The 1,153,433-nt window shown below is 37.4% G+C and overlaps 2 protein-coding genes, 2 long non-coding RNA genes and 1 other non-coding gene across 10 annotated transcripts; 4 read left to right on the top strand and 1 right to left on the bottom strand.

Moving 5' to 3' along the window:
• Positions 1 to 315,598: 315,598 nt before the first annotated feature.
• Positions 315,599 to 506,657, bottom strand: WDR72 (WD repeat domain 72). Of its 2 annotated transcripts, XM_031453021.2 has the most exons (21): positions 506,467 to 506,657; positions 491,563 to 491,727; positions 485,934 to 486,040; positions 479,261 to 479,339; positions 478,043 to 478,217; positions 477,300 to 477,376; positions 476,138 to 476,257; positions 475,022 to 475,167; positions 474,545 to 474,641; positions 469,741 to 469,882; positions 467,916 to 468,161; positions 465,469 to 465,689; positions 462,761 to 462,956; positions 433,913 to 434,115; positions 401,040 to 401,857; positions 398,057 to 398,148; positions 393,988 to 394,067; positions 389,208 to 389,276; positions 388,302 to 388,497; positions 323,414 to 323,518; positions 315,599 to 317,938 (listed from the first exon to the last, which is right to left on the bottom strand). In XM_031453021.2, the coding sequence occupies exons 2-21, from the start codon at positions 491,713 to 491,715 to the stop codon at positions 317,883 to 317,885; spliced, it is 3,378 nt and encodes a 1,125-aa protein (XP_031308881.1). In that variant the 5' UTR covers positions 491,716 to 491,727; positions 506,467 to 506,657; the 3' UTR covers positions 315,599 to 317,882. The 2 variants fall into 2 exon arrangements, with proteins under 2 accessions (XP_031308881.1, XP_031308882.1); XM_031453022.2 differs by lacking the exon at positions 389,208 to 389,276.
• A 176-nt stretch (positions 506,658 to 506,833) lies between these two features.
• On the top strand, positions 506,834 to 515,551 carry LOC135321384 (uncharacterized). The gene is made up of 5 exons (XR_010381114.1): positions 506,834 to 506,917; positions 507,272 to 507,431; positions 507,761 to 507,849; positions 508,719 to 508,792; positions 515,107 to 515,551. It is a non-coding gene; the product is annotated as an uncharacterized LOC135321384 (long non-coding RNA).
• Positions 515,552 to 521,431: 5,880 nt separating this feature from the next.
• On the top strand, positions 521,432 to 531,954 carry LOC135321383 (uncharacterized). Its single transcript, XR_010381113.1, has 3 exons — positions 521,432 to 521,592; positions 525,424 to 525,492; positions 531,647 to 531,954. It is a non-coding gene; the product is annotated as an uncharacterized LOC135321383 (long non-coding RNA).
• A 2,178-nt stretch (positions 531,955 to 534,132) lies between these two features.
• On the top strand, positions 534,133 to 534,205 carry TRNAT-GGU (transfer RNA threonine (anticodon GGU)). The gene has a single exon. It is a non-coding gene; the product is annotated as a tRNA-Thr (tRNA).
• Positions 534,206 to 547,234: 13,029 nt separating this feature from the next.
• On the top strand, positions 547,235 to 1,147,089 carry UNC13C (unc-13 homolog C). Of its 5 annotated transcripts, XM_064485583.1 has the most exons (34): positions 547,235 to 547,284; positions 572,876 to 572,979; positions 663,553 to 663,627; positions 677,831 to 681,079; positions 782,537 to 782,559; positions 783,138 to 783,202; positions 843,119 to 843,197; positions 845,401 to 845,472; positions 857,496 to 857,715; positions 865,413 to 865,640; positions 866,622 to 866,763; positions 896,922 to 897,091; positions 899,821 to 899,936; positions 902,043 to 902,206; positions 915,817 to 915,973; positions 925,050 to 925,118; positions 926,725 to 926,814; positions 931,428 to 931,556; positions 969,563 to 969,696; positions 992,366 to 992,451; positions 1,040,397 to 1,040,523; positions 1,044,244 to 1,044,340; positions 1,044,972 to 1,045,115; positions 1,053,579 to 1,053,656; positions 1,058,037 to 1,058,114; positions 1,070,387 to 1,070,475; positions 1,075,914 to 1,076,063; positions 1,082,221 to 1,082,344; positions 1,084,657 to 1,084,713; positions 1,096,081 to 1,096,161; positions 1,106,994 to 1,107,141; positions 1,140,862 to 1,140,954; positions 1,141,728 to 1,141,887; positions 1,145,251 to 1,147,089. In XM_064485583.1, exons 4-34 carry the CDS (start codon positions 678,088 to 678,090, stop codon positions 1,145,534 to 1,145,536), a joined length of 6,648 nt encoding a protein of 2,215 aa, XP_064341653.1. In that variant the 5' UTR covers positions 547,235 to 547,284; positions 572,876 to 572,979; positions 663,553 to 663,627; positions 677,831 to 678,087; the 3' UTR covers positions 1,145,537 to 1,147,089. The 5 variants fall into 5 exon arrangements, with proteins under 5 accessions (XP_064341653.1, XP_064341654.1, XP_064341656.1 ...); XM_064485584.1 differs by lacking the exon at positions 547,235 to 547,284 and having other exon boundaries at positions 572,821 to 572,979; XM_064485586.1 differs by lacking the exons at positions 547,235 to 547,284; positions 572,876 to 572,979 and adding an exon at positions 644,272 to 644,973.
• Positions 1,147,090 to 1,153,433: the final 6,344 nt, after the last annotated feature.

Raw genomic sequence — 1,153,433 nt, 5'->3', positions numbered from 1 at the left:
CTTGGTCCCAGTCTCATCTATACCAATCTGGTCAAGTTTCTTACTGTCTCTGAATTTCAGTTCTTCAGTTGTAAATGGAGCATGATAACTGTATATAGTTTATGTGGATTAAACAAGAGATTGTAGGTAAAACATTTAACATAATGTCTGATGTTGGGGGCTCAATATTGTCATTTATTATTGTTGTTGTATATAGCTCTGGGAGAAGAAGCTCATAGTTGTCAGAGGTCATCTCTGTTACTCAGATTATAGCTTTATTCACTTCTTTTCCTTGTTTCTCCTATGCACCAAAGCCTCTTAAATAGTTAACACTAGAAAGCTGTGTATATTTGAAGAAGAGGAAGGTGTATATCTGTGCATAATTTTTATGAAATATTCTCAATCATGCATATGCCATTTCTTATAACTTTCACAATGATATTGGATGATCTATGAGCAGGTATCATGTACACATTTTCATAGATGAGGAAGCCTGGGGTCAGTCCAAATCATTCATTTAAGAACACATCACTAACTCATGGCAGAATTAAAACTTGATTCCAGATCTTCAGACTCTTATTTCCAGGATTCTCTTTAGCACACAAAGGCAGGTTTTGTGGAGCCCTCTAGGTGTCTGGTGATATCAACAGTATGATGTTAACAGATATTCATATTGCACTCACTGTGCTAAGCACTTGACACACATCATCTGATTTAGTGAGAGAACTGGGGCTTGGTGAGGTTACGTAGCCTCCGGTCCCACATTACAAGAATGTGAAGCTGTCTGTCTTCACTACTGAGATTTTACAGTGCTATACCCTCTCTATTGTAATTCCTTCTGGAATCAATAAACCTATAGATCTGGTTAAGGACCGACCACTGAAGTGGCCATGAGACCTCTGAGCCAGTCTCACTCAGGCTGCTAGGAGCCTGGCTCCCTCTCTCACACAGGAACATGGGAAGTCCTGGGGGCAAGGTCTGTGGGCTAGGGGCTCAGAGAATTATTCTTTTTATAGTAAGACCAATGTGGGAACAATATTGAATAATATGCTAAATTTACATGAATATTAAAGAGTAAGCAAGAGACTCCAACTACATTTTGGTTCAGTTTCGGAACTCCCTAGGGACATGAGCTTACTGGCTGCTGCTATTAGGGGCACTTTGGTGGAAGAGTTTAGGAAATCCTGACTCAACCAGTGCATAAAGTCCACTCCTTGCTCTGGTAAATGATGAACACAAAGATGACTGAGCTATGATTGGTTTTTGCAACTCGTTGCAGCAAGAAGCTGTTGGCCATTGATTAGCAATGGGCACATTTTTCACCAAAGGCTTTGCCCTCCCCTTGCTCTGCTAATCCTGTTTGCAAGCATTTCCCCACAGAGATCACTACTTCCTAATAATGAATAAGCTCGCACTTGTGAGTTCAAACTGGCAAATTGCCACCAGCCATTTATTAGCTTTGGATTAATGGATCAAGACTCAAACTTTCTAGTTAAAAGAACAAGACAAGCCCTCAGGATTCAAGACTCTTTAAAAAAAAAAAATCCCCATTCACTTGGCATTACCATTTCTTAAGTCTGTGGAGTTAGTTTTAAAAATTTTTTTCTTCTTCTCCTCCCTTGTAGAGTTCCATTTGTAAGTAAAGCTGTGAAAAGGATTTATTTTTCAATGATTTTGGAGCAGGGAAAATTGTCAGCCTTGGGAAATGTTCATGTTGTAGTCTTGGGAATTTTGAATGGGACTGATGTTCTGGCAGAAGTTATTGCTTATTGTGTAGGATACTGGAATGTGTTAGGAGACGAAAATGGCCACTACATGGTGGGCTTAAAAGGGCAGGAGAAGACAAAGTGGTCAGCCTGGAGAAGAAATGACTCCAGGGGCTATTTGAATTGTCTGAGGGCTGCTGGCAGGCTCACCTGGGGGAAGAAGGTTATTCTTATTCTTAGTGCTCCAGAGAGCTGAGCAGAGACAACTGGTAGGAGATCTGGAAGACAGATTTTGATTCGGAAGGCGGATAGGAATTTCTAGGCTAGTCAAAGAATGGGGTCTTCAGGAAGCATGAGCTCCTTATTCCTAGAGGGGAAGGGGAGAGAAGGAGAGCTTACTTTAGTGACACATACTATGGGCTGGGACTTCCCCAGATTATCTCTTTTCATCTTCTCAACACCACTTCAAACTTCATGCTATCACTCTCATTGTACAAGGAAGGGAAAGACTCTCTAAGAACTGTGGTAGGATGACCATTGAGAGAGACAAGAAGATTCACTGAGATGGGGGGTAGGGGGAATGACTACACGTTGTGGTGAGGGAGAGGCCATGCGGCATTTCAGGCTTTCAAAATGTACAGTCAGTAGGGTTAAGTGATGATATTTAGACTTGCCTATTGGCATCTGAAATGATAAAGAATTGACAGTTGTTCAAATGAGAGTAATCAAATTGCTATAAGCCAGGGTCATCTATGTGGATGCTGAAACCATCAAGAAAAATGCAGAGAATTAAGAGATCAAAGCTAGAATCATATGGGAGAGGATATTGAAGCTTGAAGCTTCCAGGATGGAGGGAGAGAAATGGATAGTGCTGGCTTAAAAGAAGAGAGATTATTTATATTTGGCAGAGAAACAATCTGGAAGCTGCCTTAGGAGTTCAATAACAAGCTGTCTCCCTTTCACCAGTATCCTAAACATTAATTATCTGAATGTGCAGAACTATTATACCTGGAGATAGTGGGGACAAAAAAAAAGGTGCAAAGACTGTAACTTCTTTTCTCAAGGGTTCTGCATTCTGATTAATTAGACGTGTATGTTCTCACCCAGCAAAGAATCTTAGGGGTCTTAGGTTTAGAAGAGCCTTTTGTACTTTTGAGTTTGGGCCTTGAAGGAGTTAACCAAGTATGAGGCAGGTGGACATTGAATTTAAGGATCCTCAAGAATTCCACTGGAGAGAAGTGGCTTGAATAATACCACTAAGGGGGTGATGGGGCATTTTGGTCAAATGGTCAGCGAGTCTCCTGGCACAGGGGACTGAGTTGGTGAGTGACAAGATCTCGAGGAGGGCCTTGAACCCTACTCAAAAGAAGCTGAGAAGCTTGAATTGAGCCCTGATTCTGTGGTAACTGTTCCCAAATGAGGGGGAAAAAATAGAAAGATCTTGGTCAAAGGATAATTGCTCATTTGGGTGCAACTGAAAGGAAAATCCATCTTCTCTGAGTGTTTCATCTACTACTTTATGGCAGATGATTTTCAGATCTGCATTGTTAATGCCCACATCTCCCTCTCAGCCTTCACTAGCTGTTTCAGTGATACTGACTTACCAAGTCAAATGCCAACATTGTTGTTATTCTTCCCCATAACCACACTTTTATGACCCTGTTATCCTCAGTGACCCTATGGAATCATCTGAGTTAATTCCCCAACTCTCTTCCTTCCTACTTTTGACATCTAATGATTGATTATTCTGTGTCAAGCACTGTTCTGGGGAACCTAAGTTGAATGAGTCTCGGTGCCTGCCCTAGAGGAGCTCATGAGAAAGACAGAAACAATGAAGAATGTATACATGGTCATGGTGACAGGAGGTCTCTGGGAAGCATCACCTGGCAGCGTGGAGTGAAGAAGACAGGAAAGGCCATGTGAGGGTGGTACCCAGAGCTGAGGGTGAAGGGTTGAGTAGGAGCCAAAGTGGGAAAGGGATGGTCATTTCAAAAGGAGGGAAATCTACATACAAAACAGAGAGATGAGAACAGTGACTATATTTTTGGAGAATCAGATGAGGCAGGGACTGTTCACAAATGAGGCTAGCCAGGTAGACCTCATCCAGTGATTCTAGCCTGATAATATCTATTCATTCTCCCAGATATTATCTTGATGGAGCTGGGTTATCTTATCACTGAGGCCTCCCCAAAACACATCTTTAATCAATTTATATGCCTGTAACTCATTCTGATATTTAGTTCTCAAAACACCAAATAATGTCACTGAAGAGTTCCACATCTGTTTTGAATTACAGTTGTTCCTGAGTTACAGTTGTTCCAGGGCCCCAGTGGATTCCAAAGTCCATGGGTGCTATAGTCCCATATATAAAATGGCCACAGCACAATGCCCCTCCATATTCATGGGTTCATCTGTGGATGAGGAGGGCCAACTGTACATATAACTTCTCATTGTTGTTCAAGACCCTTTGCTGGAAATGCCTCCTCTGTGTGCTATCTAGCTGTTATAATGATCCAGCCTGGGGGAGACCTGTGGAAGGCCACCTTCTTGAGCCTGACACCAAACCTGCAGCATCTACTACCCAGCTCTCGTCCAGGACATTGGTCGTTCCTGCCTTCTGGCAAATCTTTCCCATCCCTTCCTTCTAACCTCACAGAGGCTCCTGTCCTTCACCAACTGCTTCTGGCTTAGATTTTAATTGGTGCTGCTCTTGGATTTTATTTTTTTGAGGATTGATGTTAAAGATTTAAAAGAAAGAACATTTTTGTGCTTTTTTTAAACTACAGAAGAAAATATCCGTATTATTCAGTGTTACTTATGCAATATTCACATAGAAAACTCCAGGAAAATGTTTGTCTTTCTTGGTTAAGTGGCATACCTTCCTTTATCAGATGATGAGAACTGTACATGTATTTTCCCTCTTGGTTTCTTTCTAAGAAAGAAGCTCAGAGCTAACTTTCATGTTTAACTGTAGTAACTATATTAGCTAAAGGTTTTGGTATAAATATTTTCTCCCTTCCTCTATTTAAGGTATTAAAAATTTTAATGTCCCTATTTTATACTTTTTATAATGAGATGCCTCAGCTTGCTTCATTCATTCATTCAGTTGTTCAATAAATGTTTATTCTACTATGTTTTTGTCCAGATCCTGTGGTAGGTCTAAGAGGGGAGGGGAACCACACTTGATTTCTATACAACAGGAATACTTAATAATAATTGCTACCTTTCCTGTTGTATCTGTCCTGTGACAAACCTAATACCAGGTAATTTGCTTATACTATTTCATTATTTATACAAATAAGTGAGACTAAAGTATAGAGAGAATACAGGAGAAAGTGCTACTAGCCTCTGGAAAAGCCTTCATTGCAAAGGAGTCATTTGAACCTAGGCTTACAGGATGAGTAGTTATTTGCGATGCATGGAAACGGGGATGATAGGTACAATGGCGTGGACTTACTCAAGGGTCTGGTAGGGCACAAGGAGGAGTTCAGTATAGCTGTGCAGAGGTTGTGTTAAGGTGATTGGCAAGAGATGGCATTGAAGATTGGAATCAGATAGTCAAATCACTTGTAAACCAAGCTAAAGAATTCATCTGCAGGTGGTCATTAGAAGTCTTTTGTTTTATTTTTTAATTTTTAAATTTTTAAATTGAAGTATAGTTGATTTATGATATATTAGTTTCAGTCATACAACATAGTGATTCAATATTTTTATAGATTATACTCCATTTAAAGTTATTACAAAATAATGGCTATATTTTCCTGTGCTGTACAATATGTCCTTGTAGCTTATTTATTTTATATATAGTAGTTTATACCTCTTAATCCCCTACCCTTATCTTCCTCCTTCCTGCTTCCCTCTCCCTACTGGTAGCCACTACTTTTTTCTTTAAATCTATGAGTCTGTTTCTGTTTTGTTATATATGTTCATTTTTTAAATTTTGTTTTATTTTTTAGGTTTCACATATAAGTGATAGCATAAAGTATTTGTCATTGACTTATTTCACTAAGCATAATACTCTCTAGGTTCATCGACATTGTTGCAGATGGCAGAATTTCATTCTTTTTTATTGAAAGTTTCTTAAAAGGAGATTATTACTGTTTTTTAGGATTACACTTTAGACAGCAATGAAGAGCAGAGATTGGATCAGGGAGGATAGTATCAAGTGGTAGATGACATAGACCCGAAGAGAAATGATACTGTGGCAATGGGAATGGCAAGAAGGGGATGGATTTAGATCAATGATTGGGATAAGATGGGCAGAATTTGGCATCTTATTGGAGACAGAAGATAAGAGAGAGAAAAAAGTTAAGGAGGATTTCAAGTTTCCCATATGCCTTGAAGGTGGTTGACTCATAATAGGGACTCAATAAGTGCTTGTTGAATAAACATATGAGATTGATTTCATTCACTAGGAAGAGATGGTTTTGGACCAGTCAAGTTTGAAATGTCTTCTAGATATCTAGTGGAGAGATCTAGATGGTAAATTATAAATGATAAAGATTCCAAAACTGGTTTTCTCTTATTAACATATTCTTTAAATATTATCTGTATTTTCTCATTTTTTTCTCTTCACTCATCCACTTCATGTGAATAGAGGTCATGCTTAAATTTCTCTTCTCTCTTCCAATGACAGCCGGGACAGTGGCTTCATTATATATGGTAGCAAACATTTATTGAGCCCTTGATATGTGACTGGCATTATTCTAAGGGCTTTATCTGTAGTAACTCATTTAATCTTCCCAACAGATCTTTGAAGTCGATGCTGTTATTATCTCCACTTTAACTAAAGAAATGAGGGCCAGGGAAGTTAAATAGTTTGCCTGAATTCTCCCGTTTCTTCCAAGCTGAAGCTGATTTGAAGCCAGGCGGCGGTCTAGCTCCTGAGTTCTTCAGCTTTTTCCACCAAACCAAGCTGCCTCTGCCACCCAGAACCAGTGGATTAGCTGGCTGAGAAGTCTGATGGGGCCCGCACTGAAATTCTCCTGAGTGAACCTGAGTGACAAATTTCTGTGAATGCTGCCAAAGACATTTCTACAATGAGTCAGATGTGAAAAATAAAAGAGAATGGCAAAAGTTTCAGGAGTGGGACAATGTATAATTTATTTTTGAAATTATGTGTGGAGAGATTAAAAGTAATTGCTGATGGAACTGTTAAGCAGGCTGAGGATAAAGTTTACTTGCATAGTATTTAGAATGAGTTGGAAAACCCCTAATTGTTAAAGATACCATTACCAAGTGGTTAAGGAAGATAAGATGTGGAAAGAGGGCATGTGAAGAAAAGTATCTGTGTGAGGAAAAGCAACCCCAAATGAAATACCTGAATAATTCACTTGTGAGCAGAGAGAGGTCTTGCCAGTTCATTAAGTGCAAGCATTGAGTTGGTTCCTGCTCCAGTGCAGACAGTGAGGCACAGGTAATGTTAAAAATGTCTCCCCTGGTGTAACATGGGTACAAAGCCAGGAACATACTAATAGACAACATACTTCTTTTGGGTCCCAAAGCATTTATGAGTAAGGAGGACATAACAATTATTATGTTCAAAACTGGCAGGCAGGTAACGAAGGTTTAAAAAAAAAGTTATTTGGGAACTGACGTGGAAGAGAACATTTGTATTCTCCAGAGCTGAAAGAGCCGACTTTAGGATGAATGTTGGCATGATGGGAAGGTAGCTTTTTAGCTCAATATTGTGCACAGAACTTTGTAACACATAATGCTGTTCTAGTGACTACCTCAAGTAATGAACTTCCTGTTACTAGAACTGTGCAAACTGGTTGGAGGACCACATATCAGAAATTTTTAGTATCATCCTTTATACTTGAATGCCTTCAGTGAAAGGTCTAGAGAGGTTAAGTAACAGCTCCAGCAGTAAGCAGTGGAGTGGAGATTTAAGCCCGTGCAGTTTGGGTGCACAGTCCCTTCTCTTAACTTCTATGTCATGCTGCTTTTCTGGGCCATTAAAAAGAAGGACCCAGAAGTATTAATGAGGTGAAATAAAAACCATGGAAAGTAATTGTGAATCTGAGTGAAAATTTAAAAATGTACTATGATCCTCACCATCTGTTCTGTGTGATACCTGCTGTTGATCAAGTACCAATCTTGTAAAAAGCTCACTAGGGTCATATTGAGAGTATCTCTATATTATAAGTAGAATGCTCTGTCTTTGCAGAAAAATAAAAAAATTGGCTAGCTATTGTCTACAATAGTTATGGGTCAGATTCTAAAATTCATTCATGAGTCAGGGCACTGAGACTGCATTTTCCAAATTAATTCATCCAATTAGCTCAGCAAATATCTATGGAGAACTTTCTACATGCCAGACAACATTCTAGGTATCAAGAGTAGAGCAGTGAGCAAAACTGACGAATATTTTTGCCTGCATGGAGCTTAGACTGCAGGGAGACAGGAAATAAATATTAAACACAGCAAATTAAAAAATTACAGAGTATATTAGAAGATGATAGGTGATATGGATACTGAGGTGGTCAGCGTAGGCCTTATTGAGAAGGTGGCAGCTGAGTGAAAACTTGAGGGAGGTGCAGGAGTCAGTTGGCCATGTGGACATCTGGATAAGGAGCATACGAGGCAGAGGGAACAGCCAGTGCAAAGGCCCTGGGGGATGGTAGGGGGAGAAGCATGCCTCATGTGTTTAAGAAATAGCAAGGTGGCCAATGTGGCTGCAGCAGTGTGAATGAGTGGAGCAGCGGTAGGAGATGAGGTCAGAGGAATAACTGGGCCCAAATCATTCAGGGTCTTGTAAACCATTTTAAAGACAATTTTTACTCTGAGTGAAATAGGGAGTCATTAGAGGGTTTTGAGCAGAATAGTGACATGAATGCTTTCTGGTTGCTGTGTTGAGAATAGACTGTTGGGAACAAGAATAGAAGCAGTTAGAGGGTTATTACAGTAATTCAGGGAGATGATAGTGGCCCCTAAGGTGAGGTGTTAGAAGTAGCCATATTCCAGATATACTGTGAAGTCAACAGAATTTTCTAACAAACTGGATGTGGGGTGTGAGAGAAGGAGAGGCGTCAGCATGATGCCAAGGAGTGAATGCAGGAGACACTGACTAAGGTGTAGGAGGACTATCAAGAATTGTTTTTAGATATTTTGATTTTGAAATATGTATTAGATCAAGTAGGCGTTTGGTCATTGAATCTGGAATTCAGAGGAGGTCTGGCAGTTGTTGGCAAATAGATAGTGTGTAGAGACATAGGAGCTGATGATGCAACAAGCAAACGAGGATGGATAAAGAATAGAAAAGAGGGTAACTTTACCATTAAAAATTTGGGGAGAATTGAGGAGCCACCAGTGAGAAGGAAAACCAAGAATGTAGTATTCTGGAAACCAAGTGTGTCAAGGGTCAGGCAAGGCTATTTTACTTAACCCTTAGTGAATTTGCACCATAGCAATGCTGTGCTACTTACAGCCATATTTCTCATGGAAAATATGTCTAGCAATACAATGAACAGTATTTATTGACCATCTACTGTGAGTTCAGTGTTCCATGGAGTACTGCTGAGGGGGTTCAGGAGTTGTGTCTCACACTGCACCAGGCAATGGAGGTTGAAGAGGACATATGACTTAGTTGAAAATGGAAAGCTACATTTCCATGTATCATGGAATGTGATCATTTATCAGCATGGAGAAGAAGGGAACTCAGCCTCAGCAGTCCCAGGTGTGACAAGCAGTACACCCGGGAAGTTGAGGAAGACTAAAGATGTGTTTCTCACTTTCTTGTTGTGCACTTGTCTTTCCAGGTAAATGATTTTGAGCAAGGAAGGCACAAGCTTAATAAAAAAAGCATTTTGCCTCACGGAGGTCTGTTTGGTTGTATAAGTCACAACTGGTCTGATTCTTTATTCTTGGTGTGGTTAAGATCAAGGTTAGGGATGGCGCAGTGTTGGGGAGGTTAGAAGAAGCCAAACTAAGACAGGGAAGTAGGGCAGAATTATAATGGAGGCAGAGGCCCATACCATGCTACCTCCGAAGACACTGCCTATGTTTTGGCCAAAATACCAACAAAATACTCTCATAGCATTATTTAAATATTCTAATATATCTTATCTCTTTCTTTGCAAAAGAAGAAATGAAGGTCAAATGCATCATCTCAGGTCACACAGAAGCTAAGGAGGCAGAGTGGACATTGGAACCAATGTCTGTCTAGTTCCAAAACTCCTGATGGACTTTCTATGACAGTGGGCTGCTGCAAGCAGGGAAAGAACTGATATTAGAATTTCAGGCAGGGACAGGCCTGCAGATGGCCCTACCTACAGAACTGGGATCCAAGTGTGATTGACAGACCTTTTAGAATCAGGCTGACCTGTGCATGAGTCCCTGAGCTGCCACTCAATAAAGACTTGCCCTTGGGCACTTGAACCTCACTGGACCTCCAGGAACTTCTCTTGAAAATGAGAATAAAATATCCACATCATAAAGCTTTTGTACAGAATAAATGAGCATAGTGAAAATGTGCATAGTAAACATTTCCTCAATGGTGGTGCATGTTCTTATTTTATAGACAGATTGTCATTGTATTACTGTATCCTCCCCCTAAGTTCCAGACAATACCAGGGTTTCAGAATAAAACCCACATAATTCTCTGGAACATCCTTCTTTGTAACTGAGCTTGATGTAGCAATTGCTGCACTTTCTTATGTCTTGTGTTCAATAATTTCAAATCTCAAATGCTAAGAATGGAAACAAATACCACATTCTCTGATAAAGGAAGAGAGAAAAAAGCCTATTAGTTGTTTTGCTCTTTTGAAGGCCTGTTGTGAATTTCAAAAGACTATATATAATCATTTGCTGTGGGAGACTCCAAAGTGAAATTGAAATGATTACTGACTCACTGAGTTAAATATCAATTGATTGTTTTTGTAACCAACCTCTAATTGATCAAAAATTATGGGTTTCAATATCAGAAGGGAATATGATCTCCCTGGTACCAAACAGAGTTCATTTGGTCCATGGTAGGAGACTGGGAAATTAATAATTCCATAGAGAAAGTCTGTTTCAGGAAGCCAAAATGTAGTTGCACTGGAGTTAGTATGACAAACAAGGGATTTTTGGAAGGAGATAATATTACCCTCTTTTAGAGAGCAAATGGGATACTTGTTCTCCTATGTCACAATATTTACTGGGAAATTCTGTTGTGTTGCTCTCAATGCAAAATGTTGGATCAAAGCCATAGGATAAAGTTTAGTATGGGGAAGTTTGCATGCTATAATAGCTTTGTGAGCCTGGGAAAGTCACTGCTTCTGAGAACCTCAGTTTCCTCATATGTGAAAGTAATTTCATAACACACTAAATAGACAACATTTAACAGTTGCTTATATTGTATTGGGAACTGTGCTAAACATTTTATATGTTTAAGCCTATGATAATCCAACAAGATATGTGCATTTTCCATCCCCATTTCAGTCATTTCAATCCCCAATTTATCATTCTTCCATGCAGTGTTTTTAAATTGAAGTATAGTTGATTTACAGTGCTGTGTTAGTTTCTGGTGTACAGCATCGTGATTCAGTTTTATTTATATATATAATTATATATATATATATATATATATAAATTTTCATATTCTTTTCATTATAGGTTATTACAAGTTATTGAATATAGTTCCCTGTGCTATTCAGTAGGTCCTTGTTGTTCATCTATTCTGTGTATAGTAGTTTGTATCTTAATGCAGCATTTTTAACTTTAAGGGGATCTATGGGAACCAGAACTGCTTAATGCAGAAAGGATTCTAGGGACCACAAGTCATACTGTTTTCCCGTTTTAATGTCAACATCTTCATCCTCACTTTGGTGCTTCTTAGTGGATGGGCCTTAACTGGTTCCAGTTCTTTGCAGTTTCGTTTTGTTATTTATGCTGAGATAGTTTATCTTTGGTTCAGTGTGCATTTGAAAAATGGCCATAGTTCCATTTCTTTTCGGTGTGTACATTTTACATAACCAACAAATTCTATTATCTTCCCTCTTCAAGTGTATACATTTTAACCTATAAATTGAGAACTCTGTTTCCCTTAGTTAATAAATAGATTTGGTGAAATGGATTCCATTTTCCATGTGGGAATCTTTTTAACCAGAAACTGGGAAACCAAAAGACCTAGGATCTTATAATTATTTATATAGCCATCACCTAATCATCATGAATATATTTTGAGTATTATACATAAAATCATGGGCATATTTGAGCATTCATTCATTCATCATATATATATCAAGGGTTTGTTGATAAATGGACAGAATCTGGAGCTTATAAGAATTAACAAAATAGTAATAATAATAAAGATAATGCTAACATTGTTTAAGTCACTGGCATTCTGCTCAGTGTTTTACACAAAGTAGTTTAATCCTCATAATGACCCTCTGTTATTACCTCCATTTTATAAACGAGAAAGCTGAGACTCAGAGAGGTGATGTGATGTGTCCAGGTTCACACACACGTACACCCACATGGTCCTGGCTCGAAATACAAGCTTTTGTTTCCTCTTCTCAGTGCCAACCCTCTCAGGAGTTCTCTGATCCATTTTCAGTTGCCTCTGCCTTTCTCTTCTATGCCTCAGGTGCCCTCCAGGATCTCTGTTCCCTCCTTCATACTTCCCATAGTGTCTGTCCCTGCTCCTCTCCATATGGATTATAAACTCTCTTCCTTCCTCATTGCTCTCCCCTAAGAAGGATTCTTGACTCCCAGATCTCTCTTCGTCAGTCCTATGTTGGTGGTTCTGAAAAAGAATTTGAACAACTCCTGGGACATCTTTGACCAGGCAAGATGGGCGTCTTCTATTCAATTGGTTACTTTTTGAATGTTCTGACTGCTTCTTTCTCCCCTGTCAAACCCCTTAATCCCTCTTTCCCCCAGTCATCATCTCCATCATCTCTGTGCTCAGGGAGAACCCTGTGCTTCTCAGATGTCCTTATTTCTGTTGCTCACTCACCTGGAAAGCCCTTTCTCTCCCTGTCTCGCTACTAAAGTTGTATCTGTTCTTCGGGCCTGACCTGAAATATCTATGTCTTCTAAACCTTTCCTGGTTCTCCAACTGGGCGTAATTTCCTCTCTTTGAATCCTGTGGTACTTTGCTAATAGCCTACATCTTATAATAATAGTAGTGATGAGGATGTTGGTGATGATGAGAAGGAGAAGGAGGATGAGGAGAAGGAGGATGAGGAGAAGCAGAAGCAGATGAAGATGAAGGCAAAGAAGGAAGAAGAGGAGGCTTACAACATGCCATGCACTTCACATGTATTATCTCATTTAATCCTCACAGTCACCCTAAGAGTTACATCATGTTATCACCTTTTACAGATGAGAAAATTAAGGCTTACAAAGGTCATTAGCCTATGCTATCTCATTCAGGAGATGGTCCTCTCTAACTATAGGAACTGAGTCGTCTTTGCCTCAGGGTCCCTTCTGCCTCTCAGAGTGCCTTACATCAAGTAGGTTCTCAATGGGTATTTTTTAATTGAGTGGAAGAAGTAATTACCAATTAACTAAGGAGTGCTATACCTAAGTATAGGGGTTGCTTTTCCATGTTTCTTGCCCCTTCTCTTGATCTTCCTCTTTGGACTTTCATGGCATGGTAGAGATAATGCCCTGTGTTCATACAGGAAGATTACATGTTCTCCTTCTTTGAGTGAGGCTGTATAACTGCATTTTGTCTGATTGATTATGGGTGCATGTGATGTGCACCTTTTCCAGACCTGGCCTCTAAAACTCCACTGAATCCCTCCCAATCTTCCTCTTTTGAATGTACAGCAGGGAACCCTGAGTCTAGATTGAAGGAGCCTGGATCCCTGACTGCATGGAGTACCTTACCCACCCAACCTAGACCTGCAATGGACTAGGCATGAAATAGACATAATCTTTTATTATGTTAAACTATTGAAATCTGGGGATTATTACAGCAGCTACTATCCTGATTACTTATCCTGATTAATACCCTTGATGTGGAATCCAGGTCTGTAGGAAAACAAGTCTATCCTACGATTTTGAATGAAGCCTCCTAGATCTCAACTGTGGCCAGGGTGGCTGGGGGTCAGTATACTTGAGGTAACAGTCAGCTTAACATGGCCCTGCAAGGAATACCTGTCTTATTATCTCAGATTCCTGACTTAGAGAAAAGGTCCAGCTGAGGATTTTCCAAATATCCTACTTAGTGGTATAAAATTTTTCAGATAAAATAACAAGAACAGCAGCAACAATGACGGTAGCAACAAAGCAACAAAAAACTTAACAAAAGCTTTCTCCCTTCTTCATTCTATCCTGCCTTCCCAAATTAGATCTTTTTCTTTCCAAACTGTTTATGATGCTGGAAAATTCTCTGTGGCTTTCCTGGATGGTTCCAATATCTAAAGATGTCCCTCACCACTGGATTTATTACTGGGCCTCTCTGAGTGAGGTCAGAGGGCATCCCAAGCCCTATATTCTGAACCTCCTCCTTCTCTTATGTGCTCCATAACTCTCCTTTGCCATTTATTGACATTTGAGACATTTGATCTATGACTGCCTTTCTTTCCCGCCCCCCTGTATCCATGCCTTGGTTTCCAGGGACAGCAGGAATATATTATTTCAAGCATGAGGACAAGGCCAACTTGTCTAGGCTCTGTGAGCAAATTATGGGTAGAATTTTGCATAGGTTTATATTGCGCTTAAAGACTTAAGATTCGACATAGGTGGGACACATTATTTAGATTCTAGATCCAGCAACCTAAGTCTGGAGTCAGAAATGAGTTGAAGATCCCCATGGTGCTGTCCTCTAACTCTCAGCTTGCCTGGTCATTGTCTCAGTGGTCCTGTGAGGTAGGTCTCATCTCTGTGTTAGGAGGGACCAAGACTCAGAGACTGATTGATCACAATGGTGGTAGAATTGGAAATGAAGCCAGGGCTTCTAGCTCTTTCCCCTGCACCATGACAAGCCCCTCCCTTTATAAAGGACCAATTCTAAAAAAAAATTAGCATTTATAGAGAACATAATTTAGGAAATGCTTTGAAAAGCAGACTACATCTGAAATTTCTGTTTCATAAAAAGTCAGCTTGGCCTTACTGCCAGGAGGATCTGCAGACAACACTGCTCAAGGTGGGGATTGGGGAGACCTCTTTTGGATGCTGGCCCTGCTCCTCAAACATCACAACCCTGGTCAGCTATGTACTAGGCCATAAGGGGCTGCTGTGGACTCGAGCACTTGTAAAGCTTTGGTTTCTTTATTCTTACTTCAAATCAACCTTTAATTTTATTAAATGACTTACAATATTGACTTTAAAAATCATCAGCTCCTAGGCTTTAGGGAGCTGTGTTGATATTGGGAATAGAATAGTCTAGTTCTGTGGTTGCTAAACTCTGATGTTTGGAGGGGTGCTGGTCCAAGATGGACCTTCTATTAATGCAGGGAAAATGAGAAAAATAAGAAGAATTATGAGAAAATTTTTAAATTTAAAAAATGAGAAAAATTTAAATGAGAATAAGTAAAGAATTTTCTTAATAAATCTATTTGCATTTCATTTAAAGGCTTGCCCTTTATTCCAAGATTACATTGTTTCTGTTTTTTTTTTAATGGTAAAATGATTGTAAGGATAGAATTTTCTTTTAAATTCTTAATTGGTAAAATAAAAAGTTAGAAGCCCTATATTCTTCTCTAAGTTAAATATATATATTTATATGTATATAAAATACTGGTCCACGAATCAAATGTTTGGAAACTACTCATTTAGCAGGTGTTTTTCCAGACATAGTAAATCTCTGTCATTGGGGGAAGGGAGGTGTCCTTTTGATATGTTATCAGTCTTAGGCAATCAATCTTTATTTTTATCTGAGCAAAGTAAAAATTTTATCTTCACCTACATATCAATCAATTCATGTATGAAAGAGCTTTGATCTCCTTTGGCTATAGAGACTAAGCTTTCTCTCTCTCTGTCTCTCTGACTTTCTGTCTCTGTCTCTTTCTCTCTTTCTCTCTCTCTCTCTCTCTCTATCTATATCTATAGCTATATCTATATATAGATATAGCTCTCTCTCTCTCTCTATATATATATATATATATAGGGGGATCAGAGTTGGCCTTTCAAAGCTAGGCCACAGGAAATGACTAAGGGCAGTTTAGGTTTTTTGATTCACAGGAATAAAGAATTTGCTTACTGTCAGCTGTAATGATATTGGATCAATTTTATTTTTATACCCAATGCAATATTTTTAGTAAAATAATTGAATAAATTATTATGGGACAAGAAGGCAGGGTTTAGGGTCTCTATTACATTTTGTAAAGCATCGATAGTTAATGTTCCATTAATAAATACCCTTCATTAATAAATTGTATCAAATTAAATTGTATTTACTTTTATATTACATATTATCTATTAAAAAAATTAGGACTAATTGTAAAGAATTGGTAGCATCCCAGCCAGGAAGTCACCAATACATTCTCTATTGATTGTTGCAAATCTGAATATATAATAGAGTTGGGGAGCTGGATTCCACAATCATTCACTGTTGTTCAAATAAAACATCAGTAACATGCACTTCTTTAAAGCTCACTGTGGTTCTTCTTTGTGACATACAGGGACAATCGAGAGCATTTTGGTCTTTATTTATTGGGGCTGCATAATCTAATTATCTCTCATTAGTCCCGAGCTGATTATTTCATTTATCTTTGTAAATGTGACAACAAAAGCCTCACTTTAATTAAGCAGATCAGCAATTAGCTCTTGTTTTATACGAGTTTTAAACATCCTTGTACTAATAGCAGGCAGCATGATTATAATCAGAAGCCCAGGGAAGAATGGTGGCAGAGGACAGTTTGATTTAGAGCCCCATTTAAGTGAAAGCTATGTAGACAAAGTGGCTCTCCCACAACAAAGGTCCAGAAAGCTCTGGCCAAACCAGAGGGACAGACTTGAGAGGCCCAGGCCAAGACCTTCTCACCTCCATTTATGATATAGGCAGTGACTTCGTTACTTTTTTCAAAAAATTTTATTCATTTGAAATAGTAATTGTTATTATTTATCAATCACCCACTGTGCCCCAGGCTTTTCATCTGTTACTTTTACTATATTTATCCTTTTAAAAACTCGAAATAGCCCTTGAGGTGGGTTATTAACTCATCATCCCCATTTTACAGATAAGCTAACTGAGGCTTAGAGAGGTTGTCACTTGCCCATGTTTACTAAGCTAAGGATTAGAACACTTACCTGATTTTGCTACTCTGCAAATTGATTTCTTTTCCTCCATCCCCCTCCTTGCTCCTTCCTTCCTTTTTCTCTACCCTATCCTTTCCTTTTCCCTCCCTTCTCTCACTCATTTCCTTATGGTATGCCAGGCACTGTGCACTTGGCTGGAAATAGTCAGATGAGCAAGACTGGGCCAGGACCTTTGAGAAGCTGACAGTGTAATGGACACAGAAACATAAACTAACCATTACAATGCCTGAGACAATGCTAGGACAAAGCTAGTCAGAAAGGGCCCAAACTAGCATGATTGGGACTTCTAGCTAAATCAGTATTTATTAAACTGAATTGGCCTGGCCCTTTACATTATTAAGGTTAATCTTTCTCTTCTTTTCCTAAGGAGGAGATGCTTCTAGCTGCTCAGAACTCTTCTGATTATTCATAATGGTTACATGCTAATGTTTAATGTAAATGGAACTTAGAGCAGAAGTTGGCATTGTCTACTGTATGCTACCTTGCAGTCTCATTTAGTTTTTCTGGAATGGTTGGAGGAAGAATGAGGTGAATATGGATTTTTCAGAGGAAGAGAGAAAAAACATGGGAGATGAAATAATGCTTGAAAGAAGGAGGAGGAGCTGTGTTTACTTGGAAAGGAGAAGAGAAAGAGAAAAGTGGGGTGACTGGAGGATGGGGTCCTGCCTTCCCTGGGGATGGGCTGGTGACCAGAAGTACAGAGAATCAAACCAGTTAGGGCCAGGGCAGCTTTCCCAGCTGGGTGGTTGGGCTGATGGGCTCTGGTCCTTGGCAAGATCCTCACAAGGTCTGACCACATCTCCTTGGAGACTGGAAAGTGCTGCTACTTCTACCTCATACCTGTCACCAATAACCATCCTAAGATTATCAGAACTTCTGCAAATGGTTTTAATTAGTAAATTTTTGAGTATTATTTTTGTAACAGGTGCTATGCAAAACACTTTATAAGGGCAATCTAATTTTATTTTTACAGTTATACTGTGAACCAGTTATCATTCTCTTCATTGTACAGATGAGGAAACTGAGACACATACAGGCAAATTAACTTACCTGGATTCACATAGTTATGGAACTTAGACTTGAATCTATAATCTTAACCACTAATTAATAATTGCCACCCTTCTTTAGACTTTATGACCCACAAGTGCACTGGGATTTATAAATTAGGAAAAGATTTAATTTAGTTATTGCTTCTGAAAGCCCTTCTTTACATGCTTTATGAGCTACTGGTTAGGGACTCTTGCTGTTGGCAATAGGGAGCCATTGAAGGATCTAGACTGAGATATGACATCATGAAAGCAGTGTTTTAAGATGCATGGAGGATGCTTTGGAAAGAAACAGCCCTTAAGTTAGGAATGTTGGCTAGGATGGTATATTGGTTATGAGAGTATCGCTATCACAAGGGAATGCAAGCATAATGCAATTGGAGTGGGGGAAAAAATGCCCAGGTATGAGAAGAATTACAAAGAATGATTAATAGGTCCATAATCATAGTAGGAAAAGATGGAAGACAATTACTGTGTTTTTGAGCCTGCATGACTAATAGAAAAACAGAAATTATGTGCAGTTGAATAGATGAACTACAGAAAAAAGAATGTTGAACATGGTTACAGGTCTTTTGTGACCTAAGTATGGTTTCAATAGAATTAGAGCCAATTTGGAGGGGTTTAAGGGAAGACTGGATAGTGAGGAGGCTGATAGCATGTAGGGTGTTTTTCAGGCCAGGGAGACAAATGTTTATTTCCAGGTAAAGAATGTTTGGTCCCCTCTCAGTCCGTCCCTGCCTGAGGAAAGACCTATGGGATGGCAGCCACCACCTCTCCAATCCTGCTCATGAGACTGAAATGCAACGTAAAAGTAGGAATCCAATTTGTTTTATCACCTCTGTATTCCCAGCACCTAGAACAGTGCCTTGTACAGAGTAGGTCCTCAATAAATAATTATTGACCGACTGAATAATGACTGAGCGAAAAACTGAGGCTGGAACTGCTGGCTCTAGAATGACCTTGGGTGGCAGGGGCCAGGAGCAAGGGAGGTGAAGATGATCACATCAGGTGGCTGGGAATGGGAAAAACCAGGAGACTGAGGCTGGGTGCCAAAATGAGAGGGGTTGAATTTTATCATTAAACCTTAGGGTTGAGATTGCTAAGGAGAAACAGCAGGAATTAAAATTCTGTGCCATCAGTGGTACAGGAGCATTGTTAAGAACAAGACTCCTATACCTTAGGCCATTTTTAATCTTACTAGAGGGTTGGCATGTAGAATCTGCTAGAAGCAGATTCTTCTGTCTGTAACTGAGAGGCCTTTACAGAGAGAGACATACTCGAAAGGTGTGAGTGAAAAATAAGCAGGCATATTTGCTATCCCTTATTATCTAAGAACCACAGAGAATAGGTGGTGGCAGAAGTGAGGGGTGGTGGTGTTGGGGTAGTGGATCTTAAGGAACAATAGATTTAGTATTTCTCATCACTTTGAGTAGGGTCTGGAGTAGGGCCAGGTGGAACTAACCTGACATTCTGTGAGTGCTCAAGGCATCTGGGCTATTCATTGTCTACCTAAGGAAGTCAGATGACCAAGCCAAGAGAGTCTCATTCAAGGTGAATTTCACTGTGGTGCCCGAAGCTCTGAGTGCCTCTTACCAATACAGTAGTTTGGTCAATTAAAAGGCACAGATTTGGGGACATCAAAGAGAAAGCAGTTGTGAAGTGTCTTGAATTAAGACACTAGCCGGAGGGCATAATTGAAGTCCCAAGTCCATGGAGTCACAGCTTGTCATATTTGAAAGGGATCTCCTATCTTGTACTCAAATATCAGTAAAAAAAAAAAAAAAAAAATCCAGAAAAATAGTCCTATGAGAGGTGGGAGTGAATGAATTCCAGGAACAGGGAGCGGCATTCATTCTGACCTGGGGAAGGAGCAGTTGCTCCTCTGAGAAAGAGTGATCAATGAGAGGGTAGGGATCTAGAGAGGAGCTATTTTGAAGTTTAGAGGCAGAAATTACTGCTTTTATATCAAGAAGTAGAAGCTTTATTTACCTCTTTCTCCTTAAATATTGTTTCTCTCCCCTATTCTGCACAAGGAATTTGAGTGGCATGGAGGATACAGGCTTCCACTTGCTCCAATTCACCTCTGACATTATGCAACACATAAGGGTAGGCTTGCTGGCCAGAGCTAAACCAAAGATGCTTACTTCCGGAAATTGAAACTCGAAAGGAAAGGAAATCCTGATTGTAAACACTTCTCAATTTCTTGAACAACAGTTCTCTTACCCTGTTTTTCAAAAAAATTAATAGCTTCCCACAAAACAGTATTTCTTCCTAAATGCAACAATAAACAAAGGTTAAATATATATGTTTATGATACACACACACATATACACTATATGTAGTCCAGGTGATTTTGCCACAACACAAAAAAATAAGAGTTAAACAGTTAAACAAATATTCATGGTAATCCTGAGGTGGGCTCAAAGTCTTTGTTTATACCAAAGCATAAAGTCATAGATGGTATAAAGTCCTGATTGCTTGTCTCCACAAAAACTCAGGAAACTAGACTTTAAAGGCTACATAAAATGGATGGAAGTAGATATGCACACTGGCACATTAGGGACAAAAGTCTCCCAGACCAGAAGACCAAGCTGGCAGGTGCTTAACTGAGGAGAGTAATGAGTGTAAAGGTTCCATGTTTGAGTGAGTGTGGGAAGGGATCATCAAGCTGCATTGTGAATATTTTGTGCTGGGAGGTAGATATTTTAATTTAGTTCTCCAAACCCTGGGAATCCATTCAAAGATTTTAGATAAGGTTCAAAGTTGTTAAGTAACTTGCTTGAGGTCATATGGCTTCAAAATGGAAGAACAACACTGAGCACTCTGGGCTTCTGCTTCCAGAGTTCAGGCTCTTTCCTCCCCACTGTGCTGCTCATGCCCCTGACCAGGCCTGTGCTCTGACCTCCAGGGACCTGGGCACTGACACTTTAAAAATGCATGCTAGTGTTTCTCACTTTGTTCATTTGCTTACTTCTTCTCTCCAGGTTAGTTCTTCAGCTTAATTCATTTTGGCTTTGGAGCTTTTTGTAAAACCAGTTATTCCCCCTACTTGGCTTAAGAAATTGTATTCCATTTGATATTTTCTGACCTTATGCTTTGGTGGTGGAATAATAGGGTATTTTACACAGGAATGAATTGTGCTGTAGTAGATGAATGTGTGGGAGCTCATAAATCAGCAGTGATCCCTGAGGACCATGGAGGGCCTCCTGGCCCTGGCCAGCGCTCTTTAGACCTCTTTATGCTAATAAAACAGAGATTTCTCTCTGAAGGGCTCCACCTTTGCAAATGACACTCATAATAAGCTTGGAATAGTATTGCAGTGATAGGCTGTTTACCTGCTGGTAACTGGTAATTTAGCCAGTGTGAAAGGCCTAATGGTCCATCTTCCCCATTTGGAGAATTGAGGTAGAATTTCGTCTGTGGATGGCCCTGGAGAGAGCCATGCACAAGGAATGTTTTCCAGGTGTATCCTTGCTGAAAATACAGATGTGTAAAGACATGTAAGATTATTCATTTCCCAATTTCTATATGAGTTACTGAGCTTCTAGAAAGAGCTTTGTTTTTTAATTTTTTTGGCCATCTTGGTAAGTGGGAAGTGGAACAATTTATCAAAATGGCAAAGAATAGATTATCCTGATTCCTCTTTCTACTAATTATGACATGGAACAATGAATGCTAGTGGGAAAATAGCATGATCATTTAAAACTTGCTTCTTTTAGTCTATACAGGGTTAATATGAATATATTGTTATAGAGCTTCAGGGGAAAGGAAGGAAAAGAATGCTACTTGTCTAAACTAAATGATCACAGATAGGGATTTTTAAAAAGTGAAGATGGCATGTTAACACAATGGAGAATTATGGAGATATTAAAATAATTAAGAACATTTTTAGAAATAAGGAAAACTTATGTTATATACATAGTGAAATAAAGCAGGAAACCAAGTGTGTTTTCTGATGCTGGGAGCAATATGGAAATACGAAAATACATAAATCTAAGGCAAGGTACAAGGGCTACAAGATTAATTTTGGTCAATGGGATTCAATGTATGGGGTAATTTGTTTTACTACTAGTAAGAACAATCATATTTTTCTAATCAGACAATTTTGGTTTTAATTCATTCTAACAGTAGGATTCCTATAGGCCAGTACAGTCACAGGATAGAATAGTTCAGTGTTTTGGGAGTTTGGAGAAGAATTTCCTTCTGCCTGGACTTCATATAATTCACACATGGTCTTATATGCACTGAATTTTGGCAGGTAAAGATGGAGCTGAAGATATTTCAAATGCAGGAAGAGTACAACTGAGGACCTGGAGTAGGAAAGTGCTGAATATGAAAATGCATGGAGATGATAAAGTGCTTGGTTTGGCAGAAGTATGGGCATGAAAGGGAATGGGGAGAGGTTCTCTAAGAGTAAATTAGGGGCAGATTATGGATGGCTCACTAAGTACTATACAGTCCCCTTGTTTGGCAGGTTCCCTCTTTTGTAAAGATCTGTACAATATCTCAAAATGCAAATTACTGAATGTCCTCATCACTTAGCAAGACAGACTCTTCCAGTGCATAAACTCTGCCCTAGCATTAAGCAAAATACTCCTGAAAATTGCATTATCTCATTCTATTCACTTTTTCAGCACATCTGTGAACTGGAGCAAATGCATACTATATGGATGATACATAATCTAGCGGTTAGAATAGGTATTGGAACAGCCATATTTTTAACTTAAATAACAGTAATATTTTGGTCAAGTAACTTACTCCGATGTTGATTTTACTTTCTCAAGTGGAGGACAGTATTCTTTTATTCCACTAAGGTGACCTTCCCTCAACTTTGCAGATGAACTGTGTCCTGGGCATGTCTCTTTCTCTCCATCATTCCAAACACCTCTTATCCTTTGAAGTCAAGTTCAAATTCCATCACCTTCCCAAATCTGCTTGCTGTAGTGCATCTGTCTGTTGTCTTCTTTGCACATTTGCACATTACTTTTTTTGGGCGGAGGGGGGTGTACCACATGGTTGGTAATGAAATTCTGTCTCACGTTGTCCTCCACACTCCATGAGGGTAGGTTTTGTTGTTGTTGTTGTTGTTGTTGTTACTGTTTTTGTATTTTTTGATTTTTTTTTTTTTGACTCAGGCAGACTGGAAGCACCTCTAGTTTAGTATTCATCTCATAGGTGTCTTATATATTCTGGGCACACAGCAGGGTATATAATTTGTACATATTAAATACTGGTGAATTCAGTGCTTTCAAATAGTCCTTCTGTCTACAGACATTTTACTGGCCTTTGTAATTTTTAATTTTCTTGTTACAACTCAAGTACCCAGAATGGAGTTGATTAGATTACATAGAGTTCATGGCATGCTATCAATATTGGCCTGTGCAGTGCTCTGTTGCTTTTCATTTTATTTTATAATTTATTTCTCCTGTATTAATTATCCCCAATATTAAATCCCACACTATTACACAGACAACTATTCTTCAGTTTTTAACACTTGTCATTCTAACTGCCTTTCATATGTTTATTTCATATGCTTATTTATATGCAGTGGTATATATAGTACTGTTTTGTGTATAGATTTTTTAAATGTACATAATAATAACATTGGGCTATACATTTATTCTGTTTCTTGTTTGTTTTGATGCTTCATCCATGTAGTTTTTTCTAACTCAAGCTCCTTTCTTCTGCAAAGTATTCATCCTGTATGTATTTACTCATTTCTTTTCCTTTTTTTTTCTTTTTTTTTTTGTGATGGACAGTAAGGTGGCATAGCATGGAGATGAACATCTTCTAGGGCAGCACTGAGAGAAAAGGAATGCCTGCAGATACTTAAAATTTTCTATAGCCTCATTAAGAAAATAAAAATAAACAGGTGACATTAACTTCAATAATATACTCTATTTAACCTAGTGTACCTAAATATTTCAAAAGGTAATATAAAAACACTATTGAGGTACTTCACATTAATTTTTAAGGCTTTATCTTTAGAAAGCAGATTAAGGTTTACAACAATATTTCCTATACAATTAATGTCCTCACACATGGATAGCTTCTCCATTATCAATATCACTCACCAGAATGGCTCATTTTCAACCAAGAATAACCCTACATTGACATATCGTAATCATTCAAAGTTCGTAGTTTACCTCAGGGTTCACTTTTGGTGTATATCCATCATTATAATATAATACAGAGTATTTCCACTGCCCTGAAGATCCTCTATGTTCTGTCTATTCATCTCTCTTCCTCCCACCCCTCCCAACCCTGCTAATCCCAGCAATTGTTGATCTTTTTATTGTTTCTATAGTTTGCCTTTTCCAGAATATAATATAGTTGAAATCATATGGTATGTAACCTTTTTAGATTGGCTTCTTTCACTTAGAAATGTGCATTTAAGTTTCTTCCATGTCTTTTCATCACTTAATAGCTCATTTCTTCTTAGCACTTAGTAATATTCCATTGCCTGGATGTACACAGTTTGTTTATCCATTCCCCTACTAAACTACGTCTTGGTTGCTTCCAAGTTTTGGCAGTTACGAATAGTGCTGCTGTAAACATCTGTGTGAGGGTGTTTGTCTGGGCATAAATTTTCAGCTCCGTAGGGTAAATACCAAGGAGCATGATTTCTGGATCACATGGTAAGAGTACATTTAATTTTATAAGAAACGGCCAAACTGATTTTTAAAGTGGCTGAGCCATTTTTGCATTCTCACCAGCAATATCTGAGAGTTCTGTTGCTCTAACATCCTCGTCAGCACCGTGTTGTCAGTGTTCTGGATTTTGACCATTCTAATAGGCCTGTAGTGGTATCTAGTTATTTTAATTCACATTTCCCTGATAACTTATGATGTCAAGCATCTTTTCATATGCTTAGTTGCCATCAATATATCTTCTTTGGTGAAGTATCTGTTAAGATCTTTGGCCCATTTTTAAATTGGGTTTTTTGTTTTCTTATTGTTGGATTTAAGAGTTCTTTGTGTATTTTGGATAACAATCTTTTATCAGATGTATTTTTTACAAATATTTCCCTCCAGTCTGTGGCTTGTCTTCTCATTCTCTTGACATTGTCTTTCACAGAGTAAATGTTTTTAATTTTAATGAAGTTTAGTTTATCAGTTATTTCTTTCATGGGTTGTGCCTCTGGTATTGCATCTAAGTAGACATTATTATACCCAAGTATATCTTCATTTTTTCCTATGTTATCTTTTAGAAATTGTATAGTTTTATGTTTTCCATTTAAGTCTATGTTTGTTATATGAAAGGATGCTCTACTTCACTAATACAGAGAAATTCAAATTCAAATTAAATTCCATTTTATACCTATTAGACTGACAAATACTAGAAAATATAAATAGAAGGCCTCATACACTCTGCTGGGAATATTAAACTGGTACAGGCACAATTGGGAGAGAGACATCCACCTAATCAGTAGAAGTTTTGGTTGAGTGCTTATTAAGAGAAGAGCTTTCTTCTTGGCTTTAGGAAGGTAGCACTAAACAGGACAGACAAGAAGTCTATATACTATATCTGCACTGTCCAATAAAGTAGCCACTAGCCACATGTGACTGTGGAGCACTTGAAATGTGACTAGTCTGAATTGAGACATTCTCTAAGTAAAAATATCACATAAAAGACCTAGTACAAAAATTAATGTGACAGAAAAAGCGTTTGACAAAATCCAGTATCTACTCATGATAAAAACTCTCAGTAAACTAGGAATAGAAGGGAACATTCTCAATTTAATGAAGACAATCTACAAAAAACCTACAGCTAACATACTTAATGGTAAGAAACTTGAAGCTTTTCCACTAAGATCAGGTCCAAGGCAAAGATGTCTCCTTTCACCATAATATTCCTTTTCAACATAATATTGGAAATCCTTGCTAATGCAATAAGGCTAGAAAATATATAAATTGAGAAGAAATACCTAAAACTATCAGTTCACATATGACATAAGCGATGTATAAAATCTAAAGAATCAACAAAAAATTCTGAAACTAGTAAGTGATTAATAGCAAGATTGTAGGATACAAGATTAATATACAAAATTCATTGCTTTCCTGTATAAAAATTTTTCTGTAAAGTTCCCTATTTCCTTTCAGGGGAAGGAGTCTTATATGTTCTTGTTTGTTATCTATTCCAAATTTTAGACATTGTAAGATTTTTTTCTACCAGTCATCTGTTGAATATATCAAAGTGTGAACAAAAATCCTTATCTTCCATGTAGTCAGTCCAGCAATTTTTCCCTTCAAGGCTCTGTTCTTGTTTTGTTGGAAATTCTCCTGTTTTTTTGTTGTTCTTTATTTCTCTGAGTTTAGCCTTTTCTTGCCTTTTCCTTTTTTTCTGAGTTTATTCTGTCCCTACTCTTATCTAGATTTTCAAGTTAAATTATTGTCACTTACTTTCATTACTTCTAGTATGTGTGTGTGTGTATATGTGTGTATATATATATATATATATATATATATATATTTATATATAAATATAATTAAGACTCCAAATCTCCTTCTTAGTATTGCATTAAATATAAGCAATACACTTTGTCATTTAATGCTTTTATGTACCTCATAATTTCCCTGGTCATTTCTGCTTAATCCTAGAGGTTATTTGATAATTATGTATTTAGATTTCTAGACATAAAAAATAAAGATACGATTTTGCTATAAATGTTTTTATTGCATTGTAAACAAAAAACACATTCTATATGATGCTCATTTTCAGAATTTATTGAAGTTTTCTTTGTGACTTACTACATGATTAATTTTGTAAATTTTTATATATGCTCTTAGTGAAAGTTTATTCTATGCCCATTAGCTATATTGTTTATATACTTAGAACAAAATTATTTATCATTTTATTTAATCTTTGATTCATCAGTTCCTGAGGGGTGCAATTTATCTATTTCTCCCTGTAATTCTATCAATTGTTTTATCAATTTTGAAGATATATTGTTGATAATATATTTACTTATGATTACTATATATTCTTGTTATGTTATTCCTTTGCTACTGTATAATGATCATGTTTGTTTCTTATTTAACCTTCTTTGTCATGTAAGTTTTAAATTCCTTTTAAAGATACTATATATTCTTAAAATGTTGACTTTTGATTGATGAAGCTAAATCATTTACATTTATAATAACCATGGTTTTTTAATTTTTTTTTTTTTTTGGCCATGTGGTCTCATGTTTTCTGTCTGCTATATTTCCTTTGTTTTATTTTGTTTTTATTTTTCAACTTCCCCTCACATACCCATTTTTTGATTGTCTAGTTGAATTTTATTTTGCTGTTTTGAGTTATGTTTCCAAACTTATATGTTGTGCTCTCTCTCCTAGAAAGTATACATTTATATCAAATGTCAAATTGATTCTCTGATTTTTCTTGCTTCATGTTTCTTATAGTCTTCCTAATCTCTCTTAGATTATTAACAATGTATGTTTTTACTTCTTATTCTGTTCTGTGAGTTTTGCTACTTCTCGTACAAGTTAACCCATCCATTGGTTGCCTCTCCTTCATAGTTTTCATGCTTCTCAGATTCTTGTAATGTTTCCATTTTATCTCATTTTTATCCTTTGGGATGTCAGCTAACTTGATTGACAATGTCCTCCTGGAAGATGCACAAAAATCTAGGCCATACCCTAGGCTCCTTTGAGCAAGTTTAGGGGTCTAGGTGTACTTTAAGAAGGAGAGCCTCAAGTATTCCAATCTGGGTTAAGCCACTTCTTTATTTTTCCCCAGGTATTGCTCTTTCCTACCAGTAGACCACTGTGAAGGGATGAGATGGAAAAATGGAGGAAGGAAGCTCCCCTGCTGCTCTGACTGATACATCTGTTTCATCATCAAAGTCACTGAGAGAGTGAGCTGTTATTGCTACAGTCTGGTGAGTATATTCATGCTCATGCAGGTGTCGCTTTTGTTGTTTTGTTTTCAAGAGTTTTTTTTTTTTTTTTTTTTTTTTTTTTTTTTGCCAGTCTCTGAGTCTCTGAGCATTTCCTTTTATGCTCTGGTCTTACCCAAGGCAAAATAATGGGATTGGAGCACAGTAGAGTGGAAAAATAATTAGACTAGGAGTGAGAAAAACTAAATTCTAGTTTTGCATCTCTAGAGAGAAGAATTTCTATAGCAATTAGTCTTCGAAGATGCTAAGTAATTTTATATTAGTATGTGGTCCTATATTTTCTTTCCTTCTCTCCACCCCGAGATTTACCATGCACATCAAAACTAATGAACCCTGCAGAAACTTGTTGAACTTATTTCATCTAAGATTTCCCAAAATTACTTGACCTCAAAATCCTGTACCTGAAGACAGCATATTAGATCCTGGGTGACTATTGTCTGAGAACGAACTTTAGGAAATATTAGTCTGCAAATTCAATTTTCTCATCTATGAAAATTGGACTATGAATTATATATTGCATCTGTTGTTTATACTGTGTCACTTGCCCTGTGTCCATTCAGTGTTTTTTTTCTTGCTATGTCCTTGCTCCTTCTGATGTCCCAGTTCTTTAGATTGGAACTGCAATTGGCTTAAGATGTTAGTAACCCACCCCCCACATTACTGGCATATAATTGAATGGGGTTCTGAGTTTCAGAAAATTTTCATGATCTGACCCAAAGGAGTGATTTACTAATGGTGGAATTTCAGGCACTGTGACAAGTGCTTGACAAATGTTTTCTGGATCCATGGCGCTTTCTCATTGTCCCTCCAATAATGTCATCTATCCAGCCACCTCCTTATAAGACCAGCACTATTTTGCTCTAAGTGAAGGGGCAGGGAGTTAGCAGCCTCCAGTTACTGATCCTTTCTTTGAACCACTTAATGGATATAAAAGCTCAACTTTACAAGAGGAACAGTTGTTATTCCCTTGCCTAGATAATGATTTTTTTATCCAAAATGTCCCCTTTGTATCTTCATGACAATAAAATGGGGAAAATGGATTTTTTAAAAAAGTAATTACACAATTGACCATGTGATAAATCCACTTAATAGGCAAGAATTATCTGCTTTGGCTGCCTTCACAGCCCAAATTCACAAAGTAATTTGCAACTCATTCACTGGAATTCAGCTTTATCTCTTAACATGAGACTTGAAATTAGACAAAGTTATAACAAGCTGCATGCCTTTTAGTGAAAGATGGTCACCAGGGCTTACCAAGTGCAGCGATTACCTGGTGTGACACCTAACCTATTGCCACAACACAGAAGGGAGATCTGCCTTCCCTGGGTATGACATCTCCAACCCTCAGGACCTGGGATCCGTTGCTACTTGGGATCTTGTCATGGCAAGTAGGTGGAGAGGGGATTGGTAGATAGACTCCTTGGGTCTCATACTTGAGTGAATTACTTAGCTCTTCCTCATCAGTCAGTCAAGCTTCCATTTAAACCAATGTCTTTTCATTATTGACTCTTTGTGTCCACCTGTTTTTCTTGGTAAAGGTAAGTTATCATTGTTATCATCATTGTGATGGAGAGAAATCAGGAATTATCAGGAAGCAGGTGACCCATGTAAAATAGATAGATGCTGGAGTCAGAAGGGGAAGTGCTTCTGAGACAGGAATAAATTTTTTGACTAAAGTTATATAGTAGCTGTTAGGAATAGCAGTTCACTGTTCTGTTAATATAGTCTCATCTTCATACATTAATTAAATGCATGTTTACAATGACATATTCACACTATGACATATTCTGTGAGGAATGCTAGAGCTACTACAGCCCTTCAGGGTTGTCTGGAGTTGTCTGGGTGAAGATGGTCAGACTTTTAGCCTCTGTTGATCAGTCTTAGGAAGCACAGTCCTGGGTAGGAGTGTGAGCTTGAAGCAGGCAGTGCTCTGCAGCTGAGTCTGTCTTCCCTCAGCAGAAGGGGGATCTGGGTGGTATATCACAATATAAATTACACCATCATGTTTTTGTTGGGAGAATCTTCAAGCTATTTAACTCCTGGGAACCTCAGTGTGCTTTTAGTAAAATGAGGCTAAAAATATGTATTATGCTGGGATTGTTGTAAAAAAGTAATTAATTCTTGTTTGTTAATGAATTTAAAATACAAATACTTAGCACACAGTCTTTCACATAGTAGGTACTCAAGAATTGGTGATGGTGATGATGATATTATTAAACTGTTAAGGTTCTGAGTATTAGATAAAAGAACTTGGTCCTTAGTTTCTCTTTTGGTCTCAGATTAATTGTTCTCTTGTCAATGTATCTATGCTTTATATTATCTCAAATCCTTGTTTTAGAAACTGACAGAGTAATAATCAGACAATGTAAAATATTTTTGATCAAAATATAATTAATCGCTTTTAATTATAACTGATATACTGTATCAAACCTATGTTTTCTATTCTCAACAACTCTTATTATTCTGTGACCTTCTTCCCACCCAAAGCAGCGGCCAGAGCATTCCTGAGCTTATTGCTTCAGGGAAGGGATAATGCAGTTGAGTAAAAGCCAGATTCTCATTTTTGAGTTTCAATAGCTAAAGTCCTGGCATAAATAATAGATTTAGGAGACTAAGTGATCATTCAGTGTCCATTTGTCCAAAATTAGAGGTAATGAAGGGAAGAAGAGGAAACAGAATGGAGTTCAGATCCTGGTAGGCCCTTGGGAAGGGCTTGTATCCTACCATTCCTGCCATGGCTTGTCTGGGGGAGGGGCAGCTAGGTAAGAGAATCCAAGAGTGGGTTTGCAAAGTACCTTCCTTCTTGGGCATATCTTAGGAAGCAATGAGATTTATAGATCTCCCTGTGTGGCCAGTATGGTATGGTAATGGCAAAACAAATGGCTGTGAGCAATGTCCAGGCAGACAGTCCCGGGACAATCTTAAGAGGTTCTCTACTTCCCAGTATGTCTGGGGAGAGCAACAGAATGTGCACATGTGGCACAGTGTGACTTCGAAACTAGTGGACCTGAACGGGTCTTGTAACCAGGATTGAGATGAACATAGCAGCATCTGGATGGCCTATGTATGGACACTGGACAGAACCAGTAGTATCCCAGTGGATGCTACTATAGGGAGATGACACCGAGGGTCAGGCAGGTGATTGTTCTCTCCCATTCAACTAGGGATCAAATGTATCCATGGGGAAAAAGAGACTGATATCTTGATTTAGCCAGCTTACCCCAAACAGACTGTGATGAACTCAAACACTAGCAGAATGGGGCTCCTGGTAGAAGTTAAGTTTAGTTACAGAAAAATATAGAAAAACATATTTCCTCACACCAAAATGTATGGTTTTGATATTCATACACTTGAAATGTATTAATCTGTGGAGCAATAGCCTGTTTTCAGGCATTTTGCTTATGTTATCTTACTTGAGCATGATAACAACTGTCTAGAGGGCATACATTATTATCTTTATTTTAGAAATTAAGAATTTTTGTGATTTTCTCAAAGTCACAGAAGATAGAAAAAAATACAAACTCTATTAAATGTAATGTAAGGTCTGGGATTAAACTTACTTTTCTGCTAACAAGTACAGATATCTGTAAAATAGTATTTACTAACATTTAATAAGCATCAGTTATACATTAGACACTGCTTTATATGCTTTGAACAGGATTAATTAATTTAATCCTCATAACAATGCTAGGATACAAGCATTGTATGTTATATTGTCCCCATTATACAGATTAGAAAACTGAGGCATAGAGAAGTCAAGTAACATATTCAACATTACACAAACCATGAGTGTAGAATCATCCTTTGAACTTAAACAGTCTGACTCCAGTGCCTACACTCCTAACAACTCTTCTACAGTAGCAGCTGTTTTGATTCCCCACTTCTACCTTTCTAACAGACTTCAGTTGTGTTCAGGTATCCACCATACTGTAGCTCCATGAGTGGAGCCTGATTATTCTAGGTCAGACATGGTGCTCCCATTCTTCTTCCTAGAGCGATCAGTTTAGAGCCCAATTTATGTATGGTATTCCTCTGGTAACTCTCATTGGCTTGAAAGTTGGTGCTTGATCTAAGACAGCTCAGGAAAATTACAGAAAACACTTATATTCCAAGGGTAGGAGGGAGGTTGTTTTTCTCCCCTTTGGATGTGCACAATGAAGTAAGCTGCTACTGACAGCCACCTTGAAGTCATCCATGGACAAGACTCTGGGAAGAATAGGGAGGAAGTCAGAGCCAATAGAAGTGCAGGGAAGCAGAATTGGAGCTCACCCTTCATCTGCCCTTCCAGCTATAAGGGATAATACATTTTCTCATTATTTATATCAGTTTGAGCAAGACTTTCTGCTGCTTGTAGCTATAATGCCTGTATTAAGCTCTACTATTTTATCATATAGTTTAAGGAGATGCCTATTGCAGCAATGAGATTCACAATTTAATCCTGTAGATAGGGTAATGTAACTGCTGTTATTGCTTTGGGAGATACCAATATTCTGTTATTAACAATGTATGAAAGGGAGAATACTTGTGGCAAAGAATATTCTACCACCAAGATGTACGAAAACAAATAGACACTTTTTAAGTTTCTAAGTCCATGTTTCTATACTCAAAGTTGCTATTGTCCCTATGACTCATCATTGTAACAGCCCTAAGTCTTCTGCTGTGTTGGTTATATAGGTTTTTCAGGAGTATGACCACTGGAAAGAGTTAGAGGAATATGAAGAAATGCTCCTTTTGCACGTGTCTGTTTGTGTAATGGGTACCTGTTGAATTGCCGACTACCCAATACCCTTTCCTCTAGGAACTCTTCTTCCCACCTCATCTACATATTCGCAACAAGCAGTACTCTGTCCTCACAGTGTGACTCCTCCACATGGCCTCAGTTGGTCTGCTCAGAGTTAGTTTCTTCTTTAGGAATTTTGGGACTCATACTGAAAGAGGGAGAGGGAGATAAAGAGGCAGCGAAGGATGGAGGAAGGGAAGGGAAGGGAGCCGGGAGAGAGAAGAGGAGATTGAGAGAGAGAGAGAGCGAGAGATGGGGGTGGGGGGGAGAGAGACAGAGAGAGAAAGAGAGAGAGAGAGAAAGAAAGAGAGAAGAGAGAAGAAAAGACACCAGGCTTTCAGGGAGGAGTACAAACAAAAAATATACTGTACTGATACTTCCTTTAATTATTTTCATTTTAAAATATTTTGGATTTACACAAGAATTGCAAAGACAGATCATAGAGTTCACATATACCCTTTATCCAGCTTCCCTTAATATTAACCTCTTCTATAACCATGGTCCAATTGTCCAAAACTAAGAAATTGTGGCATTAACTAAACTGCAGACTTTATCTAGATTTTGGCAGCTTATCCAATAATGTTCTTTGCTGTTCCAGGATCCAATCTAGGATACTACATTGAATTTTGTCATCATTTCTCCATAGCCGCCTTCAATTGGTGACAATTTTTTGGTTTTTTTCTTTTCTTTTGATATTTTGATACTTCTATGAGTACTGGCCAGATATTTTGTAGACTGTCTCATGATTTGGGTTTGTCTGATGTTTTTTTCTCCTGATTTGACTGTGGTTTTGGGTTTTGGGAAGAATTCCACAGTAGTGACGTGCCTGTCTCATTGCATCATGTCTGAGGTATGTGCTATCAACATGACATTTCAGTGGCAAGGATGACCTTGATCACGTGGCTAAGGTGGTGTCTGCCAGGTGTCGCCACAGCTATGTTACTAATGTACCTTTTCTGGATCTGTTCATTAGAAGCAAGTCACTAAGTCCAGCCCCCTTTTAAGGGGAAGGGAATTAAGCTTTACCTATGGAGTGTGTATCGAAAATGTTGTGGATAGATGTTAAAATCACTGCAGTAATTAATACATGTTTTAGGAAAGATACTTTAGAACTAGACACATATCCTCTCCTGTTAATTTTTGAGCCTTGAGTTTTCATTCATTTCTCAAGCCTGACTATTTTCTTCTTTGTGCTGGGCATCTTCCATATGCTCTTCCAGATCCACTCTTCATCCTTCTCCATCCTTCTCCATCCCCTCTATGCCTTAGAAGACTTCCCTGCATTACATCCATGGGGCTTTACTCTCTGGCTTCTGGTTGAGGAGTAGCAGGAGATTTGAGAGGGGAAGAGTAGGGTTCATATATTTTCCCTGCACCCTCCAGGAGGGGCCACCTCTGGCTCTTTGTGTCCCTCAAAAGAAGGCAGTCAGATACACATGCTTTTTTCTCCTTCAGGCTCTGGTGACCTTCCTTCCTTCTTGTCCTTTCTGGTGACAGCTCTATTGCAGCAAGACCAGGGTCCTGCCCTGTTGCTCATTGCTTCCCATATTCCACCTATATACCTTTGTTATTAGTCTCTTTGTAAATAAATCCTCCTTGAATTATCCTCAACTGAATGTGCCATTGTTTTTTTGTTGTTGTTGGGATTCTGATGCATACATTGACCATGGCTTCTAAGAGACATACTTCCATTACCCTTTTAAATCAATTCCTGAAAGAAAATACTTCCTTTTGTTTAAGTTGCTTTAGGTTGGGTTTTTATTTCTTTCAACCAAAAGTATCAGAGATTATAATGCTATCTTCTATGTAACTACAACAATAAGCTTTTCGTAACAGTTCATTTTACTATGGGCTTTTACATGCACGCACCCATCTGAGTCTTGCACTAATCTGTGAAATCAGGGATATTTGTGCCTACTTTAGCAAATGAGTAAACTGAGGCATGAAGAGGCCAAATATCCTACTCAAGTTCTCAGAATTAGCATCTGGTAGAGCAGAGACTGGAGTCTAGTTCATCTGGTGATAATCCTGTATTTTTCTTAGAGAATCACCATGCCTTCAGATCTTAAATACATATTCTCTACAGCTGTATCTGAGTAATCACTGTCTATAAGCCATAAACCTGCAGACCGCATGCCCATTACTCTCAGAAGTGATAGAATCAAAGCCCAAGGCCTAATCTGGTACAGAGAAAAGGAGCTTTAGATTTTATCTTTATAAAATAATACCAGGCATTTGACCTAATATATATATTATTTCCTAAAATGCATCATGAGGAAAACTAGCTTCTTAAAACATCCCTAGCATGAAAGGATTCCTGAGGATCACAAGGCACATTGACATACTAAACGCTCTGACAAAATCTGCAGCTACTCAGCTCATTTCATTATGTGTAACCAAGTTCTCCTCCCAGACTTCTTTTGAATAGAACCCGTTGGCTATGTCCATACCTTAGGAAGTGCTGGTATAGAATAGAAATAAAAATTGTATATAAAGCAACATCCAAGTTGAATTTCTCCTCCAAGCAACATAGATTTATAATATCCTAAAAATTGTTTAGCTGGGTCATTCAAACCACCCCCTGCCACTTTGGCAAGAGACAGACAGCAATGAATGGTCTATTTGGCTAAATCTACTGCCCAAATTCACTGGATAGGAGCCAACTCTAGACTTGACTTTGAGTCTATGTAGACCTGTCTCCAACATAATAACTCCTATGTTGCAGAGTGATTTAGAGATAGATTAGATTTCTTTTTATCCCATGACTTGTTGTTTCAACCTTGACCTAGTAAAATGGCCCCTTTTCAGGAGGAATTGGTAATGAAATCAGTGCCATCACTCAATTGCATATCCTTCAAAAGGCCAAGGAAAAAATGAATAGGAGGGTTTCTACGAGAGAAATTCCAGCGTACTGTTTTTAGTTATAGCAAGCCAAGGAATTGGACCATTTTGTAAAACTCACCATAGAAAACATGGACTCAACAGAGCCTGTGAAACTTTTCTTACTCCAAATTTCAATGACAATACTACAAATAACTTAGAAAATTCCATTTTGAGATGAAATGAGCCTTTTTATAAGATTATGTTACAGAATTAGAGCATGATACCTGGAAAAAAGCCTAACAGTTCCTGGACCTTCTCTGAACCATTACAGTTGTTCTACATAATGTGTTCATGGACCAGTGAATGTGGAGATCTTGTGTTTTCGTGTAACTTCCCTTTAGAAAAGCATTCAAAAGTTCTTCTCAAAAACTGAAAAAAAAAAAAAAAGATTCTTAATAAATGGTTCTCAACTGGAAATGATTTTGTTCCCTAGGGGACATTTGGTAATGTCTGGAAACATTTTTGGTTTTCACTATTTGGTGTGTGTGTGGGGGTGTTACTTGCATCTAATGGGTACAGGCAAGAGATGCTGTTAAACATCCTACAATGCACAGGACAGCCCACAATGAAGAATTATCCAGCCAATAGTGCCAAGGTTGAGAAGCCCTGCTCTAAAGGGTGTCTTGCTTAAATTGGTATCTCTTAAACACATGTACCAGGTCTGAGAACTATTTGCTAATTAAAGCACCTGCATTTTGATTTAAAATGTATGAGGACAAGGGACTTGGAATTTTGTCTCAAGCTGTTCTGGAAATGTAACCATGTAAAAATAAGCATAAATATCATTCAGCTGTACCCTGTTAGTTCTTCAGACATTGGAAATATACTCTCAGAAGCATATAAATTATAGGCCTAGTGTTATCTGATTTAATTTGTGATATGCTCATTATATTCATCACAACTACTGACTAAAATTAGTGATGTTCTCAATGCATGGAAATGAGTAATTTTAGTGTTTGTTTCCCCCATAAAATTAATATCTAGTAATAACTCCAAGGGAACCACACATAAGCAGGTGAACATGTGCTTGCACACGTGCACACACACAATCACCCATAATGACAATGCAGTTCATGCTGCGCTTAAATTGTTTGCAAAGTATGAAATCAATTACAGAACAAATTCCGTTCTCAATCTGCCTCTGTAAAAGGGGTCTGGCTCAGAGGTGCTCCAGAGTTATTTATGGCAGGAGCAAACAGAAGGGCTTAACTATGCAGATAAACTTCTCATTCTTTTATGTGAGGCAGCAAAATAAACACCTTAACAGTTCATGGTTCCCAGAGTGCATTAGTTAATCGGTCCAATATCATTCTAATTCTCCTTGTAGCTCATTGCATTGGAGCCTGTGAGCAGATAAAATGTGTCTTTAGCTACCATGTACTTATTCCAATGATTCTGTGGTTGATGGATGACTTTCTGAATTTTTGAAACAATGCCAGCCCAGGGCCTCGTGGTAGCCACGCAGCGCCCGAGATCTCTTGTTGTGCTTTGGGGCACGGGGAGAGAGGGAGGGGGCCTTGCAGTACGAAGTCTGGCTCAGTCATTTTCAAAATCAATACTTGCTCTCCAAGCCTTGGATAATTTAGAGAACATAATTCAGAATTCTCCCTTTCAGCATGTATCCTCCATCAAAGGGGTGTTTTCATCCAGAGTCAGCACAATGCTTGTATGACCCAGGAATGCACAGATAAGGTTAAAAAGAAAGAAAGAAAAAGTACATTTATTCTTTCCTTGTCTCTTTTTCCAAGCATCTTTTGGGCCCAGCGTGTGTGTGTTTGTATGCCTCATTGTGAATATTTCTATTTAGAACAGAGAACCTAAATTATGGTGTCTCATGGTATTACTTCATATTTGAGGCTTTTGGAGGGGGGTGTTTTCCATTATAAACCCTTAGCCTAAGGGATGTCAGCCTCAGATAATTTATTCCCAGCAGGTCAGATCTAGGATACAAAAATTTTAGCCCAAGGGCTGTTAAATCCTGCTTTTCACCTCATTTCAGAAGGTGCCATCAAAGTGGTGTTTTGTTGCAGTGATAAAATTTTGTGTTCCTATGCGTAGAAGCAATAGGCTTCATTTGCTTAAAAACCAGTATGATACCAATTATTTAATCCTTCAGACTCTATTCACTAGGTTGCTTTAAAAAAGGAGCCCCAGTGGAAAACATCTTGGTCATTTAAGTACAAAGAGCTTGAGATTTTATAGCAATTTTCCAATACTAATTACATTTCATACTATCTATCATATGCATGGCTTGCAAAACCCTATTGATTTTAATGGATTCTAGTGCATTGGGAACAGGTTATTTTATGACATGTTATGTTATAGGACCTCTATGAAATACCTAGATCTTAAAATGTGGGCACAGATATACTCTCAATTATCCACAAGTGGATTATCCACTTGGTCTATTACCCACAACATATTTTAAATTAAAGTTGCTGTCATTAGGTGACTCAGTAGCCCTAGGCCAATTTCTATCATCAATTTTCTGTGCTGCTGGAATGCAGACTCATTTTGATAGCCTTTGCTAACATGATTAGTAGGGACATACTATTAGAGTTGCTGCCAAAAATGTAAGCATAAAAGACTTGTGGGATATGTTTTATTTTGGATTACCCTTTCACAAATGCTTTCCTTTAGTAGGAAAAATCAAGAGACCAATTACAAACATGGGCTCATTGACATGTTGTAAATATAAAGTGTCTCGAGAAATAAGCATAGTCTTGCACTGTCTATAAATGATTGATAAAATAGATCAGGCTGAAATGCCACCTGCTTTGTGGAGCCTTTCTGCATTTTGCCTTTCAGAATTGTTCACCTCTCCCTCTGAGGCAGTTTTGAGTTGACAAACAAGAGCATAGGGTTTGGAATTAGAAAAAGCCTGAATTCTGATTATATAACATTAGCTGAGTGATCTGGAAAGAGTACTTAACCTTACTGAACCTCACATTCCTTATATTTAAAAATGACCTTAATAATATCTACCAGAATAATACAATCTATGTAAATTCCATAGCCTGGTGTTTGGCATATACCACACACTCAGTACATACTTGTTTCTTTCCTGTTCCATATCTATTTTTCATTAGATTCTGAGTTCTTTGGAAGCAGTAGTATTATTTAATTCATGTTTGAACTCCTCAGTGTTTAGTAAATTTTCTTATGTGTAGGATTTAATAATATTTGCTTAATTAAAGGGTGAATTAAAATTACGTTTTGGTTTTATATCTGAAATAGTAACATTTTTAAATTTCCACAAATCTGTTAAAATTATTTTTCTGTTAATTTCATAGAAAGAATGAAAGCTAGATCAATATTTTCATGTGTAAATATCAGTGATCAGGCATAAGGCTTTTCTTAAGTAAAATTTTATTCTTAAGAATATTATTAACTTATGTATATGGCTGTATTATGTGTGTATTATATATGCGTGAAGACCAAATACCAGCTAACAGCAGGAAAGACTCCTTAGCAAATTCATGAATTGTTTTATTGCCTTTAGTGCTATTCTCAAGGCTACATGTTGAAACAAAAGTCTTTGACATTATTAAAATAACATGTATTTTAAATTTACTGTTTTTTAATTTTTCAATTGGAAACATGATACAACAAAGCTTGCTAGGCTTAGAATCTTAGAGAAAGCAAATGTCCTTCGTGTAGTAATTAATTAATCCTGGAAAATCAGATATTTTTTTCGTTGTTTTACTTAGCCATGAACTTCAGTTTTCTCTCTTCATCTGTGTCCAGTTGAAGTAAGTACCGTAGTCATTCCTTAGATATTTACTTTGCATCTTCTCTGTCCATGGTACTGAATTTTTCCTGTTAAGTCGATCAAATATTGCAATAAAATCAACCTGGGATAATTATGGTTACATACCTGAGTGCTGGGCTTTGATGACTGGAAATGTAACAGCAACATCATTCTTTTCAATGTATTTACTTGTTTAATTTTGAACTCCATACTCATTTCATTTAGATAATTATAGAACTAATATATGCTTATAAAGTTTGCCACTTATTTAAGGTAATATATTTTTCCTTAGGGTTCATTGATGCCAAAAGTAAAATTGACTGAGCGAACTATTGGATATAGGTGACGTTTCAAATCTGTAACTATATTGTGCAAGCATTTGTAGGTGAATCTTTGTAAAGAAGCACTCATGTTTGCATATATTTCCAACATCTGCATTTAGATCAGCAACAAAAACACCAAAGGCATTTGGGCTTTCCCTACTAAAAATGTTTCTTATTTACCTTTTCATTTTGGGCAATCAGATTGAAGACAATATTCTCCTTTATTTGAGATGCTCTACCTGGTAATGGTGTTACATTCATTCTTACCAACACAGTTCTAAGGAAAAGGACAAATAACTGAATCTCTTGATTGCCTGCTTGCAACAGCTAAATACATAAGTGCATAGCAAAAGTATGTGAATAATGTATCAGAATAAATATGTTCAAGTGCAGTAGGTTGAGTGGATTGTGTAGGGTCAGCGTCATGAATGGGGGTTAATTTCTGTTCAGTCAGGTGAGGTACTAATGTATCAACTTTGCTGGAAAATGGTTCCAATTGTGGCTGAATTGTCTAGTTTCCTGCAGGATACAAGCAGCCTATTATTTCATGTTTTAAAAGGCTTGTTCATGTTTGACCATTTGCATGGGAATGAATATAACAGAAGATGGGGACAAACATCAGAGATCACACCAAGTGCATCACTGAGGCCAAGTCCATGTGCCTAAAATTTCTCCAGTAATCCAGGAGACAAAACCCCTTTTGGTCTGGCAGTACCAGCAGCTGCATGGTCCAATTCACTGTTGTAGACTTCACTTCATTACTGATAAGATGATTCAGGATGGGAACAAGAGCTGGCAGTTGTTTGGCTGTCTAACTCTTCTTAAGCCATGATTGAAGTGAATCAATCTTCAGTGAATTTGGGCTGACCAGAATAGCTGTCTGGAAAAGGCAAGCTGCTGCATGTGTTAATGTAAATGATTTAGATTCCTAAAAAGTCTCAAATTAGTCAGGAATGTGCAGGATCCTTTGGTTGAGTGGTAGGTGAGGTGAAGCTATAAAGGAAGGAGGCAGATTTCCCATTGTAGTTTGTGAAAATAATTTCTTCCTCATATATTTGTAAGTTTACTTATAAATAAGCTAGTTTTAGGGGGCATTTGTATAAAATTATGGTACATACGAAATAGGAATCTTTCTTCAGGCATCTAAGAAAGAGCCCCTAATCACAGGCATTGAATTACTGGGATTTCACTTGGCCTATGTCTTATTTATTTGCGTCCAAAGATAGGCTTACACTGGTGAAGTTTTCTATGAACAAAATGAGAGAGAGCCATGGTAATTCTGCAAATATATTTAAGTTTTTCAACAAGCCAGATAAAATTTAGCAACATCCTACCTGGTACAATTTTTCCACACCCTGATTTTGCTAGGTAATAGCCTCTTTCTCCACTTTACCTGGTTTGGGATCTCACTTACATTTTCAGTGCAGTAAAATCCACCAAACCTGACAGACTCCAATAAGAGTCGATTCTAAGTTCTAGGTCCCCTGGCTGAAATGGGCTTTTTTGTGCCATGAAGTTGTATGGAGTTGCAACAGCAAAGTAACCTCTCACAAATCAATCCTCCAATTTTCCCCCAGACATATGTTAGAATGAGTTTTGATGCAATTGGACTCTCTGTCCAAATCCAGTAAGGGAGTACCATCTTTGAGCTGCAGAGCTATAGAAAAATAACCTAAGGAAAGTAAGTTTATGTTCCTGATCCAGTATGTGGTCTCCATCACACATATCTTATGGCTATTAGTAACTGAAAAAAGAGAAATCCTAGCCATTTGGCCCCAGATTTACCTGAACATGATTCCAGTGTAGGGACTACATCTGAGGGCAGTGTCTGGAAGGAAGGCAACAGATCATTTGTCCTTGACAGTTATGCTCTGCAGATTTCTAGAGGCATCTTTTTGGTGAAGTCCCTCACTACTGAAGATTTATTATCAAAATTTTTTAAAAAGAAAGAATAAAAAAGCAGCCTGTTAAACATTTGCTATGTCTTAGATTCATTAGGTAGAGAGGTGAGACATGAAAAATCTGATATGTGTCTAGATAAGAAGTAACGAGCTTTGTGGAAAATTCTGTGAAAAGTTGGGAAGTAAATAAGTGCTAAGTTAAAAGAGATAATTTATTAAATTTTATTGAATTGTCTAACACATCTTTTACATTGGTACTATATAGGACAAAGTAAGTTAAACTGGCTATTAATAAAATCTAGAGGTATTAATTTTTTTCTGTCTATTGTAATTTGATAGCATTTAAATGTCTCCTTTTATCAAAACTTATCTACAATGCATATATAAGAGTATAACAAGATTATTTTAAGGAACTGGACATTTTAATTTTTTTCTCTTAGAGAAACTTTATATTTTAGACATCTCCATTATTTTTCCTTAAATGAACCTGCAATTCTTCTTATATTCAAGTAGGAAACTGCTTCCAAGTCTCTCTATTTTGTGATATAGGAAAAACTGAAATGCATTCTGGTGTCTATCCCACCTCCCCAACAGCCAGAGTCACTTCGTGGGCCTCATATCTCTTAAACCACCTGCTAATCATAACAATTGCTAATTTGAGCCCTTTTTAGTCACTTCTGGTGACACTGACAATGCCATCTAGTTTGCAGTGGCCATGTGGTCAGTCCCCCACCCATCCTAGCAGGCTGCTGCTGCTGTGCCTTTAGCTGGGGTCTCCATTGTTCTCCCGGCCTCTGCTGACCATAAGCAATTCCTTCTTCCCTAATCCCGGGGGGATCTGCTTCTTTCACAATGGGGGCAGGGCCGTTTGCTTTGTGTGCAAGATAATCTTCCCTAGAATTGTTCACATATGCGAACATACACATAACAAAACCCGATTCCCTGGATGTAGAAGGATATATGTATTTATATATGGGTACATACATACACACACACACACACACACACACACACTTTAATATTAGCCATAATGATCACTTATCAATCCTGCCTAGCTATTTTCAAGTCACTCAATAATGTCTATTTATTTCAATTATTTGGATTTCTTCTTGCCTTGTTTTTAAATTGTGATTTTTTTTCTTCTTACATGTGGCAATGGGGATTTTAAGCGTTACTAAGTTCTTTTTCACTTTAAGCATCTTGAAGCCCCTGCATACTCTGCCCATGTCTCAGGAAAGCATTTTGGGAATGAATTGGAGATGAAGGTAAATGCATGTCCCTGGCTGGGATGAATGACTAGGAGCTGAGGAATCGATCATCTAAAATCGGCAGGCCTGAGCTCTACTTGGGAGCATTCCTTGGCTGAACAACAGATAAAATTTACTGGATCTCCATGTGTGAACCTTTGCAGTCGCACTGTGTACTCCACTTTGATGGATTTAAAGCTGGTCATTATGTTACAGGGCAAGTTGTCGCAGAAATAAAAGCAGGTCGTTTAAACCAGCCATTTTAATCAGGAGACGACGTTACTCTGTTATCATTAAAGCTTGCCATATGCCATAGAAAGGGATAGAAACATACTCTTGATTTTTAGGGCAGATTAAAAAAAAAACTGATTTTGTAGGGAGGTAGAAAGGAAGTAATCAATATATATGTTTTTTTTTCTTTGCCTCAGTAAGCAAGGTGGGTTTTGTAAACCCGCTTTAGGATTGTGTCTCTTCTTTTCACTAAAAGGTTGAAGTAAATTAAAAAGTGAAAAACCTCTGCTCTGTCATTTTTGTTGTTCTGCTGGGCACAGTGATGCTCCTGGGCTACCGAGCACGTCGAGAGCGCCCCCTAGGCGTTGGCATATGTCACAGCAGGAAGAAGCGGTGGCTGATGGATAACCATCTGCTGTGTGCCTCTGTCCAAATGCACACACAAAGCCCAGGCAGCAGCCCACAAAATGACTGCTCTCTGTGCCCATGTCTGAGGATGGACTCGCAAGTGTCTCCACTTGCTACAGCAGTTTCATATAGAGGCAGCTCAGGGTGCCCTTCTTTGTGTACTTAGGACAAAATTGCCATGGAGAGTGTTGTTGAAATTAAAATGAAATATGCTGGCTTCCAGTGGTCCAGGCTAACTGTGCTAAGGCTTTAGGCACATGCTCTTTGGTTCATCCTGGGCCTCTTTGTGCTCTGGTATTATACTGGACCTGGCTTTATATGGGGGTAGAGGAAAGAGCCCCACTCTGAACATGTTCCTGCTGAGGAAAATTGTCTGCCCTGCAAAAAGCATGAATGCCTCTTTAAATTTGTGCTCTAAGATCCAAGGAAGCCCACCTAGGAGTAAGGAAAAGGTCACTGGACTTAGAGACCAAAAATTCCAGTGTTACTTCTTGCTCTGTGGCTTATGAGCTTTGTGACTCTGGGCAAATCACTTCACCTCTCTGAGCTTCAGGCTGGTGAAGGGATTTAATCTATATATTGAATGGATTTAATCAGATATTCTCCATGTGTATGTCCAATTATAAAGTCTCTTTCTGAACTTAATATTGAAGATTTCTGTTTTAAAGTTTGCCAAACAATTACAGAATTCTTGAAAGAGCCAAACTGATCAAAAGAACAGAGTGCATTTGTTTTGGGGGTCAGGTCTACTCAGTGCAACCAGCAAAAAGTCAGTTTGATCAGCTCTGTGGTATCTTCATAGCCAACCTAAGTTCCCATTTGGTGTTAGTCACTCTTCAAAGACTAGCCAGTTGTCCAAATTGAGAAACTTGTCCCTCATTCTGGCCATCACTTTCTGCCCACGTTGATCAGCAGCTACACTGATCCGAATGGTGGTGCTCTCATTCCCTATTTCATCTCCATTGGTCAATTACCCGTTCACTGATGGACAAGTGGTCCTCTATTCATGAGGTCACTTGTATTCTCTAGGTTACCAGCCTTTGGAGTCACTTTTCTTTGAGGCCAATTCATCTGTAGGTGCTTGTTTATAAAGCTGTCTGGGAAAGACTTGCTTTCGTTTGTGAAAGCTGCTCTGATGTAAGCAGTTGAAGGGGAGGAGCCTATGTACCTGCTTAGGTGGAGATAACAAGGAACTCATCCAAGAGTTGTTTGTGGTAGGACTGAGGATACAGGCCAAGGTAAGAGCAGAGATGGGGGATATCAAATACCTCAACAATATGACCAGTTTGGACTTTTGGAAAAGTCACACAACCACTTACCTATTCAAGGGTGGTAATTTGTCTATCTTTCTAGCAATAATAATGATAATAATATTAATATTTTATTAATAATAATATTAATAATGATAAAAGCCACTCTCTCTTTCTCGGTTAAAACTCTACCCTACTCTCTTAAGCCTCTATAGATTCACCCAAGCTGTTCTGTTTCCTTGAAAACCTTATCTGAACTTGTCTGGCTGGCAAGGTCTCAGATCAAAAGCTATCCTGAACAGGTATTCTGAACACTCCTAGCAGCCTCTGACATTGCAGTGATATTTTTATTATTTGATCAGGACTGATAGTGAGATGATGGGTGTTGGCATGGCTCTACAATTGTTAAAATATTGAACTATTTATGTTCTGGTTGGTAAGTAGCTGCAATCTGGGCCCCCAGAATACCCACATTGCCCTATACTACCCTTTCCTAGCCTCCCCAAGTTCCAGCAACTCAGCAGTTAAGACTTGCCCAGCAGGGGTGGGAATCTCTGGCACCCAGAAACCATGGCCAGCTTTTGCTAAGTGATTGGCATCCGAATTTTATAGGCTGTTGATTATTTTTAATATCACTTAAATTGCATTTGTTCTCATATTTGTTTCTGCCATTAGACTGTGGGTCTTATTTCCAGTGCCAAAACCATGTAGCACTTGGAACTAAAGTGGTTAATGAAATTGATTTTTTGAGTCTTCTTTTATGTACCACACTTCAGGTTAGGTGATTTATATACATGACAAGAAGTTGATAGTAATATTAATTTCTTTTTCATTTGCATTAGAGAAAACTCAAGGAAGGCTACCACCCCCTGTCAAGTAACTCAATCCTGTGTAGCAAGTGTCGAGACTTTTCCTCCCAATGAAGTTAGATTGTCCTAGAAGAGGATGAGCTTCAAGAGATGGAGGGAAAGAAATGATTTAACCAAGGGGTGTGTGTGAGCAGCAAGCAGTCAGGCACTGCACCTCAAGGGGTTCAGTCCTTCCCTTGTGTGCTACCTTGATGTTGGGAGGTAGGCAGAATGTCGGTGATTATTGAACTCTCAGAGCTGTGGCCTTTAGTAGTGGGTAATCCGAGTGCCCTCACTGGCAGAGAGGAAGCCGAGCTTACTGTCAGTAAATATCCTACATGGTCTTGGACAATGAAACCTCAGGAATGATGATCATAGGCCAGGGTTAGAAGCTCTGCCCCTGTTCTTTAGCGCCACAAAAGCTCCGTGTTCTTCAGTTCCATAGAGGAATTGAAAAAAAGAACACCAATAATGATTGAGGTTGAATTTCTCTGCACTGCAAAGAGTAGGGGCTTAGAGCCAGATTTGAGATTTGATTTAGAAAAATAAAATGATATGACATTTCTTTTATCAGATGGCAAATTCATACCAGTAACACATATATTATTTCCAAAAAAAGTAATTAGGCTTGAATCTATGGCCCACTTGCTACTATTGGGCCTTGGAGATATAAGTTTCATTCTTTATGGCAAGATTTTTGGTTAACTAGTCCTTTGGGGTAGGTTTTAAGTGCATGTGGCTCATACTTGTAAAGTTGTCATGTTGTTCCATATTTTTATGATTTCCTTTTAAAATCTGTAGGAAAATTACTATAAATCCCTCAAATAACCTCAGCTGTTAAAAATGTCACATGAATATGAGATCCAAAACCCAATATTTGATCATGAAACCTGATTTAAAAGCTGCAATTTCTTGGCCATTTCTAAAGAATTGCATTTCTAAAGAATTGGGAAAAAATTATTTAAGCTCAACATATAGAAGCAAAAGAATTATTTCCAGGACCTCATTCAATCAAGTAGATGATCCTCTTGGTTACATGTGGATTTTGTTTGGCTCAGTTTGACTCATAATATGAGCAGATATCATTTGGGGAAGTATATGTAGCTGTGACTATCATGTTCTTGGAATGATTTTTTTTTTTTGGAAATTGACAGTATCTAGGAATTAAATTGATCACTTTGGGACAACTACAAAGTTGTTGAAAGCTATCTTTACTTCAAGTCATAATAATACCTTATATAAGAACATCTTTACTATTACTAAGAACCTTCACTATAATTCAGAGAAATAATCATGGCAGGTAATATTATACCCATTCATCAGACAAACCCAAACACTGGTGTGTTAGGTTTTGGATAATGACACAGAGCTAAAGAAAGTAGTAGAGTTAGGTTGGGTGCAAGCTTAGCCTTCTTATTCTTTCTCTGGTTCACTGTAATGGATAGGTTATAGAGAATATAGGGATCATGTTGGCTTGGCAAGGAGGGAAGTGACAAATTGGGGCCAATATAAGGTCCAAGCCAGCCACTGAGCTCTTGTCCAAGGCATATGCTTAGGAGAGCAGCAGTGTGGGGGATGCAAGTCCTGGAATTCATTTGAAACATGGGCAGAGCAGTGCCCAGAACATGGATTGGCCCAGCATACATGTAATGAAGTGAACCATACCCTTTTCCAAACAGGCTCTGTTGCTTCTAAGGAATGTCTCATCTTTGTTGTTCATGTGTTCCTCCATTTTCTCTTGGGCTTTAGCCATTCCTTCAGTCTTTTCACAAAGGGTATTTTAGGGGAGGAAGGATCAGCTCATGTGCAATCTCCTTATAGTATAGAAGACACAGGGAAGAAACATGACACAGTTAGAGTACAGGGTCAAAGCTTGGGTGCTGCTAGAAATGCACATGAAGGTGGCTTCCTTCTCCTCCTCTGTACTCCTGCACAGGCTCTTTGTGTCAAAAAGGACACAAGGGCAACTTCAGGAGTCAGCTTTAGATACCATCCCTGGTGGCTCTTGAGGAAGACCAAGGGCTCATTATGCAGAGCTAATGAAGCCCAATGTTGTCACAGCTCTTTCTGGTAGGTTACCTGGCACATTGGGTTGCAGTTTTATCAACATAGAAACATAAGGTTAGTTATGTGATGGTTGGGCAAGAGTCCTGGAGGTAGTATGGCATGGTGAATGAGAGATTTTTATTCACATTGGCCTAGATTTAAATTCCTTCTGTAGCATATGGAAGCTCTGTGGTCTTAGGCAAATTTCTTAACCTCTCGTTATCTCATTTTCCTCATCTGTAAAATGGGGATAATAGTGACTACCACACAGAGCTGTTGGGAGATAAATGAGAGAATGTACATAATGTACTTGGCATTGTGCTTGGCATGCAAGTGCCCATCATCATCACCATAAGAGTTCAGGTTTACCGTGGCAGTGGAATTGAGACTAGGTGACTAGGCTAGGTTTAAAGCATCTCTGGTTATGGTTATAGTGATTGCAGGGGAAAAAAATGAAAAGACAAATGGACGAAAGAAGAAGGGGAGGAAGAAAGAAAAGAGCCAGAAGCTACTCTCTAATCCTATGTTCACTTTTCCAATACATATACATGTCTATAACAGTGAGTTGAGTCTGTCCCCTTTGCATACACTGATGTTATAAGCTTTTATGATTCCCTACTAGGAAGGATGATGGTGGGAATGATTCTGTGGTTATGTCTGACTTGGATATGACTTAGAGTTTGCTGGGAGGACAACATTAGGCCAGATACACAAAACCATCTCCCAAAGACCATATACATGATCTTTTCAGGTTTACAAAACTTCTTTAAAATTCAAAAAGCTCCCTGAGAAATAAGCAGAGGAAGCTTAATTATCTTCATTTGATGCATGGGATACTGATTCTTAAAGAGAATAGAGCCTGGGAAGTTGCCTAGCACACACTAGATGCTGATTCCCTTTGCCATCAATCTACTGAGAAGTGGCAGAGCCATTTCCTGAGGAGCGACAGCTCAAGGACTAACAGGACCCTTGGCTCCCGGTCTGTGCTCTGCTCACCCCACGGCTGCCTTTCCAGTGTCTAATTTTGGATTAGGAGAATGCTTTTTTGAACGGTAGAACATTGAGACACAGGTCACTTCTGGTGTTCTGGGGAATTCAAACCCTCCACAGGCCCTTTGCTTATCCTGGCCCAAGTTACCTGTGGAATGCCAGGTCTCTGATTCCAGATAGAGCACTTGTGTCTTTATTATAACACAATCCTTTTCTGTGGTAACCCATACCTTTTCTGTGTTTGAAATGGCATTGGACTTACATGAGATTTCTCACTCAATTGTTGGGTGGTTCAGAAGTTTACAACCTAAACTCCCTAGAAGTACCTTTAATATGAGTGCTGTAACGTGGGCAGTCATATAGTCTGATATGAGCTGGAAGTTACACGAGTAAATGATCTGGGTCACTCTGACTTGGTTGTGTATAAGATAAGACATTGAGGTTTTCCTCAGCAGAGAAGGTTCTTATTTATTCTCATTAATTATTCTCCTTCACCCCCATGAATACATTGGATACAGGATTAAGTGTTTTTCTGCCTACATTGAAAGCTTTATCTGCAAAAGAGAAAACAGCATGAAACAGTATAAACATTAGAAACCTATATTTAATTTTTTGGAAGAATTCTAAGTATTTCCCTGCACTTGGCGAGCTGCTGCTTAAAGAAAATGTTGCCTAAAAATAGATTTGTTCTTGGAAACTGACTTTAAAGTTCTGTCCTGCTTTCTTTTCGCACAGGTCAGATTTCCACAGCCAGGCAATTTTCCAGACAAGGCTGACCTCATGCTCCTCCTCACCCTGTGTTTTCTGTGGCCTTGTTATCCAGATAACTGCTTCCTTTCTCCACTTCCCTGTAGCTTCTGGCCTCCAAATTATCTCTGGGAGAAGCTCTCATTTGGTTGGCAAGCCTTTGAGAATGAATTGATGAGGAGGAGATTGTAGAGCTTTCCACTGGCCCTCCATGGAATCTTAAACAGTGCTGGGAGCTGGCTCTACCTTGATTCCAAAAGCCACTGTTTCCTCATTTGGCTTTTGAAAGAGCGACGGAACTTCCATTTACTTTTCTTTCCGTAGTGTAAAATGTTCATTTATTTATTCATTAGTCCATACATTGAACATTCAAATATATATATGAAAAAAAAATACACACACACACACATATTTTGAGCAGCTACTTTGTGCCTGGCTCTGATGACATAAAGTTCACTGAGGTTAAATTTCTGTGTTCAAGGAGCTCATTATCCAGTGCATTGTAGGATTCACTGTTCCCTTCATTGTAGGGATGACTTCTTTCCCATTTTCTTAACCTTTATACCCTCACTGCCAGCTCTCTCCTGTATACAGCCTCCAAGATTAAGCTCTTAATTTGCCCTTCTTCTGGGAAGCTGTTCATGGTCACCCCTACTCTATACCCTCCTCTGAACACATGTAATATGTTTCTTTGTATGACTTTTATTTCTATATGGATCATATGGTTATTTATGTATATGTCAATAATCCTTAACTATAATCATGTTTATATGTAATATGTGCTCAATAAATGTTTGTTGAATGTTGGACAAATGTTTCTATCTTCTATTTCTCTAAAAGCTGCTTTCAGCTGAAGTGAGGTTGAATGCCTGCCAGAAAAAGACACATTAGGTTAGTCCAAGGTTAGTGAAATGAAAATCTTGGAAATGACAGCATCATGCCCCTTTGGGGCCGTGCTGCCAATCCTGTGCATAAAAATAACGGTGGTATAATGTATCATGGTATCTGGAAGGGGAAAGGGGGAGAGGGGACTTTTTCTCTTCAATATGTAAAATGGCTTGTCCTTATCCCCTGGAGAAAAGAACTGGGTCCATAAATACAGTAAAATTCCAATTTAACAAGCAGAAGGATATAGTCTTCTGGTAAACTGTTAAGCAAAAAATTCATTTTTGTTTCATTTCTTGTTGGAAAGTTTGCCAAAATGTCCACTTCTGTGGCTCATGAAATACATTAGAGGGGCAATGCTGATAACTGAGGTCTTGCAGTACATTTGTCTCATCATTTTAAACTTTAGTTATGATTGTCCTGTATCATGGCCACAGATATAAAAGGTATAGGAGATTAGGTTGCATTTATATTGACACCCAGGCTACATTTTTTCAGATTTTATTTCATTTTTTAATGAAAATCCTTGATATCTTATTCTGTGTGTGTGAGATTTGCTAGAGGAATACTGGTTTTAGGGAGAACTGGGTCTGAGTCTCAGTTCTTTCCTTTCTGTGGGAATTTGGATGGCTCTAAGAGTCAGTTTCCTCGTCTGTAAAAGGGAACAATGATAACCTCATTTTTCTCTATAGGTTATGATAGGGATTAGATACTATGCAAAAAGCACAGCCTGGCATAGAGGGCCCAATGAATATTAGCTTTGATAATAGGTAGTGATGAGAATGTAGTATGTGTTAGTTTCCTAGGGCTGCTGTGACAAATTGCTGTAGACTGGATGGCTTAAGACAAAAATTCTTTCACAGTTCAGAAGGTCACAAGTCTGAAGTCAAAGTGTCAGCAGGGCTGGCTCCCTTTGGAGGCTGTGAGAGAGAAACTTCCCTAGGTCTCTATCACAGCTTCTGGTGGTTCCCAGCAGTCCTTGGTGTTCCTTGGCTCATAGATACATTCCTCCAATCTCTGCCTCTGTTTTCAGCAGCATTTTCTTCTCCATGTGTCTCTCTCTGTCTTCTTCTTATAAAGTCACCATCACTGGGTTTAAGGCCTACTCTTTCCAGTATGCCCTCGTCTTAATTACATCTTCAAAGACTATTTCCAAAGAAGGTCACATTTGGAGATTCTCGGTAGACAGGAATTTGGGGGTGGGAGGACACTATTCAACCCATTACATAATCATTAAAAAAAAAAAGGGATATAGTCATAAAAACAAAATTTAAAGATATCTGGCTGGTGAAGGGCTCTTAATTAGATGCGTCATGGCCAATATAGGTTTATTTACAGTAGCTATTGGGACTTTTCACAGACTATATTTTATTGACAAGTTCCAGTTCTCAAATTTTCTGTCTTTGGATAGGTATGTACAACCTTAGAAAAACTGATAATTCATTACAAAAATGTTATTTTGCTGATTCACCCATGTTATGATTTAGCTTTCGAAATTTCCTCATTTCAGTTGGCTTTGTGCCGTATCTTTATTTAGCATCATCAGAGAAATGGAAGTTTTTGGCTAGTGAGAGTCTCTATTAAGTGGGCAGTATCCAGGCAGCTCACTTATGACCAATTCAGGAAGAATTTTAAATACAGTGAAACTTATGGACACCCTGATGAATGTAATATTGGGTCCTGTTTCAGTGATTCAGAAGGGTGTCGGGGTTATGCTTTAGGGTCATAATTTGAGCAACAGTTATAACTGCAGTAGAAATATGTGGCTGATGGCTAATAGAAAATTCCCATTAACTGAATGCCAGACTGGACAGGAATAGCTGTACTTCTTTTCACTTACAAGTTAATAAATAAGTGAATCGGGATTGTAATTAGGCTCACCCTTTTTGCTTTATACTTCTATATTTCTGTCTGTTCCCTGGTTCCTACCCAGGGATTGTGGATGCTATACCAGAGACCAGGGGAGGATTCTCACAGTGGCATGACTTCAGTGTCAGCATAGCGGGAATTCTTTCTCTCTGTCCATGTGATCTCCTACGATAATTCAGTAATTGCAAAGGGAAAAAAACATTATCTTCTATAGAAGTATAAGATTTAGTGCTTTAATGCTTATTCAGTGGTTGGGATGCTTAGATGAAATGCAATACAGAAATACAAAAAAATACTCATTGGAATTTTAGTGTTTTTTTTGTTTTTGTTTTTTACTAATTTATATTTATTGGCCAAGTCCTGCTGGGACCATTAGAATTAAAGTTGTATTATGTTAACATTTAAATCTCTATTTTCAAATGCTTTTGACATGTGGTATATGTTTTCGAGACAGAGGGGATTTCATTTTAAATAAAATGTGAGGGAAAAAAACAACCCAATTACACATCTTTTACTTAAGGGAACCAATGAAATAAGTTAGTGTTTTCAGAGAGTGTTCTGTACCTCTCTGTAACTTAAAAGTGATTTTTTTTAAAAAATGTTAATTTTCACATTATCACAACTTTGTATTAGGACTTGGGATATGAAAGCAAAGGAGAATTAGTTATTCAGAGGGGGAAACAAAGTCAAACAAAAAGAAATGACCAGTTTGGAATAATTAACATAGTCACAGATACATCATTTTGCGGATGTCTCAATGTTGATTCCTAGCATCAGCATAATTTAGTCCCATAGGTTCTTGCTCTGTAGCTTTCCTTGTGGCTATTTCATATGTCATCATTTTAGCTTCTTCTCATTGAATAACCCCAGCATAAATCCAGGGATCTGGGAAATTTTAGCTTGAATTTAGCCCACCCCAAAGGAAAGGTAGAATATTCTCTCAAGATATTCTTTACACATTTAAATTCAAAATTTTCCTTTTAGAGCTGCACAGGAAATAGAAAATAAGTCTGTTAGAATCCAAAGACAAGATTTCACCTAAAAATGTCTGGATTCTCCATCTCTTAAATTCAGATGCAAGGCTTGTGAGGCAAGGAGGATTGCAAACCTAGACTAATTATAATTTGTCTATATGTTTAACATCTTTGCCCTGAAAGACCCCACAGAGCTGAACTTACCATTCAAATATATGAGAAATGAGCTCATTCAATTTTAATTGTCATCATGCTGCATTTAATTATAACGTATCTTGTCTTAACTCATGGCTGCTGTATAATAAATTCAATTACTTTGGTTTTCCTTTCTATGTATATAAACAAATTTCCAGGGAAAGCAGAGTTGCAAACTTGTGAACAGGGGAAGTGAGTAAACCTTAATTTTCAAATCATAATCTCATTAGAGCGTGTATGTCTGTGTGTCTGTGCATGTGTGTGTAAAATTTGTTATTCTAAGAAGAAAGGCAACACCTGTATAATTAGACCACCCTCCTGGGGCCCCGAGGGTGTCCAAATAAAGAAAATTTCATACATTGACGTGCTTCCCATCTCTTCATTTCTTTGTTCTCTCACCCTGTTGTTAATAATACCCTGCAGCAAAAAAATGTTTGTGAAGCTAAGAGCTGTCCAGAGAAGAGAAAAGGTCATGATCCCCCTCCTGTGTGTTCATCAGCAAACGAACACCAATCTGAAAGTAAGAGGATACCTGTCAATATGGAGTGGGCAGGCGGCGGCATACCATCAAATTGAAGGCAGCAAACGCTCACACAGTTGTACTGAGCGCCAACCTTAACCTAAAATCAATAATCACCAAAGTATTACAATATGAGGTGACTGAATCATAAGGGGTAGTGGTGGAGGGAGAGGATGTATGTGTGAAGCTTTATAAATGCTAAAAGTAAGGAATGTGGGACATTTCTCATCATCTTCGGATTTCTAGGTTGAGTGTGTTATAGATGATCAAGTGAATAAACAGTTGGAGAGCCTAAGGCACCCCATTTTATTAATGTACAGTGTGGCAGGTTTCTTAAACTTCTACCTCAATAAAATGGTGAAAATCTGCCTGCTTGATTTCAGGCCCGAAATTTGAGTGCAGTGAGTAATATTAATTCATGTGTATTTTATTATTATTGCCTTAGACAATTGCATAAACAGTGTATGTGTCATAAGATAAATGTCATTCTTATGATAGGAAAAAAGATCCTTATAGACGATTTTCTTTTAAAAGAATTGAATGAAGAGATATTGTTGTTTACCAGATTGCTTTAAACAAAGTCCTTTTCCTCTCTTCCCCTGGAACTCTTTGATTTGAGGAGTTGTGTGAGAAAACTCTCCTCTTCCAGGAAGACTTCTGAGATAAGAGAAAGATTTCCCCATCTGCTGACCTTAATACTTACTGTCCTCAGGCTACAGGGATTATTAATCTAATAGAAAAATTGAATAATACACAGTAAAAAATATAGGACTTCAAACAAAAGTTATACAAAACTTGTGTGTTTATAGACTGCTTTCTAAAGGCATATTTGTCACTGCACTGTTTAAGTCCTGAGTAATATTTCTTTTGGGAGAGTGTGAACTACAGCAACAAAACTATAAAACATAGTGTTAGAGTAAATGTATTTGGTGATAATGAGTTTTATTTTGCAGTTACTCTTTTTTTTGCCCTTACCTTTTAAAAGTGGAAATATTTTGCCCTTTCTAGTAATCAACTTGATTTCATTATTTTGTTTTGTTTGTCTGTCTATGTATGTACATATGATGTATGTGTGTATCTATATGTGAATGTGTGTATCTATCCATGTATATATGCATACATGCATGTAATTGTCTGTCTATATGTATCTGTGTATTTATGTAAATATGTGTGTATGTATCGGTCCATGTAAATATGTATGTGTGTATGTATCTATCTCTGATTCCATTTATTTGTGCTGCTGGCAGCCTAAGAAGTACAGGTTGGGGGACTTTTCTGCCAGCTATTTTATAAGCAAAACTTAGGCTCTTGCTTTACCCAAATCCAGACTTAGATAAAAATTTAAGAACATTGGATGAAATCAGATATTCAAGTCCTATAGGTTTCTGTCAGATAGCTTAGCTAGGCCTTAAAAACAGAACTGAGACGAGACTGTTTGTTGGTCTTGATGTTTTGATGTGCTTGACCATTCATAGAATTTAGTCAGTTGATGGAAAATCCCACCTGGAAATTCTCTCTTAATTATTACTTCAAGATATCTTGCACTTCCTTTGGTAATCCTTCCTCCCCATACAGACACCTGCAAACATACACACATGGACAACAATCATACCTCCAAAACACCTTTATCCACAGCACATTTATGGAGTAAATCTAAAAATCAAGAATGAGGAGTCTACCTGCTGCAAATGACTGTTCTGATTTCTCCTCTTAGTTTCCAAAAGAAATTCAGAGGCAGAAATGATAATTAATTGTAAAGAATGTGATTTGCAATCAAGGAAAATGTTAAGTAGGGAAGAGGTGGGGGTAGAGAGTGAAGACCAACCAAACTAAAACTCTTGCAGAGAAGCTGGTCAGGGATCTCTTGGGGACCTTTCTGGGTTGCTGGCTAGTACTCTTTGAAGTGTATATGCTGCATTGATGTATGGGTACCTGGAGCCAGCTAGAATGCCAAATCTATTCTTTCTTTCTCTCTTGGATAATACAGGAGACCTATTGCAGAGACAGAAGCACAGGCAAAAATCATTGCAACTCTCCTATTGTGGACCAGATGTTTATTAGAGATTTGCTATAATTTGCAAGGAGAAATAAGAATACAGTATAGCAACATTGGATGCAATTTAATACTCTAGTTTTAGGGCTGATAAATTTGAAAACACTACGTAAGAAAATAATGAAAACTCTATTGTAAAATGCACAGGTTTTCTTTATCCTGTAGAGCATAGTTTCTTAGCCTATACTTCCTGAAGAGTCTTGAGTTTGGGGGCAGCCTATGTAGTGAGTGCAATGAAAAGGGTCTGCAGCATCCTGGAGACACCTGTGAGTGCCAGTGAAGTTGGAGGAGTGAAGGGGGCTGGGGATGGAGTTCTCTCTTTCGATTAACAACTGCTTAAGCAGCCATCTGGAGAAAGCTTTTACAGAAAAATTCAGGTCAACCTATACCAGGTCAACTTCTATGCCTTGAAGAATAAGAATACAGCATTCCCATTCAGCACGTAATACAATGCTCTTCACACAGAAATAAATCAATAAATGCTGTTGACTGGTGACTGACTTTACTTAATGTCTACCCTTTACGTGCCTCAAACTGCTTTGACAGTATTCATTCACTGAATTTTTTCTTTCTTTCTTTCTGAAATCTTTCCCTCCCCCATAATTAAGCAAATAAGGTGGAGTTAGGCAACCCTGGGTTTTTTTTTTTTAGGCTTCTCTTCATCACTGATATTGGCCAAGTCAGATCACTTTTATGGACCACAGTTGTTGCAAAAAACCTCCTTCTGCAAGTTATTGTAGTACCACCATTATCGTTACAAGCGATGCTACAAAGGACTGTGCTTAGCACTTTACACACATGGTTTCATTTTAATCCTCACACCAAGCAAATGAGGTCAGTGCTATTAATATCCCCATTTTATAGATGAGGAAACAGGCAGAGAGAAGCTAAGGAACTTGCCTAAGGCCATACAGCTGTGATTGGTGAGGCAGTTAGTTATTGCATGTTCAGTTAGATTGTAAGATCTTCAAGAGTTATTTTCTCTCTTTCATATCTTCCTACAGCCCCACTTACCCCACATCAACATATACACACACACACTCATGCATGTGTATGTACAGGCACACACCACATCACACCACCTTGCCCAGGGGAGAGCTTTGATACATTTCAAGCACTTGAACCCATAAAACTCTAAAATTAAAATCAAATCCACTACACTAATTTAAAGGAATGGCAAGTTCAGTCAACCTTAGTGTTATCTTGAGATATAAATGTAACAAAAATTTTACTTTTCCCTCAAAGCATCCCAATTTATATGTGACAAAGTCCCAAATTATATAAGTGACTGGAATGATATAAATGACAAGGTTGATTTTCATGTGTAACAAGTATGATCAGTATCATTACTTTATAGTCACACCTCATGTTTTCCTAAATTACTCAACCAGGAGAATATGAGAACATCAAATTATTTTCCGAAGGGAATCTCATCTGAGTCGATAATTTATTTTGTTGGAGTCTCTGATAACTATTGACCCATAGATTGATGAACTTATTTGAATCTGAACCTATATCAGACTTCTTAGAACACACTTCTTAATTAAACTTTTAGAGTAGCTGAGTAGATTCTTTTTTGAATTAATATTAATAATTGCTTGTCAGCAAAGAAGACTCTTGGAAACAGACTCTTTTTGGGGGTGATTCAGATGTGAATTTATATGGTACTTTCCCCAAACCACTGCACTATTAAAAATATAAGTAAAAGCGTCCCAGTGTATTTGCTTTTTATTAGTAACCCCAAAGAACATATCAGTTACCTTTTTATTCACACTTACATCAGGGCTGAGTCTTCTGGTCTCACCTGTACAGATCAATGTTCAATGTGGGATCAGCAGTGTGGATAGAATTGACCTTCCCTGACCTCTTTTCCCTAACATAAACCTAGGAAAATGAAAATCGAAGAACACTGGGCGGGCCCTTCAGGCTTTCAGTAATCATGCAAAGATAAAGCCTCTGGCTTTCTCCTGCTTGAGGAAATTTGTCTCCAAAATGCTGTGGCCACGCTGTCATAGAAACTGATTTCATAGGGAGAAATTTGGATAATCAGCAACCTCCTGGGTGCGTGAGAGCTACAGCCTGAAGCAAAGAAGCGTTTGGAGAGAATTAGCAGCAGAGGATCCCAAGATCAATTCTCCTTCAGAGACAAACCATATATGATCATGGCCAAGGAGGCCAGGTCTTTTTCTATTATCTTCTCAAAGGGGGAATGGGAGGTAGGTGGGCTCCAAGGTGGCCTAGGAAATGAAACACACATCTTTCTGAGCTCTGATCAATTGTCAAAGACCTGTTTTTGTTTTTGTTTTTTTCTTATCCTTCTACATATAATACATTTTCTTATCCTGCTAAGAAGGCTTACCTGGCACAGATGACTTCTGAAAAACTACATCATCAGCAAGTTAGCAAGATTATTACCTTGTTAATTAAGGTCACTGCTCACTAATAATTTAGCCAATAACATGGTATTTTTTAACAAGGCATTTACTGCATTTATTATTTCTTTTGGCTAGCACTATAATAAATACAGTGAAATTTATTAATTTATGAAGCTTTTATCTAATACAAATGCATTTGCCATGGTCTTAAATTTTCTCCAGGTCTTCATATTCATATGCTATTGCTGTTGTGTTTTTCTAACTCTGAGATACAAGTTTTCTTTGCTGCTAGTAGCTTCATCTGTAAAAATACCTATCTTACAAGACCTTCTAAGGATTAAAGGAGTTGATATATAGGAAATTGACCCAAATACATATAAGAATTTAGCAATGGGGGAAAATAAATTATTTAACACATGGTGTTGAAACAGTTGGATAGTTATCTGGAGAAAAATTAAATCTTATTCCTACCACATTACTTACATAAATTTCAGATGATTCAAATATTTAATTATATATTAAATTATTTAATGATATACATTCATTTTTATATTTTTTATATTTTATATATATTTATATATATATATATAAATGAAACCATAAAATACTGGAAGAAAACATAGGTGCCGTCTTGAGTAAGACTGCCTTTTGTAAGCATAATGCAAACACCATAACAAAAAGGAAAGATTGATAACTACTGACTACAGTAAATTAAAAAGAAAAAAAATCTACCTAGAAAACAAAGCACCATAAAAAAAAGTTAAAAGAAAAATTGTGAAAAATGTCTTTAATTTACATCACAAAGGGCCTGTTTTCTTCTTATATGAATATTTCCTATGAATCAGTAAGATAAAGACCAATAATACCCAAAATAAAAACAGACAAATAATACGAACAGGAAAGGAAATACAAATGGCTCATAACATGTCCAGCCTTGTTCTTAAGGAGAAAGTTGCAAATTAAAACTGTAAAAGAGAATTGCAAATTCAAACTATGATGAGTTAATACTCTTGCAATGTTAACAATTCTGTTTATCAGTAGTTCACATTGTTTAATACACAGATGAGCTATATAATACATAAATATAATCATAAAATCACAGAGATATATATGACACAAGATCCTACAAAAGATCACATATTGCATTTAGTTGTCATGTCTCTTTATTCTTCTTTAGTATAGAAAAATTCCTCTTTTTTTTGTCTTTCTTGGCATTTTTGAAGAGTCAAGGCTAATTTTCTTTCAGAATGTTTCCACCCAAATCAAACCTGCATAAGAAGATATACTCAGAGAGCTCTCCTTCCCATCCCTATCCCATTTACTTATATTCCCACTTATCCCTATAGGCACTGTTTTCATTATTTTCTGATGTATTCTTCTGGTGTTTTATTTATTTATTTTTTTTGCAGAAATAAGAGTAGATAGATATGGATAGATGATGGATAGATACAGATATATTTCCTCTTTTTTCATATACAGAAGGTAATGTACTACGTATACACTCTTCTGCACCTTGCTTTTAAATTTAATAGTATATACATATCAGTTTATAGAGATCTTTATTCTTGTGAAATCCTGTGTAGAAGCAACATAGTTTATTCAACTAGGATCTAGTGATAGACATATAGTTTAATTCTAATATTTTGTAGTCCTAATAATGCTGTAATGAATACATTTATGTTTATGTTGTAAAAGTAGATCTTCAAGAAAACTATCAAGTTTTGAAACATGTTAATAATGTTTCCCTCAAGATGCCATTTGTGTGTATTATGATGTTTTTTTATAAGCTCCAGATACTGTTGGCAACCAGTATACATAAATGGCAGAAGTAATGGCCAGTCTCTACGTGCCAGACAATTGCTAAGGTTTTTAAATGCTGTCTTAAAATATTATATGGTATTTTATTAGGCAACTCAAGCATAAGTAAAGCGTATGCATTTTTCTCTCCTTCTTTCAGCTTTTCTGTTAACTTGATATTTATCAAGAAATAAAGGGACATTTAGTAGTCTTAATATGCTTAAAAACAAGTAACGACCACTTTTTAGAAATAATAAACAACCAAAGTCAACTCAAACATTAGTATTTTTGTTAAAGAGAAATCCAAGGACTTTGACTCAATGAGTCAATATCAATAATATCAAATCTTCCATTGAATATTTCCCCCCAAATCTGCAGAGATGCTTTATATTTTCTATAGTTTTATGGGAAGCCAGAAAGCTAGAAACACTTTGAGGTTACCTTAACCTCTATATAAAGTCATCTACTTTTTTTTTTTTAATAAGTGGTTGGTTCAGAAACACTAGTAGCAACAAATTCTACATGAGTTCCATTTATTTTTGAAAAATTGTGTTTATATCAAGGGCTTGGTTTGGGGAATATTGCTGGTGCTCTGCATGTGTCTATTTTCTAAGAATCTGGAGGCACCAGGGGTAGTGGTGGCAAGAAGCACCACCAGCCACTGGCCTGTCCTGCCACCAGCCTTATTTTCCATCCTGTCCTTTCTCCAACTCCAAGTCTTATGTATTGTTTACTCTCAAGGGTAGTGTCTTCTGTTGAGCAGTGGGGCCATGCTTGCCAGTGAAGGACCTGGAAGTGGAGATGTTGGAGGCTCTGGCAGCAAGTTGGAAGCCAATGCTGCCATCTGCATGGCAGTCTCTAGATGCTGACTCCGTTCCAGTCTACATGGTCACAAAAACTTCTCTAACTTACCCTGTCCTCTCCTCTGCCCTCATGCTAGTCCAGAGGAGGAACAAAAGCTTCACTCTTACATTCTGCCAAATTTCTGAATTCTTATCATTTCCTAAGACCTAGGCTCTTGAATCTCAAATACCAAAAATCTGCCTTACCCTACGCTGTGGCATCCCTCCCTGTGGCAATGCATCCAGACTGTCTGACTTATAGGCAAAAGGATAAAGGAGAGTCATATCCGTTATTATTTCTATTAATATTAAACATTTCTTTTTGGCCCAATGCCCTGACTTTCTTGTCCCACTCTCCTTACATGCTTCCCCTCCAAACTCTATAAGAAAAGCATTGTCAGCCAGAAGAGATTAATAAATGGTCTTACTTTCAACATTATTATTTACTAGAGGGCTGTGTAACAGCAGGAGGTTTATTTAAGTGTTTTCTAAGTCTCTTGTGTCCAACCTTCATCTCTCCTCCTTGCTGATTTCTCATCTCAAAGTCAAAAGCTTAGTCTTTGGAGACAAATAGAGCTGGCACTAAATCCTGGTTCTGCAAGATAAATAAGACCTCACACTCACTTTCAACATCTGTAAAATGGGGATAACAATACCTATTTGATAGATTTTTGATTAGGGTTCAATAAAGTATATTTACAGTGCTTAGCACAGTATAGGTGATCAGTACCTTCTCACTTCTGACTTCTTGCCTCTTCTGTTCTCTTTCCAAATAGGCATCTATTGCTGAAATATTACAATTAAAAATGATAAAGTAAATAAAAAATAGAATCAAAGGTACCACCCTACAATCTCATAACCATTTTTTACTTTTCTTTTTCCAAGTTTCGTTTCTGTCCAGCCCTGAAGGATCTCTGTAGTCTTTCATGAAAAAGTTACAGTCTTTGAACAAACTTTCATATTAAAGAGTTCAGTATTCTTTCAGGGTGGCTGGAAGAATATCCTGTTTTCATTTCTAAGTCTTGAGATTTCAGAATTTGGGGCAGGACTGTTACGTTGAAGATGAGCAGAGAGGAAAGAAGAGGAAAAAAAGATGAAATGGGGTGATGGGGATAAGAAAAAGAGAGTTGTAAGGATAAAGGCATAAGGATTATGGGTTGTCTTGTAAAATAGAACTGATAAAGCATTTTCAAGATAGCTTTCTCCTTTTCTTACCCTCTGTGCTAAGATAAATTTTCTTTTCAGCTTATGATTATGGATTAATTTATGACTTTCCTTAATTGTCTGAGCAATGCAGGGTTAATGTCCTGGTAAGGACAAGTTCTCTTTTACTTTATGAGAGCAATCACTTAACGAAAATTAGGCTATTATTTTTTATCTCCCTCTCCTTGGCAATGCCTGATACCACAAAACACTTCTGCAAATTTTCCTCCCCTTGTTCTGTGTTGGGGAATAGATCTCTGTTTGGCTTTGATGCTTTGAATATTTCCTGATAGTTGATGACAAGATTAAACTCCAGAAATTTCATCTGATAAATCAGGTTTGAGCAGTATGTCTTCCCAGGGCTGTGAAAATTCTTTCTTGATTGACTGTTGATTCTAGGAGAAACTATTGCTAAGAAAGAATTTGGTACCAGAAGAGCCCCAAGGAGTATGGCATCCCTTTCTGTTTCCCAAAGCATTGAACTAGGGCTGGAGGAAACAAAGTGTTGCCAAAAATACAGTGTGGGACCATAGAGGGGCCTGGGGTTGGCTCTAGGCTCTCCTGAGTACTAGCTGTGTGAGTTAGAGCAAATACTTATACTTAATTTTAGTTTCCTCATCTGTGGAATGGAGATAAATATACCTATGTTGGATTCTGTCACTAGTGATTGATTACTTTTATAAACATTCACTGGTTTCTACTCCATATCAGACCCTTCACTAGTTTTTCAGGGAATGTCTGGTGAGGTTGGGCTTGCCAGAAGCAGACCCTGAGACAAGGATTTGCATGAAAATAATTTATGAAGGAATGCTGCCAGAAGAAACCTCTAACAGTGTGGTAGAAACATCAAAGGGAAGGAGCCAAGCAAGGTGTGATTTCAGGGTTTCTGCCTGATACCTCAGGGGAACCCAGAGTCTTTCATACCCCAGTATTTGTTCCAACGTGTGGCAAAGAGAGCATACTCTAGTACCAAACAGTCAGTGGCTGAGGGCTGTCCTGTGGAAGAAGGATGAATATAAACTCTAGATCCTTTCAGATCTTCATCTGTGCAGGCAAAATGGCTCCATTTGCTTAAGATTAGTCTTCCAAAGAGGGTTGCAAATGCAAGCTACTAGAAACAGAAGCATACAGAATGCAGAGGAGGAAATCCAGAGATGGTTAAGGGGATTCCAGTGTTTTCATAAGGGGGATACAGTGGTGAACAAAGCAAATATAGTATCTCACCTCATAGATTTTATATTCTTAACAGGAGATACAGAGAAATAAACAAGCAATAGTGCTATGAGTGCTACTATAGAGGAAGCTCAAGGTGTTATGGGAGCACAAAGAAGGGGCACAGGGAAAGGATCAAGGAAGTTTCCCCAAAGGAAGTGATGTCTACTTGATGATTAGATGCGGATGAGGGGGTCTTCCAGGAAGCAGTTCTGCGTATGTGTGGTTCAGAATTAAGAGACTGTTGGCATATTTGAGGAACTGAAAGAAATCCAGTCTTGGCTGGAATATACGTGGATGGTGGGAAAGTGAGGGTGTTGAGGAATGATGCTGTGGTCTCTGATAGTACAGAGCTTGTAGGGGCTGGGTCAGAGTTAGAGGAATTATTGCAAGTTATATGCTCAGTGTCTAGTAGATACTCTATAAATAATAACTAATGTGAGAAGTAATAGTTCATAGTAGAAGTAGTAGTTATTAGAAGTACTCCTCCTCCTCCCCCCCTCCTCCCCCCTCCTCCTCTTCCTCCTCCTTTACAACTATTACTATTAACTTGGGACCAAAATAAAAGCCTGGCTATGTTAGGCTGTTTATTTACTTATTTATTGTCTGTCTCTCCAGTCAGTCTGTCAGTTCCACAAAGGTAGGGACTGTATTTTATCCAAAAATTCAGCATTGTATATTTGTTAAGTAAATAAATACATGTTTTTGAGCATCTACTACATGCAGGTACTGTCTAAGATACTGTAGGGGGTCCAAGGATGAACAAAACACAGTTTCCATTCTCAGGAGTATATTCATTTATTCACTAATGGTTATTCATTGAACACATTTAGTAGCATGTACTAAACCTTTGCTAGGTTCTAGGAATAGTTATGACTAAATCACAGGGACAGACATAAGATCCCTGCCCTCATGGAACTCACCATCTAGCATCATTGTTCTCAACTCAGTATGCACGGTTCTGGCGCATAGGCAGCATATGAAAATTTGTGGAGATGTTTTGGGTTGTCAAAATGTTAGTGGATGCTGTTGGCATTGTGTAGGCAGAAGTGAGTGAAGCTAGGTGTCCTACAATGCTCAGGACAGACCCATACAATGAAGAGTTATCCTTTATTGCATATGTCTTTCAATCATCTTGAAGGACAACATTCACGTAGATGAAAAAATCTCTTTTCATTGAGTCTAGAGATCAATCCTTTTACATATGAAACTAAAAGTTTTTGTAAGATTTTATTTTATATGTGTATATTTTTGTTGTGGTAAAAAAATGCACAACATAAAATTAGTCATCTTAATCATTTCTAAGTGTACAGTCTGGTAATGTTAAGTATATTCACATTGTTATGCAACAGATCTCCAGAACTTTTTCGTCTTACAAAATTGAAGCTCTCTACCCATTAAAAAACACTCCCAAATTCCTTCTTCCCCAGCCCCTGGCAATTACCATTCTACTTTCTATTTCTATGAATTTGACTGCTCTAGATAATTTACATAAGTAGAATCATACAGTATTTGTCTTTTAGGGATACCTTATTTCACTTAGCAAATGTCATCAAAGTTTATCCAGGTTAGAGGATGTGTTAGAATTTCTTTCCTTTTTAAGGTGGAATAATATTCCATTGTATGTATAGACCACATTTTGTTTATCTGTTCATTTGTTCATGGATACTTGCATTGTTTTCACCACTTAGCTATTGTGAATAGTGCTACTATGAACATAGATGTGCAAATATCTCTTTGAGAGCAGTACTGTTGTTGTTGTTGTTGTTGTTGTTATTATTATTATTATTATTATTGTTGTTGTTGTTATTATTATTATTATTATTATTGTTGTTGTTGTTATTATTATTATTATTATTATTATTATTATTATTATTATTATTATTATTTTGGGTATATGCCCAGAAGTAGAATTACTGGATCATATGATAATTCTATTTTTAGTTTTATACTGATTTTTCCTTCTAAAATACAGTTGTAAATCAAGGAAAGATTGCATTTCATTTTGTTTGCAATTTTACCAAGAGTTGCTCACCATTTAAGAAAAATCACATTGCCAATGGAAATGTTGCTCATGGCATTTAAGTCACCAGCTCAATACACTGGTGACTTAAATACACTATTAAGTGTATACTCAATACACTTAAATATACTCAATACACTATCATATTCACAGCAATTCTGTGTATAATACAGAGTTCAGACTTTTTTTGGTTGTGTCTTCTAGTACAGTCATGCCCAAGCATTTATATAATAATGTGCACTATTTTGTTAAATATTTTCCTTTTATTTCTCCTTTATATTAAGCTATGCTTACCACATTATATTGTTTTTTTGGAAATATATGTATGGTAAGTTACATAATCTATAAATCTGTTTTCAAGATAGTGAAGTGAAGCTACAAAATATCATTTTAAAAAGGAGTCATTAGTTTTGAATGGCTTAAATATTCTAAACTTTTAAAGTGAACTAAATTCTAATGGGAAACAATTTGAGATGCAATGTTTATCACACAAATCAACAACAAAAACTTGAAAACTGCCCTAGTTTTGTAGATTAGACTGGTTAGAGGCTGACAAGTATTTTTATATACATCTAAAACAATGGGCATGGTGGAAATAATCAAGATATAATGTCTTAGCAAATTTGATGGTTATAATGCAATATTATTGTCTATAATCACTGTAATGTGCATCAGATCTCCAGGACTTATTTATCTCCATGTTGCAAATTTTTACCCTTGAATAACATTTCTCCTATTCCTGCACCCCAACCCCTGTTAACCACCATTTTACTATTTCTTTTTTTGCGTTTAGCAATAGAAGTACTAGCTAATGCTACAATGGCAATCATATTGCATTATATAAATATATTAAATATTAAATCAATATGTTGTACACCTTAAACTTATACAATTTTATATGTCAGATACATTTCAATAAAAAATACATTTTAAAAAAAGGGGTCATGTATATGCCTGCATCAAGTAAACTTTTCCCAACTGTCTTCGGTTTCTGTAGCTCATTCAAGTAGCTGAAAATGATGGCTCTGCCTTGGTTTTATGCTTTCAAGCATCTGTCAGCATTAATTTTTCTTATTTCCTCTCTTGGTGGTTAAATTGCCATTGAACTTTAACAAGAAGAGGTCACCATTTTGGAAAATCACATGGTGATAACTATTCATCATATCTGGATCTTTAACACATCGTTGATATTGTTCTGCATTGGTAACATCACACTCATGGTGACTCTCCCTATAGGTACGAGCCCCTGACTTCTTCATCATGTGTGCTAGTGCAGGCATCCCATTCATATATTGAAATATGTACTACTTTATGATAAATTACTTACCTTTTATTTTTTAATTAAAATTAGAACATTTTGTTGATTTAAAAATATGTAGGCAGGTTATAGTATCTATTAATTTCATTCAGGCTAATAAAAGATGATGCTAGAGAATATTTGCCATACAACAGAGATTTGGACCTGGTAGGTTTGAGAACCACAGGTCTCACAAACAAATAATTACACCAATAACTAATCAATTACATCGTGTTAAACATTATACAGGAAAAGCACAGAGTGACCTAAGCTTACAGTCCAATTTGCGATTTATGACTTGCACCCTGAAATAACAATTGCAGTAAGTACTGTGGTCAGCCACTTGCCGTGTGATTGGCACCATATCAAAAAGAGCTCATCACTTTTATAAAGAGTCCTGGGTAAGAAAGAGTGTGACATCAATTTGGTAGGACTAGGTAGGAGTCTGGCTGTAGCATCTGAGGTGACAGGGCCTAGATGAGTAAGGCACTGTGGTGTGTACAGGACTATGAAACATGACTCTTGGGCTTGTGAGCCGCGTGGAGAAGACACTGCATCCTCAGGAAGACTTCATTTTATTTATTCATGTAACAAGCATTTATGAAGTATTTTCTATGTGCCCAGCGCTTCTGGAGATATTGCAGGGAGTAAAACAGGCAATAATTCCTGTCTAAAGATTAACCTGATGTTAAGGGGGCCAGGCAGTAAACAAATAAACATGCAAATATAGGGTATGTCAAATGATGATAAAGGCTACCGAGAAAGATACAGCAGCATCAGCAGGATAGGGAGGTTGGGGATAGGATGAGAGGGCTAGTTTATATCAAGTGGTCAGGAAAGGCATCTCAGATAAGGTGACATTTGAGCAAAAATGTGGAGCCCCTCACACACAAAGCAGGAGCAAGCCAGGCCATGGGACTCTTACCTGTTTCCTCTCAGTCTCCCCTCAGCCCCTGGCATTCTTCCTGCTACTCCCTGGTTCTGGCTCTAGCGTCTCATCCCAGACAAGAAAAACAGGCCTCACCCTTTGTTTTCCTGTTTTTCTACCACCTATGCCTCCTTACACATAATTGCTGCTCATTCCTGCTAGATTGTTCTTTCTGAAATCTGGTTCCAAATATGTGCCTCCTAACAAACCTTGTGAGACCACAGTCACAGAATAAAGTCTAGACTGTTGAGTGTGGCATTCAAAGTCATTCAGGATCAAGCCCCGATAAAACTTTTCAGCTTTTTTCTCTTGCTGTTGCCTTTAACAGAACCCTCCCTCCCCATCCTCTCTAGTGAAAGCAAATTTCTGTTTACCAAGACTATGCTTTCCTATCTCACCTGGTGGACCTTTCCTTTACCGTTCCTCCTTTTTGGAACATTCTTCCCGAAGATCCTCCTTCCAAAACCTATCCTTTAATACTCATGGTATCTATATCCAGAAAGGCTTCCTCATCACCTTAATAACCTCTGCACAACTCTTTTCCATTTTATATTATGATTTCTCCCCCACTAGATTGTAAACATGAGCCAGAATAGGAGGGAGTAGTAGGGGAGCAAGCTTAACTGCAATTGGAAGCCATGCAGGTAGCATAAAGGAGTGTCCTACTGTGTGAACATAGGACAATAGGGTGGGGTGGGGCCTGTGGAGAGCTGGAAAGTACATGCCCTATCTAAAGTCACTCACATCTTTATTTATTTACTCTTTTTAAAGGAAAACATTATGGCAGCTAAACAAAGCTCATTTACTTAGTCCTTGGACCATGTATCTGTAATTTCTTGAGTAAGGGGTATGGAATCAGATTGATATGGACTCAAGTTCTGGCTGTTTTACTTATTAGATGTGCAAATTTTGGTGGGTTATGTAATTCCTTTGATTTTTGTTTCTTCATTGATATCTTGAGGGTAGTGATATCATCCTCATTAGTATGAGAGCTATATAAAGTGCTTGGCAAATAGTAGTTGTTTAAATACTCTCTGTATTCCTTCATGCCCAATGTGATATGTCAAGCATAGGTGCAATTCACACAACAGTTCTCGACAATGGTTTGCTGAATTAAACTGTTCTATACGAGAGAGTAGAGGGTCCAGGGTCAGTGGAGAGGATGTCCCAGTCATAACTGATAAGAGCATTGAGAGGGAATATTGAGTATTGGCTAGAGGTATCAGAAGAGGCCTCCTGAAAGTGGTCAGTCTTGTACTGGGCTCTAAAACTGGTTAGGGTTTAAATGAGTAACTGGAAGGCAGTTAGTGGAATAGCATAAGTAAAGGCTGAGATACGTGAGTGAGGAAGAGGCCATCCTGGTGTCTTTGGTGAGCAATTTATTGAAAACATCATTACCACTGGTATATAGGGTTGGATTAAATCAATTAACAGGATCCCATTGTCTTTAGCCTGAGGGCCAAGTACTCTTCCCTCCTCCCCTTGAGCCTTCTTCACCAAATCCAGTGTGTACCCAAATATTGCTCTGTGTGTGTGTGTGTGTGTGTTATTTATCAGTATGTAGGCTGTTTACTTAAGTAGCATTTGATGAAGTTGGTATGTTCCAGGCTTGCTGGTATAAGGACATAGCTGGGAGAATAATGAGTCATTATTATTGAATACCTATGCAATTAATCTAGGAAAACCGTGTACTTATGTACTATATCACTGAGCAGAGTGAACAGTGAGAGTCTTATGTCCTAGGGGAATGCAGACTTCTTCCAAAGCATTTTTAAAATGCAAATTTCCTCTGCTTCAGTCTGGATTGCTCATTTTTCATCTGTCTGCTTCTCTACCTCAGCTGAGAACAATGTTCTTCTTTTCAGTCCAACAAAGAAATAGACATTTAATGATGGTAGGAAAAGAAGGTGACTGTGTGTGTGTGTGTATATATATATGTGTGTACATGATATTTTTATATATTTGTATAGTGTTTATATATTTGTATATGTGTATATATAATATCTATATGTATGTATGTTTCTTATAAAAAGTGAAGTGGAAAACAAACACAATTTTTCAGATATATCAAGGAGTTTAATGCATTCATTATATGTATATATACATACATATATCTATGTGTGTATATGTATATATATGTAAATGTATACAAATTTCAAATAAAATACTCCAGGATGATTTCCTTAATACATAATAATATTGCATGTTTAAAATGTGCCAGGCAGAATTGTAAACTTCTGGACATACATTAATTCACTTAATCCCCATAGCAAAACTGTGAGGTTGGTACTACTATTTAACTCATTTTACAGGCGAAGAGATGAAACACATGAAAATTAGCAAAGTTAGTAAGTGACTGTAGCTTGCCTCCAGATCGTATACTTTTAATTCAAACATTGGTTTTATGAAAAGACACTTGGCTAAAGAAGACTAGAATTATAATGATTCTCAGTGGGGTATGTGCATTTTATTTCCCTACAAAAAGTAAAGCCGAGAGCTAAAGGAACTTTGATTGATAATTCAAGCACGTGAATATATTCATCGTAAATAATTGGAACATGAAGGCAGAGGTAAACAAATGAATCTTGATAGTTTTTGAATTAAAACAGAAATCTCAAACATCGTTAAAAATTCGTCCTAAATTTTCAAAAAGAGAAATCATCTGCAAAAGAAAAAAATACGGTTTATTACCTAAAAGCTGAAAAATATTGTAAAGGAAGAACGAAAACAGCATATAAAAGATTTAAAAGTGTAAGTGCATCTGACTGTTGGAGGAACCGTTTGCATAAATGAATAGAAAGAGTTTAGGATGACTCACATTTGTTGGCAGCATTAACATCAACAATATATTATAAAAACAATGGGCCAGCCTATCTTTAAAGAAAAAATTTCAAATAAAATTTGAAATACTCAGCTACATAAATTGGAATTTTTTTGTTCCATAACAGAACTTACTGGTTGGTTATGATATTAGCTTACTATTTGAAATCTTTCTGATGTATAAATCTTTATACCCTTATGCTCCAAATGACAAGGCTAGTTTCCATATTTTATTGATATTTCCATTTATATTGAAACCTCTTTGAAATAGTTTCAGTGAAATAATATTAGGACAGATATTGTTTTGACTGAATTTTCAAGGAGGCTCGTTTAAAAGTCCCAATTACTTCTTATGACTTCAATAGACATAACACAGTTGTCTCATTGGTAATATTTAATTTCAAAAAATCTTTCATAATTAGCATACAAACTTGACACATGATTTATGGTCCAAGCATTCAGCATACTTGTTGGATTCTGTGATACCATGCATATTGTTTGTCTCTCACAAACATCAGCTTTTACTCATGGCAGAATTCCATTGTGGAAAATCAGGCTTGAAAAGCACTTTTTAAAAGTTACACTTTAGTATAGAAACAAATATATTGTTCTTTGTTAAGCTGTATAGTAATACAACTTAAAGTAGTTCACAAAAAGCATTAAAATACAAACCAAGGAAAGATAAACACTAATTTATTGAAGTCTTTTCCTTTGGCACTTGGAAGTAATCTCTGCCCATTGCTAGAAAATCTTTTCTTAGTCCAGTGATGATGTGTCTGTACATTATCTCCTGCAAAGTCTCTCACCCTCAGAAAGGTCTGGACGTTGTGGTTCTGCTTCTTGCTTGGGTTCTAGAGCAGCCTGTCTCCTTTTGCAGGAATAGCCTGAAGCCAGGACTATTTTCTCTTCTGTAGTCATGGAAAATATTTTTTGAGCCTTCAGATTTCTATATTGTACTTTTAAAGAGTGGATAAAAGTGGACAGTGAAAAAAAATGTTAACCACTTCTAAACAGAACACAAGCCATAATTGCCAGAAAGCAGATTTCTCCCATTACGCCTCATGGTCTATTCAGTTCATTCAAGATGTAATTGGAAAACAAATAAAGCAACACCATCATCAGATGGACACGAGTGCTTGTCTTGGAATGTGGTACTGTATAATGTTATATACTTTATTTCCACTGACACTCCTCATTCTTCTCTAGTAAAGTACAATGCTCCACCTTTGGCAACCCCATCACCATAATTAAAGTGCATATACTGCCTTCCCATGAGATTCTAAGGAACATTTTAACAACAATTAAGTGCAAAAAATAATACCAGGTCTGGGAAGCAGGTCCTGCTCATTACCATAATTGTGGGCTAATCTGTTTCATTCATGAGCTAGCCGGAGGCAACAACAAAAGCAGGGCATTCGAGATCTGAATTCTGAGTTCTCCTGTCTACAGTAAAACCGACCTTTGGCAGAAGATTCTTTCCACACTGTTCTCCTTAGTATTCATTAAACAAAAACAAAAATAAAATCAAAACCAAAACCAAGCAACCCTCACTAATCTTCAGTGAGACATTACTGAAAGGAGAAAATACTTTTGGAGTCAGAGAAATCTCATTTGGGCAGGATTTTAGGATGAACCAGCCTTCTCTGTCAGCAGCAGAGTGGAATTGTTGGGCTTTGATGTTGGAAAGTACTTGGCTTGACTATCAGCTTTGTCTTGATCAAACTGCTCTCTCTGCATTGCACTTTCCTCATCAATGAAATGGGGCTAATAAGGCTTTCCTTCACAGGACAGTTGCAGTGATCACCTGAGATATTCCATGACAAACGCTGGCTGTCTACCACCATCAACACATGCTTGTTTGAGAATTACCTATGTAAGATGTCAGGGTTCTGCACAATTGAGGGAAATACTGGTTTTGTTCTTGCCACAAGGGGCAGCTTGTCTGATGACAAGCTATGTCTTTTGTGTTCCAGCAGTCTTTTATTGTGCATCAGTATTGCAGCAAAGCATCACATGAGCTGGTAGAAAGACAGCTGAATGTGAGAATTCATCTTAGAAACTAAACCAACAGATGACTAGGGAGCACTCACTGCTTTTCCAGGGTGTCCACCTCCTTCAACAAGTGTGAATTAGGTGCCTACTATGCACCAGTGTACCAGACAAAAGCTAGGTGACAGTGTGGGCTCTAGATGTGGCTAAGATGTTATCCGTCCTCTCCCCAGGAAAATGGGGGAGACAGTTCTGAGAACAGGTATAGGCAATCTGGTGTGACAAAAATAGTCACTAATCTGTCTGTTATGTATTGGAGGCACAGGCTCTGTATTGACATTGGGGAAGCTTCCTGAAGGAATCAGCATTTGAATTTGTCCTAAGAAATGAACAGAATTCAAGGAAAAGGGCATGTGCATAAGCTGGAGGGGCAAAAGAGAGCATTATGAAGGAACTTTTTTAGAGTGGTTGAACATAGACAAAATGGTGAGGAGTCTATGGGTCCTGACTATAAAGGGCTTCCTTTGTCCTTTATCTAGTAGATAGTGTGTGGGAAGGCTTTGTGGCAGTGGTGCTGGTGGTGGAGGAGACACTTACTCATGAGGACTTAAGGAATAGTCAAGCAAGAAGTGATGATGAATCACACCAAGACAGAAGCCAATAGTATTTGCTGTAGGGAGTTAAGGAGAGAGAGAATTCAAGGATGAAGCCTTTTCATTGAGGTTCGCAGAGCTCTGTGGGTTCTCAAGACTCTATATAGGGAGCACCAGCTCAAAACTATTTTCATAATAGTACAAAGGTGTTATTTGCTGCTTTTACTCTCCATTCTGTCACAAGTATTCAGATATGTGACATCATTGCTGTGATGGAATATGTGCTTATGTATTTTTGTGTTTTCTAGAATTTTCTAAAATTTAAAATTTTCTAGAATTTAGGTTTAGGGTAAAAATATGAACATTTTTAGACATTCACTCAGTATGTTTTTAGTACTGTACCCTTGATAGATAGCTACACCTGCTATTTATCTGAAACCTCATTAACGTCCACTGAACTGTTACTGTGAAGTTTTTATTCTGCCTGTGTGAAAACACAATAAGAAGTATACTTTATTGTCTTGTTTTACAATATTTTAAAGACATATAATGTATTTTAAATATATATGAAATATACTTTGACTTTTACATTTTATCTGAAATACTTTAGAATTAATATTTATTTTAAAATAAAAATATATAATTTATTTTATATTTAAGGATAGATTGTTGGCCTAGAAAGTGGGAGATTAGAAAATTGCCTTTTCAATCCACAAACCATCTCTATCTAAAGATGATGAAAGACATAACACTGACTATAGGGAGTTTTATGACTTAAGGAAGAGAGGAATCTGGGTGTACCTGTAAACAAGAAACAAAAGTATGATGAGAGTTATCTTTCTATTAGCTGTGGTGATGTTAGTAATTAACCTTATTGTGTCAAGTGCAATAGAACATTTTTGAATAGTATTATGATGTCGTTTTGAGACGAATCTTTCAGAGTTTAAAGAAAAAGGAATTGAATATTTTAATGTATATATGTTGTCTTTAAAAATTAACACTTTTCTTATGGTTTTTCAAACTGGGAATGAAATAACCACAGAAGGATCTCATAGGTAAATTATTTTATTGCATTGCCTGGAGATGCACACACAACAGCTGAGGCTAAGGCTAATCAAGCTATGTGTATGAAAAATTGGATTAATATCTCATCTGAAGATTTGTACTTTTGCTGTACAAAATGGTGAGTCTATATTTGTTTGTATCCATCTGACATCAGTGACAACAAATCATCAAAGATTTTCTTTTATGTGAAACCTTGGCAACAAACACAAGTGGTGCTGAAATATTCAGAAGTATTGAGTAACTTTTTTTGAATCTCATGGTTTATCTTGGAACAACTGAGTTGACATTTACACTACTAATGGTGAAAGGCAGTGGTGGATAAAACTCCAGGTGTCTTCCCACACATGAAAGTAGTACCACCAGTGTTTTGGTAGTCATTGTAATCTCTACCGTGCGTTTACATTTTTTAAAAAGCCAGAGTCACTTAAAAATGTCCTTGGCAAAGCTGTAAAATTATTAATGTTATTTTTTATTTATTTTTTAATTGAAGTATAGTTAGTTATAATGTGTCACTTTCTGGTGTACAGCATAATGTCCCAGTCATGCATATATTTACATGTATTTGTTTTCATATTTTCATCAGTAAAATTATTAATTTTACGAATCTTAACCCTTGAGTCCATCCATATCTTCATAATGTGCTCTATGCTATAGTTGGAAGTATGCACTGAGCCCTTCTGCTTCATTCTGAAACATGATCATTGCCTCAAGGAAAAGCACTTGTATGATTATTTGAGTTGGGAACTCATCTAGGCATCTTTTTATGGAACATTATTTTTACTTGAAAAAATGACTGGGCAAACTATGAGAATTCAGGCTTCAGTGTTTGACAGACATTTTCTCTAAAATGAATGAAGTGAATCTGTCACATCAAGGAAGAATACAACAAAAGTTAACCTTCACTTGGCTTTAGCAGTGTTAATAATTTACCTTACTGCGTCATGTGCAACAGAGCGTTTTTTAATAGTATTGTGGTACCAAGTGTGGTGTCATTTTGAGACCACCTTTCAGAGTTTAAAGGAAAACGAATTGAATATTTTAAAGGTAGTTGTGTTAAGCTCAAGATATTTGTCACCAATAAGATAAAATTCAAGTTTTCAAACACAGATTAGAATTTTGAAAAGTTCGAATCGATCACCATGAGCTTGAGGACTTCCCAGTTTTTATAGTAAGGAGTGTAATTTATTTAAAAGTCTAGCTTATTGAGGCATATTTTACATATAGCAAAATTTATCCTTTTAGGTATGTAGCTCTATAAGTTTTGGGAAATATATAATCATGTATTTTCTACCACAAATAGGATATAGAGTATTTCCAACAATCCAGAAAGTCTCCAGCTATTCCTTTAAAGTCAATTCTCTCTTCCCACTCCCAGCCCCTGATCTGATTTTTGTTCCTATACGTTGGCCTTTTCCAGAATATCATATAATACATAGCTTTTTGGGTCTGAGCTCATTTGCTTATCATAATATTTTTGAGATGAAAGTGGCTTTTTGATATTATATAATAAAATGTGTCAACATTTGATATACATGGCTTGGTGAAGCAATATTTTCCAAATGACCAGTCCTGTATAGGTAAAACATCCACTCCAAGTGCAAGATAAACCCATGGGTTTTAATATACTGAGTAGGAAAAGTTCATTGATAAGGTTTCAGATCCCACACTGCACTGTTACTTGTTGAGTGTAAGTGTAGTATCAGAGAATAGTATTCCTGATTATCTGAAAATGCTATTCAAATATTCATCTCTTCAACTACATACATATCTATGTGGGGCTGGATATTCTTCATATACTTCAACCAGAATAACATAATCATTCAGATTGAATGCAGAAGCAGATATGAGAATCCAACTGTCTTCTACTAAGCCAGGCATTAATGAGGTTTGCAAATTTGCAAAACAATGACAGATACCTTGCTAAATTTGGGGGGGAAATATTTATTTTTATAGATAGATGTCATTTATGTTAATATATAATAGATTCATCATTATTTTAAATAAGTTGATAAATATTTTTACTACTTTTTTTCTAATACAGTAAATATCAAAGTTGTATAATCCACACAAACAAATGATCTTTGGGTCCTTGATAATTTTTAAGAGAGTAAAAGATCCTGAGACCAAAAAGTTTGCGGGTTGCTGACTTAGGTGGACTGAAAGGTGCCACTGGAGAATGAGAATAACTGGACAGGGAAGAAGTTGGGAAGCAAATTTCACCTCTGATTCCTTGGCTCATAGTAAGATCTAAATATATGGTTATGGAATAAACGCAAGTCAGATTATAAGCCAATGTAGTCAGGTTAATAAATTCAAAAGAATGAAGTCTCTGAAATGAATAGATTATTTTATCAAGGACCCATCATCCTCGCTCAGAAGGGTTTCTGGGTTGGTCCAGCTGCTAACATAGTTGATCTGGAAGAGACTAAGGGTGAGCTGTAATTGTGAGCTGTGGCTGATAGTTGGGTTGAGAGACTAAGCAAACCCTTCAGATACAATGAAATGTCGAATGCTAATAGAGGGGCAGAGCCCAAGGTCTTTGCAGAAGTGACCAGATTTAGGGAGTCAACTGGGAAGGATGGAAGGAGTTTGTGTAATGGAAGGACCAGAGTGACTTGGCCAACTATTGTTTGGACCAGCAGATCTGGATTTGATCTCAGTCAAATAAGGCTTCTTCTGAGGTTAACATGGTCCTAAATTAGGTTCTACAACAACACAATCTCAGTGGGATCCCATGGGGAGTAGAGAGATGGCAAATGGAGGTTGGTGGTGGTGCTGTTGGGGGAGAGACTGGACAGTGTTGGTTAGGAGTTTTCTCCTCCTATTTCCCCTCTCATTTTACCTTTGGTCTAACTCTAGAGACTGAGTTTTATTGAGTCTTTGATCTTTACCAGAGGCCAGGAGTCAGGTTTGGTTGGGGTGAAAGGTGGGATGGGACTGGATAGAGTTTCTCAGTAAAAATGAGCTGATCTTGTGCCGCCAGCCCCAGCCTCCTGACTTGCTCTTACACACTATACACTTATTGCTCAGTTATTATCCTAGGAGACACTTGATTTATTCTGGAGCAGAGAATTTTAAATTGTATGCCCAGTGCCACTGTCAAAATCACATCAACGTCTTTTTTGTCCTAAAAATGCAATAAACTTTCATCTAAATTTGTTTTGTTAAAATAAAGGGCTAGCTTTAAAAAGATTAAGCACAGGTTAACCTAGATTCTTTATTAATATTGTATTTGTGGTGACAGTGCATTACACATAATTCTATAGGAATTCTATTCTAATTTAGTAATAATTCATGTCCATGTATTCACTATGACAGCATCATTAATTATGTCTCAATGAGTATGGAAAATGTATAAGCTGTAAATGCTAAGCATTGCTACAAGTTATGTCAAATTTTGCATGTTACTTAAAATAAGCAGTAGCATCAATACCTTATCTTAATAAGCCGAGGGAGTATCTTAACTTGACAATTTTTTCTTATAATGTTTGTTGATAAATACAAAACAATATTTACTGTAAGAAATGTAAAGTATAGAATTTGTCCAGAAGAATTTAGCCTTCTTAGCAGGAGCATCTTATTTGGTTACCTTCTGCTGTCTGCTTCCTGCCTACAGAGTGTGATCTTTTCCCTCCTTCCTCTTCTTAATATCCTGTGAAGGTGCCAATTACCCTGCTGCTTATCAGTTGAAAACTATGCCTGGTGCAAAGGGAACATCAATTATTTGTGAGCAGAGAGCTAAGCCTGCTGGAATCATAATAAAGGAAGCTGAAGCTTCCAGCTAAAAGAATATATCCAAAGGTGATGTGTAAACCAAAGAGAGCACATTTTAGAAGTCTAGGCCTCAAAGATAAAATTAGGCCAGATTTGCAGACTTTAATGCTATATGTAAGTTACAAAAGAATGTGCTAATGTTAATGAAGAAAACTGGTAGGGCATTTTCCTTTAATCCACATGGCTTTTAACATACACTGTGGATTTTTTTTATACTATTGACTTTTTCTTCCTGAATTGGGGGTGTGTGTGTGTATGTGTGTATGTGTGTATGTGTGTGTTTTTTCTTTGTTTCCAAATGGTAGCGAAACACCAGGGAAGTTAGAGCCAAGCTTCCTGACCCTTGTCTTCAATGGTGAACCTTTAAAAATGCATTTGTAAACTTTCTGTGATTGCTATTGCCTTGTAGTTTCAGGTTGGACTTAACTTTCATTTTAAAAGAGGCATTTAAAGAGGTTGGATGGGTGTGGAAATGTCAAACATTTGTTAACTTGGTTTGGGGAGTTTATTTCCAATTCTATGAAGAGTATCCAACTGCCTAGAAAAACTCACATGTCTCTCTCTCCTGATATTCATATAAAATAATTCAACCATTCCACTTAAACTTTCTAATTAATGTTATACAGATGCTCACACAAAATCACAAGGATTAGAATATTACTTTTAGAAATGAAGTTGCTTTTACAGGCAGAATGATAATCCTGAATTTGCCACTTACCTTTTCTCACTTAGGTAGATGAGGATTACCCTTTGATTTGATTTTTAAATAAACTTTTATTTTAGAATAATTTTCACAGAAGAGTTGCAAAGTTAGTACAGAGACTCCCCATACCTTCTGCAGCCTGCTCCCCGATTGTTACTGTCTTTCATTACTAAGGAACATTTGTCACATTTAAGAAAGCAATATTGATACATTATTACCTATTGATTTTTTATTTCCTCTGGGTATTTATAATTTATAGGACACTGCTGCAATATTAGGAATTTCTCCAATGTTCACTTATTATTATATTAATTTTTCTAAGTCAATTATGTTTACACAACATCTTACGGTCTTCCACGTGGATTGATTATTTGCTCTTGATCCTATATGTAACCAAGTCCCTGTGTCTCTCTTAGCTCCTGAGACCTTCAGGGATGGTCAGATTTACTGAGTAATGTTTTAGTTTCAGTACAAGGAGACTGCTAATCAGAAAAGGCACTTTAAAAATCACCTCACTTAATTCACATACTTCACAGAGGAGGAAACAGAGGCCTGTCTAGGCGAGGTGACTCACCCAAGGTCACATGCCACTGGTGGCAGGGTCTGGACTGAAGCCCAGCCTCTTAACTCCTCTACATTTATGACCTCTGATAAAATTTTCACAGTGACGCTTTTATTCTATTTATTATTTATACCCTGCCTACTTTAAAAGAGAATTGGAGCCAGCTGCTCTGTGATTTACTTTGCTTTGAATGTAATATAGATCCCTGGATCCTTCATGATTTAAGTGGATTCTTAAAAAGTGAATAATGCTCTTATCTATAATTATTTGATAAAGAATTCCTATCACCTAAGTGCCATACTATTGATGCCTTGCACATAGTAGGCACTCAATAAATACAGGTAAAATGAACAAATAAATAATGCTAACTTGAGATTGATGAACAAAAGAGTTCACAATGCAAATATAAGTGTGGCATGGTTGAATGAGTGGAAAGAAATGTGACTTTTTATTCTTGGCTCCGAAAAACTCAGGGCTGGGTGAGATGCTGTGACATGAACAACTATGATTTTGGCTTGTGATTCTCTTATTCAGTTAGATGAGTTGCAAAGGTGAACATACATCCATGGGGGTCTGATGTGGTAGAAAGTATTCCAGGTTCTAGATTTGATGCTGAGCAAGTCACTTGCCTTCTCTGAGCCTTAGGTCCCTCACCTGTCAGAGTCTCTTGGGGTTGTTGCCACTGTTAAACGAGAGTGATAGGAAAGTGCTTTGCAACTGACACATGTGTTACTTTCTTGTGTAACTTACCTACGCATAGAGAAAATGTTAAAAACAAAAAAGTGAATAGTTGGAATTGAAAAGGGAAATAAATAGGTATCAGGACAAATTGGTTTTGTAACTCAATTGTATGACAGAGAAAACTAATTTAAAAATGCCAGACACTGGGATTTAACACCTGCCTGATAGGAGAAGGGCTATGACCAGGCCAAAGTACCCTGCTAGCAAATTCTGGCCTACCCTGCCTCAGGTTTATCACTCTGTTATTAGGGAGGGAGTGGAGAAACCATGGTAAGCACAGGAGTGCTCTTTAGGTAAGCTGCAGTGTATCTTAATGGAAACCTTTTCCAATCAAAATACTCAAGTGACTCTGCACTTCTAAGCCACAACTTCCTTCCAGAGGCCAGACAAAGCTAGGGCCAAATGAGAACCAGCAGCAGTTGCATAAAAGGGCTGCCAGCATATGATATCGCAAATCTCCCTAAGAGATCTTTGCTCTTACTAGTTGGGACTTGGTTCATTCACTGCTGAGCTGCCTGGGACAAGACTGAGAAGTGACCTTAGTTTTTTTGCCTTTCTGCTTGTAATTTCTCTCAATATACTCTAGTCTCATACATCTAGGGCCTCTGATACCCTGTCTGGGGTAGCTCAGCTTGCAACATAAAAGATACTCTGATGTCCATCTCTTCCTGTCTATACTTTCATTCCTTTTGCCCATTCTACTCCTGGCTGATAACTCATTACTTTACGGCCATCTCCATACTCCAAACCATAAAAACCCAACCCATGTCCACACTGAAAAGAGTTAATAGACCACCATCCTGTGTGATAGAATGTTCATAGAATTGATCTGGGAAAAATTTGGAGTTTGGTTTAAGACAGGTTGGTAAATGTAGGATATCCATGTGGATCTGTTCCTTAGATATAGGCTGATGATTAGGAAAGGGGCTAAAATGGTTTAGTAGAAGAGAGATTAGACTGACTGTTTGGTCCAAGAGGTTGGAAGAGAGTGTCAACTTAAAGAAAAACACACAAGTTCTGAGTTTAAGTGTTATTCAGTCTTACTTACTGAGGCCTATAGCGGAGAGGCAGCCACTCAGTTGGCTCTGGGGAAACTGCTCTGAAGAGGTAGGGGAGAAGCCAGTTTGTATATGATTTTTGGCCAGGGAATACATACAGTCAAGCATACACCTTGGTAAAAGATTACTGCTGATCACAAAGAACAGATATCTAAATTTAATGATTTTAGTGCTTTCCTATGTATGGGAAGATGCAGTAGTCTGGGGTCACTGAAATTCTTCCTGAGGTATGCATCTAACTGTCTAAGCGCCTGTTTTTCCAAAGCACAGAGTGCCTCATCCTGTTTTTCATCCTGTTTTTCCTCTTAAGTTTCACTTTTGGTGGGCAACTGCAATGGGCTGCTACTTAACCCGTGTAGAATTAGGAAGTGAGCAACACTTTTTCTTCTTCTTTGTTCACAGGAGTGCTATAGCAAGCCATGAGATCTTTGGCAGGACAAGTAAAGTTCCTGCTTCCCTATTCATCCCGTAGTTTGATTGATAAAATGCACATATTATTTTAAAATTGCTTTTTATTCAAAGACCTAAAAGGACTTAAAGTTATGAATTTTAAAATACCTCAATATTTTCTTCTCAAGTGGCCAAAAGGAAATATCCTTCTTGGCTAACTACTTTTGCATATTCATTCATTTCAACCAACAGGTATTTACTGTGTGTTCCCTATTTGCCAGACACTGTTCTAAGAAATAGAGATAAAACAACAAATGAAACAGATAAAATTACTGACTTCATGGAACTTACACTAATCAGAGGAGATAGACAATCAACAGACAGTAGAATAAAAGAGTAAATATATTTCAAAAGGTGGTAAGTGCTCTGGAGAACCACAAAATGATATAAGAGAAACAGGCTGGGAGTGGAGGTGCTAGTTTACATAGGTGGTCAGGAACAAACTCTCCTAAGGTGATATTTATCAGGGACCTGAAAGAAATTAGAGTTGTGACTTGACAGTCTCCTGTCTTCCATTAGCCAGCCAGCTAAGGGCATCTTTATCAGGGCTCATGCCACTGAGATCTGAGGCACAAGGTCTAAGAACTGGGCTCCATCCCTTGATTGGTACCTTAACTATCCTGCTGCTCAGCATTGCTCATTTTCTCTGCTTTGGAGAAAGGTGGAGCATTACTTTGTACACAGCTGGAGTTGGGATGAACCTGCTGCTTCATATTTAGGAAGAGGATAACATTTAGTTATGCTTTTAGCATGCATTTAGTAATGCTTTATTGTCCTGGGACAGTTATGAAATAAGCAATTGCATAGAAGGGTTATTCTTCATTGCAAAAGATTTTTCCAAATAGCTTATCCATTTAGTTCCTGAATTTAACTTAATAAAACATTTGGAGTAAAATCTTCCAAGATCATATTGCACATGTATCGGACTTCAAAAACAGTTTATTGGGCAAATTAACTTATTTGTACCGGTACTTCTTTACCAAAGAATTTGAGTCAGCTTACAATATACGATAAAATACCAAAACATAAATGAGAAATGTAAAATGTAGGACAAAAATAGTGTAAACCTAGAGTAGAAAGTCATGCTCCAAGAAAAAATACTAGAATGAAAATGGCTCCAAGGCTCTAAGGCTAAACATTTGGTTCTAAGCTTCCTGGTGGTAAAAGTAGAAAAAAGGTCAGGTACATCATTTTTAGTTGCCAGAAAGGGGAAAAATATACCACATCTCTAAGGAAAGTAAAACATTTCCTAGTATTTATGCTACCAAATGTTTCTCTTGGTGGTAAGTCGAATATAATTTAAGTCCTGTGAATTAAGTTTATTACTTTGAATTGCAGCTGTTTATAAATATAATATTTTGAGTAACTATTTAAATTATTTTTTGTGAAATGAAAAGGACCAAGAGTGATGTATTTTTGAATTCTTACATATTATGTTCATTGTCTTTTTTGCTTTTCATTCACTTTTAACCTGTTGGCTATGGCTTTGTCTTGCTGTCTGTCAGTGCCTGTGATTCTAGTAGAACATTCTCCTGCTTGACTGATTTTTAGCTTCTGGTCTGCCATGCATGGACAGTCTGATAATCATGCTTGCAGAGTTGCATTTTAGAGTAATAAATAACAGCGATGATAAAAACAATAATATCATTTACCAGCACTTAATATATAACAGGCAGTGTTCTAAACGCTGGACAACATCACCTCATTTAATCCTATTTATAATTTGATGAGGGAGAAAAAAATTACTATTTCCATTTTACAGATAAAAAGAAGGCTCAGAAGGGTCACCCAAATTGCTTGCTGTCTAAGAACCCAGGCAGCCGACTGCAGGGCTAGTGTGTTAGAAATGCTCACAGTGGGATGACCTGATGCTACCTGTTTTTATTTTACAAAGCTCCTCCCCCATCCCACACTTGCTTCTTGTGTTCTGGATGGTTGCATAGGCTCCTGACAGGTGAGGTGTGTGACTGAACTGTTTAGTGCTTATGGGATAAAGGATTTCCTCTGGCAAGAGAAGATGCTGTATGAGAGGTAATGAACGTCTAAAGCCTGGCCCTAACTGTTTGAATCACAATATCTGAATTCTAATTTCCAATCTTCTATTTATTCACTTCTTTAAATAAGTATATTTATCTTCAGATCATGATTCTTTTAGCTATAAAAATTTGAGGTTGTAGAGTCTTGTGAAAAGTTGAAATGAGAACAGAAGGAAATACAAAAACATTTAAAGCACCTAAAATCCCCTCTTTTTCCATTCTGAATAAGGAATTACCATATGTTCTTTGCAGAGGCTTCTATAAATAGAACCTTTTACTGTTCCAACTTACTAAATGAAACCATTTATTTTTTAAATGTTATTCTTGCCATTTCATATACTTCCTATTACATAAAACATCTTTTGTGTATTAATATTTCTCAACCATTATTCTAGTATCCTTTCTATATTGTACTCTGCCCAGGCAGAATTGACCAGCAGTTCAAGAGCATAGCAGAATCCTCCACCTAAATTTAGAAATTGGTAAATAAAACAAAGATAGGAGCCTCAAAGTCTGCAGTAGTACAGCTGATTATCTTTTTGGCTTTTAAACAAATGTAAATACTCTAAAACTTGCTCTCAGCAAGTAACTTCGTAATTAGATTAATGTAATAGCACTTTGTCCTTTTGTATCACATTTCAGTTGAAGACCTAGAAGGGTTTTTAACAAATGCAAGTGCTTTTTACCTTGGTTCCTGTAGAAAAGGAGGCTTGATTCATTAGGCTCACATGATGGCCAGTCACATCAAGGCCATTAGGGTTGGTGACTGGCCCCGTATTACCACCACAGACCATGTATGCCTAGAATTAGCACAACAAATTTTTTTCTACTTTCTGGGTCAGTCCCAGTTTTTGTTTCTAACTTAGTAGTACCTATTACCTAAAAATAGCCCATGGAATGTTACCAGTGTATGAAGGTTAATCTTCATACCTCTGAAAGGCTTCTCATCTATAACAGCTGGGGTCTTGTCTTGACCTTAACTTACTTGAGGACTCAGGCATGTCCGTGAATATAGGATGAACTAATAGAAGAAAGAATTTAAGTATTCAATCAGCAAACTGATAAGAAGGAAAGGGGCTGTATGCTAAAGAAGAAAGAGGAAAATGAGGAGGGGAAAGACTGTGTGGGATCTATCCTTAATATTGATCTACTGTCTGGCCTTAACTCTCTGAGCCTTGTGACAAACTTGTATGCAGAATTTAAGAGCTATTTTCAAGGGAACATGGTCTGGGGAGTGGCATAAAGAATGTTCTTTGATACCAGGTAACAATGTGGGACTCAGAGTAGACAGAGGGTCAGCCTCAGCACTGACACACAATGTACATCTGGTATCTCAAGGGTTGTTACCTCTGAAAGCATAGGAGTACCTTGGCACAGGTGGCACTGACAGGGATGAGACCCACTCAAGGGACTTCTCACCATGGGCATTGGTGATGGATCAAGGTGGAAAGAGATGCTGGTAGATGTTCTAATTCTTGAACACCTGGTTTTGATCACCTGTAAAATAGCAGTAATAATACCCCCCTATCTTACAGTTTTATGTGTATCAAATGAGATGAAAGATTATTTAAAAATTTGCACACATGACAGGAACATCAAGCAACAACTAAAGCGACCACAAATACTGGTCTTGGGTGCAGTGTGTGATCATGCATGAAAATTATCCTTGCAATTAAAAGCTTCTAGGTTTACTCAGGGTTAGGGATATGTGGAAGAGGGAGTTTTCTGTATCCATCATATCACAGCAATTATAATTTTCACTCCTAATTTTAGAAGGGCCAAGTTTGTATTTTTTAAATTGAAGTATAGTTGGTTTACAATGTTATTTTAGTTTCTGCTGTGCAGCATAATGATTCAGATATATATATATATATATATTCCTTTTCATATTCTTTTTTCATTATAAGCTGTTACAAGATATAGAATATAGTTCTTTGTGCTATACAGTAGGATCTTGTTGTTTATCTATTTTATTTATCATGAAAGGCTAAGCTTGAATATGTGAATGCAGGAAATGACCAGAAACCTAATATGTGAGAAAGTTAAACTGTGGGGAATAGATTGCAGTTTGCTTTCCCTCTAAGGCAAAACTCAAGGTGTTTGATTCAAACTTCTCAGAATATGAATAATATCAAGCTCGCCCTTTCCAAATAATGTGTGATTTATGTTTACCACTGATTCCCTAAGTCTCTGTGTCTTTGTTTTGGCTTGATTTTTAGATGCATTTTCTTCCTTTTGAAATACTCTTTGCAACGTATTTTTCTTTTACTTCCTCCCTTCCTCCTTTTCTTTTCTTTTCTTTCCTTTTCTTTTCTTTCCTTTTCTTTCCTTTTCTTTTCTTTTCTTTTCTTTTCTTTTCTTTTCTTTTCTTTTCTTCTTTCTTTCTTTCTTTCTTTCTTTCTTTCTTTCTTTCTTTCTTTCTTTTTCTTTCTTTCTCTCTCTCTCTCTCTCTCTCTCTCTCTCTCTCTTTCTTTCTCTCTCTCTCTCTTTTTGGAATTAAGATGAACTAACAATTCTTTGTTGTTAAATAGCATTTTGAGATGATTCCTTGAGATAATTGAAGGTGCCCCAGGGTGACACAACCGCAGGCCTGGAAATGACTGTAGTAAAGCAATGTCACTGACAATCAGCAAACACCAGGTCATGCTTCAAATGAAGAGAGACAAAGGGAGAATCGGGAGGAACATGCACTAACACTGGTTTGCAATCCTTTCCACATCTGCTTGACTCCTGGCTTCCCCAGCCTGGGGCTGCTGACCCACTGGGTGTCCAGAGCAACAAATAAAAGGGTCCAGCATCACACAACCAGGGCACTGCCCTTTAGTGAAATTTTTTCAGTGGTTTCTTGGTCTGGTGTATTGGAGCAGGATGTTACTAAAGCTGTATCACTCTTCACTGGCAGGAAAGCCATTTCCTACACAGAACTGTGGTTTGATGTGTTATTGTTCAAATATAGTGTTTTGTTAGTAGCTGCTGAGGTAGCCCTAACACTTGGGCACAATTGCCTGTGCTTTAAGTACCACTGCAGGCATTCTGGAATTCAAATCCTGGCTAAGACTCTTGAGTGACTTAAGACAAATTCCCAAATTACCATAAGATTCATTTCCTCTGCTGTAACAAAAGGATTCATGAAAACCACATTGCTGTTGTGAATTTTAAATGAGATAATCTATACAAAGTGTCTTGTATAGTGCTTGACTCAGAATAGCCATTTGAAGAATGGGAATGTTTATTAGGGAAAGAATAAAGATCTAAGAGACAGAAAGTGTGGGATCTGTGTCTGGTTTGGCCTCTAATGAGTTTTGTGAGTTTAGGCAAGTCATTTAGCTGCTCTGTGCTTCAATTTACCCATCTATCAAATTGTCAACTGGTATTTGATGGTTTACCTATTGCGGTTGGGGATGAAATTGCCTTGCCAATATTAGAAGCTTAACATATATTTGTCAAAGGGTCAAATAGGTACAGAGAGTGCTTTGAAAAGTTAAAATGACTATACAAATACATACTGAAGCACATTTAAAAAAATGATAATGTGACTACATCCTCAAAATTTCCAAATTCTAAGGTAACCAAGAAAACACCTACATTTTACAGATTTTTTAAAATTTGGAAAATAGTGAGTCCATTTTGATAACAGTAGCATATTAAAAATAATAGATTTCTCAGGCAAAAACCATACAGAAACTTTATGGAGTTTGTGGACAGCCTCTAGTGCATTCTACTAAGGACACTAAGATGAATGCCAAGGAGGATTTTTTTTCTTAATCTTTCCTTCTTCCCCTTCCTCCACTCTGAAACAATCATCAATTACCCTTATCCACCGGCACCATCTCATCTAAGTTCATTTTCAAGATGAAGTTTCCTCGTTGGATGGTGGCTGTCCAATCCTCCTTCTGTCCATCACTGACTGCCTCAGAGCTGTCCCCAGATTGACAGTTTGAGAGTGAATCAATAATAATTATCTGGCTGCAGCCAGGGCGAGCTGTGTAATTCTGCCACGGGACAGCATTGTGCAAACAGAGCTGCATCTCCGGCTGCAGGTTTAAATATGCAGGCTGGGGCTGTCCATTTAGGTGTCCTGATCATGTGATTACCAGGAGGTAGTGCTTCTTCCCTTGCTGCATTAAAACCTTTCAAATGATACACTCACCTTCTGGGACTGCTCACGAGAATTGCACTATGTAAAATGCTGCTTTCAGGGCCTAGATCATAAATCAGTGATTTATAGGCACAGCCTTAGGAAAGGAGACACACTTTGCTTCTGTTCTTTATGTAGACTTTCGGAAGAACCACTGATGGGGAATGTGTAAGCACAGATAAAAGAATAGGATCTCAGATATGTTTGGGTCCATATTTTGGGTATGTTTGGGTCTTAGCCAAAGAAGATAAAGATCAGAGTTAATTCAGTATTAAAATTTTGTTGATTTGAGAGGTAGAAGTTCATTATTTCCTAGTTGAACATGAAAAGGTTGATTTATCAAGTTAACTATAACTAATTCTCTTTAAAGCAACTTTTAGCATATCTAATTTTTTCTGAAGTAACTTTAGCATACCTTTGTAGATGTTGCTGGTTCTGATGTGGCTTCTCTTATGCATAAGCAGCTACATTTCATTGGTCATATTTATGTTATTCAAATAGTAAAGGCAGTGGAATTTCATTGGTGATATTTTCTGGGAATCTATTTCTGTTAAGAAGTTAGGAGAGGGGAAAGTCTGGGTGGTGGGGTGTAGTCAATTTTCTAACAGAACTCAGTGAGAGCTGGGCATGCAACCAAAATGTGACAACTGTAAACTCCTGGGGACAGAGAGTTTACATTTGGAACAGAAAATGATCTGTATGTTATTAGCAAATGATATGAAACAAGAAAAATGGTGTGTCCCATAGTCTTATGATCTACACTGTTTTAATTCCTTTTTTATATATTCATATGCAAACAAATACATATTTATAATTTTTGAAGTAAAATAACAAAATGTAAACATTTGTTTTATGTAATTCTATGGTGTGGGACCCTTCCATTATTCTCTATTTTTTTCTTTAATGTAAAATCTTAAAAAAAAAAAAAACATGCAAAAAAAAAATAGAGTGAAATTCATTGGTAAGTAGTAAGTTCCTTATCATTGGATGTAATGAAACTGAAGCAGTGTTACTACTCAGCAAAGATTTTATGTAGGTTACTTAAACATGGAGTGAAAAATTACCAGAAAACAAGTATGATTTCTTCTTACTCTGAGATTGTAGGATTATTCCCTAGGGTGGAGGTGGTGGAAGAGAAATTGTGTGAGGTATGGGTTATTAGAGGCAAAATCACAGCACAGACTTATATCTTAGTTGTGTTGAGCAGTTGAGCATTGTCTGTAACTGCTGAGTTAAGCACCATTAGCAGTTCTTTAACTCATCATTGCTTCATTTCTCCAGTAATTTTCGTTGACTTTCTAGTTTCTGTGTAGTAAAAGGTTTTGTCTTGTTTTGTTTTTTAAAAAGCAGGCATAAAATTGACCACAGGGAGCTTAGCTACAGATATACCTTAGAATTGATAAAAGGATCAAAGACCAGTAGAGAATGGAGACTCAGATAAAATGGAAAGTTTTTCTTCCTTTCCTTCCTCTGCATTCTTCCTCTTTCTTTCCCTTCTTCCCTCCCTTCCTTCCTGCCTTCCCTCCTTCCTTCCTTCCTTCCCTTCTTTTCTTCTTTCCTTCCACATAATCAGCTAACCAATCAACCAGATAGTCTACCAAACTATTTACCTTTATAAACTACCCCCTTTCAGGGTACATACAGGAACCAGATCAGAATCTTGTCCTTGGAGAATGTGCAGACTAGTAAAGGAGATAAGACCTGGAGATACTAATTATAGCCCTGTAACACAGGGGGAAATTACTAATTGCCAAACAAAAATACAGAAAAGCTAGCAGAGGTTTTCAGAGCCTGGACAGAATTTCCAGTTGGGGGTTCATATTTGTAACTAAACCATCCTGTGATCAAAGTGTATCCCTGGTATTTTGCAATGAATTAATTAACTGTTAAGAAACCAGGGGGCCAATTAAAAGTCTTAGGAAAAATAAAGCAGTGGTGAGTTTGAATATACATAAAATTATAAATATTGGGCATAATGAGAGCAATTTTAAATGATCTGGGAAAAGCCTATAAAAATAGAAATCACATAATAAAATCTGAGTTTTGGAAAGCAATAAAGAAAATGATGTAATTCCAAATAGATAAATAATCTTTGAGATTTGCAGGCTTTTTGCTATTGACTTGAGTCACAGAGGTATTATTCTATTTAATTTGTACAACTAAGTCTTTTTATCCTTACCTCTTCCATGAAGACATTCAGATATCTTAATCTCACAGTGCAGGCTGCCTCTGAACTCTCGTAGCCTCCACTGTTTGCACCATTCATTTGGCCACTAGCATGTGCTGCCTTGTATGACACAGAGGGACCTTTCTGGTGAGCAAGAGGCAGTGCTTTACATCTTCTGGAGAAGCATGAAAACAGACATGCCTTCCAAAACCGTACTCATCAGGAAAATTAACATATTATTTGAATTCAACTTGGTTATAAACTTCCAGAGAAAACTGAGAAAGCCTTTAAGTTGGGCTGTTTTATGGGATCCATAGTGTCTTGGCCAATTATCAGGAAATTTCCTGCAAAATAACATACTATGGTTAAAAAAAAAGTACTAAAGTCAGTTGTGGCTACTAGAAGGAGTAATAGTAAGATTTAACTTATCTGTGGCTCTTTCTGCTGCCCTCCCCTGGCTCTACCCCACTTCTGCTGGGTGAGGGGAGGAGAGGTCGAAGAGGCCTGCAGGTGGAAAGAGGAAAACTGCTGGAGTTAGATTACTCTGAGCACTTGAAACACAGCCAGGGCAGCCTATTCAGTTCATTGTGAAGAGAAGAAAGGAATATGGAAAACAGTTAATTGGAGGAGTTGGAACAGGGGCTTGCTAGGAGGCAGGAGGAGCAGATGTGACCAGTAGGAACTGTTGGGGTAGGCAGCTGGCCCAGGAAGTGGAGTCGGCCAGAGGGTGGTCAAAGTATTTGACATAAAAGCAGAACCAACATTGGTACAGAGCACAGAAAGTGACCTGATACCCGGGCCAGCCTCATGTGCATGTGACCCTTGCTTGATTTAATGATCTGCTGTCTTAGAATTCTAAGTGATTTCTGAACAAGCCCTTGTTTCACTTTGCGCTGGACCTTGGTAATTATGCAGGCAGTCCTACCTGATCCGGTCTGCATTTGGTATTGCACAAAGATGTCTCAAGGGGACAGTGACAAAGAGTGACATGATGTTTTAGGAGGGAAAACTGGTTATCTAGACCAACAGTATTTAAGATCCATGTCCACTGGGTTTGATCTCCTCCACAGAATTGAATACTTTAAAGAGCAGGGCTGTCTCCTGAATTATCTCCATAATTTCCACAGTCTGCATCCTGATGCCTGATGCTGGGTACAATGAATATGTTGATTATTGGTCAAAGAACCAAATGGAAATTTGTTTATTAATATTATTATTACCATTAGAGTTATAAAGCATTGCTATTCTTTATGTGGTTTTGTGAATATATAAAAAACTCAAAGAGAATGTACACGCTTTAAATATTTTGCATGAGAGAAAGGAATGAATACAAGAAAAGCACAAAGAAAACCACATTAAAATGTGGCAATGTGGGAAGTTTTTTTTTCCTGTCTGCTTTCAACAGAGCTTACCCAATATGTTCCATATCCTCTTAGTATCTTTAGATGACAAAAATCTATACAGATACACACGAAGTGAGTTAATCATCACATATTGATGTTTATTTTTATCAGAGGATCACTCTGAGCTTTCAGGCAGAACTTTAGGATTCTGTGTTCCTGAGAGGACCACAGAATGGATTCTTGGGACCAAATGGACAGCTTTTGTGGCATATTTGGTGGCGAAAAGTGTTCACCTTGGTGTCTGATAACCTGGCCTCTCTATGCCTTAGTTTCCTCAACTGTAGATTGGGAATAATCATTGTAACTATCTCACAGATTTGTTATAAAGATTAATAAGGTAATACATGTTTTCACCCTTAGTAGAGTGCCCAAGACAACAAAGTACTCTATAAATAGTAATGTTGGTGACAATTCTCAGGAAAATAATAAGGGTAATAAAGGGTTTCAGGGCTATTGAATTATTTCCCTAGGTGTACAGGCAGTTCATGTGATTGAAGAGTGGAGATGCTTGGAATTAACCTCAAGGCACAGCTCAGGGTCAGGGGGAGTCTTCCTCAAATATCCTCAAATATCCTCTATGTCCCATGTTCCTCAAAGGAGGGTACCATAAAACTGAGAAGAGAAATTTTGCCTTTTGGAAGCCAGAAGATGAACCTGGGCTTTGACAACCCTGCAGCAGCAGAGATGGCAGCAGGGAGATGGTGGTGACTAGCTGCAGCAGCATTGGCATGCACAATGTGACTAGCCATGGGACCCTGGGAAATTGCATAACTTTCCTTAACTGTAAAAGAGAAATAATAACAATGCCTACCTAATAGAAGTGCTGAAGGATTAACTGAGTTGGGATAATTAGATGAGATAATATATGTAAACCAGTGAGTACAGTGCCTTGGGCTCAGTGAACAGCAGCTGTTATTGCCCTTAGCATTTCTGTAGACAGTAGTGGGACCAGTGGTGTGGAAAGAATAACAGTGGCAGCACTGACCCCCAAATGCTAGCCATCTGTTTGACCCTGCTTGGAGTCTTAGAGTCCATGACCAAGTTCTGATCCAGAGCTCTGGTTTGATAACATCTACAGTCGGAGCATCCATTTTATCCTGAGGTTTAAAAAAAACAAAAACAAAAAAAACCACCTCAAATCTGAGGTATAACTAAGTCTTCCGTTCCTAGGAGGAGGAAGAGTCAGAATTGAGAGCAAATCTTGGATTAGTCACTGTGTGACTGAAAACAACTTACTGAACATCTCTGAACTTTTTTTTAAATATGCAAAATGAAGGTCAAAGTCACCTACATTACAGGATTGTCACGAAGATTAAAGGAGATAGTGTAAAGCGAAGGCCCCTTCTGAGTTCCGAGTAATATAAACATTTTCCTACATTTCATACTAATTACCATTTTGGACATTATTGGACAGGTGTTGTTTCCCCTATTTTATAAATGAAGAACTGAGTCTGGAGGCACTAAATAATTTGCTCAGAATCAATGACTAGTAAAGAACATAGTTAGGATGTGGAATTCATTTTTCTGAGACCAAACCTCTATCCTCTTTTCATTTTTAAAGCACTGGAACCCTTTTCCATATTAAATTGTCACTCAAATACAACATTCAAAACTTATCAAGAAGAAGCTGTTTCCCTACCTCTTTCCAACACTGTCTTTAGCCCCCAGGGCTCTGAGGATCACAGTCTGCAAACCTTTGCCTTCTGCAGAGAGACTTCCCAGGAAGCTGAGTACTCTACTCCACTCTGCCCCTGAGGTCATATATCAATCATATCTGGCAGGAGGTTGGACCAGGAGACACCAAGGGCCTCTAATTCTGGTTCCCATCACTTCAGAGCTCGAGACAACACACACAAGTCTCACTGGGGTCATGGAAATGCATGGCTGAGATCCCAGCCTATGCAGCTGATGCTGTCTATGGCTCTGGAAGGCCTCCGATGATACTTTGCATTGGTACCACTTTTATGCCTCTTGACTTTCTGGCTGTTTCTAGGACATATGGGGAACCTGGAGAATTATTGCCTGGTAAGCAATAAGAAAAGAAACCAGATTCAGAAATAGCTTAGTGCTTCCAAGGATGGTGGAAAAAAAATATCCCAGCCAGGCAAATAGCTCAAGGTCAGGATGTGGGCGTCTAGCATTTCTTGCTGCAGGGTTGGATGCCTGTAGAATCAGGAAGGTTTTGCATGCTCAGTGGTGGCTTTAGTGATGGCAATGGTGTGAAAGCTCAGATTTTGACTGTAGGTTTATAAAAAGCAGATTTCTTGGCTTCTGAAACTATATTCGCTTATGAAAACTAATTAGACACAGGCAAAGCATTTTCTAAGATCAGCAAACTTCTGCCAAAACACAATGTGGAGAGAGTTTTGGCAAGAGCCTGATATATGCCCCCTGAAGTTTACTGGTTTTCACCTAGAGTCCGGTGCAGAGCATTGGAAAAGTGAGGGGCCTGCTCGAGGAGTTCACATCAACAGGTCATAAAGGGCCTGTGTTTTAGGGGCTTGTTAAGAAGAGGGGGGCAACCGCTGCCTCATTAGGTTCTTTGTAGCCCTTGGTGGGGACATAAGACAAACATAAGTGGTTTCTAAGGCTCCACATGCAGAAGGATGGAGTTGGAAGCAGGAGTCATAGGGCTACCCAGTTGGGCTTCCAGCCAAGTGAGGGGACACCTAACCAGGGAGTATAATTGTACTATGGGGATCCAAAGGAACTGCTGTTCCTCCAGAGGTCCTCAGGAGAGAGAGTACCCCAGAAAAGCCAGACCCTGCCTGTAGACAACCATGTGTACCTCCTAAATGGAGACCAGCATAAAGCAGAGGCTCTAGCCTCATATGGAAACAGGCTTAAGCAGGATTGGGACTAGGGTGAGGCCAGGGAGGTGCCTGGGATACAAGTTTAAGAAAGCCCTTCCTCTCAGGGTTGGGCAAGTGCAGGGTTGGAGCCTCTCTTACTTCACCTATTCCTGACCCTGTGAGCCAGAGCAGACCAAAGGTTTCTGTCTCTCCAGTCTCTTCTGGTCTAACACAGGGCTGGAGCCTCAAGGAGGGAGAATGGGCCTTGAAAACAAATGCACTTCCCTCCTCCTGGAGTCACGGTTCTAGCCTATACCGACTAGAGCTTTAAATTGGATATGAGGGCAAAGGTTTAAATGGTTTTGGATTATATTTAAATAACTGAAAGGGTCTGAATAATTGTGGAATTCAACTAAGGTGTCATCAAAGTAGCCACTATCAAATAAAGAATGGGGGCATTGATATCACACAACTGAAATGCTGACATTAAAAAAAGAGAGAAAGTTTATATAACAAGTTATTGAGACTCTTCAAGTAAGTGCTTACATAAGCCAGTCTGAACAGGAAGGAAAGGGAAAGAGGTTGGGGAGGGAGACGGGAAATTATTCACTCTTTAGAGTTAGTGGTCCTGTGGAGGGATTGGATGGCCAACAGGCCTAGGTTTGAATCCTGGCTCCATCACCTACAGCTGTGGGATTTGGGCAAAGCACTCAAGTCTTCATTTCATGACCTGTGAACAGGAATAAGAATACCAACTCTTACTCCATAGTACTGTCATGGTGATAAAGTGACATGATAAATAAAGCACCTGGAATTATGCTTAGCACCTAGAAGAGTCAATAAATGTTAGCTATTTCCCTTGGTCAGGCTCTGTTTCACTGACAGATGAAACTTTCACGGGTACACGTATGAGAGCTTGTGTGTGTTGAGGGTATGTGAACTGGAGAGCAAACTGACTGAGAAGTAATTTTGGAAAATTCAGGACTGAGTGAGAAGGGACTCTAAAGACAGAAACAATATCAACATGCTGCCAGTCTGTGTAGAAGTATAATCTAAGTTTATAAAGTCAAGAATTTGAACTGTGTGTTAGGTGTGAGTGTCACTGAAACTGTGGCAGTCTTGGGAAACCTTACAGTGGTTATGTTGGGCACATAAAAGGACATGTTACTCTCTTTGGTGGTGGTAAATCTGTGGACCTAAATAAAGGTAGTGCATAGACAAACCAAATAAGTAATTTTTAAAATGACTGGACATAACTATGGAGGTTAGAAATGGAACTAATTCTTACGGAAATTTCTGATACATACAGTAGAAATCATACCTTTCTTTTGTAAGTTGATATTGTGAAAATCAACCTTATTTTCTTATCAAGTTGCTGTCAAGGAGACTGTCAGGGACAAATTCCTGGGCCTAGTGTCCTATAGGAATGGGTCCTTGTGGTATTTTTGAAATGTTCACATGTCTAATAAAATTCTAGGTTTTCTTTGTGCTTTTCCAGATTTTTGGAAAAGAAAATCTCCTGCATTTAAACAATTGTGTTTGCTCTTTGTAAAGGAAAAAAATTAAAATAAACTAGTCAGAGGCACTGTAATAATACTGAGAATATTAAAAGAAGAAATGACCACACATACAGAGATGACATGTATAAAATGAATCACATTTTAACTTGATGTCATGTTATGAAAGACAAATCATTTTGTTTACATTGATAGAGAAGTTAATTTCTTTATCTTAAAGTTTAGATTTTGAATTATCCCATCTTTTCCTCTTCCAACATTTTTTTGAGGGGAGAGGATAGTTACAATATTAGACTTTCTTGGAAATCTGACACTTTTCTCATTATCATAATAATGATATTTATATTGTGGTATCAATAGATGTTTTTTCCAGGAGAGATTTTATTTTAAAGTTCTTTGTTCATCCATTTAAAACCCAGCCATAAATAATTCTTTGAAACTGGGCATGGGAGGTTTGAATTTTAGTCCTTTGGGAAAAAAAAGTTTTGAAATTCTTTACAGTCATATTGGAATACTAAAATGAGAGTTCATTAAAATGTATTTGAAGAAAAATTGATATTAACATTACATAAGATTTGTTGGTCATTTTTTAAAGTAAGGAAATATAAGATAGATACATTGCCTCAGATTTAGCTGGAAAGTGGATCATACCTGTTTTATCCAATATATAATTCCCATATTTCATTGAAATTAATAACTTTATGGTTTAATCTATCCAGTATTTTCTAAATTGCCAACAGTTTAGCTATATTATAATGAGAGAAACTGTGTGTGTTTTATGTAGGTATGTATGTGCAGTGAATTAACACCAAACTCAAAATTGAATGAGTGAAACAGAGGATCTAATGAATGCATGAGTAATATTGAAAGCACTGTCTATACCATTTCTTTCCTCAAATATGATTGGCAGTGGGACCTCTTGGCTTAGTACACAAACAGAGGAGATGGGGAAGAGAAGTGATGGCATTTTACACAGTTTATCTTTCATTATTGTATTTAATTTTTAAAAGGACATCGGAATCCATTGGGAATTCTATCACAGCCTGAAATTCTGCTACCAATTTCTCATTTTTTCAAGTTGATATAGTGCTAAAATTTAATATGCAGTAAAATAAAATAATATTGAAAACTTATAAGGACAAAAATTCCTTGATAAATGGAAGAGACACATCTCTGAAAGAGAATGTCTGTGTGTTTAGCTCTTTAAAAACACCATTATTTTAGTAACTAGATGTAATTCTCTGTTATATAATTTCCGAGATCATGGATGGAGGGCATCTCCTAGGATTAGTAGGTTTATGCACAGGGGAGAGGTCATGGTTGCTGGGGTAAGGGAAGAAAACTGGTATAGATAGGAATTGGGCAGGTGAGAAGAGACTCTTCTAATATGTGCGTCAGTTTAACAGTTTGGATCCAACATGGTCTTCCACATTCCTCCTACTCAGCAAACATCTTCCTCCAATTCATATATCAATTCACGCTTTGTGGCTCCAATGTTGTGTACTCCCAAGAAAAAGTAACATGGAAAGAAATGTTTGGAAACATTTATTCATCTACACAGCTCAGTCCAGTTAAGAGGGGAAAATATCTTATGCACCAAGTGGATGTTTTTCCAGCTGTCAGTGAAAACTTAATTCCAGAGCAAACCAAAGCACTAAAGGGTTTTTAACATGGATATCTGTCTTTTTTACCCACTTAGAACTTTCTCCCTAACAGACCCTTATGAGTTTCTTTAAATTTTTGTATGCTTGAGCTGAAGATTTTCCTTCATTCTAATTCAAACTCTTAATTCCCTCTTTTTCTTATCAATCCCAGCGCTAACTACTAGTTGTCAAAAAGCTGATGGGCATAAACATATAGGCTAATGCTAGTGTTTGAACATCATACTTGTAAATGAGAACAGGCCTTCTTGGATGCCATGTCTTAAAATAGTCACTGACATCTTGTCTGTGGCTTTTGTTCTTCTAGGTTCTGATCTGATAAAAGTTATCAGGAAATAAATTATTAAAACATCTGGCTAGATCAACTAGAAAGTATATAGAAGAACTATAGAAGACAACACTCAAGACTCTATGGCATTTCAGTCATGTTACAACTTTCTTGTTATTTCAGCCACTTGGATGTGAGATGTTCTGGGCTGTTACAATCAATGAATGAAGGCAGGCAGGTTAGCAGGCTTAGCTGCTCGTGACATAATCATCAGAGGCATTGTAGAAACTCTAGTGGCATACAGAAGGCCTGTTTTCCACATCTCACATTTCTTTGGTATAAATGTCTCCTATTTTGCAGACTGTAGTTTTCTCTTTCCAGTAAACCTTTTGGCCAGAATTCCTTCAATGGATCTTTCAAGCTGAATGTACTTCAGGGGAAGACTTCTTCTTAACAGGGTAATTTAAATCCTATTTGACTACTGGGCTCTAAACTTTTTTGAGATGCTCATAGCAATGGATTCTTCATAAACCAAAAACCCTGGGTGTGTTTTATCTGCTTAAGGAAAAAAATCGTCTTCTGCTCATTCTTAACAGCAGGCATATTAATTTGCTGGACATTCTAACAAGACCTCATGCTAACTCTCCTTTCAATACATTAAAAGTACTATTTGTTTCCTTTTATCTTGTGGAAAAGCTATGTAAAATTGTCCCTTTTGTGGACTTTACTTATATTGGGCACGGACTGGAGACTAAGCTGTATAAATGTTAAGAGATACTCAGCTAACAATGATTATACAGACTTGTACTTGAAAACTCTATCAGAATCATTGCCAGTAGCAATGACCTTTTGAAAGGCTATTCATAATCTGAAGTATTGTAAAGCACAGTAGCATTTTACCTGCTATTCTTTAAATTTATATTTAATGATTTTTAATTCTCACCGTAATAAATAGAATTTACAATTCACATTAGCATAGTATAGGCTCTTAAAAGTCCTGCAGTAAGAAACCTATTAAATTCTGTTTGTCCTAGTGCTTCCCATTGTTATTGACTATGGAAGACTTTCAGTTTATTTGACTCATGTTTATATTTATATTCTAGGGAGGTGGATGTTTCACAAAACCCAAGAGGAAAATACCAGTGTAACATGATTATTAATTTTTAAAAAGTAAATATTTCTGATGCCTTTTATCTGAATGGCATGATACCACTTTTAGCTGAAGTTGACATCTTAATGAACAGTATAAGATAACTGCCCTGCAAATCCTCTAAGGAATCTTCTAATTTTTTGAAATTTGCTTCCTCTAAAAAACACAAAAGAAATTATTTTTAGATAGGACATATTTCTAAGGATTCTGATTTATTTTTGATAGATTGGGTACTTAACACCATTGCCGTATATTTATTTTGAAAATGCACAGATAATTACGAGCTAAGCAAATCTAATCATTCTATAAATATTAGTTACTTAATCCTCATAACAACACTATGATGTAGCTATTATCCCATTTTAGAGATGAGGAATCAAAATATAGAGAGGTTAAGTAATTCACTTAAGTAAACACAGTAGATGATAAAGCCAGCTACTGATCCGTGCAGTTGAAGAACAGTCAGTGTTTCTCCCCAGGAGGTGGTGCTGGTGCTGGTGCTGGTGCTCTTGGTCTTTCCCCAGATTAATAACGTTTCCACACAGCTTTTTGTCTTTCCCACACCCACAATAATCTGGGTCTCTGAGATTGTGAGGAGCAAGTCATTTGTCTTAAGGCACAAGAGGAAGGAAGTCGGTGAGTCACTTCAGCGCAGGCCTCACATCTCTTACCTTGATAGTGCTGAATCCTAATATGATGATGGTAACTTTAACCAATCTTTTCTTTCTTATCCCATTTTTTCCCCTGGAGCTTAAATAGGAATCATGTTCAGCCTGTTGATATTCAGTTAGCCAGAGAGTAAGGGAGGCCGAGTGTTTGGAAATAAGACTTAATGAGCCAAGTTCTATTTCTTAATCTGCCACTAGGAAGTGGATGGCCTAAGACAAGCCACATTTTCTCTCTGAGCCTCAGTTCCCTCATCTTTTTTTTTTTTCCCCTTAATATTTAAAATAAGAGAATTGAGCTAAGGGACTTTCAAGACCCTGTCCAACCCTATAGTTATATACATGGCATTTATTTTAAAATTTCTTTTTCATTAAAGATGGCGAGAACTAGAAGACTGGAGTCACTGAGTCATGCATCTTCTCCTATGTGTTTACACTTAAATTCTTTGGAGTGGATTCAGGAATTCCACAATTAAGGAAATGCCTGACTGGGGAAACTAATGGATGACTCTGAAGGCTCTTGCTCCCTGATTTCCTACAAATAAGTTTCTCCACAACTTTGTATCTATTCAAGATTAATACCAATGTAGGATCATGCAAGATAAATACTAGTCTAGGATCTCCTGGAAGTTGTGAGCCCATGAATGAAGGGCTGTTTTATTCATCAATATATTGCCTATTAGTAGTACTTAATGTAGAGTGCTACACATAGTAGGGACATGCCAGTAATAGTCAAGTTAATTTGAAATCAACTTGGGAGATTTACGTGATTAAGCATTTAGTCAATTGGCAATATTTATTGGAAATCCAACAGTGAGAGGTGATGTGAAAGAGATGTCTACTGTTGACATCTGTAGAGTTTTGTGGTCAATTTAGTGAAGAGGGTTTTGATGTCCAGTGCAGTATCTCCTAAACATGTGATTGGTTTTCATCTTCTTATAAAAAATCCACTAAAAAAGGAATGAAGATCTTAGTAAGATTGTCAAGCTAAAGGGAAGACTATATTTATATCCAAATATGAGATTAGACTGTCAGGGTGGAGTATCTAAATGTGTCCATGTGATAGAGTACTCAAGACTTAGTGACAAGAGTGACAGGATCGAGTCCCAGCATATTCCTACCCTTCAAGACAAACAACCCCATATGGTATACTTCCTCCACAATCAGAGATTAATGAGATGGAGAAGAATATGACCTCTTAGTAGGCTTTCACAGTAACTGATGAAAAAAAATCTAACACCATCCATAGAGACATAAAACCGTAGCATCTTGGGTATATTGCAACAGAAAATTTAGCTTAGTCAAAACTTCTGTAAATAAAAAATGAGATTAGATAATTTAAAAAATGTGGTGCAAGTATCTCATTCAAATGAAAAGGAATTTATAGGATTACTGTAAATCTGTATTTTCTTGGTGAAAATTAGAGTTTATTAGTGTAATTCATCAAATTAGGAAGCAAAGTTGATTAGGGTTCTTTGATTGAGACTGCATTGATTAAGGACTAGAAAAAGCTATAAATCTAATCAAGAAAAACATCCCTCCACATGGGAAAAGGGCTAGGTTGATACTTCGAAGACAGTTGCTTTTTATATCAGCTCTTATTTAATGTCCAGAATTATGAAGATTTACCAGTCTTTGATTTAGCATAGCCCTTGCGAAATCTATCTCAACAGAGTCTGAAGAAAAGTGCTAGTAATTTCCTAGGAAAATGAAAATAGCAAGATCTTCCTCCTTTTAGGTAAAGTGAAAGTAGAACAATAATCTTGGGGCACTCGCTGCAGTTAGATATTTAATCTGAACAATTCAGGCCAGAATCATCCCATTGTGATCTCAGTAATGCTATGGCTCTTCCTGCTTTCAGCACCTCCCCATGTGCACATGGCTTGGGTAAGTATTTAAACTTTTTTTTTCATTTCTATATGAGCAGATACAGCCTTTATGGATGAAGGCCGATGAAGCATTTGTTTTTAGAAAATAAAATGCTGCCCTTTCACTCAAAATATTTTCCCCTGGAGAGCCTCTACAGATCAAACATATTCTTTTTCACAATTGAACCAATCCTTGCAAAAGCTGTGACCACAGTTTTTGATTTATTTTGGCCTGTGATGAAAGGCAAGCATTTTCGAAACAGTTCCACCAATGGCTCTCACTAGGGAGAGCACTCTGGGTGGAAACGAAGAAAACATTTTGAAGGATGGAAAGGTGCAAATATGTTCTTTGTTAAAATGCATTTCCTGTTAAGAGTCTACCATTTGAAAATATTTGCCTATGTCTTGCAGGATTTAAAAATATTTACAGCCGTTATGTGCCTAGCCATACTGTAATAGTTACTTTCCAGGGAGCTTCGAAATCTACTTAGAGTTATATCTTCTAATTCAGACTGGAAGTTATTCTCATCAATGCAGAGACTTCGTCCTGACCAACACTCATATAGCTACCACATGCTGTCAGCAGTTCAGTATAAATACATCCTATGCATGACCACTTCTGCTCCTACCTTGCCCAAGATAATACTATCCTGGCATGAACAACTTCAAAGGGTCTTCCAACTTTCACAGTAACTCTCCTTTAAAGTGTAACTTTCCCATGGCAGCCAGCTTTTAAATTTAAATAATTTCTCATGATCCTTTAATGGCTTCCCGTTGCACTTGGAATAAAATTCGAAGTCCTTACAAATCCTGCATGATTTTTCCTCTGCCTCTCAGACCTCGTTTCTACTCTCTCAGTTCACTCTGTTCTTTCTGTTTCTCAAAACATACCAAGCAAGTTTCTGCCTCAAGACCTTTGCTGCAGCCCTAGTCCATTAAAAATGTGCCTGGCTTTTGCCCTCACCTCATTAGGTCTCTACTCAATGATAGCTCCTCAGAGAAGCATTTCTCTGTACCCCTGATATTCCTTAGCCTCTCATTCTGCCTTATTTTTTTCTTTAAAGTACATACCACTACTTGACATATAATGTATTCATTTGTTTTATTATTTATCTTCTGAACTAGAATAATAGCCCCTTGAGGGCAGGGACTTTCTGTTTTGTTCATTACCATATTCACTTCACATAGTAGGCTTTGAAAAATGTTCTCAGTAAGTGAATTAATGAATCTAACTCTATAACTTCCTCACAGCCTTCCTCAGTGTTAGTTTGCTAGTGGTACCATAACAAAGTGTCACAAACTGGGTGACTTAAACAAGGGAAATGTATCATCTCACAATTGTGAAGGCTAGAAGTCCAAGATCAAGGTATCAGCAGATTGGTTCCTTCTGTGGGCTGTGAGGAACAGTATGTTCCAGGCCACTTCCCTAGCTTCTAGTGGTTTATTGGCTATCTTTGGCATTTCTTGGCTTGTAGAAACATCACTCTGATCTCTCCCTTTACCTTCACATTACATTCTCCTTGTGTGCATGTCCAAATCTCTCCTTTTTATAAGGACACCATTATATTAGATTAGTGCCCACCCTCCTCCAGTATGACCTCATCTTAACCTTACTATTTCCAAATAAGGCCACGTTTTGAGGTACTGGGGATTGGGACTTTAGCATATGAATGTGGGGACCCTACAATACAACCCCTAACAATGCCCCTCCCTAGTATTGTGGTCTGGCCTGGGAATCTATCTGATAATTAACCCTTGCTTTGCAAATAAACTTTGAAGAGAAAACTTGTAGGTGAGTTAGGGATTGTGCTTGTACTTTAATTTCTTTAGCACCTCATTTATCGGAGAAGAGAATTTGTTTCTCTTCTGATGACAGTTGTTTACCGTCCATGGGGTTTGGGCCTCTCTCCCAGTGAATTATGGCTGTACTCATATGAGAAAAGGTTCTGGGTAGGATGATAGAACTTGTGCATTCTTGCAGTGTCAGCTTATCCCTTCCTGCACACCCACACCCCAAGGGTACACTCTGGTTTCTTGCACAGCCTGCATTCTTGTGAGCACTCAATGGAGGGGAAAAGAGCCTTTGAGTAAACAGAAATCTCCTTGTGTTCTGGGGCTTACAAAAGTTCTATACTGTTACACTAGCTCACATTCTGCCTTTAACATTTGCTAAAATTTTAGCTGACTTCTTACTTGCTTGTATGATGGCTTGAACATCTTCTTCCCATGCTGAGACAGTCTGCATGTCCCATCTCTTCTTGGAGTTATCTATTTCTAAGTTGTGCCATGACATCAGATCTCTCAGAGATTCAAAAAATAGTTATGATGTTATGGTCAATGTGGCATTTCTTTGTTATTAGAGTTGTTAGTAGCACCCCTTCTAGCTTTCTATACTGGAAGCAGGAAACAGAACTCTTCTCCATTCTCCATTTATAGAAGCACAGCACAATCATGGAACTCAGTCGATGTTACCATTAGTAAGGGACAAAACTAAAACTGTGTCCTCTGTTTCCGAGTAAGGACTCCTGCAGTTATTCCAACGTGCCCGGGCCTTTTCCTTCCCTTCTCTCTGAGATCTCTTGTTTTGATTCACATCCCATCTTTCAAAATCAGATTTCCTCCAAGGTCATGCCATTGGCCTTCTGTTTCTTGGCTTTTTCTCCCTGGGTTAGTTTAGTCATTCTTAAGACCTCAGCTATCATCCCACACTGATTGCTTAAAACATGATTTTAATTTTTATTTCTAATCTCAATACTGACTTTTTAATCTGCCAGTTAAATTGTTCTAGATGGATTTAACTCCATCCTCTCAAATTTAACAAGTGCTGAACCACATACTTAACCTAATTTGCCTGCCCTTTTCCCTGTTCCTTCCCATTTCCCAATCAGTGCTCTTTGGTGAACCCCATTTTCCTGTCAGTGGCAAACTTCTCCTTGTTCTCTGGTATCACAGTTTAGGATTCATCTTCTATAATTGTCGGTTTATCTATATCTGCCAATCTTCACAATAAGATAATCACATTTTCCCTCTGATCTGCCTTTCTTATCCTTTCTCTCCATTTTGTGATTTAGGTCATGTCTTTGTTTGGGCTGCCATAAAAATATCATAGACTGAGTGGCTTCTAAACAAGAAAAATTTATTTCTCACAGTTCTGGAGGCTGAGAAATCCAAGATCAAAGTGCCAACAGATTTGGAGTTTGATGAGGGCTTGCTTCCTAGCTCACAGCTGGCTGTCTTCTTGCTGTGTCTTCACATGGTAGAAGGGTGAAGGAGCTCTGTAGGGTTGCTTTTATAAGGGCACTAATCCCATTCATGAGGACACTACCCTCATCACCTAACTGCTTCCCTAAACCCCCATCTTCGAATATCATCACATTGGGAATCAAGCTTCAACTAATGAATTTTGGGTGGAGGGACACAAACAGTCTACAACAGGCCCTTTTTGCCTTATTGTGGATTACTGCCATAATTAGCATCCTAAACATGTTCTTGGCCTCCATTCTCTTTTCCATCCAGCTCCTATTCCTTTATCCTTCCTTCCTTCCACCCAGTTGCCAAGCATGCACAATAGACAAATCTTCTTGAATTATAGCTGTTATTTCATCACTTCTCAGCTTAAGAATCTACAATAACTCAATGTCACTTTGTGGATAAAATCCAAGTAGCTCTTATTTTAGAATTGAGGGCATTCTATCAACTCAATGTCACTTCTGTCAACCCAGTGTCACTTTTTACTATGCTTATTAGAGTCACTGTAAAGTCTACTTTTACGAACTCTCTTCCACCCCCCAGTGTTCCATCTCAAACACACACATTATATGTAGGCACATTAGATGCTTAAAGAATTATCATTAACTCACTCAGTTACTGAAAACAAACATTTTTCAATTATCCAGTTTACTATGTATGTGTAGACATAGGTATAATGAATTTTTCTCTCATTGGACTGGCACAGTGATGACAATATGATTCTTTGTTATAGAAATATTATACAAGAAAGTAGTTAGAATTGAAAAAAATAGATGCCATAAGGAAGGACTTCTTACCTTTAAGTAAGGAATAATGCTGTTGGTGATTAGATTTAGACTTTTAATTCCTACATGTATTTGATGTCTGGTTTAGTTAGCCTTCTCTTAAACACATCAGTGTGCTTTTTAAATAAAAAATCGATGAAAGAAATGACTCCCAAATGGAAGAGTCTCTTTACATTTTATTTTTTATCATTTGAATAAAGATTGTGTACCAAAAACACAGATGTCAAAGATTATTTGAAACCTGCCCCCCAAAAAAATTACTGGCTATTTGAGACTTTCGTTTTCCTGGATGACTTAGAGAGAGGGCATAAGACCTGGTGGTAAATCTTGGCTTGTTTGATAACTTGATTCTTTATATATTATTCCAGATGTTTACTCATATGAATTGTTTTATATAGGGGAGGGATTGAGAGAAAAAGCAGTGATGAAACTAGATGAAATTGTTTAGATAGAAAAAATTCCACTGAAGTGTAATTCCGCTGATAGCATTAATTTGGTAAAAGCCTTGTACATGATCTGCTCCTTAACGTATATTGAGCAGTCAAAGATAGCTTTTTTAAAAAGGCATTGTCAATTCTAAACTGCAGTGGTTCCAGTTTTCCACCAGTAATAGTACCCTGTATCTTGTGTGCAAAGTAACTAATAAGGCCTGATTGAAGTTTTGACTTCTGTTACTCCAGTCGTGGTGGAGTCCCCTGAGGATGAGTAGGAAATGCCGCTAGACCCTAGATAGGTCTGTGCCTGACTTCTGAATTCTGAGCCATTATATCCTTACAGAGGCTGTTGCCACTCAGATTCTAATAATGTTTGTGTATGTCAGTGCTTGTCTTCAATAATGCTCAGGCATTACACAGAAACAGCATGTGGAGGTTCACATTAATCATTGCTGGACTGTGCTAGCAAACATTGGTAATTCATTTATTTTCTTCCCCTTCTTTAATTTCTTCCCACACTCCCTTCCTTCTTTCTTTCCTTCCTCTTTCTGATCCTTTCATCCTTTATAAAAGGAGATATTCAAAAGATGGTACCTCTTGCCTTCGATCAGCTATTCCACCTATGACTAAAAATAGGTTATTTTCCCTCTTTGTTACCTTTATTTTCTCCTCTTTTAAAGCTTCTCTAGAGAGTGTAAGGATGGTCAGACGAAGAAGAAATGGGAAACTAGAGGAGGAAGGAAATGAGGGAATGCAGATGGTAACACAAAGGTTAATTGAGAGGAGTAACAGCCAAATATGAGAAGGGAAAATAAATTGAAGTTGTAAAGAAAGAAATAGAAATGATAAATGAGTGAAAGAGTTCATCCAGTGATTTATGGCAAGACCTCTTAATATCCTGAGACTTCAGTTTGGTTTTCTAAAAAATGAGAATACTATTCCTTCTTGGTAAAATACCCTTTAAAGTCTTTGTATTATGGTCAGTCTTTACCAGCAAATCATTAAGTTTCTTTAAAAAAACAGATTTCTACTGAATGACAGTATCAGTTATTTTTCTCTTCCTATCAGTTTTAAAGCTGTAGCATGTATTGGAAAATATTGATTACTCAAAAATCACCTTGGGCCTTTCTGGCTGATTCTAGATAATACATTTCCTTCTTTTACCTCTTAGGATCTAAATTTAATAAGTAAACAATTCTTAAAATTATGTTCTTTGCCATTTAACTTTAGGATTTATGTGTATGCTGCAAAAGTATATGGAAAACATTTTAAAATTTATTTGACTTTTAGAAAATCATTATGATATTGCTTAAAAAAGTCATTTTATTTCCCTTTATAAGCCAACCCAAAAGGACACGTTTGGATCATTCACCCACAGGTCAGCCTTCTGATCTTGTAAATGGACTTCTTTATTTAGTGCTTCCAGTTGTAGCCCAATCCTGTCTCACTAAATTTGCTAAGAGAATAATTTTTAAAAGTTCTGCAAAGAATCCGTTTTGTGGATCACCTCTAGAGCTTTGCCTCTCCTTCTTATTGTCTTATATTAGGTGAAGAAAGATTTTAAAAGAGGGATGAGTTATTCTTGTAAGCTGCTTTTCTGTTAATATATTCCATATTCAACCTCTTGGCCTATACATTATTGCATTTTACATTACTTCATTACTGTACATTTTGATATTGATTTTGATTAAATCCATTTGGAAGTCAATATTCACAACAGTGAAAACAGAGGCCATGTTCAACTATTATTACATTTATCCTACTCTATGATATCCCTGAATGTGCATTAAAGATCTGGTATTCTCTTCCACCTCTTTGGTAAATCTCATCATGAGGTGCCTCCAAAGCAAGAAATCATATCCAGCTCATTACTTATTGGGGTATTCTGAGTATGTACAGCTGGAAGATGTTCAGTGTTTATAAAGTTCTAAAACACTCCCCTGCCCCTAAACCGTCACTGTCACCAGTCCTGTCACCGTTGGCTGAGTTTCAGCTTATTATTTACCAAGTGCTGGAAACGCTCTATGTTTATCAGAAAGCCCTTTACTGGCCTTGTTGTTCCTTAGGCAGAGGGAGGCACCAGTAGTCACAGGGAAAGTGACACCTTTGCTATTAGCGTCAGTTTCTGGAGGGAAGAGGTACAGGGCCAAAAAGTGCAGCCAGCTGAGATCATTCAGCTGTGATAAAGACAGAGCTCACCAATAGTGAAAGTAGCCAATCAGCTGGAAATAGGCTTCCAAAGCTTTCAAAAAACCATCACCTGCCAGCTGAGCAGGGACCACTCACCATCTATTGTTGCTGAAAGAACAAAGATCAAGTGTTTGCAAGTGTTCTTTAAAACCTGCAAATGATAACCATCCACCTAGCTTCCTGTTTCTGGTTCTGCACCTGACCATTCTATCTATAATAGATAATTGTATGAGCAATAATTTCTCAAATGTGGAAAACAAATATCCCTTCTAAAGATAAAATCCTATCCTTATTTAAAAATTTGACATCTGATTCATCATGGAATTTTGCCTTAATTTTGATTCTTAAAAATATTGTGTATCTTGATTATGACTTTTTTTGTGCCCTCTTAAATTTTGCACTTGAGGTGAGTGCCTCACTCACCTTACCTTAGTACTGGTCCTGTTTATTAAACATCACCACGTGCTCACAGCATCACAGCAAGATAGACATTTTAGCCATATGCAGAAGGTAAACTGAAGCTGATGAAGGTTAAATGTCACGTCTGAAGATATTCAGAAATGTCATGGCAGAAATGGGTCTGGAACTCTGGTTTTCTGAATCCTGTCCTGGTATTCTTTCCATTTTGGAAATTCTAGGCCATTCCAGTTGCACAAAAATTAATCCTAGCCAGTTTTACAATTAGCATACATGTAACACTTTACATATAAAGCATACTTATTTAGTTTGCAAAGTAATAACATGCCTAAACATACCAAGTGTTGGAAAGGAAATGGATGTACAGGAATGCTCATACAGTGCTGCTGGAAGGAAAATATAGTACAACCACTTTGGGCAATGGTTTGGCATTGTCTCCTGAAGTTGACCTATGTATACCCTACAATCCAGAATTTTCACTTTTAGGTATATACCCAGGATAAACTCCTTTACTTGAATAATAGGAGTCATGTACACAAATTATATTAAAATATACATATATATAATATGTATAATATACCCACACAAACACACACAGAATTCAGAGTTTAGGGGAATCATTTATTATTTTATTCAAGAATTATTTATCAACATCTACTATACTTGAATATATTATTATCTTACTATATTGAATTGTTTATCAAGCATCTACTATAAATTAGGTTTTGTTAAGTCTTTTTAAGTTATAAAAATAAACGGAATACAAATTATGTCAAAATGAATATACATCATAGCCAGAGACATACAAATGATATTTTCAGTGCAATATGGTGGTTTTACAAAATTACAAGCAGTGATTTGAAAGCCCGAAAGAGGGAGGAACTAATTCTAGAAGAGATAACTTTTGAGTAAGGATTTGAATCAAGAAGAGGAGAAATATATGGGACCAATGACCTTTACATTCCATTGCAAAGGAAGGATTTGAACTTGATCTGGAAATCTGGCCTAGGTAGTCCTCTTCTGGGATAGCAGGAAGAGGAACAGGATAGACTGGGATCATTGACAGACACTTGAATGGAAAGAAGCCAGAAGTAAGCGAGTAGTGATTGGATGGGTTACATTCAACAAAGCCACAGGCCTTGAATGAGGACTCATGACTTGATGTGATAGAGAGGACAGCATTTTAGGTTTTCAAACAAAGGGCATAATATAAGGGAGGTCTGTTTTCAGGACTTTGCTGATAAGTGGCTTCCTTCAGGAGATCTTCCTGCTCTGGAGGTTGGCTGAGCCAAATAAATGGGAGTCAATCAACATACATTTTGCTTGTCTACAAGCTGAAGAGTGGTGATTGCTGTCTCAAATCAAAGCCATGCCTGGCTTTCTCTACCTTGTACGCTTAGTTTGGAGAAAGGTTAGCTCAGGTTACAGAGGGAAGAACTGGGTGGAAGAAAGAATATCAGAGTTTCAGGTTTCAGAAAGGAAAAAGAGAGGCATTGAACCCTCAAGAACAACAGGCTATAAAATAGAGCAGATGAAGGAGAGGTAGAGGAGAACAAAGGTCATCACCATGGGAAGTAGCTGCATAATAATGATTATAACACTCAATTAATACCCTACACTTGCAGAACACTATTGGCACTTTATCATTAAAAAATGATTTCACACTTGCGGGTCAATTTCACAGATGCTGAACCTGATTTTGATCTGATAGCTGGAATGAAAATAGAAAGAAGATTGAGCAGGCAATTGGTGGAGGACTTTCTTTGAGAAGACAAAGGCAGCTTGGTGATTAATTATGAAAGCAAGGAGTTGAGGAGGTGCCCCCAAATTACTAAGAATTAAACTAGGGCCATGTAATTTATTGAGATGTTCCTTTATTTCATTAAGGAAAGACCTATGTAGGTCAGAGGACACTGATCCTAGAGCCAAGAAATTTTAGCATCAGAAAAAACCTTTGATCATCTCTTTCAAATCCCTCTTCTGGGCCTGTAGTACATTATGTCTCTTTTTACAGTTGTGTTTCTGCTTATTCATAGCAAATATAAGCATTGCATTTGCCTTTTAATTCCTTGGAGTATTTTACAAACCTGGGTAATGCAGTCCTGCTTAAAATTGACAGTTATAGATGGTTTCATCTTTAGTCCATGTCTTCCATGACCTCAATTACTGCATTAAAATATTGTTAGCAAATTAAGATTCAAATAGCATTTATTATACAAGATCAAATTCACTTTACAAGTAATTTACATATTGTCACAATGACTCCGTGCCAATTGCTTACAATTTTGACATTGTTTGTGGGAGAGCGGCCAGCACTAATGCACAGGATTGCGATGTAATTTATTATGAGACTCTCTCTGCTGTGGGATATTTAGGGAAATAGTGCAACATAACAGAAGTCAGTGCACATAAGCAGTGTGGCTCTTTGGATGATCCTATTTAGGATATGTCAATGCAGTAATGGCTCTACCTGTTTGACTTCTGGAGCAGAAAGAGTCCAATACTAAGATAAGTTCAGGGATACAAGAAGTAAGAGATGTGGATTTCCAGGTGGTAATTTGAACCATTCTCATAAATCATCTTTTATCTGTATCCATCTTCCTTAATTTTGTCTCCCTCTGCAATGCTTCAGATAGTGTAGTGGTTAAGAGCAAAGCTGTTGAGCAGGATTGCCTGGGTTCAAATCCTGACTCTGCTACATTTTAGCTGTGTGACCCTGGGCAACTCATTTAAACATTCTGTGCCTCAGCTTCCTCATATATCAAATGAGACTAGTCAGACTACTTAGCTCATAGTTTGTTGTGAGGATTAAATGAGTTAATGGAACAGTGCCTCACTTATAGTAAGCACTACAAATGCATTGGCTATTCATTATTAGTCTCTCTGTTATGTATTTCTGTATCTCCTTTTACCTTTTTCTTTCTATTATAACACTAATGCTGGATAAGTTTTTTTTTTCTTGACATTCACACCAACTTCCCTAATTTTAAGTTCCTCCAAGGCAGAATTGCACATGCTTCTCTTTGACTTAAACCCAGCGTATATGTTGGTTATAAAGGTGCACAATATTGGGGAGATGAGTGCACGTTTAGTATATATAATTTTCAAAGTGGTTCATTCTTTTCAAACAGAACAATCAAATGAGACCTTTTGAAAAGCACAGAATGCAGGTGGTTATGGGTCTTGAGGATTCCTGTCTTTTGCCCTCTACCATGTTATTGCCTTCCAGCCCATCCAGTGGTTGCTCAGGGTTTCTCCATTGGGAACCACTGGCAAATATGAAGTGATTTAAGTCTTTCCCCATGTAGGGATGACAAGTGAGAGTCCTCCGTTCCTATATGTCCGAGCCCCAGGAAGCCCTCAGAGCTATCCACTCTCAAGAATCCATAAATATTTTTTTCTTCCTGTCATCATTCTCATAGCAGAAGCAATTTCTCAAAAGCAGTGGTTCTCCAAGTGTGGTTGGGGGATCAGCATCATCAGCATCATCTGAGAACTTCTTAGAAATGCAAATTCTCAGCCTCACTCCAGACCTAGGGAATGGGAAGCTCTGGTGGTGGATCCCAGTGATCTGTGTTTTAAAAAGGTCTCCGGGGTATTCTGTTGCATGTTAAAATTTGAGAAACACTGCTGAAAAAGGTCATGGTTCTCTAGCAGTACATCATTAATAGCAATAATCACCCTGGAAAAAGTGAAGAAAGGCTTAGGCAGCCATCAAGGCCAATTAAAAGCAACCGCAACAAAGCATTACAGAGTGGTTGGTCTGTGCCAGGCATGATGGTACTACAGATGTATTAACATATTTACCACAGTCTGTTAAAAAGATGATATTAACCCAGTGTTGTCAGAGGAGGAAATTGAGGCACAAACCTTTATCCAAGTACACTGAGCAGGTAAGTTACAGAGCTAGAAATCAAACTCCGGTCTGGCTGATCCCCAGCTCATGCTTCTTCCACTATTCCATTTGGCTGCCTAAACCTTTAAAATTGAACATCTTTATTCTTTGTGCTTACTTTAAATGATTACTATTTCAGGTAAGTATTCTTTCTGTTTTTCAGAGGGCCATATATTTGTGTGTATCTGTATGTGAGTATTATAGCTAAATTCTTACCTCAATAATGTAGGTTAGCTATTCCATTTCAGCAAACATTTGTTGAGGACCTACTGTGTGCCGGGTGTTGTAAAACTATATGTAGAAGTGCTCATGCTAGTATCTTGACCTGAAAATGATCACTAAAAAAATTGGCTGGGATCCAAAATTATATGGAGAATAATAGGTTAAAATATCCCAGATATTTAATGTAGATAGATCTTAAACATGTAAGATTTATGATACTAAGATAATGAGAAACTTCTCAATAAGTAATCATAGTAGTCAATGTTGAGATTAATCAATATTGCTGATTAATTTTTATATTCGCTAGTCTAAGTCACAGTCTGAGGCAAGGGACAATGAGTAGCAAGTTTAGGGTATAGCATTTCATCTACATGTTTATAACTATTTATTCTCTCCACAGCATTTATTAAGGTTTGCTTTACAAGGTGCTCCATGTGTTAAGAAAGAACTAGAAAAATAGTCCCTGCTCTCTAGGAACTAGCAAGGGACTTTGTTCTTTGACTTGCCTTGCTGTTAGTAAGATCGATCATTTGTTTTAAAATAAAATGCTCCACTCTGCTTAAGGCTATTTGCAATCATCCTCATATAAAAATGGACTGATTTCTCACCAGCATCTCTGAATTTTATTTAATATCTGAGGATCCTAGCACAGCCAACCCTTTTTTAAAAAAAATCAGATCTGTAATCAAAGCATAAAGCCTTCACTAATGTAAACATGCTTGACTTTAATTTATTCTGTAAGTTGATGAGTGCTATGGGTATACAAAGATGAAAAAGAGAGTCCTGCCACTCAAAGAAGTCACAGTCAGGCATGCAAACAAGTTATTGCAGTGAAAAGATATGTGCAAATAATTAGTGGTCATCAAGAACAGAGAAATATATCTTTGTGGTGAATTGCTTGAATTGCTTCATGGAAGCAGTAATAATTGAGAAGAGTCTTGAATTGTGATTAAACAGACATTTTTTGGGTAGAAAATAAGAGGAGGGAATTCTAAGCACAGGAAACAACATTTATAAAGATGTGGGTACCTGAACCACCATGACATACAAAGGAAACCATGGTTAGATTTTGGGTGTATTTAAGGGGAAGAGAAATGAATTTGGGGAAAGAAAAGTTTTAAATGCCATTTTCAGGAACTTAGAGCTCATTTGATGGGCAATGTGGACCCCACTGCAGGATGTTAAACAAGGCCGATGATCCTTAAGCAAGAGAATTAGAAGTTCAGATCTTTGCATTGAAAAGTTCTGTATGGTTGCAATGTGGAGAATGATTAGAACTTATTATAGAGTTAGAATTAATATTGAGGAGTAGACAAAGAAAGACTTGAGAGAACACTTGGCAAGACTTGGTAATTGGATATGTCAGGTAAAGAGTAATCAGCCCGAAATGTACAAATTGACTCTACTTTTTTCATATTAGTTAGTCTGTGTTTGACTGTTACCTGTTAGAAATTGATACTATTTGCACTAATTCTGAGTGCAAACACAAAGACTGTCCTTTCGAAGCAAGAACTTACAAAGACCATTGCTTATTTTCGGGCCCAACTTTCTATAAGTTTTGAAGAGTCTGTTTACAACTTAGACTTTGAGGCTGAGTCTATAGTATTGTCTGGAGCCACCAGTTCCACATTGATCATGAAGCAAGAAATCAGGCACCAAATGATTAATCTAATAACTGCAGGCTTTCTGCTCATATACCCAGCTACTGCCAGGGTGGAGGCAGAAAAAACTGATACATACCCAAATCAACTCAGTTTTTGATGGCATCTGGATGTGGCCTTGGACTCCCAATCATCCCTGATTCACACCCTACCTACCCCCAATTATAAGTCTTCTCCTCCTCTAATCTCCTGAAACTCTCTACTGCTAAATCTCTTGTCGTTTCTACCGCAACTGTGTGTATGCCTAGACTGTAAACTCCAGGAAGGCATGATCTTTGTTACACTAATTTTTTGTTAATCTCATCATCTTATATAGGATGTAGAACATACTTATGATGGCTCAAATTTTCATTGCCACACTTTTGCAGTCTTTCTTCTCATAGATATGATACTTACTGCCTGCCCCACAGCCTCATCTCCACCATAATGATGAGAACATGTAACCTAAGAGTTATGGCTATGCCAACAAACTGACTGGTTCAGTAATGAGGCCACTGGGGATAGGTCAGTGCAATCAGCAGAGATAAGAAAACACGGCTGGTTTATTCTTTGTGCCTCCAAAACATATTTTTAGTAAATGCATCATCTTTTTCCAAAATATAATAATGACATAGCAAAATATAAAGCAAGATATTTTCAGCACAATAAAGAGACGGTTAATACCTTCAGGAAGAGTACAAGGTTATACATGCCCTCCAGAGGATCTCTGACCTAACACGGTTTAATTTTCAACTCCTTTTGAAACATATTAGGTTCTATATCAATAATCTTTCATGAGCACTACAGAATATAAATTATGTGTATGTTACCAAAGCAAGAGAAATACTGAAATAGGAATTTGGAAGCCTTTGTCACAGCCCATTCCCACACTGACTAGCTGGATGTTCTTCTGAAAATGATTTCCCTTTTCTGGGCCTCAGTTTCTTTGTTGACTGGGTTAGATCAGATCAGATGATTCTAATATTTTCCAGCTCATTCTCAATGACTCTACGATACTGTGGAAAATAGTCTGCAGATCTCCTATGGAGCACTGTCCCTGGTTGGGTAATTTAAAAGATCTTGAAAAAAATCTTTCTGATGATTTCCTTAAATCATAAATTTTATAATTTTGAATGAGTGATAAGCCTATGAATTTTATCAACTAACATGAGTAAACAGAAAAAAAAGTACTGAAGACACCTACTAACATTCTGAGACAACATTTTTGTTCAGCCCAGTTGTCCCACAATGGGTCATGTTTCTTCTCAGGAAAGTAGTATAATATATACCCCAGGACTGGTCTTGCATGTGGAAAATAGGCAGTTTTCTGAATCAAGTGAAAGTTTTTTTAGAAAAGGCAGAAAAATCAGTTATATATAGAGGGATGTGATTGGAAGGAGTGATCCTCAGCTTCTGCGATTTCTTCCCAGTTTGGGGAGCAAACATAAGTCCAGGTTGGTTTGATGTTCTTGATATTAAGAAAGTGTTTCTCGTACATTTTCATTTTATTCTACATTAGATGAATAAATGAAATGAAAATGAGTTAGAAAACTCTTTAGAAGTTGGATGTTGATAAATAGCATGCTAAAAACATGGTTCAGGTCCTCAGATCATTCATCATCTAGACAAGATAAAATAGACTAAGAAACAAACAAGATAGTAAGCACATCCAAACTGCAAATACTTCAAGGTTTAAATATACTTGAAGTCAACATCATAAAATAGTAACCTACTGCAAAGCAAGAAGTAAGAACCACCACTGACAGTGAAATACTTTCCTTTTCTTATTCAAATGATTGGTTCTGTTTTTGGATTCCATAGTTAGAACTTTTCGAAAGGAAGATCAAGAAGTACAAAAGAGATGTTAGGGTAATAGACTGGGAAAAGCCCAAGGCCCAGAATTAAGAGACCTGGGCGTTCTAATTCTAGCTCTACCACTAACTGAGTGGGATTGAGAAGTCCATGTCCCTTCTTTGGACCTCAGTTTCCTTATCTATAAGGTGAGGAAATTGGGCTTGACCAGTGTTTCTGCATCTTGAAAATTTATAGACCTCTTCGAAATTTTCATAGACCCCAGGGGCCTATGGACCCCAGTTTGAAGAACATTGCCTCAAAGTTAAACTCAATTTTTTGACACAGGGTGATTATAAATACAAGCCCAAATGCTGGTGCTAAAACCCTGGGACCGCTCTTCATTATATGGTGGTTATCAAATTGACTCAAAATTTGCCTATCTTAATTGTTCCACTGAACAAACAAGTACTTTGTTCTGAAACTGTCCTAGGCATTTGGGATATATCTAAGAATGTGACAGACAAGATCATTGCTCTCATGGAGTTTATATTCTAGGAGGGAGAAACAGATTATAAATAATAAAGCCATAATAAATAAGGAAATTAATTTTGAATGAAAAAATTAAAAACATTTTCATAAGGAATTCAAGGATCCCTGCAGATAGATCCACATTCTGTAGTTTAAGAAGCATCCGACTGGAGGATCCCTTGATGTCCGTGGTTTAGTGATTCTTGGTCACCCTTTTTAGACTGAGCAGCAAGCAGAGAACTTCCCCACCAAGCAGTTTAACCAAACAGAAATGGTTTTAATAGAAGTCTCACCAGATTCTAGGAAGCACCAAGGGATTTTCCTTGCTATTGCTTTGATTTGTGCCTCGCCTTATTCTGAAACATGAAGATGTTTCTAGGCACAGGGCCAAAGCTTCATTGAGGGGCTCAGAGAGAACACAGCTCTGGAGAAAAATCATTAAATTAGGCAAAGATCCAATAAACTTGAATTTTCTGTTTTTGATTGCTTGCTGTGAGGAGCACTATGACATGATTTAAAACGATGATTTAATGTAGCAAGAGGAGAGGGACTCTAAAAACCAAATAGTGCAGTCATACAGTTCTAATAAAATTAGTGTATTATGTGCAGATTGATTGCTGGTGCCTAGATTTACATGATGTTTATGATATCAAAATATCTGACGAAAATTGATGTCAATATTTATGCCTCTATAAATTACTCACACAGCACTATTATGATGGCTTCTAATTAAAGTGGAACCAAACTAATTGACCTTTAAATCCAAAGGACTTTGTAACCCAAAACTCATTCACACTGGGATGGCAGGCTGTACCAGCATGGGAAGAAACAGGGCTTTGGGGATATCTTACTATGAAAAAATAATTATGCATTCTGCAAGAATTGGTTCCTGTAAAAGATGGATTTTGGATTTGATTAAACCTGCATTAAACTGCTACTGGGTCGTTTCATGACAAGCCACGTCTGTAGTCTTATACCTAGGGTGACTGAAAGATTTTTCTTTTTTTTCAGCCGAGAAATAATTGCCCTCTGCTTTTGACTTTTTTACATTTTGACTAATTTATTTAAAATAAATCCAAATATTGTATGTTGCATACAATTATTAGAAACAAAAATAATAATACAAATAGTTATTTGGGGAATTTAAGTAATCATAGGATAAGAAACCTGGTTGTTAGTCTGTAGTCAAAATATCTGGATTCTTATTTTGTTTCTGATACAAACTTGCTTTGCCTTGAGCAACTAACTCTTGGTGAGCATCTTGCCTCTTCAACTGTGAAATGAGGAAGGTGAATCCTGTTCTTTCAGTCCTTTGCAGCTTGAAAATGCTACTGCTTCTTATCCAAGTCTGGGAGTGCATGTATTTCCACTGGGCTGCACTTTCTTTTCCTCTCTCTTCCCTCGTTTCACACTGCAAGTGTGAAGAGGCAAAATGATGAGATTCAGCTATTAGCTAGTTTTTTGACTAATGTATTTAACTAAAGATTGATGCACATTTAAAGTTTATCAGTCATGGTTTCACACTTGTGTGAATTGTCAGTGTTCTATTACAAATCCTTGTCTTTGTGCTGAAAAGATTTCTATCTGCATTTCAGAGAGGGCTTTTCAGTTTTGTTATAAAACCTCATTACTTTTTTATTACAGACTTGGTGGAGCCTTCTCTGTTGAATTGAATCATATGATTCAGTATTAGCTGGACATTTAATACTATATCGTCTTTATATTCTTCAGTATTCATCTCAGTTCTTTTATTTGCACTTTGAAAATGTCTCAGGAGAAGAAATTGAAAGATGATATTTCTTTGAAATAATTTACCCCATCCCAGGAAGGCAGTGTTTTAAAATAATTATTTAAATAAAATATACTACCTTTTTCTGATTTTTATTCATTTAAGCTCCCTACAGTAGTGAATCAGGAAAATGAGTTAATTAGGTGATCCAGAAAAATAATGTATTTTTTCACAAAATAAAAATTTTTTTTCAAAAAAAAATCAAGATCATCAGCACATGTCACATATTTTGTGAGATTTTTCTAAATTCCCCCAAGGTATTGCATTATTAATGTCTCTCTTACTGCCCTAAAAACAGGGCATACTCTCAGTCAACTATTAGGCACTCATGTTTGTTGACTGAAATAAAAGACTCCCAATACATCTATACAGTTATCTAACAAAACTGCTTGGGAAGTAGATGTGACTTGGCTAACCATTATTTTTAGGTTTAATTTGCTTTTAGAAGTGTATACCTTACCTACCTCCAAGTTTCTGTGGTCTTAGTAGCTACTTCACAATTTAGATGGCTTGGTTCCCTATTGCTAGGTAATAAACTACCCCTAAACTTAGTAGCTAAAAATAATAATCACTTAATTTGCTCATGATTTTCTGATGAGGAATTTGGGAAGGGCTCAGTTAGAGTTTTTACCTGACCCAGTGGCATCAGCTGGGACAGTGGCTAGAGGGCCCACTTTCAAAATGATTTTATCACTTACATGTCTGGTGCCTCAGTACTTCTTGGCCTCTCTTTCTTTTTCTCTCTCCACATGGTATCTCTTCATCTAGGATCTTTCTACATGACTTGCACTTCTTACAGCATGGCAGTCTCAAGGTGATCAGACTTCTTACATGGTAGACTTTTTCCCCCAGAGTGATCATTCCAGGAGGCTGAGAGAAACTGTAAGGCTTCTTAACCTAGCCTCAGTCATCCCAGAATGTTGCTTCCATCCTACTCTATTGGCCAGGCAAATCATTCAGGCTGACCCAAGAGGAGATTCAAGAGGAGGGGAGGAATAGATTCTACCTCTTAATGGGGAGACAGGGAGGGAAGAAATTTTTGGTGACCATCATAGTTAGAGACAAGTCACCACAGTGGGGGGGGGAAATATATATATATATATGTGTGTGTGTGTATGTATATATGTATGTGTATATGTATGTGTGTGTATACATATATATATTTTATGTATATATACACATATATATTTACTTATTTGAAAAAGCCACAGAAATAATATAATTCAACTCCCTTTTTCTATGGTTAGTAATCATCAAACATTTATTGTTCCTTTTGACTTCTCCATCTGTCTATTGAAAACCTTTGTCTGGGTTTGAGTGTCCTTAGTGGCAATAATGAATAGGCCCATCATTCAGAATAACATGCTGCCATCTTTGCTAGAAACCCACACGCATTCACCAAAACTACCAGAAAGATGAACTTGAAGATTTCCTACTTTTGAAAATTTCTCCCTTCAGCACCATCCACTAGGTTACAAACATGGGCCAATGTCGATTCTAGAAAACATTCAGTTTCTTTACACTGACCTTAACCATGTTAGCAGAACAATCAAGAAGATCTCCATCTCCAAGATTCAGAAACTCTTCTTTATTTTACAACCTAAGACCATCTTCTTGAGAGCTCATCCTTCGTTTACTGTACAAATACCTCCTGAGCTTCTCCCCACACGGTAGCTACTTAGCCTAATTGTGGTTTACTTCATTTGCATGTGACCTTTCTCATTAGAATGTAATTAAGATAAAAAGAAAACATTCCCAGTGAAACCAGGAATATGTCCTTTGCAGTTCTGTCTTGGCCCAAGCTTCTGCTCCATTGAACTTCTAAGCTGTGATCTTGATTCTCACATTACAAGAATTTAAGCGATCTGCCATCTTTTCCTCTTCATTTTGTCCATTTATTCCAACCTCAGGGACTTACTGAACTTCATAAGACTAGAGACTTCTTTTTATGTATATCCTTGCTCAAATACCAGCTCATCAGAGAAGCCTTACCTGACCATCCCATCTGATGTTGCATCCCTACCAGTCTTCTGTATAGTAAACTTATTTCCTTCTTAGCAATCTCTATCTAAAATTAATTTTTGCATTTGTTTACTTGTTTATTATCTCTAATTTCCACTGTTGTGTGTCCAGGTTCTAGTACCTGGTACTAAATATCAGGTAGGTGCTTAGTAACTATTTGCTGAATAAAGTAAATAACTACATAGATAACTGAAAACATATTTGCCATTAATTAATTGGTACTATGGTGACAAAGTCAAAGTGTTTTTTATTTGTTGAAATAACACAAACAGTATTAAAGTAAAACCAGTTATTTCGGGGGTGAAAAACTTTCAATTGAGGAACTAAAATAATCCAGTTTTCCAAAATGCATGTTAGTATTTGAGGGAAGAGGTAGGGAATCTTTTATTCTTAGAATTCTACAGTACAGGGTAGAGTTGCAGGGCAACACTCACTGTGAGAACTGAAACATTTAATAGCACTTTGAGATAATATTTCATGTTGAGTAGGTATTCTCAGACACTATTGGTGACAGTATAAATTTGGGAAAGCACTTTACTAATATGTATCAAGAACATTAAGAAGAATCCCTTTTTATACTCAATAATTCTATTTCTGAGACTTCATCATAAGGAAAAATATGAAATGGAGAAAAATAGCATGTATAATGATGTTCATTGAAATATTGGCTACACAGCTCTGTATGTCTAACTACTGTGGAATGATTCCATAAGATATGACACACCTATGTAATGAGAAATTACCTTCTCTATAAATTCATGTTTACCAAGAATAAATTAACATCTTATGCTACTTATGATACAATTTTCAAGTGTAAAAAGGCAGAGTACAAAGTTGTATGTGCAGTTTCATTTCAACTATACCCAAAAATAAGTGTAGAGAAAAAATTTGAACTGAAATATACCAGAAAGTTTGCATTAGCTATCACTAGTTGGTGAAAGAAGTTCTTTTTCCTTCTTTATACTTTTATGTAGTTTTTGAATTTCTTACAATGAGCATTTATTATTTTTATATGCAGAAAAGGAAACTATAAAATTTAAAAGGCTGATAAAAAGATCAGTGCAAGACTATTTAGCAGGATTCCTTCAGTAATAGTGTGACTTACTAGGTAATTTCATTGTCAAAAAGATCTAAATTCTAGCTCAGATGATAAGACATAGCAACTGAATGAGGGGAAATAACAAAATAATACTCATGGTTGATGTCTCAGTCTATGAAAGATCATTCTTTTTTGTTTTTTGTTGTGCATGCATGTGTTCAAGGCAATTAGTAATCCTTTATTTCCTTAAATATGACCTATAGAGTTGAAGTCTCTTTTGTTCTTATTTTGATAGATAACAGGTTGAATGTATGAAATTGCCAGTATTTTGGCTTTTCTGATCATTTGACTGATTTTCTGTATCAAATATTGTGTTAATAACAATGCCTAGTGATTTTTGTAATGCAATATCCTGGCACTTTTCTTTTTTTTGCAAGTAAAGTTGACACAGGTCTTCAAATAAATGGCTTTTCACATCCAGACTCATTTGGCAGAAACAATAAGTTTTCATGCCAGTTCAGAGAGGGAAGAGGGATTCAGGAAGACAAAAGGATTGAGAGAGACATTTTACAATATATCAAATATGAGTAATGATATCTCAGTTTGTACTTTAAAAAGCACTGGTGATACTTAATCTTTCAATAACACTTTATAGCTTACAAAGCATGTTCTCATTCATTATTTGATTTAATCCTCAAAACCTAAGATGGAGATAATTTTATCCTCATTTTACTGTTTCTGAGTGACTATGATTTACAAGGTCAGGCAGCTAGAAAGTGGAAGAGCTAAAACTTGAACCTGGTTTAGCAATCTATATGACAGGAAAAATATGCCAGTTAATTTGTACATGAAAAGCAATCTTAATTTTGTAGAAATGAATATGGTCAATAATTAAAGTTTGGAAGTCTAGTCATTTCTAAAGATAATTGTTGTCAAAATGTTACTTTGTATTTCTCTTAAATTATACTCATATTCTTTACCATTCTCCAAATTTGTTCAGTTTTTAAAATTACTGTTTTAAATGTTCTGTGGTTGTAAGTTTCCTATATATATACAAATACCTTTGAATTAACAGAAAAAAAAAATTAATTTTAGGACCAATGTTCCTGGCAAATGTAAGAATTGATTTGAAATTGAAATGCAATTGAAAATCTATGTAGCAGTCTGTGAAGTATGGATTTTAGAAAAGACAATTTTCCAAAATGCATATTAATATTTGAGGGAAGAGGTAGGGAATCTTTTATTCTTAGAATTCTTAGGAAGAGATCCACTTTGAGAATTACCTCCTTTTTTTAAATTTAGAAAATAATGTCATTTAAAAAAAAAAACAACTCAAGGTAACAGAGAAGGTGGTATGTCACTTTTGTAGACAGACCAATCCTGGGAATCATATTGAACAATTTGCTTCGTGCCTAGAGATAGAGGCATTTATAAGCAGAGTATAAGAAGAGCAGAGCCTAATTCCTATGGGGCTTTTCTGTTTGTCCAGTCAGTGGAGTCTCCCTTCACTTGATAAATAAAGTACTGCATTCTTCCTGGTTAGGGATTTAAGGAAAATCCCATTAGTCCTGCTCACTTCACATTTATGGAATGACTGTTTGCCAGTTTTCTATTTGTTTGGGGCCATGTAAATCACAAAATAAATAACAGCAACCCTCTCTTATAAATGCAATGAACTGCACCACAAATAAGGGGGATTAAAATTATACTTAGACATTTTCTATGTACAATTTTATTAAGGATCACATGCCCTTAAGGAAATTAAAAAAAAATCTTTCATCCTCCTTTCTTGGTCTCATAAATATGTTTACTAAAGAAAATTTTTATATTGGGAAATAATTTGTTCCTCTCTTCCCAAAATAGCCTCCTTTTTTCTTTGTAGCAGACAAATATTCTATTTCAAAATGATCTACACGTATTAATTACCCAGTGCTTCTCCTAAAACTATTGGGGAAATGTCCTTTAAAAATCAGTATTTAAGGGAAATGCATGAGAATGTTTCTGTGTCAACAGTAAATGCATACATTATTCACTTATGATTGTAATTTTGAGTGACCTGCCTAACCTTTGAAATTTTGAAAGCTTCTATTCTTTGTTCCATATGCTAGTTTTTGTGATGTATATTCATCCTCATGTGGAAAGTCTCTGTCATTGTGAATGTTCTTTTTAAAAACAGACACTTAACTGTCACCTGGTTTCATGTGTGGCTAAAGCAAACTCAATCTGCAAGCTGGAATGCATTGGACAGTGTTTCCAGTAGGTCAATACAATGACGGATGGATTTGAGCCGAGTTGTAGCAGAGGACACACATCCTCTGTTGAAATAGCTGAAAAGACAAATTAATATTGAAGTGTGGAATACTGAATTGGACTGTCTTCAGTGCACAGAAATAGACTAAAGTAGATTACCAAAATGAGGCATGTGCACTTCAGGCAACTAAAACAGACTTGCTATGCAAACATGGGGACGGGGGTGGGAGATGAAGACTTGAATGTGATATTCTGAAAGTGGTAACAGTTCAGCCTCGATAAATAAGCAGTAGGGAATGACAGAAGCACCTTGAATTTTAGGATTTTTCAACACTTTGAAATTTAGATATTTCTGTATTTGCAACTCATAGCTAAAAACCATCTTTGTCATTTTTATTCAAAGTGTATGTATTTTTTGACAAGTATGCATTCTAAGAGTATGTCTTTTTAAATGGCATTTGCCAAAATATTTAGGATAGGGGGGAAAGTACCAGTCTCACTTAACCCTTTATTAATGCAGGAAAAAAAATACGACAAAATAACACAAACTTTAAATATTGAGTCAAAACCTGCGTGTTACCCATTGCCCACACAAAAAGTCAAATTTCTTTCATAGTCTAACACCGAAAGTACTTCATGATCAGGCTTACATTATATTTCTTATAACATCTTTTATAGACGAAATTCTGTGAGAAAATTGCATCTTTATTTTCACTAATCTTTAAGTGCAATACAGCATTTCCTTTGATAATGAATGCAGGAAACCAATCACAGTGTCATTAGTAGTACTGTGATGTTGTCACTAATAGAAATTATAGACATTTTCATATCACATTATTGTTGTTGCAGTCTCTTGAAATGTATTGTTTACATGTCATGGTGATTTTAAAAATATGATTACTAGAGCCACGCATCTATTTTTACAACACAACACAAATTATATTTCTGAGTATTTTTATAACTATATTTCACTATACTTGATTTCCTTTGTAATTCTAATTTTATTTTATACATTATAAACAAATTTGGAGAATTTGTCCACTGGCATCACCAGACTGCCAAAGAGGTCTTTAGCAGAAGAAAGGTTAACAAGCTTTAGAGAAACTGACCTTAATGATCATCCCCAAACTGCTGGACATCAGATTTTAATCCTGTGCCTTTGCCTGGAAGGCTGTTACACCTATGCTCTATTCCTAGCCTTCAAGGTACAGCGGAGATGTTACCACATCCATTCGACTGCTCCTGATGCTACTAGTCAAAATTGATTGATTTTCTTTTATATTCCCTCAAAATTGATTTCTGCATTTTGATTAGAACTTATCCTTCCTTTTATTGGAATTAGTTGCCTCTGCTTTTAGAGTATAAACTTCTTGGGGGCAGGAATATTGCCTTATTTAGTTACTATTTCATAGTTGAATTTAACTTAATCTCATTGTGGTTAGAGAATGTGGTCTGTATATACTTTAGACTTTACTGAGACTTGCTTTATGGCTTGGTACATGACCACTTTTTGTAAATGTTCCATTTATGCTTGGAAACGTGGTGTGATCTGAAGCAGTTTGGTGCAGGTTTGTTAATTGTGTTATACAGATCTATTTCCCTACTGCTTCTTTTTTCCCTGCTTGATTTATCAATTATTTACAGAGGTGTGTTAAAGTCTCCTGCTATGACGGTTGAGATGTTAATTTCTTATTTTAACAGTTCTATCATTTAACTTTATATATTTTGAATCAATATTAAGTACATAAAGTTTAGAACTGTTATATCTTCCTGATGAACTGGACCTCTAATCAATATGCAATGGTTTTATCTCTAGTAATGCTTTTTGGGCATTATAATAAATTTTCTCTGATACTGATATAACCCAGCTGTGTGTTGTGTTAGACTTTTACTGCTATCCTTTTCTATTCCTTTACTTTCAACTTTACTGTGCCACATTGCTTTAACTGTGTCTTTTGAAAATAACATAACGCAAGATTTTGTATATTTTAAGGAATTCATTCTGTGAATCCTTGTCTTTTACCTGGAGAGTTTCATCATTTTATGATGTTTGTGACTACTGATGTATTTTTATTCATTTCTAACATCATTATATTTTATCTTTGCCCTGCCTTTTCTGGACTTTTTTCCTCTTCTTTTTTTAAAGTTTTTTAAATTGAGATATTCCCCCCCACTACATTTTTCTCTATTAATTTGAAAGTCTTAGTCTATCTGCATAGATGCAGCTTACAGAGGAAACTTCCTCTTTTTCCCAGTCATCCAGAGCCAAGACTGAGACAATCATATATCCCAGTCATCTTGCTTTGTGGTGTGATTTTTTTTTTCTTTCTGTTTTCCTCACTGAGGATATTATCTCTTAAAAATTCTGGCTTCAGGTGGGGCTTCAATGCAACTTCTTATTTTACTCAGGCCCTAAATCTTTTCTCTTGTTTCCTGTAGCAATCTATTTAAACTCAGATTATAGACTGCCAGAATGGACATATTTCTTCTCCAGGGCAAGTGCTGGTTCCAACACTCACCTCTGTGGATTAGCACTTCCTGTGTTTTCCTTTCTGATCTCCAAGAAATTCTCTTACCTTTCCATCAGCACAGCCATATTTTACTTTAAAAATATTTTATTCATTATTTTTAAGTTTGATGTATTAGCAGGGGATTCTCTTAATGCAGGTTGCAATATTGCCAGAAATAGGAGTCAGGTATTGAAAGATAGTACAGTTTAATCCCACTTTTTGGCACCTAAAACAATGATATCTAAACTGTGACTAATGAATGTTAAATTAAATAAAAACAGAGCAGACTGGAGCCTGGAGGGGTATTAATATTGAGTAGTAACAGCAACCATATAGCCTGGTGAGTCTAAATTGTTTACTATCTGGACTGTTATGGAAAGAGTTTGCCTTGTCTAGAGAGTTTATTTTGACCCCTCCACGAGGCCAGAATAGGCCTGGTGATAAGTTCATTCTCAGAGGTCTCAGTTTTCCTGGGGAGGGTGTCATTGATCTTGGTGATAGAGAACCACCTGGCCTCAGAGGTACCTCTGAACTTCACGAACCCCAGGGCTCACCTACCATGTCTGTTGTCTCCGCAATCTCCGACACACGTACAAAGAGCCAGTATGTGGAATATCTTTTACTGAAACTCCTCCCCCTTTCTGTGTGTCAACCTGACTCATGAATTGCTAAGGTGATAACTTAGGACCTCATGTTGACTTACAGATTTAATATGTTTGAAGGAAAAGAAAAGGAATCTGGGGTGGCATCATGGCTCTGCTGCCATTTAGCCAAATGGATGTGGAAAAGCCACATCGTATCTCTGAGTCTCACTGTCCTTATCTATAGAAAGAGAGGTACATTCAGTGCCCTGTAAGCATCCTTCTATTCCAGCATTCTCTGATTCTAAAGTAAGAATAAAGAGTTTTATCTTTTTTTTTCAAAGTATAGCCCCTTCCTCCTTTATGAACATTAGATTGGTAAATACACGTAAAGTCCTGAGAACAAGGCCTGGCACAAAATACATCCTCAATAATTGTTAGTTATTATATTGTTGCCACTAATATTACCAAAAGCCTCTTAGGGTAAAAGCCCAAAATAATTAATTCTTTGGTATGGATAGTAGTTCCTCATGTTTCCTTATGAGAAATTTTTGGGCATCAGTAGCCCTGGAAAGAAATTCCAATCAGCAAAAACGGCATCCCAATGTTCTCTGTGCTTTCAGAGGGATTGATTAACCTCCCCACTCCTGCCGACTGCATCACCAATAGGTGAACCACAAACCACAAAGCACTGAGTGAAATCTGCATCTGTAGGAAAAAAGGAGAAGGAATTTTAAAAAACTCTCAACTTTGCAACCACAGGCTGGGCTAGGTTTCCCTGGTGATGTCTACAGTCTGAACTGGTGGAAGGTAAAGGTTATTGTGATGAGTATGTTAGGAAATACAGAGATGATGATGATTACTCTTAGCCACATTTGCTCTAGCTAGAAATCTGATGACCCACATATATTCTGTATCATTCATGGTCCTAAAATGAAATAATTTACCCTGAATAGTTCAAGTGAAGAAACATTAATATATAGAGGAGGCAAAGTTAAGGCAAGATTAAAAGAATCATTGAGGGGTGTTGAGGCAACCAGACACTGGAATGGTGGAAACTGTTATCACCATGAAGACTAAAGGGTCAAGGAGACAAAATAGTGGACTGGAGCCCAGAGAGAGCAGGGACCAAGGAGAAGGGCTGTCTGGCAAAGGGCAGTTATGGAGGGATGCAGCTACTTCCAGAGAAGCATGGAAGAGACACCCTATCTCCTGATCCTCCTGCTCTCTAATTGCTTGCGGTGCCTCCCATTGGCTGAATCCTGTTGGAAATCAGCCAGCAGGGGATCCCAGGAAATGCCTCCATGGAACTAGGCAGAGCAGAGATGGGGCAGAGAATGAATGAGAGGTTGCAGGGAGAACAGAGAACAAGTACCCTTTTCCTCTGGAACTTTTGCTCAGATGCCTCGCAGACTGGATATTTTTCTAGTGCCTTGACATGTGATCTGTTGGTGTTTTGTGGATAAGAATGTGTGAGTGGGGGCAAGTATGGCTTGTTTTTGCCCAGTCTTGTGTCATAAGGGAAAAGTACCCATTTTGAACCAGGATACCTGAATTCTGGACTGTTGAAGAAAAATTATTCGTGACACTTGTTAAAATGTTAAGTCAGACTTTATTTAGGACTACTGCTTAGGATTTTGCAGTAGAGGAGGGAGAGATCAGCTCTGAATACAACAAGGAAAAATGGGCATTTATAGCCAATGACCAGGATGAGAGGGTTGATGGATGGACAATTACTGAGAGGAAACTTCAGGAGTATAGGGGGATTCTGGTTTGACTGATTCAACAGGATTCTTGCTGAAGGCAGGCTAAGGCAATAAGACATTACCTGGGAGGGTGGTGGAGGATGAGGAATTAGCTTGGATATCGAGGGTGGTGGCTCTGGCTACACTGACTGAACAGGGTTCTTGCTAAAGCTGGGATCTTGAGGACGTGCCCAAGAACGAGGTCTGGTGAAGTTCAAAGGAATCTTGTCTAGAGCTTAGTCAAGGAAAGAGTCTTTGTCAGGTCTCAGCTCTGCCAAAAACTTGGGTAAACTTAGGCAGTTCATTTGACCTTTAAAGTCTTGTATTTTATTTGTAAAATTGGGTTGATATCATTTGTCCAATTTTTATCATCAAGATTTAAGAAGAATCAAATGGAATAATTGTTAAAAGCAAGCTTTAAAATCAATGTAGGGAGAGAAGCTCTGAGATGAGAGAGGAAGCTGAAGGGATGGTTTAGTAGAGACTTTGTGATTCTTGGTGCACAAGTGGTGTAGCTTAGGGACGTGGGTGACATTGCAGAGAAGAATGTGGCAGAGATTGCTCTTGGCCTGTCAATTCCATTCCTCCCTTTTTCCACAGCATTTGAATTATAATTTGGTATGTTGGACATGTAAGCTGAGCACATTCTCTCCAGTTGAATGTGAGCAGAAGTGGTGTGTGTCACTGTTGGGTTGTCCCATGAACTCTCCCACGTTCCTTTCTCCATGCTCTTCTCTTCTCCTTAAGGGAGACCAAATGTCATCTAGAAGGTACTCACTGAAGATGGCAGAGCCACCACCAGCTTGGTCCTTGAAAGACTGTGAAGATCTGAGCCTCTATCCCCAAATCTCTCACCTTGAATTGGACACTCATGTTTGATTATTGTGGATGGGAGAAATAAGCTTCTTTATTCTTTTAAGTCTCTGCTGGAGTCTCTTTGATGTAGTAGCTTAGCCTACTCTAAACAGGGAGCAGAGTATTTCCCACATTTCCCTCAAAACACAACCTGGCTCTGTCATATGGTGATCGGACATGGGAGAGCATTAGAGGAGGCATTCAAGAAGGGCAAGTAGCTTCTGTACAGAAGTCATTGACAGATATCGCCATCTAGTCATGGAAGGATCTCCAGACGTCAGGGCCTGCTGGCAGCAGACATCAACAAACAGGCTGGAACAGGAAAATATGAGCCTACATGCTTTTAGCACTGGTGAAACTCTCATAGAGACTCTCAGAAATAGATGGGGCATAATTAAGGGTACAGGGAGAACAGTTTGCTCCTACATAAGCAGCCAAAGGTTACTAGCTACAATATTTGCAATGTTAATATTTCTTAATGACACCTTATTTTCACTTTGTATCAGAATGCTTTGGGCTGCAAGAAACAGTCAACTTGAGTTAGATTGTCTTAAACAATATATGCATTTTTAAATTTTATATAAGAAAGCACTAATGTGGAATAGGCTCTGGGTCATGTGCAAGCAGGGATCTGTGTCTCTTCTCTGTGGTTCTCTCAGCTTTCTAACCTCCATGGGGGTGCTTTTTCCTCTCAGCAGCAAGTGTTGCAATATGCTTTCTTGTTCATCTCCAGTAAGAAATAGAGAAGTGGGAGGAAAGGGAGGAAGGGAAAGAGGATGAGAGAAAGCAAATGAGATATATAACTATTCTCCAAACCATAGAATCAGGTTCTACTCTTTAGTCTTACTGAGTCAACTCAAGTCATGTACCCACCCCTAGACCAATAACTGTTCTCAAGGAAATGCCGTATACTAAGGGCTTAAGCTGAGACTCCTGACCATCATTGGTAAAGAATATGTGATTGTCACAATGGCCTAAACCAAGGGCTTGCAAACTGTGGCCCACAGGCCAAATCCAGCCAGATACCTTTTAATTGTGGCCTAGGAGGTAAGGTTGATTTTTCACCTTTTTAAATTGTTATACAGGAATTTAAATAAAAGCTTCATTTTGCCTCTTGGCCTATAAATTCTAAAATATTTACTATCTGTCCTAGTAAGAATAAGTTTGCCAACTCCTAGTCTAGACCAATCAGAATCTGTCTCTGCAGATGAGGATGATGGACCACTTTCATTGAGGCACTTATGTGGTTTGGGAGAATTCCCCAAATGCTAGGAAGGTTGCTTGGAATTAGAAGGATAGAAACATCTAATGTGGCAATGTCAAATACTTATAAAATTTGGTTAACTGTGTCACAATTCCCTCCATTAGGGTATACAAATAATTTTACTAATCAATATTTATTATGCTGAACTCTGTTCTAGACACACAATAATAATCAGAACTTGCCTATGAACAATTTCTCATCCTTAATGTTGCCCAAGCATGTAAGATTCCCCACGACCTTTTGTTTTGATGTGGTGTGGGGCATGAGGGAAGACAGGGTCTCAGATAATACATATATAAAGTGGACTCCCTAGTTCTTAAGGCACCAACCACATCAAGTGAAATAGAGCACTGAAAGAAATAAGACCTTCTTGGTGCAGACTGGGGTCACCCATAAATGCTATTCACTTAAGCTCTCCAAAAGGCTTAAATAGTCATATAAACCTTGGTCTTGTGTTTTGAAAGTAATTAGAGAAATGTGCAATTTAGATTTAAAAAATCAATGTAAATTAGTCTTAATCTGAATTTACTTTAAAAGGAAGGCAAATAGTCCAAGAGGTAGTATAATGATTAGGAATCAATTTTTACTTGTCCTATTTTTTAATGTCTCATGTATTTGGTATCTGAGACCAGCTCTATAACAAGGTTAAAAGTAAGGTAAAACACCATCATATTATGGTTGGATGATTAGATTCTGTTCTATTTACTTAAGAGGCTTTGAGACCGCAGTTTAGTTTAAGATTTATCCAAGTATCCAAGTATCAAGGCTGATACTTGGAATGAAGGTCCAGGGGTGCAAACTATAATCTTTGCCCAACTGTCTAGGGGCACAAAGAAATTAACCAAGGGATAAAGAGAGAACATTTGTGAAATTGCTTATGTTCTACAGTGAAGGCTGCTGGTTTGGAACATAGTCTTTACTTGAGGGGTTGATTTAAGTCACTGCTTAAAATGTGACCTGAGAAAATTTTGGTGAAATTTATGGTTTGTAAACTGTAGTGTACAATGCAATCATTAGGCATTATGGTTATTCTTCTGTTTTACTCTTCCATGTCAGTTCCTTCATCTATCCCTCATTGCTTTTAAGATCAATATTTCTGCTAAGAAAAGGTGATCACACTCAAAAGCCATTCTAAGCCTAAGAGGGGAATATGTGAGTTGTGTGTGCATGCATGTATGTGAGCTTCTATGTCATGAATCATAAGGATTAGCTATTGATCAGATGGAATAAGAAGAATCAAAATACTAGTTATAATTTATTGAGAGCCTACTATAAGCCAAGCACCATAAAGACTCTTTGTATATATTATTTCTCATCCACACAAATAGACTTGGGGTTACATATTGTCCCTGGCCTGTAGGTGAGGAAATGAGGCTTGGAGAGATTTGGAGAGTCTGCTAAGCTAACAAAGGTGGTGAGGAGCAGAGCCTGGATTCATAGCTTGTGCACAAAAGCCTTGTTCTTCTCCTAGGCCACATAACCTCTCCTGTAAACAGTTGATATATCTTGAAACGGTCTGTGTTCTCCCAGGCAGGGAGAACAGCTGACAGTTAACTTCTTATGGCTCTCTATGCTTTCTCTGGAGGTGGAACACCTTTCAGAAATTAGAATAATTTTATTTTGGAAACATGCTGGGGCCAGGATGCTCTCTCTGCAATAAGATAACAACAACAACAACAATAGTAGTAGTAGTAGTAAACAGTTATTGATAGATTATCATGTATCACCTGGGAGGTAAGTTCTATTATCATTATCTCTATTTTGGTTCCCACCCTGAATTGAATCAGAGAAAAGATGAGCAATTTGCCAAGGTCACATGGACACTAGAGGCAGATCCAGGACTCACACTAAGACCATCCAAAGAGCACACACTGAGCAAATTCCCTGGGCAAGGCTATCAGGATGGACCCCCAGTTCTACAGGCAACTGACCAATCAGCATGGCTCACTGAAGCTTCTGAACCTTGTTTGGATTTTCATCTGTACAACAGAAATGAATTCTGTCCTGGTGGTCCTCTCCTCTGGGGATGGGGGAGCACAGAGACTGCAAAATGTGAGAAGAGAGATTCTTCTACCCGTGCAATTTTTCCTTGGGGGATGATTTTTCTTCTCCTGGCAGTTTTTGGTCTGTGAATACCTCTAGGTAAAGCCTGGAAGATAGAAAACCTTCTCCATTTAGGGACCACCCAAGATTTGAAAAAAAGAGAAGAGAGAAAAGTTTCCTCTGTTTGCATCTAGATCTCCATGGGCCATACATGACCTGCTGAACTTTGCAGTCATTTCCCATGCAGTTTGTTCAGATCAGAGGTTTGGTTGGTGGATCTAGTAGGGCATAATCCCCAAAGCAACAATTATGCTTATATTTTAGAATCAGTTGTTCCCAGGAGCTCTCCCACCTGGAGAGCCAAGTCAAAACAAGCTAGGATAAGACCTAGTTGGACTCAGGCTTTCAGGCACCAAGACTGTCCTCAGTGGATCCCAACATGGGATGTCCACAAGCAACCAGGTAGCAGCTGCTCCAGACACGCATTTGCTTGAGCTTTGTTTGAGACTATGGAAGCTGTGCCAGATTTTTTCATCCCAAAAGGAAAGCAGCCCCTATGGCCACAAGTCAGGGAGGCTCAGGTGGCAAAGGGTCTGATGTTCTTCATAGCTGTGCCACTGGAACCTGGTATGGGGTCTGGCTTAGTAAAAACTCGTTAAAGTTGCTAACTCACTCTATCTCTATGGACACTTCACCTCTCTCAGAGACATTTCCCATACCTAAAAGATAGAAATAATACCTCATGGGATCATTTTAAGTTCAAAATGAGACAAGGCTTATAAATAAACTTGTTAAATTTCAAAGCATTTTATAAATATGAAAGATATAAGAAAGCTCCCTTTTTTTATTAAAACTTCTCAAAAACACCCAGGTAGGTAAATTATGCTGCTTCCATGACAGTCAGGGTACAAGGTCATGAGGGAATGGGACTCCTACCTCACTGGGCATTTTGGAGGAGTGAATAATGCACTGAAAACATGTACAGTGTTTGGTTAAGGAGGATTTTGTAATAGTAGCCCCCAACTCACAGAATCCCCATTATTTTTGTGGTGGTTTCTAAATAGTCCAAGAAATTTCCTCAATCAGTGAACATATTGTGGTTGTCACTTTCGCTATTTGCCAAATGTTTCCATTTTTCCCCTTCAGGGCATACAAGAGAATTGCATTTCCCTGCTTCTTCTTGAAGATGGGGTGGCTGTGTGTGCTGGGAAGTCTCTGTTTGCTCTTTAGATACATTTCTTACCTCTCTCTGCTCTGCTTCATGCTCCAGAGGGTTGATCCTATGGACTGCATGTTCCAGGTACCTTAACAATTTTGTCACCATTTACCCTACATATTAGAGTGAGTTGTCCCCTCTTTTGAGATTTAATGATGAAATTAACCTAATCCCCAGCTTGGATTGCCTGTCTTGCTGTCCTTAGTAGGCCATTGTTATTTTGTATTTTTTCCCTAGATATAGTAGTTATCCATTCCATTTATCTATGCCCACTGCCAAACCCACAGTCATAAGGCTGTGGTGTGTGTAACAGATTTTACTAAATATTTGCTCATTCTGCTCCTCCTTCCAAACCCAGCTCTGGGTGTCCGTTTGTGTAACAAAGGTTTTTAATAGCTCTGTTAGATGGGAGGGCAGTTTCTCTAGGCTTCTACTTCTCCTCCTCCACCTGTCTCTGCAGTGGGAAGGGAGCTAACATTCCACACAGACATGGCTTATGTCACCTCAGCCCCATACTCTTCTCTACAGCCCCATCCATCACTGGGCACCTTCAGAACACAAAAGCAGGCATAGCCAATTTGGGTTGTAGATGCCTACCCTTCTCCACATGCACTTGCTTTGCAGATTGAATTGCCTTTCTTTGCTTCTTCTCACCATAAATATGGAAAAGTCTTGAAGATACAGACCAAGACAAAAGGGGAGCCTAGCTCTGGTAAAGACCACAGACCACTAGGGCTAATGTACAGTTGCCGCACAAAGGCTTCCCATTGGAGTGTGGAAATCAGAGCCACTCGATACCAAACTTTGGTCAGCGGCCAGACTTATTCTCCTTATTCTCTGGGCATAGACACCCTAGGGACTTAAACAGGGGTGTTCACAGTTTGGGGAGTTCTGGATCCTGGCCATCTCTCCATTTCTTTCTATCACAAATTATCAAAGCAAATCCCTCTTAATTACTAGGAAATTGACACAAAGCCTATGTCACACCTTTTCTAACTCATAATAGTTCCTCTTTTTCCATCCTCTTCACTGATGTCCTATTTCAGGTCCTCATATCCTTTGCCTGGACTGTGCTGTCTCCCAGTGTTCCACGTGCCTTCTGCTCACTGTCACCCTGCCTGCTTATGAGCGTCCTAAAATCAGATGCATTGGGTGAAACTCTTCTCTGTATTTTAATTAAAAAATATGTTCTTTGTGGATTTTATCTTTAATAAAAGAAGTTGGACTTACTTGTTGTAAAAATACAGATAATAAATATTTAGAGAGAAAAAAATGAAAGTCCTTATGACCTGGCTCCAATCACTCCCTTGAGGTACCACAATTAATGGTTTATTTTGTGTCATTCCATACATTTTCTTATGTAGTACAAACACATGCACAGACATAAATACATGCACACATCTATGTGTATATATGTGCACACTTTGGTAAATACTTTTCTGCAACTTGACCTTTTCACTTAAAAATATATGGAGAGATCTTTCCATATCAATACGTATCAACCTACCCTTTATTTTCAAAGGCTGTGATATAGTCCATTTATTTTATGGCTTTATTGATATTTATTTAACCAATCCACTATTGACAAATGTTTAAGTGGTTAATGGTTTTCACTGTTACAGACTTTGTTCATCACTGAATAGTCTTATATCTGTGTATTTTTGAGATTTTTAAATACCTGCTAAACCTTACTTTCAGACCCATAGTATTTTCAAAAATTAAAACATTTTCTGTCATAAGTGTACAGTTTAAAATATCAAATAACACTAGATTTATAATGAAAATGAGCAGTCCCTTGCTCCTCCCCACTGTACATTCCCAACTTCAACTCCCCATATGCAGCTTCTTTACTTGTACTATGATCTCATTTCTTTTTTCATACAATTTATTATATTCTCTGGAATTATTATCTTGTTTTTTCATTTTCTCAATTTTCCATGTATGTATCACTTATTGACCCCAAATTTATCAACAGAAGTGAAGATTTTATTTCTATACTTTCAAATGTTTTGCACAGCCCAACAATTTCTTTTTTTTTTTTTAATGAAATACTATTTCTTTATTCATCCATCGCTGGACACTCAGGTTGTTTCCCCAATGGTTTATTTTATTTTTCTTGGAGGTCTTTCTCTATAGATTTCTGTCCTTTTTTCCTAATCAGGGATCATTTTTTTTCCCCCTAGCTGTCAGTTGTCATCCTGGGACTTGTATCCCATCAAGTTGGGTACTCCCTCTCATGTGTTGAATTTCCTGTTTCTTCAATGATAGATCTTCATTTTCCTTGTTTACCACAGTATCCAGAGCACTTATCCCAATATCTCCATAGAGGTAGCATTAGAATATGTGTTGACTGACAGAATAAATAAAGGTGAGAAGGAATTAATGTCTTATCACTAGGCTAGACCACTGGTTGAGACACCAAAAAAAAAAAAAAAAAAAAAAAAGCATATCTCAACATTTGCTAAGGATTTAGTGTAATCTCCAGAGAGTAAATTTGAGGCGACACAGGTAACAAGTAACCACATGTGTGTGAGCTTCATGGTCTAGCTTAGTGGTGAAATCCATTGCAGTGGAAAAGTATAAAGCTAGCTGCTCTGTGCAGGAATTCTGCCTTATGCCCTTGGCCTCATTACTGCCCTACTCTATCCAACTGAGCTAACCAGCCATAGGCAAACAGCTCTTGAAATAGCCTGGTAAGCTGGCCCCAATATCATAGCCCCTGGCTTTCTGGCCCTAATGAGCATTGCTATTGTCCTTGAATTCAGCCCAATTCCTCCCAGCAGGCTTCCCTTTAAGGACATGTCTTATCAGCAGCCCCTGCCCCAACAAGGTGAGGAGGGTTTCCTCCTCTCATAATGACTCTCTATGTGTTTTGTCCAGACCAATTTACCACTGCAACCCACCTTCACTCAGTAGAGCTTTGCTCTAAGCTCCAGAGGTTAAGGTCAAGCTTTCTTCAAAAGTCTTTCTTCCAAAACCTTAAATCATTTATTTGTTTGCCTTCCACTGCACTTTTTCAAGCTCAGTCAGCATTACCCTTTCCTTGCCCACAGTTCAGAATTGCAGGGACCTCGCTGAACACAGACTGTTGATGCCTCACAGGCCCTCTTTGACTCTCAGATTTTCACAAGAGCAGACAGCCCCCAAGTAAAAGCCCTTCTCTTGTGGCTGCTGTTGGGTATTTCAGAATTCTTGGTTGTCAGGGGCTGTTGCTTTCATCTGATTGCACAGATGTGGAAACTATCCAGCAAGCAGGTAAAGGTGAGAGGGCACTTTAAAAAGGGGATTTAAGAGCAAGTGTGAGGAGGCAGGAGACTAATCAGAGTGCGGGCTGCTTTGGGCGTTTTTTCTCTCCCATTTACCAAGTTGGGAGATTTTCACTTAAAATTAATGTTGACTCATCCTTAACAAGAACCTACTCTGTACCGATACTACATATATAGCATCTCATTGAATCTTTACAATAATTTGACACGATAGGAAACTGAGGCTTCAGAAATTGATTCACTCAAGACCACATAACTAATGAGCAGCCCAGCTGGGCTCCTGGAATGTGGATTTTGTAGTGCTGAAAGAAGGAGAGTCTCCTGCAGGCCAGGACAAATCTCTCACCCTCTGATAACACTGAAAGGCCATATCCATTCCAGAGTTTCCCACTGGGTTGGCCAAAGCTTTGCTGTATCACAGTTCAATTTTTCCATCTGTCAATCTGTTTCTTCCCCTCTTCTATAGGTGTTGACCCCTGATTAGCATCTTGTACATCAGATTCTTAGCCTTTGCTCCTGCAGACCCCCTACAGACTCCCTCTGCCACGGAGTATCAGTGCCTCAGAGAAATGCAGAAGAACCCCAACCAACCAAAGCCCCAGGCACAAAGGGGTACCATATGCGGAAAGGTATTGGGTACTGGATCTGACATTTCTACTCTCAGACGCAGAGACTATCCAACTGCAGAAGTCATAGCACAGAGGACCAGGCTGATGGTATTCTGACTTGCTCAGCTTTCGTTGGTTAGGAGAGAGGAGGAAACAGCCTGCAGGTAACTCGAGGCATCTAGAAGAGGGCACGGGGTGATGGGCAATACGACTTTGCTTAAACATTACATTTACACAACTACTCCTCTTCCCCTTTGCAGATGTGTTCTTGTTACTCTCTGGTCTCAGCTGCTTGGGTATGCTCTTCTTTTCTAAACCTACCTGGCTTTTAAATGTGGCTGCATTTTATAACTGACTGAAGGGCTTTCTAGGTGCAGGTTTCTTAATTTAAAAATGGATTTTGGTTTAGATGTACTTTTTTTAGTTATAAAAAAAATCCTACTCCTAGAAATGATGTGTGCCCTATAGGTCAGAGATGATGCCTTTCCTATAGGAAAATCCACCTCCAAGTCCCAAAGTAGTCATATATGTCCACCCTCCTCAGGTGTGCCTTAAGATAGGACATGCCTCTTTGCACATGGCCTAAGGCCCCTGAAGTTGCCCAGGCAGGATGGTTTGGGACAGGTGTTTGGACAGGAAGATAGACAGTAGTGGAGGAGTCATCTCCTCTAATAGTCAAAGTCCTCTCTATGTGACAGCTCTGCCACATCCGCATCACAGACTTCTTTACACTTCATCACACCTGTTCACACTTAGGGGCATTGACAAATCAATTAACAGCATCCTCTTGGTGCTCACACATCACTTTGCATCAAACTGGCCATTCTTTTGACAGGGGCTGACGTTTACCATCCTTGTTGGAAACTTTCCAAGGAATGAATCAAAATATAACCAAAGCTGATTGCAAAATCATTGGGAGAATTACTAAGAGCCAACAGACATTTCAAGTTGTAAGTGGGAGTGAAATCTCTGTTGTTTATTTTAATATGACAGCTGTTGCAATGTACGGAGTACCAACTGCCACTAGCTATGCACCTGACCTTGGGGAAAGAGGATTCCCTCTGAACTGAGTTGATCATTAAGAAAATGCAGATAATACTCAGCATGATTTTCAACTCACAAGACTGTTGAGGATCTAGTGAAATTCTGTGTGTGAAAGCACTCTTGCCAAACAGCAAAGGACTATCTCAATATGCTGCAAAAACATAAACTATAGAACAATCAATCCAACAATAGTAGATTGATGAAGAAACTCATCAGAAAGGCTGGCAAATACACAAACAAACAAACAAAACAGTGGTAATGGCCATTATGGATTGCACAGCCAGATAGAATTAAGTCTTACAAAGAGATTGTTTTGTAGAGGATATTTTTTACTTGGTTTCCTACAATTCAGACATCAAAAGTTTGATTAAAATAGTCATGCAGGAAGTTGTTTTTAAAGACTGGTGTGAAAAAGGCACAGAGAGATTAAATGACTCATTTGAGGTCACACAGCTAATAAGTATAGGAGCTGGGATTCAGTCCAGGCAGTCTGACCCCAAATCTGTGCCTGAAACATTCACAATACTGCTTCCATGAGAGAGGAGGAAAGAAGGTGAAAGTAAAGTGAGTGATTGACAGGCTCTGAGTGGGGCAAGGAGTAAAAAGTATTTTGTGCAGAATGCACAATGATATGAAACAGGAAGCTGTGGGGAAGGGGAGACCAGGGCAGCTGCCAGTCTAATTTGGCAGGCAGCAGAGTGAAGAAATGCAGCTTATTTTTAGCAAGAACAGCTCAGCAACATCATAGCCTGAGAAATGCTAAAGTTGATCCTCAGACGTAAGATCTACGCACAGTTGGTGGAGTAACAGGCTGAGATCATGGATGTCTGGAAGTAAGAGGCCCTCTGGGAAGGCTTCAGATTTTCAAGACACATCTTCATACGTATAAGAACAGCAATGACTACAGCAGCTTTGGCAAACAGGAGACATCAGCAATCTTGCAGTGGAAATCCTGTGTAAAATCCTAAGACTTTCTAGAGAGCTCTGAGCAGGCCCTTAGTCCTTACAAAGGCCACAAAGACCAGAGAGGATAAAAGCCACTAGTGTGCAAAATTTACATTACCCCTTGCCAGGAAAATGCCTTCCCTAGGTACCCAAATAGTGGGAGAAGCCTTCTCCTGCATTCAAAGTCCAATCTTTAATTGAATCTGAGTCTTTCTCTGAATTTTAGGGAAACATGCAAACAGATCCGTCATTCTGTTCCTTGCTCTGGGATTTCTCTGCCAGCCACTTCTCCCTCCTAGGGAATTGGCATGAGAGTTGGGTTGTAGACTATCTATCATACTATCCCAAGAATGAATTTCTGGGATAGAGAGGATTTCCCATCACTTAATATGAGAATTTACTCTTCTCCTTCATTAGGGAATCTGCTAGGCACATTGGACACATTGGACAGGCGATTAGTCAGCTTTCTAACTAACATCCTGCAAAAACACCATGGAGGTCTCTGTTCTCCCTAGTGGGTGGAGTTTTGAATACTTGGATGAGCTACTGTGGGCCTTTTCTTTTACCACCAGCCTTTTCATTCCTTAATCCCCATACTTTGCCTTTTTCCAGCCACAAGAAGAGATATCCTCAAGATTACTGGTGACCTCCAAATTCATTAAACTTCCCTTAGTCTACATGCCTCATAATATCCAGGCTGCATTCAACACCAGCTCTGTCTTAAATCTGTCTTCTCCTGTGGCATTATTGATTCCACTTGGTCCCCGTTCTTCTCTTACCTCCCTGGCTGTGATTGCTTTCCCTCCTCTCTGCCCTTCTCCTTCCCATCACTAGGTCCCACACACAAAACTTAGCTCTCAGGTGAGTACTAGGCCTTGCTTTGGAGGGCTGAGCAAAACAGGCTACTTCAGGGAGGATTTCTTAATATCTGGAGCAGCTTAGAGAATTGGGGTGGGGGGTGGGGTTGTTTCTTTACCAGAAATATAGGGATATGCAGAATGATTTTGGCCTCTAGCACAGTTTTATCTTTAATTGGAGGATCAGGCTCATTGAAGAGCAATTTTATTTTTGCTTATTTTTCAAAAGAGAAACAACATGTTCTGACAGTTTGATACTGTGTATGAAATCGCTGATTTATCTTGTCTTGGGACCAAATCTGGCAGCTAAAGTTCTATGATGCTTATTTTTATAAATATAAATATATCAGTTAAGTCACTATAAAACACTGCTGTTGAGGGATAAAGAAGCCTCCATCCTTATTGGTAGCCACTTTATGTGAAGTTATGTTTTAAGCGATCACGCTGCCTTATGGTTAATCTGGATCAACATAGTAACTGGGCATGCCATAACACTGTTCAGCTAGATAATAAAATATGGTATGTTTGGTTTCAGATACAGTTAGGTAATTTTAAGTATTATTTTCTCCATGAATGTTGTTAATGTTAACTAGTACCATCCCTCTTGCTTTCTCCATGAAGTATCCCACAGTTGCATCAAGAATAAAAGCAAATGAAATTTGTGTTAAGACTCAGTAACCCTTTAAATCGTTTGAATTAAGGATTTCTCAATTAGAGGCAAAAGGCAGACCTAGGGAAAGAAATGTGTGAGTATTTACTTTCTGTTTAAAGACTTTTTGGATTAAAAGATATAAACAGATAACACCACAAAATTAGTTTTGCTGTGATGGCAAGGTTAAGACTTCTGCTGTTGCTAGGATATACCGCCCTATCACAGCTGATCTTGACGGTGAAAATTGGTGCCTTAATTTCCCAGTGGTCCGTGCTACTTCTGACTTAGGCCTCATTCTGGTTAATCACACTGTCATTCTCACTGCAGATTGCCTTTTGACATCTTCATCTGCACAAGGATCCTGCAGCCAAGGCTCAGTGTGTAGAGTCAATTCCACAGTCTTCAGTGGTCGAGGTCTGGTCTCTGGGATCTGGTGCTGATGAGGGAAGAAAGGGGCTTAGGAAGAACATGTGCCATTTCTGGAAGTAAGATTCTTTCTCTTTGTGTGTATGGGGCTATGATTGGGAGCCATATGCAAATGAAATTATGGCAGGAATCTTAATGTGCAAAGCTAGTGTCTGCAACAGTTAGACCCAGTAATCTCTAGTGAAATAATAATAATAAAATAAAATCTATCTTATGTTTTTGAATCCACAGAAGATAGGAAAATCAGGTTTATTATATTTGAATATCTAGCTTTTATCAACCCCTATTTTATGTCTTTAACCAGGTAGTACATAAATAAAAGACTCTGAGCCAGTACCTCACTTCCTAAGTCTGCAATGGCTCATCCAAAGTATTTCCGTGTTGCCAGTTATTTCAATACTCAAAAATGTCAAGGACAAATATTTCTCATTAGAATGTTATCCCAATAGAAAACCCTGACTTAAATTATCACTGGCATTTATTTATCATCTAATTTTAGTTCTAGTATTTAACATATACCTCTAAAACTCACACAAGTGTATAAGGTAAGAAGGGAGGAACTAAAGCTTGGTAATGTTGAGTCATTTGTCTGGGGACACAGCTGGTAAGTGGCAGAACCAACTTGAGTCTTTGTCTCTTTGGCCCCTAAACCCATAGTCTCTTCATTGCAATACATTAAACTGCCTTCTTACCTCATTGGAAGTTGTATCATATATTTCTAGAATCATATGTCTTATAAATTATAAATAGTACTTACAGTAAAAATAGACTCAGGGTGTATTTATGCCTGCATTTCCATTGCATTTTTTATGCATACAGTTATGTTGTAGACAGACTCCTGGGCTGATGCCACCTAAAGAACCCATAACATGTAGGGAAGAGGTTGCAAGTAGGGTGGGGCAGCAGGAGTAATTGTGCAATTTTGTCATCGCCAAGAGTAGGGATGTAAATGACATCCCTCCTTCAGATACACAATTCCCATGTGGATATTGCTTGCTGAAGAATTTTTTTCCTCCAGAATATTCAGTGTTGTGTGGACATTCTGCTGAGGAAATGAAATGTAATACTTAGAGTCTACCAGGGCCTCCATGGGTGACCCATAGAGCTCTGACACACAGGCAGCCTAGGGTATGTGGAGAGAGTGTCACTCTGATTTGAACCCCACAGACACTTCACTGGATGTAAAGGCAACAGAGATGACTATGGGAACCCTAAGGCTGCAGCCTGGATAGAGTGCAGAGACCGGAGTATGGAACACAAGCTTGAGTCTTAGGACAGAATTCTAATGGGTTCTTGGCCAGAACTCTCAAATGAGGAACCACAGATTATGCTCTCTTTCTTTAAGACATTTGAATATTCCTGTGGTTGCTTGAAAGACCATTTAATTCCTTCTTAATATTAATATACTCTTTTATAAAGAGTTTTGGAAAATTACCTAAGTAGAGTGAAAGAGAAATAGACTCTCAATCCACTAACTGAACATGTAACCTTGGGCAAGTCACTTAACCTCTCTGAGAGTTTCCACAAAATGAGTGGATGAGGCTGTGTGTGCACTAGAGTTCTGTTCCTGTCAAAAATTATGTGATCAAAACACTGGGGATTCACCATGGTGATATTTAGTTCTTCACATTCTGGCGTGTCATATCCATCCAACTCCTAATCATACTTCACTCTTCATGATGAGGTCACAGTCCAGGAAATGGTGCCTCCTTAAAGAAAGTGCAGATATACCAATATGACAGGACAGCCCCGAGGGGCCATTCTCATAGAGTGGTCTTTTTTCTCTCCACACACTCCTAGCAGCTCAGTTTCCGTATAATAACACGAACAAAAGCTCACATTTTTGAGCACTTGCTCTATGTGTCTGCGCTTAACATGAATGGTCTTTTGTCACTCTCCCAACCTGCCCTGTGAGTCTGTTCTCATCCCAATGTGCAGATGAGGAAACAAGGACAGAGAAGCAAAGTGACTGTCCACTTTGACAGAGCTGATAAGAGGCAAAATCTGGATTGGAGCCCCAGTCTGCCTGATTCCTGGTCTGTGACTTCCTCTCCCCAGCACTGCCTCCTAGTGGAGGGCTCCTGTACACCAGTTCTGATTTCAGTAACTCCAGACGTTAAACTAATGTGTTCATTTTACTCTACAGAACCTAGTGTGAAAATACTCACTGTTCTGTTTAATAGAGAGCTAATTTAAAAAGCAAACCTCTGGTTTTCCTCTCTGGAGTGCTAATGAGTTGCAAATCTGGGATGGAGTATGCACGGCCCCGGCTGTGACTAGACCTCACCAGTGGTGGGGCCCTCCCAGCTACTTGTCCTCCTTCCTTATTGCCCTATTGATTGGCCTCTTTCATTTACAAAGAAGGCCACACTTGAACAAGATAAATGGCTGTGCGTCTGCCTTGATCCCCTTCCTTCCTGCTAATGAGGGGAAAAAACCTTAAATACTGGGTTTGGGAGTCAGTGGGTAGACACACCTTCCAATACACAAAAATGGGGAGTCACAATCAACAGAGAAGAGGCAAAAACAAATCTCTAGCAGCTCCCTCCTCTTCCTTTGCCTGCAGTTAAGGAAACACCTCCCTCATGGTGGACCTTATCACTTTTATAGGCCAAATGGATTTCTCAGTTTGTAGAGAAAGGTAGACAGTTACGTTGCTTGCCTGACTTTTTGTTAAAATTAGCAGATTGGCAAGTCAAAAGAGTACTACAGGGCATATTCCTTGTTGAATAAAAGAAAATATTCCCCTAGAACAGACCACCTCTTTCTTCTTTATTAACCTTCTGTTTTTGAAAATGTCTATTAGGGTCTTCAGAACATACAAGGGGAATTGGCCTCTTTCCTCTGCAGGGCTCTGCGCAGCATTTGGCACGTGCAGCTCAGAGATGAAGGTTAACTCACCTGTAATAACCTCCAAAATAACATGCACAATGTGCTTATGAGGGTTTACATACAGCGAAGAAGAGACCCTTTTAAGGGATGTTGGGAATCAGTCCCTTCACAAACAGCATGTGCGGCAGAAGCAGCTAAGATCATTACACAAATTTCAGAAGAGGCTGCAAGCTGGCCCTTATCCCAGGCAGTCAGTCCACTTTCCTTTGTGTGTTGAGTTAGTCTTTGCTTGGGCACCATGACTAAATACCTCAAATGAACCTGTTGTTCACTGACACACATTTTGGAAACTAGATTCAGCCCCTTTTGGCTGTGGCAAATTCAGAGGCTGCTTCCAGCTAACCACATGTTTCCATGGTCAGTGCCAATCAGGTGGACAGAATCTGTTTTTCCAGTACATCCCACCCGTGTGCACTCAGTTTTTAATCCATGCATCCCCACAGAATAAGCTCCTTTAACTGTTTACAAACCACACACTCTGAATAGATGTAAAAATCAGCATTGATTTTTATTTTAAGCTTAGAGAGGGTTCACTTGCTCTTTCTGAAGCAGATGCTGCCAGTAATTACACTTGTGGCAGAACCATGCCAAGTGTTCCAGATCAACCAAGGCATCTGAAATAGTAAGAAATTATCTAGAATGGAAGTGAGCAGTTTATTTCTCCCCCACTCTTTAGTACAGGTTTCAACATTTACCACTGGCTTTCTACACCTCGATAGTAATGCACATAACGTAGAGAGTTCCCTCTGTACTTTCTTTTCTTTATAAAATATTTGACTATAGTACCAATACTAATGACTTTTGAGAGCACTTTTCAGCAAATGAAATATATATCTGCATATATTTTTTCATATACAAAGAAATTATACAGGATTTTTTTTTTTTTTAACAATCTTGTGAGGTAGAGACTTATTCTTTTCTCCCTACTTGCAGAAAGGAAAACTGAGGTCCGGAGAGGTTGAGTGATTTACCCAAGGCCACACAGATAGAAAAGGGCAGACCTGAAACATGAAGTCAGGCCACTTAATTTCAGAGTCAGGGCTTTTTCCATTATTCTATGCTGCCTCCTGAGAATGCCTTTCCTGGAAGGAATTTTTGCCTCTAAAACCCTGTAATGGCCTTTTCAACATGCTGAAGCCCAAGTCTAGGGGCATATACCACCCAGGCCACGTCCACAAAGAGCAGACAGTCATAGAGGGATGCAGAGCATACAAACGGCTGCTCGAAAGCCCAGCCATCAAAATGGATTACTGCACAGCTGATGGTGTCCAAGGAGAGCTGCATCAATTTAGCAACAGGCAGTGATGAACAGTGTGAGCTCTGCCGCCGTCCATTTTGCACCCGCCTTGAGATGGGCAAACATGCCACTTGAAAAATAGTGGGGTACACAACCCAGGCAGCTCCCCCACAGCACACCCAATGTTTCATTCTGGTCTGTTCTATTGTGGCTCTGTGAGAGGGTCTGGACAAGGCTCGGATCACTATCACAGCCCTTTGGAAGGGGATGTGACTGAGCAGACCAGGCTCAGCAAGGGCCATCCTGTATTGACGAGTCCTGAACCTTCCTGCTCTCTGTCCTTCGCCTCCCCATCCCCCACAGCTGCTGCGGAGCTGACAATAAAAAATGATGCCCTAGGCTGTCCTGTTTTTATTATTAGTTATATGGCATCATAAATGTACATAGAGATGTTCAGTAAATGAAATTGTGCCAAACACCAAACAGGGCCACTGCCCCAAAGATCTTTTGGCCTTAGGGCAATGGCAGAACAATCTAAGAGGAACAAAGGGAGCTGAGAGCCAGATGAGGTGGGGTTTTAGTCCTGTTTGGCCTTTCAGAGGGGGAGGAACAGGCAGTGGGGCAGGCTGATGGAGAGGTGCAGCATGCAAAATGCATCGTGGCCACAAAGCGACTTTGAGGCCAGCAGCCCAGGCTCCCAGGAACAGGCTGGAGATTTCAGAAAGTCAAGGGAATCAAGCTCTTCTGTTATTTAATAAGATAAATACAAGAAGGGTAGAAAAGGTGAGATTATTTGCTTTTGATCAGGAGCAATCTGACTTTGTGAGGAGATGGGTAAGCTGTGGGCTTGCCCTCTTTGTAAATGTCCCTTCGGATTCCACACAGTATTAAATTGCACAGACTTCTCCAGCAGATGCAATGTGTAAATATAGGACAATAACTGGAAATTTATGAGGTTAAATACTGAGGAATTGCTGAGTAGTAAAATGAAGAGACATAAATTACAGGAAATGCTGCCCTTCAATGAATACATTATGCATAATAATGAAACTTTTAAAAGGCAACAGTAACCAAATATCAGAAAAGGGTCTGAAAGGAGAAAAGCCAAGTAAAAAACTAGGACTAGGGCAGTCCAAAGTCAGAGCTGCTTCGTCACTGTTAAATGGTCACATCAGTTCCCTTAGATTTCTGTAGCTCTTTGTCCTCAGAAAGGTGAGGTGATTTGGTATGGTGAAGAGTATGGGGAATAAGGTCTGAGGAAATACTGTTCCTCACTGCCCACATGACCTAGGCTAAATTAATTAATCTCTATGAGCCCCAGTTTCCCCATTTTATAGAATTACTGTAAGAACTGAAAAGGACAAACATGTAAACCGCTTAGCTTAGCATATAGGAATGTTTAAAAATATGAATTCCTTCTATGACCTATATCAAATAATAACCAAGCTTTAACAAAATACAGAGAAGAAAGATGAGTTCTGGCCAGAGAGACTGGGAAAGACTTCTTAGGTGGGGAAGCATCTGAAAACTAGGTTAAGTTTTGATGAAGAGATGAGAAGGGCATGAATCAAGGCAAGGGAGAGAGAAGGGACACGGAGGTTCTGGGACTGGAAGGAAGAGGGAATAGAGGGAAGTAAGCAAGATGGGCATGGGCCCAAATCCCAGAGTGTCTTCACTGGCATGCTACAGCATCTGGCTGTTGTTCTATAGGCACTGGGGAGATATCAGAGGAATCAGGACAAGGGGTGACACGATCAGAGAGTATTTCAGGAAGATGACTGGCACGGTATGAAAACTGTATTGGAGTGGGGAGAGACCAGAAGCAGGGTGGCCACCTGGAAGGCATGGCAGTAGTCCAGGCAAACACTAATGAGGACCTGAGTTAGGACAGGGACAGTGGCAGTGGAAACAAAGGCACAAATGTGGGGCCGTGAGGAGGCCTATGTGGCAGGGTTTGACTACTGATAGATTGTGCGGTAAAGGACAGCAAGGAGCCTAAGAAGGCTCTGAGCTCCCAAGTTTGGGGACCAGGAATTTAGTGATGTCATTAACAAAAATGAGGATGGGGGAAAATCAGTATAAGTGACTTAATTTTAGATTTATTGAGTCTAGGGTATCCACAGCATCCCCAAGAAGGACTGTTGAAGGGGCTACTGGCCATGCAGGCCTGTGACTTGAGTCTGGACTAACACTCAGATTTAGGATCACTGACACTATAGTCCAAGTTGAAGCCATAGCAGTGATCAGGTCTAGCAAGGGAGAGAGACCAGGGAGGAGAAGGCAGGGCAAATGCTGGAAAATGTGTCTGTTTGGGGGCAGGAAAAGGAAGCTGCAAAGGAGTTGGAGACAGGTGAGAGACAGGGCCGAGGAGGCCATTTCTAGGTGACAGAACTAACAACAGTGTCAACAATCAGGAGAGCTGAGGTGGGTGAGAGCTAAGAAGAAGCCATAGGTCTCGGTGACCTTAGTAACTAGGATTTATTCCCTGCCTTCTTTCAAAAGGCATTGGAAGGAACTTAAAAGATTAGAACACAACACACTTCAAACAGTACAAGTGAAATAGATGTTTTAAGAAGCCAACTAGAAGGATGTGCTGGGGGTGGGTAAGTGCTGCAGCTGAGCACTAAATTTAGCACTGAATTCCTCGGCCCAGAGATTTTGAGGTCGTGGTATACCTTTAAGGGTTGGGTTTCATCAGGGATAGGAGACACACCAGGTATAATGCAAAAGGATGTGGGGCAAGGCAGTGAGGAAGGAAGGGGAAGAGCAAGTCCAGACAACCTTGAAGAGTGGTTTTGTGGTGCAGAGAAGGAGAAAGGAGGACAATGTTGGGGGCTAAAACCAGAAGTTACTGCTTTCTTTTAACTGGAGCCCTTGGTTATTTTTTAAAAGAAAAAGGGGTTATAGGAAACTGAGGAATAACAGAAATGACAGTTTTTAGAACATTTTCTGTGTGTTGGGCATTTTGCATCTATTGATATTTTTCAATTTTCAAACAACCCTTGAGGGTAGTTTAACTATGAGGCTCAAGAAAGTTAAGTGACTTGCTCTACATCCAGTAGCAGAGTCAGGAAAGGAGTCCAGAAACATCTGACTTGAAAATCTATCTTCCTTCCCTGATATCACATTCACTCTCGTAGCAGAAGACAGCTCGTCAGGGATGAAGACATGAATTGGGCTGCTTCTCCCTTAAGTTCCCCAAATGATTCTTGCTGTGGTTCCAAGTGCTTATCAGCATTGCTTTGTCTCAAACAATCTATACATGTGCATCTCTAATGGATATTTTTGTCACTCAAAAAGTATTATGTAGAAGAAGGGTTAGACTTGTTCTGAACGTTTAACAGATAGACCTTGGACTAACAGATGGCACTAAAAGACAGATTGTAGCTGAACACAGTATTAGCTTGCTGACAGAGTAGCCCATAAATGTGAAGGTGTGAAAGAAAAATCACAAATAGGGACATTTTATGTGACCAGAAATGAGGCAAACTATAATAGGTAATATTGCACCCTCATTATACAGATGAGAAAACTGACCTAGGTGCTTAAGTTACTTGCCAACAATGGAGCAAGGATTTTCCTCAGTTTGTCTGAAGTCCCTGGCAGGTGAAGGAAACAGGGTAAGTGAGATGGGGAAGAACATCTGTTGCATATCAGTCAGTTTTCTCCCATCCCATACCTGAATTCTAACATGCAAACAAAATGGGACAAAAGACAAATGGGCAAGGGTAACTTTCTCTACTTTTTCACAGTAGTCCTTCCTCTAAGAAATTGTGTGCAGTACCTTTGAACCAAGACCTAATTCATTTCACCTGTGTATTTCTTTATGACAATTCATTTACTTAATTACTCACCTGACAAACATTTATCACGTATCCCACATTCTAAAAATGATGCTAAGCCTTGGAGATACTTAGTGATAGGATACTAGGATAGCCTTAGTGATGACTAAGACAAGATCCCTGCCCTCAAAAGGGCTCCCAGTTCTAACAAGAGGAAGCTAGACAAAACCACAGGTAATTATCACAAATCAAACTGTGATAAGTTACCCCAACAAAGGTGGGCACAAAGTGTTATGAGATTTGAAGAAGGGAATAAGAAACAATTTTTAATGGAAGTGGAGGACCTGAAAAGACTTCATAAAAACAAAACCACAAAAAAACCTGTTTTGAAAACTAGACCACATTTCAACAGAGACAGGAAGGAAGGGTCTAAACTAAGGTCTTGATAATTAAAAAGCAAAGAGTGTGCTGAGCAGCTGAAAGTAAAGATACTCAAATAGGGGTGGAGGGAAGTAAGGATGGAAAGTCACGCTAGAACTGAAATCTTGAGTATGGTGGATTTTAACTTGACTTGGAGGACAGCAGGAGGTATTAATGATACCCCATAGACTAAGAGATTTATGGACTGACAAACAGCATACAGATGAAAGGCAAGGCAGGAAGCACAGTCAGGAGGCCCCAGTACCTCAGAGCAGAGCGAGCATTTATACAGCCTTGGGAGTCAGCCACACCCCCTCAGAATCCTGACTTCCTCTGCTGGTTCTGCAGCTGTGAGCAAGTCATTCCTTCTCTCTGGCCCTCAGTTTTTTCACCTGTAAAATGGGAAAAAATTACACCTGCTTCATAAGTTTGTGGGGAGGACTGAATGAAATACTGTGCATAAATCTTAGTAGATAATAAACATTGATAAGTGGTAGCAAAACCAGAATTAGGAATAGCCCACTGAATTGATATGTCTGATTCACACATCAATTCCTCTGGAAAACCTGTAAACCTGCTTTGGGCCTGGGTTTTCACCGTCTCCCTCATGTTTGATCTACTCTGAAGAAAGTCACCATCACATCAGAAAATTCCACTTCTGTTTTGCCACGGTGAGCATCAGGGCACTGCATGTCTGGCATTGGCCTTTCTCTATGGACTCTCTTTGAACTTTTCCCCAACAAGGACCGCGCCACACAGCCTGGATGGTTACACGGGACTGATCCCAAGGCCTTGTCCAAGGCCTAAAACAAACTCTGGGCTAGAGGAACAGCAGTTAGCTGCTCTGTGTCTCCAGGCAAAAATAATGGGAAGGAAACCACCTCAAGTGACTGTCCATGAGTTGACCTGAGACACACTGACCAAGGTGCCATTCCATTGAGAGAGACACAGTGACACTTCTGTGAGGTCATGCCTTTTTCAAATTTGATGTGGCTCCTAAATGCACATCACAGCCTGTTACCTGTGCTTTCCTTCATATTCTGTGATTGTGTGTTCAGTAAATAGCACAGAGACTGTAAAGACTTTGTTGTGAAATCAAGGAACATTAACTCATTAAGTCAATAATTCATGGACTCTTTTATCTAAAGTGGCAACATCACACCATCAATTCACAAAACAGCCACTTCTCTGAAGTGTATGTGATGATAATAATGGATTTTCTAACAATACCCTCTCAAAGCAAGGTCACTGCACCCAGATGCTGTGGACATGCCGATCTGACCTAGGTCAGCAAAACAAGCTTTATTATTGAACCTAATTATGAACTATCAAGATAATGGTCTAGACTAAACTGTTTCCTAGGGGATTATTTAGAAACTAGTAAGCCATTTTAGTTTTAAATCTACTCTACTTGGCAGTACCTGTGATCATGCAGGAAATGTGTTTGCTTTGTAGAATGGGATACAATTGGTACAAATTCTTTGGAATTTTAGGAATATCAGTGACATTATACAATGTTGTACTGTACTTATACATAATTTACAGGTCACTGTCTATAATGTTATATACCCATCTTATAAACAAATAGCTGTATATGTATAGCTTAGATTATCAAAGCTCATAATGAAGTATGCAATTCTGAGTATTTCTGGTCAGTTCTGTAATGTGACACACAGGGACACATGGTTTGCTGCCCTAGCTTCTGTATCTTAACTTGCAAACTGTAAAGGTATTTCTGATATTTATTGAGAGGTTTTCTCCTGCCCTCAGATTGGAGGTTATTGTGTATTTTTAATTCAGATTCACAGACTAAAATTCATGATTGTCTGACACTGGTTAATACATCTATACCGGCTTACTTCTGCATTAAGAGTTAGTGTCACCAAAGGATATTTAAGCAAGGACCCACAGTTTTGTTGGGCTTTCCAATTTGGGATTCTCTCTCTCTCTCTTTCTCTCTGTCTCTCTCTCTCTGATAACATTAACACTGAGGGTGACCTTTTGGGAGGAGGAGCCAAGGAACACCATATTTCCTGGATTGCAAACTTACCAGAAGGTTTTTAATCAGCTTTGAGGGGAAAATCCCAATTAACAGTAGGCAGTGATTGTAAGATAAACTGCCAAGTCAGAAATGTTAAATTGAGAAAAAAAATGCACTTTAGAATTGAGGAAATAAGATATATTCTGTTTGCCTGGTGACATCCTGGTAAAACTATTCATCTCATGTGAATGAAGACTGTGTTTTCAGGGTTAACAATAATACCATGATCAATGAAGCCAGTATTTCATGATTTCAGCCCAACATTTAGATCTCCTCAGCAATTGAATAAAACACTTCAAGGTCACTCCAAGCCATCCTTGATGATGTGCATACAGATATATGGTGTCTATCTTTTTTTTGCCTTTTTGGCATTTTAAATGCAAGTCTGAGAGGTTACCTGAGAAAAAAATTCACACATTGTTACAACTAAGAGCAGTGCCAACCTATAGAGCTTCTGCTCCATAATTTTTGCATGGAATTTTCCAGTCATTGTAATATCTTTGAATTTCTAAAAATCGGAAGAAGGCAAGCAGTGTGGTAGTTGATAATAAAGTCTCTTTAATTAGAGTGATGGATTTGTATCCTGCCTTTCCCACTTCCTTGAAATGATTGTAGACTAGTTGCTTTAACACCTGTAAGCCTCAGTACTCTCAGCTCTAAAATGTAGTAATATCCATATAGTACCTGGTACTTAGTAAGCACCGCTAAATATAAATTAACATTCTTCAATAAAAATTGCCTGAAATGACCATTTATAGGATTTTTCTCTTGGGTTGTTTTGAAATTTTTCTTCCTTGATCTAGGAGCAGGGTTCCCACTATAGTTATTTTCTCCTTTCAGTCGTAGCAGCTTAAAGCTTATGAAGCTGGATGTTGCTCAAACTGCAAGTTTTTTTTTTTCCACCTTGCCTTTTTTTTTTTCCTTCTTCTCTGTATTTCCAACTTTTTTTTTTTTGCAATAAATATATTATTGAATAATTGTGACAGGGGTTAGGAAACAAAACTCTCTCTTCCCATGCATACATACACCCTCACCCCAAATTTAGAGCTATTTCAGTGACAGTGACAGTGATTCTGCTAAATTTGGTCAATACATTTGCCCAAAATAAATAAATAGATTAAAAACTGACCAGTGGACATATGTAGAAAAAGAGTTTGTTAAAATATTTGCTTGCCAGGCATATTATTTTTTCCTATCTCATGCCACTTGTTTTTTTCATTTCATTTGATTTTGAAATTTAACAGCAGTAAATTTGGTACAGGAAAAAAATGTTAATAACTTCCACAAGAACTCAAATAATGACCCCACCTAAAGTCTTGGCCCCTACTCAGGTCTTAATGAAATGGTTTACATAATTAGTACGTTTACTATAGATGCTAGCCACAGAGGTAGTTAAATTATATTACTTGTGTTGAGAGAGAGGAAAAAATCATATTTAAGTGAAACCATTTCATTTATATTCTACTCTAATTTTAAAAGGATAAAATTAACTAATATCTGAAACTTTAAGTTAGTAGAAATATGCCTATGTTTCTGTTTATAACGTGAAATAATTTTGCTATATTCTTTTTATTCCCTGTATCTGAGTTTTCAACAATAATGATAAAAATAACAATTGCTGTTGAAAAATGCCAATTTACTTAATGGTTGGAAATTCTTTTTTTAACTTCAAGTAATCTTCTTATGACTCAATTAATATAAAAAGACCCAGGATCAAGAGAGAACTCTTAATAAATGGGCTTCCCCCAAATAAACAGATGTTCCTATGTTAAGAACTAATCAACCCTGCGGGAGTTAATCACCAAATTCCAAAATAGTGCCAGACCATAATTAGCCACTTGATTCTGTGAGAGACCCATTACGGTGAGGGTGCAGGGTTCGATTAGCACCACTTCACTCAGAAGGCAGCTTCCAGGCTGCACTTAAACAACTAATCTGCACCATCGCTCTTGGCTTTGGTGGCAGTTGGCCATGTATAATGGCTGCAGCATGGAGAAGATTAATTACTCTTACACGTAACTCACTAGGGCCCTGGGCCCTGAAGGTTGATAACAAGGCTGTGAGAGATTGATTCCTGGTGGCTCTGGCAAGAGAGGTTTGGGCTTCTGTAGTGCCGTTGTCAAAATGGCGTGATGAGGTGGAGCCAAGGAGAGTTTTGAGAACCACACAGGTGCCTAAGACTACCAACCCACAGGCAGAAATTCCTTCCCTGAAAATTTCTTAGTTCTCACCTCTTGTGCTCTGGCTGAAGCTTTGGGCTTTTTTCTTCTATGACTTGTGAATCACTTTGGAAAGGAGTTCATCTTTCCCATCAGCCAAAGTAGGTGGAGACCATTTAGAATATTAATTGTAATTATCCCTTGTAGCTGGTGCTTAAAAGCACCAAGAGTGAATGAATGAATTAATAAGTGAACAAATGAATGAATTAAATGCATAAAATGCTTGTAATTTACAGGAGTTACATATATTAACTCAGCTGAGCCTTTTTGCTCGATGAATTTGGTATGTGTCTTCACTTTTTAAGGTAAACTCCTATTTCTTTTACTCTCAACACATCTAACACCAAGTATTTGAGTTTTCCACTCTAAGTAATGCTGACACTAACTACCTGGAGTTAGTGCAGATCTCACAGCACAATGCCCAGTCCCACAAGGCTACTCCACTTCAGATGCCAATTGCAAGTCCCAGGCTATCACTTGTGCTTCTGACCAACTAGCTAAAAATCAAGGGTTCTCATGCCCCCTTCCTTGGGTTTAATAATTTGCTGGAATGACACAGAGAACTCAGGAGAGCTGTTTATGTACTGTTACTGGTTTATGATAAAGAATATAACTCAGGACCAACCAAATGGAAGGAATGCATAGGGAAATGTTATAGGAACATGCTCAGAAATTCCACGTCCTCTTCAAGCATACCACCCTCCCAGCACCTTGTTGTGTTCATCAACATGAAAGCTCTCCAGACCCTGTCATTCAGGGTTTTTATGAAGGCTTTATTACATAGGTGTGATTGACTAAATCACTGGCCATTGGTGAACAATGTCAATCCTTAGTTCTTCTCCTCTCCCCAGAGGTCTGGTGGTAAGACTGAAAGTTGCAACTCTCTTATCAATGGTTGGTTCCTCTGGCAATCAGCCTCCATTCTCTAAGAGCCATCTAATTTGCATAAACTCAAGTATGGGGAAAGGGGCTCTTGATGAATATGAAAGATGCTTTTCTCACTCCTACCACTGAGGAAGCTACAAGGATTTTAGAACTCTGTGCCAGGACTCAGGACACAGACCAAATATCACAGCTTTGAAGGTGGGAAAACTAAAATTCCAAGCAGTGCAATGACTTGCTCAGACACATGGTGATTGGATGTAGCAAAGCCAAGTCTAAAACCCAGAAATTTTAAATACTAATCTGATGCTCTTTCTATTCTACCAGAGAGGCTGGCAGAGAAGACCTGGATTGGGGGCAGCAAAGGGGATTAAGATGAAGAAAAAGGAGAATGGCAGAGGAAAGTGAGATGAAGAAGCAGGTGAGGTGTTTCTCTGCTTGACTTTATATATAATGTGTAATGAAAATATAGTAAGACAGATTTTAAATCAAACACTGGCAAGTCCACTTGTTAATGTGTGGAGGGTTCCCTTCAGAATGATTACCCTGGGAGGGGGAGAAGATCATGGTTGAACCTGTGTGTCAGACAAGGAAGGCAGCCTGTGATCTTCAAGAGAGTTTGGACATATGCCTTCTGACTGCCACTCTGCTATGACTTCTGAGGGACTACGAGTTGCTGGGGGAACCCTTCACAAGACCATGACTACTAAGGCATTCTGTCACTTTTATGACACAACTTCTATCCTTCTTTTTGAACTTGTGGTGTACATTTTTGACAATCTTCCTGACCAGATAGAGCATTTTGACAAAATGCTACTTCTTAAAATTTGTGAATAGTCCTGTGAAGTATGTACATATTATTTTTATTGCCACTTTATAGGTCATAAAATGAGGTCCAGAGAAGCTGAATAGCTTGTCCAAGATCACATAGCTAACAATAGATAGGGTAATGGTTTAATTTACTGATTTGCTGATTCAATGAATAAATATGATATGAGTACCTTCTATGCACCAGACCCTATTTTGGGGGATATAGCAGTACACAAGACCAGCAAAGTCCTTGCCCTCATGGAGCTTACATTTCAAACTTCTCATGATAAATCCAGTGTTCTTCCTGAGAGCCACAACTGCTTAGAGCTCTAGGACTTCATTCCAGGGCATAAATTCTCTCCGTGGTGTACCTGTCTCTAGACGTATTCTCTCCATTCTTTCCTCTTTCTCTTGGAAGAAAGGCTTCCTTCCATCTGCATTCATGGGATTTGGAGACTGATCTTATCCCTCTTGCATTGGTCCTTGACCAGTGACTTAGCAGCTGCCCATAGCAGCAGCCTGAGGCACATCTCCCTGTGTATAGGAGTTGGCACTGAGTGTACCGTCCATCCAGGCCAGGTGTGACTCTGCATGATAATCAAGACCACAGATCCCTTTCCACAATATCCCAGCACTGTGCTAAGCATATGGATTAATATATTAACTCCTCACAACAGGTTTATGAAGCAGGCACTGCATTTTCCACTTGAGATATCCAAGTTGCTAAATATCTAGCCCAAGTCACAGAGTAGGATTGAAAACCAGTTCTCTATGACCTTGGAGCTGGGCCTCAGTCATCATCTCTGCCATGTGGTGCTGGCACACCATCCAGGCCTCTCTGCAACCTGACTGACTGTACTAACAGTGGATTTCCTTCTCAGATTTGTCTATTGCATTACATGAGGAGCTACAGCACTCCACAAATTATTCTTGATAAATATTCATTAAAGCAGTTTTGTAATATTCAAGTTTACTAATTAACTATCTATCATTAAGGCCTAAGTGTAATTATGTCAAAACATTATTATTATTATTATTATTATTATTATTATTATTATTATTATTATTATTATTATTATTATTATTATTATTTTGCCTTGAGAATTTTAAGGAAAACCAGACTACACACTTTGACTCAGCAGACAATTTGCATTCTCTTATGTATTAATGTCTTCTTGACATAGAAAGACTGTGGGCTCCCTGAGAACATCATTCACTTGGATGCAAGGGAGAACTGAGTACAGGGTAATAGTGTCAAAGCAAATTTGTGGAGAATTTTACTGTAATGATGCTCATTTTCTAGACAAGAAAAATAAATCAGTCCTTTGGGGGGCAGTGGAAAATCTGTCAGTGATACGGTATATTGAAGGGTTCTGAGTATTCAGTGACTTTATTTCTTTAGTTTCTTTTCAAAGAATTTTAATTTCACAACAGAACAATATACTTATAAAAAGTATAGCTTTTGTTGAATTTTTATCCCCTTGGAACATTGGTTGTTCCTCTGTGATTCAGTTCTCCAAGGACTTCTGTGTAACTTTACACAACATGAACCTTCTCAGATAATGGCACTGTGTACACCAATCTTGCTGAGGTGTGTACAAGGATGCATGAAGGCGAAAGTTACATGATCTGTGTATATTTCAATTGCTGTGAAGGGAGGGAGGAAACTAATGGCACCACCAGGTTATTTAGCTCTCACTTATTAAGAAGAAATAGATACATTTCAACCAATCATATTAAGGTTATCTCTGACCTAGGTTTCCGAGCATGTTCTGCCATAACTGGTTCACCATCTTGGCTTCTTTTCTAGAAACGGGGGAAATCCACAAGAAAATCTCAGAACCTCTTTTACAGATAAGAACAATTATGATCATTTCCTTACAACAGAGGAAGGTGAAATATGTATTTTTTTTTAGTTGTTAAGAAAAACCATCTTTCAACCTTTCTACTTCTTTACCTTTAGTAGTTCGACTACCACCTCTTGGTGCTTAAATGATAAAGCCTCTGAAGACCCAGGATCTACAGAAGGAAAGGGCTAGAAGGGCATGAAAGTATCAGCCAAAGGAAAGCATAAATCATATCTCTAATCTGAAAGGCTTGAAAGTGAGATGATCCTGTCCATGTAGCAGTGGCATCCGTGCCCAGGTGCTGTTCTGGACTTCTGCTCTCCAATATTGTCAGACAGTTAGGACTTCCAAGGACTCACTGTGCTGTGTGTGCTTCTAGAATTTCAAGGCTGTTACTCTCTACCCCTGGCATCCAATCAGTGTAGAGACTGAACGGTTGATTTGGTTTAGGCATTTCCACAACAGTGGTAACACTTACTGAGTTTGGAACCCTAACCAGAACCCTAACCCTAACCCTGACTGGATGGAACACACTGTTCCTGTTGCTTTACAAGTACCATGTCACTTGATCCCAACAACAATCCTATGAGGTTGATATTACTGTCATCTTAATTCTTCAGATAATTAAATTGAAGCACAGAAAAGTTAGTAATTTAGTCACTATCATACAAAAGTAAGTGATCAGGCCAGGACTGACACCTGGACATATTCTAATGCCTAAATCTGGGCTTATAATCACTAAACTACACTACAGGCCTATGGCAGATGTTATCTGAATGATGTTTTAAAATGTGATTTTAGAAACAAAGATGTTATTTAGAAAAAAAACTCAGAAATACCAAGAATGAAGATTAAACAGGTTTTCCTAAATGACTATACTAAGCATTTTGGCTAATTACAGGTATTTAATGAAAGTTTCATTTGGTGGTTCATGATTTTTGCAATTGTATTCATTGCTCACCAAATCCTCCTCATGTGAAAGTTACGTTAATAGTTTTTTGGTCATTTGTGTGACTCTATTTCTGATCTCTTGTATATAAGTTTGCTGTTTACTTCTATTTACTTCTTCATGCTCACGTGTTATATTTTGAGAGATTTACAGATTCTGTCTGTATTTTCCTAACACTCCATAATTTTATTTAGGGTCCCTACTACCTTAGCTGCAAGTGCTCTGAGATCTGTTCCACTGCAGCTGTTGGCCTATTTTTCTTCTTTGTTCTTTTTTTGTTCTTTGAATTTAACCTCTCTGTGCATAATATTACACTGTATCAGGCAAACCTTCTTACATTGTCCTTTCTCAGGCTGAGTTGTCTGCTTATTTGCTCTGAAGATTTCCTTGGTTCTGGCCACTTATCTTCAGCATTAATCATCAGAATAATGCAATCAGCTATAAGGAACAGAAACTGTGACTAGCTAAAGCTTAAAAAGGGCAGGTATACTTTACATGCCACAGGTCCAGAGGTAGCAACTGTTAGTCCAGCAGGTCATTAATGTCAAGATAGATTTTTCTGCTATCCTCTCAACCTTTCCCTATGAGCATAATTTAACAGCAGCGGCTCCAACTATCACATACGCATTCCAGGCAGGAAGAACTAGGAAAGGCAGCACCAGCTGTACATATTCTCCTTAATCAGTAAAGTGAAAGCTTTATCTCAAAATACCCAGGTGACTTCTGTTTTTGTTCTCATAGGCCAAAACTGTGCCATAAGGCATCTCTTAACTATAATGGAGGCTGCAAAAGAAGCAATTAGCTGGTCACATTGGTTCCTTCTTAAACAATATTGGGCTTCTGTTAACTACAAAGGGGGGATGCAAAATGGGCAAACAGTTTTGGTATACAGAAAGCTGTTTCAGAGCATCTGTTTTTGCTTTCTGTCATGGTAATAGAATATTAGTTGGGCACATGGCCACCTACCTACGTTTTCCAGCCTCTCTTGTAGCTAGATGTGACCATGTGACTGAGTTCAGGCTGGTGACATTTGGATAGAAATGACATGTGCCTTTTTCAGGTCTTGCTTGTAAAATGATTGGCTGTGCTCTTACCTGGCCTTTTCACCCCTTCTTGTTAGTAGGGAAATTGTAAGAACTGGGATGGCTGCCTTGGACCGAGCATTGAAAATGGCAGAACTGACTACTAGCCCTTGATGGCCTACCTACCTTTGGATTATTATGTGGGAGAGAAATAGATCATTTCTGTTTTTGATTGGACACTGTATTTTTAGCCTTTCTTATAGCTGCTTATCTCATAACCTAACCATCACAGCAACTGATAATCTCTGCCTCCTCATTCACACCAGATTTCAGTCCATTGCATGCCCTAAGAAAGTCTGCCCTGGCCACTGGCTACCAGGTCACTGTCTCTTTGCTCATGCTATTCACCATGGCTTCTGTGGATACTGATTACACTGGACCCAGTCAATGACCACACCTCTACTCTTACATATGGGTTTCCCAGAGTCTATTCAGTCTGGCCATTATAAGGGTAAATGTCCGTTCTTGATTTGGGGAAGGGAAAAATAGTCACTAGGAGTCATTGTTCCCCCCACCCTCTACCTCCACCTCCAACCCAAGCACAGGAGCAGACAAGCCTTCTAAGAGATTCTTGTTTCTCACTTTCAAAACTATCCTTTTTTGAAAAGAAAGAAGATAGAACAAAAGATAATGCTTTAACAGCTACCAACTCAAGTCAAAAGGGCTGTCATCCTGGTGAAAAATCTTTTGGCATTTGTAACCTTCAAACACCTTCCCGCTGGTCATCTCAAGTCACTTTTGCCTTTCTTAGTCCTAAATTTTATTCTTATCTTTTGTCTTGATAGTTGCCTTTTTTTTCTTTTGAACTACACCAGGCAGCATTTTAGGAGAAAATGATATGATTTGATATATATGAATGATATAAATTTTAAAATGTGATTTGCATTCATCTTTTCCATACATATATTCCACAAAATTAGTTTATGGTCAAGGTTGATCTTGTAAGACTGAACAATCAATAAACTTTGTCTCCTGCCTTTTTATTTTCTTGCATTTTTCTGCCCTTTCAAATTTCCTTCATCTCCTTACTCTCCAGAAGAGCTTCCTGTTTCATTATGCTTCCCTGATCTCTCTTGTTATTTAAAAGCACCTTCCTCAGAACTATCAAGGTCATCAGAAACAAAGAAAGTCTGAGAAACTGTCACAGACCAGAGGAGACTAAAGAGACATGATGACTAAATGAGATCCTGGATGGGATATAGAGAAAGGACATTAGGGTAAGACTAGCAAAATCCAAAAAATGTGTGGAGTTCAGTTAACAGTAATGAACCAACATTGGTTTCTTAGTGGTGACAAATGTATTAAGGTAATGTATGATGTTACCAATAGAGGAAACTGGTTTTGGGCTCTAGAGAACTCTCTAATACCTTTGCAACTTTTTTGAAAATCTAAAACTATTCTAAAATGAGAAGTTCATTAAAAATAAACACTTAAAAACTAAAAAATATAGGGGGAAAAGCACCTCACAAACTCCTTTATATTAAGGATTTGGGAACACAATGTGAAGCGATTCATGAAGTGTTTTCCTAAGACAGCATTTCCCGAAAGATATTCTTAGAATAAAATACATTAGTAGCTTCATGACCAGATGGTCATTGGTAAGATATGTGGTTAACATCATTCCTCCCTTAGAACTTCCTAATACATATACATAATTCATGGTACATAATACACATTAACTTAAAAAAGTCCTGAAATTAAGAGACTCTTTTGTTTGATAGAGGGTCTCATATTTATTTGGCCGTGTGAGCTTTTTTTCCTCAAATAGTATGTCACTTCCTATGGAAATAATATGCTACAAAGACACCCTAGGAAAGTTGTTTCAGAGAAAGCAATCCTTAGTTTGGAAGCTTGCATAGTGGAAATTTAGGGATGGTATTAAAACTCTAGGAGCAGTAACTTCATGGTTTTGCTCTTATCACTCCACACTACTCCACCAAGCCACAAATGTGACTCCTCAGGGAATGTTCAAGGTACAGGAAAATCACTAAGGTTTTATTATAGATACAGAGGATGCAAATTGTACTTAGAAACACACAATGTTAGTCTCCTGACTCTGCTAATTGACTCCAACTTTAATGGTACTAGGCTCATTATTCCCCTTTTAGCAGTGTCCAACATCAGCATTTGGGAGCCTTTGAAACCATATGCATCTTGAATAGGTTGCAGTTTGATCATTTAAAGCAGCAAAGATCAATTGTCCAGGCTCTAGCTATGCGGGATTGGCAAACCAGACTGCAGGATGGCTGATCCTCTTACTTCAGCTGCCTTCCAATTGATACTGATTGCTGCATCCACATCAATTGGTCAGTGATCCACATCAGTTGAAGTCGCTCAAAGGCACAGAAAGAAGTTGCTTTATCCAACCTCACATCAGTAATACAGGAGCAGCTAAAGGGGGAAAGGGCTTTTGTGTGATTTTCAATGGAATATGAAGTATGCTGATCCATCATCTGTAGAGTCACTCTAAAGAAGATTCTAATGAGCCACATTCTGTCTTAGTAGGAAAAGGAATGGATTTTTGCTACTTGATCCCCATTCCTCACTTTTTTTCTCCTTGGGTTGCATTATGGTGAATTTACGGGACATTTGGAGGGCTAAGCCAGTAGCTGCACCTAATCATATCTCATTTGACATAAATGAGGTTTTTAAGCAATATTTGATTTAAATATTGGTTAAGTACTCTTACTCTTTGTCAGCACTATCCTATGATATATCAGTGAAAAAGATATGCTTTCTGTCCTCAAGGAATTCCCAAGCTGGCAGCAAAGACAGACAAGAAAATAGACAACTACAGTACAAGATGTAGGAGCTTTGATAGGGGGAGATTCCAGGTGCTTTAGTAATATTGAGGAGGAACTGTGGTGTGCCCTGGGGCAAGGTGGAGGGGCACTCAGGGAAGACTTCCTGAGAGAGGTGACATCTGATCTAACAAAACAGTACATGTTCTGTGCATGATCTTACCTATCATCAAAATAATGGAGAGAGGTTATATGCAATTAGGACACCTACTGAATCATGGACTTCCTATATAAAGCAAAAGCTAGACACCCTGGGTAGACTCTTGCATTTTATTTTGTTTAGGTACCAAATGGTCTTTAGATTATTTAGCAAAAACTTATATGTCATCTCAAGCTAGAGTCTCACATATGTGAGTGACAAGTGTGTTGAATAAACACAACTTCTGATGTAATCAAAAGATAGCTCTACTGCTTTTTCCCCCCACTGCACTATATACACTTTACTGAATGTGAATAGCCTGTTCCTGTCCCCAGAAGAAACCCAGGCAGGTTGCAGATTTTCAAGCTCAGTCTAAGGCAATAGAAAGACCCAGAGTCCGTTTAAGTCACAAACACTGCCTCAATTCAGAAAATCAAATGTCTGGACCCATGTAAGAAAAATATCTCCAAATGCAAGTTATGGTCACTGCCCTGGGGCTGGCTGCAGTCTAAAAATGAAGTGGGTGAGGGGAGGATGGGCTCCCCACTGTGCTCGCCTCGTTCCCAGCTGTAGCTGGTGCTATTTTGTTTCCTGCCTGTGTGGGTGGAGGGGATGGATGGGGAAAAAAACCTGGGTGGGAGAATATGTACAAAGCTAGGTGGCATCTCACCTCCTGGGCTAGGGAGATGATTGAACTTGACTCTCTTTGGAAAGAGTGATGGTAGCCTTTTGAAGTTACCCTCTTTCCTCTCCCCCACAATTTCTGACCCTGGTAGATACAGCTGTGTTCCAGGTTGGTGGCTCCTTCCTCAGCCCCTGGGAATCTGGTGCTATTTCTATTCTTTCACTGTTAAAGCCAGCTCACCCTATGTTGGTTCTTTCAAGTGAGAATTAGATCACTCCACATCTGCACCTCAGGAGACACTCTCATTCCCCACACCCTAGCAAATTCTGGGAAAGCAGTTCCCATGGAACTTTCTTCAGTGGGCAAGAGATGAAAGGACAGCCCCCTCCCCACCCACTACATACATATACACACATTCAAGGATGGGGGTAGGGGAGATGGGGCCTATTTCCATAAAGGACCAGATAGTGAATATTTTAAGTTTGTGGGCCTTATGGTCCTGCTGTAACTATTCAACTTTGCCACTGTAGCACAAAACAGCTGTAGACAGTATGTATACAAATGAGCATAGCTGTGTTCCCATAAAATTTTATTTACAAAAGCAGGCAGCAGGTAACCCAATTAAAAAGTAGGCAAAGAATTTAAATAGACATATGTCCAAAGAATACATACAAATTGCTAATAAGTACATGAACTGATGCTCAACATCTTTAATCATTAAGGAAATGAAAACCAAAACTGCAATGAGATATCACTTCATGCTTACTAGAATGGCTGTAATGAAAAAGATGGACAATAACAAGCATTGATAAAGAGTGGATAAATTGGAACCTTCATGTCTTGCTAGTGGGAATGTAAAATTGTGTAGCCAATTTGAAAAACAGTGTGGCAGTTCCTCAAAGTATTAAAATAGAATTACCATATGGATCAGCAATTCTACTCCAAAGTATCTACCCAAGAGAAATAAAAATGTATGTCCATGAAATTGGTACAGCCTCTATGGAAAAAACAGTATGGAGGTTCCTCAAAAAATTAAAAGTAGAACTATCATATGATCCAGCAATCCCACTTGTGGATATATGTCTAAGGGAAATGAAAACAGGATCTCAAAGAGATATCTGCACTCTCATATTCATTGCAGCATTATTTACAATACCCAAGATATGGAAACAACAAATGAAATGTCCATCAGCAGATGAGTAGATAAAGAAGATGTGGTATATATACATAATGGAATATAATTCAGCCATGAGAGAGAAGGATCTTGCCATTTGAGGGCATTATGCTAAGTGAAATAAGTGTGACAGAGAAAGACAGAAACTATATGATATCATTTATATGTGTAATCTTAAAAAGCTAAACTCATAGAAACAGCAAGGGCTAGGGATAGAGAAAATGTGGAGATGTTGGTCAAAGGATACAAGCTTCCAGTTATAAGTCAAATAAGTTCTGGAGATCTAATGTGTACAACATGACAAGTATAGTTAATCATGCGGTATTATAGACTTGAAAGTTGCTAAGAGAGTAAATCTTGAATATTCTTACCACAAAAAAGAAATTATAATGATATGATGAGATGGAGGTGTTGGCTAACATTATTGTGATATAAAATTTGCAATATATGTGTATCAAATCAACATATTATACACCTTAAACTTACCCAATATTATCCATTACTTATGTCTCAATAAAGCTAGGGGAAAAAGGAAAGAACATAAATGTCCATGCAAAAACTTGAGCACAAATGTTCATAATATCATTATTCCTATCCAAAAAAAGTGGGAGTAACCTAAGTGCCCATCAACTGGTGAATGTTTAGACAAAAGGTGATCTACCCATGCAAAGGAATGTTATTCAGCCATAAGAAAGAATAAAATACTGATACGTGCTGCAACATGGATGAACCTTGAAAACATTGTGCTAAGTGAAAGAAAGAAGCCTATCACAAAAGACCACATAACATATCACCTAATTTATAAATTAAAATATTCAGAGTAAGCAAATTCATAGAGACACAAAAATAGATTAGCAGTTGCCTTGGGCTGGAAGCAGATGAGGAGGCAATGAAAGTGAAAGCTAATGGGTGCAAGCTCTCTTTTTGGCATATTGAAACTGCTCTAACATTAGATTGTGGTGTAGACTACACAACTCTGTAAATATATGAAAAACTGTGCAATTTATACAGGTAAATTTTACAATATATAAATTATACCATGATAAAGTTAATAACAACAGGCAACAAGGTGGATTTGGTCTGAGAGTCATAATTTGCTGACCCCCGGTCTACAATATCTGCAGTCTGCCCAGATCCCCTTGAATCCAGTTTTTACCTTTTCTGTTTCCTGCCTTGCTCCCCTTCAGTGTGTGAACAGTGTACTCGCAGCTCATTTTAGACGCCTGTCCTTGGGCTATGGAGCTGCTTTGCCATGGGCACAGTGTAGATCCAGAAGCGCTTGCAGGTTTTCATCCCAGGTTAACCAATAACTGTCAAGTTGGGGATTGACAACCCCCAACCTTCTTGCCTTGGGATAGGATAGCCTGAGATACAACTTCCCTCTGTGGAAGCAGCTATCCTCAGGACCCTTTTCCTGAAATGATAGCTCTGCTTGGTTTCCTCCTGTCTCTGTTCCAACTCCCTCACTCTTTTTCTAAATTTCTAAATAATGCCTTGCATATGAATCCTTATCTTAGGGTCAGCTTCTGAGGACTTAGTCAAGGAAACTCTGAAGAGATGAATCTAAGCTACCATCTGAAAGATTAGAAGGCACTAGTTATAAGAAAAAGATAGTGAGCAAAACAAATCCTTGTTGCATTAATTTTGTAAGTGTTCTTTTTCCAGATTTAGGAAGATATTGGTCATATATAATGAATTCTGAGTTCAGACTTGTGTATCCAGGTGCATGGCAGACAGCTCTCTCTATCTCTGTCTACAGTTGTCCCATTCCAGGCTTATTAACTTCAGTCCCAACTTCTGCTCCAGGCCCCTGCCAGATTGTCCCTCTTGCTATGCTGAAATGCAGTTAGTAACCTGACCATCCATCATTGTGTTCAAATCAGAAATCTAGGTTGTTTCTATTGTTCCTTACCACCTCTAACTGCTTTTTACCCTAATTTCAAAAATTACCCAGCTCTGTCAATTGTTTTCCCTAAATATTTCATTAGTCTTTCTATTTCAGTTCATTCCAGGTACTGCTGCCATATTCTGGGCTTTAATCATATGACAGAAGCCTCCTGGTCTTCCAGCCTAGATCTTGTTCCTCTCCAGTCCATCCTCTTCCTAGTGACCAGAACAGGGACATCTGAAAAATATGCAGACTTATATGTGTCACGGCAGTGCTCATGACTTTTTGAAGATGTTCTAACACCTATAGAATTAATGTCCAAATTTATCAAAACAAATGCTTGCTCATGCTTTTGTTCCTATTTATTCCTTTGGTCTCAACTTGCCATCTCCTTTTATACTCCAACAACACAGAATGAGGTAAAGTGCACCACCCATTTTTTCATAGCTTCATGCCTTCTCTGCCCAAATACTTTTTCTCCTCTTTTCAATCAGGAACACCTGCAGTCAGTTCTGCTATTACATGACATGCGTAGTCCTAAAAATTACCATGCTGTGCAAAAGTGCACAATAATGCCTCCCCTCCACCACTACCAATGTAGAGTTAGGAGAATAGCATTCAAAAACTTTGCTAGTGATGCATGTGAAAATAAGATAGGATCCTAATAAAAGCAGAAGCATAGTTTTATATACCTTAAATGGGTAAGAAAAATTAAAATGCTACAATAAATATGATACTTCACCTTGAAAAAGACCCAAAGCTTCCTTATGGAACTGGGCAGCAGAAGAGCTGCAGCCTATGAATTATTGTGAAGTGATGGAAGAAGGGTTAATATGAAATCAGAAGGAAAGCTGTAACACCATTTGTGGATGGGTGTGGCTCTTAACACCCTCTGTGAACTGAGGAAGCTGTTAGATATTTGAGGTGTGTGCACCTGTTCATTTTATTATTTTTATGTGGCTCATTTCACTAGAGTGCAGATTTTTGATTCCTCAGTGGTTCTCATACATAAGTGAATACTAATTTAGTGTCAGATTATCCTCAAATATATCAATAATGCTGGAACAAATTCATATATTCAAAATAAGCCTTATAGTAGAACTGACTATACTTAATTTTCAAAAGGTAGAAGAGTGGCAGGAAATATAAAAAATGACCCTTGAGGCATCTTGGAATTTTAGAAAATAAGAAAGTGCTCAATAAAGAAAATACCCAACAATGATGAAGTTATGTTAAAGGGACACAGGGAGCCAATTAAAAGAGTTCTCAATGCCCAAAGCTGGAACAATTTGAGCAACAAAATAAAAAAAAAATAGAATTGGATTAAAACCCAGAGTATACAATAAATATTCATGAGTTCATACTGATATAAATGATTGAATAAATAAATGGAAGAGAAGTGACAAATCTATACAGAAAAATTTCAAATAATTGATGTGGATACTCCATCCTCAAGGAGGGGAACATAACTTCCTGTCCCTTAAGCATAGGCTGTGCAAAGTAGCTTCCTTTCAAGGGGCTGAGGGTTGGGGATGCACTTTACAGCGGAGAAAGCTGACAAACAGTACTATAGCCAGGTGATCACGTGTTCAAAGCCAACAGTAGCAGTGATACTTTATGTTGATTATATGACCTTTGACTTGATGTGATGAAAATGGCACTTTAACTTCGTGGTCCTTCTGTTAAAAATCCATAACCCCGGTCTACTAACAAGAAAAACGTTAAACAAATCCCAATAGAAGGACATTTTATAAATGGTGAATACACCTGGAAACTTTCAAGATCATCAAAAGCAAGTAAAGTCTGAGAAACTTAGAGGTAAGAGTGTTCTAAGGAACAAAACCAGAAATACAGCTCTTGAAACAAGTCAATGCCCACTTATCTTTACCAATCTAAAATGTTACCTATTTCTCTCAAATGCTTAGAGGTATTATTAAAAAAAAAAAATCAGGATATTAGAGAAAAAGTTTTCTGTACTTAAGAAGAAAAAAAATAAATGATAATCACCCCAAGGCTTATGTAATAGACAAGTGTACTCCAAAACCCCTAGGAGAAAAATTTTCTTTCTCTGTCTCTTAAAGTTTTGAATCTTATCATGTCTTTGAAATGTAAACACAGCCTACAATCACCTGGGACTGAGCCTGGATTAACTCAGTCACTAGAATCTGAAACTAAAAAAAGAGGGAAAGCCAGCTTTTGAAACACAGACTGCTAGAAGAACTCTCTTGCCCAAACTCTAAATTGCTGCCTACTTAAAAATTGCTTGTCAAAGGCAAATACAGATCTTAAAATTGTCCTCCACAAATAAAAAAAGACTTTAGCCATCTGAGCGAATAGTTTATTCCAACTGTTATTTATAAACTGGAGAGTTTTGTATTGTACCTGATTCATGACTGAAGTTTTAAAATGAACACTATGAGCTCTCTGGTTTTGTCTATCTATATGTCTATATGTGTACATTATAGATCTGGTATTTTCTACTTTCAGATGGTATTGCCAAATTTAATTTGTAAGAGAGCTCTAATTGGCTTGAACAAACAAATGCTTATATAAGAATTCTCAAAAATATAATAAAAATTAACCCAAATGTTTTTCCCAAAAAAAAGAGTAGTCTAAGGAGGCATGACAACTAAATGTAATATGGTATCTTAGATGGGCTCCTGGAATAGCAAAAGGACATTTGGAAAAACAAAGAAAATCTTATTATGGACTTTACTTAATAATATATCAATATTGGTTCATTAGTTATAACAAATGTACCGTCCTAATGTAAGATGTTAATAATAAGGGATACTGGGTATGAGATGTGTGAAAACACTCTATACTATGTTTGTATTTTTTTCTGTAAATCTAAAACTAAAGAGTAAAGTTTATTTTGTTTAAAGTTGGAGGAGAAAACATACATCTTTCATAAACCCTCTTCTCAGATTCCATTCAAGCTAAGTCAGTTCTGAATTTGCAGACCACTTATGTCTTAATCCTGCTCTCTCCTGTATTCCATCATGGTGTAATCATCTGTTTCCTCACCCACTGGACCATTATCTCCTTCAAGAAAGGAATCAGGCTGCATTTATTTTTTATCTCCAGTACTTAGCACTGCTCACGTTAATAAAAATGGCCCAATATGTATATATTATATTGAAACACACTGTTAAGTATTAGTTGATGTAACTTCTTTGGGTAACTCATAGTTTCCCATGTTAGTATGCCAGAGAGTCAGATACATGTTAAATGTGGCTGTATCCTCTTTTTGATTCTTTAAATTACTTTCTTTTGTTGGAAAAGAGAGAGCAAGAGAGTGAGCAATATTTCTCCACCCTAAGACCCTCTGTCTTTTTTTTCCCCCAGTAAGCAACAGGTTTCTGATTTTGACACTTTCATCTGCCTTTTCATCTGCATTTGCTTCTGTTTCCTGTAACAGCATGTTACAAAAATCAAAGTGGTTCTAAATAATCCATATGCCCAACATCTGAGTACTTCTTTCTTGAACTGATGTGGTCTGTTTTCCAAGGTCTCTTAGGTGACTCTTCAGGCAGGGAGCTCTAGGACTGTGCTGTTTGCAAATGATAACTTTAGCTCCTTTGGATGCAAGGCTTATCTTCTTGTTCATCTGTGTTGCTTATCCTTAATCCAAACTTCCTTCAGGACCTAATGAGTTGATCAACCTGCCTGACTTACAGGGGTCAGTGCTGGTTCAAACATCGGTGCTCACTTTCTCATCAAAAACAATTAATTTCAGGAAGAAAATATTGGCAGCAGAACACTTTTCGTTTTAAAACAGCTACCAAAAATAGGAAACCATATTAAGATAAGTAGTTGGAAATAAACTCTGATTCCTCTCTCATTTAACTGAAGAGAGAGAAACTTCACGGTGAAGACACCATTTGAAAACAAATTAATTTCACAGAGACTTGATATCTTTTTGGATTTCATGTTCAGCTGAAATATCAGATCACAGTGATGTTTTTCCATAAGTATACATACATTTATTATCGCCAAGTGACTAGAAGGCTGACATAACACAGAGGATTCAAGCATAACATAAGAAGTTGGATCCAGTGGTCTTTAAAATAGGTCTCTTCCAACAAAAGCAGACCTGATTCTAAGATTCTGTATATAGTCAGGATATGATATAGTATATCTAAATCAAAATTTGAGGCAAGGTTGGGAAAAGGTAGTATTTTGAAACTAGTAAGAAATAGAGCGTATAGCTAAGAATATCAGAAGTCAACAGAGGTTAACTTCATTGGAAGATAGTTTGTAGATATGCTCCTAATGGAATCAGAAGCCAACATGTATCCAATCACCTCCCTGAAACTTGCAAAGGAACTGTGTATTGGACACAGAAATATGTGTCCTAATCAACAGATAGATGTGTTCTTAGGTAGATTGTGTCTTGGATAAAATACAACAGTCTTAATTTAATATACATTTATTCACATTGGACAAGGCACTGTAGGGATATAATTGGGACTCGGTGCTGTCCAATTATCCTTGCCCTGATTCCATAATGTAGAAATAACCTTCCTGTTAATTGTTCTGTCAGTGATGCATTTTAATACAGAAAGTAGGGACATTGTAGGGAACTGGCAAAAAGGCTCTGGTCACTGGAAAGATGTTCCACATTGTAAGCAACTTGGCATTTGATTTACAAATCAACCACTTACGAGTTTGGTTGACATAAGTCAGGCACTGGGCGTATGGTCATTCCTGATGAAACAAATTAAAATAAGTTTTTGAACTTGAAAAACTTAGATAAAACCTTGAAACCATGGTGACCCCATGAAAGAGGGGTCATATCCTAAATTCACCCTAGACTAGGAAAATAACCTCAGTTTTTAATAGCACTGTAATACAGCTTCATCTTCAGGTGTGTCATTAGTCCCAAACACTGTCTCTCCCAAATATGTCTGTTTTTGGCTTTGAGACATAATAGCATTCAAGAGAGTACACTTTTCATCATGGTTTAAATTTATAATTAAATTATTTTTCTGTAACTACAATTATTTCATTATTAATCAGAAAGAATGAGGAAACAAAATAGAAAATGGTAGGGCCAGGGGACATTGGATTGAAATAAAAATTTGTCCCTGAAAATCTACAAACCTGGTAACACAAAGCGGGACACCTGTATCTCTGTCTGTCTGTCTGTCTATCTATCTATCAGTCATCTATTGTGTGTAAGTGTGCTTAATTTGAGCACATTTCTTTTAGACTTCATAGACTTCAAATTATAGTTCTGAGAGCCTACCAGATCAATAACTATAGCAAAAGAATTCAAGAGGCAGATATTATTTGGATAAAGGGATATATGCTTCCTGTCTTACAGATCAGAGCCCACAGCTCTGAGTTCCTAACCTCATGACAGTGTTCAGCATACTACAGAGGAAAAGAATAAATCCTAAACCTGTGTGACATCACTCTTTACAGATGCTTGCTTTATCTTTCTGTGCCTACATTATTTATCAAGGGAAAGGATCTCTGAGGATTTGATGTAAGTTTTTTGTGATGAACTGAACACTGGTTCAGGAAAGAAAAATAATTTCCTTGTTGATTCTATTAGGGATGGATGAGTTGCTTTGAAATATGTCTGTCGCTGACTACTAGTCATTTTCTTCAAAGATCCTCACCATCAATAAGAATTATAACCTCTGAAATGCTTTTCCCTAATGAAAAAGTATTTTCATTTTGATAATGTAACATGATTAGAAAGACTCTTTAATTGACTTACTTTCTGAAGGTTTTGAAATGGTTCTGAAATTTTTCTCAGAGAGGAGAATTTCATTCATCAGAATAAAAGGTGGGTTGACCCTTCCTGGGCAGGTTCAAGCAGTTAAGCCAGTCACCAAGGCCTTCCTTTTGTTCTTCTTTTGGGCAGAACCCCCTTGAGCAGCGGTGCTGGAAACACTTTACACGTGAGGTTACACTGCAGACTGCAGGCAATTGTTATATTAGGTCTCAGTCCCTGAGTATTTATTATGTTCCACATGTTCTGTTAGCACTTCATGTGAATTATCTACCTCAGTCATCACCCCAACTAACAAACATTATCCCTGTTTTATAGAAGAGGAAATTGTGTCTCAGAGAAGTTCAATGATTTGTCCAAAGCCCATAGCTAACTAATGATAGGATTTGAACAGAGTTTAATTAGAATCTAAAACATATTTTCAGCCAATGTGCTGCACTTACTTGTAGCATATTGCAATGTGATAGGAGCATTTTGAAACCTAGAATACTTGTTTTACTTCTATAAAAATTTTCATTTTCCCTTCTCTAACCCTGCCCATTTTCTCCCTGAAACTGACCAAATCCAGAGGATATAGTTTTATAAAAGTTGAACCTTTTCTAAAAATAAAGTATCCTTGGCAAAGACAAGTACCTGACAAGCAGGGGCTGATATGTGAATTATTGTATTTCATCAAACTAAGAAGCATCGATTGTGTAATGTACCATTATTTCATACACACTAGAAAAGAGAAAAGGCTGCCAATTAAATTGACACTATGTTTTCTTATCTCATAGAATTTTCATTTTAAACTTCTTGAATAAGCTTATTGGGACTGCACTAAACATCATTTTTATAGTTTATCATCTATAATGTATACATGAAAAACAAAATATTTTAAAAAGTCTATATGATATTTCTAAAAGTCTCCATGATATTTCTAAAGCTTTCTCACAGTTGAGTCTTACTCTTCTGAATTAATTTTTGTCTCAGTCAGGAATGACTTTGCTTTTCCACACTATATCATCCTCTATGCCATCAAGTGCATTGACGATACAAGCATTTCTGAAAGAAATCTATAAATAAACTAAAAGCCATTTGTTCATGGCTCTTAGGCTAGCTTTACAGTTATGTAGAGCTAGCCTAGCTTTGGGAATGCCCCTAAATGTGTCTGGTGTATCCTCTTTCCCACTACACAACAATTTGGTTTTTAGAGTGCTTCATTGTTATCTCCTAGATTTTCTTCCAAGCCCTGATACCTATACTGTAGGTTTGGTGTTAGTGCTTTTATGTTCTTTCAATCATGCAAGCCAGTGGTTCTGAAACCTGAACGTGCATCAAAATTACCTGGAGGGCTTGTTAAAACACAGATTTCTGAATCAGATTTTCTGTTGCAGTTAAGTCTGGGATGGGGTCTATGAATCTGCATTTCTAACACATTCCCAGGTGATGCTGATGCTGCTGGTGAGATACACTTTTAGAATCATTGGTGTAAGCAGTCTCAACCAAACCACTGCCATCCTGACAGCTGTTGTAAGACTTCATTGATTTTAAGTGGCAGTCTGTTTTCAGAGATAATAAGGTTTGAAAAACAAAGCACATCTTTAAATTGATGAAATATGGTAAATTCCATTTTCCCTTTAACTTGAGCTATGATATCATTTTCATTCTAATTTATTGTCAATTGACTTATATTTAATTTATTTCTTCACTTACTCATAATGTTCTCCACTTGTTCCAAATTGAATTGAAATGGCTTTTATGATTACAGCTAAAGTTTTTCCTTCTCATGTTTTAGATAAGAAATGATCTGTAAATATATATATATCATCTATATTTTATATATATTCATATATGATATATATATTTGTATGTAATATACACATATTCATGTGTAATGTACATGTGTAATACACACATGTAGAGGAGCTCTCTCTATATGCCAAAACCTACAGGCTGACATGAGCTGCCTCTGGTAGGGAACTCACTACTTCATGATGGAGCCCTCTTCATTTCTTATTACTAGCCCTCTTCATCACTTATTACTGTATATATATATGAACTAAAGGGCCAAATAATCAGCCAACATTATGAGATGATTTATTAAAGAGTCCTATGAGATACATGACTGTATCTGGGCATCATATACTTTCCTTATTCTGAGAAAACACATGAGAACATTGGGAACATTTGTGTTTGTCATAAATAATGGTTTTCTTTTTTGTCCTTGTGGGTAAATTTGTAATTGATGTTTCCCTTTTTTCTTCTACTCTTTAGTAACTTAGAGACAAGTTTCTTGCCAGCTTTTAGCAACTACTGGACTGTGCTCTCTCTCTGTTCCTGGACCCCTATGACCACTCAGATGTTTACTTTCTATCCTCAGACCAAGCTCTTTGCTATTGAATAGATGTCAGTTCCTCTGAGTGAGGCTGAGCCTTTCTTACTGGGACTCAGTCAGATCCTAAAAGAAAGACTGAAGCTACTTTAGTCCTCTGATTCTGAGACCTTCTTAGAATGCAATCTTTGCAATCCACATATGACTCCTGAGATGCCTGGATGCCCAGTGCCACCAGAGATGTGGTGACTGCATTCATTCTGTTGGTGACCTTGAGCTGGTTACAGTCATGTTCTTGAATACCAGATAGCTACTCTGAGCACAGGTCTTCTGGCTATGCACCTTCTCCAGCACCTCCTTTGATTCGTCTGCATCCAATCTTTCTTAGTCTCAATCTTTCTACTGTGACCTCAGGAAACTTGTTCTCTAACAATTCCTTTGCCATCTTCACTGAACATTTCTTTCACCTCCTTTCCCATCAAAAACTTAGCTTCTCCTTGAGGATTTTGTTCTCATCAGCCTCTCAAAGAGGGGCTGCTTTTTTCCCCACTACAAATGGCTCAGAATCAGGAGGTAGGATCAGCATTCTCCTAGTAAAAACCCTACTCATTAATATGTGTATCATCAGCTTGACCACTCTTTATTTCCCCATTACTGTCACCTGCCTGTATTCCAGTTACTCCTTATTTACTGAAAATAGGGGCACCTAACTTACAGACTTCTTCCCTCTTCACTTTTCTGCTGTTTTTCTGAATGTCTTCAATTTGATATGGATGTTGCACCCACTACATCTGCTTAATTCTCTGACTGGACAGAATTAACTAGTAGAGACTGGATTTACCCTTCTACATGAAAAAATTAAAAGCAGTGGTTAATAAGACATTAGCCTGTAGGCAGCAAAGGACAGGGATTCATGAGGGATGGAAAGCATGTGAGGTGAGCTGTATGATTTTCCTAGAGAATGCTTCCAGGCTGTGGTTCAGGGAGAGGGGACCTTGGTGAAGCCCAGCAATCTCTCTGAGTTGAGAAGATGGAGCTGGGAATCCAGGTGGGCCAAGGTGGCTAGAGGTCATAAGGCAGAATACCAAAGAGGAGAGAGTTTACAAACAAAGAGTTCCAGGCATCCAAAGAGGGCACCCCGTCACGTCTTCAGCTGAGTGCTAATCACCATGTGCATGTGACAAAACTACCCCAGGCTTGGGAAAGAACCAACTGAAAGGACTGGAGGAAATTTTCTTCTGACTGCTTATAGGGCAGCAGTAGTTCCTGATCCTGTTCCCATGAGCCAGAAAAGAAAATTTCACAACTCATAGTCATTAGTGAAAGTATTCAGAAGGAAAAATTAGTCCTAGCTAAACTCTACTCTGGTTCTACCTGACAAAGTTTAAAAAGCAAGATCCCAAAGGGTTGGACTGTTTACAAACAACTGCACTAAATCCCAGAACGAATTTCAAACATATGTATGGCAATATAAAAATATCTAGCACTTGAAAAGTTAAGATCATAATGTTTGCATTCCAGTTAAACATTAACAGGTATGCAAAGGAAAAGGAGAATCTGACCCATAATGAGGAGATAAATCAATTTAAAAAATTCCCAGAAATGACTTAGATGATAAAATTATATTCAAAAACATGAAAATAATTATTATAACTTGATTTCTTGTGATCAAGTAACTAGAGAAAAGATAGAACATGTCAAGTAGAGACATGAGAGATGTTAAAAAGAGCCATACAGAATGTTGAAAGATAAAAACCACAATGCCTGATTTTTAAAAAATGCGCTGGAAGAAATTAACAAGCAGATAAGACATAAGAGGAGGGAAAATTTATGAACTTTAAAGCATAGCAATAGAAACTATCCAAAATGAAATAAAGACACAGAAAATTACAACATAACTTTTTGAGGAGACACAATTCAACACATAGAACAAGATCACAGGCTTTAAGCGCAATACACAATAATCAAATATATTTCTATATACTAGTAATAGAAATTAGAAATTGGCATAATAAATAATACATTTATAATATCATCAAAAATATGAAATACTTAAATATAATTATAATGAAACATATATAAGACCTATACCCTGAAAATTTCAAAATGTTACAGAGAGAAATTAAGGGCAACCTAAATAAATGACAAGATACACTATTCATGGGTTAGAAGACTAATTATTGTAAAAATGTCAATTCTCCCCAAATTGATCTGTGGAGTCAATGTTATACCAGTCAAAATCTAAGCAGGCTTTTCTTCTGTTTCCCAATCCAATACTCTTTCCTGTGCTCCAAGCTTTGCCGTAAGAGAGTGTGTTTTACATTTAAAGTGTTGATGACTCAGTTATTAAATGGAGAAAACCGTAGAAGCAATCAGAATCTGTCCTGCACAGAGCTGCACATATGTCCACTGAAGTGAATGGAGTAGAGGAGCCTTTCTCTGATGGATTGGCAACTCAGATAAATGTGATGGGAGTGTTAATGCAGCCCCAGGAATGCAGTTTCACACACGGGAAAACCAGAACATCGGTTATGCCTATCACAATATTTAGAAAAAAACAGTAGCGGCCATTTTGCTTCTTAGCATTTTTTCTCATTTTCTTTGAGTGTTAAGAAAAAAAAAAAATCAACGGAGTCTATCTCATTTGTTCATTTGTGAGAGAGAAGTTGCTTTATTTTTGAAGTTGCAATCAATAATCTTGAAAATAGAAACAATACTCATAACTGACTAATATATCACATTTTTTTATAGGGGTAAAGAAATCCAATGAATGCACTCAAAGTTTAGTTTAGAAGCAAAGAGTGGTATTTATTTGTCCCTTTATTTGAGAGCCCTGGGCTGTCCCACTACCCAAGGTGCATTATGAAGCTGAAATAGGAGGACTGTCTGTACTTAATTGAGGGAGAAAGAGTAACCTATAGCCTGATCTGCTATAGGTGACATTTGCCCTGTTCACTAGGGAACAGCTCTTTAAAGTGTTTCAAGAAATAGCCGCCAACGGCCTTAATTTAATATCTGTGCTGAACTATTGGGGGGCATCCAGATGCAGAGCCATCTGTGGGAGATAAAATCTAGCCAAAGAAGGAAGCTAATGGTTACCCTGTGGGCCCAGGATTTCTGGGCTTAGAGAACCCAGAGTGCCCTCTTGTCTTTGTTTAGGGGGGTTATCCATCTAATTACTCATACACAGGCCAGCAGATGTTTTCCCTGTTGAGTCATATTATACTATGTTGCCTCCTTCAAACTGTGGTTATTTGTCATATTACAGAAAATATTGAGAGGCAGGAGTGTTTGTAGGTGTAAACTTAAACATCATGTAACACCGAACTGTGGTAATGAGATGAACTGAACTTTATTTCAATATTGTGACCTTCACTTTCTTTCTCTTTGTTCGTCTTCACTTCAGCTATCACCTTCACTTTGGTGTCAGTCTTTGGGTCCTAATTATGCAGAATTACATTATTTTGCTTGGGCATCTAAAAACCAGTTTAGCTATTAAAATAACTCTATTCTATAAGCTGTATTTTCCTCCCCAACAACAGCTGCAATAACAGAGCAAGTAAACAATGCGTAAACAAGACATGGTGCAACTATCTCTGTGCACTTTCCTGGTGTGCCTCAAATGTCAAAGAAGGGTTGAATTCCCCCACCAATTGAGATGATCCTAATGTACTTCAGACTGCACCTTCAGAACTGCCAATTTTATTAATTGTCCAATTCAGAATTCAAAAGTAGTACTGTTCTGCTTAGAAATTCAAGGCAAACTCAAGGAATAACTCTGCAAAATATCCATTGTGTTTTATGCATAAAACGTGAATGTTTTAAAGTGTGTTTTCTTCTGCAATTACATAAAGAAACTCAACCTCTCACTCCAGATAGAAAGCAAATTTTCAGGGATATTTCCAGATTTGCCAGTGTGGGTTGTATTGTCTCATGGCTGCGTAATGGACTCGAAACCATAAAATGATTATTTCAATGCATGTTACTTTCTGCAAACAAGTTGTTGGGGCAAGGCTTGGGAAGAGTGAGAGGGATTTAAGAGAAAAATAAATGTAACCATGATGTGAGAGGCAAATCCAGAGGCCTGGGGACCTGGAGACATGGGTTCCAGTCCTAGCTCTGTCACTAAAATTGAGATAGTTTGCTTTACCTCTCTGGAACTCAGTTTCTCCATTTGCTGAATTTAGGACTTGGACCAGATGAGCAATCAGCTCCTACTGGCTCTGACATTCTGTATTTTTGCTGGAGATAAGCAATCCTATAAAAACAAATAACGATTGGTTCCAATCAAGATGGTGGAGTGGTAGGACCACGAGCTTGCCTCTCCTTGTGACTAAAATGAAACCACAACTGAATGCTAAACAGCCATCGAAAAAAGACTGGAACTTAGTAAAAAAAGATCTTCTGCAACTGGAAACATAAAGAGGGAACCACAGCAAGATGGTAGGAGGGGCGTACTCGCGATATAATTGAGCCCCATGCCCCCAGGGCGGGTGACCCACAAGCTGAAGATTTGTTAAGTCTCAGAGGGCCTCCCACAGGAGTGAGAGCTCTAAGCTCCATATCAGGCTCCCCAGCTCAGGTTCCAGAATTGGGAAGAGAAGGAAACCCCAGGACATACAGTTTTGAAGACCAGGGGTGTTTGGCTCTGGGGAGCCCCACGGGATTGGGGGAAACAGAGACTCCATTTGCTTGAGAAGCATACATGGAAACTTACATGCACCAGATCCAAGGGCAGAGGCAGTGATTTCATAGGAACCTGGGCGAGACCTGCCTGCTGGATTTGGAGGGTCTCCTGGGGATGTGGGGGATGGCTGCAGATCACTCAGGGGACATAAGAGCTGGTGGCGGACATTCCAGGAGTGTTAATCTACATGAGCTTTCCTGGAGGCTGACATTTTGATTGGATCATTAGCACTAAGACCTAGCCCCACCCAACAGCCTGGAGGGAAGCCTCAGGCCAAACAACATACAGGGTGGGAACACAGTCACACCCGTCATCAGACTTCCTAAGTCACAAAGGCCTCTAGACACAACCCTACCCACCAGAGGTCCAGGACCAAGCCTTACCCAGCAGTGGGCAGGCACTGGCTCCTCCTGCCAGGAAACCTGCATAAGCCTCTAGTCCAGCCTCGTCCACCAGGGGCAGATACTAGAAATAAGAAAACAATAACCCCAAAGCCTGTGGAAGGAATCCACAAACACATAGAAAGATAGATGATATGAGGTGGCAAAGGAATATCTCCCAGGCCAAGGCACAAGATAAAATCCCAGAAGAAATAAGTGATGAGGAGATGGGTAATCTATCTGAGAAAGAGTTTAAAGTAATGATGGCCAAGATGTTCAGAGAACTCAAGAGGAGTACAGATGCACAGAGTGAAGTTTTTAGCAAAGAGTTGGAAAATAGAAAGAATACCCTATTAGAGCTGAAGAATAAAATCACTGAAATGAACAATATACTACAAGGAACCAAGAATAGACTAAATGAGGCAGAAAAACAGATCAGTGAGCTAGAAGACAGATTTAGTGGAAATCACTACTTCAGAACAGAAAATAGAAAAAAGAATAAAAAGGAATGAAGATAGTTTAAGAGAACTGTGGGACAACATGAAGTGCTCTGATATTCACATTATAGGGGTCCCAGAAAGAGGAGAGAGAAAGAAAGGACCTGAGAAAATTTGGGAGGAGATAATAACCGAACACTTCCCCAACTTGGGAAAGGAAACAGTCACCCAAGTCCTGGAAGTGCAGAAAGTACCACACAGAATCAAACCAAAGAGGAACACACCAAGGCACATAGTCATCAAATTGACAACAATTAAGGATAAGGAGAAAATATTAAAATTAGCAAGAGAAAAGCAACAAATAACATACAAGGGAACTCCCATAGGGTTATCAGCTGATTATTCAGCAGAAATGCTACAAGCCAGAAGGGAGTGGCATGATATATTTAAAGTAATACAAGGGGGAAACTTAAAACCAAGAATACTCTATCCAGCAAGGCTTTTATTCAGACTTAATGGAGAAATCAAAAGCTTCACAGATAAACAAAAGCTAAAAGATTTCAGCACCACCAAACCAGCTTTGCAACAAATGTTAAAGGACCTTCTCTAGTTATCAAATCATAAGAAAAGAGAACAAAAAAATAGAGAAAAAAAGAAAGACCTATGAAAGATTGCTTTGACTGTTTGGGGTCTTTTGTGGTTCCTTATAAATTTGGAATTGTTTGTTTTTAGTTCTGTGGGGAATGTCGTGAGTATTTTGATGGGGGTTGTGTTGGATCTGTGGATTGCTTTGGGTAGTGTGGTCATTTTGATAGTGTTGATTCTTCCAATCCAAGAGCACAAGAAATCTTTCCATTTCTTTGTGTCATTTCAGTTTTCAGAGTATAGGCAACCTCCTTGGTTAAATTTATTTCTAGGTATTTTGTTGTTTTTGATGTAATGGAAATGTCTCACCAGTGATAAAATTCTGGTTTTTGAAGTGAAAAAAAAAAAAAAAAGTGAATGAAGAGCTGCAAATGGCAAAATATCCTTCTTTTTTATGGGTGAGTTGTATTCCATTATATATATATATATATATATATATATATATATATATATATATATATATATATATATATATGCTGCATCTCCATTATCTATTCATCTATTTATGTGCACTTAGGATGCTTCCATATCTTGGCAATTATAAATAATGTTGCTGTTAATAGCAGCGTATTTGTATCTTTTTGAGTTAATTCTTATTTTGTGGTTGGCTTTATTCCTTTGATAACTATGTAAGTTTAAAAAGCTAAAGCTCTAAAAGTTCTTAGAAACAATGAACAGTACATATATGTAAATTTAAATATATGTGCAGTAAAAAAAAAGATCTATCAAGCCATAAAAGACACAGAAGAAACTTAAAAGACATATTACTAAATGAAAGAAGCCCGTCTGAATAGGCTACAAACTGTACAATTCCAACCAAATGACATTCTGGAAAAGGCACAGCTACAGAAACAATAAAAAGATCGTGGTTTCTAGGGGTTTGGGGAGAGGGAGGGAGGAAGGGATGAATAGATGGAGCACAAGGGATTTTTAGGGCAATGAAATTATTCTGTATGATACTATAGTGGTGGCTACATGTCATTATGCATTTGTCAAAGCCCAAAGAATGTACAACATCAAGAGTAAACCCTAATATAAACTATGGACTTTGGTTGATAATAATGTGCCCATATTGGTTCATCGATTGTACCAAATATGCTGCACTGAGGAGGGATGTTGAGGGTAGGGGAGTATATATGTGTGGGCGGGCAGGGCTATGTGGGAACTCTGTATTTTCTGCTCAATTCAGTTGTGAACCTGAAACTGCTCTAAAAGAATAAAGTCTATTTAAAAAAAAAAAAAAGCAAATAATGATTACAACCAAGCATTCCCTCAAACACAATAGTCCCTTTTCATGAGTGAAACTAGGAAAGCAAGTAACTAGCCCCAGAGAGGATCAGAACCTGGGGAAGTGACCATCTCAGTAGACAGGTAGCTGGACTCCAGGGAATCATCACTGTCTTCAGACAAGCAAAGAAACTCTGGGGAGGAGCTCTAATCAGAAGGGGCAGCTCAGGCAGCTTGTGAGTAAGTCAGGACCAAGTAGGCGACAGGTCTGTACAAAGGACACACACAGACAAACACACACACATACACAGAGCAAAATTTCAGGCTGGCTCCTTTTTATGTAGCTCAAGCTTGGAAATGAAACCTTTTGTTCTCCCAGAACAGCTTCCCCCCCTCCTTCAATAACTAGGAAAGCAGTTTACTAGTCTATACTGCTTATTTCCTTACTTGCAGTGCCCACACCCCACTTACAGCCTGAAATTCTTAAATGACAGGTGCAACTGGTAAGAAATCACACCCAGTGAGTTTCTAATTAGCATAGATGCCCATCGTTGGATTAGAAAGGAGATGTTCAGGAAAAGAACTGTACTATGAGATCCCATATCCATCCCTGCTTGTTCTCTTGGGTGAAACGCTCACTGGAGAATCATTTTTCTCTGCTCTCATCAAACTCCCATGCACCATATTTGTCGCAATCTTTTTTCCTCCAGTATTTGTAACGGTTCATCCACAATGTTTTCCTTGAAAATTTCTTCTTGCTCCTCCAATGGTTCAGATCTGGGAACATTTCTTTAATTCTTCTTTTTTTTCCAAATAGTAACAAGAGTTGTAACATCATTTTTTTCCAGAAACTTTATGTACAAATGGTCATGTTTCTTTGTCTTTGCAAAAGCTGAGTTTCAAAATATTTTTATTTAAGGATAATTGACAGACAACATTATTTTGGTTTCAGGTGTACCACTTAAAGTCTTGATATTTGTATTCATGGCAAAATGTTCACCACAGTATGTCTAGTTGAAGTCTGTCACCATATAAAGTTAAATTTTAGGATTTACTCTCTAGGCAACTTTCAAGTATGCTCTACAATATTTTTGACTATAGTCACCATGCTGCACATTACATCCTCTTATTAATTTTATGACTGTAAGTTTGTACCTCTTGACCCCCTTTGCCCATTTGGTCCACTCCCCAAACCCCATCTCTCTGGCAATCACCATTCTGTTCGCCGTATGATTTTTGTTTTGTTTTGTTTGTTTTGTTTTTTAGATTCTGCACATAAGTGAAATCATATAGTATTTGTCTTTCTTTGTATGACATATTTTGGTTAACATAATTCCCTCAAGGTCCGTACATGTTGTCACAAATGACAAGATTTCAGTCTTTTTTTTTTATAGCTGAATAGTATTCCATTGTGCACATATGCCACATCTTCTTTGTCCATTTGTCCATCAATGGACACTTTGGTTGTTTCCATATCTTGTCTATTGTAAAAATGAACATAAGGGTGCATACATCTTTTTGAGTACATGCTTCCCTTTCTTTGGATAAAAATCAGGAGAATTGCTGGATCATATTGTAGGTTTATTTTCAATTTTTGAGGAACCTCCATACTGTTTTTGTAATAGCTGTACCAATTTATATTCCCACCAAGAGTGTATGAGGGTTCCCCTACAAAAGTTAAGTTAAATTAAAATAGTCAAAAATTTCCTTCTATTTGATTTGTGCAGTGAGGTGAGTGATCAGCACTCTCAGCTGTCTGCTTCATGCCTCCTCTGTGTCCTTCCTCGAGTACCTTAACTCTCAACATTTCTTGAACAGGCACTTCACAAAAACAGTTATCTAGATGGCTAAATTACAAATGCAAGTGGATAAACTGTATTATTTACATGGGAAATATAAACTAAAACCATAATGAGATAGCTGTATTACCCATTAGAATGGCTAAAATTAAAGAATTGACAATAACAAGTGTTAGCAAGTTAGCAAGTTGATGGAAAGCAATGAACCTCTCATGACCTGCTGGAGGGAGTATAAAGTGATAAAAATTACTTTGAAAAACTGCTTGGCAGTATCTATGTACATATATATAAGAATTAACTATAGCTACACACAGCGATATAAATGAATCTTACAGACATAACACTGAATGGAGTAAGCCAGGTGAAAAAGAGTACATATTATTAATTCGTTCACATGAATTAAAGTCAGAACTATGGTGATAAGAGTCAAAAGAGTGGTTACTTTTTTGGGGGAGGGGTGGTTATTGACTGTGAAGGAACACAAGGGTGCCTTCTACGGTCTTGGAAATATTCAAATATCTTGATCAGAGTCATAGTGACATGTGTGTATTTATATGTAAAAGCTCATCTGGTTACACACGTAAGGATAGTGCATTCTACTACTTATTGCCAATTGTAGAAAAAGGTAAAAAAAAAATAGGCTGCCCTAGGCAATGAATGCAGCAGAGCCCTTTTTGTCATGTATCATTTTCTCTGCATCAAGTGTAACATAACTGTCTTAACAGCAATGGTTTAAATGCATTAGATGTTACCTTCTAATGATTCTACTTCTTCTGCTGTCTTGGGATCATATTTGGAAGACCATAAGACCCTGTAAAGAAAGCTTAGGAATAGCTGTGCTACACATTAAGACATGCTTTTAGCTTGAGCACTCAACTAGGTACCTGAGAGAACCTTTTCAAAGGGTTCAGCAAAAGGCTGGTACCTACTCTATAATTATGAGTACACTGATTCCACTTACAATCAAAGAATAATTAATAATAATGTCAGATGGTGAGCATCATTCAATCAAATTAACTATTTACTGTTACAGTAGGCGGTGTTATAGAAGCTGAGATGATTCAAAGATGAACAGGACATGCTCCCATTCTCAAAGTATTTACACTCATTGGTTGTGGGAAGCAGGTGTGCACAGAACTTAGCATCATTTAAGGAAGAGAAGGTAGGAGCTAGAAGAGAGTCATACAATATTACGTAAGTGAGGCATAACTGAGAAAATGGGAGAAGTCTTGTTGAATAGTATTCTCCCTGAGCTTTGAAGCATGTGAAGGGATTGCACTGACATAAGTGAGAAAATAGATGGGGACAAAGACACACTGTTACAGAAGGAAAACAAAGCCAGGTTGATAGGACCACCCTTCAGCTACTCTCAGTTCGAAAGTCTCCATCTCATGTAATGGCTTGTTTGTGCTGACAAGTATTCTAGTCTGAACTTGGTGGCTGCCTTCCCACCAGAAACATCTGACCTCACTGCTTCTGCTTCAGATGTTGATATACGAGAGTCCGTGACACGGGCAGTGATGGGTGCTCTGTAATGCCACTTCAAGACCTACAGCAGATTAGTGAAAAGAAGACCTTTGAACGTGGACCCTTGGCACCTCTGCAGCACTTAAGAGCCCTCACTCTTCTGACTTGGAGATAACTTACCAAAAGGCCACACATGGGATTAATTTATCACCAAACTGGTTTAAAAGTGAGAGCAAAAACAGGCTTTAACGTTTGTTTTTTCTAATTCGCCATGAGGTTGAAGTCCACCTCTTGCAATAAGAAATCACTCTTATGTACAGTTGGGGTGAGAGTCTCATCCTGTGTCACATTTCATTGGCTCTAAAGCATGAAGATAAGACTAGGTCTTTCACCTTATCTTACTTGACTGAAAAGATACTTGATCTTTTATCAGTCTCATAGCAAAGGCTCCCACATTTCTTATTTTCCCTTTTTCAAAGAAGATCATGAAACTTCACATGGATAAAGTCTCCCCTGAGTTATGTAGGGTGACTGTTTATCCCTGAGACAATGATACTTTTGATAGAGTATTGGGTGCTTAATTTGGATGAGGTGTCAGGACATAGGCATAATGTAGGACTGTCATGGGCAAACCAGGATATATAGTCATCCTAATTATTAGAGAGAAAAAAATCTGTAGAAACAAAGTAAATTTTCAAACAACGCCTTAAAATAAACAATAGATTTGGAAATCACTGTTGAACGTCACTACTGTGGTTAGGCATGATAGTTATGTACAGTTATTTAAGATGTCGGAGCAAGTTTCATCTCTCACGTTATAGTTCGTTGAAGAGTTAGAATCTCGTTTCGTATCCTCGGCATAATTTAGTATCTTTATGACAGTGAAATATGGGTGAAGCTCTGAAATTGTGATATCTGGTGCTTCCCTTTTATACCCTGAAAAAGAACTCCTATCATGCAGCATGCTCCCCATTATCATAAGATTTGGTGGGGAGGTGAAAAATGCAGGGCATCACACATAAAGCTTTTTCTAATACAAAATTTATTATTTAGATACTTGGAATCATAAATATTTGACTAAATTTAATGTTACCTGTTAACCATGTGGTTGATACTTTAGTTTATAATATTTTTATTTTTTTAAAAAATGCACTCTAAGTCTGGATGCATTCACCAGCTGACAATACATACTAGCGCATACATTCGCACATACACACAATTGTGTTATTGGTTGTGGGAAACGTGTGAATCACTCTGGATCACTGTAGATCACTTTGTATCCACGGTAATATGAACCTGAGCCCAAACTTCATTGATCATCTGACCTCCATAAGCCCCTACTTTGGCTGGTATCCCACAGACTGGCATGTTGAGTCTTCAGGAATTAGTGTCAATTCAGAGCTATTGTTCAGTAATCCCCCTCCTCAATGCACAGTCACTCTGGTAAATGGCCATGGCCCCTTTGGAGAAAGCCGAAGGGGAAGATACACAGTATAAATTGTTGTGGTGTAATAGGGTACTTCCTCAAGGGGATCCAGCCTCCCCTTCATTTAAGAGTCTTTACATTTGTGAACTGCCCCACTCCTGAAAATTCATGACTCTCTATTGTGGTAATTCAAGTCAGACTTCCTTTTTACTAGACTTAGAGATTTCCCAGTTACACTAATCAAATAAAGCTTTAGTTGTTTAGTAGGTCAAGGTAAGTAAAGGGGAGGAAATAAAAATAAATAATAAATGTCTAGATAATAATAATAAAATAATAAATATTTAAATAAATAACAAATGAAATTGGAAACACCCAATTGAGGAAATTAACAAATGAGTACTATGCAGCTGTAAAAATGAATGAAGATTATCATTGTATACCACAATGAAATAATCTTTAAGATACATTGGTAGGTGGAATAAATCAAGAGAAAATGAATATATATATTCATTCAAATATATATATTATGCTATCATTTATTTAAGAAAGAGGAGTATATAAAAATATACATGTATTTTATTATGCTTTATAAAGCAACAGGAATACAAACCATTAAAATTGAGAATGGACAGAATAAGGTGGAACAGACAAGAATAAAAGGTAGACTTTTTGGAACATACCTTGCTTTAGGGATTTGACGTTGTAATCTTAAATTTAGTTTATATAAATAAAATACAAGTAAATTAAAAGAAATCCCTTTTAAAATATTTTTTAAAATTGTGTTTTTATTGATAATGTTGATGCTTTTATTATCCAACTGTTATGTGTATATATATATATTATATATATATAGTGTATATATACCAAATGAGTAATTATTTTGGTGTCATTAAGGACTATGATTTTTGCTATGGGAAAAAAAGAAATACAGATGTAAGATCAATGAGGCTAAGTAAAATACTGGTTCTTGAATTTGTATTGGAAGTATCATATGAATTTATTATGTTTTCAGCTTTTGTAAAAAATACAGATTTTTAAATGACTTCCACTAAGTGGAATCATGTTTCGTAACACAACTTTCTTATCAATAAGAACTAGAAAAGTTGGACAAAATACCAAGAGCATCAATTTGAAGACATCAGAGAATTCCCGAGGATGCCAGGATTTAAAGAGAGAAAAATGCAGAGAATAAAAAAGCCCATAAAGTGAGATATCCTACTGTACCATTCTCTTTGAGAAACTTGCTGAATGCAGTGGGTTTGGGACAAAGAGCAAACCTGAGAAAAATTGACAGCTCAGTGGTTGGAAAGCTGAGATTCAGTTTCGTCAGATGTGGTCCTGGGGAAGCACAAATTAGAGTTCAGGGTGGGCCAAGGAGGAGGAATGCTCTTAATAATTTCAGATTTCTATTTAGAAAGCTATACCCTAGGTGTAAGGTTGAACCAGAAGTAGACCAGCACACAGAAAAGAGTACAAACAAATTTCAAAGAGGCTCAGTCTAAATCATGGACTAAGGTGATCTGTTCTTATTTAATTACCTGAACAAAAAAACCAAATATCTTCTCTGGGAAAGAATAATAACAACTAGAACCTCTAATTATCTCTATAAATTTTTTATAAACAGTGTCTGGCATTCAATGAAACATTAACAGGCATAGAAGAATACAAGATTAAATGACTAAAACTAAGAGAAAATATCAGATAATAGAATTAGGCCCACAGGTGATAGATTAGAGAAATCAGATGTGACTTTAAAGTAACTGAGATTAGTAAGTCAAGAAAAGAAATTACAATAGGGAAATTTTCCAAATAACTTGAGTCTATTAAAAAAAGTTAAATGAAAATCTTAGTTCTAAAATACATAATAGTTGAAATTAAGAATTCAATAGATGGCTTTAGCAGAATATTAGACATAGAAAAGACAGATTAGTGAAGTCAGAATGTAGAACAATAGAAAATATCCAGACTCAAGTATGAAGAGAAAAGCATGAATAAAGAAATGAAAAAGAGTATAAAAGACATATGACATAGTATCTTTGGCTAAAAAATGTATTCTAAGAATGGAATCTCAGAATAAAAGGAAAGTAGGATGGCACAGAAAAAATATTGATAGAGATGCTAGCCATAAATTTTCCAAATCCTGAATGACATCAATTCCCACATTCAAGAAGCTGTATAAACTCCAAGCAGCATAAATATAAGAAAAGCATATCAAGACACATGAGAATTAAACTGCTGAAAATCAATGCAAAGAAAAAAAAAATAAAGCTATCAGGAAAAAAAGAGATATTCCTTTTAAAGAAAGAATAATACAATTTATAACTGATGTCTCAAAAGAAATCATGGAAGCAAGAAAAAAAGTTTATAGTTCTGAATGTAATTACTAACGTGGGGTAGATGCCTGACTGTCTTGAAGGTGCTGCATACCAGAGAGAGAAGTAATCGGAGGTGGTGATTTACTGTTCCATTGACCAACTTTCAATTAATTACAGTGTTTTCAGTTCCACATCTTACTCGAGTTCTCATTTTCGCCTTTTGTTATTCTCCATGTTTCTGAGACTTAGACTTTCTGTGGGTTTTGCCAGACTGCTGGTGCCCTCCTAAGCTGTAACCCTCTTTGCTTACTTACTAAGACCCGATTTCTCCTCTTGCACCATCAGGTACCACTCCTCCATCTGCTTGATAACTTGTAGAAAACTTCTTCCCACTGATGAACTCTCCCATTTTTTCACTTGTTAAGGTTTTATTTTTCCCTTCATTACTTTTATATGAGATTTCTGGAGCAAGAGGAGATAAATTCACAGGGTCAATTGGTTTTTTTGTTTTACATTTCTTTTCATTGAAATATTGTTGATTTATAATACTGTGTTAGTTTCAGGTAAACAGCAAAGTAATTCAGTTGTATACTTTAGATTATTTTCCATTGTAGGTTTTTGCAAGGTATTGAATATAGTTACCTTTTCTATACACTAAACCCTTGTTGCTTATCTATTTTATGTATAGTAGTTTGTAACCATTAATCCCACACTCCTAATTTATCCCCCTCTTCACTTCCCCTTTGGTAACCATAAGTTTGTTTCCTATGTCTGTGAGTCTGTTTCTGTTTTGTATATAGATTTATTTGTATCATTTTTTTAGATTTCACAGATAAATTATATAATATGTTTTTCTCTGACTTACTTCACTTAGTATGTTATTCTCTAAGTTCATCCATATTGCTGCTAATGGCAGTACTTCATTCTTTTTATGGCTGAGTAATATTCCATTGGGTATATATACCATAATTTCTTAAACCATAAAGAACTTTTTAAAAAGAATCTTAAACCATAAAGAAATTCTAATTTAAAATCATTTTAAATTACAATTTTTTATACCCAAACTCTGACTGTAATAATTGGAGGGTCTTAGTCCATTCAGGTTGCTATAGCAAAATACCGTAGACTAGATATAAATAGCAATAAAAAATTATTTCTCATAGTTTTGGAAGCCTAAGTCCAAGATCATGGTGATGGCAGATTCAGTGTCTAGTCGGGGCTTGCATCCTGGTTCATAAATGGTGGTCTTATTGTGTCTTCATATGGCAGAAGCAGTGAGGGAGCTCTCTTGGGCCTTTTTAAAAGGTACTAATCCCATTCATGAGGGAATCCTCCTACATGACCTAATCACCTCTCAAAGGCCTCACCTCCAAACACCATCACTTAGGGGATTATATCTCAACATATGAAATTTTGGGGAGACACAAATATTCAGGCCATTATATAGTCTTCCCAGTTTAAGTAGCTACGTATAACTATATGTGAAAGAATTCTTTAGCTTGAGGCTTTCTCAACTTGAAAAGAAACTATGTTGGAAATAATTGACTTTATACTCTTTATACTCTGCAAATAGATTCCATAACATTTAAGAACATTGTCTCTGAAGTCAGAAATATCCAGGCTAAAACTCCAGCACTGCCATTTATCCATTTCATTTATTGTGTGACCTTAAAGTAAGTCACTTCACCTCTCTTTCCTCATCCTTAAAATGGATGTACCCATACTTAACTCCTAGACTGGGTGGAAGAGTAAAATGAACATCACATAGTGAACACTGAGTAAAGGCTACTCATTTAATTAATGTTACCTATAAAAGAATTATATATGGTTTGTTCTGCATGATTATATATAGTCTTGTCCATGATTCCTTATTTCTTAGACATCACTTTTGCATTTGCTCAGACTTTAGGTGAGAAATTAATTTCTATAGAAGGTCATGCTTCCTTTTAGTATATCCTCAAAATGCCAGGCTTTCAACCTCCTTCACCTGAGAGTCTCTGTCCATGTGGCTTCATCACTGAGTCCTCTCAAATACAATCAGCAACCTTTCATACAACACTGTGATGGAAAAAACCTAAAGGACTTTCTTCTTGGAGTCCACACTGAAGATGTGTCATCCACCATTGTGCCAGATCAGTGCAGTTCTTACTTAACATTCCACAAGACTGAGGTTACCTGTGGAAGTAATCTGACTCTCATTTAACAAATGAAAAAATTGAGATGCAGCAAAATTAAGTTGTGTACCTTGGGCACTTAGATTTGGAAACTTTGCCTCATTCTGGCCCTCATGTGGTATTGAGGAAGTATCTCCAGTTTAAGTCAGGCTCTACCTTTTCCTCTGCAGTTTCCAGCTGTATTTTCTGTACTTTGGCTATGCAGCTACGACAGATTTGCTGAAAGTTGGATGGCAGGAGAGAAGGGAGTTTGGACCGTATATGAGGTGTATGCAAATCTCTAAGTGCACAAACGATGATTGATAGAAGTTGTTTGAATATGTGAATTAGCTGTAAATGTATTTTCATGATTCAATTTAGGTTGGAGGATCTAACCTTAGAGGCTCTAAATAATGAGGCATTAACTTCACTGCTATTTTTTCAAACTACCACAAAATATAAGCACATGTCAAAAAAAATGAATCAGATGATGATAGCTGTTTTATGGGTGGTATTTTTAATGTCATTACTGCCACTGCAAACCTAAGCAAAATGAATCTGGTCATTTCAGCAAAGTCCCCAGTGAGCAATAGTGTCCATTGAGAGGCAAGGTCACATCTTGGTGGGTCTGTCCACAGCTGCTCCAGTTGAGTCTAAGGCTCTGTAGGTCATCTTTCCCTGATTGAGGAGGGCCTTTCTGAGTTAAGATTTCTGATTTGGTCATTCAGGGTTAACTCATAAAGGAAACAGGAAAATTTGTTTATAGGCTCCAGAGTGTTCTTGTACTTTTTACCTTAAGAGACTTGTTACTAACGTTATTCAGTAAGAGTCACGTTATTAAACGTCAGGTTAAATTTCTTTTATTATCTACCTTGCTTGGCTTCATTTCTGGGTTTTATCTCTCTCTCTCTCTCTCGCTCGCTTGCTCGCTCGCTCGCTCTCTCTCTTTGTCCAGCTCTGTGTAAACTCATGACCTCATCTTACACTCTCTTCCTAGTTCTGACTTTGAACTCCCATAAGATCCTGCTCCTAGGAATTATACCCTGGAACTTCCCACTAAAACTTCAGGCAGTAGGCTGCTGGAGCACCACCCAGCCTATCAACCCTGCTCAGGTCAGGTTCACCTGAGTCTCAGCCTCTGTCTATTAGGGTAAGAGAAGCAGGAGAGAAGAATCCTTTCCTTCTCTCTGGTTTAGTATTTAACCAGCCCTTTGTTCCTTCCCCCTACACACCTGCTGCCCTCAGAACCACCATTTCCCCTCAGGTCCACATGACTGATAATTCCAAGTGGCGTTTTGTAATATTTTTAACCACCAAGGACACTATTTACTCTTTCCTCTCCATAGGTGCCATGTTTTGAAAAATTTTTTATCTACAAAGCTTTACTATTAATTTTTTTTCAAATTTATTTATTCATCAAATACATATACACATGTATACAGTACAAGTGTGTACAACACAGTGTTGTTGACTACAGGTACATTTTGTACAGCAGATCTCCAGAGTTTGTTCATCTTACTTAACTAAAACTTCATACCTGTTGATTAGTAATCCCCTCATTCCCCTTTCCCCAGCCCCTGGCAACCACCATTCCACTCCTTAATTATACGAATTTGGCTATTTTAGATACTCACTTAAGAGGAATCTTGTTGTATTTGTCTTTCTGATTGGCTTATTTCACTTAGCATAATGTCCTCAAGATTCAAGATTTATCCCTTTTGTCTCCTATTGCAGAATTTCCTTCTTTGTTAAGACTGAATAGTATTCCATTGTATGTATATATCACATTTTCCTCATCTATTCATCTGTCAGTAGGTATTTAGATTGTTTTCTACATCTTGGCTATGGTGAGTACTGCTAACATCTCTTCAAGATCCTGATTTCATTTTTTCTGGATAAATACCAGTAGTGGGATTACTGGATCATATGGTAGTTCTATTTTTAATTTTTTGAGGAACCTCCATACTGTTTTTCATAGTGGCTGCACTATTTTGCATTCCCACCAGCAGTGTACAATGGTTCTAATTTTCTACAGCCTCATCAACACTTGCTGTATTTTGTATTTTTGATAATAGCCATCTTGACAGATGTGACGTGTTATCTCTTTGTGGTTTTAATTTGCATTTCCCTGATTATAAGTGGCATTGGTGGTACTGTGTTGAGCAGAGCTGTTTTCCAGTCGGATTTTATCAGTACGAGATAACCAGGCTCACCACACTGACTTGACAAACATCATTCCAGCCAAAAGAAAAGAAACTTAAATTGTAGCTAGGCTTTGTAGCCTTATTAATATTTCCCATTCAGCTCTTTTATATTGGAATCTTTACTCATAAATTTCAACTACTGAATTTTGTTTTTCCTCTTAAAAGAGTTCATCTCAAAAGGGGAAAAAAATGCTTTAAGCAAGAGAGATAAGACTTAAAAGAGGAGATCAGGTAGTTGCTCTGGAAAGATCTCTAGGGATATGTGGGATTTCTTGGGCTTCTGAAATAATTCTTGAAAAGTTAGACCTTCAGTTGTTCTGTGAGCTAGAAATAGAAAGCTCATCTAAGAAAAATGTAATAGAACAAATTTCAGGAAGATCTTTGGACATGGTAATGTTGTCGGTAGCATCTCTGGCATGGTTATAGTTAAGACAATGGTGAGGTTAAAGCCAGGTAAACAAAATGCAATTAAAGAAGAGGGCTGATGCATAGAGATTCTGTTCAGTTGGTGGGGGGAGGTATGCATCAAGTGAATCTAATATGCAAGCAGCATTGTGAATCACTACTTGTAATCTCAAGTTGGAATTTGAGAATGGAGGGTCTCAAACTTTAATGTGCAGTAGAATCACCTAGAAGGCTTATTAAACTACAAATTGCCCCACCCCAGAGTTTCTGACTCAGCAGGACAGGATAAGGGTGATCCTTGTGTTCAACAGACTCCCAGGTAATGTTGATGCTGCTGATCTGGGAACTACACGTTAACTAAGGTAGTTATTTATGCACCCATCTCCCGCTAGACTGTAAGTCCTGTGAAAGATAAAGACCTTGTCTTGGCCAATTGGTAGCAAAATGTCTGGCACATACTGAATGCTTAAGAGGTGTGGTATTGTAGATTAGTACATTAAGTTTCTGATACAAATTACCATTATGTGACTTTGAGAGTGGCAAACCACAAGTTCCAAAGCTCAGTTATTCCTGCAACAGCCCCATCGTGAAGTTTCTAGACCTGCAAGGCCAGACCCTGAGCTGCCATCACTCCCACCAAAGTTTTCCGGCTGAATCTCATGTCTCAAGGACTCACCCTGAAAACCTTAAAGCTCATCTGTTTTCATCAATTGCGTTGTACTCTCCATTTTTAAGACATCAAAAATACCTCTCTTGGCACTAGTTTTGTTTATTTGTTTGCTAAACGCTTATTTCAGGCAAATTATTCATCTCTTTTATTTTTATTGATTATTGGAAAGTGATGTTTTACAACATTTTTTGATCTGTGGATGGAAAAAAAAATCCTGATCTAAAAAATAAAATCATGCTGTCTAATGGGTATCATAAACATTCCTGCTTTCCTCTTTATCAGGTTCAGTAAACACATTTTTAGGAGAAAACTGGAATCTTCCTTCATTTAGCAAAGCATTACTGGCCATGCAGCATCTGTGTCCTACATTCAGGGAACACATGGATGAGCAAGACCCAACCTTGGCCCTCCAGAGGCTCACAGGCCACTGAGCCAAAGGCAGCGTGGAGAGGGCCGGAGGTGGTTATCAATCCCCTGTGTGGTCCAGGGCAGCATGGAGGGAGGCCTGTGGTCCGGGCCAGCAGCAGGGAAGGGGAGCCAACCCTTAGAGAAGAGATACTTTTACCCCTCTCTTTGTGAATCCTTCTGAGGCTGCTGTTTATAAAGAAAACAGAAAAGGGGGCTTCTTAGGACTCAGATGATGAGCAAATGATACAGGGAACAAACAGGCTTCCTTCATAAAATTTTACTATTGTTATAACAGTGTAAAAACTGAGACTGGGATCCTCCGGGTTTTTGGTTGGTTGGTCGGTACCTGTATCTGTTCCCTCCCACCCCCAACTCAAATCATCACACAAACCAATCCCCGACCCAATACACACACATATGCAAACAGACACCCAGCAAATCTTCTGTAATTTTTTCAAGTGAATCCTTTATTTGCGCTGCTGTATGTCCCAGCGTCAGCCGCCCTGACTCCCCGGCAGACATTAAGAATAAGGAAGCAATTACACTCTTGAAAAATCACATTTATGGACACTTTACATGTGCATTCAAACCCTTTCCCCTAGCAAGTCTTGCCTTTGGCTGCCTATAGATAGGGAGGCCATTTTAAAGCCATTATATGTGTGTGTGTGTGTGTGTGTGTGTGCGCGCGCGCATAATTGTAGCTTCAGAAAGCATTTATACATTTAGAGTCCTTTCTTATTCTTGCCTTCCTTTAAAACAAACAGGGATTATGATACTTAATCTTTAAGCATGGGACAATTTTTTGAAAAAAGATTTATCAAACCCCCCAAATATAACTCCTTGTGTTTTCATGGCTTGCAAAGCATACATTCTTTAATAAGACACAATTTTTTTAAACAAATCTCATTGATTTTTATATAGGCTTGTAGTTACGGTGTGCACATTGATTTCTATTCAGAAATACCTCTGGAGTTCTCTTTAGATGGGCCTTTGTGCATGTCACTACAGAACTAAGATGAGATGATTTTAATCTAAACAGGATATTTTTTCTTTACTATTGAGCATGCTTTACATTTTATTTTTCTGAATTATTTTTAATCTTAAATGAAAGGAAGATGTGCACTTATAGTACTCTTTTCTTGATTTCCAGGCTAAATATTTTATTTTGCACATCTTTTTCTCATCAGAAACTAAATTTAAGAAAAACATATTTTTCCCCCTTGCTTCTCGTGTCTGTGGAACTTTCCTATTTTTTTCTGTACATCTGTAGTATGTTTGTAGAGGCCTGATTTAGGCTTAGCTTTCATCTGAAAAAACATTCCACTTTAAAATATATGTTCATTTACCCTCTTGACAAAAACATGGAATAGCAATGTGCATAGCTTAAAATGTTAACTCAAGAAGAATCAGACAGAAGAAGAGATAAAAAATATACCAGATGAACAGAGACATTCTCTCGTACATTTTGTTTGGAGCAATACAATGTAGGATAATTGTATCTCTGTCCAAGGGTTGTTGTGAGGATTACATTAATTAATATGCATAAAGCAATTCTAAGAATGCTTTACCCTGTAAGCACTCAATAATGGTTAGCTAATATTATTATCTGAAAAAATAAAACATGTAACTTAAAAATAGCATTACACTTAGTGTTTTGTGGAGAAGGAATCTGGTCAAGGATTATAAATACCCAAATTTAAGTTTAGTTTAAATGCTCCACTCCCTTGCTTTTTAAGCTTCCATCATTCTAGATAGAAGTCAGTATATTTTCCACATGGGCAATAAAACAGCCTCTCCTTCTCCTAACTGCCCACCTCGTTAAGGAGATAGTGGTCTCCAAGGCATGGACAAAACTGATAATAATAACAAGAACAACAACAACAAAATCCTTTCTTGAGGCCATCCTTTTCTGTCGGTTGTTGACTGGTCACTGGTTCATCAGTAAGAGGGTCCTGGGTTTGGGGCCACATAAGCAGCTCCCTCTCCAACAGGATGACTCTCCACTAATTGGAACAAGAAGTTAATCTCTCTCCAATTGAACCCAGCTGAGTCTCTGAGCACAGTGATGTATTTAAAAGATCTGTGGCAGCGCAGGGCATGTGGCACTAACCGGATTTAGCTCATTAGCAAATCCACAAGGCCTTGCTGACACTGCACCCAGAATAAAATACATGAGGCCAGCCTGTGCCCTGTGGGCACCTACAGCATGACTACATAATAAAAAGGCATTTATTAATAATCTCATTGGTCACACAATACAAAGGAAGGCAACAAGAAGTCAAACGCTGTCATTTGTCGTGACTAGAGAGACATAATTAAAATAAGTGTCATGTGATTAACCTTTGAAAAATTAATCTGGGATGAAAAAAGGCATAAAAACAAGGAAGATAGGCTCTTAACATGAATTTAATTCAATAGGCAGCTGTTGTATGCACATGGATCAAATTCTGTGTATGTGAGATATTAATGCTACTTGTAGCAAAGAACAATTAACAAAATTTAACTAGTGGGGGTCTATTATTAAAAATAACAGCAGACTACAGAGAGGCAGAGTGTACAGTGGTAAAGAGGGGTAAGATTTCAGTGTCGTCCATCTGGGTTTGAGTTCAGATTCCTGTTTACCACCTACTCGTCCTTGGGCAATTTTCTCAACCTTTTAGTATCTCAGTTTCCACATTTATAAAATGGAGATGTTAATACATCGTATGTGAGTCTTGTGATGACTAAATAAGATCATATATGTACAGCTCAGCACAGAATGAAGCACATCATAAGGGCTGGGAAAGTCTTAATGCTGATAAAAAGTATTTGTTAGTTTAAGTCCTGGATATGGAAAAAGAAGTTTGCCCTGCGTAGAAAACATGAGAGGTACACACTCAGCACTGTGATCTATGATGCTTCAATGCAAGTCAATGGAATTTTCCCCAGGGTCTTGCTGGCAGTGATCTTATCTTGTGATTTAATGTCAAGGGTGGCACATCAGTAATTCTAGAGAAATATTATGGGCTATGGCAGAACAAGAAGGCTCAAGAATAATATTTGTACCTTTGGTCTAGCCCCAAATTGTTCAACTCAGATCGTACAGGGCCAGATAGTAACTGGCTGGCCAGGAAGTGGTAGGGACTATAGAGCACTTACCCAACACTGGAGGCGATGGCTACTCAGGTAGGACCACTTTTTGTCATAAGGAAACGTGAGTCCAGTGTTACCAAATATTCCCATTTTTACAAGGCACACTAGAAGTACTGATTTTCATGGGAAATAACCCATTTACAAAAAACACTCTTCTGGCCACACTCAGCCCTTCATTCAGGGCTGAGACTAGGGTGAGATAAGTGAGGCATTCATCTCAGGTGCAAAATTTAAGGGAGTACCCCAAAATTCAAAAGTAATCAAGATAATACTTTAAGACAATATTTTAAAAATCAAAATTAAAGCTAAAAATCCATGATGAAGAAAATGTTAAAATTTTAAATTAAGACGGGATCTGTGTTACTGATTTTTCCCCTTGCCTCAGGCTCTGATGTAGCTCTACATGGCACTGCCTTCAGCCTCTGTCTGGACTCTAAATGTCACTGCCACCTGACTACGAGGCAGATAGCCAGGTTTGCACTGGATCAATTCATAGAACAACCAAAATACTGCCCAAAATAAAATAGTTGGATAAATTATCAATTAGTTAAGGATCTACTCAACTCCATCTTCATTTAACAAAATTTCACTAATACCAACTAAGGAGGAATTAGTGGAAAGTCAGAAATAGTCTATTTGTAAATAAAAGTGTGTTACTTTTGAATACAGTTGTCAAAGGGAAAAAAAAGATACTGTTAACAAAGTGGCTTCAAGTGGATGACCTGCTTTTATGAACACTAAAGACAAGATTTATATAGTAGGACAGGCATTCTTGAGTCAAAAATCCTCTTTGAAATCATATGCAACATTTTGTTTCTCACTTTTCATCAGATTCTTTTAAGGACCAGGATCACAGAAGACCTGGAATTATTGTAATAAAGCACGAAAATGAAAACATGGGCTTTGAAGCCAGCCAGACCTGGATTTGAATCTTGGCTCTTTCCTGCCTTGATTACTTAGACAAGTCAAATAATCTCTCCCTTAGTTTTCTTATCTGTAAAATGTATCTCATAGACCTGCTGTAGATACCAAATGGATGATATGTTATGTTATCTCAATTCTTGGCAAAAGACACTGGGGACATAACAGTGGTTATCATCATTTAGCTGCAAACCACCCCCTGCCAATATCCTTAAAAATATGCAATTATACTTAGTAAGTTAAATATATCCTTTATTTATGCTATTAATTTGCTTGGTTCATCTTTTATTCAATAACAGAAGAAAACTTAACTTCAGTTTGGGTGGAATTACCACAAATCCTGCATTTAATGGAGCCTAAATTAGAAAACTTTAACTGTATTTGATATAGCAAATTTTCTCTTTAAATTAGAGAGAAAAAAAAAAACCCCATAGTGTTAAAACAATTAACTAAATGTAAACTAAACTGAAAATAAACTAAACGTAAAAATAAATGGCAGTGGCCTTATTGCACATTCTGTGAGGAGAATAACTACTGACCAGTTAGGAGCACAACCTGTTGGGCTACCAGGGTGCTATAGGATGTGGTTCCATGGGATTTCAGTGGAATTCAACCTTAGCAGCCAGATTTTCTAGTGTTAGTTTTGATGATGTTCCTGATATCTCTAAGTAATGTGGACACTCCCGAGATGAGAAACCGTGTTATCACTCAGTGACTCTGGGTTCAAATCCCATTCCCATCACAGATTTGGAGGGTGACTCAGGGCAGGTTCAATTAACTTATTCGAGCCTTAGTTTAACCTATTGTAAATTATCTCCCAGGGGGCTTTCCACTGGATCCCTGTCAGATGCATTTAAGAAAAATGTGAAACTTGCATAACTTTACTATCCTCTGCAATACATCTTTATGTTCCTTTTTCTCCCAACTATTCTTCTAAGAAGCAGCTAGAAATTCTCATTTCATTAGGAAGCCATTTTTTACCATCAATGAAAGTGTAGAAACTCTGTCAGTTAGAATTGGATATTTATGTCAGGTTCAGGCGATTGAAACTTAACTCTATTTCATTAACACAGAGAAATGTCACCCTTTTAACTAATGAAACACATCCATAAGAGAGCTATATTTTTAAAGGTGTATCATCAGAAATAGCCATATGCAAAATGCCTTTCAGAGTACTTGCAAGCTCTTCAACAACACTCTCCTTTCTCTTGTGTGCAACCCTGATCCAAGTGAAAAATACCTTTTGACTGGAGGAGGCAATGTTTCACTGTAGAGAAAACCAATTTCCATTGTTTCCCTGTCTGAGGAAAATATTCCTGCATTAGCCTCTCACCTAAGGTATATTTTAAGGACATTATAAAACTTTTAATTTAAAATGTTCAGTGCCACGGATGGCAAGTTGAATACGCCTTGGAAGAGAGATGAAGATTTGTAAAAACATTTGAAATCCCTTAATTTTGAGGCTGTTTGGCCCCCAGCTAGCAGTTTTCTCTGCTTCTCCCCTTTACTCCACTACCAAGCCTATGATCGGAAAGCACCCAAGTTAAGGGTTTTTAAAACATCATCCCAAGTCTGGTTAGGAGGGCCCATCCTTTCTTCCTCCTGGCAGCATCTCGAGAAGACTTTGTAGGAGCAAAGAGTAGAGTCTTAAAAAAAGTAAATCACTGAATACATGGTGTCTCTGGGCAGTCCTCTTAGCTTTACAATACAGAGCTGGCTGGTTTAGCAACATAACACTGAACACAGGGCAGCAGACTCCATGGGAGAAGTTGTTTTTTCATTTTCTCTTTTCTGTCATTCTCTCCCTCCCTCTTTCCATTCTTCTCTGTCCCCCTTCCTCCTTTGTTTCCTTTCCTTCTTTCCCGACTCACCTATTTATTCAAAAAACACTTACTTAGAGTCTGGTATTCCAAGTATGGCATTAGGCTCTGGGAATACAAATGATTCCCTTGGGGAGCCTTCAATTTCGTGACAGAATGTCCTGATGTATTAAATAACCCCAACAGTGGGATGCTCCATAACAGAACTCAGTAGAGAAGGAGATCACCTCTGCTTACCTGGATAAGGGAAGAGGAGGCAACTTGGAAGTGGGTTGTGAAAGCGTAATCATGAACTTCTCAGGCCAATGTGGAGGGAGAAGGACATTACAGAAAGAGAAGGCAGTAGGTACAAGGGCGTGGCTCTTGGAAGTACCCACATGGCATAGTGCCCTTGGACTGATGCAGGAAAACAGATGTGGGATGTGAGAAGGGCTGTGTCCCAGGCTTCGGTTGAGCCCCTGGGATGTACCCTGCCAAGTGTGGGTCCTTGGCTTCGCGCAGGAAAGAATTCAAGAGCAAGCCACAGTTGAGTAAAGGTAGATTGATTCAGAAAGATACATTGAAAGGCAAGAGAAAGGCCACGAAGTGTGGGGGTTGGGTGCTCAGATTAAAAGTAGGTACACACTCCATAGACAGAGTGCAGGCTGTCTCAGAACAGAGGGAGAGAGAGAGAGAGAGGCAGGCAGCCTCGAGGCACAGTGTTGCTAGTTTTTATGGGATTGGTGGCTTCATATGCTAATAAGTGGAAGGACCAGTCTAAGCCTGGGGAAGGGGCTGGGATTCCCAGAAAGTTCGCCATTTCCCACTCTGACCTTTTGTGGCTAGCCTTGGGACTGCCATGGTGCCTGTGGGCATGTTATTTACCATGCTGATATGTTACAATGGGCGTATAATGAAGCTCAAGATCTGCTAGAAGTTAAATCTCCCATCATCTTGAGCCTCAAGGCCTACTGGGGGTTGAATCTTTCACCATTTTGATGTTAATTGATGTAGCATTCCTTGAATGGCTGTGCCCTGCCCCCTTCCATCCTGTCTCAGGACCGCTTTAATTTGGTGGTATAGAAGAACCTGGGCATCCGGGCAGGAGAGGTTAAAGCTGGGACAGGTAAGCCAGAGAGGATGCTGGGGCCAGATCAAGGAAGACTACCCAAACAGATCTGATAGATACCTTTCGAGCCCCTAGTGTGAGTCAAACACTGTTCTTGGCGCTTGGGACACCACCTGCCCTTTCAGGAAGTTCATATTATTTGACGAAAAGATAGACAATAAAGAAGTAAACAAACTCTGAAATCTGTCAGATCCTGATAAATGCTATTAAGAAGATAAAACAGGGTAATAGAGTTTAATAGGACAGAGAGTTGGAGGCATTCTCCTTTAGATAGGATAGGCAGGGAAGTCCTCTCTAAGGAGGTGATATAAAAGTCCTCTCTAAGGAGGAGATTTTGTACTTTTGAGATGAGACCTGGGTACTTGTGTTTTTAAAAAGCATCCTAAGATTCTGATGTGTGGTTAGGGAGCAGCCTTACCCTAGGCAGGAGACTTCTGGAGTATTTACATGCGCCTGGTCAGGTATGTGTCCTGGAAAGTCCTAGCTCATAATGAGGAGCACTGGCAGCTGCACGGAATGCAGCTTGAAGCTTTAGACTGGAGGCAGGGAGGCCTGTTGGGAGCCCACTGGGTTCTATAGGCCTCTGCCTGCAGAGATAAAGACTTGGGCTGAGCTGACATCAAAAGATACAAAAAACTAGGGTTAGAAGAGGTGGAAGACTGCAACTAGCTGTGGCTACACAGTCTAGGCCAGCCACCCCTCAGAGGGCTTTTCCAGAAAAACCTCCCCAAGGAGGTGGAATTCATTTTAGTTTTGCATAAAACTAAAATGTTTGTACCCAGGGTTCATGTCAGCAAACTTTTCCTGTAAAAGACCAGATAGTAAATATTTTAGATTTTGAAAGTCATACAGCCTCTATCACAACTATTCAACTCTGCCTTTGTAGAGTGACCATAGACAATATGTAAGTGAATGAGCGTCTCTGTGTTTTAATATGACTTCATTTACAAAAACTGGCAGCTGGCTGGTTTGTCACATGGTTTCAGTACTTTCCCACCTTCTGCTCTAATCTGTCCAGGAGATTCTTTGGATTATTGTCCTAAGCTCTAATGGAAGGTGGTCAGTGAGGATCTTCCTAGGTATGTATACATGTTGTAAAGGATTTTGATTTTTATTAAGCAGCAAGTTTAGACTCTATTTCCAGCTCTGCAGGTCCTGGTTTTGTTCTTTGTTGACTAGTGGACTTGGCATACCCCATAGTCACACAGTGTGAGTGCATCTACAGGGACCAGGAGACCTGGGTTTAAAGTTCATCTACCTTCCCGTGTGTCTACCTCTCAGAGCCTCAGTTTCCTCTTTAACAAATTGAGAGTGTTGGACTAGATGACTCTTAAGGCCCTGTCTGGCACTAATACTTTAATTCTGTGTGCTTTGTACGTGAGCTGGAATGCTAGTGATAGTTGATAAATAGAGGCCCAAAGAGAAGAGGCGGAAGTCAATGAGATGAGAAATGACTCGGGTCTAGATGAGAGATTTGGCAGCGTGGATGGAGATGACAGCACACAGATGACAGATGCTCATAGTATGATGCCAAGCACACTATTAACATCAAATGAATGAGGGAGGTTGTCAATGTGAATGGCAATTGGATGGATGTGGATACCATGGGATAGGAAAGAGTAGAAGATGGTCCTGAAATCTTGAGTTTGAAAGGCAAAAGCCTTTGCCATGTTCGGCTTGGATGAAGGATGAGGAGTTGATACATGCAGACCCCAAAATGGTGGCTTAGAAGTAAGTTGTAAAGTCGGGGCTAGAGGAGTCTGGCTGAGGATCTATGAAATGTGGGCACATTCACAACCTGAAATTAGTCTCTACTTCCCCATCCAATTCCATGTAGTATATGATTTCCAGGAAAATATTCCCCAGCATGTAGCATTTATCTTGTTCCTTGATGGTTCAGGAAACTGTGGCTCTCCATCACCTATCTCCTTGAACCAGTAGCATTCTAAATCAGTGAGAATCTGGCCACCTGAACTTTAAAGTCCTGTGGTTTCCTTAAAACTCTTCACAAATCCTACACCCCTGCATCCTGGCATCTCACTGACCCCTGAGCACACCTGGGGCTTTTTTCACCTCTGCCTACATTGAATTGCATGCTTTCCTTACCTGCAGTGAACTTTCTCCCTTTTCTTTATGTGTCTGAAATCCCTCTGTCATTAAAACCTTGCTACTATTTTGGACTTTTCACGCTACGAAGTCCACACCTGGGACACACCTCTCCTTTACGTAAACACGTAGCCTGTGTAAATTTGTATAGCCTTTGGGTGACTCTGATAATTTCAGTTCCAGTTCTCATTTGGGATGAATGAAGTTCACAGGGTGAGTACCAGCTGACTGGAGAGAGGAGTTTGGGATGGGAAAGAACTAGCATTGACTAAGCCCCTACTGTGCATCAAGCACTATTTCAGTGCCTTAGAAACATTATTTTATTTCATTTTGCAACACCTCTACAAAGTAAGTTATATAATCTCCATTTTTATAGCTGAGGAAACTGGTTCATAAAAATTGGGTAACTTGTCCAAGATTGCACGGCAACTGAGTAGTGCCTCTGGAGTCAGTAGGGATGTGTAAGACTAAAAGCCTGTGTGGCTGTAACTGGTGAAAGAGCAAGACAGCAGAGAGCTTTGAGGCCGAAGCACCCCATGTTGTTCTGGAGATCAAACGTCGAGCAAGATGTCAGACCATGCCTGGCAGAGTATGTGTTTAATAAATTGTGGTTATTATTATTGTCACATGTAGAGGATATAGTATTTTTATTTCCTCTTTGAATGTCTCATATTACTTAGCAGAGATACTACTTACTATTGTCACCTAACTGATGTAAGAACTATTTGATCTATATTTTGCCAAGCCAATCAAAAAGTTGTATTTTTTTCTTTTTCTAAACTGGATGGATATGCTAGTCTCCATGTCTTCACACAAAAGAAGACCAAGTTAAAGAGTCCTAGAATATGTGGTGTCATGTATAGTTTATAATAAGTGCCCTGAGTACTGTGAACTAAGTTTATTTTCATCACTGCCATTGCTAGCACATGGTAGGTGTTTTATAAAAATATATCCCATGATGCTGTTGAATGAGTGAACATGTTTACGTAGTACAGTCAGGCATTCTAGCATCACTTTGAGCACATTTACTCCTATTCTGATGATTTCAATGAATGGATCTAGATTTCATTCCAGCTGTTCTGAAACTGATTGATCATCAGAACTTCCTGTTTACTGTTGTTTGCTGTTTTTTTAATCATAGATTCCTGGGCTATATCCTGGGAGAATATGATTTATTGGCTCTGGATATTTAAGAAGCTCTCCAGTTAAGTTTTGCTCACCAGCCAGGTTTGGCGATACCACATATCTAAATGGTGATGACTACCCCACCTTCCACATACACTCTCTGTTCAGCTGATGAGGCACTCAGTGGCCATGAATCAATTTTTTTTCTCAAGAGTGACCAACCATGAATGGTAACATCACCCTTTCTTCTACCCCATGCTGATTGCAAGCCTCCTGAAGACAGTGCTCATTGGAAAAGGGCAGTCACTGTTATTTATGCCTACTTGATGCTAGAAAAGCAGAGGAAAGAGAAGGCAGAGGGAGAGATGAGGGACCTTAGGTCTCATAGGCCACCCTGCCAAAGAAGGCCCTTGGTATTGTTGAGTGTTCATCATGAATGCACCCTGATTTGATCCTTTCTGGCCTCAGGTTGGAAATGTTCTTCTCGGACACAGGCAGAACTTCCCACATGCCACAAGACCACCCTTCACTGCTCTTACCAAACTTTCCTTACCCTAGCCCTTGACCCTAACCTCTCAGGTATTTAAAGTTCTCTTGGACTTTCCAACATCCCTCATATGGCCTGATGTCAGGCTTAAGGACAGCTCTCAGAGATGTCAGTATGGCAAATGCCACTTTTTCTGAGACAGTCAGTATGACAATGGGGAAGCAGGCAGGCCACGGAATGGGGACTCCACAGCCATGGATTGGAGCCAGCCAGCCCCTTGCCGGTGCCAGGATCTCCATCTGTAGCTCTGCCTTTGTCTTCCTGAGCCCAAACTGCCAGACTTTCCTAGACAGGCACCAAAAGATCCTCAGCAAGGCACCACCCCAATTTCAGCTTCTGTTCCAAACTGTGGGAAATATAAACCTGGATGGGTTGCAAAGAAAATATGATCCAAAGTGTACTTTGAAAACGTTAACTTGCTAAAAAAAAAAAAAAGCAATACAATATTGTAAAAATCTTTTTGAGAGCCTATTTAGTTGTTGGGAATGCAAAGAAGATATGAAAAAGTCTTAGTAACAGCAATAAAAATTTGGGTAGATATTATCATTACTTGATGCAAAAATATTCGGATTAAAAACTTAATGGTATTAGATCTTAATGATAATAAAAATAAATAATACATATTGCTCTGTGTAGTTTAGAAATTTCCACAGCAGTAGTAATTTTGCTTTGTTTTTGTTTTTTTGTTTTTTTAAAATTTCTAAACCCAATAGTTTTTACCTCCTACTCTCTCACCCCTATATTGCCTTCCTCCACCCCACTGATAACCACTAGTTTGTTCTCTATGTCTGTGAGTCTGCCTCTTTATTATATTCACCAGTTTGTTCTATTTTTTAGATTCCACATATAAATGATGTTATACAGTGTTTGTCTTTCTCTGACTTATTTCACTTAGCGTAATGCCCTCCAAGTCCATCCATGTTGCTGCAAATGGCAAAATTTTGTTCTTTTTTATGGCTGAGAAATATTTCATCTTTTTTTATCCGTTCATCTGTTGATGAATACTTAGGTTGCTTCCATATCTTGGCAATTATAAACAATGTTGCTCTGAACATTGGGGTGCATGTATCTTTTCAAATTAAGAGTTTTTGGTTTTGTTGAATATATGGCTAGGAGTAAAATTGCTGGGTTATATGATAGTTCTTGTAGTTTTTTGAGAAACCTCCATACTATTTTCCACAGTGGCTGCACCAATTTACATTCCCAATCAAGTGTATGAAGGGTCCCTTTTCTCCACATCCTCACTAGCATTTGTTACTTGTCTTCTTTTTGATGAGAGTCATTCTGACAAGTGTAAAGTAATACCTCATTGTGGTTTTGATTTGCATTTCCCTGTTAATTAGCAATGTTGAGCATCTTTTCGTGTGCCTTTTGGCCATCTGCATTTTCTTTTTGGAAAAATCTCTATTCAGTTCTCCTGCCCATTTTTAATTGAATTGTTTGATTTTTTGATGTTGAGTTGTGTGAGCTGTTTAGATTTGTTGGATATGAATCTCTTGCCACTCATATCATTTGCAAATAACTTCTCCTATTCAGTAGGATTTTTGTTTTGTCAGTGGTTTCCTTTGCTGTGCAAAAGCTTTTATGTTTAATTAGGTCCCATTTGTTTATTTTTGCTTTTATTTCCTTTACTTTAGGAGATGGATCCAAAAAAATATTGCTGTGATTTATGTCAAAAAGTGTCCTGCCTATGTTGTCCTCCAGGGGTTTTAACAGTATCTGGGCTTACATTTCAGTCATTAATCCATTTTGAGTTTATTCCTGTAAATGTTGATAGAGAATGTTCTGATTTCATTCTTTTACATGTAGCTGTCCAGTTTTCCCAGCACTGCTTATTGAAGAGACTGTCTTTTCTCCGTTGTATATTTTTGCCTCCTTTATTATAGATTAGCTAACTATAAGTGCGTGGGTTTCTTTCTGGACTCTCTATCCTGTTCCATTGGTCTGTGTATCTGTTTCTGCACCACTATCATACTGTTTTGATTACTGTAGATTTGTAATATAGCCTGAAGCCAGGGAGCATGAATTCTATTTTTCTGTTGTTGCTATTTAATTTTTTTGATTTTTTTGTTTTTACAGTATGATGTGTATGAAGGATAATGGACAGCTTTTTTTTATTGTTGCAAAATATATGTAACATAAAATATACTGTTTTAATCATTTTTAAGTATATGGCTCAGTGGCATTGGACAGATTTTTTTCTTTTCTTTTGGTGCAGTCTCTTGCCTATATTACCCTTGCTAATTTTTATTTACTTTAAATAGTTATTTAAATATATTTAGGTGTTTTGATATTATGTAGGTACTTATCTCTGATTAAACTCCAAAATATGTGCCAGTTAATGTGCTAAGTGTTTCATGTCTTACCTCATTTGTTCCTTGTAGCAACCATCTGAGAAAGGCACTATTTATATGTCCCATTTTATAGATGAGAAAACTGAGGGTCAGAGAGATTGCATTGTTTGTTTAAACTGATATGGCTAGCAAGAGGAGATGTTGAAAGGAGTTTTGTCTACTACAGAGGCTGGATGCTAAAACACTGCCTCTGTGCCTCTGGAGACCATAGATTGGTCCACTTTGTTGAAGATAAAATTAATGCATATCCTAAATCCATGTTTATGTCTCTCAGATTCTGTGCTATTAAAAAAAAAACTTGACCAAATGGAACAAGAGACTGGATTTTATAGTTTGTATTTACTCTCCCCAATGACTCTGAATGCAGTGTATCCAGGGATGAGAGAGAACCATTCCTGCTTAACCCAAATGTGGAACCATAAACTTTCTATTTGTAGACAAAGGAAAGACTAAGCATCCATCCATTATTATGTGGTGTTGTAGTTAGAACTCAGGCCCTGTAGTCAGACTGTCTGAGTACATCCTGACTCCCACTTCATTAGCTACTACTTAATCTCTCAAGGCCTCAGTTTTCTAATCTATATAGTGGGGATGAGGGTAATACCTACATCTTCAGATTATGATGATAAATTAATGTGCCTGATATAGTGCTAAATTCTAAATAGAGACTAGCTCTGATTAGTCATTTATTCAGCAAACATTTATTTAATTCATCTTGTGTGCCAGGCATGGGCCTGGCTTGGCACAGATGATTAAAGCTTGACGCTATCCCTTCATACTCTACATACATAGAGGAGCAACAGATTCTTTTATGACAGATATTATAATGATCTCTACAAAGTTGAAGAACAGAGGAGAGGAGAGGGAGTGTGTGGGAGCAGGGAAAGAGAAGACTTCAGAGAGGAGGTGGCTTGTGCTTGGCTAACACCTACTGTATTTCTATACTGTGCAAAACAAACTGCTAATATTTTGTCCAGAAAACTATTTTAAATATAAAAATATTTAAAATATATAAATTTTAAAAATACTTTTATCCTGCTCGACTAAATTATAAAGAAACAGCACTAACCACCAGGAAAGGAGAGTACACAAAGCTTCTTGATGATCAAGAAGAGAGGGTGGGCAGAACCCTCCTTGCTATCAGTAGTGTTCTGGCTGTGGAGAACTCATGATTGTCTCTGGGTCCTAGAGAGCAATTCGGTATGAAGTGAATCTGACATTGTGAGCTAATGTCCTAAGTCAATATCAACATTGAAAGGAAGCCATTGACCAACCAAGTGAAGCTACTAAAAATGGATTCCAGCCTGGGAAAAATTCCCTGTAGAAGCTGTAAATGTGCTTGGCCAGGCTGAGTTTTTGTAATTCAGCTGGGTAAGAGCTGAGGGCTGCTGGCCAGACAAACCCATAACAGTGATCACCCAGCTCACTGGGCTCCGGATCACCAGCACCCGCTGAGTGGGCAGAGTGGGGAGGGACTGGAGGAAGAAGCAGGCCCCACTGGAGTGGACTGGGCTGAGAGGGGGTCTGCCAGGGCTCCGGGGCCATGCACACGCCCTGGTTAATTTCAACCTTTCGAGAAGCGTGACTCTATAATGAGGGGCTGGTGGTGGCCTTGCCGCATCTCTGCCCTCCTTTCTTGCTTAGTGGCTCATCACACACTGATGGAGATGAACAATAGGGGGAGGGGCTAGGAGGCCAGTAGGTTGGACAAAGAATGAAACTGTGCCTTGACCAGATCCATGCCAATTATGTCTGAATAAACAGATCCACAGTACAAGCTAAGAGCCTTCCTTCCCCCACTCCCCTCAACCCATTTTTTAATTTATTTTTATCTTGATCTGAAAAGTTGGACATATTCCCTGTACCGTGCTGGTACCCAGATGGCCTGTTTGCGTAAGCAGTGGGGAAGAAGGTCAATAATACATCAGCATGCAGAGCCTCCACTAAGGTCAGTCCTGCATAAAATACACCATGACAACCTGAGGGCAAGTTCTAAATGGTGCTCCAAAAGGGGGTAGGGTGGGGGTGAGGGCGGTACAGATGCTGCCTTCTCACAATGATTGCAAAATTGACTTCTGGCCCCCCAAAAGTATATTTTACTGGGTTTGTATAGTGGTCCTTTAGGAAGTTTTCTTCACACACAGGAGTGCTCATGATCCAAGTGAGGAAGGTTTTAAGAGGGTCTGCCTTCATGTATAAACACCTGTAATATTAGGAACTTTAAAAAAATTGATCAGATCCAGTTGCCCTAAACAGGAACATAATGGCTACTGCAGGGTCTCAAATTCTAACCTATTCAACCAGCTCCATATTTCCTTTTATTTTTTTTTAACTCCAGATATGTTTAAATAAGATTCAGGCACTAAACTAGACAGTACCTATGAGACTTTAGCTGCTTTAAGATTCACATTCTTGAGTGGCATTTCTCAAATATATTTGGTTATGACTATTTAACTAATAAAGATAAAAGCAGATAATGTGCATAGAGTCTCTGAGGTTGTTATAAGGATTCTGTTTCTCTCTTCCTTTTAAAAAAAATTGTTGGGAAATCCAGTAGCACCCTTTGAATATAACAAACAGAAGACAAGTCCATTTCAGTTAGGGAGTTTATTCAAATTGGAGGTGAATACTGACACACATATTCCTGAAGATTGATCCAGGTTGAAGTGTGTTGCACATGGGTTTACTGTTCAACTTGCAAGTAATTTGTAAAGCCAGAGTCAGTCTTGACTATGAAACATTGTATCACTGTGATTGGAATCAATAGTTCTTGCACTGTCATTTGTCACATATTTACAAGCTTGAAAAATAGTTCATTTTGTCCTCATCCCATAACTCAAAAGATTGAATCAGAGCCCTGGAGGGATCTGCCAACAGGACACATTCATTACAGATCACCCGTCTTGGAGAGGCTATAATCACAACCACACCAAAAATAGAATATAAATAAAAATTAAAGCACTACTCATTTGGTACACTCTTAAATATTTTCAGCTTCAAATATTTAAACGTCTGCTGGGAGACTTTAATCACCTTGGTGACCTACCTTAGTGACCACAAAGAGAAAATTCATTGAAGCTGATTTTCCCATCACAGTCTCAAAACATTCAAAGGTATCATTTTTTTTTAAATGAAGAAGAATCAAAATCTAGAGTTAATGGTCCAAAAACTTCATAAAGTATACTTCTTCCAGTCACCTCGCATATAGTTCATAAATGACCTTCTATTCCCATGATAGATTTGTAGAAGACATTTAAAGATAATGCTTTCAATTTTAAGATAAAAGATTTATGAATGATAGAACTTGTGTCTATGAAATCGCTAATCCCAACTCTCTAAAATTTCAGATAGAGAGCTTCATAAAATGAAAAGACTGCCCATAAAGTTGTACTATACCTGCTGTCAGAGCAATCAGTAATAGAATTGCAAAGTGAATATTGAAAAGGATGTGAGTCGTGCATTTTGGGTTATAATAATGTACTTTAAGTTCCCTTCACTCCACTGTTGTATTGATAAAGTATTAATGGTTGAAGTGTTGAGGGGCCAATTCAGATTCTTTAAACAAGTCCCCAGATATGAGGTGAACACATTGTTTATCAAATTTAGTTGTTAAAATGACCCCAAATCCTAATATTGCAGCTAATTTCTTCAGGCATTTTCCTGACTGAATTCAATTTATGAGAGACTGACCCATTTCTCAAGTATCAGCCTGAGCTAACCTAAAAACTCTATATTGCCACCAAATGCTCAGATGAGTACTTCCGTATAGATATGGCCTGATGTTCTTTTTGCAAATTAAGACTGAAAATTGATGTCGTATATCAGTCATTTCCTCTCTAATTTGTAACTTTAATATTTAGGTTCTATCACTTTACTATTTATGAAGTGACTCCATTTCCTCCATAAACATCCTCACTGAGAATGGCTAAAATTCAATTTAAAGTCATGCTGAAGTTAAGGATCTGATCTACCTTTATCTCTTTGGAAAAGAAATGGAAAGGCACACCTTCTCATGAAGAGGGAGATCTAAATTTGAACGTATGTAAATTAGACAGAGTTCATGACATCTGCACATTCACATATCTCTGTTTAGAAAGAAAGAGAGTGGGTGGTGAACCAGGAGACTTGTGCTCACTTCTGCAGCCAACTGGACTAGGAGTAGGCCTCTAAACCAGAGATGCCTCATCCATAAACCAGTCAGTGACTTAGAATGATGTCCTGGCTTGAAAAGATGAGCTTGGTAAATCAGATGCTTTCTAAAATTTGAACTGAGGGACATAATGAGAAGTTGCCAGTAGGGCATGTGCTAGAGGTAAAAAGTTCCATAGGTGTGTGGCTGGGGCCATCACTACTGGTCACGTGCAAGATGAGACAGCTTACCTTCAGAAGGAGGAGAGAATGTAGCAACCAGGCAGGAGGTGCTCTGAGAGAAAGGCAGAGGAAAAGCCGGTCCTGGGAGCAGCCCTTAATCTGGCACTTTTGGAGGCATGGTTGTTCAGGTTTGCTCAGATTTTCAGGAAACCTCTCTGACAGTGAATGTCTTCTCCATAATTTGGAGCTAATTTGAATGAACTTCTGTCCCTTGAAACCTCAAAAAACAGAACAAAATACACTTAATGTTGCGACCAACTCAGAGCTAACTTCTCAAGATAGGACACATTCTGCTATTCATTCCATGGTACTGGCATGCTTCTCTGGATCCGTGAATACTGAAATTTAGTTTTGGTGCCTGTCTTTGTACCTCTTATACTTCTAGTAAGAGACAGATATTCAGGCACAAGCAATAGAAAAATGCCTGGCCAAATGGATAAGCAGATGTGCTGAGATAGGCTGGGAATTGTGCTAACAACTGAGCAAACTAATTGGAAGTCCCAAATATCCTACTGACAGGTACCTGACTTACACTTTGGGGACTGAAATTTGGGAGATGACACTGCCCAAGGGAATATGTATTTTGAGTGGAGTCCAGAAAGAAGAAACTTTTTTCTTTGGGGCAAAAAGCATAGGGTAGAGTTGATGAAATCTGGATTTGATTTCTGACTCTGCCATTTACTGGCTGTGTGAACTTGAACAAGTTATATAAGGTCTCTGAGTCTCAAAGGTATTTGTAAAAGTGTGATAAAAATAGTAACTTTTCTTACAGAGTAGTAGAGATTAAATAAGATAATGTATGCAAAAAGGGCACTGAAACAACAGATATTTATGTCATTTCTGAGAAATGATATTGAAGGAAAGGGTTTAGTGCCTTCATCATTGAAGCTTATTTCCCTGTCAAAAATCTACTGAGGGAAAATATACAGGAAAACTCAAAGAATTTAGTAAGCATCCTCTCTGGCTCACAGAGCTGATTTGGAGGCAAATACATGCATTTTACTGATGAGGAAGCAGTTTCTCAGGATATATGAAACCCAAAATCAAGTAGCAGTGACATGGTACTTGAAAATGAAGTTACAGGGAATTGGGGGAATATACCACATCTGCTGGATTACTAAGGGGACCTGTCTGTGATTGTTGCAAATCAGAACTATCCATTTAATTGTGTGGCGATGGAATCTGATAAAGTACTGGTTTATTGTTTTTAATTTTGGCAGCAAGCTAAATGTTCAAGCAATAAACTTCACCTGAGGTTGTCCTTATATGGTTTTATTATGCAATTTCAAAACTGCATTTATGCTTATCTACTTAAACAAAGAATTAGGCTGTGATCATTACTAATACTTTAAGCTTTTCATGACTATTTCTGATATTAATCTATATATGTGCTAATTCCTCATCTGTCACTCAGCAGTTGAATCCTCATTAAGACCTCACCCACTTCACCCACTTTATTTGTGAAGACAGGTGGAAGATGATTGCTGAATGTATGTTTCTTTATCCTCCATATCCTAAATTTCATTGTAATGCTTAAAGATCCAAATTACTGTTGACATTTTTCTCTGTGCACATCAGACCATTTTTATTAACAGCTGAAATTATACATATATATACATGTTTATTATTATTTCTTCTGCCTTTCTAACTTGCTGCAGCCTCTTTGTATAACCTAAATTTTCTGGAACAGAAAGTCATGGAAAATTAACAAGAGCAGAATTCAAAGAAATACAGACTAAAGAAGGAAATAAAGGAGGGCACTATCAAGAACACATTTGTAAGTGCCAGATGTGTTTTGATTTGTGGCAATTACGTGAAGAAGCTTAATGATAGTTGCTCAGTTAGACAATGTGACATTATGAAGCATAGACACACAATGAATGGGGTTAGCTATGCAAGAAGATAATCCACCCTACAAAATAGTTGGGAAATAACTGGATGAGAAAGAATCAAGTTTTGTCCAAGGAACGTATATCAGTCTCAGAGAGGCCAGACTAGAATGTGATTGAATAAGAAAAGGTATGGAATAAGATGAGCTGAATGTTACCAGGACTGCAGAAAAGAAGTGTGGGTTGAAGGAAGAGAAATCATCTGCATATACCCCAGAGAGGAGAACCCAAGGATAAAGGTCTCATAGCATCTTTCCAGCATGGTATCCTGGCCAAAGAGTGCCCTGTCTGCAGTGCTCTTCTTGAATTCATTCAGCAGATGTTAAGCCCTACTCTGGACCATACACTGTGCTAGGCCCAAGGCCAGATGGAAGAAGAGGGATAAGCACCATGCCTTGTCCCTTTCCTTGCTTTGTGTAAGCAAAGCCTTTTGGTCCTCAGCACCTAACATTATCTAACATACCACAGGGTTTATATTTACTTTCTTTATTCTCTGTCTTCCCTGCAGTAGAATGTAGAGGTTATTCAGTGGTGTCAATGTACTGCTGTATCCCTATCGTCTAGAATAGTACCTGGCACATGGAAGAGCTCAGTTAATTTAGTGGAAAAATGAACCAGAAATAAACAAACAAGTGGGAAAATAAACCTATATAATTACAAAAGTTATACATAAAATAAAGAAAACATCCAGAAAATCCTTCTCTCTGCCCACATTGGACCCTTATAACTATTCTCATTTTGGTACATAGACTTCCATCTACAAAAACAAGTGTGTTATTCCATAATATAGCTTTACGTTGGTTGCATAATATTCCATTCTTTAGCCTATGCCATATATTTAAGCAATTCCCTATTGATAAACATTTCAGTTGTTTCCATTGTCTTGTATTATAGACAGTGTTATGTTGAACCTTTGTGAAGAGTATCTTAGCATACTTGTCTGATTTCATCCTTAGAATTAATTCCTAAAAGCAAATTCACTAGGTTAAAGAGTATGCATATTTATATTTTGATATATATCTTCAAATCATCCTCCAGAAGCATACAATTTGTATTCCTAACACCAGAGAAAGAAATTATCCATTTTGCCCCACGCCTAACAACTCCTGGTATTATCATTCTTTTTTATGTTTGCCAATATCATAAGGAAAATTCGTATTTCATCATTATCTTGATTCACATTTTTTTTATTTTGATTAGGGTTTGATATTGTATATTCAATTTAGCTATTTGTGTGTGTGTATGTGTGTGTGTGTGTGTGTGAACACTGCTTATTCTTGACTTTTGCTCATTTTTATACTGTAGTGGAACAATATTTTTAAACACTTACTATGAAATCTACAGTTTTTCCACATTGGCCTATATTAAAAATTTTGATATAGTAGGCCTACTAACACAGAAGAAATTCTTTATTTCCAGAAGAAATGAAAAATACAAACACATACTTGCTCAGTAGAACAGCACTACATTAGTCTTTTGGTAGTAGCAGTGTATTTCCTAAGAATTATTAAATTCTAATGTCAAATATCTATTTCAACTCAGCCCCTCATATTTAGCACCATATCCAGCACAATATACACTATTCTAAGTCTTGATGGCAAGATCATAGCAACACTGAAATAGCAGGGAGATGACTCCAGTACTATATGGAGTAAGATTAAAAACAGCTCATGTTATTGGAGAGCACCTGGGATATCATGGATTCAAGGATGTTGTAGTGAAGCCACTGACATTCTGGACATGCTTAAACATTCTTCAAACATTCTGGACATGCTTAGGAGTTTGTGTGTTGCTAGATATGGCTACCAACGCCAGGAAAGAGAAAGCTCAATCTCTTTCTAACTGCAGCATTCTATCAGTTTGGGAGCAGTAGTAGTGAAACTCATTTGTGTTGGTCCCATGTGGCTCTGTGTCCGGTATAGATTGTTCAAATCTCTCAGTCCCACCAGAAGACCTATAAGCTTGATGCTGAGTTGTCTCCTGTGTGTCGTTTTGGCTCATATTGTTCTGCTCAACCTGTCATCCTTCTCTTTCTGTCCTTAGAGGAATATACAAAAAGGCCCTCTTTGAAGGACTTAACACAATCCCTAAATATCCCAGCAATATCAAAATCTTGCCATAAAAAACATTATCCTTTATCCATATTCCTCCTCTCTAACTACAGTGAAGAAAGGAGCAATAAGCCATGCCTGGAAGCTCACAAACTTCTGTTCTGTCAAAACCATAAAGGAAGAAAACTTTGGGGCTGAGATCATCCTCCTTTTCTTCTCCTTTTGCTGCATTCTTCTCTTCCATGTGTGTCTCATCTGTCTCAGGCCCAAAGTCCTTTCTCTAAAGAGACACTTGTCTTCATTTGTACAAGTAGCATTTCCCTGGGATATGGCAGTGGAGGTCACTCTCACTTACTGGAAATGGTTTTCAGGCTTTCCTCCAAATTGCACGTTTTCAAAATTGACTAGATTTGTGTGTGGATTCTCCAAATAGAAACTGACTTAAGATGCACTGAAAATTTTAAGATTCTGCTGGCAGCAGATAATTAATAAGATTTTTGGTGCCTTTAATAAACTGGATCTGAAAGAATTTTTTAAAAATGTGGGCCAAGGAGTCCCATCTCACACAATTACATCCCAGGATTTAGAAAGTAAAAGAATGTTTGGTTGTACATTTTTTCGTATATGTATTAAAAGTTCAAGCATATTTAGGGTAAATATAAATATCAAAAAGTTTCAAAATAATATATATGTATTATGAACTAAATATATGTAAGATATCAATATCATGGGATAAAAAGTATACATACATGTGTTTATTTAATGTTTCATTTATTTAATGAATTAATAAAGCTAACAAAAAAGTGTGCTTTTTAGCTTCTTATTCTATATAGTTAACGTCCATCCTTCCCAATTTGACTACTTCTTCCCCGAGATAGCAAAGCTCTTCAGGGTTTTACTTGTCATCATTTCAAGATCCTACAGGCATCTGTTCCAAAGCTATTATTAAAATTGCTGAAGATGTCCTCTAGCATCCTCTTGCAGATTCAAAGGCTCATTTCCCTTTCCTGTAGATTTGTGTTCCTTATTTGGAAGCACTCAATAATAAACAAAGCAGGAAGCAGCAAAGGCTGGCCCCCTCTGAAATGGCTCAGCAGCATTCAATCTGTTGGCAAAAAAATAAAATAAAATTATGCTGGCGATGAGACATCACTTATATATACACTCAGGAAGCAGAGAAAGGCCATCCACTTTGGAACTTTATAACAGGGCACATATAACGTGCCTTTGCATCTAAAAGGAAAGGTGAACCCCACTTAACAACCAAACACGAAATTGGGAGAAGGAGCCTAAAGAGGCCTATGGGTGGCTCCACATAGGCATCCTATGAATGTCTTCATGGTGGCTGGGGCTGTGGGGTGAGTCTTTCAAACATCACAACAGTGAGGCCCAAACGATTCTCCCTGAGACTTGGCAGCAGGTGTCTCTGCCAGACTCCTTTCTTCATCTCTGCCACTGGGTCTGGACTAACCGTCTCAGTCCTTCTGGAGTTGTCCTCTTGCTTCTTCTCCAGTGTCTCCGACTCAGAAAATGACAAAGCTTTCATGCCCTTGTGGTGTGTGTGTGGCATCACAAGTCTCCACATCTGTGTTGATGAGGCTCCATCCTGTTTCTAAAGAGTAGGTTCCACAGGAATAGAGGGGGAATGGATAATATTCACATTAGTTATTTGTGAGTGGTAGAATTGTGAGAGATTTATTTTCACTTTTTAAAATTTTAATGTCTTTACTACTTTTTCTTTTTTACTTTTTCTGTAAAGGTTCAAATAGTAAATATTTTAGACTTTTCAAGCTGTATGGTTATCTGTTCAATTCTACTTAACATTCAAAGAGTAGTGTGAAAGCAGCCATAGTTAATTCTAAACAAATGGGTGTGGCTGTGTTACAGTAAAACTTGATTTACAAAAATCGGTGGATGGTGAGATTTGACTTTTAGATCATAGTCTGCCAACTCCTGCTCTAATGTTTCTATACTGAAAGTCTATCACTTGCATGATTAAGAAGTATAGAATTTATTTAAAAAAAATTGAGGCACATTGGTAATGTTAAGACCTACTGATTGGCTCTTTTGGGAGTGAGGGGTGACAAGAGGAGATGATAAGAGCTGCCCCTCTCCTTATGTATGATTTCTTAAGAGAGCTGGCTTACTTCTAGATGGGTAAGTCTTAGGGTCTGGATTGGCCTGCCCCTCCCCCTTGAGATGCCTCTACACTGGCTCCCTGACCCTGCCAAGATGAATAATTCCTGCAGTGTTGCACCTGTAATCTAGGATGAAAATGCACATCCTAAAAAGAATTAATTGATCCCAATCCTCTAGTAGCAACAGAATAACTCTGAGAGTCTTGGAGAAAGCTTGATAAATTCAACATGGTATCACTGAATGACCATGACTTGATTTTCCTCTTCACTGGATTTAGGCTCTCCTGATTTGTTTCTGCTGACAGGGCTTGGGGCCTTTTAGGAGGGTGAGATGGAGCTGAGCAGCTCTAGAGAATTCTACCTTCTGCCCAGCAAACTCTGGGGAATTCCCACCATGGTTCATATTTCGCTGGGAGAATAAGACTGATCAAACTTCCAAAATGCTGCTTAGGTTCTGGCTACATTCACAGGCCCCAACTATCTCTTCTAAAGTGTATCTCTCTAATCAGCAGGTTTGCTGTGAAGGAAACACCAAGTGCAGCAGAAATTGTCTTCCTATTGGGAGAACAGTGGGAGAGCAGGTGCTTTAATGTGGGAATGTCAGAACTCAGAGTGAAGGCAATTATTCTCCCCCATGTAGCTCAGCATGGAAGAGAAATTAGCAAGAAAAAGGCAGGCAGCTGCTCTCCCCCGGGTGTCATGGGCAGCTGTGATGAGAGGGCGCCCCATACACCTGGGCACATGCAGCCCGTGCTGGCCCTGCAGGCCTCAGGGGCGAGTGCCCAAGATTCTGAGGTGCACTGCAGTGGCCTGAGCCGGGAAGGAGCTGGAAGGACTGGTCACTTCTGGACCCCTTGAGGGAGCAGAGGTGAAACCAGGAAGGTGATGCTTTGGCATCTTTCCCAGCAGGGACATTTTTCAAAATCAAGATTAACTCAGGAATAACATTATATCCCCTCCTCTTCTTGACACTCATCCATCTCCATTCAATTTTTACACAAATCAAGTGACAAAACTGATGGTGGTCTGTTCCATTTTCTATTAGCTTAGTCCAAAGATGGAGCCCAGAACAGCTTACCTAGTGAGAATGGGAAGGATTTTTAACAGGATGACTTTCACCCAGGTTTCCCTCAAGGCAGGGCAGGCTATTTATTCAGACTTCCCAGGAGCATTTACTGTCAAACCTAGCTGGACTTTGGTGCGCTCAGAAAAATTCGAGCACTCCTGTGCAAGGAATCCCCGCCCTCCTCTGCCCTTTGCACTACCTGGCAGAGGAAGAGTTAAACGATTCTAACAGAGGCCTGAGAAAAGGAGCACTGTATTGGCCAAAGGAAATGGGGATTTTTAATACAGGCAGCAATACAGGCAGCTGTCATTTCTATGTGACTAGGAAATCCTATACTGGATGTGAGTTTTCGAGAACTCATTTGTTTCGAAGGCAAAAATGAGAACTCCATTGGGGCTTACCAGGGTTTGGTTCCTAATTATGTTAGTGACTGTATTAGCTCAGTGCTGTAGCAAACAAACCTCCAACTCTCAGTGGTTTAAAACAATGTAAATTTTCCTCATATATGCAAAAGTCCAATGCAGATGTACCTGTCTGGCAGGTAGCTTTACTCCACATGGTCATTCAGGGACCCATGCTCCTTCTGCCTTGTGGCTCCTGCTTCTTTAGAATATTCTCCAGTCACTGACAAATGGGGAACAAAGCAAGGGGAAGACACGTCTGTGTCTTATCCACTCAGAACCCCACCAAAACCCACATCACTTCTGACCACATTCCATTTATGAATATTAGCACACGGGTTATACCTAGATGCCAGACAACTGCAACATCAGTCCCTGTCTGAGTGGCCACTTCTCAGCCACAAGCTGACACTATGAGGAGGGAGCACAGCTCTGGGGTGGTAAGCCAGCTGCAGGCACACTCAGCCCCTCCAAGAACTCCCTGCTGATTCTGTGGCTCACACCCAGGATATCTGTCCCTGAGATACTGCTTTATTTTGCCCTGCCACTGTCCCTATCTTCTTAGAGGTCCCTCAGGTGGCATTTCTGAAAATGCTTCATTTGAAGCTAAATGCTGGGGTAGAGCTGGGGTAGTGGGATTCATGATAGTAAGTCCAACCTGGCAGCTTCAACAGAAGTCAGTGGTGCGTGCAGTAGGGCCGGTTTGCTTGGGGCTGGGGAAATGAGAGGGAAGTGTTATTGGTCACATGTATGAACAGTGCATCTTGACAACCTGAGGGATGTAACGTTGACTGGGAGGCAGTCCAAGATGGCCTGGTGAATAGAGCTCTGTTTAAAGTCATTGCTCTGAGCAAGACTACCAGAGCTTCAGTTTCTTTACACCAAGCACGCATGATAAGGTGAACATTTAAGAAAGAAAACTAATTGTACTAGCCCAATTCCCAGTTTCTTCTGCTCCATTTTAATACAACTCTTCTGATAAATTTATCTTTTATGGCTTTTCCTTCTCTAAGGCATTATTTAGGGTCTTTACATTTCTAGAGCATTTACAAATTATTTCCAGGTCTTTGTAGATCTTTTCATTCCTTGTTCCTCAGAAAATTGTGGGCAAGGACATATACAGGAAGCTTGAATGACACAAAGTATCTAATTTCATATGCCCAACTCAGAACAGCACTATCATCCAGATGTTCCAAATGTCCCAGATGTTCCCAGATGTTCCTAATGTTCTGACTCTCAGGATCTAAATTTAACTGAACTGAAGATCCCAAAGGACCTTCTGGACACCAAGTAATAGGTAATCCACCTGACATCTACCCCAGCCCCTTCTTACAAACCCTTTGACAGCAGTGAGTCTCAAAAGTTTTCTTCGAACCCATGTGATCAGAAATACTTACAACTTACCTTGGCACACCTTTGTCAATGTAGAAAGAGAAAGGATTTTCACAAATCATCATACCAGTCCCATCTCCAAATTCTTATAAGTCAAGACACCTCAGTACCTCATTATAGATGGGGGCATCGAGCACATGCTGAGAGTACCATGTCCATTAATGGAAAAGAATTAGCACTCTCTGTTCAAAAGTCGACGTTTCACTACATGCTTTCCCTAAGGGAAATGAAGAGTTTCTGCTCCTAACATGCTTCTTGGTGGCCTTTGTTATTTTGCTTCTCTAGACTCAAGTGGGTGAAAGGCAGCGTAACTGACCATGCAGAACATGGACTCTGAAGACAGTTGGTGTGTTCAGAATCTGGTCTTTGCCACATACTAGCTGTGTGCTGTGTGATCTTGGAGAAAGTACTTAACTCTCTGTTTCTCAATTTCTCATCTGTAAAACGAGGATGATAACCCACTTCGTAGGGTTGTTGTGTGGATTGAATATGTTGACAATATAAAGCACTTTCAGTCATGCCTGGCACATAATTAGTACAACATAAGCATTTGCTGTTCTGAAGTGCACATTATTTGCCAGGTCTGATATACCAACTAGTGGTGGGAAATCAGCCAGACTGTCAGGAAATTCTTCCTCGGACTTACATGCTTCCTGAAATCCCTATCCTTGGTTGAGCTCACTTAGGTTTAGTTCTCTCCAGGGGAAGAAGAGTAAAGGGAGTAGAAACTGTGCCAGCAGGTTAGCTCTACACCTGCTGAATGGCTGGCTTACTCCAAGAGTGATCCTTTGGTTTCCATATAACTTATTCTTCAAACAAACCAGGCTACATTTAAGAGTCTAAAAGTGTTAAATAAAATGGGACACTGTGTCAAAAATGATAAAGTAGGAATGTTCTGGACAAATCAGGACATACATGTATGGTCACCCTAACTAATTACTGCTGATTTGAGTTTGGGCTGCTTGGCCAGCTGCAGCACTATGGCAATAATTCTGACATTTACAGTACTTCACAGTGTTCAGCATTTATTCATACTGTTGACTCCTTTCAATATCCTTATAGAGTAGATTTGATTGTTTCTCTCATTTTACAAAGGAGGCAATGGAAGTTTATTGATGTGCTAAAATCACATCAATGGTAAACAGCATCCTCTTTCTATTCTACCATGTCGCGGCTCCCCTTAATTCCCAGACACCTCCCAGTTTCTGAACATCTTACACAACTCTGAGCAACCATTTGGCTCAACTGTCTGGTCCACATGCTTTCAAGATTCCTGTTGCTTATCTGGTCTTTGACTAGGTTTATGCCTATGACAAGCCATAAAATTAATTTTAAAAAATATTAAAATAGATATGCGAGCTTATTTTTTCTCTGGGTCATAATATGGAGAAAAGTGGTTGTTGGAAGGAGAGGACAGTTTAAACTCTGGCCCTGTCAGTCATTAGCTATGAGATTTAGCTCAATTCTCACATTCTTTATATCACAGTTTCTGCACCTGTATGTGCTCCTGGAAATGTGAGCATTTCCTCATCCATTTCCTCAAGCATTTCCGTAGGGAAAGAGCTTAGGAAATAGTGCTAAAGTTTTCAATGATTATTTTTACAATTTAAATTATTACCATAGACCTAGAAGAATAATCTCTGAGGTAGATGAACAACTGGATAAGCAAATAGCAACCAAGAGGCCCTAAACAAAAACATTCTATGTCTTCCTGTCAAAAAATGAACGCTATGCTTGCACAAGTATGCAAGTGTTCAAAGATACACAAGAGTTTTCAACATTCCATTATTTGTAAATGCAGAACACAGGATATCTTTGACTTTGGCTAATTGGTCATGGTCTCTCTAGCATTGAATGAGATGAGCAGTTCACCTGCTTTATATAAGAGGAAACACTCTAGGTCTGGTGACCAGAAGTCAGATTGAATCACCTCAACAGAAAGTTTCAACTCTACCAAGCCCCATACATGAGCCAAAGGCAGGTCAAGAGCCCCTAGAATGGAGTGGTTTGTGTCCCCTAGATGAAGGAGCTTCTACACTGCCAAAAATATATACTGTAAATCCCCCTTCTAGAATCTCTGTGATAAAAGTCAATGGAAAACTGTGGCAACTCACTAGAGGCAAGACTGCTAATCTCCCAGTCTTTTCATGAATGAAGATTTGGGTTACCCTACCAAACAAAGAGCACATCTAACGAAGGAACAGGTCTAGCCAAGATGCTTGCCGAGAGCAAAGAAATATGGAATGAGTAATAGAAAGTAGTTATAAATACCAAATGTAACCATGTGACAAGTTGCAGAAACAAAAACTGTAGTAGTTATGAGCATTTCTACCATATTTTGATCTAAATATATTTGCATACATATTAGCAAATTTTGTCCTCCCTGTTCTCATTCCTCTAACATGAAATGTGTTAATCTCATCATAAGAAAAAAAATTATGACTATGTGAGGTGATGGATGTTGACTAAACTTATTGTGGTGACCATTTTGTAATATATACATATATCAAGTTACTTTGTTGTACACCTAAAACTAATACAATGTTATATAACAATTATATCTCAATAAAACTGGAAGAAAAAGATGTGTAAATAATAAACCATATAGCCCAGTACATAAATTACAGGCTCTCAAAAAAGGAGTGTTACTTAGAAGAAAATGAATCTTAGCTAAATATGAGTAAAATGACTTTGTATCTTCCTTTGTGGAGAGGGTTAGCAGTTTCTTGTTTAGATGAATGGTTACATCATGTTAGGTGTAAATGAGATTTTGTTACTGTCTTTATGTGTGGGTAAAGAAGTGTGTGTGGAAGCTACATGGACAATGGATGGACTGTGGTGGCTTTGTATTTTGTCAACTTTGCTAAGTTGGAACTGTGTGTCCTAGAGTTCTCTGCCCTGTATAATTTTGGATCATGGTTGGCCACAGGAGATATTTACATAAGATTTTGGAAGTGAAGTGAAGCAGAAGCCTTTTTCATGCTCTAAAGGTGGCTGTCCGGCACTGTGACAGCTCATGCGTCTCATTGCTGATCTGCTGGCTCACCTTGTTAGCATCGGGCAGCACCCAGGCCTGCAGCTTCTCCAGCTCTCACTAGATCTCCTCGTTCACCTTCTTAGGAGGATGTGAGTTCATTCTCATGGAGGAAGGTGCCAGCTTATATAGGTCATCTGCTTCATCAAGACCAGAGTAACTGAGAGACAGCCAGGACTTCTAGTCTGCCTTTGCTGTCTCTTATTTCATGTCCTGTTTTTTGTTTTTGTTTTTGTTTTTGTTTTTGTTTTTAATCCCAGCTGCTATTCCAGCTTACCTGGACCTTGTAACTTCTGCCCAACACCAGGTACAACAGCCTTGCAGAGACTTTTCTTTACCACTTCCCACAATTGTGTAAAGTCTAATCCCTGTTAAAAATCCTGTATCCATACCACTCAGAGTGGCTCTGCTTCTCTGATCAAACTCTGACTGATGCACTAGGATTTTGCTTTTTATTTGAAACATGATTGTCTGGGTAGCTGGCTTTTCATGTCAGAAAATTTTATTATGCTGATCCCAGACTTCCGTGGCCACAATTAGCTGAAACTGAGCTGCTGCTCCCTGGAATGATGCATGCACTGTCCAGCCTGCCACAGGCTCCTTCTGGCCTTCTTCATTCATCTGTATTTCATGTCTCCCCCAAAGCATTTGGATTTGTGACTCTTAGACTGGAGGCATTTTTAAAAGGTCTTGTCTGATTTGTATTCACTGGCATGAAGCCTTTATGACTGCCCGACATAGACCAAACAATGTTTTCAGGTTGGCTGAGTGGCATGTAACAAGTTTCACTACCTCATGGGAACAATGAAATATTCTTCATTAAAATTATTATCCTATCCTCAGTAAGCATAGCATAACATTCACATTTTATTCAATTGTATTCATTTCAGTCAATAGTATGATGGGAAGTATGCTTTTTACAAGCTTTGGAGTTGAAAGAGACTTGAGACAATACCTAGTTGAACTGGTATTCAAACCTAGGTTCCAAACTGCTCCACATTATTCAGGTTCCTCTGAGATTCCTCTGGGCTCAGAGATGAGGCTATGATCTCAGCAGGTGAGGCCCCTCCACTCAATTCAGTAAGAAAAGCCTCAAGTTACTTGTTTCACACTGATTTTCTGTTTAAGTTTCTTTTGCTATATAAAAGAAGGAACTTATCTCACCCTCTCATTTCACAGATGAGGAAATTCAGGGATGAAGAGTCCCAAAGCTATTAGCTAGTTACTGAATGAGCTCTCTTATTACAAATCTCAGGACTCCAGACTTCCATCCAAGGATTTAGCCCATATACTCACTGTCTCAAGTCTTGTACCAAGAGAACTTAGATTATACCCCAAGACCAAATGAATGTGACTAGATCAGCTTCATGACCAACCCAGAAAGGGTTCCACCTAAGATGCTGTTAGTTCCCTCTCATCTGTGCAGAGGAAGCTTAAAACCCTCATTATTAGTCCTTCAAGGTTTCTGAACCAGGACTTGAATGCATAAGAAATAGAGAAACATCCAGATGTTATTTATTTCCCTGTTTAACTGAGGCAGCTTATTTTTTTCCCCTTAAAGAAGAGGCATCTTGTTCCCTTTAAATCCACTTAGACAAAAACTAGATGTTATTGACAGAAGGCCTGTGATATGCATCTCAGGTTTTATATGGGGATTTTCATTTTGTCACATCCAGTTTAAGCCACCAGCCTAATTTAATTACAATTAATGAATCACCATTTACCCTGAAGCAAAACCAGGTTTTCTTGCTAAAGAGGAGTTCAGTGCATAGCATTCAAATTCATGACCTAGACCTCAAATTAACGGGCTGTCCATTAAGAATGGATGAGTGGCTTTGAAGACTGCATTTATCAGTTGTCGACAGTCTTCTCTTGCAGTCCCCAGTGGTTCCTTTGGAAGAGACAATCAGAATAGGAAGATGCTACAAAGGGAATGTCCAGGGCTACCTAGTGCCAAATGAGGTTTCATTAAAGCACCAGCTTTGCCCTTGTGGGGGTGGAATGTATGGAATGGTAGTTAGAAAGAAATCAGTCCGTTAAGAAATGAGATCCTTCCCACAGCAGGGGCTGCTTCCATCCTCTGTCCAACCATTATGGTCTGACAGATGGAAGAAAGCCAGTGGAACTCAATTTGTTCAGTGAGGATTTAGTGAGTGCCTACTATGTGCCTAAACTTCAAGATACTTAGATAACAATGCCAAGAATTGTAACATGAGGGATATATAATAGTGTAAATACGAGGGATATCGACAGTCCTGGGCTGGGATAGGAAGGAGGTTCATCTTATAGTTGTCACTCATGCCATGTTTGCCAGGGTTGATTGTTCAGTGGGTCTAATTGGCTGGTTTGGTGGCCTTTTTTTTTCTGTCCATTGCTGCATTGTCCAAAGAGGTCACTGTTCATGAGAGAAAACATTCTTACGTAGAAGCTATGCTTCCCTGCTAGAACCCTGGTAGTAAGGGATTCAGAGACTGATACACACTGGCTGTTGAGAAGAGGCTGATAAGAGGTGTCTTGAGAGGAAGAAGAGTACCCCGGGAAGGTGGGAGGCCTGAGGTAGGCATCCTGGCGCTGACTTCTTGCTGTACAAAGGCAGCCCACAGCCAGTCCTGTGGATAAGCAGGACACTGCTCTGCCTAGAGCGATGGGATTCTGTTGGTGGGGAGCAGGAGTGATTGCTGGTCAGCCTCCCCAGCCTCTGTCCTCCCCATCTGCAGCATTTGCTGAGTGGATGCCATGGCAATGGTTTCCTTAGGTGGAGTACTGCTCTCCCGTAACCCATCCTTCATGTGGCTGCTTATAGCTTGCCTTCTACCCCTGTTCAGCGCTTGGTGACTCCCCACAGTTGTGTGCTCTTAAGGCCCCAGTTCTAGTCTCTACCATGGTCTTCTCCAGATTCCCTCATGTCTCATGACTCCTGGACCCCTGGCCTACTCTAATTTTTCCCAAGAAGCTCAAAACAGAGTCGCAACATATCCTCTTCTAATGTCTACCTCTGCTAACTTTCCTATAGTCACTCCCTGATTTAAACAACCTCTCTTTTCAGGTCAGCGCACTCCCCTGCTGTCTTGCTCTCAGATTCTCTGTAGAAGTCCTAACTGGCACATGAGGCTGAAAAGTGGGAATGACGAGCTATGTACAGCTAGGAGGAAGTTCTGAAACCTTGAGAAACAAAATTTGTGAAGATTGAACTTCATCTTCTTCCTGATAGCCTCCCTAATTCTTCTGCCCAGCATGTCTATTTTCTCTTTCTAACAGCCCACGTGGCACATTATGAACTAAGTCTGAATGTCCAATTTGATATATACTCATTCGTTTAGAGGACAGAGCAGGGCTTGTAGGATCATATGGAAGCAAACAACCTGGTTCTTGTCCTCAAAGAACCAGCTGATCATCTTATTGAGGAGTCAATCATCATCACCATCCTCAACAACACACACACACATGCACACGCACACACACACACACACGCACACTCTCATATAGTCACTTACATAGCAAGACAACAATGCAAGGATTGTTACAGAACAGGATACAAAAAACGCCAAATGAGAGCTTTTGATCTTAAGTATGGTGTTATGGTGTGCTTTGGGTGGGGGCAGTCTGTGGGCCTGGTGGTCAGGATACACTTTATAAGATAGATTTAAGCTTGTCCAAAAAGATGGTGAGAATTTGATAAGCAACGTTCAAGTCTGCCAGGATACTGTAACATCATATTATCTGTGGGCTGCGTGTGTCAGGGTTGTCTCCTTAGCCAGACTGCAAGTCTTTGCATGCAGGAACACTGCCCCATGTTCCTTCTGGGTCTTTCACTCCTATGTCAGTCTCACGGTGAAAAACACAATGTCTTTTTGGAGCGGATGCCAGAGACGGGCACTGATTTGAATCAGATTAAGTCACATCCTGAGACATTCCTGCTGGGTTTGTTCACATAGGAGAGAACTTGAGGTCTCAGGCCAGCTTGAGTAAGAAGGGATCTTCAGGCAGCAAAGGTCACCTAGACTCCCAGAGGAAATGCGTACTTTCTTTTCTATGAGTAACTGTGGCATGGTCAGAAGTTCTCCATTCTAGCCTATACCCTACTAGTAAGACCAAAAGAGATTTTGCTAATAATTCTTAATAATAATTATCACCTTATTATCCCTTTTTTCAGAGTAGAATTGTCATGAAACTTAAGATTTATCGACTCTCAGTTGCACAGGCACCTTTTAAAACTTTGTGCCCAATAAATTTTAAATTCCTTTTCTTAAAGAGTACCCTCCAAATTGTATTAGCCTGAGTCGCTAGAAAATCTGGATCTGCCCATGTAATTCATCATTCATTTACTAAATACTTTTCTCACGGAAACCTCACAACAGTCTCATGAAGTGAATTTTATATAATTTGGACTTTATCAAGTCCCAGAGAGGTTAACTGACTTGCTCAAGGTCACAGAGTAAGTTAATAAAGATACAACTTCTATAAATGAGTTTAGAGCAGAGATGAGATATTCTTATAAATTATCCAAGACTGAACATTGTAGTCTTTTCATTTTCTCTTACAGACAGTGAAAATGAGAACATATCTCTGGGTAACATTATGTTCTTCCAAAGCTACTTTCTGCCTGTAAAGTGAGAGGCCTGGGGTTGCAGTCCTAGGCTAGCAGGGTTCACGGAAGCAGACATTTAATGGAATTCTGTGGTTGTGTTTTGGTGCTTAAAGTCCACCACATTCTTCACTTTGAACTATAGCAGCAAAGGAATAGAAAACAGCATTGGAGAAACTGACTTAGTTTAAAGACATATCTGGGTCATCCAAACGTAATAGTTTCTGAATTTCATTTTGTGTGTTTTTTGTTTTTTTTTTTTTGCTACAGGGAAGTCAATCATGTGCCATAAAATGGTTCTTTTGTACACGAAGGAAGCATGCCCACATCCAGTCATTCGTGAATAGTAACTCAGGCACTCATCAATCATTTAGTGAGCATGTACTGTGATCTATGTATTATACGAGGGGCTGGCCACAGCCTAGCCATGAACACTGCAGAGTCACAGGCTATTTAGGCAACTGTTTCTCTTTCTGCAAACTCTTAGGACTCAGATTCCTTAAACTGAGTCCCCTCAGAGGGCCAGGAACAGGGATGGAGGGCCTGCCTGAGGGGGCCATTTGGCTAAGACCACCAAATGTAGGTTTTTGACCTTTTCTTAAAGTGATATTTTAGGGAATGTCAGAGTAAGATTGAACAAAGATATTCATAACACATCTTGAAACATGTATTCCATTTTTAGAACACACAACCTACTAGGCATGAGCTTGAATGCTGCCTTTAATAACCACTTTGTTTTTTTGCTTCACCGTCTTCTGACACAGATAGCAACAATCGTCGTCATCGTCATCATCATCATCATAATGGCTGTATTTATTGAACATTGTGCTCTTACTGCTGTGCTAACCATTTATAAAAATTATCTTGTTTCTTTCTACCAAGAACTTGTGAAATAGGAACTATTGTTTGTCTCCATTTTATAGATGGGAACTGAGGCTTACTGATAATCAACTAGCTACTCATAAACTGTTTAGATAATGTTGACTATAAACCAAAGAGACAGTCACGCAAAATCCATGTAACTTAATTTTCCTCTGCCAGATTAAAATTATAAAGCACACAGGCCTTCATAATAATAATAAGAAGCAATTTCATACCAGAAGCTTTCTCAGAGGTTGATGTCTCATAAATGAGAGCCCCTCTGTTTTGGGGGGCTTTTGTGTAATTTCCAACAATTATTTTTCATTTCCCTCTGCTGAGCAAGCCAATAATTGGTGACTTCTCATCTAGTTGCTCCCTTGGATGACAAATAACATTACTCTGAGTTCCCCATCTCTTTCTAACTCTCTCCAAGGCCGGTGGTTGAAAACAACAAATGAAACTTTGATCACCTGTGTTCATGACAGGGAAACTGGGCTTCCAAAGACCCCTGGTTGCTGGTGACAAGGCCCATGGCTTTTGGAGGCCCTGGATCCCTGAAACTGCTGTGGGGACACAGATCAGGCAGAGACAACCTTGAAGGTGTGAGGTTGTATTAGTTTACTGTGGCTGCCATAAAAAATGACCACAAACTTAGTGGCTTAAAACAATAGAACTTTATTCTTGCACAGTCCTGGAAATTTATTGTCTCATAGAAGTCTAAGATCAAGGTGTCTGCAAGGCTCTTCTCCCTCTGGAGGCTTTATTGGAGAATCCTTCCTTTCATCTTTCTGCTTCTGGTGGCACCAGGTGTTCCTTGGCCCTGACTGCATCGCTCCAACTCTGCCTCTGTCTTCACATGGCCTTCTTTTCTTCTGTCTCTTCTAAGGACACATCATTAGATTTTAGAGCCTATCCAGTAATCCAGGATGATCTCATCTCAAGATTCTTAATTATGTCTGGAAAGATTCTTTATCCAAATAAAAGTACATTCACAGGTATCAGGGTAAGGACTTGGATGTATCTTTTGGGAACCACCATTCAACCCAATACAGGGTCTGTGCAAAGTTCTCGCTGCAAGCTTGTGTTTGGCATGGGAGAGGCAAGAGGCTGATGTATATCATTAAAGTGGCACAGATGCCCACTTTTTTGGCTATTACTTCCCAGCTTCTATTTTAGAAACAATTATTGAGCACCTACTGTGCTAGGCACATGTTACTCGGGGCTAACCTGAACTGCGAGCTTGTTCTTCACCTCTCAGAATCCAATCAGACAGACTGATAAGGGCACAAATATTCATGGTCCACTGTGACCTGTTCTTTAAAAGAGATTTATTCAAAGGGATCGTGTAATATAAGAAGATAGGGCAGGCAATATAGGTGCTCTTAAAACTGAGGAATCTGAGGACTGCTGGGACTGAAAAATCAGAGACGCCACAGCTCAGATGTGATGGAACTGAGGCTTGAAACCCAGAGCTTCTGACGCTGACTCGAGGCCGCATGCTTCTGGCAGCTGAAAATAAAGAGTTTGTCTTCTCAGAAGGCAGATACTCATGTTTTTAGTGACTTTCCTTTGGATTTTAGAAACTTTTATTTGATCTGTTGAGCTACTGTGTGGGATGGTTATATAGATGGGTGGTTATCTAGCCTTCTTGCCTTGTGTCTCATTGATCTTTTCTTTTTTTCTTTACCTCTTCCTTTTCTTTTGTGAGTCAGGAAGTGCACTGGATGTAGAAACCCAAATTATCTTTTGATAAGATGTTTTCAAACAGCAGTGAGACAGGGGAGCAAGATCCCAGGCCAAGAAATAGTGTAAACTGTAATTTTACTGTGAACAGGTTGCAAACTGACTTTCTTCTTAGCCTCTCCCTCTAGAAGAAGCTCTGTGAAGCCTTTAAGGTGAGCCTTGCTTCAGTCTGCTCCTCTGTCTGCTATCTCTTATTTGCTCCATTCCTCCACTCAGAGGCTCCATCTTAGAGGAGGGGTAGGGACAGATACCCAGTGAATTATCATGGGCACTTAGTGGGTCTTCAGGAATTTGCTTACGCAAGACAGTTCCATTCAGCTCAACAGACATTTACTGAGCACCTACCTAGAGTCAGTAATTGTGCTTGACATAGGGATACAAAGACAACTAAGGTAGAGGCTCTGCCTTCAAGGAGCTTTTTATCAGATGGACTCACAGGTTAGAGAAATTGATGATGAGCAGAAGGAACAAGTACATTGGGGAAAAACCCTCTGTTGAGGTTCCTACCAGTAGGCCCAAAGGGTAGATGGATAAGCCATGGTAGGTAGGTGGCTGCAGTTGGGTTGTACTTACAGGGAGACATGGAGACCGAGGCATAGCACATTTCTATATTGTGTATAGAATAATGGGTTGGGTTGAACCTTCGTATGGCAAAGTTGGGGCAGGGTGATGGCAAAACAGTCCTTGATTTATAAACTCTTTACCAATCAGACTGTATGGGTCAATTTTGCTGCCTCAAAGAATTTCAACATTGAAAGGAACTACCCACATCTCCTTTAATAGGAGAATGTTACAAGAATAAAGGAAGATAGTAAGCTATTATTAACATTTATTATGTTGCTGAGTAAGTGGATTGAGTCTTCTCATCCAGGCTTGCTGCTGGGCTTTTTCTGCCCTGAGGTAAATGCCAAAGTGATCCTATCATGGAATTTCTCTGGTTGCTTCTTTCTGGGGGCATAATCTGATCAATGAGTTGTTGGGAAACTTTGTTTTTTAAAACTGCACATGCTTGTTTAGAAATCCCAAAAGGAGTTATTCTAAGACCAGTTCTAAGCTCCAGCTTCTTCCTTGTCAAAACTATTGTCACTGTTTTTCAGACCCCATAGATTATGTTTCAGAAAGAAGAGCCTTTGCTCTTTGTTGTTCAGATACAAAAGGCAGCATAAAAATGTGTATCTGCTCATATTTGGGAGAAGATATTACAAAAGGGGAAAGGGATAAATGCAACATGCAAGGTGTCCCAATTGGATAGGCCTCATCAGAAGCCCACTGAGGACATAACAGAAGCTCAGGACAGCAAAAATCCATCTACAATTGAAGGCCCTGAGTTAAAATTAGACTTCTTCCTTATTTCCTGGACTTCTCCTATCTGATCCTAATTTCTGATGTAGTCCAAAATGGTTTCTTGAACACAGGATGCCCTTCTACTCAGCAGAGATGAAGGTCAAGTGTTGACATTTAACAGGCAGCCAGGAAAGAGACAGCATGTTGATTCTGGGATGAGTGACTGTTCTGAAGCCCTCTTATGCACTTCAAGGCCCTTAGCCTCGCCAGCCACTGCTTGTGCCAGCCGCTGCTGCAGATACAATTGTCTGCCGGCTCCACCAGCTTTGTGCATGTGTACCCTGGAAGCATCGTGCTGAGGCTTGTGCTGCATGTGTTGTTCCTGCCCTGGGTCTGCTGCCTTGAGTCACAGGAGCTCATAGGGGCTCATTGAGATGGCCTGACCTGAGACTTCCTGTCTTGTAGACTGTCAGAGATTGTTGGAGTTGGGGGTGGTGGTAGACGTTTTGAGAAGATGCACACCCAGGAATGTGCAAGAAATAACTTATCACTGGATTCCAGACTTGACTATCAGTCAAACTGACCTCTCTGGATATTTAATAGGCATTTTTGCAAGAATGACAGAAGCAAGGCAAAAACCTTCCACATAGGGGAGGCACAGTAAAGGGATTGACCTAATTTTAGCCACAATAAAGGAAGAAAGGGTTGATCATTTGTGTGATATGCTACAATGGAAGCCAGGAACACCCATCTGGTCAAAATGAGAGGCAGAGCCCAAATTAATATACTTACTGCCTAATTCCACAGCAGGAGGGACACTCAAAGTCCAGGGTAGGCAGAAAAGACATTTTATAAGAATTCAACTCCCAGAAACTCTTTTCTCATCAGCTCTCCAATTGTTCTAGCCTTTTTCTCTCTGTCAAGGGCTGTGAGGACCACCTTCAGTCTCAGGGCCTTTTTAAGAGACAGCAGGAGCAAATGTACAGCTAGAGCACTAGCCAGGCCCTCTTTTTACATCACCTGGTAGATAAGAAGCAAAACAATAATTTAATAAAAAAATTTTGGACTCTAGCCTGCACTTTCATGTGATTTCATTTAGAGATTCAGGTGGGTTATTTGTGAATTGACACCTTCCCAAGGTCAAATCACAATATAAAAATAGTCATTGTAACTGAAGTTTGGATATCAAAACCATATTTACAAGGCAAAACAAGGCTTCAAATAATCACTACTGTGTTTGTTTTCTAAAGTAGACTGTTACTCCAAGAGAGGGCCTCTGTGATATTCTTTTCTTTTGTAAACCTTACTCCTAAAGGTATTTATGGAAGCTTTTTTCTACAGAGCTTTGCCTTCAACCCTCTTCTCAACCTAAACTTTTCTCCATAGGTGGCTGCCTTTATCTCATTGCTTTAAATATCGTGTATATGCCAATGACCCCCACATTTATATCTGTAGCCCAGACATTGCCACTAAACTCTAGACTTACATACCCAGCAGCCTAATTGATTTTTGCACTTGGATATTCAGCAAACATTTCAAATTTTAAAAGTGGCCAAATAGAAGTTTTAACTTTCCTTTCCAAGCCTGTTCTTTCCCGAATCTTTAATCTCCATAAATGGTACCCATAAGTACACCCACCTTCTCAGGTCAAAAACTTTAATTCATTTTTGTCTTCACCTATTGCATCTCATTTATTGACAGGTCTTATTGATTCTACCTGCAAAATATATCTCAAGTCTTCCCCAAATTTTTCATTTTCACTGCAACTACCCTTGCCCAAGACATCACCATCTCTCACTAGGGTAACAGGAATAGTCTCTGCACAGTGATCTCTCTGGTTCCCACTCTTACTCCTCAACAGTGCTTTCTTCATACAGCAGCCAAAGATATATTTAAAACTATTAATCAGATCATGTCACACTTAAAATTTCCAATTGTTCCCCACCTGAAACACTGACGACACCAAATGCTGACAAGGATGTGAAGCAATGGAAACTCATTCATTGCTACTGGGAATGCAAAATGGCACAGCCACTTTAGAAGACAAGTTTGCCAGTTTCTTACAAAACTAAATATGCTTTTAACATATAATTCAGCAATCAAGCTCCTTGGTATTTACCCAATGTCCATACAAAAACCTGCGCATGAATGCTTATAGCAGCTTTATTCATAATGGCCAAGACTTGGGATCAACCAAGATATTCTTTAGTAGGTGAATAGATAAATACACTGTAGTACATGAAGATAATTAAGTATTATTCAGACCTAAAAAGAAATAAGCTATCAAACCATGAAAACGCATGGAGGAAACAAATGCAAATTACGAAATGAAAGTAGCCAATGTGAAAAGGCTACAAACTGTATAATTCCAACTATGTGACATTCTGGAAAAGGCAAAACCATGGAGATAGTAAAAAAATCATTGGGTAGCAAGCGTTCAGGGAACTTAGGGAGAAAGGAAGGGATTAATAGGTGGAACATGGGATTTTGGGGGTATTGAAACTATTCTGAATGATGCTGTAATGGTGGATACTACATTTATCCAAACTCATGCAATGTACAAGAATGAACCCTAATGTAAACCATGCACTCTTGCTGTCTGATCACACTGACCTTTAGTGTCTCATGAACACAAGCTCATTTCCAACTCAGGGCCTTTGCACTTATTGAACCTTCTGCTGGGAATGTTCTGCCCTCAGATACTGCCTGGATGATTCTTTGTTGTTGCTCAGGTCTCTGCTTTTTATCACCTCCTTAGAGAGACTGTCCCTGATCACCACCCAATCTAGAGTATCCACTTATTCCTGCCCTGCCACTACTGTTGCTTCACTATGTTTTGTTGTCTTTTTAGCACTCATTACTACTCAAAATTATCATATTTATTCATGTTTGCTTCATCCCTGCCAGGAACCCTGGCATTTCATGAAACTTCAATACATATTTGTTGAACTTGTGGTACAGGAAATAAAATAAAGTTTTAGATAAGACTTACCCTGGGAAATCATTCAGAAAATTGCACAGGTACATATTTTATTTATATCTATGTCCCTGTCATATCAGTAGCTCTGACCCATAACATCACTGTGAGGGCAGAGACCAAATTAGTGTCATTCATTCAGAATATAGTCTGGTAGCCATCACTGTGCTTTGTGTGCAGTAAGTACTCAGTAATTATCTGATGAAAGAGTCAATAAATGAATTTTAAAATGAATGAAAGTGAATGAAAGACATATAAAATAATGTCTATTTTCACCTATGATTTCACTAACTACAGATTTTTATGTCCTGTTTCAAATAAAGGGATGACAACTCAGTTGTATTTTTAAACATTTATTTGATTCAACAGAGGGACACTCAAATATTTTAAAATTGATAGCATAGACCCTTTCCTCTCCATCGTACCCTCAGCCCAATCAGTCACCATGTCTGGCAGACCCTATCTCCTTGACATCACTGAGCATTGCTCTTGACTTCCATAATCTCTGCCTTTTGCTAAAGACTTAGGGCTTCTTGCTTGGGTGACTGGTCTCCCTGCTGCTGGTCTTGCTACTCTCTGATCCTTCATCTCACAACTACACAGAGTCACCTTTCCAAATCATGAATCTGATCACTTTCCTGATTAAAATGCTTCAGTGACTCCCCTGAGCTTCTAGGAGGAGGCTCAAACTTCTTGATCTCCCTTTAATCCCACCTTCTGTCGTATTACCAATACCAGTCACGAACCTGTAATTCCCTAAACAGCATACAGGTTCATGACTCTACGTGGCACTTCTTTGATTTCCTCAGCATAGAATTCCATTCCTTTACTGTTCATTGTTCCAAACTCTCAGTTCAAACCTCTTCCCAGAAGTCTTCCTTGATGTTCCCCAATCTCCCCACCCCTGTCTTACAGAGATCCCCACTTCTGTTATACACACTGCCTTACCTAGAGCAACTTACTAGCTAAGTGGTCTTGGGCAAGTTACTTAATCTCTCTCTGCCTCAGTTTCTTTGTTTGTGAAATGGGAACAATAAAAGGGTCATTGTGAATGACATACAAAGCATTTTTTAAAAGCCTGGAAAAAATATATATAGCACTTTTCATATGGTATGTAATTATAAACTTATATTGTCCTCTTCTTCTCTGGAGTCACCCTTTTTGACCCTCAGCCTACCAAAACAAATAAGCTTCAAGTTTCTGTATCCTGTTGATTAGGGTCTTCTCTTGGCCCCCAGGGAGAAAAAAACACAGGTTTGTTTTGCAAAGTCTTAGCTTATAGGGGAAATAAAGCTACATTTTTTCGGGAGAGATAGACATTGTCCCTAAGACAAAGAACATCATGTGTCTGTCAAGGAGTAGGGACTGTTTCTCATTCCCACCTTGAAGGAATGGTACCTGGCTTGCTGTCTGACCACCAAGCTGTGGGTGGGAGCCATGATGAAAGCCACTGACTCACTATTGGTGCCATGTGAATGGAGCTGCTAACTTGTCCTGGTGATGTGACCCAAGACCAGGGGTCATTCTCCCATATTCCTGCCCCAGATTTTTGTATGACCCTACAGAGGTGAAGGTGACTCCCTAAAGTGACTGAGATTAATACATCACAACTCTATGAATAAAGGCTTGGAGCCATATTTGATTTTATTTTGGACATACAAAGTATACTTGAAGTTGTTTTTTCCATCTGAATTATATGGAACAAATTCATTCTCTTTCCATTTATGTGTTAGTGTACTCTGTGTGTGTGCATGTGTGTATTTGTTTGTCTGTATGTCATGATACATGTGGTATGAGAAGAAATGGCAGGTGTTAAGTGTTGCCATATTATCAAATAAAAACACCAGATGCCCATTTAAATTCCAGATACACATGAATAATTTTTTTAGAAATAAGAATGTCTCCTACAATATTTGGGATGTACTGATATAAAAATTTATTCATTGTTTATCTGAATTCAGACAAAGCTGGGCTCCTGTGTTTCACTTGGCAACCCTAACAGGTATGGGTTTCTTGTGTCTGCTTACATTCCTGGCCTTTTCAAGGCTGGGTGTCATTGTCACTGACATAACCCACAGACAAACAATTTTGATAGATACAAAGGTGCATTTCCACAAAAGAGGCAGCCTTCCTCTCTGGACAACTGTGATACTCAAGTCAGCTTCCATTCCCAAGATACTCCATTCCCAAGATCTAGGGCTAATGTGCAGGTGGCTTTAGACATGTCCAAATTCTCCCTCCTCCTCTTGTGCAGTTTGGTAGCATTTTGGGGATGGTATCTGCAGTGTGTTCCAACTGTTCCCGCTTAACTAGCTCATTTCCTTCAGCTGGCCCTACTGCTTGCTTGTGCAGTAGAAGTTTTGGACCTGGGCATTTAGCAAGATTTCTTCCACTAACTTGGGCTGATCACTGCTTCATTGATGTATCTCATCCTTGCATTATTCTTTCTCTTGATTACCATGTCATCAGAGGAGTATTAAAATGTCCATGGATTTAGTTAGTTCTACCCTCATAAGCCAATAATTGAATGCTTTCAACTGCATATTTGCAAAAGCTATAGCTCTCTTTGACTTGAATTTCTGTGCTAGGGAGTCTTGGTAAGGTCATAATCCCTCTAGGCTTAAACCAGTTGCTTCTTCAAAGGGCCAGTCATTTTGGATGATTCCACAGTAAAGACTTAAAAGTTTGTCTACAAGGCCAGACGGAAAGAGCTTTTTTCCAGCTGACTTGGTTTTATCAGCCACAATAATAGCCAGTCAATGAGCTATCTATGGACTCATGCATGGTTGATCCAATTCAGTTGTTAAGGTGCCTGAAATAACATCGGTCCCATTGATTGCTTCACCACTAATGACAATCAGCTCTTATGATGACCAAAGAAACCTATTTGATTGGGAAATTTTCAATAGAGTCATAATCATGGCAGGTGTGTAGACATGGCCTAGATGGGTCCCAGGGGATGTTTCCTTCCTTAATTCCAAAAGACAAGTCTTCCTGATTGTGATTATAATCAGAAAATGGCATTGTGTGTGAAGGGGTTGGGGGCGATAGAGGGTGCTAGCCAGTTTAGGACAAACAATCCTTGTCTCAGTGAGCACATGTGAGGTTCTTCCTTTAACTAGTGATCATAGCCAAGGGGAACTTCTCTATTTTTAATCTTCATAATTACCATGAAATTATGGTGGTCACTTCATTCCCTGCAGAGACCCACTTGTTCTCTCAAGTACAGATAAACTGGCAATGGCAGCTGAGATAATCCATAGTTTTAACAACTATATTGAATCAACCACATATGAGCTGGGCCAATGAAAACTGATTGCCTACAATCTGCTTTTTTTCCCTCCATTTTGCATCAAGTGGAAGTAAACATGTATATGTTCCTTCTTTGCATTTATCTGATTTATGTTCACTTGTTTCTTGTTTGAATAGTAATCTCATTCAGAAAAAGAGAGTATTTTACACTCAGAATTCCAAAAAATACTTCATATTATTTTTGGAAGTAGGTAGGAATTAATTATACATTTTTAAAGAAAAAAACAGTTTCTAAGCTTGAAATTACATTGACACATTAAATTTATCGAAAAATATAGGAGAAAGTAACCAAAAAGCCATTTTTGTATGAGAAAAAAAAATCTTTATAAAACAAGAATGCAGAACTAGTACAGAAAGCATAAAAATGGAAACATGCAAAGTAAAAACATTTAAAAACATTGATGAGCAAATACATAAACTATTTCTCTACTTGCAAAAAAAGAAACTAATGTATTATGTTGGTAATATATATATATCTTCAGACAAAAATATGCTTTTCCAATTTAGGCTTTTTGGTTACAGGGAAGTTTAATCAGATTATGTAGGGTGAAGAAATGGAAGCAAAGGAGCCATACTCTCCCATCTGTAGTTTGTAGTTAGACTCGCCCATTAAAGAACATGTCTCTGATAAATTCAGGCTTGGAGCACACTTTTTCTCATTCCTGGTGGGTTCTGTGCATTTCTTTTTTTTTTTTTTTTTCAACTGAAGTATAGTCAATTTACAATATTGTGTCAATTCTGGCATACAGCATAATAGTTCAGTCATACATATACATACCTATATTCCTTTTCATATTCTTTTTCATTATAAGTTAGTATAAGTTATTGAATATAGTAGATAAACAACACATTTATACTGTGCATTTCTCTTGACTCTCTACTTCTTACTGTACCTACTGAGTTAAACTTGACCACAGAAATCAACTTTATGTACTTGAAGAAATGATAACATTGTATTTCACCATGGAGGTGACGAATGTTGGAGCTGTCACCAGATCAGATTTTTATGAGGGGAAAACTACTTTGTTTGACCAGACACCAAATTTCCTTTTGAAAATTCAGAGCATATTAAGGGACAACTGATATTTATGGCCTTCAGAGTACAGAATATTTTTCTTTTAACGAAAAGAAATGCTCCACTGTGCTCTGAAACTACAAAAATCAAAAAGTTCTCGGACAGTTTATGCTGTTAAAGGAGTATTTGAGCTGCAAGGTGAGTGGTCCTCACACAGAACAAGCCGCAGCTCAGAGGCTGGATTCAAGATGGCCTTGCCCTTGTTCCAGTAGCTCTGCTTTTACTTCACCAACAGCCCAACTCCTCTATACTTGTTCCTTCTTTCTATTTGGCCCTAACTTTCTTACTCACTGGCTGTATGACCCTGAGGGGGAAGAATTTATCTCCTCTGGAACTTGGTTTATCCCAATGGAAAAGAAGGATTTGAGGCTTATTCAGTGGTTCACACCATTCATTCTGATGGCATCTCCTTACTGGATGCCGTTTGTGCAAGTACTCACCTTGGTGTGCACAGGTGTAACGAAGCTCAGAGTACCACAACAATTTGTCAGTTGCTCTGTGATGGTGGACCTATGAAGTCATGTGTGGTTGGTTGTGGAGAAGGTAAGGTGCCAGCTGCAACAACCACTTTTTTCCCTAGTCAATAAACCTTTCACTGTGCAAATGACAAAGAATGAAGTTTGATCTCTAATTTAAATAAACTTTGATCTCTAATTTAAATAAAATTTTAAAGTAAATAATATCCAACTCTGGTACTCTATCTTACATAGCAAATTATTTCTTACATTCCTCCCAGCTGTTTAGAGGACATTAGTCTTTGGTGATTCTAAAAAGAGATCTAGTGTAGAATCTCAGCAAAGAGGTTAATGAAGTTCTGTTATAACAAGTAATGAATCTCACAAACATAGTACATAGAGAAGGAGAAATAAAATATGAAAGAATAAATATGGCATGATCTCATTTATATAAAGTTGAAAACAGGCAAAATTGATAGAAAATTTTGACTAATAATTATGTTTGTTGGGAGGAGTTATGACTTGGTGGGCCAGGAGATGGCTTCTGGGTTCTGGGAAAGGTCTGTTTCTTTATCTGGGTAGGTGTACATGTTAATTTTGTAAAGATTCATCACACTCTAGACATGATTTGTACACTTTCCCATGTGAATGTGTTTACTTAAAATGAATCTGTAAATTAAAGATAGGCCAAGCTAGATGCCCTAAAAGGAAAGACAGCACAGGACAATAACGACATTATCCACTGAGAGTTTACCATGTCCCAGGCTCTGATGAGAAGTCTATGGATAGATTATCTCATTTAATTCTCATGACGCTCTTTGAATGTTATTAGCTTACTGAAGGGAAAACCACAGTACAAGAGATATATTAATTTGCCCAGGGTCCACACAGGTCATAAGCAATAGAGCCAGGTGACAAAACATAGATTTTTGACTGCAGGGCACATGCTCTGACCACAGCACTGCAAGAAATGATGTACTGTGTAATGGACCCCAGCATGTCTGGGGGCAAGTCATTTACTGCCCTGGAACCTCAGTTTCCTCCGCTGCCTCTTTTCGCTCCCACCTTCTAGCTTTATCTTGATTTGCTAACAAATTTACCCATCTCTCCACTTCCCCTTTTGTCTTTGGTCCCCTGCCCTCAAAAAAAAAAAAAAAAAAAAAAGTCCTATTACAGCCCAAAGAGATATTAGCATACAAACAGAACTTTAGCCTAAAGTACAACAGCAGAACCATTTTTTTCCCCTTTGTAGGGCTATGGAGTGCTGCAAATGCAAGGGTTGCCAGAATGTTGGAATGTTGTTGTTATTATTTAAAACAATTCTGTCAACCTTTAAATCATCTTTGCTGCCACCCAAATGGGAGCCAGGTTTCATAAACAAGGCCCTGCTGGGCTGCATCCTGTTCATTAGAATAGGATTGTACCTGGGTAGTGCCTTTTGAGGAATGCACTCCAGCATTTGTGGCAGCTCCCAGCAGAACAACCTGCCATTTGTGATGCCTCTTTCAGGTTAAACATTTTAGATTAATCAATAAGTAAATGGCAAATAAATGGCATGAGCCCCATGTCCAATATAAATGAGATCAAGGAAAGAAGGAGAAAAGGGCAGTTTCGGCATCGTCCAATATGCCTTGAGCAGCACTGCCTTCATCTCTGTCCACCTGAGGTCTAAAAGTGAACAATGCAGTGCATCGTCCAGATGTTTTAGAACATCAGGGTGTCTGGCGTCCTTTACCTTAACACACTGACTTCATTTTGAGGTGCCAGAGGTGCTATTGCCCTGAATCTCTGTCACCCAGAAGAAAGGTCGTGACCCTGGTGAGACATCCTCCTTCCTACAACATAAATCTAACTGGCTAGCCTGGGAATACAGAGGCACAAAAATGCCAGGCTGACACAGAAGCATCTTAGCTTTGAGAATTTGTCAAACACTGCCCAAATGCACATTTCATAAGGAATTCCATTCATTTCTCCCAATTCTTTCTAATAATTTACTTCAGTTACACTTTTCAAATGTGTAATATCTCATTTTTGAGGAAAAATATGTTGCAGCCAAAAGAGCTGACCTTCGTGCGTTTTCAGACTCTCTGCTGTGTCCCTGACAAATGAGGCACCAAGGCCTTTCCATATTCTGTTTGGGGGTCTATTGGCTGAGGAATCCTTGGTCATCCCACCTGCCTGGCGTCTAGGATCATGATGAATTGTCTCCAACTCTAGCCTCAGATTGTTTTTTAACATTTAATTTAGTTTCTTCCTGTGCTTGGATGAACATGGCCATGTTATGGATTTCTGCTCTAATGTACACCAGCAGGCTGGAAGAACAAGCCTCAGCAAGCTGTGGAAATTAGAGAGGCTGGATCAATAGGCAAGGTCACGACCCCCTGGCTCCGATTCTGTACACTGTCCTGAAATTCTCTCCCTGAAAATCCTCCTGCTGCTTCTAATGTGAAGCCATGTGTATTCCCAGAGAGGAATTCATGTAAACAAGCCTACCCCAACCTCTCACGTCTCAAGGAGGGACACCCATAATCACAAACACCGAAAAATTTGTGTTAACAGCAGCCTAGGAATATAAACATCTGGGCATTTGCTTTATGTGCTGTTTGTTAACTCCATTGTCCAAAGACCCTTTCAAAGGGAGCACAAATAGATGAGGACAAAGAGAAAGCAGACCTGCCAATTCTGGAGGAAACCTCTAAGAAATTACCCTTTATCATACACATACTTCAAACAAAGGGACACAATCTTCTGTGCCTATGCCTTGAAATCTTTACGGAACAGAGGATGGTAAAAATCAACCTGATTTAAACTCTCAGGAATATTTCTGGGCTCAATAAAATAGATTTAGGAGAAAATATTTGAAAATATTTTAAAAGATATCAGATGCCAATAATACTACAAATTTAGATCTTGTCAATATAAAGGACCTACAAGTTCAAATACCAAAAAATATTCCTAACAAACTAGTTTTCCATCTGGAGACTTAGTAGTTTATATTGTTCACTGTTACAATTTTCCTGGGTGGAAATGACTAATGCATCAAAACTTCAAACCTGCAAAAGCAAACCAGCTACTGGTAATTTATCATATTCACTAATCACTCGTTCCAAAATGGCCTGACATCAAAGTGATCAATTTAGGGAAAAAAAAAGTCTTAAAGATCTGTCCTCTGAGGAGAAGGTTAAGAGTGTGAAAAACTAGGAGAAGGGAGGTTCAGGTCAGGAGGAGGGAAAGGAAGCTCCAAGAGCCCATTTTCATCTGAAATGTGGGTGCCACTTTCACTTTGTAAATTTGAAGCCACGTAGCCCAGAGAAATGGGATCTCTTTTATTTGGAGAGTAAATTCAGTATGTGATAAAGGCACATCTTTATCCAAACCCCTTATTCAAGAACAACAACAGAAGCACTTTCTGTGCAGCTAGAAATTCTATAATGTTTGGTAGTTTTGCTTCAGAATTGAGACAATAAGGTTATATTCAGAAGAGGTATCCTTCTGTTTCGTTTTTGACAAACCACTTAGCCAATCTCCTGTCTTTCTATTCTAGCAGAGATTTGAGGCAAAATAACGTCACATTTTAAATCTTCAGGTGAAAAATTAGTTTATGGAGAATGTTGCTTTGTACTTGGTAATGTATGTCCTTGCTGTCAAAGGATATTATTTGCAAGAACTCTAGAAAATTAGGATGTTTTCTTTGCAACAGAGACTAAGTGCAAAAGAGAAGAGTAAATCTTGCCCTTTACTAGTACTTTATTTTAAAAGCATATACCCTATTTTCTTTGTAGGTGCTGAAAGAATTGCATTTATTCTTATTCTATAGGAATAACCTCAAAGATTTTTATATGAGCAGGGGTTGGGTGGAGATTGGTGAAGGTGTGGTTTAAAAGATACAAAAAGGCAAGATACATGTAACTAACTATACTTCAATTTTAAAAAGGCAAGAAATGAGGATTTTTGACTACTACTGGTACTATTTTTTCTACTCCATTTCTCAGTGTAGGCTTTCATTTTGCAAGTAAATCTCAAGTTTGATCACAATGGCCGGTCACAAAGAGTATTTTGGATGAATAAGTGGCAATATAAAATCATAAAGTCTGGAGAAGGATCCAAACTAACCTCCAAAGTATCTTATCCTAGGTGAAAAAAGTTATCATGTAAGTGTTTCAGTTTTTCAGATGAGGAACCTAAGATCTTGAGACATGTAGATGTCTGGCCCAAGGTCTTCCAGTGAGGAGTACAGAGTAGACTAGAACTTTGTATTTCTGCCTCTTGATATAGGGGTTATAAGGGTTAACCTTCATATAAGGCTGTGTCCCATTTCAGGGATCCTCAGGACTCTACCCCTTCATGCAGGGCTCTATCTCACATTCAGAACTCTACCACAATAGGGGTTCTATCCCAATATGGGGCTCTATTCCTAATATAGGGTTCTGCCTTCCCATACAGGGATTTACCTCTGTTCTGGCAATTTAATGCTGCATAACAAGTTACCCTTAAAACCAGTAGCCCAAAAAAAAAGAAAAACAATTTATTTGTTCATGAGACTTTGGACAAAGCTTAAAGTATATACCTCATCTCTGTCCCACATGGCATCATCTTGGGCATCTTAAATCATCTGGAGTTCACTTCACTTGAACTAGGTGTTGGCTGTGGCCTCAGTTCCTTTCCCTGGGGGCCTCTCCACGTGTCCTCTCCACCTGGGCTAATGTGAGCTTTCTCATAGCATGATGGCAGGCTTTTTCAGTGTGGAATGGGTGTCCCCCAAAGATCTAGCCTTGGAAGCCACATAGCATCCTCTCTGCCTTATTCTGTTGGTTAAAGCAATCACAAGCCCCTGCCTACTTCCAAGGGGAGAGAACATAGACTTCTCAGTGGGAGAAGCCTCAACATCACATTGTAAGGTGAGCAAACGGAATGGGAGATATTGTTGCTTGTAGGAAAATACAATCTGTTATAATCTATCTTCTGGCCATAACCATTCAAATCCCCACACATGCAAAATATACTCATGCCCCACTTCCAAGCCCCCAGGTCTCATCCTAAAGCTTAAAGTCCAGGATCTCTTCATCTAAATCAGGTCCTGATGAGGAGGAGGCTTTTCCAGTGTGGTTCCTCATTCAGCTCCTGGATCACTGGTCCTCTTGATATTAAACTCTGTGAACTAAAGAGATACAGCTCTGTGGGGACGGAAAGCTCATTTCTGCTTCACTTGGCATCAAATAGGGTGGCTCTAAGGCTGGGAACTGGAATCATCAGAAGTGTCACTCATTCACATGTCCAGTAGGTGGATATTGGCCAGAGGCCTTCAGTTTCTCTCCACATGGGCCTTTCCATGTGGTCTCCTTGTGTGGTGAGTTTGGCCTTCTTCACAGTGTGAGGGCTGGCTTTCTCAGAACAAACATCCCAGAGTGAGCTAGCTGGAAGCAATAATCTTTTGGTGAGCTTGCCTCAGAAGTCACAGAGCATCACTCTGCTGCACTCTATTGGTTGAAACAGTCCCAAGCTCTGTCCAGATTCAAGTGGAGGAGCCCTAGGCTCCACACGCAGTGGGAGAAGCCTCAAAGTCACATTGTAAGAAGAGCTGCTGGGAAGGGAGGAATCCTTGTGGTCATTCAGGGAAATACAATCTGTTGGAATGGGCTGCCTTGCAAATCACTTGACTCCTTTTCACTGGGGCCATTCACACTGAAAATGAATGACCAGCAGCCAGCAGTGCTGTAGAGGTGATTCTACTATGGGTGGAAGTTTTGACTCTATGACCTCTGAGATTGCTTCCAACTCTCTGATTCTATACAAAGGTCAATTGAAGCCAGGTAATCTGAAGATTTCAGGGAGTGGAATTGTATAGCCCTGTGGCACATAAGAAAAGGGAGGGGAGATATGAGATGTATGGATAAATAGAAGGGACCAAGAATGCAATCCTAGGACAGCCTGTGTCCAAATACTTTGACTGTGTCTACTAACAAAAACAAAAGGCCATGAATTCAGCCAGAGTGCAGGAGGATACTGTCCAGGCTGGCAAAGAAGGTGGCAGCTCATCTAGGAGTTTATGTTAAGGACTAAAACCAGAGTGAACCTGAAAGCACACAGTGAAAAGAGTTGTACCTTCTATTGGCCTAGAAGGTTGACACGTGCAAAAAGCCTGTAACCATTAAGAGTTACTTGTGATTGTGTGTGTGAAAGGGCTTTATAAACTGTAAGGCAATGTATCAACACTGTCTTTTGTGTTGGGACTTTCATTCATGCAGCAGAGACTTCTGTAAACAAAGCTGAACCCTCTCTTGCTCTCTGTCCCACACGTGGATTGCTTACCTTCGATCATGTCATCTTTCCATGAGGTGGTTTGTGTGCATTTTCTGTGAGATGCCTTCGTAGCATTCTTGGTCAATCAATCAGTTTGGTTAAAATATTGGCTCCTAACCAATGGCAGGGGTTGCGTTGATGGACACAGCCTGAGAGGATGTTGCTCTGAGTCTGCTGGTCACCTCTTATCGTATCCTCCTCTCATCAGTTTTTCAAAACCAGGCACTTTTTTCCACTGCCTTTCACTGGGCTGTCTTCCAACACTACCTTGCTCTGGGGCAGAACTGTAAGGGCGAATACATAATTCAGCAGTTTGTACTTTGCATCTATTAACCATGGCACCAAATGTAGGAATGACACAATGGTGTGGCTTTTGCTTAGATAGTATTTTTCCTGAGTGAGGCTTAACATTCAAACCAATTTATAGTTCCTTTGCAAAGTAGATAAGTATCATAATAGTCTTTTAATAGATCACTCGACGGAAACACATACATTATAAGGTCAATGTCACTGAAAATTATTACAACAGGTCCAATTCAAGGGTCCTAATTCTCTGTATCTAATTCTTACTACTAGATTATGCATAGTACATAGTAGGTATTTAAAAATATCCATTGAACTTTATTATATTATCAATAGGCAATTAAATAAAATGCAACTTCAAGGCTTTTTTCTTAAAATCCAAGACTGACTTTAGACAGACCCATTCAGAACCATTTCAGACAGTCTGAAAATCTGGCAGAATAATAACCATTAGGTTTCCATCAGATAAATGATGGTAATTATTTGTATTACAGATAAAATATTTGTATTTGTGTTTGCCCTTTTTAATTTGTATTTGTATTTTAATTGCCCTTATACCAGTTTTGGAAGTAAAAGTGGAACTGTGTGGTAAATCTTTATTTCTTTTCCATACCTTGCACTGAAATATCTTTTATGAAGTACTAATATTCCTGATACTATTCTTTCCCAGAACAAGCTGAGGCAGTCTGTGGCGTAGATATTATTCCTGTTTAAAAGATAGGAGTCAAAAGTCTAGAAGTGATTCGTTTGGAATTAGATCCTAGGTCCACCCTCTGGTTCAGTTTTCTTCCTGTTACACAGTGATGTTAGCTAATAGAATGGCAATAATAATAACAACAATAACAATTATTCACTGAGCGTTTATTGTGTTCCAGGCCCAATGCTAAACACTTCACTCATATTATCGCATGTAATGTCACAAGAACTCTTAAAGGAGATGCTATTATCAATGTCATTTTACAGATGAATAAACTCTGGCTCAGAGAGTTTGGGTAACTTGTGGCAAAGTTCTAAAGCTAGTAAGTAAAAGGATGGATTTTGAAACTATGCAGAAGTGTTCAACTACACACTGTGATGTATAATTTCACAGAGATATCACAGAGAAAACTGGAGTTGATGGGAGAGTGTGGGTGAAAAAATGGGTATATATCGACTTTTTTTTTTCTTCCTAAAATAACATTTTAAATTCTAAAATAAAGATTCAGTCATTATATAAATAAAACTCTTACTCTTGGAAATTTAAAGCTTCCTCCCCTCCTCCCCCTCCAATTACACTGTCACAGACCAGTTGATGTTCAAGTAGGAAAGAATGTTCTCTGGAGTGGATTTATATTTTATAAGATGGAATAGGCCATTTTCATGCCCCATTCACTCAGGCCTGTTCTCTCTCTGTATCCTGGTAACACCTAAGCATCTGTCCATTCAAGGATATCATCCACTTTGGACAGGCCAGCCTGTGTAAACCACACTTTCCAGTTGCCTGGTTATCATTACTAATGTATCAGAATGCTTTCTGTGCATCTTTCAGACCAGTGAGCCACAATTTTCTTATTCAACATGTTGTCTCTAGAAATTAGGCTTCTTGTTTAATGTGATCCTTCTCCTCTGCCTCTGGCTAGTTCTTCAGGGCCTCCTTTGCAGGCAGGACGTCAGCCACGCTCACTGATGCTAAAGTCAGTGATGTGAGGATTTAGATTAAGAAAGTTTCCTTAAAAGCGCCTTCATCCTGATCTTCTTCAATAAGCCAAAACCTTGGGAAATATCAGATGAATCCAGGAATTTAACTCAGTCTCATCCTGAGATATAATGTCATGTATAAAATATCTTGATCCAAATGTCAAATTGAGCCAAGCCAAGCCAATTTCCTGAGTTCAATGAGTTCCAGAGCTGTGATACTCTGCCCTCCTCAACTTCCCATCATGGTGCTGAGGCTCACATGATGACTGATTTCCTAAGCAAGAGACTCAGCAATATGCTGGGATCAACATTCTGCTGGTTGGCACAAAAAAACCTATGGCCAAAATATCCTTCCTCATTTCCTCTCTGAACCTAAAACTATGAGCTGGGTCCAGATACTTCCATTTTTTTTTTCTTCTTATTCTATCATTAAAATACATCCCCTCTTCAAGTGCTCTTTCTATCTCATGGGAAGATAGGTTGAAAATTCCCTTAAATTGCTTCTCACCTAAATGGGAATCTCCGTGGCTTCTAATCACTTGCCATTTCTTGTCGTGTGTAATCATATCACACAAATAAATTTATTTAAGAGTGTGAACCATGGTCAACTGGGGTTGTTATGATCTGACTGTGTTCCCCAAAAGTCATATGTTGAGTCTTAATTCCCAAAGATAATGGTACTAGGTGGTGTGACCTTTAGGAGGTGCTTAGGTCATAAAGGTGGAATCTTTATGATTGGGGTTAGTGTTCTTATGAAAGAGAATCCAGAGATCCCTTGTCCCTTCCTCCATGAGAGGACACCCATGAGAAGTCTGCGACTCAGAAGAGGGCTCTCAGCTGACCATGGTGGTGCTTAATCTTGGACTTCCAGCCTCCAGAACTGTGAAAGATAAATTTCTGTTGTTTATAAGTTACTCAGTCTATGGTATTATGTTATAGCCGCCTGTACTAAATCAGGATTTGTTTATATAATACCACCACTTTCAAGGAACCTGAAGTTTTTATTACTTGTGATCCTCAATTATCTGCCATAGTAATGTTTTTCAGGGTTATAATGGTCTCCTGGCTGAGTCCAAGAAATGTCATTTGGCCTTCAGTCTCTATCTCTTCTCTGGGCAGCTTTTATATACTGGTGACAATTCATTTGAATCTTGTGACAAAATTTTCCCTAACAAATGGTGCCCTCACATTTCTCTCTCCTGCTTCTCTCCTACCTCTCTGACTTTTTCTCGTCATGTGGGGACCTCAGTTCTTGTTATCAGCTTTTTTTTCTCCAAAAATCTTACCCTGAGAGTATATACTCGGTCTCAGGTTTCAGTATGATCACTGGGTAGCTGACTTTCAAATCTTCCTCACGAGCTTAGTCCTATATCCCTTATCCTGCCATTCCCTTAAGATCAACATATACTAAGTCTAACCCATCATTTCGCCCCCAGAGATAGTTTTGTCCTGATTTTTCCACTTGGAAAAATTAAGATGTAGGGTTGTAGGGTTTAGGTGGATTTAAAATAATGTGATAGCAGGAAAATTGAGAAGAAAATAATGTTCTTCAAGTATTTCCTAAGGAATAAATACAGGATTTAAGGAGTGATTCAAAGATAAAGAAACTATTATTAGTCAAATCATCTCCTCAGAGTCCTGGTAACAAGCTCTATGTCACTTTGACTCACTTCTTTGTTTATGCCTTACTTCCTTTACCCAATTAGCCAAAGCACTTGTTTTTATTCTCTACCTATAGCTATAGGCTAAATAAATATTTGTTAAAATAACGAATAAATGTAATGAATAGACCTCATTTTCAAACTTTTCTAAGGAGATTGATGTGACCTTCCAGTGGTTGCCAGCAGCTTTGAATGGTCACCCTCCCAATTCTGCTGAAACCTTTGGAGGCCATTGTTTTCAGTTTGCAGTGGGGATCTGAAATCCACATGGTTCTTTCATCAACCACCTGATCTACCTCAGAACTTTCTTTAAAGCTCAGGCCTTCCAGGTCTCGGTTACTTATCTCTAATGAGTAGCCTTAGCCTTTTCTGCCATTTGCAGCTCTATTCATCCCTTTATCAGGGCACTTTTTGGCCCCTATGGTAGGCAGAATAAGGCCCAACCCCCCCAACCCCCGGCCCCAAAGATGTCCACATCCTCATTCCAGTAACCTCTGGACTCTGGAAAAAAGGCAAGGGACAGATTTTCCCCTGGAGCTTTGAGAAGAAATGCAGCCCTGCTGACACATAGGTTTTAACCCTATAAGTCCCATTTTTGGACTTCTGACCTCCAGAACTGTAGGGTAATAAATTGGTGTTGTTTTAAGCCTCTAAGTTTATAGTAATGTGTTACAGCAGCTATAAGAATCTACTAACACCCTAAATCAAACATTCATCACCACTCCACTATCCTGGTCATTGCCTAAGACTCACCCTTTTGTTCATCCGTTTCACCCCAGACTCTGATCCCCAGTTGGATCTGCGGACCCAACCTTCCACTCATCTTCTTTTCAAAGCTTCCACTGAATTCTCAGGGCTTCCTGTTATGTTGCATGAAAACTCCCCTGTGTTCCCAGGCTTTCCACCCAATGCATCCCCTAACTGCTGGCTTTAACTGTGAAATGCTCTTTCCTGAGGATACCAACACCCCTGAAAGTCCCTCAAGAAGATGCCTTTGTTTTTCTCACATCCTGAGTATCTCACTCCCCGAAACATCTGGCTTGCCAAGCATTACACTTCTACCTTCGTGTAAAAACTCCTGGTCTCTATAGACTACTCATAATATTGGCCATATCACTCTTGACTGCTTGTCACTTGCATCTTCTAGCCTCATGGTAACCTCCTCCTCATTTATTGAAGATTTTAAACCTGGATCCCTTAATTGGATCTCTGCAGCAAGCTCTGTTGTCACCTGGGAGGGTTTGAGAATTGTTAAGAACAATCTATTCTAGCCAATCCATTTCTTAATCTCTTCTATTCCAGCCATACATTCCCAAGGGTACACTCTGGGCCTTCTCACCACTTGGAATTTCTCCTCCGAAATCCTGCATTCAAATATACTATAAACAATTGAGTTTAAAAATTAAAGACAAAATATACCAGAATGTATTAGGTAGCTCTACCATACCCCATCCCAAAGAAGAAACCTGCTCTTCCTCAGATGGCTTGCTCAGTAAATGGCCATACCATCCACACACATGAGCCCAAGAAAGACACCTGGGTCCTATCTTTAATTCTACCTCTGTCCCTCAATTTCCACATCCAATAAATCACTGTAAATTTCCATCAAGTGTACCTGTATCTCTGAAAACTGTCCTTTTCTCTCCAGCCCCACCATCACTACCCTAAATAATCCTCCCTCTGGATTACTGCTAATCTCGAATTGTTCTCTCTCCAGCTGATTCCCTCATAATCACCAAACTCAGTTCTTCCCAGGTTCAAGTTGATCTTTCTGAAATATGTTATGATCATGTTACTTCTCTGCTTAAAACACTTTGAGAGCTTCCCATTGCCTTTGTAATAAATTTCATCTTAGCATATTCTTCATGACTGCTGCTTACCCAGGTAGCTTCACCTGGTGTCCCTGCCACATACAGTCTTTCCTCTCCTACCATCTGACACACACTCAGCCTAAAGTTGTCTTGAACTACTTACAGTTTTCCCAACTAATTTGGCTGTCAGTGTCACCTCCAAGCTTTTCTACCTGCTGTTCTCTGTAGCAATAACTCTGTTTCACTCCTTTACTTATCTGATGACACCACACATCTTTCAGATCTCAGATAGCCTGTTACTTTTCCTGAAAAGGCTTACTTTATTTCTCATCCTGCCCTCTCATCTCATCATTGAGGAAGGCTCCTTTTCCATTGAGCAACCTGTACTTACATCTATTCTAGCACTTGTCACACTCTACTACAAATGTTTCTTCATAAATTTGAAGAGCTGGTTATCTTTTATTAGTCTCAAATCCTCAATGCATAACACAGACAATCAATAATTTCTAGTGAAGCAACAACTTAGTTAAGTATAGATTTGTGTTCCTAAATATACGTTCTCCCTTTTATTATCTTCATTAATTTGAGGCTTATATCTGTCCTAATTGGAGCTAAACGTTAACATCTAGATTAAATAATATCTTTATGTGTGTTTTGTAGGTGGTTCATTTTGTCTTTTCACATTAGCAAATATGCTTCTTTTCATGACCAATATTTAACCATATATGAACATGATGTTCTAATCCATCTATCTATCCACCATTGATCTGTCTTAAACCATCCCCACCCACTCAAAAATTTTCTGTTCTGGCTCAACCAGTCTGCCCCAGGTGTCTATGTGGTTCCTGAAATACCCCAGCTCCACCACTGTCAACAACCCTATTTACCATCAGAGAAGCCAGGAACCAACTCATAATTTTTTCCTTGGTCAGATTGAGACCCCAGTCTGTTGGCAGAGTGGCTGGAAACCATCTCTACAGACCACTGTGCTCTCAGCTATTCTAAAAAACACTGACTTAAAAACTTTTTGTCCAACCACAAAGAGAATGGAGATTACCAAGAAACTACAAGGGAGCCATTTTCATTACATAATAATAAGACTAATGTCAATCTCCTCATACCCTATAGGATGGAAAGACTCCAAAACTTTCCAAGTAAAAGAATTCCCTTTTTCTTGCAAAAATATCCCAAAACTCCCAAATGATAGATGTCATGCTGTTGATTGATAGATGACAAAGAAGCTCTTATGAATTTACTAGTGCCGTAAAATAAATTTATTCATTATTAAGCATAGAAGTAATTTACATGTTTTTGAAAAATTATAGTACATACATATGTAAGATGTGTGAGTGTGTGAACTTATGATAACTGTAATGTCTCCCAGGCTTGAGAACAGCCCATAGTTTGAGAACTTTTTTATTTAGAAAACCATTAAGATCCATTCTACCACTAACATGCTCTGATTCTATTAGTTTCAATAATTTCTGTTCACCTAGCTAGACAAGTGCTTCTCACTCTCCTTAATTCAGCATTTCCTAATTTTTTTTAACATGGAAATCTAATTGTTGATTGAAAGAAGTATTTCAGGACGAATAATTTTGGGAAGTGCACATAATACTATCCTCTTAGAGATGCTTCATGTGTATAGCCATATTAAAGGCTCTGAAAAATAGTACAGTTTGTTTACATTATTTAACCCAGAATTTCCCGTTTATTTGTCCACGGGGCAGTTCTTTTCCCCATGGAACACCTCCTAACACATCATGGAGCACTGATTTGAGGTAAAACAGGGTTTGAAAACACTTCACTGGTGGGCGGGGCACTGTCAGCCAAAGGAACAGAAGATCCAAGAGTACCAAATCCCACTAGTTACTGCAGGCATTATGAATCCATCCTGAGGTGGGGGCCGAGGCTGAGTAGACGTGCATGACAGTCTGAAAGATTTTGATCCGGAGATGTGGCCATCCAGGCAAATCACGTACTCACTGAACCAAATTCAGGACATTGTAAGATCCTGAAAAATCCAAAATCCATTTGGCCTCCCAGATTACAGCGTAGTTTAAATCTCTCTGTCCTAAAGACATAACATGTGCTGCAGTTTCTCAGATGCTGGCCCTTAAGAAGTGCAGTTCACATAAGGAGGCTGATTCTACTCCAGCAAAGAGAAGCACTGCTACTTGAAGGATGGTGCTTTCAGTGGGTGTGATAAATTTTCTACACAGACACCTGCATCTTCTTTGGTATTCCAGAATGAACTAATCCACCGCTTTTGCCAGAATAAATGCAAAGAGTCTCAGTCACATTCCTAGTTCAGCACGGACAAACTTAGTATCCGAAGCAGGCTGGAGAAGAGATGAGGAAACTCTGCTGGGCGTTGTGAGGTCAACAAATTGGAAAAAGCCACAACTCACCCTTGGGAAGGATTAAATACGCTGACATCCTCCAAATTGATTTACCTAGATCAGACCACATGTTAATAAGGCAGGCAAGTTACTCTAATTCATTGTTACTATTCTAAATGCAGAGGCCTTTTTACATTAAAGAGGCGGAACCTGGGATTCAAATGAGCAATACTTATTTATGGCGTGTCACTCACCCTACCTGGGCCAGTGTCCTCAGAGCCATTTAAAATTATTGTCATCTAAAACACACCAAAAAGTACTGGACGTGCAAAGAGCACAGCTGTCAGGAAATGAAGTGAGTTTTCTTCCCCTATTACCTGTACCTCTGAATAGAGGTGCATAAATATGCTTAGCTGGCAAAGTGTAAGCACTTAGGTTTCTTCTGAATGCAGACATTTCTAAGCACTCTAAAAATTTCTATTATTTGAAAGATCCCCTTAAAAATGTCTCAACTCACTTTTTAAGATTGACTCCTCAGTAACACTGAAACATTACTTATACCACAGATGTAAGATCTATAGAGCTTAACTTTGTCCAAACTGTGAGTTGGGAAGGGAAGATTTTGTAATGGTTTCACATCTGTCAAGGTTTATCTATATCACATATGCTTATACGAAAGCAATATTTATTGGTATGTATATATGAAAACTCATACACACAGTGCTTTGGGATAATCACATAATAAGTTTCCCTAATAGGTAAAGGAATGCATAGGTTGAAGGGCCAGATAGTAAATACTTTAGGCTTTGTAGACCATATGATCTGTTGCAGCTTTTCAACTCTGCCATTGTAGTGTGGAAGCAGCCATAGGCAATGTAGAAATGAATGTGTGTGACTGTATTCTGATAAATTTTTATATATGGACAACACTGAAATTTGAATTTCATATGATCTTTGTGTCACAAAATGTTATTCTCTTAAACACTTTCTTCAACAATTAAAAAATGTAAAAACCATTCTTTGCAGCACGATCTTACTAATCTTTGCAGCACAATCTTACTAAACAGGTGGCAGCTGCATTTGGCTGCTAGCCCATTGCTCACTGACCCTGGGTTTAACCCAGAGCTTTGAAAATAAGACACACAACCTCTTTGCTTACGTTTCATTTTCAAGTTCTTTATCAACATGCACTCATCCCACCTGATTTGCTGAGATCAATGGAGCCATGAAAGCATGTATAGAACAAACATTGCAGTATGTAAATCCTAGGAATTTCAGATTTTTCTTTTACAGAGTTAGAAAAATATTTCGATGAAAAATATTGAGACATCAATATTGAGACATTTTCTTTGCAATACATACTTTGAGAAAGATTACTGTGATTTTTTTCTTTTGCTGCTCTTAGAGTTAATTTTTTTTCCAGAAGAATGCACTCTTAGATTTATAATGGATTGTGAATTTTGCTTTCCAACAAATGAGTATTCATTATTCATAGTCATATAAATTCCCATAATGAAAATACTTTTTCTGATAAAAAGCTACATTTCCTTATTTTAGGCTACATGGAAAAGGCATAAGAGCATAGAATTATTCTAGTTCAAGAAAGGTTGCTGTTTAAAACCAAAAGATTTTTGAAATCTTCTTTCATGTATTGATAGTCATTATATAAAATTTTTTCTGTAGGCAAATCAAATGTAAAATATAACACTTGGCTATTTGGCTAGAAAGCTTACAGTTTAACCCTGTGTGTAGATTCAGGGTGAAGCAAAGTTCTCTAATTCTAAATATTTGTTGACAAATGTTGCTCCATCAGCTACTTGGAAATCAGTTTCTATCAGATTGAGTAAAGCCTGCTAACCAAACAAAGCAGCAATTAGGACACTAGTCAGAAAATAGCCTCTGTTTTCATTCTTCCTGTGTTTATGCTGCATCAGTTTGTCCTGGCCTCAACCCTCCCACCCTCTGCCTGCCTTCCTTAGTATAAAACGTCTTTAGCTTGCAAAACAACATCACATCGGTGAGTTCATTAATACATCTTGTGATGGGCTCACTCTGAACTGCACATCACACAGGTGTTCATTCTCTGAGAAGGTCCCATCTGTGTGACTGTGGCTTCTTTTAGTCCCCTTGCTTGTTGTCAGGTAGCTCAAAGCAGAACCCCTGTGGCTTCCCTTTAATGGGAATATGAACACTTAGAGTGAGTCTGGGACTTACAGGGCTTTCTTAAAGCAAATTCAGCTCTTTAAAAAAATAACAACAGTTCTTCGCCTTCAAATCTCTCTCCCCTGCCCCCAACCCACACCTCCAAATCAGACGGGCCAGATGTTTGTGAACACTGCCGTTTCTGCAATCAAAAGTACAACATTTACCATAGCTTTTATCAAAGATTTCAATTCCCCTCATCTTAAGGAAAATGACCCTTTTATTTTGTTGTGGACATAAAATTATGGCCCTGGGAAAATTGGAAGCATTTCTGTTGAGGGAAATCAATTTTCTCACTGCCATATATGATCTACATGTCACAGCCATCACCCAGGTAATAATAGTAAAGTACAAGTAAAATGACTGGTAATACTGGCTTTAAAGGTAGAAAAAGATAGAAGCAAGATCACACTCCCCTCTTTTTAAAGCATGTTTGCAAAAAGAAAAAAAGAAGATAAAGAAACTCTAAGGGCTATTTTCATTCTTTAATTTTCTTCCTTCCCCCTCCATTTTCTCCCTTTGCTGTGCTTTCTGGAGTATAAGTATTTTATTTTGTGTACTAATCGGCCAAAGCATTAATGAAACTGTAGATATGTGTTCTTCCTGGAAAAGAGTAAGCACTTTATGTGTAAACCACTCTGGCTCCTTTTCAATCATCCTGTTAATGGGTGGCTAATTGTCAAAAGATGTGACCAGAGTGAGATGACCCAAGAGTGTGTTTAGGTGGGAGGCAACAGGGAAAGTACAGAAGCAGCTTCTTAATTTGGATCCTGCAAACAAAAGGAAACATCAAATCTGACCTCGCTGCTGGAGTGTTAATGGCTTTCTCCCCATCACCCCTTGCCACTCAGCATCTTTTGTGCCCCACCCTGGGAAGCTTCCCGGCAGAAGTGTGCATTAGCAGAACTCTACAGTTACAAAATGCCGCTTACTACAGACAAGGGGGAAAAACCTTCAGAATGATTAAATGTGCTTTGGACAAATACATGCACAACCATAAAAGTGCCATTTTTATTTCAGGCAGGCTTCTCAGTGATGTCCCTGTTGTGGCCACCAACACAAAGGAGTGTTGCATCTGGAATGTCACTGAGGCCTTCAAAAAAGATCAAAACATTCTCTCTCTTTATAAAGAAGTCGGCTATCTTATACGTGAATATGAGAAGCTAGAACTGCATTAATTTAGGCCAAGACCATAACTGAGAAAACAGCAGACAAAATTTTTGCAAGACTACAAAAATTTTAAATAGTTTAACCATTTGAAAAAAAAAAATTGCCGCACACACACAAAACAACAAATAAAAAAAACCCAGCTGTTTGTTTTGGAATGAAAATGAGAAAGAGAAGTGAGAATGAGAGGAAAACAGCAAAGAAACCCAGACTAAGGGAATCTCACAGATACAGTAAATGTGTTGCACAAAGATGTTCATAGAAGTGTTATTTAGAATTGAAAATAACCGATATGTCTACTAATAAAAGATTTTAAAAGATAAACTATAGCATATACAGTTGGTAAAATACTTTGCATCTATGAGGAACTGGTTTTGGAAAAAATAAATAAAGCTTGAAGAAGTATGAAAAAGCTTATAGTATGGGTTTAAGTAAAAAATAATAACATGAAGAAGTTATAGATATGGAAAATGCATGCTTAGAAGAACATACCAAAGAGACTACTGTGGTTGTGTTAAGGTGGTGGTATTATGGGTAAAATGTGTTTTTTTCCTCTGTTCCAATTGGTAATGATTTGGATATTGTATCATTGCAAAGCAAAACAAAACAAACTAGGCAGAAAGAAACCCCGAGAAACTGTTTTTGGTGGGTAAGAACATCATTTTAAAAAGGGAATTCTTTTCAGATTTATTAGAATTTGTTACTGCCACATTCATCCAGCATTTAAAGTGGTTAATGGGAATAAAAGGACTCCTTGGGCTGTTTCTAGCCCAGAGAGGCCATTTCACTCTGCTCCTAATAGCAATACCCTCAGTGCCTCCCAATTCAGTCTTCAAAATGTGGTATACCTCTGTGCTGCTGATTCCCACAGAGAAAGTGATATAGTATTTAGATTCTAGGCAATGCCTAATGTTTAATAATGTGTAAGTAGCTAACATCTGTACTCAAAGGGAAAAAGTAGCTGAGTTTTTCTCCATTCACTTTATAACTTTTTCCCCAAACCTGCCTTTTATACACTGGTTATGTGACTAGTTCAGCTGTAAGCCTATCTCTAGTTAAATCTCTTTTTTTCCAAAGGCCAAGAGTTGACTAATGTATCCATATCCCAGTCCATTTCCCATTTACACGTCCCAAAATGGGTGGGTTATCTTCAGGTCAGGATACAAGTCCTGCATCAGGAAAATACCCGTCCTGACGGGGGAGACTTAGGTCCTGTTGGCCCACTTAGCACTGTGGCTGATAAGGCTTAGCTCTCTAGACAGCGGGATGGACCATGTGTTGGAAAAGATCAAACTCAGTGGCTTATTGGAGTGGAATGGTTGGGAGAGAGGTGTTCAAAGAACACTTTCTGTCAGTTAGTAAAAGCACATCGATAAAAATAAATCAATGCCCACTTGTTTTCTAAGAATCTGCTTCATATTCAGCAAAGGCCCCCATTATGCTACATTTCTCATCAAGTAGCCTAGGAAAGATGTTTTAAGCTAGAGCAAAATATCCTGAAAAAAAAAATTACTCTTTGAGATGCTGAATCTTCCCTTGTGCACCAAAATGTGAAGCACAGATAGCTATAAACAAATAAAAATGTTCTGTGACTTATGTGAGTAAGTGGATTGTAAAGGAATTGCACTGAATTGGATAACTTGAGTTTGATACTTGATTTATTCATTGACTTGCTGTGTGACTTTGAATAAATCTTCCCCTATTAGGGCCTTAGCTTTATTAACTGTAAAATAAAAGTGCTGAACTAGATCAGGGGACCCTACATAGCATATACACCACCACTCATCTATGCAACACTTATAACAGACATTGCTAATCAATTGTGGGTCTTTCATGCTGATCCTGACTAAGGCCTCGGAATCCTTCATGTGATGGTGCTCCTGCAGCCATTATTGATTGATATGTTTAGATATAATGGATAAAACTTTCCCATTACAGGCCAAAATAAGTTCCTAGTTCTCTGACCCACCATGACCCTATAAGCCCCTTCTCAACCCACAGCAGACAAAATTAAGACCTCTACCATTAGATATCTAGACAAACAAGTCCACTGATGCTCTGTAGTCTTCATATTAACTTTGCTCCAAAGTTACATCCAAGCGGTTCTATGTTTCAAGAATTATTGTGCTAAAAATACCAGCTTATCCAAATGCTGTTTCCCTTTTTAGTAACCAGTTTGTACCACTGGCAGATAGCAAGTGTTTGTCTGACATGAGTTACCTAGCAATTCCTACCACACTTATCTATAAATTAAAGTATGAGGGCATGCATTATTAATTCTTCTAAGTGGAGGGTGATAGCCATTAATTCATAATTTTAATAGTTGACATACAATATTATTCATAATTTTATTTTCTCCCTAAATCCATAATAAAACAGAGTGGTATTGACCCCTTCTTTCAGATGTGCAGAATCTGACTGAACTCCTGTGTTAAATGCTTAGGCCATGAAAACACATACCACATCCATTCCCCAAAAATGACGTTGCTCCACTGTCTCATTGGGTCGACTCATTGCTTGGTGATTTATAAGCCTGTTATTAGTTGGACTTATTAATGTGCCCTCTTGTCTGTTTATGTATCTTCGTATTTTTGCTCCATTTAGAAAGATCTGCTTGCTGTTTCTTTGCTCCAGACCTGGAATGAGGATGAGGCAAGTGAGGAGACTGGAGTGCAAAATCTGAAGAGGCATGCCCTCAGTCATGCTGAGTGTCTCCTTAAATATTACACCCTAAGCAGTTTTCCTGCCTTATTCTAGTTCTGGCCTTGCCTCATACTACCATCTAAAAACAATTTTTATGTCTTTACTACTTTTCAGCTTTTCAAAGCGAATTCACATGCATGATATAATTTTATCCTTTCAGTCCTTAGAAAGGCCAGTGTTACCATTTTTCTCATTCTACAAGGATGAGAAAATCTGAGTCTCAGAGAAGTTAAAATTAAGGAGTGTCAGAGTTAGAACTTGATAGTAAGTCTTCTGAATTGGAGCAGAATATTCTTTCCAGTAGAATGAGACATAGCTTCGTTTTCTGTGGTCAATGACAAGGCGTGCCTTTCTCTTCCTTCCAAATCTACACTTTAAGCTTTTCAGTTTGACTTATTTCATTTATTTCAAGATTTTTCTCATACTCATCTATTATTCCTCACTTGTTTTGTAAATGTCTATTACACGTTATTATCTCTTACTCTTTTTTTTTTTTGGTCCTGTTTCCTTAATGTTAGACACTCCTTGAAGTGTGAACAATATATAATACATAAAATTGTGTATTTTTATAGAGCCTGAACTTGTCAATGGACTTTGTGAGAGAGAGAGAGAGAGATCTGTTTTACAGCTCAGTTTATGGATGAGGAAAGTAGTGATAAGGAATGATGACTGACAGCTAGCATGTGTTGGGGACATCAGTGTTGCAAGGGCTGTACTAAGCAGTTAACATGCAAGATTTCCATGCATTTCATGGAATAACTACCCAATGAGGTAGTTATTGTTGTCCACCTTTTAAAAATGAGAAAATGAAGCTTTAGGAAAAATGGCAAACTGTATATAGTCATAGCACTTGTAAATGTCAGGGCCAGGAGTTAAACCCAGGTATGACTCCAAAATGTACACATTGGAGTGATTAGTCTAGGGCTGCGGAACCAGTGAGGGGTCAAGTTGGAACCTGGGCCTGGTTGGTTCTGATTTCAATCTAGCTCCTTTTTCAGGGTCCTTGTCTGCTTCCAACTTTCACAAAATAGTGCAGGCATTTAATTTCTTATTTGTTTAAGTGAATTGATAATATATTAAGAATAATTTTGGTCTATGTTTATTTTAGTGATTTAAATGTCTCCTTATGTGAAATTCAAGCCTAAGTAGAAACATTTATGAGTCTCTGTATCTGCTACTTGGTTATGGAATGGATGCAGTTTCTTTGGAGCGTGCAAATATAAAGATGGCTCAGTAGGATGTGGTCTTTGTGTCTGTGCCTTGCAGGTTGAGAAGCATAACAAGGCTTGTGATAATTAAGTACCGATGGATCCCCAGGGGCATGAGGGAAGTGGGTTGAGGGAAGAGTAGAGCACAGGGATCGCAAAGAAGCAGCATGGCTAATCTATCCCAGCCGTCTTTCCCAAGGGGCTCTACATGGCCTCACAGTGCTTCTCAGGACAGAACTCCAGGCAGCCACTACCCATTAACCAGGGTTAGCTCTAGAGAGGAAACCTATCTGGCATCACTGACTATGGAGTGGAGGAGACTTAGTTCCCAACCCAACCCTGGAGTGCTACTCATTGGCTGAGTGGCCTGAGTATATTATTTAACCTTAAAGCTCCTCAATTAAGTCATTATTAAATACAGATAATGATAGTACCTTCTTTCCAGAATTATTGTGAAGGATAAAATAAGATACATATAGCGCAGGGCCTGAATCAACATTGATTATCCTTGAAAAGAAAACAGGGACAATGTCTCTTAAATTCTTTACAATTGCAAAATCATTCAGAAAATATAAAATCATGTAGAAGACTCCAATATCTGCCCTGACATTTACAAAAGATTTCTGAGATTAATCAGAATACTTCTGAGTTTCACAGAAATTTTTTTTCTTTTTAAATGTGTGATGCCATCAGTTTATGGGATTTGGAGTCGACTAGACCTAGGTTTGCGTTACAATTCTGTTATTTACTTGGTAACTAAGAGTAAATTGCTTAGTTTTCCTCCGCTTCAGTGTCAGGGATATAACATTATCTATATCACAGAGTCATTATGAGATTAAAAAAAGGCAAAGCACATACCCCATAAATCACTTGGTAAATTCATTGTAATCATTTCTGCAAGGCGGGGCCCTAAGGGGCACCTGTGCACATTCCAGCGAAAGGAGACATCTGGCCATGACACTGCACTTTGAGCTTGTCCTGCTTAGTGTGGCCATTGTGCTCGCTGCTATTTACCTAATGTTGACAAAGTTACTCAGTTCTTGTCCTTGACTACTTCCTGGTCCTTGTGCAATACCTCCTGATTTGTGGTTGGATTCCTGCAGATCATGCAACTGGTCACAGCATTATGCTTTAACCCCCTTTCGTACTCAATGTTATGAACTATCAAGTGAAAAGGGACTGAAAGGACTAGGGGGTCAGAGTTAGGGAATGTGGGAGATACTGCTCTGCTTGATCTTTCACATCTGATTCAATAATTATTGATTACCTACCATACGCCAGGCTCTGAGGGTTTAAACAGGACATACCCCTGCCTCAAGAAGCTCAGAGCATGGTGATACAGTGCAAATAAGTTTTCACTTTTATGAACAGTTACACAAAAATCAAGTTGAATATAATAAGAGATTCCTTAAAAATATGTAAGTGTGCACATGCCAACTGCAAGGAGAATACAAGTATGTTTACTCAAAAGATCTATTTGAACTTGAAAAAAAGAAAATATATCTTTCTTTAAAGAAAAATAGAACTAAAAGCTACCAAGACTTATGCAAAGTTTAATATGTGTGTATAATTTTTATTAAATGCCTATGATAATTGAAGAAAATTTGTCACACACATATATTTATACCATAACTGTAGAGCTCAGTGAACTTTCACAAACCGAACACACTTATGAAAACAGTATACAGATTAAGAAAGAATCTTCCCAGCACCCCAGAATCTCCCCACTGGGGCCCTTCTAGTCATTGCCCCCAGAGTAACCAATATCTTGTATTCTAGTAGCATAAATTATATTTTTGTAACCTTGTACTTTGTATAAATAGAATCATATAGTGTGTTATGCAGATTTAAAAAACATTTTCTTGTTAAATTTCAGTTCATTGTTTGATGCTTCCTTATTCATCTAAACCAGCAGAGTTTGATCCACTGTGAAACACAGACTTGGAATAAAGTGTTCTCAGGCTTATGTAAAAATCACCAACTCTTTCTGCACAGGACAATGCCCTTGTACCTGGATGTGCTGATCTCGGAGGTTACACTTCAAAATGTGAACTCATTCATTAGAAAATGCTTTATTTGATTGAAGCCTTCCCAGCAACACAGCTTAAGTAAATGCCTAACTCAGACAGTCAACATTACTGTCTCAAAAATCTTTCATTCTGACTTATTATCACACATTTGTCATTAGGGAACTGCATACTCACATATGTCCATAAATATTTGGTCTTGGTAGACCCAGGTTGACCTGCTTGAGAATCAGAAGGAAAAAAAAAATCTTATCTCTGTCCTTGGAAAAGTTACAATTAAATGAAGGGAAAGTTTGAATGTGGCCTCTGAGAGACTTTGTTTCCCTGAAAACAAAATCATTTTGCTCTAGTCAATCAATAACTCTCCTTGGTAAATGTGAATCTTAGACTCAGAAAGAGGTTATCGGCCATAACATTTCTTAACACTTTCATAATGTTATCAGAAATTAAAAGGTAACATTTATCAAATATTTACAAGTTGCGTGGGACACAGCACAGTGTAAACATATGAATCTGATAATATCCAAGCTGCAGTTTTAAAACAGATCCAAAAAAATCTCAAAAATGTTTGCTCTTCAGTGATGCATTCTCCATCATGTAAAAATTTAACTATTGAAATGCTCTAATGACATGTGGAATGGGTCACACAAGGAGGAAGGTATTTCAGGTGAAAGGTCAGTATCAACACAGATGAAAGAGATTGCTTTAGGCAGCTTACGCCAACCAGGAAGGATACACATTTTCTAAATAAACATAGAAAAAAGAACTACTACATAATGGAAAATGTGAAACAATTATTTATTTCAGTTGACTTCTAATGAAAGGTTTGTACTAAAACACACAAAAAAGACATCATCCCATCTTTCTGCGGTCGCCTCCATTCTCCTTTTTGTTATCCATGGTGGCATTTGTCCAGATTCTTTGGGGGCAAAAATTTCATTTGTTTTCTTCTCCCTCCCAGGCCCCTGGGCACTTTGCCTTTATATAGGACTCATCCAGTCCAGAGCCTCTATAGCCACATCTCTTATAGTAAATCCCTTACTCTCTTAATTAGAGGTGGTCAGGAAGGAGGAGGAGAAGGAGGAAGAGGAGAGAAGCATGGCTGGGAAAGAGCAATCTTAAAGAAGAAGAGACAAAGTCATTAGCTGGCAAAGGAGAGTCAAAAGCTCCAGTTGCCACATTCTCCCTCCTCCTGGTGATTTTGATGGCCCAGAACACTGCCATTCAGTCCTAACCAGCATCCTGCATGCTGCTGCTGCTTCTACGGTCTTTCACCTCTAGGCCACGTGTGATGACCCGAGCTTGGGCAGAACTGCAGTGGGTTTCACTGGAGAGTAAGGAGTAGCTAGACTGGTCTGGAAGGGTTTAGAACAAAGAGATAGCACTTTACAAAAGAGAAAATTTCCTAAAGTGGATTTTGCTGGTGGAGCATTTGTTTCTTTGTTTTCAGAGTTGAAAGAGTTTACATTGTGCATTTCTTACTCCTCTAAATCTGAGAACTCTACTTTATTCTACAGTGGTGGTGAATGGCAGCCAAAAATTCAAGGTTGCATTCCAAGGGTAATCGGAAATAAGCCCCAGCCTGCCTTACAGAAGTAGAACCAAGGAAAATGTTTCTTCTTAAAATATAATAAGTGAAGATTTTTTTAATCAAATATGAAAAGAGGAATTGAGGAGCAAAGAGAATTAGAATTTGAATATCATGAGACATTGAGCTTCTGTAGAACAGATTATATGTGCATTTTTCATTTCAGCACTTTGCTGTGTGTTAAATACTGCACACAGGGAGGAAGGTGTTTCAGATGAAAGGGCAAGTTGTACACTGTAATTATTTTTACTTATGTGTATGACAAATTAATGAAATAAAGAACATCATAAGCTTTTAAAATTAGGCTGTGGAATATATATCAGATACCACTTCATTAAATTGGATCTTAATGGCTATTTACCCTGTATAAATATGGGGGAGAAAAAAGGAGCTTTGTAACTAATTGACTTCCTGCCCCAGGCACCCAGATGGCTTTTTTGCAACTCTGGATTTGTCCCTCCAGGATACTACTGCCAAAATGATCAACACAGGGTCCCAAAATAACAATTCATTCTGCCCAAAGGACATTGTGCCCTCGGTCTCCTGGCCAGATGAATTCGCACAATTACATCCTTCTCTCTTGCTTTCCCCCTCAGGATATCCTGGGTGTCAGGGCTTTACATGTTGCGATGATTCAGAGCAAAAAATCTGCTAAGAGGGAAGACAGGGCTACAAGCGTCTTCTTAGATTCTTAGGTCCGAACTGATGGAGCGAAACACAAATCCTCTGTTGGTTTGTTTCCTTCAAAACTTCACTGCCCCTCAGGCACATGCACAGATCAAGTGGAGAGCTAAATCTTTCCCTGAGTCCTGATACATATATGTTGGCATTAACCAACAAAGGCCCCAAACTAGCCAATTTCAAGTCTTCTTTTCCACCTACCCTTCCCCCATCAAGAGTTAGTGATGTAAAGATCATTGCACAAATGCCAGTTTAATCTGCTGAGCTACATTTCTCTCTCTGAAGCAGTCAAATAGAGGGGGAAATATCCATTTATTTCTGCTTTAGGAAATAGAACTCTGTTTAACATGGTTTCTTGATGATTACCTCTTATTTGCTTTGCCTCTTTTACCTTAAAACTCTCTTCTCTCAATATTTTCCTTTGGTTAGAGCTGGTTTTTTAAAAATATTTCTTTCACTCATTTTTATTTCTAAATCGGACTTACTGAGCTCTTCATGAACAAACCCTTTCAACAGGAAACCCCAGAGCTTACCCGGAGGCTGCTGGGAGTCAGGTGTGTGCCTATTGCAAAAGCTCTTCTCCACGTAAATAAGTCGAAATGGGGTTCTTGACAAAGAGCTGGGAAGGTGAGAGGGGGAGGTGGTCATTTCCCTAGACAGAGGCTTATATCCTAACCCCCCGGGGTCCCTACTCTTGTGTGTTAGGATGAGTGACTCCAGCCCCACTCCATGTAGCCACTTGACCAGTGCTTCTGACTATCAAGAGCTTCCTGCTAGAGAATTATTCACCATCACTATTTAACTGCCTTTTTAAAAAGATAATGCTGTTACTTGGTGGAAGGAAGGGTGGGGAGAAGAAAACATCATTCCCAATGAAAATAAAAAGAAGAGGCATTTACCTAAGAACTTTTCAGTTGTTCTTTAAGACTGGAATCATTCACAAAATTGTGTAACAAACACAGAAACAGGTTGTATCTACTCACTGCCCATTTCATCTTTGTGGTGCTTACCAAGAGGGACATAGGTTTCTATTAAACTTTAAATTTTAATGAGGATTATTCATTTGAAGGATCGCCCTCATTCTCCACTCGCTCATTTGTTCATTCATTCAGTCAGTATTAATCACTGAGTGTCACCTACCTGCCAGGCTTGGTGGTAGGTACCAGGGAAATAACAAAGCCAGACCAGGCACCTCTGTCTCTCCATGTAGATGATGAAAGAGACATTAATCAACTAATCAAACAAATATAAAATTACTAAGCCCCCCAAGGAGAGGGACCTGGGACTATGCAAATGTGTAACAGGGTTGTTTAGCCTAGTCAGGAGGTCAAGGAATACTTATCTGAGGAAGTGTTGTTGACCTTGGATGTGAAGGAGGAGGAGTACTTGAGGAAGTGAACATGTTGCTGGATTGGAGAGAGTGAAGATGAATGGGACGTAAGATAACACAGGAACAGATCTTAAGGTACAGGGTCATATAGGTCCTCATTAAGGATAATGTGGAGGCTTGGACTTTATGCTAACAGCAATGGAAAGCCAGTTGAAGGGTTTTACACAGGAGAAATGATATATATGATATGACGTGTTATGACATATGACATGATGTGACAGGATGTGATAGAATATGATCAGGTTGGGTTTCTCTGGCTGCTGCACATTGGTGGTAAGAACAGACTACCAATAGACTGAAAGAGACCAGAAAGCTGTTTAGTAGAGGTTATTTCATTCAGAAATCTTTACACGTTAATTAAATCAATCCGATCCTTATGAGGTAAGTCAAACCCTGATTTTTGTCTGATACTCCATGGAATTCTTCTGAAATAGTGGGGCCTGTTTACCTTTTCTCACTCCCCTCCTAATAGCTCCTTCCTTCCCTTTATTCAAAAGAGCATTTGTTTCTGCCATTCATAAGCCAAAATCACTTAGCCAATCTGTCTTGGAATCTTTATTTGTAAAAGGGCTAATTATAGTTTCCAGGTTTTCCTCATGGAGTTGGTTATTATGAGTATAATCTGAAGTAATAGGTGAGAAAGAGCCTTGTACACTAGGATATGTGAGATCAATGTAGGCTGGCATGATTGTAATGCTCCTAGTTATGCATGATGTCTTCCTTGTCTGGGAATTAACTGACAGGACATGAGGGGCTGTTATAACATAAGTGAGTGTTGGTCTGAATATTTCGGCCGGAAAAAAAATTTTCAGACACTTTAATTAGGATACTCATGAGGTTCCTAGCCAAGGCAATAATTAGTGCAGAAATAAACGGGCAAGACAGAGGCAGGGCTAGAGAAGGGATTGGGGTGAATTTAATAGACTGCCAATAGACTTTGTAGTCACAGCCTTAGGTCTCTGGATGTGATTAGGCTGTATACCAATCCATTTACCATGGTGAAAAGGTACATGTAACAGGAACAGGTGGGACTCAGCCCCTTGGAATGCATCCACAACTATGAGGAGCTAGAAGGTCTCTATGAACTGAGGGATGACATCATTGCTCCTTGGGGGACACTAACAGGGAAGAGCCTTTAGTCTCCTGAGAACAAACAGAGCCCTGCTTATCCTCCAACTTCTGTTTGTACAGACAGGTTCAGGATTTGATCAAACAAACCTAACATACCATGGAATGGCCCATGAAGGGATGGGAGTAGGAAGTAGAAGAGCCAGGAGAGAAAAGAAAATGAAAGTATATCAAACTCACAAAGAGGCTTTCCATCCAAACTCTATGAGAGACCAAGCTGCTACAGGGATCAGAGCCTCTCAGATATCTCTGTTCTCTGTCCTTTTGCCCTTTCCTCATCAAATTTTGACATAGTTTCTGATGACTTTGGGAGTAGAAAGAGCTGTACCTCTATTCTGGGGAGTGGGAAGGCAGTCATGCACTTGTCTGTGCAGAAGAAGTGGGAGAAAAGAAGGAAGGTGTTGGAAGCATCTCCCTCATCTATGAGCATTGCCTCAAATGCTCTGAGCATCAGTCCTAATTTTACAACACCCTAGGTCTCTCCAATAAATGGTTGTTTCAAATGCATTGGAAAACTCCTTCCCAAATGAAGCAGAGTGAATTCTGATGTATGATAACCCTGTCTAGATATATGTATTCTCTCCTGGTAAGGTAGAACTCTCTGGGGAACTTTGTAAGGAGGTGCTCAAGGGATCCAAACCATCTTTATAGAATGTTTCCATTTGAAAGTAGCATGGGTTCTTAGGTTCTGAGAAAATAGGACCCTGAGAAATCCACTTCCTTTCTCTCAAAGAGCCTTCAGGATTTTATGTGTGTGATCGTGTGTGTGGCAAGGAGGGGGTTGCATATGTACTGTTGTAAGAAATGGAGTGTGTGGAAGGGAGTTGAGGGATCTTCTGGGAGTTTGGCAGTCTATTAAATTCAATAAACATTCACTGATGTGGGTATAGTTTGAGATGGTCTTAAAGACAGGACATAGGCTGTTGGGAACTGGAAAGACATTACAGATAGAAGAAGTAGCTGGAGGAAGAAAATGAAATATGAAATTGCAGGACTTAGACCAAAAAAAATATCCAGTCAGATAGTATGGCTGTACATGTCTGAATTGTTTATAGAGGAAAAATAAGACTAGAAAGCTTGAGTATGTCCAAATTATAGAGGGTTTTGAAATCCAGCCAGAAAAGGTGGGAGGATCATTTAGTTAGTCATTCCAGAAATAATTTGTTGAGTATGACTATGTGCCAGACACAGTTCCAGATACTTGAGGTACATCAAGGAACAAAATAGATGAACATTCCTGCCCTTATGGGATTTACATTCTAGGGATAACAATCCTCTTTTGTCTGCCATTGACTCTTAATGTTCATGAACTAATTTAATCTTCACAACAACCCCATAAGGTTGGTACTATTACTAGTCTGCTTTTACAGATAGGAAAATTGAGGCACAAGGAGGTTAAGCATATTACCCAAGGTCACACAGCTAATAAATGTCTAAGTCACTCTTAACTACTGCATTACACTAGCTACAAGAGCTGAAGGAACAGAATTTCAATGTGGTATATTTGGTGGAGAGGTAGGAGGCAGAAAGGAGGCAGCAACTGCAAGATTATACCCTAATAAAATACCATAGACTGGCTGGCTTAAATAACAGATATTTATTTCTCACAGTTCAGGAGGCTGGAAGCCTGAGATCAGGGTGCCAGTATGGTCAGATTCTGTTGAAGGCTCTCTTTCTGGCTTGCAGACAGCCACCTGCTTGCTAAATCCTCATATGCTCTTCATATGCATATGCATATGCATGTGCAGGAAGAGGGAGATATCTCTCTCACTTTCTCTTCTTTTTTTAAAACCACTTTATTGTGTATGATTGACATTAAAAATAGCTGTGCATATGCATATGCATATGCAACGTATGCCACTTGCTGAGTTTGGAGATTAGTATGTACCTGTGAAACCGTCACCATGATGTATGCCATAAATATATTCATCACCTCCAAAAGTTTTCTTCTGTTATCATCATCGTCATCATCATCGTCATCGTCATCATCATTATCATCATCATCTAAGAATACAACTAAAATAGTCAAACTGATAGAAGCAGAGAGTGGAATGGTAGTTGCCAGGGGCTGGGAGGAGTGGGGAACAGGGAGGTATTAGTCAAAAGGTACAAGGGTTTAGTCATCAAGATGAATAAGTCCTAGAGATCTCCTCTGCAGCGTAGTGCATATAGTTTACAATGTTGTATTGTTTACTTAACAATTTGCTAAGAGAAAACCTTATGGTGAGTGTTTTCTTCCTCTTCTTATAAGGCAACCAATCCTATTGGATTAGGACACCACCCTTATGATTTTATTTAACCTCAGTTACTCCTAAAAGCCTTATCTCCAAATATAGTCACATTGAGGGTTAGGACTTTGACATATGAATTGGGGGTGGGGGATAATTCAGTTCAACAGTAGGTTTTTAAAATTCCCTAGTAATTGTTCATGCCTGCTACCTGTGTGTGTTTTTTCATTTAGTACAGTTTTTAGCCTTAGGAGGTGGGCAATTATTCTCCCCATTCTACTGGTTGTGGAAAATGAAGTTGCAAGAATTTAAAGACGTCATCTAACCACTCCTACACTTGTTGGTGTCCCCTAACTTGAAAGCTCAGGTCCACTGTGAACCATAGCACGCCGCCGTCCGCTGCACCCCACCCCACCCCACCCCCACCCCCCCGGCCCCTGCCTCATCCTCAGTGGCTGACCAAGTCCTGAAGGCTCTGGGAGCCCTGGAGAAGGAGGTTTTAGCCTGCACAGGAGGTTCCTTCTGTGCCCTGAGGCCCCCCAGAGGGGGCCTGGTAGAGCTTCCTGGGTTCTGGGAAACAACTCTCTTCCCGGAGAACCCAGTCTAGAGAGGAGATATAGAGAAGCAGGTTTTGGGTGGGGAATTTATCTAACTCTGTTTAAGTAAGATTTTTGTTTTTTAAGTTTTATTTTGTTTTAAGGAACTTTTAAGGGTGGAAAATGGTAGAGAATTTCCCAGAGTAGAATTATTTAGTTATTTTGGGAAACTAAACTGTGTAATCTACACAAGGAAATCTGAGCCTCCTTTGCTCATAGCTAGCTTTCATGGACTTGCTTTTTAAATACTTTTGTCCTGTCATTCATTTCTTCATGGTCTGCTGTGAGCCTGGCTCTGTGTAAGGGCTGAGGAAAATGTGTTTGAAATTGCTGTGACAAACTTCTGAAAAGTGTCATGAAAGAGGAATCTATGGCTAAAATTATGAGAATGCAGTGATCGAAGGGTTTATGAAGCATGCTTTCATCTATCTTTCCATCCCACCTGTCTGGTCTTCTAGGTAGAGCCATGCAGGGTTGGGATGTCTAGAAACTGACTTTCCCATCAGGTGACAAGAAGTAAGCATTAATGGCATTCTATCACTGGGATCTTGTGTACCAACAGCTCTGTGGGAAAGGTAAATCAAAGTGGGAGTTAAATTCAACAGCTTGTATTTGAACAAGTTAATGTGTTTTCTCTTAAACTCATAATAAGTAACATAGAAACATGGGTTTGATACGAAATGTCTATTACTAGTGAGCTAATATTTGTCTCCCAAAACTCTAATAGCTCATCTTGGCTTTCAGACACTCTCACATCCTACATTTAATTGAGTAGTCTCTCTGCACTTGGAGAATTCACATATGTTAAATAATTTAATCTTCACACTGACCTACTAAGATGTGGTGATTTCCATGTTACGAGTGAGGAAACTGAAGCTCAGAGAAAGGAATGATGCATGACAGTTTTATCTCCTGTCAGTTCACTAAGGTCCGTATCTGCATGTGTTCGTCAAGTCTCCAGGGCTCAGTGAAGCATCTGCTACGCAGTAGAGCTCAGTGTTGTTTGTGCCATCTCTGAAGAGTAACAGAGCCAGATCTCAAACTCAGATTTTTGGCTCTTATGGCAGCAAATGTCAGAATGACTTTTCACTTGGTAATTATAGAGAATTATTTCCCTCTATTGGGCAGTGATATTGAGGCTTTATAGACACACAGCATCCATTTGGATTTTTCTACTCTAGTAATGTAAGGAATATATGTTCACTGTGTAAGAATTAGGGAGTATAAATGAACAATAAGAACAACAAACGTAAATCACTTGAAATTAGTCCACTCAGAAACACCTGCCTCTGTTCTGTAACATTCTTTGCTGTAATACAATAATGTATTCTCTTTCCTCAACAAAAAGGAAGTCCTTCCCATCTGCCTTCCTGAGTTCTTCCTGATATCAAAGACAAGGCAGTTTCTTTCTTTATGATCACCTAACAGGATCTAATAGGACCATGCCTTGAAAGTGTGGACCAGAAATACATCACTGGGGATGAAAGGCTCCCATTTCAAACATTTTAATCCAATTGTCATCAGTTAAAAGCAAGTACCAAGGGCAGCCTGCAAAGGGCAATGGCTTTGTCCTCAACTTCATGTTCAGTGGAAAGAACAAGTTTGTGTGATCTGCTACTGACCAGCAGTGTGCCCTTTCAGTTCCTCAGTTAAGTCATTGTAAAAGGGAAGGCAGTCACTCAGATGGTCACCAGGATTACTTCCAGTCCAAGAATACTATGTCTCAGTCTAGGAAGTTAAAAAGGCAATGTGTATAAGGTGTGTGTAACTCCCCTGCCAGCCTCCTCCATGACAGGGAGAATGAGAGGGGTGTGGGCCAGGTGCTGTTAGGTCAGCACCCCCCACACCCATTGCTGGTTGCCTTATGAACTCAATACCAGTTGCTTCCCAGCTGCTGATCACTGCTGGATAATAAGCAATAGTACTGGTCAGGGATCTACAGAGAAACAGACACATATTGTGTGTGTGTGTGTGTGTGTGTGTGTGTGTGTATGCAGGATCATATAGTAAATAAATAAGTATATATTTATATAGAAATTGGCTTACATGATTATGGAGGGTGAGAAATCCCACCATCTGCTGTTTGCAAGCTGGAGAATCAAGAAAGCCAGTGATGCAATTTAGTCCAAGTCTCAAATCCTGAAAACGAGGAGACAGGAGGACACGGACAGATCAGCTCAAAAAGAGAGAAAGCAAATTCACCCTCCCTCCACCTTTTTGTTCTATTTTAGTGTTCAACAGATTGGATGATGCCCGCCCACATTGGATAGGGCCACCTGCTTTACTCAGTTTGTGAATTCAAATGCTAACCTCTTCTGGAAGCACCCTCCCAGACACACCCAGAAATAATGCTTTACCAGCTGTGTGGGGCATCCCTTAGTTCAATCAAACTGACACATAAAATTTTACATCACAGTAATTATATATATATATATATATATATATATATATATATATATATATATATATATAGACACACACATATCTGTTTCACTGTAGATCCCTGACTAATACAATTTCACATGACATAAGTGATAACTAAAATGTTGATTTGATTAGTAAGAAATAGTAAAGAAAAAGCTGCTCATTTGGGTAAAAGACAATTAAGCTGTAAAAAGAGTATTTTGTTTTTCCCTCTCCTCCCACCTCCCCGGCCCCCTAAAGTCACTGTAACATTGCTTAGCTTGTCTGTGGCCCATGTCCCTCTTTTCTAATAGTAATGGATTGGATAGTTCTTGAGAGTAAGGGGACTTCTTTGCTAAAGGTACTGCCATCACCCTTACTCCACAAGAGCTTTCATTTCTTACTCTTTTACTATTATTTTTAAGATCTATGCCTTGATTTTTATGAAAGAAATCGTGGATGAGTGGCAAGTGTAGAGGGAAGAGAAAAGAGTAACATGATAATATCTTCAATAGAAAAATGCATTTTGAGTGTCAGGAGCTGACAGGGGAAAAACACACAGACATTCATGGCAAAAGACTTGATGGAAGCTTAGGGGACTAATCCTGATGCTTACTTTATTTTCTTTTTAATGGGGTGTCAGTTCTGAAGAATAAACAGTCTTCTCTGAATCCAGAGTTATAAGCACTTATTTGTCTAGATAAAGTACAGAAAAGAAATATTGTGCGCTGTGGCCCATAAGTCATCTTCATGGCCTTTCAGGTAAACTACCAAGGATTTTTACTGTTCAACTCAGTGGAACACAAATTGGTAAACTGAGAGCTAACTGATCACGGACAGTGAAGCATTCCAGAGCTGACACCCTGAATTTCATCTTAATCTGAAATGGCAACATCAATTACCTGCAAAAGTGCCACAGTAGAGGATGGCCACAGAAAGGACAGCATGTATCATTTGCTTCAAGGAAAGCAACAATTTAGGGAATTGGTCTAAATCATTTAAAGACTTTCAGTTTTTCAGACTGTACCTACTATGAAAATTGAAGGCAGTGATCAAGGTGGCTTCAAGTTCCAGTCCAAACTGAAAATCTGAAGAAAAGGGGTCAGAAACAAATATATATGTGGACATAATTTTGTGTTTTTGAACTATTTCATCAGCATCATCTGGAAAACAAAAATACACCCTGGTTCTACTTTTAGATGCTTCTGGACTCTAGCTGACCTAATTCATATCTTTATGAATTTTTTTTCTCTTTTTTAAGTGACCTTTATGTGCTAGACATTGTGTTCAAGGGTGAAGGCCACAGAGATGATGTAGATAGTCTCTCCCTACCTGGAACTCACAGGCCAGGGGAAAAATAACATGCCTATGACTGACACAACAGACCAAGAGCCATGTTAGTGGTTTGATTACAATCACCACTTAATTGGCTCCCTGGGAAACGTGTCATTAATTCTGCTTAGAGAGATAGGAAAAACGTTCTTAGACTCTGTGACTCAGCCAAATCCGCTACCTCCTCAAACTTATCCTCACGCCCACAGGTCCCTGACAAGAGTAGAAATAGAGACCTATATAGCATAGTATGAGTATTTAAAAATTATAAATCAGGTGAACAGACTGATAAATAAATTATGTTTTATTTTTGCACATTGACAAATATAACTTAATCATCACCTGAAAGGGCAAGTTTTAATTTAGACTTCTGGGATTTCATGTGGTATCACAGTGTGTGCAGGCCCCAGCTCCTGGCTTCATTCTTAAAGCCAACCCATCTCCTGCTCTCATCTTGGCCACATCCTGCATTGTGAAGAGTCTCTATGTTCCCTTGGAACCTGGTAGATAGATCAGTCAGTCCTGAGGAGGTTGGAGTCGGAAGGAGCACAAACAGGCCCAGGGATGGGGCTCAGCGGTGTTTGGGCAGGAAATTCTGGTGGTCCAGAAGAGGTACACCACCTCCACCTTATGGTACATCCCTATGACCTCATACATCCCTTGTGGGATTGCACCACATGTCAGGGTGCAGGGAGTAAAGGACAAGAGCAGCGTCCTCTGCTGTGTGGCCTAGGAAGCAGCCCTGTTTGACAAGTCTGAGAGTGGTACCCACTCTTCCCTTGTCATTCTTGCTCTAGCTAAAAGGTCTTGCCTGAGGACACTGCTCACCTGCAGCCCTCTCAGGGGATGCCTGTGTTCTATCTTGTACTTCTTGAAGATGGGAGAGGTCTCTTTCTTGCTCCTTATTGCCACTTCCAGACCATTTTCCCTCCCTCTGCCTTCTTCCAAGATTTATCCCTTGGACTATGTCACCTGCTTCCCCTCCTTATGACAGGTATCTTTAAAATCTACAAGTCACTAAACCTCTTTCTTAAGGGATTTTAGCATCTGGATCACTGCTGCTCTCTCCAACATGATCTACATGAAATGTTTGGTGATTTCAATTTCTGCCAGGGTGATCTTTCTCAGCTCCTTTTCATCCTGTCTTTCAATAATCTTGTCCTTTACCTTACGTCAGTTATTCCTGTAGATATATGCTAGACTTGTCATTTTCAATAACTGAACCCCTTACATAACGTGAAGTTCAAGCATGTCAAGTTCAAAGTTCCTCCTACTTTTCCTAGTAATTCTTTCCGATACTCTTATTCCCTTATGTCTTCAACCACATCAGGGCTTCCAATCCATGAAATCCATCACTTCTACTCTTTCCTTCACGCATCTCATTTCTGTCCTTACCCAACTTAAACTCCATGGCCAATCTTTACCATGTCTCTTGCTTTCATCCCAGTCTGTCTTGTCCACCTCTCCCTTTATCCCACCCCTTTAGAAATCACTAGCTCTAGTTAAATCCAATCCTCCTCTTACTCTGTGGCTACATGCACAAAATGGGAAGTTTTGGGAAACACAAATTTATACTTCCTGATTTCACTTTAAACTCAGTCTTTAAGTTTATATAAGGCCTTCGTGCTGTCCAACAATCCTTCTGTGCTTTCCTGGTACATTACTTCTCTCCTGTGTGACTACTTCCTGCCTTTTCCTCTTTCCTAAAGCTTCAAACCTTTCCTTTCTGCACATTCTGATGTTAACCTGGCTTCTGGTTTTACTGAGGAGGCAGAAGCAATCAGTGTAGAACTTCCACTTCACATTTATCTACCTGCTTGCCTTTGAATCCATACTCCCCATATTCCTGCCTGTTACTCCGTTTGAACTGTCCTTGTCCCTGGCTAAGTCAAAATCCTCCACTTGTGTAGGGCACTCATCCCCTCCTGTCTATTCAAACACTTCACTGCAATTATCCTCTTACTCTTCTATATCATCACAGTTTTGCAACCTACTCAATTAGATTATTCCCATCAGTATATAGATATGCTATTATTTCTCTCATCTTAAAAAAAAAAATCCAACACTTTCTTGGTCTTTTGACATATGTCTTTTCTACCTAATCCATAGTTTTCTCTGCTCTTCCTTTACTTGATACTTTTGATTCATCTCCTCCCACTCTTTCTTGAACCCACTCCATTCAGGCTTTTGCCCCAACGACTCATCTGAAAATGCTTTAGACAGGGTCTCTTATGACCGCCACATGGCTAAATCCAGTTGTCAGTTTTCTATTGTATTAACTTGATCTATCAGTGGCTTTTGTAGGCTATCTACAAAGGTGGCCGCCAAAAATTCCTCCCAATGCAGAACACTTACGTTATGCCTCCCATCAGAAGGTGAATCCTATTTCCCTGGTGAGGACTTGTGACTTGCTTTGACCAGCAGCATGCATTAGAAGTGATGCTGTGCCAAGTCTCTCTCTCTCTCATCTATAACTATATCTATACCTATACTTTTATCTATATCTGTCATATCAATATCCTTTAAAAAATTCCTAGTGCCTCCTAGTATAATACATTATAGTGTATGCTCAGTAAATAACTGCTAATAAATACACAGATGGTAGAATTTCAAGAGGACCCTGAAGAATGAATAGGAAGACAGGAGGAAAGAGAAGCATCAAAATTCATTAAACATTCTTGTTCGGGATGCCAAGGGATCCTTTGTATCTTAAATATCAGGACGGGAAGAAAGAAATGATAAAGATTGGGCCAGGTTATGAACAATCATGACACACTTTCTAAGTGCAAGAATCCTGTCACTCCATTGTTATGGGATCTACATTGGTTCCACCATACTTTCTACCCCTTTTAGTCCTTATCTTTAATTTATGGCTTTCTTTCTGTGTTTTACTTTCCAACTCTCAATTTGTCAGCTAGGTGGGTGAAACTGCTCATTGGGCCATGAACACATTGTGTTCTTCTTAGACACTCTATTGGTGCTGTCTTCCACTCATGATGCCCTTGCTACTCTTGTCCCCTATATAAATTCTATTTACTCTTAAAGATATTGCTTTGCCCTAAAGGATCCAAAAATCCTTCACCAATCACTTCAGCCCACAGATTTTTCTCCATTCTCTCAACTCCTTTTAAAATGTTGGTTAATGGAACATGGTATGGCCTTAGATTATTCTCTGTATATATCATATATGTTTGGTCTTAAAATACAAGTATGTTAACAAGCTTGTCAAGGGAGGACTCTACATTTTATGGTACATTTGGAATTTTTTGCAGTCTTAATGTAGGGGTGTGAGAGGCAGTGGTTGTGAACTGGTTAAGTAGGATGCACCCAGGTTGCCTGCTGTCAAAGGTGGGGACAAGAGGAAATCCTGGTAGTATCAGTGGTGCCCATGACTTATGTACAAGAAAGTGGCTACTTTACTCTGAAAACTGTTCTAAGTGTCCCTTCCCAAAAGAGCAGGGTATGCCCTCCTCCACTTCCCACCCTCAGCACTCCACAGGGCAACACGCATATAGATATGGAGGTCACAAAATGCAAAGATGGAAAATAAGATTGTAGCACTGGAGAAACAGAAATGAGGTTTCTGGCATGCACATTTTTCTGACCTTCTATTCTAATGTCACAAATTGTGTAGGAAGAAGCAGGGCTGTGGAATAGCTAAAAATCAATTAAAATCTGAACGAGGCACAATTGCTGAAAAAGTCTGAGAATTCTCTGCAGTTTCCATGAAAAGCCAATGATAAGAGAAAGCTGTAAGTGAAGTACAGAATGACATGAAACAGAATCAAAGAGCGTAGAACAAGCAGACGGTGTAAAACTTCCAATTTCTTACTGAGGCAAGTTGCAAAGTTAATACCACAACCTTATTGTCCATTATAATACATCTACCTCCAGTGGAGACCCCTTTCTTGCAAGCAGTTCATGTATTCCTTAAGTTTGAACAATGCTGGTATCATGGAAAACACTTTGGAAAACCAGGAGTCAAGGAACCTGGCCTCAGGTACTGTCTATGCCTATAGCAATCTGCTCATTTAGTCACCTATGCATTCATTCAATCATCCCAACTAAACTTTTTTTGAAAATTTGTTTATATTTTAGTCTCTATGTGAGCTTAAACAACTGTCTTACAACTTTGGGACTCAAATTATTCATATATAAAATGGGGATGGCATTTCCTATGCTGACAACCTTGTAAGGTCATCAGAGAATCAGATGAGAGAGTATGAAAAGGAATTGAGCTATGGAGATAATCTTTTCTTTATTCTAGAATATGAACATAAGCTCATTTAACTTATTTAAACTGGATCTAAGGAACGCAGCAATTATGTTGGCATCGCTGCTGCAGACACCATCTTCTAATCTTCTGAGCCACTGTTGAAACTCTGAGCAGCACTCAGGCACCACCCCAAGTGCTTTCAGCTCTCCATATGTTATTCAATTTTACTTGAAGACTGTCAAATATCAATTGGGATTACTGTGATTCCACTGACCCCATTGGTTAAATAGAAAATATCAGATTGAGAATGTAGCATACAAAAAAATATATTTGTTGTTCATAAATGGATCCAGATGGTATTAGAGAAGGCTGCAGTGACTGCTACTTGGTGTGGACACTATCTCTTGTCTTTCCAAAAGCCCTGCCTCATCAGTGTTCATTGGTGTTCAGGTGGACCCAGGGTGCACCTTGCATTGGTACAACTTTCACCATGTTTTGTGAAGATGCCTCCCTGTTCTTTCTCTTCATACAAATCACCTTGTCTTTAAAAAGGCTTTGCTGGGTAGTTGTGAATTCAATTGATAGAGTAGCCAAAATATTAGCATGTGCATCTTTCTAGCCCAGGGATGGAAAAAGTTTGGATCTCTTTACTTTTGAGTGGTTTCTCAATGAATGAGAAAATTTAGATGTATAACCACTTTTCATTCTTGTCTGCTTTAGCTTCTCACCGAAGACCAAGTTTCTTCTTGCATGTAAATGGGCCATTTAAGAGGCAGAAAAAAATCTCCTTATTATGTGGAATAATTTTAACCCCATTACCAGGTTTTCAGTGTACATGTAAAGTCAGAGGAAAAAGAATATCTCTCAGGACCTGGACTAGGTAATGGTCAGCGATATCACCAACTAAAAAGAGATCTTCCTCCATTACCCAATACCCATAAAAGCTCCATAGCCACTGTCCCTGCTCTCTCCCTTTCGTGTGATACACTTGTCGGCACTGAGCATTGTCCCTGGCACTCCCTCATTTCATAATCACAATAACTCGATGGGGTTTATTATCTCTGATTCATGGAAGATAATTCCCGAGGATGAACTGATCTTCAAGGACTCAGTGACCTTGATTGGAATTGAGGTTTTCTGACTCCCAGGCCTTTGCAGGTGACTTTCTGAATGGGTTTGTGTTCCTAGGAAAGAGGACCCAGCACTGGGTGACAGACAAATTGTCACAGCTCCTTAGATACTCTGTTACCTTATCACCCATTTTGTTTGTGGAAATTCGCAAAGAAATTCCCAAACTTCACAACTTATTTATTACTGTTCTTATCATCAGTTTAGCACTTTATCTACCTGGATAGAGTGCACTATATGTCTAGGTATACTGTAAAACTTCTTCCACATTTTGTTAACTCCTCATATTAAAAACCATGCCTTCCCACCCCTGGCATTTAACAGTGTTACAGGTATTTTAAAAAGAATGCCTGTGAGGCTGCATTGATAGAAACAGTATTTGGAATGTAGAAGGGGTAGCTCCATTCTGTGATGGTCAGATCACCTCTCAATACCACTTTCAGTTCAGGACACTGAGGAGATAAATATCGTATGTGGCAAGAATGTTGTGCCTCCACCACTAGGAACTAGGGATTTGTGCTTGAGGATGAAAAGACTAAGGGAACATGATTGCTGTCTTCACATTCGCAAAGGCTGTCAGGAGGAAGACAGATTAGACTCTGTGCTGCCCTCCAGGGCCAGACTAGGGTCAGGGGTGGGAAGCCACAGGGAGGCAGACTGAGGCTCTATGGAAGGAAGAGCTTTCTAAATTATTAGATCAGTTCACTTCGGAGTGAGTTGCCTCAGGAGATAAGGAGCTCCCAGGTACCAGAAATGTGCACATGAAGGCTGTCCTGCTTTGGCAGAGTTGTCACTGCAGGTATTCCAGCACTAGAAGGGGATTTAAGAAAGTGATGTCTCAGATACCTTTTGCTCCAGATCTTCTCTGGTCCTAGGACTCATGGCAAAGCAGCATGCACAGAGCCTTCTCTCTTGTTTTCAGACTGTTTAAGCCAGCTTTACTGAACACCTTCACCATGAGGCAAACAGGAAGTCATTGGTTTTGGATATCCCTTTGGGTGTATTCTCAATTCTTCCGTATTTATCCTCATTTAGGCAGAAATAATTTATTCCCCAGTGAAAATGTAGACATTCTTGAATTTCTTATGAACTCTTGAAATTTAAGATAAATTGTCAGTTTTAATTTTTTTTTAAGACTTTATATTTGTAGAGCAATTTTAGGTTCACAGCAAAATTAGGAGGAAGGGACAGAGGTTAGCCACATACCCTCTGGCCCTACACATGCACAGCCTCCCCCATTATCAGTATCTCCCACCAGAGTGGTGCATTTGTCACAACTGACAAACCTACATTGACATGCCATTATCACCTAAAGTCCATAGTCTACATTAGAGTTCACTCTTGGTGTCAACCCATTCTGTGGGTTTGGATAACTGTATAATGATATGTATCCATCATTATAGTTTTTCTTTTTATGGAAAACATATTACCACTCTAATAGGGGATGTTGATTTTATATTTATATGTGTGTGTGTATACACACACACACATACACACATACATACACACACATACACATATAATGTATATACTATCATCAATGGTTTTTAATATGTATTAAATTCTATAGTATATAATATACTTATATTTTAATATTTTTTTTTAAAGTTTGTGCCTAAGGACCTTGAGCCTGCCACATTTCTGTGAAGGAGGTTGTGGGGCTCTTTCATGAGCTCTTCTGGTCTTTTTATGAGTGAGAAAGAAATGGCACATTCAAACTTCATAACTGAGTTGAGTGTAATATAGGAAATGTTTTCAAAGATACAGACAGGGTTTAGGAAAATAAATTGTACAGAACTCAGTGTCTAATAGTAGAAAGTGCAGTGACCACCCTGAAGAAGCAAGAAGAAAGGACTGTTTCAAGAACCCACTGAGGGTCACTGTATGGAAAGAATGACTATGTGGAGCTGGGCCTCTGGTAGAGACCAAGCAAATCCACCATGTTCTGGCAAGGATGGAGCCGAGGAGAACCTCCCTCCTCCTCATTTTCCTCCCACTTTCTGTCACCTACTAGTAGTGCTTCTTATTGGCAGAACCAACTGGAAGCCAGTGGGTGAAGGCTTCTGGTAATGCTGTCCATGTGGGTCGGTCCCAGGACACAGAGTAGTTAAGAAGGTTGCAGAGTGAACTTGGAGAGGCCAGCAGTAAAGACCCAGCACTGGTCTCTCTCACAACACACACCCAGGTACCCATTTACTATCTGCTATCCTTGTAGCCTGGAATACATCTCCTGGCAGGGCCTATTTAATTGACCTAGACTTGCAATTGGCTCTAAAATAGGATTAAAAGCAGTAATTATTTTTAAAGAAAAGTTTTATCTTCTAATTATGAAAACTAAAAACAAAATCAACAATAATTATTTCAGTGGTAATCAAATATTTGGATCCATTTAATAAGGAGTTTTTAATAGGAGATGTATAAAACCTCCTGCTTCCCAAAATGCTTTACCAGAATTGATTGGCTCTTTTTCTCAAGGCAGCCACAGCTTCTTATTGTCTCTTATTCCCACAGCCATCTGGTACTGTCTTTGATGTGAAGTGTACATTTTCCAGTTTTATTCTAAACATTCACATTCAATAAAACATTGTATCATTTTTTAAGATAATCAAAGCATTCAATTTTATTAGATAATTTAAATGTAAAGAAGACAGTTTCATTATTAAAATGTGTTGTGGAACCTGTAACAAGTTGCCAATAGGAGATGCACACTCTATTTACGAGATAAGAAATACCATGATGTTGGGGAAATCAATGTGGTTATGACTGGAGAATGGGGGATGGGCTAGATGGCCAACCCAGATTCTGTGCACTCACTTTCCCCTCCTCACCCAGAAGGAATTATCAGAAAACTAGCAAGTCTAGTATTTAAACGTAAATTTCCCTGGAATTTGGTGCTTTTCAATGGAAGGTTTCAGAGTTCAATTTCAGTTTTATCTCAAAGTGGAATTTCAGAGTTACTTGACAATAACATGTTTGCTCTTGAAAAATTCAAGTGGAAAGTGAAGTCTAGACCCCCACCCCCACCCCTGCTTACCCTGCTGTAGACTTTCAGCCTCTTCCAAGGTGAAGAGCATACACACTGTTGATGGAAACACAGTGAACTACATTGTGGGAACCTCTTTAGTCCAGTCAAACGTTTATAGAGCAGAAATATCTGAATTTCACTGAGAAATTCATAGCACTAAAAGCAAAACTATTTCTAGCCTAGCAGATTCACATATTTAACCTCCTATAAAATCAAACATGCATTTGGACTCAGAAAATATATGCAGATAAGTCCTGATGGAGTCACAGATTTTGATCCTGAATTTCTCCAGTTTTGCATAGAAGAGCGATTTCTTTGTCATGCATCCAACTGGAGAGCTAATAGGACAATCAAGGGCAAAGCTATGTCATGCTGTCCCAGAGAATAGATTCAGATGGTCTCCTAAAAAGAGATTGTCCCAAACAATCACCGTAAGTCTTTGGCTTTGGGGAGCAGGATGGAGGAAGATGGTTGAGTATTTGTAGATACTCTCTGGGACTGTTTGGATTCTGATGAGAATGCAAGTGGTATTAGAGGTGTCTCAGATTGTAGCCAAGAAAAACTAAAAATCAAATCTTCTTCTTTAATACTTTGGAATTCATTTCTGTTTAAATTTGATAGAAAATAAAACTGAGAATTCCTAAAAAAATGAGGTAAACAGCAAAAAGGAAAAAATACAATTCAATGTCAGTGATCAGATATAAAGGTGGTAGAAAAAAAATTTTTTTTTGATAGCATTGCTCAATTACTCTATACTAGTTACATTTCAAGGATATAACAGGACTCAGTTCAGTTAATTAATATATGATTCTCTTGTAATTTACTTTTTGATAAATATTGTCCAGTGAAAATACTGTTTTCCAGAGTCAGCATGTTCCTAGAAAATACTCAAAACAGATGCCTTTCCTAAATAAAGATGAAACTTGTACAAATTAATCAAAAGGGCATTTTCAATTCAAATAATGAAAAGCTACCCATTGTTCAGATAATTGAGGATTTAGCAGAGGGAGAATCCAGAATATGTCGCATGTTATTCCAATCTGCATATCCAAATATATCTTGGGAGACAGCTTACTTGGTTCTTTTGCAATAGAGTTTCTTTGGAAAGCAACATAAAACCTTCACTGTATCATGTGCATTTTGTACACTTTACAGTGTTTTGGTAATAAAAAAAGGAAAGGGTTTGTCAGAGTGTGAAAATGACAAATGATTACATATAAATTTTTTCTTATGTTTCAGGTGGGAATGGAGGCAAAGAATGGTGTACAATGGTCATACTTTCTCTTAAATTCTTGCACCATTTAACAAATATGATCAGAAATTGCCTGATTTACTTCCTTTCTCAAAGTTGTCCTTCACTGGAAGAAGAAAAAAGCAATAATATCATTAGCAATTAACAAGAAGCAGGAAATAATTGCTGTGTTTAGGCCAACAGTAAAATGTAGCATTTCCTTTCAAAATCTTGCTGATGTAAACAGGGAAGAGACCAGCCAATTGCTGAGCATTCTTTGTTCCCAAGGTCATATTTTCTTACATGAGTAACCTTGAACAAAGCACCCAAACTTCATTATGTGCCAAGACACTTCTTTACCATTCCTCAGCAGTTCCCCATCATTTGAGGATGACGTTCTCATCACTCCAAGTGGCATAAAGATACTTCACAACCTGACCCTTGCCTGCCTAGTTCAGTCTCATATCCTGACACTCACACATCCATCCATCACCACAGATATATTACAGTTAATTATCATCTATCTTAAGTGGACTGTGTTCACAAACCTCCACTACTTTCTTTATTCATTCAGTAAATATTGGCGGGGGGGTGCATATACTGTGTGCCAGACACTGTGCAAGTGCTTCAGATAAATGATTAGCAAGGTAACAGGATCCAAGACCTTTTGCAATTTGTGGTCTAGTGGAGAAAACAAAGAAAAATAATACCTCCCCCCCAAAAATAAGTAAATAAACAAAAATGAAATAATTGCAGATTGTGTTAGGTGCTGGGAAGTGGGAAAAAAAAAAAAAAAAAACCCAGAGTGCTGACATAGAGATTAAAGGGGGATGAGGGGGTAAGATGGTGACACTTAGAGTGTGCCAGGTAAAGACCTGGGGCCAAGACTTCCAGACAGAGGAAACAACACATGCAAGTTCTAAACTATGAAAGACTTCCTCAGGTTCAATGAACTGAATAAATTCATTGTATCTGGAGAATGGTGTGGGAGGTATAGCATAAGGTGAAGATGAAAGAGTAGCCAGATGTCAGACCAAGCAGGGCTTGCAGCTCATTGCAAGGAGTTTTATTCCCAGTGTAATTAGAAGTTATCGGTTGGATTTAAACAAAATTGTAATATGTTCTAATTTATGTTCTTAAAATATTGGTCAAACATCTGTGTGACGAATGAATTAGAGAAAGATAAGAAAGAAAGTGGGTGCAATAGTCACTTTGGAAGCTGTTCTGGAAGGCCAGAAGAGGAATGATAATGGACACATTCAGGAGATATATGGGGGTAGAATTAACAATGCAATGTGGGTGAGTCATGCCCTCTGGAATGTTGGAGAGCTCTTCATGAGACATGAGACACTGAGTGGGAGCCAGATCTAGGGGCTTGGGATTGATTCTGCTACTGAAAGGACTGTGGAAGAGGTACTGCCTACCAAGGACACCCACATATGTTAGAAGTGACCAAGGAATCTCAAATAGGAAGCCAAATTGATTTTTCTAAAGCCATTTCAGGAGAAGGATTTCTTGGCTAAGGTAGATTCTCTCAAAAGTACTTTGAGTTCCATTTCTAAACCCTGCTGCGACAATTACAGTTCAGAGACATTTGCTTGTAACACACAGCTTAGCCGAATATGTCATTTTTGTCAAGAGGTTTGCATTTATCAGCTGTGTGTCTTAGAACTGTTGGACAGAAATCATAACCAAGCTGTCAGCACGGCCTCCCATTACCTTCAAGCAGATTCATTTTAATTCACCTCCATAAAGATTTAAGTGCCTACTGTGAACCTGGTGTTGTGCCTGACTGTTAGGATAAAGATAAATGTCAGGATATTTGTAAACGTTCTCTATTCATAAGAAATTCTCGGTCCTGTGGGGTAAATAACTAAATAAACACTGCAATTGGGAAGCTAAGAAGTTACCATGTGTATGTACAATACTATATATCTGTATCTATATCTAAATCTATACACTTAGTGGAAGAAACACAATAGGGTCATTTATTCATTCTTCTGGGAGGAGGAATAGAGTGTATATTTGGACAGAAGGGAGCTTAACTTGTGCTGTATCAGTAGGAGTGGATCTGTCTCTGTCAACTTCCCAGATACAGGGAAGCCTAAGGCTTCAAGGCACTGCTTCCAGAGCTAGACTGTCTGGATTTAAATCAGTTACTTTGTGACCTATGTAACCTCTGAAAATTATTTAACAACTCTTCACCTCAGCTTACTCAACTGTTAAATGGCATAATAACAGAACATACCATATAATGTTGCCATGCAGATTGAGTTTGTGCATATGAACGTGAAAATGTCATTCCAGGCAGAGAACACAGGGTGTGTTTGGAGAGGGAAATGGGAGGGAAGATTGGAAACACGGTGTGTGGCCCAGATCCTGAAGAACTTTGTAAGCCATGCTAAAAATTTGGATTCTTTGCTATAGGTAAGGAGGAACTACCAACAGTTTCAAGCAATGGAGTGGCATCATCAGGTCTTTGTCTTAGAAAGATTCTCCCCTGGCAAGTGTAGAAAGGTTGGACTAGAAGGGGAAGGGAAATGAGAAGCAGAGTCCAAGCAGATGGTTATAGCAGTAACCCACGAGAGATGATTCAATTCCTGGAATAGGATAGCAGCAGTAGGGAATGCTAACCTGCTAAATATAAGTTTTCCCAAATATTTTCAACATGGGACTCTCATTCCTTACATAATTTACAAAATTTGTCAGGACTCAGTTTGGAGAATTCTAGCTAAGCATCTGCTCATTTTTTGTATGTTTTCATTTTGTCTCTTTACGTCCTTCTGCATCTCAGATTTTCCATTCCTATAACCCAGCAGGGATTCATGATCACAGACAGAAGTACTTGTAAATTATCTGGTGTGGACAGTTTAGCAGATTAATAAATGAACAAGTGTCCCGTGGAAACTGAGTTTATGCTGAGCTCTCTGGATTTTCACAGTAGCCAGCCCTCTACCTTAGGGTTCTCTTCCCTTTGCTGCTGGAGAAGCTTTGTGAGGAGAGCAATGTGATTCAAGTTTTATTTGAGGAATGTTAATCTGTTGTTCATATACATTTGAGATTCATATACATTTGAGGGGAGATGATGTTCTGGAGACTTAGAATTTCCTTTCCAATACCTTTGGTGCAGTTCTCTCTGAAGATAAAAATAAATCGTTAGGCTGTGGAGGTATTATTCTAAGTGTTATGTGCATACACAAACAACACACACATGCAACTATTTAATCTGCACAGTAACCCTATAATGTAGGCACTGTTATTATCTCTATTTTATGGATAAGCAAACTGAGTCACAGAGAATGCCAAAGTCACACAGCTAGTAAAGAATAAAACTATGTGTATGTTCATGTATAACTGAAAAATTGTACTCTACACTGGAATTTGACACAACATTGTAAAATGATTATAACTCAATAAAAAAAAGTTTTAAAAAAGATTAAACCGTGGGATGGTGTGGGAAAAAAAAAAACTAGGAGAGTCGGTGGCAACAGCTGGTATTTAATAAACACTGAGTGAACATGTGAGTGAATGAGTGAGGGAGTAAACAGAATGAATGAACAAGAGATTGGTGGTAAGCATTAAAAAAGTTAAAAAAAAATGCATCAAGTTAAGGACATTAGGAGCCAAAACAGGATATTTCAAAGAAACAGGCAATATTTCAAAGAAATAACTCTCCAAATGAGAGAGTTTGAAGAAGAGAGAGTAAAGAAAGTAGAGTGAAATTTACTCAAGATTACAGTAAGTACAGCACATTTCTCTGCTGTCAAGATCAAGCTCTTGTATTATTATTGGCTCTTATAGGTGGCATTTGAAACAGATACCATTTCAACTGCAAAGAGTTTACTGAGTGAGGCCCAAGAAATGTTTTCAATTTGCTGCATTCTGTGACCTCAAGAATAGGAATGGCATCTGTGTATCTAGAAAGAGGTGCAGAATGTGTCCTGTGGTGCAGAAGGCTTGCTGACCCGGTTCTAAACAAGACATCAGTCCCTACCTGAACCTGTCCATAAGCACTTACTTAGCTTCTAGGTACCTAGCCCTGTGCTAGGTGTTATCAGAGGACAAAAGCATGAATATCCTCAATCAACAAGCATTCCCAGAGTACACACTAGTGCTAAGCACTAGGGAACCCCAAATGGATAAAATATACCCCTAATCTCAAAGGCCTCCTGATTAAGTGGGAGGAGGATGATACAAACACAACTGTATATTCAGATTACAGGTTTATAAACTGCTGTTGTAATCAAATGTACCCAGTATGGTATAGTATGAAAATATGGTGTACAAATTACATAATAATATTAAGACCAAAAGTACAAAATACATTTGAGTAAGAATGGCTTGATAAAGATTTAGGACTGGAGAAGGAATTTTAGGTGGGTCAAGATTATTAAGCAATGGATAATGAGGAGGAAAACATTTCAAGAAGGAAGGGAAGCAGCAGTATCTAACGCTGATAAAAGATCAGGGACATGCAATGGTTTAAAAACTAAAGTGTTTGGGGCTACCCCAATGGAGAAACCGTGTACTGACCTTAAACAGTGAAATTAATTACCCAGACAGCATGAGTATAATGCTAACTATAAACTATTATTTCTTTAGAAAGCAGAGTCCACTCTTAGATCTTCATGATTTTACTCTCCCAGTCTTTCTGCTTTGGGATTCTTTGGTCTTCAGAGCCCTAGAAACCTTCTCTAACTCTTCCAATTCTTTCATTTCCAAGATTGGCATCAATAGGTGTCTGGGTCATTTGTTCAGACAACATAGGAACTCCGTTTTCTTACTAGTGTAGAATTCTGTCCTTCTGTGACCCGTCCTTGACCCCAGATGAAGCACAGCTGAGCAGCTATCCAATTAGGCTCATTCTTATGCTAAAGAGGTAGACCCGGCTGGGCCATCAAGGTTTTTGCACGAACGTACAGCTCATGTGTCACAGCAAGCAACCTAACACTGACATACTGCAAACCCTGATTGCCATCAATCTGCTTCCAGAACCATCTACCCAACCATCACAAGATATCACTTTGGGGCTGACATCTTTGGGGCCTGGTCCCAGTCAGGAGATGTGAGTCACCCAGGAATGACAGTGTGATCAAAATGCATGATGGATAGAGCCTAACCATCATCCCATCACTCATGAGCAAGGAGGCAAAAATTGTCAAGGTAGGAGTGTCAGGTGTGGGGAAGGTAATTTCTGACAGGTGATTAATGCCAAGGAGCCAGCAGTCATCCAAGTACTGCCAAGAGAAATGGGCAGTTATATATATTTTTTCTATGACAGTGCCTCCCTTTCTCCACTCGACCTCTGGTTTTACTGTATGCTGCAGAAAAGCCTCACAGATTATTTTTTCCCCCAAATTCTAAATATTTATGCCTCTCAAAATCTAGAGCTTATATACACCTCACACATACATACACCAAATGCAATCCTAAAGACCTCATAGTCCCATCATCTTTTGAAAAACAACTGAAATATTCTCCAGTTAATGTTATTCTAATGGTCATTAAGGAAGCAATAGGTCAGTCAGCCTGGGGCCAAATCTTGGTTTTTGTTCATGACTTGGAGCAAATGATTGTACTTCTCTGTGTCTTAGCTTCCAATCTTATTTATAAAATAAGACTGTTTTGAGGATTAAAGGAGGATTTCTTAACTTTGAAGTTTATGATAAATGCTTAACAAATGCTTGATAATATTAACAGTGTCTGCAATGTTTGTTACATTTGAGAGAAAAATTTCAAAAACTGCAAAGCTTTTGTGAAACATAGGGCACCTGGAGGAAACAGGTATAATGGGTAAGGTCAGAGGGTACTGTGGGCTCTTGAATTAAAACAAAATGGGCATCGGTCCTTTGAGAGGGGAAGTGGATCAAAATAGCACAAGGCAGGAAACAAAAGCCATGCTTAGAACTACTAAAAGCTGGTCCTTCCTTTCCACTGAGCCCCGTGCGGAGATACCATCAGTTTATTCAACACATGGAGGATTTAGTGCAGGTATTACAGGACTTGAGAGACGATCTCAGGACTCATTTGTGCAACCAACAGTGAGGACAAGTCCAGTTCAAGGTCACCCTGGGGAACAGGTGGGGATATGCTTAGGGTGGTCACACTGCATTCCACTCTGGATCCAGATATGAGGCAGAGGCCACACTCACTATTTTAACAAAGATAATTTGATAGAAAGACTTGTTCATTAGGCTTTAAAGAACAGAAAAGGCAAAAGGAACTCTGAGGTGTTAGGAGGTAGCAACTTCAGCTTCAAGCCTTGGGTTGAGGGAACCAAGGGAAGGGGTTTCAATTGTTCTGATTTGGAGGCCTGGTGGAAGGGGCCCTTGGAGCTGACAAGTCAGGCCTCTGAGGAGGGGACACTACTAGGGGTTTTGGTGGGTGTTATGTGTCTGGTATTTCAAGTGTGGGAAACACTGACTGCCAACAGGATTCAGCTGCTGTTAGTGGAACTCGCAGATACGTGGGTGAAGAAATGAGGCTGGGGTGCCACTGACAAGAACAGGAAACCCACAGGAAGGAAGGAGCAAGTCCCTTTTCCCCACAGGAGACTTGCCATTTCCCTCTGGCGCCCCTTACTGGACACACCTAACAAGAGCCTCTTGCAAAGCAGAAGTAGGTTGCAGCCTTCTGCTCCATGCAGATGCAAAGCGGAGTAGAGATGGGTGGATGTGGAATTGAGAGACCGTCGCTAATCAGTGGCCTATTGTCTACTCCACTCATCCAGTAAACAGTGACTACCTGCCATGTGCCAAACACAGGGGGCTAAGATGCACTATGTTGCTCTCCAGGAACACAGGCAAGGGGAAGGAGAGGAAAGAAACCAACCAACCAAACAACCAAAATACCCAGAATATGATATAGTCAGTGACTGAGAACAGTAGACCAGCATAGGGAAGAGAGGAGGGATGGGAGAGAAACTGCCCAGAGTAAACTGTTAAAAATGAGTAGGGATTCACAAGATGAAGAAAAGAAGGTAGTAGGTAGACACTGACCTATGGAAGAACAAATTGGAAAGGGTCTTATATGCTGTATATGGAACTGGGATCTTTCTCCTGAAGGCTGTGAGAAAAACACCAAGAGTTTTAATCTGACATAATCAGGTTTATGTTTTGATAAAAAAATTTGAAAGTGATTAGAATGGCGGCAGACTGGCTGGATTTTTAAAAAATGAAATAGTCTAGAAATGAATTTAAGTTTTAAAATAATTAATACATTTACAATATAAAAATGATATAAAAAAGAAGGTGAATACTAAGAAATCTCATTCTCTCCTGCCTTCTACAGTTATCCATTTTTATTTTGTTAAAGCTGTTAGTGTTCCTTTAAACACAGATAAGTGTGAATGTTTATTTTTATTTTCCAAACTTTCTTACTCTTTTCTTATTTCAAACAATGCTGGAGTGAAAGTCTCCAAAGTGGGATATCTGGGTCAAGGGGTAAATTCTTCTGTAAATTTGGTAGACGTTGCCAAATTTGGTGGATATTTTTCTTTCCTAGATGTTGTATCATTTTGTACTCCCACCAGCATTTCAAGAGAGCACCTCTTTACTTATAGGCTGGCCAAGAAAGTGTGGCCAAGAAAACTTTTGGACTTTCTGCCATATGATAGTTGAGAAATACAATGTCAGTATAGCCTCTCTGGGTGAAGTTGTGCTTTTGTTTCATTTTTAAGGCAATTTGTATTACTTTTTTTGTGGTCTCTATTCATATATTTTAATCACTTTTGTGTTTAGTTGTTAGTGACTTTTCTTTTTCAGTTTCTAGAAGTTGCAAATATGTTTCCCAGTTTGTCATTTCTTTTTGAATTTTGCTTTTGGCTTTTGCTTTGTTTGTCATACAAGTTATAGTTGCCTACTCTCGGTTTATGAAAGAATTCACACATGCTTTCTATTAGTACATTTATAGTTTCATTTTTACATTTAAAACTTTGGTGCATTTGGAGTTTATACTGGTAAGCAATACAAGGCATCGATAGAATGTTATCTTTTCCAAATGACATCCAGTGGTCTTCACACCCTTTCCTAAAATGTCCATTTTTACCTCACGGATCTGAGGTATCATCACTATCATATTTTTTCAAATGTCCCTATACACTTGGGTTTCCTTTTGGAAATTTGTTCTATTCCACTGATCGGTTTACCTATTCCTGAGTCATTACCACACTTTTAATTATTTGTGCTTTACAATATATTTTATTTTCAGATATTAGGTGTACCACTAATTGTTCTTTTTCAGAATTTTGTGTGACTTTTCTTTTTTTACATTTTTTTATTGAGTTATAGTCATTTTACAATGTTGTGCCAAATTCCAGTGTAGAGCACAATTTTTCAGTTATACATGAACATACATATATTCATTGTCACTTTTTTTTTTCACTGTGAGCTACCACAAGATCTTGTATATATTTCCCTGTGCTATACAGTATAATCTCGTTTAATCTATTCTGCATATGCCTGTCAGTGTCTACAAATTTTGAAATCCCAGTCTGTTCCTTATTCTTAATGAGTCAATTTCTTATCTAGGTGTTAGTCTGGAAAAGTCGAAATGGAAACAGTTTTCCATATATGCCCTGCCCTCACACACCCATAGCCTCTCTCATTATCAACAACCCCACCAGAACGATCCATTCATTACAACTGATAAACCTACACTGACACAGCATTATCACCCAAAGTCCATTGTTTTACACTAGGGCTCACTCTTGTACATTCTGTGGGTTTAGACAATCATGACTATAATATCATACAGGGTATTTTCACTGCCATAAAAATGTTTTATATGTTACCTATTCATCTCTGCTCCACTTTCACCTCCCCCACTGGCAACCCCCATTATTTTTTTAGTATCTCCTTGTTTTTGCCTTTTTAAGAATGTCATATAATTGGAATCATACAGTATGTAGCCTTTCTGTTGGGCTTCTTTCACTTAGCTATATGCACTTAAGATTTCTCCTTGTCTTTTTAGTACTTTAAAAGCTCATTTCGTTTTAGCTGTAAATAACATTCCACTCTCTGAATGCACTACAGTTTATTTATCCATTCACTTCTTGGTTGCTTCTGAGTTTTAGCCATTCTGAATGAAACTCCTATAAGTGTCTGTGTGCAGGTTTTTATGTGGACATAAGCTTTCAACTTATGGGGATAAATACCAAGGAGCATGACTGCTGGGTAGTATGATAAGAGTATGCTTAGTTTTGTAAGAAGCCACCAGACTGTCTTCCAAAGTGTCTGTGCTATTTTGCATTCCCACCAACAATGAATGAGAGTTCCTGTTGCTCCACATCCTCATCAGCATTTGGTATTATCAGGGTTATAGATTTTGGTCATTGTAATAGATGCCAAGTAGTATCTCATTGTTGTTTTAATTTGCATTTCTCTGATGATACATGATGTGAAGCATCTTTCCATGTGCTTATTTGTCATCTGTTTATCTTCTTTGATGAGGCATCTGTTAAAGTCTTTGGCCCATTTTTAATCTGATTGTTTGTTTTCTTATTGTTGCATTTTTAGAGTTCTTTGTATATTTTGGTAAATTGTCTTCTATGAAATGTGTATTTTGCAAATATTGTCTTCTGGTCTATGGTTTTTCTTCTCATTCTCTTGACATTGTCTTTCACAGAGAAGTTTTTAATTTTAATAAAGTTCAGATTATTATTTCCCTCAGGAATCATATCTTTGATATTGTATCTAAAATGGCATCACCATATCCAAGATCATGTAGATTTTTTCCTTTGTTATTTTCTAAGAGTTTCTTAAGTTTGCATTTTACATTTAAGTCTATAATTCATTTTGAGTTTATTTTTGTTTCTAGGTCTGTGTCTAGGTTCATTTTTTTGCTCGTGGATGTTCAGTTGTTCTAGCACCATTTGCTTAAGAGACTGTCAGCTCTATTGTATTGCCTTTGCTCTTTTGTCAAAAATCAGTTGTATTATAGGGGTCTACTTCTGGACTCCCTACTCTGCCCCATCTCCCAACTTTTCTATATTTTTGCCAATAGCACACTGTCTTGATTATTGTGGCTTTATAATAAGCCTTGCAGTTGTATAGTGTCAGTCCTCCAACTTTGTTCTTCTCTTTCAATATTATTTTGGCTGTTTTGAGTCTTTTGCCTCTTGATATAAACTTTAGATGCAGTTTGTTGAAATTCATAAAATAACTCCCTGGGATTTTTATTGAAATTGCATTTACTCTATAGGTCAGATCAGGAAGAACTGACATCTTGACAATATTGACTCTTCCTATCCTTGAATATGGAATAGCTCTTTATTTATTTAGTTCTTTGATTTTGTCCATCAGAGTTTTATAGTTTTCCCCTTATAGATCTTGTACATATTTTGTTAGGTATATACCTCAGTATTCTATATTTTTGGTTGCTAATGTAAATAATACTGTGTTTTTAATTTCAAATTCCACTTATTCCTTGTTGGATATAGGAAGGCAATTGACTTTTGTATATCAACCTTGTATCCTGCAACCTTGCTATAATTGCTTATTAGTTCTGGGCGGCGGGGAGGCATCTTTTATTGTTGTTAATTCTTTCAGACTTTCTGCATAGACAATCATGTCATCTGTAAACATAGACAGTTTTATGTTTTCCTTTTCAATCTGTACACCTTTTGTTTCCTTTTCTTGCCTTGTTACATTAGCAAGAACTTCCAGTAAAATGTTGAAAAAGAATGATGAGAGAGGACATTCTTGCTTTGTCCTTGATCTTACTGGAAAAGCTTCAAGTGATTTTTACAATTAAGTATGATGTTAACTGAATTTTTTGGTAGATAGTCTTTATCAAGTTGAGAAAATTCTCCTCTATTCTACTTCACTGAGAGTTTTTATCATGAATGAGAAAGCATTGTGCAAATACCTTTTCTGCATCTATTGATATGCTCATATGATTTTTCTTTTTTAGTCTCTTGATGTAATGGATTATGTTACTCGATTTTAAGATGTTGAACCAGCCTTACACACCTGGAATAAATACCAGTTGGTTGTGGTGTATAATTATTTTTATACTTTCTTGGATTTGGTTTGCTAATATTTCTTGGAGATTTTTGCATTATTTTTATCTTTGTTCCTCTATAAATTTCTTATCCCTCTTGATTCTTTCAGAATTTTTTCTGTATCTTTTATTTTCTATAATTTGAAAATCATATGCCTAGGTGTAGTTTTTTGCCATTCATCCTTCTTGGTGTTCTCTGAGCTTCCTAGATCTATTGTTTGATGTCTGACGTTAATATTGGGAAATTCTCAGTAGTTATTGTTCCATACGTTTCTTATGTACCTTTCAATATTTCTTCTTCTTGTTATTTTCACTGTGCATATGTTATACATTTTTGTAATTATTCCATAGTCCTTGGATATTCTGTTCTGTTTATTTTTCAGTATTTGATCTCTGTGCTTTTCAGTTTTCAAGGATTCTACTGATATATTCCATAGCTCAGATATTCTTTTTTTCAGCCGTGTCCAGTCTACTAATAACTCATCAGAGGCATTCTTCTGTTCTGTGACAGCAGTTTTATTTTTTATTTCTAGAATAGTATTTTTTTTCACGTCTTAGGATTTTCATCTCTCTGTTTGCATTTCCCATCTGTTCTTGCAATGCTGTCTAATTTATCCATTAGAGTCCTTAGCATATTAATCACAGTTGTTTTAAATTCCTAGTCTGGTAATTCCAATATCTCTGCCATGTCTGATATTTGCTCTGTCTCTTCAAATTGTGCTTTTTGCCTTTTGGTATAACTTGTCATTTCGTTCTTGGTAGCTAAACATGATGTACCAAGTAAAAGGAACTCCTGTAAAAAGCCCTTTATTAAAAATCTATTTTTATATATAGTGGCTAACATTTGCAAATCTCAAGCTCCCAGATTTATCCCTTCCTACCCCCTTTCCCCTATAGCCACAAGATTGTTTACTATGTCTATGAGTCTGTTTCTGTTATGTAGATGAGTTCATAGTGTCCTTTTTCTTCTTCTTCTTTTTTTCTTTTTTTTAGATTCAACATATGAGTGATATCATGTGGTATTTTTCTGCCCTTAGTAGTGTGGTGGTGAGGTGTGGGGGAAGCATTTTCTAGTCTTATGATTAGGTCTCAGTTTTAGTGAGCTTGTGTCTCTGGACGATGAACTTCACAAGTAGTTCTCAGTTATTACGTTCCCATCTTAAGTGGAACAGGATGTCTAGAATGGGGCAGAGTTGTGTATTTCTTTTTCCCAAGTCAGTTACGTTCTTATAACACCTTAGCAAGCTAGGCTCTGGTGAACTTCTTTCTCCTGGGGGCAGACCTTGTTAAAGAGAACAGAGTGCTCTGGTATATTTTAAAACGGTTCCTTTTCCCTTCCCCTGCCAGAACCATGAGGGAATTTTCCTCTGATATTTACTGTGGGAATCGGGTAAAGCTCCTGGAGGTAAATCTTACAATATTGTGGGGGATGCCCTATGACTGGGTTCCCCCTGGCATTTTTAACTCTCAGAGTTGTCCATGCTGTCTGTGCCTTCAGAAAATTGTCAGCTACAGTTCAGGTTTTCCTACCCAGTACAGGTTCCCCTGGAAGGTTCCAATCTTGAGTTTCTGCTTTGGTAAGCTGGGACTCCCTGTATTTTCCTGCCTGTCTCTCCAATCTCAGAGGTTTGCCCTGTTTTCTCTCCTCTCTTATGGATCCAAGAAGCATTTTTGATTTTTTTACTTTTTGTTAGTATGGAGTGGCAACTTCTAAGCTCCTTGCAAGTGGAACTGGAAAACAAATGTCTCTTTAACTTGTATTTCTAAACTATATTACACATTACCCTAGCTTTTAAATAGAAATTCCTGCCTAATATTTAAACCTTTCTCAATGACTCATAGTCTTTACTATGAGCATTAATTAATTCACAGTTTATAAAATAGAATAAGATTTTTAGGCTTGAAAGTCATATTTGCCTCTCCATTAAGTGGCCCCAAATTGAAAATGTTGCAGATGCCTTGTACAAATTTTCTATCACCTCTCTTGCTCCTGTTTGCTACTAGGAGGCCTGCCAGTAGCCTCTCTGCCTTCTTCTAACCGGGAGCTAATTGGAAACCTACAGGACTCTCTGATAAAGTAAGTTCATGGGTGCCCATTCACACCCATTTCTGTAGTAACTCCGTGACCTGACATTTCTTCTTTTAACACAGGTTCAATCAGAATAATTGTCAGATTTGTCCAGATTTGGGTACCTTTGTGTTACACTAACAATGTTTCACTTTTCTGAATTTTCTCTCCAGGTTCCAGACTGTGAATTCAGGCTCCATTGGTATTGTATTCCTCCAGTAGGATTTAATTTTTCTTTCTTATCTAGATTCAGAGCATTGTACATGTATTTAAAATATTTATTTTATTTGCCTTGGAGTTTAATAGGTTCCTTATGCCTGTCTCCCTATGCCCTAGTCTATGCCACCACCACCATTGTATCCCTTCCCACTAGACCCTGACTCTAATCTTAAATACTGGGATCTGTATTTAAGGTCAGAACAGAGGCTTGTATTTGCTGTGTTTGAACATTCTTATGAAATGTGAATATGAAAACTAATTATGATTAAACCTGCTAAGTCTGCCTATCAACTCTTCCAAAAGCACACTGAGTGGATTAAAAGTCTCTGGGCTATTATGTTTCAAAGTGTCTCAGACAGCTGGGATAATCCTTCCTCCTCTCTGTGTAGTCTAACTGCAGTTGGGAATTTTCTCTACATTTATTCAGTGTCTGTGTGTGATATTACTAGGGCTCCGGGCCCTGGCTACAAATCCTTGTAAGATAGATCACTTCTCCTTTGCCCAAGACTCTTTACCTTAGCCCAGTTCCTTTTTTCTTCTGCAGCTTTCTTCACTGCAGTTACATACAACACAGGGGCTCCCTTCCCCTCCCTGTGTGTTCACTCCTTCCCGGGATAGTCTCTACTATGCTCCCTTTGGCTCCTGGCTGCTTCCCTGGGGCTTCCTGCCCTCCCAAGACCAGACATTTTGCTACCAGTTGTCTCAGACTCTCTGCCTACCATCTGCCCCATGGGAGACTGATTGTATTGTTACATCCTTCTCTTTCTCATTGTCTATATCATAAAAGAGTTATTTACTTGAATAGAAGGTCCATTCCCCCAGGAGACAGAACAGAAATTCTTTCTATGGTACTTTGGGTTTTCTCATTTTCCCTTTGGTAAAGCAGCAGGATCCTGAGGCAGAGTTTAAAACATGTCACTCTCTGTATGAGTTTCACTGGCCTTAGTAGCCTCTGTTTTTTTTTGTTTGTTTGTTTTTTTTCTTTTAATTCTAGTCTCATTTCATTGACAGAGTAGTAAGTATCACTAACATTGTTATACTCTCCAATAGCAATTTCTATGTTTAGTCTTTTAATAATAATGGAGTTCAGTTTTTTATCTCTAGCAGTACCGATATTTTTTCTGGATCCTGTACTCTGTTCTCACTCTCTAGGATTCACATGTACACTGAACTTCACTTTAGAGATGTAGTTTTCCTTTTATTCTCAATCAACCTAACAGCAATTAAATGAGTTTAGCTAATAAAAACCATTGACAGATGGATGAATGGATAGATAGATAGATAGATAGATAGATAGATAGATAGATAGATAGATAGATACTTTTCCCTAAATCAGAGTTTCTGAATCTGGGAGCTATTGCCATTTGGGGCTGGATAAATTCTTTGTTGTGAGAGGCTGTCCTATTTATTAGCGGAATGTTTAACAGCATCCCTGACCTCTCTCCACCCACTAGGTAGTGGTCCTATCCCTACAAGTTTGACACCTGAAGTGTCTTCAGATATCACCACATGTTCCTGGAGGGCAAAGTCACTCCCTGTTGAGAGTTTCTAAATCCATTATACACCCAATTATCAGTAAATAGTAAAGACAAAATTTTTAACGTTTTTTAAGTTAATATATATTGAGCAAATACCACAGGCCAGGCTCTTTGGAAAATACTATCTCACATAAACTTATTACATGCTTAAAATCTTCTATGAATTAAGCATGAGGAAACAGAGAATTTAGAGAAAGTCATATAGCTAGTAAGTATTCCAAAGCCCATGCTTTTTATAACTATGTCATATATTTTACAGCTTGTCTTATATGACATAGCTAGATCTATCTATTGTGTACCTTTCTTGGAGGATGAAGGGGTTTTTCATCTTTCTAGCTCTTTAATACTGAGACTAAGCATGGCACTTTGCCCACTGTAGATATTGAGGGTCACTAGTTGAACTGAGTATTTTTTGTTTGATCTGAGAATGAAATGTTGCCATATTTGGAAGAATAGATTCTTGATAAGTATTTGCCAAGTTATTGTCTTATATAGTATGGAAAATCCAGGTAGCTTACCCTCTATTGGTTTTCTATATTCTTCTGAACTTTTACAGTGAAGGGTAGGGGAGTGATGGGGGTTCATTTTAAGATAGCATTTGTACTCCTTTTCATCTGTTTACTTTAATATTAACTCTATGAATCTTTTCCTTACATTCATTAATTTATTTCTAATTTGGTTTTGGTCAACAATCATAACCAGAGTAATGTTGCATTATCTTTACACAGCACCATTTTCTGAGGAAGTAGAACTATAGTACAAACACTATTCAATTTATCCTAAGTCTTTAGTAAGGAGAGTAGGGGTTATTATTTTTTCCTTTTAGTAGACAGGGTTAATTGGAGGCATCAAGTAACTGACACACCCAAAGATTATTAAATCTAATTTGTGACTCCATTACTAAAGTTAACTTCTCTATTAAGAAATAATAGAAACCTCACTCTCTAACCCCCTATCTTGATTTAATCAATGGACATGGATTGTTTCCTACAGACAAATATTGTGGAAATGAAGAAAAACACATTCATTTTGTGCCTACACTATCATGACTGTTCTGCTAGTCACTGTAAGTTTATAAGCCTATTTTGGACCAGGTATTACCATCCCCATTTTAAAAAATGAAAATGAGAGAAACTAAGAAAACTGCCCCAAATCTATAGCTAGAAAGTAGCAGAAAGGGGTACCAAAAATGGTTCAGCATAGGCAAAACATTCTCTTACATAAATCATAGCTATGTTTTCTTAGGTCTTTGCCTAAGACAAAAGAAATACAAGCAAAAATAAACAAATGGGACCTAATCAAACTTACAAGCTTTTGCACAGTAAAGGAAACCATGAACAAAATGAAAAGAGAACCTATGGAATGGGAGAAAATATTTACAAATGAGGTGACTAACAAGGACTTAATTCCAAAAATATAAAAACAGCTCATACAGTTCAGTATCTAAAAACCAAAAACCCAATCAAAAATGGGCAGAAGATCTAAATAGACATTTCTCCAAACAAGACAAAGAGACGGCCAAAAGGCACATGAAAATATGCTGAATGTCATGATTTTTTAGAGAAATGCAAATCAAAACTACCGTGAGGTATCACCTCACGCCAGTCAGAATGGCCATCATCAAAAAGTCTAAAGATAATAATTGCTGGAGAGGGTGTAGTGAAAATGGAACCCTCCCAAACTATTGGTGGGTATGTTAATTGCAGTCACTATGGAGAACAGTATGGAGGTTCCTTAAAACACTAAAAATAGAGTTACCATGTGACCCAGCAATCCCACTCCTAGGCATATATCTAGAAATGACAAAAACTCTAATTTGAAAAGATACATGTACCCCAATGTTCATAGCAGCACTATTTACAATAGCCAAGACATGAAAACAAGCTAAATGTCCATCAACAGATGACTGGATAAAGAAGATGTGGTATATTTATACAGTGTAATATTACTCAGCCATGAAAAGAATGAAATAATGCCATTTGCAGCAACATGGATGGACCTAGAGATTATCATACTAAGTGAAGTCAGACAGGAAAGACATTTATATGTGGAATCTAAAAAAATGATACAAATAAACTTCTTTACAAAACAAACAGACACATAGACATAGAAAAATTATTTTCTCCATCGTTACCAAAGGAGAAAGGAAGAGGAGGGATTTGGTATTAACATACACACACTGCTATATATAAAATAGATAAACAACAGAGACCTACTGTATGGTACAGGGAACTATATTCAATATCTTGGAATAACCTATAATGGAAAAGAATCTGAAAAAGAATATACATATATACATGTATAATGAAATCACTTTGCTGTACACTAGAAACTAATACAACATTGTAAATTAACTATACTTCAATTAAAAAAATAGTTCAGGTTTCAAAGGCATTTCTACTAATGTTGGGTTTTAATTAATTTCCACAAACTTTTCTGTAATCAAAGAGCAGTCAAAACAAATCAGCACTTAAATAAGGTATGAAAAAAAACCACAGTTGTTCAAGAATCAGTATTCCCACTGAAACAGAAAAGGAGGAGATAGAAGAGTTTACCTTCTGGGGCCACAAGTTGTACATATGAAACTAGAGTGTAAATTGGGCAGGTTCTGGAGGGGCTGAAAGTTGAAACATATTTACCTTTGCCCTCTCTCTAAGAATGCCAGTGCTGTGGAACATCACATGTATGGAAGGGCTGCCACTTTGTACTCCAGAGATTATTGTATTTCTTTAGTAGATGAAGTGATCCCAGGATACTCCACATGGCATTTTGGGATTCTTACAGATGAAAGGTGCTATATACATGTCAGATATTATTATATGGCACTTATAAAAAATGTTTCCACTTATTGGTGTGGACTCATTGTTGAACAGCTTAGAAATGATAGTTATTGCTGATAATAGCAGTCAGAATAGCAGTGTAAATGGCCCTTTTTGCTATACTTTGGTCCGTATTTTACTGCTTTTTGCTTTATAATCCAGAGTGGCCTAGAACAAGAGAGGAGGATATTTGCTGACAAGGCTTAAAAATAGAAAGATGACTATTTTTCTTTCTGTGTTCAAGGTCAACAGCAAGGAAAGAATTTCATAAATAAACATCATAAACAAAGTCAGACCACAAGAAGTTAAAACAATTGCTAGAGTGTAATATTTTGCTTTTAAAAAACACGCGATGTAAATGCTGTCATCTTCTGACAGTGCGAGCATTATAATTCAAAATGTGTACATTTTATTGGTAGAAAATGTAATATAATGCAATGTCTTTATGTTTTCAATCTAATTTTGAAATCTCATTTGAGGACAATCATCTAGACCCTGAATTATTTGGCTTGGGCAATTGTGCTACCCACCTATGTCCATTAGCTTCCTGTCTTTCAAGCTTCTATAAGAAGCCACTAGAGAGATGTGCCTATCACTTTATCCCAGTGTCACTGAACCCTTCTCAGTCAGCTATTGTTCAGCCAAGTAAATAGTGCTACCCTATATCATTCTCACTATGTGCTCTTAGGGTAAGGGAGAAACTAGCCCCTTCACCATCAGTGTCTCAGGTCCCCTTCCCAGTGGGGGAAAAAGTGATGATTTTCAGATTGATAGCCCCATTCTCAAGCCAAATAATTGAGAAACTGAAACTTAACTTGGGTCGTTCCTTCTAGTTATTGCTCTTTGCCATTCTTTTTACTTTGAGTGCTTAAGTCTTAGAATTAGTGACACATTTCTTCTCATTTTGCCTATTTTTAACATTTAGTTTTCAAATGGACTTAATCAATCTGGTTGCAGTGTCTCTCCACGGAAGACATTATTTTACATTTATTGACATTATTTTTTTCCTTTATCTCTTTATGGATTTTGACACTGTGGATCACCTCTCACTCCTTAAATCTTGCCAAGACTGAGATTTCTAAACAGACTTCACTCACTCTCTTTGCCACTACTGAAAAGCTTTCTGAACACTGTGTTTAACAGTTCAGGTCTACTGATGTGTAGAATTCAATAAAACTCCACCTTTACACCTGTACTAGCTAGGGTTCTCTAGAGAAACAGAACCAATAGGGTAGACAGAGATGGAGATAGAGAGATTTAAGAAATTGGCTCCTTAAATCGTGGGGGCTGATTCTGGCAAGTCTGAAGTCTGAAGTTTATATGGCAGGGCTGTAGGCTGGTAACTCAGGCATGGTTTCTGCATTGCAGTCTTGAGGAGAGTTCCTTCTACTTTAGGAAACCTGTCTTTGCTCTTAAAGCCTTCAACTGATTAGATGGCACTCACCCACATTAATCAGCTTTACTCAAAGTCTACCAATTTAAATATTAGTCATATCCAAAAAAATACCTTCACAGCAAGACCTAGACTGATGTTTGACCAAATAACTGGTCACCATTGCCTAGCCAAGTTGACGTATAAAATTAACCATCCCAACTCCCGTACTCTTTTCCTCTACTCCAGAATTCGCTTGCCTTTAGTAGATGAAAAAATTGAATATGCTTTTATACTTATCAAGGATTTGGGTTGTTTTGCTTTTTGGAGTTTCTTATACCTTTTGCTTTTGACCCTTATTGTCACCAGCATTTGTTGTCTTCGGGGAAGATGACAAGACACATGGGCAAAGAAAACATCTTTAAGTTTCAATAGACATTTGCATTTTGAAATCCTTAGCCCTATAATACTAGGGTAAAATGTTTATGTCACAAACAACAAATGGATAGGTAATGAGTCAGGCTACATCATTTCAGAAGAGGTAAAGATTACATGGGGAGGGGAAAGAGAAAAAGACAAATAACTTAGTTGCAGGTAGGTTCCTAAAAAGCGATCCTGTGTCTCATGCACAGTCTATTTCCTAGTTAGGGGTGGGGTGCAGAATAGAAACCTGAGATGGAATTCAGAATTCAAAAGCAGTAGAGAACTGTTTTTTGGTTGGAACTCAAGAATATTGTATGTTCAACACAGAATGTTCCAGCATGTACATGACATGGTTGACACAGGCATGGTTGAGTAGAAATGCCTGAGATAGCCATAATCATGTCCTAGGGAAGAGCAATCGATTCAAATCTGTTCTGTTCACCTCAGAGATGCCGATTTCTAGAATAGAGGGCACAAACAGCTGAGATATGAACGGACAGATGACCAAAGAGGCAGAAGCATGAGGCAGAACATTTTTTTCTTCTAAACATTGTGTATCTGGGTATAATATTTTCTGTACATCTAGTATGGACAGATGGTGACTGAATAAATAAATAGTCTCCAGACACCTACACCCCTCTACTACTAGACTGACATTACCAAAGTCACAGGTGACCGTGCATCTCCATTTGCCTGGGGTATTCCTGATTTATACTGGTTGCCACATGTATAATTGTTAAATAGCAGTCCCTCTCACTCTAGAAAGTGTCTTACTTTGCACTAAAAATATGTGACCTACTTAAGTCCTCAAAACTTAGAAGTGACATATGAGAAAAAGTGGAAAAATAAAGGGAAAAATCTAAAATAGAAATTAAATCAATTTACGTTGAGTTTTGGGCATACCTAAGAGTGTGTACTAAAATTCACATCTTTCCTAACATAAAAGGCACCTAACCCTCAAGTGTTTATATCTTCAAGCCTGTTACAGCATGCACAAACCATTACTTGAATACAGTAGGATGTATAATATATTTTATGTACTCAGTTTCTAGCTCAAGTTCTTATAGTGCCTTCATTCTAACAGCAAATGGAATCCTCACTAATTTATTATAAGATGGAAAAAAGCAAGGGATAGTTTATAAAAGGCTTCACAAGCCCAGCTAAAGTGGTTTGGAATAATTTCAAGGTTGTGAAAGAATGATACTTTGTTTTAGAGAGTTAGCTGGGGCAACAGTGTGGACTTGGTAGACAATGGACTGGAGACGGACTAGTCAGGAGGCTCTTGTGGCAATTTGAACAGGAAATGTGTCTGAACTGAGGAAGTGACAGTGGGGATGCCAAAGGTCAGATTTGAGAGACATGTAGGAAATCAAATAGAAAATATTTGGAGACCAATTTTATCTTGGGAATGAGGAACAAAGAGGAGATTTGTGGAGGTAGAGAATAAGTTCTGTGTGGGACACTTTGTTTTAAGGTTCCTGTAGGATTTTAGGAGGAGATGATTGTTTTTCAGTTGTATTTTTGGGTTTAGTGCTTGATGTGTGTGAAGGACATGATTTGGAGTCATGAGCGTATAAGAGTTAGAGAAAGTAGTAAGCATTGCGGAAAAAAAGAGGAAAAATATAGTGACTGCTTTCTCTTAGTCTCTCAGTAGATGTAAATTTAACCTGAGTAAGCTTTATGTTGAAGTCAGGCTAGAAGACATTATTCTGAAATAAATAAAACAACATAACACTTTGTGAATTTCTGCTTGGGAATTTATGGAAGGATTTTACCGTAGACCAGAGTTTCTTGACTGGGGACAACTTTGTCCCCCCAAGGGACATTTAGCAATGTTTGGAGACACTTTTGGTTGTCATAACTTTACCGGCATCTGGCGGTAGAGTCCAGGGATGCTACTAAATATCCTACAATTCACAGGACAGCCCCCACCAAGCAAAGAATTATCTGGTCCGAAATATCAATAGTGCTGAGGTTGAGAAACATCTGCCTTAGACAGTTGAGCTAACAATTTTGTTGAAAGAGCTGAAATCATCCTTAAATTGTTTTTTTTGATCAAGAAACACCACTGAAGGACTTTGATGTAATGCATGAAAGAACCTTGATATTCTGTCTGGGAAGTCCATTCCAGTTAGCTTTTCTAAGTCAAATGGCCACTTATCTGGTCAAAAGCTCTTGTGTGCACAGGAGCACTTTTGGCATGCACCATATTAAAGTCTCCAGTGAAGTACAGCACTTTGACCTACTGAACCCTGCAACACAGGTTAGCAGTTGATGCAGAGATAATAAGTTCTGTAGCATGAGAATAGATGGCAAGCCATATACCACTACATACATCTAAAAAATGGAAGGTTGAAAATGACCATTAAATTTGGCTCTTGCATTGTCAAATATGAGGAGAAAAGATGGTGAAATTATCAGCAACATAAGATAATTGTTAAAAGCACGAGTTGCTGAGTCCAACTATCTGAGCTTGCAAGGCTCCTGGTTCTATAATTCATTAGTTAGATAAATCTTAATCAAATTACTTACCTTCCTATGTGCTGTATTTTTTAATCTGTAAAATGGGGATAGAAATAATACCTGCTTCAAAGAATTATGTCTGGGAGTACAATATCACACACAGAGCTAGCGGAGTGATTGGCAGATGGTAGACTTTCAATAAATCCCATCTACATGTGCTTTGGGAACCTAGCTGGTAAAGTGTGTTATCAATGGAGCAAAAGACCTCGTCCTAACCCACTGCTTCCAAAGTGACCCTCTACTAAGAGCTTCCAGGTAATTGACAGAGGTATTTATAGTATTAATGCTGAGCTTATGACAATGCCTATTTCTTTTTTAATCAAATTAATAATTTGCTTATCAATATTTTTTAAATGGTGATGTTCTTATTATTGATTTCATAAGTTTCTGCCATAATGAATGGAAGTAGATAAAATAGATCATGCTTTTCAAGTTGTAGTGGTCATACTCCTATTGAAAAACTGAGGACCACAGATAAGACAGGCAGTTATATAAGATTCTAAGTGATTGCAAAGAATCTGAATGCAGAGGCTGTATGTGTACAAACTACACTGTAGCATTTAAATTCCTTTTTCACTGGAAAATTACTTAGTCTTTCTGTGTTTCTGTTTCCTTATCTATAAAACTGAGGATAGAAACTATCTCATAAAATAACTGTCAAGATTAAATAAGAATTAAATTAAGTATATAGGATGAAATACTACTTGGCCATAAAAAAGAATGAAAATTTTGCTATTTCATGGGTGTACCTTGAGGGTATTACACTAAGTTAAGAAAGTCAGACAGAGAAAGACAAATACCTTATTATTTCATATTTGGAATCTAAAGAAAAGAAAACAAACAAACAAACAAAACAAAACAAAACCCAGACTCATAAATACAAAGAGCAAATTGGTAGTTGCCATAAGGGGCGGCAGGGTGGTAGGGAGGGGTTGGGGAGAGGAGAAATGGGCAAAAGGGATTAAGAAATACAAACTTCCAGTTATAAAATAAACAAGTCATGGGCATGTAATGTACAACATGGGAAATATAGTCAACAATATTGTATTAAATTTGTGAAGTTTCAGATGGTATCTAGACTTAATATGATGACCAGTTTATAATGTATACAAATATCAAATCACTGTTTGTACACCTGAAACTAGTATTATATGTCAAATGTACTTCACTAAAAATCAATTTAAATAAAAAATAAAATTTTACATATTTAGCAAACATAAATGTACATGCATGCAAAATTTAAATGCATTTTTAAAGAAACTTCAAAATGTAAGATAAATTTCATCTTTATAATATGCTACTTTGAGGTGACTTTTGTGTACTATATTTCTTTTCTTTTGAGAATCCTTTGCTAAATTTTTGAGAAGCATAGATATAGGTGGCCTTCGAGTACTCTGCACAGCATAGAATATTTTTGACCAATACTTTTAGATGCTATCTAAAATACCTTATGAATAACTACGTACACTCGATATCATTTTCAGCTGTTTAGTCTCACTATCTCATACTCATTAATCACACATTGCACTCATTAATCATGTTCGAAAGAGGATCATTAACAACTGTGACCAGATGTGCAGGAAAATCCCATGCTACTGGTCATGCCTGCTAGATTACTCCACACACTGGTCATGGCCAGCTGTGGTAGGACAGCATCCTACCACAGTGGATGGGTGACACTACTGTTTAGTTCAGAGCAACCATACAACCTTGGTAATTTCTTGAGCTATGAGCCTAAACAACCAGAGAGATACAAAGTAGGACTGCATACAGGGCAAGCAGAGGTGAGACACTCAAAGATTCCAGGTAACTCTTTCTATAAATAAATTCAGTATACCAACACTTGCTGTAAGAAAATTTGTAAACTGGGAATTTATCCACTATTTCAGATTAATTGAAGTTCTCAACCAATCTCCATATATATGTATATGTATTATTCTACTAACTAATAAATGATGAAGATTTCTCGCTCCTTTCCCTCATTCCTTTCACACAATTCTGTCATCCTCCTGGTAGTTATGTTAACTTTTTTGTTAGAATAATACTTACTTTGTAATAATTATTACTTGTATTATTCACAATTGGACCACATAGTATATTGATTCCTTCTCGCCCTCTTCTCATTTGCTTAGTTTCCTATCATATGCAATACTTACCACTAATCCCTTACTGAGCCCATTGATAGAACACTGAAATCACTCTCAGTACTCTCAGACTTGTCAGTAGTCTACCAGTTTGTTGTTCTAAGGACCTCCCTGCTGGAATCCTCTACTTTCTGCTACAACTGGCCCAGTTACTTCCTAGGCCTGCACACAGCAGTAGACATGCTATCTACCTTCATGGTCTCCTGTGGAATGTCCTTCTTTCCTTTGTGCTGCTCTTTCTTAGTTTACTCCATCTTGAAAGTGGATCATATCCTCCAGTAGTTTTATGAGAAAAGGTGCATGGAAGAGATTGGCTAAGTAAAGAATTCCCGGGTGGAGATGGCTTTCAAAGGGATATTTAAGTCATTGAGCCGTTTTTTTTCTAGCATCCAGAATTGCATGAGAAGTCTATGCCCTTCTGATTCCCTACTGTTCACATAGGGCAAAAGTTTTCTTTTCTAAAGTTTTAAAAATCATCTCTGCCTCTACTGTTGTGAACTTTCACTAGAATGGGACTTTGTGTAGGTGGGTCTTTTTCATAAATTCTGCAGAGCACATGATGGATTCTTTTAAGTTGAAATTTGTTTTCATCGTTTCTGGAAAGTTTGCTTGATTTTATTTTACATAATTTTCTTTCCTCAGTTTTCCTTGTTTACTCTTTCTTGAACTCTCTTTAATATTATTTTTAATATTAGACTTCCTTTAATCAAATTGATCTTTCTATTTTCCCATTGTCTCTCCTGTTTTCTGCTTTCTGGGAAATTTCCTCAATTATGTCTTCTAAATTTTTTTTTTGGAAAAAAACGTTCCTAGTCTTTGAATGTATGTGTATATGTTTTGTTTACCGCTGTATTCTCTTGGCTAGAACAGTGCCTGGTACATAGTAAATACTGAAAAAAGTGTATTTATTGAATTGAATAAATGAATGCTATCACATTTTGTTAACTTCTTGGATTTTTTTTAATAGCCTCCTAGTTTTGTTCCTTGAAGGTAATTTCCTCTCTTTTCTCTGATCATATTAATTACAGATGTTTGGGGATTCCCTTGTAACACCCTATATTGCCTGCTCTTGCTATTTTCTTACACTTGTTTGTTTTGGTCTTTATCTTTTATATTGAAAGTTTCTTCATGTGTCTGATGATCCTTGGCTTTCCAATTAGTGAGGCAAAAAAATACTTTGTTTTCCTGGGAGGCTAGAGTGCTGTGTTTTACCTTGGGGTTTTCTGGCTATTGATGTTTCAGCATCAGTAGATCTTTTTTCTCAAGTTGTTTAAAAAATGTTAATTATAGTAAAATATACATAACATAAAATTTGCCATTTTAACCATTTTTAAGTGTACAGTACAGTTCAGTAATTTTAAGTATAAGAACGCTGTTGTGCAACCAATCTGCAGAACTCTTTCATCTTGAAAAGCTGAAACTCTATTCCCATTAGACAACAGCTACTCATTTTTCCCTTCCTCCCCTTCTTTCTTCTCCAGGAAACCATGATTATAATTTCTGTCTCTATGAATCTGACTACTCTAGGTTGATATGAACATGAGTGTACAAACACCTCTTTGAGATCTTGCTTTCAGAGAGATATTTTGTATATATACCCAGAAGTGGAATTACTGGATTTTATGGTAATTCTATTTTGCATTTTGTGAAGGCCCACCATACTGTTTTCCATAGCAGCTGCACCATTTTACAACCCCATCAACAGTGCACAAGGGTTCCAACTTGTCAATGTCCTCACCAACATTTGTCATTGCCTGTTTTTTGATAGTAGCCACCCTAAGGTGTGTGAAGTGGTATCTTGTGGTCTTGATTCACATTTCCCTAATGATTGGTGATGTTGAGTATCTTTTCATGTGTTTGTTGGCCTCAGGCGGGTTATTTTATAAGAAAAAAATTATTTGTCTCTTGTCCAGGGTTAATGAGAATGCTTATCAGCATTTCAAGAACAGAGCAGAAAGGAGCTGAGATGGGAGTGTGGTGATAAGTGTGCAGATTTTTATTCACCCCTTGTTTTCAAGATGATGCTCCTACTCTTGGCTGGGCTTAGTGTCCTTAGTCTAGAATCCCTTTTGATCAACCTGTTCAGAGAAGGAATCTCCAGGCATCAGTTGGGGAGAGCAGTGGGAGTGGAAATCAAGGATATTAACTGTTTCTTTTGGTTTTCCTGCTTCAGTCATGCTTGTACCTCTACTTTCAGAGGTAACAGTTAACTCCAATTTCTGAACCTTTCTAGGAACTCTGCAACACCAACCGTCTCACTTTTTGGCATCATCTGCTGTGGCATTTATTTACTTTCTAGTTTTTAAATTTTTGCTTTGGTTACTTCTTTTCCCAGTCTCTATTTTTCTTCTGGATTTATGTCTTTCATACCGTTATTTCAGTGGGGCTTCAGGAGTGACTGGAGATAAATATATGTCTTTAATTTGCCATGAAAATCCCTCTAGTCATTTTATTATTATTGTTATTATCAATTATTATTATTCCTGATCAATACTCTTTTTTTCCACTTAGGGGAAAGAAGTAGACAGAAGCAGAGAACTGTCATATGACATTTGGCCAAGCTTTATTAAAGGAAAAACAAGGATAAATGTCCCTCTTCAGGTATGTTCTGTTGGTGCGTGACACCCCTGATGCCATGGTCAGCTTCCCACTTTAACACTACCTCGACTCAGTTCATCTATTTTTAGATTTTTACCAAATAGGAAAACATTTCTACTATATACCATCTTCAGTGGGAAGGTAGAATTTGATATACACTGTTTTGCTTTACAAAATCTCAGGAACTCATTGACTTTCTAACCTTGGGGATACTGCTTTAGAAGTACTTAAGTATTTTGGTTTGGTCTCATTTGTCACACTCATATAAAACTATAGAAGCATGCTTTTTAGTGTCATCTGATAATATGAAGACTGATAGATGTCAGGAGGGAAGCTACCTGCCATTCTGTACAACCTGACATGGCCTGTGGCCTGTCCTATTCTGATATAAAACATTCCCAGAAGATTATCTTTCAGGACCCAGAAGGAACACTATCTACTACCTATATTATTACCCACTGAGGTGGGGAAAGCCTTGATATTTAAATAAACTATTGAAAACTTTGGAATTAGTCCTTGATCCTGGGAATACTCAGTTAACACAAAACATTTTAAAAGAAGAATTTTTTTTTTATTAAAACAAACTATTTAGCTTGTTTATGCCAAACTACTCCCTCTAATCTGAGGAAAATGCTTTTTCAAGCACTGGAGTGCCATGATAGTTGGCTATAATTAAGATTCTAAAACCAGACGTTTTTGGTATATGTGGTAATTTCAATTATTTATAATATTATATTCAATAATATTTACATGCATGTGGTATTTGATAAATTGGAATTATTAGTCCCAGTGTATAGATGAGAAAACTGAGATTCAAGGTTTATACGAAACTACTTTTGTAATGTCAAACCGTTAGTAACAAAGTGGAGGAGTGAAACACAATGCCAGCACTCCAGATTCTATGTGCTATGCCTGCTGCAATGCCAAATACTTGCATTAAACTACGTAGCTATTTGGGTAAAGTGATCAAGGATGTGAAGAACAAAAGAAGTGAGGAACGGTAAAAACTAGATTAAAAGATAATAGCTATAGAACCCTCTTTTCACCTTCCCCAAACCAATTAATGACATCCTCATAGCCTGGGAATTGAATTGCTGTCTGTTTCACTTGTGCCTGGAATGGTGTATATTGCTTGGTATTTTGGACACGTTGATCAACCCTGCATAAAAAGAACGTTCTGTATTCCTTCGCAAAAGCTGCCTATGTTTACTATCATACGTCCTAGTTCTAGACAAATGCCAGAAATTAAAGAAAATCTTACTGCTCATCAGTTTCTGATACTAAGGAAGGACATGCTAATTTACATAAGTGTGGACCTCCTGGTTTCATTTCTGGCGGGGTACAGGATCTACCAGCTTTCTCAAGGCAGTGACCCCCGTCAATACATTGGCTCAATACCCTTTTCTGTCTTCTGGCCTCACTTATAGGTATCCTGGGCCTCTCTTCTCAGACAGAGCCTTCATTTGAGTTGCGCACAGAACTAACTTGAATGCAGTCACCTCTAGTTAGGGCAATCAGAGAACATGGCTTCATTTCGATGACTAAAGGAAAATCTCTCCACATTTACCAAATACCCTGGTTTCTTAGGTGTTTACAAAGAATAAAGGGACAGACTTTCACCATCCCCCCCCCAAAAGCTTAGGTGGTAGTGGAATAAAGCAGAGCTTTCTTCCTTTTTCCTTAGAGAAAGGTGTTAGCCCCAGAGAAGGTAAAGTAGTGAGCTCCTAGTAAATAAAGAAACAGAAACCTAATACTCCCAACATGTACAACAGCAGAATATGATTTCTGTATTAAGGGAAATGATGAATGTTTTCACATTATGGGAACAGCTTTAGCACAGCCTTAAAATAGTGCGTTAGAGATATGTGAGGACATAGAGAAATTTGTCTCTACACTTTAAACCTTTTCTCTTCCACAAGGATTTTTAGTAAGTATATGCTTTGGACTAGAGCTCAGAGAATGTAAAAGAAAATTTCTAGCCTTGAGTGTTGCTGCCACCTATATGGCAGGAAGACGGCAAACAAAACCCAACCCTTTTCCAGACAGGCATCGGCGACAGTATACTTTCTATGAAAACGTACTTTAGAAATCCCCAAATTTGTTTCTTTATTTGACTATCCCAATCACAATTTAAATTATAGTATTTGCTATTTTCACCTCACTTCTCTCAAATTCTTGGAGAAATTGGACCAAATAGCTTTGTTTAGATTGGTGGGAATACACTGAGTGTATAAAATAGGGGCTGATCCAAGGATATCTTCCTTATCATCAAAACAATCCTAAATGCAACTTGATCCCTGTGGCTATGACTGTCTCAGGGAGAGGATGAAGGCTCTCAATCTTACTGTGCTATATAGATTCCACCCACCCCCGCCCCCACCCCTCACAACTGCAGGCTCTGAAATACAATAGGAAGAATTAAATAAAATGTTTTCTCAGTTGATTATAAGTTGATGTAAATGGAGATAAAATAAATGTAAGAATTCTTTTGATATAGATAAGAGAGGTTATTTCTGATGAGAAATGCAGTTGCCACTGCAGAATTAACAAGAAATCTCTTTTAAAATTCTAAGGAAAACTTGTGATATGTGAAGAACACATCACAGACTGTCCTTTTATCTTAGATGGCATCATCCGAGGCCATGATGCTCAGTGAAAACACCTTCTCCCTAGAAAATACACACGCAAGATTGAAAAACCGATTGATGACTTTTCAGATAATTGCAATTAAAATAATTGCCAAGTGAATAAATGATAGGTTTTGAAGGCATGCACCAACCAATTATTACTACTGCATAACGTTATGAATATTGGCGTTTTGCTGGCATTTGGAACTTTGCAGATTTAGGCACAGCGTTGTACTAAACATGCCCTAATTATCTTTGGTGTTAAAAACCTCATATCCTTGAATAAAAAAAATCTCTGCTACCTTTCCAATTAGTAACATGTTGAAGACAGAAAGGATTCCTCAAAATGATGATGGGGAAAACATGTTTTGTGCAATGAAAAAAGGCATTTGGAGAAACAATGTCAAAAGGAAGTACCATATAGGTTCAACATTCCCCTCTGCATACCACTAGAAATAAGCCATTTTAAACATTTTTAATGCTCTATGGCTTTAGTTTTCACACAGTATTAAAATAACTGTTTCTGATTATTTGTATCATTATAATCATGCTCATAATGATGCAATTGTCACAGTCTATTTACCTGCAGTATGCTTTCTGGGATAAAGGTGAATTTATCCTAGACTTAATGACGAGAGCTTAAGACTAGAAGGTTCCCCCCGCCAAAAAAAAAAAAAACAACTCAGTAATCAAATATATTTTAATACAATATTTATGAAAATCAAATCAAAGCAAAAATCCATGATATTGGAATTTTAAATAAAGATAAGATCTGAGAAGGTCAGATGAGGCTGAGAGGAGAGATGGAGTTGTAGCAGGATAGACCTCACCCCTGTCCCTGTCTTGCCAATGACATGAAATGACACTTGTTGTCTTCAGGGGTCACAGTTGGATGTTTCCAGTGGCATGCTCTTACTGGAAGACTTACTAATTTCCAGTTTACATTTTCCTCTTATGTGTCATCTGTAGAGTCCTTGTTGAAATCACAGCACAAAGTGTTCTGGGGACCACTGTACAGGAAGCCACATAACTTTATCAGAAAGATATCTACTCAAGAAAGTTTGAAATTTGCAACATTTTTGGTCACAGCTAATTTTCAAAGTGTTTCACAATGCTAACTACATACATGTTTACAAAACAATGATTTTCATATGAAATTAGACACAACTTTGAGCATTTTACATGTAAAATAACATTTTGTGGAGACCAAAGACTATATAGCACTGTTTTTAATAACTGTATGATCAAAGCGTATGCAATATAAAATTTTTAAAATTAACATGAATGAGTCTATTCTATGAAAATAAGACTTTAAAATCATTTGGAATTAATATATTCCAAGCCTTCATTTTAAATGCATGACATAAAACTTAATTTAAAAAATTCAGTTATTATGATGTGCCCTCTAAAGATTGAAGAGAGAGAATATCTTTTCTAAAACGGTCATATGAATAGTTATAAAAGACTTTTTAAAAACAATATTGGAGGAAAACATGCAAGGAAGGAAATAAAAAATATCCTCAACACTACCATCTAGAGATAGAATGTTAATATTTACTGAAATATTTTCCTATCATTTTTATAATAGTGACATGTTCAAAGTAGCCTTAATTTAATTTCTAAAATAGCAACAGAATATTTCAGACCTGAGGCCACCGTTCTGTGTTTATAAGGCTATAAATTTTACCTTATATTTGAAGTGCTTTATGGTGTTCAGATTGCTTTCCATAAACAATCTCGTAGACAGCCTTTGGATGAGTCCTGTGAGGGAGCTCTCTACATGGATGGGGAAGCAAGGCTTTGAGATGCACAGTAAGGACACGCTGCCTGGACACGTGGCAATGAAGTCTTGGTGCTCAAACCTAGATTATTCCCTTATGCAATATACGCAGTGTGTAACTCCACAATGAATAATAGAATCCTGGCTTGAAAATCTTAAAATAAGATATTTCTTGCAGGGAAGTATATAAACATAAATATCACCAAGATTATTGCCAAAAAAGGAACCCAATGTAATTTCTAAATGATTTATTTATTACAATGACAAGGAAAACTCTGCATACAAGCCCATTTGTTTGCTAATACAATTACTCCACTGTGACCTAAGACTTGACATACAAAAGGACAAACACTTAATCAAGAGACAATCAGTTTTGAGTTTCTAGCTGTGATACCATGTTGTTGATTCAGTTAATGGTGTGGCAATTTACTACTTCAAGTTCTCCTCACAACAGAAATTCCTGAAACATGTTGAACATAAGTCAGTGTAATTATTTTAAAACAGACTAGTGGATTTGTGTCATAAACACACTTGCACATGGATATTAGGGAACATTATTTAAATGAGTATCTCTTAAAACTCTCATTTTTAGGAATTAAAATTTTGATACTTAATGCTGTTGGCCTCCAGTATTTATACTGGTAAAAGAAGATGTTAGTCATTTGATAGGAATTTAAAAATTTTAGCAACTATAAAATATGATGGGAAAAAAGTCTTTAAAAATCTCATTTAGTAATGTCAAGGACATGCTACTTCTAATTTGCTATAGCTAGTGACATCATAAAATATTTATCAAGGATTCAATATTGGTTTCCTTGGGCCTAAAAAAATGCTAAATATGACAGCTATATAAACTTATTTTTATTGTTCTTTGAAAAAAGAATAATAGGACATAGCTATAAAAGCAAAAGTTTACCTTTAACAAATATGCCAGAACTTGAGCATTCAAGTTAGTTTTAACTGTTAAAATTACCCTTTTGAGAGGATATATCTTTATTTGATATTGCCATAATTAAAAATACAATTGGGAGTTCTGCTAGTACACAGCATGCAAGAAAATATGTTCCATTGCCTAGCTTGTTACCCTCCTTTATTTTGAAACTTGTTCGAAGTGGCTTTTGACAGTTTTCAAAGTCCTAGTCATACACACACATACACACACACACATTTTCAAAGGATGACAGTTTTCTATCATTATTCATATTAATAGTATATTACTGTTTCTGAAGTATAAGTCAAAATTAATTTCAAGTAATGTCATCATCTTTTAGGGAAAAAAAAGAGAACACGTATTTCTATCTACTTTACAAGAGTCACACTCACCTGATGTCTTATGTTCTGACATATTCATTTAGGTCAGTCATTAATTATAAGCTCTTTAAGGATACAGACCATGCTATTTCAAGTTTATAGTTCTGTTCTGTGATATCCCCTACTCCCTTGCCCAGTGTATCCTCCCTTGCGCAGAACTCAATGCTGGTGCACCCTAAAATGTTTGTTAAATTGAAGTGACTAGGACTTCCTTATTAGACAGATGGAGATGTATATCATATATTTAACACTTTATTTCTATTTTTCTATGGATTAGTCAATATTTGTATTCATATGCACACTAATAATCTTCTTGATGATTTTCTATAAATTTAGGAATTATACAATATAAATCACAGCAAATGAATCAGATCACTAAAGGCCTTAATAGATGAGCACTTTATGTCTGTTTGTATTTATATTGCTTCGCATATTTTAGTCTGAGAATTCCTGCTAGTCAAGTTTCTTTCTGGGAATAGAACTATCAGAGTTTATACTTAATAAGGACAATTGTGATGTAAGTAGATTCCCCTTCCTTAGTTCACATCTATATGGTCAACAAGATCAACCTTTAGCTAAAGACATTAGCCTCTGTGTCATTAAAAGTCCAAATTAACTTGACTGCACAAGATTGGTCCCTGTTACACTGTGTATGATTTATTCAGGCTAATTGATGACTAAATGGAACTGGCTATTTGTTGACAACATTTCATGCTTAAGGATGAGATTTACCATAGGGTGATTGATCCAAATTAAAACAACTACTAAAGCAAAATGTCTTAACCTGACAAATCAAACAAATTTGGTAACGTTTTAGATTAAACACATTAAAGCAACATTACATTTAAAAGCATTGTTTGTTACACTGTTGAAAAACAATGGAGTTATATAATTCAGGAACTGAAAAATGGAAGAAAATCTAAAATTGTTAAATTTGCGTCTGTGGGCTGGCATTCCTTGTTGGAAATAGTCAAAGAAAAGTGAGAAGCATAAAATGATTTAGATAATGATTTCCTAAAATTAGATGAATTTGATATTTTTGATCAGTAACCACACTTTGAATACATTCTGGCCAAAATATCAGCAGACCTACTGCAACCTAATAACTAGACTAATAACAACGGAGCTTATGTACAACGATAAACAAATGGCATGTCTGGGGTTTCTTAATTTGTCCAAATCCAATTCCTAGACATGAGATTCCATTTAACACAGCTTGCAGGAGCACACCTTTGCTATCCATAAATGATGCCTTCGTTCACCTGAAAAGAAAACAGATAATCTTGGGTTATATAGTGAAATAAAGAAAGAAGAAAGAAAAAAGGGAAGGAGAAAGGACAGGAGAGAAGAGGGTGGAAGAGAGGGGAGGATGAAAGAAGGGAAGAAATGAGGAAAGAAATGAAGAAGAGAGGAAGGGAGGAAAGAAGAAAGAAAGGAAGGAAAGGAAAGAAGAAAGGAATTACCTATAATTTCTACATTTCTTTTTCTAAACTGAAGTAAATTCTTAATAAAGAAATTCTTATAAACTTGGCCCCAGGTACATTTTAATTGCACACATTAATAATATAGTTTTTTTAATTGCTAAGAAAGATGAAAAGTTATCAACAAAATGAGTTAGGTTTGAAATGAGTAAATTTCTATAAATTTCAAGCTTCTGAATTCTTCTGAGAAACTCACAAGTACAGTTTTAAGGTCAAATGTTATAACTGTCAGTTGAAATATGATTTGAGTTATAGAATCAAAAAAGCATGTTTCTCAGAATACTTCGATGACTGTTCTTGTAAGCTAAAAAATATTACTTTATTAAATTCATTTGGCTATTAAGCTAATTGGAGCATTGTGCCTTAGTTAACTATTTCTAAACACATTTATATTAATGATGTGACCTGCATAATGATTCCCACTTCTACTGGCAGAAACTCAAAAGGCTGATTATTTAATTCAGTTAAACCAATATTCAACATTGTACTATATACATATTACATGTATATGCCTAGAATTTTACATCTTTTAGAAGTTATTAGAGTGATGCTTACAATTTTCCCTTCAGGTAAATTATTTAAAATATTGATACTGTTAAATATGACGGGAAGACACAGCTTACATGTTTTTACTACTGAAATTGTTCTAGAACATTTTTTTTTATCTCTAACCGTAAGAACTACGTTCTTGATGGCTGTGATTGATGGGCTGCTCACACATTCTACATTTTTTCTGCTTCATGCATCATCATCAGCCATCTCCAACACTCCAGTCCTGAATCTGTCCTACTTTCTGTTACCTGATTTTTGCTGGTGATTCATGAGCCAGAATAGTGAAAGGAAAAAAAAAATCCACCTTGGCTTTTCACAATGTAGTATTCCCTAGGAAACTGGGAGAAATGTAGTTTTGTTTATCAGATTCATGCAAATGCAATATTGATTGACAATGATGTACATAGATCTACACACATAACGTGCTATATAAAAACTGCTAAAATGTTCTGTTAATGGCCAAATGTATACTGATTATAAACTACTTCAGAATAACGTGAAAATGCTTTTATGAATGCCTTTTTTTGTACTTCCAAGCTCTGTCTTGTCATTGCCATTTTCAGCTGAAATTATATTTAAATGTACTATCCCTAGTGCACTAGGAAGTAAAATTCTTAATTTTCTAAGCCAATAAGGTAATAAAAGCTCAAGGTGTCTCATTAACATTTGGATAAAATTTATGAATATCACACAAAATTTTTTTATCATCATGAGTACAAAGGTGAGGGGCAAGGAACATTTTTTTTTTTTAATATTCTGGAGAACAGGGATTGAGCTATATTCACTGTGCATGAAACAGTTAACAAGAAGTTAACCAACGAAAGATTAAACTGAACTATTTTTGTGACATCTTTCAGATACAGAAGTGACTAGGCCTTAAAGAGCCAAAGAAAGAAAGTCTAATGGCCCTAAAAACTCTAAAAAGGGAGCTGCAACTTCACATGTTGTCTCAGCGCTTCTATCACTAGACATCAAAGTTATTCCCATAGGTTCCTGGAATGTATAAACGCCCGTGAAGAAGCAAGTAGACTTCGCGGAGTCTAAGCCAGAAACTTCAATCTGAGATTCACCTGTGAGTCAAAACTCTTTGCTAATGAATTATTCCAAAGAAAAGACATTGCTGAGGGAGACCTCAACCTATCAGACAAGACCTCCAGGTTCACTTGCAGGGTCAGAGTAACAAGAATGCTCTGGTCTAAAGTTGCTTTGCCAACCTTAATGGACTGCAGGCACTCACCTGGGTATACAGCTTGAACCAATAAAGAGATCACAATGGCATGATGGATAAGGTAGAGCACTCTAGAGACCAGGTGAATGACCACTCCACCAGGCATCTAAATTGTGACCTATATGCACACTTCAGCCCATTTACAAATGGGTCATCCTAGTCAGTTTAGTGCTGGAGAAACAGTGATGTCAACGAAAAAATAAACAATCTACACTGAGTTCAAAACCCATTTTACTCAAAAATAATAAATTCACAAAGTCAACTTTACTGTATTATACACATTCTAAAAATCTGACTTTATTATTGATATTTTTAAATGCTCTTTTGACATTTTAAAAATTTCAACTTCATCTTTTAAAAAATATTTTAGTTTTTCTGTGCTTCCAGTTTTCTGGCTCTCTGAAAATGCAAATTGGTTGGTATTAGCAATATAAAACTATATGAGCTAAAGTAAAATGATGTTTAGAGGATTTGCCAAGAAAAGACTTCATTTGGAGAGAACAATATATGAGGCAATATTCTTGAACTGTGCTTGGATTAGAAAATGATTTTTTTGCTTTCATTTTTTAGATGCTGTTTGAACAACTGGCTATTCAGTTAAAATGATGTAATAAATATATTAATCATTTAGAATTGCATAGATAAAACCACATAAGGTCAATATCCATTACAGCTAGAAGACTGACCACATTCAACTTTGCAACAGACGAATTTTGCATGTACATGAAGATGTTTAAAAGAATTTTAAATGAGTGATAATATTCCAGGTGAAAATGCTAAGAATGATTCATGCAGATTTAAATACACTCCTTTCCATACAAGAAATAACAAATATACTAATGCAACTATAAGTTCAGCTGCTGAAGCACCTCTATTGGTTTGAAGACATCTTTTCAAAGCTTACCACTTAAGAATCCCAAATTTTGAGTTTCCTTCTAACAAAGGTGGTTAAACATACTTTCCAGAGGAACACCACTTATACATGGTAAATAGCAGTAACTAAACCACCAAAGTAATGTTTGCAGTTTTGGAGTCCCTACATTTGAATGACTTGATATTTTGAAGTTAATTTTTAGACACTGAGAAGTGGACAGTCATATTTTCACAGTTCAAGGAAGTCCTGCTATGTCACCAATTTTACAAATCTTCCTTCATGTTCAGTTTTAAGAATTTTGCCTCTTAAATGCTCATACTTCAAGGAAATGCACTCTCTTATCAAAATCTCTTACTAAATAAGCACCTCTGTCAGAAGTGTCTTAATTTCTTATCACAGAATTTTATCCACACAAGGAGCAATAAATAATTCATGTCACTGCTTCTTTGTTGTGTGTCCCTGAACTGCACAGAGCTGGAAGGCTGACAGCTGTGTCAGGACAAGCACCAAAGATCTGACATGACAAGTGACTAACAAGTTTCTTTCAGTTCATAGAGAAGGAAGACAATGGTCCAAAGTGCAGAAAGAAATCCTGAAACAAAATAAAACTGCTTCTTTCTTTTTACCTAAGTGTTTGCTATGAGCTTATTTCCAACCCACAAGCCCTGGTCATTTTATAGGACTGCCCAGCCCCCTTTATTCCTCACACTCGCTTGGCCATTTACGCCTGGCCACGGATCAATATGAGCAATTCTTGGAGAAATACGATGTCTCCATGACAACCAAGCCACAAATTCTCAGTGGAAGGCAGTGAGACCAGTAGTGAACTCTCCAGAGGTTTCCAGGCCTATAAGGCAAGATGTCTTAAAATGCAGGAATGGGCAGAGGAAAAAGCCAGAGTAATTCATTCTTTATTACCAGTTTAATGATGTCCAATGTATAGAAAGGTACTCACTTTTTAAGTTAAGATTCTTTATCAGCACCTATATTTTCTAATTGATCTTTCTTTTTTCATATATCCTTTTGTTTCTATCAATCAGATAGACTATGCTATATTTGAATCTTACTACAGTTCCACTCATATTGTGGGATGACGGAAATGTATTCTACTTTTGAAATAGTATAAAGCTGATCTCTTCTTGCCAAAAACAATGAACACTTCAGTAAAAAGCTTGATCTATGGATGTAACAGCCTGGTAAAATGGTTAATAGAAAACTGTTTAATAAGACAGTTTAAAAATCTAGTCAAAACTAGATAATTTTAGTCAAAACTAAAAGTAATTTTAAAATAATTTTAATAGAAATCTAATGCTACCACTACCCTTCCCCATTTCATGCAAGACACATCTACATTTGTCTTTTACATGTTATGGCAGAGGGTAGAGTTAATGTGCTGCTGAAAAATTTCTGCTAAAGATGCCGTTTCTCAGTTCTATGGATGCTGAAGCAGAAGAGTGGCTGAGAACAGACACACAGCAGCAGCTCATCTTTGAGGAATCTTGGCATAGTGGAGGGGACTGAAATACAAGCCATCGCCACTGGGCCTATTGGGGTTCAGAGATGACTTAGGGGACCTGACATAGATTGCAGGCTGCACCTTTCACTGAAAATTAAATCTCAGTAGCTCTCCTCGGGGAAGGATCAGGGGACTGTTTGCAGCTGCCCCCTGTCAGCGAAGGCTACAAGATTTGGAAATCTCTTAACTAAGCTGACAGGCCACAGAGAGGATGAATCAAAAATCTGATACATGGATCAGCACACAAAGATGCGAGAGGGTAGAGGGTGCACAGCAGCCAGAGAAAACGGGAGAAAAACGTTCTGTCGGGGAAGATAGTTAACTCTTTTGCTCATGATAATAAAGCACCTTCTAAACACCTATGGCTTTGTGGTGAACTGGCAATTGTCATTCAACGTTCACAGATTTTTTTCTCTTAATTAGTTGTTAAGGCTAGTCATGTTTCAAAAACAAAAACAGAAACAAAAGTTGATGCTTAAGTGTTTTTCTGGCCTCATCCTTCCAGTACATTTCAGTCTAATGTTTTTACAAAGAAAATACAAACATTAGTAACTTGGACAGAAGGTAAATTTTATTGAGTGAGGAAGGGTTTGTCTTATTCTAAACAGTTGACAACCTCCATTAGTCCACTACTGTTATGTTAAAATCCTCTCATTTGGATTAGAGTTCTGTTTGTATTTAGAAAGGTAAGTAGATAGTAATGATGACAATTTGTTTCTCTTTTCTCCCTAATTCTCCATTTCCACTTGACCCCATTATTTGGAATATTTAAAATATTGCCACTTCTCCAGTTTCCAATCTCTGCCTCTATTAACCAGTTTAGCCTAAAACTGATGATAATGAACTAATAGTGTCAGCTTCCCTTCTCAGTCATAAAGCCTTTGTACTTCCTCCAACTGAATTCTTGATGAAAGAGGAAAAGATAACAGCTCCACACTGTGACCCCTGGAGGTGACCATTAATTTGACAGTGCAGCTGCTGAGAGAAAACAGCATTACAATGTCTTCTCCCCCAACCCTCTTCCAAGGACCCCAAAGCTGTGTCAAATTTATCATTTATACTTGACTATTTTTAAATGGCTTTCACCTGGACTCTCAGACTCTTCCAAGACACATCTGTCAGGCATGTCCTCCGTGTCTTGGAAGTTTGCCGAGTTTGAGTTGCTGTCATGCTTGACCGGACTGACTGGAGCTATTAAAAAAAAGAGAGCACAAAGAAAGAGAAAGAGAGTGATGAAAAAGTAGTAATAAACACCATTAAACATTTCCTTTCATTTCCACAGATATTTCCAGGGACACACTATGTAAACACAAATAATAAATTGAAATAAAATGTATCCTCTAAGTATGTATTGGCAGACATGTAATTAGTTGAAAAATCTATAGATGAGACTTTATCTTAGAAGAAAAATAAGTTCATGGCATCAGCTTAAAAGCTACATAGTAACAAAGTGATCTCTTCGAAGTAGAAATCGTATTTTTAATGCATAAATCTAAAACAATATAGTCAATTAATGGCAACAAGACACAGAGAAGAACATCAGGCTGGTCAATTAGGCCCGCTATATGCTGGTGCAATGGTTCCTTTTGTCACACAAATCACAGTGAAGGAACACTTTGTATGCATTTTGGTTTTCTTCCACCGAAGTAAAAACTATGGTACCAAACACCAAATAAAAATTCCTATAAAATAAATTTCAAAATATAGAATGATATTGCAGATGATAATAAGGAGGGCTGGTGTTTTGAATGGTAGGTCTTCAGACAACTGATAATGAGATTTTTTTTGTGAGTAGGATTTATGAACAGAAACAGAAGCCAGCATAGGAATCTAAAATTTCCTATAAACACATTACAACTACTAGCTCTGTTAGAGAAACACAGACATAAGTGTCCACATTTTTCCACAAGTTTTAATGCTTGGTCTAAAGTATCTCCACAAGTAAAGTATTTCCCTATTATATTTGTTCAAGGAATCATTTGTCAGGAAAAGTAGATACGGTCTTCATGAAGACACTCTGAATAACAAAACAAAGCAAGTCTTCAATAATATAAATCATGTGATACTTACTTGTCTGAAGCCAAATAATATAAATATGTATATTATTGACTACATTGGAATTTTATGTATGACAAATTGCTTCAGTGAACACTGCCACTGTCTCCTCAGGTCTTGATAACATACACAACATATTATTTATAAGCCATAAATGCAATAGAGAAAATATATATTTATAAGCATGATATGATTATATATATATATATAATGTATATTTATAAGAAATAATGTTTGTTGGCCCCGGGGGAGCAGGCCTGGCCGCTATTCCTAAGCCTCCATTAGGAGATGAGGGAGTAAATTCAGAGGGTAGAGCTGTGTTACTTCACACGTTCAATCAGTGCCACAAAGGAGGACTGCCTGATTTCCAGAGTAGTTTTAGGAGAGCTCGCTCCTCCCACACTCCTCGTCTGGTTTTCATGGACTGTGCATAGCAGTGGTGACCGTGTCCTGAGGCCCACATACACACAGTTTAAAGGAGACTAGTAACATGATTCTGGTCTAAATATTCTCTCCAGTTTCACCCACCATCTTAGAATACAGATAGTGCCACTCTGTTCTGTGGAAGTGTGAGCAAAGTTTGAATGCACTGCTTCTCTAAAACGTTTTGGGAACAAAATTTGAGAAAAAACGTCCAAAGTTTGATTTTGAATAAATAGACCCTATTTTTCATTTCGTGCATTTGAGTTTTCTGAAAACAAACAAACAAACAAACACCAACATGGAAGTGGGTACCATGTTTGTTTTATTCACCTCTATATGCCCTGGGCTATGGAAGGGATTCTTGAAGGATCTGTGAAATGGATGAACGAGTGAACAAATGAATGAAGCAGAGTTACCATGCTGGATGTCCCCCTGATCCAAGAGGATGTGTGCTTTAGTGTATACTTTAAATTATCTTCAACTAGATCTGTCCAGTTTCTTGTTTAGGCCCACTTGAGAGAAAAGATGCATATTTACAAAATGGTGGTGTGAGTTAGTCTGTGACTTTGAAGGAGAGACCTAAGTAGACCTAACTAGACCAAAATGACCTAGTTATTTTGGTATCACTGCTTTTCATTTTCCTCATTTAGGTCGTACATACTTATAGATTATTTTTGAAATGATAGATTTTTGTGAAATGTTTAAATGGAATAATTATATGCATAAAAGTTGTACAGTACTTTTACATTGGTCAAAATTTTATGGTCTGCTTTAATTTATCTCTATGTATATTATTTGTAAATTTTCTGAAATACTTACACTGGGGAATTAACATACACCTGAATCTATTACTAACAGCTAATGAAGTGGCACCTGGGTTTATATGGGCAAATGTATCACACTTGTCATCCTATATGTTATTATTTCATAACTTAAAACTTGCATCTATTCATTCATTTATTCATTCCTCCAAAAGATTTTTCTAGACAAAACTCAGAAGGGCCTCAGAAAGCGAAGAGAGTATGGTATTCGAACAACAAAGTTGATGTCTGCAACTGTTTGTAGTGGCAATAAAGTGGTTCCAGGATGAACTGACATCCAAAATCACTCAAGAAAACTGGAAAGTTAGATATAGTTTTAGCTTCATGATCTCTTTTGAACTCACAGGATAAGGTAGCATGCAGTTATTTTTGTCTCCACCTCTGATTTTGGAGGGTGTGGTTTGTGTGGGGGTGGGAGAATAGAAAGCATTATTTAGATATTTTGTTTAATTACACTTTAGCTTGAAAATATGATATGGTACCAGATTTGTTATTTTTGTACTGGGTAGTTTATGGAGTGTCCATTAAATTCATTGTAGAAGAAATACCTACATTCTGTCCATTGGGAATGACAGACATTGGAGAGGTTAATTACTGCCATTCCACTTTTTTTTTTGATAGGCTAATCTTTGCAATTGTTCTTTTGGGTGTTTCTTGTAATGTTTCATCATTAAAGTCTGACACGACGAGTGGCCAAGGCCTCTCTAATGAATCATTTCAACAACGATGAAATCAACAGTTATTGATCTGGTGATTATTGTGTGTAGAGCTCTGTGCTAGACCACGTGAGGGATGAAGAAAGAAGGCATTTTTAATGTGCCCGCATACAACTTGTGATCCAGTTCGGATATAATAAAAAGTTAACTAGTAGGAGCATTAGGGATAATATTCCAAGAGTGGCATAGCTTTTAGGAATACAGAGGTAATTCCCCTGCAGTAGGGTTTGTTGGGAAGTGAAATTTGAATTAGGTCTCCTTGAGAGGGAATCTGGGTAGCCCAAAGGGAGCTCATAAAAGAAAAAGGTGTGAACCCAGGCCTGGCCAAAGAATATTGTGGTGTCACAAATACAGCTTAACAGGATGTTACTGCCTTCTTTTGTATGTATTTTTAGTGAAACGAATTCTCCTGACATATCTGAGCTTTTCCTGAACTGCTGTTGTGGCTAATTCTTCTCACCTGTAGAAGTTAGCTATAGACAGGTTTTTCCTTGCCCTAGATAGTCAATAATTTGATCTTTACTGATGGTGGGCCCATTTATCACAGTAAGTTGTCCTTTCACTATACATATTGACTTTTATTTATCAATACCTAAGTCCATTTGTAGCTCATCACTAAAGTTCTTGGATATTTTCGGTAGTTTTTGAAGATGCATTTCAGAGCTTGGCAGAGAGGTACTTTTGACATCAATACAGTGCAAATGGTTGCCAGGCTCAACCTTAACTTAAAATCAACTGTTTTGTTTCCTCTGTAATAGATCCTGAAATAGTCTTCATTTGGGGGGCGAGGGGCAAAAAAGACAAACTCTCCTTGACAGTTCTACCACTGAAAGATGTAAGGCTGTTCCATTTACTCATCACACACCTCAAAATATTGGCAGCTGAAAGGCCAGTGTTCTAAATATCTCTGTAATATCTTTGGAAACTAGAGGGAGAAGTCCATGCACTTTGTATGGATGTGTTTGACTATGGTGTGCTAATTTATTCATGTTAAAGAAAATTCCTAAGGAAATAAATCATTCAATTGTAGACAATACAAAATCAGTAGTTTTTAAACTACACTTAAGAACATATAATGAGGAAACCCAGAAGATTGTATGATGAGGACTCTATAGAAGGATTTACTGAAAAAACTGTGGTGGCAGGATCAGCTTTGATTATGCTTCTTCACCTCCCTCTATTCTCTATTTTGGTTTCAGTTAAAAATTCCCTCTTGCCTTTTGTCCTTATTTGCAGAAATGCAAATTTTTTATTAACTTGTAAAGGAAGCTAGGTCTAGGCAACAAACCACTCCAAGAAACATCTCCCTCCATCCACAAAGAGAGAATGACTCCTGGGGAAGATCTCTGTCCATCTCCACAAACGGCAGCTGGTTCTTAGAAACTAGGCCAGTACTGTAGTATATGTGGAGCCCTTATTAAAAATCTGTGTCATTCAGTGTGACTAAAATCTGCAGTCCAGATAATGTTTTCAATACAATGACTTATGAATGATTAAAAACAAGATCCCATCCAGCATTTGTATGGAGTTTGAGGAGGTAATTGGGATATTGATAGGAAAATCATTATTAAAAAAGATACAACAGTTTGAAATGTTGGTCAACTGAACAATACAAGGCACTGTAGTTAGCAGATAAAACTCAGACAAAAATCTCAATTGCATCTTACTCAAAGGCATAAAAATAATATGCAGGTTGAGGAGGTCAGGAAAGACTAAAAGACTTCTTAGACTTGTGGATTGAGCAGTGGAAAAGTCAAAGAACTGAGTTCAATTCTACTAGCTTAATATGGTGGCCAAGAGTTGATCACTTCCTTGGCTGATTATTTAGGTCTCTTCTCAACTAAATGAATCAACTAAAAAAAAATCTTTCTAGAGGTTTAAGAAAGAAAAACTATGTGAAGTTCAAGTAGAAGTAAATACTAATGCAATATTCAGATCACAAAAGAATGCAACATATTTTAAATTAGAGGGAGGCGTAAATCAGTGAAAAGACTTTAAGTGATAACAAAGAGGATGTCATTTGAACAGACCACAAATTCAGTTTACAGAGTTGTTCTTTCTGGATAGATGTCTTATCAGAAAAACATATCTAGCTAAAGAGCTATGTACATATTACCCCTACTTAAAGAGTATCTACTGAGATAATCAAGTGATAGGACCTCTTGATTCTATTTGACTAGCAATAGCTACATCCTGCATTAGACTTCAGGCTTACTTTGTGTTCAGTGTGCACTGTAAACTGGAAAAAAAAAATCATATAGGAATGCCTAAAATTAAATAAAATATCTAATGCTTCTTTATAACTAAAAAATAACTGCTTTATGGACAAGTTCAGTGAGATAGGTTAAGATTAGACTTTTGTGCTTTACTATCTTTCTGCAGTTGTAATCTGACATGGAATATTATTTTCTGGATGATAGTTTCTAGCATGAATTGCTTTAAGCATAAAATATTTTTCAGTTGGTAAAGATAAATATTCCAAATGCTGTGAAGAGTAACTATTATTTTGGTATCCTTACTAGGTATATAGAATTAAAGCTATTATTTTATTTAAATATTTGGGGATATATAAAACACACACAGAAAAAAGATGAAATTATTGACTACTAGTCTAAGGGGAAAAATTGTCTATAGCTAACTTCTAAGGTGAGATGTGTAGCTAGACATCTAATTTGGAGGAAGATAAATGTGAGTGACAAAGAAGTATTAATTGGTTACTGGATCTTTTTAAATAATGTTTTATTCCTCTCAGATGCAAAGTTTTTCAAGGATGTTTGAGCAATGAGATGCTTTGGTAAGGTTAATAAACAAGTAGAGACATCTCTAGCCTAATGCAAGACACAAGGCAGGTACTCAGAATATTTTTGAAATGACTGAGTGAAATTACTAACAAGAATTTCTAAGAATTAAAAAAGCAATTAATTTCACTTGTAGTTTAAATGGGAAATCTTAAGATCAGGCCTAGAGTTTGCAGTTTAAACATACCCAACACCTCCACAATCTATACTTCATGCCTACAGTCAGACTGCATAAATATGGAGACACTATCTGCCTTATTTTTGAATGAAAAATAAAATTCCTCATTTTTTATTACCCAAATATATGTACCAATTGAAACAAAGATGAATATCTACAACTTCATTACTGAGATGAACTTCTTAGTTCCCCAGGGGCGAAGGTGGATAGGGTATTTTATACTGGAAAAGGTTCACTTAACAGGACCCAGAAGATCTGGTTTTTTAATTCCACCTCTGTTCCTAATAATAGTGTGACCTTGAGCATGTCATTTCACTGTGCTAGGCTCAGATACTTTTATTAATAAAATGAGAGAGTTGGAGTTCCTCGACATCTTCTGGCTCTGGGATTCAAATATCCTGTCAGTTAAGAAGCCAAGACCAACCAACCTCTGAGTATATCACTGAAGGGGATACCAAGAGGATAAGTGGCTGCTATAATAATTTTGGAAATAATCAGGACTTCTAAGACCCTTTCTGAATTAAGTAAGATTGATATTTTCCTACACATAGTTATGTCCAGTCTTATTGAGGGACAGAGGAAATCAGAGCAGCTTCAGAGAGATACTTGGGTTGTTGCAGTGCCAGGGTGAGGCAGCCCTCTGGAGAGATGACAAGAAAGGGCGGAGGCTGCAGTATGGCTACTCCTGAGAACAAACAAGGTGACTCCTTGGCATAGAAACATCTGTCAGATATTCACCCATAAAATAAAAGAATCTTTAAAACCACACTTAAAAAATAAGTTATATCCCACTCTTCTTAGAATCATATTTATGCTGTTAATTTCTTTGAACAACCCCTCCCTTCATCAATCAGTTTGGCAAATATGAACTTCAATACAAGATGAATCATCCTAAACTAAATTAATTGAGATCATGTAATAATTGCAAGAAGCACCATTGCAGTGGACAAGCCCTGGCCTGGAAGTTAGAGAATCTAGGTTAGCTTAGGCTGAATTGGCACTAGGTTCTTATGAAGACTGGCCCCATCTTGGCTTCAGGGCCCCAGGCATGAAGAGGTTCTCAATAATTTTTTTGCCAAATAAATGGATAGGAGAGGTGTAGTGTTCCTGTGGAATAGTATTTTCTTCAAGTGAAATCTCTTAAAGGGAGAATCAGTAGAATCCCAATTCTTTCTATTCCTTTTATGTGCAAAACTGAGGCCCATGAAGTCATTTGTCTTAGTCAAGCCTGGCATGAAAACAAACTCTAATCAAATTATCTGAACTCTCAGACTGAATAGACTGTAGAGATATATTGGATGTAGGATGTGATGGGTATGACAAAGGAAATGTGTAAGTTGGGAAGTAGAAAAGGGAATAAAAAGGAAAAATGCTTCTCTGTCTCCTCTTTCTACTGCATTCCCTCACTCCACTAAAAGGCAATTCTCAGAGTTGCCTATGAGAGGTTTGCTTGGATTTCTTTATGTGTGCCTTTAGAGTACCATTTCCTTAGCAAGCAGTGTTCCCAGAGAGATGTGCATAGCAGATGAATAAGCTTTTTTATTTTTAAATACCAAATGAAAATAATTTCCACAACTTTGTTCCCTGGTCATTACTGAGTAAATTCCGAGTGGAAATAATACAGGGAAACAGTACTTATTATTAGATTTTTGGTATTTATCTATAATTTGGTAAAGAGAGAATTTTGAAATGCAAGAAATAAACTGATCAGTTCACCAAGCTTAGCTTTCTACATTAAACCATAGAGATAATTATTCAAGACAAAAGGACTCATAAATATCTTATCTGAAAGAACCCCTTCAACACAGAAAGGAAGTACAGATGATGAATGAGTTATAAAAATGTATAGAAATTAACTTTCACACTCTTCTTGCAGTTTAGATTCTGAAGAAGTCATCTGACTTTCCTCATAAGGACCAAATCCTATGGTAAATACAGAAATTTGTTAATTTTACTGTTCATAAGTTCAAGAAATTGAATGCAGGAATAGATTTCAAAGAATAAAACAAATAGTTTCCCACGTATTGATACACTGAAGAACAGTCAGCAAAGGGAGATTTCTAAGAGGAATTTGTAGTAAACTTTCCAGCTTGAATTTGAAAATTTAGAAGGTCAGGAAAACAAAAGAGATCCTTCAATCAAAAGAACATCAAGCTAGTATTTCAGACTAGAAATAAACATGATCTCTATAGAAACTTAAGATCAGGTTTCACAGCATAGGCCAATTTAAACCAGAGCAAAGTCTCCAGTTATCTATAAGGAAAAATATCAAAAACATTTTCCTCTAATATCAGTGGGAGAAGAAACTGTTAAATGGCACTACCATTGGAATTTGTAAGAGCAGCAACCTTTCCATAGGCTGAACCTACGACGACACCATCAGCGTGGGGAGAATTGTTGGCAGGCAGTCTCAAATTCCCAGCTGATAGGCGTCTCTATCTCAGGGGAAAATGCTTGTCTCAGATGGTCAGTCAAGTGTCAGAGCTGTTTCATCTCCTAGATAGGAAATGGAAAATAAGAAAATCAAATTATCTAGACTATGCCTTCATTTTCTAATTCTTTGTCAACATTAAGAAGGATGCAAGGAGGAAAAGGTCTAAGTTACCATATTTTGTATCATTGGGCTTGGGTACTCTGAGTGTGATTTATTTTTATTTGAATGACATCAAAATGGTATGTTAGTGTACATACTTGAGAACTTATGGAAATTGAATGGAAGTCATGTTTGGATGATAATGTGTTTTACCACTGTATTGTAATGTAGTCAGTAGCAAGCATCCCTCTCTCACACATGTACTCACACTAGACATAGAAAACACAGGTGGTCTGTTGGCACTGATTGCTTCTTATTGTCATGCATATAAAATATAGCTATTCATTTAAAAATATTAATTTTGCTGGGGGATAAATAATCAAAAGTTGCATTCTCAAATCCTCAGGCTGTGTCACTGCATAACACTCAGTATTTGTACTCATATCTCTAAGTGATTATTGCCCAAAATATCAAAATTACCTTGATAAGTAGTAGAGAGCCTCATTTTGATACTAGATAAGCCTATGCCATCTATACATAAAGGATAAAAGAAACACACCTAAAAGAAAACAGTTTCAAAGAGCAAACATGCCTGTGGATAAAGGGAAAGCAGCAACTATTCAGAGAATAGGTCCTCTTCAAAAGATGTATTATCATAATTAGAGAACTATGAAATAGGAAACAAAGGTGAGACAAACCATTATTTCTAGATAAGACAGTATAAAACAGTGTCCTAGATTAGTGTAAAATACTTTTCTTGATAAATTGTTACAAATTATTTGAAAGAACACACAGTAAAATCTCTAGCATTTTAGACAACACTAAGGGTTCCTGAGTTGAGAAATGTTAGGCTTATTAGATTAACAATAGAAGACAATTTTAAGGCCAAATCAGTGAGAATACAGGTTGTGTACACATTTCAGTATACAGTATAGTAAATTCTGGGTAACACCGAAAGAAGATGTGATCCAAAGTATATGTAACAAGAACATGACTAAGCTATAATTTGCTATGACTAAGGACATTAGGCCAATGTAAAAATGTAAGCAAGTGGTTCACAGAAGGCGGCACTTTAGGAAAGGGATGATCAACACACAACAAACAACCATGACAAAAACTAACAAGTAAACCCAGGAGGCTTCTGCACCTGGAAGCCTGCATGTGTCTCCAGTGACTATAGCCGATATAGAACACAATGGCATTTAGGAGGCCAACCAAAGGTCTAGGAGGAATTAGCAGGGTGGAGAGTTTATATAATATCAGAATACCTCAAGAATAAATTAGGAAGACCAAGACTCTAGCATGGAAGTACATCTGAAGAAGAATGTGAAAGATATTTATAAAATTATCAAGAAGTTATTTGCATACATCTAGATATACAGATATATATATCTCCCATTTTCGTATCTCTTGTTCCTCCAGCCCCTCAAGATGGTTATATTCTCACCCTACTCTCCATTACCAGAGTCACACCACTCTTTTTAATAGCCTGATAAGAAGTATCTTTCCCTGCAGTAATTCTTTAAACTGAGACAAGTCATATCCCTAAAACCAAGATCTGATCATGTAGCTTCTGTGTAGAAAAATCTGCAATCACCTCTATTCAGACAGCAGTGGGAGATTCTGGAGCCATGGATTTCAAGGCCTTTCATGAAATAGTCTCAACTCACATTTAGAGGCTTCTCACTGGATGCTGCCCACTTCCTATTCTTTCCCATCTTAGACTCTGATATCATACACTACACCTGTACAAGACCACTCATTGCCCCCTGGATATGCCATTTGTTTTCTACATTGGTGCCTTCGTGAAGATCCCCAGCTTGAAATACCTTCTTTCACTTCAATCTCTAATTCTCTGCTGGGCAAAAACTACCCCTTATTAAAAACTCAGCTCAAATGCCGTTTTTTTCCATTAAGTCTTCCACAACCCACATCTAACATTGATTTTTCTCTCCTCTTCTGTGTTTCTTAGCATTTTATTTGGCCTGTGTTATCCTTCTTATCCCATTCTTTGGTTCTTGTGTCTGACTACCTCACTGGGCTACACTGTAGGGAAGAAAGATAATTCAGACACACCTTGAAATTTTGAGGTTAACATCATGAGGACAACTTGGCTTCTCCACAATGGAAACTACCATGCTGCAATCAGAAGACTGGGCTAAAAAAATCACAGAGCTGACCTAGTGTGTCTGTTTCTGTCATTCTTAACTTGTCTCAGACAGTTGGAAATTCATAGATATAATGCTTGTTCCACAAATGTGGTGTCTGATGCTCATCAGACAGCTTACTTATGGATGATGATAGCTAGGGAAGTCCACTTTCTTGGTATTAATGAGGTTTCGTAGATAGTGGGTGAACTGTGTTGAGCGAGATCTCTAGGCCAGAGCATCATTTGTACAACACTTGCTTCTATTTCCTTCAAAGATCTTTATAAAATAAGACTCATACATTGCAAAATACTATACCTGCCCACGACAACAGAAGGGAAAATGCACTGATTTCCACTTTCTTTTCCTTACTCTCATAAATCATAAAGTTAAATTTACCCTGGGGATTTCATTCCTATGAACTCAATGTACAGGCATCAAACAAATTTTGTTCTCACAGGACATCCCATTTTTGTTTCATTAGTTCAGGGAAAGGGTCACTCAATTTTTAAAGCATTTGGTTTGATCTTTGCTATGATTCATGCTATCTAACATCCACACACTATATACTGAAATGCTTCTTATATATAAAATGTGTCTCCATGGACCCCATAATGGTGGTACCTACACATAAAGTATGCAAAAGCTACCTTCCAGAAATATGAGTCTAGAAAAGGTGACAAAAAGAAAATAAACTTATTTTTTTGAATAGTTAAGCAATTATTGTTTTGCCCAAGTTCTTATTCCAAGATAGATTTTTTTCCCCTTATGAAAGACAAAATATTTCCCTGGAGGTAAGGGTAGAAGTCCTCTGAAAATTTTTTCCCAAATGTGAGTTACAAATTTATTCTATTTCACACATTTTTATTCTGTGTTTAACCATCTCACTGATATTTCATCCTACAGAGAGGGAGGTGATAAAAATTTTTATTAATGTAGTAAAGGGAAAAAGAAGTAAAATAGTTTGTCATAATTTAACTAGATAAAATGAATTCTTGTGATCTTAATGTAAGAACAGACTCTGATCTCTAAAGGAATATTGAATTATGGAAACATGATTTTTACATAATAGAACCATTTACACTTACCATTTATTCATATTAAATAATAATTCTTATGGCTCTATTGGTTCATGTGCTTTTTATCTCTAAATTCTTTCCATGGAACATATATTTTAAAAAGGTGTTTTCATTCTTTTGGTATTGAGGGGCTCCCCCTGATTCCTTCAATGGCCAAAATTTGATTTCCTATGCTGGGTATCTACAGGGAACCACAATCATCAGGCTTTACATAGAATCTCCCTTTCTTCATCAATTAAAGGTCACACAGATTTATTCCTCAAAAAAAAAAAAAAGAAGAAGAGGAGATTCGTATTAAACTTGTTTTGCCAAATTATAGTTATTACTTTGTTTTAAAACCCTAATGATCTTAGAAGGCTTGGACCAAGCACAGCACAGTTGAAATTTGAAAAAAGGCAGCTCAAGCAAGGAGGACTGTTCTTTCCAGGACATTGCTCTCATATTTCCTACAGGAAAGGAGTTGTCCAACTTAGAAACATTCAGTACAGCCAGAGCAAGGAGGTAAACAAAAACACTTAGAAGTCCTTTTCATTGACAAATCTAAAACAGATTAAATAGATCTTCCGAGAATAAGCAGCCCCCAACATCACCCCCCACCGCTATCCTGTGGAACAAAGTCTTCAAGATTACAACCCACATATGGCAGAGGACCCCGGCCTGCAGTCAGCCAGCTAGTTATCCATGGAAGTGGCTCAAGGCTGACCCTCAGATTGACTGGTTCACACTAATTTGCTTCACACAGATTCCATTTATCTCCTAGAAGATCCCCTGGCAGCAGCTTATAATGGCATATCCTAGGATGCCTGCCTGCATGCGTTTTTAAAGCAGCAGTGCTTGATGAATCTGAGTCCAGAAAACAGTTCACAGATTGAGGAGTAGGTGCAATCAGAAAACATCAAGAGGCACAGCTGGGACTTGGTAGTTTGCTTGACTGGTCTGAGCAGCTGAGCATTAACTGTGTCTGCTTTTCTGCTGGCTGCTCACTGCCACTGGGACAAATCATAGAGCCACTCCCTCTTTCCTTCACAACTCACCCTCCAAAAAAAAAGAAAAAGTGCTTCACCATCTAAGTAGCATTGTAGCTGTAGGGAAAACTCATCTGATCATTTAACCTTTAGTCTTTAAATACTATGATATTGCTGATCTAGGCAGAACTACAGCTGGTGGTTCTAAGATCAAGATGCTGGATATTTGGACTAGGCAAAATGTAGCTAGGGAAAAAAAGTAAAACAGAACTCTAAATTATTTTGTTTACTTTCAACAATAAGGTCCAAAGACCTAGCTGAGATGTTATGTTTGTGGGGCTAGTTGGTTACCATCCTGATGTTTGCTCTCCCATATCTCCTGTAGAGCTTGGGGAAAGACACAGAAGGACTCAGTTGTTTGTCAGATGCATAAATGGGTAGATAAGTATGTGAACAAACAAGTCACTGTTCTCTATTTTATACGTGTGTGTGTGCGTCTGTGTTTATTTTTTTAACCAGCAGAATGTAGAGTGGCTAATGGTGTGAGCTATGGCATCAGAATTCAGACTCTGCCATTTTTTTTCTTGGATCAAAACAGGATTTTTTAAAGCATATATATAAACATTATGTGTGTGTGTAGTCAATATTTTGAATACGATTTAAAATTTCTGTGTTTGTTTTACATCAGCTGCATTTTTGCATTTACATCAGTTACATACTAACAGTAACACGATCAGTATCCAAAGGAAAGGGAATTGAGAAGATCTTTCAATGGCAGGGAAGCTAACAGCATTAAACAATAACAATTCAGTGGCAAATCTACCAAAGCAGTGACAAAGCATATTTAGTACTTAGAAGGTTAAACACTGGGCTTCAGTAGCTGGCTGATGGAAAAAAGTAGGATTAAGGCTTTTGCATGAGCCTTGACATGATGGTGTTGTCCGCCTGCTGCCTTAAGCTTTGAAAAACAGCTGGGATCATCTTCTTATAAGCTCCAACTCAAAGATGTTTAAGCAGTCCCCAATCCAATTAAACAGAGGTAAATAGAAGGAAGAGTTTTACAGAGCACCATCATCACATTTTTTTCTTAATGAAAAACAGCATAATTGCAGGTTACACAGCTCCTTAATCTCACATTAAATCTAACAGATTGCTGACTTAAACAGAGCATGGCAGTCCCAGATTTCTATATTGCTGTGCTTAATTTTAGGTCATTATCCTTTATTATGTGTCTTGTAATCCTTAAAGCCCATGATTGTGTCTGGATATTTGGCAAGGATTGTACTTGGCAATACAGGGATTCTACTTCTAAAATTGATGATTTAATTGAAAGATATAGTATGATTAAATGTTGAAAGAATTACATATATTGCTTTGCTTTTGAAATTGGCTAGTTTCTCATATATGTTTCCCTCAGTGTTACTTAAGATCACTGTTTGGTTTTAGGACTCTGCTAAAAAAGAAAGCTTTCACAACTGAAAGACCAGTAGTTTATTGTTAGGGAAATTTATCTATATGCTATTAAAATCCAATTCAAATAAAATCCTGGCTCATTCACAAACTGAATAACTGTAGTCTAGTTACTTAATCTTTCTGTGTCTCAGTTTCCTCATCTACAAAATAGTAATAATAGTAATAACAATTAATAGTAATAATTCTATCAAATGCATGGACTTGTTACAATTACATGAGTTAAAACATGCAAAGTGTAGACTGTAGACCAGTGGTTAGAAAGCAAAAGGTAAATAAATCCAGTATTATTACTATTATTTATATATATATATCCTTACCTAAAAATGTGTATAAATGGCAATAAGATGCTCAGCCTTCAAGGTACTTTAATATCAACCTAGTAATATTTAAAATTTCGCAGACCTAATAAAAATATTTCAAGTAGTTATATAATCTTAAACTTCACTTAAAATTGTAGAGCTCTAGAAGATAATGTTAGTGGCCCATTTAAAAAAATCGTTTAAAGGGGTTTATGGGTTTGTTTACATATACCTGCAACCAAATAAAATCCCACACAAAGTCATCTGTAATTCCCCTTTTTTCTACCAAAAGTGCTGAATAAGGTAAGAAGTAAAACTGGTTTCTGATAACTCAGAGAAACCATGCACTGATCTTTCAGCATTACTTATATATAATACTTGACTGCCTAGTCCTTTTACTGGCTTCCATTCACATATTATGTTTTAAGAATGTGCTGGTGTTGAAATTTAAAGCCTAATCTAAGGCAAAAACATTACTGGATGATGGTCATTTGATGGAATACAAAACTCAAACAGAAATAGTGGCTTGCTTGCTACTCACCTTCCTTGCTCTCTCATTTCTTGGGTAGACAGCACCATAAAATACCAACTATTACCAAAAATATAAGATAATAATAATAAAACAATTCTTGCCCTTGAAAATTAGGTTAAACCATGGGGGAAAAAAGCATGCTTACATCCATCTTAATTAATCATGAAGTTGAAAAAAGTATATATTTATTTCAGTTCATTTTTTGGTTTCATAAACATAAATTTTGAAGTTTGTGTTTATAAAGGTGAGGTGGGATATGTTAAGATTATTTTACATTCAACTCTGGCATAGGCAAAAACGTATCTAATTTGATCCAGATATTTTTACCACTTCTCTCCCTGCCCCTGTACATAGTCGATCTCCAAGTTCATCAGATCACTACATGGTTGACTTCTCTGTAAAAGCAATTGAAATAACTGGATCAGATACTTGGTGATCTTAGCAGGTAGTTTTTGATATAAAGTAGTACCTTGCTTTCAGTCTTTTACAACACATACTCCATGAAATTTCATTAATATGAAGTTAGTGACATTAGTAATATTACAAATTAGAACAAAGTTCAAAATAGAACTAGAATAAGAAGTGGGTCAAGTTACTCACATGGGAAAGAAAATCAGATTGTGGCAAGATTTTGACAACACTTCACCCCAGAAAATGTAGGAGTAACATATTTTAAAATGTCAGGGAAAGAAAAATTTGAGCTAAGATATTCTATCCAGCAAAACTCATCTTTATTTATAAAAGCTGCAAGCTAATATGAGCATGTAATAAGGAATATTATTTGAATAAACATTTCCTAAGAGATCTACTAGAGAAAGCTTTAGACAGCTGGCATAATTGAAGAGATATCTGCATAAAAACTGGAGGTAAGCACTAAATATACATTTACATATAGGACTAAATGATAGTTGTAGAAATACGACTATATTCTGACAATGTAGGGGCAGAACTATAGAGAACAGAGGGGATTGGAAGGTTATAGAAAATTGTGTAAAAAGCAAGATAAGCTAACTGACTACATTATAAATATGCTTGAGATTAAAGAATATTATTTCAAATTAGATACTAGGAGAGAGGGAGCTGAAATGTTACTACAAGGTTATTTCAATATTGCTCATAGTTGAGAACCAATCAGCAATGGCAAGAAGAGTCTTATATAAGGTATGAGCATAAAGGTAAGCATTGGAACAAAAAAATTAACATTTCCAAATAGTCCCTGACTCCTTTCCATCAAAAAAGGCAGAGAGAGGAGAGAGACTCTGAAGAAAATCAAATAAAACAGACCACATAGTGAAAGAATATATACAATTTCATATATTTGTGTGTATGCACAGATTTACTAATTGTATCAATAAATATTAGTGACAACCTATCAGAAGAAAAGGTGATCAGATTGGCCCAGTCAAACCTAATACTTTGTATAAGAGAGATATACTAAGAACAGAGATTAAGAAAGATTCAAAATAAAAGGATGGACGTATGTAAATACATAAAAAGAAAGCATCAGCCACAGTATTATTAACCATGGTGGAATACAACCAAAGAGCATTAAATACCGACACAGAGAAGAGTATTTTATGATGCTAAAAGCCACAATTCACAATGAAGTTATTTCAACTACTAGTATATAGTCACGTAAGAACACAGCCATTTTAATAAAACAGAGACTACAGGAAGTGCAAAGAGAAACATAAACTAACATCAGACACCTTTAACACCTCTCAAATCTAAGATAGTTGATGGAAACAGACTTACACAACTAAGTCAATAAGTTGGACCTAATAATCAAACTCTGAATGCCAATAATAGACAACAGCACACCTTATTTCTAAGTGCACATGAAACATTCATGAAAATTGGCCACATTTTAAAGTCCAAAGTAAATCCCCCAATAGTCCAAGAAATAGAGTTAGCACAGATCATATTCTCTGATCATGATACAAAAAAACTAAAAATTAATAAGAATACCAAAAAACAAAAAGATTCTCCACCTGGAAATTTCAAAACACATTACTAAATAACTGTTGACTCAAAGGGAAATGCAGTACAAAATTGCAGAAGTTTTCCAAAATTACAATAATGAAAACATAACGGAATCCATGAGAGAATGCACTGTTAATCTAGCTATGAAAGGACATTTTATAGCATTAAAAATCTAATTAATAAAAGCGAAAATGAATTAAATATTTAAGTCAAAAGGTAGATAAATAACTATAAAGTAAGCAGAAGAAATTAAGAGGAAAGAATTAATAAAGATAATGATCTAGGGAACAGTAAAACAGAACCAAGAAAGAAGTCCAAAAGCTATTCTTTAAAAAATAATCAATCAAACCAACAAACCACTAACAAATTTCATCAAGAAGGAAAAATTCACAAACATATAAAATCAAAATGAAGGAGAGGAAATAGCTGTCAATAGAAATTTTTTAGTCATAGGAGATGACGGTGCTCAACTTTAAACAAATTAATGTAAAGATCTAGAAATAAGTAATTTTATGGAAAAGATTGGTAGTGATAGAAAGAGTAGGACAACTACCTTAGCAGAAATAGGGAAAGAAAATTCATTTGACAAAACTTAACACCCATTTGTGTAAAAACAGTTAGTAAAATAAACTTGTTAGATATTTCTTTAATATGATAAAATATGTGTATGCTTCAGCCTCAAAGCCAACATCCTATTTAGTATAGAAACAGCAATGACTTTCCCATTAAAGCAAGGAAAACAATACATTTTCAACTACTTTTAACATTGTGTTGAAGTATTCATCAATGCAGTTAGCCAAACAAAAACAATTAGACACAGCAACTGGAAAGGAAGAAGTAAAACCTTTTTTTTTTTTTTTAAACTGGAAAATACAATTACATGTCTGGAAAACCCAAAGAATCTATGAAAAAATCATTTTAAGCAAAAAGGGAATTTAGTAAAATAGTATGGCATATATATATATATATATATATATATATATATATATATATATATATATATAAATCATCTTCAAAAATACAAATAAAAGCAGTTGAGAGATAAAATGAAATAGGAGGTTTTACTTACAATAATTTTTAAAAATAAGAAATTTCCAAAGTTTATATGAGGGAGAAGCACTCTTAAACGACACAAAAGTAGATTTGGACAAACAGCAAGATGTACTTTATTCTTTTAAGGAAAACTTTGAATAAGTAATTGAATTATTTAACTCCCTGAATCGAGTCCTATAGCATAATGGTATTAAATTTAAAAAAGTTTAGGGATGTTAAGCCACAGAGACTCCCTCCTAGAGGGAGAACATGGCCTTAGATCTGAACTTAAGGCTTGGTGTTCAATACACCCTCAGCTTCCTGAGGATTAAATTATCCCATGAGAAAATGAACAATTAAAATATATAGATATGGCTTTTAAACATAAGATTGAAACAGAGTGGGTATTTTCATTAAAATGTCTAAAAATGATTTCTGCTAGGAATGAGTTATATGAATGGTTCATGCTCTACTATTGCAGAATTACTGTTACAATATCTTTCATTCCATATACAATGAGTGCTGGCTGTGTGCCAGGTCCTGTACAAGGTGCTGGGTACATAGTGGTGATCATTCTCTGCATTTCAGTGGTAATCTCTGTATTTGAGTTTCAGGGGTTCTAAGTACTAAACACTGACCACTTACTAGAAGAATACTCACCATAGGGTAAAAAGTTAGGCTGAAAACCCAGACCCAGAGCAGAGAGAACAAAGAATGCCCAAAATTTCTTTGTAGCAAGACCTGCGTTAGTCTATTGAATGTCACTCCTGGAATGGATGAATTTCACCTACCTCTTCTGCCCTTGCCCCACTCAGCTTAAATTCTGAGCCTCAGAAGGTTAATTGATTGGTTGAATTAATGGGGCTTGCCCACCCCTTGGCCACTCTGTGGTAATGATAGAGGAATTGATCCAGTGGTAGATGCTCCAGGCATGCCTATGGCATCTGAAGTGGGAGGACAAATGACTGTATTGTCTCTGTAGAAATGCACAAAAAAAAATGGGGTGCTCTCATGGCAGCAATGAATGTTGGGCAGAAAAAAAAGACAGATGTCACTGATTTCTCAAGGTTGATATAATAAGCTGCATGACTTCTTTGTAATTGGCCATTTGGATTTGTTGGCAATATGAGTCTATACTGAATCTGAGGCCACCTTAACCAGTGAAAAATGACAAATACAAAATTAATCATAGGGTATTCATCAACTCTGTTCACCTTCTATAGCAGTTTAGAACTATGTGCTGATTATTTCCGACCAAAACAAAGTAGAATATGTTAGCACTGCACCACATTCCCGACTTTCCTTCTAAATGTACCTGTGGTAAGATATCCCTCATAGGTTAGACTTCTCAAATAGGAGAGAAATGGCCAGTGCAGCCAGTGCCACCTTCCTCCTGCGGGATAGAGAAGGTATGTGAAGGCTTGAGCTCTACGATGCAGTGTGCTTAGTTTCCATCACACACTAGGCTTGGAATTCCTGATGTGCACCTGGACCGTGTGCAGAATTTCGGCTGACTTCAAAGAAAGTGATTTTGAGGAGAGAGAGTTAGTCACCAAAAGGAGAAAGCAAGGCATTAATCTTTGATAAGCTCCATTTACTAATTTATAAAGGCAATGGGAATTGGAGAGAGGTGAAAAAGCAAGCACTGAGGGAACTATCTGTAGTGAATGCTAATGATTTTCTGACCATGTCACGAACTGTGGGTTTTTTGGGGGGGGCGGGAGGAATGTATCACTTGACTGTAAAACATTACATATTGTTAGTAGTTTATAACTGATTATAAGATTCAAAAAAAGAAAAACAGTTCTGGCTACTTAAAAATGAAAGAGCTATTTGCTGGAAGGAATTTGCAAGTCAAATAGGTACAGAAGACATTTTTTAGAATTCAAAGTCAACATAGAGAATTAGCATACAGACAGCAATGCAAATAGTGCTTACATTTGTGTGTTTATCTTCTTTATACCAACAGAGAAGGCTGGGAATGACCGGCAAGAAGCTCTAGAAAAAAATCTGGGGAAACTTAGAAAAAAAAGAGAACCAGCAGCTGTGCCCTAAGCATACAGAACACAAACATCTAGGTAAGAACAGTTTGGAAGTTTGGGCAACATTATTTTATTTATTATTAAGGATATTCCATTCAACATTTTATTTATTCAATATTTTATTCGTTCAACCATTTACATATTTTGAGGACCCTAGTAAATCAGGTACTAGCCAAGGTGCTGGGAGGAGAAAATAATAAAAGACAGGCATGCGTGATGCCGTATAGATCTTCCAGTTTAACAGGGAAGAGACTGAACAAGGAAATACCATCAAGTATGATGGTCAGTCTTGGGTGACTACAGTGTTTTTGGAACATGCTGCAAGGGGATGTTTCTTGAGAGAACTAGAATGCTGCAGACAGACTCTTTAAAAGTTAAGTCAAAAAATTATTGTCAATTTTCAGAAGGTTTGGCCTTTGCCAAATATATGTACATATATAAATTCTTTATATACATCATGTCCTTTAATCCTTAAAACAACCCTGCCAAGGAGGTACATATTTCTCCATTTATCAAGAAGGAAATTTAAACTTAAGGTAGTTAAAGTAACATACTCTGCTCACACACATCATCAATGCCAAAGCTGTAAAAAAAAAGGGGGGGGGGGAGGGGCTGGCTTCAAAAACAATCTGATTTGAAGAGATTTTTAAAGATATGAAGGACATAGACTGAGAAAGAAAGGAGAGATTGTTTTTGACAAGAGCACGTTTCTGGTGATGTATAAAGCTTTAGAATCTCTTTAGGAGACATACAATAGATATATAAACATTAAAAAGTATAAATAATTACTGATTACATGTGAAAGTAATTACTAATCACATGAAAATAAGTGATCAGAAAGAAAATCACAGGGTGCTGTGAGAAGGGATACTGAAGTAAATATAAGGAAGGTTTGAGGCCAGAGAAGGCTTGTTTAAGGAAGCAATCTGTAAAGTAAGATCTGAAGACAGGGCAGAAATTAAGTGACGGATAGGGAATGGGAAAGATCACAGGTTGAACGAGCACCTTGCAAAAGTTTTTGAAAGTCCTGAGGCAGAAAGCAGCTTAGTCCAGTCTGGGGACTGGCAGAAGGGCCAGCATAACAGCAACACAGAGGAGGGAAAACAACTGGTGAGGACTGAAGCTAGAGAGGCAGAGGGATCAAACCATAAGCCTAACAGAACTCGTTAAGGGTCTTGTGTCACATCCTATATGCAATGAGAAGACATCAAAATAATTTATGCAGGGAGTGGTAGAATTAGATTTAGATTTTTGAAAGATCATTCTGACTGCTGTGTGAAAAATAGCTGGGAAAGGACATCTAATCAAACCCAGTCTCCACCTTCCTCCTTCAAGCACCTTCTCTAGGGAAAGTAACTATGTACAGAGTACAGAGATGAGTAAAGGGAGAAAGTCTTATCTCCCTTCCCAGGGCATAACTGGACACATTTACTACCATCAACTTGCTTCCCTGTGCAAACAGGCAATGATAATGCTATGTACAAATCAAACGGAAAAATCAGAATCCCATTTATAAATCACAGAGTCATCATATGAAAATAATTACTTTAAGATTCAAACAGTGGGTGGTCTGGACAAAGAGGAAACCATAAGTGGAAATTCTCTTGAAGAGGATTCTGCTAATGAAAGGCATCAGTGAAGGGGATGGTAAAAAATAGATGTAGGGTGATAATTCAGATATGGAAGAAAACTTAGAGTAGACACACGCACACACAAACACACACAATCTGCTGGGCGGGAGGCTTCTGACTTGTCTGACAGTTGCTCTCCATTTAATATCACGGTCCTGTGATGTCAAGTGGAGAAGGGAGGAAGTGAAGTTACCGCATGGCCGTCTGCTGCTAAGTGCATTGAGAGAAAGGATAGAGTGTGGTTGTTTGGAATGCCCCATAAGCGTCGCCTGACATTCTTAGACTATCCCCAAATGAATTGTTCTACATCTGTCTCTGAGTTTGTGTTTGTGTGTGAGTGTGCACTATTATATATAAATACACAAAGACAGAGTCAATAGCAGGTTATTTCATACTGATGACAAAGCTGTTTCCAAGACTTGAGTCGTAGCTTTATCTGTTTAGTATATTAATACCTCACTGGGATCATGAATGCCACATATTCTCCACTATTTGTTTACTAGCTTGTCAGCATTATTCATCATACACTGTGTCACAAAGCACATGGTCACATCTCATATGTCTGCTCCAAGGGCAGCACCAATCTGACCTTTGACTTTTTGTTTTACAAAAGATAAAATCATTCCTTAGGAACATTGTCTACTTGCACATCTATAGAGTCTGCTTTTGAAGGAGTCTCAATTTTCTGCAAAATTGCTTATTAAATGTTTATAGCTAATTTTATAGGATAGAGCTAGGTGTTCAAATATTTTCAAATCTGTTCTCTATTTGAGTGGCTTTTAAACTGGTATCTTTCCTTATGCTTTATGAGATGAGACACAGAAAATAATGAAGTGATTTAGAAAATTCTTTTTCTTGGAGAATGAAAAACCTGTACAATATAGAAGAATGCTCCCAAACATTCTCTGAGTTGGAAGACATGCTACATGTTTGTCACTTATTCCTCTTCCTGAAGAATATATTAACCAGTAAAAATCTAATATCATTTGATTTCACACTCTTTTGCTTTGGAAATAAATGATTACCCCAACTCAGGGAGAGTCAGCCTGATGCATACTCGTTTCTGTGGAGTACGGAAGCCCTACAGGAAGTGATGGAATTCCAAATGTGGGCTGAGAGGTTCAAATCACAGCCAAGAAAATGACTTCAACCACTGTCAGCAGTCACTATCATTTAAATCTCTAGATATCTTTTGGGGGAAAAAAAAAGAAAAAGAAAAATTGAAACTAACGGCTTCCTTTTGAGGAAATTTCCACAGCCAATGATTCAGAATACTACATTTTTAGGTAGGTGAGAATATCCTAACACCCAGCAGAAGGAAGAAGTAATTTTATTATCTGTCAGAATAGTGGCTTCATCATTAAAAAATTCAACCAACTAGAATACAACATCCTTTGACCTAGTAGATAAAAGGTCAGAAAGCAATTTTGAATAATAAATGAGACCTGTTGACCTCATGACCCAAATCTGGCAGGGTCAGTGTTTCCCCTTTCACCAGATGCTGATGGCAGACACACATACACAGACAGCTCGGCTAATGAGCTGCCTCAACCCAGGTTGTAGGTGCTGCAGTATATTCGTGTTATGAAGCATGAGAGAGAGAATAGGTTTTTAAAGCTGTTGTGTTATGTAAAGAGATATTTATAGAAATATTCTACTGTTGCTTTTAAGAAGGCTCCTTTCCTTGTCTCTAGGCTTCTATTTAGCTGTAAAATTTAGTAGAAACCTAAGCTTTGGCCACTGTTTTCCTTCTAATTCTGATTTCCTTTATTATTGTAGCACTAGAAAAAATAAAAGTTCCTTTTTCTATATTTGTTTTTTATTGTATTATCAGTAAAGTGATTTCGTAAGAATTTTCTGAATATAGAAATGAGACTACTTATCTCTAAAGATGTGACTTTTGACCTTCGTTTTACTGCAAATAGTCCTCGTATTTAGATAAAGGATTTAGATGTACATAGTATTAAGCTATACAGATATTTCTGATATAATAATTAGTTAAAATGTTTAAGCTTATTTTAATGACACAGCGATCTAATCTAGAACTTTAAAAAATTCAACAAAAATAAAAAAACAGAAATAAGGCTTTAAGCTAAACTAGCCATCTTTATAATTTTAGTGTTTAAACTTTTCATTATTGTTTTTGGGAAAAACCTCCTCTTCTAAAGTCACCTCGGTAAATGTTTGCACAATTGTAATAAATATCCTTTACTATGTCTTATTTTGACATCTTTGATTAAGAACGTGCACAGTGCCTTTAATTTGTGTTTACTTGGTGTTTTTTTTAATAAAAAAATGTCAGGGGTCTGGCTATCTTGCTAGGTCCCGTTTCAGCTTTCAACTGAAAATGATCTTCTTCACTCTTCATATTAAACGCTTGCCAATTTGTGAATTGCTGAAGGGCCACTTAGTAAAATAACATTATCTCCCCTTGTAGGGCGAGTAACACAGTGCGAGTAGGGAATGTTTTGAGTCTATTTTTTTTTGTTGTTAATTTACTATAAATTGGAAAAAAATTAACAGTGGAGGATACGGAGAAGATCTCACCACATACTCACCACATTTCCCCATATTTGCTAAAAATAAGAAGGTAAAATGGCAACCAAAGCTAATTGTTATTCAATTGCTTTCAAACTTATTCAACTGAATAGATACATATTGAGCACTTCTGGAGTGCAGGGTCTTCACTGGCATCATTGTGCTATGTGAAAACATTTTGTCTTGTGCATATTGAATTTTTCTCCAAAGACACAAATTTTCTGAAGTAAAAGCATATGACCTAGATTTATGGTGAGGTTACATTCTAATTATTAATATAAAATACTACTGCCATATAGGCACGCGCCTGTGACAGAGAAAAGAAAGGAAATGAGTTGCCAGGCTTGAGAATAAAATGACACTTGGTGGGTATTGTGAAGCACTTCTTTGTCCCATTAAAGCACTTCACACTTTTCTTTTTTTTTTTCCCCTATCTTAATTAATTTTTAACATTTTTTATTGAGTTATACTCAATTTACAATGTTGTGTCAATTTCCAGTGTAGAGCACAATTTTTCCGTTATATATAACATACATATATTCATTGTCACATTCTTTTTTGCTGTGAGCTACCACAAGATCTTGTATATATTTCCCTGTGCTGTACACTCATTTCTTTTCATTTTAGCCTTACCACAACCTCATGTGGAATATTTGTGGTTGCAGTTGCATGCTGATAAATGTTTCACAATCTGCTCTAAGAAACAAACAAAAACCGTAACTTGTACCATTTGCTGATTTTCATGGTTGTGAATACTCCCACCAAAATCAACTTCAAGGTATCAAGTGACATCACTAGTCACAGAGCCAGGAATCTATGCACACAGTTGGCTCTCATGAGCTGATGCTAGCTGGCTTCATCACACCACTGGATAGAGGACAGATATTAGCGTTTTCATTTTGGAGTTGAGAAAACTGATGTGAAGATATTAAGAGATTGATTTAGAATGAAGAGGTGAAGAATAGCAGAGCTGATACTAGATGCCTTTTTTCCCTTTTCTATACTCTAGAGCCAGTTAAGACAGACAGACAGAGAGAAAAAGAGACAGAGAGAGTGCTTGAAGGGTAAGGAAACTGCATTATCGACACGGGAAAGTACACCCCCTCCATAGAGGCCTCAGTGCAGACAGAGACACAAAAGGAAGAGAGTGGGAGAAAAAGATACACAGAGAAGAGTAGAGGGAGCTGGGGGAAGATGGGAACAGGGGAGATAAATAGTCATCTGAGGTTGTTCACCAAATAAACCATTTGGGGTAGGGGTGCAGGGCAGGAAGGAAGCAGGCGGTCCAATCCACTCACTCAAAAACAAAGCAAAATAAAACCAGTTTAACAGGACAGTAATTACATTTGTTTTCATCTGGCAGAACTGTAAGACAAATCTGGTCCAAAATGGCTTCGTTTAGTAGATTTTGAACTATTAAACAGAGCTTTGTTTAGATTCTGAAGACCAATGAAAAGAATTCCACATTAAATGTCTAAAGCAGGAATGAGGAACCTCTGGCTGTTGACTTCATTTCATCTAGGCAATAAGGCAGATTAGAGATAATATCCTGATTGTTCCTATAATTGGCAGAAGGCAAGATACAGCTGAAGGTCTTCAGGTACAATATATTAAAATGTCACAAGTAGGAGCTATCCTTCCACAACATTTGCATCTCTCTCTTTTCGGGTGTACATTTGTTTTTCCCTTTTGGCTCATTTGCCACTTTCCCACTTTTATTCTTCTGCTCATTCGTACTTTATTAAATACATTTCTTATTTGTAGTAGTCTTTATAGTTTTCTAAAATGTGTTAATATAACTACAAACCATTTATTATTTCATATTTTTCTTAACTCTCCCACACTTTCACCCTATCACCCACAAAGCAAGTAAATTAAAACAAGGTTTCGTTTATTTCTTTTACATTCAGACAACTTATTTGATTATTTTTCTGGATCCATGGCTTGCAATTTAAAAAAAAGAGAAAGTTTCCCAGCCCTTCGTGATAGTATTCCTTTGCAAAGAAGACAAGGGGTTTTATATCCATTACCTAAAACATCTTCTAGTACTCCTTCAGGAGAAGGGGCTATTATTTTCATTTTACACAATAAGGAAAGACAAAAGGAATGAAGTAATTTTCTCTAACAAATAGTGAACTGAGGCTTGAATCTGTGTTTCTATATTAATATTCTGTGATATCTTCTACTGTACTATGCTGTTTCAAAAATCAAGGTATACACTAAATTTTTAAACACTTTTTCTTTAAAGATAAATGGGTCAGAGCATATTCCATCACTTCTCTATGGAGAAAACAAATAATAATGCTCTTGCATACCTCCCAATGTAAATGTTTAACAAAGGCATAATGAAGAGTCAATGTATAAATGAGGCTCATACGATAGCCATCTCTTGAACAAAACATGTTACTAGCAGTTAAATAATGAGTGAGTAAATTAATATTAATATGAAAATATGAAGCCATTTAAACTTTTCAGCATTGGAAAGAAAACCTATAAGATACAGTTCTGTTTTTAGAACTAAGGGTTCAGGTTCCCATTTTCATTTTAGCTTTTGTTATTTATTATTTTTACTGCAGAGAAGTCACTTTTTCCCCTAATATGTTACTTCACAGAATTCACATGTTTCTAGAAGCATTAGGGTCTGGAAATCAGCAAGGGTGACAGTCAGCAGTGTTCCTGTACATGGATGGATGGAACTGACTTATCAACTGTCACCTATATCACCCAAATCATCCATGTGAAGAGGGCTGACTTGCACCAAGCTGGCAATTATCTGATGAACCCAGCCCAGTAAACTGACTAGTCTGATAAAAGTTCAAAGAATAAATATAATTGCATTGGGAAATCATGGAGAATTCTTTTAGATAATCCAAAATGCAATATCTTGGCTAGATTCAATTCACAACAGCAGGCCAATCAAGCCATCTAAAATAAGACAAAACATAGAGACTGCTACTATGAATGTTCTATAATATGGTTTAAAACATAGCATAAATCTAGTCTTTAAAACATTAAATTATTGGTAAAAAAATATGCTGAGTACATGTAGAAAAGTTACTCACTAATGTCATATAATACATACCACTGATAAAACACAACGACAACATATACATATATTAAACATACAAAATAACCTGAGTGGAAAAATTCAATTTATGAGAGCAACAAGGAAAAGAAATTTCCCTCTCAATAGGTCAAAAAGAAAAGAGGAATAAACAGTTAAGTGACAGTAGAAATCTGGCTTCAACAATTAAACAATGGATATTGCCAAGGTTGCTTCAGCCAGAATAAGCAACTGCATTTTAAAAGATAATTTACTTTATTAACTTTCAGTATATCAAGCTATCCAGAGAGCTTAGATGCCACAAGGGAGTGCCACAGCCGTCAGAGCAAAATGAACAATTATAGTGCCATTACATTTAGTTTTCTAAGGTTAGGAACTTCTTTCCTGTCTTCTAAGTCCTTTCCTGTTTTCTATGGCTCCATGGAAGGGGCCACATTGTGTTCAGCATTCATTCAATTTTTCAGAACTGTTAGATAATCTTGGGGAAAGAAGTTGACTGATGCTTTTAGTACAATAATAAGAGCATCTAAATTAGGAAGCACTATATGTAAACTTATTTTGCATGAGCTTTGGAGTCACTTAGACATTAAGATGGCTAAGAGTTTTCATCTCACATGCCACAACCAAACAAGATTATAGTGACTGCTTGAAAGCATATGTCCAGAAGATTTCTAATACTGTATGTGGACCCAACAAGAAACAGTGCCTTGATCAATGAGCAGTATCTGCCGTAAGCTAGGAATGAAGAAGTAGAGGCTCACGTGGCACCTTTTGTGATCTTGTATAATGAGATCTGGGCTGAGATCAAGAGGTAGCTAGCCCTGGGAACCTGGGAAAATGGCCATCGACCATCCTGAGGCTTAGTTTCCTTACCTTTAAATGAAGGAGTTGCTCCTAGATAATTTCCAAGGTTCTTGTTAGTCCTGGGATAATTTACTAGCGCTGATATTTGTATAGCAATATTACAATTCAAAAATGTTTTCTAAATGTTAATTCTTGTGTAATTATTATTAATTTGTAGATAAAGAAACTAAAGGTTAGGAGGCTAACCAAAGTGACACATATGGTAGTGCAGGGATTCAAACATTAGTTTCCATCTAATTATTGTGCTGCCTCATATGTATACAAATGTACATTTCTACAGACAGGACAGCTATATTTCCTACTTCACACCTACCAAACTGTCAGGTGCTAATCCCCTGATTCCTCCTCCTCTGGGCCCCCATCCCTTGCTCACGGTATGGAACACTACTCTACCATGGCAGCCTTTCTTGCTTAGCCCAGACATAGCATGAGACTCCTCAACACATCACTGTTGGAGCTACTACCAGTTGACAGGTCTCTCACTCAAGAGGGACCAATCTCCTGGACTTCTCCTACAATGAGCTACAGCCAAACCCTGAAGCCCAGGAGAAATGGGAAGCAGCAGATACTTTCCTCCTCAAGATCCTTTTGTCTGCTTTGTGGGTCATGAAAACAAATGAGCTGAACCATAATGCTGTCAATGAAAAGCATTAGAGGAAACAGTTTATTACCTTTGTTGACTGATGTGAACAAAATAGACATCCCTGGTATATAAACCTGAAGAAAGAAAATGCCTCCAGAATCTTCCCTACTGTATCTGGATTATATGGAATAGTACGTAAAAATGATGTTTTCCCCTGTTGATGACAAAATAGCAGCAATGGTGGAACTATGAAGAAGTGGGTAGAGCTCAGGTCAAGAGTCCAATCCATTGTTTTTCCATAGACACAGCTTCAATTCTTCCATAGATGTGTTCTAGAATCTATCACTCATTCTATAATAGAAATTTACTATAGACTCCAATATTCATTTTAATGTTTTATCCAATGTTAATAGCAAACAATTATCCTATAATGTCATATCGTTAATTGTCCACATTTTGAACATTATCCATGATGTATTGAATTCCAGATTACCTCTTCCTATCACCTAGCAGTTTTTTGCAATTGCTCCAGCAGACACCAACTATTCAAGCCAGATCAAGTTAGAAGTATAGAATAAGATAGCCCTGAATTAAAAAAAAAAAAAAAAAAAACGAAGAAAAAAATTCTGGAAAAAAATTGGTTATAAAGTAAATTCTATGTATCAGATTTCATTAGACAACTGAAACCTCATTAAATATTGTTCCATAGATACGACTCTCTATCTTTGATCTTTAGGGAAATGGCTTAGGGGTGGAGTGAAGGAAGAACAAGGATTATTTGATTACCTCTCAAAATGATGATTTAGCAATTTAACATTCCATTAAAGTATGTTTAATGCAATGTTGAACTGATTTCCTAATTTATAATTCAGAAAAGTTAAAGTCTACCCACTATGTTGCTGTATAAGAGAGGACCTTGTAATGCATTCCAAAACCTTATATAGATGATTTCTTGATTTTATGTAACTTCTTCCTTCCAGTTGAGCCAATGAGTAAAGCTGGCTTATTCTGATTCATAGTAGTAAATGGCACCTGCGTTTTGATTTCATTTCTGTGATAGGATTTTTTTTTTTTACAGTGAAGCACAAAAATGGCTTCAGAATAGAAGTCTCTTAATGAGAGGGTTTTTTTGCCTTTCAAAAAATGAGGCATTCTACCGTTTAACTTACTCTATTTGCATACTTAAAATATGTGTGATTTTAATTAAATCCACTTTCTTGGAGAGTTAGAAGTTTGGATATGCAGATAAGCAGTTATCGCTTCAGTTTATCAATGTTTTAATCAAACCAAGCAGTGAGTCAACAGAAATATAATCAAAAAGCAACAGCTCTGGGTATTTACTTATAACTTGCTAGTGTCTTTTTCCTCTTGAATGCTAGCACTTTAATTTAGGATTGAAAGGCTTGGACAACTGGCATTAGTATTTCCTTTTGCTTTTAGCTAAGGGCTAGAAAAAAATACTTTTCATTCCCAATATGAACAACACCTTTAAGGATCATAAATATAAGCCTTTTTTAAGTATAATGAAAGTTTAAGAGAAAGCATACAGGTCTTCCTTTCTTTTTTAAAATATGTTTTTAAATATTAGGTGATCAGCCTCCCCAATAGACTCTTATTTTTCCTTACAGTATCTGTAGGAAAAGCTCATTTGCAGACAGCTGCAATATGAGCTTCCTTTCCTTGCCCTGTCATTGACCTCCAACCTGATCTGAAAGAACCACCTTCTTTCAAAGTGAGAAGTTATTCATTTACCATAATAGCTCTATTCCTGGCCTCCTTAGCAGAAACTGACAATTGCGCCCAAATAAGAAGGTTTTGTGATCCTGACTACTGTTCTTACACAAGAGGAGAAAACCACTAGGAAATTTCTGTTCCAACAGCCACAGTAGGCGGCCATAAAGTTGATGTTTAAAACTATGGCTGATGTGCAGTGATCACAAAAAGAGAAGAAAAATCATTAGGAGTTTGCACTTGCTCTGGTTATATACTAGGGTTTGCCAATTACGTTCTCTTAACCTGACAGCTTATTCATTGAGCAAGAGCTGCTACATTAGAAGTTAGCTGACAGTCCGTTGTGTGCAACTTTAAAATAAAACCACTTCATGAAGAGAAGTGAGAAACGTAAATGATAAGCCTATTGGATAATCATTACAAATAAATAAAAAGCCTTTGATACAAGCAATTAGTCACAAGCATTGCAAGTTGAAATGCAGTCTAGTGTTAAAGAGACAGTTTAGAAGCACATGGCACATTTATCACAGCTCCACAGACAAGTTATTGAGCTGTCTGTGAAAAAACAGAGCCAAACAGGAAAGCTTTCAGCAGCAAGCAGCGGTGGAAGTCCTTGATTGATAGAGCTAGATGATGCAAAGCTGTCCGATGGCTTTCTGCAAAATAAAGTGAAGGAACTCAAGGTCTTTCATGGTGCTCTCTGACCACAGATGAACAGCTACTTTATTATGGCCCAAAGTGAGGTTGCACCTTGCTCCACATTCTGCCACTTTCTGATGCACACGGTTGACTTGACCAACCAGCCATCGTGTGTAACATACAGTCTGCCATCTTCACATTTTTTTTAAAGGTTTACTATAAAGTACAGAAGACTGCACTGGTTAAAAGCTCCAATTCCTTACTTGTGCTTACCAGCAACTCTTTTAACCGCAGTGATATAAAGGAAGAGTGGTAAGGTAGGCTTCCTGTGCTGACCCGCTGCTGCAAGCAAGGAAGTTCAGTACCATGACCCCAATTTGCAAGGTGATGTTTTCCCCCAGGAATCAAGATGCTGCGTTTATTCTTATTTTCACTTTGTGCTTTAAAATAGGGAATGGATTTTAAAGGGCAAGAACACCCTTGGGAGTCTTGTTTAAGAAAAGGCCATCAACTTTTCAGTTGCTTTTAGTAGGTTTCAGTGACTGAAATTTGTGTTGCTAAGGAGTTTAACAGGAAAGAGTAAAATGCTCTGATCCTTGTCTCTAGCTTGGTTCCTGTCAACTAAACTTATTAATCTCAAAATAATCATTCTTCATTCTTTTAGAATTATTCTTATTTACATGTCCTCCAAACAGAGAGAGAAAGAGAGATTGAGTGAAGAGAAAGAAGAGAGACTTGCTCTAGAATCATTTAAAAAGGCTATATTCTTTCACACTACTTCTTTAAACATCATTCTCAGAGTTCCCTCTCTAAAGATATTATTACTATAGTCCTTTGTGTGAGATTCAAACATTATAAATCTTCAAGTTCTATTCCTTTATTGACATTTTAGTTGTATTATTTGATTTTGAGTATCACAAACTGCATTGTTCAGAACACTTGGAATTCTACATTTAATAAATGAATAAAGTGATACAGCATATTAAACAAAAAGGACTTCATTTGACATTTATTCTGATAAGGATATATTTATTTCTAAAACTAAAGCATGTAACCAAAACCTAGTATTAGACCTCTTCCCCTCTAAAAAATTAGTAATTGTGTAAAAATCATTAAAAAAATACCCATCTTTAAATTTCCTGAGAAAGAAAGCAAAGATTTGAAAGCTATCAATCTGTCCAGAACCAAATTCATACCCCAAATATAAAACTATAAAGCAAAGAAGTATAAAAACATAATCAAAGTATAATACAGTTTTACTTTGTGTAAAGCTGTCAGCCATGGGAGTATCCCTCTGCATAAAACAAGGACATGCTTTGCTGCATTCTGAGTCTAGTATTTCCTCTTACAGCCAAGCAGGGGGAAAATTGGTTTGGGTCTCCCTAGGAATCCACATATTTCTCAGTATCTAAATTTCCTGTTTAATTATTAGAGTACCATCACCTGCTGTATTCTTAGACTATCTCAGGCTTCACTCCACAAAAGTAAGACTCTGCATTTTAACAAGTTCCCTGGGTGATTTCTATTCACAATCACGCTTGAAAAGCCTTGCTTTAATGCCACAGTTCTCAGTCTTGTCTGCATTTTAGGTTCACCTGAGGATCTCTTAAAAAATAGAGGAGCCAGAGCTCCACTATAGACTGTTTAAATCAGCATTTCTGACAGGAGGGTCTGAGCACTGGTATTTTTTTTTTAAAGCTCCCCATTCCAGTCAAAAGCTGTATAGCTTGTTATGTTTGTCTTTTTACAGCAGCCACTAGGAAACTCAAGTAGTCACATGAATCTTCTTAGGTAAATTATAATATATTTTCTTTCAGTCTCAGCTTTACTGAGGTATAGGTGACAAAACTGAAAGATATTTAATGTGGACATTCTGATGATCTTACATACCTATACATAGTGAAAGGATTCTACCATCTAATTAATTAACACAACCATCACCTCAGGTATTTATCCTTGTATTTCTTTTTGCTTTCTTTTTTTAATGAGAACATTTAAGTTCTACTCTCTTAGCAAATTTCAATTACAAAATAAAGTGTTATGAACTATAGTCATTATTATACATTAGCTCTTCAGACCTTATTCATCTTTGAAAGGCTGTACTCTTTTACCGATCTCTCCCTATCTATCCCCTAAATCGCCCCAGCCCTTGGTAACCACTTTTCTACTGTTCCTATGAGCTTGACCTTTGTTTTTAAGATTCCACATATAAGTGATATTAAGCAGTATTTGCCTTTTTCTGTCTTATTTCACTTGGCCTAATACCCTCAAAGTCCATCCATGTTGTCCCAAATGGGTATATTATAACATTTATTATCATTTTATATTAAGAGCAAGAAACAGTAGGTTAAAAAGTAATATACATATATCTCATGCCAGGCACTGCACCAGGCTTTTTCTTATACATTTTTTTTTCATTTAGTTCTCAAAGCAAAGCTGTTTTTCCCATTTTACACATAAGCAACATGAGACTAGGAGGGGTTGAATAAATTGGTTAAGGTCAGGTAGCTCATTAGTATTAGAACATCCAGGAATCAGAACTACCTGTGTTTGACTACAGAACTTTAATCTCTTTCTGTATTTAATTCTTGCAGCTTTTCTCCACCTATGAAAGTTTTAACTGTCACCTCTTTAACACACACACACACACACACACACACACACACACACACACACGTCTCACTATTTTTTGGTTCCTGGCTTTGGCTTAGGCTCTAGAATGATGAGTAGGCTTCAAACTTTAGCATGAATTAGAATCATCTGAGGAGATTGTTAAACCACAGGCTGCTGATTCAGTAGGCCTTGGGTGGGGCACCAAGAATTTGTATTTCTAAAGGACCCCCAGGTGATGCTGATGCTGCTGGTCTGTGCTTTAAGACTCACGAGGCTGCAGTAATTATAATGGATCTTACTGTTACCTGTCTTCATTATGAGCTTCCTCAAATCATTTATGTAAATAGAAAAGGGTATGCATAAATAAAAAAAAAAGGCTCGAAAGGAAGGGGGATGATGATATATAAACTTTGTTAATTAGAATTGATAATAAAATAAAACTTCAAGTAAGAAGTGATTGCCTAGCCCCTGCTGCAAATACCTTCCCAAGAGATAAATGGACTTCAGCACTCTTTTCTTTACAAAGCTAAAATTAGACTTGGTTTTTGATGGCAGGCGATGCAAGTATTCTAAAAGTCAAAGAAACTTACATTATGACATTGTTTAGAAAATAAATGGGCAATTATGAACAATTTTAAGGTCTTCCATGCTTTTGTGTTCCCTAAGTTACTTAAATCATATCAAGATACATTTAATTTTTCTGTAAGATGTTTTGTTTGAAGTTATAAATTATAGAGTCTGAAACAATAAAAAGCAAGGGAATATTGTTGAGTTTATCTCAGTGATTTATGCTTTTAGTGCAATTTTGACAATTTAAGATATATACTTGGTTTTTCTTCATCACTTTTTGAAAAAAGAAATTCCCGTGCAACAGAATGGTAGCTAGGAAGATGCCTCTATTTGTGTTGGATCTCATTCTGAATCTCAAATGAGATTCAGAAAATAGTACTTATGTGGACTCGTTTCAGCAAAGACACGTCTGCAGGACTTCATGATTTAAAGTTAACAAGCACACTAATTTATTAAATTGGAAATTAGGCATAGAAAATGCGAGATTATTTTAACAGCCTCTTTCTTCCTGGCCTGAGTAAAGTTTAAAGGAAACAAATTGGCATCTTTCACTTACAACTTCAGTGACACATTTACCTCATTGGAACTATTAAAGAAAAATAAGATCTGCCTGTTATAGCAAAGTATTCTTTAAATATTCATTATCACCCAGGTGTGAGTTGGAGCTGTTTGATCTAGTAATGGGAATGTCAGCTGGAACACAATTTTTAAGTTTTTTTTTTAAATGTGAAATACTGTTCCTGCAGAAAGTTGGTTGGATGACATAAAGAGCACTGGCTTGCCTATCACACTGATTACTTGATGTAATAGTAAGCAAGCTTAAGTGAACTGTGTGTCTTCAATCTTTCCAATCACTTAGGGATGGGCATCAGAGCTAGCCATCCATCATCCCTGGCCTGAAACATACAGTGCATCAGCAATCTTGGGCTGACCTAAATGATAGTAAAAGCCGCTATGCTGTTCACAATAAGAAATTGTTGTCCACTGAATTACAGGTTTGTGATTAGATTGCTAACATGGCCAACTTGATGTATAAGTGAAGTGTCCAGGGAAGATATTCTTTAGGATCTTCTAAAGATTAATTTATACCCTTGAAATGTAGACCAATCACGAGTCAAAAAATATGTCAAGGTATTTTTCTTGTAAACCCAGCTGTTATAACAGTCATTAATTTATTTCTGGCACCTTTATCTGCAACAGAATTTAATAAACCAGGTGTCTAATAGCTATCATCTTAGCATGACTAGAATTGTCCAATATGATAATTATCTTTTTGAAGTCAAGTTTACATGGGGAACAGTTATATACTATTGTGAATATAAACCCAAAGTGTCAAATTCTTCATAATTTAAATTTTTACATTAAAAATTAAATCTTTGCAAATGCCTATTAAAATTTCTAGTTGTATGCTATGCTCTTATATCTCAGAACTGTCTAAAGATATCATGCAGATCACCAGATAGACACGCTATTTATTATGTATTTCCTTTGCTTCCTTTCCTAAGATTAAAAGAATTAGAATTTAGAATTCAACCTTAAAGAAATTATTCCCAGGTCAACTACACAGCTGAAAAGAAGGCTGACAAAGGAAATAGGTAGCCTGGCTTTCACTCCAGATTCTGTGTCTAAATGTGCTGTATGGCCTTAGATAAGCTGCTCTTACCATCAGGTTCTGTATTTGGTATTGTAAGAATGATATTTGATGGTCTAGCCAAAGACCTAGTCAGGAGGATGACACTCATTCCTTTAACATTTACTGAATACCCCTTTATTCCAACCCTTGTGCCAGGTGGATAAAATGATAAAGACACAAGTCCTGCTGACAGCCTAGTGGAAGGAGACAGACAAGAAAACAGGCAAGTTCAATAGAAAGCTTATTGTGCAGAAAAACCAGCTGGGCACTTACAAAATATGAAAATTCTGGGAATCCATGAGCCTTGATTCTGAGTCAACACTGGGCTCAGATACATACTGGGTTTTTGTTTGTTTGTTTGTTTGTTTGTTTAGGAAAAAACTTTTTAATAGGGAAAAATTCAAACATACATAAAACCAGAGAGAGGAGTCTGATGATCCCCATATGCCCATTACCCAATTATGGCAATCATTAATGCATGGCCACTCTTGTTTTATCCACACCAGCACATATTCTTCTATTATTTTTAAGCAAATCTTCGATATTTTTATCCATGAATATTTTAGTGTGTATTTATAAATTTATATATTATAAGGGCTCATTAAAAATAAATACAATATCATTACCACACTGAAAAAAATAACAGTTATTTCTGAATATCAACAAATATCAGGTCAGTGAGATGGCTTTTCTTTTGTATATACATACCTTTTTAACATGTACTTAGATAATCAATAGTCTACAACAAAATTTCCCAAGAGCAAGGAGTTAAATGCTGGGTGCTTTGGGGTATATAGGAAAAACATTTGAGTCAATCTTAAAAGCCCAGAAAAGGTTTCTGAATAAAGTAGAGAAGTCGAAACTTCACAGTCATAAGCTAAGCACAGTGGAGGGAGGAGAGAGGACAGTTTCCAGCAAGGAAACTGCATGAGAAAGAGAGCGCATGGGGAGGCAGCTTTCTTTAGAAAACTCAAGAGGCCAAAAGAAAAGATGCATTTGAAGAAGTGGGAAGGAGCCTATCATAAAAGACATATGTTTCTATTTTTAATAATTTATTTTTGAACATATATGCAAGGGACAAAATGTGTAAAAATGATTTACAATGAAATGTTTTCCTTCCACCTTTTCCCCAGCTACTCATTTCTGTTTCTGGAAAGAAAACTCCATTAACAGTTTCTTGTGTGTCTTTCTATAGATATTGAATGTAATATTCAATTGTTATTGAACAGTATATAATATTGTATTAGTATATATTCCTAACACCCTGTCCCAATAAATTAAAAGAATAAGTTATACTGTGCACCTTGCTTTTTGACATAACATATTTTGGAGATTTGGCCATATCTGATTTGTTATAAACTCTACATATAGTATTTCATTATATACATACACTGTGATTTATTTTACCATTCACCTGCTGATGGACAATTAGCTTATTTCTAACCTTTTACTCTTACAAGAAATGCTGTAAAGAATAAACTTGAACCTAAGTAATTTCAAACATGTGCATCTTTGCTGAATTCCAAGAAACAGAATTTTGGAGTTAAGGGGTGTTTGCATTTAACATGTTGGTAGACTTTGCCAAATTGTTCTCCAAAGGACTGTACTAATTTGCAATCCCATTCGCAAGGTCTGAGAGGACTATTTCCTTACTCTACAAAAAGAAGTTTGGCCTTTATCCTAAGAACACTGGGGAGTAAATCAAGGGGTTTAGGAGGAGGAATGACCTGATTAAGCTTATTTTAGAAAGATATGCCTCCCACTGCTATGTGGAAAATGAATGGTTTGGAGTAGGTAAGACCAGAAGCAAGAAGGGTGGTTAGAAAGCTTTGCAGCAGTTAGCCAGTTGCAAAGGAAGCTTTGCAACAGATAAGCCAGTATCTATCATATGGAAGGACAAAGATCTTTATTGAGAATCTATTATATGCCAGACTCTGGTGTTAACTGCGTTATCTCATTTATTACTTACAGCAACACTGATGGACAGCTGTTGTTATTTCTGTTCAGACAAAAAAAAAAAAATAATAAAGCTGAGGCCCATAAGTTAATTAGTTTGTCCATGTTTATGTAGGTAGTATATAGCAAAACTGAGATTCAAATACAGGCCAGTATTAGTTCAAAGCAAGTGCTTTTAACAACTATAAAATCCTGTTTAGAATGGAGAAAATGCAATTGGGATATATCAAAGAGGTAGAATTGACAGAATTTGGCCACTGATTGTATGCAGGTCATAAAGAAAAGGAACAGATTAGCATTGTCTGCAGAGACTGGGAACCCCAAAACACGTAAAATTGGAAAGCAGAGGGTGGAGTAGGGCATGAATTTGATTTTCCATGCGAGGTGAAGTAGAGGCTGTCTCTAGCATCTGAGAAGCGGGAGAGCAGTCTGGTCTGGACATGTGGAGGAGGGCATCATCAGCACACATACAGCCACTCTGCTGGGGAGTCACCAGAAGGGATGAGCTCACCCAGGGAGCGACATTTAAGGAACAGGACAAAGATAAGGAGAACTTGAAAGAGACTAAGAAGGAACCAAGAGATAAGAAGAAAGGAAGGAAAGGAAAACTAAAAGAAAATGTTAGCCCCAAGCCAAATAAAAACAAACTAATACAAAAACACTTGGAATTATTTTACAAGTAAATTATTGATATTCTTTTCCCCTCTTATTTCTAACCTCTCTCATATATTATGAAAGTAATGTTCATGAAATATTTCCCAAATACAAGGGAAGAATAGGTTACTAACACACCCCACCAGTACGGTCTTGCAGAGGTGACAGTCCAGGGGAAAATTGCTTTCCCTAAGCTGGCTGAGAGTCCTGATACATTTCTTTAAAGCTCTAATAACCATGCAGAAAAGTGTCAAATTGAGGATTTAAAGCCAAAGGCTGTAGTCCCAGGAGAGTGTCTGGGAGTGATTCCTATGTACCTGACATAACTCAGAAGCAGGAGAGTCGCACTCAACGGCTAGGAGAATTCTCCTGCACCACATCGTATAAATCTATGGAGGGCTACCTGAAGGTTTATGTGAGCTGTGTGTCCAACACGTGTTAGAAAATCAGTCTCGTTATATTTTCCCTGTAAATCCTTCCAGGAGTCCTCTAGGTTTAAGGGGGACCTTCACATTTGGAATCGAGAAATGAGTATAGATTTTCTGTGACTGCCTGGATTGTGTAATATGCAGTTCACACGATATATTTGAGGGAAGAATATGTAGGTGCTGTCAGTCAATTGATGGATTCAGTCTCAAGAAGTTCCAACCTGCCCACTATCTCTAACTCCCTCCTAAGGAAAAAAAAAAAAAAAAAAAAAAAGAGCTCTTTTCAAAGTGGGTACATTCTCTGAAAGTGGCTGAACAATCTCTGTAGCATATCTAATGTGCTGCATGACCTGGAGAGATGAGACTGATTTTCTCATCTAACAGTTTATAAAAACCATTTTGTAAATTATAAACAGTATCTCCTATGTTAGCAAATCATATTCCACTTCTGGATACACCAAAGCTGAAAATTTATTATTGGACTGAAATATAGAATCTAAACACTTTTTTAGATTTTTAAGCTAATCTTTATAGGAACAGAAATCCTGAAAATTACATAAATAAAATTGTAATATTATTAAAATATTCTGAAAAAACAAATGTCTAATATATACTATTAATATTTGAGTGAAATTAATAGTTTAATTTTAATAAATATTTTAAATTATTAAACCAGATTTTATACGTTATTAGTAGAAAAAACACTGAAATAATTATTTCTAAGCTTTATTGGGAACTTTTTAATTTAATATTCCTCCATTCTATCAAGTTTTCTCTTCAACATCAGTTGCTCATTATCCTGAACATAACAAATACAGTCACCTTAAACAAAAAAAAAAGAAAAATTACTGATTAGTTAGGATGTTTCAAATCAAGCTTTGATTTTAGACATTTTTTTCTCCTAAGTTTAAGTAAACTCTACTTAATTTTCTAAATATTAGTTGATGAATATCTAATTTTTATAAATAGGTGGGCTTATTTATATCAGATGCAAAAAAATTCTTTATCATTTAATATGTGAATCACATATGTGGAAGCAGCAAGTTTATTGTTTATTTACTCCATTCATTCATTCATTCATTCATTCATTTTGGTGCTGAAACCTTGGAACAAACAGCAGCAGCATTAATGAGCAGTTCCTCTGAAGCTTTTTTCCCCAGTTTTCTATCCACTACTGGTCCAATTATAGATGACCAGGGTCACAGTTACATGACCAGTAGCTCATGCATCTGCACTATGGGTACAGGTTCTCTGAAAGGTCATGGACAAGGCTGTGGGAGAGGGAAGCATTAACCAGACGGGCACCCTGAGAGTTGTCTACTGTAATACTGTTGAAGTATGTGTCTTTTGGCTGAAACAGAGTATTAAATACAGAGCCAAGACTGATATCATCATAGAATAGTCACTCTGAATCACAAGTCACGCAGATTTCGTATATCAGGAATTCCATCTAATATCTGCCCATTGGCTTATGAGGCATTCATTCACTTCCACAAGACCAGATGCAGAATGTAAGTACTGCAAGGCATGAGCCACCTGGACAGCTTTAAATAGGTACAGTTGTTGTAGCTTTAATTAAGCCTCTCCTCTCACAGTACTCAGGTTTGCTCTCACAAGAGTAATGACCTCATTTATCATGCCCACCTAGGATGTCATTATGTGAGTGAGGAAATACAATTTGCATTGTTTCATATTTTTTTTACTTTTTGTTTCCGTTTATCTTTGCATTAATGGTGAATTATGAAAAAACGGACTATATAAACAATGGACATGTAAAGTAGATGGTCTTTGTGGTTTTCAGTGAAAGGTATGCAAAGGTGATTCACACTCCACAACTCAGTAGCAGTGGGCTGGTCTTTCACTAAGGACAGCATGTTTTTGTAGATACACTCTCTCTCTTTTTCTCTTCCTTCTTATGATCTCTTTCTCTCACACTGAAAGCTTAAATTTTAAAAAATCTTACTAATATAAAAAAGGAGAAGCATTTCATAATCTAGAGCCAGGCAAAGAATTGTTAGTTAGACTTGACTCCAAAAGCACAACGCACAAAAGAAAAAATTGATAAATTGGACTTCATCAAAACTATTTTATTTTCTCTGAGAGAAAATGGGGACACTGCTGCAAGAAACCCTTGACCTTTCTCTGGGGATTGCCCTCAGCAAACAGGGGCCAACTTGACAGAGATGCCTGGGAAGTTGCATACCTCCCTGGGGTGTCCTGCAGATGATGATGATGATGGACTAATACCGGGGCAAACAAACAAATAAACCCTCATCTTCTGTCACTATCCATGCTGTGCTCCAGGTGTTGCCCTTCTGGAAAAAACTCCTTCCCCTCATCAGCATCAGTAGCAATTATGGCTCCTTTTTAGAAAACCACATTTTCTATCATTTCACCACAAATAGGAATTTTCCACAGTGAGTGGGTTTTTTTATTAATTGGAAATCCAACTAAAGGAAAGCACTTTACGTTGCTATATCGAATACCAGCACCTTTAGAGTTGGGGGTAGAAGTGGCACATTTTCCATCAGGAGATTCTCTCCGATGGTCAAAGATTCCAACAGTGCCAATCAACTCTGATAGCAAATACTATGTTAAGAAACTCCTTATCTTTTTTCTGTGACATTCAAACATCAACTGAGTTAACTTTGTTCCTCTTTTGCTAAGTACCTCATTTGGTCCAAGTGATACCCTCCAAAGTGTGTATGTGAGTGTGTGTATGCCAAAGGAAATTCCACATTGTCCACATTCTGTATCAATTCACAATTGTATACACTTATTCATACAATACATGCACCTTTTTTTTCTAATATCCTAAAAATGTTGCAGTCTCATCCTCTCTATATTTAGAGGCTAGGATTTTCCTGATTCACTTTGGCCTTTGACTTTCTGAACAAGGTCATTTGATGAACTACTTTTCATGATTCTTTCTTGTAATTTTAACTCCTTTATCAATTTGAACATCAACTGTTTCATTTTCTATTTGTTAATATCATAGTTTCGTATTCATTTCTATTTAACTGAATGATGTATGCTAGGATATTTAGCAGATGCTCTTAAATGTCAACTGGAAACTTCTTAGTCCTTTATAATGCATAAGTCAGTTGCAAGGATATCCCCCAGAATGAAAATTTGACGATCTAATGAAAGATTACCCATTTCTACTGTCTTTAATCATATATATATATCTCGATGTGACACACAGTCTTCTGCATACAAGGCAGTATTTGTTTCAGTCCTATATCACAGTGTAATGCTTCTGAAGATATTTTAAGTCTATTAAAAATTTGAACTTAATTTAATATTTAGCAATACTACTACTGCAAGTAATTCAACAAAGGTAAAAATTGAATGAAGAGATGCCTTCTACACGTGACTAAGTTCATACATAGGCAATGACACTCATTTGTGTGACTGACAACTGTTTTTAACTTAGACTCATGCTTTCATTCAACAAATATTTATTTACAGCCTAATATTAGCAAGTATTGACCTAGGTACTAAGGAAATAGGGTGAGTAATACAGATAAAAATCTTTGCTCTCATTGAGCCTATGTGCTTCAATTATAGGAGGCACCAGATTTCACAAATGATAAAATATAGAGAAATATATAAAATATGTATCTCAGAATTGAGAAAAAAGTTGATGTACCTTTAAGGTTTTTCAGATATTCTAATTTGACTGTTTTTAATGACTTTAACTTTTATTAAAACTTCTCCTGAAGAGTCTGCTTCAGTATTCACATGTTTTTCTTAAAAAGATGGTTCTTTCATTATACACTTTCTAGTGCAAAATATTGTGGTTTTATATAACAAATGATATAAAACCCAGACTTTTCTTCTTCATTTTTTTATAAAACAAATGAACACAGAATTTCCATAGGATACATGCCATTTATTTTCTCTGTACTCAGATATGGAAAAGTATATATGGGGAGGGAGAAACGAGTATATAGGTATTCATGATGGAGAAGCTGGGTAGAATTAAGCAATTCAAACATCAGGCCCTTACTTCAAAGCCAGGAAAACTTCCAACAGACACAGTATACACACACACACACACACACACACACACACACACAATATAAATATATATATATATTTAAATGTATATGTGCATATATAATTTATATATGCCATGCTTTGATACATATTTCAAAAAGCAATATAGGGAAATTAATAGTGGATTTTTTTCAAGTGAGTGCTAACATATCATATGTTCCAAATTCAACAGGAAAATCACTACTAATTGTATTTGAAAATTGCCAAGTGAGCATGTACTTTTATGTGTAAATGTGGACTTAATCTTTGATGTTCATGGGGAGTGATTCATGGCCAGTTTCTACAATATGCCAAGGAGATGCTCTATATCTGGGTACTGACACTTTATGTATTAGTCTATAATCAATACTATTTGCTGCATACTCTGTCACTGAAATAAAACCATGATTGTTTTGCAGATAAAGTTTTAATTACTAACACAAACATCTTCATTTTAAAATGTAGTAATCCTGTATATCCCCTAACACAACTTTATTACCAGGTATAAAAATCAACTTAGGGTTTAAAAGTCTCAAAACATTGATATTTGAAAGGCACAATCTGTGCCTCTGTATTGTTTTTTGAATGCAAACATGTCATGTATCTTAGGAGGGGAGTCTGAACTCAGTTTTCTCATCTGTAAGGTGATGTTCCTAGCTCACAAAGTTGTTACCAAAACTAAGTTAGATAATGTGTGCAAAGCACACAGAATTTTGGGGTTGCTACTAAAATTGCAGAATGAAAAAATTTTGAATTTGAATATTAGTGCCTATAATTGGATTGATACTAACCTGTACATTTCAATAACTGCTATCAACACCCATAACACACAAATATTTAATTGCTAATGTTAAGTCTATGCAGTCGTTTAGCTCATTCAGCAATCTCAGAGGGGAGAACTGGTAGCCAGTAACTTCTGTAAGATTGTAAGAAGACACCTCTGAAGCCCATTGAGACAGTTGGTCTCCTTGCTTGGTCCTTTCGATCTTTGCTCCATCTACCATACTGAGAAACATCTAAATTATAAACCTGAAAACCTCCTAACATCTACAGTAAGGCACACAAAACTGGCCTCACCCCAACTTTGAACCTGTTCCATTCACCCATGAGACTGTACTCTAATTACACTCCTAAAATAGCCCTTATGACATTGACGTTGCATTATTGTTAGCTCATCAGGGATCTAACCCTTTCTAGATTGTGTACCAAGGACTGTACCTCAAAGAACAAATCAACCAGTGCATGTCTCCCCACATCTCCCAAGATAACCACACTTGAAAGGAGTCCTCATTGTTAAGCAGATTTTCTTCTTTCACAGATCCTTTTGAAAGTAAATTTTAGGAATGTTCAGAAAAGAGAAGTAAGGTATAGTGCTCCCGCTCCTCAGCTTCTCTTAGCTTTCCATAAGCAGGTGGGCTCATTGAAGCCACTACCATGGCCCTAAGCAAAGGACACAATTTAAGATATTCCTTGTATCTTACTCCTTTTTGTATATAAGGTAACTTGTACAGTGCTTATTACTTATTAGGTAAAATTTTGATGCCTGTTAAATGATAATTCCTGTCTTCTTCTCATCCTCCCTCAAGCTTACACATACACACATAGAGAATTTTTCAAGCTCAAGTTACCTCATCGTGGTGCTGAGCAAGTCAAAACCTCAGTTCCTGTAAGAACCTAGTGAAAATTGAATAAAGCAGGTTTGGTGAGTGCTAAGATGACCTGGAGAGCACACACTCACTCTGAAAAACTTCTCTGACATAACCACCTGCTGCCACTCAGCTCCATCCTATTCTTATTGCACTAAAATGACAGCTTAGTGTAGCGTCTATTCCTATTTTTCATGAGAAGCCAGGAATCCAGAATATTTTGTGAAATCTCCTGGTTTTTAAATATTGGCAGTTGAGTTTTTCCCCCCACAAAGTACTGTCTAAATCAAACAGAATATACATACAGGGGATCAGTGTGCACCTGTGCTGTAGAGCTCTAACACTTGGCCATCTCTAGACATCACTACGGTGCATCTGAGCTTGCAATGGTCCCCTGCTCCTTCAAATAGACCAAGATGCTACTTGTAAGTACCCAGGCTCTTCATGGCTGAGTTCCAGTTTGCTGCCTCTCCTTATGTAAGAAGTCTGGTCAGTACCTGACTCATAAAATTATGGCTCTCATCTTAATCAGCAAAGAAGAATTTCTGCACTGTAAAATCTTATTAAGGGAATTTGATTGCAAATTGAACGTGGTCCAGCACCCTTCCAAAGCTCATTTAAGATATTTGATATTTGAGAGAAAAAGCCTAAATGAGTATGTTAACTATCCATTTACCTACACTATTCCAAATTCTATCCCTGTGCTCTCAGACCATTAGAAAATAATGTCTTGGACCACATTATCTCAGTCAATCAAAGACCTGGCTTCTGAGATATGGCTCAGTATCATGTTCCTTGATTTTATAGGTGGCTGATATAAAAAAGTGTCAAATTTAAGAGCATTTTTTGTACATTTTGGAAGACTGGTTGGAGGTATATTGTACTGTGTGACTTAATACTGCTTTATATTGGAACTCATGTGATAAATTCTGGGAAAAATGGTTCCAGGAAAGGATGTTTATCCTCACAGATGCATCTATATATGATATCTTAATCGGAAACAATTTCTTTTCTTTAGTTGCCAGGCCAAACTTCAAAAAATACATTAAGTGGCAATAAGAATCCAAGATTTACTTCTGAGTTTTGAAGTGCTTACTCAGTCCCCCACCCCCTGCCCCCATTATTTGTCCACTGATGTTAACATTGGTTTTAGGTTTTAGGTAACTGGGAATAAGCCAGTTATAACAGTTTGTTTTTATTCAAGTAATTTTATTCTTGGTCATCAATATTTTTAAATTTATTTACTCTATTTTTATAACATTATTGTTCTGCTCTTTTATTTATAGATACAATTTTTAAAATTTAATAAGGAGAATTTCATTTATATAATAGATTCTGGTGGGCATCAGCTCCTAAAACACCTTCTTCATTACCTATAACAGGGCCTGAAAATTTAACCTTGGAAGTACATTAATTGTGGTTTTAAACACATATTATAATTCCAGAATTCTTGGAGTTCCTAGATTTGTCACCTATTTGCTTATTAAATATTTGTCAAGTATCTGCAGGGTACCTGACACTGATCTAGGCATTAGGGACATAATAGTGAGCAAGTTATATTCCTTTCCTACCATGAGCTCACAGTTTCATGAGGAAGCAGACAAGAAACCAAGCAATGACAATACAGGTTGTCAGTATTGTGACAAAAGTACAGAATAGGACACCTCGCCTATTTGGGGGAACAGAGAGGGCACTAGAGGGTGTAACATTCAATTTGGGTCATGAAGTTCTCAAGCAATGGTGGGAGAGGGAAAAGGTTTTCACATAGGGGCTGTAGATCCCACAAAGCTGTCCTTTTCACTGTTGTATCCTCAGGGCTTTGCTCACCGTTTGGCTCGCTGAAGGTGCTCAAAAATTAAAAAAAAGAAAAAAAAAAAGGTGATGGAATAGCATGTGTGAAGGCCGAGAGCCAGATGGGGCTAGATAGTTCCTTTGAAGGAAACAAAAGGGCTTAGTCTGGCTGAATTGTAGGGTTCAAGGTGGGTAGGAAGGGACAAGATGAGACTAGAGGGGAATCTAGTGGCTTTGTGAATCATTCAAATAATATGCACTTTATCTGAAGAGAAAAGGGAAGACATGTGTGCTTAAAGAAAAGAGCAAACAAAAACAAACAAACAGAATTCCCTCCTCCTGAAGTAGCTAGTCCACAGCTGGCAGTGCAGTTGTCGCTGCGGCCAGGCACCCGGGGTGAAGAGGTGGAGGAAGGAGATGGCCTGCAGGCCTCGCCTCTGCCTGCCACCCCCTCCCTACCACCCTGAGCCGTTGCTGCAGCCACTCCTGCAAGTGCGGCTGGAGCCCAGATTTCAGAAACTTGGCCAACTTGATCTTGGGGCTGGTTTCCCTGCAAGGAAGGCAGGACTCCAGATCCACACCCAACTCACCAAAGTCCAGACTGATGGCTATCAGCTACTTAAGAAGAATCTTAAGTCCTCACTGTGGAAATAGGTCTGGGATATCACATGGAGCCTGCAGGTGACACCAAGTCAGCACTGTCCTCAGTCCCCTCCGCCAAATAATCAGTATCCAAGAGAGGCAGGACCTCAGATTCTTTACTCTGTGATCCAAGCACTCATCCAGATTCCAGGGACATATCTGCCTTGGGAGAATCACCTGACTGAGCAAGACAAGCTGCAAGGCTCGTGTCTCCTCTACCTTCAGGTCAGCATGAAAGGTTGACTGCTCAGCTTCCTCAGCCCCTACCCAGTAACCCCACTGTGATCTTGTCCTTGTCCTCTCAAGTCCCTGGACTCTATAGGAGCTGCACAGAAAGAGGAAGCTGAGGGGACACGCCAGTCTCCCTTGAGCCCACAGAGCTGGCCTCAGCTACCCACTCAGTCCTGTCTGTGTGCTGGTCCCTCTCACAACCTGGCGTGGATTTTAGGTGCAGGGACCCTCCTCACTGGGAGGTAGCCCCAGGCATCACCAAAGACCAGGGAAGATAAAAGATGGACCAGAGAATCACCCAAAGGAGCAGGATCACACCCATGGGGACTTTTTATGGTTCAGTCTGCTTGGTAGAAAAGGATCAGTGATATTTCTTGCCTTGATTTTCATCAAAACTTCTCTTCCCTGGTTGTTGGTAGAGCAGGGAGCACTTCTAACTTTCCTTGTGGTTAGACTGTACCTCTGAGGTTTGCCTACTTTGAAGAAGTCTATGGAAAACAAATATATTTACATATATGTATGACTAAAACCTTATGCTATATACCAGAAACTGACACATTGTAACTGACTATACTTCAATTAAAAAGAAAACAAACAAACAAACAAACAAAAAACTTTTTTGCTTTTCTCCATAAGAACTTGATCTTTAGCTATCTCTAGTTGGATTCTTTTGGTAACCTGATAAGGTAAGAATGTCAAGGACATCTCAAGGTGACATTACTGATAGTAAAAATGGCCTCTTAATGGTAAACTGTATCTGGACTAGGGGGAACTATAAACGAACCATAAAAACCCATTATCATAGCTTTGGGTATCCTTGAGAGTGGACCTGGAAGCCAATGCCTATGGAATTGTTGCAAGAGATACAAGGCTGTTAAGCAGGATGACTTCCAGAGCTGAGCTGCAAGGACTTCCAGAGCTGAGCTGTAATGAGGAAGGCCTGCTGCCATCCAATAGGCAAGCTGAGGTTCCTGATCTCTGTCTTTCTGAGAATACAGGTTTTCAGGGGTGGTGCATGGTCATCTTGTGGGTCTAAATGTTTAGTTAATCCTAAAGAAAAAATGCTGGAGAGCACTGTATCACTGAAGGGTTTTAAATAGGAGAGTTGATTTGAACAAATTTGTTCTTATAGGTCACTTTAGCTATTGAAGGCAATTGCCTCTAGGACAGGTTACTCTAATACTATATTGACCTGAGTTAGTTAACTGTCTTGCTAGAATAAGATGAAGTCTACAAGGGAGAAGAGGGAGGAAAGCACCCTCCTTTTAAGTTTCATCTGGATCTAATGGCTCTAAGCCCAGCAAGCAGGACTGAGAGGTATGCAAACTTATTTCCATATCCTTTTGTGTATGGTTCATCTGCCACTTACTGGAGAAAACATTAAGCTTGACGAGAAGATAAGAAAGAAAAAAAAAAAAAAACAGTGAAAAAAGGAGAAATAATAAATTGGGACACGAGGCAATTTTTAAAAAATGGTCAGCAAATACTAAAAAGGGTTAGGTGTGAATACTCTCTCCTTAACTCACTGTATCTGGGCCTCTCTGAGCTTCAGGTTCTTAGGCAGAATACAAAGGGCTTAGACTCAATGACCTCCAAATGATCTTGACTCAGAGTCCTACTATCCTAGTACCACTACATAGGCCAAGTACTATACTAATCTCTAACAACCCTCTCTCTACTCCCCCCCTCCCAAAGACATTCCAAATCAAGTAAACACCAAATGCCTGTAACAGAAAGATCAAGGAATGGGAACCAATGGGAGTCAGTCCTTAGTCCAGGGTGGAACTGAGTACTCTGTTATTTCTCTTCATCTAAATTTCAGTCTGTGAACATGGTGATCACATCTATCACTGAAGAACTTCTCTATCTGCTTTAGATTCTTCAAGTAGTGGGTGCTATGGTAGGCTTTCACTGGTCAGTCTAATCCGAGATCACTCAAGATAGCTGCCCGTGTGTCGAGAGTTCTTACTGAAACATTTGCTCACCATAAACTCTCAGTGATTGCTGATGATTGACAGAGTTTAGAGATCATTAATAATTTAGTACTCCTGTGCTCTTCAATGATCTTGAAGAAAGTTATTTTTTTAAAAAAAAGTATAATGTAAGCCAAATATCTAAAACAAAATGATGTAAAATGAAAACAATAATTTAATTTTAAAAAGCATGTCTTCAAGCGATCTAAGCACTTTCATATCTTAAAGGGACATGCACATATACTGACAGATGGTTGTGTGACATTAAGAATTCAGGAGAAAACCTCCATTTTTACAAAATTTTTTGAATTAGGAAATTTCAGTGAAAAGCATTGCATGTACTTCTAGGAAATCTCATCATGATCTCACTCTAATAGCCATTTATAAAAGAGCCCTAAACTGAGTCCATGCCAGGGAGCATTATTGGAAAATGGTCCACTCCAGTGACTTCCTGGAATTCCTCTCTGTGCAAGCCAGCAGCTTGCTTGGCACCAGCTGGCACTAAAGTGAGGCACTGGGAAATCTAAGTTGCATTCCGAAGTGGCATGGTTTGTGATTTATAACTTGAGTCTTAAAACAAGGCAGCCAGACAACAGCTCACATTATTCAAATCATGAGATCAGCCTTCTTTTTAAAAAGAAAGCATACAACTAAAAGTAGTCATTGAAAAAAGTGAAACTGGGATAATTAGGCAAGTATTTGTTGCACTGCTACAGTTTTGTAGTAGATACAGGACTGAACAGAAGAAATGATACATCCTCTCTCCTTATGACCTCGTCCAGTGATTTCTAACCTGCATTCCATGAAACTTCAGCATTTCTCAAGAGGGGATTATGTAACTGTCTGATTCAAATTTAAAAATATATATATATACCATAGCTATTGCTAAAGAACTGTGATTTTTAAAAGGCAAATTTTTGTACTAATTTTTAATAAACTTGGAAATGATAAACACATAGATATATGCTGCCAAATAACTTTCTGTGCAGATCTAAGATTAATATCTGGTTTATATTTACATTTATAAATATATCACTGATTAAAAAGGTTGCAAGTGCGTGTTTTACAGTTAGTTGTAGGCAGTTTCACTCATGTAAAATTGTACAAACAAGTGCTACTGAAGTGCCATTACGCTTACTAGGATAAAATATAATTTTTTCACTACAGTATATCCAAAGCAATATACTAAAGTGAATTGGATCTTGAGGCCAAAAGTTTATGTGACCATCATCATCATCACCCATCTGTCTTAATTTCATATCTCATAATTCATAGAAATATTCTTGATCTCAGTGTTTAACTTTGTAATATGTAAATTATTATAAATTACACTAATAAGATATAGTTTATCTATTTGATGGATTCAGTTTTACAAAAGATTCAGAAACTTATGAATGTTTTAAAACACCAATTTAGATCATCTCCTAAATAACAAAAGGAAACTAGTTGATGGTAAAAATACTTAGAAGTGTATATGTTTTACATATAAGATGGAAGTTATCGGTGAAGGTTGGCTTCATTTTTCTAATATTTTGCAAATTCTCAATTATGGCTGTGTAGATCTCATTTGAAGGTGAAGACAACCTAGCTAACTTCATAGTGTAGAAGTTATTTTGTAGCAGTTTTCTGATATTTAAGCAACTGTGTATGTGGGGATAGCACACAGCTCCTTCCTCTAGGAATCAGAAACAGAAAATTTTAGAGCTTGTATTCTAAAAAAGCCTATGAAGGTTTACTTGACTTCTGCTATTTCTGATTTGATAGAAGGAATTAATAATTTTGGATTACATCTACACATTAAAAGACTAGATTAAAATATTAAAATTTATAATTATGGCTTGTGAATTTGGGAAATTGAGGATTGGGCAAAGAAAAGATAGGGAAAGTAAGACTATATTCAATACAATGAGGAAGGGAAACCTGCCAATTGTAATAAATAAAATGACTTATGATGCCTTCATTCTCTTCATGTAGTTGTTATAACTGGAGCATCTAAGTGCTTTATACCATTAGTCACTACTATATTGCAGTTTCATTCTTACATTTTTCAGTACCTTTTATACTTATGATTTATGCCTGCAGAATAACTAGAAACAGCATATATGCCTTACATACAGATTCCTGAAGGAGACAGAACTCAGCCAAGTAAACTTATATTTTAAATCCAGTGCTGTAATGGTGTTTGTTATAAGACACGTGGTTTTCCGGTAAAACATACTCTCCTGTAGCTTCACTTTCCACGTATGGACTTCTTCCAGGGCTGTACTGGTTTCTTAAGCTATATCATGGTGGAATCTTATCCTTTATAATGTTTTGGAGAAAGCTGAGGGTGGCGCCTGCACAATTTGATTTGGTGTAAAAATACACACCAAATCTGATTTCTGTTACATTAAGGCGTTCTCTGACAAAATATACAGAACAAGAAATGAAGTGAATTGTGCTTTAGAAATATCTTGCAAGCTTGTTTCCCCGAATACCTGACCACTAATTTTTAAAAATGGATCAAAACCCATTTTAATTGAATATTTAATAGATGATTTAATGTTCAAGTTAAGATACATTTTAAACGCTAAATATAAAAATGATTTCTGCTTGCTTACTGGAAATATTTGTAATACAAGTGAATATATATAATAAACCAATATTTAAAGCAGATTTACTATGGAAGAAATGAAATGACTGTCCTCGATTTGTAAACATAATACATTCATCAAACTATATTTTTGACTAACAGTTGGCTTTTATAATATGAATATCATAAAAGTGGATTGCCATTAACAGTAGAAATAGTCTAATTCATTTTTTAAATGTGTAATATATTTTCCATTAGAAACATAAAAGTGGCAATATCCTCCTAGGGATTTAGCTAGAGGGAAACACATCAGTTTGCATAAATAAATGAGCTTATTCTTTTGTAGATTCTATCCTGTACATGATGTCCCATGAGTGTGATTTACAGAAAAGAATCTGAGATTAGCAAACTAGGAGCATGCAATTTAGTCTAAGACCATTTTCCAACAAGTCATATCAACACTGCAAAGGTACCTACGTCTATTGTGCCCTAGTTTTACTTTCATTGAAATGGGCAAAGGTTCACTTCATTTGATATCTGTAAAGAGAAAAAGACATGCCAAAGCCTTTTGAAAAAGTAAAGTCTTACGTAAGTTCTAGAAAAGGCATGCTAGTCATTTGAAAAGAATACACTTTAGTTTCTGAAAACAATATTCAAACAGATAATTTGGTGGTCCTGAAATGAACATTTCCTCACAGTACATTGTGAAAAGACTTTAGCTAATTATAGAGTTTGAAATAGGAGATCCCTAAGAAAATTTTAAAAACTCCTTTGCATCCTCAACATTTAATATAGACACATTATGATATCTGAGTACTACTGTTACCTAGAAATCCCCCCAACATTATTGCTACAAAAAAAAAATAAAGACTGATTAAAGCCTTTCATTCTCTTTCAGTATTGTGAGAACCTCAGACAAATGTTAATGGATACACTACTGATTTACACTGGTGAGTAGGCAATTTTACACTGTGTTACAGGTATTTTGCCATTACCTTCTGAAACTCTGTTTCATAGTGCAGAGTATGTCATATAAAAAATAAATGATACTGCCCAATCTCAGCAGTCTGAAAGAAACATAAATCAATGGCATAAGGGAAGCAGGTGATGTAATGACTCCAGACTTAAGTAGATGGCTTGAAGAGATGGATCATGAAGTTTAACCTTTGAAATTATTCATTGGATATTAATATAAACACATGGAAAAGCACATTTCAAAGTTACCTTGCTTTGCTAAAATTCTATTCATTAAATCAAAATTTTTTTTAAGTGGTAAAGAGAAATAATATATCCTATTCCTGGAAAATGTCTAATAGCAAACACTTAATAAGCCTGGTCTTACTTAATGTTTCAGTTAAGGATGTTGGTAGAAAAGGAGGTCAATAATATCTACATAAATCCATACACAGAAAAAAAAAATGAATGGTGAAGCCCAAAATTGTCAATATATGGTAAATGATACAAAGGCACCCAAAAGAGATGAGAAATTAGACCAAGTATTGTACAAATACAAGTTGGGAAAAATTTAAGATCTGACTCCAAAAGGGTGGGAGATTGAGATAATGGCCAAATATAAAGGAGGAAAAATAACTTTAAGTCAGCACCAAGAACCACAGCAACTCAGAAGGTGTTACTAACATGACCTGGACTCTGATGATCCTGCAGGACATTCAGTGTTGTCTGGTCTAAAAGCAAGGAGGCAGAATTTCTCTCCTCTATGTGATATGAACATACTTCCATTCCCTATGTGGGACATAAAGCTCTAATGCTCTGTCTAATAATCTAATTTCATGATAAGGTGATTTAAAAATTAAGAAAAAGAAATACTGCTTTACAAATAAATACTAAACAGAGAGATACTCTGACAACATTTGGACATAAGTTTCTTTGCAACTCTTGCTTTATTCACTCTCTACTTTGCACTGGGAATGCCTCATTTCTCCTCTTAAAATAGCTTTTAATAGCTCCCTTTGTCTTTCAAGAAAAAGCCCCACCTCAGAACCTTTATTCCAGGTGTCTTACCTTCTAGATCCAATCTGGAGCATCCTCATTTCCTATACCCTGCCCACACCAAATTTATCCCTATTTCCTGGCCAGGCCACACTGCATACCTCTGTGTCTGTCCTCACGTTATTCCTTTTGCCTGAAATACCCTTCCTGCCACAAGCTCTTTCCCAGTGGTGTCAGTTGGGTCCTCCCAGAAGCAGATGTTAAGATGGAGCTAGAAATGCAAAAAGTTTTCTGGGGAGTAACACCATGAAAGAAAAAGGGCAAAAACGGAATTGGGTAATGAGCTCTCTATTCACTAGGCAGATCTGACAGTCTCTGTCAGTCCATTGGAAACTCCAGGACAGAATCAACCATTTAGAATATGAAAATGAATACATCTATGTTCACGTACGACTGAAGCATTATGCTGAACACCAGAAACAGACACAATGTTGTAAACGGACTCTACTTCAGTAAATACACACACACAAAATCAGCCGTTAGAGGAGGTCTGTATGAACGAGAAATAGCTAGGCTTTTGTACCACTGCCTTGCTCAGTCATTGAACCAAGAAGAGTATGACCTTTGCTCCAATTCAGGGATGAATCCTGGAGGTACCTAGAGCTGTCAGCTGGCCATATTCCTCACATCTGGGCAAGTCGTCCTCTCTTGTAGAGCAATCTAAGCAGTGCATCTCTCCGTGTCTACCACACCATTATTCTCCAAAGCACACATGAATATTTACCCCTGTGTGAAGCCTCTAAAAATCATCCCTAGGCAACTGATGGCTCTCCATGCTTCCACAGCAATGTGAACTTTAGCGTCTCATACTACATTGTAGCCTCATTATGTTTACAGGACTCTACCTTTCAGAAAGTAGAAACCACATAATACTCTTCTCAGATCCCTGGTAGATAACTTGGGAAACAGAGCACCTAACACATAACATATTAAAAAAAAAAAAAAAAGTAGGGTGAATAGATGGGTGGATGAATGGACCTATCAGCTGGATGATCGATCAGACTGGTTATTCCCTATTTTGGTACAGATGCCAAGGAGCATATTTTGTATATGTCAAGGGGGGGTTATAAACTTCTCAAAAGATAATTTTAATATACTTTAAGTACTAATGGGCTATTGGACTTTGAAGATAAGATGTATCAAAAATTAGTATGTTCTAAGTCAAAGTTTTAGAATTATATTCCTAATCACTTAAATGAACCTATCTGTGTATTGCTTTCCATCCATTATTCTCATTTCCAGTTTTGCTCAATGGACATATTGGGAAATAGGTCACCTAATTTTTAAATTCTAAGATGTGCTGTGTTTATTCTGTATTGTAAAATAATAATTTAATTTCAGTTATACACTTTGGACTTTTTTTTAATGACTTTCTTGGAGAATGCTCGGTAGTCAGTAACATGCCCTCTCCATTTAATCAGCCAACAACATTGACTCTATGCCAGGCCTACAGCTAGGCTTCCAGGACATAGAGAAGAAAGTGAAAAGATAGGACAAGAAGTTCTTTCTCTAATGGAGGAGACAGAATTGCAATCAGATGATTTAACACATCCTGGGAAGTACCACAACCAATGTAGAAACAACATGGACAGAGCACAAAGGAGCAAACGCGGGGGAGCTGAGGAAGGAACTTCTTGAGTTAGCTGGGGGTGGCTAATTCCCTTTCACCTCCCTATGCACTTTCAAAAGGGGAGAGGGACAGAAACAAAGGCCTCAGAATGTACAGAATCCCATTCCTGAGCGCTTTGGTTGTCAGCAGGGTTGGTACTGCCCCCTAGAGGAATGCTTTGGTGACTACTGAGGCAAGGGATGTTTGGTTCCCCGAGTGATTGTAGACAAACTTACTGGCACTTAGTGGGCAGGGACCAGAAATGCCGGATGTCCTGTAGTGCTCAAGACAGTCTTTCACAATGAAATTGTCATGATATTTCACTTGGTTTCCAAATACTCCACTGGAAATTCATGGAAGGGAAAGCCCTGCTTATAATTTCCTGAGCCCAGAACCTAACTTTATTTTACACACAGGGAATCATTTAAGGTTTCTAATATATCCTGAATTTTCTAGGACGGTCACTAACCCTATATGTCAAAGAATGGTCATGTTTCACTGTTGTTGTTGTTGTCCGGAACTTTACCAAGAAAAACCCATCTAGACACTCGTGTTACTGACAGTAACTTAGCAGCTGTCATCTCAGCAGTGGGATGCTCCCCGGTCAGCATTTTATTAAATTCATTTAGCATAGGCATGCCCAAGCTTTTACCTACTGAGACATAGATTATTTTATTGTACGTTTCTTACTCTTTGTTTTTTTCCTTTAAATTGTATATAAATTATTTGTGTAGATAGGTTATATTACTTATAAACTTCATTTTAGGATTAGAAAGGGAACATTACAAAATGTTAGTTATAAAGTCCATTCTAGGACTGCAAAGAGTTGAGAACCACCACACTTAAATTTTCTAAAATTTCAAGACTAACCTCACTCTGATGAGAAGGAACCTAACAGGCTGGAAGATTGCCCACAATTTCCATGCTCTTACATATATTCAGCTACAGGGAGCACTTTTACATTGCCCCAGACTAGCAGGGCTGCTGGGCTGCAGGAAAGGCGTTCCAGCATAGATATGAGTAACGGGCCCATGTTTATCTGCAGCAGGAAAAGAAAAAAAAGGAATAGCTCTTCTTTAAACTAACTGTCATCATGTCTTGTTGCTTATTCTCAGGAGTTGCCTTGGTTTTTTTAGCCTTCAAACATCTGTCGACATTAATTTTCCATGGTAGCTCTCTAGACAGATAAATTGCCCCTGAACTAAACAAATAAACTTGAAGGCGTGCCTCTGGATTAACATTTTAGGAGAAAACCATCATCCCTATAATGATCTTTTCCATTCTCTTCCTACCTACAGACAATTAACGTATTATTTAGCATTCCTTAATTCTACCTTAGACCAGAACTCTTTGGTATATGTCTGTCACAGTCATTTACCATTCATCCACTCACTCAGGCAACAAACATTTAATGAGCACTCATCATGAGTCATGTGGTGCATCAGCTACTACAAGCGCAAGACTAACAAGTTCCAGCTTTCACCCTCAAGGAGTTCAGAGAGGTGAGAAGAGGCAAATAAACAAACAACCAGAATGCCAGATAATTCAGACTAAACAGAAAGACATACAAGAAATATATAAAGTAATAAAGAATTTCAGTACCTTACACTGAACCTTAGACATAGCAAGTGCTTAGTGAGAGATGTTTTGAAGTTATTCAAATTGTTCTAAGGGTGAAAATTGGGCAGACATATCCACAAGTTAAAATGGAAAAATAAGGGTCCTGCCAGCAAGGTGAATGATATTCTGATGGAATCGGATATTCCAATGACATGAGAACATATGGATAATTTTTTCTTCAGCCACCATTTCTCTAGCAATTGCCTTGCCATGTACCAGACTCTGTACTGTCTGCTGAGAATACAAAGCTGACTAAATCCCTGCTTTTTCTTTCAAGGAATTTAGTTGTATCAAAATTATTTCCAGAACTAGGAATGCATATCCATATTGGCTAATGGGATTGCATTTAATGGAGGAACTAATATCACACAAAGGGCCAGGCATAGAAGTAGGGAAGGAGTCAGCAGGGAGGAGGCTGACCTAGGTGAGCTAGGTTATAAGGAGGACTGCAGGTCAGCAGTGTTAAGGGCTGCTGGCTACAAGAGATCGGGAATGAGCCAGAAGTCCACAGAGAGGCAGATGAGTCACAATCCAGGATGCAGATCCAAATACTGAGGAAATAGAGTTTGACACAGAGTTCTCCTTAAATACTTCCACGGAGAAGCTGTAGTTGAATGAAGAATAAGAAGACGAGTTTCAGGGAAGTCTGGGCTCTTTAACATCAGATTGAAATTTGATCATTAAAAAATGAGTAGTGAAGAGTCAAATATCAACCAGCAGGAAAGAGAAGCTTTCTTGGTGGTTACAGACTAGATTCATTCCTGTATCTGTTTTTAATTTTTTGTGAGCCTGCTGTGTGCACACACATGATCCTGGGATGATGATGCTTAGAAAACACAATTTGTGTGTGTGTGTGTAAGACTATATCCAGCTGCTAAAGAAAAGCAATCAGCTGATTTTCCTTGTCTTCTTTTTCTTTACTAATAAGGAGTTTGATGAATCTTTAGTACAAGCTACCCTGTGGTCCATCCATTCATCCATCCACTCAATAATCACTTATTACCAGTTACTAGGTGAAGGACCATCCCAGGTGATGGGAGGGAAAAAGATAAATAGATCAGACCCCTGTCCTTGAAAGGTCAGTGTTCGGAGGCCTGTCTCAGCTTGGAGAACAATAGCGTGAAACACATTGATTTCAGCGACAGGATCTAGATCACTTTTTCTTTGTCAATAAATTTAAATGGGCATGCAGACAATAATCGATAAAGGGGTGCCTGCACAACTGTTACCAAGGAAATATTTAACTCAATTCCTTGATGTTACCATCTCTGCGCAGCCAGGCCAGGTTGGCATTCTGATTGCTCATGAGGAAAAAAGACAATGAAAAACTCTAGTTCTTCATATGCCAAGATGAAAATCATCAATCTCAATCTCTGTGAAAGATGAAACTACCTTTGTAGAAAGAGCAGTGAACTCCATCAGTCTTTCTAAGGCAATGCAGTCCTTAAGACGATACAGAGAGGGCAGAGGCAGTGCAGAAGTTTAGAAGAATTTATATGGGGAAAAAGGGAAATGATAAAATTTCTCCATCAATTTTGCGAGAAGCAAAAATAAGACAGAACATACATTAAACCCAAATAGCAGCAGTGTGTTTTTGAAAGGTATGTAATGTACTCTAGATGCTAAATTATTTGCTTATCATACGTGAATTTATCTTCATCTAATATGAATATCTTGATATTTAGGTAAGATTAAGCCTATTACATAATTCAGATTAATATATAACAATGGAATTTTAAATGTCCTCATCCTCCCATACTGCCAACACTTACCCATTTTGACTAATACGTATATACCAAATCTTTTTCATTTCTAGCATCTACCAGTTGGCATTTCCAGTTCCCAGGTGTAACACCTTCTAATTTTTAACCACTAAAATTTATATTTCTATAAATTTATATTCTAAACAAAATTCTTTAGTATTAAGTACATCTTTAGTGAAATAGCTTATACTGTCCCATCCAAAGGTTGACAGAAATTAGGTATTTGATATTTGTTGATTAATTGATTAGAGAGAATCTTTCCTTTGTTGTTATGCCAAATTTCCAGGTTTTTGCTGCCTTGGGATTCCCAACCTGTGTAATACCTATCTCTGTAACTGTCAGGTATTTACCAAATGCTAAATATTGGCTGAATTAAGAAATAGTGAAGGAGAACTGTGCGTAATTGGAAGGCAATGCCAGATAGTAATGAAGAACCCAGATTTTGATGTCAGACTGCCTGTGTTCGACTCCTGGTTTTCTTGTTTGTTGGTAATAAGACCTTGGGAAAGTTACTTAACTTCTTTATTTCTATTTTGTCATCAATAAAATGGGTATGACAGTACTATGTATCCCCACAGAACTGTTGCCTGGATCAAATGATTTAAGTTATGTGAGGCACTTAGAGCATACTAAGCCATATCCGTGTTAGCTGTTACCATCATCACTATCACTGTCATTGCTATTCTGGAAGGCTGAGGATAAGCAGGGGAAGGAGTTGGCACAAAGAGATTCAGAGAGAACACAGCTATTCTCCAGAGAAGAAATTAAAGACACATGGGTTTCTCTCTAATGTTCAGGTCCTCATTTATGCATGTATGTATGGATCAGATTATTCTTGAGAGTAAGAAATGGGCTTTAGTGGTCTTAGCAAACAGCTGCTTTTTACTCTAAGTTTTTTTGCTTGGCTAAATCACATTCATCTTTCAGCTCTTAGATTAGGCATCTGTTCTTCTAAGAAGCCTCTTAATCCCAAAGATTGGATTAGGTGCCACTCTGATGTGCTCCCATAGACTCTTCTGTGGGATCTGACAAACTTTTATTGTTACCTTGATGCTAGTTTGTTTTCTTCAACTGGAAATTTCCAATTTGTTCTCTGTGGTATCACCAACTCTTGGATCAGTGCACAGAGGTATAAAGGAATGATAAAAGGAGTGATGCATAAAAATGTACCCAAAGTTTTAGAAATAGCACAGTGTGCAATAAAGAATATCAAGTTACCAACCCTGCATAACTAAAAGCTGATCATATCTGCCTCCTTAATCCACACAAAGGCTGTGTGGTTGGGATACTTTCTTGCAGAAAATAACGAGGAAGAACTCTGATGCATGCCTCACCAATATATGTATGTTTGTTTATAAGCAGTATATGTGCTATTAGTATATCAACATTGTCCATTATAAAATGTAACAAAAATAAAAATTTCAAAAGGAGGACATTGACACACACAGACACATATATCTGATGTAGCTTTAGATAAGTTTGCCAATGCCATTTACATCTTACTTGCTTAAGCTTGCATTATTAGTATAATCTTCAATCCATTAATTTCTTAGCAGGAAATGCTTGCTCATTTTCTAGGGTTAGTTTAGTTAATATTAGAAAATAAAACCTGTAGGTCATCTAAGCAGGGATGCATGAAACTGAACATAGCAGAGGCAGCCTTCCGTGAAGTGAGTCTTCCACTCCCCTTCCCCGTACCTGGAATGCCATACGCAACACTGCACTACCTGACACAGGAATCAGGTCAGAAAACCAAGGTCAATCCATGTATCAAGTATTTTTTGTTTGAAAAAAAAAATGTAACTTTGGATTTTCATTATCTCACTCCTCCATACCCAATGCATCAGCAAATTCTGTCAGCTATACCTTCAAATACATTCAGAATCTGATCAGTTCTCACCTTCCCCATCCAGGCCACTATATTTGTTGCAAGTTGCCATTATTTGGGTTAGCACAACAGCCTTCCAACTGGTCTCCCTGCTTCTGTCTTTGGCCCTGAACTTCAGGCAATGAAATTCAGGCAGGAAACACTTTGAGCAGACAAAGGCACATATCTCACTCGGAGAGAAAGACTAAGACCTCACCCTGCTACCCAAGGCATTCTATGATGTGTCTCCCACTACTTCTCTGCTTCTTGCTCACTCACCTCACACAGATCCTTCCTAAACGATTTCTGTGGCTATAAAGAAGAATACCCTGGCCTTCTCACTTAGCCTGGAGACCTCAAAGGGTTAGAAGTTGCATTTACTATAAATAAAGATGATCAGGAATGAGTTTCCCTGTGAGATATTCAGACACTACATTTCAAAGCCTTTCTACAACTAAACAGATTTCCTTCTAAGAAATTGAGCAGTCAGAGGAAGACGGCCCCAAACCAATCCTGCTGATAGCCACCGGGACCACAAATTTTTCTGTTGGATGTATATTTTTCGATTTATTATGAAATCATGGTTTTACTTAAAGAGCACATTTTCATTATTTAGTTTTGCAGACAAGACTATGAAAATGATGCACATAATAAAGATTACTTCTAATACCCGTATTTGATGCATCATCTACACAACCACCCAGTTTAACTTGAATTTAAATTCAGCTAATAATTCTAAGGTGACAGTTTTATCTACAAAGCCTCCATTTCTATTTCAACCAATTTATTTAATGGAACAATTTAGAGTACTTATTTAAACTGATCTAAATAACATTTTTTTAAAGTAAAGGGAAATAACTTTCAAATGCATGTTAATAGTAGAAACCACTGCTGTTTTTAAAGCAATGAATCAGCTTCAAATGTGAGTGTTAATTGTACAATTTCTTATTAAATATACACAAGGAAGATAGCAATGTAATCATAATAAAAATGTAAAGTTAGATAAAATCCACCACTCTCCCATAAAACGCTGATACAAATATTAATACCTCAAATAAAATATATGCTATAAAATTTAACATGTGAAAACACTGAAAAATAAGTAAGATACAAAATTACAAAGTTCAAACACATTTTGCTTCAATTCTCACTTTACTTGATTTCCACTCCTTTCTAGATGCATCTCATGTACAAACAGTTCAGAAATCTGATGATTTTCTTTATTATAAGGGCTGAGATGGCAATGATTGAACACTCTGCATTTTCTTTGTTAATAGAAAGTATGATTTATGAGAGAGGAATAAAAATCCAAGAAAACCCACTCAATAAATTATTCAATTCTCAGATCAAGCTGATTTAGAGCAAATTTCCTTCATGAGGCCAATACTGAAAATGCAGCTTATTGGATAAGAATACAGTGTCTAAGAGCATATCTGGGCTCCTTTCCTTGTTTTTAGTATTTTTGTGACTGTAGACAAGGCACAAGCCTCCTTTAAATCCAATTTATTCATTTAAAAAATGGAATAATAATAGGAAGCATGTCTCAAAGTGCAAGATGTACACAATCAGAGGCATTCAATATAGCTAGTATGTGATGAAATTTTTTTTCAGATACTGTTTATTTTAATGTGACATAATTAATGAATGTGTCAGCCTAAAACTTTACAGAGGTTTCTCTCAGGAAAAGCCTAGGTAGCACTACAGGAATTTCTCTTTCTCAGTTTTTTGCAGCTGTACTTTAAAACTTCATTCCCATGAACATGGACATTTAAAAATCTGTAAAATTCTTTACACAAATGACTCAGATATTGGAAACAGAGTCTTAGGGTTTATATGGATTATGTGACAATCAAAGGAAACAGTGAGGTAACATTCCTAAAGTACTTAGCATAGTGTCAGAGTATATTATGAATGCAATAACTGTTGCTGTTAATATTATTTTTCCTTATGACCTATTATTGTCATACTACCATAATGCTAATAGATCAGACATACTATGCCCTGGGATAAAAAACATTAATGAGTATCTGTGCAAAAAAAAAAATCATCATCTATTATTTTCCAAATGATTTACAAATAAAATGCATCAAGAAATCAAGAAACTAGAAAGAATAAAAGAAATTAGGGGGATAAAAAAGGTAGGGGGAATGGGGAGCTTACACAGGAAAAAACGAGCAAGGACCTGATAAAATTAAACAACATAAACCATTTATCATAAGAATATTTGATAAAATGATGTATGTTGCAGTGATGCTGGGGCTAAGTAAATCTGCCTGTAAAACTTGAGTAATAATCATACCAGATGAAAACTATCTACAGTATCTTCTTAACCTTTGAATCAGGACACTTGAAATAAACAATATAGCCTTTTACTTACTTATTTTTAAAAATTCCATCAACTAAAGCAGTATATACCACTGTAATAGCAATGTTAACATCCGATATAATATTGCTTGGAAATTTTCCTCTTCAGTGCTTCTTATCTGCTTCCTATTTAATTGCAGTTAATATTTTCCTGCAGAGAATATTTCCCAGGAAAATATATGCTCATCACTTTGTGACTATGTTGTATTTATTTTAAATAAAATATTCTAGGTTCCATCCACCAACATACAAGTACCTTTAATATTTTTGTGTTCAAATTCTTATTACAAACTAACCCTAAATTTTCTTTTAACACTGGCAAAGGATCACTCAATGATGATCAAAAGGTAGATAATATCTATTAAGATTCAGATATCTTTAGTCATAGTAAGACTCAGTTCCATAGTATTAATAATTCTTATACCCAAGAATTAACTGAGGACAGAACTAGTGAAATTTCAAATAATGGGGAAGCCAAGTGATAGCAAAACTCTTAAAAAGTTTCACCTTAATATCCTGCCATGAATTTCTCACCCAGAATTGAAGGCTACAGACCAATGGATAAATTAGACACTAAAGTTTAGGGAGAAGGCACAGAAATACCATCTAATGAGAGTTAACACATGATGAACAGCACTAGCTGTTTTTGGAGAGTTGGAAATAACTTATTAAATGACGCCATGGGTGCCTCTCCAAATGAATCAAGAACTTAAATGCAGTCATGGAAAATTAATTAATAAGAAATTCTTCTGCTTCTTGCTTGAAAGTTGTAGTACAACTACAATTATGTGATATGATCAAAAAGGAGCTCCTTCAAGAGAGTGAATTTACCAGATAATTAAAGCTAATTTCTGGACAAAAAACAAATAAGTGACTTGAAATCACCATCAAGCATTAACAAATTACTTACTGAATTGACCAGCCTCAGTGATTGTCTTGGTGTTAGGAAATACTCTCTCTATTTTGATCTTTGGCTTTCATTGAAAAAGCCTTTTCCTACTATGGATCATCTCTCACTACACAATGCTCTCAAACAGTGACTTTGTAAAAATAATAAGGAGAAATAAATATAATACATTTTTAGAATGACACCTGTTTTATGATTTAGCATTTTAAATATAGCAACATTTTTCTGAGTTACAAATCAAATCTTTTTCAAGGGCTAAAAGAAGTACCTAACTATTCTTAACAGCCTGAAATATGTAAATTTGTAACGTTTTCCTGGCAAATATATATTTAATCGTATATAAATATTTTTGTTCATTAAAACTTACTATAAAGTTGAGAATCAAATTTTTACTTAATTTTTTTACCTTTTTAAATTTTTAAGTCCCAGCTAATAGCAGAAATTTAGATTCACTTGCTAGTCATAAACCATAAACACTATGATTATAGTTACAATAATAAAATTTGTTATAGAAAGAATCAAGTGGTACGAGTATAAAACAGTTTAATTTTAGTTTTTACTACATTTCTTATTCCCAGAAAAGAAAAAAAAAAAAACCTAGCACATGGCTATTATCATTGGTATCAAATGAAAACAAATTTTAGGACCATTATTATCAGGATATCCTTTTCGTGTATTTTCCATTAAGCTATTATTAATTCTGTTTTCCTTTTTACTGACTTAAAACATTTTTATAAATAATATACATTTTTATTCTGCAGAATTTTGTATTAACTATAACATAATTTAGATTTAGAAACTTGACAATTATGAGGAAATTGATAGTAGAATAGGTCAGAAACAGGGCACTTGGCTTGATTTCTGCAGAAATGATATATTGTGAACTCATATTCTCAACACGTTCCAAGCAGTAGAAAAAGTTCTGATGAAAGAGCATATCAATAAATTTTGCACTTACTTTTCAGAGGCAAAGTGTCTGTAATACACTGTAACTCTGGCTCCTTGGCCCATTCCATCCTTGGCAGAATCTGCATCATCTCATAGTCACCATTCTCTGCCAGGGACACTGCTTCACTGTTGACTGGTGTCTTTCTTAAAGTCTTCATGTGCTGTTGAACTTCCGCCAAGAGAACAGCTTGTATTGCTTCAGTTACCTGTAAAGTTTTTTTTTTTTAATGAATTATTTTTAGTATTATCATAAATGCTTGGGATCTTACACAAAACCCAAAGCCTGGAATTTTGATTTGAATAGATTTCACATAAATTGTAATGCTCCATTCTGTTAGAATTAGCATCTAAAACAATTGAAACACAGTTACTGTGAACTGGCACCCAAATCATCATATTTGTCTTTTAAAAACCTCAAGAGATTATAAAAGGAAAGTTGAAAGGAGTTCTCAATTCTTTCTCATAAAATATTTTCATTTCCACCAGAAGATAATTTGAATGTATCACATTGCTCTTGAAGACAAGATTAGCTCCCCAAACAATGTCTAGCTCTAAAGCACTATTTAGCTAAAAACACTTGATTTAAACTGGGTTTAATACAGAAAGTTAAAGACTTTAATAGTAAGTCTCACTAAATTGTGTGTATGTGTATATGGTTTGATGTGTCTTAAAATACTAACAGAGCCTGCCTTCAGATTAGTGTCCGTGCCCAGTCAAGGGCCTGTGGTTGGGGGGTGGGGTGGGGGGATGCTTACCACAGAACATCTAATACAGTATTTTCATTTTAAAAATGAAGAACCTGGGGTGTGGCATCCCAAGTTGCACACAGACATGGTGGACATTCTACATCTTTAGTAGTATATGTCCTCCAAAGGTTCTATACTCTTATACCTCAATAAAAAGCCAGTGACAGTACCTTAGCTTCTTCCTGGTAAGAAATGAGGAAAGGTCCAAGAGTTAGGCAGCGTTCAAGGAAAACCAAGACCTGAATTGGTGAGAGAAAATGAAGGGCACTGCTAATCTAGGTGAACTTGGGACACCTTTCCATTATCTGTCTCTGGATGACAGTTAAACATTTCATATAGCCATGTTCCAATGACTGCTCCTTTCCCTTCAAAAGCCTGTCCTCTGTCAAGATGACTCATGTTCCATAATTGCCCCGTCCCCTCTGCCTTATCCCCAGTCTATCCATAGGATGCCTAGAGCTAGAGCTTTGGGACAACACCAACTGAGACTGATGCCAGAAACAGAATAAGTATTCATCTAAATATTTTTTTGGTCTCTTTTTTGTGTCATGGTAGCTTATGAAAGCTTTAGGCTCCAGGGACACTCAGAGAACTTATGCTGATGGCAGATGCTCGATGAACTACAGGGGCCGAAGGAACTGCACACCTGAGCTTTAAATATAGGGAGCTTCCTAGAAGGATCAGAGTAGCTTCCTGATCACTGATCATCCTCCTGCTCTTGTCCACTGAAATGTTTGGCTAGGTTGTGAAAAAAAAAATGGCTAATGAATAATGTGATTTTACTATTGCATACCAAATCCAGTAATGCCTGTCACAATACAGGTACATAATGCTTACTCATGCATATTATGTGATGAGAGACTCAAAACTGTGATAGCTATTGCATACCATGAATATGTAATTACTATATACCATATGGTATTTGGAATAAATTGGAATAAATACCATATAATTCTAGACATCATGATACTGATGAATCATGCTTATTAATATCTACCATATCCTGAGATTCAATTATGTTGAATGTTTCATTGAAATGTTTCTATTAACATTGCTAAAACTATATTTACTATTAGATATGATATCTACTAACATATACTCTTCTAGATCACCATGGTTCATAAGTGAACCATGCTTATCATGTAGATATTATGATGGGAAAAACTGTATTAGTTATTCATGGACAATTTCACATCACTCAGTTTATTTCATTTTAATTGTGTCACACATTTTATTTGATACCATAGCTTCCAAGATGTGGATAATGTTGTAGAAGGAGCTGTGAATCTGAAATGAGAAGGCCCAAATTTCTGATCCGATTATGACAGTTACTATAAATGCAACTTTTGACAGGTCACATACTACTCTGGGACTTCATATCCTGCCAGATAAAACAAAGTCTGTGATGCCAAGAGAGGCTAGAATGAAAGCTGTCAGTCACAGAACTTGCATGGAACTTGCTTCTGTCCATACCTATAAAAATCAGGAAGATATTGGAGGATATTCTCAGACTTGTAATATATCCAGACTATGGTATATCCTTCAGAATGGGCAGTTTGTCCTTATGTCCCCACGGGATTATGGCTGCCCTCTCACCCTGGGATGATTATCATCTCTAAGGAGCTACCCACAACTGTGATTTAGAGTATCCCCTATCTACTAGACATATTCTATATACTGTATACAGAATATTCTATAACAACCTGGATCAACATTCTTTCTTAAAAATATACTGGGATTTATGCAACTTCAATTAACATGTCTAATTATTAGATTTATATATCATGACCATATTTTTTAACTTAAATTTTGGAATTTTTTTGACATATTTGTCACTATAAATGCATAATGCAAGAATAACTAATATGAGTATTATTAAAAATAAGACAAAGCAGAAATAGCAGGATAAAACATATTAACTATAGTAAGCAGGATACTCAGAGCCACAAAGCCAAAAATGAATACAGAATGGCACATACTCAATTGGAAACAAACTCAAAATATACACTTTATGCTCAGTGCGAAATCAATACTCAGCAAAATGATACAACTTATATAAACGTATAATAATGTTTTCATAGTATTGGCATACAGTAGGCACTAAAACTATGCTAATAGGATTGAAATAGATTCTATATATTTTAAAAATATACACTATGGGAAGTAAAATTTATGATAATTTCTGACTGTCAATACTTGAGTCTCTCTAGCACATAAATATAGTAGATAAATTTTGTAGATAGGTAGTAGGCATAGAATTCTTCCCAATAAAATATAAAATCTGTAGGCACTATTTTATATAACTTCGTGGTTTTAATATTGAGCTAGAATTAAAAGCAGTGTAGCTATAAAGCTGTCTTCCAAATGCATGTATAGTTTTCCTGAAAAGACAGATATGCAAAGTATTACGCTCTTATGAAGGAATGTGCAGAGATTAAAATAAGGTTTAAAAATCCATTGGCTAGGAAAAGACAGTCACCTCTGGGCCATATACTTATTACTAGAAGTAGTACTGTGCCATAGCAAGGTAAAAAGTTTAATGCTTTTCTACCTACACCTTGAAACAGCAAAGTATTGTACAATAGCACAGAGCATTATGGAGACTCATAGGAGCCCCCGTGGCCTGCTTGTGGTTTCAGTGTCCAGATTTTCTGGTATAAAAGCAATTTCGCAACACTTAGGCTCACACTAGCCTTTTGTGTCTTTGCATCATCTCCTAGAAAAGCAACACTTCTCCCCGGAGGCCTGGATGTCAAGATTTTTAACCACTGGTGTTAGATTATAAAAACCGATGACCTTCAGTGCTGCTTCAGAAACATTCAAATTAGCAACCCCAAAATTTGCTGTTGCTTTCCCAGCATTTCTTTCTTTTTTAAAAAATTATTTTATTACTTATTATTTTATTTTTGTGGGAGGAGGTAATTAACTTTATTTATTTTTGGAGGAGGTACTGGGGATTGAACCCAGGACCTTGTATATGCTAAGCATGTGCTCTACCACTTGAGCTATACCCTCCTCCCCTCCCAGCATTTATTTCTATGTTGGGTATATTTCATGTGTGAGAAGCAAAAGAGATAATCTCTAGACAAACTCATTCTTCTGCAAAATTAACTCATTCTTACCCTCATTTTTACATCCTTACAGTTACCCCCCCTTCAATATCTGAAATAGGATTTTGCTGTTTTACAAAATCATTCTATTACCATCTAGTGTTCCTAAAATACATTAAAAATGGATTCAAGTTAACATGATTCGACTAACTGCTTAAATGAACAGCTTTATAAGGAATGTGAGGATTGGTTAATGAAGAATTTCTACGGACACTTGCAAGAGCCACTGTTTTTCCTGAAGGCCCCAGGAATTCTCATCGCCATCTTACGCACGAGGAAAATAATCAACAAGTTAAACCTATCTTCCAGGATTATTGATCTCATCAAATGAGAAGAGAACTTTGAAGCTTAAACTTCATACAGAGCAAATAATAAACGTTTTGGTAATATCTGCTCTGCTGCTAGCATTTTACACAAGGTCATAGAATCATAGAACCTTAAAGGTCCATTAGTCCAAACATATCCAAACCACATTAAAATTTATTTGAAGGTCAAATGAGCAACTACAAAAGATCTTTAGTTAGAGCAATTCAGGATAAATGTTCTTTGAATTCTTTTCCTTCAGAATTTATTCTCCCATTGAGAAATTCTTTGGGTACTGGGGAAAAAAGTCCCACGTTTAATAGAGACTCTTCAGCGTGATTGCTAATCTGCTGAAAAAGTCAACATATACAAATATTTGATTATTGCAGAGGCATTTAGAATAGCTATTCAGTCATTTATTAAATATTTATTGACTGGCTTCTGTGCAAGGAATGAGTGAGACAAAGTCCCTGCTCTCAGCAAGCTTCTATAATAACAGTGAGAAGACAGAAGAGAAGCAAGCAAAAAAGCAAATGGTATAATTTCCATTAAAAGGAAACAGGACAAAGAAAATCAAATGGGTAATGTGATGGTGACTAGAGCACGGGGGAAGGGAAGGTGCAGTGTCCATGTTAGAAGGAGTGATCAGGGAAGACTTCTCTGAAGAGTTGGCTTTTGAGCAAAGACCTAAATGATGAATGGAAAAATGAGAATTCCAGCCTGAGAGAAGAGTAAGGTTCTGCAGCAGACATAAAAAGTTCAATGTGCCAACTTGGGAGAATGATGAGGGAAGGGATTAGGTAGGCCATGGTTTTAATAATGGTCCCAACTGTGTTTATTTGGTTTTGTTCTGAGTTAGCTTTCTTTGTTTTCCTGTAACCAAGAATAACCATTTGTAACTGGAGTGATCGCTATTCTTGTCCTGCAAATTTGACATTTACGAAGCTCACAAAGAAGAATAAAGTTCCAACAAATAGGCATCTCATCAACGCACAGATATTTCTGTACAATGTACACAACGACCCAGTTAGCTTTTAGGACACAAAAAACCCTTAAAAGAGGAAGAAGAACTTAAGTTGAACATTGAGGAAACCAGCTTTCTAGATCAGCCCACATAGGAAGCATTCTCAGGATAGAAAATGATTTCTAATTACACCTACCAAATTCTTAAGCTTAGGGACCTTTACATCATGATACAATTTGAAATCAAATAATAGACATTTCTGCCACCAGCTTAAACCTCAGTGGGCAATAAGTTACCTGTAACAACATAAATACCCATCCCTCTGCTCCCCCTGTTCACAGCCTCTAACTTGGTGCATCCTTGTGTATGTTATTTTCTACTTTTCCCTCATTATTAGTCTCTGCATTAGTCCTATTAGTCCTAATGAAATACTCTGGAAGAAAACATTATGCAAAGACAGGAGTTCCTCCTTACCTGTACTCTCAGGTACAAGAGAATATGAGTATGAATATGAATAAACCACAGCTGCCAGGAACTCTTCCAGTGCCTTCAAGAACATGAACTGTATCGTACCTGGACATACTGGTCTCTCCAACAGGAAATTAGTTTCAAAAGTGAAACATCAGCTTCAGGTAGATGGGATTCACTCTTACCTAGAAATACACAGAACACATTTATATCTTGAGACTGTTAAACACAGATGCAACCCAATGATTTTCAACTCTGGCTGCACAGTAGAATCACCCATGGAGCTTTCCCCACCCCGCCCTCCTACAAACACCAAAGCCCAGGTTCAATCTTGCAGTAATTCTGATTTAATAGGCCCCAGGGTGAGGGTGGGGCAGGCATTAATATTTTCTAAAAGTACCTCGGATCATTTTCATACATAGCCAGATTCAGGAAACACTGACTAATTTATATGTATTTCTAACAATTATACTAATACATATTCACATCAAATGAAATTCATCTTTATACCTTAAACCCATCTCCATATTTTTGCCAACAAAATGCAATGACTAACATTCCCCCAAAAAACAGATCACTGAATTTTATAACTCCTTCCTCGTACAATTCCTGAAAATCTACCTTGCCATAAATCAATATCTATCACACAGAAAATCCTATAAAAGACTTCCTTTGATTCGTTCTTGCCCAGCCATACTACTCTGATCAATAGGTATAGCACTTATGTTTTAATTTAACTCATTTTGTTATGTATTGTTTCTTTTAAGTTTGCCCTCTTGAATGTCCTTTCTATCTATTTGCCCTAATGTTCACTGTGAAATTTTAAGAGTGAGCTATGGCTTGGTTTATTTAAATTGATCCATAAAGCGTCCGACAGTTCCCTACACAAAAAAGCACTTAATAAGTACCTTTTCATTAATTGAAAATGTACATATTATCATCCAAATGAAAAAATCGATGAATTAAGGCTTTCTGATGGCTAAAGTGTATTATCTAGGTGCCAGATCCAGGAGTGAGATAAGGAGGAATGATGAAAGCTTGTGCTGGAGGGAAAATTGCTATAATTGTCTATTTAAATTAATGTATTAATATATGTTTGAAATCCTGGCTCAACTATTTAAATTAGTATTATTCCAATATGCTTTCCACTGAATTACCATTTTATATATTAATATATATGTGTGTGTGTATTTATATATATCTCACATTAGTGATCAAGGGAGGTGTAATAGAAGGTATTGATATAATGCAAACTGAGAACATGAAAGAAATATATAGGAAACTTCTGACTCATTATTAATATTATTATTTTTTCCTGATGGAACATATGATGTGAATTTGAAATGACCAAGAACAGTGCATAAAACGTGCAAGTAAGACAGAGCACTATGAGTTTGAAGTCGTATTTTCCACTTCTTCATAAGCACAGCAGGTAAGAGAAAATTTCCTTTTGATCTCTTTCCTTTCTCCCTCTCTCGTTTTGTTGACCTTGTGACTCCACCATCAAAGCGAAGTATTGGTCTCAACTGTAACTACTTACTGGCATCATGGGGTACTTCACAGCACACTTTAATGTGATGTTAAAATTTTAATATGAGATGGAAATGAGAGCCAACTTTTCTTGGCAATGTCAGTGAGTTAAAAGAATTAATTACAACTTCAGGGGGAAAGATAAAAAGAAAACATCCAAGGCTTACCAATATACTTAGCCATCAATTCTGATGATGGAAGTGGGTATTGGTGCCTGTCAACCCTTCACAGAATGAGCACCTCAGAGTATTATTTTATTCCTCAGGCTTAGACTTTGTAGAATTAATAGCATGAAGTGAATTCCTCCTTTCCCTTCACCTCTTCCGATTATTAAAACGTAAAACCACGTTTCCTTAGTACCTAACTGAATTTTAAATGCTATAAAGGCTGCCTCTAAACATCAGGGAGACTGTTCAGTAATAACATTAGTTGCTCAGGCTGCTTTGGTTGGGACAGTCATAGGAAAAACTGGGACCTCCTTGGCTCTGGTTGGCAAATCCCCAGGTCTCTGCAGAAACCACTCATAATACACCTTAAATTCTAGTCTCTTCCCCAGTGTTATAAAAAATAAAAATTAGGGTAATAACCCCAATAAGGGCTACCACCTAAGGAGAAGGCAGGCAATCCAGACTGGGTCATAGGGAACATGACTTGTGATCATAAATGTGAGAAGTGGCCTGACATAGTGGAAAAAGCTAGGAGTTTGGAATTAGACAGAGTTGGGCTGGAACCCTGGCCCTTCAGTTTGCCAGCTGGTTGACTATAAGTGAGTCATCTAACTTCTCTGAGCCCCAATTTTCCTAAGGGAAAAACAGAGATCTTCCTACCATATAGCATTGTTTCTATATTAGTTGAGATAACATCTAGTAAAGTCACTGGCATAATTCTTTGGTCATACTACGATGCTACTAATAAACTCTTACTTTAAAATATCCTGAATTTTCTTTTCAAGAGCCCCGAGAGAGCCACTTGCACTGTTGTTCAGGTCATCCCAATGTATTGATCATATACTGCACAACTTTGGGAGCAACATACACATCAAGTCTGGAATATTATTCCCATTTTACAAATGTCGTAAAAATGGCTTTTAAAGGAATAAAAGATACATTCAAAGCTACATAAGTAGTAAGTGGCAGAACTGGATCTTGAGCCTCAGCGGTTTATCTCCAAAACCGTTGTTCTATTTTCTATTCATCCATTAATCCAAAAGTATTTGCTTAATTCCTTGCAGGTATTGTTCTAGGAACTGGGGACACAATGGTGAATAAAACTGTCCTTAAAAAAACAATAACCTCCCTGGAGCTTACATTTGAGTAGCAGGAGGTAGAGGGCAAATGAAAAAAATGATATATACAGTATGTCAGATAGTGTAAAGGATTATGTAAACAGTAAAACAGGGAAGGGGGTAAGGTGTACTGGGCAGAAGAGAGGGTGGCCTCACTGATAGAATGGCATTTGAGGAGGAAATGAAGGATGGAGGATGGAGGGGAGGAGCAGCAGGTTGACTTCCGCAGAACCTGGAGAAAGGGCATTTCAAGCAGAGGGAACAACCAGTGCAAAGACCCTAAACCTTGCCTGCGTGCTTGGGTAAGAGTTAAGAAGGCCAGTGTAGATGGAACCAGTGAAGCAGGGGATGAGTTCAAAGAGATGAGGTCAGGTGGGGGTGTGTGTGCGATGACATGGGTAGAGCAGCCTGGTTATACAGGGCCTTGTGAGCTACCCTAAGGGCTATAGATCTTATTCAGGGTGAAAAAGAAGCCACTGAAAGGTTTTTAGTAGTAGCATGAGGTTCTGACTTAGTTTCAAGTAGATTACTCTGGCTGTTTTGTTGGGAACAGAATGTAAGAAGCAAAAATAGGAGCAGAGGTGTAGTTAAGAGGCTTCTGTGTCCAGGAAAAAGGGGATAAAGGCTCACCAGGGGGTTAGCTGTGTAGGTGCTGGAGAAGGAGTCAGAATCTGGGATATATTCTGAAGGTAGAACCAATGTAATTACTAAAAGATTAGATGTGGCATATGAGAAAAAGGGGAAAGTCAAAATAACATTAAAGTTCTTGGTCTGAATAACTGGAAGGCTAGAATTGCCGTTTACTGACACGTCAAAAATTTGGAGAAGCAGGTTTTGGAAAGGTATTTACCATTTGGTGTCAAAAGAAAATCTAAACACCAAGCTTGTTACCAAGAAGAATTCAGGGACCATTATATAACCTTCTGAAATAGCTGTAAAATCCCCTAATTAATAATCAGTTATTTGGTAATAAAGATATTGAGGTGGTAAACGTCCCCATAAATTACATGTGACCTTAATTTAGTATTAATTACATTATGGCCCTAAGCTAATTAAATATTTAATTTAATTAAATGTTTCCTTTGCTTAAAAATTTCATTCAGACTTTCAGGTATTTCAAAGATAATTTGATGAAATCCACCATATTTCATGTCTTATAAGGTATTTATTTTAATAATAAAATTTTTAATATATTTCAAATATGGACATACATAATACAAAACTCTAACCATGAGAAATGCAGATTAAATCAAACAATAAATATGCACACTTCTCATCCCAAACTGTGGAGTGCTAGCCTATTATAGCACTTTTATTTCATAGAAGAAAAAAATTAGACTGTATCTGTAACTCCTTTACCATTTCGTAAATAACCGTAGAAGCTTGAAATATTCGAAATATCATTCCCAGGACTTTTCATCTTGTTGTGCACAGACTCCACTTTGAAAGAACTGTTGAAAAAAGATTTAAAGGGTATTATTAAAGATGTATAAAAATATTTTGAGTAATAAATTGAAGGTATAAGTGCATGACCACTTCAAATTTGGGAGCTGAACACATTACAGCAATGCCTTTGACATTAATCTCTTTCGTGAATCTTGTCTCCCCACTTTGGCTTACCTAAAACCCTAATCCCAATTGAATTGTGAATCTTAGTTTACTAGAATCATCTTGTGAAACACTTACTGGAGGAGCCTTGCTACTTTAGGTCATATGATCTGTGGCTAATGCAATAAATTTTTGAATCCTATTATGTTTATATCTGCCAAAAAATTATCCCCAGGTTCTATCAGGACTTGATGAAGGGAGGCTTTTCCCTAGTCCACAGATTCAATGAGAGGAAATTTCAGATACTGTCCAAGGATATTCTCATAGGCAGATAGCTCTTAAAATTTAGTTACGTCATGCACTCACTTGTCAAGCGTACAAAGATTTCTCGACCTTCACAACCACAGTGAAATGTTAGGAGAATGGCCAATTTTGTTGGAAGGGTTTGGTGTGACAAATCCAATACACATTATTTTGACTTCCTGAAAAATGACACACATTCTCCAACAGCAGATCAAATCTGAAACAACTTATTTAGGGAAGCAGTCTCTAATCCTGAAACCTCCATTCAATAATTTGTTTTGATAAAAAGTTTTGTAAAGATTTAACTAAGTGTGTGGCAATGATTTTAAGGCCATTTAATGGTAGGCATTCTGAAAGCCCTTAATCTCCCCCAAAGGGTACCGGATATACCCTCCATATCCTTTGTTCTAAATCAGGAACAAACTAAGAAGGAAAACCTCTGGGGACAATAACTAAGTCCCTCATATGCTCTATGGGATCATGATCAGGCTAACAAATTTAATTTGTTAGTAGCCCAGGTTTTTAAGAATTTGAAGAAATCTTGATGATCACCTATTCTATTCACCTCATTTTGTACATGAGGAAAAGCAAGGCCCAGCAGGGCTAAGTGACTAGTCTACAGTCATGTGGCTAAACAACAACAGGATTTATTCTCAGGCTTTCAGGCTCCACTGACAACACTTTTTTTTTAATTGAAGTATAGTCAGTTACAATGTGTCAATTTCTGGTGTACAACACAATGTCCCAGTAACACATATATACACCTATATGCTTTTTCATTAAAGGTTATTACAAGATATTGAATATAGTTCCCTGTACTAAACAGAAGAAATTTGTTTTTCAATCTATTTTTATAACAAGATATTGAATACAGTTCCCTGTGCTATACAGAAGAAATTTGATTTTTTTAATCTATTTTTATATCTTACTTTAGGTGTTATTTAATTTTCTTAGTACTAGGAAGAAAAGTGAAAGAAGCCTATCTGAAATTAAAATACATATTTATCTTATATATAAATATAAATTATAAATGTGGATTTATATATTATATAAATGTATACATATGTATTTTAAGTGAATAGAAGGAAAAAATAGAGGAAAATAAAGGAAAGTGTATGAATCACATAAATTCATTAGTCTGTTTTGTCATGAGTAGAGCCACCAAACAGAAAATGGAAAGCCCTGTAATGGAAGGAAGCATAACACTGAATCTACATAATCCATAGGACTTGCTACCAGGCTGTAGGATCACTGAGAGCAGGAAAATTATTATAATAGTACTTGGCACAGATATTGGCTGAACTGAGCTCATATCAATAAACAGAAATGTCAAGGACCGTTTACCACCATGCAACGAGCAGTTCAAATAGTATTTCTTCTATAAAGGCTTTCTGATTGTTTCGTCTCACACTGATTATTCTCTTTGCTCTGACACCTGTAACACTTACACTATAAATGTTTCTTTTTGTCCCTTTACCCTAATTCAATGTTTCCTACTTATTTCATGTGCATTATCTTTATCACTTGAACGAGTTCCTACCCAAATGAGAAATTTATTTTTATTTCCTCTGTAAGTTAGTGCTAAGGACATATTTAGTAAGCACTTGGTGGACTGAATTCAATCCTCTGATATCAGACTATGAAAAACTACACTGAATTTTAGCAGTGGGAGAAGGCAAACACACAGTCAAGGTTAGCAATCAGGCTTTGGAATTATAGTGACAGTCAGCCTTGAATCAGCTTGTAAGGAGCTGAACTAATCTTGGGGTTGATATTTCCTCTTTATAAGCCTCAATATCCTCATCTATACAATGAGTGAAATAATCATAACCTAAACCCCAGCCCTTGCTGTGCTTAAGAAATGAAATCATACATGTAAAGGGCTTACATGGCGACTACTAGATATTTAACACTCGAAAAACAATAGCTATTATTACTAAACTGTACTTTCTATAAATGAATTAATGATAATACTTCTATTTTAATATGCCAATGTATAAATTAAATGGTGGGATTTAAGGTACAAAATTTTCAAATTTTTCCTTCCCTGATGAGAATATGAAATATATCATCATAGGTATTTACTTAAATGTTTTTTGTTCATACCTAATTCATAGAGAGAACAATAGATTTCAAGGTGTGTATGAATCTATCTATCTACCTATCTATTTAATCATTCAGCATCTGGCACTATGATTTTCCTTCTCATATAATGAGAGCATTGGATATTTGTTGGATGAATACATTTTAAAATATATAATTTATTGCCCAAATTATCCTTCAATCTCAAATAATTAAAAGAAAGATTTTCTTAAATATGTTGTGAGCTAAAGGAGTTGCTGCATATTTACTCTTCATCAGAAGGCAGTAAGGAAGGAAAGAAGGAAGGAAGGAAGGAAAGGAGGGAGAGAGGCTAGAGAGCCAAATATAACCAATAATAATTTTTTAATGTCCAAAATAAAAATAGTCAAAATCTATAGGCATGTCTTACCTGTCAATTCCACATGCCAGTTCTAAAGGCATGTTAACTAACTTATTAACTAAAAATAGTTTGCTCAATAAGTAAACTATCATGTTTGACTCTTGCAAAGAATCAGAATTATTTTCCAGTCCTCTTGGCATCCCAGCCTGATTTGGAAGAGTGGAAGTGTATTTACTTGACAAGTCCAAAACTTTTCTGGAAAATAAATTCACTTTTGAATAGTCTTTTTTCACTTCAGCATTGCATAAATCCCAACCTGGCAGCATCAATGAGAAGTGATCTTCATTTGAAGCAAGTCCTAAAGAAACAGGACCCTGAAGCTTTAAAATATTGAGATGCTTAATACAGAGATTATCTAATTCTTTATCCACTCCCCATGGTAAAAGGCAAGATAGGAGCAATTTAGCTGTGTCTATTGTGAGGTTGGCATCGACTTTTCTTGATTGCTTAGGCTGCATCTTTTTGGAGCTCTTTATTTTCTTCTGCCTTTTAATGCCATCATTTTCTTCTGATAATTTGATGGTATTGTCTCCTTGAGCTGGGCTTTCACTGACAGGCTGGGCTTGTGCCTCCACTGAGAGAGGACCACAGGCAGTTTTATTTCTTTTCAGTGTCAATGTTTTCTTCTCTACTGTGCTTTTGGCTCTTCTCAGGATCTCACTGCCATAGAATGAACTGGAAGGGTCCACGTCACAGATTGGAGTCGGCAGCAAAAGTTCAACAAGGTTTTCCAGATCAAATAGAAGGATATGAAATCCAATGTTACTCCATTTTGTCTTCACAGGCAAGACATTAAAAGGTCCTGAGAAGGACTTGGTATCAGCAACCTAAGGGAAATAAAAAAAAATTATGTGTCAAAGTTCTTATTTTAAGTGACTTTATTATAAAGGTTCCATGATATTAAAATGGCATAAAAAGAAATTATCAAGTAGCAGTACAAATAAGCAAATCATTTCAATTTTTTGCCTTAGCTAAAAATTCCACTCTAAATTAAACATTCTATATTCTAATATTTTTGAAAACTTTTTTCCTTTCATATTTCCTCTAAAATAATATGAATTAGGCTATGGAGTAACATAGCATCAGATTAATGTCCTTTCAGATACACTTTCATATCTTCCTATCAATATACCCATGAAAATATACAACAGGGAAAAAGTGGGTATGAAAATTAAGGACAAGAGTTAGAACACCTGCAAAAATTTAGGAAGTCTTTTAACAAAAAGGGTCTGTCCAAATTTGTTTAAAATGTTAAATAATTGGAAGTAACCTAAATGTTAACCAGTATCAAATTGCTTTTGCTTTTTTTTTTTCAAAGGCTTATCTTGTGGACTTGCATTTGTTCTTTCTCTAAGAAGCTTTTGCCCTAAATACTGGCACAGTGGGCTTCCATACTGCAGTTATGTTCCTGCTCATTTAGGAGGCCTTCCTTTAGTACCCTATGCCCTCATGCCAACCCATTACTCTCTAGCCTCTTCCTTGCTTTTTTTTTCTTCATAGTACTAATTATTACCTTGTACTATATGAAATGTTTATTTGTTTACTGTATATTTTCCCCAATATCATTCAGACTCCACCTTTGCGGGAGTGTTGTGTATCACTTTGTTCCCAATGCCTATAAAATAACGCTACTATGCAGCATTATTAAGTGGCTCAATAAATATTTGTTGAATGAACAATTAGTGTATATACATATACACAATGGAATATCATTCAAATATTCTAAATGGTGGTGTACAATGATATTTATTGGGAAAAATGTGTTCTATTAAGCAGAAAAAAAATCCTGTTGTAAAACTATGTCTGTGTGAATATACAGATTTTAAAGATTGATATATACATATATGTACACATATAAATATATATATATTAATATAGAATATAACATGTGTTACATATATTCACTATACATAGTAATATAAATATTTATGTGTATATAGTCACAAGACATTTATCAAAATGTTGACAACAGTTAATTGGAAAGAGGGTATTAAAATCATGTTTATTTATATCTTATAGGTTTTTTTAAATCTAATTTTTTGGAACTTTTTCCTGTGATGATATATTTAATTTGCAATTATAAAAAAAGAAAATTAAAAAATAAACAGTTTAAAAATTAAAAAAACAAAATAGGGACAAGCTTAAAAAGCACTTTTTTTAACCAATAAGGTAAGGGTTAGTATAACTATTAATAAATAATTTTTGCAAATCAAAAATAAAAAGCACTATACACATTGAAAAATGGGCAAATAGCATCAATAGCAATTCACAAATAAAAACATTCAAATTAAAATATATAAAAAACTGTTTACTACCAGTGGTAATCAAAAAGTAAAATTAAGATAAAAATACCATTCGCTACCTATTAATTTAGCAAAGAGAGTTTCTTACATTATTTTATTATGTAATGTTTAGTACATACAAAATAATACATACACTATACATTTATTCCTTCTAGGATTATCAATGTTGTATACCAAGAAACATGGACAAAATTATATAGCATCTTTATCCATAATTGCCCCAAGCTAGAAGCAACCTACATGTCTATCAACAGTTGAAAGCATAGAGGCATTACAATGTATTCAGGCAAAAGAAAAATAAACATTGAAAATGAAAGAACTATAGACATTCAACAACCACATAGCTTGGATGAGGGCAATATAAGGACAAGTACAGGAAACTATGAAGGTCTGAAGTCCTCACTCAGGCTGGAGGATTCACTAAGCAGGAGTGACAACCAACTGAGATCTGAAAAGTTAAGGAGAGATGAACTAAAGAAAAGTGGGAGGCCAAGTATTCCAGGCAAAAGGAAGAACATGCGAAGACTCCTGGGGTGATGTCTGGACAAGGAATGAGAAGGTATACAGGGACCATGTGCTGTAAAGATGGCTACAGAGTAGAATATGGGAGTGTAGAATGAGCCACACAGGGCAGGAGCTAGATTACACTGAAGCCTTGCAAACTCTGTGGAGTTTCAAATGTATTCAAAGAGCAGTTACGACCCTTGAAGGGGTACTTAAGCAAGGAAATCCCCTATACACAAACTAAAGCCATGGTTTCTTTCAAATTAGGGGTTTATGAAGCAGGCTGAAGACAGGGTTCTACCCTCCTGTGCCCTTCCACTTCAAAGCTCTAATTAATCTTCCTTGGCCACAACATCTAGACCTCCTCAATTACTGGGCCAGTCAAAATCATAGCAATGGTTCTAGCAATATACATATTCCCTGATCTGGTCTCATCTTCTTATTTTGTGACCCACACCAGCCCAATAGGCCCATTGTACTGCCATAAACAAAAATCCTAAATTTCTGTTCCTAAATATGGCCACCTTAAGCCTCAGGAGCAACTGGATGCTTTATAATATTTTTAAATCATAAATGTTATCCCACATTTACTTACCATACAACAAAGTTGGTTTCCATTTGGACACAAGTTCATTAGATGATAAGTATAAACCATTGTTATATTTTAATGTACTATAGTGATTAAATATTATAATTCTAGCCTGTCATCATTGTTTGAACACTTAAAAATCTTTCAAGAAATAGTGAGTACACTTTTAAAGTCATGTCACTAAAGGATTTTAAAAATAACATTTACCATTACTTTGTACACAAGTAATACAAAATGACAATACCTATAACAGTAATTCCTGAGTTTTAACATATCATAAGCTGTGCATACACAAAATTTAGTGATGTGTAGCAAAGGCTATAGTAAGTTTTAACCTTATTTGTATTTGCATGTTACCTACATGCAATATATTCCTTAGACAAGAATTCTATTAAAAGTAACCTGCTAAATCATGACTGAATGACGTTGTCCAAAAATGTAAATATAATTATATTACTTTTAGAATGATAAGGTGTATGTAAACCATCATTATATTAGAAGCGTTTTAGAAACATTTACCAATCTGGTTGCAATAAAAAAAGTCTAGAACAAGTAATGAAATACAAAAGTATTTCATCCAATCTATAGAACTGCAAAAATGTGAGGGCTAAACATAAAGTTTAAGTTATTAGTTCACATGTTGTTTATAGAATGCTCTCTGATTGCCTGGCAGATAATTCCCCAAAATGTGCTGTGCAGGCTTTGCATACATAGGGAAGGTGCCGGTATTTTCCCTAACATCACTTCACATTTAGTCCTACTCTCTGAAGTTCCAGGTTGAGGCAAGAGAGGAGGTGTGGTTTACAATCAGAGCAGCAAGACGGTGGTACTAAAGCACAATGGTCCATACCAACCTCTGAACTTTGTGAGGCTGGGGAGTAAAATGCTACTGATATATCTACATGTGAATGCTCTAAACAGCAGGTGGGGAGTGGAAAGACGCACACAGAGCTGAGCTCTTTGTCTGAAGTACACAGATTGAGGGAAAAGCTACTGAGTTAGAAAGTTTGCAAGTAGAATGGCCAGCGGGCAGAAATTATTCTTCTACTGCAGAATAAATGACAAGTAAAACTAAAGTCAGCAACACAAAATTCAAACTCTCAACAACCCAGTATACATATAAAAAAGAAAACCAAAAAGGCCCAAAAGTTTGGAGGAAAAGAGTGTAATATGTGTGAAGGTATAAATCAAACAGCTTTATTTTTTAAAAAAAACCTGTTCATGTATTTATCTTTTTATTTACTCTGCTGTGCTGTTTGTGCTTCTTCCTTTTCAATCTGATTCGGAAAGACAGAATGGTTAAACAAGACTTTTTTTACCCCCTGCCTTTGAAAGTGGAAATACACTGTCTAACAACATGTTCTGATAAAACTTCTCCCTGAAAACATACTGGATCCCCTGCTGAGTTTGTTATAAAAGAATTTGACCTGCTCAACCTACCACAGCTACAAAATACATTTGGTAAAACTGACGTTTAAAACTACTCTCATCTTCTCACTCTTGTGATTCTGTGCAACAAGACCTAATACAAATATTCAAACACAAAGTAAGAAAACATATAGGTAATAGCTGCCAAATATTTTAAATATTTAGTTATGTTAGAGCAAGAAGAATTTAGAAATGGTCTAATCTGACCCCTTCCTGTTAAACAAGGGAGAATAAAGGACAGAGAAGTTATGTGACTTTTTCAAAATTACCCATTTGGTAAACAGCCAAGTCAGGATTCTTAAGTCTGTTTTTTCTGTCTGTTCTTCAGATGATATTACCAACTTAAATTTTTCAAAGAATGGAATAATGTTTCTTACTTATTATTTCAAAGATATACAAAGGGTCCTCATTAGCTAAGCATTCATTTTATGAAACACCATATTCACTGAGATGCATAAGGAAGAAAAAAATCATCCTTATGTAAAAATATTTACTTACGAGCCATTCATTTAAAAAATTAGTACCCTTTCTAACATAAAGGCTCATCTCCATTCATTAGTCAGGCCCTGACTGATTATCAAATAATGCAATCAAATTGCCAAATAGATAGCAAGTACTATTAAAAATGAAGGATTACACTAAATCCAGACAGAGATGTCAGAGCTATCTGAGTCACACCCAATGCCACTGATAAATAAGGATCCAGCAGAGGAGAGCAGTTAGTAACTGAAGAACAGAAAATTAATTCAGATACTTCAAATGACAAATCTTGCAATATAAAGTGTATAAGAGACCTGTGAAATACTTGATTATCCTTTAGATACTTTTAAAATAACTCTTCATTATTCAATGTGAAATTCAGACATAAAGTAAAAGGTAACATACTGTGTACCATACAATTTAATGAAAAATATACAAAACATATAATTGTTCTAAAGTCATTTAAAGAATTGGTGTAGAATTGCAATCATAATCTAAATTTTGTTAAATATAATATAAACACACTTCAATAATTTTAATTTTATTTTTGAGTTAAAAATTAAAAAAAAAATTTTTAATCTTTAAACAGCTAACTCAGCAGACTAACCCTGTGCTCTCCAATCCTCCTGACCACTGGTAGGCTGCATTCTACTTTCTGCATTCCAATCACAGGAACTATGATATTTGCTTGTCAGTAATTTCATCTTTTTGTTCTCAATCTTCTTTTCCCAGGCTTCTAATTTTATTTACATAATTTAATAAGTTATGTAAAAGTGAAGGAACTCTCCATGTAAAACACAGTCCACTGAGAAAACAACTTTTAATAACCTGTGCAGAGGTTCAGAATGAGCCTCCCTCAAATGTGTCACTTTTGCATGAAGATTATTTTGAGCCAAAGGTCATCAAGATCCATAGGTTCAAGAGAAACTACTGCCCTTCCCTTAACTATCTAGAAGAAGTTAAATTGGGGATTTTTCCCAAAAAGGAGTTATTACCAGAGATAAATTTTATCTAAGTAGCTCCATCTATATGGAAGAGCAAACATGTAATTACCAATCACTTGCCCTTTGTCTTATTGTCTTGTGAACGACCTTCTTGTCCTTGAAAGCCCCAGACTCTTGTACATTTCTTAGCTCAGGATGTCATAAATACCTCATTTTACCTTTCTGTCTCTGACTCTCTCATGAATGTGGGATTTCCATAAATACGAAATTAAATTCAATTTTCTCCTGTTAATCTGTCTCATGTCAATTTAATTCTTAGACCAGGCAGAAGAACGTAGAAGGATATTGGAAAGTTTTCTTCCTTCCTGACATCTGAATGACCCTTGGTGATGAGTCACTCTAAAAACTCCTAGCTAACTAGGTATGGATGAAGCCATGCAGCAGATCAGAAAATAATCCTAAAAATGTACAAAAATTTTACACTCTGGTTACTATGTAGATTTCTGAATTCTTTCTATTCTTTGAATAAACAAAAACTGAAGTCACAGTTGATACCTTACAAGTGTAGTTCATGGAAGAAAAAAAAAAGTATTCTAGATAATGTATCAAGGGAAACTATCAACATCAAAAGATCTGTGACCATGAAAGTTTTTCAAGTGAGGATGGCACAAATGATGGGGGAAAAATGTGATATCTGTGTATTGAGCACTATCACTGAGAAATTATAGATTAAACAATGGGGTACATTTTATAGTAAAGGTAACATAATCTCTCGAAGTAGAAAATTTTCTGAGAATCAAGTCTTCAATGTAGAGGAATTTATAACCTAATATATAACAAGTTGTCTTTAAAACATATGCCCACAAAAAGCAGAGAATATGATACATGGATACAAAAAGAAATTACAGCAGCTCCCTGTACCTTTGCTATTAAACACTTCAGATAGCTACTTGTGTTTTATGATAAATTAACAAATCTTAGAGGTTTTGAAAGAGTAAGTTGACTTCTGGTCAATTTGGCAAAGTGTAGACTTTGAAGCAAATTATTTCTTACAAATGCATACCAATAATGGATGAAATATTTTTTAAAAGAAATTAAAAGGTTTAGACAAGAACAAAAACAAAATAATCATCTCTGAGGACCAAAATGGGACGGAAACACAAAGCGTTGCGTTAAGGAAAAGTAACAGGCTTTCTTAGCAACCAATCTATAAGAAGGTAGCTGGTCTTTAGAGCTCAGCTCTTGAGGTTAATGTCACTGTGAGGGTGGAAGACCTAGAACAATTTTGTAACTTGTAAGTGAATCAACCCATAAGTTAGTTCTCTAATTAGACAGAAATATACACAGTATCAGTGCAATCCAGTCCTCACTTTGGACTGAGGACCCTGAAAAAATAGACAGAGGCAACAATAAAACCAACAGAGAATGATCAGCTGAGTATTGAGGGAGGGAGAGAAAAATAAAATATACCAAAAAGAAAAAACACGAGAGAAAAAAATTCCTTTAAAAATGAGCCTATAAATCAAAATTCCAAAACATAGGAAATCTCATAGAAAGATAGCTAAAAAAATAAAAGCTGAGGCATATATTTATGTATAAATCAAGGCTTTAGAATAGACTGAAAAAGTTATCAAAGAGAAATTAAAGAAATAACATTCACAAATTCAACAAGGAGATATGAAAGAAAAAAAATTAAACATTTTTAGTAAATTTAGAGTTGTGCAGCCATCACCACAGCCCACTTTTAGAACATGTTCGTCACCTCGGAAAGATCCCTTGTGACCATTCACTGCCACTCCCTATCCCTGTCCCCACTCCAGGCAGTACTTTCTGTCATTACACATTTTCCTTTTCTGGATATTTTATACAAATGAAATCATTCAACATATGGACTTTTGCGTCTGGCTTCTTTCACTTAAGCATATTTTTTGAGACTTACTCATGCTATAGTTTGTATCAATATTACATTCTTTTTTATTGCTATATCCTTATTAGCTTTATATTGAAGAAATAATCTTATAACTGAAGAGAAATAAAAATGTTCTAACATGTCCATCTGAGACCTTCTTTATGCTAGTAACAACATTTCCTTTGCACAACATTTCTTTCCTTCCACATTTTCACCATTTGAGTCTAGGGATCTTTGTCATTTTAACCTGGCCTTTCACAGAACATCTTTACTTGTTACCTGACTCAAACCCAGCCTGCACAGCACTGCCAGAGTGATCTAGGTTTAAAAAAAAAGTGCCTTGAATATATTACTTTCAAAAAAGTAATTCTCAGATGCTCTAACATGCCTGTAGAATAAAGTCCATCTCCACTGGGTTGGCATAAACAGATCCCCTGTCAAGTCCTTTTCTCCCTTTCTTGTATAACTTGACTCCTCCTCCTCCTCCTTTGTTTGGTCAGATTTCTCTACCTGATTCTTTTACAGGTTTGACTTATTTCCACATGTGCATCTTTGCCTCTGCTTATCACCTCAGCAGCCATCCTTCTCCTCAGGCTCTAGCCCACATCCTACCTCTTTAGTGCTACCTACCTCTTGTAGAGCTCCACTCCCATATTCACTGTCTCCTTTCTCAGCTCTTCAGTAATTATTCACTGCATCACTCTTTTAGCTTTACAAAATCAGACATTTTCATGTGTGAAAGTTTAATCTTCCTCTAAAGGTGAATGTAGCAACTTCAATCCAGGAACTGTATCTTCTGATGTGAGCTATTTGAGAGCAGAATTCATGCTGGGGGTTTTTTTTTTGTTTTTTTTTTTGTTTTTTGGCTATTTCTTAAATCAATATTTTACAAATAGCTGTGTCCAAGAAAATTCTTGGAATAAAAGATTTTTTTATATCTCCTACACAACCAGAAAAATGAATGTATGAAATGGCACTAACTAATGAAAGCGATTTGTTTCCCTTTAACTCTAAGACAAAATGTAAATAAAGGTAAAATTTAACTTTACTATCATCACTTCACCAACAAAGAGCCAGGATATAAGATATGTAAACTTACCTAATATTAGATGGAGTCTTTTTTCAGCGGTGAGATTAAAAAAAAAATTCAGTACCATAAGGAGAGGAGCTATCTAAAGGCAGCTCCATCACTGACACTTTTGCTAATGCCTTAGCAAAAAGTAAGAGACGCCAGGTCTAATTCCCAATTTAGCAGGGCTTTCCTTTCTCTCCAATCAGACAACAGGGGGTCACCCAAGAATGAAAAAACGACACAAAAAGAGCAATAACAAATTTCTGTTCCAATGCAACACAGCAAAGGCTTATGGAACATGGTTCTGGAAGTTAGGAAAAGTGACATTTAGTCACTGGTACTTAAACAAATGAAATATCCTTGTAGATTTGTAATCAGGATTTCATACTTCCTAATCACATTTTTTCTTTGGTACACATTATCACCAAATTACAAGGAAACATATTGAAAAGTCAGAATTTTTCTCTAAGTTTAAAAGATCAAGAAGGTATCATTTGTGCTCTAAAACATGCATATTAAAGCATGGTTACTGCAATACTAGCTTCCTCACTAAGAAAGTCTGCACCATCTCCTGACATCCCTGGACAGCAACATTCTCCCAGTGAACCAGGCTTAAATCTGGATATCACATTTTCCTTCTCTGAAGTCCTCTTTTTCTGCAATGCTTCTCACACCATGTTCCCTCCTTCACATTTTACTAATCATTCATTCATTCATCTATCTGTCAAACGTTTACTAAGCATCTGCTGTATGCCAGGTACTATGCCATATGTGGGAGACTCAGTGGTGGGCAAGACAAACACTGTCTCTGAAGCACGCAGCACCTTAGCCTCCTCTCCTAATTTCAGTCTGTGCTTGGTACTGCTGCGTGATTCTGCGGCTGTCAGTAGTTTGTCTTGGCTTTTCAGCTTTTTTGATTTCTCTGCCTCTGGGTATTTTCTCACGTTGAGAATGCCCTAGCACCCATCTATAGAATGTCTACCGCTAAAGAAAGCTCATTTCCCCCAAGAGATTTCCCTACACAAATCGTTTCTAATCTCCTCTTCCAGTTGTAACCTTGCCGCCTTTGAATTTTTCTTTTTAATGACACTTTTATTTCTTTTTCAACATTTACCTTTTGCCATCATCATACGTATAATTATCATTACTTTCACCCACTCCAATCTCTAAAAAGCTGAGCATGCCTCAAACTCAGTGCATTACCAGCAGGAATTTGTTCTGTTAAGAGTTTGTAAAATATAAGATCTTTTACAGAATACTTCATTGAGCCTAAAAGTGCCAGGTCAGTGGAGTCATGAAACCATTGAGGGCAAGTATACTGATTACAAGGCATTCTCCTTCTAGTAACTACTCAATAGTGAAACATATGATGAAGATGTTATTCCAGGTCTTTTTAAAAAATAACAAATAAAAGCCAGCACATTTAAAAAAATCATTATCAAGCACGTCTTTGTTTCTGTTAACTTGGGATTCAGCCGTTAGGTGTTAGTCCTGCACATTTCCATAAGCCCATCTCTAACCTCTTTGTGACCTGAGGAATTCACTTAAGAAACTGTCGCCTAAGTGAAAAAGAAGTGCCTCACAACACTAGCCCACTTAAGCACCTAATTACAGGGTCAGTCAAGAATCAGTCTACTTCATAACAGATTGCCTTCATCAGCAGGTCCCTGTCTACCCAGGGCTTCAGTTAGGGTGCCCCCACTTTAGGGTCTTTGCATCTTAGATGTCACTGCCCTATGGACTATGACTCCTCAAAATCTTTTTGATGCAGAATTTGGGGTTGTTTGGAAAAGGACAAAATGTTTCCTAAGTGAGCCATTTCTCCATAGATTACAAATGAAAACCACTGTTTTCTATGCCTTCTCTGAACATACCTGTGCTGAAAATCACAGAACACTATTCAGGTTCTTTTAAAAGTTCTTTGAAATAGAATTTCAGGGTGAAAAGATACGTGCCTTAAAAATGTTAGTTAAATTGTTGGACTATGCTCCAGCAGGGTTGTTTCAAAACACACTTCAACCAGAAAAATGAGTAAGTTATTTTGTCATGTCATTAAAGAGTTCATCACTTCTTTTAGCATTTACTAATCTGATTATAAAAAATGTGCATTGATTTTTTTAGTGAGGAAAACCTTTATGACTACTTGTATATTTTTCTATGATTTAAGTGTTGGTATTTGATCAATTTTCTATTTTACTATTTATCTTTTCCTCATCAATTAATAAGAGCCCCTTCATATGTAAAGAGATTAATCCTCTGTTGAATATATTGCAAATATTCTCTAGTAGCCTTAGACTTTAAATTTATAGGTCTTTGGGGTTTTTGCAATACAATTTAAAACATTTAAATAGTAAAACTATAATTTTTTCATGTATCTTTTGGGAATTTTGTCACTTGTAGGCCCTTCACAATTATTAAAAAAATTATATATTTTCTTCTAGTAATATATCTTTCTATATTTAAAACTTTTATTCATCTGAAGTTACTATTTTGTATAGAGTAAGGATATTATTTTATATTTTATGAGAAATTACCCTCAATTAAACAAAAGCCACTTATTAACTTTCTCTATGATTTTAAGTGCCATCTTTTTCAAAGAGCAAAATATGATTTATAGACATCCTCATTCCTGAACTCTTTTTTTCTTTTCTATTTATCTATTTGTCTGTTCTTGAATGAACTCTACTGCAGATAGACAAACAGATAGACTATAATGTTTGACATCTGAGAAAAAAGCCCCATGTCCATTCTTCATCTTTTGTCTAATTTTTCTTAACTCATTTTGTACATTTATTTTTCCAGAAGAATTTTTTAATCAACTCACCACATTCCCAAAAACTCACCAAGGAGATTTTAGAAGTAATTGTTATTAAATATATATAGATTTGTGACTGCAGACATTTTAAAAATACCGTGCTTTCCATCTGGGATTATATTATGTTACTTAACCAAGATATTTTTTCATATCTTTAAGTAATTTTTAAAATGTGTTTTCACATGGATCTTGCATATGTATTATTAAATCTATCCCTATCTGTTTTCTACTTTTATTGCTATTACGAATGGAATTTTTTATATTCATTGTATTTTCTAAGTAGTGCTTTTTGTGTTTGTATATGAGTTTTGTTTTTAGCTCTACTATGCTTAAATTTATTTTTTGTTTCATTAGGTTTTCTGTTCTATTTATTTTTTTAATGTAGAGTATCTACCATTACTATATTTGAATAAAAGTAGTTCCATTCTTACTCTTTTTATTTTTTTCTTACCCTTTGTCATTTGCTAAAACTGCCACAAAAAAGTTAAATAATAGGGATGGTAGATTATTATAAATTAAATTGGTATTGTTATTGCTTTTTTAATTAAAATGTCATTTGATTTATACATTGTCTTAATATTAAATAAGCTCTGGAATGATTTTCCTAAGTCCATTTATGTGAATAAACACCCTCTTTAATCTGTGTCATTTAAATTTGATTTATGCAGTAATTTCTACTAAACAAAATAATACTGGGTTCATTTTAGCAACATAAACTAGTAAAGATTGCATATTAACATATAGTCACCAATAGCTTCTCCCATCAAAGATATTTCTGAAAGAGAAAATTAAAATAGTATTTAATGGAGGCTTGGTTAAAAATCTAACCAGGGTAGATATAGAAGGCTGTCCACCAAATACTTTTGGCTTAACTTGTAGAACAGAATCTATAATACAGTCACATTTCTATGTGAAAAAGAAATTTAAACACATTCACAGAAACTTATACACATTTTTATTTTATGGTCTAGAAACACATTAACAGTGTCATAATAACAAAGGTTAATGTAAGGGCTGTGGTTTGAAGAGTAGGGGAGGTTTCTTTACTATTCATGAATGTCAGGGTCCTACCTATCTTGTCAAGCACTCATTTCCTAAAATTCACCGTTGATCCATTAGTGATACATGAAAACCAATACTGCTACATTGTATTTTGGAAAGTCTTAAATTACAGCATAAACTGTACCTGAAAAGTCATGTTACCGTACATATTACTGACATGATATCCAGGAAAAGAAAATGCTTTTACATTTTCCCCCTCAAATACATCGACATGCCATCTGCTTTAACCGATTTAATATACATAACCACATAAAAATTTCATGGAAAGTACAACTTAAATGCTATTTTACCTATATACCTTCTTGTCTCTGAAGGCTGTTTTACCAATGAGACTCAACCTTTTCTGGGAACCGTACTACCTCCCTTCAACTACACATTTCCATTAGCTGATGGAGAGTCTCACATTGGTTTACCCTCTTCCCTATGACACTAGTCATTTTCCTAATAAGACACACACTTTTGATGAACAAGCCCTTCCTTTGCCTGTCGTCTTGCCCTTTGGCTTATTCTAAGGTAGAAAATACAAGTTAGAAAGAAAAGTGAAAGAATTGTTAATAAATGTAACAGTAAATTAATATGTATTCAGTGCTAAAAAGCTTTTATAATTTTTATTTTAGAATTATTTGGTCTAAAAAGTAGAACTCAGGGCTAAGCCAGATATTCACTTAAGGATTCTTTGGTTTATTAATGTTTGTAACATAATGTATAATGAGTCGTGTGTTCTCTATACCAGCAGCAAATTAATTAATTAATTAATGTAATAATAACAATGTTTATTGGGTAGAAAACTTTATACTGCAAGTCAAACAATCCCTTGCAGTGCAGAAATGGGCTATTAGGATTTTTCTTTTTTCTTTCTGAAATGCCTTTATCTGTCCTTGAAAAGATAATAAAACTCCATAGTTATTTTGAAGCACAAAGCACTCTGGTTTCTAAAATAGATGGGAGCTTGCTTGGGACATGCTTCCCACCAAACTGCCTTTGGGGTGATTAGATACAGTGCTGAAAACCTGGCTAAAGTAAAAGCAGCTGGTAGAGGAGAGGCTGAATCTGGTTGGGAGCTTTCTAGCTCCTCACATATCTAGTTTTAGTCCAGAGTAATCCTAGCTAATGTTTGTTAAATTAAAAGTTGAAACATCTTCATGTGTAAAAAGAGAAAATAACACCCTTTTCAACAATTTACCAATTTCCATAGTGTCTAAAATGTCTAAACTTTAAAAAAAATTTCCATGGAGAATTATAACATATCATTTAATTATATATCTGTAACTAAATGTATAAAGGACTACTTTATCCATTAAAAATATACACAGTAACAAACTTTTAATATCTATCCAGACCCTCAGTTATAACAACAAAGTCATGTTTAAGTTTTGTATTTAACTGTGAATGCTAAGTTAATATTTCTTTCTATATAATTATTTCAGGAATAAATTTCTGTTATGATTTGAGGAAAATGAAGTATCTTTCAGTTATGAAGTGAAGCGATTCTTGAAGTAAACTCAAGTATTTGAGGAAGGTAAGAGTACCCATATGCTTGCTGATTTTTACTCATTCTATAAAGATTATGCTGTTTTTAAAGCAGACACAAACAAACCCAAAACACAAACTGCATCTCCCATGTACAATTGGAAATGTGAAATAAGATTTATTTTACCATATCTGTGGTTGCAATTAGCAAAATCTCTTCTTTAACCTATCCTTATTCAGTGCTATATTATTTCTTTTAAGATATTTTTATGGGAAAAAAATCTTGATGGTCAAAAGAGCTCATTTATACCTCTCCTTGGGAATTTTTTCTTCATTGACAGAAACCAGTAACTATTAAAAATTTTTTATTGATTGACTAAATGAAAAAGATCTACAAAGGGCTTTGCTCATATTGCACCAACTATAGTTCAACATTTATAGCAAATGAGTTAATTTCAGAGAAAACTATAAACAGGTAGGGATATACTGGTTACAAAAAGCATATATCTTACAAAGATGTGGAAACCCATTGGTGGAATGATAGGAATGAACAAATCTTCCACCAATGCATAAATCAAACAAGGTATAAATGAAAGTGCCAGCCATTCATTTTTAGAACTGTTGAGCCTTAGGTGGCTGGCGATAGTTTTTGGAAGTAAAAACTGTCTCCCTCCAAAGGGTCAGTGGAGAGCAGCATGATTGGCAGCACAAAGAGAAGACAAAGGAGGAAGCTTCAATCTGCAGCTGATGCACAGGAAGAACATGGGGAGCTGAGTTTACAATAGAGATGACATTACCAAGCTAATGGTGCAGGCAATCATGGGGCCACCACACGTCCCGGGTATCAGCAGGGCATCCATTTTCAGCTAAGTGTTAGAGTACCTTTTTGCTTTCTCTCACCACTGCAGGGGTAAAATAACCTAGTGGGGAAAACCTACTGACTGGTAATAAATTACTATATTGGATACTTTTTGTTTTCTTTCTGCAATGACTTTACGGTGTATTCTTGCTATCATTACCAATTAAAGCAGAGCCTGCTTTAGCAAGCTGTATCTAACAGTGTATCAGTCCTGATGCTCCAATTGCTTTGGCAAGTATCACAGGGTCAGGAGGCTCCTTTGACCTTTATCATCTAAGTCTTTCTGACCACTCATTATTTGAAGCAATCTCAGCTGAACAGATGGACTCTTTCTGCCATACTATAAAGCTTAGAATATAAAGATAAATGAAATGGTGTTTCAGACTTCAAACTGGTTTATGAGTGTAAAATATTGTTAGTGTATCCAACAAAATCTCCAGTTTTAAAGTGGATACTCCAACTCTGGCTAATGGACAATTGCTTGCTTCTTTTTTAACTTTTTAAGTCTGAGGAATAGAATTTTGTAAAGCATGGCTAAGGGCTGGTTACTTGCTTACATGTTAATTACTATAACCATAGGACATTTACAAATTCAGGGTTTCCTTTTCATTACTGTGCAATGATATTATTGCATTTTTAAAAATTACTGATGCATCAAGAAAGTTATATGCTGAAAAACAAAACTGTAAGTGTTGGATAAAGTAAAAATAAAGATTTAATTGTCCTTACACAAATTTTTCTCTTAAATTATGTCATTCACCCACTAGAAGGAGAGTCTAGTATTTTTACATATCTGGATATAAAAGGTAAATAATTAAAATCAGCTTTTTATTTTATTAACCTGTGTTAGTATATCATCATGGTTATTTGAATATTTGGAAAAATTTTTAAACTTTTTATTGAAGTATAATCAGTTTACAATGTGTGTCAATTTCTGGTGTACAGCATAATGTTTCAGTCATACATATACATACATGTATTCGTTTCCATATTCTTTTTCATTACAGGTTACTGAATATTTGGAAACTCTTAACCTAAAGTAGAAGATGTATATATTTTTCTTCACTTGAACTAAAGGTTGGTCTCCTTTAAATAAAGGGACCTTATAATTTATTGTTCAAACCAGGCCTCTTTTGAGAGTGAAATAGTGCACTATTAACAATTACATTGGAACAATAGGCATATACCAGGACTGTCCCAGGGAACCTGATGTATGGTCACCTGATCTTATTTACAAAAAAAAATCTATATTTCTATATTACCCTTGAAATGTGACAATTGTTCTATAAATCACTTAAAGAGTAATACCTCTATAGGTCTATTTTTTTAATGACTTAAAAAAGAGATACTTTTTTTAAACTTTCAGTTTCGATTTATTGAGTTCCAGTTCTTAAAGCTTCTGATTTGTAGTAAACAAACAAACAAAAAATGTCAAAGTCTCAATCATAAGGATACTACTAAATTGTCGAAAACTTATTTCTATATTTTGTGCTTATGAAGTCCATGCAACTAGTATCCTATTATGATATATCCAGAATAATCTCTCAGCAATCAACTACATTCCATAAGGCAAACAAGATTTGGTTGCAGGCAAGTGAGGAACAATAGACTGATTTAGAGTTAAACAAACCATTCACCACATCTGGAGAACTAACTAGTTTAATGAGAGAGGGAAAGAGAGATAAAGGGAAAGAAGAAGGTAAACAAAATTACCAAGGTGTTAGAAGGAATGTTTCAAGGCATCTTGGACTGGGGACACACTACAGACAAAGATTAGGGGCAAATGCATCCTTCCCAGCAAAAATGAACCACAACCACAGGTGTGTCCTCAGTTTCTAAAAAGGGACAAAAATCAATACCAGCTTTAACATTTTAGGGTTTTACAAGTAATTTTGAAAACAAATGCATAACATAATCTTCTTTCTAGGCAATGTAATTTTGAAGTGATAGAGATTGACTTCAGGGAAAGGCTCTGAGAGAGTTAAAAAAAAATGGCAAGTTGAGGTATGGCCAAATAGGAATTGTGGAATATAATTCACATAACCAAATGCTACGGACCGAATGTCTGTGTGTGATGACTCACATGTTGAAATTGTAACCTCAGTGTGATGGTATTTGGACGTGGGGACTCTAGGAGGTGATTAGGCTATGAGGGTAGGATTAGTGCCCTTATAAGAAGAGTCCAGAGAGCTAGATAACTTTCTCTCCACTATATGAGGGTGCAACGAAAAGACAGCCATACGCAACCAGGAAGAGGGCCTTCACCCAACACTGACTTGGCTAGCACCTTGATCTTCCTAGCCTCCAGAACTGTGAGAAATGAATTTCCATTTTTTATAATCCACACAGTCTATGATACTCTGCTATAGAAGCCCAAGCTAAAGTATTAAAAAATATATATCTAGGAATAATCAAAGGTCTTTGCTGACAAACTTATCTAACTTTCTACTGAAACCAAAAACATTCCTTTAAAATGTAAGGCATCACTAGTATTAGAGAAAATATAGAAAGGATTATCTTATCTTGGACAAAGCTATGGTAAGGATGCCATCAGAATGCTAGAAAACCCTGGCTAGACCTCAGGAAAAGAAATATTTCACTATTGTAAAAATCATAATAACACAGAATATGAAATGTTAACTCAGACACCAAATTCTGAATTACAGACAAGACTAGGATATTGATATACATTTATACATTTTTAAAATCAGTAGTAAAAACAAGAGACATTTGAAAGTGATCTTCAACTATACAAAAATAGCTTTTGCTGTGTTGTTTTTGTCTTTAATATGTGGTCTAATTGGCATCCTATAAAAAATTCAACTAAACTAATAGAAAAAAATAGTCATACCAAATTCAAAGCAATTTCATTTAAAAGCTAGATTATATGTGGCATGCAAGATACTTGTTCTGTATGTTCTCTTTAAATAGCAACTGTTTCCTTCAATTTTTGTACCTTTTTCTGTATGTAATTATCAATTAAGATAACAAATATGTGTTGCTAAATTACTCTGTAGTTAACACCCCCAAGAGATGAAAACTAATTAAAAGAGATGTGCTGTTGATATACTAATCTGACTTACTCCAAACACCTTTGCTTCCCAGCTATGACTTTTAAGTCAATGGTCTCATGCTGATGCTTTCCAAACATCATACTAATAAGCTTATAATTAGCCAAAAGACCAGAAAGGATGTAGGTTGAAGAAAAAAAAAATCATAGTCAGAATTGGTTTACCGCTAAGTAGACCAAAGGCCAAAAAAAAGGTGCTTCTTTTCTTTGGAATTATTTTTATGTGTATTTATATAAAGAATAACCAGCCAAACACTTATTTTGGATAGATGTCTCTGTGGGGCTACCAAATATTTTAGTCAATTCAACTTAACACATACTTATTAAATTGAAACCAATACCTAGAATACCCTCACATTAAAAAAAAATGTATAATAGAAACTAAAGTTAATGAAATCCCTAAGTGAGGACATGCATTCTTTCAAACAACCACATACAATAAATGCCCACATATCTAGTAATTGATTGACAAGATCAAGTTTGCAGACTATCTTCAAGAAGTAAGAAGGAGGAAAAATCAGACAAAACAGTCCAAAAAGCCAAAACAGATTTCACAAGCCAGGGCTCCAAAACTGAGTGAAAACAGTTATAAACTTTAGCAAAGAGGAGCATTATAATATTATCTATTAATGACAACCAAAAACAGAACTTTCTAGTGGAAATCTTACACTCCTCTTCTTGTGGCCTATTACACAAAATTATAACAGTCTAATCACAGTATTGCCTACTGCAGGGGTTAGAAAACCTGGGCCACCAGACCAAATACTGCCTTCTACTTCCTTTTTGTAAATAAAATATCACTGAAACACAGAAATGCCCATTTGTTTATGCATTGTCAGTGGCTATTTTACAAAGGCAGAGTTGAGTAGTTGTGACAGAGATTTTACGGCCCACAAAGCCAAAAATATTTACTCTCTGGCCCTTCACAGAAAATGTTTGACAATCCTTGCCTATTCTAATGAACAGTAATTTCAAATGTATACAAAAATATTTTTTATGCAAAGCCACAATGTAAATATAAAGCATGTAATTTAAGGTATTAAATTTCCTTAATTCAAGTACATTATATTCTAAAAGAGGACTCTCTCTTAAGGTTGTGTTGGATGTTTTTATGCCACTCATCTGATTTTCCACTACAAATGTAAGTTGCTCTCAGAAGTCCAAGGCCAGGTCCAAAAACTTCTTTTTATTTTCCTGCAGGACTATAAGACAGTCATCTTCTACCATTCCCACTGTATTTTCCATCTCTAGGCACATCACCTTCCCATATATCCCCTACTCACCATCCATCTTTGTATTCTGGACTTTTGGACTTGCTGTTTCCCACAGCAAAATCTTATTCATGCATCAAGCTTTAGACCCAACATGACTTCCTGCACTCTGAACAGCATGGGTCTAACCACCTACAGGGTTCTAGTAGTACTTTGGCACATAGGTCTACTAGAGCACATGTATTGTATCATGGCCTTTACCAATTTGATGTTAAAAAACTCAGCACCAGCTAATCATTTTCTTTTCTTGCTGCAACTATGCAATAGCTTCCTCCTCCTGATGCCGCCTGTCGTCTAATCCAATTATCCATACAGCAACAAAAGTGATCTTTTCAAAACATAAATCAGACCCCATCACCCCTTTTCAGATAAACCATGAAAAGACTCCCCCCTTACTAAAGCAGAACTCAAACTCTGTTACTTTAAATTTCCACACCCAGCAGAGTCTGCCCCTATCTTCTTTCCAATATTGACTTCTAATTCTCTCTCTGAGCCACTTCTCTCCAGTCACACTGGCCTTCCTGACTTCGTTTCCTATACCAAGCACATTCCTACTCTAGGCTTTTGCATTAACTGTTGATTTTACCTAGAATGTTCTCCCCTTTGCTAGACACATGGCTAGCCATATCTTGTCCTTCAGACACTATAAATGCTACCTGCTCCTCTGACCTTCTTGAACATTCACCGTAGAGTAAGTTTCCAGGCACTTCCTATCACACTGTCTGATGTTAATTCACTGCAGAGCCTTCTGCACTGTCTGACATTCTTGTTCTTTTTTTAAAAAAATTATAATCTATCTCTTCTCCTCAAGTGCCATGAGTACCAGGACTTTGTTCAAATTCCTAGTGTCAGGAAGAGTGTCGGGCACATAGTAGGCGTTCAGTGAATATTTGCTGAATAAATAAAAGATCCTGCTCTGCTTTCCATGCTACAAAACTGACATAACACACAGATATAGCAATTCTTCATTTTCAGGTAGCTTAAGGTCTAATAGAAAAGATAAGACAAATACATACTTGTAAAATAACTAGGCAACCCATAGTTAAGTTAATAGTGTTTAATTTGCAGATTCACGTTAAGAAGCGCAGGCAGGTATTATAGTATGGGTAGGATTTGCCCAGGTGGACAGGAGAGCATCTCCTGTAGGTGCAATTAGGCAGGAAGAGATGCGTGGAGAGTAGAATGAGCAGGGCAGCCATGTGGAGGTGCACTGCCTGCCCTACCATTACTGAGACACCATCTCCCTGGAGGAGGAGCAAATCTTACAAGGAAGAAGAGCAAATCCCACGAGAGACTTGGTGTCTCCTGGGACTGCTAACCCAGCAGGCAACCCTATATTCCTACAATAAGGAATTACCTACAGCATTTACTGTCATACACATCTCAGAGTAGAATCAGCCCTCTCTTCATCAACCTCTGATGAGAGGTTCAGCAATTTTCAAATGATTTATGAAAGTAGGAAGTTATATTTGCCACTTGAGGGACGGTGGGTTGTACTAGAGACTTTGCATCTGGGAAATGAAACATAAATCAGGCCTCTTCATATTTATTACACTTACATTTCTAAAAGTTATTACAAACCTGTTGATTAGATTGTTGCTGGCTTCAGGGGTTTTGTAGTGAGGGGAGGGCTTAGTAAAGTAATTATTTGAGGGAAGCAGAGGGCTCATGATATACAGTGCGATCCTTGGGCTATTTTTGAGTGCTTATTTTAGATAACTTTGTTACTAGAAAAAGGAGCCTGAAATTTAAGGCAAGTGAATAGGGCAATAATAGAAACTTAGCTAATGTAAGAAACCATTTAACCACACTGCCTTTTAATCTTCCTTTCTGAGTCTCCATCAGCTCACTACTGTGCCCATCTTACCTGCAGTGACTCATTCCTCCCTAATCTGCTAAACATCCTAAATTTCATCACCAATGTTCAACAAATTTTTTCTTTTTAACTTTTGAATTAATTTGGACAGGTCTATCTAGCGATATCCTTTATCAACTTTTGAATTGATTGAAACCGGTGTCTAAAAATCAGTGGGGTAGCAGTTGTGTTTCAACAACCTCTTTGCTTATTATTGACTATTTTTCCCTAGGTCAATTCCCTCTATAAGATCAAGTCACATGTAAAAACCCAATTTAGACTTAAAGCAATTGACTGGCAAAGTAAATATGCATTTGGGATGGGGTGTGGGGGGGTGTTACAATTCAAAAAGGAAGTATCTTCCACTTTATTACCATGTTTTTTTCATGTTTCAACTTTAGTCATTTAAGTCCATGTGTTTATATAACAACTATTTCTGAATACCTGCCTTGTGTCAGAAATGTGCTAGGTGATGAGGATATCATGATAAACTGACAGCAGGTCATTGCTCCCTTTTGAGATTATACTGTTGTGGAAGGTGGGGAAGATAAACAATGAAAATGAAAAGGATGATGAGAAAGAGAATAATGAGAGGTGGGCTGTGACATTACTTCACTTTATGAGAAAGTGACATTGATGCTTAGCCTCCAAGGTGAAGAATCAGAAGGAAAATATTCTGGCAGAAGCAAGCAGTAGGGGGAATATGAGTTGCTTTAATACGACCAAGTAGCTGGGGGTTAAATATCTAGGTTATGGTCCCAAATCTATAGTTGATATTTTTTCAGTATCTTTTTCTTTATAATTTTTCATTTTATTCCAAGGATGAATACAACTCAGATTGTAATAATTGAATGCCCATTTCTGAGACTCTTTTCTTTCCATCCAGGTCATGCTGGTGGAAGTTGAAAGTCTAATTCATAAATTGTACTATGCATTCTACAGTCTGGGAGGTTATATGGCTGAAGAATATGTGTAATCTCCACCCCAAGAGAAGCATCAAAATCAAATTTTAAACTCAGAAGGTATGCTTAGAAAAGAGTAGCTACTGTCTCCAACTTAGGAGCTATAACACAAATTACATAATAATAATACTGATTAGCAATTTGAATTTTATGAACATCCTGGGATACTAAAGGAGACATTTTCTAGCTTTTGATTATGAGTCAAGGTGCCCAGCATGTGGAACTTCTTGCAGGAACAGACTGGGGGAAGAGGTCCCAAAGAGAAACAAGAGTTTGATTCAAATTTCAGAAATGAATAGTACCAGGACAACTAATGAGGGCATTTAAGCAGAGATTAAATATTCTAGAACCAGAAGAAGAGAGTAGTAGTCCTGAGTTAGTAGTCAACCTGAGTTAGAATAATTCCCATCTATAAGCAGAATAGTAAGATTGCCCCCAACATTCTCAGACCCTTGGGAAACATCTTCCAGTTATTCAGCCAAACAGTAATCTAGGTACAGCCATGAAGGGATTGTGCTGATGTGATTAAGGTTCCAAATCAGTTAACTTTAAGACTGAAAGAATATCTGAGTTGTCCTGACCTAATCACATTGAATTTTTGAAAGCAGAGAGTTTTTTGCCATGGGTGGCTGAGGAAGAAGTCAGAGATTCAGAGTACTAGAGGGACTCCATTCACAAGATGTCCTCTACTGCTGACTTAAAGATGGAAGGGAATATATGGCAAGGAATGTGTGGCCCCTGGTCGACAGCCAGCAAGAAAACAGGGACCCCAGTCCTACAATCATGAAGAACTGAATTCTGCCAATAACCTGAAAAAACTTAGAAAAGGACCCCAGCCTTAGATGACATAGCGACCCCAGCTCACACCTGGATTTCAGTCACATGAGACACTGAACAAAGACCCCAGTGCCATGCCAGATTCCTGACCCATGGGAAACAGTGACATAATAAATGTGTATTGTTTTAAGCCTCTACATTTATGGAAACTTGTTCCATAGCAATAGAGAATTAAAACACCATCATCTTGGAAAAGTTTGGGTAGAAGAAGTCAGAGTGGTCGTCAGTGAGAGCTGAGATTGAGAACTTTGGTTCCTAGAGAGGCAACCTTGAAGGAAGATGTATACTAACCAGGGTGATCAGACAGAGAAAAGAAAAAAATCAGAGCAGCAAAGAACATTCAGGAAGATGGGGTGGGGAAGTGAAGAGAGGACAACATGGGCACCCAGCCGTGAGAGACATTTGACAGGTCAGAGTCTGCCTACAGGATGCATCCATCAGCGGAATCAGCTAGACTGGGACTAAGAGAGCAGAGACAGAAACCAGCAGGTCTCAGTTCTGGTTCTAAAGCTACTTGCCGTGTGATTCAATCAAGACTGGGCTCCAAAATCCTCCGAAGAAAGAAGAGAACGGGTAACTTGACCACTTCCAGTTCTAACAGGCTACAGTGCTAAAACTAGAAATCAAGGGTGCGATGAACCTGTCCCTCTCCATTACTACTCTTTTTGCATCCAGATTAATGTTTTAGTTCACGGAGCAAGGACATAAGGAAAGAAATAAGGCACGTGATACCAGAGAGTAAATGGAGAAGGCCAAGTTTTGTATAATGAGACTTCCAGTGGGAGTTCAGAAGAAAGTAATAAAGGGAAGCATAACGTTGTATATTGTAAGCATTCATAATAGTTTTCGAAAAGCCATCAGGTCTCAGACAACATGTGCAAACAAAAACACACACCACTAAAATTTTCAGCCCTATTTGGATGTGCGTGGAGTTAAATACGTGCATGAGAATGCCCATACTGCTCACAGCAGCTGCTAATGACCATGTTTTAAATATCTGGTAGAAATTATTACGCATGGACCAATGGTTTAAGCAGGATATTTTAAGATGAAACAGCTGTTTCCAGAGTAATGTAAGCTTCATAGTTTGTAGAAATTTTCAAATAATGTAACTTATGTCATTATTTGTATTTAATGTTATGAATGCCATTTGGAGATGCAGAGAACTGGTTGTGCTTTCAGGATGTCACAATTAAAACCCAATTCAAAAAAAACAGATGAAAATATTAGCTGGGTGTATTTTTCAATAAGTTCATGCTCTTAATGCCAATGAATAAAGCTAAAGTTTAGATACATTTTGTTTTTACCATCATAGGGGAAATAATCCATGAGAATAGATGCTTTCTTTTCTGAGAATTGCTTCCTGTTACATTTTTGCATTTGCTGCTCTCTTAGGGCTAGTTTCAACATAAGTCATTGGTACAGAAGCAGTGTTCCTGTTGGGATTCCTTTAAATGGGTCCAGATGGTACTCTCAGTCAATAAGTGATATTACCAGCTTTCAAAAAGAAGTATTTTATTCTCCTTCTTTCCTTTCCTGTTATAAGTCATTAACCCTTTTAGTCAACTCAACATCTGAAGTTCTACAAACTTCATTTTTCACTCCTCAAAATATCATCCATTATGATAGTCACCCAAAATAGGATATATACAGAAATTATTCCTGATGTAAGACAATGACTTGATTACCAAGAAACTCTTAAGTTTCTGTAAAGGAGTAACATTTACCATCAGCTTTTAAACAGAACCATCAATTTGCTCAGTAACAGAGCATCCAAATCTAGTGGAGTGAATTTGTATCCCAGCAGTTATAGACCTCTTTCACTATGTTGAATAGGTTCATCTTTGGGTCCTACAAGAAGCTGGTCTTAACAAATTAAGAAAGTCACAGGTTTTTAAAAAGAAAAAAACAAATTACAACTGAGAAGAAAAAAGTAGGAAAGAAAAGAAGAAATGAGGGAGAAACAAAAGGTGCCTAAATGGTTATAGGTGGATAATATGGTATGTATGTGAGTGCAGAATTCATGTTTTCTAAAATATCTTTATAAAATTATTAGTGAAAATGGAGGCAAATATAGACATGCTTTAATAAATTAAGATTCTCGGTCCCTAGATTAATCCAACTACAAAATGAAAATGCCTGATATCTTTAACTTATATTCATGTTTCTAGACTAGAATCCCTACCCATGACTATAATTGGAATATTTAATTCAAGGAGAAAGTTATAATCCTAGATTTGCATGTTTCTTACAGGGTTAATTAATACTGTGGGGGTGGGGAGAGCTACTGAGGTAAATCTAAGTATAGTACTAAAGAAATTGACGTAAATATTTACTCAGTAAAAAGGTTTACTTTAGAATTAACAGAAGAGATAACAGTTTTTGAAACCAGCTAAAACCAAAGCAGAATAAACCCTTCCTCCTGAAGAAATCAGAACTGCCTATCAGCAATTATAAAAACAATAACACTGACCTTGAATCAGCCTTTAAGGTCTTTGTATGCAATTATATTATCAGCTTTATGAATTTTCAGTTGCTAACTCAGCCACAAATTCAATAAATGCAGAGTTGGTCAGTAATTGGAAGATGGCTATTTTAACAGCTTTCACTGAAGGAGGCATTTGAGAAAGTACACATTACATCAGCTTTTTCCATGTTAAAAATGACAGCTCTTTCAAATCCTGCCTAGTACACCTTAGATGAAGCCTTATGACATCTCAGGTAAGCAACAATAAAAATTCAACATCAAATTCAGTCAAAACTAGAAATGATTTAAATAAATTATGTATGCAATTTTGGGAAATCAACAGTCAGCTGAAAGATTTTTACACCAGGAGATTTTTTAAATTAAATATCAGGATTCAAAGTGAACTCCTGAAACATTTTCTCATCTTGGCTATGTAATTTCACTTTCTCTTCTGTATCCTAAATATAACAGCTAGCAACAGCAGAAAAACCCAATGAAAAAAGTCCTTGTGTGTTGTTATTGTAATTAACAGATTCAATATCTATTACCGCCAGTCAGGTATCATAGCAACCCTGTACTGCTGAAAACTGCTAGAAAAATCTTCAAAACCAGCAAGACTCTGCTTTAGGGAAATCTTTAGCAACACGGGGGACATTACTGGCTGTCAGCATTTGTGGGTGTTGCTATGGGCACAGCCACAAAGAACCCTGCCATCTATACAAAAAGGTATACACACAGAGAAGATGGGAGGGACACAGAAGATAAATTGATAAGAAAATCAAAAAGAAGAAATAATTGCGCTGGTAATATACAATAGGCACACAGTTTTGAGTCCATGTTTCACACTAATTCTTTTCTATTGTAGCTGGAGAATCCAAATTCAGCTTAACTGTAATTGTGACTAAACATGAACCAGGGGATGGAAATAATATCCTAAAACTCTACACTTGTACCATTTATCACAAGTCTTAATTTGAAACTCACAGTGAATTACATTTAAAATAATATTTAAACTTCCACTTATAAACCCTTGATAGTCGTTTATAAATCTACAGAAAAGAAAAGAACAGGTTACCATGAACAAGAACCCAATATTGATTTTTCGGCGGTGCAGTAAGGCATCTCCATTCTATCTGGCTGCTGTCAAAGCCACTCTTTAACAGCTGGAGTCAAATTGCACTATTTACAGCAAGAGCTCTTGTCAAGTGGACCATAAGTAGCCTAACAATACACTATTCAAATGGCACTTTGCCACACAAATTGCTGACTTGATGAATAACCTATGTCAATGACTAAGGCTAATATAAAAGTTTCATTTTTATGAGAGGTTTTACATTCACACATTAAGTAAGCTTTCTTTGAAGAACTATTAGGCAATATATTTCAGGCCTTTGGACGCTGAAAATAATTAAAATCTGTTTAAATACATCAAGGGAACTTGACAACATTAATATGGATCTGGTGTTAACTACATTTGTCACACGAGTCAGAACAGTGCCCTTCTGTTCCTGGCACTCCCCACCGGCACGTGCGGCACAATGTGGGACTGAGACCAGCCGCACACCATGAAATAGGAGCATTCTCCTTTTGTGCCTCTGATTTACATGGCCAACGAATGTTTAGATACAAGCAAGGCTTTGAAGTCCTGTGAGGAAATTCAGGGTTGCTCCTGTGTGCGAGGCGGACAGCTGGAGTCATTTAATGGTGCCGTTCCTACTTTTCATAGTGACTCTCAGACCTCCTGAATTAGTTTTGGAACAAAGCTGTGATGCTTTTCATAGTTTTCCTCAACACTGAGGTAACGTTGTATCAAAAATGTTTAAACTCATGCTGCATAGTGAGAAAAGGGATATCCTTCATAAAGCAGCTATAAAAAGTCAAGTATTAAAGAAATTTTTATTTAACATAGAATAGTTAGAATTATAATATAAAACACTTATGAAAAGTGGTTATACTCTGTCAAAAATTTGCATCACCACATGTGTTAAAAAAGCAAATTTCCTTCTACATTTTACCACTATTGTATATTTCTCTATTCTATCTTACCAGGAAGGGTATTATCATTAAACCATTAAGTTTTAATTTGGGATTCACTACATCAAAATACTGAAAACAAAAATATTAATCCAAAGTTTACAAAGAGAAATTCCTGTATTTTCATGAAAGGCTTGGATGTCCAATAATAAAACCTATTTTATTTTAAAATTGTACAAAATTGATGCAAAATACTTTCTACATTAGAAAAAAATAGACATATGCTGTTTATTACATTAAAAAAAAACACCAAAAATTAACTACTAATCAAAAAAGTGAAAATTATCATTCTATATTAAGGATTTATCCCTATATAACACAATTGTTTTCAAATAAATATTACTTGTTATTTTTTGTAATAATTCAGTTTTGATAATAAAATACATATAGTTCAATAAAAACTGAGTTAATCTACAAATATACAATATTGCCACAAAGAATTCTTATTTCATATTTATATATGTAGATTTGTAGGTGAAATTTTCAAATCTCACAATTAAACCATTCTAATTCCATTTTGGCTATGTTTTTGTGTCATAAAATATGAAAGAATTAATGCTCCACTTTAATAAAGTAACAAGTAGTAGTGGGGTCCAGTTTTTTATTGGTGGCCTACCAGTGCACCATCTGTGTTTTACAAGAGGTAGCAGGATAAAGCTCTAACAAAATTTTTCAGCAAATTGCACCAAACAGGCATTACCTTAAGGTCAACTAAAGGTTAAAAAAATACAAACATATTTCTAGAAAGCTCAACTGGAATGTAAATAAATGTTAATGCATTATTTATAATCAATTTTATATGTAAACATATAGATAAAGATGCATGTATAAGTGCATTATTTAAAGAAAATTCCACTAAAAAATCTTGATTGGATTAGGAGGTATAATGTACACATTTGTTTTCTACAAAGGGCAGATTTCCAAACATACGAATTTCATGAATTCTATCAGGGAACAGACTTGATGCAAGGTCTTTTGGATTAAATTCCTCATAGTGCAGAAGAGGTGAAATAAAATGCTCTATTAAAAATTTAGATATCTAGGGAGAGGGTAGGGTTGGCTATTTTGCCAGTTCCTCCTAGTACATCATGACCTCCAAGTCCAGAGAGGTCTGTCTAGACCAGAAATTGGCACATAATGGTGTCAAATCTGGTCCACTGCCTGTTTTTGTAAATAAAGTTTTATCAAAACACAACTGCACTAATTAGAGAATTGTCTCTGATGGCTTCTGTGCTCCAACAGCAGAGTTGAATAGTTACAACCGCAAAAATATGGCCTGCAAAGCCCGAAATATTTGCCATCTGGTCCTTTACCAAAAAAAAAATCTGCTATCCCTGATCTAGTTCAACATTTGTCAATATAAATATAATGTAAACCACATGCATAATTTAACACTGCCTAGTAATCATATTAAAAAAAATCATTAAAAAAACAAGTGAAATTGATTTTAATAACATATTTCATAACCCTGTATATCCAAAATATTTTAATTTGTGGTGCTAGCCAAATTTCAAATGCTCAATAGCTATGCATGGTTAATGGCTGCCATATTAAACCAGCCAACTCTAAATAAGCAACCAGGGGGACCCATTCCCCAGAAAATCAGTTTTCTAAAAAAAGGCATTCCCAGGACATTACAATGGGTCTAAATTGTGTCAGTGAAAATAACCCCTTTTATTCTTTTACTCATTTTACAGGCAAGAAATGCAGAAAAAGAACTTAACCAACGGACCAACTAATAGAGAAAAAGGCCTTCCCTTGATAACATACGATGAGGTAACAAAGATTTCTGCTACATAGAGATGATTTTAGTAAGGTTGTTTATTTCCTACTTGGGAGCTAAATTCCTTCCACTTCAATTTAAGCAGTTTCTATCTTGTTTTATCCTCAGCAGAATCTGAGAAAAGCAGTTCCCCATCACTAATATGATATTGTATTCCTTTAAATCCTTTAAGACTCTGGCCCTCTCCTACCCCAAAGATTTTTCTTTGTCTAGCTGCACAAATTCAACTCCTCTAGCATTGCAAATTGGACCCATTTTCAAAATGTTTTATTGTATTTGTTGTTCCCGTTAAAACTTTTTCCTAAATCTATATGCACTCTTCAGATCCAAGATGAAAAAGTAAATACTGCATCCTAATAAATTCCAAATATTGCCAAATATAATAAGCTCACCTCACAGATATTACATGCTATTCTTCTGTTTAAGCAGTTCACTCTCCTATTTGAAAATATTTCATTTGTGGCTCACTAAAACCCACACAAAGAAATTATGAAACACCAAGTACCCTTAGCTAGTGCTAAATTTCACAGGCTTGTTGTCTCTCATTTTTCCCGGCTCTGAAATAAGTGTGATTCAATTCATCTTCTTTAAATCTGATTTTTTCCTTATGAAAAGTAATGAATATTAGCAAAAAAGAGAATGGAGAATTTATAAGCACTCTTGAAATTTTATGCCTATCAAATTTGTAAATAAAAGAAGATTAAGATAAAACCATCTTAACAGTTTAAGTCTAAGAGGATAAAATGAAGATAAGCAGTACGTACTTAGAGGAGATGTAACTTAGGAGAAGTACAAAAAACAAATAGCTCTAGTGAACAGTAAGCTCAATAATAAGAGAAGTATAGTATATAGAATAAAGGAAGTGACAGTCCCATCCAACTCAATTCTCCAACTCTATAGACAGTAAAAGTTGGAATTTATAGTCATTTAAGGTAAAGGGCAGCAGCTAAGAAATAAAGTTGGAATCAGCCTAAGAGTAGGAAAACAAGACCCTGGCATTTTATTGCTTCCTGAAGTCAAGAAAGAAACAAAATTATATACAGAAAATGAAATCTTTATATACTATTACCACTACCTAAAGGGTAGCTCTAAGGTCCTTCAAGAAACTAAAAGAAACAGCAATCAGTTTACCTTCCGGGAATTAAACTAGTAAAATAGGCACTTGATGAATGACATTTGCTCCTGCAGATCTTGGCATCTGATATACACGAGTCAAGAGACATATCCAAGTTCTCTACTATTCTAGCATATAATTTCCACTATAAGATACACATTCTATTATGAACAGAAAGCAACAAGGCCACATTAAAATGGGAATGCTTGGCGGTCACCTGGGCTCACTGACTGGGCTTTATTTACTCCAACCTTAAAATACGTCACAGACGTGTGGTTCAATTTCCTACCTTAGGAGACTAAGACCTTACCACTTTCAGCTTCAGCTGTGATTGATAGAAGTTTCATCATACTGATATAATTGTCTTTATAAATCATGACATTTCAAATTAAGAACAAGAAAATCTAAAAACAATTTGTCTAAATGAGAAAAGAAAAAGAAAAAAAACCTGTAGCCTAATCACAGGTTTTAGTATCTGCAGGAAAAAGCATAAACAAAGGTAGGTGGCCTAAACGGAGTCTTAAAAAGAGAAATCCAAAATTTAGAAAATTTTCAATGTATATCAGCTTTGCCCAAAGGAGACAGTACCCTGATGGGCTGAAAGAGATGACTGCATTAGACTCTCAAAGCTGGATGAATGAAAACCCCTGACTCTGACTCCACGTCCTTCAAGGAACCCTCTGTATAACTCCACCTTCCCCTTCTCCCCACTCCCTTTAGCAAAGCTTCAGGGAGAACGTGCTGAGCAATGAACTGCAATCATGTGTTTAAATATTCATTTCTTTGGTATTTGGTTGGTGAGAATGATTTTGCAAAATGAGGACAAATTCTGGTCTCACTGATACAACTTAAATGAAGTCTCTAAACCTAAAAAGCTGAAGCTCATACACTGGTGCCCCCACTCCCATTCCTGCAGTTCTGAGGCACAGCTTGAGCAGCCAATCACCTTTCTTGAAGATGACTCACCCTTTCACCTCTAACTCTATAGATACACATGAGATAATAAAGTCTTATTTGAAGTCCTTACTAATGGTATTTTAAGTCTTCAGAATATCATTAAAATAATGGAAAACATTAACAATATATAAATTCAAAAATTAGCTAAAATTTGACTTAGAAATATCACATCTGGAAATATGTCCTATTAAATAATACTAAATTTTTAAAAGCTTTATTTTCATAGATGTGTTATACCTAAAGTGAAGCATTAAAAAACAATCTATATATTAAGCCATAGGAAAATAATTCATTTCGGTATAGTATGTACACAGTATAGAGCATGATGCAGCCACTGAAAAGAAATAGATAATATTATGAAAATATGTTTACATGAAAAAATACTACATTATATATATGCATATAAACACCATATTACAACAACATGATGAGGGGGTAACTTGGAGGTGTAGATGACAAAAAAAATATAAGATTTTCTTTAAAGAAATCAGATTAAATTGCTGTGTTATCTTCAGAACTGAAAAATAATTAAGCTCATCCAAATTTCTGGGAAGCTAGGTGACTTAGTTTGTGAAAATAAGTGCAAACTGAATCATTGTGTATTAACTGAGGCTTGGAAACCTAAAGAGTTAATGATCCTAAGGATGCTGAGTATATCAAAATAATTGTCCAAACAATTATCCAGTTTTTCTGATGCTTTTCTGGTTTGTTTGTAATAAGTATTTTAAAAAGAGTTCAAATACTCTCAAGTGAAAAAAAACAAAAAAAAATCCAGATCACAGAATATAGGGTTTTGTTCCCTTCTTCATTGAAAACCACCTAGAATTCAAGAATTGATATAAAATTGGCTCAATTTTGGTAAGCTAGATACTCTCTCGTCAAAAAAGAATGCATACTCATTCAGAAATAATAATCATTCAAAAGTTATCTTGATTCACCCAAGATCGCTTGGTAGATAGATCTGGTAGATGCACGCGATCATCTCTGAATTCTTATCTTTCTGCTGATATTTAATGGCCACATATTTATGAAGGCGCATTACTTCTTACTCGGGGTTGATACTGTTCTTTGTGAGCAGCAGCTTGATTTCAACTTACCTTACATGAAGACTCCACCTGCAGACCAGGACAAGGTATTGGCCCAAGCTGGTAGGAGCTGGAGCACCTCTGTTCTACAATTTTGTGCCTATGTGTCTCTGAGGCAACTGGTAGTACAGATTCAGGCTTTAGAAGCTGTGAATCATCACAACAGTTAAGAATAGTCCTTGCTCTTTCTCCCGTTTCATGTCTTTCCAAAGTGCCTGGAAACCAAGATTAGAAATAAAAATTTGTGCAAAATATTTACTCCAAAAGAATGAAAAGAATAAATCACTTTTAACAGAAAATCACAATTCTTTAAGTTATCATGCCTTACTATCTCCTTGCAACCAAAAAACAGCCTGGAGCTTTCTCTAAATTATTCAAATCATTGTCTTTACAAAGGCTGACATTATAGGTTGAAAAGCCCGTCTTCCTCTGTGTTTTTTCATCCGCTGAAATCAACAGGGCATTCAACGGTCGTTAACAGTTAAACTCTCTGACTTATTATACCGTATGCAAGTGATCAATAACAAACAACTATGGAATATTTTAGTGCTGTCCCCTAGTGTTCCAATTCACAAACAACAGAGGATCCACAGTGTTTTGCTTGGGTTCCCAAGCTTAAAATGTGTCTATTGGTAACAGAACATTTAAGTGAATAGTGCAAGAACACGGACGCTTCGTATCACTACCTCCCTCGCCCAAGTGCCCTCAGCTTCAGGAATACAGGCCACTCTAGGGGGTGGTGGTAGTATTGTCGGTATTGTTGCTGTTATATATTTTGGCTTTTATTTCCTATGTTATTAGAAGAATAAAAATACTTTCCCTCTTCTCTGCCATTCTTGCAGTTTCAGAATTTCATGGTGCTGGCAAGTTCAATTTAAAGTTAAAAGCAACAAGTATAAAACAGAGCAAAAGTATCAGAAAACAATTCACAAAAAGTGTTTTTATAAAATACAACATCGTAACACTCAGTGAAATCTCAATAAATATGACTTAATCATGCCCACTGCCTCATATCAGTTACGAGTTCATTTGCATTATTCATACCATGTTAAATAAATACCCTATATCCTAAGAAGTAAAGAAACTAAGGAAAATTAACTTGCCATAGAATCTAAACACAGATTTCATTTCATATTATTCCTTTCCCACCAGTGAAAAAACTAGTTGTACTATTTGCTAGAAAGGAAAAAGATCATTCTTATTAATAGTATTAAGAAAATATCAGTTTAAAGTAACTGCAATAAGAAAATAGATACAATGCTTATATACCCCTACATCTTTAGATTATGTGGACAGATTTGAAGATTAAGACTGTTCAATTCGTTCCCATTTCTCCTCCTCTCTTCCGTATCTTTCCTTTACAGCAAAAGACTACCATTAGTTGGTGCTTTGGATTCTGAATCACTAACAGCTAAAATATTGAGCAGCAATTTAGCTTCTGGTCTCTTAACAATGATATCTTTTCATTATACCATTTCTACATTCATAAATTAACATCTTTAACATGTAAATTTTATAAAGTTATAAGCTTAGTTATTTCTCTAAGCTTTCCTTTTCCATCAAGATTGCTGTATCTTCACCAAATGAAGCAGGCAGCAACATCAAGAACATCCTTTCTCTTAAGGATAATAATAGGAAGAGATCAAAGACAATGGTTATTATTACAGTTATTACTAAGTCCTGAAAATGACTGCACTCCAGAACTTGTTACCTGCGACATCTCAAGTTCACTGTCTTTATGAGGAGTCTCTTTTTGAATATGTTTAAAATAAGCTACAAGGATATATTGTACAATACAGGGAATATAGCCAATATTTTATAATAATTATAAATGGAGTATAACCTTTAAAAATGATGCATCACTACACTGTACACCTGTAACTTATATAATATTGTACAGCAACTATACTTCAATAAAAATATGAGTTTTGAATATGATGTCACCACAGATAATCTCTTCTCAAAGGTTTTCAGTGGCTCCTCAAACTATGATTTGTCTAAAGATTTTGAGAATTCTTGGGAAAGAATTGATTACACTTTAATACATATGATATGTGCCTTGCACCAAACATTTTAAATATTCATATGTATTATTCTATACCCAATGTCATACACAAATAAATATTTCTGGTATTTCTTGTATTTTTCAGTGATGAAAACATTTCACCTACAAACTTGGCAGGCTGTCATTCATTTTCATTCATGCTCAGATACCAAATCAGTTTAGTATCTACTATGTGCCACTCACTGTGCCAGATGGTGGCAACGTATGGTAAACAAGAATGACTCAAGCCTGCTCCCCTGGAGCTGCTTAAAATCTAATGGTAGTGCAGAGGCAAGAAACATCTGAAAACTAATTTGTTATAATATTTAAAATAACACATAAGTTATTTCTACTCCAAACTAAAAAGGCCCATTCTAACAGATCCTGAACACTGGTTTTGTGAACAGTAGTTCTCATCTTGACTAATTATTAAATACTTTAAAAATAATTAGATTATTTTGTTTCAAAGAACTAGTTGAAGCACAAATGTTATATAAGGAGGGGTCACAGTGAGTCAGTTTCTTTCAAATTTACCATAGGCAAATAAATTGCAGGGTTTTTTTTGTCCAAATGGCTGCAAAAATTTTATTTGCTTAATTATAGTGATATTCTTCAAAGCATATCTACTCTCTCTTTTTTTTTTTTTTAGTTGAGGTATAGTTGCTGTACAATATTATGTAAGTTACAGGTATACAACATAGTGCTTCACAATTTTTACAGGTTATATTCCATTTATAGTTATTATAAAATATTGGCTATACTCCTTTATTGTATAATACATCCTTGTTGCTTATTTTATACATAATAGTGTGTGCCTCTTGATTCCCTACCCCTATTTCGCCCCTCTACCTCTGTCTCCCCACTGGTAACCACTCATTTGTTCTCTATATCTGTGAGTCTACTTCTTTTTTTGCTACATTCACTAGTTTGTTGAATTTTTTTAGATTCCACATATAAGTGATATCACACAGTATTTGTCTTTCTCTGTCTGACTTATTTCACTGAGTATAATACCCTCTAAGTCTGTCCATTTTGCTGCAAATGGCAAAATTTCATTCTTTTTATGGCTGAATAGTGTTCAGTTGTGTGTGTGTGTGTGTGTACACACACATACATACATACCACATCTTCTTTATCTATTCATCTGTTGATGGACACTTAGGTTGCTTCCATATCTTGTAATTAATGTAAATATTGTAAATAATGCTGCTATAAACCCTGAGGGGTTTTTTTTGGGGGGGTGGATATATACCCAGGAGTAGAATTGTTGGGTCACATAGTAGTTCTTTTTTTAGCTTTTTGAAAAGCCTCCATACTGTTTTCCACAGTGGCTGCGCCAACTTACTTTCCCACCAAAAGTGTACAAGGTTCCCTTTTCTCTACATCCTCATCAACATTTGTTATTTGTGTTCTTTTTGATGATAGTCATTCTGACAGGTGTGAGGTGTGAGGTGACATCTCATTGTGGTTTTGATGTGCATTTTCCTGATGATTAACTGTGTTGAGCATCTTTTCATGTGCCTGTTGGCTATCTGCATGTCCTCTTTGGAAAAATGTCTATTTAGTTCTACTTCCCATTTTTTAATTGGATTGTTTTTTTCTTTAATATTGAGTTGTATGAGCTGTTAAGTTGGATATTAGCTCCTTATTGGTCATATCATTTGCAAATATTTTCTCCCATTCAGTAGGTTATTTTTTCATTTTGTCCATGGTTTCCTTTGCTGTGTAAAAGCTTTTAAGTTTAATTAGGTTCCATTCGTTTATTTTTGCTATAATTTCATTTGCTTTAGGAGACATGTCCAAAAAAATTTTTATGATTTATGTCAAAGAGACCTTATCATAGCAATCAGAGATGGAAAAATAAATAAATAAAAGGAATCCAAACTGAAAAGGAAGATGTAAAACTGTCACTGTTTGCAGATGACATGATAGGATACACAGAGAATCTTAAAGATGCAACCAGAAAACTACTAGAGCTCATCAATGAATTTGGTAAAGTTGCAGGATACAAAATTTATACACAGAAATCTGTTGCATTTCTAGACCCTAACATCAAATTATCAGAAAGAGAAATTAAGGGAACAATCCCATTTAAGAAGAATAAAATACCTAGGAATAAACCTACATAAAGAAGCAAAAGACCTGCATTCAGGAAACTATAAAATACTAAAGAAAGAAACCCACACACATGGTCAATTAATCCATGACAAAGGAGACAAGAATATACAATGGAGAAAAGACAGTCTCTTCAATAAGCAGTGCTGGGAAAACTGGACAGCTACATGTAAAGGAATGAAACTAGAACATCTCTAACACCACATACAAAAGTAATCTGAAAACAGATTAAAGACCTAAATGTAAGACCAGAAACCGTAAATTGCATTTTGAAAATAGTAAGTTGATTTTCTAATAAGTTCAGGATAACAGCTTTTGTCAAACATCCTGACAGTGGATAGATAGGGACCCCCATACGTGCCAGTTATCAATGTATTGTCTCTTAGTTACAAATTCACCCTTTACTGCCTGCTCTGAAAATGGCTTGTGAGCCCTTTAAATATTTTTCCTTTAACAGCTGGTGCAGTGTTAATCTTTGTGGATAAAAGGTGCTGGAAGGATCTAGTAGCAGAAAGGGATTTTCGTCTTGGATCTGGTGTGCTCTATTGCAGCAGTGTGGGTGCCTTCTTCCCCAGCACCAGGCAGGCACCTTGCAGCACACGTCCGCCAGCAGCACCCAGTGGACAGCAGCTCCCCTTGACACACTCTTTGGATGATTTTGTAACAGAGTTCCCCCAGTATCTCCCTGTCAACAGCTTTCCCTAGCACCTTGGGGGAATATTTATGGCAATTTCCTCCAGGCCAAACCACAGCAGCTCCTCTACCCTCCAGTGACCACAGCCATGACCTCTCCAGCAAGGTCAGGGTCTTAGCCCTGGGGGTGGGGAGGGCTGTTCCTTGGGCAGCCCATCTCAGCCCCAGGGTAAAGGTCACTCCTTAAATCTACTATTCCTATATTCTTTAGAATTTTCTTTAGTTCTTACTAACCTATCCCTCATACTCAAATTCTTTCTGATGGTTACTAATTTTTTTATGTTAAAATATATCTGTTCAAATTACTGTGTCATTTCTCTCTTCTGATTAGATCCTGAATATACCAGGATAAATCACTTCTGATGACAAATGTTCCTTTAAATATATCCCTGAAATTACGGAATTTACACAACTTCAGAAATATACCTAAATTGTTAGGGAGCGTCGATAGCAAGAACAGTAGTCACGATGTAAATAGTAACCTAGGAGGGAGGGTGGGATCCCAACCAGATCCAATGTGGGGTGCCTTTTCAACTCTAATAAGCTGTTCTTGGCAAGAGACAGAACAGTCAATGTTGCCTGATATTAAAGAAATACCAGAATCTGAAGGCTTACAAAACTTCCAGTTTCAGGGGATCTTTTGCTTTCCAAAGTGAATGAAACAATAATTAGATTTTTTTTCTTTCTCCCTGTACCTCATCAAGAATATGATTTAACTCACACCTGCCCTTCATTTGGATCAATCAGAACATGATAAGGAAAGATGTAGAGACACTATTTTGTAAAAAATACCACAAAATCTACCCCAAGTAAAAATCTCCATCGTATAAAATGCCTTCCATAAATATCTTCCATTTTCTTCTATTGCTTAGTTTTTTAAATATGAGTTTTTATACAATTTTACTTAATCCTAAACTATACAATAGTACATTGGAGAATGGACACAGTGGTAAGAGAGCTTAAAGCAATTAACATCCTGACAAAAAGTGAAGGAGAGATGGCACTGGCAAGCATCCAAAGCAGTTCTCACTGATCCAAAACTGCCTACTCCTCAAAAAGCCAGTGCACAGAAACACGAGAAGCAGCCAAAATCTTCTTTGCAGAGCCCAGGTCCACACTGACAATATTTCCACTTGTATATCCTGCTTTCATCACTAGTTCAAACACCCCATGGAACACCTAATCACATTTTTTTAACTCCAGAACTCTCTCTATGGCCCCCTATGTAACTGTGTGCCTAGCTGTTGTCCTTTCCATCTGCCAAGGCTGACAGCCTGGAGACATCACTGCGTGGTGGGTAAGAGCAGACTCAGCACCAGTCTGCCCTGCACTTGAATCCTGGTTTTATCCTTACTTGTTGTGTGGTCTTGAGCAAGTCATTTTACATTTCTGTGCCTCAGTTTCCTCACCTGTGCAATAGGAATATTAATATCTTTTACCTCACAGGGTTACTGTGAGGATTAGATTGAGTAAATATGTAAAAAGGAAAAGGCTTAGAAGGTTCTGGCACAGAGTGAGCGCTGTGCTATGACAGCCCTCGTCTGACATGCAGCGGGGTCTCACTCAGCCCCTTGTAGGCAGTTTAACAAACCTCCCCGGCTCCATGGCACTGGGATCCACCTGACAACAGGCCTGAGCTCATTGGACATAAGATCAGGGTGGTCCCCTGTGTCCTACTTGAGCCTGGAAACTCCTCAGTCAGCTTTGCCTCTCAGGGTAAGTTATAATCAACATCAGGGTAGGATTATATATTTGCCTTATTTTTTAATCCTCCTCAGTAAACCAGACTGGAGTCTGGCATAAATTAAAGACTAGATAAATACTTCTTAATGGATTATATGACATCCACAACCTGGCTAATGATTTTTCTCTGTGGCTGCACTTGGGATTAAATCCAAACTCCTTGACCCACAAGTCATATTCTCACCCCTGCTTCCTCCCATGTCATCCTGCCCTTGCTCACAAATTAGATCCTTTAAAAAAAAAAAAAAAAAAAAAGATCTTCGAAAATAAACTTTGCTGTTAGCTCCAACTCTCTCCATAAATTTACTTAAAATCTCACCTCCTCAGGGAGGCCTTTCTAAATTCTCCTCTCACGCATTGTTTTCTATCTCAGTTTCTTTATTTTGCAGAACTTAACACATGTGTAATGGGTATATTTTATTTGTGTGCTTAAATTCAGGGCTGTCTCCATACTGGATGCTAAATTCTTTTTGGCAAGTATGTATTCTATGAGCTTGGTATGAAGCAGGGCTCAATATATGCCCACTGAATGAATAAACTAAATTTTATTCTTTCCTAGTATCAGTGGAAGGAGGTGGCTATGAAGGCATCAGAGCATACCAAGGTCTCAGTGTCACAGAAGAAAACATCAAATTATACCCATTATAAACTTCAACCCTAGAGCCCAGGAGGGGCCAACACTGGGAAAAGCAGCATTCACATGCCTGATGCCTGTCCCAGGTCTGAGCAGTGAGGCCAGGTCCTTCCTGATGTCTCAAGAATCTGGAATTGGAAACACAAGTAAACCTCTAAATATGATATTTTAACTTGACCTGTGGATTAGCCATTTCTTGCCCCAAAGACTGAGGAGCAGAATATTCTAGTCTATACAAAGAAAGGAGGGAGAGGTAGATATGGGGAAGGAGGGAAAGAGAAGGAAAGAGATGGGGGGCAGGGAGAAAGGGAGGAAGAGAAGGAGGGGGAGAGAGAGAAATTGAGATTGATTAGACTTTCTAGTTGTGGTTAGTCCCTTCCTAAGAAATACTGTCCCTGACGTCTCTATAAGACACCCTTAAATCCTTACAATAAATACCTCTTTCTGGTAAAACCAGCTTAACTTTGCTTCTACTGCTTGCTAGCTACCTAAACAACCCTAATAAAGAGGGTGCAGATGAGCTGATTCTTTTGTTGTAAAGGCCAAGTTGGAGAACATCCAAACAGATGTGCAAAGTTAACACGTACAGTTCCAGGTAGTGATCAGAGCAGAGAGACAAAGGCTTAATCATTATCAGCAGATGAGTGAGGATTAAATCCCAATGAAAGAATGTTGTCTTCAAGAGAGTTTGGAGTGTGATGTGTCAAGAGACCAGCACAAAACCTTTAGCAGTTGCTGCACATAAAGAGGAAAGGAAAAGAGGAAAATTCAGAAACTGCTGTAAACTAGTATGTTGCTGAAATACAGCCATATTTAAAATGCATTGGGATTTTCAATATTTATAGGGCTTCTTTAGTTTTTGTTTTGTTTTTAAATAGGGCAAATGATCACATTGTAATGTGCCTGTTATGAAATCTGATTTTTGAAGTATCAAGCTATTTTAAAGCAAAATGTGCACAACAAAGGATGCTGCCTTTAACTGTGGTAGATGAACAAGGCAGAGGGTGAACAGCATGCATTTAGGTGATAAAATAGTCCTTATGATGTCACAGACTTGGACGTCTACATAAAGAAAGGGAAGAAGGAGTAGTTATATTCTACACTTTGATTCCCTTCCAAACAGCCAGAAGTTGCTCCCTTGATTTTATTTCTCTTGTAATCTGAGCATATTTTAAATATTTGCTGTCTTCTAAAACATTTTTTCAACCCCCACTAATAATTTGCTTTGCAAAATCAACAAAATTATTACAGCCTGCTGTCAATTAATGAATAGCTTTAAATTACATATTTAAAAGCCCCAGCCAGGAAAAAAAAAAAAAAAAAGCCCCAGCCAGCCAAACTTTGTTCTACAATTTAACAACTAGGTCAACTAAGTCTGTGGGAAAAGCAATAGATATTATCTCAAAATGGACAGAAATGGTTAAAACAGAAATCATAGTTACTTGATAAATACATCTGCGAACAGTGAATAAATTAAGATTCAAAAACAATACTCAGATGGGGTAACTTTTTTATCATATTGTACAGAAACATTTCATTTACTTAAAAATTATAGGTAAATAAATTGGAGACAGTAATTGACTTATTATAAGTCATGGTGCTTTTCCTCAGAAGAACACTATAGAAATAGCATTACTACAGAAATAAAAAATCCTCCCAGCACACTAAAGTCACATATATTGTAAAACAACAAATTTTAAACAATTTGTTTAACTAAAAATTTTTTTTCAATTAAACATTGTGCTTATTATGGGATTGTGAAAAACTTGGAATTTGGTAAATAATTCCTATTATGTGATTAGTAATGAATACAGATTGTACTTATTTGAATAAAGCTTAACAGTGAGAACATGTGCGTGGACACATTGTAGAGTCAGGCTTTTTTGCTACATCAGGCAGGAATTTTCTAACTGAATCCACCACAATATTGGGCAATGATTAAGACGACGGTTATATTTCAAATTCACTCTCTCTAAAAGAGAACAGCCAAAATAATGTCCTCACTACTGAATTTTGTAGTCAAATTAATAAAACCTGGCTTCAACAAAACAGCTTATTGACAGCTGTAATCAAATTCTATGTATCAAAGAATTTGACCACTGGGACTATTGGAAGGTTTATCACTTACCTTCAGTTACACGTGAAGTTCACTGCCTTGCTCATAAAAGTGTATGGAGATCGACCTGGTGCCCCCTTCCTAACAAAACCATTTCACAGTTACTGCATCTTACTCTAGAAAATGTGTAACTGATGGGGGTTCTGATCAGGGACAGGGAACCCCAGAGGTGTCAAACTTAGCAAAATAGAAAATAATGGAAGGGTGGGGATAGGGAATGCATCTGAAAGCATTAAATTAGGCATAAAGTCATGTACCTTCATTCCTAAATGTATTTGAATATAATAAACTCAGCTATAAAATAGATTACTGGGGATGTGGCTCATTTTGCTCTATATAAAAGCCCTAATAAGATAAACGCACAATTGGCTTCACATCAGCCTTCTAATACCTTAAGGGTGTATAGAATACATTTTTACAAAGTCTTTGACCACCACGACCTTAACCCCAGCTCTGCCACTGCCTCCAGCACATTCAGAGCAACACTGGGATTTATCAGCTGGGCCACACTGAACCCTCACATCTAATTCTGACCGTTGACCCCCAGAAAAACAGAATAAAGGAGTGGGGGTGGGGTGAAAGAAAATAAATCAGAATACATCTAGAGTTAAAGTTGCTGAGATGTATAAGAATTACAAATGATGCATTTATTTAAAAAACATTTTAAACTAGGGCTTTCTTGATAAAGTTTTTATTTATTAAATATTCCTTCTTCTTAAACATGTGCTAACACCATAGAATCCGCTATGACTAAATTTTGATTTTTAACCTCTTTCTAAGACCAATATAATTTAAAACCAATTTTAGAGGTGACTGTTTATGGAAAAGTATCTCTACCTTATGACGTAAAAACATATTTAGTTAAGTTTAAAATTACCTATTATATACAAACCATTACAATTGTACTGCTTCTAAATATTGCAAAATGGCATTCACTCTGTATTGTTAGAATTTTTTACACTGGGCATGCTTATTTTAATCTTAAAATATTTCAAAAATAGATTTTTTCCCCTCATTTTCTTGGTTTAAGGTTAAGTTACTTAAGAAATACAATATCCTTAAAGAGATTTGATGCTATCATTTATCCACCCCTATTGTCAATTAATTTAATTAGGTGAATATCTTGCTGAGTTGATCTGGAATTTTACCTGAAAAAAGAAGAGTGTTGAATAAGTAAAAATTGGGATACAGTCTCCTGAATAAGGTGCTAGATGAGGGGTAAAATCATGTGGAAAGTCACTTTTTTGCTGGGGTGATATGGTGGTCATGGGAGGTCAAAAACATTTTAATTGTAATCAATTTCCCCTTGGTACATTACAGTGGTTTCCTTTAGGTGATAATGGGTGACCAGTGCTCTACCAGGCATGTCAGAGTCAGATCTGAAAGCACCAGGGCTCAGTGTACCTTCATTATTCCTGGAGCCCAGCACCATTTGTGCAATTTCATACCATGCTTCTGTACCCAGTTACCCAAAAAACTTCTATCTGTTCACTCTTCTGTTCCATGGGTTCATTTACCCAGGAGAACCTCCACAAACTATCCTACCTAATCACCAATATGATAGATAGGCAAAATTCTACAAATAATCTCCATTAACTCTCATTCTTATGATTCCTTCCCATATGGGTATGATGATAGCACTTCAGTGATTATGTTGTTACATGACAAAAAGTGACATTGCAGATGTGATGAAGGTTTCTAATTTACTGACCTTATTAAAATAGGGAGATTGCTTAGGTGGGCCAGGCCTTATTAGCAAGAGTTTTCTCCAGCTGGTAGAAGAGGGGGATGTCAGAGAGATTTAAAGTATAAGAATGCACAGTGTCATTGCTGGCTTTGAAGATGGAGGAAGCCATGTCAAGGATCAGAGAGTGGCCTCTAGGAGCCGAGAGTGACAGCTGGCCAAGAGCCAAAGGACCTCAAACCTACAACCATAAACTAAATTCTGCCAAGGACTGAATGAACTTGGAACTGAATTCTTCCTCAAAGCCTCCAGTTAAGAGCATAATTGGCTGAACCTTGAATTCAACCTTTTGAGACCCCAAGCAGAGAACCTAGCTGAGCTCACCTGGACTTCTTACTCACCGAAATGTGAGTTAACAAATGGGTGTTGTTTTAAGTTGCTAAATTTGTGGTGATTTGTTACGCAGCAATAGGAAACTAATACAGCCAGGATTTGTGGCAGAACTTTTACTTTGGACCACAGATTTAGACCTCAAGTTCATTGCTGCTGTTGTTGTTTTTCACTATTTTATAAGTCAAAGTCCTGCTTTTTATGCAAAATAAGTAACTAAATACATAAATGCATAAAGTAATAAAAACAAATAAATGTGAAGGCTGGATAGACATTTCATAATTCTTAATAACCCACTTCTACTTTCATGCTCTAAGTATTAGGAACCATGAAGAGATTCATTAGATAGCTGGGATTAAACAATAATATACCACATCAAAAATGTCTTTTAAAACACTCAGTTATTTCAAAAGGAATTATATGTAAGGTGTATTTTTTCTCCTCCTTCTGTTTATCATCATCATCAAAATTGTCATTAGCTACTATTCATTGAGTATATTTTAAGCTTTGCTTAGCACTTAATACACATCTTATTTAATTCTTAATGCAGGAAGGTACAAAAAAAACTGAGGTTGAGAAAGGATGAGTTTCAGGGTATTTGTGTGTCCTGTGGTCGAGGAAGTGGTTAGGGAAAGTATTTTGACTAAAAGCTAGAAAAGGGCAAGGAGAATGCCAGGCAGTGGAGAGTTATGTTTCCACCACAGACCATGAGGACTGGCATGTTCAGGGCTAAGTTTACAGTGAATAATGTTTGGCTGGCAATAAGGAGAAGAAAATTGGAGAAAGTGTTTTTCTGGCAAGGTAATCAGGAAAATTTTCAACAGTTCATGTAAAAGATGATGAAGATTCCAATCCATCTAGCCCGAATGTACTTTATTTTAAAATGTTTTTGGTGATTCTGAAGCATATTATATAATTCCATGTTTTACTGGAGACTTACAAAGTAAATATAGAACATAGTTTATCTTTCAAATGATCCAAGTTCATCAGTAGGCACTGTTGACAGTACTGAGGTTAAGAAGCAGTAATGCCCTCTGAAATTATTGATTAGGACTTTCATGGAATGGCTACTTAGTTTCCTTATATAGCCAGTAGTCTTTGGTGGGTTCATAACTCTATAGAACCATTACCTTTTTTTAATTCATTAGTCAGAGCATTTTATCCTACTCTTCTCACCACCATCTCTGTTTCTGTAGTTGATAATCTAATGCCACTTCCTCTAGGTGGTTTGTATATAGTTGCATATATGTGAAACCATGGAAGGAGTCTTACAGAATATCTAGGTTTCCTGGCATCAACCATTGTCCCACCCAGTTCTGATTGAGAAAATAATAGTGGAACATTATTCAGCCTTAAAAAGAGAGGATGTTCTGACACATGCTACAATGTGGATGAACCTTGGGGACACTGTGCTAAATGAAATAAGCCAGCCACAAAAGGACACATATTGTATGATTCCATTTATATGAGGTACTTACAGTAGTCAAATTCAAATTCACAGAGACAGAAAGTAGAATGGTGGCTGCCAAGGGCTGAGGGGAAGGAGGCATGGGGGCTTATTTTTTAATAGGTACAGAGTTTCATTTTCGGAAGATGGAAATGTTTCCACGATGGTGGTGATGGTTGTGCAGTGAGGTAAATGTACTTAATGCCCCTGAACTGTGCACTTAAAAATAGTTAAAATAGTAAAATTTATACAATATATATTTTATCACATACAAAAAAGCACCTGTGTTAGTAAGACAGCCCAAGGAAAACACAAACGAAAAGAGAAGTACACTGAAAACAAACTCAGGAAATAATAGAGAGAGGACATGCAGAAGTAGGACGACCTGAGAAAGAGGGGCTATTGGCCATCAGGAGAAGGTAATGTCATGTGAGGCTGAGGGTGGAGAGGGAGAGATGAGAACATTAATGACAGAGTGCAGACAAGTCAAGTACCTGACATCCAGAGAATGATTTCAAAACTTTTTAGATTTTAAATTGTTGCTAGGAGAATGTGGGCCTGTATTCAAAATAATTGATAGCTAGGAGGCCAGAACTAACAAAAAAGATATTCTCCGAGATGAGTTGGTAGGATGCTCAGTTTTCTATAGTACAGGATATCAGATCATGCGTTTGACCTCTCCTTATACATATTCAGGTAATCTAAGTCATCTAGATCCAGACTCTCAGTTTTGCTGATTGTTTCATTTATATGACTAGAATATAATGTATTAAAGATTCTTCTAAATCCAGTATTTAAAGAAAGCACAACTTGCTTTATAAAATCATTGAAGAAGGAGAGTTTTGTTAACAGACCAAGCTTGGGAAAACAATCATGGTTGTAAAAAATGAAGATAAGAACATTAAAAAAAAATAGACATAACATGTAAAAAAACAGGACAAATCATGGATTAAAAGTAAACTGTTTTGGAGGGAGGATATATAGCTCAGGGGTGGAGTGCGTGCTTAGCTTGCACAAGGTCCTGGGTTCAATCTGCAGTACTTCCATCAAAAATAAATAAATAAATAAACTTAATTACCTCCCCCAAAACAAAACAAATAAATAAAAACAATAATTTTTTTAAAACTAAATTGTTCTGTCAAAACTTCTCATTCCAATTCTTTTCCTGGAATCTCAACCCATAAATATTCTTAATTTTGATCTATCAGCATAAAGTACAGTTCATTTGAATAGCATTACAAAAACAACTTGCTATCCACTCAAACAATGCACAAACTATAAGGAGACATCCTGTGTCCCTCAGTGGAGCTTCTGTTGATCTGATGCTTCCATGTGGCTGAAACAAGTCCCTTGTCTTCTTAGCATTTGGGCCGAGAGTGGAAGGGAATACACCAGCACTCGAATGTGAAAGGGACTAGGAAGGATAGTGGGCCAGTCCTGGCTCAGGACTTTTGATAAGGCTGAGATTAGCAACCAACATTTTTCTGAATCATGCGAGAAAAAATCTGACAACATTCCCACAGTCAAATTTCCTGCTCAGCACCCAAGCCAAGGACTTGGCCTTTGGATTTGTTTTTAGCTGATTCATCCCTAGAAACAAAAAAGATCTTTCCCATCAATTACTAACAAATAAATTAATGGAAGAAGTTGGATATTATTGATACCCTCAGATGAATGCATCAAGTACATTCAATATCCTTTATCTCTCAGCCAAATCAGAAAACCTACTTTCCCAGAGAATAACAATCATTACAGTCCACCGAGTCCTGCTTTTCCAATCGTTTCTGTGGCAGCTGGCTACTGCGAAGTTGCTAGGGAATTGAAAGGAGGTAGCATGAGGAGGGGCAGATGGCTCTTTTGGGTTTATTTTGCCAAACATGGCAGCTGTGAAACCCACTAACGTTCCGAGTGTTCATATAAAATGCTCACAAAAGGGGCCAAGTTCAGGATGAGCCACAATGTAGCCTGCCTGATGTGCTCCTGTTTCTGCTGCTGTAGATTAAGCCCCCAAGAACGTTAAATGCAGATCTGTAACTAACATATCCAGCCAGCACTTGATCCAGAATGTTTTCAGACTGCAGGAGTAAGCTAAAACTGATTATTGCTAGTATTTTCTTTACTAAAGTAAACCCCAGGAAGATAGCAGCCGGCAAGGGAAACTTTAAAGGTAGTGAAGAGTGGCACTTAATTGGTGAAAGTAGTTTTAAGAGCAAAAAGTATTTATTTTTATCATTAGAATGAAACTATATTGATTTTAATATTTGTTTCTGAGCATGCAAAATGCTCCAAAGACAACCTACAAATACCACAATAATATGACTATAAATTAAGATGCCAGGAGTTTAAAAAAAAGTGGAGTTGAAAAATACCTTAATTAAATGTATACACACACACACACCTGTGTATGTGTTTGATCAGATAAAAATTAATCATACAATGTAGAATTTTAAAAATAAGCCTAGGGTATCTAAAAACAATATGGAGCCATGTTCACATAAAGTAAAATTCTGTAATGAAATGTAGATAATTGTTCAAATGTTTATAACTAATAAGGATTGAGAAAGAAGCAAATCCAATTTTGGGAAAAAATTACTTGTGTTTCTTTTGTTAATAGTTTTTCAATGTGATATCTCGATTTTAAAGAGCACAGCAGAAACTACCCCATGAAGATGATTTTTTTCCTTGAAGTTTTCTACGTCCTTCAAATTTCTTTACTTTGAAAGTTTGTAAAATTATAAAATAAATGAAGATTTACATAATTTCACCGAAGTAGAGGTTCATGTTCACTAGATAGAATTACAGGTTACTGTGGTGGAGGGAGGATGGCAATACATTCACAGGTGTGTGTGTGTCCACACACACGTAAAGGTATCTACTGAGGCTTTATATGAAAGTAAAAGAAAATACACCATGAGACTCATATGCCTCTCTTCCGTGAGGCACTGTTAATTGTTGGATTTAATTTGGTTTAAAATAGATGAAACTCTTTACTGTTATTGTATTTTGGCTCTGGTATTTTTTGTTTAAAAAAAGCAGATACCAACTTACACTTCCCAACTGTGCTGCGACCACTGAGTAATTCTGATGCACCACACGTTAGAAATCATTTAGCCTAACGAGGAGTTCTTAACCATTTTTATGCCATGAAACCCTTTATCAGTGGGGAAGCCAATGGAGCCTTTTTCATAATCAATGTTTTAAAATGTTATAAATAAAATACATAGGATCATAAAGGATATCAATTATATTGAGATATAATCATCAAAATATTTGAAAAACAAACTTACATGCTTCTTTATTAATGTATTAAATAGCAAGTACTAGTGGTAAGCCTAAAAGTTCACAACACTTGTAAATGATACTTTGAGATATTGGTAATGATTGTAACGTGATATGAAAATTATCTGTGATGTCTGTTGTTGACAAAGTCACAGGTATTACTAATACCACTGTGAAGTGTTTCCTACATTCAAAATGGAAAGAAATACTTGATTTCATTTAAGGTTCACAAACCCTTTAAAAACGGATTTGTGGATCCACTGAAAGGAAATGGTTTTCTAAAGTCCCCCATTATACCTCCCAGCGTGGTATATTAATAATGAAAGTAATGAGCTAATAACTGGATAATACCTTATGAAACACTTTCATAATACAAAATAAATATAAGCATGTCTCTATATAGATTAATATGGAAAAGAAAAAACATTAAAAGTATGCCACCCATTAATGATTATCAACAAATGTTGAATTTCTATTGCTTTTAAAAATGTTTCCTTTATACTTTCTGTATTTATGTACTTTTTATTTAAGTGAAATTGACATAACATAAAATGAACCATTTCAGAGGGTACAATTCAGTGGCATTTAGTGCATTCACAATGTTGTGCAATCACCAACTCTCTCTAGTTTCAAAATTTTTTTCATCACCCTAAAGAATACCCTATGCCTATTAAGTAATCATTCTCCATCTCCTGATAACCGTTAATCTACTTTCTATCTCTATAGATTTGCTTATTCTGGAAACATCGTATGGAAGGAATCACAAAATATGCGATATTTTGTGTCTGGCTTCTTTCACTTAGCGTAATGTTTTTGAGGTTCATCCAAGCTGTAGTGTGTATCAGTACTTCATTCTTAGGCTGGAATAATAATTTCACTGTATGTATATAGCACAATTTGTTCATCCATTCATGTATTGATGAATGTTGGGTTATTTTCACGTTTGGGATATTGTAAATAATGCTGCTATGAACATTCATGTATAAGTTTCTGTGTGGATATATGTTCTCATTTCTCTGGGACTATATATAGAAGAGAAATTTCTGGTTCATATGGTATTTCTGTTTACTTTTCTGAAGGAATGCCTAGCTGTTTTCTACAGTGGCTGCACCATTTTATATTCCTGCTGGCATCTCCAAGGGTTCCCATTTCTCTGCATCCCAGGCAAACTTGTCATTTTCCATTTTTTTATTATAAGCATCCTAGTGAATGTGATTTTGATATGCACTTCCCAGATGGCTAATGATGTTGATAATTTTTCATGTGCTTGTTGGCCATTTGCATTTCTTATTTGAAGGAATATCTGCTCAAGTCTTTGTCCTTTTAAAAATTGGGTTGTTTGTCTTTTTCTTATGCTGTAAGAGTTCTTTATACATTCTAGATATAAAAAATTTATAAGATATATAATTCAGAAATAACTTCTCCCATTCTGTAGGCTGCCTTTTCACACTCTTGATAATGTCTTTTGATACACAAAGGTTTCTAATTCTTACAAAGTCCCATCTATTTTTCTTCTGTTGCTCTGGTTTCTTTTTCTTTTGGAGCAACTATGTACACACATACATATATATACACACACACACATACACATATATATACATGCATATGTAGTTAATTAATAAAAATAAAGCCAATATTCTCACATATAGTGACTTATCACATCTCTTCTGCAACACTGTATTAAGTGTCATCATCATCACCATGAGGAAACTAAGCCTCTGATTAATTTGTGATTTGCCAACAAGTGCACAAATTAACAGTGGCAGAATTTGTACACTATTATGTACAATAATACATAATACAGAACAGAATTTGTACACTATTATGTAAGTTACAGGTGTACAGTACAGTGTATTACAATTTTTTAAAGTTATATTTCATTTATAGTCATTATAAAATGTTAGCTATATTCCCTGTTTTGTACAATATACACTTGTGCTTATTTTATACTTAACAGTTTGTATCTCTTGATCCCTTACCCCTATTTTGCCCCTCTACCCTTCTCTCTTCCCACGGGTAACCACAGTTTGTTCTCTATATTTGTGAGTTTGTTTCCTTTTTGTTATATTCACTAGTTTGTTGTATTTTTTTTTTTAGATTCAACATATAAGTGATATCATATAGTATTTATCTTTCTCTGCCTAACTTATTTCACTGAGTTTAATACCCTCCAAGTCTATCCATGTTGTGGCAAATGGCAAAATTTCATTCTTTTTTATGGCTGAGAAGTACTCCATTGTACATATATACCATGTCTTCTTTATCCATTTAGGTTGGACACTTAGGTTGCTTCCATATCTTGGCAATTGTAAATAATGCTGCTATGAACACTAAGGTGCATGTATCTTTTTGAATTCATGTTTTTGGGTTTTTTTTGTTTGTTTTTTTGGTTTTTTTTTAATATATGCCCAGGAGTGGAATTGCTGGATCATATGGTAGTTTTATGTATAGTTTTTTGAGATACTTTCACACTGTTTTCCACAGTGGCTGCACAAATTTACATTCATACCAATAGTGTACAAGGGTTCCCCTTTCTCCATGTCTTCACCAACATTTATTATTTGTGCTCTTCTTGATGGTAATCAGTCTGACAGGTGTGAGGTGATATCTCATTGTGGTTTGATGTGCATTTTCCTGATGATTAACTGTGTTGAGCATCTTTTCACGTGCCTGTTGGCCATCTGCACATCCTCTTTGGAAAAATGTGCATTCAGTTCTTCTGCCCATTTTTTAATTAGATTGTTTGTTTCTTGGATGTTCAGTTGTATGAGCTGTTTATATATGTTGGTTATTGGTCATATCATTTGCAAACATTTTCTCCCATTCAGTAGGTTGTATTTTCATTTTGTTGATGGTTTCCTTTACTGTTAAAAACTTTTAAGTTTAATTAGGTCCCACTTGTTTATTTTTGCTTTACAAGACAGATTCAAAAAAATATTGTGACAATTTATTCCAAAAGGTGTTGTACCTATGATATCTTATAGGAGTTTTATGGTTTCCAGTCTTACATTTAGGTCTTTAATCATTTTGAGTTTATTTTTGTATATGGTGTTAGAGAATGTTCTAATTTCATTCTTTTACATATAGCTGTCAAGTTTCCCAGCACCACTTATTGAAGAGACTGTCTTCTGCATTGTATATTCTTGTCTCCTTCTTGTAGATTAATTGACTGTAAGTGCATGGGTTTATTTCTGGGTTGTCTATGCTGTTCCATTGATCTATGTGTCTCTTTTTGTGCCAGTACCGTACTGTTCTGACAACTGTAACTTTGTGTATAGTCTGAAGTTAGGGAACATGATTCCTCCAGCTCTGTTCTTCTTTCTTAAGATAATTTTGGCTACTCAGGGTCTTTCGTGTTTCCATATAAATTTTAAGATTATTCTAGTTCTGTGAAAACTGCCAATGGTATTTTGATAAGCATTGCACTGAATTTGTAGATTGTCTTGGGTAGTATGGCTATTTTAACAACATTAATTCTTCCAATCCAAGAACAAGGTGTATCTTTCCAATTGTTTGTGTCATCTTCAATTCCTTTCATCAGTGTCTTATAGTTTTCAGAGTATAGATCTTTTACCTCCTTAGGTGGGTTTATCCCTAGGTATTTTATTCTTTTGATGTGATAATGAGTAAGATTATTTCCTTAATTTCTCTTTCTGGTAGTTCAAAGTTTAGTGTATAGAAGTGCAACAGATTTCTACATGTTAATCTTGTACCCTGCAACTATACCACGTTCATTGATGAACTCTACTAGTTTTCTGGTGGCATCTTTAGAGTTTTCTATATATAGTATCATGTCATCTGCAAATAGTGACAGTGTTACTTCTTCCTTTCCAATTTAGATTCCTTTTCTTTCTTTTTCATTTCTGATTGCTTGTGGCTAGGACTTACAATACCATGCTGAATAAAAGTAGCAAGAGTGGGCATCCTTGTCTTGTTCCTGAGCTTAGAGGAAATGCTTTCAGGTTTTCACCATTGAGTATGATGTTAGCTGTGGGTTTGTCATATATGGCCTTTATTATGTTGAGGTACATTCCCTCTATGCTCACTTTCTGGAGAGTTTTTTTTATCATAAATGGATATTGAATTTTGTTAAAAGATTTTTCTGTATTTATTGAGATGAACATATGGTTTTATTCTTCAATTTGTTAATGTTGTGTATCACATTGATTGATTTGCAGATACTGAAAAATCCTTGCATCTCTGGGGTAAATCCCAGTTGATCATGGTGTATGATCCTTTTAATGTATTGTTGGATTTGATTTGCTAATATTTTGTTGAGGATTTTTGCATATATGTTCATCAGTGATATTAGTCTGTAGTTTTATTTTTATGTGGTATCTTTTTCTGATTTTGGTATCAGGGTGATGTTGGCCTCACTGAATGAGTTCAGGAGTGCCCCTTCTTCTGTGATTTTTTAAGAATGGTTTGTTCACTTTCTTCTAAATGTTTGGTAGAATTCACCTATAAAGCAATCTGGTCTTGGACTTTTGTTTGTTGGTAGTTTTTAAATTACTGATTCAATTTCATTACTGGTAATTGGTCTGTTCAAATTTTCTATTTCTTCCTGGTTCAGTCTTGAGAGGTTATACATTTCTAAGAAACTGTCCATTTCTTCTAGGTTGTCAATTTTATTGGCATATAGTTTTTCTTAGTAGTCTCTTATCTTTTAACTTTCTGTGGTGTCAGTTGCAACTTCTCCTTTTTCATTTCTGATTTTATTGATTTGAGGCCTTTCCCTTTTTTTCTTGATGAGTCTGACTAAAAGTTTATTAACTTTGTTTATCTTTCTAAAGAACCAGTTCTTAGTTTCATTGCTCTTTTCTATTGTTTTTAGTCTCTATTTTATTTATTTCTTCCTTGATCTTTATGATTTCTTTCCTTCTACTAACTTTGAGCTTTGTTTGCTCTTCTTTCTCTAGTTCCTTTAGGCATAAGGTTAGGTTGTTTATTTGAGATTTTTCTTGTTCCTAGAGGTAAGCTTGTATCACTATAAACTTCCCTTTTAAAATTGCTTTTGCTGCATCCCATAGGTTTTGGATCATCATGTTTTTGTTTTGATTTGTCTCTAGCGTTTTTTGTTTCTTTTTCTGACTTGTTCAGTGATTTACTCATTGTTTAGTAGCATTTTTTAGTGGAAGCTAAATTTTTTTTTTAAATTTGAGTTAAATTCAACAAATATTTGTTGATTTCTTCCCATGTATCAGATGATATGCTAGCTTCTGGGAATCAAACAGTGAACATGACAGAACAGTTCTTGCTGTCATGGTGTTTTTAGGCTAGTGAAGAGGGCAGATACTAACCCTGAAGTTTTAAGCATGAAATTAATAAGTACATTGTACTATGAGAGCAGGTAACAAAACTCTCCCCTACACTAACTGGCCCTACACAACCTACACCCCTGCCTCCAACTAAAAGCTTAGCATACTTGTCAGTACATTTGAGCACTTTGGCGTACTGCATATACCACTTTCTTAAATGTTGTCTTGTATTTTTTCAAAGTGTTTCAAAGGGGCAAGTTTTCCCTGATTATATTGAAAGGCCATATGTGATAATTCTAATATACCTCAGAGTGGTATGCATTTCATCAGAATAAGAAATAACTGTTGAGTTCAACTAGAGTGGAGATGGGGAGGTAAAGAGGGAGAAACAGTGAAACTTTCAGTATACACTGGTGGTGTAATATGTGAAGGATTAATAATAACTAATAGTTAATGTTTATTCAGTGCTAACTGCCATTAAGAGCTGGTGAGTCTTTGAGGAGTTAAGTTGACTGGGGTAATAAAAATTGGAAAGAGTAGAGAAAGATTCAGATCTAGCAGTCTGAATCTCAGGGCTCATGGGCATAACCCTTCTGGATGCTAATTCTACTCAAGACATTAAACTTTGACAGTTGTGCAAATATTTAGTAGCTAAACTGCAGACAAAGCCCATATGCACAAGTGTGTGCCTAAGAAATTGCATGCACATGCACACAATACTACAGGAATCAAAATCTCAAATTATAGTGTAGCTGTGATAAATAGGGCCAAAGAGGAAGAAAGAAAGAGTCAAAAAACAGGCAGTATGCTAAAAATATATGTTGAGTAATAACATCAGTAATTATTATAATAAAGAAGAAAAGGGCTTGGAAAAGGTGATATAGGAAAAAAGCCCACCCTGTGCTTTAATGTATCCTATTTTTCTTTTCTAAAAACAATCATCCCAAGAGGGTTCCATCTGTAATCTACCACAACAAAATAACGTAGCTTTGAGAAAATGACATACTGGAGAGACTACTGCCTGCCAGATGCTGCATACTCAGAAGCTACCTTTAACACGCATATGATGAAAGTCACACTCTGGTTGTGCTGACAAGGCAGGAGACACAACATAACTTTACCCATCTATCTACAGAGGGGTGACCTTGATGAGAAAACCAAACAAAACTGCCCCTCAGAATGGTATAGTTGGTACCTAGTGGGATTTTGCATTTTTATTTTATACACTGTATACTACAAAAGAAGGCAATCAATTAAAACTTGTGGACTATAAAATTACTTCTCCAAGTAGCGAATGTATGTGATGTTTTGGTGTGGCAAAGTAGGAATTTAACTACATGATTCGGTTTTATTAGGGAAAGTATGACTATATTTATCTTGGAAACTGTGTCTTGCCTGTATCTATAGCCCTTGCCCTAAAGAATTAAAGCAAGCAGATCTGCAGTAGATTAAACACTGAATGTTTTCTAAAAATATGGCCAATTAGACATTACTTGACAAACCTCATCTTATCTTCCTTAATGGGATTTTAAAAAATTTTTTCTTGAAGAATATGTACTTTGATACCACGGAAGAACAAATGCTTCATTTATATGGCATCATAGTAGACTGAATAATTTTATAGCTAACTGCTACTAATTTCACTAAGCAAAAGAAATTAAGAGAGAGAAAATTTAACACCTGTGGTGAAAATAACTCCGAAAGGTATTATCTTCTTCCTTACTTCCTTCATTTCATATTCATAGGCTTTGTTCCAATGGGCTGTTTATAAGATGGTTGTTTTAAAACTCAGAAAGTGTTTTCCCACAGAAACCATGTTGTTACCAGAGGCTGGGTCCTCAGACCACGCTACAGGAGTAAAGCTTCCTGCTCAAGGTCACACAGCTCACATTACTTGAGCAAACACAAGAAGAAATGAACACGTTTCTACCCACTCACTGGCCTTGAACTCCAGGCCCCAAGTCACTTCTGAGATTTCCTTAGGTCTGGAATCCATGTTGGATATAATACCTTTAAATATCCTTCCTGAAGCCAGGCGTGCCTGGGAAGGAGAAAGCCCAGCTCTCCAGCAAGAGTCACGGGAGGTGGACTGGCAGCTGCCCATAACCTGCACAGGCATATCTGAGAGCTTCCTGAACAAGGAAAACGGTTCCAGCGATTTACTTTTGGTGACCATCTTCCCATGAGTACAGAAAAGACTGCCCTGAACAGTGACACATAGTTTTGCTTCTCCTCCCTTCCCATCAGCTGTCGCATCTGCTGTCAAAGTGCCTGCCACTAACTGTCTCCCTGCTTGCAATTTGCTGTTTCTAATCTGTCATCTGAGAAATCAGATGACCAGGGCTGTTAGGACTGTGTGTAAATTGAGAGCCAAGCTCTGAGAGATAGTCAGAGACCCTCTCCTTCAGGAAAGCATTGGCGGGCTTCCTGGTAGCCATTCCTTTTCTTTTCAGAGCTTTTCTTATCTAATTCCCTGTTTGACAATCTCTAAAAGCTGGCCTCCATCTGCAAAAGGTGCTCCTGTTGTCCAATGCAGTGAAGAACACACCAGAACAAAAGAAAGAAACATATTCTAGTGCAGGTGCCCCGCACCCAGCTTGGGCACCTTCAGATTAAAAAAATCTCTGTGTTCCATTTCCTCATTAGCAAAATAGGTATAACCATACACAGTCGGTGAAGTATAATGGATTAAAAACTACAGATTGCTTTAGAATGAGTTGTGAAAACGATCTTTAAGAAGAACTATCATCATTCTTAGGAGTCTGTAAGCTCTGGCTGCTGGACAAATCCAGCCTGCTGTCTGCTTTTGTAAATAAAGTTTTATTGGAACACAGCCCCACCCACTCCTTTATGTATTGTGGCTTCTGTGCTACAAGGGCAGAGTTCAGCAGCTGCAATGGAGATCATATGGACCACAATGCTGAAAAAATTTACTCTCTAACCTTTATAGGAAATTTTTTCTGATCTATCTTATCAAGAAACGTTTGATTTTCAAGCAAGTAAGGTTTTCATTTTTCCACATAAATACAAAAATCCAATTGCTTAATACAGCATCTTTCACAACACAGGCCATAACTTTAACAGAAGACTTTCAATAATAATAATAAGCTGTATTAATAACATATAAGAAATCCATTACACAAGTTTTCTGCTATGTAAATTCATTGCTGTGAACAGAAAAGTCCTCAGAATTCATTTAAATTCATTTCTTAAAAGAAAAATGAACTCAGAGCTGAGATTTATTTCTGGTGTGTATTTTAGGGAAAAAATCAGTATTACATTATCCCTGTTGTGTCTCACAGCAACAAGGGTGACCAAGCTGCCCGGAGTTGTCAGTGCCAAACACACTGTGGGAGCTCAAATATTAATCAAAATGACATCTCCAATTTTTTCCCTTCCTAATCAGGCCTAAACATCATGGGACATCCGGCAAATCAATAAGCAAAACTAGATGCCCTCATCACTCCCAACCTGGAGCTCTGCACTTTTAGCTAGAAGACGGGGGCCTTCACTGCTGCATAGATACTTCTCTGCTTTGGTTGTTTGCCTCTCCCATGAGAGGAGCATGCCCGTCTGTGATCCCAAACTTTACCCTTGCCTGCATCTGAATATGCCACCTATCACCGAAAGAAACACCTTTGACAGTTTCCAAATAAGATAGGCATGGCGGGTACGTGACTCTGGAATATGCTTGTGCATTCTACCACAGAGAATAAATAAATGAATAAATGAATAAAGTGAGAATAGGCTGCTACAAAGTGTTTGTGAGAAACTAAAGTCTCATATCCCGTCCTCCACACCTGGAGGGAGGTGGCACAGGGACTGGCCCATACCCCATCCCCCAACCTTCCACCAAGGTGGGCTTTGGCTGCAGTTGAGAATTAATTACTTTTGGCTTTTATCCCCTTCCTGTGTCTTTTCTTTCTAGGTCTCTTTCCCCCAAATCCTTATCCCACTAACGCCTTGTACTTTTCTCTCTGTGAGCTCTGGAGTTGCTCTAGTGCTGAAAGATCTGATAAATGCCTTAGTGTCAATTTATTCCTCTTCCATGTATTTAGAGGAGTCAGAGTGCTGGAGAAATGGAGCAGGCAATAGGTCTGTCCATACCTGGAACTAACTTTGAACCTTTTAACAAAGCTAAAAGGAAAAAAAAAAGGTAGGAAAAATTGGCTGAAGTAGCAAATACACAGACTTCTACGCAAGGAAGTGAGACATGCCTAGGTGAATTCCAGAAACCCTAGGGGAGACTTGGAGGAGAAAGCTAAGGATCTACCTACAGCTGGGCGGCCAAGATCTAAGAGCTACCACAACTGCCAATAATATGAAGTTAAGATAAACTCAATGGTATTCAATCTACTAACTTCCAAGAAAACTTGGGTTAGTTTATTCATTCATTCATGTGCTAGGCACATCAGTGAACAAGCACATTCCGTACCCTCAAAGACCTCATTGCAGCTGAATTGTTTTGGTCTTAGCTGGTACTTTTCCCCCTAACTTTATGAAACTATAGATGGAAAGTCTCCCCAATCCTGGATTTTCCCACCTTTACAGGAAAAGGATAAAATAGATATCAAGTACAGCAAACATAATGGAAGTATCTTAGCCAGATGAAATACAGCTTGAGAAAGAAAAAGTAGTTCAATAAATCGAAACAAAGCCAATACCAGACATAGACGAAAAGGAACAACATAGACTTATTCAAAAGGAATGAGCGTAGTGAGGGGTTAGGTTGTCAGCCATCTCCAAAGAGTGTTGTGGAGCTCAAATGAGGTCATCAACCGGAGGATGCTTTAGCAAAGAGACGCGTCGCAAATGTGAAGGCGATGATACAATTACTGGTAACATTTTCACCAACTGTAAGCTTAGGTTGAGTTAAGGTTGTTTATAAATGATTACTGTAGATAACCAAGGGATAAGCAGCCTCATAACTTCATTTGGAACAAGTATTCTATAAGTTAATTTGACACTACACATGTATGTATCATTTGATATGGCCGTTCTAAAACAAACTTTTTAAAAAGGGAACAATATAAATAACCAACTATAGGAGATTCCTGAGTAAAAGCATCGCGTGTCCATAATGGCCACTATGCCAATTTTTGTCCATTTGTCAACCCACTCCTTCCTTCTGCTACCCTCCTATGTCCTGCTCTGTGCCCCTGCCTGATGTCTAGAACTGAACATCATTCTCTCTGACTTCCAGGTGGATTAAATTAAGGAAGGCAACTGCAGAAGGAGAGAGGAGAGACTTTCTTCCAGTCCTCTGTCTCAGTATTGCATTTCTGGTGGGAGCTATTTCTCTTCCATGACTTCACAGAGTATCCAGTTCTCTTTGGCTGCCCTTGCACTGGATTCCAGTACTACTCTTCTCTCGTCGTTCACTTCAGCCCTAGAGGTGGTAAGAGCTTCCTGACACTGCTAGTGTTTGGGTGATGGCCTCACTATCCATTCCTTGTATGTTACCTAATCCTTATCCACACCCCTATAAACGGTCCTTTCATTAAAGTCTCTTCATTCAACCCACCAGGGTTGAATTCAATTTCCTGCCAGGACTGTGACTGAAACACAATATAGACATCTATTTATTGACAGAGAAAGCTGTCTGACAGAAAGTAGATCAAAATATTAATAGTGGCTATCTTTAGGCAGTAGAATAGGATTATTAGGTTTTTTTTTTATGTTTCTCTGTATTTTTCAACTGCTCTACAACATTTGATTATATATTTTTGGGATCAGAAAAATAATAAAATTAAAATAAGATATTGGAATAAATATGGTTTCAAGAAGTACTAGTGGTTTAGCTTCCCACCTTTACTGCCCACCCCATCAAAAATACATAAATAACAAGGTGCATACCCTGAAAGGTATCCCAATGGGGCAGTGGAACCATAAACACTTGTGAGTGCCCCAATATTTTTATTCATGCTAGACTCTGTTTTTGAGGAAAAATGTGTTTGATTAGCAAGTATTTACAATTTCACAATTAAAAAAATTCAGTTGCACACATCTATAAGGGTATGTGTTTTATAAAACAGATTTGGATTTCACAAGCACAAATCAAAATTTTGTCACATTCTTTGATAACGCTGACAATAGTTAACTCATACTTAGGGCTTGGCACCTACAGGCACTGTTTACAAGCATTGTAGGCACTTGTTAATGTAATCGTAACAGGAAGGGTAGTATTATTACTCCCATTTCACAGATGAGGAAATTGACATGCAGTGAAGCCAAGTTATTTGCCCAAGGTCATATGGTTCTTCATTAGCAGGTCCTGGAGGCAAGCCCAGACTTTAGAGCCTATCGTATCCATTATAATCAACTGTTACTCAAGTTGATAGATTACCTAAGAATCCTAAACTCTCCTAACTTTGTGAATATGTGCAAAGAACAATGGGGGCCTCATCTTGGTTCACCACTTATTAGCTGTGTAATCTCGCACATTTACAAATCAGAGCTACAAATTCCTCGTCAATACGGGGGCTATGATACCTCTTCTACCCACCCTAGAGGCTGTGATAACGTAGTGGGGATTGAGCATGAAAGCCCCTCAGAGCTGTAAAGCACGTCACAGATGTCACGTGATGTTACTGTGATGTTATCGTGTGCCTTCTATATACCCTCTGTATGCCATCGTCATTAATATACGAAAGCCCAATGTAAAGAAAATAGCAATTATTTTTGGTGAAGTATGGCCCTAAACTATAACATTATAAACTATCCAGCCTGTTAATAACACCCAACATAAAACCACCACTGATTAATCAATACACATCATGCAATGGTTTCAGTGAAATGTACTCTCCAGTGCACTCCCTTGACTCACATTCATTAATTACCTCTCCTTATTTGATATGTTACCAGCATTTGCCTGAAATATGTTACTCTTGATCTTAAGTTATATAGTGAAACTTTTTTTTGAAAAATTTTAAAGTTCAACCTATACATTCTCTATAATACAATATCAAAAGTTCAATTGAACCACTCAGTTTTCAATTTCCCTGACTCAACTTTTTGGAGATTTGTAATTAATTATATTCCATTATTACTGATCATCAATTAGCTCCAAATGTTGCTGAGATGGCAAGGATGCTGAAGAAGGCAGAATTCAATGATAATTTGAGACTAGTAGTAGGACACTAAATTTCTCTCTTGTTAATAATTAAAGTAGATAACTTATGTTTTTATTTATAGCTTCCAGAAATATCCGGCTCATTCCTGTGCACTGCTCTGTCAGCTAATCATCAGGGGGTCAGGATCTGACTTGGGCCATTGTGTTTATTTTCCATACACGCCTCCAAACAAAGCCATTAAATGCAGCCCAACTGAAGGTTAAAGCAAGGGACTTTTCCTTTTTTTTTCTTTTTTTTTTTTTTCTTTTTTGAAACTCTCCATGCAGCCAAATGCTTTGATGTATAAATACAGAAAGGATGAAAAGGGGTAAAATTTCCATTTACCTGTTTCAATTTCCCAGATGTAAACAGAGTCATCTGCACATCCAACAATTAAAAAGTTCTCAACTGGGTGCCATTTTATCATCCTCACAGGGAAAAGGTGCTTCCGAGCACTCAGGAGGCACCTCCTCCCTTCAAGGTGAAGGAGAGCCACGGAATGGTCACTGCACACGCAGCAAATTACCTGATTACTTCGTAGCTGTGGAAAAAACAAACAGCATTCTTTGTAAGTAAATATTCAAATGCTTTCTTTAAAATTAAATCAGATATTTTTCCTTGAGTAACATAAATTTTTGTTAAAACCCCATTTACAAAATGACAGTTCGGCACCTCCGCACATACCACTGCACAAGGAACCTTTAGACACCAAGTAGATTTTAAATTCAGAGACCTATTAGGAAGGTGAAAACATGCAAGTAAAAAGGAGAATTCCAGGCCAGATCTTCTTATAAGATAAACAAAGGACTTGACCATCACTCAGCAGATTCAGGCAGGGAGGCAGACATCGGAAATAATGCAGAATAAAACAAACCCCAGAACTAATTTGTTGCCACAAAAAGAAGCTATTTGTAGACACAAACTTAGGCCCAAGGGTATCATGAGCTAATATTTTCCACTTAGAGCCTCAGGATGTGATTTGGTGCTGTTCCCAGAGCTATACAGATTCTAATCCAAACAGGAAACTCAGTGTAGACACAATCTAAAAGAGGTAAGCATTAGATAGCTCCAACTGAATGTACAGCTTCGAAGATACAAGGGCCAAAAATAGTCTCACAGGACAAAGATTCTTAAGATACCTTTTAAGAAAGCCAGCATGCAGTTACCTTGAGCATAGTTTAGGACAAAGAGCATCCTTGCTGGGTGCTGCTGAGGCCAGTCTGGGTGAAGTTCACAGGGCAGCTCTGTGCCTCACCATGAGGACCACGCATTGGTCAGCCCAGCAGTGGGCAAGTGGGCTGTGGCGAGGACAGGGAGTGGCAAGCTCTCCCTGCCCTCTTTTTTTCTCCTCCAACCACTTTGCTGTGTGGATGCTCCTGTTTTCACTAAGGTGCTTAGCCAGACTTTTGGCTGCTATGTTAAAAGCATCAACTGGGATCCCTTGATGATCTCCCAGTGCCCATCACTGACCTCTCTCTGTGGGGCACTGGAGAGAATGTTAATTTTTATAATTTTTTTTAAGGAGACCTCAGAAATCCTGAAGGAAAAAAAATCACAAAATGGCAGATATGATATATAGGGAGCCTGGACTTGTAGAATGGGGTTGATGGCATTGCCCTCCCCACCCTCACTACCACCTCTTGGTGAACCTGCCCACCCACAGCTTCTGTCCAAGGGACTTCAGGAAACTCACGTACATAAACTCACACAAACATGCAACACATGAACATATATATAATACGTGAATACAGATCTTACGACCAGGAGTGGAAGCACGCCAGAGACCCACCCACATTACATCCATCAGATTCTCTTTTCTAGGCATTTGAAATTGTAAAGCTAAAAGAAGGCATAGTAAGAAGCAAGAGAAAGGAGCAACCACAGAAAAGCAGACCATTCTGGGGTACTGGATGTAAGGAGTAACCTTAGTTTTTGAATTTAAAAGTTGCACTGTAGGTCCTTGCTGTAGTGGTTTGTCTTGGATGCCTAAGAGTTGCACTCATGTGCCCTTTCTATCAATTCAATTTTTATTTGGCTTTCTTTGAATATGTCCTGATCTTTGGAATTAAATCATCCATAACCCCATAACCGAAGCAGAAGTAAAATGGGTCAGTTGTGAAACTGACTAGAATTACTGTCCTGGAGCTAAAGGGAAAAAAAATGCTTTTGAAAAAAAAGGGTGGGGTGTGTGGGGCTTCAGGAATAAAAGACTATCAGGGTATCCCAAATCACCACACAGAATTTTTTAGGGGGTCATTTAACTTTATTTCTCTGTTTCGTTTAATCATTTGTGTTGCTGAAATATTGCTTTCATTTTGTCTTACTACAAAAATGCAGTGTAAGTTTTCTCTGATTTTACTTTGGAGCTGATTTTTTGTAATATTACTATGGAGAAATAATTTTTACAAGTCAATCAACTAACTTATAAACTCAGGAAACTCAAACCTTGGTTGTTCATGTTTTATCAAAGATATCAGCTTGATGTAAGCTGAATTTAAGTTGACAGTGTATGAGAAAATTATACCTGAAAGTATTTCTTTTTGCTTGGCACAAGTTAGGTGCTTTTAAGTTTGTTAAATCTTGTTATTTGTTAAATAAATGAAAGAGCAAACAAAAATTTATTTAAAAAATAAAGTGTAACTATCAATATTATTATAAAAGTAAATTGTTTAAGGCAAAAGTTAATTCTAATTTATGATTCCTATATATTTGAATTGTTTTTCCATTGAATGTCTATTGCTTCTATTTAAAAAAAAATAATTCCATTAAAAATTGATAAGAACTAAGACAAAAAAAGAAAAAAGTAAGTACTTACAGAGAATTAACTGGCTTTTGTAAAGCCAAGAACTGATGAGACCTTTGCTTTAAAATTGTAATAATAATAAAATACATATAAAAAGGTTAGAAAATAATTCATAAAAATCATTCAATTATATTATGTATATGTTTTTCTTTTCTGTGGAAATGAGTTATTTTTCCTTATTTTTTAAACATTCTTTTATGTTATATAACTTAAATTTATGTGTTATGTTTTACTGTTTATCTTAACTTACTTTGAAATTCTCTGGTGACATCAAAAGACTTGTTACTGGACCAGCTTGCAAAAAGAATTTATGCAGAATTCCTTCAGTAAAGATGTCCCACAAGATGACCCATGAGTTCTGGTCTCCAGATATCAGCCAACTTTGGTCTAATTTTGAAGAGAGACCATGTGGGTAAAGCAAGGATGTAACACTGTGGTGGTGGCCTTTGAGAACTTTGTGAGGAAGGGAACCTGGAAAACCAAATACCAAGTAATGAAAAAGGGACTTTTGTTCAAGAAATAGTCCTGAGGTTTTCTTTTATAAATTTTTAATGTAAGGAAACTACATAAAACTAAAGGTAGGCAGTTAACTAAGAAAATTAATGAACAATCCTTGAACTATCTCGAAAGGCAAGTGCCTCATTATAACCCAGGTCATGCTTCTGACAGAACACTAAAGCTGTTGTTCAAAGTCTACTAATTTCTTAAGGATGTTAGCAAGTTGCCAATTCCAGGGCCGTGAAATAGCAAACTCTGTTCTCAAGGAGTGAACAATTCATACATTTTATCTCAGAACATTACTGATGTCCTTTACAATAGCATGACCAAGTCTAGTATAAAAGAAAAGCCAAGTTTCACAGAATGTTTTTGCTTTAAAGGATAGAGATTACCTAGTTCCACTGCTTTGTTTTACAGATAAAGTATCTGAGGCTCAGAGAGGTTAAGTGTCTTGAATCCAAGTGTGAAGAAACACAGCGTAATATTTAAGAACCTAGCTTTGCTGTTAAAGAAACCTGGCTTTGTTTTTCTGGGTCTGTCACTTACTACATGTATCACAATGGACAACTAGCTTTTTCCCTCTAAGGGAGCAGCATCTGAAAAACTAGGGTAATAATAGCACTTACTTCACATAAGACTGTTGTGTGGAATAGTAAGATAATGTCAATAATTTCTTAGCACTGGCACTTGGTAGGAACTGGGTATTTTCATAGCAGAGCTACTCTAGAACACAGGCTTAGTGATACCTAGTTTCCACACTGCTTCTTCCTTCATCATTAGCTAAACCTAAAAAAAAAAACTGGAGAGGGCCACAGACCACAAACTCTCTTTATCCACATTGAAAACGAGTCTCAATGAATCATTATTACTTCTATTAAAGAATCATTAGGTACTTCTACTCCATCAGGCACATACATCCTCACTTCGTATCGACTAGCAAACCTAGATGAATATTAATGCAGATGCTACAGGTCAGATGTAAGTTTCTGCTTGTTTTGGATAAGATAAAAAAGCCTAGATAAAAAATGTTAAGGTTTTAAGCTTTTTTACTAGCTTTTAACAGCAGTCGTTGAGATGTACATCAGCACATTACCTCTCCTCTGTTCACTGCTACTCATGCCTCTGTTTTAATTACTGAATCATTGAAAAGTCAGGAAAATTTGGTTAAGTAGCCAAAGTAAGCTGAGAACAACAGTAGGCAATGTAACAAAGTTTTATTTATTTTTTTTTTTTTAATTGAGATTTGGTCTCTATCCTTAAGGACTTTGCAGCCTAGTAGGATCTATACAATAAAAAATGGTATACAAATTTACCTGTACAACCCCAAATCTCAATCACCTGCTATATCTCCTTCCTTTACATGAGAAAACTTACTGCATAATAGTCTTTAATAGGTATTCACTGTTGCAACGCACAAAGATAAATAACACATTTGCATTTCTTTAACAAAAAATTAAAAATTAAAACAGGATGATACTATTTTCTCCTGATTGGCAAAAATTAAAAAGTTAAATAGTACAGAAAGTTGGCCAAGTTTTGGAGGAAAAAGGCAATCTCATGAGCTGTTAGTGGACACACATGTATATGGATGTATGTTCTTTGGAGAACATTTTTAGATATATTTTCAAAATTAAAAATGTACATAAATAAACGTTGACCTAGTAATTCTACTTCTGGGAATTAATACTATAGATATACCCAATATATATGTGCAAAGATAGTTAATTCTGCATTGTCTGTAGTAGCCAAAGATTAGAAAAACTTAAACACCCATTAATAATCATTTAAAATGAAGTCATAGAGAATGTGCTCCAAAATATTTCATTAAGATTTAAGGACATTTTAGTAAAGTGTGTAGAATGTGGTTCTATTTGTACAAATAATTAAAAGAATATATACTGCTATGTTAGTATATGCTTTTATGTGCATAGAAAATTTCAAAAACTATATAAAGAAACTTATTAGCAGTTGCCTTTGGTGATATTTCTGGAGATCAAAGAAGGAGAGAAATGTATTTCTCATTGTATAACCTATTTGACTTTTTTAAAAAAAACCCATGTGTGTTTTACTTTAACATTAAAACATGCACGAATTTATTAGCAAATGCCTAAAATTTTTTAAGCTTGAGAAATCTTCTTAGTATAGCTTATTACAGTTGAAGCTTAGATAAATAAACAGGGTCAAATAAAATTCAATGACCTTTTAATAAAGAATTGCCTTCTAGAAGTCCTGCTTTGGCAGCATTCAAAGCCTGCGTAATGAAAATTGTCCCATCTTCACAGCCACATATTAGTTTATCATGACTTGGAACATACTCTGATGAAGTGACTACCGCAGTTCCAGTCCCATCTTTAAGCCCAGAGAAATGGTCAATAATACTTTGTGACATGCTATGATGCTTATCAAAATTATCTTGAAGGGTCCAGGTGGCAGTTATTGGTATCTCTAAAAGGAAAATATACGAAAAAGGAAAATTTGGTTTATAAATTCATCATAGATAAAGAAAATATTATCAAGACACTATACTGTGGGGTGCATAGTGGACTTTAGGCAGAAAAGCTTTCCTGCCACCCATTTTCTTCACTCCAAATGCTATTTTATTGGTCCTCTTCAGGGAGCCTCAGAAGAATAGATGTGTATGAGTGCATTCATTTTAGACTTCAGTCAACTGAAAAGAATGGAGAAACTCCTGTAGTGATGCAAAATGGTAGAGCAATCTCACGAGTTCTCTGTTGCCTTAATGAATAGAGAATGTGAAGAAGGAAGACTAGGGGTCTATTAGTCGTGTGGGGTAAAGGGAAGACATTTTTTTCTTTAAATGTCAAGGATATGAATACTTAAAAATCATACCAAGCCTCCAAGCAACTACCTGCAGCTACCAAGAGCACTGGTTCTCACTTGATATGGCTGGCCACCCCAGCACATGAACTGGGCTACAGGTGGGCTCAGGAAATGAGAGGCTTGGCATCCCAGAGCAACTTAAAGCCAATCTACCCCTCTAGGAAGGGGCCTCCCTGACCTTGCAGTACACATGTCACAGTGACTGTGAAAACCTTGAGCCCAAACCTTGAAACTAGCACCAAGAGCTATCACAGACATTTATGGCTCTAATTATAAAGAAAGTTGACTAGATACTTAGTTCTGCTGCTGGAAGGAGGGCAGACATGACATTTCCCAGAGCCACCACCAAGTGGCCTCCACAGGGGGCATGGTATGCTTTTTAACTCTTAAAATTGTAAGAAACTTTCCCACACACTGTACCCAGTTTTAAGTCTATTTCTTGACTCATTTCTTATTAATCTAGCTCTACTATGAACCATTTAAAAACATTTGGGACAGGGACACTAAAAGTTATACCAGTGAATTTGTTAACTAATGGAAACTTGTACTTAGAGTGCAAGTACTGGGGGCTGTGTTTCTGCTGTGCCCCAGACAGTGACTCACAGAGATGCCTCACCGACTCTGGAACAAGGGGAAAGGAGCAAGATGGGGTTCCTCAGTTTGGAATACACAGTCTCAGGAATTTGAAAGTTCTCCACAATAATATTTACTTTGTTTTGAATTCTAAGAAAAATTAAAACAAGCAAATGCTAAATCATCTAATCATTCAAACTGGCAAATGTTTTAGTGCCCAAGTGTACATCTGTGCTTACAATTTCAAGCAGCTTTAATAATCTGAGTAGAGAATTTGGTTGAAAAAGGGTACAGGACACAGACATGAAAAATTCCAAAATAGGAATATGGTCTGTCAGTCTATTCTATACTCATATTGCCAACATTCATTTCAATTTAATAAAATGTCATTCATGTTAAATTGATGTTAATTTGAATTATATTGGTCATATTGTTGCTTATAAGCATCATGTTTATACCTACTTTTATGTTGGCATCTAATGCATAGTGGTACATGAGAACTTTTCTTGTTTTATAGCTTCATGTTACTCAACTTTAAAAAAAAAAGACACTGGGTTAATTATAAAGTAGTTCTCAGAAGACATGTGATTAGAAATATAAATTGTCTTACCTCTAGGAGAACCATCAAACTTGGATACAGGGACATCAGGGATGTGCCACAAAGTAATTCTTCCTGAGACTTCTCCAGAGAAAAGCACCTTATAAAAAGGCTCTTTCCTTTCATTCATGTAGCCCATAACAAAGGGAAGGCTCTGGTCCAAATTAAAAAAATAGCATTTGTACAGAAAAAATATCTCTAACAAATTCCAAATAACAGCAGCCACTGTTTTTAAATGGAGGAACAAGACTTCACAGATGAACTAAATTATTTCCATTTATTTCCGACTGTTTCAAAATTTTCAGGTAAATTAAGTGAAATAATCTCTCACTCGAGACAAAAAAAGTTTCTATAAAATAAGAAGCAAAGTCATCAGCTACACTTCAGATAATTAATAAGAATATCTACCATTTATTGAACATACTCTGTGAATGTATTACACTTACTGTTAGGGGATTTGCGTGTATTTAGTTAAATGGTCCTCACAATAATCCTGAGAAGTTGGTACTATCATTGTCTTCACTTTACAGATGAATACTCTGAGAAGGAAGTGGTTAATTTATCTAAGGTGATGTAAGGTCCAGTAATTCTGACTCAAGAACTCATATCTTTTTTTTTTTCAGTTTAGAGAATACTTTATTAGTTTCTGTAATCAAACCCATGTAGATAAGACCTCACATATTTAATACAGTGAGTTACCCCTGTACAAATGGAAAAAATTATGTTTAACCTTTCTAGACCAATATGAAGAGCCTATATCTTAATGACAAGGCTCTACTGTCCACTAAGGAGGCCTGATTTCTTTATGATCCCTTCAGTTCAAACTGTCAGTTAAAACAGCAACAGCTCATATTTATATGGTAATTTTGTGGTATTAATACACTTTCTACTTTCTGTTGACCATTTTTCAGATTTAATATACTTGATTTCAAATTTCCCAAATGGTCACAAAGAAAAATGAGTCTATGTTTTATATATATGTGTGTGTGTGTGTGTATGTGTGTGATATTAATATAAGTGAATGTATGTTATATTTTATACATATATATATGTGAATATATTATATTTATATAAAGACATAATTTTGCTGAGGCAGAATATAAATATTGGGCACCACAGCTCTGGAAGACACACTTTCACTAGTGAATGAGTCTCGAATCTCCCTAGGACCTCAGTGCAGACTAAATGTTCTTTGGGCACACTTGTATAGAGAGATTGAAATGATTGATTAGAAACACAAGAAAAAAGCCCTCTTTTATGTACAAATAAAAAGCACCCTGAAAAGAAAGCCAAGTTCCAATGTTAGAATTAACGAAGTCTTAGAAAGTGTTTGAAGGTCCAGGCTTAGATATTTTAGAGGGAAAATTCTATCATGTATCTTCAGAGACAATTAAAGGCCAAAATATTGCTACATTTAATCCTCACAACAAAGCTACAAAGTAAATAAACACTGTTATTATTTCTGTTACAGAGATAAGTAAACTAAGAAAGAGAATAAGAAACTAATTCTCAAGACCATGCAATCAAGATATGGAATCCTCTATTGTCCCAAGAAACAAGAGCATTGAAGAGAAAACAGTTCCAATGAAGTGAGTTCTTGGAATTTTTCTTCTTCTTCTTTTTTTTTTTTTTAAAGATTCAGAAGGCACTTTGGGATCTCATATTTCTGTTCTCAGGGCCATCATTTTTGTGTGTTAGAGATGTGTTGATAAGATGTTGTCAGAATGGCTTTTCAAACTCTCTCAACCTTTGGGGACCTTAGAATTCACCAGTCCAACTCTCTCCTGACTCTGCTATGAGGGTGAAGTTCCAGAGAGGCTGGGCAGCGCTCAGGTAGGGGGCCACATAGTTCCTCCCTCCCAGCGACATGTGCTGCCTCTCCAGCCCACGCTCCCCATGCTGCTGTCTTCCCCTCCACCTGGACTTCTGTACTCCCATTCCTAACTTGCTTACACTCACTCCTTGACACCTCAGTCCTCCTCCTTTCCAGTAGTTCCCTCTCTAGCTCTACTCTTCACCTGAAAACTCCCTCAGAGCCCCTTACCATGTAAAGTCTGATGTTTTCATCACAGTACCCTGTACTCATCACAGGAAGGACCCATCCTCCAAGAGGCAATTAAGTAGTCATCAAGAGTGAATTCTCTTGGGCTAACTGCCTGGATTCAAATCCTGGTTTTAGCACATACTAACTCTATTAGAAGAGCCAACTACGTCTTTATTCCTTTGATAACTATGTAAGTTTAAAAAGCTAAAGATCTAATCTGTTCTTAGAAACAATAATTAGTACATATACGTAAACTAAAAAAAAAATGTGCAGTATACTGTATATCTGTATTTACATGCAAAAAAAAAAAAGCCAACTACTTGATTTAGGCAGTTTACTTAACCTTGCTGTATCTCGTTCTAAGTGTGAAAGAATGCTAATAAATGAAAGCACCTACTATATGGGATTACTGTCAGGATTAATGAGTTGATAAAGGTAAGGTGTTTAGAATGGCACAAGGCATTTGGTACATACTCAATAAACAGTAACCATTCTTATTATCCATTCTCAAAACAATTGGGGAACTTACTCTGAAGTCTGTTCCCAGACTCTGGGGCTAAACTTCCTGAGTTCAAATGCTGTGAACTAACCTCTCTGAACATCAATTTCAAAATGGGGTCATGGTGAAAACCCATGTAAATGAGGCAGTTTGTATGTTTAACAATACTAAGGACTCAAAAAAAGTTACTTTACCATCATCGTTGCTGTCATTACTCTTAGTTCATACACCCAAATTCCTTATCTGCCCAACCCTCAGGTTGTTTCTATCCCACCGACTCCCGTCTCAGCACTGCAGTCTTACTTCACAGCTAGGGCCCTGGGAAGCCCAGTTTCTCGTCTTGGCATCCAGGACTCATGCCCCAGGCTCTGGTGATCATTAGCTATGATTTGAAGCTAAGGAGACTCTCATAAAGCTACTGGAATGAAGGAGGAGTCCCCATTTTTGCTACTATAACTCCATCAGCAGGTAGGTTTCTGACATCACATGAGAACATGTTACTGTCAAACACTGAGATTTAATTCTGCAGCGTCAGTCCAAAAAACATTTACAGAGCATGATTTTCTAAGTTCACTGTATCTATCAAACTCACCTCCCTACCCACCAAAATGCCTTCATTACCTTGTAACTGCAGGAGACACTAAGAAGTCTTGTATTTAGTGAATATTGACAGTTTGAATTGGTTTATTAGCTGGATAAAGGGCAAGCAAGAATCTAAGGATGGGGAGACAGCTTCTTTTAGTTTCAGATTATTCTATTCATATTTCACTGGCTTCCAAGTACTTCCCACTTTTATGATACAGAAACAACTGTACTTGTCTAAACAAGAATTATGGTATTGATAGAAGACTCACAAATCGGTGCCTTCACATTTTGAGAAACAAGCAAGATGGCTTCCCGTAAGATCAGTATTTTTAAAGTTAATTGTAATTGTTCTTTCCCCTCATAGTTATGTATAGCATTGATACTTGTCGTAGGTGAGAAGCTCCTAAAGGACACTACTTAATATTTAGCTTTTATGTTAAACTGTGCTTTATAAAAATGCATTCAGGAGCTAAAAAGGAAGAAAGGGCAGGTTTTTTTAAAAAAATAGCTAAAAATGCCTTTCTGAGCAAGTCACAATACTGCTTTGGCAATCAACAGCAAATTAGGGCTCTACTGCCACCCATAAATGACTTTAGAAATAGTGTTCAGTACTGTAACTCTAAAGTTTGCCTATGCCCCAGTGGCACTTGGAGTTTTAATTTTTGGTTGACAGCTTCTTGATAATCAAGCTTTTGCAATAAAACCTCACAGATACGTTAAGGAGGTAATACTGAACCATAGGATTTGCAACAGCTATGATGAGTAATTAAGCAAGCCATCACTGTAAAAAGTAACATGCTTCATTGTTGACACATCAATAATTCAGAACTCCTCCATTCTCCATGAAATACCTTTTTGGATAATTAACTGATGACTCTATCCAACAGGTTAAAAAAAACACTTTGGTTGACACTACTGAAATAAAATAACTGTTTAAATTTTCAGGCTTCATGGAGTGTCAAATATACAGTTCAGTCAAGTAAAAGCTCACAATTACATCCTCAACTCTCTGCCAGAAATCATAATTATATTTGTTTTAACAAGAAAATTTATTCAGAGGAATAACAAACTACAAGTGAAAATGATCTCAATATACAGTGAAGTGAAAAAAATGGATATAAACCATTTGATAAAGTTTAAAAATTGGAGTAGATACATCAAAATGTTAGTAACTTTGTATTAAACCATCTATCAAAAGGGTCAGTGAAAAAAATGTGTGAGTATGTACATATATAGAGAGAGAGAAAGAGAAGAAATTAATATGGCAAATGTTGACAGTTGGTGAATCTAGGTAAAGGGTATATGACTGATCACTGTACTATTCTCAAACCTTTCAAATCTTTGAAAAATTTCCAATTAAAATAAATAATTGCATAAAGTAAAAAATATTTATAGTGAATATTTATGGAGGTAAAGTTAGGAATTTTAATTCCTCTCTTTTTAAACATTTATAATTTTTCCATAATAAATATGTATTGTTCAGTTAATTAGACTTAAAAAATAGATTTTTTAAAGGCAAAGTGTTCTCTTTAGTAGCCACTAACAATTAGATTTGATTTTCTCGTTAACAACTTGATGTGATTCTTCAATTCAATTTTTTCAAGCCTGATTCTGTTACAGACAAAGCAACACTTATCTGAGAAACGGAGTGAAACAGCTTTGAGGCAGTCACTCTTTTCTTGCATTACCTTATTTTCCTGCCCAGATGTAGAGCACAGTAAATGAGGATAAATGGTCTCTTTAAGCACTCTTCCATCAGCAGGGTATATGCTTTTTGAAAGCCCACTGCGTAGCGAAAAATAAAAAGCAAAGTTTAGAACTTTGGGGGTTTTTATTTGTTTCTTTCCTTTCCCACTTTCAAAAGCCGGATGGTACCATTCAAGTTTCTAAACTCTAGTTAGAAATTGTTGGGTTAATAATTACAAGTGACTTTTTGAAAACCCAGCACCAGCTGTACAAGTTATACATGGTTAATCTCATTCCTTCATCCCCTGCTGTTTTATACAAAGGCTGAAGCCTACCAAGCCTAGAGTAAATCTTCTAGTGCCAAAGTTGTTTTGTTCTGGTTTTTGATCATGGCAGCATGCAGGGATTTTTCCATAATAAACCTCCCAAAGTTCATTTTCTACCTGAATGTTTTGTATTCCGCTCCCATCTGAGCCCACCTGTTCAGCAGCTGATAGATATAACTGTGACCATCTTCTGTCCAGATGATGATCCTGTGAGCAGCAAGCACCTCTCCACCAGCAAACAACTGCCTGCTCCCACTAACTTCAGTCCAAAGAAGGGAAAAATCACAATAGTCGTAAACCTAAAATATGGCATTAATGATGCATGTTAACAAAAGCTTCCAGTCTAGTTTGCAGAGGAAATGAAACACATTATGGCTATCAAGGCTGTTTAGATGACAATGTTGATGCAACAACATATTATTAATAACAGGCCGCACTGCACTCATGTACCAAGATAACATTTTACCGGTGCTTACTTTTCTCACATTTAACCTAGGGTAGGTATCAGTGGATAAACTTTATCTGATATATCATTCCAGAATGTGCCCATTAAGCACAGAGACCAAAAATCCCAAATTTTCTGTGTAATTTTATTAATTCCATATGGATAGTCAAACTTAAACATTTGAAAATTTATCACACACAAAAAAGTTTATGCACTAGAAATCTTTTGTTAGATCATGTACTGTACATTTTTGTTCAAAGATATATTATCAGCCTCTAAGTAAGACAATATAGGTTTATTAACTGAGCCAAGTATATGAAACTTTAAAGGAAAAAAGAATGCTATCAAGTGATAGTAACTTAGCTTTTCTTTCTTCTTGGAGAAGTTAGTAAATACATTCACAAGAAAAGAATGCATATTCCCTAAAAATAAATATAGTGATAAAACAGGAAAAGAAAAAGAAAATCTAAAAATAAGACCAAAGTATGTAGGTGAAAAATATTAGTTTTCTTTTAAATTCGAAAGTGCATGTATCAACTTTTTAAAACAATCTGAGATAAATGCTCATTATTATTATGGTTTATTATTAATAAAATTAGTATATACTTTATATATACAATATCCTGGCATACAAAACTGCTAAATGCAGGGAGAGGAAAACTGATAGAAGTCAGTCAGAAAAGACAAGTCATTCCTTGCTGTGGTATTAATAGCATAAAGAGTTTGTATCATAGTTAAAATATATTCTGATAATTATTGCACTAGAGGTAAAAATCAAATTACATGTGTATATCCCTCGTATTTATTATGTTATTTCAGAGTACCTTCCAACATTTAGAAAATACCACCAGTAGAAGTCTCTCTGTATATGTGCAAAATCGTATTGTCTGGCAGTTCAGGCAGTTGAGAAATTTGGATTCCTTTTCATAAACGTCTTTCTTTTCCTTCAAAAGGAGTAACAACATTTTATTAGTAACAGTTCTGTGTAATTTATATGAAATTGTATGAGAAGACTGCTCCCCTGTAAACCTGAAGTAGATCACACCATTATTATTTTAAAAAGTATCCCATTTTCCTTTTGAGTTTTCTGAACTAAGAAGTTACTTTGCAAAATAAACTGTGAAGAGGAAACCCATTCTAATTCAAGGATTTGTTATACACAAGCAACTAACAAAACATCCTGTCGGGGAATATGCTGCAGAATACTGAAAATGTAAAGATACGAAGGAGTTACTGCTTTTCAGACGTGGCAGAAAGATAAGACAAAAAAGTAAAAGAATTTTTTAAAATCCCTGTACTATCTTAATTGTTAAAATAGAAAAACAAAATGCTTTGAAAAAACAAAAGAGTGGACAGCACAGAACACCTAGAATACTATGTTCTCAAGTTTCTAATGATGCTGTGTGTGTGTTTCTTGGGGTCAGTATTGCCAACACAATTCCCAGGCTTTCCCAACCAAGAAATTCTGAAAGATAGCCCCAGAGCATGGGGCAGTCAAAACAGTTTTGTCACTAGCACAATCACTATGACAATTTTTTTGTCCATCACCTTGACTTGTAGCCTGATGCCAGGGAGCAGGTGAATATACTGGGCCCCAAGTGTATGTTACCCCCAGTTATTCATTGTAATCTCCCCACAATAGCCACAGCTCACACAAACCCAGAAGAAAGGGGGTCTTCTGTTGTAACAGACAGAGAAATATACTCCTATGATGGATTTTTTAAAATTAAACTGTAATTAGTGTTTGTTGGTGTTGTAGATAAAAACATTTGTATATACACAGAGAAAAGTCTGGAAAGATACCATCCAGTTGTTACCAATGCCCACCCCTTGGAAGAGAGATAGGAAAAATACATGGAGGAAAAAATCTTGCACTTTCTACATCATTTGGAATTTTAAAAATGAGAAGGTAACACCCTTATAATTTAAAAATTTTCAATATATATGCTTGAAATTGGAGAATAAAGCGTAGTTTCACAAGCCAACCTGAATGCTGTTGATGGATGAAGATAAATCCCATACTTTGAGCTCCCCAGCTACTGACACCACCAAGAGAGAATCTTCTGTAAAAACAACAAAGGTCACATATAAGCTAACCACCGTTCTAACTGATTGCTCTAAAGATTATTTCATAGTCATCTAAGGGTTATGCAGAACTATGCAGGTAGAAAATATCCAGCTTTTTTTTTTAATTAAAAATAAACATCTTAGATCACATTTTGAATCTGTTCTAAAATTTCAAAGCGACTCCCATGTAGAAGGAGACGACCACTAAAAGCAGAACCACATTGCAAACCATCAAGCTGGCAATATTAATTGTACCTTCCTATCTCACAAATAAGTAAGGAGCCCGCCTTCCCTCCTTACAGAAACTGAAAAGTCACTCATCACAGAAACTGAATTCTCTTCATTACTACGTCCAGAAGATACAGCAGGGCAAAGCCAAGAGTCCTGCTAATCCACAACAAACACCTGCTTGTCACTCTTAAAATGTATCAAGCAGAACTGGGTCATGGAAATGCAGAGTCTCCTTTTCCCACTTCATCTTGAACTCTTGCTGACTTCCCAATATTTTGAACCACTGGAATGGCTGTTCCCAGTTTTTCTTGATCTGGCTTAGAGAGCTATCTCCACCAACAGATAAACATACAGAAGCATTCTGAACTCTTGCCCAATAATTTAACAAATAGCTCAAAAAAAAAATCTCTTAGATAATAGCTAACTATTACCTTGAATTCTCATGGAATGAACAATGCACATGCAGTTGATCCAATCAGGAGACTGAGACGATGTGAAAGTGTGAATAATAACCAAACTTTTGGCATCAATTATAAGAATATCTTGGTATTCTCCACAACATAGAAGCCAGCCTTCTCCTGTCATCCGGAATGAGCAGTGGTAATACTATGCAAGTGGAATTCAAAGCAAAAATTTCATTATCACTAGCAGTTAACGTAATTTTGCCTGTGGTGAAGACTTCTCTGGATTTCAGTCTTATCATCTATTCAATTAAGATATTAGGCTGCATAGCAACTAAAATTTTTTTTAGTTCAATTACTTCATAATTCTAAAGGGTTAATTTTGCACTTTATCTCACTTGCATGTCATCATTTTTCTGGAGAAGGGGGATCTTTAGGGAAGAGCTAATCTTATTGCAAATCATGAAAAGCTCACAATTAAATTAATTCTGGAATGCTATGTAGAACTAAACAACCACAAAAATCAGGTTCCTTATCCTAGCAATACTGCTACATGTTAAGAAGAAAGAAAAATGTCCGAAGAGTGTTTGAGGAATTCTTGTGCCAAATAAATGTTGAGAATGACTTTTATTAAAGATTGAATAATATAATCTACTCTTGACAAGCTCTCTCACTACGCAGGTTTTGATCCCAGAAAGAAGTTCATGAATGTTTCAATGCAAGTCATCAGTGCTAAAAGCAATACGTACAATATAAAAAACAGTGTCAGTACCATGGGAATCATGCAACTACTTTATTTGTATGTTTGGAGTCCATCTACCAAAAGCCAAAATCTCTTTTATGGCTATGCCTCTTGCTCTATTTTCATAAATAAGAAGTTTAGAAATTAAGGACTTATCTACCCCAAGAAGCTTAAAATTGGAAAGAAAATTTTTTTCTTTATAAAACAGTACGTCAATAAAACAAAATCATTTTGTGTGTATGTCACTGTGTGTGCTTTGTGAGTGTAACCAAGGAAAAATAAGGAAATTGTCTTTCAAATTTGTCTGTGTTAGAAAAATACAGAAAATAAAAGAAAGAATAAGATAAAAAATGGTTGGATAGTTACTTTGGGAAAAGAAAAAAATCTCAAAATAGCAGATGATAAGTGACACTCTTTAAGTGACATTTCTTTAAATGTGTCCTTAGCAAATGCACTAAAGGAGTTGTAGAATCTGGAGATGTTCTGAAGGAAGTGAAAGTACTTACACAGATTGCACTGTGCCTGTAAGGAAGGGTGGCCTTCTCCACGCACTGTCCGTTGGTGACATTCCAAACACACATCTCCCTAGCAGAGATAACTTTGTATTATTCTCTGTCATTTCCACTCAATTGGCTAGAATAATTCTTGTGCCACCAAGTTTTTCTTTAGTGCTGCACTTAAATGCAGCCTGATCGTTTATGTGGCTTTTTGTTACAGATTACTGGGCAAGAAAATGTTGTGGTCATTAGCAGGGATGACATTCTGTATCCGTGTCTTTTTGTTTAGGTAATTACACCCTGCCACCAGCCTACAAAACTTACTCAAGTGCCAACCTGACCTATAACAAATTGTGGGGGTACAGCTATCAGAGCCTGTGAGAGTGACAGTACAGCAATCTTTCCATGGAAACTGCATCCTCTTGAAAATGGCTTATTTCATGGAATTTAAACTACATATTCTGAAAAGCGTAATGCATCGTGTTGCATCTTCTGGAACTCAGGTATCATTTTTGTAAAAATAAACAGTGCCACCAAGAGGCCACACTTGGTCTATCATTGATATGCTTTATTTTTTTGCTTCTCCTGAAAGCATCCTTGCCACTAAATATTTAGAAAACTCTGACTTGGCTATATATATGGTACAAAGATATAGATACAGTTATGAAATACAGTTACAAATACAACTGGCATAGGGTAGTTTTAATCTGTATGATTTCAGTTCACAAAAAACGGAATGGCTGTTTCAGAGTTGTTTGGTAATATTCTTCAGTTTTGATAGTTTCAACAAATAAGCAAAATTATCTGTGGAAGGAAAGTGAACACTTTATTGGCTTTAAGGGAGAGCTGCTATTAAGAAGCAAAAGATATGGACTAATAATGTTAAATGCTCTATGCATTTGGTGTTTGCTGATTTTTTTGTTCTTTTAGCCAAACACTGGAAATTAATCTTTAAGTCAGTGGTTCTCTACCTGGGATGATTTTGCCCCACAAAGGACATTTGACAACGTTGAGAGATAATTTTGGTTGTCACAACTAGGAACACGCTACTGACATCTAGTGGGGAAAAGCCAGGGATGCTGCTGAACATCTAACAGCACAGGATAGTCCCCGACAACAAAGAATCCCTTGGTGGTCTGAAATGTCATTAGTGCTCAGGTTGAGAAAGCATGTTCTGGACATAGAACTAAATATTCATAGTAGTTTTATTTCTCTCTGTTTATATCTAACTGTATTCCAAAAAGGATTTGAGGTAATCTGAAAAGGCTTGCAATTAAATAAAACGGGGGAAGGCGGGTGGGAAATGTGTGTGTGTGTGTATGTGTGTATGAAAAATAAGACTGGGAAAAGGTAGAAATTGAAATAATATATCTCAAAAGTAATACCTATGGGTGTGTGTGTGTGTGTGTATATATATATATATATATATATATATATATATATATATATATATATATATCTCAAAGATAAAGAAATGGAACTTAAGCAGCCATTGATACAAAATTTTGGCTGTACAAAAAATTGAATTTCTTAGTGTGGTTCTCAGCTCTAGCTATTTTAAAATTTTTCCTCAGAGATTCTAATTTCATGGCTCTGTGTTGGGGTTCTGACATCCGAGGGTTCTGCAAAGCTCCTGGCTGGTTAACCTGTTTTTAGATAACTCTATCTCTAAACTAGTGGCTCTAAACTCTGGCTACATATTAGAATCATCAGGGAGCTTTTTAAAAATACTAATGTCTGGGACCCAGCGCAGGCATCAGGCCAGGCTAATTAAATCACATTTTCCAAGGTTGGAGCCTCAGCATCAATAAAAGCTCTCCCAGTGATACTAATGTTTCTAAACTCTTGGATTCTAATGCTTTCCCTGTTTGTTTGCTTATCAATTTAAGAAAAATACAAAAATATCACAAAGTAAAATCGACTCTTTGCCAATCAATTCTATTTAAGAAAGAAAAGCAAATCTGTTGTATATCATAAGTAGTTTCAGCATTTTAGCTGAAACTGTACAAGTTGCATACCTAATAAAAAGACATGAAAATTAACTATTAAAATGAATATTCTTCTTTTCCTTTTCAAACACTGTCCCCAAACTTTGGACATAGATTAAATCACCTTCAATTATAAAAAAAATAAATATAACAATTTCAAATTAAATGAATATTTTTTATTTCAATAAAAAATGGAGGAAAAAACTACAACATATAAAATTAGAAAATTATTAAATTCCTGCTACAAGTTCCTTGAGAAAGGGCCTTTTATCTTATTCAAACTTTACATCTCCACCTGAGCACCTCAGTAAAAATTCATTCAGTGGTACGTAAGTTACTACTCTTTCATTCACTTTCTATCTTTCAGAAACACACTATTTTCTCTTGGCCCCTTTCCTCTTCTTATATTTGTGTGATTATCATACTCTCATTGCTTTGCTCGAAGTTTAATGAAACATCTAGAAGGAAAGGAGATAAACATCAATGCTTGGTTTGCCATCTTGAATTACAAGTCCATTGTTTTCTTTAGACTCTCTTTAATTATACTTTTGGGTTTCCTTTGGCATTCTCAGACTCCTTTCTTGTTATGCCTGTTTCTTAAATGCTGGTTTTCCTTACATTTGTGTCTTAGGCTTTCTTACATTCTCATATTTCCCACTCTCTCTGAGTGAGTTATCCACTCTCTTGACTTCAAGTACCATCTATAAGATGTTGGAAACCCAGACCTATTCAGTGGGCTCTAAGCTTTCCACACGCAACTAGCAATTAGATGTCTCCACCTGGATGACTTGGAGAACTTCACACTCCTTGTATTCAAAATGAAGCAAAACATCTTCGCTGCTTTGTTCCCCATTCTCAGTGAAAGGTATCATTACCAATAAGTTTTCCAAGTCATTCTTGATCTCACTTTTTCTCTCACTGACCCAAGCATGGGGCACTCACTATTCCAAATATATTCCTCTGAACCAGCAGCATTGGCCTTGTCCAGGAACATGTTAGAAATGCAAGTTCTTGAACCTCAGCCCTGATCTACTGAACCTGTGCCTCCAGGGATGGGGCACAGAAATCTGTATTTAAACAAACTCTGAAAGTGGTCCTGATGCAGGCTCAGGGTTGAGGAACACTAGCCTAGAAGACCCTAAGACTGGGTGCCTGCCTGCCTAACTCTCAGCTCTTGCTGGTGGTTGGAAGTTTTATTAATAAATAATAACCCTCTGTATCAATGTCAAGGCTTTTTTGACATATGTATTAACATACTAACACAGCTATATCAACATAATTCTCATTAGTATCCATCTGATAAATCTTTTTCCATCCATTTACTTTTTTTTTTACATTTTTTATTGAGTTATAGTCATTTTACAATGTTGTGTCAAATTCCAGTGTAGAGCACAGTTTTTCAGTTATACATGAACATACATATATTCATTGTCACATTTTTTTTTCACTGTGAGCTACCACAAGATCTTGTATATATTTCCCTGTGCTATACAGTATAATCTTGTTTATCTATTCTGCATAAGCCTGTTAGTATCTACAAATTTTGACCTCCCAGTCTGTCCCTTCCCACCCCCCGCCCCCTTGGCAACCACAAGTTTGTATTCTATGTCTATGAGTCTGTTTCAGTTTTGTACTTATATTCTTTTTTCTTTTCTTTTTTTTTTTTTAGATTCCACATGTGAGTGATCTCATATGGTACTTTTCTTTCTCTTCCTGGCTGGCTTCACTTAGAATGACATTCTCCAGGGACATCCATGTTGCTGCAAATGGCATTATGTTGTCATTTTTATGGCTGAATAGTATTCCATTATAGAAATATACCACAACTTCTTTATCCAGTCATTTGTTGATGGACATTTAGGCTGCTTCCATGTCTTGGCTATTGTAAATAGTGCTGCTATGAACACTGGGGTGCAGGTGTCTTTTTGAAGTAGGGTTCCTTCTGCATATATGCCCAGCCATCCATTTACTTTTAACTCTTATATATTCTTATACTGTTTTTTGTTTTTTAAATTGTCCGACAATCTTTGTAATTTAACTAATGGGCTTAGTCCCTTTAATTAATTGAGATTATTGGTTTATTCAGATTTATTTCAATTATCTTACTTTGTACTTTCTATTTGTCTTATGTATTGCCATCCCCTTTGGATTAAAAACACTTTTTTCTATTTTAAATTGAAAGTTATATATTCTACTTCTTCTGTTTTTATTTCTTTTGTCTGTTCTTTTAGCAGCCAACCTAGAAATGTTAAGATGTATATCAAGCTTAAAGTTACAGTTAATTAACATCCTTACCCACCTCTAGGACACCAGAACACACAAAATCTGATAACTGCATTTACTATGTGCACTTGGTGATTAGGATTGTGTGTCTGTGTGGGGGAGGTATACATAAACATTACTGTAATATAGTCTGTGTTTAAATTTTGTAAAATTTGCTGGGTTTGTTCAAAATTCCTTCTTCCATCTCAGATCTTCCTTCTAAAATCATTGTCCTTACTGAAAAATATAACTCAGAATTTCAAAACTTACAGCAGGTCTGTTGGCAGTGAAGGCTCTCAGGGTTTGTCTTAAATGTTACTATTTTGTCCTAAGTTTTGGAAGATATTTTTCCTAGAGATACAATTCTAAGTTGACACATATCTTGTCTCAACTTTTGGAAGATATTTCAGTTATTTCATCTTCATTGTACTGTTAAGAAGTCAGCTTTCAGTTTAATTAACATTTCTTTATAAGTAATCTGGTTTCTCTCACTGACTACTTTCAGGAGCTTCCCTTTTTCTTTGGCATTCCATCATTTCAGCATCAGGTTCCAGATATTTATGTCCCTTCACTTATCCTGGAATTCACTGGGATTCCTGAATGTTACGTTTACGTCTGCAGATTAAGTGATACTTTGGGGGAAAAAAAGTGAAAAAACTAAGTCAGGAAGCAAGTCATGATCAGCATGAATCTGATCATCTTGAAGGCAGAAATGTTAAGCCCACAGTCACTTCCTGGGACTCTTCAAAGCTAAAAATAATCATTGTTATTTGGGGAAATAATAGGCCATGCCTCATAAATTTAATAAATTTCAGAAGATTGAAATAGGATTTGCTAAGTATGCAGTAGCAAAAGAGTAGGTGCTGCCTAAGAAGTGTTAAGTTCCAGACACCAAAAAAGTAAGAGTTCTAGAAAATTCAAATCATCTTGGAAAAGGAAGAGCAAACCAGGCTCCTTGGCTCTTCAACAGTTATATTTACAAGACTTACACAGCTGAATTCATCTGTCATCAAGAATTTGTACCTTAATTTCTTTTTTGGAGCTAGACCACTGTGAACAAAAACCTCAAGGTGGAACTCAGTTACTTTTCAGGTCTACTTTGCACTTTGCTATTCATTTTCTCAACTCAGAAAAATTCACTATCCCCCAAATTCTCTAGATTGGGAATAAATATCTCAGCCTGTGTAGCAGGCTTTGTGGCAGACCCAGCGTATGAAAGCTAGGCAACTGTTAAAAAAGGAGAATGTTCTAGGACATTTCATTTTAGCCTCATCCAAAGTTCAGTCTAACAACTACGGCTTTGCTATAAGCTATGGGAATATGTACCTCTTTGATGTCTGTTCCACTAGCCATTTTGTTAACTATTCAGTTTCTACAAGTTGGACACTTGATTCCTCATTCTTTTGGTTCTCAGAATTCAAAGCCACATAGTTTCTCCTTGGGTTAAAAACGAAAAAGGAGGAGATTTGTTTCAACCAGCAACCCGATCCTCATTCACAAACACATGCTGAATCAATTCCGCATTCCTGAATATACTTCGGCAAATATCTCATCAGCAGAGTCTAGTTCATAGTAGCTCTTTGTCAGTGGGGCTTTTTCCTACAACGAAGTCCTATTTCCTTGGAACAAACCTCCTTCCATGAGATTGCACCCATATCACTATGGTTGCACATCCCTTCTCTCTCCCACGTTCCACTTACAATGAAGTCCTCTTCTGTTCATTTAAAAATGATTTCAGATGACCGTACAACATGAAGACTGTAACTACTGAATAGTTCTACAACTTGCATGGGTTTGCTTAATAGCTCAAAGAGAGTTATTACATGAAAAAAGACAAGTGCCCAGACTTCTCCATTTTCAATTCTGTAATAGGTGGCATGTGCCCACATCCTTTACACAGTGAGGCTGCCACGAAGCCTGATACGTGTTGAGATGTTTAAAGATTGGGAGTCCTGCAGACATAGTAAATAATCGTATGGTTACCAGGAGAAAGAGGATGGGAGGGGATAAATTTAGGAGTTTGAGATCTGCAAATGTTAGCCACTATGTATAAAAATAGATTTAAAAAACTAATTTCGTATGTATAGCAAAGGGAACTATATTTAATATCTTGTAATAACCTTTAATGAAAAAGAATGTGATAACAAATCTGTGTACGTATATGCATGACTGGGACATTGTGCTGTACACCAGAAACTGACACATTGTAACTGACTATACTTCAATTAAAAAAGAAAAAAAAAAGGTTGAGAGTCACAGTACTGATGACAATCCTTGGGACTGTCACACACTTTATTCAACCATTCAAGATATATAACATTTCCTATATGTTAATCACTAAAGTTTCCTTCATCCCTAGAATTCTGTACCTCATCAGAGCTTTTTAAAAGGAAGAAGGAAGGGAGACAGACATTTCCACACCTCTCACCTACCCGTTCTCAGCAGCACTAACGACAAACGGCTCTTTGGAGAAGTCTCTCGCTCTCGCCAAACACGTTACTGCAGCCGAGTGACCGAAAAGAAGTTCTTTGGCCGAAATCTGAAAATGATGAGGGTAAGTTTTTAAACAGTTATAAATTTTTAGTTGAAGAATATGAACACGACATTATATAACATTCATAATTCCGATTAAGAAATGCTGTTATATTATGTTTTTGCTGTACATAAGTTTCAGAAAAACATATATAGCATATCAAAATCCCCAGAATAACAAACTTCTAGATAAAGGAACTGTGTTATATAAACATTTTTTGTTTGTTTGTTTTTGGGTCTGTATTCATCATGAAACCTAGATGATTGCCAGACCTGTTTTACAACATCTAGGTTTTGAACACAAATATATCAGTATTGATGTTTCTTATGCGCAAAACATGGCCGGATGATAGTAGCATATTAATGTCCAAATTTCAGAATTGAGAAATGAGTTTGCAAAATAATGCAGAGAAAACATTACCCTGTCTGTACCCATTACCTTATTTGAACTCCTGCCTCAGAAATAGTAAAAATGAACTTATCTACATTAAAAATAAAATTTTCGGTAGCCTATTCTTTAAAATGCCAATATTTTTCTCCTGTATGTGAATTTAAAACATGACACCAAGGACTAATTCTTCCATTATCTCATGTGTGGAAGAAGTCTATTCCTCATTCCCCAATCCTATCAATAAGAACAAATTATTTCATAACATACTTGTTCTCTGCCTTCATCTTAGTTATATCCTAATCAGAAATATTTCTTTAAAAATACATTATCAGACTAAATTCCTAGCACTACAAAGAGGGTTTTGCACTTGGTTCTAATCACTTACAAACCAAGTTCCCTACCTTAGTCCTGGGAAATACAGAAGGTTTTGTCTCAGAAAACAACATACTATCTTTCTGCAAAATTACGCTTTGAAATACATACCTCTATGAATTTCAGTCCTTATCCTGTATATTACAGGCCAAATTAAACAGTGAGTTAGGGTAAATCAAGGATATTCCTCTCCCAGAGAAAATCCACTATGGACAAAATAGCAGAACGGAACATCATTGCCTTTCATATGAAGTACTCACTCTGCTAAACCTCTACACATAGTTGAATAAGCTGTGACAATTCATCACAATCTCCTCATTTTGTCACATTTTAGAACTTATGTGAAGAATAACAACAACAACAAAAATTCTACAGTCACACCTAGTCACGGTCATGATGAAATCCAGGAAAACTTCACTTCTATTCATGGGCTCCACCTCTATGAAGCTTTGGTCCCCCCAACTCCCACCCTAGGTAATTCTAACAGCACAGTGGAAAAAGGAAACGAATACACAGCTTGATGCACATCTACCATAGTCCAGGCACTGGTGCAACTAAGAACAGGATTTCACCCCCGTTTCACAGCTGAGGAAATTAGGGCTCAAAGAATATGTCATTTGCCCAATTCCACAGAGCTGGTATATACCAGGGCTAGAATTTGACCAAGATCTCCATTCTTTTTCTCTTCACGGTATTGCTATTCCTCATTTTGTCATTGTTGTGTTTCCTTATGAGTATGAAACACGAAGAAAAATAGAGCATACCAATACAAACAGGAAGAAAAATAGAGCATACCAATATATCTGAGAGGATGTTCAGCTCACCTTTCTCTATGCTCAGAGGTGTGATGAACACCAGCAATCAACACCAGAAGCCGCCAGGGAGGGAGTTCCTAGCATGGGACTTGGAAAAGCTCCTCACTGGTAGACCTCACAAAGTTCTGGGGTAACTAGAAGGCTTTGGGAGTTAGACCCTGAGCCTGGAAGCAGAAGGTGTAACCTAAATGTGGGATGAGCAGCCCAGGACAGGGAGACAGCTATTCTCGGCTTCCCTGCACCCTGCCATTCATGGACAGGGAAAGTCTAAGATGTGTACCCAACCCCTAATGAATGCTTGGATACCTCCAAGATGCACAGAACTTAAATCACTGACTTTCCTTCCTTATTCCTACTCTCTAATCTTCTCTGTTCCTTATGCAAGTGATACTGTCATTGCACCAGTCCTAGCCATCACCCAATCCCCAAATCTGGAAGGTTTCTTTAGCTGTTCCTGCTCCTTTACCCGACATCCAGCTGGTTTCTCTGTTCTGCCCATTCTCTCTTATTAACATCATTCCGGGTTTCATGTCCTCTTCATTCCCACTGCCACTGATTTGGTTCATAGTCAAAAACTTCCCTGACTACATTGCTGTAGAAGCCTCCTGCCCACAGTCCCTGTCCCTTATCTCATCTCCCTCTCCTTTTCAATATATCCTTAATATCAAGTGATATTTGATATATCATCTCATATAAAACATCCTCAAAACCCCTTAATATTGTCACTGCTTTTAATTAGCATGTGGTGTTCTTGCTAGTTAAAAAAAAAAAAAAGCAAACCCCTCAGCATGTCAGATTCCATGTTGAGTCTACTCTGTCCTCTCCAGATGTGCCTGTCACCTCTAACTTACCCTTTATGTTCCACGTCTACTCAACTACTTTCACCAGTTCCCTGCCTTACACACGCGCACTTATTCTGCCTGGAATCTCCTCCCACCTGCCTTTCCTGTTCAAGTTTGGTGTACCCTTTAGAACTCAGGTCAGGCATCACCCTCAGAAACTTTTCCTTTCAAAAGCACACTTCACCCTGATTAGGATGCCTATAAAAACAACAACAGCAATATAAAATAACAAGTGTTGGTAAAGATGTTGAAAAATTGGAACCTCTGGGCACTGCTAGCGAGAATCTAAAATGGTGCAGCCGCCTTAGAAAACAGTTTGACAGCTCCTCAAAGAATTTAAAATAGAGCTACCATATAGTCCAGTAATTCTACTTCTGGGTACAGCCCAAAGAAGTGAAAGCAGGGACTCAAACATAGATCTGTACACCCACGTTCATGGCAGCACCAATCACAATAGTCAAAAGCCAGAAGCAATCCAAGTGTCCACTGACGAATGGATAAACAAAATGTGGTAAACACATACAACGGAGTATTACTGAGCCTTGAAAGGAAGGGCATTCTGACATATCGTACAATACATATGAAACTTGAGAACACTGTGTTAGGTGAAATAAGCCAGCGGCAAAAGGATAAATGCCGTATGACTCTATGCATATGAGATCATAGAGTAGTCAAATTCAGACTGCATCCCACTGCTTTACAGCTTCCTAATGACACATCTGTCCCCCACACCAGACTTTGAGAAACCTGAAGGAGGAATCTGTGCCTAGAACAAAAGCATCTGTGTAGTTTATCTAATGACTGCATAAATGAGTGTACTTAGGTTTGTTTTTACTACTTCACTTGGTGGCTAGTGAGTGTTTAAGACCACAGAACCTGATAAATTCTCTTACCTACACCGTTTTGGAGAGGAGAAGAAGGCTTTCCAAATTTAGTGCAAAGAGGATATAAACAGCTCCCAGTTCACTTTACATCCCTCCTCCTTCCAGTGTCCTTCTCCTCTTCCTGCTCTCCTCCCCTGTGATATGCCCACAGCCTTAAGATGCCCGACAGCTACTTTTTCACCCACACAGTTGTAACCTCTCTCACAAGCCCACGTCTTCACGGCCTCCCTTCTTCTTCCCCTGACTGAATTATTCCTTTATATATACATTTTAAAAACAAAAATGAAATTAAACTACTAAGCACTAAAATATCAATGAGGGACCACTCACTTGACTTTCTTACATATAACAAGAGGATTTCTTGAGAACTTAAAAGTGCCCTGAATTTTGAAAAGCCTAGAGTTTTCCCTACTAACCATTGACCCATTGTCATGTAAGAGCAAGAGTCAAAAAATAAGAGATGTGAATTGTTTATGGTCCTATGATTAGCCATAGAAAATCTTAGGAAAAACTCTCATGTGGAAAATCCCACATTCATACTAATCAATATCTTATTCATGTTACTTTTTCACGATGTCCTCACAGTGAGTTACCAAAATATAAAGCTGATTCAGTCTCCTCAATGATTCTCCTTGCTTCTTCCACCCCTGCCGATCTGATTTCCATCCCCACCCCATGTCTCTAATAGAGGATTTCTCAATATTGGCACCTATTAGCATTTTGGATGGATAGTTTTTTTGTTGTGAGGGGCTGTCACATGCACTCCCAAGTGTTTACAGTATACCTGGCCCCTACCCACTAGACACCAGTAGCATATCCCTTTCTACTGCTCTAGCCCCAAGCACTTGCTCCTAAGAAAAGCATGAAACAACTATTCCCACTGAAGATGCAGTACAGACTGATCCCTAAGAAGAGCACCCTGTATTAGAATCTACCTGCACGTGGAGCCTGTGTCCTTCCTCTACTGCACTGTGACCTCTTGGGCAGCCAGCACCTGGTCTTTTCATTCATCTTTGAATGCAGGTACCTAGCATACTGCCTAACTTCCAATATGCACTCAGTAAATACGTGCTGGATAAATTTTGAATAAATACCAGGAACATACAGACAGATGATACAAACATAAAAAGATACAGATGCCAGGATTCCAAATTTCTTAAGCTTATAGCAACCTACATATTACGAGGCAACTACTGCAGACAAAAAACCACTACAGTTTCACATTCAAAAAAGTAGCAAGATATTTTAAGCCATTTAGGAGTCTGAGTCTAAACTATAAGGGAAAATAAATGCAAGGGCCAATTTCAAAGTTCAGCTGTTTCAACAATACCCAGTCCTTCTTTCAGGAATGTACATAACCACAGAGCTGAGCTGGTCTGCTTGCAGCTCTTGGCAGGCCTACAGTGTAACTGTTCAGTGATGGGAGATGTTAATTAATTACACTATAAAATAGAATTACAATTAATTGTTAATTTAGGTTTTAAAGTGACAAACTTTAAAGGCTAAAAATAGTCTTTGATCTTTAAAAGGCTTCTTAATGAGGGCAGTATACTTTAAGCACGTCATTAGTTTAAGTGTTCAAATTGGGTCTAGAGGCTACTAGAGCTAAGCAAGTATCTATTCCAATATGTTAAATGTTTATGAGTTGGGACAAGGACAATTAATTGCTAATCAATGGACCAAATCCTAGGTGAAGTCAGGTTCTGAAATAGGAGGACGACAATAGTAAACTGGATTTAGAGCTTTTTGATGTGACCTATAAAAATCATAGGCAAGCAGAGATTAAAAGATAGTGAGAAAGCCAAACTGACAGAAACACCCAGATAATTAAGATATTACTCATTTAGTTAATAGTGGTTTTCAAGGGTGCCCTTTGTTTAGATTAATGAGCTATAATTTTTAGAATTATACTTACATGCCTATAGTTCCGTTACTTAAACATATAATTCAGGATATAAAATAGTCAAACACAGCTTAGCTTAAAGGATGGTAACACTTAGCTGGTAGGTAAGATTAGCAATATTCATAACATAATTGTCAAATATGATCTTGATTCACCATATAACATTTCATTTTTCCAAATTCAGAACTAACACCAATTTATTACTTCCTTAAGCACATTGTCAACTATCATGCAAAACTTCCACTGTCCCTGCAGGTAGAAGGAGCAAGCTGTGTGTATTTCGTGAGTGCTATCTGCTTCAATATTAGTCGTTTTCACTAACCTTTAGTTCAGATGAGAGATTCCAGAGACAGAGCTGACCCTCTTGACTTCCAGTCACAATCATCTGCTGGTCATCAGTGATCATGATGGCAGTGATGCTGTGGGAAGGGGCCTTCTTTCCCCAGAGTGCCACTGCCTGCAGGAAGGCCCTCATGTTGAAAGAATCCTGCACACACACAGATGGGAAGAAGTGTACACAGTTACCATTCATACATTTTGGGAAAGTGATCATCTCACAAATGTTTATTGGTGACCCAGACTCAAACAACGTGTACTCCCAGAGCTGTGGAGAAGGCTGCTTCCCCATCTGGTAGAGAGGGAGGTGGTCATCAGACATTGAAATTACCACGCCCAGGGTTAGTTTGTTAAAGAAGAATAATTTTGATTCCAATCCTTGATTACTGATGCTAAGGAAGAGAAGGAGAGGAGTAGTCTGCCCGCCCCACGCCCCCTCCTGCCTTTGGGCGACCTTATACTCTGAAGTCCAGCTGTGCCGTTCAAGAAGAATAGAGTTGTCAACAGGCTATAGTTTGAAGACAACATTGTAGACTCTCTCTCCCCAGAAATGGTAGCTCACCTAACAGAACTTTGCTATTAAAAAGTAACTATTTTCTATAAAAACAATGTTTCCTGGTCTTCAAAGATTCATGTGTGGCTGCCATGATTTCTGTCATATTCATGCTCCACCTGTAGAACTTTTAATTATAATTTTTATTTGACCTATTTTTATATTTAGTACCTTCCCAAACAGTAATTTTTATGAAATCACTATCTTCACGTGTTAGTTACAGGGTTTAAATGAATATATAATTATCAAAAAAAGTTTTCCAAATACAACTTTCCAAATCTATGGGATGCATCAAAAGCAGTTCTAAGAGGGAAGTTTATAGTGATACAAGCCTACTTCAGGAAACAAGAAAAATCTCAAATAAACAACCTCATCTTACACCTCAAGGAACTAGAAAAAGAAGAACAAAGAACAAAGTTAGCAAAGGAAAGAAATCACAAAGATCAGAGCAGAAATAAATGAAATAGAGACTAAAAATAAAAAAAAAAACCACAGAAAATCAATGGAACTAAGCTGGTCCTTTGAAAAGATAAACAAAATTAATAAACCTGTAGTTGGACTCATCAGACAAAAAAAAGAGTGTTCAACTAAAATCACAAATGAAAAGGAGAAGTTATAACTGACACTGCAGAAATACCAAGGAACGTAAAAAAAACTACTAGGAACATGCCAGTAAAAATGGACAACAAAGAAGAAATCACTATGATTTTCCCCTTTTTAATACTGATTTTTAAAAGTACAAGTGACAGCTTGATGTTCCATATAAGAATCTTTATCAGATGAACGACCTTACAGATTGAAGGAACACCTTCTAGTTGTGAATAAGCAGAATACTTCCCGTTGTCATTTTCATTGACACAGGATTCCAACAACAGAGTTCTGTGGTTCCTTTCTGTAACCAACTGTTGACTATAATATACATAAAATACATAGGAGCTTCCCAGCCATTTGCCTTGGCATGTAACTGGGTTGTGAACACTTGACATGCAGGGTGAGAGAAATTGAAACCCTCAACCCAGTGTGTGTACAAAGATAATCATTTTCTATGCTCATGTTAAAAAGGATGGGGAATACTGAATTAAGTAAAACTTGTCTAGGAACGTAAGTAATTTAAAATTGTAAAAAGTCCAAACCATTATAGAGTTTGGAAAACCATACTTGCAACTAAGAAATAAACCTCTTGGTGATATAGAATAACTGTCACACAAACTCTCATCATGAGCAACTGGGATCTCCCAAACTCTTCCATTTAAAAAAGAAAAGTTTTTAAATAATGTATTTTTAGGTGCAGAAAGGAAAGGGCAATATATGCTAACAACGTGAGCTTCCTGATCACTTCCCAAAGCTAGAAGGGCTCTTAAATCACCGATGAGGAAATTGTAAATTAGAGCTGGTGAAGGATGGGTGTATCTTCATTGTTTGATCCCTGGACCCAAGCACACTGCCTGCCACAGGAGGGGATATTTAATAAATAATTCTTACATGACTTCTTGAAAATGGATTAAGAAGAATTCACTAGAAACTAGAAGAAACTTTAAGAATGTGGCATTGAACTCTTATTTTGCTGATGAGGAGTTGGAGGAAAGGTGATGAGGCTTTCCTGGAACCAGAGAGTCCTCTTGTTCCGGTAGAACTTATATTCTTGGGAAAGTAACTCCCCCAGTTCCCTTTTCGGTGTTCCATTCAAATGAATGGAAATATAAGCAGTCTGATTCTAGGTTGATCATTAGGTTGTATCCAGCACACCACCGTCTCACCAATTTTATTCAAAATGCACTTTATTGTGAAGGAAAGAGGCAAGAAAATAAAATAGGAGTCATGTAAATCTTGACCTTTTTCCTCCAATAATAGCTAGCAGGTATCCTTTGATCCTCAGTTTTCTCATCTATGCAATGGGAAAAAATAACTACTTTGGAGAATTGATGCAAAAAGAGGTGATCCTATACAGAAAATGCTTATCACAATTCTTTGTTCATAACTGGCACTCAGTAAATATTTACTGAATGAATGGAGAAATGAATCACTATAATTTTACACTGTGGACCGGTAATATGATTATCACTTTCTAGCAATACCTTTCTCAGTGAGATTCCGCCCCTCCCCCCTTTCTTTTAGAATACTGTCACTACAATTTCTTTTCTCAAAAATAATGTGGATGTACACTAGAACATTTGGCCATGAAAATGTACAATTTGCTATTATTATTACTTCTAAACACTCTGATGATCTTTTAAACAACTCTAAGTAATATTAGGGTGCTCAGATTTAGCAAATAAAATTGTGAGATGTCCAGTTAAATTTGAATTTCAAATAAACAATGATTTTTTTTTAGAATAAGTATGTCTTGGGTAATACTTGGGATGTGCTTATACTAAAAAAATTGACTATTGCATGGAATATGCTTTATAAACATTGTTTACTGTTTATCTGAAATCCAAATTGAACTGGGTATCCTGTAGGCATCTTAGTACCGCTGGCAACCCTAAGTTACAGCTAAAAGGGAACCTTGAAGGTTACTATCATCCCCTTCATTCTACAGATGAAGGAAAGAAGGCTCAGAAGAACTGGTTACTTGCCCAAAGCAATCCAGGTAGAGAGTGGCTGAAGTCTCTCTAAACTGCCCTCCAAGAACTCTCCTCCTGCACACCATGACAAAGACAACCCAGATTTCCCCACCAGAAAGTCTTAGTCATCGGCCAAGCAAAATTCTTTATGTTAATAGTTCATCAAAAATTAAAAAATACATACGTATATACATTCATACACGCATAAATAAATAAATAACAAAAAAAACAAAAAGTCAAGTAAAACAGCAACAATAAAATCTCTCAGGCATTCAGGCTCCAACGTGCCCTCCTTTGCCTTTAAAAGCTGGGCTAACCCTTCCTGGTCCTTTCTCTGTAATTACAACTTTTCCTGGCAAGCACAAGAAAAGGCAACACACCATTACAGCCCCCATCCTCCCTCTCACCCTGGTTTTCTTCCCCATAACAATTTGTTTTTATCTCCCTGACCTGTCTGAGGCTAGCAGAATAATTAGTATGATGCAAATACGGTTTTGTGGCTGGTATCTACTGGACACTGGAATTGTTTACACTTCACTAAACAGCTTTCTTCAGGGACAAGCCCTGACACTGAGTTTCTGCCTCTTCAGCCTCAAAGACAAAAACAAATCTCAAACTTTTTGACTGAGGACAGTCAACGAAAAATTACAAAGGATAAAGTCCTCAATTACTATCCATGAATTCCTTCAATAACCTCCTGACCAAAGTAAACATCTGTGAGTAAATAAAAAGAGTATATTAGCTTTGGGAGAAAACAGATCTGGGTTCGAGTCTCAGATCTGCCACTTACAGTTGTGTGGCTTCTGAATCCCATTTCTTAAGTGGAAAGGAATTCCACCTACTTTCTTCAAAACTTATACTTAAGTACCGTGAGAGACACAAATAGATTACCTCATGATTCTTTCCCTCAAAGAAGATAATGTAGTCATCTTGAGCCAAAAGGGAGTTTTGTTACTAAGTTTTTTTAAGTTAAGGTTAAAATAGCTTGGAGTATTAAAATTCATCAAATTGTACACTTTAAATGAGTATAGCTTACTGTATGTAAATTATACCTTAATAATTTGAAAAAAACAGATTGTAGATAAGAATAAGTAGCTTGGTCAAGGTCACACAGCTAGTAGGTGGCAATAAACTGGGAGAGGATGAAGTAGGGCTTTGTGAAGGAACAAGGAGTAGATGTAAGCTGGAGAGAAAGCATCTGGGTGTTAGGGTAGGGCAGAGCAAGAGCTACTGCAACCACCGGGAAAGGAAGCAAGCAGCCTGAGGAACCCAGAGGACCTGAGGGTTCCTGCACAGCTGGTCTCAGCCAAAGCCGTGTCATCCAGAACCTGTCTGCTTGCAGTTGCTCCCAAAGCAAAAGGTCTTATTTTATCAACAGATTGTAATCAGGATAATTCCTTAGAAAAGGTAAAAAAAAAAAAAAAAGTCAAAGGCTGCCCAAAGTATATTTGAATAAAACATAAAAATCCACCTGGTTTACTCAGGGAAGCATGACTATTTCAGAATTAACCCCTAACCAACATCAAAGCCAAGCTCCCTTCAAAATGTTATAGCTGAATGATGTACTAGTTAGGTTGTCTTTAAATGTACGTTAACATGAATGTTTGCTGTGTACTACCTAAAATCATACTGGGAAACATGTCTCTAATCCATTACAATAATCAAATCTTTTCCTCTACCCATTCATAAACCTCACTCCAACCCAGACGGTTCCTTACACCCAAACACTTGTAGTTGATGATCCTCCTAATTAACCAAGAAAATCAAGGAATTTAGACATGAGCATCCTCTCATCACTTCAGCATTCTATATCTTTTCCTTATTTTTAGCTTATTTTTTATGATATTCATACTAATTTCCTATGATAACATTTTAATCACTACCCCAAATACCATCTTCTGTCACCTCAGCTACTCATTTTATTAACCCATATTTCTTGTGTTTTCAACTGATCCCCCTTTTCTTTGGCCCTTTTGCCTTTACTTACATGCATTTAGTTAACAAATATTTATTAAATATCTATTAAGTATCTATCATATGCAAGAGACTAGGCAAGATTTTAGGGATGCAGACAAGAACCTACAAACCTCAAGGAGCTCACAGGTGTCTAAGGAGACAGGCTTATCCCGAGTCAACAACAGTGTGATGTTTGTTATGTAAAATCAGTGCAAGAATGTTTGAGGATGCTTCCATGTCTTGGCTAATGTATATAGTGCTGCTCTGAACGTTGGGGTGCATGTATCTTTTCGAATTAGAGTTCCCTCCAGATATATGCCCAGGAGTGGCATTGCTGGATCAGATGGTAAGTCTATTTTTAGCTTTTTGAGGAATCTCCATACTGTTTTCCATAATGGCTGCACCAAACTATATTACCACCAATAGTGTAGGAAGGTTCCTTTTTCTCCACAGCCTTTCCAGCATTTATCGTTCATGGGCTTTTGAATGATGGTCATTCTGATTGGTGTGAGGTGATACATCATTGTAGGTTTGATTTGCATTTCTCTGATAATTAGTGATATTGGCACTGTGATTTTTTCATGTGCCATTTGTATGTCTTCATTGGAGAATTGCTTGTTTAGGTCTTCTGCCCATTTTCAGATTGGGTTTTTTTTTGTTGTTATTAAGTTGTATGAGCTGTTTATATATTCTGGAAATTAAACCTTTGTCAGTCATATCATTTGCAAATATTTTCTCCCATTCCACAGGTTGTCATTTTGTTTTGCTTGTGGTTTCCTTTGCTGTGCAAAAGCTTGTAAGTTTAATTAGGTCCCATTTGCTAATTTTTGCTTGTATTTCCATTATCTGGGTAGACTGCTCTAGGAGAACATTGCTAAGATTTATGTCAGAGAATGTTTTGCCTATGTTTTCTTCTAGGAGATTTATCGTGTCTTGTCTTATGTTTAAGTCTTTAAGCCATTTTGAGTTTATTTTTGTGTGTGGTGTGAAGGAGTGTTCTAACATCATTGATTTATATACTGCTGTCCAGTTGTAACTGGCTATATTTCAATTAAAAAAATAATTTTGGAGGACAAAACACAAGTGGAGCTTGAAATCAAACATAGGAAGGATTTCTCTAGGGAGGTTAACATCTAAACTCAAATTCCAAATACTACACACTTACCAGTATTATACATTTGTTGGTTTGGTGACCCAGGCAAGTTCTTAGTTACTTTAAATTTTATTTTCCTCATCCATGAAATGGGAATAATACCTGCCTTACCTGGCTATAATAAGACTAAGGAGACAGTATAGACCCAGTGGTGAGGCCCTAGAGTTAGTCAGCCTGGATTTGAATGCCAACTCTACTACTGTATGCCCTCAGGCTAGTTACTTTACAACTGCATTTTGGATTCTTCATTGATAAAATGTAGATAAATAAGAATATCAATCTAATGGGGTAGACATGAGAGTTAAATGGGATAACCCATGGAAATCATTAGACAATGAGCATTCATTAAATGTTAGCTGCTCTTATCAGAAGGCCTTTTTACTCTTAAAACCTGTGTATAAATCCTGTTAGGTAAACAGTAGTACAATAAGTGGAATCCTTGTCATTTATAACCAATTATTTTATTATTCATAATTTACAGTGGATCCCAACTATTAAGTGAATTAAGCAGGAGACACTAAATGAAAATCTAAAGGTACCAAATTGGCAAAATAGAACAAAATCTACCATTTTCCCATCTGTTACGGGTTAAACTGAGCTCATCCCCAAATTCATATATTGAAGTCCTAAGCCCCAGGACCTCAGAATGTGACCTTATTTGGAAACAAGGTCATTGCAGATGTAATTACTTAAGTAAAGTTGAGGTCATACTGGATTGGGGTGGGTGCCTAATCCAATATGACTGGCATCCTTAGAAAACAAGGAAATTTGGAGAAAGATGCACATGAGGGAACCATGTGAAAACAAAGGCAGAGATGAAGTGATTTCTCTAAGCCAAGGAATGCCAAAGACTGTCAGCAAACCACCAGAAGCTCGGGGAGAGGCATGGAACAGATTCTTCCTCAGAGTCCACGGAAGGAACCAACCTTGCTGACACCTTGATTTCAGACTCCCAACCTCTGGAACTGTAAGACAGGACATTTCTGTGTTATCTGAGTACCACTCCAGTTTGTGGTACTTTGTTATGGCAGCCCTAGAAAACTAATATACTATCTGACAGATTTCTGTTTCTTTCCAGCCAAATGTAAATCTTAATAATGCATATATCAATTCTGAAGATATATACTTAAATATGAGTCTGAATCACACAATTGGTCATTTACCAAATTCTGTTCCCTGCTTCATCTTTGAAATAAATCCCTTGTCCATTCATATTATAGATTCCCTGAGGAAAGAATATATTAATTCAACAGATATTTATTAAAATTCCTACTAAATGAAAGATGAAAAAACACAGGTTCCTGACCTCTAGAAATTCACAACCTACAAGTCAAGCCCTAAGTACATAATAACTGATGCAAAGCAGACTGGGATGAGTATTTCTGAGGTCCAAGAGCAAAGCACGCTTCACTTCCATGGTGTCAATCCCTTACACCTAGGCTTCTCCCTTAGAAAAAGTCTGTGTTTTCCATGGGCCAGTTGTCTCCTTCCTTAGCCCTGACATCTATCTCCCTTCTCCTGTGTTCAGCACAAGCTGACACCAGAAGTCAGTCTTCTGCCACTATGATCATCCTTTCCTTGCAGAACAAACAGATGGAAGGTACTCCCACAGGCAGGAATATGACTCTGTGTAGACAAGTCCTGGTTGGAGAAGGCTCCCTAATCTCTTTGATTCGTGTGTTTTCTGACTCTGCCCACAAAACAGGGATGCCTCTGCCAGGGAAACCTTTAAGACCACCCTCTTACACTCCAGGATCCTAGCAGAAGTGTGGTCCAAACAGATTTACTTCAAGAAGGTTTATGACTGCAGAATTCCCTGATGGCTTAGAGAGAAGGTAGAGGAGGGACAGGACTTGAAGGTCATAATCCAAAGGAACCTTAGCCTTGCTGGAATATTCAGTTCTTTAACAAGATATTTTCTGGGACTTCTAGCTCATTTTAGCATTAATTCAAGACACAAGCAGTGAGCCATTTGCCATTCTACTCATCTTTGTGTATTTTCTGTCGTGAGCAAAGACAAATTCTACCTACCCACCTCTTATCAGCATTTTTCCCTTTCCTGGCTCCTTTTACTTTCCTGATTCCTGATCACATCCCCACCTTCTGCCTTAATTATCCTCTCCTCTTTTTTCCCAGTCCTAAGACAAAGTGCTATAGATTTGTGTCCACTGAATGGCATTCCAGATGTTGTGTGTTGCTGGTTTTCCTCATGCACTCATTAGCTCATTTAATCCACACACCCACTATTAGTGTTATGAGGAAAAGGAGGCTTGGTAAATCTAAATCCTCCAACAAGAATTACATCTCTAGATCTGTCTGACTTCAAAGATCATCCCACTTCTCAAGTGACTTGAGAATAAGAGTGATGACACCACCACCTGTTTACAGTTACTCTTTACAGATGAACCAGCCCACCTATTTCTTTAAAAACAAAACAAATCAAAAACAACTTAGGTCCAACCACAGGGGTGATTAAGGTGCCACATTACCCTTTAATTGAAGGGTAAATGTATAAATAATGTACAAAACCTATTCATTACATGTGTGAAAGGACATGCGTGGGCAAGAGTATTTTCCAAGCATCAGGACTTAATGCAGAAACAACCACAAAAAGCCCACTGTTACCGTAACACTGGTGTCAGGGAACAAGACTCACAGTACAAAGTGAGATTTCGATACTGTAGTGATTTCAATGCCAAGTGTCACAAGAGTAGCTGAGGGAGACAGGTAAGGGCATGACTGCCTACAGGCCAACAGAAACCAGACAAAGGTAGTGCTTTCTAACATACTCTGGTTTCTGCTTATCCTGAAACAAATGTCCCTGGCAAGGGGGATCCCTCTTGTCACTTCTCTGTTAGGTTTCTACTGACCAGAGGAGTTACATCCAGTGAAATCGAGAAATTCTGTCGCTGGGGCATAAATAAATGCCCAACTCCTATAGTTCATGGGAGTCTGAGAACCTGAGAGGCCTGGAATTCATCCAACCCATTTTAACTAGCAAGAAACTACCTAGTAATACCTTGTTTGTATTTCTTGGAGGAGGGACACAAGAAACACTTATTTCATTCCACACAATAACTCACCACAATCAGAAGGAGCACAGCAAGGGCAACACCATCTCCCAGCTGCTGATTACATCAAAGGCTTGCAGCACAAATTCAATTTTATGATGTTAATCTCGGCCTGCCACTCAGAAATTTTCTCTGAGGGATATGATTTTTCTCTGGATTTCATTTTAAGAATGATTTTCTTCGTCCACAATCAATAAATATATGTTTTCATCAAAAGACTCTATCTTGGTAGAATTCAATTGGCTATTTCAATCCCTTTTGGTGACACAATATTAATTAAAATAGTTTATGTTGCACTTCAGCTGGAAAAAAGAGGCAGCAAAAATAACAGCTACTCAGAACACATGTTCTGTGCACATCAACATGGAGGGCAGAAAATAATTTTCTCTTTCTCCAGGCGACAGACATTAGCTATTCAAGAGAGTTGCTCTGACTTACTTTATCTCTCTGGTCCCACTGGAAAAAAAAAAAAAAAGGCTCTTCCTGTTTGTATATTTTGTTCAGCAGGAAATCAAAATGCACATAAAGAAGATGCTCACTTCCCAGTGCCTCAAGAGAAGCAGAAATAAATGTCTGTGCCTGTGTGGCATATTGGGCTGTTAATTAAGAATCACAGTCCCTGTTTCTCTTAACTAAAAAGAATATTGTAATGCTATGAAAAATTCTTTTCATTTTCAATTTCTAAACAATGATTGCAATTGAATACATTATATTTTTTAAAAAGGAAACATATAGAATTAGTACAGAGTTTTTCACATTTAAAAAAGAGGAGAAAATTGAGAAATGTATTACAGGAGACTAATTCCATTTTAACTGTGATTTTGAGAGTGTTAGTTCACTTAACAAATATTTATGAAGGGCCTACTGTGTGCCTGACTCTGGTCACCACTTAAGGCTGAGAGAATATGAACTTGAGGCTGGAAATCTGAATTTTAAACCAGCTCTCCAAAGATATTCTTATTCACATTGGAGGCTAAGGAACTTAAATCAATCTTATCACCCACCATGCACAGCACAATTAATGAAATATACAAATTAACTGATAAATTTAAAGCAATATTCACTTAATGAATGACCAAAAAGAACAATTCCCTCAAGACGTTTTTATTCAGGGCCTGGTCTGCATGGCCTGGTGAGATCACCAATACTTGGCCGGTCTGATCTGGGCCTTCCACAGCAAACAGGCCTCGTCTGGCTCCTAACCTAGTATTTTTCTCTGCAAGGACTGAAACTTAAGAGTAGTGTCTTTTTCTGTCTACTGCTATCTAAATGACATGTAGAAAGAAATCTTCCATGTTCTGTAGGACTTTGCAATGAAACTGCTTAAGGTCTTTCCATGTGGAGACAGGCTTAAAGAGGAAAACTCTAGGTATTCAATCCTTGAGCAAATGCAAGAGGGATCATTCAAGAATGATCAAGTTAGAATGTTGAGGCAAAGTCTTCCTTACTTCAAAGACTCCTTAGAGCTAACAATACCAAAGAAGAAAGTCACAGGAGGGTAGGATCCTCTAACAAATTCCTCCCCAAATGTTCAGTTTGCATTTTGGTACTCCAGAATAAGTAATGCATTTTCCAGATTCCCTCTCCACAAAAATTTTCTCTAAAAGACTTACTTTGATTGCTCAGACTGTAAACAAGGACTGGAGCACGAAGCAGGGCCTGAGATCCTATCATGTAAATACAGGAATGCTAACCTTTGTCCAGCAAAGAACTCTCAGTGTGGTGGAACTCCCTCTAGAGAGCCTGGTCTTAAAACAGACAGGCCTAAAAAGACAGCCTTAGTTGAAGGAAAACCTGCCTCAGTTGGGGAGTAGGGATAGTGGTGGCAAAGTGGCAAAAGTACTTGATACTAAACAATGAGAAGTTACGACTTTTCTTGGCCTGCTGTTTATAATATGCATGAAAATGGTCAGTCTCATCTATGATCAAGGCTGGATTTGTGTTATATTTTCTATCATCAAGGGACTGAGATGGGTGTAGGGAACCTCATTGGTTGACTGTCACCTGGACATCAGACAGCCTCGTGTTTTATAGGCAGCTAAGTCTTCCAACAAAGTTGTGAGGTAGACATGCTTATAGGAGAGACTTGACGATTATATAAGGACATATTGATGTAAAATAATATACAACCCTCATTTTACATGTGAGGAAACTAAAGCTCATAGAAGTAAAATAATTTGCCAACATCCCATAGCCAGTAAAGGATGGGACAGCACAGGGACTTTGTGCGATGATTTGCATTGGTCCTGCTCTCTCACCCTGTGATACCTTCACACAAATTCTTCCCTTGGCCTGGAATGCTCTTCCTCAGTACTTCCTCCTGGTAAGCTCCTATAAAAATGGAACCTCCAAAACTGGAACTAAGTTTTAACTCCTTTGAGCCTCCCCTGGTTGATACCCTTCTACTCCCAGCATTCCCTGTTCTACCTTTACCAGAGCTCTTATCACTCTACTCAAATTCTTCCCATGTCTGTTACCTGAACTATACTATGAATGCTTGGAGGGCACGAACTTGTTCTTTTGTCCCTTGCATTCTGCTGGCAGGTAGCTTCACATATAATAAGAAGTCAAAAAAAGTTGAGGAGGAATTCAAAGAATTAATGTGTTCATTATGAAAGCATGTGATATGGCTTCAAGAGGTGCCTCTTTTCTCCTTCCTTCTCTCAGACAAATCAGTTTGTAAATGATCATCTTGAATGTAACTCTGAGGTCTGCACAAAGAGCAAAAGGCAGATGTAGAAAAAACACCCTTGGCTATCAACACACATTCTAATTCCTACTCAAGCAGCTTAAAATCATACCGGCTTTCTGGGCCCTCACAACTCACCACTGACTCAGAGGAAACACATAGTCAATTGACCATGAGGTTGATTGGTTCAATTAATTACATCCCCCTCATCCTGTACTTGCTTACTTTTTAAACACTCATATATAGGACTTTACATTTTTCCAGGTTAAATTTCATAAATTTAAAAGTAAAAGAGAAAGGAGGTCAGTGTTGGGAAAAAAATCAAAAGACAACTCATATTATTTATTGACAATTAAGTTGTAGACATGGCTATTTACATTATGTGCATCACCTCATTTGAATCTCATAATGATCCAAGGCTCTATTATTGTCTTTATTCTGAACATGAGGAAAATGAGGCTTGGAGAATATAAGTAGCTTACCCAAGATAAGAGCTAGAAAACCAAGACAGACTTAGGAGTCTCCAAAACTCATGCTCTTAACTACTGCTCTACCCTGCTTAGGTGGGGAGGGCAGTGCCCAGCATGTTAGGAAGCCCTTTGGAAACAAGAGCAAACTCTAGGAGAGATACTGCTCTAGAGCAGTGATACCTAGCTCTAGAAATAAGGAGCTGCCTTTTATAGAAGAGTTCAAAGTGACCTGAATGTCCTTTAAGACCAAACAAAATTTTCTCATTTTTAAGACAAAAATGACACATATACAGATGACTGATTAAAGAAGTTGTGGTATATTTATACAATGTAATACTAGTCAGCCATAAAAAAGATAATGCGATTCCCAGTAACAAGGATGGACCTGGAGATCATCATTATAAGTGAAGTAACCCAGAAAGAGAAAGAAAGATACCAGATGATATTGCTTAATATGTGGAATAATAATAAAAAAAAGACACAAATGAACTTATTTACAAGACAGAAACAGATTCACAGACATAGAGAACAAACTTATGATTACCAGAGGGTAGAGAGGGTAAGAAGGGATAAATTGGGGGTTCAAAATTTGCAGACACTACCTACTATATATAAAACAGATAAACAACAAGTTTCTTCTGTTTAACACAAGAAAGTATATTCAATATCTTGTAGTAACCTATAATGAAAAAGAATATATACATATGACTAAAACATGATGCTGTACACCAGAAACTGATACAGCATTGTAAACTGTCTATACTTCAATAAAAGGACTTGCTGAGTTAGTTTAGGTACTTGCCAGGACTTCAGAGATGGTCTGGTATGAGAACTCAGTGCACATATTCTTTTAGTCTTTATCCCCACCTCATCTCCTTGCCTCCAACTCAGTCTAGAGCAGAATTTAATCTAAAAATGTTATAACTGGGCAGGGAATCTACACATTCAGAACAGTGCTCTAGAGAGATGTCCTTTATAATGCAATGAGTTATAAATAAGAGATGCTGCATATGGTAACATTACTAAATAACAGAAAGAATAAGTGAATTGTCAAGCCACAAATATATCTGAATGCAGCAACCTTGAAACTTAGAAATATTCCTAATACCATTAATTTCCAAGGTTCCATGGAGTTCTTTAATAACTTACATACACTTCTATTCCGGTTGCCCTCTATAAACTAAAACCTTAGATACCTAAAGTATTCACTTCACTGGATAGAAACCATTAATGTAAGATTTCACACACAGGGAGAGGCTTAACAGTTGATATTTTATTGGTAAAATAGTTTTAATTTTAAGATATCCTCCCCAAAAGGTGAAAATATTGGAATTCAACAGAGGCCCAATTTTCAGTTTAAAAAATAATAATCACTTTACTAGAGCATTTCATGGAAAAATTTCCCTTTCTCTTACAATCTTTTGCATTCTTCACAGAAAACACTGTTGGTGTGCTTTAATATTGAAGGAACTAAAGGAGGGCTAAGGAGCAAACGTCACGTGACCAAATTAACCGCGAGTACTTGCAGAACAAAAGAGGTTGCTTTCTTCTTCCCTGTTCTTTAATAGGTGAGAACTAGGGAGGGTGGAGTGTAACCACACTGTGTTGAGGGGTGGGAGGGGTTGGGCGGGGGTAGGAAAAAGAGTGAAAGAAACAGAAGTTTCTAAATCTTTTCTTCAGGTAAAAATATTCCCAACAGGTGACCTAGTGGATCTCCAAAGGTGACCTTGAACTCTTTTACCATTAAAACTACTAGGGGGAGAAAGAAAGTTAACGCTGCTGTACAGTAACATTCTGTTTGCATCTTAGTTAACAGTTGAGAAATGAACATATAAAAAAATTTTTTTAAAGAGATAAACCCAAACATGCTCTAATCAGGGAGGAGGGTGGAATAAGGAAGCCCCCATCTTCAAGGGAGTGTTATTAGTACTTCACCTTTTGCAGATTTTCGTCAATGCAGACCTCACCCCCTATATTTTCCTGTCCCAGGTCTAACTTCACAAATGACAAAAGTCTTGTGTCCGCAACCTTTTTTGCTGGCTTAGCCGCAGGCACGCAACCAGGAAAGTTTTCACCAGATCCTATGCTCCAAGCTGTCACACCCTCGCCAGCCGGTGTCCGCCGGATCTTTTCCCCGGCTGCTGGAGTCAGCTTAATGAATTCAACCAACTCCTGTCCCATAGAAGTTGGATTTTCGAGTCCCAAGAAAGTCTCAATAGTGAATGGCGAATCTCTTAAAAGTATCTGGGAGCAGACTCTGCCCAGGACCACAGGTAGGAATACCAGGGTCCTCACCAACACCCCGCCCTCCCCTACTCTAAAGGACTAATTTGACAAGTACATGCCTGCGGTTCCTACTGATGGGACATCTGGAAAAGACAGTAGAAAACTTGGAGCAGAAAGAGAGGCTATAGCAACTGATACGCGCGCTCACCTTCTTTCCTCGCCCTCAGTATCCAAACCCCCGGCCTGAGGGCGGGAAACCGAGCGGAGGCACGAGCCTGGGGCAGTCAGACACTCGCGCCTGGGACACGGGAGCCCGAGCCCACGGGGCGCCCGCCTTACCCGAGCCTGGCTGCGGCGAAGCAGCAGAGGCACAGAAGCCTGGCAGCTGGGTAACCGGACTCCACGGCTGCCACTCGGGACTGCCGGCCACGCCCCGGCCACGCCCCAGCCCGACGCCACGCCCCGGGACCGCGTCCCCGCTCCCCCCTCCCCCCACCCCACCCCGCGCTCCGGCTTCCTCCGGCCGCAGCCGCCCGGCTGTCCCGCCGCTCCCTCCTCCCTCCCTGGCGGAGGCGGCTGGAGCGGGCCAGCCCGCGTGCATCGAGTGCCGCGTCCTTCCAGGGCTGGGCAGAGTTTGAGTTGAAGTGAGGAAAATTAAGGTAGGCCAGGTGACCTGGACCCTCGCCCGGCACCAACAGGGACTGGGGACCCCAGGACCTCTGATGAGGGAGGAGAGGAAGTTGCCCTGGAGACCGCCTCCTCCCCGCAGGGGACAGCGAGAGTCCAGGGTCTACACTGGGTGGAAAACTCACCGGGAAACCGGCGTCCTAACCTGCTGCGAGTGAGCCGAGTACGACAACTTGAGTGGGTAGCTGAGGAAAATGGGGTCGGTTTGTTTTTCACGGGCTTCTTAGTTTTTCCTCACAACCTGTGGGCAGCCGAGCCCTGGAGTCTCAGACTCCCGGCAGCACTTGGGGAGAGATTTTTCAACTACCTCCGTTTTTTTTTTTCAGTGACACTGGCCTGGCTTCCCAGATACTAAGAATTCTTGGCCAGGCCCGAGTTAGAGCACAAGTTTGAGGTCTCCTCTGAGGTCTCACGTCGCGTATCCTGGACTTCGGTGTGAAATCCCTCTGAGGAGGATGCTCCTCTCATCTTCACCATCTCTGCCTGGTTAGTGCCTATTCTTGGTCCATCTGGAACATCACTCACCCCATGCAGGCTAGGTATTCCTCCCGTGCCCTCCCAGGACTCAAGACGCCTCACTTCCTCTGCATGACGCTCTTCACAACTTACTGCAGTTACTTGTTGCATGGCCTCCCCTGCTTGACTAGCAGGTCGGTGAAGACAGGAACACCAAATGTGTAGTAGATACATAATAAATACTGTTGACCGATGGCAGGCATCTAACAGTCGCCTTTGAAGGTGACCCCAGGGCCCAGTTCTTTAGTGACCTTTGCTCACCTGTCTTTAACTTCTGAGTCTGCACAATTTTATTTCAGAGTTAACATTCCCACCCCTACTGCCACTCCCAAGTCTTCATCCTACCTCTTGAGCAGAGGCTTCTCCTTCAGTCTTCTTAAAGATACAGGTATGGAAAGAGCCCTCTACTTGGTTCCTCTTGTCTCAGCTCTGCTAGCTGGCTTAGTGGTCTTAGTTGCCCTCAACCACTGTGGGTCTCAGATCAGAGCCTTTGATACTTTTAAGGCCCAGGAAAATGGGGGGGGGGGGCGGGGAGGATGGAAAAAAAACTTCTTGTTTGAAAAAAATGATAATAATATACAATGTTGATTTATCAGTCTTTATTGCAAGTGCAGTGGTTAACAATGTTGAACTTTCCAAGCCCTTTGATCTTGGAAGACAGTAGGGTTAAAGAAATCTTCCCACTGCTTCATGTTCTGGAAATGAGAACTGGTTTATTGCAAGGAATCGTCCTTCCCCAGATGACTTAAACAAGACTTACTGATAAGACTTACCTTGTTTATCTATGACACAGACCGTCCAAATTCCCATTCCTTGCATCATAAATGATTAGCTGAACTGTTTGTGCTCATTAACCAGTCTGAACAAAATACCTGCTATTTTGACTTGATCAAACTTTAGTTAGGCTTCTCTCTTTCTAACTGGTCCTGAACTTTGACCAGTTCTCAGCCTGAGCCCACATACAGCCCTGCCTTCCAACTCCCTGAAAATAGGCTTTCCCTTCTCTACTATAAGATTATGCCACTCCATCTCATCCCAGTTCCCCACATCCTGTTATGTCCATTGTTTATTCCTCCATAGAAATGACCTTTTCCACCTAACCTTCCAAAGGCTTGCAGATATAAGGATCAAATCTTTTTCCCTGTAGTGATACCCCCCACCCCCAATTGCAATAGTCTCATAAAAAATTATTTTGAATGAAGTCTCTCATTGCCTTGCTTTTTTATCTGACCTTGTGAAATGTAATTTTTAATACAGGCATAGCTCAGAAGTATTGCGGGTTCAGTTCCAGACCACTGCAGTAAAGGGAGTCACATTTTTTCGGTTTTCCAGTAAGTATAAAATTTATGTCCACACCATACTGTAGTCTGTTAAGTGTGCAATAGTATTATGTCCAAAAAAAAAAAAAAGCAAAGTGCATACTTTAATTAAAAAAATAATGCTCTTGGAAAAATGGCACTGACAGACTTGCTCCATGCAGGTTTTTATAAGCCTTCAGTGTATAAAAAAAAACACAGTGTCTGTGAAGCCCAGTAAAGTGAAGCACAGTAAAAGGAGGTGTGCCTGCGTTGTTTATGAGGGAAGGGCCCCCAAAGCAAAAGTGCCCTGTCTCATTCCTGGCTGTAAAATGGAGAAGTTAGATTATATAGAGCAAGATCTTTTTTGGCCCTAAAACTAGTGAATTCAGAAGCTGAATTTCTGAAGAAAAGCAAGTCAGACCTTACAGGGCTCAGCAGGAGGAGCACACTGGCACTGGAGGTGGTTTGTTCGGCAAGCCTGGTGGTGTTGTTGCTGTTATTTTTTAATTGAATTTGAATGTCACAGTCCTTGTCAGTCTCTATAGTCTTTACCATTTATATTACCTGTTTGGTCATCGAAGGCGTTGAAGTCTGTGTCCCTAGAATGCTTTGGTGTTCTCAGAAAAGTGCCTTGAATTACAGAAGTACCTCCTCCCTGTCCTCCACTGCATCAATAGGGATCACCAGACAATGATGTCTGTTAATCTGTATACTGTAGGATTCAGGTGCTTGAATGAAAGGACAAATATTTCATTTATAGTTGAAATGTGTTTCTTTGGTGATAAGATACTATCCAGTGCCACCATCTCTCCTTTCTAAGCATTGAGAGATTTTTGCCAGATAAAATAAATATCCCTGGAGGGTGTATGGTAATTTAACTTCAAATCAGGATAGAGTCTCTGACATACGATAATAAAAAAAATGAAAAGAAATAATGCATAAGGATATTAGTTTGGTCAATTCTGTGAAATAATAAAAAATAACTTGTGATGGTTTTAATACATGTCCAAAACTTCTATAATACTTCTCCGTTTGATGGCGCCTAATTCCCCACCCCTCGAGTGTGGGCAATATTTAGTGACTGGCTTCTAACACATAGAATGTGGTGGCGATGATGGAGAGTGACTATCAATGTACGTGGTAAAATGATATTATAACTTCCGCCGTGTTCTCCCTCTCTCTTGGATCTCTCTATGGAGAAAGCCGGCTAACCTGTAGTTAGGACATGCAGGGAACTTTATAGAGAGGTCCGTGTGGTTAGGAACTGAGGTCTCCTGCCCATAGCCATCACAAAGCTGAGGCTCCCTCATGTGAAGATCCCAGCTGAGACATGACTCCTCCAGTCCCAGCTGACATCTTGACTGCAACCTGTGAGACACCTTGAGCCAGGCCCACAGACTTCAGCCTCTCCTGAATCCCTGACTCACAGATACTCCACTAAGTTTTGTGGTGATTTGTTACACAATAGAAGACTAATACGGAATTTATTCAAGAACCTTTCCTGATGTGGATGGGCCAAAGATGATAATGCTAATAATATCAGGCATTTTAGATTTTTCTGCATTATAACGTCTTCTGTATCTTCGCAAACCCTTTTGATAGGCTGAACTATGTGGACTTTTATCATTCATCTTAACTATCCAGAATTTGCCCCTGTTTTCTGTGTTTGGAGAGTCTGTGGGGCAGAGTCTGTATCTTCACGGAGAAGCTGTAAAACACTGCCTTTACTTTCTCTTTGATGCTCCATTATGCCCAGGACATGGACACATATTCTCAGTTGTGCCAATCAGATTCATAGCCCCAGACAAAATACATCCGGGTGTGGGAGGTGGCAGCCACAGCCACATCTGCTTCCAGAGGCAGCAATGCAGTGCTTCCAGCGGCTGCACCCAGTGAAGAGCAGCAGGGGTATCGCTGTCTGTGCCCAGTGCTGGCGGCAGTGATGCCTCCATGGTACCAGTGCTACAGGACGATTTGGACTTTGTCATGATTGTGTAATGTACAAACTTAGTCTACCACTTCCTGAGAAAGATTCTATATCCTTTTATAAAATCCTTTTCTGCTTAGAATAGCAAGTATTGCTTTCTCTTGCACATAACTAAAAATCCTGACTGATACAGGCAGATACTTTCTTCATTTTGCGGATGAGAACATTGAAGACTAAAGTTGTTAAATGATGTGTCACTAGATAAAAAAGCAAGTGAGAGAACTGGAATACATTGATTAGTACAGACTGGGCTAAGCAAACATATTTAAATTTATCATTTAAAAGGTAAAGGATTTATATAATAAAAAAAATTTTTGATAATGATTCTTCTTTAAACCAGCCACTTCTCTGCCCTGCCCCATATATTAAGTGCCAGTATTACAGCACTGAATCCATTATTGCTTCAGAAATGGACTGTGCTCTTTCAGACTTTCTTGATATTGTGCAGATACTTCTTCCTACAAATGCTTTTCTCTGTCCATCCCTGCCTCCCACACATTTTAACAAATTTGCCTCTTCTGACTTCAAAACCCAGATTTAGTGATGATTCCTCTTTGCAGCCTCTTCTGAGCCCTCAGGAAGAGGTAATTATTCCCACACACTCCTCATGCTGTCTCAGGGTTCTGTTTCTATGCATGACAAAATGCTTACTAAGCTTGTTTATCTGTGTGAGCAACCCCAGCATATCCCAACAGAAGAAACAGAAAGGTTCCACACTCTGCCCAGCCAAAGGAGAACGTCTTGAAAAAATAGCGGGCTTAGAACAAAGTCTGCTTATTGAACAGGGAGCCTAGTGCTTTAATGCCATCAGCTGTAAGAATGCTGAAAACTAAGTATATAATCCCATGTAAGACACTGGGGACATTTTCCCAAAATAAAATTGAATGATTCTAGAAAAGTCTTCAAGAAAATGACATTTGAAAATTTCTCAAGTAAATGAGTAGGTTCCCATCTGACTATGAAGGTCACTACTTGACAAATCTAACCCTTATGTGAAGAGTATCCACTTGGATTTTAATACCTTACTTTTACATTTTGATAAGAAGACAAAAGATCACCAAAATTATGTAGAAACCTCCAATATGAGGGAGATTAAAACATATCCATTTGAAAATGGAAAAGGAAGAGACAGACAATTCAAGGAACAGAATAAAATTTCAAATAATATTCTCTGGGAAAGGAAAAGCTGAATGCATTTTAAAATTAACACTGAGGCACTATATTTTAAAAAGAAACAAAGAATGAAAAAGGTCTTTTGAATTCAAACAGTACTAAAATACACACTTTAATAGAAAGGTTGAATAATAAAGTTAAGGCAATCTTTCTGAAGGTAAATAAAAATGATAAAGAGATTGACAGTGGAAAAGAAAGGAGAACTAGGAGATGAATCCCGACTTCCAGGACCTTACCAGTCATCCCAGAAGAGAGAACAGAAATGTAGAGTGTGACTGATCAACCAAAGAAATAACAGAAGAAAATCTAATAGAAATAAAGGACATAGACTTCTTGATAGAAAGAGCCTCTTTGAGTGCCCAGAGAATAAAAACAAAATCTTTTATGCAGATGTTTATTGCAGCTGTATTCATAACTAGAAATAACTCAAATCTCCTTCAACTGATGAATAAGCAAACTCTGATATTTCTGTATATACCACAAGGGAAAGACTATTGTAAGAATTCCCTCTGAAGTATGACATTGATGCAATACCAATAAAAATCCCATCAGAAGTTTTCATAAAAATTGACAAACATTTGAATTTATCTGAAAAGGCGAATGAACTAGAATAGTAAACAATTTTGAAAAAGAAGAACAAATTTGGTGGACTCACAAAACTTATTATCAAACTACAGTAACACTACACTATAGTGGTGAAAGGAAACACATAGAGATCAGTGAAACAAAATAGAGGGTCCAGACACAGACCTGCACAGGCATGGTCAATTGATTTTTTTTTAAAGGTGCAAAGGCAACTGACTGGAGAAAGGATAGTATTTTCAACAAATAGTCCTGTAACTGTTATCATCCACATGTTAAATGAATGAGTGAACTTCAATCTATGCTTTGCACCTTATACAAAAATTAACTCAAATGGATCACAGATATAAATCTAAAACATAAAACTATTAATCTTCTTGAAGAAAACATTAAGGGAAAAATCTTTGTGATCTTGGATTAGCAAAGATTTCTAGATATGATGCCAAAAACATGATCCATTAAAGTTAAAAAAATGGAAAAACTGGACATTATTAAAATTAAGAATTATGGAAACACTATTAAGAGAAAGTAAAGAAAAGTCACAGGCCTGGAGAAATTATTTTCAAAATTATCCGATTGAGAACTTGCATCCAGAATATAAAATAAGCCCTCCAAACTTAGTAACAACTGAAATAACAACTGAATTAAAAATGCCAAAAGATTTGACCACTTCAAAAAAAAAATTACGGATATAAAGTGAACACATGAAGCATGTTCAACATCAATTAGGTACTAAAGAAATGAAAATTAAGCCACAATGGGATGTCAGTCAACCCCTGTAAGAATAACTAAACTTAAAAAGATACAACATTGCCAAATGCCAGTGAAGGTGAAGAGAACCTGAAATTCCCATACATTGCAGGATTGCAAAATGGTTAAGCATTTTCTTACAAAGTTGAACACATACTTATTTTATGATCTAACAATCCTACTCCTTGGTATTTACTCAAGACAAATGAAAACTTATGGTCATGCAAAATCATGTATACAAATGCTTATCACAATTTTATTCATAATGGGAAACAACTCAAATACCCATCAACTGGTGAATATACAAACTCTAGCCTATCCATGTTGAAATACTTCTCAACAATAAAAAGAAATGAAATACTGATACAGGCAAAAAGGTGAATGAATCTCAAGTGTATTATGCAAACTGAAACAAATCAGCCATTCTGGAAAAGGCAAAATGAGAGGGACAGAAAATATATCAGTGGTTGCCAGAGGCATGGGATAACTTTGTAGGATAATAGAACTGTTCTATATCTTGATGTGTTGGTGGTTATGTGACTGCATCTGTTTGCCATTTTTAAACAGAACTATACTTCAAAAAATGTGAATTTTACTGTATATAAATTTAAAAAGATAGGAACTTAAAGAGTCATTCACTTAACCATGTAGAAAAAAATAGAAAGGCTAGAGTATGTTTTATTACCAGTGTAATAACAGCTGATCAAAAGACTGCACACACTTTTGTGCCTGGATAGGTCAAGGGTAATATTCAGGAATATCATATCAAGATGGTATTTCAAAAGTAGAAAAAAAATTGGGCCAGATGCCTCATTTGTACAATCTTTACAATATTTATTTGAAATTATTTGCAATTTTTGTGCCTCAGGAGATAATCCCAGGGTCTTCCTACAGCAAATACTTCCTTTTCTTAAAAGCTAAAATTGCATGAAACTGAAGAGCCAGAGATTTGTAATTTGTGAATTCTGGGCCTGCCACTCACTATGTGACTATAAACAAATTATGCAATTTTCAGGAAGATAATAATTTTTCATCAGTGAGGGTATAAGTTCTCTGTTAAGTATAAATGCTATGCACATGTGAGATGGGAGGATTATTGAAATAATTCTGTCCCTGCAGAAGTAGGTACAGATATGAAGCCTCTCTCCTGTCCCCCCAGCCTCCTTGCTCTCTCATTCTGGCTTGCTACTAGATGATCAGGTGACACACCATCCTTCTGGTGACCAGCACTAGAACTGCAGACATAATGCCTAGAGAGAGGTACCTTGTTCTTCAGGGCAGGGGCTCTCTACTTTATCTGTAAGACTAAGATCACAGTGTTACATGTGAATTTTCACTGATAAGGGACTCTCCTGCCATTGAGACCACAGAGACCAACTGACCTTGAAAGGCTTGTTAGGAATCCTTGCTCTAAGCACTTCCCTAACTTGAAGATTTCATAGGTCAGTAAAATTTCAAAGAAAATGAGAACAAACATAGGATTGCCTATTTTCGTTTTGCCAAGTAATAGCCTTAAAAATAAAACAAATTCTGAAATCCTTATCAAAGCAAAAGTAAAAACATACCAAGTTACATTATTATGGAGTTAGTTACCCAATACCAAGAAGAATAAGCAGTTTCTAAGAACTTCCAGAGAAAATAATAAAGATCACCTGCAAAGGAAGAAGAATAACTGTCTTGGACTTTCCTGTAGCAATGCAGGATGCTAGAAAACAATGTATCAAAGTCTTCAAATTTTTTAGGAGAAATGATCTTTAAATTAGAATTCTGTACCCAGCCAAGTTATCAAAAAGTTGTAAGATGTTTTATATATTTGTAAGAACAAAATGGTGAACCTCCCATACACACCTTTTAGGAAGCTGTGAAGAAAACCTTCAGAAAAACAAAGACATTAACCAAGAAAGAGGACAGCATGACAACTAGGAGTAGAAGGAACAGAAGAGTCAACATGAAAAGAAGTGAAGGGAAAATTCGGTGTGAGACACATGCACAAAGCCCAGGAAGAGCCAGTCTGTATTGGAGTGGGGAAAAAGGGTGCAGGAGACAGTCTCTAGAGGAGAAAAAAAGTGCAGTAGATGGATTATTTGATATGAATGAGCTTTTGAAAAATGACTGATAGACATTTGTTGGATCTGCTTGAGCACTAGAGGATAAAAAAGGACTAAAAATTTAAGTGAACACAAAACCATGTAATGGTACTTTGTTTTGGTACAAAAAAACCCCATTATTTGAAATGAAAAGAAAAAATAGCATTTACAATGATAACAGCTAACATTTATGTGCAAAAAATTGTAAATAAAATTCCCTTACTTGAAATTTGCTAGAAGATTGTAATGGACATTTGTTATATTTTTGGCCTTCCCAACCTCTTGAAACAGTCTTCCTGTTTGGAGGAAATTTCCCACTCTACCAGTTTCTACATTCCCAAAGGAGAAGGCAAAACTTTTCTTGCCCAGCTTACGTTGTAGAGAGGGCGCAGGTATGTGATCTAAGCTCACCCATCAGCTGCACCCACAGGAGACATAGAGTAGTATAGAGGTTGACAGAGTAGATGCCTTGCAGAATTTAGCTATGTTGGTGGCGAAGACCTCCACTCCCAGATGCAAAGATGGCAGTGGCTCTAGTGACAGGATCCAGGGCCTGAAGCAGTGGTGAGATTTCTGCTGCCTGTGCCCAACAGCGAGGGCAGTCACATTTTCACAGAACAGTTCTAAACTATTGGTTGTTGTCCTCAACAGTGCCCACGATATACTTTAATAAGTTAATTTTCTGTGAAACTTCTAGGGTGGCTTTATGTCGTTTACAACTAAACCCCACAATGGATGATAAGAATTTTGCATTTAGTGTTGACATTTCACATGCATTCTTTCACTAGATTATAATCCCATAAACCAAGATGATGTAATATGAGAACTATGATAATACCTGGCAATGGCAAGTATGTGTAGAATTTTAAACAGTGTCCTTCTAATCAGTCATGGGAGAGAGAAGTCTGGGATTTATAATTTTTAATGCTATTCAGCTAAAGCCCTAACTATAAAAAGTGTAGAATTTTTAACATTGTCAAGTGCAACATGACATTTTATCCAGGAGAATGGACTTCTGTGTGTGTGTATGTGTGTGTGTCTGTGTTTTCTTTCCTGAACTGACAGTGAGACTGAAGATCCTTGGGTGACTTTTAAACAAGTTATAAGCCTGTGAAATGAGGAGCTTTAAAAAAAATGATGGCAGGTTCTTGATTATAGCGGTGCCATTGAGCAACCACTATAATATAATATTTTAGATGAAAAGTAACATTGAGACAGGTTATTTTTCCAGCACTTGATTTCAAGGTCAAATATATTTCGTCTTACTGTTTTGGAAGTGCCTACATTGAAAGGAAAATGAGAAAAGACAAATGCATTTTTATGATAGAACTCTAGATCTTAAAAAAGATAGATATTGAAGCAATTTGAAGTTGTTCTATAACAGTGACCAAACCTAGTTGTTTTCCATGCTCTAAATGCTTCATACAAAAGCAGAATAACTACCTGAGACAATGCTGTAGAATGAACGACTCAGAGGCACTTTGGATTTTGCAGTCTCCTTGTGAATTCTGCCCAGATGTCTATATAAGTGATTGCAGCATTGTGTACTTACTCATCAGCAGATGGAAGCTTCCAGAAGAAAAACTGGCCCATAGATTTTAGCACACTCTGACATGAAGGGAAGGTTAATTCCCAGAACTTAATTATGTTAACATCCCAGAAAGGGTCAAGGAACAGAATAGTCTCTAGTTAGTATCCTAGTACTACGTATATTATCTGGAGAGAATCAGTTCACGAATGAGGACTGAACTCCAACTTATAATGGCAACAATGCCTTAGTTTGGAGAGTGCTTCTTCAATAAACTTTCACACATATTATTTTAACTGATACAATGAAAGGACAATACAGCAGAAATGAAATACACAAGCAGCAGAGAAAGGACATGGCACAGAAATCATTTGCTTTTGACTTTGCATTGCTTTTGGCAATTCTGCATGATGTCATTTTGAGGTAAACCCTTGTTCGCATCCTAAGAAGCTGTTTTCCTTTGGATTCTCTTTTATGGCTTTAGTCCCTTTAATTGAACCCAGTTCATTCCATAGATAATATTAACTACCGTCAGTTCTCAACTTCCCATCCTCAAAAATAATCCAGATCACTTCCTTTTTGCTCATCCTTATCTGTTGATCCATCCTTTCACACTCCCTGGTTCTTCCGACTACTCTGCTCCCACCCATGCCCTGTTTTGTTCTAAATTTCTACTCCTGTTATTTACCTCCCTGTTTTGTCATTACAGCCCCCAATTTTTCCTTTTATTGCACATGTCAAAATTACAATTATACATCCATTTGCTTATTTACTTGTTTCCCCCACTGTACTATTATAAACTTCATGAGGGTAGTTACACAGTTTCTTTCACCACTACATATTCAATCATCACCAGAGTGCTTAGCGTATAATAGATTTTTAATAATGTGTTGAATAATAAAACAAATGACTCAACTTATATCGCTAATTAACCACTTGTAAAGAAAACTTAAAGTTAGATCCTAATTCATATCTCACTAAAAACTTCCAGATGAATTCCAGATTTAGAAGAAAGAAACGAAACTACAAAATTTTTTGAGTTAGATATCAGTAAATATTTTAAAATTTGGTGTGGCTTTTCTTTGTCATATTTCTTCTTCCATCTCTTCTGCTATTAAATTTCCCCTTCCTCCTCTTTCTACTTCTCATTTTTGTTCTATTTTTAGAACAAAAGCATAAAAATGATACACTTATTATCTTTTAAAAATACAAAAAAACTATCCAGAAAATGAAAGTCCATTCATATTCCATCCACCCATTTACTCCCTCATCCCAGACAAACCAAGATAATCTTTTTGTTTGTTTTTTATTTGAGAAAAGCATTTTGTGTGTGGGCCAGAAGCTAGGAAGTGACGGTTGACTGCCTGGTTCATAAACCATGCCTTCGAGCTGTAACTTTAAATGGTGGAAAGGGCTAGGGAGCTCTGTGGGGTCTCTTTTATAGGAGCATTAATCCTGTTTGTGAGTGCTTCATGACCTAATCATCTCCCAGAGGCCAACCATTTGGGCATTAGTTTTGAACATAGTAATTCTGGGGGGAAAAACATTCAGTCTATAGAAGTAGCTAAAAGTGCTGCTATAATGAAAAACCTAAAACACGTGGCATCGGCCTTGGGACTAGGTTAGGGGCCAATGTTGGCAGGATCTCAATCTCCTAAAAGGTGGTTTGATTGTAAACTGAATTGTATTCCCAACACAGTGTTCAGAAAATGGTATAGATGCTAAATAAATATCTACTGAATAAACAAATGAGGTCTTATAAATAAGTAAAACAAATACCCTGATTTAAAAATGGTCAAAGAGAATAAATGGGCATTTCACTCAGAACACAAAAATTCAGTCGGGATATAAAAACTTGCTTAGTCTCAAGAAATGAAAACAGTCTCCTTGCTGGGTGTTTGTTTTACCTATCAAACTGACCAAAATAAAATAGCATGATTCTAGGAAGGCATGAACTAGCAAAATATTTGCTAGTGTGAGTGAACATCAGTACAATATTTTTGGAGGGCATTTAGCAATACATACTAAATGCTTCAAAGATGCATGTGCCTTTTAACCCAACGATTTAAATCTTAGAAGAATTTCCTGAGAGAATAATTAAGAATTACACAGAATTTTAGCCATAGAGATGATCTCAATGCAGTATTTTTTATTATAATAAGAATTTATTTATGATTGTCTGGCCCTAGGAGATGAATTGTCTGTAGTGTAGCAAAAATAATGTTACAAAATTGTACTGATGGGCGTGAAAAAATGTCCATGATACATTTCTGAGTAAAAGGACAGGTAACATACTGATGTGTTTGGTATGATTCCACTTTTATTAAAATGTATAATACATAATATAAAATAGATTATACTGTGATATACATACATATAATTTAAATTTTTTCATACATACAAAATATATATCATGTTTATGATATCAGGTAAAGACTGTATCATATATGATGATACATGTTACACTGCATACATCATATATATGTGTCATATATCATGATATATGTTATACTTCATATATATATATATACACACATATATATACATATATATATATATATACACATATATATACGAAAAAATGTCTGAGAAATTTCCTAGGGAGTGTTAACAGGTAAACTGCATAGCGTAAGTGAGGCCAGAGATGCATGCTGGTACCAGCTCATTCAGGGCCTTTAGTTCCTAATAGAAACTTGGTTATTTCCTTCACAGCAGCACGGAGCCAATGTAAGATTTTAAAGCAGAGTAATAGTAAGATCTGGTTGTAATAGTTGCTGTGTGGAATATTTCAGAAGTGAGCAAGAGAAGCAACTATAGCACAACGACTAAGACCATGGACCCCAGAGCAAGACAGACTAGAGTTGAATCCAAGCTACTCCCACTTAAAATCTGTGTAACCTTGGACAAGGCATTTAATCTCTCTGGGCTCCAGGTTTCCTCTTCTATAAAATGGTGATGTTAATAATATTTACCTCCCTCCCAGGAAAGTTATGAGGATTAGATACTTCAGTGAAAAGTGTTCAGAGTAGGACCCAACACAGAGTAAGTTCTATATGTAATTATAATTCCCCTTTTAGAAATAAGGAGGCTTGCTGAAGTTAAGTAACTTGCTCAAGGCCATATGACTGGAATTTTGTGGTAATGGTATAGCTTTAGTTGATGATGAAGTGGGATGATCACACGTTCCCTGGGTTAGAGTATGAGTACAGAGCACCACACCACCAATTAATATCCCCAAGGGAGAACAACTCTATTGAAGATGTGATCATGATGGTATTGGCATATACATACTTGATTCCAAGTACCGTAAAACATGAGTGAAGTTTTTTTATTTTTTTGAGATGACTGTAAGTATTATGTATTTTTCATCAAGATGAAAACTAAGCCCAAAGACAAACTAAGTGTTCTTATATCCTGGAGAGTTACCTAACCTGTCTGATTAGCTCCTCCAGTGCAGTGCCTCTGCTTCCAAAGTTGGGAGGGAACATGGTGATACACATGCCTACTCTGGAATTTAAACATATGTCTGCCCAACTACAGAGTTATGCTTAGTCCATTGATTTACAGGCTTTCACTTCTATTAAAATGCATCGTTGTGGTCGACTTAGGACTCCTGAGATAACATTAATGAGCAGTTTAAATCTCCTTGGTACCACAGAGTGACACAGCCAGGAATGGTTTATTAACAGGTCTGGCTGTTGACAAACTTGTCAAGTGGAAGAAGTTGGTATAGCCTTACCCTTTGGAATCTTTCAGCCGCTTTATTTATTTTGGTTCTCACTTCAATTTGTTGTCTCCCTGAGAGCACACTTATTTCCAGTTTCCCCCCTCCTAAATCCCACTTCATCAGAGAGGGCATTGTGACACAGTTTATTTCATTAACCTGTACTGGTCGGTGAGTGGGGCTGATGGGTTATCCCATTGTGTTGTGTATCCAAGCACAACCACCAAGTGATGTTTAGGCACTTATTACTCACTCAGCAACTATCTCGTGAACATCTGTTGTTTTAGGTGCTGAAGAAAAAGCAAAGAGCAGCCTCTAGGACCTCAGTACTATCTTACAGACTAAGATACTTACATTGTTTCAGACAGATAGTGTGACAGTCTAGGAAGAATTCCTCTCCAGTCAGCCTCTTGGTTCTAGTGCTTCTTTTGTACTCGCCCTAATAGTTACACTCCCTCTCTCTCTTCCCTTGTTTTTATTTTTATTATTTATTTCATAGGAAAAGTGTATTGAGGTTTTCTGTGCCCCTTGTTAGTAGATTAAGGTATTTTCAGCTGGTGCACTAATTGATCCCTGTGCCTCCTACCTTTAACTTTCTTCCCTAGAAGGAAATATTCTAATTCCTAAAACGTTACCAGGATCTTCCTAATTTTAGGCTTTTTTCCATTAGTTGACAAGTCCTTTCTTCTCTCCTCATTTCCAGAGAACAACTAAACCTCGCTTAACACCTTACTTTGAGTTTCTCAGAGATCTAGTACATGTGCAAGAGTCCCAAAATGTCAGCATTTTAACCCAGATTAAGAATCTTTTCATGAAATTTCATTTATCCTAACAGGGCCCAAATAATGAGAAAGAGTCACATCAGAAGAGCAATTGGCTGAACCTCCAAAGACCTCTCTCGGAAACAAACAGAAGTGATGGTGGTAAAAGACCAGTCAAGTTAAGAAGCCTCTGCTTCCTGTGTAGGGCGACAGAGCAGTGAAGGACTGGGATGATCATCAGGTAGTAGTTCTCCACTGGCAGAGGTCATTACGGTTGTGACAATGCCTAGAGTTGCTCCTGGTGAGACAAACTGGGACCTGGGACCCTTTGCTGCAGTGCTTGCACCTGGAAAAATGTCTCCTGAAGCAACAGAACACAAAGAAATTATAGGGACTAAATATAACTGTGTACATGTGCAACTGGGGCAAAGTGTGAATAACAAGATACAAAAAGACCAAAACCCCGCTGCCATTTCTGAGGTGTCGGGAACAAAAGCAGGTGACTGTGCATGATCCCTGCACACAGCACCACCAAGGGGTGGGCAACCACCTGGGCCACCCCTCTGGCCCAGCCCATGGATCTGCCTTACTCTCACCCCATTTAAGTGACGAGCTCGCCCCCACTCAGAGAGCAAGTGCGGGAACCTGTCAGTTGTTTTCACTTCCTCATGCTGCAGCAGGAGTCCCAGTAAAGCCTTGCCTGAATTTCTCATCTGGCCTCTTACCAGTGTCCACTGATTAGGGAGTCCAGGAACCCTGGCTGGTAACGCTGGCATTTAGTGCCTGGGCCCCAGAATGCCACCAGTGTAGCAGAGCGCTAATAAGTAGCACTGTTAGTTCATTCCCTTGCCAAGGGGAAGGAAATGACGTGGTGGAATCTCTTCCCCAAGGTCATATGCCCAGCCAGTGCCAGAGCTAGAGACAGACCTTGTGTTACAGACCCAGATCCTTGGACTCTTTAATCAAAAGAAATTGATAAGACGCCAGATGAGAGTTTCAGGCAAGGCTTTGTTGGGACTCCTGCTGCTGCATGAGGCAGTGAAAACAAGAAGTAGGTGCCCTTGCTCGGTCCCAAGAGGAGCTACTTAGGTCCTTAAAAGGCTTAACAACAGGGTCAGGTCCCTGGGTTGGGCAGGAGCCACAGCTTAGGTGGTCTCCCCACCTCCTTGGTGCTGTTGTGTGCAGGGATCACGCACAGCACCCTGTTTTTGCTCATAGCAGCTCAGAAATGGCAGTTGGTTTGTGGCCTTTTCGTATCTTATTGTTCATAACTGTCCCAACTGTGCATGCATGCGTGTTGCTGCAGGAGACGTTTATCCAGATGCAAGCACTCGAGTAAAGGGTCCCAGATCCCAGCCTACCTCACTTGGAACTCTATTCTGGAATTTTTTCCACTGGACCCACTTTTCTACACAACTGCTTCTTATATAGTCAAGGGAAAATTGTCCCACTGAAAAAAGAGCTTCTTTAATTAAGGTGAGATATTTTCATTCTTCTCAGATATTATTTCTCACACTCTAAATCCTTCTTTGGGGTGGTTTTCAGTGACATTTCAATAGCAGCCTCATTCTGCGGTTGTAACTATTTTTGGGGGGCAGGAGAGGTAGTAGTTCTGTTTCTTATCTCCTCAAAATCTTTTATTAAACTTGATCTTTATTTTCCTACCTAATCCAAATAACTTTTGACTATTTTAGAAAACCAAACCTACCTTCAAATGTATAAAATGCGCTGTTTTTAAGCATCTAAAGGGATGGATGCGCAGTTCTCATTCAACACATAACATTTATTGCAAGTGTCTCATGTGCCAGGTGTTATATTAGGTTCTATGGGTGCAGGAGGTATAATGTTAACAGAAAAAAATATGATCCCCACTCCACCTCAGTCACATGAGAAGGTAAGCCCCATTGATGGTTGTAGAGATATGATGAGATGCTATATGAATGTCAAGAAAGGGTGCTTAATCCCGAGGTGGGCAGTCAGATAGGCCTCCTGGAGGGCTGATACCCCAGGTGAGATCTGAGGGGTAGCAGGTGATAATCAGACAAATGGTAGTAAGAAGGGGTCTGCAATAAGAACAGGAGATTTAGTCAAAGAGAACAGCATCTGCAGATCTTGGGTCACTCGAGGAAATGTGGCACAGCTGTGTAAAAGTAATAATTCAGTTGTCAGAAACATAGATATGCTTTTTTTTGTCAGTTCAGAAATGGATATGGAAGTGGTACCAAGGCAGATCTTACAAGCCAGGCCAAGGAGTGTGGATTATATCTTGAGGGAAATAAGTAACCATTGAATGGTTTTAAGGAGAGAATTGTTAATTCCAAAAGTAGAATCTTGAATAATTAATCAGCTTCTAAAACTTGGAAATTCATAGGACAGCATTCATTAGATGCAGAGAGTGTGGTCTGACAGTCTTATTGAAATTCATCACATCCACTCCCAGCGATATTGTAAGCATGTTTCTGATCCTGGACTGCATTTAGCACTGATCCTATCCTCCCTTCTGTACTTAGTGACCAGTCCCTGTCCCCAACCAATTCTTCTAATTAGTGCTTATCAATGCTGGGGACAGATGTTGTCATAGTAAAGAATGAGGTGACTTTAGTTCAGAGTACAGGAGGATAGCATCAAAGAGGGGGGATTTTATAGCATCACCACACACACAACATAATTAAATATTAATGAAAAATGTCACTTTTCCTGTTACTACCAGTCTTTTATTTTGAAAAGATAATCTACTGGACCAAATGGTGAAAGATACATAGTGCTATCTGAGTGCATGTTGGGGATGTAATTAACAATGTTTTGGAAAAAGTGCTTTCATAGATTGCTAAAGGATAGATGGGCAGAAAGTGTCCCCTGGAGATGCATGCAGTAATTAAAGAGGTGTTTTTGAGTGCTGACTGAGGAATGTTTTTTATGTGTAACAATAGTAGCGCTTTATTGACATTTTTCTGCGTTAAATTAAAGCACCAGCCATACTCACACGTGTACTCCGGAGAAGCTGTTGTATTTCACATGCTGATACACAAGTGAAAACTCAGTTTGAGCCTCAGTAAAATAGCAGTGAAACATTCCTCGGAAGCTTGAGTAAGAAAAACTAGTAATAAACATGGCAGTAGTGAAAGAGTAAATGTTTTCTCCAGATAGAGGAGCTTTGTACTTATTTAAAATCACATGACATGGAGACAGGTAGCGAAAGATTAGATACTAGAGAAGGGAAAAGAAAGGACTTTTTTTTCTGAGATAATACGGAAGAATGAAAGAAAATAAACTGAGACATTAGAATGTAAAGGTAAATGGGGAAGAAACAGAAGATCATTGCTTACTTATACCTGCTCTATTTTGTAAAATAATTTGAGGCAGCTAAAAAAAAAGGACAGAGGAATAATAAAGTTAGCAAACAGAAAAAAACCAGGACTTAGAGAGGAGGAAGAAGCAAACATGATAACCATGAGAGCTAATATCCTTGGAGTGGTCAGGTGTCAAATTGGGCTCTGATGTTTTTGGCAGTCAAGGCAAAGGGGAAATGTGATATGTTTCTGGTTATCTCTTACTGCACAACAAGCCAGTGACAGAAGATTAACAGTCATTTGTTATTATCTCATGGTCCTGTGAGCTGCCTGCAGTTCGGCAGGGAGGTTCTGGCTCCTGGTGTCTCATGCGGTTGTCATCAGTGGCTGGGGCTTGAATCACCAGAAGACTAGCTCATTCACATATCTGCTACCGGAGCTGCTGGGACAGCTGGGGCTCCTCAGGCATCTCTGTGTGGTCTCTCTAACAAGGCAGCATCAGGGTAGTTCCAAAGGCACATGGTCCAAAGAGAGGCAAGCGGAAGCTGTATTCCCTTTGCGAGCTAGCCTTGGAAGTCACTCAGCATCACTTCCTCTCCAAGTCTTCAGAAGCAAGTCTGTAAGGCTGATTTGTGTCAGGGAGAGGGGAATTAGACTTCCCTCTGTGAAGAGAGGAATGGCAAGTAATCTGTAACGTGTTCTAGAACTACCACGTGATGTAACAGATTTTTCATTGTCAAAAATTCAAGCTCCCACCTGACGTTGTCAATCTTTTGTTTTAGATGAAAGTAAGAGGGGAGATCATCAAGCCAAAGAGTAGAGACGAACAGAGGATGAGACTAAGAAGAAAGGTATGTATTTGAAATACCTGCTCACAGGATTGTGTAACAGCAGCACAGGAGAGCCTTGCTCCTCATGGTGTGATCTAGAACCGGTAGCATCTGTGCACTGAGAGCTGGTTAGAAGTGCAGAACTTGGTCTCCACCTCAGACCTACTGAATGAGAATGGCATCTTAACAAAACCACAGGGGATTCCTATGCAGAATAATGTTTAAAAAGCATGGCTGACGGGGAGGGTGTAGCTCAAGTGATTCAATTCCCAGTACCTCCTCTAAAACAATAAATAAATAAATAAATAAATAAATAAATAAATAAATAAACCCAATTACCTCCCTACCCCCCCCCCCCCAAATAATAAAATAAGTAAACTTTTTTAAAAAAGCACTACTGAAGAGGTGGAAAAGAATTGTCGGGTAGTGAGGAGGACAAATTATTGCTGTGTACACACTTAGAGCAGGCCATGTATCCTCCTTTATGGGACAATAACAGAATATGAGTGGGATAAGAAGATTACTAAATGGAAAAGGTTGTCCAAAGTTGAGAATTCCACACATTGATTGACTAGGGTGTCTAGGCTGGGTGTTGGGTACTTAGATGGAATTGAAATGGGACTAAGAACCAAATGGGTTGGGAAGCGAATGGGTACAGTACAGTTGGAAGATGAAGGTTGAAATAAGGCTGGAGAGGTGATATTGCAGAAGTATGAAAAATGATATCCAAACAAATGATAACTAGAAAGGGAAAAGTTTTCCATTTTAGTTTTCAGAAATAGATAAATATATTTCAGTGCACTGGAGTTGTGTTGTAGGAGACGTTAACTTGAAGCAAGTAGATTTATGACTGAGACATTGACTTTGTTTTACAGAAATACCTGCAGTCATGACACTTGTTTTCCTGATAAACATCCTATATACAGTTAAGGGCAGGCAGCAAACAGTTGGCATCAAATATTAGCAGATGGCAGCCCATCATCACTGATATTTCATGCTGTCTTATGTGCATGGTTTGTATTAAGAGTGCAGGGCTTAGAGTGTGTAGGGCTACTTGGAGAAGTGGCTGATACCAGTTCTGGACCAGGAAATGCATAAAATGTGTCTGGAATACCTTTGTCATACAGAAGGACAAGGAAGCTATTAGAGACAACTGGGTTCATGTCAAATGGATACCAGAGCAAATCTGAAGGAGTTGCACTTGCCAAAGATGGGATCATATTAGCAACAAAAAGAATAATAATGATAATGGATTGAGATACATCAAATATGTTAAAATCCATTAGTTCTTAATGATACACTCAAAAACTCTCACTAGTCATCTTTGGACGGTGCTATGAAACAGTATGCTGAAAACTGGAAAATAAAGTAAAACAGTCAAGCATTTATATTATATTTCTTGTACAAATAATATTTAAGGGTGCCAAATAGTTAATTTGGGAAAGACCTTTAAAAAGAATTTCAGTGGATACATATGGAAGCAATGGTAGAACATCACCGTTGAACTCCTAATGAAATAATGGATATAAGCCATGATCATTAATGGCTCTTAAAACCATTAGGTGACTTGCTGATGGGGAGCTTCATAGTGGTGGATCAGGCTGAAGCAGCAAACCTACCGCCCAGCCTTAATGTCACAAAAAAGGGAAAGAACCCGACCTTGTGTTTCTCCTAATGGAATTATACAACACTCCTATAAAATAGTCATGATATAAACCTGGGCTGAACCTGGTCAAGACTTTAGCTTTCCAGAAAATACAGGCACCAGAAGAATGTGTGAAAAGTCCCCACTGGGAGGCAATCAGCAAAGTTTAAAATGTGGGGGTCTGCTCTCTTCAACAAATAAATTGTGAGGGAAGAAAAACAGTAGAGAAAACTTTTAGAGTAAAAGATATGTAAAAGACTTTGGGTGTCAGGTCGACATGTTACAAGTTAGGAAATCATCACTCTAATTCGTATAACAAGAAAAAACTGCGAAAAAGACCCATCAAAGACCCAGGTCAGACAGAGGGCAGCTGCCACTCCAAAATCTGGAGAGACAGGTGAACACAGAGACTCTCCTCTGTGGTTAGCTTACGTGGAGCAGAAACCTCTGGAGCCATAAACAGATAAAAACACTTAAATGGCAATTTTGATGAATTCCTGGAGGCTGAGGGTGGACTAGCTTGAGAGTGAGAAACTGCTGGAATCTGGACTCCCAGGCTGAGGGATCCGCATGCTTTTGAGAGTTTTCCCTTCAGAAACCTACTAGGTTTTCAAGGCATAGGTCTGAGAAAAATCCCATTTTGGTCAGAGAGAGGGAAAAGAAATCATTTTGAATGATGCACATGGGAAAAGTAACCATTTGAAATCCTCCCAGAGTGGACTCCATGACAATGGCCCACCCTCCTTAATTTAAGCAGGGGAAATACTTCACCAGAGCCTTATCTGGCCCAGGGGCAGGGTGATAAGCCAGCTGTATCCCCTGTAGTTTTTGCTTCTCACCTTAAGGGAGGGGGAAAAAAAAAGGCTAAGAAATTTTCATGAAGTTCACAGCCCAGGATTGTAAGCCCACTAAAAACCTGAGATAATTATATAAGATTATAGCACGCCTTACAATTACATCAACAGGGCTTCAGTACAATAACAGAGGCTACAGTTGAGAGCTGCAAGACACAGACTTAATTTAAGAAATTGCACTTGAAGACACTTAAGAACAAGAGATAACAGGAAAAAGCAAGGACACCAGAAGAAACCAAAGTCTATAAAAATAATCACCCAAACTAGGTGAAGTATAGGGGATGTTTAGGATGGTGAAACCATTCTGTGTGTTACTGTAATGGTAGACAGGTGGCATTATGTATTTGTTACAACTCCCAGAACTTTACAACAAAAGGAGTGAACCTTAATGTATGCAAATTGTACAAAATCTTTTAGGGTGTTTTGGAGTCACGGGAAGATACGTAGACTGTGACAAAAGAATCTAACCAGATTTTAAGTGTATGAATCAACCTCACGGAGGGGTCCAGGGAGAGGTGCTAATAACCTCAGTAGCTTTGGAAGTGGTGTCTGTAAGACTGAAGGCAAAAGGAACTACACGTAAGCACTGTATTCTAACTGATACATCTGTTTCCCATGGGGGTATATACTTTGACAATGCTCATACTGGTATACATAAATATTGGAATTAAATAGTTTAACAAGTAGATGGTGGATGGTGGGAGCCAGGTTTCTCACTGTTTTTGTGGGAATATATTATAGGTAAGCAAGGGGAGGAGGTGGCTAGAATGGTCCATGTGGTAGCAGATTGTATCAGTAAGGACTCATGTTTAACTCAATATGGATACAGATGGTTAGATACTAGAAATATTTACAGATGTGTGCATATATGTGGGCTAGTGCACACACATACATTTCTTTGTTAGCTTAGAGGGCATAAAAGAAACAACACCCCAGTGGCAATGAACATACCTAGCTTGTAGATCATAGTTTCTAGTATCATTCTCCAAAAAAGGAACTAGAGGTCCGTGGAGAAATGCCTGATTCTAGGACTGTATGCTGGAGCACCTTGTAGTGCCAGGAAGTAAGGAAATGCTATAACAAATAAGCAAACAAACAAAAAAAACCACAACCCACATTGGTGAGAGTGTGTCAAAGGGCCACGGGAACTGTGTTACGTTGAATAACAACCCCCAATGGTATCAGTTTCTAAACCCTGGAACCTGGAAATGTTACCCTATAAGGAAAAGGGGTCTTTGCAGAGTTATTAAATATGGAAGATGATCCTGGATAACCCAGTTGGACCCTAATGCTATCACATGTATCCTTATAAGAGGGAGGTAGAAGGAGCTTTGACACTGACACAGAGAAGGGGAGGCAATGTGACCATGGAGGGGGGAAGGCAGCAGCCATAAGCCCTGGATTGCTGGCATCCACCAGAATGGGAAGAGGCACGGAATGGGTTCTCCACCACCAGAGGGAGCACAGGCTGGCAAACACTTTAGCTCAGTGAGACTGATTTTGGACGTCAGACCTCCAGAATGGTGAGGAAATAAATGTCTGTTGTTTTAAACTTAGTGGTAACTTGTTACAGTAGCCCTGGAAAACTGATATAGCCAACTGAAAGAACTCTCAATGGCCAAACCTAGAATAGTTTCAGTAACAAATAAAGCAAGTAGAATTGGGTTGTAATCCATAATATAAAATAAAAATTCATGAGTATTTGATACTGATGTAAATAAATGATTTAATATGTAAATGAAGGAAGAGAGACACATCTCCCATCCAGAAGAATTTGGACTGATTTATGTCAATACCCCTGACTCCAGGAGGTAGAGCATAATTCCGAAAGAGCACAGTTTGGAAAGGAGGAAAAAGGAATAACTTCACAAACATTACTTCAGCCAGGTGGTTAGGGTCAGCATCAGTAGTCATAAATCATGTTAACAGTGTGTGCCCTTGAAATTATGGAATGAATAGGACACTTTACCTCTATTATTTTTCTTCTCAAAACCCATAACTCCTTTCTAATTATGATAAAAACATCAGACAACTTCTAAAATAAGGGCATCCTGTAATATACCTGACTGGGACTCCTCAAAATTTTCAAAGATTATCAAAACACAAGAGAAGTCTGAGAAACGGTTACAGCCAAGAGGAACAATTTTTGTTTAGTATTTCCTTTTATTTACATGTGTTACTTAAAAAAACTTCTCTGCTAATTGTACCATCTTGAGTCATGTCAATTTGGATTTATTTTGACTCTGTTTGTTTTTGAGTATAGGTCACATAGTTCTGTTTCTTTGCATGTCTATTGAATTTTTATTGGGTACCTGACATTATGAATGATAACGTAGTAGACACATGGTAGACTCAGGGAGGCGTGACTTTTTTTTTCCAATCAACAGTTAACTTGGCTGAACTCAAACTCCATACTCTGTCCCTCTGCAGTCAGTGGCTGACATTTCCTTCAGATTTGTAGTTTCCAGCTTTTTTTTTTCTCCTAACTAGTTCCTCTGTGGTCTCCCTATGAGTATTAGTTTAGTGATCAGGCGGATTTCAGGGCAATATTGGTTGCATTATTTTAGGACTCGTACCCTACATGGCTCTTCCCTTCCAAGCTCTTTTCTGTAGTTTTCTCTTTGCTCTCCAGATCCTGAGCTCTGGCTTCTGGTGCGTCAGAGCAGTAAGGCTTTGGCATTCTGCTGCCCTGAGCTGCTGTGCAGATTGAGGATTGTCCTCAGGCAAGAAGCTACAAATTCCTCAATGCAGCGGGCGCAATTCCTGTTTTTCTAGAGTAGATGTCCTTCTAGTTTCTACCTGCTTTGGTTGTTCTCCAGTATCTCCAAATGTGTTTTCTTCTTATATAATTGTGTTCAAATCTTGAAACTTTAATCAGCGGCTGTTTGGTCTATTTAAGCTATTTCACCATTATCAGCGAAGAATCAGTTAATCAGCTCTTTTGGAAGGTCAGCAAAGTTTGACCCAATTTAAAGAACTCTACCCTGTTTCTTGCTTAATGTTATTCCATAAACACTCATTTAGTGCTTATAAGATACCAAGAACTTTTCTCTGTTCTTTGCAAATAATAACTCATTTCTTCCTTGCAAACAATCCCTATGGAATCTGCTATTATTATTCCCAAAACTGAAGTAAAGAGTTCAGTCAGTTGCCAAAGTTCAGACAGCTAGAAAATAGGCTGATTTCTGAACCCAGCTTACAAATTAGCCCATTCTTCTTCTTGTATTAAAAAAACAAGGGGTTGATACAGGAATTCTGAATGTCCCTCAAATCATGCCATAATGCTGCCCTTTATAGTCTATGAGAGTAACTGAAAGAGAAGACTGTCAAGATACCCTGGTTAATTTTACACAAGACTTTGGCATATCCCGTTTCTTACCTCTCAGTCCTACTTTACCCATCTATGAAGTTGAGTGGTTTAACATTTAACACTGTACTCCAGAAAGGTCAGAAGACCAAAAAAAAAAAAACCTCATCTATCTGTGTACTTCCTCTTTGTGTCCACTAGAGGGGGAAGTGCTACCAGACAGTTGTTAAAATACCTGAAAAAGAAACTCCAGTGTAAAAAGTTTATTAAAAATCTTTTTATTTTGTAATACTATATATAAACATGTAGGATATATGAAAAACATAAAGAAGAATTTTCACTGTTGTAAACATTTTTTATTCCTTTTAGCTGCCAAACTTCTGAACCTCCTTCACTGTAGTGGTGGAAATGCTGGTTTCTCAACCTCCCCTCCAGCTGGGGTGCAGGCACAGGACTGAGGCTGTGGCCCAGACTGGGACCTGAAGACACAGGGACGCATGTGCAGCAGTAATTTTGGAGGGACTCTACAGAGAAAGGGAAGTCCTACTGAGCAGCTGAGTCTGGGAGCCAGCAAGATTAGAATATGCCGTGGTGTGACTCAGTCTGCCCTCAGAGGTTTGTGAGGTTTGGAGATACCCATCTTTCTAGATGTCTCTCAAATCTGTCCCCTTCCTCTCCTCATGCCACTGTCGACGTCATTTCTCACCTGGACCACTGTGCCAACCTCCTAACCTAGGTCCTAGCTTCTCTCTTTCTCCAAGTTCCAATGAGTAGCACAAATTAGATTATGTCACTCTTCTGCTTAAAAATTTAAGTGACTCCTGATTTTCTTTGGAAAAGTTTCCCGTCTCCTATATTGATTTGGAAGATGTTTTCATGGTTTGAGTTCAGTCATTCTGCATTGACCTTTCATTTAGTCTTTCCATCTTACACCTTATTTTCTAGTCACGTTTAAATGTTGGCAGTTTTACAGACTGATTATGGATTTATTTTAGTGCATTTAAATATCTTCCTTATATTTAGATCTACAGTGCTTAGTATAATGGCTGTGCATATGACACGTGTTTAATATGCATTGTGTAATGAATGAACAATACTTGTTCACATGTTCTCTGAGATTGAATCAAAAGAAAGAAATTGCAAGACTCAAGCATTTCCAAGAGGCGATGAAATTCAAGTTTATAATAATACTGACAATAGCAGTATTGTTACCAATACAATCAGCAACAATAGCTAGCATATATGGAGCACTGACTGTGCGTCAGGCACTCTTGTCATAAGACACGTTGTAATATCCCTTTAGTCTTCACCACAGTCCTGTGAGGTAGATACTACTAAACCCATTTAACAGAAAAGAAAGCTGAGGCACAGTTAAGTAACTTGCTTAAGTTAATCTGGCCTGCCAACCTATGCTAAAAGAAATATTGAAGTTCTACTCTTAATAGAAAAGAAGCAGAAAGCTATAGAAATGAGAAAACCATAATTGGGAATGTGGTAACTACAATGAGTTGCAAGAGAATAAACATGAGATGTAAAGAAAAAAAAAAAAAGGACATTAAATTAATCTGGCCTGCCAAAGGTGGAGCCGAAGTTTGAATACGGTCAATCAAACACCAGAACCTGCATGTTATACTGTAGGTGGAGACCTGTGACATACAAGAAAAGGTTATTAGTTTAGAAAAATTTGAGGAACTGTAATGTCAGAGTATTAAAAGAAATATTAATCTGGATTTTTAAAAATTACCTGTTAATTGTCTACATTCCCCCACTAGAAGGAAAACAGGAAAACACCACAGGAGAAAAGGAGCTTGTCTCTCTTTCACATTGACTACCAAGTGCCTAGAGAATGTTTACTATGTATCAAGTAGGTGCTCCATAACTGTTTATGGAAGGAAGTAAGGAAGAAAGGAATTACAAAGGATCTGTTAAAATTACAAAAAATCTCTTAGGCATTACCCTCATTTTATCAAATGTAATTTAAGTTCCTTATGTGTAGATAGAGTTCTTTTCTTTTCCCTTCAGTTAGTCTAGCATTGTGTATAGTAGGTGTTTAATAAGTAACTATTGATTGATTGAAGAGTGTCCAAAAAATTAATGAAAAACTTTGAAATGCACACCTTTTCAAGTGATCTCTGCCTTGCAATATTGTTGGCAATTTTAGTTGTAGAAAATTAATGATAATACAAATGATTTTATCTATAGAAATGAAAATTAGTTGTGTCTGGTGAAATGTAATTGATTATTGACCCATTCTGTTTCAGCATTCCTTACCTGACTGTATATGTGTATTATTTGAATTCTTTTTTGAACAGGTTATAGAAACATACTGGTTCTCTCATTAACTAGAATATGATTCAGCCATAAAAAAGAATGAAATTTTGCCATTTGCAACAACGTGGATGGACTCAGAAGATATTAAGGTAAGTGAAATAAGTCATAAAGAAAATACTATATGATATCACTTATATGTGGAATCTAAAAACAAAACAAACTAGTAAAATTTGAAAAAAAGAAAAAGACAAATATAGAGAACAAACTAGTAGTTACCAGTGACAGGGGGGCAAGAAAGGGGTAGAAGATTAAGAGGCATAAACTACTGTGTATAAAGCAAATAAGCTACTGTACAGCACAGGGAATAAAGGCAATTTTTCATAATGACTAAGTGGAGTATAACCTTTAAAAACTGAATCACTATGTTGTATACTGGAAACTTATGTATAGTATTGTACACCAACTGTATTTCATAAAAATAATTCTTTAAATTAATGAATTAGATAAAATCCTAGGTACAGGATCATTTTATATCTGTATGAAAGCCATGATTATACCCTCTTTTAAAAACTATCCTGAGGGGAGAGGGTATAGCTCAAGTGGTAGAGCACATGCTTGGTGTGCATGAGGTCCTGGGTTCAATCCCCAGTATCTTCATTTAAAAAAAAAGAAAGAAAGAAAAGAAATGGGCATTGGTTGTATTTGTGGTATCTCTGGAGCCAATCATTCAATTATGAAGCCACCCTGAATATTTTGTCTTTGGGGTTAAGCATTGTGTTTTCTTCCCAGTTGAGGCACAACTTCCCTTTAAAATTATCAACTTTTTCACAGCTTTTAAAGTGGGGGTTAGATAAAAATTTATACTGCCTTACTAGACCTGTTAGGACTGTCTGTCCCCCAGATGTCACCCTGATGTCTTAGGATCCATAGAAAACAAAAGAGCTTGTCTTTCTTTTATAAGTAAGTTAGTTTTGATAGTGGATTATATAAACTTGATATTTTATGTCTTAAGGTAGGGGCTGACGCAGGCAGGATTGGGGATAGAACTCAGGACTTCATGCTTGTCCGTATTCCTGCCTGAGGCCCCTTTCCATTATTACATTGAGACTTATTCTCTCTTCTTAGGATATGCCTTTTTTAAAAAAAATACTTTTGAAAGTAAAATATGGTCTTTCACAAATAAGCCTAGGATACATGGTCATATTCTGGATCGTGTAAGATCCTCTTAATTCTAGAGCAACATCTGTTTAGACATCCATGGTGACAGTCTTTGATTGAGGACAGAGACTCTCTCTTTGATCAAATGTTAGTCACTAGAAGAGTCATCCAGGTCTTGTCCTTGGGCCTTGTCTGTGGCCTGTTGAGTCCAGCTGTAGCAAGAATCCTGCGAACTCAGTTTAGCGAGAATCCCCCACCCACCCTTGATATCTGATCACCCTGACCTTCCTTCAGCAAGAATCTTGTTAAGTTAGTTTTGCAAGAGTTCCACTACACTTGATGTCTCTTGGCTAATTTTCCATCCACTGGTCTTCTCACTCTGCTTCTTGGCTATGAACTTCCATTTGTCTTTGATGTATTTGGAGTTGAGCCCAACTTCTCTCCCCTATTGTGATAATCTTAACAGCTATTGCAATAGTCCTGAATAAAGTCTTATCATGCTAACATATGTCAGAATAATTTTTCTTAAACAATTATAGACAGTTTCACAATTAAATCAGAATATTGGGCCATCTCACAAATAAAACAGTAGGTGTTTTGCATTCATTAGTCTCTGTTCTTATTGACAATACTTCCCATTGTCCAAAATTAGCAGCCCTTCATTATGCTTCAATTTCCTCTCCTTTTAAGGATTCATCTAGTGTAAGCTTTAATTGCTGTGTGTGTATTTGTGTGTATGCTCTAGAATGAGAAACCGGGATTGGCTTCCTCATCAGTGGTTTTCCACCATCTTCCAAAATTTGTACTTTCATACTTCAGTTGTTTTACATGAATTTTCTGGCTTTCCAAGGCAAATGATAACCAAAGATAACAAGTAATGTATTTGTTTATTATAGTTCATTCATTAAGAAAAAGGAAGTAAGGAAGAGAGCCAAAATTTCTGTAGCATTGACTATATCAGGTACTTGTGATATGTGATTAAATTAGATGTTGGTTAAATTCTCTTGACTTTTTTGAGATCTGATTTAGATTGATATAAAACCCCATCCCGGGCATAGTAAGGAATGCCCTCTGTCTGAGGATTCTCGATCGGGAGAGAGTCTGGGGGGCTCTCCTCTTTTCAGCACTTCTGGCTCCATTCTCCTGAATTCTTGATCTCACTTGGATCTTTCTTCCTATGAATTCTCTTCACTCTGCTCTCTAAAGATTTTATATGGAACAGAAAAAAAATGTCCTGTGTGTCCATCCCAACACTGGTCTTCCAGAGATTCAGAAAGTGTAATTAATTTGCTTAGAACACAGTGATGGAGCAGGAACAAAATTTTAAGTTTGCCTCCAAAACCCATTTAAATTCACTTTTTAATTTCCAAAATGTTTTACAGCTACATACGGTGGGCAGGGAACTAAAGTTAAATCAATTTGACTTAGAGTGATTTAGTAAAACATCTGAAATGGTAAAAATTTCTAAATTTTTATTTGAGGGGGAAAACTTGTACTTTTAGAGCAATTATTTTTACTCAATATCTATTAATTGGGTTTTTTTTTGTCATAGGTTATGTTACAGTTAATTATATATAAAATTATCTAACATTCAAACGTGCAAAGTAACTATGTGGTCCCTAATTCTCTGAATTGATTACGTCTCTCTTCCAATTACTATACCAGAGTGAGCCACTAGGTGTCAGTTTAACACAGAAATTATCTAAAAAGGCCCTTAGGAAAAAGTGAACTCACTTTCAAGGTAGCTAGACACTCTATTTTGCCTTCTCAAGTACATTGTGTGAATTTTGTGTCCACTCAGCTCTAAGTATCCATCTGCCTGAGGAAATATTAAAATTATTTTACTGAAGTAAAATTATTTTACCACCTAGAGAAATGTAGTAGATGTTTTCTGTTGTTCAAAGTAGGGTTATTCCTGACAGATTGAATGAAAAACAAAGTTTTTTTGAGTAACAATAAAAAAGACAGTATCCTTAGGAGTAAACCTAACAAAAATGTGCAAAAAGCATATGAGGAAAACATTATAATAGTCTTGAAAGACACAGCAATGGACTTGAGCAAATTAAAAGACATTTCTTCCTTTTGGACAGGATGTGTCAACGACATGTAGACATCAACACATCCATTTAATGCTATCCCAACTGAAATACTCCCCACGTTTTTCTAGAGCAAGGCAAACTAATTCAAAGGTTCATATGAAAAAATAAAATTACGGTTATAATTATGAAAATCCTGTTTAAAAAAAAGAACAATGAGGGGACCTAACAGTACCAGATAATAAAATATACTATAAAGCCTCTATAATTAAAACATCAAGATCCTGTTGATAGTAGGTAGACTAATAGAGAGAGTATCAAATCCAGAAATAGACTATATATAGAAGTAAATTACATAATATCCTCAACTTATTTATAACAAGAGAAATACAAATTAAAATAATATTATTTTCATCTATCAAAAAGTAAACAGTTTGTTAGTAAGAGTGTAGAGAAACACTCATACTGCTGGTGGTAATTGCAAAATGATGTAACCCTTATAAAAAGGAACTTGTCAATATTTAATAAAACCACATATTCATGTATACTTTGACCCACATAATCTTACTTCTAGGAATCCACCCTGAAGGCACATCTTTACTAATATGAAACAAAATATGCACATGGTTATTCACCCCAGTATTATTTACAAGGGCAGAAATTGGAAACAACCTTAATGCCCATCCATAGGGAATAATTGAATAAACTATGGCATAACTGCTCAATGGAGTTATTTACAGACAAAAATTAAATGAGGAAGATCTCTCAAAACTGACGTGAAGTGTTTCCAGCCATGTTGTTACCTTGTATAAAAGGGTATATCTAGCATGCTAACTTTTGTATAAGAAAGAAGAGAAAATAAAAATACACTTACGTCAGTAAAAAGGAAAAGAAATACATGAATTATAAACTAGAAATTCTTAAAAATGGTTACCTAAATAAGGCTGGGAACAGGATGAAAATGAAACTCCTCTTTGATTCTTTTTTCATAGTTTTGGTCTTTTGACCAAATTTTTACAAAATAACCGATTTGGATTCTAAAAATATTAATATTATGAAAGACAAAAATGCTGGCGAACTATTTCAGCTTAAAGGAGACTAAAGAACTTTTTTAAAAGTGCATAAATTATAAACAAAAGCTATTCACTTTTGACTTACACACTTCAATTAAACTTTAAAAGGTATGAAAAATTGTAACTTACAGTGCCTCCAGAGAACACTTTAAAGAGCATCAGTAACCTTTCTCTGTCCCACGTCATTTTATTGATACTTTTGACTATATCAATTCTATATTAAAGTTAGAAAGCGTGGATAATAACCTTCCAATAAGACAAAAACAAAAACAAAAACAAGCTTTGCTATTTTGAGTGTGAGATGTCAGTTGTCTTCTTTTCAAATTTGGTCTCAAACACTTGAAATTCCATACAGCATTCCCCCCTTATGCATGGGGAGTGCGCCCCAAGACCCCAAGTGGATGCCTGAAACTGCTGATAGTGCCAAATTCTATATATACTACATTGTTTCCTATACTTACAAATACCTATGATAAAGTTTAATTTATAAATTAGGCGCAGTAAGAGATTAACTACAATAACCAATAATAAAATAGAATAATTATAACAATATACTGTACTAAAAGCTATGTGAATGTGATGTCTCTCCTTACTCAGCTTCTTCAGCTCTGCCAGAAATATGGAGACGCAGACTCTCCAGTAGTTTTTTATTTTTCCATCCAAACCTAACCCTGAATCTGTCTAACTGTCCCTTACTTGCAGTAAATGGCTGTTGTCACTTGTTTCAGGGGATCCCTTGCTGAAGTCTTCGTATAGGCTTCATACTTTCTTGCAATTTCTGTACAATTCATAGTAACTATAAAATAGGTCTCTTTTTAGTTTTCAGTTGTCTAACCTATAAAATTAAATTTAAGAAAAATTTGGTTCTTAATCAATCATATTAGGACCCAAAAAGGAAAACCATAACTCTATTGAAAGGTTCAAATTATATATTAACATTTATTACAATAAATTAACATGTATACAAGTAAAGTAAATAATACAGGTAAAGGGAACGATAGAATTAACCTACATGTACCCATCACCCAACAATATTAATTTTCAACTCCTGTCTAATCTTGTTTTATATATACTGACCATCACGTCACGTCCTCTGAATTATTTTGAAGCAAAACACAGACATCACATTATTTGTAGATTGGATTATACATTATTAGGATCTTTATACTTGTTCAGATTATTATAACATGGGTACACCTAAGATACTAGTATTAATACACCTCAGCAAGATAAAATAATGCATTGCATTTGTATAGTTCTTTAGTTTATCAAACTTCACTAGTACCTTGTGGCATATATCACATGAACTTGACAGTTTCCCAAAACCTAGATAATTTTCTGATGAGGCCCTTGGCTATAATAACAAGTACAATTTTTTTTCATTGTATGATAAAATGTGTCAGTTTTGGAACATCTGCATAGCTTCATGAACCAGTATTTTACAAATGACCAATGTATGATATTACAAAGTCCTGCAAGAGTAAAGGACCTGTTCAAAGTATAAGAGGGACCAATGGATTTTAACAAAGTGGAGTATGAAAAGTTCAGTGATATGGCTTCATATTTCATATAGGAACTAGCCAAAAAAAAAAAACCCCTGCCATCTGTTGCATTCTGGTATACTGTCAAAGAAGGATATCCATAATTATCAGAAAGGCTATTAAGATACTACTGCCTTTTCCAACTATATTTCTGTGTGAGGCTAATTTTTTCTTTTACATACTTCAACCAAAACAATCTGTTAAAACAGATTCGATTCAGAAGCAGATATGAGAATGTAGTTGTCTTCTACTAAGCTTGACATTAAGGAGTTTTCAAAATTGTAAAACAATGTCACAATTTTTCCCACTACTTTTTGAAAATATAGGTGATTGTCAAAAACTATTTTTAATGTTAAAATGTATTGATTTATTATCATTATTTTAAAGTAAATAACAAATATTTTTAAATTCTCAATTTATTTTCTAGTATGGTAAATATTGATAGATATAACCCGTATAAAGAAAAGTTCTCTTTGGTCCTCAAGTCCACTGAGAGATTGCTAAGACAAAAGAAATCTCCTCTTTTTATATACCAAAGTTGATACAGTCTAGTACATACATGTTTTTGAGATAAACAATAATTAGTCCTCAAGTAAGAGAGCTTGACAACATTGTTTATTACACGTAGTTCATTCTAACCGTACTTGGTAATTGGAGTGGCTATCTGTGGTATCGAATTGGTTTTATCCCTGGGAAAACCGAACTTGTCATATCATTATGACAGGAGGTAGTTTTGCAACTTGAAGCCAAGTGCACAGGGATGTTAGGTCCCAACTCTCTCACAGAAACTGGGAGGTAGGGGTGCTTTCTCACCTTGATGTTAACATTTCAAAAAGGTGGCTCCAGGTCCTTGAGAAGGACATTCCTAGATTGTAAAGCTGACAAAATGCTAATCTGTTCTTCAAAGGGATTTATGTGCATTTCAAAGAGAATAGAGAGTACTTACAATGGTAAGTTTTCTAAAGTAAGTGCTCAAAGGAAAAGGAGGAAAAAAGGGAAATCTCTTCCTTTACTTTCAACAGAGAGAAGGAAGCCTCTTATTTATAATTTGTGTTTGTCCTTACGGTGTCTGCTGTCTGGTTACTTCATGCAGATGTCTCTGGTAATTGAGTGGGGTGGGGTGGGAAGGACAGGGAGCACTCCTCTCTACTCCCGTCTCACAACCCCTGCCTTTTTTTCTCTTCAGTTTGCCTTTTTCTCATGTTTCTGAATGTTTCACTTTGCACTTGTTGGCCAAGCCATGACCTGAGAGTGACGAGTGCTCTGCAAGTGAAGATGGTTCCTTTGTGTTAGTTCTTCAAGATCCCGGAGTGCTGAGAGGTCTGGGGACAGCTTTCTCAACTTCCTCCTTCTTGGTCTCAGGTTTACAAGTCCCAGGTCAACCTCTGCTTAATAAATACCAGGTCCATAAAGGAAGAAAATGTCCCTTTAATCATTATCCAAATTATTTGTTTTTTTTTTTTTTCTCCATTTACAAAATTAATCTGTTACAGGTTTTATTTAAAACTTTTTTGCTACATCTAGCACATTTCAGGTTTGGGCCAATAGAAGTTATGGTTCAGATAATCACTTTAGTGAGTGTGTCTGGAGAAGCTTTCTCCTCTTGCCCCCTGTGATGCTGCACATGCTTGTTTTCCTCCTGCTTCACTGGCTACCACTTGTTGGTCTTGTGAGTGTTAAGTATCGTCAGCCATAACAGTAAACAAAGAATGCTGTGGCCATCCAGCCATCAGCCGCTACCACCACCCCCCTGACAGTGAGCAGAGGGAACTTAGGATGCAGACAAACAGGAAGCCCAGCCTCTGCAGCCTCCCCCAACCACGCCCCTTGAGGGAACTCAGGATGTGGAAGAACAGGACACTGGCCCTAGATAGCTACGTGCATATCAAAGGAATGAGTTCAGTGAGGCCAGACCTTTGCACCTTCCCATACATAGAAAAGTGCTAAATTCTTTAATTTTAGATATCTGTTTTTTTTTTTTTAATTAACAGTAATCTTTTGATGTTCCAACTACCTGGTCCTTGTTGCAAAAACTCCTATGTATCCTGGCTTCTACCTTGCCACTTTGGAACTGTCTCTTAGATCTGAGAGGCTGTGTCCTGGGCTCTAGTCCTCAGGTAGTCTGCCAAGTAAAACATAACTCTCAGCTTTTGGGTTGTGCGTTTTATTTCAGTTGGCAGTGTCCTCACAGGCTCTTCCTTCTCCACTTGACTCCCACATGAAGGAGAGCATCTCGATGGAGTTAAAAGTTCTCTCTTTATTCACTACTACTCCTTAGGTTGTTTCTTCTAGTTCCATAGATTTAATACCATCTGATATTTATGAATCTAAACTTCTGTCTTCAGCTTTGACTTTTCCTATCAGTTCCAAACTTTTATATCCAACAGCTCACTTGAAAGCTCAACTAAATAGCTGATAAGCAACTCACAATTAATATGTAGAAATAGAATTCTTGATGTGTCCTGGTTCTACCCTCTCTTCAGTCTTCTTAATTCAGTAATGATATCATTATACATTCAGTTGCCCAATCAAAACACAAAAGCAGACAAAACCCCAGGGGTCATTCCACTGACTTACATGGCTCACATCAAACCCATTAGGAAGTTCTGTTGATTCTACTTCTAAGGTACATTTTGTATCCAATTCCTCTCTCAAATCTTAAAGCCACCACCCCAGTCTATACTACCATCATTTCTCAGAAAAGGGGAGAAACTACCTTTTGACCAGTCTCTCTGCTCTCATTCTTTAACCTGTTCCCCTATACATCAACCACCATAATCATTTAAGAATGTGAATCTTACTACTTTGATTATCTTATGATAAAATTTTAAGACATTTCCATTGCACTTAGAATTAAATTAAAAATCTTTACTGAAATGCTTTTCATACTTCTTGTTCAGATGCCCCTGAATATTCTTAAATGGACAACTAAATTTTGGAGAAAAAAATCCTTTCGTTTAAAAATGTAAATATTTTAAAATAAAAAGACTACAAAGTTCTCCTAAATATATTCAATTGATTATTAAATGTTGAATATAAATGTTAAATATTAATGTAACAAGCAAAATTATTTTATAAAATCATCCTTCAGTGTGATGCATAGGACTTTTTTCCTTAATTAGATCCTATTTCTGTAGATTAGTATTTTTGTAGCTCGAATAAGACATGGGTCAAAGTTCAGCTTTAGTCCTTTCCCTACTGTGCACTTTAGGATTCTTTTTGTGTAGCCACATTTCAATCTTATGGATTGTTCAGATATGCCTTAATAAGTGTGGTAGAGAGAGATGAACCCTGAAGAATTATCACAAATGGTCCATGATTAAAAGTATTAATTTATAATTATGCATTTGATGGAACAAGCACACCTTATCAACATCCAAGAGGGAGGAATCCACTTTAATTGACCAAAGCTGGTTTTCTATAGTTTAGAACATGTAATTTGGGAATATTTTGTTCCATACCCATACTTAAGTGGCTGTTAAAGAGTGCAATTCAGTCAACATAGAAATTAACAGCAAAAAGAAGAGAAAGTATCGTTATTAACTATGTACTGGTAAAAGATGTACCATTTATAGGAGAATCTATAACATATTTTTCTTAACTTAAATATAATAAATGAGTCATGAAAATACCTAAAATAGTGGATAAGTGGCTGAGTGACACTACGCAGGAGGCTTTCCTCCAAGTTAAATAGTAAGTATGGCTTTACCATATTCAGTGATCTTTGAGCAACAGTTAATGAGATGTTATCTTTTCCAACTCTGAACAAATATTTAAGAATTTTTGAAACTTCTATCTTATTTCTAATACATGTATATTTTTCTTTATGATATAATATTGATATGTTATAATGTAAACTTAAAAAACTCTTTGACTTCCTCCTCAAGATTGTGCCAAGCATGCAGTGGAGACAGACAACCTCATGGACAGTAGCAGTGCTTAATATCACTTTGGCTGTATTACCAGAACTTAACCAAAATATGGCTCTCCTTAGATGTATAACCAAACTAGGTCTTCTATGAAATGGAACTTACAGTCACTAATTCTTAGAGTTACAACATATACAGATTTCAGTATTCTCTTTTCTCTGCATATTTCTTTCTAAAAAGGCTTATAGTTCTTTTCAATTGATACCATGATACCTTGTTTAAGTTTTCCTTTCTTGTTTAATTTTTCAGTATCTCTTTCAGAAAATCTCAACACTTAAAAATACAGACTTTAAAAAAAATCCAGACTTTTTAAATGATGTATTTCTCCCAGAAAACTTTTTAAAAATTTAAATAGAATTGCATAATAATGTCACAAAGATAAAATGGCCCTTTCAACATTAATTTTTTTTCAACCCACATACCATGCCACTGTAGTTTTCTTTTTCTAGTCTTAATTTTTTTGAAAGTCATGATTCAGATTGCAGAGGCAGTCACAGCAGGCTGCCTTTCCAAGGTATGGGTCAGTCCTTCAGGACATACGCAGTTGCCTGTTCTCGAAAAACAATCTCAGCAAGAAATGGGCAATGGAATTTTATTCTTGCGAGGCAGAATTCTGTAAAACAGGTTGTAATTTTAGGGTATACTTTGTAGAGCACCTTGAATTTAGTTTATTGATCCTTTAATATTACTTTATTTTTCTACACAGTGAACAAGAAAAAAGGAGAATTTATTTTTTGTTTTAATTGTAAAAGTACAACATGCTTATCATATAAAAAGTGAGGAAGTAGAAGGAGTAGCACACTGTATGTTCAGCAGTCTGTGTATGGTTTGGAGCACAGATTTAGAGTCCAGTTGACTAGGTTCAGATCCCAGCTGTGCCGTCAAACAGCTGTATGACCTTGGAAATGTGACTTGACTTGTCTGTGCTTCAGTTTCTTAAGTTGTAAAGTGGAGATGATGCTAATAGCCGCTATACCACAGAGTTGCTGTGAGATGAACTGAAGTCATCCAGCTAAGCCACCTGGCTCCAGGAAGTATTCAGTAAGAATTAGCTAACATCATCCAAGGTGACCACTGTTGATGATTTGCTGTTACGCTTTTTTCTCATGTATTTTTAACATTTGTTATAATATATGTATGTGTATATGTGTATCCTACTTTTTAAAATTAATTTTTAATATTTTATGACTACAAAATTGTTACATAATCTTTGTAGGAAAAAATGCAGATTAACACATTGGCTTAAAAATACTGTGATATATGATCATGGAAACCATTTGAAATGCTTTTCCTGGAGTGTCTTAGGACACTGGTATAAACAGCAGAGGGCAGCCCTCCCATCTGTGAGAATATAACTCTAAAAATTGGATGCTTGTCCCAAGGGAAATTAGACATCCCTCCCCATAATGCGTCTTCAGAGGGTACTTATAATGGGGCCTTATGCTGGCTGCCTCAGTGATAGATTGTGACTTACAGTCAGTGTCTCTAAAGGAAATGGCTCCATTTACCACCCCACCAGTTGCTATCTTGTTTCACTCGGGATAGTATTCCCAAAAGACTCCTGGAGCAGGAAAGAAGTTCTAACATTTTGTGGAATGATAATATCAGAAGGCTACTATCTTAGTTGTTTCAGTAACAAAATACCACAGGCCAGGTGGCGTAAGTAAAAACATTTATTTATTACAGTTTCGGAGGCTGGAAAATCCAGGATCAAGGTACTGGCCAATTCATTTTCTGGTGAGAGCTCTCCTCTGGGCTGGCAGATGGCCACCTACCTTGCTGTGTCCTCACAGAGTAGCAAGAAGGGAGGGGAGGAAGAGAGGGGAGAGGGAGAGAGGAAGTAAGGGGTGGGGGAAGCCGAGGAGGCAGACAGAGGAAGGGGTCTGTCTGGAGAAGTCTCTTGCTCAGTCACACATGGGAGAAGGGGCAAAGGGAGGGAGGGAGAGAGGGAGAGGGAAGGGGAAGACAGAGATCTTTCTTTTCTTATGAAACCACATTCCTGTCATATTAGGGCTCCACCCTTATGACCTCATTTAACCTTAATTACCTCCTAAAGACTATCTCCAGATACAATTAAATTGAGGTTAGGATTTCAACATATGAAGGGCTTCAACTACCACATGCTGCTGGGTATATTGTAGGCATAGGAGCACAGAGGCAGCCAAAACAAAGTCCCTGCTTTCATGGATTTTAAAGCCCGTATGGCTCTCCAACAGTAAACAGACAGAATAACATGATACCAGTTAGTAGCCCTTACTGTGGAGAAATAATAAGGGTAGGAGGAGAGAGAGCAATTTAGATGAATGTATGTTTCATTCAGGATAGGGTGGTTAAGGAAGTTTTCTTGGATGACGGGGGCATTTGAATAGGGACTTGAATAACTGAGGGAGAGAGGTATGTGACTACGTAGAAAAAGAGCATTCCAGGCACCAGGTAGAAGTTGTTGAAGTGGGAGCATGCTTGAAATATTTGTGGAGTAGCAAGCAGACCAGAGTGGAGTAAAGTAGGGGAAGGAATGGTGGAAAACATAATTGAGGAGAAAGAGCCAGGGGCCAGATCATGCAAGGCTGTGGAGCATGATGACTGACTTTCACTTGCTGGGTTGGCAGCTGTGTTGAGAGGAGGAGATAGCAGGCCAGTGTGGAGACAGGAGGCATTGTGACAGCGCACTACAGCAGTCATCTGTCTGGTCTAGAAGACTCATCTCTGCATCACTGTGACGCGACGCCGGATTCCTGCTTCCTGACCTTTGCTCTGATCTCTCGCTTGGCGTTGTACCACTGCTCTCTGCACTTACTTACTCTTTCGTGATCCAGCTCCTGTCATTGATTTCATTCACTTCCAACATATTTTATACTCGGAAAAGCATTGCAGGTGACCTCTCTTCACATCTTTTAAATAGTTTAACATTCCTGGATTCTGCCAACTAAATACGTTATTCTGAGAATAATTTCCTAAATGCGTATGATTCTACTGCACTAAAGTAACACTTTTCTTACCTGGAGATTTCTAACTCCAAAGCCTTCACTAAATGGAATGCTGAAAAGAAACACCTCTGGGCTGCTGGAAAAAGCTCTGCAAATCCGTGCCCTAAAGTCCACATGTTTTCTCCTTACAGCCTCATCTCCACAAATGACCAGTAGAAGAGATACTGATAAATGACCATGTGTTACTGAACCAACTTGGGTCCACTCGCTTGTGTGCAGTAAAGCCAGTCTACTGACACGAGGTTGTGGTGAGGCAAAGTACAGCGTTTATTGCAGGCACCGAACAAGGAGACAGGTGGCTAATGCTCAAAAGATTCAAACTCCCTAGTGGTTCAGGGAAAAGTTTTTAAAGGAGGATGAGGGACTGACTTGCAGGGTGTGTGATCAGCTCATGGACACTCTTCTGATTGGTTGGTAGTGAGGTCATCCGGAGTCAGTACCATCTACCTTCTGGTTCCAACTGGTCTGGGTCTACGTGCTTTTGGTCAGCATACAGTTAACTTCTTTCACCTGGTGGGCATTTCAGTATCTGCCAAACATCTCAAAGGATATGACTCAGGATAATATCTATAGCACCTGAGGAGTAACTAAGTCTTTGACTTTGTTTAGTGGCCAAACTATTATTTTGTCCTGCTTAACTGTTTTCCTTTGTTTCTACATTTCTCACTTGTCTGATCAAATTTATTCTTTAGAACTCAGGGAAAGCCTAGGAGGCTAAAGTTTTTCTACAAACAGGAGACAGGCAGAGGATGGGATCTGCCTGGAGAAGCCTCTTGCTCAGTCACATGTGGTGCTCTGTGTCAGGGTGTCTCCCTCCTTTCTTGTTTCTGGGGTTCTTACTTATTTTTGTCTCTGAGCTTGAAAAAGAATTTGTCTTTCCTCATCTGGCAGGATGGACTGCTCAGCTCACTCAGTTTGATGTAGGGTGACGTCACTTCCCCAATGTGTAAACCACTGCATCAGGAGGAGATACTGGGGACACTGGAAGGACATTCTGACCGAGGGAGCAAAGGTATCTCTGACATTTTTTAAAGTTTAGAAGTGAGAGGTCCTGGAATGGCCCCAGTGGACAAGTTAGAAAGCATTTCAAACTCTAAGCTTTCTCTTATTCTCCTTTACTTCTCTTTCTTTCCACTGGCCTCCTTCCTCTTTGTCTCTTTTCCATCTTCCTGCCTGGGGAAGGGAGGGCTCATTTTGTGTAGCATCCTATTAATCAGTCTATTTTTTTAAGAACTAGAGATGAATATAGTGAAAAAATGCTTAGAAGTGTCTTAGGAGTGCCTGCTAAAGTATTACTCTTTATATCGGTGACTGCATAACATTTAAGTTTAGCATCTTTTTTTTAATGTTGCAGCCTTAGCACCTAAATTAATCAAGATTAACGAGCTGGCCTTGCAAATAATGAGCAGTGTCTGAAGGACAGTGGGATAGGCTCTTAATGAATGCCAGTTGAATTCAATCTCAATAATTATCTGTCCTGTTAAATGAATAGGAGTCCTGAGAAAGGCAACTTATCTGGCTCATAACTACAACAGCTGTGAGGGGTTAGGAAGGCCCTTTGTGGACTCCCTAAAGACAGTAAAATGGGCATTTTATGCAGATTTCCAGTAGGCCTCTGGACTCTGGCAGATCTAGCTTGAAACCTGCTACTACCAGTTATCAGTTGCAGGAGGCATAATTTCTGATATCTCAATTTTCTTCTTTATGAAACAGTAATAATGATTGACTCCCTTAGACTTTGACAAGAGAGGCCCGTGTCCTGGGCGTGGCGCCCCGTGTTCCTGCCCCGACCCCGTGCTCTGTTCTGACTGCGCTGCTTGGCTTGGCACGTGTGAAGAGTTAGCAGGGCCAGACCCCGCCCCGCAGACTAACTCCCAACATCCAGAACCCCAGAATTTCACGTTTATATGACTCTGAGCCTGCTTTCAGAGCCTGCCTGAGGGGGCTGAGGAGGGGCTGCTTGAGGGATGGCTGGGTAGGAACAGAGCTTGCATGTTCTGCTAGAAGGCAGGCCACAGATGGGCGGCTCAGGATCTTGTGCACAGATGGGTGGAGCCTGAGGTAAGAGGAGAAGAGGGGTGCACCTCGGACGGGGACCTTGGGTAGCCACACTACTGTGCAAAACTCCTAGGAATGAGAGAACTTGAAATTCCAGGTGATTATGACCTCTGTTTTTCAAGGTTGGGAGGGAGGAATATATTTTATATTATATTTATTTATATAGCAGATTGTTAGCTTGACTTACTATTATTTTAAAAAATATTTGTAATGTGAGGTAATTGCAGATTTACATGTAGTTGTAAGAAACAACATAGAGGGATCTCTTATTTTCTCCCAATGGTAATATTTTGCAAAACTATAGCATAGTATCACAGGCAAGCTGTTGACATATAAACAATCCACAGATCACATTCTGATTTCCCCAGTTTTGCTTGTAATCATTGGTATATCTGTGTATATTAAGTTTTATAATTTTATCACCTGTGCAGGTTCATGTATTTTTCTACCATAATCAGCACACTAAACAGTTTTACTACTACAAGAAGTCTTTGTGGATTTATTAGTTTTAAATATGTAGACATATAGAACACTCCCCAAAATGAAGGGGGCTGGTATTAACATTAAATGTTTGCCTAGGCTAAATTTAGAGTAAAGTAAAACAGCAGAAAGAAGGACTCTTCTGGAAGGAAAAACCCTTCCTGAAACAAAAGGCTTATGTTAACCCAGTGACTCCCCTGGGAGAGGTTTTTCTCCCACCTGCGTGTAGAGGGGATTGTGGGAAGGCTGTTCCTGAGACCGCTGTCTCTGATTCCCGGGACACGCTATTTCTCTATCATCTGTTGTTAAGTACTCCACATCTATATATTGTTTGCTCAACACTCCTTTTGTTCTTTATTGCTTAATATTCTGCACCTGTGAACACAAGCAATCTGACCCCGAGGCCACCCTCCTATTTTAGTAAAGCTCTTGGGCTTCCTACGAGGTCTGATTTCCACAGAGTTTGTAGGAGGGTTGAGCGCCATCCTGTTATCTTGTTAGGAACCTATAAACCTCTCAGGCTTACCCTCTAACCTGGTTACAGACTTTCAAGGCAGCCAGGCCAACTCATGTTCTACTGGGGCAGTTAACAAGGCAGAAAGGAGCTTTATTATCTGCTAATAGCGGGAGTTATTATTGAAGCACGTGAAAAAGGAGAAAGCACTATGGGTGGAGGAGATAAAAGGTAAGACCCTCGTGGAACATAATCAAATGAGAAGAGTTAGGTTACAGTCAGGATTCATGTTTGGAACATTTCCACCCCTGGCCTTCCTGCAGCTTGTCCCAGATGTTTGTGGGCCACCCTGGACTCCCTCTGATGGTTGGCAGGAGCTTCTGTTCTACCTTCCTGCACCAGAGACAGGCTGTGGGCTACCTGACAGGCTGGCTCACTCTTCAAGCTCTTCTTTTTCAGTCTTTTGGCTTCCAAATCTCTGAATTTTCAGTAGTTGGTTGACTCCTAGCAAGAGACAAGACCTAATCTGGGAATGAAGCCAGGACCCAGGGCAGCCAAAAGGCGAAAATTGGCTGTAAAAATAAACCTAGTTCTTCCTCTGGGACTCTGGGATGTTAATGATGTTATGGAGGCAAACTGTTTGTTTATTTTAGGGTCCATATTATTGATATATTTATATATGTTAGAAAAATAACTGGAACTTCAGAATTAATGTAACTGTGAACATATGTTGTAAGCAGTTGCTAAGGACATCAGTGTGGGTAACAGAGTTACGCAGGACAGAGTGGGAGAGAGCAGAGGGTACTTCTATTTACAACCAGGGTATTAAAGCGTATTGAGGGGGAAATGTAATTTGTTTCAGTCTTACAAACGTCTTTTGTTGCCTCAACTTTTTAAATACAAAAAGATTATTAGTAAATAAGTAAAATCATTAATTTACTATACAGAGAAAAATCACTATTAATATTTTGGCTTAGTGTATTTTATTGTACCTATATATTTACTGTAAGTTATACTTGCGAGAATTTTAAAGTAGTGTATGATAATTACAGAAATACGGAAAAATAGAAAATGGAAAGAAAATTAAACTCATCTATAATTCGGTTACTCATAACACTATTGACATTTTGGTGTACATTCTTATAAAATGTGTGTGTGTGCACACCATTTGTTGAATCATATGCAATATATACTTTAACAAAATTGAGTTACTGTATATAGTCTGTTTTATAATCTTCATTTTCTACCTTAATGATGTATCTTGAACATTTTTCCACATTCTGTAGAATATGACATTTAACAATTTAATAGTATTTCATCACACAAATGTGCTGTGGTTGACTTAGCGGTTTTCTTATTTTGGATATTTAAGTTGTTTCCAGTTTGTCATGGTAGGATAGAAAGTGGCAGGAATTCAGCATTTTGGCGTTCAGTATCAGATGGACTTGCTAAAAATGACTCCTCATTCTGTCCGTTGCTTCCAGATCCTGCTGTTTCTGGAAATTTACTGTGTCAACCATCTCCCTCTTCCTCAGTAAGGACGTGAATCTTGTCATAGGATGGTAGAGCTAAGACTGTGGGTGCAGCGAGGCCAGATGGACCTGGGCTCACATCTTAAACCTGCCATTTCCCAGGTCTCAAAGACTGAGTTACCTCATATTTAAAGTAGCATTATTGTAAGGATTACATGGCACAGAGTATCTAAAATGTATATGACTATTTAGCTGATAATAGTATCATCATTTATTGGCTCTTCTTTGAGATATAATTACTGAGCATTTTCACCTGACAGGCATTGTGTTAGGTGCTAAAGATACAAAAATGAGAAAAACAAGCAGAGCCTGGCCTTGTGGCTTTTCCAGTTTAGCATGATAAAAAATCGTGAAGCAATCAAATTTTTAAAAATTCAAAATTGCAGCTATAGCAAGTGCTAGGAAGGACAGAGACCTGGTGCAGTGAGCCCTGTCATAGGGAATTTGATGTGGCCACGGAGGGCCTCTTGTGTGTGTTCTGAAAAAGGGCTGCAGGAAGATTGGTATCCACCGAAAACACTCCGCTTGCTCTAAGATTTTTTTGTCTTCTCTCCCAAATGATCAGAAACAGTATGAATGTAACTTTGCAATGATAGGCTGCAGACTAGTACCAGCAGGGAATGTCTTTAACTCTTTCCTGCCCACCACACACGGCCTTTGATCATGCTGCTTGCTGACAGCATCAGTGTGCTCACAGCCTTTCACACGTGCCTCCAGAATGGACCTTTGTAGTGTGCTTCTTTGCCTGGGTTCCTGTTGTCTCCCACCTTCTTTACTCTGCCACCCTGGCCGTCTTTGTATTGTCAGAGCTTAGCAGGATGCCCAGCATACAGTTGGTTCTCACAACATGTGTGGCACATTGGCTTAGAAGCCAATATAATATTTCAGGGTATAGCAGACAGTACCTGCCTAGAATGATGTAGGGAAGAAGCAAGGAATTTCTGGCCCCTGCCTGTACCAGAGCCCTAAGACAATTCCGTGTGCTAAGGAGTGGAAGGAGAATATCAAGGGGCAGCTGCTAGAAGGGATTCAGTGGAAAAGAGGGGGAGGGCTTTCCAGACGAGGGGACACGATGTACGCCACAGGTAAGAAGGATGAGCACTGTGGCCTGCAGTAGGAGCACTGAGGTATGGCAGCTCCGGGAGCAGGCGGAGACTGGGGAGAGGCTGTTGGGTGGATAAATAGGAGATGACACTGGGGAAGTAGTTGGGGCTGGGTTGGGAAATGTCTTCTGTCATTTATATTAGAAACATTAAAAAAACACACAAGCTGGAGAAGAGGGCTTAAAAAATACAATTTAAATACTGCTAATGATCTGACAGAACAGAAAAATAACACACAGGAAAACAAATCCTCTTAGCCGTGATCAGCATGCTTAAGGATCTTGAACCTGACAAGTGGTTCAGGATCTGAAACCTCCAGGTATCCTTGCTCCTGACCTTGGAATCACAGAGTTAATATCATCCTCAATGTCTGAAGTTAAATGAGCCTTTAGACCAAAGAAATATAGAATTTTCCTTTTAAAATTTTTTGGTTACTTTTCATATTTTTATTGTAAGATAGATAAACAATAAGATTTTTATATTTTACCTCACAAATACATTCCTTATTATTAACAAGTGTCTTCATACACAAACAGATTAGAAACTATTTGTATAAAATTTCAAGTTTAAGCAAAAAAGTAAGAAATCTGTTACTGGAATAAGTAGGTACTTAGTATACTTACTTCCATTTTGTTATCTGTAGATTCACATAGGTTTTATGGGAATATATTCCTACAAATAGAACTCACTTTGTTACTTCTTGTCCTGATTTCTAGAAACACATTTAGGGGCTTGTATCTAATTCTGGTCTCTGAGGATTCAGGTTTCGACACCTCACCCAGATCAGATTACATCAACCAGTGGACAATTATGTAGATTTTGCCACCAAACATTCTGCTTTGGTGCCAGGCCTGGGAAAAATAGGTATGTGAATCAGAGTCCAAGAAAACAGATTCAGATCGGGGTAATTTGAAGAGGGTTTCTTTGCATGGGAGTAATTACAAAAGTTTAAAGTTGTGAAAGTCATATCAATTTATAAGAGTTGAGTAACCCCTTTCATTCCCAGTTTTGCATATCATTGTCTATTTGGAAAATAAAATGCAAAGTACCTGTTTGCATACATCAGTTATTTTATATACAATTAAAATGAATCAAGAAGGTGAAACAAAAGACTAAAGAAAACCTATTGTAGCAGCCAGAGTGTGTTGAAATCAAATCATGGTTTTTTAATTTAGAATACATTGCTTTACCTGAGGACACAGGTCCAGAGAAAGGTAGCAAGTACTTTCTCTGTTTACTAGACACCCTCTGTCTGCTGCTGGGATGCACACTGACAGCCTCTTCTGTCCCATTTCCAGCTCTGCAGGTGTGTCTTTTATTGATTGCCTGCCCACCAAATCAGGAGCTGATCTGCCTTATTGAAAAGCCCTGTTGTTTACAATATGTTTTCATTAGTTTACTAAGTGGTATAAACGTCTTAATTTTAAACTGCACTATGGTGCCTATCCTGCCACTTGAAATTAACTTGATCCTCGTTCTCCGCCCTGAGTCTACACATGGGCTTTTTATTGGCCAACATGAATGCTGGAATAGTTTTAGCTGCCGTTTTATGAAAGAAGTGCCAGGCAGCACCAAACTAGTCCATGGGTGGCATTTGGGGACAGCAAGAGAAGAAGGTCACAGTCTCTTCTGAAAGTTTTAATGTTTTGCTTCTGTGTCTACATGTTTAGTATAAATGGGATTAGTTTTTGTGGATAGTGTGAGGTAGGAAATCCAGATTCACTTTTTTATATGAAATTCCCCCGCCAGGACCATTTATTGAGTAGTCCACTGTTGTCCCACTGATTTGCAATGCCATCTTTGTTAGAGATCACATTTATTAATATATGTTGGTCAGATTCTGAGCTCTAGATTGTGTTCTGTTTATCTGCTTAATTTTTTTTTAATCAATGCATAACATTTAAGATGAATTACTACTAACTCTCTAAACTAATTTAGCTTAATAAATCTTGCCATTTTGTTGGGTAATGTTCCCTCTAATAAGTTTTTGGGGAATATTTTCTATTTATTTTACTGTTCTATAGAAATTTAAAATTAGCTTATAATTTTCTGTGAAAAAATTCTTGTTAGGATTTTGATTGGAATTACATAAATTTATAGTTCAATTTGGGAAGGATCAATATCTATAAATACTATCTTCCTATCTATAAGCAGAGTATGTTTATCCATTATTTGTCTTCTTTAATACTTCAGTGAAGATTTATAATTTTCTCTAAGATTATCACATATGTTATGCCATTCATTCATTCATTTATTATTTTCTTGGAAGGCTTACTTTTCAGACCAGCATATTTGCCAGAAAACTTTGTCATTCTTGATTTTAAAGAAGTCTTTTTTAAAAAATAATTAGTAATGATATTTACTGTAGGTTTTTATCAGGTTGAGTAAGTTCCCTTCTAGACTTACTTTGTACTATAAATAAATGTGCGATTTCATTGAATGCTTTAACTTATTTGTTGGCTGTGGCTATATCATTTTCATCTTCAAACTTAATGTTGAAAATTATACTAATTGATATACTAAAACATTCTAACATCTCTAAGATTTAAATAGCAGTTTATTTCACTCCAGAGTTGTATTTTTTCCACTACACTCTTTTATCTCTCAATGAAATGAACTCCTGTTCTAATTTTATGATGGACCCTTTTTTGTTTTCCTCACTTGTATTTAATAGATTTTATGGTACTAATGAATCTATGAAATTAGTGATATTACAAACTTAGTTTGAACTTCAACAACCTATGAATTTGGTCAAGTTACTTAATATACACATTTATTAAAAGAGATTTTTAGTTTTTACCTTGCAGAGTGGTATGGAGATTAAATGAAATAGTGTTTAGGTTGCTCACACAGCCCAAGCCAGGCATATTTGTGTATTCACATAAAGATAGTTATTTTCTTTAAGACATTTTTAGGTTGTTTTAACGAATGGCAGATTTTTTAGATGTGCAGATTGTACAATTCATATTCCTTATATCCTAATTCAGTTTATTTTCAGAAATAAAATTTCCAGGAAGGTAAGTGATTCAATAATCCTAATCTCTTTTAGAAAGAGCCTTTAGTTATATCTTGGTAATGTATAAAATCTACACTGTAAGAAACAGATACATCCCAGAATGTCTCAGCAGGGGAGCAAGGCTCATTGACTATGAGAACATAAGCTGGCTTCAGAGGAGTCAGGTCTCACAGGGTAGGGCCCAACAATAAAGCTGAGGGTTTAGAATAGTAATACTAGAAAGACCTAGGTAGACCGACTTCCTAGCCTATAGGGACTTGAAGGCATTGTTGCGCCATGATGTTAAGAACAAAGAAAATGCCCAGAGAAGACGTCCATAGACCCAAGGTCCAAAAACAGTAATCAGCAGTAGAGACTTCATGCTAAAATTAAAAAAATTTTTTAACTTTCCATTGACCAAATTCAAGATTGATCCTAGAATTTAGATGGAACTGGACTTAAAAGTTTTAACTTTCACCAGTTGTCAATTTGTGTCAAAAATTGTGGAAGATGTCAAAAGACCCTAGAAAGAATATAGAGCATGAGCTAGGCAAGGCATTTCATAGGCTAATTTCTTACATTCTTCCTGGGTAGGAAGGTTGTGTCCTTTAGATAGAGAAATTGACTTCAAAACAGTGACTACCCAGTGATACAAATGCGAAAGATGAAATAGAAAGGTTAAACATGGACCACTGTTGTAGAATAGACATATGTTTTCTTTGCCTACTCAGTACCTCTCTTAAATTCATAACCCATGTGGTTTGAGTGAATCTGAACCTTCAATGAAAGAAGTAAACATGTAACCAAAGTTAGGCCAAGCAAAACATTTCACAACCTTGAAGAGACTGGTTGAGGATGAGCACGTGACATTTCTACTAAGTTTTCATATTAATGGTCGTGAAGTTATTCATAGCATTTACTTACCACTCTTTTAATACCTGTAGGGTCTCCAGTGATATCCTCTCATTTCATCACTGACATTGGTAATTTGAGTCTTCTCTCTTGATTCTTGATCAGTCTAGCTAGAGCTTTATAATCATCTTTTGGATTGATTTTCTCTATTATTTTTCTGTTTTCTATTTCAGTGATTTCTGCTCTTATGTTTATTATTATTTTTCCTCCTAATTACCTTGGGTTTAATTTGCTCTTTTACCAGCTTCTTCCAAGTAGAGGCTTAGAATGTTGCTTTTAGTCCATAGCTATGTTCCTCAAATTATAGTGTGTTGGGTTTTCATTTTCATTTATTTAAATATTTTACTTGTTATTTCTTATTTAGAAATGTGTTGTTTCATTCCAGATATTTTGAGAATTTCAAGATAGTGTTATGTTTTCTTTCTTAATTTAATTGTATATGATCAGAGAATATGCTTGGTATGATTTTGTTCTTTTAAATTTACTGAAATTTGTTTTATGGATCAATATATGGTATACATTGGTGAGTATTCCATGTGGATTTGAAAAGAAAGTATATTCTGCAGTTATTGGTCAGAATGTTCAGTATGTCAATTAGGCCAAGTTGGTTCTTGGTGTTTTTCAGGTCTTATATATCTCTCTTGATTTCTCAGGTACTCTGCCCTGGAAATTTTAGCCACTTCTACTTTCCTGAAATCTGAGCCCTTTCTCTAAACTCTTTTCAGATCATTCCTTTCTATTCTGCTCTCTGGAAATTGCATCAAGGTAGAAGGTATGGGAAATTATGAGGTTTACCTCATTTCTTTTATTTCTGTCTGGCATCATAGCCCTACACTGACTGCAGTCCAATATCTGAAAATTGTGGGGTTTTTCCCCTATACTTTTCTAGTTTTCTGGTTGTTTATGATAGTAGGTTAATTCTGAATTCTGGTACTCCTTCAGGGCTGAAAGTGAAAATCAACTTGCTTGCTTTTGTTTGGGTAGCTAATGGTGAAATAGAGAAAAAGGTATTTATATATCTGAGTAAATTGCTGGAGAACTCATTAGAACTTTAAAGGACAATCTTAATAACTAATTTGCTCTACAATTCAGTGCTTGCACATATAAAGGAAAGGTAAGAATATCTGATTCAGATGAATACACATGCCAAGCACATTCAGGGCTCATGAACCTTGACTTATGCCTATGTGCTTTGACTTGGCTTATGCCTCTAACCCTCTTGAGATATGTTTATTTTTTGATAGGAACTACTTGACTGAAGTTATCTTCATAGAATTTATTCCACATCATAGTTATTTAGCAAGGGATATTTGAATCATAGCACCTTTAGGTTTTATTATTCTAAGTAATTTTGAATTTTAGATGGAAACCTGTAAACTAGGAAACACCTTTGAATTCTAAGTGAATTACTTTGATATTGCTTTTATAGTCAGTGTAACAGGCATTATTGGTAAGAGGAATTTGAACTAATTTGCATTAAAAATGAGCTGTTTCTATTTTACTTCCTTGAAGGGCAAAGAAGACAGAAATAGCATAGAAGAGAAAAAGAAGAAAGAGAGGTGGATAAAATAACAGAGTGGAGGCTGGAGCCCAGGTTATATACATTTTGAAAAGTTCAAATTAGTAATAAGAAGGAGAAGGAAGGGGGAGACAAGAAGACTAAGGAAGGAGAAGGTTTTGAGAAAAAAGTCTACTTAATGGTAAATGTTTGTGTTTCTGTGATGTAAATACTTCTTATAACTCAAATCCTTGATAGAGTTTGCTGGAGTGAATTTTGTAGGAATTCAGGAAGTCTGTTGGTTTCCACGTTTGCATGGTCACCAGGCAGACTAAAAATAGCATGCATGAGACAGAAATTCTCCTCTCAGCTGAATTAATATTGGGAAAAGAAGCTCAGAGTCAGATTTGCAAACATAAACTCCTAGGAGTTTTCATGAACCTGGGAGAAGATATTAAAATTTTTAAATTCCATGAAAGAGAGATTTAGCAAAATATTACTGTACATCCATTGAGCAGAATGACACTAAGTGACCTCTTTGTTAACCCCAGGCTCTGCTGCCTAATGCCAGTAATACTTGAAGAGTCACTGAGCATCTATTATTAATCTGCTGCTGCTGGCAATGGCAGTCTGCTGAGGGAAAATTATGCAGAGAAAAGATTCTGTTTCTTCCTCATGTTTTGACAAAGGATTAGGAGGAAAATTATGTGAAAAATGAAATGATTGAATAGAAATGTTATATGATAAACTAGCTTCTTGGGGGTGACACTTGCCTTATTAGACGGAAAGCATGGTCGTGAGCTGGTGTGAAGGTTTTCTTCAGTGTTACTTAAAATAATGAATGCAAAGTTATTTTTGAAACAGCTTGGTCACCCAGAATTTATTTCATTCCCAAAGGCAGTTCATAAATTAAGACTTATACTTAACATGCTGCTTTCTTAATTTGGAACATGTTAGTGTAAGAAAATGACACATATTATTTTGAGGCTTCTAATTTAGCTCTCACAGAAATGGTATTTTTATGCTCATATGAATGTTATATGTCATATTTTAATTTCTTCATTTTTGATAAGTACATCTATAATCTTGGTGGTTAGGTGGAAATTAGAGTAGGCAATATATTATCTAGTATTCTATCAATTGAAACTCTGTTTTATAGCATATTTACACACAGTGAAAACTGAAGATAATGTAAATCACTAAGACTTTGGCATGCATCTTGAATTATTTGCTTAGGAATATTATTAAATTCAATTGTGCTTGATTTTATTTTAGTATTATGACATGACTGATACAATTTTCAGTGATTAAAAATAACTCACAGTTGTATATAGTACATTGTCTCATTATTTTCCTCATAATGAGATTTGGAAACAGGCTCAGAAAAATAATGCTTGTCTGTGGCCTAACGGCTAACATATTTCTCTTACATTTTAGAAGTATAAATATGCATAGAGTTCATGTTCATGGTTTATTTTCATCTTCAGAAGGGTGATACATTGATTAGAATAAGTACCCAACAAGACTCAGTCATAATTGCATGATTCGAACTATAATTTTATGCCATAGATATATTTTATTTGAGATTGAAATATTAAGAAGTTTTTATATGCATTTAGAAATATATCTGGGTAATGCTGTTTAGTATTTTGACTGCTTAACATTTAATTACTGAAAATTGTTAACTTTGATTTTTTTCCTCAGTTGAGTGTTGTAAATGAGCACATACATTCACAGAACAATAAAGCTAGTTACTCTGCATTCATTAAAGCAGTTAATGAACACAGTAAAACAAACTAGAACAAAAAAGTACCCTATGTAGTCTTTATAATAGTTTGATACTTAAAATTTTTGATATTTAAAATATTTGAATATTTAAAAATGAATGAAGTTGTGTGGCATGTAGGAAATTATCTGTACAGTTATTGATTGCACTTGCCAGATAAAATTGTTTCTTTTCAAACTTCTTTTCAGTCCAGACTTAACATGTTACCCCAACTGCATCACAAAATCAAACTGTAAACACAAATGGATGTTCTGAGCCACTTGCTCCCAGATTTTTAAATTTCACAGACTGGTAAAATTAAAAGGAAAACAAATGAAGAGGTTGGCCCAGGTTTGTTAGTATTTCCCATTGCCAGTGAGAGCATTCAACAGAACAAAACAAAATTTGCAATTATCATTATTTCATATAAGAAAGGATATATAACCCCCCCCCCAAAAAGGCAAAAGGAAGGTTATATCTTTTATAGAAGAAGTCTTTGAGAAGAACAGTTTGCAAGACAAATTATCTCTCTCAAATTTTTTTTTCATTTTTCATGCTATGAACTTCCAATCTCATGTTCAGTAAACTCCATCTAAATGCGTATCCAGGGAACACAATTCTTGGCTGTTACCCAGGCCCTGCTTTTATCTTCCTGGCCAGATTCTTGGCTCCATACCTCATTTCTGATACCTTTTTGTGATGTCTTTTCATTGCATAGTCCTTATGATATCAGTTCTGGACTAGGGGACCTAGGTTTTATTTAAAGGTTTTGGGTTATGCGCACTCTCTTGGCTTTGTCATTCACTGCTGTTTAGGTGAGAACCTCTGTGCTACCCTCTTTGCTACTTTTTGCTATTTCTACCCTCTCTGCTAGTAGTAGCAGCTACTACTGTGCTACTGATCTCCACCCGAGCGGTGATAGTCCCGGCTTTGATTATAAATTCAGGCTTGTTCCTCCCCACTTGAATCAAATCTCCATTCTGCTCGTTATATCAGCACTGTGCATATTCTCTTCCTGAATATTAATGATCCCTCTTTGCTCATGACCTTTAAAAAAAGAATTTATTTTGTTCATTTGTATGATAATTGTTGTCTACTTGTCTTACATTTCAAAGATGTGTGGGACTTTTATTACTTAAAAAAATAACTTACTAAGGTGAACTTTACAAGATAATGATTCACAAAATTTCAAAATGAAAGAAGGCTATTTCGAGGCTCCTCCAGCGGGTGGCTTAGAGTTAGAGGGAACTTTAGAGGCCGTTGTTCCACCATTCCACTCCCGAATTAAATGGTCATCCAGCCTCTAACTGGATACTTCTAGTCATGAGGAGATAATCGCCACAGAAGTCTGGGCATCATCACTGGAATTTTCTCTTCTAGAACAACCTGTAATCTGTATGTCTATATCTTTTTCTGTTAATAGTGCTTTAATAATTTGAAGATAGCTGTTAAGTGCCCCAGGGGGACTCTCTAGGTTAAATATTCCTAGTCCTTTCAACCGTTTACTTTTCATATGACATATTTTTCAGATCTTTAATCTTTTAGACTTAATTTTCCTTGATATATCAACTATCTTAACAGCATTCCGATTCTCATTGACTCCCAAAGCTGGACACAGTGTCACTGAAAAAAGAGTCTTACAGAACAGAGAATAGTGGACTGTTTCTTCTGGATCATCTGGACAACTTACTCCTTAATAGTGTGTAAGACTGGGTTAGAGTCTTAAAGGTGTCCTTATGAGTTTTGTGATCAACTAAAATCCTAAATTCAATCTTTGCTGCAGAAACAGGTTCTTTCTAACCAGTTTTTGTACATTTGGATTTCTGGACCCAAATTTGGGACTTCAGATTTATCTTTGTTAAAATTAACCTTGACAGTACATTTTAGCATTCACTGTGAGATAGAGATGCTTCACATTATAGATGGAGGTCATTTTGAATTTGAATTTTATTTATAATATTGTATATTCTTCCCATTTCCTATTATTTATACATTCAGTTCAGTTTTAAAAATAAATCTGTGTCAGTGATAAACATTAAAATGGACCTGTACTCTATATTTGAGACCTCTCATCAAGTTTCTACTTTGTCATTAATTCTTATTATTTGGGTATAGTTGTCTAAAAGCCATGAATCCAAGTAAGTGTATTATATTATTCAGACCATGCTTTTATACAAGGATGTAATTGGAAACTTTACTGCTTGCAGTCTAAAAGATAATGGTTTCTAAATAGCCATCTCAAACATAAAATGATCCAATTCAATGATTTTTGCATATACTATTTTTGTTTTTTAAAGGTTCATTGGACTTTTTTTTCTATTATAATTAAAATGTAATATCGTTATAAAAAATGTGTTTTTATTCTGGGTTTCTAGAAAGCAGAGCCTGCAGCAGCAAAGTGTTGCTGCCTAAAGAGATGCAAACCTGTGTGCAGTGAGGTAGAGGAAAAAAGAGAAGAGAGGCAAAGAAAGACATGAAACACAGTGAGCTGGAAACAGACCCAGCAGGTTGCTCAGTGGGCATGCTCACTTGGTGTTCCGCTCTTCCCAGGGGATTGTAAAAGGGAATCTGGTGAGGGCTCTCTTTCAGGATTGCAGATGGCTGCCTTTTTGCTGTGTCTTCACGTGGCAGAGAGAGATTGAGTGCTCTAGAGCTAGCTCTCTGGTGTCTTCTGATAAGGGCAGTAATCCCATCATGAAGGGCTCACCTTCATGACCTCATCTATACCTAATTACCTCCCAAAGGCCCCATCTCCAGTTATCATCACATTGGGGCTTAAGGCCTCAACATATGAATTTAGGGGACACAATTCAGTTTATAGCATCCACACCTGTCCACCACCCAAGTTCATTCTTCTCACATGCAAAATGCATGCATTCCATCCCAACAGCTCCCAAACTTTTGACTCATTCTAGCGTCAACTCTAAAGTCTCAAGGCCAACATCTCATCTAAATATCATCTAAAACAGATAAGGCTGAAATTCAATATGCAGTTCATCCTGAGGCAAAATTCTTCTCCAACTATGTACTTGTGAAACCAGACAAGTTATATACATCCAAAATATGATGATGGACAGGCACAGGGTAAATATTCCCATTTGAAAACGTAGAAATTGGAACGAAGAACAGGGTGACAGGTCCCAAGCCAGTCCAAAACCTAGCGAGGCAAATTCCATTCAATTTTAAGTCTCAAGAATAATTCTCTGTGGTTTGATGCTCTGCCTTCCAAGCCCAATGGGGTGGCAGTGTTTTGGCTGCTACCATGGCTCTTTGGGGGAAGCCCTGTCCCTTTGGCTCAATATTGGGCAGGAAACAATAGGAAAAATACACATTGCTAATTGTGTAAATCAGTGCAATCTTTCAAAAGAGCAGCTTTGCAATGCAAATCAAAAGCCATACAATTTTGCATATCCTTTGATGCAGTAATTCAATTCTGACTATTTGTAATAATGATATTTTTATAGTTGTACAAAATATTTCAATACAAAAATGTGTATTACAGTTTGTCTATTATAATTTAAAAAGTAGAAATTTCAAATGCCAACAACCAGAGATAGATGTAGTCATTTAATAGACTAGTATGCAGCCAAGAGGAGTGACAATTAATATCATTATTCAGTCCATTTAATGCCATATAAAAGATTCAAGGTAAAAGATATTAATAAAGCAAGTTACCAAGTAACATTCCAATTATGGTAGATGCTATGTGAACCACAGCTGTACACCTTCACCCTCACTGTTTGGGTGTATGCTTGCTGTACTTCTCATTGCCGGCGTCTACTTCTTTTTGCTTGAGTTTTCTTTGTCCATGTGCTTAGCAGGCCAGAAGTGCTGAAGAATTACACCCCTAGATGAGCATTGACCCAGTAATTGATGGAGTTCATGTATAAACAGTCCAGGTCACTCACCCCTTTGTTGAGATAACTTTGCGGCCCATGTTTCATTCTGACAGTGGGAGTCAGAATTCCTCCTTGGGATCAGCTCCAGGTCCCCACAGTGGTTGCTTCCTGGGTAAATCCACTTCGCTGGCTGCTTTCCCTTTTCTGCCTCACTTTCCTACCTGGATTTCTTGACATCATCGCTCAAATGAACTACTTCCACTTGGATCCTTGTCTTCTAGGGAAATCCAACCTAAAACACAAATTGAGATGTAATTTCAATGAAAAATGACATTTATGTCTATATAAAATGGACTAGAAATATGTACACTGAATTAACAATATTGATTATTCCTGGGGATGGTGAGATTATAGGTGGCTATTTCTTCCTCTTTACTTATTTGCATTATCTTTAGTGAAACTGGGAGAAGGAAAAAAGGAATAATTTATTTTAAAGTGGAAAAATTAACAAACGCTGTCTCCCTGTTCACTTTCTCAATCTCAATCTCATTTCAGTCCCTTCAGAGGAAAGCTACTTAATATGAGTTCCATTGATTTATAGTGCAAAGACTTGTTGTGTAATTATATAATGGCTTTCAGTCAAAGGAATATTAAAGGTAATGTAGGCTTCAAGCAGTTCTTGAAGCAAGCAAACTTCAGTCTTAAACTTTCACCCTTCTCTCTGCCTTGACTACAGCTTTAAATGTTTCAGAGCTAAGAAATACTCTTTTTCACCAAAAGAGGATTGATCTGCAGAATTTTAGGTATAGACATACTGAAGAATACCTTCTTCCTAGATTACATTATGTATTACAAAGTAATCCTGATTCCTTCCAGATGAGAAGATATCAGACCTTATGATGGGTTTCAGAAATGGTCATTTTCACAAAAGCTTAAAGGGCACTTGTTTAACTGTCATGCAATTCTATTCATAGAGATGACAGAGAAAAGTAAATTCTTTAGATAAATTGTTGAGTCTATGAAATGTATAGTAAGGAGGATAGGGCATTGAACCAAGAATCAGGAGACCTGAATTCATAGCCTTGGACCAGCTACTGACCTATTTGTTCAGATGTGGGTGTGGTGAACTTCAGGCAGAGAGAAAAGGATGAACAAATTAAAGGAATGGGTTCATGTCTACTGGGAACAGACAAGTTACATAATGAATAAAGTGGTCAAACTTGGACCACCTTTTGTTTTTCTACATTTAGTAAAGTCATGGGTATTGAGAAATAGGTTTTTACTCCAAGGAAAGCAATGGTGGTGGTGTGACTTGTGAGTTGCAAACACACTTGGCCTCCGTTATGAAGGTGTGGTGGGAACTGCAGCCTGTGGTGATAGTGCAGTCTGCTAGGGCTACCATGTTAAATATCACAGACTGGGGGCTTAAATGACAGGAACTATTTTCTCCCCATTTCTGCAGGCTAGAAGTCCAAGATCAAGGCTTCAGCAGGTGTGGTTTCTCCTGAGTCTCTCTTCTTGTCTTGCAGATGACCACCTTCTCATTGTTTCCCTGTGCACATTCCCCTGATGTCTCTTCCTCTTCTAACTAGGACACCAGTCCTATTGTGTTAGGACCCCATTAGGACCCCATCTCAGTGAACTCATTATAACTTAATCCCCTCTTTAAGGATCTTATCTCCCAATAAAGTTGCATTCTGAAATACTAAGGGTTAGTATTTCAACTTAGGAATTTTGAGGGGACACAGTTCAGCCCATAACAGTGACTTAGGTAGGAAGGTGGGAGAATGATAAAGGCTCAGGTTTTGAGAACTACTGAACTCCGTATTTAATGATCCATTAGAATCTGTTTTCAATCTCAGCTTATATTTTTCTTGATACAGCTTTGAAAATATGTATCTAAAATTATATTTCTATTTATCTCTTTATTCTGAATTATAAACATAGAAATTTGCTAAAACTTGGCTCCACTTAAACGTAAGTTGACTATGAAACATTCAGACACAAAAGATTTTTTACATATTACAGCAAAATAAAAATGTCAATAAATCCCCCAAAGTATAAATCCTGAATCTACAAAGCAATAGTCAAAAAAATCAATGACTAAAGGATGGTAAAAACAAAACAGAGCAAAGGAAGACAGTAAAATAACCACATGAAATCATTTTTAAAAAGAAACTCTGTATAAAACTCAGGTTAAAAAGGTGAGTAAAAACTGTGTTGTTAACAAGGGTAGTGAAAAAAAACTTTTCAATTGTTATTCTTCAGTATTCTGAAATCATAATGTTACTATATCATAGTTGTAATAATAAATTAATATTTATTGGTAAATGGCAGTGAAGACAAACATATTCAACCTTTATATTCTTTTTTGAAAGAAAAAAATTCAGAATATATGGGCTATACATTCCATCTTAGAAGGCAGATAGATTGCAGTACTAAAAAAATAAGAATAAAGAAATTAATGAAGAGCAAAAATTAATGAAATGGAAATTAAAAAATATTGTCAGAGCTGTTTCTTTGAAAAGACTAATTGACAGCACAAATGTGCAACCTTAGTAATGAGGAGGTATTTATTTAGATAATGAATCACTTAATCATTTAAAATGAGTACCAACTATACATTTATAACAACAAATTTGAAAATGTAAAAGATATGAATAAAATTACTGAAAAAAATAGCAACTAGTATTCAGAAATAGGTAGAAACTATAAAGAAAGAGAATCAAAGAGCTCACTATGCTCCTTCACCCCTGACTCATAGGCACAGGATCCAAATGTTTGGACAGTAAATCCAATCCAAACTTTAAGGACAAAAAATTGAGATATTTAAGCTATTGTAAAGCATAAAGATATATAAATTAGCAATTCATGGTGTGGCAGTGGTGTGTAAAGTTCCACTAAAAAAGACCTTTGCAGACTTATTTCATAAATTAGCATAAAAGCAAAAATATTAAAAACAGCCATCTAATATCCTGTAGGAGAATATTAAAATAACACTGCCCTATTTCACAAATGCAGAGATAGTTCAATATTTGGAAATCTGTTGAAGTAATTCACTGCCTCAGTAATTAAGGAAAGAAAGTATATGGTAGATGCTAGAAAGGCCATTTGATGAAACTCAACATCTATTTCTGGGGAACATCGTTAGTAACTTGGAAATTAAAAGAAGTATGCTTAATTTGAAAGGTTTCTCTGTTTTTTCTTAAATCAGCAATTAACAGCAGAAATCATACTCATGGAAAAGCTCTAAAGGAATTCCCAGTAAATTTAGGAAAAAGACAACGCTGTCTACTCTCATTACCATTAGTCAACATTAGACTGGAGATCAAAGCGTACAAATGTGCAGTTACAGAAGAAATACAAATTAATAAACATGAGAAAATATGCTGATCTGTCATGCTAATAGGAATGAAAACTAAAACTTCTAAAAAAATACAGTTTTACCTACTGGATAAAACATAAATAATGTCTGATTTTGATGAAATTGCTCCCATCCCCAGGCCCTTCTTATGCCTTCGGAGGTGTCCACATCCTGCCCCCTCTTTCTCTGTGTGCCCACTTTTCTACAGATTAATGAAAATTACTTTTCGACTAGTCTTTACTAATCCCAAAGGCTCGAGGCATCCACTGAGTCAGTGAATTTCTCCTCTGGAAAAAAAAACTCTGCAGATGGGCCTGAGTTTTTGAGAGAAAGGTGAGCTGGGGTGAAGGGAGAGCTCTGGTCCTGTGGGTCGTGGTGTTCTTTTCCTGAGGTATCTAAGAATAAACACACCTTGCCACTGGGAAGATGGATTTCCTTCCTGCCCATTAACTTGATGTGTATCCTATTTCCTGTAAAATAATAATCCTTACATTATTTTGTGAAGATGTGCTCTTTCCCTCCTTGTTCAAGGTTATATTTCAAATCTTTTATCACATTAATCTGTCTGAATAGAAAATTACCGGGTTGTTGTTCTCTAATACCCAGAACCTTCCAGTGACCACCTGACTGGATTTGCAGGCAGACAGGGTGGGGTGGAGGACACTTCAGTGCACTCCCACCTCACTAGCAACTGGAAAGCAGTTGTGTTATATGCTTGAATTGATCAGCAAAAACCAGCCAGGTCCTGTTCAAACTGGTAGTCTCTGGTTCTTGACAACAAAAAGGCTAAGTTAAATGAAGAAAGTCAGTCCCTCTGAAAATCAGTCCCCAAGTTACCTTTCTTAGATCTGGAGGCTGAATGCTGGGCTTGTGTTAACTGTGCTGCAGGGGTCAGGATAGCCTGCCCAGCCTGCTCCATCAGGGTCTTTATCTCTGCTTGATGTATGAGGTCTGAAGCTTGGGAAGGTGCCCTGTCCACAAAAAATCATGTATCTCATCTTGTTTAAACCACAGGCAGTTAGGATTGTTGATTTTGCTCTTGGCCAAACCATAAAGAGCTAAAAATGACCCACCTGCTGTGGAGGGATGAAAATAAGTTAAATTCTAAGCTAGAGACTTCATTCCATTACTCAGTGGGGTGGAAAAGCTCTTTGAGGTTTTCTGTAGAGATTTCAGTAAGGGCCAGACTTAAAAACAAGAATAATCTTAAGGACAGAAAGCTAACTGATAGTCCAACATTTTGAATAGGAGACGGACAGAGATCCTGGATCAGGGAGGGTCTGGGATTTGGAGGTACAATGTTTAGGGCCTCATTTTTAAGACCAGCAGTCCCTGCAGCCACATAGGATGGCTACCTGGGGGCGGCAAACCTTTGCAGTCATGAGGTGGCAAGTGCCCCTTGCTTCAAGGCCCTGTGACTACCAGGTGAGATATCACATACCTCCTGAGCTACCTAAAAGCAAGTTTCATGCACTGGCATGAACATTCATGACTTTGTTTTCTTTAGAGAGCATCTCTTGAGTAGAAGAAAATCATTAATATTTTCCTCCACAATGTTCTGCATTGCTCCATAAAAAAGGGAATCCTTAGAAACTCCCTTGTGGGCTGACTCATTTTCCTTTTAACGTTAGAATATATTTCTAGTCTCCTTGAAAGCAGTTCATTAATAATATCTGGAGGTTCCTGTAGTTTTGTTCCAAATACTGTTTCTCGCAATGTCCCTGTTACATAGGATCAAATCCTTTGGGTTCCTCATTATCCCTATACAATATAGTTTCATCTAAATCTTTCTCCTTCAGTAGAACATTGGAAATATTTTATGTCTTAGGTTTACCAAGACTCACCCACCAGAAATGCTTTTTTCCCCTACTTTTCTCCTCTCCTTCAAGCAGTTAATTTCTATTTTTATGTAATATTAACATGCACTGAATATTTCTAGCTCCTGTCTCCTGATATGTAGCCTTCCTTTGTCTGTAACGACACAACTCCTGAATTTTAGCCACACATCCTTTTCACCTTTGTTTCTTCTTTCCCCCAGTAGCTGGAGTGGAGTTGGCCTGGGCCCTTTGGGTGAGGTCATCATCTCAATGATGGCAGACCAACCAGGTTAGAGAGTCCTTGGCTATCTAGCTTCCCTTCCTAGGACTGCTTACATCTGGGGGTTTTTTTGTTTTTGTTTTTTGTTTTAATTCACTCTGTCTTATTTAAGCCAAGGGGATTTGTAGATTCTGTTACAGCAAGTGAGTCTACGTCCTAACTAATACAAGCATCTAATATGTGCCAGGTACTAGTTGAGCGCTTTCTGTGCACTCTCACATTGAATTTGCATAACCTCCAAGGAGGGTCTTGTGCTTATTACCATTTTACAAATGAGTAAACCAAGAGGTTTACAGGTTTGGCTGAGGTCACACAGCTAGTGTGTGAGAGAACTAGAGTCACCAGGCCATATATCTGCTCAAGGAGGACTCCATCCCTTCTTTTCATTCCTCATGTTTGATTAAGACCAAGGCCTGCACATCACTCATGACCACAGTGCTGTAATCTATTCCTTCCTCTCCAGCCCTGCTCCCCAAGCCATCCTTATTCCCCCTCACTGTTTTCCCAGCTGCCAGTCATAGTGTCCTCTAATTCTAATTCATTCTCATTTAGCCTACAGAGTTACTTGTCCCCCTGAATAAATTTGCTGCATGTTGCCCTTGAATTTCTTGTCAAATTATTTTACAAAGGCCTTTATTTATGATATGGCTCTTGGAGTGTATTTCCTTTCTTTTTCTTTTCTTTTGCAGTTGTAAAATATAATGTTATTTTTTTAATTTAATTTTTGTGTTGAAGTATAGTTGATTTACAATATTGTATTAGTTTCAAGTATATAGCATAGCGATTCAGTATTTTTACAGATTATACTCCATTGTGTTATTACAAGATAAAGGCTATAGTTCTGTGCTGTACGATACATCCTGGCTGCTTATCTATTTTATATATAGTTTGTAGCTCTTAACCCCATACCCCTAACTTGCCCCTCCCCACGGGAAACCACTAGTTTATTTTCTATATCCATGAGTCTGTTTCTGTTTTGCTCTGTGCATTCATTTGTATTATTTACTTTTGCCCCGCTATTCCTGCCAACCCCTCCCCTCCCTGCATTCTCCAGGCTCCAGTGATACTTAATTGAACTTCCACGCTCGTGTCGTGTTTTGCCGTGTTTATTCTTGCCTTGGAGTTTTCGTACAAGCAAGGAAGGTTACCTCTCCATCCCCTCTGGCCGACTTCTTCTTCTGATTCAGCTTCTGTCTGAGTTTTGAGGAGCATTCCCTGACTCTCCAAGTCTTTGCTGACTGATCACTTCCCTAGCAACCTCTGCTCATTTATATCAGGTTTAATATTCTGTTTTTATGTCTTTGATGTGTTCCTGATAAAGCTATGAGCTCCGGGAGGGCAGGTCTTTGTTTATTGCTGTATTCCAGTTAAGAGCACAGTGCCTGGCACCAAATCGGCGTTTAACAAATATACTTTGAATGAGCATGTGGGTGAAATTGGGAGGGGGCAGCGGATGCCCATGAGACTCTCTAGACCTTAGTTCGGGTCTGAACTTTTGACTTCCAGAAATTGGAAGTACTGGTAACTTGTGGCTTCTGCATGCTTACATAGCATCGTGACTGAAACCAGGTGATACGTCAAGCCTGTTAGCAATGGAAGGCATTAGGGTTAGGACAGTGACAATTAGGGTTGTGAATGCTTGTGTTTTAACTCTTCAACTTGTGGTTATGTATCCCCCCCCCCCAAAACATCTGGAAAGGGAAAAAAAGTCTCTGCTACTGGTTTCTACAGCTGGTGGCACTGGGAGTGTTCATGCAGTGGGTGTATGGAGTGGGTGAAGCCATTTAACTCTAGGCCCACATAATGACCTTTTTATGCTAAATAATCTTTCCTGTTCAAGATAAAATATCTTTCTTTCTGTAGCCTGACGTGCTTCATATGATCTGAATTATTCATGAGTGTTTCCAGCTTTTGCTTATGTGTGCATTTTCAAGTTCAATATGCATGGACATCTTGGCATAATGTGATGCTAAACTCACTCATTAATACATTGGAGTCTGTTTTTGTAATTCAATAGAAAGTTAAAGCCTTTAGGTTCAAGTACTGAAACTTCCATTGAGTTTCAATGAGGCACCTTCTTAACTGAGCCCTTCTCAAAATTGAACTTTTCAACTGCAATACTATGTTTTAAAATGAAGGCTTGAAGCTTTGACTCAAGAGTATGTTTATCTTTGTAGGAATGGTGAACAGGCCTGGCAATTCAGCTGCCCCATGTTATTTACGACATTATATGACCAGAATGTTAAGATGTTACAAAGATGCTATAGATGTGGATTGATTTCTTCTATAAAAAGCCTCATGTCTCATAGTGCTCACAGAGTAAAGTCAAATGGCAAGAGCAGAGACTGCTGTCAATGTCAGGGCTTTCTGCTTCAAATAGTTTTTTGTTCTAAATGGCAAGTCTGGCCAAGCTTATGTTTTTTGTTGTTGTTGTTTTTTAAATAAAATATGGGTAACAAAGTGGGTTTAGGCTATTACAATTACTCATTCATCTGTCTCATCCTAGAAGCATGTTTTACTATATCTTCAGTTTTGTGTGTGTGTAACTACAAAAACAATATACTAATGGTAAAAACAAAACAACAAACAAATTCAGAGGTAAGATAAAGGAGGCTTCCTGTGATTAGGAAGAGATAAGCACTGTTACCCACTCCACCATTTGATGTCTAGTGGAATGGATGGATGGATGGATGGAGAGAGAGAGATAAATGGAATTCTTGGTGCTTTGAGCAAAAGAGTAAACGGTATTTCTGTAAGTCCAACTATGGCATATATATTCTTCAGGAATCATTGAAGCGATTTATTTCAGGTTTGAATGTTGTCTTGGTTGAAGATCCAACAACTTCAGAGCGGGATGTGTCTTACCTCTGTGGCTACTGAAGGACTGCTCACGCACTAGAGTATAGATATCAGACTGCTAAATCCTTCTGTGCAATAATTTAAATCAGTGGTTGAGTTAGCCTTGTGGATAACTTACTGGATCCCAGAGATTCTGGAAGTGATTTCCGTGGATAATTTAGGAAAATGTCAAGATAAGTTCTCTCTCGGATCATATAGTAACAATGCCTAAAAGTCCAGGTTAAATAAGTGGCTTTAAGATAATTACTGATTTTGATTAGATGAATCATGCAAAAATGTTTCATGTTCTGCAGGTTGTTTATAGCAGAGCTAGAACTGACACCTGCTCTCTTCTACCTCGCCCCCACCCCCACCCCGATGTCTCCTGCCCCATCTGTCCCCTTGGTGCCATGTTCCCTCACTGAGGGTGAGAAGAAGCTCTTAGGATCACAGGCTCAGAAAAGACAGCATCTCGTTCAGGGAGGTTTCTGCTCTGAATTTCATAGGATTGCCTAGGGTTCATCCAGCTTGAAACCTAAGTCAATATTCATAGAAATTAAAGAGAAAGGACTTGACTTCCTCAGGGACTAGGACAGGTGATAGAGAGAGGCTAGCATGTTTGCAGGGAGAGAGAGAGAGGAAGGAAGAGGAGGGGAGGGAAAAGGAGAGAAAGAGATAGAGGAGGAGTTTGTTCTCTATGTCTGTGAATCTGTTTCTGCTTTGTAAATAAGCTCATTTGTGCCATTAAAATTTTTTTTCACATATGCTTGTACATTTTGATTGTCTTGTAAAAGAAGCATAATAAAAAGTAAAAGAAAAATATTTTAGCAAAAAAAAATTCCTCCATGATTTTAAATAGAATTAATTTTTATCAAATGTGTGTGTGTAAATAGCATTTATGTTAATGTGTATTTACAGTCTCTGCCAGTAAATAATGAACTTGGTGCTTGTGCTTGTAGCTCTCTCAAGTCTCTCTGTGACATTTTTTGAATTTATATCCTGATTCTTTTTTAAACAAAAATATTATATAAAGGCCATGTACTATAACATATAAGGTATGATAAAAATTTGAATATATTATTTTGCTGCAGGTGTGTTTGCACATGTGTAATTTTTCTCTTTGTTTTGAAGCAACACGTTTTATCAAGGATGACTGGTATTTTTGTTTAAAGCATGTAGTTACTCTACTGAAGTAAAATGGGCAAGTACTGTGCCCACTTTACAGATATGAGATGGTAATCCTTCAAGATTAAATGGTTAAGAAGAGGTGAGGCTGGAATTAAAATTCAGCCCCTCTGAGAGATTTTTCAATGCTCTCCCTTGTATACATTTTTTTTTACTTATCTTTTTTTAGTTTTTGGTATAACCACCCAAAGAGAGGACCAGGACCAAAGCCAAGAACAGAAAGGGTTTGCAAACAGCATAGTGAGAACTCTAGATGAAGAATAATTTTACTCAGATCTGAGAACTAGAAAGCTGGCTGAAAAACTGTATTATAAAAAATCGAAGAAACTGGATGGCAGATCAGTGTTTATCCAGAGTAAACTTTATTGACCAATTACTTAAATTTCAAAGAAGTTAATTTGTGTTCTAGCAGCTTAGCAATTGTTTTTTTGAAGAGCTGAAGAAATAGCCTAGTAATGTTTGAACCCCACGTTTGGTTTACAGAGAGGATGGTGTGCAGTGCTTTGGTGACAGCTTCAAAGGACTTTAGCTTCAAGAAGCTTCTTTGAGATCAGCTGGGGACTCTCCTGGGACCAAATCCTGATCAGGTAACCCAGTCTTCTCTTGGAATGAGATTTCTAACAGGAATTAACCATTATCTTCTCTTTAAAAGCAAACTGTGTTATCCTCCTTTCTTTACGGAAATCATCACAAAAGAAGGGCTTGAGAGAGATTTGTTTAGCTTAAGACATTGCAGTAGATAATAAAATAAGACGTGGGTGATTGCTCACTGTCCTCTCCTAACACTTTTGCTTCTCACTCTCCTTAGACAATACCCAAGTGGGTTTTAGGATAACACTGGCTTGGCTTAATGTTCATGGATAAAAGAAGGAGCCTGTGAGTCAGTCTAAATTTGGATGGCGATAAAGAAATATATCAAGAGAGAAAAGGAACTTGGGGCTGAATTGGAAGTGGAATAGGAAAGAAGCAATCCTTCCCCTGTATCGCCCCAAGTGATGTTGGCCTTGTCAAATGCATCATAGCTTGAGTCAAGTTGCTGTGGTGTTTGGACTATATATAGCAAGAAATAAGCCCATTCATTAAGGGCTGCATTGACTTCTCTAAGCCGGTTGGAAAAGTTGAGAGAGAGAGAGAGAGAGAGAGAGAGACGGAGAGGGAGGGGGAGAGAGACAGAGACAGAGAGACAGAGACAGAGAGTGTGTGTGTGTGTTTGTAAATTTAAATCTAGTTGGTTCTGTTTGTTTTGCTCTGTGAAGAAGGACAAATGGAACTTATGAGTGTCTGAGTTCTTCTGAGCCTCCAAGTTGCCATGCTGGTTGGAGGGATAGCTGCTTAGCCACCTTTCCTTGGTTAAGGAATGCAGGGGTTGAAAATTGCATCTAAGTCTGTGGAAAGGTACCTTATCCCTATCCCATTGTCAAAGTGGTCATTTTAAATATCTTTAAGTTAAAAAGCTTTATTATGTAATGGGGCCATAGCTTTTGATGTGAAGACATTTGCCATCAAATCCATGTACATTTTAAAGAAGCTTTGCTCAGCCATATATCACTTTCAGCCACTTTAAGCCAGATTAACATGAAGGAGAGGAATGGAATGAGCATCCTTCAGAGAATGAACAGAGTCGTCAACCTCGATCCCCTTCCCAGTCTCAGTTTAATTATCCAGTGCTGGGCGTCTGACTTAAACCGCCAGTCAGAGCTTTTAACCACCTGATTGGGAAGATCTTTAGTCAGTTTTCTCTTCTTATGGAAATTGTGTTTGAAAGTTTGATTTTGTCACTTGCAGTCAGAGTCCTGATCAATACATGTATCCATTTTGGGAGTATTAAGAGGGCTTATGTTCTCAAAAATCTTTCAGTGGCTTCCAACAAGTGGATTATTCCTACATTAGAATAATAACAACAACAACAGTAATAGTAATTAGAATGGATTATTCATTACATAAAACCATAAAGGATCATGCTAAAATGCAAATATTATTGAAAATCATCCATCCAGCCTCTACTCTGTGATCCCTTTGACTCTAACTATATTTCTGTTATCTTATCAGCAACTTCTTTGAGTCTTGATAGAAAAGTCACCACACGTCACAGTATGAAGGAAAAGAAAGGCCAGAAACAAACATCATAGGAGGCAGAGATAATACATTTTTGGTTTGAAGATGCCCAGAGTATGCGTGGTTGTGGGGAGTCAACGTCAGTAAAAAGGATGTAAATCATACTAAGCTCTGAGGGTTCTGTGAAGATTAATTGGGATTATCCACTTAAGATGTTGGATATGGTCCCTAAATTCTTATTGTCTGATCAGCAAATGTTAGCTATTGCTCATATAGTAAAAGTATGAAAATATTAAAACATAATTGAATATGTTTTTGATTTGTGAGCTACTTCAAAATTTTCAAATATTTCATGGCGGTTAGATATTTTATTGCACAGTTTTATATAAACTAATGGTATTATCCTTGAAATTTGCAAGTCTAAAAATTATTTTATAGTACTTATAATAATTTTGTACATACTGAGGTTTTCATATTGTAATCTTTAGTCATGATACTTCATGTGACTCAGCATCATTATTTCTATTTGTGTTTGTGTGTCTGTGTATAACTAATTTTATAATCTATCAGACATAAATGTCTCATGATGCGAAGTCAGAATTATTCATATTGGTTAAGTCTTGATGACTTGTATGGCCCTTTGAAAAAAGACATTTCAACACTTTTTTTCACACTTCAGCACTTTTCTACCATTTGGTAGGATAGCAGAGCTAATTGAAACATAATTTACATTTATTTTAAGTGGATTTGCTGGTGATGACCCACTCTCTTCCCAAAATTTTGTCAAGTCCATATACCAAAAAAACAGTTTTGGTGGGGAGGTGAGTATAATAATATTCCTGAGGTTGTGATTTATGAGTTGGCATGCTCTCTACGGAGGTTATTAAGGATTAAATAGTTGGACAGCCTTTGGAATAATACCATTCTCCACTGGTGATTATGTTACTTTAAAGAAATATAGACACTTCTGATCATCTTTTTTAATATCCAGTTAATCTGGGAAGAGCTACAACATATCTAAGAAGAGCAATCTTGCAGGAAAATATATAATCAAGAGCCAGCAATTGACTTTTTTTAAATTTAAAATATCACAAATTTATTATCTTACATAGATGACCTTGGAAAAGGGCAAAGCAGCTGGTGGTGGATGTGGGTCTCAGGCTGTAACCTTGGGAGCCTCAAAAATGGAAAATTGGTTTCTTTTCACTTCTGACATCAAACATCATTGCTGTTTGCTTTGCAATAGTTCCCCTTGACATCAGTCATAGCCCTGCGAGGGCTGACAACTAGAACACATTTCTCAGGTTTTTGGGTAGAGTCTCAAGCAAAATACAATTCTTAAAAGATAACTGTCTTTGTTGCATCAAATTCAAGAGTTACTTTAATTTTCTTAACCCAAAAGGAGGGAGCCAAATGCCATTTCAGGTCTATCACAGGTCCTCTTGTAGAAATGTTGGTAAAGCAGTTAAATGCACAAATGACAGAAATGATAGATATTGGTTCCATTATTGCTATTTTATGCAGACAGAATATGTTTTCTCAAGATTAGATTTTTACGACAGATTTTTTTTTTAGTCATAATACAGAACTGTTATTTGCCAAAGAAGTTATATTTGTTTTTGGCTGTGGCAGAAATCTCAGAGGAAGAATTCCCAGGCTCCGTTTTACTTTTAAGAAGTACATAAACCTGAAGAGTACATTTTTTCTTTCAAAACAGGTTTTGTTTTGACTTTGAAAGCCTCAGACTTCCATAAAACATTATAATATTTGGAATAATTGTGTAAAATATTTCAGGGTATTGGTATTTATCTTTTTTTTTTTTCATAATTCTGTGCAAAAAATCCTAGGGAAAGTCTGAGGATAGATTTATTGAATTTTCTCTCTATTGTTTCCAGTTTTCTAAGTTGTCTTGATGCAGAGGTCTGGAGGAAACACTTTGGGTCCTGTTCACAGCTGAGCTGGGTGTCCATGAGGCCAGTCAAGACCATCATTGCTCTTACAATGGTTAATAACAGAGGATAGCACAGAGCTTAAGGCAGGAAGGGATGGTCCAAATCAACTACATAATCCTGTCCTTTTTTCAGGAAACTGAGGGGCAGGGAGACAAAGGGACCTGTCAAGGTCATGTGATTGCTAGTGTCAGACCTGGGATCCAGGCAGACTTGCTCTCATATTCTCAGTCATTTCCCAGGATCCTTTTATTTCATTCTGGACTTGCTTCCATTCCATTCCTTCTAACTGGTCCCTGGCTTTGACCAGGCCACAGTTTTGGCCTCAGTCCTGCCATTTTGTTATATTGTCTGAATGGGATTTCCCCACCTGGAGCCTTGGCACCCCCTGAGTGGTTTTGACTTGGACGGAGCCCTCCAGAGGTTTTATTTCCAGACAACCCTGAGGACTCCCTCTCCACCTGTTGGCATTTATCACTGCTGCTGCTGTCCTGCTCCCAACATGACCACACTGCATTCAGCCCCTCCTCTCTGTCAGGCATTGTGCTTAGCACCTTCCAAAAAAAACAAGCTCATGAACTCCACACAACAGCTCTTGAAGGTGGGTATTTTACCACCTGGCAGTAGAGGAAATCAAAGCTCAAAGAAGTTAAACCATGTCCTCATCTTAGATTGCTGAGTGTCAGCTGAGGTTAAAACTCAGGAATGTCCAAATCCCATTCTCTTTATACAACACCCTTCAGTCCTAGTGTGAACTGCTTAAAGCTTGAATTTTAGTAACAAATCATTGTAAATTGCACTGCTTGGGCACTCCAGTTCCCACTGATTTGCTCTGTCAAATATCTGTAAACACATGAGGCTTCCCTCTTTGGGCTCATCTGCTAGGTGCTAGGACGTCCCTGCTTGATGTGTTTCAGACTCTGTGTTTGGAATTCTGTTGTTTTCTGGATGTGGGAATGGGAACCGTTAAATATCACTCTATTGGCTGAAATAGTCACTCCTTTTGGCTGAAACAGTAACTTCCTGATTGAAACTCCAGCTAGAAACAGACCCACCAATGGCAAGATCATATAATGCCCTGGTACCTTTGATGTAACAAACATTCCCATCGTCTTCCCTACTCCCATTTCTGTAGCTCAAGGGACAAATTCCCTGTTAAATAATCTCACATTCACTGTCATGGTCAGAAGAAGTCAATTGTAGCCTTTGTTCCAATAGCTGCCAAAGGTATTGGTGTCTTGTTAGCTAAAATGAGTTGCATCTACCCACCTTGCCTTACCTTGTTGGCGGCTCCTTAGATAGAAAAATACTTAGAATGTGTTCAAGTGGCAGCCTTACATTATGTATTTCCTGGTAGGATGCTTCATTGCAAGAATGGAAAAATAGTCATTAATTGAGTCTTACTAGATGCATATAAATAAGCTAAAAATGTTCCAATGTATCACTTCAATTTCTCCCCACAGTAATTGTGTGAAGTATGGAATTTTATTCTCATTTTAGAGAGACATTAAATCACTTATTCAAAATCACACAATTAGAAATGGGTGCTGTTGGCATTTGAATCTAGGTGAGACGGACTCTGTATATCACTAGGCTACCTCTGAAGACTCCAGAGTCCTGGGGACCCGGCCTCTGTCATTCTGTCTGTCATTACTCTCATCCTATGAGAGTTAGACAGGGACCCTGGCTTCAAGAAATTCTAATCAGAATCTTCACTTACCTTTGAATTCTTTTATCCCTGTTTATCAAAGAGTGGTGATTTACATTACTCTGAATTAAAAATCTGTAGCTTCCTATAGTTCCCATTTTTTTCACTGTACTCAGTGGCTGGACATGTTTTTGGTGAAGAACGATGCTCCCTGCTGTGGCGAGCCCCTGGTGTGTGTGGGAGCTGACACTTCTCCATTGGCACAGAGCCAGTAGCTTCTTCCTGGTTTGATGAAAAACCAAGGTAATACCTGTTTTATCTATGTGCTGAGTCCCAAGGGGAAAAAATCCAGCTGACTAATTCTTCTTTCTTTGAATTGGTAGCTCCAAACCTGACTTGAAAGAGAATTCTAATTCAAACTATTGTGCTCTCTCAGCCTCTCTCCTCCTCCCCTCCCGACTCCCTCCTGCTTTCCTCCCCTATGGCTAGTTCTACCCAGACCTCAGGCCCACACAGCCAGTGTGCTCCCAGTCTTCTTTTTAAAAGACATTTCTTTCTATGAAGCTGAAGATAAACTATATAATATTTATATTTACATATATATAAATAATCCAGGTCACCTTTGTAAACTTGGATTTCTTTTTCTGAAAAGCAAGGTTAGACTGAAAATATTACAGGATTCAATATGTTTCTCAAGCTGGTTAAAATAATTGAATCTTAATGAACAGTTTATTAACTCTGTGTAAAATTTCAGCAGTGGCCTCACCAGCCACAAGGTACCACCTCTGTCCACCAGTGTGAGGCAGGGATTTGTTGCCATTCCTCTCAGTTTCTATCAGTGCAGAGCATCCTTCTGTCCACTTCCTGTTCATGGACATCCCATTCTCTTGACAATCCCTTTATTTGTTTCTCAGTCACCTATTGGTTCTCTTTGCTTATACCCTCAGGGGCTGGCCAGGAGCTTCTGCTCCAGACTTCCCCTGACTGACTCCCTGCCTAAAGCTGGTCCTGACCAAGCTTGTTGCAGATTTCACCAACCTTACTCAGTTTAACCAATGTTTGTTTAGTGCTGGCAGTATGCGAGCCTGCGTTGGTTGCTGCGTTTCCATTCTAGGAATACAACCTCACTCAGGAGAAAGTTTTGTAGAAAGAAAACCTAAAGTAATTTTATTAATCCTTCTCCCCTTTTGAAGGTCTTTTATATTTTTCTCAATAACCAAATAAAAATAACCTAAAAGATAGGCTTTCTTCTATATTATTAAGAATCTTGATAAGAAAATATGTATATGTATGACATGTGACTTATATAGTTTAAGGCTTACAAAAAGAAGAAATACAGTTATCTGCTGGGTTCTACATTTTGTACATTGTTTTCAAGAGTATCCATGTCTTAGTCATGAGGATTAGAATTCTAAAAAACTTCCACTTTGTGTTTAGAGAATTTGATAAGACATTAAAAAAAAACAGTTGGATAATTGAGGTTACATATGAATTATGAACATATTTATTAATATAATTTATGGTCTTTAAAGTAATACAGTAAAGACAGCATATTAAATAAAGAGGAAGTCAATAGTTTACATATCTTAAATTAGTAGTAATGGGTAATAAACCATTCCTTGCTCAAAGAAACCTGCTTTAGGATTTTACTCCTCCAAGTTTTAAATGAGATACTTACTAACTTGTTTAGCTTTGTTGTTTATAATATGCGATTATTCTCCTGTACTGGTATTTTTCTAAAAGCTGTGGAGTGGAATTGTTGACTCTTGCCTTCTGGGTCCCACAGTGATTCCAGAAACACAGAGTAATAAATGACTAAGATGAAACAAATAAATAAAACATTTGGAATTCTTTAGCACAGCTAAGTAAGCATCTCTCAACCCTGATACATTATTCACTCCTAGGTCTTTTACTGACCACTTTAGGCCAAAGCACATAGTGGAAGCTCTTCTTTCATGTCTCTTTCTTCTCTCCTAAAAGATCCTTAAACAGAATTTTAAAGCTCAGGGTTACTGTCCCTCAGATTTCTTAATGTCTCATTGGCAGTATTACATCCCCTCCCCCCCCCATCCAGTTCAATGTCACTTCTTATATGAAAACATTGTGAACTACCCATTCAAATTTGGAAATTCCCTTTATGGAATCCCACTTATCTTATTCTTACTTCTGGTGCAGCTACCTTGGTAGTTATCCTGTTCATCTTCCTTATGTTATAAGCTTTTCAAGCACTGTGCTTCTTCATCTTGTTTATCCAGCAGCATCTGTTGAGGATGTTGCAGGCAGTGGCTATTTAAGAAACACTGGCCGAAAGAATTATAGAGTTACTGTTTAGTACCATTGTATTAGCAATGGAAAGTCAATATTTATTGTTCAGAAAATAATGAGCAAAGTATGCCCTTTCTCTAATGTGTGATTGCTTCTTTTCGATTTCATGATATATTAGATTGATCCATATTCACTTGCTATTTTTGTATTTCAAAAATTGACAAAAGTTGAAAATTTCATTGACAATTTCATTTTCTTCAACTTATGCTATTAAAATTTCCTTTTTTCAGTGTTTTATAGGCATTTATGTATCTTTTGGACACTCAGATATAGCAACTATTAATTTTTTGGATTCCAAGAAAATTTTTATAGTACAGAATCTAATTTGTGAGCATTCAAACCAGTGTATCTGAACACTTTTTTTCCTTTTACTTTTTTCTAAATAAGCTGTATCTCTTTATAGTGATAAAGTTAATTTGTCCTCAAAATTTCAAAAGCATACAAGATTTTACGTGAATAGAAGCATTTTTTTCTGAAGAGTTTCAAAGTCAGTAATCTTTGTTTTGTTTTTGTTTTTATTCATTTTTTTTTATTGAAGTATGGTTGATTTACACTGTTGTGTTTGTTTCTGGTGTACAGCATGGTAATTCAGTTATACATACATTTATATTCTTTTTCATATACTAAATTCTTTTTCATTATAGATTATTACAAGCTATGAATATAGTTCTCTGTGCTACACAGTAAGGCCTTGTTGTTTTTCTCCTTTGTATATAGTCGTTTGTTGTTTTCATTCATTTAAAAAAATTGTTTAGGGTATATGGAGAGAATGGACTTGTTCCCATTCAGTTATGTTTTCCCCTTTTGTGTACATTAGAAATTTATTTGGGAAAAAATGTATGGATATTGGAGTTTTGTCCCTTTCCAGTTTGACATGGAATCTCTTTCGTCAATCTTAAGCTTCGTATATTACAAACCGAACCACTGATCTGCCCCTCCCCAAAACCTTCCTTATCTCAACTGATGACAACTTCATTTTTCCAACTGACCAGGCTGAAAAACATGGGATCATTACTGGATCCCCTTTCATTCACATTCCACATCTGCTCAATCAGAAATTCTCCTTGGACTCTATCTTCACTTCCCCTTCTCCCACCCTCGCTCCGTCCACCATTATTTCTTATCTGCGTTACTACAGTGGCTGCCAGTAAAATCTCCTTGCTTCTCTTCTTGTTCATTTATTTCCTATTCTCAAAATGTAGTCAGGGTAAAGCTTTTAAGACATGAGTCCGGTTATGTTACTCTTTTGCTCAAAACCTTACCATGGCTCTTCATTTCAGTCAGAGTGGAAGCCAGAGTCCTTACCATAATCTACAAGATTCTGAATGATCTACCCCCTCCTCCTGAAGCCCTCTCTTACTATACACTTGTTTCATTCTGTTTCACCTCTCAACCTTCCTGCCATCACTTGAACACGCCCAGCGCTCTCCCATGGAGGGCAAAAATCCAAACAGGGTCCTCACACAGAAGTGAGTGCTCAATTAATATTTGTTGAATTAAATTGAATTGAAGTTACTTTCAGTTGGTAGCTATTATGATAAGATTTAGGACTTGGGAATTATCTCACAGCATCTAACAATACACAAGCTCCTTCCTCTTTCAAATACCTTTTTTAAAAAATTTATTTATTTTATTGTTATTTGGGGAGGGGAGGGAGAGAATTAGGTTTATTCCTTTGTTTAATGGCAATACCAAGGATTGAACCCAGGACCTCATGCATGCTAAGCATGTGCTCTACCACTTGAGTTATACCCTCCCCCTCAAATATCTTTTTTTTTTTTCCCCAGATGATGATGTAGGCTCAGGAGGACTTCCATGGTATATTTTGAAAGATAAGTAAGATTTGGAACAGCATATGTATCTTAATTATTAGAATTACAGACAAGCGTGTTATTTGGAGAATTGACCAATGTAGGAAGACTTTTTTAATTCTATAAAATGATTTGATATAATTGTCCATGATCAAATTAGAGAGTTACAAGGATGGATTTATTTACAGTTATGCCCAGGATACCATCTGCCTATTTTAATTTAGTGGAGAGTTTAAAAAAGATAGTTTGATAAATGCATAGCTACAAGTTTTGATTTTTGTAATTCATTCATAAACATGGTAATTTTGGCAAGTAGCCTGAATGTTAAAACCTTTATTTTTGACCACTGGTAAGTAAATTATAACACCATCTACAAGAATTTGTGAAAGATTTACTATGTTTTTTTGAGTGCCATTTCATAGTAGTAGCAGGTAATTTTATTTTCTCAAAAATCACAGAGCACAGCATCATCTTGGCTTCTTTGATGACCAGTGTAAGAATCTATGTTTATTTTTGCCTATCCTTGAAGTACTTCATATTGGGGTGATGACTTTCTTAATTTATGAATTTATTGTTTCCTGGGGGCACTGTGAGTTATAAATACAAACATTGCATTTAAAGGTTTAATGTTGATGACAAATGATTTGTTCATAACAACTAAGTTTTAATCATTAGAGTATCTTCCAGTTAAGGTGAGCACTCAATTTTTGGTTAAGAATTTTCACTTATAGCCTAAAATGTTGTTTTCTGTTTTTGTTTTTGTTTTTGTTTTTGTTTTTCAATAGGGTCTCTGTAAGGCTTGGGCAATATTTTTTTTTTAATGACGTGTATCTGACACACAATATTCTATTAGTTTCATGTTTACAACATAGTGATTTGACACTTGTATATCACATCTTCTTTATCCATCTATCCCACAATGATGGACATTTAAGTTGCTTCCATATTTTGGTATTGTAAATAATGCTGCAATGTATATTGGGGAGCATTTAACTTTTTAAATTAGTGTTTTTGTTTTTTTTAGATAGAGACCTAGAAGTAGAAACTGGATCATATGGTAGTTCTATTTTTAATTTATTGAGGAACCTTCATACTGTTTTACATAGTGGCTGCACCAATTTACATTCCTACCATCAGTGCCCAAGTGTTCCGTTTTCTCCACATTCCAACCTATAGATTGCCTTTATTTAAGCAAAAGGCAAAGGCACAATTTAATGAAAACAATTCTCTGAGAGGCTAGATATGATATGATAGATTAGAGAGAGAAGTTAGGGAGATAAGATATGGTTATTTCAAAGAGACACTGGAGTCAACCAAAAGAGCCAAATGGCTAAATCTATGAAAATTTGAGCAACAGAATAAAGTAACATTTGATTATTATCCAGAGTATAAAGCAAATGTCTGTGAGATGATACTGATACAAGGAAATAATTGACTAAATTAGTAATTGGGAGAAAAAACACAATGTCTCATGTAGAAGTTCTGTAAATAATTGCTGAAGTAACTCCACCTTAAAGGAGGGGGAGTATAATTCTTTATTCCTTAAGTGTGGTTACACTTAGTGACTTCCTTCCAAAGAATACAGTACTTTAAGAAAGGGTTGGTTGACTTTACAGTGGAGAAAATTTAAATAAACACTATTTGAGCCAGATGATCAAGGTCAATATCACCAGATATAAATCACTTTGATAGTATGGGATCTTGGTATGATGTAATGAAGTTGACAGTTTACATCTGATTTTCCTCCCACAAACCTGTAGTTCTGTCTTATCATGAGAAAAGCATCAGACACAATGCAATATGGGAACTCTCTGTACTGTCTTCTCAATTTTGTAAATATAAACCTGTTTTTAAAAAACAGTTTATTTAAAAACCTGACTACCCTAAAAATATCCATTATCATCCACATCCTGATAATCCTTTCTTATTTAATGTTTATTTTTTCACTCTGCTCTGCATAGTATTAGATTGATAATTATAATGCTTCCAAATTCAAATATTATGTGTAATTATCCAGTGAACATTTTCATGGATAAAGCTTTTTCTCTTGTTAAGGATTATTTCTTAAAGGTGATTCCCTAGAAATAAAATTATCATGTCAATAGGCAATGATCTTTGTCTTTTGAAGGATGAATGTAGAAGATTTAGACATGTTCTGATATTGTTTAAATCTTAGATGCTATAATTGAATATTCATTAATTGACAAAATAAGAACATTTTTTGTAAAATGTATTTCAGAATGCATCCCTAAACATAATTAAAATATATCCCAGTCTAAGTAAGCTGCATATCTAACTAAGAATACACATAATCCCTTGTAGATGAGATTTGTGCTCTCCAGCTGCCTGTGAGATTTGAATGTGTGAAGATAGCTAAAGAATGAACACTGCTTTTTGTGTTTCTTAGGAGTTATAGATGAGAAGGATTAACTCATCTCTGAATTCATTATATCATTAATATTTCCACCAGTTTTATGTCTACTGCAAAGTCTTCAAATGTTTGAGAAATCACTGTTCTTTGTTGAACACTGAAAACATCAACTAAGACTGTCAGTCTATTGTTTAATCTTAAGTCTTTAACAAAGATAGGGTTCTAGCGCGATGCAAAAAAATTAAGAATGAGTGTGAAGGTGAAATTGAGGCTATTTAGTCCAATATTTTTCAAGTTTTAGCATTTCTTTGAGATTCTTCAGAGCTCTGCAACTATTTTATTTGATTTTTTTCTTAAAAATACATCTGAAACAAATTAAAAATAGAATAAGGAAATAAAAGCAACATATGAACCTAAATATGCTAACGCCAAATATGATACATTAGTGATCAGCAAGTTAATTTGAATTGCCAACATAATATACTCTTGTGGAGTCAAGAACAATACTTTTCTAGTCATCTGTGGGAATATATTTGAATATTTTTTAAACATGTTGATTGATGAGCACATAACTATCATTGTTTCACGTGGTGTTTGATTTTTACTTACTTGGGGTGAGTGTGAGCAGTGTATACTCCTAGAGCCCATATATACAAACCCAGTCAAGCGACAGTGAGTCCAGATCTAATAGTGAATTGTGTCAACCTTTCATTGTAGTTTCAGCACTTACTCTTATGTTGGGTGCTACTTTGTGCTTCTGGCTCAGTTTAGTTGATTTCTCTGAGCTTTCATGGATTGTTTGTTTTTAAGAAATATCACTTATAAATACTTGTGTATGAATCTTTGTTTTCTTCCTAATGCTGGATACCAGTATGAATCTTATTATTACAGTAATACTTTGGATGCTGAAGTAGACATACATGTGTACCCCTAAGCATTATGGCAGACTAATTGCTTACTCAATTTCTGCTCTTGTCCTTCTTTCTTAAGTGAACCAGGTTTTAAGTGAACTGAACATTTTCCAGCAGAGACACTCAATCATCTGAAAAATATGCATGTTTCCCAGCCTCCTGAAAGTTACAGGGGGTGTCTGCTGGGGACCTCTAGGGAAGTCTGGCTTTCTGAGTGCAGGCGCTATTCTGTATTCACTGGCACTTTCTTCTCCATGCCTGGTATGTGAATGTGAGACAGCTATCTTGCATGACAGCCATAAGCATAAAAACCATACCCTAGGAACAGTGAGTAGAAACATTGAAGGCACCCAGGACACCAGTGACATCATGAAACTACTCTACTAGTCCTAGACTGCCTACCTCCTACCTTCTTGTAAAATAAAAAAATAAATTTTATTCAGGAAAGCTGAATAGCTAATTTGTTTGGGATTTTGTACATGTTATTAGTTAAAAACTGTCGAAATTCCTGATGGAGTCCAGCGTCCTCATTTTGTACAAGTAACTGAGCCTTACTTTTCCTCTTTCACTATATGAAAACTTATCTAGCTATTTTTCTTCATGGTGCCCTAAATCTGTATGTATGTATGCATGCATGCATGCATGCATGTGTGTGTGTATGTATGTATGTATGTATGTATTACTGTCTTCCACACTAGATGTAAGTCCCCTGAGGTTAGGACTAAGTCTTTCTTGTCAATTGTGTATCCCCAGCACTTAGAACCACATCTTGCACAGGAGAGATACTCAGTCTTCATTGAATAAATGAATGAGTCAGTGAGCTCTCACAGGGGTCCAGTGACTAGACTAAGAAAATATAAAATAGGAATTAAAATTCAGTCATCTGATAACTAGTTCAGTAATTCATTACAGTACTTGATGCTTTGAGAGCTCTTTTAAGTCCTTGGGTAGCAATGATAATTCTATGCACACATTTAAATAGCACCACATGACAATCCAATTGAATCTACTCACAGTGTCATCAAACTCTTAGAGCATCATTTCTTCAGACTTGTCCCGTCATTTAATACTATTTTTGCTACATTTCCTGAATTGCTGTTAATTGAAAGCTCTCCTTTAAAGGGCTCCATACATGGACCCTTTTCTTGAAAAATCACAAAACATACTAGCATATTAAAGATTCTTTTATGTACTATAACAAAAAATCAGTTTAACTTTTCCTTAACACCTTCCAAATTTATCATCTCTCTGAATAGCCTGCCTATCTTCATTCCCTAGCTAACCACTACAAAATCCCAAGGAATTAATGTTGTACTTTATAAATCTGTGGGTCCTGAGCACTATTGTTCTAGTTGGGCATTTTATGTTCCTCAGTTTCTCATGATGAAGCCCTGATGAGCATTGGTGTCTGATGATAAAAACCCCGTTCTATACCAGTGTTCTCTTTTGGGGGTAACTTCCAGCTGTGAGAGTCATGTTGGTCGGTTCAATATAAGAATTTCTAGATCGCTTTCTCCTGCTGGCTCTTATAGTCCTGAAAATTCAGCCCAGTCTCCTTTCACACAAAAATGACAGCCGCCACCACCTCCACCACTTTCTCCGCACCCTCTCCTTTTCCTCCTCCTTCTACTCTTTCTCTTCCTTCTCCTAGTATCAAAGTTAGAACTGTACTAGTACTTTTAAGCCAGTCATATTTATCTTTTAAACATGGTCCTAATAAAATTATTTTAAATGATTCTTGTCCACAGACATAAACACACACACACACCTTTTTTTCCCTAATAGCCACATGTTTTCTTCAACAAATTAAAATTTTTCTAAACTGGCTTGCTCTGTGGCAGCCTAAAGAGGGAGGTCACCATGTCCTGTTCTGATTCCCTAGGACAGGAGAAATGAATCAAAAGGCATCCGCTTACTGAAGGAGCACACTGTTGACTGGGCTATTTTTAAGTTAACAGGTTTTAAGAAGTGAGTAGTCAATGTGTTTTAAGAGAACACGGTAGCATTTGTGTTTTAGACCAGTAATGACTTGTTGGCAAATATTGTTGACCTTTATATGAGCAGTTAGGCAAGAGTATCAGGAGATTCATTTTCCAGAATATTGTTAAAAGGCCATGATTTAATCAGATATATTTTAGTTTTAATCTACCACTCTCCCAAATTCAAAATGTGAAATTATTTCAAGGCTCCGTTTTTGGCTTTTCTCTGTTCTGGTGATCTTTCCTAGAACCATGAATTTAAATATCACCGGATAACTCTTAAATGTGTATCTCTTAGCATCTGCTGAGCTCCAGACTTACATGCCCAAGTGCCTCCTCACACATATACCTCTCTTTGGGAATCTAACAGACATGTAAAGCTTAAGATTTTCTAAACCGAAAGCTTAATTTCTATGGGCTGTTTCACCACTGTTTTCCCTAGTGGTCACCATTTCAGAAATGGCCAGACCCAGTTGCTCAGGACCCTGACCAATCAAAATTTTCATTTTTCTTTCTCCTTCTATTCCATATCCAATCCACTAATAAGTCCTGTCAGAATTCCTTCCAAAATAGGTTCAAATCAGACAACCTACAGCCATCTGCACTGATAAACCCTAATCTAAGACACTTCCACTTCTCTTTTGAAATGATTACAGCAGCCTTTTAACGGGTCTCCTGGGTCCCTTCTTGTCCTCTCGTGGTCCATTCTCCATATAACCAAAGTAATCTGTCCAAAGCATGAATGCCATTATATCACTCTCCTGCCTAAAACTCCTCAATGGCTTCACATATCAGTGAGAAGACTGTCCAAGTTCCGACTGTGGCTTGCTAGTCCCTCCATGAGCTGATTCCTGCTTCTCTCTCTGGCCCTGTCTCCTCTCACTCTTCCTGTTGCTCACTACAATTCTGCAAACTTGACTTTTTTCTATTTTGGTCTCTTAAATACACCATGTTCATTTCCTCTTGGGGCCTTTGTACTTGGTATTTCCTCTGCTTAAAATACTCTAATGATTTGTTTTCATGTAGCAGTCTCATTTTCATCACTGAAGACTCAGATCAATGTCACTTCACAGAGAGGTCTCTTCTCATGACATTAATTCCAGTAGATCTTGTGCATATAAGTCACTCTATTCTGTTGCACTGCAATACTTATTTCCATATATATTTGTTATCTGTGTCCATTGAAATAGACCTTTGAGGTCAAGGAATTTGACTATTGTGTATCTCCACTGCCTAAGAAAGAGCCTATCATGACAAGGGCTCTGTAAGAACTTATTGACTCTCTGAATAAGTGAGGATTCTTACAAACACTTCATTGTCATCTTTGTGTCTAATTTCTTCCTTCAAATCACTTTCCTTCAAAATTAAACTTCTTGAAACATTAACTTCTTGTGTTTGAGAGCACATAAGAGCTTTCTCAGAGAATCAAATCCAAACCTCTCTTTCTTAACTTCAGGATGCTAATTTTCTTAACTTCTTCTTCATGAACTTTTTAACCCATGAACTTTTAAACTTTTTCCCCAAAATGTACCCTGAGATCAAAGACTGATTTCCCTGTCTCTGAGAAAGTCTTTTTCCAGTTTCTCATCTTTGCTGTTTTGCTCCCAACTTAAATTCTCACCCAGTTCCATATAGTTCAGTTTCCTCACTCCTCTAGCCTATAGAAAGCTCTTCCTTTCCTGCTATGTACCTCTTATTTTTTACATTGTCATCAAATTCGTGTTATATATCCTTATACTACTTTACTTACGTGTAGGTAATCCCCCCGAAAATAAAGACTAAGTCTTAATACTTAAGTGCCTCCTCAATCTCCCAGCATAATGTTCCACTAATTCCCATTTTACTAGACATGATGACAGAAAAATATTTATTTATTGTAAAAACCTATTTATTGTAAAATATATATATAGAAAAGCCAGGGTGATGACAAAAAGCAACTGACATTTGATCTTGTTGTTAGGGAAACAACAGGGTATGGTGGTGAGGATTATGGGTAGCTGCAGTCAGAGCACTCAGCTAAGGAGGGCAACCACAGGGAACTATTACTGTATAAAAATGGAGGCCCACTGTTCATTGAGCCTCTGTTTATTTTTCCAAGGAGGACAAGAAATGCATATCTTTTATGTTAAATCACTCCATTTTTAAAAGTTCAACATATCTGAGACCCACATCTGCAAACTGTATTTTTGCTTTTGCAGTGCTGACTCCAAACCTGTTCTGTGTTATCAATTAACTGAGTTCCAGGAATCTGTACTTCATTCCCCCACTTTCTCTTCATTCCCCCCATTTTAACTTGAACTTAGCAATGATTTCTTTTTTTCTCCTCTCCAACACTAGTCTTAATATTTTACTGAAGATTTAAAAAAAAATATTGTATGTGTTTTCTGATGACAAAGGTACTATACACCCCTGTAGACAACTTGGAAAATACTGAAAAGTATTTATAAGAATGTAAGAGTAATACTTATATACATTACTATCATTTTTACTTATTTTCTTTCTACATTTTGTATATGGTATATTTAGTTAACATAATAAAATCATTGAATTTATTTTTCATAGAATAAATTCTTCATGAAATTAAAAATTCTTGGTAAACATTATTTTAATGTCTGCATAAATTTCTATTGGTTGGAGTCATAATTTATTTAGCCACTTCTCTGTTGGGCAGTTAGGTTGCTGCAGTGTTATCCCCATAATAAACAAAGTTTCAGTGAACATTTTTTATACATGTACTTCTGTCTATATTTTGAATTATTTTCTTAGAAATGAGGTCAATAGATTCAAATGAGTGAATATTTGTGAGGCCAAGTTGATTTCTAAAAACACTGCCAATGTATAATGCTGCCAGCAAGTTGAAAGTATATATTTTACTGCACACAGAATATTTGGATATCCTCATTAAAAATAGTTTAAGGTAATTGATAATTCCATGTCTCTCTCTTCTCAAGTCTTCTCTCTTACCATTGACTTACCTCAGCCTAGGATCTATATTTCTATTTAAAGTGAAAATTGAGGATTCCTATCCTCTGTCTACACAGTTATCCATAGCCACACTCATTCTTATTCTTTCCCACTTGCCTCAATACAAGAAATTACCTTTTTGACTTAGGTTAATTCCTCTACTTGCACTTTATTTCTCTTCTCTTTCTATATCCTTCAAGATCATGCTCTCTTAGCCATATTCTTATCTTCAGCATTTTCAGTACTTTGAAAAAAAATGTCAGTATATTCAGTCTCTCTCTTTTGGTTCTTTCTTCATTGCTGTTAACAATACTCAGATTTGTTTTATTGAAAAATCTTTTCTTCATCCTTGTTTCCCCTTCTAATGATACTCTTATTTCTCTTCTTCCTTTCACAGCCAAGTTTCTTTGAAAGAGTGGTCTTAATGCCCTACATTAACTTTTTCCACCTCCAGCCTTCTCCTGGGCACCAATGTCATTCCTTCTCTGGAACAAGTTTTGCTCAGATCACTAGTGATCTACAATATGTAAATCCACTGGGCTCCTTTTAGGACTCATCTTTCTTGTCCTCTGTGATCCTTTAATACTCTCTGACACTAACTATCTATGTGTACTTCTCTAGTGATAGGAGACAGACAGATTGAAGGAAATTGCAGCCATATTTCAACTTTAACAGAGTTGCCAGTTGTGGCCAATAACTGGTAGTAATGGAAAAGGAAGAAGATTAATATGTTCAGAAAATACACTGAAAAAAGGGCATAATGTTATCAGCTGGTGTTTGTGGAACATGAGGACCTATCGTGAGTAGTTTGTGGCACTAAAAGCCTGACATAGTAGACAGGAAGAATAATTAGGGATAGATGAGACCAAATGCAATGACAGATGAGGACCAGAAAATAGTTAAGACTAACAAGTCTGGCTTATTTTTTATTCATTTATTTATTTAACTCATATTAAACACTTCATAATGCTAAGCTCAGGTAATACATTGTTTCAAGGGGTGGAAAATTCATTGTCAATCTCAGCAGAAACAAGAAATTTGTAGTTATAGAAGCCAATGAAGAATCAGATCGGTCAGGGGTCTTCAGGGAATTTGGGGGGACAGGATGCATAGTGATTGCAGCCTCAATGCATCCCAGTATCGACAGCAGCAAAGAAGGCAACTGGAACTCATTTTAGAGTAATATAAGATGTAAAGGAAGGAAATAATGGTGTAAGAAGGGATTATGGCAGAGACAGAAGGGAAAATCAGAAGAGTAGACACTTTAAAGGTGGTAGTGATGAGGCTGGAATGCTGGGACACAGGTCCTAATAAGGATACCTTTGGGAGATGCCAGTAGAATCACATAGTCAATCTGAAGTTATATTCTGTTAGAAATAAATACAGGATAATCCCAATGCAATCAATTGTTTGCTTAAAAAGTATTCTCTAATTAAGGGGATAAAGTCTTCATAAAAAATTCCAATAAGTTATGTTGGAATATAGATATAAATCTCTTATTTTGGAACTGTAAAGGTAATGCAAACTTCAGGACATCAAATCAACTCAGATTTCAAGATTGCCTTGACCACGACAGATGTAACACATTAGAATTTCCTAGCGTCAATAAAAGGGCCCAGACATATTGTTCTACATCACAAGATTTTTTCATGGTGCCTATCGAAATAAATCAAGAGCACATCCATCAAATGTCACTTGAAATATTTCAGAGTATATTCTCTCAAGAGAAAATAAATATCCATTCTAACTAAGTTTCCTGAATTTGAAATCCAGCCAGAGCAAGACAAATTCTGTCAGAGTCCTCTTCATCAGTTTAAGACTCGGATAGTATCTCCACGTGGAACTGGATGGCCACAAGCCTGCCCAGTTAATTTTGTCTTTCTTCAATCCCACTGCCCTCAGCCAAATCAAGAGAATGGTAATTCTTATCAATCTCCAAGCTATCCACAGTGATCAGACCAGGTACACTGTTATCCAGTGACTTTCTCTAGCGATATTCTGTAGCCTTAGAGCAGGCAAGGGGAAGCAAGCAACAGACATGAGCTGGTATTGGAAAACTGGAATTTGAAGGACTGTGTTTATGTCTAGGTCAGGCAGAAAATCCTACGTGCAGCCTAATTGCCTGTGGATGAGAAGGTATTTAGTGACTGAAGACCTCTCCAAGAGCTGCTTTGGGTGGTTGTGGAATAGTGAAAGAAAAGGGTGATAATGAAGTTTCCATCTGAGGGAGGGAGTGCTTAGTATTTAGACCTTGGAAGCTCATAAAAATGAAAGATAATATGAAATAGAGAAGACATTGTGCAGGGACTTAAAAGGTTAAAACCTCAGTAGGTCTTTAACATGAATATCTACATCCCTTATAACTCTTAATGGGTTGGCTGGCTGATTGATTGGTTTATTGGCCAAATGCAAACCTAAGAATTACGATTTTAAATCTTGAAGATCCAGTAAGGAGACCTTTGGGGAAATTGAGCTTTCCTGTTGAGATGGTGGACCATGCTTGATTCTATTTCTAGCTTGGACTAGTTCCATGTTTATCAAATTAAACTTTTCGGTATAATTTGAGGAATTTATGGGATCTTCAGTGTTCTCATTTGTCAATGAAGAAACATTTAACATATCCAAAATAGTTTATATAAGTAAATGTACATTATAAAGCACAATAATTTCAGATACAAAGCAAAATTTCATTTTAATTTTTGTCTGTACACATTGTGCTCTTACACTGTACAAGTGTAAGAAGATATCATCATGTAAATACTTTCAATGAAAATGAACAAAACTGTCCTCTCAGTGTTTGCTGGATTTACCCTAAACTATTTTGTTTGCCTTCAGGTCATTAGGGATGTTACCACATTACTTTCATAAAATAACAGTCTATTTTACAGAATTCAAAATGTATTCACAAAGTAGATTACTCAGAACCTTGTAGGGAAATCTTAAAATCTTGAGATCTCAGGTTGTTATTCTTAAATCACATGTTCTTTTCACCTACTTCAAAGCAGATCATTGAGAAAAGATTCACCATTTCCTTGGTTATGAACATAAATTTTGGAATCAAAACTGAAATCGAATCAGACTTGCTGGGTTAATAATTGCTCTGCTACCTGGTACTTACTATAACCTGGGCAAGTTACTTAAACTTGATGATGCCACATTTTGTTCACCTGAAGAGTAGTTATACTCTACATAGTATATATGCTCTGTAATAATAGTTCTGACCTACCTGTGTTGGTGTGAGGATGAATGAAATAAGGAAAACGATAAAAACAGAAACTTTGTATTATAGGTGTTAGCTATTTTTATAAAAATCCCCCTAAGGGAAATCGATTTTCCAAGGACATGCATGAAGAGGAAATTACAAGCAGGAATGATTCATATTTGTTGATCAGTGAATGTGTGACACATGGAGCTCCCTGTTTCAGGGCAGAGGTATCAAAACTAGAGGACCTGTTGCTCCCTTTGACACATTAAGCAGATTGAAATTGCAAATACTGTAATACAAACACAGAGATCATGTAAATACCCACTGTCTCAAGCTCTTGCTAAAGTAAGATGTTTAGAGGCTGGGGGAACCCTCGGAGACCATTAATAGTTGGTAATGAATAGCCCTACTACTGATCCAGGTTTATGACTCCACCATGGAACATTTACACTGCTGCCTCTGGATTTCTACAGAATTTTGATGTTCAATATCTGCTTTAGCAGCACCTACTTAGGTTGTAGCTGATGATTCTATCTGGCAACTATTCTCTACTTTGCTAGTAATGGCCTCCTCCTCCCTTCTGCATGTTATGTAGATAAAGCAGTCAGTCAAAATGTCCCATTTTTTTCTAGCCAAGGGATTAGTCAGGACAATTAAACTTGTACTCCAGGATACTGAATCTTAAGTGAACTGATTCAAGGACTTAAAATGGTTATCATGGTTCCTTCTAGATGGCAATACTTAGAACCCAGGAGAGACTGGGTTTTTTATCTGTTTTTCTTTTCTTTTTTCAAATAAGAACCCCAGAGCTGTTCTTCTTTGTCCTTTGTTCAAAGCCTGTTTCTGAACTTTTAAAATCAAGTATGAGCTTATCAATAGCCTCCATTATTTTTAACTTAGAGTGTGTTTCTGTCTTATGCAATAAAAGAACTAAGATTAGGAGGTTTTTACTTAGTGGAGTGAACACTGCATGATTTTGCCTATTTTCTGACAGTTGATATAAATAGTGAACTGATAACGTGTTACATTCAAAAGAAAGAACATACTCAATTTTTTAACAAATATTTGTAATAAAAAGTCAGCATTGATCAGGCTAAAAGACTAGATGATGCCTCAAATGGGGGGCGGGCAGACATACAGAAATAGTTCCACTTCAAATTACCCCAGAAATTGAGCATTCCTCTATTTGTTTTTTGTTAAGTCTTGATCAAGTCATTTCATCTTTTTCTCTGAGCCAATTTCCTCACCTGTGATGTGAGGATAATTCTAGCAAAAAGCTACTATAATTATTGACTGAGATGAGGCATATGAAAGCATCTGGCACTTAACTTCACTCCTGGTAAGAATTCTGTAAATACTACTCGTTTATTATGATCTAAATAAGCATTCAAGTCTATCTCCTTTACCAAAGAGGGCAGAAAGCATATCTATCTTCTTTACCATTCTACCTCTAGTTCTAAACATAATGTGCATATAAATGGTGCTCAATAAATATTTCTTGAATAAATGATTAAAATAAAAGCAAAATGATAAATAGAACCATTAGAGATTATATCACCTTTGTCATTCATTTTTTTTCCAATTTTGTTCTGTTTAGTCAGAATTCAAAAATTCCTGATTTTCGTAACATTTAAAAAAATACATGTATCAAAGTTTTAGGATTTACTTCCATTAAACTGAGAAGTTTGAAAGAGGAGTAGGAGGACACTTTACCTTTAACTGGTTGAATATTTTACTACTTGTTAGCATTGTTGACTGAAATAAATTGCACAACCTGAAAGCTGAGAGTTAAATTTTACTGGGCAGGATTTCCTGAGGACTCTAGCCCAGGATATAGCATATTGGATAGCTCTAAGTGGCTATTTCAAAATGGCAAGGTATAAGCCAGGATATATGTTTTTGCAACAAAGACCAGATAGTAGAAACATCGAAAGATTACTTTTAATTAAAGAAAATCAGATATCTCAAGTTAAGGAATTTAGCACTTCTCTTTGTAGGGGAAGGTACAAGGGTCTGGGTTCATTGAAATCATTCCTTTGGTATGCACCCAGGTAACTAGGGCCAGTATCCTGTTCTTCCACATCCTGAGTTCCCTCAGGGTGCATGGTTGAGGGGTGGCTGCAGAGGCCAGGCTTCCTGCTTGTCAGCATCCTGAGTTCCCTCTGTTCACTGTCAGGTGTGGCAATAGTAGCTGATGGCTTGAGGGTCACAGCATCCTATATTTACTGATAAGGCTGGCAATATTTTTCATTCACAGCATTTCTTATCGTAAGTGTAAAAATGAGATGAGAATAGGTACTTGGCAAAATAATTCTGTTCAGTGTAGTTGTACACACCCTACCCACAGCATGTGCAGGAATGTGCAAGCATTGTTGTCATTGAACACAGTACTCCCTTTTTGTTCTTGTGCCTTTGTTTGTCCTATCTGTACCCTACCAAGCTTGCAGAGTCTTGCATTTAAAAAAAACTTAGGCAGTATTGGAAAGCTTCTAGTTCATGGCACATACAGGCGTTCAAATGCTTGCTTAGAGTTAACAGGAGAAACTTGATTCCAGGGTTTACATGAAAAAGTGGTCAAGTTAGCAGCACGTGATCCATTGGGGAATATCCACTGTGTTAAAAATGCAGTAAACATTTGGTTTCATACATGTTTTCAAAAATTACTATTTAAAAATACTTAATACTTTTAAAGCATTGATTGAATGTTACAACTCCAATCATACACACTCATTTTAGAACAATGAAAAGACAGTAGCAAAGTCGTGAAATATTAAACATAGTTTTATCATTAACACAAACGTAATAACTAATAACTGGTTCAGTATGTCTAAAGTACATTTCTATACATTGTATACATATGTGTACGTTTTGTTGAAAACTTACAGTGTATGCATGATACAAATTCAAACACTAGAGGTGTATTCAACATAAAGTGAGTTTCCCACCTTGCTCCCCGAGCCCCCAAGTCCCACTCCTCAGCGACACAGCCATTACTAGGATTCTCTGCATTCTTGTAGAAAAATCTAATGCATATATGCATATTTATGTGAATCTCTTTTTTAAATTTCATATCGGAACATTTTTCTGCACTGTGCTTTTTTTTAAAGAAACACTTTATCTTGGAGATTTTATTCTATGTCAACACATATAAAGTTATATATCTAACACTGAAATAGGAATCAAAATTCAGTGGAAACCCTGAAGCACCAGGATGTGATGATAGTGCTGATACAGTCTAAGTCCCCCTTTTATGGGTGAGGAGACTGAGGCTCAAGGAAGCGACATGAAAATGAGACAGGGACAGAGCAGGGCTGGGGCACAAGCCATCTGGTTCTCAGTCCTGTGACTTTGCGTTGAACCCTGAGGCTAAGATCCCAGGAATCCTAGAAGATTTACATGGGGGGCAGGTGGAAAAGAATGAGTAAAATAGTGAAAGGAAGAGAAAAAAATTACGAACATGGTAACTATGGTAAGCTGGTCACTGTATTCAGTTGAGAAACGTTTAAGGGTCCTTTGCTAGAAGTCTTGCCTGAAGGGACTTGTATTTAACCTGGAGTGGATATTCAGAGGTCTTGGAAATGAGATGCTGCTGCAATTACTGGCTCTCTGTTGGCCAGAGAACAGAGGGCTTCTCCTTCCTCTTCTCCATCCCCACAGCATGGCTCAGCCCTCAGGAGCCCAGGCCAAGTCCACTGAGGGTTGTTCAGTTCTGGGCCAGAGCCCTGGGGCCCAGGTCAGCCCAGTTCACCAATCTGAACTCCAGGAGCACCTCTCAAAGAAATGTTCGACCTAATTAGGCAAAATATTTTATAAACTAAAAAATCTGTGGGGATATTGCTATGCCAAACACAATGGGGAGACAATCATGTTCTGTATCAGCTTTGTAACACTTTACTTTCTCCTGGATCGAATCAACTCACCCATGATCTATGTCGTAAATTCTATCTTTCAGATAGAACTGACTAACCAACCATCTAACTGCTTCCCACAGAATAACCACACTTCTTTGTAGTAACTTTTCTTGGTATCTTTAGCAAAATATCACTTAAATTTACATATAGCTATGCCTTTAGAGGTATACCATCTTTCTGATAGAGTGCTATAGTTTATTACAGCTAGGATTTAACATGTTGAAAATATTTAACAAAGCCAATGGATCCTGACTTTGAGTTCATTCTGTAAATATAGTTTTGATCACATACTTGGTATAAGTCTGTGTGCTGGGATTAGGGGAGGCTGAGTGGTGGGCAGGGTGAATGATCAGTATAAAATAGTTTCTACCCCAAGGAGCTCACACTTCAGCAAGGATTCCAACCCATGCATAATTACCTACAATACAGAGAGATCCCTCTTTATATCTTATTCCTCCTGGGGTTTAAAAGCAGAATACAATAATAACACTGTAAAGACAATATCTCAGGGATTATAGAGGCCTAAAGAGAAACTGTGAGACAAATGTGAATCTCACCCCAAATTCTAAAGGATTAAGTGAAAATTAGAGGAAAACAGAACTGGATATTTATCCAGCATCTGGAGAGAAGATAGATTTTTATGTCAAGTAACAAGCACAGCCTAATTGAAAACATTTACAAATGAAAGTCCTTAACATAATTTTAAAAAGATTTGCACTAACATATATAAAATTTTTCAAACAACCAAAATAAGTAGACTATAGACTAGGAAAATACTGTAGCAATTATGACAAATGAAGGGTTAATATTTTTTAGATATAAAGTGTTCATGTACATAAAAATTCACAAAGGCCTCAAAAGACAAATAAAGGATTTAAGTGGCTATTTCATAAATGAGTTAATACAATTAATAAACAAATATTTAAAGACAATTTCAACTTCACTAGCAATCAAAGTAATACAAGTTAAAAAACAAGGTTGAATCATATTTTTCTTATTACATCAGCAGAAGTTTTAAAATAACATAAACCAGTAATTTCACACTGTAGTGTATTAAATAAATAGTTGTTGAATGAATAAATAGATGGATTGATGAATATTAGATGAATCCAAGATTATAAATATTTTGTGATTGAAATCTATGCATATGAATTAAAAAAACTTATGGAACAATGGTCATTGCTCTTTATCTCAGTTTCCTTATCTGTAAAATGAAGAAAAAGGAACACATTACTTTCAATATTCCTTCCTTTTATTTAAATTATTTTTCCAAGTTTTTTTTTCCCCAAATTTCTGTTACATAGTATTCTATTTCTTATACTCACTCTCTAATGAAGTTTCCTTCTGTACTTGAATCTAAGGAGTAGGCTAACCTGAAATGGGAAAGTAGCAGTGGGGAAGGAACCAAAGAGAGAAGGGGAAAGGCCAGGGCTTGCAAGATAAAGAGAACAGACCCTATTAGTAGTCAAAGAGTTGAGAAGTAGACTGGCATGGTTGAATCCTCAGAAACTTCATGCAGTGTTGTGAAAAGTGTGCTCCTGTTTCAGAATCATCACAGTTGCTTTCTGAAAATGCAGATTGCTGAGCCTAATCCAGAAGTACTGAATCCTGGTCCTTAAGGACAGGCCTTGTATGCATCTTCTTAAAGTGAGTCTCATGCACTTTAAAGTCTAAGAACCATCAATAGTCAGCATGCTTAAGAATCATCAGGAAGCTTATAAAGAAACTATTTATTCCTGGATCCCACCACTAGAGATGCTGATAACACGGCAGCTACAGTACTCTTAAGGTCTGCATTATTAGCAAGCACCTTGGGGCTATGAAGCAACTGGTTCACGAATTGAACTTAGGAAAATAATGTTATAGGTTCTTTGAATAAAGTTAAAAATGGTCAGGAAAACAAAGATTCAGATGATCTGACAAGAATTAGATATTAAGAACAGCATGAGAATGACATCTTAATTCCTTATTTGTTTATTTCTTTGCTTACATGACACTCTAGTCCTGATCAATTTCTTTAACATTGAAATAAACATAATAACAGAATTTTGTGAGAGAATCTTGGCCTTTCTTGTCGCTACACCATCGTTACTGGTCATCTTGTAGGTTGTAAGCAGATGAAGGAGTGACTCTGTGAGCTCACTTCTTCAGTAAAAAGTGATTTCATCCAACTGAGCCTCCCAGAATTCTTTAACGGGTGGCTGCGGTTAATGCCTGAGTCAGGCGTGGCCAGCCCGGTGGTGTCAAACACCCTCCTTCCAGCTGGCTGGGCCTTTAGGTTGGAAGTCAGAACAAAGTGGGAAGGCACTTGACTAGTAGAGACTTCAATAAAGAAGTTACAGTGAAGAAAGAAAAGAAAAAAGGAAGTTGCATTCTCTTACTTCCCCCGGGAGGGAACTTATACCAATAAGTACATCAGTTCTTAGATAACAAGTGGTCATTAATTGTCATTTGCCTGAACGCAGGCTTGACATTGGTGGAAATCCAGGGCAATGAGCATCGCAAGTCTTCTTGGCAAAATTTTGCATTTAAGGAAGTGTAACTCTGGTAATTCAGACTGCGGACATAAATTTCACACCGAGGCTGGAAGAACCTCTTCTCCTGCACCTCTCTTCACCACACACACACCCCCTTCCTTTAGCAGGTAGGAAAGTAGGACAGGCAATATATACAAAGTGGGACCAGCTTTTTAGGCTTAGGACAAAAGGATTTGGATCCTTGTAAAATTCTTGGCTACTTTCACTGATTATGTTTATGAAATTGTATTTTTTAAAATTTATTGTTGGCTACTTTCATTGATTTTGTTTAAGTTATTTTTTTTTTCTTTCCAAATTTGGCTGCTATTTCCTTTTTGGCCCTTGCTAAATTTTTAATGACAACACACAGCCACTTGTGTTAGTTGAGAGACAAGAAAGAGTGAAAGGGTGTTTGTCCGATATTGTTGAGTTTAGCATGTTTTAAGGAGAGGAAGACATTCCTGGGACTGGGTGTGCTGGTGGCAGTAGGGGCAAAAAGGAAAGAACCCCAAAGGGAAAGTGACTCTAGGAGAAAAAATTGTGAATATTATTACAATAAATCCTCCCCCTGCCTCCAGCAAGGGTTTTTATAAACATACTGTTTCAATAAGGATGAGTGATTATTCATTTTCAGCCCTGACTTATTGGGTTTTGTTTTGTTTGGTTTGGGGGGTTTTGTTTGTTGGTTGGTTTTTTGGGGGGTTTTGGTTGTTTGTTTTGTTTTGTTTTTGCTTTTGAAAGGCACTCAATTGCAGAAGCAGCAGAGACTCAATCAGGTGTGTATGGAGGCCCTGCTGGTGCTAATACCACCAGCTAAACTCTGGCCCCAGGGAGATGAGCAGGTATTTGGCCTCAGGCCCAGTTGCCTTCCTCCTGTTGTCAACAACTTTCTATTTCCCTTCTAAGATTCTTTTTTATGTTCTCACCCTGTCGTCACAAGTCCCACTTACTAACAGCTTGTTAACAGTCTTTTTGGTTGAAACAGAGGTGAAAATCCTATCTCAACCTTCAACCCTTCACATGCTGTAAGTGATTCTTCATTCCCCTCAGAGGGGCATCAGTCTGTGACACTGATGTCTTTGTCCCTGGCTGTTGAGTCTTGTTTATGTCTGTTCGCAGCTCTGGCAGTCAGTCTGTGCCCTGTGCAGGGACTGTTCCAGTCCTTGTCGCTGCTGCTACACTGTCTGGGGCTGCTGGAGACTGAACACTCCCCTTCTTGGTGACTGCCGAGCCTACAGGGACTCACTGGCTGTTTCCCAAGACAAAGACTAGTGGCAAAGTAAGGATCGGGAAGCCAGATGCTTCTTCCTGCCAGTGCCTGTCATCGGAGAGCCTCCAGCCCACACACCGTGGAATTTACCTGGTACTATAAGTCTTGGGCTTGTGAAGTCTTTGGGGGCATAGCGTAGCGCTTTAGAGTTCTCTTAGAAACATGGGGATACAAGGGACTTTTCTACAGTCACAGCATATGTGCTCGCCCCACTCTGTAGGAGGGAGAGGTAAACAATGAGATTTCTTTCTCTCTGTTGTTTCTTAGCACATGTGGGAGTAGAAAAGACTATCATTCGTCTGAATTTTGTAACTTGCCATTTTGTTTCTAAAGGTTTGTGAGTCTCACATTTTCATGGTAGCAGAGTATAATGAGTAGATGTGTGGGCTCTGGGATCAGTTCTTGATTTGGACACTTACTGGCTTTGTGACCTTGAGCAGCTTACGTAACCATTTGGTGTCTTGGTTCCTTCGGTTAAAAAGTAGAGTTTAATAGTAAGGCCTCATCTGTGGAGTTGTTGAACAGATGGATGGAGTAGCTGGTTGTTGTGCTCAGAGACATGTCTGGTGTATCATGAACAAGCACAGCCCTTGGCATGACTATTAGAAGGGCCCGCTTGTTTTCCTAGGAGATTGCGCTTGCCTACTGAATCAGGGCTCTGAGGGTAGAGCTTCCCTGGTTAGGTAATGAATTAACTCCCTGAGTGGAGTCAGAGAGGGATTCTCAGAGGATGGACCCTGATAGCTGCCTGGATGCTGATTTCTAATCGGAAGGCAACTGAAAGCAGAATGCAGAATCAGCCGCATTCTAGGCCAGCACATGTCCATTTCCAGTACCGTTATGTGATGGAACACATTGTAATATCCCACGAAACTGACACAATTTTTTGTTGGAACAATGTTAGCTTTAAATTCTAGCCAACTATACTCAACAGTAATAAATCACAGTTTCCAAGAGTAAGGCAAGATGCCTGTTGGTACTCAGCCTTCATTCAAAGGCATAGCCCAGCTGTTCTTTACCTGGAACAAATGGCACATATAATGTGATATGAGATAATTAAGATAGGTATCTAAAACTTGAGTGAAAAGTACTCTGCAGTTAGCCTCTGAGCATGACTGTATGAGTACTTTTAAATGGTTGTCTTGATATAAATAATATTACAACAAAATAAAATGATTCATTATAATCTTACCACACATATGATCTTATTATAAGTTATAAGACTATCTGACACTCTTGTATCAAGTTGCTTTTCTTTTTCATATTCTTTTTCAGTCAATCTTTATACATAAACATATGCTTTGTACATTAGAAGGTAATACATAATTTTCTATTTTGTTCTTATTCACGTAACCTTATTTACTCAAGCATGTTTAAAATAACATAATCCTCATAATTATTCACTTTAATGTCTAGATAGCATTCTACTAGACAGATGTGTTATGTTTTACCATCTTCTTGTTGGATGCTAAGGTTATTTTCATATTAAGATAACACCACAGCCCATTACTTTGTGCATAGCTTCTTTCCCCTTCTCTTGGATACTTTCTCTAGGCATTAATTTAAAAAGTAATAATATATTCATAATTATTAACTGAATTGTCTTATTCTTGTAAAAACATTAGCTCCTTAGTATATAAGATCCTTTAGGAACAGACCCCAGATGTAGAATTTGGAGAAGGATGTGAAACATGGCAACTGAGAGTGGATGGAGTCTTCTGCAGATGAGAACCATTTATTCTCTTAAAGAAAAAATTAACTGAGTAGTTTACATGTTCCAGTTACTCTGCTAAGCCCTGAGGATAGGACGATGAGCAAAATGACATGGTCCTTGTCTCCTTAGAGACTGAATCTACTGAGGGAGTCATTTCTAGTCAAATAATTGCACAAATAAATAATACATCACAATATTGTGCAATAATAGTATGTGTATATGCCATGAGGGTCTAACTATGGGGAGTGACTAAGGCAAAAGGCTCAGGCTTCCAATTTTCTAAGGAAATAATATTTGACCTTAGTTGTGAAGGATGAATAAAAAGTCAACTAGGGGGCTGGGGTATTTCTCAGGCAGTGGGAAGAACATCTGAACTGGCCCCGTGTCAGGAGGGGAAAGACTCACTGGGGATAAGAATTCATTAAAGAAATCAGGGTAGCTGGAACACAGATCTTGAGGCATCTCCTGCTTTCTGGGACAAGAGTCACATTGCCCTAGAATATTGATTCTGAATGTGAATGGGAGAATGGAGTTCGTGGTTTTATTACTTTTTAATCCACGAGCTTATTGCTATGGCAAAAACTGGTTCTGATATCGATAAAAAACCTTCCAAGTTGCTTTGTGGTTTCTATATGCTTATTAGAAACAATATTCTGTTTATAATCAATAAGAAGAAGGAGTGGCCATATTATTTATATAGCTCTTTTTAAGAGAGGTAATTTGTATCTATGACTTTATGTCAATAAAAGGCATTTTATTTTCAAGATGACTTCTGAGCCAAGCAAAGCAAATATAAATATTCTGGTTGACATTAAAGTTGGCCTAATCTCTGTAGAGATTATATATTGTGTATGAAAGGCAGTCAAATTGCTTAAACATCTATTATCTCAGAGCTCTCCAATCTAATAAATTCTTCAGTAGGATATCAACTTTCTAAATGTCAGGACAAATTACAGCTATTTATGGCTTAATCTTCATTGGGCTATGAAGGATTCAAAATGCCTGCCCTCTCACCCCAGCATTTAGGCAGTTGGGTGGAATCTGTAATGCTTTGGGTCCATACAGATGGATATATATGATTAATGGGTATGTTATGATCACCTCCTATTTTCATGGCACTTTTCTAAAATTTTCTAAAGCATTTCCATATTTCTTATTGCATTAGAAATCTGATTTTAGCACCAGAATAGACTTTAATGGTTACTTAGTCAAAAGACATTTTTAACTGAAAAAGCAATAAGTTGGAAGAACTGTGTTCAAATTAAAGCTCTGTAATGAAATAGATAAGTGGCTTTAGGCAAGTTACAAACTCTCTGCAACACATGCTCCTTATTTCTGCACGGAGGCTAACAAGTACCAAATGTGTGAGGCTGGCTTGAGTAATAATTGAGGGCACATATGAAAAAGGTTCCCAGGAGATGTTTCATCTATATAAATATATTTAGAAATGCAACACACGTTCACACACAAACTAGTGCAAGTAAATGGTTCCCACCCAGGTGTTATTTTTAACACCTTTATTATAGTATGATTTCTGTACAGTAAACCACACATACCCACCCAGGTGTTATTGGCTCAAGTTTACAGGTGATAAAATGGAAGAGAATGGGGGCAAGCTGCTTGTTTAAGACCACTTCACAATAAAATCCAGATCTCCTGACTCTTGGTCTTTCATAATTATCTCCATTCCTGTCCTTCGCCTTTGGAATTTCTTTCCCTGCCCATGTTCTCTTCTTCAGGGATTTATTCCTTTTCATATTAAGCAGAAAATAAATAACAACATTTATGGATTTTATTAATGTGGCCCTCTGACCTCCAACTGCTATTCTTGTGTCTTATTAAAAACATCTCTAACCATAAACTATCAACTTAACAATAAAAGCATGCAATACTGCAGGAAAAAAAAAAAACCTAAATTGGACATCATGGAATCTTAAGTTTTAGTCTTTTCATTTCAGTGATTAGCTGTGTGATTTTAAATCAGACACAACCTTTCTATGCTTTATCAAAAAAGATGATATTGGACTGGGATATAACTAGGAACTTACTTACCCTTAACATTTTGAGAATCTCTGTTTAGATATAATAATTAAAGTGTCCATTTCTTACCAAAAGCAATTATCATCAGTGAAATGCATGAAGTGAGTTTCTGTCATGATTTACTAAGCTGTTCTACACATTGTTCTGGAGGTTTTCTTTTCTTTTCTTTTTTCTTTTAATTTTTAAACATTGAATGAAATTTTCTTTAAATTCTTTAATGCTTTACAGTTTTCAAAAGTTTCACACGTGATTTTATACAGTCTCATAGTAACTCTTCTTTTTCCCACCCCTTATTGCCCCTCCCCCACCCTCTCCCCCCTAGTAACCACTAATTTGTTCTCTATATCTGTGAGTCTGCTTCTCTTTTGTTTTATTCACTAGTTCGTTGTATTTAGGAGATTTTTTCTTTCTATTAAGATATTTCAACATTAGATCAGTAGAGACTTCCCATGGGAATGGATGTATTCATTTGTATTTATATATTTGTGAGCTGCAGCAGGAATAAAATAACTACCCTTTCTACTCCTTGTTTCCTGAACTACTGCTTAACCTGTAAGAACCAAATCAAGTGACATAATTTGTGTGATGCCTCCCCACTGACCCAAATGGAAACAGTCACACCCAGAGTACTTAGTTAAACCACCCACCAGGAATCAGTGTGATTGTTTATGTGTCTGTCTGCTATACAAGACTGATGTATCTGCAGGTTCTAGTCTAGAGGCTGGCACATAACAGATTGTCAATAATTATTTGCCGAATGGAAGAAGACGGGAAAAATTTAGTAAGTCTCCATGTATCTGTCACTGCATATACTAAACAGAACACCTTTCAAATTATTCTAAGATTATCTTCATTGTATGTTTGATCCTATGTGATATTTATGGTGAAAAAAATAACGAAGAGGCTCAGGACAACCTGGGTAACCAACAGCCCTGATGACTTGTGCTAAACTGCCCCTGTGACCTTTGACTGACACTCAAAAAGTGACTGTGCGCCCCCATGCATTGCTTTTTCCTTCAGTATTAGCTGTCACTACAGAGCTCACATCGTTTATTTGTTTTCTGGTGGAAACTATGAAAATGTAGAACTGCAGAGAGGAGGGTTTAGTTGGAAAGAGAGGAGTCCACAGAAAGCCCGGGGCGTGTGGAGGGACAGTGTTTCCCTCGGAGTGGGACTGTCACCCTGGGGATCTTCCCTTGGCTACTAAGTCTTCACAGCTGCTTGGCAGGAACTCTCCAGCCACGCTTACCAGATTTGTACAACTCCTGCTAGAGTTAATTTAGAGCAGGTTGGTAACCAGTAGCAGTTTTGGTGTGAAGTGGATTCAAGAGAGGTAGCATGGTGTCACTCGGTGCCTTGGGGCTGTGTGTTCTAGTTCTTGCATCCGTCAGCTGGCCGAACTCACAGAAGCCATGTCATCTTTTTGAGACTCAGCTGGTCATTTATCAAAAGGAAGTAATGATCCTTTCCTTTCTCTTTCATGGAACTGTTGTGCGGCTCAATTTAGAAAATAAATACGTAAGTGTTCATAAAATGTAAGATGTTATTATTTACCTCTCCTATTTAGATTTTACTTTCATGAATTAAAACATAGTGACAGACTGTACTATATTTTTAGTTTGTGGTGAGGACAAATTTTAGCTTGGGATAATTTGGACCATAAGACTGGTGGATGATCTTGTGCTTAGTTTAACCTAAATAATTAATTTTCACTGCAAATTTAAAAGAGGATATACTGTATACAGAGGACATTAAAAACCAAGATATTCTTTCCTCATCCTAAAGAAAGCCTGTGTTTAATATGACTAAATCATACTTTGAACACTGAATCATCTGAATATATAACAATCAAAATATGACTTCTTTAAGCACAGGGAAATAGACTTTTTGATTTAAAAAATAACATTTCCTCTTGAAGATAGAGTGTTATTTATAGACTGTGTTAAAGGGTATATGGCTATATGTGTTTGCCAGCCTGCTTATAACTAAGAATCTCAAGATGGGAATTAAGGTTTCAATAGAAAATTGTGCTTTCACAGCTGTTCTGGGCCAAATATTGAATCAGAGTATTATTTCAATCCATGGTTTTTATAAAGAGAAAGTGGCACTTAGTTTCATGGGGAATGTCCCAGAACAAAGGGATTTTGTTTGCATTACTCTGCTTTTTCACTGGAGGGGATAAATGTCACCCAGTGATTTTTGATTAGATATTCCTGGACTTTTACAGTCATTACATTAGATTCTCATTTCAGGTAGTCTCTCCTAGGGTAGAACTTTTCCAAAAATAAAGATAAAATAAAGCACAGCCTGTTATATCTTTTCACATTACAGAAGTTAAACACCGCAATCTGTAAAGAGGAGACAAAAACAAGGCACTTTTGTTTGGGGCTTGTCAAGATTTCAAACCCCAAAGGCTCTGTGTTTGGCAATACAGCTGCTCCTTCCCAAGGGAAAGTCTTGTGGTCTCTGTGGCAATTAGCGTCTGCCACACACCTGAGATTGGAAGGACTTTGGATGTGAGGGAAAAAAATTCGTTTCAGAGCATTGGTATAAAGCCCCTTAGTCAAGGAAGACAGTATTTTTGCATTCTAAACTCTGGCTTTTCTTAAACTCCCTGTAAAGTCAGGCTAGCTCTTTTGTTTAGATCTTAAACATACAGCTCTCCTGGTCAAATGACAAAGCTCTGCAAGTCTGGCGGCCTCATTTAATTTGTGGTGTCAGGGGAAGCAATCCCCAGTGAAAACGTAAACACTGGACTATTATTTACCAGTGACACTGGATCTGAGCCTAATCTTCAGGTGTCTCCAGAAACTATTTTTGAAAGAAGGATCTTCCTTGTTTAGATCTGATGAAAAATCTCCATGCCTGACCAGATGCTTTGTTTTTGTGATCATTCCTGCCTAGGTCTGTAAAATATGAAGTGACATCACAGACCCCATGTCCTTATCTGTATCCAAGGACTTGGTGCCCTTGGCCAGGACTCACCCATGGGAACATGATGTGTTTAAACTGACACCCGTCTGGAGCTCATGAGACGTATTTGCAAGAAACATGCATTTGACAATTGTATTGTTCCTATTGTTGATTCAGACAAGGTAGTTTAGTTGTCTTTTTTTGATGGGAGAATATGAGTCTTACAAACACTAAAGCAGAGGTGTTTTTGGAAGGAGGTAGAGAGGGCCCTGTCACTAATTTCCCAGAGTATGACTAGTATGTACGAAATAATCATCTTGAAGGGGGTGAGGGGATCCTGTGATTGTGGAAAAGAAAACAAACATAAGGTTTAGAATCGTAAACCCTGGATTTGAATAATGGCCGCATGATCCCAGAGAAACCACGTTACTCCTGAGACCACAGTTTTCTCAGCAGTAGGATCCCAGAGAAACCACATTACTCCTGAAACCACAGTTTTCTCAGTGGTAAAGTGGGGGTCATTTTTCATTTGCCTTTTATTCTGTGGATCAAAATAAAATGATATAATGTATTTCAAAGTGTTTTATGAATATTAAAACAGTAAGATATTATTGCCATCATTACTACTACTACTACTATTGGGAGAGGAGGAAAGACCACAGAGAATAAATACATAAAAACATCTGTCATGTCCTCTGTTCCATGCTATATATTATACTCTCCATTAAGAGTGCAAGGACCTTTGTTACAGTCCTTGGCCTGAAAGAGCATGGCTGGTAGGGGAAGCAGGCTTATAAAAATACAGCTGCAAGGCTCCGTGGTAAATAGAGAAGGCTGCTAGACCCCAGGACAGAACAAAAGGAAATGAGTAGCGTGGTTTGAGTGAGTCTGGAAGGGCTTTCAAAGGAGAAAGGCACCTAATCCTTTGTAACTTGAAGCTTGGGTAGGAGTTTACTTCTCCCTCCCATGGGGAAGAGGGCATTCCAGAGAGACGGACGTGGGAGGAATGAAATCTCGGGGCAGGCACAGGGATCTGCCCGTAGTTTGCTGTGCCTGAAGCTCTCCTTCTATGTGGGATAAACAGCATGAGCGGAGGCTAGACAGGGAAGCAGGTGGCAGATTCCAGAGGGTCGCTTTCCTTAGTCAGCACTTTCCTCTAGAGAAAGTCTGTAAGCAGGTAAGTGGCATCCATTTATTTAATGTATATTTATCTCACTTTCTCTGTGCTAGGCATTGTTCTAAGAGCTTTATAACTGTTAATTTGTTTCATCTTCATAACAATCAGATGAAACATATGTGCTTTCCCATTTCACTTCTGAGGAAAGTGAGGCATAGACAGGTTAAGTAACATTCCCAAGATGACACAGTTCATAAGAGATGGAAGCGGGATTCCCCTCAGGTTCTGAAGTCCACAGAGTTAACCACTTCGGTATGCTGCCACTCGGGACAAGTGCCCTGTCTTAGAAAGATCCTGGCTACTGTGCCCGGGATGGATGGGGGAGGAGGCAAGGAGGGAGATGAGTGGGGATACAGAGCTAAGAGTCCAGTTAAGGAATGATGCATCAGTGAGGTAAGAGAGAGGAAATGGATGAGTTCAAAGGATGTGTTTGGAGGTAGAATTGATAGTAATTAGTGTGGGCTGACCTTGGTTGGCATATAAAAGGGAAGGAGTTAATTATCTCAAGTTCTGGGTTAGCTGATGATTCCATTAACAAGACGGGAAAATGTAGACTAAGAATGGGAGGAGAGAGATAACTGGTCATATGAAGTTTGAAGCATCTGTGGAGTCCGCAGGTGGTGATGTACAGAAGCCAGATGGTTATATAGAGCTGGGATACAAAGGAAGATCTCAGTCTGAAATTTATATTTGGGAATCACCACTGAAAGCTGTGGGTATATATGTGAATGTGCAGGGCAATTTTAAATGGATTCCCTACTGACTTGCTCCAGCCTGGAAATATAGATGTTTGAGTTTGCCTCTTTTGACATAAACTGAGAAGTGCAAAGGATTTGGAATGGAGCTCTAGGGAGAGCCTGCTCTTGTGGTGTCTTCCAGAATGAGAGAATAAGCAAAATAATATCAGTGCATTCTGCCAGCAGTTAGTAGAAATTAGGCATATGGAACTGCTCAATTAGAGTTTAACAACTGAAGAAATAATAATGATAGTTTAAATATAGTATAAATATAAATAATAGTTGGCAAAAAGAAGGAATCAAGCACATCTACGTGCTGAGCATTTTAGCACTGAGATAGAATATCTGACTATTCAAAAGGCAAGTTCTCTTTAGACTCCCTGGGGAGGATACTTCTGATATCTGCCTCTAGCTTTGTCACTGTAGGCTCCTGCAGCTGGGATTTATCATACAGTCTGCTTGACAATGAATAGCTTTCTCAGGGCAGGTTAGGGTCCATCACCAGAGACACTGCTGCTTTCACAGAATACTGGGAGGTTTAACTTACCATTTTATCCGTTGTGTAAGTAATCTTAAGAGGCAAAAGACTTTTTATGTCAGTGGAAGGATAAACAGTTTCAGGAATGGGTCATGCCCTTTAAGTTCACATTTGGGAGGACCCCGCATTGAAATTCAGCCTGGACGAAAGGGGAGAGGATTGCTTCCTGTCAGGAGTCATGGAAGAAAAGAATGACCCTTCGTGTTCACCACGAAGTTTTATTGGCAGTTTACCGCTTTGTGCCACATTATTTAAAAAGAATGTGTTTTCTGTGCTGTTTTGGGGATTGTTCTACAAATATCAGTTAGGCTCTGTTGCTTAATGCTGTTGTTGAATTCTGTATATTTGCTAATTTTTTTGTCTAGCTGCTGTATCTGTTGTTAATGGAGTGTGGATTAAAGTCTGCAACTTAAAATGTAGATTTGTGTACTTCCACTTTCAATTGTATCAATTTTTACATGATGTATTTTGCAGATCTGTCTTTGGTGTATGTATATTTAAGATTATTATGTCTTCTTGGTGGATTGACCCCCTTACCTTTATGTAATGTTTCCCTCAGTGTTTGATAATTTTCTTTGCTCATAAGTCTATAGTCTTATCTGTTATTAATATAGCCACTCCTACTTTCTTTTGATTATTTACAATTATCTTTGTCTATCCTTTTATCTTCAACCTGCCTAGGTTGTTAAACTTGAAGTGAGTTTCTCATAGACAGCATATAATAGAGTCATGTTTTTCAATCCACTCTGTAAATATGTGTCTTTTCATCGGTATATTTAGATGATATGCACTTAATATATTTTTCTGTATTTAATATAAAATGGCTTATCCTAAGATGACTTCAGGCTTCCTAATTGTCGTGGTTTCTTAAAACTCTAAAAAGAAAAAAATAAATTAGTTATTTTATTATTCTGATAGTTTATTATTTTAGACATTTTGATAGTTTGGCTCAATTTTTAAGAAGTCACTAGCACAGAGCCTAGTAGGTTGTAATGAAAATTCCAGCTTGTTATACTTGGATTGTGAGCAAACAAATGGAATAGTCAGTCTTTTCTCTTTTGTTTCTCATCTTTACAAATGTAAATATAAAACTTGGTCTCAAGCCTGCAGTGGTGACTTATGTGCAGTCAGTCGACAGCTCTCCATGTGGCCTTCTCTGGACTCTTTAATCTATACTCTAATTGATTAGTTCCAGGATTGTACAGTGCCCCAGACTTGCAAAGTGAAAGCAAAGAAGGAAGGGAGATAAAGGATTTTAGACTCTAAGTTCCAGTAAGGCAGGGGCTGTGTCTTTTTCTCACCACTTTTCACTTAAAGCATAGTATGGTGTATCCCATAAAAGACATGTGATTAATATTTGTCAAACGAATGTATAAACAAATGAAGTAGAGGACAGATTTATTAACCCTCAGTACAAGAGCAGTCCTCGGTTGTTAGAATATCCTTTCTTGCATCTTCTGTACATACCCAATCCCCATCCTCCAAGGCATATTTCAGAGTCCAATTCCTTCACAGTATTTGCTGAATCCTCTCCCCTCTGGAAGTGGTCTCTCCCTTTCCTGAAATCTTACAGTCCTTCATAATTCCACTGATCACTTTCTACCTCTTGTTGGAGATATTTACTCACATGCCTTATTTATGAGCTTGCAACTTTTCTTATTATTTAGAAGGGGCATTGGTGTCTCTTTGGTCTTAGCACAGCCCTTGATACAGTTTTGTACCCGTCAGAGGCTCTTGTTGAATGTCTACTGCAGAAAACCATGACCACACGAGGTGGTTGTTGCTGTTGTTTGGGAATTGTTCCATGATGGTGGTGAAGGATTGGCAAGATGAGAAGATGACCCTTGAGGTTTCACTGCTAAGAACAGATGGGCAGAAAAACACCTAGCACCAAAACTCATGTATAGTATCACAATGACTTTGTCTTCAGAATTGTAGTGTGACATAAATTTTGGAAAGTGACAGCTAGTATCTTCTGAATAAAAAGTCAGCTTTAAATTTTTAAGCAGGACTGATTTGCTGTTAATTCAGTAGTAAAACAAGGTGAATACATTCTAAAGCTGATGAGCAAGAACTGAAAGTAACAAAAAGAATAAGCTGAGGATATAGACCAAAAGCAAAATCTTGATTTAAAATCGTTTTCCCTCTCAAAAACTGCCCAGGTAAGATCTACCTAGACTTACCAACATGATAGTTCTTGTTTGCTTACGCTTTTTACTTTTAACTTTTTAAATTACCAGTTTACTGAATGTTATTTTTTGAAGTTCTCATGGAGATTTTAAAGGCAGAAAAAAAGTGATACTGCTTTCAGAAGAAAGTACTCTACTGAGAAACCTTTACCAAAGAAAGAGCTCTTGCAGGTGCCAAAAACAACAGAAGTATATGTATTATACTCTAGCAATCTAAGGCCACAGTCTATTTATTTTTTGGGACCTTAATTTAAAAAAAAATAAGGGAGAGGACTGAAATGACTCTAGAAGGATGTGTAGGAATTAGCAGGCGAGGAAACAGCCTTTCAAGGAGAGGGGATGAGGAGAGAAAAGCCACAATAGCTGATACAGAATATGATCTTTAGAGACACCTCAGGCTGAGGTCGAAGGCAGGGAAATGATACAGAATGAGGCTCGCAAGATGAATTCAGAGCCTTAGATGTTGTGCTTAATGCTCTTGGAGTTTATTCTTTTTTAAACCATTAAAGATATTCCCCATTGTTCCACAGATGACTGTTTATTGTGCTGGATGCTATTCTAGGCATTGGGGATATAGCAGAGGGCAAGATGCAGTGTGTTTCTTCAAGGGACTTAGACTCTAGTGGGGGTACCAAGAAATGGGTAGGTGATTAAAATACAGTGACTATGTTATCTTCATCTGCTTGGGAGAAATTTCACGCTTTGTAAAGGGTTATGGATATTTTAGATTGTTTCCTCTTGGTGCACTTTGGAGATGGCTATAGGCTGGCAAATGTGAGATGCTTTCTCAAATGAGGTAAAGTTCCTGTTGCTACAAAGCAGATACTTAAAGTCCTAAATCCTAAGCCACTTCCTGCTTGCTGAAAGGGAGACTGGCAGGAGTTTAAAAAATAAATTAGCACCTGATGAGGAATTATTCATTGAGGTAACCCAGGAAATCCATACAGTTGTCTTTTGGTTTTGTGTTGTGTTTGTCTGCTGTTCTAAGAGAGAAATAAAAAAGAAAGCTGAACTCCCTTACACCATACACAAAAATAAACTCAAGATGGATTAAAGACTTAAACATAAGACAAGATACAGTAAACTTCCTAGAAGAAAATATAGGCAAAATATCTGACATACATCTAAAAACTATTCTCCCAGGGCAGTCTACCCAAGCAATAGAAATAAAAGCAAGAATAAACAAATGGGACCTAATGAAACTTACAAGCTTCTGCACAGCAAAGGAATCCATAAGTAAAACAAAACGACAACCTACGGAATGGGAGAACATTTTTGCAAATGAAACCAACAAAGGTTTGATCTCCAGAATATATAAGCAGCTCAAATGACTTAATAAGTAAAAAACAAACAACCCAATCCAAACATGGGCAGAAGACCTAAATAAGCAATTCTCCAAGGAAGAAATACAAATGATCAATAGGCACATGAAAAAATGCTCAATATCACTAATTATCAGAGAAATGCAAATCAGAACTACAATGAGTTATCACCTCACACCAGTCAGAATGGCCATCATTCAAAAGTCCAAAAACGACAAATGCTGGAGAGGCTGTGGAGAAAAGGGAACCCTCCCACACTGCTGGTGGGAATGCAGTTTGGTGCAGCCACTGTGGAAAACAGTGTGGAGATTCCTCAAAAGACTAGGAATAGACTTACCATATGACCCAGGAATCCCACTCCTGGCATATATCCAAAAGGACCCCTACTTCAAAAAGACACCTGTACCCCAGTGTTCATAGCAGCACTATTTACAGTAACCAAGACTTGGAAACAGCCTAAATGTCCATCAGCAGATGACTGGATAAAGAAGAAGTGGTATATTTATGCAATGGAATACTATTCAGCCATAAAAACTGACACCATAATGCCATTTGCAGCAACATGGATGTTCCTGGAGAATGTCATTCTAAGTGAAGTAAGCCAGAAAGAGAAATACCATATGAGATCGCTCATATGTGGAATCTAAAAAAAAAAAGAACATAAATACAAAACGAAACAGACTCATAGACATAGAATACAAACTTGTGGTTGCCAAGGGGTGGGGGTGGGAAGGGATAGACTGGGAGTTCAAAATTTGTAGATATTGACAGACATATGTAGAATAGATAAACAAGATGATACTGTATAGCACAGAGAAATATATACAAGATCTTGTGGTAGCCCACAGCTAAAAAAAAAAAAATGTGACAATGAATGTGTGTATGTTCATGTATAACTGAAAAAATTGTGCTCTACACTGGAATTTGACACAACATTGTAAAATGACTATAACTCAATAAAAAAAAGTTTAAAAAAAAGCACAGCTGAAAAAAAAAAAGAAATCTGAGAGTTACCTAAAGTAATTTGTATGGAACAATTTCTTAAAGATTTATTTAATTATAATCTGGAGTACCGATTCATTTTTTTCCATTTCCCCATAGCCCCATGTAGACCTCCAGTAGTATTCACTACAGGACTGTAGACTTCTGATTACACATCTCAGGATTGGAGCACTGGGGGCGCTCCAGAATCCTAAGCAGAGGAATGCCAAAGAGAGATTTTTCTCAGAGCATCATGGGAGGATCACCTGATGGGCTTACAAAAATGCAGGTTCCTAGAGCCTGGCTCCAGACATACTGAATCAGACTTTATTAGTAAGGTCTGTGAATTTGCATTTTAAACAAGTTCTCAAAAGATACTAATGTACCCTAAAGTCTAAGAAGCACTGTTTTTTGATATTCCTTTTCTTTTCTTTAGTTAAGGTATAGTCGGTTTGCAATGTTGTTTTAGTTAATTTCTGGTGTACAGCATAGTGTTTCAGTTATACACACATATATGTTCCTTTTTCATATTCTTTTTCAGTATAGGCTATTATAAGATATTGAATATAGTTCCCTGTGCTATATAGTAGAACCTTGTTTTTTATCTATTTTTTTATATAGTAGTTAGTATCTGCAAATTCTAAACTCCCAATTTATCCCTCCACCCACTGTTTCCCCCCAGTAACCATAAGTTTGTTTTCTATGACTGTGAGTCTGTTTCTGTTTTGTAAGTAAGTCCATTTGTGTCATTTTTTTTAGATTCCACATTTAAGTGTTATCATATGGTATTTTTCTTCTCTTTCTGGCTGACTTCACTTAGTATGACACTCTCCAGGTCCATCCATGTTGCTGCAAATGGCATTGTTTTGTTCTCTTTTATAGCTGAGTAGTATTCCATTGTATGTACATACTCAGACTTCTTTTTCCAGTCATGTCGGTGGACCTTTAAGTTGCTTGAGCAGCACTGAAGACAGTAAAATATTGGTTGTGGAACTGATACCAATGAACTTATTCCTTTTAAGTGGAGAAATTATAATAAAGTCAGGTTTAACTGAAATTATATTTGATCTTAAAAGTATCCATTATCTAGTTTTGTTCTTTTCATATTTTTGGCACCACAGTTCTCAGTGTCACAAACGCAAGCTGGAAGAAAATACACAGAAGGTCAATACACAGAAATGTATCTAGAAAAAAAATCTATGATGTTTTTACCTCAGTAAATCAGTATGTGCTTGGGAAAAAAATCCACATTAGCCCCAGTCAGGCATCTGAAAGTCATCTCTATGGCAACTTCTAAACTTAAAAGATAAAGAAGGAGCTAAGTAAAGATAATCAGATATTGAGAGCCCACCATATGGCACCCAACTTACACTTATGAATTTGTCTTTCACAACAGCTGTGTCAAGTAGACACACTTATTCCCGCTTTATAGACAAGAGCTTGAGACTTTGAGAGGTCAAGTAATTTCCCCAGAGAAAGTCTCTATCTCTTTTTTTTTCCTTTTTGTTAAATAATTTGTCATCCCCACCCCCAGCCCCCTTTTTAAATTCCTTTGTTTGAAGAAGTATCAACAACAAAAACAAACAAACGGACTGTCTCCCTCTGTAGGATTTGGTGTTGAGTAGTTACTTAGGTGCTAGCCTTTTCTGACAGAATTCTGCAGTGCCCTAATTTTGTAGTAATCTCTCCTCTTTGACAACAGAAGACAGTAGGTGGGGACTCAAAGGCTTCAACTGACACTCCCAGGTTTTTATATTTAATTTTGGACTACACTCAGTAGGTCCACTCTAGCATCTGTCCATACCATAAAACACGGAATGTTCCTGCGAGACAGGAAACTGGAGAAGGTCACGTCTGATTCTGGATTCAGGACCTAAGACCCAGAGACAGTGAGTGACAGCCAGTGATCAAGAGATTTTCTTTAAGCTGAGAGAGAGCAGCTCAGGTGTGGCACTAGGCTTCAACACTTTGTTATGCTTAGGAAAGACACCTTTGTGTTGAAAGAAGCTTTTAGGAAACCAGCTAAGGCAAGTGCATTTCCTTCACAGACATATTCCCCAAAGTTTTATGTCTTTCTGTAACAACATTTTTGATGTATTGCAAAGAGAAATTTAATATAATAATCTGATGGAAAGAACCCTGGAGTTTGCTCCATTCTCTGATACTCACTGTGAGGGGGATGTGGAAAGATTAGGCCCTTTCTCTCAATCTCTTTCCTAAACTATAAGATACGAGCAGTAGACTGGATACTATCTCAGGGCCCTTTTGTCAAACTTTCTTTAATGATTATTCACTTATTTTATAGTTTAAAACTTTTTAAATTTTATTCATTTTATTTATTTTATTTTATTTTTAATTTGCGTTTTTTATTGAAGCATAGTCAGTTTACAATATTGCATCAATTCCTGGTGTACAGCATAGTGTTTCAGTCATACATATACTTACATATATTCCTGTTCGTATTTTTTCATTATAGGTTACTACAACATATTGAATATAGTTCCCTGTACTAAATAGAAGAAACTTGCTGTTTATTTTATATATAGTAGTTAGTATCTGCAAATCTTGAACTCACAATTTATCCCTTCCCATCCCCTTTACCGCCTGGTAACCATAAGTTTGTTAGTTTTTAACAAGTGTGAAGATTTCTACCTTTTTTCTTAAACCCAATTGAGTTCACTAAACATGCACTGATGGGTGACTTGGCATAAGAAATTCCTCCCAGGGAGTCAAAATACAATTTGAATTAGAGGGACTGAATTTTATCTTGACTCGTTTTAATATTTTATCCTGATTTCACATCTGTCTTATCTGTAAACGCTTTCTCTGGTATTTAACAGGGTAACGTGAATAACCAAGCCATTTTGCGGAGGCCCACTACATGGTTACCGTGTATCCAGGTTTGCCAGGGACAGACATTGTTTAGCTTTATTGTAGATTAATTAAAACCCACTAATTAATGAGGTGACCCCTTTTTCGCTTTCAAAAGTATCTTGATCTGAGTGGCAAATTATATGGCCCCCCTATTCCTCACTAGAGCTTTGTGAAGTCTGTGTTGGTCTCCTAATCCCGTAAATCAGGAAATGGTAGCTGGCTTTGAGAGGTTAAATGACTTGCTGAAGCCAGCAAGTGGTGGAGACAGAATAAAAATTCAGTTCTGTGTGATGCTAAAACTAATGCTCTTAACCACTACCCTTCAAGGACTCCTTTTCCCACCAAATGCTAGGAAAAAATTTACTTAAAATGTAACGCTGGAAAGGGGATTGCATCCTTTATTTTTTATTGTTTTAAGTGCAAATAACCTTTACTCCTAGGACATTTTTCCTTAGGTTAAACTCAAAGCTGTCTTGTTGTAAGTTCAAGTGATTCCTTTGGTTTTGCCCCGGTAGAGCTAGAGAACAGCTGGTCACCAGGATTGTATCTTTGTTCAAGGTGTATTTATCCCTTAAGCCTCAGTAAATAGAACACTTTGGCTGCCAAGAACAAAGGATAGATGTTGTGCAGGATGATACGCCTCTTTGGTTCACACATCTGCTGTTGGGCCCTGCAGGAACTTGGATGATGTTGAGGCTTGTAGTGGTGGCTACTGCAATATTCTGCAGGCAAATGATACCGTCAGTTGTTCCTTGAGCAGTCATTATTCTGAGAAGAGAAGAGGAATTCTTTCGAAAGAGTAGGGATTCTGAAGACCTTGGATGCGTGGCACCTGGAGAAGCATGGTCATTGCCCTCAAGTTGTACAGATGTGAATTAAAGTGAGAGTTTCATCAGATAGTTAAGAAGTAAATGTAGTAATGGTCGTTAAGATGATGATGGTGTTACTTGTTAGGACAATATTATTACTTCAATTGTATGAAAAAGGAAATAGATTCATACAACTTATGACTTGCTTTCCCAAAGTTACACAGAAATTAATAGGGTAGATCTTGAACACAGGACTTATAACTCTTAATCATTCTCCCATTCATTCTGTCTTCCGTCATCAATTCACCTTCCCACTCATCAACTAATTTATATTATCAGTTATCATAAAAATTTATTAAGTGCCAACTTTATGCTAGGCCAGTGTTTCCGAATATTGATGCCTATTTGAAATACTTTGGGATCTTTTAAAAACACTGATTCCAGCCTGGCTGCCAACTTCGACATTCTGATTTAATTGCTGGGCTGTGATCTGGGCATCAGGATTTTTAAAAGCCTCCCAGAAGATTCTAATGTAACTGAATTAGGAATTCACTGTGCTAGGCACTTGGTTGGGAGCTAGGAATAAAAGATGACCCAGGCAAACTGGTGCCCTTAAAACATTGCAATGAAAGAGGAGATTCAAAGCTGATCCTTTTTACTCCAAGTTTACAGAGAACCATTAAAGCACAGGGGACCCATGCTGTTCATAGAATTCAGGGCATGCATAATAAAAATTGCAAAATTTTACAGTTTTAGAATGACTGATTTTTATTTTTTTGGAGAGGTTTGGTGAAGAACATAGCATGATGAAAATAAGATTTCTGGAGTGCCTTGTATTTACGTGAAGTGCAAAATGTAAAATATATGTCACGTCTGTGTTCAAAACATTAAGTAAAATAGTAGACGTGAATAGAGCAAATTGTTACTGAATTAGCACCTCACAATAGCTGCTCTCAGGGGGTAATTTAGGCTTTTTATATCGTGGTTCAGACTTTGATGTGATGAGAAGATTTTGAAATGCACTTTGAGAATTCTTTTTATCCCTTCAATTCACATGGTTAAGTGATCAGAGATCACATTTTATTTCTATGTGGAAAACCTCCATTAATTTGATGCAAAGCAGGCACTCTTGAATCCTGAGGGAAATGAGAAATTAATGGCTTTCTTTCTAAGAGGGATGGTAGGTGGGGAGTTAGGCACTGCTGACAGGCAGCTGCTGCACGGGGCTCTAGGGGTTCCCCCTTAGGAGGGCCCCAAAAGTCAAGTCACATTAGCAGCGAGTCTCCCGTTTCTGTCCAACTCAATCCTAAAGGAATCTTTAGACTCGGATATTTCTGGAATAGCAAAATTATGGCATCACCCAAGAGCGTTACAGAACAAGCAGAACAAAGATTCTCCTTTTCGGACTTGGCTAGAGCTTGAACAAGTTTGCCCCACAAATTGGGGGCAGTTGCTCTGTGACAGGGACGGGAGGCAGTGACTCAGGGGCAGAACAGATATTTAGATATGATCTTCCTGTCCCGTAGCAGTTGTTAACACTTGCTGAGACATTAGATGTTTATTTTGCTTGTGCTTTCTGGTTTCCAGCTAAATTACCTCTAAGACATCTAGTAATGGTGGGTTTCCTCGTCACAAATGTCTCCTTGCTCATGCATCCCCTAGAAGCAACGTCAGAGCAGAATCCAGAGTTTGTTGTTAATGAGCCGGCAGATGCCATATGCAGTTGAGTGTAAACAGTCACGTGCTGCGACTCTGGGGGGTCACACAGCAGCCAGGTAAGTGTGCAAGGCTCTTGGCTTACAACGGAAGGGGCAGCAGGGCAGCAGAAATCTCCCATCCCCTTGTGTCATCTCCTTTCTCACTCATCATTTCCTACCCATCCTTTAAAAGAGCCTGAATTTCTTGTAGTGATGGATTGTCGGAGGAATAACTACTTTGTGCCTGTCTGTTTTACATATGCCACCTTGTTTATCTCAGATCACCTGTCAGAAGCTATTATCATCACCTCCTCAGCCAAAGACTGGGTCAGGTGTATCTCTGCTGCGTTCTCACAGCATATTCCACTTCTAAACCTATATTGACACAATGTTGTAATTGTCTGTCTCATTAAACTGTGTGCTTCTTGAGGGTAAAGGCGATGTTTCTCTTTGAACTATTGCTGCTTAGCACAGTAATTTCACAGAATAGGGGTCTGGATAATTATAAGTTTATTTTAAATTAGTGACTGATATTTGCAAGGGAAGCAAGGATTAACTGAATGGAAATTTGAAAGTGGTTTTCACAAGGTTATACACAGTTAGGAACTGAGTGACCTGGGATTCAGAGGCCGAAGTTCCAACTTGAGGTGTCAGGGCTTTTCTTGCGATCGTACAGCCTCTTTTGATGAAGATGAAATCCAAAATTAGCTGTTACCATACATTTTCACAACTGGCTATGGAGTGAGCTTTCCATATTTTTTCTAACTGTATGCTCCAGATAAAACTTATGAGCTAGATGTGTCACAGAACTGTAAATTTAGATGGCTTAGGAAAGAATAGTGAGATTTCTCCTGACTGGTTGGTTTGTGTTAAGGGCTAGCTCATTCTCACTCTCAAACCTAAGGGAGAAAATGTATACAAATTACAAAATTCTGTGACTGAGTTGATATTTCAAGAACTGTGATAAAGGATGTATTTCTAGCCTTACCTGTACTGGCAGCTTACTGTTATCTTGTTACTTTAAGGCTCTCGTAATTTATAGTGATATCAAAGTCAAAATGAAAGGTCAACGCCAAAGGTCAGAATCGTCAAGAAATCAGCATATTTTCACAGTCCAATTAAAATACCAAGGTGAGCTGGCTAGGACATCTGAAATTCAACTTCTTGGTTCGACTGCTGATATTTTAGCAAATATAAGAAGAGAATTATAACATATATGTTCAGTTACAGAAGCACCAACATATCAGTGTTATTACGTGTGAGGCAATTTCAGGTGAATGTATATTTTGAGCACCAATTATCTAGATAACATCTCCAATTATCTATAATATTTCACCTGTGTAGACAGAGATGCTGGACTTCTCTGTGAAGATTTCTACCTTTTTTTATATAATGGAATCAAAGTTATTTTTTTTTCCAAAGAGTCGTAAGTATCAAATCTAACTAGGAAAAAAGTCATAATGGGAAGGGAGCAACCTAGAAATCTTTAATATTGAACATGATGCATTAAGGAGTACAGAATTCTAAGAGACAGGGTTAGCAAGAGACATGATTTTTCAGTTGCTGTGTTCCTGTTATTTCATTAGAATGAAAGGAACTGGGAAATGAGAAAAGTTGAAACTGCTCCAGCCAAAGTGATGCAGGTAATTAGGGCAATCTCCATTTGGCTGAAACACAATCAAAGTGACAGGGCTGTTAAAATTCCATCTCCAAAACATTTAAAAACCGTTAGAGTACTCTCCTCAGAAATTGGGGGCAGTCACGATGTGGTGGGGTGAAAGGAATGGTGGCAGCATCTCAAGAACACAGGGAAGGTGGAGGGCACGGAGAGAGAGAGAGAGAAGCAGTTGGTACTAAAAATCCAGAGGCTTTATACACACAGTGAGCTGGGTGGTCTGGCAATAGTACAACCACCTACCTGCCCATCATGCTGCCTCTGAGTCCTGGTCATTTCAATCAGCTTTCATCCCTTTAAGAATATTAAGGGATGGTGTGTTCACATAGCAAATCCGTTTTTACTGCCCACCACACGTAGGCACTATGCATGGTGCTCAGAATGCTCAGTAGTCAAAAACAGACATCTGCCATCTTACTCCAGACTTCCGTTCTTAACTATCATGTGATCCTGTCTCAGCTGGACCTATAAACAAACAGAGGAGCAAAGGAGTTGAAGGGACAGGCAAGGGAGTTATTGAAATGATCCATTTTAAGCTATGTAAGTTGGCAAATGAAAAAAAAAGGAAGCTTATGGATTGGGACAAAACTGGGAACTCAAAGGGATGGATAGCTCATTGAGTTTGCAGACTGGTCACACTGGGAGCAGTTGGACAGGAAGACTAGTGGAAGCTCTGAGCAGAGAATGGTTGTGTAGTTGAAAGAATTATAGGTGATGACAATGTCAAGAGATGATCCAGAGAATGGATGGTGGAAGGAGAATGGAGGACGAGATCATCATGGTTGAGGAGGTCGTGGAACTGAGAGGCAGCCTTGTTGTCTAGGTTGTTCCTGGGGCTGCAGAATGGGCTTGTGTGCATGTGTGTGTAAACAAGGATGCCTGCACTCCGGGCTTATAAAATACTTTAGGAGCTCTGAGTACTACCCATAAGGCTCAGAAAACTCTGATATTGCCATCATAGAATATTTTATCACTAAAACAAATGCCAGAGAATATTTACTATCATACTGTTACTACATGTATATTCATGATGACAATCCTTACTCTGAAATTCTAACATAAGTAAAATAAGATTTACAGAAATGGAAATGTTCTTAAAATAGTGTTTTTAAAGGGAATGGTTCCTTTCTTTGTAAATTATTAGATCTTAAGTGTAGTCTCAAAAATCCTCACAACACTGTGAGTGCATTACATGTAGTAATTTTCATGTTATGTGGATTGTACTAAAATAAAAATTCTCAGGGGGAGGATATAGCTCAAGTGGTAAAATACATGCTTAGCCTGCAGAAAATCCTGGGTTCAATCCCCAGTACCTCCTCTAAAAATAAATAAACCTGATTACCGCCCCCCCCCACAAAATAAAATAATGAAATAATAAAATAATAAATAAAATAAAAATTCTCCCCCAGTCTAAGAAATTCATTATAAAATATCTCAGAAATTCTGACTAGCTAGATAGAAACATCAATTCCTTTTTGTGGTTACTGTTTAACATTCAATTATAGTAACATATTAAATGAATGAAGGAAGGAGAGGAAATTCGCCTTATTTTAAATTTGGTTTAAGTCCACACGTATTTGTTGAACTTCCTTATTAGGTACCAGAAACAGTGCTACGCCTTGTGTGGCAGACAGCAGCAAACACCAAACAGTCCGTGACCCCTAGGAGCTCACAGTCTAGTGGGAAGAAGAGAGGCATCGATAAACAGATCTCTTAGTCAGCAAACTGTACTTAGAGATTACAGTATGCGCTTAAACAGTGGTTGGTGAGTGGAAAGGCAGAGACTGAGGATGATCGTGTTGCTTATTTTCAGAGCACATTTTTTTCCCATCAAAATAGCTAAAATTTGTTTATTTCATCTTTTTAAATATAATTTTAAAGGTCATTTTCCATTTACAGTTATTATAGAACTGTATTGTATATATTGACTATATTCCCTGTATTGCACAGGACATCCCTGAGCCTGTCTTACACCCAGTATTTTTTACCTCTCACTCCCCCACCCCTATATTACTTCTCGCCCCTGACTGGTAACTATTACTTTGTTCTCTATATCTGTGTGCCTGCTTCTTCTTTGTTATAGTCATTAGTTTCTTACAATTTTTTTTAAGATTCCACATAATAGTGATATCACACAGTATTTGTCTTTCTCTGTCTGACTTATTTCACTTAGCATAATACCCTCCAAGTCCATACATGTTGCTGCGCATGGCATAATTTTGTTCTTCTTTATGGCTGAGTAATATTTCATTTTGTGTGTGTATCTGCTTTATCCATTCATCTGTTGATGGACACGTAGGTTGCTTCCATATCTTGGTAATTGTAAATAATGCTGCTATGAACACTGAGGTGGGTGTATCTTTTCAAATTAGTGTTTCTGGTTTTGGGGGGATATATACCCAGGAGTAGAATTTCTGAGTCATATGGTAGTTCTATTTTTAGTTTTTTGAGAAACCTCCATACTGTTTTCCACGGTGGCTGCTCCAATTTACATTCCCACCGACAATGTATGAGGATTCCCTTTTCTCCACATCCTTACCAGCATTTGCTGTTTGTCATCTTTTTGATGACAGCCATTCATTGTGGCTTTGATTTACATTTCCCTGATAATTAGCGATGTTGAGCATCTTTTCATGTGCTGGAGCGGATGTGATAATCCTATGTTCTTGCAGCTGTCCACCTAGGTCTGGCCATGATGTTCCTATAGACCTCCAATAAGATAAATGTTATTTTCTGTTCTGCAGCTTTTTAATCTCTATATGAATGAAAAGTGTTTTGGCTTTAAAGGTCAAGCCTGGGAGGCAGATTGCTGAGAAAGGGCTATTATGTATACTTTAGGCTCCAGGCAACATTCTTCTAGACAAAGGCGCCGGGCCAGAATGACTAGGCATAGGCAGCAGAGCACAGAGGTTACAGCTAAAGGAATAGATCCAGTATGGCATCAGATTTATTCTTCTCTGTGCATGTTTCAAGGATTGGGGTTACATCTCTGGAAAAAGAACCACATCCAACTTGGACAGCTTTACAGACACATCATAATGATCTTTCGCCCCAAAAGCTAACTCAAAATTTCAGATGGATTCAGCCTCAAAGTTCCACATGACTGACAGAATTCTTTGTCTCCTCCTTTCCTTCACTGCCAAGATCAGAATGCCTGTGCTCACTGTGTTGTTGCTTTTTCACTTGATCTTTCAGCCTTTGTGCTGCCTTTCAGAGACAGAACTCATACTCCAAGGGAAATGAGAATGCCTCTAATGCAGATGCCTCTACTTACTGATGAGGAAATGGAGTTCTTACCTTGCCTGCTCTTTTGATGAGTTATGGTGAGACTCCAGCTCTTTGATTCCCATCACTGGCTCCTCCTGTTTCCCTGACTCCTGTCTTTCTTATTCTTGCTCTTGTTCATGCTGGCGGCCTCTTTGGTTAGCCCTCACTATTTTTTTTAAATTATACTATAGTCAGTTTACAATGTTGTGTCAATTCCTGGTGTACAGCATAATGTTTCAGTCATACATGTACATAGATACATTTGTTTTCATATTCTTTTTCATTGTATGTTACTACAAGATATTGAATATATTTCCCTGTGCTTTACAGAAGAAACTTGTTGGTTATCTGTTTTATATTTAGTAGTTAGTATCTGCAAATCCTGAACTCCTAATTATCCCTTCCCACCATCTTTATCCCCTGGCAACCATAAGCTTGTTTTATGTGTCTGTGTGTCTGTTTCTGTTTTGTAAATAAGTTCATTTGTCTCATTTTTTTTTTTTGATTCCACATATAAGCAATATCATATAGCATTTTTCTTTCTCTTCCTGGCTTACTTCACTTCGTATGACAATCTCCAAGCCCTCACTGTTGATTTCGCACCCACACCTAGAAGCTTCCCCAGGTTTTGTGAGGCTGAGGGTGTTCTCTTTGGGTTTTGGGGCTCAAACAAAGGCTTTCTAACCCATTTTGATACATTACTGTTTGCAGTGTTACTTGAGAGATTTTATGGCAATGTTTTGGGTATTAAAGTCTGACAACAGGAAACAGATCCAAGCTGCAATATTATAGTAGGAACTCAATATGATACGGATGATCCATGTTGATCAGAGTGAATTTTACAGCCACGTTTTTCATAAAGTGAATTTACATTTACATTTTTTTCTGTGGACTTCATTACAAAATCTGAGCTGGGTATCACTGTGATAAAATTAAATCTAAAGAGCAAATCTTACAGATCACAATTTAGAAGAGGAAAAAAATTATGACATTTTAATAAATGTGGTGAAGTGGCTAGAAGACAGCATTTAGACCTCCCTGCATAAGCATTATTTTTCTCATTTAAAAAAATAGTTTCTATTTAAAGAGATCATTGAGATCACCGTCTTACCCCGGCTAACTGCAGGTACTCAGGTTATGTCCTGTCCCTAAGCAGTTGTGCCGTTTCACCAGTTCCACACAGTTGCCAAAGGGCCATTTCCATCTGGGTAGAATCAGATCTAGGCTGGGATCCCTGTGTCACCTCAGTGACACAAGAGTCACCTCAGTCAGATAATAACCTCTCTAAGCCTTAGTTTCTTTATCTGTGTGATAAGGTAGCAGCTGCCTTAGCGGGTTGTAGTGAGAACTCTGTAGGATCCTACAGTAGACTTCCAAGCGGAGCCCACCCCATCCTCCTTCCTCTCAGTGGTAGCTTGGGTTTTACAGGATCGCAGGAATGAAACTAGTGTTCCTTAGTCTTTGAAAAATTATTTTGTGTATTGTTCAAAGTTTAATTAAATGTTTTAGGCCATTACTGTACCATTTAAGGAAAGCTTTCTAAATAAGAAGCCCAAGAACTATACACTGAAATGTACACATAAACGGTGACAAAAATACTGTTGAGATTACTATGAATATGAATCAGTACAATGTGAAGTAAGGATGTGGTCTGGAAATGACTTGGGTTATAAGTTTAAATAGGAACTAACCACTCATACAATTTAGATCCTGAAGTAGATTATTTTTTAGAAACTTGGGGCATAATTTGTCCAGTTATATCATTTTGATAGTCAGCCCTTTCATAGCCATTGAAACTAGTGCTAACATCCAGTCAAGATTGTCCATTGACTTACATGTCACAGATACATCCATCTTTTGTGCAGCCAACTTCTCACCTCTACATCTTCCTGGTTTTTTTTTTCCTTGTAGATTTTTACCCCCAGCTTTTAAAAGATACTATTAACATGTGACAAATGTCAGTGTAAGATATACAATGTGATGGTTTGATACATGTATGTATTGCAAACAGACTACCAAAATAAGGTTGGCTAACACCTAAACCCTCTCACATAATGACTATTTGTGTGTGTATGTGTGTGGTGATAACATTTGAGATCTACTCTCTTAGCAACTTTCAAGTATGCAGTACAGCACCACTAACTATACTTACCATACTCTACATTGTATCTCCAGAACTTACTTATTCATCTTGCATAACAGAAACTTTATACCCTTTGACCAGCATCTCACCATTTCCCCCCAACCCCATCCCCTGGAAGCCATCATTGTATTCTCTATTTTTATGAATTCAGCTTTTTATTTTTTTATTTTAATTTTTTAAATTGTGATATAGTTGATTTACAATGTTGTGTTAATTTCTGGTGTATAGCACAGTGATTCAATTGTATGTGTGTATATGTGTATATATATATATATTCCTTTTCATATTCTTTTTCATTATAGGCTATTACAAGATACTGAATATAGTTCCCTGTGCTATACAGTGGGACCTTGTTGGCTATCTATTTATATATAGTAGTATTGACAAATCCCAAACTCCCAATGTATCCCTCCACCCACTCCTTTCCCCCCTGGTTAACTGAAAGTTTGTTCTCTGTCTGTGAGTCTGTTTCTGTAAATAAGTTCATTTGTGTCATTTTTTTAGATTCCACATATGAGTGGAATGATATGGTATTTTTTCTCTTTCTGGCTTACTTCACTTAGTATGACCATCTCCAGGTCCATCCACGTTGCTGCAAATGGCATTATTTTATTATTTTTTATGGCTGAGTAGTATTCCATTTTATGTATGTATGTGTGTGTGTGTGTATATATATATATGTATATGTATATACCACAACTTCTCTATCCAGTCATCTCTTGATGGATGTTTAAGTTGCTCATTTAGCTTTTTTAGATTACACATATGAGATTCCTTAGTTTGACATATTACATAATAGGCAAAAACTATGATGTATGTATTTTAAATTATCCTTTGTGGTAGGAAAGTCACAAAATTATTTTCAAAAGTTCAAAAGTTTTTCTGTATGTGTGTATGTATTCCTTTACCTAAAATGTATAGATGAACAAAATTCACCTCTTGAGGGGCTGCCTACTTTCTCATGGCCTCCATGTCTCCTCTCCTCAACCCTCCCTTAGCCCCTGGGGTTTGGCTGCAGCCAATGGTCAGTGGACAATCCCCTGTGCTCTCTGGGGCACCCCAGACCATGGAGCAGGGCCCACTGGGGGGAATACCTGTTCCTGCCAGGCCCTGGCTGTGAATTGTTGAGGCCCTGGTGCTGTTCTTCCTCCCCCAGAGGACTGGGCCCTGGCAGTCCCCCTCTCCTAATCTTTTGGCCTCCTAGGAAATTGACCTGTTTGCAAAGAGTTGCTGCAGTTCTCTTTTTTCTGAAAAACAAGCCCATAACTTCTTCATGATGGAGGTGAATGAGTAAATGGACAATAGGCTGCTTTTATCACTGTGATTACCAAGAAATGGCACACAGCTGTTAAGAGTAGTTTTCCAAACTGCATTTGAATCCTGATTTTGTTACTGTGTGATATCTCTAAGCCTTCATTTCCCTAATGGTAAAATAGAGGGAAAAAATGAGGTTATTGAGAGGATTAAATTTGTTAATGTATATAAGTGCCTAGCATAAAACACTGTTTTTTATCTTTGGGTGATTTACTGCTATAAAAAAATAGGCATTCCTGAAAACGTTATAACTTGTGTCCTATTTACCACAAACATATGAGATAATGCTCCTTATATAAATATGTACTGCAGCAGAATAAACTATTTTGGATGATGCATCAGCGTGGGGAATCTAAAAACATCATCATAGTGTCAAGAATTTGGGAGAAAGTAAGAAGGCATATAAATTACCAACCTATTTGCTATTGTTTATTTCTCTTTCTTATTTTTAATACCTTTCCTTATTTCTTTGCTTTTGTTTACATTATCAAAATGTAGGAGCACATTTACATCCCTGATTATAGTTTGTCTGAACTCTCAGACCTAGCTAATATCTCACCATGCTCAGCAGTCTGCTGGATTCAGGAAGATCATGTTCCACACTAACAACTTTAATGAGGAGATCAGACAAATAAATGGATAGGTCTTTACATGAAAAATAGAACAGGAAGAGTAGATTGAAAACTACTAATTGACTTTTTAGAGTACTGATGGTATTTGAGCAAGTTAATATTTTGATATATTCACTCAATGTAAATCTGTGATTTCTTTCAAGTATATGATCTGATTTATTTTCAAATATGTGTGTCATTTGAGTGTGAGTTTATTGTACTCTGAACCCACCCCAATTTCTTGTACAGTGCACATCTGATTAATTCTCTTATCTATAAAGAGGACCTTAGCAAACTTAGTGACAATTATTTGTCTCAGGAAGCAGACAAACTTAAAAGATGCTGACTGTTTCATTTCAGTGTTGCCATGTTCATCAACCCCTGGCTGCAAAAGAAGAATACTGCATTATTAAAGAGAAGAGAAGAATAGATTGGAGCAAATGCCAAAGTTTTTAGTGTCTTTTTTCCTTCAGACATAAAATAGAATCACACAGGTGAGCTTCTGCTTTAATTAATTCTTCCCTTGGTTATAAACCAGCCTTCTTGTCTCTGCTGCCCTCATCAGAACCACCTGAAGGGAATAACTAGCAAAAGCTCACCTGCCATCTCTTGCACACGACAAACTTCAGACTGCCTAGAGATCAACGGTAGCAGGCTACCTCCACCTGCAAAGAAATCATAGTGGAGAATACTCGTGTAGTTCTTTCCATTGCATGTTTTCTGTATTGGCTCATGGAGAACAGGAGGCTGATTTTATTGTCCTAATCCTAAACTGACAGAAGATAGTTTCTGTTTTAATGACCCTGCACACAGATTCTGCCTTTGCAGAGAATGCTTTTGAAACACCAGTTAGATGCGCCAGCAGGGGGCGAGCATTAGCCATGAGAAAGGCTCAGGTTGACTACTTTTTCTACGGGCAAAAGCTCACACATTCTCCCTTACGTGCACTCACACATTTATATTTAATTATTCTGTGGACATTTTTAAAAAAAGATTTCAAAATTTCCATTATTGTGTTATATGAAGACGTCAACTGGTATCTTCATAGTTCACCAAACTTACACCCAAGAGTTTTTTTGCAAAAATGCTTTAGTTTTGGGGTAAACAGCCTGGCATAACAGCATGCATGAAGCTTTGAATGAAATGGAGCTGACCTGAATTTGAACGTCTAAGAGTTCTGTGTAGACGTTCTGTGACCTGAAGCAAATTTTGTGGCTTCTCTGAGCTTCAGTTTCTTTGCTGGTGAAATGGGGGTGATAAGAGTACCTCCCTGACTATGTTGTTGAGATACCTGTATGAGATGACACGTGTGAAGGATTTAGCTCCATCACTCACCTGGTAAAACCCTGGTGAGTATCTTCTCTCACTTGTATTGAATACAGACCCTGGGAAAGAGTAGACACACAAAAATGGTAATAATACCCACTAAAGGAGCCCTGTTAAGAGTGGATTGGGGAAGGCTTATTACAGGATGAGTTTGCAGAACCAAAGGACAAATGAGATGCTCAAGGCAGTCTGATGTATATTTCAGTTAGCCAAGGTGGATCCACAGGAATAGAGCCCATGACTGAAGTTCATGGTTCACAAACCTAAAATGACTAAGAAATTACCAGGGGAAATGGAAATAAAACAGGCTGGATGGTTTTATATCCAGAAACATAATTTACAGTCAAGCAGTTGTGTCAGGACAGAGGGCTTTTCTGCATTTATTGTAGCTCGCAAGTTCTTTCTGGCAGGATTTGGGGAAGAATATATCTTTTGGAGTTTGGCAAATCACAGGCAGGCCCATCTGTTCTGGAAGGAAATAGTCTTTACTCACTGCTCTTTTACAGTTTGGAGGTCTGACAGATGAAAGATGTGAGCTTGAGGGAGCAAAAATGGGTTACAATTGCAAGGAATAAAATCAGAAAGGACCAACATATTTATGGAGTAGAATGAACACTGGAGAGGTCTCAGGAGAAAGACTGTCTACCCTTCCTCATCCTGTACTGTGTCTTCAGGGGACCTCTAACTCAGACAGCTTGGTAAAAAGGGGTTTGGAAGCAAATTAACAATTTTGCAAGGATTTTCATCCACTTGCTAAGAAGAGTTGATAGGATTATCTGTGTCCCTCAATCCTGAAAACCCTATGGAAGGAGTATTTTAAGTCTAAGAATTTTACTTAGTACACTGTATTTTTACAGCTATTTGTACAGACCTCTCACTATAGGTATCTATAAAAAGTAGATAAAGATGTTCTTTCTTCAAATAATTACTGAGTATCCCATATTTCTCTGTACTTCGAGGACATGTAATGCATCTCAATCGGGTAGAATGAATTCTGAAGCGATGCTCAGATGTTCTTCCAAGGTATTTAAATACACAACTTAATAAAACATGCCTGAGTACTTACGTGAACCAGGACATCTATCATATGAAACCAAGACTTCACTTTCACTCTTAAAGATGTTACGTGAAATGCCATACTCTTATAAAAGTCCAAGTAGGGTTTTAGAAATAGCATCTTATCCCTAATCAGCACCAGGTAAAAATCTGACAAGCCACAAAAAATTTACAACTCTTGGGTGCCTCAGAGGCTCTGACAGCAGCCAGTGTCACTTGGGGGAGATGGTAACACAGCTTAAAGCCATGTTGTCAGCCACACGCACGTGTATTACAAGCTAAGATGATTTCTGGATTTCCACACTTTTCTCTGGTGACAACACCTTGGAAAAGACTCCCCCTGCCCCAGTGGTGAACGTGCATTTGTCATCCGCAGTCATAATATAGTTGTCACTTAGATTTTTCCATATGAAGCTTGTTAAACATCACATCAGGACTCTCCAAAGTCAGGTCTCCTAGTGTTTAAAAATGGTTTCTAATCTTAAGGCTGAGATAGTTTTGGCTATGTTCTGCCCCTAGTTGCTTGTCTTTTAAGCAAGAACATGCAATTATGCAGGAAAATGAAGCTAATGGTCTTATATGTTTCCTCTCTGATTATGCTCATAAATCCCAAATAATTTTTATTTACGAAGGTATAGAAATATTTGGTACATTACATTCACACAGGCAATACAGCCCCAAATAAACTGGCTCTTTTATGTGATCACTAGGCATAAGACAACTTGAACTATGTTGTATTGTATAAAATTTTAAACATACAATAAGTAGGCAGACTGTTACAATGAACTCCCATGTGCCTGTCAGTTGGCTTCAGTGACAGTTTGCCCATTATCAGTCTTTCAGCAATACCCTACCCTCTCCTCCTCAGCTTAATTTGAAGCAAATCTCAGACGTTATATCATTCCACTGTTAAATATTTCAGTATTCATCTTTAAAATATTTGAACTCTTCTTTACACAATCTTCTGTACCATTGCTTCATAAATTAGCAATGATTCTCTAATACCATTGGATGTTTGAATTTCCAATTATCTCACAAAGATGTTCTTTCTCCATCTTCTCCTCCTCCTTTTCTTCCTTTAAATCGGAGTCCAAATAATATCTAAAAATTGAATTTACTTGTTTTATCTTTGAAGTGCACTTTATAGGTTCTCCTATTTTCTTCTTTCCTTCTTTTTTTTCTTATGAAATTTATTTGTTGAAGAAACTGTTGGAGGGTTACTTGTTTTCTAGATTTCTCACATTCTGGATTTTGTTGATTAGATCCCTGTGGCATAGTTACCACAGTCTATAATTTATATTTTCTAAAAATCAGTAGCTGAATCTACTAATCTACTGGCTTGATTAGACTCAGGTTCAATCTTCTTTGCTAGGACTCTTTCCTAGGTGGCTGTCTGCATGTTTTCATAAGGAGACACATAATACCTGATTGTCTCTCTTCTTGTGGTGTTAAATCAACAACAGTAGATGCTCAGTGCTGCCAGTGTTTCTGTGCCAAAATGTCCCCATTTATTTTGGGAAACTTTTTATAGTACAAATTATCAGGAAGAAATCACAAGAATAAGATTCCTTGAATTTTTGCATGTTTAAAGCTGTTTGTACTTTTTACCTTAAAAGTCAGTTTGTCTGAATATCAAATTTCTGGCTCAGATTTTCTTTCCTTAAGTCTTTTAATTTTGTTACTCCATTGCTTTCTGGCATAAAATGTCCATAAGTCTGAAAACAATCTGATTTTTTTCCCATATAGGTAATTTGATCTTTTTGTCTGACTGTCCAAATAATTTGCTAGAATATGTGCCTGTATTGATCTTTATGGATTGATTTTTCCCAGATATGCAGTATGCTCTCTTAAAACAACATACTCCATTTTTTTGTTTGGTATGAGTTTCAGGAAACTTTCCTTGAAGTTTTTACTATATTTTTTTTTCATCATGTCCTCCTAGTATATGTATGTTCAGCTTTCTTTTCCTAGCTTTTATAGCTGTAATTTTATCTTGCATTCTTTTTATTATTTTACATATCTTTATTTAAATAATTACTCCTTTTACTTACATTTCTTTTAAGGTAGTGCAGTTGTATATAAAAACACTGTTCCTTCATTTTTGAAATAATTTTACTTTTATTTTTAAGAAATAATTTAAGAAACTATAGTTCCAGTTCTTTTCTGAGATCTGTAACCTCATCTGTGATTTTTCTAATTCTAATTGATGTTATTCTTTTTTATCTTATAGCACTTTCTTAAATCTATTTTAGCTTATTTGCATATTGGTTTACTTCTTTTTAGAATCTGTTTTGTGGGCTCATCTTTGTCATGTTTTCGCTTCTGGAGAGAGATTACTCTGCTTCATATACACATTTTTTTTACCTGATCACAACTGTGTATGGAATTTAAATGTGTTCCTTTTCTGTTCTTTACTTTTCCATGTTTTCAAGAAACTATTTTTTAAAAAAATCATCATGAGTTGAGTGTGCAGCTGCTGTTCTCAAATGACCCAGATGTGCCTTTGTTTGGTGGGGGCGGTCCTTGTCTTCTCCAGTCTTCCGCATTCCTTGTGGCTTCTTTCAGTTTCCTTCCTTACAAAAGCTGATACCCGGGGGGCTCATATAGTCACTGATATTTTGGGATGAGAACATCTCATCAACTGTTTTTGGTTATTGGTTGTCTTTGGATTTGGGGTTTTGCTACCCTAGTTACTCTCATTATAAGTGGTGTTCCCTTGAACTAGACTTAAGGGACCACTCATCATGGTGGTTAAGGTGGAGGCAGGAGGGAAAGAAACATAAATGACACTCAGTTCTTTTGCTTTAATGAAGTATTTGCTTTTCTTGAATATAAACTATATTTGCCACAAGCCAATTTGTTGCTGTTGTTTTGGGGGTTTCACGTAGATGGTAATAATACGGAACAGTATCAGTCGTGATGGATTGTTTCAAGAAAAATCTATCTGTAGATCCTATAAAGTCTTTGTTCTTAAATAGGTAGCTTTATTTTTTTAATAGTCTCTAAACCTCAAAACATTTTGCACATTTAACTTGGAGAAAATGCTGAGAGCTGATAATTATACCTGGATTTTGATTAATATATGCGCCCTGAGCACAATGGGAAAAGTTTCAGATGGTAAAATGGGATTGTTCTAATGGCTTTGGAGACTTGTGTCTGGGTACTAAGTGGAAAAATGTCCTTGCACTGTGGACCAGAGGGGAATGTGGCCCAACTCGATGCATACCAGAGAGTAATTAAGAGAGGACATAAGAGACTGCATTAAGCCGTATTATAGAAGCTTATTATTCTAGGCAACCTCTGTGGGTTCTGAATGTTTCTGTGAGAACTGGTTCCTAAATAAATTTTAAAATTCAGCTCACACTTGCCTTTAGTGAATTTGGTACGAAGTTCTTGACATTGAAAGACTTCTATCAATGAGAGTGTGATAACAGTAAGAACAATGAGAACACAGAAGATATCAAACACTTGTCAGGAGGAGGAAGAACCCAGGGATGATTGTGGGGCAAGCAGATACACTCAGGACAACAAATGAAAAGGAAAAATGGTCTCTGTAATCACTGAAACTCTGCAGGAGGAGCTTTTGAAGTCAAAGCCTATCACCTAACAATAGCCTGTAGAAGCCGTTGATACCAAGGAGAAGCAGCACCAGAAAGGAACTTGGCTAAGGAAAGAGCCTAAATCCCAGGGATTCGTAAGGGCCCATATTTGGGTTCCTTCATGAGATAAGAGGAATCAGTCCTCTTTTTGTATGGAGTTTGGGATGGGGGGAAGACCCACTTTTCTTCTCTCTTTGAGCTTTATAGCAAGAATCAAGAGCTGATGACCAATACACTGCAAAGAATCTGCAGTTTTGTTTTGTTTTGTTTCATTTCTGCATGGAAATTGCCTTAAAAAATTCAAGTATTTACACAAAGTTCCAGATTTCTCTGGAGTTCCAGAAATTTCAGACCCACAGATTATAGCAGAAGCCCAGGGAAAGCAATTGATAATTGATAAAGGGAAAAAAACCAAACAAACAAAATCAAAGAAGAGTTAGAGCAAGATAATTGATTATTGGAAATAAGCCTATTAAATACAAAAGAAGGGAGGGAGAGCCCCTGAGAAATATGAGACACCTCAGGGCAACCTCTGATCACATTCATAAGGAGCTCAAGATGGAGGTAGGTCCAGATCCAGCGTTCTATCTATCCTCCACCTCGAGCAGGAACTTGATAAACCATTTTCTAAATGTTCATACATAGTTTAACATAATACCCACTTCAAATAGCAGTATTTAAAAAAAATTGTGGTAAACAACACATACTATAAAACTGATCATGTTAACCATTTTTAAGCATACTTTTCAGTAGTGCATACTGTAGTGTAAAGTCTTTTTAAAACATTTTAGCTTACAAAACTGAAACTCTAGACCCATTAAACAATAATTCTCCATTTCCTCCTCACCCAGCCCCTGGTAACCATCATTCTACTTTCTGTTTCTGTGACTTTGACTACTTTAGATACTTCTTGTAAGTGGAATCATACAGTATTTGTCTTTTAGAGGTTGACATTTCATTTAGCATAATGTCCTCCAGGTTCGTCCATGTTGTAGACACGGCAGGATTTCCTTCCTTTTAAAGGTGGAACGATATTCTGTTGTATGTATATGCAGATGACCCTTGAACAACATGAATTACATGAGTCCACTCATATGTGGATATTTTTCAATAAATATGCACAACAATACTATGCAGTCTTTGGTTAATTTAATCTTAGGGTACAGAACCCTGGATACAGAGGGCTGACTGTAAAGTTATATGGGGATTTTTGACAGCTGAGCGTCCATGCCCTTAACCCCTGCATTGTTCAAGGGTCAACTGTACTACATCTTCTTTATCCATTTATCCTCCAATGGACATTTGATTTGCTTCCCACCTCTTAGCTATTGAAGTAATGCTGCAATGAACATAGGCATGTAAATTTCTCTTTGATATCCTACTTTCAATTATTTTGGATATATATCCAGAAATGAGATGGCTGGAGTACACGATAATTTTATTTTTAATTTTTTGAGGAGCCTCCATGCTGCTTTTATAGCTGCTGCAACATTTTATTTTCCCATCAATAGTGTCCAAGGATTATAATTTCTTCGCATCCTCATAAACACTGTGGGGTGTTTTGTTTTGTTTTTTGATAGTGTCCATCCTAATGGATGTGAAGTAATGCCTCGTACTTTTGTTTCGAATTTCTCTAATCATTAGTGATAATGAACCTATTTTCATATGCTTGTTGGCCACTTGTGTATCTTCTTTGGAGTAATGTCTATGCAGGTTGTTTGCCGATTTTTAAAATTGCGTTATTTGATTTTTGTTGCTGAGTTTAAGAGTTCTTTATATTCTGAACATTAAACTTTTATCAGAGAAAGACATACAGGCCGATGGAACAGAAAAGAGCCCAGAAATAAACTCTTGCATGTATAATCTAATGATCATTGAGAAGAGTGCCAACAGCACACAACGGAGAGCCACAAGCTCTTCATAGATGGTGTTGGGAAAACTAGATATCCACATGCAAAAGAGAGAAGCTGGACCTTACTCAAAACTGATTAAATACTTAAACATGGGACCTAAAACTCTAAAGATCCTAGGATAAAATATAGAGGAAAAGCTTCAAGACATTGGATTTGCCAGTAGTTTCTTGGATAGGACAATACAAGCATAGTCAACAAAAGCAAAAAAGACCAGTGAGACTAAATCAAACTTAGAAAAATGTCGCCATGTCAAAGGAAGCAGTCAACAGAGTGAAAAGGCAACGTACAAAATGGGAGAAAGCATTTGCAAGTAACACCATTTTTAACTTAATATAAGATCACTGATCAATCTAAAAAAAAGTCTCTATTAGCTGTTGGAATTTCAGGTACTGTATAGGGCAATGTTTTTCAGCAGAGGATCTTTCTGGATTTCTTTAACAATACCTTTTTTGGGGGGTATATATTTGGCAACTGGAAAAATATACATCTTCATGAGGAAGGCTAATTATTTCCCTTTCAATTCTTATATGATGCTAACAGATACTGCTTCCTTCCTCCACTTTCAGAGGTACAGCCTCTCCTTCCCCAGAACCCATAAAAAAAGCTGGTGATGATGTTGATAACAGTGATGGCTGATATTCTACCAACCTTTTTACATTTTTCATGCATTTAGCTCTCATAACAAGCACATTAATGGGTAGTTGCTCTTTATTTCCCCTCATTTTACACATGTCCTATCATTAAAAATTACCAATTGTCCTTAAGTGCTATGATGTGAGAATTATTCTAAAAAGATGACAGGCTTACTGTCTTAACTTCCTCTTCCTCCCAAGTGATAGACCTTATTAATTTAGAACGTAGCCTTGGTTACTTACAGAGCTTTTTCTCAGTAGAGGAGCCAGAGTTACCCAAGAGATGCTGAAGGAGAAATGAAAAAGGGCAAAGACGTGAACAGTGAAAAGCTCTGGTGACAAACTTCACGTAGTTCACAGTTGACCTAGAGCCAGTCCTTCGATATGAGGGCCTTTCTCCCTGGCTGCAAACCAGGAAGCAGGGTTTTGGTTTTACCTTTCCTTCCAGGCTCTGCAAGTGCATGAATGTGCCCCCTATAGACAGCAACCCTGGAGAAGACTGAGCAGAATATTAAATGCCATGATAGAGGAGGGCTGTGATGTCCTATCATAGTAAACAAAGTACTCTAAGTGGATCCATTTTGATGCAAGTATTTCAGACATTTCAAAGAAATATGTTCTTTAACTGACTCATAGTTTGTAAATGCCCTCCATAGTTGTTGTTTGAGGCTGGTGGAAAGGACTTAAGGCATGAACCATTGCTTATAACCAGAAACTGGGTGATCAAAATCTCTTTAGTACTAGATATGGTTTAGTACAAAAGACGGTTGAAAAAGACATATGTTTACAAATTTGTATCTATGCAGTTTTTGGTCAGCACTGATTCTCATCTAGTCCTCAGGAAGCGTCTATTGAGGTCATTTTCACTGCCCTTGGCGTCAGCAGCACATACTGAATAATTCCTAAAATACTGGCAAGTAATATGATTTCAAATTACACTCCTTAATCTTTGCAAGAGAGGAGAAGAAATCATTGCTGTTTTTGGAAGAAAGGAAGACTCAAGAATCATTTATTTATCACTATGTACATAAATATTTTATCTGAGACATTTATTCCTTCTAATATTGAACAAGATAGCTCAGTTTATACATAAACTTTAACTATTAACAAGCATGTAAAAATGTAGTGGACATAAAATGTTTAGCAAGCAAATATAAACCATTAAAACAATAATTTTTATTTTTGTCAAACCAAGTTGAAATTTGCATGTGGACGTCAATAAAGAGTAGAAAAAAAGTGATGTCACATTATCTTGAGCTTATCAATGAAATATGTATGTAGTTTATTGGGCAGTCTTCATTCTTTCTTGGGAAAGTTAAATATGCTTATTGTTCTCAGATTTAAAATGAGAAAGGTAAGGTACTAATTAACTGGTATGTTCTTCTCCTTTCTCTGAACTTATGATTCTAACTACATGGTTCACTAGTCCCCCAAAGATGTGATTTAAAAAAAATGAAAAAGAAAAACAGAATACACATATTGAGCACATAGCAAATACAGACACAGGAAACTAAAGCCCGGGGAGGTTATAAAACTGGTATAAGACCATACAGGAAGAAAGCAACAGAGCTATGAATCAAAGATAGACCATTTGGTATTCTAAAATTTGATTTTTAAAAAAATCCTTACTAAAAAATTTTTTAAAAATGTACTCCTCTGAGAACTTCACTGTGATGAGTGTAAGGCAGACCAGAATAGTGGTAACAAGTTTGATGACATATTAATTATTCCTAGCTAACATTTATTGAGTTCCTGCTACATGTCAGGTATATACCCAGTTGCTTTACAAGGATTTATCTCCCTTGATTCAGCAGGAGGCATATGGATTTGAATTGTTTTTATATCATTTTACAAACGAGGTAACTAAGGCTTAGGGAATTTAAGAAACTTGACCAAAGTCAGAAAGATAAATACATGTCAGGGCTAAGATTAGAAACCAGGAATCGTGCTTCCAGAGTTGGAATTTTTCAATGTTGTGCAGTTATCACTGAATCAATTTCTTGAATCAACAATAATCAAAGGATTAAGGAGCTGAGAAAATTTTTCCTCATCCAAATGCTGGGTCTTTTCAGCAAACTGGGCCCCATCAAAGAAACCTTTATCTGATAATTTGCTTGAGTACATTGCTGACACAAATTTCACAGAAGGAAAAAAAAAAAAAACCCACACATCAGTATGAAAGTATAGATGCTGTCACACCAAACAGCATTCAGTGATCATCACCCAAAGTCTAATGATGACTGCCCAAGGAGAAATACTCGAAAAGAGCATCTGTTTGGATAATATCACTATTTATTAAAATTTTTAAAAAAAACTTACAAAGTTTGCCATCAGTTATGGTGTTAGTTTAAATAAATACCTGTCAACTCCTTGCTGTGGAACCAGTTTTAAAGTAGGACTTAAAAGCCTGATCTGTAATCTAGCCTCCACCACTTACTAATTCTGTACAATCAGGTAAGCCATGTAGCCTTTCTGGGTCTGTTTCATCATTTTAGTATGGGGCCAGTAACACGACTGCTATGTCTTGCAGGTTTTTCAAGATACATTTCAAATAAGAATATGCATATAAAATAAATGTTAGACATTATTATTGTGTTACGGACTTACCACTGTTGAAATGTGGAGTTAGAAGGTTTGTCCTGGCACATGCTTATGAAACAGCTGGTGTGAACTAAGGGTGCCATTTAGACCAAGAAATAGAACAAAGCTAACTGGCTACACAGGGTCTCAACCCACGTCCTTAGCCTCATTAACTCTGTGCTGTACTAATGAAGCACACTGTTCCTCACTCACTCACTCACTCACTCACTCAACCTACCTTTTGTGTGTCTGACCTTAGTCCCAGCACTGATGATAGAAAGATGAATGACCATGTTCTCTATCCTCATGGAGACCACTATCCAGCATGAAACAGCAGGCAGACAAGTAAATTAATAGTCAACATACTTCACAACAAACTACTTCTATAATAGAGGTTTATGAAAGCTCTAAAGGGCCCAGAGAAGAAAACTTACCACAGCTGACTAAAGTGAGTGAGAAAGTACAGTGTTCTCATCTTGCTATTGAATTTGTTGAACCTGAACTTTTTATGTCTTAAAAATGCTTAAGTGCACTTAACTCTGTATGTCCAGTAGTCACTCAGATTCCTTATTTGGAAAACTTAAAGGTACATTTCTTTTTCTTTTTCTTTTCTTTTCCTTTTCTTTTTTTTTTTTTTTCACTTAAGCAATGAACATTGATTATATTACAGCCTGTGGGTCAGAAATTTTGGAAAAACTTAGCTGGGTGTTTCTGCCTTAGGGTTTCTGAGGTGGTTTCATTCAGCATGTCAGCAGGGGCTGTAGTCATGTCAAAGGTTGAACGTGGCTGTAAAAATTCAGCTTCCAAGATAACTTGCACATGTGACAGTTGGCAGGAATTCTTGGTTCCTGACTGGCTGTTGGCAGGAGACCTTAGTTCCTCACCATGTTGAATCTCCTAGGCACCTTGAGTGTCCTTGTGACATGGCAGCTAGCTTCCCCCAGAGGGAGCAAGAGGCAGTAGGGGAAGGAAAGCCACAGTACCTTGTGTGACCTAGTCTCCAAAGTCACACTGTTACTTCTGCCCTCAGGTACAATTTTTCAGCGATCCAGAATTTAATGAAAATCTCTAAGAACAGAACTTAGTGCTTACTATCATGAAATCAACATTTTGCCAGTCCCTCCAAATTGCATTGGATGGCTTATTCCAAAATATTAGTTCCCCTGTACATTATTCAGTTACACGGAGCTCGAAACCACCGCTTGCTATTTTAGATGTAATCACGTTTTGTCCTCAATCTTGACAGTAAATCAGTTTTCCCAATTCATTTGAATGGATTCAGAGAGCCAATGACTGGTTACAGGGTTTGTTTGTTTGTTTGTTTGTTTAATAATGAGGTCCACTGATTTGTTGACCAGTTCCCTGAAATAAACAGGTCTGAAATGCAATTCAGTGCATACAAGTTTGATTTATGCTTTTTCAAGAATTTCTTTGTTGCTTAAAGCCAAGTGCACTGGCAGTTACAGAATTATATAAGAATGGCCCTTTGACGTGATCCTTTTGGTTTAGTCAACCTGTACTACCAATAAAAAATGACCAATGATCCAGAGAGCTTGCTTTCCTCCCACCTGAACCATAAATGAGACAAACGATCTAGCCCAGCTTATGTCTTGGGATATGGGAGGTGAATAGTACCCTAGAGGTTTTATTCCTCCTGAAATTTAATCTTGCCAAAAGATTTATAGGAAAAATGGTCTTATTGTCTTAATCAATCTGTGAATAAGTTTTGGAACATGTGTGTGGAGTTGAACTATATACATGGAAGTCACTCATTTACTCTCCTGTGTTGTTTAATGTCACTAATTGAAGACTTTGAAAAGCTCTTTGCAGAAATGAGTGTGTCTTATTGATAAGAATCTGTAGGACTCCGGCTCAATGCTGTATTTATATCATTGTAATAATACATTATTCAAATCATATACGTAGCAGGTGAAAACTACCCATCAAGCGCCAAGGAAGTTCTGTTAGGGATTTTGGTGTCCTTGCAGGTCAATGAAGTCATACAGGTCTGTCCCTCTTTCCTGGAGTGACATATTTTATTAGTGCTGCTGTCCCTCAGATACACAATTCCTGCCACTTTCAGAGATGTAAACAATTTCCATTTTGAAATAACTAACCAGAATCCTGATGATGAGAGCTAAGCAGTGCATTTATGGGAACACACATCCTGACTCCAGAGCACTCATGAAACATTTCTTCTTAAAAACAGACTGGTGATCACGAACCCTGTTGTTATTTTCTTTATGAGAGTATTTGAACTAGAGCAATATTTTCACACCTCCTTTCCTTGCACTGTGTACCACGTTCCAGAGACCACCCAGGGTTAGGATCCTCTTACTTGTCTTTCCTTCTATAGGTTTAAACATTTAAACTGCTGACATTATATCCAGTTTACTGAGGATATATGTGTGTAGGGGGGCATATATATGGCACTACTCTGGGCGCTGGGGGCTCTTGACTGAGCATAGCTTCAGTACTTTGTTCTGGGTCTTACATATCAGAAAAAGAAGAAAAAAGAAGAGTCTGAATAGATAGATGTTCTTTCCTCTGTGTACTGAAGGACACTTTTCAAAATAGTGTATTGGCTAGCCTGAATTTTTCTGTATAAAAAAGTCAAGTTTTGCCCTACCATCTACTTGCATGTCTAACAGTTTTCCTTGGCTACTGTCTGGTTCGTATAGCCGGAGGCAGCAGAGATCTGCCCTGGCAGCCAGTCTGGTGGCTGGTGCAGGTGGGGCTCATGCTGCCCCAATGTTTGCCCCCTAATGCAGCCCATTAGACCTTGAACAGCTGCTCAAGTCCATTAACAGTCAATTAAGTGGCAGAAGCTGTGCTGCTGTGAGCTGATGGTGGGGCTGAGAGCTGGGAAAGGACAGGATCTGGCTCCCAGCACCTGATACATTGTGTGAAATTTGGGGACGATTTTTGAGAACATCATAGAGATATTACTTATTTGGTTGTCACATATAGGAGATGGAATGTGTTTTGCCACAAGTTTTGCCAATGTGATATCAGGCTTCACTGTTCATTTTGCTGGCCACTATTATATATTAAATATTTAGGCAAAGTAGAGTCAGTTAGAAAGTTGGTCAAGGAATATTCATCCTTAAATGTATTGAAAAATGGCATGCCAATCTGTGCATATATGCTCCTTATACTGTTTGATCTCAGCTGATAGTTGACTGTTCTTTGGTCCTGAAAAACATCGTCCTATTTTCTAAAAAGCCAAGAAAATGAATAAAAGTAAGCCAGCAGACCAGATGCAGCTTAAAATTTACAAATTATTCCAGGACTTGAGCTTCTTTCAGGCTCTATTTTAAGATCAGTACTTTGTTTCAACAGGAGGGTTAGAGGATAGAAAATGCTTTATTGATGGAAAGTAGGAGCTGCTACTCCCCCCGCCCCAACCTCCTCCACTTGGGAAAGCTAAAAAAGAAAGCAAGACCATTCAGTTTCTAGGCAGCTCTTGAAAATGCTAACATCAAATGGGAAGCCATTATTTCTAAGTGAGCATCAAAACCTTTGTATCACTCTAAGTTCCACCATTTCCCACTTTGATGTGTGTGTGTCTTTAATTCAGATTTTGGAGGAATCACCTTCAAATGGGTTTCCACACATTAAAAAGAAGAAAACCACCTGAGATGAGATCTCAGCATCTCCTCAGTCTAACCAGGGAGTTCTGTTTGCTTCTCAGTGGCTAACTGGGAATTATACTGTGTGCAATGGACTTTTCACGATTCCAAGCACAGCCCACTACATCTAAACCAGTAATGATTAAATTATCTCTGTAATCAAAGAGGCTGCAAGCGCGGCCAGCAGAATTGGCCATCCAGTTGTCTCCTAGGTCATCACTCAGGGATACAGGGAAAATTAGGCTGGGGAAGCTCCAGCCTACAGGCGTCTTCCCCAGACAGAGATGAAGCTGCGCCCTACACAGTTAGTTGTCTGTGCGGTGGTGACAGCCACACCTGGCAGCGGCCACAGTGCATCTCCTGCGAGCAAGGGCTGTGGCTCAGCCCAGAGAAGCTTCTCTGTGCAGCCGCGGCGGTGGCAGCAGGGGGAGCCGAGGCGCTCGGGGAGGGAGGTTGGAGGATCGCAGTGTCTGTGCTGCATTCCCCAAAGCAGCGCCGCGGCTGGCGCTTGCGAAGTTCCCAGCACGCACTCAGCCGCGCTGCTCCTCACCCTCAATTGTTGATGAGCCTTGGCGCCCGTCAACGTGCAGGAGACAACCTCTGGTGCTTTCTTGGAGATAGAGATGAGAAATGAGCTGCCCAAGGAATTTGGCAATGAGAAGAGTGAAAAGCAGTTTGGCGCTCGCAGCTAAGTTGTAAAATTGCTTTGGAGGCTGCCCCGGGGAGCACAAGAGCATTGACAAGAACGGACACCGTTGCAGACCAAAGGCATGCCCGATTGCACTTGACTGGGATCGCTGGGACGCAGCCTCCGCTCCAACTATTTGTGGCCAAATAAAGCAAAGGAGACTAGAAACAGGACTGCAAGTGATATTCCTGAAAGAAAAACACATACACTCCAGAAGGAGGGGAGGAACAGCCCAGTTGGTGTGTGCATTTCTTTTCTTTTTTTTTTTTTTAAGGAGAATCCCTCAGGTATGTTTTGTTTCCCAGTATGCCGCTGCCTAATCTGCATGTGATTTTTGTGTCTGTGATTTTTCTTGTTGATTCTTTTTGTCTGCACTTTGAATCCCTATCAGGGGCTTCTTTTAGTGTAGTAGATGGATTTATAAACGCTCAGCTGTCTGGTGTTTAGAATATGGATGGTTCTGTTGAGGGTTGTAGACTTCTCAGTCATGGCTTTATTTGAAATGCAGAATGATTAATGATTGTTTAGTTTCTGTACAACTTTGAGGGGGGATATCTGCTTAGTGAAAAATAAGGCTGGGATAAAAGGCTGGTACATTTTCTGACCCCTTGAGATTTGGGGGGAAAATTAGGGCTAAACAGAAAAGAAAAGTTGAGGGCTTCTAGGAAGGGGTTAAAAGCCAAGGTGTCATAGAGGAGCACTGTTGTCACCCAAGTATTTTTCCAGCTCAGCATCCAGTCTGGAGCAAATAGAGCTTTACCAGTGGTTCTGCATTTTGAGCTCTTGATCAGTCCTTCAAGAAGAAGATCCTGCAGATGTGCTTCCAAGAGAGGAATTGCTTAAACTGTGGACTTGGTTACATGGCATAGTTGTTCTAGGCTGCTGAAAGAGGCAATGTAGAAAAAATCCCTCTGCTTCAACAGCTTGAGTAAACCCAAACTTCTGCAATTACATCATCGATACACTTGTATAATAAAGAGAAAGACAGATATGGCAACAATAGTAATGTTGGCTGCCTTTAGTCCCTAGGCTGAGATGACAAAGCTCAAAGTCACTTTTCCTTATCAGGCTTTTAAGGAGAAAAAGGAAAGAGGTGGGTGGGTAACACACATCAAATGAGTTTTGGAAAATACTCTGCATGTCTTAAAAAGCCAAGGATGTAAGTTTATCTCATTTTTGAATCAATAGTAAATCTAATGTTTTAAAAATAATCCTTTCATCTTTAACACTTTAATACAGAATTTTCACAAAAGTAGGTAAAATTGGTAGTACGTCAAGCGTGTGTGTATTTAAATTCAGTGAGCTTTACTGGAGGGGAGAAACCAGAGAATGAGAAAGTTTGCTACGTTTTTGCATATATCAAAGTATCTTATGGATTTTTAAGTGTTTTGTTAATACAGAGAGTTCATGCCAAATCTCTGGGACTCTGATTTTTAATTATTGTTGGTCCTACTTTTGTATGATTTAAAAGAACAAATGGAATAGAAGTAAATGGTATTTAAATGATCATTTATGCATACTGTACAGTAAATCACCACCCTGCTCTTTTAAAATTAAAACCCTATTTTTGCCAAATGGTAGCCATCTGGAGCACTGACTTGGACCATGTAGCAAAATGAGGCAGTCAGTTGTCTCAAAATTCTACACATTACTATAATAACAATATCAAAATATGGCAAGCAACTGTAAGCAATTCCTAGATCAAAAGAGTGATTTGGAAGATGGACAAAGAGTTGAGTTCACATTCATTAGCAGGGTATGGAAAAATTGTGCCTTTCTTCTATGTTGACATCTTACATGGGAGCATTACAATATCTGTAGATGAAACACTGTAGCAACAATACAGCAGTAATTTTACTGAATCCACTAAATGATTATTTCAAACTAATGAATATACTGTGCTAGGACAATTTAAGTGAATCTTTGAGCTTCTCATTTACAAAGTTGCCTTTTCCTACTATAGTGGAATTCTGTTGAGACAGTAATTTCGATAGAATTGTGGACTTGAATTTGAAGGAGGATAAATAGGTAGGGTTTATTTCCTAACATTTGATTATTTATTGTTAGATTTCCATTCTAGGGACTTGGAGACTTCTTCCAGAAATTGTCATCACCACATGATTGACTAAGTCCATGCCTCCATGAAGTACGAGGGAAACATGTTAGATAAGCCTAGAGAACGCCCTTTCCATGTGCCTGTTATTAATAAAGGGAACTCTTTCCCTTTCTAGGCCATCTAACCCTTTCTCTGGTTGCTAGTTTTAAAATACGAAGCAATAAAGTAAATATGTGATGTACAGACCTACTTGCCTAAGAGCCCATGGAGCATTGTAAACAGATGGCAACTGTGGTGATTCCTCTTTCAAAGACAAATTATAGAAATGTGTGTTTGTGTGTGTGTAAGGCTCAACTGAGAAGGGAATAAATATCCTTTGTGTCTTTGCTGATTTAGGGCAAATATGTGATTTTGAATATCTGTATATTTTGGTATGAATATATCTTTTCTCCAGTGCTCCGTGTACTTTCATGTCTGCTGACTTACTCAGCTCATGCAGTGCATGCACCTGACCAGGAGTTTTCTGAGGCATTATACCACCTGTACATTGTCTCCCACTTTTAATACCATCAACTTCCATGATCCATTCTTTCTATCCCATACTCTTTACTATGGAGGAAGTTCCCCCAGAATCTTTGAAATGTGAGAATCACCTTCTTACCTGAAAAAAAAAAAAGAAAAAGAAAAAGAAATCCTGTTTTTCAGCAGAAATTTCGGGAATTTAAAAATACATATCAAATTTGTTTCTAAAAGCACACTTTTAGGGATAGAAAGTCACTTTCTAACTATATTTTGGTTTATACTTAATATCAACTTATGATGACATATATTTACAATAATAGCACATAAACAATAATTATAAATTCAAGGAATTAAACATGCATCTGTTGTTGTTGCTCTTGTTACAAATCCTTCTGGATCTAAGTTTTTGTGCATAGTTGGCTAAGCTCCATTTCCCTTCCAGCTTAAAAAAGGGTGTAGGGGGTGGTTATTAATAGCCCTCTCAGCCTGTAGCTTTTGAGCAGGCAGAAGACTGAGCACCCAGTTCCGTAATCTACGGAGATAATGGATGCTACATCAGTGTTTGCTCCACTTGTCTTTTAAGGCACAATTAGGGAAGACAGGTGGTGTTCTAGCCTGGAGATCAAAAGTCCTCCAGAGGAGAAGTAGAAATGATGACACACTGAATCATTTCCCCTTCTCTTGTGAAAATGACCCAAGAGACTAATTGTTTCCTGTCTTTTGCATTCTAGTTATAATGTATAGTTTAGCCTCAGCATATATACATCATTGTAATCTTGACAGGGGAGAATGTTATATTGTTTTTCCTACGTAGAGAGTTAAGAAAGTCTTTGGTGGAAATAAATGCTGGTCAGCAAGATAGAAACTCAACATTATAAATTGTGCCCAAAGGATTCTCAAAGTATTTTAAAAAGTAATCAGAGAAGACAGGTTTCCCTCTAGAATATTTTCTTGTCTCCCATAAACTTTTACAACCTTATTTTTAGCTTGCCTCTCTTCCCAATACTCTCCACCAGCCCAAGTACTACATTCGGGGTAAAATGTTTTGTTTTCTGAGCCTTCTTGCTCTTGAGAATCTCAGTACAATATGTCTGCTTGGTAGGCAAAAGGTGTTTTGCATGGAAATACTTTACTTCTTGTGTTTTATAAGTTGAAATAACTGGCTCTAGAAGCATCTTTTCCAGGCTTCTTATACACAAGGGAAAAAAAGAAAAGAAAAAAGAATAGCTGTCAGACAAGGAAGACTTTCTGTTTTACAGGCAGGTGGGGGGAACTGATGGCTTGGGCCTCCTCACAGAGGCACGGTTCTGAGACAGGACCCTGGTGATCTGATCCCAGAAAAGCTGGAGGAAGAATGAAGTTGTTTTGAATCATGTCATTTTTAAGTGGCATCTAGCTGAGAAATCCTAACCAATTGCTTTGTTACTAGAACTATTTTGTGAAAATTACTAATCAGATGAAAATAGAGAATTAATACGCACATTCCAACTAGAGCTCATGGCTTTTTGTTATCTCATCGAAAATACTGGAATTAGTCAAATCCAGATTCAGTCTCCAACTGTTTGGTAAACTTGGGCTATCATTTCCTGGCATTGGTTTCCTCATCTGTAATGGAAAACTATTTGATGCTCCTGACTCAGAAATTCTATAAAATCTGTGCAGTGTAGACTCTACAGCGTTGACTCCATTTGAAATATAGCTACAGATTGCTTGATTCTGATTTGCTTCTCCTGGGGCTGGAGGCTTATAAGTATCATTTACCTGCCTGATGAGCTGAAGAAGCAGTACGAATCCTTTCAGGACTTTTAAGAAATTTGATAGCTTGTTTTCTTTCGCACAACTAGCCAATAATAAGCTCTGTCTTAATCATATTCCATGTAACTGCATTTTTTGTATAAGGCCCTGGGTTTGCGAGTCATAAAATATTTGCTGCAGCTTTGACAGATGTTGAAATGCTTCCATTTTGTACAGGAAACTAGTGGTATTTGGATACTTAGCTGCTCACTTTTAGTCTTCATAGAACAGTTTTGCTGAGACTTTTAAAAATAAAATGTGTGTACATACCCTCCTTAGTCATTTGAATAGATTTACTTTCCTTCCGGCTGTCTGCCTTTCTGGATGGGTGCACTCAGGAGAACATGCTAGAAAAAAGGAGACTGCATGGATCGCTCGTGGCTGAAGGGAGAATATAGGAGAATTTGTATTTCCTTTTTAATTTCAAAGAAACCTGGTTAGCAGAAAGTGGGTTATGTAAATTAATTTCATATATGTCAAAATTTAAACTGAATTCTAGTTACTTCTTAGAAAGCCATCCAGAGGATAAGAAGATCATGTGAATTACCCAGTAAAGTGTCATAATATTCCTGGATTGTAAGTGAGGAACAACTTTTTAAAAGAGAAAATGATAAGATATTTAAAATTTGATGAAGAAACAACAAATTTCAATCAACACATAATAACATTCTTCTTCCACTCAGCCTTTAGTGGGAGCGTTCTCTGGATCCTCTCTGTCTGCTCTGTCTTGGTGAGCTGAATTCATTTAGTGGCCTCTACTACCTCATGGAGGGGAATTATGCTAATGTGTCTCACCAAAGTCCAGAGTTTCAAATCCTCTGGTTTCCCCCCAAACAGCTCCTTTCTCAGATATCCTCAGTCTCTCAGGCTCAGTCTCACGGCATCTTCACTGCCTTCTTCCTCCTCATGACCCATTTTCAATTACTCATCAGCTCTTTTCTCTTCTGTGCCTCCTTTCCAGCCATGTCTTCTCTCCTTCCCCCACTGGCATCACCTTAGTTCAAGTTCTTGCCCCTTTCTGACGAGAATCCTGCTCTAATCTTCTCTTATTCTTTCTGTTATGAGCCTCTCCTCTGAGCATCTGTTCTGCATACTACTGCCAGGTTCATTGTCCTAAAAAAATGCCTTGACTGTGGCACATGGCACTTCCTGCTCAGAAACTTCCAAGGACACCACATTGTATAGGAAATCAAGCCTAAACTGTTTAGTGTGGAAAAAAGGTACCCTTCTCAACCCTGTCCCAGACTGCCTTTTTCAGCTTTACCTTCTGGTTCCTTACCCAATCTCTGCCCCCAGTTAAATAGATTACTGACAGTTTCCAACTACTGAATACTTACGTGATTCTATAGTACTAAATTATTTGCACTGTTCATTTACTAAGGCTGTAGATACTTTCCCATGACATTTCACCTTTGGTCTTGACCTTTATTTTAGTTTAAGCCTTTATTGTTGTATGCAGCTTGGAAAAAAATATCCTAGCAAGACTATAAATGCATTAAGTCAGTATCAGTGTAAACTTTGGCAAGTTACTTAAAATTTCTGCCTCTTCACTTTTCAACCAGAAAGTAATGGCTCCATAAAGAGTATTGCTTCATAGAATTTTCATGGAGATTAAATAAAATAATATATATTAAGTATCCAAAGAATGCTAGCTACTCTTAATTGTAGTTCTGTTCATTTTGTTCACTATCTGGGATATAAAAGGTGGCTGCTCAGTAAATTTGTCTGCTTTTATATTTAATTTGAATTCTATAATATCAGATGTTAAAGGAAAAGACTAGTAAGGCAAGGAGAGAGACGGGTGTACAAAGCAGGAAATAACAACAAGAAAAAAGTAAAGTCAGAAGGAAAAACTCAAACCTCTACTGTGACTTAAGACAGTAATCACCTCAGCAATTACATTTAGAACAAATTGGAATAACTTTGGACACACAATTTTTTTTTTTAAATCAAGGGCCTCGAGATTCTAATATTCTTTCGTGTGTTTTCCATGGTATCAAAAGTCAGCAAATATTTGTGACTTTCTGTATTTCAGCAAATGAGGGTCCTGTGAAGAGTCTACCACTGTAAAGTGGTCCTGGGAACAAGAAGAGAGACTAGAATACGACCGGCGACTGGGATTTGTTGTCACTGTTCAGAGGTCTGACTTTAGGAGGCACTCACTCACTCTATGGTGCAAGTCAGGATCTAGTATTCATGCAGCTCATGGACACAACTTCTGAAAGGCAGGAGTGTAGCTTCAAGAGAGGTGGAAGATGAACAGTTAACACAGGGGAGCTGCCTGCCTACCTTTACCTAGTTCAGCACCACGTCACATTATTGGTCCGAGTCAACTCCCCAAGATGTTTGTCTGCCTGGTCTTGATCAGGTGTTCAGAGACTAAGTACTACTTTTCCAATTTGGTATTTCTAGTAACAGTACTTTCCTCACTGGCTCTATGTCCCATTTCCTCCTTCACTTCCTTTTATCTTAATCTTCCCTTTTTAACTTCAGCTGATAATCTAGCATGTGGTCTGCCTCTCTCTTGTTTAGTCCTGCAGGACACCCAACTTGTGTCACATTATTGATCTTTACCATCCTGGCTTCTGCTATACAACATCTAGCTCCCAGTGGATTATTCAGGAATAGCCATAATTATGTAAAGAAATTCAGGGAATTCCCAATGGCCTTTTTCAGTTTTTTAGATGGAATTCTTAGAGCATCTGCTTATTCCAAGATAGGAGGCAGTGTGACTGATTATAGACAGTTGTTTTTCCCTGCAGCATTTCATATTGGAGAAAAATTTCCCAAAAAAGAGTAAATGAGGAATCTGAGCAAATTTGCCTTTAGTTCTTTGTTTGATCTTGAAATCTCTGAATTTCTCAATAATGATGGCAAGAGAAGGGAATGTCAATTAGGAGGGGCAAAGCAAGGCCGACTCACAATTTATGGAGAGAAAACCTGAGCCTGGCGTTTTAAGTTTTCCTTGTGAGTTTCTAGATTTTATATTGCCTTCCTCTTAAGACACTTGACACTATAATCCTTGACTAATTTCTTTCACGGTTGGTTCCAGTTGTCTGCCCTTCCGGCCCTACCCACAAGCTGCTATTTGCTGATTTCTGTGTTTGTAATATAATACTTTCTTCATTAGAATGGAGAAATTGTTTCTTAGAATGCAGAAAATTTTAAAAAACCCACAAGATGTGACATAAATTTCAAATGTCAAATGTAATTAGAATTATCTCTCAATATGATTTTAAAAAATTATGAGTACCAAGAAAGTACTCGTCAAAATACTTACAATTTCTGGATGCCTGTTTTTAAACTATTTCTCAGTTAATCCACATTTTGTCTCACTTTTTATTGTGAACTCAAGCTCTTAGTTCAGTTACCTAAAATGCCTAGAGGACAGATGATCTATTGTACTGCTTAATAACAGATGAAAATGGACCAAAAAATAAAGCCTGTTCAGATTTTCTTGCAAAAAAAAAGTGTTACTATATGTCTGTGAATATTAATGAGTCATAAAACCAAGCAATCTGGAATCTGATGGAAAGACACTGTGAACTGCTACTTATTAAGAATTCAAACATTAGTGGACAGTTAACTAATTGTTGGCAGTATCTTTAGAACCAGGATAGATATAATAGATTTTTACATGTGATAAGATATCTTAATCTTTAAGCATTGTGTCTACAATATTGTACAATAATGACATTTTATTATGATGGCATGAAAGATTCTGAAGGCTTCCCCTCAGTGTTTTCTATGCTATAAAATGTTAAATTATGTTTATAATGATTGGTCTTTAATACCTTTTAATTATTTGAAACTGATAAGTAGGTATGTTGGATGAATAGGCATTTCCTATTTAGTAAAATAACACAATGTCAATGATAAGGGATGGCTGTCTGGATAATTAGAGTCCTATTTATTTGGTTTGAGAGGCAGTAGAAATGACCTTTGGAAAGTAAGTTAACCTATTTATAGGTTGATTATTAACACCAAGGGAAGTATTATGTCCCAAGATCACAGACCTAGTCCCAACACATTATCTTCGTGAGGAAAACAATTGGTCATAAAGAGAAAGAGAAAAGAAATTGTTGTCATGCAAAATCCATCTCTTTTCCCTGAAAAACAATTCAAAGCCAGCACCCTACTGAAGGGAAACCAGAACATCAACTCTATGCATGAAAGAGAGTACATGTTTCATATTTTTGAGTACTAGCAGGTTTATCTTAATTATATTTTTGCTTAGGTCACTACTGAAGTTAACCTGTGGGTCCTAGCAGGTGGCTGTGGAAGAAGGTGGGGACCGGAGTGTCACAGACAACAGTAGAAAGCCAAGCTTGGGTTTGAAACGTGCCCAGACAATGTACATTTCAGAAACCCCAGCACACCGGCGTGACTGTGTTTACATTTTGTGTTCTTGCTGTATGCCTTGGGCTGCCTGAAGGACATCTCCTGTACCTTTCCGATGGAGAGGTGTATATCCTGCCTCTCAGGCTGCTGCCTTTGTCCTAATTAGACAAGCTAGAAAACACTTGTAGTCTAGGGGATTCCTTCTGGGTTAATTACAGAGCTGTGAGCAGCTTGTACAGAAGTGAAGCAAGTTCAATTTCAGACAAGATGTGTCTGTGTGGTTTTAACATGTATTTACCTGTACAGAGGCCAATTGACAGCTTTGGCAACACCTCTCTCCCTCACCATCTAGTCAGGTCTGAGTTTCCAATGCCTTTCTTTCTGCTCTTCACTGGATTGTGAGCTCCTTAAAGGCAAGGCTTGTGCCATTTTTCTCCTCACTGAGGAACTGGCAGAATGCTTACATTTGTTAGTTGCAGGGGAAAAAAGAACTGGTGAAATCGAATGGATCTGATGGGAGGCAATACTGCAGTTTCCTGTGTTTGACACTATTAATAACAAAAGATAATGCTTAGAAAGAGTTTTTCTTGATATTTCAAAAAAGGTGGGGGCAATGGTGTAGATTATGATTATTGATCGGAGAGAATATTCCAGGCAGAGTGAATGCTTATGGGTCAAAAGGAAATGACAAAGTCATTGTAAGGGGAAAGCAGCAAGCTTTTTTTGCTGATATTTAAGAAAGCTTTAGGCACTTTGGTAGGCTCCATGGAAGGAATGTGAAAATGAATAAAAAGACGACCTGCTGTCCAAAGGTCTTATATCCAATGGGGGAGGGAAACATAAACACATTATTATCATACAAGGAGCAAATAATGGGGGGTTGCCAAGTAGTGAATGTGAATGTGGGCTAAATATGAACAAGAAATGGAAGGAATGGATTATAAGATCCCCCACTGCAACAGTAGTGGCCTGATGAGGAGGAAATGCAAGTACATTGTGTTCAAACGAAGAGTTAAAGAGATGTCTTAGGTTATAGCAGACAATATATGGTGAGGAGTGGGGCTGTTGGAAGATCTGAATTTCATGGCATAGGCATGGAGTCACTTTTTGGTAGAAATAGTGGGAAGGAAAATACTATTGTTACTTGACATTGCTACTGAGGTGGTTCTCCCTGGTCATTCTGATCTTAGAGCAGGAGCTTGTTATTTTGTTCACCATTATGTCCTCAAAACCTAGTACAGGTCACCATGCATAGCTAGGGTTCCATAAATATTTGTTGGGTGAATGAATAAAGTGCTGATATCTCCATACTGTCAGTATTTTCAAAAGTTTTGTGTTCAAATCCAAACTTCTAACTAGTTAGATTCCTCTTGAATATATCTTTTACTTCTTCATCCTCACTAGTAACCTGTTCTGTTGGAGCACCATGCAGTTACTGGGGGTTAAAAAGAATTGTCTTTCAAGGAAGGAGCTTGGAGTCTTATTAGGGAGAGAAGACCCAGGCAGGTGCCATGCTTAGTGTGAGTAGAACATTAGAGGATACGCTGAGCTGTTTCTCTCATGTCTGCATATTGTTCAGTATCCTGGAATCTGTTAAATAAATACGTTCCCTTCAAATTGTGATCAGATATTTCTCACCTGAACACTATGGCTCAATTTACATTCATCAATGAAGGCAAGGTTATGCAACCTCAATTACAATCTTGGAAAACTGTCAACAAATTCTGATTAACAGGTACTGCTTAATTGTTAAACAAAAATTAGGCAATCTTTCTTGGTTTCTGCCTGAAATAATAGCCTGGTAAGAAAATCAGGGATGTAAATGTATGAATGAATGAATGAATGAATGATTAGTCCAAAAAATTCCTTAAGATAACAAGGTAGGGCAGTGGTCTTAAATCAAAACTGTTATTCCTCATGCTTCATGCTCATCCTATAATTCCTTTTGCCATTAAATCTATAGATTTCTTCTTTGGCAAACATAGGATTTGTGGTTTGTTTATTATGCCATGTAAAACCTGTCTTCTTTTCCTTTTCCTTTTTTTTTTTCTCTGTTGAATACAAACATAACCCAAATACAAACCAGAGAGAGGATTACTTCTGACTATGTATTCAGGTGTTTCTTAACTAATAAATCATTTGGTTTCCAAAATATCTGTCAGCTAATATCAATGTTAAAGTCTCTAGGAAACTAGCTTTTTGTTTTCTGGAAGATTGTACTAAGTATCTTTGTAAGTGAACTATCAATCCATTGATTTACCTGCCTTTAAGTCCTAACTTGATTATATTGATGCATAAATCAACTTTTTTTTTTTTGAAAACAGTGGACAGCATGGTCACTTTGTCCTCTGTTTTTAAAAGGAGCTGTCCTAGGTGCAGATATGTAACACCATAGTAGCCTTGCATTTCAGTTTTGGTGGAGAGCTCTGTTAACTGTTATGATATGGAAATTTGGAGAAGAATTGGACTCAAGAGTCTAAGACTATATTCACATGTTTTTCTTTGATTCTGACCACTATCCCTAAACAGGATAATGAGGTGGGGATTAATTAATCGAGGAAGATCTTGTAAAGGGAGAGCAAGCCAGCTTGTCCAAAAGGTAAACAAGCCATGACAACTATACAACGATGAGTATCTCTGCCTGCTCACCTTAACCCAATTCTTCCTTCCTTCCTTTCTTTTCTTTTTTAAAAAACATTTTTGCCCATCTTCCTTTTCAAACATATTTGTTTTCTGTCTCATTTTCTTACTTATTTGGAATGTTTTAAATTATTCTAAATATACAGGTAATTATTCCATGTATCCACAGAATAATCTATGAAAGAGAGACTTGAATAAAGAGCACATAAATAATGGTAGAGCTTTCAAGAGAACCCAACAAGAGAGTAGGAAGATTAATGCAGAGCAGGAAGATGGGGGACTGTCTGTCTTGCCTTTTGCTGGTCAAGAAATTGGTGACACAACTCTAGCTCCAGTTGGCATATTCATATTTGTTTATAAAGGACATATTGGAGTCACAGCTAAGTGCTATGTAATTTTAAAGTCTTTTTTTTTAACTTTTCAGTATTGATATATATATATATCTTTCTTACCTCATACCCTCTTCCAAAAATTGTCTTCTTTGTAGTTTTATACTTATTGTGTGATTTAGATTGAACCTGTAGACAAAAAATAGTTTAAAGGAAAATAAACTAGATGTGTTAGGAGTAGCAAAGTAGTCTTTATTTATTTGGTAAGATTTCAGGGCCATGAAATTCTTATGTTTGGAAAAACAAAAACAAAAACAATACAACCCTTATCCTTCTACCCCCAGAATACTAATGCTTTCGTTGATACTCCAAAAGTCTTCCAAATAGCCAAGAAAAGTAAATAAGTTAGTTTGCATCAGTTTTTAACATCTATAGTCATCGGATTCTTTCCTGAAATTGTGGTAGGTTTGGTTAAGACTGCAGGAATTGCATACTAGAGGCCTTGAGAAAGTGGGAGAGAAAAGGTGAACAAAGGTGAAGCCAAGCTTTTGGGAACCAAATATATGCACTTCACAAATGTATTTTAAGAGCTAGGCATTTCTGCACCCCTCATTTCTAAGGCTCTGACCAACTGGCTGAGAGCACCATCAGATTTTTTGATTCTTTGATTTAGAATAGTGTTCCATATTTGGACACAGCTGGGACATGAAGAATCTGCCTTGGAGATGCAATTTCTAATAAAGATCCATCAAGGATAATTTCTGAAATTCTATACACTATATCAATACAGGGCCTTTTCAGTAGAATATTTACTACATTTATATTTAGTGTATTCGGTAGTGTATTTCAATGGATAATCAGTTTAAATTCAAATTTTGTTCTCCTTGACATAAATATGTACTTTTTATATTTTTCCAGTTACCTATATAACAGAGCGACATAATGTGAAGGCTCTGAAGTTTCATATCCTATATTCATGTAGGCACTACCACTTTCTAGAACTGTGATTTTAGTTAGGCAAGATAATAAATAGCAGGTATAGTATAGTACACTTCTTAGAGGATTTTTTCATGATTTAATGAGATAATTTTTAAGATATTCAGCATAGTGCCTGGAACAGAGCAAGCAAATATTAAATGACAAATTCTCCTACTACTATTCGTTACCCATTAGCTGTCTCTGCTACTTACAATATATCGTGAAAATAAAGATAATATATTTTGTAGATGTGGAGTCACATAACCTGAAGACCAAAACTAGGGCATGTTCAGGTACAATATGGAAAAGCTGAGAACTGGTGTTAGTGCCAATCCAGGAACCAAGACTCCCTTCAGTTGAAAGCCATTCCCAGGGGTTGACTCAGGGGATTTATACCTTGGTCCTGAAGGTATCACACTCTGGCATCCATTGTAGTCTGCCCTGCTTGCAGCTCAAACCCACTTGCTTCATATATCAAGTTAACACCATCTGAAATAGCTGGCTGGTCTCTTTTCCTGGGGAAACTTACATGAAGAAAGTTACTGGAATGAGCTACAGACCTTGTGATTGCAACAGCTCTCAAGACCACAGCACCTCATCTTCCTCCTATACCTCCCATTTTGGATGTCTCCCACCCATGGCTAACAGTTCTGCTGGTCTAGGTGGCTTACTCCTAGGGTGACCCAGACTCAGTCATTTTGCTGTTCTTATCCACTTACCATTAAATTTGGCAGGCAATTATGAAGAGTTTCCTCAGTGGCTTATCAGGATTCCAAACATGTTTCTCCTTGGTTCACATAGTGTAATTTCAGCCCTACATGCTCCTAATACTCAGAGTCAATTCCTTCTGACATAAATTTAAAGTGATCAGATGAAAATCATATCTTAAGATTTCATGGTACTTTCACTGTGTGTCCTAATGGAAACAGTCCCTCTCTAGGAACCAGATGGTCTATAATCAGAGAAAAATAAGTTGTGGGGATGGAAAGTACAAATACTCCAACTAGGACACTGAGACTGATAATAATTAGGGCTGCTCCCTGGTTTTCAGACCTATGTATTCTATCTACTGGGGACCCAAAACCATGTGACAGTCATGGATTTAGAATATATACTTCATTCTGAAGAATGGCACCCCATCCCATCAGGGTATCATTTCTAAGCTGGCACTTCAAGTGTGTTTTCAAAAACTATTAAAAAATTATTAGCCTGAAAGTTTCTGGGTTTTGATGTTGTATGTCATAGAACTAGTGGAGTCTATGGTCATGAGCCCACTGCTGCACAACCACTGCTGTAGGGTAGTCCCCTTGGTCTAAGATGAAATTATATGGTGGAAAGGCAGATTTATATCTGGAATTGTATTGATGTTAGTTAAAGTGAAATACTGCCCTTTCCAGAGTAGAAGTTCAATGTGATCAATTGCTACCAAGTGGCTAGTCAATCATTCTTGAAAGATGTCCTATCAGGTGTTCAGCATTGATCTCTGTTGCTGGTGGGTTGAGCATTCAGCAAGAGCACTGCCCAGATCAATCTTGGTGAATAAGAACCCATACTGTTGAGTCCATGCATAATCTCCATCTCAGTGATAATTGGTCAAATCATTGTTGACTTGGTTATTTATTGCTACTTCCAGGGTGAATACTCTCTGGTAGACCTTAACATGAAATGCAAAACATCTCACACTTTGAGCCCTTTCCCTCAAATCTGTCTACATGCCTCTTCGTTAGGTCTCTTTGACCCTGATCTGCTAATTTTTCTTTTTACAGATTTCTGAGAAATTAGGCAAGTGAGTCACCACTTCTCATGAATCCACATATATCTGTTCCCTGGGTCTCTTCTCTTTCCACACAAAGTGGATGATCAGGTAACCTACCCCAGATTCTACCCATTTGGAGGATTTCTCCTAACTGCTATCTTTCAGTGCCATGATGAGTGGGACTATGCAGCAGTAGTCCATTTTCATGGCTTACCCACATATTGAGACACCCACATACTAGACAACCTATGTCAACACTAAGTTCACATTTTTTTTCTTCTTCCCTTAGCCATCAGTAAGGGATATCTTCCAACAAGGAAACGCACACACACACACACACACACACACACACACACACACACACACACAGAGAGAGAGAGACACTGAGGGAGAGGTGCTGGTGCAATAGTAGAGAATGCAAAGGTCTAGGTCTTATGCTCGTGCAGCTTTCTTGTGCCCTGTGACCCTGGTCCTGTCTGATAATACCAGATAGACCATATCCATTTTTCAGTGGGTTACTATTAGATTCACCTGATCTTATGATTGGGTGAGACAGAACTCAGCTCATGATCCAGGCAACGTGGTCAATTGATGCCGCATATTCAAGTGCTCTGTGTATATTTGGGCCCAGTTACAGATTGGGAATTAAAAAAAAAAAATAGTGTGTAGGTCTCCTCTGCAGATGGCTTGACCTTTCTCCAGAACCTAGGGGTCAACATTGTGATTATCCTATTGGGGCTTGTCATAAATTCCACAAGGTAACATTTTCACTACAGGTACCTCTTTTCATAGGGTCTGAGCCATGTCAGCCTTTCATATAACCAGTGGATGAGTCAGAGTAGGAGTCTCAAGTGTGGATTATATTACTTCCTAAACCTGAAGAGGCAACCGCACTTTGGATGTGAGAAGCAAGGATTTATTTTTCACTTTGGAGGAAATATCTGGGTATCCTCCTGACTACTTACCCCTGGAAACTACACTGGTGTGAGCCTCTGAGTCATCATAGGGTCCGTCTTCCTTTGGAACTCATGTGTCTTTTCAAGGCCTTTTTATTCCTCTTCTTGTTACTTTTTGCTCACTAGATTCAATTAACAGGCTATTACTCATGTAGTGGGCCAGTGTTCTTTAGAATACTTGGGTGGTCTAGGTCCTGGAACATGGTGGGAAAATGGTGGTACATGGTGGGGAAATACAGCCCTGGGACAAGAGGATCTATTCTTGTCTGCCCCACCTGAATGTGAACTGCTCCTGAACCATTTTCCTGTTGAGGCTACAGAAGAATAACTCTGACTTGGCTGATTCAGTGGCCGTATACCATGTATCTGGGGCTACGTTAATCTACTTGAGCAAAGGTACCACGTCTGTACAGCAGCTGCAGTTGGAATGACTGCTTTTTGACTTTGGGGTAATTGACTGTCATCCACTAGGATCTTGGGGGCAAAACTAATGAACTAAATGAGATTGAATTAAATATGGAGATGATGGAGACCATCACCTGTACATCATTTAAATCTTTAAGGTTAGTGCTAATCTCTGCATTCTCCAGGATGTGATAATGTTTTTTATTTACTCTCCTGGCCTTCCTCACTATGACAGCTCTAATTCCACAGGAATCAACGTGAAGATTTTGCCAGCTACCATATATGTTTATTCCAATTACGCATTAAGACTGAAGAAATTATCAGTAAGTCCAGGGACCCACTGGGCACACTGAGAGTCATAGCTGTGCTAAAACTACATTTAGTACCTGCTCTCGTATGCCCCAACTCTAAAAGAGGATTGAGATCACTTACTATCAATGTCAGCTCAGACTGTGTCTGAGTACTCAAAATATCTAGCTATTCTCCCCCCCCCCCCCCGTGTGTGTGGTTATACAAGTAAGTCCCTTTGTTAAAAGTCTGTGGGAATCATTACCATATTGACTTGTCATACTGGTGGGTTCCAAACCTCATGGAGACCTGGCCTGTCTTTCAGTCATTGGGTCCTGGATTTGAGTATTGGATCTGGTCCAGAAACTAGGCGAGAGATTTATCTTCTTACTAGGGAGGCTAGCCTCAATTTTCTAAACACATATTCATTATTTATTTGCTTGTATAAAGTAAACAATATCTGTAGAGAGGTGTGCTCTGTCTTACCTCTCGGAACTGCTTTCTGTTAATCATCTCCATAGCTCTCTGTAAGTTTCCTCATGGCTTCCACTCCAGCGTTACAGCTTATTATGATAGTTGCACCCACCTCGTTTCTGATAGATGCTACTACCTCACCTCAGTTGTTTTGGGATCCTATTATTGCCATTGTTATTAGAGCCTAGCCCTGTAACATCCCTGGCCTATAGAAGGTAGCCGTCACTGAGATACTCAGTGATGCCATTGAGAAATTCACCATTGCATCCCTTATCTCATTAATAAATGATATGACCTCCTATGGGACATTTTTGGCTGATGAGTTTCCTGGCTTTTTGTAGTATACCTACCCCAGTACACCCACTTATTTGAGATTTATAAACCCTTTCTCTACTGTGTGCCATACTGTTTCTACTTCGTATAGATCATAAGGTTTTCCAGGCCTTTAAAAATCAATGTAGTGTTGTATTAATACTGTCTCTCATGATTCTCACCAGGTGTTAAATTCAGTGTCATAGAAGATTGCTTCAATAGCAATAAATTCTTTCTTATCTAACTTTGTATACCTCTGCATTGATCTTGTACCCCCAGAATCCAGTTCATAAGTACTGTCTCAGTTCTTATATGTTCCTATTGTGTGCATATATATTGGTGAGGTCCTGCAGTTTCTTCAATATAGTCACTTTCCTCCCTTAAGAGGCCCCACTTTCATTCAGCTCGGTTATTTTGTGACTTTACCCAGTTATTGGTCTGAAGATCCATGGGGCTGTTTTGGGTAGAGGGTGCAGAGATTTTCTTGCAAGTCTTCAAGCAAGGGTCTCAAAGGATTAAGGGAAATCTGAGGATTTGAGTTTTGAGTGAATTAACCCAGATGTCTCCATCACATGACTTATAGTCCCATTTTCAAGGCCCCAACCTTGGCACAGCCAACCTGCCTAAAGTGAGAATTAAACCTTCTCTGGAGCTCTGCCACTTGTATGATTAATTCCTGGCTCATCTTTTTCTGTATTTCCTGCAAGAGGCAGATTCCTGCTGTCTCTACATTGGGCCTTAAATCGGTAATTTATTACTCTAAGGTTTTCAGTGTCTTTCCCCACTGCATTAAGAGGCACTATTCCATAGTGCTACTCACTTCCTCAACCTCTCAAATATCTTAAGATGTTGTACATACAAGTTCATCCCCTTCCACCAGTCCCACAGCCCAGTCCACCACTAGGGAATATTTTGACTGCTACAGTGCCCCAGAGGCTATCAGTTTTCCATATGGTATGCACCAGTGATTGAGTCCTCATTGCCAGTTCACAGAGAGGATCCAGATAAAATATCTCATTTCAGAGTTACTTCCTCCATGCTTCCTTGATACCAACTTTCTGAAGTCAGATTTTCCTGGGAAGCAGACTGTGAAACAGATACAAGTGCAGAGTTTCGTTTGAATTTGGTAGAAGGAGAAGCTGAACTACAGTGCATTTGCAACATAGGCCTCAGCCGGTCCTCCAGGAAGCTCTGATCCTAGGATGGCCCTGTATGAAAGCAAGGGGGCTAGGCATTTGAGTACCCACATCAGTTAGTCATTGGATGTGGGCTGACCCAGAGGAGGGGGAATTAACTCCTTGGCCTCTGTCTTCTTGAAGCCGAGTGACTCAGCTCTATGCTTTTGGTAATAAACACAATGCTCTTGGCAGTTGAATGGATAACTTAGTCCTCAAGGAGGGATTTGCATGGCACACCACAGCTCTGCCACACCATCTTTCCATTCATTCTGAGGTTGGGTGGTCAGAGTGCAAAGGTTATAGTTGAGATTACATTGGTTTTAATATCAAGGATATACCAAAAGTGTATGCTCTCTGCAAAAACTCTTCTGTCTATTTCCACGACACAGTTTATTCAGAGGACTTTCTCATTGCTCATTGTTTAACCATTAGTTTAAAATTATATTTTAAGGGTATTAAAAATTAGCAGACTGTGGTTCCTGGATGTCAAAAATTGTCTCTAATTTCCTGCAGCATTATTCTGAGCCTTCACTTTCTAGTTGTCATTAAGTCCTAAGTAAAGGGTCTGGGCTGAGTCAGGGAGGGGCAGATAAACATAAGCACAACCAGAGACTGAATCTTAGTGTAATTTTATGGAAGGGAGGGAGGATTTACCTTCATTTGTGAGCAGAGGCTTTCAAACACTTGCATAGATAGACATTGTATATTGTTACGTCTGTGGTTATTTGAGATGTAAACATTTTTGTATTGCCTTCTGAATTTCTTCCTATTTTCTTATTTCCATTATAGCAGCACCTAGGCTTGCCGTAGATCACGTTACCAACTGCTTCTGTTGTGATCACTTACTCCTGGACGCTCTTTGAGGTAAGAGCTAGCTGATGCTGAGCGTGTATTAGTTTTGAACTGAAGAGGCTTTGCATGTATAATTTAGTATTCCATAATAAAAAATGTAAGAAATTGTTCTTAATTATATTTTTTATTGAAGTGTAGTTGATTTACAATGTTAGTTTCAGGTGTACAGCAAAGTGATTCAGTTACACATATACATACATATATATATATATATTTTTTCAGATTCTTTTACATTATATGTTGTTACAAGAAATTGCATGCAGTTCCCTATGCTAAGAAATTTTTAAAGAATTGAACATGTTATTTTGAATTCTTTATTGGGGGCATATATTACTATCATATAGAATGTGCTCTGTTTTTGCTGAAAAAGTTAAAAGATTTTTTGCTATTAGGCTATTTGAAGTAATTTATAGATTTACTCTAAAAGCACCCTGTGATATGGGAAAAGGATGAAATCGCAGCTCTGTGTAAGTGAGATACCAGTTTCAGTTTTAGTTATGAGTGCCACCCCCATTTTGCTTGCATGCTTCGAAGCATAAGTAATTGACTTTCACCCAAGAGTTAGATGCAAATGAAGTTCCATTGTATGAGGAGAAGTGCACTGGACCTATTACTCTAAAGGGCAAGGGAGGGAGGATACTAATTATGTAAGCATCTAAGTTTTGGTCTGTTGCCACACGATACAACAATCATTAAAATGTAAAATTCTCACTTTTACTGCAGAATAAGGACACATCTAGAGTTATGTACAATCAGTGAGGTGCAAAGAACAACTCGGCAGTCATATCAATAGTTAAGTGTGAAAGTCTGTGGTGAGGATTAAGTGAATACGCTTTTTAGTGTGTGTAGTACAATGAGGAGACATTTTAGTACCTACATAAAAATGTTCAATTTTTTGGGTGGATTTTTCATTTCTAAAAATTGATGATGACCTCAAGTGAACATTGCTGAGGGCCTGAACAAAGGCAGTAAGTAGCTCCTGGAAGGGAAAGGAGGTGAGAGGAATGAGAGAAATTGTCAAATTTAGGACCATAATATTTAGAACCAGTTAGACGCTTGGGGTAAATAAATAGAGGAATCAAGGGAACTTGGGGTTCTAGTCTAGTCTAAGGGAACACTGGTTTTGCTGATGAGTACTGTGAGAGAAATTTAGAGAAAATTGTAGTTTATGGATGGAGATGAATCTGAATATCTGGAATATGAAATATTAAATGCAAATATTGAATTTGAGATGTTCATGGTCATTCAGACCATACTAGTCAACACACAAATAGGAATTAATGCAAAGAAGAGAGGCTAGATGCAGACATACTGGGGAATAAAAGAAGTCTGAAAAGAGGAAGAGAGGTCGCTGAAGGACCTTGTAGGGCTTCTTTGTGAAGAACACTTTCTTAAACTGGCATCTCACCATACCTTAGATAATAATGGCCCTAGACCAAGGCTTAGAGAACATATAGAAACACAGGATCTGCTCCCTCTGTGGCCCTGTGGTCTTTCATTTCTACTTTTGACACCCAGTCTGTTTTCTTTTCTTTATCTGAAAATATGTTTTCACTGTTCAGTTTTCCCCAGAATCAAAAGTTGATTGTTCAGGTCACAACTTTACATCACCTTCTTGTTGAAATGGCTGAAAAGCTTGGACAAAATCTCCGTGTTCCAACTCCCAGGGCCCAAGATGTAAAACCTAATTGGCCTCATTTCCATCATGTAACCACTCTAGTCAAAGTACCCTGTCCAGAGAGAGGCCACGTCATCATGGAGGTATATAGAATGATTTAAAGAAAGGCCGAATGGTTAGTGATTTCAGGTGCAGAAGGTAGAGTAGGGAAGATTAAAGTTTTACACAGATATGTCCAATTAAAGAGAAACTTTAATAGAGTTTTTGGACTGGAACTAGATTGCAGGAGGTTGGAGATGACTGGACCCCCAGGGGCGTAGAGAGCAGGTCTCCTCTGTGTCTTGGAAGAGTTAGGTGACAGTGCAGCAGCCTGCGGAGGTGACACCACTGAAGGAAAGCTGAAGGCTGTCTTGTTTGTTCTTGGTTTGCAATAGGGTAAGATATAAACATGCTTATTGCTTAGGTTGGTTAGACCCAGTAGAGAGAAAGAGAATTAAGATTCAAGCAAGAGTAGAGGAGGGTAATAGCTCAGTGGTAGAGCACATGATCAGCATGCACGAGGTCCTGGGTTCAATCCCCAGTACCTCCGTTAAATACAAAACAAACAAACAAAAAGATGCAAGCAAGGGAAGAGATAATTTCCAGAGCACTATTCTAGAGGTGGTGAGAGATGACTCTGTCAGTAGCACAGGAGGAGATATGACCCTTGAAAAGAAGAGATTCTTGTATCTGAGAGATGTACAGTGAACATACAGCACTGAAATAAACATCTCTCTGAATATTTATTGTAGTTGTTCCAATTGGATGTTGTTAAAACTCTGGATAACTTCAACTGAACCTTAGTCAAGGACACATTTCTGTGTCAGCTAGTTTTCTAAGCAGGTATGAGAATTGAGGTCTGGCCTTTGTGATGAGACTCAACGTCAAAAGAACCTTTTATTCCAAAAACACGATGTCTTTCTGTTTAGACCTTTATGTCTTTGAATGCATTGCCTAACAACTCTTTCAGTACTGCATGCTCTGGATAGCACTAACTAGGGCAACTAAAAAGTCCTAATTTTCATACAACAATCAGTTAAACCAGTTTCCACCATTCCAGCAAATTGCTTCTCATGTGCTACTTCCATTATCAAACTACAGGCTATATTTTATGTTTATTTATTTACTTATTTTTAACTCAAATAAGATTAACAAACCGTGAAATGTACGGATTTTAAGTTTATAATGTGGAGAATTTAAAAAGCGACAATACACCTACTATCCCAATTAAGATACAGAGCATTTCTATTACCCACGGAAGTTTTCCTATGTCCCCTTCACATCAGCCCCCACCCTTCATAGGCAACAGCTTTTCAGATTTCTATTATTATAGATTAGCCTTGATTTGAACTTAATATAAATGGAATCATAGAATGTTCACTCTTTTGCGTCTGGCTTCTTTTGCTCAACATAATGTTTTTAAGATTTGTGTGTAATAATGGTTCATTCTTTTTTATTGCTGATTTAGGACTCCATTATTTTTATATACTGTAATTTGTGTATCCATTTCTCCTTCTTATAGTTTTTTTTAACCTACCATCTGGCTGTTATTAATATGGCTGCCAGAGAAATTCTTATACAAGTTTGTATGAGAAAATGTCTTCATTTCTCTTGGGTAAATACTTGGAAACACAATTGCTGGGCCGTAGTGTAAGGCTGGATTTAACTCTATGAGAAAATGCCAGACAGTTTCTAAAGTAATTATATTCTTTCACATTGTCCTCTTTAGTGCATAAAATTTTCAGTTGCTTCACATCCTCTCCAGCATCAGTCTTTTAAAATTTTAGCCATTTTTATTTGTATGAAATGGTACCTCCTTTTGGCTTTTAATTTGCATTTCCTGATAATTAATGCTATAGAACACATTTCCATGTGCCACTTGGCCAGTTAGAAATGAGTATGAAATTGTCACTGACTACTAACCCATTGTGTTGCTTTAAGGATGTGCTCTTGGTATTAGAGTGAATTTTGGGGCAAATCAAAAGCAATAGAAATGAGCAAAATGAGCTAGCAGCACCTAATCATCTGTGAATAGTTTGTGAATAGATTTTTATTGAAACACCAAAGGTACAGAGGTCTTTAGATTTTATTAATTAGATATGTGAACATCTAATCAATTTACTGATTTCACAGCAACATTCATAATTTCTTGATATATTTAGTGTCATTTTAGCATAAAACATATTTTTTGGCTGAAATATTTTACTGTATAGGCAACTCTTTTAGAAATACCGTATTATAAGTTTGAAACTTACTTTTTCAGAATGTGTGATAATTACTTCGTCCAGGAGGGTATTACATTTGTATTAATAACAGATTAAATCCTTTCCCCTAAGACCTTACTAACATTTAGGTCGACGTCTGTTGATGGTTGAGCAGATTAGTGATAGTTCATAAGATATTGGTACATTTTTTCCATTGCTTTTTTTTTGCTATGAAAATTAATTAAACAGCTATTAAATATCAGGCACCCTGGCACACTCCATTAGGGAAAACAGATGCAAAAGTGAAAGAGTATATCACCTGGTGCTATTGCTGTAATACTTGTAAAGCAGTATAGTACAGGTGTGTGTGTACTTGAGAGAATGTATCCATGATGTCCAGATGCGCCCGTGACAGGTGAATGGATGCATTAACACCTGCCTGGGCCATCAGGGGGGACTTCTGCAGGGAGGTATTGCTTGACCTGGACCTAGAATCCAACTTGCCAAGTAAGGAATTGAAGATGCCCTGGCTGTCTTCATGAGTTTTGACTTAAATATCTTGTTGGAGTAAGGGAAGGAGTAATAAGGAAGAAAGTAGATATGAATGAAAACAATGTGTTCACCCTCATTATCACACAGTCTTACACATCCTGCACACATCCCCTAGGAAATAGAAAATATAGTTCCTGCTTTATATGTGAGGAATACAAAATTTCTGTGGTTCCAATCTCAGTTTCAGAAATGTTAAAATCTGAAAATATGTATGTCTTAGAATCAATAAAATACAATAAAATCATGGTTATACATCTTTCAGCAATTTCTTGAGAGTATATAACATTTTAAAAGAAACATTTGTAAACTACATATAATACTACACATTTTTATCTTCCTCACAAGCTTTCAGAATTAGTGTTAGTTTTACTACACCTTAAAGGTATTTTGGGCAATTGACTTTAGTCTGAATGAACACAAAAAAGAGGTTAGTTTACAATGGGGCTTTCTTGGATGTTCTGTTGTCAGGAGGTGGTGAGGGTAGAGGTAAGGTCTGCCCAGTTGGGAATCTTAATATGATTTATTAAAAACATAAATAATATTAGCATTTTTGAGTACTTCTGCTGTTTCAGGCATTCCTCTAGTTAACTCTTATTTAATCCTTACTGCAGCATGAGGGCGCTGGCACTGTTATCATCTCATTTGTCAGATGAGGGAACTGAGGAACAGAGAGGTTAAACGTTGCTCACTGTGTCCAGCTAATGTGTGGCAGAGCCATGATTCTAAGTGGGCCGTCTGGCTTGAGCCTCTGCCCGTGCTCTCCCGTAGAGTAATGAAAGGTGTCTGTAGCTGAACTGGGCCCCACATGGATACTGAGGTTACCTTATTGGAACAGTGTGGTGTAGTATGGTTTGGGAACCACACTTATGTTGTTCACATTCTAGCCCTATCCCTTGAGGAAGTCTTGAGTAGGTCACTTAGGGTCTCTGAATCTCAGTTTTATTCTTTTTTTTGGGGGGGGGGGATTAAGTTTGTTTATTAGATAGAGGTACTGGGGATTGAACCCAGGACCTTGTGCATGCTAAGCATACACTCTACCACTGAGCTATACCCTCCCCTCTCAATTTTCTTATTTTTAAAATGATAGTAATATTTTACCTTGTGAGGATACTTTTTAAGGATTAATCATTTAAAAATATTGAAGACAAATAATTTCCTCTTACTATGAAGCTATGGAAAAGGGCTTGGGCAGCTCAGGTAGGGGCGTGTAATTTGTTCTCATGTGCGTTGGCCCAGGACACTGGGCTGGTAATGTGTCCAACCAATGCGGTGGGACCGAGACATGGGAAACATTAGAACTAGTAGTGACTTTGTCTCCAGAATGGTGTTTTTCCTTAGTGGCCTTCCTTTACACAGCTTCAGTCTTTAGTAAGAATTCTAACACTTATCAAAATTGCTCATAAGCTTTTGGTTCAGATATCCCTTTTAATATTAAAATACTTTTCAGCTCTAGAACATTACAGCTGTGGACTACAGAGAATCAAAGTAAAAGTCAAATCATTTCAGAACAGAGTTAGATTAGTAGAGCAGAGACTGTCGGGCACAGTGGGAAGATGCCAAGTGTCTGGTTGCACTTGCTTTAGAGAACAACACATGGAGAAAAACAGTGAGGCTGGGGCAGGAGACCTGCATTTTTGTTCCAGGTCTGCTGTGTGAACTCAAGCAAGTGTTCTGACCTTTCCGGGTTTTCATTTAATTTTATGTACAGTTGGAGGATTGGTGCTGTCTGAGCTGTACCCTCCAAGCTCTTGGACCCTATAGAGGGTCTTTTTGGGCCGGAGCTAGGTAGAAACAGCAGGTTAAGTGGGACTCCTGCCCTGCTGCTTTAATTCAACCAAAGGAGCTCTGCTTTTATCAGTCAAATTCATTGAGCTTCCACATCTGCTTTTATTGGGAGGATAAAAGGGGTGGCTGTGATTTCTGAGGATAAAAGCCAAATAAAAAACACACATAACCAGCAACTTGGTTCTGAAATGACAGCACTTAAAGTTGCTCACCTGTTATCCAGGGTACCTGTGCTCTGCTCCCTGTACATGTAAGTGGGTGGAAGTTGCAAAGACTAAAAAAGACATAGTTTGTATCCTCCAGAGGTGAGCTCTCTAGCTAGGAATAGAGCCAGGCCATGGCCAAGACAGTAAGTGGGCAGAGCTGGTTCTAGAGTTCCTAGGCTCTCATATCTGGCCTGTCCTACTACTTGTCCATTTTGGTGGAGGACTGGCCCCCATCCTCATGCTTTTTTGTGTTCTCTCCTCATACTCTCCCTCCTACTCTCAAGGAATGTTCTCGTAAACCATTGATACCAAGATGCAAAGTGATTGATGTGCCTTAAAGCAAAGGAGAGCCCCTTGGTGAGATTTGCATTTCAACAAGGACCAAGTCTTAAATAAAAGGAGTAAAGCTCTAATCAGAGCTTCTTCTTGAGGCAGGAGTTCTTTTTCAGGCATATTCCATAGGTGACCACTGTCTTCTCAAAGGTTGGTCCTTATGGGCATAGCAATACAGCATGGTGTTTATGAGAAAGGATTCTGAGGCCAGTCAGTTTGGGTTGCATTTCTAGCTGCGTAGCCTTCCAGCTGTGTGTCTTTGGGACAGCTTCTCAGTTTATTCATCTGTAAAATGTGAATCAGTAATAATACCTACTGCAGATATTATAAACAAACATTAAGGTAGTAATCTACACAGAGGACTCAAGACAGGGTATGGCAGATAATATAAGCATTAAACAAATGGAAAAACCTGTACAAGAGCTATTTGGTAAATAGTTAAAGACTGTCATGGATTAGACTCTCAGGACTCTGTGAAAAAGAGAAGATGACTGTAGTTAAAGAAACTATTGTGGAAAAGATTAGTCTTGATATGTCCTTGAAATGATTGAGGCCAGATTAGCTGGAGGACAGTCTAGGCAGGGGGAAGAGCAAGAATAAAAGAAACAATGAAGAAATAAGCTTAGTGCATCCATGGAACCACGTAGAGGCCAAGAGTAGAGAGTAAGCAATAGTCTGCCATAGGAGACTAGAGGAAAATTATATTCAAGGCAGATGAGATGGAAATCAGCTTGGAATGGTAGAGGATATTGCTTTCGGAGGCCAGTAAGACTGCAATATTGGAAGTTAGAGTCAATGTTACATTATTATAGTGAATGACCCAAGTTTTGGAGTCAGGGAACTACTTCGGCATCTGTGAGACTCACCATGCCTAACCATAAACTGTAGATAATATCCTCACAAGATTGCCAAGAAGATCATTAGTTGATACACACAGAAGAACTTTATAGATTCCAGAGTGCTTATAGAATTATTAAAACTAGATGTCCTTGTGTGCTTCTAAACCGAAGTAGCAGCAATGGAGATGACTAAAAAAATGTAAATGGACTGTAGCTGGATGAAGAAATTCACAGAATATCCCATTAGGTAGAGTAAAGCAGATGTGGATCATTTGGCCTTCATTCTTGGGGAAATGGGTCTTTCTGTTTATTTTAAAAAATAATTCATTAGCTCAGGATAAACTCCTTAGTCACTTTTTGGTTTACTCATTTTTGTTGAAAAAATTTTCATATGTATTGGTTTACTGTTCGTACCTTAACATAAGGAGAAGGAATAGTTCACAAGGACATCATTTCATACGTGTTACTGTGTTTCAGCAGTTTTCATTGTCATAGTCATCCCTTCAACCATCACTTTTACATTATATATGATCCTTTTACTCCTGATCTTTTTTTCTCATCACTGACTTGTCCCAACTACTTTGCCGCCCCCTCTCATTGGCCTTGTGGCTCCTTACTACCTATTGGTGTGACTAGCTTTCCCTTTTATCTCCAGCTACCCTGGCTTTTCACTTTGTTGTGCTCTAAGGATTCTGCTTGTAAAGTTATGTGGTCAGCATGCGGGCCAGTGCTGCCTCCCACGGGGACTTCTCACTCCGAGGAGCTGCCCCTGCATGTGGGTAGGTTTGTTCCATCTCTGCAGTAACAGCTCTTCCTTCCCAGCTGATGGGATGTTTCTTCCAGTCAGCTGCTTTCCAAATCACCCAGGATTTCCTGTTGAATGGAAATTTGGTGAACCATGTGCATATACTTCTCTTGGATTTATTTTTGGAAGAATTTCTTTTAAACCAGAAATCAGGTAGTTCAGGGTATTTACTGCTAAGGTACTGTGGTGATGAGAAGCCCAGACTTTCTTGCTGTCTCCTGGTGGGGGATTCATTATCATCAGAACACAGTTATGGGTGCTTGCCACAAAGTCAATGTGAATGCAGTTAAGAGTGAGATTACCCTACTGGGCTGGTACAGCGATTAAGCAGAGAGTGATAACTAGAAGGTCAGAAATTCAGGTGACAAGCGTGAGGTTCCTAGACCAAAGGTGGGAATTCAGGAGATCTGAGTCAGGGACTGTGAGAGAAACAACATGCTTAAGTAGAGAGAGCAGGACCTGGGGGCGGTGACCGTGGAGGGCCGTATCAGATCATGTCTCTTTGTCTTCTGTAAACTTCTAGATACCCAGTTCATCTACTTCACTGTATTTGATAACAAACTTTAAATTGTTTATTGATCTGAAAATACTTGAACTTAATTCTGGTAATGATTTAGCAATAAATTGCCAACTGTTCATAGGTCCAATTAGCTCTTTTAGCCCACCAGGGCACCTAGCTTTATAATCATCTTAAATAGCTATCTTATAAAATGTATTTGTTATGCAAAAATACTTTATTCCCCATTGAATGCTAATGTTAGGTTTGGAGTTTATACACTTGCAGTCCAAATCTGGAGCCTGGAGTCAAGGCTGTGTGGCTTGTTAATTTCCTGATCTAAGGCAAGTTTCCTGAAAACTCTAAGCCTCAGCTTCCTTCTCTGGAAAATAATAATATATATTTCACACAATTATTATGGGAATGAAGTGAAATGAGGTAAATTTTAGAAAATTACATATACAGTGCTTGGCACATAGTAAGTCATAATGTAATATTATTACTAAGGTGTCTCATAACATAGTCTCGTATTTTAATCTCTCTCAAAAGATCTCATTCCCAAAACTTTAACTCTTCCCCCCACACTTCATTACTGAACATAATGAATGGCTGTGTAATTTAAAGTAATACAACTGGACAGTAATTACAAGATTTTTGAATTCAAGTAGTTTAGAATCATATGATGCAGTGCTGGTCTTCCCTCCTCTCCTCAACCCCCTCCTCTCCCTCATACTTCTTACTGATACTGGTTTTGTCTTGATCTGAGTCACTTCCATTTTTTTAAAAAGAACTTTTGAGAGTAGAGTGCATAAGTGGCTTTGTATGTGGTGGGTGTTAGGACACGTGTCAGGTACCACTGGTAACGCTCACCCTACGTGCAACTGATAGCTTCAGAGACTCCAGGACTGAGGCGCGAGGTATCTTTCTGCCTTAGTTATCTTTTGTAAAGCTTTAGGTGAAGCCATTGGAATGGGGGATAACATGGTGCCATTGACTAGCTGTATAATTTTGGCCATATCTCTTCATCTCTTTGAACCTCGTTTCCTCATCTGTAAAATGAACATAATGATGTCTTCTTCAGAGAGTTTCTGTGACAATAAATTGGGATAGTTTGGATTTCCGGAACATAACAAATGCTCATTAAATGTTAGCTTCCTTCCCTATCCTGGCTACTGTCTGAAGGAAGTTCCACAGCTGACATTTGGGACTCATTAACCGTCCTAAGGCAGCTGTGGCTTTGTAATGGGATTGTAACAGAGAGACGTAAGAGAGAGACAGACAGAGAGAGAAGGAACCCAGTGGTGACTGGGAAGATGAGATTTGAATGTTGGAGTATCGCCACCGGACCATATAGGTGTAAGCCGTTCTCCATTTCCCTTCCAATTGCTTCTTCAAAATATTTTTGTTTTTCATTTCATCCTCTAACCTAGCCAGATTCCTAGGTTGCCCCCTACTTCTGTCTCCCTTAATTTTCACAACAGACACTACACAATAATTCCTGTGTGATCACTCCTTGGGTCCTTTCAATACCCTTCTTAGTTCTAATGATAACTAATAGGTACTGGGCTTTGCAGTGTTTTCGATACTGTTCTAAGAACTTTCCATTTGTTAACTCATTACAACTATTCTATGAGGAGTTACTTTTTCTCCCCCAGTTTAGAAACTGTACATGTGAAGGCAGCATAGAAGTACCTTCCTCAAGCTACACGTCTCAGGAGTGGAATTCCAGTGTCAATAATCTGAATCAAGGAGCCAGGTTGAAAACCAGTAACCATTAGTGCCTCCTCGTCAAATGAAGCATCCAAACCTACAATTCAAAACTTTCCGTGTTCTGTTTCCTTTTTGCCCATCCAGACCAAACTCTCTTTAGTTCCCATCTCTCTCCAAGGTGGGTGTGTCTCCATCTTTGAACACGAGGTGAACATTTGTGATGCTTGCCTTTCTGCTTATACTGAGTTTTCTTTCTCTGGATCATTTAAGGCCCAGTTCAGCTAGTTCAGGCTTCTTGGAATCTTTATCTTTTAATTCATGGGCTTACTGTTTATCCACTCATTCATTTATGTACGTATCCATTCGTCCAAAAACATTATGAGGCTGTTATGTATCAAGCAATATGGATATTTAAAATTAAATAGAACACAGCCTCTGCCCTTCACATCACAGTCAGATTTGAGAGATAGACACATAAATAAGGTATTTCACACAAATGATTATTGTATTATTGTATTTTAAGAGTTCCCGTAACAAAGGTGCTTCAAGGCATTGTGAGCACACAGAGGAGGAAATATTGGACTCCAAAGAGATCAAACAAGATGAGGCTGATTCCTGCTGAATATGATATATATAGATGTTCTAGAGATATTCATGAGAGAGACACGAGGTGGTAGAGGGACGGGGAAAGGCATGGAGGCAGGAGAAACAGCATGCACAAAGGCACATTGGTGAGGCAACAATATGGTAATCAGAGACTGTTACCTCTTTAATGTATCTTGATCAAATGTGCCCATGGGAGTGACAGTTGCTGAGATAGGCAGTGTTTTAAGTAGAAGGACTTATTAGGAAGACTGTGTAGGACACAATTGTCATAGTCCAGATGAGAAATTGTGGAGTTCAGAATTAAGGCATCACTAGTGGGATGAGGTGACATGCAGCATGGGGTGGATCATACAGAATCTAGAGTGATTTCTGGGTACATGGCTTGGATGAGTCAATAGTTATGATGATATTAATTGAGATTGCTAATACAGGCAAATGACTAAGTTTTGGATGGAGTTTAATTTTGGACAACCAGATGAAGATATTTAGTGAGCAGCTGAAATGTGGGTTAATTTTAAATTTTTGTGAGTTTGGAGATAGGTTTGCATCAGTGAAACCATCACAACAATCTACGCTATAAAAATATCCATTATCACCCCAAATTTCCTCTTGCCTTTTCTTCTTTATATTTATTATTCTTTTGTGAGATGAACGCTTATATAAGGTCTACTCTCTTGGGAAAATTTTAAATTTACAATACTGCATTATTAGCTATAGACACTGCTGTATGGTGAGATCTCTAGGGCTTATTCATCTTGCATAACTGAAACTTTGTAACTTTCAGGCCCTTTCTTCAATAACTATTTGTTGAATGTTTATTATGTATCCTGAGTTCAAGATGTTTAAAATTGGACAAGTCATAGCCTTACCCTTATAGGGGACATAGTCCAGTGGATGGAGACAGAAATGAGATTATAATACAGAAGAATTCTACATGCTTACGCACTGGCTTGTGGGAAAAGGTGGCAAATAGAGAGAAAAGCTTAGTGTGGGTGGTTGGTGAAGTCTTCACAGGACAAATGATTTTGGAGTTGAAACACAATTTTTATAGACAAGGAGGGCTGGACCTGAATGATATTCTAGGTAGAGAAGACAGAAAAGTTACTGAGGTGTGAAAGAGCACAGAGCCCTTAGTGAATAACAAGTGATTCTGTGTGGTTGGAATACAGAGCAGGTGAGTTCATACGTGCAACTAGGAACACACACCCTGGGGTTCGCGTTTTTGAGGCAAGACTTCAGTTCAAATTTAATTTTCCTCTTCAGAATTTTCCCAGCCCTTTTTGTCTAGAACAGTAGTTCTGAGCTAGTAATGCAGGTCAAGAAGTCTAGACATGATTACAGGAAAACATTAGAGGCATGGACAAAATTGCTGCTTTCATTTAAACGAAAAGCAGGTATTTGTTTCCAGGTTTGGGAGACTCAGACTCTTACATTCAGTGATTAGTAGAAGAGTTTTTTTTACCAAAGTAGATTTTTAAATAATTTATCTACCCCTACTGCTACTTAACTTTCCAAAATCATTTGGAAAGAAAGGTCGCACAGGAGTACAACAAATATTTTTTGAGTTTAATTCAGAAGTTAATTTCTTGACATTTTTATTAGTAGAGAACAGGTCCTGGCATGTAATTTTGAATGAATACCAAACTGTTTCAGACAAGAGGAATTAGACGTTGACAGCTTATGAAACCCAGAAGACAGAGGTTTAGAGTCTATTTCTCTCCTCCATCTTTTTGCTTCCCTTTCTTATTTGCAGTGCCCTGTCTCCTGTGAAGCTTGGCTCTTGGCCAGAGCATGTGTTCCTCAAGTCCCTGCAGAACCCTAGTGAAGCGAAATTGGCAGATTTCCAAGCAGAGGGAGCTGATGAAGAGCCCTTAGGCTCCTAAAACAGTGGGCAGTTTATGATGCATTCTTTAAAGAATTAAGTAGATTATTTATCTACCCAAATACATGGTTCAATATCCACAAAGGCTTTTGGCTGTTACTATTATTCTGTGATATATTTCAGTGATTAAATAGTAAGTTCAGTTTAACAGAATTTGATATGAATACCTACCACGTACAAGGCACAGTGCTGGTGAACCAGCAAAATGAATATAAACTTTCTTCTTCTTCATGTAATTCAAGAAACTGGCTGTCTCAAGGATGACTGAGTTGTGTGGTCATTGGCATTATCCTTAGGCACATTTTATCTGTGGTACCATTTCTGGTGCCTTATCTTCAGTCATGGTCCTAACTCTGGGGATAGGTTTCTTGCCATCTGCCATCAGGCTGTACTGGTTGATTAGGGTGGCACTGTGTTCCCAAGCCACATCCTCTCAGAACTGAGATGTATTATCCTCATTTACCAATATATTTCCCTCTTGTGTTTTTATTGTCATTATAATGCCTAATTGGATATAGCCTTATATTTTTTCTTCAATTCTTGATACTCCACTGACAAATTTGTTGGCTATACAAGATGTATTTCATCTTGGTATCTACTTTAAAATATGAAATATTTTCTTACTTGAATTACTCTAATAATTACATAAGTACTAAAAGACTATTTGAATAAGATAAGGTCCTATGTACCTGGATAATATGAATTTGATGAATTTTAAATGTCTGGGGTTGGGAAGATATTTAAATGAATATATTTATATTGAAATGCTTATCTTTGTGTAAGTAAATGCAATTTCAGGAAGAGACATAAAGTGGAAATGATAATATCATGCAGATAATACAGGTTTTTTAAATTTTCCTGTCATCTTATATAGCCTTTTCTAAATAATCATTATTCCCATTATTACCATCATGTGTCCACTCATAAGTGATTTAGGGGAAAATATAATTTGTATGTAGTTATTGGTACTGATCTGCTTTAACTAGTTGTTTTAAAAGTAACTATGTGTTGAAATTCAGATATTTCCCTGTCCCCTCTGCAATTTTTTACACAGTGTCTTGAATACTTTTGAAAAACTTTGGAAATGGGGTAAAACTAGAATTTCATTCTGATATGCATTGTAACATTCCTTTCTTTTAGATGCTACGTGAAGTTATGTGGAAATGAGAGCGTTTCATGAAACCCCTCCTCTGAAAGAGAATGTCTTTCATACGTGGAGCTTTGCTTCCAGTTTTCATAGGACACTGACCTTGTAGCCGAGCCACAGCGGCCCTTCCTGCTATTTTCAGTGATGCACAGAACATCTGAACAGTGATGCTTGCCTCGGATTTACAGATTTTCATCCTGATACCTTGTTTTCTTCTTTGGGGCAGAAAAGCTGGCACTCGTTGCTCTCCATGGTGGCTAATCTTTTCAAGAGCTTGATTTTACCTTACATTCATAAGCTTTGCAAAGGAATGTTTACAAAGAAATTGGGAACTACAACCAAAAAAAAAGAGAATCGTCAGCCGAAAAAGGATCAAGACATTGCCACTGCTGGCCAGACCAAAACCCCCAAATTTTCTAATACCTTGAAAAGCACAGTCAAGAAGATTGCAAAGTGTTCGTCTGCTCGCAACTTATCCACTGAGGAAGACGAGGCTAACAAAGAGTTTTCCCTCTCGCCGACATTCAGTTACCGAGTAGCTATTGCCAATGGCCTACAAAAAAATATTAATGTAACCAATGGTGATAATGAGGATCTGCTTCAAGAGTTTTCTTCGATTGAGAGTTCCTACTCAGAATCACTCAGTGAACTAAGAAGTTCTACGGAAAACCAGGCACAGTCAACACACACGATGCCAGTTCGACGCAACAGGAAGAGCTCGAGCAGCCTGGCACCCTCCGAGGGGAGCTCTGATGGGGAACGCACCCTGCAGAGCTTAAAACTGGGAGCTTTACGCAAACTGAGGAAATGGAAAAAGAGTCAAGAGTGTGTCTCCTCAGATTCCGAGTTGAGCACGATGAAGAAATCCTGGGGAATAAGAAGCAAATCTTTGGACAGAACTGCCCGAAACCCAAAGACAAACACCCTGGAGCCTGGATTCAGTTCCTCTGGCTGCATTAGCCAGACTCAGGATGTCATGGAAATGATCTTTAAGGAACTTCAGGGAATAAGTCAGATCGAAACTGAACTTACTGAGCTACGGGGGCACGTCAACGCTCTCAAGCATTCCATCGATGAGATCTCCAGCAGTGTGGAGGTCGTGCAAAGTGAAATTGAACAGCTACGTACAGGTTTCGTCCAGTCTCGGAGGGAAACCAGAGACATCCATGATTATATTAAGCACTTAGGTCATGTAGGTGGCAAGGCCAGCCTGAGATTTTTAAATGTGCCTGAAGAAAGATTTGAATACGTTGAGAGTGTGGTGTACCAAATTTTAATAGATAAAATGGGTTTTTCAGATGCACCGAATGCTATTAAAATTGAATTTGCTCAGAGAATAGGACACCAAAGGGATTGCCCCAATGCAAAGCCTCGACCCATCCTAGTGTACTTTGAAACCCCTCAGCAAAGGGATTCCGTCTTAAAAAAGTCATATAAACTCAAAGGAACAGGCATCGGAATTTCAACAGATACTCTTGCTCATGACATCAAAGAAAGAAAAGAGAGGGGGATACCGTCCTCCCAGACATATGAGAGTATGGATATAAAGCTGTTGACTCCAGAGCCCAAAACCAAGAAGAACAATTGGCAGTCACCTGATGACAGTGATGGAGAGCTAGACTCTGACCTCAATAGAAACAGTTACGCTGTGCTTTCTAAGTCAGAGTTTCCAACAAAGGGGAGTGCATCCAAGTCGAGTTCAAAATCACACAATGCTAGAGTCAAGAATAAAACTGCTAGTAGCAGCAGAATTTCAAACAAATCAGAATATGATCAAATTTCTTCACATTTGCCAGAGTCTGATAACTTGGCAAAACAAACCACAGCCCATTCTGCAGATGTGGTGCCTCTCTGGCATTCCCAGAGTGATTTTTTCACTGCTAAACTTAGTCGTTCTGAGTCAGATTTTTCCAAATTGTGTCAATCTTATTCGGAGGATTTTTCGGAAAATCAGTTTTTTACTAGAACTAACGGAAGCTCCCTCCTATCGTCTTCTGACCGGGAACTTTGGCAGAGGAAACAGGAGGGCACACCTACCTTGTATGACAGCCCTCAGGATCAGTGTGTGAATGAGGCCCCTCAGGGGGTCCAGGAGCAAAGTGAAATTGAGAACACAGAGACCGCAGATAGTGGAATGAGTAATGGCATGGTGTGTGCGTCTGGAGACCAGAGTCATTACAGTGATTCTCAGCTCTCTTTCCATGAGGATCTTTCTCCATGGAAGGAATGGAATCAGGTAGAGCCAGGAGCTGACTTAGGTTTAGATTCATCCACCCAGGAAGCTTTTGACTATGACATAAACAGTTTATCTGATCAACAACTAGAAGTTTACCAGAAAGACCTAGAAAACTTGGGAAAGTGCCACAGTGACCTTCAGGATGACTCTGAGAGCTATGATTTAACCCAAGATGACAACTCATCTCCATGCCCTGGGTTGGATAATGAACCACAAGGACAATGGGTTGGCCAATATAATTCTTATCAGGAAGCTAACTCTAATGAGCTGTACCAAAATCAAAACCAGCTGTCCATGATGTACCGAAGTCAAAGTGAATTGCAAAGTGATGATTCAGAGGATGCTCCCCCCAAATCTTGGCATAGTCGATTAAGCATCGACCTTTCTGATAAGGCTTTCAGCTTCCCCAAGTTTGGATCTACACTCCAGAGGGCTAAGTCAGCCTTGGAAGTGGTGTGGAACAAAAGCACACAGAGTCTCAGTGGGTATGAGGACAGTGGCTCTTCCTTAATGGGGCGATTTCGGACATTATCCCAATCAACTGCAAATGAATCAAGTACTACCCTTGACTCGGATGTCTACACAGAGCCTTATTACTACAAAGCAGAGGATGAGGAGAACTATAGTGAACCAGTGGCTGACAATGAAACAGATTACGTTGAAGTGATGGAACAAGTCCTGGCTAAGCTGGAAAATAGGACAAGTATTACTGAAACAGATGAACAAATGCAGGAATGTGATCAGCCTTCATATGAAACACCTTATGAAACCCCACAAGATGAGGGTTATGATGGGCAGGCAGATGACATGGTTAGTGAAGGGGGATTGGAACCCTTAAATGAAACATTGGCCGAAATGGAAATAAAAGAAGATGAAAACCAAAACATCCCTGAGCAACCAGTGGAAATCACGAAGCCAAAGCGGGTCCGTCCTTCTTTTAAAGAAGCAGCTTTAAAAGCCTATAAGAAGCAAATGGCGGAATTGGAAGAGAAGATCCTGGCTGGAGGTATTTATGTTTAAATGCTACATTATGAGCTAATTGTGTTTTAACATTGGGTGGTGCTTCTTTAGAACATGTTCTGTGTTTACTCTTTGGAGAAGTAACTTACTTTCAAGGAATTTTCCTGTTTATTCTGAGAAGGGTTTTATTTTACTCAGCTGCCCCAACAATTTGGGCTTGATAATTTAAAACCAAAGTGTTTTCAAGTAGATCATACTAAACTAAGCCCTGCATTCTGTGGACCGATATTTCTGTGCTAGGATTAGGTATAAACCTTATTTGATATTAACCAACTTTATCATACCAGTTATCAAAGGAAGGATGAGTGAAATCAAAGAGCAGCCTGGGGTCTCATTTTTGGTTCTATTAGGTTTACAAGGATGGGGAGGAAAGAGAAATTTAATATTAAAGAATTAGGAAACATGGGCTCCTAGGTTTACCACTCCTTTTCTCATCAGATCTACACTTTGGAGCCTGCCGGTAGGCAACCTCAGCCCATACCATGGAAGGACCACAGCCTCCCTCACTACTTGCTGTTGCAGCTGGTGGAGGGCATTAGAGCCAAAACCTTAGGCTGTGCCTGAAGGATTACAAGTCACCCTTTAGGAGGAGTCAGTGAGGGGGTAGAGTTGAGAAGTTTCCTCCTAAAGAGTGAAGTAGAAGTCTCTCTGGGAAATGACAACATTACCTGACCTAATGGTTTTGCTTGATCTTAAGGGGGAACAATTTTGGATAGTACACTTTTGAAAAGTAGCTGCACGTAAATAAAAATTTTGTTGATTTTTTATTACTTAGCTAAACTTCATCTGCACATACCTCAATCCTTTAACTATTTATTTTAGTTGCATGCTTATCTCTTTATATCTTTGGGATAGTTTGATATAATCTCAATGTTAATGAATTTGATACATTGTTAATGTTTTCCTTGGTTACAGCTTTTAAGAGATTTAAAAAACTCTACATAATACTTCATAAAGGTGTACATTTATGTATATGATCAAGTGTTACTTGCTGTTATGACATAATATAATAATTCCTTCAGCCAGTAGCCAATTATGGCTTCTTTTTCTTGACCAAAACTGTGATCAGATTTTACTCCACACTGGCCATTTTCTGATTGACATGGGTGGATCACTGAATAATCAGATACCTTTCTGGTTAAACTGTTTCAGGTCCTAAAACAATTGAAATAACAATTAAGGTTCTTTGCTCTAAAAACTCTCCATATAAAATAACATATCTTACGTAATTTATTTAAGTCAAGGGCATCTTGGGTGCATTGGCTGTGTTTTTTGGTTGTTATTTTTGGGGGAGAAGTGTTCTTGACTATCTTTAAAATTGATTTGAAAGGGCAAAAGAGTCAAAAATTTTATGTAAATATAATTCATATTGGAGTAATGTCTATCTTATTTCAGAGTGACTCTGATTAGTTAGATATTCTTATCACCGACGCTCAGTTGATAGTTTCTTGAAATACAGGCCAGCAGTTTAACATTGTATTTTACTTACTGTAGATTCAGAGAGGTCTACTGAAAGGCATATTAGGAATAAGCTCTGTGTGTGTGTGTGTGTATGTGTGTGTGTGTGGTGTGTGTTATGATGCAGTACATGAATGTTTTAATGCCAAACTGGTTAAGGGATCTGAAATGTTAGGCAATATTATAAATACAACAAAACTATACGTTTCAGAGGAAAAAAGGATCTTCATCAACTTTTTAAAAATCCCAAATTAACAAACTTCTGCAAAGTAGATTGTTACTGATAAAGACCATTTACATGGCTAGCAATCCTAGTCACTTAGCACTTACCCTCAGAAACATAAAGACACTTGCTTATCCACACACCACCAACTTCAGAATCCCAAGTAGGTAAAACAGTTGTGTGCCGCATACCTGACACACCAGGCCTGACTACGGAGGGCTCAGACCCCTCTGCCACCTTGGAGCTTGGCTTGTTATCCTCTGAGCCAGCTTTGAATGGAATCTGTTGGATATCACTTATCCTAGACGAAGTCATACGCATGTCTTTAAGATGCTCTCTGGTTGCTTGGGAGGCACCAGATTGACTACCCAGGAGGCTGCGGTAGCCTAGATTTTAAAGGCCATCTCTTCTCCCCTTGGCAGCAGTCAGGCAGCTGTCCCCCTCCTGTGCACCAATATGCCTCATGAGGAAGGGCAGCCAAAGAAGGGCATTTTTCAGGCCCCTTCCTGACTCAGAGCATCCCAATGAGGTGCCAGTCCTTATGATGGATTTCGTGCCCATGGCCATCTGCTCACTGGGCTTTGAGCAGATGCCAACACATTTTTCTCTCCATGACTATTCTGTCACCGTTAGGTAGCAGTGCTGTCTTTTCTCCATTACTCACCTGGCAAGATGGGACCTTAGAGCGCTTGCTATAAACAACGTAAGTAAAGAGGGATTTTGAAAGACCCCAACGTTTATATACATGGATATTTGGTGCTAGTGTTTCTGAGAACTTTCACCTTGAACAGTACACCAAGGGGGAAAGAGATTTAGACTGTGTGTAGCCAGACCCTCCATGAGGCCATATTCTTCCCTTATTGTTGGACCCTAATGAGTGTTACCTCTTGTCTAGCTGGCCTGAAACTCACACGATGGTGGTGCGTATCTGATCCGCTACCTCCAGCCCTGCACCACCCATCAACCGGAATTCACTGTTGTCTCCTCTGAATTCCTATACATCTGCCTCTTAGGCACTGGCTTCCACCTTGTGTAATGAAGATTTATGTACATTGCACGTGTTCTTTTCTCAGCTGTGATCTAAAGGTGAGAAGCCTTATCTTTTCATCCTTTCCTTTGCTCTATACCTAGACCAGTGCTTTACACAGGGATGACAGTGAGTTCATATGTGGGATGAATGCCTGAATCAAGGGAAGTCGGAGACTAAATAAAAAGCACAAGCTTTGAAGTCAAATCCAAATCCAATCTGTGGTCTGTAATTGCTAAGACTATGACTTTCTCTCTTGAGAGTTCAGGAATATGATTAGGATAAAAACTTATTATTGAGCACTGCTATCTATACACCAGGCACTTCCCAGGCAGTTTATCTGTTTTTTTTTTTAATTCCTTTACTTCTTACAATATCACTATGAATTTGGTTTCATTATTATCTCATTCTACAGGTTAGGAAACTGAAATGCTGACAACTTACATAAGTTATTCAATGTCATGTAGATAGTAAGGGGTGAATTTAGAATTAAATGGATGGTAATTTGGGTTATTTAGAGCAGTCATATGCTTACTCACCTCAAAGGTTGTTTTGTTTGTGTTTTAAGGAGGAAAGACCTCAGGAAAGATGGAGGCAGTATTAGCCACCAGCTGTATTCCCAGTAAAGGATTTTCTTGGGAAAATAGGAATAATAAGAAAGGCACTGAATTTTTGATATTCATTCTCCATTTTTATATTTCAAATCCATGTTCATCTTATAAATCAAGGCTTGTAGAGCCCAATAAACACTGCGGCAGCTGCTGGAAGGATGATGTATCTGAAGTCTGAGTACACTTCACCTGGAATTAGATTCTAAAGTCATACCTGGAATTAGATTCTCAGGTCAGTTTGAAGTAAATTTTTCTAGCAGAAGAACAAAAATTTTGTTTTGTTTTGCAATGCCATCCCTGGGCTCTCTGTAGATTCTGAAAGAGATTTCTCCTAGATAAGACTGTACAGTCAATGGGTGAATCTTCCGTTCTGTTGCTGTTGTAATGCCAGAACCTACACCAGTATCTGGCACAGAGCAAATGCTCAATAGGTATTTGTGCGCCAGGTCAGTAAATGCTCTGAGTTGCTGGGCTACCTAGCTCTGTGCAAAGTGGAGAACTCTTAGAATTCAGATAAACTTTAGTTTTCTTTCTTTCAATCAAAAAGACTTTTTATTTTATTTATTTGTTTGTTTGTTATAATTTATATATTTTATTAAATGTATATTTAAAAAAATTTTTTTTTAGTGGAGGTACTGGGGATTGAACCCATGACTTCGTGCATGCTAAGCACACACTGTATCACTGAGCTATACCCTCCCCCCTATTATATATATTTTAATATAGTGCAATAGAGAAAGCATGATTGACAGTGAAACAGGACTTTTCCCTCCTTTTGCTCTGTTAATCACAGTATCTTTCGTTCTATGATGATGTAACCTACCCATCTCCAAAAACTTAGTTGAATTTTTTTAAATTCCAGGTTTAATGGTTAAGAATAAATATTTCAACTAATTTTTGGAGATTTGCTGGCTTAAATTTATCAAGAAGTGCTTCTTAAACTTTTGAATGCCTCTGGGCCTCACCTGTGGAGAGTCTAGGTCAAGAGTGACGAGGTCTGCCTTTTTAACACACTCCCCAGGGGCTCTAATGCAGGTGATCATCAGAGGTCTAAGGTTATACAGTTAATAAGAGCACTGATGGAAACTGATATGCATATGACACAATTCAGAGTCTGATGCTCTTTCCGTGACATTCCATTGCGAGCTTGGGCAAGTCTTGTCATGAAAGGGCATAGCTCATATTTTGAACCATACAGATAAGTTGTGCTTTTAAGGTCAGCCAGTTTTGCATTAGCTACTGTAGTTAGTATTGATCTCTGTTAGCACAAAGCGAGTGGTAATTGTTTGGGATGAGACAGGATCACGTGTTTAAGAAGTTTAGAAAAATCTGGAAGGGTGACACTTGGCATATTAAAAGGCTTTATTAGAGGTGAAGAAGTGAAATAATAGTGATTTTTGAGGAATGAAAGCATTTCACAGAAGGTAGGGCAGAAGTTCACAAGGATACACAAAGGCCAGCTATTAACAGGAGCAACGAATATTTAGGCTTTAAAGATTTTGTTTACTTATAATTATTAATGGCTTCAAACTATATATCTGAAACAGTTTCTTTGTAGGGGAACTAAAAATGTAATACATTTTTCAAGGGAAATATTAACTGACAATGAAAGATGGTGATTTCCATATTGTACTAGGAGTATTGCTTTAAAGTTTACAATACTGATTTCCAAGTTCCAGAGATTCATGAAAGAGTGTTCTGTTAAAATCTCTGCTGGCTAGGATTTTATTTGTTTGCTTAGGCTAACGTCGTTGTTCATGTACTTTCTGCAAGTTCAAATAGAGAGATATATTCTATAGAAATTATGACTCATTTGAGAACTTTCTATGTGGAATAAAATAAAGAAACTCTGAACTCTGGTGTAAGATACAGCAAAGGATAACCTGATCAATTGTTATTAGTTAGGTTAGAATTGGAGATGCCAGGACCTGAAATAGATGTACCCACTGGGGTGATGCAGGCTCTGGGATAAATGTCAATAGCAAACGAAGAGAGAAAGTGCAGTGCAGCAGAAGAAACTCTGCTACTTGGAAAGTATACCTGAAACTACAGATGACTTCTCGGGCATTTAAGAGTCTAAGTCTGGGTATCAGTTGGGGTGTTAGAGAACAGCCAGGAACAAGGAGAATCAGGGGCTGGAAGTGGGCAGGAACTTTCTTCCAGGAAGGCTTTTTATTGATTGGCCTTTGGTTACCTGACTAGGGACTAGGAAAGGCTCTAAATACCCCAGAATAGGAACTATTGAGAGGGAAGCAAATCCCAGAAGGATTGCTAAACTAGATAGCTCATGCAGAGAGTGAGCTAGGTGCCTGAACTGGGGCGCATGGTCAGGAGTCAGTCTCTAATATAGGTTAAAAAAATTTGATTGTTCCACTGACATCCAAGAACTGAGCCCAGTTTGCAGACAGAATGACTTGATGACAAGTCTCAGGTTGTTGGGATACCCTGACCCCACGTGGAAAGATTCCTCCTGATAAGGTGTTTGTTGAGGTTGCCTCCACAGACTACAAGACCAAAAAAGAACTAAATGCTTTAATGGGCTTCTTCACCATGGTCAATTCCAACTTATGGTATGCTTTTTCTTCTTCTTTTTAAAGAAAAGTATATTATGGAATCTTGTCCACTCCCTCATGCATTAAACTTCACTCATGCTGGGTCTCAGCTAACTTCCAAAAATAAAAGAAACCCTCAGAGGGTAAAAATTACTAACATTCAGCAGATTCCACCAACTGTGATATGACTCTGTAGGCAATTAAAGGGTCCCAAAGATACTTTGAGCGATGCCACTTTATTTAGAATAAGTGTATCTATCCCTTCTCCCTCCTGCCATCTTCACTGACTCCAGCTTATCCCTTACTTCTGTGCCAATGCAACCATGATTACTACTTTGAAAAGGATAGTACTCATTTTGAAGTAGGAAACTTGATGTTTGTGTGGACATTTTTGTAATGTAGCATTGACCCACACAAACACACTCACATTAATATTTTTAAGAACTCTGTAAGGCAGGTAGCTTAATAATGGATAACATTTATTGAGGACTTTGTTATGTGCCAGACACTGTTCTAAATATTTTACTCTATATTAAGTCATATAATCCTCATAATAACCCTATGAGATGGGTAGTATTATTATCTCTATTTTATAAGTAAGAAACAGAGACACTAATTTAACTAAGAAGAGGGTTTAAAAGAAGAAGAAGATGTGGCAGAACCAAGATTTAGAATTAGGCGTTTCTTTTCCAGCTTCTATGTGCTTACTCACTGCTGCCTAGTTTAGGATTTCAGAAATGAAGTCCTAGTATTCAGCTTTATCAGATGGAGACCTAAGGTGGAAAAATGTTGACTTACCTGACAACACAGATTTGTCAGCAGAGCTACAATTACAAGCTGTTCTCCCAAATCATAAGCCAGCACTCAAGCTATCAGACCATCCTTCCATTTTACATGATGTTATTACAGGCAACATGATTATCCAGCTATCCTTTCTGTGTAACTTGTGATAAAAGAAACTGTTGCCTGCATATAATAGTGGCAACAAGAAAGGACAGATTGAAATGATCTTATTTCCCAGAGATGTAGGCTAAGCTGCCCCTTTTCATAATGTCTTTTCTGACGCTTAATGGTGTCTTGTGGAAAGACCATGTCTTTAGTTTTCTATTTCTGTTCTTTAGTGATTAGAGTTAGACACATACTCTCGTAGGTGTGCACATACAGAAAATGTGAATTCACTTGATATTAGCAGAGTGGTGTTTTACTGTCTGTAGAGAGTCAGTAGGAAAATTCCTGGATTGATCAACATTCCCTTTGCATTTTCTGAGCATACAAAGCAATTTTAATAAAAGTTTTTTAGAATTAACTACCATATATGTGTAATCCTCATAAAACACTGATGAGATAGCCAACCTCTCCAAGTCTCTGTTCCCTCCAGGGAATTAGTAGTAGTTATGTAGATTGTAAAACTGGTGAGTGATGGGACCAGTATCAACCCCAGGACTTCTGAATCTTACTCTGGTCCTCTTTGCACAGCAGCATGCTCTCAGTTGCTTGTGTACACTTATGCATCTTTCTTCTGGACTTGAAACACCTGATCTGTAATACAAACTTCTGGGGCTGTGCCAAGGGTATTTCTCTGCTGATTCTTAAAGCTAATATTTCTCAGATTTTAGAATGCCTGAGGATCACTTGGGAGCACTTGGTTAAAAAAGATAAATTTCTTGATCAGATCTTCAGTTAATTTCAATGCAGGATGATTCATGGATCACATTAAGAAATGCTTAAATAGTTAATAATAGATCCTAAGTGTTCTTTTGTTTTTTACTCCTTCTTGAGTGATTTCATATGCTCCCTTGGCTTGAACTATCATTTTTGTGCTGATATTTCCGAATCAGTGTCTTTGGGCTAACTCACCCTTCCCTAACCTAGACTATTATGTACACTTTTTCATTGGTCATTAATTCATCCACTAGTTCACTCATTCTTTAGTAAATATCTAATTGCCTGGCTGGGCATCTGGGATAGAGTAGTGACAGATTTTATTTGGTCTTTGTCTTTGTTAAGTGGTTGAGATGAATTTAAATTTTGAAAATATACAAATGCATCATTTTTAACTTTGCTAACTGCTGGAGAATGAAGTACAAAGGGTTAAAAAAAAGTATATTATCATTTGAAGGTTAGAGAAGACTTATCAGAAGAAATGACATTTGATCTGAAGTCAGAAGAATGAATACATTGAACTAGGCTAAGGGAAAGGAAAAAGCATTCCAGGCAGAGGAAGTGGGATGGACCGGGATCTTAAGGCAGAAAGTGGTATGACAAATTTGAGAAACTTAAAGAAAGCGTGGTGGGGCTGGAATTCATCAGGTGAGGCAGAGAATGGTAGGAGACAAATCTGGTGTAGCATTCATTGACCAGATTTTTCTGAGTCTTGTGGATCAGTTGGGAATTTGTTTTTTTCCTCCAAGTTACCACGGAAAGCCATTGAAAGGGGTTGGCCATAATGAATTATAGAACTTCATTCACATGGGATATTCTGTTATGTCTCCAATTTATCATGCCTGACACCGAACTCTTTTCTTCCTCTGTCTCCTAATCCTGCTCCTCCTCCTGGGTTTCCTATCTCAATGAAGGGCACCATAATTCCCCTGTTTGCTAAGGTCAGAGAGTCATCCTTCTTGGATCCTTCCTCATCACACTGTAGTGGACCTTTGTCTCATTTGGGGCTACCCAGCATCTGTATTCATTTCTTAGCAATGTCGTTGGGTGTGTGAGCCCTTGGAGGGAAGTGGTACCCTGTGTCCTGCTGCAGAAGCTGGAGGTCGCTGGAAGGTCCTTCTCCCTGGCTTGAGCACAGAACTTCAGACTTGGCTAATTGAAAGCTTCCGCTAAGGACTTTGAATTTGAATCTGTCATTTAACAAGCCCTGACAATTTTACCACCTAGTTCTCAACAACAGCAAATTCTCTCCATCTCCTTATTTCTACTGTACTTCTAGCAACCATCATGTCTTACCTGGACTATTTCTATCCTAACTAGTCTTCTTGTCTCTTTGCTCTGGTTCCTCCTGTTGCCCCTACAGTCTGTCACCTCTCTGCATCCAGAGATACATACAAATCTGTGAAAAAAAAAAGATGAAAAACATCTTTGTAGTACTTTTAGGATGAGGTCCAAACAAGCAGTGGGCTCGTTATGCTGAAAATGCCTGGGCATTTTCTGGGCAGTGAGCTCCTGGGTGTCAGAGGCTGTGTCGCCTACCCTGGCATCTCTCAGTGTCCAGCAGTGACCCGCAATGAGGCAGCTGTGCAGAGTGGTTAACAGAGTGGGCTCCAGCATCAGCCTCCAAGTTGCATAATCCTAGGCAAGTTGTTTAATGTCTCTGTGGCTCCATTTCCTCACTGACAAAATACAAAGAATAATAGTATCTTTGTATAATAAAAATAAAACAAATAAAAATAAGATAGGCTTTCAGCCAAACCAGTAACTAATCAGTAGGGAGCCAACCTGAGTAAAAAGTGTTAAGATTTCATCCTTTGATCTTAAACTATTTCTGAGAAATTTGAGCCAGAAGTCAAATGCTGCAGTTACCTTCCTGTATATGTCTTAACTGAACTAACCCATCGAGAATGCATTTGGGGAAGTGATCAATTATGTAATTAGTTTTGTGGTCTGAATCCTTGAAAGACTGGGCAGAGGCAACTTGGCACGAAGTGCTCGATGTAGTATTAATAACTACAGTTATTGATGTTTTCATGAAACACAAAAACGTGCAACTGCTTGAATTCTCTGCCTTGTTAACTACTTTGCCTCAGGGCGTTTGCAACATAGAGAATCAAGTATACCCATCAGCATTTATTGAGTGCAAAAAGTGTGGTAAGCTCTGGACTAGGGCCATGGTAAGGGAGAAAACACAAGACGCAAAGACATGGATTCTCTCTTTAATAAGATTACAGTCTAGTTCGGGGTCAATTCAGAATTATTTCTTGAGCTCACTGCTGTAAGAAGTGTTGTGGCTTATAATAAAATATAATTATTCAATTGTTTATTATAAAAATATTTATTAGCACGTACCTGAATGTATACTGTGGAGGACATCATAATTATAATTAGATAAGAAGACACAAAAAAGAATTAAATCACTGGGTGACTAATGACAATGACTATTTAATTATTAATTAAGGACCATTTAATTTGTAGCTGTTAATGATTATTACTAATAAGCTTAGAAGATGAAAAGGGGTCATCACATTAAAGATAGCAACTGACATTTATTCATCTCAAACTCTGTGACAGAAGTGAGTACTTTGCATGCATTTTTTTCAGCCTTAAGTCTCCACACACCGTCAGCAGTACCGCAAATGTCTCTGAAACTCCACATCACCCAACTGAGCCTGCCTCTGATTTCAGCTGCAGCTGTCATGGACCTCAGCATGGGAGCTCAGCCTCATCGTTCACTGACAGCCGCCCACCTCCAGCAGGTGCCTTCACTCTCTTAAATTCCTGCTTTGGAGTCTCCCTGATGTTCAGGGATTATCAGCATCCCTCAAGCAAGAGTGTTCAGTGGTTATTAGATAAAAGCTTCAGCCTTATGCCCTTCAGTTGACCACAGCTTCTGAGGTCCGAGCTGAGTCACGTCCCTACTATCTGCATCAGCATCCTTAGGGATGCACCCTTGAAAGGGCTTGTCCTCCTGTGCCTCATTTTCCCTACTTCTCATTCCTGCTTCCAGGACCACCTCCCAGGGAAACTTACCCTCTTGTCCTTGTCCAGGATCTACTTCTGGGGGAACCCAAACTAAGACCCGAGGGCATGAAGATCAGTGTCCTCATTTTACCGATGAAATAAGAGAGCCTTTGACCATCAAGCTGAGTGTCATTTACCTCGCTGACTCACCTTCAGCAGAGCCAGGGTTCGAATACCTGCTCTTAATTACTGCATTACTTCTCGAGAGCAATATGAAGGAAAAAGGCTAAAGTCATTGCAAGCAGAATGCCTAGGTTTGAGAGACTTTAGAAATGATCTCAGACACTGGGGTGAAATGGGTTAGAAATTATTATTAATGACAGTAGTAAGTGACCACACACACTTCTGTATATGTTGAAAAATATCAGGGCACAATTGTGTAGAAGTGAATGGGGCTTCCATGCTCATTTTCTTACCCCACCAGCCCCTCACCCCCAGTCTTCTGGGGTGGCAGTGCTGTGTCTTCTGATCATTGAGTGTCCTGTATCCCCCCGCTCCTCATCCTCCCTCCCTTCTCAACAGTGCTTGTAGAATGATCCCTACTGTAATGGATTTTCAGTTACTGAGCTGCATCTCCTGGGAGTGTTTGCATTTTTATGCCTTTCCTCTTTCGTTATACAATGACAGGTTTTCCTGCTGATAAAGCCATTTTGGGGCATAGGCAAACAGGTGGGAGATATATATATATATTATATATATATTTTGGTGGGGGGGGGATAGCAGAGCTTGTCCAGATATCCTGAATCCCACCGTGTTAGTAACTGAACACACATAAGGCTAGGCTTGAATGAAACTGTTCTGAAACAATTTGAAGTTTCTGCATTTTGAGGTAGAGTTAGCAGGATTGAGAGAGAGAAATGGAAAGAATCAGAGCATTATTTCTGTCCACGTATTTTGGAAGGGACCCAAGTGTGTGTTTGCCTGAGTAAATGTGCATACATGCATAATGACCTAACTGGGCAGGTAGTAAATGATTTTCATTGATGCCTTTCATAAATACTACAGAAATAAAAATCAAATACGGTAAAGCTTTGATCTGGCTGCATACATTTATTTATTTATTTATTCATTTATTTAAATTGAGGCATAGTCAGTTTATAATACTGTGTCAGTTTCTGGTTTACAGCATGTTTCAGTCATATACAAACATACATAAGTCTTTTTCATATTCTTTTTCATTATAGGTTACGAGATATTGACTACAGTTCTTTGTGCTAAACAGAAGAAACTTGTTTATCTGTTTTATATATAGTAGTTAATATCTGCAAATCTTGAACTCCCAGTTTATCCCTTCCCCACCTGCTTCTGCCCCTGGTAACTATAAGTTTGTTTTCTATGTCTGTGGGTCTGTTTCTGTTTTGTAGATAAGTTATCTGTGTCTTTTTTTTTTCAGTTTACATGTGTAAGTGATATAATGTGGTATTTTTCTTTTTTTCTGCAGTTAGAATGATGATCTCCAGGTGTATCCATGTTGCAGCAAATGACATTATTTTTATAGCTGAGTAGTATTCCATTGTCTAAATATACCATGACTTCTTTATCCAGTCATCTGTCCATGGACATTTAGGTTGCTTCCATGTCTTGGCTGTTGTAAATAGTGCTGCTATGAACATTGGGGTGCATGGATCTTTTTGAATTAGAGTTCTCTTCAGATATATTGGCTTCATAAATTTAACCACAGTCACAGTCAAGTTTGTTATCAAATAACATGGGCACATTATTATTAAAATCAATTATTAAGCAAAATCAATTTTTGCATATCTCTGATAACCTTTGTCATACATTTTGTTCATCACCACCTTGCATTTATTACATAGGTTCTTTATTCTTACAGTCTGTTGCTTAGGTAGCTCATTTTTCTGCCCCAGATTTAAAACAGTTAATGGAGTACTAATTAGAAGGATCGCCTTTTCTTATGGAAAAGATATGACTCTATTTGTCTTCAAGACTGAGAAATATTATTAAAGTGCTGAGTGGTATTATTGAGTTGTGATTGTATTCATTTATTACCATAATTTGATTCTGTTGGTGACTTTGATCTCTGGCATTGTTCAGTGTGAGTATAAATTGTTTAGAAAGAAAAGCAGTTTGTGGGGAAGGAAGTCATTTCCATGTCAAGGTAAATCACATCAAATTGATAAGAAAATAATCCTTTGATTACAAGACTGAATAAAAATGAGGAATGCTTGGAAATGCCCAACCTCTTGGGTTTCCCTATTGCATTGGGGGATGATAACTCAGGTTTGAAGTGTAAATAACTCTTAGCTAGTTGTTTATTTATCATAGTCACTTAGCACAAGGTGTCCAATTCTTTGAAAACCCAGATTCTCTTATTTACTTGTTTTTATATATATATATATTTAAAATATATAAAATATATAAAAATATATAAAATATATATATATTTAAAATCAAAATATAGTTAACTTACAATATTATATTAGTATCAGATATACAAAATAGTGATTCAGTATTTTTATAGCATATACTCCATATAAAATTGTTTAAAAATATTGGCTATATTCCCTGTGCTGTACAGTACATACCTGTATGTTACTTATTTCATACCTAGTAGTTTGTGCCTAGTAGTTTGTACTGAATACCCTTCACGTATCTTGCCCCTACTCTCACTCTTTTCCCCTCTGGTAACCACTAGTTTGTTTTCTGCATCTATGAGTCTGATTCTGTTTTGTTATATTCATTCATTTGTTTTATTTTTTAGATTCCACATATAAGTGGAAATATACAATATTTGTCTTTCTCTATCTGGCTTATTTCACTAAGCATAATACCTTCCAGGTCCATCTATGTTTTTGCAAACTGGCAAAATTTCTTTCTTTTTTATGGCTGAATAATATTCCTGTGTGTGTGTGTGTGTGTGTCTGTCTGTCTGTCTGTCTATCTATCTGTCTGTCTCACATCTTTATGCATTCATCTTTTGATAGGCATTTAGGTTGCTTCTATATCTTGGCTATTGCAAATAATGCCATTAAGAACATAGGGGTGCATATATCTTTTCTAATTAGTGTTTTCATTTTCTTCAGATATATACCCAGGAGTAGAACTGCTAGATCACATGGTACTTCTGTTTTAGTTTTTGAGAAACCTCCATAATGTTTTTCATAGTGGCTGCACTAATTTACATTCCCACCAACAGTGTACTGGTGTTTCCTTTTCTCTATATCCTCTCCAACATTTGTTGTTTGTAGACCTTTTGATGATAGCCATTCTGACAGGTATGAGGGGATATCTCCTTGTGGTTCTGATTTGCTTTCTCTGATGATTAGCAATATTGAGCATCTTTCCATGTGCCTGTTGGCCATCTATATCTTCTTTGGAAAAATGTCTATTCAGTTCTTCTGTCCATTTTTTACTTTGACTTTTTTTGATATTGAATTATATGAACTGTTTATATATTTTGGATATTAATTCCTTACAGGTCATACAATTTGCAGATATTTTCTCCCATTCAGTAGGTTGTCTTTTCATTATGTTGATGGTTTCCTTTGCTGAACAAAAGCTTTTAAGTTTAATTAAGTCCCATTTGTTTATTTTTGCTCTCGTTTCCCTTGCCTAAGGAGACAGATCCAAAAAAATAGCATTGCTAAGACCTATGTCAAAGAGTATTTTGCCTATATTTTCTTTTAGGTATTTTATGATTTCCAGTCTTACATTTAGGTATTTATCTATTTTTTAGTTTATTTTTGTATATGGAGTGAGAAAATGTTTTAATTTAATTTCTTGTACATGTAGCTGTCCAGTTTTCCCAGCACCACTTGTTGGAGAGACTGCCTTTTCTCTTGTATATTCTTGCCTCCTTTGTCGTAGATTAATTGATTGTCATAGATTAATTTATTGACTGTGTGTTGGGGGGGTTATTTTCTGGGCTTCCTATTTTGTTCCACTGATATATATGTCTACTTTTTATGCCAGTACCATACTGTTTTACTTACCGTTGCTTTATGGTATAGCTTCAGATCAGGACATGTGATACTTCTTGCTTTATTTTCTTTCTTAGGATTACTTTGGCTACTTGGGGTCTTTTGTGGTTTTATACAAATTTTAGGATTATTTATTCTAGTTCTGTAAAAAATTTTGTGGATATTTTGGTGGGGATTGCATTAAATCTGTAGATTGCTTGTAGTATGGACATTTTAACAATATTAATCCTTCCAGTCCATGAAAATGGAATTATCTTTACATTTATTTGTATCCAGACTGTCTCTTTTAAAATGCAAGAGCAGAAAACAAAGGGAGACTTGTATATTTAATGTGACTTTTCTTAGACTAATGGGGATTCAGGTTATAAGGAATATTGTAAGTCATTTAGGCCAATTCTGTCATTTAACAGTGGAGGAAAATGATGGCCTGGAGGTTAAATGTTTTGTCCAAAATCACAACGTGATTGTGCTGAAGACCTTACTAGAAACTGACTCTCCTCATGCAGTGAGCTGTAAAACTACATGTTGAGCTTCAGTAAAAGGATACTGCTACTAAAATAAGTCTTCCCTTAATGATGGCATAAATACAATTAATAAGACTGCTTCAAAGCCCAATGCCTAATTTATAGGAAGAAACAAAAATGCAAAATACTCAATGAACTTCAGTTTACCGATAGTAGAGTGAAAATCTGAAAATGCAAAATATATAAAAAAAAGTTAACCAAATTTTCAGTAGGTTAGAGAAACATCGTTATTTTATAAATATCTTAATTTCTAATTTTCTCTATTGGGTGATAAGAAAAATGACTCTTTTCATCACTTTTCTAACTTGGTGTTATTGTCATGGAATTTTGGAGCTGGAATGGGTCGTGTAGATCTTGAGTACAGTTGTTCACAAGCCTGGGTGCATGACAGCATCATCTGGGTGAATTTTATATTCAGAAGTTCTGGGGACTCACTCCTAAGGATTCTGATTCAGTGAGTCTGGAGCAGGACCTGGGAATATGGGCACTCAGGAAGATTCCCTAAGTTTCTAAGCTTCTGAAGACCAGCCAGAGTGGGAAACTCCCCTTCTAATCTGGTCCCCTTGTTTCACAGATGAGAAAACCTGAGACCAGTATTATGTACCTGGGTCACTTTTTTTTTCTTCCTTTTTTTTTTTTTTTTTTGAGCTTCTTGAGTACATGTGACCTATATGCCCTTTTACTGTTCATATTTGTGAGCTAGAAAAAGCATCCAACTTTCTTTTTTCCAATTTAGTAAGAAATGAGCCCATAGTAATATACAGAGGAGGTCATCATAGGGTCATGGAACTAATTCACCTCCACGGGCAGTGAGAGAGATTTGAGAACTAGAGATAGAGATAAAGATAGAACTAGAAAGAGAGAGAGAGAAAATAATTTAAATGCTGCCTGTGGTTCCTCCTGCCAATGCATTCAGTGATCTTTTGCACCTGAATTGACTCCTCTAGCTTGCTCTCTACTCCAGGAAGCTGACCCTGCCTGTTGTATTCAGTCTCTTTTTCCAGCAATCTCATGGTCAAGTTTGCGGGTCAGCTGGCAAAAGGAAAGGAGGTCAGGGTATCTCTTCATCCTTGCTGTTTCAGTGTCTTAGCTCCAGTTGTAGTCATCTCTCCAGTTTACAGCTTCTGGAAGCTACTATAGCAGATCTAACTGGGCGCTGGGCATCGGATACACAATTACCTCTCCTTTGTCCTTACACCTCAGTCACAGTAACCATTTCCCACCGTCTCTAGTCCCTGTCTAGTCCCTTTGGACCTTACCATCCTTTTTGTGTTCTCTCAAATCAGCTCACAACTCTATCATCTGTCCCTTTCTTAAAGACATCTATTTGAATGGCACTGGCATTAATTTTATATTCTGTGGGTAGCTAAGTTGATAGAAGTTGGGTAATACACGTTTCTATTAGTAATTCTTCGTTCTTGAGTTCCTTTATGGTGTCAGTATCTCCTTGAAATAAAAAGGATTTATCTTTAAGCATACAGTGATGTGAAATTCTACTTTGCATATTTACATAATTTGCATTGCATATTACTGTACATTTTATCTTTTTAAAATATATATTAATGTATGAACTTGTTGACACAAAACTACACGCACTGTACTTTGTGAGCTTTTTAGGATGCCTTAAGGCAATTTTGACTACATAGGATTTCCTCCTTAGAAACTGACTTCAGAATCTCCTTCCATGGGTAAGGCAACTTCACTGTGTATATCATAAAAATGTTTAAATTTGAGAGGGAGGTGTCAAGTCCCGACTTTATTTACAGAGAAATGCCTGTGTGCACTGTCACTCAGAGGGGAATGTGGGCGCTGATTTCTGCAGGTGAAGAGAAGGTTTTCATCATCTAATGTGTCAGAGACACAAATGACAATGAATGAGAGCGTGATGCCAGGAAGCAGAGTTCAGGACAGGACTTCAAAAGCCCGAGCAGCTCACAGCGAGGTTTTACACAGAAGAAAGGTGTTAAATCACAGAGAGTGGGGTTTACATTCTTAGATGAAGTCATCGGCTGCCACAAAGAGACAGAAAAGATGAAAATGTGGTCATAAATTCTGCCGTCTTAAAAGGCAGGTCGGGTAGTAATACTTGAGCGATTTTGTAGGCTGGCCATCTGGGACTTGAGGTTACAAAGAATTATAGTCATGCTCAGGTCTTGCCAGCCAAACTGAGAGGGTAACCCCTTTCCTTTCCAGGGATGCTTGTCTCTAACCTACCTTCAGTCTTTTATTCATTCCCAAAGAAACTTAACAACTTAACCATTTTGTCTCTAAATGCTACGTGAATAGTGTTAGAACACTTATAAAAGTCATCATGAGAAAGTCGCATATAAATTGGACAATTATTTTTTAAAGTGAACACTACATACAAAAAGTGGCCAAACTCATCTCAAGAGGTGAAAGTCAGGTGGTAGTTATTCTGTCAAATAGATAATATGCTACTATATTTCAAATGTATATAGATGCTTGTATAATTAATAAATTATGCACTCATTTCAATGTATAAATGGATTAAAAGCTGCTTTTGCTATAGTCAGTAGATGCTAAAATAGAAAAATAATGATGGGCATTTCTTGATTGCTTACCCAATGACAAGCATCATGCTAAGATTTTTATATATTTTTATTTCTGCACAGTGACCAAATGAGGAAGATACTGTTGTTATCCCAGTTTTATAGCTGAGGAAGGTAGGGAATACAGAGTTCAGACTACTTGCCCAAGGCACGCTATAGAGAAACTCAGAATGGAACACCTAGGTCTTTCTGACTATTAAGTGCTTTTAACCACTTCACTGTGGTGCCTAAAAGTGCAACTACCATTGAAGCGAGAAAGTTGTAAAATGATGTGAATGCTGCAAAGGGTAGCAGGACTCAGAGTAGCTGGAGACAGTGATGTTAAACGAGGGGCGGCTGTTTCTCATTTAAGAAATATTCCAGGCTTTGAAAAAAAAAAAAAAAAGAAATATTCCAGGCTTTGAAATGCTGTTTTAACTGGAAAGTGCAAAAAGTACTCAGGACAGGTCTCCTCTTAATGCTAGGTCCTTCAGTAGCCCAAACAATGTAAAATAAATCACATTTAGTCTTCACACAAGGCTCAATTTCTTGGCACCTGGCCCTTCCAGTGGGCAGAGTGACTTGCTTCTGGTGAACTAAGTAAAGGCAGAAAGTTCATTAGCTTATTCTTATAAGATTCTTCTTATTCGACCTAAGACCTTTCAACTGAGTCATTGGCAGTTTTCCAAGATGCAGTAAAATTTTAAAAATCACTTGTTAAAATCAACATGGCTTTGAATTAATATTATATTCCATTTACAAATGTGGTCAGCTACACAATTTTAAACTTTTAAATTGCATTCATACATTAAAACACTCAATTTCCTTTCTGAGCACTTTGATAAACAGAAACTTCCCAAGTAATTAAGTGATTTTTAGATATAGTAAATTAAACTTATAAATGACTATCAAGTTCTCTTAAACATCCCAACACTATGTAGAACTTGACTAAATTATCTTTGAATAATGAAGATCACAATTCTAAAATCAAGTAGCTATGTTTAAATTTAGAATCCTGCAGCTTAAAAGTTAGCTTAATAAATTAAATGGGCTTTAATACTGTATTTCTAATACTTTATTAAATATAGACAGATTGTTTCTGTTTTTACAGAAACGAGTTTCCTAAACATACAGTTGTTTTTCGATTATGAGTCTGATTTATCATCTTCGTGCTGAATTCTAAACATTCCTGTTTAAGGCCAGTTAAGGTTATAAGTCAGTGAGCAATTTGCGAACTAGATGCAGTATTTGCTCTCCCTGTGTCACTTACCTACAAATTGACCTGCTTTTTATAGTTGCTATAACAACAAGGACTTCATGTCCTTTACAGGACATTGTCCTCTCCTGGGTTCAGACTCTGGTTACGTAACATTTCTGTCCACTGTCATTAAGATTGTAATTCTCTTCACGACTTGCTTAGGTTTTGCACTTACTTGACTGTCTTAATGCGTTTTAATGTTTTCCCATCTGGCTCAAAACATATTTTCTTTCTATGCCATCGGATAACACACATACACATAATAATTTTGAAATCTCATTTAACTCTGTTGTCTGATTTAGGTTGTTGAAATTCTGTATTCTTTTCATATGTTTCCTGACCGGCAGAGTCATGATGGGATAGAATGACATGGGACTGGTTACTTTGTATCCTTCAGATCCTTGGCTCCACAGACATGACACTGAAGTCAGGCTAGTGACAGTCAGGAAAATCACCACCACCCAGAAGCCCTCCACAGACGTGGCTACTGCTGACTTTGAGTGTAGGAACTTCCAGTGCTCCCAAGGTTAAAGCGTTCCCAGAGCTCAGTTCTTGGGCTCTCTTTTTCCACTTACATTTGCTTTCTAATTGATCTCATTCAGTCCAATGATTTTAAATGCCGCGTACATGCTGATGACAGCCACTTTTAGATCTCCTACCACAGACCTGTTTCCCAAACGCTAGACTGTTAGATCCAACTATTTACTTGGCAACTTCACTTAGATGTCCAGAATCAGGCTTCCTCTCACATGTCCACCACCTCCCATCCTTGCCCCCACCATGTGCTTTCATCGTCTCTGCCCTGGGTTAGTGCAGTGGCTTTCAAACTAACATGCCTCCTCTTGCCCCTTGACCCTCACTAGTAACCAGGGTTAGTTAACGTTAAAGCATGTTACCATATCGTCAGCTAAAAACTGTACCAATGGCCCATCATTTTACTCCAAGTAAGAGCCAGAACCCTCACGGTGGTCCTGTATCAACTCTGCCCATAACCTCTACAGACCTTTTTTACCTGCCACTGAGCTCCTCGCTCACTCTGCTCCAGCCACACAGATTCTGTGTGTTCTTCAGGTCACAAGGAGCACTTTGCCTCAGGGTCTGGTGTAGGCTTGTCTTAGCAGACCCTCAGACAATGCAACTAGTTGATTCTAAAAGTGATGCCAGGTTAACACTGGGTAGAAGAGAAGAAATGAGTCAAGGGCGGGAAAGAAGCCGATAAAAGATGTATTACTGCTGTGATCAAGAGGACCCAACGCCACTTAATAACCTAGGGCCTGGCTACTTTAGGTATGGCCTGTGAGGCGGTAGCACTGGCATCACCGGGGAGTTTGTTGAAATGAGAACCTCAGACCCCACCCCAGACCTACTGAATCAGAATCTGCCTTTTACTGAGGGCTTCAGGTGATTCATACATCCTAGTTGATGTTTGAGAAACACTGCTCTGGGAGATCATGTCTCTGAGTTATCCCACTCGGAAGGGCAGGAGGTCTGGGGGAAGGTTTTCATCTACTCCTTGGCTGTCATTGGTTGAGTCCTGATTTCAGGGCCACTAATTTCCAGATTGCCTCGCATACTGACTGAGCATGTTCCATGGCCTGAAACTAGGGGCCCTAGGAAGTGAGTCACAGGTATTTGCAGTAAACTGTCTCCAGGGGTGCAGAGCCCACGCCCAGCCTTGGGGTGGGGTACCAACAGCATCTGGTACCCAGCCTTCACTCCAGCTGTTCTTTCCACCTGAAGTGCTCTCCCCTCAGGTATCCACATGGCTAAATCCTCCACCTCCTCTAAGTCTTGCTCAGAATCTTCCTGTCTCAGTGAGGCTTTCCTCCCTTCAATTTTGCAACATGCATGTACCAACCCAGGATTCCCAGTTCCCATCATCCTGCCTTCTCCTGTCCTTTTTCAGTTGTACTTATTCCAATTCGCTGCATAATTCATTTACTTATGTTCATTGTTTCCCTGTTCCACTGGAAAGTTAGCACTATCACTGCAGGAAACATTGTTTTGCTTACTTATTTGAATAAATAAGTGCCTGTATCTTTAAATGTAAGTAAGATAGTAGTATACATAAAATTTTGTCTCCTGCATTTTGCTTAACATTATTATCATAAATATTTCCCATATTATAAAACTCTTAATAAATGTCATTTTTATTGGCTGTCAAATATTCCATTGTCTCCATAAATTACAATTGAACATTTTTATAACATTTGGCTTTTGTTTCCTACTTTCTTTTGGCAGTTAGAAATAGTGCTGGCATGAGCTTCTCTGTGTATCATCTGTTTCATTTTAGATACTATTTCTTTAGAATGGATTCCTAGAAGTCAAATATTGAGGTGAGGGCTAAAAATTGCAGTCAAGACTCATGATATACACATATAAATTTGTCTTTCAGAAATTTTGTCCCCGAATGCCTCTAATCAGCAATGAATGAATATGCCTGACTCACCACATCCTTTCCACCAACCTGAGGCAGGATAGCGCAGTGGTTAAGAGTGTGTATCTGGAGACAGACTGGCTTGGATTCAATACCAGTCCTCTGACTTATGAGTTGTGTGACTTTGGACAAGTTAATTCACTTACCTGTGCCTCACTTTTTTAACCGTTAAATGGAAATGATGAAAATAATATTGGTAACCTGGCAGGGTTGTTGTGAGGATTAAATTAGTACAGGTAAAACACTTAGATGAGTGACTTAGACATGATAAGCACATGGAACTGTCAGCTATTATTGAAGTGAGACCTTTTCAAACTGATAAAGGAGTAAATGGTGCTTTGCGTATGCCTTAAATGCATTTTGAAATTGCATCTTGCAGTTGGAAATTTCTCTTTACATTTGGCATTAATATAGTCTCTTTTGAGAATTTTATGTTCTCTTAATGTTTTCTTATTGGTTTACATAGTAAGGATTTTGATCTCTTATGTTTGGGGGAGTGAATATTTTTCTGACCAAATATTTGCTGTTTAATCCTTTATCTTTGATATCCATAAATCACATGTATTATATGATAATATATTAATATTTTCATATTTTAAGTTTAGATTTTCCTCATTCAGAAATCAGAGAGAGGTTTATCTGTATTTTAGATTTTATTTTTATTGTTATCTGTTGACTTTTTGCTTCTTTTATCTCCCTAAAAAGCATGTTAGTGTTTTTTAGGAGCTAAGTGCTAACTTGGCTTTTATTTCCAAATTAGCCTATCATTTTTGAGAAAATTTGAATAAGAACGAAGAAGAAATTGAACACATTCTCTTATTCAGGGACCAGAAGCTGTGATGACAGACTTTCATAAGAGAGCTCTTTGTCAACATTTTCACAAGAGCCCCGAGAGGCTCCTTGGAGCTGCGGTATAAACTCCCCATGATATTTCTAATTGTCAAGGGCATTGACTTGAACGCTTTCATAGTTGAGCTGAGACAGTGGTGCCCAGAGAGTTCTAACCTGGGGGAAGATTTTGGGAGAATATGGAATAAGTGTTCTCAAACGCACAGAAAACATCTGGCATCATATAAATAATTTGATGTCATCTGTCAAAGAGGCTGTTGCTGGGAGCACTTCTGGGCAATGGAACATTTCTAGTACTTCATCCCCACAGAAGCTTGTCTGTCCTGGGACTGAAGTGCTGTCAGTGCTGAAGAGGCTTATGTGGTAAGATTTATGAAGATGGTAGTATTTCCAAACCTGGTCTTTTACGTCTCAGTTTAGCATGATGCAATGGGGCTTGGCATTATAATCACAATACTATAGTATCAGTCTCAGTATCACTTAGATCCAAATGATTGTCAGAACATTTTTTCTTATTTTCTAAAAGTTTTATTTTTTACATAGTCAAATAAAAATGCACTGGAACTTGGCGTTGATAAATGTGAACTTATCACTGAAAATGCATGTAGGCAGTTATAACTGTAATGGTGTTTTTGTTTGTTTGTTTGTTTTACCGGTAATATATGAACATGCCTGTTTTATCAGAGCCTCACTGACGTGTGTTGTCAAATTTATATTATTGCTAATCAATAGCTATGCCATATTTCAATGTAATTTTAATTTTTTTTTCTCTTATTATGAATGAAATCAAGCATCTCTTTTTCCACAGGTTTTTTTATGTCTGTTTTTGTGTAAGCTGCCTTTATTATCATACTTTTTTTGTTCATTATTCTAATGATGTTTTCCTTCAACCTTTAAAGTATTTTTATATTGATTGTTATTCTTTTCACTGTGATTATGTTGTAAATATTTTCTTCTAGTTTTGCTTTTGTCTTTATTTTGCTTATTGAGAATTTTTGCCATATCAAAATTTCATATTTATGTTGTCACACTTATCAATCTTTTATTACATCTGGATTTTGGTCATAGTTAGAAAGGTTTTCCTCAGATCCAGGTTCTAAAGGAATGGGCCAATTCCTTCTAGTAGTTTAATGGTTTTAGGTATTTCATTTGTATCCTTGATCCATTTGAAGTTTATTCTAGCATAGGTGTAAGGAATAAATCTAATTTCATCTTTTTTCAAATCACTATCCAGTATCCCAATACTAAGTATTTAAAAGTCTATTTTTTAACCTAGTGGTTTGAATTGACAGCTTTATAACACAGACATACCTCAGAGATATTGTAGGTTTGTTTCCAGACCGATAAAGTAAGTATCACAATAGAGTGAGTCACACAAATTTTTTGTTTCCCAGTGCATATAAAAGTTATATTTATGCTATACTGTAGTCTATTAAGTGTGCAATAGCGTTGTGTCTAAAAAATGTACATACCTTAATTTAAAAATACGTTATTGATAAAATATGCTAACCATCTGAGCCTTCACAGAGGTAATCTTTTTGCTGGTGGAGGGTTTGCCTCCGTGTTGATGGCTGCTGACTGATCAGGGCAGTGGTTGCTGCAGGTTGGTGCAGCTGTGGCAATTTCTTAAAATATGACAATGAAGTTTGCCACGTTGGTTGACTCAATGTCTTTGGTAAACGATTTCTCTGTATTATGCAGTGCTGTTTGATAGCATTTTAGCCACAGTGGAACTTCTTTCAAAATTGGAGTCAATATTCTATAACTCTGTCACTGCTTCATCAGCTAACTTTATGTAATATCCTAAATCCTTTGTTGTCATTTCGATAATCTTCACAGCATATGTACTAGGAGTAGATTCCATCTTAGGAAACCACTTTCTTTACTCATCCACAAGAAACAAGTTCTCATCAGTCCAAGTTTTCTCATGAGATTGGAACAATTCGATCACATCTTCAGGCTTCACTTGTAATGTTGGTTCTTTTTCTGTTTTCACCACATCTGCAGTTACCTCCTCCACTGAAGTCTTGAACCCCTCAAAATCATCCAAGAGGGTTGGGATCAACTTCTTCCAAACTCCTGTTAATGTAAAATAATTTGACCTCTTCCCATGAATCTCAGATGTTCTTAATGGCATCTGGAATGGTGAATTCTTTCCAGAAGGTTTTCAATTTACTTTGTTCAGATCCATCAGAGGAATCACTCTCTATGGCAGCTATAGCCTTACAAAATGTATTTTGTAAAGAATAAAGACTTGAAAGTTATAATTAGTCCTTGATCTTTGAGCTGCAGAGTGGATGCTGTGTCAGCAAGCATGAAAACATTAATGTCATTGTACATCTCTATCAGAGTTCTTGGGTGACCAGATGCATTATCAACGAGCAGTAATATTTTGAAAGGAATCTTTTTTTCTTAGCAATAGGTCTCAACAGTGGACTTCAAATATCCAATAAACCATGTTGTTAACAGATGTGCTTTCATCCAGGCTTTGTTATTCCATGTATACAGCACAGGCAGAGTAGATTTCACATAATTCTTAAGGGTCCTAGGATTTGGGGAATGGTAAATGAGCACTGGCTTCAACTTCAAGTCACCAACTGCATGAGCCCCTAACAAGAGAGTCAGCCTGCCCTTTGAAGCTTTGAACCCAGGCATTGACTTCTCCTCTCCAGCTATAAAAGTTCCAGAGGACATCTTCTTCCAACACAAAGCTGTGCTGTTTTATCTACGTTGAAAGTCTGTTGCTTAGTGTTGCCACCTTCATGAGTGATCTTAGCTGGATCTTCTGGATAACTTGCTGCAGCCTCTACATCAGCACTTGCTGCTTCACCTTGCACTTTGGTGTTATGGAGACCGTTCCTTTCCTTAAGCCTCATGAACCAACCTCTGCTAGCTTCAGATTTTTCTTCTGCAGTTTGTCACCTTTCTCAGCCTTGAAGAGAGTTAGGACGTTGCTCTGGATTAGTCTTTGGCTGAAGCAAATGTTGTGGCTGGTTTGATCTATCCAGACCACCGAAAATTTCTCTGTAGCAGCTGTAAGTCTGTTTCCCTTTCTTATCATTCATGTGTTCACTGAAGTAGTATTTTCAGTTTCATTTAAGAGCTTTTCCTTTGCATTCCTGACATGGCTAACTGGTGCAAGAGGCCTAGCTTTTGACCTGTCTTGTCTTTAAGCAAGCCTTCTTACTAAGCTTAATCTTTCTAGCTTTTGATTTAAAGTGAGAGACCTGCAAGTCTTCATTTCACTTAAACACTTAAAGGCCATTGTAAGATGTATTAATTGGTGTAATTTCAGTATTGCTGTGTCTCAGGGAACAGGGTGGCCCGAGAAGAGGGAGAGATAGGAGAACAGCTGGTCAGTGGAGCAGTCAGAACACACACCAGCATTTTTTTTTTTTTATTGAAGTATAGTCAGTTTACAGTGTTGTGTCAGTTTCTGGTGTACAGCATAATGTTTCATTCATACACATACATACATAGATTATTTTCATATTCTTTTTCATAATAGGTTACTCTAAGGTATTGAATATAGTTCCCCGTGCTATATAGAAGTAACGTGTTTATCTATTTTATACACAGTAGTTAGTATCTGCAAATCTCAAACTCCCAATTTATTCCTTAGAATACACACAGCATTTATCACTGAGTTGACCACCTTATATGGGCATGGTTTGTGGCTCCCCCAAAACAATTACAAGACTAACACCAAAGATCACTGATCATAGATCACCATAACAAATGTAACAATTGTAAAAAAGTTTGAAATGTTTTGAGATTTACCGAAACGTGACATGAGTCATGAAGTAAGCCATTGCTGCTGGAAAAATGGCCCTGATAGACTTGCTTAACTCAGTGTTGCCACAAACCTTTAATTTGTAAGAAATGCAATACCTATGAAGTGCAATAATAAAATGAGGTGTCCCTGGGGACTACACCGGTGTTCCCCGATTTAGGGTGGTTCCACCTAAGGTTTTTCAACTTTACGATGATTTGAAAGCGATACACATTTGGTAGAAACTGCTCTTTGAATTTTGACTTTCGATCTTTTCTTGGGCTAGCAGTATGCGAAACTCCCTCATGATGCTGGGCAGCTCCCAGTCAGCCATGTGATGGTGAGGGTGAATAACCAACACGCTTACAACCGTTCTGTCCCCACACAACCATTCTGTTTTTCGCCTTGAATATAGTATTCAATACTTTACATGAGATATTCAACACTTTAGCATAAGAGAGGTTTTGTGTTAAATGGTTTTGCCCAATTCTAGGCTAATGTAAATGTTCAGAGCAAGTTAAATGTAGGTAGACTAAGTCATGATGTTCAGTAGGTTGGGTGTATTAAATGAATTTTTGACTTAGAGATATTTTTAATTTACCAAAGAGTTACCAGGATCAATCATCCCATCACTGAGGGATTGAGGAAGATCTGTACTACATTTTTATATGTGGTTGGACTTCTTTTCCCTGAACTTGCCATTTTTTTCCCCACTGCTTCATCTCTCTATTCATGGTTTATAGCAGCCTTTTGTAACATAGGCTTTGATATATATTTCAGTATTTGGAAAATCCTGCTGTTGAGCAGATAGCAGCATACTCCATGTTTTTTCCTTTTTTTGGCTTTCTATTCTGTTTTTTCTTTTCACAATAACTTTAAATCCAGCTTGTTGACCTCAAAAAAATTTTTTGATATATTCATGGAGATTGATATATATATATATACACACACACACACACATTTGTATATATGTAAAGCTATAATATAAATTCAGTGATAAATGATAAGTGACATGCTTATGGTGTTGAGATATATTATCCAAGGAGAAGGGATTCCATTGTTTGTCAAACTCTACCTTAAGTTTTAGTATTTAACTCTTTAGATGCTGCAGTTCATTTTATGGGTCCTTTCACTGGTTGGATTGTGCAGGTTGGATTTCATCACTGCCCTCCCTCCCCTTTATTCTTGTTAGGTTTGCTTTCATTTACCATCCAGGTCAGTGTCTTCCATATAATTGTTTATTTGATTTTATAGTTATCCAGTGATAGAAATAGGATGCTCAGTGAAGTGGTTATTGTCCAAATAAAACGATATAGAAAAAGAACAATAGAAATCCAGTTGACTCTTAAACTCTGTCATCCTTAACCTAGACTATATTCTAGGAAAGTCAGACTGATTGGTACAAAAATGCAAATACAAATTCCACGATGAACAGTTAGCTCAAGTGTCATGTTTTTAATGAAGCTTTCTGGGGCATGTTCTTCCCTGCCCACCTGTGGTTTGACAGCTCTATTCTCTGCACCTCCATGTACCCTAAAGATACTTCCATCAGAGTATCCAGCCATTCTTTTCTCTTATCAGTCTCTCCCTCTCAGGCTGTGGGCTCCGGGATGTCAATGACAATGACTGATTTATCTTTGCATTTTCCCATTACAATGCTTGTTTTAGGGCTGCATCCTGTTACATATGAACTGCATCATTTGGTTCAATCAGAATTCTGTGGATAGATTTAAATGTTATGAATCTAAGACTTTGTATTTTAAAAGTTCTTATACTTTTCCAGAATCAAGAAACTGGGATCACTAAACTGGATATTCAGCATCATTCATTCTTTATAATTTAAATATGAACATGTGATCCAAATTAGACAGACTTTCTTCACTCCTTAATAACTTTCCATTTCCTGTCAGTTCTACAAGGTACTAAGTCAACTGTTTTCAATTATAAAGGCATTTCACAATAGCAATTATTTACCTGAAATGTATATTTTCCTTCCATCCCCTGCCATTTGGATGAGAACCCAAATGAGATTTTCCCCAAGATTTTTTTTCTGATTGTTATTTTCCCTTATTGGTTCTTGATGAATACTAGGCGTAAACTCAGATGACTTTTGCTTAGTTGATTTTTATTTTTCTTTAATGCTCACAATGTCTGCTGCCCAGCGAGATGGATCATCTATTGCCATGTCTGAACCAAGGGTGTCCTGCATCATTTGATCACAGTTGCTAGATTGTTTTATTTATATTCTTGTTGTATAATTATAGTCTACAGATAGACAGGGCTTATTTTAGGAGTTGAATTTGATTATGCTACAAATTCCATTATAAAAATCACTTTTTGTCTACAAAGACAAAATGATTTGATTAAGTTCATTAAAATGTGATACCATGTAATTAATTTATTATAACAAAATACTCACACCTCACTTGTAAATTGGTTGAAACAACTCATTGGTAGTATGTGAACAAAATACAAATGGAGAAATTGCATTTTTATGTATTTGGGTTTCCTTGAACACTAAATTAGCTGTTTGGGAGTTGGCTCTTGCTGGCTTGGTTGTTATATTTTGTCCTATCTTCTTTTCCATAATTTCTCTAGTAAAATTATACAAAACTAACTATTTGGTTATACTTTGGTTAGTTTACCTTGGGGAAATATATTTCTTGAGATTTAAAAAAAATTTCTTCTTTTGATTTGTACTGCTGCAAACACACAAGTAAGTACTATTGTACTGATGACAAAGATTTGCTGGATGCTTCAAGCTGATCTACTGAGGGATTTTATCTGTAACCATGTCTAGACAAAATGCAAATGTGAGTATTTGATTTTGTTTTCCTACTGTCAGTATGCATTTGGAAAGTTTTGAACACACTTCTCTGAGTTGTTTTAGGGAACTGATTTTCCTGGCTTTCTGATATCTTTGCATAGGTGGTCTTTGACTTTGGGGAATAAATTTATTCCTACATACATTTTCTAGGAAAATGTTAATAGAGTCAATCAAATAACAGGATGGAACAGAGTTAAGGTGACACGAATACAAACTGAAAAGTCATGAAACTGAAGTATCTGTTTTGCTCCCAATGGGTACAATTTATAAGTGACAACAGGGAATTTTAGGACAACTGAGTGATGGAAGAGGGAAAATTTCCAAAATAACTACAGGAAGGTCGTGGGTGTTCTCCCCACATCCAGTGGATACCCTCCACCAGCATCTTGGATCTCTGTATGATTTCTTTGACTGCAGAAGTATGCATGAGCCACCTGGGGACAGGGAGTCCACATCTTAGGAGCAGTCCTTAACTAACGACTAGAGGGAGTCGGTAGCTATAGCCCCCAGATTCCTTGCACTTACGTGGGGCAACTCTGAGGCGTGTTCTATACCATCTTCTAGAATGCCCAGCGAGAATAAGCCCCAGTTCCCTTTGGGGCTAACTTTCCTCTCTTGACTCTCTGCCTTTCCCCTTCTCACTTGCCATTCCTCTGCCATTGCTTGTTGGCATTGCCCCCCAAGGAAACTACTTGCACATACATCCTACTCCAGGGTCTCATTCTGGGAGAACCCAATCTAAGATGGGGACCGATGGCTGTCCTCCCTTAGAACTCAGGTTCTGGAAGAAATATAGACTCTACTCAGGACACTTTGGTTGCATAAACATTTTCTTTTTGCTCTTGCAAGCTTGCCTACCTTGTGTCCTGGATTAGTTTTTTCCACTAATTAATTGGACCACTTCCCATTTCTCTTAATACCAGATTTCTCTCTGTTAAAGTTGGGTTGGAGCACAAAGACCAGCCTAAAGCCTTCTGAGGACGAATGCAACCCCTACGTCCAAGTCCATATCTTGGAATCTTTCCTCTGTTGTCAGCAAAATGGTACAGGCATGCTTAAGTGGGAGAGAACAAAGCGAACAAGAGAGTGAAGAGTAGAGGGTATGAGTGCCCCAGCATGGGGATGAGAGAATGTAGATGGGAAAACCCATTCCACAAAATCTTTTCCTGCACAACGGCCCTGCTCAGCACAAATGCAGCCCCATTAAGGTTCTAGAATGGAGGAGGAAGCATCACGGAGGAAGGAAGGAGAAGAGAGTGGGAGGTGCATGAGGCAGAGACCTCCTTACCCTTCTCTCTTACCACAGGTGTGTCAGTCCAGTCAGGGTCACTGATGTTTATAAATATTAAAACTACATCTCACAATTTAGGCCTCCTATATTGTACACCAGCAACTTGATTCTTAGTTTATGCCAAGATGGAAGATAACTCAAGGTGACTCCAGACTTCTTTTAACAGTTCCTAGTCTCTGTGTTAGTCTCCTAACAACTTAGAGGTGACAGTTTCCTATAGAAGGTGATCCCAGCACCACATCCTAAGCTGACATGACTTTTCACTCCAGCCTCAAACTTCCTCCACCCCATTTTCCTTCCCCAGCTTTCCACAAAGCTCAGCCTCCCGGGAAAGCAACCTATCATTGCTGCTACACAAGCCATGCTCTCTCATGCCTCTGTGTTGTTGACTGTGCCCTTCTTCCCTTTGGACTGTTCTTTCTCTCCCATATGGAGAGGAAGTTTAGGATAAGGCGGTGGTTCTTAACATGTTTCCTTGGACCAGTAGCAGAAGCATCACCAGGGAGATTGTTAGAAGTGCGAAACTTTGGCCCCATCCAACATATCAAGTTAGATACTCTGGAGGTGGAGCCTAGCAGTCTAGTTTCAGGAGCCCTCCAGGTGACTCTGAGCCACCATACATTTGGAGAACTGTAGTACTGACATAATGATTGGTTGAAAATACTGGGAACTAAGAAGGCTCTGTTGTAGCTTGGGGTAAGGCTGCCATCCCAGTTATTCTATCCCAACCCCTTTCACCAAGAGACAGAATTGTAATTAGGAAAATTCACTGGTTTTGGTTCAGGAAGTTGTTGAGAGGGGAGAGAAAGGCCTACGTATTCCTAACAGGCATAGGCCCTGGGAATCTTGGTAGGGATGGATGAAGAGGAAAGTCTATGGTTTTTGGTTTTCCTGCCTCCTGGAAGAGAGAGGATGTCTTCCTAGTCCCAGATATTTCTTCCATGCTGACTGAAATTTCACCAGTTAGAGAGTTAATAAGAAAACCTTCCTGAGTAGGTTAAAGAGGACGTGGGAAGATGATTAGTCATAAACTTAAGGTGAATTAGCTTAATTAGCTTTCATTCCAACCTGCCTGAGATGCCTAAAGAAAATGAGAGTTTTGATTTAGGGGAAGGGTAATTCCAGAGCAAGATGTATGTGAGGTTGGATAGGAAGTGGCGGCAGGAGGGGTGGTGCACCCTCAGGCAAGGAAGAGGCTTTAGTGAGCTTTCACAGGGCACGAAGAGGGAGGAGAGAGGTACAGAGGATACAAGCCAAGGCAAATACTGTTTCTCACTTTTATTTTAGATTCCTCATAGCAGGTAGAGGTAATCCATGAAGGATAGCTGTCAATTTTATGTTTGTTTTTGCTTTTGTTTTTTCAAACCTTTCTACTTCACACTCTTTCATTTTCCTGGATTCAGGAGATGGGATTGTATGGGAGCAAACTAGTATTTTTCTGACAGCAGCAAACAGAAAAAAACGTTAAAGGGGATTCTCTCATGAACGAATTCTAGGTACCTAGGAAATGCTGCAAGAATAACTTGACCTTTCAAAAATGACCGCTCTTTTGTGTTCAGTGCGTGGAAGAAATGCTGTGCTCTCCCATTAAGTTCCGCAGACATGTTTTGTGTGTGTGCGGAAAAGTGATCATGGGATTCACCACGGATAATGGGATGAGATGGAGAGGTCAGACACCCAAAGGCTGCCTGGGAAAGGCTGCCCCTGAGGAGGAGGAGAAGGGCAGTGTGCAAATTACCGAACTACCACCAGGAAATACGGAGTTCTTCGGGGAACAAAGGACAGTGGGAGTTGCATGGAGAGAACAATCAATCACTGTTTGTTGCCACCTGTGGACTTCTGAGCTCTGACCCACTGACAGGTGCAGGCGTTCCTGGATAGAGAAGACTCAGTGCTTCTCTTTCATCTTATCATCTTCCTGCTTCAGTTTTCTTTCCTTCCTTTAGATTCTTAAGGTACCTGGCCTTTTGTGTCCAACTTTTGGTAAAATTGTTCTCACCACGGAAGCTTAGCCTCCAGAAGTAAGGGACAGAGAGTTATTTAGAAACACTGCCTCAGGGTCCTAGGGCTGGTCCCTGGTGACGTAGAAGTCCATGGCTTCCAGATCTTGCCGTGATTTCACTTCTGTTATTTCTGCCTCTGTGAAGACCTACAAGCTCTACATAAATGTGGCCAATTTGTAGCTAAAAATGTTATAAAGAAAAGATCACTTCCTTGAAGCTTGAGAAAATAGGAGAGGAGAGCATGGAGAGGTGCCCCCTCACTTTAGCACTGACAGTAGTGGGCTGGAGGGTCAAGGCGGCAAATTCCCACTGTGCTCCCCTGAGTTAGGATCAGCGGAGAATAAATTCGTATTGAATCTGCACTGCTTCATTCCATGTGCAGGTGGGAGCAGTGAAACAAATTCAGTGTGGCTGATTTCCCAAGAGATGATGCTAACATAAACCAGACGCTCATTCAGAAGAATTAGATGGAAATCTTCCCAATACATATTTACTCACATCTATCGCTTTCCTCCCCCATTTCCTGTGCTGCTCGCTCCTCTGCACTCAATCTGTCAGCGGGAACCATCACCTAAAAATCTTGTTAAGAGCAGTTAAATAGGGACAACTAGAAGTGCTACTAAATTTACCTCCAGAAAACGGGCTTTAGTGGGAGAGTTCCCATCTCTTTGATTGCCATTGCCAAGAGCTTAGCGGTTTTAACCTGCTGCTATTAACCTCCACCAGGTGAGAAACCTTCATTGAAGAAAGACTTGTATTTCGTTCTCAAAATTGGAGAGGGGTGAGAGCACTGGAGAGGTAGAATAGGGAGATAAACAGATTCATTCCACAGGGATTGCTAGCTAACTAGTAATAGTTTCATTATAGAAAACTCCATGGGTTGAAGATTCATTCACTCCAATTTCATGGTGACCTTGGAATTCTGAACTAGCGTCTGGGCCTCCAAATTAGATATGCAAACCCCGGTGACTTTCTCCAAGCTCTGGACTGCAGTATGCCTGGTGATTGGTCTGGCTGTACAGGCACTCACCTTCTAACCTGGATAAGAGAGATAAACGCCATGTACAGTCAGGAAAACCCTCAGGGGCTCTCACCACTGTTGGTGGCCTGCCTTTCCAAGGGAGCCAGCTCCAAGATAGATTCTTCAGCTCTGCCTTGACCTCTGTTCTTTCTGCCTTGGATTTCCCAACAGTCTTGGCTCTGCCAGGTCCCCAACTCCACTCTTCTGTTTTGTCTGCCTGCCATGATCTCTGCTGCCAACCCTCACTGTTCACTATTTCCTCGCTGCTCACTTTTACATCTGAGACTGTTCTTCCTTAATGATGAGCCATGCTGAGATGACTCAGAATAACGAGTTGGAGTGAACCCCTTCCTTGATGTCAGGGTGATGCTGGTAAGCTGGTGTATCAAACAACAACAAAATCTCATGGCTTAACACAACATGATTCATTCCTTGTTGACTGGAAAGCTCAGTGCGGATTGCAGTCTTCTAAGTAGGGATGCAGGCATCTGGACACTTGCTTTAGGGTGGCTTCATGATCTTGGAGTCCTTTACCTCCAGTTAGTGGGAGAAAGTCCAGGACATCGCAGGAGCTTTTAGAGGCCAGGCCAGTCCATTGGCCAGAGGTAGTCTCAGGCCTCAATCTCATTGCAAGCGACACTGGAGAATGTACTCTTCCTCCTTGCCTGGAGAGAGGAAATGCTGTTGGTGATCATTTACCTGCTCTTTACCACACCTGTCACTGAATGACTTATTAATTTCTAATAAAGGAAGTAATATTAAGTGATTATAATACTGGCTTATGGGGAAAAGCAAGGGCAGTTTGAATTTAATTATTTTCTCCTGTGTGATTAATTAAACATACCCACAAATTTTACTGTCTGCTTCCATGAACACCCATGTAAAATTCTGGAGACCTGAATTACCTTATCATTTATTACGGTTTTAATAGTATTTGAGCAGGTCTTAGACAAACAGAAAAAAAGGTCAGAAAATCCTTAACCCAGTCAGCAAAGTCAGGCCCAGAGCAGCTTCCACGAATCATTTGTTTCACTTTGATGGTTAGTGTCAATAAAAGATATCATGGACCATCTTATTTAATAAGTAAGTTATTGTAGATTTATTAAAGTTAGGTCTAAGGCTTTTCCTGTATGTATCAGGGTGGTCAACAGCCTAATAAAAAACAGGTACTGGATAAAGTTTAGTTTCTTTTCCCTTTCTCTGATGACTGATTTCTCCAGTGAATATGGGGTAGTCTTTTAAAATCCTTTCCTAGTAGAGTTGGGGCTTATGTTTGTTTAGAACAAGCTCATCTTGTTCCCCCCTGTTTTCAAACAGTTTTTTCTGGGTTTAAATTCAGTGTCTGCACACTTATGTTAAATAGACAGAGAGAGAGGTGCTGTGAGCCAAGGACTTCCCTGGGCCTCTGGCCCTCAGCCCCACCCCAAGGCGGCTGTAGGAACCCCCAGAGCACCCGTATGAGGAAACTGAGGACCCAGAAGTGAGATTTGTGACGCTGAGAGGAGGCCGCACCCTCTACCTTCAGACAACCATTTCCAGGAAGTTAGTGACCAAACGAACAGAACATTTCCTTCCTCTGAGAAGTAGAAACCAGAAATAGGGTCAGTGGGGATGTTTCAGCACTCAGAATTGAGGAATGGGATAACAGTAGTCCCAGGCACGTTAGGGTCAGGATGTCCGCCACGTTTTGTCCAGCACAGTGTACCCAAAGGCAGAGCTTCTGTCGCAGAAAGACCTTCCTGATCACTGGGATCTAGGCATTACTGTTGAAGGGGAATACAGAAATTTGCATTTGGTTGTTTTAAATCTAGGCAGACTAGATTTCACTGTGCTAATTCGACATGTTCTCGTCACTCCATCTCATGCTTGCTTGCCTTGACAGTCTTTTAGCTTATAGCCCTGAGCCCTGGCCAATGCTAATATTTCTCAAGGTAAAGGACTTTCTAAGATTGTTAAGGACAATAATTCTTCCTCCTACTCCTGTTTATTTCAGTCTTACGACAGACTACTTTCTTAATTGTGGCTGAGTATTCCTGAAAGTGATGTTTCAAGTAATTACTTTTCCCTCAAGGAAAACTGGATTGTCTACATAACATTACTGAATATTTAGATCAATGCCATATTTAAAATTGCCTTTTAATTATTTACTTTCTCTTCAGAGAGAACAAGTGTTATCTATTAGGTTGTCTTTTAGGACATTACATGCCACACCTAATTTTGGATTCTGTGTTCTCAGTTAATTAATGTCCTATAATGTGTTGTAAAATTGTTAAATATTTGACTTTCTTCAATTGATTTTTAAAAATACCCTTTCTCCCAGAGAAGGAGAAATCATTGTTTCAGCCAGTAAGTCATGCTGTGCCAGGTAAAGGCTGTCCCAATGATGACTCATTTGAACACTCTTTTAGGAAATGGCTCTAAATGTTGGCACTGAGTAGACAAAACAAAAGGGACATTGAAGTTTCATGCTTTTGACAGGTGTTTCTTTATGAGTATCTATTGTATGAAGTAGAGAGTAACTCCATACTGAATTAAGTGTCTATATCTCCCTGGAGTTAGTAGGGGCATTTAGACTTACGTGTCACTACCTTTCTGATTTGGGATAAATTACAAGTCCTTGGGTCTCAGCTTTCCCCTGAGTAGAATGAAGAGAGTGCCCCCTGTGCCAAACAGGTGGAGTGCGGTGAATCATCTGAGATCCATACATGTGTGAAATTACATTTGTAAAAGTGCCTGCAGTCTGGCTCCTTTCTCAAATTAAGGAATTGGAGTGTGTTGCCGGTTGAAATGCAGCGTGTCCAGTTAAATGTAAATTTCAGATAAACAACAAATAATGTGTACTTGTTAAACCTGGTAACTCTCAATGGGGGTTATTGAGAAGCCACAGAGGGTAGTTTCTATCACCTTCCAAAGGAAAGAGTAATTTCCAGTCCCTTCCTGACACCTGCATGGGTGACTGAATTTCTATAGGGCCCTTCTGGAATCCCTGTAGTTCGTCTTAAGGAAAGCTTTAATAAACCATTCTTTTTAAAAATTTATTTCACTTTCTTAAAGGCAGACTTTCATCTTATTTTTTAAATTTATTACTATTATTATTATTTTAATGGAGGTGCTTGGGGTTGAACCTGGGACCTCATGTGTGCTAAGTAGGCGCTTTGCCACGGAGCTGCACCCTCCCTCCTTGATAAACCATTCTGAATGTAGCTGCAATGCCATCTCAATAATTCAGTAACCTCAACTGTTTGAGAGATTTTGAGAAATGGCTCAGAGATATTTAGAAATTGCAGTGCAATTAAGAATCATCTAGTTTGCTCCATTAAGAGACAAAGACTGGAGCTCAAAGTTGTGAAGTGAGTCCTTGCAATCATACCGTTGTTGCCGAGAGATTGGCTCACCGTCCCTGGCGAGCCAAATTGAAGCTCAGAGACAGCGTCTTGGAACTTAGAAGACAAGAGGCAGCTTTATTACTTTGCCGGGCAAAGGGAATCACAGCAGGCTAGTGCCTTCAAAATTGTGAACTCACCTTGGGGATGGGGTGGGGTGATCATAGAGCCATAGCTCAAACAGTAAACAATCAACAGAATCATTTTCTGATAACAAAGACTTAAAGTGGTGTCATGATGCCTCTAGACTACCAATTCTATAAAGGCTAGGGGGGAAAAAAAAAGCCATCACTTTTTTGATCTATCTTGTAAGCACCCAAGGCGTGGTCTTGATATTTAGCCTATTTTGTAAGGTGGCAGTTCTGTGACCTTCTCCTTGGAGAACAACTCAGAAACCAAGTATGATTATTGCTTTCGATTACTGAAATAAAGCAGAGACAGTAAAATTAATAGCTTCATTTTAACAACAGGCCTGGAGCTGTGAGTAGCAACTGGTCAATCAGGTCAGTTGACCATTTTAAGGGCAAGCATAAGAATAAGCAATCTGTTAGCCTAAATGTGGCTGTTTTATTAATCCTTCTTCACTGGTAGCTTAAGGAAAACCAGTTAGAACTCCATTCCCCTAAATCCCTGTTCTTTCCCCTCCATCATGCTGTACCTGGGGGCTAAATCCCAGCAACTACCTGCTTTTGTAGATAAAGTTTTATTTGGAACTCAGCCGTGACCACGGCCATTTGTTTACATATGGCCTGTGGCTGCCTTCCATCCACAGGGGCAGAGCTGAGTCCTTGCAGCAGAGACTGTGTGGCCCGCAGGGCCTGACGTTTATTATCTGGCCCTTTGCAAAAACAGCCTGTTGATCGCTGCCCAAGGAGAAAGGGTTGTCTTCACCTCACAGTTGTAAGGATGCAAGGGGATCTGCTTTTCTAATTATCACAGGCAGACCACACTCAATGTATAATTTCCTTTTCAAAAATGACAAAACAGGAGCTGCACATAACCATGAACGAATATGTGAATTACTGTAAATGTAATAGTCCTTGAACTGCAGCAAGGTGCACTAGAATTATCAGAAAGGCATTTTTTTCCTTTGCATTTTTGATCCCATAATGAGGGCAAACTACATGATTAGCGAAAATAATGCTTATGGAGAGATCATTGTGCACAGGACATTATGCCCTGGTTAGGCATTCTAAAATAAGGCACAATGCCTGGGTTTTACCATCAAGATGACAACATGGGAAAGAAGGCACTAAACTCATTCTCTGTTGTCTGTCACATCTTAAATAATTTTAGGAACACTATGGGATCTGCAAAATACATGCATACACATGTGGATGCTTACAATTAGCCTGTATATCTGCAGAAACCAGACTAAGGGAGCACAGGAAGTAGCTGTAGGGAAGCCAATCTTGTCTCAGTTTTATTTCTCAATATAAGAAAGGTTATCACAGGAAAGAGGAAGTTCTCCATCAGGTTAGAAGTACTTAAGCAGATCCAGGATGACCACCAAGAAAGGACAGAGATGAGAGCTAGATGAGGTGGCTATAAGAGTCCCTTTCTATGCAGAGATTCTATGATTAACAGCCTCAGACATTTTAGAAGTCCTGTTTACAATCTCCTTTTTATCACACTCTGGCAAACTTCTGCTCGTGCAGCCCACATGGACAGACATCAAGTGTGTCTATGAATACGGAATCACTGTATGTTTTCCTAATGAAACTATTTATTTTATAAACGTATTACATTCTGCATATAATAATCCTGAGCATCTCGTCCTTGACTAAATTCTCTGATGCTTATGTTGAAAATCACACAGGGCTTTATGCTTTGCCAAGTTTGCCTCCAGGTTTTTTGAAGCTACGAATATCTTCTTGCCACAAACCTTGCGTTCACAGAGGTGTTTTGATTGTTTGAAAGAAAAGAATGATTTTTTTCAAGGCAATGCAGAAGATCACAGATGATTTGAAATCACACAAGATGCACCATAAAGGTAGATCATGTTTTGAGCTCTCATGAGGTGTACCCCGCCCCTGGGGATTCTGTAGCAGTCGGGCTTGGTTTTCTGTAGATGAAGAGGAGTCAAATGAGTAGTAGGTGGAACAGTCTTCAGTCTTCTGTAAGAAACTTCCCCTTTCCTTGGCCGCATAAGCAAGGAAGAAAATCAGTAGTTACTGACATCTGTGTTATGCCACAGACTTTATGCGTTATTTCACTTAATCCACAGAATGAGTTAACTCTTGTTAACCTTCCAATTTACAAGTGAAGAAATTGATTCTCAGGGAAATTATGTGATAAAATCAAGGTCATAGCTTGAAGCAAAGGAGCTGGCATTCTAGCTTCGGGCTGCTGGATTCTACAGCCCCTATCAGATGATTTTTACCTCTCCCACGGGCAATGAGGAATCCAAGTAAGTCAGACTTGGGGCTGTTGTGATTTAGCCGTAGCTATTTATAGCCTGTTTGAACATCAGTCCAAATGTTTTTTCATTAAGCCCTTGCTGTGTTCAAGGCACAGTGCCAATTGTTATGGAAAGTCAGAGATGCACTGCCACCCTCAAGGACCCTCAAGGATCTTATAATCTAGTTAAGGATAAAAGACATGATAATATGAAAAGATAACTGAAAATGGAAGACAACACAGGCCAAGAGCTGACTAAGTGGAATATGTATGGGGCTTAGAGAAGGCCCGTCACTTCCAGCCACAGGTGAAACCCCCAGGGAAGGGAATTTGCATCTGAATGCAGTGCAAGCAGTTATTACAGCCAATGCTGGGTCGGGGGTGCAGCCTGGATATCACATTTAGCCTACGGACTTGGACTTGTTTTGTTGGCCTGCACAGTGTTTTGTTTTGTTTTGTTTTGTTTTGAATTTAGGTCAATTCACATAGAAATCTAGGTTTTGGTTTTTCTCAAAAGAAATTTTCAGAAGATATAGGCCATACATGTTCACATGGCAGAAGTCAGATCCTATGTTTTCCAGTTTTCTGTGACCTCTACCTTCCTAGGTGCTACAGATACTCTGCTTTTCCCATTTCCATGTCCTGCCTGACCCGATGGGTATTTGAGTTTATAACCCTTGATCAAGACGAGGAAAATGAGACCCAGAGAGGGTGAAACAATTTCTCAGGTACCAAACTAATTAGTAACAGGATGAATTGGACCCCCAAACTCCTAACTATTAATCTTCTTTTCTTTTTACTGTACCACACAATCATTTGTGAGAATCAATTCATTCTTTATTAGAGAATATGGATTTAAAACAGGTACACAATCAGTTACCTAACACCCGTGGAAACAGATATGTTTGGAAAGTCAGAATTTTTTAAACCTCAGTAAGGTAATGCTATTAGCCTGTCAACTATTATGGAAGAATCCAGCAGGGTCTGGGGCAGCATCCTACATTAAATAAATTAATATTTCTACCGTGAAATGTATGAATGTTAATCCTAAGTGAAAGAAATATAAAACTATGCATAACCACATGTCAGTTCAGTCGGGTTTTGCTATCAAGTCAGGCCAGGTCAGGTCTTGGAATAAATTTGTTCTGGTTCCAAATTTCTGGGATTTCAGAATGGCAGATAAAGGCTTATGGATAGCTGTAGCTCTCCCAATATTCTTGTGTTTCTTATCTCCGTTTTCTTATAAAATGAGGCTAATAATAATTCCAACTTCAACAGAGATACAATAGATGTAAAGAACAGTGGCTGGGGCACAGTAGGATCTATATAAGTAATGATTATTGTTGTTATTTTCTATTATTGGTAATTTGGTCTAAAATATTTATTTTTTAAATCAGATTCTTGGCTTGTTTTTCTGCAGCTGTCTCCTCAGTGTCCATTTTTAAGCCTTCAGAGGCACTCTATACAATCAGTTCTGAATGGCTTCCTCTGACCCAGGGGACAAGAAACAATGACCTATGGGCCAGATGTGGCCTGCCTCTTTGTAGGGCCCATGCCCCAAGAATGCCTTTCACATTTTAAAATGGCTAAAACAAAAGTCAAAGGAAGAACACTATTTTGTAACATGTGAAAATTATGTAAAATTCGAATTTCGGTGTCCATATATAAAGTTTAACAGAAACACAGCTTTACTGCATTATTTCCACGTTCTGTAGTAGTTGCAATGGTAGAGTTGGTAGCTGTAGCAGAGGCCACATGTCCTAGGAAGCCTACAGTATTTATAATACTGCCCATGACGGAAAAAGTTTGCCAACCCCTGCTCTGACCTGTCCCTGGTCACAGGCCCCCTGCTGCTCTCAGTTTCTCTGGCTTGTGACTTCCACGCTTTGCCTTGCAAAGCAAATCCGTTTCACTCTAACTGGTTTCCGAAGATGACCTTGGATTTGCTTCTGTTGAGGTTTAGGGTATCCCCCTTCTTTGATGCAGAAGTCAACCCTCTTTTTTCTTCGCTTATCACTTCTGCCCTGGACGTGATATCCCCCGGCTCTCCCGGCTGTAGGAGTGGAAGCCAGGAGCCTGCTCTGTGGCTCTGCTATGAGAGATTGGTGTGGGTAGAGGGTGGGGAGCAGGCGCATTTGTTCTGGCACAATGCAGTCTGCAGTTTCAGTTGTTATTTCAAGCACGTCTGAGCTGCCAAAACCCCAGCCCAAAATAAGCCCGCTAGATTCTTTTTTTAAAAATCCATACTTTCCACACTTTAACGTATTTCGCCCCCTGGTTTATCTGCAGATAAAATTGGTGATAGACACCAATCTAGGGCAGCCTCAGTTCTCCATCAGTGTCTAGAAAAAGCCTTGATAACTGCTGAAGCTGTGCTTTACATCCACTTCTTACTTAAATGGACCCAATAGGGCATGAGAAGGGGAAAATTGTGCACGTCACCCAGACAGTTTGGGAGTCTGCCAAGTCACTCTTACATGGGTCTTGATTTGCACAGACAACACAAGGCCCTTTTATCCCCTCTTTCTTTTAAGCCACTACATTTTCTTTTTCATACTGCAGTGATTTTATTGGAAAGTTCAGCCTGGGGTAGGCAGAGGTAAATCAAGAAGCGGGTTTGAATTATCTAGGAACTCTTAACAAGAGAGCTTTGTTCTCATTTCTCTTGGGTGATGTGCACTTTTGAGTCTTTCAGGTTGATCTGTATAAAAGAACATCTTAACCATTTTTAGGTGTAATTATATAACAAAATAATGAATTTACTAACCAACCCTTAAGAGCTTGTCAGCAGTTTAAACTGCAGTAGATTCCCAGCCTCTTCCTTTTCGTAGTTCTTTAAGAATCCGTCACCTTGAAGGTGATCTTATTGGTGATGCAGGATTTTAGTAGTATCAGTATTGTGTAGCTGGGAGTCAGGCAGACCTGTGCTGTCTCATTTGCTAGTGAACTGAACCTCAATTTCCTTATCAATAAATGTCTTAATATTACTTACCGAGTAATGAAAGGATTAAGAAAGAGGGCATATGCACAGTGCAGCTCAGACATATATGAGCTTTTCATATGTGATGGTTGTTAGTACTATGAGGCGTATTGAGCAGCCATTGTGGAGTATCAGTCTGGCCAATTGTATTGTGATTTATTATTTCAAATAATTCATGGATAATTTAGGTCAATTAAAAAAAGCATCAATGTATATTTTATTCATTTTTTCATGTGTGCACATATTTAAAAGCATTATTTATATAACTACTTTCTCTAGAGATTTAATAGTGCCAGAGAATAATTTTCAAATATCAGATACATAAACATGCAAATCATGATTATTTTTTAATCTGACAACAAAATAGTATTTTAGGGGCCACCTAGCTAATTGGCTTCATATTATAGTTGAGGGTGCTTAGTAATTTTCTTGACGTCACCCAGTTAGCTCATGGTGGGGTCCGTGAATAGGGTCCTCTAGAGTTCTAGGCCACCTCTTTTCACTTCGTCACTCAGACTTGCATTTAATTTAATTCCTTTTAAATGCTCCCTCCCCTTTCATTTGTAAATATACAAGGTATTTAGGAAAATTATTGTTTAATTGCTTACAGTGCCCAGGAAAACACCACATTTACTGGGTAGTGAAAAAGTAGTTCAGTTTTCTACCAGGTGACAAGGAGGCTGCCAGCATTTGAGAGAGTCCGCTTTTACTTCTAAAGGAGTTTGTTTCAATGTAAGAAACCTATGAATTGAAACTGCTGTTATTAGCACCCCCTTCCACACCCACCTTTAACATCTCACTACCATGTTCTGTTCTGTTGGTCAAATACTTGGGAGAATATTCTTTGCTGTGCAGAAAGAATAAAGGCAAAAGAGACAAATGTAGCTGAACAAATATTTCTACCTGCTTTCTTTCCATGAAAGTTGAATTTAATATTAGAGTGGTTTAGATGATTATAAAAACTCATTTTATAGGGTCATCTGTATTTTAATATATTTTTCTAATGTATAGAATGGACATTTTATCCCCATCTTTATGACAAGGAAACAGTATCTGAGAGATGAGTGAATTATGAAGGGCTTGTGACTTGTCGGTGGTTAAATTGGGTTTCAGATTTCCATCTTTAGGCAGCAAGTCCAAGGTTCTTCTGAGAAGAATATGAGGTCAACCCTCTATATCCCTGGGTGTCAAATAGCCTTGGAGGTAAAGGGAAAGAAAAAAGGACTTCCCAGCATAAATTGGCTATTTCTCACTTACTATCTTTCTGAGAAAATGCTAAATGTGCATTCCTAATACAGATTATTAAACATTTTCTTTCTTACAGTGTATTTTTAATGCATCTTCTTATTTGCAAATTGTGTTTCTTCAGCAGTACTAATTCTTAAAACACTAATATAGTAATTGGCACGAATAGTAGTTGCTTTATTGGTCCCATAATATCTAATTAAATTTAATAATAGTAATTACAAACTACCTTGCTAAATAAGACATTACGACCTAAACAAATAAGCCTATGTAATATTCTTTCCTCATCAATTTTATTCTTTGTTTCTGTACTCTTTCTATTCTATTAATCTGTTCTTTTTGATCAATTTGGTCTCAGTTCCTCATATGTAACAAAAGAAGTGGGTTTTGATTCTCTCAAACATCCCTTTTTGCAACTGCATTTTATGAGCTTATGTATTGTCTTTATAACTCATGAATGTGGAGGCATACCCACCTTCTTTTCTTTCTAAATTAAATATTTCATTTAAACTATTGATATCTGGCTTTGCAAATTCCCAGCCTTATGTCTGGATTATCTTCCACCTAATTTTCTAAATTCAAGGGTCCTGAGTCTGACTGAACCTGTCCTCTCTACAACATTGTGTTAATTTCAGGTTGACAACAGTGATTCAGTTACACACACACACACACACACACACACACACACACACACACACACACATTCTGTTCCAGATTCTTTTTCATTATAGGTTATTACAAGATATTAAATATAGTTCCCTGTGCTATACAGTAGGTCCTTGTTGGTTATCTATTTTATACATAATCGTGTGTGTATGTTAATCCCAAACTCCTAATTTATCCCTTCCACTTCCCCTTTGGTAACCGTAAGTTTGTTTTCTATGAGTGTGAGTCTCCTTCTGTTTTGTAAATAAGTTCATTTGTATCATTTTTTTTAGATTCTACATATAAGTGGTATCATATGATATTTATCTTCATCTTTCTGATTTACTTCACTCGGTATGATAATCTCTAGGTCCATCCATGTTGCTGCAAATGGCATTATTTTATTTTATGGCTGAGTAGTATTCTGTTGTATATACATACCGCATCTTCTTTGTCCATTCATCTGTTGATGGACATTTAGGTTGCTTCCATGTCTTGGCTATTGTAAATTGTTCTGCTATGAACTTGGGATGCATGTATTTTTTTGAATTAGAGTTTTCTCCCGATACGTGCCCAAAAGTGGGATTGCTGGATCATATGGCAAGTCTATTTTTAGTTTTTTAAGGAACCTCCATACTGTCCTCCATAGTGGCTGCACCAATTTGCATTCCCACCAACAGTGTAGGAAGGTACCTTTTTCTCTCCACCCTCTCCAGCATTTATTATTTGTAGACTTTCTGATGATAGCCATTCTGACAGGTATAAGGTGGTACCTCATTGCAGTTTTGATTTGCAATTCTCTAATAATTAGCGATGTTGAGAATCTTTTCATATGCCTGTTGGCCATCTCTATGTCTTCTCTAGAGTAATGTATATTTAGATCTTCTGCCCATTTTTTAATTGGGTTGTTGGGTTTTTTGATATTAAGCTGTATGAATTGTTTGTATATTTTGGAAATTAATCTTTTGTTAGTCACATCATTTACAGATGTTTTCACCCATTCCATAGGTGGTCTTTTCATTTTGTTTATGGTTTCATTTGCAAAAGCTTTTAAATTTAATTAGGTCCTATTTATTAATTTTAATTTTTATTTTTATTACTCTTGGAGACAAATCCAAAATAATATTACTGCAATTTATGTGAGAGTCTTCTGCCTGTGTTTTCCTCTAGGATTTTTAGAGTATTGGTCTTATATTTAGGTCTTTAATCCATTTTGAGTTTGTTTTTGTATATGGTGTTAGAGAATGTTCTAATTTCATTCTTTTACATGTAGCCTGCCAGTTTTTGCAGCACCATTTACTGAAGTGACTGTCTTTCTCCATTGTATATTCTTGCCCTCTTTGTTGTAGATTAATTGACTGTAAGTGCATGGGTTTATTTCTGGACTATCTATTCTGTTCCATTGATTTATGTGTCTGTTTTGTGCCAGTACCATACTGTTTTTTTTTGTTTGTTTGCTTGTTTGTTTTTATTGAGGTATTTTGTTTGCTTGTTTTTTTATTTAGGTAAATACTGTTTTGATTTATTGGGGCTTTGTAGTATAGTCTGAAGTCAGGGAGCCTGATTCCTCCCGCTTCATTCTTTTTTCTCAAGATTGTTTCGGCTATTCAGGGTCTTTTGTGTTTCCATACACATTTTAAAATTTTTTGTTCTAGTTCTGTAAAAAATGCCATTGGTAATTTGATAGGGATTGCACTGAATGTGTAGATTACCTTGGGTAGTATGGCCATTTTAACAATATTCATTCTTCTAATCCAAGAGCACAGTAAGTCTTTCCGTCTGTTAGTGTCATCTTCAGTTATTTTCATCATCATCTTATATTTTTCAGAGTAATGGCCTTTTGCCTCCTTAGGGTTATTCCCAGGTATTTTACTCTTTTTGTTGCAGTGGTAAATGGGGATTGTTTCCTTCATTTCTTTTTCTCTATTTTGTTGTTAGTATATCGAAATGCAACTGATTTCTGTATATTAATTTTGTATCCTGCAACTTTACTACATTCACTGATGAGTTCTAGTAGTTTTCTGGTAGCATCTTTAGGGTTTCCTATCTATAATATCGTGTCATCTGCAAACAGTGACAGTTTTACTTCTTCTTTCACAATCTGGATTCCTTTTATTTATTTTTATTCTCTAATTGCTGTGGATAGGACTTCCAAAACTATGTTGAATAAAAGCGTTGATAGTGGGCATCCTTGTCTTGTTCCTGATTTTAGAGGAGATGCTTTCAGTTTTTCACCAGTGAGTATGATGTTAGCTGTGGGTTTGTCATATGTGGCCTTTATTATGTTGAGGTATGTTCCTTCTATACCCACTTTCTGGAGAGTTTTTATCATAAATAGATGTTGAATTTTATCAAAAGCTTTCTTCTGCATCTATTAAGAAGGTCATACGGTTTTTATTCTTCAATTTGTTAATATGATACACCACATTGATTGATTTGCAGACATTGAAAAATCCTTACATCCCTGGGATAAATCCCACTTGATCATGGTGTATGATATTTTAATGTATTGTTGGAATCAGTTTGCTAGTATTTTGTTGAGGATTTTTGCATCTATATTCATAAGTGATATTGGCCTATAATTTTCTTTTTTTGTGATATCTTTGTCTGGTTTTGGCATCTGGGTGATAGTAGCCTCATAGGATATGTTCAGAAGTGTTCCTCTAAATTTTTTTGAAATGGTTTCAGAAGGATTGGCATTAACTCTTCTCTAAATGTTTGGTGGGATTTGCCTGTGAAGCCATCTGGTCCTGGACTTTTGTTTTTGGGGAATTTTTAAATTACTTATTCAATTTCAGTACTGATCATATTTTTAATTTCTTTCTGGTTGAATCTTTGCAAATTGTACCTTTCTAAAAAAGTGTCCATTTCTTTTAGATTGTCCATTTTGTTGGTGTATAGTTGCTCATAGTAGCCTCTTAAGATCCTTTGTATTTCTGTGGTGTTGATTGGAACCTCCCCTTTTTCATTTCTGATTTTATTAATTTGGGCTTTCTCCCTTTTTTTCTTGATGAGCCTGGCTAAAGGTTGAACAATTTTGTTTACCATTTTTAAGACCCAGCTTTTAGATTCATTGATCTTTTACTATTTTTTTCTAAGTCTCTTACTCATTTATTTCTGCTCTAATTTTTATTATTTCTTTCCTTCTACTCACTTTGGGTTTTACTGTTCTTCTTTCTCTAATTGCTTTAGGTGTAATGTTAGGTTGTTTATTGGAGATTGTCCTTGTTTCCTGAGGTAAGCTTGCTATAAACTTCCCTTTTAGAACTGCTTTTGCTATGTCCTAGAGGTTTTGGATGGTTGTGTTTTCATTTTCATTTGTCTCTAAGTATTTTTCAGTTTCCTCTTTGATTTTTGTCAGTGATTCATTGGTTGTTCAGTTGCATACTGCTTAGCCTCCATGTGTTTGCAGTTTTTTTCTTGCAGTTGATGTCTAATCTCATAGTGTTGTGGTTGGAAAAGATGCTTAATATAATTTTAATTTTCTTAAATTTACTGGGGCTTGTTTTGTGGCCCAGCTTGTGGTCTATTCTTGGGACTGTTCCATGTTCACTTGAAAAGAATATGTATTCTTCTGCTTTCAGATAGAATACTCTATAAATATCAATTAAGTCCATCTGGTTTAATGTGTCATTTAAGGCCTGTGTTTTCTTATTGATTTTCTGTCTGGATGATCTGTACACTGATGTAAGTTGGGTGTTAAAGTCCCCCACTGTTATTGTGTTAGTATCAATTTCTCCCTTTATGTCTGTTAACATTTGCCTTACATATTGGGGCGCTCCTAAGTTGTGTGCATATATATTTACAATTGTTATATCTTCTACTCCAGTTGACTCTTTGGTCATTGTGTAATGTCCTTCTTTGTCCCTTGTGACAATCTTTATTTTAAAGTTTATTTTTCTTTTATAAGTATTGCTACTCCAGCTTTCTTTTGATTTCCATTTGCATGGAATACCTTTTTCCATCCCCTCACTTTTAGTCCATATGTATCTCTAGATCTGAAGTGGGCCTCTTGTAGGCAGAAAATATACAGGTTTTGTTTTATATCCATCAGCTAGTCTGTGTATTTTGGTTGGAGCATTTAATCCATTTACATTTAAGGTAATTATCAATATATATGCTCTTATTGCCATTTTGTTAATTGTTTTGGATTTTGGAGGGGAGGAAGGTCTTTTTTCCTTTCTTCTTTTGTTCTCTTTTGTGATTTGATGACAATCTTTACTAGTATTTTTGGATTCCTTTTTCTTTTGGGTGTGTATATCTATTATTGATTTTTGTTTTGCAGTTACCATGAGGTTTTGGTATAGCAGTCCATATATATGCATCATTTATTCTACAATTGATTCCTCCTAGTATATTTTTCAGTTATTGCGTTCTTCATCTCTGGTTGTTCTTTATGTTTTCTTTTGGGGGGGTGTAATTAGGTTTATTTATTAATTATTTTTTAATGGAGGTACTGGGGATTGAATCCAGGACCTTGTGCATGCTAAGCATGGGCTCTGCCACTGAGCTGTATGCTCTTTATATTTCTAATCCTTTGTTAAAAACTTATAACGTCTCTCTTTGTACATCCATTCTTCAACCAAATTCTTATATCATCTTTACAATTAATACTCTAAACTCTTTCTCAAGTATTTTGCCTATCTCCACATCACTTAGTTCTTCTTCTGGAATTTTATCTTGTTCTTGCGTCTGAAGCATATTCCTCTGTTGCCTCATTTTGTCTAAATTTTTATTAGCATTTTTATGTATGTGGTACGTTAGTTGCATTTCTCGATCTTGAATAAGTGGCCCTCTGTAGGAGACATCCTATATGTCACAGCAGTGCACTTCCCTTTTATCACCAAAGGGCCAGGGGCCAGCTAGTCCCAGGGTATGGTCTGGCCTGCATTTGCAGACACAGTTACTCAAGCTGCAGGATTGTAGTTTTCTTGCTTCTAGTGTCTGCCCCCTTGGGAGTGACTCTGGTCTAGAATCTTGTATAGGCTTCCTGGTAGGAGGGGCCAGTGCCTGTCCACTGGTGGGTAGAGCTGGGTCCTGGCCCTTTGTTGGGCAGGGCCATGTCTAGGGACATGTCTAGAATCAGCTCTGGGCTTAGGAAGTCTTTTGGCAGCCTGTCTGCTGATGGATGGGGCTCTGTTCCTGCCCAGTTAGTTGTTTGACCTTTGGCATCCCAGCACTGGAGCCTCCAGGCTGTTGGATGGGGCCAGGTATTGATACTAATGACCCAAGCAAGATGCCAGCCTCCAGGAGAGTTCATGCAGATGAATACTCCCTGAAATGTCTGATACCAATATCTATGTCACTAGGGTGAGCCTCAGCCAACCTCTGCCTCCCCAGGAGACCCTCTAAGACAAGCAGGTAGGACTGGGCCGGGCTCCTATGAAGTTACTGCTTTTGCCCTTGGTCCCAGTGCATGTGAGAGTTTGTGTGTGCCCTCTAAGAGTGAAGTCTCTGTTTCCTCCAGCCCTGTGCAGCTCCTGTGATTAAGCCATGCTGGCCTTCAAAGCCAAATTCTCTGGGGGCTCCTCTTCCTGGTGCCAGAACCCTGGGCTGGGGATACTGACATGGCCCACAGGACTCTCACTCCTGTGGGAGAACCTCTGCAATATAATTATTCTCCAGTTTGTGGGTCACCCCCACCAGAGGTATGGGATTTGATTATATCACAAGTGCACCCCTCTTACCATCTTCTTGTGGTTCCTTCTTTATATCTTTAGTTGTAAAAGATATTTTTTGGTAGATTCCAGTCTTTTTCATCGATGGTTGTTCAGCAGTTAGTTATGATTTTGCTGTGCTCATGAGAGGAGGTGAGCTCAAGGTCTTTCTACTCCACCATGTTGGCCCAATCTCAACAAGTCATTTTTGAATCCAGTATAATACTTACAAGAATTGAGGAGCTGCAAGTCCAAAATCTATAAGGTAGGTCAACATTCTAGAAACTCACACAGGGTTTCCAAGCTTCAGTCTTGAAATGGAATTCTCCTTTTGCCATTGTCATGTTTAGGCATGAAAGGAGGCATGTCTAAACGTGATGATTCAGTAAGTTTGTAAGTAAAAGTTTGGAAAAAGAGGTATCATACAAATACTATACAAAAGAAAGCTATTGTGGTTATACTAATATCAAGATGAAGCTATTCAGGCAAAAAGGATTATTAAAGATGAAGAAACTGCTATATAATGATAGAAGTTCTGTTTATCAGGGAAATAATTTTAAACTTATATGTACCTAATGACTTAGTTTTAAAATATACAAGTATGAATCAATAAGAATAGAAGAAGAATTATATAAAGCTACTGTTAGAATGGTAGATGTTGAATACATCTCTCTCAGTAACTGATAGAACTAGCAGAAAATAATTAGTAAAGACATTAAATATTTGAAAAACACAACACATTAGGTCTGATGGATATATTTATACACTTAAACCCCAAAATACAAAATACATATATAAATTCTTATTAAGTACCCATACAATATTTCAAGAATTTGACCAAATATAGGACTAGTCTCATCAAATTCCAAAGAAATAAAATTAGAGTATGTTCTCAGACCATATGAAATTCAGCAAAGAATAAACAATGTAAAGACCCCTTAAAATTCCCATATTTGGAAATTAAGAAATACACTTCTGATATATCCATCAATTGTGAAAGACAGATATGATGACTTATTTGGTTAATAAACTGTAAAAATTTGGTTATGAGAATTGTGAAATTTTAAACTGATTCAATATTGGGTTATATTAAGGAATAATGTGGTTATGTTTTAAAAAAGAGTCCTTATATTTTTAAGAGTTTTACAAATGACATATTTACCAATGATTTACTTCAAAATAGTCCTGAGAGTAGAGGAGTAGATGGGGAATAAATATGAATAAAAAAGAAGTCTATAAGTTGATAATTGTTGAATCTGGACTATGAGCCCAAAGTGGATTCATTAAGCTACCATCTCAATTTTTATGTATGTTTTAAATTTTTTGTAATTAAAAATTTAAAAATAATTCATTTATAAATAACCCCTGAATCAAAGAAGAAATTCCAATGAAAACTAGCAAATATTTTAAATGGAATGATAATTTAAAGTGCTATATGAAAACTGTAGAATGTAACAAAGACAGGTTTTTAGAGAAGTTTATAGTCTTTAATGAGTATATTAGAAAAGAAGAATGGCTGAAAGTCACTGACATAAGCAATCTCTTCAAGATATTAAGAAAAAAATCCCCACAAAAATAGAAAAAAGAAATAAAGGGCAGAAATTAATGGCAAGAAAAAAATATATAAAAATAGGATTAACAAAACCAGAAGTTGGTTCTGTGAAAAGACTAACAAAACTGCTTAGGGAACAGGGTGAAACTTACCGAGAACAAAGAGAGAGAAAAAAAAAGTGAGATATTAAAAGAGGCTTTGCCACAAGCTTTTCAGACATTTAAAGATCACAGTAGTATATTATGAATCTTAGAATAATCAACTTTAAAACTTAAATGAAGTAGACAAATACTTAGAAAAATACAATTACTAAAACTGGCACAGTAAGAAATAGGAAGTCTGAATAGTCCAGTAACAATGAAAGCAATTAAGTGTGTAATTTTAAATCTTCTCACAAGTAAAACTCCAGACCCAGATGGCATCACCAGAAAAATATACCTAATTTTCAAAGAAGAAATGATGCCAATTATCACAAACTCATCTCAAGTCTTGAAGAAAAGGGAAACACTCAAGCTAATTTGATGAGGGCAGCATATCTTTGATATTAAAACCTGAAAAGGGCTTTATAGGAAAAACATTACAGAATAATAGCATTCATCAATGTAAATGCAAACATTCTAAATAGATATTAGCAAACCAAATCTAACAATATATGAAGGATAACGTAAACAGCTGAGTTTCTTCTAAAAACACAGATTGAATAACATTGAAATAGCAAGCCATGACATTCAGCATTATCAGAATGAAGGAAAAAATTATATGATTGCCTCATCAGATAATATTTGTAAAGTATTAGATAAATATTAACATCCATTGACTAACCTGCAGGGACCTGGTTAAAATGAACTGCATCAGTCTGTAGGGTATCTATAAAATGATACAACATGTCAGTCATCTGTAGGGGTGAAATGTTGAAAATTTCCTTAAATCAGGAACAAGACAAAGACACCTGATATCACTTCTCCAACTGGAAATTGTTTTGAAGATTCTGGCTCTTGAAGCAAGGCAATAAATAAATAAATAAATCCATAAAAATAAATCAATAGAATAAAATTCTGTTATCATTCACAGGAGAGACAGTTTATATGTAAAAATTACCAAACACACCATACAATTCACCTATTTAATGTGTACAATTCAATGACTTTTAGTTAACCAGCTCTTTTTAAACACAAGGACAGAGTTTATTCAGTACATTCATTTGGTGATGTATAGTATAGATTTTTAATTTTAATTTTTTATTTTAAAAATTTCAAGGATGTGCAAAAGTAGAAAAATTATTTTAAAAATTCTAGGTACCTATTTTATAGGTTCAAAAAAATTTTTAACACTTTGCCAGTTTTATTCCATCTATTCCCTCTACCATTTTGCCCATATATTTTAAAGCCATTTACAAGCATCAGATAATTTCGCTTTCAAATGTTAGTTTGTCCCTCTAAATAAATGAAGAGTTCCAAGAAATTCTTGATAAAGAAAAACAAAGTAGGAGGATTCGCTTTTAGAATATTAACACATGTAATAAAGTTATAATAATAAAGTCAGAGTGGTATTGATCCTGGGATAAAAATATAGATGAGAGGGTGGGACTGAAGAATGCAGAAATCGACCAATGTATTATGGGCACTTGATTAACAACAATATAGGTCCCATAGAGCAATGGCAAAAACATGGTATTTTCAATAAATACTGCTGGTTAAATTGGATATCTATATGGAAAAAATAAACCTCAGTCCCGTCCCATCCTCACATCACACACAAAAATCAACTTGATGAGACTGTAGCTCTGAATATAAAAGCAAAACAATAGAGCTCTAAAAGATAATACAGAAAATTATCTTTATGACATTTGATTGTGAAAAGATCTCTTAAAATCCAAAGAAGCCCTAATTATAAAGAAGAAGACTGATAAATGAGACTACCACTAAAATCAGGACATTCTATTTACAGCATTAAGAGAGCGAAAAAGGAAGCCAAAAATGACATGAAATACTTACTAAGCATACATTATGGACTGAATTGTGTTCCCCACAAAGCCATATATTGAAATCCTAACCCCCAATATGACTGTATTTGGACATAGGACTTATAAGGGGGTAATTAAAGTTAAATGAGGTCATAAAGATGGACCCGAATCCAGTAGGACTGGTGTTCCTATAAAAAGAAGGGATACTAGGAGTGTGAACACAGAGAAAGACCATGTGAGGACGGATGGAGTAAGGCATCTGTGTGTAAGTCAGGAAAAGAGGTTTTCACCAGAAACCAACCCAACCAGCACTTTCATCTTAGACTTCTGTCCTCCAGAAGTATAAGAAAATAAGCCTCTGTGGTTGAAGCCACTCAGTCTGTGGTATTCTGATAAGGCAACTCTGGTAGATTGATAGTGCGTGTAATTGACAGAGAACTTGTATTCAAAATATATAGTGAATTTTTACAAATTCAACAACCCAATAGAAAAATGGGCAAGAGATATGAACAGGCACATCACAAAAAGGACAGTCAGTTCACCATTAGATATACACGTAAAGGCACTCCACCTCATTAGTCATCAGGAATATACTAATTAAAGCTACAAATTAAACACATTTGTATGTCACCAGGCTTAAAAAGAGAAAAGAAAAGGAAAATGATCTCAATGGCAGATGTTGGTGATGGTCTGCAGCAGTAGAAACATTCCTGGACTGCCAGTAAGAGTGTCAGGAGGTGCAACTACTTTAGAAAAAATTTGGATTTATCTCTCAGAGTTAAAGAGACCCATACCCAATGACCTCATAGTTCTGCTTCTACATATACATAAGAACATTCATAAGACATAGCCATGAATAATAATATTAGTAGTAGTATTTGTAACCCCCAAATGGGTAGAAACAACCCAATGTCCACCAACAGTAGAATAGATAAAGTATGATATAGTCATACAGTGAAACAGCAGTGATTCTCAACAGTGGGAAATTTGGACCCCCAGAGGACATTTGGCAACGTCTGGAGATAGTTTTGGTTGTCACAACTTAGCGGTGGGGATGCTACTGGCATCTAGGGGTAGAGGCCAGGAATGCTACTAAACACCCTACAGCAGCCCCCCTTAGCAAAGAATTATCTGACTTAAGATGTCAGTAGTGCCAAGGCTGAGAAAAATTGTTCTGTGGTAATAAAAATAAATGAGAAACAACTGCACAAACAACTTGTATAAATCTCACAAACATAATTTCAAGGGAAAAAAAATCCAATCTCAAAAGAACACATAATTGTATGATTCCATTTATGTAAGTTCAAAAAACAAATGATCTAAATGCTAGGACTAAAGGACACCAGCTCATGTAGTGAAACTGAAAAGGAAAGCAGGGAATTGATTAACATGGAAGTCAGGACTGTGGCTATCTTTCTGGGAGTAGGAGGAGATGGTAATTTGGAAGAGGCACAAGATGAGTTTGAAGGTGCTGGCAATATTGCTTTCTGACCTGTATGGGGTTACACGGGCATTCACACTATGATAATTTTTGTCTTCTGTGCAGTGCAATTTCTGTCTGCACAAAATGCTTAAAAACAAAGTAAAATTTTAAAAAATAATTATGAAACTATTGATGGAGAGTTCTGGAGAGTTGGTTAGTTGCTCCATTTTTTTCATCCCGAATGGGGTGACATGTTTAAAGAGAATCTGCATGAAGAAAGACATGTTGATAGTATAGAACATGCAAAAAAATCTTTGTAAAGAGATCTATTTCTAAGTTTCTAAAAATGATGTTTCCACTCTCCTTAAGGGTCACATGGCATAACCAAAACTTTATCAACAAAATGATAAAATCAAGGTTGTTGGTCACTCAGAATATTATCAAAGGGCCTGGAGATAAGATGGGTTTGATACTCTTCTGACAAAGGAGGAGCATAAATCTCTGTTCAGCTGTTATGTTTGTTTTATAATCTCCCTAAAATGAGAGTTCAGAGAGGGAGAGTTGGGGGTGATGGAAAAAGTAATCGTAAATCTGTTGGAGTGCTGCGGTATGCTGCCGTGGAAATTGTCTTGTTTGCTGTAGGTTGGAGGCGTTGCCATTGACTTCATGTGTACTGTGTGTGGGTGCTGCTGGTTTTCTAGTTCAGTGCTCATCAGTTGCTGGAAGCACTGTTTCCTTTTCTCCTAGCAACGTAAATTGAACTTATCCGATTCAGACAAGTGTCATTCACTTCTGATCTGTTTTTCTTACTGTTCCCATGCCAAGTAGTATTTTTATAAATTCTGCTCCAGACAGTGGAACAGACTTAAAGTCTGGTTGTCTCCCTGTTAAATATTATACTGTTAATTCTGACTTCTGGAGCTGAATCATTTCTCTTAGCATGTGCTATGCTTTTGGGAGGGAGCAAGAAATCAATTTTTTTTTTAATATAGAATCAAAGAATCTTAAATTTTAGAAAGTCCATGGAAATCCTCTAGTTCACCAGATGTGACAGATGGATTTCTAGCCTGTACCTGAATGCTACTGATATCTGGGAGCTCATTACCTTATGAAATTATTTCTCTGCATTTTTGCAAAACTATTTATGAGAAAGTATTCTTCTGTATTAGGTTGAAATATATAACCTTGAATTTTCCACTCATTCTTACCCCCTTTGTTCTATCCTTATTATATTGGTGATTGTTTTTATTTCCATCTTGCTCAGTAATGAACATATGTTAACTCGTGTCTAGAGATTGTCAGAGGTTCCCTGAAGTCCACAGCTGTGCAGATTATAGACTTAAATTAGTCTGATGAACGTTACCACCACAGGTGAATTTCCTGTGCCCAAACTACTTCAGTTTCCACTAAGAGAGGCCCACAGAGCAGTTGCTTTAGACAAAGCCTTGTTTAGGTGCTGGAGAGAATTATTACAGATTAGCCCTGCCACCTAAGAAGCTGAATTAAAAACAACTTTCTGTTTCATGGTCTTCAAGCTCACTTTCTCTAGTGACCAAAGCTTTTATCTCTACTAGGGACTTCCCTGACTGGGGAACTATCAAATAATTTCCAACTATTCATCAATTCTGGTTAACTTGGATATTGGGAGGGAAAAAGCTTAGGGACAATTTGTAATATTATTTAAAACAAAACTTGTCAAAACATAGCCCACTTGGAAAAAATGTAATTTTATTTTCTTAAAATTGCGTCTAATATTTAAGAACACATCCATCTGATTATTGAACTGTATACAAGTGACACCCATGTAACTTGGGAATATAAAATATTACATACATCTCAATGTTAAAATAGTCTTAAAATGGGCTCCTATGGTGCTTGTATCGAGTGAATTGTCATTAAAAAAAATTAGGGATAGAAGTAGAAGCAGCCATGAGCTCATTCTTTTTCCATCTTTTTTTTTTTTTTTTCCAATCGCCAAAACCCTCTTCTTTCTAATTCTTAGGATTCAGTTCCCAGAGATCACTCCGCCACAGCTTTGCCTGTATCATTGGTCTTCAGTTTGAGGCTGGTCCAGCTTTCCTCTTAGAAGAGTTGGGTAGAGGGAAAATGTTACTCTGCCAGTGAAGAGACAGTAGCATTCTTAGACAGCATTGGTCAAATTGCAATTGTAGATGTAGTTCCAAACAATAAGTGCTTTTTTACAGGTGGACAGTCACACTGATTCATAGAAATATTAATTTTTTTCTCATAAAACATTATTAATATTATTGTTGTATGTCATTAATTCTGTTGTTTAATCAGAGCTCAGCAACAAACAAGTTTACCTACTCCTGGACTATAGCTCTGACCATTACCTGGCACTTCTTTTCTCCAGAATACTCTCTTAAGTTTAAATATTGACATTGGAGTTAGAATTTTGGGTTAAGAAGAGCATGAATTCCTGCTGTTTATTTTTTCATTTTTAATTTCGAAGCATATAGAGAGTAGAGGCAATGTCATGCATAGTGACTCAGCATTCATATTGCAAACAATAAATGAGGATTTAAACATTTTCTGCTTTTTCATGAGTAAGTTACTCTTGGGAGGAGGAGAAGAAGGCACTAGTTTCACACCAGTGAACGACAAGAAAATTTGAAATTGACCCCACTTGGCTTTGTAGCCGGCTAACTAGGGAGAAAAGCATAAGGGGAGTTCCAGAAACTGGATGTTAGAATTGGCAATATTATGGTCCCATCCTACCCTCTACCTGCATGCTTTTGACAATCATCAGCAGTCGTCCCCAACCTTCTCCCGTTCGGCATTAAAATGCCTCCCTTCCCACCTCCTTCCTGCTTCTGTGGGAGACAGGCCAGAACAGGCAGTAGGACTTCCAAATGTGATGCTTTAATCCTGAGTGGACGGCAGGAGAGAGAGTGCAGTGGCGGCAGAGCTCTGACCCAGATTACTGGGAGGGACTTTGGCCCTGACACAAACAGCCTGAGGCTCACATGTGTTTCCTTTGCTGATGGACAAGAGAACTCTGACATTGGTGAAAGTTCTTTCTCTGAGGATATGTGTCACCTGCAAATGTCAAGTGATAATTTTATGCTGGCTGGAGGGAAGCAGCTCACTCAAAATGGACCTACTTCATGATTGCAGGGGGAGAATACATCCTGTATGGGCCTTCTCTTGAGGCCCTATAGATTCGTCTGGAGGATTTCTTTAGATACCATTTAAAATATATATATATATATATATATATATATATATATATATATTTGTCAGGCGCCTACCATTTCTCTAGGAGTTAAAAAAAAGCATTGGTAAAAAAGCTTCAGACGAATGGACAAGAAGCTCTATCTACCCAATACTTAGTGTCCTATTTAAAATAAGAATAAGAGCAAATGCAATTATGATACCATATAAACATGCTTCTAAATTCTTTTTGTATTTGCTTACAATCCTCACAACAATCTTTCAGGATATTAACCCCAGTTTACCCAAGATAGGCCTAGAGAAACTCAGCAACCGTCTGTGTTTAGAAAGGGGTCGAGTCAGGATTCAAGCGCATATCCTCTGGCTCAAGTTCATGCTCTTACCAATTATATTTAGCCACTTACTGAGAAGTTTATTCTGCACACTGCCCAACATTGAAATATTTCAAAATTCTGAAGGATAGGAGTTACCCTCCCCCCTTTTCCATCTGGATGTTGATATTCTATAAAGATGGCAGGAGACATGGCATTGGATGGCTTGCTGTGGAAAGGCTGTGTCAGCCTGGAAGCTCCCATTGCTGGGCTAAGCTGCCTGAGACATAGGTGAGTCTATCAGCTCTGGGAAGACCCAGCTTGGTTCTGTCTCTCCAAATGGGGCATGTGTGGTGGAACTGGCACGTGTTGGTAGGGACCTGATGAGGACCTGTTGAGGAGCACTAAGGAGAATTTGAAGCCTGTTTGCAGAGGGGTGAGAATGCTGTTGGTACCCACTTAGCCTCGGTTCTGTAAGCTCTAAAGGTCATCCCGAAATGCCAGAGAATCACACATCGTCCACCAAAGCCAGCAGGGATTCAGTCTCTGGGCCTCCGTCGGCCTTCAGTCTCTAGGTCTCCTCTGAACTCCACTGGCTCTCGCTCTGAACTCTTGCTTGTGGCGCTGGTTTGATCCCACCTCTCATTTTCAGTTTAGCATTTGCACTAGTCCCTGATGCACTCAGAGTTTCCTCTTTCCTTAAATGACCCTCCCTTGATATTGTCCCTCCAGCTCTTCTTACCTTGTATTGTCTCAATTAACATCCTCTTCCTAGTTTCGTCCTTGTGGAACCTCAATAACATTTTTTTTTTTTTGGCTACTTTTCTCATGTATTCTTCCAGATGGGTTTTATTGTTTGTTCATAGGTTCTAAGTCATCTGTTGAAATTTATATTGGAGCTGCTCTAAAGTTGTGGATTAATTTGGGAAGACTTGATATATTTGTAATGATGAATCCTCCTATCTGCTATTCTGTATTCTTACATTTATTTGAGGTTTATTTTTGATCTCTGTAAATTTTTGTGGGTTTTAAATGTAGGTTTTTATATGTATTGACATGCTTATTTCTATAGGTTTTATATTTTTATGACTCAATGGACTGCGGAATTTTTCCAGTATCTTTTTTGAATATTGCCAATGTATAGAGAAGCTATCCATGTCTAGATATTTATTTTGTAACAAATGTTACAAAATATTACAAATATTTTGTCCTCTTTCTGAAAACTTTATTAGATTGTAAAGTTTTTCTAGTTTAGGATTTTCAGGAGGCATCACTTTGTCCTACTCATCTTAAAATTTTCCATTTGGCTTGGTTTCTGCTACCAGCATTTTCCTGTTGAGATTTATTTCTTAATTTTTAGTCTTCTCATCACTGGCAAGCTTTGCCTGTTATACATCGAACCATGTTTCTTTCCTTAGATATCAGAAATTTGACATCAATACTGGTTTTTATTAAAATCAAATTTACTGTACCTCTTAGATTTGGGAATATGGATGTAGATCCTTTTAAGGGCTGAGGAGAGGGTCATATGTCTTTCTAATTTCTTCCTCCCATGTTGCTACCCATAAAGGCCCTGACTGTGACTTGCCCACCTTGTTGGCAGGGCCTAAGTTCTCAGAAAGCCCCTTTCCTGAGGCTGTGTAGTTTAGGGTGCTACCTGAACAAACAATTTAAGGATGACAATGTGTGGTATCCTGAAGGTCATGTTTTTTAACATGACATTTTTATTACGAACCTTCATAATCTTCAAAATTAGCAGCTCTGTGGGGATGGAGGGAATGAGTGAAATAGGTGAAGGCAATTAAGAGGTACAGACTTCCAGTTACAAAATAAATGAGTCACAGGGATGAAATGTACAGCATGGGGAATATAATCAATAACAATGTAATACCTTTGTATAGTGACAGATGATAACTAGACTGATGGAGGTGATCATTTTGAAATACATAGAAGTATCAAGTCACTGTGTTGTGTACTAGGAACTAACTTAGTGTTGTAGATCAAGTATACTTTAAAAAAAAAAAAACAAGAAATCTCATAGATAAAGAGATCAGATTTGTGGTTACCAGAGGCAGGGGGTTGGGAGAGGGCAAATTGGATGAAGGTGGTTGAAAGGTACGAACTTACAGTTATAAGATGAGTAAATACTAGGGATGTAATGTACAACACGATTAATGTAATTAATACTGCTGCACATTATTTATGAAAGTTGTAGAGAGAGTAAATCCTAAGTGTTCTCATCACAAGGAGAAATACGTTTTTCTTTTTCTTTTATTTTATATGTGTATGAGATGATGGATGTTCACTAAACTTATTGTGATCATTTCATGATGAATGTAAGTCAGATAATTATGCTTTACACCTTAAACTTATATAGTGCTGTATGTCAAAAAAGAAAAGAATGATATTGATGGCTGAAAGTAGCTCAAGAATTAATAAACTTTGAATTAAGTGCCAAAAAAAAAAATAGGAGCTACTATTAAACTAATAGATGAAAACATATTCATTCAACAAATATTTAGAGTATCTGCTACAATTTTTAAAAGTAACAATAGTAAATAAACCATCAATATTTTATAATAACTATACCTGGTACTATGTAAATCTTTACATACATTATTCCATTTATGCTCACACTAACACACTGACGTAGTGTTATAATCCCTCTTCTAAGCTGTGTCTTAAAGAGGTTTACAGATTTGCTCCAGGAAACACGTACAGTGTTGGAGCCAAGACTAGAACCTGGAAACTCTTTCCTCTTAATCACCAAGAACATTGCTAGTTGCAAGTGATGTAAAAAAATTGAAAAGAAGTACTCAATACCTTCATTGTGTCTAGAAGCTACTAGGGGAGATAGACATTTGGATAATTAATATGTAATATGTCAACTGAAAGAGGCTAAAAATGAAAGTATATATAAAACATGTTGAGATTATAGTTACTTTTGACATCATCTCAGATTTATTTTTTAACATGGATTTCGATATTACTTCATTGGAGACTTCAATGGAAAATTTTTTTTTTTAATTTCCAGTTATTCTATAACAAAGATAGGAAAAAGTTTTCTTTGCTTTGAGAGTAAGTGTTTGAAAATATCTTCCTCTCAGGTAAAGGTAAAATCATCTTGGAAGAATCTCCTAGCTTCTAAGACTTAAATATCCCAGTTCCCTGTCTTCTGCACTCATTCACGCCAGGTTCCTTGGCGTCCTGTCCTTATTTGGCATCAATTCTTGATTACCAGTCCCTCTCCAACTGATATTTATGCTGCTATTATTCATCCCCAAGGCTATGTTTATACGATGCTGAAAATTATGAATAAAATATTTTTTAAGAATATGTCAATCTTCGCTATTTTGACAATCCAGTCAAAGGCTGTTTCCAAACAAATAGTTGAGTCATTCGCATATGTTTATTGCATAGATAAAATGACTGAATTAATTTTTCACTTTCCTTGGGCCCTTTTGTTTTATATCCATTTATGTCGATATAGCTAAAGAGTTAAACTAGTTGTGTTTGATTTGCATCAGTCTGACTCCTTAAATTGTCCTTTGCTTTTATGTAAAGGTAATTTGATGATTAGCAACTAATAAAAAGCATGGGTCATAACCTTTGTCAAGCCAGATATTAATGATGGTCTCTTGAAATGAACAGCTTAATGAGAACATCTTTTATTTTTAAATGAGTTTTTATTTTAAGATCTTGTTCCTATTGGTGGGTGATTACCAAATTCTATAGAGGGAGCTGCAGTGGTCTGACTTGGCATGATGTGAGAGTCCTTGGAAAGCCGTATTCAGATTGTTCCTGCTGTAACGCAGGTATATTCTGAACTCCATGTGACTGCCTCTTGTTGCTATTGAGTGGATGCCCATATTAGCAACACCTTTTCAGTTCTAATGAAGAGAAGTAGTCGTGTTCAGCTTTATAAATACATCATCCAAGAGTAATTCAACAACATCTTCTAATAATAAGACAGCACAAACAATGGTTCCCCTTCAAAATGCTGTTTTCTCAGTTCAAGGTCCCATGGCAAAAGTCAGTAAGTAAATAAATTTTAAAAATCTACATAAACACCGTAGAAGTAATGAGAATACACCTCTCGGATCTCTGGCCGTGAAGACCATAACTGACCTGCAGCCACAGCTGCTGTGCTCTGAAATCCATCACTACCCTTCTGCTGAGGCCAGGTTTCCCACGGGCTACACCAGCCAATAACTGAGCAGGGCAGAGATGCAAAGGCCAACCTGATTCCTGGGTAATGTGGCACCCCTGTGACAGGTGACTTTGATGTAAGGACTCTCCAACAGCTTTGCCAAACTCTCTTAGAAATGTACTGCTGCCTAAGACATTTACCCAACCTTCGTTCTCTCTCCCCTTCACCCGGGGTCAAGTTCAGCTCTGCATCTCTGCCTGACAGCTCCTTCAGCCTCTCCTATCTCCCTCTTTATCTTCCTTAGCGGCTGTCACCCTTAATAAAGCTTCATGAAGCTAATCAATCCCATCTGGACATCTGCTTCTTGGAGGACCTGGTTAACACCTTCTCCTTTCAAGCTAAGATAGTATTACTGGCTTTGTTTTAACAACTGGAACTCATAAAGTTGTGTATTTTATATGAGCTTTGAAGTGACTATAAATAAGTGTCTTTAAATAAGCTAGGCTCATAGGGTAGAACTTCACTGTCATCTCCTGTTCTTCCTTCACACTTGTTTCCGGGAGTTTCTCTTCCTGCTCTCTTAGATGAAAACTTCAGCAGCTGTCTTTAACTTTTATATTATTCTCAGATAACAAACAAGGTTTTGAACATTTTAGTTTACTAAATTATCTCAGTTCATCCATTGAAGTGCCGACTCCCATGTAATAATCAAACAGTCTATTTAAATTTTATAAAAGTTCTTCCCCCCACTTCAGTTTAGGCCTACAGACCTAGCTCTGAGTTTTGGCAAGTGTTTACAACTAAGTCCTTGTCTCTTGGGTTGTCTGGGAGACCCTTCATTACTGGGGGCCTCTCACTCTTATTTTGTTGATAGGGCCAAATACAAGGCTTCTAGCTATTGACTTAAACTGTCCACCATCTCTGAGGGATCTAGGCACAAACTCCAGCATCTTTCTTGTGAGGTCTTCACCACATTGTGATGGCCCTGTTGAGCAACACCTGAGACCACCACACTGACTCTTTCACAGGGATGTTCATATCTGCTCTACAGGAAACACTCGTACATGCTTTGTCCGGCCACCTGTGGGCATGTAGGTTGCCCCATCATCGCAGGCTCACTGAATAACACTGCTTCATCAGATGGACTGCCATAGTCTCTTTTTCTTTAGATTTCTCAGGCATCATGTCTCTTAACACTCCAGGGGATACATATCAAACTGTATATTAGTCCCATTCAAGGTCTTTTCCCAAGGCTTGAGGGATGAAAAAGAATCTCCTCTATATTTCCCATGAGTTGTGGTGCATTGGGGTGTGGAGCATCCTGACTATGCAATATTCTCTCCAAAATTCCTCTAAGCTTTAACACCGCCTCTTGACCCCCCTAATCTTTCTCATAAGCTAGAGTTGCATTTTACGCTCCATGTCCCTAAACTAGTAATAAGCTTCTTTGCAGTGTTAAACAACCTCTCCTGTTTTTGTTGTCCTACTTTGGAATGTGGGAATATTCGGGACCTATTAGATAGACTAGATTGATACTCAAAGGATGGGACAAATACTAACAGCATCCTCACCTGGGAACTTGTAAACATGCTGCCTGGCAGGTCCCATCCCAGACCTACTGAATCGGAATCAGAATCAGAATCGGAATCTGCCTGGTTGACCTGGTCCGCAGGCGATTTGTATTCACAGGAATGTTTGAAAAGCACTAGCCCGGAGTACTCAGCTGAAATGGGTGAGAAGTATTCTATTTTACTATTCTGTTACAACTATAGTTATCATTTATTCCGTAAATATGTATTGACTACTATTAGGTACAGGACATATTCAAAAGGCTTAATTAGGGTTTAGGAGGGGAGCTGGAATAAGCTTATACATGAACAAAATGCAAAGAATAAAATTTAAATGCTGAGAGATGATACATTTCTGTAGGATTTTAGAGGAGAAAGATGATTTTGGGGGCTGGAGATTCAAGAAGGAAATAATTTGAATTGAGCCTTGAAAGACACATGGCACGTGGCCATGTATAGTTGAGGAATTGGTCTTTTGCTATGGAAGGATTAGAGTAAATAAAGGGGGGCAATTCATAGCCACGTGTGCAGAGAGTAGCTCTATTTGACTGGAAGAGAGGGTGTGTGGAGGCGATACTGAATGCAGGAATAAGGAGGTATATCAGGGCCTTGAATGCTGAGTCCGTTTAGACATGAAGTAGAGTTACTCTGGTGATACATGAAATGATTCTCCTTAGCTGTTACTCTTCAGCAACTACTGGTGTGTTAGAGGAATTGCTTGAGGCTTTAATTGGGTTCTGAAGTGAAAAATCTGGCTGGAGGGGGAGAGGGTAGAGCTTAGCAGTAGAGCGCGTGCTTAGCATGCACGAGGTCCTGGGTTCAATCCCCAGTACCTCCGTTAAAAGTTAAAAAATAAATAAACTGAATTACCTCCTCCACCCCCCCCAAAAAAACTTTAAAAAAATCTGATTGGAGCAGAAAGTATACATCTGGAGATGAGGGTTAGACCAAGACCAAAATGTGATAGACCAAGAACTATGGTCTCAAGTACTCCTAGGGAAATTTAAAAAAGGGGACATGCTGGGTACAGGGTTTGGGAGCCTGTTCTGGAGAAGTGCTGGTTTTCTGCTCCCCTGCACAGGAAGACTTCCCTAGTTGTCAGTATTTCCTATCTCCCAATGTTCCAGCTCTCAATTCCCTTCAGTATGGATCAGGCCCCATTCTAATACAGTCTACACTCAGCTGCCAGAGTGGTCTCTAGACATAGTCTGATTATGACAATTTCCTGCTTTAAGCATTTAAAAAGAACATAGAATAAACACCAGTTCCTTACCATTGCCTAAAATTTAATGTGGTCTGACATTCTCTCATATTCTTCCAAGCCTCATTCACTCTCTTCCAGTCTCCCAGGCCAGAGGTAGAATGAAACCCATAGTAAGAGAGATCTAGGCTAAAAGAAAAAGAAAATCCTATATATTTCTCTGTGTACATATAGATGTGCAAACAGATTGTTAACTATCTAGAAGGATATATGATAAATTGATTCTTTGGTGTGGGGAACTTGGGGATTGAGAGGGAACATTTTTTATCTGTTTTATCTGTAATGTTTGAATCCAGTTCTCTGCCTATACAGGAAAAACACACTCCCGTGTATCCTCTTTATTCTCACTTTACCACACTTCACATCTGGTCAGAAAACATGTTGGGTATTTTCCCACACATTAAGCAATTCTCCGTGACACCTGCTGGGTGTCCTAAATTCAATTCAATTTGACACTATCTACCTGGAGTTAGCATCAGATCGCACAAGTGGAGGCTCAGTCCCCACTTCAGATACCAGTTACAAGGCCCAAATTGTCACCTGCACTTCTGACAGATTGGCTATCAGTTGGGATTTCCACAGTCCCCTCCTTGGGTTCAGTAATTTGCTAGAATGGCTCACAGAGCTCAGGGAAACATGTTTACTGGTTTATTATAAAGGATACGAATGAAGAGCCAGATGAAGAGACATGTAGGGCAAGTTCCAGAGGGTCCTGAGTGCAGGAGGTTCTCTTTGTGGTAGATATGGTCACCAACCTGGAAGCTCTCTGAAGCCTGTACAGTCAGGAATTTTGTAGAGGCTTCATCACTTAGGCATGATTAAACATTAACTCAGTCTCCATCCCCTTTCCCATTCCTAGAGCTGAAAGTTCCAAGCTTCTAATCGTGACTTGGTCTTTATGGTGACCAACCCCCATTCTGAAGGCAACCAGGAGCCCACCAAGAGTCAGCTCATTAGAACAAAATGTACTCATATCACCCAGGAAATTACAGGGGATTTAGGAACTGCCAGGAATCAGGATCAAAGGCCAAATATTAGAACAAAAGATATTCCTAGTGCTCTGATCACTTAGGAAACTGCAAGAGATTTAGGAGCCTTGTGCCAAGAACCAGGGGCAGAGACCAATACATATATTTTCTGTTATTTCACACCACCTTAAAAGTAAATTCATGTATCACTTGGCAAACTTTTAGGTCAGATTTTTAAAAAGGCTCAGTTAGGGTACAGCCTTTTGCCTCTGCAAATGTCCTAAATAGAGACAATTGGACTCTCTCTTCTGCGTTCTCACAGTAGTTTGGTTGCCATTCTATTCTAGCCTTGCATTTATTCTACATATATTTACAGAGGACCCCCAAAAATGTAGGTGGCTAAGATAGTCACCACCCCTTCCCTAAAGGAGTTCACTTGGTATAACTGTTTTCATGTCCATTTCTCTTATAAAATTACCTATTTCACCATATGTACTATTTGTTAGTCTGTTTCTTTTCATTTTAACCATACATCTCAAAGATTTTCCAAGACAGGAGATACAGACCCTACCTAATTTTTACCAATATATAAGAAAATTGGTTGTTTTAATGGGAATCTTGGGACGGCTGTTTGTAGGACAACTTGAGATGCTGATAAATTACTATGCCTGATATTGTGTGTAGTTTGATGGCTTTCAGACACTTTTCCATTTATTCTTTCTTTAACCTGTAAAGGAATCTGGGGCCCAGAGTAGTGGATTATTTTCTAGGCAGAAAATCTCAGAAGCCCAGAAGTTCAGTTAACTCACTCATCTTCATAGCAAATTCTAGGAGTAGACCCAGAGGGAACTGTGGCCTCAAGTCTATCTGTAACCATCTAGTGGTTCATCTGTCTATCTATTAACCTGTCCATCTCTTTTGGTCCACAAAGGATTTGAAATGGTCAGTTGTGTCTAGCAATGAGACTGATACTCTTAAGTGATTGATAAGTTATCTCTAAGAGGAATTCATCAAACGAACATTGAGATCAGTTTTGGAATAACTTGTTTGCAAAATGAGTGTTGTGGAGGCGGCAGCACCCATTTGTGTGTAGGGACACTGGGATTTTAAGGAAGAAGTAAGTCTGCCTCCTGTAGAGCCACATTTCATGTATGCTAAATGACTGTGAAGGTTTCTCTGCCATATTGGTTTAAATTTATACTTACTGTTACAGAAGAATAGAGCCAAGGGTGTTTTTACCGGTACAGAGGTGAGTAACAATTCACGGCAGATTGAGTGATCTTAGCCAAGCAGAGTGGTCTGGGATGGTCCTTCTGGGAACCTGGGCCTGGTGATTCCCTCAGCAACTTCCTTTCCTTAAACTTCCTGGAAGTGTAACAGACACCATATCCCTAATCTTCATTCATGTGTACATCCTAATTTTTTTTTCTGCTACCAGGAAACACTTAACCAAGAAATTAAATATTTAATTTTTGCTAATTTGCAGATAATGATCTTCCTAACAGATATTTCCATCTTTTTTTTTTTTTTTTTTTTTTTTTTTTTGTCAAATGTCAGTGACTCCCTAAAGAATGTTGTTTTTTTTCCCCCTGCAATACTCTGCTAAAGAGGATCAGGAGAGTTTGAAATAGTTGAAAGTTTGGGTATGGCTACAATTGCCTATTTGTCTTGGAGCTAGAAAATGTATTCTCATTTCTGTAACTTTGCAGTTTGTGACTGCTTTATGTGTTTTATTGATCTCAGTAATTCTGAGAAGACCAAAGCTCAATAGTCTCTTTGCTTTAACCAGAGATGTCCAAAGAATTTGATACCACTTGATGAACTTGTTTGACTTTTTACTCGGCAAAGGGCAATTTTGTCTGAGTAGAACCACAGTAAGTGACAACAAATCCAAATTTCCCATCCCCAGCTTCTTTGAGACGTAGTGACATACCTTGCTGGGGTATTCCAGTGGAAGAGGCTGTAGCATCTCAGAAGGATAAAATGCCCCTTTTCTTTCACATGCCTCCTATGGTAAAATCTAGGCTATGGTTAAATTGTAACATTCCTCCTGCCCCTCCACTCTCTTCCACACCTGTACTACTGAACTTTGCAGGCGAAGGAAATAAGACCTGACAAGTGGGATCACTGTAAATCTATGGCCATGCAGCTCAGAGGAGTCTTTTCCAGCCTCTCTGCTTCATTTCGTCAATAATCTTGCTTCCTAATTCTCCAAGATGACCATTTGTTAGTTCTATCCTTTCTTGACACCTCCAGTATTTATGTCTCTACAGTGATGAAAAATTTCAAACTTTAATGAGAAAATAGAACCATTCAAAATAAGAAACCTATCATCTTTTCACTGTTGAATTCCTAAACGCATGTGTATTTGCACCCAGTGATTCCCCTTCTGACTAAATGGAAGAAAAGCCCTTCTTTCCCCTCCACTTGCAGTCTTCACCCATCCACTCTGTTTTTTGTTTTTTTTTTCATTTTGTTTCTATGAAGTGGAAGCATACTTTAATATAGCCCATATTAAAAACAAAACCAAACATTCTTTTTACACTCCAACTACCACCCAGTTTCCTTTCTCCCTTTCACATAGTGAAAGGATTGTCTCTATTCGTTATGTCTACTTCACCTTTTATTCTCTTTTTGACTCATTTCTTTCCAGTTTTTGCTACCACTGTCCACTGAAATTGTTTCATCAAGGTCAGCAATGAACCCACTCAGTCAATATCAGCCTGTATCTTACTTGGTTGCTCAGTCTAATTTAATATGATCGACCACTCTTCCCTTATTGACACCTTCTCCACTTTTGGCTAAATCTTTGGCACCACATTTGCTAGCTTTTCTCCTGCCTCAATGACACTCTACAGTGTTTTCTTTTTAAAGTTAACTAATTAATTACTTATTTAAAAATTATACTATTTTCTTAAAATAGGATTGACATGTAAAAATCTGTCCATGTTGAATGTATACAACTCAGTTTAAGGATAAGTATACACTCACGAAACCATCACTACTTTGATCAAGGCCATAATGTATCCATCACTTCTCAAAGTTACCCCCTCCATCCCCTTTATCATTATTTTCTCTGTATGGTAGGAACACTTAACATAAGATCTATCCTGTTAGCACATTCTAAGTATAAAACACAGTATAGTTAGCTATAAGTACTCTGTTGTGTAGTAGATCTCCAGAACTTATCTTGTACTGAAACTTCACGCCCTGTGACCATTGCTTCCCCATTTCCCCTTCCCCCAACCCCTGGCAACCACCTCCTGTTACCATCAGGAATAGGAATTTAATATATGAATTTTGAGGGACATACATACTCAGTCTATAACAGTAGTGTTCTCTTCCCTTAAAGGGTCCCGAATTTTAATTTTTATCTACCTAGGACCAGAGAAATGTTAAAATATCTGCTTAGCATTTTAGTCTCTTAGCAATTGCTTTTTGCTTGGTTCCTTGGTGTCTCACCCACATTTGTGCAATTTAGAGATTGGCAGATGCTTCTAGGGGAAATTGCCTACAGAATTTTAGGCTTCATGTGATTTTATTTTTGTGTCTGGGATCTTGTCTCCTCAATTACAAGTATTTTGGTAGTTGTCTAATGCCTTCATACAATTCTTTATTTTTTTAAACCAGATTTTTTATGCTGGTGAGGAGGAGGGTTAGTTTGATACTAGCTAGTCTGCCATAGGCTATGATGAGGCTCTCTTCTGTTTTAAACGTAAGAATCAAATCACATCACTCTTTGCCTCAAACTCACCAACAACTGCCCACTGCAAATAGTATATACAATACAAACTCCACACACACTATGACCTAAAAGACTGCAAACAATCTGCCAAAAGGCAAATAGCAGAGTGACAGAAGTGGATACAAAACTAGGGTCTTTTGACTTCCAGTCCAGGACTGCAGCAGTTCTGTCTCACGAGGGCGCTTTGCCACATGAAAAGCAAAATTTGTATTTTGATGCATTGAATGGGATCCCTCCCAGCCCCTGGGTGATTTGGTCGAAGCGTATAGGACTTAACTGTGAGCTATTTCTGTTTCTAGTACCTACCATAGAGCCTGCACCATAGAAGCCCTTCAACATTTATGAAACTGAACTTCAAAGATTATAATGAAAACCTTTTCTGTAGATCTAATATTTTTTACTTTCTAAGCTTAGAGTATTTTTTAAAAGCCACATACACTTTTAAACATTTAACTTAAATGACCCTTAGTATCCATCCTACTCGAGAGAGCATCCGTCTTTCCTGCTTTGTGCCTCTCTTTCCCCTACTCTCCTTGTATTCTAAACACAGGAACCCCGGGGGTGTTCACTCAGTCCTGATGACACTTGTTTCATGGGAAAAAGAAGATAATCTGATGGGTTCTCCTGGAGAGCAGCATTCTCTGCTGCTGCGGTTGCCGTAGTACTGGTGTCACATTGGAAATAAGTGATTCCCTGGCCAGGTGCGGTACCTGTCTCTTGCTGGAGGTCCGTTGATGGCTTTAGCAGATCAATACTCCTGTTGTTCTGGAAGGAAGGCAGATTCTGTCCTCTGTGACTGAAGTTCTTAGTCTGACAGTTTCTCAAGGTGCACATCTGAGAAAGACCTTTCCGCAGTGTTTTGCTCATCGCTCACACATATGCCTAGACACATACTCATAACACACACACACACACACACACACACACATACACACACACACCCTACACTCAGGCTTTTCCCAAGGGGCTAGGATGACTAAGCACAGGCCACCTTCATCACCTTAATATTCAGGACTTTGAGAGCTGAGATCTTACCTTCCTAGACACAAAGCTCACTGTTTCCTGACCCAAGGTGAATAATATTTCTTCCAAGGAAAACCCATATCTGGTGGTGTGTATAGAACATTTTATAGTGTACAAAGTGTATTGAAATTATGTTACTTGAAAACACAACAGTATTATTTTCCTTCTATAGATTAAAAAGAAAACAAAGCTCAGGGACATTAAGGGCCAGGCCCAAGGATGCACTGCTTTTACATGACGGATCTCTCACTGTCTCTTATATACCCCTAATCAAGGTTGCTTTATTTAAAAATATTACAAGTTAATTCTAACAAAAAATTATTTAGAGAAAAATGTTAAAAGAATAATGTGATGAGTACCCATGCACCCACCACCTAGTTTAAAAACTAAAATATTGCTATTAGAATTGAACCCTGTGTCTCTATCCATCTTTCTCTCTCTCTCCCTGATAAGTAAGCACTATTCTGTTTCTCGTGTTTATTATTTTCTTACAATTCTTTAAATTTTTACTCCATACATATGTATTTCTAAACAATGTCCAGTGCATCTTCTTACAAATTTTATCACTTTTTGTTGTCTCAGTTTTGTCACTTATAAAATGGGAATAATAATAATACCTACTTTACTAGGTTATCCAGAGCACAAGTGATTTAGTATCTAAAAAAATTAATAATGCTTTAACATATAGAGACTTTGTTAAATAAAAGTTTTTAAATAATCTTTTTTTTTGCAGTTTCTTTTTTTTTCCACTGAACTATATGTTCATGAGATTTATTTATCTTGATACCCGTAGTCCTAGTTTATCATTTCCCCTACTTTTTAGTGGGCCAATTTTTAATACATCATATTAGGTTTTTAAAGTAAGTTTAAAAAAATTTTTTTTCAATTGAAAATAATGCTGCTGTAAATATTCTTATAATTCTCCATGGAAGAAAGCCTCTAAGAAATATATAGAATTATTTAATTGCCCAGTCATGGAAATGCATGTCTTCAGCCTAACTTGATGTTGCCAGATTGTTTCCCAAATTTGCTGTACCCAGTTTCACTCCCACCAGCAGCATGTGAAAATGCATAAGGAGATACCATATCCCTGCCAACTTTTTATATAATTTACTAATGTCTGCCAATCTGATGGAATTGTCAATTCATATGCTTTTGTCCTTTTTCTAGTAAACTATTTGTCCTTTTATCTCTCAGTTGTAGGAATTCTTCATAAACTTTGGATTATAACCTCTTGTCATTTAAATTGACTAACTGTAAATTGTATCTTATTATAGCTTGTTACATTTTTCACTCTTTCAGTGTGCTTTTGATAAATATTATATTCAGTGTAGTGAAATTTAACATGTTCTTTCTTTATGAAATGTGTCATGGTTTTGTTGAATAAAATTTTCCCTACTCCGAGGTCATATATTCTCTTAAGTTTTCTTTTTAAAGTTCTTCAATTTTAACTTTTATAGATATTCCCTAATTTGGGCTTTTTAAAGTGGAATAACATGACAAAAATCCAATTTTATTTTTTCATATGGTATATAATTATCCCAGCATAATTTATTCAATCTTCCATTTTCCCCCACTGATCTATGATACTACCTCTGTTTTATACCTAGTATATATAAAATATATATTTATATTTATAGATAAAGATATATGCAGAGTCTGTTGGAGGCTCTATCTTCTGCACCATTGGTGTATTTGTCTCTAAATCAAATACACAGTCTTACTCTATCTTTATATTAAGTTTTACATAAAGTATTATTTATTATAAATTTGTATTTTGTTGAATATTTTCAGCCATTTTTCTTTCATAGAGTTCTAAGAATCTGTTCAAATTTGATGAAAAACTCCATGGACATTCTGATGATCACATTATTTCCCTCATGCTATATTGTCCTTTTTGTACAATAAAGCTTCATTATTTTTAGTCTATTTTTTTCTTAGATTTATGGTTGTATGATTTTGGTCTCCTCAGGTGGGTCCATTTTGGATCCAGATTTATGTTTTTCTTAATGTATCCAGTGGTAAGGCCACTGATGAACTGCCCTAAAGTAAAAAGTATGGGTTTGAAAATTCTGGTAACTAAAAATGAACCACTGCCATCTGCACTTTAGAACTATAAAACCAAGGACATTATTTTACTTCAAGGGATAAATGTCAGGAGACTGCTGGCAAGTTACACCTTAAGGATTATTAGCCTCTTAATATCATTCAGGCTTTTTCTTTACTACAATAACATAGTAGGATACAGCTGAAAGACTGCAATCACTGGCATCTACTTCAGAGCCAGATTTGAAACTTACTGGTTGACGAGGAATCACTTATTTGAGTTTGAGTTTTCTCATCTGTAAATGAAGATAATAATAGGCAGCTTACAACTTGTGGTGAAAATAAAGGAGATTATAAATGTGAAATAATATAACTTATTATCTGCTTTGTTGTAGATTTATAAAAAACATTTATTTCCTTCCTCACTAGAGGAACTGATTTCAGGATGTCTTATCCCAATCTTTGTGGAGTAGCAAGAAGAAAATTGTTTGCAGGTGATTTAATGACTTGTTGAAGTGAGGACAATAGTGGCTCAATTAACTTTTAATGGCTAAAGGGGAATGATTTCTCTTACAGTATGTAAAAATTTTAAGTTCAGTAAGACAGGCTTTGGAAAAAGACATTCCTTTCTTACACTCTTGGCTTTACTATTTACTAGCTATGTGATCTAGAAAAGTCGGTTTTCATATTGGTAATATGGAGAATAATTTAAGAGCTTTATAAAATTGAGATAGTAGATTCAAACTTCCCACAGTACTTCCTGCTACAGGGTAAGTGCTTAATAATTAGTAGCTGCTACTTTTACCATTTTATAGGACTGAGCTTTCAAATACATTTACTTAACTGGAGGAGAAACTTGTAGACTGTCGTACCTGCTTGAGAACAATCTCACTGAGATGTATGTAAATAAACAGTAACTCGTTTTTCACTCTTTAATACGTTGAGCCCTAATACCTGGAATTTTTCATGGTACCTTTCATAGAGTCTAAATGGAATAATGGAAAAATCAGGTTTGTTTATCTTAATTATTGTATCAGATATATATCAGTTGCCACACCATAATCGCATCAGGACACCTACAAAGCTTAGCGAATTTATCATTGGTAAAATACTTTCAACCCTGGGATTCCAACAGCAGAAAACAAAGGAGAAGAAATCGTGGATCCCCTGAGTGTTAGGTTGGAGGAGAAATCTGATTAACAAAACACTATCAAAGGAAATTCAAGAAACGGGCATGAACACATTATTTCTTCCATAAAAAAGCAAAAGGATTTAAAATTCTATAAATCTGCCATGGGTTTTCCCCTTTTGGCGAAGCATCCGAAACGTGAAGCAAGCACTATCAAGGCATATCATAAGCAAACTGCTTAACATAGGTCATAAAGAACAAAACTTTTTTTGGTAAGTCCATTTTGTTATCTTTTGTATTTAATAGAATAAGTGGTGCCTGGGAGAAGATTATAAACAATATAATTGATAGTGTATTTCTAGCCAAAATCTAGTTCTTAGGTGTTTCTTGGCTCTCTGTTAGGGTTTCCGGGACCTGCAATTATTGCCGTCAGCTTTCTCCACTTGGCGTTGATGTCCCCCACGCCGCGCGTGCGCACACATTGATTTCCCCCACGCCGCGCGTGCGCGCACACCTGAGCCTGATGTGGGTTGATGACCCGGGCTCCCGTCTGCGTGAGGGGCCGAGTTTCACTCGGCTCGCCCGTGAGCTCCACGGGCGGGCGGGCCAGGCGCTGCGGATAAGTTCACTGATGGGAACCACTCTGTAAACTCCATGAGGAGTCGGAGTTGGGTGGAGAAACTGAAACAGGGCAGGTGGGCCTGGGCCGGGAGGAGCAGGGTGAGAACAGGCTCTGAGACCTGGGGGAAGCGGAAGGAGGGACGGGAGGTGGAGATTTAGGGAGGCCGGTGCCCAGAAGAGCGCAGCGGAGCCGGTGAGCAGGCCGCTCGGCAGGGACTGCGGCCTGTGCGGTCACAAGCCGCTGCCTGGACTGAGCGCAGGTAAGTTGGCAGCCCCCCCACCCCCCACCCTGAGGGATAAAGAAAGCTTCTCCTGTCTACCCTTGTACCCAAATGAGTCAGGTGAACCTAGGGCACCCCAAATAACTAAACTTAGTTCTCTCTCGGGACTGATCTCCCTTACAGGAGGGGTGAGAGTCAAGGGCAGGGGGAAATGCCTCCCCGCCCCCGACACACACCTATTTGGTGACGACTTAAGTTATTTTAATAGCAAATAAGGCCTTTTTCTTCCCTGTTTAAAAGATTGACATTCTGATACAAAGGACAAAAGCTTCCTGACCCCAGATGTGTTCCTAGTAAACTGTAAGTGGCTAAGGTAAGACCTGTTCGGTACTGAGAGAGGTTAGGAACAGGGACACTTCCCTTAGGGAGGAAAAGCCCTGAAATGGGCGGCTGGGGTCCTAAAAGGCTAATATCCCCGGTTTCTCCGCGTTCTCCTGGGCTGTTTACCTGAAACAATCTGAGTCCGGGAGAAATGGAGGGGGAGGGGGGGCAGCAACTCCGGTGCGGGCGGCGGGGTCAGCTGCAGCGTGGGCCACTGCTTGCATTAGTTCATCTGGGTGAGAGTTCCCTCGGGACTTTGTGAAGGCGGAGTATTTCACAAATCTCTCCGCCGAAAAATACTTCCAGTATTGAGTTACTCAAAAGATGCTTACTATTCATGGGCATGAGCTCAGAGAACAAATATGCTTACACCAAAAGGGGCACACAAAATGTGAGATTTTCTTTAATTATATTGCTTCCCTGGTTAAATATAACAGACACTGCTTCTCTGAGCGTCTATAGAATCTTTTCCAGAATGACAGTAACTTTTTCCGTTTGACTCAACCTATTTCCCATCTTCTCAGCCTCTCCCGGCAGCAGTGAGGGGACGGCCTCACTCCCAAGGCTGCTGGCTAGGTTATGGGGCCTTGAAGTCGTCTCAGCTGTGGAACACAGACTTCTCAGCCCTTGAAAACGACCTAACGTACATACAACTGTGGCTAGAATAGTGACTCCACCACTGAGGGAGTGGATATTTTTTCATCCATAACAAACACGTTTGAAAGTGGTCTCGTTGTCTCCTGTTTAATTAGTACACTGAAAAGACTGGAACCCAGAGTTCCCTGAAGCACCCGAGGGAGTCCCTGACATTGAGAAAGCACTTCATATTCTCTTTAATGTGTTTCACGTTGTCTCATTTAATGCCAGTAAAGTAGGTAGGGCACGTGTCATGCTCACGTGACACAGCAGAAAGCTAAACCAAGGCGCAGCAAGGGTTTGCTTTGGTCACAGAGTCAATTAGGAGCAGACCTGGACCTAGAAGTGAGGTCGGCCGCGTTGGGTGGTCTCCTGACCCGGGCTTTACACAACTTCAGGCCCTTGTATGCAGAACTGAAGAGCTCACCGCAATCTCACTACGCCTGAGCGTCAGGTGAGCTTTGGCGGCACTCAGTCTACTGGGAGTGACCGTCATACAGCTAGGCCCCCCCACCCGCCCCCGCAGGTAGAATGGGGGTGGATGAGCCAAATGCAGGCTGTCGTCCAGAGCTGGGGATTAGCGGGCAGTGGGAGCCAATGAGATTGGCATTTTTTTCATGTAGCCTTATTAGGTTCTTAAAGTAGGACCTGTTGTGAACAGTATCGTCAAAATAACGTGTCAGTGATGGACAAAATTTTCTAAAGAGTTCAACATGATCCTAATTAGAAATCTAACGTATCCAGGTGCTTTGGGCTTAGAACAGCACACTTGACTCAAGGAGCTTGCTGGCAATTCGCTCAGCCGGGGTCTCTGTCCTGTCCCTCTGAGACCTTAGTTCACCGTGTCTTGATAAATTATTTTCTATCATTCTCTGTCCTCTGTGAGGGTGTGTGCACGTTCTCTGCAGCATGTCCGGTGCCTGATGATTCTATTGCAAGGGCTTTGTTGTCTCGCCTGCAAATCCCTATGCACTTTCCTCTCTGTTCAGAAAGTTTTTGTCTCAGATCATTGACTCCATTGGTTATATCAGGCTCGCTCTCCCCCTCTCCAAGAAGGAGAAGCTACTTACCTTTCAAGAAATGTTGTGGTTTAAGAGAGAAAGAGCTGGCTCCCTGCAGAGCCCTGAGAGGAAGATCCAAGAAAGAAAATAACCCTGTATTTCTAGCATTTCCTGGCTGCCCAGAGCTGCTGTCTGCTGTCTGCAGCTGACATTAATAAAATTTCATCAAAGGCTACAGGTTTTTAAAACATCACTTAGTTTGAATCATATTAGCATTTAAGATATTGGTTGTTTTTCCTGCTTAGGATATGACATATATTCATTTTACATGTTATCACATTTTTAAAAACCTTCATATAGCTCCTAAAGTTATTAAAAAGTAATTGTAAAATGTACCTTAGCATTCCTGACAGACACACAAGTATTCTTGACCAGATGAAAAGATACCTCTTGTTTTTCCACAGGATGACTGAACGTTATAAAGATTTAAGTTTTCCTAAATTACATTTTTTAATTTTTAGTTTTTAAGTTATCCAGTTTTATTGACATAGAATTGACATGCACCACTATATAAGTTTACACCTGGACAGCATAATGATTTGACTTACACATATTTTGAAATACCATAGTGAGTTTAATGTCCATCATTTCATATAGATACAGAAAAAGAAAAATTTTTCTTTCTTGTGATGAGAACTCTTAGGATTTACTCTTTACTTTCATACATACCATACTTTTTTTAAACATTTTTTATTGCATTAATAGTCATTTTACAATGTTGTGTCAAATTCCAGTGTTGAGCACAGTTTTTCAGTTGTACATGAACATGCATATATTCATTGTCACATTTTTTTCCACTGTGAGCTACCACAAGATCTTGTATGTATTTCCCTATGCTATACTGTATAATCTTGTTTATCTGTTCTGCACATGCTTGTCAGTATCTACAGATTTTGAACTCCCAGTCTGTCCCTTCCCACTCTCCTCCTCCTTGGCAACCACAAGTTTGTATACTATGTGTATAAGTCTGTTTCTGTTTTGTATTTATGTTCTTTTTTTTTTTATTTTAAGAGTCCACATATGAGCGATCTCATACAGTATTTTTCTTTCTCTTTCTGGCTTACTTCACTTAGAATGACATTCTCCAGGAACATCCATGTTGCTGCAAATGGCATTGTGTTGTCAGTTTTTATGGCTGAATAGTATTCCATTGTATAAATGTACCACATCTTCATACCATACTATTTGTATGATTTTTTAAATTTTTTTGTTTTGGTGTTCGATTCCACATACAAGCGAGATCATACATGATGTGTCTTTCTCTGATTTATTTCATGTAGCATAATGCCCTCAACACACATCCATGTTGTAAATGGCAGGATTTCCTATTTCATGGCTGAATAATAATCCATGGTGTATATACCACATTTTCTTTATGCATTCATGGTCAGTGGACACTATTTCTGTGTCTTAGGTACTGTAAATAACATGGGGAAGAACATGGCAGTGCAGATATCTCTCTGATCTAGTGCTTTTGTTTCTTTCAGATACATTCCAGAAGTAGAATTGCTGGATCATGTAGTAGTTCTTTTTTTTTTTTTTTTTAAAGAAACTTTTGTGCGATTTTCTGTAGTGAGCGTATCAATGTACAATCACCTTAACAGTGCACAAGGAGTCCCTTTTCTCCACATCCTTACCAGTATTTTTTAACCTCTTGTCATTTTGATAATTACTGTGACAGGTGTGAGGTGATGTCATTGTGGTTTTCATTTGCATTTTCCTAATGAGTGATGTTGAATACATCTTAATGTACCTGTGAGCCATTTGTGTATTTTCTTTGGGAAAATGTCTACTTAGGTCATTTGCCTATTTTTTAGTTTGTTTTTTTGCTATTGAGTTGTAAGTTTTCTTTATATATTTTGGATATTAATTCCTTGTTAGATACATGATTTGCACATATATCCTCCCATTCTGTACGTTGTCTTTACGCTTTGTTGATTATTTCTTTTGTGGCATAGAAGCTTTTAGTTTCATGTAGTCCCAATTATTTCTTTATCTTGTTTATGGTTGAGGTGCCATATTCAAAAAATTATTGCTAAGACCCAGCCAAGAAACATGTTTCATATGTTTTCTTCTAGGAGTTTTATGGTTTCTAGTGTTATATTTAAGTCTTTAATCCATTTCAGGCTAATTTTTGTGGATGATGTAAGATGGGGCACTTGTGTCATTATTTCTGTATAATTATCCAGATTTGTCAGCACATTTTGTTGAAGAGAATGTTTTTTCTCCATTGAGTATTCTTTGCTCCCTTGTCAAATATTAATTGACTGTATGTGCATGGGTTTATTTTTGGGCTCTTGATTCTGTTCCATTGGTCTATTTGTTTATTTTTATGCTAGTACCATACTGTTTTAATATAGCTTTATAATATAGTTTGAAATCAGGAAGTGTTGATGCCTCTTGCTTTGTTCTTAGCATAAAAGAAAGAAATCTTAAAGCAGCCAGAGGGTAAAAGATACTAGCAGATGCAGACTCCAAGGAATGTTAAAGAAAGTCTTTCAGGAAGCAGGAAAATCACACTAGGTAGAAACATAAATCTGCACTAAAGAATGAACACTGGAAACGCAAACTACATGGGAAATGTATAAAATACTGTCTCTGCTCTCAATAAGTTCAAAGCTTTTAGGAAAGTAAGAAGCTGGGTAGAACAATTTATCATTCAACAAAGCCACCTAAGTCAATTATCATTAAAATTATTTATATATTAAAATAATGTAGTTTGACATCAGTAATCTTAGAGACTCTTAATGAAATTGGAGTAGACCTTACCTCTTTCCTCTTCTCAGAACTTGACTTCACAGCAACCTCTCAAAAGGTTTACCTCCATATGTCCAAATAATGTGCTTATACTGCCATTCCTTGGTTCTCAATATTAATCAGCCTTTATTAGATTCATATTGTAGGTATGTATTAAGCTCTTACCTTTCTCCTCTACTCACCCTTCTCATTGCTCTGTATTTTGCATTTTTTATTGAAATAGTTCTTTATGTTTACTATGACTGTGCATATTCAAAGTCAACAGAATCCTGTTAAATTTATTTACCTGAATATCTTTTGTTCTCTCTATAATTGATTGCCTTGTTCATTCATTTGCCAAGTTTTCTATGATCCCATCTTTTTTTTTTCGGATTCTGTATCTGTTCTGGAAATTGACTGTTACCACGAAAGTCAGTAACTGAGAAAGAATCCATATGATGCTCACTTAAAAAAAAATGTTGAGCTTATATGTGGTTGGAAATATCTATGTAGAAACTTTTATTTTTTTTTAAGCTCTTGATTTGGTTTATTTTTCACAGATTACTTTGTTCTTCTCTCTGGAATTCTTTGAATGTGAGGTTTGACTTCCAGGGTTGACCTTTAGTTTTCTCATCTGTTCTATTTTACATCCCTTTTTCTTTCCATTCTGACTTCTGAGAGATTTTCTGAAGTCTATTCCTCAACATTTTAATTCAATAGTTTTATTTTGGCTATCAGATTTTTAATATACGAGAGTTCTTTCTTATTCTCTGCTAGTTATGTGTTATCACATCTTATTCTTTTATGATGCAATATAGTTTCTTATTTCTCTAAAGAAGTTATAATCATAGTTTTGTTTTTAAGTTATGCTTCCTGATTTTTCCATACACTGACTATGGTTTATTTGGGTTCCTCTCCTGGTTTGTGTCTGCCTTTCATATCACCAGTTTGTTTTTCATTGTCTTGTAATCCTTTCCTATTGGTTTGTATGTAAGAATGAGGTGCTAGGAAGATAACTCTAGGCTTTGTGTAGTTGGGTGGGATTTGGTAAGTGGTGGATTACACTGTACAGTAATATGGTGGCAAGCTTGAATTTTCACTGGTGTGTATATCTGAAAGTGTTGCATATGTCACTTTTGGGGAGTCTTGTCTCCAAGGCTCTTCACTTTTCTAGAGGAGCAACCTCCAGTTCTAACTGCAGGACATCTGTGATTCTGGTTGCAGAGCGGGAAAGGGTTCTGATAGTTAACAGTTCATGTATAGGATTTTATTCCACTTTGCTGTTCTTACCTCATTCCCACCATTTGCCTAGAGTTTCTGGGTCTATGGCCTTTCACATTCAGTTTCTCATGCGAACAAACCTTGTGTTTCTTTTCCTAAGGCAAGACTGCTTGATTGTGCATGATGAACAGGAGCTGGGGGTGCAAATACCATATTGAGATGGTCTCAGTTGTTGTCTTGCTTTTGGCTTCTTTCTTCTAGTCCTTGCTCCGTGCTACCTGGTGCCTCACAGTCTGGAATATGCTAGGGGTTCTTGTGGTTCAAATAAGTTTCCATACTGTAGTAACTACCCATTTTGGGATCTTTCCTATTGCTTCTTTCATTCTGAAGTTCTGTTTTTGTATTTTAATTTTTATTATCACTTCAGTGAAGTCACAAAAGCAAGAAGAGATACATGTTTTTGGCCAATTCATCAAGTTTAAACACAAGTTTGATGTTGCATTGTAAAGCCCTTAGATAAGTAAGAAATAGAAAACTTTAAATAAACACCCCCCTCTACTACAAATGAAAAAAAATTTTTTTAGTAGTTTTTGATTAAAAATCCAGAGGCATGGTTTGCAGCAACATGGATGGACCTAGGGATGATCATATGAAGCACAGGGAACTATATTTAATATCTTGTAATAACATATAATGGAAAACAATCTGAAAAAGAATGTCTATCTGAATTACTTTACTGTACACCTGAAACTAACACAACATTGTACATCAACTATACTTAAAAAACAAACAAACAAACAAAACCAGAGGCAGGAAAACCATGCTGACTTATAGAAATAACAAAAATCTGAATTATGGTAGTGGTAGGACTGGTAGAAGAGTGTGAATATGAGGGATTTATAAGATGTTTTCAAACAGATTGCCTGATTGAATATGGGGGTGAATATAATAGAATAAGAAGTCTAGGATGATTTCAGGCTTTTGACTGACTTGACTGGGTGGAAGCCATTGCCATCTTTTAAACAAAGAGGATGAAGGAAGAAAATTGAGGGAGGAATGAATCAGTTCTATTTTAAATATACTGAATTTGAGTTGCCTGGGACTCACCCAAGCAGAGATGGTCACCAGGTAGATTCTTTGCTCCTGAAGTTTGAAAGGCAGTGAGTGCATCATGTGCTAGAGTCATTCTGAATGATGTAGTTGTAATGAGTTCTCACACTTCTGTTTGTTGGTGTAGCAGTATTTCTAAATCCCTTGACTCACTCAGCAAATAGAAGTAATGCAGTGTTTCCACTTCAGAGACATCTGCCTTTTGAAATGAGAAAGAATCACAGGACCTCTGAGACTCGTGTTTATAGAAATAGGAAATGACACATAAAGAGCAGAATTCGAAGGCTAAAGTTTGGGTTTGTCAGAGTGGATGATTTCCCTTCTTATAAAAATGAATCATTACTGATCCCAAAGTCATCTTGAAGAGAATAAATATTGACAAGAACTTGAAAGTCCCCAGTGACCACCTAAAGTCCTCTAAACCTTCAAAGATCATATCAAGCGAGGATATTTTCAGATTTACTGTTCTAAAAGTGATTCTGATTTGAGTTTACACAGAATGACTTGGGATGAACTTGCTCAGAATAAAAGTAGCTTATAATCATCATTTCACATACATTCTTGTTATTTTTTCTTTAGTTTCAGCAGAAAAGTCATTCCTTCACCTTTCTTCACATAAAATTAATCCCTTATTTTATGTTCCATGTGCTGTTTCTTCATCTCATTTTACCAGCTGAATTTCTTTCTGTATTCATTCTCCTATGCCTCCTCTGAAAAGACATTTAACGGGTACCTACCATTTGACTCAGGCTTAAACTATCCAAAATATTAAATCAGCCCATGTGTTTAAAGGCAATTGGACAACTATAAGATTTGATCAAGGGTGCACTGGCAGTTGGTGGGCCAGCAGGACAGAAGAAGCACTTGTTTTTTGAGTTTTCAGACCAATCTCCGCATGGCAGAATACTGGCTCAGCAGGGTACTCTCACTCTTACGTTCTCCTACTGGATGGAATGACAGATCCTCTTAGAGTGAGGTTGCATTCCTAGAAATGCAAAATCTCCAGATTAGTTTGTTTCACAGGTTCGTATGCAGCAGCATACTCTGACATGTTGAAATTAAATACATTCTTGGGTAGAACAACATCAGAACATTAGCACATGCCTTATTACAATACCTGTTTTCACTGATAGGAAATTGTGAGTAGCATTTTGGATAGTTTTCTTTACTTTACTTCTTAACACCATATTGCAGTTATATGCCTGAGCCATTGCTTGAATTTTTAAGTTTTAATACACCAATAATTGAATAAGGCTGAAAATACCTAGGCACAAGAGGGGGAAATGCTGTAACTAAAAAGGACTTTTGTATTTGAATTTTAAATGATGATCACTCAAATGTCAATATGAACATTTCCAAGCCAGTTCTGTGTAGTTCCTGATGCACTTGTAATACTTCCATGTTTTGCTTGATATGGACAAGTTAATGCCAGGTGCAGAGATGGAATGTGAAGTTCATCATAAAGGTGACCACCTGGTTCCCTTTTTTTTTTTTTTTAAAGGTGCTCACAATCTGCAGAAGAGGCAGTAAAAGAAGGCAGGCTTTAAAATTTATGACATTAATTCAACCTTGGAACCCAGCTGAGAACAGGAGCAGCACTGGCTTTCCAGGGGGCACTGCTGCTTCCTTACAGAATGAAAATGCAGCCATTGGTTTAAAGGGAATTAATGTGCTATACAGCACTTAAGGGAAGTAGAGTCTTCTCTCAGGCTTTTACATTAAGTAGCATTATTCTCATTACTCTGTCATGGGTTTGCTGTCCACTTTTATGGAAACATGAGAATAGATTAGATCAACTCTTAAGGTCTCCTTATTTTCATTCTAGGATTACATAGAAAGAGCAAAAGCATCCTTTGAAGTGAAACTTCCCATTAGAATACTTTGAGCTTGAGAGGATAGAAATTTTAATCCTTTATGCTAAAAGTTACTGAAAATTGTTACGAGCAAAGTCAAGAGAATGATGGTATCTGTGACTTGAATACCACACATGGTAAAGCAGGAAAAATACTTAAGAGAAAATTTCAAGTGTGTAACAGATACAAGGATGATCTGGTTTTTATTCTGTGTAGAAATGACTTTTCTTTTTGGTTCTGAAGCAAATTTTTAGAGTTAATGATTTGACAAGTTTCTTTGTTATTTCAACAAAAAGTATTTTACTAAATCCTTTTATTTAAACTCTCAAACAATGTAGGTCAAGGAAAAATTATCTGCTGTAACAGTCATAGTATTGTGGTAGGTTTGTTTTTAAGTCTCAATTTATTCCAAGTTCCCTTAAATTGTTTTCCCTTAGCTTATAGATTTAACCCCAAAGCTAGATGAGAATTATCAGTGATCAAAGGAAGGGACTTGTCCTCCTTTAAACTGTAACTTGCTGTTTTCTCTCCATTTCTATTACTTTGGCTGAAAGATAGGGGCTGTAGATTGAAAAGAGGTAAACATACACAGTCACTTGAATCTCTCTCCATTGATTAATTTAGTAATTTACAAAAGGAGGAGTGTACTGTGGGGGATACTACAGATCCAAACAGTCCTTAAGACAGAGGCACTCGCCAAACTCAAAGGAGGATGTATCCTGTGTGGCAGTTCCATCTTGAGGTGGTTTGCTTTCATGCATTGAGCTGGGAGGAGTTCTGATTGATGGAGTTACGTCCAGAACCTGGAACATGGGTGCAAGCTTTCAGTTCCTTTCTCTCCAGTGGAGTTACTGTACTTCCCACTTGCCTCAGGGGATACCCTACCCACCTTCTCTGCCTTCTGCATCCCTTGCATTAACAGATGTTTCCTACTTAGGATTAAAAATGTTTTTCATCTCTGGCTGTCTCAGCCTCCAACTAATGCTTTACAAAGCTGGAAGCTTAAAATAGCGACTTCTCTGCTGGCAGAGGTAAATTTTTTACAAACAGTATTTTCTGTGCTTAATTAAAATCAGCAGAATAATCCACACCTCACAAGCTTTATGTGGATGTACTTCTTGAAAGAGGTGGAATCATTATGAAATAGTGTGGGTTGTATGTTGCAGGGGTGAGGATAGGGATATTACGGTTGACTATTCACCCTCCCCCTGGAAAACCTGAGACAAATGGTGGCAGTTCATTCCCCATCAAAGTCACTTTGCTTGGTGGCTACACCATCTTCCTTACACACTAGCAGGGAAGAAAAGGGGTATTTGAAACTTCATCTCCAAGTGTGGTTACAGATCCTTATGTTTAAAGTAGAAATGTATATAGATAATTCTTAACTTAGTAAATTCTACAGAAGACAAAAGAATAGTTTTCCAAGATTTTATACCAGAAAGCATAGAGAAAAATACTGTTTTGTTTGCTAGGTTGAATGAGGTCTGAATGAAAAATCGACTTCTCTGTCTTCAGTGTATAGCCTGGGAGGTGAGAGAGCTTTCCATGTTTTGAAGACTTTTGGTGAATATATTATAGAAATTAAAAAATGCATTTTGTGGTAGGTGGTTTCAAGATGACTAAAAGAGGTTTCCATTCATTAGGAAAAACATAATTGAGTGTTACTTGAACATTATAGCTCTAACCATATGACATCTTTTTGCGAAAATTAATGATTATTAGTTTTCCACACCATTAAGCAAAGCTTGGAGTAAAGATCAAAGTTGGTTTTTGTGCATTTGCTCCCTCGTGAGCTTTGGTGCCTAATATAATTATCCCCTTTTTTAGTGATTTCCTTGAAGAGAACTGATGAGCCTCATACAAGCAGGAAAGGAAGCTTGACTTGGTCCTGAAGTCCTGCAACTTTAGACGAGAGTATAGAGTTGCTTTCCAAAAGCTTACAGGCCTTTGTACTTTCTTTAATGCGCAAGGCTTATCTACAGGGTTAGCACTAGGTTCTATGAATCCAGAAGTTAATACCATTACAGTTGGCCATGACTCTTGGTCTCCCAGCTGTTGGACCAGGGCATGATGCACACTCCCAAATTTGAGGGAGTACGTGGTACCTCTCTTTCTTCCCTGGATTTATACCAAAATTGCTGTGTGGGCCAGTTAAATAGGATTACTCTTTCACGTCTGACTTGACCTTGGAGGAGCATCCTGTCTAGGTAGTATGCTGAGATGGGCATAGAAACCAAAGGTTTGCACCGATCTTCCTTAACAGCCTTCCATTGTGCCCCAAATCCTATAGACATCAGATCAGTTCAGCATAGAATTATATGACCTTGGTGTAGAAAGTGACTTTAACTTTACTTTGTATTTTCTTATTTTAAAAAATGTCTAAACCCATTTTCATCTACAATTTAAAAACTACTATTTTTGTAAAACAAGTCTTATTTGGAACCCCTATTCCAAAGCAGGTAACCCCAGAAATGGTCCACTTGAATCAGAGATGGTGGGTGCAGGTCCTAGCGGCCAGGGCCCCTACTCAACCCCCAAAGCCTCTCAGGGAACCATAAGTCCTCTAGGAACACAATTTGAAAACTACTAGGAAATATGATCTCTATAAGCCTTTTGGTTCTGGGATAATGGTTCTAAAAAGTAATTACTGTTTCCGTGTTATTGGCTCTTCACCCCTGAGTAACTGATGTTTCCCTGTCCCCAAAAGATGTATGATTTCAGCAAATGGGGAGCCAAAGCATAATTAAGGGTGAGCAGGGGACAGTCATGGGAGGCACAGAAGGGTGATAGGTTTGGTGCTGAATAGTGAGACGTAAGAGGAGGCGTTGCTCTTCCTTAAAGGTTATTTGGCTCTCGAGTCTCATTCCCTTCCTTCCCTAAGGACAATCACTATAAAAAAATTTCGTGTGTATCCTTCCAGGCTACGCTGTCAATGATTTTACTTTACTATGCTTAAATATTATGGAAGTAGAGCTTTGTGATTTAGACAATTTAATACAAATGATGGCCATACTAGATAATTCTACAACTTCCTTTTTTTAACTCAATGTTGTGTTCTTGAAAAGTATTAACATTGATACCTACTGGTTTAATTCACTTATTTTTAGTGTATTTTATCATATGCATATATATATAATTTATTCATTCCCTATTAATAGGCATTTATACTGTATCATCATAATCTTTTCTATTACAAATAATGTCATAAACATCATTCTACGTGTATTCTGGGATGTATGAGCAAGAGTTTCTTGATGTCACGTACCTAAAATTGGAATTGTTGGGCAAAAGGGTAAGGAAATGTCAGCCTTACTGAGGTTTTGTTCTGCAGAGTGATAATGTACATCTTTACTGCCAACAGCACCTCATGAAAGTGTCCATCCATAACATGGTAGTCTCAGATTTTTATTTGTCACATCAGTATTTGTGGAAAAAAATAGATCACTGCAATATTAATCCATACAGTCCTCATAGCTGAAGACTCTGAGCATCTTTTCCTATGTTTATTGTCATTTCAGATTTCCTCTTAATGAATTGCATGTTGAAATGCATTTTCTGTTTTTCTACTGAGTTGTTTTCCTTCAAGGTTTTATTATAGATGCTAAGCTGATCATCTGTGTATTGCAGATACCTTCTCCAACTCTTTTGTGCTGTTTTTGTTGTTTTTTTACTTCTGATGTGACAGTTGTGACAGATTTATCATTCTTACCCTTTATGATTTATACTTTCTGTGTCTTATCTAACACTTTTTCTCGTGCAAATATATAGAACATACAATCTATTTTAAATAAATTTAAATTTTTGTTCACGTTTAGGTTTCAGTCCTCTGAAAATGTGTTCATGTGCAGGTTTTGAGAAACGAATCTAATTTTTAAATTGAAGTGTAGTTGATTTAAAATATTAGTTTCAGTTGTACAGCAGAGTGACTCTATTTATATATACATATATACCATATCTTCCCTTTTTAAAGTACAATTTTATATTCTATTTTAAAAATTTATAAAAATGTCCTTTAAAATGTCAGTGTTAGATTGCCAACTATCTTTTCTTGGAAAATATGATTTTTCTTTTTTTAAATTGAAGCATAGTTAATTTACAATATTATGTTTCAGGTGTGCAGCATAATGATCCAGTATTTTTGCAAATTATACTTCATCATAGGTTATTACAAGATAATGGCTGTAATTCCCTGTGCTGTGCAGTATATCCTTGTGCTTATCTGTTTTATATATAGTAGTTTTATCTCTTAATCCCTACCCCTAATTTTGTCCTTCCCCCTTCCCTCTCCAGTTTGGTAACCTCAAATTTGTTTATTTCTGAATCTGTTTCTGTTTTGCTATATTCATTTGTAACTTTTTTAGATTCTACATAGAAGTGATGTATAATATTTGTCTTTTTTTGACTTACTTCACTCAGCATAATATTGTCTAGGTCCATTCATGTTGCTGCAAATGGCAGAATTCCATTATTTTTTATGGCTGGGTAGTATTCCATCTCCTTTATCCTTTCGTCTGTTGATGGGCACTTGGGTTGCTTCCATGTCTTGGCTATTGTAGATAATGCTCTATGAATGTTGGAGTGCATGTATCTTTTTGAATTATGTTTTCATTTTGTTCTGGATATATGCCCTGGAGTGGAATTGTTGGATCATATGGTAGTTCCATTTTTAGTTTCTTAAGGAAACTCCATAGTGTTTTGCATAATGGCTATACTAATTTACATTCTGATCAACAGTGTTCAAGGGTTTCCTTTCTCCACACCTTCTCCAGCATTATTCATGGACTTTTTGATTATAGCTATCCTGACAGATATGAGGCCTCATTGTTGTTTTGATTTGCATTTCTCTAATTATTAGCAACACTGAGCATCTTTTCAGGTGCCTGTTAGTCATCTGTGTGTCTTCTTTGGAGGGATATCTATTTAAGTCTTCTGCCCATTTTTTGATTGGGTTGTTTTATTTTTTTGATACTAAGATGTATAAGATGTTTCTGAATTTTAGATGTTAACTCCTTGTCAGTCACATCATTTGCAAATATTTTCTTCCATTCTGTGGATTATTTTTGTTTTGTTGATGGTTTCCTTTGCTTTGAAAAGCTTCTAAGTTTAATTAGATCCCACTTTACAATTTTTGCCTTTATTTCTTTGCCTTAGGAGATAAATCCAAAAAATATTGCTACGGTTTATGTCATAGTGTTCTGCCTGTGTTCTCTTTTAGGAGTTTTATGGTTTCAAGTCTTAAGTTAAGGTTTTTAATCCATTTTGATTTTATTTTTGTATTTGATGTAAGGAAATGTTCTAATATCATTCTTTTATGTGTAGCTGTACAGTTTTCCCAGCATCGCTTAATGAAGATGTTGTCTTCTCTCCATTGTATGTTCTTGACTCCTTTGTCATAGATTAATTGACCATGGGTGTGTGGGTTTATTTCTGGCTTCTCTGTTCTATTCCATCAACCTATGTGTCTGTTTTTGTGTCAGTACTGTGCTGTTTGTATTGGTATCTTTGTGGTACAGTCTAAAGTTAGGAAGTGTGATTCCTCTCTGTGGAAAATCATTTGTGCCAACTTTATTAATCCCTCACGGTTTTGTACTGCTGTTGCTTTTATCTAAGTCCTCCTGTAGATGTGTGTGTTTGTGTATTTAGAGGCTCTCTGATTCCAGTGGTTTTTAAATATGTTGTTACAATACCACTCAGTACCAATTTTCATAGCTTTTAATTACCCTTCATATCTGATGGGGCAATGGTGTTTTTTACTCCTTTGCATAGTGTTATTTTGGCTACTCTTGCACTGCTATTTTTTACATAAATTTTAGATTAGTTTTATAGAAATCTATGAAAACATCTGATTGTGTTGTTAATCCCAAATGCACTGCCTTTACACATTAATTTTAGGAGACTCTGTCTTTAGATACTGAGTTTTCTTATCCACAAAATTATATAGTTGTCTACTTATTCATGTCTTCTTTCTCTTTCAAAATGTTTTTATAATTTTCTTTGTAAAGACCTTGTTTTGTTTTTTTCTTACGGACATAATATTATCCTCACACTATTGCGGATAAGACTTTTTTGAGATATGTTTTCCTGGTTGGTTCTCATTAAAATTAGGCATAGTATTTGTTGATTTTATATGGAGTGACCAAATGAATATTCCTATTAGTTTAATAGTTTTTCTTTAGATTCTTTTGGATTTTTATGTAGCTAGTAATATTGTCAATAACTAAAGAAATTTTTTTTTCTTGCATTAGCTAGGTCTTTGCAATGCTGTGTTAAATTGTAGAAATGATACCAGGCATATGTATGTGACAGCTGACCTAAAGTTTCATCATTTATTTATGGTGTGCTATGTTTTTAATAGACACATTTTATCAAGGTAAAGGAATTACTAGAGAGTCTTAGTTTAAGATGGTTTTGCTTTTTGACTTTTTTAGTTTTTTTTTTGTAATTAATGAATGTTTAATTTTATTAAACAGCTTATTGTATACAGTGAGATTTTTTTCTTCACCATGTTAACATAGTGAATTGTACTGATGGGCTTTTTAAATCAACTTCACTGAGTTATAAAGTCTGTCTATAACATATGTCCATTTTAGGTGTGAGGTTTGATTTGTTTTGACTGTTATTACACCCATGTAACCCATTTCACAATTAAGATAGAGAAAATGTCCAGCAACACAGAAAGTTTCCTCAGGCACCTTTGCACTCAGTTCCCCAGCTTGCTACACTAGGCAACTGCTGATTTGATTGTAGTTACTGTAAATTAGTCCCACTTGGTCTTGAACTAGAGAGGAAAGGAATGGTACAGTGTACACGTTTGTATGACTGGCTTCTTTGACTCAGCATGATATTGTGATCCATCTGCATGCTTATATGTGACAGCAATGTACCAGTTGCTTTATGGTTGTTGCAAAGTTTGTTTACATGTTCTTCTGTTGGTTGGTATTTGTTTCTAGTGGGTAGCTATTAAAGCTGCTGTGAATTTTTGTGTTTAAGTCTTCATGTGGACATATGTTGTCATTTTTCTTTCTAGTAGCAGAATTCTTGGGTTATATGGTATATATTGGTTATATGTATGTATATATGTGTATGTTGTGTGTATATATGTACACATATACACATATGCACGTGTATGTTGTATACATGTACATTGTGTGTATGTTGTATATATGAATGTTGCATATATGGGTATATTGGGTTATATGGTATATGTTGGATTATATGGTTTATATACATATATGATGTACATGTAAGTGTATGTTTAAATTTTTTAGAAGTACCAGTCTTTTCCAGTGTGATTGTGGCATTTTACATTCACACCTGCAGTGTGAGCAAATTTGAGTTGCTTCACATACTTAGCAACACTTGTTACTGTCAGTCTTTTTAGTCATTCTACTGGATTTTCATAGTTTCTCCTTACGGTTTTAAATTTTATTTCCCCAATGACTAATGATGATCATCTTTTTGTCTGCTTTTTGATCATATAATTTCTTTTGTGAAGTATCTATTCAAACATTTAGTCCAATTTTAAATTTGATTATCTTAGTATAGTGTTTAGATACAAAATCATTAATATATGTATATATTATATATACCTACATATGTACATGTATATACATACGTATATAAATGATTTTCATATATATTGTTCCTCAATCTATAGCTTCTCCTTTAATTTTTGTGGAATAGAACTTACAAATTTTGGACTGCAGCTCATTTCTTTTTCATTTAACATTTTTTTTTTTTTTAGATTGCTTAACTTAAAAAATACAGATTCACAGGATATTGAAGAGCTGATATAGAGGTCACATCTATCCTTCATTAAGTTTCCCCCCAAAGTTGCATCCTACATAGAGTACAGTATCAAAATCAGGAATTTGGCATTGGTACAATGTGTATGTGTTGGTCATCTTATGACATTTGTAATTTGTGTAACCACAGCTGAATCAAGACATAGAACTGTTCCATCAGTAAAAAGATTTCGCCCTCATGCTATCCCTTTATAGTTGCTCTAATCCATTTCCCCTCTCCTAACCATGTACAACCTCTGGCAACAACTAATCTGTTTTCCATCTATTTTATTCTGTCATTTCAAGAATGTTGTGTAAATGGAATAATATAACAGCTGACCTATGGATACTGGTGTTTTTTTCACTTAGCATGGTGCCCTTAGTCTATTTAAGTTATGTATCAGTAGTTTAATTTTAGTGCTGAGTAGTACTACATGGCATGGATGTACAGCAGTTTTAATTGTTCACCTATTGAGGGATATTTTGGTTCTTTTCAGATTTGGGCTATTAATACAAAGCTGTTAGGAGCAGTCATTTGTAAGTTTTTGTGTGGACATGTTTCATTTCTCTAGGATAAACGCCCAGGAGCACAATTTCTGGTTGAAGTATATATTTAGTTTTATAAGAAACTGCCAAACTGTTTTCCAGAGACACAATTTTATTTTAGATTCCCACTGACAATGTATTGAAGACCTAGTTTCGCTGCACCCTCTCCAGCACTTGATATTGTCACTGTTCTGTTTGTTTATTTTGGCTGTTCTGGTAAGAATGCAGAGATATTTTACCATGGCTTTAATTTGCATTCCCTAAATACCTAGTAATATTGATAGTCTTTTTATGTGTGTGTGTGTGGCTTGTTTTTGGTTTTTGTTTTTTTTTTTTTTTTTGGTCATTGTCCTCTTCAGTGAAATGTTTGTCTACATCTTTTCCCCACTTCCTAATTGTGTTTGTGGTTTTCATAGGGTTTATGGGTTTTTTGCTGTTGTTTTGGTCTTTTTTTACTGTTGAGTTTTGAGAGTTCTGTATGTATTTCAGGTGCTAATTCTTTGTTGGGTGTGTGGTTTGCAGATGTGTTCTTCCAGTTCATGGCTTGTTTTTACATCCTTTAACAGGGTCTTTTCAAGAGCAAAGTTTTAAATTTTGATCAAATTAGTGTTGGTTTTTTGTTTGTTTGTATCATACTTTTCATGTCATGGTTAAGAACTATTCACTGAGCCCCATGCCTTGAATATTTTCTCCTGTGTTAATTAAGATACTTATAATTCTATATTTACATTTAAATATGATTCATTTTGAGGTAATGTTTTCATATTATGTGAGATTTGGGTTGAGGATGGTGGTTTTTCATATGAATAGCCAATTCCTTAAGCTCCAGTTGGTGAAAAGTCTATCCTCCATTGAATTGTTTTTGCATCATTCTCAAAAAAATCGTTTGGGTCTATTGCTGGGTTCTGTGTTCTGTTTCATTGGTTAAAGCTTTATTCTATTCACTGATAACAAAGTCTTGGTTACTGTAACTATAAAGTCTTGAAATAGGGTATAGTAATTCTTCTGTGCTTTTTTGTCTTTGTTATAGCTATTCTAGTTTCTTTGCCTTCCGTATACTTTTTAGAGAAATCTTGTGGCTTCAAAAGAAATCTTGCTGGGATTTTGTTAAGAATTGAACTAAATATTTGGAAACATACAGGGCGTTGGAGCTCCTCATTACAGCATGGCAAGGGTGGAAGTCAGCGTGGCTCTTAGTCTTGGCTGACAGCAGTGGGAATGGGGACTGTAGCTTCTTCTGTGCTGTTCAGCTAGGATGGGTTAACTATGGTCTAAACCTTCTGTCTTGCTGCCTGTCTCTTTCTTGGCTCTTGTGATTAAGAGAGGAGGCTTTCCTTGTCTTACCATTGACATTTCTGGGGTGCTGGCTTCTCCAGTATTCAGTTTGCAATATTTGAGGCAAAAAGAAAACCCAGGGAGCTCATCACTATATTCTACTTTGAGTCCCAAGTCCCTAGCGTTTGTACCTTCTCTCCAACTTTCACAACTTTTAATGTATATTTGTTTTATATATAATCCAGTCTTTAGTTGTATTTAGTGAGAGTAATAGGGAAGGTCAATCTTTCCTTTTTTTCCTGCAGACTGAAGTCCAATTGATTTTTGTATTATTACAATACTGTTTTATCTCAGAGATAAACACAACTTGGATAAATGCATACCCCCATCACACTGCTATACTGAATGTAAAAAAATATTTATGATTTTACTTATGAGCTCATGTATGACATTTGTATATAGTATCAGTATGTACTATCCTTTTCTGATTTCAGTGTTAAGCTCTATACAAACCTTAGAAAATTAGTTGGGTACATTTCCTTCTGTTTCCATTCTGTGTATTCTATATGACTGTAGAAATCCATCCTATTTATATAGTTAGGTTTGTATTACACTGGTATGTCTATTTTATACAGACTTGCCAAGAATATCTACATCTGACAAACACCCACTCCAAAATCGTCACCGCACAAGTTCATTCTAAACCCAATGTCCTTCCTGGCTGTGGAGTTAAATTTCTTCTGTGCTCCCATGTCAAATCTTTCATAATTTTCCTGTATCCTCATCATACTGTGTTGTCATCATGAGTCAGTTTTTCAGGTTTCCCCCAGAACAAAGAAGTGTGAGATACGAATTAACATGCATTAATCTTTTACTTAGCGTCCTCCCTCTTATATCCAGAATTATGATTAAAATGTGAGCCATGCCAAAGTGTTTCCTTTGCCTTGGCAGCATCTAATGAATATCAGTAACTCACAAGACATTTGAAAGCATTCAATAAAAGAGCAGATCAAGTGCTTTACAGAATATCCAGCACATAGTTGGTACTGTGGAAAAAACTGCCAGTCAACAATCCTCTGATGGCATTACAGGGTTTTCTCTGAACTTTCTTCATCTCCCATCTCAATACTCTTGGGCTTACCATACATTTTGGAAAAGTCATGTATATTTTGATATGATGGTAGATAAAACATATTTCCAAAACAGATAGCGGACATTTTTATCCCCAGTAGAAGATTGATACTATCTTTGAAGAATTTTTTTTTGGCTGTGATACTTTTTTTTTTTTTTAAATCAAAATACAGTCAGTTACAATGTGTCAACTTCTGGTGGACAGCACACTGTCCCAGTCATGCATATACATACATATATTTTCATACTTTTTTCATTAAAGGTTATTACAAGATATTGATCATATTTCTCTGTGCTATACAGCAGAAACTTTTCAAAATCTATTTTTAATATGTAGTTGCAGTCATCTGTAAATCTCAAATTCCCAAATTTATCCCTTCCTACCCCCTTTCCCTGGTAACCATAAGTTGTCTACCATGTCTGTGAGTCTGTTTGTAGATGAGTTCATAGTGTCCTTTTATTTAGGATTCCACGTATGAGTAATATCATATGGTATTTTTCTTTCTCTTTCACCTCACTTAAAATGGTGATCTCTAGGTCCGTCCATGTTGCTGCATGTGGCATTGTTTTATTATTTTTATGGCTTAGTAGTATTCCATTGTAGAAATACACCACAACTTTATCCAGTCATCTGTCAGTGGACATTTAGGTTGATTCCATGTTTTGGCTGTTGTATATAGTGCTTCTATGAGCATTGGGGTGCATATATCTTTTCAAATGAGAGTTCCCTTCAGGTACATACTCAGGAGTTGGGATTGCTGGATCATATGGTAGGTCTGTTTTTAGTTTTTTGAGGACTCTCCATATTGTTTTTCATAATGTCTACACCAAGCTACATTGCCCACAGCAGTGTAGGAGGGTTCACTTTTCTCCACATCCTTTCCAGCATTTATCATTCATGGACTTTTCAATGGTGGCCATTCTGACTGGTGTGAGGAGGTACCTCATTGTAGTTTTGATTTGCATTTCTCTGATAATGAGCGATATTGAGTATTTTTTCATGTGCTTATTGGCCATTTGTATGTCTTTATTGGAGAATTGTGTGTTTAGGTCCTGTGCTCATTTTTGGATTGGGTTGGTTGTTTTTTTTGTTATTAAGTTGTATGAGCTGCTTATATATTCTGGAAATTAAGCCTTTGTCAGTCACATCATTTGTAAATATTTTCTCCCATTCCATAGGTTGTCATTTTGTTTCACTTATGGTTTCCTTTGCTGTGCAAAAGCTTATACATTTAATTAGGTCCCATTTGTTTATTTTTGCTCTTATTTCTATTGCCTGGGTAGAATGCCCTAGGAGAACATTGCTAAGATTGATGTCAGAGAATGTTTTGCCTATGTTTTCTTCTGGAAGATTTATCATGTCTTGTCTTATATTTAAGTCTTTAAGCCATTTTGAGTTTATTTTTGTGTATGGAGTGAGGGAGTGTTCTAACTTCATTGATTTACATGCAGCTGTCCAATTTTCCCAACACTACTTGCTGAAGAGACTATCTTTTCTCCATTGTATGTTCTTGCCTCCTTTGTCAAAGATTAATTGACCGTAGGTCTGTGGATTTATTTCTGGGCTCTCTGTTTGTGTTCCATCGATCCATATGTCTGTTTTTATGCCAATACCACGCTGTTTTGATTACTGTAGCTCTGTAGTATTTTCTGAAGTCTGGGAGGGTTATGCCTCCAGCTTCATTCTTTTTCTTCAATACTGCTTTGGCAATTCTCGGTCTTTTATGATTTCATATAAATTTTAGGATTGTTCTAGTTCTGTGAAAAATGTCCTGGGTAATTTGATGAGGATCACATTAAATCTGTAAATTACCTTGAGCAGTATGGCCATTTTAATGATATTGAGTCTTCAAATCCAAGAGCATGGGATATCTTTCCCTTTCTTTAAGTCATCTTTAATTTCCTTAATCATTGTTTTGTAGTTCTCTGTATCATTGAAGAATTGTAGGGCAAAGACATTTATGTAAATTCCTAAGGTAGATATGACTCTAGAACTCAGCATCTTTACAAACTTAGAGGTCTCCTCTATCCAAACTTCCTTCAAAAAATGTAGTGTTCTAGGGATAAAATTCCAAGAGAGGAGAAAATTAAAAATTGTTGTGTCTTAGAAAATTGTTAAATGATCATCACTATTTCATGTAGGCATTATATATTAAGTATTTTTTTGTGGTAACCAGTGAGTTGATATACTTTGTTACAGTGAAAATTTATTATACATACAGAAACAAAATGATAGAATTGAGAGTTAGGAGCCTCAGATACATGCTAGTCAAGCCTCATTTCACTTACAGGAAGGAAAATTGAGGGCAACAGAAGTCACATATTGCTTAAACCACCTTCAGATTTCCTTCTCAGAGATGTTCACACAAGACCCTCTGATGGGCTTAAACTTACATTGTATGCGTTCCTATAAGCTAAAGATTTTGTTGTCTAAGGTTCCTGTACATCATAGTTGAATAGAATAGTGATGTTCACCTGGTAAATAATGTTCAAAAATCAGCTGTTACTCTGATAGAGTCACTGGAACTTGACTTTAATCCCATTTAAAGAGAAGGTTTCACTCTAAAGTTGATGGAAGTACTGTGGCTCTATATGAAAGATACTGTCACTAAACTGCAAAATGCCCTTGCTATGCGATGATAGGACTTCTGAGACAAGGAGTGTTAGGAGCAGCATTACGGAGAGTATCCAGCTTGTAATTGCAGAGGTCTAACCACAGTTCAGCTGAGCAAAACAATTACATGTAGAATAAACGGCAGTTCATTGAGGAATAAAGTCATTGTGAGAGTGTGTATGTATGGTTTACATGTATGGTACAGATGTATACACATTTACATGTGTAATATACATACGTACAGCATAAACGTTTCCTTTATATGGTTTTTAAGTCCAGTTATTTTAATGTTAACAAATTACAGCCTCTGGGTCATAGAACATACTTTTCAATCCGTACTACTTGTAAACTTACTTGGCCAGGTATATTTTTCCAATTTTTTATTGTAAATAATGAAACAGTACAGATCTTCACACATGGAATTTTTCCTTTTTTTTAGTATTTAAAATTAGTTTGTGAGGGCTAATGTAACAAAGCACCACAAACTGAGTGACTGAGAACCACAGAAATTGTCACATTTCTGGAGGCTAGAAGTGTGAGGTTGAGGAGTGTGGACAGGGCAGTGCTCCCTCTGACGGCTCTGTCTGTCCAGGTCTCTCTCCTGCCTACAAGTAGGTAGCTCCTTGGCTTCGGAGTGTAACTCTAATCTTTACACGTTCTTCTTGTATGTGTATGTGTCCTCAAACTTCTCCTTTTTATAAGGACATCAGTCATACTGGATTGGGAATCACCCTACTCTGGTACAACCTCATCTTAATTATATCTACAAAAACTCTATTTCCAAACAAGGCTGCATTCTGAGGAACTGTGGATTAGAACCTCCACATACGGATTTGGGGGGACACAGTTGAGTCCATAACAAAAATAATTTCATTAGCATTAACTTCTAAAAAAGGAATTCCCCCCTCAGAACAAAGGCTATTGCTAGATAGCACTTAAAGTTTTCTTGAAAATTAAAGTTTTCACCATCATCAGCTATATAACAGTGTCTGATTCATGACATCCTCAAAATCCTCGGTAATTATTTTTTATATCATTAAAATTAATATCATTATTCTAATACTTGCTAATTTTATAATCATGATTAGGCATAGTTTTAATAAATTAGACCATTTTCCATGCTTATTTACCATTGTTATATTCTGATTTGTGAATTATCTAGTCACATTCTTGACCATTTATTTATTGGGGTATTAGTGTCATTTTTATAGACATGCAAGAGTTCTGTATACACTGAGCGTATTAATAAACATGTTTTCAGCGAACGTATTTTAATTTTTCTATACAAAAGTACTAACAACAAATTTATCAAACATTTCTTTTTGTTATCTTTTATTTCTATGTTTGAGCATATCTTATTCCATGAGGTTAACAAATACTCCTTTCTATTTTTACTTTTTCTTTAGTTATTTTATATTTAATTATCTAATACACTTGGAACCTCATGGGAAATGTATGAGATACAAATGAAGATTCCAAATACTTAACCTATGTTCTAAGCATTATTTATTGACTGGTGTTTCTCTTTTTCTTTTATAACAATATGTCCTTCTTTACCATTGAGTTCTTAAGTATCAGGGTATATTACTTAGCTATGTTTTATGTTTCATTGATCTTTTAATCTGTTATTTTGCTAGGACTATAATGTTTTTACTAGTATAGACTTTTAATATTTGTGTAGCTTCTCACAAATCTTTTAAAAAATCTTAGATGTTTTCACTTGTTTATTAATCTGTTTATGCTTGAACTTAGGCTAATGAGGAAATAGGGTAATTTCAAGTTACAACACCTTTTCATTAGGATTTTAACTGTTATATCTATAAATCTGTTAAAAAATTTATCTTCCCTACACAGAAATATGAAATAATAGTTTTCTTTATACAGATTTTAAAATAATTCTATAGAGTGGTATGGTTTATGTAAGGTTATTAATTGAGTGCTCAGCAAACATTTTTTTGGTGGTTTACTCTATGTCAGGAATGTAATAGAAGTTAACAAAGAGATTAAAAAATGAACTAACATCAAGGTGCTTGTCTGGCAGGCATTGCAGATAAGGAAACTGAAAGGTTGATTAGCCAAGAGGAATGCACAGTGTACAGTGCTCACGTACAAGGACCAGTAACCCCTGAAAAACGACCATTTTCAGGAGAGAGTGTTATGCTTTAACTGAGTTTTGGAGGCCGTCAGGCAGTTAGGTAGGTGAAGGAGAGAACTTGTTTTAGGTGAAGGAAACTGAAAATGCGAAGGCACACATCTCAAAGAGCATGGCGTGGAAACAAAATGGTGAGAATTTAATTGTGGCCAAAGTGTAGGATGTGAATGAGGACTCGTGAGCCGTGAACTTGCAGTTAGACACAGATCTCATTTTCTCAAGTGGGCATTGGGTGACATTGGTGGGTTTTAAAAAAGGGAAGTGACGTGACCATATTTATATTTTAGAAAGGTTTCAAAGGGGAGAATATAGCATAGGGACAAGAAGAGTCAAAATGAACAAAAAGCGTTCATTGATAATTAGTAAAAATATGTATTCAGTGAACAAATGAATGAGCATTGAATGAATCAATAAATGAAAAGGTAAAATGTATTACAAGATTTAGCAACTGAAAAATAATAACTTTGGTAAGATTACCTTTATTCAGTGGGATGGTTGACAAAGAAGCCAGTTAGAATGGGAGATGATGTCAAAGTACTGGATATTTGAAGTCAGAACTAGTGGCATTGTTTTCTAGACTAGTTATTTCTAGTTAGTAGGAAATAACTTGTTGTTGTTAAAATACATTTATGTATTGGTTATATATTCACTTTGCTACCTATTTTATTAATCCTGATAGTTTTCTAGGAGTTTGGTTTGCTTTGTTTTCTGGGTATAATACTGCAGTTCCTAAAAAAATATATATAATAACTTTGTATTATACCTTTCAGCCTTTGTTGTTTATTTATGTCTTGTGTTTTAGTATATTGGTCATAATTTTGAGAAATAAGTTAAAATATAGTAGTAGTGGACTTCTTGCTTTTAACAACAGGGATACCCTAGTATTTTATACTTAAGTTGATGATTCTGAAAGATGTTTTTAGCATATTAAGCTTAAGATTATTCCAGTCTTATTTTAAATAGGTCAAAAATTTATTTAGAAGGTTTGGAATTTTATAATATGAAGTGTGTGTTCCTTTTAAAATGCAAATACTTTTTTTTCTGACCAGTTAATATGTCATGTTAAATTAGTCTATAATTTTGTATCATGCCTGTGAAAAAATCTTTATGGATATTATACATTATTCTTCTGACAAAATGCTGAATTTTATTTTTTGTATTTTATGCAGTATTTAAAAATATTTATGAGCATAAATAAGATTGGCTTTATTCCTTTATGTTGTGCTTTACCCTGTTTTATATTCAAAGATAGAACCCCGGGATACTGTAAAATATTTAAAATAGTGAACAACAATATTTAGTTATGGTAGTTCATAAATTATTGAGTCAGGAGAACAAATAGATTTCAGACTATTGATAAAGGACATCATTCAGTAACATGACTGGGCAAATCCTTCTCTCTCTGGGGCTCATCTGTAGAAATGAGAAGTTTGGACCAAATGAACTCTAAGGTCACTCCAGTTCTAGCTTTTTCCTAACTGGTATTCATAGAGAAATCTCTCCAGCTTTATGCTATAAACAGTAATACTTCGTAGGGTAGGAATGGACCATGCTGTGATGACCCTGGCAGATGTAGACTTTTGTTTCAAAAAGAAACAAACAATTTGTTAGTCCATCGTTGAGCTACTTGAGCCCATGAACAGTTGAAAACTGAGAAATGTTGACCTTGTGGTTTATCTTAAATTGTACTGGAGAACTGTGGACCAACCACCCCTCACTGGCTTGTTCAGCTTACCTGAAACTGGATCTAAAGGGCTGCAGATGGGGGATCCGAAGCCCTGGATTTGTGTCCCACTTCCGTCACTTTTTGGCTTTGTGATTTTTAAGTCTTTTAACCCCATCAGGCATCAGTTTTGTTACTTGCAAGATGAAATATATTTAATTAATCCTTTAGTTCCCAAGTTCTAAGATATGAGAAGCCATAAATAATCTTTAATAAAAATATCTTTATTATATATAGTCATCTGAGGTTTACCTTCACATATATTGATCTCAGCTGATCCTCTCTACAATGTTTGGAGGCAAAAAGCAAAAGCATTTAGTGACCTTATTTCAAAGTTAGGGCTAGACTCCAGCCTCCAGAGAATTTGGTAGTTTGCCCAATGTGCTTTTAGTGAGTGGCAGAGCCCCAGCTGGAGCCTAGGAATTCTGGTTCTTCAACTGTTCTTTTCTTGATATGACACGCTTGTCTTTCATTATCCCATAATCGTCCTTGTACACTTTTCAAGCATCCTGGTACATTTTCCAGCTCTTTAAATTGTGAGGACCAACTATCCTTTTTCCCTTGGGGGTCAGCTTTGAAATGCTGTTCATTGAGGATTTTAAACAATGTAACACTAACACTTTTTTTTTCATGTGTATGTTTAAATGATTTCTTGAAAAGTACTCCATCTAACATTTATCCCTTCTTTTCCTGATTCTTTTTCAGATAGCAGTTCTGTGGATGAAAAGGTTTTAAATCATACTTTTTCTTCCTCCCCCCGAGGGATCTTGTCTTTTGTACATGTTTGTTTGTGACATATTAGACCTGTTTTGGTTCTTCTGTTTTAGCTGTGAAATGTGCATGTTATCCCAGCTTTCCATTCTTTGGTTGTCCTTTAAGTGTGCCCCGATATGTTGCATCCACCAGGAGGTTACACCTTGCCAGCTTCGCTTCCTTGAGCTTATACTTGCCAACCTAGGGGTCTGCTACGGTCAAACTCACATCTGTTCTTCAGTCTGGCTAATCATGACCTCCCTGACTGATTAATGATCTTCACTGCACATACCAAGTTTTAAGGGCAAATAGTATTTGGAATATATTTCCCTCAACTCTGCCAGTGCTTTGGTTGAAATGCTGACGGCTAATTTCAAAACCTCCACTCACAAAACCAGTCGCTTTGACTTGGAGCTGACCCTGCTTAGCATCTGTCATACTAGGTGTTACGTGTCTAGTGCAGTTGACCGTGTTCCAAATTCATGTGTACACAGCTCTGGTGTGCTAAAAGCCTCTTTGTTTTGTTCTGTTTTTTTCTCCATCTTCATTTAAGGCTCGAATAGTAAGTGGCAATGATTTGGATGCTTCCAAATTCTCTGCACTACAGGCGTTTGGTGGGTAAGTACATTCATAATCTTCCTACTTCATTTCATTCATCAGTGGTACTTGCCTATGCTCTCAGCATACATATTTTGAGCACAGAATGTTGCATGACTCTGTAATTAGCTTGCCTCATTGTTGCTTTTTTTCACAGTGAAATAGCTTTTGTAGTGTTTTTTTAAAAAGTAATGTACAGATTCATGTATATTTATGTTTAATTACGTGTATGTGTGTGTGTGTGTATATATATATATATATATATAAGAAAACTGAAATCATTTAACCAGAATAGACATTATCATTCCATATTCAAATACAAACATATAATTTTATATTAGTGAGTTCACATTAATACAATGAATACTGTGTTTTGATCTGCTTGTTGGTACTTAATGATATGTATGTGCATGAACATCTTTCTATGTCAGTAAGTCACTGAACGTAAATCTTCACCGTTATTTTCTACAGTTGCATTTAATCAGTGTATAAAAGTCTTTAAAATTTAGTCCCAAAATAATGTATTGATTATATTTTCAATGTGAAATATTCAAACGAGATGATCTCCTTTAATGCCTGTAGTGATACGTTGGTATCTGTTTGGTATGCATGTGGATAGGCCTTTTGTGTGTTTGGGTACATATGTCAGTTCATACAGAAGTAGTTTTGTGTATCTTTGTGCATTTAACATAATATAAGGCCATTCTATACATAAATAAGCACTAACTTAATGCTGACTTTATAGCAGATACTGCTAAAATTGTTTCATATATAATGACTCATTTGATTCTCACAGTGGCCCTGTGAGGTAAGTACTATTCTGATTTGTTATACAAATGAGGAAACTGATGTATAAAGCAGTTAAAAAAATTTCTTCATACAGCTAATAGGTAACAATTAGTATTCAAACACAGAGTTCCAGAGTCTGTGCTCTTAATTACTATGCTATGTTTCATCTGCAGCTTAAAGGTTTCTTTTTCTTTTATTTTATCTTTTTCCCATTTGACAACATACCTTGGAAAACTTTCCACTTCGATATTTATGAATGATGCAAATATTTCAAGACATTTATGTATAATATTTGTTAATTCTTGTATTAATGAATTTTCCATAATGTTTCTAAGTGCCATTCAAAATGATACTATAGCAAACATAAAATGGAGTTTTGCACAGGATTGATAGTTTTTAAAGTGTTGAAATTTGAACACATTTGTGTACAATATAAATAGAAATTTTGATACCTGTTTTAGCGTTCTTAGGGCAAAGAAATAGTCTCACAGTTACATTTTATATTCTCATCCTTTTAAAATGAATCTTCTTAAGTTACATCCACATGCTACTTTAAACATATGAAAAATTTTAGATTTCAAATTCGAAGTTCCTGGAAAGTAACATTTTTTTTGAGATTTTTCAAATAAGTAATCAAGACGTTATTGGTTAAATCTATAAATTCTTCAATGTCCTTTAACTACATGAAGAATTACAATTGTATTATAATGTCACAGTAATTTAAATGTTACCAAGGCATGTGGCAAAAACTCACTATGGATTATCTATAGAAAATTCAGGTAATAAATGGATCACTCTCTCCACACTACACATACTGTCTATCTTTAAGTTTACTAAAAAATAGTGATATTATACAACTAATAAAATGGTTATCTTAGAAAATAAGTTGAATGCCAATGTCATTTTGAAACAAATTTTGTATGTCCTGATCTTAGAGACTCATCTGAGTTTATGATCTTGTTTTCTGCAACTCCTGCCTTTCTGTGGCATCTATCACTTGATAAAAACGTGCTTCTCTGATGTCTGAATATGGAGTTTTGTCTTTGTCAGAGCAACACAGTTAACCTACCTCCATGTTTTTGTGAAGTGTATGCTGTGTCAGTGTTTAGCTAAAACAGGTGATCTTGGCATTTCGCATAGATCCTTTCCATATTATTTTTCCAGAAACTGTCTATTTCAAGAACTTCCCAAGGGATGCTGGAATTATGATGGTATAGAAAAGGGGTGATAATTTTCAGTCATCAAGAGAATCTGTTATTGTCTGAAGGCAGGTGGTTCTTGAAGAACCTGAAGGGTACATTTAAATGCAAGCTTTCAATCACAACCTCTTTCAGAAATATTTTCTCCTTATTTTACTATCCCTATAAATATGAAATGTATATTTTAAGAAAGTGAAATATTGCTGTAATTCTCAATAGTACAATTTCTATTGTCCTGGAACACTGAGACTGGAGCAGACTTTCAAAATAGGGAGCCATTGCTGCCTCCTGACAAGGTTATGGCATCGTTCACTCATCCACCTTCAGCATCCCTCATCAGTTCGAACCCAACCACATCCATCCTCCCCTCTTCTCAAGTGTCAGTAGAAGTCCGATCTATACACACTGAAACCTGATAATGGAGTTAACCGTGCCGCTGATTTCCGCTCATCTCTCTGTGCATTTCCTGTAAGTGTTGCTGGAAAAGACATGCCAGACTTTATTTTTCCTATCTGTCACAGTAAAATTGGAGACTAGGTCTGGAAAAGGAATTAGGAGAGGGAGAGAGAAAAGATATATAGAAAAAGAGAAGGCTGGAAAGACACTTGTTGCAGTGAAATCACTACATTTAACATTTTGCATCTTCGTGGTGTTGTAAGAGTTTGTAAGAGCTGTCATACATGTAAGCTAAGAGTCCTACCAGGAGCACACACCAAGGTGACTAAAGTACAGCGCTTTTGTGGGGGAACCACCTCAGAGAAAGTGGAGAGACAGACAACAGGAGTAGGCGAGTAACACCTTGGACCATAACTGGGACCGATACCTGGGAAAAGAGGGGGAAGGAGGCAGGAGGAGGCATGAGAAGCTTTGAACTGACAGCAATGAGAATGCAGTAAAGTGTCTGTCAGACAGACCAGTGAGGGGTCCAGAGAAAAGGCTGCCTATTGGAGGAGTCACAGACTGAACGTAAGTGGCCAGCTCTGTCATCGCACCAACTTCAGTCATTGATCGGCAGCACCTTGGGAGTGGCCCAGAGGGAGTGCTGAAGTTGATTCTGGAGGTGCGGTAACTGAAAGTTGTCATCCAACTATTCTTTGAAGGTGTTCTCTGAGGGATATCTGAGTGATACTTGCCCATGGCTACCCAGCATCTGATAATTTGATGTCATTTGAATGTCAGTTTGATGACACTGCTTTAGTAAATGATAGCTAAAGAAGTCACAGGAGTACCTTCTCCAAATAGAAATCACTTGTTAAGTGAGAATGCCTCTCCTTTAGTGCTTTGATTGCATTGACTCAATTTCTCATTTCCCTGCATATTTGTAGTCAGTTTTATTAGTTGCATGATAAGGAGCACTTAAAGACCTCTCTACTTTTTTTTTTTTCTTGTCTAGAGATACCAGTCTTGTCTGCTTCAAAATTCAGCAAAGTCTTAATGAAAGTGATGGGGATATGGGAAAGACAGGCTAGGAGAGGAAGTGGTCACCTCTCTTGTTCCCTTTCTTTAGTCATCCAAAGTCTCTGCAGGGTGGTTCTCATGGAACTAAATTCCTTGAGCCTACGTTAGGAAAGATTGATCTTCTGTCTATGGTTTTGAGCTAGGCTGTAGCTGCTTCCCTCAACCCCAGGAAACCATAGAGTGCTTTCCAACCACTATTAGGATTATAGAACCTTGTTAGGAAAAAGGTGATGTTGAGCGACATCAGAAAAAAAGATGAGAGAAAAACAGAGAAATATCATTGAAGGGCGGGACACAGAGATTGACAAATAGAAAAAGAAAGCTTCTGTTTTGACCTCATATTCGAATAGGTAAAATTGCCCCAAAAATATATTAAGTGCCAAGATTTCCAAGGTGGTTCATTTATTGCCATGAAGAAATAACTTCGTGAGTGTGAGCAAGCCAATTATTACCCAGAGTTCTGAACAGTTATTTTGTTCTTAAATTGATCTTGATTTAAATCATAATTTTTGTTTTTGTTACACCTGACGTGAGTTAGATTGTACAATATATGGATATAGCAGGCTTAATACATACTCCTGATGCTCGTCATAGTTCTGACATTGCTTTTGTATTTGTCTGTGGAGTTTAGGATGTTGCATTCTGTCCGCACACCGTCTTCCCCACTACTAGTCTTGACCTCCGTGTTTTGCCAGGGCATGAGACTAGTCACTTAACATGGAAGCAGAGGTTGTTCTTACTCTCCAGGGGCTCTGGACTCCTCTTTTCTTGTAGCAGCAGTCTTTTCTCTGGTAGCTGAGGTCTTTGTTTCATTTTTTTTTTTCCTCCCCTATCTAGCCTAAAAATCAAATTCTTCTCTATCTCCTCAAGTAACTCCCTTACTTCTAAAGGAAAGGTTCAGAAATTCTCAGAAACCTAGACAATGACTGTTTCCATTGCTATAACCCCGTCCCTTCCCTGGGTCAATGGCTCATCCTACATAAACATACCTGCATGCTCTGAACCAAGATTGCCAAGTACTAAGAAAATGGCAGCCCATGTAATAAATAGCTTGTTTTGCTCGCAGTGCCAGGTCACTTTTAGGGGGGAAAATGGCAAGCCTTTTTCTTTGGCTTTTTGATCAGCTGTTCTATGGAAAAGTTCCTCCCACCCCCAGGGGGGGATTTGGTAGAGAAGGCCTTCACTATAGGTTTAGGGACAAGGAGTTAGGATTAGGGATTGTTAATTATTTTAAGGGTTATCAGATGCAAACAGGACCTACTTTCACAATTCATAATTGCACAGCCATTCAATCAGAATGCCCACAATTTTTCACTTACTTTTGTTCAGATTGCCATCAGTCTACTTTTAGCCCTCAATACCTTTTAGCTAGGCAATTGCTAGCTTATCTGGTAACTGATCTTCCTTCAATTTATTCTTCCACACTGAGTCCAGTCTCTACACAGTTAAGATTAGTCTCCTGAAAGCACAGTCCTTTTCTGACTTAAATGTTTGTAATGGCTCCTCATTTCTGTAATGTAAACTGTGCATCTTCCTACGTGGATTTGAATATTCTTCTTAATTTCTGTTTCTCTTTACAGTGAGGAAGTATTACTTCACTTTTCTGTGTTCTTATTTGTGTCATTCCTATGACGTATATTAATTTCTTAAATTGCATAAACTTAACAAGATTCATATCCTTGCTGACCTGATTTTAAATTCTTTAAAGGCATAGAATTGGTCTATTTTACTTAGGTTTCCTTTTGTAAAGCTTATGATAGTGTATTGCCCATATTAGGACCTCATTTGTAAATTAATTTTGTTTTAGAATTGGCAGTATCTTAGGTCAGTTAATCAGAATTACTTCTTAGGAGATTCAAATTCACCGTATTTTAAGAAAATACTATTCCTGAAACACTTGTGGATTCAGGACAGGACACATATGAGAAGTACTGACTTATAAAAGCAGCTTAACACACCCTTCAAACTCAGTGTTACTAAGTCCTTATAGGAAAGAAATAATCAGAATTTTTCTCATGTGAGATGTAACTCTAGTTGGTTAGGAGGCCACTTTGCTTTTAATTGTGAATCCCCTTTTCTCTACTTTGGAGAAACTAGAAAGTTGTATTTAAATTTTATAAAAATCTGCGGTTATGTAATATATAAATTTTATCCCTTCATTCTTCTGTATGAAAACCTGAGCACATTAGACTACTCTAGATTTAAATTCACACTGTATTAAAGATTTTCTCTAATGAACTCTTATGAAAACTTTCTAAAGGAGAACTCTTACGATTAATAATAGAATGACCTTTTTCACCTTGTTCTTTATAAAAGTAATAAAGGGAGTCGTCTTAATCCATTATAGGATGAAGAGAACCTGCCATCTCTTAGCCAACGTCATGCATAACGATGCCAGCGGGTATTCACATCAGCTAGAAAAGAATCTCCTGTGGGGCTGGGGGAGCCCCAACCCCACCATAGACTCGGGATTACGCTCTGCTAGTGCTCAGTGCTCTCTACCTGCAGTCCTCCTGCCAAGCAGGCACATAATAGTCTGTATACTGAAATTTGGCCTAGACATGGAACCTCTTAATTAGGAAAATTGACATCAATAAGGCCACAGACTTTATAAAACCAATGTATCAAAAACTGCCTGCTAAGCCATTAGCTTCCTGTGGCCAAAAAAAGAAAAAAGAAAAAGGCCAATCTATCTAATTTTGGCCTACCACCAACAGTTAGTTTCCTAGTTCACGGTCAACTGAAATGCTTCCTTAGGCTCTTGTAAATTACTCAGGAAACACTTGATATTTCTATTTAGAAAATCTTGGTCATGAGAGTACATTTTGATCTGAGCCACAAAGCCCAGCCACCAGGCTGACTCCTTCAACGTGTGGACCTATGAAACTCCAGGATTACCACTATGGACCCAATTAGTGGGAAATACACTTCGGCATAGTATCTGGGGAAAGATGATCAGGTACTAAGTACAGTCTAAACCAGGCTTACAAACTCCCTAGTTTTCCTGGAGTGGGATTATAAATCATTTCTTTTAAGCATGGTTTTTCCTACATAGACATTGCCAAAGAACTCACAGAAGACATTCAGAAGATTAAATTATCCTGAGCTTCCCAGAGGGAAAAACATGGATCACTGGCAAAATGATGAGTTGGCAGGCTTCCTCAGCATGAGGAGAAATTTCCAACAGTAGGAGCTACCTTTGTAAAAGCTAAATTCTCCTTTTCTAGAAATAGTTAAATAGCTTGGGTGATTGCTTGTTAGAAGGGTTGCAAAGGAAATTTAAATGTCAGATGGCTTGGTTCTTTAAAGCCTCTTACAGTCTTCAGAGTCTTTTACGTCCTGTTCTAATATTCTATCCTATCCTAATATAATCACTTTATCAGATAGGTGTTGTGTAGTAAACCACCCTAAAACGGAGTAGCGTAAACAATGTATCTACAGATCTCATCTGCATTAGCTTATGTGTGTATGGTCAGCTGGACAGAGGCTGGTCCTCACATGTCTTTGGGCATCTGCATGTACCTGGGCAACAGAGGGGGTTGGGCTGTATGTCACTCGACATCCAGCTGGCCAGTCCAAGCTCATTCATAGGACAGTGACAGTATTCTAAGAAAGCAAGTGGAAACATGCAAAACTACTTTAAACCAAGGCTGGAACTAATAGCCAGAAATTTGGCTACATTCTGTTGTCCAAGAAAAGTAATAAATTTAGTTCAGATTCAAGGATCATGGAAATAGACCCTGACTCTTTATAAGAGGAATGAACTGAAGTCATTTTTTTGTGATCTATAATTATGTATACCTATAATTAAATATTATTCAAAATTACATACTTCTCATAATTTGAAGAAGATAGAATGTTTCATATATTTACCTTCACTTACAATATGATTTTTTTCTGTACTTAGAATAATTTTTTTTAAAATTACCATGAAAATACCAGAATATTCTACTTGGTGTTTAACCAGTTACCTCAGCTGCAATACAGGATAAAGGAAGACTTACTTTCCAGTGGATAAAGTGCTCTGAAAATTTACGAAAGAAAAATAGTTCCACTTTGTAGCTATCAGGGCAGACTTTATGGAGAAGATGGCATTGAATTGGGATTTGAGGTTGGGGTGGGATTTTGATATGTGGATAAGGAAAAGGCAGACCAAGAACCAGGATAAAAACTTAAACAGCGTCACGGACAAGAAAATGTCCTGGACAGTAACGTGTCAGAGGATGTGAAGGATAAAGTGGGAGATGTCTTTGGACGAGTAAGTTGAAATTCTGAATTCCTGACTATAGTCATTAAATATATTAGTCATTGGAATAATATGTCTGTAACTTTGAATACCTGCAGCTTGTGAAAATGACTGAGTTGTTCTGGGAACGTAGTGGTTGAACAATAACTACTAGATGATAATGACAGAGGGAGACTTTATGAATTTATAGTCACAGAACTGTATAGTTTTCATTAATCAGAGCAGACCCACCTGCCAAAATTACAAGAAACTTAATTTTTAGAGAGACATTAGTCTTTGGAAGCAAGTGCACTCAGGCGTAGCAGACGTGTCCTATGCTTTGAATACTTTTACATAACTCTGTCAACTGCGATAAACATCGCTGTAGCTCCTGCTCATTATCTTGATGTTGAGACTCGAAGGTCCTAGGTAGGAAGAGCCAAAGCAGAGACCAGTAGGAGCCACTGATGCTCAGAATGATCTGAGTATAAATCTTTTCACAAAGTGACACCATCTGCCACATAATCTTTACTTAAAGATCTCTTCAGGAAACAATACTCTAAATAGTTGTTCCAGAATCACACAGTGACAACTACAGAATCTCGTGTTTCAGAAGAATCCCCAACGTTAATGATAAGATGCATTTATTTGTTTCTAGTGTAGGAAGTACTAAAACTATAGAGCAGGAGTGAATGAAACCACAGACTGTATACAGCAGGGTATCCTCTCTGGGTCAGAGCTGAGACCAGTGTGATGAGATCTGTGAAAACTCCTGTTTGATGCCATAGATTTGTACAGAGTTTGGAGAGAGTACTCAGGCAGTTCTTGTAGATGGGGTTCAGACTTAGACATAGTTGCTGGGAGGACCAGGTTAGCAGTAATGAAATTGATATGCAGCAGAATTCAGGGAAAGACGGGTTTCCTGTGAGAAGTCTTAAGAGGGAACAAAAGGAGCTTGTCATGGTAATTCGGACTCAGAAACCCCAGGGAGAAGGAATTCTGGTTAGTGAGTGAGTGAGAAAGAGAGAGAGAAGCCATCATTATCCAGCCTTAAAAGCTGTATAAGCAACTTATAAGGAGCAAAAAGGGTGTATGTGATTTTGAGCTCTTTCTTTGAGATCCAAGCAAAACTTGAGTACCACCCCCACCCCAACTGAGTGCAAACAACTCAAAGGGTATAAATTAGAGATAAGACACTAAAAAGCGCTAATAGTCTCTTCAGTTCTTCCATTCAGCCAATGGGACCCAAGGAGGGGAAAAATCCTACATCATCTTTGAGCCAAAAAACACAGGATTTGGAATTAGAAGCTTTATGTCTTGACTCCACCATTTAATAGCTGGCTGAGCTAAGGCAAGTCACTTAATCTGTTAGTCACGATGCCTCATTTGAAAAATGTGGATTATAACCATAACAATTAGATCACAGGATCATTTAATGCATTACAGGTTTTTCATCTAGCGCACACAAAAATAACTTTTACGATACGAAAAGGAAAAGTTTTGCTTATGGTGGCCAGAGATACGGTCTCCTGGGACTGAGGAGTTTTGCAAGACAGAGGACTTTTCAGTGCTCAAGTTGGGAGTCCTGAACAAACTGGGATGAATTGGCCACCCTGAGGGACTCTGACTGCCCCCAGTGGCCACCAAGATGGCTTCTCTAAGATCAGTGTACCTGTAACGTGTGCACCTCGCTCTGAGCTTTCATTAAGGGAATGAACGTAGGCAGTGTACTTCTTTCTATGTGACTCTACTTCTGTGGGCTTCTGCCTGAGAACGTGCATGGATTCAAGCTTGGAAAAGTAGTTGCCCACTTCAGTTCCCTACTCGTATATTTCATTAGACATGATTTTTTGCCTCTTAAATACAAGAGTCATGTCAAGAAAGACAAACAGGAAAGAGAAGGGCCTTAAGAGATAGAATGAAGAGTACATTTCTGAGCTGAATTGAGACTGAGAAGGAGAAACTTGAATAGAACAGAAATCTGTTCTCTTGACCCTTTGAGGAAGCTATAGTAAGCAGAACTCAACAAGGCCGCGTCTCTTCTCTAAAAAACTTGGATATTTGAGTGAGAACATGGCAGATATTCACAAACTTCTTCCTTTGCAGTATGTATTACAGTCTAGTTTTCTGCTTTTATTTGCTAGATGTTAGCTTTATTATCTCAACTGAAATAAGCCTTTTTCTTCCTGCTGCTGCAATCAGGGCATGGGCAGGCTTTTATTTCACTATCTCTGGCAGAAAAGGTGAACTTCTTGGAGTCAAAGCTGAAAACAGATCTTACCACTCACTGCTTAGAAACCTGGCACTTCCTGCATCACACCATTAAACATCTCCCTAATGGCAATGTGTCTTCATTGAGCTGTTGAGCTATTTCATGCTCACTGTTGTGCAGGGTACAACAAAACGGTCTAATACTCATGCTGATAAAGTAATTTCCAAGTTTGTCTAGCATCCAAATTCTATTGAGACCACTGGACCAGGCAGGATAAACACAGTAAAAATCTGACACAATGTAAGTATCAGTGGATGTGAGTAGAGGACATCAACTTAGGAGGACTGTATAATTTCAAAGACAAGTCAGTGTATTTATTGAGGGTGCACCAAGTACAAAAGCACCGTTCAGTCTATGGATCTTTTTAGGTTGAAGGTGCAAAGCATGAGGCCATCTCTCTCCTTAAGTATGCTGCATTTAGCTGAGGAGATAGTTGAGGGGATAAGACCAGCATGTGAATTTTAAGGGACCGTAGGAAACAGGAAAGAAAAACCAGGTGCCTTTGGGGCCAAAATACACATCAGTGATCTCTTGGTATTCAAGGCCTTACTTAACAATGACTTGGACATGGGTATTATGGGGATATAAAGACTTTGAAGATAGGCCAGTGCAAGATTGGGAAGGACCTTGAACATCAGCTATGAAGTATGGAATTTTCATGTTCTCTAAACTGCTTTTTGAACTCAAAATACCCAAAGGATGTGTTGGAATCAGGGAAAGCACCACCTGTACCTTCCTCTTACCTTGGATATTATACGTCTTGCATGTCATGTCCTTGAAGAAAGCACTCATTTTAGGAAATCAGGAGCCAGGGAAGGCATTTGAACAACAAATTTAAAAAAACATTTGTATGAAGATTGAGGTGGTGTGCAATATATACTGGAAACCAAAAAATTGGAAGACTTGAGATATTACTGGCAAAAAGAGCATAAAGACTATTTTATCAGAATAAATGATGACTGGCTTTAAGCATCTTCAACAGTGGGGAAAAATGTAATGAATAGTTGAATAGAAATGTCAGGTAGACCTCTAGGAATGAAGGACTAGATTATGGGTGAAAGTTTAGCCCTCGTGTAAGTATTTGAGATTCACCTCTGCAGAATTGATAGCTAAATGAAAATGGCAGAGAGTATAGAAACCTAGGTGGAATGACTAAGAAAGAAGGATGTTGTTAAATCCTCATGACAGTGCATACTGCTTTTTTCCTTGTATCAAGTAGCAGAATGTTAGAGCGTACACTTGTGTCTCAGAAACTGTGATATGCAGTTTATCACTCTGCAGTATCCTTGCCTGACGTGTTATGAGCCTAACTGGAGAAAATCTGGAGTCATGCATCCTCTGTTTTAATTTAGAAATAGAATTCATGAACTTTAAATCTGGTGTAAGGTTCTAATGTCTGGAAATCATTCTAGCTGAATAGCTATTCATCAGTATATCTATGTCCACTTTTCTTAATGTCTGTAAAGTTATTTCCCCATCTGTATAAGGGAGTAATTACAATTTCCACCTCATTTCATTGCTAATGAGTATTAAATGAATCAGCATATGTAAACATGTCACACAACGTATAGCACACAGAAAACAAATGTTCATTACAGGCTGGTCATTAATAACTGTTCTGTGATTTCAAATATGCTTGAAAGTCTTATTTCTCTGATACCTTTTAGGTAGTTTAGATTTTAAAAATCAGACTCACTTAAATAAGAACTTAAGGGCTCATATCAGTGAATACCCTTTGTAACATCACTTTCAGGTTGGAGGGGGTACGTCAGTTTAAGATGGATTAAGATGTGGGTAATGGGACAGCCCCCAAATTAACAGAGCTTTGCTGGTCCACACTTGATGGCTTACTATAAATAGCTCTTTTGATCTATATTTAATTTCAGGGTTATTCTATAAATTAAACAATAGATAGGAAAACATAAGCTGGTGAATTTGGGCACGAGGAGTGAGGTCTTGGGCTAGCACTAGTTATAAAGGCATGACTTGCTGCTGGCATGAGTTCCTGGTTTGACAGTGGTGTAAGATTTCCTGAAGCTAATGGCTCTATCTAGGGAGACTGCAACTGGCCAACTTAGATATTTATTAAATATTTCAATGGCCTGGGAGAATTAATAATACTGTCACAATTTCTCTTACAGCGGGAATAAACACCTTAATATGTATTTTTATACGTTAAGTTTTTTTTGGTATGTTTTATGTTTTGTTTTATATTGGGTACAGTAGGCCTTCTGTCAGTTATCATTAGAAGTTTGACTTTTTTCAAGCAATTCCATGTCCCTGTCTTGGAGGAATTTGTGATTTAGCTGAAGCATAAACTTTATGTTGGTTATCCAGAATTCCCCATTCTATGTTCTCTCATTATTAGGAAATTACATATGATAGTCATATTGTTATTTATAAATCTGTATGTAAATCCCCGTGTGTGTGTGTATGACAAGTCTGCTGTTGATGATTTTTTTTTTTTCCCTTACAACAGATGATGATCTATAACTCAAAGGGCTAGGTGGTCACAGGCATGAGATTCAAATACAACCCCTGGTAATTTCACCAGGAAGGTAGAGACTTGTCCATTTCCCTGTTTGTTTCCCTCTCGGGCTCATCCCATGATGGCAGAATCTGGAGACCCAATTCCCTTCGCTTTTGCCTTAATGAAATTATGAATGGATAAACCAAAAGACATTCAGAGACATTACCTGGGCCAGTCTTGGTAGTCAGAAAGAGGCATTTGAATTGTTCTGGTCAGAAGATCTGGCAAGGATATTTAAGCCATTTCCAGAAAATGAACGTCTCCTGGGGTCTCTGGACTCAGAAATCACCTCCTCCCTCCTTCCTGCATCTAATGCAAACTAGTTACATTCTGGTTAACATGCTTTTTAGTTTCCACATAATTCATTAGCTCTCTAATCTCTAATGTAGCTGTGTTCTTAAAAATTCTACTAGGAATTTAAATTTCCTAAATAATCCCTATTCAGATTCAACTAGATTAAGCATGAGGGGGAAGTCTAGAGAAAACAGATGTTGACAATCCAAAGTCACTATGCTAAGTTTTAACTCTTTAACCTGTGTTCCCTGAACAGGTGAGAGATGAGACATCTAGATAAAGTTATGCTGGATTTTAGAATTTTCTTCTTTTCCTCTCTCCCCAACATAGACAAAATAATGGCTTCACAAAGAAGTAAACATCCTAATCTGTGAAACCTGTGAAATATTAACTTACTTGGCCAAAGGTTGAATTCAGGATCTTGGAAGGGAGAGATCTGGGTGGAACCAGTATAATTTTAAGGGTCCTTTTTAAGAGAGACAGAAGAATCAGAGTCAAAGGAGATGTGATGAAAAAGGAAAGAGGGATCAGAGTGACGTAAGGAAGGGGCCACAAGGGAAGGAATGCAGGCAGCTTCAGCCTCTGTAGAGAAACCACAAAACGGGAGGAAGTTGATTCTCCTCCCCAAGAGCCAACAGTGGGAACACAGCTCTGCTGATACCTTGATTTTAGGACTCCTGACCAGAACTGTTAAAGAATACATTTGTGTTATTTTGAGCCACTAAATTTGTGGTATTTGGTAGCATGTAGGAACCTAGTACTCTTTCCCTCTGTTTCTTTTTTTTAATGGGTCTCAATCTTTCTTGAATTTAGCTGCCAGAGAACTTTGCATCTGCTGGAACACCTACTGTTCTTTTTGGTTTCCTGTCTTCCATTCTGTGCAGGATGCTTTATTTTATAACTAGAGCCTCTGGTGCAAATGTACTACTATCACTGCTTGAGGATTGGGATTGCTTCTGTCATCAGTCCAACAGAAGCTACTTATCCCGGATCTGCTAGGTGTTCAGTGCTGTGCTAGCCATTGTTTTAATGTACTCTCTTTTCTAAGAGGCTACAGTCTCTTTTGTAATTGTGAGTTGAGGAATTGGAGAGTGAAGTGACTTGCAACCTGAAAAATCAATTATTATCTTTTCCATTAGCTAGTATTGAAAAAGCATTTATTTTCCTAGCTGTCTATGGATGGCAGGATTTTGGAAGTGAGTTTGATGTATTCTGTTCTGTATTTTCTGTTTTCCACTGAGAATTATGTTCTCAAATGTAAACTAATAAGACCACTTTACTTTGGAAGTTACGAAAACTTATGAAGTTATTTCTTTCTTTAAAATGTCAAACTGAAAAGTAAGGAAACATGGGGCTAACATCTCCCAAATGAGAATGGGTGTTACAAATTGAAAGCAGCCTTTGTTCCATCAATTCAACAGGCTTTCCAGGATCATTACCCTCTTGAGGGGCTGCTTTCACTAATGGTTATGTTATGTATTGTCTTGTCAAATTTGAAGTACAGTATCAAGTACTCCAGATTGTTGTACACTACTTGGATTTGAATTTTCTTAGTGACCAATCCAGTTGGCACAGAAGGACTAGAAATGATGAGAATTCTGTGGGTTTTAAGCAGAAAAAAATAAAGGGAGCTCTAGTTTGGAATAGTTTCCTCATAATATTTTATAATTTGGTGTTTTAACCAATAAGGTACCAGTTTGTTTACTTCTAGATTTTTGTATATCTCATAATGTTAAAATAATTTATTTCAAAAAATGGAAAATACAGAAAAGAATACATCAAACTCACTTGCAAAATCCTGCCATCCAGAGATGACTAGAGTGAACATTTTAGGGTGTGTGTGTGTATATATTTTAAAATAACCCACGCTCATTTCAAAATTTCCGTGATCTGCAAAAGTGAAAAATTTAAAGTCCAAATCCACATCCTTCCTTTCTCAGTACCTCCTTTCCCACTTCCTGGGAGTAACCATTGTTTACAGTTCACTGCATCTTCTTCTAGAGATTCATTTTCTCCTTCCTTGTGCCTCTTGCTCTCTCTCCATATGTATCTGTGTGTGTGTACATGTGTACACACATATATATGTATGAAACAAACATACAACCAAATGGAACTTTTGTGTAATATTTATAAATCTAATTGTTTTCACTTAAATGTATTAGTAACAATACATAATTGTATGCATATATTTACAATATTGCTGGAAAAGTGTGGATAAAAAAACTACTAAATGCTATGTGCCAGGTACTGCCATTTTTTAAATCCCATTATCTCATTTAATGGTCACAGTTATATTAGGTGATTCCCATTACTGCCATTTTACAGATGAGAAATTGAGGGTAGACATAGAATCCAAGGCGCCCAGTGAGTTAAGGGCAGAACTGTATTCTAATCCCAGCCCTGTCTTATTTCAGAACTAAGATATTGTAGACATTTTCTCATTCTAGTAAATGTTTATTATCTTTCACAAAATATTAGGTAGCATGTAGATACAATGATAAATAAACAAATTTCATCATTAAATCTTTAGATTATGTCTTTCTCACTATTATAAATAATGTGCTTTCAAAAGTATTTCATGAAGATAAGTTGCTGGAAGTATAATTACTGGATTACTAAATTGCCCTCAAAGATTCTATTATTTTCTAATTTCCTATACTGTTCTATATTATTTATGTTATAATTTTCTCTCTCGCCAATCTGAAAGGTCACAAATGCATCTCATTTAAAGTTTGTTCTGTGGCAGTGAAGTCAAACATTTTTCTTTTTTCTTGCCATTTTAATTTTTCATTTTGTGATTATTCTGCTGTTTTTTTCCCCTACTTATCTTTTGGGGTAAATTATCTTTTCTATTAAGGTTTGTAGGAATTATTTACATATTAAGAAGAGTATTTTTGGCTTACGTCATAATATTTTCCAGTTTATCCGATTATAAATATTACATCATTTTTAAGAAATAGCTTTTTATTTTATCAATATTCACCTGTTTTCTGTCTGTGAGTAATAATTATAAAACTATTCCCCATACCAAGGTTATGAAATGATTTTCTTCCAGTCCTCTTAAGGCAAACATTTGTATCTTTAGTCTATATTAATTTTTTGAATGCATGGTATGAGTATAACTTTTCTCAAACTATTTAATTGCTTAACATTTATTGAAGAACATATTTCATCAGATATTTAAACTCTGAGTATTTATGCCAAGTCATATGCATTTGTAACCAAATCATAATTGGTTATTTCTGGACTTTACATTTTCTATCAGTTTTAGGGCTAATTTCACAGCTTTTCAAGATAAGTATAGGCAACTATGCAAGAAAAAAATGGCATAAAAATTGGAAATGGAGAACTAAAGCTTTGTGGAGGGAATGGTTATGTATGTAGGAAAGCCTAAGATTTCTACACAATGATTATTGGAACTAATAGTGACATTATCAAGGTAATAGAGATTGAAGGTAATATACCAAAGTCAATTCTGTTTTTATATGCTATAAGCAAGCTGTTGTAAAATGAAAACTTTATCAAATTGTATCAAAACACATAACATATATAGAAATAAATTTTAAATGATGTGCCAGATTTATGGCCAAAAAATCAAACACAGTTGAGAGAAGTTAGATTAATTAACATGCCATGTTCGTAAATTGGAAAACGCAAAGTTGTAAAAATGTCAATTTTGTCCAGTCTGATTCCAATTCAATCCCAGTTATAATCCCAGGAGTCTTTTTTAATAGAAATTGGCAAACTGATTCTAAAATTTACAGGTAAATGTAAAGGAGTTAATATTCAAAGCAATCTTAACAAAGAACAAGTTTGAGGACATACACTACTTGACTTCAAGATACAACATAAAGCTACAATAATCAAACAGTGGGAACTGGCATAAGAATGAAAAATATATCAACGGAATGCACAGAGTCCAGAAACACAGCCACACAGATACGCTTGGCTGATTTCCGACAAAGGTGACAAAGTAGTCCAATAGGAAATGAAAGTCTTTTCCACAAGTGATGCTGGAATAGTTGAGTGTCCCTATGGGGGATGGAATGGAACTTCAACCTCTAACTCATCATACACACAAAATTTTTTTTAATCTTAAAAATAAAGCAAACATGTAAACATAAAAAGAAAAAACGGTTTAGATGAAACCATGGAAAAATACCTTATTTCTTGTTTTTAGGTCACAAAAAGGGGTAACTATTAAAAAATTTAAACATTAGACTTCAACGGGATTCTGCTCAAGAAACGACACCATTAAGAAAATGAGTAGACAAACCATGTGTTGGGAGGAAATATAAAACACACGTGTAACAAAGGACTGGCATGCAGGTGACACAAAAATCCTGTAACTAAACGATAAAATGTTAACCCAATAAAAATGAGCAAAAGATTTCAATGGACACTTAACCAAAGAACAGACAGGAATAGCCAATATACACCTGGAAAAATGTGCAGCATCATAAGCCTTCAGGTCACCCATTACCCTAATGCTAATTCTGAGGAAGGGTAAGCATCATGGAGTCCTGCCGATGAAACAGGCTGGACAGGCTAAAGGCCCATCTAGATAGACACAACCTCCAAACAGATGATCAGGGCACTTTTTCAGTAGCCCACCTATTAAAGAAGTAGAACCTGGCAGAGACCCTCACAGGGTATAGGCACTTGCTTAAAAATTTTCAATATAGATAAAAATTGGCCTTTTATAAAAGCCTGGGAGGATGTTTATTTGCCTAAAATATACAGTTAGCCCTTGAACAACACCAGTTTGAACAACACGGGTCCCCTTATGCACAGGTATTTTTCAGTAATAAATACTGCAGTACTACAAGGACCACAGTTGGTTGAATCCACAGATGTGATTACACCCTGACTGTCGAGGGACAACCATAAACTCTATGTGGATTAACTCTCCCTTGTGGAAGGGTCAGTTCTATCTGGTTGAACACCTTTGATGGACTAATTCATGAGCCTGTTTGGTGGAAATGCATCTGATGAGTATAAGCTTAAATTTCTATTGGTCATTTTGACTTTACACACTGATGGAATTATGAAAAGCTTTTCAGAACTCAGTCTCTTCCTAAGTATGGGATTTTCTCTATGTTGGAAAACTGCCTTTTTGGGTTTTGTCTTTTTTTTTTTTAGCATTTTGTACATTACTGACCATCTTGCTAAAAGCTCTGTAGTCAATTCCAGTAGTTAAACTCAGTTGACTTTTGGTGTTTACAGGGGTGTTCTCTGTAAGTAATGGCATCCTATTCACTTAGAATTAAAACTCAGTCCACTTAACATGACCTAGATGGCGTGGGCTGCCTCCCCAGACTCATCTCATGCCCCTCCTTTCTTCCTTCTCCCTGCTGCTCACCACTATGGCCTGTTTAGTTTCCTCGAATATGACCACTCCACTTTCCAGTGTTAGGGCTTTAAACTTTGTGTTTGCATTGCCACCTCCTGTCCATAGCTTAGATCTCTATGGGACCCTTCCCTCCAGTAAGCTTTCTCTGGCCCTCTAGTTTACATTAGGTACCCCTGTTGTCTCCCATAGTGGCCAGTGCTTTTCCTTAAGGAGCTTTTCAGTTTGTGAATCTGTATCTTCTTTGTGATACTGTGTTTGATATCTGTCTCCTCTCACAAGGTTGTAGCCTTCATATCAGCAAGGAGGAGATCTTTTTTTGTCAGTCACTGTACTCTTACGCTTTGCACAGAGCATATTATATGCTATCAAAATAGGTTCCTGTTTCTTTCAGATAAGACCTTGCTCTCACCTGTCTGTTTAGAAGGAAGGAAGAAAAGCTTGTCTCTATTATATTTATGTCTGATCATGACTTAATAGATTTCCACTTGAGAAGCATTTGTATTTGAGAAGTACACATGTTAATGGGATAGAGAGTTTGTCTAATGATAGAATTCTCAGACGTAAAACTCCAGGGTGCTAAGAGGAGAAAAATGGGAAAAACAAAATCGTTTAGCTGCTAGCCATACAGGTGACTATCAATTTCAGGTTCCACATTTGACAAAAGACAAGATCTCTTAAAATATAAATAGTATGGAGGGAATATAAATATAGAAAAGGAAATGATCTGTACATTTCAGTGCATTTCAGAAATGCTAGTATCATTATATATGGTACTGTGAGACCTTTGTGAGATTAAAAACATCGGTAAGAGTCTTTACCTTTTTTTTCCCTCCTCAAATGGCTTATTTTTCTGAGAAAGAGACAGCCATTTCACTTGAACAAGTTACAGGATTTTATCTGTGCTAACATGTATCATGTGTCTTGAGCTCTTCGGATGTTAAATTAGAGGTGATGCTTGGGAGGCACAGTACTCTGCCAGAGAGCTCTGCAGTGAATCCCTAGGTTATTTTTTGACAACAAAGACACTTCTGTCAGGAATCTTTATTATTTCACAAACACCTGACAAATAAACTGACCTAGCCTTATAGGATGGATAATACTTGAAGAATGTTTAGAACTATAAGCCACTGTTTCAGTCAGGATCTGAACAAAAAACAGATGACATTGCAGAACAGAATTGAGGAGGTTTGCTTACAAAGGGACGATGTACAAAGTGTGGGTAGAGGAAATCCACGAGGATGGGGATATGCATCACATACAGTGAAGCAAACCCATTTTAGGTGTATCATTCAATGAGTTTTGTCAAGAGGATGTGGGCTTATGTATATGGCAAATAAACAAAAATTCAGACTATTTCCATCATTGTAAAACATTCTCTCTCGCCCCTTTAACCCTCACCCTAGGCTGTGGGCTGTCACTGATCAACTTTCAATCACTACAGATTAATTGTACCTGTTCTTGAATTGTATATAAGTAGAGTAATGCAGTAAGTACTTGTTGACTCCAGATTTTTTAGTTCCACATAGGTTGTTGATTGCATTAGTGGTTGTTCATTTGTATGGCTGAGTAGTGTTCCATTGTATGCATATATCACAGATTATCAGTCCTCTACTGAAACACACCTAGGAAGTTTCGAGTTTTGGGGGGTTGGTTGGTTTTTTTGCTGTTTTTAATAAAGTCTCTATAAGCATGTTTGTACAAGTTATAATTTTTGTCAAGTTATTTTATATATATTTGTTCTTTTCTGTGTAGGGCATTTATTATACTAAGAATTACTTTCCCAATTTGAAGTTATAAAGGTTTTATACTATGGTTTCCTTTCAAAATTTTATAGCTTTAGCTTTTGCATTGATGATACCTGCGATCCACTTACAGTTAATTTTTATATATATTGTAAAGGTAAGAAGAAAAATTTACTTTTGTCCATATGAATATACAGTTGTTCCAACATTTATTGAAAATACTAGCATTTCGCTGTAATTACCTTGCTACTTTTGTTGAGAATGAGTTGATCTGGTGTGGGTAAATCAGTTTCTGGACTCTATCCTGATCATTGATCTATTTGCGTTTCTTTATGCCAATATCACACCCACATGATTGCTTCAGCTATATAGTAAGCCTTGAAAACCAGGAGTGTATTTCTCCAATTTTGTTTTTTTCCAAGATTGCTTTTTCAGCTATTATAATCCCTTTAAATTTCCATATAAAGTTTTACAAGTTCTACCCAAAAGTTTGCCGAGATTATGATTGACGATACGTTAAAACTCTTGGCCAATTGTTAATTGGTTGTCGTCATAAAAATAATGAATTTTCTGATGAAAGAACAAAGTGTCTGTCAATTTGTTTAGATTTTCTTCAATTTCTCTTGACACTGTACAATTTTTGTAAGTACTAGCTAAATTCATCTCTAAGTATTTCATGGTTTTGAATGCTGCTGTAAACTATACTTTTAAAATTTTACTTTCCCATTTTTTTGTTTCTAAGAATTAGAGGTGGGATTTATTTTAGTAATACTGATCTTGTATCTGCAACCTTGCCAAAATCACTCATTAGTTTTCATTTTTGCATCTTCCTTAGGATTTTCTGTGTGCAAAAACCCTGTCATCTGCATATACAGTTTAATTCCTTCCTTTCTACATGTGGATTTTATTTATTTTTACTGCTTTAATGTGCTGACTAGGATGATGCTAAGTAGAAGTGGAACCATGCTCGTCACCTTGTTCCCAACCATGTGAGCAGTAGGTTTCCCATGGTTGCCCTGTATGGAGTTTCTGTTCCAAAGAGTTTTTAATTGCTGAATGTGTGTTGAATTTGGTCAAGTGCCTTATCTGAAGTCCTGCAGTGGAATAAGGTGAGTCAACATTCATTCCGGCTACTGTTTGAGAAGCAATACCTCCCCACAGTCTCAAATGCTGGAATGGGAGACACAGCTTCAGTGACACTGAGTGAAGTGTCTTGGAAGAGTCAATTTATACACATGGCTGAGTCAGTGTATGTATGTTTTTAAATGTTATCACTTCTTACAGTTTTCTGTGATTTCATGTCCTTAATGTCATGTTATATGGATCTTGATACTTCTTAATATTCTCTTCCACATTTACTCCAAAATGTTACTAAAATGACTAATAAAAGCAGCACAGCCACCCTTACCAGAACATCACCCTATTTTCTAGAGGTAACAAGGTGATGCTGTTACATGGAGAATGATGAAATACTAACTCTATTCTGTGACTCTTTTTTAGATATTTAGGTTATCAAATTTAAAAAACAAGCAATAGGAAAATAAATTATTGCAAAACAAAACAGGATTTGCTTGTTTACTAATTACATCTTCTCCAGGAATATCAGTGTTTTCACCACTAACGAGCTGGCTCATTTATATAATCACCTCTTTTATTTGTGGAGAGATTATTCATAGAAAATCTTGCCTTTGCTTTTAATCATACCTTTACTGTTTTAATTCTTATCAAAATTCAGCAAAGAGTTTGGTTTAGGTGTGATACAGTCATTGCATTGACTACAATTTAGTGTAACATAAAGAAATAAAACTAAAATGCTAGGATTAAAGCTAATTTTTACTTCAAACATCATAATTTATAAAATATAAATGTATGTATGTATGATTTTATCTTAGTCTCAAATTCTTAAAGTAAGATGAAGTCTGGACCATACATTAATTCCATAATTATTTTTTGACCTTGCTCTCAAGGAGTTAATAGACTATTAAGGGAGATGGACTCATAACCCACAAATAATTGTACTAATCACTAAGAGCTCTAAAGGAAAGTGCACCAAAGACAGGAGGGAGAAGAAGGCTACAAAAGGGAAGTGGTAATGACGACATGGCCTTTCGAGCTGTAGTCTAGAGCAATGAAAAGGGATGTCCACTTAGACGAGACGGGGAAGTTTTCAATGCCCCAAACACAGTATTCTCAGAAGCAGTGAGGGGTAAACAAACACTGAATCTGGGAAAATGCATGAATTTCATTATGGAGTAAACAAAGACATATTGAAACTTGCACAAAGACAGGGTGGAGATGTAGGTAGACTCCACAGCATGACAGGCAGGCACACTGTGCTGCACAGCACAGTTTTTTACAGGAAATTTTTTAAAACATCTGAGGGATTTGAATCAGTAGAATCGATAAAGTAAGTCTAGGTTTTAGGAAAATCTAGTATACCGCCAAAAATGAATTGTTAACCTGTGAGCATGAAGAGAAGGGAAGCCAGTTAGAAAACTTTTGTAAAAAACAGGATGAAAAAACACCAAAGGTCAAAAAAGGCAAATAGCAATGGGAATAAAGAAGAAAGGATAGATTCTCTAGTTTTTTATATGGTAAAGTTTAAAGAACTTAGGACTTCAATCAAATACATTGGAGGCGCATGGAATTGATAGAGGGAGGGTCATACCTAGGTTTAAATTCCACATTAACAGTGGATGCAGAACCGAAGAGAGCAATCCACGTGTTTGAAAGGGTATCAGCCACCAGTCAGACACAGTCATGTACTCTGGAACTCAGAACATCACTCAGAAATGGTGGATAAATATCAGCACTTAAATACAATGATCTTTATAATGGTGGAGGAGATAGCTGGGCATCTACAGATGTCAGTGTGTACCTCATTTTAACAGTGCCTATACGATGTGTAATCCCCTGTCACTAACACATCAGTCATGTGAGATTGATATTATCACCCGCATCTAAAAGGAGCTTCATAGATTTAATTATCTACCCAAAGTCACTTAGCTAGTAAGTGGAAGAACTAAAATTTGAACTGGAGTCTGCTGAAATCCATGTAATTTACAAGATTCAGAAAGAGAGGAACTGTTACCAGAATTGAGTGAAGGGAGAAAATAACTTTGCTGGGCTTATCATGTTAGGATAAAAGGTTGCCTTGAGATGATCTGATTTCTGCTTCTGTCCTCTCAAGGTTTCTATGAGTATAATCCAGCACCCCAATCTAGATCTAGAATTTTGTTAAGTCGGTAGTATAAGCCTTTATCCTTTAAGGTTATCCTCATAAAAAACATTTATGCAACAGCATGATATGTATCATGATTTATAAGGTAGTCACATATATCAGTTGTGAAGGACGTTATTAACCAATATGATGTATACATTGTTACTAAAAGCATGCCCCATTCACTTTTAGAAGAGTCTTCAGTTAAAGTGCTATATTTCATGACTATCTTAAAAAATTACCTCCAACTTAACAATGATGGGCAACCACACTTCTCTTTCTCAGTGATGTGAATTGTAGCCAGAGATTTAATACAGATTTCTTTAGTGTAGTTTGGGTTTTAAGTGAAGTCAGGCTGTTCCTCCAAATTTAACTTTTAATGTAATATTCTGCATTCTTATACCTCACTACCTATAAATTTCCTGATGTGGTGCAAAGAGCTATTGAATGGATACAAAATTGATAATCTCCTTAGACTTGAGATGAAACTTAATTTTTTTTTTGATTGTGCTATAGTCAGTTTACAATGTGTCAATTTCTGGTGTACAGCACAATGCTTCAGTCATATAGGAACATACATATATTCATTTTCATATTCTTTTTCACCATAAGGTACTACAAGATATTGAGTATAGTTCCTTATGCTATACAGTATAAATTCTTTGTTTATATATTTTATATGTATATTAGTTAGTATCTGCAGATCTTGAACTCCCAATTTATCCCCTCCCACCCTCTTCACCCCCTGGTAACCATAAGTTTGTCTTCTGTGTCTTTGAGTCTTTCTGTTTTGTAAGTAAGTTCATTTGTCTTTTATTATTATTATTTTTTAGATTCCACGTATAAGTGATAGCATATGGTATTTTTCTTTCTCTTTCTGGTTTACTTCACTTAGAATGACATTCTCCAGGTTCATCTATGTTGTTGCAAATGGCATTATTTTATTATTTTTTATGGCTGAGTAATATCCCATTGCATAAATATACCACAACTTCTTTATCCAGTGATCTGTCAGTGGACATTTAGGTTGTTTCCATGTCTTGGTTATTGTAAATACTGCTGCTCTGAACATTGGGGTGCATGTATCTTTTTGAATTAAGGTTCCCTCTGTATATATGTACAGGAGTGGGATTGCTGAATCATATGGTAAGTCTTTTGAGGAATCTCCACATTGTTTTCCATAATGGCTGCACCAACCTACATTCCCATCAACAGTGTAGGAGGGTTCCCTGTTCTCCACAGCCTCTCCAGGATTTATCATTTGTCGACTTTTGAATGATTGCTATTCTGACTGGTGTGAGATGATACCTCATTGTAGTTTTGATTTGCATTTCTCTGATAATTAGCAATATTGGCATTTTTTTCATATGCCTATTGGCCATTTGTATGTCTTCATTGGAGACTTGGTTGTTTAGGTCTTTTGCCCATTTTTGGATTGGGTTATTTGTTTTTTTCTTATTAAGTTATATGAGCTGTTTATATATTCTGGAAATTAAGCTCTTGTCAGTGTCAGCTTTTGCAAATATTTTTTCTTATTCCATAGGCTGTCTTTTTGTTTTGCTTATGGTTTCAGGATGAAAGTTAAATTAATTTTACTTTCAATCATTTGACTCCAATAAGTGCTTATTTAGACGGAGTTTGGATGTGGGAGGCTGGACATCAGATACTACTATTATCTTGAGGGATTTCAGTTTTGCAGAGCTGTTCTCCCTGCTCTATTACATTTTTATCCTTTAAAGTGAACTTATACAGGGAAGCTCAGTTCCTGTGATAACTGGATCGCTATCCAAATTCATTTGAAACTGATTTATTCTAAACCATTGGAGTGTATACTTTTTATTTAACTAATGAGGGCATCTACTTTCTCACATCATGGGATATAAAACACTGAGTTAACAGTTGAAAGATAAATTGTGACTCATGAAATTAGAGCAAAGTGAAGTGGATGGTCTAGAGCTTGCCATCCAATACAGTAGCCACTAGCCACAAATGAGTAGTATCAAGCACTTGAAAATATAGCTAGTCCAAACTGAGATGTGCTATAAGTATAAAATATATACTTGATGTTAAGTAATTTGTACAATATAGAACGCAAAATATCTTAATAATTTATATTGGTTACCTGTAAAATATGTTGGATATACTGGGTTTAATAAAATGCATTTTACTTTATTTAATACAGCTTCTATATTATATTTCTATTGGAAAATGATGACATTTAGAGATAGTCATTAGCTTATATTAAAGTCTAGTGAAGTTTCTCTGCTCTACCAAGGAGAGATACTGGTGAGCTTTTATTGATTTCCAGGGGTGTAAGAATATTATAATCCTGCCTTGCCAATTATCCCTCTTTGTTCCTTTATATATTTACATATTAAAAGAAAAATAAGAATTAAATTTCATTGTGAAAAGAACTGCCTAAATATCCAGTAACCCCCAATGCAGAACTTTGAGTTAAAAAGCTCAATTAGGGAATACTGCTTAGGCTTTGCTGAAATGGGAATGTAACAACAATAAAAAATGATTAACATTTATAGAAGGGTTATTCTGAGAGCTTTGAAATGTATCAAATAATTTGTTTTACCTTCACAGTAACCCTACCAGAGAAATACTGTAATTATCCCCATTTTATAGATGAGCAAAATGAGGCCCCAGGAGGTTAAATAAGTTGCCTAGGCTTATCAAGTAGGAAATATCAGAAATAGGGATTTGAATCTAGGAAATCTGACACTAGAATCTGGTCTCTTAACCACTATACTATATTTCCTTTCAAAATCAAATATGAAATTTTAGGGCTGTTTGAATATCAGACTAATAGGAATCTAGTGAGAAAAATGGGCAATATTGTATCAATTACTCCAGGAGGCTGACCTAGCAGAATTAAACCAGTGAGCAATGTGAAAGAGAATTGGAGCATTTTTAAAACATGGATTCTTGGCTTTTAGTACATGTTGACAGTGTGCACTGGTACACGTGGCCAAACACATGTCAAACAAACTCTAACCAATCTAGTCAGATTAGTAACAGCTACTCCCAAGGTTAAATGGTGAGAAAGGGCCGGAGAGGTGTGTATCAGAGGGAGTGTCCTGGTGTTCTGAAGGGAGGTAAAAGGCCCCTTGCCTCTACTTCCATTTCTGTCCTTTTCATCCATTGGACGAAAATGCAAGTTTCCAGATAGTTAGGGTGTCCAGCTCTCACATTTATGAGGCTCTTTAAATATATACTGTGACTCTACTACATCCTATCTGAATCAGCGTGATGGGCTGTATTGAATTACCTCTTCGCCATTCTGTATTCTAGACCAAAAGCTCATATCAGTGATTGCCATGCTACCTGACTACATTACCAACAAGAGTATAACACAGTAAAGACTGTATGATAACCTCATCCAAATGCTAAAAGTCTAGCAGGATAAAAATATCCCACACTTGAACAATATGAACAGTTATTAAGTTCTATCAGATTCAAATCAAAATAACCTAACTTTTTTTGGTAGAAACTGAAGTCTCCAATTATTAAAATTGAAAATTTTTGTTTTCCTATTTCCCATTTTCCACTGTTTTGACCACTTGGTACTTAGTCTCAGAGGCTTGGGTTCTTTCTTCAAGATCAATAGTTCAGGGCATTGTTCTCTGGAATGGGCTAGCTCCTGGAATATATCCAGGACTCAGTCTTTCCCAAGTTCCTCTTGTCCAAAGCATTACAGAGTCAACGAGGCACGTGAGAAAATCACACCACTGGCCCCAGACCCACACAAATCAGAACCCATTATCTCCTCTGAAGTAACGGCATTTCTTGATCAAAGGTGGATTCTCCTACTGGTTCTAGTCATGAGCAGTTTTGGTGTATACACAAACAAAACAGGCGATAATAGTGGTAGTAGCCTTGATTTCAGTTTAACTAAGATATCAGTTGCCCAAAGTCCACAAACTTTGAATTTAAATTCATTTAGAGGAAACCTCACACAAGGTTAAGTTTTGCTTTAGCCAAGTTCAAGCCTACTGACTCCACATGCTCGTACTTGTCCTTGCCAAGCATGTGATCCCAGTGATAACAGAAGCAGGCTGGCGCGCGCCTTTATATTTGTTCAGCTGTTCAGTTCCCAGGCCTTGGGTAACCTTCATTACTCCAGTGGAGCCAAAATATTTCCTTTCCACCACCTTATTTTCTTGCTGAGGCAAATAGTAACCTGCCATGGAAAAATAAACTATAGATCATCCCGGGAAGAGAAACAGACTAAAGAGGGGGAAAAATGCTGCAAAACAAACCCAAGAGGAACAGAATCCACAGTACCCTGTCTAGCATCAGTAGCAGTCTCTGATTTGCCCAGCTAGTACCCATAAACACAATAAACCAGAGATCTGTGGTTTTGAGATGAGTCTTCCCTGGTGTCAAATCTTCTTTCCTGTGCTCCTAATATCAGCTGTATTCTTGAGTTACTGAACTTAAGAGTCTGCTTCTCTCAATAAGACACTTTGCTCTCATATGCTAGTTCATCAACTAAGCTCCTTTATGTTCTTTACTTTAAAATTATATTCCATGGCATAATGACCAGTAATCTTTGAAATTCCATCTCTCCATCAACTTTCCTTTATGTGGAATTCCAACTTGCTGATCGAAACAGAATATTACTTTCTTTATACCTAGACTAGTGTTTCATACCTTAATGGAGGATTCTTTAGTAAATCTGATATAGAGCACAGAATTTAGGCCAGAGACCTAAGTGAATCTCAACCTCCCTATAAAGCCTGAATATAGATATTGGAATCATACCATTATCTTACTGGCTTTGGCAGTGAGTCAACTTGGGAGCTCAAGTGAAGCGAGGGTGATAGCTCCAGCTGGGTGGGTTTGGGTGTACCAAGCCACCAACTTTCAAGGAGTAGAATTTTGGGGGAAAGTGGAAGCAGAGAAGAGAGAGGAGAATCAGATCATTACCTTAGTGTATATGTACATGGAAACCATATTTTAATGTAAAATGATCCTAGACTGTTAAAGCTGACCCAACATCCCAAACTTGATCAATTGGAGTAAGATTCTTTTCTCTTGTGAAGAAGTGAGGATGGAGTTGTACAGAGAAGCTGTCAGAGAAGAAGAGGCACCTGATCCCCATGAAGCCTGTTGTGGCCCAAGAACTGTTACATTCCACAAAGAGATATACAGAAACCGAGGGTAAGGGTTTAGGAAAATGTGACAGTGATTTGACATCGCTCCAACATTCAGATCCATTATCAGTGGGCTCATCTGATTAATAGGGGTATGAATCATATGGTACAGCCTGCATACTCGTTAGCGGAGTAAGACCACAGAGTAGTCTATCGTGGATAGGATTTTTGAAAAACTAAATTTTGCCCTTCACCATAGTTTGAGAATCAGTAACAGAACCTGCTTTTAGTGCCTAAAATAATGTCTGCCATCTATAGGGTTTCTCTTCCCCTACCCTTAGACTCATGGTTTGCCCTTTACTCAATGTAGATGTTTATCCTTTTCTTTGCTTCTGTTTTTATACTGTCCTTCATTTCAACCTCATAGAATCATCAATTTAAATGACCTGAAAAGAATCTTAAGGGATAGGCAGACTAACATTCTTTTTAGCCACAATCTTCACATTGTAGTGTTTTTTCCTCTGTTAAACTTCATAGTATCTGCTTCCAATGATGTATAAGAAAGTATTTCCCACCTTTTTGGTAGCATCTGTAAGTCGCACTGTGGACTGCTGGCCTCTGGAAGACATGAGCCAAGTTCAGGGAAGGGATTATTTTCTTCCATCGAGCTTGATACCGTTTGACTTGGGCTGTCTTTTCTGGCTTTCTGCTTCAGTCTTTGTGAGTTTGGGATCTAGCTTTGGCCCTGTAGCCAAATCACATTTTATACTCTCTCCTTTAACCCTTATTTACATTTTATAATAATGTTTCTACAAATATGGGATATAAAAATGTAGTTGGAGTAATTGTTGAAAGACGTAGCCCTTTATCAGACAGTTCTTAGGGAGAAAATAATTCTTATAATTCACATCCACAGTAAGACCAGAGATAATGGGAAGAAACCATTTAGGTCTAGAGAGTTACCTTTCATGAAAGTTTGATATTGAAGAATAGATTTAATATTACAATAGTAACTTAAGCTACAAATATGGTATGGATTGACTATTTGAAAACTGAGTATCATTATCTAGAATTAAATTTTTGGTTCCCCATGCATCATGATTTCCACTTTATTCTATGTAGCAAGAAGATGAAAGTTTTATAGAAGATTCTTTACATTGCTGTAAAAAGTAGTAGGGAAGCTACCAATGAAGAATTGTTAAGTTAAGGTGAAGAAAGTTGCATAGTTTTTATCAAATTAATGCTGGTAGTACTGACTGATATTACTCAACTATCTTAAGCTGGCAAACTGGATATGTGCTTGGATTGCCCGACTCTAAGATCACAAATGAATACTTTCCTCTGGTGATAGCCTAGAAATCTGAAAACCTAAAATGTTCCAAAAGCATTCTGAAGGAAGATCTTCAAAACTATTTGTATCTAGCTTCAGTCTATTACTGAAGAACCATCCTTGCAGACAGTGATAAGTACTAGAGTGGAGGTAAATTCCACATTGAGCAGAGGCGCAAAGGGAGGAACGGTTGGTTTCATTAGACTGAGACCTGAAAGTCTTCACAAAGGATCAGACATATTAGCTGTGTCTTAAATATTAAATGATTTAGTGGAGTGAGAGAGATTTATTTAGAAAAAAAATTGAAAGTAGATTCATAACTTTTAAAAAGTATAAAAATAATCTTAAAATGTATGACTTTTTTTCGTACAATGATCTATGAAGTACAGACTATGCATTTCCATTAGATGGATTTTTACGTCTGATTCAGTTGGTTTCTTTTGTCTTGTTTTTGTTTCTGAAGTAACAGATGCTAATAAGAAAGTTAGAAAGAAAGCAAATCAAAGTATTTTCCTATGTTGAATTTTAAAATTTTCTTTATTTGATTCATTATCCATTTGCTCTCTAGTTTAAATTTATTTCACTTAAAGTAGATAGAGAAAATAAAATAAATCTGGTATATACTTGACATTTGAAAAATTACATCTTACACAGAATAATTGTGTGGAATCAGTCAAATATAGCAATACTAAAATATTTTCTCCTCAATTTTACAGCATGTTTTAGGATTTTAAAAACAAATTTATCTCTTTATATTATACAATATAGCTTTTCTCAAGGGGAATAATTTATGATATTTATATTGTAACAGAATAAATCCACACCCACTTTTGGAAAAATTAATTATGCATTGGTAATAAGGATGGATCAGTCTCCATATAAGAACAATTTAATACCTTTAAGATTCTGGAGAAAACGTCTTTTATTTTGTTGAAAAAGAGCATCTTTGACTTTAAAATTACTTAGTGCACATTGCCCTTAGTTACCAAACTATTAGGATCTGTGGCACCCGTTAATAACAAACAGGGCTGGTACCATTTTTACACACGTAGAGTTGGTATGGTGTTTTTACATATAAAGTATGTATACAAAGGGATTCATAAATTGTACAGAATACAAAATTAAAGCAAAATTGTAATTATCTCCAAATTTTTTTTCTGTTTCTGTCCATCACTACTTCCTTCCTCTGACCTGGACATCTCCCACAGTCTCCCATATGGCATCCATCCCTACCTTCATTCTTGCCCCGCACCAAAGTGTCCTCTGTACCATAGGCTATTTCCAAATGCAGTTGTGAGTTGTTTAAAATTCCTTAATGACTTTCCATTGCTCTTAAAAATCAAAATAAAAAACAACCCATAAAATGACCTCACCCTTTTCTCAAACTCTATAGTTAGTCCTGCTCTTTGCATTCCAGTCATGCTGAATTTCCAGTTTCTAAAATGTGTCTAGCTCACTTTACCACTGGTCTTTTGTCTCATACCCTCTGCTCAGAGTGGTCTGCCTGTTTTTCTCTTTGCATAGTTAACTCCTGTTCATCCATCAAATTTCAGGCAGCATGTTCTCAAGGAAAACCTTTTCTGACTTTGTAATGATAGGATTTTCTTCTGTAACAAGTTGTTATGATACCAGGTGTGACTTAATCTCACCCAGCTGTTCTTTACCTTTATCAGTGTAGTGACTGGGTCAATGTCTTCTTTCTCCACTAGACAGTGAGGACCACCAGGATGCAGGTTGTGGTTCCCCAGTATCTAGCAGAGTACGCCTGTGCATATTAGGACTCAATAAACACTTGTTTAATCTTCTTACATCATTTAAACTAAGTAGAAAGTCATTACAATGGAAATTAATTTCAATAGCGTAAGAAGACACAAACTGACCTTGTTTGGGATAAATCCCCAATTTTAGGAATTTTCCAGTTGCAATGTGTATAAAAGCAAAATACTTGCTGAACGTTCATCTCAAAAACTAGAAACAGGCACATAGTAACTTTATAAGAAGATATTTATCATTCTCAAAATCTGTATAATTGGAATAAGATTTTATGCTAATGATGATGGAATACAGTAAACTACACTTATTTTGAATTTTTTTGTCAGTGGTAATTTGCTAAACAACTTTAAAATATTTACTTCTCATAAATGAAAGTGTGAATGAGAGTCAAAATCAGGTTACCTGACTCCAGAGCCTAAGCCTTTAATTATACTCCTGCTTCACGGTGGCAGTTTTATGTGTATCATATTGGCCATCATTAGTCAAGCGTCTGTTATGTGCCAAGCACTCTGCTGTGAGCTTTATGCATGTGGTCTCCTTGGAGCCTTGTTGCTGGTTAGTTATGTATCATGATCCCTGTCTATTAGACACCCTCTGTGTAGTTGCATGTACTAGAATTTAAAATCGACTGTCACAAAGGAGAAATCACTAATGTTTCAATATTACTGTCTTTTCCAAAGGGGAGTTTTTCTCAGGAAGCAGCGTAAGTTCACACTTCCGGTGTTGAGTTTACAAATTCTCTAGCAACAAGGCCTATATTGATGTAATGCTCTTTTGATGAAACTACATGAAAAATCAGGATTGTTCATGATTTGAAAGTTCGTTTGGGCTAAATTATATTAAAAATCAATTATCACTAGAAAAGTTAGCTGCACCCAGTAAGTAAATATCCGGGGCATCCCATTAGTTAGTATGAGTACTGGTCATCTATTCTTATGTATGAAAAGCTCATTTTCTTTGTCCTGCTGGTCAGTGTCTGGAATCTGGGTAGAACATATAAAAGTGGTTTGGGAAATTTTTTCCTCTCCTCACCCAGAAAATAAACATTCCCTCAGCACACGAGGGAGAAATGAGTTGGAGGATGTGGGTGTTGAGCTTGCCTGTTCACATTCTATTTAGAATTTCTTTTCTTGTAAAGCGAGCTCTCTGATGTTACCATTTAAAAAAATTCAATTTATTTTAATAGCTCTTTCAAGAAAAACAGCACCTTCTTAGCACCCGTTACCTCCTGAATCTTTTATAACTATTAGGGAAATGAGCTCCATAGTAGTGACTAGTTCAATAGAAGTTATTAGGAAATTTCAAGAGGATATTAAGGTGTGGAGCTATGTCAACAGAGGCAGAATGAAGGAGGCAATCGAGGCAATTTTCCAGGTATTTTGGGCAAATGGAAACAAGATAATTAAGAGGAAAATTGAATTATTTAACTCAATAGGTTTTCTGTTCATGAGTTAATATTACTTGCAGCAAAGTGTATCAGACCATGTGCAGGTGAAGTTTTCACTGTCCTCCGCGGCTGCTTCATTGTGGCGTCTTTATTTTTGGATGCCACTAGATACATATTTCAGTTAAAAACAATCTGTTTTGGAAAGAATACTGTTGCAGAGAAGGAACTGATTTAGAAAATTTGGGAGAAAATTTCTAAAAATGTAATGTAATATTTCAGGGTCTTTTTAGCCAGTGTTTTTGCATTTGTAACAAGGCTTAGGGGCCAGACCTGATTCTACAGAATTCTATGGAAATGTCCAGTGCAGCAGTGCCTCACTCCTTCGGGTTATAGTGTGCTGTGTAAGTTTGGCAAGACCAAAACTTCCGGTATTCTGGTCTCTGCGGGTGGCTACAACAACTGCACTTGTGAATGTATATTTCTAGCTATGTAACTAAAGAGAGACAGAGAGACTTTAACCATATGAATTGAATAATGTTAACTCTTGCTACAGGCTTAATGTCTGTGTCCCCTTAAAATTCGTATGTTGAGACCTAATCTCCAATGTGGGAGTATTTGGAGGTGGGGGTTTTGCAAAGGTGTTAGGTCCTGAGGTTAGGTGAGTGTACTTATAAAAGAAACCCCAGAGAGAACCCTCACCATGTGAGGTTACAGGGAAAAAACCCAACTGTCTGTGAATTCAAAATCTGCCAACTCCTTGATCTTGGACTTCACAACCTCCAGAACTATGAGAAATAAATTTCTGTGGTTTATAAGCCACCCATTGTGTGGTATATTATTAAAGTAGCCCACGAGCATTAAGATACCTCTGTTACAGTGATGACCTGCTGCTGCACAGTAAGTGGCACAGCAAGACTCTAACTTAAGACCTATGACCTTGAAAGCTGTTGCTTTTTAAAAAGTTTATTTAAAAAATAGGCAATACATATACACATAAATTCAGACAGCACCAAAAGTGCATAGTGATAAGAAAATCTCCCAAACGTATACTCCTGGTCTCCCATTCATTTTCCTTAGAGACAACCATTGTTCCCCTATGTGTCCTTCCAGTGATACCCTGTGCACTACAGGCATTTTGATGTATGTCATTGTGTGTGTAAAAAACATGGTAGAACGCCACATACACTATCCTGCATTTATCTTAACTTTACGTATCTTTATGTATCAGAGAGGATCTTGCCTGCTGACAGATAGAGGACTGCCTTACATTTTCCAGAATCTCTGTAGTGTTCCATTTTATACTGTATCATAATAGCCATGGGTGGCATTTAGATTGTTTCCAGTCTTGTTTTATTACTAACAATGCTGCCAAGAGTATTATTTTTATATACGCCATTTAGTAATTGTGTTTTAGGTGTCTCTTTCTGCATAAAGTAGAGTTGAGTTTTGCTTTTTGACCTAATGTACAATATTTAACCATTTAGACTTTTATTGCTAGAACTGGCTATGTTCCATCATCTGAAAAAAGATTTTCATTTTCTCTCTTTGTAACCTATGATTTCTTTCTGTTTCTAGTCTGTATTTCTCTAGCAATCTGTAACGTTTATCTTTTTAATCTGTAATTAGCCCCTAGAATTTGGAACATTAATAATTCTCCCTGATAAACAATGATAGAATTAGTTTAGTACACAGTAGTTTATTCCTTTAATTTTTTTTCTTCTTTACCACCCAAGTGTGATTTGAATGATTATTTCTTTTAAATAACTTCTGAACTTGTACTTAGGTTTAAATGCTAGCCTGGCCCATGATTATAAAAATAATGATTTCAGCCAGCTTAAACTCCTTCTCACCTTCTGTTTCACTTCTCCCATTTTTTGGTCAGTTACACCATTTTTGCACCATCAGGGCTTATATTTACATTCTTTTCTGCAATCATTATAGTTTTCGTATAACAGGTAAAAGGACTCAATGGTCCCTCCTGTTTCTTCTGCCATAGTTTCTCCATTCACCTCTTTATTTGTTGAAATTCATCTTCTGTTTCATGAAGGATACATGTAACTATTCTCTGAATTCACAGCATTTTTTAAAAAGTTTACTTATTGCCTTTATCATTGAACCATACTTTAACTGGTGAATTAATCGAAACTCAGTGCAAGAAACAAAAGCCACTTATAGGTATTTTAAGTAGCCTTCAAAAATGTCTTGCAGAAAAATACAAAAATTACCTGACAACAGGGTTATTACCTCTGAGGCAACCACTGCAAATGCTGAATTATATCCATAAACCTATAACAGCAATTTAGAGTTTAGGAAGCTAGAATTAAGAAATCACCACTGCTCCTGATACCATCTCACCTGCCTTTGAACTTAGAAACCTCTGAGGAATGAAAAATGAAATGTTGCTGCAGAAAAACCTGTTTCCACACTTGCTATAAAGAGGCATAAAATGAATTCTGCAGCACTTCTGCTTTCTAAATCTCACCTGAATCCATTTAATTGGTGGATCATAATTTTAAATAATAGCTATATCTGCAAGAGAGTCTTAGAAGTGGAGTTTTTATCATTCCTCATCCGCAGTCCTGGAATATATTCAGAATGGTAGATGGTATGGTGATCACATTAACTGACTTACAGAACCCATTATCTGAGTTAAAAAAATATTGGGCGCATTTTTTATTTTCTTGAGGAACTTATAAGCAATTCTATATTCTGAATGTTGCTGTGAAGGAATCTAAGGATAACTCCTTTCCCCTCTTTAGTGGTAACTTAATATCTTTGCTTACTTAATCCAAGTATTCTTTATCTTTAGGTTCAGTAATTTTAGTAAGATATACCTCAATATTAGTTATTCTGTGTTTCTTTATTCTGGAATATAATGTCTCTTCAACATGTTTTTAAACCTTCATTTATTTCTGGAATGTTATAATACAATATAACCTTATAATACATTATAATTATTATTACTACAGTAGTTCCCCCTTATCTGTGGTTTTGTTTCCATGGTTTCAGTTACCAGGGGTCAACCAAGGTCCACAAATGTTAGATGGAGAATTCCAGAAATAACCAATTTAAAAGTTTACATTGTGCACCTCTCTGAGAAGCATGATAAAATACTGTGCCTTCTCACTTTATCCCATCTGGGATCACCAACCACTAATAATGTCTGCTCCTGACACCCAACCATGGATGTGGTCATGGTTGAAGGGTCATCTGAAGCTGGTGATCCTCCTCCTGACATATCAGAAGGTCAACAGTAGCCTAAGGCTGCGTCATTCACCTCACTTCAGCGCATTATATAGGCATTTTATCGCATCAGATCAACACAAGAAGGGTGAGCACAGTGCAATAAGACATTTTGAGAGGGAGAGAGATGACATTCACATGTCTTTTATTACAATATATTGTTATAATTGTTCTGTTGTCAGTTATTACCATGCCTAATTTATATTGTTTTATCACAGGTATGTATGTACAGAGAAAAAACACAGCATGCATAGGGTTTGGTTCTGTTTGCAGTTTCAGGATATCCATTGGGGGTCTTAAGAATGTATCTCTCATGGAGAGACCACTGCATTATTAGTATTTCGATCCTTTACATTTGCGGTGTTGAGTATGCTTGGATGGGATCTCTTTGTTGGCCTTCCTGCCTACCTTTTCATTTGTAATTTTTTTGTAGCCTGAAATTATTTCCACTGTAATTTTTGCTCACTCTTCTCAATCTTACCCTCTTTGACTCGTTCTCTTTTTTTTTTTTTAGCAGTGCCTGTTCTCCTTTTGTTGTAGTCATTTCTATCATCGTTTTTCTTCTTTGCTTCCTTCCTGCTTTAGCTCTACTTCCAGTGATTCATCACTAGGTGCCATCTAACAGTGTTTTCTCTGAGCTTGTGTGTGTTTACTAAGAAGTCTTGCTATATAGAGGCAGTTGTTTCCATGTATTTCTTAAATGCAAGATAACGTACTTGCCATAAGTTTGATTTCTTCGGGAGAAACTTTTTATATGTGGTAATATCCTTTCTTGTCATTTGTTTTTCCTGTTCCTTTTTCAACTTCATTTTTGTAGTGTCTGAGTCAATCCCGTGTTAGTGTTCCATTATTATTAACATTCAGTCATTTTAAAAGAGAGATGAGTCCATCTGGGGTCATCTACCAATAGAGGAGTGCCCCAGGCAAGAGTAGATTGTCCATGATTCACAAGCAGTACCCTGAGGAGAGGGCTGTGTATACGTGAATTCTTTTAGCTTTTATGTCTTTCCAGACACTTGAGACTAGCAGCTGCCAGACTGCTCACAATTCACCCTTTCTTCAGCATTTTATTCTTCAAATTATTGCGTCTGGGTAATTTCTCTTTTTGTTGGTTCTTCCTTGATTTACTTCCCCACAATGCAATGTCCACGCCGTGTATTTGCAGCACTGCAAAGGATTATTGGCTTTATTACCTGAAGTGGGTTATCTAATTTTGACCATTGTATCCTGTTAGTTTCATCTGGGAGCTGTAGCTGTAGGGGCTGTTCTTTCTGGGTTTTTGTTTTTGTTTTTGTTTTTTGTACCTTATTCGACCTTCACTGCATTTGGCAGCCCTTTCTCATGTGCTGTGATTTGAATTAGCATTATCTCTTTGTTTTACCCAAGATTAAATTTGCTTCTCTCTCTCTCTCATTAATTTCAGATGAGAAGAGAAAGGAGGCGGTGTTACTTACTTTTATCCATTTTCAAAGTAGAAACCTAAGCAACTCAAAGCTCACATTCTCAGTTACTCTGCAACACTACCAAACTACGTTAGCCATGCCCTGCGCCTGTTTTTCTAAATAGCCTTCCATCTTAGATTCATGATCATTAGAACTGGGGCTCCAGGTATTTACAAAGTTGTTTTATTCTTCTCCTTTGTAAACTACTAAGTGAGGTGATATTTAACACATGACAAATGAGAAGAAAGTTAATAGTTTGGGGCTTTTAGGAACAATTGCTTTTATAAAAGTTCTGGTCAGAGTCTTCACATGTCTCCTTAGGAATCTGAAATTCAGCCTCAATCCCCATTGGTCAGTGGTGATACGCGTGCCATGATAGTCACACTTCGTGACTCCCTTGTCTAAGAAGCGTGAGCATATAAGGCATGAGTTTATGACCATTACCTGGTACGTGTTGACACCGTCCCATTGAGGAAATAACTTCTTTCCTTCAGAGGCTTACCCTTTTTATGTTTTCCCTAAGCTCATCACTTTCCACACTGTCTTATCCTCTCCGTTTTCCTCATCCACTTCTACCCAAGGAGCTTCCATCTGTGTTGAGTCACCTATCCACTATTCTGCTTTTCAGTGCTTCCTCTTGTTCCACGTACCAAAAATCCATACACTGGCATCCTCTGGCCATTCAATCTCCTCTGCCATTGCTATTTTGCCCTTTACAAATAAACCGATTAGAGAACTAGATGATGTACTGGGATCTGCCATTATCTCCGTTTTAATGATCAGGGAACTGAGGCAGTAAGAGGTGGAGTAATCTACCCTTGCCTCAATATAAGGCCTTCTCTCGGGAGAAATTCAGCTTCCTGTGAGGATTTCCCTGTTACCTGTGTAGTGCTGATTCCTAAATGTGCTTATCTGGACTTGATTTCTCACTCCCACTTAGTTCTTCTTTATTTTTAATGAATTAAAATTGAGTTTTTAATACAAATGAAAAATTTTAAAGTACATTCATTTTAGCTTCATACTAGTTTTATACAGAAAATGTTATTTTCTATGGTTTTATTCTTCCTTGTTTCCTAAGTGTTAAGACCCTGCTAAGACTGTTAAACTCTTCCATATTTGCTCCCAGACAGTATAAATTCTCTGCCTGGCCTTTCTTTATTCAAATTCAGTTTAATAATACAATTCACTGTGGATTTCTGCTCGCCATCCTATTTTCAGCCACTTCTAAATCTAATCATATTTTCACACAGATGCTACCCGTGTGTGAACACTTTATCATGTCACACCCTTGCTCAGAAGTTACAGTCGTTCTCCACTGAATATTGGAGAATATCCTTTAATCATCCATTCAACAAATAGTTATTAACCTTTTACACTGTTTCAGGTACTGGTATAACTTTCACAAGACAAACAAGATCCCACTGTTATAGAAATTACATCCTGATATATAGAGAGAAACAAATAAACCGGTAATTATCAGATGATGTTAAGTGCTATGGAAAACAAGACAATGTGCTGGAGAGTGCCGGGGTAGCATTGTGGATTGTTTTTCAAGATAACAGTTGAATTAATACCTGGGTAATGAGATCCGGCCTAGCAGAAGGAACAGAGGTAGAGCCCAGCCCGATAGAGGAACAGAAAGAAGGCTAAGTTGAATTTGAAGAGGCAAAAACTAGAAAACTGAGGACCAAGTGGGCCTTCCTACAGGGTGTGGACTATATTCTAAGTGTAGTGGGAAGCAAAGAGGGGGTTTTCATTAGAGAGTGTAACTTACGTGTGTAGAGGTCACTCTGGAAGCACCGTGTAAACCAGTCAAGAGACAGTGCAATAACCCAGACGACAGGGGAGTGATGATTTAGACTAGGGCAGTGATGGATGTAGGTCATTATATTTTGAAGGTCCTTTTAGTGTCGTTAGCCAAATCCAGCTTTATCAAGCTCACTTCTTGTTTTCCCTGACACATGCTTTTAATTTTCATTCTTTGTGGAGGGATAATTCCTCACTTATGATAATAACATCATCTTCCATTTGTCAAATACTATTTATTTTTTAAGTACTTTGACAATTTTTGTGACCAGAAAAATATTGATCCATAATTTAATCGTAAGATGTCTGTAGCGTTAAATAGAAGTTTTCAAAGCTGAAGCTCTTAAACACATACTGAAGAGTGAGGCTTTAAGGTACTTTTCTATTTGACTGCCATGTGAGAATTTGATAATTTTGCTTGATTCCCTGGATTAAAACAAAATGATGCAAAACTCTCCCTTGAATCCAAATTGCTTCAAAGCTAGTTTTTGAAATTTCAATGTGAACCCAGAGAAAAATGCCATGAGGTGCACTGATCATGATATTGGAGTCAGGTGTGGAGTGAGGAGTTGAAATGAAGCAGACTGCTAAGAAAATTAAACAAATATATTTTTAAACCAACTTTAAACACTGGACACATTTATTGAGGAAAGGTTAAAAGAAACTATCACACAAAAATCTTCAGTTAAAGGAAACAAATTATGATAGGATCCATAATTTAAAGTCTCTCTCTATTCAGTCTGTCTTCCTTAATCAAAAACTGCATTTTACTCCTGGTATTCTATGCACTGAGTTCAGTTAGCCCTTCAGGGTGAAAGTGTTGTGTGTGTATGTGTTTATGATTTTTTGGTTCTTCCCCCCCAAATCTTTGATGTCGCACATATAAGGAAGGTAGAAATTCAATCTTGATTATTCTCCAGTTGGTAACTACTCCACAAACAACTCTGTCAGAGAAGGAAAAAACATGCCTGCAGTAGGAGGCGTGTTTATATTCTATGTCACTGTCTCAGTAGAAGTCTGTTTGGCAGACAAAATGTCGATATGGAGAATGTCCTTTGACAATGTAATGCAAACAACACCATTTGAAGCTCTTGTTCCATTGCAGCTTGGATTTTGAATCAATGTATAAAAAATAACAATGGTTTTGAAGAAAACTGTGGGTATGCCAATCCTTTATTTATTCAGTAAACACTGAACAGCCAACGCTGCACTTTTGATCAGATAGGCAGAGTAATGGGAGGGGGGTAGAAGTAGCCCCTTGTGAACCACAGATGGATCAAGAAATACCACCTTAATATGAAGGTTCACAGATACAAAGTGCATCAAACTTCCTATAATCCAAACTCCTCTGAATACTCAGAATCCTCTCCTGCTTGCCCTGGAGTCTCCATACTCTTAGCAAATCAATCTCATGGCATTTTCTTTGTGCTTCCTTTTCAGAGATGCTTATCAGTGTTATTTTAAGGTGCAGAGTATGAGAAGGTTTTACAAAAGTGGAGCCAAGGGAGTGAGGGCTGATGAGTGCAGAGAGGACATCTTGTTGCAGTTGCCTGAAATTGCTCAAATTAACCTGTTGCTTTGTAATACACTGAGGCAGAGGTAAACTAAAAGAAGGTACACAGCTTGTGTGGTGCAGCTGCGTCCGACTTTGTCACGTGGCTGCCACCTTGCAGATGTGTATGTTCTGCCCTTTCTCATAGTGTGGCATAGTCAGGGCCATCTTCTTTGTCTCATCCTGAACTCACCAACGCTATGAATACTTCCCTGTGAGCATTCAAGCAGACTGTGTTTGCGCATGGTGGGAAAGCTCTCCTATGAATAAAGGATGAGGTTTATCTTTTTCTCACTAAAGGTATGACACACACTCATTTCTAAATAAAATTTAAACATCATCCTCTTAAATGTATTGCCAGGCTTGCAAGAGAGTAAGGAAAACCCTCATAAGTCTCACATGACATATGACTGCCATTCCAGAGAGACAGACAAACATAAATATCACCTGCCCCAGGGGCATCTGCTCATTCCAGAAGCCTAGATCTTTAGCTTTAGAAGTGCTAAAGATCTAAAGCTTTGAAAGGCCATGGGTGAAAAGGACCTGGGACCTCTAAAAATGAGACTTCATAGTGGAGATCCCTACAGAAAGCAGATCTTAGAAGGACTCATCCTACACTCCTGTTTGTGGATAATAGAAAAAGAAAGTACATTCTCCAACTTGCTTTACAAAACTAGTATAATCATGTTGGTCAAATCATACCAAGGAGCAAGCAGGAAAGTTACAGGTTATGCTCACTGATGTGTGTATATAGAACGTTACTAACTACAATATTAAGTAGCATCCAGCAATACATAAAAAGGCAATCTATCATGACCAAGTTAGATTTAAACCCAGGAATGCAAGTTTGATTGAACAGTAGATAATCTAATCTGTGGGAACTGGTTAAAGGAGAAAAATTACATGGTCGTTTAAATCAATGATGAAAATTCATTCAGTAACATTGAAAACCCATTAGTGGTTTTTGGAGAAAAAAAAAAGCCTATTGAATTAGAAAGATTTCTCCTGATGAATTTATGTAACAAAAATATTGTATTAGGAAATGTCATGCTTAATGGTAAAAAAGTTTAAGGCTAGTAATGACAAAGTATGTTATATCACCATCTCTATTCAGCATTATTTTGGAGATTCTAAACAGCATCATAGGAAAAGAAAAAGAAATAAAAGCTATAATGTTTAGACAGAGGAAACAAAGCTTGAATTACTTGCAGGTTATAAAATGGTCTACATATAAAACTCCAATTTCAAACAAATTATTAGTTTTAATAAGCCTATTTAGAAAGAATACTGAATAGGCTTAATATACACAAGTCAGATGCATTTCTGTTTACTGGCAACAAAGAGTTAGAAATACAACTCAATAAAAATAAAGGATTTACAATGCTAAAAGGAGTCTAAGGACCACAGGAATAAGCTAGTGGAATATATTTATGCCATTTATGGAAAAAAAAACTTAATTGAAAGCACTTAAAAGGGTCTAAATAGAGATACCATGTTCATGGATAAAATGACCTAATGTAAGATATCAATTCTCTAATTTGATAGATAGGGTCAACACTGATATATCTAAAATCTCAACAAATTTTTAAATTTAATTAAAAATGTGATCTAAAACTTTTATGGAAGACAAAGGGAAAATAAGCTAACACAGTCCTTAAGAAAATGAACAGGGTAGAGACATTTATCCTATGAGATAAATAACTTAGTCTAAAACTTGAGTTGTTAGAATAGTTTTGGGGAAAGCAAGGGAATTATTATCATAAAATTTAGGATAGTTATTTCTGGAAGAGAGAGAGAAGACTGAGGAGAGGCAAATATTTTTTGAACAAAGTAGTAAACACAAGAGTATTTTTGTTCATAGCATATATATGCCACTTACATTATTACATCTAAATTTATCATAAAACAGCTTCAATGACATGTGAGAATAATCCTAAAATATGCCTTATTTTAGTAATATTTTAATATTTGCTCTCAGATTTATTGAATCTTAGAATTGGGAGATATTAGAAGTAATACTTCCTAATCCTGATTCATAATCAGTCTACTGAAGGATTTTTGAAAAAAATATTTATGTCATGGTTCTCTCTGGATCTCGTTGGTCAGAATCTTGCTACGTTAGATCTTGCTGGGGTCGGGGGAATATGGTAAAGGGAGTGATGATTGGTAGTGTAGGACTCTGTTTCAAAAACCAAACCTATTTTCAATTCTCTAGGTGATTCTGATGATTGCCAGTTAAAGGAATCTTTTTTTTTTTTTTTTTTTTAAGTTCATCCTCTCACAGTGTAAGGTTTTTTCCTCTGCACTGTCTTAATAGTCAATATTTCTCACCTGGTATCTTTCCATTGGTAAGGAACTCATTAAGCAGTTAATCTGCTAAATACTAGGTTCTCATTTTTCAAAAGTGTTAATGAGAAAAAATGAGGTGCTTTTTGTACATTTCTTAGCATCATGCCTCATGCCTGGCACACAGTAAAAGCTCTATACATATTGGCTATTTCCATGCTTATTTTTTAATTTATGTTTTCTCTTTTTAAACTAGCCTTTATTAATTTTTTGACATATGTATGCACCAATGAAACCACTACCACAATCAAGATAGCTAACATGTCCATCACTCCCCAAATGGTGCAATTTTCAAATTCCCGATTTAACCCTTCCCATCCCCTTTAAACCCTGGGGACCATAAGTTTGTTCTCTATGCCTGTGTCTGTTTCTGTTTTGTAGATAAGTTCATTTGTGTCCTTTTTTTAGATTCCACATATAAGCAATATCATAGGCATTTTTCTTTCTCTTTCTGGCTTACTTCACTTACAGTGACGATCTCCAGATATATCCATGTTACTGCAAATGGCATTTTATTATTTTTAATGACCGAGTAATATTCCATTGTGTATATATACCAAATCTTCTTATCCAGTCATCCGTTGATGGACATTTGGGTTGTCTCCATGTCTTGGCTATTATAAATAATGCTGCTGTGAACATTGGGGTACATGATTTTTTTGAATTTTATTTTGTATCTGGATATACCCAGGAATGGGATTGCTGGATCAAAAAGGAACCCTCCTACACTGTTGGTGGGAATGTAAATTGGTGCAGCCACAATGGAGGACAGTATGGAGGTTCCTTAAAAAACTAAAAATAGGCTTACCATATTTCTGTGTTTATTGTAGTTACAGTGATGGATAATGATTCAGTTTCTAACTTCCAGTTATTTCTACCAACTGGCCCTAGTTCTGCTTTCTAGAGCAACAGAGAATAGGTCTCTCTTCTGCAGAGGAACTTGTTATTTAAACATTTAAAGAGCCTTTGAATTTTCTCTACTTTTCGCAAAGTATCTGTAGTCCTTACTGCCAGGAACTCAGGTGAGCTGGAGGAGGGTGGGGGCAGAGCTGAGCTGCCAGGTCTCCTGAGTAGCTGATTTAAGCAACAAGCCAAAAGTGAAAGTTAAGCCTTTAATCACTTACTGTGATGGTACAGGCAGGAGTTTAAAACCAGAGAAAGTGCTGATTCCCCTGTTCCATTTCCTCCAAGGAGCTCTGATAGACAGTCACAGAGATCAGTGCAGACATGGGAGTCCTCCTCGCTGTTGAGAGAACCTAGCACAAAGGGCTCCTGCAGTTTTATTGATGCTGAGGTGTGGGTGTAGTGGGGAGGCAAAGGGAAAGGGATAGGAGTGGAAAAGTACCAAGTCCTGAGTCAGAGTAGGGAAAAAAAATGTATCTTCATGGTGTTCCTCTCCCTTTTAGGAGAACTTGAGAGACCTCTGAAGACCACCTCTGCCCAAGGCCTCAGATAGAAACCAAGGAGCCAAGTCCCCAGGGCTTGGAATGTAAATATATGGAAGACCTCGTCCAGCCAGGGGGGCTCTGGACCTTGAGTGCAGCTGCCTGCAGGGACTGCAGTGCACTGGTTCGGGGAGGACGGCTTTCCCCCATGAGGGCTGCCACTTAGAGCCTTCACAACTGCCTGTGGGCAGGCCTGGAAAATGACACATGGCTTGTTAACCAGAAGCCAGACTGCACACTTACAGCATTACAGTATGATTTGGCTTGTAGATGCCCCACCTTTCGGAGCCCTTCATTCAGAGTGTATTGCAGGGCACAGCAGCACAGGGAGGGTGGATGTTGTAGTGTTCCTGTAAAATGTGGTTACTGGGGAGATGACAAGAAAGTAATTAAATCAGTTGAAATTACAGCTGTGTTTCTGAGACTGCGTTACTGGTACAGGATTAAACTAGGCATATCTAAGGACCAATTCTCTAGCTGAACTACTAAGTTCTTACTTTGAGGGATCAGTATAATTTAATTTTAAATCAAGAATTTACTATCATCTAAGATAGCAGAATATAATGAAATCAATGACTTTAAAGTATTAATGCGTAACAGATTGGATTTGTAGTCAGTATTCAGTTTCTTGGGGTACCGGTGTTCCTGATCTTAGGCTCTATCCAAAAACTCAAAAACTACCTTCCTAAACATATTATCAATTCTGTAATTTTTTCATCCTGTAATAGTATATCTCTCCTTCTCTTTGTGCTATTCATTGACACCCCTCCAAACTTGTGCCTAAATCGATCTTTGTAAGTCCTGTACTCCTTACCCTCCAATCAGTTTAGGTGCTCATTTACATCATTAGAAGTTATTTTCCTTAATAACAAAGGTTTGCACTTTTTTTCCTTTGGGATTATTCAGACCTCACCGCCACCTTCCTGAAGCAGTTCAGTATAGCAGTTGACTTCATTTCTACCTCCTAAGACGAAGCAGATCACCCTCATGGTTGGGCAGTAAACCAGGATCAGGTGAAGGAAAGGCCTGTCAGAATGACTCTGTGGAGACCAGACAGTAAATGGTATTCAAGGTATTGTCAGCAAGTGTAACGTGAAAATAAGAGACTCATGGTGCTTCTAATAGATCCAGTCACTATCAGGAGTCAATTCTTCATGTGGTCACGCAAACACAGTCTGGAAAATTACAGCAAAGTGAAACTGCAAGACACGGGCTCTTGCCTTATGATGAAGTTGCTCTGGCAAGAACACAGTTCATGAATGTCAGAAGTCTAATGCGGTGACCTCCAGTTACATGTATAACTCCCAATACAAAGCATTGTGCAGGGGTTGTTAAAACATAACCCACTTCTAGTGGAAAATAAAACCCAAGATATGTGAAGTAGCAAGAGTAACTTGGGCCTTAAAGAAAAGTTAGGATTCAAATTTTGGATCCCACACTGTCAGAAAGGAAGCGTTTCCATACAGTGTGATGAGCCAGTCTAAAGTAGCAACCTCATTGCTGTTGGTGATGGTGATAGCGGTGACGATCACGGTCATCACCAAGAGTCACAAAAGAGGAAGGACAGGAGTGGAGCAGGGAAGGGAGGAAGATGAGGGGAGGGAGAGAAGAGAAGAAATTACGGAAATAAGTATGTCCACTGGAATACTGCAACTAGCCAAGTATTTGAGGAGATGGGGTATTCCATATGAGTTAATTATCCAGGTAACTGAAGTACTGTTAAAGATACCTATATAATATTAGAACAATTTTTATTAAGCATTTTTCTAAAAGATACAACATACATCTCTGCCTTCTTAAAATACTTAGAACATAATAACTCTTTTCTTGAAATGGCTCAGTTCACTATTATGAATACTAATCACTGAGACAGTGGTTAAAAGGATTGACTGAGAAACTGGACTCCCCAGGTTCAAAACTCAGCCCTGTAATTGCCAGTTGTGTGATTTTGGAGCAAGATACATGACATGTTTGTACTTCAGTATGCTCACTTATGAGGATAATTGTAGTTCTATCTCAGATTTATTGTGTGCATTAACTGAGTTCATGTGTGTGAAACAGCTATAACAGTTACCTGGCACACAGGAAGAGCCCAATAAGTAATAATTATTTTGGAACAGTTAGTGGCTGTTTGCTCATTCATTCTTTCCCACAATTTTTATTGGACAGCTGTGTGCCAGGCATTCTTCAAGGCACTTGGAAACAAAACAAAGATCCCTGCTTTCTGTAGAGCTTGAATTCTAGTAAGAGTGATAGATAATGAAAAAATAAACGTAAGTCATGTAATGTGCAAGATGGTTATAAGAACTGTATAAATACAAAAAGAGTAAAGCTGGGTAAAGGGGATTGGGAGTGTTGGGGGATGAATTGGGGGTGGGGCGTGGAGACAGTTTGTATGTTGCAGTATTAAATAGCGTGGTATGGTTAAGTCTCATTGAAAAGATGAGATTTAAACTAAAACTTACTGCATCACATAAAATAAGTAGCCCTAAATTATAGTATTTTGAGCTTTTGTGTTTGCTTTTTAAGGAAAAAGTGAAACTGCTTTTTGGTTCTCCACTTGTGTATTATTTTGGCTCCAATATATGTATGCTTATCAGTGTTTGTCTGCATGGTCAAGCAAAATGGAGCAAAGAGTCTTGCTTTGTGTGGTTCAGGGTCTCCCAGAGAGAAGCAGTTTCTTTTCTATGCAAAGTTGACTTCTCATTGGCTTATTCACTTACTCTTAAGACCCGTGTGTTTTATATGGGATCCTAACTGTCACTGACTCAAATGCATTATCTTGCATAGGCAGGCAAACAACCAAGTTGTGAGTCCAGAACTAATATATCCCATGACCAGCACTTCCCTACTGGTGGAAGGTTGCTACCTTTGTTCCATCACCGTACTGTTCGCAGTTGACGAACAGACTTGACCTGCGTTCTCTTTACTTCATCTCCCATGGTGAAATAGTCACAAAATAGGAAGCTAAGCTCCTGTAGCAAACTTCTGAGGAGAGATCCGTGTGATGGGTGCATGGAGAGCCAGGCATGCACCCAAAGGAGAAACTCAGGTATGTCTTTCTATCATTTTCATGTTAATGACCACATGAGGAAACATACCCATTTTCAAGTAACTGTAGTTTATACACTGCTGGCCTGATGATTCTTGGCCAAACCCAGAGACTCATGTACTATCACTGAAAGCCAGCCCCAGTATCTGCACGTTTTGGAGGAAGATCACTAATTACGCCCTTCATAAGGTTCTCACAACACTCCGCAGCACTTAGTCTAGGTGCATGGAGCCAAGCAGAACAAACAAGGTTTTCGCACTTCCTGCTTCTCCAGTCAGCACAGCCAAATCCCCCAAATCTTCATAGCTGGGCTTCCTCCCTCTCCCTTCCATTCTAATTATATCTGTGTTTGTTTTTTTAAATACTGTGTTTAAAAAGTGTTTCTAAAATACTTATTTGACAGCCTCATGGAAGGATTGATGATACCTTAAGCTGAACATGGATAGATTTGTCTTTGTTCAAATAACTGTAATTACCTTTGGTTGTGTGAGTGTGTGTGTGTGAGAGAGAGAGAGTGAGTGTGTGTTTAAGGCTCCATGTCAATTCCAGTAAGTGTACCTGAAAATGCAAGGCATATCCATCAGGAACAAAGGATACTTATTCTCTATTTTAACCCCTGATGGCGTTGGGTAGGTAAAGTGCTCCTATGCTAAGAACAGTAAGAGTAACATTTTGAATTAGAGAAATAATGACTTGATTTGTCACTCAATTTTCAGAGGGGCATACCTTCTGAAATTATAATGTTTGTTCCCAATCCTAAGAAGACAAGAGAACGTGGGACAATGTTTTCATTTCTAATTAGTTGAAATTCTAAACGTATATATTTATTTACTTTAGAAAGGAATACTTAAAAATAACTGAAAAGAATTCTTCCAGTGATTAATTTTACCATTACTAAGTAGCATGTTTAGCAATACTAATATGTTTAAAATCCTATACTAAATGCTAGATATGAAAAATAAATTGTATTTAGTTCCTATTTTTGATAAGTCCATAATCTGCTTAGAAGTCAGAGAGGAGCAAATTGTTGCCATTATAAAAGGGATATATTGAGTGCAGTGGTAGTATGGTTAAATTGGTCCTTGGCTAGTAAATAAAGTTTAAGATCGTGCAGTTGAGTTTTGTTAACTTTGTAAGCTTCTGATCCTTGTACAACACTGGGCAGTCAGCCCTCTGAGAACCTTCATGAATTGCAGAGGAATGATTTTGCATGCTAAGCATGACAAGTGGTCATGCTTGAAGCTTTCGTAGGTATAACAATATTGCCAAGTCCAATGGTGCCAGAAGTCTTCCCGCCATAGGTCTTGAGATCATACCTCCAGGGAGGCAGGGAACAGATGAAGCTACTGGGGGAGAGAAGTAACTGACTTGAAATCAATGGTAAGAGAAACATTTTTTAAAAATATAATTGATACTACCGTGTAATTATATTCTATCTCTACTTGTTTATTTCACTTGGAATCCCTTCAACACTCACCCTCAGGTTGAGAATTCATTAAACCAGTACTTGATATATATTTATTGTTTTTCTAAAATGAGGTGAATTCTATTGCAAGAATTCTGTAATATCCCATAAAATAATGAGACAGCCATGGAATAACATATCACCAGGGCTTCACTCAGTTATCTTGTCTCTGAACAGGGTACCTTGTGAGATACACGTGGCCTGAGTTTTCCCCATTCTCCTTTTTTCTTTCGTGGTGAGCAGGGCTTCAGGGTCTTTTGTTGGTATTACCTATCCGAGCTAGACCACTGGGTAGGTTGCGTCTTTATTCTGAGCTCCAGTCCGGGTCATGTTTTGTGTTTCGGTTAGCATAAAGCAGGGAAACTGTGAAAAGGATTATTCAAAAACCTAAGAATAAGAGGGGACTTGGGCTGTAAAAGTCTGGCAACTGCCTAATGGCCCAGTCTCTGCCTTCGGTATTAACTAATTTTCATTAGTGTTGGGAAAGGAATTGTTAAAGTTTTTTTCATTATTGATGGATGGATTGTTGAAAATTTCAGGGGATTAAATATGTAGCATATGTAAAAAGAACAGAAAAATAAAAGGAAATCTGAGGTTTCCGTTTGAGAAATGTAGTTCCTTTGCTACTGGATATTTGATTGCTTTTAATGGCCTTTATGTAAAGCATATTAATAAGCTGATGTTTCCTCAACTTAAGAATGATTTCACTTTACAAACTATATATTAGTGAATGCTGAGTTTTTCCGGAGAGAGATTACTAAGAAACTTAGCTTTAAACCAAAGAACATAAATACATGCAATTTTATATTTACTACAGCGTTGAACCACAGAAGCATAGTTTAGGAATCTAAAAACTAACACCCTAAATTGAGACCCTATGTGGTATGAATTTTAATTAAAGGGACTTTTTTTTTTTCAAATAATTGCTTAATGATGAGAAAGTTTAGAGGCTGAATTTTTTGTTTGTTTTCTGTTCTGTAGTATGTGATATTATGAATTTAATTAAGATGCAGATAAAGTTATGAGAAGAATAAGAACGGTTTTTGCATAGGGAATCACAAGCCCTGTAAGCCGAGGCTACGCTGTCTATTTGAGAAACATGCTGTTAAAGAAATGAGCCCTAGAAAGTACATAATATAGTTGAGTTGTTAGGAGTTAATCCCTGACACCTGGCATTGTCTCCTCGAGACTAACATTGAGAAATTTTCAGGGGGGTGTTTAACAGCTGCATTTTAGGTTTTTAATTCCACAACTTACTGCACTAAAACCTAGGACCATTTGGTTGTTTTGCTATGAAAAATTTTTAATTATTAGGAATGTAACCTGCAGTCCCCTTTACCACCAGCATGGTAAATCTTTCACATCCCCTTGATGTCTTTGAAAACTTAAAAATGACATCAGCTTTTAAAAAATAATGTAAAAGTGAATAATGAGGTATTCAGCACTTCTGAAACCATATTTCAAAAGAACAGGAGTTTGAAAGAAAAAGCCTGCTTCAAGTGTTAAGGAGCATTAGAGAGCGGTAAGAGGTCAATGCTTAGGAAAGGAGAAAGTAATTTTGTAGAATACAAAGGCTCTCCTTGACAACGAGGCCATTTACTCTTGAAAATATTATAGCAGTTTGAATTGGGAATTTTACCAGAGTTTATAAAGCGAATGAAGGGGTTGAAAAAGTGGTGAAACCACTTGAGTCAGGACCCTCATTAGGGAATCCAAAATTACTTCAGGTCTTTTAGACCATCTCTCTGTCTCCTTTATGTGTCCTCTCATCCATCATGATTGCCAGACTGGTCTTCTTAAAACTGTTTTCATCCTGTTAGTCTCATGGCTACACACTCAAAGGAAGGTGGATGTGGCAGTTCTGTTCAAGATGACCTGGAGATAGGGAAGTTAGTCATTAAAGTCAACAGAAAGAATTCCAGTTAGAACAGGGTACAATTCACAACAAAGTTGTGGTGTTCCAAATAGAAAGAAAGATGCAAATAGGAGAGGGTGTGAGGAAGAAAAAGAGAGACTGTGACCGAGGTGAAATGGACAAGGCTTGATACCTCTTGGATGTCAGAAGCAAAGGAGAAGAGATGAAAAGGATGGTAGCGATGGTCTGGAGCCCCGAGAATTCCTAGCTTGCTGCCACAGTCGGGGTACCTTGGACAAGTATGTAATTACTTTGCAGCTCAGTTTCCATATGCCTAAAATACAAGACTGTTGGAATGTTTAATTTCTTAGGTTGCTTAAGTTTTTCAAGTTGCATAAGCTGTTATTAAGGATTTTAAGCCTCTGGAACTGGGCAAATGGCGATAGTATGAAAAACAGAACTCAAAAGGAGACATCCAAAAAAAGTGTGCAGAAAAAATAATTGGTTCTAAAATGGATGTCTTTACTTGAAAGTACTGACAGGTTTTGGAAATATTCAGGAACACTTAAAAACTATGTATTGATACCCACTGTGCTCCAGGCATTCAACAGAGCAAACATGTCCCTTGCCTACTTCAGTGAAGTCAGTTCATAGACAAATTTACTGTATGAACTAGAGAAAGAGTAAGAAAATGAAGGCAAGAAGGAGGAAGGGAAAGGAAACTATTTAAAAATGATGGGGAATTAAACTTGCCAGTTCATTATTTTATTAACACATGCCCAGAATGAGCAAGAATTGAAAGACAGGAATATGCTGTACCCTATAAAGTTTTGTTTTCCCTTGGCTTCTCAGATGGGAACAGTATTGTCTCCCTGCAAATAATTTTCTATACTTTTCATTCAGTCATGGCAGTTACAGTCATCCCTTGCTATTCAGGGGAATTGGTACTAGTGCCCCCATAGGTACCAAAATTCAAGGATGCTCAAGCCTCTTATATAAAATGGTATAGTATTTGCATATAACCTGTGCACATCCACCTGTATACTTTAAGTCAACTCTAGATTACTTATAATAGCAACTAAAATGTAAATGCTATGTAAATAGTTGTAAATATTTTACAAATAGTTGCCAGCACACTGAGAATCCAAGTTTTGCATTTTGGAACTTTCTGGGTTATTTTTTTCCCAAGTAGTTTCAGTCTGTGGTTGATGGAACCCAGGGATGTGGAACCCACAGATATGTAGTGCTGGCTCATCTGTCTCAACCAAGGAACCAGTGGTTCACTCCAAGGCAAAGGGAAATATGGCTGTACAAGTTTTACTGAGAGTTGTTAGGTTGGTCTGTAATGCAGTTCCCTCCATAGGGATTTTCAGTGGTAGTTTAGAGGAGTAGATGTGATTTTCAATAAAGACAAACATCCTAATTTATGGCCACAGTTCAGAGAATCCAGGAAGTAATGAAGAGAAGATAGGGGAGTCTGGAATGATTAATACTAGGGAGAAGCTTAATGCTTTAAATTTTAGTTCTGCTTAGACAATTATTTGAGAGACTAAAACAGTATTTTTCAAGATTAGAGCTAACAGGGAAAAAAAAGGAATGAACTGGGTTGGAGCACCTGTGAGAATTTTGTCCAACATAAGTCAGATAACTGGGACCAGGAGTGTAGGTTAGGATTAGGCAAGGAATCAGCTCAGCCAAGATGCATTCATATCAGGGCTGAGGTGCTAACCAAAACGAGATCAGCGGAGGTGAGAAGTCTTGACTAAAGCTGAGTCAGAAGAGGAGGTTCATAGGACTCAGAGGACCACGTGGGGTGCAGTCACAACTATGGCTTTCTCCCTCCTCCTCCTCTAATTCTTTAAGTAGACGCCTGCCCTCAAGTGCACATATGCCAGGGACTCTTACTCATCTGTTCCTTAGTTGGAGGGATGTGAATGGCCCTAGGCAGCAATGGGCCAGCATACATTCCATCAACTTCAATAATGTTCCTGACTACACAAATCTGTAATAAAATAATTGTTACCAGTGAGGTATCATCTACTTATGTAGGTCATATCAGTCAGTGCTCTCAGCCATGCTACAAGGAAGGTCATTTTTGCATTTTTCATTTAAGATAAGCAAGATTCATAGAAATTAAGAAATATTTCCTGGTTGAGTAACTGTGCTCTTACCTTCTTCCAGTGACTAAGTCCTTGCCTGCTAACCCACTTTAGTGTGAGGTCCTTAACTTTCTCCCTGGTTCTCAGGCTTCTGTCTTGTTCTTTTCAGGTGTTATTTCCGAGATAAGGATCTTAGGTTTTAAAACAAGACCATGACTTCCTTGATGTCTAGTCTCTTAAGTGTCCAGGCCTGTTCCCTTGACCTTCCACTTTTCATTCTTCCCTGCTACATGCCAGAGTTGGCTGTAGGGAAATAGAGAGAAGTGAGATTTATGTCTCATTTTTTGGAAACCTGTATTCTAGCAGGGACATCCATGTAAACAGACAGAATCTACTTTTACGGGGGTTATGGCAGAGGACGTGGAACAACTGTTCCCACAGGTTTTTCTACCCTAGTTCGACCAAAAAGTTGAATACCCTTCTCTCAGTTACAAGTATTTAATTTTAACCCACACAGCTGCTCAGAAGCCCATCTGAACAGCAGGAGCCAGGATTCTCCCTCCTCCCCCTCCTCTCACTCCCCAGTCCCTCCCACTCAGCATCCATGATGTTGAGGTCGCAGCCAAGTAAAGTTGGTTGAGGAGATACTTACATCTGCCTTATGGATCAATGAGTGTTACTTTCAAGTTCATCTGAGAGGTAGGTAAGTGTGAGCTGATGCCACTCAGCAAGGAGGCCATACCAGTAGAGGAAATGGCAGAGTAAAGACAGACAGGTAGAGGGTAGCATGATGCCCCTGAGGATCTACAAGGAGCGGAAGATGACTAGAACAAGAAAGTATAAGGAGAGATCAAGAGAGATGAGACTGGAGGAGCAATCATACCTTCTTGGCTTGTAAAGGGGTTTGTTCTCTATCTTGCAGGCACTAAGGCATACTGAGTATAAAAATGACATCTTCAGATTTGTATTCCAGAAAAATCACTCTGGCAGTGTAAAAAATGGGCTAGCAAAAAAATCTGAGAGATAAAGATAAAGCCTGGACTAGGACACTATCAATGGGAAAGTTCAGGAGGGAGACAACTGCCCAAATACCATGTTTTGTTAACTCCACAATGTGCGTTTTTATACCTTAAAACAAACTCAGATGAATCTTAATAACTGAGGGTGTCTTAAACAATGGTAACCAAGCTGCAGTTGTAGGAGGGTTACAAGCCTGCACGCTTGTAATCTTAAAGTGCGATGGCAAAGTATAACTTTGTTGTTATTGCTAGTGTTGTGGCTGGGTAATTGCAATCTCTTAATTATTCAGTTTAGAAAAATAAGGATGCTTTGAGGAAGGATCGGAGTAGTGTTTTGTCTCTTTTGATGCTTTTGGTAAGGTTGGGAGCCCACCAGCACCCAAATCGGCAGTAGAGCTGTCTGCATCTTGGAACATATGAAACAAGAATGGAGTCCTATTTTACATAATGCTCAATCACTGGTGCTCTTGATGGCTTAAAGGACAATAATTTGGAAAAAGTCTCAGACTATGACAGTTGTGAGTTGAAGAGTAATTCTGAAAAGTTGGACTCTGAGAGTCTAATTAGTCTAACTAATTTTTGTTTTTATTTTCCTTTTCATGGGTAGAAAAATATGATATATGACAGAAATCTATGCCATAGACAGTCACCTTAAGAGGGCCCATTCAACAAGTCTAAAATTTAAATTCTGATTGCTGAGAAAGCATGGTGTCAGAGATTAATTTGATTTTTTTCACAGTGATATATAAAATCATGCTTTGTCTTATGACATATAGTGTCTTATTTTTGATGAAATAAGGAATCAAAAAACATTAGGAATAAGTGAGTAATTAGATGTGGGGAGTGAATCATCAATTACACAGACATAAATACGCATTCAGTGTTCACAATAATGGAAATAAAAAGAAGGTGAAAAAGGCAAAAAAAAAAAAAATCCTGAATAACATCCTAATATGCTGCAGATGGATGATTAAAGTATATAATGATCGTCAAGAAGTGTGTTAAAATGTATGTAAAATATATCAAGATAAGTGAAAAACAAAATAGATAATTGTATGTTTACCATTAAGTAACTAAATAAATACAAAGTTGTTTTTAAAAGTCTGAAAGAGAATACCACTGTATTAGAGGAGAAGGCGTTAGTATGATTTATTAATCTTTTACATTGCCTTAATATCCCATAATGCTAAAAAAGATTGTATAACTCTGCTTGGTAATAGCCTTGGAAACACAGAAATAAACAGAAGCACTATGATTTGTTTTTGTAGGACTATAGTCTTCAATTAATTTAACAACTTCTTTGGATATAAAGAGTCTACCAATTTTCTGATTTCTAATGGAAATCAGCAAGTCTCTGAATATTACCCATTAAGCATCAAGCATCTGCACACCCTTGTCCCATAATGAGAAAGTACTACTTTTGGAAACCCTGCTTGATAGTTTTCATGCAGTACTCTCCTGGTGCCTTCTCAAGAGTTCTTTTTTCAATCTATATAGATTCAGTTTGTTATCAGATCAATTTTGAATTAAAAATAATTACTGTGTACTTAGTAAAATCAGCTTTAGCACTTCCACCTGTGTATTGGATTTCTTAAAAATTACTGAATACTGTTTATACCTTGTAGACAATTTGTGTTGTTCTGTAACAAGATTATTAACTGAAACTGAGTGAAGGTATATAGCAATATACTTTTATACTCAAATTTTATTAGACTCAGTAAACTCCCTTTAGTATAATTAGGCAAAGAACTAAGAAATAAAATGATGAAATGTAAGGCTTTTTAATAGAGCAAATGTTGAATTAGAATACATCTCACTTAATTTAGCCTAGAAAATTATAGCCTTTGTCAATTATATGTGATCATTGACTCTCCAGATATTCTGTAGATCTCCCAATGCCTTTCTCTCATTTGCAATGCTTGTAGTCTAAAAGGCTCCTTTGTCCTTGGGGGAACACTTGAATAGCTGGAGAGGGACCACCCCGGGAGGATTTGGGACTATCTTATACAGTGATACAGGGTTTCTAATCAGAAGCTAATAATTACTCTTAGAATACATGCTTAAAAATTCAAACACTAGCAGCACCTCTTGATCAACTCGGACTGGCCTCTGTTTCCTTCTACCACACACACAAAAAAAAATTAGCAAGAACTCAAGGTTTGAGGCAAAGCTATCCTGCAATGGAAATCAAGCTCTGTCAAATACTTCTAGGCCTGGGTAAATTGCTCAATTTAAGGTTTATTTAAGGTAAAATGGGATAAATGGTAAACCTCAATCCATATGATTGTTCTAAATACAGAATAATATAATCATATAAGCAGTAGTGTATGGTAAGTCAAATCCTGGCAGTGCTGACTCGGACTTTGATAATGACCTTGGGGATGAGTCTGAACTCTTCTGTGCCTTAATTTCCTCATTTATAAAGTGAGAGAAAAAGTTGTGCAGATACCTCATTGGAGTTTTTGAGAAAAAAATGAGACAATACTTGTAAAGTTGGCTGTAATGGTTAGCCTGGTGTCTGGCTCCTGGTGAGCACCATCTAAATATGATTAGTATTAGCTAGTGTGCTGGCTGCAGTTGGGGACAGCTTAATCCGATCAGCTATACCAGAAAGGATTGAGATCAGACAGCTTGTTCCCTAGAATTAGATTTCCCTTCAGAATTACTTGTTCGCTGTTGCCTGTGTTGATGACTCCCTCTGACTTCCTCCTCATTGAGCTAGCTAATGGCTTCTGGATTTTAGCTGATACCCATGAACTTGACCTCTTGCCTCTAAAGTCAATTTATTTACCTACCAATTTTTCCAGTCTTCACCATTTAAAAAAAATTTGATGGCCCCCAGATCTCTCCTGGTTAGGAAGACTCTCAGTAAATATTACAAAAATAGTTTATGTTTGTGTAGAACTTCACAACATTTATCATGCACATCTTTATTCATGAGGTGAGGCTGTTGGGGCAGATTTTTTTTTAATATTTAGGTTTGAAATAAAAGCTTTATTATTACTTGATAGATAAGCTCATTGAAGTATATGTTTGTATAAACTCCTTATAGTAATGGTGAAAATGTAAAATTATAAGAAAATATACCCCCATGAAAAACATTTTGGGCACTACCTGTGAAGGTTAAGAGAACGTTTTTAATGCATTGCAATTTTACAAATTACAAATGTAGGTTTAATGAAATTAAATGACAAATTCAAGTAGGACAGAGATGAGGTTTGATCCATGTCTTCTAACTGGGGCTCATTGTTTTGTGCTCATGTTTGGCCTGGGTCCTTGGATATCTCTGTTCTGATGAGGCAAGCATAAGGGTGAAGTGTGAGGTTCCAGAAAATCTATGTGTGCAACTAATTCCTGAATTTGTGAATACGCAGAATTGCTCAAAATTCTAGGTGGGTTTGAGAATTTAAGTTACGAGAAGGAAAACATAAAGAAAATAAATCATTTGTTTGTGATGGAACAAAACACACCATTCATTTAGATAAAACTTTGCACTTTATAAATCACTTTTTCAACCATTTTCACAATCGAATACATTTCTTAAAAAGTATTAAAGTCACATTACTTTGAAATCAAAACATTTCTAAACACTTGGAGGCAGCTAGTTAGTATGATTGCCATGTAATATCGTGGAAAGACATTTATTGATGTTTTCTTCGTGCCATTGTTAACTCTGTTCACAGAGGAGAGAAAGTAGAAACTGCTTGGAATCAGAGCCTTCGATTGGTGCAAATGAAACTGGAAAAAATCCTTTTAAAAATCCACTCACATAATCCTTTTCCCACATATTTGGTGTTCAGGTTGTGTGAGGGTCCAGCACGAACAGGCAGGGAGAGGAGGAGAATGTGGAAACAGGACAGGATGGAAGCAAGATGTTATACTGAGAGAGTAGTAGTCTTTCTAAAGATGCGTGTTGAAGAAAAGAAAAAAAAAAAAAAAAAACTCACTGCCTTTCCCTCTTCTACACTCTGCAGTTTTTTGCAGTTCTTAAGAGCATGCTACCAATGATTCTTTTGTGATCACAGTGCTTGATCTTTGACTATCACCGTGACTGTCACAGCCCTTGACCTATAGAGTGTCATTGGCATTATTCTGGACGAGGACGAGAGCTGTATATATCCTTTCTCAAAGGTTCAGTGGTGGACAGGGTCCTAACTGTCCTCTCTCCCTACCACACACACTGTCGTCCCTCCTATCTTTTTTTTTCTTTCCCCCTCTTCTTTATTTCCTCTTTCTCGATCTCTGCCCCGCAATTACTTTTGTCCTGCAATTTATGATCTAAAGGTAACTTTTAGTTCAAGTGCATGACCGTAAGTAGAATCTGTTCATTATTTATGGCCTTCTTACCCATGTGCAGTAGTTTTAATAGTTCCTATTTCTTACTGCATTTGATCCTCACTTTCAAACATAAGTTACGACATTATTACTATTTATTACCATTTTATCTTTATTAATATTTTGGCTCTGTTTTACATGAGCTGCATGATGCATTTGATGAATGTCCAAGAACGCCAAATTGGTACAACTAGAAGTATTAGAGTTAAGATTGCAGCTACAAAGAAAGATCCAATAAGACAAAGGTTTCCATTTGTGAAGTTATGCAGCAAGAATGAAACGTAGTCTCTGCGTCAGTGACAACTGGATGATAAAGTGCAGATAACTTATTATCGGCTGTCGTAGACTGTTCCAATGGCAGAGCTGCCCAGCTAATACCCACCAATGTGAATTGTGTTGTTCCCAGTGAAAAACCTGACTCTCAGCTGGGGTTTAGCTAGAATTTTGTAGTTCAAGTGAGCATAAGGAGAAGCAATCATCAATGATTTTAACACCTTTTTGGTTGTATAAACAGACTAGCTTTGATGCAAGAAAAAATCAGATTAAATGTGTTAAACTCATTTTAATAAACATAAATACTAGTATTTTACAAAACAGTTGTAAATCCAAAAGTGACAACATGCTTATGCTACAAACATTGAACACTGTCACATTTATAACATAGGGAGAGCCTTCTTTTTCTCTTACTGTTTCGCTCCACAAAGGTAACTGTGTTTATCAATTTGATGAATATAGTTCTAGATATTTTCTATGCATATTTAAACACACAGGCATATATGGGGTCATACTAAATTTAATAATATGCAAACTTGCTTTTTTCACTTAGCATGTTATTATTTTTTCATATATACACATAGATATTTACCTTACTTTAATTATTGCATTTTTTATCTACATACAGATATTCACCTTACTTTAATTACTGCATTCTTCCCATTGTATAATGTACTGTACTTCATTTAGTCAACATGCCATTGCTGGATATTTAGGTTACCTAACTTTTGTTGCTACTATAAAAAAAGTTGCAGTGAACATCCTTGAACAACTATTTTAATTCTGTGCATTTATCTTTGGATAAATTCAGGTAAGTGGCAATTCTGATATTAGGGAAGTTGCTAATATTTTAAATGTCTGAAGATCTGGAGATGCCACTTTGGAGTTCAATCTGTGAAGTTGTAACATCACAAAAATAGTGTTTTTACAATAAAAATAATCTCTTTACCATTGCAGGCAGACCATACTTCCACAAAACTGCCCTGGTTCTGTTTCCTCCAGGGAGGTGCAAATTTCCATATACCTAACGATTTTTTATTATCCTCTCTGTGATACAATAAAACAGTGTGTCGGATCAGGCCATGTATATTTTGAAGTTTCAATGTATGGAACTATCCAAGAAGGCAGGTCATCCCTATATGTGGTAGTCAGTCTCTCCTTCTCACTGGGCAAGGTCCTTGAATCTTGAATCTGCTGCTCTCTGAACTGATTGAAAACCATGGTAATCATTTAATCTTTTCAACAGCCTTTTTTACTACAAACAGTGCACTCTTTCTTATAGGGAGTCAGTTACCCATTGAAATTATTCCTTTTTTCCCCTCTTTCAGAGCTGGGCGGGGCCTTTACGGTATTGACAGCATGCCAGATCTCCGCAGGAAGAAAACTCTGCCCATCGTACGAGATGTGGTGAGTCACTCCTGTTTAAGTCATTTGGATTGCGTGTGTCGTCTTGGTGTTTATTAGCTGTCGTATTGCCCTTTTCATTAAATGCCTAGCCTGTAAATGTTTCATAGAATAAAACACACCAGAAGCTGGATTCCCGCAAGTGTTTTATTTCTTATTTCTTTAAAATCTATTAGATGGAGGAAATAACTCTAACCTTTTGACAGCTTTTGGTATTAGCTGAAATTACAGATGGAGTTAAAATGGCCCTGTAATTGAGCAGGAAGAAGTCACACAGCGCGTGGAGCTGGCTGCTGCCTCTGGGCTTGATATGCTCGGCGCTGTAAATGACCACAAGTGTAATTTGCACTGGAAGGCCGGACTTGAACTTCTTCACCTTGACCCTATAAACTTTACTGCTTCACAAAGCCAGCAGATAATATTAATTAATTCTTTATGCTCTTATATTAAGATCAAGTCTAGCCAAATAAATAAGCTGTTCCACTATCTAAAGAAAACCATGGCTTCCAAGTCTTTAAAACCTTTATTATCCCTGAACATAATTCTGAATAACAAACTTTCCCATAAGGAAATATGCTAGAGACCACCTGGAGATGAAAAGAATTTATAATGGTCTGTATTAAATTCTGAAAACAAATACCCATCAACATGAAAAACAAGTATTTTCTAGCATCCACAATGTTTTCATATTTTTCTTGAGGCATATTCTTTATTTCTTTTCATTTTTTGAGACATATTCTTGATGGTTTATTCCTATTATTGCTTAATAATTGATTGCTAAAATTTCCCTTTTAGCAACAATGTGCACAACTTCTTGATATCATTTTTAATTTTGCTGAGAAAACCTTCATCTGAAGGCCATCAATTTTAAAATAGGAAACATACAGTCTTGCCTGGAAAGATTTTATACTGGAAAACATCATATTGCTATACATCTGAGTTAGCTCAGGTTCATCCCATTATAGTGTGACATTATTTTAAAATGTTCGGTTTATTTGACATTGTTCTTTTTCTCACCTGTCTTATATCTAATTATTTATACTTTGTTTCCTCTGACACTTGGATTCCTCAGGCCATGGTGAGTGATTTTCAATTTACTTGATTAATACTTGGCAGTCTCCTCAAATGTACACTGCATCAGGTCCTGGGATAAAAGGGGGCAAGAAGGGCAAACAGAAATAAAAGAATAAGAAGTTTGGGTTCTCTAGGAATGTAACATCTGGTTCCATTCTAAAAGCCAGACCGCTTATGTAAACAGCAGGTGCCAATGCAGGCTGAAATAGAATAAAAACATAATTTTTGGAACATAGTTGTCAGAAATGGAAGCTTATCCTTGGAGGTGAGCCCTCGATAAGTTTACACGGTAGGACTGGAGATGGGTGGAAAGTGACTTCCTCACTTAGGACTGTCTTTAACTGAGTGCAATGGCTTTGTATCTCCAAGGAGATATAATTCTGACCAGATACATTTTTCCACTATGACTTCCCTTTGTTCCTGATGGGAGAGAAGGTTTAATATTCTCATATAGGACTTCTGATTTCCAGAACTCTCTACAGCACTGTCAAGTTACTATATTGCCTGTTTCAGGTGGGAACAGCATAATGGTTCTGTTTTCCAGGGGACATGAAAGGGGCATGACTCATACTTAAAATCACCTAAGTTACCAGCATTGAGTGAAGAAAACAAATCTGGGAATGATGATTGTCAGTTGATAAAATGGAACACTTGAAAGAAAATACCCTGGCTAGGTATAGAGGAATGTTCCTGGGAACTGTGAACAGCTCAAGAATCACCTTGTCCCAGCTGTGATCCGAGGCTGTCAGACAGATGAGCTGGCTCTGTATCAGTGGTCACGTTCTGTGAAGGAATGTGATCATGATCATCTTGGGGAAAACAGTGCTCTAGAAACCTCCTGCTAGTCTAGAAACCGTAGGCTGGGCAGCCTGCCTTCCTGGGCCTCAGTTTTATCATCTGTAAAAATGTCGGGCCTAGGTCTGATGATCTAAAGGGGCTTTTTCAGCTTTCATGGTCAGTGAATCCATATTCTGGACGAATTGGTTGACTACTGAAAATGGTAGTTCCCTTCTGACTAAATAACAAATAGTGATGGTCATTATTTTCGTGTTCTGCTGAGCAATATGTATATAGCAGCCACCTCATGTACCAGTAACTCATAACTCTTTTTTTTTTTTTCTTTTTTTTTAAGACCCTGGCTGCCCGGAAATCTGGACTCTCGCTGGCTATGGTGATTAGGACATCACTTAACAATGAGGAACTGGTAGGTGCAGAGTCAGTAACCAACAATGCATTGATCATAGTCTGGGGAAAGCATTCTACTGGGGCCCCTTCACTGGGATGCTCACTCCAAAGTCCTAGGAATAACTGGGAATGTGGGGAAAGTCTGAACCGAAACAAATTTTCTCAGGCCTCAGCTTCACTATTGTACAAATGATCCTCCGCTGATCAAATAATGCGTGCACTTTCCCGTCTGTGCAAATGTTCTTTCATCCCCATACAGTTGACCTGTGACAAAATCCTGCTGACTTTTTATAGTTCAGGTTTTGCCTCCTTTCTGAGGCTTTCCTAGACACTCTCCTCCCCTTTTGGCTCACTTATTCGTTTCCTCCTCTGGGCTTTTCTAGCATTTAGTCATACCCTCCATAGTAGAGTGTGGTTTAGCATGGTTAAGAGTGGAGGCTGCTTGGGGTCAGTCCCGTCTGTACCCCTTGATTAGCACAGTTATATCTGGCAAGTTACATAACTTTCTGAACCTGAGTTTCTCTCATCCATATAGTGAGTGGATAATAAGATAGAAGATTAAGGATAATAAGAGAGAAAAAATGTTTAATATGCTGCACAGCCTAGGGTACCGTAAACAGTTACTATAAGCTGCTGCTTTAATTATTTCTGTTACTACAGTTTGATTATTTTGCATAAGCCTTTCCTCTTAGACTCTGATATCCATGAGGGTAGCACTGTATCTTGTTTGTTTTTCTTGTTAAGTAAACCTTCATCCCTCTTGCTTAGCACACTGTCTGGCTTGAGATAGATGCTTTGCCAATTCTTGTTCAATGAAAGAACCAACATGAAGAGAAGGTACAAGTAGTTTGCAGATATCTAGTTCAGGGAGTCTTAAATTTGGCTCATTACAATCACCTGGAGGAGCTTTACAACATACCGATGTCTGGGTCACATTTCCGTGATTCTGATTTAATTGGCTTTAAGTAGATCGTGGATAGAAGGTTTTTGTTTGTTTGTTTGTTTGTTTTTTAACAAAAACGAAAACACCTCTCAGGCGGTTCCAGTGAACAGTGGATGTTGTGCCTGGTAACTCCATCCTGCGCAGCCACTCTGCTGGGGCTTTTATCCAAGACAGTCTATCTGGGCCCTCCTTTACTGCAACTAACATACTCTACCTCCCCCAACTTCAGAGGCTTGTCTGTCTTAAAGAATAGTAATTTGGCCAATGATATTACCTGCTTTAAATTTCTCTCCACATGACATTTAAACACCATTATTTATATCAGTATTTCTCATTCTCTTCTTCCTGTCATTGCCCTCTTCCACCAAGAGCCAACCTTTCTTAGGTCTCTATCAGCAGGCCCCCTCAGCCCCATAAACATTAGCGAGAATACATGCCCATTTGAATATCTGGGTGCCCCAGCAAGCTCACAACATTTTTTTAAATTGAAGTACAGTCAGTTACAATGCGTCCATTTCTGATGTACAGCACAATGTCCCAGTCATGCATATACATACATGTATTCATTTTCATTAAAGGTTACTACAAGATACTAAATATGGTTCCCTGTGCTATACAGAAGAAACTTTTTTTTTAATCTGCTAGATATAATGGCTAACATTTGCAAATCAAGCTCACAACATTTGGTATTGTGCCACAGGATTTGAAAAATGCGGCTGCTTTCCCAGGGGCTTATTCTCTATTAGATTTGTGATGCCATGTCATATTTAGATACAAAGTTTGGAAATGAGACAGTAAACCTTCTCTGGTAGATGAGAAAGCCTCATACTGCTTACTGAATCTGCAAAGTATCCAGTCTTTTGCTTTTGAGGATATCATTGCAGTGGGGGGTTTTATTGATAAGTGACTAGACTATTCCTTTCTTACATTTTTAAATGTGATATTGCGTTTGAGGCACAAATACTCCTTCCTGTGAAAAGTTAAGAAGAGAGCGATAGAAATGCAAGGAATGCTACTACTATATTTCCTGAGGTTCTGCAGGAAGCACACCCTCACTTCAGGGTTAAATTGGCTATTAATCTCCTCTGCCGCGTTTACTTAAAAGTACCATGTTATTTCTTCATTTCAGAAGGCCTATGGAAAAGATTTTTCTGTGTGGGTGTCGGGTGGATGAATAGAGCCCATCTAAAACTCTCTAGAGCTCTAAAACTCCTAGAACCCATTTCCTGGGAGCCCATGTCTCAAAAAGCAAATGAAAACTGATTTTAGTACAACAGGCATATGAAATGTCCCTCCTGACAAGCTGTCACATTAAGTCATTACATGGACAATGGACATAAATGCTGGAGCGAATAATCTCCACATCTTGGTGCCGCAAGTCCCAGGCACCCTGAATGTGAAAGCATGAAATATTTGCCTTAACGTGAAGAACAAAGGTTTGGCCATGTGGAAAATGGTAGCACTTTTATTTTAATTAAAGAGATGTGTGGTGAAAACTCAGTCATCTCTTCTAAGGAAGGAAAGGGCTATAAAGTCTGATACAAGGTGACAGTAGGCCAGCCAGCACCACCTCTGTTAGCATTCTGTTGTCAATGGGGGAAGCGTTGCTGGGTGCCCCATCCATCACGAGTTCCAGCTCACCACAAGGAGGTGCTGGGGCTGGTTGGGAATCTAAGTCTAATACAGCCTAAGGGCTGTAGTTCTTGACTGTTCCCATCTGGTTTAATACACAAGGCAGGATCACCATCTAATGTCTGTATCCACAGCAGCCGTCCTGCCAGCGCTCTGCTGCCCAGCTTCATGTCTGCTTTCCGAGTGGTGGTTTCCTAGGTTTTGGACTCAACAGTGGGGCAGTCAAAGCAGATCCATTCAGTATTTCAGTGAACACTAATCGACTGTCTGCTGTGTTTCAGGGATTGTTTCAGATTTGGGAAATAAGGCAGAGAGTAACTCATCTACAAATTCCTGCTGTCGTGATCCTTATAGTGAGAGGGGAGCTGAGATACCACACTTTGTACCCGCTGTTGCCATAGTTCACAATAGAAGCTTCCACGCAGGAGTATTTAAACTAAGACCGGCTTAGATGATGGTTAGGGGAAACTCAAGTAGAGCGAGGAGTCCGAATCACTAAGCTCAAAAGAGACTGTAGAACACTGTTCTATCTGGGTTGATGACCATGTTTAGGAGGCTGTTCTAATGCTATGTTTATAGGGAGCGTCAATTCTCAGTAAGCGTTGATATGTCTGGGATGGTAGGGGTCCTTCCAATAACAGGATTCAGGCCAAAGAAAAGGGACTGACAAGAACGAGGGTGTGGGAGTTATCAAGCGAGCAGACCTGGGCCCTATTCCTAGCATGACTCTAGTAAGGTACATGGAAGGACGGAGCAGGTCAGAACAACTCTCTGGTACCTGGGGTTCAGTCTGGAAGCTGCAGGCTCATGGTTCACCCAGCGACTCTGGACTCCTGCTCTCCTGCTCAGGGATCAGGAATCCCTTCAGACCACATGAGCGAGTGATGAGGTGATAGGGCCTGAATCTGAACCTCAGCTCTACCTCTTACTCCTTTGAAAGCTCGCTTCTTAATACGCCTTGCCTCCCTGAGACTTGTTCACGTGATGCTTAAAGGGGTGGAAGTATACTTACCTCACAGTGAGTGGGAAGTAAAAGGAAAGTCTGGCTGGGCAGAGCAGCAACAGTCAGGGACTCACAGTGAGGTCCCCAGAGTACATGCTAAGCCCAGTGCCTCCCTGTCGTCTTTGCAACTGAGGGACGGATTCCAGGGAGCGCTGACCTGGGAGTCAGCAGTAATGACTCCGACTACAAAGACTGTCCCGTGTTTACAAGTAGCATTGTCAGTGATCCTTCTGTCCTTCTTCCGGAGCACAGTCTTTGGCATGAAAAAGATGTTGGTCCAGTTTACCCTTTACTAGCTGTGGGAACTTGGGTGAGTTACTGAAATTCCCTTGGCCTTGATTTTCCCATATGTTTGCTAATTATGGAAGATTTTTGCACTTCGATTCAAGTAAAATGGCCTGTGGTTTACTGTGTCTTTGAATGATTGTGGCATCAAGTATAATCTAATTTTATAAAATAAGATGGGGAGCTTTCCTTTCTGTCACTTCTCTGAGCTGATCTGCATAGAGTAAGTGTTGCTAAACCTTGAAAGACTGACAAACCTTACCTCTAAAGCCATCTTATAATTTTTTTAGAGTGATCATTTATTTGACTCCTTAATCAATTTATTCAGTGTAAGAATTCTGTCCATATTCTTTAAACACTTGTTCATGAGTCAGTTTTGATAATTTTTCCAGAAACGTGTCCTTTTTTCTAAATTTACAAATTTAATAGCATTAAGCTGTTCATGTAATTGTATCATTATTTGTAAGAGCTGTGGTGTTTTCATCTTGTTGTTAACTATTTGCATTTTTTCTCTTTTGTAAAATCAGTACTGCAAGAGATTCTCTGCCATTTGTTTTGCTGACTCCATGTTGTTTCTTTGTTTTCCATTTCATTTATTTCTGCTCTTGTCTTACTTAAATTCATCTTCTACTCTTCGTATTGACCCTGAAGCTATTTTTCAAGCTTAAGTTGAATATATAGTTTGTCAATTTTTGTTGTTGCTGTTAACTTTTCCATACATATGAATGAATGTCTACAACACAAAGAAAGGGGATAAGTAATAATAGAAACACCTGTGTATTTATTACTCAGCCTTAAAAAGAGATTTCCACCCCTTACGTAGTCCTTCCTTATTTTCTTCCTCCTTCCAACCTTCAAAGAATTTGTCATTCACTTATTGCTTTTGTTTATATCTTTACCACATTTGTGTGTTGTAACTTAGTTTTCTTTTTGTCTTTTGTAACATGTATGCATTTAAAAGTTCATTTTCCACTCAGCACACTTCAGCTGCATCATACAAGTTTTGCTATATGTGCTTTTATTGTTGTTGAGGTAGAATTATGAAATGATCCAGTGATTAATGTTTTGACTCATTAGTTACTTACAAGGGTTTTCATTAATCTTCCAAAGATAAGGGCTTTATTTTTGTTACTGCGTTGTATTCAGAGGACCTGGACTGTACATTCAGTCTTGGTATTTAATTGAGGATTGTTTCATGGTTTAGTTCTTGATGAACTTTGTAGATATTGCATGTGAGCTTTTTCTGAGTCCATAAGTTTTGGAACTTCTATATTCCTGATAAATTGTTTCTTTCCACTTTTGCTAGTAATCCTATTAATCTCTTAAATGCTTCTTAAAAATATTCTGTGTGATGATAATACAGCTACACTAAATTAGGTTAATATCTTCCATGATAGAAGTTTTTGTTGCCCTTTCTTTAAATCTTAATGTGTTTTGTGTGTAGCTCATAAGCAACAGATAGCTTAATCTTGAAATTCAGTCTAAGAATTTGTCTTTGTCCAGGTTAATTCAGTTTACATTTATCATAATAAATTTGAGCTTAGTTCTATTACTTTTAAAAAATTTACTGTCTCTCCTTTTTACTTTATTTCTTTTCTAGGCTTCTATTATGTAGATTTTTTTCTTTATTTTCCCTGTTTTCCATTAAATAAATTAATCTATACTATTTATTTTAATATAGTAGGTATATTTTTCAAGGCTTAATAAAAATACTTTTCAGATTATAAAGTTGATCAATAATTCTGTCCTGAAAAAATATATAAAGGTCTGAAAATGCTTAGGCTCTGATTACTACCCTCAACGCTCACGTTGGTAGAAGACAAGTCTAAATGTCATGTCTGAAAACCCCAAGTGCTCAGCCCAGGAGTTTAACACATCACAAGCACACCACTTAGATTTCCACAGAATTCACTTTTGTAATTGTGTCATTAATTTCCTTTATGTATTTTTTTTGGACACCTGGTGAATCTATTTCTTTTGAGCTCTTCTACATAGTTAAAAAAAAAAAACCCAAAAATTTCTAACACTTACCCAGTAGGCTCTATCACCTTAGTCTGCTAGGTTGCCAGGTCAGTTTTCCAATATGCAGAGAGAGCATACTAATATTTCTAGAGGGTTGTTGGGAGATTGAAATGAGGTAACAAATAAAAAGCACTTCAAACATTTTGGACACATAAGTAGGTAGTAAATATTAGTTAGTTTTATTATTAACTGCTTTCACCACACAACTTTCCATGGCTCCATGATTGTCTTTCTTGGCTGCGCAAGAGAACACTAGGATGGGTTCCCTTTAAGAGGGATGGTCCCCCCACCTTCTCCCTTCGCTATATAACATCCTATCCCATCTTCCTACTCTTTCTTGGCTTCTGTCAGAAGATTTATAAGAACTCAGTCTCTGCCCCAACTGGAAAGAATTAGGCTTTCCACATTACAATCTCCAAAATTTCCCTTACTGGAGAAATTCACATTATTTTTGGCCTCTTATGGTTGATAAATTACTCACCTCACACCACTTTCATTATTTCTATATATATTTTTTTCATTGAAAGTTTGAATTGGAGAAAAACCAGTACTTACAGTTTATGACAAATTTACCCTAATTTGTTATCAGATCAAGTTCCATGTTGTATATTGACATGGAACCACATTGTACTCTGGAGTGCATATCCTATATTGTCCTTTCCTTAAATCAAATCATCTATTTTGCTATTGTTTTGTCTTCTTTATTTGGACTCAACCTATAAGTTACTTAGGTCAATGGTAATTGGTATCTATTATAAAACAATATGAGTGAAAACAAATTACTTGCTGTCTTCCATGGATAGACACATAACTTTTAGTCTCTGCACTTCCTGCTACAAAAAAATTTACCTGAGTAGTTTTAGCTTCTACAGTCAATCTTACGTAATGATTAGTTTGAGAAAATCTGTCATGAAATTATGTCTGTTTTTTCCACTTAGGAACTTATTCTACCATTGTTCTGTCTTCATATTTATAACAAATTTCAAAGACCACATTGTACCTAATCTTTGCTGTGCAAACCTTTCTGATGCTTTTGTCCATAAATAGCAAGGTGATACCTAGAGGACAGTAAATAGATTGTTTTTTTTCTAAAAAGCACACATCAAGTACACAGAATACACTTGAAAAAAGCTTATTTTTTTCTCAGAATTATCAAAATGTGATTATTTTTGAGTATAGGAAAGATATGGTTTGCATAATCCTGCAAGCAAAGCCCACAGGATGAAGAGAAAAATAGAACTTCCTTAGTTAACTCACTGGTTAACATAGGAGGGGAAAAAAAGAGAAAAGGTATATGGCACATGGAGGCAGACAAGCTTTGCTCCTGTTATAAGTGTGAACAGTTGGTAGACTGGCATTTTGGTGGCCCCAGAATGCTGGTAATTGTTCTTGGCAGGAGGCCTGATTGCTTTATTTCTCAGACTTCTTGTAATTTCCCCATATAGTTATCAATAGAAAAGGCAATTCATTCCCTTCCAGTGTCCAAATTGTTCAAAAAGTGACATATTAGGGTGACTCACTTTAAATTCATTTCTCAGTGCAGGAATTTTTAACAAAATATACGTCTAAAACACGAGCATCTTCCCTTTTGTGGTCTGTAGGTTGTACTGGGCTACGTAAAGGCTTATCTCCGTGAAAGTGTTCCGTACTGTCATTGTTGCAGATTAAAGCAGTGTCTAAACACAATAAAATTTGCCTTATTTTCTAGAATCACTTCAGTAATATAAAAATAATTTTGAGGCGTTTTCTTCATTTTACTTCATTGCAAAAATCTGATATACTGGCTATGAACGAAAAAATACTGGAAGAACGTGCGTCAAACCATACCTAACTTTGAAAAATTAAATTATGTTTTATTTTTTCTCCTTTAGTGTTTTATTAGTTTATACATTACTTTTGCAAGGAGCATATATTTTCTTATCAGAACATACATACATTTTAGAAAATAACATGTGTTTGTAGAAGATTTGAAAAGTTTAGAAACACTTAAAATAGATTAGCAGTAAGTCTTCCAAACTGCTGAATCCACTCTGTCCTTTGGTCCTAATTCTAGTAATTAGGACTCTGCTTATTCTTTGGACCACCTTCTCCATGCATCTGGTACCTGGTTTACTGAGACCAGAGACTCTTTTGATAACATACCCAGTCCCCATCCTTTCACATCAGCTTGCATGCTATTAGCCGCACCTGATTATTTCTGCCTGTTCTAAATGTGTGTATGTGTGTATATGTATATATATTTTTCTCTTTCTTTTAATCCAGCTCCTAAAGGTGAGTTACAGACTTCCATTTCCAGTGGTCCATGACTAATTTTAGGCTTTCCCTTTGCTTTCTTCTGCTTTATTTTTACTCAGTCACCCCTTATCCTGTCTTTGTCTTATTCCACAAAAACTCCATACTCTACATCTTTATAATCCTAATTGATCTGGTCTTATTTTACTGCTAAAAATACACCTTCTTTCCCCCAAGGTGCAGTATTCCCTCGAGACATAAGAATCTCCCTCTTAGGAGATACACTTTTACATGCTTTCCTTAGCTGTTCATTTCCTGACCATCATTCCATCTGGTGCTTTGCTGGAGTAAGAAATATTTTCATATGCCATTTATGTTAGAGTAGTTTTCAGCTTTGATAAACATGGTTCCATATTCCAAAAATCAAGAATGAGAAAAACTCATATTGTTTCCTTTCGACTGGGGATGTATAACCTGTAGTGAACTACCTAGTGTATTTCTCCAGCTTCTATAGCTTTTAAATGTGAGTGCTTATTTCAGTGCCCCATTCAACTGATTTTCAGTATGCTGTCTAGTGAATTTTCCATGTTTCTTATCTTTTGAAATTAGCTTCACTCTTTTTTCATGAAATGGACCATGCCTCTTACCAAACCAAACCAAACCAAACCAAACATTTCAATGAAAGCTTCTCAGCTGTCTGTTCAGAACTGTCTTTTGCTTGTTTTCCTTCAGCATGTTTAATTTGTAGCAGGCATTTCTTATATTTATTACTCCCACTATAGCCCAAGGATTTAGAGAACTGACTATATATCACTTGAGTTCAGTAAAAAGAAGATGGACATAGGAGATTAGAGAAAATATATTAATCATTTCCTTAATCTTAAATTATGCAGATACATCCATGTTCAAAAACCACACCTTGCCAACTCTGCTAAGTTAATCTGTATTTCTTGCTTTTCCTGTGTTCAAAACAGACTTTTGTTATTTTCCTACCCAGTGTTCCATTGCATTAGAATTATTTTTCCCCTACTAAGATGAACGAGTTATGCGACTCTAAAAATACCTAAATTCCGTTCTCATTTTTTAGTTAAAGCAAAAATTCTCTCTCTTACACATACACACACGCACACACACACACCCTACCTCACAGCCCCCTAGCCCCTCAGCTCAGTTAGAACATGAAACTGTCTATGAAGAGCTGATGGTAAATCTGTTATGTCAAGAATCATTCATTTCACTTTGATGAGATTGAATATCACTCTGCTAGGCAGTAAAAAGAAGACAAAGATGAAATACGTACTTGTAATTATAAAATAACTCTTAGAAGTTCTTTTCAAGACAGGACATCTTCATTATGGAATGAAACCAAGGAGTTTATTGACTCAGACTCTCTTTATTGAAAAATGATGGATCCACTTGTTCTGTCTATATCAACCCTAATAAGGAGGTCTTCTGTTTGAGTAATTCCCATATTTTGAACATACTGTTGCTCTGTGGACTCACTTGAAATACAAAGAGCTTTGACCAGATGCTCATATGGCAGTAGGACTGGATCTTGCTGTACAAAAATGAGAAAAAGTCATAGTAAAGTTCAACTTCCTGGTAGGAAACCTCCATGTACCATTACTAGACATATTCTGGGGACTTATCAGCTAGACTTCTGCAGGATTTATGAAAATAACCATTCATTATGCATCAGGTAGTTGTGGGAAATAAGTCACCTGCATAGTGGGTTAGGAGAAGCAAACAGAAAGACTCATCTAAGCAAGTCACCACTAATACTTAGTATTTATTTAGAGTTTGAAGACTTTGGAATACATTTGTTACCATCGCACAGTTTGGTCTTCAATACAATATAGTAGATAGGTAGAGCAGGCAAGTGTGGATTAGATCATTTAAGTCTCTTTGTAGATTAATACTTTTAAGTAACAACATTCATTCATTTCACACGAAAAATGTATTGTACCCTTGCTGTGCCCAGGGACAGGGACAGGCACTGTTTAGGCATATGGAAGGCAGCTCCTGCCTCACAAAGCCCACTGCAAAGGTTGTGTGATAGGGCCTGTGCCAGGGAACTCAGGTCTGTTTCCTCCTCCCACCAATGGCTTCAGTGTGCTTTTAAAAATTACCTCCCTTCTAAGTATAAATCATCACGGGAGAGGCTCTCATTTAACCCTTATCCACCACTAATGCTTTCTTATGAATTAGTTGATGAGCTCCTTCTGAAGGGATAGGGGAAGAAAGCAGTCCCCTGCTGAAAGATCTGTAGAAGTGTGCTTTGGGACTGGGGAGGGGTGTAGTGTTTGAGAGGGTGCAGAATCAGGAAGGAGAGGCCTGGGTAGGATACAAAAGAGGGGTGAGGATGTTTCTAGAGGGTTAAAGTCAGCATTGAGAATATTTTCTATTACTTCATAATTCCACTAAGAACCAACTTAAACCAAGGATAGCAATAATTTCCTCTTTTAATTGAAGTTTAATTGATTTATGATATTTTAGGCGCACAGCAAAGTGATTCATTTATATATATATATATGTTCTTTATCAGATTATTTTCCATTATAGGTTATTACAAGATATTGAATATAATTCCCTGTGCTATACAGTAGGTCCTTGTTGTTACCTATTTTATATCTAGTAGTGTGTATATGTTAATCCCAAACTACTAGTTTATCCACCCCTTTCCCCTCTGGTAAACATAAGTTTGTTTTCTATGTCTGTGAGACAATTTCTGTTTGTAAAGAAGTCCATTTGTATCCTTTTTTTTTTTTAAGATTTTACATGTAAGTGATATCCTATGATATTTGTCTTTCTCTTTCTCACTTACTTCACTTAGTATGATCATCTCTAGGTCTATCCATCTTGCTGCAAATGGCATTATTTCATTCCTTTTTATGGCTGAGTACTGTTATATTGTGTGTGTGAATACCACATCTTTATCCATTCATCTGGTGATGGACACTTAAGTTTGTTTCTATGCCTTGGCTATTGTAAACAGTGCTGCAGTGAACACTGGGGAGCGTGTATATTTTCAAATTAGAGTTTTCTCTAGATATATGCTCAGAAATGGGATTGCTGAATCATATGATAACTCTATTTTTAGCTTTTTTAAGGAACCTCTATACTGTCCTGCATAGTGGCTGCACCAATTTACATTCCCACCAATAGTGTAGGAGGGTTCCTTTCTCTCCATACCCTCTCCAGCATTTATTATTTGTAAACTTTTTGATGATGGCCATTCTGACCTGTGTGAGGTGAGACCTCATTGTAGTTTTGATTTGCATTTCTTTAGTAATTAGCGGTGTTGAGCATTATTTTCCTGGGCCTGTTGGCCATCTGAATGTCTTCTTTGGAGAACTGTCTATTTATATCATCTGTCCATTATTTTGATTGTTTTTTTTTATATTGAGCTATATGAGTTGTTTGTATATTTTGGAAATTAATACCTTGTTGGGTTCATCATGTGCAAATATTTTCTCCCATTCCATAGGCGGTTTTTTCATTCTTACTTTTTTCAATTCATGTTTCCTGATCTCCTGTCTCAAGCCAGAGACAAGGTTAGGCACTGAGGATTGATACAGCAGTGAGCACGCTGTTCATCATCCCTGCCTTGATGGAGTTCACAGGATAGAGGGACGTAGGCATTATCAAGTTACCAGAGCTCTCTGCTGCTAAAAGAAGCCTATGCAGCAGTAGAATCCAGTCTTACCTGAACATCAGAGAGTTTTCATGCTCAGATAACTGAATTGGGCCCTAGAACACTGGCCCAGTGGAATTAATATGATGACCGTTACTACTGAAATCAGCAACCAAGGGGTTCCCTCAAAAGCACATTTTCACGAAAAAGTGGTAAAATGGTTTGCTTTATGTTCAGATTCTCCAGGTTAACTGATATGGCTTGCACTGGTAACTTCTCTCATCTTTGCAGAAAATACATGTCTTCAAGAAGACTTTGCAGGCATTGATCTACCCCATGTCCTCCACCACCCCACACAATTTTGAGGTCTGGACAGCTACAACACCTACCTACTGTTACGAGTGTGAAGGGCTCCTGTGGGGCATCGCCCGGCAAGGCATGAAGTGTCTGGAGTGTGGAGTGAAGTGCCACGAAAAGTGTCAGGACCTCCTAAATGCTGACTGTTTGCAGAGTAAGTACACGCTGAGGCTGAAGAAGTGGTTGTGCAGAGCCTGCCTTCAGCCTGCATATTTTCAGCTCTTGCTAATTCTCAGCAAATCCTACCCATTTCCCTCCTAATGCTCCCCCAGAGATACACACACTGCCCATCAAGTCTCATGGCTGATGGTGTGTTCCTACAGTGGTGAACTCAACACCTTCCGATTCCCCAGAATGAGTGCCTGGAGTTCAGCTGCACTCAGACCAAGTAGAAAAGTTCCAGGTGACTTCCAGTCTGTTTTCAGCCTTGTCTCGTGACAGCCTTATGTGGTAAGTTGGCATATGTAAAGTCGTGTTCCTCAAACAGGGGTTGAGGCACACCCTGGTCATTGCAGCAACTGGAATTCTTTTCCAAACCTATCTGATGGCTGCCTGAAGGAGCTATGCTTTTCTGCAGCCCCTGGAATTGGGAGGTCTTGTGTGTCAAAGACACATCGGACTTACCAGAAAAGTGACCTTGAGCAAGTTTTTCTAACTTCTCAGGGCTTCATTTTCTTCCACCAAATAAACAGGAATAATACAGTTTACTTCAGTGGGGTTTTTTTAGATTAAATGAAATAGTTTATCCTAAGAGTCTGGCACACAGTAGATGCTCAGTGAATACTAATGACCTTCCCCATTCTTTTACATTTCTGAATAGGTAGATGTCACTTTGACTTTTATGACAGGTTATCTTAAATTTTCCATTTCCAAAAACAAAAAAAATCCTTTATACTGATATACTTTATCTTAGGTCCAGAAATGCAAAAACATCACACTGTAAAATACATATTCCGACTTTCAACTGCTGGATTTGTTTGGTTGTGTCTGCTGACCTTAAATAGCTAAAAAAAACTCACTGCCAAAGAAATTTATTTAAACATGGATTTTAATTTTCACATAATGTATTTATTCACATCTAAATATTGTCCCCTCTGTTTGTTATTTATGTGAATGCAGTCAATGCAAAGTGCAGGAGTTGCCTGAAATTGAGGAGGGCAGGGGAAAACATCAAAATAAAAATTAAATCAGAAATGCTGCCACAGCTGGCTCTTGTAGTAATGGTCACACACATTCTACACTTTGCTCTATCTGGTTAGAATTCTTCCAACACAGTCAGATCAGATTGAGATTGTTAATGGTAATGCATGTGTTTTTTAAAAGCAAAATAGTGCCTCTTTTTTGAAAAATAAAGATATATTTGGGAAAGACTACTTGGAATGGGGATTGACACAGTGTTACTTGGCCAATTTACTTGCAAAATCTCATAACACAATTAAAATTCAGGCCACCTGTGTGAAAAGAATTGTGAACAGGCATGTTAAGAAATAATCATACTGGGGCAGTGACATTTTGAGAAAAAACGTGTAGGAAATGTATTGCCATCTAGAAACAAATGGCTTGAATCCATTAAAGAAAAATTGATGCAGATCACATCTAATGAGCTCAATCTTTCAGTCCTTTAGAGAAGAGAGATGCCACCCATTCATTAAACTTTAGAAACATTTTCATAGTCTGTTTCCATTTCTTAAGACAGCAAACATTATTTGATACTGGTTAAATAAATCAGGCAAGTTTTTCATTGAAGTAATTCATTAAAATGCACATGTAAATTGCAAGAATCAAAAATAGTGCAGAAAAATGAGGGTAGGTTTCTATGCCTCAGGAAGGGGACATTTTCCTTAGTAACACCTTACTTTTCCCTAAAACCCATACTGTCACATTGAACAGAAAGAGATTTTGGTAGCATATGAATACAACTTTACCACTTTCCACAGTAACTGTCAATACAATTGAAAAATTTTCCTACAAAATTGGTGACATTTTCTTCAGAAATTTTTCTTTTCATTGCTTTAAGCAAGAAGTTTGCAATGGTAACACCTTATGTGAAATACTTCCTCCTATACTGAAACAGAAACAAAAGAAGAAAATAAAAAGAGAAATCAGCATTGGAAATATAGCTAATGCAGTGTCCTGTAAACGTAAGGAGGTTCTGTGATTTCCTTCTCAGAATGTCATCATTCAGTTTCTGTTGGAACACCTACAGAGAAAAGTTAACACCTTGGCAAGCAGCTTAATTTATACTAGAAAATTCTAGCTTATGAATTAAAATTTGAACCAAGTCCTGCCTTTTGGCAGCTTCTATCCTTTAAGCCAGATCTTGTCTCTGGAGAAAATATTTAATAAATTGACTTCTATTGTATATGATAGCTTTTCAAATACTTGAAGGTAATCATCTTTAGATATCTAGAACTCATATTATCTTGCTAATTCTTTTCTGAAGACAGTGCAGCCTTTCAATATACATACACATATGCTCAGAATAAAACAAGAAAAAAGAAGTTTACAGTTGAGTGGCAGAGGGTGAGTATGCCTTACATAATGTCATAGAGGTAACCTATGCAAAAAAGCAAGGGAGATCAGTGTATTTTTTTCATAGTCTTTAGCTACTTGAGAAAGATCTGGCTTCTAATCCTGTCACTTGTAGAATATTATAAAACCTCTCTGAGCACTTTTTTTCCCCATATGTGCGAAAAGAGTTAATAAACTTGTGAATGCCCTCCAGCTAAAGACCGCCAGGAACATACCTTTGGTTTCAAAAGTTCAGTTTATTACCTTTTTCTTTGTTGGAGAATGTACACCAGGGTGAACCACAGGGTGTCTCAGTGAAAGGGTGTTAGAAAGCACAGGATTCCTCTGGATCGGGCGTTGTCTGGAAGTGAGGGCAATTCCATGATGGTGTATATTTTAAAAAAATCTTTTCTACCAGGAGAGCAGACGAGAGTGAGGCTGATAGCTATACTTACTAAAGAAAGAGCAGTCACTCAGTTCAGTCAGGAGAAGGGATGTTTGGTATTTTGTGGTTGTACGGTGACCGTGTTTTCATCAGCAGTTAAGAAAAATGATGAAGTGGGCTCGTTTGTCTTGCTTTAAGAAGGTCTGTGTGTGAAATTGGTGTCCTGCGAGATTGCTAACACCCAGCTGGAGAGCCACTTAGCCTAGTTGTGAGCGCCTGGCTGGCTTCTGACCACAGTGTCAACCAGTCATGTCAGCCAGGTTTCCAGGTGTCAGAGGTTATTTTAAAAAAGAGAAATCTTGTGTTTGTTTTCTTTTTGTTTGTTTTTAAGTGATGTGAAGAAATCTGTGTAGCTAAGAGTGGTAAGACCAAAAAGATCTTTTCTCTTCCATCTCTCCCTTGCTTTCTTCTTTTTCCTACATAGTAAAAATGTTTTTGTAATTGGGCCCCCCACTTTTTTTACGATTAATTTGTTTTCCTAATCCCTATACATCATTTTGGAAATGACTGGGGAGTCTTGAGAAAGTGAGTATCAACAAAATGTTCATGAGATACTGTAGCTTTGACATACAGTTGAAAGAGTGCATTCCTGATTTTGCCCTTTTTGGTAGGCAGAGATTTCTAAACTTGTTCTAAAAGTTTGTATTTCCTAAAAGTTGGGTGATTGAATGTGGTGGGGTTGGTATGGGTGGAGGGAAGGGAACAATTGTTTTTGCTGGTTTGGGGCTGTGAGCTTACTGACGGCGAAGTCACTTTCTAGAAGGTGGCAGTTCCTTGAAAGGAGGCTACCTGCCCACATTCTCCCACTGTCGGTGACGGGGCCACGTACAGAAGTGGGAGATGATTCTATGCTAGATCTGTGTTCCTCCAATTACCCTTTTGCTGAACTCCAGTCCTTTGTTGTTTGTGAGAAATCGTGTGGTGTTTGTGGCTTTGACCTTACAAGAAAAAGGAGGCAGCTGACTTGAAGACGGGGGAGTTGTAGATTTGTACCTTGAAAGATTGAAGGCATGTTAAAAAAGGAGGGTTAAGATTATCCTGGTTGTAAAGCAGCTAAAGGGAAAGGGTAGGAAATGCCAACTATGTGCCCACCTACATGATTTCATGGGAAAGAAAAACAGAGGCATCAAAGGCAGGTCCACCTACATGACTTTACTGAGATAGAAAAGAAAAGCAATGAAGTTTCTCATGCTCGACACTCTTAGGGAGACACACAGCCCAGTGTCAGACTTCCCAGGTTTGCTAACCACTTGCTCCCTCTGGATTCACTAGCTTCAAATGCAGGCAAGCATTTATGCATGTTCATAGTAAATAATAATAATAGCTATGATTAGGATTATTGCTATAATTAGGATTATTTTTCTCAGTCTCTTTGCTCTCTGTTGTCTTTTATGTTCAAGCACATCATTGGCGCCCATCTAGCATTTAGCTTGTGCAGACACGTGAAATTTAGATGCTTTGGGTAATGAATACAAATTAAAGAAAAATGAAGAGTTCTGGTTAATTGGCTGTCCTATTAAATTAAGTGAAAAAAGAACCATGTAGGGAAAGTTTGCCTCTGTCTAAGGTTGAATTCTCTTGCAGTTTTGTTATACATAATTGTTTTGTCGGATCTGTCAGTCAGGTGTTTTTAATGGTAACAGAGATGCATCCCCTTTGGATACGGTAATACTCTTTACAAAGTGCTTTCACTGTATAATCTCTTTTGATCTCATTTATTGTTGATCTCTGGTTGGCATGCAACTGTATTTCAGTGAAGCTGATAGATGTGCTACACACTTTGAAGGAAGACTAGTGTAAATACAAATCTTTCTATCCCTGAATAAGCCTGAAGGAAAATAAGCCTAAAGAGTTGGAAATTCACAACAAATTGAAAACATTTAAGAAATAATTTTATTAGAAAAATAAGATATGTGGGTTCAATAAGTAACCAGGCAATGAAAAGTAGTTGTAGATGAGTGACAGAAATTACGAATTTGCCTTTGTATCCCTGAACTAAATAAATCTAATTTGAATCATTTTCTTTGGATCAAAAATATAAAAGTAGAACTTTTAAAAAGCTACATATCTTTCTAAGTGAAATTTTGCCCTTTATGGGAACATAGATGGACTTGGAAGGCAATATGCTAAGTGAAACAGGTCAAAGAAAGACAACTACTGTATTAATATCACTTATATATGGAATCTAAAGTTACAACAAACTAGTGAATGTAACAACAACAAGAAAACAGATTCACAGAGAGAACAAACCAGTGGTTACCGGGGGGGAAAGGGAAAGGAGGAGGGGGCAAGAGAGGGGTAGGAGAATAAGAGCTAGAAACTATTAGGTATAAACAAACCACAAGGATATTGTACACGCAGGGGATACAGCCAGTATTTTATAATAACTGTAAATGGAGTATAACTTCTGGGAAAAATAGCAGAGAAGGAGATCTGGCATTTTCTTCATTCACCTCTGCTGTTTGACTTGTTTCAAGGAACATACTTTTGCCACTGTAGCTCAGAAGGAAAATCCAATAAAGCATATTTTTAGAAATGTAGAAGGAAAAAAGAAAGCTGATGACACTAAATAAATAAATAAATAAATAGCTACATATCTTTTCTAGAAAGAGCAGATAAGAGACTCAAACATAAGTTGGCTATTTCACAACACAGGGGTCTGTCTGTTGTCTGTACATATCAGAGTAGATGCTCCAAGGTCAAGAGTGTTGGTGAAGGCTTTCAAAGCCAATTGTCAGGCTTTTCTAATGAATTTTTTAAAAGAATTCAAGAGTCAGTCATTAAGTACAGAGATTTGATTTCTTCGGAAGAAAAATCTCTTGACATTTCAGCCTTGAATTTGGGAGTTATTGCTGGACTGAGCATGTATTCTGTGGGTGGTGGTCAGTTGGCTCTTCCAGAATTTAGAAAAATGATGCAAAATACATTATAAACTCTTGGAGCTTTAACACTCTTTGCTAGAGCTTTGACGGCATTAATAGCCACAGCCATAATAGTTGTTTAGAAATTTGGGGGAAGTCGGCATTTTTATAACACTTCTAACCCTTGGCACGTTCTTAAGATGGCCTTTACAAATCAGACTTCTGAGGCAATTTGAATCTTGCAGATGACTTTCACACAACTGCTGTCCTTTCTATTCAATGAATAAGCTAATACTTGAAGTAAAATGTTAGGTGGGGAGTCGCAGCTACATGGCCTAAGCTAATTTTGCTTCATAAAAATTATGCATTTTGGAGTTAAGCCATTATTGATGAATTACAAACATGCTTAGTTGCTTGAGGGTACACAATTCACAGCTGTCCTAGGGCATGTTTCAGCAGATGACTAGGGCATTTAGAATGTCCTTTCAAATTACATCTTAAATGGAGTACAGTAATTTTTACTATTCTTTTAAAAATATGGTTTAACTCCTCAAAGTTTAAAACAGAAAAGATAGACAGGGTAACTGTTCTTCCTACCACTAGAATATTCATCTCTTAAATGAAGATTTTCACCAATCACTGCTGTCAAATTTTATATGTATTTATTATAAAGGGGAGTGATAGTTGACCTTTCCTTTTCTGATCAACTTTTAAATTGAGCATAAGATTCACAGAATTAGATTCAAAGATTACTGAGGCTATCCTTTGTGGTGGGAATTGTACAGATAAATTATCACATTCACTCTTTAAACATTTTATGAGATATTATTATGCCTATTTCAGAAATATATTTCAAAAAGTATAATACAGGTTGGACAATATTTAGAGTCATGTAGGTAAAAAATTACAATTCCTATAAAGACAAGTTTTCTTATTTTCACTGCATCTCAGTTGCTTCTGTGCCAAAAAAAAAAAAAAAAAAAAAAAGGTTTCAGCGGTGGCATTTCCCACAGACCCTGATATGTGGGCTTTTGCTTTCCTACTTCAAACTCAGTAAGGGATTATGAGAATTACAATTAAGGCCCACTATTCTTGGAATATTGAGTAACCCAGAGGCCACACAGAGCACCAGGACTGTCTGGCTGGCAGTCAGAGAAGGCAAGGGACCCCAGAGTTGTCTTTTGGAAATCCTTCACTGCCAGGATTTGTGTTATACACAAAAATGCCCAGAAAGTTGAGACTAATCTTAAAAAATAATGTCCTAGAAATCAAAAAAGGGTTTTGAGTGGAAAGTAAAAATTCAGCCTGTTTAAAGCCATGGCCACATCATAAAATGAAGAGTTCAAGTCTGTGGTCCATGAGGTACTTGAGAGGTCATCTAGCCCAGTGGTTTCCAAATCCATTTTAAATAGCAGAATCACTTTTATTCCAAGTAAAACCTTACCCTATATTTCAATATAACAAATAGTGGTGGTCATTTATTTTGCAAGGAAAAAAATGTAAGCTTTTCATTATAAATCTCATCAATACAAATAATTAGGTGCTTTAGATGAACACAAGTGTTTGAAATAATGACTTTCAAATGACATTTGCCATTTCATTTTCAGGAGGCAGGCAGGGTGGCTGCCATATTCATTCAGTCTGTTTCTCAGTTTTGTTTTGGTTACCCATTGAGTAAATACCAGTGGTATATATAACACATTTGATTGTGTACATTCTTTTTGGTTTTGAAATTTGCTTTTGAAAATTCAGACCCAATATTTGCACAGCCGTGACTCAGTTCAATAATTCAGCTGAAAAAACTGGGATCATTGAAGTCCATTTACTTGCCACTAACACAAGGGTGGGTTGTTCTAAATCTCCACCTAGTGCTTATTCTCTTGATATTTTGTGAAAAAGCCACCCTGCCTGCCTCCTGAAAATGAAAGCATTCATTCATTCTCATGTTCTCCTTTTCTTTTCCCCCTCCCTCTCTTGGACCATCAAAAAGTAACTTCATGTATACTTACATCACCATTGATTTTTCTATTATAGGAGCAGCTGAAAAGAGTTCTAAGCATGGTGCAGAAGACAAGACTCAGACCATTATCACGGCTATGAAAGAAAGAATGAAGATCAGGGAGAAAAACAGGCCAGAGGTATTTGAAGTCATTCAGGAAATGTTTCAGATTTCTAAAGAAGATTTTGTGCAGTACACAAAGGCGGCCAAACAGAGTGTCCTGGACGGGACATCTAAGTGGTCAGCAAAAATAACCATTACAGGTAAAAATAAGTCTTTACAAAATTTTTTTAGTCCCCAATGAAATTTTTCTATGTCTTAGAAATCACTGCTAATAATAGTTACAGGTTAAAGAAAGAGTAGAATTTTTCAGTCTTGTCAATATTGACAAGAAATCTAATTTAGACTTCAAATTTCTAAATATATGCTAGATAATTGAAGTAATTTCAGTCTGTGTCTTATTCTCATCAGAAGCTCTCCCAGAGGAAGAAAGTTCTGTTTTCCATTATGTTCATCAACATCCTTCAGTTACAGGAGCATAATTCTGTTGCTGCCTGCCACCGACGAATGACAAGGGAGGCCAGGAATCTCTTCAGTCAGTTTTTCTTAATGTGAAAAGAAATACCGTTTTGCTTACTCTGGGAATCGATGTCCTTCATCCATTTGATCCTTGAGTCAAGGCAGTTTGAGTTTAGTGATGTCTAGTAATTTGAACTTCTGAAGTTGCTTGTAGCAGCAACAGCAAGTGCGTATGTTACCATGCTAGTATTTACCAAGCCTCTTCACTTACTCACACTGTATTCACAAGGCAAAGTAAAGATGCTTTTTGCACTGAGTTGAGTTGATCAATACTGACAGCAAACCCATAACTAGATAAATACATAGCAAATCACAGACCTTTGATTTCCATTGGGTCATTTCCTTCTTGTATGTACATTCTCATTTCTCTATACATGTTTACAGTAATATATACGAGTAAATCGCTAATATGTATGTGTGTATATACGTATATAGCTACTATTTATTACAGGCAAAGCGTGTATTAGTCAAAGGAAGGCTTTAATATTCAGTGACTCATTCTTTTATTAAACATTTTTTTAAGTCCTGTGCTTTATAAGAATGAAAGCAGTGGGGATGTATCTGCAAATCCCGGGGACAAAGTAATAGAAACTGTTTCCTTTATTATCATTTTTTGGCTGCTGAGTAAATCTTTATATTAAAAGCGTTAATTTGGTTTGTTTCAGTGGTTTCTGCACAAGGCTTGCAGGCAAAGGACAAAACGGGGTCAAGTGACCCCTATGTTACAGTTCAAGTTGGAAAGAACAAAAGAAGGACTAAAACCATTTTTGGAAACTTGAATCCAGTATGGGATGAGAAGTTTTATTTGTAAGTATATAATGTGCAACTATTACAAATGCTAAAATATTTGAGAAAAATGTTAAGACAGGTGTGCAAAATACATAAGCAATAATTAGCTTATATCTTAATTGTGTTAATTAGATTAAGAAAATTTAATTCTATGCAGAAATTACAAAAAGTGAAACTAATATTATGACTTCACTTAGTAGTCTCATGATGCTTGTTATTCTTCATCTTCGGAAGCAAGTGAATAAAAAGAATACTCCAAAATGTGGCACGGCTGGGGTGACTTTACAGGGAAAAAAGATGACAACATGGTCTGTAACTGGAATTGACCCAGCATAGCAAGGAATTGACAGGCTTGATCCAGCAGTATCTTGACATCTGAAGATTTATGACTAAAGGCAGTGGAAGGACTTTGGGTGTCAGCTGACCCATCACGCGTACACCAGCCTGTATTGATGAAATGCTTGATGGTAACTTTGAAAACCTCTCATTTTCTGTGAGGTCATTTATTTTTAAACTTCTTGTATCTTGTACCAGACCACAAGAAATCATTTTTTTTTCTGTCGAGGGTTCTTTTCTTTCCCTCACTCCTCCTTAGAGAGAGATAAGATGACACCCAATTACCGTTTGGTAGAAATGAAAATCCCTATGCGTTGAAAGGCGGACTGTTCTTTTTCATTCCTCCTTTCTTTGTTAATGGTTTAAACATGAATCTCATTAACATGCTAAAAAGTAAGCAAACCCAACACATACAGTCTTGTTTGGGAATGTGGACAGTAGTGTATATGAAATAGAGAGTTTCCTGTGTATATTGGCTAGTGAGGGGAGTGCTAAGAAAAGGGTTGGAAAATCAACGGGAATCAAACAACAGTGAGTGCCATAGAAAGAACTGGGAGATTGGGATGATTACGCCTTTCAGATTGCTGGGAAAAACCGTATTAATATCTCTTTGTTTATTAACAGAGGACAAGAAATCGATTCATAGTCACAAATTCTTACTCCTAACGCAGTCAAGTACATGAATAAAGCAGGATAAGGACCACAAAGGGGAAGGACAGGGACTGTGACAAAGTTGAGAGCAAGTGACTCATTAAAGAGACAACTTCCATTTCTGTGTGATCATGCAAATACAATGCGGCTAAAGCTTCTGATTTCTTAGGGGGATATGGAAATTTGAACATTTAAAAATGGCTTTATTATGGTATAATTTAAAAAAAACAAAGTCTATGTATTTAAAATGTACAATTTAAGTTTTGACATGTGAATATTCCCATGAAACCACCACCATAGACAAGAAAATGAGCTTATCTATCACCCCAAAAAGGTTCTTCATGTCTCATTGTTGCCACCCCTCCTGACTCCCCAGAAGATAGTCACTGATTTGCTTTATAATGCTATAGAATATTTTTTATTTTTCATTTCTAGAATTTTATATAAATAGATTGTATAGTATGTGTCCTTCTCTTGCGTGGTTCCTTTTATTCAGCACAGTTATTTTGAGATCCATCCATGTGTAGGGTTTAGCAATAATTCATTTCTTTTTATTGCTATGTAGCATTTTCACTGTATTAAAATAGTAACTGTTTATGCAGTCACCTTTGGCCATTTAGTTTGTCTCTAGTCTTTAACTGTTACAAAGTAAAGCTGTTAGGAACACTTGTGTACAAATATTTGTATGGACATAAGTTTACATTTCTCTTGAATAAGTACCTAAGAGTAGAATGGCTGGAACATATATTAGGAGTGTGTTTAATTTTTAAGACTCTTCCCAGATGATTGTACTGGTTTACGTTTTCACACCAATGTATGGAAGTTCCAGGTCTTAAATATCCTTCCAACACTTGGTAAAGCCAGCCTTTTACATTTTAGCCATTCTAATACATGTGTAGTGTTATAGTGGTTGTATTTTGCATTTCTCTAGTGACTGATGATTTGGAGCATCTTGTAATGTGTTTATGTGCTATCCATACCTGGTTACTGTCCAAATTAGTTTTTACTTACTTACCTGTCCAAATATTTTGCCCATTTTTATTGTTTTTGAATTTTTATACAAGGTTTTTATATTTTACATTGAGGTCGACTATACATTTTGAGATGATTTTTTAATGTGGTGTAAGTTATAGACCCAAGTTCATTATTCTGGGTATGGATACCCAGTGGTTCCTGAACCATTTTTGAGAGCACTATTCTTTCTCTACTAAGCTGTTTTTGCACCTCTGATAAACTTCAGCTCTCAGTATTGATATGTGTGGAGCACTTTCTGCATTGTTCACTGTGATCTCTTTATCTATATGCCAGTACCACACAGCCTTTTTTTTTTTAATGCACAATCTTGATTACTATAGCTTTACTTCTTAAAATCAGCTAGTGTTAAGTTCTCCAACTTCTTCTTTTTTTTCAAAGTTTTATTTTATCTATTTTAGAATCTTTGAATTTTTCTGTGAATTTTTAATCACTTTATCATTACACACACACACGTGCGCACACACACACGTGCACACACACACACACGCGCACACACACACACACACACACACACACACACACAGCCTGATACAGTTTTGATTGCCTTAGCTAAGACTTCCAGTATAATGCCAGGTGAAAGTGATAAGAGCAGACATCTGGCCTTGTTCCCATTCTTAGATGGAAGCTGTTCCTTTCTTGATTAACTATGATATTAGCTGTAGCCTTATTGTAGATGCCACTTTTCCAGTTAAGACAGCATCTTCTATTTCCAGTACACCGGAAAGTTTTGATCAGAAACTGATGCTGTATTTTGTTTAGTGCTTTTATTGCATCTTTTGAGATTATCATATGATTCTGAATGTCATTTTCAACATCTATTTTAGAAGACACTGTTCCATTGTCTTTAAGTTTGCATTTTTTTCTTCTTTTCAATGAGAAATCTGTTGTTGCCCTCTTTTTCTGTTCCTCTGTATGTATCTTTTTCCTCCCATAATTGCCTTGGAGTTTATATTTTCCTTACTCATGTGCATAGTTTTATTATGATGTGCCGTGTTGTAATTGTCTTTGTGTTTCTGGTACTTAGGGTTTATTGAGCTACTTGGGCCTGTAAGTCTGCAGTTTTCTTTAAAATTAGGAAAATTTTGGCCATTATTCCTTTAGCTGTTCCTTCTGCCCTTTTCTTTTGGAGATTTCACTTAGACATATATTTGGCATCTTGAAGTTGTCCCCAGTCCACTAATGCTCTGTTTGTTCATTTTCTATCTCTCCCCTCCCTCACCCACCCCTCTTTTCTGTTTCACTTTAAATTATTTCGATTACTATGTGTTTAAATTCACTAACCTTTTCTTCTGTAATGTCTAATCTACTGTTAATCCAAGCCATTGTCTTTTTATCTCAGATATTTTAGTTTCCATGTCAGGAAGTTCAAATTGGGTCTTGGCATCTTTCATGCCTCCACTTAACTTTTTTTTTTTTTAATGAAGGTTTTATATGGAGGGCAAGAGTCTTAAGGTCACAGGAGAACTGAGAAGGTATAATGGTTTCCCATATGCCTGCCATCCCCACGTGTGCTTTGTCTTGCTGTATTATCACCGTCTCCCACCAGGATGGGGAGTATATTGTTAACACTGATAAATCTACATTGACACATTATAATCACCCAAAGTCTGCAGTTTACATCACATTTCTTTTAGTGATTTACATCCTGTTTGGCCAAATGTATGATGACGTGTATCCATCATTATGGTGTCATATAGAGTATTTTCATTGCCTTAAAAATCCTCTGTGCTTCACCTGTTAATTCTTCCTCCCTCCCCAAATCCCTTGCAACCACTGATATTTTTACTGTCTCCGTAGTTTTGCCTTTTCTACAGTGTCATATGGTAAGAATCATAAAGTATGTAGCCTTTCCAGATTGACTTTATTTTCATTTAGTCATATGCATCCAAGGTTCCTCCGTGTCTTTTCATGGCTTGAGAGTATCTTTCTTTTTAGCACTGAATAATAATTCACTGTTTGGATTACCACGGTTTGTTTATCCATTCACCTACTGAAAAACATCTTTGTTACTTCCTAGCTTTAGCAATTATGAATAAAACTGCTATGCAGGTTTTTACATGGACATGTTTTCGGCTCCTTAGAAAAAGTGCCAAGGAGCACAATTGTGATCATGTGTTAAGAGTGTGTTTAGTTTTGTTAAAAAAAACAAAACAACAACAACAGAAAACCTGCCAAGTTGCCTTCCAAAGTGGCTATACCATTTTGCATTCTCACAAGTAATAAATAAGTTTCTGTTGTTCCATATCCTCTCTAGCATGTGGCATTGTTCGTGTTTCGCATTTTGGCTGTTCTAATAGGTACATAGTGGTATCTTGTTTTATTTTGCGTTTCATTTCTGACATATGTTATGGAGCACTTTTTCATTTGCTGTTTTGCCATCCTGTGTGTCTTCTTTAGTGAGGTGTCTGTTAAGGTTTCTGGCTCATTTTTAAATCAGGTTGTTTATTACTGAGTTTTAAGGGTTGTTGGAATATTTTGGATAAAAGATTTTATCACATGAGCCTTTTGAAAATACTTGCTCTCTCTGTGGTTTCTTTTCTCATTCCCCGACATTGTCTTTCTCTACTTAACTTTTTGATTCATGCAGTACTTACAGTGACTGTTTTGATGTCCTTGACTGCCACTTCTAACTGACATCAGTGTCCATTCTTGGTCAGCTTTGAGTAATAGGTTTTTGTCCTCGTTTTGTGTCATATTGTTCTGCTACTTCATGTGTCTGGTCTTTTATACTGGATGACAGACATTGTGAATATTACCTTGTGGTTGCTGGGTATTTTTGGCATTCTGTAAATATTCTTGAGCCTTGTTTTGAGACATAGTTAAGTTATATGGAAACCATTTGGTTCTTTAGGTCTTGCTTTTAAAAATGTGCTCAATGGTAATGAAGTAGCATTCAACTTCAGGCTAATTGTTCCTTGATACTGAAGCAAGACACTTGCGTACCTCCTGACTCGTGAATGATGATGTGCAGTAGACTCAAGCACTATTTCTGGCCTTGGTGACTGTGGGGCACTGTTACATCTAATCCTTTTGATGGCTTTTAACCTGGCCTTGGGTGGTTTTAGCCCATGCATGCGCTCTTACTCAGTTGATTGCTCAGGATGAGCCTGCAGCAAATTGTTGGAGTTTTCTTTGTTCAGTTGTCTTCTTTTTGATCGTATGCCATGTGACCTCTAGCTGCATTGGGTTTCTCAGCTTTTCATCTCTGTCTTTCCAACTCAGGAGAATCCAGTGGACCCCACCTGGGTTTCCTCTCTTTGCACAATGGCCTGGAAACTCCCTGAAATCACTCTTCTTCACTGACAGATCTTCAGTGTACTGAAAAACAGTATATTCTATATTTTGCTCACTTTTTGATTTTTCACATGGGAGGAATCTCTCATTCTTTTTACTCTTTCTTGACTGGCCTAGAAAGTCTGGGACTCTGAATTAAATTGATAAGCAAAACAAAACAGAACAGTATGAGAGCAAGCACAGAAAATGTCAAACAGCATGTCACTTCTGGAGATAATTAGTCCATAGGTTGCCAGCTGCAGTCAATGAAATAAAGCATCCATTTAAAGAAATACAGTAGTACAAATATTTCTTCTGTTTTTTTTTTTCTTTTCTTAATTCTGCAAAGTGTCTCCCTTGACAAATCAGCTGAATAATGGTAAGTACATTCATGTGAGGAAACTGCCCAAGACGAAGATAAAGTCCACCCAAAAGAATTAGAGACCTCAGTGCCCAGTCCTCATTCAGGTCAGGTCAGGAATAGTGTTTGTTCCCACTGGGCAGGCTAGGAAGCGTCACGATTCCTGGGGTGAGTATATTGGAATGAACAGTTAAAATATGAATGATCAGTTTTCTAATTGGCAGCCTTTCATATAATTCACTATGCTGCATGCCTGTTCTCCTTTTGATAGAAGGCACCATCTCCACTGGCAAGAATAATATATCTATTTTTTAAACAACAGTATTTTCAAGGGGGAAGAAATACAAATTTGAGTTTATTGCACTCTGCTGTGCATATAGTATAAACATACATATAATTTGCATATTTTTCACAATATTTTTTACTTTACTGACAAAATGTTTATGAGCTGTAAATGAAATGATGCTCCCCAAATTTTTCTATTTCACTCCTTCTAGAAGATTGAAAGTGAATGCCTGAACTTCCAATAGTAATTATTTTTGTTGACAGTTACCTAAACTACAAAATTCCATTTATATTATTGAGGTTCTGTGTCACTGTTTTGAATCTTCTTATGCATGTTTTCATTTTACCATGAAAATGGCAAACTTATCTTCCTTTACAAGGGGTGTTCTTTTGCAGAAGTGATGAGTTCCTAGTGAATTTATGTGCAGATTTAAAAAAATGCATACATGACACAGTTGAGCTCATCCGTGCCTCCCACTACCTTGGCAGCCCTGCCCTGTGAACTGGAGTGGAAAAACGTGTCCCAACATTCTGAAAACAGGATGTCTTATTGATGGTTCCGCTTTAGTTTGCATTTTGGGCAATCTCCTTAAAGTCTGAGCTTTAGCTTCTCTTGTACGAAAAGGTGGGATAATACATACCTCATACGATTGATGTATTTGTTGAGATAACATATATAGAGCTTTTGTCACTTGTGAAGCATTGACAGTGGCACTTACATCATTATTATTAGCGTTCAGAACACGATCACATTCTTTGTTCTGAGATTCAGGACTTAGAGCAAACGTAGCAGTGATACCTTCAAATCAACAAAGTTCCATTCTGAATAGTGAGGCCAAGAGATGTCTGATGAGCAAGGTGCTGTGGGAAGGAAGCACAGCTGAAATAAGAATCAGAGAGTTGAGACTGGGCAAAATATTGACGGATGGTTTTCTTCAACTCCCTCATTTTACTGATGAGAAAATCAAAGCTTTGGTTATAGTAGAGCCAAGACTATGAAGCAGCCCCCTATTGTGAAGCCAAAAATAAGATACAAGTAGAAATTAAAAAGTGTATTGTTTCCCACCTTCAAACTCCTCCTTCAGAAAACCTGCAGTTGGCCTGAACCAGGCAGGCAGTCACAAAGCTGATAAGATGACAATGCAGATGAAGTCATTTTTCTTTTTTTCTTTTTGCTTGAAAGCTTAATTGTTCCCCCATTAATGACACTTTGATACCCTCAAGAGATTAACGCTAAGTAATTTCAATTTTAATTTTACCCTCTTACCATAAAAAAAGAAAGTTTGAAATTTTAATCTTTGCAAGACCGTGGATATTGTGTGATTGTGGAATGCAGCACTCTGGAGAGTGTTTACAGAGAACAGAGCATGACCAATTAAGCCCTTGCAGAAAAACGGGTTAGGAGGGGCTGTAAATATGTGTAATTGTGTAATTCTTAAAATAATCATGTGAGGATTAAGACAGTATACATCAAAGTGATTTGAAAATGCTAAAATATTACGTAAATCTAAGGTGCTCATTATCTCTGCTTTTTCTTCCTAGTAAGTTACATATTTGATCATTTCATAATTAATTATGACATTTGATTTTATTTTCCCGTGCTACAGTTAATGAGATGTTTTATACTTATCGTAAACCATTCTCTGGAGGAAAAGGAGTAAGTTTCTCCCACTGGGCTCTAGAGAGACAATGGCAGTAGAGTCTGCCCAGTTGAATAAGATGTTTTGTGGTGAGGAGACTTGCATGTGTTCTCTGTGTTGATACTGTGCTTTCTAGAGAACTCTATAGTCTAGGTGCCTCATTGCTAAAATGAAATAAAAACAAAATTTCAAGCCAACTCCCTCCTGAAGGGGCAGTAGGCAGCTTGTGTTGGCTGTCTTTTTCTGATTGGTATTAGCCATTGAAGTAAAGAGTTATTTTAATAACAGACAGTCTAGTCAATCCGTTGCCTGTGGGAGGAGTGCATACATGCCCTCGTTTGCTTAAGATGGTGTTGAATAGGCATCACAGTGGTGTTTAAATATTCTAATCATGTATTGACTCAAAATCCAGCTCCGCTTGCTTAGTGGGGTATCAGTTAAATTCTGCCCACACTTCCTGAGTGTCCGTTACATACAAAGCACTGTACTGGGTCTGTGGAAAGTACTGACTTGAGTGATTTTCCATTATGCCAGAAAGCTATCTGACCTTCATGTTTGTAAAGCTGAGTTTCAGAACTGTTCTGGTCCCAGTGTGCTTCACGACCTCCAGGAAACCCCCTAATCTCTCTGAGTCTCAGTTTCACAGTGGGCATCATGCACAGAAATTATTCCCCACCTTGGCTCAGTAAGGTTATTGTTACAAGATAGTGTACAGAAAAGCTCTTCTAACATGTAAGCACCAGAAACTTGTAATGTTGTGGTTTATAGAGGCGTGATTGTCTTGGCTCTTTGAAGTATATGCCACTCACGTTCAGTTCCCAGCTACCCAGATGGGGTGGCACACGGACTGCCTCCGGCCCAAGGCTCTCTACCATGCCACGTGCTGCTAGGCCCAGGGCTGCGTATGAACTAAGCATAAACTAAGCTCCCTAGGAGATAGCATTTAAATACTCCAATTAAATGAAAACGTCTTTAGAGTGTGGCAGGTTAATATTTTAAAATGATAGCCCGAATATAATCAAGGATTTGATTTATTGCCTGGATGACTAGCACAGGCCACTCCTGAGCCGCCTGGGAAGGGAGCATTTCCTCGGTTGTCTGAGCGAGCTTGCAGTGATGAGATGGGCACAGGGAAGTCATTTGTCAAGAAGATAGTTGCACAATTGTCTCAAGCAAGAAGGAGTGTAGTCATGCTTGGCTGGGCTGCAAATTTGTTTACTAATCATTGTCTACACTGTGAATATGCTTGGCAACTGGGGGGATATAATAACCAATATTGCCTTCACTTAGTAAATGGGGTTGAGCCATTACCCATCCACACATAGCAGAGCCAATAGAAGAGCCGCCTACTTCAGGTGAGTGATTCACACCAGAACTTAAGGGTTTTATAATAAGCAGAGGAAGAAGTGTAGAAAGATATCTGGACTGAATTCAATGAAATATGAATGTAGGGTCACCAAAAAAAATTGATTCACAATAAACAAACCATGAAATTACAGATCATTACAGATCCTTGAAGACAGCACTATGATATTCTATAGGCCCAGATAAAGGGGACCATGTACTTTACTTAGTTTTAAACTGAGGATCAAGTGGAATTCAAACAAAATCCCTCCTATCTTTTGGGAAGAGTTAGATTACAAACAGCAAACCCTTGGGACAATAGTGATTATTCTGTACAGGTCCTTCTGGGTGGGAAGGAAGGATCTACCTTAAAACTACTCCATTGAAACAGACATCTCTCCAAAGAAGACAGCCAGATGGCCAACAAGCACATAAAAAGATGCTCGTCATCACTAATTGTTAGAGAAATGCAAATCAAAACTGCAATGAGATATCGCTCACACCAGTCAAGAACGGCCATCATTGAAAAGTCCACAAACAATAAATGCTGGAGAAGGTATGGAGAAAAAGGAACCCTTCTATACTGTTGGTGAGGATGTAAATTGGTGCAGCCATTATGGAAAACAGTATAGAGATTCCTCAAAAGACTAAAAACAAACTTACCATATGATCCAGCATTCCCCTCCTGGACATGTATCCAGAGGGAACCTTAATTTGAAAAGATACATGCACCCCAATGTTCATAGCACTATTTACAATAGCCAAGACATGGAAACAGCTAAGTGTCCATCGACAGATGACTGGATAAAGAAATTGAACTTCTAGAAATGAAAATACAGTGTGTTAAATGAAAGGTACATTGAACAGGAATGACAGAAGATTAGACATTGCAGAAGAAAAGATGATCGAACCTAAAGACATGATAATAGAAAGAAAGTGAGATAAAACACAAATTTAAAAACTTAACAGAATAATTGAGACAACTTCAAGCAGCCAAAAAGCACCTAATTGGTGGTCCCTAAAGGATAATAAAGAAAAATGGGTATAACAATATTTGAGGAAATAATGGACTTTTTTTTGCAAATTTAATTAAAATTATAAACCCACAGGCTCAAGAAGCTCAGTGAATCTCAAGCATAAGAAACATGAAAAAAATTACACCATAGTCAGATTGCTCAAAACCAGTAAAGGAAAGAAAATCATGAAAGCTTCTAAAGAAAAAAGACACACTATGTACAGAGAAAGATGGCAGCAAACGTTTATGCTGTTTGTTGCCCAATGTTGGCAAGGATTTGAGGAACTAAAGCTCTGTTGCCGGTGAGAATGTAAACTGGTACCACCAGTTTGGAAAACAGTTGGATTCTTGAAAAGAAAGCATGCGCCCTCTGAGGAGCTGTTCACACATACTCAGAGCTGCTTTCTTTGTAACAGCTCGAGTCTGAAAACAACCCAGGTGTTCATCAGTAGGTGAATGGATAGACAAGTTGTGCCATATTCATAGACTGAAATACTGAGTAATGAAAGGGAATGAACTCTATTGGTATGCACAACAACTTGGATAGATCTCCAAATAATTATGCTAAGTGAAAGAACTCAGGAAAAAAGAGTACACACAGTGTAATTACATTGATACACAATTATAGAAAATGCAAAATGCAAACTAATACTAAACTAATAGTCTAAGACATCACATCACTAGTTGCTTAGGGAATTAGAAAGGGAAAGAATAGAAGAAAGTGATTGCAAAGAAGTCCAAGAAAGCTTCTGGAGGTGATGGATATGTCAGTTATATCAGTTGTGGTGGTGCTTACATGGGTTGAATATGTACACCAAGACCTAACAAGTTATGCATTTTAAATATGTGCAGTTACTTGTCTGTCAGTTATACCTCAAAAAACTGTTAAATTTAAAAAGCTTCTGAAAATTAATTTCATCACTTTGTTAACAGAATCAGTACTCCAGTTATGCATTTACACTCTAGAAATTCAAGATAAGGTTGACAATTCCCAGCTTAAAATATTTCAGCTTATTTTTTGACTTTACAGTGGTGCACAAGCAATGTGCATTCAGTAGACACTGTACTTCATATTCTGAGTTTTGATTTTTTCCTCGGACTAGCAGCATGCAGTCTAGTACTTGTGATGCTGGGTGGTGACGGCGAGCGCAGCTCCTAGTCAGCCATACAGTCATGAGGGTGAACAGTCAGTACATTTACAGCCACTCTGCTTTTCACTTTCAGTGCAGTATAAATAAATTACATAAGATATCCAATACTTTATTATTAACTAGGCTTTGTGTTACATAATCTTGCCCAATTGAGGATTAATGTAAATGTCCTGAGGCCAAGCTATGATGTTTGGTAGATTAGGTGTGTTAAATGCATTTTGGCATATTTTCAACTTACAAGACATGTTTATCGAGACGCAACTCCATCAGTAGTCGAGGAAGATCTATCTATATAGAATTGCTGCTTCTATGGTGACAATGATCATGTCAATACCACCCCTTGTGTTCTGGAAGTTTGGGGTTTACAGTGTTCTTCTGCTCATCTAATGTCATTTAAATCCTAGAAGAAACCCAACGTCACTGGCATTTGTATCCTCACACTTAAAAACTGAGAAAAATGAGTCTCAGGCTTTCCTGAAGTTGAAGGTAGTAAAGCCAAAACCTCAGACTCCGCCTTTTTTCCCCTAAGTTCTCAACTGTCTTACTTGAGGCTTGTTGAGGGGCTAATTGGTACAAAGTAATGTAAATTTTTCATCGTGTCCTCATTGATTTCTATATAAAAAGTCATTACTCAAAATTAAAGGAACATGGCATCTTAGGCACATCTACTTTTGTTGACCATTTTACCCATTAGTTAATTGTACAACATTTTAAATCACTTTTGATATAGTCCCTAGTAATTTTCATGTCTTTTACATATGGTATATTGTTTTCCAACCTAAGTTTTGAGCTCCTTGAGGGGGAAGGTCTCCTAAATTAATGTTGGGTACAAAGTAAGCCTAAAAATCTACTTAATGATTATTTCCAGATGTAAAGTTCTAAAGTTAGTTTCTTACCAATGAACATATCTTTTATAAACGTTATTTTGTTTATTCGCTCTGTTGTTGGACCCTTATTTTTTCCTTCTTACTGTCCTTTCAATGATTTTTCTCCAGACAATTCCAAAGCTGTGTCTGTCCTCTCTGTATGCTACTTGAGCATTGCTCGATTAACTCAGACATTTACTTTTTATTAGCATCACCAGTAAGTTCCCCAACCTGATGAAAACTTACTAGTGCCTTTAGACTTCACGGTACATTTTTCCTTTCAGTTTTGTGTCTCTATCTAATAAACTTTGATACTACTTTTGATTAGAGTTAGACTTGAAGGTACAAGAAGGGACAAAGTGTATCGACTTATTTAGAGCACTGAAATAAGCAGTAAAATAACCTATTAAGCTTTCACTGTCACTAAATTTTGTCATCCTTTTATGCTCTGTTAGAGAACTAAGGATAAAATCAAGAAAACACAGAATGGAAAACTACCACTGACCCCAAGGAGACATTTAGCATGTCTTTTTATCTCAAGATGTCATGTGGGACTCTTTCTGCGTCATATTACTTTGTGAAGTTTTACTATTGCCAAATAGTTAAGTTTGTATGTTGAGAAAATTCCATCAAAAAAGGAGACACTTTTATTTTTTATATCTCTGCTAATATAAGGGCCATACTTAAAATGTTTTAAAGCATGCTTAATTAAATATTTAATTTTAAGCTACTGTTTATTACACCTTGCTTTGTTCCAAGGAGGAATTGAAACAACAAATAGTCCAGTTTTGCTTTTCAGTTGTGTGTTCAGACACAAACATTGAAGTGAACCAAATGATTCAAACCGAAACTGCTTTGTAATATAGAAATAAAGTTGAGGAGCACATGGTAAATTGGGGGAAAGTTACGTTGCTGATACTTTTGTGCACTGGCTTCCATCCGAGTCGTCAGAGGCTGGGGCCTACTCTAGAACGAGACATGAGTACCAGTGGTAGCCCACCGGCAAGCAGGAAGAGTCAGCCCCCTGGAAGAGTTTATGTTTATGGAAAACGGGTCAGTGCAACATGCAACTGGAGAATAGCTCTTATGTGCATGCTGTCTATCTACTCAACTGGCTAACTTTCCTGACCATCTCTGGCCATCTGGCCTTGACCTTAGACCTCTGACTGTTTCTCCAGGCTTTTAATGTGCCTCACCTCCTCCCCCTTCTTTTTTTTTTTTTTTTAATGCTGGCACTCTTTTCAACTGCTTGTTAGAATATTTTCCTTTTTATTTATCTGTCTATCTCCTGTCCCTGATGAGGATGGATCCTACCTTTCTAGAAATTCTTTAACATCCAGAAGTTTCGACTGCTGCTTATTTTAGGGTCTAAACTTCAGGGTAATATATGGGTTTAAAAATCCTCAAATTTTCTTGACTAGACAAAATGAATCCATTGTCTGGTGGGGAAGGGATAGGGAAGTCCCCTGAATACTGCCTGAATTTCTTGAAAAGCGTTTCATGATAGTTTCTAGCAGTCCCCTCTAGGATCAATGCCGTTATCAAATGAATCCAATTTAGTAAATCTTGAAGATCTTTGCTATTTGTTACCTCTCTTTATTTGCCCTCTCACACCACCACCACTAATGTCTTCAGTATCTTGATTAATAATCAGACTGTATTTTGTGAATGCTCTGGTTTTTTAATCTAATAGAATTTCTTATATTTGCCAAGTACAAACTGGATTCCCAATTAGGACACAGACAAGATTCTGTTACATGGAACTAGTCATTGCTAGGTCAAACTATATGAAATTGCTGATGGTCAACTCTTTTGACCTACAAAAATGGCTATTTCATACGGTTCAACTTGAAGTGATATCTTCTGTTACAATGAATTCTATCTGAATTATCACTCATACTTTTATAGCATCTGGAGGATAATGTTATCTTGTACCTTTTTAACTTAAGCTATGTTTATAGTTGATCAAACTATGTTTATAGTTTATGTTTTGGAAGTTTGGAAACATTCATATAGACTTTTTTCAAATCTGAAACTTTGGCTTAATGTTCATAATTATGTAGTTTCAACTCTAATTTCCAAGACACTTGAGTTTGTGTTTTAATGTTAAAGGGTAGCTACTGCTCGTGGGCATCAATGCCAAAACTTCACAGGTGCTATGAGGTGGTTTTTTTTATGTTTCTACAGTGACTTTTTGTTTTGGAATTCCGTCTCTTTGTATCTTTCATAATACCCAGCAAAAGAGTCCAGAGAGGTCTAAGGTATAACCAGCATTACTATTTATGAATTCTTAGGCACAGTTGCCCTATTCCAGATAATTGGCTGAAGGTTAGATTTAAGTGGAAAAGTTAATTGGAATGTAGGATTTCCTCACGTTTCTTCTCTTCTTTAGCAATCCCTTGGTGATCAGTGCAGCAGTTTTCCGTAAGCCTGTGTTCTCTTGCTGTGTTGCTGATGTTTGGAATGAGAAGGATGTTAGTTAATAGTATTTACCTTTATGATTGCTGCTTCTGACTCAAGTGTGGTGCTCAGATAAAGTCTGGTCAGGCAGCTGATGGAGCTGCAGCTTGCTGCTAACATTCTCATCACTGCCTCTCACTGCCTCAGAGTTTCTTGGGAAAATAGCACCTGTTTTCTTGTTGAAAGTGAGGCAGAGAACCTAAGAGAAGGGCAACTTAAGTGTCTATCAAAATGCGCGCTGACTGATTCTGTCTCTTGCCAGGGACAAAATCTGACTATTTATGTTAACCCTTTTTCTTTGGCAAGAAATAATTATAAGCTCTTTAGAGGTCTCTTTGCTATGCAGTGGGGGAGGACATTTTTCATTAGTTTTTTTTTTTTTTTCCTTTCAATTGGACTGGTATGGGATAGAGGAAAATATGCAGAAATAATGTATATACATGTTTCATTTATACAAGATGTGCTCCCTAAAAGTCAATATGATACGAGAATTCAACTTTCTGATTAGCAAAGATGGAAGAGTGATAATGCTCAGTATTAACGGGCGTATAGAGAAGCAGGCACAGGTATAGCACATACTAGCTTCCTGCAGGATGTTTTAATAATATGTATGTGTGTCCTGTATACAGATGTATATGTAATTGACATAACTTCCAACCTAAAAAAAACCACTTCTAATAATTTGTCAGAGTGAAATATTTTTACATGTTCATAAAGATAGACATATAAGGTGTTCTGTGTAGCTCTGCCACGGTATGTTGGAAACCACCTAAATGCCTGTCTCCTGTCTATAGGGGGTGAATTAAATTAAGACACATCCATGTAATGGAAAGTATCACATAATTTTTAAAAAGAATGATGTGCATGTGTATATATCAGGATAAACATGACATACTGAATTTAAAAAAGTTGGAGGGAGGGTGTAGCTCAAGTGGTAGAGCGCATGCTTAGCATGCAGGAGGTCCTGGGTTGAATCCCTAGTACTCCCTCTAAAAATAAATAAATAAACCTTTTTACTCCCCACCACACACACAATAAAAAGTACAGATACTAAATGGGATGTAGAGAGTGATCCGACATTTGTAATAATTCCAATTAATACAATTATATGGATAATGTATCAAACATTTTAAATGTAAACACTAACACTAAACTATATCTTTCTGTTAAAATATTCACAATAACATTCAGCAAGTCAAGTAATGCACTGACTACAGGTATATAATAATATGAAATGCGCTCACTGCAGTAGAAATTCATAGAGGAGTACTTCATCTTTCTGAAAAACAATAGTTCTAAAAGTTTTAAAGCATCCATATACTTAAGCAGGCTTGACTGTATAACCTTAATGATAAGATAGCTCATATTTATAAAGTGCTATTATTTTTCATAGCATTTTTATACCCATAGTTTTCTTTCTGAGTCATGCATTTAGTGATTTAGAAAGTTACCTAGTACAAAAATGTTTTCTATCAGTTTCCTTTCCTGAAATAAGAAAGTTTAATGTTACATTCTAGAAAAATGCTTTTATCATTGAAGTGGTTTATCTATGTACCAAGATGCAAATGTTAAGACCTCTCAGGGAAAAACAAAGAAATTCTAAAAGGAGTAAGAGAGAGAACCAAAGAAATATTTCAAGCTAAGTGTACAGTGCTATGTATTTATTTGTGGCATTTTCTATATGAGTTTGTCATATGTGTTGGCCATTTGCCTATTTGCTGTTCCATTTATTCCCTGAAGTTTATTTGATGTGCTCTTTACCCCCAAGGAACTGAACTCTGAAGCCTAGGTCTTGATCACTCTGTCTGGCCATGACAAAGCACTGCAGTAAGATCAAAGGTGGGAGGATGGGAGAAGCCAGAGTATTTTTTTCCTCTTCTCTGTACCTTGAGTAGCCTCACCAATAATGACTGGATCTCCTTCATGATTCAAGCTCCTGTTTGATGAGGCCTTCCTCTGTGGTCCCAGTTCCCATTTGTCTTTTCCCACTGTAAACGTTTGTACACTGTTGGTCAGAATGCAAAATGGTGCAACCACTAGGGGAAACAGTATGGAGTTTCTTCAAAAAGTTGAAAATAGAACTACCTTGTGATCAAGCAATCCCACTTCTGGGTACTTGTCCAAAAGAATTGAAGTCAGGATCTCAAAGAGATACTAGGACTTCAAGTTCATTGCAGCATTATTCACAATAGCCAAGGTGTGGAAACAACCTAAATGTTCATTGACAGGTGAATGAATGAAGAAAATGTGATATATACATGTAATAGGATATTAGTCAGCCTTATAAAAGGATATTGTGTAACATGTGACAGCACGGATGAATCTTGAGGGCATTATGCTAAGCCATTCACAGAAAGACTAATACTGCATTATTCCACTTACAGGAGGTATCTAAAATAGTTATATTTATAGAATCAAAGGCTAGAATGGTAGTTTCCAGGGGCTGGAAAAACAGAGAATAGACAAATAGGCAAAAAGTTTCAATTAAGCAAGAAAAGTTTTAGAGATCTGCTATAGACATAGTACCAATAGTCAACAATACTGCATTACACTTAAAAATTTGTTAAGGGGTGAAAAAGCCTACGACAAATCTACAGTAACTGAAACAATGGAACAGAATACAGAGTCCTGAAGTAAACCTTCACCTAAAAGAGTATTTTTAATAGTTGAATAAATTTTATTTTATCAGTATACATCAATTATTTAATTTTTCTGTGTTTTGGTAATTAGGATAATTAAAAACTTCCCTATTTTATATATTTGCAGTAACTTGTCCTTTGCTGTTAAAGACAAAATACATTTACAGGTTTGAGTACTATAATTAACTACCTTAGTCAGCTGTAATTAAAAACCTACTAAATGCCCAGCATAGTTCTATGTGTTTTTTATATATTTAATCATCTTTAGAAGATGATTATTGATTTTTAATTATTATTATTTTATTTTATTGAAGCACTGTCAGTTACAATGTATCAATTTTTGTTGTACAGCACAGTATCCCAGTCATGCATATACATTCATATATTCATTTTCATATTCTTTTTCATTAAAGATTATTATAAGATATTGAACATAGTTCCCTGTGCTATACAGCAGAAACTTTATTTTTACATCTGTTTTTATATATAGTGACTAACATTTGTAAATCTCAAACTTCAAATTTATCCCTTCCCATTCCCTTTCTCTGGTAACCATAAGATTATTTGCTATGTCTGCGAGTCTGTTTCTGTTTTGTAGATGAGTTCATAGTGTCCTTTTTTTTTTTTAGATTCTGCATATGAGTAATATCATATGATATTTTTCTTTCTTTCTGGCTTATTTTACTTAGAATGATGATCTCTAGGTACATCCATGTTACTGCAAATGACATTACTTTATTCTTTTTTATGGCTGAGTAGTATTCCATTGTATAAATATACCACAACTTCTGTATGCAGTCATCTGTCAGTGGACATTTAGGTTGATTCCATATTTTGGTTATTGTACATTATGCTGCTATGAACATTGGGGTACATAATCTTTTTGAATTAGAGTTCCTTCCAGATATATACCCAGAAGCAGGATTGCTGGATTATATGGTAAGTCTATTTTTAATTTTTTGAGGAATCTCTATACTGTTTTCCATAATGTTTGCACCAAATTATATTCCCACCTGCAGTGTAGGAGGGTTCCCTTTTCTCCACAGCCTCTCCAGCATTTATCCTTCATGGAGTTTTGAATGATGGCCATTCTAACTGGTTTGAGGTGATACCTCATTATAGTTCTGATTCGCATTTCTCTGATAATTAGTGATATTGAGCATTTTTTCATGTGCCTATTGGCCACTTATATGTCTGCATTGTAGAATTTTGTGTTTAGGTCTTCTGCCTATTTTTGGGTTGGGTTGTTTGTTTTTTTGTTACTAAGTTGTTTGAGCTATTTATATATTCTGGAAATTAAGCCTTTGTCAGTCACATCATTTGCAAGTGTTTTCTCCTGTTCCGTAGGTTGTTGTTTTGTTTTTGCTTATGGTTTCCTTTACTGTACAAAAGCTTATATGTTTAATTAGGTCCCACTTGTTTATTTTTGCTTTTATTTCTATTGCCTGGGTAGACTGCTCTAGGAGAACATTGCTGAGATTTATGTCAGAGAATGTTTTGCCTATGTTTTCTTTTAGGAAATTTATCGTGTCTTGTCTTATATTTAAGTCTTTAAACCATTTTGAGTTTATTTTTGTGTACAGAGTGAGGGAGTGTTCTAACTTCATTACTTTACATGCTGCTGTCCAGTTTTCCCAACACCACTTATAGAAGAGACTGTCTTTTCTCTGTTGTATATTCTTGCCTCTGTCGAAGATTACCTGACCAAAAGTTTATGGGTTTATTTCTGGGCTCTCATTCTGTTCTATTGATCCATGTGTCTGTGTTTTTGCCAATACCACAATATTTTGATTTCTGTGGCTCTGTAGTATTCAGAGTCTGGGAAGGTCATTCCTCCAGCTTTGTTCTTTTTCTTCAAATTGCTTTTGCAATTCTGGGTCTTTTGTGATTCCATATAAATTTTAGGATTGTTTGTTCTATTTCTGTGGAAAAGTCCTGAGTAATTTGATAGGGATGTCATCAAATCTGTAGATTGCTTTGGGCAGTATGGCCATTTTAATGATACTGATTCTTCCAATCCAAGAGCATGGGTTATCTTTCCAATTCTTTAAGTCATCTTTAATTTCCTTAATCAATGTTTTGTAGTTCTCCGTGTATAAGTCTTTCACCTCCTTGGTTAGATTTATTCCTAAGTATTTGGTTGTTTTGGATGAGATTTTTAAAAGGATTGTTTCTTTACTTTCTTTCCCTGTTTGATTCATTGTTAGTGTAAAGAAATGCAACTGATTTTTTGTATGTTAATCTTGTATCCTGCTACCTTGCCAAATTCTTTTATCAGATTCTAATTTTATAGATTGGGCATGGAGGCTCAGTGGAATTGCATAACTTGCCCAAAGTCATATTGCTAGTAAGTGGCTCTAATGGAATTTGAATCAGGCAGATCATTTTCCAAGTTTGCTCTATTAACTCCATCATGCCCAATACATGTTCACCTTGAAAGTAAAATTAAAAAGGCATAACTTGTTCTAAGAATCCTAGACGTTAGAATATTAGAGCTAGAATAGGACAACCACAAGACAATCGCAACATACACAGTTCCAGGCTGTCAACAGTTATGTTATCTTTTGCTTTAGAGATTATTGAAATACAGCTTCTTTATGGACAGGTGAGTTTAAGAATAAAATTCATGTCACCACTTAAAGAAAAGTCAGATTTGGGAAGATGCTGTCTTTAATCAAATGTTCAATAAATGTCAAACATATCCGAAGTGGATCTTGTTTTCAACTTCAGACAAATGGTTGAATTTTAGCTACATAATTAGCCACCATTTGGAACATGCAGATTTATAATATTTCATGAGCAACAATAAAGAAGAGTGTGATTACTCTTACCTGTGATGTTTCCTGTATGTATTCAGTAAATAATTTTTGCATATCTACTTGCTGTTAAGTACTAGGGATTAGGAGAAAAAAGGTTCTTAGGAAAGTTTTACACAGAGGTGATATTTTTATCTGGGTCTTTAAAGACAGGTAGATGTTCACCAGCTAGAGGAATAGGGAAAAGACATCATTGTCCTAAGAAACACAATGAACAAAGAAAGGGTCTGAGCTGGGAAAATACATGGTGAACCAAAGAAATGATGAGTAGAAACCACCCCTGTTATACACAGACACACTCACGCACGTACATATTTTGTTACTTTTTGAGAGAGTAATTTGATGCTCTTATTTTCTACATGTGTTTCTTAAATTAAAATATATTTTATTTTATTTAAAAGAAAATTTACTTAAAATATATTTGACATTTAACACTATATAAGTTTAAGGTACATCGTGTTGATTTGATACATTTGTGTATTATAATATGATTGCCATTGTAGCATTAGCTAACTCCTCTATCACATCATGTGATTATCATTTCCTTTTTGTCATGGGAATAACTAAGATATAGTCTCTTAGCAAGTTTGATGATTATAATATAGTATGGTTGTCTGTATTCACTACACTGTGCATTAGATCTCCAGGACTAACTTGTCTACTAGTCTGTACCCCTAAACAACCTCTCTCCTATCCCCCCACCTTCTAGCCCTTGGTAACCACTATGTCATTCTTCATTTTTCTAGTTTGGTTTTTTAGATCCCACATATGTGACATCATATAGATTTTGTTTTCTGATCTGTCTTCCTAAGTGGTCCCTTTTTGCACAGAAAAATGAACACCAAAGTATTTTTCTAAACAAACAAGTTTCTTAACTTTATTATGTTAGCATTAATATTTTTTAATATTAAATATTGAATAATTATCAAAACAGCCATTAAAGTAAGTTTATCTGCAGCATTAGTACCTGTGAAGAAAACATTAGATACGAAAATAGAATATGAGACTTTGAGGTATTTATGGTCTTGTTGTGGGGCTCGAAGTTGGGGCCGGAAAATGGGTGGATCTTATAAAAATCATGCTGTGCCCTTCTGTTCTCTTACCTATTACAGAAGTAGGACTTCTTCAGCCAATATTTAAATGCCAGCATATGAAATCCTCTTAAGCAACTTTTCTTTTTCGCAAGCGCCGCTAATAATGTAATTCATTTCTTATTCTCATTTGTATGGTCTTCCATGTCATTCATTAATGGGATGGGTCTACAATGTCCAGTGACTTCAAAGGAAAACCTCAGGAAAACTTGAACAAAAGTAAAATGTGGAGGACTGCTTTTTTTCTTCCATCCTAATTCCCATAGTTAAATTTTTTTAGATAAATGCAGGTGGGAAAAGTCGCTGTGCAGTGTTACGGGGTTTGGAACCTAGAGTTTGTCTCCCTGCTGTAATACAATGAGAAGATAATAGGGTTAGGGATCTTGATTCAAGAACAGATGAGACACCAGTACTGAGATGAAAGTGGGTTACAAAGTTCATAATAAATCCCTGAGAGGAAATATGAACAATCGAGTGTCTCCCGTAGGTGGGTCAGAGTTGAAGGAAGTAAGCTGTAACTAGAGAATTTAATTACTGTTCAAAAGGCTGCTGCTACTTTGCCTCAGGATGACTCTTGCCATTTCTGGCTGATGATTTTCTCAATCAGTGCCCTGCCTTCTAGCTTGACTTGAAATGGGATTATTTACAATGACTAGTTATTTTTAAATGCAATTTTGTTGATTGTAACAGGAAAATATAAAGAATAAAATTAAAATTTTCACTAATTTTACCACCTATATTTTGATATGTACCTTTGCCGCTTGTTTCAATGCATATACACGTATACACACATATGTGTATATATGTATGTAAACACACATTTACTTATATACATTTAATATATCTTATGAACATGTCTTTTAACAAAATATGGTATAATAGCACTTAAAATATAGAAATTTCATTTGCTGCCCTTAAAATATAAGGCTAGAATTTTACAAATTCGTAGAGAACATGATTTTGAATGGCAGCATCATTTATTATTGGCTTTTTTTCTGATATAGTTCTCACGTGAGGTATATTTTAGTTGCTTCATTGGAACTAGCTCGACTACAGGTCCAGTTCTCATTTTTGAATGATGGTTTGCTCACACAGTACTTTTATAATGACTTCCCATCAGAGGATGACTGTGTGCGCAAGGGCTTGTTTCTCCATTGGAGTCAGGCTTTCTTGACTTTATGAAATCCGTGAGCATCTCTCTAAGTAAAGCCATCCTTCTCAGAATGGGTTAAACTCTGATAACATGGGTAAGGAGTAGGTTTTGGAGGTTTTTTTCATTGATTTTTTATTTGCTTTTTGTCTTTGTTTTTTTGTTTGTTTGTTTTGCTTTAATTATAGGAGGTATGTATCTGGGCTGTATCCAGGAAACTCTCAATCTAAAAATATTTGCAGTGAGACCATTTGCCAATTTGGAATAAATAATTATAAAGAAATTAGTCATTTGGATGGCTGCCAAAAGAAAATTGGCCAAATAGTGATGGGCTCTACAGAGATAGGGTACCTGTGAATTAAAAATAAAGACAATGCAGAACAAAAACACACAAAATCATCCTGGGTCCAGAAGGGGGAAATGCTTTGCTTTAATTTGGGAAAGAATAAAATAGCTTATTCCCATGGAAACAAAACAATTCCTCTCTTTAACAATGAAAAAACCATGAAATTAGACATATGAACTACTCTTTAGAAGCGTATTATTTTTAGTTTTTAAAAAAACCTACAAAGCAGATTGCTCTAACAGTACTTACTTATCAAGAATTTGCGCACTAAAATATCTTATTCTCTGCTGTTCGAAAAGCCAAATTCACAAGCCAGGGAACTAAACCAGGAGTCTTTGTTAGCTAACTAACCAGGTTGGAAATGATCTAGTAGAGTAAGATTTAATGAAACTATACTTTTTCTCCCTATTATATGTGATAGTTTTTTTTCTTGTATGTAAATACATTTAACTTGCTGTCAGATTTTGTTTACTACATGAGCCTATAATTTCCAGTTTAAAATGCAAACCTTTATGTTTCCATAAAAATCAGTTTATGGAACATGTAAAATAGTTAAGGAATGGCATAAAACACTGAATATAAAAATAGCCAACAGTTAATAAATTAAACATTGTAAACCATTTCACATACAGTCAAACAAAATGAGCTTGGTAGATTTTTAATTATTTTCCCACTGATTCAAGTAGAATTTCATTCAGCTTTACATTAAGCCGTGATTATGGTTTAGTCAAAAGGAGATTTATTTATTTCATACAACAAGAATTCTAGATACAGGCATTTGAGGGCTAGCATGGTAACTCAGTTATTACACCAAAGAACAAAGCTTAATCTATCTTCCTGTTCTAACACCTTTAGCAAAGGATATTTTACATCCATGTTCCAGAGTAATAAAAGAAGTAAAGAGAAAGGTCAGAAGACATTTGCTTACATCTCATTAGCAGAACTGTGTCAAGCAGTCATCTCTAGTCTCAGGGAAACTGGGCTATTCACCACAGTAGGAAAGGGAAAGGGGGGCTTAAAAGGTTGTGGAGTGAATGAACCTATGGTATCTGTTACCTTCTACCTCTCTGAGCATTTGACATTTATACATAATATTTCTATCTCTAAATGTACTTGAAATGAAATGAATTCACCCTCTGTCATCCAAGGTAGGTAATCCCCAAATTACATCCAGTTACTATGTTTAGCTTGAAGTCTGGAATCTTTAGATCATCTCTCCATCAGCTCCAGGTTTGATTCTTTGTAATCCTTATTAGGTCTACAAGTTAAAGGCAAGTGGTCATCTTCCAAAATTCCCATTGTATTATTGGGGAAAGAGAAGAAGATAGACTTTTAACATTGGGGTTATTCTAATTCAGTAAGAACAAAAGTGGGAAATACATGACTATTGTTTATACATAGCAAATACAGAGTCCTCCTGGACAGGTTACTCCAGACTCCCTGATCCTAGCAACAGAAGTAGTCACTTGACTGGCCAGTCTGTCAAGCCCTGGTACTTATTTCTGGGTGGATTCCTTTTATCCATTTTTCTCCAAGTCTTTGATTCTACATCTGGTGAGACCTTCCTCCCCCAAAGTACCAATGCCTGTGTTCTAGGCAAGCACTGTGTAAAATGAAAGTAAATGAAAGAGGGCTCTAAAAAGAATTAAAAGGCACTGCACATCTAGAAAACCATAAGTTGGAAAAATCCAGGTACATGGTCATCCTGGTTGGAAGGGGATTCTACTTGGAGCCCACTTTCTATTGCTGTCAGTTCAAGGACCCAGAAATTATTTTAAATATAGCTGTAGCGAGCCTGAGGCGCATTTGGCAGTACTGTTCACTGGGAAATTTACCAGGCTTCCAGGAGGTGAACTTTGACAACAATTTTATGAGTAACCACATAAGCCTGGAAAATTTAACTCTTTGCTGCTGGCTCCTCTGTCCTGACCAATTCCTCTCTCTTAACCTAATGGTGGCTGCCTCAGCCCCTGCAAAATAGCATGTCAGGGTGCAAAGCCATCAGTCTGATGTTTGCCACTAAGTTCCTTTCACTGTCACTTAGAAGCTTCCTGAAGGATGTTTGAAATGCCCTGGGCAGCAATTTTATCTATTTTTGAAGTTGCACTCAGAAACCTCTGCTTGTAGAGGTGTGTTTTAGTATACAGAAGCAGCTGGCTGTTCTCAACCCTGCAAGATTCCAAATTATGGTATCCTCAGTCAATTTATATTGCAGGACACAAGCCGAGTGAGCCTCTTTTGGCATAGCTGTGTTCCCTTACATCTCTGCATAGAGACTGTCTAGCTGTAGTTTGAGTGCAACTCTACCACAGTACATTTTTGAAAGCAGCAAGATATAATAAGCACGTGCCAACCTTCTGAATTGTGTTCCGACCATAGACACTAATAAAAAAGCTTCAGTTGGCACGTGGTCACAGTTCCAAAGCAATAGCAAGCAACATTTTGACCAGCTGTTTTACTATCGCATTTCAAAATGCATTGGCTTTCAAGCCTGAGGTAATTAAATCTTCATTGTCTGCTCTCATAACTTCCACGGAGTCAGTTCCACATTTTACTTTCTATTATTGCAACTCCCTTCATTCTTTAAAAAATATTACATTAATCAGCATTCTTAGTTGCAAACAGCAGAGTCCACTCTAGTTGGCTTATGTAGAAAAAAATTATTTCATAAATTCTTAGGTTGCTTAAGAACTTTTGGAGAGATCGAACTACCAGCCTCTAAAGTGACTGTGTAGGAAAAAAAATGTAGTTTTCTTGGAAAAAACACCATTGCTACTGTCAGTTAGTACTTTGCTTTTCAGAACTAAATGCCAGAAACTCTGAGAAAGTACTGACGACCTCCAGCACTGCTGCCGAAAGAACCAAACCACGCAATGCAGCCACCAGTTTATGACAGTTTAAACCTGAATTTAATGGCAAACGTTGTTTATTTTAAAATGTCCTTCAAAAATAGTTTTATGGAAAAGAAAAAGAAAGTAGGAACTGAAAAGGCTTCATGAGGGAAGAAAAATAGAACCAGTGTTTGTAATATAAAACATTAACAATAGTGGGAGATGTGCGGGAGCTCTCTGTATTCTTTTGGCAACTTTTTTGTAAATCTAGAATTTCTCCAAATTTGAAAGCTAACTTAATTAAAAAATTAAAAAATAGAATCAGTGAGAAATGCAGAGAGATTCAAATTCCCATCAGCAAAATCACAAGTATGTTTATAGGGGCACATCACTGATTATTGTGTTTGTCCTAAATCTATTAATATACATTTTGACATCAAAAAAAAGTTTCTTTGATTGAATTGTGTAACCTTGCTAAGCCTCAGTTGTATCTGGTAACATCTTAGGTGCTCAGTAAATAACTGCTAACGGGTGACTGAATGGATGAGGGCATAGTGAACTTATAGTAAAAACAAAGGATATAAACCAAATGAAGAAACTTAATGGAAATATGAGCAGTCATTTGGAAGGTATGCATCCACCTGGTACAAAATATGACATACTTCTATTAGAAATCTGAAAAGTATCATCTCTCTCCTCTTGCTATATAATATGCATACGTACATGTATGAATGCACATGCAGTACAGTGTACATATGTATATAAACATTTGAGTTACGTACAAAGGGAGGGAAGGGTGATTGTGTGTTTATGTGTATATTACACATGTGCACATGTACATGTTATTACTATTTTAATATAGATTATCATTTGTGTATTTATTTTAAGTAGTTAAAAATCTTTAAATTGATAACAAAAAATAGAGCCTCAAAAAATTCTTCAAAAGGAGACAATATTTTATCTTGTTAAAGAATAGATTCTAGAAATAGATACTGATCTTTACTATCCAGAGCTTACTATTACTGCACCTGTTATTTGCAAGTAAAAAAAAATACATTAGGTTTCTGTCTCCTAGGACTTGCATGAGCTCTGGTGATTTATTTTATCCGAAGATGACAAAAAGGAACTTTCTGCTATTGTAATGATTTGAGTTTTAAGGTTTGACAGTGGTAACTATTTTTCCTGATACTGTAAGCTTCCTTTCATTCTTTTTTCTAATATAAGAATGAAGCAGATGGGCTGGTGGTTGGGTTTTTGTTTCTACATGGGCATTTTTTTTTCTTTCTGATAGTGAAGAAATTAAATTCTTAGCCATTTTTAATATAAATTATGGGTAAATTGTCACATGTTTTCCTATCTAAATATCCTTGCTACCATAATTTCAGGTATGTGTTTATATAGTTATCTTTGGAATTCTGAGTAGGTAGGAGACAGCTGTGATTTTATCCTTTCTGACTGCTAAGTTGAAAAAGCTTTGTTAGATGCTATGGATATAGTATCGTGGATTAATTCCTCTTCCCTCCCCACCATTTCCACCACATTTTACCAATATAATAGCTATGAAAATTGGAGAATTTCTTGATAAATATATTTGTAAGAATAATGAGGATATTTTCCTTCAAATATAATACAAGGAATTTTATTTTGGCAAAACTTTACATATATTTTTAATTAGTATTTTTTGAATGATAGATATATGCTAAAAACTGTCAAGAATAGAGATGTTAACACAAATAGATCTAAATTCAAAAAGAACTAATGGAATAATGACATTATAACAATAATGGCTAATGGAGATCATACACTCACTACGTCTCTATTACTGTGCTAACTGCTGCAAGATACTATTTCACTTGTCTTCCATAAACATTTTGTAAGATTAAGATAATAATTAGCTATTATTGCTCCCATTGTACTGATTAAAAAAACTGAGATTCACGGAGGTTAAGTCCAGTACAGATATTAGCTCTCAACTCTATCAGACCCAATGACCTCCTTTTTAAAATTGAAGTATGATTTATTTACAATAATGTGTTAGTTTCAGATGTACAGAGAAGTGATTTGGTTATACATATATGTGTGTGTATATCTTTTTTTTTCAATTTTTCCCCTTATAGTTTATTACAAGTAAATATAGTTCCTTTTGAATGATGACTCCTTTTATATAAAATAATTCATGACTTTTCAATGCTGAAACAATATATATAACTTAATTTATCAATATAATTTCAAACATACATATAATATTCCAACTATAATATAAAGGAGAAATGAAGGTATTACAATATGTAAGGATCAGACACAACAACTCTAGAGTACATGGTTTAGTAGATGCAAACTTTCACCTGTCGGTAAAATTAGCATGAGTGTGATCATTTCAAATGCAGGCTGATCCAAATAGTTTGATTCAGATACTCTGAATGGTTTTGACATTGGTGATGAAATTTCTCAAAATAGAAAACAACTCTTGGTAAAGTTCTGAACAGAAACCAGAAAAAAAAAACTTACTTGAACTAGCAATTTACATACTAGTTGTTTGCCATGCAGAAGAGTTTGTGTTTTTATGTAAAAGATTTAAATCCCAAGCTGAGGTGTTTACCAATGGGTTTTGCATCTTCATTAGTGTCTTCCAGTCATTCCAAATTATGGAGACTCTCCTATAGATGGTAGGGTGTCTAAATCCCTTCCCTAGCTCACTCAATGCCAGTAGTGCCTCTCAACATTGTGATAACCAAATATGTCCAAGAAGTTGCCAAAATGTGCTGTGTTAAAAACTCCTGCATTAAGTAGAAATAGTGGAGCTGTGATTTACTCATTGGCATGTCAGACCTCAAATCTTATTTTTATATGTGCTGTTATTACTTTGCCTCATAGGTTAATGGGAGGGACAGTATACTGTCAGGGGTTCCTAAATAATTTCTGAACCATTAGCCCATTTGACAATCTGGTGAGAAATATGGATCTGTTGTTCAAAACTATGTTTTTAAATGCATAAAATAAAATGTATAGAATTTAAAACAAAACCAACCATATTGAAATAATGTATTAGTACACTAATGATAGTTATAAATAGCATTTCAAGTTTCATAACACTTTAATGTTATATGTAAATAATTGTGATTTTATTAGCAGCAAAATTGTACAGATAGTGTTAATACTGCTGTGGCCTATCTTCATAATTGAAGGAAAATAAAGATAAAGTTGTTTTATTTTGTTATTCCAAGTCTGAGGATGCTCAGAACTCATCCACTGACCTGAGCCTAGGGACTCCTGGGCCAAAGTGAATGCATAAACAAAGTAAATTAGGAGCTCAGGACTGACCATCCTAATTGGTTCAGTGAGCTGTAGAAGAAGTTGCATAGGACAGATGAGTAGCTGATTCTTAAAGAATGATAAGTTAGCAGGCAGAAAGGAAGAAGGAAGAGTATATACAAAAGCCATAGGGTGAATCAGGAAAGACCATAGTATGTGTGGGCAGTTCTAAGTAGTTTGCTTCAACCAGAGCAGGTAGAAAAAATGAACATCACAATGGGCTGAAATGTACAGTTTATTCTTAAAAACAGAAGGATTTTTTTTTAACATTTTTTACTGATTTATAATCATTTTACAATGTTGTGTCAAATTCCAGTGTACAGCACAATTTTTCAATTATACATGAACATACATATATTCATTGTCACATTCTTTTCTCTGTGAGCTACCATAAGATCTTGTGTATATTTCCCTGTGCTATACAGTATAATCTTGTTTATCTATTCTACAACTTTGAAATCCTGTCTATCTCTTTCCACCCCCCACCCGCTTGGCAACCACAAGTCTGTATTCTATGTCTATGAGTCTATTTCTGTTCTGTGTTTATGCTTTTTTTGTTTGTTTTTTGTTTTTAGATTCCACATATGAGCGATCTCATATGGTATTTTTCTTTCTCTTTCTGGCTTAATTCACTTAGAATGACATTCTCCAGGGGCATCCATGTTGCTGCAAATGGCGTTATGTTGTCGGTTTTTATGGCTGAGTAGTATTCCATTGTATAAATGTACCACATCTTCTTTATCCAGTCATCTGTTGATGGACATTTAGGCTGTTTCCATGTCTTGGCTATTGTAAATAATGCTGCTATGAACATTGGGGTGTAGGTGTCATCCTGAATTACGGTTCCTTCTTTTTTATATATTTTATTTATTTATTGTTGCATTACTTAATTATTTTTTATTTTGGCAGGAGGGGGAGGTAATTAGGTTTATTTATTTTTAGAGGAGGTACCAGGGATTGAACCCAGGACCTCATACATGCTAAGCATGTGCTCTGCTACTTGAGCTATACCCCCCCCCTAAAAACAGAAGGATCTTGATATAATTCTACTTGATTTAACAAGCCCTTGTATACTTACTGGGATTTTTTTACTTTGTATAATTATACTTGATTTAACAAGATTTTATATACTTGGAATTTTTTTTAGTGGGACTCTGTGATGCCCACTTTCTCAACATCCATCACAATTAAGTTAGCTTTATATTTATGGTACAGAATTTTCTTAGCATGGACATGTCATTACAGGTAGCTGTTGTAAATAGGAGATATAGAGAAGATACCCTAAACAAAGATTTCTGACCCATATTTGGTCATATCCAGTTCAGTTAAAGGAAATAGAATGGATGGTATAGGATATTCCCTTATTAACATTAGTTAACTCATGCACCTTTTTTCCAATACTCCTGATACCTGCAGCAGCCCATGGATGGAATGTCCTTGGGAAATCTTATTAATTATGTAACTAACATATGCTATGGCTTTCTGGATTAGATCTATTTGAAATAGGTTGCTAACATCAGATGCCATGTGGAGAAGTTATTAATGGTTGCTAACTTGTCCATATTCATTTTCAGTGAGTGCCATAACTCCACGGATCGAATCAAAGTCAGAGTGTGGGATGAAGATGATGACATTAAATCCAGAGTGAAGCAACATTTCAAAAAGGAGTCAGATGATTTTCTGGGACAGACAATTGTAGAAGTGAGGACCCTGAGTGGAGAAATGGATGTCTGGTACAATTTAGGTGACTATCTTTATATCTACTTGAAAAAAGCTAAATAAAATTCCAGAACATCTATGGTAGGTATTGTATTCCCATACAGGTAAAAATAACTCATGCTTTTCTAGAACATTCTGTTGGACTTTAGGTGATTTAGTGTCATTAGAAATTAAGGTGATAATTATTCAAGTTCTATATTATTTAAAGACATCGGTAAATTTGAGATGAAAAGTCTCAAAAGACTCAGTTCAGTCTTTTAGGGAATCAACTAGGTGTTCTTTAGAAGAAAAATATTATCCCAATCTTAATTTTTAATTCATAAAATATAGCTTCAGAAGCCTTTGCCAAATATATAGAAATCAAATTACTTATAACTTAGTAATATTTGACATTTCTATTGATCCCTTAATGAATTTTGGCATTAAAGGAAAAGTGTATTTTGAATATCTTTAAAAGATGATATAAAAGTAGGCTTTAGTAAGCAAAGCCAAATACATATGTGGATTTATGCTTATGATATTGAGAATATAATTGGCATGTTTTAAGTGGAATTTTATTATGGAACCAAGAATTAAATAAAGATAAGTTTTAATTTGATTTTAACTACAATTGAATAATAGCCTAGACTGTTGAGTGCTGACTTAATAATATGGATCATCTCAGTTTCTGTAAAGGACATGATCCAGATTTCTTAATCATATCCTCTGACATGTTTTAATTAAACTTTTAAGGGCTGGTTGTGAATTAAAGAAGGATCTATACAACCCCAGTATTACTAAGTGTTTCCATTTAGGATATCAGTACATTTTAGCAAATTAAAAAGTGCTCTTGGCTTCTAAAAAACCTACATACTTCCATTAGTGTAACATTTGACAAAGTAAAGGGATAAGGTCACATAGAATTAATGAAGATCTGAATTATATAATAATTTAAAGAAGGAGAGATGTATAATTTATCTGAACATAAATGATTCAAGCTAGACGAAGAACTTGTTATCAAAAAATATTTTATTTTGAAGAAAACGTTCTTAAAATTGGTGCTTCTCCATTATTGGCATAGGATTTTTATCTGACTTACGATGATCATCCTCCTGTATCTTGTTTATACTATATACTATTAAATAACTTTATATATGAAGACAATGTTGTTAGATAAAGGTAAACTTCAGGCCATTAACTCTGCGCAGTACTCACAAGTTGAGTTTTAATTAATGAGGCTTGTGTACACATGGTCTTTTTTTTTTTTTTATTTCTATGATAAGTTAGCATGTCCTTGAGGCAGAACAGAAATTCCTCAAATTGTGTTTTGACAAAACATAAGTGGGTATATTCAGTTTGCCAAGTAATTTGAATGTGCTGTTAGTAAAATCAGCCCCCTAGCTCTCATGCTGAGACTGTCCTTCAGTCTGTAGAGAGGAAGACACGATGCAACACAACTTGGACACCTTTTCCTGCTCATCCTCACTTCCTACTTCTGTGGTCTCATTGCTAATATTTAACCTTTAGAGAGAGAGAGAAAACAAGTATTAGCTTTGTATAAAATCCCTCAGTGGGGATTAATGGGTCTAATCCCATTAGATCGTATTTTCATTCTTTGTACAATGTTCCTTATCACTTAGAATTCATTCCACCATGCAGAGGAGGGCTCGGCCAAGAGCCCTGGGCATCCAGCAGAGCCTGTGCCCCTTGCATCCATTGCAGTGATGATAGTTAAAATATTCCCCTGTGGCTCTGGGAAGAGGTCTGTGACAAAAAGATCTCAAAACTTGAATTTCTCTTGGCCGCAGCAGAGAACTGTCACATTTGTTGAGAATCACCTGTCTCCTAGTCAACAGGAGAAACTGATTATCCTGGCACTCCTAAGGGAAGAATCTTTGCAACACAGTGACTTAAATGTTCATGATGAAAACTGAGGAGGCACTCCGCAGGAAGAAAGCAGACTTCCTTATTTAACTGTATCTTGTATGGCTAAAAGTACAGTTTCGTTTAGAAAGATGGTCAATTAAAGAAGTCTTTAGCGTTGAGTCTGTGTCAATCCACCTCATGATCTTTCCTTTGTGAGAGGGGTCAGCTTGCCCCCTGATGTTTCATCGGGGAACTGGCTATCAGACCTAGGTCTCCTGCTTACACAAACACTGGGAATTTTGTGACTCTTTTTCTTTCTCTCAAAGCTACTCGTCAGTTCATATTAGACACACGTGTACACAAATACAAGGGTTCTTTGAATTGTCCACACATTGATTCCATTCCGTTCAAATAAATAGTTAATCTAATACTCATAAGCAAACACAGGCTATAGGATATAGGTCTTCGTGAATCACTGGCAAAGAAAACCATTAACAGATTTTGTTTCTTAGAGCTTTGACTCACCTTTCAACCACCGAAAGAGAAGTGAGGCTTTTAAAATAAAATACTTTCCTGATTAATTTTATCTTTTAGTAATTTTGCTTTTAATTACTCAACTAATTTCATTGGACAAGTGGATCGGGTACACTGAAATTTATATCAGAATGGTAGGATCTTCGAATTAGGATACTTCGAATGTTTGAAGTATCTAGACTGCAGTTTGACAATCCCAGTGACATATTAGGCACATTATTTTACATTGTATTTAGCAGAATCATTATGGTTAATCAAGCCTGATCTAGAAAAATGGCTTTTAGCCATAAAAGTCTTTTTTTAGGCTTTTGAGAACTTGTATGAGAAAAATGGGGTTGTCAAAAATGACTGACCAACTACTTTTTGCTTCATCAGAGAAACGGACAGATAAATCAGCTGTTTCTGGGGCCATTCGATTGAAAATCAACGTGGAAATAAAAGGAGAGGAGAAGGTTGCTCCGTATCATATACAATATACATGTTTACATGAGGTGAGTAAACCGAATTCTGTTAGTAAAACCTAGTAATGATTGTGTTGGTTATGGATCAGCCAACAAAACATTTGGTTTAAAAATTCAGTTGAATTGGGTGTGTGCAATTGTTCGTGAAGTTCTTACTCCACAGTCTAGCAGGTGGTGTGCTAGACTATTCTACAGCCTGTGGCTTACCCACTGAAGAGAGGGCTGGCTGTCCTTCAAGAAGGTTTAGAACAAGCATCTGAGGCAGGTATTAATAAACAAGGAAATAAGATGATAATGACTAAGTAGACCAAATTAAATCACCATTCTTCTAAGAAGACAGATAAATGTTAGAAAGCATTCGTTGAAGAAATAAGTCATGACAGATATTTTGGAAGCATTAAATATGTAGTACTTGAGTCATGGAGGAGAGGATCCAAATCCTGATAGTTTTGAGAACTCTGAGTTAGTGTTCAGATTGTTAAGGTAGTGAAGATTTATTTAGGAGATTTGTCTGTAAATCTAAAAATGCTGATGTCGTAGCATTGGCTTTGGGGAGCCAGTGTAAGAAGCAGTAATTTTTCATCTTTTTCTGAGCACTGCAGAGGGCTTCAAACATACTGAACTCTCTTCCATTTCATTTTATTTTATTTATATTTTTTAAAACACCTTTATTGTGGTATGGTTCTTGTACAATAAACTACATATTTCAGATGTACACTTTGATGACTTTTGATAGACGTATGCACCAATGAAACCACTGCCACAATCAAGATAGCTAACATTTCCATCTGTCCCCAAGAGGTACAATTTTTGAACTCCCAATTTATCCCTTCCCACCTCCTTTAACCCCTGGTAACGATAGGTTTGTTCTCTGTGTCTGTGAGTCTGTTTCTGTTTTATAGGTAAATTCACTTGTGTCCTTTTTTTTAGATTTCCATATATAAGCAATATCATATGGCATTTTCCTTTCTCTTTCTGGCTTACTTCACTTAGAATAATGATCTCCAGGTCCATCCATGCACAGACAAATAATCCTGGGCTTCTATTGGATACTTTGCAACTAAGAGCTTCGTTGGAGGTGCCTTTCTCTGATGCAAATGACACTTGTCCCACGTATCAAAAAATATGAGCAATATACCTTTCCCCATGTTCAAAGAACAGAGAAAGTACCTGCCTAAGAAAGGAAAAGATAGCTGGGAGAATCTTTGCTCTTGGCACATTATTTTTCCTAAATATATCTATGAAAAAATACATATGTAATTATTTCCATCTCCATTTTACTCAAGAAGGAAATGAGAAACAGTATTTAAGTCATTTACACATGACATAGTAATTAGAGATAGAACCAAGGCTTAATTTCTTAACCATAACCTAACCAGTGATACTCCTTCAAAAAAGGTGGTTCAGTTTTAGAACAAAAAAAAAGAGAGAGAGAGAGAAATCCCCCGAACTGGCAGAATGGGGAGCCAACTCTGACCTTAATGTGGGCAGGGATTTGGAATAAGGAACAGCAGCATGCTTTGCTTTTCAGAGTCTTGTCTGCTGCTCCAAGAACCAAAAAGAACTGAAATCCAATAAAGTGTCCTTCATTGACCCAGGCTGCATTCATGCAGCAGTTTCTAAACTTGTTAGAAGCAAAAGGAATTATATATAGTGATTTTTTTGTTACAAAATTTTAAGAAACATTTATTTTCAACCTCAGTTCATTGTTGTGACTCCTACCATGTGGCAGGAAAAAGCCCTTTTAGTATAATTTACATACCTGGATTCTGTATTAACATAGCCTAATATGACAGTTCATCCAGAGCTCTGTAATTTACTCTGAGCCTGTGAATGCAAAATATGTTCTAGCATGTGGAAATGTTTACATGCAAAAATATTTACTTCTAAAATAATTTGGTGTATATGAAACATTTGAATCCTTGATTCTGTATAGACCCAGGCAGAAATAAAATCAGAATTTGCATAAAGTTGAGGTGAGTTAGAATAAAAATACAAGACATTTTTCTTGTTCAGAGATGCTGATGAAACATTAGATGCAATTACAATGTAAGTGTACTTTACTGAATGTTACTGTTAAATAGGTCTGACCTAGTCTGAGGAATTACTGAGCAATTGAAAACCACTTACTTTCAGAATCTGTTCCATTACTTGACTGAAGTGAAGTCTAATGGTGGAGTGAAAATCCCGGAGGTCAAAGGAGATGAAGCCTGGAAGGTTTTCTTTGATGATGCTTCCCAAGAAATAGTTGATGAATTTGCGATGCGTTACGGGATTGAATCCATTTATCAAGCTATGACGTGAGTACTACAGGACATTTACATGTTTAGAAATATCTGTGGAAGTCTAGAGAAACAAACAAAAAAGAGAATATTCATCTCCCTTCTTCTAATACAAATGAAATTTTGATTAAAATAGAATTACGTTTTAATGTGCTGATTGGATGCTGGCTACCCTCTCTCTTACAACTATAAAGCTCTAAGGGATCGGTTACTCACTGCCATCATCTTCCTGATTCTTATTCTGTTCTCAAAGTATGGTTCCCTGACTAGCAGCGTTAGCAGCACCTGGGAACTGAGCAATGCAGATTTTCTACCCTCCTTCAGACCTACAGAATCAGAAACTCGGAGGGAGGGGCCCAGTGATCTGGGTTTTAATATGCCCTCTAGGTGGTTCTCGTACACTCTGAAGTTTGAGAACCAATGCTTCCCTATTTGATATTGAGAAAATTAAAGCCTGATGATGGAAGTGCCCTGTCCAAGGTTACGAAGCCCGTTAGCATCAGAGACCCACCTGGAGCCATTAAGTTCTCTTAACCCTAACCCATATCCTTCCTTCCTTTATTTATATCAGTGCTGCCAAGTCAGGAAAATGAAGATTTATTGAGCACCTATAGAACCTAAATAGAACAGTAAATGTGGTACAATAGAGGTGACCCATACAGACACACACTGCTTACTGAGGAGTTTCAGCACGGATTTAGAATTGGGTTATTAACTTCCCCACAGTTCATCTTTTGCAACCTGGTCTAATATTGTAAGTGCATTTTGTTCAGGTATAAACCACATATCACATGTAAACTATTTATGTACATACATTAGTAGACTGTTCTTTCATATTAAAGATCACATCATATTCTCATGTGAACACAATGGATGCTGACCCAGGTAATCATTTTCAACCATCTTGACAGTTGTTGAGTGGACTCAGAATCTTCAAAGTGTACTGCTCAGAGAATTAATCAGCAGTCATATATTTAAAACAGCATATGGAAGAATTTTTTTTAAATTTCTGATAAAGTGTGTGTGCTTTTTCAGTTTATAGAATGTCCCAATGCTAGATAAAAAAGACTCGTAGATTCTTAGGCATGAAAAGGAACTTAAAGGTGACCCACCTGAGCCTCCCTGCAAGTCAGGAAACACCGTTCTTGCATCCCTCGCTGATTGTCGTCCTCCCTGTGCTTGCTCATCTGCTATAACAGGGAGCTCACTTCTTTTGGGGCAACCTGTTTTGTAAATGGGGCAGCCATGATGAAGTCTGTGCCATGTTGGTGGCTGCAGGAACTGATCAGAACATCTAGGATAAAATATGAGTACAGTTAAAATGCAACTCTGATTAACAATCTAAAGTAAATGAACCATTCTTCCAAAAGAGAGCTATGTTTAAAAAAAAAAGAAGAAGAAAACCGGCTTTTGGAAAGAATCTCAGTAAAAGGATCAAATTGAGCTTATTCCAAAATATTTCTGTGAGTTGATGTCACATTTATCACCACATTTCTTATATTCTGAGAGCACAATCACATTACTGCAGAAAAATACGGTTAAGTAGATGATAGTTTAAAAGAGAAGAATCATCCATCCTTCACCTTATCACTTTTATTTTTCTGTTGCCTTTAACCTAAGTAAATAGTAATGATTTAAAAAAGTATTTTTGGATACTCTTTTTGGTATCAAGTGACAGGCAGGTGAATTGGGTTCCCTGGGATTTACAGGAGTCACTGTGACAGAGCCTCTGCTCACACAGAAAATAGTCTGAAGCAGGGGTCGGCAAAATTTTGTTTTCTGTCAAGGGCCATAGAGTAAATATTTTCAGCTTTGTGGGTCCTGTGGTCACTGTCACAGCTGCTCAACTTTCTTCCCAGTGCGCAAGCAGCTGCAGACGTCAACACAGCCGCTTGGCTGTGCTCTGATAAAACTCTGTTTACAAACGATAGCTGTGGATTGGGTTTCACTGTGGACCTCAGATGGCCAAGTGTTGGTCTAAAGAGAGGACGCAAGGCAGTAAACGTAAGGAAGAAGAATGCCTGTTTTTTGTGCGGTAAATTGACAAATGCACTTGAACGATAACAAAATGCGGCAGGTTATTTCCGCTGCTGGTACACGTTCAGTTTGACATTGATATTTTCGTTTTTTAAATGTTGCTTTTAGTGTTGAGTACCGGCCAAGAGGGCGGTGACTGTTCCCTCAGCCTCATGAAACTTCAGACAGGCTGCCTTTGCCTCTAGGCCCCTGGCCTCCCCCTCACCTTGGCCCGTACAGAATCCAGAGCCTCACTCACGGGCCCCTGACTTCCCTTTCCTCAGAGCGTTTATTTTAGAAAACTTACTGTAAATTCCTTCTCTGCCCTTTGGGTATATAAACATTTTTTAAAGCATTTTGCTGGGTTTTCAGCTCTGGATAAGCTTTGTCAAGGACCTGGGAGCTGTTCCTTTATTTATTTATTTTTTAAATTGAAGTATAGTCAGTTACAATGTGTCGATTTCTGGTGTACAGCATAGTGTCTCAGTCATGCACATACATACATATAGTGGTTTTCATATTCTTTTCCATTAAAGGTTATTACAAGATATTGAATATAGTTCCCTGTGCTATACAGCATCAACTTGTTGTTTATCTATTTTATATATAGTAGTTAGTATCTGCAAATCTTGAACTCTCAATTTATCCCTTCCCACCCCCTCTTCCCCACCTGGTAACCGTAAGTTTGTTTTCTGTCTGTGAGTCTCTTTCTGTTTTGTAAATAAGATCATTTGTATCTTTTTTTTAGATTCCCAAAACAAGTGGTATCATACGGTATTTTTCTTTCTCTTTCTGGCTTATTCTTGCGGACTTTCTTAGATACCACTGGATCAGAAAAAGCAGATCATTTTCTTTTGATATTTAAAGTCCCTTTAAGCTTAGCCAAATTCCCAAGTACCTTCATAATCTTCCTCTTTTATTATAGATTGCTTGGTTTCTTTTAAGCCTACTCCCATTTATTTGAAGATGGATTTGGAGCAGAAATGAATGAAGGGGGAAGTATGTGTCAAGTCAGAGAGTCTGGTTGCACATTATTAAATTTCCCTTGTGTATTTCTTATCATAAAGAGGAGGCTGAATCTATTTTGCTGGTAAATAATCTGAACATTAATGCTGAACTTGCCAGTCCTCCAAGGTGCTTCCTGCTTACTGTATATGCTCTCTCCTTTTACCACAGAACGAGGGCACAATTTATTAGCCCTATTTGTGGCATTAAAATCTATCCTTTGTTTTGGAGCATTTGAGAGGAGGAAGGAGATTACTGTTTTCCTATTTGGACAAGTGATTGATCAAAGACCTGGAGGATTTGTTCCCACATGGTAAATTTAACCACCCATCTCAAACAAAAGCAGTTTTCCAATTTGTGACAGTAACAGTCTGTTCCCTTTTTCAAAGGAGCACACTATTCCACACGTTTAGCATGAGGTCAGGCATAAAACCTGTTTTCCATCATGATAATCTTGGCAGTTCTGGATACTTGTCATCCACTTATGCAAACATATGTGTTCTTAATCATGATCTGACAGACCAACTGTTCACCCCCAAACACAAGCAAGGGAGTTTCATGTCGAGCACCAAGGATTAAATTGTCCTCTAGAGGTAATTTCTGCCAAGCAAATGCATTTTAACTGAGCATTTAGAGAGTCGTTTATTCAAAAATGAAGCCCAAGATGTCTCACAAAATGTAAGATTCCATTAGACTTTAGTCATCATGCCTCTGTAATACTGAATAAGGGACAACCACTGGGTCAGTTTTTTTTTTTTTTTTACCTCAGCCTACTTAACAGACAACACATACTTCAGCACTGGCCTTCTTAACCTAACTCATATTTTGATCCAGAACTGTTAAGATAGAGTTTACTTTAAAGCCACTAGTGTATTTTAGCCATTTGAGCCATGAGCCTGCTTTCTAAGGAGAGTGCTGCTTAATTGGATCATTCATTCTTTTAAGAAATATGTATTGAGTGCCTACCAAATGCCAGGAAGTTTTCTTGGCACATAGACTTCATCAGCAACCAAGAAGTTAAGGTTCAGCCTCTCATGGAGCCCGCATTCCAGAAGGTGTAATTCATTTATTTGATAGACACTGAGGAGCTAAGTATGAGGACTTACACAGGGCAGTGGGGATATGGCAATAAAAGGAATGCTTTTCCTCAGTGAGCTCCTAATCTAGGGAGAAGAAGAATAATAAATTAGATAATAACCAGACACCGTAATGGAGTACAATAAGAGTGGAGACATGGAGGGGCCAGTTCAGGCACAGATGAAGAGAAAGCTGCTGGGTAGCCAGAGGGTCCCATCCTGACTTGCTCTTCAACCTCTGTCATTCCCCTCCACTCTGTGCATTTCATTACTTTCCTGTCCCACCCCACTGCCCTGATACTCCAAACCGCCGTCACTGAGCTGGAGCAGTCCCTAGCGTCTGTGGAAAGCTATGATGCTTTTATCCAAATGAGAAGTGATCCTTAAATGTTTGAGCCCCTCTTTAGTGACAGCAGTGATTAAAATCACTTGAAATGCATGCTAATCTGAACTTTCAGGGGCAAATGTGATTATTATTTTAGTATATTTCTCACATCAGGAATAGAGCTAGTCTTACCTTTCATCTTCTGCTGTTTCCCTGAAATCTCTTCTAAGGATCACCGTTTTCCTTTTGGTGCTTCTTTCCAATCATTCTGCTCTTATTTTCATAATTGATTTTTAAATCTTTAGGATCAAAGGCATTTCTCATCCTTTGAAATCATAAGATGGGTGTGATAAGGACCAGTTGTCTAGAAAAAGGCAGATGAGATAGATGGTTGTCTTATTTTTTGTTTCCATCATGATGCCTGCAAAACAATTGCAAGTGAGCTGAATCCAGATGTGTTACTTGAAATAAGAATGACTTCCCAGTATTTTGCTGATAATATTTTGAGAATGAATGGTTGATAATGTTGTAGCTGTTGCTTCAGCTGAAAACACGCCAGTAACTATCCCATTATCGGCAATTTAAGCATCTTTGGAGTTTGTTGCTCTAACTTTCCCCATGGCACTGAAATTCCACTTATTAAATTGATTTGACACTAATCCTGTTTTCTTGCAAAAGCAAAGTCAAGTGATTTTAACATTATTAATCCCTTGTTTTTTAATCGTGTCTTTCTGGGGAAATGTTAAAGAAGTTGAGAGATCAGTCAGTAGTAATTTTGAGCTATTTGGTTTGAAGGTGTACTTGTGGAGGGAGTGGTTTGCTGCAGGGATATACTCAGTCATTTAAAGTTGCTAATTGTACTTTTAATCCTGTTCCCCTTTCCCCCCTTGGAATAATTTAAATAGTATTAGAACGGTGGCCTTAAAAGGAAATGATTTTCAAGGAAATGGTTAGAAGCAAGAAAGCTTGCCTTGATAGTAACCATGCGTAAGGAATGGACACACATCAACTGAGAGGCAAAAGGCCACGTTGAAGACCAGGTAGAAGTCTGTTAGCTGAAAACTCAAAGTGCAAAGGGTGCCTCAGGATAACTCCTTCGTCTCCTGGTTCCTGGTCATCCCAGCTAACCATGGGCTCCAGTGGAATCACATGTTAATGATAGGAGGAAGTAACGTGTACAGCTGGACTCAATATATCCATGTTCAGAGATTGTTGGCATGTTAAGGCTTGTAAGGATTAGATCTTCTGATAGCTTCTCTCCTTTTGCAGATGGAGAAACTGAATCTAACAGTGAGGAAGTTACTTTTGTAAGGTCAGAATAGGGGTTGGATTAGAATGACTATACCATGGTACCTTTAAATTGGCTGCCCAGAATCCCTCCCTCCTCTGCCACAGACATACCAAAAAAGCTTTTAGCTGACCATTGCTTCAAGATTTCTAACTATAGCCACTAACCCTAATGACTACTTTTGCTTCTTTGAAATTTGTCTCTTTTTTTTTCCTTTTTGCCCTCAATCATGTAAGAAATGAGTACTTTGATGCATACTATTACCTATATTATATCCGCTGCCGAGTCATTTACCATTTAGGGTTAAAAATGAACGTGAAAAGGCAATTTCAATGTAGATTGTTGTTAGGGTACCAAAGGGTACTATCTAACTTACCATGCTCCTAGTCACACTTTCTGAGAAGGACGGGTATTTTTACCAACCAGGTGAAAGATGGTACTCCTTAGAGTGACCTGGAAATCGGTTTCTAAGTTTTAGTGTTTTGTTTTTTTAGTTAATATCAAAAGCTTAAACACTTAATCTTGGTATTCCAACCGATTATTTACCCCTGAGTCACTAATTCTAAGTAGAACATTTTAATATAAGTTCTAAAAGGTGACAGTTACTTCCCAAATACTGTATCTTTAATTTTTAGGTGTATTGAGACATGTTCAACTTAATTCTTTCCAAATTTAGAAGGGTCATGTTTATGACTTTGACCTATTTTCCTTTTACTGAACAACAATTTTGTTTTCAATTTTAGTCATCTGACAAGAAAAACACCATAGTAATGTTAACTTGATATTGAAATTGATGTAAATATCTATTGGGAAGAAAAGTATTATTAAGTGAGATACTGGGTTTTTCTCATTATCCTCCTTTGATTTTCATGTTTTCACCATTCTCATCCCTGTATTTTGCCTTAGGAAGTTATGAGCCAAGAACTTTTCATCAGTATCTTTAAAATTAATTATTGATGTATTTTATTGAGTGAAATAGGGCTGGTATCTATTGCACAGTAATTTTATAGTAGTTTTTGCATCTAGTCATTAATCAGAACTTAGTAAGATCTATGATAAATTTTGAAAGAAAAAAAATTGAGTGATTTGACTTCTTCCACAAAAATCTTAATGATATTGTAGAAAATAATATAGATTATATAGTTTTACATTGTATACTTTAAAGATGCTTTACAAAAATATAAAGAAAAATTTACTTTAGATAATCAAACAAAACTTTTAAAAGGAATTGGATTACTTTGTTTCTTATTGATGCTAAGAGTCACAAAGAGACATAAAATCATTAACAGGGCAAAAGTTGAATTAACATTTTAAATATACATGTTACATATTTTTCTGATTAGAGTAATAAAAAAGGCTAACGGTAAATTATTTTTAAAGGACACGATTTGTTTTTTTAAATCACGAAAATTGTAGCTCCATCCAGAGAAAAACACTGTGACTATTTTTGTTAATAGTGTTTCTGACCAAGTTTTTGTTCATTTTTGCTGTGTGTGTGTGTGTGTGTGTGTGTGTGTGTGTGTGTGTGTTGAGATAATAACATACAAAGATGTTTGCATTCTGCTTGTTTGGCAACTTATAAGGTTCTTTTGAATCAGTATTCGTTGACCACCTGGGTGTTGTCCGCATTCACCTGCAGACTTCACACCGGTAGGCAAGCCTCTGAAAATGTTCCCTATGTGCCATGACTTTATTCAGATGCAGTTTGCTTTTAGTTTGAGGAAAGATAATCACCTGCTTCTATTGGTGGGCTCTTTAAATACAAGAGCTGGATTTCTTTTCCTAGCTACTGTAAACAACCTGTGAATTCTGTCCTGGCTAGAAGCAGAGCATAAAAGTTATGTAGAAACCCCAGGGTATACTATTCCCAGTGTTCTTCCGGCCCTTTCTTCCCACTAGCTTCAAATCCCATTGCCCATTGCATCAGCTGTATCGTAGTCATGGGAGCTGCGTACTCTTTAATGGGTAGAGAGTGAGAAAGTGTGGGAAATGAGACAGCTTTACTGGCTCAGAAAGCCATTGCCATGGAATAGGAAAGTGATTGACAGCCTTGCTGGCCAGCAGCCTAGATCCCTCACCTCTGATAGAGGGTAGACAGTGCATGGTTCTATTCTTCTGTTTCCTCTCCAGTCAGGCTAATATTTTAGGGATTTAGACACTAGTTAGTCACTAAACATCTCTCAATCTACCCAGCTGCCTTAAACTTAAGCAAAGTCCCTCCTAGATACCGGGAAATCTGATTGATACCCCTAAATTTCAGTGTTGTTTGAGTTTACATCCTTTTTTGGTTTCCTTGGATATTGCTATGGGAGATACGGGGGTGTGGGGGTCATGTACAGCTGACTGCCGCCCATCAGACTCCAGAAATCATCAGTTCCATGTTCATCAGAAAGTAAAATATTCCTGTCAGTTCTCCAAGAAGAATGCATGCCTAATGCTCTGGAAAATTTAGAATACTGCTCTCAGTCCACCAATTATAAACAGAATAGAATTCACCTTCAGAGTTGTGATCATTGTGCATTAACTGCTATGCACTTCAACCCAATGTTCACAAAGCAATCATTTTGATAAACTGTCACACTCAAGGTAGCCATGCCCTGCCTCTAACTCTGCCTAAATACCACTGGCTCTGATTGCTTCATTTGTTTTCATTAAGCCCTTACTGGTCAACTCCTGTGTACAAGAAAGCACTATGCTAGAGGTGGACTGGAGAAAATGACGACTAAACATGAACTCAACACTTTCTGGAAGAAACAGATACGTGCACAAGTAATACACCACATCAAAGAAAGAGGGAAGAGGGTAAATGAAGAGAAGGTGTACCCTGGCGGTTAAGAGAGATGATTCTGAACTTAAATTGCTTGAACTCCAGCCCTTAATCACCAAAAGGAAAGAAATGTCTTATCGCAGCAAGTACAGAGAGGGTGTGGGACTTCAGAAGCCCTGGTGAAACAAAGCAAAACAAAAACATAACCTTCCTAAGCCTGTCTAGTTTCCAAAGTGTTCTCAGCTGTTCTTGGTGGGAAACAGCAGCTTTCCCACCTGGTTTTCACATTTTCAGAGGTCATAATACCCTTTCGGGTATAACATGGGTAAAAAGCTAGTTCAAATTTGTTTTTGCCAGAAAGTTTAGGTTTTAGAGAAATACTCAAGGTTTCATGTTTTGGAGTTCAGAAACAGTGTGATTCTGTAATTTTTAGATTATCTCAAGGTGTAAAAGATTTTGTTCTATCTGACTGTGGTCTGTGAAGTGCTGAGTCATATTGGAAGCAGGACAGAAATGCCATTTTTTGCTTCTCCATCTCCATCTCCTAAATTGTTTTATCTGCTTCCAATCCCTGCTCATCTCAATCCGTCTTGACACCACTTCAGAGTCATCTTTCCAGATTCATCTGATAACATCAGTTCTCTCTGCGGAAATTGCAGCTAACTCCGTTTGGTCCACATGAGAGAGTCAGAACTCCTTAGCTAGAGACCAACAGAATCTGGTCTTGATCCACTTTACCTTGGTCATTCTTCTGCTGCCTTTTTTTTTTTTTTTTTAAATTCTGTCTTCTTGGTTCAAACCCCGTCACTCCACTAGCACTAATCTGGTTGTGGTCACAATGATGTTTATTTGTCAAGTCCATTAGTGATTTTATGTCCTTATAAGACTCTTTCAATGCGCCTAACAGCATCAATTATCCTTCACCCTTAAAACCCCTATTCCCATGGTTTCCCTAATTCTGGTGTCCTGAATTTTTTTTAACCTGGTTTTTTTTTTGTTTTTTTGTTTTTTTTTTAGTTTGGTCTCAGTTATAGTATTTACTTGTTTTTCTTCTACTAGCCCCTTTTATGTTGGTGTTTCCCAAATTCCCTTCCCTGACACTTCTCCTCATTCTACATAATTTTCCCTGGATGATCTTATCCATTCTAGTGGTTTTGGACTGACTTCTACATGCTGATGACCCCCAGATCGAGGTTTCCAGCCCAGGTCTCCAATAACCTAGTAGACATTTCTCTGTGGAAGCTCCATGAGCGCCTTAAACTCCACTGAACACATAATCCCTTATGATTCCTTTTTCCTTTTTCGTTCCTCACTCACTTGCAGAATCACCATTCACCCAGTCACCCAAACTAGAGCCTTGGAACTTAACCATTCCTCTTACCTCTGACTCCTTATCAGACACCATGGCCTGACAGTGTTTCCTCTCTCCATATTTTTCACACCCTTTCTGTCTTCCCTGTCTGTATGCCTATTGCTGTAATTCAGACACCTATTATCTTTCCCCTACATAGCCTCCGAATTGGACTCTTCTCAGTCTCACGTTCCTTAAAGCCATCCTCCTAAAAATCTCTGCCCAACCAAATCTATTTGAAATTCAACTCTGATGATGTTCCTTCCTGCTCCATGTAAACAACTAGAGTTTGTTGGAGATAATTTTTTACTTACATTGACTGTAAGATTTTGAGGCTTGAAATAAGCTTTTGCTCTGTAGAATATGTGCAACTTGCCTAACATATTGCACAAAACTATCCTATATAACCTTCCTCTCACCTCTGGTCATCAACAGCTTGGAATGTTCTCATGGAGATTTGGGCTCCACCAACCTAAAATTGCTAGGGTTCATTATACACAATATTTTGTTTCTTTCCATTGTAATTGGTTTGTATTCTTCCATTCTTCTGAAATAGATTCTTTGTCTCTAGCAGACCGTATGCTTGGTTGGCTATCTCTTAGTCATGCATTAACTCTTAGCCCAGCCTCATTTCAAGAAATCTCCCTTGACCCTCCGCACCACGCTACAGTACACACGCTAATTTGGTGTCCCAAATGACTCTTTTTCTTACAACTTTTTCATAATTGTATTATGTTTCTTAAATAACGTGATTCTCCCAGAGGATTCATTGCTATATACCTAATGCCTAATACAGTGTCTGGCATTCAGGCATGTTCACTAGCTATTTATCAAACCAAGGTGTAAAACCAAGCTCTAAGGACACTAAACTCTCCGTTCTTCCATGGCCATTATGTAAACTGTCAGCTGTTTCCCTCTGACTTCTCTTACAGTAGGTTCACCTCTAGTGGACTCAAGTCATGTCCAGACCTCTGCCCTCCATCTCCAGGCCTCACTCTTCTGTCCGATGGTCCACCCAACCCTTGATGTACTTCTATGACAGCACTTTCTGTCGTGTGACAAGATGAGGGCTTGATGTGTGTGCCTCTCAATTAGGGTACACGTTTTTTATACCAGGACTGTTTTTATCAACTCTAGATCCTTATCAGGAAGAATAGCCCCAGAAATGTAGGCAATCCGTAGTCATTAAAGGGGCAATAGCCAGATGCCTTAAACATAAAAAAAATGGATAAAAGGTTGAAGAGTAGAAAAACACAAGAATTAATTCTAATTCTAAGCAATTCTAAGAAGAAAAAGTATTATAATTCTATTTGGTTATAAATTAAAGTTATTTTTTAAAGGAAATTAGAAGTGTGAACAGTAATTTATTTTCACTGTTTTCTAATTCTTTATGAATGTTTTGTATAAACATTAATGATAAAAGCATAGGAAGGGTTGCATAAATGAGACAAATCAAAGTTATATTTATCTACATGACTATGCCTATATTACCCCTAGATTTTTACATCTAAAGTATAAATTATTTGTTAAACCTCTCACTTTGGTTATAAAGTTTGGGATCCCAAAGCCAGTTTCATAGGGCATTTTCATTCATGACGATATTGGCTGAATCATCTCAAAGTATGAAGTAGACAAAGCTTGGTTGTTGATATGCTCAGTCTTTCCAAATTACACTCACTTTTCCCCTCAAATGGCTTGTAAGCTTAGCAGTGTTCAGTAATTGCATCATCTTCAACATAAACCTTTCTGTTTCACTTACAAAATTCACACTGTGAGTGCTTTAAGCAGCATAGTCATATATTCCTTCATTATTTCTGCTGAAAGTACCAGCTAAGCTGTTGCTGCCACTCTAATCGGGCACCAAAAATCACAGGGTGGCAGCCACCAGAAGTAAAGACTAAGCCACACAGTGGCGTTAGGAGGACATGAATCCTTGTTTAAGATCAAGAACAAGGTTATTTGTTCTGGTGACTTCCAGCGGTCCTTTAAGTAGATAATGCATGCTCAGGGAAATGAACTTCTGGTCTTTGAGTTTCTTGCCAGTTTATTTTGACAGTTGTGTGTCCATCTCTAGTTCCCCCAGGTATGTGTATTTCTCTTTAGTCGTACTCCACACCATTACATTAAGGCACTGCATATCCCATAACTCTTGACCTCTGATTTGGGCATAGCACATCTATTTGTGAATTGTTGAAAAAAGAAAGAAATGTGATAACATATACTAGGGTTTTTTTTAAACCACTTTTTAATTGAAATATAGTTAATTTACAATGTCGTGTTAGTTTTAGGTGTCCATTAAAGTAATTCAGTTATATATGTGTGTGTGTATATATATGTGTGTGTGTGTGTGTGTATATATACACACACACACACATACACACATATATATAAATTTTACATATATATTTTTCATATTCTTTTCCATTATAGGTTATTACAAGATACTGAATATAGTTCCCTGTGCTATACAGTAGGTCCTTGTTGGTTATCTGTTTTATACGTAGTAGTGTGTGTATGTTAATCCCAAACTCCTAATTTAGACCCCCCTCAAGCTTTTTTTTAAATTTACATTTTGAGTATATTCACAGTACTTTTGGTATTCTAAAGATTTTTTTTCTAAAGATATTAATTATAATTAGTGTATAATAAAATCAAAAGATGAATCATTTATCTAAAAGAAGCACTCAGTGATCATGTAATTCCAGGGTGAAATTACACAAATCATGTAACTCATGGTATATACATTGTAATTCGTGATCCTCAAAGATCCATGTTGAAAACTTGAACCTACTTTTGTTAGCCAATGTCATGACAAGCTAGGTGCATGGCTGGATGAGATCTCTGAGAAGCACCATTTCCAGGACCACCATCCAGGGCATTTATTTATGGAGGTCTGTGTTTGTGTTCAGCAGTGCAAAATTCAGAGATGCCTAGGTGGTGGATAAATAACTGAAATATGAGAGCAAAGTAGGATCAAATTATGTACTGACATTTTCTTTAATCCATGTGTATTTTGTCTTTTCACCTTTATTGTAAGCTGTGCTATCAATTTTTAAGTCTTTTGTTAGTGTTCAAATGAAACAGGGTTTCTTGAGAGAAATAACAGAATTGAACACTTGATGCTTCTGATGTCTGTAAATGATCTTGTTACTCAAGGTTTAAAAGAAATGGTCTGTAAGCACAAAGCTGGCATAATTCAGTGTGTCTTTGCTACTCATCTGTGTGCTTAGTTAAATCCTGGTTTTAACAAAGTCTGGGAAAACAGAACTGCTATGGAACACACTCTTTTTGTCAGAAGCTCACACACTGGACCCAAATCAGATATTAAATTCACTTGTTCAATCAGTGGGCAGTGAAACAGGGGCATCTTGTTTATGTTGTCAATGTGAGAGGACTACAAGTGTGAAAGAACATTCTGGTTGGAATACAGCATTTCAGGAACTGAAGTGATTGGAGACAGGGTTGCCAGAGAAAGGGAGACTCCTGGGTTGTTACTTTTGGGCAGCACTAGAGTCTGCGGGAAATTGGACTTTTTGTGTGGACACACAGCACTCCCGGTTGAGAGATCACTCGTCGATCCCGGTGGCACATCACAGTCTAATTAAGCCACTTCGCATTTGTGAATGGGAAATTTTTAAGAGGCTGAAATTGCTCTCTCTTTCAATCAAAGACTGTGGGAGTCTTCTCTCCTTTTCACAGATACAGTCGAGGAATTATTTAATTGCTGATGTGAGAGGATATGCTGGTATGTGGATTAACTAGGTTCTGTTTTTAAAGCACTTAATGTTTTTGTCTTGCAGGCACTTTTCATGTCTGTCTTCTAAATACATGTGCCCTGGTGTCCCTGCTGTAATGAGCACCTTGCTAGCAAATATAAACGCTTTCTACGCTCACACAAGCGTTTCAACAAATGTACAGGTTTCTGCCTCAGATCGATTTGCCGCTACCAACTTTGGTGTAAGTATTATTTTTTGAACTTGAAAATTCCCAGTAGCTTGTGGGAGTTAGAGTTTCAAGGGGTTTTGGATTCCAGATAGTCTTAGAATATTATTGCAGAAGGTACATCTTCGGGAGTTTCAGTATAATAGACCAAAGCTTAAAGTTTATTTGAACCATATTTAGTGAAATATATTTATTTGACAGTCAATAGGCATCTTCATTAAATTACAGCTTCCTATCTGGAACGACTTTTTCAGTGGGGAATGAATTTTGTGATAGAGTACTGGGTTTTATGGGAAATTCTCCGTGTGTGCAAATTTGGGATTCACCGTTTTAGATGTTGTTCTCTGGCAAGTGTGAGCTTGGTTGACCTCTCTGGAGCCTTTTGGGCTCCATCTGCACTTCCTGTTGGTTTCTACTGGTACTGGTGTACAAGGACATATCTTCTAAGTAAAAAAAAAAAAAAAGTTAGCTGTATGAAGATTTCAAGAGAACTATTTGTACCTAATTAAGACAGTCTACCTGAAGTATTCAAATGCATCAAAAACCCATTGAAAAGTAAAGATGCGAAGATCCTGAGGAGTATTTACCTGTTGTGCCTGTCACCAGAACCCATTCTCTCTAAGCATAATTGAATTGAAATTGACAAGACTAGAAATAGGATAGAAAATAACAGTAATCCTGGTAAAGTGGTGATGATATAAACTAAGAATTGGTGGGGGTGGAATTTGAAGGACAGATTCCAGAGCTTTTCAGGGCATAGAATCAACAGCACTTGGTATCTCTAGTCCTATGAGCAGTGAGGGAAAGGGAAAGATACCTGGAAAGATTCCCATGGTTTTGTCCCGGGCACCTGGGTAGACGGTAGCTCTGTTCAGTAACCCCATGAGACAGGTAGTTCTGTTCTCCTTTGTTTGTGGAGGAAATTGAGTTCCATTGTAGGAAAGTGATTTCCATGACACCATAGTTACTCTTTTCACTTCACTTCCAAATAGGTTCACTGAATAGATTTTTGTTATTAAGTTCTTACAAATCAAATTTTGGGGTATATATCGCAGAGTAGAAACAGATGAGACCCAGCAAATAAAAGAGTATAAAGCCAGTAGGAAAAAAAAAAGTGCTGCTGTGTTTACTCTTTTCCTGTCCTTTTCATCTAAAAAAAAAAATATGTGAAGTATGTGAGATGTGTTGGAATGAGTCAAAGGAAAAAGCAGTTGTTACTTAATGACAAATGAAAGCAAATACTCGTAGAAGAGAACATTGGGTTAGGAGTCCTGGGGGCGGGCGGGGGGCTGCGTTTGTTTTCACATTTAGCAAGTCAGTTCAGTCATTCAAGCCTCAATTTCCCAATCTGTTCAGTGAGGATAGCGATTATTGCTCTAACACGTTGCTCAAATTTAAGACGAAAATCAAATGAGGTAAAAGATGATAAGCTACTTTCTAAGAGTGAAAACTCTATAAATGTAAGGTGTGAGGATTTCATCTCTCCTGCTTACCTGCAGTATAAACAGTGCACCATCAGCCACTTTCTGTTAGAAAGACTCCTGCAAGAACTGGGACCAAGGAAGACTCCCTGGCCAGCTCAACAAAATACTATTATGACCATTACCAGGTCATAGTACAGTTTTGTTATACAAACCTCAATTCTGTTAACAGTGTTCATTGTCTTGGGATTTTACCTGTAACATAAAGCACTCAGTGTTATGACGTTGTTTTACTTTTAATATTCTGCCTGGGTATATTGTAGAGAATAAGCCAACGTTGTGGAACACTGAGCCTTTCAACCTCTGAGTAGAAAGACGTGTTTCAATGATTAATTTCCACCATAAAAGCTACCTGGAGGAAAATGAGATCGCATGCGCCTTTACTTCATGCTGACCCAAAGAAGAGAAATCAAATTGATTTCACTACTTTGCAGTATTTCAGTAGCAACACAGTAATAACATTTGTAAATCAAATAACTTACTTGAGAAGAGGGTCTAAAAAGAAATCTTTCTTCAAACTACATCTTGATAACTTGGTGATTTGATATGTCAATTTGGCTAGATTTTTCTCTGCCTATTGAAAATAATGCTATTTGATCAGTCAAACATACTCAAGTGTAATGTTTCCCACCTCTACTTTAGGGCCGGGAGTTCTTAGTTATCTGACTTCTGAAGCTGTACTGTCACATGTGACTCAGGAACACCATTAAATTAGCCACTTTTTATCTTTTTCAAAGGTGTAATCCAGACATTTTGAGTCTCCCAAAAATAAACCAATGGAAAAGCTTTCTTACCAATAAGGATTGTAAAACAAATGTTAAGAAAACCATTACTCTTTCAAATTCAGACTTGTGTACAAGTGTTATTTAAAGTCATGGTTTGGATGAAAAATGTTCAAGAATAAAGTGAAAAGGGTAGAACCCTTAGGTGTGGAGGGAAGGGAAAAGCAAAGTTTGCTGAGGAAAATGGTTAGAAAAGTTGGATAAAAGTTATAATAAAAATTACACATGAAAGATAAGGCAAAACTATTTTAAGAAAAGAGGAGCATCTAATATTGTCAACTGCTGCAAAAAGTTTGAGTAAAACAGGGAAAGAAGTCAGCCCATTGGATTTGGCAATTAGGAAGTCATTGCTTACGAGTGAAGCAGTTGAGCTTAAAGCCTAATTTCATAGAGATCTTCAGTGAATGGCATATATGAATGGTTGTGTAAATTAGGGTTCAATTATTCCCTAAAATATAATACAATCTTTAAAAATCAGGTTTTTAAAGAAAGGTTTGTATAATTGAGCAATACCCATGAAATAATGATAAATTAAAATATGTACATACAAAACTCTATAGTCTAATTCCAACATTGAAAACACACACACATAAATATACACATACATACTAGTTTAGGAATAAGCCTGAAAGAAAATGTACCAAAATGCCAAAGGTGCAGCCGCATAGTGGGATTAGAGCTAATATTTAGTTGTTTTTGTTTTGCATTCATCTGTTTACTAAAATTGTCAATTTCTCTGTATGAAACTTGTATTTGATAATAAAAATGGAAAAAAAGAGTGAAAGTGGGTGAGGAAAGGAAAGATTGTTCTGTTAAGGAACTTGAATGAGAGGATAAATAGAGATTGGTCAAGAGTGAAAAGGTTTTGCCATGAAAAACCAGATTATTTTTACTGTCTGGTTGGATAGGATTTTTTACCATTTAGTAAGATAAATGTGACCGTATTTATAGATTGTTAGGATGGGAACTAGCTGCAGGTTGCAGATTTATCAGATGGGGAATAAGTGACACAGTAACATCCCGGAGGAGAAAGAAGTAAGTGTAGTCACGAGGGCAGAAGGAGGGACATTCTGTGGCATTGGGTAACAGTGATAATAAAAATCTGAAAATTCTTCTTCTTTGGAATGCAAAAGGACAAGTTCTGTTCTGAAATTTGAGGAGATAGTGTGTGTGAGTCCTTGAGGAGAATGCTTTTGATATAGGAGTGGAAAACTGAAGGAGTGACACCCTATTTCCTTAATTTTCTGTATGGTTCTCTGCAGGACAAGAAATGCTCGTCCGTAAGACAAGGGCTATGATATAGACACATGAGGTAGAGGAGGCTGAGAAAGGTCTGGGTAAGCTCCTGAAGGGAATAGAAAGATGAATGCTTTGGGGCCAAGTAAGAGGAATGCCTGGTAAAGCTGAAGGTCTTATTTGAGATTGGGAAGTACGAATCTGTTTCCACCACAACTCATGTGGCTGTGATTTTTTTTTTTTTCTCAGAATTTCTCAACATTCAGATACTAATGTAGTAAGAAATACAGCAGATGGTTAGATTAACTCTAGGGGAAAATTTTACAAAAAAAAAAAAAAAGGCAATGGAAGGGTAAGAGAGTTAATATATAGGTGATGCTGTCAAAAGAAAATTGAAGTGATCATCATGGAGAGTCTAGGTTTGATAAGTGGCACCATGAGAGAAAGAGAGACAGAGACAAAGGATTTGTGTAGGAACATCAAACATTTAGTCAATATTACAAAAGGGAAGTCTCAGGTCCAAGATATATTTCTGGGAGTAGATTGCTGTGAATTAAGTGTAAAACAGTGCTGTTCTGGGGCTAGTTTGTACCTGCTGAATTTGCAGAAGTATTGCAAGCTGGTTGTAGAATACAGCCATCCTGGAAGCTGGAAATACTTGAAACTGGAAATACTACAATACTTACATCATGAAAATTGGCAAATGTTAAAAATCAAGGCTTTCTTTCTTTTGGAGAGATGATTTTGCAGCGTATCACTGAGTGCAAAGATTGCTGGAAATCACGGAGAGGAAAGAACTTTATTGATCAGACATCTCTGTGGATGTTGAAAACACCGTGGGTAGAGCTAGAGTTGGAAAGGAAGACAGCTCCATGAGGTGGGGGGTGCATATTTCAACTCTGAAGAAGTCTTTAGGAAACTTATTTAGTGAGTTATCTTAAGCACAAATAGCAAATTAATTATTAGTAAAATTGATGTTTATCTAGCTCAGTTTTTTTTTTCTTGGTCATAGATACCCTTTTTGGCATAACAAGTATGCTAACACGTACTCCTTTTTCATCACACATACTCTTGTTTGTCCACTTGTTCATTCATGATGTATTTCTGTGGTCCTTCATGTAAGGCACTATGGTAGATAGTAAAGGGACTGAGATAAAGGTTGATCTGTGTTCTCCAGGGCTTACACTCTAATGGGATAGTCACATAACCATGTGTACAGTAACTGTAAATCCCTCCCCAAATGGGGTAAGCGTCAAAAGAGCTGATATTTATAAATTTGTGATTGAAGAGGAGGAAGTGACTGACACTCTTCAGAAGCTTATGGAAACTTGGCCAAAGGAATCGTGCTTTTAGGGATGAGTAGCATTTTTCAAAGTCCAAGAAATAATAGGGAAACCACCTTAGACCTGGGAAGACTTTTAAGTAAAGACGAGAAGCAGTAAAGATGCAAAAATAATTTCAAAGTTTGTATCTTCCTGAGTAGGGAAGGTAGAATAAAAGATGGATGTAAAAGAGGAAGCTGTGTAACTGGTTTGACATTAGATTGCTGAGGACCTTTAATGCCCACTGAGAGGTTTGAACTTCATTCTTGAGGCATAGTGTATAATCTGATAGACTTTCTTATTTAGAAAGATGACTGTGTAGAGGAAATGTTGCAGAGGGGAGAGAGAGAATGTGCAGGAGACAGGGAGTCAGCTTCGGTGAAGGATGCGAACTACATTTGTGGTGGTGATCACTGTAGTGTACTCAGATGTCAAATTAGGATACTGTGCTCTTTAAACATATGTCATAATTTAAAAAATCAGCACCTCCCCCTAATCACAGAACCACACTCCCAACATGTGCATTCTTTTTCCAAATCCCCAGGAAATCAAAATTTCTGATAAAGTGACAAAAATGCTTATAATTATAGAAAATGCAAAAAAAAAAGTCTAAAACAATTTGCAAAGAAAGAAAAGACAAGACAATGCTCTAAAAATGAAAAAGGGAAATTAGGACTTAGCCAGGAAGAAACCTTTCTAAAGTTTAGTCAAACTAAGGGAAACATTAGGCTTTCTTGTTCAGTGAATGATAATATTTCGTGCTTTTCAAATTTGCCCATAAAGTTACTCTATATATACTCTTCAAATTTGTCACTTACTAATTACTGTGTTGATGATAGCATCTTTGTGATGGCATTTTATAACTTTGTGTTATACCTGTTGGTATCAGTATTAATCTCAAATCAATAAGAAATGTAAATATATGTCCAGTATGTTCATATGATTAACATTAATTAAATTATCAAATATTATCAAAATAACCAATGCATTAAAACTACTTGAAATAGTTCTTTCCTGCTTAAAGAATGACTGCTTTTGGTATGACCTGGAAAGAAACCTTGTACAATTTGCTGGTCCAGGTCAGAATAATTTCATCCTATTCTTGTAAATTTTATAATAACCTAAAATCACATTGAACACGCAGCTCAGGCTCCTCCCAGGGGACCTGAATCAGGTGAGGACCCCCAGAGGTTAAGCATCGTTAGTTTCAGGTTAAATCTACCCCTGCTGTCAGAGGAGACACTGAGAAACACAGAAATGGGAGAGAGAAACTCGGGATGGTGCAGACGTTTTTAAATACCTCATAAGCACTTTTCCTTTTGCAAGTCCCAGGATCCTAGGGAAACTTCCCAAGAGTGTCCTTGTGGGCGAGATACCACCTCCTCCTACTCAAAATTGCCCCTCTTTTCATGGGCCTAACCTGGCTCATCAACTGGTCTTATATGGCTCGTGAGCTAAGAATGGATTTTACATTTTTAAATGGTTTTTTTAAAATCAAAAGATTATTATTTTGTGGTATGTGAAATTTTCATGTCAGTATCTGTAAACAGAGTTTTCTTGGGACACAGCCATGCTCATCTGTTTATATATTGTTTATGGAAGCCATTGTGCTACAGTGGTAGAGTTTAATAGTTGTGACAGAGACCACAAAGCTGAAAATATGTACTGTCTGGCTCTTGACAGATACTTCGCTGACCTCTGGTCTAGAGTTGTTCTTGTCAACTAATTAAACTAAATTTTTGATAACTGATAATAGTTAGTACTCATATTATAGATTTGGCCCCTACCAAATACCAGACTTACTCAGTCCTTCCCAAATACAAAACACTGAATAATGCGGTAGTTTCAGATATTGCTGTGTGCCCCTCAGAGAAACCCTTTTTAATCACACAGTCTTTTCTTATTTCTCAAATCACACCATGTAGGTAATAAGCCTCCTCTGCTCTCACAAAGACAACCTCACTCTAGCTAAATAGAAATATGGTAAATAAAATTAAATTTCAAGCCACCCTGCTGCTTAAAAAATGCCTATCAAGATGCAATCAGCAGCGCACTTTTAATTTCACATCCTCTAATGTTGTTTGGGATTTAGCATCCCCAAGCCTGGTCGTTTCCTCCTCAGTTTTGTTTTCCTTGAATGTAAATTTTCCAGCTGGGCACTGAAGACCTAGGTGGGGAGACCAAGTGTGTGATCTGTATCAGTGAGAATTCTGTTCAGCTGCCTAAAACAGAAACTCAACAAACTTAAGTAAATAATTTTTCCCATATAATCTAAGCGCAGAGGTATTAAGGAATTCAGGGCTCGTGCAGCTGATCAGGAAGGTAATTTTTTGAAAGGATGGGCAGACAGTTAGGGTGAGGTGTGGGGGCTCCTTCTGGCTTCCTGCCTCACTGTTCTTAGCATGTTTAGCTTTTCCTCTTACTGTACAAGATGACGGGTGGACCTTCTCAAATCCAGTCTGAGTTTAAGGAGGGAAAAGGAGAGATGCACAAAGGACCGATGGATTAAAAAAGCCTGACGAAGAATTACAGAGCAAATGCTAATACAACAAATGCTCTTGGCCACGTGCTCTTCTGGAGTCTTTCCAGATTATAATTCATTGATAATTTGCTGCCTGGGTCCATCCCCTTTAATAAGCTGGTGACGTCTCATTGGGCAAAACCATGCTACATGGCCATTCCTAGAGTAGAAGAGGCCTGGGAAGGGAGGCATTTCATAAAGGACACATTGACTCTTGAGGAAGGAAGAGAGGAAGAATGGATAATCGGGCAGACGACCAGAACAGTTGGTCCCAGTGTTTATAACAGGACCAGTGACTTGGGTCATAGTATGGTTGACCAGGGTCATGTCCTCTGTCTTAATGATTTGTACCAATCACACAGGTCACAGAAAGCAGCCAGAGACTGACATGTACACAGTGGTTTTCACAGTCATTGAATGATGAACTGTACTGTGGCCGAGACTAATGATTGTAGTGGCTCTTTTATTTTTCTATTTTATTTGGGAGCCACTGACTCATACCAGTGGAGGTAGGGGTTTAATAAAGGACAGCCTAGGTCACCTTCTCCCCTGGGAAGGAATGAGAGAGTAAGAAAGAAAATCTAAGACACTCATCGTATTTTTTTTTTTGGCAGCTTTACTGGAAAGTCTTACTTGCCTAACAAGATGGCAAGCTTCTGGAAGGCGAGGTTCATTTCTTAGGCTCCTTCATTGCCTCCACGTTGTTGGCACTCAAACTTAGTTCACTAAGTATAAGCCTCATAAAAGACAGTTTATTCAGGAAATTGGAGTTTCAACTGAGGAACAATTCATCAACTCCTGTTAATATTCAGCTCACTTCATCAAGATCTATGACTTCAAGGGATAAGGGTTCTATATAAATCCACCTTGTACATGAAACTACTAGGAAAAATGTCTACTTTTGCTAATATATTCCGAAGTACAATTTAGTGTTTACAGAATATTAATGTAGGGAGAGACCTTTGCTATCATATACTACCACTCTGTTTATTTTTTTCACTTTTGATTAGAAATCTGAGAGTCAGAATGGTGTTTTGTCTCCCTATGAAGGTTGTGACTGATGTTTTTACTTTGTTTAACCCACACAACTGTATACTCATGCTTATTAGCAACACTCCTTAGTTCTTCTATGGAGAGGTTAGTCTAACCCTGATACAGCATCAGAAGGAAGCAGTGGTCGTTTTTGTTGGCCTAATATTTTACGCATTTTTAGCACTAAATCATAAACATACTTTAAAGGCAGTCGATCCTTTCAGATTATGAAGTCTGTACTTGTTACCAAAAGGAAAATGCTTTTGAGATTGTCTTTGACAACAACAGCAGCTGTTCCCACTCCCATAGATGGGAGAAGTTTAAAAACCTATCATTTAATTTTGGGGAGGTGGTGCGGTGTGCAGGTGGAGAAGGAGTGACGGGTTATATTTTCTCCTGCTGACTCATATGCTGTGAATCAGTACCAGGGCAATTCGGTTGTCTGGATTCTTTCTACATAACACAACTTTGGAAACTTTCTCACTTATCATGTAGAGTCAGCGTGACTTAGGGGAAAGAGCATGGATTTGGTGTCAAAGGGACCTGAGTTTGAACCGCTGCTCTGCCACATAGCAGTTCTGTGATCTCAGAGAACTCACTGACGTCTTTGAACCTTTCTGTCTGTAAAATGGGGACAGCAACTCAGGCGAATTTGGTTGTGAAGACTACATTTAGAACGATGATTCTCTTCTTCTGTTTTGTGTTTGCTTTGTTCAGAGGGAAAAATTCATAAAGCTACTGGACCAGTTGCATAACTCTTTAAGGATTGACCTGTCAAAGTATAGGGTATGTACAAAATTATTTGCCTAAAGGTAAAAGATTCTGTTTGGCTCAGATGATTTCTTGTCATATTGTAAAAAAGTATATATATTCATTATGTAAGGGAAAAGTAAACATACTGACCTTGGAATCTTGGGTCCTGTACCAAGTAATCAAGTAGACATCCCTTGTTCAGGTACCTGGCCCACATAAGCCTACAGCAATACTGGGGTGTGTGTGTGTGTACAGCTTTAATTTTATAACTCTTTTACTAACCAGCAGACTGAGTGGCCCTCAGCTAATTCATGAAGCATACATAAGGCCCCGTCCTCATCTTGAGAGCTCACCCCTTCTTACTGAGAAATTCTGCTATTTCCTCAGCTTTTGAGAGTCCTACTGGGATTCACTGCTTAATTCACTCCTAGATCAATCAAATGTGCTCTTTTGAAGCTGTCCAGAGTTCATTGTCAGCAATTGTATGCTTCACCGCCAGGTGAAATATACAAACTCACACAAACATATTCTTGTGTGTGAAAACATGTAATTTGAGTGACAAAATATCTTAATGACCAAAAAATTTAGTTACAGATTTTATTTACAAAAAAATAAATCTGCAGTAACAACTATGGCATTCTTTAACAGTTTATTCTAAACATCTTTCCATACCTGCACACATGTATCTCCCCTGCATTTATTTTTTAGTCTCTTATTGATGGTCTCTTTAACTGTACAATTCTGGAAATTATAATTCCAAATTTTGTCAAACTCACCTTTCATGTTGGAACTCTGGGCAGCACTATGGGGAGAGAACTGCTTTACCAAGCAATGAAAATTTTATTTGGAGGCAAGAAGGACCTTGAGGCCACCTCATCCACCAGCACTTTGACACCCCACCTAAGCTTGAGTTCATGACTATCAAAAAGTTACCTGTGGTTTCCCTGATGGCTCTTTAAAAAGCCTATCTGAGCACATGCTAATGTGAGAAATTTCTCAATGCTAAAATTGTTTCTTTGATTAAATATTTTTATAATTAGATCTTTCCTTTCCTTCAAAATTCTGAACATCTGCCATTTTTAGGTGACATTTCTCACCAAAGTTCAGTAACAGAAACTTTTTAAGTCCACAGAACTTCAGGGAAAGACTATGCAGTGCAGTCTTTTTTTTTTTTTTTTTTTTCCTTTTTAACTGTTAAAAGTTTCTTCATGGCTAAAAGTAAACATAGCACATGTGAAAGTTCCAAAAAGTATTTTGAAAAAAATAACCCAGCTTGAGAAAATTATAGAAAAATATTTTCAAATATATGCCAACCCTCCGTCTTTCAGTAGGAAAACTCTGCTATGAAAAAAGGATGAATAGCCTAATAAAACTGTGTTAATGATATTATTTTGTATGTTTTTATTGCATTGTGGGAATAGACAGACTGTGGCTTTCTAAAGACTAAGATGAGATTATTTCCAGCTTGTTCAGTTTCTGTGATGTTTTACAGAAAATAGTGTAAGAATACTGTGGGGCTACTTTTAAAATTTTATACAGTTTACTTCCCATTTCTTTCACAGAAAGCTGGTTGTAGTTTATTTCCCACTGGAGGCTTAATGTTGCTCATTTGCCCATTGTCTGTTTCCTAATTAACCAGGAGAACTTTCCTGCCAGCAATGCTGAAAGACTCCAAGATCTGAAATCCACCGTTGACCTGCTAACAAGTATCACCTTTTTTAGGATGAAGGTACGTCATTTGTTTTTGTCACTGTCCCCGCATGACATAACACATTTCTTCCCTGGAAAGTTCTGGCTTTACCCTTCTTTTATCAGTGTTTTTCATCCTCAGTGATTAGGGTGTGGTGCCTTTGCCTGAGCTAAATGAATCTTCCAGTGTAAGGTGTGTTGAAAAAAGGATTATCCTCAACACAAAAGATATTCTGATACACTTGGCTCAAATCCATCTTAAGCTCACTAGTAAGTCGACAAAGCTAAGAATGTTAAATGGAAATGGAGTTCACTTCGCGTTTTAGTTTTCACTCGAATGTCTCGCTGACTTATTCATTGCAACAGAGAAGCCGACTCTTTTAAGTGTACCCTAATTGTAGCAACTACCATTTTCTGCCCTGGGAATGTCTGTATCAGGATGGATGTGATTGCTTAATCTATTAGTATAATTAATTATTATCTACCAAGCTAGGCAAACATTTATTTTTAGATATATCTCCTTTGCTTTAATTGCATGTTCTCTGTAGTCATAACTTGGCTTGCAGGACAATTCATATAAAGCATTTCTTAAAAACATTTTGTCAGGCTCTGGACTAAACATGTTTGCTCTTTGAAAGAGTTTTATGAATTTTTTTTCAGGAAATTCCTATACAGTTGCCATGATTATCTTAAATTGGTATTTTATAATATAAGAGAGACAGAAAATAAAATAATATTCTATCAATCATCAGTCCTTCAACGTTCAATTAAAATCATTTTGTTTAAAGTCATGGTTCAATTAGGTGACTGGGATAAATAGTTTACATCAATGCTGATCAACATCTGCAGGAAGGGTGTGCAGCGAATGATAGTGAGACCCAGTCTGGGCTCAGTGGGAAAGGGGATGCCTGCCATTGACATTGAGGGGTGAGGGATGGGAGAGAGGGGAGGGAGTGCCAGCAACACTGCTGCATACCTGCCCTGCCTTTCCTCAGTCACCAGCCTGGCGGTGTTTAGGAAACAAAATAATCTCAAACTTGCAGCCCTTTCTCCCCAGCCCTCACTGCCAACTGATGGCCTTGCTTCTGATTTCATTGGAAAAAAACAGGAGCAGTTCCTGGAGACCTGAGACCACGTGCTCCCACCACCCACCCCTCTGCCTCCTTACCTGCATCTGTGTCCATTTACTCTTCCTTCTTTTTTTTTTTTATTACTATTGATTAGCTGTCTGTTCTCCTAGAAAAGGCCATCTCTTCCGCTTGTGCAATTAATTGCACCCCCTTCTGAGTACACATACGTCGGTCTAGCAATCCTCCCCGCTCACCTGAACTTTCAGACTTCCCCTCTCTCCTGAATATTCTGTCACCAAACATGCCATCAATTTTCCAGTCTTAAAAATACTGCTTGACTCCACTTTCTTCTCCAGTTACTACCCTAATTCCTCTTTTCCTTTAATACCGAAACTCTTCAAAATAGTCCTTTGTATGTTTTCTTTCCAATGTATTTTCTCACATTATCTTTTGAACACATTTTCTCCTCTCATTATCTTTTTTTTTTATTGCAGACAGTAAAATTCATTGGTTTTGTTATACAGATCTTTAGTTTTGACAGATGTGTGGCTGTATAACCACCACTACCATTATGATCCACAACAGTTCCATCAGCCTCCAGAATTCTCTTGTGCTGCTCCTTTATAGACAACCCTTCTCCAACCCCTTGAAAAGCCACTGATCTGTGGTCGTTCCCCTACAGTTTTGCCTTTTCCGGAGCATCATGTAAAGGAAATAGTAAGCTATGTAGTGTAGCATATTGGCTGTTCATCCATCTTCTTGAGAGTATCTTCAGTTCCCTCCTTTTTATTGCTGAGTAGTAATTCTTTGTTATGCATGTATTCCAGGCCTTTAGGTTGTTTCCAGTTTGAGGTCATAACAAATAAAACTGTTACAAATATTCAGGTACATATTTTTAGTGTTAATGTAAGTTTTCATTTTCCTTGGGTAAAGACCTCTGAGTGAGTTTCTTCAGTCATTAGGTAAATGTTTGTTAAACTTTACATGAAATGTCCCCTGTTTTCAAAGCAGTTGTACAGTTCTGCATTCCCAGCAACCGTGTATGATTGTCCAGTTGTTCTACATCTTCTGGTGAATGAAGCTCTTGATATTTTTCATGATTTTAATTTTTTTCAACCATTCTAATAGGAGTGACATTTTATCTTACTGTGTTTTAAATTTTACTTTTATATTTCTTAATAGTGTTCATCACCTTTTCTTGGGCTGATTTGCCATCTGAGTTTATTTTATGAACAGTTTGCTGAAATGTTCTGCCCGTTAGGTTATTTTCTTATGGGGCACTGAGTTCTTTACGTGCTCTGGATACAAGTCTCCGGTCAGGTACTTTATTTGCTAGTAGTTTCTCCCTGTATGTGCTTTGTCTTTTCATTCTCTAATGCTGTCTTTTGCATAGGACAGGTTTTTAACTGATAAAATCTGCTTTACCAATTTTTCTGGTTATGGATAGTACTACCAGCTAAACTAAGGTCACAAAGAGATTTTCCTGTTTTCTTCAAGTTGTACTTTACCTGTTATGTTTAATCCTGAGTTCCATTTTGAGAGTCTTTTTTTTTTAAGTAAGGTATGAAGTATGGGCCAAGGATTATTTTGTATATGTGTGTTCAATAGTTTTAACACTATTGATTGAAAAGATCATTCCTTATTAATTGAATTGTGTTTCCATCATTATTAAAAATCAGTTGGTCATATTTGTTTGGACTCAGTGTTGTCCAAATGTCTATAATTTCACCATTATCATGCTGTCTTTATTTTTTTTCATCCAATTGACTTTTTTTTTAATTGAAGTATGGTCAGTTACAATGTCAATTTCTGATGTACAGCATAATGTCCCAGTTATGCATATATGTATATACACATATATTCATTTCCATATTATTTTTCATTAAAGATTATTACAAGATATTGAATATAGTTCCCTTGCTATGCAGAAGAAATTTGTTTTTTTAATCTATTTTTGTATATAGTGGTTAACATTTGCAAACATGCTGTCTTGATTACTGAAACCTTATAGCAAATCTTAAAATTAGATAGTGTGAGTTCTTCACCTTTTTTGTTTTTAAGAATTGTTTAGATGATAGTTTATTTCTTGTTGGGATTGCATTAAATCTATAGGTCAATCCACAGAGAACTGAAATTTTTTAAATATTTAATCTTCAAATTCACCCTTATTTTTGGAGTCTACTCCAATCAGAATTTTGCCCCATCACTTCACCAAAAATGACCTTGTCAAAAATCACCAGTGATCATCACTTTGCTAAATCTAGTGGTCAGTTATCAATCCTTGTCCCACGTTGTTCAGTTTCACTTAATATATTCCATCCATCCTCCCTCCAGGAAAGCTTTTCTTCCCTAGACTCCAGACACCCCTCTTGCTTCTTTTTCCTCCTGTCTCATTGACTGCTTTTTTCTCTTCTCTACTATTTTATTCTTTCTCATTTGTCTGATGTCACTGGGCTAGAATTACCCAGGATTTATTTTTGGGACCCCTTCTCTTCTCTGTCCAGACTCATCTAGTCTCATTTCTTTTAATTCTTCTCTTAGCTCATACTTCCCAAACTTAGATCACTAGTTCAGGCATCTCCACTACTCCAGACTCATTTACCCAAATGTCTACTTGAAATCCACTTGTATGCATCATAGGCTTCTCAGTCTTAACCTGTTGGTAATTGAGCCCCTGATCTTCCAAACACAGCTTTGCTCATCCAAGTTGAGGATACCTCCCTTGTACCAGTTACTTAGGCTAAAACTTTGGGGTCCTGACTCCTCTCTTTCTCTCACACCAATCATTCAATCTGTTAGCAAATCCTGTTACCCCTTCCCTCCAAAATTAACCAAAATAAAATTTCTTCTAAGAGCTCCTTGCTTTGCACCATAGCCTAGGCACTGTCTTCCATGACTGAATTACTGCTCTAGTCTCATGGCAGGTCTTTCTTTTTCCGTAAGGCTTCCTCATACTGCCTTAAGGTGAGGTGGTATAAGGGAGCCTTAAAAAAAGTAGGTTACCTTGCTCTTCTGCTCAAATAGTCAGTTTCTTCCCACCTTGCTCAAAGCTAAGATTCTTACAGTAGTTTCTATGTGATTTTCCCCCTTGTCTCATCCTCTTCTCTAAATTCATCTACTGTTGGAGTCCTCTGTACTAAATTCTGTTCCACTGAAACACTTGCTATCCCTCTTCTTCGTTCTATTTTTCCTGCAACATGCATCATGTGATATACTATATTGATTGATTTATTATCAACTTATTAGCTTCCTGAGGAAAGTGATTTTTGTTTCTTTTGTTCCTTGCAGTATTACCATTGTCTGATATATAGTAGGTGGTAAATATCTGTTGAGTGATTGAATGAATTATAAGTGAATATAATCCTGATTAGTGACTTTGTTTCTGTTTGAATATTTAGTTATGCTCATTTTCTGAGTTGTCACATCAGAAAGTTAAAGGAGGTGTTTGTACATTTAAAATATTTCTAAGACCACATTTTTCCTGAATACAGAAATATCAACTTAAAGTGTTTATTGAATATTGTTTGAGTTGTTTATACTGTTTATACAGCTTTTGAATTTAAGCAGATACTTTTTCCATCAGGTTCTGGAGCTGCAGAGCCCTCCAAAGGCCAGCATGGTGGTGAAGGACTGTGTCAGGGCTTGCCTGGACTCTACATACAAGTATATTTTTGACAATTGCCATGAACTCTATTCCCAGCTCATAGACCCGGTAAGAAAAGATGCTCGTCTACTTTCTGTTTCTAATAACTGCTTCCATAAATTTTGAATGACAGTAAGTGGGAAAGTACATTGATTCAATTTCACATTAACTACATACAGGTTTTATGAATTCCCTTATGTTTCCTTCACATTTGAACATCACTTTTATATACGTGAATTATTCACTCCTTACAATAACTTCGTGTACTGAAGGTGGATATTATTCTTCAAGTTGTTCAGGTGAGGAGTCAGTTTCAAAAGAATTAAGTGATTTTGCTTAAGGTCACTCAGTGAGGAAATGGTAGATTTGGGATTAGGATTTAGGATTTCAACTCCTACTCCTGTTCCCTTCCCCTAACACATACTGCCTCTGTTACCATTTTATCTCATAGAAGTGATGGATGGGAGCATATTTGTAGCATAGGATGGCAACACTGTCACATATGTAAACTAATTATTAAGAAATATTTCAAAACACAAAAGAAAATACAGAAAGTAAACCAAACATGCATCTGCTTACCACCTAGATGGCCAACTGTTAACGTTCAGCAGTTGTACTCTGCTCTTCATTGTTTAAAGGCACTCACTGTTAGACATGAAATGGCATCTCACTTTGTACGTCCTTCAAATTTCATCTCCATTCCTCTTCCTTCAGAGATGAACACTATCTTAATATTGGTGAATTTGAACATCTTTTCACATATGCTCAAGGCACACTTCAGTTTTATTTTCTGTGACTCCCATTAATTCCTTGCTGATTTTTCTCTTGGCTTGCTCACCTTTTCCTTAGCATTTATAGAAAATTCTAAAATATATTCTAGGTACTAATCTTTGTTGGTTATGTGATTTTTCATATATTATGCCCCTCTTTATAGGTGATGGGTCTTCTGTTGCACTGCAGTTTTTTAATGTACACTATGATTCATATTGCTATTACTTATGTAAAACTAGTGTTTGGGGTTGGCTTTTTTACGTGAATCTGTTGCGCCTCACTTACCTGAAGAATGCAGTTGCTCCACCAGATACTGAAAACTGCACTTACCTGTGCAACTTCCTGGTTACTTGAGTGGGAAGGATTCTAGAAAGCATATTTTGGGATGAAAGCGAGTGGGACTCACTAGGTTTCAAGCTGACTTTCTCATAGTATTAATCCTTTCTGGGGTCACTGATTCCTTAGCCTAATAGGAGAAAATAACTAAAGCTGGAGTCTGTCATTGCATAAGCTAAAGAGCGTATAACCACGTAATTGTTCATAACTTCAGCTGAGCATCCCCACTAGATGTGCTCTAGCTTGGAAACTTGGTTCTCTGGGATTTCTAGGGGTTAAATTGTCTCTCACTTATAATCTACCCTTGGGTGGCTTTCTAATGGCTCCCCTTTGTCTCTTCTCCACTCTCTCTCTTCCTCCCACAAGGCTCTTTCAATTCTTCTCCATTTTCAACATCATTGTCTTTTATTTTACCCAAAAGATAAAAATGAAGCTTTTTGTTACACCATATAAGTTACCCATACATAACATCATAATCAGTCTTACCAGACTTCACCAGCCTTAATTTTCTACTCCTTGCAATTCAGAACTCAAATTGATACCCTCTCATGAGCTCTAAATTCTGTTCATTTCTATGTATCGGCCATCCTTTTCTACAGCCATATGTTTATCCTTTTCTGTATTCCTAAAACATTCTTCCCCATCCTCTGCTTCCATCAGAATCCAACTTAAATATGACCTCCTCTCCTACTAATTCACATTAAGTGGATAAATCAAATCATCAAGGTCAAGTGGCATACCTTATTTAGTGTCTTTCTAATATGTTAATAATAATAAATAACAGTTTTATTTATAGAAGATATGTAGAAATAGGCACAGTTCCCATAAAGCAACCATGCCTCTAACAAAAAGCAAATAGATCATAACATCAAAATGAATCTACTATAGCTTAATATTTGTTGACTTGACTTTAGGAAATGTTTATGTGATTTTCTAACCAACTGGTATTCTTTTTAGGTAGATAGAGCTATAGATCTTATATGAAATCTTGTCAATGTAAGGACTGTTTGGAGCTAAGCTTTAAATTTAAGAAAAAGACTTTTCCTTAAAGATTGTTATTCCTTGAAATTCTAAAGAAAGCACCCATTGGACCTGAATAATTTAGGAATCTGATCCTCCCTAGAGCCCTTCTGAAACCATCCAGAAACAGCTGTATTGATTAAGGCTTATCTTCTTTCTGTTAACTGAGCCATTCTCCTAGAAACTCAAGTTAAGAGCTTTTTTTTTTTTTTTTCCCCTCACACTATACGCCTGAATGTCCTCAAATTCTGATGGCTTTATCTTCAAAATTAAATACCTTATCTTCATAATACATCCAGAATCTAACCACTTTTCACCACCTCCATGCTCCGCCTGGTCTGAGCCACCATCATTGCTCACATGGATTACTTTGTAATTTACTAATAGAGCTCAGTGCTTCTACCCTGCAACCTGTGTCTGCTCTCAACAGAGCAGCAAGAATGATTCTTTTAGAAAGTAAGTCAGATCACATCTCTTTTGCTTGTAATGGTCTTAATTCCCTTCATTTCAGTCAAATTCAAAGTCCTTTCAATGGCCTGTAAGACACAGGATCTTCCCATATTGCACCTTCCACCCGACTTACTCTGTCACTCCATCCTTTATACACATCATCATGTGAGTGGAGAGCCAAGTAAGCGCTTGCCCACAGGAAAGTAACATGAACAGTGCTGTGCCCCGGTCCCCATCACAGTGCCTGGATCATAGGAGGTGCTCAAAAATGAATTTGTGGAATGAATTGAATAAATGAATAAACAATAACTTTTCTCAAACAATATAAGAATTTATTAAAAAAAGAATTTACAGGCATATTTAACTTCTTATAAACAAGACTGAAAGAGGTGCCCTGTTTTGTGGTAGACTCTTCAGTGCTTGCCTCCTGCAGTTGTACTGGGTTGTGTCGCAGGGTCCTGGACGAGATGTAGGAGGAGATGATGAAAGGCACATCTAGTCGCAACTCTTAAAAACATCCTAGAGTATCTTCCTGCTCTCTCTCCTGCTGCAGTAACCTGGAGGGACACACATTCCAGATGATGTAGCTACTAGGTGGAGGAGGGCTATCCAGCCAGCTATGAACTTTGGATATTTAAGAAGTAATCTATTACTGCATTAACTCATGGAGATTTGGAGATAAATTTCTTGCCACAGCAAACTTGGCTTATTTTGACTAATAGGCCTTCAAATCCATTTCCAATTTGCCACCCAAACTATCTACTTAAAAAACATCTGTGTTCAGATGACTGTCCTGTCTGTAATCCCTGTTCACTCATGGCATTAAGTCCAAAGTCTTTGCTGTTATCCAAAGGCTGGCTAAGATGTGAGCTCTATCTTTCCTTATTTCAAGTTAATTTCTACCTTGTTTTCTACGATCCAGGACACTAAACTCCACGATGCCTTCATCAGCATTGTCTTTAACTACCTGGATTTGCTTCCCCCGCCCCAAACCCCATCATTACTAATTCTGTCTCATCTGACCTTTCCTTCAGAAAGCCTCTAGGACCTGTCTTAGCTGAATTAGGTGTTCCTGCTCTCTGCCCTCACAATACCCTAATGTGTCACCACCAACACACTTACCATGCTGAATTTATTTGGCATATAATATGTTTGTCTGGCTTGTCGTCCCCACTAGACTGCGTGTTTCATCTTGTAGCCCCAGTGCTCAGTGCTGTGCCTGACAGAGTACAGTGATAAAGTAATTAATTAACAAGAAACAAATTTTATAAAAGCAGCACTCTGTTACTTAGTTATTTATAGTCTGTTTCAGTGACTCCACTTCCAAGTCTGTGGTCAAGAACATGATCTCTGATACCAAAACCCCTGAATTCAAGTCCCGCCTCTCCTGCTCATTAGTTTGTGACCTTTGATGGGCTAGTCAGCCTTAGTTTCTTTATCAAGACACGCTTTATCTGAGTTCTCTCTAGATAATGTAGTGCCTGAAACCAAAAAAAAAAAAAAAAAAAAAAAGAATTTCAGGGTTGTTAGACACAGTATAATTCTGATTATTTAAATGTGGAAGCATATTTTTTTCTCCAAAGGGGTTTTGAAGAACCATATAAAAATAGTCCTCAGAATAAAAATGAAAAACAGATTTGAGAAAAAAGTTGAAGTTGTTGCAGTTAGAAGAAATAGGACTGTGGTCTGCAGAGGCCAGCTGCCACTCACGGAGCAGCGTTTACCTGGGCTGAATCGCCAGGCCCGTGTTTGTCCTTCAGTTTAGCATAACTCAGAGCGCAGGTGTGGCAGTGTGGACATAGGTGACTGATCTCCTGCATAAAGGCACATGAGAGACCAATCTACAAACTAACTCTGTGATTGAATTATATTTTATTAATAATGAGTTTAAGAATCGTCTCATATGTTTATTAGCCTTTTGAGTAACAATTTTTTTATAAAAAAATGCCTCTTCATATCTTGTACCTATTCTTTAAAATAGAATCTGTCTTCTGGTTGCTATTCTGGAGTTATTTCATTCTTTGTCAGCTTTTGGCATTGCAGAGATTTTTCACAATCTGTCTGTGTTTCTCTATCTTTGTCACAGTGTACATTTATAAAAATTTTCTATTTTAATATAATCAAATTGACCAGTTTTTCTGATTAAAATTTGAGCTTTGGAGTATTAAAAAGTCCCACTCACCCTCAAGTAGAGGGTCTCCTTATATGGAATTGAACAGAATGGGTGTGTTCTAGGTTGGTAATAATGTAGATCAGGAGGAGATGAGATTGTGAAATGATGATAAAGGAATAGGTGGAACGATGGATGGACAGGCAAGACAGGTGGATATATGACAGGTGCAAGGTCAAGGTACCTGTATTTGAGACTCCAATATTTCCCCTACCTCAAGTAAAAAAAAAAAAAAAAAAAAGAGTAAGTTAAGCCTACATTTCTGGAGCAAAATATTCTGTTTTTGTGTATATGGAATCTAGTACCTAATCTTCATAAAACCTTTCAATTGATATGAATTTGGCATCTAACAAGTATAGAACTGGGTTAGATGTATTATTGATTTATTATTATTATTACCTGTTTCACATGGTCATACACAGCGATAGGAATGGTGACTCCTGAAACTGCATAAGGTTGTAGACGTAGAACCACCCTGGAAGAGTCTAGAAGTAGAACCAATATTGCATTATGTAATTTTGTTTTGTTGTGTTCCCACTGTAGAAACCTTTGTTCTTAAAGATGTACTTCATTCACAAATAATGACAGGCAAAAACGAATTAATCTATGATGTGCTTCTTGGTAATTTTTTAAATCTTTAATTAAAGTGTTCAAAATGTGCTGTTTCATTGAAGGTTATACATGGAGTCGAGTCATGTCACTTATAATTTATTTTTTCACACTGTGACTTTTATAATTACTTGGGAAATTAATGGGTCTTGAATCTGCTGCTTTTAAAATACAGTTGTGGAGTCAGATGGGCATTCCAGTAAATCAAATTACTCCAAATTCATGAAAAGTACAGCAAACATAAATATGGAAACACATTTTCTTATACTTGCTTGAGTCTAGTTCAGTGTTTCCCAGACTTCCCTAATCCTAAGAATCACCTGGGAGTTTACCACCTCAGACCCAATAAAATAGGGTATCAGTGAAGAATCCCAGAAATTCATATTTTTCTTAAAAACATTTTTTTACTGAGTTACAGTCATTTTACAATGTTGTGTCAAATGCCAGTGTAGAGCACAATTTTTCAGTTATACAGTGAACATACATATACTAATTGTCACTTTCTGTTTCACTGTGAGCCACCACAAGATCCTGTATATATTTCCCTGTGCTACACAGTGCAATCTTGTTTATCTATTCTACATTTTGAAATCCCAGTCTGTCCCTTCCCACCCCCTGTGCCCCTGGCAACCACAAGTTTGTGTTCTATGTCTATGAGTCTGTTTCTGTTTTGTATGTATGTATGTATTTATTTATTTATTTATTTTAGATTCTGCATATGAGCAATCCCATATGGTATTTTTCTTTCTCTTTCTGGCTTACTCCACTTAGAATGACATTCACCAGGAACATCCATGTTGCTGCAAATGGCATTATGTTGTCAGTTTTTATGGCTGAATAGTATTCCATTGTATAAATATACCACCTCTTCTTTATCCAGTCATCTGTTTAACAGACATTTAGGCTGTTTCCATGTCTTGGTTATTGTAAATAGTGCTGCTATGAACATTGGGGTGCAGGTGTCATTCTGAAGTAGGGTTCCTTCTGGATATAAGCCCAGGAGTGAGATTCCTGGGTCATATGGTAAGTCTATTCCTAGTCTTTTGAGGAATCTCCATACTGTTTTCCACAGTGGATGCACCAAACTTCATTCCCACCAGCAGTGAAGGAGGGTTCCCTTTTCTCCACAGCGTCTCCAGCATTTATCATTTGTGGACTTTTGAATGATGGCCATTCTGACTGGTGTGAGGTGATACCTCATTGTAGTTTTGATTTGCATTTCTCTGATAATTAGTGATATTGAGCATTTTTTCATGTGCATATTGATCATTTGTATTTCTTCCTTGGAGAATTGCTTGTTTAGGTCTTCTGCCCATTTTTGGATTGGGTTGTTTGTTTTTTTCTTATTAAGTCGTATGAGCTGCTTATATATTCTGGAGATCAAGCCTTTGTCGGTTTCATTTGCAAAAATTTTCTCCCATTCTGTGGTTGCCTTTTCATTTTGTTGATGGTTTCCTTTGCTGTGCAGAAGCTTGTAAGTTTAATTAGGTCCCATTTATTTATTCTTGCTTTTATTTATGTTTCTTGGGTAGACTGCCCTAGGAGAGCATTTTTGAGATGTATATCAGATAATGTTTTGCCTATATTTTCTTCTAGGAGGTTTATTGTATCTTATCTTGTGTTTAAGTCTTTGATCCATTTTGAGTTGATTTTTGTGTATGGTGTAAGGGAGTGTTCTAGCTTCATTGATTTACATGCTGCTGCCCAGAAATTCATGTTTTTGACAAGTTCATCAAGTGATTATTTGACATTAGGCAACTATTAAATAAAATAAAAATTTTGTCACTAGCTCTGATTTTATTTTTTCTTTAGATTCATTTTCTTTTTGAAAAGTGTCTAGAGAAAAATAAAATAAACTTCAGTTGAAAATTAAATTGCAAAAAGAGCTGTAGTATGTAAGAAATCTGCTTAAGGGGTATTTTTGCCTAAAGGTTTGTATTATTTTTTATGGCTTAGGTTGCTCTTTCCTGGCTGCCCAGAATTTATAGAATTCTTATAATTCTTTTTCAAGTGAAAAAAAAATTAAATGTTAGTGATATTACTGAATCATTAGTACAATAATATAACAATTAAGATCATAGAAGAGATAATATCGTGGAACAGGTTGTAAACCCCACCAGAGTAGGAATTTTGTCTCTCTTGCTCACCAATGAATTCTTCATATGAGGTATAGCATTAACATATAATAGATATTCCAAAAAAACTGGGTGTAATAGTTGTGATTTTTGTTTATAATACATGTAACTAAAACTATCAGGCTTTTGTTTCAATTTATGGTTCTACTACTGACTAACTAGACTTAGCAGAACAACCATTCATTAACCAGTTTTCTCATCTCTAAAATAAGCATAGTGATACTTACCTCTCTATTCCAGAACCCCACAAACTTTAGTCATTATGTGTCTGTGAATGAATGACTTTTAAATCTTTAAAATCCAAAAGAGGAATGTTTGAAGGTATCTAGCAAATTAGAAAACAGTGCAGAAATGTAATTAAAAGAAATACACTAACGGTAGAACTCAAGTCCGTATATCATCATCCACTCGGTGATTTTACTGAAATGCAGACTTTGGATAGAAAGGCAAATGAGAAATTCTTAAGGAGGAGGTAAGGAACTCTGGGCCATCTAGAAGGACACTTACTATAGTAATGTTTGATGTATTTAAAAAAAGATCAGTATAATGCCACCTTCCAGGAAACATTGGTACTATTGTCCTCATTGATTTAACTTTATTTATGTTGTTTATAAGGGCTGTGTGTGTGTATGTATATTTGAGTGTGTAGGCATGCATATATATATATATATATATATATATATATATGCTTAGAGGCAGGATATACTCTCCTAATATTTTTTTATCTTATTAATTGTTTTTGGATCATCATCAGCAACAATAAACTCATGAATAAAATGTTACATTAATAAACTGGGATATAATGTATTGATAAGACACTCTTTGTTAAAAGATTTTTATATTTAGCAGCAGTTTCCTTTTAAAGTTCCTAATCTTCAGAACAGTGTCAAATGATGGCGTAAAACCAAAATGTAGTAAATTATAAATTATACTAACTTCTAGATTACATATATAATTTAACCGTCACCCATAGCTAGTGTCAATACACGTTCTGTAATACATTGTCAGTAAAGGCAAAATAGACTGTTCCAATCTGGTAATCCAGTTTTGGTCACTATCTACAGAATAAGTTAAAGGATAATGGAATCTCGCAAAGAAATGGATTGGTCCCTTTCTCCATATCCTTGCTGCATTTTATTTTCCTCAGATGTGCTATGTGGATCTCCACAGAGAGGTTCAGTTTCCTTACTGTTTTTTGAAATACCTTATTAAAATTCAGTTTTTATTCCTTTTGAGTGCTTTTAAAATTTTGTCAGAAAAATTCAGCTTTGAGTTTCTTATTGTGGCAGTGATAAAAGTGGCCAAAGGGAAGCATTCCAGATCATATGGAAGATTGGTTCTAAGTTCTCTGTCCCACTCAGGGAAAAAGATTTAGAAGTCATGTATTCATTCACAAATATACAGTAACTAAAATTTGTTGAGTTCGTGTTATGTCCCAGGCACTGTGAGAATAAGGAAAAGAGCAGTAACAAGAATAAGGGAAAGAGCAAGGAGCAGTCGTCCTCATGGGGCTCACAGTCTAGCCACAGAGGGAGACATTAAAAAAATTACTGCACCAGCAACTACAATATATTGTCAGGGGCTGGGAAGGCAAAGTACAATGTACTCTTGGAATATATAACAGAAGGAACCATCTAGTCTTGGATGTAGGAAAGATTACAGCTTATAATAATATGATTTCTGGAAATCCATCACGGAACATCCTTTCCTGGAGGTGTGAATTCAGGTATATACCCAGAAACAGCAGGGAAGTGTTACACAACTGAAATAAATAAAAGGTTCTTTCAGCCTTTGCTCAGAATCATGGTATGGTAGGCAGTGTCGGGAATCCTGTAAGATGTTTTATTTTTTATCTCAGCAAAAGAGGTGAAGTAGGCCTACTTTTGCTGAGTGTCAGTTACCTTCCTGTACTGAAACTGTCTTAACTAGGTCACCTAGACTTTGCCTAAACCAGTGGTCAATTCTCTGGCCTCATTTTACTCAGCCTCTCAGTAATGTTTGTTACTACTCCATCTCTCCTGAAATCCTCTTCTCTAAGTGTTTTTTTTTCCACTTTTTTTTAAAACATTTTTAATTGAGTTATGGTCATTTTACAATGTTGTGTCAAATTCCAGTGTAGAGCACAATTTTTCAGTTATACATAAACATACATATATTCATTGTCACATTTATTTTTCGCTGTGACTCTTCTCTAAGTGTTTAATAACCATATTTATTTGTTTTCCTCCAACCCCACTAGCTGCTCCATTTTGAACTTTTTAAGCAAACCCCCTCCTCTGTCAGGCCCCAGGGCTGTGTTCTTGACTCTTACTCTAGCCATACTTAAGTGAATCAGTCCAGTGCTTCAAACACAAGGCAGTCTCATAAAAACCTGGAATCACATCAGCCTGTTGGAAAAGAGGGCTTGTGTGTGGGCTAGGATGAAGGAGCTAGACCCTTTTTCTTCAGTACTGGAAATAGTTCTCACAAATCCTAGAGACTAGTAGGTGGCCCTGCTTGCCTCACGTCAACAAGGAATCGTGTTCCACTTTGGCAAGAGGTGGGCTTGTCTTAGGCAAAAATGAAGTTTTGAAATAACATGTACCTGCGTTGTACATGTAGAACCGTGTCCCCACCATCAACTTAGGAAGATACTGAGTCTTGGGCAAGCTATTTAATTCCTCTATGACTTCATTTCTTCATTTGGCAAGAGGGGTAACAAAAATTACCTCATAGGAGTGCTGTGAGGATTAAATGTGGTAGTGCTTTGTGAATCACCTTACTCATAGGTATTCAGAAGGCATTCCTTTTTTTTTCTTTTTATTATAGTCCTTTTCATTGAGATATAATAGGCATAAACATATTAGTTTTAAATTTATAACATGATTCAGTATTTGTATATATTGAGAAACGATCACCACAATAAGTTCAGTTAACATCTGTCACCATAAAGAGTTATACAAATGTTTTTTCCTGTGATGAGGACTTTCAAGATCTATTCTCTTAGCAACTTGCAAATATACAATACAGTATTATTAATTATAGTGACTGTGTGGTACATTATATCCCCATGACTTACTTATTTTATAATTGAAAGTTTAAAACTTTTGACCCCCATCACCTATTTCACCCACACCCTCACTCTCCGCCTTTGGCAACGGGTCATCTATCCTCTGTATCTATAAGCTTGTTTTTGCTTTTGGATTCCATGTATGAATGAACTCACACAGTATTTCTTTGTGTGTCAGATTTACTTCACTCAGCACCCTCTCAGGGTCCATTCATGTTGTTATAAATGGCAATTCTTTTTCATAGCTGGATGGTATTACATTGAGAGTGTGTGTGTGTGTGTGTGTGTGTGTGTGTGTGTGTGTGTGCGTGCGCGTGCACATATACGTATTTATGTGTGTATCTATATATCTCTCTCATATCTTCTTTATCCCTTCATCCACTGATGGGTGTTTAGGTTGTTTCCAATCTTGACAATTGTAGCTAATGCTGCAGTGAACATGGGTGTACCTACAGCTTTTCAAATTAGCATTTTTGATGGTTCTAAGGGATAAATACTCATAAGTGGAATTGCTGGGTCATATGGTAATTCTAGCTTATTTTTTTGAGGTAACTCCATACAGTTTTCCATAGTGGTAACACCAATTTACATTCTCACCAGCAGTAAGCAAAGGTTCCCTTTGCTCCACACCTGCACCAAGGCTTGTTATATCTTGTCTTTTTGATAACAGCCATACCAATGGGGACGAGGTGATCTCATTGCTGTCTTGATTTTCATTTCCCAAGTGATTAGTAATGCTGAGCATCCTGTCATGTACCTGTTGACCATCTCTATGTATTTGAAAAATGTCTATTCATATCTTCTCCAATTTTTAAAATAATTTTTAATGGAGGTACTAGGGATTGAAACCAGGACCTATTGCATGCTAAGCATGCACTCCACCACTGAGCTATTACCCTCCCTGCTTCTGCTCATTTTTTTCAAGAACTCTTTGTTTGTTTGTTTGTTTTTGCTATTGAGTTACATGAGTTCTTTACATACAGGCATACCTCATTTTACTGCACTTCACAGATGTTACTTTTTTTTTTTTTGACAAATGGAAGGTCTGTGGCCACAGTGCATTAAGCAAGTTGTATCAACACTATTTTTCCAACCACATTTGTCCTGCCTCTGTGTTGCATTTTGGTAATTCTAGCAATATTACAAACTTTTTCAAGGTGAGACCCTTTACCAGCAAAAAGATTACAGCTCTCCAAAGGCTCGCATTAGCATTTTTTAGGAATAAAGTATTATTAATTAAGGTATATACTTTTTTAGACACAATGCTATTGCACACATTACAGACTACAGTGTAGTGTAGACACAACTTATATGCACTGAGAAACCAAAAACTATGTGACTTGCTTTATTGCAATATTCCCTTTATTGTGGTGGTCTGGAACTGAACCTGCAGTATCTACAAGCTATGCCTGTATTTGGACTTTAACCCTTTATCAAGTATATGATTTTTAAGTATTTTCTCCCATTCAGTAGGTTGCCTTTTTGTTTTGTTGATGGTTTCCTTTGCTGTGCAGAAGCTTTTCAGTTTGATATAGTCCCATTTGTTTATTTTTGCTTTTGTTGCCTTTCCCTTTGGTGTCAAATCCAAAACATCTTCACCAAGACTGATGTCAAAAAACTTATTGCCTTTATTTTCTACTAGGAATTTTAGGGTTTCAGGTCTTAGATTCAAATATTTAATTCATTTGGGCTAATATTTGTGTATGGTGTAAGATACTGGTCCAGGCTCATTCTTTTGCATGTGGCTGTCCAGTTTTCCCACCATTTCTTATTGAGAAGACTGTGTTTTCCCCATTGTATAGTCTTTGCTCCTTTGTCATAAATTAACTGACCATATATGTGTGGGTTTGTTTTCTGGCTTCTCTGTTCCATTGATGTATGTGTCTGTTTTTATGTCAGTACCATACTGTTTTGATTAGTGTAGCTTTATGATATTGTTTGAAATCAGGAACCATGATACCACCAGCTTTGTTCTTTTTTTTTTTTTAATCAAGATTGCTTTGGCTGTTCAGGGTTGTTTGTGACTCCATATAAATTTTAGGATTCTTTGTTCTATTTCTGTGAAAAATGCCATTGGAATTTTGATAGAGATTGCATTGAATCTGTAGCTTGCTTTGGGTAGTGTGGACACTTGACCAATATTGATTCTTCCAATCCATGAGCACACAATATCTTTCCATTTTTTTGTGTCTTCTTCAATTTCTTTATAATCACTGTGTTATGATTTCCAGCATACAGTTCTTTTGCCTTCTTAGCTGAATTTATTTCAAAGTACTTTATTCTTGAACAGTTTTACATGGGAGTGTTTTAAAAATTTCTGTTTTTGATAGCTCATTATTAGTGTGCAGAAATGCCACAGATTTTTGTATATTAATTTTGAATCCTGAAGCTTTATTGAATTTATTTATTCTAACAATGTTTTAGTGGAGTCTTTAAGAGTTTTCTATATATAACTTTATGTCATCTGCAAATAGTGCAATTTTACTTCTTTTAAATTTGGATGCCTTTTATTTCTTTTTCTTGCCTGTTTTGCTAGAACTTCCAATACTATGTTGAGTAAAAGTGGTAAGAGTGATCATCCTTGTCATATTCCTAATCTAAGAGGAAAAAAGCCTTCAGCTTTTCAGCACTGAGTATGATGTTAGCTGTGGGTTTGTCGTTAATGGCCTTTATCATTGTGAGGTGCATTCCCTCTATGCCCACTTTGTTGAGGCTTTTTATCATAAATGCATGTTGAAGTTTTTCAAATGTTTTCTTCTTAATCTATTGAGATGATAGGATAAGTTTTATCATTTATTTTGTTAATGTGGTATATCATGTTGTTTGATTTGGGAATATTGAAACATACTTGCATCCCTGGAATAAATTCCACTTGTTTGTGGTGTATGATCATTTTAATGTAGTGTTGGATTCAGTTTACTAATATTTTATTGAGGTTTTTGCATCAATTTTTGTTCAGGTGTATTTGCCTACAATTTTCTTGTGTAAGTATGGGGGTATGTGTCAGTCTTGTATTTTTGCTATGCAGTGCAAGAGTGGTAGCCTGCCAAGAACTGTTTTTCCAAATGGTACAGTCCCACGAGCCCCACAAATGCAATTTCCCCTGGCCTCCAGAGCCAGGTGATCAAGGAACATCCCCTGGGCTACAGCCTTAAAAACCAGGATGCCAGATATGTATAACAGTTCCCCTTAGGGAGATATTGGCACTGTGGTGCATGGTAGCGGAGGAGTGTAAGGATGGCACCTCCTTCAGTAAGAGAAAATAAGGGTCTAGGATAATAAAATAAAGATGGTATCCACCAGCTTTAGCAAGGCAGGGGGAGAGCACAAAGATGGTGCCCCACCCATTGGAGGATAAAGATGACACCCACTAAAAAAAAAAATGGTGCCCACTGGCTTTAGCAAGAGAGAGGGGGAGAGTATGCAAGGGCCAGTCGCCAGCACCTCCATTCCCAGATAATATCCCAGCAGTCCCCTGACATTCTGGGATTAGCAAGTGAATCTCTCTGACATAAAGTCTTGATGTTTTTCAAAGGCTGCCTATGTGCTGGATCTTGGGGTGAATGAGTCTGTACAGAAAAAGTCCTTAACAGTCATTTCTCAATTTGCTGCAGTCCTTTGCATCTCATGGACCTGAGCCCTGTTGGTTTTCAAAACCAGATATTTGGGAGGACTCATCTCTCAGGTGCAGGTCTTAAAAGTTGAGGTACCTGATACAGGGTACGAACCCTTCACCCCTCAGGGAGAAGTTCTGGGTTTGTGAGTTCCTCCTGATTTGAGGTCACTGAACTGGGGATCGTGTTTTTAGTGAGATTGTATCCCAGCCTTTCCTACCTGCCCCAATATGATCTTTTTCTCCTTTGCCAATGTGAAGGAGCTGTTCTGGCAGTTTCCAGGTCTTTTTCAGAGAAAATTGTTTCATTCATAGTTGTAGATTCAGTGTATCCATGAGAGAAGGTGATTTCAGGATCTTCCTAGATCACTACCTTGGTCAGTTCTTAGGTCTTCCTTTGTTTTTGTTTTTGTTTTTTTAATTCTGTCAGCAGAGTTGACCCTTGAACAACACGGGTTTAAACTGAATAGGTTCGCTTATACACTGATTTCTTTTTCAATAAATACATAGTGCAGTACTACAGGATCCACAGTTGGTTCATCCGTGAATGCAAAACTGTGGATAGGAGGGCTGACTGTGAAGTTACAGGAGGATTTTTGACTATGCAGGGGGTAGGTGCCCCAAACCCCTGTGTTGTTCAAGGGTCAACTATACATGCAGTTCTTCTTGTACTGAATGTACTGCTGGGGACGGGAGTCTGTGCTATAGCACCTGCACTGAAGCACAGTCGTTGGTTCATTGCCTCTTTTACTCAGTCTGACTGCACGAAGCACTGTAAAAAAGATTCTTGTTTTCTGACGGTTTCTATAACATATCATTTTGTAAATTGTTTTAATGAAATACTAAATTTGAAAATAGTTATTAAGCTCAGTTTTAAGAGTAAGGTGATTTTTTTCTTCTCTTTTAAGCTCCTTATCTAAAATTCTAGGGGGGAGGGTATAGCTCAAGTGGTAGAGTGCATGCTTTGCGTGTATGAGGTCCTGGGTTCTATCCCCAGTATCTCCTCTAAAAATAAACCTAATTACTTCTCCCCCTGCCACTGCCAAAACAAAATAATTAAATAATACAATAATAAATAAATAAAAAATAAAGTGTTTAAAAAAAGAAGTTTAAAAAAAAGCATTTTAATTAAAAAAAATTCTAAAAAAACAAAAAAGCCTAATTTTAATACTACATATTTTCATATAGCTCTTTGTACAGTGATACTTAAAAAAAAACAAAGCAGAAATTAAAAGATTTTATCAAGTATGTGCATTAAAAAAGAAAAAAACCCTTGTAGCTTCCAAAATTATAAAAACAGATGAATTAGCAAGTGTAAACTTTTCCAAAGAAAGTGACTTGGGGAGATGATCAGTGAGAAAACCAGGGGAAAAGAAGACACACTATTCTGTGGTTTGTATATAAGTTCACTTTGTTCACAGTAGCATTTTAGTGCAAAACACATTTTCCTTATCTTTTTAAAATATCAGTCTTTCCTTAGTAATCATCAAAAGCCATGTAGGCTTGGCTATGCTAAGTATGGTCTTTGCCCAAAGATATATAATTCTTTATGGTTAAGAATAAAGGTTCAGGGGGATTCTTTCTTCAATCTGTATGCAATCTAGATTATTCTCATAATCAATTTAAATGTTGAACAATTAACCATGTAAAAACATAGTTGTGGAAGTGCTAGATACTGAAATACCAGGAAATGCGGTTGGTATTGAGCTGGGGAAGTGCCAAAGATAAATTTTTACCTCCTTCACCAGTATCTCTACATGTTGGCTAATTGTAAGTCTCTCAATTTGCCATTCCACACAGTAAATACTTGCATATTTCCTGTTGTATGTAAAGCATTAGGATGGATGCTAGTTCTGCCAGGGTGAATAACTCAAAGCTTTGCTTGCAAAGTTTACTTTCTATTGCAGATTTCACAAAGTGTAGTCATAGGCCCACAGCAATAACATCACCTGGGAGCTTGTCAGAAACGCATTTCCATGAGCCCCACTAGGAGCTACTGAATCAGAAACTCCGAGGGTGGGATCCAGCAGGCTGCTTTAACAAGCCCTATGAGTGATTGTGAATCATGCTCCCGTTTGAGAATCCCTGATCTGCATAATCCATACAGGTAAAGGGGCAGTTACAATGCAGTGTGGGAAATACTCTGAGAGAGAAAAGATGGGGTGTTCTGTGAGCACATCAGAAGCTCACATAATGCCCTGGTCTGGGGTGAGTGGGTACATAAAGAGAGAGTATTACAGATAAAGGTGGGTCCCACAGATGCAACATCTCAGAGGAATATGAGGGTTTGCTTCCTCCCAGGAGTGAAGGCTGGAGACACTTGGACCAACCACAGTGCACAGTTGATCGTGAGTCTCCATCCAGAGTCAGGAGTGTCACAAATCCTGATACTAATGATAGTGAAAGTAGTACTGGTGACGGTTAAGGCTGAAGAGAAAAGCAGATGCTTTGTAAGCCAAGTAAAGGAGTTTGGATTTATCCTGCAGGAAATGTGAAGCCCCTAAGAATTTTAAGTAGGAGCATCAGATTTGTGTTTTATAAAGACAAGGCTAGCTGCAGAACCGAGAATTAATCGGAGGGATGAGACTAGAAGCAAGGAAATTACATACTAGGCTATTTGGGTCACCTGTCTGAGTTAAATTTTCTCATAGGTTGTGACTTGTGCTTGCTAAAACTTATTTACAAAAATATGCCTTAGGTCTTTGGCATATGTTGAGTAAGAATAATGCATACAGAAAGATTAAAGTCTTATCTCTTACATAATGGCTTCCAATTTGGGGATCTTGGAGACATTTGTTGTTTATAGAAAGTAAGGAGGAATTGCAAGCTCTTTTCAATTTATTAAAATGTCCAATAAGAATCATATATTTGTATAAAAGCAAATGAAAATTCATGTTTCCTACTTTTGTGTGAAGTTATGTCAACTCAGAGTACATTCTGTGGTCATTTAATGCTGATTAGAAACTCCATGTTGACATTTACATATCACTGGAGAACACAGCCATGAGAAAATGAGCTGAGCTTTTAGCTTAACGAGTGCAACAGGAAAGGAAAAGAAATAGAATCCATGGGAGAAACTAAATACATGTATCTTGATGAAAGATTACAAACTGTGGCATGTTATCTATTACATAGCTAGACCTAAGGGAATTAGGTGGCCAGTCAGCCATTAGGCAGAAAAATGACCTGAAATAAAAAGAAAAATTAAATTGCATGAAAACAGTTCCACTTTTGAGATAAAAATCATATTTTATTTGTGAGTAATTACACTCAGAGCTACTGTGAGAGGGAGAAGCATCAGCTTCCATGAAAGCCCCACTTTCTCAGTCTTTGAACAAGACTCCAGTTCAATGTTCATTTTCCTTAAGTGTGGAGAGCCGAATGGGGTCTAATGCCATTTTGTTTACATTCAAATTCAGTTCCTCTCATCTTTTGAGTGGCAGGTGCTTTTGTAATCTGAGCAGATGATAGTTCATACTTCTAGTGAGGGACAGTGTGAATTCAGTTTAGTGATTATATTTTTATGGGAACAAACTCATATAAATCTAAATAAAAAGTTTAAAAACTTTATGGGAAACAGAGGTACTATGTCTAATGTTCACCTCGGGACATTAGAAGTGTAATATGGGACTGATTGTACTTACTGTGTTCCCCATTAAATGACTTAATGGACCTTAAGCTTATTCAATGTAATTTGTCTAGAAAGTGGTGGTAACACACTTACCTAGTGATTGATCCTCTGTGATCAGTAGTCAGTTATGTGAACTAGAAAACCATGAATGAGTAATAGTAGCGTCTGTGGACCACTTTTGGCTGGACGTAAGAACTATCTAACTGGGTCATAACCACCATGCAGGCTCCTGCATTTCCTTGTGTTATTACTGCAGCACTGTGTCTGGAGCAGTCGCTCTGATTGAATTGCAAATAATCTAGCCCCTGAGATGGTGCAGCCCTACCATCATTCTAATTTTGACACCTTTTCCCTCTTTGTCCAGCAGAGAAGATCCCATCCAGAGAGTGACACTCTTCCCTATCCAGTCTGCAGAGCTGCAGATCCACCTGCAGCCCTGGGCTGTTGTAATAGTCCTCTCAGCCCTTCCCCGTCTTTACTCTGTTCCCGACCTCAGTGAACGCAGGGACCTCCCCGAGCTCCTTTCCTCTGTACCATGGCCCCCGCTCTGGTTGGCTGGTCTTTGGAGGCTAAGCTCACTGAGTCCACTGAAGTCTTACCCTCATCTCCATAGGACCTTGGGGGTAGGGCGGGTCTCTGATTTTAGCTCTGCATTGAAATAGCTTTTCTTTTTATTTGTCTAAATGTATTCCTTATATTTGCAAGATGGACTTTGTATTACCTAGGAATTTGGGATAACCTAGAAGTCCATGTTGATTTATAATTTTCCGTATGTCAGCTATACTTCGTGGGAGACCAGGCTTTCTGATAGAAGAGTCTGAGTCTTTCTGGTCAGTCATCATGTAACCAATGTTTGAGGATCCCTGCCTGTCCTTGACCACCAGAGGCAGTTCATCTCTGTGAATATTGTAGAAGCATTGTTTAGAACTTCTTCAGTTACACTTCACCTTCCAGGAGGCTCAGTGCTTGGAATGCTCATCTTAATTCAGTTATAAAAAATATCATAGGTTTTTATAATGAAAGAAAAATATATTAATTTCAGTTCCACATTTTGAAGATACTTAGAATTATGCTAACTTTTCTGACATTTACAACACTTTAGTTAAAATGTTCTGGGGGAATTTGTTTAATTGTTCCATATAAGTAAAGTGATTTAGGACATTACCTATGTGTGTTATTTTATTTCATATTTTTATTAATAGCTCCCTTTAATCTCTCCCACAGATATAAAGACCTTGTTTTTATTTTAAAAGCATCTTTTTGTTATGATTATTCTGTTATTCATAATTAATTACTGATGTTTCATCTACATATAATTTTGTTGATGCATTTTCTGCCTGCTGTACAACAGATTTTGTTCCATAACACGGCAAAACATTATAAAGATGCTGTCAGCTTAGGGTTCTTAGGTTTAGCCCTTCCAGATTTCCCTTATGGCTTTACAGATGTGGATTTTAATCCCGCTTTATATTTTCCATGGGATTCATTTTCTGTCTCAAAGGCAGATCCCCAGGATAAAAAACATTCTTGTCTGAAAACATTTTCTATCTATTTATGTGCACAAGACAGACACACACACACCCATACCTAGTCACTGTAGTTTTTTTGTTGTTGTTGTTTTTGATATCTTGATTTGATAACATTTGTGTCCTTAAATTGTGAATAGTATCTGTTAATTGGTTTGAAAATGATTAACCGTTTGACCCAGAATCCTGGCAGTAACTGTAATTCAGTTTGCTGTAAGAAACAAGTCTGACGCGTTGATGGGAAGAGGAAGTCTCTGAGAGATATTTCTATTAAAGATCGTCTGGAAAATGGATGGTGTCTTACTGTGGCAGTGTGCCTGAGCTCTCACAGATATTTTACAGAAAATCCATAGAAGACTTTTTCTTCATTTTTGGCTAACCTATCTTTGAAGCATTTTTGGACAGCCCTCGATTATATACTTATAATACACCCAGTCATCTCAGGGCTGAACGGCCCCAGTGTCACCATAAAACAGAGCAAGACAGTCCTCTAAGACCCAGTTAGGTCAGGAATCATTGGGCTCTAACATGACTATCTTCTCATGGGAAAACTAGCTATGTATCATCAAACCTTAGGAGCTTACAGTTCATGGGATTTAATTATGCATAAGATCAGCTGTTAATGTTATGAAAACTGCTTATTATTTGAAATCTGTATTAAACACCTGTTTATATCAAAATTGTTTCTTTGAAGTTAGAACACAAGGTATCAACAAAACAGAAAGTATACCAGCTCCCACATACCTTACACTCCAAGCAAACCAAACATTTCCTCCCACGGATGGCTCATGTCTTTCTTCCTCCTGCTTTGCCTTTTTTTTTTTTAAACAGAGGTCTTCCTGCTGCTGTATTCACATTTCTTAACCCTCCCTATCCCTAAATGCTCAGTTTAAGAACCATATGTTTTATAAAGATATTTTGACAGATCTAACAGTAAATAATTTCCTTTTGGAGAATTTCTTTCACTTTTTATTATTACTTTTTGCAAGTCTTTGCTCACTATTACACCACAGCCCCTTTGGAGGGAGGATTTGGGTTTGATTCATTTCTAAGAATCCCTTCTTTTTCCCTCAGCCTGTGTAAGTACCTTGCCCGTGGTATCTGCTTAACAAATAAGGATAGAATGAATGAATTCAAAACAAATATGTAAAAGTTCCAAGAGGAAATATGCAAATAATTCAGCAGATTCTAGCTAATGTAGCTCAAGCAATTGAGGAACCAAATTTTAATTGTTCTAAGGTTCATCTAAATTTAAATAGCCACATTTGGCTGGTGGCTACCGTATTAGAAAGCACAGCTCTAGAACTTAGACTGACTATTGAAATTCACACTGGACTAAAACGCTTCAGCTGGGCTAGGACCACGGTCCGCTAGGATAAACCTCCCTAAATTGCGCAGGTGTAGCATTGACACTTAAATTTTATACTCAAGGCACCTCGCTTGACTCACCCTAGTCCCAGCCCTGCATTTCAATTAGGAATTTCTCACCACTGACACTGCCTTATACTGTTGAACCCCTGTGAAACCATGGATGGTATCGGGGCACCATTACTGACTATTTGAGAACAACACAATAGATTGTTCACAGATCTGTGAAGCATCCTTTCTGCTCTTCTGGGAATCAAGACATGTTTCCTTTTACCCTATCCATTTGCCTTGGTAGCTTCTCAAATATCAGACCTTCTTTCTATGATTGAATCAAATATTGGCTCCTCTGTGAAGTGATTCTTGGTGCTTTGAATATTCACTCCTCCTGACAAAATTGGGTTCAAGCAGTAGAAAACACTTAAGACCTAAACAAGTTGTTTAACTTTTCTAAGCTTCAGTTCCTCTCCCCACCCCCACAACATGGCTATGCTAACACCTAACTCATTTTTGTTAATAACTATATAATGAGATCCTACCAAATGCCTGGTATCTGCACTAAATACAGATAATTCACTCAGCAAGGGAGATTTGGCCTTTTGTTACCCAGAATAGATCTAGGTCTGTAATTAAATAATTCAGTGTGATAAGTGTCTATCATGACTGCACAGTTCCTGTTTCAGTAGCTGACATAGAATAGGAACTCATTAAATAGTAGTTTTTAGTATTATCCTTTCTATTATGATTGAGACTTAGAAATCTATTTCATAAAATCAAGAGGGTGAATGAATCGATATGGCATTACTCTGTTAAACTACTATAGATTGATTTTTACTGTAGTTTGTTGATAAGGGAAGAACCATTAGAATCATCTCCTCCATGAAGGAATTATTTTTTTCTAATAAACCTTATAAGGGCCTCCCAGAGCTCCAAACAAAGAAAAGTAATTAATTTTGTATAGCCACCACACTTGATAAAATTGAACACCTTTGTGTTTTTATGTTCACACGTAAATTACAGAAATAGACTTTGTGGATTAAAGGATTGATTTTTAGCCAAAGAAGAGTTTAATTTTGAATGCTCGTGTTCACCAGTTGAATGTTAGGGTATTGCATTCTTTTTATTTTAATGTTGGTAGTTTTAGATGAAGTTATTTGGAGTAAGGTTAGTTTGAAGATTTTTCTCCATCAACAAAAATACCTCCTTTGCTGAAGTCCTTTCCTTTCTTTACTTGCTCATTGCAATCCAGCCTAACAGCGACATTTACAACTAAACTGGTAATTGACTTTTTAGATCAGTGTTCCCCATGCAACAATAAACTTGTAAGTAATGATTCGGGCATTGATAAGAAGCTGTACAGTTTAAAAATATGCACCACAAATTTTATGTCTACCAAATGAATTGATAAATCCAGAAGGAAATTTAGATGGGTACTGTCAGCTGTAAAATTAAAGGTAGGGGATGAAGAAAGCACAGCCTCCTTTTGGTTATTTGCAGATGAGTTACCTAGTTGGAAAGAGTCTTAGATGCACCTTTTCTATTTTTTGTTTATTTCAGTGTCACTAATTTATTACTTCACTAATGGGTGGATAAATGAGGAAGAGAAGTGACACTCAGATCAGTCAACTCACATGCCTGAAAGATGAGGTAAAGAGAAGGAAAGGATGTGAGGGCCTGTCTGCTCCTCTAGTTACCCACCTTACCATTTTCTACTATTTTTCTTTAAATGAGAGTTGGCTGTATTAGAAACTCTGGTTAGTCAGGGTTCCTCAGTTATGCTGACTCCATACTCTCCTGTGTTTCTAAGAGTGGTAAGAAGTAACAGGCAACTTTTGTTTCTTATGCGCTCATCAGTTCTACTTAGTATCTGTTGAATTTCTCTGTGTCATTATCACTGCTAACTTGTGGTACTGCGTTAGAGCTAACACTTGGCATTTCTGTAATACTTAGTATTTGCTTAGTTGCATGTTAACTGCTTCCATCTCTCTACACACTGAGTAAAGCAAAACAAACAAACAAAAACAGCATGGTGACTTGCTTTGCCTATTCAGTAAGTGATGGAAATGAACTGGGACCCAGTCTCCTTACTGACCCCATTTAGCATCGCTGTTCAGCACTGAGAAAGCGTCACCGTTAGAAAAGCAAGGCCCTAGGGACTGTCTATTTTTGCTTAGTCTGACATAAATTTTGGAACCTCGAATTACCCTCAAGCAATTTAGTTCACTACATAAAATCAATAGATACCGTATAATGAAACACAGACGTTTGAGCATACAGATAAAGTTTGGTTACTAGAGAAGAATAGAATTTGAGATCTTTAAGGCTCCTTTCCACTCTCAGACTCTGACTGTGAGCAGTCTGACAGCTATATCATATCATGACAGCATCTGCAGATACCTACATGCTCATTCTCCTCAAATCGCCCCTGCCTGCATCTTGACTTTCAATTTACTTCTGGCAAAACAGGAATTTGGTGTGTTCCAGTTGAATTATTCTGATTTCTAAACGGCTATCTTGTCAAGTTTCTATTTATGGATTTCCATTTACAAGCCACATTGCAGGGACTGTTTCCAGCTTTTTGGCCTGTAGTAACCCACTCTCACCTTAGTATCTGGATAAAGTGGAAGCATCAAAATTTCTCATAGGTATAAAAAAACTTTAAAAAAAAATTTAAATCACACTGACATAAGCTTAAAAATTCTAACTCCAGTCTTTATTAAAATGTAAATTTTCACTGTAATCATTAATTTTCCTATTTGTAATAATGATCAAGCATTGGAAGGAAATGTATAGAATGGGAGCTCTTAGGTCTGGTTGAACACATGATCTCCACATTCCTCATCCTTGCCATCAGTACAGTGCCTGTTAAGTTCCCAGACTGAATAAACATACCCAACTTATCTCAAAGCTTTTTTGCCTGGTCAGAGGCTTATCAGCAGTTCTTGGTTCCCTAGCCTATTGTGGAGAAGACGGCTTATTATATATAGAAAGTTTTAGTGTGATGTAATTAAATTACAGATCTTACCGTTCTGTTTGATGTCTCTAATCTGATTTCCCTATGTAATTATTGAACTTGCAGGATTTGTCCATGGCGTCACTACAATTTTGTTTGAAAGACTCCTTAATAATGATGATGTGTCGTATCAAGGGGTTCTATCTCATTGATAACCTGCCGTCAGCTAATAATACAAAAAGAATCAATCTCCTTCTCCTTAAGAGCCCAGAGTATTTAAATTTTTTTTTATTTTGAAAAATATTCTAAGTAAACAATAGTGAAAATTCGTGTTTAAAGAAATAATAATGAAATGAACACTTAAGCAGTTGTAGCCCAGATTTAGAAAGAGGTTACCCTGATAGCATTTGATTCCCAGAAACAGCCACTGTTGTGAAGCTTCTGTTAATGATCACTTTACTCTCCCTTGTAGTTTTACCACATATAAGCATTTCTCTGAATTAGTTAATAGCTACTTTTACTTGCTTTAAAATTGGTATACACAGAATCATACTGAATATATTCTTCTGCGTCATGATCTGTTACCTCAGCATTATGTTTGAGATTCATCGGTACCGGGGTGTGTAACAGTCTGTTTAGCTCAAGTTCCCTGAAAATAGATTCTCAGGTGGACAGTTGATTGCATGTGGACATTTCACCTAAGGGTGCTCTGAAGCAGGGCTGCCTGTTAGAACTTTATGGGATGGTGAACGTGTTCTCTATCTACCCTGCCTTATATAGTAGTCAAGGCCACTAGCCACATAGGACTTTGAGTGCTTGAATTAATTTAATTTAAATATAAATTTAATTATCTATTAGTAGCTAATGGGTTTTTATTGGACAGCACAGCTCTGGAGAGATACCTGTACAGAAGTGATAAAGTCGGATCAGGCAGAGGGGGAAGCTGACTTGCATATGACTCTATCAGGACCTCAGTCAATCCTACAGGGAGGTCTGGAGCTGAGATGGCCCTTCAAACAGTCCCCAGTTGAGGCACAGCAGTGGAACTTGAGTATGAGATCATGAGCCAGTCATTGGTGCTGCCTCCTGGAAGAGGGAGAAATCTTGGGTGAATCAGTTTCTTGCCTCTGAGGGCAATTCCCAGTGGAGGGCACAACTATAAGCCAATATTACCGGAAGCAGGGGGTTTGTGTTGGCCCTAAAGAGAGAATCTGAGCAGAATACCATAGCATCCACTACACAGTTGGCCACTCATTTTCACTGCTCTGTGGAAATTGCATTATATCAGTCCAATTTATATGTTCTGTGGATGATGGAGAATTGGGGTATTTCCAGTTTGGGGAAGTGTGGCTACTATAAACAGTGCTTCTCTAAACATTTCTGCATATGTCTTCTGGTGAATAAATGGAATGGTTTCTCTAGGATATATGCCTGTACGTGACATTATAGAATTTGTACATAATTTACTTTACTAGGAAATGCCAAGCTATTTTCCATTTCCAAAATGGTGTATATTTTGCAAATGACAATTGCAAACCTTCCAGTATCACAGCTCTGTCAACTGAGAGGCTTATTCAGAAGACAAGCTTAGGGTCTTTGATATCATTTCCCTCCTGAATAAACTATTAAAATAACATTTACCCTGCAGAGGTTAGCAGAATTCTAAGATAACTCTCAGTGAGTCATGCTCTTGTCTAATGCTTTTTTCTTAACTGTGGACAGAACCTGTGACTTAACTTTTAGCCAATAGAATATGACAGAAACCATAAACCAAAAATAAAAACTAAACCCATGATTAGATTACATGTCAAAGGTAAAGGGTTTTACAGATGTAATCAAGGTTCCTGATCAGGTTGACTTTGAATTAATGAAAAGAGATACTACACTGGGTAGGCCTAACCTAATCAGCTAAACCCTTTAAAGAGAAGCTTGGGCCTTTTCTAAGTAAGAGAGATTGGAAAATGAAGCAGCCATGGATTCTACAGATACAAGGAAATTAACTCTGCCAACAACCATGCAGGCTTGCACAAGGACTCTGAGACTCGGATGAGATCCGAGCCCTGGTCAACACCTTGATTGTAGGTCTGTGGGACACTAAGCAGAGTACCCCATTATTGCTGTGCTTCGACTCCTGACCCTTGGAAGCTATGGGACAATAAATGCGTGTTGTTGAAAGCTGCTAAAATTGTGGCAATTTGTTACAAATCAATAGCAAACAAATGCATCCCCTTAGCAGTGAGATTTCTCTTTTTTTCAATTACATTTTATTTCCTCTGACTATTTCATCTCCATGGGTCTTTTGTATTTGGAGTGAGAGACTTTATTATTTCTCATCTTTAAGATGATTCTTAATCCACTGAAAAGAGACACTGAGTTTATTTCAAATTGCTGCAGCACTGTACCCAGTAATAACTGCTTCCTTTCAGAAAAATTGTATTCCTTTTCCATGGATGAGTATACCTGTAGGAACTTAAGGATTGGAGAGAAAGTATTTATGTCAATTTCAAGGATAAAATATCTAAAAATCACTTGCCTTAAAACATCCAAGAGTGGCTGAGCTTAAGAAGAGAAAATGTAAGGCTTTCTCACAGTATTTCAAGACTCCTTTAGGACAGAAGGGGTTTTGAGAAGATAACGATGACAGAAACAGAAGAAAAACGTGGATGCATGTGAAACATAGAAAAAACAATGGAGAGTTTAAATTTTATAAAGTTCAATGCAACGAGGTTGTCTTACTATGGGTCAAACCAGATGCTAAAACAAATAAACTCCAATATGAGTGATACGTTTTCTTCTCACTCATGTACAGTCTGTGAACAAGGATGTTGCTGATACTCAAGTGGATTTTCCTGTTGCAGTTGGAGTTCTCCAGAAGCAGAACTTAAAAGAACTTGTAGGTAGTTTATTTGAGACATGATTCCAGGGGAGATAAGTTGAGTTGGGTAGGGAAAATGAGATAAAGAAGACAGAAAAGCACTCAAGGGTGCATAATGGGCTGGTTATCTCTGTGGTCAACTGAGGCTCTGTTCCTTTGGAAGCCCGCTGGGAAATTACATGGCACACACCTCAGAACTGACCCAGTGGATGATGGGGAGTGTGGTGGGTTAAATGGTGTCTCTCCAAACAATAAGTCTACCCAGAACCTCAGAATGTGGCATCATACAGAATAAGGACAAATGTAGCTAAGTGTCTAGAGATTACAGCAGGCCCTACATCCAGTGACAGGTGCTCTTATAAGAGGCAGAAGAGAAGACACACTGACACACAGAAGAAGGCCATGTGAATGCAGAGGCAGAGATTGGAGTCAAGCATCCACAAACCAAAGAACATTGAGTGTCACCGCAGTCATCAGACGTTAGGAGAGAGGCATGGAAGAAATTCCCCTCACAGCCGTGGGATGAACCAACCCGGCCAACATCTTGATTCTGGACTTCTCAGTTCCGGAGCTGTGAGAGAGTATATTTCTGTTGTTTTAAGCCACCAAGTCTGTGGTAATTTCTTACAGCAGCCCTAGGAGACTAATCCAGGGAGGCTGAGCTGTTGACTCCTCAGCACGTCTGGGCCACACCTGAATGTGACAGAATGGCCTTCGGTGACTTTATAAAAAGCCCAGACATCAGATCAGACAGAGGCTGCAGCAAGTGCCTGATGTGAGACCCTGGCAACATACGTAGAATTACTTACCAGAGTTGCACTGAAATCAGGTAGGCTGAGGAGATGTGGCACTGTCAACCGCAAGCCCCTGCTTCACTCCTCCAAGCAGTAATTTAGAGAACCAGGGCCCTTCTATCTTGTGATTCTACCCTCTTAAACACGCTACTAAAATGTCTGTACTTTTGCCTAGAAAACTGGAAGGGAAAAGGGCACAGAAGGTTGTCCGTGGGAGGTTTACAGGCTGCAGCTCTTCTGCTCACAGTCCGTTGGCTAGAACTCAGTCATATTTCCACAGCTAACTGCCAAGGAGGCTGAGAGGTATAGTTGTTCTGGTTATCTGATTGCTCTGTAATGAACACCACCATACCTCAACAGCTGGAAGAAGGCAGTAGTTTATTTCGCTGATGAATCTGCACCTGCAGCTTGGGCAGGGCCCAGCAGGTGTGGTGCATCTCCACTCCATGCAGCACTGGTTGAAGTGGCTCGCCTGGGGCTGGAGGGTCCTCTTCCAAGATGGCAGACACACAGGGCTACAGAGTGCCACCAGCTGTCATCTGGAAGCTTAGCTGGGGCTGTTATCTTGGAAAAAAATATTAGTTTATTCATTAAAATAGTAATATTTTATATTCAAGAAACTTTCTTACTCATCTCTTTTGGGATTCAAACAAGAACCTGGTCAATTAGGCTGAGTATTTACTGTAAATTTAATTAAAGGTGAGTATTCACCTGTTATGGTAATAAACATAATCAAAGATATTCCACCTATAAACTTGCTAAAAATTATCAGAAAAATAGAATTATTGTGTATATTCTGATTTCCATATTAGGAATCCAAATTCGAAGAAATTAATTCCTTGCCCAAGTTTGGATAAATTAATGTAAGCTGAGAACAGAATGAGTTTCTGATTCCGTGTTCAATTATTATTTTTCTTTTATTTCATACTTCACAATTTCATTTTTCTTTTATTCATGTTAAGTAACTTGTATATTTAAAATCAACATTCGAAGTTATGGCAGTGTATAGAGTTATGTATAAATCATCAACTATATACAGTCAATTCAAATTCAGGGAACCATTTAGTGCTTTTAAAGACCACTAAAGGGTGTACAAACTTTGAAATGCAGTTTTGGCAATCTAAATGTCAGGGTATCTCAGACTTACTAAAGCTGAAAGGACCCAGTCAAGATTCTTTGATTGTTCCGCTGTAATAAAAATAAAATATTCTAATATATGGAAATTCCTTATTTTTTATAACCAGATTAGCATATTTTTAGTTTCTAATAATTCTCTTAAGACCACTATTTGCTCAGTTTTTTCTTCTCAATTAGCAAAAGCAAATTAAGTTATTTGAATAACAGTAATTTCCTAGAGACTCTTAATTTAAAAAGCAATATTTTACAGAGGGATCAGTATAGCAGTCTGTCATGATCTGGAAGGGGCACCACATAAATATCCCATAAGATATTCCACCTCCTCTTAAAATTAGACAGCTGTGTAGTTGGAAATCTGTCAGGTGTAAAAATGAAACAGAAGTCTTTTGTTATCAGGACAGAATGCAAAATATAGCATATACTGTGTAAAATGTACTATGACTTGTATTGGCAACCAGGAGGAACTATATCACTCTTTCTTAAAAAAAAAAAAAAAAAAAGCCCATTTTTACCTGACTTAATGACATGTTAGTAGCGAACCCTTCCTGTAAGGATTCTGAGGATTTTACAAGAGCAGAGCTGTACATGTAAGTCCAGACACCCAGGCCATAGCTCTTGTTATTTTTTTAAATTGAAGCATAGTCAGTTTACAGTGTTGTATAGTTATCTTGATTTAGTAGATCTTCTTTAGGGACTATAAAATCAAGTGTATGCATTTCTGATAAGCAACCTAGGTGATCCTGATGTAGATAATCCATGGACCAGGCTCAGAAAAACGCTAGTCAGTGGCAGCTTTGAATATAGTTTCAAATTTCACTGCTTGGTGTGTTTCTTTAGGGTTCTCTGTATAAGTTGCAATTCACATTGTCCCAAGGCACTTCTGCTGTAGATTTTAAAAGCCACTTATACAATAAATTATGGCAATTGGAACATAGACTCTGCCCCAGCTACCCCAGAAAGACAAAAGTGGCACAGCTTTATCCATGATGAAAGTAAACTCAGATTGATTCATGGCGTGGCCAGAATACTAAGGGCTATTCATAATGTGTATGATTGCCACCCAGCTTATTGGAGAATCCAGGCACCAAGCCTTATTCAGCCTAACTTCCCTGAATCTCATTCATGGCCAAAGTTTAAGTGACTTTCTGTATGTCAGTAAAATTCAATGGTGAAGAAAGCATTTTTGACAGTGGCATTAAAGATTAATAGTGGAGAAAAAAAACCTTTGAAGTAGGTAGATAAAAAGTGATAAAGTTGAAAATGATCTAATAAGAGATGAACAGAACTTTGCCAAAGGCAAAAAAAAAAAACAAAAAAAAAACCAGTAATGGGATATGTTGGCACTACCCTAAAAGGGATGCCCTGTTTATATTAGGTCTTAAAATATGTGAAGAGAATTGGGTCATCAATTAAAAATACTAATGCTTCCATTAGCAATGGCTTTCAAACTTTTTAATTAGGAGGAGGGGTCATCAACCCTGTTGATCAATAACTTAATTTGCTTTATGCTTTAGCAAACAGAATTCAACTGTTTTCTGCATTTAACTTGAGTAATTTTCAACTTTAGAAGGGAGGTAGAGTGAAGTGGGCTCTCTCAAGAACATTCTATTTTCAGGGTCTGGGTTTTCTGACTTTTGTGACCTTATGTGACCTTGGAAGTACTTTAAACTATGTCAGGCTCAGTTCCCTCAACTGTAGAATGCAGAAAATGCAATAAATGTTTCTGTGGCCTTTTCAGTACCGCTCTGTGACTCGAACAAAGGAAAGAGGTATGGCAGTGTGGGTAGGTCTCTGAGCTCTTGGCTGTTAAGATGTGAGCAAAAAGGATGTGCACTGACTTAGGCACTGATTTAAACTTCTGTATATCTTCCTCTCTTACTGTGGCCCTGGACAGTCTCCTTGATTTTAGTCCAAATAAAAGACCCCAGAATCCAGTTGACTGCCTTTGTCTGAGATGACAAAGAATTGTAGAATTCTCCGGTGCGGTGACCAAGCTTCTCAATGAAGTTAATACATCTTAACAACCCTTTCTCCTCATTTATTTCCTTCCTGTTCTAGGTGCAAGCCTCCATGAAGTATTTTTACACCCTGCTTGCTTTCTTTTTTTCTTTTTTTTAACTTCCTATCTACCTCTTCACACCTTGACAGAGACTCACATCATTTTGCTTAAGTGTTAAAAGTCAAACAAGGATTTAGCCTTCCGGAATAACTAATATAAGCAATTTTAGCAAAGTCATCCATTCTGGATACCGTAGTATCCTTTTAATGGTTTTTTGTTTGGGTTAGCAGTGTAGGGAGTCTGTGAAGCATTGGGAACTGCACTCCCTGGTTATCCTGTTGTGTCCATGTCTGCTTGTCCCTACTGCCCAGAACGGAATGGAATTAAACCAACTAATTGGGAGAAGCAGATGAAGGGACTGGGGTAATATGAACTGTAAGGATTAACTAGTAACATTAGTAGGAACTGTTGGGACATTGGATACTGATGGTAAAACAATGTCAGTTAAGAAAGCTCTAAAACTGGGGAAAAACAAATGGAAATTCACTTAGACCCAAACCCTCATTGTGCCTTTAGCTCTCAAACTGCATGTGAATAGTGAGCAGCTGTGAACCTCTGAAGAACCAGAAAGTGTGCAGGCATTTTACATAAGCATTGATAACTTTTTCTGAAAGCTTTCCTTCTCATTCAGGATATATAACTCAGAATAAAAACCAGTCCAATAATATTAGTGGGAGGTAATTGTCATCTGTGTCTATAAATAATATAAGCGTGCCTTGGAGCTGAGGATATGAAGGGAAAGTCAAAGCTGTAAGGTTTTGATTGATTGTTGTTGTTTTTTTTTTTTATTGATAGTTGGGTTATTTCCAGGATATATTGGGTTTTTTAAAATTTTTTATTGGGATAGTCAATTTACAATGTTGTGCTCATTTCTGGTACATAGCATAATGATTCAGTTATACAAACATATATATTCCTTTTCATACTATTTTTCATTCTAGGCTATTACAAGGTATTGAGTATAGTCCCCTGTGCTATACAGTAGGACCTTGTTGTTTATCTATTTTTTATATATTAGTTAGTATCTGCAAATTCCAAACTCCCAATTTATCCCTCCCCACCCCCTTCCCCCCGGTAACCATAAGTTTGTTTCCTAAGTGTGGTCTATATGTTTTGTTTTCAGTGAAGAGGAGGAGGTCAGAAATATGATAACCTTCAGTTTCTTCATCTCTGAAATGAGGATTTTAATATTTGGCTTTGATATTTGCAAATGAATGAAGACCACCCAAAGGAGATTAAACAGAGGCTATTTATTCAGATCTTGCAAACACAAGAAAGGCAGCCAACATTACTTTTTGGCAGACCCAAAGGCAGACAGGGAAGCGGAAAAGCTTTGTAGTGAAAAGCAGGGAAGGCTTTGATCTGATGTGATGGGGTTTGTTGGCCTGGGGCAACTAGGAGTCACGTAATGAGAAGAAGGCATGTGATTGATTCGGGGGCATGCTGGCTTTCTCTGGTTGGTTCTGAGTTAGAAGAGAAGGTGAAATACAGGGAAGCTGGCAGTCATTGACCAAGTCCTGATCATCCTGGCCCGCTGTCACAGTGGTTGTGGTTTGGCTCTCCAAACTGGTTGCTCCAGAGACAGTGAGTCAGATTTCTGTCATACTTGATTTGGCCATTGTTCATTTGTATAATCACTTTTCAAGGCTGACAGTTTTGTTGTGGGGATTGACCATAGGAGGAGTTGAAAAGATGCCTGTGTTGCTGCTTTTGGAGGTGGTGGAAATACTATTAGTAAAGGAAAGGCAACAGTGTCTAGGAGAAAGAAACAAGAAGAGGGGCTCCACTGATGTAAAAAATGTTCCACCTGGTTGCCCCGGGCTAGGGAAAGGGTACCTAGAGAAATTCTTTCTAATCCTGCCCAAGTGTAAGGCAGTATGAATGCCCTCCCTTTTCCTCGCTGATAAACTCCACACTGCTCCCCACAAAGATCTCAAGTCCCCTGAGCATCTGAAACTTTATGTTCTGCTTCCAAAGCCATTAATGGAGTTTCAACTTTTCTAACCTGTGAACTGCTAGGGCTAAGATTTCCTTATCTCCAAACTATGAGAATATACACAGACAACTCAAGAGTCAGGAAGTCGCAAATCTGATATACAAGAGCTATCTAGTTAATTGTTTAGTGTTAATTTATCTTGCCAGCCTTTTTTGATTATGTTTTAAAGCTTATTTCTTTTTAAATATGCAGTCTTACCTCTGTTTCATTTTCTTTTGTGTCCTGATTTACCATGCTGTCCTGATTTTTCCAGATGCCCACTGTCTATAAACCTTGTTGCCAAAACTTTTTTTTAATTGAAGTATAGTCAGTTATACTGTGTCAATTTCTGGTGTACAGCATAATGTCACAGTTATGCATATATATACATATATTCATTTTCATGTTCTTTCTCATTAAAGGTTACTACAAGATATTGACTATAGTTCCCTGTGCTATAAAGAAAAATTTTGTTTTTTATCTATTTTTATATATAGTGCTTAACATTTGCAAATCTCAAACTCCCCAATTTATCCCTTCCCACCCATATTCCCCAGTAGCCATAAGATTGTTTACTATGTCTGTGAGTCTGTTTCTTTTGTAGATGAGTTCATTAGTTTCCTCCTTTTTTCTTTTTTAAATTTTAAATTCCATGTATAAGTGATATCATATGGTATTTTTCTTTTTCTGGCTTACTTCACTTGGAATGACAATCTGCAGGTCCATCCATGTTGCTGCAAATGGCATTATTTTATTCTTTTTTATCACTGAGTAGTATTCCATTATATAAATATAATCATCACTTACCTGCCTTATAGAGAACCATCTTGCTGCACATTGCATCAGTCACCTGCTTATACACAAAGTCTGTAAGTTCTTTTCAGAGAGATTCCAGCTTCGTTATCTTCCCTGATGAATCACTTTCCTTAGCTCTTCTAGACCTCAGCTCTCGAGCCCTTCACCTCATCTCTGTTTCTGCTCCGCACTGCCATGGTCTGAATGTCTAAACACAAATATCCACCCACCACAATCTGCTGTCCTGCCTCTCTTACTCCCTTCTTGTTCTAGATCTACCCCTCTACCTTCCCTCCTATTTCTCTCCTCCTTTCCTCTGGACCAAAATATATATTTGTTCCAGGACTTCGCTCATTCTTGTCAAACACTGAAATCTCTTCCTGCTCTCACTGTGCTCCAGTAGCATATCGACCTGGATCCTTGCCTTCTAAATCCCGTCCTGGAGAGAACTCACAATGCTCCAGTGCTCCAAAGCTGTGTCACTCTAAGTGCAGGGACCCACCCTCAACACAGCTCCTGGTCTACCTGGCAGTGCCAGTAGCAGTCCGACTTAAGACTTTACTCCTCATTTCAGACTTTCACGACTGATTCCTCCTTCTCTTTCAGGATAGAAATTCCTAGCTGTCCTTTCTTACCATCTACTAGACTCAGCTGCAAGACTATCACGTGACTCCAAGGAAGCCGTCTTCATTTATGTTTTGAGGCTAATCCTCGTAGCCTCTGTACATAGACTCTGTACCCCATTTTCTCCCATTTCAACAGGGGTCTCACTCCCCCATCTATGCCTCTCTTTCTTAAAATTACTCTCTTTTAGAGTTTTTCCTCAAGGCTTTGCCTCTGGTCATGTATTCTCCCTCTCTCTGAGTAATCTTATTTACTCCAAAATTTCAGCTATCACATAGATCCTGGAATTCTTGAAGCTACATCACTAGTCCAGAGTACTTTTTAAACTAAAGACCAGTTTATCTAATCCCTTCTGGATAGCTCCACTGCATTTCTCCCTCTCCTTTCTTCCCATTTATGTAATGAGTTCTATTAATTTTACTTATTAACTCTTTCATAAGTATTCTCATAAATCTGTCAATTTCCTTTATTAACTATTTCATAAGTTTAAATTTATTAAGCTTCCTGCTACTAACAAATCGTTTTTTAAAAAAAAAAAACACCAGTGTAATTAAGTACTCCCATGTTTAAAATCTTGCAATAATCCTCATCAAATTTAGTTTAAATGCAAATTCCTTAATGTGATATACAAGATCCTTCAGGATTTGACCCCTGCATCTCTCTAGCCTTTTGATGCCCAAAGTATGGACAGAGGAACACTCCCTCTGTGGAAAGTTTTGCAAGATGGGATGTGGGGAATAGGAGGGAAGTAGCAGGCTCTATCGAGTTCAAGTACATTTGATTGACTGATGTTCCGTTGTTAGCTTTCAGAGCAGTAGTTAGTTGTCAAACTGGTCCCTGAACCAGCAGCACCAGGATTACTTGAGACTTTGTTATATATGCAAATTCTCAAGCTTCCCCCTAGGCCCACTGAAACAAACCCTGGGGGTGAAGCCTACCAGTCTGTAGTTAAGCAAGCCTTCCCAGTGATGCTGATAAACACTCAAGTTTGAGACCTACTGTCTTAGAGAATCACAATGCATATAACTGTCTTACTGCAAGAAGTCTGGAAATAACCTGTTTAACTTTGTTTAAGCAAACATTTCCTCACTTGTTTGATTATGGGACGTGTGTGTATGTGTGTGTGTGATATTTCCACTAACATTAAGTACAGCTAGTGTTAGAAAAACATACTTTGTCAGAAACCTGCAGCCTCACATTATTAGTAATTCCCCAGTTAATGTTCTGTGCTTTTGCATCTAAACATCCCATCTTTGCATTACTCTGCTAAATATCTCCCCCCAACCCTTGTCTGGCCAACTCCTTAGAGGAGGTATTTCAAACTTGCATGCTTACTGAACAAAATATATAGAATACTACAGAAATATTGTATAGCAATCTTAGAAGTGTTGCCTAAATCCTGCTAACGTGAAGATATCCTCTGTTGTTTAAACATATTTTTGCATATAATGGTTCTCTCTCTATGTTGATCTCTTCTTAATGGAATACCTTCATATTTTCTTATTCGATATTGTGAAAGTATAATGTACATCTTCCCAGCTTGTCTGTGCAAGCCTTTCTTTATTGAAATACCTTTTATCCACATGACAATTAGAAGCTTTCTTTAGCTGATCCTACACCCTGGCAGCTTTCTACTTTCAAAAAATTCTCTCCCTATTATACTCTCACTGTCTTTATTTCACATCTGTTTTCTCAATAATGTATTAACAAAATAATTTGAATCACTGCAATTCTAGTGAGTATAATTAAAATTGACATACCAACTCATAGTTTTATAAACTTACTGTATTTTTACTCATTATTAATGAGTTTATAATTATGTATTATACTTATATAATATACATACATATTATAAAATTTTTCCTATTATAATAAATATTCCCAAGAGTTTCAGTAAATATTAATGTACTTATTACTACCTTTCTACATTTCTACTACCATTATCTTAATTTTTCCAACCATAAATTCAAATGCTTTAGTAGACTTCTGGAATATTAATAAAGTGTTACTTAGACAAACTAAATTCCTAAGAAGTCAGGTAAGTATTCTTATATACGTGATTGTACCTGATTCTTTTAAAGATGTAGTCCATAGTGAAATATGAAAAGCCTGATTTATGATGCTGTTATGTAGTATGTAAAAACAGAATGATTCAGCATCATTTGGTTTATTCTGATACAACATACAGAATTTTATGCAAAAATTGTTACCAACTATAATCCTCTGATGTCATTTTAAAAAGTAATGGAAGTATAATCTATGACAGCTAAGGGACTTTGGAATTAATGTATATTCAACTACTTTGGTCTCTCTTCCTTCCCAGATCACTCTTTGCCATATGATGATAAGTAACTCTGATGCTAGGCATGTCATCTAGAGGCATTTTCATTGATTTAATCACATTAGTTGAAATAAATTAGACACGTAGTTTACCTATATACACATCACGATGATTAATGATACTATTCTAATATAGTTTATGGCCTTCAGAACTAATTTTGCTTACAATCGTCACAACTCACCAGGTTCTGTGAATTTTTAAATACATCATAGAGAGGGAAATCTATTGAGCTTAGGGTAATGAGTAAATAATTACATTATTGTGACAATGATAAATCCCTGTTAATAAAAGAAAGATAAATTTCTATAGAAAATGTAAATTAAAAGTAGGCAACCTTGGACATTTGTAAGCCTATGTGGCTGCATTTTTCTTGTTAAAGTTTTTTTTGATGTGCCTTGATGTATCTGTGGAATTAAAAGAAGAAGGCTGCCAAAAATGTTTCAAGTGGTTCTCAGGGACCAGATATATAAGGTTCTTAAGATCCTTTGGAGACTACTTATAGTTCATTCTGGCAATTTGAAGTAGCTTGTGCCAGCCACTAATTTTTTGACTAATTTAACTCTTCAACTTTTAATATCTGTTACGTTGTGCGCTTAAAGTCAAATTAGCAGCATTTGGAAGTGCCCTAGCTGAACAGACATCCCTAAAGGTACATTAGAGTCTGTGTATGAGGTCTCTAATAGTAAGTGGATTTAATACACGGCTGTATTTTAAATGAGAACAATAATAGTGTGATGACTCAGCCAAATCTGGTTACATGTCTCGGGCATCATTAGAAGATACGTGTACAACCCTTCAGCAGAGGGTGGCTTATCTTTGGAGGAGACATGGCAGTTGGATAGGGCAAAAGGTTGGACCAAGTAAAGTCCAATCCACCTTTATATGAGAGCCTATAAATTTCCTGAGCTACAAATTGGAGACTTCGGATATCCTGGACCTATAAGTTTACAAATAATTGAACAAAAATAAAAAATGGTCAAGGAAGCCATGTTTCCACTTATTCATATACTTGAGTGAATATTGTCTCTGCCTTTATCTCTTTTGCCTAATTTTAAACAGTAAATGTAAATGAAGTGCTCTAAGAAGAATATCCACCTAACAAAATAACTAGAATAATTTATCTGTATGCTCGAAAGAATTGTGTGTTGAGTATAATGTTTATATGTGAAACACTCAAGATAATTATTATGCTCTGTTAATCTCAATATAAATTTAGATCATCCAGGCAAATTCAGTATCAAGAAGGATTCCAACATGATTTAAACACACATACACAGACAAAAAAGAAATAAAGACATACCAAGTTTTTGTTAGCTAGATACATAAGACAATGTTCCAAGTCTTTGATGCAGCATGTGAATACTGTAGAATTTAACAATACTGACTTTGTAACCAAGCAACCTTGAATTCTGCCGACTTACTACCAGTGTGACTTTGGGTAAAATATTTAGGCAGGATGAATTTCGTACACACACACACACACACACACACACCCCACATACTTTTGTGCGCACAGAATTCACCCTATTTCTTTGGAAGAGGCCACGTTAAAAAGGTTTAATTTCCACATCAGTAATTCCAAAGATCATAAACTGTAATAGTCAAAGGAAGAGAAACCTTCATTCCAGAACCAAAGCATTTAGAAAATCAAGCCTGACCCTTGTGACTTTACCCTATAGGATGCCATTTAATGAAGAAAGGACACCTGAATTTAATAGCTTGGGCTCACCTGATCTAAGAGTTGTCCTGTAACCCCTTGTCTCTGATCCTCCTGTTTGACAGCGACACCTAACTAAAATCATACCATTTAACCTTTTCTTTTGCATGTTGCGTGACCTCGTGAGCAGAGTAAGAAACAGGACATTCCTCGGGAGGATCAGGGACCAACCACCAAGAATTTGGATTTTTGGCCCCAGCTTATTACACTGATGGTCACTATTATTGATGAGGATAAAACTGCCTACACTCCTGTCCTGAATCAGTAAGTACGCTCTTTTGGAGATGAATGGATTTTGTTCCACTGAAGTTAAGAAAACATAAAATATTTGAAGTACAGCTTATACTCTCATGACAATGACAAACTTCTCCAAAATTAAGCTGTAGAAAGCAGTATTTTTCTATTTTCATCAGTAAATATTAATTCAGTGATATTAGGAGTTTTGAGTCTCAGTCCCGTAGAGTGTTATTATTTGAAGATGGAGACCAGTGTTCCCCCAGAATGTATTTTTATTCGATGTAGAAGTTTCTCTTTCTGCTGGTTTCTTTCATTGTCTTAAAAGAAAAAAAGCAATCCCCCCAAACTAAAAAGAATGTTAAACAGCAAGTATTAAACATACTCCGTTGTGACTTTTTAATAACAAGGATTTGTTTAAAAAAAAAAAACACTTGCTTTCAAAATAGTTGTGTATGCGGGATTTGACAAATTCAATGCAGTATTTAATAGAACAAGTCCATTTTCTGAAATAACAACCTAATCTAAGCCTATGCCTCTTTGCATAGAATTTATAAATTATGAGCAGCCTGGCAAGGCAGATGAATTAAATTTCATGTTCTAGAAGAGTCTAAAATCATCAACTTATCAAAATGCCACTCGCTGTGAGACCTTGGGCAAATTATCTGATTTCTCAGGGTCTCAGTTCCCTCATATATAAAATAAGAACATATTTACTAGATAATTTCCAAGACTGAATCCATCTTTAATGCTGCACAGTTAGGATTTATTTCATGCCCACACATTGAAAGCTGTACAACCAAAATAACAGCAGACTCTGCCAACTAGGCATGCGCAGTGTGGTTAATGGAGAGAGGATCTGGACGTGTCGGTGATGCCTGCAGTGCTGTGGGCAGCAGGGATGGCAGAAATGGACACACCAGGAAATAGAACGTGAAGTGCATGGAGACTTAATGTGGGGAGCTGGTCTCGTTATTTCGCACTTTCTATACTGGTCAGGACAGTTAGGGTCAAAAAGCTTGTGAGGAATCCAATTGAATTCCGATTGTAGAAGAAATACATGGAAATGTTCCAGTTTTTAGTCTTTCCTGTTTCTCCATCACCCATTTTCACCTGCCCGATTTCTCCTCAGCGGGTAGGAAGTGGTCCTCTCCTCAGTATGCAGTGATAGCACCATTGGGTTTGCTGTTACACGTTCTTCTATCTTTTACCCTCATACCCACCTTCTCTGCCCGGTGGCTGGCGTGCATCATGATGACGGGCTGTAGAGACTCTGCCCTTTTATTCTCTCCTGATAGCTCAGGATTGGATCTTCTCTGTTAATATGTGACACATCCTCAGTTCATCCTGGACAGCTCTGCAGAAGAGATAGGTTTTCTTATTCATTCTTCGGATCTTTCTTGAAGACAGAGTAGATTTCCTAAAGATCGAGAGATCAGTAACTCGTTTCAAGACTGTACCCTTGGGCTGCGATAGACACTTGAGAAATGATTATGGAATGGAAACAAAAAAACATCTGCTTAGGAATGCTAGTTAAAAGTTATTTGAAAGGAGTTTATCTTTCATCAAAGAAATTCTTTACATTTGCCAAATATCACAAATCAGGTTATGACTGTTAAAGGAGACATTATAAAATCATGGAATCAAAGTTTCCCAGAATCATCTTGAGTCATATACCATTAAAGATATACAAAGATTTTAATTATCTTTGTTACTATAATAAAGGAAGTGGAAGGCATGCATTTACTTACAGCAAAAGTAAATTTTAAATTTTGAACTTAAATTAAGTCCACTAAATATAAAAAAAGAGCAATGACACAAAGAAAGAAGAGAAATGTCTTTGTTTTGCTTTTTATTTTTGTTCTTAGTGTCAGAGTTTAGAGTCACCTTTTTTTTTTCTATGAAAACCTAACTCTAATAAACCTGAATGCCTTCCTTCTATTTGGGAATCTATGCTTTATTATTTGCTCAGATTTTGAGGATGTTCTAAAGATTTTTTTTGCTTACTAAAGGTCATTGCATTTTGTTTCTCATTTAAGAAAATCTGTGTTTTAAGTGAACTCACCTCGTTAGCATGGTGTGGTCTTAGTGGCTAATGTTGCTTTTGTGTAATTTGGCGAAATTTCCATTCACACCTGCTTCTTTATTTGCACAAGTTGGCATCACATTTAGGCATCATTAATTACCTCGCCAGTTAGACCAGCACAGTGTTTCACAAGGGAGAAAATCCAGACCACTGAGGTCAGGATTAAATAAGCTGCTTGTTGGCTTGCAGATGCTCAGCTTCATATCAAATCTATAGAGTTAAAATCTGAATTTGGCATAGGAGCCTGCATTATTAATAAAATATCCTGTGTGTGCTCTGTATACACCAGAGTATGAAGGCACAGGCCAACTTATGAAGGACATGTCAGGCTAGAACAAATTTGAGTTTTATTTTGAAGGTAATGGCAAGAGAATGAAAGATTTACAAATATAGGTCTTATTTTTATATCTTTCAAGGTAATTTAGGGTTATTGATATAAATTCATTGAATGAGGTATTCATTGTTATTATGACTGAAAAGTCATTGCAAACTTCTGCTTATTCAAATTTGATAAGAGTTTATAATTGTAGTATGTAAACATGAGGAGGGGATTTGTTTTATTTTACGGTAATATGTATCCAAGCACGTATATTGACTGAATGGACAAATTCAAGTAAATCCAAGTAGTTGGTATCTGTTCTTTCTGATCTTACTCCATTAATTAATTGATGTAGTAGAGTATTTCTTTGAACAATACTTTTTCACTTTTCAAAAATTATTTTTTATGAAGTGGGTTTCCAGATACTTGTAGAAATTTCACTCTTTCATTGAAACTGAAAGCTGTTAAGCAGAGTATGCTTAGATTTCTGGGTGTGGGTCTCTCTCGCCCTTCTAAACAGATATATTGGGGTGTAACAGTACAATAAGACTGCACATGTTTAAAGCATACTGTCTGATTAGTTTTGACATATGCATCCAGCTATGAAACCATCACCACAGTCAAAACAATGAGGACATCCATAACCCCATTAAGTGTCTGTGCGCCTTTTGTAACCTACCCCAGGCAACCACTGGTCTGCTTTATGATGCTTCAAATTAGTTTGAAAATGTTATCTGTTTGTATAAAGGAGTACTATATTATGTACATTCTTTTGTCTGACTTCTTTCACTCATTACGATTCTCTTGAGATTTGTCCAGGTTGTTGTGGGTATCCATGCTTCATCTCTTTGTCTTTCTGAGGAATCTTATACTATAGAGCTATACCACGAAACGTTTATCCATTCATCTGTTAGGATTAGGGTTAAGGTTAAGGTCAACATTTGGATTTTTTTTGAGATTAGATTGCTGTGAGTATTTCTTTACAAGTTCTTGCATACATACATTCTTTTATTTCCTTTGGGTCATATAGTAGGGACTTGTTTAATATTTCTTAAAACTGTCAAACTGCTTTCCAAAGTATTTGTACATTGCCAACACTTAGTACAATTAAACTTTTATTTTTAGCTATTAAAATAGGTGTATAGTGAAATGTCATTGTGGCTTTAATTTGCTCTTTGCTAAATACTGATACTGCCCCTCTTTTCATGTGCTTATTTGTGATCTGTGTATCTTCTTTGGTGAAATGTCTGCTCAGATCTTTTTGCCTTTTCCAAATTGGGATGTTTCTCTTCTAATTAAGGAGTTGTAATTATTCTTTTTAAAAAAATACATGAAGTCTTTATTAACTAGGATGTTAAATATACTAAATACAGGTCTGTGTCATGTATAAATGTTATATTTTCTCCTATTTTGTGACTTTTCCGTTTTTTATTACTTTCTTTTGGAGAGCTTTTTAAAATTTTGATGGAGTAGTCCAATTTGTTGATTGTTTTCTTTTGTAATTTGGGCCTTTTGTGCCCTGTTTAAACAATCTTTACAACACTCACAGTCAAGTTGCAGCACTAGTTTTCTTCAGGTTGTCTTATGCTGAGATCTGTGATTCCTTAAGTTATTTTTTGTGTATGGTGTGATACAGAGTTTAAGATCATTTGGGATTTTTTCATATGTTTATCTAATCTTTCCACGTCTATTTGTTAGGAAAATTATCCTATGCTCATTGAATTGCTTTGGCAACTTTGTCAAAAATCAATTATATGTGTGAGTCTAATGTATACTCTGTTCTATTGATCCATGTATCTATCAGTCTAGTAGTGACGAACTTTGGCTTTTGTCTGGAAAACTCTGTCTCTCCTTCAGTTCTGAAGGACAGCTTTGCTGGAGTAGAGTGTTCTCGGTTGGCAGTTCTTTTTCTTTCAGCATTTCAGAAAATCATCCCACTCCCTCCTGCCTTGCAAAGTTTCTGCTAAAAAATTCACTGATAGTCTTATGGAGATCCCCTTCTACGTAACAGAATGCTTTTGTCTTGCTGCTTTTGAGATTCTCTTTGTCTTTTATATTTTCTTTTTTTTTTTTTTAATTCTCATTCTGTGCATGCATTCTCTCTGACCTCAGTGAGCATCTTTATGACCATTATTTTGAACTCTATATTAGGTAACTCACTTACCTGTATCTCAGTTAAGATAGTTTCTGGTGATTTATCTTGTTCTTTTGTTTGGAACATATTCCCTTATTTTTTTCATTTCCCTAGACTCTTTGTGTTGGTTTCTACACATTAGATAAAACAACCACCTTTTCAGGTCTTGGCAGATTGTCTCATCAGTTAGCCCTGTGCTCCTGGTTGTCTCTCAAACCTTTATGGTTGTCCAATCTGCTATCTTTGTTCTTAGTGGTTCCCGTAGTTGAGGATGTGCCATGACAAGTCACTATCCCAAAAGGACAGCAATCAGCACTTAGATGCCAGCTAATTAGAAGGAGTATCCTCGGACAATGTCTGGGAAAGTATGAAGTTAAGCCCCTTCCAAGGAGAAATTTGAAGATGGGCATTTTTGCCTGCTTCCTTGCAACGAGCCCAGATGTACAGCCACAAGGGTGTGGGAAGGCCAGAGAGTACTCCTGCACCAGGTGAAAGCTGCTTCTTGGTTTGCTGTAGTCATGTGGGACTTGTGAATGCAAGCCCCACTGGATGTCAGAGCTAAGTGATTTGGGGACTCATCCCTCTGGTTGCAGCCATGAAAGTTGTGGCACTAAATATGTGGACAAGTTCCTTTCAGGGAGATACTGACAATTTAGTTTTATTGTTGGGTCACGCCAGAGGGAGGATGCAGGGGAAGTGCACACCAGCTGCCCTGGGCTCTGAGAACTTCAGCCAGCTTCTAGGTGGATGCTGAATTAGAAGCCAGACGCTCGAGTATCAGCTTATAAAGTATACAGGACAAATCCCTGCTGGACAGGACTGAAAGATGGGCCTTGTCACTTGCTCTTTCTGGGCTGAGCCTTGGGAGGACAGCTGCAGGGAGTGATGTGCACCTGTTAACAACTGCTTCTTGATTTGCTACAGTCCTGTGAGCCTGTGGACAGAAGCCCTGTTGGCTTTCAGAGCAGGATTTTTCAGAGTCTCATCCCTCAGGTTGGTGGGGGTCCTTAAAAGTTGGGACACTAGGTTTGCATTCCAAATGCTTTGCTTCTCAGGGAATCTGGGAATTGGGGATTCCCCCCAGTTGTATGGTGCTGTGCCCGAGGCGGGGTTTATGGCAAGACTGTGTATCAGTCTTTCCTGCCCATTTTGGTGTGGGTGTTTTCTCATTCACCCAGTGTGTAGGGGTCACTCAGTGAGGTTCTGAAATTCTCCCAGGAGGAATTGCTCTCGGTATAGTTGTATATTCAGTGCATCTGTGAGTGGAGGGAAGTTCAGAAGCCTCTTATGTCGCCATCTTGGTCATTACCAAACCTACTTGTTCCTGATTGAGCTTTGTTGTTTCGGTCTTTTAAGGGATTTTTTTTTTTTTCTTCACTTAATCTAACTGGTCACATTTGCTGTCATAATAGTTGCTCATGACATTTTCCTGTTACCCTTTTAATGTCTATAAAAAATGAAGTCATTTCCCTTTTCTCATCCTTAATATTGATATTTTGTATCTTCTCTCTTTTTCCTTGTCTAATTGACTAGACATTGATGAATTTTATTAGTCTTCTGAAAAATAAGAAGCAGATGTTGGTTTCATTAAATATTGATATTATTTTTTGGTTTTAAAGTAAATTGGTTTCTTCTCTATTCTTCATCATTTTCTTTATTTTCTAAGTATAGATAACTGTTAAGTGGCTACAGAAGTAATCCAGTGAGAAGATACAAGGTCTTTGTATAAGATGATGGAGAGTTGGAATCAGATTTCAGAAATACTAAAGAGATAAACTAAGAGATCTTTTTACTGACTGCATTGAGTAGATTGTTAAAAAATAAGATAGACAGTGAATATGCTGTATTTGTGGGGGCACCATTAATTGAGATAATAAATTCAGGAGGAAGTATCAATTTAAGGATGTACATAGTTTTAAAAAATGACATAATTGTATCTGGATATATAGAGATTTGGCCGTCTGTGTGACTTCCATGAATTATAGGCAGTAGGTAATTGTATACATAGATGTGAAAGTCTTTTAAACTGACAACATTTGAAGTGTATAATGTAGAGGAGTTTCACTATGTATGCTTGAAAGTAAGAAATCTTACTCTTTTAAAATATTCATATAATTTTACTCTCAGATTATTTAAATTAATGTGACTTAACACCACTTTGTTTCTGTAATGGTGACCAAAATATAAAAAGAAATACATTTCATCCATTCTATGGTCCTGTGTATTTGCATGGATTTTATTATTGTCTGTAATTTCTTTAAGCATCTTTCCAAAGTATACATATAATGAAGGCTCAGTTTATTTTCTCTCTGCATTAAGAGCATATGTCAGAGAGGATCTAATGTGTTCAGTAGAAAATGGACCAATTTTCAAAAATACGCTATTTCATTTGCAAACATTAGGTTTGCTGCTTTTATTTTGTCAAGGCTGTGGGATGAGCCATAACATTATTTTCAAGTTTTATGCTTTAAAAGGTAGCACATTTCATTTGCTGCAGTGAGAAGATTGGGTTTAAGATTCTTTGATCAGGGATTTACATCTGGTCCTTTCTGTTTTGGATCTAATGCTCTTCAAAGCACTGAGGCTGTCTTTGCTTGCACTGTGGCTTCCCAAAATAATTTTTCTATTTAAAAATTGTTACAAACCTGTTCATTATTCTAAAGAGTAGAGAGATCCACAGTGCAACTATATATCCATCACTCGAACTCAACATTGACCAAGATTTTGTCATGTTTTCTTTACCTGTACATTGAACTTTTCTATTCTTTTTCTTTCTTGCTGAATTATTTTAAACAAATCTCAGACATTATATCATTTCATCCCTAAAAATTGTGGTTATTTTCTTGCATATTGCAATGTCATTATCACAACCAATAACATTAAAAGTAACCTGTTGGTATTGTGTACCCCTGTTCCATAATCAAATGCTGCTGTTTTTCTTTAAAATACCTTTTTACATTTGGTTTGTTTTAGTTGAGATCCAGATGAGGTCCACATATGACACATAGTAATGTGTCCTGTCTCTTTCATTCTAATTCATCTCCCTTCATTTTTCTTTTATCTGTGCCTCTGACTTCTTAAACAAATCACGTTCATTGTCCTTTAGAATGCACCACTTTCTGGATCATTCAGTGCATCTCTTTGTTATATTTAACTTCTCCTCCATATTCTGTACTCCGCATAATTGAACATAAGCTCTAAAGGCCACTTTGCGATTCCTTTCAGGTACCTCACAGGTGACTCTGCGTACCTCATACTCCATCACATCAGGGGTCACATCACATCTGGTCGTTGCCCCTGTGGTGATGTTCGGACAGCCTGATCCCTTCATTTCAAAGTATCTATTGACCTCTCCTCTAATGCTTTCATTTGTTTATAATTATTTCAGAAGAACTTATTCCATTAGGAATGGTGGATTGTGATTTTATAATGTTGGGTCTTCAACATTTATTTAGTTAGAACTTTTCTGTAAAGAAGAACTTGCCTTCATCACCTAGGGGCGCTTACCAGCTTACTGTTGATGAGAATCAGCAATAAACAGTCTATAATAGGAACAGAAAAGAGTTTTATTTGAGCCAAACTGAGGACTGTAACCCAGAAGACAGCCTCTCAGATAGCTCTGAGGAACTGCTTCAGACATCCATGGTTTTCAGCACAGTTTTATATCTTGTCAGAACAAAGAACATGAAACAAGTCACGGATACTTTCCTTCAATGTTTCAAAGGAACAGATCAGCACCTAAACAGCGAGTCAGTGTGGCCTTGGCTGGGAAGGGAGTCTTATCAACCAAGAAGTCTTATCAACAGGCATTGAAGTCCCAGGAAGGGAAGCATTTAATCTTTACTTTCAACAAGGACATTCTTTACTTCTGGTCAATGCACCTGTTTCTTTAATTATTAAAGCAGATGCACAATGTACATTTAGTAGGCCACAAACAGACTTGTTTTAATTAACATAAAGTTCAAGTTAATTCATCTATAAGCCAGAATGACTTCCCCATACCTCAATACATGAAAATTTCTTTCATCATTACCCTGAAATAGAATAAGTATAGGAACGATTGGGCAAATACTCAATTCATTTTTTAATGTAAAGACTTTTGTTTCATTCTTTTGTTTTTAGCTCCATTTACTTTTATCATTTTTCATTACCATTCTCATTAAAATAAAACAAATATGTATTAAATATTTGACATGCGCCAGCTACTATGCAAAGTTGGGGCTACAGAGATTTCATTGGGAAACAGATATACAAGATCAAACCCGGGTCTAAAAGTGGTTAATCACTGAGCCTGCCTCATTCACAAGTCAGTCTGAGATTAAATCCCTCCCCTCCGTCCCTTGTGGAGGTATAACCTATTGAGAAAAACTAGATTTGCTCTCTGGAATTAGACTGAGAAATGCAGAGAATGAGATGGTTGACAAGAATAGATGTTGAAAGTTTCTAAATTTGGAGATGGCTGTAGTAAGTGATCCAAAATTAAGAGTAAATCAAAATGATGTGTAAATAGAAGCCAGGAGATAAACAGGGTTGAAGGAGAAGAAGGCAGTTATCAGTAAAAGAAGAGGGAGGATGCTTGCACGGAAAGCCGGAAGTGATGAACGTAGCAGAGTCGTGGTAGCAAAGGACTTCTTGACTGAGGATCCTGTGGGCCCTCCCCAAACTGCCTTCAGCTCTGAAAGAGCTTGTTTGTGGTTCCAGGAGGCCTAGCTACAGATCATCGCCCCATCTATTAAACGGAGTTCAGCTTTCTTTGGGTTCTAGTATAGTAAGGCCGTGCAGTTTGGTCTTGTTTCTCCATTGTGCAAAGTATTCTTACAGAAATTACCTTTTAGTTATTTTGAGTTACTTGATTCTGTGATCCATATAACCAAAGTAGAATAACTAACCTGGTGGTATTATGTTACACGGAGCAACACATGTATTCCACTATAGTGGCAGTTAGGTTGGGGCTGAAGTGTAAAGGAATGCTTCAGTTTGAATTGTTAAGATGGAAGCAAATACTGTATTTCCCATGAGCAGTCAGTTTCCCATGAGTCAGTCAGAGCTAGGGTTTATAGTGGGAAGAATGGATAACCAGAAAGTCCAAAAAGCTGGGCTAAAACTACCTGACTAAAAAGCACCCAAAAAAGTCATTTTGAAAATTTTTACTAATATTAATTACAGCCATCTTGAATTTAAAATATAATAGGTGTTTTTCTGCAAATTCCACAAATGATACATTGTCTGGAAAGAATAAGAATATTTTTTAAGAGCACAAGGATACTGTTATAAGATTGCTTGCTAAGAATTGTATTAATTCAATCACTCTGAAGATTTAAATTTTTTACCTCCCTGACTGCACATGATAGAGGAAAGAAAGGCACGTCTTAGATTTTCAGCATTATGCTTGCCAGATGGTTTATGCACAACTAGATACCTACATGTTATAAATATTATCATCATCATATAGGGAACTATGGGAAATTAACTGCAGCCAAGCAATGTACTAAGTATTTTTACAGTTTAATGTTTGAATCCTAAATGTAGTTATAATGGAGTAAGTACTGTTACTATCGCCAAGTTGCAGATGGTGAAACTGAGGCACGGAGGGTCTAAGTAAATTTCCCAAGATCACACACTTAGTAAGTGGCAGAATCAGAATTCAAGCAACCCCCTGAACTAACAAAAGTGTTCATTGTAGGGGAAAGGTTGGGTAATAAAATGATGGGCATTAATCCTTCAGCTCAACCCAAAGAGTTCTGATGTCTCAGTGATTAGCCTGTATCTGGTCCTGATAAACTTAAAACAGTAATTACTCACCAGAGTTTAAAGTATAAGATATGCCATAGAATGGTACCAGTTGTAGTTATATATAAACCAGTAGACAAACTGTGTGCAATTTGTAATTTATTGTAGGATAAAATGTTAATATGTAGTGTGTACTCACTGGCACCCTCAGGAGAACCACAAAAGAATCTTTTTTTTTTTTTTCCAGAATTCACTGTTTTAAAAACTTTGCTTCCCAAGCAATTGTGACACAAAAAATGGTCAGTTTTCCCATGTGGATTAAGTGCAAGAAGTGTCAGAACCGAGGCCCACATTGAAATAACTCTATAGACTCTAACTCCATACATTTCTCCATTTCTATGTCTAATCTCATTTTATTTTTATACTCTCATTTTCGTTTTGGTTTTTTTTTTTTAAACACATTTTCTCCGTGGAGGCCCTCTGTGTCCTCTGGCTGAATTTTGAACTGGTTATTCTCTCAGTGGGTTGCAGAGCTGTTCTTTGGAGATAGTGATTGCTACCATTGGTTAGACAGTTTCACTCATTTAGCCTATGTTGATCACTGGGCAATATGTTACAAATTGGAGACTAGCAATAAATAAGACAGAAAAAAGTTCTATGTTACTTTTGCGGGGAGGGGAGAGGACTTAGATAGTAAGGCGCCTAAACAAACAGATAATAAAATGTTTCAGGTATTGCTAAGTGCAATGGAGAAGGTAAAGCAAGACAGTATGGAAAACAATGACTTGGCAGAGGTGAGGGTGGGGGTGAATGTGTCAATTTCACTGGCTGGGAAAGGACTCTTGGAGAAAGTGACATTGGCATTGAAGCCGGAATGATGAGAGGAAGGCAAACAAAAACAGCTTTGGGACCTATAACCCGGAGAATCAGTAGCAAGTACGAAGTTTCAGGTGTGAAGCCTGGCATGTTGGAGTACCAGAAAGAAAGGCCACGTGGCTGGAGCTTAATCAGTGGGAGGAACAGTAGGAAGAACTGAAGCCATAAAAGTGGATCCTTTATGTATTGGATGGTGCTTCAGACTCCCAGAGCTGACAGGGCAAACTGGCTGAAACACTTCGCTTTCATGTCCATATTTCAGTTGCTGTCGCCTGCTATGTGGCCGATATTTTCTCAGGTTAGAGAGAATGAGTAGCAGAAATATGGGTAGTCAGGTTTTTATTTTTGTTTTTTTACATTATTATTATTATTAAGCAAAAATAATTTTACAAAACACTTAATGGAATTTCTACTATCAAACTCCAAGTTCTACCTCCAAGTTCTCTCCATTTTCCTTTACCCTTAAAATTTAAGACTTAACTGAAGCATTACCTCTTCCAGAGAGTCTCCCCTAGTGCATCCAGGGTTTCTAAGTACCATATTACTGATCATCCATTAGTTACCTTCTATCATTGCATTTATAAAATGGTACTATGAGTATATGCCTATAGACCTGTTTCTTCTACTTTTCTAGGAAGTTTTTGAAGGAAAAGACCACATCTTTTCATCTTTGAATCTTTACCACCTTAGCATAGTGTCTGATAAAGAGATGATGTTCAGCTCATGTCTTTTGAGTGAGTAATATTTGCCAGTTCCATACTTGTCCTGCCTCAGCCTGTCTCTGGCCAATTACAGATCTTTCTCAGTGATACTCCCTTCTGCCAGCCTAACATGTAATTGAGGCAGAACAATAGATGATTACTTTGGTTTAATAAAATCACATCCAAGCTTGTGATCATAAACGACCTGCTGCAAGCCCATTGTAGGGAACTCTCTCTGAGCAGAAGTTTGAGATTATAACTTTATTGACACCAGACAGGAATGATCACATACTTCATGTGCTTTTTCACTGAACACAGACAGAGGAGGGTGCTGAACCACAGTGAAAGTATTTAAGGGAACTAGTTCTGAGCTATCTCTGTGACCATGTGTCTTCCTGGAGATCCATTCATAATTAGATGGTACACGTGAGAAATAGCTTGGACATAGGTCCTTCTACTGCTGCTTACACAGGCAAGATGTTTCATGGGGATCACCATTCAGGCATTAATTTTTCTACTTTTAGGACAAATCTCACTTTCTTATATTTATTTTGTAAGTCATCTTAATATTTTTGAATGAGATGGATACTTAATAAGTAAAAATAAAGAAAAAGGACTGTGTTTTATGTATGCAAAGATAAATGTGACTTGAGTGGCTTAGAAATTTAGCATTTTTGAGTGAGACAGACTGAGCCATGAGACTTAAAAACATTTTACAATATCTTTCAGACTATTTTCCAGTTTTAAAAAACTTGGCGGTAAAACTGAACACATAGGACCATTATCAGGATTTGAGGAGGTAATGTTTATAAAGCACCTAGCCCACTGCATGATTGCCTAGGTGCTCTGCACAGGTCGGTTCCCATCTCTCTTCCACTGCCTCACACTCTCCACGTGAATGTGAGGACTTGCTTTCCCCAGGTCTCTAGCCTGTAAGTGCTGGAGTAGCTTGAGAAACAGTGATCTGCACTCAGTAAATTCCACTTACTGTTCCCCCCACCCAGGCAAGGTGCCCAGTCTTTTTTCAGCTGTTTCTGGCCATCTCCACCTCTTTTGCCACTGCCAGGTGACATTTTCATTGTCTTACAAAATGCTGATTTTAAAAGTTAACCTAGATCCATCCCCAATTTTATTTTTCATATTTAAATTAAATATATATTTAAAGATCCAAGTTCATTAAAATAATGCTTTAAGTTGTAGATGTGAGTAAAGAGAAAATGAGAGTATAAAAGGATGATTGGGTTTATTTCACTATGTTTGTGGGAGGAGGTAATTAAGTATGTATGTATGTATGTATGTATATATTTATGTATTTATTTAATGGAGGTAGTGGGGATTGAACCCAGAACCTTGTGCATACTGAGCATGCACTCCACCATTGAGCTATACCTTCCTCCCTAAAAAGGTGATTGGGTTTAAATGGCATGAGTAATACACTTGTTATTTGGTACAAGAGAACATAAATACAAAGGAAAAATGATCACCACAGGAAATATTCAATAGATGAGTTCACACTCCAAGTGCTTAAGGTGACTTTCACCCTTAATGCAATAATACAGTATGTTTTAGTTTCCCTTTAATACAGCTTTAACTTGTAATGCTAGTTTGTAATTTACTAGTTGAGTCCTGCTTAATAAAGTTCATTTTTTCGGCTTGCCTCTCCATGGTAATGGCAGTTAATTGCACTAAGGCATGTCAAGTACTCTTAAATGGAGAACACATTAACAAAAGCTGATTTTAAAAAATAATAATATTTAAAAAGCCGAGCAAATGAAATATCTCTTGACTTCTTGCTATGACAATGAAGCTTCACTTGCATACATGATGCTTAGTATACAGGACCATCGCTTACTCATTTGTAACATTGAACACAGTCTTCTTCCAAGACGAACTCTGCATATCAGAATAATACTTCACATTTAATGGATTCTGATTTTATCTGTTGTGACTAATGAATCAGTATTATCAGATTTGTCAGTGGAAGACTGTTTGCCTTATTTTACTAAGAGATTTGCAAGATAATAAATTGGGTTGTTAAGTTGTTGTGTCTCACAGGTTTAAAACATTTATGCTTTGTATTAATTGCTGCAAATTAAAAATGAGAGACATTCAAATAATGTTGGAATGGATCAGTTATTTCGTTAAACCTCCTTTATAAATGATAGACTATGTTAAGCTGTAATTGCTGGGACAGTGAAGTTGTAGAGCTTCACACTCCAGAATTTAATTTGTGTACAACACAACCTCACAAATTCAAACTAGGATGAAGAGGGCCAATTTTGCTTTTAAGATATGAATAATGAAGTGTGAGTAATTAATGCACCATATATTAGATGTGTACTTGTTTTAACTTTTAAGCATATATAGTAATTCCAATGAGGTAAGGAAATGTCATGGAAAGTTAGAACCTCTTTTAGTACTGTTTGTACCTTAATTTGGAATTAATTTGTAATTAATTATGATACTGTATGAGTTGAGATTTCTGAAGTTTGTGAAGCCAGTGTACTCCTGTGAGTATATAATAATTTCCCTCTGCAATCAAGTTTATTGCTATTAATTTTATTAGCAATTTTTTCCTGAAGATTGAAGACTCAACAAATACAAATCTCAACTTCCATTTATTTTCTGTGATTATTTTTTCACATTAAAAATTAATGGAACCTAGTATTTTCTTGTATGTATCACTTATAGTTAGAATTTCATTATCATCAACAGCAAATATTTTACTGAGCGCTCACTATGGGCCAGTGGCTGTACAGAGTATTTATATACGAAATCTCATTTAATCTTCATAACAGCCCTAGAAAGTCCCACAGAGCACAGTTACTATCATTCCCATTTGACAGATGAGGAAATAGAGTTTTAAAGAGATTACTCAGTGTAATCCACTGGGTATATTAGTTGAGTAGCAGAGGAGAAATCAAATCTCTATCTTTTGGATTACGTTGATGTTTAACCACTACATTAAACTTCTGTAGATTGTGCACAGGAAATGGCCAGAACTGTGTTAAATTTCAGAATATAAGCCTCTAGCAAATATGCAGATGGTGCAGACTTCTTAGCCAACCCAAAGAACAGGAAGAGAGATTCACCTGTGGACTGTGTTGGAAGAAAACACTCTCCCTCTTGAATCATGGTTTGAGACTGAGGATGCGGCATGGATATAGCACATAAAATTTGGTGCCAGAGTGAGACTACATATTTGTCTTATCTGTAAAGGAAGTATGAACACAGGGTGAAAAGCACTCTTCTGGGAATATTACTATCTTGTGGCCCCTTGAAAACTGGAAATTTAAAATCTAGCTAGTAGTTACTCAGAACTTGATAAAATCTGTTATGAGAAATACTGGGTGTTTCTCCTCCCACTCCCACAAATTCTGATTTGCTTCTTTTATTGGTTGTATTTTGCTCATAGTCATGAATTTTTCTCCCCATTTTCACTAGGTAGGAGTAAAGAAGTTGCTTCAGAAACTGTTAGCTTTGCAGATGGAGTGACCAGATTATATCTTGGTTTCTGGAATTGTTTAAATCACATGGAGAGGAACTATACACATACATACATACATATATATCACACACACACAAACATACATGGATATACATACATATATACATACACATACATATTAACAGGACTGTGTAAGCACAATATTATTTGTTAGCGAAGAGAGGCTAGATGGAGAATTGTTTTCTAATGCTAGGCAAAACTGGTTAAATAGAAAAAATTCATATTTTTTCATCAGTTTTGAACTGTAAAGCAAATGTCAGTGAAATTAGACTAAATTTTGCGGCAACAGTAAAATTATGGAACTTACTCAGTACAAAAGCATCAGTGCCATCACTCACTATTAAGTGAGCTATGGTTCAGTTTATAGTCAATGTATATTTTTCTTTAGCCTTATCCTTCCCAGCTAATTAATCACTGCTAATTCTGCCTCGAGTACAGCAGAGGGCTTTAGAGGGAGGAGATCCTGAGCTGTGCTTAAAGAAGGAGAGAGAGTAGTTATGTTCAAATGGAAATTGAGGAAGAGAGAGAACACGTAGGGGAAAATGATCAGGAGACATGGGACATCCTATATGTTAAGAAATGCTAAGTAGTCTTGGTGGCTAAAGCATGAAAAGTGTTGGAGAGTAGAGATAGAAGTTAAAGTTGCAGTCAGATTGCCATTGGTTGGGCAAGTCATGTTAATAAGTTGAAACTTCTCTATGCTAATAAATGTGTGACAAGCCATTGATAGTTTTAAAGCAGTGGTTTGAAATATTACAGTCTCGGTTCTTAAAAGATAAATTAGGTGGTAATATAGACGATGAATTGAAAGAGGGAGAAATGGAGGCAAACAGATAAACGGATGACTTAGTTCAGCTCTTGAGGCAAGTGAGGGTAAAGACCTGAACTGGGGATGTGACCGCAGGAGCAGGGCAGGGACAGGCAAATGCCACAGGTCTGTCAAAGGAAGAATGCACAGGAGAGAAGAAAGGAGAAGCTGCTGTGGGTTGTAGAGGTCGGTGACCAAGTCTGCTGTCTGGATTCAGGGCCAACTGGTGAGGTTTTTTATTCACCCAGGATTTATGTAGGAAAGAGCCAGAGAAGTATTTCCAAATGCACCAAAAATACCATAGAAAGGTAGCAAAGTAAAATAAAAACACAGACTGTAGAAGAATGTGTTTAACTACTAAGTAAATAGAGGCTTTGAGTTATTTTTTCTAGCATGAACGTATCTATTATTTCCATAGGTAATAGTAAAAAAAAAAAAACATTTGGAACTAGCTTATCATATACAAAATAAGCAAAACATCTAAAACAGATATCAGAATAATATCTCAGACCCCAATAATAGATAGAAGACAATCTATCTTTAAAAATCTAAAAAAAAAAGATAATCATCTTCGGTGTAGAAGTAGAGCTTGGAAAGAAGTAAATCTTGGGATTTAAATTTAAAGATAGACCATTGCATGAAATATGAAGCTAATGATTTTAACTGTAAATATTTTAAGGCAAAATCAATCAGCTTAAAGAACAACAAAAGAATCAGTTGTGAAGACATTTTCAATGCTTGGGAATGTCTCTTATTGTCATAAGAAAAAGAATGAAAAAGAAATATATATGGTCAAGAAGCATAAGATCTATTTGTGATTCTATCTTTGATTTATTTCATGTTTTAGGACATATTTCCTAATCTCTAACTTTCCTAAGTCTAAAAGGAGAGTAATCAAAGTCATCTTTATGTCTATTCTAAGTATCCAAAAAGCTGAATATTTGTTGCTTCTTTATTGCAGAGATCATGAGTTTTGGAAAAACAGCTCAGGGCTCTAATTCTGACCACCAAGTCCTCATTTATAAAATGAGAACAGTAACAACCAAATAGGAATTTTGTGAGAAACTAATGTTATACATGTTTTTAAAAAAAAATGCATAGTATACAGAACAGTTCCCATTGATTTTATTTCAAAAATTTATTTAAATTTTTATCTTTCTTAAAATAATCATATTCAACCTCACAGGACTATTTAAAGTAGAAGATGACAGTTCTAATGTTTATGCATCATTTTTGTGAAGAAAATAAATAAAAACCAAAAATAAAACTCCCTCCCCTGAGCCTTACAAATTTTCAGTAGTTGGGTGTTACTTTTTTCCAGCTCTTGTTTTCTGCACATGTAAGTTTAGAAATTCATTTAATAATTTTTTTTACAAAATATAAGATCATGATATGTACAATAATCTGTAATTTGTTTACATAAAACTGCCTGATAGGCATCTTTTCATGTCAATTCAGCAGATCTACCTTGTCCTTTTTAGTAGTTGCTTATTATTCTGTAGTTTGGTGTAACGTCATGATGCTGCAGTCCGTGGAGGGGACTCCTGAGGCACAGGAGAGGGAATGGAAATAACATAGTTATTGGAAGAATAAGAACCAGAAGCCTGTAGAGGGTCATCAGATTACTTGGAAATCAGCTTCATACAGGTCCTGAATTTTGATCAATTTGTTATTGTTGTTTTCTAGCCTGGAGTGTTTTTAGTAAAAAATTTTTTCTATTATTTTAATTGAAATGCCCTTGATTATTAAAGAGGTGAGCATCTCTTGTCTATGTTTACTAGGCTTTTGTGGTTTTTTAGATTGTTCATCTTAGCCATTTTTTCCCTAGTATTTCTCTTTTTCCTATACATTTGTAACAATTCTTTTCATATTTATAATAGTATCCCTTTGCCTTTTATATATCTGGTGTATATTTTCTGGTGTGTTATTTCTATTTTAAATGGTTGTTTGGTTTTGGCTTAGGTTTTGGTTAAATCATCAACAGTAGTGATGAAAACCCTTAAACCTGAGTTTTTCAGGAATGAAAACCACATTGACATTGCTTATGCAACTGAGAAAATCCTGACGCTGATACCTTAGTTTTAGATTCTGTGTTCTGAAGTTATCTGATTGTAGAGTCTAGATTAAAGAAAAAATGTTTTAAAAGTCACTTTGAGAGTCTTTTCTTATGGTAATTACAACCATTTACAGGGGTGCATAGCTTATCTCTTTCACCAGTTATTCTTTATTCTCCTTGAAAAGTTCATACAAATCTTACTTTCTTCAAATAACTTCTGTGAATGACTGTGCCAGTATATTCTTCTGCATCATACACTCTTAGCTGCTGTGTTTAGTAATTTGACTTAGTGGTATAATATGCCCCTCTCCACTGCAACCCGTGTTTCTTTTTTTTTAATTGAGGTATAGTTGATTTACAGTATTGTTTCAGGTGTACAGCAAAGTGATTCTGTTATATATCTTCTTTTTTAGATTCTTTTCCAGTATAGGTTATTACAAGATATTGAATATAGTTCCATGGGCTGTTCAATGACTCCTTGTTGCTTAGCTATTTTATATAGTAGTGACCCATGTTTCTTAAAGTCACATCAACCCAAGTGTCAACAGTAGAACCAAGAGCAGCAGCCACTAGGGTATCACTGACTCTTTGTTCTTGCCCTTTGGTCCAGCCCCTCTGTATCCTCCCAGCCACAGATGATGTTCTTCATCTTCCTTTTCTCTTTATTATCCATGTTTCTGTGCCCCATGTTGCTCTTTTTCTGCCCCTCTTTGATATCACGGCAGTCACCGTCCCTGACAGCGCACACCAAGTTTCCTGTCACTGACAGCGCTCGATACCAAAAGTTCTGATACCTCGTTTGCCACACTTGGTCATGCCACTGCTTCGCATTTCTGTACAGGCTGCAGGAGTCAGCCTCCACTGAGAAGCAGCTGCTGTCACAGCCCCTGAGAACCGGAGAGGAGGAGTTGTTGCTTTTCCAAACCCTTTATAAACCACATCCACTGTTTTCCAGTCACACACACACACACACACACACACACACACACACACACACACACACACACACACACACACACACCCCTTTCTTATTCCCATGCATTTCTTTATATTTTTTATGATAGATGAATGTATTTACTAGACAAGTGTGTCAGATCTGTTCTGACCATCTCCCCTAGAAGCATCAACTGATTTGCCTGGAGACAGAGGCAGAGAGCCTAAGAAAGTAGCAGTTGAAAACTGAGAAAGCTGAACATGGGAACAGGAGAATAATTGGAAATAAGGCTGTACAAAGTAGTGGGTCCTGGTGAGCACCCCAAGCATACAGCTGGGGCGTGAAGGAATGTCCTAGGAGTCCGTGTGACTAAAATATTGACCTGCTTTGAGTAAGTTCAGTCTTTAATCAGATTGAAGTCATTTCTCATAACTCTAAAACACTATTTCCAGGAGAAAAATAACTCCTTTCTGAAAGAATACTAATATCACCCAGAGACTCAAATTGTATATATTCCTTTTATACACCAAATTCTTTCAATCAAAAATAAGTACACATAATAAGAGTTTAATATAATAGAATCTAGAAATACAGGTATTATAATAACTGTGATTCATATATTTAAGAAATTAAATTAAAAAATGGAAAAACAATAGTGAATTCAAAACTGGCAAAAGGATCAAATGGAAATTCTAGAAATAAAAATTACAACAAATGTAATTAATAACTCAGTATATGGATTTAATAGTTTGTCAGATAAAACTGGAGAATTAGTAAATATGAAGCTAGTCCAGAAAAAAATATCCAGAAGAAAGTTCAAGGAGACAAGAGATAGAAAATTAAGATTATTAACCAAAATTAACTATACACTGGGGTGTAAAGTAAGTCTCAACAAATTTCAAAATGATGAAATCATTGATTTTTTTTTTTACATGTTGTGAAGTGTAGGTTGAAGTTTACTTACTTAATTTTTTTGCATATGGATATCCCCCAACTACTCTAGCAGAATGTATTGAAGACTTGTTTCTCTGCTGAATTAATATAACATCTTATTGAAAATTAATTTTGTATTTCAAGATACACTTATTTACTATAATTTCATAGTAAGCTATGAAGATAGGTGATGTAAATCCTTCAGCTATTTTAAGAAACATAATTTTTACTCTTCAAGTTCTTCTGCTTAACCATGTAAATTTTAGAATGAATTGGCAATTTCTACCAAAAAAAAAAAATCTGCAGGAATTCTGGGTGAGATTGCATTGAATCTAAAAATCAATTTGGAAAAAATTAACATTCTAATGACATTAAGTGTACCAGTTCATGAATACAGTATATTTCTCCACTGATTTAGGTTTTATTTGATGTTTCTCCTCAGTACTTTGCAGTTTTCTTCATATAAATCTTGTACATATTTTCTTAGATCTATACATAAGTATTTTATAACTTTGGTGCTATTGTAAATGCTACTATTATTTTAATTTCAGTTTCCAATAGTTCATTGCTAAAATACAGAAATACAATGATTTTGTATCTTGACTTTGCATTCTGTGACCTTGCTTGACTTTTTTGGTAGCTTTTTTGTAGTTTTTTGGAGATTTCCTATATGGCTGATCATGTTGTCTGCAAATGGAGAGTTTTGTTTCTTCTTTTGCTATCTATGTGCCTCTTCCTTTTCTTGCCCGTTTGCAGTTTTTCAGAACTCCAGTACAGTGTTTTAATGGGAGTAGTGAGAGTAAATATCATCGCCTTAATCATTATCTTAGTATGTTGTTAGCTGTAGGTTTTTGGAGATTCTGTTTATAAGGTTAAGAAAGTTCCCTTTAATTCCTAGTTTTCATGTTTTTTAATCGTTAACAAATGTTGAGGTTTGCAAATACCTTTTCTGCATCTTTTGAGATGATAAAGTTTTTCTCTTTAGTCTGTTGATATGGTAAATTACATTGATTTATTTTGAGATTTTGAACCCACGTTGTATTTCTGGGAAAAGCCTCTTGATCACAATGTATTATCCTTTGTATGCATTGCAGAATGGAATTTGTCACTCTTTGTTGAAAATTTTTATGTCTATTTTTATGAGAGATAATGATTTTTAGTTTACTTTTTTATATACTGTCTTTGTTTTTAGTATCAGGGCACCGAGAACTGATTAATACATTCTTTATTCTTGATTCCAAAAAATTAAAATAAACAATTTCCTCACTGTATGAGCTTAAACACTCTAATTATATTTCTTACAATTTTGTTGTTGTGTATCTGTTACATAAAAATCAGTATACTACAAACTGTGGGATATTTGTCACTATCAACGAATGAAACCTTTTGGAATAAATTACTTGCCTAACTTTTATATCAATAGAGTAGAATTTATTGTTGAAAAGTGATTTTGTATCTATCCAGGTTGTATTAATTTCTTGATCATAGTGTTCTGAGTTTAAACACTTAATAAATGTACATCAGTATTTAAGTTTGAAAATATCAGTCGACTTTATTAGATAAATTGATTGAAGTCAGTAAGGGATATTTGATGAAACATCTTGCTTTGGTGAAAAGTTGGGCTGGAATAGTTTTACATATTATCCGTGGTCTTTTCTTTGAGGTTATAGTGAGGTCATATTTACTTAAGTTACCCTTTCTTTCAATTCAGGATTATATTACTTTTTTAATTTAGTTTCAAAGATATAAATGAATGTGAGAGCTATTTTTGTTACTTTATACATGTATATGTTTCCTCAATAGTTATTATTTTTGCATGTATGTCTATAAACATATATCTGCATGCATTTTATAAATAATATACACTCGTAAGAACAGAAAATACTCTGTCTTACATACTGGCATGAAGTGAGTGTTTACAGTGAAAAACACTGAATGAAATTGTTTTCACTGGGCCTATGTTACTATAAGCCTTATCATGAGATTCAAAACACACACAAACAGGATACATATTCAGCAGCAGTAGGAATCCTGTCTTTAGCTTTAGCGTGTTTGATATAAAAACCCCAGCCTGCCTGTTCTAGAGTTTAATGGGTCCACCCTAGGCCATTTTACAGGAGGAGTGAGGAATCTTTCTTGAAATAACTCACTCTAAGCAAACAGAGAATGGAAGCACTCAGGCTTGTTCCAAGAAAAATGGCTCCCAGGTGAGTGTGAGGTTGGTTTCCTGTTATTATATGGTACCTTCTCCTCATATTCATCTGGCCTGTCCTCAGATTGAGACATAGGAAGAACAAGTGTTTGATAAAACTCAAGGGGCTTTTTAGACACACACAAACACACAGCATATGACACCCATCTGGAGTCCTCAGCACCATTATGTTGATACCAATGTGATGAAGTCTGTTTTCCTTCCACCCAGTCATTGTTTTTATCACTGCATTCTGCTGTGTAGCTTTTTCTCTATCTATGACATTTTATACAGCAAAATCTCATAAATAAAAGTACTTATGAACTATATGATCACTACTGTGGTATACGCAGAATGTGAAGTGTTTTGGTTTTTTAGGCACATTCTTCTCTTTGATGCACTAACATCTGTGTTTGGTTTTAGGTTTCCTCAAGAACTGAACATGGGAAAAATTAGTGCTGAAATTATGTGGACCCTTTTTGCTCAGGATATGAAATACGCACTTGAAGGTAATTACAGATATCTTACTTACTACAATGCGCTTCTTAGTTAAATCCTGATTTTGTGTTTTTAGTTTTAAGTGTAAGGAATTGATGCATCAAAACATAGATTGTTGTGATCAGTTGAGTTCTAAAACTTATTTCCACATTGTAGAAAGATAAAGATCTCAAAGTATTTAAGAGCCCTAAAGAAATACATTTTTAATCAGACGGTTTAAATTGCGTGATAATGGTGCGTATTTCATTTGTAGGATAAGGCTTGGAAACAGGAATACTTTATGGCATAAATCAGACCATTTTGAGAGGACAGATGGGTGATACTAGTTCAGATGTTTGTCTGCATAAACTTTGACCTGGTATTCAATGCCTAGTTAAAATCTGGCCAAAGCGTGTGCAAGGACAGTGGCAAGGCTCTTCACCAGAAACTCCACTTTCAATAAACCTAAATCATAGAATGTAAAGCAAGGGAAATACAGCTTTCAGCTGAAAAACTATGAATTTCTTTGATCACTCACTTGGTGTTTAGAGTTAGTGGTAGAATCATTAACTAGCCTAGGGTTCCTTCTCCAGGAACTTAACAATCTGGTAGAAAGTTTTCTCTGCAGTTATTCAACAAATATATATCGAGCCTCTGCTTAACTGCCCTTGACTGCACTCAGTGTGGAGGACACAACAGTGAACAAGATAGCCCTCAACAAGATTCTGGGGGGTAGCTGCAAGGCTGCAGACGATGGCAGTGTGGGGTGGTCAGGGCTGACGATGACGGTGTGTCTAGAGGTGAAGCACGTAAGTCAGCCCTGGGACAAAAGGGCAGGTGGGCCTTCTGGGGGAACTTCCTCTGAGGAAGTATGATCTTGACAAAGACCAGACGTGTAAGTTGAAGTTGGCTTTGGAAAGAGATGAGCAAGAAGTATCTCCGTCTTGTTGTAGTCAAGGACAGAGCATTGGCAGGTAGAGTGCGCACAGGGTGCATTCGAGAACAGAGAACTCAGCAGGCCCTGTGAGCAAGTGCTAGCAGGAAATGAGGCTGGCAAACTGGCAGGGACCAGCTGGCAGTGCCTCAGGGCCGTGGTGAGGAGTTTGACTCTCTGCTAAGAGAAACGAGAGGTGATAAAGGGATTTCAGCAGGGACATTTCCTGCTCAGATTTGCAACTTGGAAAAGCATTGTGACTGCAGTGTGGAAGGTCGATTGGCAGAATATGACTGGTTCAGAGTTCGTGCTCTTTTTGCCACTGATTTTTTTTTTTTTAGCATCACTTAAATGTGAGCTCACTGCTGGGGCACATAGAGGGAACCTACAGTGCTTGTCCTTATTTGAAAAAGAAGGCAGGCATTCGATTTTAATACCTGGTTTTCTGGTAAAGTCTAGGTCTCCTACCTAATTAGCTAAATTCACTTTATCCCTGAGATTACTCTAGAACGTGCTCGGAGATGCAAACTCCTTATTCTGCAATAAAGTGTTCCTTCTCCCTTATGTTAATCAGTCCTGCTTTCTGTACCTCTGCTTCCTACTAGGCACATCCTTTTATCCCACCCCGCTTCAGCTGTCTCTTTGGGACCCAAAATGTCTCTTAAGTCAGACAGGAACCACCAGTCCAATAGGCCAGTAAGTGCCTTCAAATAGCGTTTACTCCCCTAGTCTTCTGCCCCTTCCTCCCTCTCCTAGACTATCAATCATCTCGAACTTTTTGGAATATAGAATTTTTAATCTTCCCTGTCAAAACCCGCTTCTTGCCTCCCGCCTCCCTGTTGCAATTACTGGCCCTGCATTCATCCAGTTACTAAAATCAAACATAGAAGATTCCTGTGGATTCCTTTATTTTCCTCAGCACACTGAAAGTTCGTTCCTGCCTTCGGGCTTTTTCTGCCAGCAGGTCTCCTGGATTTCTTTCCCACCAGTCTTCCCAAGCAGCCCTGTAGGGCTCCCTTAACGACAGACACCTCCTCAGGATCTAAAGTCACCTGCATGAATAACCTTATTTTAATCCTCTGCATAGCAACTTGTTACCAGCTTTTAGTTCTTTGCTTACTGAGGCTTACTTCTTACCTGCCTTCCTTACTACAATGTATATTTCTTGGCTGTGATATTTATCAACGTGTCTGTATTGCCTAGAATGACGCCTAGAAAATAGGGACTACCTAATAGCTATGTGCAGAATCAGCGAACACTTTACCGGGTAAACCCCCACTCAGTGGAGCGTTAGGAAGGGCAGGGGAGATTTCCATTTGTGATCTTTTTTCTACGTGATCTTGAGAGCATTCTAAGAGGTCAGCAGCTTTGTGTTTCATTGTCATCACCTGAAAAATAAAAAGTTCACACTGGATCCGAGGCCTGGGCAGTGGGCAGAGGGACTCCTGCTCACATTTCAGAGGACCTTGACTGTTCAGGACCCATCCATACATTTTGTGTGGGCAGGGCCTCTATCTTTATGTTCATGACAACATTTATGCAACCATTGGCTATTTTATTTTTATGCTACCTTTGGTTTAAAAAATTAGTAGTAATTTTAAACAACTAAGTATAATATTTATGTTAAATGTAAATCTGGAAACGTAATGTTTGTTTGAAACAACAATGAATGCTACACATAAAGCACTATAACTTTGCTTGGAGGTTTATTGATTAAAGGTTAATAACTATACAAAAATAATATCCCAAAACACTGGGATTGCGTTATCAAATATCAGGTCCAAGATCAAGGGTAATTAATAATTTTGTGATTATCTTAGGGTTTTTTTTGGAGACAAGAATCTTTTCCTTAACACAGTGTTTTTATTTGTTTTACTTTTTAAATAGCAGCCTAATTGAGATATTATTCACAGATTATTCAGCACACCTCCTTAAAGTGTACCGTTCACTAGTTGGCACACTCACACGTTCCCAGGAAGGCGTGATGGAGTACGGGAGTAACTTGGATTGCAGTCCGTGGCTTAGGTATCTTCCTCTACACCAGATGAGAAGGCTTTTGAGTGCAAAGATAGTCTCTATCATCTTTGTATTCACTGAATCTTAATAGACACTCAGTATGTATTAGTTCATTTGAATCGAATTGCAAATGGGACAGCCCTCTACAAAGAATCTTGGAGACAAGGTCAGAAGCTTACTATGTTGAAACTAAGCAGTGGTAATGTTGCGAGTTGGGGGACAGCAAGAGATCTGAGTCTGGGAAACCCAAATTCTGGAAGCTTTATCACTTAGGAGCTGCATTGGCTTGTACAAGTAATGTATAATGACTCTAAACTTTAGTTGTCCTTCAAAAAAAAAAATCTGGTAGGAGTTCCCAGGTTGGTGTGACGGTTACTCGGTACCTTAAACATACTTTGCAAACTCTCACATGCTGTGCTAATGGGAGGAGACTGTTACTATATAAAGGGAGAGATCTGTCCAAGTCTCAAAACAGTCTCCTTGAGGGGTCATTTAAGGTTTCAAACTCCTAGGAGATTGTTTACAAATGCACATTCATCTGTTCACTGCCTCTCCTCCTTGCCTCCCACCGCTTGAGTCTAATCAGTGGCTTTGTCCCATACCCTTTTTTAAAAATGTAGCATGAATAATAATTCTTAGAGAAAATGAGGACTAGGAATACCTCACAGAGTAGAGGGCATGCATTTAAAAACGTTCCTCTGGCAGGCTCTTGTGCACATGGTAGCAATGTTCTTACTCTCCCTATTTGCTTCATAGAATGTTGTTAAAATTAATTGACTGTGGAGTAGTGCCTCGGGCTGTTGACCTAGAAAGACTCTGTGTTGTTATATAATTTGGGTTACGTAGTTCATCTGCTGATTAAAGCATCTGAGCCCAAGTTGTAAGCAACCTCTGATGAAGTCAGGTCAACAGAGATGAGCTGGTTAGAATTTATGGACTTAAGGCTTTTTGATGGAGCTTTTTGCTTTTCTCCATGAACTCATCATCTGCTACAAAAAGAATAATCTAATTTAAAAGCAAAATAACTTTTCCCTACACTTCACTCAGTCTCCATGAGCCATCTTATTTTGTTTTCATATTTGACATTAATCACCCTATAAGTTTGATAAACAGTAATTGATTCAGTCACTATGGTGATGACTTACTGAATGAACCAGAATGAATTGTTTTACAGATGAAAAAAAAAAAGTATTTTCTGTGAAAAAGGTAGTGTAGGAAGAAAAGTCTCTGATGAAATGCTTTATTTTTTGGTGAAATAGAGGTGATTTTGCAGAATTTTTTCTAAAGTCGTTCCAAAGACGTTTATAGTCTACCCTGGCTGGCACCAATACAGATCTGTCTGTGAATTCAGGCTCTGCTACTTTCCATTTACTTACTAGCTATGGCTTTGGACAATTTATTAAACTTAGCCCCAGTTTCCCTATTTTCAAACTAGGGACAAAAATACCTACCTTTATAAGGTTGTTTTAAGGAGAAAGAAAGAGATATATAGATATGAGGGCAAGATGGGGGATAGTTTCCTAGTATGTAATACTCAAATATTAGCCATTATCACAATCTTGAGGATTATAATTTAGTAAACAAGAGCTTGGAGACAATTTATAATAACCACCAGAATGTCTAGATGCCTCTAAGTGACTGGAATGCTTAATTGGTAATTACAGTTGACTGCAGATGTTGTGTTTGTCATCTTGTTATCTACAGAACTTGGTTGCCTGGCAGTTCTTAAATCAGGTCAGTCCTGTTCAGGGTACCAGTTGTGCAACATATGTCGGTGCCTTCAAAGTCTTTATTAAAAGCAAACCACGCTAGGCCCCAAGATAGCAACCAGATGGTGGATTGGGTCCACAAGCATTCAGGTGGTTTCTGATTAATAATTCTGGAGACAAGTGCATGGAATTCTTTAAAACACTGGTTCTTAAATTGGGGTTTGTGGCTGAGCTTTAGGTCGTATCCTGAAATTGCATCCACATTTAAGTTTGAGGGGGTTGGGACAGGGGTGTCTAAGGCATCTGCCAAATTCTCAGATGAATCTTTGAATAGAAAAATAATTAAAAGTCACTGAAAAGAAATTAGTCAAAAAGATTAATTTACTTCATTAACTTAGGCAGAGATGAAAGTAATTCTAAGATACAAAATACAATCATCTTTCACCTGGGCTTAATGAAGTCTCCCAGCTCAGTGCTCCTCTAACTTGAGTGTACACACAGGTCCCCTGGGAATCTTGTTAAAAACGCAGATTCTGCTTGAGTAGACTTTTATTTTTTTAAGGTGGATGATTCTCTATTTCTAACAAAATCTGAGATGTTGCCCAGGCACCTGGTTGGTGTACCGCACACTGAGTAACAGTAGGGCCTTAACACTCTTGTTAAAGAAACATGTTAGTTCTGAATATTCTATCTTTTTATAACCGGTCTTCACCATCTGCAGCTTAGTTATCAAGTTGGACTTCGCTAATAGGTGATGATTCTTTGTAATTTTACAGCATCTCGTCGTCCTAATGGGCACAACTGTTGCCATTAACTTTGCCCTCATGGTTTTCACGCACAATCTTCTCTTGACTTGTGAATTTGAGTATTTGTATATCAGATACCTTCAGAGCGTTCTGTACTGTCTTCACATTTATTTTGGGGGGCCTTCTCTCAAAGAAGTATCACCTCTTTTTATTGTCCTTCATCCAAATACAGGTCTCAGGCCACCGTGTGCACCGTGCAGCCACAAGGGCAATGAGAACACGAAGTCATGGTCAGTTCGCTCCTGGTCTTGCTGATCTTTGGCTCTGCCAAAAGAACTGAACCATTGCCCCTTGAATTTCTCTAGCCTCCCTTAGAATAGCCTCATCCTTCATGTCTTTCTGGTCTACCTCATACCTGGTCTGCCTCAAACTATTATTTTGTATCCATCATCTTTCTTGTCTACCTGTCAGCAGTTTCCTGTTGGTTGTCAAGTGTACTCCCACAAATCACTGGTTGTCAGTTTATCTTGATTCTCATTTTTTGGTAGAAAAGATTGGCTTCTGATTAATTTCTATTACCAACAAAACCTCCCTCGACACAAGTGATTTCTTCCTTCTCCTGTTTCCTACTTTCAGTCTTCCTTGACCTTATTAGGATGACAGCAATTAAAGCTGTGCCTCTATACACTTCAAAGACTGTGGATGGAGCCAAGATGGGTAGCACTTTGTAAAAGATCTCTCTGGCCTCCACTACAGTAGTTGTTCTCAGCCTGTTTGGTGTCTTCACCTGTCCCAGCACTCCTCAGAGCTATGGAAACTCCCATAAGTAACAGGGAACTTGGTGATTCTCAACCAAGAGGAGATGACAGATGGCTTTCCCTCATCTTGTTGAGAATCTTCAATAATACTCTTTTATCGAGAAACAGACAACTGGTAAATGACTCAAAGAAATAACATAGTACTTATTGATAAAAATAATAGCTTTTAATGGATAGTGCCTTATACGTGAAAAATTCTATGCTTTATTTCATAAGACTGATAGGTCATTTTCCTGTTCTGAAAGCTTTGTGCTAAGAATTAGGTACTTTGGCAGTAGCTACCAGAATGCTCTAGAGACAGTTAAACACTACTTTAGGACACTTCTACATTCCTGATGTTATAAAATAGCATCATAAAAAATACATTTGCCTCAGATAAAAATTGGGAAGTCATGGTTGACTTTTTCTCTCTTCTGCATCCTATTAGCACATCTATACTATTAAGCTCTATGTATGAAATTCTCCTCAATAATTTTCTTTCTATGCTTCTTACTGCTGTCCTTGTTCAGAAACGTATTTCCTGCTTCCGCCTTCACTGATACGGTTCTTCCTTTGTAGATGCCTCCCTGGCCATTGGATAAGGTTCAGATTCTTTAGCATCCCTTACACCAGGACCCTTCTCTCCTTTCTATACCTGATTTCAGCCCTAGTGCTTATACTTTCCCCATGCCCATCCTCAATGCTCTAGCTGCATTAACTATTTAAAATGTTCTTAAAATCCTTGTATAAGTTCTGCCTCAGGACATGTACATGATGTCCCCCACACCGTCCCAGGCTTGTCCCTAATTGCTGTCCCCGGCAAAGACTCATGTATTCTTCAAAGTCCAATTTAAATGTTACTACTTCAGCGAAGTTTTCCCTAAGATCCTCAGAGAGAAATAAATGCTTCTTCCCCAGTCTCCCATAATACATCCTATTATACCATTTATCCTGTGTTATACTTCACAGATACATTACCCACCATGCCCTGAGCTCTTACTCATCTTTGTAGGAATACTCTCTCTTTCTCTGACACTGAATAAAAAGTGTTATAAACCACACAGCAGCACTGTTTACAACAGCCAAGACATGGAAGGAACCTAGACAGAGGAATGGATAAAGAAGATGTATATATATATACACACACACACACACACACATAGACATACATACACAGTAGAATACTACTCAGTCATAAAGAACGAAATAATTTCACTTGCAGCAATACGGATGGAACCAGAGATCATACTGAGTGAAGTCAGTCAGTCACAGAAAGGTAAGTGTCATATGATACCACTTACTTGTAGAATCTAACCAATGATACAGATGAACCTATTTATAAAATAGAAACACACTCAGAGACACAAAACAATCTTACGGTTACCAAGGGGGAGGGGAGGGGAGGGATAAATTAGAAGTTTTGGATTACTAGATACAAACTACTGTATATAAAGTAGACAAACAACAAGATCCTACTGTATAGCACAGGGACCTATATTCAATATCTTAATAATAACCTATTATGGAAAAGTACATATATATACGTGTGTGTGTGTGTGTGTGTATATATATCTCACTATGCTGTATACCTGAAACTAACAACATTGTTAAACCAACTATACTTCAGTAAAATTTTTTTAAAAAGTTATGAACCAATGAATGCATGGATGAATATAAGAATATAAGCCTAGTTCTACAGACAACAGCAGAGATAGTTGTTCCATTCCTAAGCTCTTAATCTCCAGTCACAATTTAGTACAGCCATACAGACCTGATGTAATCACTCAGATAAAGGAGTCCCAGTAATTATTTTCATCACATGTTGTGGTTGTAGCAGTTCTAAGAAGTGTTTAATAATCACAGATGTGAAAACCCTAGATACCTTTCATTTACCCACAGAAACTGAGCACGTGTGTGTTTATGTGTGTGCATTGCTCTTGATTTGTATGTTACAGAAAGCAGTAGGATTACAGTGAAGTTCAAGCCATGCTTCCTCAACAAATTGTGAAATATCTCATCCAGACATACTGTTAGTCAGTCCCCGCCTTCTTTTCTGTACCATCCCACTGGTTTGTTTTAACATATCTTCACACAGAATTTCAAGTTTAATTAATGGACAACGAAAACAAAACAAGAACAAATGGTTATGAATTCTCAGTGCTCATTATTGCAAGAAGACCAGTTCTGTTCATTTAAACTATTAGTGACAGGTCATATGAGTCAAACCATGAACTGAAATATGATTTCTGGATTAATATGTCAGTTTAGATGTGGCAGTTTGAGAGATCATGTGTTTTATTTGCCCCCACTCTCCCCACCCCCAAATAAAGCCAAGAACAAAATGTATTTACTAGTACTTAAGTTTTCCCAATTCACTAAGCCAGTGGTTCTCAAAGTGGGGTTCCCAGACCAGCAGACATCAGAATCACCTGGGAAGATATGAAACATGCAAATTCTTGAGTCCCACCCCACACATACTTATTCAGATTGGGACCCAGCAATTTTTTTTTTTTTTAACAAGATCTCCAGGTGATTTGCCTGCATGCTAAAGTTTGAGAACTACTAATCTAGGGGATGTAAAACCAACATAGTGCCTTCTTCCATTGTTTATCTGAACAAACAGTGACATTTGAAAATCTTCAAGTCAGTCAGAAAAATGTCCATTATAATGAGTTAAAATGGAGGACTACTGTGGATGTATCAACCATGTAAGAACAAATCAGCAAAGGGATAAAATCATGGAAGAAAAAAAGTTAAAGGAGCAGATCGCTTTGTGAATATCAATTTTTTAAAGTTCATAAGAAAAAAGAATGAAAATAATAATTTTTAAGAGGAAAAGAGACTTTTAAAATAATTCTCAAGAAAATGAAGGGAGGAAGGGTGAAGTCCATTAGCATGAAACTCAATGGGAAAAAAATGACAAGAAAGGGATTGATGACTCAGCCAAGCAGGTGTACAATTTTTAAGGAAAGTTCATGGAGCATTCAGTAACATAGAGGAAAATGAACCTCCATTACAAAAGGATGAAAAAGTTGCTTATTTTTTAAAATCTCCTATTTGAAAGGCAATAGAAGCATACTCCATGTCAAGTCATTTTTCATTTTTTTGCCTCGGAATCCAATTCCAACTAGAGCAAATAAATTTCCTCTAATGTTTACATCTTTCTTTAAATCTTTATTATTTTGAATAGAACAAAACTCAGTGCATTTTGAAACATTTAATACTTCTTGTGTACCATAACAATGAAAGAGCCAAATGTTATAGAAAGGAAATAACTAGCTTTAAGATTTACTTATGTCTTATTGTTTTCATCAGTGCTACTTTAACTGGGGATTTTGATAGAGCTTTACATAACAGTAGTTTCCACATTTAACTGTTCAGCAAGCTTCATGTATATTTTACAGAATTTTAAAATTATTTTTATGTAGAATAGATGGCCTTACTAGTGACACTCTGTTATATGAAATTGTGAGCTCTTTAGGGGAAGGGACCACATTGACCGTGTTCAGTCCTTAACATAATCCTGGCACGTGTAAGTGCTCAGTAAATAATCACTGAGTGAAAATCCAAGGTGCACTAAAACAATAGGCATGTGAATGTGTGTGTGTATGTTAACTACATAATTCACAGTGATTTTCTTCCAGATTAGATCCCGAGAATGCACATTGTTAAAACTTCCTGTATGTTTCCAGTACATTCTATCCTAAAGTACATTATTCATCAGTTCAATTGTCTGTATTGATATTTGGATGACAGCATAGAAAAGATTCAGTTTATCAGGATGTCTTTTCATCATATAAGCCTTTGAAAGTCAGTCCTTAGCCAAAAACTTTCCAATATATAATAATCTATTTCACATTAGCAAGCACAGCATACAAAACATATGGTAAAATTCTACTTCTGTGAGTTAGAACCAGATTTTAGCCATCAAACAGATTTCACAGGCTAGTTAATAAACATCAACTGTCAAGCTACAGAGTCTAGGATCTGAAAACTTTAAATGCCATCCCCCATGGCATTTAACAGGGAAATAGAAATCAATGAAAGTGAATGTTAAAAAAAAAGGGGGGGGGGGGAGACCAAAGTAGACAGATGTGTTTCAGCCCCATCTCCCTCTGCTGGTCTTATTTTTTCCCTTACACCCCACCTGCCCCTCACCCCTTCTTCATTATCCTCTTCACCACCTGGTATACTCAGTGCTTTCCAGCAGATTGAACACACTAAGCAAGATTGGGACATTTTGTTTATCCCTTCCAAATGATCCAAAATCAAAATAAGGAAGCAAAAAAAAAATTAATTAAAAATTGGATAAGTATAGCAAAATAAATCCTGCTTATGCTGGTGAGCTGGAAGTAAGCACAAACATAAAAGGAAATAAAATGGACACTAGAAATGCAACTTATTTGACTCTGCTTTTCACCTTCTAAACACGTTATTTCTCTGACATTTAGGGGTTTCATGCCTCCTTTATCTTTGCTCTGAAGGAAAGCATCAGTGTTAAAGCTCAGAGCCCTGTTCACCCTTACAGTAAATGCATTTTACAGTTTCTTCCTCTCTGGCAGTTCCCCTCCCTACCTCCCATAATTAAGTTGAAACTCCCTGTTTTGTTTTTGTAGATTAGACAGTGAGGTGGGCTGTGTGTGTCAATAATCTAGAACATGTTGGCTAAAATATTTGGCTTCTAAATAATAGGAAGGAAAACAAATCGGCATTTGGGAGTGTTTGCAATCCTATTACTAATCTTAAACTGTGATCATCTACTATTAACTGGTCTGATAATCGATTTCAGTAAAAATTAATTAAAATATATTGACCTGAGTACTATATTGTATTCCTTTGATAGAAGTGAGCTTATCAAAGTAGGATGTAATTAACTGGTCAGCCACTTTCTCTGGGTCCCCAAATCTCCAATTCAAAAAGTAGTCAAACAGCGGAAGCAGGTCTACTCTAACTTAGACCATGGATGTGGTCTCACTGACCATAGAAGCAAATCTCTTTGTCAAACATGCCCATGTGGGTTCTGAAACGAAGTTCAACAGTGTTTAAGTCTGTCTTCCCACAGTGGTCAGCTTCCCACAGTGGTGAACTTTCACAAAATCTCTAAATGAAAATAATTTCCAGAAGCCCAATAACCAGGTTGATTAGAACCAAGAGGTAGAGCATCACCTGTTCATATATTTCAAATTGTTACATGACTAGTATATAAAAATAGCAGTTAAAGATATTCACGGTCATTTTCTCTTTGCCCAAACTCAGTCTCTAACAGGAAAATTCTGTTTGTATCTCACGTTATTCTGTTGTTTATTTGGTTTTGAAATAAAGAAAAGTAGTGGCTATTGGGTTTTAGTTTTAGTAGAAGCCAACAGTCCAAGGGTTTAGATGGGCCACCTGGCCATCTGTGCTCCGAAGAAACATTAAGCTTTCTTACATTTTTTTTTTCAAGATAGTATTAGAATTTAAACCTTTTTTTGACCCAATTCAGGGTCCTACATAGCTGGCCTTTAACTGTTGAGCTTGGTACAGCTCAGGAGTCTTGTTACATTTTTTTCTCTCTGGTTGTGAGGCCTCAGAGCAATACAAGCCAGGAAACACATGGGTTCTCGTTCTCTGCCTCAGAGAACATGCCTATTTTACTAGCTAATCATTTCTTGATATCTTAGGTAGGCTTAAGAGTTAGGAAATAATAAAATGAGCAGAACACCTGCAGTAGTAGCAAAATAGCCAAAGGGGAATTCTCACCTCTGGCACCTAAAGAAATAGAAGGCTTAGGGTTAGTCTATCAGTCAGCTGTCACTGTGTAACAAATTATCCACAAACTTTGTAAATTAAAACATCAAGAAATCTGTAGTATCTCTCACAGTTTCTGTGGTATCGGAGGTTGGGGGGTGTTGATCTCTTGTAGGGGTACAGTTCAGATGCTGATCAGGGCTGCCATTGCTGAAGTCTTGATGGCTGGAGGAGCCCTTCCCACGTGATCCACTCATGTGACTGTCAAGCTGTGGCGGGCTGTTGGTGGGGGGCCCCAGGTCTTTGTGGTCCTCTCCGCAGACTGCTTTCCTATCCTCTCAGTATGACAGGTAGCTTCTCTCCCAGAGTGAATAATGTGAGAGAAATGGTAGGAAAACTTGCAGTGTCTTTTCCAACCCAGCCCAGGAAGTTACACTCTGTCATTTCTGCAGTATCTTGGTCACACCATTCAGCCCATTCAGTGGAGGAGGGAGCACCCAAGGACATGAACTGGAAGAGGCAGGGATCACTAGTGTCATGTTGAAGGCTGGCTTGCAGTTAGTTTTTGCCTCTCTCAGCAGTTCTTTGTAATAGCAGCATCTTATATTGGGACAGACTTTTGTTGTTTGTGTTGATTATAAACAAAAGTAACAGTGAACTTGGAGAATATCAATTTTCTTCCTTCTGCTGCTTTCCCTCAGCCCGTCCCCCCACCACTGGAAAGGAGGTCAGCATGAGCCAGCCCTTGAGGCGTTATCAAGATATAGCCACTTCCAAGATGCTAGGGCTCTTGTTAACCTCTCTAGCTTCCTAGCTGAGCTCCTCTAAGGAGGGAAGTCTGGGTCACTGAGAAGAAATTAACTCTCCCACTCTCAAGAAAGGCACTCATCCCTCTCTCGCTTTCTCTTCATTGCTGAGAAGTGGTTTTCAACCCTGGCTGTACAATTAGAATCACCAGAGGGAGAACCTAGACTTCTTAAAAACACTCCAAGGCTTATAATCTTATTTAGCAAGCAACTATTTAGTACTTATTATATACTTCTTCAAATGATATGCAGATACTAACTTATCTGAACTTCAAAACAAGCCCATAAGTTAGGTACTATTATTATTATCTCCATTTTATACATGAAGAAATTGAGAAACTGAGGCACAGAGAGGTTAAGTATTTTGCCCAAAGTCACACAGGAATTGAATGGAAGAGCCAAGACTTCAGGGAATTGTCATATCTATCCAAGACTGACTATCACTACTCTTGATTAAGTTTTGAAGGCCTTTGAGAATCTGATAAAATATGCAGGCTCTATACCAGAAAGGTGCACATAGCACATGCTTGAAAAATGTGCATATATCCTTTCAGGGATGTGTGTAAATCCCCCACAACCCTTTTGTAGACTTCTTCCAGGGATCCATGAGCCCTAAGTTAAGAACCTTTTCTTCCTAGAGCACTGGTTTCCACTGGATCAGCATCAGCAGCTTCACCGGGGAAGCTGTTAGAAATGCAAATTCTCAGGTCCCACCCCAGATCTACTGAATCAGAGACTCTGAGCATGAGGTTCAGCAATCCCTATTTTAACAGGATCTCCAAATAGCTCTAGCGTGTGTGAAAGTGTGATAACCACTGCTCTAGATGGCTGGTGTGTAGAGCAAGTGATAACTCACTAGTCAGCGAGGAGCTTCATTTCATTGTTCTTGCCCCATCATTATACAGATAGAAATTATCTTCTGTTAAAATTTGATTTCTTTGGGGAAAAAAGATCACGAAAGGAAAGTCAATCACTGATATTTATTCAAGTGTTCATTAATACCAACACTTGTATGTCATTCATTCAATAGATACTCCCTGAATGCTTGTTCTAGGTCAGGCATGCTAGGATCAGCACAACATACAAAATAAAACAGTCATGACCATGGCCTCAACCACTTTGTACTCTGTAATGAGCAAATAGTTACACAAATAAATATATAATTATAAAGTTGAATCATGCCATGGATAAAAAGTATCTATTAGACATCTTAAACTTACTTGTTAAAAATGAACCTCGAGAATTAAAACCTCCCCACCCAGATTCTATTCCTATCCTGGCATTTGCCATTTCAGCAAAAGATGCTACCATTTGTATAATGTTGAGACATTATCTTTGATCCCTTTCCCTCTGTCACTGAACCACCATCCCCGGACACACAACACACAGAAGTCCATAAATAAATGATACTTGTTCCATCGCCAAAGCACTTCACTGCCTCCAGCTAGTTCTAGTCACAGACCTCCTTTGCTTTGACAGCTGCCATAGCCCCCTAAATATTTTGCACATTTTTACTCCTGCTTTCCTATAATCCATTGTGCTCAGAGCATCCCGACTGACCTGTGCAAATTTAAATTAGTTCATGACAGTCCCTGGCATATAAAAGCTTCCAAAGCCTTCCCCTTTCAATAGACCAAAATCCATTTGTTTTTAACCATGGCTTATTTATGATGCACTGCGTAGTCTGACTCTGTTCATCCCTTCAGGTCACCTCATTCACTTCCCCTCTCACTCATCTCCAGCCACACTGCCCTCAAGCCTATTCTTCCATGGGGCCAGATGTGCTTCTGCACCGGAGCATTCATACTTGCTCTTCCTTCTGTCTGTGAAGTTCTCGCCTACTCTCTGCATGGCCGGCTCTTTCCCATCCTGCAGGTGTCAGTTCACATTTCACTCCTTTTCATAACCTGCCCTGACCATCCGATCCCTCACTACGCTCCCACAAAATCCACCCCCACCTTTTCCTTCAAATAGTTATTGAATCCAAATCATTTTAGTTAGCCTAGTTATTTTTCACTTGTTTACTAATTTGGGGGGGGGGGTAATTAGAGTTATCTATTTATTTATGTATTTATTTACTAATTTTTTTTATAACGGAGGTGCTGGGGCTTGAACCTAGGACCTCACGCATGCTAGACATACACTCTACTGTTGAACTATACCCTCCTTCAAGTCTGTTTACTGATTTTTTTTCTTTCTTTTACAAAATTGTAAGTGTTTGGGTCACAATCCAAAGTAAAAACTGCATTTTCACAATAACACGGTGTATATACATACACAGATACACACACATCCAAAATGAAAATTTCAGGACACATGGATTCTTGACAAAGGATATAGATAATAAACCCTCAAAATTTATTTTTGTTCTATTTTTTCAATTTCACATGTCTATATATATATATATTAATTTTAGTTATAATCCTCTAAATTGATTTTATAACCTATCGATGATTGGGCCGACATTTTAAAAACATTGCTCTTGAACTTAAAAACGAGCTTCAGGGAGTCAGAAACCTTATAATCCCATTTGTAGTTGAATCCTCACCCCGAGAACTTCGTAGTTAGTCAAGTGAAAAATCTTTGAATCATTTAAAAATACACTGCAGTAAGAGAAATCCCACAAAAGAACATCCAGACATATTTCCATATTCATGAATTTTCAAATACCAGTAGAACATATACATACTTTTCCCCACTAATAATTGGGAATCTGACACAATTTTGGTACTGTTTTTGTGTACCTAGTTCTTTATTTTTAAATATCTATAATGAGAATATTACAATTAAGCAAAACAGTTTTTCTCTTAAAACTACTTAAGATATTCCTGGCCAGTGATCATATCCCTTGGGCAAGGTATTTGAATGGAGTGTTTGAATGTGAAATCTGTAGTAGGCCGTAATTGCCAAGAGGAAAATGTAGTAAGAGTGCAATCAAGAAAATACAGTTAGCATTTGCTGGAAAAAAGTGGCATTGTAACATAACATTGTAAATTATCACTTATATGAAAAGTATATATTTAGCCTTCATTTTCCCCTCTGTTGTTTTCCTGCTGTTAATCTTTCAGCCACAAATCATGTGGGAAAAGACAGGGAAAAAGAAAAAAGTAAAGTAAAGAGGAAGTAACAAAACCTCAATTAGATTTTCTTCCCTATTAGCAGTTTTGTAAAAAAAAAAAAAAAAAAATTAGAGAAATAACAAATTGAAGATAATTGTTAAAATTAGCTTAGAAACATTCAATTTAAACTGGAAATATAAATATTTAAATATACAGCCTTAGATACTAATTGCTGCCTTGCTGCCCCTGTAGATATTAAAGAAGACAAGATGAGTTAGTAATCCATGAATATTATCTAAAGTACTTGACCTTACTTGTGGAACTTGTAATTTTAATCTCCTCATTAAATGAAATCAAGTCAATCACAAGTGCAGCAGTGCATGCAGATACACAGATGGAACCAAAGATGACAAATATCTGTAACTTTGGGGGTAATATTTCGGTTTGTCTTTGGAGATTCCTAATACCCAGCCAGTGAAAATGCTTTGGCAACAAGGAAAAGCCTGGGAAGGAGATGGCAGTTGGTATACAGCCAGCTTTCCAGAAACTTTCTCCTGAAAAGGGGCCCAGGAACCATGTTTTTTTGCCATTTTAATTGGGAGACCTTCCAGGAAAAGCTCTGAACAAACAACCTCCTGTTGATTCTCTGGGGATGACTGCCAGTTATACAGACTGTAAATAACGCATATAAATGTGACCTGGTTGTGACTTGAAGAGAAGGGGAAAAAACCCTGCCTAAGGTCCCTTTGGCTTGAGACCAGAGTTTTGCCGGCATAATAGACAGGATGCACATATTTTTCACCCTGTTAAGAAACTACCTGTGAGTGGCTTGTGGTGGTATAACCTTAGCCTTATTTCAATCCCACAATAATGGGATATTCTTGATGGCAGAAAGAGCTGAAATAAGGGCCAAGAAGAGGGCATTTTTAGAAGCTGAGTGGGAAAGCGAGACAGGGAATATACCTGTTGACAGTCTGATACTGGAGAGAAGAGAGCAGATTTGGAGCATGGGGGCACTTTGGAGAGAGAACAGAGATGCCTCATGGAGAAGGTGAGTCCCCTGTGCTGTGCTCTGTGTTGGTTGCCCTCTCCTCCATCTCCCCAAGAGACTTCAGCGCACTGAACGGTACTTGGCATTGGAGTGCTCCAAAATGCTAATCCTGACTCCAGAGTCAGTCCAACTAGAGCCAAGGCTGACAAGCTACACAGATGCCATGTGCTACAGGAGATTCCAGCCATTTCCCTCCCAGGAGGAACAACTTCAGCATGTAAGAGAGTCTGAGTGGAATTATTTTAATATATTTTAAAATAAAACATTATTTATTATATTAAGACAAGATTTTAAATAGTTTCTTCTTTTAAAAGAGGAAAGTAAACTGTCCATAAACTTAAGTACCATCACTATGATGAATGAAATCTTCAGTGTGTCATACCTCACAGCTCACGGTGTGGGTGGCCGGGTGCCGCACCATCACGGCCAAGAGCCACTGCTCTGGCTTAGAGAAGCACAGAGGCAGGAAGCCAGATGACTGAAAGCTGGGCACAGGGTGACGGGGTGGACGTATGTGTGAAGAAGTCTGTGGAAACAACCAGTGATAAGTCATTTACAAGCAGGAAAACTCCAAGCACAGAAGAATCACCACTCAAGTGTGAGGCTGAAGGAGCACCATCCCAGAGGAGCTCAAGATGGAGGAGTAGGAGGACGTTGAGCTCACTTCCCCCCTGTGAACACACCAAAAATACATCTACATGTGGAGCAATTCTCACTGAAAACAAACTAGAGACGGGCAGAAATACTCCTATTCAGCCAAAGCTATAAAGACAGATCCATGTGAAGTCAGGTGGGAAGGAAAGAGAAGCGATCAGGTCAGGACCTGCGTCCCTAGGAAGGGACAGGATTGCACAGGCCTGGAGAGCTTCCCTAGGGAGTGAGCAGTTTGTACCACATACTTGGCACCCCAGCCCTGGGATCTGACATTGGGAAGATGAGTCTTTTTGGCTGGTTTGAAGACCAGTAAAATTAGCAGGGGGCTGTGAGAAACTTGGACTCTGCTCATGAAGAGTGCCACATGCTTGTCTGCTCCAGAGACAAGGCAGAGGAAACAGATTGAGACTGCCCCAGGACTCTAGCCAGTTTCCCTCAACCGCCCCAGCACACACCCTGGACTGTGCTGAGTGCCTCTTGCTCCAGGGTACAGCTCCCCACTAGCGAAAAGGCCAAGGAGAGTATGTAGTTACAGGTGATGGAGCTGGCTCTGACCCAGCACTGCATCTGGGTGGGGCAAGGGCACCCATTACTGGCACTCATGCAGGTGGCAGATTGGGAATAATCTGGAACTCTGACTCGTATGCTGGGACTGGCAAAGCATGGACCCCAACCCATGCCAAGCACCTGCTCTGGCCCCTCTTGCTCCAGCATTGCTCCCTTCTGGGGCAAAGGTGCCAATGCTGGGAGGGAAGAGAGCACACTCTTGGAACAGAACAAGGTTGGACTCAAACTTCAGGGCTTCTGCTTCAGCACCTCAGGGCCCACCCATGCCCCTGAAACAACAGTACTGGCCACTGAGCATAGGAAAAGCCCTGGTTCACACTTGGCTTTGGTCCTAACCCCTCCATGTCCAGTCCCACCTCCCACCACGGTGATAGGTGCCTTCATACCCTGGGGGATGGTGTGACTCCTGCTTACTTCAGATCCAGCTCTTCCGCCAAAGCCACGGCATGCCCCATACAAGGACACCCCAATCAGAAATGGGTGGAAGAACTGAGCAGACATATTTCAAAAGAAGAAATGCAGATATCTAACAGGCACATGAAAAGATGCTCAACATCGCTACTATCAGGGAAACGCAAATAAAAACCACAATGAGATACCACCTCAGAATGACTGTCATCAAAAAGAAGACAAATAACAAATGTTGGTGAGGATGTGGAGAAAAGGGACCCCTCGTACACTGTTGGTGGGAATGTAAATTTGTGCAGCCACTATGGAAAACAGTATTTCCTCAAAAAAACTAAAAATAGAACTACCATTTGATCCAGCAGTCCCATTCCTGGATAAATATCTAAGGAAAGTAAAAACAGTAATTTGAAGAGATACATGCACCCCAGTGTTCATAGCAGCATTTTTTACAATAGCCAAGATATGGAAGCAACTTAATTGTCCATCAGCAGATGAATGGATAAGAAGATGAGATATATACACACTATGGAATATTCCTTGACCGTTAAAGAGAATGAAATTCAAGCATTTGCAGCAGCATGGATGGACCTGCAGGGTATTATGCTTAGTGAGATAAGTCAGACAGAGAAAGACAAATACTGTATGTTAGCACTTACGTGCGGAATCTAAAACAATTTTTAAAAAGGAATGAATATAACAAAACCAAAACAGACTCACAGATCTAGAGAACAGACTAGTGGTTATCACTGGGGAGAAAGAGGAGTGGGGACAAGATAGGTGTAAGAGATTAACAAGTACAGACTACTCTAAAATAAATAAACAGGATATATTGTACAGCACAGGGAATATGGCCAATATTCTTTAATAACTTTAAATGGAGTATAATGTATAAAAATATTAAATTACTGTTTTCCACCTGAAACTGACATATTATAAATTAACTGTCCTTCATTTTTTAAAAAATATAATTTCTTCAAAAGAAGCATCATCTCATAACCAACATATAAGACAATCTTAGAAGTGTTGCCAACCTTGAGAGATCACATTAATGGACCCAAAGGCAAACAAAGCCTAGACTGTTTGGTTGTTCTTTTCTCAGTGTTTGTAGTCCCTCTTACTGATACTCTTCAGAGGAACTTCTCCATCTCCTGAGAAGGTAGTGTAGCTCAGTGGCCTTTGTATTGTGCTCTTTGGAGCACTAGATCAAACATCAGTGACCACTTTGGTGGTAAGCAAAGTGTTATCAGAGAAAGACTTTAAAGCAGCTGACATTTCCTCTTTGTGATACAGGTATTAGATATTTGTTGCTGTGTAACAAATTATTCCCAGAGTTAGTGTTTAAAACAATGAAAAATTATTAATTTAGGCAATTTTGTAGGTTAGAAGTCTGATATGAGTGTTTCTGGGCTAAATCGAAGTGTTGGCTGGGCTTCCTTTCTTTCTAGAGGCTTTATAGGAGAGTCCGTTTCCTTGCTTTTTGACTTCTGGAGGCTTCCCACATTTCTTGGCTTGTAGCCACCTTCCGTCTTCAAATCCAGCAATATTTATTCAAGTCTGTCTTATGCTGCACCACTCTGATGCTGACTCTTCTGCCTCCCTCTTTTACCATTAAGTGCCCCAGTGATTACATTGGGTCTATCTGGAAATCCAAGATCATTTCCCTATCTTAAGGTCATCTTATTAGCAAACTTAATTCCAACTACAACCTTAATTTCTTTTTGCTGTTTAACACAACATACTCACAAGCTCTGGAAATTAGGGTATGAACATTTTGAGGGGAATATTATTCTGCCTACCACAGTTAGTCTGGGCATGGCACAGCTGGGTTCTCTATCTTAGGGTCTTTTACAAGGCTGAAGTCAAGGTGTCATTCAAAATTGTGGTCTCATCTGAAGGCTCAACTGGTGAAAAATATTCCAAGCTCTCTCATGTGGTTGTTGGCATAATTAATTTTCTCAGAAGCCATTAGACTGATGTCCTCACTTCTTCTCTGGCAATTGGTGGCCTGGGGGACCTCTCCAACATGACATCTTATTTCATCAAAGTGTTCAAGACGAGAAAACAATGGTGAGTAAGTCTACTAGTTAGTGGAACTCATAGTCTCTTATAACCTAATCACAAAACTGGTATCTCATAACTTTTGTTGTATTCTATTCACTAGAAATAATTCATTAGGTCCAGTCTACCCTCAAGAGGAGAGTATTACCCAGGGGTGTTAATACCTAAAGTCAGGGGTCATTTGTTTTTTGTTTTTGTTTTAAGAGGATGTCTTCCACAAAGTGCCAAATAACAAAGAATACTGGCTTTCATCTGACAGGATGAGTACAAAATCTTGTCTCCACTACGAACCATCCATGTGAAATCCAGCAATTGTCATACCAACTCTATGCCTCAGTTTCTTTGTCTGATATGTTAAGTTGTTGTAAGGAATAAATGAGGTACTACTAGCAAGGTGGTTAGAAGATTGCCTGGCACCTATAAACAGATGCCTGATGAATATGAGCTTTGGTGATGGTGATAATTTAAGTCTTTACTTGAATGGAGGGTTCAGTGCTAATACACGAGTTGAAAACTGTTGAACTAGATATATTCTAAAACCATATCTAAATTAAGGATCTGTGTTTCTCATTAATGATTCAAAAACTGTTTCTATATATTCACCTCAATATATAGAAAATGTGGCGCATTACAGCATTTTAGGAAACCCCAGAGGATATGGCAGCGTGACTTCTTTCTCTGTTGAAAAATGTATAATGTTATTTTTCTAATAGGAAAAACAAGTATGGGAAATTTGAAAGACATAGAGAAGCACAAACAATGAATGAATGAAGAAAGAAATGCTTTTTACAAATTTGACATACGAATACTTCTATACCTTTAATTTTTACATGAGAACTACCCAAAATACTTTTTATATGAAAATACGGTATTGCATTGTATGCTACCTTTGCTTTATTCTTGACTTTTTAGAACAGTGTCATCCCCGATCTCAGTTTAGTTATTTTTCTAGCGTATTATCTAGGGAGTCTTATTAGAAAGTATACATGGTTAGATATTCTAAGCCCCTGCATGTTAGAAAATACCTCTCTGTCGCACTTGAATGGCTGAGTGGCTAGGTATGTAATTGTTGGGCCATACTTGTTTCCTTTCGGACTCTCTAAACATTTCTTCTATCGGCTTGTGGTGTTCAGGGTTGTAACAAAGGAATGTAAGACTGGAATGATTTTTTTCTTTGAATACAATCTGTTCTGTTTTGCTTCAGCCTAGATGCTACCTAGATATTTTTAACTAATTTCAAATGTTGAAAATCTGCTGAAGGGTTTCTTCCATTGTTAATTTTGCCTGGTACTCAATGGGTCCTTAAAATGTCTTCACTCTGGTATTTCTTTAATTCAGAGAACATCTTTCTGTTGTTTCTTTGCTTTGAACTGACAAAAATCAGATCATGTCACTCTTTTTGCTCATCACCCTCATTATACGCAGAAGTTCAGAGTCCCTCCCATGGACTGTAAGCCCCACATGGCAGCTGGCTCCTTGCTTGTGATGCTTTCGTCCTAGACGTCCACTTCAGCTCTCTGCAAGGGAAAGCTTTGCCACTTTATAAAATAGGAAAATAGACCCACCCCCAATCTGTCACCCGCAGGCATGTTGATTTGTTCATTGCCCATTTCCCCTACAGAATATAAGCTCCATGGAAGCAGTCTTTTTGTTTTGCCGGCTGCTGTAACACCAGCAACTACAAAAGTGCCTTGCACATGGATGGGAGATACTTAACAAGTAATTGTTGCATGAGCGACTTCCTCAGCTTGGTTTCCTGCCATACTGTCTGCGCAGGATCTAAAGTGGGCGGAGGAAGGCCCAGCTGCAGAATCCCCGGGCAGTGTGTCCTTAGAAACCAAAAGTTTGGTGGATTCCAGGTATGCCCCCACTGCTCCATGGGGCTCTTGCCTCCTGCCCCACCTCTTCTGGGTTGGGTGGTTAATCAAGGGCTGGCGAGTTGCTGCCTCTCTGTTAACAGTTGTTCCCTCAGATGACTCCTTCCTTCTTTTGGGTCACATGATTCCCAGATCTTGTATAATATCTTAAAGTTTCTTACCTATGAATACCATCCCTGCCCTGGAGTCTTGGCTTTTGATGGGTTTTGTAAGCATGAGATGAGGTAGTGCTCATAGAGCTTTGATATGCTTACAGGGTTGTGCAATCATCATAAAATCTAAATTTAGAACATTTTCGTCATTGCAAAAAGAAAGCTTGCACCCCTTAGTAGACTACCCACCCCCTTTGAATTATACACAGTAAATAGAGGAATTTTGTGCTATTTAAATTACATCTCAATAAAGCTATTTTTAAAGTGACTTATAAGCATGAGTGTTACATAGATACTGTCAATCTATGATGAAAAGAAAAATAGAGAAGCTTTTATGGTAATAGGTTAAAGGATTATTCTTTTATGAACTTCCCGTATGATCCATCTTTTTGCCTTTTAAAAAATGCAGAGGTTTACGACTTTAATGCATTGTCCATTATTTTTCTCAAATTATAACAGTTGTTTCTCATGAACCATAAAAGATGATTCCATGTAAGTAAATATGGAAGCAAAGTTACATGTAAAGTTAACATATTCACTATAACTAGTGATGTCTGTGTCATTTCTCTTCGTCAAATTCATTCTTGTAGACGTATAGATAGATAACTTCTATTCTAAATAGATACGAATATTATTTTTGAATATTTATTTACTTGTAAGTTTGATTAGTTTTTCCCTTAGTTGAGTTCTACCCAAGTAGCCTCATTTCAGATTTTATCGTCTACTCTTTACCTCTATGGGAAGTTGATATTGAAACTTGGAAGTCACTGTAAGGATAGTGTTGCCTTTTTGCTATCCCTTTAATCTACTTCTGTTTGCCTAGGGGGGAAATATGCCATGCCACTTTCAAAGTGGGTATCAGAAACTGGAGAGTAGGACAGTTATGGATAAAATCTAAGAGATTTTATTTAGATAGTAAAAATTGGATTTTAATGATATTTTAGCTCTTACAGTTAAAGAAAGGCATGTGATATACTGAAATGTACACTTGTCACTGAAACACTTTATTACCAAAATAATAAGACTATTTGAGAATATAAACCAATGAACACATGTATAATTCATTTTTCAGCACATGCTTCATACCCAGGCATTTCTTTAACCATAAAACAGTCTTTAATTGTGTGTTGAAGTATTTGATGAGTAAAAGTCTCAGATTCCATATTCACTTTTTCTGTGAATAAGGAAGGTAAACTATGTTCACTCTATCCTTTTAACTGATGATTTACCAACTCTTCCACTTAGGGCAATAAAGAGTTACTACATTTAGTTTTATGCTCTCCAAATTATGATCTCTTAGACGTTTTTATTAGTGCTTAGTAGCCAATCCCAGTTGGCATCAGCTATCAAAGTTTTTGGATCATTTGAGGTAAAATATAAAGAAATCCTAAAATCATATTAGTCTTCACCTGCTCCTTTCCTGTTGAATTTTCCCTTTCATTTATAAGTAAAAACATTTTAAAATGTGCTGCTTGCTCATACATCAGTCTATTAAGCCTCTCAACATACTTTGAGACAAATCTGTATTAAATATTAATAGAAATTAAGGCACACAGGGGTTAAATGACTTGTCAAGTCCTATTTCCTATGCCACTGCTTTTGAAAGGGTTATCTTGCCTAAGTTTGCACTAACTTAATAAAACTGTTTGCATGGGAATTGAAATCACATTGTCTTTGCACTCCATGGAAGAGGGAGCCCGTGAGATTGATAACCACAGGAAAAACACGGCTTCAAGAGTCCCAAGAAGCAGACTGAGCCTGCCGGGTGCTGGAAGTCTCTCATTCCGTTAGTCCGCGGAGGGGTTATGGAGTTACACAGCTGTATCCCGTAGCTCGTGTAGCTGACAGAGCAGCTGGTGCGTGGGTTTGGAGGGACGTCGCCTACTTAGTGAGCCAGGTCTGCCCATGAGGAATTTCACATATCGTGAAGCATGTTGCAATTCTCCTTAGAGAAAACCTGGACACAAGATAATAACACCCAAAGCAGTAATGTTAATGGTTTTTTGTTTGTTTCCCATCGCCCTTGCAAGCAAAGTAATTTGTAACTCACTACTCAGGGAGGAACAGTCAGAGTAATTGTCGCTAAGAGAGTACCAGATTTGGGGATTTAATTTGGTGAATGTGTGATTTTGTTAAATTACGTATTCAAGAAAAGTAATGTATATGATTCCATTTACACATATACACAATTAAAAGTTTTAAATCTCAGATCTACTTGAATGTTATATAACCCTATTGAAGGGCCCCCTCTGCCAGTTTTACTTTTTCAGAATCACAGTACTTTCCCTCTGTCTTTACAGGGGTTCTTAGAACGCACCTCTTCTTTCAAGAATGTGTAAATATTTAGAAATCTAATAGTTGTTGAATATGCAATATCAGCTCTTGTCAGGATGTGACACTAATATACATCGATCTGACTTTATTTTAAACTCTTACTTAAACTCTAAAGTTTAATGAAATGAATTTTTATTGTTTCACCTTATAAGATCCACGTTCTGTAAAAACAGATCTACTGAAAATATGTGCAGCAGCCTATGTACTATGAATTGATTTCAACTGAGGAAGTAGTTTTGAAGATTGTTGGTTTTATATTATGCAAATTACTTTCTTTACTAAAGTAGCATTTTCTGGATTTCAGAATATTCTGTAGTTATGTTGACTGTATCTGCTAAACAAAATAATGGGCATATGATCTGACAAGTAAGAGAATATTTCCATATAAAGTGGAACAGCATAGTTGAAACTGAAACGGTCTCAGAGACTCTAGACCATATGGTCTTCATATCTCTAATACTAAGAAGTACCAAATAGTCACTTAGTAAGATCATTAAAGAAAGCTACTGCAAAAATATTCTTAAGGTGTGAACTAATCTATAATTTGTATTTAAATGTATCCCTTACATGCACAAAAAAGTTACTCATTTATTTCATTACTTAATAAGCTAATATTTATTTTTAAGTGAACTATAGTTGATGTATGGTATCTCATAAGTCACAGGTGTATAATATAGTGATTTGCAATTTTTAAGGGTTATATTCCATTAACAGTTACTATAAAATAGTAGCTATATTCCCTGTGTTGGACAGTATATCTTTGCTAATAAGTAGTATTTAAATGTCTATTCTGTGTCAGGCACTGTGGTAGGTAGTTGGGACCAAAAAGAGGGAATCTGCCCTCATGGAGCTCATAGTCTTGTCAGGGAGACAAGTACTGATCAAATGTTCATGCTTATGTAGGAAACGTAACGGTGGTATCTGCTGTAGAAGAGGTGTATTGTGCACTGAGGACATTTGAGAGGGCGTTTTGTTTTGTCAGGCGATTCAGAAAAGTGCTGCCTAAAGAAGCGGCTTCCCAGCTGCCACCTCAAGAACAGGCAGGAGTTAACAACCAGTTGAAAAGGGATAGAAAGATCCATTTCTACTGATTCTATTTTCTTTTTTATTAATTGATATATAGCCTGTTTACGAACAGCATAGTGATTCAGTTGTATGTGTGTATATATATGTACACACACATATATATTCCTTTGCACATTCTTTTTTCATTATAGGCTATTACAAGGTACTGAATGTAGTTCCCTGTGCTCTACAGTAGGACCTTGTTGTTTATCTATTTTATATGTAGCAGTTAGTATCTGCAAATCCTGAACTCCCAATTTATCCCTCCACCCTCCTCTTTCACCCCTGGTAATAACTGTAAGTTTGTTTTCTATGTCTGTGAGTCTGTTTCTGTTTTGTAAATAAGTTCATTTGTGTCTTTTTGTTGTTGTTGTTGTTGTTTTTTAGATTCCACATGTAAGTGATATCATACGGTATTTTTCTTTCTCTTCCTGGCTTACTTCACTCAGTATGAACCTGGAGATTATCATACTAAACTACTGATTTTAAATATCGTTACTGACCCTATAAGTCTATAGCTTGTGAAATTTAGCATTTACATTTCTCTGTTGGCTGCCTGCAGTGAGAGTTTGGTTTATGTGCATGTGTGTTCACCAGTTTGGCTTGTATGGTGACAAACACGCTTCTACCCCATGGTAAAACTAGTTCCTCCTTGGATAATTGCTCTCTCTAGTTACCTCTGAGCCGCAACTATTTTTTTGTGCTGGCAAGTCCCCAGAAGGTTCCAAAAGAGGAAATGCATGTCCATCTTTAGCTATTGGATTATATGCGTGATATTTTAGTCACGAAATAATTTCCAGCTGGCAAGCTCAACATACATATTCAACAGCAGCTAAATATTGTTGTTGCATCTATTACATGAGCTGCAAAGAAACTCACTTGCAGATGCTCCAAAATTTATAAAAGTTGTAATTCTTAAAAACATTTGGTGTTTTTATCATAAGAATCTAAGTCTCATTTAGGATTGATTTGATTGTTCACATTACAGCCCTTCCCTTCCACAGATCTATATAGACTTTTAATTTTGTTTGTTTGTTTCCTGGGCTCCCATATGTTCTATTTTCACAGTTGGGCCATTTTCCCAGAAGTCAGGCCACGGACCAAGTTGAGTGATAGGAAAGCTTCTGTGAGGAGAATCAGGCCAGCTGGAATTTAAGACCTAGTCAGATAGTCCAACTCTGTCCAGTTGCAAACCAGAACACTGGTAACAAGGGATATCAAAGGACTGTTCAAGGTCACACAGGTAGTTAGAACACAGCTGAGGCATGTGAACCACCGTCTTCAGAATCTGTCTATGGCTTGTATTACACATTTTACAGGATAAGGATTAAAACCATCCTTTGCAACCCATGAAATTAAAATGGTTGTTGACTAAGCTACTTCTGGACAGCCATACATTTGAGGATTGCTTCAATTTGGATATGATGAAAGTTGTCATTCCCATGTCCTTACATCTCTTACCTAGTATCTTTGACTATCTAACACTCATAAATTTGTCTAATTAGCAGGGGTGAGTGTGTTCATAAGTAGAAAAAGGGTGAGAGAATCCCAGTAATCACCAGCTTAATCCCCAAACAATAAATGATGCAGTTTACGTGTAAGGAAAGCCTATAGGCTCTCTCGGCAAAAAGAAAAAAAAAAAAAAAGGTCATGTTTTGGGCCCTGCCCAGGTCAGCTTTTCAGGTCAAATCACTGAGCCAGCAGTTGTGATCCCACAGTAAATTCTAAGCTGCATAAAGTTTGTGACTAAATGCTTAAATTCAATTGATTCTCCTATGAGTCTCTCCTAATGGCCTTGATTTTTCTTCTAAGGTATGGATGGAAGGGGGTCACAATACAAAGATGCCTACCTGTTTGCTTTTCTGCTGGTAGAAGATGCCACGTCTACAAAAGAGTTGTGTTTTAAACATTAGGTTCCCTTGTTTCCAAGGCTTTGTGCTCACCAATTGTAAGCACACACATTTTTAAAATGGAGATTTTAGTGTGACTGACCCCTCTACTCTAGTCTTAATAAGGGGTCCCCTTTGTGAGTTCCCAGATTCATCTACTCAGAATCTTCTCAACTCTAAAATGGCAAGAGAATATATCTGAACATTTATACTCCTGCCCTAAAGGCACACAATCCACGATTTTATACTGAGGTACAATTTCTCAGTCTTTTGAACTGCTTTGATTTGTGTATCTGTGAGTGACCATGAGCCTCTCTAGAGGATTGGTGATGGGGAAAAGATCTCTAGAATCTTAAAATCAAATCAAGAATTCATCATTTTTCAAAAAATGTTCTTCCTACATCCTCTGTTGTACTTGACAGCCTCACCCTGAGCCCAGTAACCCCACTCACATCCTCAGATCAGACTAAGTGTTTTGCTCTCCCTTACTCCTCCTTTGCAGAGGCAGAGCTCTGTTCTCACCTTTAAGTGTCCTCTTCTTTTCTCCCTTCTTCTCAAACCCACTCACAGCTGCACTAGATCAGGACATCATTTTCCCCATGGATTCCTTCCTAGATGCCAGACTTCTCAAATTGCCTCTCTTCTGCTGCATGAGATCTGTCTGAACTGTTTCTCCCTCCCTCCTTCCCTCCCGTGCCCTCCCCTCCCTCCCCCTCCAGCCTTCTCTCCCCTCTCCCGTTCTCTCTCTCCCTCTCCTGTACATGAAATTGTGCTAAATATAAAACACTTTGGCAGGACTCCATTAATAACAATATGCCCAGTATCTCTGCATTGAGTAGCTACTTCATTCTTCATGAATGCCACTTACATGCAGGTGTATTACTAGTCCTGAAGGAGCAGTCAGAATCCAGTGCCTTAACCACTTTTCATTACCCTGGGTAATCTAAAGCTTGAAGTAAAACATAAAATAGAAACAGTAATTCTCTGCTTCAGGGTGCATGAAAACTGGTTCCTTTGTTGATAATTTTGAATTTATTTATTTTTTATTGTTCAATAACCATAATGGAGGTAGACTTTTAAATTAGCCAGGATCCCTCTACTCCATTTTCTGCTGCTAGGTATGCACACAGAATTTTGTATAATTTTAATAATAGCATAGATGCGCTTCTGTGTTTTGTCTTGTTTTTTTGATTTTTGGCATATTGATAGAGTTTCAGAATTATTTTAATAGGTAGTATTTCTCCAAATCCATAAACCTGAGCTTTTTAACCATCCCTCTATTTTGGATAATCCACCTTAATAACATTCTTTAAATTACTATCAATAATGTTGCAATGAAAATGTTCTTGTATTATGCTTTCTCCTCATTTTGTTTACATCCTTGGGGCAGACTTCCAGAATTACTGAGTATTCACACTGGATTAACACTCTGTATAATTCTTGAAATGTATTGCCAAATCATGTATGACAATTTCCAATAGTGTGCACTGTCACCAGGGCTGGCAGGTCCCCTTGTATCAGCCCACCTTTGACAGAACAGAATATCGCAACGACTTTGAATTTGCTCTTGTAATAGTTTTGAAGTGGTACACGATTGTTTGTTCGTACTTTGAATTTCTTTCATAACTAAGGAGTTGAACATTTTTTTACGTCTGTTGACTAATTTGTGTATTTTGAAATTCATGTCTCTACCCTTTAGTTGTTGGTCTTTAATTCAACAAATACTATTTTAATTTTAATCTATATGATTTCTTCATGAAATACACCTTTGAATTTTTAAAACAATTACTACATATATTTTTTCAGGGTGTTTTCATTTGAGTTACATTTTTTTGTTGTTGTAAGGGGTTTTTATATCATATTAATCTTTGTCTGTGGTTTCCTTTAGTTTCAGTGTTACCCAGCAAAATATATTAGTTTCTAATTTTATTTCTAGATGTATAATGTTAAGTCTTTAATTCCTTTGGTCTTCATTTTAGTATTAAAAATCCATTTTATAATAGAAAAATGTCATATGTTTTTGTGGTTATGGGAATAATTCATTTGGGCAGAGGAAACATGGATGGTACATAAGAGATAGTACATGATTGGAACAGCCAAGTCTTTGAATGGGAGAAATTGGGTGTTATCCAGTATGCAAGTGGAATGGTTAGCTTGAGATAGTAGTGGAGGTAGTTCAGCCATAGTAGCAGGAGGGGAGGCAAAGTATATGGCTCTAGAAGGCAGGTTGGTAAATGTGGTAGTGAGAGATGGGGATCTAAGTGATGAGAGGAGAAGGGTTCTTGGATGTTTGTGGAAAGAGAACGCAAGTATGAAATAATTATCTCAGAGCATAGAGACCGAGTGCTTAGTAAAATGTAGAGATGGCTGTCCACATGGAGGGCCCTTTTGACATTTGTGGCTATTACTTTAGATAACAGCAGTCAGCATGGTTGTATTTTTTCCAGTCATGTTGAGGCACCGGGATGTAGGCACAGAGCAGATAAGGAATTGGATTTACCCAGGCTTGTCCTTTGCCAGGTGAGTGCGACAAAGACCAAGAGAGGCCAAGTACTTGAGGGTGTATGTAAAAAGGAGATTACGGTCATGGACCATAGACTCTCAGGTAGATAAAGAGAAAGTAAAGTTACGAATGAGGTAATGTATAGAGAAAATGTGGGTCTCAGTGGATACAAAAAGGAGTGAGATAAGGTAGTTGTCAAAGAGCACGGTGCTTTTCAAAGAGCAGAATGCTTAAAATTGAGATTTTGGAGGGAATACATTGTTGGTAATGACACGATCTAAGGTAAGACCATGAAAAGGGGTGGGGGCAGTGGGGGCACAAACCAATGGAGGGTGGAGGTCAGAGCTGACAACTTGGGCACTAGCCAGGCCACCTACATAGTAAGATCACACAAAATGATGACAAGAGTGATTGTGAGGAGAAAGAAGCAGTGAGCTAAGAAATGTAAATCAAATACTGATAGCAATTTTCAATAAGTTTGTATCATTAAAGATTCCCATTAATGGTATTTGAAAATGCCTGCTTCTCCGTATCACTTGTCAACACCAGTGGTTATCAATACGCTTAATCATTACTCTCCCAGGTGACAATATGGGATTGGCTGTCTCTCTTCTAACGGTAAACATAGTTGATCATCTTTTCCTGTCTAGTCATTTGTATTTCCTTTTCCACTCATGAACTTGGCCTTTTTTCTGCTGATGCATTCACCTTTTATTAGCTATTGGAAAGAAATCTTCCTGGAATAGAGAAACTCCCCTTGAGCTATCGACCACCTTGCATGTGTTTTTGAATTATTTTCATATTAATATTTTAGTGAAGTATTAACATATCTTTCCATTTAAAAAATAAACATTATAATTAATGCATTTACTTATTAATTAACTGATTGTAGACAAAGTAGCAGATTGATGTATTTGTTTATTTGGATTTAATGGATTTTTTTCTTCTAAATGATGAAAACTCATACATGAGTTAAATATATTTTTGTAAGCTTTATAGTGGCTGTAGCTAGTACAAGGAAGAAGACATATCTTAAGTTTAAAAGCCTTTCACTCAAAACTTTGACTAGCTTAGGTTCTCAATAGCAATCCTACACATATTATAGGCAGTACTGCTTCAGATAAATTTGTTGAGAATTTTTCAGTAGAAAATGAGAGTAAATTAATGTAATGCTAAGAGAAATGCAACTTTATTGACTATTTTCCCGACTGATGAAAAAGTATTAAGAACTCACAAATGGAATACTTTTAAAGGATAAACAGTTTCAGAGATCTTTACACATAGATTTTCTCTATATCTTAAATCTTCTATAATAACATGCTTCACTAAAATTTTCATTTATTGTCTAGCTCCAAGGATAATGGAAGCTGATTTGCTACATAATACAATAGCATTTTTCTGTGTAGTAAATCAATAATACTTATCTGGTGCCAGCATTCAGTACCAGGCAATTTCAGTATGTAGAGATGCTGCTGTTTTCTGCTTTTGGAATATGTCTGTGAGGTACTTCAGCTAGAGAGAAGCAATAAATGAACCCGGGGTGGGGGGGCGGGGAAGACACTAATGAGACAGTGAAGAGAGGGTAAATCCCCAGATTTCAAATGAATTGTACTATTTCATGACTCCACTCATCTTCAAATTATCCTATATATATATTCAGTCACGAAGAATACATCAGAATATAATTAATTATATGTTGTGGTCTTTATAGCTTATTTAGCCAATCCTTTTGGCCCTTGAATGATTCTAGTTCATTTGTTCACAGTTTTTTGAGCTCTTACTCTTTGCAAACACTGGTGTAAACCCTAGGGTTGACATGATAAAAATAGGGATCTCAGCATTCTAGCTTGATTAGAGTTGGAGCTAGTAAGAAAATACAAGTAGTCATTAGTATGACTCCCCAGCTGAGTTAGAGGTCAGCATGGAGTAAAACTAGAAGTGATAGCTTCTAATGTGTGTAATTGGAGTCTCCAAAGAAGTAAAGAGAGTTGTTGACAAGAAGATAGGTAAAGAAAATCTAATATGTGAAACTGCAGTATCTGGAAAAGGAAAAACAAAACAAAGCAATAGAACTTATATTTAAAACTGTAATAAAAGAAAATTTTATAGAAACAAAAGACCTCAGGATACAAATTGATAAGGCCCACTTGATACCAGAAAATCAACTTGGAATCATCAGCTTTGAAACGGATCCTATAAAGTTATTAGATTTTAAAGATAAAAATATCTTCAGGGTCTCTAGTTATATAGTGATTAGTGCCCTTTTAAAAAAATAAAAGGCCCCGGAAAACGTCCTAGCCTCTTCCATGTTGTAGAGATAAAAGAAGCCACATCCTGCAAGCCAGAAAGGCCTCCACCAGAACATGACTATGCTGGAGCCTTGACCTTAGACTTGCCAGCTTCCAGAACTTTGAGAAACAAATGTTTGTTGTTTATAAGCCACCTACTTTATGGCATTTGGTTACAGCAGCTCAAATAGACTAAGACAAAAGGCTAGTTTATCATTAGGAAATCCATTAATATCATATAACATATAAATAGGAGGAGGTGTATTTTTACTGAGTAAAATTTTATTGAACTATAGCATACACAGAGGAAGTGTGCAAATCACAGGAGTCTGGCTGGATAAATTTTCACACAGCGCACTTACCTGTTAACAGAACCTCTGAAGTCCCCATCGTGTTCTTTTCCAGTCACTGCCTAGCCTGACCCCTCTAATGAAGTTACTCACTACGTAGACTTCTCACACAATGTGATACTTTTGCCTTTTGTGGAACTTTATTGAAATCAAACCATAGAATATATTCTATTTTGTGCTGGGTTACTTTCACTCAGTATTATTTTTTTTGTGATATTTTACCCATATAGTTCATTCATTCTCATCACTGCATTGTGTTCTAATGTACAAATATGCCACTATTTATGCATTTTACTGTCGAGGTATGTCAGTAGTTTCCAATTTTAGGCTCCTAAAATACTATGAGTGTTCTTCTATACGTGTTTCAGTGACTGTCCATGCACTCACATCTGTCATGGACATACCCAAGGAGTGAACCTACTAGATCACAGGGATTCATACATTCAGTTTAGCAGATAACGCAAAACAGTTCTCAAAGTGGATGCACTGATTACTTCACCCACCAGCAGTGTGTACACATTCCAGTTGACCCACATCTCCACCAGCTTGCTATTGCCTGTCTTTTTTATTTAACCATTTTGGTAGGCATATAATGGTGGTATAATTAAAACTGTAGTTTAACTTCTGCTTCCCTGATGACAAAATGAGTAAAATACCTTTTTATACGGTTGTTGACCATTGGGTATTTCTTTTATGAACTACCTTTTCAATCTGTTGTCCATTTTTTTTTATGTTGAACTCTCTGATGTTGTCTTAATATTTTAAAATTCTTTATATATTGTAGGTATCAACCTTTGTTGGATATTTGTATTGCAAATGTTTTCTCTCAGCCTGTGGCTTGCTTTTTTACTCTCTTAGTATCTTTTCTTTATTGAAGTATAGTTGATTTACAATATCATATCAGTTTCAGGTGTACAGCATAGTGATTCAGTATTTTTACAGATTATACTCGATTAAAAGCTGTTACAAGACAATATATCCTTGTTGCTTGTCTGTTTTATACATAGTAGTTTTTAATCTCTTCATCTCATACCTCTAATTTGCCCCTCCCCTTTCCCTCTTTCCTTTGGAAACCACTAGTTTTCTCTGTGTGTCCTTTTCTGTTTTGCATATACATTCACTTGTATTATTTTTATATTCCAGATATAAGTACTAACATACAGTGTTTCTCTTTCTCTGACTTCCTTTAGTAAGTGTTGTATTTTCTAGGTTCACCCACGTTGCTGCAAGTGGCAGAATTCCATTTTCTATGGCTGAGAAATAGTCTAATATGTGTGATCTATGTTTCTGTTTTTGTGCCAGTACCATGCTATTTTGATTACTGTAGTTTCATAGTATAGTCTGAAGTCTAGGAATGTGATACCTCCAGCTTTGTTCTTTTTTCTCAAGATTACGTTGACAATTCAGGATCTTTTGTGGTTCCATATGAATTTTAGGATTATTTGCCCTAGTTCTGTGAAAAATGTCCTGGCATCTTAATAGGGATTGCGTTAAATCTGTAGGTCATTTCTGGTTAGTTACGGCCATTTTAACATGTCATTTAACGATTTCTTTTGATGTACAGAGGTTCTTAATGTTAACAGTGCAGTTTATAGATAACTTTTATTGTTAGTGCTGTTTTTGTTCTATTTAATTTATCTTTGTCTACCCAAGATTCTGAAAATAATCTCTCATGTTTTCTTCTTTTAGTCTTACTGTTTTACCATTCAATTTTAGATGCACTCATTTTTTGAAACTCATTTTTTTTGTGTGTATCAAACCACCCTTGATGAGCTGGTATGGTGTAATAGAAAGATCTCACACCCTCTAAAGTTAGATCTAGAGAATAAAACAAATATGTAGAAGTGTATATAGCCAAGAATACACAACGTATAGTTTTTAAAAAAACATATTAAATGATGACATAATCTAATTTTATTGGCATGGAAAAACATTCAGTAAAAGGAGTGAGTTATAGAACATAAAGCATTTATTCAAATTGTATGCACATGTATATTTTAGATATGTAAATTCACACAGTGTTACCCTGTAGGGTAATCAGGCATAGTTTAACAATGCTGTCTGTGAATCATGGGATTTATAGTCATCTTTACGTTTTCTTTGAACTTTTTTGTGGTGTTCAAATATTTTTTCAATGAACATTTTTCTAAAATAAACCAGAAAAATCATTATTATTTAAATATAAATGTGTACATAGCAGGAAGAGTCATCCAGAGGTACTCACCTTTTTGATCTTTTCATTCAGTCATTTTTCCTGGCATAGAAAAATGCCTTACTTGGTGGCTGTTTTATCCTTTAATAATAACTGTAATTCCTATTTAATTAGACTTCTGAATCTGGTACAAGTCTGGCCTGACGGAGAGAGAGAGGCTTTAACAAAGGAATTCCATGTGTCCAATAAATAGGTTTATTTCTGTAGTGAAAAATAATGGTTCATGACAAAATGTATTGCTTCTGAGGTTTTCCTACCTGCTTTGTGAAAGAAGAAACCAGTCTTACATCTTTGCATGTTTACTAGTGGAGCCAGTTCAGCTGTATGTTCTTTCTTTGCCTTCCTGTCAAATACATGATGGGATATTCAGTTCTCCAGCCCTCTGCAGGTTTTCCTCTCTTGACTGTTGATGTTGTCTGGTTGTCCCATAGCCTCTAGGGAATGGAAGAGTCACAGGCCAGCCTATTGTAAGTAATTGCATATATTTGCTTTTCTGTTTAGAAGCCTGTAAGATTTTTTCCCCCTTATTTTGTCCTTCAAACATTTTGGCAGATGTGCCAATTCATTAGTACCTAGATGTGAGTATCTCTTCACTAGTGGAGAATTTCTTACATTCCTACTTGCTTTTCTCTCTCTCCCACTAAAAGATAGATCTCTTTAATTATGCATTTTATTATTGATTCTGTCCCATTTGACTTTTCTTCTTACGTTGGATCTCTGCCCTCCAGGAGTAGAAATCTCTCTGACTACTGTGTCGTTTATGCTCTAATTTTCTGCTCTAAGAATTGTCCCTGCATTCTGGAAGATTTTATCAAGCTAACCTTTAGATTACTGATTTTTTAAAAATCTTTGTGTATAATTTTCTTTTATTTTTCAAAAAATTTTATTGGAGTATTGTTTTTTCTCTTTTATTTTATTTTTTTATTGAAGTACCATCAGTTACAATGGGTCAGTTTCTGGTGTACAGCACAATGTCCCAGTCATGCATATACATACATATATTTGTTTTCATACTCTTTTTCATTAAAGGGTATTATAAGATATTAAATATAGTTCCCTGTGCTATACAGAAGAAAAAAGTTTAACCTATTTTTATATGTAGTGGCTAATATTTTCAGGTCGCAGACTCCCAAATTTTTCCCTTTCCACCTCCTTTCCCTTGGTAACCATAAGATTATTTACCATGTCTGCAAATCTGTCTGTTTTGTAGGTAAGCTTATTAGTGTCCTCTTTTTTTCTTTCTTTTTTTTTAAGATTCCATGTGATATCACTCATGTAGATTACTGACTTATCTTCCTAAACTGTGTATTTTGCTCTTTACTTTTTCTAACTGTATTTTTTAAAAAAATAAAGTATTGGTTTTTGAAAATATATGTATACAGGTAAAGCAATCAGTACAAAAGAATATTCTGTGAAAAGCTTTTCTCCGATACTTGACAAGTTAATCACTGTTTTTAGTTTCTTGTATATTCCCAGAAATACTCTAAGTGTACACATATATGTATGAACATAGCTCTCTTCTTTTTTACGTAAGTGGTAATACATTGACCATACTTCCCTGCCCTTTGCCATTTTACTTAACAATATAACTTGAGGTATTGCAGAAACACATTTAGATCTACCTCATTTTGTGTCATAATTTCACTGTTATCAATGGACTGATTTATGAATCATACTTAATTCTTATGTCAATATTTATTCTTAATATTTTACTAAGATAAATAGCTCTGAACATACATTTTTTGTTTATATGTGCAAATATATTTAGATAGGAAATTCTGAGAAGTAAAATTGCCCAAAGATTTGTGCATTTAAAATTTTTATATATTGCTAATTTTTCCCTAAAAAGCAAAACAGCATATTTTCTGCTTTGCAGTCTGATAGATAAATACTGTCCCATTAAATTTTCCTTTCTTTAAATATGAACAAAAGTATGCATATTACACAAGTTTAAGGCCATTGTCTTTTTTTAATGAGAATTCTCAGGGAAATTGTCAATAAAGTTGAAAAAAATATTACCACCAATGATAAAATTAAAAGTAATAAAATATTTAGGATATTTTAATCATTTCTAGCTAAAATATAAATTAAGTGAAGCATTTTTTAACCTCTGGCCATGACTCATGTATCAGTTGCTTTTCATTTATAAGTAGTAAATACATGATGGCAACTCAGAGAGTAATGGGAAAATAGATTAGCTGAAATCTACTTTTTATTTTTATATGTTGTAAATAATTTATAGAAATCAATTTTATTCTAAAAAAGAATCTCAACTACAGGTTACACTTAAATAAGTAATGAGAAAATGTACAGGAAACTAAAAGAAATGAAATCCATAAAGATTTGAGTCTTTTAAGAAAAAGCTGCAAGCAATGATTTTGCAATAAAATTTATAAACAGCAATACGGGAAACTGATTTTTAAGTGGTTTATATGAGCTATGTATTTGAGATAAAGTTACGTTTACATTTCATTGAGAATTCTTTAAAAAATTTTATTGATATACACTCATATTAATACAGAAAATTGAGTCCTTTAAGATTCAGCAGTTGCTTTTCCCTGTGGGAAGCTATATACCAGCAAACTTCTAAACAATGTCCAATGTTGAACATGTCCCTTTGTCACTGAACCAAACTTGGGTCCAATATACTGACACCAGGTTGTGGTGAAGGAAAGTACAGCATTTATTGCAGGGCACCAAGCAAGGAGTCCAGGTAGCTAGTGCTCAGAAGCACCAAACTCCCTGATGGCTTTCAGGGAGAGGTTTTTAAAAACAGGGTGAGGGAGAGGAATTGTGGGTGCATGATTAGCTTTTGGAACTCTGACTGACTGGTGTTGGGGTAACTGGGAGTCAACATGATCAACCTCCTGGTTGCAAACAGTCTGGGTCTACCTGCTTTTGAGCAGCATAGTTAACTTTTTCCACCTGATGGGGGTTATCAGTATCTGCAAAACAGCTCAAAGAATGTGGCTAAGAATATTATCTACAGCCCTTGAGGAGGAACTAAAGGTCCTTGACTTGTTTAATGGCTAAACTATAATTATTGGTCTAGCTTGACGGTTTTTCTTTCATTTTGCATCTTCTCACTTTTCTGATTAAATATACTCTTTGGAACTTGGGGAAGGCCTAGGAGGCTAAAGTTTTTCTACAGACAAGAGGCAGGTGGAGGACATGGAGTGGAGAGGTCTGTTCCAGGAAGGCCCCACAGAGTCCTGCTCAGTTACGCTCTACCCGTCTGATGACCTCCTCTATTCTCAGAAAGACTGAGAAGAAAATGAAGGAATAGAGAGGGTTCTTAAAACTAGATATAACCTTTCCATTATTTTACTCATCCATCTATCCACCTACGGTTCTAAGCAGACAGGACGGCGTGGGGAATCTCACATTTAATAAGTGGTCATACCTGTTCTTGGAGAGCTTATCTAGGCAGAGAAGAGGTAAGAGGCAAGGTTGTGATACAGGAAGATACAGGTCCCAGGTTAGACCCCATGCTACCCACTTCTACCACAGCCACCACTGTAACCAGCCAAGTCCCAGCTGCCCCATCCATTGCCTGTTCTATTGCAGGAGCTCCGCTATACTCTCCTGCTTCCACTTTTGGATCCCTAAAATCTGTTCTCCAGACAGCAACCAAAGTGATATTTTACAAATGTAAAAGGAGACCAGAATCCTCCAGTGTTGCTCCATAACCTTTGGGGGAGAGGTCCTTATCACAGGCTGCAAGATCCCATGTGACCTGGCCTTGGTTTCTCCTTGAAACCAGCTGGCACTGCTGTGGATCACTCTGCTTTAGCCCCACTGGCTTCCCGGCACCTCTTTGAACTTGTTAAGCACCCTCTTTTGCTTGAGGGCCACTTCACTGGCTGTTTTCTGCCTGAAATGCTCTTCCAGGAGATGGCCAGATGCTTTGCTCTCTGACTTCATTTAGTTCTGCTTTCGTGTCACCTCATAAGAGATGGCATCCTATTGAAAAAACGTATGCTCAGCTCCTCTGCTCCTTTACCCTGCATTGTTTTTTTTTTCCAGAATACTTACCACTACTTCACATTATATTAATGGTTTTCATTGTCTCCCTCTCCTCACTGTATTAGAAACTCCAGAATTGCAGGAACACTCTGTTTTCTTCTTTGCTGTACTGAAGTATTTAGAATAGCACCTGGTTCACAGTACATAATCAGTAGATATGTTGCATAAATGAATGAAATCCACATTTTGATCCTAAGTACTAAGTCTCATGGAAATATCCTGTACTCCCTCCATTGCTAGGACTGTGGCTAAGAATACAGTGTAAGTGAAGCTTGTTTTCATTCATTTTTTATACCCTTGCTCCCTGACTTGCCAATTAATGCCAATAGCTTCTTTGGGTGCCTGTATCTTACCATGATGTTTCAGCCTGTTGGCCATCTCTCTTGTTAAAAACACTTTCCCATCTCATCCCATTTTTTTCCCTCCTAACTATCCATCTCTAGTTTTCTAGCACCAGATTATGTGGTCCTGCCTTTATATGGCTGTGAATCTCCAAGGCCTGTGGCTCAGGTAAGTCAGGCAGCGTTTCTAACGTGGTGCTGGGAAACGGTATGCCTGCCTTCTGAGTGTCATGGGAGAGTAGCTCCACGCTCTGGCTTCCCTGCAGAGCACTTCACAGATACAGGAGTCTGTGTTATAGAGAAAGATTATAGGAGAGATGTTGGTGTTTTACTGTTTAATTTTGGCAAAGAAACATTTGAAGTCCAAAAGGGTGATCCAGTTACACAGCTTACTTGGGAACAGATTTGTCTGTCCAGAAATAGAGGAAGTTGAAGTTCTGGATGAGGTTAAAGGGGTTCGAGAGGTTTGAAAGAGCCAGGCTTACTCAGAACCCAGCAGTCTGTTTGTGGGTTATAGATCTACACTGGAAGTCTAAGCAGATAGATCAGAGAGTGTGGCTGCGAAGTATGTCTGACCCCACGTCGTCCCTGGTTTAATTAACCCAGGGAGCCTCATCTCACTCTAGGGTTCTGCTGAGAGATTGGCTGTAATGATGGATAGGGACTGCCAGCTACAAGCGTAAAACTGCTTCCCGCATCAGGTTCCACGGTCATGGAGTAAGGCAATATTTTACTAATTTTGCTTGGCTTTTTTCCCCTCCAGTGTTTTGCTAAGGTTTACTTACCAGAAATGTATCATGAAAGAAACTTCAGTGGCTTCTTTTTTACTTTACAAAGATTAATGATATGGGTTCCTTCATTGTCATTGATTCTTAAAAAAGTTGACTAGGACAGTTTGTTATGATGGCTCATTCTTTTCTCTTGTTTGCTGACTGTTTTCTTTGGCAGCTTCACGTTGGTCCAAATAACTTTTTGCTAACGTGTTACTGTTATGTATAGTCATTTATTTTTTTCATTTTCATTTTATTCCTCCAAGTTTTATACCTTATAAATAGTGCAGCTTACTTTGGCAACCAGGATTTTCAGTGCTATCTCACCATCAAAGATGTGCTGATATTACAAAACCTGTATAGAGGGTCTCTAAAATGGAAAATTGTATTCTTATTTTTCTCCCTCCCTCTCTCACGCTCTCCCTCTCTCGCCCCTGCTTTTTCCCCATCTCTTCCCATCTCCCCAACTCTTTTTTATTTTTTTTACTTCTAGTTACATGGCTTAGCATTCTTAGTATATAAAAAAGATCCTACGATCTCCATCTGTATATTGTTAATATGCATTTATGCTTATCTTTGGTAGATGTTTATGTGTATCATCTAAAATAGTATGATACGTATTTATTTTTAGAACCAAATGTCCTGGGTGATCAGGTGTGGGGTTTGTGAGCACTCTGTATCTCACAAAACATCATACGTATTGGGCTCCAGATGCTGGCTTTTCCCTTGATTTTCCTTCCAGACCTTCCAAATCACCACCTCTTAGAGACAGAGCAGGGTATCAAACACTTAGAGAGATGTTTAAGATAGCCCTACAAAAGTGAACATACTAACTACAGGACAACACAGACTGTTGATGCAATAAAATGATGTCACAAATTAAGAACTGGAAAATGACACTGTGATGATTAATGGCAGCAAATTTTTTTGTGTCTTGAGAATGGATTGAGCGTACACCACCCCTACCCTGTAAACTGATACATAATTGGCACATTTCTGCATTATACATAAAATCCCATACATAAACACTAATTTTCAGAAGAAAATATATTCCTTTCAAGTAAATGGTGGTAAATACCATCTAAAGGAAAACAGGAATGTTCTTCTAAATCGCCAAGCTTTTTCCTTGTGCAATTTTAATGAAGCATTTTTATTCGGGTAGTAAAATATTTTTGCTTCTCATTGTAAATTCACAGATAAAATTTTGTACAAAATTATTATATTGCAGTTTGGAAAACTAATTAAATGTTTTATTTTGTGAATGTAATGAGCTAGTTAAATCTTTGTTGCCAAAATTAAAAATGTAGGAGGATGGATGGCTGAATAAAGTTTGAGTCATTCATAGCACATGAGATAAATGCAGTTTTGGGAACGTGGTCTACTGCTGAGTTGAAGATGCTTTGGGAGAATTAAAGATAGTCTGAAGTATATTTTTGAATTTGATATTATAATCTCTTACATCAGTATTTGGTACATGGTAGTTAGGATGTAATTAGTTTATTTGAAATATATCCTTGTAATAGATGATTACACATTATGAGAGGAATATATGAAGACATGAGAAAAACAGGCAGATGGATTTTGGAAAATAACAGCTCACTTTCAATAGAATCATCTAAGTGGTAATAACTACTCAGAATATAGCTGAGCGCCTACAAGCATGAAACAAGGCTCACAAGAAGATAAAGTATGATATTAGTCTATCCACAAAATGTATTTCTATGACATAAAATGTGTGTTGTTCTATGATTATTCCTTTCTGAGACTATATACTGTTTTCTTAACATGAACTTAACAAGTCTGATTAATTGACTTCCTCTGTGATGGTGGGTCAGTTCACAGTGGGGTTTGCTAGAGGTTCTTACACAAAGCAGGGGAATAGCCTGAATACAGAAGTGCGTGTGTGTGTGTGTACCACATCTTTATCTGTTCATCTGTTGATGGGCACTTATGTTACTTCTGTATCTTGGCTGTTATAAATAATGCTGCTATGAACCCTGAGGTGTGTGTATCTTTTCAAATTACTGTTTTCCTTTTCTTCGGATGTATCCCCTCGAGTGGAATTGCTGGAACACCAAGTGGTAGTTCTGTTTTTCATTTTTTAAGGAACGTCCACTCTGTTTCCACAGTGGCTGCACCAGTTTACATTCCCACCAACAATGTATTAGTGTTTCCTTTTCTCCAGATCCTTAACATTTGTTACTTGTGGTAGTTTTGATGATAGCCATTTTGACATGTGTAAAGTATATCTCATTGTGATTTTGACTTGTGTTTATCTGAGGATTAGCGATACTGAGCATCTTTTTCTGTACCTGTTGGCCATCTCTGTCTTGTTAGGACAAATGTCTATTCATATTTTCTGCCCATTTTTTGATTGAGTTCATATTAACCCCTTATCAGTCATTTCACTCACTTACAAATATTTTCTCTCATTCAGTAGGTTGTCTTTTCATTTTGTCAATGGTTTCCTTTGCTGTGCAAAAAGCGTGTAAGTTTAATTAGGTCTTACTCATTTATTTTTTCTTTTGTTTCCTTTGCCTTAGGAGATAGATCCAAAAATATTACTATGATTTATGTCATAGAATGTTCTACCTACATTTTTATCTAGGAGTTTTATGGTTTCCAGTCTTACATTTAGGTCTTTAATCCATTTCAAGTTTATTTTTACATATGGTGTAAGAAAATGTCCTAATTTCATTCTTCTTTACGTAGCTGTCCAGTTTTCCCTTTAGTGACTATTGTGGCTACAGATGATTTTAGTACTTTGTCCTTTAACTTTCCTACTAGCTTTATACATGGTTGATTTACTACATTCACTGTATTTTTTCCTTTACTGAGGAGCTTTTTTTTTTTTTTAAATTTTCATGTTTCTCATTGTGACCTTTTCTTCTTCACTTAAAGAAGTCCCTTTAACATTTCTTGTACAGCTGGTTTGATGGTGCTAAACTCTTAGCTTTTGCTTGTCTGTAAAATTTTAGATCTCTCCATCAAATCTGAATGAAAGCTTTGCCTGGTGGAGGATCCTTGGTTGCAGATTTATCCCTTTCATCACTTGAAATATATCGTGCCACTCCCTTCTGGCCTGTGGAGTTTCTACTAAAAAGTCGGCTGATAGCCTTATGAGATTTCCCTTGTTTCTTTTCCTTTGCTGTCTTTACTGTTCTCTCTTTATCTTCAGTTTTTGCCATTTTCATTACAAAGTGTCTTGCTTTGTTCCTCTTTGGATAGATCCTGTTTGGGACTCTCGGTGCCTCCTGCACTTATTTCCTTTCCCAAGTTAGGGAAGTTTTCATCTATTATGTCTTCACAATCATTCTCTGCCCCTTTCTCTCTCTACTCCTTCTGGGACCCATATAATGTGAATGTTGGTACACTTGATGATGTTCCAGAGATCTCGTAAACTGGCCTTATTTCTTTTTATTCTTTATTTTCTTTTTTTCTGTTCAGCTTCAGTGAGTTCCACTGCTCTATCTTCCAGCTCACTGATCAGTTCCTCTGTATCATTTAATCTACTGTAGATTCCTACTAGTGTATTTTTCACTTCAGTTATTGTGTTACTCATCTCTGTTAAACACTTTTAACTTCTTGCTCTGTTCTTCCATTCTTCTCTTGAATTCTTTAATCATCTTTACAATCATTACCTTGAACTCTTCCTCAGGTAGACTGCCTATCTCCACTTCACTTAATTCTTTTTTCTGGGATTTTATCTTGTTTCTTTATCTGAAACATGTTTCTCTGTCATCTCATTTTGTCTTATTTGCTGTTTTTATTCTGTGTATTTGGTAGGCTGATTGTGTTTCCTGACCTTGGAGAAGTGGCCTTTGTAGGAGACGTCCTGTGCATCTCAGCAGTTCACTTCCCCATGGTCTCCAGGGCAAGAAAGCTCTAGGGATGCCCCTCTGTGGGCTGCATGGGTCCTTCTGTTGTGGCAGGCAGACTGCTGTGGGCAGTCTTGTAGGTGTGGCTGGCCCCCGGTCTAGTTGGTTGCCAGGCCCTGCCTTGCACAGAGGCTGCCAGATGCTGGCTGGCGGGGCAGGGTCATGAGGTGGTATCTATCGAACCAGAGAGGTCCCCATGCAAGAGCTGACTCATGGGTGGGTGAGTTGGGGTCTAGGATATTCTGGGGCTGGTGTCCACCCACCAATGGGTGAAGCCAGGTCTTGGGGCTAGTGCTGGCTGACTAGTGGGCAGTACTAAGACCTGGGGTCTATTTGCAGAGTTCGGGGGTCCCAGGGCTGGTGTCAGACCGCTGGTGTTTGGGGCCAGGTTCTGACACAGCTAGTTGTAGGGTCCTGGGTATCTCGAAGCTTATTTCAGCCCAGGGGATTCTAGGGTTGATGCCTGCTCACTCACAGGTGAGCTGAGTTCTGGGGGCTCTGGCTGAGGGCCCTAGGAGTCCCAGGTCTAGTGCCTGCACACTGGTGTGTGGGGCTGGATCCTGGGCCCTCTGGTTAGCAGAGCAGTGTTCAGGGATGGTTGTGGACTCGGGCTCTTAAGGCATCCTATCTGCTGGTGGGTAGGGCTGTGCCTCTGCCCAATTTGTTGCTTGGTCTGAGGCATCCCAGCACTGGTGCCTTCAGGCTAGTGGGTGCTGTAGGGCTGGGTCCCCAGACTAGTACACTGGAGGGAGCATTCCAAAATGGTGCTTGCCAGCACCAGTGTCCACATGGTAGAATGAGCTCCCCAAAATGGCTTTAGCCAGTGTCTCTGCCCCCCGGCTGAGCTCTAGTTGCCTCCTGCCTCAACAGGAGACTCTCCAAGATTGGCATGTGGATCTGACCCAGGCTCCTTTCAGATTACTGCTTCTGCCCTGGGTCCCAAAGTGTGTAAGATTTTGTGTGTGCCCTTTAAGAATGGGGTCTCTATTTCTCACAGCCCTCTGGGTCTCTGGAAAGTAAACCCTGCTGCCTTCAAAGCCAGATGTTCTGGATGCTCATCTTCTTGGCACAGGACCCTGGGGCTGGGAAGCCCGATGTGGGGCTCAGATCCCTCGCTCCTTAGGGAGAACCTCTGCCATAGTAATCGCTCTCTTGTTTGTGGGCTGCCCACCCGGGGCTATGCGTCTTGACTCAGTTAAGATTCTGCCCCTCCCACCCTTCTTGTTGTAGTTCCTTCTTTATATCTTTACCTGTAGATCTTTTCTGGTAGGGTTTGGTCTTTTTCATAAATAGTTATTGTATAAACAGTTGTAATTTTGTTGTGCTGGATAAAAACAGATCAGCTCAGGGCTTCCCACTCGGCCATCGTGGGAATGCTTTCTCTGCACACATTCTTAATATTTAAAGGATTAAAAAATAAAATGTATTCAAAATGAACACATATATATATATATTTATAAAATATATATTTTATTAAAATATATAATTTAAAATAAATTTTTTTACTGAAATTTAGTTGAATTTTAATTTTTAAAGTATGAAATTTTTAATTTTAATTATGTGTGTTTTCGGATAGAGTTCAAATATAGTTTTCAGAAAGTTATTTACTTCTAAAATATTCCAAAATATTTATTAAAATAAGGGCAAATGCAAGTTATTTTAAGTATACTTTTATGTAAATCACTTGAATAAAGGTATAACTTAAATGAGTTAAATCTCATAAATCTAAATTTCAAAAATAAAATCTAGACAAACCTAGAATTCAGAAGCCATCTAGTTGGCAAAGAATCAGTATCAGGCTTCACGTATATACATGGAGAACTACATGTATACAGACTTGGAAAGTAATAGGAATCACGTAATATTCAGGATATTCCCCAGCTAGCATGTGCACCTGTTTTGCATGCTGCCTTGACTCATGAGTGCCTTCAAATGCCTGAATTGGATCCAAAGAAAATGGGTGCTTGTTAATACTTTGTTATGCAGTAATCTATTGTGTTTATGCTATCCAGAGAAAGAAGCTAGTGAGTTACTTTACCCCTTCTCTTACCTAAGTGCTTCCATAGCTTGAATTCCTTCCCATACACCAAAGCTGTACCTGTATCTGTTGGCAGCAATGGCAGCCTGCAAACCTTGGTAGCATTTGGACACAGTCACCTTTTGTTTCTAGGATACAGAACAAAGGATAGTCCAAACTGTTTCTGTGGGGCTTGGAGGGTATTAATAGTAAAAGCAAGTGGTGTGTGAGTCACAAAAGCAGACGTTTAGAGTTCTGGCTTGCTCCTTGCCAGCACCGTGTCGGGTCCCAAGTGACTGAGGAGCCCACAGGCTATTAAGTTTTGAGTTTGTACTTGTGGTATGATGTGTGGGCCTGAGGGCAAGGGTCTTCCTTTATCTGGATTTCAGAGTAGTATGGCATTAAGTTCCTGCCTGTAAGTTTATCAAATAAATGTTTCCTCTTAAGGTATGGAGGGATACTAGACATTTGAAGGGACCAGGGTAGGGGGAGAGCCAACATAGAAAGGGGAAGGAGGGAAATGGATTTGGAGGGACCTGAGGCAAAATATCACCTAATTCATAATTTTGCTTGCGAGTTTGGTCTATATGTTCTAGTTTATTACTCTTGTTTCTGTTAATGTGTTTATGTGTGTGTGAGTGTGTATGCATGTTTTCTCTCTGTTTCTTGGCTCTGAAAATTGTCTTAAATTAATTATTGTTTGGATAATTTGCAAATCTTTGATTTGGGATTGTGTTCCCTCTTGTGTGTTTATCACTGGGATTTAAGTCCCTCTATAGTCGGGTTTTGGAAAGCAGAATGCCCTCAGTGTCCTTATAACAAAGTAATCCCTTCAATTAGTGTGTTCAGCCTGGAATGTAAAGGATGTTTCTACTATGAATCACAGCTCTCGGCTTGAAGGAGAGTCACAGACCTCAGCCAGAAGTTCTCAGATGACAAAGTCAACCTGCAAATAGTTAAGGATATTTGGGGTTTGGTTGTGTCTAGACTTGTAGCCAGAATTGGCCCAGATTTTAATATTGATCAGGGATAAAGGTATTTAATAATAACATTTTTGTGTCTATTCCCCAGTACAGTATGTCCACATGAAAATAACAGTTTTAAGCTAAAGTTTTTGATCAAGAGAGAAAAAAGTCACATACTAGAAAATCTTGCTAAAGAAATGTCAACAAGAAAGTCACAGGTTGCAAAATGAGTTTAGCTCAACTTAAAAGGTAAAGAAGAAACCATCTGGCTTAGGAGTTGGATGTGGTTCCTCTCCTTTTCAACCATCTTAATTCTTTAAGTGTTAAATATCCGGGCCAAAAATGTGGTCTGCTCAGTCACATCTGCAGTATTTCCCAGGGATTGTGCCTTCTAGTTTGATTCATGCTTTATTCATGCTTACAAGTTTTCATTCTTTCTGGCACTTTGCATCAGGCTAAAAGTAGTCAAAGTATGAACACTTGCAGATAAGTAGAAAAATACTGGTACGCTGTCATTCTTTAAGTCACCAGAATTCTCATCTTTTTCAGGAAGGCACATTAGAGCAGTCAGATTATTTCTTATGTCTGTTCTACACAGGACCTAATGATGACTTCTGCATTTTGTAAAATTTCAGGTCTGTCTCTAGCAATTCACTTTGCCTTTCCCTCAGATGTGCTTTTTTCTTCCTTTTTGAAATACTGCTAATAAGAGTCGATTGGAACACAGCATTGTTGGCAAACCAAACTTTATTAAACGTTTGATTTTTATCTGTTATAGAACATGAAAAGCAGAGGTTATGCAAGAGCACCGATTATATGAATTTGCATTTCAAAGTGAAATGGTTTTATAATGAATATGTGCGAGAACTTCCTGCCTTCAAGGATGCCGTTCCTGAGTACTCCTTGTAAGTAGTGATTTTCACCCTCAAGTTTATTCTCAATTCATAGTCCTGTAAAATTACACCTGAATTATGCAGCCCTAAAATCTCTTCACAAAATCTTCATTTGAATGCAGATGTTTCTATTATAAAATTAACATTAAATGATTTGCATGTCTTTGGGAACCACATTTAATTGAATTGTGTTGCCTTTTTCAAGTATGCCTTACTTGGATATTCAACTCAGAGAGAAAGAGATATATAATGCATAATACATAATGGCTTCCATGATGAGATTATTTATTGTAAAAGTGCTTTAGCTCATATTTTGTTGGAAAATGAGGGGTGCCTGTATTTGGCTCTATATAATCAGATTTTCCATTATTTCAAACTGAAAAAAAGTCTTAGAAATTCCTATTTCTAAAACAGAAGTCATTATTAAACAGGTAACATTTTTCGTAAATGCATCTCTATCAAATATATTTGTAATCATACAATCAGATTTCTAAAGTCTGCATTTAATATATATCAGAAGTCTGTTTCATTCTACTGAGGAGGAGGAGGTCTTCCATTCCAAGCACCGTGCCCAGGCTTATGGGACAATGGTGAACAAAATGAAGACCTCACCCTGAAAGGAGCTTATACTCAAGGAGATACTGATAAGTACAAAAATCATGATAAAGCAAGGCAAAGCAAAATAAATACTTGTTCAAGGATCACAAGCGAAATGCAGTGGTGTCTCATAGAAGAGAGACATTACCTATTTGGGAGACTCTACACAATATTTATGGATGGGGTAGCGTTTGATGTAGACTGTGAAAATTTTGTCAGGTTATAACAAGGAAAGGGAGAAAAGCATTAAGATGGAAAATTATGAGCATAATTATAGTGGTAGGAGTATATGGGCTCTGGTCCATGGGAAATAGCATCATTCCAGTGGAGGACAGGGCATTTTTATAAAATGAGTAGAAAGTGATATAGGAAAAGTGATTTTGAACTAGATTATATAAATAAGTACTGTGATGCTTTTACCACTTTCACTAAGCATTGTGGGAGTTGGAAGAGGCAGAGGATAGAGGACGGGGAAGAGATTTAAAAGGTAGTGAGTAATGTGATGATGAGATTAGAACTGCTCATTAATGTAACTTTTCTTATAGTTTATAAGATACACTAGGATACTACGACAACTTAAAAGTTACATAAATAATAGAGACATTCTAGTAAGAATGTAAATAATGAAGATGTGTGGGAGAGAAATTTTGAAGATACAATTTACAGAATTTGTCAACTAAAGATGTATGAGGATATAAAAGAAAAGAAGAGTTAAACATGAAGTATGTGTGCCTAAGTCAGAAAAGAAATTGTGGTGTAAATTACACAATACTTTTCACTAAGCAATAATGAAATGTGGCCTATCTTAACTTGTGGATTACCACTAAAACAGGAAATGGAGACAAATTTATAGCTTTAATTCTACATAAAGGAAAAAAGTCTATACAATCCATAATACAAGTTAGCAGAAGAAATATTTAAAAGCAATTCAAGTCAAAAGAAAATAATATGACTTGGAATAAAAATAAAATGGAAAATTTAAGGAGAAATTACAAAGCTAAAAGTTTGTTTTTGGAAAGACTACAAAAATAAAAAAAAGACTTAGCAAGGCCAATGAAAAAGAAGAGATGTCACAAATTATCACTGTCAGGAAAGGAAATCACTAAAGATCATACAAAGATTAAAAAATAATAAGTGAATATTTATGGTAATACATTTAAAAGCTAGGTAAAATATATAAATTCCTTTAAATACTAAGCTGGCATAGGAAAAAAGGTAAAATCTAAATGGGCCTATAACTGTTTTAAAATTTGAATCTTTAATTAAAAATCATGTCACATTTAAAACTCCAGGTCCAGATGGCTCCAAATGGAATTATTCCAACTGTTTAAGAAAGAAGATCAACAATATTACACAAATATTCCAGAGAAGGCAGGAATATTCTCAAATCATTTTTGAGGTCAGCATATTTTTACTACTAGAACCTACTGAGAACATGAAAAATAAGAATAATTACAGTCCTATTTCCCTCTGAACGTAGTTTAAAAGAAAAACTCGAAATATTAGCCAATAGAATTAAGTGGTTTATAAAAAGGCTAACATGACCAAGGGGAGTTTATCCCCGGAATCTGAGATTAGTTAAACATTTTAAAAGCATGGAATGTAATTCACCTTATTTAAAGAATGAGGGAGAAAATCTTTACAGTCATTACACTAGACACACAATAATAATTAGGTAAAACAGAACATCAGTTTATTATTAAAATCTCTTAGCAAGTTAGGAATAGAAGGGACCTATCTTAAACCTAATAAATGACGCCCTGCCTTCCAAAAAATAACTATACAAACATTATACTTATGAATAAACTTTTGTAAACTTCACGAATGAGACTGATTGATAGCTAGTAACATCACTTTTTCTTAACATTGTACTAGAAATCCTAGCCAGTACAATGAGACAAGAAAAGGGAAAAATATAAAGATTGTAAAATCATTTTACGTATATGTAAATGATGCCATCAGTACATGTATATGATTATGTTTATGTATAATTGTGCATCTAGAGAATCCAAAAGAAACTATTAGGAAAACTAATAGAATTTAAAACGTGAATATAGTAAGTCCATATACAATTTATTTGAATTTCTATATGATAGCCACAATTAGAAAATTACACGTAAGTCGTACCATTTAAATAGCATTAAAACCATGATACACAAATGTGATGAAAGATTGCATGCCCTCTATTCAAGTAACTATAAAAATATTACTAAGAGAATTACTTAAGATGAATTAAATAAAATATACAATGTTCCTAAAAAGATGCATTATTGTAAAGATAGAGTAGTTCTCTCCACATTGACTTACAGATTCAATGCAGTCCCATAAAATGTCCAGCAGCTACTTTTGTGCAAATTGCCAAGTGTATTTTAAAAATGTTCTATATAGAAAGGCAAAGGGCTAAGAATAGCCAAGGCAATCTTGAAGAGGAAATACAAAGCTTGGAGAACTCCACTGTCAGTTATCAAGACATACTCAAAAGTTACAGTTATTAAAACAGTGTGGTGCTGTGCATGACAAATAGACCAATGAAACAAAGTAGGGCAGAGACAAATCCACACGTTGCTGTTACCCGATTTACATCAAAGATGCCAATTCAAGGCAGTAGGGGAAAGAATGATCTTCTAAATAAGTGATGCTAGACAATTACATGTGCATATGGAAAAAAGAACTTTGAAACTTAGACCATTCACAAAACCCAATGGCAGGTGGAATGTAAATCATAAAAAGTTAAAGGTGAGCACCCAGGATCGGTTACTGGAGACTAGTCAGTATAGATGAAAGCCAGATGGTAAAGCAGTAAGAAACGAGGGACTGGCCCAGTACGGGACATAGCACATAAGATTTACATTTTACAGGACTTTGAATTGTAAAGTGTGAGTTGGAAACATAGCATATTTGTGTCAGCATGGGAAGGGCCAAGAAAAAGGTAGAGACTGAAGGGAAAAGAGAGCGGTATTTGAGAAGGTATTCGAGAAGTGAAGTTACAGGTCTCCAGGAGAGCAGCTATGGAAAAGAGAATGAAAAGAGATTCATGGTCCTGAATTACTCTCAGATAAGGAGACAGCAGCATTCACTGTTAATTATGTGCAAACGGCATCTTTTAATGTATGAAATACTATTAATTTTTTTCAGGTGGTTTGAACCTTTTGTCATGCAGTGGCTAGATGAAAATGAAGATGTGTCAATGGAGTTCCTCCACGGAGCACTGGGAAGAGACAAGAAAGATGGAGTGAGTATAAATTACTCTCAGATTGCTTATTGTCAAGATTCATTCACACTGCGCACTTTGAAGCTAAAGGGAGTTGTTAGGCTCACTGCTGTTAATTAAGGTTTATTTTAATCCTCTAATTACTAAAATAAAACTAAAACACAATTTTAAAGGCTGATAAGAACCCTAGGGAATTGCTAAAACAATCACCCTTTCACTCCAAGATTCTTTACTCCTTGACTTGGTCTGAATCTACAAGTTCAGTGGGCTTGTAAAGTGCTGCCTTGTTCCCAGATTAGGAACAGACACCCTCCCAACCACTCTGGGAGCAACTCAAATGTCTAGAGTCACAGTGGCTTGCAAAACCATCCTAATGCCTTTGAGAATGAGAAAAGGAAAGAACCAGTCCCTCAGTTCAGCAATGGAGAAACCAGTTAACAGCACCCTGCCCCATGATATGTTTTACTACACTTTCCAGAAAAGGAGATGAATGATTCTAAAATGGGTAAGCATTTTATTACTGGGAAACGAAGATCCATGATGTGAAGGTACATGATGGAGGAGATTCGGTTGTTTTTGTGAAATAACGAAGATTCTTTCTGTGGCCCCTCTGATATGCTTACTGGGATGTTCCCACCTTCTCTCCCCTCAGTTCCAGCAGACATCTGATCATGCTCTCTTCTCTTGCTCCGTGGTTGATGTATTTGCTCAGCTTAATCAGAGCTTTGAGATTATTAAGAAACTGGAATGCCCTAATCCTGAAGCATTATCTCACTTAATGAGAAGATTTGCAAAGGTAGGTTAAGTGGAACGTATCTTTCCTTTGCTGGGACTGGGGCATGTTATTTTTCTGCACAGAACCTAAAAGATGCTATTGTTTTGTGGCATAAGTCTTGTCTGACAACTATGCCAATTTAATTTGCTAACTCTAGGACTGTAGGCTGTTTCAGGTTTGTCATTTGATTTTCGTTCTGCTTTTCCTGTTTCTTACATATGGATTTATCATCCATATCTACTTGTTATTAACATCAATGACTCAGTCATTTATAATTGAAGAGACTGCCATGGGTGGCCAGATTAATTTCCATTTCAGATGTGGTGCTTTTAGCTGAAAATCAGTCTTGGAATTTCATATTCAAACTGAAAGTATTTTTTAGCAGTAGTACATTGCAGTCCAGTGAAAAGTGTATTGGACTTGAAGTCATGCAAACTGTTCTAATTTCAAATCAGCCAATAACTGTAGTGTGAGTTATTCTGTTGATATAATGAGTTTAGTTGACATACTGATCTTGAGCAACCAGATTCCTCTTAAGACTCCTTCCTACTCTTAGCATCTAAGGAGGCTTGCAAAGTGCTTACAACTTTGCCAAGAGCTTGAAGGGAAATACAAGAAATAAAAGATGCTGTCTCCACCCTTCAAATCTTAAATATATATATAATCATAATAATAAAGACCACATGACATGAACGAGTTGGAAGACAGCATGAAGGAGGACACAGTTCAGTCTCAAGCACAGTGGAATCCATAGTAAGTTGAGCAGAAGGAAAATTAATGAGCTGAAATAGACGAAGGGTTCCCGGGAAAACAGGGCTCATTCAGCCTAAAAAGGTGACGTTGGAAAAGTATTCTAAGCTTACAGGAGTAGCAAGAACCAAGGGAGAGGTAGAGCTGAGCTGACATGTAAAGAGCAGGGAGAAACACTCTGCTGGCAGAAAACAAAAACAAAAGAATCTGTTCCAGTAGAAGCCGTGGGGAAGGTTGGGAGAGTGAAGATGGGTCCAGATCCTGAAGAGCTCTGGTTTCCAGGTTGAAAATTTAGACTTAATCTTCTGAACGATTTAAGAAATGATGAGTCTTTGGAGATTTGTAAGCAGGACAGTGATACGGCTAATACAGGAAAGCAGGGCAAGGGCCTACACAGTCGTGTGTCTCAGCCCGAGGGTTAGCCTGGCTCCGTGGGTAGGATGACGGCCAAGGTCTCGGCTGTTGCTTTAACAAGTGCTCACTTTTTGCCTCACTTGCACTCTTTGCTCGCCACTTTGAGAGATGTCACTATGAATTAGCATGATCTCTGACCTCAAAGAAACATATAATGCGACAGCCAGACCTATAAACAGCTATGAAAAAGTCAAATGCTGTAATCAGTGTATCTCAGAGGTTGAAAAAGGCCTAGTATAAATGTACATTCACATATGTTATATATATCATATGTATAATATATATACTACATAATCTATGTTTATATATATCATATATATAATGTTAAAAAAAGGAAATACCAAAACTCGGTAAAATTACATAATATTTAGGATGTTGTATTAACTTAGTAGGGCTGCCATAAATACAGTACTGCAGAATGATGGCATCAACAGTAGAAATTAATTTTCTCACAGTTCTGCAAATGGTGAACCTAAGATCGGGGTGACAGCAGGTTTGGTTTCTTCTGAGGCCTCTCATGGCTTTGCGTAGATGCTTCTCTTCTTAGTGTATCCCCACACAGTCTTTCCTCTGTGTATGTACATGCCTGGCATTTCTCTGTGTGTCTAAATTTTCTCTTCTCATAAAGACACCAGTCAAATTGGATTAGGGCTCACACTAATGGCCTCATTTTAACTAACTCACTGGTTTTGAAGGCCCTGTCTCCAAATACAGTCGTATTCATACTCTGAGGTACTGAGAGTTAGGGTTTCAACGTAGAAATTTTGAGGGGACACCGTTCAACCCATAAAGGAAGTATACATGTAACATGTTACTGCTTTTAACCGTAGACACTAACACACAAGCAGATTACTTCACTTGTATTCACAAAAGAGACTAAATTTGAAATCTAGATAGTTTGGTCAAGAATCTCTGTCATCCTCCACCATTCTGTGACTCAGGGCTTCTAACTTGAGAGGTGCCACTGAAGACAGAGCACAGGCTTCAGAGGGCTGACAGAACTACGGTTGGAAAGTTAGGCCCGCATCCTCAAGGGTCATAAGAATAGGCAGAGTGGCTGAACAACTTGAGTAGAAAACGAGGGGCCAATAAAGACTTTTAAGCAGACAAGCTGTCCACCTAAACTATATTAAAATATTTAGCTGCCATGAAATAGTGTGAACTCCAGTTTTGATGTCTGTTAACTTGGAAGATGAAAATAACCTCCCACTTTGAAAGATAATAGCTAAAAATTATTTATAGGGACTTTCTCGGTAGTCTCTGCTTCCATTTTCCCAGCATGGTGACATCTGCAGTGAATTCTTTGGGAGAATTATTCCCAAAAAGTCTCTTTAAGTCTTTTCCTGACTAGCAGCTGTGTTTTGGGCGACGGCCAAGGAAAAGAATGAAATGGGGCCATTAGGGATAGTGTTTTTAAAAGTATGTCACATGCTATTCTGGGAACTCTATAGGGCTTGTAGTGGAAGCAGGATCGTATGAGAATTTAATAATCTCAGAGTAGTCAGGTAGCAGGTTATGTAAGGTAGGGACCAGGAGGCACTGAGAGGGAGAGGAAGGGAAATGAGCTGAGCAAGAAGCAGGAAGAAAAGTAGGCTCCACGTGTCACTTAGGAAATGGGAGCTTTTACTGACAGAGTAAAATAATTTCAGTGAAGTAAAGCATTTCTTTATTTTTTTATTGAAGTACAGTCAGTTACAATGTGTCAATTTCTGGGGTACAGCACAATGTCCCAGTCATGCATATACATACGTATATTTGTTTTCATATTCTTTTTCATTAAAGGTTATTATAAGTTATTGAATATAGTTCCCTGTGCTAGATAGAAGAAACTAATTTTTTTAATCTATTTTTACTTATACTGGTTAACATTTGCAAATCTCAAACTTCCAAATTTATCCTTTCCTACCTCCTTTCCCCTGGTAACCATGAAGACTGTTTACTGTGTCTGCAAGTCTGTTTCTGTTTTATAGATGACTTCAGTAGTGTTATTTTTCTTTCTCTTTTTTTTAGATTCCACATATGAGTGATATATGGTATTTTTCTTACTCTTTCTGGTTATTTCACTTCGAATGACAATCTCTAGGTCCATCCCTGTTGCTGCAGATGGCATTAGTTTATCCTTTTTATGGCTGAGTAGTATTCCATTGTATAAATATATCACAATTTCTTTATTCAGTCATCTGTCAATGGACATTTAGGTTGCTTCCATGTCTTGGCTACTGTATATAGTGCTGCAATGAACACTGGAGGTGCCTGTATATTTTTAAATTAGAATTCCATCCAGATATATGCCCAGAAGTGGGATTGCTGGATCATATGGTAAGTCTGATTTTAGTTTTACGGAGATTCCTCAAACTATTTTCCACAATGGCTGCACCAAACTACATTCCCACCAACAGTGCAGGAGGGTTCCCTTTTCTCCACAGACTCTACAGCATTTGTCATTTGTGGACTTTTGAATGATGGCGATTCTGACTGGTGTGAGGTGATACCTCCTTGTAGTTTTGATTTGCATTTCTCTGATAATTAGTGATACTGAGCTTTTTTTCATGTGCCTATTGATCATTTGTATTTCTTCCTTGGAGAATTGCTTGTTTAGGTCTTCTGCCCATTTTTAGATTGGATTTTTGTTGTTGTTGTTAAGTTGTATGAGCTGTTTACATATTCTGGAAATTAAACCCATGTCAGTCTCATCTTTTGCAAATATTTCCTCCTATTCTGTAGGTTGTCTTTTTGTTTTGCTTATCGTTTCCTTTGTTGTGCAAAAGCGTACAACTTTAATTAGGTCCTATTTGTTTATTTTTGTTCTTATTTCTATTTCCTGTGTAGACTGCCCTAGGAGAATATTGCTAAGATTTATGGCAGAGAATTTTTTGCCTATGTTTTCTTATAGGAGATTTATCATGTCTTATATTTAAGTCCTTAAGCCATTTTGAGTTTATTTTTGTGTATAGAGTGAGGGAGTATTCTAAGTTCATTGATTTACATGCTGCTGTCCAGTTTTCCCAACACGATTTGCTGAAGAGACTGTCTTTTCTCCATTGTATATTCTTGCCTCCTTTGTCGAAGATTAATTGACCATAGGTCTGTGGGTTTATTTCTGGGCTTTATTCTATTCCATTGATCTGTATGTCTGTTTTGATGCCAATACCATGCTGTTTTGATGACTGTTGCTTTGGCAATTCTGGGTCTTTTGTGATTCCATATAAATTTTAGGATTATTTGTTCTAGTTCTATGAAAGATGTCCTCAGTAATTTGATAGGGATTGTATTAAATCTGTAGATCGCCTTGGGCAGTATGGCCATTTTAATGATACTGATTCTTCTAATCCGAGAGCGTGGGATATCTTTCCATTTCCTTAGTCATCATTTTATAGTTCTCCATATATGTCTTTATTTCTTTGGTCAGATTTATTCCAAAGTATTTTTTTGACACAAGTTTAAAACAGTGTTTCTTTACTTTCCTTTTCTGATATTTCATTGTTAGTGTGAAGAAATGCCACTGATTTCTGTATGTTAATCTTGTATCCTGCTACCTTGCCAAATTCTTTTATCAGCTCTAGTTGTTTTTGTGTGAACCCTTAAGGGTTTTCTATAGGATGGGATCCTTATATCAAAATATACTGAAACTTAGACTGATTTAAATCCTCTCCTGGAGAGAAGACACATGAATGGTATCTGCAGCCAATTTTGAGGAGTTAGTGGTATAAAATGGATCTTAAAGGGATGATGTGTACTTACTAAAGCATATATAAGACTGAATAAGGTATCAAACAAATGCTTCGAATTTCAGAGCACGTACATTCAGGGGCTGTGATGAGCTATAAAATGGGCCCATGGATAGTGAATTCCCATTGCTTCTCGTCGCCAGCAAGGGAGGTTAATTTAAAAAGGAGAAATGGGAAGTAACAATATTTTCAGCACCATTTAAAAACAAAAACAAATGTCAACTGACTCCTGGCTCTGGGTTGGTAATACTATGGTGTTTGAGACCCCCATGTTCCTTGTTCTCTGGGAACCTATTCCGAATTTCAAAAAATTAATGAATTATCATTAATTATCCCTTATTCTTTATCACTTTGTGCTAATCACTCTATATATAGTCTCACTTATTCTTCACAACCACCTCAAGAGATAGATAAAATTATTTTTCCTAATTTTTCAAATGACAAAACAAGCTCAGAAAGTTTAAATAATTCAAACTAGACTAGAAACAGTATGAATGGAATGCTTTCAACCACTAGGCTGTACTACGTTGACATTCCGGTGTCATCAGAAATCAGTTCGTAAGTTGGACAGCAGAATCTCACCATGTATTTTTACCCTTTAGGCCAAACCTGGGCATTTGTAGGGGATTCTATTTTATGTTGGATGTGTGAAAACACAGTCTATAAAGCTCTGAAGTGACATTACTCATGTCACTGAACTAAGGCTGCATTCTTCCTGTCCTCTGTGTTGCTGTAATGCTTCGTGCATTAAATGTGACTGCAGAGATGCATTTGGACCAAGGTTCCTGTCTTCCTAATTGTAGGAGTAACACCCCTACATGAGCCAACCAGCAGTACTGACAGGATAGGTAGCCTGCCCTTACTAGTGGGGCATTATTACCTCAGGAGACCAGAGGGGCTTTGAGTAATTGATGGCCATTGCTACTCGGTAGTACAAGAATCTGCATGCCCAATCAGAGCAGATGGAGGCTGGGAGTTACTTTAGTCATCCTCTCTGACCCTTTAAATACAGCAGAACCCCTTGCTTCACTGCCCAAATCCTATTAAAATTTCATTGTATTTGATCTGGGGCTTTTGGAATGCTAGTTCCTTTGCTGTGTTTGTAAAAGAATTGTCTATACCTCATGACAATCTTTTCCTATCAGGCCTTGCTAGGTTCCCTTCTATCAACAGGTTCTCTCTGAAGAGTTACTTCTGTCTTCCTGTGCATTAGGTAAGACAATGGTTCTCAAATTTTCGCTGGCATTGGTTTCACTTGGAGGCTTGTTAAAACAGAAATTGTTTGGCTTCAACCTCAGAATTACCAACTCAGGCGATCTGGGATAGGATCAGGGAATTTGTCTTTCCAGCACATTCGCAGGAGATGCTTATGATGCTGTTGGAGACATGTCTTAACTAACTACAGTTGACCCTTGAACAACACGGGTTTGAAGTGTGGGGGGTCTACTTAAATACGTATTTTTTTTTAATAGTAAGTACTACAGCACCTGTGGTTGGTTGAAACCGGGGATATGGGGAAGATGGAAGAAGTGTGAACACAGAAGGCTGACTATAATTTATCAGTGAATTTTTAACTGTGCGCAGGGTTGGTGCCCCAACCCCCAGTTGTTCAAGACTCAACTATACTCTCTAGTATTTGTTAATGAACTAATGTCTGGTAGTGATTTTACTTTGGTGAATAAATTAGAATGAAATTGAACTCGCCCCTAAAATGTACATGAACACTTTCATTCAGGTGGACTTTGTATACTCAAAGAAATGTATGTTATTACAGCCAGTTACTGACAACTCTTACAGTCACAAGGCCTTCAACTATGTCCTACATGGCTGAGCCCTTTTCCTTAACTGCAGCCTATCCTGACTTGCTAATCATTGGCATTTGTAAGCTACGGGGTGTGAGATCCTACGATCAGTTGTCTCCCAGCAGGAATTGAAGGTACTAGGGTTTGCCTATGAAGTAGAGGCAAGAATTAAACCATGGGGATCCCCTGAGAATAATCAGAAGAGAAAGACAAATATTATATGGTATCACTCAGATGTGGAATCTAAACAAACAAACAAAAAAATACAAATTCTATTTACAAACCAAAAATAGACTCATCAACACAGAAAACAAACTATGGTTACCAAAAGGGAACAGAAAGAGAGGGATAAATTAGAAATTGGGGATTAACAGACACATTACTACAAGAAATTGAATGTATTTGTTGTGCTATACAGTAGGCCCTTGTTGTTTATCTATTTTATATATAGTAATATATGTATGTATATGTATAACTGAATCACTTTGCTGTACACCTCAAACTAACATTAGAAATCAGCTATGCTTCATTCCTTTTTCTTTTGTTTTTAAATTTTTATTGGATATCTGGATTCCCCTGCCCAAACTGAATCTTGAACAAGCGATAGTCTGAGTTGCAACAAGCTCCTAAAGTCAGGCTTTTGTTGGTTTTTGCAATATAGTGAAGTGGTCCCTACAGCTTACACTGTCATAAGAACCTGTAAGTTAAGAGTAATGTTCATATGTATGAGTGGATCAGAATTCCTTGGCAAGTCCCAAAGTAATTGTCAACATTAGGTCTAAAGTGAAATTTGAACAGCTGCATTTGGATGATCCTTCAGTCTGATACACCACCTGTTTTCCTAGATTTATTGGTCTACTGCTTGATAAGATTTTATATTTTCCAAGACTGATTTTCTATTTAAATTGATACATATTATCAGTTTACTTTGTACTTCCACAAAATACAGTTTTCTTTCTGCCCATTATCCCTAATTTCAGGTATTCATTGTGATTTTTAAAGTCTGTGAAACAAGCTCATAGTCCCACTTGGTGAATTCACGTTTGTGAATGAAGCTTATCTCCTTCAGCTTAACTCCTTGGGGTGTCCCCCCAACTTGATTTTGAACCACAAAGAAAATTCAGATACAGAAAATAAAACCTTTTTTGGTCTCTCCTTTTCTGTGAGAGATGATGATCTGTGTCTACCACTATTGCTGCTTTCTCCCTTCTAAGAATCATGTCCACGTTTGGCTTGTGAGCGTTCCAACTACGTAAGTAGCAGCAGCAGGATGCAAACTCATCAATACCTCTTTAAGTAACTGAAATAACAATGACTAATGAAGTTTGTTCATTTTCCCTTGTTTTGCATGATTAATGGAAGCAGAGGGCGTCCTTAAACTCAGAAAGAGTTATTAGGTGGAGAAGGAAAGTGTGAAATTAGAATGAAAAAGAAAGGCAAGATTCAGCAATATTTTTAGCAAATAATGCATCAATAAATAACATACTAAATTAAAGGTAAATGTATTGAGACAGTGGGATGCAGCAAAAGCTGAAGTTTTGGTTTTAAGAGATGCTCTTTGTTATCAGTCTCCTTATCATAGACAATTAGTAAACATATTCATTGCTAAGTGACATTTATGGGAATGTTCTGGTCCCACTCATAATGAGGTATTTAGGAATATTCCAGACATTTGAAAAAATCACCACAACGAGGAATTTTGTCCTGGTAGATGTGCCTGTGTGTAGAAAAATAAATACATTTGTAGCGGCAGCTACTTACTTGAACACATTCTATGTTTTTTCCCCTAGACCATCAATAAAGTCCTGCTTCAGTATGCCGCAGTCGTATCAAGTGACTTCCGTTCCTACTGTGATAAGGAAAATGTGGTAAGTAAGGATGTCTCTACTTTCAGACATTCCTCAGTTGAGAACCACTTCTTGAAACTAAGGACTAAGCAGAGGCAGTTTTCTTTCTACATTCTTACAGGATAATAGAAAATGAGAGTCTCAGGAAATTGTCTGAAAATTTCCTAGTAGTCCTGAACTGGTACAAAATAGAATTCAGAGGAAGGTTGAGGCATCTCACCCCCAGCCACCTTGTGGTTTTCCATGATGATAACGAATTACAAATACTGGCCCCGGGAGCTAGTAATTATTTAGTGTTGACACCAACTAGTGTAGTTTTGGCACCAATACCAAAAGGAATATAATTTAGCCTTTCAGTTTTCAAATAAATTGAAAAGGATGGGTAATGGAAAGAGTGATGCTGATTTCTACTCTGAATTTTAACTTAGCCGTTTATTTTCTGGATGAAAATAAACTTAATAAAAAGAACAAAGAGAAGCAGGATAAACTAAAGTAATTTGGAATATAATCAGGGTTATTTCATGATGGAAGGTAAAATCTTTCTTATTCACCATATGTAATATTTATTAGGAGAACACAGGATTTTTTTAAAGCACTGAAAAAAATATTTTAAAAGTTAGTACTAGATTTTTCAAGAGGAGAATCAGGTTTTTCCCCCTCTTAAAAAATCATTTCCCACTATCAGGCAAGTCTGAAAGAGAATTCTTGCTGAAACCCCATTGACCTCTTGCTGACAGCTCATTAAGGTAAGTCAGTCCTAACGGTTCCTGAGGGTCCCAGAAGATACATCTTTCCCTTAAATGAAAACGCTGCCCAGAAATTTTAATAAATTGCCGGGATATCTCAGCAGTGATTTCTAATTGTCATTGATTGTAAAATACTCTAGTAGGCAAGATGGAGTATTCATTTATCTGTTGAAAGCATAGAGTTATGATTAAATAAAATTAAATTCATCATACATTTGAAAAGTATTATATTGAAAATCAAAACAGGGCCAGGTAATTTCAGAAAAGATTCTGATTTAATAGAATAACCAAATTGAAGATTCTAAAAGGTGGCTATGAATCATCAAAGCTAATTCCTGTCACTCAGAAAGGAAAAGTAGCCTGAAAAGATCCCTGCAGACTTCTACTCTAGGTGTTAATATTTGTAGTACATTATTTTTTAAATGAGAAAAAAATCATAAATTAGTGTTTATTGTATTACTCTGTGCATTTTTATACTTTTCAAAATCACATTTTTATAAAGAAATGTCCTTGAAACATAATAGCATACGAACTTGCTTTTCCTTTCTCACTGCTTTTCTTTCCTAATTGCTAGTATCTTGACCAGTCTTAGACACTCATTCAAATGTCAAGTATCATTTTAGCTTTTCTATGAAAGGATATCAGCTAACCACTTAAACTTTCAGCTGAGATAAATTATAGTGCTTTTGTACACTTGTGTGTGTACATATCATTGTTACAGATTTCTTTAAATATCAAGAATGTTTTTTATTTTCTCTGTATATGTATGATAATACTTCTACTTCAAATTGCACTAGACTTTTTTTTTAATTGAAGTATAGTCAGTTACAATGTGTCAATTTCTGGTGTACAGCACAATGTCCCTGTTATGCATATGTATATATATATACACACACATATATATTTGTTCTCATATTCTTTTTCAGTAAAGGTTATTACAAGATATTGAATATAATTCCCTGTGCTATACAGAAGAAATTCATTTTTTATCTATTTTTGTATATAGTGGTTAACATTAGACATCTTCAGAGATGACTGTAACATTTGTAAAGACAATAGTAAAACAAAATATTTGTGACAGAATAATATTTTTTCTTTTGAAACATTTTAAATGTGGAATGGGACCCAAGTTTTTAATCCATTTTTCCACACTCCACATTGTAGCAAAGCAACATTATCTAAATCAGAATTCCCTGATTTTGTGTACTTTTAAAAATTCTTTTTCCACTCAGAAACATACTTTGGTGGAACTTAAGAAATGCAACAAACTATTGGTTACCAGTGGGGAGAAGGGAGGTGCAATATGGGGGTAAGAGATTAAGAGGTACAACCTATCAGGTATAAAATAAGCTACAAGGATGTACTGTACGGCACAGGGAATATAGCCACTATTTTATAACAACTATAAATGGGTTATAACATTTAAAATTGTGAATCACTATATTGTACACCTGTAATTTATACAATATTGTCCATCAACTATATTTCAATTAAAAAAAAAGAAACATACTTTGGTCACGTAGAAACGGCCATAGTCTGAACAGAGCCAACTTTCACATTCCTTGTATTTTAGGTTCCTAACTTTGTTTCAGGTTTAGATAAAATGAAATACGTTATGGCATTTTTTTTTCAGGGAAAAGCCAAAATATACAAATAAAAGATTAGAAATTAACTTCAAACATAGGTTATTTTGTCTAACTAAACTCATCAACAAATGATGCTTCTGAATTAGGTTAATGTTCCCTTCACTGGAGGTGTTTTCGTATTTGTTTTTTCATTTACAAGAGAGGTGTTTAAAAGTAAAACTGTTCCCTGATTAGGTTTAAGGTAGATTCGTGTAATTTAGTTCTCAGAAGTGATTTGATCAACTGATTCAATTAAATTGAAATTTGAACGTTTCAAGGTCAGGGAGAGCTTGGTGAAAGAGGAGATCTCAGACTTGTTTTTAGCTCCCTCTGGATAACTGCCTCTCCTCCTGGGGGCAACGGCAGTCCCTGCCAGCGAGCCCAGGTGTCTCTGTTCATTTTGTTTCTTAGTTCTTTTTCCACTGGAAATGATCACACTAAGAGGGCTTGGAAGTTGGCTCAGTTGGCAAAGCTGGTACTAAAGTGTGGTTACATGTGTCAAAAAAGATGCTACCCAGCTAATTTAGACCCATGGGAAGCATGGTGATACAACCTTTTACTCATGTAGTCTGCTTCTCATTAAGAGTCACGCTCTTCCTTAGTTCTTTGCCCTCTGCAGTGAAAAATAAAAGAACCTCAATGACTCTATCCCCCAGTGGAAGAGGGTCTGTTGGTTCAGTGTGTTCACTTTGGAACAAGACGCTGAATCCCCTGAAAGTCTGATCGTACATCCTACAGAAGGAGTAAGCCTGGGTCCAGCAGCTCCTCATCACAGCTGGCAACCAGGATCATCTCTAGAACACTGTGGTTCAGCTTACTGAGCAGAATCTATACGAGAGAAATCTCTGTGCCTAAAAAATAAAACATGTAAGTGCCTAGAATCAAGGGAATAGAAGTTTTAAATTGTATTCATAAATGGAAGTTAGGATGTGTTCACTTTAAGAATCAAGGAGGAAGTTTTTCCAAAGGTCAGTAATAGGGTCAAAACAAGAACAAACCCTTTGCACGCCGCTCTCTGATTCTGTTATTGGCTCATTTCCCAGCCCCTTGGAAGGCATCCATTTTCTTTTCTTTCACTGTTTTCTTCCCATGATCTGCTGGTTTTTCAGAATCAGTATGTAGCAAATATTAAATTATTCTATAACCATTCTGAATTTCATTCTCCAATTGTAAGTTCTTTTCTACTAATCTGAGGTCACATCTAGTCCTGTCACAGAGCTTTACATCTGTATGTGATTATACTTCTGCCTCCTTGGAAACAAGTCAAGGAGCATTGTGAAAGCATGTATTATGTGTGAGGCTCTGTAAGAGCAAGCAGAAAAAGACAGCAGCACAGACAGGACACTTACGGTCAGCTGGTGAGACAGTCAGAAGCAACTCAGATGTGAAGTTAAATACAACAAATGTCAAGTGAGTGACAAAAGGATACAGTCTGGGAAAAAGAAAGCCCTAACCTGAACGACGGATAATGACTCACAAAGGCAAAGGGGTCCAAGTGAAGCCAAGACAGAGCCTGGAAAGCAGTTTTTTGTTTTTGTTAAACATGGTTTGGAGCCTTATAACTCAGGGCCTTGAATAATACTCATGTGTGGGCTTTATCTACAGGCAGAGTTTATTAAAGGATTTGACTGGTTTTGGGGGGATGGGGAGGACTTTGAAATTCGGTATTTTGGTTTTTGAAACAGTGAAGTAGCGTAAGAATTTAAACTCCCTTGTATTTCTAAAAAATCTTTAAAAAACAGAATTTGGTTAATTTCTAAATATAATATGCCACAATGCTAAGAATAAAATCAACCTTAGTAATAGGTCTGCAATGGTTTACTGTCTAAGTATACTGTTAAATTTCATTCCCCAAGGTGGTTATATTTTCCCTCTTCCATTCTTAACTGTTAATAGCAGAATTATTCTGTTTGCCAAATATAATAGGACTTCAGAGACAGTGTATACTACCACATTGAAAGTAAACTCATTCAGTAAGCTACTGTATAAAAGATTTTCACCCTATTTTTTGTTGTTTGCTTTATTTAAAGCCCTGCATACTGATGAACAATATTCAACAACTGCGGGTTCAGCTGGAAAAAATGTTTGAATCCATGGGAGGAAAAGAGGTGAGCATGTTTTTATGCCTGCATTTGCCAAATATCTACTGAGAGATCATTAACAGATATTTCTTTACTGCAGGAAGTGAGCAAATCAGGTTTTTACATGGCTTAGCTAAAGAACAGGAAATGCTAACAATCTAAAATGAAATTAACTAAGGTGGTTATTATCCACGACAGAATACTTCAGTAAACACGTTGGAAGTGTGAACAGGAGCAAGGAGATGGTTGTAGCTTTCTGCAGCGTGTGTGTACAGCCATATATGCACAATTAAGTATACTTGCGTATATACTAGCGATCCGTAAAGGTCCACAAATTGCAGACATTTTTTTCCCATACCGCGCATTGTCAACTTGATACTGATTTTGTGCTGCACTGTGCTTTGTGGCGCTAGTGGTTTTTGATGTACTGATGGTTTGTTTTTCGCATGTAAAAAATCTGTCAGCAATGTGCTGTGTACCGTGTCTGTAATGTGTTGTGTCTTTGTCTAACGTCTCTGACTTGCAATTCCATGAGCAGAAGAAGGAAGGAGAAAGATTCTCTTATGAGGTTTGTGATAGTAAGCATCATATCCTTTACCTGGCTGTTTGCCCCTCCAAACCTCAAGACCATTGGCCTCCCTTTTTCTCATTTGCTTGTTTGGATCAGGCAGGCAGTGAAATATGAGCTGTGCACCTGCCGCCTCAAGCTGCCACGGTCTTGTATTTCACAAACCACCGTGAGCATCCAGGGAACTGAGGGCGGAAGATGGTGCTGCGAAGGAAGGTCAAGCAAGCTGACATCCTCCCACCAACACCCCCTCGGATCCCAGTTGGCAGCTAGAATGACGGGCTATTTCTGTTTAAGGTTTTATTTGCACTGTTCCTTATTGTGGTAAGTGTGTGAGGTATCTGTAAAGCTAGGTTCGATTTCCAAGCAAAAGGCTGAAAATGCTTATTTAAGATAGGGTCTCTTCACACATGATGTGAATTTTAACCCCACAGAGACATACATTTTCCCCACCATATCTTTCCCATTACTCTCGCACTTCCTTCTTTTTAAAAAGTGAACTTTACCTTTAGCATGTTACACATGAGAAGCACCAGGATATGGGTGTGAAGGTGCAAAACTTCAAAAACCATTTTTTTTAATGAGCTGGGCTGCACTGCTGTCTCAGTCTAATTTGTCCAAACTAAGGCTTTATTCCCCAAAGTGTATTAAGGTTTTTGCATGGTTTCAGGGCATCAGTCTCATTTTTAGAATTCTTCTGCTGAATTAGGTGAGCACACTGGGGGATCATCCCTGGAGATTCCCTTTTTAAGTTCAGTGATGTTTTGAAAAGTAGAGAAGAAATTACTGTTTTCCTATTGGAAATTCTGTCTCCTTTTAGTGGATTTTAAAGACCACAATAGTTATATTTAAAATGCCATATTTCCAGAAATGTCACCTAATGCTACTACTATTATCTTTACCATTTCGTGGTTGAAGTCTAATGTGAGGGCTGTACATCGCTAAGCTGAATTTGTTAAGCAGACAAATTATGCCTGGATTTCAAGGAAACGGTATGGGGCAAGCCATCCCCTGACCAAAAAACTGGGGTGGTTTATTCACCAACCAAAACAGACTCCTTGTTTCAGATAAAATAACCAATTTGAATAGTGCAGATTTCAAATGGTAAGTTTAGTTGCTAACCTTCGGCTCCTTCACAGAACTCTTCCTCCCAGAGAGAATGATGGAAGCTGGGAACACTCGGCTGGTGCCTTCTCCCTTTATAACTCTTGCCCTGTCAGTTGCTACCCTCCTCATACATCATTTTAAAGGAAAACTCAACTAAATAAGTGAAATGAGTATTTAGCTTCTAAACATGGAATTTGTTAGTGGGACAGCATTGACCCTAACTCCTTTATTCTTCCTCCCTTCTGTCCCTCTCTTTGCTTTCTTTCTGTGTTCTCCTGTCTCCCTTTCTGTGCACAGTTTCTTTTCCATTTTCACCTTGTCTTCTGTTGCTAAGAAAAAGCTTTAGGCAGGCCTAGACAGCATTGCATAGGAGTTGAAGAAATGTCAAGAGGATGCCTGCCTTGAGCTCAAGTCGGGGTGTAACAGGCAGTGTCCCAGACAGAAATCATCTTTATTAGTAACAAAGTATGTTACAGTTTTTGCTTACTACACTTAGCTTCCAGAATCTCACAGTAATAGGCAGTGTTCCTCCATTCCAGTTATCTGTATGGCAGAATCTAAATGGGCCCCTTCACTTGGGCCTTTCAGGTAGATGGAAAAAATGTATCCTTTAGTACAAGAAGTATATACAGCAGTTAACATGGGCAGGTTCAGTGGCCTCTAATGGTAATGCAGTGTGTTTGTTTGTACTATTATCGATTTCCAGTTTTTTCCTCACAGTGGAACAGGTTGTAAAACCTTGACTGCTATTGCTAAGGGAAATTTTCTAACCTAGATTGTATCCTTCCTTTAGGAGTTTCTTATTATCTTGTGCACCACTATCTGTACTAGGATGTGCACTTCCTGCTACAGAAAACTAATTAGCAAGTGATCACTTGTGCACTTGCTCAGAATAGTTTTTGATGCCATGTGCCCATTAGCTGGCTTCTAACAGCAGCGTGGCTGGCCTTTGATACCCTCCGCGAGGTGCTGGCCACGTGCAGGCCTGCGTGCATGATGCTGCAGCTCTCTGCCGCTTTGACCTGCCTGTTGGGGCAGCTGCTCTTTCTTTGCAGGGTCTCTTTTCCCTCTGGAAACAGTAAGTTTTTAAAGCCTTTTTAAAATCCATTCTCTATATGGAGTCCAAGATGGAAACGTTGCCTAATGCTATGACAAGCTTGGGGGTGACGGCATAGATGGTAGCTCCAAAAGCAGCCACCTGAGCAGTCACTGTTAACAGCTGCGCACACAATAGCCTATAGCCCTGGGGCATATTTTTTCCAGTGCCCTATTTAGAAAAAGAGGCAAAAGAAAAAAGCTTTCTTCTCCTAAAGTGTCTTTCCAGCACACTTCCCTGCTTACAAATGAAGAGCATGTTTTGATTTAACAACTCTCAGATTACTCTATAATAATAATAGTAAAGCCACATAAACCACGAAGCAAAAATAGCTAGGAAAGAATTCCAGGGTCTGTTTTTTAAAGAGCATCCCAGGTGATTTTTGATATTTATACAGTTTTAGGAATCACTGTAGTAAAACAGATAAAATAATCAACCTGTGGTGGACTGACTTGCGCTAGAAGTTAAGAGTATTTACAGCACAATCCTTACATGGTATTACTTGTCCCTTTGTAGCACAGTAACAGCAAAATTTTCATTTATTGGTTGATGATTGATTTATCAAATAGCTCAAAAGTCAAACATATATTTTGGTTTGTATTACATTAATAGCTTAATAATTTCATGAGTATAATGGCACATATCAATTGCAAATAAATATCTAGTCATTTTTTCATAAAAACATATTGTTACAGCCTACAGTAGGGACTTAGGTATAGTTACTTGATCTGTAATCTCATTGAGAAAGAAAATTAGATAACCCAAAATATAATTTCTTTTCAGGAAATCATATTGGTTATGAAACTCTACAGAACTTTCATTGTAGTAATAGATTTGGAAGAATTAGAACTGTGCTGTGTAAGCAAAAGATGCATTCCTCCCTCACAATATTGTGTTGGTACAATCATCTTGATTGGTAGAATCCATAACTATCCATAGGCCTGCTATCCTACTGACAGTACATCAAATTCTAGACGTTAGCCATTATTAAGACATTTAAGGGAAACAAGCGGGGTTATTTGCTCAGCTAAATTTTCATTCTGCTGACTAGTAATGTTATTTTTCTTGATATGTCTCAAGGCAATTCAATCTCTTGATTCATCTCACCATGGTAAGCTTTTGTGAACAGGGCCAAAGAATCTGCAAATAACCCCACCTCTCCTAAAAATTCACATATTTTAATGAGCCACTTAATTATCTTTTGTTTCAGAGATGCATATCTATATTGTATTTCAATTTTTAATGATGAATTTGATGTGTCAATTAGAAAGTGAATCTGACTGCCCCAAAGCACTGAATGCATGTAGCTGATTGAAATTCACTGTGAAATCTATTAGCCCTAGGGACTCAGTCTTGAGCTACGCAACCCCTGACCAGAGAGGACAGACATTAACTTCCGTTGTATTTTACTCAGCAGTATCCTTTCAGCTTTATACTTGCTGGGCTCCCATGGTGGAAGATCACTGCTTTAAAGGAATGATACTTCATACTAGTAGTTTTTGAACTTCAGCATGTATGAGAAACATGGGGGGAGCTGATTGAAACATACATTGCTGGACTCCACCCCAGACTGATTCAGTGTGTCTGGGGTGGAGGCCCATGATTTGCATTTCTAACAAATTCCACGTGATGCTGATGCTACTGGTCAGGAGACCACGTTTTGAGAATTACTGCTCTTTGCTTTAGAACAGCAACTAGATAATTAGGAAGTGGCTCAGAATACCCCTTTGCCTTATCTGTGCATGACTCCTAACCCACCTAGTTAATGTGTTTTGAGAACACATCAGATTTCATGTATTTAAATGGACCTTGAGACAGCATGCCAAAGCGCAGGGAAATATTTGGGTTTAGGAATAAAATAATCCCCAACTATAGATGGCTAACTTACAGTCATATACAAATATCCAGCATTTTTAACATTCTGGACTTTATACTTACATTTTATATATAATCTTACAAAAAGAGATGTTATAGTTGTAAAGTTTTGATCTGTCTCACCTTTTCCAATATAAACAGATATAATCCAATATAAATAGGTATAATTCACTAGTTAAAAACAGCAGATGGCTTCTCATTAATGTATTATCTTTTTCAGAAATGAAAAATAAATTATAAAATTATTAAAGTATGTTAGATGTCATCACATAATAGAGAATTTTAGCTAGTCATATTATGCCTTCCTTTTAGTTCTAAAATATTTCCTAAAGCAGTTTGAAAAACTCTTCCCATTTAGTTGAAGTATCTAATGGTTCCTACTTATATTTTCTTCAGAGGGGCAGGAGTTGAGATAGGAAATTTATTGGAAAAAAAAAAATTAATGCTCTAGTCCCTAAGGAGGAGTGAGACCTTGTAAAACAACAGTTAGAACAGAGCTTCCTTTTAGCATCCAGGGAAAGAGGTATGCAGCAGCCCAGTGCCCCCATCCTCCCCTGGGGGCTGCCTGCCTCCAGAAAAACAGGGATGAAATAATGCTGCACAGGAACACAGAATTTACTCCTTCATTGATTCATTTAACAGATTATTGATTTGCTTAGCACCTTTTATGAGCTGTAAATTCTACTAGACACCAGAGGTACAATAATTACTAACATGCAGACCCCACCCTCAAATAAATTTGAATTCATTAGGGAAGGTAGAACAATTAAAGAGGTAAGGTTTGTGGGGGGGACCCCCCCAACAATTTCTGCACTTGAAAATATCTTTCAAATGAGAGTTACAATTGTTAACATCTCATCCCACAATAATTCAAAGAATAAACTCAAACCTCTAGCCTCTGTGTAAATAAAGTTCAAAGGTGAGATGTTCTTGGCTGAATTCAGGAAAATGAATTATTTTTAGTTTCAAGGCAGCAGATAAAGAGGCCTGAATGTTCAAAGTGCTGGCCTTTTACTTTGAATGCATGAAGATAATGTCTGCTTTCTTTCTACTCCTAACCATCTCTGCGGTGAGAGTTAACAAATTGGACTTAATAGAAAATTAAGAGAATAATGAGGACCAAAAGGGCAAATTTCATTGAGGAGATTTAATAAATCTGATTAAGAATCTAGCACTGCTACCACATAAAGTTCGGCTAACTGCTAAGCTTGTGATATTAAGGAGAGGTGCTACCTCAGATTTGGAGAGGTTTCTGGGTGGGAAATCCGTGTCAAAATGAAATTCAGACCCAGGCAGGTGCTGCTTGTTAACCTCATTCCCCAGCAATCACAGCGTCACTCTCATGCTGCCAGGCATTTTTTTAAACCTTCCTCTGAACCGTACGAAAACTTCAGAAGAGAGAATGCAAGGCACAGGCAAGAAGGAGAGAAATAGTTCTACCTTAACTGTCATTTTCTGTAATAGACCTGTTTTGTTGTCTTGTTGTAAATCCCCTTCAATTGTCAATGCAAAAACTAGTCAAACTTATTTCTGTAACCCGGCCAATTCCTCCCTCTGCTCTTCCTTGGTAGAGTGGCCGTCAGGCACCTCCTGCAAATGGCTCACTCAGGGAATTCTGTCCCCATCACTTGCTGTTCCACAGGTACCCAATTCAGTTGACTGAAGAGACTGAAGTCACACTACTGAACAGAGGATAGAACCAGTAATGTGAGCAGCTGACTGGGAAAGACAGAGAGAGACAGGGCAAAAAGGCAGTTTTTACAGAATAAGCTGTGTGTCTCATTTCTTCTATTCCTGATTTATCCCTACTCACTCCAGTTTCACGGTTAATCAGCCAGTAGATGGAGCTAATAAGCCAGAGGTCCTTTCCTAGTCGAGTTACTGTACTTTGTGTGTGTGTGTGACTAATTTTCAGAAGAGAATTTCCTAGAAGAATATCTTTTCTTAGAGCACTGCTTTTCAGTCCTCACATGACCCCAGATAGCATCATGCAGCGTGACAGCATGTCGGCCATGGTTTTCCCCAGTTGTAAGGGGGGAATAGAACTATACGAATTCTGAGATTCATTCTGTTCTAAAAATCTGTGGTTGTAAGGACAAGAGCCTGTGAGCAGTCCACACAATATAAGGTTAGTGTATGTGTTCCAGGTGGAAATGAAAAAAAAAATTTAGACTAAGAGAAAAGAATGTCGTGTCCCTCAAAAAAAAAGGCTTGAGAATATTGTCAAAAAGCTCAGAGAAACAGAAATAGAAAATTTTTAAATTTGCCATATAGTCACTAACTTAAAACTACATTGACTTAATTATAAAAGCCATCTTTTCCCTTCAGTTGTCTAGTCTGAAGAACTTAATTTAACATCTCAAAGACATTTAGTTGATTTGAAACTTTAATTAGGGTGAGAGACAGCTACTGGTGTTCTTCCACATTTTGAAACCCAGAAGTTAGAAGCATGAATTTCTGTCACTGATACCTCTAGCATCACAGTTCGTACAAATCTGAATAACATAAAAAAATGCCATAATGTACCTCTTAAAATGATACTGTATGTTCCTGGGGAGGTCCTCTCATAAGAGTAATAAAGAAGAAGCTAAATACAGGGTTACACTGGTAGAGCTGGGGCACTTTATTTTGCAATAGAGAGGACCATGTATTCTTTTATTTCTGACAACACACTACAGTATCCATGCTGAAGGCTGAAGCTCTACAGAGTGATTTAGAGCATTTCAAGGAAAGTAACTTCTGTTGCATTCACTAGGGAATATTTGCTGATTTCTCAATCATATATTTTAAGTTGATCTAGGTACTTTAGGTGGATAAATTCTGGTCAAATAGAAGGGTTAGAGAGAAGGGATCTTTTTCAAAATAAGACAAATAGCAAGGACCCAGCCAGATGGTTTAACAAGTACCATGATCAGATTTGGGCCTTATTAAAATAACTCTAGGAACAATTAGAAGGATGACATAGAAGTGGGAAAAACAGCAAACAGAAACACAACTTGGAGATGACTGCAACATAGTCGGGATGAGAAAACTTCTGTATCAAACAATGAAGATAGGATAGATGGAGAAAACATTTCATAAATACTATCAATCATATTTGGTATCCAAGTGAATATGGAAGTTACAAGGCAGAGAAGTGCTGAAGATGACTTTCATAGTTCTGTCTCCAATAACTGCATAGTTACCAAGTCAGACCATTAAGAAGAGAAATAAGGTAAGGACGAGCAGGTAACTGGCTCACTTTTTGATAGGTTGAGGCCATCCAAGTGGAAAAGACAGAGGCACATGGGAATACAGCCTCGATGCTCAGGCATCCCATTACAGCTGTAGGTGATGGTTCAGAGGCCATGAGCATAGAGATGGGCATTGAAGCCATGGGCGTGTATGTGATTGTTCAAGAAGGGAATATAGAGTGGAAAAAAAAAGAGGACTAGGAAGGGAAAGTTGAAGGACATTAATACCTGAAGAATATACAAAGGAAAAGAAGTCAACCAAAAAGAGGAGAAGGTAGTCTCTAGAAAAGCAAGGAAATAAAAAGCTTGAGAAAGAGAGTAAACAACAGTATGAAGGCAGGCCGAGTAGGATAAAGTCATTGGATTTAGCCACTGAGATCACTGGTGGCCTGTATGTGAACATTCAGTGGCATCTCCAGAGGAGAAACCATACTATAGAGAATTAATGAAGATTTAAGAGATAAGGTGGCAACAAATTTTACACTTACCTTGTGAGCAGTTTCAAGGTCAAGAGAAGAAAAGAAATTAGCTGGATGTCAATGAGAAGGTAGTTGCTAATAAGTTAGGTTTTTTTTCTTTTATAATTTTTTCTCCTTTTCATGTTAACATAAATGGGTATTTGAGCATGATGTATAGGGTGGGGGTAATACAAATAATAATGAAAGAATTGAAGACAGACAGGGATGGAACAAAATCCAAAAGAAGAAGCTAAGACCTCAAGTTGAACAATATTTTACTTGGAAATGAGGCTCTCTTTTCTGTAGATAGGGTGGGGAAGTGTGACTTACCAAAGGATTTTCTGCAAAAATCTTGAAGAGGGTGTGAGACCCACTAGGCTAATGACCAAATTTTGGATGCTGTGAAGATGAGGGCCAGGGGAGCGATCGTCTTCCTAATCTACACTTCTTTAGGTGAACAAATAAGAGACTCCTAATGCTGAAGAGCTGAACATGAGGAAAGGCATGTTAAGAAGGTTAAGTAAGACAGTTTAGTGGAAAGGAGAGCTTTCTAGGAGAACAGTTGGAAGTGTTGTACAGACAGTAATAGTTACAAGCACAATTAGTGCAGAAGCTAGAGCCACTGGCTGCCTGGGGTGAGTGACATCTGGAGTAAGATTTGCAAAAGGAGGTGATAAGTGAATTGTCTTTTAAAGGAAAAGTACAAGTGAGCCGTAAGGACAAAGAACTTCAAAGGTATCTTGCCTCCTAGCTCTCTCTTCCAGACAAGTCATTTACATTACACCACCGGACTGCAGTAAAATACCTCAGTGATGTACAAACTCAGATTAGTACGTATAGATGACTATGGCCCATTCTGATCTTTAGAACCACACTTTACCCAGACTAAATTTTGGAATTTCCGAACTTCTGATGGAGTGTGGATAAAAGCTGTTTTGAAAGCTTTTAATAGTAATTAATAGTAATATTAATTCAGAATCTGCCTCAGTATTCTTAAGTTGTCAGTGAGTATGTTCCTCTTTCCATGGAGTCATTTACTGTTTTTACTTTCTGCCAGCCAAGTGGTTCAGGCACACCTGCTAATACAATTTCTAATTTAACATAAATGTATTACCTGTGACTTCTGAATGCTTGAATTTTTTCTTTTTCCCTCATTTTGCTTTTAATAACTAACAATACAAAAAAGCTGCAAGTTAATTGTGATATTTGATGTCATAGATATAGAACTAGACTAAGTGTTAAACATTTGTGAAGGAAGTTAGGTAGCCTTTTACCTTTCCAAAGTAGCCAATAAATTGTAAAATATGCCCTTGGTAGTTTAGATAATAAACTCTCAAAGCCCAAATTACTATCTCTTAAAAACTTCAGGGAGTTTTAGGAATAAAGAAAATTTCCTCAATTTGGGCACATAAAGAAATACAGAAGAATTCAAGAATTGGTACATTTGCTGCCCAAAGAGATTGTTTTACAATTAGGTGAGTATGATATTTATGCTCATTATTATTGCAAAAGATCTGCAATATGCAGACTGGCCTCAAAATTACTCTTCCTAATTTTATGGTTTAATGGTATGATATCAAATACTGAACTGAACCTAAAGTTTTTCTGGTTTTTTCAGTTACATCACAGAGGCATTCTGTCTGCACCTGCTTAGAAACTCATGCTTCTATCAGGAAATGAAAACTGTCATCCTATATTTCAATTGCTATAGTTTGACAGTTTTATATTTCCAAGTAATAAGCAATCATTTGATAGGAAATTTCCATTCACAGAATACCTAAGGTACACTAAAATGATTCTTAGGAAAATAGCATAATTTCATCCAACTGATATATCAAACCATTTCTGTATGACTTTAAAGTCATTAACAGGTGAGCAGACTAACTCAATGTGTGTATAAACTAATATGAAAACAAAACAGACACTTTAAAGACAAGGCAACCCCACTTACTGAAAAAACTCTACTGTCAGAGCCATTTCCTTGGAGGTGGCAGATATGTGTGTGGCAACAGCCACCTCTACCCCCACAATGTTTACCAAGAGTGGGGACCTAAAGAAAACTATGGGAGGTCTTCTCTCATTTTCCATACCCAAACATTTTTATCCAAGTGAAGTTATGCTAAAATTGGTACCAGGACAATAGCAAGCACTTACATGTTCCCTAGGGTGGGGGTGGACACTCCACATATGTTTTCTTGGTTAAGGGTTGGGGAGTATACCCGGCTAACTGTAATTAAGTGCATATCAGTGTCGAGGCTTTTTAAAAATCGGTAGTATCTAATTGTTTTTCTGAATCACTGCTTTGCAATTCTTTATGGGTGCTTGGGACTCTGAGAGTATGAGACGTAGGGATATTGTAAGTCTCCAACTCCTAGAGAAGTCTGTATCTGTTAAGGTGGCCGGTATGTGTGGGTAATCTCTAATGACAGAAACAGAAAAAATAGAGTCCAGAAGAATCACACTGAATCAGATAAAGGTACAGAAACTACCCAATCCTGAAATCATTAAATTATTTGCTATAACAAGAAAAGGATCAGATATGAAATGCAACTTTTGGTTTCTATTCCAATGTTTTTAGTCACATCAGTATAACCTAAAGCCACCCAGCTGCTGTGCAGAGTTAATAACACTTTTTCCTAGTAGTTTCTTAGTATTAGAAAATGTTCCTGGAGGATTGTTTAGAGTTATGACCAGTGTATTCTGTTAGGGACACTTTTTGGTCCTGGGCTGGCTCCCAAGGTCGTATGTGTATTTGATGTTCTTCTTAAGAGTCTATTTATACTAAGTGCTCCTTTAATTTTTTCTACGCCCCAAAGTTGGCTTTATCCTATCCCCCTCTTTTCAGTAACAGACCAGTTTGTGTAAGAACTATAGGTACTAACGATAGGAAACTGAATTTCTAAAGACTCAAAGGAAGATCATCTTAAGTTTCAGAATATTCTAGGTTTCCCTTTACATGAATTTCTGTCAGCTAAATACAATGCATCTATTGTAAGTCTTTCAATTTTGACAACTAGTTTGCAAAAATGTAATTAACAACCAGGATAAAATTTTCTAAGACAAGAAACACACTTTACTTTTCTAAACACTGGTAAAGTCTGTTAACCCTTCACTTTAGTTGTAAAAAAAAAAAAAAAAGTCTGCCATGTTAATAGATGGATGTTTTGTTTTGTTTTGTTTGTGTTTATGTATATTTTCTAATATTAACATTATTTTAGAACTGAATCAGATAAAAATAATTGGCTTTTTACACTGGAAGAATAAGCATAAAATATGCTGTCTTGACTCAATTATGTTTTCCTTTTTCCCCCAAAGAAAAATTAATAAAATGGGAAAACTTTGAATCTTGAACTCTGAGCTGAAAATTGGCATCCAAGAAGAGACATTAGGCCTGTCACCTCCAGAGCAACACACTGGAGCAAAAGGATAATTGTTTATCCATTACTTTTAAGTGCATGCTTGGAAAAATATGAAAATACCTTCAAATATGGCACAATATAATATGCAAAAATTAATTTTTCCCAATTTTGAAAATTTTCACTGTGCCTATTTATTTACAGGGATATTAAAGATGAAAATATATTTTGAAGCAACACATATATTCAATGAATGTGTAAGTGGTTTTCTAAGTTACGAAGTGGCCGCGTTCTGGAGGTTACTTGGTCACGCCCTGCACCCCACGGCTGCCACCAGTGAAGGCTTTGCTCTCTTGCTATTGTTTATATGCATGCTGTGCGTTTCACTCAGTTTTTTTCATATATAAGATCTCTTTTGGTTTCATTAGAATTTTCTAAATTTTGCATTTGATTTCAAAGGTTAAAAAGGAAAGGAAAGGAAAGGAAAAGAAAAAAGTAAATGTATACTATATTGTTTGAAGTTGACCTTACAAGCAAAATGCTTCTAACAAAAAAGTTATGCTTTCTCAGAACTCCCAAGTGATATTGTGTGTGGTCTCTTTGCAGCTAGAACCGGAAGCTAGCACTATTCTAAAAGAACTGCAAGTTAAACTCAACGGGGTTCTGGATGAGCTCAGTGTCACTTACGGTGAAAGGTAAGTGACTAAGTAATTACTATCCAAATGGATTAGATTCCAGTTAATGATTATCATTCCTTCAGTGCTGTTTCTCTCCTCTGTCTAAATCCATTGAACTTCAAGACTCAATCAAAGCATCACCTCCTCCGAAAAATCTCCCATGACCTTGCAATTTGTATAGTGATGTCTTGCTATTTATAACTCTGTATCCTTCAGTTGGTTAGTGCTTACAACACCGTGCTCTAAGGTGTGGTTTACTTGCATATTTCCCTATTTACTGGACATTTCTTAACAACAGAAACCATATCTGATTCCCATTTGCAATTTTATTTTTTATAGCTTAACAGTTGGCAAGTGAAAGAATAGGATGAGGAAGGAGAGCAGAGAAAATCTTACGCGCATCCCAAGTATGTGCTGTGTTCTTGCCGTGCGTGTCAACGTGGCTTCACTACCAGAGAACTGAACTCTTAGCCCCATAACCAGATTGAGTCAGGATTCCAGGTTTTAGAAATATTAGGACAGTTAGCCCACAGGAAATACACATCTTTGTTTTTAATATTCTTTAAATGAACTTCCCTTGTATCTGGTGTGGTTTTAAAGAAAGAGAATTTCTTCCTAGATAAACTTCATTTCAGTCCTATAGGAAAAAGCCATCATCTCACCATCAAAATTAAGAGAGAGAGGAAAACAAACCCATCTTTGAAGAGGTTCATTAATTTCATACAGAATTTGCTTTAAATATTAGTTCAATAAATGTTGACTTATGTTAAACCATGTGTTCAGTTCTCAAATAAGACTGAAATTTACACTTATGAAGAGAGCTAGTTATCTCTTTAAATCTCACTCATCACTTACTGTATTTTTGAAGGACATATGCTTAACCAACTTGTATTCATTAGTTTTGCTACTCTGATTAGTCTGAAAGACTAAAAAGAAAAAGACACCAAAAGTATTTTTTTCTCAAACACAGGAATGAGGCAAAGCAAAGAAAAATCGCACACTTGGCCTTTTTTCCCCAACAGTAGAGGTGTGTTGTCATAACAGAGCCCTTTCTCCCAGATGTAGGCTTGATATACTGAGCTTAGGGTCATAGCTCTGCCTTCTGCTTTGTGTTGTTAATGAACCTGGATGATCCAGCTTCCTTGGCCTAGATGTTAATAAGCAATCTGAAGGTTTTGCTACTCGGGAGTTGGAGAGGCAGACAGTGTCCTCAGGATCTGGGGACTCAGTGGCTCTGACTTGAGGTGACACTTAGAGGCTTACCTCTTTATTCTGGTTGTGAATTACCATGCGGTTAGCAGAAAGGCTGTTGCCTTCATTCATGAAGGCATAAACAGATCATTTAGCAAAGTTAAGGGGAGAGGAAAGGGGTCGGAAACTAGAATATAAATAGAAAAAGGATATTCAGATGACTTTCTGTAATATATTCAAGTCATCCTCCTGAACAAGTACGTTTTAATTTGTTCTGTCTGAGTGGGGGGTATATTCACAAAGGCTGAAATACGTGTGATTTGAAAACCTCTGAGCAAACTTCAGCTATGAAATAAGGAGCAATGCTCTTAGGAGGGCATTTGTATGAAGTCAGCTATTTTAATCTAAGTTTTGAAACTCCTGGTTACCCTGTATGTATTTGTTCGTTATTTTTAAAATACAGCTCAAAGAGAGCTAGGAATATTGGAATAAACAGCCCACATGTCATGCCTTCCATATAAAAAGAATAATTATTGTATTCTCGTTGCCATGGATTTATTTCCCACACCACCAACCAGGTCTACATCACACAGACACAGGGTGGGTGGGAAGTCCACCATGATCAATGTGATCAAGCTGTGAAGTCAAACTGGATAATTTTAGCCTGAATCCATCCTTCTTACACTCTAAATTAGCAGTCTAGAATTTTAAAATTAAGTGCATAATTAATTGCCCCAAATCCCTTTCATCTGCTGTTATTAAAACCCACAATTAAATTATTCTACTTTATGTAGCTGATAGGATGATTTTTCAGGAAAGCTGGGCAGAGCCAAAGCAAACATCTGAAGCCCGGGTTCCTGATACACTCACAGGGCAACTACCTGGGAACTGAGACTCACTGACAAAATCTCAGGGTTATCTTAAAGATGTTCTTAAAATTTTCAAAACCTGCACCACTTAGGTTTCTGCTTATGCACATATTTTGCAGTTTTAATGATAGCTTTGGTGCCAGCAGCTGGCTGAATTAAGTAAAGAAAAAATTTAGGAACATTTCATAGAAATTATTCTGTTTGTGTTAGGCTTCTTGAGTGCTCACGGAGTCTGGCATTATTAACTGGTCTTGCTGATTAGTAAAAACTTTCCACCAAGAAAACATGGATAGAAAAAAAGACTTTCTAGGTGGATTTGCCAAAAACTGGCAGACAGAAGTGATTTTTAGATGAAATGCAGGTGTTGCTTCACCCGGGATTAATGCTAAGGTGGAATGGCACCGTATTTTAGTCTCCAGTAGTCCTTCCTCCACCTGCCTGATCCCACACACACAGCTGGCTTCTGGGGGGTGCCTACCAGACGGGTCTGTTGTAGGAACCTGTTTGCACATTTTTGGATTGTGGATATCATACTTTCTGCTTGGTCTATCTTCCCCCTAGTACACTGATTTGAGAATCAGTCCACAGAAAAGTAGCTATTTCACAGGTGAGTATTACTACAGTCAGCAGGGTCACTGCTGCCTCAGAGGGAAATCCCCTCATTCAAATGTTCCAACATTATTTACTTTTCTATTGTCCCAAGTATCTACCACCACCACCCCCTTGTCACCTTCTGCACTATCCCCACTGCCACCCTACCCTACAGCCACTCCCGGACAAAAGTCCAAAGGCAGATCCAGCCAGAAAAAAAGCCCAGTGGTCAGACACTCAGCCTCCTTGAAACCTAAGCCTGAAACAGGATATTCTGGCCAGTGAGAGAACTATGCAGAGAGCCAAGGAATCAGCCACCTCCACAGGGCAAACTGAGACCCAAGCATCAAGGAGCCGGATACGGAAGGGCAGGAATGGTGGTATCACCAGTGAGGACAGCCACAGAGAAGTCAGGAGCCAAAGATGGAAACAGGCAAAACATGACGTAGAAGAAGAATCAGGCCTTGACGATATGCTCAAAAATAGGGACCAGTATATTTATAAACCTGCTACACTGGGAACAAGAAAAACACCCAAGTTGTGATAATTTAAAATATATCAAGGATTTCTCATCCAAAACCTAGAAAAATTAAACATTTTACAACAGACTAAAATATTTTCTTAATGTCAATTTGAAAATAAAAGGTCTCCTGTGTGCCGTAAGAACAAGTAATTTTCTGGTTTGTTCATTGACGCATCCTCAGCCCTCGTAACTGAGACTGGCACACAGGAAGTACTAATTAAATATTTGTAGCATGCAGGCAAGCACTGATATTTATATTCTTTCTATTTAATGAATAATGAAAGCATTCTATAGTGATACTTCCTAAACTTCTGTATAAAGTAGGAGGAATTAATGCACTTGGATCCTTCTCAGATAACACATTCTGTGCAATCACTGTGTGTGGAGGAAGAAGAGGAAGGGGACTGACTTGGCTGCAGCACTGAAATGAACTCCTTCCTTCTCACTGTTCCCATGATGTGATCATTTCACAAGTTTTCATTTACCCCCATTCTCCTCCTTGGCTTTTTTCTTGCCAGCCTGCACATATATTCTAATTACCCCTGTTGTTGGAAGTATGAAAGTTAACAGACCGCATGGAGGGATGGTGGCGAGGCAAAGTGGCTCTCTGCTATTTAAATCTCTTACTATTGGATGCTGCTTAGGTAAGAACCACCAAAACTGGTGTAGAGGATGTGAAGAATGAACACAGTAATACCGAGGGTTACTCTCCACAGGCTGGGTTAAGTCTTTAGAGTGGTGAGGCAGAGTGGGGGTGGGCGGACCAAGGATGGTCCATTGGTACATGCAGCCAGTGCTTCCTGAGGATCTCATGCTGTGGGTGTGCAGCACTGGAGGGAAAAAGGTCCTTCCCTCATAGAACTTACATTCTACTGGACCAAGAGCCAGAAAAATAAACAAAAACTATATAATGTGTCAAATAATGAAGAATGCGATAAAGAACTGTGAGGAAATGGAGAAGGATAGGAATGTCATTTCAGGTTGAGTGTTTAGTAAGGACTTTTCTGAGGAGGTGACCTTTGGCTTATGACTGTAATAAGTAAGGGATGGAGACACCCATGAGAAACTGCATGGAGGAGAAGACCTAATAGTGGTCATGAGATAAGTGTCCTCAGAGAATTCTAAGAACACCAAGAAGATGACTATGGCTGGACTGCAATGAAGGGGAGGGAGGAATGGTGAGAAATGACATCAGAGAGGTTACCAGGGCCAAAATATATTGGCATGTAATTAAGTCCATGAAATACATTCTAGGTTTTGTTTTAAGTGGATCTCAAAGCCATTGAAGATTTTCAGCAAGAGAGGAGCATGATCTGGTTTCTATCTTAAAAGACACCTGTAGAGTGTTGAACAGAGAGACAATGTAGGAAATTATTGCACAAGTTGAGGTTAAAGGTAATAGTGGGTTGGTCTACAGTAGCTTTGTGGATCCATAATAGATCCTCACACTTAATATACTTTATAAAGGTTTGCTGATAGATTGGATGTTGAGTATGAGAAGAATTCATTAGACTTTTAAGTAAAAGGGTACATAGGCAGTTTAATATAATGGTCTGGATTTCAGACTAGAAATCACCTCTGTAGATGTATATTTGGTCAACCATGAGACTAGATATGGTGGCCAAGGAAGTGATTTATGATGGTAAAGTGGAGTGGTCCAAAGATGGAGCCTAGAGGTAGGATTGCCAATGTAGGGTTGTCAGATAAAATATAGCATATGCCCAATTAAATTTTAACTTCAGATAAAAATGGACAATGTTTACTTAACTTTGTCTCAAATTTACACTAAAAAATATTCACTATCTGAAATTAAAATTGCCTGGGCATCCTGAGTTTTAATTTGCTAAGTCTGGCAACCCTATTCCAATGGTTAGAAGTTAGACAATTGAGAAGGAGCAGCCAGTGAGGCTGGAAAGCCAAGAGGGTGTGGAGTCCCAGAAGCCAAGTGAAGAGGCTGTACCCAGATAGTCAGTTTTCCAACAATGCTCAGAAAAACATCTCAGTGATTACTGTAAGAGATGAGGCCAAACAAACCCCTAACTTAAATTAACTCAACCTGAAAAGCATCATTTTTATCTACTTTACATATAAGGATTCCAGGTAAGCTTCCATTGCAACACAATTTTTGCAGCTGAACAGTAAGTTTGAAAACTAATGAGCAAAGGAAATCACACCACTGGAAACAGATCCAACTCCTGGGGGGGGGCTGAATTTAACAGACACAGGCAAAGGAAGCCACACATGTTTGCTTTTATTTTAGAATTTTTATTCCTTATTTTTAGTTTCCAGCTTATCATTGAAGAGTGCATAAAACAGATGAGTTTTGAACTAAATCAGATGAGAGCCAATGGAAATACCACATCTAATAAGAACAGTGCTGCAATGGACGCAGAGGTGGTATTACGACCGCTCATGGACTTCTTGGACAAAACGTAAGTATTCTGCCCAGTTTTCTCTTTACTCACTACCCTAAATTTGACTGATACGGATTTGAGAGGGAAAAAGGTTTTCTACTATGTAGGATGGCTTTAAAAGAGCTGCAGAAATAGATCAATTCATTAAAAGAAGCAAAATGCTTAACTAATTACTAGACGGGAAAAGAGAGGGACTGACTGTACGGAAAAGGAAAACTGGAGAGAAAATAAATATTGCTAATTAAGGAGGTTGCTCTTCTGAGGCAGAGAGAGATTTAAGATTTCATAGTTCTCAGATAACTTCTTGGACATACGGAAAAACTGAGCTGAGTCCAGAATATCTAAGTTCATGTCAAAAACCTGCTGAAGAAGACAATGGCAAAATGTGACCAGAATTAATTCAGCTCAGAGGCAAGTAGACTGCTGCCCAACTCCACCTTCAGTAACTTATTTACTGAGTATCCATCTGTATCAAACTCTAGCCTGAGCCCTGGACAGTGATAACACAGAGTCAGAGTCCCAGACTCCATGGAAATTACAGTCCAGTAGTGGTGGGAGTGGGTGACATGGAGGCCTCATGACCAAGTAAGACAGTGTTCTTAACCAGAAAGTTTTGTTTGTTTACACCTCTCTTCACTCTTCCTCTTAGAAATACTAAATTTCTAAGTTATGAGTAGGGTCCAGACACCTATATTTCAAAATGTGTCCACAATAGGGAACCATTGATCTAAAGCAAGAGGTATGATTTCTTAAATAGTGACACTTAAAACCAGGACTGATCTGACCAAGGAGGTAAAAGACTTACACATGGAGAACTACAAAACGTTGATTAAAGAAATTAAAGATGACTTAAAGAAATGGAAAGATAGCCCATGCTCTTTGAAAGAATCAATATCACTAAAACGGCCATACTGCTCAAGGCCATGTACAGATTAAATGTGATCCCTATCAAATTACCCAGGACATTTTTCACAGAACTAGAACAAACAACCCTACAATTTATATGGAATCACAAAAGAGCCAGAATTGCAAAAGCAATACTGAAGAAAAAGAATGATGCTGGACAAATGTCCCTCCCAGACTTCAGACAATACTGTAGAGCTAATAAGAAATCAAGACAGCATGGTATTGGCATAAAAACAGATATATAGATCAATGGAACAGAATAGAGTGGCCAGAAATACACCCACAAACTTTTGGTCAATTAATCTTCGACAAAGGAGGCAAGAATATACAATGGAGAAAAGACAGTCTCTTCAGCAAGTGGTATTGGGAAAACTGGACAGCTGCATGTAAATCAGTGAACTTAGAACACACCCTCACTCCATACACAAAAGTAAACTCAAAATGGTTTAAAGACTTAAATGTAAGACAAGACACTATAAATCTCCTAGAAGAAAATATAGGTAAAGCATTCTGACATAAATCTTAGCAATGTTCTCCTAGGGCAGTCTTCCCAGGCAATAGAGGTAAGAGCAAAAATAAACAAATGGGACCTAATTAAATGTATAAGCTTTTGTACAGCAAAGGAAGCCGTAGGCAAACCAAAACAACCACCTATGGAATGGGAGAAAATATTTACAAATGATGCAACTGACAAAGGCTTAATGTCCAGAATATAAGAAAAAAAAACTCAATCCATAAATGGGAAAATGACCTAGACAAGCAATTCTCCAGTGAAAACTTACAAATGGCCAATAGGCACATGAAAAAATGCTCAATATCGCTCATTATCAGAGAAATGCAAATCAAAACTACAATGAGGTATCACCTCACACCAGTCAGAATGGCCATCATTCAAAAGGCCACAAACATAAAATGCTGGAGAGGATGCGGAGAAAAGAGAACCCTCCTACACTGTTGGTGGGGATGTAGTTTGGTGCAGCCATTATGGAAAACAGAATGGAGATTCCTCAAAAACATAAAAATAGATTTACCATATGATTCAGTAATCCCACTTCTGGGTACATATCTGGAAGGAACTCTAATTTGAATAGATACAAGCACCCCAATGTTCACAGCAGCACTACAGACAATAGCCAAGGCATGGAAGCAATCTAAACACCCATCGACAGATGACTGGATAAAGAAGTTGTGATATATTTATACAATGGAATATACTACTCAGCCATAAAAAAGAATAAGCTAATGCCATTTGCAGCAAGGTAGATGGACCTAGAGATTGTCACTGTACGTGAAATAAGCCAGAAAAAGAAAGAAAAATACCATATGATATCACTCATATGTGGATTCTAAAAAAATTTTTTTAAAAAGACACTATGAACTCATCCACAAAACAGAAACAGATTTACAGGCATAGTAAACAGTCTTATGGTTACCAGGCAAAGGGGGTGGGAATGGATAAATTTGGGAGTTTGAGTTTACAGATGTTAGCCACTATATGTACAAATAGATATTAAAAAGAAGTTTCTGGTGTATAGCACAGGGAACTATGTTCCATATCTTGTAGTAACCTTTAATGAAAAAGAATATAAAAATGAATACCTGTATGTATATGCATGACTGGGACATTGTGCTGCACACCAGAAATTGACACACTGTAACTGACGGTACTTCAATATGAAAGATAGAGAGAAAAAGAAAAATGATAAAACCAGAACTAAAGGTAGAAAAGCAAAAAATAATTTTGAATACCTACCAACGGACCGGGGAGCTACTTGATAGTTTACATATATTACCCCATTTAATACTGTTGTGGCAAATTAGTTAATACCAAAGAGACCAAGATAAATAAGAAGGATACAGTGCCTTTCTTTAAAGGTGAGGACAGCAAAGAAGGAATCAGGGAGGAGAACCTCTGCATGTATGTGTGACTTCTACTCTAATTCCATTTCCCTCGGCTTATAAGCTTACTGCGTAAGTAAAACTAATGTTCTTACCACTTTAATTTCAGTATTTGGTAGAAAAGTTAAATCTTATTTTCTGCTCACTATGAGGAAATACCTGGAAGGTAGGTGAATAGGTAATTGGGTGGCTTGGCAGGAGGTAGGAAGGCAAGTGACGTAGAAGGAGAAAGTAGAAGAAAGGAAGAAGAGAGAGGAAGCCTTCTTTATATCTTTAGTTTCTTAATGGAGACTCTTAACCACCTCATTTCCTGTAGAAGCCCTTGGAATTGCTGTCCTCTTATACAGCTGTTTTCTATGGAACAGACAGAACTGAATCACACCAACACACTACCATTAGGGTGTAAATGTGATGTGAATGGAGAGCAGGACCGAGCAGTCCCGATCCTCTTAAAACTCCTACTGGAATGCCTTCTGCTTTTGGAGTAGAAGCCAGCAGTTTGGAGTCACGTCATTTATCATTAGCAAAATTACTTATTTTTGCATGTACTGTAACAGAAGCTGTGGGACATACAGGAAGCTTGAAGTTATCCTCCTACTGCTGTCTACTCGTTGAGGGACCTTGACCCTACTTCACCATCTAATCTATAAAGTGGATCGGCCCTTGTTTTCAGTACATTTAGATTCTTTTTTAACTCAGTCTTAATTTTCTAATTGTACTTTATTCTATCATCATATATGTAATTTCCTCTTAATTCTTAGCAGAAAGAGACAATATATAAAAATAGAAAAACGTCAGTGAGCTTTAAAAATTGATGAAAGAGATTTAAAATTTTTGGAGAGAGATTATATGAAGCATTGCTAGTTGTGGAAATTTTCAGGGTAATATAGAATGCATAACCATAAAGCCACTTGTTAGGACACATTTTGAAAAGCTAGGTATTAATTCTGTTCTCAAGAAGTTAACAGTTTAGAAAGAAAAAATAATAAGAAAAGTACAACAAATGAACACAGTAAGGTGTAAAATAATCTCCCGTTCAGATGACCAGGAGAAAGGTCAGTGGGGTTGGGTCTTCCTTAAACACATGTAGGGTTTGGATGTACAGTAACGAGGGGTGGGCACGCCACGGGGAGGGAAAACAGCCAAATAGATTTTCATGAGAATAGGATCAAGTGTATGACAGGAACCCTCTATTGCCAGCAAGTATACGTGGCGTTTGAAAATTGTCTGGTTAATCGGTTGAGTGGTTAGCCAAAACAGATAGAGCTCAAATTCCAAAATGTATGTTGTTCAGTTTGCATTATTAAGTGGGTTAATCCAAATTAAGGAAGCAGTAGCTAGATTGCCCCCTCTTTTCTGTTATTTAAAGAGGCCAAAAATCTTCAGGGTGGTTTTGAGACAATCCCCTTAAAAATTCTTACATTATTTATGTATAGGCTCTCTCTGTGTAGCCTCCCTAAATAAAACATCGTATTTCTTTATGCTTCATTTTCTCTGCCAAGACGTCATGACTCTATAAAACAAGCTATAAAGTCCATTTCCAGCTAGCAGAAATCCCATGCTGAGCTGCAAACAGGTCAACGATTTTATTCCTATTGGTTCCGTTCCAGTTTAAACAGGGTTATTTAGCATGTGAAGGATGTGAGCTGGCCATAAAATCAAGATCAATTTTTAAACCCAGACCTTTTGCAAATGGAAATTACACATCTGCTGCAAAATTGGCAGATTTGTTGTATCTCAGATCATCCTAGGAATTTCTCCAAGGAAAGGTTCTGCTGTCATGACCAGTCACCTCGTTCCTACCCTATGTCCATATAGTATCTACCAGCAAGCTAGGAATACCACGTTGGAACAATGGTTTCCAAAATCGTGGGGCTACAGATTCCCCAGCTATGCTTCAGGGGCCCCCACCTCTCCTCTTCATCCAGAGGAGGTCACTTTAGATATTAGGTACGTATGTACAGCAAAGTTAGGAGGAATACTTCTGTTTGGAAACGCGGTAGGATCTCTCTCTCTGCCCCTCACACATCACATGCCTTTTAAGTATTACTTACTTAAATGTTAACATCAATGATACGTATGTGAATATTTAAAAGTCAATCCTTTCTCTATTAGAACCAGGACCTAATTTATAATTTTAGTCCAGAAGTAAGAGTACTTAGCAGAAGTTTAGTATGACTCCATGAGGCTAGCCTGCAATAATATGACCCACTTTGGGCCCTCTGGGATTAACTCTTATTAAAGGAGGCGCAAAAGAGTTCAGTGTCATAGGCTACATCCCGCAGGTCTGTATGCAGCACTGTGCCTGTGTGTCCTGCTGGGTCTTCACACACAAGCGCGTTACCAAGGGCAGCATGGGGGCACGGGATGAGACACTGGATCTCAGTCCTTACTCACTAGCTTTATTCCTTAGACAAGTTCCCCCACCTCTCTGAGCTGATTTTTGATTTCTAAAATGGACATACTAATAAATGAGAAATATCTGCAGAAGAGATTTCTAAACCAAAGTGTTACAGAAATGTTTGATGATGTTACCACCATTATCTCACCATGAGAAGAATTTGTAAGAAATCCCTTAAGCCTATTAAAATTGGTAAATTGGGAACCTAAAAAAACGACTCAGAGAAAGAACAAATTTGTGGTTGCTGGAAACAGGTGAAGGGGATCAAAATGTACAAACTTCCAGTTACAAGATAAATAAGTTCTGAGGCTGTAATGCACAGCATATATACAGTATATGTAGTAACTCTAGGTAACAATACTATATTGTATATCTGAAAACTGCTCAAAGTAGATCTTGAAAGTTCTTATCATCACCAGACAAAAAATGTTTACTGTGAGGTGATGGATTTAAACTGAACTTACCATAGTGATCATTTCATAATAGGTACATGTATCAGATTATTATCTTGTGCACCTTAAACTTACGTGGTGTTATAAATAAGATTGGTAAATTTTGGCTCGAGTGAAATTATATGCATGTTTGCCATGTTGTTACATTGGTCCAGTGCCAGGTCATTATGAAAATGTGTTTCTTTGGGGTTTAGCCTGGAGTAAATACAAGTCAGGAATGTAGGTCAAAACCATGTATTTTGGGGGCCTTGATGTCAGTTTAGAAAGCAATTTAAGAAAACACATAACTTTGAATTTATTTTCTACCAAAGAGTGAATTATCTAATGTATAATATGATTAAATCAGTTTTTGATATTAGATATTTCTTTAGCAAATGAAATTGAGCATCTGAAATTTATAAAGGCCTATTCAGGTATTTGAATCTCAGTATTGAAAAATGTGAATTTCTGATCAATGAAATAAGATAATAGCTTGAGAAGAGACTTATGAGTGAGTATGCATCTTACTGTGTTCCAGATTAAGTCTCTCAGCAAAAATCTGTGAGAAAACAGTCCTGAAGCGAGTGTTGAAAGAGCTATGGAAGCTAGTTCTTAACAAAGTAGAAAAACAAATTGTTCTCCCTCCTCTGACGGATCAAACAGTAAGTATTTAAACGAACGTTTGTAATACCTTCAGTATCCCATCTAATTGTTTTCTGCTTAAGTGCATGGTTTTGATCCAGACGAAATTGTAATTAAATTCATTTTGGAAAAAAGAGTTCATACAGTGTCTTAGCAGTGATCATTCCAGTGCCATTTCCTTAAACAAATCCATTTTAAATTGCCACAACAGTAGTCAAACTTCACACTTACTTGACATTTCAAACTTCACCTCTTGAAAAAAAATGTATTAAAGTTTGCCTTTAGGGTTATCTGGTCTAGACATATAATTTTTTCATTTATTTTTACTATAAACCCCCAGGAAAATGGATTTAGGATTGAATATTCCTGCTGTGTTTCTTTCTGCAATTTTCCAGTTAAAGAAGATAAATCCAACACAGCTATCTAGAATTGTTTTCACCTTTCCCTTTTGCTTTTATCTGTTGCCTTCCCACTTAGAGGTTAACATAGGAGACATCTTTTAGTGAATTTGAAAAACATGATTGTATCATACACAGTAAAATAGGAAAAAAACAGAAAACACAATTGCCAGCAAAGTTAGACAGTGGTCAAGTGGATACACTGTCCAGCAGTCGTAGTTCACCAATCCTGAGCCAAGCGAGGCAAGAAGTAACCGTAACAAGTGCCTGCTACGGGATCACTTTTTTCTGTGACTGAGGAACACAGGGTGATATACATGATGAGTAAACAGAAACTAAACCTGAAATACAAAGTGGCACTATCATGCACACTCAGTTTCTATCTATCCAGTGAAATCATACAGAAAATATTTTCTTGCGAAGTGTTCCAAGAAGCAGATACATGTTTTTGTTGATTTACTGCCAGACAGTGACTTTAACAAGAAAATATAAATTACTTTGAGTTTTGCCTCACGCCATGAGCGTGTGGTATAATCTTATAGCCTACGCCTGTGGGTAAGCCAATCACATACAGAAACACACACACACCTTCTTCTGCTACAATACGTAAGGCCTTTCTATAATACCGTTAGCTATCACTTAATTGGTGATGTTCATGCAGTCTGGAGGTTGGGTTGCTTTACAAGTTTTCCTAGGTGAGAGGATTGAGAATGTAACAGAAGAGCTGTAAGCTTCAGCAGAAAGGGAAAGACCACTCAGTTTGGCTACTACACAAGCAGGAACCCTTTCATCCTCATTTTTTAAAAAGATAAAAAAGAGGGGGAAGGCATACTTGCACATAAGCCTTTTAACCTGAAAGATGCACCCTGCGTGGCTCATATGTGGCAGGCCACCCTCCCGCTGTGCTCAGAACTCCACTTGTGGCCGCGCTGTCTCAGCCCACAGTAGCACTCCATTGTTTCACTGTTGGTTGGTTGGGGTTTTTTGCGTTTTTCAGTATCCCTCAAGCCAGCCGCCATCCCACTGAGCTCCCTGTGAGCTGTCCACACCATCTCCCGAAGAAGCACGTACTGTTTTTGATAGTTCTTCGGTAACAAAACTGCATGGACGCTGTGCTGCCCACCACTATTTTCCCCATAAACCCCCCTCTTTCTATGGCACAGTTTTATAGAAGATGAGGTTCAAGAGTACACGTCATGTTAGAGCAGAAATGCTATGCATGACATTATATTTTTTGATATAAGGTCTTCCCTAGGGGAGTTTACCGTCACCTCAGTGCTCTCAAGCGTTGAGTTCTCCGAGTATGGGTTTCCCAGTGAACACGCACGCTCCACTGGAAAACTGGAGAATACTACTGCAGAATAGCTGGTTTCCCTTACTGTGAACATATTCCAGGATACTCCTTTATTCTGATGTTTTTGTAGCTCTCCTCAGGGCCTTTGGGTTCCAGGGAAAACCTCAGGCTGAGGGAAGAGTTAAGTGGGCAGGTCTCTGATAGATTGGACAGCATTTCAGGAGGACCAGCTCCACCTTCTTCAGCTCTGTATCTTGAAATTTTGCATAAATTTTGTATTGGGGGTTAGAGATTGGAGTGAAGGAGTTGCCTCTGCTACGAATAAATAAATACAAGCCAAAGCTCACTGATATAATCCCTATGCTACGTTAAACTGGCGACAATAGCAGTGAGCCGTTCAGTAACTGAGACTAGAACTTCCAGAAGTGGGGTGCCTGTGAGGACAGTTATATTGCCAGTAGTACTAGATACCTTTGACCCAATTTATAAAATCAACCAGTTATGGGCACGTGGCATAAAAGTCACAGAAATAACAAGGAAAATGGAGCACGCTGTCTATTGACCACATTTCTACTTTGCTGCTACTTTGAAGATCTTATGACTGAGTCTTCTCTCTCCTTTTCTATGTGTGTGTCTCTAGGGACCCCAGATGATTTTCATCGCAGCTAAAGATCTTGGACAATTATCAAAACTGAAGGTAATAAGAATAAAGAAATCAGTAGTTGTCTGTGAACAGTAATGAGCTAACTATAGCTCAGCAAGAAACCATTCTCCTATGAGTAATGGTTTCTAATATGGCGGGACTCAGAAGATATGTGTCTGTGATCTCACAGTCTGCTTTAAGGATGAGTCAAATCAAAATTTAGGGGCTGAATATTACTGCTTTCTTTTCCCCCCATATTTCTCATATTTTCCAATTGGTAGGGCAATTGGGAATTTTTGAGTTTGTGTTGTAACATTCAGCATTACTGCTTTTGGAGTAAATTAGAGAACATATTTTCTTTTATATACTAAATTGACTTTATGTGAATAAAGGCAAAACAGAATGCTTCACAGAAATCCAGTAACAATCTAGAGAAGTCTTAAAGGCACAAAACCTAACGTGGGAAAACAGAATTCATCAAAGCAGATACTGAGCTTGTGAACATAATCAACACCATTGTAATAAGGATTTGCTGACTCAGTAACCCTCTGCTTTATTATTGCTTGAGGTCCACAAGACTTTGCAGTTGTGCAGGGAACCTCATTTTCTTTCCCTCTAGAATAGGAACTTGACTGGTTAAAAAACATACTGGAGTTCTGTGACTGGCTTTCCTCACTCAGTGTCATGTCCTCCAGGTCCATCCATGTTGTAGCATATGAAAAGATTTCCTTCTTTCTAAAGGCTGAATAATATTCTATTGTAGGTATATACATTTTTTTCCATTCATTTGTCAATAGACCACACATACAGGCCAACAAGATGCCCATAGTTGAAATAAATGTTGTTCTTGTTCCTATTAGAATACAGTGTAGCCTGGAGATGAGTTCCAGATACAGCCCCCCTTGGTTCAAATTCTACCTCAACTGCTTCCAACTATGTGACTTGTCAAAGTCTTTAACCTTTCTAATGTTTGAATTTGGCATTTCTAAAATTCAGATACTGTTAGCACTTGGTTCATAAGATTATTGAGGACAAGTGAGGTAATACATGCATTATCTTTGCATGGTGACAGAAAAGAGTCTGCCACCCCCCACTTATAGAGGGGGCTATCTTGCCTCCTCCCCCAGCTCAGAGTTAGGTATCACTGGAATTGACGTGCGTGTGTACAACACAGGGGAAGGATAATCCATCTAACTGCATAATTACTTACTAAGGGAAAACAGGTGCCCTGCAATTTCAGTACCTTATTATATCACCTACACTATGCCGTTCATCAGAAAAAAATTAAAAGTCAGTAGTCCATTTAGAAGATATAACCATCACATAAAATTGTTTCTTACACATGTTCAATGATACTGATTGTTCAGAGGGAGAGGAGAAGGTAGATATTACTGTTAAACTATTGTTTTGGATCTTTGATCTCTGTAGCTTTCCTAATCCTTCTTACCTCCCGGGGATTTCTAGTCCCTACTTTGAGAAATGGATTTATACAGTGTTGAAGTTTTTCATACAAAACCCTGAAGGTGAAATAGCAGTGTCTTATTACAAAAGAAATAGCCTTGGCCATGTGTCTGGCATCTGTGTGACATCAGGAAACATACTCTATCTCCCCTAGCTTCAGTTTCCTGAGTTGAATGTTATATCAGATATAACTGTTTCAGTTTCAGGTGATGGAAAGCCAGACTAAAAAAGCAAGGAAGGAATTTATTGCTCCATGAAATTTTATAGTCCCGGGATAACGCTGGTTTCCATCACTGCTTGATTAAGAACTCAGACAATGTTACAGAACCCAGTTACTCACTATCTCTCAACTCTGTTCTTTGTTTGACTTTCTGTCAAAACTAACTTCCCTTCCTGTTTGTAAGATGATTCCCTGCTTATATCTAACAGTTTTGAACTTGAAATCCTATCAAAAAGAACACCCACCTTGATGCAAGGAGTTCTAGCACAAAGACCACTGCCACATGGCTAGCTCTACTAAGAGTTATTAGCATTCTCAGGCCAACCTCTGTGGCCTAGGGAAGGACATAAAACATTTGGCTTAACTCACATACCCATACCTGAATTAGGGGTGCAGTCAACCCTATTCACATTGTGTCACACCCAGCTCACACAATGAGTAGGGGTAGAGACAGGTTTCCCTAGTGGGCATATGCATGCTATGTGGGAAAAATCAGAGTCCACAGAAAACTTTAGGTCCTTTTGCAGTCTCAAAATTTCTTCAACTGAGTGAATTCTCTTTTGATTATGGTAAACTAAATGCAAATTATGAATAAAATGTCCCAAAAGAGTTATCAACACTGAAATAATCAGAAGGACTAACAATAGGATCTTGTTATCCATAGGTGATGAGAAAAATAACTTAGTTTTGAATCACATTTCTAAATTATTGGTCCATTTAGTTATTATTTGAATTATAGAGCAATAGGCCCTCTCTGTTTTTCTGTAAAAAAATAAAGTCTAACTGAAATACAGAACTGAAAATTTTATAAAGCTGTTTACCCATATTTTACTAGAGTGTCACTTCCATTTTTTTTTTTTGTTTTGTTTTGTTTTCTTTTCTTTTCATGTTAAACCATGGGTCTTTACCTTTATCATGTACTAGTTTGAAAGCAGATTTCATCCACAGGAAAACTGCCATTTGAAATAATTGTACTGATGGATAAATTCAGAAATTCTGAATAGAAATATTAGCAAAAAAAAAAAAAACAAAACAAAACCTAACTTACTTAAAAGAACACAGGACCAAGGAAAATAGAACTATGAGGGAAACTGATTGCTTATCTGCATATAACTTAGAATTAACTCATTAAACAAGTATTTATGAGGGGTGGTGCCAAGATCATGGTATAGAGACTCACAGCTCACCTTCTCCCACTAATACAACAAGAATTACATCTATAAACCCACTCAGTCACACAGAACACCTACCAAACTCTGGCAGAGTGTTTTTCACTTTGAAATACAAAATCGATAATGGGACTGGTTCTGCAGGGAGGGAGCAATAAAGGAAGAAAGACACTCCCACTCTGGGACACCCCCTTTCCAGCCAGGAGGTCAGCGGGGACAGAAGCGGAGCTTCCAAGGCTCAGAGGAGAAAGTGGCAGCCACCTTGAAGACAGAACTAAGGGAAACTGGCCCAGAGGGTCCCTGCGATCCTCAGCCCTAAGACACAAGCCAGCAGGAAGAAGCTGCGACTGATTGCTGGATACCAGCGAGGAGCCAGGCAGAGGGCAGTAGCCCACTGCACAGAGGCAGGCTCAGGGGACTGGAGTGTGGTGTGCGCTCTGGTTGGGGGTGTGTGTGGAACAGAACATCCTGGGACCCCCATAAAAAGCACCATTGTTGGGGTGGGGAGGAATGCATGCAACACAGCCACTGCTATAGATGCTGTCTCTGTGGGCTCCATTGTTGGTGTGTTCTCCAAGAAGAGAGGTGGGGCCTGGTCACAGCCATCATTGCTGCACAGAGGCAGGGTTGAAAGCTGAATCCATACCAAGCAGCCCTGCAGCTTCACAGGCAGGACTGAAATTTGTTACAGCCCCAGGCAGAGAAGGTGAATTTGCTCTCTCTGAACTCTTCGCGGACCCGCACCTCTGGGATGAACAGGCAGTGAGCAGAATTCTGACTCAGTGGGAGCGAGTACAGGTATTTACAACAAGCTGCCCTGGACCATAGGTGGAGGCGGGGCTGGGGTCTGTGCTGACCCTGTGGTACACCAGATTCAGGTTTGTGACTGCACGCTTGCTATGGTGGGTTCTAGCACCTGACATTGGTGGATCTTCACTGGTGGTTCCTCGGGCTCAGAACCTGGGGACACTAGAGCAGGTAGCCAACATTCCTGCAGCTAAGGCAGTGTCAACAGAGTACTCTGTAAGCCTGCAGGACATCTCCTGCCTATTCTTCCCAACTGAAGCACTCCAACCCTGCCTACTACACGCCACAGCTCAGAAACAGGACTAGGAGAAATCCATACAGCCAGAGAAATGTAAGTAAAATGAAGAAGGAGAACCACTCCCAATTAAAAGAACAAGAGAAATCCCCTGAAAGAACAATCAATGAAATAGACTTCAATAGTCTACTAGATCATGACTTCAAAAAAGGGAATGATCAATGCAGTAAAGTAGCTACAAGAGAACATCAATAGAGACAAAATATTTCAAAAAGGAAATCGAAACTATAAAGAAGAGCTGATTAAAAACAGAAAACTCAATTGCTGAGAGAAGAGCTGAACTACAGGCAGTCAAAAGCAGACTAGATAATGCAGAGGAACAAATAAGTGACTTAGAAGACAGGATAATAGAAGTCACCCAATCAGAACAGCAGATAGAAAAGCAAATAAAAACCAGTGAATGCAATATAAGGGACCTATGGGATAATATAAAGCATGCTAACCTATACACAGTAGGGGTCCCAGAAGAAGAAAAAGGGGATTGAAAAGGTATTTGGAAGAAACCACGACTGAAAACTTTCCAAACCTAAAGAAGGAAACAGACATCCAAGTAAAGGAGGCACAGAGAGTCCGAAGTAAGAAGAACCAAAATAGACCTACACCAAGACATATTATAATTAAGATGGCCAAAGTTGAAGAAAGGATTCTAAAGGCAGTGAGAGAAAAACAAGAGAGTTAGTCACAAGGGAACCCCCATAAGGCTTTCAGCTGATTTCTCTACACAAACACTGCTGGCCAGAAGGGAGTGGCAAGATACATTCCAAGTCTTGAATGAGAAAAACATGCAACCTAGGATACTCTATCTGGCCAGACTATCCTTTAGAGTAGAAGGAGAGATCAAGAATTTCACAGACAAGCAAAAACTAAAAGAATCAGCAATACTAAATGTATACTAAAAAGAAATACTGAAAGGTCTACTCTAAATAGAAAAGAAACAGGAAGCTATAGAAATGAGCAAACCATAATTGGAAATACAGTAACTGCAGTGAATTGCAAGAGAATAAGCATGAAGATGTAAAAAATAAATAAAAATAAAGAATATCAAAATCATAAAAGGTGGGAGAGGGGAGCAAAAAAATAGAGATTTTTTTTTCCTCTCTTTTTTTTTCTCCTTCTTTTTCTTTTTCCTTTGTTCTTTTCAGGATGCGTTTGAGCCTACATGACTATCAGTCTAAACCAAACAGTTATAGTAAGTGGTTAACATATCTGAAAAGCAGGGTAGCCACAAATCAAAAGCATACAATAGAGTCACAAAAACCAAAAAGAAACCTAGCTAATACAAAAAAAAAAAATTGTCAAACCACAAAAAGAAAAACAAAAAGGAAAAGAAGGTAACAAAAAGAAATACCAAATCAACTGGAAAACAAAGTTCAAAATGGCAATAAACACCCATCTATTAATAAATACTATAAATATCAATGGGCTAAATGCTCCAATCAAAAGACATAGAGTAGCAGATTGGATAATAAAACAAAAGCCTGTAATATGCTGCCTACAAGTGACCCACTTTAGAGTGAAGGACATACACAGGCTGACAGTGAGAGGATGGAAAAAGATATTCCATGTAAATGGAAATGACAAGCAAACGGAAGTATTAAAACTCATACCAGACAAAATAGACTTTAGAACAAAGGCCATAATGAGAGATAAAGAAGGACACTATATAATGATCAAAGGAGTAATACAAGATGAAGATATTACACTCATTAACATACATGCACCCAATACAGGAGCACCAAATATATAAAACAAATACTAATAGACATAAAGGGAGAAATTGATGAGAATACAATCACAGTAGGAGATTATAACACTCCACCAACATCATTGGGCAGGTCTTCCAGAGAGAGAATCAATAAGGCAATGGAGATACTAAATGACACAACAGAACAGTTGGACTTGCTTGATAATTTAGGACACTATAAATACTCAAAAAACAGAATATACCTTATTTTCAAGTGCTCATGGAACATTTTCTAGGAGACCACATACTCAGGCACAAAAGAAGCCTCAACAAATTTAAGAGGACAGAAATTATTCCAGGCATCTTCTCTGACCACAATGGCATGAAACTAGAAATCAACCACAGAAAAACAAATGAGAAAAAAAGGACAGCATGGAGGCTAAACAACATGCTACTAAAAAACCAATGAGTCAATGATGAAATGAAGGAAAAAGTTGAACAATGAAAACACAAACACACAAAATCTATGGGATGCAGCAAAAGCTGTCCTAAGATGGAAGTTCACAGCAATACAGGCCTTCCTCAAAAAAGAATGGGCTCAAATAAACAACCTAACCTACCACCTAAAAGAATTAGAAAAAGAAGAACAAACATACCTTAAGTCATCAGAAGGAAAGAAATAATAAAGATCAGGGAGGAAATAAATAAAATAGACATTTAAAAGATAATGGAAAAAATCAATCAAATCAAGCTGGTTTTTTGAAAGAGTGAACAAAATTGATAAACTTCAAGCCAGGCTCATCAAGAAGAGAGAGCACACAGATAAAGTAAGAAGTGAAAATGAGATTACAACAAACACCACCGAAATACAAAAAAGCGTAAGAGAATACTATCAACAACTATATGGCATTTGACAATTTAGAAGAAATGGACCAGTTTCTAGAAACATACAGTCCACCAAAACTGAATCAAGAAGAAATAGATCATTTCAACAGATCAATCACTAGAAGTGAAATAGAATCAGCAATAAAAAGCCTCCTTGCAAATAAAAGTCCAGGACCAGATGGCTTCACTGGGGAATTCTATCAAACATACAAAGAAGAGCTCATACTGATCCTTCTCAAACTCTTCCAAAAGATTGATGAGGAGGGAATACTCCCAAACTTATTCTATGAAGCCACCATCACTCTAATACCAAAGGCAAACAAAGACACTACCAAAAAAGAAAGCTATAGGCCAATATTATTGATCAACATAGATGCAAAAATCCTCAACAAAACATTAGCAAATAGAATCCACCAACACATTAAAAAACGATCATACACCATGATCATATTCTCTTCATCCCAGGGCCAAAAGGATGGTTCAACGTATGAAAATCAATCAATTTTGATACACCACATCAACAAGAGAAAGGATAAAAATCACATGATCATCTCAATAGATGCAGAAAAAAGCATTACATAAAATTCAACCCCCATTCATGAAAAAACAAAAACAAAAACAAAACTCTTAACTGGGTATAGAAGGAACATATCTCAACATAATAAAAGCTATTTATGACAAACCTACAGCCAGCATAATACTCAGTGGTGAAAAACTCAAAAGGTTCCCACTAAAACCTGGAACAAGACAAGACTGCCCACTATCACCACTCCTATTCAACATAGTCTTGGAAGTCCTAGCCACAGCAATCAGGCAAGAGAGAGAAATAAAAGGGATCCAAATTGGAAAAGAAGAGGTAAAAGTGTCACTATATGCAGATGACATGATACTATATATAGAAAACCCTAAAAGGTCCACACAAAAACTACTAGAAATAATCAAAGAATTCAGCAAGATAGCAGGATACAAAATTAACATACAGAAATCAGTAGCATTTCTTTACACTAACAATGAAATATCATAAAAGGAAAGTAAAGAACGCTCTTTTAAAGTTGCATCAAAAAAAATAAAATACTTTGGAATAAATCTGACCAACGAAGTGAAAGACATATGCGGAGAACTATAAAACACTGACTAAGGAAATCAATGGTGACTTAAAGAAATGGAAAGACATCCCATGATCTTGGATTGCAAGAATTAGTATTGTTAAAATGGCCATATTACCCAAAGGAATCTACAAATTTAATGTGATCCCTGTCAAATTGCCCAGGATATTTTCACAGAACTAGAACAAATAATCCTAAAATGTATATGGAATCACAAAAGACCCAGAATTGCCAAAGCACTACTAAAGAAAAAGAATGAAGCTGGAGGAATAACCCTCTCAGACTTCAGAAAATACTACACAGCTACAGTAATCAAAACAGTGTGGTACTGGTACAAATACAGACATATGGATCAATGCAACAGAACAGAAAGCCCAGAAATAAACCCACAAACTTTTGGTCAATTAATCTTTGACGAATGAGGCAAGAATATACAATGGAGAAAAGACAATCTCTTTAGCAAATGGTGTTGGGAAAACTGGACAGCTGCATGTAAGTGAGTGGAGTTAGAATACTCCCTCACATCTTACACAAAAATTAACTCAAAATTGCTTAAAGACCTAAACATAAGACAAGACACTATAAGCCTCTTAGAAGAAAACAGGCAAAATGTTATCTGACATAAATCTCAGCAATGTTCTCCTAGGGCAGTCTACACAGGCAATAGAAATAAGAGCAAAAATAAACAGCTGGGACCTAATTAAACTTACAACCTTTTGCACAGTAAAGGAAACCATATGCAAAACAAAGAGACAACCTATGGAATGGGAAAAAGTATTTGCAAAAGATGAGACTGACAAGGGCTTCATTTCCAGAATATATAAACAACTGATATAACTTAAAAAATCTAATCCAAAAATGGGCAGAAGAACTAAACAAGCAATTCTCCAGTGAAAACATATAAATGGCCAATAGGCACATGAAAAAATGCTTAATATTGCTAATTATCAGAGAAAAGCAAATCAAAACTACAAAGACATATCACCTCCCACCAGTCAGAATGGCCATCATTCGAAAGTCCACAAACGACAAATGCTGGAGAGGCTGTGGAGAAAAGGGAACCCTCCTACACTGTTGGTGGGAATGAAGTTTGGTGCAGCCATTGTGGAAAATGGTATGGAGATTCCTCAAAAGACTAAAAATAGACTTACTATATGATCCAGCAGTCCCACTCCTGGGCATGTATCAGAGGGAACATTAATTCAAAAAGACACCTGCACCCCAATGTTCATAGCAGCAGTATTTACAACAACCAAGTATGTCCAGCCTAAATGTCCATCAACAGATGACTGGATAAAGAAGAGGTGGTATATTTATGCAATGGAATACTACTTAGCCATAAAAATTAATAAAATAATGCCATTTGCAACAACATGGATGGACCTGGAGAATGTCATTGTAAGTGAAGTAATAAGCCAGAAAGAAAAATACCATATGATATCACTTATATGTCAAATCTAAAAAAGAAAAAGTTATTTACAAAACAGAAACTGGCTGACATACACAGAAAACAAATTTATGGTTATCAGGGTGGAAAGGACTCAATTGGGAATTCGAGATTTGCAGATACTACTGTTTATAAAATAGATAAACAAGTTCATGCTGTATAGCACAGAGAACTACATTCAACATCTTGTAGTAACTTATGGTGAAAAAGAATATGAAAATGAATATATGTAGTTCATGTATGACAGAAGCATTGTGCTGTACACCAAAAATTGAACATTGTAAACTGACTATACTTCAATAAAAATACATACATACAAAAAAATAAAAAAGGCAAAAAAATTCTTTAAAAAACAAGTATTTATTCAGCAATTTGATGTATTCTATATTACTTCATCATCTGAAACTTCGTAATATATATTAAGTATCCCCAACTTATAATTATTTTTTTGGAACAGATTTTGTTCTTTTATGATAGCAGATTTATTTATCATAATTTTCTAAAAAATGAATACATCTTTATACATAGATGATACAATATCAAAACCAATTAATTAAAATACATCTGAGACTGAGTTTACTGCAAGCTAGCAGTAATGCACTGACAGCCTCTTTCAGAGACTCCCTTATTTGAACGAGCTATTGTTAAATCCCAGAAAATCATTTCTTCCAAGAATTGTATTTTTCTATAGCACCAACATACATTATTTATTAGCATCTATTAAAAAATAATGTGACCACATCACAAAGCTGGTCACAATTGATGAAGTCAGAGAGATTTAGTTAATATGAAATATTTGTATTTACTTGCTCTAAAGTATTTCTCTCCATAACTTGGCAAAAATCTTCCATTACTCTTTGAGTCTCAGTGGGTATTTAATATTTCTACTTAAAAATTTTAAATGGACTCATGTTTATGTTGCAATCCCTCTATCAGAGAAAGATGCAGTCTGATGCAGAAGTGTGTATCATAAATCCATGAAGCATCACACCATGTTTTAAAAATATTCAAAGGCGTATGATTCCATTCAAGCATACTGAGTCCTGCAAGATACGCTGAAGAAGTACAGTTCAATTACTGAAAACATACTGAGTGCCTAGCAGGTGAGAATTGCCAAGATAGGCACGGAAAGTCTGCAGAAGTGAAGAAGACATAGGTAGAGATTATCTTTAGAAAGTCATGGCATCTATTAAATGATGAAATAAGAAAAGGGCTAGAAGGATGAGCCCCTGGAGGTAACTGCGCAACTCGTATACCGCATATAAGTGTCCTGCTAGAGAGCGAGTGACGGCTGAAATAGGGCCCAAGCTCCACTTGCTAAACCGTATGTGTGAATGTGGCGCTGTGCCCCGTAGAAACAGACAATGTTTACAACTGACCAAAGGCAATGATATATTCATGAAACCATGCATTCTCAGAGTTATGTCCACCTGCACTGGCTTTTCTTCTAATTCATACAGAGGCACTTATATAAATTAGAATTTAAGCTCCAGGAGGACAGAAGTCTTTCTCTTATTAAACAATATATTTCAATCACCTGGAACAGCATTGGCACATAATAAACACTGCATAAGTACTTGTTCAATGATGCTAATTAGAATAGTGGCATTTCTGGGGAGACTATCAATTTGGGGGTTCAGAATTTAAAAATTTTTCTCTTAGACAAATTTTTATTTCCTTTATTATTATCTTCAACTTTCATCCATCAGTCCCCTACAAGAGCTTTAAATGATGGGTTGAGAGAGTTCATAGTGAACAATGAGGAAAGTGCATTGTTCATATAAAAATCAGTTCCAAAATACTGACAAGTAATTTTAAAATACTAAAAATCTACAGAGCCATATTCAGTGAATTCTTAAGGAAGTCTCCTAGCAGTAGTGACTAAGCAGTAAGGGGATCCTAGAAAGAGAATAAAATGGGAGCATTGTACTTAAAGTAGACTTTATCAGTGGAAATTGAAAGAGGCTAAAATTGACCTCCTAAATCCCTTTCCTGGTTGGCCTTCCTTGATGTGACAGAACAGAAGGCAGGAATTACGGTGGAAAAGCTTTGAGACACATTTTCCAGGTTTCTCTCTTTTTTTCCTAACATTAACTTGGTGTGTGAAAAACAGAGCCACCTATGAATCAAAGCACTGCTTTTTGAGTAAACATTTTGCATTTGTTCTTTTGGCAAAATGGATTTTTGTTAAATATCTGACAAAAACATCCTCTAAACTGTGTTCATATGAAAAAGATATCTCAAGTGGGAAATGTTGGCATATGGCAATTCTACAGACTGTGTTTGAAAATAGTTGTTAAATAAATAAACTGGTTATTTTATTCGCAATTGTTAACCTGTGTTCTAGGAGCACATGATTCGAGAGGATGCCAAGGGTCTGACGCCGAGACAGTGTACTATAATGGAGGTGGTCCTGGCTACCATCAAGGTAAGGTTCTAGTGGCCCTGGCTGTGTACTCAGAGTTGCCTGTGCACCCTCAGAGAGAGGTGCCCCAGGGCCCCCTCTGTAGGGCTGCACCGTCCGCAGACACAGGACACAGTTGTATATACACGATCCGGGAGCTTGTCAGATTTAGCCCATACTCTGTTCTTGTTACATCCACATTACTCTGCCCTTACAGCTGCTCCCTTTGTTGACCTCTAGCAAATGTGTATGAAACCTATGTAGTAATACGTGTTTTCAAAGAAAGACATGTACCCCCAAATCCCAGTTAAACAAATGCTTCAGGGGAATCTAGGGTTAATACAATTTCTTTTTTTGTTTTCTATGCTTGTTGAAATGGTTTCAGAAAGATCAATTTTCTCTTCTGTCTTAGTAAGGACAATAATTTAGTTTTCTGCCAAAAACACAAAGGCATCGTGTGGTGTGCATCAGGTTTTCATAGCCAAAGGTTGAGCAGAAGTTATTATGGTGTGGGCTACATCTAGGCAGATCTCAAAAGGTAACCTAGGAAGTTCTTTATTTTCATATAATTCCATATAGACTTATATCCATACATTTCACATTTATATTTGCATTTACTGAAGAGTAAAAAATGAAGGTATTTTCTAAATTTGAACCGTGTCCAGTGTCTCAACACTTCACTGGGGGAAGCATCTATCATCAAGGATGTATCAACAGTGTAGCAGAGAACTGGGAGCCACCACAAGCCATTTTTACAGCACAGAATAATTTCACTGGATAGAAACAGACATTAAAATGCTATTCATTAAAACAAGTTCTATTGAATAACAATTGGACACAGAACTGTTACCTTATGACTTTAGTTTAGCAGTTTCAGCATTCAATAAGAGACCATCTTCTGCTGCTTCAGTGTCAAAAACTGTAAAACGAATGCTGTGAGGTAAAAATTTTGTGACACCTGGTAGAAAGTGGAGAGTGAATTTGGGCAGTGAGATGACCACGGTGGAATTTCTCAAGATGCAGCAAGTGTATTGGCTGGAAGTATGACATTTTTGCAGAATCATTTTGAGGTTAAAAAAATGGAAACAATAAAAATTGGGAAAAATACAAAACCTGTTCTTTTAAAAAATACTTTCAAAAATATGAATAAAAAATGGTTCACTTTTGGAGTTGTAGAAGCACGAATGGCTACAAATAGGGAAATGTTAGTAGAAAACTAAACTCTGAGGCACACCGTGAAGAGTCAATAAAGTAAGACTTTTAGAATTGGAATTCAGTCCTTCTTAGATTTTATTAGGTCAATACATGACTCTAAGAGAGGAAGAAAAATGTGTTCTGTGAAAATAGCGTCCGTCAAGGTACTGACAGACCTGGCTCCTGTCCCCAACCCTAGCACTTCCCTAATTGTTCTTGGTGAGGACAGCGGGCCACCACCTGCAAGCCGACTTCTGCCCAGACGCCAGGGGCAGTCCTGATCCCCCAGCAAATCCCCCTGATCTACGTCCTGACAGCTCAACTGCCCCATCTTTCTGTCCAGGCCCTCTGTGATGGTATTTCAGTTCCACCTCAGGCACCAGACGCTTGTCTGGTTCTTTAGGAAAAACTTCTGGCTGGTGTCCAAGATCCAGTAAACGGATCCATGTTATTATCTTCTTCTCCAGGACTGGAGACTGACCCTGGTCCTCCTGACCCTCAGAGCCTCAGGTCAGGTCTTTGGCCTTCCTATTCCCCAGCTTATGTGATACCAACTTTTTTTCTGGGGTCTCTATGCTACAACAGCTGTTTCTGCTCTGAGACCCTTTTAACCCCGTCATCCGCCCATCTGTCACGGGACACCTGATAACTCCTTTCAGTGTCCCTGTCATTAGTTTGCCAAAGCTGAGACTCCCTTTTATTTTGTCTGATTTCTGAGACTTGCCTTGACTATCCCACAAGGTGCTAATTCTGATGCTGACGGCAAAGGAATTCAGGAGAAAGGGGAATACTACATAAGAGAATTGTACCCCCAAGAGCTAGCAATTCAAGGTCTGCTTGGAGCTCAGCAAAGAGAATCCTGTAACTGTAGTCATTTAAATACTTCATTGGAAAGGTATTCATATCCAGAAGCAGATGCTACCCAGGCTGATTCCCAAAAGCTGCCAAAGACATGATCCTTAATTCCTTGTTAGCTCAATTTAAGCAAATAAGCTGGAATTGAGAAAGTGAGAACTGAAGGAAGACAATGCTGTGGTGTTTTCAGACTACAGACGGAAATAATGTGCCTTCTTTCAATCATATTTTATACACGTCCATCATCTCACTTATAATCCTTATAAACATCCTATTCTGGGTGTTAGGTAGATCAAGAGTGATCATTCACATTTTATAGATGAAAAAATGGAGGCTAAGAGTGCGTAAGTTGTTGGTCTAAGACCTCAGAGCTGCCTGTAATTGGCCGAGCTGAGAAAAAATTCCCAACTCTAAAATCAGCTTCCTTGCTTCTATGTCCCATTATTTCACTAAATGTTAACAAGGTGTGGGAAAATGTAGCAAGCCCAAATGAGTAATATTTCTTCAGAGAGATTAGTTCTTTCTAAATTGCAATACCATATTTCAATTATTTAGATTATTTTCTAATTATTGAAAATAGTATGAACTCCTTCAACCTCTACACAAGTCCTAGGGAAAATATTAACTTTCTTAAATACTAAAATTTTAATTGGGTTGGATTATTTTGTCATACCAGTCACATGCAGTTTCAATCAGAAGTCAAAAGGACAGAACACGGCACAAGTAATCACAGTTACAATGATCTGCTGCAGTTAGCAGGGTGGGCTTGGAGGCATTATCTGCCAGCGCACAGTCAAATCAACAGTATTTGAAAATAAAAGTCGAAAGGCAACAGCTTTCACATGAAGCAGAAAGCCAGTGAAAATCAGTATGTGCAAGCTGCTATGGAGGCTGATGGAGAAACACAGGACCTCCATCTAAAATAAAATTTAAAAAAAGTAAATTAAAAAACCTAATTACCCCCTCAAGGGGGAAAAAAAACTTCCAAGGTGTCCTAGTTGAACTTTCGAGTCTCAGACCCGTATCTCAGGAAAACTCCAGACTGCCATCAGATTCCCTGGAATGGGGGTTTCTTTCAAAGAGAAACAGAAGACCTTACCTAATAGCACGTACTCTTGACTGGAGCATGAATCCTAAGACCTCAGGAACTTTCTAAATCTTGATTGACCAAACTTCAAGTTATTTTCTGATGAAGTTTGAAAAACTCAGGGGGAAAAAAATGCTGCCGGTGTTATTTTCCCCAGCCTAACAAATGCCCCAGAATGCGTGTTCCGTGACCTATACGTGGCACTCTGAAGTGTACGTGGCAAATTTTTGTTATCATTCAGGGAAACAGAGGTTTCTTGAAAAATAAGAAACTCATGGAGATCAGGGCCCTCTAGAAATCTGCACTTCTTGGAATAAAGGGGAGAATTTGGACTAAGAGTATCTATTCAAGTACAGCTTTGAAAACTCCTAGATAACACCATTTCTGATGCTCAGGATTCCAGACAAATAACAGGACATGTGACGTTATGCCTCTGAGGCTCTTACACTGACTGAGGTCCTACTCCTTCCTGGTGTCTGTTATTCAAGGGGCAACTTTGTTAACAAAGTGCTTCTTAGCATGTTTTCTTTCATCACTGTAAGTATAGTTTTCACAGTATGTAGAAGTCAGCTGCTCATGGGAAGAACAAAGTAATGTACCTAGTTTAGAGTATTCCATTTCAAAAAGCACTATTTGAGAGCTTACTGGATGCAGAAAATCCAACGAGCAGTAAGGAGGTGGCTGGAGAGAAGAGGTCCTGCCCTTGGCTTATGAACAGAAACATCTACAATTTGTGAAATAAAAGAGCTGGAGACAAAGTGTGCTGGGGAGTGCAGACGGGGAGAAATTCTCCGGGAATGTCTTGGGGAAAACTTCCTGCAGAAGGACGTTCGGGGATTTAAAGAATGAATTGGGAAAAGCTAGAGGGAAAATCATCACAGACTTTAGAGAAAAGAAATGTGAGAAGGTATAGGTCAGCCCGAAAACACCAACCAGTCTAGTGTAGAAGGATATCGTAACTGGTGAGAATTTAAGGGAATAAAAGAGGAACATGGAATTGGAGCCCAAATGCTGAGGCTTAAACACCAGGAATCTGAACTTTAGTTTATTGGCAAAAGGGAGGGAGTAGCATGTTCTGATCTGATGCCTAAAAGAGGACTCCATTTGACTTAGAAAATGATTTCTAAAATAACTGTCACATAATTTTCAAAAAATAACCCTCAGTTGTTAAAGGCAGGTTATGATTATATCTAAGTTGGCAAAATGAATTGTCTGCATGAATTTTCCAAAAATATGATACAGGTTTTGGAAGGAAAAAGAGTGATGATGGGAAATCGCTACGAAAATAGTATCTGTAACCAAAAAAGTCAACTCTTCCTGTGAACTTGTAAAGAAACATTAGCATGTTTCCATCAGTCAGTAAAAATAGATTGTAAAACATCTTCAGATATATGACAAACATGAGGAACTAGAAGAATGAGAGAGTTTTTATTGGGAATAGAAAAGGAATGGCTTGCTAAGCACACAGACAGTATTTATCCTGATTTTTTATTTAGTGGTCCTGTTTTTTTCTTACAAATCACAGTAAGGTCTGAAATGCTTTATTTTTTATTTTTTGCACTTCATGAAGAATACAAAAAAGAAAGAAAAAAGTCTATTTTTTTCAAGATTAAAGAAAATACCCCATACATAGCTCTTTCCAACCCTCACTTAGAGGTAACAGTCATGCCTCTCACCACCTACCCTTATATTAGTGAAGCAGTGAATTACTGCAGAGGGTTGGAAGCTTTTACAAACGTCAGAAGATGGATATAAAAATAAATGTAAATAAAATATTGAAACTACACGGGGAATACCACTGGCAGTTAGAGTATCAGAATAGTAGGTGATTAAGAGAGACTGGAGTATACAGATTCCTGTCCTCTCCTATGGGAATAATCCTAGGACTTCAGGGATTATTTTCAAAAAATTAAATGAGTCATCACATATAAAACAATTAAAACAGTTCCCATCCTATAGAAAGCTCTTCATGAGCATAACATTCATGCTGCCTGAGGGTTGGTTTATTTTGAAGGAGCCTCTTTCTGCTGTTAAACTCCAGATCCCACATATTCTATGACAGCTACTTTTTTCTGTTCCTCCTTCCCTAAGAAATCACTCATTCTCCCTCAGTGAAGCTAAGGATTCAGTCTGACTCGTTGCCCTCAGCAACAGTCCACTTTGTTAAGGCTTTGCCCTCTGTCCCTGAGGTTTCCTGTGCACAGTGTCTTCACACCACACAGGCACAAATCCCTTAAGGTTTTCGGTGCTTTCTGAGCCTGGGAAGCAGTACTGTTCCTTTTCTCAAGGAGTTTCTAATCTAGATTAAAAGATGGGGAAAGCACATTAAAAATTAATAATCTGTGTTAACTTCTAAGAAAACAGTCAGATACAGAATAGGGTGATACAAATGCTACCTGGCGGTGGAGGGTGAGCGCTGGGCACAGGTTACAGTGGTAAGGACTTAGAGCAGTGAACAGCTACTCTGAACTCAAGAAATCAGGGAAAGCCGAAAGAGTGGCCTTGAAAAACAGATGGGAATTCACAGGCTGGACAGGAATGACAATCATTTTCTTTGGAATAAGATTCATTACTTGAACATAATCAGGGAGAAAGGATTTGACCATGGAAAGGCACAAGACCCCGAAGGCTGGGAGTCAGTGACTGCTCCACTCTACGGACCAGACTGTATTTAACTGGAAATTTGTGTAGTAAAGTGGTGTAAAATTGAGGTTACAGGAAATGTTTGGGTTGAAAGTTGATGATTTTGAAAATATATAGCATATTAAAAGTGCCATGGCATTCTTACAGGAAATGTGCAAAATGGAGATTGAATAGTTCAAGGCTGTAGACACAGATCAGTTACAGTTACTTCACACATCACCAAGGACTAGCCAAGGGAGTGGCCTTGGAGTGGGGAGTGAAAGATGGATCTGGGTGATGAAAGAAAAGGAGTCACTGAAACTTGACAACTCAACTTGGGGCAAGAGTGACGGAGGATCCTGGGGTGAATCAGTGTTTCAGCCAAGTGGCTGGAAAGCATGGTTCCACTGAGAAAATCGGTAAATCGGGCAGGAAGGCCATTTTCCTATTGCCACATTGGAGTTAGATATAGTGACAGGAACATGGAAATAAGTATCTAGTCAACCGCTGGAGACTGGCTGGTGCTCAGGAAACAAAGCAGGCATGGAGTTTGGGGAGTTAGTCTCACTGTAATGTATACCTGCTTACAAGTAGAAAGAACTCTACAGTGCACAGAGCTCTTCCAGACAGAGTAATTAATTTCATCTTTACAGCACCAGTCAGGCAAGGTAAAGAATTCTGCTCCATTTCTACAAATGAAAGAACCACTAACTCTGTAAAGTTAAAAAATCTATGCAAAAATCAGTGCTTAAAGGAAAGATGAAGAATTATATGTCTAGCACATTTTAAAGTAAAGAGCAGGTCACAGTGGGAAAGGGGATTCTAAAATCTCAAAATTGCAGAAACAGATCCCAACATGTCCCCTTTCCCTGCACACATAGAGGATGCAGCCTACAGTGCTGCTGGCCCGTGGGCAACTGGCCACCACTTAGTAATGGCCAGTAATGGGACCTCACTAACTCCTAAGTGCCAGCTTCCATGTTTAAGACGCACTTACTATTAGAAAGATTGTATTTATATCAAGTCAACAACTGCTTCCCTGGTACTTCTACTTATTCACTGATTCTTCCATCCATTGAAACTACTAGAAAATAATTCTATTTCCTTTTCTGTGTGATAGCCTTTCAGACATTACAGAAAAGAATCATACTGCCCCAAGTTACCTGCAGCTGTTTATTGAATAACATGCCTTCTAGACCTTACAGAATTCTGTCATCTACCTCTGGATGCCTTCCATCTCTTCCACATTTCTTACAAATGATGAAGCCTAGAAATAATTTGGGAATGGCCCTAATATCCCAGATACTTTCTAATCAGCAGAGAATGTTGCTACTCTGTCACCCCCTTTGTCTTGACCTGTCTGTGCCTATTAATATATGATCAGATTTCATTTGATAGCTGCCCCATCACTTAATAAATCATATTAAACTTGAGAACAAATAAAGCTGAATGGCTTTTAAAATCTTACCAATGTTAAGCCAAGTCACCCCCATTATGTACTTTGCAGTAAACATATTATCATGAATACAGGCCTTTTCCATGGAAAAGTATCAGGCCCGAGCAGAGCCCGGGTAGACAGACTCACCCAGCTGACTTTCTTATCCTTCACAGCACTAAACCACCAACTTCTCCACGGTTCTCTGATTGAAAATTCCTTTCTGAATGTGGAGGAAATGACCTGTCCTTGTTATTCTGCCAGTTATTTTCTGCTAATTCATACTAGTCTAAGTACAACATTGGAACAGATCAAACTAGAGGTGTTTGGATTATGCTACAGATTATAGAAGAACAGTAAGAAACTGAGTCCAGTTTTTCTGTTTAGAACCAATGGCAAAAAAAAACCCTTTTTACATGCATACATCTGGAAACAGCCAGAGGGCTTTAACACTTCAGAATTCATCAATTACCCTCTAGCACATAAGCTCCCCCACAAAATGCTTACTATAATGAATGGAGACCAGCTAACCTGCACTGAGCTGTGGCTAGTGGGTTTTGTTTAGCAAAGACATTCTCTCCCACACATCAGCCCCACATTTATATCCTTCAAACCCAAGCCTCAGCAAAATACAAATTCTACTCTCCTCTGCCTCCGGGGACTCTTGCAAAGAGCTAAAACTGAATGTAAGATCTCGTAACACTGAGGTGCATGGTGTATGCCATAACTGTGCCAGTGAGGTAAACAGACCCATGCTTTTTAGAGCAGTCACCCAGGTTCTGAACACTGTGTGAAAGGCCTCCACAAAGTAGCATTTTCATCAAGCTGGCATGTGCATAACCATAGAAACCATTTCCTTTGCTCTTTGAGCGAGGAGTCCATGGCATGCATTATTTATCTGTGTTCACTGAATGCGGGTTTTTATTCTTCGCATTTTGCAACTTGTTTTTTCCCCTAACATTGCTACCTTCTGTCCTGGGCTTGTCTTGCAAAATTTCCTACCATACAATTCACTCAAAAGACAAAGGGGTGGGAGGGTAGGGATAAATTAGGAGTTTGGGATTAGCAGACACAAACTACAATGTACAAAAGATATAAACAACAAGGACCAACTGTATAGCACAGGGAACCATATCCAATATCTTGTAATAACCTATAATGAAAGAGAATATATATATCTATAACTGAATCACTATGCTGTACACCAGAAACTAACACACGTATGTCCCCATGAAAGTTAACAGATACCCTGTGTGAGAGGAGCCTTACAGCCAAATCATTTTAATAACCAGGTATGTGAATGAAAGGTTAAACAGATTTCTTTATCACAGTGGGTTTCCGAGCCCTTAATATATTAATGCGCATTGTGAATCGTTACTAAGAGAACCTTGTCCTCTCCAAACTTCTCTAGGCCCTCTGCTGCCGAGAGGCAATGTGTAGCTTCCATGCAGCGTGAGTCTGGTGATGAGACTAGAGTGACAAGAGCAAAACAGTGTATTTTAAACTGTACTGAAGAAACATGTTATGAGAACTACAGCTGCAGGTATCCCCCGCTATTGGAACGGAGAGCGTCCCTATGAAACCTGTCATTAGCTGAAACAGTGTAAGGAAAAGAAGCAATTACTCTAGGGCTTATCTTGCTAAAGGATACACAAAATGAATTTGAGTGAAACCACAGATGCTCACAGACACAGTCCCAAACCACGGCAGCGTGATGCTGGGACGCGAGCATAGTTCACGGGGGAGGAGCTTGGCGGGGCGCCTCTCTCTGCCGGGGCGCAGGCTGCCTTTATAAAGGCTCACTGCAAAATCAAGGCTGAATGTGCTATTTTTGCTTTTCACCTTTATTCACAAAAGTGCCAGTCTTCTTCAGGTTTTTACACTTAGCAAAAATAGGTACTAACGTAGGGCTTTTGTCAAAGTGAAGTAGCATATAGCAAACTTTGAGAAAGTGAGGGACACCTGTTCCTCAGTTCTTCCTAAGCAGTGCTGGGACTCCCCTGCAGAGTTTCTCACGGTTACCTAGTGAGATTTTCCTCTTTCTTTAGTCCACTGTAGTGAATTATCTAGTGGCTGCTGAAGTGAAAAACGACAGTGCTAACAAACTGATGAACGCCAAAGATGTCACCTCTTTGGTGACCTGTGGAAGCCTTTACTGACTTCTTCCCCAATAGACGGTTTGCTACCTCCATTATCTGTCTGTTTTAAATCATTTTTCTTACACCTCCAACATGTTGGAGTCATTCACTGACAGATTAGTTAAATTTCCTAGTTGATTATAATCTCTTTAAGAACAATCTCTGGGCTTTTGCTTCATCCTGGGTATAAGGTCTGGTTCACAACACAGATCTGGTAAGTATTTGTTAAGGAACAGAGGGAGAGAGAACATAGAGGAAGGCTGACCCCACCACTGATGCTGTTAGGGTGAGTCACGGGCTAATGGTCTCTTTCTCACACATTAGATAGTAAAAATTATGGTCATCCTTAAGAATGCTGTCACCATGCTGCTCTGTGTACATGGTTAAAGATCACTTGTTTTAAAGAGTATAACTGAGACGTTCATGCAGTTATAGAACTTCTAAAAAATGTTTAACTCATCAAGTAATGAGGGAACCAGTAAGATCCTACAGCTGGCTCAAAGGAGAATTCCAAGAACCACACATACAAATAAGCAATGTACAAAGCTGGAATAAATTTACAAATAAAAGCAAAACAGATCTGTCAGCAGAACAGTAATCAGTTGCAGCCCACCAGGAATAATTACTTTGTATTTCTATGGACAAGAGTCATTTACATTATTATCCATCTTCTGCAATTTACAGAGTTTTAAATAGCTCAGAGACAATGAAAAGCAAAGGTAACCCAGATGGGTACACTAGACAGGACACCCAGGGATCTTTTTTTACCCATTTCAAAGTTTATCACAGTTTTTCCTGACCACTCCCAGTAGTCCCAAGAGACCACAAAACGTCACTGTAGCTTCTTCTTCTTCTTCCTGTATTTTACTGTTTTAATCTTCCAGCACTAATGCTCAGGTCTGATGAGACTGGAGCTTGTCTGGGAAACACTGAGACGGAGAACACCTTTCCCTCCAGAGATTCCGCCTAGTCCTGGGCCACTTTACCCCACCGCTCTTTACAGTTAGGATATGGCATTGCATCTGATGCTTCCCTGGTTCGTTACATGAACAGCCCTCCAGAGCACACCCCACCACTCACCTACGAGAAACAGTCAAGTCCAAGGGAAACCTTCCCCTCTCAGTACATCCATAGCATATTTGTCCACTTTAAATATCAGAGCACGTTTCCTGAAGAAAGGAACTATCATACTGTTTTTCATCCACCAAGGCACCCGAAACAAAAGCATTCTGACTGCTGCATCTTCATGATTTCACTTGCTTAAGTTAAGTTTTGAAAGAGAGGAAAAGTCTTAAGCCTCAAGGATCTGGGGTCTGTAAAGCGACATTTCAGAAATACTGAGGGAACCTGCACTGGTGATGACTTGGCAATGGGCATGTGGTAATATTTCTTGTATCTACCTTATGTTGCTCATACTGTATTATTCCATCTGAGTTTCACTACTGCGGCAATAAAATTCCTCCACCAATACTTCTAAGTGCCACTGCTTACTTTTTTTTTTTTACTTTTTTTTTTTTCTGTTTAGCAATACTTTCATGCAGGAGGAAATGGCCTGAAAAAGAATTACTTGGAGAAAAGCCCAGATCTTCAGTCTCTAAGATACGCTCTCAGTCTTTATACCCAGACTACTGATGCCCTGATAAAGAAATTCATAGACACTCAAACCTCACAGAGTAAGTAACACATTGCATGTGAGAATAGAGTCAACAGAGCACACCTAAACTTCAACATAAGAATTATTATAAAAAATAATAGTAATTTTACTAGTATAAATTAAAGCATTAATAAGAATGGAGGATTACGGTTAACAGAAAATTACCAAATTTTTAGCACTTGTGAATCATTTATAATTTCAGTAACACTGGGATATGTTTAATACTAAAACTATATGGAATGGTTGACCTTTGCTGTTCATTCTAACGTCATAAAATTTAGTAAAACCTAGTTTTGAATATCCGTAACTATGATATTCTCAATTTAGCTCAAAAGATTAATGTTTGCTGGTCTTGGTAACTTCTAAAATATGGTAATAATTCCCCAAATCCTGATTTCAAATGTAAAGTCTCCTGCTCTTGATTTTCAGGAGGGAAATCTCATTTTATGTTAATTTTATATGAGAAGAATTCTAACTTCTACTTTGAAATGGGCCCAGAGCCAAGTGTTTTATTGGAAACTCAGATCTGTTTCATGTGGCAAAGTTCCCACCTCATAAGCTTCTAGGATATTACTGTTAAACCTCCTTTCTTTCAGGTTGCTTTGTGATTTATTATATCTTGGTAATTACATGCATTTCAGATCTGGCATTTCTGAGATTATTGAAAATGCCAGTCTGAGTCAAAAAAGAGCCAAATGCAGGTTCAAACTCTAGAACATAATAAATTGCACCCCAGAAATAGTAAAAATAAATAAGAGGACACTGTCTTTATTCATGAGTGAGCCCTCAAAGAAGGCAGACTTTTTCCTGTGACAAAAATGTTGCAGACTTGTCTCTGCTTCTTCAGGGCTATTTTCATTTTCTAACCACATTGAAGATAACGCCACGGTAGGTACTAGGTAGGTGCCTGATCTGTCCTTTGTGCTGTCTCCTAGTGTCCAATGAAATGCTCCGAATACTCCTTTGGATGTGATATGTAAACCCAGGTTACATCTTGGGATGGTTCCAGAAGGGAGAAAAGAGCTGAGTCATAGAGCATTGTCAGGAGATCCATGACTCCTTGAACCCATGATCCCGTAACATTTTCTAAACTCTACAAATACGAATGCAATTCTAATGCATCTTATTAGCATAGTGTCAGAGCTTTAGTCCCAGAGAATGTGAGTGTACAAACACTCTGCTTTGCTGTTTCAGGTATACGTTTTAGCATAGATGTCACACCAAACAACTACGTATGTATGTCAGTTTAGGTGTATGGAATTTGGCACATGTATTTGTTTTGTAATGTGTGAATTGTAAGGCAACATTAAAAATGTATAGGGGGTGGAAATAAGAGGCTTCATTATCCCAGTAATCCCTGACAACGTAACTTATTTTAGCCTTGGTCTTTTTTTTTTTTTTTGCCACCCCCCCTTTCTGGCTTTTTCAGTTATTTTTGCATAACTGAAACTGGTAGGCTATAGACATGAAATGGCTTTGCATTTTCTCCATTACCTACAACCATGCTCTGTGGAAACTGTTTCCATCTCCTCCTACCTGCCCTGTCATCCCCCAACTACCCCCATTCCAGCAGGATCAGGCCTGAAGGACCCAAGATGTAAAAGGAGCTTAATGTGCCCTTTGCTCCCCTTCCCCATCATCTCCTAGATCCCTCTCTGCTTCAGGGTTTTCGGGGCAGAAACTGGCGGGGAGGTGGGAGATGTCTTCAGTGTCTCTTTTTCAGCTGCATCCAAATACTGCTTTCTGAGGGTCCCCGTGCTAGGGACCCCTCTATTTGTTCAGCTCCCTGATGAGTGGAATCTGCCCCAGGTCTCTCCCTGACAGTTGATGGCTCCTGCAGCACAAACTATGGCTTCTAGCTCTGTGAATATTTGCTCCTAGTGTCCAGCCCTCTGGAATGGGGTCCCAGCAAGAAGGCTGAAGCCCACCTTCCAGTGGGGTCCACTTGAGTTCATCTGTTCTTTCCATGTCTTTGGTGAATACAGGGACTTCTCCACTGTCACCTGCCATCTCTCTACAGTTCTCCTCTCTACTGGCTCAAGTAGTTGTTTCTACTTCCAAATTGGGGGAGGGGGAAAAGAGAAATACCGCCGCCTAAGATAGCTTAACCATTGTTCAATCAAAGATGGAGGCCAGCCAAAGTCTTCGCTATGTCACAGATGCAGCATTTCTGAGTTTCCATACCCTTTCTTCTACTTCTGTCACAATCCCATCTCGGTACTCATCACCATAGACTGAACAGTCAAGTTAGCAACAACACCATATCCTTTATAAAGTAGTGAGGGGAAGGAGAGATGAGATGAAAGTTCTCTGGATATGAGAGTTCTTTATGAGACAACCGAAAATAAAACAGATTAAAGGATACCATCTCCATTTCTTTGTTCTCTCTTTGGAATAGGTTTAGATGTCCTCTCTCTCTAGTAGTAAAGAAAAAGAAAAACTACAAGGGATAGAGTCTCATTAGAAATTTATGAGCCACAGAGTTCAAATGAAATATCAATTTGGGAAAACAAACTGTCTCCTCTCCTCTTTCTATTTCAAATATTGGAAAATAAACAAATGCAAAATGGATATAGAAGTCATCTTATGTTCTCAAGTGAAACTGAGAGTTCAATTTATGAGAAATGTTTATCAGCCTAGCAATGTACTGCAGTAACCAAACACCATTCTTGCTGCATTCACTTCACATTTAGGAGCATCACCTCCAAATGAAGCCCCACACAATTATATTCAAAGCTGAACATAATGTCATGTACCCAACTTGCCCTAATATGGTGGTTACCAAGCAGAGGTGATTTTGTCCCCCTGGGACATCTGTCATTATCTGAAGAGCTTTGGTTGTCTCATCTGGGGGTGGTGGTCGTGTTAACTGGTATTTATAAGTGGAGACCAGGGAGGCTGCTAAACATTGTCCAGAGCACAGGACAGCTTCCTCCAACAGGAAATTATCTTAAGGCTCCAAATGGTAATAATGCTGATGTTGGGACACCTTGCTCCAGCACTAGACTGAAACAAAGTGAAAAGTGATGTAACATAAGTCATGTTAGAAGAGGAAAAACTTGGCTTCAGAAGACAGAAGGGCCAAGGGGAAAACTGAATTAGGAGGAGGTAGAAAGAGAAAGGTGTTCTGGATGCCGAAACTGTCCAGGAAAGTATATACTTGCATTCTTAATTTTAAAATCCCACGTGTCAAGCATATCGACAGTATATTCTTATTAGGAAAAAATATTTATTTTGCCTTTAAAACAAACCTCACCACATTACCATCTATTTTTGTTCAGTAGATATGGATAAAAAGTGTCTTAGATTCCCTTGCACTGTTAACTATTTTGTATAACATTAGTAGAAATTATTTTACTTTTTGTCATAATTACCACAGTCTTCCTCTTCAAATTGACCCTATGATTTAAATGGGATAGTGAGCTTGAAAATTTTTACTTTTTTCTTGTTGTTTCTCAAGGATGTGTTACTTACAGTTTTAGAAACTGGTACAAAATTCATTTCTCACCTCTTGATTATAATATTTATCATCATAAAAAACAGCTTCTTGAAAAGCTATTTCATTATACCAGGGGCCCTTTGAATATTTCATGCAGTAGCAGACAGTGAAAAATGTATAAACTTTAATATATTAAGTAGAATTTTTTTCAATGGATAACACAATTTGGAATGAGACACCAAATGATGAATTGCTGCGTTAACCTGTGTCGGGCTTGAGGAACCGAAATCTCCAAAGCTTTATAGACAAAGGGATTTTTATGTCTGAGTTACAACTGGCTCATAAAAAAATTGACTACGTAAGTTAAAATATATGAGTTGAAATGTTTTTATTCTATAATCTGTCCTCTTTTTAACTTTTTATGAGTAACATCTTTGAGTGCCTCCTTATTTGAAATTTCTTAAAATTTAAATCCGATCAATTTGGTCATTAGGATAGCCTGTTTCCTGCTAAAGCGGAGTATAATATATTTAAATCTGAAATGGAAATCAGATAGCTACTGATTCACACTTTGGAATCTATGACTATGCTTCAATACATTCATTACATATAAAGCATTAACTGTCTCTACTTACGTCCCTCAAACTGTAGAAGGTATGTCCCTAAGTAGAAAAGACACCATTTTCTCAAGAGGTTCACTGTAAAAAGAGTCTCTTCTCATCAGAAATGGAGGAGAACTGAACATGAATAATATAGAGTCGGCAGAGGAAATGGCATCAAAATAAAGAAGTTAGCTTTGAGTCAGGGTCCATAGCTGAAACTTCACCTTGATGCCACGTATGGGAGAAAACGCTAATAAGTGTCTTCACCTTACCTGGGGAAGTAATATTCAAATCCATGTAACCAACTTCAGTGTAATACTGATTTGAAAGCACAATCAGAAGTGGTTTCTCATTTTGGATAATAAGCCTTTCCGACATAACCAGAGATCCAGAGTCCCATCCAACAGATCAGTGCCTCTGTCTTATCCCTGGGACAGTGGGATTCAAGCAGCTAGCACTGCCTTCCAAGACGAGAGGTTGAGCATTCCTTAGGGAAACAGTGGAAAAACTGAGGAGACTTTATGAGGTTTCACTCTTTAAACATTGTGGTTGGTCTGATGACATCTGAACCCGATTGAGGCTTTTCAGTAGAATCAAAAAGCTGTACACAAATAACTTCAGTAAGAATGGTGATGTGATACGGTTCTGAATCCACTGAATCCTATCCCAGGTAAGAAGTGGCAAGTGTTAGATAAGGTTACAGTAATGCTGAGCAATGCTGGGCACCAAAAGCAAGTTGTCCACCACTGGGCTGTTCTTCCTACTGACCTTGCGAGTAACCCCACCAACACTTGTCGGGTTAAGAAACGAGTTGCAAATAGACTAAGAAACTTGCTGAAGTCATGTAGATAAGAGGCACAGACAATGCCCTTTCTACTACTTCACACTTAATTTAATCAGCAAAGAAAGCAGAATGTATTACTATTACCTCCTCCAGCCCAGACTTTCCTCTCCCTAGTTTTGAATAACTGGGGTTATTACATCATCCTCCTTACTTCTCACTTTAGTATGACGAAAGCTCCCTTCTGTTTAGGACATAATCTTTCAGTTGTGCTCCCCCCCCACCCCATGTCAGCAACAGACTGTAACTTCAAAGTTCTAACTTCTTCCTTTGCTTCCCAGATTCCTTTAATTCTGGCCCCAGTTACTTTGCATGTGCAGTGGCCAGGGCACCTTTTGAATATTAATTGAAAGTCATTATACTGCAGGAATCCAAGTTGAATGTTAAGAAAATGCATCCTGCTTTCAGAAAACCCTTTTTAATAGAGCTTGGTTTCATTCGTCTAGAGTCTATTCTGTGTGTCTGTGTGGCACTGCTTTGGTCTTCCCTCTCCATGAAGCTCCTCTCCACCCTTGTCCCCGACCAGCAGAAGTACCATTTTCTAACACCTCCCTTTGCACAGAGCCTTATCATGATTGCCAATTTACATTTCTCTCCTCTCCCAATGTAAAACTCAGGAACACAGGACCTTGCTTACTCATCCTTCAAATCTAAGTGCCTGGTACAATGCTAGACACAAAGTAGGTACTTAGTAAAATTTAGAACAAATATAAATGCTAGAAAATTAAATGCAGAAAATTAAGAATTAAACTCTTGCAATCATGATGTTCTATTCATGAAACTGTTTTCTGTTACATGAAACTTAAATGCAACCAGGGAGAAATGAAATATGCTTGTGGGTTCTGTTTAGGTCATGTATCCTTTCATCTGACTCTTTTTTAGGAGCACTTACCATGCGCCATCCTTTGTGCTAGATGCTAAGTAAACTACAAAGAAAGGCTATGCTGAGTATCTTCCATCTGTCCCTTCTCTCTCCCTGTGAGACTGGGCTGTGTGAATTACCGCTGTAGACTCAATCTTACTCCCTATCTCCCAGTTGGGTTCAGCCATCTGGAAGCCTCTCCAAAACTCCTTGGGAGTACGGTGAGGTCAGGGATTCATTCCCTAGGCTCCCTCTGGGCATGAGCCATTCATTCAGGCTGACTGTGTCCTTTGACTCCAAGCCTCTCAAAGTTGCCTTCCCTAGAGAGCTCTCCTTCTGGATCTCAGTAGCTCCTTCTGCCCTCAGGCTTTAGGGAGTATGAGTGTTAACAGCCCCACTATCCCTGCCTTTTCCCTAAGCCCTCACTTAAACCTTCACAAAATTTCTTTTCTTAAACCATCCGCAATTACCCTAATTTGAATTTCCATCTGTTTGCTAGTGATACCCTAACTGATACAAAGGCACATCTTCCTGGCTTTGCTAGGTTTTTCTTCCATGCCAACTCTTTCACTGGGGTCATCAAAGATTAACATTTTAAAATAGGCAAGTCAAGCATCAGAATAATTATCTTTGGAATGAGGAAAAACATTACATTTTGAAGACTGAGCTGTCCAAAATGAATAAAAGAGTCTATTAGCTTTTCGCTCAGAAGCATATTTCCATTACACTCTGGACAAGTCATCAAAATCCCAGATCCCACTTTCTCATAATGCAGTTCATCTTGCCCAGTGTTTCCTCTTCTCTGAAAATCGGAAAGCAGACTGAGACAACTGGGAGTCATTGGTGAAATCATTCATAAAATTTAAGATTCTTCACAGCCCAGAATAAGCAGGTGTTTGCTGTATGTCATGTAATGGGGAAGTTATCATTCTTTGTGCATTCATCTGAGTATATGTATTTCTAGGTCAGGAAAGGTGTACTTTCATTGTTGCTCCATTCATTTTTTAGCATACATAGTTGAAGGCTTGTTTTTTCCAGAACACTACCCATACAACTGTGGGGGAGGGGAAGGGGCCATCTTCTCATTTCTCAGCTGGGTGAGAACCAGATCTCATTCCAAGACTCTGAAGAATATCAGTGTTATTAAAACACTGCTTCCTCACTTAAAGTGCTGTTGGTTACATCTTAAAGTCTAAGTTGGATTTAAATAATTCTGCTAGCGAGTAATGTACATATTTTTCTAAAATTAAAGCAAAAAATTAAACAAAAATCAAAATTATTTGGTTTCTAAAACAAAACAACAGCAAAAAAAAAAACCACTTGACATTGGAATTATATTTGAAGATCTAACGAATAACCACTCACATTTGCAGTTTGCTATGGTTTATAGGCTCTTCAAATACCTTTTCCTCACTTAAGTCTGAGAACAACCCTGCAGAGTCAGACAGAGGTCTCTGGATTATTGGTCTGACATTCCACACTGCCTCTGGGTGCTCTTTTGAGAGGATCATTTCACTCAAGAGCAGTAGATGTCACTGAAGTGATCTGAGCAAGGGTACAGTGGCGGGGTGGGGGGACACTGAGAGGAGACAGGACAAAAGCAGGGAAACAGGTTGGAGGCAAGGCTGTGAAAACAGCAGTGGAGCTGTATGAGCAGGTTCAAGATGCAGTCAGCATGAGCCAAGGAAATAAATCTTGTTAAATTAATAAAATTTTAGGATAAACAGTTTCTTTTATAGGGTTCCATAATAAGGCAACATTTACTTCTGTGCAGTGAAATGATGGCAGGGTTTTTTTTTCTGCCTGCTTAGAATGTTTTTCACTGTCCAATTATAAAAAAAAAGTCCAGGTATTACTTTTTGAATCATAATTTTAAAAGGAAGAAATAGGAAGAACACACTTTGATGTGCAAAGTAAATTAGTTGAATTGAATACCAAGGTATAATCAGTTCAAAGTGGTAGATTTTGAAGTCTTTCAGGGCCTTGGATTTAAATCTGTGGGCGAGAATAAAAGCCCGATTAGACTTTCTCCTTAGGATTCAAAGGATCTGAAAATTGCTCTCTGGCTGGGAGAATTGTGTGGAGTATGAACTACACACACACACACACACATTATATTTACAAACATATATACGTAATATATGTGTATGTAACTTAATCATTTATAAATCTTATTTTATGAAGAAATTGACCAGAGTCATTTTGTCATGCATTGATTAAAATTAAGCAAATGCTAAGTCAGTGATAAAACAGGTATTCTTAAAATTATCAAATACTTTCTTATCATGGTTAATTGTAATACTCTTCAGTGTTTTTGTCATTGCTGTTATTTTGGTTTTAGGACTGACTGGAAAGTGAAACAGAGGTTAGAATCAGTTGTTGGGAGTTTTAGGGAAATGCTGACAAACCGAGATGTCAGAAAAAAACATTCTTCAAATCACTGAGTCAAGAAAGCAAAATGCAGTACAGTCTCTCTGGATCCACTAAGCCATAACGTCTGTTTTTATTCACTGAGAACAGGTTTCAGCGACCAGTAGGGTCAGGGCATTAATTGAAAATTGCAGACTATTGCTTTGCAACCTCCATGTGCCCTTGATAAGTAACCTCCAAGAAAAGATATGGGATGTTTTCTTCAGTTATCCCTGGGCACAAGAAGTTAAGCTTTGCTATTAAGTGTTTGATTTATCTTAGAAAAAGAAATATGAACTGTGTTAAGTGGCATGGAAATAGTAAATCTCCAACTTTAAAGGTTGAAAGTCAAGCTTGTATAAACCTATGGCATTAAGGTCTCTGTTTATTTATGGAGAAGAAGGGACAAGAAATTGATATATTGGTTTAAACAGAGGAATGGGGAACCATGCAGTCATGTCCCAAGCATCTGCTCTACTTCTGCCCGGCTGTATGACCTTGGGACAAGTCACTTCACTTCTCAAAGCCTCAATTTTCCCATCTGTAAAATGGGCAGCATAATAATTCCAAACTCTGTTGGGATCACAGTGATAATACACATGGAGAGCTTAGTGCACAGCGATCTCTCAGCAACTGTTCATTCTGAAAAGTGCCTCTTCTACAAACATGAAAAAGAGGAGCTAACTTAGGATGCAGCAGTCTGAGCAAGGAAGCCAGTAACCGTATGCTGCCCTGTGACTGTACCTCCACGTCACCATCGGGCTCTCAGAGGCACTGAGACGCCTTCAGCACTGACACCTGAAGAAGTCACACCTGCAGCTTCTGTGAACTTCTCCGTACATGCCATGGTCATCAAATAATTGTCTATTTACTGAGCCCTTGCTGGCACAAAGCACTACGCTGGGTGAGAGACATGTGAAAATTCTGCTCCAAGGAGCTTACAGTGAAGCTAAAAACAACAGAATGAATGAGGGGAAAGAATCACAGAAGGTAGTTTCTGCTAACAACCAGACGAATCTAAAAAGACCGAGTTCTACGGGCTTTCAAGGAGGGAGAAATGACTGTGGGCAGGAGAGTTGGGAGGATTCAGAGAAGTGTGGCTCCAGGTGGGCTCTGAGAACAGTGTGAGGTTCAAGTAAGGGGAGGAGAAGCGGGAGGCCTGCCTGCAAGGCAAGGCACGGAGGCCAGGCCTGGAGGGAGAAGTTCTTCTCCAAGTGCAGCCCCAGAGTAGCAGCGTCAGGGTCCCCTGGTGTGCCAGTCAGCTCAGACCGTGGTAACCGAATGCCACAGGCTGGGTGGCTGAACAAACAAATACTTTTTCTTACAGTTCTGGAGGCTGAATGTACTAGATGATTCAGTTTCTGGTGAGAGCCCCCTTCCTGGCTCGGAGGTAGCTACCACGTCACTATGTTCTCTCCAGTGTGTCTTCATATAAGGACATGAACCCTCTTGGGTCAGGGCCCCACTCATATGATCTCATTTAACCTTAATTACTTTCTTAGAGGCACTGTCTCCAAACACAGACAAGTTGAAAGTTATAGCTTCAATATGGATTTTAGGGGGACACAAGCATCTGATCCATTAACACCTGAGAACTTGTTAGGATTGCAAAATCTTGGGCCTCACTCCCACACCTGCAGAGTCAGAAACTCCAGGAATAGGTCCCAAAAGTCTGTGTTTTAACCAGCCCTCCAGGAAAGTGAGTTGAAGAGCCACCAGAGTAGAGTCTGCAGGGAGGAGTGAATGAGGGGAGACGGAAGTAATAGGTTGTGGTCAGAACTTGGAGAACTTTGGATGTCAGACCCAGGAGGGTAGAGACTGATCTGTCCTCAGGGAGAGGCCCCAAAAGAGGGGAGGTCAAACAGGTTACCCTAAAGCACTCATGCGGCGCTATCTGTGTTTGCACAGGAGGGAAGGAGGGAAGGAAGAGAAGGAAGGAGGGAGGGAGGGAGACAGGAAGAAAACCTTTTGGAAAATAGGCTTGCAGTTTAAAGATTCACAGTCTAAACACAGTAATAGCAGGAACAGGTAAGAAGGGATGAATATGAGTACCATGCAGGAGGAATCACAGGTCGTTACAAAGCCAAGCAAGCAAAGGAGGAAGAGTGGTAAACCCTGGGAACTTGCAGATACGTGAAACCTACCACTGACTAAAATACGGAAGGGTTGCTGGGGAGCTGTTTTGAGGCAAATGATCAATTCAGTTTTATCTACTTCTGTCAATGTTAACCACAGGACACAAAAGTGACTGCCCACTGGGCATATGGGAGATGCCATGAAGGGAGCAGTAGTTCTGCTGTACGTTCAGGGGGTGATGACTGAATCCTGGGGAGTGGGTGCAAGCTCTGAGGGAGGGTATCCAGCAAAGGAGGATGAGCGAAGTCAGAGCAAGCCAGTGTTTAGAGGAAAAGTGTGGCCCGGAAAGGGAAGGTGAAGGGCAGGGCAGGGTGGTGCCATTTGAGCACTTTAGCTACTAGTGCTTTAAAAGATCTCTTAAGTCTGAGCACTTCAGAAGGGACATGTTTGCAGCTCACTGTGAGTCCTCTAGATAAATCATCAAGCTCGTGACTAGGGTCAACTAAGAAAATTGCAAATGATGATCATCGCTGCTGTTAGCCTGACTCACTGGGAAGTTGGGTAGTGGCCTCCAGCACCACCTGAAGGACCTAAGGGTGCTGGCCATTTATGTGTACTTAAGAAGTGAGTCACCTCATTTTGGGTTTCTGTGACAGTAAACGTGTGGTCCTCACACGTTAGTGCACATGAGAGTCACCTGCAGGGCTTGTTAAAACACAGACTGCTGGACCTCACTCTGAGAACTTCTGATTCACCCAGTCTAGGGTAGAGACCAAGAATATGCATTTATTTATTTTTAAATTAATTTTTCTTTTTTAATTTTAAATCTGCACTTTTTTACTTTTTACATTTTTTTGGTTTTGTTAGGAGGGGGAGGTAATTAGGTTTGTTTGTTTATTTATTATTAATTTTTTAATGGAGGTACTGGGGATTGAACCCAGGACCTCATGCATACTAAGCATGCACTCTACTACTGAGAGACACCCTCCCCGCTAAGAATTTGCATTTATGAGAGGTTTCCAGGAGCTGCTGATGCTGCTGGTCCAGGAACCACACTTTGAGACCATTCTGTAAGCCTTACACAGAGGGACGCCCTATCATGAGGCCACCTACAGCCAATTTAGGATGCTGGCTGCAAACTAATTGCAGGTAATTTTTTTAGTGTTTCCAGGCTGAAACCTCTAGTTAAGAGGAACACTCAGGAAGCATAAGAACAAAGTATGGACTCAATACAAATGTTTTTCCCCCTCAAACTAAAGCATGTTTTACAGCCTCAAAGGAAGATCCTCATGTAGATGGCACCAAAAACAAATAAACCAAAAACAAAAGCTAAAATACAGAAAGGCCCTTATTGAAAGGAAACAAAAACATTTTCCTGTTTGCCAAAGTTGACACTCAGGCTTGCATATTTCCCTCAAGTTCTCCTCATATTTTAGCTCCCACTTAAAATGACACTGCCTTTTTATATGTAATAGAAAAACCTAGAAACAATTCCTGCCTGTTATTCCAAACAAAAGGGATGATTTTCAGTTATTTTGTTTACTTTTTGTTCATGAACAATATTATATGATTTAAAAGCCAGTTTCTGTGGGGAAACTTGGCTGTTTTTATATATTTTTATATATATATATATATATATATTTATGGTGTAAATTTTTATGATAGATTTAGAACATGTTAGCTCCTTTGAGCTCTAAGTTGCATCGCTGTCTTGTAGTATGCAGTTATGCCTTGTTTCATTTTCCACTTGAAGTCATTTCATTTGCCTGGCTTATAAACACCTTGAATTCTCTTTAACTGAAAAGGCAAGGTAAAGTGATAGAGTGTCCCGCTTAGCAATAATAACCCCCAAGGTAGAACTAAACTAAGCAGAGCAAAACCATAGCCAACATATCCTACATCATTAAAGAAAGGAAAGAAGATGGCACTGAAGAGGCAGGAAAGTCACCATGAAGAAACTGAAAAGAACGGAAGAATAGGCAGATGGACTGGAAACGGAAATGAAGAAAGTCGCTTTTTCTTTTCTTTTGGAATAAGCCAGTTTGGAAATGAGCAGGACATTGTGACAGTTACTCAGACGGCAAGGCTAGTGAGTCCTAGACAAACGTGGTCCACATGCGCATCAGACAGAGCAGACCTGTGTATCCCGCTGGATCCTCTCAGTGACCCTGTAAGGAAACAGGAGACTACACCCATTGTCAGGTGAGAAGACAGGGCTTCGGGGTGAGGCTGGGTGGCCGAGAAGAGTCACATGGGTATTAAGTAGTGGAACTGAGCGCAAATCCAAATGCTTCAAACTACTAACACGGCATTTTTCATTGAGCAGCCGACTAACCAAAGCTTTTATCAGAAAGCTGATTTTTCAGACATTGAGAGTAATGCTGTGTACATGTGAGTGACACCAGTTTTGGCCTAGAGTCACTGCTCCTCGTCACTAGCCTATCACTAGCTATTTACAGCTACACATGAGCACTTACGCCAACCTCAGAGGTTCTCGTCAAGAAAAGATAAATCCTAGGGAGGAGGGTACAGCTCAGTGGTAGAGTGCATGATTAGCATGCAGAAGGTCCTGGGTTCAATCCCCAGTGCCTCCATTAAAATAAACAAACCAACCAACCTAATTACCTCCCCCAACACACACACACACACACACACACACACACACACACACACACACACACACACACACAAGATAAATCCTGAGCAAGCTCCTCTGCACTAGAGTCCTTCCCCTACTTTTGCTTTGACGTTGTATCTTTTAAAAACTTCCAAGGTAATTTCTATTTCTTCAGTATCTCCTTGCAATCATTGTTACCACTTTTATCTACAATAGTATAACAGGTTAAGAACCTTTTGTCTAATACTGGTAAAACTGTTCAAGTCTTGAAAAATAAGATTCTCAATGACTAAGTCACTGTGGATCCAGGACCCCGGAAGAACCTCAAGAGAGCAGTCATTCCTACAGTAATCACATACTGACACCACAAAACAGAGTTATCTACAGTGTTTTTAAGAATCTCCTCTAGGTGCCCCATCAGTTTTTGATCCATTGTAGAGGGAACAATTCTTCCCCACGTCTAGACACATTCTCTCTGGGTGTGTGTTAAGCCTGTTGTTTTATCTGTGTTTCTGTCCCCTAGGGAAATGAAGGACATCTGTGTCTTTTCTTCCTGAATATTACTTGTAACCTAAAGAAAAATGGACCTCCCACTCTCCTTTCTCTCTGGTCTCTCCCCAGCTACTGCAAGTAAACTTGAGAGAACATTAAGTGTCGGTACTATTTAAGTTAGAGATGCTGAAAAGATGATTTTCCTCTCTTGCTTTTAAAGTGGTAGCATGTTTTGATTATTTTTGTTTTAGGAAGAGATTTCATAGCTGTAACGTAGCAGGCATATAATCATCTAGTAAGCCCTTATTCTAGTAAATAATTTGAGCCAAAAGGAATGATGAACACCACTCCTACTAGAGGTCTCAGTCTGATTCACCAGGGTGTGACAGGTAAGTGTGGGACTGTTAGAGGCTCATTTCAGAGCAGCACCCGTGAGCATGGGAACATGGATGGCTCTGGTCTGCTCCTTGGCCTCATTAGAGCAAGACCTCCGTAAATCCCAAAAGGATAGAGTTGTTATCCAAAGAGCACTGTGTGAAAAAGTCTAGAAATGGATCTCAAAAGAGGCATGTGATTTAGAGAAGAAGGAATTTTCTATGAACACAATATGGTATCCCCAAGGGCAGAGTCAGGCTGTGTTCAGAGTACAGGGAAGCAGGCCAGAAGCTCAGGAACAGAAAGTCTAGTTTGAGAACAAGATGAGCTCAAGTAGATTAAATTAGATTACAAAACACCTCTTAGATGTCTGTGTCCATATAGAACTTTCCTATTTCTGAATATATCATAACTGTAACACCTGATTACGCACTACATACAGTTCACTATTTGGTGCCTTGTTTTTTCAGGTGTTTATTGACAAGCATTTCTGAATTATGGAATATCCTCCCTTAATCAGCTTTTTCTTTCATATACAAGTGTTTTTTCCTCTCTTAAAAAAAAAAAAACTCACCTCTTTTCTACCTTAAGATAACCCCATAGATTGATCATTCATGAGATTGATGTTAGCTAAGTATTTATCATGGACTATCCCAGCTAGATACTGTGACACAGCTCTGAACACTGCCGACCCTAGTCTCCGGTAGTTTAGAGTAAATTACTTCACTCTTCCCGGCAGTTAATTCCTTAGTTCCAAAGAACACTTGGCATGTCATGCAATGGATATGAGTAAAATAAGCCAAATAAACAGAAAACATGTTTTCATGATCTGTGGACCAGGAACTCTGCTATATGCTACAGGGAATACAGAGGGCAATGCAGTGAGGTTTCTAACATCAAAGAGAAGAAAACCTCCTGGGGGATAAGGCCACAAACAAAATTACTTAATAATCCCAGCCAAGCCTGCAAGAGCGTCACAGGGCAGCACTGTGGATTTAGAGGCAGGAGGGAGCACTTGGTGGTAGGTATGCGCTGAAGGAGCAAAGCCCTAGCTTGACACTGAAGGATCGGCAGGGTCTGTGTAGTCATCAACCAGCAGGGAGTAAAAGAAAGACATAAACATTGGGCCAAGTGATGGAGCAGCTGCCTTATTTGCATCAGTGTCTTCTAGGCAGCTAATAAAAATTAACTATGGCCTTCCTCCGCCAGCAGGAAAAGGTATTTAAGTTTTGCTAATCACAGAAAGTACAAGACTTCCCTGGTTATTACCACTGTGCTCTTTCATTTTGAGGGCATGTTTGAATGGTCCAGACAGCGCCCTTCCTCCCTACCCCCACTTTGCTGTCAGTGCTGGTCAGTTGAACAACAGGCAGAAGGAAATAAAATCATCTGGGTACCATTCTAAGGCTACCACCATCCATCTAAGGCCCTGTTCCCCCTCCAAATGGAGACATGGAAGTGGGCATGGTAAGGAAATAGTGAGGATGAGAAGTTTCTGGTCTTTGCAGGGATTTCCGGTCCTCCCCACACACTGCCCATCAGTGAGAGGGTTAACTTGCACTCTCCCCCTCCTTCTCCAGCTCCCCTGTCTTCTCCCTGCTCTCCTCACTAGCCCTTTTCTTGGCTGGTTCAGCCTGGCTTACATTCAACAGGTGATACTTTCTCCATCAATTAACAGCTATTGAGATGAGATTAGCTCCTTACTGGCCTCTGAGGACCAAGAAAGCATCCACGGGAAGCAAAGCCATAGACAGTTTCCATGGAGCTCTGCAGCCTGGAGGTAGAGGGGCTAACTTTATTTCTCAAGCACCTTAATTATCGTAATAGCTCTTTAACACACTACTCAGAGTAATAAACAAGTAATAAACACAATTGTTTCTAGCTTTCCATGAGAACAATAGATTAATTTCCCTGGGCTGGAAGTGAGATAGTGTTAAAGCATGCAAAGAGTGGGCAGAAAATCCTCCCACCCTCAGGCAACTTCCTAGAAACGAGACACAGGAATATCCTTTAAGCGGCTACCATCTTGTTCCCTGTCCCAGTCACACTCCCACCCTCCCTTCAAAGGTGACCACTGTCTTGACTATTATAGTAATCAGTTAATCAGTTCTTAGCATCTCTTTGCAGTTTTACACCCAAGAGTGTTTCTTTAGACACTAGCGTTTCATCTTGCTCATTCTTTTTAATTGAAAACCTTTTTAAGTCCCTTTACTTTCTAAGTCCCTCCTCCATCTTTCTTCTTGAGAATTTATCTTTTGAAGAATACGGGTTGCTTGATTGTAGAGTCTCCCACAGTCTGGATTTTCCCTGTTGAAGTGGTAGGGTGTGATTCAGCATATCCTTCTATGTTCCTGCAAATTGGCCTCTGGCCTGACTGGACTCAAACTCCATCCCCTATTCAAAGCACTAGGTAGGACAGGTGTAGAGTGCACAGAGTATGGGTTGCTCCTGCCCCTTCGGTCCAAATTCTAGCTGTCATTTCCAGCTGGTTCTCAGGACTGTCCAGTGAGTACCTATTGGCTACCGTGGGGCTCTCCGGCTGTCAAGTCTGTCAGATGTCCCCATGCTTCACTTCCAAATGGGAATCAGTTACACAAAAGCCTCGTGGCTGTTGGCTGTGACTCCTGCATTCTCATGATTAGGGGTTCTTGGGCTACCTTGGCAACAGTTTCATGGTAAATGTTTTCCTTGGGGTTTTAGTTTCACTAAGTAGTTGCTTTGTTTGTCTTTTTGTGGACTTTGGAAGATCCAAAAATTAAGATGCTACTTTTGTAAAACCATCTTCCCAGAATTCTGGTATGATTTTTTTTTAATCATACTCAATGTTTTTTTTGAAGAAATGATTCTTATATTTTTAATGAGAAAAATACTTGATATTCATAAAATCACTTAACTGGCAACTTTGAGAAAACATACTTATTTTATACATTGAGAGAGTCTTATCTGGCTGTTTATCATTTCACAGTTAAATTGCTGCCAGATCCCTGTTTATAGCTCTGACCTCACTCCCAGCCATATACAGAAAATCACTTCTGTTGCTAATATTCCAGTCCAGATCTATGACCATTCCCACCCCAAGTTCATACACAAATGGTAAAAACACAAAGAACTTCTCTATTTCAATAGACTTTGCAGAAAGCTCACTCCTGGGTATGATTTTATCTTTCTACCTGGCTACCTGAATATACCATTTCCACTGTCTTCATTACCAAATTCCAAGTGTCCATTCCCACTTATTCACAGGTCCTTTTATCCCTACAGGCTACGGATGCCTGAGACCCAGATTTCCAGATCTTTGATTTGCTTCTGATGCTTTGACCCTCAGCTTACTGATCTGAGACCTGGACCCTTGCCTGTCTCTTTATGGAGCTGACCTTTTCTTAATCCTACACTGGACTGGCTGGTCCCACTGCCATTCATGTCCTGGCATAAATATTATATCGTATAACACAAGGTGGCTTGCTTTTCCCAATAATATTATGTAACATCTTCATGTGTCATTTAAAAATCTTGCAAAGTATGAGTTTTAAAGAATGCATAGTTTCCTACCTATCATGGGCTAAAGTACACTTAACCGTGTATCTAACACTTTTCCGATAGAGGATTACAAGCTACTCCAGAGCCTGTTCCATGTGTGCTGTGTGCTGTGCGCTGTCACTGCGGCCACACTGAGCTCGTGGTGCTGGGGCAGCCCTGGCGGTCACGCCGAGGAATCCCTCAGAATCCCTGTCCTTGGAAAGCTTACAGTTTACTGAATTGCATCTTGTATACAAGTAACTATAATCAAAGCAGAAAATACCAAAACCTTTAAACAAATTATAAATGAAGTTGTGACAGAGGAAAGATTTTTTCTGGTGGAGGACTCAGGGAGGGCTTCCTGCAAAATATGGCATTTGACCCCAGCCTCAAATCCTGACTTGACTTTACTTTTTTAACTATATATATATAAAATACATTGACTTTTTTAGGGCAGTGGTTTTCAGTTCTATGGCAAATCTTTCACTGGGAATAGAACCAGTGGTTGGCTGTGACAGAGGTCTAACTCTAAGTAGTTTAAAGAGGGAAATAAACCGTAAGAATGCTGGCAACTCGCAAGTTAGAACAAGCCACAGGGTGCAGGGATGTACTGGGCCATGGAAATTACTAGAAGCCAGTTTTTTAAATTCCTTCAGAACACAGTCTCTTATCTGTGTTTCTCCATGTGTGTTTGCTCTTTTTCAGGGTCGGATTCAATATTTTCTTTAGAAAGAAAAGTGATTTTTAATGCTTTACCCTCAGAGATGTTAAAATGATTGCCCATGGCCAAAGCTAGTAAATGGTAAAACCAGGATTCAAACCCAAGTCTTTCAGATTACAAAGTCAGATTAAACATAACAAGTTACCTATTTATGTATTTATTCTACTTCTCTCTAAGTAGGAAATAAATACACTGTGCTCCTTTTGTGGGTTATCCACCCTACAAAACCTAGCAAAGTGGCAGGTTTAATAATCAGCAACCAAATTAAGAAATCATGCTTAATTCATTTATTTTTAGACTCTATATAGTAACTGTATATTTTTATATATCCAGGTTCAGTCTTATTCAGTACTGTAGAATGATCAGTAAGTAAAACAGATGAAAGAAGATCAAGAAAAGGAAAGAAGAGAAGGAAATACAGAGGGTTTCTTGCATAAAGTTCTCTACATTCACTGTATCTACTGGGAAGGGGAACCACATCTATTTTCTGTTTCTTTTCTAACAAATGTTATTCATTCTGTCCATTACAATTCCTTCCATCTTGTTACACTGTCCTCACCAGATTACATTTAGATTAGACCAGTTCTTGATAAAAAGGTCAGAGCAATACATTACCAAGTCCTGACGCCGAAGTTAATTTGTCTGTGCCCACCTCCTGCAGAGTATCTGCCTCAAAGTGATAGTGAGAGTTACATTTTCCTATTAAAACCTTAGCCTCTAGTTCTTAAGTCTTTAGACCTGCAATGAAGTCTTAGATATTAAACGCTCTCTCAGCCATATACTTTGAACCTAGGGCTGCCTGTTGATAACTGTGGTGGTTCTTAGATCCATTTGCATTGCTGTCTGTAACAAAGCTGATTCTTTGAAAATGGCTTTCACTTCCTGAGTGTATTCTGCTGGGTAGGCATTCTTGACTGATCACTGTAAAGAAGTCAGCTCTGTCGTGTGCTCTCACCCAGGTACCTATTACCGGCTCACTGTGGACACTACTCCACCTACCATCAATGCTCATTACCAATTTCCTCTCCACACTCTTCAATTACTTGCTCACATGCTGCCTTCAGCAATTTGTTCACGATATCTGCCTGGTAGGGCGGATAACATCCCGGTCGAAATGACAGCCACATCAGTGAAGTGTGTATGCTCACAGATGGGGAAAGCACAGGGTTTTAATTTAGTGAACTGAACTCACCATCCATACCTTCCTGCTCCAGTCTTCCAATTTGTTTTGTATATTGAATCATTTTAATTGACAAGTGGTAGCTGTTCACTGAGAACTAATCAGATAATCAGAAGTATAGGATGGAAAAGCTAATACACTCAGCTGACTCCATCCCTACTGTGTGCACTTTTATATTTATTCTCCCAGACCTTTCAATCATGCACATAGAACACTTACATTCTTCTTTATCTTCCTCAAAACTGTGGCATGTGCATACTGTTGTGCTATGTGATTTTTCACATACTTCTTTTCATGTTATATATGTAGATTTCCCTCCTTTAGTATGGATTCATAATATTTCAAAATAAGATATATGACAATGTACTCACTATTTTAGTATTTATAAACATATAGGTTGTATCCCATTTTTTTAGTCATTATAAAAATGTTGCCACGAAATCCTTAGTCATACATGTCTTTGCATATTTATGCAAATATTCCTGTATCCCGGGTTCACAGAAAAGAAATTGCTAGGTCAAAGGGAATTGTTTGATATTCTAATAAACAACAACATCAGTAATACGGAGGACTTTCTATATGCCAGGCACTTTTGTAAGTTCTTTACAGGTGGTAACATATAATCTTTACAACAACTGGATGAGGCAGGTGCTACTGTTACTCTTATTTTACAGACTAGAGAATTGAAGCACAAAGAGATTAAATAACTTGCCCAAGGTCACCCAGCTAATATGCAGTGGAGCCTGAATTCAAATCCAGGGAATATGGCCCAGAGACTTTCTATGCACACTCCTCCAAAATTTGCTTTCCAATTTCTTTGTTGTATCAGTTATCCCACCAACTTTGCCAATAATGGATATTATCAAAATTTTTATATGTAGTTTTTTTAGCTTAACTTTGAAACTTTTTAATCTTGGTGTAACTTCATGATACAATAAAGCTTGATCAGTAGAACAAACACAAGAATACATAATGAGGCAGAATATTAAGTGCCAAAATGAGTGGTAACAACAGAGAAGTGGCTCCCGGTGACAGTAAGCAAGTCGGCCGGAGTGATTGGGAAAGCCACAGATAGATGGCAGAGCTTTTGCGGGGCAGTATATAAACATATGCAAGAAAGGCTTGCGAAAAGGGATATCGTCGAGTGTAGTGAGGGATGAATCTGATAGGCAGAATTTCTAAAGCCAAGAGTTACTTAGGAAATTTGGAATTTACCTTCAAAACAACAGGAACCCTTGGTACTAGAAGAAGAAGAGTAACAGGATTGGAAAGTTTAGTCCTGCTAAATTATCTAAAATATAACAGAAGTGTGTGAAAGCAAGGTGACTTCTTGGCAGGTGACACAGATATCTAGATCTGGTGATAAGGTCCTAAACTAAGAGAGCAGAATGTTGAAGTAGAGACTGAATCAAATAAACTATGTAAAGAAAAATGGGCAAGATTTAGTTTTGGTTAGGATCAGCAAATGAAGCAGAGAAAAAGTTCCGTGAGGTTTTCAATGATTTGAGCTTGGGTAGCAGGAAGAATGGCGTCATGAGGTTGGAAATGGGGAAGCTGAGAAGCGGAGTAGATTTGAAAACACCGTAAGTTAATTTTTGGACTTGATGAGATTAAACTAAGATAAAAACATCAAGCAAGGATATCTGTTAGACAATTAGAAATGGAGTTCAGTTGGAAGATGAGGTTAAGGGCTATAAATATACATTTAAAACAATAAAATATGAAAGTTGAAACTATAAAACTGTGGAAAGGAGTACTGAGAAAAGACAGGAGAGAACAGGGCTGATACTGGAGGATGTCATGTAACAAAAAGATGAAAGAAGAAAAAGGCTACAAAGATGACAGAAAAGAAGTAAACCAGAGACGTAAGCAGTGAATCAAGAAAATAGACACTGAATGAAGCCAACAGGGATAGGACTACAAGGAGGTTATCAATCATATCAAAGCCAAGGACATGGAAAATAGCAAGGAACTGGAGAAGAAGAGAAAAAAAAAATGTGTATATATATATATATATTTACAGTTAAAAATAGATCATTGTTGACATTTCTCAGTAGAATTATTCTAAGATGCAAGAGATGACTTAAAGCTTGATTGGAAATAAGTGATCAAAAATGGATGGTACATTAAAAAATTGATAAATATGAAGAATAAGATAACATCTAAAGAAGTCAGAATGTCAGTGTGTAGGCTAGTTGAGTTTTGTTTTGTTTTTTTTTTAATATTTGTGAATTAATCTCTGCAGGAACTTGTAGGATCCTGAAAGATCAAGTTATTTTTAATCTCTTTATCAAACTCTTCTGCAAAAATATATGGATATACTGTTTCAAAGCTCTATTATCAGGAGATAAAAATTCCTATTCATTGATAAATTTTGTGTTTTAGCTAATATTAAATCAATGCCTCTTGACACAAGTCTTAAAACATTGTTTTAACTAGGTTTCTTTTATTTTGATTATAAAGGTAAACTATGCATAGTGGAAAAAAAGAAAATACAGAACAATATAAAAAAAGAAAGATTATTCATAGATTATTGAACTTTTGATATATTCTCTTGCAGTTTCATCTCACATTTGTTTTAAATACTTCAGAAGCTTTGTATGCAGTTATATGTCCCTTTCATACAGCATTTCAACATAAGTATTTTACACGATACTGTAACTCCTTGTCAGTGTGTCATGCTTATATCCAATCACATAGATAATTCATTATTTATTTATGTATTCCCCAGTTACAGGACACTTAAGTTAATTCTCATTTCCAATCAGTATTTTAAATTACATGTACTAACATTTTTTCCAGGTAAACTTTTTCTGTGTTTAGATTATGTTTTGAATAATTCCATAAATGGAATTATTGAATACAAAGTTCTGAATAACTAGAAAGCATGTAATACCCAAGTAGCTTTCCAACTATAAATTTGTTTCCATCACAAGTTCATTAGAATATTAGATTTTTGCACAAAATCTCTAGCACTAGGTGGTTCTATTTGTTTAAAATATTTCCTAATGTAATGGATAATATACATTAATTTGATTATTTTAAAAGTTAAACATTTTCAATATCAACTAGTTGAATTTCTCTTTTTGTGATCTGTTTATGACCTTTATTTACTGGTGCCTTGGAGTTCATCAGTTTGGATGATTTCTTTTACATTCAGGATAGTAACCCTCTATAACATTTATTGCAAACATTTTCTCTCTCAACTATGCATTACTTGCATATGATGTTTTTTGACTTACAAATATTTTCAATGTGTTCATCTTTGTGATTTATTTCCTTAAAGTCCAAGGAGACTTTCCACATACAAATATCAAGTGAAAATTTATCTATATTCTTCTTCCTTTTCAGTTTAATTTTTCAATTTTAACTTTTAACAAACTTTTCAAAGTTACTTTGCCATTAAAGAGTTCATCCCTTCTTAACACCTGCCATCCTGTTCAATCCACACATCATCCAAATTTCTGTTCATTCGCATCCATGAAGCTCCTTTATTGTGCCACACACAGGGACAGACACTGGGAATATAAAACTAAATAAAACTATGCTTGCCATAATAAATTCAAATCTAATAGGGGAAGTATATCCATTTGCTAGCCACCTGATAGTTACAATAAACTATATTCTCATCTTTAAACAGCACCATTGCTTCCTGCCATGGTTTCTACAGCACAACTTCCCCAGTCTTAAGTTCTTTTCGTTGAAATGTATCTCCAAGTCATCTTCTCTGGTGAAACATATGTGTGTTTGTGTGTGTGTGTGTACATACATAATATATATATATATATAAAATAAATTTATACATACATAAAATTTTCTTAGCTCTTGAATATTTGAAAATCACTTTTTGTTTCATTCATCATAAGAAACAACTGTCCTAAGTTTAAATTCCATGATCATGGACCCTCACTATTTTGTAGGCATTGCTCTATTTCCTTCTGAATTTATTTTGGGAGGGAAAATAGAGGCCAGCTGAAATTTTTCTTCTTGAATATATTTCTTCCTCCTCCTGTTCCTCCTTTCTTCTTCCTCTTGTTTTTCTCTTTCTCCTTTTCACCTCGATCTACATGGGTACAGTTTGTGCTTTTTAATTTTCTGAAACAAACTGAGTTCTTTAAAAGTTCAGGGCTCTGTTTTTAACTTGAAGAAATTTGCTTTTATTATGCATTTTTCATTCTGGTCTCTTCAGAAGCAGCATTTCCTTGAGTTACTGTTACCTTTCTCTTGTGCTACAGAATATTTTTTCAGAAGCCCCTTAATTGAGTTTTATATGTTTACTCATCCTCAAATGAGAAGATCTATTCAGATAATACATTCGGGTAAACTCGATTACCCTTAGCCACTTCTCAAAAACCTTTGGTTACTGATAGATCCAACCATTTGAAGCCAGGGGTGCAAAACCTCTACCTTGACTTTAATTATCGAAACTAGCTCAGTTTCTACTACTGCATTTATTGATGTCAGTGACGACCAAGAAGAAAAGACGAGTCCTGCAGTTCTCACCCCTCAAAACGCATCATTCCCTCGTCTCTTCCTCCCAGTGACTAACCTGGTGCGGGCACACACTGCCCCGGGGCGGGGGTGGGGGGTCTTTCTCATTCCCTTCTCCCCCGGGCGCTAGTACTTGCTAGTACTGGTGCATGAACAGATTTTGAAAGAGAGAAACTAACAGGTCAGGTGAAACAGACAATGATTAGAAGTAATTATTTGACACTAATCAGAATTGAAAGTTTATTTGCTTGTCTGATGTTTTCCACTTCCAAGTTTCCAGTAGGAAAAAACAGCAGTAATTGTCCATATCCACATCCTTCCTACCTCCTGAACTCTAGTACTCTTTGACAGTCTGTCCCATTCTGTGGATCCCAAAAGACCTTCTTAGAAGTGAGCTAGTTTGTCACTGGAAAGAGAGCTTAACTGAAAATAGCAAGACCCACCACTGATATTGCTTAGCTGTGGGAACTTGTACAAGACACTTAGCCTCAATTTCCTTATCTCTTAAACAAAGATATTGAATCACATAGTTTCCAAGACCCACTCTAGTTCTAACATTCTTTAATTCTAAAGACTATATTTTTAATACTAAAATATTTCAACTTAGGATAACTAAACTTTCCAAAACAATTCTAAAAGGATACCTAACTAGTTCAGTGATTTACTTAAAGGACTTGACACATTTCAAATCTTACTACTCTCAGATTAATTTTTCAGCACCCCATTTCAGCATGCTATAGCTATGAAAACTTACAGATATAAAGTTAACAATATAAGATGTTTCAATCAATGGTAAGTTTAAGGATAAAATACAGAGAGCTATGAAAACATAAGACTCCCAGGAGGCAAAATTAATTTAAATATACATTTGAATGACTACTGTGGGGTTTAATATAAAAAGTTGCAAGTGAAAGCTAAATATTACCACACACAAAAAAACATAACCTTAAGATACATAGATGCTTTCTGCGTAGTACGTTCCTTATCTTTGATTCCACATAATCTTCTGCCTTTTAGTTCAGCAGGACTTTAAATGCCATGAAAAACAAGAACAACAAGATAGAGTTTGCTTTTTCCTCTTTGCAGAGAACATTATAGCATGTCAGAGATCTGAGGTCAAATCTGTTTTCTGTTTCCTGACTGACAGGTAACTACCATCCAGGCCCCAATTTTACCATCTGTAAAATGCACACTATACCTCTATCTGATATCAGAGATAGATCACAGACTTAAAGCGTTCAGTACAAGGTCTGGCATACATAAGTGGTCAGAAATTGTACCCATTATTATTATTATTACCATGAATTACTTCAAATGTAAGTATTTGATAACAAGGAGATAGTGAGCAAAGAACAGAGAAAAAAACATGAGAAAAGTACAAGAAGGGATAAGAGGAGGAAAAGGGTTTAAGTCAAGCCACTTCCTGGTTGATTCTACTCTGACCATCTCTGATGACGTCTAAGGACTTAGAGGACTGAATGGAGGGAAGTTACTCCCACCTGGAGTCCCAGACCTGAAGGCAGGAGAAGCAATAGGGAAGGTCATCTGATAGTGAACTTTGGCATTGCTAGAGTGGCCATCCCTTGTGAATCCTCCACACCTTTCCTTGGAGGGTCCCAGTAAAGTCCCATGAGGACAGATTCAAACCCCTCTGTCAGAGGTTTAACTGGTTGGGTTAACTTGGACTGACTTGAGCAGCTGTGATATTTTTCATCTAATATTTTACAGGATGCTAACTGAAGACTTGGAGGTAATTACCAATTTAAAACATTACTTGAATAATCATTTCCTAAATGTTTATAGGATTATTCATTCCTTCACAGAATGCACTAAAATCAGGTTGGGTTCGAGAGACTAACTCTATTAGGGTGCTTATATATAATGCTATATCATAATCTGATAGTAATCAGGATCTTTTATCAAAATGCTTTTTTTATCAAAAGCTGCTCTTGTAAAGAGAACTTCAAATAAAACAATCAGTTCTTTCATCCTCCTGCCCTTTGCCAACATTGACTCACATAAACATTACTCATTCCTGAAACAGCATGTTTCCGTGACCCAATAATGTTGGTGACAAAGGACACATTCTAGGGGCCCAGATGTTGATTTGAGGCACAGTAGTCTCATTTCTGTGCATTTAGAATAGACAAGATTACATAACAGGCATAGCCTCTGATTAAATTTTCATTAAGTGCTCATAAAAATTGTTAAATAAATGAATAAAAAAGAGAAGATTATTTTCACATTGCATTCCACCAGAAATGGAAATCTCTTATATGGTGCCTTTTTTTTTCCATCTTTTTGGAAAATAACTGCCTGATTGATACAGAATTTCTTCAACTTGAAGATGCTTTTGTTCACTTCCGTTTTTGTCCTGGGATAGGCAATCGACAGATTCCACCATGCACAAATGTTAGACTGATCAGATTCAAGGCTATAGCAGCCCCACCAAATGGGAGGAAACATGTGTTGCACAGTATAACACACACATAGCTCACATCTGACTGAATTAAGCAGCTTCTGTTGTTTCAGCATCTGCACGAGTATTAAATCAATCAACTCAAATATGTACAGATAATCTTCACTTTGTACAGTAATGCAAGGCCATAAAAATGACTATGCAAACGGGGGAAACTGTTGAAAGCAATCTTGCTAATTAGTGGGAAAAATGACGATTCTACCACAACTTTTAAAAACATTTTGTCAAAAGAAAAAATATTTTACTTCCAGCTATAAATGTATCAAGAAATGAAAAAGTACTAAAACATTTATTCAATACACTGTAATTAGAAACATTGAGAATTAAAGTGTTTCATTTCTTTTTTAAATCTTATCAAGAGTAGTTCTAAACAGGGCTTGCCCTTTTCTCCTCATTATGTAACTATAAGGAAGGAGCATCTTTTCTATGCCTTGGTGAATTGTCATTCCAAAGTTTGGATCAGTCACCCGCCGTTGTCCTTCCTGCTTTCAATGTCAGAACGTATCTCAGAGTTCCTTTAACGTGAAGTCTTTCTCCAGCGTCACTTCTCCCAGGACATCTTCCGTCTTCTTTCTGAGTTATGCACTAAGTTCACTTTCATTAAGTTCCTTGGCTGCTTTTCTAGAGTTTCTCCATTGGCAGGAATGTCAACACTCCCAAGGTCAGCAGTTTTCTTCTATTAACCCATGTACATTCTATACAAATTTCACTCCATTGTTACCACTGTTTCTTTGCTGCACTGACATCTTTGCTGGCCAATCCACTCTTTAGATTGTCCATGTTTTTTAAATGTCACATGGGTTCATCACTGAGAAACAAGGCAGCAACACAACTATACACTTTGCTGTGTGTGACCTGAACAGGTGCACAGTGAGTGACCAGTCACCAACAGACTTTGAAAGAAGTGATGTGATTGGTCACCGATGATAATATGTGTCTGTTACTTACATAGTGGTTTGTGGACTAAAAAGCTAGCAGCAAAGTTTGTACTTTATGCAACGGTACACACTTACTACGCCATGATAACTGAAATGTGGATGTGTCACTGGGAAACAGGTGTTATGGAACCAAAGTGTGGGGACTGAAATCCGAACATGTGAGAATGTGAAAATTGTGCAAAGTGAGGACTGCTTGCATATTTAACAGATGAATAAATGTAAGTTGGTCATTTAGTATGTAGTAAAGGAATATTATGTTTATTGTATGAATTAGAGATAAGTATGGATTATAAATATTAATAGAGGTTTCCTGCCATAATGAAATGTAATTAGGAAGAAAACAAACCTGCATAATTAATTACAATACTAGGCATAGCATGGGAGCTAGGGAGTGGTATAAACACCCAGCCATGAAGGTGCCAACCTGGAGTTCTAAAGTGACAGTTACGAATCCCATGACTGTATTAAGCAATAATTGCAGGAACAATAAAACCTTTTAAACTAGTTGTTTCTACTCAGAATTGTCAGAAAACTGTCACATTCCTTGTTCCGGGTTGTACCACATTGGCAGCCAGTTCTCAAGACTATGTTTGACTTGACTGAGCAGCAAATTTCAGATTCTGTGTTAGAAAAGGAAATATGTATTTTCTAGTAAATATTTCCACCCAACAGGTTCCACAGGATTGTTCAGGGACTGCTGAGAACATTATGTATGATTTTTAACGTTTTTCCCCACCAGTGCAACCCTCCGTATCTTTTGAGGAAACACACACACAGAGTTAGGATGTACAAAGGGAAGACCTCAGAGAAGCAATCTGGGCAAAGGGAAAACAGATCTATACATTTAGAGCACATTTTAAAGGATGTTAGGCACATTTCTTTAGCTGTTAGTTGTTTTTAAACAGCATTATTTTCCCTCTGCAACTAAGAGCACCAAACAGGAACTCACATATTTTCCTAATTCAAACTTTACATATTCCACCATAAAAATCAAATTCCATAACAACACAATTAAAGCCTGTAAATTACCTTGGTGATTAGAAACTCAGATGAAGAAACAGCACCTCCTGGTGAGTGCTTTGACAAAGACTTTTCTCAAATGTGTTTAATCAGTAACTTTCCTGGCCATTTCTTGTTTACTCTGGGCAGAAATCAGCCATTGCTACATTGCTGCTTATAGTAATACGTACAAGACCACCCATAAAAATCTTAACTACGAACCCACGTAATGGGTAGGCTCTGACTTCACGTAACAGCAGAGGTGAACAGACAACATGCATGCGTGTTCGGTGGTGCTGAGAGGACTTTGCTCATGAACTGATTCCAACAATAGTTAAAGAAACAAACAGAATCCTTTGTTCATCAGGAAAACCTATTTTACCGAATTCTTGGTTGATCAAAGGTTTTATATCATAGTGGGGAAGAATATTTCCTGATAGACAGATGAGGGCTCTTAAAAACCTGCCCTCTCTTTTGTACTCGATCCAGAAAGTCTTAGTGAAGAAAGTAAGAATTCTCAAGTTGCTGGGTAAAACTCCAGTCACTCTGGAGTTGTCCTCTTGCTGTCTTGGATTCAGACAACCATAGCATCAATGGACTTTTTCCTCATAATTTGTATATGTGAGCATTATGTATGAAGCTTCAAGAGATTTAATAACTTTGAAACACTCTTACTAAGAATTGAGTTATCATAATAAACTTGGATCCATTTACTAAAACAGCTGTTATGTGCAAGGCACATAATATTCCACGTATTTTTCTAAATTATCCTTTCTTAGCCTCAGCATCATGTTGCCAGGTAGGTGGTTTTAGCCCTACTTTACAAATAAGGAAATGCAAGTTCATGGAGTTTTAAACCGTTAATGAGTGACAGACCAGGCTCCTGATCAGGGAAGCCTGATTTCATTGCCCAGGGTTTTTAATACTATGTTACAGTATTTGAGGAAATCAAGAATTTAATTACAGATTGTTTATAGAATAATTAAAAATGAAAGTATTTTATAGTAGAGGTGTTTGGACAGAGCTTCACAGGATAATGGGGGAAGGATGTTCCAAACATGTGGTTTGACTGGATGAAAACATGAAGAAAGTTTTAAAGAAGTAAATAAGCCAGAGACAAGAGCATGGCCCAGCAGTGCGGATGAAATAAAGGTAACCAGAAGCATCCTAGCCAAGAGCTGGGTTTTAGAGTTTGATTCATGGTACAATGAGATGCAAGTGTGAGGTTTTCCAAGAGAATAGGGGGATGAAAATGGTCTCTCTTTTACACAGATGAGACAAATTATTTCAAAAACTGTATCTGACTATGCCACTCATGGCCACAAACTTAAAAGATGTTTCAATAGCTCCAAAATAACGTCTAAAGACTTTCAAATGGCAAAGTACTAACATTTTCTCTTGTTACTACATCCATGCTCCATCCACACTGAGCTACTTGCAATTTCCAGGACACACCGTTCCCTTTTTATGCATCCACATGTGGTCACATGCTACTCCCTAGTCCTTTTGTCTAAAACATGAATTTCAACTCAACCTTCAAGAGCCTCCTTAAGAATTTTCTCCCCTGTGAAATCCCCAGTGATAGCAGTTGTTAAGTAGTGAGTGTACATATTTTAAGTCCTGTCCTCCACAAAGATTATCTCAATCTTCCTCAAAACCTAAGAGAATTGGGAAAATACTAGAAGCAGTTCCATTAAAGTTATGAGCCAATCAGAGATGTGAACTCTCTTAGCCAAAGTCCCACAGGAATCAGGTGGCACACCCAAATTAAGGTTATTTAAGAAGAACTGAGTAAAGAAACTATGTACAAAGGTATAGGCATGATATAAAGAAACCAGGCAGAACAGTAAACTAACTGCCCTGCAATAAAAATGATGAAAGAAAGAAGCCACTAGAACCAGGAGAGAGACTCTGACCTACCGAAGGCTGCTTGAGGGCAATTTTGATTTTGGGTTAGGAGTCAGCCAGCAAAAGGTGACCCAACAGGAAGGAGACAAGGAAATAAACACCTGACCTGACTCTCCTCCCTCCTTCCAATATCTTGCCAGGACTTCTCATTGGCCAAACCCAACTAGATACTAGAGTATAGAGGAGACCATTGAATTGTCCGTCTAAGGGCAAAAGGCAGAGTGGAGAAGGGAGGAAAATGAATTTGGAGAGCCAAATGGAGGGTAACAAACATACCCACTCTTAACAGTGTCATGTAATACAGTAACAGAAACGTAAGTCAATAAAATTAGCCAAGGCTAACAGCAAGAGGTATATAAACTGGAGAAGTTAAATGTTCCGTTTGTTGAAGATAGTATGGTTGAATACTTGAAAAACTCAAGAGGATTAAATGAAAATCTTTCATTAAAAAAGGCAGTTGGCTGAATAAAAGAATACACAAAAATCGCTAGCCTCCTATTATACAATACAATGGGGAAAATGGCCCCATTTAAAATAGGATGAGAAAAAGTAAAATAGGAAGAAACCGGATGAAATACAATACCTAGGAATGAGCTTTTAAAAATGTTCAAAATTCACATAAAGAACAATGTAAAACATAACTGAAGTACACAAAGGAGCCTGGCACAATGGGAAGACCTGTTCTGTTCTTGAATAGAAGGACTATATATCATAAGGCCGTCACCAATTTAGGCATGATATCCAGCTATTTTATCTTCCCAGTAAATGTTACCAGCTTCTCATTTGAGCCCCACTTCATGCTGCGGGGACATCTCCCTTACTGGTATCACAGTCCAGGTCCACGTCATGTTATTTACTTGCACTCTGAGAAATTATTCAGGTTTTTAAGATCTCGTTCTGCTCACATTAAAGTTTTAATCACTGATTGGATTCAAAACTCTATCCACAGGCAGGCAAAAAGGGTGACTCTAGCAATAAAAGGAGTAGAGGAGGAAGGTGTGGGCTTCTGTGATGTGAATCTTTCCTCTTTCTCCGGGTGGTAGTTTCCCTGACGTTGAGGAGGAAGGAAAGAGAGAAATGAGACAGATGACTATTTAAATTTCACTGGTGATCATTAGTGGTCATTATCTATTTAGGGATCATTGCCCCTTTGGTTAGTGGTTAGGGCTTTTCCAGCTCATTGTCTTTGGGGAAGTACAGGCTTGATAGAACTAGCTGATGTGAGACATTTCCAAATAGGCTCGCAGGGCACTGATGAATTCTTCCAAGACTCAAGACTTGGCCATTTCCTCCTGCTGCACCACCCTGGTACCAACACACCACATTCCTCTGTGGTGCCTATCTCTTTGCCCCACCTGGCACAGTCCCTGATCAAACCATAGCCCACAATCAGATTTTTCCTGTCTTGCTCCCAACTCCAGCACTTTAAGCCCATTCCAGAGCCATCTCCCATACTTCTCAGCAACCATGACTTCAAAGAAGTGGTCCTGGCAACACTCCGTGGCTTGTTGGGGAACTTGGCCACGCTCAAGTCATACTGTCTGCTAAGGAGGCAACCAAGTGTAAAAGGAAACCCTCATCTTGCTGGTACTTTGGGAGAACTGCTCTTGGAATTTTCTTCAACTCAGGAAAAAGTAACATTTCCCCTCTTCTCTTCCTGTGGAGCAAAAAATAGTTCCTTGGCTAATGCCCAAAGTGATCACTTTCTACTTTTCAGTCCTTTTATTATCAAATGGCTGGGGTAGTGGGGGGTGGCGGGGAGAGGGGAGAGAGAGCAGAATGGGGGGGGAGAGGGGATGGGGTAAGGAGGAAAGAGGGGTCTTTGTGGTGAACCAGCTCTTCTCAGCAGGTCCCCTTGAGAGTTTGTGGCTCAAATCCAGGGATTTTTTTGAAGTTAGAAATTGGAAGTCTCTTAATTTGTTTCAGGCATACAATGACCTTTTATTTTTAGCTTGGTCATTAGCCATTTATTTTACAAAAATTAAGATTTTTATTAAGCCATATATACTGTAAACTGTTAAAATCTCTATAGGTTAAAATTAAAATTCCACCTACACTTGACAAATAATTATCACTTCTAGAAATTATGCTACAGTTAAACTTGTAAATATGAAAAATAATTATTCATTATAGTTTGTTCATAATAGCAAGGGATTAGAAACAATAAAAATATGGTTCACTAAATTATGATGTATTTTATTGATAGACTATCAAGACTATCATTATTTTAAATGTTTTAAATATTTTAATGTTCTAATTATTTGTAAACAGATCAGTGATTTGTTTTTAAGCAAGTACTCAGTGAACATTTACTTTGTAGTTAATGCTGTGATATTCCAGACTGTGTTAAAAACTAGGGCATAGTTTAATTTGCAGCAACATGGATGTTCCTGGAGAATGTCATTCTAAGTGAAGTTAGCCAGAAAGAGAAATACCATATGAGATCGCTCATATGTGGAATCTTAAAAAAAAAAAAAAAAAAAAAAAGAACATAAATACAAAACAGAAACAGACTCACAGACATAGAATACAAACTTGCGGTTGCCAAGGGGGCGGGGGGTGGGAAGGGACAGACTGGGATTTCGAAATGCAGAATAGATACACAAGATTACACTGTATAGCACAGGGAAATATATACAAGATCTTGTGGTAGCTCACAGCGAAAAAAAATGTGACAATGAATATATGTATGTTCATGTATAACTGAAAAATTGTGCTCTACACTGGAATTTGACACAACATTGTAAAATGACTATAACTCAATAAAAAAAAGTTTTAAATAAAAAAAATTTTTTAAATTTTAAAACTTAAAAAAAAGAATGGGGCATAGTTTAATACATACTGAAGTGGAATGACTGTCATATTTTTAGGTGAAAAGATAAAAAGGATAATTAGAGTATATGCATCCATTTGTGGAAAATGTGCTTATAGATGGTATGTTAATAGCTATATATGTATATATGTATGTATATGGGTGTGTGTGTATATGTATATGTGTGTATGTGTGTGTGTGTGTGTATATATATATATAAATATATATATATATATTTATATATATATATAAAAGAAGTTGGTGTTACTATTCTATTTTATAAGTGAGAAAACCGAGACTTGAGAATATGGCAAATTCTGATCCCAGAACCAGCTGTGGCATAATTGTGATTTGAATCCAAGTTTGTTGACCCCAAATCATTGACACTTTCCAATATAACATGCTTAACCCTTGGCTAACCTTCATCAGGGTAGAGCTGACTACTCCTTTTTATACCATCAGCAGACCTTGTAAATATATCTATTTTAGAATTTATCACACTCTGTTGTAGCAATATGTTTCTGTGTTGCTCTCTCCTAGCCTAGAGCAGCCTCAAGGGGGCAGGTACTCTGTAGTGCCATTTGTGTCCCCAGCGCCCCGGCGTGGCACACTGAAGACAAGCACCGCACAAAGGAACGAAAAGCAGGGACGCGTCTTTGTACATCAGCAATGAAAAGAGCTCTGTTAAGTGCCTAGTAAGGCATCTGCAAGTTCCTTTAACAATAGTAATACTAACAGGGTGTCTTACGGTATCTGAGGACCTTATGAAATTTTAGCTAAATGGGCTAAATATGTTTATATCCAAGCCTCAAAACTTCATAGCAAATTTAATTTAGTGAACATTTATCGGCTTCATGTGCTATTAATGAAAAGAACCACTCACTTCCATGAGCACACTTTCAAGTCCCTTATGCACAAAGTATAGATGCCCATCACTAAGTGGTCTGAAAGCTCAGGCCGGTAAACTTCTGCTGATTTGCAGGTCACTCCTCCAAAGAGTCAGTGGGTCAGATATCTGTTCACGTGGACATCACCACCGCCCCAGGAACTGGAGAGCATAAAGTCACCATAAAAGGTACTTTTCGGGTCCAAGTAGATCAAACAGCCTATGAAACGTTAACCTCTGGAATAATAATTATACCAAAAATGTAGTTTTCTCTTGGATCTCTGTTTTTTAAAATGTGTATTAAATGATTCTACAGCATGCTGAGAAGTTCTTCATGAAACCTGAACTTCTGATTTAAAACAAACAAAAAACGAATGGCACAGTCACTTAGCCGATATTACTTGGTATGTCTAAGGGGTTAAATACATTGGTGATTACATTTCAAAACTGTGTTCGCTGAACATTCTCACTATGGTTGACGCTATGATGGACTGTGAACGTTAGTGCCACAACTTGCCAATGAAATTTTAGATGTTAGTACGTTCTTACTATCCACATAATCTACCTACTTCTTTTTCTACGTGATTTCTACTGGTTTGATTTTTTAGTAAGTGGTTGAATTTATTGGTTTTATATTGTAAAAATGTGATCTGAACGCAGGAGTCATTTCAAAGATGCAATTTAATGATTAATACTCTGCTCAATAGAACTGTGTTGTATTTTTATATTATTATAGACTTAGTCACTTTAAATAATAGCCATGTTAATCAAAACCATGGCCTTCTAATATATTTTAAAACTGCATTACCTAATGTAGCTTTGTATTATCAAATGCAAGTTATTGCTTCATACATCATTTTTAAAAATAAAAATTCACTTTAAGTATCAAAGGGAGAGTCTAGGATTCCACACATTTGTCTGCTAACCCTTGGTATTACTTTCCTTTTCCTTTTGGTTTTTAGTGATTGCTATTAATGACTTAAACTGGCAGACCACTGCCATGTTTCGCCCCTTTGTGGAAGTCTTTATGCTGGGACCCAACCTTGGAGACAAGAAGAGAAAACAAGGCACAAAGACAAAAAGCAACACATGGTCACCAAAGTACAACGAAACATTCCAGTTGTAAGTTATGACCCAACTCCTTTATTCAACCAGGCAACAGGCATCGCAGAGCTATGCTTATGAGGGATTCACAGGGTAGGGATGGCACTGGGCTTTGTAAGGAAAGTAAAACCAATGGGTTTAAGTCCTCCTGTTCACCACTGATCCCAGGCAAATGAAGAAGGCTACGTTTTTAGTTCCCTTCCATTCGCTCAATATCTGTTCAGTGCCTACCATGTTATCAGGCAATATTGCAGGCATTGGGTATAAGTAATAGGAGGGCCTTGCTAGAGATGAGGTACATATGATAAACAAAATCACAAGGAGATAAAAGTGTTTCACGTGGTAGTATCAGGGCATTAAAATGGGGTGACGCAGCAGAGTGCCTGGTTGGCGGCTTAGGCTGGGTGTTCAGGGAAGCCTCTCTGAGCATGTGACTTTGGAACAGAAATCTGAGAAAATAAAGAACGAGTCATGCAGAAAAGTGCGTTGAGAGCATTTCAGGCCATGCTAGCGCAAGGACTCCAAGGCAGGGGCGTACCTGGCCTGTTTAAGAAACAGTACACAAAGGGCAAGGGAATAAGATACAGTGAGCTTGAAGAGGCGGTCAGGCACTACGGCACACAGGGCTCTGCCGTCAGCGGTAGAGGAGACCAGGTTACACACTAAGGTCAGTGGGAGGCCTTGAAGGATTTCCAGATGAGGGGATGGACAACCAGATGTACATAATCAATGATTATTCTGTTCACTGTGTAGAGCAGTAACTATAGGGAAGCAAGACCAAACACGTACAGGTAAGTTAGAAGACTACTGCAATAGTCCAGACAAGAGGTAACAGTGACTGAAAGATGCTCTCCGAGAGGAAGGAAGGAATCAAGAGACAGAGTGGAAGCATTCTGGGTAGGCACTGGAAGATGGTCCTATAGAACTTGCCGTGGACTGGAGGTAGAATACAATAGAAACCGGATGTAAATCAGGCTCCCGAGAACATTCAATTTAGATTAATTCAAGACAGATACATTCACAGAAGAGTTTATAGAGATGTGAGAACAGAGTGACTACAAGCAACAGGGATGTAACCTGGGGCCCGTCGTAGCCAGGCTACCACCCCTACTGCACCCAAAGGAGAGGAAGGACTGTTACTAAAATTGGGACGGTAAAAACTTCCTGTGTCGTTCTCCACCTTAAAAGGAGACTGGCCTTCCCTGGGGAGAAACAGCCTACTTGAGGGAGACTCACACAAAGGCAGTCAGGGAAATGAACTCTGACCTCGCTGTCATCATTACTTCTGATCTCCTGTTGAGGCTCCTTTCGGCCAAAACCAACCGGAAGCCAAAGCACAGAGAGACTTGATGGGTGTAGTGCTTACAGGTCAGTGTTCTGCTGCCAGTGTAAGGAGAAGGACGGAGAGTAGCCACAGCCGGGGCAAATGGAAGTTATCTGGCACGGAACAAGGTCAAGGCTGACCCCTAGTCTTTGGCATAAGCTGTTGGGTAGATATTGATTTACTGAAATGGGGGAATGGAGACAGGAGATGAGGAGACCAAAGATTTTAAGTCTGTTAATTTGGAGATGCATACTTAGCATTCAAGAGGAGATACCACATACATAGTTAGATATGACTTGAGAATTATCTAACATCTCGAAGTAATTAATTCTGTAGGTCCAGATGAGCTGACCTAGGGATAGATAAGAGAGGGGACAGCACCAAGCCCTAGCGGCCGACACACATACATACACACACATACACACACACACACACACACACACACACACACACACACACACACACCCCACCCCATCCCTTACTGGCTTGGTTATTTGTTTACTTTGCATTCTTGATTTCCCAGAGACCTTTCAGCACTCTGTGCTCTGAATATTTAACTCTCTTACCACTCATTAAAACTTTTTTTTAACTGACATATACTCAGTTATAATGTGTCAATTTCTGGTGTACAGAATCATGTCCCAGTCATGCGTATACATACATACACTTGTTTTCATATTCTTTTTCACTGTAAGTTTCTACAAGATATTGAATATAGTTCCCTGTGCTGTACAGAAGAAATCTGTTTGCATCTATTTTAATACATAGTAGTTAATATTTGCCACTCATAAAAACTTAACTATCCTACCACATCTATTACAAGGATTCCAATAGATTAATCCCAACAAATCATGCCTGCTAATAAGCCAGCTCACAAGATTCCACTGATCTACACCTCCAAATTACACAAAAATTTTGATGCAATTAAAAAGCCTTCCAAAAGGTTCTAGGAACACTTGAGTAATGCAAAATTCAGACATAACCCTGACCTACCAAGACCACGATTCTGGGAAAAGGCGGCATTTTGATGCATTTTAATTCACAGGAAGACCCAGATCCTATCATATGTTGCCATTATTCTACTCTTACCCACAAGGTTTCCATTTTCTTTTACATCATTTCAGATTATCTCTAAAATAAGTGCACAGTTTAGTTATCAGTGTCACCTGGAAACAAAAGGTTGACTCTGCAAAATGTTTGATCAGAAAAAGTCACTTAGAAAAGAAGGAATTTGGAAGCTGGTACTGCTGAGGACGAGCTGCGCATTCATTAGAAGGTCAAGGCTGACTGAGGGTGAATTAAAATAAGGGGCAGGGGAGGATTATCCTCGGCATCTCACCACTCAGCCTTCTTCATTATGTTCAGTTCTGCACTGACAGGTTGTCTTGGGTTGTTACTAGGAGAGGCCATCCTCACTTCCAGTTGTGACAGGACTAACCGTTGCCACTGGAAAACACTGGCACTGAAGCATCAGGCTGGGCTGGAACTGATTTACTTGGGAGATGTGTATCCAATTTAGCATCTTGTGAATACTGCTTGATGGTCTGTGCAGTGTATTCCCCTGAGAAAAGGCTCCTAGCCCTGACAGCATATCCAGGAGTGTGAGGTAGAGAAAGGAGACTGTAATAATGGATGTTGAAATGGAACAGAAATTCTTCCAAAAGCTACCCCTCCCCCAACCTAGCTCCCACGGCCCCTAGCAACCCCTCCTACCCCTGCACCACCGAGGAGACCTTGCTTCCAATGATTAATTACAAAATAATATTTTAATTCCAGGTTCTAGTAATATGCTTAACATCAGAGCAGTAAAACACTTAGTTTGATTTCCTATTTCCATCTAGGGAAGGAAGGTATTTGAAAGTTAGATTGCCAAGTACCATCTACGTAAAGACAGTCTAAGTAAAATGTAAAGGATATTTGCATCAGAGTTAAAATACAATGAAGCTCTATTTGCCAGTGTAATATTCTGAGCAACGTGTAAAATTTTCAACAGTATATTAGGCCCATATTGCTACCTATCTGAAAACGCTCAAAATTCCTATTTTTAATCCACACAGCATCCTTAGTAAAGAAAACCGCCCAGGGGCCTACGAACTTCATCTTTCAGTTAAGGATTACTGCTTCGCCAGAGAAGATCGAATTATCGGAATGACAGTAATTCAGCTACAGCACATAGCAGAAAAGGGAAGCCATGGAGCATGGTATCCCCTCTTGAAAAATGTCTCTATGGATGCAACTGGTTTGACTATCCTCAGAATCCTCTCTCAGAGGACCAGTGACGATGTAGCTAAAGAATTCGTAAGACTTAAATCCGAAACAAGATCTGCTGAAGAGAATGCTTGAAATAAACACAAGATAGCATCTTTTGGAATTCATAAATTATAACTGTCTGACTACTGCATGCATGTGCAAATCCACAGGAATGTTTATTTCACTACGTTTCAGTGTTTGCCAGTACTCAAGTACAATGCCTACAAGGTGTGTGGAAATCCTGCAGAACTTTTATACCACTTCTGGTGTTTGGGAAATAAATGTTCCATGAAGTGCCAAAATTATGATGTAAAGTCAGACATCCAGAGTATCTTTTACAATGTTTATTTCATTACCAATTTCTCATCGTTAAACATACTAAAAAAAAAAAGTTAGTCTTTTGAGTTTGTCCATGAGTTGTCCTTGTTACGCTGGTTTATACAGCCAGTAGCTATGAAAGCATTTCTTACTGAAATTCTGTTTTCGTTAGACTTACCTCATTGTAGATGTCCTACAAACACCCTTTTCTATCATGACTAGAAACGCAGTTACTTCTAGAAAGCATTTGTAATTTTATAGTTGCAGATATATTGTGATGATTTTTGCATACGGATTCAAATAGAAAAGGTGGGAAATATTTTATGCTGAGCAGTTTCCAGCCTTTCTGAACTATCACTGTGAAGAAATGCTATTAAAGCAAACTTATACAAAGCAATGCTGAATAGTTTGTTAACAATGTTTGATATATCCACAGAACTTTGTTCTTTAAAACTGCCAAGGTCACATCACATTTGTAAAAAAAAGAAAAAAAAAAAAAAAGGTAAGTTGAAGCATTTGCCATCTAGCATCTTGGCTTTACCAGATTTCATCCTTTAGAAAGTCAGAGGATTAAAGGTTTTGAAGTACGATGGAAGGTTTGTTTCTTAAAATTACCTATGATAATTAACTATACTCTTAGTGTTTTCCTTCTGACAGTTATGACTAAGTCCTTATTTACTTGATGCTATAATCTGTTAAATGCTCTTTTTTGTTTTTAAAAAATGTTCAACAATTTGTACTGAATGCAGCATTACTATATATTGCACTGAAGCAAAAAGTCATGTCTTCATCTGTTTAGTGAAAAATGTAAAATAAAGCCTGAAGAAATTGCTTACAATTTTGTAATTTATGTTACTTCTAAGCCCAAGATGCATTAGATGCAATAGGAAAACAACTTACTAAAGCTTGGTAGATAAAAATAGAACTAGGTTGGATTTTAAATACGAAATCGTTTATGAATATTTTCATTTTATTTTTATTGTTTGATTTTTTAGAGTCTGTACCTAAATACTTGGCTGTAGAACAGTACTTTGTAATTGTAACCTATGGTCATAACTGTTAGTGGACAACATACACTTGCAGAAACAAGAACCTGTTACAATGACACAGTTTTGTGAACAAGCTGGTCTGATAAGTTAAGAAAGAAATGAAAAGTATCATGACTTTCAGAACCATTCTGTTACTGGGTGTGAAAACAAAGACAGTAAGATACACTAATTCATGTTAAATTGATAGGCAATCGCTTTGTTAACAACTTTTCCAAACGCATAGTACAACGCAATCCTTTGGCATACGCATTAATAAATGGATGTATATGAGCACATGCACTTCTTTATTGTATCTTCTGCCTTTTTATTTCATGTACGCAATATCATTTTAGTATTTGGGAATAAAAAATCCAGACTTTTTTTATTGGATACAACACTCTTCACATTGTTTGGTTCTAACATCTCATTAGAATTTGGGGGTGGGGGGAACATTTTCCAGGAGTTATATTCATGGGAAAAGCTATATATATATATTTAAGATAATGAGCCCAGAAATAATGTCTTTGAATACTGTTATGTCATGAAGAAAATTCAGCATATAGGCAAGCAAGACTGTTAAATAAAACCTTAAATTACAGAAAGTTTCATTTTGTTGAAGGATTCATTCAAGATTTATCTTAAAACAATTTTGTAGAACATTAACTTGAGCTCTTTAGGAGCACTTTAATGTCCTAAAGCATGATCCACTGGAATAAATGGCAGGTTTGGTTTTGCATTAATCACTTAAAAATTATGAGCTAAGTATTTTTTCCAGTATTTGTTTAATTGGATCTATTCATTGTGTGTGTGTGTGTGTGTGTGTCTATAATACACATGAAACACTAGTGATGACAGTGTGATTTGAGCCTGTCTGTTAACATCATGAAGTACAAGTTCTAATCTTGATATAGTTATAAATTCCGCAATCTTTGTTGTTTCTCCCAAGATACAAGCATCTGTTATCTCCAAAGCCTGTTGTGACTACACACCCAGATTAGTAATCACTCTGAGGTTCACAGCCATCTCTGTCAACTAACTATAGGCTTCACTAAAGTGTGTAGCAATTTATTTATCATATTCTAGATAAAATGCACAAAGACAAAGCTGTTATTTATCTACAGATGAAACTCATATTAGAAGTTCCCAAGTATAACTGAAAAATTGTGCTCTACACTGAAATTTGACACATTGTAAAATGACTATTACTCAATAAAAAAAAATGTTTAAAAAAAAAAAGAAGCCTCAAATACAGCATTCATTCCAGCCAAAAAAAAAAAAAAAAAGTTCCCAAGGAAACATGTGAAAATCAAATTTGGCTAAAATGAAGGTGTTTAAAACCATAGTGGAACATTTACTATTTAAAGGAACTCTGATGAATTACTATTTAAGATAAGTAATCAAATGTCCTCATCACAACCTGCTTCAATTTATCTATTTCTAGGATAATTTATATACTGAATTTCTCTTAAATGAGGCACATTTATAAATGACAATGCTAGCTTTATGTTTTTCATTTGGTCTTTTTTAAAAAAATGTTTGAAGTGAGGTTTATTTTCTCCTTTTAATTTCTCTGATTTATATAAAGATATGACTATATTTGCACTCTTATGGACTAATGTAGCTTCAATCTTTATACTTATATAACAATCATATTTATGCAGGACTCAGAAAATACCCCTGGATGGATGCCTGTTTCCCCTGTTAGCACTTGGCAGAATTTTGGGACACGCAAGGGAGAGCTTGCCTTCCCTGGCACTACCTGTGTTTACACTCACTCCAGTCCTTTGTTTGAAACAGCTGGCTCCTTGCTCCCTGAGTCCCAGCCCTCCACAGATTGGTGATCTCTCCGGTTCAGGCATCTGGTATTTGTTTTCAGTATCAAAAATGAGGACATGTGACTTGATGGAGGATAAGTTCCAATTTGTGAATGTCCTAGCATACATATTTTAAGGTGCACTTTTGTTTTTACATTATGAAAACTCTGAAATCAGGATACATTTTATACAATCATTGGTATGCTATAGTTCCATGACTGTTTCTCTCTTCAAGGCGTATAATCATTCATCCTGCAACAAATGACTTCTTAGAAATAGTAAATGTATTTCAAAGATTTATGAATGGAGGAAAAGGAAGTAATGGTTAGCAAATACCTATTTTAATTTGTATATAATAAAATAAACTCTCTTGGTATACATTTCTGTGTTTTGACAAATTCATAGATTCATGTTTCAAGTACAAAAAGCCAGATACAGGACAGCTCCGTCCTTCCCCCAAATTCCATCATGCTATTACTTCTAACCTTCAACTCCTGGCAGCACTGACCCATTTTCAGTCCCCCTGGCTTTACGTTTTCTAGAATGTCATATAAACGGAATCCTGGCAGTAGGTATCCCTGAGTCTAGCTTCTTTCACTAGGCATTATTCATCCAATAGTCATCCACGTCATTCATGACAATATCACTTCTTGACTTTTCACTGCTGAGTAGACTCCCCCTTGTACGGGCATGCGAAAGAGTAGACGTTCATCGACCAGTTCAGAGACATCTGGGTTGTTTTCAGTTTTTGTTAGATTATGAACAAAGCTGTCACAAACATTCATGCACAGGATTGTGTGTGAATATAAGCGCCTATTTCTCTGTAGTAAATATCTGCTAGTGGGATTTCTCGGTCATATTATATGTCTAACTTCATTTTAAAAACTGTCAAAATTTTACCAAAATGATTGTATCATTTTACATTCCCAGCAGGAAGGGGTGAGAATTCCAGAACAGTCTTGAATAGGAGTGGTAAGCTTGATTTGTTCTCAATCTTAGGGAAAAACCATACAGTTTCTCCCCATTAAATATGTTACAGGTTTTCTTTGTGCCTTTTATCAGCTTAAGGAAATCTCCTTCTCCTCCTACTTTGCTTGAGCTTTTAATCAAGAATGACTTTTGAATTTTGTCTGATGCTTTTTCTGCATCAATTCAGATAATCATGTAATTTTTCTTCTGTAGTCTGTTAATACGGTGACTTACATTGATTGATTTTTTGATTGTTGAAACAGCTTTGCATTTCTGGGATGCACCCCAGTTGGTCATGGTGTATGATCTTTCTCCATATTGCTGAATTCAATTTTGTAATATTCTGTTGAATATCTACACATGTATATTATATTTGTGATTTCTACTGATCTATAGTTATCTTTTCTTATGTTTGTGTCTTCATTTATCAGGGTACTTATGGCCTCTTAAAGACCGGGGAACTGTTCCCTCCCTTTCTATTTATTTACTTTATCTTTTAAGAAGAATCAGCTTTGATTTCATTGATTTTCTCTATTTTTCTGCTTTGAATTTCAATGTCTTTTGTTCTTATCTCTATTAATTTCTTCCATTGGTTTGATATAGGTTTAATTTTCCAGTTTATTAAAGTGGACCTTCAATTACTGATTTCATAACTTTGATCTTTTAAAATATAAGCATTTAATGCTACAAATTTTCTTCTAAACACAGCTTTAGCTTCATTCCACAAATTTTGATATGTTGTATTTTGTCTTTTTTCAGTTAAAAATATTTTCCAGTTTCCACTGTGACTTCTTTGACCTCTAAGTTACAAATTATTTATCTTGTTAAATTTCCAAATATTGGGGGAATTTTCCAAATATTTTCTGTTACTTATTTCTAGTCTGATTCCAGTATAGTTAGATAATACACTTTGGATGATATCTTCTTTTAAATTTGATTAAAATATGCATGGTAAATGTTTTATATATACCAGAAAAGAATGGATTTTGCTGTTATGATTTTTTAATTATTAAGTTAGAAGTTATAATTTTAAGGCACTTAGGAAGAAATCTAACAATCAAGTTAGTGTTCTTCAGATTGTCAGTGTTTTGCTGATTTTCTGGTTTTTTGTTTTACCAATTACTAAGAGAAGAGCGTTGAAATCTCCAAATATAATTATGAATCTTTCTATTTATCTTTTCATTTCTGTCTGTTTGCTTTGTTTATTTTGAAACTCTGTTGTTAGCCAAGTACACATTTAGGATTATGACGTCTTCTCAGTGAATGAGCTCTGTTATGTAATGTCTCTCTTTCATCCTGGTAATTTTCCTTGTTCTGAAGTCCCCAACAACTGATAGAAGTACAGCTTTCTTTTAATTAGGGTTTGAGTGCTGTAGCTTTTTCCATTGTTTTCCTTTTAAACTATCTCTATCACTATATTTACAGTGTGATGATTGTAGACAGCATCTACATGGCATACAGGGGTCTTTTTTTTTAAATCCAATTTGACAATCTCTATTTGGTTGGTGCACTTAGACCATTTTACAAAGCTAATTTTTCAGATTTTTTTTAAATTGCCAAAATCCTGATCTGAGATAGCTGAAATCAGAAGACTCTTAAAGGTCTTTTAGACCCTTAGAAAGTCATTTAGGCTACAAGTATGAAAGATTTTAAGCATCTACAGTGGTATTTACTGAAAAAGATGTGGTAGAATCATAACATTTAAGAGCTGAAAGTAATTATGCAGATCATTTAATCAAAATTCTTCACTTAAGAGAAGGAACTGAGACCCAGAAGTATGTAAGGATTAGCCTAATATTAGCTCGCTAATAGCATAACAGGAAACTGGAATCTAGATGAACTAATTTTTCTAAAGCTATCTTCTCTGCCCTACTCCATCCAGTACATTGTCTGGGGCACTTCCATTTACGCTAAAATCAGTCCTTTAGGACTGCTTCCAGAAAGCAAAGGAATAAATTTAAGCTAAATTATAATTTTATCCCAAAAGTGGTATCTAAATTACTTAATTCTTACATATTTTAGCGATGATATAGATGGCTGACTATTCTTTCTTCAAAATGTAGCATTATAGAAAAGGGAGGTTAAAACATTAACTCATGCTAATCATCCATTTTGTTCATATACTTAAATGAATTGATTTAATTTTAATGAATCATATCTTGTGAAATATGTTTTTAATCTCAAGTTTATATATGAGGAAACTGAACCTTGGAGAGTTTGAATGACTTGGCCAGATTCATACACATTCTTGTCTATGCTCATATAAAGATGTATGGACAGGCTCATAACCAATTAGAAAATATATTAGGAAAAATAGGAAAAACATTCATAAATTCATAACAGCATCACAAATTTTAAGCCACCTAGGAAGACATCTAACAAACAATGCCTAAAGACTTGTATAAGGAAATTCTAAAACTCCATTAAAGGGCATAGAAGATGACACAAACAAAAGAAAACCTAGGTCTCTTTATCAATGACAAAGTTCAATATTATAAAGACAGTACTTTCTTCCAAATTAATCTGCAAGTTTCATCACATTTCAATTAAAATCCCACAATTTTTTTGTAATAGATTATAAGCTAATTTTAAAAATTCATATGGGAGTGAAGCATAGTCAAGGCATTTCTGAAGAATGATCTAGCATTTCCCTGGCTATATGCGTCTAACAGATTTCAAGATTTGCCATCATCCTGTAGCAAATAGTGAAGATTTTGCATAGAGGTAGATAAGCAGACAATGAGAGAGAACAGATTTCCCTAGAAATAGATCCATGAATATGTGAGAATCTGATATCATGTTGGGTAGGGTAGACTTTTAATAAGTGTATATATTAATATACATTTAATAAATGTATATATTCCATATCTATATAGAAAAAGATAAAACTAGATCTCAGTGCACAACAAAAATAAAATGAAATCCTGATGAATTGCACACTAATAATTAAAAATCAAGCAGTAATAGTTTAGAAGAAAAAAGTATGTTCACAATACAGGAATTAGGAACAATTTCTTAAACAGGAATTTTAAATCATAAAAAGAAAAGATAAATTTGAACATACTAAAATTTAAAACTTTTCTATGACAAAAGGAACAAAGATCAATAGCCAAGCAAAAAATACTTTAACACAGTTAATAATGAACTCAATTACATTGTGGCACAAACTTTTAAAAATCACACAAAAATGGAGGAAATTATCAATGAGCAATCCATGAAAGAGAAATACCAATGACAATAAATACACCTAGAGATGCTTACGCTCAATAGAAACAACAGAAATGCAAAATATCTCTCATTCAAATGGCAAAAACGATAAAAAGTTGATTCAAGGATCAACATTTTTTTTTGGCTGAATAGAAGTATTTATACTTATGTGTGATATAGGAATAGACATGCTAATATTAGTTTACATATGAATAATATTTTACACTTTACAAATTACTTTTTAAAAATATTTTACTGAACTGTAGTTGATTTACTCCCTCACACCATGCATAAAAATAAACTCAAAATGGCTTAAAGAGTTAAAATGTAAGACAAGACAAATCTCCTAGATGAAAACATAGGCAAAACATTCTCTGACAAATCTTAGCAATGTTCTCCTACAGCAGTCTACCCAGGCAATAGAAATAAGAGCAAAAATAAACAAATGTGACCTAATTAAACTTGTAAGCTTTTGCACAGCAAAGGAAACTGTAAGCAAAACAAAACAACAACCTGTGGAATGGGAGAAAATATTTGCAAATGAAGCGACCCGCAAAGGTTTAATTTCCAGGATATATAAACAGCTCATACAACTTAATAACAACAACAAAAAATAATCCAAAAATGGGCAGAAGACCTAAACAAGTAATTCGC

Source organism: Camelus dromedarius, chromosome 5, assembly GCF_036321535.1.
Source record: "Camelus dromedarius isolate mCamDro1 chromosome 5, mCamDro1.pat, whole genome shotgun sequence".
Classification (NCBI taxonomy): Eukaryota; Metazoa; Chordata; class Mammalia; order Artiodactyla; family Camelidae; genus Camelus; species Camelus dromedarius.
This window is presented reverse-complemented; position numbering and strand designations above follow the sequence as displayed.

Excerpts from the sequence above, each read along its gene's own strand:
- UNC13C (XM_064485583.1), top strand. The coding sequence starts at position 678,088 with ATGGTGGCTAATCTTTTCAAGAGCTTGATTTTACCTTACATTCATAAG. Across the intron at positions 865,641-866,621 it reads AGCAAAAATAACCATTACAG|TGGTTTCTGCACAAGGCTTG; the intron begins GTAAAAATAAGT and ends GGTTTGTTTCAG. Across the intron at positions 1,058,115-1,070,386 it reads AATCCATGGGAGGAAAAGAG|CTAGAACCGGAAGCTAGCAC; the intron begins GTGAGCATGTTT and ends GTCTCTTTGCAG.
- WDR72 (XM_031453021.2), bottom strand. The coding sequence starts at position 491,715 with ATGAGGGCCTTCCTGCAGGCAGTGGCACTCTGGGGAAAGAAGGCCCCT. Across the intron at positions 479,340-485,933 it reads GTTAGTGCTGCTGAGAACGG|GGAGATGTGTGTTTGGAATG; the intron begins GTAGGTGAGAGG and ends TATCTCTGCTAG. Across the intron at positions 401,858-433,912 it reads AGGTGGAGTCTTCATGTAAG|GTTGCTGATACCAAGTCCTT; the intron begins GTAAGTTGAAAT and ends TATTTCCCTTAG.